Source organism: Hemitrygon akajei, chromosome 7 (assembly GCF_048418815.1).
Source record: "Hemitrygon akajei chromosome 7, sHemAka1.3, whole genome shotgun sequence".
Taxonomy (NCBI): domain Eukaryota; kingdom Metazoa; phylum Chordata; class Chondrichthyes; order Myliobatiformes; family Dasyatidae; genus Hemitrygon; species Hemitrygon akajei.
In genome coordinates this window covers 39,241,597-40,221,983 of record NC_133130.1, presented here as the reverse complement: position 1 = coordinate 40,221,983, position 980,387 = coordinate 39,241,597, and the positions used below count along the sequence as shown (strand labels likewise).

Here is a 980,387-nt window from a genome sequence, read left to right as displayed (position 1 = left end):
TCACTCTCTTTAAAGTCTAATATTGGCCTCTGAGATGGAGATCACAGGATCATCAGGTGCAGCAGGGATCTTCACAGCTGTAGTTGTGTTCTCCCTTTCAAAGTGTGCATAGAATGCATCAAGTTCAACTGGTAGTGAAGCATCGCTGCCATTCATACAATTGGGTTTCACTTTGTAGGAAGTAATGTCTTGCAGACTCTGTCAGAGTTGCCGTGCATCTGATATTGTCTCCAACCTCATTTGAAATTGTCTCTTCACTCTTGAAATAGCCCTCCGCAAATCATACCAGGTTTTCTGGTACAGACCTGGGTCACCAGAATTGAATGCCATATAGCTAGCCTTCAGCAGACGATGTACCTCCTGGTTTATCCACGGGTTTTGGTTTGGGAATGTACAGCAAGCCTTCGTAGGCACACACTCATCCACACAAGTTTTAATCAAGTCAGTAACAACTGCAGCATACACATCCAGGTTCAAGGACGAATCCCTGAAAGCAGTCCTGTAGTCGCTCCTGTGCTTCCCTTGTCCAAACCTTCTTGGTCCTCACTGCTGTTGCTGCAGTCTTCAGTCTCTGCCTGTACTCAGGGAGTGGAAATACAGCCAGGTGATCAGACTTCCCGAAGTGAGGGCGTGGAATAGCACGGTAGGTATTCTTGATGGTGGTGTAGCAGTGTCCAGTGTGTTGTTTCCTCTGGTATTGCAAGTCATCTGTTGATGGTAGTTGCTTAGTGATTTTTTCAGACTGGCCACTTCTCACATCAGGAGGAAGATACAAGAGCCTCAGGACTCACACCCCTCAACCATCAGTCTTTTGAACCAGAGGGAACAACTTCGCTCAACTTCAGGCGCCCCATCACTCACAATCAATGGTCTCATTTTCCGGGACTCTTCATCTCATTTTCTTGATATTTATTGCTGATTTGTTTAATGCTGTTATAAATTTTTTGTCATGCTATTTTTATTTGCACAGGTTGTTGTTTTATTTTTGCACATTGGTTTTTGTCTGTCCCACTGGGTGCAGCTTTTCATTGATTCTATTATGTTCCTTATATTTACTGTGATTGCCCACAAGAAAATGAATCTCAGGGTTGTATATTTAATTTGATAATAAATTTACTTTGAACTTCACGTCTTGTTGTGGACATAAGGTACATATGGCTCTATGCCCACTCTTAACCTAATCTGCTTCATGGCATATATCCAATGGTCTTATATATCTGTGTGGCTACCCAAGTGGCAAGTTGGGATTGATGTGTAAAACTAATCCAACCTCAACTTTGAAATCATGAAATCAATTTTTCAAAATTATACTTTTTTTAAAACTAAACAACTGTTACATGTAAAAAGAAATTTTCAACATTACTGATGTCTCTAATCTCCTATCAAACTAATCAACAGAAAGAAACCGCAATAGAGTTGGATAGAAGCTAATGTTGGTTTACAAGTTGGTGCAGTGAGCTTTTGTTCAACTTGTATGATTCTCTGTGAGTGAGCAAGAGCATGGGTTTGTGGGAATGAGTGAAAGATAAGGTCGTGAATGAAGATTCAGATGTGGAGAAAGGCTGGGTTGCACTCAAATACTCTCAGCTGCGTGAGGCTGGAGGTGAAATTGTTTCATTCTGATGGCAGATATAAATTATACTGGCAGACGTGTGGAGTATCTACATAGTAATCCTTACCGCCTTCTGTAATAAGTAGAGCAATAAGCCTCTCACGGTGCTATACAGGGATTTCCATGATATTGACCCAAAAATATAAAATATTCTTATATCACCAAATCAATATGGTGCAAGGCTTCCACTGCTTTTCCTTGGACCTGCTATCCATGTCCCCAGTGAAAGAAGTTGTGAATTTAGGAGGAGTTGTCACAGAAGACTCAAAGGGTTCATGCAATTATTGTGTGTTGGACTACAGCAAGTTCCAACACTAGAGGAAGATAACATTTAGATTGGGAAAGGGGTGGAAAGTAAATAAGCTGCTTTGTCCCGAATGGCACTGAACGTCTTTGGCAGAGTTAGAAACATAGAAAACCTACAGTACAATACAGGCCCTTTAGCCCACAAAGCTGTGCCGAACATGACCTTACCTTAGAAATTACCTAGGTTACCCATAGCCCTCTATTTTTCTGAGCTCCATGTACCTGTCCAGGAGTCTGTTAAAAGACCCTATCATTTCTGCCTCCACCACCGTCGCCAGCAGCCCATTCCATGCACTCACCACACTCTGCGTAAAAAACTTACCCCTGATATCTCCTCTGTACCTTCTTCCAAGCACCTTAAAACTGTGCCCTCTTGTGCTAGCCTAGGATAAAGCCTCTGACTATCCACACGATCAATGCCTCTCATCATCTTATACACCTCTATCAGGTCACCTCTCATCCTCCTTCGCTCCAAGGAGAAAAGGCTGAGTTCACTCAACCTATTCTCATAAGGCATGCTCCCCAGTCCAGGCAACATCCTTCTAAATCTCCTCTGCACCCCTTCTATGGTTTCCACAACCTTCCTGTAGTGAGGCGACCAGAACTGAGCACAGTACTCAAAGTGGGGTCTGACTAGGCTCCTATATAGCTGCAACATTACCTCTTGGCTCCTAAACTCATTCCCACGATTAATGAAGGCCAATGCATCGTATGCTTTCTTAACCACAGAGTCAACCTGCGCAGCAGCTTTGAGTATCCTATGGACTCGGACCCCAAGATCCCTCTGATCCTCCACACTGCCAAGAGTCTTAGCATTAATGCTATATTCTGCCATCATATTTGACCTACCAAAATGAACTACCTCACACTTATCTGGGTTGAACTCCATCTGCCACTTCTCAGCCCAGTTTTGTATCCTAACAATGTCTCACTGTAACCTCTGACAACCCACTACACTATCCACAACATCCCCAACCTTTGTGTCATCAGCAAATTTACTAACCCATCCCTCCACTTCTTCATCCAGGTCATTTATAAAAATCATGAAGAGTAGGGGCCCCAGAACAGATCCCTGAGCATACCATTGGTGACTGACCTCGTCTACAGAATATGACCTGTCTACAACCACTCTTTGCCTTCTGTGGGCAAGCCAGTTGTGGATCCACCAAGCAATGTCCCCTTAGATCCTATGCCTCCTTACTTTCTTAATAAGCCTTGCATGGGGTACCTTGTCAAATGCCTTGCTGAAATCCATATACATTATATCTACTGCTCTACTTTCAAAGTGTTTAGTCACATCCTCAAAAAATTCAATCAGACTTGCAAGGCATGACCTGCCTTTCACAAAATCATGCCGGAAGAGGTTTGATGGAAGGGGTTTGGGGAATGGGAATGGAACAGAAGGTAAATTACATTTACCTTCTGTTTGTCCTTGAAGCTAAAAGTATTTGCTTTGGTTGGTCAAAATAAATTTGCAACCAATGATAACCTTTTTAGGCCATCCTATGGAGTTGAGATAACCTGCTTTCAATCCAATGCAATAATAGACTAATGTTGAGTCACTAGATGAGCATCCGGAGGTCTGGACCTTTGATCCATAGTTACGAATCGTAATCCTTTCACGGCAGCAGGGAGTTTAAATTCAAGTAATTAAATGAATCTAAAATTAAAATTAATTTCAGTGTTGGTAACAATGGTACTACTGAAATAAACCTGGTTTATTAATGTCCTTCAGGGAATGAAATCTGTCATATTTATTTGGTCTAACCCATATATATTTCCAGATCCACCAATGTTGTTGAATTGCCAGTACAACCAATTAAAAATGGACAAGAGATGCCAGATTTATTAATGACAAACAAATTCCATGATAGAATAAATACATAAAAACTCAGAAACTCCATCATTTGAATGAGCCCCAAGCATTTTTCAACTTCAAATAGCCTTACCACAAACGCTCAAAATCTTTTGTAATGCTAAGGGATCTGTTGCATTTTCCTTCAACTGTTTGTATCCCTTCAAATTTTATGGCTTCAGTTTTCTTTTCCCATGGTTACTGTTAAAGTTAAAGAAGGAAATAGTTTGACCTTGCATCATATTTTATTCTTATTTTAATTGTTATCCTGTTCTGGGCTCATCCTTCAATATTTTAAAGCCAAAGTGTTGGCGTTGATTGTTGAGGATGTGGTTTCGAGGTACTTGGAGGCACATGAGAAAATAGGCCGTCGTCAGCATGGTTTCCTCAAGAGAAAAATATTGCCTGGCAAATCTGTTGGAATTCATTGAAGAAATAATAAGCAGGATAGACAAAGGAGAATCAATGGATGTTCTGTACTTGGATTTTCAGAAGGCTTTTGACAAGGTGCCACACTTGAGGCTGATTAACAAGCTACGAGCACATAGTATTACAGGAAAAAATATCTTCATGGATAAAGCAGTGACTGATTGGCAGGAAGCCAAGAGTGGGGAAAAAAGGGAGCCTTTTCTGGCTGGTTGCCAGTGATTAGTTGTGTTCCACAGGGGTCTGTGTTGGGACCAGTGCTTTTTACCTTATATGTCAATGATTTGGATGATGGAATTGAAGGCTTTGTTGTAAAGTTTGCAGATGATATGAAGATAGAGAGGCAGGTAGTTTTGAGGAAGTAGTGAGGCTGCAGAAGGACAGAGACAGATTCGGAGAATGAGCAAAGGAGTGGCAGATGGAATGCAGAGTCAGGAAAGTGTATGGTCATGTACTTTGATAGAAGAAATGCAAGGGTAGACTATCTTCTAAATGGAGAGAAAATACAAAAAAACTGCAGTGCAAAGGGACTTGCTAGTCCTTGTGCAGGATTCCCTAAAGGTTAATTTGCAGGTTGAGTCTGTGGTGAGGAAGGCAAATGCAATGTTAGCATTCATTTCAAGAGCACGAGAATATAAAAGCAAGGCTGTAATGTTGAGGATTATTAAGGCACTGGTGAGGCTTCACTAAGAGTGTTCTGAGCAGGTTTGGGCCCCTCACTTAAGAAGGAGTCACAGAGTCAGAGAGAAGCACAGCACAGAAAGAGGACCTTTGGCCCATCTAGTCCATGCCAAAACCATTTAAACTGCCTACTCCCATCGATCTGCACTGCAACCATGGCCTCCATACCCCTACCATCCATGTACCTATCCAAACATGAAATCGAACTCACATGCACCACTTATGCTGGCAGCTCATTTGACACTTTCATGACCATCTGAGTGAAGAATTTTCCCCTCATCTTCCTTTTAAACTTTTCACTTACCACCCTCAACCCATGACCTCTGGTTGTAATCCCACCCAACCTCAATGGAAGAAGCTTGCATTTACCCTATCCATACCCCTCATGATTTTGTATACCTCTATCAAATCTTCTCTCAATCTTCTATGTTCTAAGTCTTAACCTATTCAATCTTTCCTTATAACTCAGGTCCTCCAGACCCGGCAACATCCTTGTAAATTTTCTCTGCACTCTTTCAAACATGTTTATTTCTCCCCTGTAGATAAGAAACTAGAACTCCACACAATACTCCAAATTTGTCCTCACCAATGTCTTATACAACTTCAGTATAATATCCCATTTCCTGTACTCAATATGATTTAGAACATAGAACAATACAGCACAGTACAGGCCCTTCAGCCCACAATGTTGTGCCAACCCTTAAACCCTGCCTCCCATATAACCCCCCATCTTAAATTCCTCTATATACCTGTCTAGTAGTCTCTTAAATTTCACTAGTGTATCTGCCTCCACCACTGACTCAGGCAGTGCATTCCACGCACCAACCACTCTGAGTAAAAAACCTTTCTCTAATATCCCCCTTGAACTTCCCTCCCCTTACCTTAAAGCCATGTCCTCTTGTATTGAGCAGTGGTGCCCTGGGGAAGAGATACTGGCTATCCACTCTATCTATTCCTCTTAATATCTTGTATACCTCTATCATGTCTCCTCTCATCCTCCTTCTCTCCAAAGCCCTAGCTCCCTTAATCTCTGATCATAATGCATACTCTCCAAACCAGGCAGCATCCTGGTAAATCTCCTCTGTACCCTTTCCAATGCTTCCACATCCTTCCTATAGTGAGGCGACCAGAACTGGACACAATAGTCTAAGTGTGGCCTAACTAGAGTTTTATAGAGCTGCATCATTACCCCACGACTCTTAAACTCTATCCCTTGACTTAAGAAAGCTTATGGAGTGTTAGCTTTCATAACTACCCTATCTACCTGTTAGGCAACTTGCAGGGATCGGTGGACATGTACCCCCAAATCCCTCTGCTCCTCCACACTTCCAAGTATCCTGCCATTTACTTTGTACTCTGCCTTGGGGTTTGTCCTTCCAAACTGTACCACCTCACACTTCTCTGGGTTGAACTCCATCTGCCACTTCTCAGCACACTTCTGCATCCTATCAATCTCTCTCTGCAATCTTAGATAATCCTCTACACTTTCCACACCACCACCAACCTTTGTGTTGTCTGCAAACTTGCCAACCCACCCTCCTACCCCCACATCCAGGTTGTTAATGAAGGCCAATGTGCCAAAAGCTTTCTTTACAACCCTATCCACCTATAATGCCACTTTCAAGGAATTATGTACCTGTATTCCCAGATTCCTTTGTTCTACCACACTCCTCAGTCACCTATCTGTGTAAAACCTATCCTCATTGGTCTTACTGAAGTGCAAAAGCTCACACTTATCTGCATTAAAATCCATCTGCTATTTTTCAGCCCATATTTCCTAGCTGGTCCAGATCCCTCTGCATGCCATGATAATCTTTCTTGCGGTCCACTACATCCCCAATCTTGCTGTCACCACAAATTTGCTGATACAGTTAACCGCACATCATTCAGATCATTGATATAGATGACAAATAACAACATACCCAGCACTGACCCCTGCGGCACTCCACTAGTCTCAGGCCTCCAGTCAGGACATTTGGTCCATTGCATCTGGTCTGCTATTTCATCATGCCTGATCCATTTCAGTTTCAGGCATTTGAGAGGGTTCAAAGGAGGGTCACAAAAATGATTCCAGTATTAAAAGTCTTATCATACAAGGCGAGTTTGATGGCTCCTGGCTTGTACTCACTGGAATTCAGAAGAATTAGGAGGGATCTCACTGAAACCTATTGAATGTTGAAAGGCCTCAATAGAGCGGGTGTGGAGAATATATTTCTTATGGTGGGGGAGTCTAAGACCTGAGGACACAGCTTCAGGATAGAGGGCCGCCCATTTAGAATGGAGATGAGAAGGAATTAGCCAGTGGTGGTGACTCTGTGGAACTCATGGCCACAGACAGCAGTGGAGTCCAAGTTCTTTATGCATATTTAAAACAGAGGCAGATAGATTCTTGATTGGTCAGGGCATGAACAGATACTGGGAGAAGGCAGGAGACTGAGGTTGAGCGCAAAATGGATCAGGCATGATAAAATAGCGGAGCAGACTCGATGGGCCAAATAGCCTAATTCTCCTCTGCTATCATATGGTCTGATGGTAAGTGTCATTACAAAGTGGGCACAGCAGCACCTCTATGTTCTTAGAAGTTGGCAAAGATTTGGCATGTCATCTAAAATTTCGACAAACTTCTATAGCTACAAAATGGAGATTATATTGACTGGTTACATAAAGGTCTGGTCCAGAATTACTAATGCCCTTGAATAGAAAATCCAGAAAAATATTAATGGATACAGTCCATTCCATGACAGGTAAATTCCTCCCCACCACTGATCGCATCTACAAGGACTGCTATTACAGGGAAGCAGAATCCATCTTCAAGTACACCCACCATTCAGCACATGGTACCTTCTCACTGCTGCCATCAGAAACTAGGTACAGTAGCTTAACATTCTAACTTGCCAGTTTCAGGAACAGTTATTACCCTTCAACCAGTGAGCTCCTGAACTAGAGGGGATGACTTCTCTCACCCCAGCACTGAACTGATTCCACAACCTATGGACCCACTTTCAAGGACTCTGCAACTTCTGTTCTCAATATTTATTGCCATTTCCCTTGGATCTTGAAGGGAGGCAAGTACAAAAATTGCAGGGGCCCTAGTAGAGATATTTAAAATGTCCTTAGCAACAGGTATGGTTCCAGAGGATTGGAGGAGAGCTAATGTTCTCTTGTTTAAGAAATACTCGAAAAGCTGGGAAGTTATAGGCCAGTGAGCCTGACATCAGTACAAGTTATTCTAAGGGACTGGACATATAAGTATTTGGATAGACATGGACTGCTTAAGGATAGTGTGATGTGTAAACCAGGCTGAGATGGGGTCCAGAGTTGACCCCCCTGTGAACTATGCTGTTAATGAGAGAAGAAGAGGGGGGGAGGCATCCTGCTGCAGATGAGAGAGAGAGAGAGAGAGAGATGATTTAATATTACACCTTTAGCTGATTGTTTACCTTTGCTCCAAGGACACTTTCTTTGCCTGCTTGTGTGGATTCTTACTGAGACAGCAAGGCGGGACCAGGTGATGGACGGCCTGATGGACGGCCGGTACTTGCAAGGGGAGATAGAAAGTTGGTCTGTGAAGACACACCACGGGACACTGAAAGAGCAGTGTGCACCCACGCGAAGGTGGAGGTTTGGAGGATCGATTCGGGGGAATTGATCAGAGGCTCACAGTGTGTGAAGGTGCGACCGGTGGGAGCTTGTTTGTGTGTCCACCCTTGCCTGGGTGACAAGCCTACCACTGAGGAACGGTCGTGCCAATACAGGGTCACAGTCGGTGACCTTAACAGGACAGGAAGACAATGGGAAGGTCGATGGCAACTGCATCACCTCTCACTCTCTCTCTCTCCCCCCCCCCAATGGTACAACAGTAACTACCTCGACCTAAACTGAACTGAACCCTGCACCATCATAAGACTATTCATTTACCCCTAGACGTTGAAAGAGTTTTGTTTTGATTCCTATCTCCACACTTCTGTATATATCATTGCTAACCTGTTTCATATATTTGCATTTTATAGTACTGTATTACTTAGTTTACTAATATACACTATTAGTTACAGTAATACCAGACTCCAAAGTGTATTCTATTTCTGCTGGTTTGGTAACCGGGTCACAGGCAATGTGACAACAGTCAGCACAGTTTTGCGCATAGTAGGTCACGTCTAACCAATCTTAAAGTCTTTTGAGGATGTACCAGGAAAGTTGATGAAGGCAAGACAGTCAATGTTGTCTACAAAGATTTAACAAGGCCTTTGACAAGCTCCTGCATGGGAGGTTGGTCAAGAAGGTTCAGGATGAAGTTGTAAATTGGATTAGACATTGGCTTTGCAGTAGTAGATGGTTGTTTCTCTAATGGGAGGCCGAGGACTAGGGTGTACCGCAGGGATCGGTGTTGGGTTGTTGTTTATCAATGATCTCAATGATAATGTAGTAACTGGATCAGCAAATCTGTGGATGACACCAAGACTGGGGACATAGTAGACAGTGAGGAAGGCTATCAAAGCTTGCAGCAGGATCTGCACCAGCTGGTGAAAAGGACTGAAAAATGGCAGATGGAATTTAATGTAGACTTTGCAAGGATAAACCAGGATAAGACTTACACCATGAGTAGTAAGGCACTGAGGAGTGCAGTAGAACAGAAGGATCTGGGAATACAGATTCATCAATCCTTGAAAGCTGCATCACAGTTAGAAAGGGTCGTAAAGAGAGCTTTTGGCACACTGGCCTTCATAAATTAATGTATGGGAGATGGGATGTTATGTTGAAGTGCTGTAAGACATTGGTAAGGCCCAACTTGGAGTATTGTGTGCAGTTCTGGTTACCTACCTGTGGGAAAGACGTCAATAAGATTGAAAGAGTGCAGAGAAAATTTACAAGCATGTTGCCAGGACTGGAGGATGAGTTAAAGGAAAAGGTTGAATGGGTTAGGACTTTATTCTCCAGAGTGTGGGAGAATGAGGGGAGATTTGATAGAGGTTTACAAAATTATGAGGAGTATCGATAAGGTAAATGCAAGCAGGGTTTTCCACTGGGGTTGGGTGAGACTACAAAAAAAGGTCATGAGTTAAGGGTAAACTGTTTAAGGGGAACATGAGGGGAAATGTCTTCACTCAGAGGGTGGTGAAAGTGTGAAGTGAACTGCCAGCAGAAGTGATAGATTGGGGTTTGGTTTGAACACAAGAGAAATTTGGACAGGTACATGGATGGGAGGGATATGCTAGGCCAGGTCGATGGGAATAGGCAGATTAATAGTTCAGCATAGACTAGATGTGCCAAAGGACTTGTTTCTGTGGTGTAGGGTCATACGATTCTACTTATTTTTGTTATTATTTTGTTTTCTTTATTTTTTTTGTATTTGCACAGATTGCTGTCTTTTTGCACATTGGTTGTTTATCCATCTTTGTTGTGTGTGCTTCTTAAAAACAATTTTATTGTATTTCCTTGTATTTACTGTGAATGCCTGCAAATATTATATGGTGACACATGCTGGGTCACCCCAACCACAGCTGCTGTGGTTCCAAACTGGTACCATACAGGAAATAGTATCACAGCATTAAAGCCAGGACCAACAGGCTCCCAGAAAGCTTCTTCCACCAGGCCATCAGACTGATTAACTCACGCTGACATAATTTTTATCTCTAAGCTATATTGTCTGTTCTGTTGTATATCTTACTGTACATACTATTTATTACAAATTACTGTAATTTGCACATTGTACATTCAGATGGAGCCATAATGTAAAGATTTTTACTCCTTGTGTATGTGAAGGATGTAAGAAATAAAGTCAATTCAGTTCATGTATTCGAGAATGAATTTACCTTGAACTTTGAAACTCAAACAAGCACAAAGTGATGCAAAAACAAAGAAAGAGAAACAGAGGCAAATACCCAGAAGTCCAAATTAATGCACATACACTCTAGAATTTCCATCCATCATCAGGAATGGAAATTATGATCCGCAATTACAAAGAATCAACAGATAAAGCACTTTGTTTTTATACTGCACCATAAAAACTGATAAATACTCAGCCACAAAAATAGAATTATTGCCAATTCTACAAGGAAATAGATTGCATATCCATGTTCTACTACACTAAAGGCTTAGGTCACCTCAGAAATGTTATCAATTCCCTCAGTCAACTTACCAAAATTAGGAACATTTTCAATTGCCAGAAGTAAAATGAATTATCTTCTCCACCGAGATGGCCTTACTGACATGCATCCTTCACAGAAACTCAATTAGGTTGCCCGAAGAGGCCATCGTAATTCTTTGGAAAGAGTTTACTTCCTGTAGGGTGTAATGTCTTTGGTTTGATCAAATTTCATAATTCCAAGTATTTCTATAGTAAAAACACTTCAATTTACTTAGAATCACAATTGATTAATATTCCATTAGATTCATATTTACTAATAAAACTTAACAAATAGGAAATGTAAAATGCTTCCTTTCAATAAATCTGATAATTTGAGCTATCCTGGGATATGTCTACAGTGATTGTTGCTGTAGCACTCTTGCCTGAGTTATAGGGTTGTCAGTTCAAGTACAACTCCACAGATCTGAGCCTTAAAAATTCAACATTGTATTGTGTTGTTAGATAAGAGGGGTGAGAAATTCAATTCTGTCCAATTGCTCTAAATTTCATTTTACCATCGATGGAACCAAGTTTGAGGAGCAAAGTAGAACATGCAACTATAAGTTTATAATTTGTTGATTACTGATGAAAAGGGGTCAATTTCTTGGCAACTGTCTCTCTCTGTTACACCAAATGCTTGTTTGCTATCCCATGGTGATATCCCATGGCACCATCCTGAGAAAAAACTGGGGAATCATCTGCGGGTGGACATTATTCACTTTCACTAGAGCAGATGATCACTGCATCAGTTGTGAGAGTTTATTGTCAGACAGTCAGAGTTATATAGCACAGAAATAGAGCCTTCTACACAACTCATCCATTTAGACCAAAATGACTATCCCATTTCCTCTTGTTTGGCCAACATCCCTCTAAACCTTTTCATCTATGTACCTCTTCCAGTTTCTCATATAACATAGTGGTTAGCGCAACGCTTCACGAGGCCTGCAATTCCCACCGCTGTCTGTGAGGAGTTTGCATGTTCTTCCAGTGACCGCATGGGTTTCCTCCTGGTGCTCTGGTTTCCTCCCACATTCCAAAGATGTATGGATTAAGGTTAGTGAGTTGTGGGCATGCTATGTTGGTGTCAGAAATATGACAACACATGCAGGCTGCCCCAGCACATCTGTGACACAAATGATACATTTCACTGTATACTTTGATATACATGTGACAAATGAAGGTAATCCCTTTCTGTTCCACGTACCCACCACCCTTCAGTGTGAAAATCATAACCCCGAGATCACTTTTCAATATTTTCTCTTATCTTAAAGTGATGCCCTTTTGTTTTAGACTCCTCCACAAAGGGGAAAAAGTCTGACCATTCATCATATCTGTGCCCCTCCTCATTTTACTAACCTCTATAAGGTTACTCCTCAGCCTCCTGCACATCAGGGAAAAATGTCCAAGCCTTTCCAACCTCCTCTTGTAACTTGAGCTCTAATTCTGGTAACATCCTTGTGAAGCTTTTCCGCACCCTTTAAAGACTTCATTCCTATAGCACCATGAGCAGAAGAATGCACAATACTCCAAGTGCAGTCTCTTGAATAACTTTTACAGTTGTAGTATGGTGTCTCATCTCTTCTACTCGATGCCCTGACTGATAATGACAAGCATGCCAAACACCTTCTTCACCACCCTGTCTACCTGTGGCTCCACTTGTTGGTGTCTATATCTCTGTAATCCTAGTCCTCTACTCTGCAGCTCTTTCCAGGGCCCCTTCATTTACTGTGTAAGTTGTGTGTGGTTTAACTTGGCATTGTGCAAAACCCCACATTCTGAGTTAAATTGCATTTTCATTCTGTTAGGGATCTGTGGCCTATTTCCCAAGCTAATCCAGAACCATAGGTAAACTAAGAGAAGTCTTCACTGTTCACTACACCACCCATTTTGATGTCTGCAAACTTATTAACCATGCTACTAACATAATTGTTATCCAAATCACTAATATATATCTGACAAACAACGGTGACTCTGCACAAGCCTTACAACATATTACTACCTCAGTCCTCCAGTCTGATAAACAGCTCTTCGCAAACCCCTCTGGCTTTTTCTACTGAGTACAGAAAGGAGACAGAGAGCCTAGGGAGATGATGTTAGTGTATGCGACAATAACAAACCAATTTACCAGGCCCTGTGCAAAAAAGATTAACCACGACAAAACTTGAAATATGTGAAATTGAGTGTGTGAAAAGGACAATATCACTGTAAATCTTTTCTTCACTTTCTCACTCGTGTTGTATAGACACTACTCCAATTTTTGCTCTTAAAAATATAGACTACTTCATGAAAAAGTAGGTATAGGCGAGGCAGATCCTTGTCTGCTTTGCCTTTCACTAAGGTCAGTGTTGCTCCTCAAGTCCACTTTGTCATCTAATCTCCATTGGACTTCCAAAAATCTATTTACCTTAGCCTTAAAAATGCTCAGGCTCCAAGCCTTTTGAGGTAGAAAATTCCAAAGATTTACAGCCCTTTGAGGAAAGGGGTTTCTTCTCAACTTAGTCCTAAGTGCCTGACTTTTCATCCTGCAGAGTGCTAAGAAGCACTCTCAGAATCAGGTGTATTATCACTGACACATGTATGAAATTTGTAGTTTTATGGCAATAGTACAGTGCAAGATATAAAATTACTATAAAATCAAAACATAAATAAAGTGGAAATATTGCATAAAGGATAGTTTAGAAATCTGATGGCAGAGAGAAAGAAGCTGATTTTAAAATGTAGAGTGGGACCTCAAGCTCTTCTTCCTCCTTCCTGATGGTAGGAGCAACAGAACAGCATGTCCTGGATGGTGAGGGTCATTAGTGATGGATGTTGCCTTCTTGAGTCACCTCCTTTTGATGGCATCCTCAGTGTTGGAGAGGTTTGTGCCTGTGATGGAGCTGGCTGAGTCTACAGCCCTCTGCATCCTTTTGCAGTCCTGGAATCTCTAATGCAGGCTTGTGGTGAACTACATATACCTGTCTGGACACGCCCCCCCGCTGACTGCTCCTGTGACTCCTCCCACAGACCCCTGTATACAGCGATTGGAGGCACGGCTCCTCCCTCAGTCTCCAGGATGTCGTATGGGGATCTCTTGCTGCTGACTGCTCTCTTCCAGCGAATAAAAGCCTATATCTCACCTCACGTCTCCGAGAGTTATTGATGGTGCATCAAGGCTGCAGAGCAACCGTTCAGAATGCTCTCCATTGTGTAATCTATAGACATTTGCTCGAGTGTTTAGTGACATATCAAATCCGATCAATGTCTGAATGATGCATAACTGCTGGTGTACCTTACTGGGTCCGGGATAAATCATCTGAGAAGTTGATGTCTGGGAACTTGGTTCCTGAGACTATTTTAAAATTCACCAAATAAAAAAGAAAACTCTTTGACACATACATTTCCAATCCTCCTCAGAAGTGCATCATGATAACAAACCATAGAGAACATGTACTATGAATAAAATATGGGAACTTGGGAATTAGGGGAGCAAACATGTACAGCAATGCAGGTAGATGTATGAATAGTAGCGCTGTAGTAACAGGTAATCTCAATTTCCATCCAAGACTTAGATAGAGTAGAATTTGTTAAAAATGCCCAGGAAAGTACTCTCAAACAATCTGATTATGGCCCTTCAAGACAGGAGATCACACCTAACTTCACACTGAGAAATGAGACAGAGAAAATGATTATATTATCAGAGCAGGGGCATTTTGGGACCAGTGACCACAATTCTGTAAGTGTTTAAACTGTTAAAGAAACTTCAGGACTGGTCCACAAGTTAAAGTCCTATTTTGGAGCAAAGTAAGTTTTCAAAGCATTAGACAGGAACTTGATTGGGAGAAAGTGTTAGTGGGTAAAGGGATGTCTGGCAATTGGGATGGTGAGGAGCGGCTCAGGGATTGTGTGTTCAGGGGCAGCATGTTAAAGTAAAAGGCAAGGCTCAGGATTTGGGAACCTGGTTGGTGACGGATATTAAGGCTCGAAAATGGAGGTATACGACAAGTCTAGGAAGCTGGGATCAAATGTATCTCTTGAGGAGTGCAAGAGATGTAGGGGTACATTTAGGGAAAAATCAGCAATGGAAGATCCAGCAATAGTTTGCAATAGAAGAAAGACATTTTGATAACCACTGAGTGGTTTCAAGAGGAGCTGAGATCCTGCAGCAATCTCAAACACAAGAAAATCTGCAGATGCTGGAAATCCAAACACACACAAAATGCTGGATGTACTCAGCAGGGCAGGCAGCATCTCTGGCAAAGAGTAAACAGTCAACATTTCTGGCTGATAAAGGGTCTCATCGACCAATTCTGTAGATGCCACTTGGCCTGCTGAGTTCCTCCAGTATTTTGTGTGTGTTGCTTGCGGCAATCTGGTGCGTTAGCAGTCATTTCCTGGTGTCAGTAAACAAATAATGAAGATTTTGCTTTATTCAGGATAGGATTTCATATCAAGTGTATTAAAACTGATCATGGAAAATGTACTTGTAGCAAGATTAGCAGATCATTATTTAATCTGCCTGATTTTATTTCACAAAATGGAAGAGAATCAGATGGGTTTAAAAAAGATTAATATCAAAGTCAATTGATCGTGAAAAGGAAACTTCAGATAATGTAGCTCAAACAGAACAAAGGTTACACGGGTTTTATAATTATAAAGAAGTTATTTGCAGATTTTGCTTTTTCATAGGAAGCGAAGTAAAACAATAAGAATATTATAGGAATGGAGTTTCTTAAAGGGAAGATTATGCTTGACAAATTTGTTGGAATTCTTTGAGGAAGTAGTAGGTAGGATAAAGCATGTTGTTTTACTTGAATTTTCAGAATGTAGTAGAAGGTAAAATAGAATACAGAATTAAGTCTAACAGCTACAGAGAAAGTGCAGTGCTAGAAGACAATAAGGTGCAAGATCATAAAGTGAATTGTGAGGTGAGGATTCTATCTTATCGTGCTAGGGACCCATACAATTGTCTTACAACAGTGGGATAGAAGCTGTCCTTGAACCAGGTGGTATGTGCTTTCAGGTTTCTGAATTTTCTGTCTGATGACAGAGGGAGAAGAGAGAATGTTCAGGGTGGGTGGGATCTTTGATTATACATGTTTCTTTATTCATACTGAGGCAGCAAGAAGTATAACTGAAGTCCATAGAGGTATGCTGGTTTCTGTGATGTGCTAAGCTGTGTTCACAACTCTGTAGTTTCTTACAGTCGCAGACAGAGTAATATCCATACTAGCTATGAAGCATGCAGATAAGGTGCTTCACAAACACGGGAAAATCTGCAGACGCTGGAAATTCAAAGCAACACACACAAAATGCTGGAGGAGCTCAACAGGCCAGGCAGCATCCTCAGATAGGATGCCCTCTGTGTTTCAGCTATAAACATTGATAAGGGTCGACAGGGACATGCCAAAGTTCTTTAGCCTCCTGGGGAAGTAGAGGTATTGGTGAGCTTTCTTAGCTGTGGCATCACTGTGGTTAGAACAGGACAGGTCATTGTTGATGTTATCTCCTAGGAACCGGAAGCTCTCAGTCGTCTGAACTTCAAGACCATTGATGAATACAGGAGAGTGGCCTTCTAGAAATCAATGACCAGACCTTCTGCTTTGCTCACATTGAGGGAAAGGTTGTTGTCATGACACTATGTTACTAAGCTCCCCGTCTCTTTGTACTATGGTGGTAACATCTGAAAACTTGTAAATGGACTTGAAGCAGAATCTGGCCATGGAATTATGAGTGTACATAGGATTGGGAAGTGGGCTGAGGAACACCGGTGTTTAGAATGATCATGTTGGAGGCATTGCTGCCTATCCTTAGAGATTGTGCTCTGTTGGTTAGGAAGTTTAGGATCCAGTTACAGAGGGAGGTGTTGATTCCCAAGTCTTGAAGTTTGGTGATGAGTTTGCTTGGAATGACAGCACTGAAGGCAAAGGTGCAGTCAATAAATAGTGCCATATATATTATAACAAAATCATCTGTACCTTTCAGAGGCTTGTAGGACTTGGTGAATAAAATGTGTGAGAGTTGTTTTATGTACTTAACAAATGCAGCAGCCCTTTACTTCCATTAAGAACAAACCAAAAGTAGTCATCTCACACTGACATCATTATGTCAGACACTGTCTCCTAAAGTGAATACAACAACTTAATGACAGTATGAATTATATAGAACAGTTCTGTTCTGAACAATATGTGTCTTTTGTCACCAGTTATATTACTGTTCACAGAGGATATGGTAGTGGAACCATCCAGGCCTTGGTGAGCCTACAGAAACAACAGTCTACAGTAAAAGTCTTTCCACCCCATTCCAAAACACAGAACTGGCCATCATAAGGGGGCTTAAGGGAATGTTGATGTGCATCATGGCAGACAAAAAAATGAACAAGGTAGAACGTAGGTGAACTGGAACCCAAGAGTGCTGTACACCATCATGGGCGGAAAGAATAGGTATAAAAGAATTGGGTTTATTGAGGTGGGTGGAACTTTACCGAGACACCAACCAGGCAGTCGTGGTATCAAGAGCAAAATCACCCAGCACCTGTAGTGGCTGCCCCCGCATACAAGCTCAGCTGTGTAGAACTGCAGGTCCTCTTGTGGAGCCATTTTGAGCCCCAGCAGGACCTATAGCAGACAATCGTGCCAACACTCGTCTGTCAGGGAGGCCCTCACAGTAGCCTTTAAGGAGCAGTGAAACTGCTCGCGTAGACCATTGGACTGCAGGTGATACACAGTGGTGTGATGCAATTTAACACCAAGGTTCTGGGCCATTGCAGCCCAGAGGGCTGAAATGAATTGGGGATTGTGTTTGGGAAAAAAAAAAATCAGATAACTTGCGGAACCGACCAATCCAGCTGTTGGTAAACACCCAGGCCACGTCTGCAGCCATCATCAATGCTGGAAGCAACATACCTGCTGGTATGGTCCACCGAGGTAAGGAGATGCGTGAAACTGGGGGGGGGGGGGGGGGGAGTGAGGAAGGAGTTCTGATCACGTCTGCTGATCACTGCTTTTAAGGGCACAATACAAGGGGAGCGTAAGTTCAGCATATTGCAAAATGAAATGGCAACAGAAATTCAACACACCTAAAAGCTATTGCAGTACATTGGCAGTGTAGGGCAATGGAAGAACTATAATAGCGGTGACTTTTGACGGCAGGTTGTGGCTCCTTCGATGGAGATATGGTGACTGAAAAAGTCAAAACCTGAACTGGCATTTAGTGGGATTAATAATCAGCCCGTGTTGGCTTAAGCGCTTGAAAAGTGTGCGGAGATGCAATATGTTCAGTTTTGGATGCACTGGCGATAAATATGTTGTTCAGGAGAACAAAAAGAAAATCTAATTCTTTTAACAAACAGTCCATTAGTCACTGGAAAGCCTGTGCTGCATTGTTGAGCTCAAATGGCATGCACAGAAATTCAAATAAGTCAAACATGATGATAACAGCAGTTCTGGGAAAGCCCCCAGTACACACAGGCACTTGACAGTAGCCACTGATGAACACCACTTTGGAAAAAAATTATCTTTTCAGCTAAATGTGCCAAAAAATCTTGAATATGTGGGACCGGGTAATGATTGGAGGTTGTGCCCATATGGTCTGCAACACCATCAAGTCTAGGGACCATGATGAGGGGTGAAGCTCAAGGATTATTAACCTGCAAACAATGCCAAGCATTTCCATTTTAGTAAACCAGCCATCGCGCTGGCCAGCTTTCCAAGTCCAGTCTACATGCACAGGCGTGGACCAGACAGCCAATGGTGCAAATGTGGTGCTTGATGCCTCGCTTTGGGACTGTGTTAGAAAATGTGAGCTTGGTGAGGTTTGGCCCAACAGACAAGTGAATTTACATGTGGCGGTACATGGATCAGGCAGTGTGGATCTTACTGGGCTACAGTAAAATGTCCTTTGCGTCCACGAGCCGACAGGTTTGAAGATCTCGTAACAATCCTTTGGCGCACTCGAGTAGAAGTCTAGCAGCTCTAGTCAAGGCAAAGTCCCACGTGTCACGTCGTTCACTGAGGTAAAGCATCACACATCATGTTCCACCAGTCTGGATCCTGCTGCTATCAGCTGCCTCCGGTGAGGGTCTATCGCTCTCTGCCTCACAATGGACGATACTGGCAGCAAACTCACTGAAATGCCTGTGTCACACAGGAAGCATTGACCTGAAAGGATCGGTAATGTACAATAGATGACCCGGCAACTGGAACCGACGGTGTTCACAAATCTCTGATGTCCCGATGCCCTAACACAGTTGAAACTTCATGGTAGTCGGCACTTGTGGTCTTCGTACTGAAGTGTGTGTGGTAAAAACAAACTGGCGTTGTCTGATTCATGAGTCTGCTGACGGCTTACTGAGACAGGGAAAGGAGCAGGAGCAGGCTCTCTGCCTGGCTGAGAGTAAACTATCAGACATTTTAGCAACTTCCCTCCAGTCCTTCATGGGTGTATTAGCAAGGGCTGTGAAAACTAGATCAGGCATTTGTTCCATAAAGAATTCTTGAAAAGTAAAACAAGGATGCTGATTGCCCAGGAGAGGTAGCAGGTGGTCCAATAGTTCTGAAGGTCTACCATCATCCAGGCTTGGCATGGAGAGCTATTGTTTGGTGTGCTCTGACTCCAATAGTCCAAAAGTCTGTAATAGGTTTGTTTTCAGAGTGACATATTTATCACGTGCAGGTGGGCCTTCTAGTCGACTCACCACTCTGGCTGCAGTGGAACTACTTAGCGATACCACGACATAGCAAAATTTAGTATTGCCCATGGTAGGTTCTCGTGGCATGAACTGGGCTTCCGCCTGTGAGTGTGGTACCATGTGATAGCATGCTGCTCCCACAACTCTGGTCACTTCAAAGCGACTGCGCTGGTCGACATGTTGTTGAGTAACATTGGAATCATCTGAGAGTCTTGAGGTCACCACGTGAGAGGCGTTTTATGTGCTTAACAAAAGCTGCCGCCCTTTACTTCTACTACGAACAAACCAAAAGCAGTTGCCTTGAATTAATGTCATTATGTCAGACACTGTTTCTTAAAGCAAACTCGGTGATGGTGTTTATGAATTATGTAGAACAATTCCTATTATGAACATTATCTGTTACCCTACAGGCTTACTTCCACTCTTTTCAAAAACTGGATATGCTGATTACAATTCAGAAATTGGATATACTGATAATTATTTTTTCCATCATTTTTTCAAACCTGAATACATTGACAGAGTTGGAAATGCAAGCCAGTCACAGTCACATTCCCTAACTTGGCTATTCTTTGTGGAACATGTCACTCCTCAATTCTACTCTCTCACTTCTCAGAACTTTTATTTTAAATCCCGCCTCATGCATGCACACTTTACCGTTTTAGTTTTGCACGATAAAATTATGTTAATAAATCATGCCACCTGCATATCTTTAAGATAGACTCCAACAAAATATATTACCATCAATGGTGTCTCTAGCCAGATTTGTTTTCATTCTAACCAGTGAAATGCTCGGCACTATTCTAGGCTTTCGTATAGTTTGTCCAGAATGCCACTATAACTGAGAACTGCTCTGACAAATTGCAATAAGTTGAACATTAAACAGACTAGTCAATCATGCAATAATGTGAGCACAGTGCAGGTATAATTAAGTAGGTAAATTAGTACCTATAATTTAGCAGGTAAATTGCTACTTTTGCAGAATATCATTTGTCTACCACTGAGAAAGCTCTCCACAAGTGATAGCTTGAACGGAATGCAATTTCTGTTTATATATATCACTCCCAATCTATATCTGACCTCACCAATGGTAATCAAATGCCAAATATATTACTGTCAACAAATTTAGCTGACTGCTTACTCATCAATGTGTTATTATCAACAAACAACTTTGAGCTAAAACTGGTTGGGTTATTAATAATAAAACGCAGCTACCTAGACAACTACTGTGACATAACCGACAAAACCTCTGGTACTCAAGGCCTAACTAATGTTGACCCACATTCAGCAAAGTGCAATACTATCAGAGACTTGGCTGCTGACAAAGGTATATATGAACACTGCTGTCATTTGAGATACTGCTGACCACATTACCACAGCCAAGCTCCTTGCTGTACTGACAACTGAGTTATTGTTATATGAATTAACATCCTCTGAAATGCAAGCAACCTAGCAACAGCCAACCAATGGACTACTATTCATTTGACTTGAGCAGACGGCAGCGTTCTAAACAATATGCTATCAACCAACCATAGTTAGCCAGGCTTCCATGCCTGTTACGCCATCTTTCACATCGGCAGATCAGCACTTTTCATTTTCACACTACACAAGTATCAATCCATTGAATGAATATAACGTCAGTTGCGGAAAAAAATTATCTGCACTAGAATGAATGAATAGTAGACAGCGATTACAAAACTGAACTCTGATTAAGGCATTTGTACGGCATCTTAAACTAAAGGGATAATGCAAATATCCATCACATCATGAGGCAGAATTCTAGCTCTAAAGTTACATCTTTTCAACTTACTGTGGACAAATACACTTTAGTCAGTAAACAACTTAACCATATAACAAGGAAACACCATTTCTTCAGTTGTGGCACAAGTATTCAGTCTTGAATTCATTTTTACTTTTATTGCTCAAACTTGTATACTGCAAGACAAATTTTCTACAATTGGTATTATAACGAGGTGATTAAAGCCAAAGCCTTTGCTATAAAATGTTTAAATACTGCTCTTCATTTTTTAATGCTCTTTAGTTGTCATTATATAAATTGGCAGGCAGTTCAAAATGATTTGCAGTCACTATTCAAAGGCTTTTACCTATTACACAAATTGTTCATCGAATGGTACTAAATAGATTTACAGTGATTGGTATTGTGAACATTTATTTTACTCTAGTCAGTTATTATATTAAGAGATTAATATAAAGGCTGTGGTGAATCCTGATGAAAATTAATGGAACAATTTCACACCATTCATTTATTTATTGAGATGAGCCCTTCCAGCCCTTAGAGTTGCGCACCCTGCAACTCCCGATTTAACTCTAGTCTAATCACAGGACAATTTACAGTGACCGATTAACCTATCAACTGATAGGACTGTGGGAGGAAACCAGAGTACCCAGAGGAAATCCACATGGTCACAGGAAAAACGTGCAAACTCCTTACAAACAGCAGCTGGTACCATAAAGCATTCTGCTAATGATTTCACAACTATGCCACCCCAAAGTCATGGGAGTGAATAAGATTTTTCAGCATATAAAATTTGCTCCACCATTCCATCATAGCTGATTTATTTTCACTCTTAACCCCATTCTCCTGCCTTTTCCCATAACCTTTGACACCTTGATCAATCAAGAAATTATCATCTTCCCTCCCCCTTAAATTTACCCAATGACTCCACAGCCATCTGTGGCAATAATTTCTGCAGATTCACCACCCTCTGGCTAAAGAGATTCTTCCTCTTCTATCTTATGTAGGGATGTGATTCTACTCTGAAGCTGTGCCCTTTGCCCTAGACTCAGCGACTATTGGAAACATCTCCAAATCCATTCTATCTAATCCTTTTAATATTCGATAGTTTTCAATGAGGTCCCCCTTGTTCTTCTAAACTCAATTTTCTAACTTTTTTCTAAATTCTAAACAAGCTCAGAGCAATAACATACTCCTAATACATTAACTCTGACAATCCTCCAAATGTAGTCTGACTAATGCCTTATAAAGCCTCAGCATTACATCTTTGCTTTTATTTTCTAGTCCTCTTAAAATAAATGCTAAAACTGCATGTCTTCCTTACAATCAACTCAACCTGTAAATTAACCTTCAGGGAATCCTGCTCTGGTACTGCCAAGTCCCCTTGCATTTCCAATTTCTAAATTCACTTCCCATTTAGAAAATAGTCTACACCTTTATTTCTTCTGCCAAAGTGCATGACTTCCATCTGTCTCTTCTTTGCCCTATCTCTTAATCTGTCCAAATCATTCTACAGACTCCCTGCATCCATCTTTGTATCGTTTGCTGACATGGCCACAATGTCATCAATTCTGTCATCCAGATCCAGATGTGAAAAGCAGCAAACCCAACACCAACCCCCGTGGAACACCACGAGGCACTACAGCCACCAAGGGACCCCTTTATTGTCGCTCTACCTCTTGCGAGTCAGCCAATCTTTTTACTGTGCTAGTATCTTTCCTGTAATGGCATAGGCTCTGATTTTCTTTAGCAGCCTCATGCATGGTACCTTGTCAAAGGCCTTCTGAGAATCTCCTTGTCTATCCTGCCTGTTATTTCCTCAAAGAACTCTAAAAATTTTGTCAGACAATATTTTCCCTCAAGGAGCCCATGCTTCAAGTACCTAAAACTTCATACTTAGTAATGAAATCTATCATTTTTCCAACTTCTGAAATGAAGCTAATTGGTCTATAATTTCCTGTAGTTTGCATCCTTCCTTCTGAAAGAGTAGAGTGACGATGGCAATTTTTCCATCCTCCAGAACCGAGTGATAATTTAAAGATTACTACTAATCCCTCCACAATTTCTTCTGCTATCTCTTTCTGAACCATGGGATGTATAAATGTACAGTTTGATGATTTGACCTGTATGGACAGTATGCAAGTTTTTCCACTGTACATTGGTAGATATGACAATAATAAACCCATTCCAATTCCTCCAAAATAGTGATTTGTGAACACATTCTGGTTAGATTACATGATACAAGACTGAGAAATTCTGGCTTAATTAGAAATTAATCAGTAACTGATTAACTTAAACAAGGCAGAGTGAATAGTACAATCTGGATTTTATAATCAACAATAAATCAATGACATTAAAAGAATCTTTGCATAAAAATTTAGCAAGCACTGTGACAAGGTTCATCTTCAACTAGATTTCCACTTGATGCAACCTTACAGGGAACTGGAGTGCTCAAATTAGTGAATTTACCAAGCTGGCTAAGCATCCAATTAGATTAAAGAATTATTGCAGACAGGAAGTGTAAGCTTAGATTTTAATAACTTACAACTATTTTACAGAAGTGAAACAAAAACTGGGATATGCACAAAAAATTATGATAGAAATGATCCACAATGAAAATCATTTATTCTTTTAAAAATCACTGGAAGTATATTGATGACCAGACATGCCATACTTTAAATTTTAGTTTTCCAGAAGGAATAACTCTGAATTAGTACATCATTTAAAAATTATTTACACTTCTTTCAACAATGGTTAATATTATCACTAGAAATCTTACAATAAGTTCATAAAAGTTGCAAGTTAAGCCAAGACACTTATTCCATAATGAATGTACCTGCAAAGGCTGTAACAGTGTTACCCATGGTGTGGCAATATCTGGATTTCTGTGATTAAAAGTGTACGGACAGAAGTCAGAATTTATTGTCAGTCTTATTCGGTAATGATTATGAGTGTACACAGTTACAGGGGAAAAACCTTCTTGGCAACCTGAAAATGCAAAAGTTTTATTAAGGATTCAGTACTTAAAATAATTCATCTGTGTCACTTCATTCTAGTGATTGACATGACAGCTACAAACACTGCACCAATTTTCAGCAAGGAGCAGTTGGGTAGCAGCCAGCAGAGGGAGCAAACTTTGACCAGTTCAAGATGGTGTGGAGTGAGTGTGAAGGGGGAGGGGGAGCAGGGATGGGGGAGAAAAACATCTGTCAAGGAAATGGGATAAATGCAAGCTTGCACACCATTGGATTGGACAGGAAGCCATATCAGACAATTAAGCACAGTCACTCAGCTCAGTTTGCATTCCTTCTTATTTAGTTAGGGTAATTAAATTAGGAGCAAATACATTGGGAAGGGCATGAATCAGTTGTACCGACCCCACTACTCAGATGTCTAATTCTCCTTCTCAGTGAGCACTGGGATTTTTATCTCAAATAAAATACTCCTCTATAATTCCAAGGGAAACTATATATAGTGACCCAACAGAAACTGGATTTCCATATTGGATTTAATAAACACCATTTATTTATAGCCCAATAGGGTTGTTAAATTAGAGTGTTGTTAGTCAAAAGCACCATTAAATGACTGGAAATAAACTGATTTATTTCTGCAAGAAAGATAAAATTGGTCAATTCTGACCAGTCTAAATAAATGTGTTCCCAAACAATTTCCATTCATATATTGAACAGGAGTCCAGTTAATTTACAATAAAAACTGTTGCTGTTGACTTTCTCCTCAAATCCTCAACCTTTGCAAATGACTTAGTTCAATTTTTTTCCCCCTCAAGTGATTTCCTCAGATGTATATTGCTAATGTCCATCTGGTTTTGCTGAACTTCAGACCAGTGTCTTCTTCATCTGTGCAAATTGCAATCCAGGAACTCCTAATCCCCAGCACAAAAATATTATTCTGGAGGCAGAGCCACTCACAGTCACCACTCCTCACTTCAGCACATCTCTTCAGTCCCATACTCTTCCCTCAAGCCATCAGTTCCCCACAATGCACCTCTGATCTCTGGTGCCAGATTTAACTTTCAAATACCTTGCTGCTGAGCCATCAGCTTTCAAAGCAGCAGATACTGGCCAGATCTGAATCTGCTGAGTTGTTAGGTCATCTAAATGACAGTCATAGCTTGTGATGCAAATTTAAAAAAAAATGGCAGGTTAATGGTCCTGCAAACCTACAAAGGACAGGCTGCAGGCACACTCCATCATTCATCACAACACAAGACCATAAGATATAGGAGCAGAATTGGGCCATTTGGCCCATCGTCTGCTGCACCATTTCATCATGGCTGATCCAATTTTCCTCTCAGCCGCGATATTCTGCATTCTTCCCATATCCTTTCATAACCAGACCAATTAAGAATCTATCAACCTCTATGTTAAATATACAGAAAGACTTGGCCTCCACAGCTGCCTGTGGCATAAAATTCTACAGATTCATCACTATATGGTTCAAGAAATTCCTCCTCATCTCCATTCTAAAAGGGCATCCCTCTATTCTGAAGTTGTGTCCTCTGGTTCTAGACTCTCTCACAATAGGAAACATCCTCTCCACTCCAACCTATCAAGGTTTTTCACCATTCTATAGGTTTTAATGAGGTCAGTCTCATTCTTCTGAATTCTGGTGAATACAAGCCCAGTGTCATCAAACACTCTTCATATGACAAGTATTCAAAACTGAAATCATTTTCATGAACCTGCTTTAAACCCTCTCCAGTTGCAGCACATCTCAAATAAAGGACCCAAATCTGCTCACTAGGTCCTCTACTTGTACGTAATAAAGTGGCCACTGAATGTATTTGTAGGACTGAGCTACAATGCAAATTGCGAAACCACAGATCGATGCCAAATGTAAAGCACCAGAAGGATTTTCAAGCTCAAATGTGAGAAGTACTGTAGATCGAATTATACAAGTAACTCAAGTCTTCAGATTTCTTTGAGAAAGAAACAATGCATATCTGCATCATTTTATCAAGTATCTCTCCTTTAACATACTGTAGAATTGTTTGCTTCTTTTGCAAAAGGATAATACTCACCAATTACAAACAGGAGAAAATCTGCAGATGCTGGAAACCCAAGCAACACACACAAATTGCTGGAGGAACTCAGCAGGCCAGGCAGCAGCTATGGAAAAAGAGTACAGTCGACATTTCAGGCTGAGACCTTTTATCAGGTCCTGCTGAAGGGTCTCAACATGAAATGTCAATTGTACTCCTTACCACAGATCCTGCCTGGCCTGCTGAGTTCCTCTAGCATTTTGTGTGAGGTACTCACTAATTAGACGTGTTTAAAATAGAGAAGCTGATGAATTGACAGTTTGCTCAATTGTCCATCTAGTCACGTAAAACAAAATGCAATGCCACAGGTGAGCATTTATTACATTAATCCCCCAAATTGCTGAAGATATTCAGCAGGGCACTGGAAGCAATGGAGCAAACCCAGGTTAAAAATTAAGTTGCACTGACAATTCCAGGAAAATTTTAAAATCACAACGGGTCAGTCGTTCAGCCTATATAAAACTCCTCCAGGTGAGTATTTGCTGATGTATTTTGTACAGTTACTGACACTGATGTTTATAGTTTGAAAATAATTTATGATTATTGAGTGAAAATATGCATGTATGAAACTGAGTCAATTTTGTCAGTGACATTTTAATGTCGGCTGAATAGCAGTTTTTAAACATGTTTAATATATTTGACACATCTAAGATTCCTTGGACTGGTCTATCAAGCAGGAAGCAATAGTTTTGGATAAGCAGTAGCTTTTGAACCTTTGTTGAACAATAATTTTAATTTTTCTGCACTATGATTAGATAATTGCTATTCTATAAGTCTGTTTAATGCTGATCCAATCATCACTTTTTTTGGTTTACCACCATACAGTTAGTCTTGTTTCAGAATGACTTGCCACAGCTAGGAATAAATGCTTTGCACAAAATGCACAAGGGTCAGAGAAAGTTCAAATAAAAGATTTTTAAAGGGCTGGATCGGGTACACATACATACTTAAGACGACAATGTGTGTTTTATGTTGCAAGCCTCTGTGTTGGATCTGGAAAGATTAAAATCCAATGTGGCGATGAAACTGCAGATGCTGGACTCTACAGCAACAGACCATCTGCTGGAGGAATTCAGTGGGTCAAGCAGCTTTTAAGGAAGGCATAGGATGGGGAAGGAACTGTCAGCATTGCAGTTCCGAACTCTGCATCAATATTTTGACAATTCCTTTCTCCCGACAGATGCTTGATCCACTGAGTTCCTCCATTACACCGTTGCCCAAAATCCATGTTGTCAGATTGAAAAACATGTATGGAAATTATTTGACAGGGAAGACTTTAATTCTTTAACTCAAACAATACGAATAGATTCTGTGAAGGCTCACAAAGAGAAAGCTACCTTTCCTGATGCTAGTTGTTCTCTTTGCCACTCCCCTGACTTTATTTTACCAATTATTTTCATCATGACTAGATCAGCCATTAACAAGTGGAAAAAATTATGTACACAAATGTCATTAGATTCCCTCCATATAACAATATTTTCTCATTAGTTTTTCCCTATGTACAACCCAGTCCATCATGGGTAAAGCCCTCCCAACCATTGTGCACATCTACATGAAATACTGTCGCAGGAAAGCAGCATCACGGAGCCCCACCACCTAGGACATGTTCTTTTCACTGAAGTTGTTACAGGAGCCTCAGGACACACAGTACCAGCTTCAAGAACATTTATTACCCCTCAGGCTCTTGACCAAAGAGGATAACATCACTTGCCCCATCATTGAACTGTCCCACAACAAATGGACTCACTTTCAAGGACTCTTCATCTCATGTCCTCAATATTTATTGCTTATTTATTTATTTAGTACATGCACAGTTTGTTGTCTTCTGCACTGGTTGAATAGTGCACCGGTTGGTTGTATTGGGTGCCATATATGTACTTTGATAATAAATTTACTTTGAACTTTGAATTGAACTACACAGACAGATTTGAAAGGGCCTGTTTTTCAGGAACCTGCATAAACCCATAGAAGAGTCATAAATGAGATAATGTACATGAAGATGCATTCACCATTAAACACACTCTCAGAACAAATGATTCTTTTTGTGTATGCTCCATTTACCATAATCAAGTTAAGGAGCTGAAGACATATGATTTAGGTGTGATGCACAAACCTGTATTTACATTTTAAATCAATTGGGCAGCTGCTGACTTTGTCACCGAAAGTAGATTTCTATTTAAACAAGCTCAAGATACATTACAGTGATTGAAATTAGTGGCTATGTTGCTCCCGATAAGATTATCAGTGTTTTCTTTAGCTTAGCTACATTTAAGCAATGTCAGAATTACCTTTGTGGAATTTCTCACATGACTATGTCAACAACTGTGATATGATTTTAATTATTTGGTACTGCAGTTCAACAAGTGTCCTTTGACTTTCCTTGAGTGGGTCTGAGAGAATGCCTGCCAAATTGGCACATTTCAAACCAATATGACTAAATCCAAGCTCCATCTCTGGAGTTAAAACACACACATTCAGAACATCCTATTTATAATCGATTTTGCTGGAAGTACAGCTGATTTGCTGTGTCCATGACTCATTGATCTTTTCTGTAAGACCTAAAGAAGTGAAAAAGGGACAGTTGCTACCACAATTTACTGCACAAGATTGCAGTGCTGGAGCAGCAGATGGGGATTTTGGAAGCCGAGGCACTGCCTTTGGTGATTGTTCATTGGCGAGAAATGTCAGCATTTTTACAGGAGCTTTTATGCTTTTCCTGATCCATATCCACACATGAAATCACAAAATTGAGAAGTAGCATCATGTCATTTATCCCAGACCTGGAATAAACTTTTCGCTGTACATGCCCCCAGATGCCTCCAAACACATTCTGAGCTGCACTTTGTGGGACAGAAAGTCAAGATAGTGAATACTTCCTCAGTTCCACCATGTGCGGCAGAGTGGCTTGGTTTTTGCAAGAGTGTTAAACATGTCAGACATTTCAGATAACTGCTTCCGGTGAACATAGATTTCTGTAACTAAATATCTAAAGCTGAATAAAGCATCTATATGGCATAGTGTTTAAATTCAATTTTCCATGAAGCTTTGGCTGTCATTCACAGATGTTGACATGAAACATAGACAGGGGCTTTCCTTAATGTTGCATATGTGTCACTGATTAATAAAGTGTCAGGTCCTTTGGCCTGTTATATTTATGTTATCTACTGAATACCCACATATATTAATCCTATTTACCAGCACTCAGTCTGTAGCCTTTTATGCCTTGTTAATTTAAGTGTTTGCGCAGATGTTTCTTTAATGCTGTGAGTCTGTCTAACCAACCGTTCAGGAGGTGCATTCCAGATTGCAACTACCCAGCAGGTGTAAATGTTCTTCATCAGATCCTTCTCAACCTCCTACTCTCAACTGATGTCCTTCAGCTCTTGGCCCCTTTGCTAACAGGAAAATTATGGGTGATGCACTTAATCATACAGCTATGAAAATAAGTAACCAGGAAGCAGAGTTACATCCCTGGGAAGCCTTTTTCATTTATTGTTCATTTATTGCTCCTGATCAAACAACTCTCACTTTCCGTCATTGAACCTAGCAACAGCAACACATGCAGCTCTGCAGCCAACACGTCACACAGTACTGGAGCTGTCCTGGCACCACTTCATTACTTTCGATTCCTCCTGTTTTTATTATTAACTTCTATCATCCCTGGCGGCATCTGGTTTTGACAAAAGTTCCAATTACAGCAGCTTGCCGTTGTGGAAATCTCTCATTCCTATCATACGGGGAAAATTTAGGCACAGATTTGAGGCTGGATATTCAGAACTTTGCATTAAAAAATCCAGTATTGCAACTGTGCCACTGTGTGAATGCATTTTTATGCGTCCTGGAACGGAATGTAATTGTACTGGTTTCTGGATGGAATCTTTGCATTCCATAACCTAAACTGGCTGTATCCGACGGTAATAAAGAATGTATAGATCAGCTGTTTCCTGCACTGGGCAGGTGTATAATGATGCCATTTTTAGTACACCATTTTTTTGGAGCACTACCAGGATACAACAGGATTCATGGTTCCAAACTTGTCCTTGGATTTCCACAAACCAGTGAGGTGCTCATAGGCTGTTTGCCCTGCAGCGGTGTAACTTAATTTTGGCCTTCTGAAAGGATCCTGTCCCACTGTATAAAAAGAGGTTAAGTTCTCTTTATTTTATTTTCCTTATAGCTCCCTTACCCACTCCTCAGAGTAAGAACCTTAACATTTACAAACTTATAACCAGCCACATCCCCAGGCTAACATTCTAGCTTGAATCACTCAAACCCCCAGGCCTCAAATTGCCAAGATATGTTCTGTTCACAAAAAGCAGAATCAGAATCAGATTTAATATTATGAGCGTATGTTGTGAAATTTTGTTTTGCGGCAGTAGTACATTGAAATACATACCAATAAAATAAATTACAATAAATATAAAATTAAATAAGTGGTGCAAAAAGTGCAAATAAAGCAAAAAAAAATGTAGTGAGATAGTGTTCATGAGTTCAATATCCATTCAGAAATCTGATGGCGGAGGAGAAGCTGCTCCTGAAATGTTAAGTGTGTGTCTTCAGGCTTCTGTGCCTCCTCCTTGATGGTCGCAATGAGAAGAGGGCGGGTCCTGGGTGATGAATGTGCTTAATGATCGATGCCATCTTTTTGTGTTTTGAGGGTGTCCTAGTGTGGTGAACTACATATACCTGTCTGGACTGCTCCTGTGGCTCCTCCCACAGACCCCTGTATAAAGGCGATTGAGGCCTGATGCCCGGCCTCATTCTCCAGGATGTAGTGTTGTTCATTCTTCCAGTCAATAAAAGCCGATACCTCGTTTCTTATGTCTCAGAGTGAGTTATTGATGGTGCATCAATTAGATACTGGAAGACTAGTGTCCACGATCGAGTTGGCTGAGTTCACAACTTTTTGCAGCTTTTTCAGATCCTGTGCAGTGGTCCCTCTGTACCAGACAGTGATGCAATCAGTTGGAATGCTCTCCAGGACTTCTATAAATAGTTGCAAGTGTTTGTGGTGACATGCCTAGTCTCCTCAAAATTTGAATGAATTATAGCTGTTGTTGTTCTTTGTAAATATTTCAGTATGTTGGGCCCAGGATACACCTTCAGAAATGTTGTCACCCAGGAACTTAAAACTGCTCACCCTTTCCACTGCTGATCCCTGAATGAGGACTGGCACATGTTCTCAACTTCCCCTTCCTGAAGTCTACAATCAACTTTGTCCTGACAAAGGGTCACGGCCCGAAACGTCAACTGTACTTCTTCCTGTAGATGCTGCCTGGCCTGCTGCGTTCCACCAGCATTTTGTGTGTGTTTCTACAATCAACTCTTTGGTCTTACTGATGTTGAATGCAAGGTTGTTGTTGCAATACCACTCAACCAGCTGATCAATGTCAAGCAGGCTTTGAATGATCTGAGCAATAGGATCAGCATGCACAAAACAGCGCACCCAAACACCTTCACCATCGTTTTGGGAGATTTTAACCAGGCCAGTCTGAAAAAAAAATCACTAAGCCACTACCATCAACAGATAACTTGCAATACCAGAGGAAACATCACACTGAACCATTGCTACACCACCATCAAGAACGCCTACCGTGCTATTCCACGGCCTCACTTCGGGAAGTCTGATCACCTGGCTGTATTTCCACTCCCTGAGTACAGGCAGCGACTGAAGACTGCAACACTAGCAATGAGGACCAAGAAGGTTTGGACAAGGGAAGCACAGGGGCGCTTACGGGACTGCCTTGAATCAGTGGTCTGGACTGTATTCAAGGATTCATCTTCAAACCTTGATGAGTATGCTGCAGTGGTTACCGACTTCATTAAAACCTGTGTAGATGAGTGGGTGCCCACAAAGACTTACTGTACATTCCCAAACCAAAAGCCGTGGATGAACCAGGAGGTATGTCGTTGGCTGAAGGCTACATCTGTGGCATTCACGTCTGGTGACCCAGGCCTATACCAGAAAACCAGGTATGATTTGCGGAGTTCTGTTTCCAGGGTAAAGAGACAATTTTGAACATGGTTGGAGGTGATATTGGATGCACGGCAACTCTGGCAGTGTCTGCAAGACATTACTTCCTACAAAGCGAAACCCAATAGCATGAATGGCAGTGATGCTTCACTACCAGATGAACTCAACGCCTTCGATGCACGCTTTGAAAGGGAGAACACAACGACAGCTGTGAAGATCTCTGCTGCACCTGATGACCCTGTGATCTTCATCTCAGAGGCCAATGTTAGACTGTCTTTAAAGAGAGTGAACCATCACAAGGTGGAAGGTCCCAATGGAGTACCTGGTAAGGCTCTGAAAACCTGTGCCAAACAACTAGCAGGAGTATTCAAGGACATTTTCAACCTCTCACTACTACAGGTAGAAGTTAAACTTGCTTCAAAAAGGCAACAATTATACCAGTGCCTAAGAAGAATAATCTGAGTTGCCTTAATGACCTAGTAGTACTCACATTGACAACGATGAAATGCTTTGAGAGGCTGGTGATGACTAGACTGAACTCTTGCCTCAGCAAGGACCTGGACCCATTGCAAATTTGCCTATCACCACAATAGATCAATGGCAGATGAAATCTCAATAGTTCCCCGCACGGCTTTAGACCACTTGGACAACACAAACACCTATGTCAGGATGCTGTTCATCGACTCTAGCTCAGCACTTAATAACATAATTCCTACAATTTTGATTGAGAAGTTGCAGAAACTGTGCCTCTGTACCTCTCTGTGCAATTGGACACTCGACTTCCTAGCCAGAAGACCACAATGTGCAGATTGCTGATAACATATCCTCCTTGCTGACGATGAGCACTGGCACACCTCAGGGGTGTGCGCTTAGCCCACTGCTCTACTCTCTATATACACATGCCTGTGTGGCTAGGCATTGCTTATATACCATCTATAAATTTACTGGTGATATGGCCATTGTTGGTAGAATCTCAGGTGGTGACAAAAGAGCATTCAGGAGTGAGATATGCTAACTAATGGAATGGTGCCACAGCAACAACTTGGCACTCAACATTACTAAGACTAAAGAGCTGATTGTGGACTTCAGGAAGGATAAGCCGAAGGAACACATACCAATCCTCATAGAGGGATCAGAAATGGAGAGAGTGAGCTGCTTCAAGTTCCTGGGTGTCAAGATCTCTGAGAATCTAACCTGGTCCCAACACATTGATGTAGTCATAAAGAAGACAAAATAGCAGCTATACTTTATTAGGAGTTTGAAGAGATTTGGCATGTCAACAAATATACATAAAAACTTCTATAGTTGTACCATGGAGAGCATTCTGACAGGCTGCACCACTGTCTGGTATGGAGGGGCTAATGCACAGGACTGAAAGAAGTTGCAGAAGGTTGTAAATCTAGTCAGCTCCATCTTGGGTTCTAGCCTACAAAGTACCCAGGACATCGTCAGAGAGCAGTGTCTCAGAAAGGCAGCATCCATTATTAAGTACCTCCAGCACCAAGGTCATGCTCTTTTCTCACTGTTACCATCAGGGAGGAGGTAGAGAAGCCTGAAGGCACACACTCAGCGATTCAGGAACAGCTTCTTCCCCTCTGCCATCCGATTCCTAAATGGACATTGAATCTTTGGACACTACCTCACTTTGCTTTTTAAATATACAGTATTCTGTTTTTGCACACTTTTTAAAATCTATGCAATATATGTAATTGATTTACTTATTATTATTTTTATTTTTCTGTTATTAATTTTTTTCTCTGCTAGATTATGTATTGCATTGAACCGCTGTTGCTCAGTTAACAAATTTCACGTCACATGCCGGTGATAAGAAACTTAATTTTGATTCTGATCTATCTCATTCCTGTACACCTTGTCACCATCTGAAACTCTGCCAATGTTAGTCATGTCATCGACAAATTTATAGATGATGTTTGAGCTGTGCCTAGCCACACAGTCATGGCTGTAGAGAGAATAAAGCAGTGGACTATCACACATCCTTGAGCTGTGCCAATGTTAATTGTCAGTGAGGAGATGTTATTTCCAAACTGCATTAACTATGTCTCTTGATGAGGAAGTCCAGGATCCATTTGCAGAGGGAGGTACAGAAACCAGGCTTTTGGAGCCTATTGATTAGAACTGAGGATATGATTGTGTGGAATGCTTGAGAAACTATTAGCCAATCAGTCAATTCTCAGATGTTTGTAAAACGATGGCATCAGGTGGCACCTTCTTATCAATCACTACCTTTCTCAGTTTAGGTATCACCTGGACCATTCTGTTCCAGACCTTAAAACATACAGTGAGAGTGTCAGTCCTTGATATCAAAGTAACATCTGACCAAGAGTGACATTAGGAGCTCTTGTAAAACTGATATTATTGAGTGTTAGAGGGAAAACTTTCTGGTGGCTGAACTCAAAGCTCATACAGAGGAGAACAATTGTCATCGTTGTTGGTCCAGGATATCACTGCAGGAGTTCCTCAGGACAGTGTCTGATATCCAACCACCTTCAGCTATGTTGATGGATATTGCTGTAGATAGTTGGATCCAGGAGGCTTGAAAAAGGGATGTTTGCACAATATGTGATTCCATTTGAAATCCCTCAGTAAAGGAAGCAGTCCATATCTGCACACAATAAGACACAGACATTTACTCATCTTTTAGGTAGCAGCTAACATTTATGCCACAGAAGTGGCAAGCAATGGATAACTTTGGTAAGAGAGAGCCTAACTATCTACCCATGGAACTCACTGACAACGCTATTGTTGAGTCCCCTATCAGCAACATCCTGGGGGTGGGACGGGGGGGGGGGGGGGGCAGAAATCACCATTAATCTGTAACTCAGTTGGATCAGCGCCATAAATACCACAGCAATAACAGTAGGCCAGAGTCTGTGCACTCTGCAACTCCCAGTAAGCCAAAGAATGAGGCAATACTCTACAAAGCCCAAGCCAAGCAAATGATGGAATTCTCTCCACTTGCCTTGATTAGCACAACTCCAATAACCCTTAGGAAGCTTGATAAGGTGCAGGACAAACCAACTGCTGTCTCCAGCAATAGTGCATAGTGGCTACAGTACATATCAGCTACAAAATGCTCTGTGGGTACTTGCTCACTGAAACCCCAAGCCTTTAAGCAGGACAAGGGCAGCAAGTGAATGTGACACTACTATTTCTTGGTTTCCCTCCAACTCGCAGACTGTCCTAAACTGATAAGATGCTGCTGGTCCTCCACTCTTGGAATCCCCTTCTCAGTTAACACTTGTGATGACCTTTAGCAGGAGATTCAAGAGAAAGCTCATCACCCTTCTCAAATGCAATTCAAAACGCTCAAACACTGGGAAATCAATTTAAAGAAAAACAGCCAGATCTCGACACAGCTCACCACCCCACCTCCCCTCAATTTCTTAAGCTCTGACAACCTGACACCTGGCCATCATTAGAAAAATTGATTCTGGAAATAACAATAACTTGAAACATATGGAAAATTACTTATGAAATGTGGTAGAAACAAGCCTGCTTACTTCCTACATCAGATCCCTACAAATAGACGATCCAAATAAGTGACAATCACCGACATATTGTGACAGTTAAATCTCCAGCTGAACATTTTTCCTAATCTGCTACTTCAATAATAGTATCACTCATTGCCACATTCTAATAATATTGTTAAGTGGAGCTTTGCTATGCACAATGCAGGTTCATGACCACAGTTCCCAATGGAGGAAGTGCTCATTCTTAGTTTCACTTCTCTTGACTCTTTCTAAATCTGCTTAGTTGTTGTTCCAAAGGGTGGGAAAGAGGTTTGATATGAAAGCAGATAAAACAACTGGCATTAATCATCATGTTTCCATAAATAACTGTATATTTAACACTGAGGAGATTTGAAGTTTTCTTTCTACTGAAGTAATATCATGAATAAATATATAAAACATACTTGCTGACTCTATTGTCTGAGTGCATTTTTAAAAAAATGGGACACGGTAAAAAACCGTTTCTGTCAACTGGCTAAAGAGAAAACTTAAGCTTTTTTGGCATTTCAAGGATCAAGTTGTTTGAAAAATGAAGTCCTAGTGCTTGCCTGCAATTTCTAAATCTTTAGTCTTCCCTCTGTGGAGATCCCCTATTTGTACAAGACAAATTTTTGTTTCATGACATCCTTTCTTAGCTGACATGACCTTTTCTCTGGTATAGGCTTAGTTCGTTGGCAGCAATGATCTTCAAGCTTATGTCTCAAATCCTGTCTATGTTTTTCAGCATTACCTATACATATCTCAGCATAATACTCAGGAAATACTATTTTGTTTTATGTTCCATTAAATCTTCCCCTTCATTGATTACAAAAATACTCTTCCTAAATGCGAAAGCTTTGCCAGATGTTTATTGAACACAGTAGATCACATGCTGAAATTAAATATATTATGTACAATATGTTTCAGTATTGTGTATACAAGTGGACAAAACTATTAGAATAGTAAAGGCCCTCTCAACTGAGAAGCACTTTATATTATTGTCAGGCAAAGTACTTGTGACAGACTGTCACTGAACCTGACCTCAGACAACAGGATCCACTTACTGAATGGATGATACTGGCTGGGAGCATTCTCCAGTTTAAGTTATAATCAATCTGGCCTTTATATCTCAGGATCCAACACTACATAGGTGTAGCTAAAGAGAGAGAAACAGGGAGAAGACAAGTGAAAACTGAGAGAGAAGACTAGTAAGAAACATATATGATCTACGATATACACATACAAAATGCTGGAGGACCTCAGCAGATTGAGAACTCACCAGATGAGCTCAATGCTTTTTAAGTGCACTTCGAAAGAGAGAATAAAACTACACCTATGAGAATCCGTGCAGCATCTGGTAACTTTGTGACCTCTGTCTCAGTGGCCGAACGTCTTTCAGGAGGGTGAACCCTCACGAAGCGTTCGGCTCTGATGGAGTATCTGGTAGGGATCTGAAAACTAGTGGGAGTTTTCAAGGACATCTTCAATCTCTCACTGCTACAGATGGAGGTTTCCACCTGCTTCAAAAGGGCAACAATCATAGCAGCATCCCTGAAGAGCATGGTGCCCTGTGCCTCAATAACTATCGGCCAGTTGCACTCACATCTACTGTGATAAAGTGCTTTTAGAGTTTGGTCATGACCAGAATTAATTCCTGCCTAAGCAAGGACCCGGACCCGCTGCTACTTGCTTTTCCCCACAATAGGCCTACAGCAGATGAATTCTCATTGGCTCTCCACTTGGCCTAGACTGCAGTTTATTGATTACAACTCAGCATTCAACATAATCGTACCATCAGTTCTAATCAGCAAGTTCCAAAACATGGGCTTCTGTATTTCCATCAACAATTGGATCCTTGACTTCCTTAACTGGGAGACCACAGTCTGTGAAGATTGGAAGTAACATCTCCTCCTCATTGACAGTCAATGCTGGCACCCCTCAAGGATGCATGCTTAGCCTATTGTTTTGCTCTCTCTACAAGTGTGGCTAGGCACATCTCAAATGCCATCTATAAATTTGCTGATGACAATATTATTGTTGGCAGAACTCTAAATGGTGATGATGTGGTGTACAGGAGCAAGACAGATCAGCTGGTTGAGTGGTGTTCTTTGCATTCAACATCAGGGAGACTGAGGAATTCATTGTGGACTCCAGGAAGCAGTTGAAGGAACTCACAGCAGTCCTCATCAAGGGATCAGCAGTGGAAAGGGTGAGCAATTTCAAGTTCCTGGGTGCCAAAATCTCTGGTGATTTATCCTGGGTCCAACATATTGATACAATTACAAAGAAAGCAAAGCAGCTATATTTCATTAGGAATTTGAGGAGACTTGATATACCAACAAAGATGCACATTAATATCTACAGATGTACCATGGAGAGCATTCTAACTGATTACATCGATGTTTCTTTTCATCTGCACAAGTTCATGAAGTGGGGCAGCATAGTAGCGTAGTGGTTAGCACAACACTTTTCAGAACAGGTGACCCAGGTTCAATTCCCGCTGTGCCGGTGAGGAGTTTGTACGTTCTCCCAGTGACTGTGGGTTTCCTCTAGGTGTTTTGGTTTCCTCCCACAGTCCAAAGTCATACTCGTTGATAGGACAATTTACAATGACCAATTAACCTGTGATTAGGCTAGGATTAAATCTGGGCAATTGCTGGGCGGTGTGGCTCAAAGGGACAACTCTGTGGTATATCTCAATGGATAACTAAATGAAGTATAACAATGGGAAGCTGTGGAGTGAAAAATTCTGAAGAAAAAGATTTACACAGCAATGTGCACAAATCAGATTTGTCTCACAATGCTTAACTTTTATTATGTTGCAGTAATAATTGTGTACACCATTTTCATTGGAGCTCCCATTTAGTAGATTGTGGGTTTATGGCTCCTGCTAATCATTTATTTTTACCAATACACAAGTATTATTTTCTAACTTATGGGGTATTTTTGATCTAAAGGTGATTACGAAGAGTTGGTTTGTGGGATCCAGCCTTCCCATGTACAATAAGCAGAAGACAGGTTCAGAAGCAGAAATACAGAATAAAGTGGCATGTAAAACTCTCCTTTTCTGATATCAATTATGTGTAAAGCATAAACAATTTAAAATGGGAATTGGTAGCACTTAATTTGTGCAGGTACTTCTGTGCACAACAAGAATTAGGCCTCTCATTGTATAAATTTAGGGCCTTGGAGTTAACACAAACCTGCTCTGAAGGGCCATAATTAGGGTTGTAAACAACCCTATAAATCTATGATTCATGCTCAGGGTATGTTTGTTTTATAATGTGTCTAAGGATAGATTGTTTTGATATTGCAGCTACATTATTGCTGTGTTTTCTGATTCCTATTTTAAATTCCTCTTTATGTGGGTTATACATTCAAATTATTTGCCTCCTGCAAATTTACTTTAAGTGATGAACAATATTAACCCAATTTGACTTACTGGGCTTTATCTTAACCAGAAGGCAGAAGTCATTGGGGGAGTGATGTTAAGAGAAGGAAAGAAGATAGCTGGAAAACACAAAAGATATTGCAGATTGAGGAAATCCAGAGCAATATACACAAAAATGCTGGAGGAACTCAACAGGTCGAGCAGCATCTATATGGAAAGGAAAAAACAGCCAATGTTTCAGGCTAAGACCATTCATCAGCAATGGAAAGGAACGGGGAAAATGCCAGAATAAGGTGGTGTGAGTTGAGGGGATGGGGTGGGGGGCAGAAGGAGGACAAGTTAGAAGGTGATAGGTGAAGCCTGGTGGGTTGGGGAAGGGGGATGAAATAAGAAGGTGGCAGATGACAGATGGAAAAACCAAACCTTAGCTGTCCGATACTAGTTAGGTGCTGGCCAAAGCCACCAGGGAGCTGTTATTTTAGAAACTAATAAAACATCACAGTAGCAGGTATAAGCAGTAACTGGCAATATGGCAAGTCACCGTGTGAGAATTTCAGGAAGGTATTGTAGGTAGTAGGGTGAAGTCAGTATCACCTATTTCTGGACTACTTAAAAAAAAAGCAAAATTTACATACCATGTTATGCATTCTTCCTCTTTTTGCAAGAACTTCAGACTTTAAACTGATTTAAAATTGCAGCTGTAGTACAATTAGTATACTCCAATGCCAACTAACTTGTGTAATTAAAGATCTCATTGCCTTCAGGTGAGTATCTTTCTTGACTACTCATTGGAGTTGGCTGTAATTAAAGATAATGAGACTGGTTAGGTTGCCAATTAGTAGTTAACTACTCAATTTGTTTATCCAGACAGAGTATCGTAAAATTCTGCAATAATTTTCTTTAAGTATCCAGGGTGTTGTTTACCTAACTTGTTTTTGACTTCTCCTTTTCCTGATATAACCGTGCTTACTAATTTATAGCAGAAAGTAACTCATGAGAAAGTACATGTTGATTTAAATGACAGTGAACTCCTCCACTGCTTACTGTCTATGATCTTCTTTAATGTACTAAACTGATGGATGATTTTTATAAATGTTTGATACTTTATTAATTAAAACATGAGCAGTCTTTATCATTTCTATTGGTATTGCAGTTCTAGCCTTTTAAAACTAATTTCCTGTATTTTTGCTATTTTTATTTAATACACTTTGCCACAACAGAACTGTAAACAAATTTCAAATATATTTAATTGCCTGTGAAATTCTGAGATATATTGTAGTCACGAAAGGTACATGCATAAAATTATTCTCACTTTGTGTTATTTTCTCCAGGCATTAATTTTCCTCTTTATAAATTTACCGTACATTGAAATCCTTCTGGTATAATGCTGATCAAGTGAGAAAAGTTTACCTGGAATCGATTAACTAAACTGAGGATTATTTCCAGTGTTCTGAGCAAGGCGATTGCTCACTAAATGACCTTTCAATTCCTTTATAACCACTAAGTAAATTAAATTTCACAAGCTAAGATATCTAACCCCATTTACAAGATTTCTGCTGTGAACATGACTTTCGAGGGAGAGTGTGAATACTGTGGGGCAAATTGCAAAATCACCTGAATGTTAAGTGTGTGCTTTCAATAAACATCTGCCATTATTGTCACCTTTGCATGCCAGACACTTGATCTCATCATGTTGTTTGCTGTGCGCAAACCCATTTTCCCTTTCACATCTGAAAATTTTCTGATAGCTTGAAAAACAGATCAATGTCAGCATTTCTAAATATAAAGGTAAATGATAATGCTGAGGTTGCCGAATTTTCAGAAAGGATTTTTAAAGAGTTCGGCTTATCAGGTACATTTTAAATGACCCATTTTTTTTTCTGGTTTAAAACTCGTAGTTTTAAAAAAAAACTTAAGTGTGGTTTATCTTTTGGTCGTTGATATGTTTGTGTAGTCAATATGGAATCTTTCTTCTCATTTTTCATATTTTCTGAATTTTCAATATATTGAAGCACTAGAAACCTGAATAAAACTCAAAAGGCTCTTGTGCTTTCACGGTTAGCCAGAGTCTAAGATTAGTTGCTGATCAAGTTGTGAAGATTGCAATTTAGATGTATGTCTTTCCTTCATTATCACAATGAACCTAGTTTCAAAAATGCACTTAGACTAAAACCTCTATGTATACTTACCAGTTTGTGCTTTATGATCAAGTCAAAAGAAAACATTATTTTGTACAGTCTATATGCCTCATAAGGAAAACAACATACAGTAAATTCTTTCCAACACACACAAAATGCCAGAGGAACTGAGCAAGTTTGGCTGCATCTGTGAGGGAAAACTCGTCGGTAATTCATTAGGAACGGAAAGGAAGCAGCCAGAACCCAGAATAAGAAGGTAGGGAGTGGGAACTGTGGGTGAGTGGGTAGAGGAGGGGGGAGAGATGTAGTAAGAACCTGAAAGATGATATGTGGCAGTGGTAAAGGGATTAAGAAGAAATCGAATTGGTCAGGACAGTGGACCATGGAAGAAAAGAAAGGAGGAGGTGAGAAAGGAGCCGCGGCCCAGTGGTTGGGGACCACTGATGTACAGGTTAGATGAGAAGGGGTGAGAGAAATCTGGTAATTTCTCCCCCACTGCCTCTTTTTCTCTTTTCCATTCCTCCAAAATGGGGAATGAATAAGAGAGAGGAGGAGGGAGGGGGGAGAAATGACTGGAAGTTAGAGAAACTGTTTTTCATGCTATCATGTTGGAGGCTACTCAGACAGAATATGCGCTGTCGATCCTCCAGCCCGAGTTTGAACTCATCATGGCAGGAGACCATAGGCAGACATGTTAGAAGGCATGTCCTCGCCTATCTCCTGCCAGCATGTACTCCTACTCCTCCGCCATCTTCTTATGCCCCCTCCTGAAACTCTTGTATTTATAGATGCTTTCCACAATGAAATGAAGGAAACAGGGAAAACCATACAATTTGGCAAGATGAACCAGGTGTAAAAGCAGAACTGCAATATCATCTTAATTTTATCACATATTAGAAGAGGAAAAAAACCTGTTAGGGAAATATGGGTCAGTTATCAGAGAAGAAATCTGTTTGAAACAGCCTATGTAGTCAATGACACAAATAACAATCATAAGCATTGAATGAGCTGGTTTCACAGCTTGTGAAATACAATGCTCTTCGGAAACATGTTGAAAGTCTTGTAGAGTAGAACGAAAATAGAACACTATTAAAGGAGACTGCAGATACTGAAATGTGGAGCAACCAGCAGTCGCTGGAGGAACTGGCTGGTTGAGCAGCATACAGGGGTGTGGTCAGGAGAAAGGTGTGTTAATTATACGATCAATATCAATAAATGTGTCACAGATGAAGTCATAAAATGTATTTGTGTTTTTATTAAGCCAAATACAAATTTAGACAGAGCTGCATCCAATAAAATTTTAATTATTGTATCTAAAGCATAGTAAAATGCACATTCACAGGCTATTGAGCTGAACAATTAATTCTCTCCTTCTCTCTCCATAGATGCTGCCTGATCTGCAGAGGTTTTTTTTAGCTTTTCTGTTTGTTTTCCTGAGCGTTCTATCCTATTTTGTATATACCGGTAGATTCTTTTTGGGAACTTCTTTCAAGTTGTGGGAAAGAGAACTCTTCTCGCATTCACCTTTTCAACTAAGACCACCAAAAAGATTTCAGAAAATATTGGAATATCTGTGATAAAGTAAAAATTAACTTTATTCTTTACAAATGTATCTCAGTACATTATCAGAAATGATTAAACCCTGTATTCCTTTAACCACGATAGATTGATCTGAAAGTCCGAACAAATTATAAGAGAAACCACTAATGTGTCCAAATGCTAACATTTCTCTCGTGAAGAGTATGGGTAAGAGTGTCAATGATACTATGCCCAACTAACAGATTCAATCACATTTATGCATACATGTTTTTCTTCGAGCATTACTTGTCAAATTAGATTGTGAGCCTTAAATTTTCACAGAGGCGAAAACATATTCTGTGATATTTGCATTTATCATTAACAGCTCAGTACATCTGTTTGGAACAAGAGAGGGATCTTATGCAAATGTATTTAACATCCAGACTCAACAATTGCTATTTTTGTTTCATTAGAACCCTTAGTTATAGTTATTCACATCACCTTCTTGAGCAATGTGCAATAAATGTTGGCCACATCAGAGACACCCACTGCCAAAAAATGCATAAAAGCCACAGAACAAAAACCTGTCAAGCTCAGTCTTTAAATTTTCATTGATCCAGCCTCAGGCCTTTTATTTGTGAAGAGAGCATAGACTTCCATTGCCTTTATGTCAAGAAGTGCTTCCTGACTTTACTTCTAAATAGTCCAGTTTTATAAAATACTAACATTGTAGTCATGTTATTCAGGTTGCATTTAGGGTCCTGGACCAGTGACTGGGGACATAAGTTTGAATTCCATCAGGGAATCCAGGACTGAATTCAAGTAATAAAATAAATTTAGACCATAAGATATAAGTGCAAATTTGGCCATTTGGCCCATCAAAATTGCTCTGCCATTTCATCATTGCTGATTCAATTTTCCTCTCAGCCCCAATCTCCTTTCTTCACCCTTTATCCCTTCATGCCCTGACAAATCAAGGATCTATCAACCTAAGTGTTAAATGTACATAAAGACTTGGCCTCCACAGCTGCCTGCGGCAAAGAATTCCACAGATTCACCACTCTCTGGCTGAAGAACTTCCTCCTCATCTCCATATAAAAGGATATCTCTCTATTCTGAGGCTGTGTCTGCTGATCTTAGACTCTCCCACAATAGGAAACATCCTCTCCACATCCACTCTATCAAGGCCTTTCACCATTGGATAGGTTTCAATGAAGTCACCCCTCATTCTTCTTATTTTTAGTGAGTATTGGTCCAGAGTTATCAAATGATCTTCATATGACAAGCCATTCAATCCTGGAATCATTTTTGTGAACCTCTTTGAATTCTCTCCAGTTGCAGCACATCCTATTAAAGGTAAGGGGCACAGAACTGTTTACAATACTCCAAATGAGGCCTCACCAGTGCTTTATAAAGTTGCAACGTACCATCCTTGCTTTTATAATCTAGTCCTCTTGAAATGAATGCTAACATTGCGTTTACTTTCCTCATCACAGATTCAACCTGCAAATTAACCTTTATGGGATCCTGCACAAGAGGTCCCAAATCCCTTTGTGCCTCAATTTTTTGAATTTTCTTTCCAGTTATAGTCAGCCCTTTCATTTCTTGTACAAAAGTGCATGACATTACACTTCCCAACGCTATATTCCATCTGCCATTTCTTTGCCCATTCTCCTAATCTAAGTCCTTTTGTAGCCTCTCTTCTTCCTTTAAACTACCATCAATTACAAAGCTATCAATTCCATTGTCCAAATCATTGACATACAACATAACAAGAATTGATTCCAACACAGACCTCTGTGGAACACCACTAATCACTGACAGCCAACCAGAAAAGGCTCCCTTTATTCCCACTCTTAGCTTCTTGCCAATCAGCCACTGCTTTATCCATGCTAGGATCTGTCCTGCAATACCACAAGCTCATAGCTTGTTAAACAGCCTCATGTATGTCACCCTGTAAAAGGCCTTCTGAAAATCTGAGTACACAACATCAATCAATTCTCCTTTCTCCATCCTGCTTGTTGTTTCTTCAAAGAATTCCAACAGATTAGTCAGGCAAGATTTTCCCTTGAGGGAACCGTGCTGACTATGGCCTATTTTATCACATGCCTCCAAGTACCCAGAGACCTCATCCTTAATAATCGACTCCAACATCTTCCCAACCACTGAGATCAGACTAACTGGTCTATAGTTTCCGTTCTTCTACCTTTCTCCCTTCTTGAAGAGTGGAGTGAGATTTGCAATTTTCCTGTCTTCAAGAACCATTTCACCACCATCTCTTTGGCCACCTTTTTCAGAACTCTGTGGTGAACATCATCTGGTTCAGATGACTTAACTACCTTCAGACCTTTCATTTTCCCAAGAACCTTCTCTCTAGTAATGGTAACTTCACACACTTCATGATCCCTGACACCTGGACTTCCACCATACTGCTGGTGCGTTCCACAGTGAAGACTGATGCAAAATACTTATTCAGTTCATCTGCCATTTCCTTGTTCCCCTTTACAACCTCTTCAGCATCATTTTTCTGTGATCTGATATGTACTCTTGCTTCTCTTTTACACTTTATGTTTCTGAAGAAACTTTTGGTATCCACTTTAATATTTTTGGCTAGCTTACTTTCATTTCATCTTTACCTTCTTAATGACTTTTTCAGTTGCCTCTGTTTGTATTTGAAAGCTTCCCATTCCTCTAATTTCACTAATTTTTGCTCGATTGTATGCCATCTCTTTGGCTTTTATGTTGGCTTTGACTTCTCTTGTTAGCCAAGGTTGTGTCATCTTTTCTTTAGAATACTGCTTCCTCTTTGGGATATATATATCCTGTGCCTTTCGAATTGCTTCCAGAAATTCTAGCCATTGCTGCTCTGCCGTAATCTCTGCCTGTGTTCTTTTCCAATCAATTCTAGCCAAACCCTCTCTCATGCCTCTGTAATTCACTTTACTCCACTGTAATACTGATACATCTGACTCCAGGTTCTCCTTCTCACATTTCAGTGTAAATTCAATCATATTATGGTCACTTTCCCAGAAGGGTTCTTTTAACCTTAAGCTCTCTAATCAATTCTGGTTCATTGCACAAAACCCAGTCCAGTACAGCTGATCCCCTGGTGGGCTGTACTATGAGCTGCTCTAAAAAGCCTTCTCCTTGCATTCTAGAAATTCCCCATCTTGGAATCCAGGACCAATCTGATTTTCCCAATCTACCTGCATATTGAAATCCCCCCATGACTATTGTAACATTGCCCTTTTGGCATGCATTTTCTATCCCCCAATGTAATTTGTAGGCCATATCCTTACCATAGTTTAGGGGTCTGTATACAACTCCCGTCAGAGTCTTTTTATCCTTGCAGTTCCTCAGCTCTATCCACAATGACTCAACACCTTCTGACCCTATGTCACCTCTTTCTAATGATTTAATTTTTTATCAACAGAGCAACACCACCCCTTCTGCCTTCCTGCCTGTTCTTTCGATACAATGTGCATCCTTGGACATTAAGCTCCCAGCTATAATCTTCTTTCAGCCACGAATCAGTGATGCCTCCAATGTCATACCTGCCAATCTGCAACTGTGCTGCAAGTTCATCTGCCATATTCCATATACTAACACCTCCAGTCCTGTATTCACCCTTTTCAATTTTGTCATCTTTTTATGTTGCAGCTCATCCTTTTGACTGCAGTTTTGCCCTATCAACAGCCTCTCCTTACTACACATTGCCTCTGTTTGTAAACCAGCTACCTCATCTTCAGCACTATCTTCCGCGTTACCTATGATACTTCTTGCATTGAAATAGATGCAGGTCTGGACACTGATCGCACAATGCTCAACATTTTGATTCCAAACTTTGGCTGATGTCTTCTGAACACCAGCCCCCAATAACTGTTCTGGCGCTCTGGTTCCCATCCCCCTGCAACTCTAGTTTAAACCTCACCGTGCAGCATTAACAAACCTTCCCATGAGGATATTAGTCATCCTCCAGTTCAGCTGCAAACCATCCCTTCTGTACAGGTCCCACTTTCCCTGGATGAGAGCCCAATGATCCAAAAATCTTATGCCCTCCCTCCAACACCAACTCCCTAGCCACGTATTAAACTGTATAATTTTCCTTGTTCTGGCCTCACTAGCATGTGGCACGGGTAACAATTCTGAGATCACAACCCTGGAAGTCCTGCCCTTTAACTTAGCACCCAACTCCCTGAACTCCCTATGCCAAATCATGTTACTTGTCCTACCCATGTCATTGGTACCTGACTTCTGGCAGGTCACCCTCCCACTTAAGAATGCTGACCACTCAATCTGAGATATTCCGGACGCTGGCACCAGGGAGGTAACATACCATTTGGGAGTCATGTTCTCGTTCACAGAACCTCCTGCATTCCCTTAACTAACAAATCCCCTATTACCACAGTGTGACTCTTCTTTCCTCTTGTTACCTTTCTGAGTAACAAAGGCACTCAGTGCCAGAGACCTGACCACTGTGACTTTCCCGTTAGGTTATTGACCGCCCTCCTATCTGTATTCAATGTGGTATACCTGTTGTTGAGGGGGATGGCCACAGGGGTACTCTGCACTGGCTCCTTAATCCCTTTACCCTTCCTATCACCCATTTTCCCGTGTTCTGCACTTTGGGTGTAACCACCTCTCTATATTCTACTTAGATCTTTTTTGTTTCCATTGTAGTAATCGTTAACAGATAAGGCTGTCATGAAAACTTGTCTGGCTTACCAATCCTTCAAAGAAAACAATTTGTGGTTCTTGACCAGTCTGGTCCCAATGTGACTCCAGTTGACCAATGTAGTCGACTGCCTCCTCACCTCAACAGCACTGATAGATGGAAAATAAATGTGGGCATTGCCAATGTTGCCTATAATCCTAGAGCTAAGAACTATAAAATGCTAAATTACCACAATCTGGTCAGAGAAAATTTGCTCCAAGTAACCTAGGAGCTTGTTTAATTGTCACATCTCAATTGGAACACACAATAATCATCATCTGGATGAAGCTCCATGGCATCTTCTCCCTGGCTGATAAATCTTGTCTCCAGAGCAGTACCCAGAACTGGTGTTACCAGGGCTTTATATAGCCACATCATAAATTCCAAGCCTTCCATCTGTCCCAAAATTTATTGCATTAACCTTTTAAATTGTCTTTGTTAATATGAAGCCTCAGGGTTATGGACAATGACTGCACCAAAGCACAGATCTTAGGCAGAATTTGCTATGAGTGATTGGAGGCACAGTGGACAGCGAAGACGGCTATGAAAGCTTGCAAAGTAACCTAGATTGGCTGGAAAAATAGCAGATGGAATTTAATGCAGACAAGTGTGAGGTGTGGCACTGTAGGAGGGCAAACCAGGGTAACACATGCTTTCAACATGACAGCTCTCTCATCCCAGGAAATAGACCAGTGAATCACTTTTGAATTGTCTCCAACACTATTATGTCCTTTGAAAACAAGGTTACCAAACTATGCCCAGTACCCTGGGCATTGTTTCACCAACACCTTGTGTAATAATATTAATAACTTTTTACAAAATCCCCTTGATCCCCTTGCAATATACTATATGCCTTTCTGAATCCTCTTGCTGCAATGAACTTGCAAATGCATCTACTGGATCAGATTGTAGGTTGCTGGGTCTGAGGAAGGTTGAGAAATAACCACAAACTGGGAGCTTCATAGTTTTGCAGAGGTGGAATTTGGATAAAGGTTGTCAATTTCAGAGCACTAACTAGATTTCAAGCTCCTGACTCAATTATTTGCTTTGCATCAGGCAAGCCCAAGGTTAAAACAGTTTCGAGAAAAAGGGCAATGTGGTGCAACAGCACTTTCTCTCTCTTCACAAGAACTTATCAGACCCTTTCTTCCTAACATATAAGCACTTCAACATCAGACCGTCCATTCTCTCCAGAAATGGAATTCAACCCGAATTCATCTTGCGGCTTGCTCTGGAGACCTCCGCACAAAACTGAAAGCCAAGCTTGTCATCTAGTTAACTTCTGGGGCAAGAACAAAAAGTTTTGTTCTTGTTCTTAGCTACTTCAATAAATATCCAAGTCTGTAATTAAGAATTAAAAGAAATATAATAGATCTTGCATTGACATTGTACTTTTTTATTGGGTCTTAAAACAAACATTACACATTTAGATCCTGTTGCATACAGTACATTTGGCACACAATAAGGTTTACAATGAAATAACACTACAGATGGCAGGAGAGTTAAAATACATCCATGAAGAAAACAACTTTTGTACAAACAAAGCATCACAAAAAAAAACAGAAACTAAACTTAGAACATTTTGATTCAGCCAGACTCATTCTGTACATTACTTAAGTTAAAAGAGGTAATTTATTTTGCTTTGTTTTTGGAGACAAACCTTTCATTGCTCTCCATAAAGCAGACATGCGATTGTTTTCTTCTATGTAAAAGAAAATGAATGAGATAGAAGAAGCACAGAGATAGAAATACAGCCACTTACTTTTTGCATTGAAGTTGGCAGAAGTGGGAAAGGAGAAGACCTAACTACAGACGGGGAAGCTTTACAACTTGCTTCCACAGTTAAGAGCTATAAATGTCTTATAATTGAGCTAGGAGGTAATAAAGAATTTTGTGAATGTAAACCAATAATGGATGGCCAAGGAAAAGTGGATAATGAGGGAATGATTATCTGTCCATGCAAAGTTTTCACAATCATAGTCATAGAGTCATACAGCACGGAAGGAGACTCTTTGTCCCACCGAGTCTGCACTGTCCATCAAGCACCCAATTACATTAATTGAACCAACTTGATTACCTGTCATATTTTCTTATAACTGTACAATCTAAATACAAGTGTGCTTAAGTCCAAGGCCTGCTTTATATCAATATTACCATGAGTCTCATGCTTAAAACAGTAGATTGAAGTTTGAGGAATGTACGGGATGCTAAAAATGTTTCAACCTTTAAGTTCTGCATACACAAAGGCCTCTTGCCACATAAATAATTAAAAATGCCCCTTCAACTTGAAACTACTCTGACAAACTTGCCTTAAGAGAGCAACTGTAACAACACTGCAAACATCTGCAATAATATCCGTCTTCCTGTTTAATAATACCCTTAATGCAGTTTGAAGCATTCTACAAGATCTCCAGTATAGCTTAATACAAGGTAATGACATTGGGCAACAAAAAATCAACTTGTTAGACAGCAATTTAAACAAATACACAGAGTATTGCACATGGACATTATCATTAATTACTTTATTTCAATGACTAATATATATATATAATATATATATATATATATAATATGCCTGAACATGCAGCAGTTGATACTGTTCATTGAACTCCACAGGCCTTGCAGCAAACAGTATTTACAACTTTTTTTTGCCTGTACAAAAAGCAAAGAGCCCTTTTTTTTAGTGCTACCTTGCGACTCACAAGTACTTCTTTACATCTGGGGATCCAGATGCATCAGTTAATGTGGGTCCCAGTGACTGGGATACCAATCCAGTAAAATTATAAGTGACTTTAGGGGCACGCGGTGCGTGCGCAAACACACACACACCCACCCACACGCACACACACATCCCTATACATTTATTCACATTCACACACACATGAAGTACTAAAATAAAATACAACCAGAAAGGACCTGCTTATTAGCATACACGCACATTATCATATCCTTAACCAGAGTCACAATTTTCAGAGTATTATTCATTGGTCAAAACAATGTTCTCCATCCTAATCTTGTCAGTTTTTGTGTGATTTGATCGTCAGTTGTCTATATTGCCTGGGTGTAATTCATACCCTCAATTCTTAGTTAAAAATAAGATACACATTTAAAAAAATATAGTACAGTTGAGGGGCAGTAGTATAAACAAGAATTTGTGCAATGTGCCAAATTAACACACTACTATAACAAATGTGTCAGATAACTCTGGTTTTGGTGACAAGCATTGGTTTTAAATAAAGCCTACAATTCAGTGCAATGTGATTGTTCAAGATCTAGGTTACAGCAAGTCTTACACTGTATGCTGTAGGACAGTCACCAAAGAACTGAGAAGTCAGCGAGATGAGTGCACAATCATGACTGACTCACAATCTACTTGGTTGAGTATTCATCCAGGTTAGGCAGCACCCAGAGTTTAATGTGATTTCACACACCCTAATTCACTAAAAATTGCACAAAAAGTGACAATTTAAAACAGTGTAAGATCTCCACAAAAAGAAAAAAAGTAATAAAATAAACCACTCTGTAACCCTTTATCTTTGCCTGAGCAATTTCCACACTGGTGGAATAATCAACTGATTGGCAAGACAAGCCAGCCAATGGTTGACTTTCCTAAGCTTCAATTTCTAAGTCAAGCTCTGGTATGTAGTTCTGTTCCACGTGCTCTGTTGACACACAACTATTCCACTTCCTTGTACTGGAGTTCCTGCTGTATATGAATGAACCTGCAGTACTACTAGTAATTAGTACTTTTAATACTGTTTGCATTACACACACAAGTTTCTTCTGTCAAGCCCCGCTTCAATGAAGGGCTGAAAATATGGGCAACATAATCATCTCTAAACAGAAAATAAAGAATTAAAATCATGGAGTGCATTAATTTAAATTGAAACAAAGTAGAAACATAAACACTTATTACTGCAGGGAAATACAGGTACTACACAGTACTAAGTGACTCGATCCTAAAAACTTGCTAGATTTCTCAGACCATTGCATGGTATTGGTATGTCAGGCAGCACCAGGATGTCTTAGGCTATTGACTCTTCACCAAAATAAGAGAAACCTTTAAATTCATCTTGGTTTATTTGCTTAACAATAGCATCATCCACCAACGTCAATACAGGTTCCTCACGTGTGAAGTCTTGGTCAAAGTTGTTCACATCCCTTTTGGTTTTCTAAAAGAAGAATAATGAGAAATGTTTTATTAAGACAGATATTAACAGTAGATTTTGAACCTGAGAAATAAAAACATATTGAATCAAAGATTTAAGCACCAAACACTGCAATATTAGTTACAATAACTGAAACTTTCTGTCTCCATTGCGTAAAAGAGGTGACGTTTATATAGGCATGTTCGACTCCTCAACTATCTGTGCACCTTAACTGCAAAGTTTACCACCTATAATGTGCTTAGCAACAACTTGCCAAGACTTGTCAGCATTTGTAAAGGCCTGCACCTCAGCTGCCTAGAATGACAAGGTCTGTAATTGCATGTGCTTTGCACGCTGATTGGAAATATATCCGTATCTCTGTGTAAATGATCCAGAGACTCCATAATTAATAGTTCAACTTTCAGGACCTTCATCCTGAACACTTCAAATATTCAAGAAGAAAGCTTCATACTGCCTTGTTGAGCAATTAGTAACATTAAGTAAATGCCAACTTAATGGAAGGTTGTTGTTAGTGCAGATCGGTATAACATCTAGCTGACAATTAACAAGGGTGCACCTCAAAGAGCATGGTTCACCCACTGCTCTATTCCCTCTACACTCATGGCTGTGTGGCTAGGCACAGGTCAAATGCCTTCTATAAATTCACTGATGACACCACTGTTGTTGGCAGAATTTCTAATGATGAGGAGGAGGTATATAAGAGTGAGAAAGATTAGCTGCTTGAGGGGTGACACAAGAACAACCTCGTGCTCAACATCAGCAAGACCAAAGAACGGATTGTGGACTTCTGGAAGGAAAAGTTAGGAGAACACACAGCAGTCCTCATTGAGGGGGTCAGTGGTGAAAAGTGCGAACAGCGTCAAGTTCCTGGATGTCAATATCTCAAAGGTTCTGTTCTGGGCCCAACTCACTGATGCAATCATGAAGAAGATGCACCGGCAGCTCTACTTCATTTGCAGCTTAAGGAGATTTGGTGTGTCACCAAAGACTCTTACAAATGTATACAGATATACAATAGAGAGCATTCTGACTGGTTGTATCACAACTTGATGTGGAGCCTTTGATACACAGGATAGCAAGACACTGCATAGGATTGTAGACTCAGCCTGTTCTAATCGCTGGGACAACCCTCCCGACCATTGAGGATATCTTCAAGTGGTGGTGTCCCTGGAATCGAAAACTTGGTGGGTGCGAACTGAGGCATTTTGGTGAGAATGACTGACAGAAGTTTTGAAATGAAGGCCTGGCTTTGCTTCATACCAATATATACAAAAATAAGTTGTGTCTGTTGTAAATCCATTGGTTAAGATCTTGGTTTGCATGCTGTTATGAAGCAGATGCAAGGTGGAGACAAATTTGGGAAGAAAGCTGCAAAATCCCTGCAAAACTTTACTACGTGGTGCATGCCCTCTTCTCACTATTACCATCAAGAGGGAGGGACAGGAGCCTGAAGACCCACAACCAACAATGAACTTACTCCTATTATAAGGTCAGAAATAAGGATAGTCCCTGATGTCTGCACAAGGTTCGATTCTGTTTGAAACTCTTCAGTAAATGAAGCAGTCCAGAGCTGCATATAGCAGGATCTTGGCAACAATCTCTATTAGCCTGGTTAGTGGCAAGTAACATTCGCATCAGGAAATTGCCAAATGATGACCATCTCCAACAAGTATTATGTCAAAACACTATCATCTACAAAGAGCACTTGTTTTACCCAGGCCACTGCAAAGAAATAGCTGAACATAAGACAGCAGGGGCATGGGACATGACAACTGCATGCTTACTTCAAGTTGCGTGCAATTCTGATTTGGAAATAAATTTCTGGTCCTTCATTGTCAGTGGATCTACTACGGTATATGTTGGAACTCCTTATCCATTAGCACCATGAGAGTTACCTTCACCTGAAAGAGTGTAGCTGTTTAAGAAGGCCGCTTGTCATCTTTTTCTTAAGTGCAAACAGGGATTGGCAATAGCCAGTGGGTGCCCACTGGACAGCCAGTGGATGCCTAGATAGTGACAAATTAATTAACAAAGAAGTGCTGAATGAAAAACCTAACCTTATATTGCATACAAGAAGATTAAATTGAGTCTGGGAGGCTTCGTTGTCCATTCAAAATCCGTGTAAGATTCACGCATAAGAATTTAGAGACTTGCATTGCTAAAACTTGGTTAGGCAGGAGGCAGATACATTCAAAATACCTGAAACTGTTTTGATTGCTTGAGTCAGGATTTAATTCTGAGCAGTAACATAGATCAAGTATGATACAAAAGTTTTTTTCTTTTAATAAAATTTCAATTTAATGTGAGAGAGAGAGAGTGTGTGTGTGTGTACTTGTGCAAGCTGTGTTCCTACATGTCTGGATATGTCTGAAAGTTCATGAACTTTAAGGTTTCGAACCACTTTCAGTGCAGACATTCGACAGTTATAGTTGTGGTTAGTGCAGAGGAGTAATATGGCACTGGGTGACTGTGGTTAAACCACACACCAGTGCCCTCTTCATCACCTTTCTCAATAACTTCTCTGAAACCTCGATGTAGATGTCAAATGAGATTCTCCCAGACATACAATGTCCTATAATTACTGTGCAGTTGACTTGTCAGATAAGCAGGAAATGGAAAAGCTGTGCAGACTGATTGAATGAACCACCCAAACCACAAAGAGCACACTTAGAATTCCTTCAGACGTTGATACGAACTTCTTCAACGATTCATTCTATGCACTTAAATATATATTCTTTCCTTTGACATTAGTTTTGTCGTTATTGAAGTTATCCTCCCCCTCCTGACATTTTGTTGAAGCATTTCAATTAGTAATATAATTCAACAACCCTAGCGAAGATAGCACGCTGCAACCTTATCTTCAAAACTGAAAAGAACAGTAAATGACGCTGCTCCACAACTCGAGGGTTCTGAACTCGATCCTGACCTGGACTGCTGTCTGTGCAAAGCTGTACATTCTCCCCGTGACACCATGACTTCCAGCTTGTTGCTCTGTTTTCCTCCAACATCCCAAAGATGAGCTGGCATATAATTAACCATTGTAAGTGTAGGTAAGTGGGAGTAGAAAGAAAGATTTGAGGGGAGTTTATGAGTTTATGTTTGTGGGAGACTAAGTTGCAAGCAAATGGGGAAAAAAAAGGAGGAAGGCACTAAAGAGGCATCTCTACTATGAATCAGCATGGATTTGATGGGCTGAGAGACAGGAGTATGAAGTAACAATTAGAGATCTCCAAACAGGAGAGTCTAAGTTGTTTACTATTTTCAATATTTGTTCAGAATTTGCTGCACTTTCGTCCATCTCTTCCTCCTAGAAAGGAGGCACTGACCCCTCCCCCCGCCCCATGCTTTCTTTTTTTGATCACCAGGATGTCATTAAATCGATCATATTCTGCTATTTTGTCATTTTAAGAATGATGGCCATCAAACCAATCTTAATCCCCCGGTAACAACTCTCCTGTCAGTATGTTCCAACTGTACAAATCATTAGAGGGAACCACACTTGAAGGTACGATCTGTATAAAAGAGACAAGTTACACCTGAACCTGAAGGGGACCAATATCCTTATGGGCAGATTTGCTAGAACTGTTGGGAAGGGTGTAAACTAATTTGGTAAGGAGATGGGCTCAGGGTGGGGTGAGCTGGTGTACAAGCAGAGGCGGTGCGTAGTGAGACTGTTACAAAGGACTGGCAGATGATAGGCCAAAGTTGCAGTCAGTGGAATGAGTTGCAGTATAACAGGGGTGGACAAAATCAAAAAGGGTGGTGAATAGAGGACTGAAGGTGCCTGATCTTGCCTGTGTACCTGATTCACAAGCTCCTGCACATACTGTGTTGGGTAGACAACTGGTTCGTTTGGAAGCTCTCATTGTATGTCATTTCTAAGTGTTGAAATGGCTGTGGAGCTCAGAGAATGCCTGGGTGGTTAACCACAGCTGTTTTTGCAACGAGAAGGCCTAATGGATAAGGCTTCTGATTCTTGATGTGAAGTTATCAGAAAATTGCAAGGTCGAGTCCTGTTGCAGTTGTTTGGGAAGCTGGCCGGGGGTGCAGTGGCATCTGCACCGGACTTCAAGGCGAGTGGTTCCAGGTTCAATCCGAGCCAGCACCTCGCGCGCTTTCTATCTGTGCTGGGTTGAGCATCGAACTAGCAATTGGGCCTCATTTGAACTGACGGAACCTGGAGACGAAAGTCATGGCCCGGCTGGGGTGCTGGTCAGGCCTTCTCAGGGTGCTTCCCTATCAAGGCAGGGTGTTGGTCATTAACCAGCTGGTGGCCTCCATGTTGTGGTACCGGATGGTCACCTTGGTCCCTCCTGCCTTCTTTGTCGTGAGAATACAGAGGAAGTTAGTGGACTTCTTTTGGGGTAACAGGAAACACTGGGTCTCCGCAGCAGTCTTGAATCTACCAGTGAGAGAGGGCGGACAGTCACTTGTGCACATACGTATGCGACTGGCGGTTCTCCACCGTAGGGCCCAGCAGAGATTCCTGTAAGCCAAGCACCCTCCCAGGTGGCACGTGTTGGCGACATTCTTTCTCCGGAGGGGCTGCTGTCTTTATGATGACACACGGCTACCACCGGCGAGCGTCAGCCATGCTGCTTTGCGGAGTCTGTCCAGCTTCTGTCAGGACCTATTGAGAGTCTGGAACATGATTGCCTCAGGCCGGGAATCCCCTCATCTGGCAGAATTCGGAGTCCTGGCAGACCCTTGCCCTACCTCAATGGATGTCGGTGCGGCTCAGGTGTGTGGACCGACTCAGGCTGAGCTGCTTGTCAGCCCAGGCCCCGCAATCTTATCCGAGAGCCGAGTCCACACAACTTGAGCCGTCTCTCCTCGACACCCACAATCCCATTCAGGGATGCAAGTAGGAGGTATCTGTATGGGCTGCTGCTCTACACCCTCCACTTCCTTGCCCTTGTCCACCATCCTGACATGCCATGGCGGTCGGTCTTTCCACCTGGAAGTCCCTTTATGAAGGAGTTCTTCCCATGCACCTGGGGGATCTGGGGTGGAGGCTGCTGCATAGAGTCGTGCCCTGCAATAAGTTCTCAAGTTTGTACATGGATCTCCCCTCCTCATGTCACTTCTGCGGGCTGGAGGAGACAGTGTTCCACATGTACATGGAGTGGGTGATTCCGCAGCCCCTTTTTAAAGTATCTGCGTGGGCTGCTTTTTACCTTCTGGTTGCATATTAGCCCCAACCTATTGATATACGGTTATCCAGTAAGGAGGGGGCATGGAGGGATGAGGATGTCCTTGTCAACTTGCTCCTGGGGCTGGTGAAATCAGCCATCCGTGGGTCTTGGAAACGGGTGGCGGGAGGATCTGCCCGGGTAGACTGCTTAGCAATGTTTAGGGGGTACGCTCATGGCCGGGTAAATATTGAGAAGGAACACGTGCAGTCCACGGCGACCATAGAGGCATTCCGGGACTGTTGGGCTCTGCAGGGGGTTATTGCCATCATAGTCAGAGATGGAAACATTTTAGTTTAATGTGTATTATCTATTTGTAGTGAAGTAATTGTGTTAGTCGCTGTTTTGTATATATTGCACTGAATTTATAATTAAGTTATTTTGTATATATAAAAAAGACTGTTTCGCAGATAACTACAGAAGATTGAACTCTTGGAGGTGAGACTGACCATTTAAATGATATTGGTGCAATGTAAGCAACCTTAAAGGCACCTGTTGGAATCATGACGACCAAATTACCATTATGTTTAGAAACAAAATTAACTAGTTTAGAACATTAAGAACCATAGAACATTACAGCACAGAAACAGGTCTTTTGGCCCTTCTTGGCTATGCCGAACCATTTTTCTGCCCAGTCCCACTGATTTGCACCTGGACCCTCCATACCCCTCTCATCCATGTACCTGTCCAAGTTTTTCTTAAATGTTAAAAGTGAGCCTGCATTCACCACTTCAATTGGCAGCTCATTCCACACTCCCACCACTCTCTGTGTGAAGAAGCTCCCCCTAATGTTCCCTTTAAACTTTTCCCTTTTCACCCTTAACCCATGTCCTCTGGTTTTTTTCTCCCCTAGCCTCATTGGAAAAAGCCTGCTTGCATTCACTCTATCTATACCCATCATAATTTTATACACCTCTATCAAATCTCCCCTCATTCTTCTATGCTCCAGGGAATAAAGTCCTAACCTATTCAATCTTTCTCTATAACTCAGTTTCTCAAGTCCCGGCAACATCCTTGTTTACACAGAACGTAAACCATTGGAACACAATAGAGGCCTTTTGGCCCACAATGTTGTGCCAATCTTTTAACCTACTCTAGGAACAATCTAACTCTTCCCTCCTACGTAGTCCTCCACTTTTCTAAGATCCATACATCTATCAATGAGTCTCTTGAATATTTCTGTATATCTGCCTCTACTACTCCTCCTGGCAGTGTGTTCCATGTACCCAGCATTTCTGTGGAAAATAATGAACTCTGTTATCCGCTCTATACTGTTCTCCAATCACTTTAAAATTATGCCCCCTCGTGTTAGCCATTTCCACCCTGGGTAACAGTCTCCGGCTCTCCACTTGATCTATGCCTCTTATCATCTTGTACGCCTCTAATCCTCTTTCACTCTGAAGAGAATTTCTGCTGTAAACTCAGAATTTTCGAATGCACGTCATACAATGACAAAGTGCCTAATCAAACTTCCAGAGGGGTATAGTCTGATCCGGAAATGATTGCAATGCATTCCACTCTGGAAATAATTGATTCTTATTCACAGAGTGCAAATAAAGAGCAGGCAATTGTTAAAAATTCTGAAATAATTATGCCCCAGTGTAGTAACTATACTTATTTTCACCACTATTTTAATGGATTTAATAGAATTATTATAAAGCATATTTTAATTTAGAAAACTTGCACTGTAATAAAAAGTAGCAGCTAAATTCTTTCCTGTTTTGAAGCATGCAGCATTTTACCCAATTTCTCATAATCTTGACAAGAACTCTTCAATCAAATTTTACACAGGATATATAAGATTGCTTGGTAACCTTTCCCAATGTTTCATTTTACCTAACACCTACAATTGAAATTCACAACAGGAGTTCTCCTACTGTGTTTCAATTTTTCACAGAGGCAAAGCCTTCTGGACCTCACAATTTTGTTTTGATGAAATGTGTTATGACCAGACTGATTTACAGTATTATAGCAAGTAACACGAGCACAGATATACTGTAAGTGCATGTTATTGCAGCTCCACAATTCCTGTAATTTTAGTTTCTGCATCTGACCATGACTTCCAAAAAGTTAACCATTTAATTAAGCATCATTCCTTTCATCTCCTACAAATTTAACACCATTAAATTGATTATTGATTATTTTACCTCACTGAATACAAAGTTGCTACACAAAAACCTCATGAAGTTCAACAGTCCATTCTGTAATTTTCCAGTTACACTGAATGTTGTATCACAATCCTTTGTATCAAACTGATAAAGCATTTTAAAATAGAAAAGGAACAAAAAGGTTTACGGGGGGCTATCCTGAATTTAAGAAACTTGGCAGATTTAAGTTTGGAGATGAGCAAAAGACCAGAATTAGTGTGCCTGTCTGGAAGCAGTTTACAAAGTTGTGAGAAACCATAAGGGAACATGAAAAGGGTGAGGGTAGAACTGTGATTAACTGCAAATGTTTTAAAAAGAGCAAAAAATAGGGCTACTAGATGAATGGGAATTTGAACTTCGTGCCAAAATTTTGTAGAGGAGGAGCTGAAGGCTATTCGGCTTGTTGAACTAATATTTTACAAATTTTATCGATTTCTGCTTTCTCACATACAATATTGATTGTGTGGATAGCCAGAGGCTTTTTCCCAGGGCTAAAATGGCTAACACGAGGGGACATAGCTTAAGGTATTTGGAAGTAGGTACAAAGGGAATATCACACAGAGAGTGGTGGGTGTGTGGAATGCACTGCCAGCAAAAGTGGTAGAGGTGGATACAACAGGGTCTTTTAAGAGGCTCTTAGATAGGTACATGGAGCTTAGAAAAATAGAGGGCTATGAGCAGGGAAATTCTAGATAGCTTCTAGCATAGGCTACAAGGTTGGCACAATATTTTAGGCCGACGGGCCTGTAATGTGCTGTAGATTTCTATGTTTCTATGAAAGATAGATAGATAATTTATTGATTCCAAAGGAACGCAGTTTCACAGTAGCATTACAAGTGCACCCATACACAAATATTAGGAGAGAAATAAGAATAAAAAATAAGTTACCTCAGTCAGTCGAACAGGAGGGGGTCATCACTTCTCTGGCTATAGGTTGACTCATTATAGAGCCTAATGGCCAAGGGTAAGAATGACTTCATATAGCACTCTTTGGAGCAGCACATTTGTCTTAGTCTATTACTAAAAGTGGTCCTCTGTTTATCCAAGGTGGCATGCAGAGGGTGAGAATCATTGTCCAGAATTGCCAGGAGTTTCCGTAGGGTCCTTTGTTCTACAACAGCTTCCAGTGTGTCCAGTTTGACTCATATAACAGGGACAGCCTTTTTAACAGTTTACTGAGCCTGTTGGCACCACCTGTATTGATGCCATTGCCCCAGCACACCACTGCATAGAAGATTGTACTGGCTACAACTTGTGAAGGAGAGGCCTGCTGGACTAGCTGCCAGAGGATTGAACTGCTGATCTAGAGACAGAATTTCTGATCCCACCAAGGCAGTTGGGAAATGTAAATTCCATCAATGCAATAAAATCTTGAATGAAAGGACATCTTTTGTAATAGTAAAATTTGATTAATTCTTAAAAGGTGGACCTTAAAAGATGATGGCACCCAACGGCAACTCCTTTGCTTGCATCTTCGGGAATAGCTCTATTTCTCTTTGATATCTCTTTTTGTCCCTTTCAAGGTTCTTTTGAAGACCCTGACCTGGAGTTATACGCTGACTTTGGTTCTTTGCAGAAATGTGACACACTCTCGGGGCCTCATGACCAGCTGCTTTTCAATATGCCAAGGATGCAGCCCGGAAGTCTAGAACGCCTTCAGGGTGCAGGATTTTTGTAGCTCTGGAGGTGGGTGGATTCAAGGACAGTACTGCCACCTAATGTGTCGTGGGAGATGGAAGATTGCAAGCAGTGAGCTGGCTGGGGGCTGTGTGCCCAGAGACCTGAGTTCTTTGAGCACAGAGCTTGGAAAAAGTGACGCAACAGGTTTTAACATCATAAATCAGCAAGTTGCTTTGTTATGTCTCTCCTCTTGCTGTGAAATGGGGACACCTCTTTTCCCCTTATTGGGGAGGAGAGGGAGAGAGAGAGAGAGCGAGAGCGAGAGCGAGAGCGAGAGCGAGAGCGAGAGCGAGAGCGAGAGAGAGAGAGAGAGAGAGAGAGAGAGAGAGAGAGAGAGAGAGAGAGAAGCGAGAGAGAGGGAGAGAGAGACACACAGACACACACTGTGGTATGTTGAATTACCGGGTAAACAAGTAGTCTTTGGAGTACTGCGAGTCTGTGTCTTTATTGATGCTTTGCTGCATGCTTGAGTGCTCAGTGGGGGGTGCCGATGCTTTTTTGCTGGTAGGGGTCGTTGTTTTGCTGCTGCTTATGTGTAGGAGGGGGAGTTGGGGGGGCTTTGGGGTTCTAACATTTCACTGTCATTCATTCTTTGGGGTACTCCTCTGTTTTCATGGATGTTTGCGAAGAAAAAGAATTTCAGGATGTATATTGTATACATTCCTCTGACTTTAAATGTACCTATTAAAATCTATTGAAAATTGCCTTCAGTGAGGTTTCAGCAAGTTAATCACTTGAGAAGCAATTAGAGATCAGAATAAATACTGCCTAAATGAACTTACTATGAATGAACGTAAAAAGAAGTGGCCAAAATTCAAATGCATACCACATTTCTCTTTGGATTTGCTTATTACATCCAAATTGGAAATATAATTGTGATATTTCTGGTTCAGGAAAATCTGACCAGTTACTTCCAGGTGCAACTCAGCCTTGTGTGCCTGATATGTTATGGGATTATTCCAATCTCCTTTCAATGAGTGAGGAACATTACCTGGGGGGAAATTATGTCGCATTTTTCTAAGGTATCTGCTATCATGGGGAAACACTGATATTCTACCACCCTCGCAGCACAATCTCCCAATCTTCCTCTCGACTCACAGCCTTTCAAAAGGGCTCCAGTCATCAGGTATACTACCCACCTCCAGATTCTAATTGTCAAATAATCTACTTCAACTATTTCCTACCAAAGGCTCCGATCCCTAGCCAGCCCCTTTCCTTTTGTAGAGGTTCCAATTTTCAGCCTCAACGCCTCCAATTTCCAACTCTATTCATACTAATCCCCTAGTCACTTCCAGCTCTAGCTCTGTTCAGGTCGGGGCTGCATTTCCACTGTCCTGAACACCCCCTCACCCCCCAAGATCAGAACCTAAACTGCATATTAAGTGTGCAACATACCATCAGTAGTTCCTGCAGTCCTGGACTCTGCTGAATTTTGTAGCAAAGGCTCACACCCAAATGGATTTGCACTGACCCTTCAAAATGCCTTTAATGCCACTTTGATTCAATATGTATTTTATCTTTAAATCTGGAAACGAGTTGCATTCTTTGTTCCTTGTTTACACTTTAAATCACATACTGTAGCTTAACCAGTGATTCTTGAAAAGAACATTCCACATTTTTGCTGCTACATAAGCCAGCAGGCAAAAACCCCAAATTCTTTTGTGATTTCCCAATGGATATTCCATTGGTAGAGTAAGGCTAAAGCTTGATGCTAATTGGAAGTTACAAGCAATGTCCTGTGTTACACTGTCATTGTACTGGAATGACCTTTCCCTAAAATTCCTGAAAATTCGTCTCAGAAGGCCAATCCAATGACTGAGCTTTAGTCTTTTTATTTCTTATTTGGAATAGAAAGTAGTTCAGAATTAAATGATTATGAGGTCAAATTCTGTGGGGGACAAAAGGTTGAATGGAGCTCTGTGACTAGATATGATGTATTTCTTGACACTGACCAAAATATAGAAAACACAGGAGAACAGGCAAACTGTATTGGTTCAACTGCTACCACTCTGGAGATGAGACCAGGCAAATGCTATATCTCTCTGTATAGAGAGGTAAGATTAACCAGTCAGTCACTTTGATCCAGTCCCACATATCACATATTGGTCAGTTATACTAGGTACACGATCAAAAGTGTTAGGTGTGGCACAAAAAGACCTTTACAAAACTTAAAACTGCTCATAAATCTTCTATTGCTTGTCATCTCTATCTCTACCATTAGAAATTGATGAAGACAGAAGCACAAGACCCTGCAGAGACTGGAATCTAGAGTAACACTAGAGATCTAGAGATCTGGAGGAACTCAGCAGGTTAGGCAGCACCTACAGAGGAAGATGGACAGTCCATGTTCCAGGTTGAGGCTGCAGATAAAGGGTCTTGAATCAAAACATTAATTGTTTATTTCCCACTGTGGGAAATCTAATTGTTCATGACCCATTGGGTTCCTCCGACTACTTTGTATATTGCTGCAAATAGGAGAATATTTGTTCACGTGAGACCTAGGATACAGTCGATATGAAATACTAAATTTGACATATAAACTTTAAAGTTTTAAGAAACTTGATACAATAATATTTGTTTTGAAGCCAACATTTACCAGTAAAAAGACAGGCAAATAATATTCTCCATTATAGCCTTAAAAAGCATGGTTAATAAGCTCGTGCACCCACATTTTTAATGTTTTTCTCAATTATTCTGAAATACCTTTAATCAGTGCTATGTATTGCTTTAAGTGGTAATGAACTGCAATGTACTTACTATCCTTGGTTTAAAAGGGGGTTTGATTTTCTTCTGTTCCAGTAGCACCCAGTCAATCTCCTTAAAAAATGGGTGTTGTTTAATTGCCTCCTCCCCACCTTGAGATGTCACGCAACCCAGACGTTTATTTGGGCTCTTAGTCATGAACTAAAACAGAGAAAGACAAGATGTAAAATATTGGATTTGTATGTCATTTCATAGAAAATGAAATCAAACATGTAATATTTCCTGATATATAACAGCATAATAGAGCCATAACGAACAATGCAACTGTCAGTCATTTGGGAGAAAACAATAGGACAGAAATTATTCAAATTTATTTTTCAAAACTGTAAAAGACAAAAGTTGGGATAAGACAGTAAAATAGCTTTATGAGATTTGAAATGTTAGGGAGCCAGCAAGAATGAAAAGGATTTTCAAATTAGCACATTAGTCACATTTCATGAATACTTTGGAGGTAATTATAGTGATGTAGCTTCTTAATTCATCAGTTTATTAACAAGGCTACTGGGAAAAGTATGTTTGTAAGAAGCAGATCTAATTATATCTTAAAAGATTTGAAAATTGGGCTTTGGGCACATCAGCCTTGATTAAAATCATATTGTCTGTCTTGAATTGGTTAGGATTTTGTTAGCTTTATTTTAAACATGTGGCCAAAAATATAGTCTGTATACAATGTAATTATTCAGGACATTCATTGTGACGCAAAGACCAACATAATGTAGTCTGTAAAAGAGTTATTGAAAATGTTCAAAGGAACATATGATTGGCGTTCAGTCTGACAATTGCATGGGTTCCTGAAAACGTGGATATGAGTTTCCAAGTCTTCTAATGTCTGGCTCCTAGAAATTCTTCAAAGGGCAGATGCCAGGAAGTATTTCTTTACATAGAGGGTGGCTAACATTTGGAATGGATTGGCAGGAAGCACAGTTAAAACTAAGACAATTGACTCATTTAGGAAATAACCTGATGCTGTAATGGGAAAACTGTAGGTCTTACATTCCAAGGGATGGCAAGATCAAATGACCAAAAAGGCTGTCTTCATGTGATATAATGTGTGACTTTATGAAAACCCTTGAATTACCTTTGGAGAAGGAGACTGGTTATAAAACTTGGACTCTGATCTCAATTTTAGAGGCTACAAGGCTAAAAAAACAGCAAATCTTAGGCCAGTTTAATGACTAAGAAAAGTAATTACCTTTAATTGCACACTGGTAGAATCCTGACTTTCAATGATCAAGAGAACACAATAAAATTCTAGGTACAGGAACTTTTTCTGTGTTCTGCAACATCTTGGTGGTAAAATAAAACTTAGGCTGATTTTTATCATCTGATGTAAGATCAACAACATGAAACATTAATTTTATTTTTGCCTCAACAAACACAGCCTGTTTCCAACAATTACTGTTCTTACACTCAGTTTCTAGCAACTTGTCACTGTGCGCGCTGGCAACATCTGAAGACAGGCATGGAGGAATGACGGACTCCCATGCAGGGACGGAAACATGAGTTTATGCATATGAATACCAACAAAACATTGCTGGCATGAGCGAGTGACACTGCGTGACAAAACATTTTCAACACAAAGACCTCGTGATGCGTGCTAATCGGGTATCCGCTGTAAATTATCATAAAAGACGGAAAACCCATGTCAGTCACAATAAACTTGTCAAGATTAAACAGAAAACACAAGAGCTTAATGACTAGTTAAGACAACCATTAATAAATACGGGCTCTTGAGAAACCTGGAAGCCCAACGTTCTACAGGTTGTCGCACAGGCCTGCAGGAGTCAAGACACAATTGTTCTATTTTGCTTTCGTAACAGAATTTTATTTTGTTCGCTTAGGCAGAATCCGATGGAAGCAGACAATTTGTCCCTCTTTGAACTGCCTGAATTTTATGCCTTTGAAAAAATTTCAATAAAAATAAAGCCACCATTGTAAAACTCAATTAAAAATTACCGACCAGGCAATGAAGAAATGCTACTCCAATCTTCTTTGGGAGTTGTTATTGGTCACCTAGTAACTGCTCCACAGAGAGTGGTTGAAGAAACCAAACATTTTCTCAAATGACCTTTACTCAGTAACTCTTTTGAAACATGTATGGGCATGAGTGTTGGGTGAAGATAGGACCAAACTCATATATTATATCATTATTTCTTCCACTTTCACAAATGAAGACTGGCTACGTCATCAGCATGTTCTGATACAGCAGCCTCTCTTGGTCCAAACAAAGGTGCAATTGTTCGCTCTTTGTCTTTTTTACAATCACAAGACACTGTTGGATATTAAGGACATCAAGTACGTCATGTCTACCCCAATAGCGAGTTGCTGGACACAATGCAGGAAATAACTAGCGTGGGCATTTTTCTTGTGATTGGAAGACCCTGTTGGACGTTGGTAATGCAGATTACTGCGAGTCCAATCCACTAGATCATTAGTGGGACTGATAGCAGGGGAGCTGTGTTGCTTCTGTTTTGTGCAGATAAGGCTCTCAAGCCTTGGTGGGATCGCCTGTTGCTGTCGCTGGTGAAGGAGACACCAGAGCTGGTTTTGTACATTTGGATTCTCTACTGGTTTGGGGGTGTGGTCCTCCCATCAGTGCTGCCCTCTTGTGTTCACTGCAGGGAAGATAAATTTGGATTGTGTTCACCCGTGGTTGAACTTTGCGAAATGAGGAACTGCTGTAGTTTGTTCTTGCTGAAATGTGGTTCCAGGACAACCAACCTACAGGGCATGGGACTCAGGAAAAGTTGTTACATTATTACTATTTTTGTATATTATTTTCTCTGTGTTATTTTGTGTGTTTTTCTGCTCTCATCATTATATATGCTACATGAGCTGTGTGCGACTGTTGGTACTGTGTATTGCAGCTTGGACCCAGAGCAAAGTCTTTTTTGTTTGGCTATATTCCCGTGAATGGTTGAATGACAATTGAACTTGACATCGGAGAACTGCTGACAACCATGGTGTATCAGAAGAGGAGAATAAAAGTTGGTCCCTGGGAGAAATTAGAAAAGACTCATATTTTGTAAACAATATCTCTTTAATTCATCCATTTTCTGGAATCTGAACACCAAAACCTAGCCATTAACCATGATCTCCAAATAATTACTTATCCATTAATTTTCACCAATTCTGATATGACATGAAGTGCTAATTTTGATATCCAATTTGCTTACACGTCATCTCTTAAATACCAAGCAAATCCGAGGCTGCATATTCTTCAGCAAGTGACTGCTTCCTGATTTTCCAAATTTTCCACCACCCACAGGCATAAGTCAGGAGCACAATGGGTTCCAGCCCACTTCTTTGGATAAGTGTAGCTCACACAACTCTCAAGAAGTTCAATACCATCCAGGACAGAGAAACTACTTGACTGGGCTCCCATCTATACTCTGGCTGAAGCCAGGCAGATGGGTTGTTAGAACTGACCACTTTACTTCTCTAAGCTCTAGGCACATTTAACTGGCAGGGAAGATACCTGCCCACACCAGGTACTGCCCTTTGTGGTTTGCCTGCAATCTCCCTGGACAGTTTGAACAGACTCCGCAATGACTTTCTTTCCAGTTGATGACATCAGGAAGTGGATATAGTGGCTGAGGAGGCCTAAGCCAGCAGCTTATACATCCTTGCAAAATCATAGAGCTCCCCACCACCTAACATTGAGGACCCTCTCCGCAACTCAAATCTTTTCCGTGGAATCACCTTAGCAGTTGATCATAGTACTTAAATGGTATCATCAAGAGGCCACCAATCTTAGTGATTTTACTTTGGGTGTTTTCATCTACTGCCAAGCTCAGGAATACGCAAAGCTATCTGGTAGTACTGGGCCCAGTTTTACTGGGCCTCAATTTTAGAGCAGGAAGAATATTGTTCACATTGCTGCCCACATACCCAAGATTTATCCAGAGTTAAAGTTAGCACTCTCTATTCCATTTGCAATTTTTATGGTCTATTGCTAATTGTGGATTCTTACCCTTAAGGAGCTGTACTTCTGTATAACTAGCTTTCTATTTGCCATCCTGATAAGAATTTTACTACCTTGGGTGTTACAGATTTCAAGGTTCTTCAATGCATTCTCTGCCTGGAACAACTCTCATTATAGTATGTCCTGCATTGCTAATCTGCTAACCTGCCCACATTTTCCTGTTACTTACTCCTGCAGTCTTCTTGTTGGCCTAAGACCAAAACATTTATACATGTAATAGTTTATTATGGTTGAATTTGTTCTCTAAATAGTTGGAGTATTACAGTGATTTACTATAATATGGTCTTAAAAACAATTTTTAAACTCAAATAATGGACTTATGCCACAATAAACATACTCAGAATTTAACATATAACCTAAGGCGTGGCTCAGGTCACTCATTTAGTTAAAAACGTTTTTCAGTAAATATTTTAGAATGTCACTACATTTAACTCAGAAATGCAGCATTTCCTTATTTAACCATTGATTGACTCTTCCAAATGGTTCTAAGTTTTGCTGTATTTTCCATGGAAAATGTATACAGCAATAAAATGCACACATCAAGGGCAGTTTATACAATTAAAAATATAAACAGCATAAGATTTAAAATCAAATGTAGGTGATATCAGACTAATGGTCTTTGATTTGAAACACTGACTTTGTTACTTTTGGCTTGATCTGCTGAGTATTCCCAGCATTTTCTGTTTTAATCGTATCGTCAAAGCTCTGTATGACTACAAGACTTCTCTTCTTTTCAGAATTCACTTTGCAAAACAAGACCAACGTTCCATTTGCTTTCCTAGTTATTTCTGTATTTGCATTTTCTGTGTTTTGTGTGTGATGACATCCTGAACCTTCCTACAGCAGCATTGGCTGGTCTCTCTTCATTTCAATAATATTCTTTTTTATTTATTCATTTATTTATTTTAGAGAACATAACATTCCCCACATTATACTCCACCTGTCAGTTTTTTGTTTACTGTCTGAACTAATTTATTTTCACTTTATTTAGAGACACAGCATGGTAACAGGCCTGTCGTGTTCAACAAGCCTGTGCTGCCAAATTACACTCATCTGACCAATTAACCTACTAACCCATACATCTTTGGAAGGTGGGAGGAAACAAACGCACCTGGAGGAAACCTGTATGATCACTGGGAGAAATTACAAACTCCTTACAGTCAGTAACCTCTCCTTTGGCCTATAGTCAATCAGTCAGCCTCTCTCCCTCTCCCTCTTTCTATTTTTTTTATTTTTTAAAGTTCTCCCTTCCTTTTAACCCCTCATTTCCTACTACTGTTAAGATCCTGAAGACAGAAGTAACATATTTTTCACAATCTGTTGTTTCCATTTTTGCCATTTTTAACTCTCCAATCTTTTCTCCTAAGAGTCCAGCAGTTATTTTTGTTATTCTATCATCTTTTTATAAACATAAAGGCTCTTACCATGATTTTCTACTTTTTTGTTGACTACCCTCAATCTATTTTCTCACCAGTTTTAGTTATCCTTTGGTGGTTTCTAAGATTTATATTAATCTTCTGGCCCACCATCAGCCACAGATAGATGGTCCTTCAGAACATATCTGTGTGAAGTATTATGAAATATCTCCCTATATGTCAGCCACTGCTTAACTATCATTTTCCCTTGTAATTGATGTTTCCCGTCCACTTTAGCTAATTCTACCGACATACCTTTGAAAATGCTTTTAAAGTTAAAACATTAGTTTGAGCTCACTGTCAAACTGAATGTGAAATTCTATCATGTCATTATCACTTTTCCTTAGAGGATTCTTCACCATGAAATCATTGATTATTCCTGTCTGATGACCAGATCCCTGTTTAGTTCTATTAGGTTCTGATCTACAGAACTGCCTGCAAACAGCATCTGAAGTCATCATTCAAAATCCCTTTGTCAATTCGCTATGTTCAATCTACATGAAGATTAAAACTGTCCATAATAATGGCAGTGACTCCTTCACGTTATTGTTCAATACATATCCTGTTCTTTAGTGTAGGCAGAGAAAGCAGAATCTCCCAGTGGCCACACATTTTAATTCCACGTCCCATTCCCATTCTGATATGTCTATCCATGGCCTCCTCTAAGGCCAAGATGAAGCCACACTCAGGTTGGAGGAACAGCACCTTATATACCATCTGGGCAGCCTCCAACCTGATGGCGTGAACATTGACTTTTCTAACTTCCATTAATGCCCCTCCTCCCCTTCTTACCTCATCCCTTATTTATTTATTTATTTATTTATTTGTTTGTTTGTTTGTTTGTTTGTTACTCCCCCCCCCCCCAGCTTTTCTCTCTTTTTTTTCTCTCCCTTTTTTTTCTATCTCTGCCCCTCTCACAATCACTCCTTGCCTGTTCTCCATCTCCCTCTGGTGCTCCCCTCCCCTTTTCTTTCTCCCTAGGCCTCCCATCCCATGATCCTTTCCCTTCTCCAGCTGTGTATCCCTTTTGCCAATCAACTTTCCAGCTCCACCCCTTCCTGTCTTCTCCTATCATTTCATATTTCCCCCTTCCCATCCTACTTTCAAATCTCTTACTATCTTTTCTTTCAGTTAGTCGTGATGAAAGGTCTTGGCCTGAAATGTCGACTGTTCTTCTTCCTATAGATGCTGCCTGTCCTTTTTCATTCCACCAGCATTTTGTGTGTGTTCCTGTTCTTTAGAGTAGCTACTCGTAGGGGCCTAAAAATCACTCTCACCTTTGAACTTCTCGCCCCTGTGGTTTCTTATTTCCATCTGAACAGATTCTTCTTGACCTTCTGAGATACAATCGTTACTCACTGTTCATCTCCTTTATGAAGAGTACTACTATGCGTCATTTCTCTTTCAAGTTATCCGTTCAAGGTGTCAAATATCAGAGAATAAACACTTTCCCAACCTTGGACATCCTAAGATAGCTCTCAGACCATTACTTCTTATTTCTATCTGTATCATCAATTCACCTACTTTGTTTTGAATGCTGTGGGCCTTTAATTGTTTTATTTTTCATTGTTTTCCTTATTCTGATTGTATTTATACATCAGTGCTTAGATCGTTGTGCTCTGTCCATTGCTATCATACTCCATTTCAAGTTCAATTTTAAGTTCCTGGGTGTTAATATCGCTGAAGATCTAACCTGCACACAACATATTGATGCAGCTAATAAGAAGGCAAGACAATGGCTGTATTTCAATTGGAGTTTGAGGAGATTTGGTTTGCCAACTGAAACACTTGAAAACTTTTACAGACACACTCTTACCATCGGGCAAGGGGGTGGGAGTACTTCACAAGATCAAAATATGTTGCAGAAACTTGTAAGATTAGTCAGCTCCATCATTGGTACTAGTCTCCATAGTATCCAAGACATCTTCAAGGAGTGATCCCTTAGGAAGGTGGTCCAACATTACGGACCCCCACCCCCTAGGACATGCCCTCTTCTCATCGTTACCACTGGGAAGGAGGTACAGAAGCCTGAAGCACACACTCAACAATATCAGGAACAGCTTCTTGCCCTCTACCATCTCATTTCTAAATGGACATTGAACCCATGAACACTATCTCACTACTTTTTTACTTGTTTTTCTTGCACTACTTTACAATTTAATGGATATATATTTATTGTAATTCATTTTTTTCTAATCTATTTATCATGTATTTATCTACATTGCTGACATAATGTTAACAAATTTCACAACATATGCTGGCGATACTAAATCTGATTCTGATTATTATAACTCGTATCAACACCTGCACTATCATATCACTTGGTACAACGTCTTTCACATCAGAAGTGTACTTTCACAGCAAAATAGAATTTTCTAAACCAAACAATAACTATTAATACTTATTTCTGAATACTGACTAATTTCCAAGTGTAGACTTCAACTGACCAGGAGACTGGTTGAGCTGTTCCCAAATTATTTTCTATGTAGTCCTTATAAGTAAATAGATGATACTTCCATTGTTTCACCCTAGGTTAGATTGATGGTGAAGAGCAGTTATGCACGATCAAAATCTGTCTGCAGAAAGAGTACAAAGGGACTGGGAGAGCTGGTGCTGGATTCCACAAAGGTTGACTTGCAGATTGAATTAGTAATGAGGAAGATAAATGTAATGTTAGTATTAATTTTGAGAGGAGTAGAATAAAAAAAAGATGTAATATTAGGACTTTATTTAAGACATTGGTTAGACCACACCCAGAGTATTAGGGGCAATTTTTGGCCCCATATCTCAGAAAGATAAGCTAGCATTGGAGGGTCCAAAGGAGTTTATGAGAATAATCCTGGAAACAAATGGGTTAATGCATGAGTAGCATTTGATGGCTCTGAGTCTGTACTCACTGGAACTTAGCAAAATGGGGAGGTGGGCGTAATCACATTGAAACTTATTATATACGGAAAACCCTATATAGAGGGGATGTGAAGAGGATGTTTCCAACAGTGGGAAAATCTTGGACTAGAGGGCACAGCTTCAGAATAATACAAGGACGTCCCTTTAGGACAGATGAAGAGGAATTTCTTTAGCCGGGGGTGGTGAATCTGTGAATTCATTGCCACAGTTGGCTGCAGAGGCAAAGTCACTGAGTACATTTAAAGTGGAAGTTGATAGGTTCTTGATTATTAAGTATGGGATTCAAATGTTATGGGGAGAAGGTAGGAGCATGGGACTGGAAAGGAAATTTAAATCAGCCACAATCGCATAGTGAATCCGACTTTATGCGCCGACTGGCCTATTCTTGCTCTCATGTCTTATGGTTAGAGATATAAAGTTACATTGGTGGAATTTTAAAAAATACACACAAGATCAGAAAGAAGACAGGAGTTCTTGTGTCAACAACAGGAAACACTGGTAACATTTGGTGCCACTGAGCACCTGGCTGAAGCCAGCTGGAACAGATAAAACGGCTGAAAATGCCACACAAAAATTGAGACATAAAATTATAGAATTTCAAAAGTGAAAATTTAAAATGATTTTCCTTTCTCACATAGTGTTTTTGCTTGCTCTCACATATGTCAATTCTGCAAACAAGAATTTGGAGAAATTGGGAAATTTTCTCATAGTTGGCAAACAGGGAAATTGCTCATTGTGAGCAATTCATCTTTGTGTATGAGATTTGAAAGTATAGGTAACATTATCTACACCTTTAAACACTATGGTTTGTGCCAGTCTGCACGGTAGACATTTTAATATTTCCAAAGTAAGTTAACTATAATTTAGTCCAAACTATTCAAGGATAGGATAGATAACTCTGTGTTGTAATTCAAGATCAAATGTCAAGTTACACAATGTTAGGAAATGAAACCTTCCAACTCAAATCCCTTGCTAATGGACAAAAATAAATCTCCCCAGTCGCTCACTTAATTCCATTGTCTTTCCTGTTCCTTACCTATACAACCAACAAGAAACTAGACAACAAAAAAACTACAGGGACTCGACGCTCAGCAGTTACTGTGGCAACTACCATGCGTAATATTAACTTATACTTTGTTAATTGTAGGATTACAATAAAAGCCAGTAATGCTCCCAGGAAAACTCTCTCAGGGTGAAAAAAAAGGATTGATAAAGACTTTAGAAATCGCTTTGAAAGCAGTCTCAATCAGACAATTAACACCATGATAATCACGTGTCATTGAAGTGAAAAGTACAGCATCCACACAAACCATGATTTCATTTCACTTTTAGAATTACATATAAAAGCAAACAGATTGTCAGTGTGATACTTTAATTGAACTTTTGCTAAGTCACCAAATTGACACAATGTTATCTTACATAAAATAGGGTCGTGTCTTCTGAAAAAGCACATTAATTGTTATAAAGAGATGAAAAATCAGGCTAAAAGTTATAGAAGTGCCATATGCAAGTAATTTTTGCCAAACAGAACCAAAAACATGCACATAATAAGACGTGCAAAACATAAAACAGATTTTGGGGGAGGGTTTTAAATTTACACGTTTCCATTCAGCACTGTATAATTGATAGTCACACACACAAAAATTGTGATTGCTCAGCACAGGAAAAGCCAATTCTAGTGTGATCTCCTTGGATTTTTCTGAATATCTTGAAGTATATTACACAGAGCTACTTTCATCTGCTACATTTGATCTTCACAGGCAAATGGGTTTCTTTATCTAATTAGTTTGAGACCCGATAAAATACACTTTCTGCAGATGTCGCTCTCCCCTCAACCAACAATCTTAAAACTTTAAGACAGAACATCCAATTTAGTGTTTTGCATAATGAATCAGAGGCATAATCTGAGCCATCATCCTCCTTTCTAATGCAATAACTCGTTGATAACTAAGCTGAAATTTCACCATAAAGCTTAAAAATATTCCAGAAGCAGCTGTTAAAGGAATCAAACATCTGAGAATAGGGTCAAGCCTGGTGAAGTTTTTAGTATGTATTTTTAGTAGTTAAGTGTTTTGCCTGATGTGCTGCTGAACTGTAGGGATCAGGATGATCCAAAGATCAATGTACACTCTGTATGGCACTAATTGATTTTAGAGAGGATTGTGGGAGAGCTCATATATTGATCTTTGTACCTCTGATTAGCGGAGGGTTAAAAATTAGCCAAAAAAAAAAAATCCTACTTTCAATCACTCTTCAGTAACTTGTTAGAACATTGGCTGTGTATTTCAGGACAGAAGCTGCAGAGGATGAATCCTGAATATGTGATACAGGGAAGTGTTTAGAATCCATGATTGCCCAGTGTGAGACAAGAATTTCATGATTTTTTAATGTTGTATTTTCAGGTCTATGTTTGTACGGGAAACAAAATTGTTCATTTGATTTTGTAGTAAACCAGATGAACTTCTGAAAAATGCTAAGAGGTGAGTTTGGGAAAGCTTTATTAATACTGTCAGGCTCAGCATCACGTGGCGGTCATCAAATAAGTAAACCAAAGATTTATGTCTTCTTCACTTGGACAACAGGAGAATAAGAAGAGCAAGAAGAAAAAAAAAACAAAAAAGAAAACAAAGAATAAATACAGAAATTCTGCAGATCTAAAGCATAACAAACAAAATGCCAGAGGAACTCAGCAGGGTAGGCAGCATCTACGGAAATGGATAAACAGTTGACGTTTCAAGCAGAGACCTGTCTTCAGGACCTGGAAAAGAAGGGGAGAGATGCCAGAATAAAAAGGTGGCGGGAAGAGGAAGGAAGCTAGCTGATAGGTGCAACTAGATGGGTAGGAATGGTAAAGGGCTGGAGAGGAAGGAATCTGACAGGAGAGGAGAGTGGACCGTAGGAGAAAGGGTAGGGGTGGATGGGGCCCTGGGGGAGGGGGTGATAGGTAGGTGAGAAGAATGAAGTGGCAAGAAGAGAATATATATATAAACATAGAAAAGTGAAAGAAGGACATTGACCAGGGTGTAAAGCTCTAAATATATTGGAATGTTTATCAAAATAAAATGAATGGACAATGCAAGTTAACTTTAGAATCAATATTATAGATTACTTTTATATAAATGTAAATGGAGGTTTCCATTTTCTATTGAGATGCTAGTTCAATCATACATTCTTTAACAGCAAATCTTATTTCTACACATTTATCACCTCTTCTTGAGAATTACTTCAAATTACCTCCTGGACTAATTAATTGACATGCCCCATTAAGAGACTATAACCTTATGTTAGGAGACCAACAGTGGATTCCTGTGATAATATTTTTTTAATATATGTTTTAAAATGTCTCCAAAGACGATATGATGAATTCTTTATCCCCCCCAACCACCTTGAGACAGATCTTGCTTTCTAAGTACAATTTCTACCTCATACAAAATACCACTTGTGAGACACAGCTTGTATGGTGGTCCTGATGATACAGTATCTACTGGATATGGAAGGGGACAGTATCTATAACCTAGCCCACTAAGACCTATACTATCACACAAGAAAACAAAATTACACTTACACTTTGAGGTTATCTTCTGCTTAATTATCAAACTTTACTAAGAGAAACATCTGATACACCAACTCTGCAATGGAGACCCTCATTTGGAAAGTTTGACAGGGTTCTTGCCTGAGTTGGGTAGATGTTTCGCACTTGCCTAGTGACTGTCTGAATCTACATGCTAATGTAACGTGCTTTGGATAGGAAGTTTGAACACTTCAGTTTTAATCACAACATAGTTATATATTTCTGTTTACTTGAAAATTATCCCAAGATATCTTTTCTATAGCTGCATATTTCACTGAAATTGCTCTGAAATCTATGAACTAAATGCCATTTTAGCTTCTGTTTCCTTCTGTTGTATCTACATCAATCTCTTTCTTCTCTTGGGTGTCGCTCTCCCTCAGGTGCTTATTATACCTCAGTTTTGACATGGAATAAAGACTGAGTATTATAATGAAGACCAGTGGCTGAAATAAATTAGTAAATTATTGAGGTTTGCAGTTACTGTTCACAGGTGAATAAGCCCCTGTGAATAAATCTCAAGTACAAAGTATGCTTTATGCAGCTGAACAAAATGTGAAAGCTTGGAGCACCAGCTGGTAGGAAGATGGATAGTGTTTGTGACAGTTGATAGGTTTTGAAAGACACACTTCATTGCTGTGTAAAGGCACACAAGAAAAAAAATCTCAATGATATAAATAAGCCAGTACAAACATATACACACCACAAAACATTCTGTCCTTTCCCACAAGTTGTGTAATTTATCCCAAGCACTGATGTCCTATCTGTGGCATTATGAACTGTGTTTCAACTCCCACTGGAAAATACTCGAAGTTAATAAATTCAGTTTTAATTACAGTTAACTCAAAGCAGTCTCCATGGGGGAAGGGTGAAGGGCAATAAGAGGGTGTTGGGAACCCACCGCTTTCAGAATGCTGACTGCTTCCTTACTGAGCCAGACTGGGTATAGCACATCATCATGCAAGATGGATTCAAAAAGGTCATCTTCATTGTCGGCCTCGAAAGGTGGTTGTCCTGCCATCATCTCGTACATTAGGACCCCCAAAGCCCACCAGTCCACTGATGGGCCATACTCTAGTTCCTGTAGGATCTGTTCAGAAAGGCAAATAGATGTCAACTGAATGTTCTGCAATGAGTTGAAGCAACTTGTTACTTCTTTTACACAATTACTTTGAGAATGTTTATTTTCAAATACTTGCTTCATTCATAACTTTTATATTTAAAGCCTTCAATATATCCGATGATGTTTTTACAGATAGACATGAATAGAATGTTTATGTCCTTTATAGATTCAATCAAAATTTCACCTGTCTTCAAAAGGAACTAATATGGACATTTCTAAATCATGATTGTTAAATCAATCAGGCAGAGATGCCAAACAGGTAGCAGTAAATCAGTTGCCATTAGCCCATTGCCAAACTCAATGGGTAGATAATTGGGGGTATGGAGTTGTGGATGGAGGTTAGATGGATGGGTAGGAGAGGATGATGTACATTGGGAGGCCAACATTCCCCAAACCACTTTCCATTTCTGCTGAACCTGAATTTTACCTCTACTGTATTAAGAAATGTTATGCATATATTGCAAATGCCTTATTTCCTTTACTTCCTTCAAAAACATTTATACTGAAATGGTTTGAACTTAATGCATTGATAGTTATTTACCATGTGCATTTAAGTTTCTCTATTTATTCTCTCTTTTAACCGATTAATATACTTGTGCTTAAGGATTGTTTTGAAACCTTGGGAAGCCCTTTAAGTGGCCACCTCCAACACAGTCTAGGTGCCAATTCAGATAATGCCAGGACACACAAAGAGCAATGAAATATTCAGATAAATGATATCCAGACAGTTCAACAAACAACAGTACGCTGGTATTGAATAATACCATAAAAATTCCCACATTCTTCTGAAATGCCAGATGAGAAGACAGTTAAAAATTTCTCCCTTCAGACAGATCCTTCAAGACTCCCTCAGTACTGCACTAAAGTATCAGTCTGGATTACACATCCAAGTCTTAGGACAGTCAGACAGACAGACAGTGAGTGAGTGAGTGAGTGAGTGAGTGAGTGAGTGAGTGAGTGAGTGAGTGAGTGAGTGAGTGAGTGAGTGAGTGAGTGAGTGAGTGAGTGAGTGAGTGAGTGAGTGAGTGTGTGAGTGTGTGTGTGTGTGTGTGTGTGTGTATATAGCATTATACTGCTGCCATAAAGACAAATTTCATGAGTTAAGTTGGTGATATTAAATTGCTTCTGATTCAGTTAACTTCAGTGACTCACCCACACCCATAAATGACCCCACTTTTAGCCATTAAAAAATACCCAATAGTCAGCTTAACAAAACCAACTTAATTTTTTCAATTATAGTTTAATGTTGCTCATAACCGTTCAGTACGACGAAGTAATGGGATGAACATTTGATGCTGATGTCATATTCTGACCTCAGTCTTTCTAAAGGATGCTAAAAAAAAGGAACACAAATCAACATACACACAATGTGGTTTAAAGTTTAATATTTAGAACTGATCGTTGACACTCAATTCGTGAATGGAGTTGGGGAATTAAATAAATAATAAACATTTATTCAAAAAGTGCATATGGTGACAATGTAAATTTTCTGGGCAATTTTATATTCAGTTCTTGGGAGATCAGGGGGCATCTGTGGAGAGAGAAGCATTATCAACATTTCAAGTTAATGATCCAGCATCAGCCTCAATGAAAGATCAGTGATCTTAATCATTGACTCTTACTTCACTTATGGAGACTGACTGATCCGCCGAATATTTTTACTTCCGTTAATGCCCCTCCTCCCCTTCTTACCCCATCCCTGACATATTTAGTTGTTTGCCTGTTCTCCATCTCCCTCTGGAGCTCCCCCCCCCCTTTCTTTCTCCTGAGGCCTCCCGTCCCATGATCCTTTCCCTTCTCCAGCTCTGTATCACTTTCGCCAATCACCTTTCCAGCTCTTAGCTTCATCCCACCCCCTCCGGTCTTCTCCTATCATTTTGCATTTCCCCCTCCCCCCACTACTTTCAAATCTCTTACTATCTTTCCTTTCGGTTAGTCCTGACGAAGGGTCTCGGCCCGAAACGTCGACAGCGCTTCTCCCTATAGATGCTGCCTGGCCTGCTGTGTTCCACCAGCATTTTGTGTGTGTTGTTGTCTGCCGAATATTTCCTGCTTTTTCTATTTTATTTTTAGTTCTGCCATTTTTAAAAACTGAATTGTTGGGAGAAGATGCTTCTCCTAAACTAAAGATAAGAGGCAAGAGTTAGGCCATCCAGTCCGTGGTGCCTGCTCTGCCATTCAATGTGATTGTGTCCATTCTGACAAACTAATTTGAAGTGGTGTGACAGCCTCTTGGAACAAATGTCTAGGTAACCTTTTCCCATCATGATGAATCTTAGTGTCTGAGTTTCAGTTCTGTATCAACTCTGAGCTGAATTTCCCTGCATTTCCAAGACACTGCACATGTAATCTCCAGCAGTCTTAATGCTTTCCTTCCGCTCTCACTTGCAACCTTTCTGCCACATCTGCCTTAATTCAATTTAACAATTTATCAATGAGCTATCACGCCAGAGCATGGTATCTTGTTGCAAGTTACTCTCTGCAAGATCCACTCATTATTTCTATGATAAGTGTTACGTACCTCAGTACACAGTTGTATTGGATTGATCACTATGAACAGTAGACAGGCAAGATTTTCATAGTAATAAACCAATTTACACTTTAAGCTTGTTTGGTTTCTTATCTGATTTCCAGAGAACAGTTTTAGCTGAATGTATGTACAGTAGTTAATTACAACATAGGCTGTATCTCTGCATTAAGTTACAATCTCACCAGTAACATTATCACAGACTCACCACCAGATTAATTTACGGCCCCAGCATAGACAAGGTTTTTTTTTAATGTTGTGGTGTTTGTTTAATTGTAAAGCTGCTCTTTTATGTAAAAGAACTGCAAGAACTGAAGGGTGGACAAGGAAAGAAAATCCAATGCAAATTACAAATATTATTTCAAGCAACACACACAAAATGCTGGAGGAACTCAGCAGGCCAGGCAGCATCTATGGAAAAGAGTAGAGTTGATGTTTCGAGCTGAGACCCTTTATCAGGACTGGAGTAAAGAAGATGAGGAGTAGGAGTAAGAAGGTGGGGGATGGGGAGGAAGAAACACAAGGTGATAGGTGAAACTGGGAGGGGGAAGGGTGAAGTTAAGAGCTGGGAAGTTGGTTGGTGAAAAAGATACCAATCCTTTTCTGGAAGCCTGGAGAAGGGGGAATCTGATACGAGAGGACAGGAGGCCATGGAAGAAAGGAAAGGAGAGGAGCACCAGAGGGAGGCGATGGCAGGTAAGGAGATAAGGAGAGAGTGGGAAAAGAGAATGGGGAATGGCGAGGGGGATGGCATGACCTGAAGTTTGAGAAATCGATGTTCATGCCATCAGGTTGCGGGCTACCCAGACGAAATATAGGTGTTGTTCCTCCAACCTGACTGTGACCTCATCATGACAGTACAGGAGGTCATGAATAGACAGATCAGAATGGGAATGGGAAGTGAAATTAAAATGGGTGGTCACTGAGAGGTCCTGTTTTTCTGGCAGACGGAGTACAGGTGCTTGTTGAAGTGGTCTCCCAATCTACTTTGGGTCTCACCGATATACAGGAGACCACACCGGGAGAAGTGGATAGAGCAAATAACTCCAACAGACTTACAGATGAAGTGTCACCTCACTTGGAAGGACTGTTTGGGGCCCCTAATGGTAGTCAGGGGGAAGGTGTAGCACTTGTTCCGCTTGCAAGGATAAGTGGCAGGAGGGAGAGCAGTGGGGAGGGATGAATGGACAAGGGAGTTGCAAGGGGAGCAATCCCTGCAGAAAGCAGAAAGTGGGGGGGGGGGGGTAGGGAAAGATCTACTTGGTGGTGGGATGGCATAAACATTGATTCCTCAAACTTCTGGAAATGTTCCACCCCCTTCACCCTTCCCTCTCACACCCTATCTCCTTACCTGCCCATCACCTCCCTTGGGTGTTCCTCCCCCTTTTCTTTCTTCAATAACCTTCTGTCCTCTCCTATCAGATTCCCCCTTCTCCAGCCCTGTATCTCTTTCATCAATCAACTTCCCAGCTCTTTACGTCACCCCTCCCCCCAGCCCCACCGGTTTCACCTATCACCTTCTGTTTCTTCCTCCTCTTCCCCCACCTTCTAACTCTGACTCTTCATCTTTTTTTCTCCGTCCTGCTGAAGCGACTCGGCCTGAAACGTCGACTGTACAGTCAGCCCTTCTTATCCGTGGGGGATTGGTTCCGGGACCCCTCATGGATACAAAAATTCGTGGATGCTCAAGTCCGTTATTCAACCTGTCTCAATGCGATGGAACTTAAGACCCAGCGGAACCCCAGACCTTATTTAACCTGTCTCAGTGCGGTGGACATTAGGGCCCAGCGGCAGAAATCTGAATCCGCAGTGTTTCTGTTTACGAAAATAATCACGAATATGATTGAAAATAAAGTGGAAATAATAAAGCGATCGGAAAGAGATGAAATGCCATCAGTCATTGGAAAAGCGTTAGGCTATGTCGGTCAACGATTGGAACAATTTTAAAGGATAAAGTGAGAAAGGCTCTGCCCCAATGAAAGCTACAATTATTACTAAGCAACGCAGTGGTTTAAACCCTCCTGATGAAGGGTTTCGGCCCGCAACGTCATTATTACCTCCTCCCATAGATGCTGTCTGGCCTGCTGAGTTCTGCCAGCATTTCGTGTTTTTAATTTTTTTAATTTATTTTATTTATTTCCAGCATCTGCAGGTTCACTCGTGTTGCAGTGGTTTAATTATAGGGTTTTGGTGTTTTGGGTTTTTGATCCTCCACATCAACCCGGCACGGTGGAAAGCACACTCAAAAGTGGTCTGTCACTGGGTCGAACTCGGGATCTTTCCAAGCCCGGCGCTGAAACATACGTTCTAAAGTGTTTTATATGCATAGAAAGGTAAAATATATACTATATACCAAGATAAACATTTGACTGACGCTAAATAATGCCGGATGTACCTGTTCTGACTTACTTAGTAAGAGAACTTCCAATTTATTTCAATCCCAATCCACAATAACGCACGCACATCCTCCCGTATAGTTTAAATCATCTCTAGATTACTTATAATACCTAATAAAATGTAAATGCTATGTAAAATGGTTGTTATATTGCATTGTTTAGGGAATAATGACAAGAAAAAAAAGTCTGCAAATGCTCGAACAACAAGTGCTAGAAGAGCACTACCGGGTTTTTGTGATTCGCGGTTGGTTGAATTCGCGTATACAGAATTCACAGATAATGAGGGCCGACTGTACTCTTTTCCATTGACGCTGCCTGGCCTGCTGAGTTCATCCACCATTTTGTGTGTGTTGCCTTGATTTCCAGCATCTGCAGATTTTGCCTTGTTTGCGATTCAACAAATATTATTTGGAAGCTTATTGAGAATAAAAGCTGGTGAACAGAGGTTGTATAAAAACTTCTTCATGATCAACTTGTTGTTGAGAACTGCTTAATATTCATTGAAGAGAGGCATTGTTTTTGCAAATGAGCCTTCTTGTAGCTTTTATGCTACCTCAGGGAGAACCTTTTTCTAAGACTCAGGCTCAGGAACTGAGTTTCATTTTCTGCTGATGTACCAGTGTTAACACTCAATCTAACACACTGCAAAAAAAAATCAGAGTTGAGCAAAACTCTGTTAAGAGCAATGCTATGTTATGTAGGGTGCCTACTGGGATCAGTACAAGAGTTTACAGATTGCCACTGCCTCAATGAATGCCAAGAGGCAAGACTGAGTTTAAAGAACTTTCCTCATGGTAACCATTGAACTGCTGCAGAAAACACTGCCATGGATGTGAAGGAGATTGTGGGGTGAGGCAGCACTTTCTCTTGTGACTGGGCATCTCCATGCAATAGTCCAACTGGACTGACTCTGGTATTTGGACTGGTCCCTGTAATTGGAATAACCCCAAACCACACCATGGTGCAGGCTTTGACTTAAGGGTAAATGATGTCACAGTGGGGCTGAATGGTCTGCTCCTGTTCCTATTTCACTGGCCTTATCAACAAGAGATAAACACACCATGCAGCTCAGAAGCAATTTTAATCAAAAGTCTGCAAAACAGTGAACATAGAACATGGAAGAACATAGAAATCTACAGCACATTACAGGCTCTTCGGCCCACAATGTTGTGTTGACCATGTAACCCACTCTAGAAACTGCCTACAATTTCCCTAGTGCGTAGCCCTCTACTTTTCTAAGCTCCATGTACCTATCTAAGAGGCTCTTAAAAGACCCTATTGTATCCGCTTCCAGCACCACTGCCAGCAGTGCATTCCACACACCCACCACTCTCTGCGTGAAAAACTTACCCCTGACATCCCCTTGGTACCTATTTACAAGCACCTTAAATCTTTGCCCCCTCGTGTTAGCCACTTCAGCCCTGGGAAAAAGCCTCTGGCTATCCACACGATCAATGCATCTCATCATCTTATACATTTCTATCAGGTCACCTCTCAATCATGAATGAAACATAATTGATGTTTCAGCCTAAATGCTGAGCACTAAACATTCAGGTTGCCAAACACTGCAAATAAGACATCAATATCAGATTACAGGCTCTTTAACTTTAATATAGCTGGAACAAAACTTCCTGACTTTCATAAGGAAGGTATGCTTTATGCCATTTTTACCACCCTAACACTTCTGTGTTTCTACTTCAAAGGAGCTTTGGACTTGCATTGCAAGATCCCTTTGTGCATCAATGCTCATAAGGATTCTGCCACTTACGGTATGTAAGTCCTCTTGCATTTGACCTCCCAAAGTGCAACAGCTCACACTCGTCTAGATTAAACTTCAACGGGTATTTCTCTGCCCACATTTCCAGCCTCATGTTGTTCTGCCGTATCAGTTGAAAGTCTTTCTCACCATCCACAACTAATTTTCATGTCATCCACAATATCAATATTGTGAATGTTAATCCTTTGAAATTTTAATTGTTTCTTCCTTTAGACATCTAATATGTGCTACAGTAAGACTGAAATTGTAACTTTTGTACATTTAAATGTAAAAACAAACTGTAATCCATATTGACTAAATGTTGAATACAGGGTATTAATATTTTTTGGAACATTGAGCGAAATCAAACATACCTCTGGGGCGATATAATCAGGTGTGCCACAGAAAGTTGTAGTTGTGATGCCATTCAGAATACCTTCCTTGCACATTCCAAAGTCAGCTAGCTTGCAGTGCCCCTCAGCGTCCAGTAAGATATTGTCCAGTTTCAGATCTCTGCAAGGTAATCAACAAACATCCTAACTATTAGCTGCAACAGGTATGCCATTTCACTTGAACAGATCTCATTGGATATCAAGTCCACTGATGAGAAAATGTCTTACATTTTATGGCCTTTGATTTAAAAAGGCTATACACTAAAGTCCTATTTCAGGCACAATGCAGTATGAAGGGAATATCTGGAGTGCCATTGTTTTGGATGTGAAGTTTAACTGCCCAATATGCTCTCTGAGATGCACATAAAAGGCCCCTTAGTACAATTTTGAAGAACATCTGAAGAAATTTTGACTTACCCTCAATTCACATCACAGAATAATGGATAACTTTGCCAAATAAGAATGGGAACAGATGGGAATAGGTCAATTGGTTTCCAGAACTTGCTCTGCCATTCAATAAGATTGAGGCTGGTCCATCCTTGGCTTGAACACTACTGTCCTACATTCTTGTTATACCCCATGATACTTGTGAAGTTCAAATGTCTACTTATCTCTAACTTGAATATATTCGATGGCTCCATCTCTAAGGCTCGCTGGGTACAGATTCCAAGAATCATGACTTTCCAAGGGAAGAGAAATTCTCCACATCTCTTTTTTATATAAGTGAGCAACACACAAAAATGCTGGTGGAACACAGCAGGCCAGGCAGCATCTATAGGGAGAAGCGCTGTTGACGTATTGGGCTGAGACCCTTCGTCAGGACTCGGCCCGAAACGTCGACAGCGCTTCTCCCTATAGATGCTGCCTGGCCTGCTGTGTTCCACCAGCATTTTGTGTGTGTTGCTTCAATTTCCAGCATCTGCAGATTTCCTTGTGTTTGCCTTTATATAAGTGACCCTTCTTTCTTAAGCTGTGGCCCTTAGTTCTTAGATAAGTTCATTTGGGGAAGTATCTTCTCAACATCACACTTCTCCATAACATCACATTTAGGTTTTTTAAACTTTAGTCTGGATAGGCTCAATCTGTGCAACCTTCTTTTCTACATCAACTTCTTCATTCTAAAAGTCAACCCAGTAAGTTCCCCTGCTTTGCTTCCAATGCAAGTGTATTCTGCCTTATGGAGACCAAAACAAAATGTAGTACTCCAAGTCTGGTCTCACCAATGCCCTTAAAGTTGCAACAAAGATTCCCCTTGCAATAAAGTTCAACATATTTCATGAGCCTTCTTAATACTTTATTGTATTTGCATGCCAGTCTTTGTGCTTAATGCACCAGGTCCCCCAGATACTTATGGATCAAAGCATATATAATCTCATTGCATCTAAATACAGCTACCATCAAGTTGCAGAGGGTGGTGGGGTATGGGTGTTGCATTCCTAGAAAACAGATCATATCATGATTTTCCATCATGTGAAATTATGACATCTGAGTGGGTTTTAAGAAATGTGATTTGAAATAAATTAATTTTGTGAATTTATTTGCTTCTCTTCAAATAAAGTTTGTGAGTGCAAATTTTATTCTGTATCTCAAATCTTTGGATAGTGTTTTGTGAGTTCTGTAAGGGTGAATTATTGTTACCCGAATGGCTGCAATGCAGGGGTCGCCTGCAATAGTTTGCTTAACATTCCTTCCTCAGAAATGCTGACCTCACATTGTCCTATATTATACTCAATCTGTCCACTCCTTGCCCATTACTTCAACTACCTATGTCTCTTTGCAAGCACTTTGTGTTCTCCTTGCCAACTTACCTGTCTTTGCATCATCAGGAAACTTGGCTACTGACTCACCTTCCTTCAGCAAAGCTAATAATATAGACTGTGAATAACTGAGAACCCTGTTCTGACCCCTGTGATACATCATTAATTAGTAATTGTCAATCCAAACTGAGGCAGTTATCTCAACTTCCCTAATTCTGTCACTTAGTTCATCCCCTAGCCATACTAATTGCCCCAATCTTGTGTGCTCGTCATTTTCAGTAAACTTTTACGTGGCATTACACTGCAAGCCTTTTGCAAATTCACACAGATCTCAGCTGGTTCCTTTTTGCAACTTATTTGAGTCGAACTATAGCAAGGTTTTTTCCCCCTCAAATCATGGACTTCATCAGAGTCCCAGAACAGCCATTAGTTGATTCAAGGTTTACATTCAGGTTATCAAACAAAGTCAGACAAAATCATTAATGACAGTGCATCTCATTCCTGATGAACAGAAGGGGATTGGAATGTCAGCACCACCCTGACACCCTCCAATGCAACTGAAATCACAGTCACCATTGCAGACGTAAAGTCTGTCTTCTGGAGAGTGTCCCCATGGAAAGCAACTGGCCTGGATGCTGTCCCTGACTGTGTCCTTAGATCCTTTGCAGATCAGCAGGTGGGGGTAACTGCAAACATGCTTAACTTCTCCCTGCTTTAATCTGAGGTTCCCAGCTGATTTTCCCTTACAAATAGTAACTGTGTATTAAAAATAACAAATATATTCAATGAGATTCTCTGAAAGATGTTAGATAACTCTATGGTTTCTTTAAAAAATATTTATAAGTATGAAAACACAGATCTAAAAGTATCATTTTTAAAGAAAAGGAAACATGCTTGCCTTGTTTATTTTCTGTAGTAATAAGTTATGTGCCTGTATACTATTGGTGTCATTGGGTAATGTGCTGATGGACTCTGATGACATTGTACAGCAGGGATACCTAATTATATTTAGCAAGGATCTGCTTCTTCACTCACTGATGTTTCTGAAGTCCAGACCCTGTGTCATGACTAGTAGGACTCTAATAATTTCATAAACTTGATTAACTTGTCCTGTAAGTATATATCCATCCACTCTGAAAGAAAGACATGAGCCTCATTTCAAATTGTGAAGTGACTGCTTTCATCTTTGGCTGTACAGATCAAGATGATATTATGATTGATACCCAATGGCAAAGTAAAGGTGCAGCCTTAATCTGCCTCCACTATCCATCCACAGTGAACTGTCTGACTGCACCATGTCCTGAAAAGACATCTAACTGCTCTGCTGTTTAGATAAGTTTCTACATGGAATTTTAGAAGGAAGTTTCCATGTCTCTTCCCCTCTCCATGTCACTGATGTAGTCCAAGGAAGGGCAAGTGCCGATACAGCTTGACACCAGTGTCGTTACAGAGGTTGCCAGAGTGAAGTTGTAAACAACATCAAGCTGCCTTAGGGACCCCGGCTCCAGATTTCTTCCTTGGGGTTTCTCCCAAAGCCTTTCCCATGGGTGGGTATGGCTGGAAGGCAGGGGAGGTTTAAAATCAGAGCTTTCCTTCTCCTGGGTGTCCAGGGCTGACAAGCCCCACCTGCCCAAAGTAACCGGTTTATGAGGTGCCAGTGGTCCACCTTTGCCCCTTCTCTTGTCAGTAGAAGCAGTTCCACCAGGCCTAGTAGCTAAGCCACATGTGAAGGCCAAGTGTTGGACTTGGTTGTCAGAGGCTGTTAGAGCCGCACGCCAGTTGGAGTACTTTATAGGTACTGGGAGCTCATCCCCAATACCACCCTGGCTATGACAACCTTAGGTTATTGCATAACATAGATTATCATTTTTAAAATGTTTGTTCCATTATCTATGAAAGGAGAAAATAAAGTTATCCACTTTCTTTATGGCAAATAGCTTGGTAATTCAATGAGAACAGCCTCCAGAAAGGGAGACGAAAGTTCACTCAGTTCACTCTCCACCTTCTCAAGCTGAAATGTCCCGAGATGACTGAGTAACATTCAGCTTTCACTCCAAAAGATCCCAAATTAATTACCAGTGCAGATTGCACCTGCAATCCCCCCAGTTGCATTTAAGAGTGCACATCAATGCCTGCAGGGAGATGGCTTCTACAAAATCCCTGGCAATTAGAATGATGGAAGAGATATGCACTAGCTGCGATGAAAAACAATTATTTGCACTACTTAAAAACACAAAATTAGGACGAGGGCTATTATTTATGAGACAGCAAAAGAAGTTGTTCATATTGCTGTTGATGTCAGATTTAAACACAATATAAATGTGCTTAATGTATTCAGATGTAAGTCTGGTTCTGCAACGTAGTGGCTGTACTCATGGCATGGCCCGTACACGTCACAAGAGGATACAGACATCTGGAACGAGTGTTATTGATGTACACCCTGATATCATACTTTTACTATTAGAGGTACAGCTGGACGGCTGTTACTTAAATCGTCTTCAATAGTTGTAATCAGACCATTATGGGACCTCATTTTGTATCCTAAAGAGGCCCATTGCTTGAACTAGGTGTGTATTCAAATTATGCAGTAGTAGGTGGTCTCTTTTAGAATGGGATTGGCAATATAAGCAATACAGTGCCAAGTTTATCCCCAACTGAATTTGGAGCATTGACTTTCATTATTTCCTCTACTTACTAGGCTCAAAGAGGAAAAATGCCTGAGGTACTGAGAGTTATTGTGCATTGTATCCAACAAAAATACAGCATTTAAGGTTAGGAGACGACAATGGAGAAGACTAATACATAAGTGCTGTACTGCACTGCTCTTCAGAGAGATTAACTTGTATCCAGACTTATATTTAACTGAGGCAAATTGATTAACTTGTATTAATTCCTTCAGAAACGTCTCATCATGATGTGCCATTGGATACAAGCAGAATCAGGTTTATTAACCCTGGCTTATATGACGTGAAATTTGTTGTTTCGCAGCAGCAGTACAGTGCAAAGACATAAAATTACTATAAAATATGTAATTAATAAACAGTGCAAAAATAATGTGGTAGTGTTCATAGATTTGAGAACCAGTCAGAATCTGATGGTGGGGACAAAAGTTTTCCAAAATCACTGAGTGTGGGTCTGCCGCCAGACTTGGCGATGATCCATCAACCCGTGAACAGTAAGCACCTCATTAATCCTTCATTTTGCACTTTCAAAGCTTTTATTTCTTTGGACTGTACTGCTGCCACAAAACAGAGGTCATGTCATTTAAATCAGTGATAATAAATTTGATTCTGATTTTAAACTTGATGCATGTTTTAGAAATTCACAGGTCAATTATGACATCTTAGAAAGATATATTTTCCCACTCACCAATAGCAATAGTTCTGATCTTTCATTAATTATTATTAAAATACAAATCATACATCAACTTCCACTGCTAATATATACACTGTCAAACATTTGCTTGAGATACTTTGATCCTTCATAAACTACAGTACAATGGTAGTTTGTCAAAAGCCTTGCTCCTGAAATATAGATCTGTCCATCCCAGTCAATGTAATTACAATCTGACATCTCAATAACTATCAAAGCAAACTGCTACCTCATTCATAAGGCAAATTTTACATTCCTTTTTCCAATTGAAATTATACAAGTGAAATCTGTCCCACTACATTAATATTGGTTCATCTGGTTTGAACATATAGTGGCTAGAACATGAGATAAAAAAAGATTGAATCTATCAAACACAAAGTACACTGCAGATGCTGTGCTCAAATCAACACGCACAAACAAGCTGCAGGAACTCAGCAGGTTGGGCAGCATCTGTGGAAACGAGCAGTCAGCGTTTCAGGCCGAGACCCTCTGACGAAGGGTCTCAGCCCGAAACGTTGACTGCTCATTTCCACGGATGCTGCCCAACCTGCTGAGTTCCTCCAGCTTGTTTGAATCGATCAATGTTGCATCAGTTGGTATCAAAGAATTAATTCTTCAACTGACTTTTAACCATCAATGAAATCCACTACCATACTTACTGTATAAATATCCAATTCAATCTATTGAGGAGACTAAGCAGTTTCTGTTTTCATTTGCCTTTTGTCAGAGAAAATGAAGAACAGGTAGCGTCTAGAATTCAGGGCAGTACAAATTTGCCGTCTTACATTAGACAAAGCTACCAGAACAGAACTTAAAGCAATATTTCTTCTGTTATAGCTAAGGGAATGCCAGCTATTAGAATAGAGGTTGTCAAGTTCAGCTGAGATCACACGAGTAGAATCACAGTTATTAGTGTCAGACTTAACTCTTAAGAATATATAAAACTCGCCGATTAGTAATCAATAATGCTCTGAAGTACTTTGGATGTGTCTACCTCTAGCAAGGTATAAATGAATTTGTTACAGCAAAAGGGTGTGATTCCCTCTTTTGTCATAAACTACTTCTGTGGCTTTGTGCCAAACCTTACATTTGATTCTGTCTCTCCCCCAGAAGAGATTCTCATTGAAACATTTCGAATGTTGAAAAGCATTAAAAGAGTGGATGTGGAAAGGAGGTGGGGCAGTCTAGGATGAGAGGGCAGAGCATCCGAATAGAGGGACATCTATTTCGAATGGAGATGATGAGAAAGTTCTTTTGCCAGAGGGTATTGTTCTCATAGATGGTGGCAGAAGCCAAGTCATTGGGTGTATTTAAGGCTGAGTTTGACAGGCTCCTGATTAGTCAAAGCATGAAAGGTTTGGGAGAGAAGGCAGAAAAATATGGTTGAGAGGGAAATGGTGGAGACAAAATGGCAGAGAAGACTCAATGGGCTGAAAGAGGAAAGAAAATTCTGAAAATGAACTAAATATGGAAATCATTTTTAAAAACTGTAACTATTCAATTCACTGCCCATTTATAAACCTTTCCAGCTAAAATAATACTCAATTTTCTTAAATAATGAGCTATCTTGGCAATTGACTCTTGGTGTTGGTGCAGTCTGAAATTGAGAGTTAAATGAGAAGGCTCAGGAGAATGGGATGAATAGGAATGTACACAAATGAGCTGGCACAGACATGAATGCATGTATTGCCTTCTTATACATGCTGCACTGAAGGTGAAAGTCTTTCACGTGTTGAAGAGGGACTGTACAGGGGACTTTTACCAGTTTTGCACAAGATGCTCAGGCTCCACATCTTACCACACACATATGCCAAAGTGTGATCAAATAGTTTAATGTGCAAATATACACAGTAGAGTCTGATTGTGCTTTGAAGACTATTTGGAGAGCAGGGGGCAGGGGGAGATGGCTGATGGTGGAGGTGAGATACCAGGAATTTTGAAGAAGCCATCTCCCTACAAGCCCCAAGAGGACTTGGGTGTGAGTCTGAAATAAAACTTAGGGGGAACTGCAAGTACAGTCTCTGCTGGTAATTAATTTAAGATCTATTGGAGTGAAAAATTAATGTTACTCTATCATCTCGGAACATTTCAGCTGACCTGCTGTATTTTCAGCCCTTTCTGCTTTGCACTCCATACATTCACTATTCAAACAGAGGTCACCAATGGTGCTTCGGAGAGCAAACTTGCTGATTTTCTCTGGAGGAGAGTATTATTGCTTGCAGTGCCACTGTCAATCACTAAGACTGGCTCACACTACAGAGCACTGAGATTGAAACCAGAATGTATCTGGTCTCTTCATCTTAGTAATGGATTATACATATTATCCACTCTTCATATAAGAGAGGGAAATTTATCAACAACACGACTAAAGAAATTAAGAGCTGAGCTCTTCTCAAAAATCAATTAACTTGATGTAGAAGAAGTAAGAAATATTTTAAATATTACAGAGTAAGTGTAAGAAATCTCAAACTATCAAACAAGGAAAAGCACGCTCTGCTGATCAGGAAAGGTAAAGAGAGGTGTGAAGAGGCTCATTAGAAGCTATAACAACAGCATGGACCAATTATTTTATTCACTCTGTGTAATTACGAAGCTGGTAACCGAACCTGAATCATTACCGGATTATTAGAAACATAGAACACTACAGCACAATACAGGCCCTTCAGCCTACAATGCTGTGTTGAACAAGTACTTACCTTAGAAATTACCTACGGTTACCCATAGCCCTTTATTTTTCTAAGCTCCATGTACCTATCCAGGAGTTTCTTAAAAGACCCTATCGTATCCGCCTCCACCACCATCGCCGGCAGCCCATTCCACGCACTCACCACTCTCTGCGTAAAAAAAAACTTCCCCTGATATCTCCTCTGTATCTATTTCTAAGCACCTTAAAACTGTGCCCTCTCGTGTTAGCTATTTCAGCTGGGAAAAAGCCTTTGACTATCCACACAATCAATGCCTCTCATCATCTTATACACCTCTATCACGTCACCACTCATCCTCCATCGCTCCAAAGAGAAAAGGCCAATTTCACTGAACCTATTCTCATAAGGCATGCTCCCCAATCCAGGCACCATCCTTGTAAATCTTCTCCGCACCCTTTCTATAGTTTCCACATCCTTCCTGTGTGAGGTGACTAGGACTGAGCACAGTTCTCCAAGTGGGATCTGACTAGGATTCTATATAGCTGTAACATTACCTCTTGGGTCTTAAACTCAATCCCACGGTTGATGAATGCCAATGCACTGTATACCTTCTTAACCACAGGGTCAACCTACGCAGCAGCTTTGAGTGTCCTATGGACTCGGACCCCAAGATCCCTCTGATCCTCCACACTGCCAAGAGTATTACCATTAATAGTATATTCTGCCATCTTAATTGACCTACCAAAATGAACCGCCACACACTTATCTGGGTTGAACTCCATCTGCCACTTCTCAGTCCAGTTTTGCATCCTATCGATGCCCTGCTGTAACCTCTGACAGCCCTCCACACTATACACAACACCCCCAACCCTTTGTGTCATCAGCAAGTTTACTAACGCAACCCTCCACTTCCTCATCCAGGTTATTTATATAAATCACAAAGAGTAAGGGTCCCAGAACAGATCCCTGAGGCACTCCACTGGTCACTGGCCTCCATGCAGAATATGACCCATCTACAACCACTCTTTGCTTTCTGTGGGCAAGCCAGTTCTGGATCCACAAAGCAATGTCCCCTTGGATCCCATGCTTCCTTACTTTCTCAATAAGCCTTGCATGGGATACCTTATCAAGTGCCTTGCTGAAATCCATATACACTACATCCACTGGTCTACCTTCAACAACGTGTTTAGTCACATTCTCGTAAGGCACGACAAAAGGTTCAAGAACTAGGTAACGATAGAGATCTAGAAGATTATAAGGCTAGCAGGAAGGACTTGCCTTTCACAAAGCCATGCTGGCTATTCCTAATCGTGTTACGCCTCTCAGGATCTTTTCCATCAACTTACGAACCACTGAAGTAAGACTCACTGGTCTATAATTTCCTGGGCTATCTCTACTCACTTTCTTGAATAAGGGAACAACATCTGCAACCCTCAATCCTCCGGAACATCTCCCATCCCCATTGATGATGCAAAGTTCATTGCCAGAGGCTCAGCAATCCCTTCCCTTGACTCCCACAGTAGTCTGATGTACATCTCGTCTGGTCCCAGAGACTTATCCAACTTGATGCTTTCCAAAAGCTCCAGCACATCCTCTTTTTTAATGTCAATAGGCTCGAGTTTTTCAATCCGCTGTGTCATCCTTACAATTGCCAAGATCCTTTTCCGTAATGAATATAGAAACAAAGTATTCATTAAGTACCTCAGCTATCTCCTCCGGTTCCATTCAAACTTTTCCACTGTCACACTTGATTAGTCCTATTCTTTCATGTCTTATCCTCTTGTTCTTCACATTCTTGTAGAATGCCTTGGGGTTTTCTTTAATCCTGCTTGCCAAGGCCTTCTCATGGCCCCTTCTGGCTCTCCTAATTTCACTCTTAAACTCCTTCCTGCTAGCCTTATAATCTTCTAGATCTCTATCATTACCTAGTTCTTGAACCTTTTGTAAGCTTTTCTTTTCTTCTTGACTAGATTTTCAACAGCCTTTATACACCACAGTTCCTGTACCCTACCATCGTTTCCCTGTCTCATTGGAATGCATCTTCGCGGAACGCCACACAAATATCCCCTGAACATTTGCCACATTTCTTCTGTACATTTCCCTGAGAACATCTGTTTCCAATTTATGCTTCCAAGTTCCTGCCTGATAGCCTCATATTTCCACTTACTCCAATTAAATGTTTCCCTAACTTGTCTATTCCTATCCCTCTCCAATGCTATGGTAAAGGAGATAGAATTGTGATCTGCCTTGTCTATTTGTATATTGTATCATTTACGATGTGGGAATACTCATTTATACTGTAATCATTGCTCTTGTAATCTTTTACAGTTAGTTGAAATATGTATGCGTGTAATCTCATTATCTATGTATCAATTTTATTTTGTTGTTATTAATAATGATAATAAAAAGATGAAAAGAAAAGAATTGTGATCACTATCTCCAAAATGCTCTCCCACTGAGAGACCTGACACCTGACCAGGTTCATTTCCCAATACCAGATCAAGTACAGCCTCTCTTCTTGTAGTGTTATTTACATAATGTGTCAGGAAACTTTCCTGAACATACGTAACAAACTCCACCCCGTCTAAACCCCTTGCTCTAGGGAGATGCCAATCAATATTTGGGAAATTAAAATCTCCCACCACAACCCTGTTATTATTACACCTTTCCAGAATCTGCCTCCTCATCTGCTCCTCAATGTCGCTGTTACTATTGGGTGGTCTATAAAAAACACCCAGTAGAGCTATTGACCCCTTCCTGTTTCTAACTGTCACCCACAGAGACTCAGTAGACAATCCCTTCATGACTTCCTCCTTTTCTGCAGCCGTGACACTATCTCTGAACAGCAGTGCCATGTCTTCACTTCTTTTACCTCCCTCACTGTCCTTTCTGAAACCTCTAAAGCCTGGCACTCTAAGTAACCATTCCTGCCCCTGAGCCATCCAAGTCTCTGTAATGGCCACAACATCAGAGCTCCAAGTACTGATCCACGCTCTAAGTTCATCTGCATTGTTCATGATGCATCTCGCGTTAAAATAGACACACCTCAAACCATCGGTCTGAGCACATCCCTTCTCTATCACCTGCCTATCTTCCCTCTCGCACCGTCTCCAAGCTTTCTCTATTTGTGAGTTAACAGTCCCTTCCTCTGTCTCTTCAATTTGGTTCCCACCCCAGTTTAAATTCTCCCTAGTAGCCTTAGCAAACCTCCCCGCCAGTATATTGGTTCCCCTGGGATTCAAGTGCAACCTGTCCATTTTGTACAGGTCACACCTGCTCCAAAAGAGGTCCGAATGATCCAGAAGTCTGAATCCCTGCCCCCTGCTCCAATCCCTCAGCCACGCATTTAACCTCCAACTCATTTTATTCCTATACACACTGTTGCGTGGTGCAGGCAGTAATCCCAAGATTACTACCTTTGCGGTCCTACTTCTCAACTTCTTTTTTCAGGACCTCTTCCCTTTTCCTACCTATGTCATTGGTATCAATATGTACCACGACCTCTGGCTGTTCTCCCTCCCACTGCAGGATATCTTGGATGCGATCTGAACCATCCCAGAACCTGGCACCTGGGAGGCAAACTACCATCCGAGTTTCTTTCCCGCATCCACAGAATCGCCTCTCTGACTCCCTAACTATAGAGTCCCCTATTACTGCTGCCTTCTTCCTTTCCCTACCCTTCTGAGCTACAGGGCCGGACTCTGTGCCGGAGGTATGGGCACTGTTGCTTCCCCTAGGTAGGCTGTTTCCCCCAACCCCCAACAGTACTCAAACAGGAGTACTTATTGTCAAGCAGTACAGTCACAGGGGTACTCTCTAGTATCTGACTCCTGCTCTTCCCTCTCCTGTTACCCACTTATCTGTCTCCCGAGGCCCCAGTGTGACCACTTGCCTATAGCTTCTCTCTATCACCTCCTCACTTTCCCTGACCAGACGAAGGTCATCAAGGTGCATCTCCAGTTCCCTAACCCGGTCCCTAATGAACTGTAGCTTTACATACCTGGTGCAGAAGTGGCCGCCCAGGAGGCTGGGACTCTCCTGGACATCCCACATCTGACACCCAGTACAGAACACCGGCCTCACACACATACTTCCTGTTTGTATTCCTCACAGGTAACTTACCTCGCCTCGCCTTGTTATCACCAAAGCCTTACCACTCTGCTTCAGATCACTCTGTCGATGACTGTTCCTTTGATTTTTTTTTACCTCATGGAAAAAATACTTCCACCTAGTTAATTGAAAGCTGCATTTGTGGAATCTTTCAAAATGAGAACTGACTATATTTCAATCACATGATAAACTCAGGGCTTGTGCCAAATGTTGACAGAAGGAAATCTGGCCTGAGGCAGGGAGAATCAAAGAGTACAAAGGATAGCATCAGTAAGTAACACTAGTTTGACAGACGAATCACAACAGTGTCTGAATTACATATTTGTTTCATCCAAATGTATTCATGTTTTTATTGCTACTGTTATATCAAAGAACCTGAGGAAAAATGTCATATAACTTGGAGTGAATGAACTGGGAATTTGTTGAACTATGTAATAATTTCTATTCTTTCATAATCTATCAAAATCCACTGAATGTTGAAAGGCCTTGATAGAGTAGATAAAGAGAGGATGTTTCCTATGGTGGAGGAGTTCTGGATCAGAGGACACAGACTCAGAAGAGGAGGACGTCTATTTAGAATGGAGATGAGGAGGAATTTCTTTGGCCAGAGAGTGGACAGTCTGTGGAATTTGTTGCCACAGGTGGCTGGGGAGGTCAAGTCATTGGGTATATTTAAGGCAGAGGATGATAGATCCTTGATAGGTCTGGACATGAAAGAATATGGGGAGAAGGCAAGAGATTGGGGCTGAGAGGGAAATGGATCAACCATGATGAAATGGCAGAGCAGACTTGATGGGCTAAATGGCCCAGTTCCGCTCCTATGTATCCCGTATGTTCCAATTTTCTACAATCTAAACCATAAGCCTTTAATTCTCAGTAAAATCTTAACCTGTATCTTGTGCAACCTCCCAAAAAATCTTCCTTGGAACATATAAACAGACAGACAGACAGACAGACATACTTTATTGATCCCGAGGGAAATTGGGTTTCGTTACAGTCACACCAACGAAGAATAGTGTAGAAGTATAGCAATATAAAACCATAAACAATTAAATAATAGTAAGTAAATTATTCCAAGTGGAAATAAGTCCAGGACCAGCCTATTGGCTCAGGATGTCTGACACTCCAAGGGAGGAATTGTAAAGTTTGATGGCCACAGGCAGGAATGACTTCCTATGATGCTCAGTGTTGCATCTCGGTGGAATGAGTCTCTGGCTGAATGTACTCCTTTGTCTAACCAGTACGTTATGGAGTGGATGGGAGACATTGTCCAAGATGGCATGCAACTTGGGCAGCATCCTCTTTTCAGACACCGCCGTCAGAGACTCCAGTTCCACCCCCACAACATCACTGGCCTTATGAATGAGTTTGTTGATTCTATTGGTGATTCTGTGTGCTGCCCCAGCACACAACAGCAAACATGATAGCACTGGCCACCACAGCCTCGTAGAACATCCTCAGCATCGTCCGGCAGATGTTAAAGGACCTCAGTCTCCTCAGGAAATAGAGACGGCTCTGACCCTTCTTGTAGACAGCCTCAGTGTTCTTTGACCAGTCCAGTTTATTGCCCATTCGTATCCCCAGGTATTTGTAATTCTCCACCATGTCCACACTGACCCCTTGAATGGAAACAGGGGTCACCGGTGCCTTAGCCCTCCTCAGGTCCATCACCAGCTCCTTAGTCTTTTTCACATTAAGCTGCAGATGATTCTGCTCACACCATGTGACAAAGTCTTTCACCATAGCCCTGTACTCCGCCTCATCTCCCTTGCTGATGCATCCAACTATCAGAAAATTTCTGAAGATGGCAAGACTCTGTGTAGTAGTTGAAGTCCGAGGTGTAGATGGTGAAGAGAAAGGGAGACAGGACAGTCCCCCGTGGAGCCCCAGTGCTGCTGACCACTCTGTCTGACACACAGTGTTGCAAGTGCACGTACTGTGGTCTGCCAGTCAGGTAATCAATAATCCATGACACCAGGGAAGCATCCACCTGCATCTTGATCCACCTGTCAGAAATTACGCTGAATTTTATTCTATTATGTAAAGCTATTCACCCTACTTTGAGCACCAGATTAATCATACTTCTTAAAGCATGGAACTGTAATACATTTCAGAACAACATGTGAAATAGACAGGCACCTGGCAAATGACACTTAAATCAAACAGGTGTGAGGATGATACACACAAAATTCAGGAGGAACTCAGCAAGCCAGGCAGCATCGATAGAAAAGAGTACAGTCAATGTCTCGGCCTGAAACATCGACTGTGCTCTTTTCCGTAGATGCTGCCTGGTCTGCTAAGTCCCTCCAGCATTTTGTGCGTGTTGCTTGGATTTCCAGCATCTGCAGATTTGCTCTTTTTTGTGAAGGTTTAGGAAGGGAAAACAACCAAGTGCAGTGTGGACATACAAGAGACGTACAAGAGAGATAGATGTTGGACTCAAACAATCAGCTGAATGAACTCAATGAATTAGACAGTGCTTATGGAGGGAAATAGATAGTTGTCAAATTGGGTCAAGACCCTTAATCTGGACTGAAACACGGAGGGGAGTTAGCCAGTATAGAGGCAAGGGGAAGGGACTGAGCAAAAACTGGCAAGAGCATCAAGGAGTAGAGGTGATAGGATGATGAAGGATGGAAGAGTGGAAATAGTAACAGAGGCAGGGAGATGACAGATGGAGGCAAGAAATGGCTGAAAATATTAGAACATGATATAAGAGGAATGTAGAGTATGGAATCAAATAAGGGAGGTTTGACCATAAGACCTAGGAGCAAAATTAGGCCATATGGCCCATAGAGACTGCTCTGTCATTCCATCAAGGCTGATTTATTTTCCCTCTCAACCCAATTCTTCTGCCTTCTTTCCATAACCTTTGATGCTCTGACTGATCAGGAACCTATCAAACTCACTTTAAATAAATTCACTGACTTGCACTCCACAGCCGTCTGTGACAATGTGTTCCACAGATTCACCACCCTCTGGCTAAAGAAATTTTAAAATCACAGCAGGATCTATTGCAGGATCTCCAGGTGATCTGGTGGTTACATGCACAAACCTTTGAAGAAGGTAGGATGAGCAAGTTAAACGTGGGATCCTGGCTTTGTAATAATTAATGATGAATTTAAGGCACCATACCTGCACAAAGATACCTTGCAGAAAGCATTTGGTAGAAATGGCACCACAGTTACACTTTAATTGAGCAGACCAGGGAAGGTGGGAATGTTTCTATCACAGAGCAGGTTTACGACAGATTTAGTGCTTTTAAACTTTACACTTTACAATGATATTTGAGAAAGTCCAGGTGAATCCATTTCCATTGACGAGGGCATCAGCAAACAAAAGGCAAACAAGTAATTTGCAAAATAAAAAACAGGGGAGGAGAGGAGAACACTTTACTTACACTCTTTTCTGGATGTGGAAAACATTGCCTGAAAGGGTAATTGGTGGAGATTCAATAGCAACTTTTAAATCTGTCATTAAAATAACATGAAAGTACAGACAGAACAGTACAGCACAGTATGGGTCCATCGGTCCATGATGTTGTGCCAATCTATATAAATCTACCCCACAATCAATCTAATCTTCTCCTCTAACACAGTCCATAACCATCCATATTTCTTATGACCATGTGCCTAACTACAAGTCTTTTAAAAGATTCTTATTATATTAGCCTCTACCACCATCGTTGGCAGTGTATTCTAGATTCTAGTGTGTAAAAACCTGCCTCTGACATCTCACCTAAACTTTCCTCCACTCATTCTGGGAGAAGGATACAAGCTTTCCACTTCATCTATGCTTCTCATGACCTTATACACCTTTATTAAGTCACCACTCATCCTCCATTCCAAAGAGTATAGTACTAATTCACTCAACCTTTCTTCATAAGACATGTTCTCCAATCAAGGCAGCATGTTGGTAAATCACCTCTGTACCCTCTCTAAAGCTTCCATGTCCTTTCTTTCCTGTGGAAACCAGAACTGAACACAATAAGTGTGGTTTAGCCAGTGTTTTATAGAGCTCCAGCATTACCTCACATTCTTGAACTCAGTCCTCTGACTAATGAGGCCAGCACACCATCAGCCTTCTTTCGCCACCCTATCAGCTTGTGTGGCAATGTTGTATGACTGACCGAAACATTAACGGTTTCAGAAAGTCAGTATTGGCACCATGTGAATGGTCTCCTTCTATGTATATAACCTGCAACCTTATATTCAGTCGGGATATTAATATAATTAGAAGTTACACAATCTTTAATACTATCAGCTCTCTCTGATTGGTCATCCATTTAAAATCTGAGTTGCACTGTGTTACGTTGCTGTATGAAATAACAATCTCAGACTTGAGGCCCAACTGGATAATTCTTCATCAATGTTTTTCAAAGTTTTCAAAGATAATACAATGAGCATTGTAGTATCATGGACAGTACAGTGGTTGCTTTCATTCTGTGATCCTCTCATATCCAAACATGCAATTTCTTTCAGTGAACACAGGGCTCTGCTCAAAGTTCAAAGGTAAATTTATTATCAAAGTACATTCTGTATACGTCACCATATACAATGCTGAGATTCATTTTCTTGCAGACATTCACAGTAACTCCAAAGAAACACAATCTAATCAATAAAAAACCGCTTTCGTCAGGACAGACAACCAACGTGCAAAAGACAACAAACTGCAAATACAAAAAGAAACAAAAAAACAATAAATATCAAAATATTAAGGCTCCTGTATCTCCTTCCTGATGGCAGCATCGAGAAGAGATTATGGCCTGGATGGTGGGGGTCCTTGATGATGGGTGCTGCTTTCCTGTGACAATGCTCCATGTAGAGGTGATTAATGGTGGGGAAAGCTTTACCTGTGATGGACTGGGCTGTATCCTTTACTTTTTGTAGGCTTTTCCATTCCAAGGCATTGATGTTTCCATACCAGGCTGTAATGCAATCAATCAAAATACTCTCCACAGCACATCTATAGAAGTTTGTCAAAGTTTTAGATGACATGCTGAGTCTTTGGAAACTTCAAAGAAATAGAGGCACTGCTGTACTTTCTTGTGAAATGGCAGGGCCCAGTATAGATCCTCTGAAATGATAACACTGGGGAATTAAAAGTTTCTGATCCTCTCCACCTCTGGTCCCCTGATGAGGACTGGCTCACAGACCTCCGGTTTCCTCCTCCTGTAGTCAATAATCAGCTCCTGGGTCTTGCTGACATTGATTGAGAGGGTGGGTTGTACAGATCACAGAACTGTCACAAATTGTTTTCCCATGTGTGAAGTGATAATTAACTTAAGATCAGATAAGCCGCTTCAAGTTAAATATTTCATAATATTTTTCCAAGTAAGGACTGGATCAGTCGTAGAAATGTAGTGACTGTCAGCCTCAGTAATAGGCAAAAGGCCATTAATGTCTGGTTATCAGCTTCAAAGGATCATGAACTCTTGCCCTTTGCTTTTCTATTGTTCCGCTCCCGAGCAAACCCATTGTTTGCAATTCATACAGAAAATGTTGCTGACTCTCCAAGGGAAGGTTCAGTGATTATTCAGTATGAATAGCTACTGCTTATTGTGTAGGCTTGGGAAACATGTCCATATGCAATTTGTACAGTCAGTCCATGATTTAGATTTTTCTATTACAAAATTGTATGATGGACTTTACATTCAGTACAATTAACGGTAATAGGGCAAAGTCAAAATATCATTAAACTTATTTATCTAAAAAGGTTGGTCTTCCTGAAGAATTATAAAATAAACACAATTTCTATTCTGATCCAGAATATTTTAAATGAACTATAGTTCACAGCCTTCTAATGAAAATATATTACGCAATTATTCAGCTAAATTTTTCAAGGGGAAACAGGAAGCTACTTTTACGAAATTGACAGTTTGGAGATTACTGTTGATCCCATAGCTTCTTGGATAAAACGTCTGGGAAGCAGGAGAAGTAACTAGGCCGTAGTCCAGTGCTCCACTTCTATATTGGCCATGGGCTTGATGAAAACAGGCTGCCAATGCTCTTTATTAGGGCTTATTCCAATACAATTTAGGCCAAAATAACGTCAAAAAACAACCACTCTTCACTCTTTGATCCTGTGAACCTTCACTCTTTCCATAATGATAATTCCATATATTGAATTTCACTTGAGATATTGGGAAGTGCAGAAGAACGTGCGATCCTTGCACAGCAATTCCAACAACTCCTCAAGAACACAGGCCATGTGAAATTTTGCCCTCATCATCTGAACCATAGAATATTACAGCAGATTGATCTGTACAATAAATATCAGTGTGGCTACCACTAAAAGACTGTACTGCTTGGGATATAATAGAATACAATAGCAGCAGAGTGGGTGCACAGGAGACTCAGTAGTCAGGGTTAGAGAGAAGATTGGTTTGGCTCAAAGTTTTTCTTTGGACCATAGCAAAGTGAGGGGAGATTTAATGGGGTTAACTATGTATAATGAAAATTCCTACAAGCTGTCCTTTGGTTAAGAACACCTAACTTATTGACACCCATACGTACAAATAAGCCACTATAATAGTATTACAAAGTTCTCAGTACCCTATCCTTTCCTTTCCTTGTAACCAATTTCCCTAGTTCCTATAGAACAGGGGTTCCCAACCTGGGGTCCATTGAACCTTGCTTAATGGTATTGATACGTGGCAGGGAACTCATGCTATAGGATATCTATTTGAAGTAGACTCCAGTCATCAGCGACAGAACCTTTAAGAAGCTAAAAGAAAACAGAGTTTCTATCTTAAAAGGCAGAAATTAAAAAACTGAAATTATTGAGATGTTGAAATAATATTTGGTAGTCGATTTGATGAAACGTCATCAACTTGAAAAATTAACTCTTCTCAGATGCTATCTGGCCTGCTGAGTATTTACAGCATTTTCTGTTTTACTTTCAGAACTCAAGTGTTTGGTTTTGCTTTACAATTTTATAGTATCAAGTATCAATTATTAAATTTGTTGTGTTGGCAGAGGTGAAAGGGGGATGAGAAGGATTATGGAATCTCTTCTCCTACCCTGTCAGGCAAAATCTTCCTGCAGCTGGATCCTGGACAAGACAGAAGGCAAGATGACTCCTTATGGATCAGGTTCACTCTTGGGCCTCTCTTGAATCAGCTTGCAAACCCATTCTATGCTTCTGTCCCTATCCACTTAACCTTAAGTACTAACAATTCTTTTCTCAATGCTTTGCCGTCAAACTTGAAATGGACGAGTTATGGAAACTGTGAAAATTCACAATTGGCTACTCAGTCAATGGTACTGTCATATATTTCACATATTGAATTAGCTTATTTCAGAGAGTGCTAAAATAGATCAATCTGAAGCTTTTTCAAACACCAAACCTCCATAGGAGGCTTTGCAATGAATTGGAGTACGAATGAATATGACACAGAGTGACTCAAGGCAGGTTAAGTCCGAACTTGTCTAGCTACTGGTGTCAGTCATGTTCCTCTCTTGAAAGCACAAAGCTGAGATCGAGAGCCTCCCCTTGAGGAGAGTGAAGAAACACAGAATACTTTATCTCCCATGTCTCTGCTAAATGTCTATTTACTGAACAACAGTGTTGGAAACCTGAGAATACCTTATCAGTCTATGCATCAGTTTGTATATGGGCTGGGAAAGTTCAAAATGGATGCCAATTCAAAATATGTGAAGTTCAAAATGGATGCCAATTCAAAATATGTGTAATGTTTTTAAATTCCTAATCAGCATTTTAAAATTAATTTCCACTGCTGTGGCATTTATCTTTTTGAAAGAGATAAACTTAACTAATATAAAATAGAAAATGAACTTTTTTTCCTTTAAAGAAGAAATCCGCTTATGATTTCTAACTTAAAACATTCAAGAAAGCACAGCATTAACATTTTTACTAGCTTAAATATCTTTTAGTCATGAAAATTGTAATTAAGTGCACTTTTAAATAAGTAGTAAGGTGGATTAATTTCCCCAGTAACTTTAACAAATTTATGCTTACTGATCACTTCCCTTGCACTAATGAGCCAAAGCCAAACCTGAGATGGAGTCCCAGTGGTGGTGGGGATTTAGATTACAGGTGGAGTAATCAAATTTGCCTGTTATGGAAACAGCAATGGAGTTTCCTTCTTTTTTTGAGTTTGAAGGTATTCCTGAGTCTCCACTAGGGTCTTGCAAGGCTGACAGCAGTGAAAACCCTATCACACCCGCCTCCACCACCATTGCCGGCAGCCCATTCCACGTACTCACCACTCTCTGAGTATAAAACTTGCCCCTGACATCTCCTCTGTACCTACTCCCCAGCACCTTAAATCTGTGTCCTCTTGTAGCAACCATTTCAGCCCAGGGGAAAAGCCTCTGACTATCCACATGATCAATGCCTCTCATCATCTTATACACCCCTATAAGGTCACCTCTCATCCTCCGTCGCTCCAAGGAGAAAAGGCTGAGTTCACTCAACCTATTCTAATAAGGTATGCTCCCCAATCCAGGCGACATCCTTGTAAATCTCCTCTGCACCCTTTCTATGGCTTCCACATCCTTACTGTAGTGAGGCGACCAGAACTGAGCACAGTACTCCAAGTGGGGTCTGACCAGGGTCTTATATAGCTGCAACGTTACCTCTCGCCTCCTAAATTCAATTCCACGATTGATGAAGGCCAATACACCATACACTTTCTTAACCACTGTGCAGCTGCTTTGAACGTCCTATGGACTTGGACCCCAAGGTCACTCTGATCCTCCACGCTGTCAAGAGACTTACATTAATACTATATTCTGCCATCATATTTGACCTACCAAAATGAACCACTTCACAATTATCTTGAACTCCATCTGTCACTTCTCAGCCCAGTTTTGCATGTAGAATGGACCGACCTCCATGCAAAATATGACCTGACCTGTCTACAACCACTCTTTGCCTTCTGTGGGCAAGCCAGTTCTGGATCTACAAAGCAATATCCCCTTGGATCCCATGCCGCCTTACTTTCTCAATAAGCCTTGCATAGGGTACCTTATCAAATGCCTTGCTGAAATCCATATACACTACATTTACTGCTCTTCCTTCATCAATGTGTTTAGTCACATCCTCAAAAAATTCAATCAGGCTCGGAAGGCATGACCTACCCTTGACAAAGCCATGCTGACTCTTCCTAATCATACTTTACCTCTCCAAATGTTCATAATTCCTCCCTCTCAGGATCTTCTCCATCAACTTACCAACCACTGAGGTAAGACTCATTGGTCTATAATTACCTGAGCTACCTCTACTCCCTTTCTTGAATAAAGGAACAATATCCGCAACCCTCCAATCCTCCGGAACCTCTCCCGTTCCCATTGATGATGCAAAGGTCATCACCAGTGGCTCAGCAATCTCCTCCCTTGCCTCCCACAGTAGCCTGGTTTACATCTCATCTGGTCCCAGTGACTTAACCAACTTGATGCTTTCAAAAACCTACAGCATATACTCCTTCTTAATATCTACATGCTCAAAGTTTTCAGTCTGCTGCAAATCATTGCTGCTATCACCAAGATCATTTTCCATGGTGAATATTCATTAATTGCTTCTGCTATTTCCTCTGGTTCCATACACACTTTGCCACAGTCACACTTAATAGGTCCTATTCTTTCACATTTTATCCTCTTGCTCTTCACATACTTGTAGAATGCCTTGGGGTTTTCCTTAATCCTGCCCACCAAGACCTTCTCATGGCCTCTTCTGGCTCTCCTAATTTCCTTCTTAAGCTCCTTCCTGTTAGCCAAATAATCTTCTAGATCTGTAACATTACCGAGCTCTCTGAACCTTTTGTAAGTTTTTCCTTTCTTCTTGACTAGATTTACAACAGCCTTTGTACACCATGGTTCCTGTACCCTACCGTAACTTCCCTGTCTCATTGGAATGTACCTATGCAGAACTCCACTCAAATATCCCCTGAACATTTGCCACATTTCTTCCGTACTTTTCCCTGGGAACATCTGTTTCCAATTTCAGCTTCCAATTTCCTGCCTGATAGCCTCATAATTCCCCTTACTCCAATTAAACGCTTTTTTAACTTGTCTGTTCCTATCTCTCTCTTACGTTATTGTAAAGGAGATAGAATTATTATCACTATCTCCAAAATGCTGTCCAATTGAGAGATCTGACACCTGACCAGATTCATTTCCCAATACCAAATCAAGTACAGCCTCTCCTCTTGTAGGCTTATCTACATATTGTGTCAGGGAATCTTCCTGAACACACCTAACTCCACCCCATCTAAACCCCTTGCTCTAGGGAGATGCCAATTGATATTTTGGAAATTAAAATCTCCCATAACGACAACTCTGTTATTATTACACCCTTCCAGGATCTGTTCCCTATCTGTTCCTCGATATTCCTGTTACTATTGGGCAGCCTATAAAAAAGACCCAGTAAAGTTATTGACCTCTTCCTGTTCTTAACCTCCACACACAGAGACTCCGTAGACAATCCCTCCATGGCATTCACCTTTTCTGCAACCATGACACTATCTCTGATCAACAGTGTCACGCACCCACCTCTTTTGCCTCCCTCACTGTCCTTTCTAAAACATTTAAAACCCAGCACTTGAAGTAACCATTCCTGTCCCTGAGCCATCCAAGTCTCTGTAATGGCCATCACATCATATTCCAAGTACTGATCCACACTCTAAGCTCATCCGCTTTGTTCACAACACTCATTGTGTTAAAATAGACACATCTCAGATCTTCGGTCTGAGCATGTCCCTTCTCTATCACCTGTCTATCCTCCCTCAGCCACTGCCTCCTAGCTTTCTCTATTTGTGAGCCAGCTGCCTCTTCCCCAGTCTCTTCAGTTTGGTTCCAACCCCCCCAACAATTCTCGTTTAAACTCTCCCCAGTGGCCTTAGCAAACCTTTTCGCCAGGATATTGGTCCCCCTGGGATTCAAGTGCAACTTGTCCTTTTTGTACAGGTCACACCTGCTCCAAAAGAGATCCCAATAATCCAGAAATCTGAATCCCTTTCCCCTGCTCCAATCCCTCAGCCACGCATTTATCCTCCACTTCATTCTATTCCTATTCTCACTGTCGCGTGGCAGAGACAGTAATCCTGGGAATATTACCTTTGCGGTACCGCTTCTCAACATCCTTCCTAATTCCCTGTAGACTTTTTTCAGGACCTCTTCCCTTTTCCTGCCTATGTCATTGGTACCAATATGGACCATGACTTCTGGCTGTTCTCCCTCTCACTGCAGGATATCTTGGATACGATCTGAAACATCCCGGACCCTGGCACCTGGGAGGCAAACTATCATCTGAGTTTCTTTCCTGCGTCCACAGAATCGCCTGCCCAACCCCCTAACTATAGAGTCCCCTATCACTACTGCCTTCCTCTTCCTTTCCCTACCCTTCTGAGCCACAGGGCCAGACTCTATGCCAGAGGCACAGGCATTGTCGCTTCCCCCAGATAGGCTGTTCCCGCCCCCCCCCGACACTAATCTAGCAGGAGTACTTATTGTCAACGGGTACAGCCGCAGGTGTACTCTCTATCAATACCTGACTCTTCCCCTTCCCCCTCCTGATTGATACCCACCTGTCTGCCTCCTGTGGCCACAGTGTAACCACCAACCTATAACTCCCCTCTATCACCTCCTCGCTCTCCCTGACCAGACGAAGATGATCGAGCTGCATCTCTCGTTCTCTAACTCAGTCCCTTAGGAGCTGTAGCTCGACACACGTGGTGCAGATATGGCTGTCTGGGAGGCTGGGGGACCTCAGGATCTTCCACATCTGACACCGAGCACAGAAAACTGGCCTCACACACATACTTCCTCCTTTCTGCAGTTAACACCAGTAAACCTATCTCGCCTCATCCCGTTATCACCAAAGCCCATAGAGCCAAAGCCCTATCACTCTACTGCCTCTCACTCCACGGCCCACTGGATATGGCAGTCTTCTTTTTAAACCCCTCACGCTCTACTGGCTGACATCACATGCCGGCGCAGTCTTGCCTCTCTTTTACCCTGTGTAGTAAAAACTGCCTTCACTCCTGAAATCAGCCGTTCATTCGCAGCCCTCTTGCTCCGAATCCACTTGAATGTCAAGATCAATGAAAGAAAAACAACAGATGAACTTACGTCATCAAATATTATAACCCTCCTCTATTTCTCCAGTCTTATGAGATAAATGGGGTGCATAAAATGGCTCTGACCAACGACTTCTCTAAGAGTTCAGAACTCTAAAATGTTTTAGTTTGGCCAACTGGCCCTTGTTCTAAAAGTAAAGCTTTACCTCCAACTGGTACACTGAAATACCCCGTAGCATATCCAGTGTAGTGCTGGATGGCAGTGCGATTTTTCCCAGAAAGGAAACAGATGGTCGACCTCATGTCAAAACTGAAAGGCAGAATTTAAATTCTCATTCCACTCCACATTCCCCACCCCTCACCCTCACTGGATTCCCTCCATTCCCAGAAACTGGTTTATGATTTTTCCCTGGTTTTAAATTGGCCCACTTCAGCTGAAAGGGAATTTACATCTCGCAGCAATGGTGAAATTTTTTATCTTCACTCCAGCTTTTGGGACAAGCCTATACAGGAAAATGATCAGAGACAACAGACCAAAGCACAGTAAACAACTCTACTGAAAATCAACTTGCATTTTTATGGAACAGTCATAATCTTGTTACCATCATTCAGGTGAAAGCAGAGTAAACAGGGTCAGTTGAGGACACTGTATATCGAAACACGCCTGCAGATCCTGTCCTGGCCATGTATTGGTACATAATGCCCTATTATAACTGGGTTTTCACCCTGCCAAATTCACCCGAGATGTGAGTTCACATCACGTACACATGATCAAAAATTTGCCAAACCCATGTCCTATCACTGAGATGGTTATTCTGAGATAGAGAAACACCCTAAGTCCTGTTATCATTTCAGAGGACCTGTCCTGGGCCCAGCACATAAGTGTAATTACAAAGAAAACACAGCAGCACCTCTACTCCCTTAGAAGTTTGCAAAGATTTGGCATGATATCTTATACTTTAACCAACTTCTGCAGATGTGAGATGGAGAATATATTGACTGGTTGCATCACTGCCTGGTATGGAAATACCAATACAATGGAAAAGAATATAGTTGACATTTGGGGTCAAGACCATTCATCAGTACTCTTTTCCATAGAAACTGCCTGGCCTGCTGAGTCCCTCCAGCATTTTGTGTGTGTTTGTATTTCCAGCATCTGTAGATTTTCTCATGTTTGTGATTGGAAATACCAATGTCTTTGAACGGAAAATCCTGCAAAAAGTAGTGGATGTGGCCAAGTCCATCATGGGTTAAGTCCTCCCCACCATAGAGCACATCTACATGAAGTGTTATCAGAGGAAAACGGCATTCACCATCTGGGACTCCCAAAACCCAAGCCATGTTCTCTTCCCACTGTTGCCGTTAGAAGGGGGTGCAGGAGCCTCAGGACTCACACCACCAGGTTCAGGAACAGTTATTACCCCTCAACCATCAAGCTCTTGAACCAAAAGGGATAACTTTACTCAACTTTCACTTGCCCCATCACTGATACGTTCTCACAATCTATGAACTCAATTTCAAGGGCTCTTCAGCTCATGTTCTCATTATTTATTATTCATTATTATTATTTTTTCTCTTTTGTCTTTGCACAGTTTGTTTCTTTTGTACATTGGTTCTTTGTCTGCCCTGTTCAGTGTGGCCTCTCATTGATTCTATTTCGGGTCTTGGAATTATTGAGTATGCCCGCAAGTAAACAAATCTCAGAATTGCCTATAGTGACATATACAGTACCATACAAAAATCTTAGGCACAAGTGAAAAGATTCTGTAAAGTGAAGATGCTTACAAAAATAATGAAATGAGAAGTTTCTAAGTATCAAAAATACTATGAAGAGTAATAAACAGAAAAAACTAAATTCAATATATGGTGTGACAATCCTTTGTCATTAAAACTGCATCAGTTCTCTTAGATATGCTGTGCAGTTTTGCTAGAAGATCAGCTGGTAGGTTGGTCCAAGCATCTTGGGAAACTTGCCACAGTTCTTCTACAAAATTTGGCTGTCTCGCTTGCTTCTGTCTCTCCAGGTTTTCCCAGATAGCCTTGATGATGTTGAAATCAGGTGTCTATGGAGGCCATACCATCCAAAACCAGAGAAAAATTCTAGTGTGCCTAAAACTTTTGCGTAGTACTGTTTCTACTTTGATGACAGTTAATGGCGCCTAACGACGACTCTTTTGCTTGCATCTTCGGAAACAGCCCTATTTCCATCTTTAATATTTCTATTTTTCCCTTTCAGGGTTCTTTGGAAGACCCTGACCTGGAGTTACATGCTGAATATAGTTCTTTGCAGAAATGGGACCTGTTCTCGGGGTTTCACAACTGGCCGTTGTTTGGCACGCCAAGGGCTCGGCCTAAGAGCTCAGCTCACCTTCCAAGGGCCGAGATCTCGTGGCTCTGGGGACAGGTGGATTGAAGGTCGGTGTCACGGCAGAAGATCAGTGTGTTGTCTGAGGAGTTGGAGGATCTAGGGCTGTGTGTCCAGAGACCTGAGATCTTTGGGCACAGAGCTCGGAAAAGGCGATACAACGGACTTTTAACATCGTTAACCAGCAAGTTGTTTGTTATGTCTCCCCTCTCACCGTGAAATGGAGACATCTCTTTCTCCATTATTAAGGAGAGAGAGAATCTGTGGTATGTTGAATACCAGGTGAACAATGTTGTCTTTGGAATCTGTGTCACTACTGTTACTTTGATCATGCTTGAGTGCTCGGTGACGGGGGTCAATGCGAATTTTTGCTGGTGGGGGGATTATTGCCTGCTGCTGCTTATGTGTAGGAGGGAGGGGAGCTGGGCTGGGGGAGACCTTGGGGCTCTAACATTTAACTGTCCTTCATTCTTTGGGGGCACTCCTCTGTTTTCATGGATGGCTGTGAAGAAAATTCATTTCAGGACGTATACTGTATACATTTCTCTGATACTAAATGTATCTTTGAAACCTTTGATAATAAATTTACTTTGAACTTTGCATCACAAGTCCAGTGTAACACATGTTGATCCAACCCCTATACTTAGGGAATGTTTTCATTTTTATTTGTTACGTGTGCACTTAGCTGTTCTTGTTTGAAATGGATGTTACAGCCAAAATCAGTTTTAACATTGGAAGAATGCTACTAGTTACACTGGCCAAAAATGTTCCCTCAAAGTTATCTTTTCATATTATTTGTGGTGTGAACCTAATCTTTGGCAGCTTTTAAAAACTACTAAATATTTAAATACATTTACATAGTGATCTTTTAGTGCACAAGTCTTTGCCAGTTAAATGCCCAGGTGTATTTGTGTCATACAGGGTATTTGACTCACCCTGTTCATGCCCACCCATCAACATGCTCTTGTATTAATCCCACCATCCACCACTTGCCCCTTAGCTTCCTATGCCTACTTGTTTTAAGTGTTTATCTGGACACTTCTTAAATGCTGAGTGACTCCTCTTCCACCATTCTTCCTGCCAGTGCATTTCAGGTACTCACACTCTCTGGGTGAAAACTGACCGCACAGATCCCCTCAGAGTCTTGTACTCCTTACCCTAAATCTATGTCCTCAAATTTTACTCAAATCTGAAGAGCGGAAATGTTTCTTGCAGTCTACTCTATCTATACCCTTCATAATTTTATCTTGCACAATCATATCTCCTCTTAATCTCCTCACTGCAACGTAAACAGATCCAGCCTCCCCAACCTACTCTCATAACTGAAACGCTCCATTCCAGGCAACATCCTTGTGAAATTAAGATATACTCAGTGAATTAATGTTACTACTAGAAAATGGAAGATATTGCAAAGATTGCATTGGGCCCAATGTTTATCAACCCTATAAAATCTCTAAAAATATGAAACAAACAGCTGATGAAAGACTGAAGAATTGGTGACCAGAATATTTCAGATGGATCAAATGTGATGGTTGATTACACAAAAATGTCAAAAACTCAATGATCTCTAGGTTTCTCTCAGACTCACAGTATGTTAAACATTTCTTACTTCATCCATCCATTTGAAGGCCTCTTTCAGGCAGGCTAGAATCCTCCTAATGGAAGTCCTTGATGTTTTTTATCTTTTTAGAATGTTATTCCTTTTATACATTACGGCCATAATGACAGGGAGCAAAAAGGCATGACAACCATCAACACAAATCTTTCAAGGATGTGTAATATATTTTCCATTAATGACCTCATGGAACTCACAGAAGACAATGTTGAGTAAGTTCAATACTCTACAATTTTTGATGACCTCTCAGGACAAAACTTAGGCAAGGAATCAGGAGGGTAAAGAGCTGTATGAAATATCCTTGGCAAGTAGGTTTAAGGTGAATCACAAATCACTTTACAAGTAAAATTGGAAAATGCTGGAAATACTCAGAAGGTCATGCCATATCTGTGGGAACAGAAATAGAGCCAATATTTTCAGTCAAAGACTGCTCAAACCACTGTTTTATTGTTTTAACTTTTTGCCAGTTTAGTTTTCAAATTCTATAAATATATATATGATTTAAATGGGTAGCTATGGAAAAAATGGGTTCCCTTAGGGACCAAAGGACTAATCTATGTGCGAAGCCAGGGGATGTGGGCAAGGTTCCGAAAAAAGTTTTTCTCCTCTGTATTCACAAAGGAGGAGGATGTGGGAAGTAATGAGTTCAGTAGAAGGATTTTGATAATCATGAGCATGCCACTATTAAGAAAGGGTAGATACTGAATGTCATGGGTCACAGAAGGGTTGATAAATTCACAGGGGTAGATGATATCTATCCCAGGGTGCTATGGATAGCTAGGGCCCTGCAAATTCATTTTTTCCCTAAATCTCCATTAACTCAGTGAATTATTAGTAGGCATGTAAGTATAGACCAGAGAGCCTTACACTAGAGAAAAAAAATTCCATGGATAGGATTTATATACATTTTGAGAAGTGGGGGTTGATCAGGGATAGTCAGCAAGGCTTTTTATCCAATCACACTAATTTTAAGTGAGATCCTGCAAAACAAAAGTGGACCTTGAATATTTTTTTTACCTCATACATTTACATTGATAAAATTTCTTTACATGAACAACTGTTGCTCTCAATTTTTCAACAGTGACATTTTAGAATTTCTATGTAAACCAGAAAGTTTCACTTTGAAATTTTGAGAGCATGTACAGACTAGCTGAGAAATTCAGACACCCCTTACTTATCTTTTTCAGTTTCAGATATGTAAAAGAGTGGAGTGCAATTACAATCATTACCATGTTAGGTTGAGCCACTCTCCATATTTGACCAGGAATTCTGCATTGCATATCGTTCTTAAGCTGATGACAAATTTTCCATACGGGTAATTAAACCTTTTCATCATACCCTCCACTGGAGTGTAACAGACAAAATAAGGTCAATTTGTTGAGGTTTGAGTGTTGATGGGGTTTCTCAGAATAACAGTAGCAGCCTGATTTAGAAAATGCCTCTTTGAGTAGATCAAAATCTGGTGGTGGCACCCGGAAGTAGTTACTTTTTAATTATTTATTGGCACCTCCCTCAGCATTCCACTCCTGCCCTTCAGCTCACAATTGTCAGCCGACCCCTTCATCCATTAATCTCTTGACCCTTTGCATTTACAGATTTTCCCTAACACTTCATGTCCTGATCTATATCACCTGTGGCTCCTGAGCCACATCTCCAGTCCTTGATCTAAGATCTCTCCAGGCCTTCGTCCACAACTGCCAGATATCTCTCCGCTTAACCTGGCATTCCTTCCAAAATTAACTGATTTTTCCCTTTGTGAGATTCCACTCGTGGGACATGGACATCATGACAAGACCACTAATTAATGTAGGTTCTTACATCCTGGAAGAGCAATCAAGTTAAACAACCAGACTGTAAGTAAAACCCATTGGGTTCACTAACTTCTGACATACATGTGACGGATCCTAGCCTCCTCTTAACTGCTCCCTGAAGTAATTTAGTGATCTATTCAGTTCAGGGGCAATTCATGATGGGCAGTGAATGATGACTGAACAAGCTGCACCCAGGATCCATGAACAAGTCGAAAGGCAGTGGTGCTTTCTGAACTGATGTTCATAGTGGTTCTAAGGCAAAAAAAAACTGCTGGTGCTGGAAATCTAAAATAAAGCAGAAGATATTGAAAGACTCAGTCGAAATATCTGTTGACGAGTGAAAAAGACTATAAAATCCAATTTGAGGGATCTGACCCGAACTCTTACTTATGAATTCTGATGAAAGGTTATTGACCTGAAATGCAAGCTTTATTTCTCTCTTCACAATTGCTGCCTGACTTGCTGAATATTTCCACCACTCTCTGTTTTATTTAGTGAAGGGTACTCAGCCTCTGTCCCGCTCAAATACACACTTTATTTGTAATTGTCACAGCTTATTTTCTGATGGTGAAATTGATGATGAGAATTAAACTAAGGGAGTTGGTGAAATTCATTCTTCAAATAGATGATAATTACTTGAGAGTTATGTTATCAAATAATACTTATCATTTATTAGCCACTGCCTGAATAATGTCCTTATTTTGTTCAACTTGAGCATATATTATTTAATTCCCCCAAGATGTGGGATGGAATGGAACACTGAAAAAAGAAACAGGGAGGTGATAGATCATAAGACCATAAGACATAGGAGCAGAATTAGGCCATTTAGCCCATTGAGTCTGCTCCACCATTTCAGCATAGCTGATCCCAGATTCTATACAACCCCATACACTGGCCTTCTCACTATAGCCTTCGATACCCCAACTAATCAGGAATTTCAAACTTCCGCTTGAAATATACTCATGGACTACTCTTTGGCTAAAAAAAAATCTCCTTACTTCTGTTCTAAAAGGTTGTCCCTCAACTTTGAGGCTATTCTCTCTAGTTCTGGATACCCCCATCAGAGGAAGCATCCTCTCCACATCCACCTTATCCAGTCCTTTCAACATTTGGTAAATTTCAATGAGATCCCCCCTGCATTCTTCTAAATTCCAGTGGGTATAGGCCCAAAGCTGCCAAAACTCCTCAAACATTAACCCCTCCATTCCTGGAATCATTCTTGTGAACCTCCTCTGGACTCTCTCCAATGACAAGACATCCTTTCTGAGTTATGGGGCCCAAAACTGTTGACAATGCTCTCAAGTGCAGCCAGGCTAGTGCCTTATAAAGCTTCAGCATTATCTTCTTGTTTTTATATTCTATTCTCCTTAAAATAAATGCCAACATTGCATTTTCCTTTTTTTTTTTAAAACAGAGACTCATCTGTAAATTAAACTTCTGGGAGTCTTGCACAAGGACCCCCGAGTCCCTCTACACCTCTGATATTTGAACTTTGTCCTCATTTAGATAATGGTCTGCACTATTGTTCCTTTAACCATAATGCATTATCATGCATTTCCCAGCACTGTATTCCATCTGCCACTTTGTTTCCCATTCTTCCAATATGTCTAAGTTCTGTTACAATCACAGTGCTTCCTCAGCAGTACCTACCCCTCCACCTATCTTTGTATCATCTGCAAACTTTTCCACAAAGTCATCAACTCCTTGATAAACAATAGTAGTGGTCCCAATACTGACCCCTGATGAACAGCACTAGTCACTGGCAGCCAACCAGAAAAGGCCCCATTTAGTTCCACTTGCTGTCTTCTGCTTGTCAGCCATTCCTCTATCCATGCCAGTATATCTCCTAAAACATCATAGGATTTTACCTTGTTAAGCAGCCTCATGTGTGACATATTATCAAAGACCTTCTGAAAGTCCAAGTAAATGATATCCACTGCCTCTCCTTTGTCTACCCTGCTTGTCACTTCCTTGAAGATTTCTAACAAATTTGTTAGGCAAGATTTCCCTTCACAGAAATCATGCTGACTTTGACTTATTTTATCATTAATCTTCCAGTACACTGAAACCTCAACCTTAATAATAGAATCCAACACCTTCCCAACCACTGAGGTTAGGCTAACTGGCCTATAATTTCCTTTCTTTTGTCTTCCTCTCTTCTTAAAGAGTGGAGTGACATTGGCAATTTTCCAGTCCTCTGGGACCATGCCAGAATCAAGTGATTCTTGAAAGATCATGACCAAGTCATCCGTTATCTTTTCAGCAACCTCTTTCAGGACTCTGGGATGTAGTCCATCCGGTCCAGGTGACTTATCCACCTTAAGACCTTTGAGTTTGCCTATCACATTTTCCTTTGTAATAGCAATGGCACTCACACCTGCTCTCTGACACTCCCTGACCTCTGTGTTACAGCTAGAGTCTTCCACAATAAAGACCTGAAGCAAAGTACTTATTAAGTTCATCGGCTATTTCTTTGGCCCCATCACCACCTCACCAGCATCATTTTCCAGTGGTCCAATATCAACTCTTACCTCCATTTTATTATTCATATAAAGGACAGGAGAAGAAGGTATCTGATAGGAGAGGAGTGAGTACCATGGAGGACGGGCAGCACCAGGAGATGATGGATAGGTGAGGAAAAGAGGAGAGGTGATAAAGGAGCCAGAATGAAGGATTAGCAGTGTTAAAGCATTATTAAATTATACTAACTCATTGCTGTGCATCAGATTGAGATTGCAGTGCAACAGCACAGGCATGCTTTGTCTTGGCAACACTTTTGAATAACAAAAGCAGTATGGGCCCTAATTCTACCTGCTTGAATATCGTGTAGCTGCACTGATGTCAGCAGATGTTCCTCCAATACAGAAAACCCACCAAGATGTTATGAGAATCCCTGATAGTTGTGTTCAGTCGAATTTCCAGGACAGTGGAACAAGTGAATTGTGGAGTACTCAGAAGTAAAGAGAAGGGGGTTGGGGAGAAGGGGGTGGGAATATTGGGTTGCACCCCTTGAAAGTGGCATCAACTCGACAAGCCAAATTACATATTTTGGCACCATTGTAAGCATAACATTTCAACCATGAAACGGCTCCCAGTGTATTCCATGCCAGATTTTGCTGACTTTCATGTAAGTTCTTCAGGAAAAACTATTTACTAATTTTTAAAATAAAAATGATTGCTTTTTGGAAGTGTTCTTAACAGCTTATGCGAATACCAGATCATTGGACATTTAATATCATTTGTTAAAATCAATATGTATTTTTACAAGACATCAGTGTTAATAAATTCATAAAATGTGGTAACAGCCTGGGTGACAATTCATCAATTATTTCATTATATTGTTCTTTTTGATATCAAGGCATGGGGTTCACCAGTGACATACTGATGGTTGAACACAGGGGAGATGACAAGGCTAACCAAGAAAACATGATTAACTGACATCAAGCATAGAATATAAAATTCTGAATCACTGGACAACAAACTTTTTTCAACAATGTTGATTCCTCAGAATTTTTTTGCTTGAAGCTGAACACAAATATAATTTCAGACTATTTGTATCGCAAATAAACTCTTCTCTGGCTTCAATTCGGATACAGGTATCGATTTTAACTGACATTTCCATGACGAACCCTGCCACCTTCATCAGAGATGATGCCTGTGCTTGTCTAGTCCAGGGGTGTGTATACCCCCATCATCTGCCCTCGCTGATTGGTTAGCCCTCATCTAACCAGGTTTCCACTGTGCCACCTTGTTTACAATCGAATTCCAGTTCTTACTTAGACCGAGACCTTTGGTTTTGTTAAAATTCTTTTCCTCTAGTTTTATTTCAATGGCTTCCTTCACCAGATGGTCCCAAAAGTCATTGGTGTGGCACAGTAGTTTTGTGCCATCAAAGTCAATCTTATGGCCATTTCTAACGCAATGTTCTGTGACCACTGATTTCTAACCAGTCACGGGGGACGATGATGAGGGGTATAAATACCACTGGACTAGACATGCCCAGGTCATCCTCGATTGAAAAGGCAAAGTCTGTTTTCGAAACGACGGTTAAAATCAGTACCTGTATGTAGTTGGAAGCCCGAGAAGAGCTTATTAATCATATATGCTGGGAATGTACAAGATCCTTTCTTACTATCATCACACAGGAATTTGAAGAAACAAGAAATTAACTTTTATAATGGTGCTGATGCTTTGCAACAGTCCAACTAAGGTAAAAATGTCTTGTTGATGATTTTATTTGTACTCAGTATCTGAGGCTTCTCACTTAAATGTACGACAATAACCAGCCAGCATTGGAGGATATCAGTTGCCCTGATACTGTTTCTCCATGACTGCAAAGTCCTGGTGAAACCTTTCACCGTGCTCACCAGGGACACCACCAAGATTTGCAGGGAAGAAGTCTAAATGGGAATGCAGAAAATGAACCCTTAGAGACATCTCTGAAGATTCATGGTTTTGTGTGCTTGAAGCATGTTGTCAACCAGCTGAATGTAGTCTGTTGCTCTGCAGTTACCAAAAAAAACTCAACAAAATCCTTTAATGCCTCTCATGTGATTTTCTCTGATCCCTCCAGAAGTTCTTTGAGTTGCCTGTCATCAATGACTGGTCTGATTTCAGGACCACCAAAAATGCCTTACTTAATCTTGGCATCCGTTATTCTGACTTGAATTATGAATTGAGATTACAAATATAGGCAATTTTTTAAAAAATGGTGTGCGATAGGGGAATTTCATGGTGATTTTCGTGATCAGCAGCCCAAAATCCATAAGATGCACCCTAAAATAGTCAGCAAGCAAAATCTTTGTTGGCCAGTGATATTAAAAGGAAAGGTGGATTAAAGACTGTATAGATTTCTAGTGTCTAGGGATTCAGTAAATTAACTAGGTGATAATGTAAGCACTCAATGAAGCATATTTTACAAAAGGCATGGTTTTTAACAACTAAACATAAAACAACTAAAATGTATATCTGATCAGACTTGTTGGGATTAATGCTGGTGTTTAGACTGCTGAGGACTTCACTTTTATAATCACTGGCAATTATACTCTGAATGTGGCCTGGCAGAGTTTAAGAAAAAACTCTTGTCAAGTTGAGACAAGTCTTGCAGTAAAATTGTCAATGGAAATAAATGCATGCCAAAAGCAACCAAAACATCACAATTTAATTTGAATTTATGCAAACAATCAGTTACATGATAAAACTATCTACTATAGTTACGGTACTTGAATTTGTGTTTTTCACGTTTAAAAATATTTCCATTGGTATGGAGATGACTCCTTCTTTAAAAATAGGAAGATAAATCTTTTTTTTCCCATTTGTTCATGAATACATGATATGACTGTGGTGTTGCACCTGCATTGTCTCAACTTAATAACACATGACTTCTTGAGACTCCTTATGAAAGCTTTATGAAACTTCTTCAGTGGGACGTTTTTGTGCACTTTCTGCTACTGGCAAGAGATCTGCTGAATGCACAAGGTAACAGATATGTCTTTCATGTCATTCAACTCTTGGCTAAACTCAGAAGGGAACCTCTGTCTCTTTTACATTCAAGCAGTTTACTCCCAGTTTAAAAAAGAACACCTAATTGGGTTATTGTAGTGCTGAAATGTAAGAGCATGGAGGGATTCAACTTCAATGACCTTTTTATATCAGTCATGGGGGGATCTGAGCAGAAAACACACACTCCAGTCAAAGCATTGATTAAATGAGTCAGAGACTCACTACGAATTTCTCAATTAAACTGACTGCTGAATTGCAGTACTGGGTGTGATTAAGTTGGAACGAATGTCTCAGAACAAATGTGCTAGCAAGACAAAGGAGCTGGCCTTTGACTTCAGGAAGGGGTTGTCCTCCTGTCTCCATCAGTAGTGCTGAGAACTTCGAGTTCCTTGGAGTGAACATCACCAATAGCCTGTCGTGATCCAACCACGTAGATGTCACGGCAAAGAAAGCTCACCAATGTCTATATTTCCTCAGAAGGCCAAGTAATTTTGGCATGTTCCCCTCAACCCTTACTAATCTATATCGATGCATCATAGAAAGCATTGTATCTGGATGCAAAGCAACACACAAAATCAACAGGTTAGGCAGCATAATGGAAATCAAAAAACAATCGCATTTCTGACTGAGAACCTTCATCAGGACTAGAAAGGAAGTGGAAAGATGTCAGAATAAGAAGGTGGGGGCAGGGGAAGGAGTGCAACCATCTGACCCCTTCTCTTACCTCCAACCCACCTCCTTTTCTTGGAGGTCCTGCTCTGGATCTTCTCATCTCTAATTGCTGATGAAGCATCATCCAGCTCAACTTCAGCACTGCTCTCTCCTCTTCAAACCTTATCCCTTTTGAATGCACGGCCCTCCACTCCCTCGCACCAATCCCAACCTCAAACTCACAGACAAAACTCAAACCATTAAACCTGCAGATAAAGCAGGTGTCCTAAATGGACATTGATCCCATGAACACTACCTATTTTTAAAAATGTATTGTTTGTTTTGCACTATTTTAATCTAATTATTTAATATACATATACTTACTGTAGTTGATTTACTTATTTATTCTTTTTTTTCTATGTTATTATGTATTGCATTGTACTGCTCCGGCCAAGTTAACAAATTTTATGACACATGCCAGAGATAATAAACATGATTCTGAAGGGAGTGCTGTTGTAGTCTGACAGACTGACCTCTGCCTTGCTAAGGCCCAGAGGAAACTCTCAGACCTTTGTAAAGGACCCTACTCTGGACCGTCAGGCTGCTGCCTCTTGCACCATCACAAACCTCATCAGCTCTGGAGATCTCCCATCCACAGCCACCAACCTCATTGTTCACTTACCCTGCACTGCTCCTTCCTGAAGATAAAGGCCAGCTCCTTTGTCTTGCTAACACATTCGTTCTGAGACACTTGTTCCACCTTAATCACACACGGTACTGCAATTCAGCAGTGTCACCCATGATCCACAAAGCTGACTGTCCAGCTAGGCCCATCACTTCTGCTTGCTCCTGCCCCACTGACCACTTATCTGCATACCTTGACTCCATTTTAAAATTCAAAGTTCAAAGTAAAATTTATTAGCGCAGTGCATACATGTCACCACATACAATCCTAAGACCCTTTTTCCTGCGTGCATACTTTGCAAATCATTAGAATAGTAACTGTAAACAGGATCAGTGAAAGAGCAAGAGCATAGAGGATAGCAAGCTGTGCAAATGCTAATATGAATAAACAGCAATAAATAACAAGAGCATGGAATAACAAGACAGAGAGTCTTTAAAGTGAGATCATTAGCTGTGAAAACATCTCAGTAGATGGGTGTAGCTATCCTCTTTTGTTCAAGAGCCTGATGGTGGAGAGGTAGTAACTGTCTCGAACCTGAGGCACAGTGAGAAACGAGCATTGTCTGGGTGGTGAGGATCTTTTTTGCTAGATACTGCTTTCCTTTGATGGTGTAGATGTGCTTAATGGTTGGGAGGGCTTTACTCGTGATCTGCTGGGCAGAGTCTGCCACCTTTTGTAGATTTTCTGTTCAAAGGCATTGGTGCTCCTAAACCAGGTGGTAATACAGTAGCTCAGCCCCCTTGGTTCAGTTCCTTCCCACCCACCACCACAACACTTTATATAATCTCGATCTATTAGATTCCTTCTTCACCAGCCCTTTGCTTTTTCCACCTATCACTTCCCAACTTCTTACTTCATACTCCTCACCCACTCACCTAGCTTCACCCTTCATCATCTAGCTCGTACTCCTACCCCTCCCCCCCACTTCTTACTCTGGCATCTTCCCCCTTCCTTTCCAGTCCTGATGAGGGGTCTTGGCTTGAAACGCCAACTGTTTATTCATGTCCACAGATACTGCCTGACTTGCTGAATTCCTCCGGCATTTTACTTGAGTTGCTCTCGATTTCCAGCCTCTGCAGAATCTCGTGTTTACAAGTTGAATGCATAAAGTTTTGGTATGGCAACTGCTTTGCACATGACCGCAAGAAACTGCAGAGAGTTGTCGACTCAGCTCAGCAGTTCACTTCTTGTTGTATCAGTAAAGCAACCAGAATAATTGAAGACCCCACCTACAGCAGACAGAAGATATGAAAACTTGAAAGCATGTACTACCTGGCTCAAGGACACTTTCTACCCTGCTGTGATAAGACTAGAACAGAGCTGCATAGTACAATAAGTTGGACTGTTGACCTCGTTAATATCTTGCACCTTCTGTTTACCTGTACCGCACTTCCTCTGCAGTTGTTACACTTTATTCTGCATTGCTACCGTGTTCTACCTCAATGTACTGTGTAACGAGTGATCTGTATGAATAGTATGAAAAACTAATTTTTCACTGTATCTCATACAGGTGATTATAATAAAACAAATACAGTCTTAATTTCTAGTTCTGATGAAAGGCTATCAACCAAAGTGCTAACTGTTTCCCTCCCCAAAGATGTTCACTGAAATGCTGAATACTTTCTGCTTTTATAATGGAACCAAATAGTTCACACATCCATCTCATGGTCTCCCTAGAAAATTGCAGCAGGAGGAAGTGATAATAATGGGGAAGGGTGGATGGGGGTGAGGAATCAGACTGAATCCAAGAATGATAAATGATGGATTGTCCCATTTTACCTTTGCACTTACACTTATTGTTTCGAAATGTCTATCCAATTGGACACACTCTTCTCTTTGGCCACAGCTTTTAAATTATTTCGCTTTAAATATTTTTCTACTTCCCTTTTGAATGTACTATTTCTTTGTCACTCCTCTTTTGCTATTACCTTAAAACTGAATCAACTGGTTACAGTCTCTTCTACTAGAGGAAGGTTCCTTGATAGAACCCTTATTGATTTTGAACTCCTTAAAAATGTTCCTTTCACTTTAAATACAGCCTAGGGTGAATAATCTTATTATCTGGACTCTTCGTGTGAGAAAGTGCTTCATGCCTGCTTCCATTTTTGCAATAAAACTAACCAACATAGATAGTGGAACATTGAAATGAAAACGTAAACATCTAGCGCTTTCTGTTCTACCACAACTCTTCCCCACTTTCTCAAAACCCTGAATAGTCTTTCACAAGTGTGCTTCTCAAAATTTTCAACAATACTGTGAAGGGCCTAACCTGTAATTGATAAAAGTTTGCCACAACTTCCTTTGCTCTTGTACATATTTAAGGCAATGTTTCTGTATGCCTTTTCAACAGCTATTTCTCTGTCTATGCTTCACATTGCCTTAGTAAAGCAGCCAGCATAATCAAAGATCCCACCCACCCTGGACATACTCTCTTCTCCCCTTTCCTGAAATGGTTCAAGTCAAGTCAAGTCACTTTTTATTGTCATTTCGACCCTAACTGCTGGTACAATACACAGTAAAAACGAGACGTTTTTCAGGACCATGACGAAACAATACAAAAACTACACTGAACTATGTAAAACAACACAAAAAACACTAGTTTGAGCATTTCGTAGCAAGAATTTACTAGGTACAGGCAAATAACAATTGAACACCTTCTGGAAAAAGTGTGACATTCACACAAAATCATGGCCAACCCTGGCACATAACCATTCAAAATGGAAACAAAGCACCTACGATGACTATGGAATCCCAAGGGATTTTGTCAGAAACATGAGGAGGCACAGATTAAACGGCAGAAGGAGCATTCTTTCAGGCAATCATGTACCTCTTGCTCCATCTACGGCAGAGTCTGCAGATCTCATGTAAACTTCAAAGCTCAAAAGCATTACCAGTCTCAATATACCACTTAGGCAGACACCTCTGTGGACTTCCTTCCTCTCAGAAAGCTCATCTCTCAGTTTTGCATTCATGATCCTTTGCAGTGCCGTAGGCTACAAGCCTGTTTTGCAGTAGATTACCAAGTATTGCTTGGAAACCCACATCACAGCCACCATGCCAGCCTCGACAATCCTCTCCATTACTTTGAGCTCCTAGGGTGGAAGGTCATTGACATGAAATGTTCTCTCCTCATGGGTGTTGCCTGACCTAGTGAGTATATCCAGCATTTTTTTTGTTTTATGAAGATAAGCTGACAGGTAACTTGAGAATCCAACACTGGGAGGAAAATTTGCTGAAAAGTTGAATAGGAATAAGTTACTATGGTTGGTCCCTCAAGCCTCATTTATTGTAATCATCGCCTATCTGCCTTTTCCCAACACCACATAATATAGAAAAATACATCAGCCTCGGAATGAAAATCAGTATTTATGCCGAGGAATTCTAAATTTTTACCACCTTCTGTCGAGTAGATTTTCCTGGATAAGAGCTTAAAAAAAACTCTTTGAATTTTTTACTATAATTTTCCCAATAATGGAAACTTCCTTTCCGAACTTCCCTCATTATGTTAAAAACGTCAGTCAAATCATCCTTACCAAATTCCAGGGAATACCGTGCTGCTTTATTTAATCAGTCCTTTTAACTTAACCTTTGCAGTTCAGGTGACATCCGATAAACCTACGTTCAGATAAATCTACATTAATCCTAATGGTTGGGAAGATATTTGTCCAAATTGTTTACAGTGCCCCAGGTTTAACTATATCTTCAGAATAATTTCTCTAATCATCTAGATTTAAAGCCTAGCATTCCATTCATCATTTTGGTTATTCTTTGCTTGTGGGACCCTTCTTCCAATCAAGTTTGCTCATAAATTCCCTACTTTTAGAATGCATTGTGTTTTAGTATCTGGTCTGTTCTATCCATTTTAGGTGCAAAAAGATGAGACCAATTTGAGTCATGCATTTAATTTGATTATAGGATGTGAACAACGTTGGCAAAGACTGGTGATTACTGCTCACCCCCAATTAACCCCTCAACATAGTGGTTTACTAAACTATTTCAGATTGCAGTTGTGAGTCAGTCGTATCTTGGTAGCACTGAAGTTACATACAGATCAGTATGAGGAGAATATAAAACAAAACTGTAGATGCTGCAAATTTGAAATAAATCAGAAATGGCTGGAAATATTCAGCAGCACACACAAAATGCTGGGGGAGCTCAGCAGACCAGGTAGCACCTATAGAAAAGAGGAATACAGGTGTCAGATGGTGCAAGCTGAATCATCTGCAGCTCAACATCAGTAAGATAAAGAACAGCCTGCACTCCTGCACTGCTCCCTGTTACTATTGGTGGTGAGGACGTGGATGTAGTGAGGACCTGTAAGTACCTGGGAGTGCACCTGGATGACAGACTTGAATGGATCACCAACATAGAGGCTGTGTACAGGAAGGGCCAGAGTTGCCTTTACTTCCTGAGGAGACTGAGGTCTTTTGGAATGTGCAGGCCTCTCCTTCACAGGTTCTACCATTCTGTTGTTGCTAGTACAATCTTCTATGTGGCGGTGTGCTGGGGCAATGGCATCAACGCGTGTGATGCCAAGAGGCTCAATAAACTGATCAGAAAGGCTAGCTCTGTGAGAGGAGTCAAACCGGACACACTGGAGGCTGTGGCTGAACAAAGGACCCTACAGAAAATCCTGGCATTTCTAAGCAACGTTTCTCACCCTCTGCATGCCACCTTGGCTGAAAAGAGGAGCACTTTTAGTAACAGACTAAGCCAATTATGGTGCTCCAAAGAGTTCTATATGAGGTCATTCTTACCCTCGGCCATTAGGCTCTATAATGAGTCAACCTACAGCCGGGGAAGTGACGACCCACTCATGTTAGACTGTTTGGGGTAACTTATTTTTTATTCCTTCTTACTCCTTTTCTAATATTTGTATATCTCTGCACTTGTAATGCTACTGTCACTCTGTAATTTCTTTTGGGATCAATAAAGTACAGGTTTCCCCCGCTATCCGAAAATAGGGCGTTCCGATGAAACCTTTCGTAAGCCGAAATGGCATAAAACAAAGATCAATTACCATTAATTTATATGGGAAAATTTTTTGAGCGTTCCCAGACCCAAAAAATAACCTACAAAATCATACCAAATAGCACATAAAACCTAAAATAACACTAACATATAGTAAAAGCTGGAATGATATGATAAATACACAGCCTATATAATGTAGAAATAATGTATGTACAGTGTAGTTTCACCTACCAGAATCAGGAAGATTTAGCCAAAACCGATTTGTAGAAAAAAAATCGGCACGTACACGCATGCACACACACCTGCCCGCGCAAGGCTTCACGCTCATGGTAGTCTTTCTCAAGGTAAACACAAATTTAAAGTGGGCACCTTTTCTTCGTGAAAGCGAAAATACTCTTTGGATTTCTTTTGGTTAGCAAAAACAAAAACTAATTGTAGGTCTTTCATAAAAGCGAAATGGCGTAAAGCAAACTTTCGTAGAGCGAGGGGCATCTGTATCTATCTATCTACGATGTTTTGGGTCGAGACACTTCAGTAGAGGAAACAAAGAGACACACCTATGCACAAAAACACAAAGACGAGGATGCCGAACAATGGCAGCAAGTTTTCTGGACTGATGATTCAAAATTTGATTTTTTTTTTGGCTCAATAGGTGGCAGTTTGCCTGAGGAATGGCTTTTTGGCAGCAACTCTTCCATGAAGACAACTTCTGACAAGATTTCTCCAGTTTGTAGAGGGGTGTTGCAAAATTTCTGCTTGGGAGAGATCCTGCTGTTGCAGGTTGACTATTTTGAGTCTTGTTGCTATGCTCACTCTTGTCATGGTGGAAGAATTGATGATTTGAAGGTTAAACTGTCACATCTGCCACACCCTCATCTTTCAGTTTGGTCATCCTTCACCCAGTTTGTTTCAGCATCAGTTTAGTTCATTCGACTCATTATGTCATTTGTCATTAGCAGCTGTTTGTTAAACACATGAAATGCTAGAGGAACTCAGCAGGCCAGGCAGCATCTATGGAAAAGAGTAATCAGTCAACGTTTTGGGCTGAGACCCTTCATCAGGACTTGGTCTGAAACGTTGACTGAATACTTTATTTTATTTTCATTGACATACAGCACAGAGCAGGCCCTTTGAGCCAACCACCCAGCAATCACCCAGTTTAATCCTAGCCTAATCACAGGACAATTTACAATGACCAACTAACCTGCCAACTGGTACATCTTCAGAATATGGGAGGAAATCGGACTGCCCAGAAGAAACCCATGCAGTCACGGGTTAAATGTACGAACTCATTACAGTCAGCGGTGGGAATATAACCCTGGTCACTGATACTGTAAAGCACTGTGCTAACCACTACGCTATCATGCCGCCCTATCTTCCCATTGATACTCCCTGGCCTGCTGAGTTCCTCCAGGATTTTGTGTGTATTGCTTAGATTTCCAGCATCTGCAGATTTTCTCTTGTTTGTCACCTGCTTGTTGTCTTTGCACTGAGTGGTATATCTACAAAGTAATCAAGTTTTTATTTGAAAAGTAGTCTATTACTTAATGTTACTTTACATAAGAACATAAGAAATAGGAGCAGGAGTAGGCCATCTGGCCCGTCTAGCCTGCCCCACCATTCAATAAGATCATAGAAATTTACAGCTCATTACAGGCCCTTTGGCCCACAATGTTTGCAGACTATGTAACCTAGTCTAGAAACTGCCTAGAATTTCTCTAGTGCGTAGCCCTCCATTTTTCTAAGCTCTATTTACATATTCATGATTGATCTGGCCATGAATTGGCCATTTAATGAAATACTAAAAAACTTATCTGTAAACAATTTTTTTGGAAAATGAATGCTTAGAAATCTAAAATTTGCACTTTTCTACTGACACAGTAATGCAGAAGACAAAAAATAAACATTATAAACAAGATTGATATAAATTTTCTAGGGTGCCGAAGACTTTTGCACAGTATTTATTTTTTGTAATGTATAGGAATTTTATGTCAGAATCATAGTATTTTATGATTCTGAGATGCTCAAAGGTATAATAAATTAAGCATAGATATTGATTTCTAGTTGCAGTGCCCTGTCTATGACAGCATTTGGGGTGTTGAAAGCCTGTATAACCGTCCTTATGACCAAAGAGAAGCTCCTGACCTTGATGAGTCAGTCTTAGTCCGCTGCCTGGGGTTAACTGGAGCAGCACTCAGGGACAGCCGGCTGTAAGTTAAGGGTGAGTATGTTGCCCTGAAGGCCATAGTGGGAGGCGAATTGGTGACCTCATGCAGGGTGAAATCAATGTCTTGAACCTGTGCTCTGCTTAGCTGAACGTGTTAGCCAACAGTGCTGCAGACTGCATGAAAGACCACTGTTCACCTTCCAGAGCCTGAAATGATGCAGTTCACTGACACAAAGTCACAAAGCACTGAAGGAGCTTGGCAAGTCCGACAGCATCTAAGGAGGGGAGTAAACATTCGACATTATGGGCTGAGACCCATTATCAGGAGGCTCGGCCTGAAACATTGACTGCTCACTCCCTTCCATTGATGCCGTTAGAATTGCTGAGTTCCTCCTGCATTTTATATGCTTTGCTCAAGATTTCCAGAATATGCAGAATCTCTTGTGCTTATGACATTAAATCATAGATGTCTGATTCCTCTTGTCTTCACTCTTCTCCTTCCTTTCAGCACTTTATGTGCATAAAAAGCAGAAAGTACTGGAACTTTCCAAGAATATCAAGCAGCATCTGTGGAAAGATGAATGGTCATTGACCTGAAATGTTAACTCTGTTTCTCTTTCTGCACCTGCTCAGCATTTTATTTCAGATTTTTGGGTTTTATTTCAGATTTTCAGCATCTGCCATTTAAAAAGAAATTCAACTCGAAGCACTTTGTGCAGAACTCTGCTCATATTAAAGAAGGGTGTTAGTTGAGGAGATTCATGTCTTTGCTCCTGAAGGTAAATGCTTTCTTTTACATTTTACTTCTCTCCATACTTCCCCCTTGCAATCACATTGCTTGTGAAATGCACCATGGGAGACTTTCAGGTTTTATAAAACAAAACAAAAGATGGAATTTATTAAGCTGTTCTGTACAATTTAAGGCAGCTGCTGGTTCTGTGTTTTCTTGAATTCAAACCCACCTTGAGTTTGCCTTTACGTAGTGGAAAGTAGATTTTGTTTGAAATGAGAGAACAGGAAATGCCTTAATTCACTAATAATTTTTCATACTTTTTCTTCATTCAACAATGGTTCTGATTGTCAATTAAACATTTGAGCAGAGCAGCCATGTGGGTATATTTTCTATATAAATAGCCTTGTGGAAATTGTGAACCTTGTATTTACATATTTATTTGTTGCATCTCTCGTGCTAATGTGACAACAATTTCTCAAATTAAAACTTGAAGGAAAACGTTTAATGCAAATTTAAAAAAAAGTAACAGGAAATATAAAATGAAACTTGAAAATTGGAAACAGAGGTCCTCAGCACACATGGGGAGGGCAAGTTGAGTCTGGACCGAAAATCTCAAACTTTACTTCTGAAGATGTTAACAGAAAATTTGTGCGGCGTCACTTAATCCAGCTTTACCTACCTGCTGAGTTCCTGCAGCATTTTGTATGTATTGCTTAACAATAAAATGCTTTGGATTTAAATTGATTGTTTTGTTTTCCATTTGGTAGATACATGATGCTGCCAACTATATCTATAATCTTATTTAATCTGCCAATTTTCAGTTTGATGCTTTGAATTCCTCTTAAAAACACCCTAATCCTCTCTCACCCAAGACGACTGCATAATATTTTGTTAAATATCTGATTGGACCAGTTTCTGTAATTTTCTTCATCCTCTAATCCTATTTTCTTAATCTAACTTTCTTCCAATTAAAAAACCTGCTTTTGTCAGCTGCAACTCAAATGCAGGAAGATCCTGAATAGTTGACAACATCAGCAAGGACATTTAGCACAGCAAAGCAGAAGAACAGAAAGACAGAGATAAGGAATGTAGCCTTTGGTTTTTGAAAGAAAAATGGCAAATTGGAGGAAACTTCAGCACCTCCAAATTGCCTGTACTTTACTTCAGTGAGACGAACTCTTAGGACATCAAAAATGTCAAATCTTCTTAGCTGGTCTCTAATAAGCTTCATTAGTTACTCAAACAGCCAGCCAGTGGCTTTCTGCTATCTATTGTCACGTGTGCCAAATATGAAGAAAACGGCTCCTTTGAGTAAATAGTTCCAGGTTTTCAAATCAGTATCTATGCTTAATTTATTATACCTTTGAGCATCTCAGAATCAGATTCATAAAATACAATGATTCTGACATAAATTATTATAAATTACAAAAATTAAATAAGTAATGCAAAATATGGAATAATGTGGCCGTGTTTAGGGACTATTCAGAAATCTGGTGGCAGAGGGGAAGAAGCTGTTCCTGAACTAGTGGTTGATGACGGCCAATACACCTTCTTAACCACATTGTGATAGAGCTGTGCTTGTTTCATGATCAGCATACCATTGAGCAGCATATGTTCACTCTGATACTTACATGATCTTCATGTTTTACCTTTATGCAGTGTTTATCTATTTTTCATTAACTTCTGTTCATGACATAATCTGTCATCACTTCTCAGAAATTACCAAATTGACAAAAATATCCCTCTGGTTCCCTCATATCATTCACTTTAATGGAGAGTGTTCAACCTAATATGTTAACATTCTTTCTCCGCAGCTATCCCTGACTGCTGCTTTAGTTGACCACAGACTGAGGACTCAGGCTGATCCACTGGGACAAGACCTTCTCTTTGGTCATTAAGGACAATTATACAGATTTCCAACACCCAGACTGGTGCCATGAACAGGCACTGCTGCTTAGGACTAGAAGACAGAAACTCATCTTTAAGAGTACCAAACAAGACAGCAATAACAGTCATGTGAAGCAGAGCAGCCTGATCATCAGAGACATTTAAAAAAGGAAATAGAGTCAAAGCGCAAAACAGCACAGATACAGGCCCTTCAGCCCAACACCAGGTCATCACCCAGCTAATCCTAATTTCAAAGTTCAAAGTTCAGAGTAAATTTATTATGAATGTACATATATGTCACTATATATAACACTGAGATTCATTTTCTTGCAGTCATAAGCAATAAATCCAAAAACCATGACAGAATCAATAATGTACACAGCCAGGCAGACATCCAATGTGCAAAGCAAAAAACTGTGTAAACACAAAAGAAAAAAGAATAAATAAATAAATAAATAAATAAATAAATAAGCAAGCAAGCAAGCAAGCAAGCAAGCAAGCAATAAGTATGGAGAACATGAGATGAAGAGTCCTTGAAGATGAGTCCATAGGTTGTGGGAACAGTTGGGGAACAGGTGGCAAAAGCAAAGTTGAGAGAAATTATCCCCTTTGGTTCAAGAGCCTGAGGGTTGAGAGTTAATAACTGTTCCTGAACCTGGTGGTGTGAGTCCTGAGGCTCCTTAACCTTTTTCCTGATGGCAACAGCGAGAAGCGATCATGACCTGGGTGGTGTAGGTCCCTGATGATGGATGCTGCTCTCCTGCAACAATGCTCTGTCTAGGTATACTCAACGCTATTCAGATCTCTCATCTCCCTGTGGCAGCTCCTTCCATATACACCCCACCCTCTGTAAGCAGAAGTTGCTTCTCAGGTCCCTTTTAAATCTTACCCTCTCATCCACAATCTATTCCCTAGTTTTGGACTCTCCTATCCCAGGGAAAACACTGTTACCGTTCATCTTATCTACACTTCTTATAATTTTAAATACTTTGATAAGGTTGCCTCTCGTTCTCCTATGTTCCAAGGAATAAAGACCTAAATTTTGCCAACAATCTCCATAAAATTCATCACCTACATCTAGTCTCACACATTCCTTTTTTAAACTGATTTCTATTAATTTATCTACAATAAATTTGAAATCCTCCCCTCTGTTTTTAAACCTCCAATTGTACTCAAGTTTTGTACCCACGTTCTCTGCTCTCTTTCACTCCACACTTTGCTGCTAAGATTGCCAGAGTCCTTAATACCTTAGCTCTATAGTGTAAGTCACATCAGAATTTTTGAAGTCTGGGCAGGTTTGTCCTAATTATATCGCCTCTTTCCTTGACAGCACTGATCTAATGAGGAAATTTCAATCCAGCTGCCAAAAACCTGCCATCATTATTGACTAACCCAAGGCTGTTGCTGCAAGTCATTACCTGTTCTAATGCCACAGTCACACGACTGTTTCATTCGATTCATCCAAATTGCCACAATGACGCCACTCTCAGGTTGGAGGAGCAACACCTCATTATACCTGGGAAGCCTCCAGCTTGATGGCATGAACATTGATTTCTCTAACTTCTGGCAATTTTTCCCCCTCCACCTTCCCGCTTCTTCCATCCCCCACTCTGGCTCTCTTCTCACCTCTCCTCTTCTCCTCACCTGCTTATCTCCTCCTCTTTCTCCCACAGTCCACTCTCCTCTCCTATCAGACTCACTCTTCTCCAGCTCTCTAACTTTATTCCTAGCACCTCCCTGCTTGGTGTTTCCTCTCACTCCCACCTGGCTACACCTATCACTTTCTAACTTGTACCGCTTCCACTGCCCCCATCTTCGTGTTCTGGCATCTTCCCTTCCTTTCCAGTCCTGACGAGGGGCTTGGCCTGAAACATTGACTGTTCATTCACTCCGAGAGAAGATGTCTGACCTGCTCTCTTCCTCCAGCATTTTTGTGTGTGCTGTCAAAAACTCTGAAGTATGACAAATGTTCACTTTTAAAATACGATTAAATTAATAATTCTATATAGAGAGTATGAATTTTAACTTATTTGTTGCCTTTCTTGACCAGAATGTTCAGTTTGCTTGAGAATCAACATTAAAAGCAATTGTTCTTGCCAGATGGAAATTTCCACAAAGCAAAATCCCATGAAGAGCAAGCAATTGACCGGTTCCAGTAATATCAGCTGGGGAGCTGACACTGGTTGGGGCTACGGAGCATTGCAAAACTGGTGAGGGCTATTCCTGGAGAAATTTCAGAGACTTCAGGAGTTTAAGAATTTCCTGAATGACAACAGGGACAATTCCTGAATTCTCTGATCCCTTAATGCCCAATTTTCCTGAGCTGCAGTTCCCCCAGCATTAGTTGGACAACATTACCAACAGTAAAGTCTTGACAGGACCAGCTGGGAACATTACAGACTGTGGTGTGCTCGAGGGAGGGGAATGACAGAGCACAGAGTGAAATTAAACAGCATGCAGGAACCACAACTCAGGAGCATAATCTCAGTACTACAGTGCAATGTCAGCCTAAAGTTTTTTGCTGGAGATGCTGGAATGGGACTTAGTCAAGATGAAAAGCATGCATGGAAATATCATGCCACCTGGTTCAGTGGCACAGAAGGGTGGTGCAGTTGGTGCTGATTTATTGCCGTTTCAAGGAATGGGGGGCGGGTAGTGTCTCTCTGGAGCTTTCACGTTCATTCTGTGACTGTGTGAATTTCCACTGGGTGCCCTGGTTTCCTCACACATCCCAAAACTTATCTGACAACTGTAGATTACCCTTAAGTGTAGGTAGTGGAAAAATGATTAAACAGTGAAATAATTATGTAAGAGGGGAAAGAAAGAAGGGTGATAATAGAAACTCTTTATGTGTCAGAGTAAGTAAATTTAAGATGACATGATTTGCATTTCTACAATTATAACCATCTTGAAGTCATTGGTAAATGTTCATCCCATCCCAAACCACAGCAGTTGAACTCTGCCCACATTGCCTTGTAATGATACTTCGTTTCTCTCATCCTTAACTCAAATTTAGTTAGCAATGGCTCTCCTCTTTCTTATTGTGTTCATACTAGTCTTTTCCATCTTCTCTACCTTGTGCTCCCTTTATAAATAACATCAGTATGCCTCCCAAATTACAAATAATGCTGAGACACGCCAGTGACCCCAACCCAGAATTTCTATTCTACTTATTGTTGCCAAATAATACCCCAGGCTTCCCTTTGCTTACTAAAGCACCCAACCTTCTTTATTGAACAATTTCCTAACATTGTGAGAATTCTCTCCTAGTATGCAATGACGCACAGTCAGTTACTGACAGCAACAGTTTGGGAATGGAACTGAGAAGACAGTGAAGCAGAGGAAACTCCTTGCACTTTTTCCCACTCTTTTCAATATTGTCATTGGCAGAATTCCAGATGGCAATGAGGAAGTGTACAGGAGCAAAATAGAGCGGCTGGTTGAATGGTGTCACTACAACAACCTTGCACACAGTGCCAACAAGACCAAGGAATTGACTGTAGAAAGGGGAAAGGGGAAACTGGGAGAACAACCACCCATCCTCAGTGAGAGCTTGTTGGTGGAAATGGTGAGCAGCTTAAAGTTTCTGGGCATCAGAATCTATCCTGGGCCCAACACACTGATGCAATTATAAAGAAGGCATGCCAGAGGCTATGAATCACTGGGAGTCTGAGGAAATTTGGTATGTCACTAAAGACTAGACCATAACAGCATAAGATAAGGAGCAGAATTAGGCCATTTGGCCCATTGAGTCCGCTCCACAATTTCATCATGGCTGATCCATTTTCCCTCTCAGCCCAAATCTTCTGCCTTTCCCTCTGTATCCCTTCATGCCCTGACCGATCAAGAATCTCTCAACCTCTGCCTGAACTATACATAATGACTTAGCCTCCATAGTTGTTTGTGCCAACATATTCCACTGATTCACCCACTCTCTGGCTAAAGAAATTCCTTCTCATCTCCATTCTAAAAGGACATCCTTCTATTTTGAGGGTGTGTCCTCTGGTATTAGACACCCCTAAAACAGGAAATATCCTCTTCACATCCACTCTAACAAGGCCTTTCACCATTCGATAAGTTTCAATTAGGTCACTCCTCATTCTTCTGAATTCTAGTGAAGACAGTCCCAGAACCATCAACTGCCCTTCATTTGGCACACTGTTTAATCCTGGAATAATTTTAGTGAACCTTCTTTGAAACCTTTCCAGTTTCAGCACATCCTTCCTAAGATAAAGGGCTCAAAACTGCTCACAAAACTCCAGGTAAGACCTCAACAGTGCTTTCATATTCTAGACGTCTTGAAATGAATGCTAACATTGCATTTACCTTCCTCACCGCAGACTTAACCTGCAAATTAACCTTTAGGGTATCCTGCACAAGGACTCCTAATCCCTTTGCACCTCAGAGTTTTGTATTTTCTCTCCATTTAGAAAATAGTCAACCCTTTCATTTCTACTTACAAAGTGCATGACCATACACCTTCCGACACTGTATACCATCTGCCATTTCTTTGCCCATTCTCTGAATCTGTCTCAGTCCTTTTGTAGACACTCTATTTCCTCAAAACTACCTGCCCCTCAATCTATCTTTGTATTGTCTGCAAACTTTGCAACTAAACCATCAATTCTATCATCCAAATCATTGATATATAATGTAAAAAGAATCGGTTATAACATAGGTCCCTGTGGAACTGTGGAAGACACTAACAGCATGCCTGATGTTGTAGTGTGTGAAGGAAGAGAAGTAGGTGCTGTTCCTGTTACAAGAGAGAAGGTGCTCAAAAAGCTGAAAGACCTAAAGGTACATAACTCACCTGGACCAAAGGAACTGCACCCTAGGGTTCTGAAAGAGATTGTGGTAGCATTAGAAATGATCTTTCAAAAATCCTTGGACTCTGGCATGGTGCCAGAGGACTGGAAAATTGAAAATGTTACTCCACTGTTTAAAAAAGGAGGAAGGCAGCAGAAAAGAAATTATAGACCAGTTAGCCTGACATCAGTGGTTGGGAATTTGTTAGTCAATTGTTAAGGATGAGGTGATGGAGTACTTGGTGACCCAGGACAAGATAGTACAAAGTCAGCATGGTTTCCTTCAGGGAAAATCCTACTTGATGAACCTGTTGGAAATCTTTGAGGAGATTACAGGTAGGATAGATAAAGGGGATCCAGTGGATGTTATATATTTCGATTTCAGAAGGCCTTTGACAAGGTGCCACACATGAGGGTGCTGACCAAGTTAAGAGCCCATGGTATTACAGGAAAATTATCATGAGAAGGGGAATGAACACAGAGCTGATCAACCTTCTATTGGCCCAGGACAGTTTAAAATCCAAAGTTAATTTATTAACAAAGTACATATATGTCAACATATGCTGCACATACAAGGAACACAATATAATCAATGAAAGCTTGTACCCAATGAAACAGACAAACAACCAATGTACAAAAGTCAACAAACTAGAAAAAAAGAAAAAAAAACAATCATTTAAAAATGATCAATATTAACTGAGGCATTTTTAAGGGTGACTCTCAATGCCCATTAAGGTTTTGTCTAGCTTTCTAATTTGTTGAATTTGATGAAAATAGAGTATCAAATCAGAAGTAATCAAATGAATTAAACTTTGACACACTTTCTATGCATGGATGATTTTAAATTACAAGCTGCTCTATCAGTAAAACTAATTCAATAGTAGAACTATTTTTGAAAGATATAAATTTGAACTTTGGACTGGATTATACCGAAAGAAAGGAGCAATAGAACTAGTAGAATACAAAATACAGCAACAGGATACAACTGATGGAGGAATATGAAACAAGCAAAGAAATAGATCATAGTACAATATAAGGAGACCCTTTGACAGAATTTACTTCAAAGCTTAAGAAAATCTACCAAACAGAGCTCAATAGTAAAAATATAATAAAGGTAACAAACATTAAAGGAAATATTTTCATCAACAAAATCAAGATTCAGCGCTCCATAAGCAATTCCGATAAGGGGTACATGCCGCTACTTAGGTAAGTGAAAGTATAACTCAAAAAATGAAGAAAAGGCCATGACCCTCCATGGAAGAAATCCCCACAACCTGAGCAGACTAGATGTCAACAAGGAAGTGTCAAGCGCCTGGCTCAAAATTGGAGAACTCTTCCCAGAAACAGAGGGGTTCCCTGTGGCAATACACGACCAGGTGGTTAACACAAAAAATATCAACTCAACTGATTACTTACACAGGTACAATCAAGTGACAAACACCATTCACCAAAAGCTTAATTTTTAAAATGCAAAGACAGAAAAGATACCATACCTTATTAGAAATACAAGTATGATCCTGTTTTAGAGTCAAAGTCCTTGAAATTATATTACAACCAATCCATTATTACATAATAACCTTAACTATCCAGATATACCAGAATAATCAAGCAAGAACAACTAGACTTAGCCATTCCAAACACAATCAACTTACAGAAATCAATAAGTGGAAAATGCCAAAAATTTGCTAAATTAAAAGAGGGAATTGTAAGACTATACAACATGAAGATATAAGATGATGAGAGGCATTGAACATGTGGATAGTCAGAGGCTTTTGCCCAGGCCTGAAATAGTTAGCATGAGAGGGCACAGTTTTAGGGTGCTTGGAAGTAGGTACAGAGGAGATGTCAGGGGTACGTTTTTTTTTTTACGCAGAGAGTGGTGAGTGCATGGAATGGGCTGCCGGCGACGGTGGTGGAGGTGGAAACGATAGGGTCTTTGAAGAGACTCCTGGATAGGTACATGGAGCTTGGAAAAATAGAGGGCTATGGGTAACCCTAGGCAATATCTAAAGTAAGTATGTGTTTGGCACAGCATTGTGAGCCAAAGGGCTTGTATTGTGCTGTAGGTTTTCTATGTTTCTATAAACAGGGTATCCATTGTCCCAATAGTAAATGGTATCAACTGGTATCATCCCAAAGTCGCTATACAATAGCATTAAACAATTCAGCCTACAGGATTTATGTAAATCTTCAAAAAGCCCGAATACTAAACACCACTAGAGTAGTCTGAAAGTTCCGAAAAACTGAGAAATCAGTGTGCTTGGCTATGCCCACACCTCAGGTTTTACCAGCTTGAGCTGAGAAAAAAAAAGCAATTAATATTGAGAATATGAGATAAAGAGTCCTTGAAAGTGAATCCATAGGTTATGGAAATATCTCATTGTTGGGGTGAATTATGTTGAGTGAAGTTATCCCTTCTGGTTCAGGAGCCTGGTGGTTGAGGGGTAATAACTTTTTCTAAAGAACCCACAACCTGGTGTTGTGGGCTCTGAGGATCCTGTGCCATCTTCTGGATGGCAGAAACGAGAAGAGAACATGGACTGAATGCTGGGGGTCTTTAATGATGGTTCTGCTTACCTGCAAAGCACTCCACGTAGATGTGTTCATGATAGACTGGGCTGTATCTGCTACCTTTTGTAGGCTTTTCTGTGCAAGGGCATTGGTGTTTCCGTACCAGGCCGTGATGCAACCAGTCAATATACCACACATCTACAGAAGTTTGTCAAAGTTTCAGAAAACATGCCAAGTCTTCACAAACATCTGAGGAAGTGGAGGCCCTGCAGTCCCTACTTTGTAATAACACTTACTTGCTGGATCCAGGACAGATCCTCAAACTATAACACTGAGGAATTTAACGTTGCTGACCATCTCTACCTCTGATCCCTTGATGAGGACTGTATCATAGACCTCTGTTTTCCTCCTCCTGCAGTCAATAATCAGCTCCTTGGTCTTGCAACCAATGAGTGAAAGGTTGTTGCTGTTGCACCACTCAGCCAGGTTGTCAATCTCCCCCCTATATGCTAATTTGTCACCACCTTTGATTTGGCCAGCAACATTGGAGTCACCTACAAACTTAAATCTGGCATTGGAGTTGCACTTAGACTTACTTTATAAGTCTTTATACTTTATAGGTATAAAGCAATTAGAGCAGTGAGCTAAGCACACAGTCTGTGGTGACGCTGATTGTGGAGACCTTGGCCAGCTGCTGTCAGTGGCCTATGCCCAAACAGATAGATGGATACTTTATTGATCCCAGAAGAAATTATAGTGCCACAGTGGCATTACAAGTTCACAGATATACAATATTAGAAGAGAAGTAAGAAGAATAAATTTTTAAAAAGTTACATTAAATAGTCTACCAGGAGGGAGTCATTATTTTCCTGGCTAAAGGTTGACTCACTGTAAAGCCTTATGGCTGAGGGTAAGAATGACCGTGTATAATAACGCTCCTTGGAGTAGTGCAGTTGTCTTAGTCTATTACTTAAAGAGCTCATCTGTTCAGCCAAGATGGCATTCAGAGGGTGAGAAACATTGTCCAGAATTGTCAGATTTTCCACAGGGTCCTTTGTTCTACCACAGCCTCCACTGTGATCAGTTTGACTCCTATAACAGAGCCAGTCTTTCTAAACAGGGTTAAAGGACTTAGGAATACTGTACTGCTGCCACAAATAAAGCAAATGCCATGACATACGTCAGTGATATACTGTATGTTCCATATCGTGAATCTGAATCTTGTAACAGTAGATCCAATTCCAGTTCATGCTGGTTTTAACTCGAGTACATACATCCATTACTATGGTGCTCACTGCAATTACAGACTTCTTTCACTTTTAAACTGCAAATCTAATGCATCAATTCAGACCTGTGATACCACTTTCAAGGAATTATGGATCTGTATACCCAGGTCCCTCTGTTCTACTGCATTCGGCACTGTGTAATTCCTACCCTAGCTTGTCCTCCCAAAGTGCATCACCTCTCACTTGTTTGCATTAAATTCCATCTGCCATTTTTCAGCCCAGTTTTTCTACTGTTTAAAATCCACTGCAAGCTTTGATAGCCTTCCTCTTTGTCCAACACACCCCCAATCTTGGGGTCATCTGATAACTTACTGATCCAGTTTACCACATTATCATGCAGATCATCGATACAGATTACAAACAACAATGACCCCAGCTCCGATTCATGCAGCACACCATGAGTCAGAGGCCTCCAGTCAAAGAGACAACTATCTACTACCATTCTTTAGCCTCTCTAGCTTCTCTTGTGAAGTAAGTGTAGAATCCAATTTACTACTTTATCCTGAATACTAAGTGACTGAACCTTCTGGACCAGCCTCCCATGCGGGATTTTGCTGAAGGCCTTGCTGAAGTCCATTAGACAACATCGTATGCCTTTCCTTTATCAACTTTCCTGGTAAATGACATGGCCAAATGTGTAAATGTACACCCATAACCTCACAATATTCAAATTTGATTTGGTGACTGGTTTTACTAACTGCTCCTCACTGTACTTGCCCTGGCTTCATGCCGCTGATACTCCATATTTGACCATTTGCGAGTCTGAGGTCATTCAAGATTCTGTTGCTTTTTCTAACACAAGCCAAACATTTCACTGATTCTCCCAGTGCTGACTGGCACCATTCAGCCATACTTTCATTCCTAGGAGCTACAGTTCCTCTTCCCTTTCTGTAAGGAGTTCCTTAAAATGTACCCCTTTTCCAGAGGTACTTGCCTAATCTGCATATAGCTATGAGTTAAATTTTGTTTGATCAGGCTTTCATGAAAAGCTTGGGACTTTTTTCTGCATTAAGAGTGCATGAAAGTATAAATACATTGTTGAACATGCCCCAAAAATATGGAACTATTTATATCAAACATTAACAATTGGCATGCAGGCGTACATTAAATCAAAATTAGTTTCAGAGTTTAACAGTGAAGGGTGAAGCATGAAGTTAATGTGGGCAGCCTAAAAGAAAAGGTTTTGCTCTAATGGCATTTTTGATTTTCTTCAGAGCACAATACGTTCTACATTAAATGTTCTTAACTGATCTCTCTGCAAGCTGTAACATGCTTATGAGAACAAGTGATGAAGCAAAACAACAGCTCACTGTTGAGTTTTTGAACTGCAATTTTCTCTATTGTACATCAGCCCCATACACATCAGGGAAGGTCAAATAAATGTTAAATGAGATGAGATGATATAAAGCAAAAGTTTCTACCAACATTTATGCAATATTGTTGGTGACAAATAATATGTTTTTCTCTCTTACTTTTTAGAGCAAAGACCTTTTTTTAACCGATGAGACATAAATCCCTTTGATAAGATATTAAAGAAAACTACAGATCAAAGGCAGAATCATCCAAGTAAAATGAGACAAATTCCATCTAAATGACAAATTAATGCTGGTTGTGAAGTGATAAATGTATCTTAACATCTCAATTTGATTTACAGCACCTGTATCATTTGCAAGATGGACTTCTCAAACCACATTAAGGAAAAGGCACTTTACAAGAAGACAGAAATAAAGGCTGATGTCATCTTGAATTAAAATGTATGGAGTGAAGGAGGCTGAGAGGTGATGTTATAGAGCTTACAGAATGATGAAAAGCTGAGATAGAGCAGATAATCACACCCTTTCCCTCAGAATAGAGAGTCCAAAAGGAAGGGGAAGAAATTTAAAGTGAGAGTGGAAAGATTTAAAGTGGCTCTGAGCAGCAAGTTTTTCACTCAGTGAGTGATGGGTACATGGTACAAGCTGTCAGAGGAGTTGGTGGAGTCAGCTGCAACTTATAAAAGACAAATGGGCAATTACATGGGCAGGAGAGGCATGGAGGGGTAGTGGCCAAATGGAAGCAAATGGGATTACTTAAGATAGACATCTTGAATGGCACTAATAATGGCCTTTGTGAGCTGTATATCTCGATGAAGGAGTTTCTGTGAATGAATAAATCTAAAACCTTTAGACCTAATCACTGATATACAGATTAAACTGACCTTCAAAGATAGCTGGACAAAACAAATTATTGAGGCTCTGTCACCAATAGAAAGATGTTCAATTGATAACTACTGAAAATATTTTGTGGGAAGAAATGTGTGCATTGGAGTTCTATAGATTTACATAGTCAGTGCGAAATGTGACCAAAGAAACTCTCAGTTCATACTCCTGTATTTCCTAATAATGTTTAAACCTTGACCAAGACTGTGTTGGACCTACACATGGTCTGTAGTGTTTTTTTAAAGTGTTCATCTTTTGAAAACCTTTTAGTTTGACCTGAGCCTACTGAAATAGATCTTGTTATTATAATGAGTAATAGCTAACACTGCTTACGTGATGAGAACTACAAAGGTCTTATTTTCCTTTGTTAGAACATGGAAAAGGAAGGTTATTCTCAAACTGGAAAGATATGATTGCATTGGAGAAAGTCAATGCAGAAATACAAATAGGTTTCTGGGACTGTGAAATTAATGCAATACAGAAAGATTGGATAAGTTGGGGTTACACACACAATGCTGGATGAACTCAGCAAGTCATCAGGCAGCATCTATAAAGGGGAATAAATAGTTGCTGTTTTGGGCTGGGATCCTTTGTCAGGACTGGAAAGGAAGGGGATAGAAAATAAGTTAGGGTTATTTTATTTGGAATTGAGGGATTTGATAGAAGACTTCATTGAAGCACATGAAATTATTAGGGGCCAAGAAAGAAGAAAATATGATCTATTGTATCTCCCTTAATAGAGATGTTGAAAACTAGAGACATACATTTAAAGAAGATTAGAGATGAGAAGAGGAAAATATTTCTCACTGAAAGGATGACAGAGGTCTAGAACTCATTCTTTTTTTTATAAACTTTTTTAATTGTTTTCAAATAGTTACAGAATAAAAGTGTATGAAAAAGAAAATATGTGTTACCCATCCCCCCCTCCCCTTAACCCCTCCCCCCTAACATCCCTATAGAAAAAAAAGAAGAAAGAAAGAAAAAAAAAGAATGCCTGGATATTGGAAGATCCCCACATGCTCCATGGAGTTCGTAATAACTTTAGTATATATATTTATTTCTTTCCCCAAGTAACCAATTATTAAGGGGCAGAATGCATACCATCGTCAGGAACCGCTCTGATGTGTACTTGAAGAGCTGTGACCTGTAGATCTACGGGTCAAGTGCTGGAGGGTGGAATTAAGTTTGGTAGTTCTTTTTTTTAAAAATGGCAGACATACTGATGTACTTCTTGCTATTTTATCAAACTGTGCCACTGGATATCCTCCTGTTCGGGGGATGACTTAGCAAGTTAAGCCAAGCCCAATGAAAAGAGTCATTCCTTTGAACAACTGGAAGGGGACCTTTCTGAATTGGATTCCTAGTAGAGGGCTCCTTTACTTATGTTGAAGCAGGCATTCTAGCAGCTAAGAAAGCTCTCTTCAGAATGATATAAACAACATTCACAACACAATAAAGTAGGGGCAGGAGTAGGTCCCAAGCCCCTCAAGCCTGACTGACAGGTCTGATTAATGCTGGTGTCAACTCCTCTTCTGTCTCGTTCTCTGTGTCCCTCAATTCCACAATCTTTCTAATATGGGTCACTCCAACACAAAAATATATCTCATAGTGACATACAGACATGAACTAGGCTTTGCAAGTTATCACTGTGCATAGCTGGGGTTCAAGTGTGACGAAACACATGAAGGAACTGGAAGTAAAGTTGCAGCAACACCGCAAGTTCCTGATATTCATTCATTGCTTATTTTTCATGGGGATTGCATAGTGAATTAAAAATGTGGTACTGTTCAACTTAATTTTTGAAAGCTTTTTTTCAATGGCTGCTGAACATCATGTTTGAAATTGCAGCATTTCTTTCATAGTTAACATTTTTGTGATATCATTTTCAAGAACATGACAGAGCTCTTACTATCTTCTTAAATAAGTCTTTCTCAAACTATTCTATTTCTATTTTCCCCTCAAGCGAATCCCGACTCTCTGCCTTATGGCCAGACCTGTCATATATGTCTTCTTAAAAGTTAGGGAGTACATTTTTTAAACTTTGATCACCAATAACTCTCTGTCTAAATGTTTTCAAAAGCCCCCAACCCCTATCTGCCTATTATTACTTTGAGATCTGGCTTGTTGTGTTGATTTGCCTGGCATAACACAGTACAATGAGACACAGCAGGTCTATTGGCTGCTATGCCTTTGACAACAGAGTCACGCTTGGCACTGGAAAAGGAATTATCACGGTTTGGAGGCTTGTGTGCCTTAATGACCTGGAGAGCTATGTTGGCTGGAGTGAGTGCTTCATGCTTTGTCTCTTGGTAGGGTCATCCATGCGAAACAGGTCAAAGGGTAGAGACCAGTCCTCCAGGTTCGGAGTTTCAGCTCAGGGCTAACAATTCTGATTGGTAAAACAAAATTGTTATAGAAGCAACAACAAAGAATCCTTCTGCACCTGTGTGCAATGGTATTCCTGAGCATCCACCCAGGACTTGCACGACTGACAGTGATGAAAACCAATAGGAAGCTAGTGACATGATGAAGAAAGCCCTGAACACCAGCAGAGATGGAGTGTCTTCATTGTTGTCCTAATTGCCAGTGGCGTAACAGGAAGTAAGTGAGTATTACTTGGGAGACAAAGGCACAAATTCATTACCCTCCACTTCCTTTCCTTGTCAGGTAAAGCAACACACTAGGTAATGATGCCAACACTGTTTGAAACCAAGTCCAATCATGTCTTATTGTTCTAGGTAACTTGAACTTGCAGGTCACATATCCATCCATCATGATGATGTGACTTTGGTGACAGTGACCACTTTAGACTTTCCCTAATTTCCATGTGTAATTGATTAAACCAAATTTGCATATGTTGTGCACGAGAGATGCTCTGAAACAATCTGGTTCAACTGATGGTTATAAAAGAGTCTCTACATACATGACTGTGTATTTATGAACAGTGCAAAAGCTATCTATAAATTTGCCATTGACACAACTGTTGTCAACATGTTCTCAGATGGTGACGAGGAGGTGTACAGGAGCAGGAGTAGGTGAGTGGTGTCACAACAACAACTTTGCACTCAGCATCAGTAAGTCCAAGGCATTGATTGTGAACTTCACAATTGGACAGTTGAGGGAACACAATCCATTCCTTATTGAGGGGTCAGCAGTGGAAAGGGTGAGCAGTTACAAATTCCTGGGAAACAAAATCGCTGAACATCTATCTTGTGACCAATATATTGATGCAAATAGGAAGAGGACATGCCAGCGGCTATACTTCATTTGGAGTTTGAGGAGATTTGGTATGTTACCAAGGACTCCAGCAAATTTCTACAGATGTACCATGGAGAACATTCTAAGTAGCTGGTATGGATGAACCACTGCACAGAATCAGAAAAAGCTGCAGAGCGTTGTAAACTCAGCCAGCTCCATCACGGGCACTCCCCATAATCAGAATCAGGCTTAATATTATCGGCATATGTCAGGAAATTTGTTGTTTTGTGGCAGCAAGTACATTGCAATACATAATTAGAAAATATATAAATTACATTAAAAATATAAAATTAAATTAAGTGATGCAAAAAAGAGCAAGAAAATAGAAAAAAAAATTGTGAGATAGAGTACATGGGTTCATCATCCATTCAGAAATCTGATGATGATAAGGAAAGAGCTGTTCTTAAAACATTGAGCCTGTGTCTTCAGGCTCTTGTACCTCCTCCTTGGTGGTAGTAATGAGAAGAGGGCATGTCCTGGGTGGGAGGTTCTTAATGATGGATGCCACCTTTTTGAAGCATTGTCTTTTGAAGATAACCTCGATATTGGAGTGGTTAGTGCCCATGATGGAGCTGGTTGAGTTTACAACTTTCTGCAACTTTTTCCAATCCTGTGCAGTTGCCCCTCTATACCAGACAGTGATGCAACCAGTTAGAAGGCTCTGACTGAAGGCAACCAGTCAGAAGTGCTACAACTGAAATTTGGTCAAAGTCTTTGCTGACATATCAAATCTCCTCAAACTCCTAATGAAATATAGCTGCTGTCATGCATCAATATGTTAGGTGTAGGATAGATCTTCAGGGATGTTGACAACCAGGACTTGATACTGCTTATCCTTTCCACTGCTATTCCTCAATGAGGACTGTCCTGTTTTCCCTCTGCTTCTACTTCTTAAAGTCCACGAACAATTCCTTGGTCTAACTGATTTTGAGTGCAATGTTGTTGTGTGACACCACTCAGCCAGCTGATATATATCTACACTTTCTCATCTGAATATTCTGCTAATAACAGTTTACATCAAAAACATCTTCAAAATGTGATGACTCAGAAAGGTGGTATCCATCATTAAGGACCTCCACCACCTTGGACAAGACCCCTTTCAATTACTACCATCAAACAGTAATATTGGAGGTACAGGATCCTGAAGGTACACACTCACCATTTTAGGAACAGCTTCTACCCCTCCACATTCAGATTTCTGAATAGTCCCATAGACGCTACCTCACTATTTTTGCCCACTTTTTGCACTACTTATTGAATTTAAATATACTTTATATATATTTGTTATTATAATTTACAGTATATTTTCTGTGGCGCACTGTACAGCTGTCGCAACCAAAATTTATGACATACAGTATGTCAGTGGTAATAAACCCAATTGTGGCCTTTACTACTGTAAGCTTTCATGAGAGGTTGAATACAAGAGACTGTAGTTAGATCAGAGTAAAGCCCTGGTGTAACCCCCATGTGGACAAACATACTCAGTTTGCATCTCAGAAGGCAGCACTAGTGGGATTCAAACTTTTGTTTCTGAATCAATAGTCACTTGGATTATTAGTTAGAACATAACCAACAGGACAAAGGCCTGACGGAAAGTCTCAGCCTGAAATGTTGACCGTTTATTCATTTCCATAGATGCTACTTGACCTACTGAATTCCTCCAGCATTTTGTGTGGGTTGCTCTAATCAATATACTACACTGCAGTGAAAAAAAACAGAAGCGTAGATTCACCAGAATGATACCCTACCCCTTCGACTTAAATTGTCAGGACATATTTCATAATTTAGTATTGCATTGCCTTCACAAAATTAAGGGTCAACTCATTAAGGTATTTAAGATGATTAAATTATTGAAAGAGCTTATTAAGCGAAACTACTTCCTTTGGCGAGAAAATCCTGAACAAAAGGGCATTAACTCTTCAACTAGAACTAGTTCCTTGAAGAATGATGACAGGATGTTGTTCTTGACACAAATGGCTTAGAAATCTGGAAAGGTCTCCTTCAAAAAAATTCTTGGGTTCAGCTGAACTGAAAATGCTAAAACTCAGATCAAAAATTTACAAAAACTAAAGTGGGCAGCTGGAAGAAAGATATTTGTTCGGCTATAACGTAACAAAATGCCAGAGAAAGCTTATGGGGCTGAGAGGCCTACTCCATTTTCCCATGCCTGTGATCTGTAAATAGGCACAGTTTTCAGATAATCCAAACCAAAAAAACATCTTGAAATGTTGCTGACAGAATGCCTTTTTTAGCTGATTAGAGGATTGCTCTGTTTAACAAGGTTTTTAAATTAAACTAAATAAACCCTTTCTTTTAAAAGGTCTTTCCATCAACACGTTTGTCTTTAATTACATTGTTTGGAATATCATTAAACAATAGAATTTTCCAGACAAATGTTAGCTCATGAAGCTCTGACTAAGTGTCAATTTGGGGACGTCTACAATGATGTCCATTCAGCAAAATGTTTCCAGGGGAGTGAAATGAGAAGGCAGAACAATGGAGCATCCTGCAGACTAGAGGATTTTGAGTATCATCAATCAACATTGCAGTAATTAGAGTGGTGTACTGTTCTGGGATCCATCTTATTCAGAATAATTCTGAATGAACTGGAGAATACTTACTTTCAGCACTGGACCCAAACACTGGAAAATTGGAATCAATGTGCAAAAATACAAACAGCAGCTGCTGGCAAAATGAAGTCTGTTTCACTTTGGATGTCCAGGCTGCCTCCCATTCTGGTTACTGATCTAGATCTGAGATAGAATCAGAATGACTTAACCAACTCAACAGGAAATTGGCTCACGAGGTAAACAAAATATCCCAGGTAATGTCCTGAGGTAAACTGTTCTTATTACACTGAGCTATAAAGAAAGGTTCCAGTCTTTAAATATATTTTTAGTGGTAGACATCTAATGACTGATCAGCCTGAGTAACAAGCAATTTGACATGAACAATAACTGAAGAACACAAGGATGCACAAACAAATATCACAATAAGTTATTATAAAGGGCATGGGGAAGAGTAGAGAAAAGGTAAAACAGTGTCAGTGAGACTGATAGCACATGCATGAGAGAAGCATGGAAACATAGAAAACCTACAGCACAATACAGGCCCTTTGCCCAGAATGCTGTGCCGAACATGTCCTTACCTGAGAAATTAACCATAGCCCTCTATTTTTCTGAGCTCCATATACCTGTCCAAGAGTCTCTTAAAAGACCCTATTGTATCCACCTCCACCACCGTCGCCAGCAGCCCATTCCACGCACTCACCGATCTCTGTCTAAAAAACTCACCCCAATATCTCCTCTGTACCTACTTCCAAGGAACTTAAAACTGTGCCCTCTTGTGCTAGCCATTTCAGCCCTGGGAAAAAGCTTCTGATTATCCACATGATCAATGCCTCTCATCAGCTTATACACCTCTATCAGGTCACCTCTCTTCTTCCAGCGCTCCAAAAATGCCGAGTTCACTCAGCCTATTCTCATAAGGCATGCTCCCCAATCCAGGCAACATCCTTGTAAATCTCCTCTGCACCCTTTCTATGGTTTCCACATCCTTGCTGTAGTGAGGCGACCAGAACTGAGCACAGTACTCCAAATGGGGTCTAACCAGGGTCCTATATACAGTAGCTGCAACATTACCTCTCGGCTCCTAAACTCCGTCCCACGATTGAAGAAGGCCAATGCACCATATGCTTTCTTAACCATATGGTTAACCTGCGCAGCAGCCTTGAGTGTCCTATGGACTCGGACTCCAAGATCCCTCTGATCCTCCACATTGCCAAGAGTCTTACCATTAATACTATACTCTGCCATCACATTTGACCTACTAAAATGAACCACTTCATACTTATCTGGGTTGAACTCCATCTGCCACTTCTCAGCCCAGTTTTGCATCCTATCAATGTCCTGCTGTAACCTCTGACAGCCCTCCACACTATCCACAACACCCCCAACCTTTGTGTCATCACCAAATTCACTAACCCATCCCTCCACTTCTTCAGTGAGTTATAAAAGTTGCATAGGTTAAGCAGATCCAGCCATTTCAGAAGCAGTTACAAACCTTTTGTATTTTCAGAGAGGCTATGAGATCAAAGTACTACTGATGAGATGAATATGTGGGATTTGGTGAATGTTGGGCTTCAGAAAAGAGAGTAAGGACCGGGTAAGGTTTTTTTTTAAATAACCCCCTTCTTTCTTTTTAGTAGAAGAGATAGTTGATAAAGGATAAGAAACTATGGCAGTGATATGCTCCTTCTGCAAGATGTGGAAGGTCAGGGATACTTCCAAAATCTCTGGTAAAAACACCTATGGGAATTGTCTCCCGTTACACCTGCTGTCAGTCATCAAAGAGCAGTTGGTGCGAAGTTGGACTCACTACTGAATTATCAGAATGTAAATAATGCAGGCAATACTACATTTTGTGAGTTGGTCATGTTGCAGGTCCAGAAGAGAGGAGATGGTTGAGCACCAGGATGGAGAGACAAGTAGAGCAGGATTCCCCGTGGTCACTCCCCTCCCATACAGCTCTACTGTATTGGATACCGGGGGAGAAATGCCCTCTGAGAGGACAGTAGCAGTGGCAGCCAAATTTGTGGCACCATGATTGGTTCTGATGAAGAGGAGGAAAAAGTTCAGGTGAGCACCATGAGTCGTAGTGGGTCTATTACTGAGGGGAGATTCTGTGGCCGACAAGAAACTCCAGAATGGTATGTTGCCTCCCTGATACCAGAATCAGGGATGTTTAGTATGAGATACAGAACATTCTGAAAGGAGAGCAAGCATGGACAAAGGTCCTAGTGCATGTAATGAACAAGACAGAGGGATATTGGCAACATAAAATGAATTTAGAGAATTGGGCAGATGGTTAAAAATCAGGACCTCTCGGGTTGTAAACTTGAGATTACTCCCTGTGCCCTAAGCCAGTGAGGATAAAATTGGAGGATAGGGCATGGCTTAAGATCTGGGGCAGGACACAGTGTTTTAGGTACTGGGGTCACTGGCATTGCTTCTGGGTTAGGTGGGACCTGTACAAGAAGTATAGGCTACATCTTCCCTGGTGGAGAACAGATATCCTTGTAGGGAGATCTGCTCACACTACTGAGAAGGGTTTAAATCAGTCTGGCATGGTTGGGGGGGGGGGGGGAGCGATGCAGCAGGTAGGGAGTAAAAGAAAGAGAATAAATCAAACAAGTACACTGGGTAGATTGGACAGAGGTAGACCAGGGATCATGGATGGGCTGTTAGGCTCAACTATATTTACTTTAATGCAAGGAGTCTCACAAGTAAATCAGATGATCTTAGAGCATGGATTAGCATTGGTATTGTCCCTTTATTACAATCAAGGAAACATGATTGAGTGAAGGACAGGACTGGCAATTTAATGTTCTGTGGTATTTGTTTCAGGTGTGACAGAGAGGGATGGAAAAGGAGAAGGGACCACACTGCTGATTAGGGAGAAAATCACAGCAGTATGTGCTTTGTCCACAATGGCAATTATGAGCTCCCAGATGCATATCACTTTAGCTCTTTCTGTGGCTCCATCCTGGAAGGATTGTGAAACAAGGTCATATGGGTAAAACGGGGGGATGAGAGAGGGGCAATCATTTTTCTGTTGTTATATGATAGGTGTCCCAATAGTCAGCAGGAAATAGCGGAACAGATATGGAAGCAAATTACAGAAAGTTGTAAGAGCAATAAGGACATAGGCATGTAGTATTCTAACTCCCCAATTTTCACTAGGATTATATTAACATAAGGTGCTTAGATGGGATGAAAGATAAGTGTCCAAAATAGCTTTTTGAGATGATATCTAGATAGTTCAACTTGGAAAGTGGCTGCAAAATAAATGCTGGAGCAACTCAGCAGGTCAGGTAGTATCTATGGAGGGAAATGGACAATAGACATTTTGGGTCAAGGAGGTGCAGTTGATCACTTCTCAGGAAATGAGATACAGGTAGTGGAAGTCGAGGAACACTTTGGAAATCGTGACAATTTCATAAGTTTGTAAGTAGTTATTAGTCCTCAAGTTAAGGTCATAAACTGGGGGATAACTGATTACTATAGAGCAAGAGAGGACCTGGTGAAAGTAGATTGCAAGTAGATGCTAGAGTTCAAGGACAGCATGTTCTGGAAGGGGTTAAAGTGAACAGATGACAAGATTAGGGAATCTTGAATGATGAGGATTACTGAAGGTTTGATCAAGGAACAAAGGAAATAAGCAACAACAATCCTGTGAGTCCATTGAGAAGTACGGAGAGTGAAGGAAAGTCCTTAAAAACAAGTGAGGAGTGCATAAAGAGGTTACGAAATATTCTTTGCAAGTAAGACTAAGGCGAATCAAAAGTTGTCCTATAAGTAAGAAGAAAGAGAGGAGTTAGGAACCAAAGGATAATAGGACTGTCAAGCCTGGGGATATGGGCATGGTCCTAAATTAGTATTTCTCCTCTGCATTAATCAAGGAGAGGGATGTGGAAGATACCAAGTTCAGCAAATATCACCTGAAATTCTAGATGACATAAGTTATCAAGCAGGTGGAGGTATAAAAGTGAATAAATCCCAAGGGCTACGTGAGATCCATCCCAATTTAGTACATAAAGAAGGGGGGAGATTGATGGTGTGCAACCAGAGACCTTTGCACTTACATTGGCCACGGGCAAGGAAACAAACAATTGGAGGAAAGTGAAGGTTGTTCCTTTATTTAAAAATGGCAGCAGGGATAAGCCAGGTAACTACAGGCTGGGAAGCCCTTCATCAGAGGTAGAGAAACTATTGGAAAAAGTACAAAGGAACAGGATATACAGTATGTACATTTGGAAAGGTAGGAATAGATTAGGAAGTGTCTTAGCAGTACAGAGGAGGAGCCAGCAATGTTATAAAGGTTGTTTTGCAGGTAGGATGGCGCTGATAAGTGGCGACTCTTTGGAGGCAGCTTCAGTGGGAATCATCAGATAGTCTTTTTGAGAACTACTACAGTTGAAATCCACAGTCACAGCTATGATGTTTAAAAAATCTATTGATCCTCAAAATCAGTAGACCCCAGACTGCAGACGTGGGTCATGAGTGCAGTTCCCCTATATGAAGTGTGAAACATGGGCTGTTCTGTAGGTATGATTGAAACGCAGGCCCTTCGATCTCCCACTCCTGGCTATCCTGCTGGTGAATGTACAGTCTCTGGAAAATGCAATTAAGACTTCAGAGCAAGATTGTAGCATCAGAGGAATATCAAGGACTGCTGCATAATTTGCTTCACAGAAACTTGACTCACCTGGCCATTTCAAACACAGCACTGCAGCCTGATGGCTTCACCAATGTGGTGAACTAGATATACCTGTCTGACTGCTCCTGTGGCTCCTCCCAAGACCCTGCTGACTGCCCCTGTGGCTCCTCCCACAGACCCCTGTATAAAGGCGACTGTGGCCTGCTGCTCTCCCTCATTTTCCCCAGGATGTAGTGTTGTTCTTCAGTCAATAAAAGCCGATATCTCACTTCCTAAGTCTCGGCGTGAGTTATTGATGGTGCATCAACCATCCACCGAAAAGACAGGACAGTCGACTCTTTTAAAGGTAGCAAAGTTAGAGTATGTTTCATGCTAAAATTTGCCAATTGCCACAATAGGTTTATAGTGGATGCAATCTCACTTGTTCTCCACTTGGCATTGAGTCACTTGGACAGGAGTAATACCTATGTCAGTCTGCTGTTTATTGACCTCAGCTCAGCATTTAATCATACCGTCAGTTCTAATCAACAAGCTCCAAAACCTGGGCTTCTGTACCTCCCTCTGCAACTGGATCCTTGACTTCTTCACCAGGAGACCACATTCAGTGCGGATCGGAAATAATATCTCCCCTCCTCACTGACAATCAACAATGGTGCATCTCAAGGATGTGTGCTTTGCCCACTTCTCTGCTCTCTCTACACCCACGATTGTGTGGCTAGGCACAGCTCAAACACCATCTATAAATTTGCTGATACACAACTATTGTTGGCAGAATTTCAGATGATGCCGAGATGGCATACAGGAGCAAGATAGATCATTTGGTTGAGTACTGCCACAACAACAACTCTGCACTCAACATTATTACGACCAAGGAATTGAATGTGGACTTCAGGAAGGGGAAGTAGAGGAAACACGCACCAGACCTCACCGAGGGATCAGTAGTGGAAAGGGTGAGCAGTTTCAAGTTCCTGAGTGTCAATATCTCTAAGGATCTATCCCAGGCCCAACATATTGATGCAATTACAAAGAAGGCATGACAACCAACAGCTATATTTCATATTTGAGGAGAATTGGTATATTACCAAAGACACTTGCAAATTTCTAGGTATACTGCTGAGAGCATTCTAATTGGTTGCATCACTATCTGGTATGGAGGGCCGACTGCATAGGATCGGAAAAGGCTGCAGAAGGTGTAAATTCAGTCAGCTCCATCATTGATACTAGTCACCCCAGCACTGAGGACACTTTCGAAAAGCAATGTCCCTGAAAGGCAGAATCCATCATTAAGGACCTCTAGCATCCAGGACATGCCCTCTTCCAATGCTGACATCAGGGAGGAGGTACAAGAGCCTGAAGACACAAACTCAATGTTTCAGGAACAGCGTCTTCCCCTCCACTGTCAGATTACTGAAAGGAGAACAAAGCCATGAACACGACTTTTCTAATCTTCCCCTCTTTTTGACTACTTAATTTGTTTAATTTTTGACACTTGTTGTTATTTATTGATTTTATTATTATTACTGCAATGTACTGCTGCCACAAAGCAACAAATTTCACGACATATGCCAGAGATATTAAACCTGCTTTCTGATTCTGATGAGAAACTCATCATGGTGCACAGACGTGGCAGTTCTGCCTTCATCCTGTTCACCCGACCTGGAACACCTTGTGGTCTTGTCATCCATTTTATCTGCTGAGGGAGTCTTCCGCCATTATCCTGGTAGTAGTGTACATTCCGCCTTTAGCCAATGTCAGGCAGGATCTGGAGGAGCTAAGCACTGTGATCAGCAGTCAGGAAACAACGCAGGCTCATGCCTTCCCAATCACTGCGGGGGATTTCAACCAGGCTAACTTGAAGACGTCTCTGAACAGCTACCACCAACATATCATCTGTTGAATCAGGTGCTGAAACACCTGACCACTGTTATACCACCATCAAGAACACTTACCTTGCCATCTCACACCTGTACGTGGGAAGTCCGATCACCTGGCTGTACTATTCCTAGCATGCAGGTAGAAGATTAGTACCCAAACTAGAAGATGAGATTGAACCAGGAGACTTGTCATTTGCTGCGGGTCAGATTTGTAATATTCATGTCCAGTGATCCAGAACTATACAAAAGGTCCAGGTACAAACTATGGAAAGCTACTTTAAGAGTGAAAAAACAATTCCAGTTGAAGTAAGAGATGTAATTGGATGCATGCCAGATGTATTGTTGAGAGCATTGTAAATGGCTGTATCACCATCTGATATGGAAGAGCAACAGCATAGGAACAGAAAAAGCTGCAGAAAGTTGTTAATTCAGCCAGCTCCATCATGGGCACCAGTCTCCCCAGCACCGAGTGAAGGCGATGCCTCAGAAAGGCAGCATCAATCATTAAGGACCCTCATCACTCAGGATATGCCCTCTTCCCATTGCTACCATCAACGGTGTGTTACAGGAGCCTAAAGATACACACTCAATGTTTTCGGGGCAGCTTCTTCTGCTTTGCCATCAGATTTCTCAATGGGCTATAAACCCATGTACAATACCTCAATTATTTTTGTTTTATCTTTTTGCTCTCTTTTTGCACTACTTAGTAAATATAGTTTTTAAATATATTTATTTTTATTATTTATAGTTTTTTATTATTGTGTATTGAAGTGTACTGCTGTGCAATACAAGTTCAGCTCCAACTTGGGTACTAGCCTATAAAGTACCCAGGACATCTTTAAGAAGCGGTGTCTCAGAAAGGCAGTGTCCATTATTAAGGACCTCCAGCACCCAGGACATGCCCTTTTCTCACTGTTACCATCAGGCAGGAGATACAGAAGCCTGAAGGCACACACTCAGTGAATCAAGAACAGCTTCTTCCCCTCTGCCATCTGATTCCCAAATGGACATTGAATCTTTGGACATTACCTTACTTTTTTTAAATATACATGTAGGGTTCTCAGATTATGAACTGCATATATAAAATGGCTTCTCTGTAGAGTGATAATGAAATGGCTTCTTTGTGGGTAACTGATGAGGTAATGCTCTGTTTAGTTGGAATGTTTGGGTTATAATTATTGATAACGGAGAAACTAACCAATGGTAGCAATGTTGTTCTATCTGTAAGTGTGGGAACCTGGAGTGAGTGTGCGGGTTTTCGGAGAGGAGAACCGAAGAAGGAGGATGTGCTGGATGCGCTCTGGTCGACCATCAAGGTTGGTCCTAGGTGGCGGGTCGAGGAGCTCAGAGAAGATCGAATAGTGGACCGAAGACTTTGATAATTGAGCTCCAACGGTTGTGCATGATTTGACTGAACTCTGATAAGTTTTGGGGCCTTTTCTTTTTTTTAATATTTATTGTATCACTATTAATTACCTAGTTCTAGTAAGATTTATGAAGTGTATTCTGTAATCGTACATGGTGTGTGGTCTGATATTGTGTGTGCGAGCTTGTACCAGTGTGCACTTCACAGCATCCACACATACGGGAGACATGGTTTGGCGGGTGGACGGATTTTCCCCTAGACATACATCAGCCCATAGCGTGAGCGTTACATACAATATTTCTGTTTTTGCACATTTTTTAATCTATTCAATATAAGTAATTGATTTACTTGCTTATTTTTTATTATTATTTTATTTATTATTATTTTTTTTTCTCTGCTAGATTATGTATTGCATTGAACTGCTGCTGCTAAGTTAACAAATTTCACGTCACATGCCGGTGATAATAAACGTAATTCTGATTCTGATATGGTATAAAAGGAAAACAAGCTCTAGTGAAATGGCCCTTTTTGGGAGTAGCCATAATTTAGCTATGACTGGTGAGAGGAAGCTAAGCAGTTGTATAGCTAAGGGCAGATAAGGTATTCCTTAGAATTACTCTTCCTAGTAAAGTAGGTGTGATGGCAGTTTGTGGGAGTGACATGCTCTTCCTGCAGATTTTGGACATCAGGGAGACGACCAGTGTCCCTGATAATTTCACCCAGAAAATGTACCCTGCTGCCGCTCATGGCTGACTTCATTATGGAACTGTAACTAGAGCTGGACTTACTTTGGATTGTCTGGGATGCGAAGATAATGGATACCTAGGAAGAGGTAACCAAAGACATTGACGAAAGGGAAAGGGAAGGTATCTTATGGATAGGGGAATCAAGGGATATGGGGACAAGGCAGGAACTGGGTATTGATAGTAGATGATCAGCCATGATCTCAGAATAGCGGTGCAGGCTCGAAGGGCCGAATGGTCTACTTCTGCACCTATTGTCTATTGTTATTCAGTAAACCATTTGACAAGGCCCCATGTGTTAGGCTAGTCAAAAAAAAATCACATGATGAATTGGATAACAGGATGCAAAATTTGCTGGATCTTAGGAAGCCAGGGTTAGTAATGGAATGATGCTTTACTTATTGGAAGTATGTAAGTACTGGTGTATCACAGGAATTGGCTTTAGGTCCTTTGCTGTGTGTGATATATAGTAATGATTTAGAATAAAGAATGGAGGAGTGATTAATGAGTTTGCAGTTAATATTGAAATTAGGTGTTCTTGAATAGTGAGGAATGTAATCTCAGGCTACAGCAGGAAACAGGTCAGCTGAAAAACTAGGCGGAGTGTTCGCAGACAAAATTTAATCCAAACTATGAGGTAATGTAGTTTGGGAAGTTAAACAGAAGTAGTGTACAAATGAATGTTGCTACACAGAGAGACCTTGGGATCCAAGTCCATAGTTCCCTGAAAATAGCAACACAGTTAGATAGGATGGTGAAGAAGGAATATGATATTCCTACCTCCATAGGTCCGACAGAGAATGTTACAGATGAGACATTATGACACAACTATATAACTGGTTAGCCACAATTGGGGTATTGTGTGCAGTTCCTGTTGCCATACAACAGAAAGGACATGTTTGTGCTGGTGAGTATGCAAGATACATTCACCAGATATTGTCTCAATTGGAGGACTTTTAAATATGGAAAAATATTTGATAGGCTGGGCTTGTTTTTCTTGGAGAGAAAGAGGCTGAGGGACAACCTGATAAAAGTTTATGAGCTTATAAGAGGCACAAATAGGGTAGACTGTCAAAATCTTTTTTTTTTTCCTATGGTAGAGAGCATCAAACCTTGACAGAATAGTTCTAAGGTGAGTGGTAGAAGATTTAAAGGGGATTTACACAGAGAATTCAGAACAGAGAGTTGGTGGAATCAAATACAATTCGAAATTTTAAGAGGTATTTGGACAGCACTTAGATAGGCAGGGTATAGAATGAAGCAGGCACATGATGCGAGTATATACAGACAAAATGGATGGCATAGTCCTGGTGGGCCTAAGGGCCTGTTTCTGTACTGTATGACTTTTCCTCGTTTAATGACGATGAGAAGGAGAAGACTCCAGATTAAAATTGCAGAGTTGGGAGTCAAAGAACTTGTAATGTTGGCCAGATTGAGACAGTGTGACCCAAGTCCTAGGTGGACATCATCCAATGGGACATGACTACTTTTGGTAAAGTTAGCAAAGCCTCAAAATGTAGAGGTAAGTGGTAGAAACTGGGGCAGGATGTTGATGGGAATGTGGAGAGATTAAAATGCAGTAATGTTTTATTTTTATTGTAAACAAGTCGCTGATAGATGACCTGGACTCAGTGAACTGAAGAGCCTGTTTCTATGCTGTTTGATTCACCCATCTCACCCTATCCTCTCACACTTTATGAATGAATCACTCTATTATTTAGTTATTCTAATAGACGTTAGTCAGAATAACCTATAGACCCTTACCATTAACTGAGGGGTCCATGAACCCCAGGTCAGGAACCCCACCTATAGAGTAATTAAGTTAGCTACCTTTACTGAAAATGAGTTTGAGGCAAAGACTACCCTTGGCAAGAATGTAATACAATTTATCCCTGAATGCTCACTACTAATCAAGGGGGGATAAGTAATTTTATAAGTTTGAGGATATGTATCTTTGCACCTTTGAACTTCAGATTTAATCTATCCCATATATAGATTGTGGGATAATCTTCCCATAGATCATCCCAACCACAATCTGTTCCAGCTGCTACCATCCAGGAAATGGTACCGCAGCATAAAAGCCAGGACCAACAGGCTCCGGGACAGCTTCTTCCACCAGGCCATCAGACTGATGAACTCGCGGTGATTTGAGTGTACTCTATATTACATTGAATGTTCTACTTATTGGAAATTATTATAAATTACTATGATTGCACATGGCACATTTAGATGGAGACATAACATAAAGATTTTTATTCCTCATGTATGTGAAGGATGTAAGAAATAAAGTGAATTCAATTAGTGGAAATATTATTCTGTACACCATCTATAAAAATGTAATGAAACTAAACAGTATATGGTGGAATAAAGGATGGAGAATTCTTGTTAAATGCCACAGTTTTCAGTCCATGTTCTTATAAACAAATATCTATTGATCAAAATTTAATCCCAATTTCTATTTAACAGATACAAGTACAGAGTTTGATAGTTAAAAGTTAGTTCAATATTATTGGACCGCCCAATCTACACAACTACATTTAAAACTATCAAACACAGAGGTGATTTGTAACTTCCTTATATTTTTACAGGCATCATGCACATAATATGTATAAACACCTTGCAGAACTATAAGGAATGTTATTTTGGTCATGCCAAACGACTAAACAAGTTAGAACAAACTTTTTCTCTTCAGTACATACTTATATAAATGACTTCACTTTCACATATAGATGTTGTGAGGGGCATCATTGGAGGTTGAATGAAACAAGGCAGGGAGTGGGAGATAATTAACGGAAACTGTGACAACAGATGAGTTCCCATTTATAAAGGTGAGGAGGGGTAAGCAAGACTCAAGAGCTTAGCGAGAGAATTCCGGAGAAAAGGGATAGCTTGCTTGGATTTAGAATTTGTTCATTGAATTGAAAAGAGGGAACTCTAACTTGACTTGAATTGGAAAACACAGAAGATACATAATCCTTGAGGAGGACTGGAAGATACTTTAGGCTAAAAATGGAGTAATATCACGGGGAGATTCAAAACAGAAGATTAATATTTATTCATCAGTATTTTTGATAAGACTTGCGGGGCAGATGCATTGTTATAATTCAAATGCCTCATTGCTATTAAATGTGGCACAAATATTTTAATTTTATGAAAAGTGTAGAGATAGATTAAGGCTTGCTTATATGATATAGGAAGTACCAAGAATACAAGTGAGTCAGTTCTGCTTGAAATAGATCAATGCTCTCAGTCGTCTCATTGTGTTTTGAGTTTATGTGTGTACACTCAGTGTGAAACTTACCAAAACTGATCCGACTTTTAAGTTTCTGTTTATGAGTTACCAACATCCCTCTCACCTTTTGCCCCAGGGTTAACAGAAGGTCAGTTCAATTCTGCAATGTGAAATGTAACTGTACTTTGTTATGAATTAATAGTGTTCAGAGAAAATTGATCTTATTGCTTGTCACATATTCTGTGTGTTCAGGCAGCACTGAATTTGATTGCAAGATAAAACAAGGTTGTAGACCTCACTGAAATGAGGGAAGTGATTCTGGGTGCATGATTGCTGAGAGGATTGGAATAGCGCTGGGGCAAATGGATGTGGAATGAATGGCCTCTGTGAAGCAGCGATGACATTAATAACAGTACAAAAATGGACTTCCCCTCAGCAGCCATTGAGAAAATAGTTTAGAAAATTTTTCCCCGAAACTTTCCCTTACCTTGAAAAATAATTTTTGACCTAGTTTATTCTTGTGTACATGGAATTTTACAATAACTTTTAAAAAATCTTGTTTTGTGAGTTCAGCTTACTTTGGAGGTAAAACATGGAATTTTGGCTGCTTACATAGCAGTTTTTCTGACTTCACTAGCAGCCACATCCTGTCAATGACTCACACTGTGCTCTCAACTACGGAGAAACACATGGAAGAAACAAGTATCCTGTGACTGTTATCCTTATTCAACCAACAAGAGGACAACTCAAATAAACAAAAGAAATGGCACAACAGTTTTTTTGGAGAATAGGGAGAGGGAGGGAGGGGGTAGTGGGCGGTGGGAAATGAAAGCCCCTTTAGTAGTCTGAACTGGATTGATGGAGAAAGTAAAGGTATTGTATCATTCAGCTGGCAGATTAGTAGAGGGTCAAGCTCTGCCAAACATTTTGTAAAAGTTCTAAATGCATCAGAATAAAAGTCTGGCATCATATCTGACTGCAGCTTCTGGTGCTATTCAAACACAAACCTTCTGAATGACAAGCTTAAGGAAAACAGCACAGACACATGTCTCAACAAGAAGGAAAGCAGAGGCATCACGCTTCAACCCAAACTTGTTGCTAAGATATGAACACATTCTGGTCAAATTAACCATGAACCCCAGCTGTTCTGTTTCAGCAAGTACCTGTAGATGACGCCATTTTGGTGAAGAAACATCAGTGCTGAAGTGACCTCTGCTGCATAAAACCTCGATCGAGCTTCATCAAACTTGCGGGAACGTTGGATCTGAAACATTAAATCGCCTCCATTTACGTATTCCATGACGAAAAAAAGGCGATCCTAAATGAAGAGGAAAAGAGTATTTTCTGTTAAAATTCTTAAAGCACTACAAGTGATTGTTCTGTGTATAACTTCACCTACCCCAATACTGACCTGATTTCACAACCTATGGACTCACTTTCAAGGATTCTACAACTCTGAAATAATATTTATTATTATTATTATTTTGTATTCTTTTTTTTGTAATTTGCACAATTTGTTGTATTTTGCCATTGGTTATTTGTTGTGTGCAGTTTTTCATTGATTCTATTGTCTTTCTTTGTACTTACTGGGAATGCCTGCAGGAAAATATGTACTTTGATAATAAATTTACTTTGATCTTTGAGAACTAAACACCTGTGGAGAAGAATCAATTCATTGCTGACAAAGGAAAAATAAAGTTGAAAAGCACACCAGTGTGAACCACCATACCAAGTAGCATTGACTCTTCAATCTTTTCAGAGTCACTGTTGCATAAAACTGAGTCAATCTAAAGGACTTCACAGTTTATCAGGATGCATTTTGAAAACATACAAACCCTATCAGAGTATCCCCACCTTATTTTCCTCTACCAAAAGCTGATAGGATTCTGATCAGTGATTATTTAAATTTTTATCTTTCGTGAGAGATGGTTAATGAAAGACCACATTTGATTGCTGTCCCCAAAATCCCCTTCAGAAAATATTGGTGGTCAGCCAAAGTCTTACCTCTGAAGCCACTCTTTTTAAATCACAATCTTTTAAATAATTTACTTGCCTGTAAATTCATCAGTATCTACAGAGGCACGTTAATCATTTTGCTGCCCAGGCACCAAGGTTTGGTTCAGATATTGGATGGTGTGTGTGTGTGTGTGTGTGTGTGTGTGTGTGTGTGTGTGTGTGTGTGTGTGTGTGTGTGTGTGTGTGTGTGTGTGTGTGTGTGTGTGTGTGTGTGTGTGTGTGTGTGTGTGTGTGTGTGTGTGTGTGTGTGTGTGTGTGTGTGTGTGTGTGTGTTGACATACTCCCTGTGACTCTGTTTCTGCTGGTTTCTCCAAGTTTCTGCATATATGAAAGGTAAGCTGATAGGCTAACTGGCTACCCAGATTGACCACTTCGTCTCAATAAGAGAGAAAAGATGAAGGGTTGATTGTGCATTTGTGAGAGAATAAATATCCAGGGCCAGTGTAAGGAACCCTGGTTTTCAACAGATATTGAAGCCCTGGTTAAGAGAAAAAATGAGGTGCATTGCAGGTATAGGCACGTAGGAATAAATGAGTGCTTACGGAGTATGAGAAATGCAAGAGAACATTTAAGAAAGAAATCAGGAAGGCTAAAAAAAAGGTATGAAGTTTCCTTTGCAGATAAGGTGAATCCTAAAGTAGGTTAAGAGCAAAATGATTGCAAGGGACAAAATTAGTCTTCTGGAAGCTCAGAATGGTAATTCATGTATTGAGCCCAAACAGATGGGGGAGATCTTAAGTGCATTCTTTGCATTTTTATTTACTCAGGATACGGATACAGAGTCTATAGAAGTGTGGCAAAGCAACATCAACTTCATGGATCCTGTACAGAATTACAGAAGAGGAGGTGTTTGCTACCCTGAGGCAAATCAGGGTCAGTAAACCCCCAGGGCCTGACAGGGTGATCCCTGGGACCCTACGGGAAGCAAGTGCAGAAATTGTCGTGCAGAAATAGCAGAAATATTTATAAGATCCTTAGTGGCACGAGAGGTACCAGAAGATTGGAGGATAGTCAATGTTGTTCTGCTGTTTAAAAAGGGCTCCAAAGAGAAACCAGGAAATTGTTTGTCAGTGAGTGTGACATCAGGTGTGGGAAAGTTATTGCGAAGTATTCTACGGGATCAGTTATAAAAGTAGACATGAACTGATGAAAGATATTTAACATGTCTTCATGTGTAGTAGGTCACGTCTAACCAATCTTAGAGACTTTCGAGGAAGTTATCAGGAAACTGGATGAAGGCAAGGCAGTGTATGTTGTCGATATGGATTTCAGTAAGGCATTTGACAAGGTCCCGCAGGGAGGGTGGTCAAGAAGATACAGTCACTCAGCATTCAAGATGAGGTAGTAAATTGGATTAAACATTGGTTTTGTGGGAGAAGCCAGAGACTGGTAGCAGAGGGTTGTCTCTCTGACTGGAGGCCTGTGAATAGTAGGTGTACACAAGGGTTGGAGCTGGATCCTATGTTGTTTGTCATCTATATCAATGGTCTGGATAATAATTTGGTTAACTGGATCAGCAAATTTGTGGATGACACCAAGATTAGGGGTGCAGTGGACAGTGAGGAAGTCTATCATGGCTTGCAGAGGGATCTGCATCAGCTGAAAAAATGGACAGAAAAATGGCAACACACACAAAATGCTGGTGGAACGCAGCAGGCCAGGCAGCATCTATAGGGAGAAGCACAGTTGACGTTTCAGGCTGAGACCCTTCATCAGGACTAACTGAAAGGAAAGATAGTAAGAGATTTGAAAGTAGGAGAGGGAGGGGAAAATGCGAAATGATAGGAGAAGACCGGAGGGGGTGGGGTGAAGCTGAGAGCCAGAAAAGTGATTGGCAAAAGGGATACAGAGCTGGAGAAGGGAAAGGATCATGGGACGGGAGGCCTAGGGAGAAAGAAAGGGGGAGGGGAGCACCAGAGGGAGATGGAGAACAGGCAGAGTGGTGGGCAGAGAGAGAAAGGAAAAAAAGGGAGGGGGAAAAAAAAAACTAAATATATCAGGGTTGGGGTAAGAAGGGGAGGAGAGGCATTAATGGAAGTTAGAGAAGTCAATGTTCATGCCATCAGGTTGGAGGCTACGCAGCCGGTATATAAGGTGTTGTTCCTCCAACCTGAGTGTGGCTTCATCTTGACAGTAGAGGAGGCCATGGATAGACATATCAGAATGGGAATGGGACGTGGAATTAAAATGTGTGGACAGTAGAGGAGGCCATGGAGTAGAGGAGTAGAGGAGAAAAATGGCAGATGGAATTTAATGCAGGTGAGTGTGAGGTTCTAGACTACAATAGGACCAACCAGGGTAGGTCTTACACAGTGGATGGTTGGAGTATAGTGGAACAAAGGGGCCTGGGAACACAGGTACATAATTCATTGAAAGTTGTGGCACAGGTAGATAGGATCATAAAGAAAGTTTTTGGCACATTGGCCTTCATAAATTAATGTACGGAGTACCAAAGATGGATATTATGTTGAAGTTGTATAAGATATTGGTGAAGCCTTACTTGGAGTATAACCATAATAACAACTACAGCATGGAAACAGGCCATCTCGGCCCTTCTAGTCCGTGCCAAACGCATACTCTCACCTAGTCCCTCCGACTTGCACTTAGCCCATAAACCTCAATTCCTTTTCTGTTGATATACCTATCCAATTTTACTTTAAATGACAATATCGAACCTGCCTCTACCACTTCTACTGGAAGCTAGTTCCACACAGCTACCACTCTCTGAGTAAAGAAGTTCCTCCTCGTGTTACCCCTAAACTTTTGCCCCCTAACTCTCAACTCATGTCCTCTGGTTTGAATCTCCCCTACTCTCAATGGAAAAAGCCTATCCACATCAACTCTATTTATCCCCCTGATAATTTTAAATACCTCTATCAAGTCCCCCCTCAACCTTCTACGCTCCAAAGAATAAAGACCTAACTTGTTCAATACTTGTTGTATTGTGTACAGTTTTGACCACCCACCTATAGGAAAGATGTAAACAAGGTTGAAAAAGTGCAGACAACATTTACAAGTATGTTTGCTGGGTCTGGGAGACCTGGGTTATAAGGAAAGGCTGAATAGGTTTGATTCTTTGGAACATAGAAGATTCAGAGGAAATTTGATAATGGTGTACAAAATAATGAGGGGTTTAGATAGGGTAAATGCAAGGATGCTTTTTCCACTGAGGTTGGGTGGGACTACAACCAGAGGTCATGGCTTAATGGTGAAAGGCGGGATATTTAAGGGGAACATGAGGTGAAAATTCTTCACTCAGAGGGTCATGAGAGTGTGGAATGAGCTGCCAGCACAAGTGGTCCATGCAAGCTCAGTTTCAACGTTTAAGAGAAGTTTGGATGGGTACATGGATAGTAGGGATACAGAGGGCTATGGTCCTGGTGCAGGTCAATGGGAGTAAGCAGTTTAAATGGTTTTGGCATGGACGAGATGGGTCAATGAGCCTGTTTCAGTGCTGTACTTCTCCATGATTCTATGAGAATGAGTGCCATTGGAGCTCATGGGAGGCAAATACTTAAATTGTAAGGGTCCGGTCAGTTATTTAAAAATGTTCTTAGCTCCAGGTGAGGTGCTGGAGGATTGGACAATTGCTGTTCTGTTGTTCACGAAAGTCTCTAAGCGTAAATTGCGAAATGGTAGGCCAGTGAGCCTGATTTCAGTTGTGGATAAATGATTGGAAGGTATTCTAGGGGATAGAATAACTATGTCCTAAAATCAGGGATAGGATAAGAATCTGAAGAGAGGAACTGATTAGGGATAGTTAGTATGGTTTTGAGCATGGTAAGTCATTATCAAACAATGTTAAAGAGTTTTTCAAAAAAGTTACCAGGAACATTCATGGGGGAAAGGCAGTGGACGTTGTCCACATGGACCTTAGCAAGGCCTTTGACAAAAGTCCTACACAGAAGTCTGGTCCAGAAGGTGGTTCAGTTGCTTGACATTCAGGATGAAGTAGTAAAACGAATTAAATGTTAGCTTCGCAGGAGAAACCAGAGAGTGGTAGAATGGCTGTCTCTCTGACTGGAGGCCTGTGTCTAGTGGTGTGCTGCAAGATCAGTGCTGGGTGCACTATTGTTTGTCATCTACATTCAAAGTTTGGATAATAATATGGTCAACTGGATCAGCAAATCTGCTGTTGATATCAGGACTGCAGTCAAAATGGACAGCAAGGAAGAGGGATCTAAACCACATGGAAAAATGGACTGAAAAATGGGAGATGGAATTTCATGCAGAGAAACGTGAGGGACTGCACTTTCAGAGGACTAAAGAGTGTAGGATTTACACAAAGAACAGTAGGACACAGAAGAGCATGCTAGAACAAAGGGAGCTGGGACTACAGATCCAGAATTCCTTAAAAGTGGCATCACAGGTAGATAAGATTATAAAGCGAGCTTTAGCCACATTGACCTTCATAAATCGAAGTACTTCGTACATGAGTTGGAATGTTATGTTGAAGATGTACAAGATGGTGATGAGACGGAGTTTGAGTGTTGTGTGAGATCCTGGTCACCTACCTAATGTAAAGGTACCAATAAGTTCAAAAGAATACAGAGACTATTTGTAAGGATGTTGCTGGGACTTGAGGACCTGAGTCATAGGGAAAGGTTGAAAAGATGAGAGAATGAAGGGAGATATGATAGATGTATGCAGAATAATGAGGGGTATAGCTAGGAAAAATGCAAACAGGCTTTTTCCACTGAGGTTGTGAAATATTTAAAGGGAACTAAGCTCAGAAGGTGGTGCGAGTATGGAACGAGCTGCTAGCAGAACTGGTAGGTGCTGGTTTGATTGCAATATTTAAGAGAAGTCTGGATAAATAATAGATGGGAGTGGCATAGAAGGCTATGGTGCAGGCACGGGTCAATGAGATTAGGCAGAATAACAATTAGGCACTGACAAGCTGGACTGATGGGCCTGTTTCTGGAAAAGGAGAGCCTACACCACAAAACAACTCAATTTTAAATAATTGAGGATATCATTTTAAAGTGAGAGGTACAAAGCTTGAAGAAGACACAGAAAATGGTGGGGAATGGAAGGAAAAGGACCACATGCAGACAGGTGGATTAGTTTAAATTGGTATCATGACTGTCACAGACATTGTGGATCGAAGGGTCCTTTATTATGTTATGTTCTAACTGATTGCTCCAAAGACACAATCTGATAGTCCAGTGAGGGAACCCGAAATTTAAAAATTCAAAGTACCATGTTACAGGATCAAAAACTAAACAAGGGGGAGAAAAGTCATTAAGTACATACTTGGTCAATATTTGTAAAAGCAAACATTTGCTACATTTTTTCCCTCCACAGTCCTAGACTGATTGCCATGTGTGAAGGAAAACCTATTGACGTCACTCTTAATTTTGCCTTTTGGACTTGTTTGTTTTACATTACTGTTATGCAGGGTGATCAGAGTGCTGGACAACTTCTAACACAGCAACTATTGAGTTTTATTTTTATATTGTTTGGGGGGGGGGGTAGGTCTTCAGGTCCAGTTATAATGAAGCTGTATTATTGGGTGAATGGGCTGGCTGTCAGCTCAGCCTGCCCAGACTAGACCTGAAATGGCAGATCTGACTTAAGTGCTGCCAATGTGCACTGTTTATATTTGCTGCTGGCAGCAAATTTGGTCTGAAGCTGCGAGTGGAAACCATTCTCCAGGAAGCTTTTGCTGTCCTTATATGCAAGTGCCATTTAATCGGCAGGGTTACTGGGTGTCACTGCCTTTGTTTGTGGGGACAATCCCATAGTACGAACATGTGTACTGATCTCACTGCTTTATAATTGGGCAAAAACTAGTGCAACAAACTACCATTGGATATTTGTTATACTGGCTCATTGTCCTGGATAGGACTATGCGATAATAGGAGGTAATGTACTGTAGAATCTCCCAGACAATAATTTGACTGTGAGAAAAGCAATCAGATCTCATCTGAAGGGCCCAAACACTCCAAAGGGGAAAAATGGCCTTTGTTTAAATGTCTTTCTACTGTTAATCCAATAATGGATTAGGTCAGCATGTGTAAAAAGCAAAACTTAAAGAGTAGTGACTTCAAGCTAAACTATCCCTGCAGACTAAGGATTTGTTTTCTCATTTTGGAATATCCAATCAATGATTTGGCGTTTGAGAAAGCAATCCTTTTAAAGTGTTCACCAATCAGACCAGCTACTATTCTGTTGAAGCTCTCAGTTACATACTATGTTCCTGGGAATGAACGGAGCGTTTTACCCACACTCCTGTTGATTGTTTCAAAATTTGTCAGGCTGAGCCTCCTTGTATGCAATTCCACTTAAAGTCGCAGAGAAATAAAATTACTTTAAGTCCCCATCTAAAACTTGAATGGAAATAGAAATGTCACTGTTTCTATCTAGAGCTCAGTGCAGCTACTTCTAAATCTGGAGTTGGGTAGTGAAAGCGGAAATAAAAAAAAACACATTCCCAACAGGAGCCAATTCATTGCATTGTGAGCTGGAGATATTTTTGTGTTGTTACAAGTTTGAAATTTTTTCTCATACAAAATGGTAGTACTTGTTATTTACTTTCATGAAATGGTTTCTATTTACACCTATTCAGTTAATCCTACCAAAAACTACAGCAGTATGATTAGCAGACATTTTTAACCTTTCCCTGCTTCAATCTGTGGCTCCAACCTGCTTTAAGAAGACCCCTATCATCCTAGATAAAGAAAAACAAGAAAACCTGCCTTAACAACTACTGCCCAGTAGCTCTGTCATCCACATCATGAAGTGCTTTGAGAGGCTGGTGACTCCACCCTTCCATGCAAACTTGATCCACTGCAATTTGCCTACTGCTGGAACAGGTCTACAGCAAATGCTCCATGGTCCTATGCTCATCCCTAGTGCATCTGGACATTAAAGACACTTATGCCCAACCACTAGTTATTGACTACTGTTGCACCTTTGAAATTATCTTTCCAAGCCAACTCATCACGAACTCCAGACCCTGCAACTAGATCCTTGGCTTCCTGACCAACAGACCACAATCAATAGGATAGGCAACAATACCACCACCATGATCATTATAAAACATTGATGCGTCCTCAGCCTGCTGTTCTACTACTCCCTGTACACTCATGACTGCAGGGTCAGATTCTGCTCCAACTCCATTTACATGTTCACAGATGATACCACCATCATGGGCCATATCTCAAAAGATAACGAGTTAAAGTACAGAAAAGGTATAGAGAGCTCAGTGACATGGTGTCGTGACAACAACTATAGAAAGCATCTTATCTGGATGCCTAACAGCTTGGTACGGGAATTGCTCTGCTTGTTGCGGCAACAAAATGCAGAAGGTTATGGACTCAGCACATCGTGGACATCAGCCGCTCCACTATGCACTCTATCTATATTTCTCGTTGCCTCAGAGAAACAGCCAGCATAATCAAAGACTGTGTCCACCCTGGCCTTCATCTCTTTTTCCCTCTTCCATTGAGTGAAAGAGGCAAAAGACAGAAAACATGTACTAACAAGCACAAGGCAATACCCACAAGCACAAAGACAGCTTTCACCCACTAAATAAAATGACTAAATGGTTTTCTAGTATAATAAGATGGACTCTTGGCATCACCGTCCAGCACTAATTTTACCCTGTCACAGTTACATTTTATTCTGCATTGTTACTGTTTCTGATTCAGTGCATTGTGTAATGATCTAATCAGTATGAATAATATGTACTAAGACAAGTTCTTCACTGCATCTTGATACATGTGACTGTAATAAACCAATTCTAATAGTGATTTGCTCATTCCTAATATCAGTATACACCAATTAAAAGAAAGCATCACAAATATGTAAGTAGGTACACAGCACTTTAAAGCTCTTCCAAATCATGCAATAAAAACAAAAAAGGAATACCAAGTTTGTCTTTCCAAGTTTTTACACCAGGAAAGCCGAGTGCATCCGACAGGCAAATTGGGAAGTATGAGAACATGGATGCTGAGTGATGATAGAATTGGATACTCTGATGTGTTCCTTAGTTAAATGATCACCAACATATGATAAAGTGAGAAAGTGCATTCTTGGAATCAAAGTCCACCATGTTCTCGGAAAACTGGGGGTGATACGGTTGACTATAAAATCAAACTTAGATCATTGTGGGAAAGTGAGCGACAATCAAACCCACATTTGGTGTCAACCAATCCTTCCCTTACATCTTCGAGCAACTTTACTTCAAGAGGGTTATGTGTCAGAGCTGCAATGGTCAAAGTAGATTATTTGGTCAGACATGAGTAAATACAAAATCAGATCAGTGCTAACATCCTGGGAACTGAAGGAAATCTACCAACTTTCAACTCTTTAATGAGCACACAATGTAGATATATGACTGACAACTTGAAAATAATAATCTTTAGGCAATGGTGGCTACTTCAGGTGTAGAATGGTTGGACTTACTGAATTGTTTTCAATGCCAGTATAGATTATTATGCTGCAATGTTAATACTTCTTGGGGTTTTTTCTCTCCCATTTCCCTTTCAACATTAATATGAATTATTATGCTACAGTCTTTATATTTTTGGGAACATTTTTCTCTCTGTCTCCCCCATCTCTTCAAATTTGTTTTCATGGAACTCTAATCTATGGAATTTCATCTTCCAAGTAGTCTTCCTCATTCGTAGCTCTTGACTTGCATGATCTTCTCAGAAACTCTTTCTGCTCTCACTTATGTTCAATACATTACTTTGCCCTCAGTTTGCTACTTACTTAAATAAAACACACTGGTATGGTATGTTGTTGCGTGAATGAAATCACCGAAGAAAAGTAGTGGTAGCTATGAAGCAGCCTCTTTATTTGACAAAACAAGATACAGCAGATATCATAATAACATACTTTCAGTGAAAAGATCTGGCTGGCCCAATGCTACCTGACATTTATGTGCTAAACATTAAAGGACAATTCCATATTTACATTCGAAACTACACAAAAACTTAATATCTTCCAATTCCCACCCACATCACAGACATCTAAATGAATTATAATGAGCATAGTCTGGCCTGTGATTCAAGGCTTTTAAGAACCTATAGTTCAGACCTGCATTTTAAATTAAATCTACAATCCATATTCAGATTTGAAGACTGACGGCTGAAGTTATTTGCTAGACGTGCTAAAGCGAAAAATTGCTCTAACATGGAATATCACTCCAGAATTAGTTCTAACTTGAACTTTCCTACAATTGCTCAAAATCAATCATTTCGTTAAATCACTTTACTAAAATAGCATTCTTCCTGATTGGTAAGCCAACAAAATGGCTTGTAATGCAAGTGGAGCCACAGACTCTATCCCCAATGTATACTACACTGACAGAAATCAAGAAACCAATGCAAAACAGACCAAACTCATCAAATCAAATTCAGTAGTCTAATAATTATTTTCGTTTGTAGTTATGGCTGGACGTACAATTTTTTAACTAAATTAATAACAAAAATCTGTAATGTAATGATCTTCCCAGTAAAATAACTGAAAATATACACTTTGTATATAGTTTTTTGCTCTGATCTTGCTTACTTTTATTGGGGTAAGGTCCAGAGATCCCCTCTGCATCCCAAACATTGCTCAAATTGCCCTTATCAATAACAAAACTAGATGACAATTTCCAAGATATTGATTTCTCTACCTTATATGCACAGGCCTGTGCCTTTGTGCATATATAATTGTTATACTGTATTGTTACCTCTCTACTTATGAGATGAGTTAGGCCGTTTCCTAATTTCAGGGCCACAATGGGCAGGGTACAAGAAATGCACTAAATTTAGAAAAGTATTAGGTCAGGAAAAGGCTGATGTGTTATATAGAACATTCAATATCACATCTTCCGCATCATAAAGACAACTTATTTATTTAGTTACCATGTTGCATAATTTACTTTTGTTCCCAGAAATCCACAAATGCTGCTTCAAAAATTATTTTTAATCATTCACGAGAATTTAAACAGGATGAAAGAGAAGTTTGTTTAAAAGTAAAAATTACAGAGACTGTCTCCACCCACTAAAAACTTGAATAAACATTTCCTGCCTTCTAATTAGGGCTGTACAATATCTGAGTCTTATAAAATGGTGGAATGAAAGCCTGAGATGGAATGATAATGGAAGATTTATACAATTTATCTGGCCTTACCATTTTCCTTTTAGTTGTATTACATGAAGTGAATGCATGAAGAGTCTAATGTGTGACTTATTGTATTTGACAATAAATCGTGAAAATAAATTCAACTGTTAGTTTGTTTCACTCAGTGAACACAAAGACTGAACAAAATGGGAATAGTGTTCAGTAATAAAGCTGGCTTATTAGCAAGAAAAAGTATCTATGAATCACTTTGTGAAAGAAAAATCCCAAATCATGTACTGTTGCTTTGGACTCCTTGAGCTTCATACCTGTCATAGAGTTAACCAGTGTTGTTCTGTAATTGTTATTAAGAAATAATCTTTAGCCTGGTGATCGTACCTTCAGTTATACATGTCTCACAGAGGGACGCGTCCTGGTGTGTGTATATCACAGACCTAGCTGAGATTAACTAATCCATAATTTGTCCTTATATTACATAGTACTAAATATCAACATTTCAATGCAAAGTTTTCTGTTTCTGATCATCATAGAAACCAAAAAGGTACATGCTAACACCAACAGTCAATATCATAACTCCAGAAAATTTTCACCACTTCTGTTCATTTATTTCCTTTTGCATTGACCTGTGTGAGAAGATATGCTGCTAAAGTTTCTACCAGCTAAAGTTACCACACCTAAACAGGGCAATTGTGGGGCAACATCACAAATTGTACAAATGGACCTCATTCACTGTGTAAACATGTACAAAATATATTCGGAGTAAGAAATTAAATACTTGTATTGAAAAAGTGCCTTGCGTAATTTTAAGATTTTCCAACAAATAGTAGGGAATATCAGCTGGAGAGAGGAGCATCTGGAACCCTTATGATTTGGTCGAAGTACAGGGAAGTGGTATTGGGGAAGCTGATGTACAACTTGATTGGGAGGTAAGGTGGGAATGTGAGTAGAGAGTTGGTGTTAGAAATTGATGTGAAAGACGGCAAAGTTAATACCTACATAAATAGGCATCCGTTAGTCTCGAGAGACCATAGATTTGCGCCTTGGAAAGTTTCCAGGGTGCAGGTCTGAGCAGCATTGTATCGGAGACTGGCAGTAGCCCATGCTGTACGTCTCCCCTCTCCACACCACCTATGTTGTCCAAGGGAAGGACAAGGGCAGCTTGGCACCGGTGTCACAGAGCAATGTGTGGATAAGTGCCTTGCTCAAGGTCACAACACACTGCCTTAGCTGAGGCTTGAACTAGTGACCCTCAGATCACTAGACCAATGCCTTAACCACTTGGGCACGCACCAACCTTAAAGCTATGAACCTTGTTATACTGGGTCGAATGAAGCAGTTCCCCATGAAGTATCACCAAAGTATCATGAAGTATTTTGTTGCTGGAGCATGCATATTTGGTAGCCTCCGCGAGCAAGCATGACACCAGCAGTAATTCCTCAATGAAAATTTAACTCAATGAAGTTTGCAATGAAATTCTATTATGTGTTGCACTGTCAAACACATTGGAATCTCTTTGGTAATGAATGTAATACAACATATAATATACTAGTTTGAAGTTGCCCAAGAGTTTTCAAAACAATAGCTGTTGGTCAGTTTGTTAACAGCCTAGCCACCAATTAATTTTAGTTTGAAATCAAGCTCTATTTTTGGATAATGTAATTTATTTAATATTTCAGTAATATTTGAGTAATATTGTAAATACACTATTTGATTAAACATTCATTGTTTGTTTACATAATTCATTATAGAATATATATGTAAGAAGTATGAGAATGTTTATAATATATACATTATTACACTACAGCATCACGTATGAGCATTTCACAATAAAACAGAACAACTAAGTAGACAGTATTCCTGCCTTCTGAGTTTCTGGAGTTACAAACCATAACAGTGGCAATGAGGAGGTTTCAAAACAAATCCAAGATGGCTACCTACTTGTTGAAGCATTGCACGTTCTTCTTTGGAAGGAGAGGGAAACGTTCAAGTTAAAAAGAAAGCACAGCACATGTCTCTTCGGAAGGGGAGAAAGACAGCCGAGTTTAAAAAAGGAGGAAAGCAGACAAAATTTACAAGCAGCGAGTATGGCCACGGGTCCATATACACTGAACTCCAGTTGATAATAATCATTAATAAATAAAAAGCAAAAAAATGGCTGGATACATCAGAAAGATAGATGCAATCAATGGAACAACAGAAAACTGGATGATGTATTTTGTTCAATTTTTGGGCATTAAAGCAAATGGAATCGCTGATAAGGAATGAGTGCCAGTGCTGCTGAGGGAAAGCACAGAGTTTACTCAAAAGTTTAACTGCTCCAACCTAACCAGCCAACATGAGCTTTGCTGATATTGTGAAAGTAATGCAGGAACATTCAGCACCAAAATCATTGCTGATCACGGAACGCTTCAGGATTCAGGAGCGGAATCAGAAGGAAGGGTATTCATTGAATTGAAGAAATTGTCCAATCATTGTCAGTTCAGTGATGGGCTTAGTGATACTCTGAGAGATCGTTGTTTACGGAATCTTAAAAGAAGGCATTCAAAAATGGCTCCTAACTGAAGCAGAACTCACATTTAAAAGACCAGTTGAAATTCCTGTTTGAATGGAAACAGTAGCCACAGACACAATTCAGTTGCAGTCAGGAATAAAAGTGAGCATGAACAAAATTGTAATGCCTAAGCAGAAACATGACTGTCCAAACAAATTTTGTTACTGTGTAGCAAGAGCTCACATACACCAGACCAATGCAGGTGTAAGTATGAAACTTGTAGAAAATGCACCAAGGTAGGACACTTACAAAGGGCATGTTGGGCAGACAAAAATAAATGGACTGAACAGGGAAGAGAAAAAGATAAAATGCCAAGTTGCAGTTTCAAAAAGAGTACTAATTGTTGAAAAATCTGAAAATGCTGAGTGTCATACAGGACTGAGTAGCCTTGCGATCTAACATGTGAAAACTAACAATAGACAAGCAACACACACAAAAAGCTGGAGGACCTCAGCAGGTCAGGCACCATCTATGGAAAAGAGTAAACAGTCGAAGTTTTGTGCCAATACCCTTCAGCAGGATTGGAACTGAAGGGGGAAAGATCCAGAATAAGAAGGTGGGGGAGGGGAGTTAGAAGTACAAGGTGGCAGGTGATAGGTGAAACCGAAGAGAGGGAGGAGGTTAAGCAAAAAACTAGGAAGCTGTGGCCTATTTTATCATGTGCCTTCAAGTACCTGAAACCAAATCCTTAACAGTTGATTCCAATATCTTCCCAACCACTGAGGTCAGACTAACTGACCTATAATTTGCTTTCTTCTGCCTCCTTGCCTTCTTGAAGAGTGGAGTGACATTTTCAATCTTCCTGTCTCAGGAACCATTTGAAAATCTAGTGATTCTTGAAAGATCATTACTAATGCTTCCACTACCTCTTCAGCCACCTCTTTAAGAATCCTGATCCAGATGACTTATCTACCTTCAGAAATCAGTTTTCCAAAAATCTTCTTGCTATTAATGAGGGTTCCTCAATCAAGGAGGTTCAATACTTCACTCTTGGACAAGCAGGCCTGGCGAGGAACTACAGAAATGATCAAAAGTGGGTACTTAGAAAGATTAAGGTCTGAACAGTGAAGATTGCTTGAGATGTCATCTGGAGCCGATATGTTGATCAGCTGAGGAGAGCAGAGTTAATTATAAGAGAAGAAAGGTGTCCAAAACTGTCAAAACCACTTCCTGCAGTCCCAGACTCAACTCCTACGACCACCACAAAGGTAGTCCCAGAATCTAAAAATGTTTTACAGCCACAAAATGCAGCCAGCAGGGTGAGCACCAGTGCATTAGGGATGCAAAATCAAAAAGGGTAGCAAATACAGTCCGCAGAGTATTTTATCTCAATGCATGGAGTATTAGAAATAAGGTGGATGATCTTGTAGCACTATTACAGATTGTCAGGTATGATGCTATGACCATCACTGAATTGTGGCTGAAGGATGGTTGTAGTTGGGAGCTGAACGTCCAAGGTTACTCGTTATATCGGAGGGATGGGAAGGTTGGAAGAGTGGGTGGTGTGGCCCTGCTGGTAAAGAATGGTTTCAAATCAGTAGAAGGACGTGACATAGGATTGGAAGATGTTGAATCCTTATGGGTTAAGAAACTGCAAGGGTAAAAGGACCCTGATGTCCTCCCAGCAGGAGCTAGGATATGGACCACAAATTACAATAGAAAATGTTATTATAGCCATGGGAGATTTTAACATGCAGATCGACTGGGAAAATCAGGTTGGTAATGGATCTCAAGAGAATGAGTTTGTTGAATGCCTATGAGATGGCTTTTTAGAGCAGTTTGTCATTGAGCCTACTTGGGGATCAACTATACTGGATTGGGTGTTATGTAATGAACTGGAGGTGGTGAGGGAGCTGAAGGTAAAAGAACCTGAAGGAGGTAGTGATTACAATCTGATTGAGTTTAACTTGAAATTGTATAAGGAGACAGTAAGGTCTGATGTAGCAGTATTTCAGCAGAGTAAAGGAAATTACAGTGGTATGAGGGGAGTTGCCCAAAGTAAATTGGAAGGAGATGCTGGCAGGGATGACAGCAGAGAGGCAATGGTGTGAGTTTCTGGGAAAAATGAAAAAGGTGTAGGATGGATGTATTCCAAAAACAAAGAAACACTCAAATGGCCAAATAGTACAACTGTGGCTGACAAGAGCAGTCAAAGCTAATGTAAAAGCAAATGAGAGGGCAGAAAGCAAAGCAAAAATTAGTGGGAGGATAGAGGGATTGGGAAGCTTTTAAAAATGTACAGAGAGAAACTAAAATAATCATTAGGATGGAAAAGATGAAATATGAAAGCAAGCAAGCACACAATATCAAAGTGGTTAGTAAAAGTTTTTTCAAGTATGTAAAAAATAAAAGAGAGATGAGAGTGGATATAGGACCACTAGAAAATGAGGCTGGAGAAATAATAACTGGGAATAAGGAGATAGGAGATGAAATAAATGAGTATTTTGCATCAGTCTTCACTGTGGAAGACATGAGCAATGTGCCAGACGTTGAAGGGTGTGAGGGAAGAGAAGTGAGTGCAGTTACTATTACAAGGAGAAGGTGCTCAAAAAGCTGAAAGTCCTATGGGTACATAAGTCACCTGGACCAGGTGAACTGCACCCTCAAGTTCTGAAAGAGGTAGGGGTAGAGACTGTGGAGCCATTGATAATGATCTTTCAAAAATCATTAGACTCTGGCATGGTGCCAGAGGACTGGAAAATTACAAATGTCACTCCACTCTTTAAAAAAATGAGGGAGGCTGCAGATAGGAAATTATAGACCAGTTAGCCTGACCTCAGTGATTGGGAAAATGTTGGAGTCATTGTTAAGGGTGAGGTTATGGAGTACTTGCTGACACAGAACAATATAGGACAAAGTCAGCATAGTTTCCTTAAGGGAAAATCTTGCCTGATGAACCTGTTGGAATTCTTTGAGGAGATTACACGTAAGATAGATAAAGGGGATGCAGTGGATGTTATATATTAGGACTTTCAGAAGGCCTTTGATAAGGTGCTACATGTGAGGCTGCCTACGAAGTTAAGAGCCTATGGTATTACAGGAAAGTTACTAACATGGTTAGAGCATAGGCTGATTGGTAGGAGGCAGCAAGTGGGAATAAAGGGATCCTTTTCTGCTTGGCTGCGAATGACTAGTGGTGTTCTGCAGGGGTCAGTGTTGGGACCGTTTCTTTATTATGCTGTGTGTCAATGATTAGGATGATGGAATAGATGGCTTTGTTGCCAATTTTACAGATAATACAAAGATTGGTGGAGGGGCTGGTAGTTTTGAGGAAACAGGTAGGCTGAAGAAAGACCTACACAGATTAGGAGAATGGGCAAGGAAGTGGCAAATGAAATACAATGTTGGAAAATGCATGGTAATGCACTTTGGTAGTAGAAATAAATGTGCAAACTATTTTCTAGATGGGAGAAAATCCAAAAATCTGAGATGCAAAGGGATTTGGGAATCCTTGAGCAGAACACCCTAAAGGTTAATTTTTTAGGTTGAGTTGGTGGTGAAGACGACAAATAGAATGTTAGCATTCATTTCAAGAGGTTGAGTACACAAGAGCAGGGATGTGATGCTGAGGCTTTATAAGAAACTGGCGAGGCCTCACCTTGAGTATTAAGATCAGTTTTAGGCTCCTCGTCTAAGAAAAGATGTGCTGGCATTGAAGAAGGTTCAGAAGATGTTCACAATTATGATTCTAGAAATGAAAGTGTTATTGTACAAAGAATGTTTGATGGATCTGGATCTGTACTCGCTGGAATTTCGTAGAATGGGGGGAAACTCATTGAAACCTTTTGAATTTTGAAAGGCCTGGACAGAGTAGATGTGGAAAGAATGTTTCCCATGGTGGGGAGAGTCTAGGACAAGAGAGTACAGCCTCAGGACAGAGGGGCGTCCATTTTAAACAGAGATACAGAGAAATTTCTTTAGCCAAAGGCTGGTGAATTTGTGGAATTTGTTGCTACAAGCAGCTATGGAGGTCAGATCGTTGGGTGTATTTAATGTAGAGATTGATAGGTTTTTGATTGGACACAGCATCAGAGGTTACCAGGAGAAGGCCAGGGAGTGGGGCTGAGGAGGGGAGAAAGGATCAGCCATGATTGAATGGCGGAGCAGAGTCGATGGGCCAAAGGAAACAAGTTAAAGCCCATGAGTGAATTTCAGGTTTCATCAGACAGCCATAAAATTATTTTCTGAAATTGTTGGGTAAAATCTGAAGACTACTGCTTAATAACTAGCAGGTAACTAGATATTAGCTTCATACCTGTTTGATCAGCTAACTTTGTATAAAGAGAAGGCTATATCATTAAAAACACATTGATCTGTTACCAAAAAAACTCACATTCCACACACCAATATTGTTTCATTCTTAAGCAAAGGGGCAAGAGATTTGGAAAAATGAGGGGTATTTTTTTCATCCAGCCCATGGTGAGTACCTGGAATGCAATACTTGAGAGAATAGTAGAACCAGAATCACTCTCAGGATTTCTCTAGATGGGCTGTTGAATCACTTTGGTATAAAAGGCTAAGGGGCAAGTGCTGGGAAGATGGGATTAATAAGGATTACTCCCACTCATTGGCATGGACAAGAAGGAAACAGAATGGTGTATCTCCATGGTACGTGACTGTATGACCAAGCCTTGATCTGGTACTTCCCTTCATAAAGGAAGGAAATACTAACAAATGAGTCATGTTTTTAAAAATATATATTTAGTAGTAACATCCAAAGGTCGGGGCAGGTTAACAAAATGTCCTTTTATTGAAGGAAAGATGGCTTGGCACGTACAGGGCAAGGGAACATGGTTGTAGCCGATCCAGCAATTACTTTTTGGTGAACAAATTCTCAGTCTGAGTATTAAGAATTTGTAAATTCGCAATGCCCGGACAGATATTTTATTTCTGATTTGATCACAGGTGAGGTTTCAACGGACTAGCAAATAACCCATGTTATTCCTCCATTTAAGAAGGGCGGTAGAGACCAGGAAATTATAGGTTGATGAGTCTTACACCAGTGGTATGAAATCACTGGAAAAAAGCCTCTGGGATAGGATCTTCTTGCATCAGGAAAAACATAAACTTATAAGTGATCATCAGCATGGCTCTGTGCAGAGGAATGTCATGTCTTACAACTCGACTCTGTGTTGTGAGAAAGCAAGGAAGAAGTTTGACGAAGGTAGGGCACTGGATGTTGTGTACATGGACTTTGGTAAATCTTCTAACAAGGTTTCTCATGGTAGGCTGATACAAAAGATTAAGGCATTTGGAATCCGTTGAGACTTGGCAAATTGGTGCTTCTCATTTTAGCTTATACTCCTTCCCTTCAACCCAACTTCTTATTCTGGCTTTCCCCCTTCCTTTCCAGTCCTGATGTAGGATTTCTGCCCAAAATGTCGACAGTTTATTTATTTCCATAGCTGCTGTCTGACCTGATGAGTTCTTCCAGCATTTTCAACATCTGCAAAATCTAAGAAGGTATGGGATCCAAGGGGACCTTGCTGTGTGGATCCAGAACTGGCTTGCCCACAGAAGGCAAAGAGTGGTTGTAGATGGATCATATTCTGCATGGAGGTTGGAGACCAGTGGAGTGCCTCAGGGATCTGTTCTGGGACCCCTACTCTTCATGATTTTTATAAATGACCTAGATGAGGTCATTTAAATGACCTAAATGACCTAGATGAAGGGATGGGTTAGTAAGTTTGCTGATGACACAAAGGGTGGGGGTATTGTGGATAGTGTGGAGGGCTGTAAGAGGTTACAGCAGGACATTGATAGGATGCAAAACTGGGCTGAGAAGTGGCAGATGGAGTTCAACCCAGGTAAGTGTGAGATGGTTCATTTTGGTAGGTCAAATATGATGGGAGAATATAGTATTAATGATAAGACTCCTGGCAGTGTGGAGGATCAGAGGGATCTTGGGGTCCGAATCCATAGGACGCTCAAAGCAGCTGCACAGGTTGACTCTGTGGTTAAGAAGGCGTATGTTGTATTGGCCTTCATTAATCGTGGAATTGAATTTAGAAGCCGAGAGGTAATGTTGCAGCTATGTAGGACCCTGGTCAGACCCCACTTGGAGTACTGTGCTCAGTTCTGGTCGCCTCACTACAGGAAGGATGTGGAAGCCATAGAAAGGGTGCAGAGGAGATTTAGAAGGATGTTGCCTGGACTGGGGAGCATGCTTTATGAGAATAGGTTGAGTGAACTTGGCCTTTTCTCCTTGGAGCGACGAAGGATGAGAGGTGACCTGATAGAGGTGTATAAGCTGATGTGAGGCATTGATCGTGTGGATAGTAAGAGGCTTTTTCCCAGGGCTGAAATGAAACAAGAGGACACAGATTTAAGGTACAGGGCAGTAAGTACAGAGAAGATGTCTGAGGTAAGTTTTTTATGCAGACAGTGGTGCATGCATGGAATGGGCTGCCGGCAACGGTGGTGGAGGCGGATACAATAGGGCCTTTTGAAGAGACATTTGGATAGGTACATGGAGCTTATAAAAATAGAGGGCTATAGGTAACCCTAGTAATTTCTAAGGTAGGGACATGTTCGGCACAAGTTTGTGGGCCGAAGGGCCTGTATTGTGCTGTAGGTTTTCTATGTTTCTATCTCTTGCATTTTTAATATAAGTAGATAGATAGGGAAAGATGGCGTAAGACACACGTACCTTTGCAGGTCGGGGCACTGAATATAAAAGTCAGGAATTCATTATGTAGCTGTATAAAATTTAGTTAGGTGCCATTTCATTTTTAGCTTGACCAGGATTTTGCCTGGATTATAATTTTACTTATATGGAGAGGCTGGATAAACCAGAATTGTTTAATCTGAGCATCAGAGGCTGAGGGGTGATCTGGTAGTAGTTTCAAAAATTATGAGAGACTAAAAGTAGGGTAGATTTCTAGGAGTCTTTTTCTCAGAGTGGTATGGGGAATTGGTTTATTATTGTCACATACAATGAGCAACAGTGAAATATTTAGTTTTGTATACCATCAATGCAGATCATTTCAAAATGCAAATATATTGTAGTAGTTCAAAGGCAAAAGCAGTAACAAAATGCTGAAAACAGTGTTACAGAAAATGCAGTGTGGTTGACAAATAAAGTGCAAATGCAAGTTCCACAATGAAGTAGTTTGAGAGATCGAGAGTTTGCCCTTATCATACAAGAGCTCCATCCAAGAAGCAAAAGTCAAATGCTAGAGGATATAGCTTCATGGTGAGAGGGGAAAAATTTCAAGGAGATTGTGAAGGCAAGTTTTCTTACGTAGAGAGTGGTAGGTACTGAGATTGCGCGACCAGGGGATGTGGTAGGGTGTGGTACCAGGGGACACAATGGCAATGTTTAAATACTTATGCACATAAGTCGGCAGGGGATGGAGGGATATAGACCATGTTCAGACAGAGTTACTTTGGACTTGACATTATGTTTGGCACAGGCATCATGGGCTGTAGGTCCTGTTCCTGTATGGCACTTACCTACATTCCAACACAGTGGTTTACCAGAACCAGAGTGTTGTACAGCTAGAAAGTAAAATCAACAGATTTTACTTTCCAAAGGAGAGTTATTACGTTAGATCTTATTCAACTAATTAACTCTGAATATCTTGGCGGTCACAGTAGGATGTGAATTTATCACTTGATCAGGTCTTTTGGTTTATGGACTGCTGAATAATTTAACCACGATCCTACTGCACACGTACTTGTTTTCTGCCTGCTTGAGTCAAATTGGCATTTCTGGAGAAATCAGGCCTAATTAAGGCTGAGCAATTCAATATTATACCAGCTGGTGGAATTTACACACCCAACTATTTCAACGCTTGTATCCATTCTATTCTAAAAATGATGTAAAAAGGAAAGCAATCACTGACACTGCTTTTCACTTTTTCTTATCTGACAATTCAAATGGTGATTTTAAGCTGTCAGCTCATAGTCAAGTACTCACGCATACATAAACTTGCAAACTATAAATAACACAAGCAGTGCGGTATGACCCCCCTCCCCAACTGGCATGCAATAGGATAGTCAATCTATTTACTAAATCTGTATTTAGTCTATGCGTTCTATGAACTCTTAAGTTAATCAAACAATCAGTGCACCATTAATTAGTTCTCAGCAGCACAAGGCAAATTTGACTTGAATGTTTAGAAAAACATGTCCTCCCTGTGTGGAGCAAGATTTTCTCAGCAATCAGGAATTTTACTAAAATGCAGCAGGAAGCAATTATAAGTGCAGCACAGAATGTATTTTGTATGCCCTCGATTGGCTTCAGGAATGTTTATCACAATGCTTTCATACCATGCAAAAGTACAGTGACCTTGCCATGGCAGAAATTAAGATCATTCTTCTTTTCTCTTTTGAGATTTAGCTCTAATCTTATTGTTCCAAAGTACATGTTGTAGCTGTTGTCAAATTACTTTGATCTAGATTACAACACGAGCAGAAATGAGCACGAGCGAATGATGAATGACGCAATTGCTTGGATGGGACCATCGTTTAACTAATCTGGACAAGAACAATGTTATATTTCTGTGATTCTGGTGCCCTGACAAAATGCTGCTGTCCATCTGTCTTTTACATAAAAAAAATGATTGGCAAATCCTTTATATCCAAGTAATCTCGCTATATAAAGCATACAAAGCTCTTGGCATTCTTCTCAAATTTTCATAAAAGCTCCTTAATGAAATGATAATATAACATTAAAATCTGGTACAACATCAATAATACATGTCTAATAGATTCAAGGCTTTGCATTCATAATTCCACTGAAGCATTTTGCATACAAATGTATTTCCTTAATCCAGTTTTATCCACTTCTTTCCTGAAGGCAATAATATTAATTAGCTGCCTACTTCATGTTACATTTCTTCACAAGTTAAGCTATTTAACAGAATTTTTCTTTATTTCCTCATTATTGTGGAGTCTGTGCCTCGCTGATAACTCCCAGCATATATCGTCCGATCTTAACTGACCCTGAGAAGGTAGGGGTAAGCTGCCTTGGAGTTATAGGGTAATGTGGGATGCAAACAGGACCTTCATCCCAACTTGTTCATGTCAATCATGGTGACCACCAGGCCCTTCCCATTTGTCCACATTTGGTTCATATCCCTCAAAAAAATCTCCTATCCATATACTTGTCCATATGTTTTCTAAATGCTATTCATGTACCAGCCTCAAATACCTCCTCTGCCAGTTCATTCCATTTACACACCACTGTCAACATGAAGTTGCCCCTCAAATCCCTTTTAATTTTTTTGCCACTCACCTTAAACCTCTAGTTTTTCGTACTTCTTCCCTTAGTAAAAGACCCTGTGGATTCGCCCAACTCAGACAACTCATGATTTCACACACCTCCATAAAACCTATCGGGGGAAGTCTCCAGCACAGAGTCTGGTGCTGTGCCTCATAAGAGGGAGAAGAGGACTGAAGTTGTTATACGGGATTCCACAGTTAGAGGAGTAGACTCTGTGAATGCAGTAGAATGGTACGTTGCCTCCAAGTGCCAGGGTCAGATAGCTCTCAGATCAGGTCCACGGCATTCTAAAGGGGAGGGTGAACCAGCCAGAAGTGTTGGTACATATTGGCACCAATGACACAGGCCAGAAGAGGGTGGAGGTCCTGAAGAGAGAATTTAGGGAGCTAGGTAAAAAGCTGAAAAGCAGGACCTCCAGGGTAGTAATCTCTGGGTTGCTGTCTGTGTCACGTGCCAGTGCAGGGAAGGATAGGATGATTTGGCAGATGAATGCATTAATGAGGAACTGGTGCCGGGGGTGGGGGCAGGGTTTCAGATTTCTGGATCACGAAGATTTCTTCTGGGGAAGGTATGACCCGTACAAAAGGAATGGGTTACACCTTAACCAGAGGGGGACCAATATCCTTGCGGGCAAGTTTGCGAAAACTGTTGTGGAGGATTGAAACTAATTTGGCAAGGAGGTGGGAACTGGAGTGATAGGGCTGAGGATAGGGCAGTTGGTATACAAGCAAACGCAGTATGCAGACAGACTGTCAGGTAGGACAGACAGATGATAGGCAAAATTGCAGTCAGTGGGATGAGTTAAAGTGTAACGGGGGACAAAATAGAAAAGGGTAACAAATAAAGGACTGAAGGTGTTAAATTTGAATGCACATAGTATATGGAATTAAGGCAGATGATCTTGAAGTGCAGTTAGAGATTGGCAGGTATGATGTGGACATCACTGAGTTGTGGCTGAAAGAAAATCAGAGTTGGGAGCTTATATCTACGGATACACATTGTATCGAATGGACAGGCAGGTAGGCAGAGGGGGTGGCGTGGCTCTGTTGGTAAAAAAATGAGATCAAGTCCTTAGAAGGGGGTGATATAAGACTGGAGCATGTAAGTCAAGGATGTGGTGCTGAGGCCTTATAAGGCACTGGTGAGGCCTCACCTCCAGTATTGTCAACAGTTTTGGGCCCCTCATCTTAGAAAAGACGTGCTGCCATTGGAGAGGGTCTAGAGGAGGTTCACAAGGATGATTCCAGGAATGAAAGGGTTATCATATGAAGAATGTTTGATGGCTCTGGATCTCTACTCAGGAAATTCAGAAGGATGAGGGCAGAACTCATTGAACATTTTGAATGTTGAAAGGTCCAGACAGAGTAGATGTAGAAAGGATGATGAGAAAGTCTAGGACACGAGGGCACAGCCTCAGGTTAGAGGCTTGCCCTTTCAAAACGGAGGTGCGGAGAAATTTCTTTAGGCAAAGGGCGGTGAATTTGTGGAATTTGTTGCCACGTGGAGCTGTAGAGGCCAGGCCATTGGGTGTATTTAAGGCAGAGATTGATAGGTTCTTGATTGGACATGGCATCAAAGGTTAAGGAGCGAAGGCTGGGAACTGGGGTTGAGGAGGAGAAGAAAAAACAATCAGCCATGACTAAATGGTGGGGCAGACTCGATGGGCCAGATGGCCTAACTCTGCTCCTATGTTTTATGGTCTTACGGTCTAAGTCATTGTGGGTAGAGCTAAGGAACTGCAAGAGTAAAAATCAGAATCAGGTTTATTATCACCGGCATGTGTCCTGCAATTTGTTAACTTAGCAGCAGCAGTTCAATGCAATACATAACATGGAAGAAGGAGGAAAAAAAAACCCTGAAGTGAGTTATACACGGGCCTCTGAACAGAGGACTGGATATGGGCTACAAATCATAGCACCAGGAGATAGAAAATGCATGTCAAATGGGAAATGTTGCGCTATTCATGGGGGATTTCAATATGCAGGTAGATTGGGAAAATCTGGTTGATGCTCATTTTGGATCCCAAGAGCCAGAATTTGTAGAATGCCTATGAGGTGACTTTTTAGAGCAGCTTGTGGTTGATCCCACCTGGAGATCAGCTGTTCTACACTGGTTGTGTAACGAACTGGAATTGATTAGGGAACTTGAGTTAAAGGACCCCTTAGGAGACAGTGATCATAATATGACAGAATTCGCCTTGCAATTTGACATTGAGAAGCTGAAGTCCGTTGTATCAATAGTACACTGGAGTAAAGCGAATTACAGAGGCATGAGAGAGGAGCCAGCCAAAATTGATTGGAAGGGAACACTAGCAGGGATGACTGCAGAATAGCAATGTCTGGAGTTTCTAGGAGCAATTCAGAAGGAACAGGATAGATATACAACCAGTGCGTACATAATAAAAAACTTCAGTTCCCACTGTGCAATGCAGGTGGTTCACCTGCAATCAGAAGTGACATTGGAGATCTGGTCACATCACTCATATCGGGCTGAAGCCATTACTGTAAATTAAATATGTATTAGTTTTTTACCCACACCAGGTTTGTCTTTATTCAGAACAAAAATAACATGGTGTCAGAGGTCGATGTGAGGTCTAAACATGGAGTGCACATGAATACCGTGTGCTACTGAGAAAGAGTCACTGATTCCAATGGAGAAAGAAAGACACAACAAGTTAGGTCAGCCAGTGAGGCAACAAAGCACATTGTGTCCAGAAATTCACCAAGCGATTTAGGTGAGAGACGTTGAAAAAAATCCCATCATGGAAAAGCTAAGTCCTCCATCACCTATGCAGTTTACCGGCAATCTAGCTGATAAAACAGAAAACACTTCAAACAGCAATCCAGTATATAAATTTAGCAGCGAGTAGAGAGGGCAGGGCTGAGGAAAAATTGAAAGCACATAATCGGTGAAGATGCTTTAGACATCTACAGCAGCTTTCAAATTGATGAGGCGGCCTTTACGTCAGACACTCTGATGACAACATTTGAGAAGTATTTTGTCCCAAATAAAAACATCACATTTGAGAGATACAAATTCTTTTCCTGTGTCCTGCAATAACTGTGGGAAGGAGAAACATTTTGCGAAGTGCTACAAAGCTGGGGCTACCTCATGAACATAGTTGCTGAGGAAATGGAGAAAGTCTTTGTAGATTCTCTAGAGACTGCTGGTGCTAGTAAGACAGACTGGATTGTTCCAGTGACTGGGAATGAGACAATAACTCCTTTCAAGCTTGCCACCGGAGCCCAGGTGAATCTGTTATCCATGTATGATTACTCTAAAAGTAAAGAGCAAGATTTACCCAGTGAAATTAAAAGTGACAGGCTATACTGGAGAGAACCTTCCAGTGAAAGGGGGCTGTATAGTGACCGTCATGCACAAGGTTAAGCAGCTGTCAAGCTACTGATTGTAGCCAATATTAGGTCTGAGTGCATGTGAAAAGCTCAAACTGGTGCAGCGAGTGTTCGCAGTGACTTCACAGACCAAAGATGACCATGCAACACTCATTGAAGAGTACGCAGATGTCTGTGAGGAACTCAGATGCTTACCAGATGTAACTCAGAAACTCTTAACCGTATTTATCAGAGATCCAGAGAGGTTGTGTAAGAGAAGCACAGGCACTCTACTTTCCAGAGGTATGCATACCAGCTACACCAGCATGACAATCAGGATGCCAATGCGGAACAGAGTGAACATGATAAAGAAATGGCCAGTCTTGCTACCACATCATGCAGCTTTGGTTCAAAACCTCTCTCTCACTGATTCCCAGTTAAACACTGAAAAGCAAAAAATATCTCCACAATCTTCTCCAAAGTTAAAGGGGAAAACTAAAAAGGAAGATGGGGAGACAACACAGTACCCAAAGTTCAGAACAGAAACAACAGCTCAACACAAACCAACAGGAGGAGTTGCTATCCATGATACAAAGCCTACAGGAGTTCTGTGAATTGAGACAGAATCAGTTGGAACTTGTGCAAAGACTCACTGATCACATGGATGTAGTCCATAGCTCTCTTATGAGGTACATGGAACAAATTATGGTCACATTGCAAAAACAAGAACAGACATAAACAGACAGAATCTTCACAGAAGGATGTGAAATAAATGAACATGTTGTTCAGAGTACTCAAAGAACACTAACATTAACACAGCATATGAAAGCTATACATTTGTGGAAACAAACAGCAGACCAAAGGGATCATTTAACCACCACAAAGATGGATTGAAAGTAACTGAATGAATTAAGGACTGTATTTGCTCATTACAATTGAAGTTAATGTAAATATCTTTGTTAGAAAGCATTATGGTTTCTTGCAGGTTTATGAGGAGACAGTATTGTGTGTTTTTTTTCTTTAAAGGGGGAAGATGTGTTATTATGTGTGTACATGATAGAGAACTTGAGTTGCTAGTGTGCAAGGCAGGACGTTCACCTGCAACGGGAAGTGATGTTGGTGAACTGGTTGCTTTCGCTCAGGTCGGGCTGAAGCCATTACTGTGAATAAAATGTGTTAGTGCTTTTATCAGCACTCTTTGTCTCTATTAAGAACAAACATAACACAACCCAAAGAAGAAGTTTTCTAAAGACAGGCTGACACAACTGTGGCTGGCATGGGAAGTCAAAGCCAACACAAAAGCAAAAGAGGGGCAAAAATACAGGAAAAATTAGTGGGAACTTAAAGGAGTGGGAAGCTTTTGATAACCATCAGAGAGCAACAAAAGCTTTAAAAAAAAACCCAACAGACACTGCCATAAGGAGGGAAAAGATGAAATATGAAGGTAAACAAGCCAATAATATCAAATATGATGCCTAAAGTATTTCAGATATATAAAGAGTAAAAGCGAGGCAAGAGTAGATATCGGACAACTGTAAAATGACTTGGAGAGGTAGTGATGGGGGTCAAGGAAATGGCGGACAACCTAAGTAAGTATTTTGCTTCAGTCTTCACTGTGGAAGACAGCAGCAGCATGCCAGAAGTTCATACTCATCAGGAGGCAGAAGTGAGGGCAGTTGCTATTACTAGGGAGAAGGTACTTTGGAAGCTGAAAGGTCTGAAGATGGATAAGTCACCTAGACCAGATAGACTACACCGCAGGGTTCTGAAAGAGGTAGTTGAAGAGATTGTGGAGCCATTAGTAATGATCACTGGATTCTGGCATGGTTCCAGAGGACTGCAAAATTGCAAATTTCATTCTACATTTCAAGAAGGAAGAGAGGCAAAAGAAAGGAAATCAGAATCAGAATGAGGTTCATTATCACCAGCATGTGATGTGAAATTTGATAACTTAGCAGCAGCAGTTCAATGCAAACATAATATAGCAGAGAGGAGAAAAATAATAAATAAAATAAAGCATAATAATAAATACACAAGTAAATTAATTACATATATTGAATAGATTTTTTTAAAAAAGCATGCAAAAACAGTAATTTTTGATTAATTTTTTTTAAAAAAAAGTGAGGTAGTGTCCAAAGATTCAATGTCCATTCAGGAATTGGATGGCGGAGGGGAAGAAGCTGTTCCTGAATCGCTGAGTGTATGCCTTCAGGGTTCTGTACCTCCTACCTGATGGTAACAGTGAGAAAAGGATGCTGGAGGTCTTTAATAATAGACGCTGCCTTTCTGAGACACCACTCCCTGTAGATGTTCTGGGTGCTTTGTAACATTATGGGCCGGTTAGCCTGACATCAGCTGGGGAAGATGTTGAAGTCGACAGTAAAGGATAAGTTATCAGGATACTGGATGGCATGTGGTAAAACAGACTAAGGTCAGCATGGTTTCCTTAATGGGAAATCTTGCCTATAAATCTGTTGGAATTTTTTGAGGAAATAACAAGCAGAATAGACAAAGGAGAAATGGTGGATGTTGTGTATTTGGATTTTCAGAAGGCCTTTGATAAGGTGCTGCACATGAGGTTGCTTTGCAAAATGATCAGAATCAGATTTAAAATGACTGGCATATGTGGTAAAGTTTGTTAACTTTATAGCAGCAGCACAATGAAATACATGATAAATATAGAAAAAAAGAGTTACACTAAGTATATATATGCCTATTAAACAGTTAAAATAAGTCAAAATAAGTTGTGCAAAATAACAGAAATAAAAAAGTAATGAGGTAGTTTTCATGGGTTCAATGTCCATTTAGAAATCGGATGGCAGAGGGAAGCCTGTACATCTTCAGGCTTCTGGACTTGACTGTAACAATGTGAGGAGGGAATGTCCTGTGCGGTGGGGTTCCTTAATGATGGACACTGCTTTCCTAAGGCACTGCTCCTTGAAGATGTCTTGGATGCTACGGAGACTGGTAACCATGATGGAGCTGACTAATTTTACAAGTTTCTGCAACTTATTTTGATCTTGTGCAGTAGTCCCTTCCCCCATACCAGACTGTGATGCAGCCAGTCAGAAGGTGCTCTATGGTACATTTGTGGAGGATTGGTTTGTGTTCCCTTCCTGATGTCCACAATCAGCTCTTTGGTCTTGCTGACGTTGCTGCGACCCCACTCAACTAAATAGTATAGCTCACTCCTGTGTGTCCTTTTGTCACAGTTGGAAATTCTGCCAACAGTGGTTGTATTTTCAGAAAATTTATAGACGCTGTTTTAGCTCGGCCTAGCCACACAGTCATGGATGCAGAGAGAGTAGAGCAGATGTAAAGCACACATCCCTGTGGAGCATCAGCATTCATTTTCAGTGAGGTGCAGATGTTATTTCCAATCCACACAGAATGTGGTCTTCTGGTTAAGAAGAATCTAGAGGATCTGGATACAGAGGGAGGTACAGAGGCCTAGGTTCTGTAGCTTTTCAATCAGGACTGTAGGAATGATGGTGTTAAATACTGAGCTACAGTCAATAAACAGCATCCTGGCATAGGTATTTGCGTTGTCTAGGTGATCCAAGACAGTGTGAAGATCATTGACATGGTGTCTGCTGTAGACCTATTGTGGTTATAGGCAAATTACAGGTCCAAGTCCTTCCTGAGACAGGTGTTGATTCTAGCCTTAACCAACCTTTCAAAGTATTTCATCACTGTAGATGTGAGTGCTAATGGACGACAGTCCTTGAGGGAGTTCACGCTGCACTTCTTGGGCACTGGTATAATTGTTGCCCATTTGAAGCAGGTAGTAACTTTTGACTGTGGCAGTGAGAGATTAAAAATGTCTTTGAATATTCCCGTCAATTGGTTGGCACAGGTTTTCAGAGCCTTACCAGGTACTCCATCGGCCCTGCTATCTTGAGAGGGTTCACCCTCTTGAAAGATAGCCTGCCATCAGCCTCCAAGACAGAGATCACAGGGCCCTTGGTATTAAGGGAAATATACCAGCATGGATATAGCATTGGCTGATTGGCAGAAAGAAAAGAGTGAGAATAAAGGAAGCCTTTTCTCATTTGCTGCTGGTGACTAGTGGTGTTTCGTAGGGCCCGCTCCTTTTTACATAGAATGCCAATGATTTGGATGGCGGAATTGATGGCTTTGTGGCCACATTTACAGACTATATGAAGTTAGTTGAAGGAGCAGGTAATATTGAGAAAACAGGAAGACTGCAGAAGAACTTGAAACAGATGAGGAGAATGGGCAAAGAAGTGGTAGACGGAATACAGTATCGGGAAGTATATTGTCATGCACTTCGATGGAAGGAATAAAAGTGTAGACTATTTTATAAACAGGGAGAAAATTCAAAAATCTGAGGTGCAAAGGAACTTGGGAGTTCTCGTGCAGGATTTCTTGCAGGTTGAGTCGGTGGTGAGGAAGGGAACTGCAATGTCAGCATTCATTATGAGAGGACGAGAATATAAAAAACAAGGATGTTATGCTGAAGCTTTCTAAGACACTGGTGAGGCGTCTTTTAGAGTTTTGGGCCCCTTATCTAAGAAAGGATGTGCTGACATTGGAGAGGGTTCAAAGGAGATTCACGAAAATCACTGCAGGAATAAAAGGCTTATCATATGAGTAACATTTAATGGTTCTTGGCCTGTACCTGCTGGAATTTAGAAGATTGGGGGGGGGGGGGAATATCATTAATATATATCCAATGTTGAAAAGCCTTGATAGAATGGATGTGGAGAGCATGTTTCTTATAGTGGGTGAGTCTAGGACCAGAGGACACAACCTCAGAATAGAGGAATGTCCACTTAGAATGGAAATGAGGAGTTATTTATTTAGCCAGAGAGTGGTATATCTGTGGAATTGATTGCCACAGGCCATTGTGGAGGCTAGGTCATTGGGTGTATTTAAGCCGGAGGTTGATGGTTTCTTGATTAATCAGGGAGTGAAAGATTGCAGTAAGGAGGCAGAACAGGATTGAGAAGGAAATGGATCAGCCATGATCAATTGGTAGAGCAGTCTCAATAGGCCAAATGGCCTAATTCTGCTCCTATGACTTGTCGTCAATAAGGTAAACCCTCAATCTCCTACATGCCAAGAAATAAAGACCTAGTGTGTCCAACTTCTCTCAGTAACTCAGGTCAGCAAATTGTGGCAGCATCCTGGTAAATCTCCCTTGTAGTCCTTCTAGCTCCACGGCATCTTTCCTATAACCAGGCGAACAAAAAGGTACACTCCCAGTGTAGCCTCACCAATGACTTGAGCAGCTGCAACATAATGTCCCACCTCTTATACTAAATGCCTTGACTGATGTAGGCCAGAAGGCCAAATGACTTCTTGAATTGCTGTGGTTCTTCCAATATTTAGACTTCTGTAGTGCTGTTTTTCAGGCAATTCTGGAATTTAGATACAAAACTGAAGGACCAGCAAAGGTTAGGAAGGTGTGTAACTTGGAGGGTGTCTTCAGATGGTGGTGCTCCAATGCATCTACTACCTTTGTACACCTTCGCTGTGGGAAGAAGTTACTATCAGAGTAACCTGGGTACACATTACAGCCATCACTCACGCACGGCTTTGTTGACACCCAACAATGTTTAATAAAACTTAGCTTTATTTGTCACAAGTACATTGAAACATCAAAACATACAGTGAAATGTGTCATTTGTTTTGCATCAATGACCAACAGAGTCTGAGGATTGTTCTGGGGCAGGTTGCAAAAGTCACCGTGCTTCCAGTGCCAACACAGCAGCTTCAGCTCACTAACCCCAACCTGGACGTCTTTGGAATGGAGAAGGGAACTGCACGGAGGAAACACATGCAGTCGCAGTGAGAACTTGTTATATATAGTGGCGGGAATCAAACCCCAAGCTGTGATCACCGGTGCTGTAAGGAGATTGCGCACCATACACTACCTTACAGCCCACGGTACCAACGTTTCCACTTGCTCTCACTTCTCCTTATTTAGAATGATATGATTTATGCCTAGTGTATAATTGCATTTTACTACTGCTTTGAGAATAATCCTGCAGACTACCCTCCAGATGTAAATCAGCACAAATACTGAAATACCGAACCAGACTCAACACCGATGATCAAAATATCTACATAAAAAGGATTCAAAGTACATTTATTATCAAAGTATTAAGCCGTATACAATTCTGAGATTCAGCTTCCCCACAGACAACCACGAAACAAAGAGTAACTGTGGAACCCATTCAAAGAAAAAAAATCAAAAACCGACCTCACCCCCACTGAAATTAAAAAAACAAAACTGCGCAATCGGCAACAAACAAAGCAAGCGAAACCACAGGATAAAAAACAAAATCAAAAGGCATATTTCAGTTCAGCTCAGTGTTCATTATCTGCAGGCCTCCCTGATTCAAAAATCACCCAAACTAGCAACAAAAAAATGAGCTAGCACAAAGCAGAAAACATCATAAACATGAATTAGATCCATAATTCACAAACAACGTCAATTAACATTGCTCTGGCACCATCCTCCAACAGCATCGAAGGAAAGACAGATCGCTCAAAGCAAGAGATGGCTCCATCCTCACAGAGAGAAAGAGACTGTTACACCGCAGCAGCAAGCGAGAGGTTGTTAGATGGTGCTGAAGATTCGCTCCCCTTCCACACTCACCTTAGTGATTCAGTGTATATATTCATACTTATTTAAATGTTCTATTTCCAAGCTCAGGCTATCTTTTTGATTAATTTAACCTATGGTCAGGATTTATATCTTGTTATTTTTACTTCCAAGCATCAATACCCACTTTGGCCTTGGTGAGATGTGCTCAAGCCAGTTACAGAGTTTGTTAGCATTATTCTGTGAGTCAGTTACTTAATACTGAAATGAGCACCCTTACTGCACCAGCACGACAGTTTGCAACAAATTTGGACTATTAGCTTAATCTAACTATCAATGCTTCTTTTATTATTCCTCAGTCCATGTACTGTAAAGCCTAGAAAGCATTACACAATTCCCATTTCATTTAATTGTCAACTAGTAGATAGGATAGTCTTTCATTTCATAAGTTCAAGTCCTGATGAAATTTTCTAAGATGAGCATCAGGAAAATTATTGTTGTACAGGCAAGCAAGGTACTGAGAAGTAAATTAACTATACGTAGAGCAAATCTTCACTCACGTAATTTAAGAAAGCTTCACTCCCATCTACATGGCCAAACTTTTTCTGCAATACCATGTTTAAATAGCACTATTAAAAGATGATAAAACATAGATCTGATGAACAATAAATAGCATTTATGGAGGAAAATGAACAGAAACGGAACGAAGGGTCTTGGCCTGAAATATCGACTGTTCATTTCCCTCCATAGATGTTGCCTGACCTGCTGGATTCCTCCAGTATTTTATCTGTATCGCTAAAAATTTCCAGCATCTGTAGAATCTCCTCTCTGACCGAAGGAGGGAAACTCAAATCTGACACTCAGCCAAATTTAGCAAATGCTTACATTAGAACAAGAATCCCTATTTGTCTGTGCTTTCAATGCTACACAATGAGGAAATAAGTTGCAATAAAAATGCCAGTTGGTAACTATAGATTCATAATCTGCTTTGATTCATAATCAGCTTTGGATATTCATGTTACCACATCTATGAAATCAAGTTCCTTTCTACCTTAAGGGTGACAGTAGCACAATGATTAAAAATTTGAAGTACCTGATGGAAACTCTCCAGATAGGTCAAGTGGAGTTTCATGTCTCCGTGGTGCCAACCAACTTATCGGTCATCATTTGTTGATAGACAAGGTACAGAAAAAAAATCATTTACATCTTTTATCTCCTCAATTTCTGTTTTTATTTAATCTTGGAATGATCTACTGAAATCAGAAGCACGATATGCTGAGGAATGCCTTGTCAATCTCCTTTTTTGGCTTTCTGGCCAACAGAGATGTATTGCTTGGATAATCTAGCAAAAGTCTCTTTTTACAAGATTGCTAGTTGATAATACATTCAGTTTTAAAAACAGAAAATCATATCAACCTGCAATCCTTCCATAAGTCCAAGAATAGATATTTCAATAGTTTTATAATGAAAGAGTTGTAATATTTGTTTTCCTTTTTTTCACTTGATGCTTTAGATTACTGTGTCCCAGGGATGTGGGCCCACAGTTAGGCATGCATCCAATCTGCACGATCCCATTCTTGAACTGCATGTTGGAGGCAGAAGAGAGTAAACTAGTTGAATCATCCTTTTGTTTATACATTGTCCCTGCTTGGCAGTTTGTCAGGTAATTTAGTTAAGGCTGGAAAGGGGAAGTCAGTGAAACATGGCAGGGAATTAATGTATGCACAATTATAGTGTTCCTCTAGGAAAAGCAATACAATAGTACTTACAGAAAGCCAACTTTGTAGGAAGCTGCAAATAGTTTATAGGGACATCGTAAATTTCTTTTCCCTTTCTGAATAGTGAATTATTAGTTCAACATACCAACCTGAAATCAGAGCCAAAATGCCTGTTCCCAGAACTCTCCAAATGATGATCCACATGTACTGCCATAAGGTAAACTGCCTCCAATGTTGTTGCTCTTTAGGAAAAACCTTCACTTTGAGCTTGAACTTTTGAGCTCAGAGTAATGAATCTCCTGTGGTTGTATGCACAGTACTAAGCTGCTTACCTGAATAAATTGGTTTGATATTATGAACAGAAGAGCTCACTTGCCCATCCATTGAGATGTTCCCACAACCAATGATCTCACTTAAGAACTCATTATCTCATGTTCTCATTATTTAATGCTTTTTTAAATATTTGCATTTGCACAGTTTCTCATTTCTAAACTTTAACACCCATGTCTTTTGCACTCTGGTTGATCTTACATTGATTCTGTTGTAGTTACTATTCTACAGACTTGCTGAGTATGCCCGCAGGAAAATGAGTCTTTGGGTTGTATATGGTGACGTCTCTGTACTTTGATAATAAAATCTACTTTAAATGTTGTACATTATAAAAAATATATTAACGTTCTTAAGAAGATATTAAAATATTATATGCTTCTGGGATTTCTAGCATTAAATCCATAGTAATTGTTGCCAGCAATTTGGAGAAATGAAAAAACTGTGCAGTGATTACACTGCTCAGATAAATTAGGCTGAATTAGAATTTTTCTACATATAAATAATATAACCGAACTATGATTTTTGCCTTCCTTTTTACAACTTGAAATATTTCATTGACTGAAGAGTTGTAGATGATGCTGAATCAATTATGGCCTGCAGTGCTGTTAGAAGTTGCCAATCTGTGCATTGAATATTATTATTGTTCAACTCGATTAAACTGCATAACACAAAGAAAGTTTGTCTTTGCTGAAACCCACAGCTGCAATTTGTCAGGGTTGAGACTCCCCAAAACTCAAACATAATGCATTTAAATAGCAAGGAGTGTAGGAAAAACACAAGTATCTTTGCTCAGGTGGAGATGCCTTTCATTTTCCCCAAAGCTGCTCTTTCCTGCAAATTGCAGATTAAAAACCAAGAACACTGAACAGACACATAAGCTCTACTGTGGCACTGAAGTAGTGACACTCAAAATTCTTGAATGATCAGCATGTCATTAAGTGGCTTTTCATGACTGAAACTGGCTGGTTAACCAAAGGGGGACATGGGTATTAAAGTTTAGACATGAGAAGCCTTCTCATTCAAGGAGTGACAAGGGGTAAAAACAAAACAGGGCAAATAATAATACTACTCAGCAGCTCCCTTGTGAGAGTGATTAGAAAATTGGGATATTCTAGGCAAGAAACTCTTCAGTATGTTGGATCTGCATTAGTTTTAAGCAAGAACACATGAAAGCAACAACAGGTTAAAAGCATGCACATATACCTGTGCACAAATCACATGGTAGACCTTGCATTTCGATTACTGAAGGTCAGGGCTGATGACAATATTTTACAAAGAGAAAAGTATTGGAAACATGGAAGACCAGAGAAGTGGAGAGATAGGAGGACAGTGTTGGTAAGATTGCCGCGGGGGCAAGATGTTTGGTGGGGAGAATGTCAGAATGGAGGGGAAAGATTATATGGGAGTTGATTGGTGTAACACACACAAAATGCTGGAGGAACTCAACAGGTCAGGCAACATCTATGGAGGAAATTGAAACTTGGGCCAAAACCCTTTATCAGGATTGTTAGGTTAAAGAGTGGTCATCAGAATTGTACAGAATACTCTAAGTTCAACCTAACTATTGTTTTGTAAAGTCAGTGTATATTGTCCCAAATCCTATATTCTACATTTCAACTCTGAAGACAAGAATGCTTTATGCTTTCAATACTATCGAACTTATGTTGCCACCTCCAGGAAACTATGAACATGAATCCCAAGGTCTCTGTTCATTTGCGGCCTATCACTTATTGTATATTTCCAATCCCCATTTGACTTTCCAAAATGCATCACCTCACATTTGTCAGGATTAAGTTCCGTCTGCCAATCTTCCCTTGCCAATGATGCCTCTAATTAATGGACCTACACAAACTGTTAGCCTGCCTTCCTCCTTCAGAGATTAACTTCCTATTCTCTACTATTTTTGTTTTTTTTTAATGCGTTCTAAACCTGAAAGCTGCAGAGCTACTGTGCTTTATATTATTTATGAGATCAGATATGATTCACTGAAAAAACACTTAATCAGCAGTATCTGTCAGACAAACACAGCACTGAAACTGTGTGTTATCAGTGAAGTGTTTTTTCTTTGCAATCAAATACTTTAATATAGGCCAACCATAGATGCCAAGTGATAAAATATTGAAATATAACTGCATTTTTTTAATAAAACCCAATTTACATAAAAGCTACGAAACTTCAGTAGGTCAGGCAGTATCTATGGAAAGAGAAATAGAGTTCAAGTTTCATGTCAAAGACCCTTCACCAGAACTAGGAAACCGAGAGAATATATTTTACAGTCAAAGGAAATACTTTAGTAACTCATAAGGAGACTGGGTTGATTGGGTTTATTCTCAGTGGAACGCAGGTGCTAAAGAGTAACCTGATAGGAGCTTATAAAATTGTGAGGGTGATAGATAGGGTAGGTTGGTATGATCATTTTTTTCCTGGCCTAGGGGAGTCTAAAACAAGAGAGCTTAGGTTTAAGATGAGAGGGAAAATATTTAAAGGAGAACCAAGTTTTCCACAAAGAGGATGGAATGAGCTGCCAGGGGAAGTGGGTACAATTACAGTGTTTAAAACACATTTTGAGAGGTACAGTAGATGGACAGGAAATGAATAGAAGGATGTGGGTCAAATGCCGATAAGTCGGATTGGTTTTGCTGGGCGCTTTGGTCAGAGATTTTCTTGAGGGTGTAGTTGCTGCCTTGAGGTTCAGTCCACAAAGATTAATGAGGATGGTTTAAAAAGAAAAAACAAAGATGTGCGACAACTAACATGCAGCACAGAGGTGAGAATGCAGAGAATGGAAACTAAAACCGAAAATGGAAATGTCCCAAATAAAGGGCAGTTGAATGGATCACCGAACAACAAAATTGGCCACTTCCTATGCAAATAAAGACCTGAGATTGCTGAATTTGGTAATGAGTCTTGGAGGCTGCAATGCATCTCGATGGAGAAGGTCATACTGTTCTTCAGTGGCCTCTGCAATGGTGGAAGAAGTAAGAAACAGAAAGGCCAGAGTGGCAATGGGAGGGAGAATTACTGTGACAAGTAAATGAAACCTCAGTGCGGCTCTCATGAACGGAATGAAAGTGCTCTGCAAAATGGACAGAAAATTTGCATTCAGTTTATCCAAAATAGAGGTGCACAATTTATGAATCAGCATCTACTCTATAAGTAGTGGATGATCTCCCTAAATCATACTGGTGCTATCTCATTCCTACCACTGAATGTACATTCATCACATGAGGTTCACAGAAGGCATTGGCTGAAATTTTGATATCCAATCAATACCTCACAATGGCTGACATCGTAACTTGCCTCTCAACACACAACTGGAAAAGATCACCACATATATTCCAATATTCTTGCTATGATGGCATTCATTTTACTCTATCACATAACTGTGTGCATTTATTCAAGTATAGTTTGCGAATTCAAAGGTCTTTTATTCCACAAAATTCTTCAGATTCTCCTAATAGCTTTTGCTCAAAAATGTAAATCTTTGATCTGAGGCTACGTCCACACTACACCGGATAAATTCGTAACCAAAGCTTTTTCTCTTCGTTTTTACCCTCCGCCCACACTAAAACGGCGTTTTCATCCCCTGAAAACAGAGTTTTTCAGAAACGCTGTCCAGAATGTGTATTTTTGAAAACGCCGCTTGGGCAGATCAGTGTGGACGGGGTAACCGGAGAAATCTGAAAACGCTGTCAGATGGCAGCGCGCCATTTCATTGTTTTCCTGAATGCAGCCTAACAATTTCAGAACAGACGGCAACGAGATTGAAGCCAGAAGAGTTAGAAATGTACTTGCCAAATACTTTGACCCATAACTTACTGAATAAATAAGTATATCCATTTTGTCCTGTTTTCTGTCCTTGCTTGTATGAAGGTGGTTTACCTATTTATGCAAGTACTTCTCTGACAATAGATATGTAACAGCCTAATGTAACATTGTATAGAAATACAAGATAATACTGATGCAGACATGTTTTATACATCTTACAAGGTGCTTTATTAATGCAACAGAGTTAGTCAGTTTTTCAATGGTCGTCGTCAGCCGGGTCAATCTGTCTGTGAACTCGCTGTTGGTTGCCTCCATACGCTCCAGTATTTGGTTTTTTTTAACTTTTAAGTCCTCCTGCGCGAGAGCCAACAGTTGCCCATTGTTAAAAGTTTTTCTAGTCTGTAATTGAATAAACACGCACCATCTTTCACAGCGAGATTTGACACCAAACGTCGCTTGTTTTCGGTAGATGCGTCCTGCGCATGCACAGTAGGAGGAGATTCGCCGAAATATCCGTTTCAATGTGGATAGCGATATTTTTTAAAATGCCTAGTGTGGATGCATATCGTTTTTATGCGAAACTGTCGTTTTCAAAATTATCCAGTCTAGTGTGGATGTAGCCTAAGGTCCTTCAGCCACCTGATAATGGTATCTCTCTATTTGCCCTACCTAAGTAAATGATCCTGAAAGACTTTTCAAATCTCCTCTTGACTCTCATTGCCTCAAGGAGAAAAACATTAGGTTCAGTTTGTGATATACAGAATATGTAAGTGACTAGGATGAAAATGTAAATGAGCTGATTAATAAGTTTGTTGGTGATGCATAAATTGGTGAAATTATAGATAGTGATGAAAGTTGTTAAAAGATACAGCAGGAGATAAATCGATTGGAAATACGGACAAATGATCTGGATGATGGGGTGGTAAATTGGATTAGTAAGTATGCAGATGATACTAAGGTAGGTGGCGTTGTGGATAATGAAGTAGGTTTTCAAAGTTTGCAGAGAGATTTAGGCCAGTTGGAAGAGTGGGCTGAAAGATGGCAGATGGAGTTTAATGCTGATAAGTGTGAGGTGCTACATTTTGGTAGGAATAATCCAAATAGGACATACATGGTAAATGGTAGGGCATTGAAGAATGCAGTAAGACAGAGTGATCTAGGAATAATGGTGCATAGTTCCCTGAAGGTGGAATCTCATGAGGATAGGGTGATGAAGAAAGCTTTTGGTATGTTGGCATTTATAAATCAGAGCATTGAGTATAGGAGTTGGGATGTAATGTTAAAATTGTACAAGGCATTGGTAAGGCCGAATTTGGAGTATTGTGTACAGTTCTGGTCACCGAATTATAGGAAAGATGTCAACAAAATAGAGAGAGTACAGAGAAGATTTACTAGAATGTTACCTGGGTTTCAGCACCTAAGTTACAGGGAAAGATTGAACAAGTTAGGTCTTCATTCTTTGGAGCATAGAAGGTTGAGGGGGGGACTTGATAGAGGTATTTAAAATTATGAGGGGGATAGAGTTGACATGGATAGGCTTTTCCATTGAGCGTAGGGGAGATTCAAACAAGAGGACATGAGTTGAGAGTTAGGGGGCAAAAGTTTAAGGGTAACATGAGGGGGAATTTCTTTACTCAGAGAGTGGTAGCTGTGTGGAATGAGCTTCCAGTAGAAGTTGTATAGGCAGGTTCGGTATTGTCATTCAAAGTAAAATTGGATAGGTATATGGACAGGAAAGGAATGGAGGTTATGGGCTGAGTGCGGGTCAGTGGGATTAGGTGAGAGTAAGCGTTCGGCACGGACTACAAGGGTCGAGATGGCCTGTTTCTGTGCTGTAATTGTTATATAGTTATATATGGTTAAAACAATAGCAGATGGGAGTTTAATCTAAGCAGCTGCGAGATGGTGCACTTTGGAAGGTCAAGTGTAAGGGGACAGAATACAATAAATGGCAGGATTATTAAGCACATTGATGTACAGATCTCAATCTTGGGATCCGTGTCTGCTGCTCCTTGAAAATTGTAAAAAATGCTGATGGACAGTAAAGAAAGGATGTCTTCATCAATTGGACCATTGGTTACCAGAGTCAGGACCTGATGTTGTAGTTGCATAAAACTTTGTTTAGGTATTTGGGATTTGAAGTTTTGTGTGCAGTTCTGGTCATCATGTTGAAGAAAGGACGTGGAGGGTTTGGAGAGTATGCAGAAGTTGTTCACCAGAATTCATTGCAGTTTTAAAGGAAATAATAGATATTTTAAGCATACAAAAATATATAGCTTCTTTGCATAGATCTGCATATCACTTATCATCTTTATGTATCTGGGCAGTTGCCTGCTTTGCTTTTACTGAAGTATCTGGGCAGCAAATATGCAAGAAGTTCTACAGGCCAGTGTGTGTACATTGCAAAGGAGGATTTTATTTAAATAGTTTTATAGAAATGGTGACCAGAACCATCAGCAATTTTATCTATGTAGTTAGACATAAATTCATGTTTATCTCCTTGGGATTGAGAGGAGATTTGTAAAGTCTTAAAGGATCAAAACTGGTTTAGACATGAGATAAAGAGTGATAGTAACAAAAGTTTTTGGAAACGATAAATTAGGAGGATGAATGGATTTTTGGATGCACAGAGTGGTTATAATTTGGAATTGTAAGGGTGGTGGAAACACATAAAGGATATTCGCTTCCTGGACCAGGGATGTCTCTTGTTTTTGCCAAGTTTAGCTTTATAAACACAGCAGCTACCACTCATAAAGATCAAACAGCTGTAAGTTAAACTTTCAACTATATTCATTGTTTAGCTACTGGTTGTGAATAGGAGCCAGTCTTCAGTTGTTAATGTAAACAGAAAGCTGTAATCAGTTTGAATTTTTAAACATAGCTTGCAAACAAGCAATATCTATAGATTACTCTGCTGGTCCATAACTTTGGTACTAACTGCTGAAGAGGAGCAATATAAGGCAATGTGTTATTCACTTTGCCTTGTTTCAAAAAGCTCCAAATGTAGTCATAGCCGAAGGGTGGTGGTGGGGATGAGCTCCCACTGCTAAACAAATGCTCTTCATGGCGTGCGTCTCAAACAGCCTCTGACAACCAAGTCCAGCTCCTGGCCTTCATGTGTGGCATAGTTCTTACGCTCGGCGGAGCTGTTCTCACTGACGGGAGAAGGGGCAAAGGCAGGCCACTGGCGCCTTAAAACAAGTTGTTCCGGGCAGATGGGGCTCATTAACTAAGGATGGTAGCTCATCTAGGAGAGGGAAAACTCCAATTTCAAACCTCTGCTGCCTTGCGGCTATACCCGCTCATGGTAAAGGCTTTGGGAGTAAACCCCGAGGAAAAATCCGGAGTCAGAGTCCTGAAGGCAGCTGACTGCTGTACCCAGCACTGGCACGGCAACTCCTGCGATGCTGCTGGCACCAAACTGTATCGACTTTCGTCGTTCCTTTGGACCTGTCATCAGCATGGAGAGGGGGGTCCCACTGCATGGGCAACAGACGGATCTCCATATCAACTCTGCCCTGGCTTGAGCCCTGGAGAAGCCACTCACGGTGACTACCAGAGGCACAGTACCCATGGTCGACCATGACCGACGGAGGCCACACAATTGTTTCAAAACAGATATTGCTGAGGTTGTTTAGTTCATGGGAGCTTGCAGAGCAGATGGAGACGATCACTTAGCATGTCAATAACTGAATATTAATAAGTTGGGAAGTTTGTGTACTCATGAAGTCAGCTTCACAGCATTAATTTTGAGTAGCTGGGTACTGTGTCTCCAAGAAGCGTTTAGACCATTTGTGTAGAAAAGGCGATATGAGGAAATTCACATGTGTGTAAAATCATCAGAGTGACAAAGAAATTGTATAGCTATAAGGAGTAGTTTAGGCTTATGAATGGAGTAAGGAACATCAAGAAGCATGTAAGAAACATGGGATGAACTAGAGTCCATTCCTTTGCCTTTGATAGTTGCAATGGGCGACTGGTTTGTCTGCATCATTGGTATAGGAATTGTTCCTGTGTTTTGGAAATCCTTTCTGTTAGAAATGGTTTGTAATTTGAAAGTCTTTGTGAAATCCTCTGTGAGTTTTAAATATGTTTTCAGAATGTTGCTTGGATTTAAATGTGTATCGCAGAAAATAATGTACTGAGTTCTAATGAAGGATTTTGGCCCTTAACAATGTCTCTTTACTCTTTTCCATAGATGCTGCCTGGCCTGCTGAGTTCCTCCAGCATTTTGTGAGTGCAGCTTGGATTTCCAGCATCTCCAGATTCTCTCTTCAACTGTGTTTTAAACTACTTTGCTAGCTGGAAGTATCTTGTCCTTGGTAGGGAGGGGGGAACAATCACTCAAACAGTGGATATTGGCAGCTAACCTTGCAGTGGAGAATAGATAGGGAAATGAACTAATCTTTGAAGATTGGGTAGTTACAGTACAACCTCCACTTAGTGGGAGTACTCGTGGCTATTTATATTGGATAGGGCTTAAGGTCTTTGTTTGAGTTCAGAACTTGTAATGAAGGTGTAAGAACTTCAGAAAAAAATGGGGACATTGGAGCTGGAGCTGGCTGCCCAAGAAGGTTCAATCATTTTTCACAATGCCTCATTGCCAGAACTTTTAAAAATACACTCAGATTTTGTTTACTCAATTATTACAAGGATCCATCCTGTCAGATCCTTTAAAAATAACCAGAGTCTATCACTGTACACAATGTGTGGTGTTTCTGTGGTGGAGATGAAGGCATCACACTGAAATGTACTTTGCCGAGAACACTTGATAGGTGATACATTTGTATTTGATGCGGTTCATCCCAAACAGATACACAACTCGTGTGTATCTCAGTGGGTTGCCCCAGTGATCCATATCAAGGGAACATCAACTACATATGGAAGATTAATAGTTCAGAAAAAAGCAGCCTTTGGTTAGCTCAAAACCTGCTGGTGTTCTGGTGCAGTGAACTGTTGACAAACAACTGTTGTAGACTGGGATATCCATGGCCCAGCACTATATGCTACTGGATGCTGTGAAGTTTAGTGCCAGCTCAACAAGAACTCTCTGGGGTACGGCCACAGCTGAAGATCATTCCAGCTCTGCATACTAAAGGCTGAAACTTGTGAAAATAATCTTTGGATTGTTTGTCTTGGGAATACAGGTAAAGGAAAAATGTATATCATTCTGATATGTTATTCCTGTAAGCAGAATGCAGCGCTTTGTGTGTACAGTACAGAATAATTGAAATAATCTATCTTGCATATGAATGCTGACAAACAATAATAGTGTTACATAGTTTATGAATAAAGCATACTTTTGGGAAAAAAAAACTAGATTTTCCAAGAAAACTCTAAATGTAGATTCATTAAATTTGCCAACTGCATGAAAGTACGTAACAATTTACATTTTAATTCAATGAAATAAATGATGAAAGGGCTGTACAGCAGATTCAGGGAACATGCTTGCCATGGCATCAGACCTCAACATAAGCCAGAAACATTCCCACGTTCTATAAAAGGAGGTCAGCCAGGCTCAGCAGTCAGTCCTGCTCATACTCCCCACAGGACTCTAGGACTAATGTTACCAGCTGTGAAAGTTAGTTAACCACTTACAGTGGCTGAGTTTATTTTTGTAACTGCCTAATATTGAAAATATACAGTGTAGCTTAGATTCCATCTAATATCCTATAAAATTGCCAATAGATAGATTAACCATAACCGTTCCCAGTTAAATAAGTAAATCTACTTTTTCAACCTCCCTAATGCTAATCAGCACTGATGGGTCTAAATGGAGGCGAGGCTTACTCTTCTTGATTAGCAGTTCAGTTTGAGTTAAAGAATTTTTTCCCACTTTGGATCCAAGCTCCTTTAATATTTTGACCATAATATCTAAAAAAGAAAATGAAATGCATTTGAATTGTTCTCATTACCCAACCTTTAACAACTGCTTAGCCTTAAGAGATGGCTTCTAAAGAGATGAAAATGTGGCAGAAGAGTGGAAAACAGAATCACTTAGGATTCATATTTTATGCAGGGAATGTTCATGGGAAGTTAAGAAACTTTCATTTATCATGTTAAGACTCATAACTCAATCACTTTGGTTTAGCAGCTGACAAATTACAGCTGAAGGTTTAAGTGCATTAATTTTTAGCATTGTTCTTTACAACATATATCTACAATGTAAAATAGAATAAACTTTATGATTCAACTTCTCTGCCAAACTCACTACATATATGGGTTGATTTAGGGACAACATATATTTATCAGAATGCTAAGATCACATTTGTGTGCACAGTTTTTGCTAGTGATATGATGGACCTGACAATTTTTATACTTTTTGCAGAATCTAGAGGCTTTCAATAATTTCTAACTGAATTAGATTTTTCTGCAAGGTCAAGAAGATAAGCATTAATTTAAAACTAGCTCTGTTTCAAATAGGTGGTAAAAATAACCATACTTTTCTTTCAAACAAACCTTGTTGGGATTCAAATAGAAACTGCCATACACAGCTTGCTAAATATTTGCCTCTACTTTGTCACCAAAATATTTTTTGCTATAAGGATGTTTAAAACAGTCTAATATAGTAAATGCTGCTACACTCAACAAGGATTAAAGATGTGAGAACTTGAATCAGAACTGTTTGAATCTGCCTTAAATCAGATGGATTTCTCACCCAGAATCTGGGAGAGTCTGGGAGCACAGGTCACAGCCTCAGAATGATGATCCTTTAGAAAAGAAATGAGAAGGAATTTCTTTAGCCAGAGGGTGGAATTTGTGGTATTCATTGTGACAGATGGCTATAGAGGCCATCATCAGGTATATTTAAAGCGAAGGTTGATAGGTTCTGATTGGTAAGCATCAAAGGTTATGGAAAGAAGGCAAAAAAACAGAATTGAGAAGGAAAATAAAAAAGCCATGATCGAATGGTGGAGCAGATTCAATGGGCTGAAAGGCCTAATTCTACTCCTCTGTCTTATGAAATAAAAGGTTCATGAAGTACACTTCTTCAGGAATTTAAAAACCTGTCCATGCCCAACTTGCACAATCTCATTCACTAAGCATCAAAAGATTTAAAATCTTCTAAGCAGAGGATTTTGTTCTCATTTTGAACCCAACTGGCTGACCACTTAAACTGAAAATTTATTTTCTAGCTCTAGATTCTTCTAGAGAGGAAACAACCTCTCATTATCTACCCTGTCAATTACTCTCAGGGAGTGTTTTATCAATACCCTTCTCATATTATCTACTTCAATCGGGTTGTTCATTCAGCCTTCTCCATGAAGGAAAACAAATCTGATCTATGCACCCCCTTTTTATTGCCCAAATGTTCCAACCCAATGATAAAGTCAGCACTCTCGATGTTGGCAGTAGGCTTGGAGTGGTGACGAGGAGGGTAGCTACGTCATCAGGGTCATCAGGTGGGCACCCTCCTTCTTTGACGTTTCGTTGATAAGCCCACGACGTCTCCAGAGGGCTCAACGGTGCTACTTGGCGTCCCAGATACATCCCCCCTCAGTTCCATACCCTCCTGTCTTCATCTTGCAGCCCAGTTGTTATCTTTCCTTTTAATCCAAATCCAATTGCTGCTTTCTTCTGCTACATTTGACAAGGACTTGATTGCTTGTTGGAGGGAGACACCCCTCACCCCCACCTTCTTCAATAGACTGCTCGTAGATGTAGCAACAAATCCCCTGTATCCTACTTCTACAGGGAAAATCTTGGTCTTCCAGCCATTCTGAGCAGCTTCAGTTGCCAGTTCAGAGTACTTGGTCTTTTTCCTCTCATAAGCTTCTTCAACACCATCTTCCCATGGTACTATCAATTCCACAACATCTGCCAGCTTGGCTGTGAAATATACTCATACTGCTGACGTATTTCAGCAAGTCAGGCAACAACTATGGAGGGAAATGAACAGTTGACATTTTGGGTTGAGACCCTCCATGAAAGATTGAATTAGTTGAGACTAGATTTACCAGCCTGTTGTTATCTGGCTTATCAATACTGCCCTTCTTCAATAAAGGTACCACATTTTCTCTCTTCTAGTCAACTAGCACCACTGTGGAGATTTGAAAATTCCGTAGCAGCCCAGTGTTAGAATGCTTTTTGGGGTTAGCACATGTAGCAAATAACTTTAACTGACTTCAACCATTAGCCTTCAGATCTGAATGTGAATTGTGGATTAAATCAGAAAGGCATCTCTGAACAATGGGTTCCTAAAAAACACGAACCGAGTTAAATTGGAAGAATAGACGATTCTGATTTAAATTCATTACTTGTGTGTATTTAGGTCTCTGTCATTTAGGTGTGATGGTGGGAAGATCCAGGCATTTGAAATTGCTTGAACATGTAGTTCACCGGAAGAATTGTAAATATGGAATTGTCCTTTACCCTTAACCTGAAATGTCTTTTGATCTTTATCATATAAAATATCCTATAGTGCTAGAAACATAGGAACATAATGTTGGGTCAGGCAGACCTCTTGCTCTTAAAAGTTCTCTCTCTTGTGACTCCAAAGGCTGTCAGCTTATTTGTGATATTTTGTCAAATATAGAAACTGCTTTATATCTAGCAGTACTTCTCTCTGGAGACTTCATTCATGCAACAATACCCCGAATAAATCAAATCAGGCCCTGGGGATTTATGTACCCTTAAGCCCATTAAACTAACTAATACCTCCTCTTCCTCTTCAGATGAATTTGTTTTAGAATCTCACAGTCTCCCTCCTTAAATTCTTCAACAAAATTACTTTTGCCATTATGAATACTGATAGGAAATATTCTTGGAGATACAGCAGACTACTGATGCTGGCATCCAGAGATAAAAAGTAAACTGCTGGAGGAATGCAGTAGGTCAAGCAGCATCTGTGGGAGAGTAAGGAGTGTTTTACGGAACTTCAGCTACATTCTCGGGTTCCACATATGGTTTCTTGGCCAATTCCTTTTCTTCTCTATCCATTTCAATTTTTGGCCCAATATCAATTTTTACTTAATTTGTCCCCAATACTCAGGCTTACAACTCTTTATTGCAACACAGTAAGTTGCTCTAATATGATATTTGTTTGCCAGGATATTCAGTGATAACTCTTGTCTCGTACCCAGGCCCAATATGCGTTACTCCAGGCACATGATCCAAAACCGCTGCTGAACTAATCCTGCATTTACACATTATTACATTCAGTAAAGATTAACAGATCTACTTCACATTCTTAAGCTGGCTAATGCAAAATATCTTCTGGCCCCGGAACAACCAGCTTTTAAAATTATGTTAAAATCTAAGCTAAAGATTCTATATAAACATAGCATGTTAATGCCTTCCTGCCGCTTTTGGAAGAAAAAAAGACCAAGATATTTGCACTGTGATACCCTCTCTATAAATGGAATAATTGCTATTTGGGTGTACAAAGCATGAAACATGATCATTATTTTTCCACATAAGATTTCCAACCACATTTGCTCAGCACAGCTAATTTAAACTGTTACTCTGTGATTGACACATTAGCTCTATTTGCACAGTGTGTTACCTTTCATCTAAGTGCTGATGCTTTCTTTAGCACTTTATGCCAAAGTGCTTTGCTTTTGCAATACAATTGTGCAGCCAGGTTTGTTTGATGACTAGCTGCTAAAACTGTACAGGATAAAGTGACACAACAAACAAAGAGATTAATTAGAAGAGTACGGGTAGGTTGTATAGAATGGTAGATTTTCCTCTTTGGGCCTCTAATGAGTGCTGAACAGATGTAGTGTATCTGATGTAATTGTAGCATATTGGCAGAGGTGTCCAGATGGCATGGTAACAGCCTATTCAGCCCATCACATACACACTGACCAGCAGGCACCCACCTCTATTAAAGGTCAATAAACAATACTATCTTGGCAACATCTTCCACATAGACTTTCACTTCTTTTACACCTTATTTTTTTTAAATGTGGTTTTGGTATTGTTGGAGCCTGTGATCTGCAGTTTTAAGATTGATTGATCTTGCATTTTGCTGTCTCTGAGAAGGTTCCAGGACCCAAGTTGCCTCGAGGTCTAGAAGCTTAGAGATGAGGTGCGAGTCTATGATCGACTCCATTGGTCACTGATCTCACTGATTAAAGCGTCAAGGAAAATTGAAACATCAAGGCTGGTGCAAGTGTTCAGTGCTGTCTACCAGCCTCTTGCACGCTGCTGTTGCAGGAAGTGTCTGCACGTGATAGTCTCTCTCTCTCTCTCTCTCTCCCCTTCTCACTTGTGACTCCCAAAGCAAGGTCCCTGCGTTAGACTGCTCTCTCTCTCTCTCTCTCCCTCTCCCTCACTCGACACTGTCGGAGGAAGGTGTCTGCATGTGATAGTCTCTCTTTCTCCCTCCTTGCTTTCAACTCCCAGTCGAACCTGCATGAGACTGGTCTCCCTCTCTCTCTCGACGCTGTTGCAGGATGGTACTGAAATTCAGCACCTGTGATTTATGGATTGAACAGTATTGTAGTTCAATTGGAGTCTTTCAGTTTTATAGCTTTACATTCTGTGCTTACACGATTTGTTTATTGTGCATGGGTGTGTTTGATGTTATTGTTGTCATTTGTGCATTTTTTTTTGTGGGGGTGCTGATGCTATTCCTTGAATGGCTCCAGGGTTTCTTTGTTTCATGGCTGTCTGGAGAAGACAAATCTCAGGCTCCGTCCACACTAGACTGGATAAATCCATAACTAAAGCTTTTTCTTTTCATTTTTACCCTCCGTCCTCACTAAAACGGCGTTTTCATCCCCCGAAAACGGAGATTTTCAGAAACACTCTCCAGAGCGTGTAATGTTGAAAATGCCACTTGGGCAGAGCAGTGTGGATGGGATAACCGGAGAAATATACAAACGCTGTCATGATGTGCCAGAACAGATGGTGATGGCTGCGCGCCATTTCATTGCTTTCTTGAAGGCAACCTAACAATTTCAGAACAGATGGCAATGAGACTGAAGCTATAAGAGTTAGAAATGTAGTCACCAAATACTTTGACCCATAACTTACTGAATAAATAAGTATACTCACTTAGCCTATTTTCTGTCCTTGCTCGTATGAAGGTGGTTTACCTTTTTATGCAAGTACTTCTCTGATAATAGATGTGTAACAGCCTAATGTAACATTGTATGGAAATACAAGGTAATGCTGATGCAGACATGTTTTACACATTTAACAAGGTGCTTTATTAATGCAACAGAGTTAGTCAGTTTTTCAATGTTCGTCGTCAGCCGGGTCAATCTGTCCGTGAACTCCCTGTCGGTTGCCTCCATATGCTCCAGTATTTGTTTTTTTTTAGTTTTAAGTCCTCCTGCGCGAGAGCCAACAGCTGTCAGTTGTTTAAGTTTTTCTAGTCTGTAACTGCACAAACGCGCACCAAGTCTTTCACGGCGAGATTCAACACCAAACATATTGCTTGTTTTCGGTAGATGTGTCCTGCACATGCGTAGTAGGAGGAGATTCGCCGAAATATCCGTTTTAATGTGGACAGAAGCATTTTCAAAAACGATTAGTGTGGATGCCTATCATTTTTACGCGAAACTGGCATTTTCAAAATTATACGGTCTAGTGTGGATGTAGCCTCAGAGTTGTATACTATACACATACTTTAATAATAAATGTACCTTGAAATTTTAACCCATCTTCCTGCACTGGGATCGAGTCTATGGATACTATCTAATCTGCTAGATACTTTCAGCATTTTCTGTTTCAGAACCAGCTACTGATACTATAAATTAGTGTCAGTATTGATGCTTATCTTCTTACCAAAAGAGTCAAGACTGATGAAGAATGATGGAGAAGTAGCAATGGAGAAAGAAATGATGGATAAACTGAATAAGCACTCTGTGTCAGCCTTTGCTGTGAAAGACATTAGCAACATGCCAATAAATGGAGAGAGTCAGTGGCAGAAATGAGTATAGCTGCTATAATGAAGGAAAGCTTGCTTAGGAAGCTCAATGATCTGAACGTGGATAAGTCAAATTCACCAGATGGAGTATACCCAGGGTTCTGGATGTAGTAACTGAGGAAATTGTGGAGGAAGCAATAATCTTTCAAGAATCACTAGAGTTAGGAATGAGGACTGGGAAATCGCAAATGTCACTCCACTTTTTAAGAAGGGAGGGAGGTAAAAGAAAATTACATGCCAGTCAGCCTGCTTTCAGTTTGGTGAGATTTTAAAGTCCTTTATTAAGGATGAGATTTCAAGGTGCTTGAAAGCTCATGATAAAATAGGCTGAAGTCAGCATGGTTTCTTTAAGGGGAAATTTCACCTTACAGATCTTTAGGAATTCTTTGATGAAGTAACAAGCAGGATAGAGAAAGAAGAGTCAGTGGATATTATTTAAGTTGGATTTTCAGAAGGCCTCTGACAACATGCCATACATGAGGCTGTTAAACAAAACAGGAGCTCATGGTACTACAGGAAAGATGTAGTGGATAGAAGATTGGCTGAATGGCAGAAAGTGAAGCATGGGAGTAACAGTCGCCTTTTCTGGTTAGCTGCCAGTAAGTCATGATGTTCCAGTCGTGATGCAGGGGGCAGTGACGAGTCTGCTACTTTCACAATATACAGTACGGTATGTTAAAATTCTGGATGATTGAATTGATTACTTTGTGGCAAAGTTTGTGGATTATACAAAAATAGCTAGAGAGGCAGGAGGTTTGAAGAAGCACCGAATCTGCAGTAAGTATTGAACAGGTTGGAAGGAATGAAATACAGTGTAGGGAAGTGTTTGGTCTTATACTTTAAAGGCATTCACTGTCCTCTAAGTGGGAAAGTGCACAAATGCACTTGGGATTTCCTAAAGGTTAACTTGCAGGTCAAATTGGTAATAAGGAAGGTAACTACAAGGTTGGCATTTATTTTGAGAGGATTCAAATACAAAAGCAAGAATGTAATGTTGAGGCTTTTTAAGGCTTTAGTCAAACTGCCTTTGGAGCATTGTGAGCAGTTTTGGGCCCCATTTCTATGGAAGAATGTGCTGGTTTTGCAGAGGGTGGATAGAAGGCTCACGAGAATGATCCCAGGAATGAAACAGAGAAGGATCATGTGATGGCTCTGGACTTCTCCTTGCTGGGGTTTAAAAAAAAAGAACCCACAAAAAGAATCTGGCCCAAAAGGTGTACCTGGCCAAACAGTAAAGACCTAGACTGAATAACTGGCTGGAATATTTACTGAGATCTTTATCCTTGCACTTTGGCAGTCTGAGCTACCCACCTGCTTCAATTATACCACTGACAAAGAAGAACGTAGTAACCTGCCTCAGTGATGAAATGCTCTGAGAGGTTTGTGATGAAACCTATCAACTCCTGCCTGAAAGGTGACTTGGATCCACTCCAATTTGTCTACCGGGAACAACAGATCCACAGCAGATGCCATCTCATTGGCTATTCAGTCAACCCTGGAACATCTGGACAGCAAATATGCATACAACAAGACGCTCTTTATTGACTACAGCTTAGCATTCAATGCCATCATTCCCTCAACACTAATCAATAAGCCTCAAGATCTTGGCCTTAATACCTCCTCATGCAATTAGATCCTCAATTTCCTCACTTGCAGAACCCAGTCAGTTCAGAATGGGGACAACATCTCCTCCACAGTCTCCATCAACACAGGTGCATCAGAGGACTGTGTACTTAGCCTCTGCGCTACTCTCTTTACCTTATGACTGTGTGGCTAAGCACGGGTCCAATGCCATATTCAAGTCTGCTGATGATACCACTGTTGTAGGCTGAATTGAAGCTGATAATGAATCAGCTTGTAGGAGAAAGACAGAAGATCTGGCTGAGTGGTGCCAGAACAACAACCTCTTACTCAAAATCAGCAAGGCCTAGGAGCTGATTCTTGAGTTCAGGAGGAGGAAACCAGAAGTCTATGAGCCAGTCCTCATCGGAGGATCAGAGGTGGTGAAGGTCAGCAACTTTAAATTTCTCAGGGTTATTATTTTAGAGGATCTGTCCAGGGCTCAGCATGTAAGAGCAATTATGAAGCATGGCAGTGCCTCTATTTCCTTTGGAGTTTGCAAAGATTCAGCATGACATCTACAACTTTAATAAACTTTTATATTTGTATGTAGATGAGCATACTGACCGGCTGTATCACAGCCTGGTATGGAAACACCAATGCCCTTGAATGGAAATCGCTACTAAAAGTAGTGGATATGGTCCAGTCCATCACGGGTAAAGCCCTCACCGACACTGAGCACGTTTACATGGAGCGTTGTCACAGGAAAGCACCATCCATCATCAGGAATCTCTGAAGAGAGCATGACAAACTCTCTTCTTGTTGCTGCCATTAGGAAGAAGGTACAGGGGCCTTAGGACTCATACTACCAGGTTTAGGAACAGTTATTACCCCTGAACAATCGGGTTCTTGAACCAAAGGGGATAAGTTCACTTGCTCCATCAGAGATATTTTCCCTCAACATATAGACTCACTTTCAAGGACTCTTCCTCTCATGTTCCTAATATTTATTGCTTATTATTTTATTATTATTATTTCTTTGTTTTGTATTTGCACAGTTTGTTCTCTTTTGTATACTGGTTGAATGTCCAAATTGGTGTGGTCTTTCATTAATTCTATTATGGTTATTATTCTATTATGGATTTACTATATTGAGTATGCCTGCAAGAAAATTAATCTCAGGGTTGAAAGATGGATGAAAGAAAAATGGAGGGAGGGTTATGGGTTAGTGTGGGTTTAGTACTTTTTTTTAAGGATTATATGGGTCAGCACAACATGGAGGGCTGAAGGGCCTGTACTGTGCTGTAGTGTTCTATGGTTCTATGGGTTGTATATGGTAACATACTGTTCCTTGATGATAAATTTACTTTGAACTTTGAATCTCATTGAAACTCATCAAATATTGAAAGGCCTAAATAGAGCAGAAGTGGAGAGGATGTTTCCAGTAGTGGGAAAGTCTAAGACCAGAGGGCACAGATTTAGAATAAAAGGATGTACTTTTAGAACAGAGATGAGGAGAAGGTGACAAATCCAAAGGGATTCATTGTCACAAAAAGCTGTGGAAGTTGATGGGGTCATGATCGTTAAGCCTGTCAATGGTTAAAGACAGAAGGGGTTCAGAAATCAGCCATGATCAAATGGCACAGCAGATTCAACAGGCCAAATAACCTAATTCTGCTCCTGTGTCTTTTAACCTTATGGTGGAGCTTGGTATGTGCTTGTGTTTGTTTTCCAGTTACAAGGCAAAATGCTCGAGGTCCAGGTTCACTGCTAGACCTTTGTGTGCAACAGATCTCAGTAAACAATTTTACAAAATGTTATCCTCCAGACTGATTGTTGCTCAGATATTTACAGACAGGAATGCTGTTTCCTGAAAACTTCATTGCCCAGAACTTTCCTCCTGCTCATAGTTTTGCTGAATGCCCATGCAGCCACAGAAATGTGGAAAAGTTATCTGCGGTACCCACAGTTCAAAAACCTAATACCATACGAAACAGTGAGTGCCACTCCAACTAAATCCCTCACAAGCCTGGTAGCAAGAAGGGATCCCTTTTAAAAAGTACAAGAGTGAATGTTTTACTTCTGGTTCAATGCTGGTTTCCTGTGCTGGCTGCATTGTGTCGTGCCTAGTTCGGCAGGCTTCAAGTGAGCACTGCATGGCTGACCTCACCTCTGGACACACTACGTGGTTTGGGATTGCATGTACAAAACTGTGGACTGCATTATTTCAAAAGTAAATGACATCCCTTGGTATTTTCAAAACTGTGCTAACTATCTACACTTAAAGCCTTGTCTTCAAACAACATTATGTTATGGTTCAACTATCTGATAGCATGGGGCAGTGTATTTTTCCACAGGCAATGCTGAAGTTTACACATTAGTCTTACTGAACACTCCAGGGTGGAAGACATAAACAGTATATAAAAAAAAGAGGAAATATGCTTGACCTCTTGAACTTCTCATATATGATTACAACGAATTTCAGCGGGTGTTCTTCTGTTTTCTTCAGTAATCAAAATAGGAAAAAATAAAGCAAAACTAGAACTAGTTCACACAGCCCTTGCAAACCCTTACAAAACAGAGACCAGCCCACTCAGGTGGACAGAACTATCACACTGCCAAAAAAAACATACTCCTACATCTCTGTTGAAATGGTCCAAAACAATGAAAAATTGTTTCAGCTGCTGGTTCTTCAGGAAGTGCAAAAAACCATCTGAAGTGTTTCAGAAGATGAAACAAATCTTCAGTTCCTTAACTGTTCCTTACCCACATCTTTATCCCAGTGCTACTGAAAGCACAGTGCAGTATCAATGCATCTACTGTCTGACTGAGCTTCCAAATTAATATCCAGAAAGAGGAAATGTTCTCCATAGTGTCATCAAAACAGACAAATCACTGTCAAAATATGTACAACATCAGTGGAGAATTTATGGGGAAGATGCCCTTGTTCACAAGTTCAATTCATCCAAAAGACTGGTGGGATAGTTCAAGTGAAAATTATTACTAAAATTATTAAAACACATTTTATTCTTTCAGATGATTATAGACCAGCTTTTATATCATACTTCAGATTTTACTTTTAACTCAGTATTTTATTTATAAAAGGATAGAGATGTTTTGATCCTTTAAAGTGCCTGTTTCTTCTTGCAATATAATTGCTTAATCTTAGCCTGAAGCTACGTTGGCTTATATGTAGTTTTCAATGTGGATTTTTTATTTTAACAGATGAGGTTTATGAGACAGCACATACAGGCAACAGGTCCTGGGTGCCAGGACAGCTTAGCGGTTAGCGCAACACTATTAATGATCGAGGTGTCGAAGTTCGGAGTTTAATTCCAATGTTACCTGTAAAGAGTTTGTACGGTCTTTCTGTTAACTGCGTGGGTTCCCTCTGGGTGCTCTAGTTTCTTCCCACAGTCTGAAAGGCATACTAGTTAGTAGGTTAATTGGTCCTATGATTAGGCTAGGGTTAAATTGGTAGGTTGATGGTGGCGTGCCTCAAAGAGGCAGAAGGACCTTTTTCTGCACTCTATCTCTAAATAACCAAATAAATTAGTAATAAGTCACAATCACCATGGCCTCCTCTTCTACCGTGATCAAGCCACTCTCAGGTTGGAGGAGCATGCTTCATATTCCGTCTAGGGGGCTTCCAATCTGATGCCATGTACATTGATTCTTCCAACTTCCGGTAATATTTTCACCCCTCCTTTCCCTCTACTTCAATTCCCCAACTCAGGTCTCTTATCTTTTCTCCTCACCTGCCTATCACCTCCCCCAGTGCCTCTCCTCTTTCCCTTTCTCCCATGATCCACTTCACTTTCCAATCAGATTCCTTCTTTTCCAGTACTTTACCTCCCCCCCCCCACACACACACACACACTTTCTTATTCTGGCATCTTCCTCTTTCCTTTCCAGTCCTGATGAACAGTCCTGGCCCAAAATGTCAAATTTCTTTTCAGCCCCAGTCTCCTGCTTTCTCCCCATATTCTTTCATACCCTTCATACCCCGACCAATCAAGAGTCTATCAATTTCTGCCTTAAATATACACACAGACATGGCCTCCACCACTGCCTGTGACAAAGAATTCCACAGATTCACTATTCTCTGGCTAAATAAGCTTCCTTTCATCTCCATCCTAAAAGGGTACCTTTCTATTCTGACGCTGTGTCCTCTGGTCTTAGACTCTACCACCATATGAATCCACATCCACTCTATCAAGGCCTTTCACCATTCCATAGGTTTCAATGAGGTCACTCCTCATTCTTCTGAATTCCAGTGATTTTTTTTTATCAGTGAGAAAGAATGACAAGTTCTAATTCAAGAGCAAACACGAGGAAATCTGCAGATGCCGGAAATTCGAACAACACACACAAAATGCTGGTGGAACACAGCAGGCCAGGCAGCATCTATAGGGAGAAGCGCTGTCGACATTTCGGGCCGAGACCCTTCGTCAGGACTAACTGAAAGGAAAGATACTAAGAGATTTGAAAGTAGGGGGGGGGAGGGGAAATATGAAATGATAGGAGAAGACCGGAGGGGGTGGGATGAAGCCTGAAACGTCGACAGCACTTCTCCCTATAGATGCTGCCTAGCTTGCTGTGTTCCACCAGCAGTTTGTGTGTGAAGTTCTAATTCAGTTCATTTTCACTAATGTAAAAGAAATTACCATAATAAAGAACTAAAAACTGAATTCAATCTGAAGTGCAGGAAGAAAACACAACAATAACCTGTTTGCAACAAAGCAGGCATCCAAAATAATTGCTTACACGTTAAAACTGACAACTGGTGCTGCAGCTGGTTTATGCAGTGTTTTTTCCTCAACCTGAGCTGATAATACAGTTTATCCTGGTGCGATGTACATTTTCCAGCTCTGATGATTTTAAGCATTCAACACTAAATGAGCTGTACAGTCACAATTTGCATCCAAATGGCATGAATAAACAGTATGAAATTTGAAACTTAACTCTAACCAGCATTGAATAATGAGAAACTATGCAAGCTACACTGATACAGTACTTTTGATTTGAAGGTCTCTGTGGAAAATTCAGACCTGATCTTTACAGGGTGTCTCTACTGCATCCCAGTCAATGTAGCTTAAGCAGTGTTGAGAAACCCATGGCACTGACCTAGCAATCGTGCCGAAGAAATCAGCGCAGGACTGGGTCATATAACCACTCAAGTTTTAAAAGGATGTTACCATGACTTGAGGAACTGAATTATAGGAAGAGGTTGGACATGCTGGGACTCCATTCCTCGGAGTGTGAGAGGAAAAAAGGTGTGCTTACAGAGGTAAATAAAATCATGAGGGGTAACAGTGAATGCACTCAGTCCTTTTCCAAGGAAAGGGAGATCAAAAACTAGAGGGCAGCAGCTTAAGGTGATATGGGAAATATTTGATAGGTCCTGGAGGGACAACTGTTTTAAACAAAGGGTGGTATCCATGTGGAATGAGCTACCAGAGGAAATGGTTGAGGCAAGTCCAATAACAACTTTTAAAATGCAGCTGAACAGATACATAGATCGGAAATGTTTAGGCACCAATGAGCCAAAGCTAGAAAATATGACAAGTTTGAATGGCGCATTTTGTTCTGCACAGATCAGTTGTGCTAAAGGGCCTGTTTCCCTCATGCATAACTTGGTGACTTCTATGAACACACAAGCCTTCTCCGTCATTCAGTGAGATCTTGGATTTTCTCGACTTTAACGCTATTCCCAATGGCTTCAATAATGCTTGGCTCTTTTAGATTCAAATCATAACTCAGCCTTGAATATTGTTAATAACTGCCTCTGGAAATTCCAGAGATTCATCACCTACTAAGTGAATAAATTCACTGTCATCTCAGCCTTAAATGATTAACCATGTACTTTTGTTCCAGATTCCTCCAAATATAAAATATAGGTATACTCCAAGCAACCATCCTGCCAATTATTCTCAGAATCTTACACACTTCTTCTTTTATATATTAACCATACTACAAGAATGCTCAGCCTCTCTTCATTAAGAAACATCTTTGTCAGGAACTGCAGTGTATTCGGTAATATTTGAGTAATATTATAAATATATTGTTTGATTAAGCATCCTTTGCTAGTTTACATAGTTATGCATTATATGAATGACATACGTCATTATGCCACCGTGTCATATGTGAGCCTCACTAAAAGTAGACTAAGTACATATGCATCCTGGCTCCCGTGTCTTTCTTTCAGGATGAGTACCTACCTGTTGAAGTGCAGCACATTTTATTCTTTGGAAGGGAAGAGAGAGAGATGCTCAAGTTTAAAACAAAAAGGCAGGAACTGGACCTCAAAATTCACGGGTTCATAAGCAGTATTAGGTGATAATGGGCTATCCAGGGAGTGTTAGCAACTCTGACAAAGGGGCTTGCATTGTCCATTCCGGGGCAACTCACTTACCTTTGGTCCACCACTGGCCACTTAGCTCTCACCTGTGGCTCCAAACAGCTGTTTTGCATGTGATGGCAGCCACACCCCAGAGCACTGCTTCAATAGGTGGGCTAAACCAGCTGATTATAGACAGCATGTGAAATCAGTTCCAGTGGACTGGGCAGATGAGCTCCAATGGCCAGGAAGGCAGTGCTACAATACTCCGAGGAGAGTGAAGGGCATAACAAGCGACAGAAGATGTCATGTTCACCCACTACAACCAAAGAAGACCCCAGTTTGCGACACTCGCTTGTGCCACTGTACTTGGTCTTCTTGGGTCAAGAGAGCAGAACTGCCCTTGTACAACTACTTTTTCACTTTAAGATCTCTCCAGCACAGCTTTCCAGTCATAGTCAGACATGATGGATCACCACCACTGATAATAAAAATAACAATAATACATTTTAAAAAGCAGAAATCGCTGACTACATTGAAAACATACATGTGTTTGAATACACAGCAGATAACTGGATGATGTATCCTGAACAAATTGAGCAGTATTTTAATGCAAATGAAATAGCCAATGAAAAGCGAGTGCCAGCGTTGCTGAGTGTAATATGTAAAGCATACAGCTGGTTTAAAAGTTTGACTGCTCCAAGCAAACCAGCCAAAATTAGTTTCACAATATCAGGAAAGCTCATGCAGGAACATGTGGAATTGAAACCATAGTTGACTGCAAATTGCTTTGGTTTCAAAAGTGGAATCAAAAGGAAGCAGGCTCCATCTCAGCTTAAGTAGCTGAATTGAAGGAAATGTCTGAACATTGTCAGTTCAGTGATGGGCATAATGCTGCACTGAGAGATCATTTAACTTGCAGAGTCTTACAAGAAAGAAATTGAAAATGGCCCCTAACTGAAGCACAACTCACATTTAAAAGAGCAATTGAAATCACTATAACAATGGAGACAGCAGCCAGAGACACAATTTCATTGCAGTCAGGAAGGAAAGTGAGCATGAACAAAATTATAACATCTAAACAGAAACCTGCCTGGCTGAACAAACTGTGTTATTCCATGGCAGGGGCTCACATACACCAGGCCAATGCAAGTTTAAAGGCAAAACTTACAGAAAATGCAACAAAGTAGGACACATACAAAGAGCACACATAAATAAATGGACTACACAGGGAAGTGAAAAAGATAAAAAGTCAAGTTGCAGTTTCAAAAAGAGCACTAATCTGCATGCTGTTGATGAAAAATCTGTTAACAATGAGTGTGATAAAGGACTGGATCAACTTCAGACTTACTATGTGAAATCTAACAATAGACAAGCAGTATGGCTTACACCCGAAGTGAACAGTAAATTAATTGAAACGGAATTGGACACTGGCTCGGCTGTTTCTATCATGAGTTTGAAGGGCATTTCCAAGATACTAAACTGAAGCCTGTAGATATCGAACTAAGAACTTATACCAGAGAAAAGCTAACTCCTGTGGGAATGACATTTGTAACAGTGAGATACAAAAGAACAAGCCTTGTATGGGGTAAAAACAAGAGGGCCAGTATTATGGGGCCATGATTGGCTGAGACAACTACTTGATTGGAGATCCATCCACTATTTGCAATGCAAATCCCCAGCAATAGGGTCAATTGAAAGTGAATTAAGAAAGGTACTGAATGACACCACAGCAGTTTTCAAGAATCGTATTGGATAACTTAATCATATCAAGGGTAAAATAGTGTTAAATAAAAATGCCACAGCCAAGGTTTACAAAGCATGTCCGGTTCCTTATACCATCCGTGATAAAGCAGCCAGTCTGCTAGACTGAAGGAATTCTTACCAAGGTTGATCGGAGCCCATGGGAAACGCCAGTGGTCCCAGTAGCCAGGAAGGATCGGTCAGTCAGGATCTGTGGTGATTTTAATGTCACCATCAACCCACAAGTGAAAGTAGATCAATACCCCCTGCCCAGGATAGAAGATACCTTTGCAAACCTCTCTGGAGGGAAACACTTCAGCAAAGTGGACTTAGCGAGGCCTACCTACACATAGAGATGGAAGAAGAGTCCTAAGTGTTTCTCACAAGAAACATTCACAAAGGGCTTTATTGCTAAAATAGGCTTAATTTTGGAGTAGCATCTACACCTCACTCTGGCACAAAGCTATGGACCAGGTGCTGCATGGCTGTATGCAGTGGTGGATGCCCCAAGACTAAAGGACATATCACAGTTGTAGTCCTATTTAGGATTTTTCAATTCTTAAAACAGGTTCCCACCAAACCTGGCTAATGTGCTCCACCCACTGGAGGAGCAACATGCCTGTATTCCGGGCATGATCAAAATGAAAGCACCGGCTGGAAGGTTTTTCTGGTGGCCTGGGATAGATCAGCTCATCATGTAGCTTGTCATGCACTCGTTGGGATGCCAAGTCATACAGAAGATGGCAAGAGCAGCACCTCCCCAACCCTGGGAACTCTGCATTCCCTGGCAGGGGGTCATGTGGATAGCACCGGATCATTCATGGGCACAACTTTCTTAGTAGTAGTGGATGTAGCTTCAAAGTGGCCAGAAGGGTTCCCAATAACTCCACTACAGCCTCACATACTGTTGATGTGTTGAGAAGCCTCTTCACAAGGACTGGTGTTCCAGGACACTTAGTAAGTGGCAATGGAACATAGTTTGTTGCGGAACAGTTTCAGTCTTTCCTGAAAAAGAATGGAATAAGACATATTACATCTGCACTGTACCACCCATCTGCAAATGGCTTTTTGGAAAGGTTTGTCCAGAGTCTAAAGGACGCACTGCAAGCAAAGTCAGCAGAACACATTGCACTGACACTGACTCAGAAGCTCACCAATTTCCTCCTTACATATCGCAAAGCAGCACACATCACAGCCAACAACTTATCAGCTGTGCTCTTCCTGGGTCGTCTCTTGTGCTCACTCTTGCAACTCTTCAAGCCTAATCTCAGAAGGAGTATGGAGGACAAACAGATGACACAAATTGAGGTCTCCTCAAACAAGGAAGTGCGATGTTTCACTCTTGGACAAACAGTCCTGGTGAGGGACTACAGAGGTGATCAAAAGTGGGTACTTGGAAAGATTAAAGACAGAATTGGACTACTGTCTGATACAGTTGAGATTACATTTGATATCATCTGGAGACAACACATTGATCACTCGAGGAGAGCAGAATCAATTTTTGAGAAGAAAGGTGGTCAGATCTGTCAGAACCATTCCCTGCAATACCAGAGTAAAGCCCTACAACCACCACAGAGGAGGATCCAAACAATTAGAACACTGCCAATACTACTCTAGTACTATGAAATTGTATTATTTCAGACATAAGCCTAAAAATGGAATTTAATCACTGCCATTCTGTACCATTTCATATTTTATTTTTCTCTGATACCGACACAACTTGTACCTCTTTCAGCGAGATATTTACCATGGGGAAATATAATTTGGGCTCATTAACATGAAGGCTATCAGTGCTAAGTGAGAATTCCAGTTTTTTATTTGCTGTTTTGAAATCTCTTCATCACCATTCCTTAACACAAGCAATGGATAGTCAAGTCAAATCCCACAGTCTACACATATTGATACTGCTAATATTTATTTTATTTTTGCTGCAACTATTGCAAATTTATTTCATACAGCTTTTTGCAATGTGATGGAATATCACTGATCTGACAGGTTAACTGTGTTCTATCCTTAACTTTCTCAACTTGCCAAATGTTTCCAAGCTTTCTGGTTTTATTTCAGATTCCAGCATTCAGAGAATTTTGCTTTCACTTTAGTCCATTGTTGGTCCTAATCCCAATGCTAGTCCATGAAGTGTTCTGATCTCCTCCATCACCTGGCCCCTCCCTTGCTTTCCTTTAGCTTTTTGAAACTATAATGTCCATTCTGCCACACCTTAGAGAACATATTTGCATATCTATATTGGTTTGAACCTGGCTAAAATACAAGGGAAACAGACATTTCCTGAGGTAGTCCATAAGTGAAACAGAGCTCCCTCTTTTTAGGGAGGGGGGTGAAGTATATCAAATTTCCCTGGAAAAAATGGTCAAGATCTTACCCAAAACTTACAATCATTTTAAGTGTGCAGCCAATATAAGTGCTATCAGACAAATTCTACACAGACATTTGTCTCCAATACTCTTTAATTATTTAATTACTAATAATCTGTGAATACAAGAACCTGTTCATTAACCGTCTTGGATATTTTTTGATGATCTCAGTGTTAATGCCAAAATGCAGATGAGCTTTACAAGCTGAGAACTACAATTTACAAAGCAAGTAGTTTAATCAGACATAAATACAGGATGTAGGTTTTGTTTATGTACAGATGACTGGAGAATCCTAAGATTCTCATCAAAAGAAAATAAATTTTGAAAATGGACAAATTAGTCCATCCATCAAAACCAATTACAGAAAAGGGGAAGTGAACTGATGAAATCAAAATCAGTCTTCCAATCCAACTGAAGTGAAATTTTACAATGTATAGTGCAAGGGCACTGGGGCAGTTGAAAAAATAAAGTTTATATGTAACAAAAAATTGATTGCCTCTGATGTACTTCAAATAACTTCCAACTTCAGATAATTAAGAATGACAAAAATTGATAAAAAAAGACTTGGATTTGGCAAAATACTATTGTCAATAGAGTGTAGTTAAAGCCTATTAAAGATGGTACTGATATTAATGCATGGAAAATAAATATTTGCTTTCTGATAACAAATATATGATCTGATATCAGTTCATCTATGAAAGCTAATGGAAATTTTTAACAAATCATGTCAGCTTCCTCATAAACCTTCTGGTTTGTATTATCACATAATACTGCTTGATTTACTGCAAAGTGAAAATGGAAAGAAAAAGGGATCTGCTGTAAATTCAGAAGCTAATGCACTTTCACCCAATTTAAGCCCCAGATGTCTATGAAGGTTTTGCTCATAGGCAATTCATTGGGTGGTGGCACTGAAAAGCCCCAAACAGAGAAGTTCAAAAAGTTTTACGCATACTTCTTTTGGCTGCTCTTCACAGTGTTAAAAATAATAAGCCAAAATGCAAACTGATACTTAAGCATTATTTCAATCATTATTATACAGACATGATAACTTTTGCAGATACTGGAAATCCAAAGCAACACACACTCAATGCTGGAGGAACTCAACAGGCCTGGCAGCATCTGTGGAGATGAATAAACAGTCGATGGTTTGAGCCACGACCCTTCTTCAGGAATGAAAAGGAAGGGGAAAGATGCCAGTAGGTACAAGGCTTACCCTTTCTAGGGATCCCTCTCCTTTCATGATAAACTTACTGAAAATATCAAAGAAGATTTTTACGATAGTGATGTGAACAGATAAACTTGATACTTGGGAATTTTGTGAAAAAAATATAGTAAGATGATGGTAGGAAAACAAGGACGTAGTCAAAACAGAAGAAACCACAAAATAAATGTAACAGTAAGGGAAAAAATTTCTCTGGTGACATTCAGCTTCAAGAAGGGAATATCACAATGAGGGAAAGGAAAATCAGACAAGGTGTAACACACAATTTCATTTCTACCCATTTAGTACCCTGGCCAAAGTTAAATTTCACCCATTCCCACCCAATTATCAAACCCTCTTAAAAAAAACTCTCCTACTTTTAAGGAACAAATTATAGGTGAAGCTAGAAAATTTTGAGTGCCATTAGACACCACACTGTGCTTAGAGCAAAGTTTTTTAATATACCAATTGCATGTACTTGTGTTCAGAAATCAATGATTTTGACCACTGATAATTAGTGAGAAATAAGCAGTGAGAAGCATTCAGCCTTGAAGATGCCAGAAAAGGTCAGGGGGTGAAAATGAAACGATTTCATTATCAGAATCAGAATCACTTTATTGCCAGAATGTGAAACATACCAGAATTGATTGCGGTTTGTTGCTAAGCATAAAGCACAGGACAATACCATAACAGATAACACAACAGCAACCAACAATTTACAAAACAATAGTGCAAATAGGCATGAGCAATCAACAATTAGCACAATGGTAACAAGCACAAATACCACTAATTAAACAAGAAAAGTAAATAGATGAACAGACTCAATAATTATCAACAGAACAAGGAGACAAGAAAGACCATTGTTGTGAAGGGACAGTTAGGGTATTACACCTGAGTCAGTATTGATGAGAAGCTTTGGTGAGGATATGCAGTCCTGGTGGTGATGAACTTGTAGCACTTCCCTGACGGCAATTTGGTAAATTGGTAAACTGCTAGAGTGGGTGGAGACAGCAGTAATTTTTTTCAGCTCTTTACTCTGGCAATGAATAGAACCATAGAACATTACAGCACAAAAACAGGCCTTTTGGCCCTCCTTGGCTGTGCCGAACCATTTTTCTGCCCAGTCCCACTGACCTGCATCTGGGCCATATCCCTGCAAACCCCTCTCATCCATGTACCTGCCCAAGTTTTTCTTAAATGTCAAAAGTGAGCCCGCATTCACCATTTCATCTGGCAGCTCATTCCACACTCCCACCACTCTCTGCGTGAAGGAGCCCCCCCTAATGTTCCCTTTAAACTTTTCCCCCTTCACCCTTAACCCATGACCTGTTTTTTTTCCTCCCCTAGCCTCAGTGGAAAAAGCCTGCTTGCATTCACTCTATCTATACCCATCATAATTTTATATACCTCTATCAAATCTCCCCTTATTCTTCTACGCTCCAGGGAATAAAGTCCTAACCTATTCAACCTTTCTCTGTAACACAGTTTCTCAAGTCCCGGCAACATCCTTGTAAACCTTCTCTGCACTCTTTCAACCTTATTAATATCCTTCCTGTAATTCGGTGACCAAAACTGCATACAATACTCCAAATTCAGTCTCACCAATATCTTATACAACCTCACCATTACATTCCAACTCTTATACTCAATACTTTGCTTTATAAAGGCCAATGTACCAAAAGCTCTCTTTACGACCCTATCTACTTGTGACGCCACTTTTAGGGAATTATGTATCTGTACTCCCAGATCCCTCTGTTCTACTGCACTCAGTGTCCTACCATTTACCTTGTATGTTCTACCTTGGTTTGACCTTCTGAAGTGCAAATACCTCACACTTGTCTGCATTAAACGCCATCTGCCATTTTTCAGCCCATTCTCCAACTAGTCCAAATCCTTCTGCAAGCTTTGAAAACCTTCCTCACTGTCCACTACACCTCCAATCTTTGTATCATCAGCAAATTTGCTGATCCAATTTGCCACATTATCATCCAGATCATTGATATAGATGACAAATAACAATGGACCCAGCACTGATCCCTGTGGCACACCACTAGTCACAGGCCTCCACTCAGAGTAGCAATCCTCCACTACCACTCTCTGACTTCTCCCATTGAGAATTTACTACCTCACCATGTATACCTAGCGACTGAATCTTCCTAACTAACCTCCCATGCAGAACCTTGTCAAAGGCCTTACTGAAGTCCATGTAGACAACATCCACTGCCTTCCCTTCATCTACTTTCCCGGTAACTTCCTCAAAAAACTCTAATAGATTGGTTAAACATGACCTACCATGCACAAAGCCATGCTGACTCTTTCTAATAAGTCCCTGTCTATCCAAATACTTGTAGATCCTATCTTATTATTCCTTCCAATAATATACCTACTACTAATGTCAAACTTACCGGCCAATAATTTCCCGCCTTACTTTCTGAGACTTTTTTAAACTACCGAACTACATGAGCTATCCTCCAATCCTCCGGCACCTGACCCGTGGATATCGACATTTTAAATATTTCTGCCAGGGCCCCTGCAATTTCAACATTAGTCTCCTTCAAGGTCCGAGGGAATACCCTGTTAGGTCCTGGGGATTTATCTACTCTGATTTGTCTCGAGACAGCAAGCACCTCCTCCTCTTTAATCTGTATAAGTTCCATGACCTCCCTACCTGTTTGCCTTGTTTCCATAGACTCCATTCCAGTTTCCTTAGAAAATACAGATGCAAAAAACCCATTTAATATCTCTCCCATTTCTTTCGGTTCCATACATAGCCGACAACTCTGATCTTCAAGAGGGCCAATTTTATCCCTTACTATCCTTTTGCTCTTAACATACCTGTAGAAGCTCTTAGGATTATCCTTCACCCTGACTGCCAAAGCAACCTCATGTCTTCTTTCAGCCCTCCTGATTTCTTTCTTAAGTATTTTCTTACTCTTTTTATACTCCTCAAGCATCTTATTTCCTCCCTGTTGCCTATACATGTTATACATCTCTCTCTTTTTCTTTATCAGAGTTCCAATATCCCTCGTGAACCAAGGTTCCTTATTCTTATTCATTTTGCCTTTAACCCTGACAGGAGCATACAAACTCTGCACTCTCAAAATTTCTCCTTTGAAGGCCTCCCACTTATCAATCACATCCATGCCAGAGAATAACCTGTCCCAATCTATGCTTTTTAGATCCTTTCTCCTTTCTTCAAATTTGGCCTTTTTCCAGTTTAGAACTTCAACCCGAGGACCAGATCTATTTTTATCCACAATCAAGTTGAAATTAATGACATTATGATCACTGGAACCAAAGTGTTCCCCTACACACACTTCCATCACCTGCACTAACTCATTTCCTATTAGGAGATCTAATATTGCATCCTCCCTAGTTTGTACATCTATATATTGATTTAGAAAACATTCCTGAACACATTTCACAAACTCTAACCCATCCAGACCTTTAACAGTATGGGAGTCCCAACTGATGTGTGGAAAATTAAAATCCCCTACAATCACAACTTTCTGTCTCCTGCAGTTGTCTGTTATCTCTCTGCAGATTTGCTCCTCCAATTCTCGCTGACTATTGGGTGGTCTATAATACAACCCTATTAATGTGGTCATACCTTTCCTGTTTCTCAGCTCCATCCATATGGCCTCAGTAGACAAGCCCTCTAATCTGTCCTGCCAAAGCACTGCTGTAATATTTTCCCTGACTAGCAAAGCCACTCCCCCCCACCCTTCATCCCTTTGCCTCTACCATGTCTGAAAAATCGGAACCCTGGAACATTGAGCTGCCAGTCTTGCCCCTCCTGTAGCCAAGTTTCAGTAATGGCTATGATTTAGTAATTCCATGTGTCAATCCAGGCCCTCAGCTCATCTGCCTTTCCCACAATACTCCTCACATTGAAATATACACATAGTTCTCTTAATGTCAGTATCTGACAGCCAGTGATCTTCTCCACTAAGTGGACAACTCAATGCGACCTGGACTTGGAGAGTGAGGAAGCAGTGGGAAACCAAGCAGCGACTGAGGTGATCACAACAGTCTCAATGACAGAAACAAAGAAAACCTACAGCACAATACAGGCCCTTCGGCCCACAAAGTTGTGCTAAAAATGTCCCTACCTTAGAAATTACTAGACTTGCCCATAGCCCTCTATTTTACTAAGCTCCATGTACCTATCTAAAAATCTCTTAAAAGACCCTATCATATCCACCCCCACCACCATTGCTGGCAGCCCATTCCACACACTCACCACTCTCTGAGTAAAAAACTTACATCTGACATCTCCCAGCACCTGAAACCTGCGTCCTCTTTTGTCAACCATTTCACCCTGGGGAAAAAAGCCTCTGACTATCCACATGATCAAAGCCTCTCATCGTCTTATACATCTCTATTAGGTCACCTCTCATCCTCCATTGCTCCAAGGAGAAAAGGCCGAGTTCACTCAACCTATTCTCAGAAGGCATGCTCCCCAATCCAGGCAACATCCTTGGAAATCTCCTCTGCACCCTTTCTATGGTTTCCACATCCTTCCTGTAGTGAGGCGACCAGAACTGAGCACAGTACTCCATGTGGGGTCTGACCATGGTCCTATAGAGCTGCAATATTACCTCTCGGCTCCAAAATTCAATTCCATGATTGATGAAGGCCAATACACCATACGCCTTCTTAACCACAGAGTCAACCTGCGCAACTGCTTTGAGTGTCCTATGGACTCGGACCCCAAGATCCCTCTGATCCTCCACACTGCCAAGAGTTTCACCATTAATACTATATTCTGCCATCATATTTGACCTACCAAAATGAACCACCTCACATTTATCTGGGTTGAACTCCATCTGCCACTTCTCAGCTCAGTTTTGCATCCTATCAATGTCCCGCTGTAACCTCTGACAGCTCTCCACACTATCCACAACACCTCCAGCTTATGGTGTCATCAGCAATCTTACTAACCCATCCCTCCACTTCCTCATCCAGGTCATTTATAAAAATCACATAGAGTAAGGGTCCCAGAACAGATCCCTGAGGCACTCCACTGGTGACCGACCTCCATGCAGAATATGAACCATCTACAACCCCTCTTTGCTTTCTGTGGGCAAGCCAGTTCTGGATCCACAAAGCAACGTCCCCATGGATCCCAAGCCTCCTTATTTTCTCAATAAGCCTTGCATGGGGTACCTTATCAAATGCCTTGCTGAAATCCATATACACTATATCTACTGCTCTTCCTTCAGCAATGTGTTTAGTCACATCCTGAAATAATTCAATTAGGCTCGTAAGGCACGACCTGTCCTTGACAAAGCCATGCCGACTATTCCTGATCATATTACACCTCTCCAAATGTTCATAAATCCTGTCTCCTAGGATCTTCTCCATCAACTTACCAACCACTGATGTAAGACTCACTGGTCTATAATTTCCTGGGCTATCTCTACTCCCTTTCTTGAATAAGGGAACAACATCCGCAACCTTCCAATCCTCCGGAACCTGTCCCGTCCCCATTGATGATGCAAAGATCATTGCCAGAGGCTCAGCAATCTCCTCCTTGCCTCTCACAGTAGCCTGGGGTATATCCCATCTGGTCCCGGCGACTTATCCAACTTGATGCTTTCTGAAAGCTCCAGCACATCCTCTTTCTTAATATCTACATGCTCAAGCTTTTCAGTCTGCTGCAAGTCATCACTACCATCACTAAGGTCCTTTTCCATAGTGAATACTGAAGGAAAGTATTCATTAAGGACCTCTGCTATTTCCTCCAGTTCCATACACACTTTCCCACTGTCACACTTGATAGGTCCTATTCTTTCACGTCTTATCCTCTTACTCTTCACATACTTGTAGAATGCCTTGGGGTTTTCCTTAATTCTGCCCGCCAAGGATTTCTCATGGCCCCTTCTGGCTCTCCTAATTTCCTTCTTATGCTCCTTCCTAGTAGCCTTATAATCTTCTAGATCGCTAACATTACCTAGCTCTCTGAATCTTTTGTAAGCTTTTCTTTTCCTCTTGACTAGATTTATTACAGCCTTTCTACACCACGGTTCCTGTACCCTACCATAACTTCCCTGTCTCTTTGGAATGTACCTATACAGAACCCCACACAAATATCCCCTGAATATTTGCCACATTTCCCTGAGAACATGTGTTTCCAAATTAAGCCTCCAATTTCCTGCCTGATAGCCTCATAATTCCCCTTAGTCCAATTAAACACTTTTCTAACTTCTCTGTTCCTACCTCTCTTGAATGCTATTGTAAGGGAGATAGAATTATGATCACTATCCCCAAAATGCTCTCCCACTGAGAGGTCTGACACATGACCAGGTTCATTTCCCAATACCAAATCAAGTACAGCCTCTCATCTTGTAGGCTTATCTACATACTGTGTCAAGAAACCTTCCTGAACACACCTAACAAACACCACCCCATCCAAACCCCTTGCTCGAGGGAGATGCCAATTGATATTTGGGAAATTAAAATCTCCCATCATGACAACTCCTATTATTACACCTTTCCGGGATCTGTTCCCCTCTCTGCTCCTCAATATCCGTGTTACTATTGGGCGGCCTATAAAAAACACTTAGTAAAGTTATTGACCCCTTCCTGTTCCTAATCTCTACCCACAGAGACTCTGTAGACAATCCCTCCATGGCATCCCCCTTTTCTGCAGCCGTGAAACTATCTCTGATCAACAGTGCCACCCCCCCCCCCCACCTCTATTGCCTCCCTCCCTGTCCTTTCTGAAACATCTAAAACCCGGCACTTGAAGTAACCATTCCTGTCCCTGAGCCATCCAAGTCTCTGTAATGGCCACCACATCATATCTCCAAGTACTGATCTACGCTCTGAGCTCATCCGCTTTGTTCACAACACTCCTCGCATTAAAATACACAGATCTCAAACCTTTGGTCTGAGTGCGTCCCTTCTCTATCTCCTGCCTATCCTTCTTCTCACACTGTCTACAAGCTTTCTTTATTTGTGAGCCAACCACCTCTTCCCCAGTCTCTTCAGTTCAGTTCCCACCCTCCAACAATTCTAGTTTAAACTCTCCCCAGCGGCCTTAGCAAACCTCCCTGCTGATGACTGAGTAAAAATTCATCAAGATACGCCGTGAGATAAGCTTCCTCAGCTGGTGTAAGAAGACAAATCTCAGCTGGGCTTTCCTAGTGAAGAGTATAATGTGTTTATACCACTTCAATCTGTTAGTAATGGTAGTCCCAGGAATTTGAATTACTTGACCACAGACACAGACTGATCATTAATTTTCAAGGGGGTGGGAGTAGGTAGGGGGTTGTCGGGAGAACTCAATCCTCATTTCCACTGTCTTGAGAGCACTAAGTTCCAAGATGTTATGAACACACCATGATTCAAGGCAATCTATCCCTCTGCAACAAGTTAAGACCTATGAAGGATTTTAAGGTATCTGCCATCATCTTGAATATTACAATTTGGAGATTTGGAGGATGCAATCATTGAAAGTTTTAGGAAGGCAGTCCATTATCTACAATGGGTATCTTCGCTGATTTTGTTCTTTTACAGTTAAAAGAACACAGCTGTGGGTATACTAGATGAATTCCTTCACGGAACTAATATAGTTTTATAGTACTGTTGTAGCATTAATAGTGCACTAATTTGTTCTGTATTTCATTTAAACACATTACTTGGTTAAAGAGTGGTTAGTCTTTTTTCTACTGTACCTTTTTAGCTATTTCTATGAAACTTTAGCTAACCGGGATAGTTGCATAATTTGGCCAAAATGTGTTGGTCCTGATGTGTCCCAGTTAACCAGAATCCACTGTATTACTTTGATTTGTCAAATATTTTATGAATGTGCAGGAGGAATTCATGGCATGATGGAATATTGAGACAGATTCTTCAACAAGATGATGTACAGTATCTGCAAAATGCCTTTCTAATTTCGAACAATTTTTGAAGATTTAGGATTGAAAAGATCTGTAACATTTTCATTTCTTAGTGAAATACAATAGCTATGAAATTAAAATACTTGCTACCATGCGGTACATCTTCCAAACCCTCTTCTGCTAAGTTTCTTGTCCTCCCGAATAACATTGATTTCTATGGATATAATTTACCATCACCAGAGTTTTCATTGTGACTTGATCAAAAACACAGAACTGAGTCTGTACATACTTCCTACGAGATATCCTTGCTGCTGAGTTTAACAAGAGCTTCATCTTTCCGGTGCAAACACATCCAAAGTTACTCTTCTCTTTGCACAGTAGCTGTGCAGTCTCACACTTCTCTATATGAAATACACCTTTTGAAGCTCAAATTACTGATATAGCCTGCTCTCTTCATCGCATGTTAGTTTTGATTCAGTATTGATTCCACCCCCGTCCATCCCCATGGCTGCTCTTGCCAGTCTCCACTCAGGATTAGCTGCTACTACACTTCTGGAGTCTCAAACTGCTGTCTGGATAGCAAACGTTGTCTGCTCAAAGCTGAGTCTCCTAGCAATGCAATATCTGCTGATGCTTTTCATGCAAGATAATTTTTTATTTCTTCACCGATTTACAATGTATATCTGGGCTCTTATTCCAAGTGTTCATCATGTTAGTAACGTAATGAGGTGCAGTTAGCTAATACACATGCATCTTTAGTTACATATTTCATACATGCATGTGGATGCCATATACAAATTTCACATAGTTAGATATGTTGCATTTATTTGGGGAATATAATCTCTAGTTCTCTCCCAGCCTGAGGAAACAGCTTCCTGGCCTGTACCTTTTGCAAGTTATCTTTACATTTCAATGAGATTCCCTCTCATTCTTCTAAACTTCAGGCACTCCAGGCCCAGCTGAATATTGAGATACTGTCTGTTAATGCAATCACATCTATAACAAGTAAATCTATGTACCAAAGTGGTTGCATAACATTATTTATATTTCAGAACAGTAATTATTGCAGCAAGATTTGGCAAGGATTTCCAACCACAGATAAAAAGGCACTCTGCAAAACAGCTTGGCCCATTATCCTGCAAACAGTTTGATTTTTACACACCATATGACAATTTTATCTGTAGCGTCAAGCTTTCAATGCAGTGCAATGCTGGTCTTGATTTCTTTTGAGGTTGATGAATCAAAAATTAAATATCGAGCAGTGTGTGAAAATAAAAGCATTATGATCTTCTACTTCAACTGGAAAATGTGTGCTCTGTTCTAAGGGTTTGTCAGTTATTTCAATCAATAAATTAGTTCTTCATTATCATAAATCTGGCAGTCTGAAATGACCTTTATATTTACAATCCAACACTGTAGTACATGTTGACAATCCTGTTAGCTGCTGGTAGATTCCAGGTCATTTAGGGTAAAGGACAGCTATGGGTTCATAGATTCCTTGTTATGGAGCAGTACAATAATAGTCTAATTAATTTGCTTTCAAATAACTTTTCTCATTTGCTCACCTAAGATTGCAAACATATGCACTGTAACCCACTTTAAACTAAAATATGAAGCTGGATGTCATAGACTATCATCTTGCAACCATCTGTATCATGAGTGGTATTGACATATTCTTTTAAAATGGCTTTAAGCACATAGTTTGCTGCAATCCCAAACAAGAGAACTTTAGACATTCAGGACCTGCTTACTCCAGTAAGGCAAAGATGTTATTGATCAGGGAACATTGGATGCCAAAGGATTCTGGAGGTTTGATTGGGAATAAGAACAAGAAGCATATGACAGGCATAGGTAACTGGAATTGAATGAGTCTCTTGAGGGTTATTGAAGGTGCATAAGGGAATTTAAGAAAGAAAGTCAGAGAGAAAAGAAAGGCAATGAAATATACTTAGCAAGTAAATTTAAGGAGATTTCCAAGGCATTCTATATTGGCATTGGTATATAATTGTCACATGTACCATGAAAAACTTGTCTTGCATACTGTTCATACAAATCAAATCATTGCACAGTCCATTCAGGTAGAATAAGATAAAATATAACAATGCAGAATTATGTGTAAGAACTATTGAGTAAGTGCAGTACAGGTACACAATAAAGTGCATGACCATATGAGGTATGATGAGAGGTTAAGAGTCTATTTTATCATACAAGAGGTACAGTTAAGAGTGTGAAAATAGCATGGTAAAAGTTGTCCTTGAACCTGGTAGTACCTGCTTCCAGGATCTTGTATCATCTACCCAATGGAAAAGGGGAGAAGAGAGAATGTCCAGATAAGTATATCAGGAGCAAAAGGGTAGTCAGGGAAAGAGTAGGTACCTAAAAAACCAAAGGGTTGATCCAAGTATGCAGTGAGGTGATATTGATTAGGTCCTGAATGAATACTTTTTATCTATCAAGGGTTAACATACGAGGCGTATTTTAAGGGTCTGGACTTGCATTCACTGGAGTTCAGAAGAATAAGAGGAAATCTCATTGAAACCTATTGAATATGTAGAAGTCTTGATAGAATGGATGTGGAGAGGATGATTCCTGTAGTGGGTGAGCCTAGATCCAGAGTACATGGAATAGAGGGTTAATCACTTAGACCAGAGAAGAGGAGTCAGAGGGTGGTGAAACTGTGGAATTCATTGCTACAAATGTCAGTGAAGGCTAAATCATTGAGTATATTTAAAGCGGAATTTGACAGGCTCTTGATTCGTCAGAGAATCAAAAAATACAGGGAGAAGGCAGGAGAATGGGGTCGAGAGGGACAGTAAATCAACCATGATGGAATAGCGAAGCAGACTTGATTGACGGAATGGCCAAATTTGCTCCTATGTCTAACAGTCTTATATTCACCAAGGAGAATGACTTACAAGGTAGAGATTTAGGGAGCAGTATGTTGTAGATCGGAGCACGACAGCATTTAGAAAGGGATGGATGTTAGAAATCATGGAACACTTGGAAGCAAGGGAGGAGATAGGTGAAGTCTTGTATCTTTGTTTGCCACAGGTGAGGTGGCAGTAGAACAGAGGTTAGCTTTCTGTGTATTGTTCCTTTAGTTGAGAAGGGCAGCAAGGATAAGACAGGTACTGGAGAATATATGAAGGAATAGCATTTATACCTAGCTTTTGGAAAAGCAAGGTTGGGTATAGTCAACATGGTGTATGAGTGAAATCCTGCTTCAGTAATTTAAGCTTTTTTGAGAAGGCAACTAAGAAGATTCATGTAGGCAGGACAGCAGATATTATCTATATGTATTTTAACACTTGATAAGGCCCCGCATGGCAGTCTGGACCAGAAGGTAAAGGCATGTGGAATCAAGGGTGAGCTGGCAAATTGGATCCAAACCTGGCTTGGTGATAGGATACAGAGGATGGTAGTAGAATTTTGTTTTATTGATTGGAAATGTACTACAGGGATCATACATCATAATTAATATGTTTGGAAATGATGTGCAAACATAATATTATGGACAGTGAGGAAGGCTGGCAAAGCTACAGTGGGATATAAGATAGCCGAGTGGATCATTGCCAGATGTAATTTAATCTTAACAAGTGTGAGGTGATGCTTTTTGTGAAGTTAAATAGAGTAAGACATGCACGGTAAATAGGACAAAGCTAAGGAATGTTGATGAACAGAGGGGCATGTAGTAAAGCAGAGAAAAGTCATATTTGCCCACATAGGTTGAGGCATAACCTATAGAAGTTGGGACATTTTGTTGCAACTGTACAATACACTAGTTAAATTGCACTTAGGAGTATTATGTACAATTCGGTTTGCCACAATATAGGAAGGATGTGGTTTCTCTGGAGAGAGTGCAGAGAAGATTCACTACGACGTTGCCTGGATTGGAAGATTCTGGTTATAGACAAGATATTTGATGGTCTGGGCTTGTTTTCCCTGGAGTGAAAGAAGCTGACTGGCGACCTGATAGAGATATATGAAATTATAAGAGGCATGGTCAGGGGAGATGGTAGGAATCTTTCACCCGGCAGGTGTGAAACCCCGACACCTCGAAACGGTTTGAGCATTCCAGTAACACAGTTCACATTGGTCAGTTTATCAACCAACCTGCACATCATTGGGAGGTGGAAGAAACCTGAGCAGCTGGTAGGAACCCAAGTAGTCAAGGAAAAATGTGAAACACTGCAGATAATACCCGAGGACTGAACCTGGGTCTCAGGTGCTGTGATACAGTAGCCATACCAAGAGTGTTTCTCATTGATGTGCTCGAGCTTGCAATGCAACCTAAGCTCAGATTTGTGGCCCAAAGGTGAGTGGGCTGCGTTGACAAATCAGGTTAATGAGAGGCAAAAGTGTAAAAATGTAAACCAATTTAATTTCTATGGGTAGCACAGAGTACCTTTCTAATTTTAATGGCTGATATTTATTTTAATAGGCGCACGAGGAAAGCACAAATTAATTATTTTAAACTGATGGTTATATCAAAATAGTTCAAAAATGAACGATGTGTGAACGTACTAACCAGTGCACTGCCAATGAAAGGGAAACTCGCTTCTGTCTATTACCTGCACTGTGACCACAAACTAAAATGTGATTATCTAAATGTGATTAACACACATTATCTGTTTAAGTTTAGACATTTATCTTTTGTCTGTTTGGATCGTTTCCATCTTTATTATTCAGTAATTGCATTGTTCATAATCTGTTTTTCACCCTATCTAATAAACCTCACAAAAAAATTGCACTGCAGCTGCAATAATAATTTTAACTTCCCACTCCTAATTTTAAAATTAATGGTGACTAAACAATAAGAAAATGCAAAGCTAGTAATGCATGAACACACTTATCCACAAACCATTTCCACCTTACTCTTGTTAAAACGGTATGAAACATCCCACTTGACCTTACCTTTGAACACTGACTGAAAAATTTGATTATGTCAATAAATGATCTTGGTCAATTTTTCCTATACCATTCACACTACTTATTTAAACATACACTCAAAATATTTTGAGCATTCTGGCAGGACTATTTTCACATTGCTAAACAATTACAGGCTTTAACCTTATTAGTTCCAGTTACAACTGTAAGTAACTAACATTGGCTGAGGTCACACCAGCACCTATTGTGGCAGTCACAGCACAGTGAGAGGAGAACCTATGAGAACCAGGGCCAACTAGGGGTGAGAACTGGTACCTTGCTTCCTCAAGACCCTAATAAAAGAGGTCAACACTAGGAGAAGGGTCCCATGTGCTTGAGAGCCTGAGAGGCCCTCTGGATCTGAGAATTGTCACTTTAAGTCAGAAAGGGTACTCCTAGGACTTGGTCCCAGTTCCACCCTGTGTATTAATCTCATTTATTGTCAAACTTACTGAAAACCACAAATCAATTCCAGTAACAATTACAGAACTACATTCACCAAGCACCATAACTCCAGCAAATAAAGTCATCAACTGGAAATATTATCTATTTTAGCCAGATTCTGCCTAACTTGCTGATTACCCTAAGCATTTTTTTAAAGTTTTTTTTAAATTTCAGATTTCCATCGGCTGCACAATTTGCTTTTTCCTCTTAACATTCCCCATCTATCCAACAGTAATTTCTTAGAATCAGTACTGCAGTTAAAGTTCAGGTGTCACATCATACACTCATAGACGTATCACTATGTTAACATTCCTTACTTTAAACTGTTCAACCATGGACAGCACATAGAGATACATTGCAGCAGAAATTAGAAAGAATTTTAGTTGCAGAACGTAGGGAACACTAGCTAACTACAACAGATGGATGGACGACACACTCAAGCCCACAGGCTAACTAGATTGAGAAGCCGCTGACAAACCATTACTTCACAATTTCCTCTGACTTTAGAAGGCTCTGACAACTTAAAATGTGTCACCATCATATCTTAATTCCCTTCACATGACTACAGCTTTGTTCCTTTCTCACCTCTGATACAGGAAAATTTCAACCTGTCATGCCCTGGCCTTGAAAAGAGATGAGGCCCTCTTCATCACTGCTGAGGATGTCAACCAGGCCAACTTCAAGAGTGTTATGAAATAACTAGCAGCATGTCTTCTGTCCCACCAGGGACCCAAACACCTTGACCATTGTTATACAACTATCAAAAATCCCTTTTGAAACACCAGCCCCCATCCACTTTGGTAAATCAGGCTGTTCTCCTTCTTCCTGCATACAAATAGAAGCAGCAGATTAAAAAACCTGTGGCATACAATGATATTTTCCAGGAATCTCTCTTTCTCCCTTGCCTCATCTAGCAAACTTAATCACCATGAAGCTACAAGTCACAGCTACAGAAGAGACAGAATCAAGATTTATTATCAGTGACACACAGTAATTCCAATGGCTGATGCTCTATCATTTTAGCAAGATTCCACATATTGAGTGCTGGTATATATAACAAGTCCTTAATTTTTTCTTTAGTTAATCTGAATTTATTTTACTTCCCTGAGACTTACCATCAATAATTTCTTCCATCATTGATCATTAAAGGTGACTAGTGGTGTGCCTCAGGGATCTGTACTGGGTCCAATGTTGTTTGTCATATACATTAATGATCTGGATGATGGGGTGGTAAATTTGATTAGTAAGTATGCAGATGATACTGAGAGGTGATAGGTGATAGAAGATAGGTGGCATTGCGGGTAATGAAATAAGTTTTCAAAGCTTGCATAGAGATTTAGGCCAGTTAGAAGAGTGGGCTGAAAGATGGCAGATGGAGTTTAATGCTGATAAGTGTAAGGTGCAACATTTTGTAATAATCAAAATAGGACATACATGGTAAATGGTAGGGCATTGAAGAACGCAGTAGAACAGAATGATCTAGAAATAATGGTACATAGTTCCCTGAAGGTGGAATCTCATGTGGCTAGGGTGGTGAAGAAAGCTTTTGGTATGCTGGCCTTTATAAATCAGGGCATTGAGTATAGGACTTGGGATGTAATGTTAAAATTGTACAAGGCATTGGTAAGGCCAAATTTGGAATATTGTGTACAGTTCTGGTCACTGAATTATAGGAAAGATGTCAACAAAATAGAGAGAGTACAGAGAAGATTTACTAGAACGTTACCTGGGTTTCAGCACCTAAGTTACAGGGAAAGATTGAACAAGTTAGGTCTTTATTCTTTGGAGCGCAGAAGGTTGAGGGGGGAATTGATAGAGGTATTTAAAATTATGAGGGGTATAGATAGAGTTGACGTTGATAGGCTTTTCCATTGAGAGTAGGGGAGATTCAAACAAGAGGACATGAGTTGAGAGTTAGGGGGCAAAAGTTTAGGGGTAACAAGAGGGGGAATTTCTTTACTCAGAGAGTGGTAGCTGTGTGGAATGAGCTTCCAGTAGAAGTGGTAGAGGCAGGTTCGATATTGTCATTTAAAGTAAAATTGGATAGGTATATGGACAGGAAAGGAATGGAGGGTTATGGGCTGAGTGCAGGTCGGTGGGACTAGGTGAGAGTAAGCGTTTGGCATGGACTAGAAGGGCTGAGAAGGCCTGCTTCCCTGCTGTAATTGTTATATGGTTATGTGGATATAACAGCATTTTAAGTAAAATAGAAGCTAAATAATCCAAAAGCCTGGACTGACGATCAGGTGATGCAAACTTGAATCTCAAACCTGCAAGGAATTTAGTGAACTAAAGTCATCTGGATTTTACTTCAAAGATGGTAAGAAAAAAATTAATAAACTATCCCAAAAAAAATTGATTAACTGAAGTTCTTTGGAGAGGAAATTTACTGTCCTTATTGGCCTGGCTTCAAACTCTACAATAAAGCTGTAGACAATTTGCCCTGAAAGAGTTTAACAAGCTAGTCAATTCAAGAACAAATGGGGATATGCAATAAATGCTGGCCTTTCTATTGACAACAATATCCTGTAAAAATAAAAATATTTATGTTGAGGAACTGTTTGTGGTGTTATCTGCACAACCTTCATGGCTTAAATGTGATACATTCAAAGCCAATAAACACAAGGGATTCTGTAGATGCTGGAAATCCAGAGCAACACACACAAACCACTGAAGGAACTCAGAAGGTCAGCAGCACCTATGGAAATGAATAAACAGATGATCTTTTAGTACCACAACCCTTCTTTAGGACTGGAAATGAAGGGGGAAGATATGAGAATAAAAAGGTGAGGGGAAAGGGGAGGAGGACCAGCTGGAAAGTGATAGGTGAAATCAGGTGGATGCTAAAGGCAAAAGGCTGGAGAAAAAGGAATCTGATAGGAATTGAGAGTGGACCATGTGAGAAAGGGAGGAGGAGGGTCACCAGAGAGAAATTATAGGCAGGTGAGAAGAGGTGAGATGCTGGAGTGGGAAATAGAAGAAGAATAAAGGGAGAGAGAACAAACAATTGCCAGACGGACAAATCAATATTCATGCCATCAGTTTGGAAATCATGAGGTGTTGATCTCCACCCTGAGAGTGGCCTCATAGTGGCAAAAGTGGAGGCTATGGACTGACATGTTGGAATGGAAATGGGGATAGGAATTTAAATGGCTGGCCACCGGGAAATTTTGCTTTTGGTAGATGGAGCAAAGGTGCTCAACAAAGTGATCTCCCAGTTTACCTTGGGACTCAGCAAGGTCGAGGGGGTTGCATTGGGAGCACCGGATACAATAGACAAGCAGATTCACAGGCAAAGTGTTGCGTAACCTGGAAGGACAGTTTGGGGCCCTGAATGGAGACAAGGGAGGAGGTGTAGCACTTAAAACACTTGCAGGGGTATGTGCCATGAGGGAGATCAGGGGGAGGGATGAATGGACAAGGGAATCATGCAGGGAGAAGTCCCTGAAGAAAGTGGAGAGTGGGTGAAGGCAAAGATGTGTTTGCTGGTATGACCCCAATGAGGATGGCAGAAGTTGTGAAGAATGCTGTGTTAAATGCTGAGGTCCTTGGGGTGGAAGGTGAGGGCAAGAGGAACTCTTGGCACTATCACTTTCAAGGCAGCGGGAAGATAGGGCAGGTGCTAAATGTGTTGGTCGAGAACCTTGTCTCAGGATTTTCTCAAAAGATTTTTTAAAAAGCCTTGGGGTTTGACAAGTACCTTTCCTTTCTATACTAACGCGACACTGATCCTCTAAATAGCTTCTGAGTTGAACAAATGCTACGTAAGTTATAAGCATAAAGCTGTATCCCTGCTATCAGTGATTCAGTGAACAGCACCACCAGCAATTCCACCTTTCATGTCATTCACTTTCTGCCTTTAGTTCACTCAAGGATGTTCACTCCGTATCATCTGACACTGAATGATCAATGGGAGGAAAATCTAACAGAGATGGATCTGTGGTTAAAAAGTATGTCACGGTGACACATTAAAAATAGTTTGAATATGAAATATTCCATCAGGGTGAAAGGGCAACCCCACTCTACTATAAGATCTCTGATGGGGTCATTGAGTGGAAAGTACTGAAGGTTGGATTCCAGTCTACAGATTGATATATATATAAATATAAATATATATATATATATATATATATATATATATACCTATCTATCTATACACACACATGCATATACCCATATATATGTGTAAATATAAAACAGAATCAGCAATGCAGACAACTCAGGTATCTATCAAAGGCATCTATAATTGTTATCAGCAACATTATAAAGTTCAGTCCTAGGTCATGTCCCCTGAATGCCTCAGTGTTATTTGAAACAGAGTACAAAACTTATCAGACTCATTTGTGACAGAACATGTTGCTTAGAAACTTTTTTTTTTCTTTTTTGATGTTTATACATAGATTTTCCACGTACAGAATGATAAGATCTAAGAGAGAGAAAAAAAATCTTTTCACAATGCAGGTCACTCGAATGGAACACAGGAATGAGATTCTCCACCCATTGCACCAAGACCCAACAAACAAAATGTTTGGAAAATGAAGGAACATCATTAGTCCGTACTGGCAATCGGAGTCCACATCAGAGGACGTGCACAATGCTGAAAAATTTAGGGAAGAAAGTGTTTGTTTTAAAATAGTAAATACAATTATTCTGCTGTCAGTCGCTAATCTAATATTTCTCATGATATGGCTGCACTACTGGAGTTATCCAGTAGCACTAATGTTCATTTTATGTCAGGGAAGTCTCACTGTCTTCAACTACTTCCACCAAAAATGGACAACATATTGCTTCAATTAAAAACAGCTGCAGGCTAAAGTCAGGGACATAATTTAGAGCTCTAATGAAATTGAACTGTAACATTTAATAGATCCCAAATGGGGTAAAGTATCATTAGTGAGGCACAGATTATTTAATAATGAACGACCACCTGTACTCTACTGGCAGTCAATCAGAAAGAACAGGCACACTTGGATATAATTAGCCCCTTATGATCCAATATTAGCTTCTGTTCTACTTTGTTTTATTGATGTTTGCAGTTTTCAAACAACAACCTGAACAGAATGAAAAATCTCAATTGTTTGGAGGAGAATTATTTGTTGAGACTTGGTCATGCTGTTTCAAGTACCTGTAAAAGTAATGGACTTTGGCCAAGGAAGAGTCGTCTGTAGTTATTCCTCCCTTTGGCTCTATGCTGAACAGTCTCAAATTCATGTGGAACGTAGCAGGCCAGGCAGCATCTATAGGAGAAGCACTGTCGACGTTTTGGGCCGAGACCCTTCATCAGGACTAACTGAAAGGAGAGATACTAAGAGATTTGAAAGTAGTGGGGGGAGGGGGAAATGCAAAATGATAGGAGAAGACCAGAGGGGGTGAGATGAAGCTAAGAGCTGGAAATGTGATTGGCTAAAGGGATACAGAGCGGGAGAAGGGAAAGGATCATGGGATGGGAGGCCTAGGGAGAAAGAAAGGGGGAGGGAGGAGCACCAGAGGGAGGTGGAGAACAGGCAGAGTGATGGGCAGAGAGAGAAAAAAACTAAATGTGTCAGGGATGGGGTAAGAAGGGGAGGAGGGGCATTAATGGAAGTTAGAGAAGTCAGTGTTCATGCCATCAGGTTGGAGGCTACCCAGCCGATATATAAGGTGTTGTTCCTCCAACCTGAGTGCAGGATGGAGGAACAACACCTTATATACCGGCTGGGTAGCCTCTTAGCTTCATCTCACCCCCTCTGGTCTTCTCCTATCATTTCGCATTTTCCCCCTCCCCCCACTACTTTCAAATCTCTTAGTATCTCTCCTTTCAGTTAGTCCTGACGAAGGGTCTCGGCCCGAAACGTCGACAGTGCTTCTCCTATAGATGCTGCCTGGCCTGCTGTGTTCCACCAGCATTTTGTGTGTGCTGCTTGAATTTCCAGCATCTGCAGATTTCCTCGTGTTTGCCTCAAATTCTTGGTTTGCTTTACAGAACAGGCTTATTGTTAGCCACTGCTGAGTTGGATGACCACATTAATGTTAATTCTACTTTGAGATTTCCGTGCAGGTGAAATAAGCATCAATTCTATCTATACTGTTGCTGGCATAATTGCTTTAAAGTAATTTTATCCACTCAACTGTGGAGCGGGGAAACATGTGCAGAGAAGGGCAATGTTGAACACTTATTTGAAAAGAATGTGTGATGACCAACAGTCCAGTATGAGAAAAACTTGCTGATCTAAAGGAAATGGGATCATAAAAATGATTGCTTTTCCATTGAATGAACGCTGAAATGTATTTGTAGTATGATAGTTGTCCGTCGTGTCCAAAATGACAGGAAATCTGTACAGGGGAGTTTTTAAAAAGTAGAAAAGCCATGGCACTGGGGCAATTCCACTCTCTTGGCCTTGGAAGTCTGGGTCCTGTGGAACAAGTAAGTGTCACAACTGACCCATCCTGCTCTTCATTTTCCATATATACATAAACAATATCCCACAATCATCTTTGTGATATTGGTCCAGTTCATCTGGTTTGGTGGTTGATGAAAAGTTGTTTTTGACTGGGATACCACAAAACTTCAAGTTCTGCAAAGTACACCTTCAAACATGGATGGACTCTGTTATCATAAACTGTTATATAAATTCTACTGATATTAATTATTTCATTTAGTTATGTGGTGATACAGTGTGGAGTAGGCCCTTTAAGCCACACCACCCCAGCAACCCCGATTAACCCTAACGTAATTACAGGTCAATTTACAATGAGTAATTAACCTACCTGGAACATCTTTGGACTTTGGGAGGAAACCAGAGCACCAGGGAAAACCTACATGGTCATGGGGAAGACGTACACAAATTCCTTAGACAATGGCACCGGAATTGAATTCCAAACTCTGGAACACCCCGAAGTGAAATAGTGTTCTGCTAGCCATTACACTACCATGGAGGCCAGAACCGTGACTACACTTTTCGAGTAGTTATTTATCATGTGAGAACCTCTCATAGCCACAGGTAATCCAACCATGTGGATGAATACTGCAACCCTTACTTATATTCTCTGCAAAGTTCATACACGTATATTCCTTTGCCAGGATAATTAAGAGAAGTGAAGAGACACAGAGAATAGAGATGCCGTAATCTTCAGGGGGGAAAAATAACAAACTGCTGTGGAACTTAGTGGATCAGGCAGCAGCTGTGGAGGCAAAGAGATGGTCAACATTTTTGGTCAATGCTCTGCATTGAAGGGGAGACAGATAGTATAAAGATGTGAGGGGAAGGAGTGAGGCAGGGTGTGAAGAGTATGGCAACAGTTCCAATTCCTTTTGGGGAACTCTGAATCAGAATCTGAATCATGTTTATTTTAACTGATATATGTCATGAAATTTACAGCAACACTATGAAGACTCAAAGCACACCTATTTTCAAAGAATGTAAAAATTGTAAACTTTAAAATTTGACTGCTTACAGGCAACCACAAAGCAAGAAAATCGAAAAACCCAATTAAAATAAGAGAAAGGAAACATGTCATAGTGCAATATATAAAATAAATGATAAATTACAGAAAGAGAAACATACATACACACATACATGCACACACTTTCTCTGTAATTTATAATTTATGTATACACATGTGTGTAAGTAGTGCAAAAATAGTGAGGTAATGTTTATGGATTCTTTACCCATTCAGAAATCTGATGGCAGAAGGGAAGACGTTATTTCTAAAATGTTAAGTGTGTAGTGTTTGCCTGGTAATTGTTGCACCAATTCAGTAATACTCACCTCAGTAAAGAGAGCAAACCGAATTATTGCCTTCTTTATTTGGCTCAGTCCCAAACCATGTGGTGTGCAAGAAGCTGAAATATACTTCTGCTTCATTGGGGCTATTATTTTCTCTTGTTGAAATATGAAAATACAAAAATAACTCTAAAACTCTTTGTTCTTTCTTAATTCCACTAGTAAAATGCATGATTAAAAAAACACATTTGAAGGAAATGACTGTACACAAGATACCCACATGTAGCAGTCTAGACTTGCTTAAAGATACTTCAAAAAAAAAAGTGGACCATTGCTTCTTGTAAAAGTTTCTTGTAGCTGCCGAGTCTCACGCACTGTCAGCCCTTGTCACGCTTTCACACAAGCAATCAAAAATCTCACTTCCAATCTCTGGAATGGAAAATGTGCTTTAAAACTGCCCAGTAGGGGACAGATAAGAAACATCCATGGTGTACACTGTTGACAGAGACTGGCTGCTGTTTAAGATAAAAGAAATGTTGTTTTACATTAAGTTTTTTTTAATATAGAAAGTAGTGACAAATGTCAAATTTATAACTTTGACAAATGAGTTTATTGAAAACTATTTTTTAAAAGAAATTGATTTGTATTTTCACAGGAGGGAAGAAAAATATTGAAGTGGTTAATTGGAATTAAGATGAGATATATAAAAAGTGTTACTTATTTAAATATGATGAAAACTGATGACTTTCTGTTACTCTGTCATGTTATAGAATGAAAACTACCTTCTAAAGAGGGGACAAATGCCAAATATTGACATATCCCCAATGGTTTATGGCAGACATTAGAGAATCTTAATGACTAGGCAAATAAATGAACAGTTATGTTGGGGTGACTTGAAGGCTCTGGTATCCATGAGAGAAAAAGAGCCTTCAATTGACCATTGCCCTTGCACTTATTGCATTGTTTATCCAATCTGCAGTCCAGCAAGACAAATAGGTCTTGAATTTTCAGTCTTTTTCTCTTGGCTCATTTCAAATAGTTTCCTCATTTTTATCACTGTCAAACAAAGTTGATATTTTTGGTTTTTAACCAAAAAAGACAGGCAAACACTTAAAACTTTTGATTTCTAAGTTGCACATAAGCTGAAAAGTAGGGTCTAACATGATTAGTGTCTACGCATTCCAAGTCATCTTTGTTTTCTCTGCTCCGAGTTCACCAGCCCTTCAATCTGATTTACCACAATAGAATCAATACTTACTGTCTTCTATCATGTATCCACTGTATCCATGTACAATAAATATTTCACAATCATGGGTGACACAGTAGCGTAGCAGTTAGGGTGACTCTGGGCATCAGAGTTCAATCCGATATCCTCTGTAAGGAGTCTCTGTATGTCCTCTCCGTGGAATACGTGGGTTATCCTCCGGGTGCACCGGTTTCCTCCCACAGTCTAAAGATGTACCAGCTAGGTTTATTGGTCATTGTAAATTGTACTGTGATTAGGTTTGGATTAAGTCAGGGTTGTCAGGTGTTGCTGAGCCAGACGAGCCTGCTCTGCACATCATCACTAAATAAATAAAATTATAAAATACAATGCCAACAAGATAAGAGCAGACTACTATAAAGAAATTTTCTCTACATGTCTTTGGGAAGAGGTTCTGGTTAAAAGGAAAAATACTGCATAACACACAAAATGCTGGGGGAAGAGAGTACAGTCGACGTTTTGGGCCGAGACCCTTTGGCCTGAAATGTTGACTGTTCGCTTTTCCATAGATGGTGCCTGGCCTGCTGAGCTCACCCAGCATTTTGTATGGGTTGCTCAGATTTCCAGAATCTGCAAGTTTTCTCTTGTTTGTGATTAAAATAGTGCATAATCTCATTGAAAATGCATATTAAAAATATTGGAAACAGTATTTCTGTAAGCAATGTTAGCATCATAGCTTTGAGTCCAAGTAAGAAAGGAAACCAGCATTTGTTTTTATTTCAGTTTTCCAGTGGCTGCAGTTGCAGCTTATTCAGTTCACTTCCATTTTATGTGAGGCAATGGCAGAGAATAACAAACACATGAAGTCTGTGGGACCAGATAACATTCCAGTAATGAAAACTATGGTCCAGACCTCAGTTACATCATTGGCATCTTTTCAGCAATGTGGAAATTACCCTGATGCAAAAAATGACCTAAAGCAGGACAAACTTAACTAACGGCTATCGGACAATCTATTCTCAACCCTGAACAAAATGTTGGAAGTTATCTCGAAGAGTGCTAACAAGGGGCACCTGTTCATCACTAATATGATGCTATTGCCCAATTTAATTCAGCTGAACCCCTGGGCTCCAGATTTCATCACAGCCAGTAGTCAGGTGAGAGTGAATGACTGAAATTCAAGAAGCATTTAATTGTATAGCATTAATGAGCTCCCATAAAACCAATGTCAACAGCTTTCAAGGGAAAGACATCCCACTGGTTTGAGACTTCCCTTGCAGAAATGTATATAATTGTGGTTGTTAACAAAATAGAGTTGGGGGCAATGGATTAGCATGGATAGAGGACTAATTAACCAATAGGAGGCTGAGAGTTGTGATAAATGGTGTTTCTCTGGTTGGCAGTCTGAGTGTTGAGATTATTGTGTGCTATTAAATCATCTTGAATTTCAGCATTACTGGTAGATATGGATGAAGTACCTTTACATCTAAGTAATTTACAGTTAGCAATGGTTTATTGGGTTAAAGCAGTGAGTCCCAATGGGAGTGGCTACGTACCCTAAGGGGGCGTTAGGGGAAACAGAATATGTTGGGGTGCGTTCAAGATTCTTTCAAGAGGGGGTGGTTGGGGGTGGTAGGTGGCACCCTAACTTGAGGCACAAGAACCGACCGACGGTTAGTAGAACAGGCACTTCCAATAAAAAGGATGAGGCACTGGAACACAGGAAGAACTATAACTCTGCAGGAGGTGAGCACTTGTCATCACAACATGTCTGAAACTCAGCCATCTCATCCGACCTTACCAACCAAATGGACATTACTGGGGATGCATAAAATACCAACCATGATACTCAGCAGTTCTCCTTGAATTGAGGCACAGGACAAGTTTATGCAATTTCACAATTGGTAAGTCAGGTACACCCTCTCAACTTTCTCTACAGATCCATGGAAAACAGGTTGTGCAACGTTACAGCACTGGCCGGAGCTAAACGGTGAAATAGAGCCAATCAGTGAACCTGCTGACCCTGAGAATTCCACTTGAGATTATGAGACTTTGCATGACTGGTCAATCGTGCTAACTGGAATAGTATAAAGGCAGCTTGCCAAACCCCAGCTCTATCCCAACTAACATGAGATTTCATTCTGAATCCTTGTCAATGTAATTTTCGCTGTTGTGATCGTCTTCATCTTCGCCTCACTGTTCCTTTGTGTGCTGCTACCATCGTCCCATCTGTGTCAACTCACTGCCGTCATCAACATCCAATAAGCATTCCCAGCAAGTGCATCAATACAATGTTATGCTGTTCCCATCGGATCAGTAGCACCCCATGCATCTTATTTGAAATACTGTACTGTCTAATGAAACCATCAAGATTGTAAGGACATTTCTATAAAAGACACACTGAAAAGGCTACTTATAGTATTTCTTGGTTCCAGAAGATGAAGTATTTGAAAAGCATTGCACACTTGAGTCATTTGACAAGAAAGCTAAAAACAACCTTGAGAGTGGGCTAATTGCTTCTTATAACATTTCCAAAATGATAGCAAAGGGTAGAAAATCTCCAATTAATAATCCCTGCTGTATCATAAGTGCTCAGCACTGTTCTCAAAATGGATACCAGTATTTTAAAATCAATCCCTTTGAATAATAACTCTGTAGGTCATTGTATTGATGAAATGAGTGAAGACACTCAGTATTAACTATACACAGCGCCAAAAAAAATCAGAATTTGTGATACAACTAGATGACTCAACTATGCAAGACAACGAGGCACTGATAATGGCATATGCATGGTTTATCACAAAATAGAAAAGTTCATTAAGATTTTCTCTTGTTTGTAAGTTTATGAAGAGGTTCTCTTTTGTAAAAAGTTAAAAAAGTGTATTAATAGAGAACCAATCTACGATGAGCTCGAAATGTATATTGAGGATAAAAGTATTCTGATTAGGAACATAATTCCTTGTGCAACAGATTCTAGTTTAACGGCATTTATAAAGAAAGAAATTCCAAGTCTGTTTGCAAACCATTGTGTAATTCATCGTCAACAACTCACAGCCAAAAACCTCAGCCAGCAACTTTTTTCAAGCATGACTCTTGTAGTATCTACTATCAACAAAATTAAAACTCATCATTAAATAACAGAATATTTTGCCAGTTATGCAAGATAATGATGAAGCATTTGAATACTTGCAGCTTCACACTGAAGAGCATTGGCTGGCAAAAGGCAGCTGCTTAAAACATTTCTCTGATCTTTTTGACACTGTGGTTGAATTTTTGCTCAGAGTCAACAAGAGCTTGGGAAACAAGATTCTACGTGGAGATGTGACATACCTGGCCATTCTAAATATGGAACTACAGGATGAGAATTTCAATTTAATCCAGGCAAAAAGTGCAGTATCCACTTTTATCAGAAAATTGGAAATGTATAAGCAAAACATTGGGAGAAGAATGTCCTCACAGTTTCCCCGCATGGAAAGTATGGCATTCTCTTTCACAGATGGTGATTTGCAAGAGTACTGCTTACATCTGCAGTCAATGGAGAAGGATTTTCAGAATCAATTTAAGGATGTGAATGATCTAGAAATTCCAGAGTGGGTAATTAACCCACTTCTTTGCAAGGTGGAAGAACAGGAAGATAGCGTGCAAGAGAAATCATTAAAATTCAGAATGATGAAGAAGAAAAATTGCTTTATTGTGCCTAAGAGGGATGTTGGCAAGTATGAAAGTGCTTTAAGGGGATGGTGGCCTAAAAATGGTGGAGAAGCACTAGGTTACTGTAAGAGGCTATCCATTATCAGAAGATTATTGGGAGCACTGCGTTCATAAGGTCTTCGGTTTTGGTTGGTTGGGAAATGAATGGGCACAAAATCTTGTGTTATTTGATGTGGAATTATGGTCCCAGTGTATCCCTTTCTGTCATTCCTCCATTGTTTTTCCTTTTGGCTGTGGTTGATTTAAGCCATCAAGAAAAGATCAAGATGAAGAATGATTTTTTTTTTAAATCAGTGGCACAGGAAGTTCAGCAATATATGGAAGGCAGATATTATGACTTCTTGCATATCTACACAGATGGTTTAAAAGATCAAGTGAGAGGTCATTCAAGTGTTTCTGTTTATAATCCAACATTTCAGGTGACTGTTCAAAAAAGATTATTAGACAAATTATCAGTATTCATGTCTGAGGTGGTTGCTATCATTTCAGCCTTGGAATGGGTCAAAGAAACGTGTTCTGATTATGTACTTCTGTGATCCAATATGTTCTCAGTTTTGATGTCAATGATAACAGGTAGTTCAAAGGAAGGCCAGATATTCTTCTTGAGATTATGGAATGTCTGTTGAGGCTGCAGAGTCTAGGCTTGTGTATCCAGTTCTTATGGGTCCCTGCCCATGTTGAGGTTGAAGGAAGTGAGGCGGCAGACATTCAGCCAAGCAATCACTCACCAGACCCAACCAGTTCACCCCATCACCACTTACCTCTGTTTAACGGAACTTGTCCTCACTCTTGAAATTTCCCACTTCCTTCAAACTAAAGGTGTAGCCATGGGCACTCGCATGAGTCCCAACTATTCCTGCCTTTTAGTCAGCTACCTAGAACAGTCTATGTTCCAAGTCAGCACTGGTGCATCAACAACTGCATTAGTGCTGCTTCCTGCACCCATGCTGAGCTCATTGACTTCATCAACTTCCACCCTGTCCTCATTTCTGGTTCATTTCTGATATTTCCCTCCCCTTTCTTGATATCACTGTCTTTATCTCTGGTGCGAGCTTATCTACTGATATCTATTATAAACCCACAGAAATTTCCTTGAATTTCTGGTAATGCCCCCCCCCCCCACCATTCTCTATCCCCTTTTCCCTCTCTCACCTTATCTCCTTGCCTATCCATCACCTCTATTAGGTGATCCTCCTCCCCTTTTCTTTCTTCCATGACCTTCTGTCCCCTCCTATCAGACTCCCCCTTCTCCAGCCCTGTATCTCTTTCATCAATCAACTTCCCAGCTCTTTTCTTCATCCCACCCCCACCTGGTTTCACCTATTACCTTATGTTTCTTTCTGCTCTTCCCCCACCTACTAAACCTACTCCTCATCTTTTTTCTCCAGTCTTGCCTAAGGTTCTCAGCCCGAAACTTCAACTGTACTTTTTTTTCCATAGATGCTGCTTGGACTGCTGAATTCCTGCAGCATTTTGTGTGTGTTACTTAAAATTAAGGATGTAAAACTGTAGTGGTGCCTTTGCATTAAGAGCTGGAAGCTACAATTTAAAAATCTATTCAATCGCTGTGGCAAGAAAATTGGGATAAGGAAACAAAAGGGTGGCATTTACTTAAAATTTAAAGGACGGTGGAAACTCAACTTGGAGATGATTATAAAAGGAGAGAAGAAGTTATATAGGTACTTACATGTTTATGCATTTGACATATTAGGTTGAATAACTCCTAGTTCAGAATTAATATACATGATATGGGCATTCATAGGGAGTGCACTTGTCAAGAAACAGTGCAGCATACTATATATTGTTTGAATGCAGTTCCTATGAGATGCAAAGGAAACTCTAATTACTCAGACACAGTTTACATGGAAAGTTTGTTAGGATATGACTGCCATCACAATGTATGCAAGTGTGCATATCACCGTCTGAAAAGCATTAGACTTCTTAATATAATTTGAGTTTTTTTGGTGAGAAGGCAGATTTAGTGGGTAGAATTCCTGTCTCTTTGCTTCACACTCCAACACCATAGGTGGCAGTAATGCATCATCTACAAACCGTGATTAAACTTTACAAGAAGAAGAAGATGACAGTCAGTGGTGAATGCAGTGTCACAGGATTCAGTGCTGGGCATGCAACTATAAATGATATACTGTACATTAATAATCCAGAAGAGGGAACCTAGTGTAGTGTATTAAGTTTGTTGATGACATCAGATTGAAATTGTGCAGAGGCTGTAGAGAGTCTGGAGAGAGATAGGGAAATGGGTGGCCAAGGGTCTGGCAAATGGAGTAGAATGTTGGTAATTGTGAGGTCATCCACCTGGAAAGAAAAAAAAGATCAGATTATTACTATTAGTGAAAAATTACCGCATGCTTTTATACAGAGGGTTTGGGAGTGTGTATGCATGAATTGCAAAAGATTGGTTTCCAATTACAACAGGTTATCAAGAAGGCAAATGGAAAGTTGGCCTTCATTGCTAGAGGGACTGAATTTAATAGCATGGAGGTTATGCTCCAACGGTTTACGGTACTAGTGAGGCCTGACCTAGACAATTGTACAATTCTAGTCCCCTTACTTGAGGAAAGATATACTGGTTTCAGAGGTTCACCAGATTGATTCCAGAGATGAACAGGTTAACATATCAGGAAAGAGTGAGTCACCTCTGCTCAATCGAATTCAGAGGACTCAGAGGGGATCTTACAGAAGCATCTAAAATTATGAAAGGAATAGATAAATTAGAGGCAGGGAGGTTTCCAATGATGTGACAAGAACTATGGGACATAGAAGACAGAACATAGAACGTTACTGGAGAGTACATGCCCTACTTTTTAATCTATTAATCAAGCCCTTTCCTCCCACACAGCCTTCCATTTTTCTATTGTCCAAGACAGTCTCAATATTCGGTGCAATAGATTCAGGTTGAAGATGAGGAGAAACCGCTTTTCCCAGAGAGTAGAGAATCTACAATTCTCCTCCCAGAGAAGCAGCAGAAGCTGCCCCATTTAATATATTTAGCACACAGTTATGGATAGATTTCTGCATTGCAGGGTTGTGGGGAAACAGCATGTTGGTGGTTGAACGGCAAGTGCATGCTCTGTGGGCCAGGTGGCTTGCTCCTGCTCCTACTTCTTATGGTCTTATGTCATTCATTCGAACCTATGGCATCAATGAAAGAGTTCCTCAGGGCAAGGTGCAAGGCTGCTTCATTGAGAATCCCCTTTTCATCACTGGATGTCTGCTGATCGTTATACAAGTTTCAATACCACTTACAAATTCTCAGCAAATGAAACAGCCCATAGTTGCATGCATCAAGATCTAAGCAACATTCAGGCATGATAGGTGACAATTAATACTCATCAAACAACTGACAAAAATGGAAGATAGTTATATTAACACAAACAATTCTGCAGATGCTGGAGATGTCCAGTAAGGTAGCTTCATTACCTACACTTGACCCTCACTGCATTATTTACCATCATTATCACTCATGGCCAGAATCTCAATTGGACTGGCTAAACAAATACAAATACAACATAAAAGAGTAGGCCAGAGATGGGGCAACCAGGACTAAGATACTCACCTCCTGGCACAACAAAGGTTTTCCAATTATACTGATAAAATCAGTACTGATGGATATGAAGTTCACATCACGATTGCAGTGCTTACTGCCTACTGCAATTACTTGCCACTCCAACAAAACTTCTCTAACTCACAACCTCTATCACTGAGATGAACACCACCACCACAACCTGTGGATATCCCTCCAACTCACACTGTTCCTTCTTTAATGCTGGATCTAAACCCTGGAACACTCCATGCAATAGCAATATTGGAATATTTTCCATCAGAATATAAACTGAGATTGTCCATTACTGTGAGGAAGCATGGGGCTTCTGAATGAATTTTTGACAGGTTGTGAGCAGAAGGCTTTGAACTGTCCCTTTCTCTGAACCCATGTTCACAAACTTTAGAGATCTCCCAAAAGCAGCAATTTTATTTCTGCCACCTCTTGATTCATCCCAACAGCCTCTAAAAATGTTACGCGTAAAGCAATGCTGAAGAAAACCCATTCATCAGCTTTCCATCCTGCTGAAACATGCAGAATTGTGCCGATCCAAACACCTTTACGTGGTAACAGTCAAAGCATTGAACAGAATGAACTGCCCTTGATCAGGCGGTAGTTTTTCTCACTGCGAGGATACAGCAAGCTGACAAAATCAACACAAATATGGTACAATAAAAGTGGCCCAGTTATGATTTTTTGTAAGGCTTCAGGACAAACCTTTGCAACTTGCCAAAGTACTGTGGACAGGTTTTGATGCACTATAGATAAGGAAAAATCTTCTCGATGAGATTGCTGGGATGAGCTACATATCTGGAGTTAAGGGCAACTTCAACAAGTATTATTTAAAGTTATACAGCAGTTTGCAAGGCAACTCATATGACTGCCTTGCTGGTGGAATGACTCCAAATGATCGCTGGAGGGAGTTGAGTTCAGAGCCAGTTACATTGAGCTGAGGTTCCAGTTTTGGAATAAACCTCTGCAAGGCGATTACAGAATTATGTTCATATTTGTGCATGTGCTCGGCATAAAATGTTCAGCGGTCTTGTGTGATACCTTTCATATTATTTGTACTGTTTTGTATTTATATGATCAGAATCAGGTTTAATACCATTGGCGTATGTTGTAAAATTTGTTGTTCTACAGCATTACATTGAAATACAGTACATAATAATAAAACTATAAATTACAGTCAGAAATATATTTTAAAATTTTAAATCAAACAGTACTGCAAAAAGAGAGTAAAAAAATATATATATATTGAGGTAGTAGACATAAGTTCATTGCCCATTCATAAATCTGATGGCAGAGGGGAAGAAGCTGATTCTAAAACATTGAGTATGTGTTTTCAAGCTCCTGTACCACCTCCTTTATGGTAGCAAGGAGAAGAGGGCATGTCCTGCATGAAGAAGGTCCTTAATAATGGATGCCGCCTTTTTGAGGCATCACCTTTTGAAGGTGTTCTTGATGCTGGAGAGGCTAGTATCCATTATGGAGCTGACTGAGTTCACAATTTTCTGTAGCTTTTTTCAATCCTGCACAGATATTGATGCAACCACAGTACATGTGTAGAAAGTTACAAGAGCCATCAATGCCATACCAAGTCTCTGTAAACTTGTGATGAAATATAGCCACTATTGTGCTTTCTTTGTAATTGCATCAATATGTTGGACTCAGGATAGATCTTCAGAGATGTTGACTCCCAGGAATTTGAAACTGCTCCCCCTTTCCACTACACTACTGTTCGCTTGACTTCCCTTTCCTCAAGTCCACAATCCATTCCTTGGTCTTGGTTGAGTGCAAGGTTGTTGCAACATCACTCAACCAGCTGTTATTATCTCACTCCTGTACACCTCCTCATCACCATCTGAAATTCTGCCAACAATGGTTGGGCTGCCAACAAATATATCAATAGCATTTGAGCTGTACCTAGCCATACACTCATAGAGGTGGAGAGAAAAGAGCAGTGGCTAAGCACACATCCTTGACCTGCACCAGGGTTGATTGTCAGCAAAGAGGAAATATTGCTTCCAATCCACACAGACCATGGTCACTTCATCAGGAAGTCACGGATCTAGTAGCAGGGAGGTACAGAGGCCTAGGATTTAGAACTGTTCGATTGGAACTGAGGGTATGATTGTATTGAAAGCTAGGCTGTATTTAATAAACAGCAGTCTGATGTAAATACTACTTTTTTCCAGGTGATCCAAGGCTGAGTAGAAAGCCAGAGATGTTGTGTCCACTGTCGACTTATTGAGGCAATAGCCAACTTTCAGCTGCTTCAGGTCTCTGCTTAGGCAGGAGTTGATTCTAGCCATAACCAGCCTCTCAAAGCATTTCACCACAGTAGATGTGAGTGCCACTGGCATGAACACTCCTGCCAGTTGGCTGGCATTGGTTTTCAATGCCCTGCCAGGTATATGATCAGGGCCCTACTCCTTGCAAGGGTTCATCCTCTCGAAAAATGCTCTGATGTCAGCCTCCGAGATCACAAGGTCACCAGATGCTGCAGAGATTCGCACTGCTGTAGTTTTATTCGCCCTTTCAAAGCGTGCCTAAAAGGCATTGAGCTCATCTAGGAGAAAAGCATCACTGCCATTCATAATATTAAGTATCGCCTCCTAGGAAATAATGGCCTGCAAACCCTTCCAGGGTTGAGTGTATCTGTCTTAATTTTGTCTTTAACTTGAATCATAATTGTTTATTCACTCTTAAAATACTTTCCCTCAGTCATACCTGGAACTCTTGAATAATTCTAGATTACCGATCTTGGATGCCACAGATCTAGCCCACAGCATGTTCTCAAAGGCACACACTCATCCATATAGGTCTTGATAAAGTTGCTGGCAACTGTAGTCTATTCATTCAGGTTCTAAGACAAATCCCTGAATATTTTCCACTCCACCAACACAAGGCACTCCTCCACTTCACCTGACCAGACCTCCTTGGTTCTCACCACTGGTGCTGCGGTTTTAATCTCTACTTGTACGCCAGAAGTACAGCCAGGAGATCGGACTTTCCAAAGTGCCGTCCATTTGTAATTATTCCATTTGTAGTGCTTACACTGCCTAGAGGAGCTTCATGAAAATTCTGAGTTAAGCTGCCCAGTGAGTTTTAACTAGTTTCACTACACCTAAATGGGTTCCTTCCAGAGAACTATCAGAGGCAAATTGTAGCAGTTCAAGGTGTGGCTCACATGCACCTTTGCCAGGTAAATCAGCAGTGTGGAATAATAGCTGGTCTACCTAATAATAATCATATACTCCGAAAAAAAGGTCAGCTGGTGGTGTAGTGGCATCAGCACTGGACTTTGATGTGAGTGGTCCCAGATTCGAATTAGGCCAGCTCCTTGCACGTTCTTCATCGGCGCTGGGTTGAGCGTCGAGCTAGCAACTCAGCCTCATAACAAAACAGACAAAGTGCTAAGGAAATGGCAAGGCTGCTGCATGATATGCCCCGAAGCGCAGAGAGGAATAGTTAGTAAGAATTACCGCAAAAAATCAGTACCATTATTTATTAAAATATGTATCATACTGTTAAAGCCAGATATAGGCTCCAAATACATGATTAGCTACATTCCTGCTTCAGCTTTTAGAATAATACTTTCAATAAAAGAAATCTGACGGAGCTGCACTCAATAGAAAAGTTTACAGAATAAAATGGAGAATGGAATTCATAGTAAGGTGAAAATGTGCACAGCACATGGTTTCGAAAAACTCCGCTCTTTACCCAACAGTTGGCACTGGTGAAGAAGCAGGTGGGAATCACCAGAAACAATGAAGACAGCAGTAGATATGTGGGTGCTAAAACAAATTAAAACTAATTTGGTGAAATACATTTCATTTATATGACGATCATAATTTTGTTAATTCATTCTTTGTTGGTTAATGTTCAGACTCGCCAAAACTGAGTGAATTTTCTGACTGTTGGAGTCAATTTGGGTAAAAAATGAATTCAACATAATTCTATTACCAAACATGCCAGCAACACACACAAAATGCTGGAGGAACTCAGCAGGCCAGGCAGCATCTATGGAGAAAAGTACAGTCGACATCTCGGGCCAAAACCCTTCGGCAGGACCCTCCAGCATCTTGTGTGCGTTGCTCGGACTTCCAGCATCTGCAGATTGTCTCTCGTTTGTGACCAAACATGCCACTCAACTTTCATGCCAGGCATTTAGTTTGCAGAATAAAACTTCTTCTATAATTAATTTAATTATAAGGTCAATGCAATTTTTAATGATAACATTGCTACTGCATTCATTCACTCACTTTTTCATGGTAAAGGGAATATTATTAGGTATATTAAAAAATAGGCAGTCATATTTAACAATATTTAAAGGTTGTACTTGAACATTTATCTTGTTGACCTTTTGACTTTTGTTTCCATTTAGGTCATAGTTGCCGATATATCATGAGAGTTATGTATCTTCTACTGTAGCACCACCAAATAACCCCAATACCCATAGATGTCTGGTCATCAGAATTTGACTTCGATTGATTTCCATCTTATCACTGCTGCTCAAATGCAATGTGTCAACATGCACGCACACATCTAAGAAGCAAGACAGTGTGCTTTCACTGTGATTTCCTACTTCTCAATAAATTTGGCAGCTTTGTTTAGTTTAATAAACTACTTACCTTGTCCTCATATGTACACATATGTACACTCAGTATTTATTATTCTGATCCATATAACCCTCATTCTTCGAGGTCAAGAGAAGGTCAAAGCCCATTTTATAATTACCAGTTTGATAAATGTGGAGTATTTTTGAAGGTCACATAAATTGCCTTTTTATTCACTGAAAGCCACAGCAAATGTAAAACAAATAGTGGAACTACTTCTGTCACCTGAACTCCCAGCCTCTATACAGTTAAGGAACTTAATTTTCACATGACTAAAAATTAAGATGAAAACCGTGTGTCAAACAAAGTTTACCATTAAAACATGTAAGTTTCTTCATGTCTAATTTGGAAAATAAACCACAACTTAAATATTAGAAAATAAAAGTTATTAAATTTGAGAAAAAGAACATGCACAAAATCCCAACAAATGTCTGTCGTTTCTGCAGAACGTCATGTACTGTTTAAGAGTTAGTTCACAACAAAATGAAAAATTCAAAGGAATGCTAAATTAGAAAATGTGTTGTTTTGATGCTTGAAAGTAATATAATAGTAACTGTACTGTCTTACCAACAAATAGCTGTAACAATTGTTTGCAAAATAGCACAATTAATTACCACATATTATTTCAGCAACAGGGGTGCTCTATTAAAAGAGATCCCAGAAACAGCTACAGGCACATGCAATTCCATCCATTGATACAAATAAGTTATGTGTCTGAATTAAATATTTGCCTCTTTCATCATCAGATGCACCAATGCTGCAGATGTTGTCACAATGAAGCATCCTCATTTATGCTATCAACTCTATCTGTGACCTTCAAAGCACAGCATTTTCATTTCCTTAACCTACGGAAATATAACAATGTGCAATTTGTTTGTGGAGGCGTGTTTGTACTTTAAATTCTGCTCATATCTGCAGAATGAAGTCCTCCAGCTTTCTTTGTAGAACAACAATTGACTTGCTTTTAAGAAGTGAAGACAACCCCAAATCATTCTTTCATCCAGACTTAGTCAATAAATACCAGAAGTGATAAGATAAACAAAGAAGTCAAGAGCTTACTGGAATAGTTACCAGGTAGTCAATTGGTGTCTGTGAACACGAACCCACTGCCTTGAGACAGAAGAGGAATAAAGAGGAGGAGGGGTGGAGCTAGAGGGAGAAAGGAGTGTGTGATGGGCAGGTCTAAGGGTGGGGGAGGGGAAAGAGCAGGGTTAGATTTGAAACAAAGTGGGAAGAGGGAATGAGACAGTGGTTAATTAGAGAAATTGATGTTGATGCCTGCAAACTGGAGACTACCAGGATGTAATATGAGGTGTTGTTCCTTTAACTTGCATCTAGCTTGATTTGGAGAAGATTGTGAGCAGACCTGTCTGTGTGGGAATGGGAAGTGGAGATAAAATGGCTGACCGCCTGGATATCCTGACTGTTACAGTGGATGGAGTGAAGGTGCTTGATGAAGCAGTCCCTCAATCTGCATTGGGTCTCCGATGTAGAGGCCGCACCAAGAATACCAATGTAATAAATGACATCAATGGATTCACATGTGAATTGCTGCCTCACCTGGAAGGATTGTTACGGCCCTGAATGGTGGTGAGATCGGGTGTGTAGGGGGAGGTATAACATTTGCCTTAGTTGCAGGGATAGTTGCCTGGAGGAGGATTAGTGGTGAGGCATGAGTGTACAGAGGAGCCACAGGGAGCGTGAACCCTGTGGAAAATGGAGGGGGAAAGATGTGCTTAGTAGTGGGAGACTGTGGAGCGGCCAGTGAAGGAGTGGAGATTTGAGGCTTTGACTCGAGAGGCTTCAACGAGAAGAGGCGGAGGACGAGCTTCATTCCAAGTGAGGTAAGGCCGGTTAAGTTCCTTTCAAAGGAGAAAGTTTCAAAAGTTGAGGCAAGTATTGGGTAGGTCATGGCAGCTGAGATCGGCCCTGTGGTTTGTTCATCCTGCAGCATGTGGGAAATCAGGGATACTTCCAGTGTCCCTGACGACTATGTGTGCAGGAAGTGTGTCCAATCGCAGCTTCTGGCAGACCGCATTGAGCATCTGGAGCTGCAATTGGATTCATACTGGAGCATCCGCGATGCTGAGAAAGTCGTGAATAGCACGTTTAGTGAGTTGGCCACACCACAGTTAAAGGCTACATAGGCAGAAAGGGAAGGGGTGGCCACTAGACAGTGTAGCAGTAGGCAGGTAGTGCAGGAGTCCCCTGAGGTCATCTCCCTCCTAAACAGATATACTGTTTTGGATACTGTTGGGGGAGATGTCTCATCAGGGGAAGGCAGCAGCAGCTGAGTTCATTGCACCATGGGTGGCTCTGCGGCACAGGAGGGAAGGAAAAGGAGTGGGATTGCTATAGTGATAGGGGATCCGATTGTAAGGGGAATAGAAAGGCGTTTCTGCTGCCGCAAATGAGACTCCAGGATGGTATGTTGCCTCCCTGGTGCAAGGGTCAAGGATGTCTCTGGGCGGCTGCAGGACATTCTGGAATGGGAGGTTGAACAGCCAGTGGTCGTGGTGCACATAGGTACCAACAATATAGGTAAAAAACGGGATGAGGTCCTACAAGGTGAATTTAGGGAGTTAGGAGATAAACTGAAAAGTAGGACCACAAAGGTATAATCTCTGGATTACTACCAGTGCCACGTGCTAGTCAGAGTAGAAACAGGAGGATATTTCAGATGAATACGTGGCTTGAAAAATGGTGCAAGGGGGAGGGATTCAAATTTCTGGGGCATTGGAACCAGTTCTGGGAGAGGTGGGACTGGTATAAACAGGACAGTCTGCACCTGGGCTGGACTGGAACCAATGTCCTATGGGGAGCGTTTGCTACCGCTGTTCAGGAGGCTTTAAACTAATGTGGCAGGGGGATGGGAACAAGTGCAGAGAGACAGAGAGGTGTAAAATGAGGGTCAAAACAAAAAGTAGTAAGGTGAAAAGTAAAAGTGTCAGGCAGGCAAATCCAGGACAAAAAGCAAAAAGAGCCACTTTTCAACATAATTGTATAAGGGCGAAGAGTGTTGTAAAAACAAGCCTGAAGGCTTTGTGTGTCAATGCGAGGAGCATTCCTAACAAGGTGGATGAATTGAATGTGCAGATAGTTATTAATGAATATGATATAGTTGGGATCACAGAGACATGGCTCCAGGGTGACCAAGGATGGGAGCTCAACATCCAGGGATATTCAATATTCAGGAGGGATAGACAGGAAAGAAAAGGAGGTGGGGTAGCATTGCTGGTTAGAGAGGAGATTAACACAATAGAAAGGAAAGACATTAGCCTGGAGGATGTGGAATCGATATGGGTAGAGCTGCATAACACTAAGGGGCAGAAAACGCTGGTGGCAGTTGTGTACAGGCCACCTAACAGTAGTAGTGAGGTTGGGGATGGCATTAAACAGGAAATTAGAAATGCGTGCAATAAAGGAACAGTAGTTATAATGGGTGACTTCAATCTACATATAGATTAGGTGAACCAAATTGGTAAGGGGGCTGAGGAAGAGGATTTCTTGGAATGTATGTGGGATGGTTTTCTGAACCAACATGTCGAGGAACCAACTAGAGAGCAGGCCATTCTAGATTGGGTATTGAGCAATGAGGAAGGATTAGTTAACAATCTTGTCGTGCGAGGCCCCTTGGGTAAGAGTGACCATAATATGGTGGAATTCTTTATTAAGATGGAGAGTGACATAGTTAATTCAGAAACAAAGGTTCTGAACTTAAAGAAGGGTAACTTTGAAGGTATGAGACGTGAATTAGCTAAGATAGACTGGCAAATGATACTTAAAAGGGTTGACGGTGGATATGCAATGGCAAGCATTTAAAGATCGCATGGATGAACTACAACAATTGTTCATCCCAGTTTGGCAAAAGAATAAACCAGGGAAGGTAGTGCACCCATGGCTGACAAGGGAAATTAGGGATAGTATCAAGTCCAAAGAAGAAACATATAAATTAGCAAAAAAAAGCGGCACACCAGAGGACTGGGAGAAATTCAGAGACCAGCAGAGGAGGACAAAGGGCTTAACTAGGAAAGGGGAAAAAGATTATGAGAGAAAGCTGGCAGGGAACATAAAAACTGATTGTAAAAGCTTTTATAGATATGTGAAAAGAAAAATATTGGTCAAGACAAATGTAGGTCCTCTACAGTCAGAAACAGGTAAATTGATCATAGGGAACAAAGACACGGCAGACCAATTGAATAACTACTTTGTTTCTGTCTTCACTAAGGAGGACATAAATAATCTTCCGGAAATAGTAAGGGACCAAGGGTCTAGTGAGATGGAGGAACTGAGGGAAATACATGTTAGTAGGGAAGTGGTATTAGGTAAATTGAAGGGATTAAAGGCAGATAAATCCCCAGGGCTAGATGGTCTGCATCCCAGAGTGCTTAAGGAGGTAGCCCAAGAATTAATGGATGTATTAGTGATAATTTTTCAAAACTCTTTAGATTCTGGATTAGTTCCTGAGGATTGAAGGGTGGCTAATGTACCCCCACTTTTTAAAAAAGGAGGGAGAGAGAAACCAGGGAATTATAGATCTGTTAGTCTGACATCGGTGGTGGGGAAAATGCTGGAGTCGGTTATCAAGGATGTGATAACAGCACATTTGGAAAGAGGTGAAATCGTCGGACAAAGTCAGCATGGATTTGTGAAAGGAAAATCATGTCTGACGAATCTTATAGAATTTTTTGAAGATGTAACTAGTAGAGTGGATGGGGAGAGCCAGTGGATGTGGTATATTTAGATTTTCAAAAGGCTTTTGACAAGGTCCCACACAGGAGATTAGTGTGCAAACTTAAAGCACACGGTATTGGGGGTATGGTATTGATAAGGATAGAGAACTGGTTGGCAGACAGAAAACAAAGAGTGGGAGTAAACGGGACATTTTCAGAATGGCAGGCAGTGACTAGTGGGTTACCACAAGGCTCAGTGCTGGGATCCCAGTTGTTTACAATATATATTAATGATTTAGACGAGGGAATTAAATGCAGCATCTCCAAGTTTGCGGATGACACGAAGCTGGGCGGCGGTGTTAGCTGTGAGGAGGATGCTAAGAGGATGCAGGGTGACTTGGATAGGTTAGGTGTGTGGGCAAATTCATGGCAGATGCAATTTAATGTGGATAAATGTGAGGTTATCCACTTTGGTTGCAAGAACAGGACAACAGATTATTATCTGAACGGTGGCCGATTAGGAAAAGGGGAGATGCAACGAGACCTGGGTGTCATTGTACACCAGTCATTGAAGGTGGGCATGCAGGTACAGCAGGCGGTGAAAAAGGCAAATGGTATGTTGGCATTCATAGCAAAAGGATTTGAGTACAGGAGCAGGGAGGTTCTACTGCAGTTGTACAAGGCCTTGGTGAGACCGCACCTAGAATATTGTGTGCAGTTTTGGTCCCCTAATCTGAGGAAAGACATTCTAGCCATAGAGGGAGTACAGAGAAGGTTCACCACATTGATTCCTGGGATGGCAGGACTTTCATATGAAGAAAGACTGGATTGACTAGGCTTATACTCACCGGAATTTAGAAGACAGAGGGGGGATCTTATTGAAACGTATAAAATTCTAAAGGGATTGGACAGGCTAGATGCAGGAAGATTGTTCCCAATGTTGGGGAAGTTCAGAACGAGGGGTCACAGTTTAAGGATAAAGGGGAAGCCTTTTAGGACCGAGATGAGGAAAAACTTCTTCACACAGAGAGTGGTGAATCTGTGGAATTCTCTGCCACAGGAAACAGTTGAGACCGGTTCATTGGCTATATTTAAGAGGAAGTTAGATATGGCCCTTGTGGCTCAAGGGATCGGGGGTATGGAGAGAAAGCAGGTACAGGGTTCTGAGTTGGATGATCAGCCATGATCATACTGAATGGCGGTGCAGGCTCGAAGGGCCGAATGGCCCACTCCTGCACCTATTTTCTATGTTTCTAAGTTGGAGATGGCAGAAGTTGTGGAGAATGATGTGTTGGATGCAGAGGCTCATAAGCCTCTTCCTGGTTATGCCAGGGAGGATGAGGTGAGATGGAGGAGATGCCGATGATGGCTGCACTGATAGCAGTGGAGGGGAGATGCCATTTTGTGAAGAAAGAGGTAATCTCAGAAGTCAAGGAATGGAAAGTCTCATCACGAGAACTGATGCATTCCGTGTTTCAGGAAATTGTCTCCTCCAGTAGTTTATAATGCAATGAGAGTATCCACAGCTGTTCACAGGTGAAGAGAATTGTCTGTCATGTGAAGAAAACTGAACAGATAAGCTAAACAATGCAATTACAAGTTACAATGATAGATCAGCAATAACAGTCTGAAATGAGAGTGACATACTTGCAATTCAGCAAAATACCAACATAGCTTGATCTAAACTGTTCTACTCATCCCCAACCCCACCCCATAATCTCCTGTCCATTCAGTCTCTGGATCTTACACCATTCACATATCCACCTTTCTTTGGAACATCAACAAATGCTCATCAAAAATTTGTCTGGAGCAGATTAGCAAAACTGAAGTTTCCAGACTACCTGTATTCACAAATGCCAATTTAAAGAATCATACAAGGGTCAGTTATCCACTGCCTTTTGACATCTCTTTTCTTCAATCTTTTGCATTTATGAAGGCGATTAACAACTGTTTGACCACAGATAAAGATGGAAGGTTATTGGGGAAAACAAAATATGAAGCACAGCAAAACTGCTGTAATTCCCTGAGCTGAATTGTGCAACTGCCTTGAAAAGAACACCGTCCAGGAAATGAGCAATTTTGGACAATTCAAGTAATTAGCAAGATAGTTAGCCAATTCATCAAACATACCACGAACAGCTTAAAATACATAATTACTGTCATCTCTCCCCTCCCAATACAGAATGAAGTACTGAATTTAGAGACCTGAGCTGTCCCTGTAAGAGCGAAGAAGTTTCATAGTGCTCCTCTGAAGAGCTCTTTCTGCAGCCATGCATTCCCACTCATATGTGAGCTTAACCCATTCCCAGAGTCAAACGGGGGAAAGCAACAAACTAAACTATCCCATTCCTTCTCAGATCATGCAAACAGCATGGAACAGTGAAATGATTACACTGTTGCCAGGACATCCAAGGGTGTTTTGCCTTAAGTTTGTTGTAAAGGGAACATTACTGCATAATATGTGCCTTCAATATGATTGGTATTCTAAACAAAAACATTAAAAATAAATCTTGAAGTGGATCAAAGATTTTCTGAACTTTCATATCAGAGCCCCAGATGACAGCTGGGCAATTTTCCACTAAATTCAGTGAATGGTTCTTGTGAAACTGCTTTAGATTATTATCAGGCAATCTTGTACAGGAGAAGTTGAAGCTGGTAGTAATCAGTAACAATAAACTCCATCATGCAGTGGGAGTTTGAGAGCAGATTAGAAATCTGATTATCTTCTAACAGGTGTGGGCTTTTTATGCTTCTCTCTTATCTGTAAGACTACTAATATGGCACCCTTGTTTAAAAGGAGAAAGGGTTAACTGGGATAACAACAAACCTATCAGCTGGACAACAACAATGGGTAAATTATTGGGAAACATTTTGAGGGACAGAATAAATCAACATGTTCAAAAATCATAATTAGTACAGATTAGTGAAGGGAAGGTCGCATTTGCCCAACTTCATTGAAATCTTTAAGAAGCTAATAAGAAGAGTCAATTAGGGTAATGCATTTGATGAGGTCCTCACAGATTTGGGCAGCGTGTTTGACAAAAGTACCTGAGGGGGATAAAAGGAATGTTTTGAATATGTTGAAGTGTAGATGAGTAACTGTTTTGAGGAAAGGATAAGTAGGCCAGGAACATTTTCTTCAAAATAAAGGATAACAACGAAAGATATAATCAAGGTACATTGTGCAATGTATGGATCTATTTCTTTCAGAGCAATGACCCCACCCCCCAATTTAGCACTACGTATTGATGTTGTCTGTATTCTCTATCTTGCTGAAATGTGAATAAACCAGTTAAAGCCAGAACATGTGGTCCTGCTTTTATTTCATTAATACGTAGTTGGACAGACACAACAAATTGGCGACAAGTATGAACCTGAATGTCAGAAAATATCACCAACTGCACCAACAGTTAGGACTGAAGCAATGAGAGTTAAACGGCACGAGTAAGCTGTCACAGATGCTAACAAAGGAATGTGTGAGTAACAGTGGAAGTAGGGCAGAATTTAAAGTAAAAATAGTGAGGCGATGGCTTCAGTTGGAAAAGTTGACGAATTTGATAGCGCTAATGAAGGCTGGCACGTATATTGAGAGGGTTGAACTGTACTGTAATGTGAACAACATGGAGGAGAAAAAGAAACTTAATGATCCTAAGAATGTACAGTCTCTTATGCAAATTAGTAACTCCTGCAAAGCCAGCAAGCAAGATGTTCAACGAAATTATTACAATTTTACAAAAGGAACCAGTCAAAAGATGAAAGCATTTCTGAATACATTGCAGAATGGTGCAAACTTTCCCAGTACTGTGACTTCAGAGATGGACTTTCTGATGCATTAAGGAACAGGCTTGTATATGGCATGCATAGTCAAAGCACTCAAAGAAGCTATTATCTGAAAGAGACCCAACCTTAGAACAGGCATTGACCATTGCAACATCATTACAGACTGCAGCAAAAGATGTACAGAAAAGGAGGTTAGAATGTGAAATGCACAAAATGTCCCTGAATGGTGCAAAAAGCCAAAGATGTGAATGATGTGGCAAATCCTCCCATGATGCAAATGACTGTAGGTTCAAAGAAAAAGACTGCAGAAAGCGTCACAGACAAGGTCACATAGAGAGAGAGCGCAAGGCAGACAAACAGCACAACCGAGTGAAAAGTCTCAAACACAAAACTAAGCAACTGCATAAAGTTACCGAATGTAAAACAGAATCAGACAACACAGAGTCTGACAAGAGGTGAACTATAATGCCTAGAACTGCATAGTATAACTGAAGCTGATTACATCATCTGGATCACAATAGAGATGTCCGCTGTAAAACTGAAAATGGAGCTGAATACAGGGTCAACTTTGTCCATAATTCCAGAGGCTGACTACAACAGACTCTTGTAGCACTACGTATTGATCTGTTGTCTGCGCATGTACTGTTCTCTCTCTCTCTTTCACTACAATGGGAAAACATCAGTTAAAGCCATTAACACACACAAAATGTTGGTGGAACACAGTAGGCCAGCCAGCATCTATAGGGAGAAGCACTGCTGACGTTTTGGGCTGAGACCCTTCGCCAGGACTAACTGAAAGGAAAGATATTAAGAGATTTGAAAGTAGGAGGGGGAGGGGGAAATGCAAAATGATAGGAGAAGACCAGAGGGGGTGGGGTGAAGCTGAGAGCTGGAAAAGTGATTGGCAAAGTTAAAGCCATCACCCACATTTGTTTAATTGATATTTAGTTGTGCAGAGACACAACATATTGAACCATGGGAAGATGAGAGTGAAGACTACGGGAAGGAATTATCTGCCTTTGCAAAAAAGTCAACAACCCAAAGATGTGGATTTAAGAATGCACGAAAAAAAGCTTTATACACCCAAAGAGTAGCGTGGAACACAATCCTTGAATGAAGTTGAAGGTAGAATCCCTCTTCAGATTTTTAAAATATATACCCAAATGAGACATAACCTATAGTCTGAAAGCTGAAAATTAAGTTACTTAGCTCAGTATTTTGCCAACATGGACACATTAATCTCATTGTAATCATCTATGATGCATACCTTAATTTCCCTTCATCTCAAGATACTCAATGCCAGGCCAAAGACCTGTTCAACAAGTTTCCTCAGGCATTTCATTCATGTGTTCACTAGTCCCATTGAGTCCTGACTGAAAGTCAAAGTGGGTAAACTGAGCACAAACTTTCCTCACCAACGCTCACAAATACAGGGATTAGTGAGTGCAGAAATAGCAATTTTTATCAGAAGCTCTGGAATTGATCCTTACCCCAGGGATACTGTGGACAAGTGTGATATTGTGATTGCCGACTTGGGGACGTTAATTCTGTCCAGATCTTGGGTAAAACATAAATCTTGTAAATATGAATGATTCTTTTACTCATTCAAGTGTTGCAATGGCTCTGCCATGATTTGTTATCGAGTCAAAGAGTGAATCAGCATGGAAACAAGCCATTCAGCTCAGCACATCAATGCTGACCAAAGGCACCCGTCTGTATTAATCTCAGCACTTAGATCATAGCCTTGAAGGTCTTGACTATTGTTTTTATGATTTAATTGGGAAATGTGGGTTTTACAGTAAGCATGTTTCTCACTGTTTTATTCATTTATCTTTCAAAAACAAGAGTAATTCCATCTGCATTAAACGTAATGCATTAAGAATTGGTTCAGCTCACAATACCTTTGTTTGAAAGCAGCAGAAGAGTTGGGTCAAGTAAGGATGCCTTCTTGCTAGTGCCAGAATTCTCTTCTCAGTCATAGTGCAGTCCACATCATCATCTTGGAGAATAACATCCTTCTTTAGCACCTTTACGGCATAAACCTCATCTGTACCTTTCAGTTCAGCCAACATGACCTATGTAAATGAAAACATACATCTCTACTTATCATAAGCACTGAATATATACAGGGGATGAGAATTCATTGATATCCCCTTGTCTAAAATTCTCATATTCACATTGACTTGAAGCAAATGGTGGCAATAATGTGATTCTATCCCATAAACTTTTTGCATGTTTCACAAATTCTGGGGTTATGGATGTTGAAGAATAGTGATAAACAGCCTATGTCAGCATACAAGTTTCTCACTGGTAGGGGCTATTAGCTAGGCCTTAGAAGAATAGTTGGAAAATGCAAGGGTGCTGAGATATTTTGAGTAAAAGCATGGCTAGCTGCAATTCTGATGTGCTTTTATTTATTTTATTCCTGAATTAGAATCATTTCTAATTAGTAGTTTAACCCCCCTCTGATTTAAACAGGGTGCAATGCCAGGACAGGGTAGCAATTAAGGAGTGTAGAGACTCCTGACAATTCCTCTTCCCAGTTTTCAAATAGAATGAGCATTACCAAAGTAACAGCACCTGAAATGATCAATGTTCTCCAAATAGTTCACATTCTGTGCTCAATAGTTCATCACCCAGGACATGCCCAACCATGATTGCTTCACTACTTCTTAAACATTTTTGCACTATTTATATGTACACACACACACACACACACACACACACACACACACACACACACACACACACACACACACACACACACACACACAGACACAGACACAGACACAGACACAGACACAGACACACAGAGTTTTTCCCCTTATTATTATGTTTGGCATTGTACTGTTGCCACAAAGACAAAAAATTCACGATATATGCCAGTAATATTAAGTCTGATTCAGATCTCAAATATTTATTTTATTTTTATTGAGAGAAGCTAATGTGGAGTTTGAAGAAACCAACAGATAAATATTTTTACAAAATGCTGGTAATGCTTAACATGGTAGGTGATGTCTCTGGAGAGAGAAAAAGAGAACATTTCAAGTTCATGACCCTGCACAGCGACGTTCATTTGTTTTGATGAAGAGTTATTAACATTAAAACATTAGTCTCATCTCGCTCTCCAGAGATGCTGCCTAATCAGCTGAGAATTTGGTTTCATTCTTTTCTTTATTAAACAACACAGGGCTGAACTACTGATTCAGAATTCTATCGTCTTTAAGCTGCATGATAAAATAACTATTCTGGTTCACAGTTCATCTCTAACCTTCCAAACAAATAGCGATAGCTAGTCCCAATGGGACAGCAAACTAGAGTGCATCCTTCTGATGGTGTTGATTCTACAAGGGTCAATTTTCTCTTTGTTAAGCTGGCATTAAACAGGTACAGCACAGCCAACCAGCTGTACTCACTCAGTAAAATTCAGTTCTGCTAAAGAATAAGGTTTCTTAGGTACTTTCAATCTGAATGGATTTTCAAACACTTACTTCTCATAAACGTATTAAGAGGAATTTTCCCCAAATCACTCATAACAATAGAATGATTGACAAAGCACAGGATTAATGAAAGAATGCAGATGTACAGTAAAGCCTACTAGAGGCTGCCTGCTTTAGGGACTGTGGCCCACTTTTACAGACATCCTTAAGTTGATTTTGTTTGTATGTTATAAAATGCACAAATCAGTTGCCTTGGAATTGCCTTTACAATTCCATAATATTGTAAAGAATGGAATCAAAAATACAAACGACTGATTAAAAAATAACAATTACTAATAAGAACAATTATTGGTCTGCCTCCTATATTGAGGGAGAACGATCAGGTCTATGAAACTTGTAGAGGTTGTCACCTTTTACTACCTGACCACATCCCTATGAAGACATTGTGATCTCCTTTGCAACATTGAGTATAACTTGTTCACCCTTTACTGAGGGGTTCAGGCAAGGTCACTGCAAGATATACTTTAAATTTGAGCCTTTTCCTACTTCCTTCAATACTCCAATTGTTTATAGTATAATACATGATATATCCCTAAATCATAAGTACAAAACACATGCAATACTTTATAATAATTTTAGAATTTTTATCTGATTTCATCCTGAATCTTAGGCCTTACTTTTATTGTATAATGACAGAATTAATGCTGAAAGTATTGCTTTTTGTAATGCCAAGTAGTCAGAATGGCAGTGAGCAAACCTGATGCATGATCTTTTAACCACTGACATACATTCAAAAATAAAGTTTTGTATTTTGCAGGGATCTTGTATTACTTTGCTTGTTCACAATATTAATGGTTATTAGAAGAAATAAGTACCACGACACACTAAAAAACTTACACTATGTAAAGTATAGCTTGTAGGCAGGAACAGCGAACTTTATACAGTATATAAAGATTTTATGTGCCTCTAAATTATATAGAGATATAATTCCATTTCAAGTTGGAGTTACAATCTTTTTACATTATCTTAAAAACTGCATTATGGCATTGAATAGACTTTGAAAGATATTCAGCAAGAGTCAGTAATTAATACTGGACATTCTGTTGATAATCTTTTATTCAAAGGACATAGAGGTTAACTGCAGTGGTCCAACCATAGTCCTGTGATTGAAACTATTAACTCACATTGTCTTGGACAATGGCAGATGTACTACCATTGGGAATAACACATGCACACAATGCGTCACAGTGAGGGTTCCACTTTAGATTGAGGGTTCAATCAAACCAAATGAAAATAGATTTGCTACGGACTTCAAAGAAAGCAAGTGTGAAAGAAATCACAATAACATGCAGTAAATGAGAAAATAAACATTTATTTACTGAATATCTCCCTGACATATATGGTGCTGAAAGGGATACTGGTTACCGAATTTGCAGTGTGTTATGTCTGTGCTGTGGAACACTCACCTTGCCAAAACTGCCTTTCCCTAATACTTTAATGAAGGAGAAGTCCTCTAAGTTATAATGCCTGGTCTGGAATGATCTCAGTTCTCCATTTTCCCCATTTTCACCGGGTGTCAGTACTTGTTTATCTGCTTCTGCTCCTTTGTGTTCATCCCCTCTATTGTCAAACGAAAGAGCTTTCCTGATGTTGTTTTCAAGTTCTTTTAGTTCTGTGGGAAGATTGATAACTTTATTATAGGCTTAATGTCTTTTGTTACTTAATAGAAATATTTGCATCCTTCATCTTAGGACATATATAGTAGCTTTATAAGGTCAAAGTTTGCACAGTCAACGAAGCATTTCTGAAATGATGCATGAAAGGAACCTGGTCTTATACTCTTACCAACACCTCCTATAACATGCTGTAAGAAGTTGCATAAATGGTGGCAACATACTTGGAAGAAGAGAACATCTCAATACAAAAGAAGCCTCTTTGGCAGATAAGGTCTCTCCAACACACCCCTCTGTTGAATGCATCCCTCTGATTTTCCCATGCCATTTCAATAATTCTTAATGACACTCACATCTATCTTTGAATCTATTACAAAATCAGAATCAACAGACAATCTTGAGAAAAAGTTTAATAAATGACTTGCTTTCTTCTCAATCTAAAAGTATATTAGCTGCTATCTTCAGTGGAAACAGTTGTTCCCTCCTTCCTTTAAAGGGCTGATAATTTTAAATCCCAGCCACAAATTTCTCCTTAGCTTTCTAATATTCTTTTCTAATTGGGCTCTGTACCTTTCATCTCTGGTTTAATGTGCCCCAGTTTTTGTGAAGTTGATTGCCACAGCTAGGTCATTTTCATGAACTGATGCAGTTGTCGGCTTCACCACCAATTTTTCACAGAAGTGGTATTGACCAGTTCTTTTTTCTTCATAATTGACTGGCTAAAGTGCAGGAATTCCCTGTAATAGAACTACCCCAATTCCTTCACTACAAAATTGATGTAATTACAGAAAAAAAAATAATCATCACCTTTCGAGCACAAACACGAACGGTCTTGGCAGTGATGCATCAAAAAACAGAATTTTCAGCATGGACAGTGAGAATAATTTATTTATTTACTGAGATGCAGCATTTCCAGTCACTATGGCGCCCGGACCCAGTCTGCAAGTGCAATTACGAAGAAAACACAGCACCGCCTCTACTTCTTCAGGAGTTTGCAGAGATTTGGCATTACATTTAAAACTTTGACCAACTTCTATAGATAAGTAGTGGAGAGCATATTGACTGGCAACACAACTATTCTGAAAACTCCAATGCACTTAAATGGAAAAACCTACAAAATGTAGTGGATTAGGCCCAGTAAACACTGGTAAAGTCCTCCCTAATCATTTAGTACATCTACATGAAACACCATTGAAGGAAAGCAACATCCATCATCAGAGATCCCCACCACCCAGGTCATGCTCTCTTCTCATTGTTGAAACAAGTAGAAGGTACAAGAGCCTCAGAACTCCTGCTATCAGGTTCAAGAACAGTTACTGCCCCCCACGCATCAGGCTCTTGAACCAGTGGATATAACTATACTCAACTTCACTTGCCCTATAATTGAAATGTTCCCACAACCAATGATCTCACTTTCAAGGTCTCTTTAACTCATTATCTCATGCTCGCTGTTTATTGCTATTTATTTATATTTGCATTTGCACTGTTGCTTGTTTTCTGCATTCTGGTTGATCTTTTATTGATCCTGTAATAGTTAGTATTCTATAGATTTGATGAGAATGCCCACAAGAAGATGTATCTCGGATTGTATATGGTGACATATGTACTTTGATAATAAAACTTACTTTGAATATCACTGACAAGTCCAGCATCCTTGACTCTGCATAAGAAGATGGGGATGAGCCAACTTCTTGGTATTTTAGGAAGTATAAATTACCAACCAAGAGCAGCCAATTCAAAAATGCTAAATGCACCCAAGCCCAATAATGGATAAAAGGCATATTTCCTTCTCTGAATTTTCTGTAAATCTTTGCTTGCCATTGAGAAATAATTGAACTGCCTGCCTATCATTCAGCTGAAACAGTTTGTTTAATTTCAGGTCAATACCAGAAAAAAATTCCTAATATTTTGCTCTAAATAGTGAGCAACTAAAAATGTATCTCCATATGAAGATCCATCTTACAACATCAAGTGAGCAATTGTGTTTATATATTTTGAACCGTGGTCCCATGCCACTGGACTAAGATATTATTTGCCAATATGTGAGTCTTTTACCTTTGGTTCTTTGATCAAATACAAAATAGGGAGTGACAGAACTCAGAATCATAAATGCTAAAAGAAAAATAATTAGTTGAACTTACCCTGATCAGAAGGTGATGTTGGGGCTGATTTTGATCTATCTTCATCAGATGGTGATGCTCCTGGAACTGTTTGCTGTGGATCAGGACCTGTGTTAAACTAAATGAAAAGGAAGTGTGTAGATATATCAATGATGCCAGTATAATCATTCTGATTATACTGTATCAGAATTTAAGAGCACATAATAAATAGAAAAATCATTTAATGTACACTAGATTCACTTGAAAATGATTTCTGAATTATTTTATATATCATGGCATATTTGTTTCATATTCAATTATACCGAACTGTTCAAAATGTTAAGTTCAAAACTGGAGAGAGTTGACCATTGTTTACAAAATAGTCAAAAATGTTGTATGGAATGCTGGCCTTTATATACAAAAATTCTGCTGCAGCTTTCCAAAGGACTGGTTAGACCACACTTGCAGAGTACTGTGAGCTGTTCTAGGCAAGTGGGAGGGTGACAGGCAAGGACAAAAGAAATTGCAAATTGAAAAAGAACATTTTGAAATTGTTTGGATTCTACATCCACAGTGTATGCAGAAAAGAGTGAATGAAGGAATTTTCTCACGTACATCAAGTCTGCTTGAGTATTTATGTTTCTGCCTTGTAATTTCCCAAACCTCCAGTTGATTTACAATGACATCTCCCTGCACGCAATGTAATAGTAGATGAGCACTTAACAATACAGATGGTGGTTAAAGATGAATAATATAAAAATACTGCAAAAAATTAATGACCAGATTACCATGCGCTGAGAAATAATCAAAATTGGTATTTTGAATAACTGAGAATAACAATATTCGTTGAAGTCAAAGGTTGCACAGCAAGAGACAGTACAGGGAAGGAAGGGGTCGAACTCAACATTTGCAAAGAAGGCATAAAATACCAAATTATTTCAGATACTTGCTTTGGAATGTTTTATAACTTTAAAATTAGAACACACAGTTTTCAGCTGCAGAGACACAGCAGAAGACATGAGCTGGTCTATTTATCAGTGGGCATGTGCAAAACTCTAATATGCAATGAAATTTAACAATTTCTCCATGGTAACATTTATAATTTCCTACTGTTTATCATCTCCATTCTTTATGATAGGTTACATAATAATCAGGTTTTTTAAATAGTTAATAATAAGTTTTAGTACTTAAAACGTTGCTTAGATTTTTGTCTTCATCTGCTTAAGTGAAGGTAAAAAAAATAGTTGATCTTCATTCCAAAGGTTATAAGATTGGCAGAAATAGACCAACAAAAACAGGACAAGGAGCAGAGCTGAATGGATTAGGGAGCTCCGAAATACACTCTGCCTCAAGGCCATGGGAAAATAGCGATCATACGAGACAACAAGTTAGTTAACTCCTTGTGTACTGGAAGATAAAAATGAATGCCATAATAATCTAATCTTTATTTACAATGTCCTCACTGGTACTGCCTCAACTTTTCTATGGCAGTACTCACCAAAAAGTTAATAAAACAGCTGACTGTCCTGGGGCAGATTACTGCTGACAAAAGACACACAGTGACACGGTACAGTGTAACATTATGAACACTGAGATGAGAATGGATGTCTGCCAACATTCATTCCAAAGTTAATTCATTGATATAGAGCAGGTTCTGTGCCATTGTGGAAAGAGGAAAAATGATAAGTGAAAGGAATAAATAGTTATTATTTTATTACTTCTCACAAAATTAATAAAAATATTCCCATCTTGAGAAATTTTAGAATTATGACCTAATAAACATTTAGATTAAGTACCAAAACAGGACAGGAATGACAGATATGGATAGGTTGAGAACACTCTTACATTCATGGAGCATGGAAATATACCCTTTGACCCAACCAGTCCATGGCGATCAAGATGCTTATCTAAGCTAGTCCCATGGACTGTGTTTGGCCCATATTCCTCTAAACTTTTCCTTCCCTTTATCTGCCCAAGTGCCTTTTACATGTTTTTAATGTACTTGCCTCAATCACTTCCTCTGGCAGCTCATTTCATAAATGACAGTCTGAGTGAAAAAGTTGCCCTTCAGGTTCCTATTAAATCTCTCCCTCTCACTTTAAACCCATGTCCGCTGGATTCCCAACCTTGGGGATAAAAGACTGTGTGGATTCTCCCCATCTCTGCCCCTCATTATTTCATACACATCTATAATCCCAATGAGGTTCGTGAGTAATTAATACACTGGGTTGAATTAAATTCCTAACATGATAAAACTTAATAGAACAGCCAAATCAGTCATTATGCTGTGATGAATGATACTCTGACCTTTAAAGTATTTCTGCTGGTTTCAATTTTTATGTAAATTTAGATTTTTTAATGTATATTCACTCTGTTTTACAACTGGTTTAAAACAGTTTCAGATTTATGAATTAAAAATAACCTTTCCCCCCCAAAAAACTGCAATGTCGATGGAGACTATCAACAGAGCTTTTGACGATCTACATGAAATAAAATCAATAATGATAAGAACTATCCAGTCTTTACATTTAACCAAGCTTAGAAATGAATGAATTTCCTGTGCAATGCTTAAAAATCATTTATATTTCAAAGGAAGAATACTAAACAGAAATTTTTTTAGGCCTTTTTTTTATTCTTTGCTTTCTCCTCCCCCATCTGGAACATGCTGACTTCTCTATGGTACAGCCAGTGCACTTGTATCTTACTAGCAGGCAAGATCCTAAGTCAGAACCTTGTATTATCTTTCTTCCTCCTCACTCCCAGCTAATGAGGACCACCAGAACAATAGTATTATCACTCCACATGAATTTAAATAAGCTAGCAGAGATCAAGAACCAAGTCTGAAGCTTTAATGGCCCGTATAGATTTGTTTTTGCACTTTACCATACTTTTAACAATTACACTTTAATCGATCAGGTTGAAATTCAAAAAGCATTGAAGGCAGAATAAATATCTTCACATTCATTCATTTCAATGAACAATTGTGCAGATAGCTGTCTTGAAATTGAAGCTGTATCACTGGTCTCGGTGGGCTACAATCAGCACAAGAAAGGCCATTCATTGGTGACACAGCACAAAGTTTAAAAAGATCTCGGGTACTTATGGGACTGTTTGCTGGTCTGCAATCAGCACGAGAGGTCATTCATTGGTGACGCAGCTCAGGACTTTTCAGTGGGCTGCATGCATAACGATCTGTTAAGCACTCAGCAGAGGCTAATAAAAATAAATGAGGTATAAGCCGAGCAGCCATTGTGGGAATGGACAGTAATAAAGTGGTCAGACTTTGGTTCAATAGGTCTAGGTGAAAATAGGGTGGGGCAGGCACAGGCGGATATTCAAAATAAGTTTCTAGTAAGTTTTTTTTCTTGTTAGTACATTGTTAGTGTGCTGAGAATGAGTTAGTGTTCCATTCCTTGTGTGAGATGTGGAAACTTTAGAAGATCTCCAGTCTCCCTGATAACATTTGCACCAAGTGTACCGAGCTGCAGCTCCTTAAAGAGACTAGCTAAGGAACTGGAGCTGCAGCTGGATGACCATTAGCTCATTCGGGAAAATGAGGAGGTGACTGATAGGAGCTCCAGAGACAGAATTGCCCCTAAGTTGCAGAAGGCAGGTACCTGGGCAAACATAAGGAGAGGGAAAGTGAATAGATGGCCAGTGCAGAGTATCCCATTAGCCGTTCCCCTCAATAATAAGTATACCACTTTGGATCTGCTTCTCGGGAATGATCTGATCTCTGGCACTGAGTCTCTCTGTGGCTCAAAAGGGAAGCGGGGTGGAAAAGGGGGAATGCAGCCATGATCAGGGATTTCATATTTAGAGGAGCAGACAGCAAGCTCTGTGGATACAAAAGCGACACCTGAATGGTATGTTGCCTCACAAGTGGCAAAATCAGGAATGTCTTAGATCAAGTCCAAAGCATTCTAAAGGGGGAGGGTGAACAGACAAAAGTTGCGGTACATATTGGTACCAAGGACATACTTAGGAAAAGGAAGGAGGTCCTGAAGAGAGAATATAGGGAGTTAGATAGAAAGGTGAAAAGCAGGCCTCCAGGGAAGTAATCTGCCATGCACCATTGAGGGCAAGAATAGCAAGATTTGGCAGACGAATGAGTGGCAGAGGAATTGGTGCAGGGGGCAGGTTTCAGATTTCTGGATAATTGGGATTTCTTCTGGGGAAGGTATGACCTTTACAAAAATTGACGGGTTACACCTGAACCCACTGGGAACCAACATCCTAGCAGTCAAATTTGCTAGAGCTGTTGGAGAGGGTTTAAGCTAACTTATTAGATGGATGGAAACCAGAGTGAAAGGGTTGAGAATGGGACAGTTGTCATATAAATTAGATGCAGTGCGTAGTGAGACTGCAAGGAAGGACAAAATTGCAGTCAGAGAAATGAGTTAAAGTGTAACAGGGCATCAAAATCGAAAAGGGCGATGAATACAGGACTTCAAGTACACAGCACAAGGAGGATTAGCTTGAAGCACAGTTAGAGATTGGCATTGCCAAGTCATGGCTGAAAGATCACAGTTGGGAGCTTAACATTCAAGAATCAGGTAGGCAGAGGGGCTGGGGTGACTGTTGGTAAAAAAATAAAATAAAATCCTTAATAAAAGGTGACATAGGACTGGAAAATGTAGAGCCCTTGTTGGTAGAGATAAGAAACTGCAAGGGTAAAAAGACCCTGGTGGGAGTTATATACATGCCTCTGAACAGCAGCAAAGATGTGGGGTACAAATTTCTATGGGAGATAGAAAAGGCATGTAAAAGTGGCAATATTGCAACAGTCATGGGGGACTGCAATAGGCATGTTGATTGGGAAAGTCAGGTTGGTACAGGATTTTAAGAGAGGGAATTTGTAGAATGCCTACAAGATGGCTATTCAGAGCAGTTTGTGGTTGAGTCCATGAGAGGAATGTTAATGCTGGATTGTGTGTTATGTAATGGCCCAAATTTGATTAGGGAGCTTAATGTAAAGGAACCCTGAGAGACGGTGATCAGAATATGATAGAATTCACGCTGCAGTTTGAGAAGCAGCAACGAAAGTCAGATGTATCAGTATTATTGTAGAGTAAAGGGAATTACAAAAGCATGAGAGAGGAGCTGGCCAAAGTTGATTGGAAGGGAACACTAGCAGGGACGATGGTAGAACAGAAATGGCTGGAGTTTCTGGGAGGCATTCCAATACAGCAGAAAAGTAGTATGCAGAATGAAGAAATATTCTAGAGGGAGGATGACACCACCAGTACAAACAAGGGCAGTCAAAGATGGCATAAAAATAAAAGACAAGGCATAAAATGGCAAAAATTAGTGGGAAGGTAGAGGATTGGGAAGCTTTTCAAACCAATAAAAGGCAACCAAAAAGGCCATAAAGAGAGAAAGGATGAAACTTGCAGATAAGCTACCCTATAAAATAGAAGAGAGCACAAACAATGATCAGATATATAAAGAATAAAAACAAAACAAAAATGGATATCGGACCATTGGAAATCATGCTGGAGAGGTAGTAATGGGGGAACAAAGACATGGCAGACAAACTTAAGTATTTTTCATCAGTCTAGCATAGACTGAAGATTGGCTGATTGGCAGGAGGCAAAGGGAGCCTTTTTGGCTGCTGGGGACAAGTGGTGTGCCACAGGAGTTGGTGGTGGGATCGCTTCTGTTCACATTACATATCATTGATTTGGGTGAAGGAATTAATGGCCATGTTTGTGGACGATAGAAAGATAGGTGGAGGGGCAAGTAGTGTTGAGGAAGCAGGGTGTCTGCAGAAGGAATTGCCATAGACAGATTTGGAGAACAGGCAAATAATTGGCAGATGGAATACAATGTATGGAAGTGTATGGTCAGGCATTTTGGTAGAAAGAATTTAGAGTGAACTATTTTCTTAACAGGGAGAAAATACAAAAATCCAAAGGTGCAAAGGGTCTTGGGAGTCCTCATGCAAAATTCCCTAAAGGTCAACTTGCAGGGTGAGTCAGTGGTAAGGACGGCAAATGTAATGTTAGCATTCACTTTGAGGGGACTAGAATTCAAAAGTAAGGATGTAATGCTGAAGTTTTACAAGGCATTGGTTAGACCACACTTGGAGTATTGTGAGCAGGTTTGGACCCCTTCTCTAAGAAAAGATGTGCTGACATTAGAAAGGCTCCACTGGAGGTTCATGAGAATTATCCCAGAATGAAAGGGTTAACGCATGAGCTTTTGATAGCTCTGCGCCTGTACTTGTTGAAGTTTAGAAGATGACAGGTGTTCTCAGTGAATACTAGTGAATATTGAAAGGCCTGAAGAGAGAGGATGTGGAGAGGATGTTTCCTATCGTGGGGGAGTCTAGAACCAGAGGGCATAGCGTCAGAATAGAGGGACATCCATTTAGAACATAGAAAACCTACAGCACAATACAGGCCCTTCAACCCACAAAGCTGTGCCAAGTATATCCTTACCTTAGAACTACCTAGGCTTACTCATAGCCCTCTATTTTTCTAAGCTCCATGTACCTATCCAGGAGTCTCTTAAAAGACCCCATCGTATCCGCCTCCACCACCACCGCTGGCAACCCATTCCATGCACTCACCACTCTCTGTGTAAAAAACTTACCCCTGACATCTCCTCTGTACCTACCTCCAAGCACCATAAAACTATGCCCTATCATGCTAGCCATTTCAGTCCTGGGGAAAAGCCTCTGACTATCCACACGATCAATGCCTCTCATTATCTTATACACCTCTATCAGGTCACCTCTCATCCTCCATTGCTCGAAGAAGAAAAGGCCGAGTTCACTCAACTTATTCTCATAAGGCATGCTCCCTAATCCAGGTGATGTCTTTGTAAATCTCCTCTGCACCCTTTCTATGGTTTCCACGTCCTCCCTGTAGTGAGGCAACCAGAACTGAGCACAGTTCTCCAAGTGGGGTTTGACCAGTGTCCTATAAAGCTGTAACATTACCTCTCGACTCTTAAACTCAATCCCGCAATTGATGAAGGCCAAGGCACCGTATGTCTTCTTTATCACAAAGTCAACCTGCGCAGCCGCTTTGAGTGTCCTGTGGATTCGGACCGCAAGATCCTTCTGATCCTCCACACTGCCAAGAGTCTTACCGTTAATGCTATATTCTGGCATCATATTTGACCTAGCAAAATGAACCACCTCACACTTATCTGGGTTGAACTCCATCTGCCACTTCTCAGCCCAGTTTTGCATCCTATCAATGTCCCGCTGTAGCCTCTGACAGTCCTCCACACTATACACAACACCCCCAACCTTTGTGTCATCAGCATATTTACCAACCCATTCTTCCACTTCTTCATCCAGGTCATTTATAAAAATCACGAAGAGTAAGGGTCCCAGAACAGACCCCTGAGGCACACCACTAGTCACCAACCTCCATGCAGAATATGACCCATCTACAACCACTCTTTGCCTTCTGTGGGCAAGCCAGCTCTGGATCCACAAAGCAATGTCCCCTTGGATCCCATGCCTCCTTACGTTCTCAATAAGCCTTGCATGGGGTTCCTTATCAAATGCCTTGCTGAAATCCATATACACTACATCTACTGCCCTACCTTCATCAGTATGTTTAGTCACATCCTCAAAAAATTCAATCAGGCTTGTAAGGCACAACCTACCTTTGACAAAGCCATGCTGACTATTCCTAATCGTATTATCCCTCTCCAAATGTTCTTAGGATTGAATTTAGGAAACAGATGAAGAAATATTTCTTTAGCCAGAGGTTGCTGAATCTGTAGAATTCATTGCCACAGACTGCTGTGGAGGCCAAATCATTGGGTATGTGTAAGGCAGAGATTGATGGGTTCTTGATTAATCACGGCATCACAAGTTATGTTGAGAAGGCAGGGTAATGCGATTGAAAAGGATAATAAATCAGATGTGATGTAACAGTAGAGAAGACTTGATGGGCCAAGCGACCTAATTCTGCTCCTGTCTTATTATCTATGGTCTTAGATTGCTTTTGAGTATTATATTCGACAAAAGTCATAGGAGCAGAATTAGGCTATACAGCCCATCAAGACTGCTCTGCCATTCCATCACGGCTGATGAAATATTGTGAGGCTAATTATCAGAATTAATGCTTTACCTTTTTTTTCCTTTGCCCACTGTTTGTAATCTTATCTGGAGTGACACCGAGATCTGCTAGCACCTTTGCTATCCCTCTAGCATCGACTCCACAGTTTGGTGCTACATTGGACTCACAGCGTCTGTGGACATTCATCTTGCATACTATATAAAGACATGGAAACAGTTTATTAGCAAGCTGAGAATTTATTTGCTGTTGAAACATCAATTGTTAAAGTTTTAAAATGCAAAGCAATCCAGAAAATGCTAAAACATGATTTCTATTTTTGAAAATAACTTTTGTGGTATAATGTTTCTGAAAAAAATAGAATGTAAATTAATATCATGAGTGCTCCTTTCCCAAGACAGTAGAAGCCAATTCAAAGGAATATTTCATCGAATCTGATTGTTGGTCTTTTCCCCCCATGTGATCTTCTATTCATCACAGGTTCTGTGAGCTACAACAAGAAGTTGAAATGTATTGACTGCACCCTGAATCCTTTTCATCAGAATTGTATTGCGAAAAATGGCAACAAGAAAATGTTTGCCTTGTATAAATAAACTTCAGCAAAGTACTAAACAGAAAATAAACTGGTGAATTCTTGATGTCAATGGCATCGTGACCCTGTGGTTGTTGGCAAGTAGTTGTGTCCTTGATGTAACAATTAAAGCTTCATCATAAAATTTCTAACAGCTTTCTCAATTGACTTCGTTTGACTTACTGGACTACATCTTAAACAGAACATATGTCTAGGTTTGATTTGAAGCTTCATTTTCTGAGAGGGTGGGAAAATAAATGGACTCTGAACTGGAACTGTTTGAACAGATTCCCATGATTACAAAAGAAATACTGAAACTGGTGGCCAATGCCAAATAAAACAAAACACAAGTGAAGCTTTTATTCCATAATGGCATCTTTTAATTATATTTTAATAACTTCTAGATGTTTCTGATTTGATTAAAGGAAAGAAGATCTGAACAAAGACCACTGATGACTGATTTAGTTGAATATTTGTGGGAGTGCTCCTCAGGCATGACCCTCCTCTCCACTGAGGAATTTTCTAAGATGCAGTACATCAAGAATGTTGCATTGATCATTAAGGTCCCTCGCCATCAAGGACATGCTGCCTTCTCATTTCTGCCATCAGGAAGAAGGTACAGGAGCCAGAATACCCACACACAACAATTTAGGAACAGTTTCTTCCTCTCTGCCATCAGATTTCTGAATGGTCCATTAGCCCATGAACAATTTTGCAATACTTATTCACCTTTGTAATTGATATAATTTTATGTCTTTGCACTGCACTTCTGACACAAAACAACAAACTTAACAAGATATGCCAGTGATAACAAGTCTGGTTCTGATTCTGAAAGTACTGGTAGGAAGAGTTTCTTACAGTTATGATTATTTGTATGGAACGATAGAAATGTAAATTAAGCGCTCCATTACAAAAGTGAAATAGGAATCTTTGCTCTAAAGATTTCCATATGAAATAATATGCAGCATAGCATCAACTATGTATACATATATATAATCTTGATCATGTCGGGGAACTCAAAATAGAAGTATTACACCCTGGGAAATGTTTCATTGATAGCGTAGTGGCCTTTCTGGTTAGAGATACCAGATGCTTTGGAATGTGAGCTGGGTCCTTGTTCGGTGTGACATGAAGAGAGAAGATGCTGGAGAGAATTGGTCATAGGACACGACCCAGTGGGGAGATGGTGATTTGATGGAGCCCGGCAGTGAAATTGACTGAGGATTGGTGAATTGAGCCCCAACTGGTGCACATTTGGCTGTTTAAATATTATGGGCCCTTTTTGTTTTATTTTTCTTTACTAATCCTTAAGTTAAGGTTTGTAAATTATACATTCATTTAGGTGTATAAGATGATGAGAGGCATTGATCATGTGGATAGTCAGAGGCTTTTTCCCAGGGCTGAAATGGCTAGCACAAGAGAGCATAGTTTTAAGGTGCTTGGAAGCAAGTACAGAGAAGATGTCAGGGGTTAAGTTTTTTTTTACGCAGAGAGTGGTGAGTGCGTGGAATGGGCTGCCGGCGATGGTGGTGGAGGCGGATACGATAGAGTCTTTTAAGAGACTCCTGGATAGGTACATGGAGCTTAGAAAAATAGAGGGCTATGGGTAACCCTAGGTAATTTCTAAGGTAAGGACATGTTTGGCACAGCATCGTAGGCTGAAGGGCCTGAATTGTGCTGTAGGTTTTCTATGCTTCTATAAATGTAATTCCTTTAATTGTTTGGAATGTGCTGTCTGTTGTTTCTTGGCGTTGAGTTGCAACAGGGTAGCATCGACATAAACCGGGGTTTGGGGTAGGAGAGCTGACTCAACCTCACGGGTTTGGCTGGACAGGTGTGTGCCTTCCCTAGACTTATGCAGCCAAGGAATCCAGCGGGATTTCAAAAGCATTGCTTCAGATTGACTGTCTCCCCTCTCGCTGTGGAAGGAGTGATTTCTGCCTTTCCCTTGTTAGTGAGAGACAGAACCTGAGGAATGTTGAAATGTTGGCGTGAACTGTTAGTTTTTGATGTACTGTAGACCATGGTCTATCTTTGGGGTCTTCGCTGTTCCTTGCATGGTGGGTGGTGGGAATGCTGATGCTTTCCGCAAGACTAGGTTGAAGGGGAGGGTTGATGCTCTTGCTGCTGTTTGTACATGTGAGGAGGGTTAGAGGGCTTTGAGGTTCTTATGATTTATTTCCCTACACTGTATTCTACCTGCCACTTCTTTGGCCATTCTCCCAATCTGTCTAAGGCCTTCTGTAGACAATCTGTTTCCTCAACACTACCTGCCCCTCCATCTTTGCTGCTTATCTGGTTTTCTAACCTAAAAATGGATTGTTGTGTTCTGATTGGATAAATCAGTCATCTCGTTTCCCATGATTATTATTTAAAACCGTCAAATGAGATTCTAGTGCTCATAATCGGGTTGCTAGTTCATATGCACATTAAGGTCCCCATGATGATTATATTACTCCTGTTAAATGTGACTCTAATTTCTTGATTTATATCATGTCTTACATGACTGCTACTGTTAGGAACCTATAAAGAACCCCCAGTGATATTTCCTGTCCATTGCTGTTTCTTAGTTTCCTCCAAACTGATTCTGTACCTGGATTTTCAGAGTAATGTTACTTCCTCTATCCTGGCTTTATCCATTCCTTCAATATCAGGGCCACCCATTCCCTTTTTCTATTTTGCTGAGCTCTTCTAAAAATTAGGCATCCTGGAATATTCCATTTCCAATCATTTGAAATCCCACTTTGAGGAAGGTTATATGAATACAAATTGCCCTGTCATTGATATGAAAGAAGTTACTGAGATGGGAGATTAAGAATGCTAACTGGTACATTCGGAGATAGCATCTGCTGCCTGAAGTTACAGCTGCTGACCCATTTTCAGTTTCCCCTCAAGGAAGCAGGTCAATACTATGAAACAGGTCTCTGTTTTTAATCACTCTGGACACATCGAGCTGAGGAAAACTGGATATCCTGAAAATGAATGAGGGAGAAGTGGAGGGAAAAGACAAAATTGAGGAGGAGATAGGAAAAAAGGAGTGCAGTGGAGGCAGAAGGACACAAGCCGTCAATTTCTGCCAGCAAGTCCAGAAACACTTGTCTGACTTGTTTAAGATTATCATCACATGTGCAAAGCACCAACAGGCACTGTCTCCTGCATGAAGGTGATTCAATTTGCAATTGCAGATCACTTTCAACCAGCTGAAGTTTCAACTCTCTGCAAGTCAGATCTGCTCCTTTATTTTGTTTCCTGGAACAATTTTCCCTTAGGGATTCAATGTCATTAAATAGTCCCCTACAATAATAATATATAATCCACTCAATCACTAATCCCACGTTGATGTTTAATGTTTCCCTCAATGCAAAACAGAATAATTGCTGACGCAATAATGATCACTTTGAAAAATATTTCCATTATATCTGCAGTTGAATTCCTGCGAGTCAAATTTCATCATCCTCTCCTATTCATTCACACTTTGATATCCAATTTTGCGATTCAAATTGTCCTCTAAACAAGTCTATCTGGAACAGCGTCCTAATTTGAAATACAATCTGGAAAGCCTCAGGCCTCAGAATCCTGTTATGTGGATGGACATGCTGTGGGTGACATCAAGAGGAAGCAACCGAGCTGGATTGTTGGATATAACGCCTTTCTTTACAACTTTGTTGAAATGGATATCTTATCAGTTTTTACTTATTCGTGTTTTTTCCAGAGAAAACGTTTGAGTATTAACTCCTCTCCCCTTCCTCTTTCTTTTGTTGTTTCCTTCAAATGCATTTGCTTTTTGCTTACTAATTCTGTTGAAAGGCTTGCACACATGATATCTTAACCTGTCTTCATTTTATGGATGGATATTGATAACACTGTGCCTTCCTAACATATTATTGCCCCACAGACAGCTTTTCCAATTTCGTAATAACTGACAAGGGTTTTGTGTGGTTTCTCTGAATGTTCAGCTAGGGTTGGTCCATTCTTTCTATGTTTTTATTGATCAAAGCTCTTTTATTGATCAAAGCATTTTCATTTTCATCGACTTGTAAGGTTACCACCTTCTCTTATAATGACTGAAAAGGGATTCATCTCCAAATTTTCTGCTGATTTTACCCTTCTGTGAAAAAGACAAAAATACTGCACACTCTTTGAACAACTAAAATTTAACACAGTTTTCTGTATTGGTAATTAGTCTGTTCACAAAGGAAATCGGATGCTGCTACACAGTATCTCACTTCACAGATGCTGCATGCCTTTTCCAGCAGTTCTGACAAGGTCTGTTTTTATTTCAGATTAATGGTGTAGGCAGCAGGTTTCTTTCATTAATATGTGATTGGCAAAGTCATTGAAACTTTTCCCATTAACTGAGCTTCCACATGACAACACAGTAGCCAACATTATCACTGTGACCATCCTCAATAATAACAATTATTACTATTATTCTGATCAAATTTATTATAAAAGTATGTATATGTCTCCAAATAATACCTTGAGATTCAATTTCTTGCAGGCACCTACAGAAAAATAAAGAAAAGAAACAAGAGAAAATCTGCAGATGCTGGAAATCCAAACAACACACTCAAAATGCTGGAGGAACTCAGCAGGCCAGGTAGTATCTGTGGAAAAGAGTAAACAGTCGACGTTTCGAGCTGAGACCCTTCATCAGGACAGGTGAGGAAAAAGGTGAGAAGTCAGAATAATAAAGTGTGGGTAGGGGAGGAAAAACATTCAAGGTGATAGGTAAAACAGGGAGAGGGGGAGGGGTGAAGTAAAGAGCTGGGAAGTCAATTGGTGAAAGAGATAAAGGGCTGGAGAAGGGGAGAATCAGATGGGAGAGGACAGAAGGACATGGAAGAAAGAAAATGGGGAGGAGTAGTAGAGGGGTGTGATAGGCAGGTAAGGAGATAAAGTAAGAGAGGGAAATGGGAATGGGGAATGGTGTAAGAGAGGGGTGGAGTTCATGACATCAGGTTGGAGACTACCCAAATGGAATACAAGGTGTCGCTCCTCCAGCCTGAGTTTGGCCTCATTGCGGCAGTAGAGGAGACCATAGACTGACATGTTGGAATGGGAAGTAGAACTAAAATGGGTGGCCACTATAAAGAAATAGATTTCCTGGAAAACTGTACACGACAAAGACTGACAACATCCATTATGCAAAAAGAGGACAAATCATGCCAATAATAAATAAGTAAATAAATAATACTGTGAAAATCAGGGGTAGTACTTGAAAGTGGGTGTACAGGTTGTGGCGTCAGTATTGAGGTGAGTGAAGTTATCCACACTGGTTCAAGAACCTAGACAGGTTGAGGGTAACAACTGTTCCTGAAGCTGGTGGAGTAGGACACAAGGCTCCTGTACCTCCTGCCAGGTGGTCGGAACAAGAGTAAGGCCAGGATGCTGAAGGTCCTTCATGATTGACACTGCTTTCTTCCGGCCGTGCTCCTTATAGATGTGCTCAGTGATGGGGAGGGCTTTGCCTGTGATGGACTTGGCAATATTAACCAGTTTTTTCAGATTTTTCCATCTGTGAGTGTGGTAGGTTCAGTGAGGATAGAGGAGAAATTGTCTTTGGTATGGAAGCAGTTTAGGGCTTTTGGAAAACCCTTAACTGCCTCCATCCTGAAGACAATAATGCGGATGCTTGCCTTGTCTCTGAGAAGCACCTAAACACCTCTTATTCTCCTTTGTTGGTCACAACTCTCTGGATGTTTGATAGTGCTCTTCCAGTGAGAATATTGGCATGTGGCCTAGTGGGCAAGGCATCAGACTAGTAACCTGAAGGTCACTGGTTCGAGCCTCAGCTGAGGCAGTGTGTCTGTGTCCTTGAGCAAGGCACTTAACAACACATTGCTCTGCGACGCCACTGGTGCCAAGCTGCATGGGTCCTAGTGCCCTTCCCTTGGACAACATCGGTGGCGTGGAGAGGGGAAGGCCTGCAGCTTGGGCAACTGCCGGTCTCCCATACAACCCTGCCCAGGCCTGCGCCCTGGAAACTCCAGGCGTAAATCCATGGTCTCTCGAGACCGACGGATGCCACCACCAGTGAGAATATACTGTACAAGCTGTTGACAGTTGCCAGTGACAATTCTGGAGCAATCATTCAACAATGAGGCTATTTTTCTCTCTTGGACAACATGTTCTCAGTAGGGCAATACAGTCAACGGACATTTCATGCTGCTACATTGGGCAGTATCAATTGTGCATGCTGTCAATCAGAAATATAAACAGAAAATGCTAGAGATAAGGAACAGGCCAGGCAGCCTACAGCCAAATAACAAACAAGAAAAATGTGCAGATGCTGGAAATCCAAGCAACACACAAAACGCTGGAGAAACTCAGTAGGCCAGGCAGCATTTATGAAAAAAGTACAGTCGACGTTTCAGACCAAAACCATCAACCAAAGGCCAATCTGGTTGAATGGGGCTAGGCTATAATACCAGAGGCTTGTAATTGTGGCGATAAGCAAGCTAAGCACAGTTTGAGATCTTGTTGTGTCTAACTCATGAACATTTCAAAATGAGGACATGGGAGGGGCTGCACATGGATCCAAATAACAATTGCACCAAACTATGCACAAGCATTTCCCCGAGTCTTCTCAAATTATGAAGTTCTATTAATTCCTAAAACATCACGCATAAATGTCAGGATTTATTATATTTTCTGTTAGCCTGTTTTCAACACATCAATTATCAGAAGCTTTCTAACGTAGTGAACTGTCTCCTTTCTTTTCAGTATTACTATTTGCAATGCCTCACTTATTTTACAGAAATCTGTACGTACAACCTTATACTGTGTTTAAAGATTATATCCTCCTGGGTTTAGAAAAGCCTTCTCTTGATTTTGGATTAAACTCTCAAAGTGAAAATGTTTTTCTTAGTAACTGGTAGGAAGGTCAAATAATAAAAATGAATTATCATTTCCTTTTACACTGGGGAAATATTTTTTTTATTTATAGAGCATGAAGCCATACAGGATCAGAACAAACCATTTGGGCCACTGCGTCTGTGCCAAGCCGATCCATTTAGTCCCATGTCTACATTAATTCCACATCCCTCTGTGCCCTGCTAGGTCAAACCTCTTTAATGATGAAATATCTCTTGAATGTTGTTCCTGTTCTTGCTTTCACCACCTTCTCTGGCAGCTGAATCCAGATACCAACTACTCTGTGTGAAACACTAACCCCTCAGATCTCCTTTGAACCTCCTGCATCTCACCTTAACCCAATGCCCTCCACCATGAGAACTGGGTATCTACCCAATCTATGCCTCTCATAATTTTATATACCTCTATCGTGCAACTCTTTAGCCCCCTTTTTTCCAAGAGAAAGCAGATCAGGCCTGATAACTCAAGCACTTCAATCCAGGTAACATACTTGAGAATCTTTTCTGCAGCCATTTTAGCTTAAACACATCCTTCCCAGTGTGGTGATAAGAATGGCACCTAGTATAAGAGTGGCCAAACCTTGTACACATCTGACTTCCAATATAACTCGGAGTCCTGCCATGTGCAGAAGTTCGCTGATGACACGGCCATAGTGGGGTGTGTCAGGAATGGACAGGAGGAGGAGTATAGGAAACTGATACAGGACTTTGTGATATGGTGCAACTCAAACTACCTGCGTCTCAATGTCACCAAGACCAAGGAGATGGTGGTGGACTTTAGGAGATCTAGGCCTCATATGGAGCCAGTGATCATTAATGGAGAATGTGTGGAGCAGGTTAAGACCTACAAGTATCTGGGAGTACAGTTGGACGAGAAGCTAGACTGGACTGCCAACACAGATGCCTTGTGCAGGAAGGCACAGAGTCGACTGTACTTCCTTAGAAGGTTGGCGTCATTCAATGTCTGCAGTGAGATGCTGAAGATGTTCTATAGGTCAGTTGTTGAGAGCGCCCTCTTCTTTGTGGTGGCGTGTTGGGGAGGAAGCATTAAGAAGAAGGACGCCTCACGTCTTAATAAGCTGATAAGGAAGGCGGGCTCTATCGTGGGCAAAGTACTGGAGAGTTTAACATCGGTAGCTGAGCGAAGGGCGTTGAGGAGGCTACGGTCAATTATGGAAAACCCTGAACATCCTCTACATAGCACCATCCAGAGACAGAGAAGCAGTTTCAGCGACAGGTTACTGTCGATGCAATGCTCCTCAGACAGGATGAAGAGGTCAATACTCCCCAATGCCATTAGGCTTTACAATTCAACTGCCAGGACTTAAGAACTTTTTTTAAAGCTATTATTAATGCTTTTTGAGTTAGTGATTTAGATGCATATCATATTATTACTGAGTTAAGTATTGTATGTAATGAGTTTTTGCTACAACAAGTGTATGGGACATTGGAAAAAATGTTGAATTTCCCCATGGGGATGAATAAAGTATCTATCTATCTATCTATCTATCTAAAACAATGCTCTGTACAACCCTACCATGACACCTTCACACTTATACTCAGTACTGCAGCCAATAAAGGCAAGCAAATCATACACCTTCCTCACCATCCTGTATACCTATGTCCCAATATCAGGGAACTATGTAGTTCTTATGTACAGAGATCTCTGTGACACAGTACTGGGTGTTCTTCCATTCACTGTATGTTCTTGCTTGGCTTAACTTCCCAAAAATGTATCACTTCACACTTACAGAGTTACAGTGCCTATAAAAAGTATTCACCACCCCCCTCGGAAATTTCATGTTTTATTGTTTTACAACATTGAATCAGGGTGGATATAATTTGTTTTTTTTTGACATTGATCAACAGAAAAGATTCTTCATGTCAAAGTGAAAACTAATTTCTACAAATTGGTCTCAGTTTATTACAATTATTAAGCACAAAATAATTGATTGCATAATTACTCACCCCCTTCAGGTCAACATTTAGTAGATGCACTTTTGGCAGCAATTATAGCCTTGAGTCTGTGTGGATAGGTCTCTATCAACTTTGCACATCTGGACACTGCAATTTTCCCCATTCTTCTTTACAAAACTGCTCAAGCTCTGTCAGAATGCATGGGGATTGTGAGTGAACAGCTATTTTCAAGTCCAGCCACAAATTTTCAATTGGTTTGAAGTCCAGACCCTGATTTGGTCACTCCAGGACATTGATTTTGTTGTTTTTAAGCCATTCCTCTATAGCTTAAGCTTTATGCCTGGGGTCATTGTCTTGCTGGAAAACAAATCTTCTCTGAAGTCACAGTTATCCTGCAGACTGTGTTATGTCTGTGTGCAACTATATTTCAATTAGTTGATGGATTTAACTGCTGTATTCACATTGCAGTGAGAGCAAGAGACAACAATGCGTATGCGTACACAACAGCACATGCGCAGACAACAGATCAGTACGTAGTGCTGAGGGTGGTGGTGGGGGGGGGGGGGGTCATTGCTCGAAAATAAATAGATCCCTACATTACAGGTTTTCCTCCAGGATTTCTTTGTATTTTGCTGCATTCATTTTACCCTCTACCTTCACAAGCTTTCCAGGTCCTGCTGCAGTGAAGCGTTCCCACAGCATGATGCAGCCACCACCATGCTTCACGGTAGGGTTGGTCTGTTTTTGATTACAGTATGTGCAATTTACACCAGACATAGTGTTCAGTCTTATGGCCAAAAAGCTCAAATTTGTTTTCATCAGACCATAGAACCTTCTTCCAGCTGACTTCAGAGTCTCCCACATGCCTCTGGCACAGTCTAGCCGAGATTTCACGTGAATTTTTTTTTCAACAGTGGCTTGCTCCTTGCCACTCTCTTATAAAACTGTGACTGGTGAAGCACCCGGGCAACAGTCGTCGTAGGCGCATTCTCTCCCAACTCAGCCACTGAAGATAGTAACTCCTCCAGGGTTGTCATAGGTCTCCTGGTGGCTTCCCTCACGAATCCCCTTGTTGCACGGTCACTCAGTTTTTGAGGACGGCCTGCTCTGAGCAGATTTACAGCGGTGCCATATTCTTTCCATTTCTTCATGATTGACCTAACTGTACTCCAAGGGATATTCAGTGACTCAGAAATGTTCTTGTATCCATCTCCTGACATGTGCTTTCTAATAACCTTTTTGAACTGTGTCGGAGTGGCTTAGAGTGTTCTTTTGTCTTCATGGTGTCGTTTTTGCCGGGATACTGACTCACCAGCAGTCGGACCTTCCAGATACAGGTGTAATCAATTGAAACACCTTGACTATACACAGTGATCTCCATTTAACTAATTATGTGACTTCTAAAACCAACTGGCTGCACCAGTGATGATTTGGTGTGTCATATTAAAGGGATTAGTACTTATTCAATCAAATATTTTGTGTTTCATATTTGTAATTAATTTAGATCACTTTGTAGAGATCTGTTTTCACTCTGACACGAAATAGTCTTTTTCTGTTGATCAGTGCGAAAAAAAAAGCCAAATTAAATCCACTGTGATTCAATGTTGTTACACAATAAAACATGAAAACTTCCGGGGGGGGGGGGGTTGAATACTTTTTATAGGCACTGTATACACATGAACCAGGCCCTGTGGGGCAATTTATTCAAGGTGTAGTAGTCTCACTTATCTGAATTTTGTCCATATCTCTCTCTAGACATTTCTTATTGAGTAAACTGGCCATTTGTTTTTTTAATGTTGTAACTGTATCTGCCTCTACCACTTACACCGGTAAACTAGTCCACTTACACATAATTTCTGTATGAAAGCTTGCCTCACACTTCTCCTTTAAGTATTTCTATTCACCTTACGCCTATGTCCTCTGGGGGAGAAAAATAGTGAACACCCATTTAATCTATATCTGCATGGTCTGTAAACGTTTCAAGATGGCGCGGGTGTACACGTTAGTGACTCTCTGCAGGAAATTGCACCAGTTTTCCTCTTAAATATACCCCTTTTGAACTACTTTCACCGCAATCTGCGGCACGTTAACTTCCTCTTTAACAGCGGACTACGAAATTACATCAGTGATCTTCAGATCTCACGTTCAACGGTTAAATGCAGAGCAGTTATGCACAGCGCCTTTAAGGGTCAATGCCAAAGCCGAAAACGCAGGAGAGGCAGAATTCAATCCAGGCTGCAGCGCAAAGGAATGAAGCCTACTCTGCTTTCCATCTTGTTAGAGAATGTGCAGTCACTTGAAAGTAAGATTGACAATCTCAGGGCAAGGCTGCTGTATCCGAGGCAGATGAGGCAGTACGCAATTATTAGTTGCTTTGAGACTTGGTTGAATGTGAACACACTGGATGCAGCTATCCAACCAGAAGGTTTTATGATTTTCAGAATGGATCAAACCTCAAATTCTGGAAAGGAGAAAGGCAGTGGGTTGTGCTTTTTGGTCAACTCTTGTTGGTGCACGGATGTTGGGGGTTATGTTAACTTCTTATTCCTCTGAGTTAGAACTAATGATCAAATGTAGATCATTCTATTTGCCTCGAGAGTTCTCAACCATGATCCTGACCGCAGTTTACATACCACCAGCGGACGATTATAAGTGAGCACTTGCGAAACTGCACAATGTTGTCTGTAAACAAGAAATTGCCCGTTCCAACACATTTCAAATTATAGTCAGTGACTTTATCCAGGCCTGTCTGAAGAAAACCCTGCCCAATTATCACCAGCACGTAACCTGGTGCACCAGATGTCCCAACACACTGGAGCACTGATACACTACAATAAGGGATGCCATTCGTTCCTTCCCAAAACCGCATCTTGGCAAGTCAGATCATTTTGCTGTACTCTTACTACCTGCATACAGACAGAACCTAAAAAGCAAGGCTCCAGAGATCAAGGCAACTGAGAAGTGGTCTTGGGAGGCTGAGGAACAGTTACAGGATTGCCTTGAGTCAGTGATATGGCCATGTTCAAGAACTCATCTGAGGACCTGAATGACTACACCAGGATCATTACAGGCTTTATTAGAACAGATGTGGATAAGTGGGTCCCCACCAAATCATTCAGGATTTTCTTTAATCAGAAGCCCTGGATGAACAATGAGAACCAGATCATAGGCATTCAGGTCTGGAGATCAAGATTGCTGCAAGAGGTGCAGGTATGATCCTCCGGAAAGCCATCTCTCAGGTGAAGTGGGAATTCTGAACTAGACTGGAGTCAACGAGGGTAGCATAACAGCTGTGGCAGGATCTGAATGCCATAACCTCCTACAAAGTTAAACCTTACAACATAAGAGAACAGCAGAGCTTGGCTTACAGATGAGCTCAATGCCTTCTCTGTTCCCTTTGACCACCACTGCAGGGAGGAACCATCACACAGCCCATGTCTCCCGAAGATCCTTTGGTCTCAGTATCTGAAGATGACAAGCGGGCTGCCTTCAAGGGAGTGAACCTAAGGAAAGCATCTAGTCCGGACGGAGTACCTGACTGAGTACTGAAGACCTATGCTGACCAACTGGCTGGTGTTTTCACGGATATCTTTAACCTCTCGCTCCAGCAGTGTGTGCTATACACCTGCTTCAAGCAGGCTTCAATGATACCAATGCCCAAGAAAAGCATGGTAACCTGCCGAAATGACTACCACTCAGTGGCACTTCCATCCATAGTGATGAAGTGTTTTGAGAGGCTGGTGTTGAAGCATATCAGCTCCTTCCTGAGTGTTGACTTGGATCTGCTCCAATTCATCTCTGAAGTAACAGGTCTACAGCAGATGCTATCTCGTCGGCTCTTCACACAACCCTGGAACATCTGGACAGCAGAGATGCATACATCAGGATGCTCTTTATTGATTACAGCTCAGCATTTAATACCATCATCCCCTCAAAACTAATTAGTTTACTCCGCGACCTGGGCCTCAATAACCCTTTTGCAATTGCACATAAGTGCAATTACAATGAAAGCACAGCAGCACCTCTACTTCCTCAAGAGTTTGCAGAGATTTGGCATGACACCTAAAACGTCTACAAACTTCTATAGGTATGTAGTGAGAAGTATATTGACTGGCTACATTATGGCCTATCATGGGAACACCTATGCATTTGAGCAGAAAATCCTACAAAAAGTAGTGGATTTGGCCCAGTACATCATGGGTAAAACCCTCCAAACCACTGAGCACATATACATGAAACATTGCTGTAGAAAAGTAGCATCTATTATCAAAGATTCTCATCACCCAGACCGTGCTCTTTTCTTGCTGCTGTTATCAGGTACAAAGTACAGGTGCCTCAGGACTCATACCACCAGCTTCAAAAACAGTTACTACCCTCAATCATCAGGCTCTTGAACAAAAGGGAATAACTACTCTATCATATTGTTATTTCATGCTCACTGTTTATTGCTATTTATTTATATCTGCATTTGCACAGTTTGTTTACAGTTTAGAGCTACTGTTTTATAGATTTTCTAAGTATGCCTGCAGAAAGAGAATCTCAGGCTTGTATGTGGTGACATTTATGTACCCTGATAATAAATTTTACTTTGAACTATGAACTTTAAAGCCAGCCCCTTAGCTGCCGTTACTTCAGGGGGAAACAGTCCCATCCTATCTAGTCTCCACTTCAAGCCCAAACCCTCTAGTCCCAGCAACATCCTTGTGAATCTTTTCTGCCTCCTCACTAGCTTAATCACATCCTACATAGAATACGGTGACCAGGACTGCCCACAATATTCCAGGTGTAATCTCACCGATGTCTGAGACATTTCTCATATGATATGTAAAGCCTTAGATTCAATGCCCCATCTAAAGAATGCAAAATGTGCACCAATCACCTTCTGGTGTACTTGTGTCGTCACTTTCATGTAGAATCTCTCTGTTCTGTAACACTCACCAGGGCTCTGTCATTACTGTGTGAGCACTGCACTGGTTTAACTTCCCAAATTTAATTTCTTCACACTAGTCTGAGTTAAATTCCAACTGCCATTCCTTTTCACATTCTCCCAGTTGCTCTCGATCCTGTTATAACCTTACAGATCCTTAAGGGGGTTTTTACAATCTTAGACAACCTTTTTCACCATCCACTACCGCCGATTTTCATGCCATCCGTAAACTTACTAATTATATCACCTGCATTCTGATCTAAAGTGTTATAGCAGATGACTGACAACAACGGAACAAGGATTAATACCTGTGCCACACCACTGGCTATATGCTTCTAATGTACAAGACATTATTGAGACCTAATTTGGAGTATCGTGCCCGGTTCTGGTCACCTACTCACAGGAAAGATATGAGTAAGATTGAAAGAGTGCAGAGGAAATTTACAAAGAAGTTATCAGGGCTTGAGGACCCGAGATATAGGGAAAGATTGAATGGGTTAATAATTTATCCCTTGAAGCATAGGAGAATGAGGGATTTGATATAGATACACACAATTATGAGGGGTGCGGATAGTAGGCTTTTTTCACTGAGTGTTGTTGAGACTGGAACTAAAGGTCACAGGTTAAGGGTGAAAGGTGAAAAGTTTAAGGGGAACATGAGGGAACTTCTTCACTCAGAGGGTGGTTTGAGTCTGGAACGAGCTGTCAGCGAAAGTGGTGGATGTGGGTTAGATTGAAATATTCACAAGAAGTTTGGATAAGTACACAATTGGGAGAGGTATGGGGGGAAGGGGCTATGGTCCATGTACAGGTTTATTGATTCTGTACTGTAGTACTCTATAACTCTAATCTGAAAAACAACCCTCCACTCCCTTCCTCTAATTCTATCCACCAAGCCAATCTTGTATTCATTCTGGATCCTATGTGTTCTCACCTTCTAGTGAAGTCTACCATGTAGGCCTTTGTCAAAAGACTTTTTAAAGTCAATATAGACAACGTCTACTACCCTACTCTCATCTACCCTACTGATTACCTCTTCAAAAAATACAACTAAATCCATGAGACATGCTTTCCCATGCATTAAGTCATGCTGACTACCCTGAATCAATCCTTGCCATTCCAATTGCTCTAAATCTTCTCAAAATGCAGTCCAGAAAGTTACCACTAATGTTAGGCTCTCTGCCCTACCCTTTTATTGGTTTGTCCATACAGCACTTCTTAAATGAAATCACAGCATCAGCCAACATCTCGGCTTCAATTACCTCAGCTGTCGCTAAGAAAGATATAAAAGTCTCTTGCGTGTCCCCAGCAATTTCTTCCATTGTTTTGCTATTTTCAAACATCAAAGCACATAAACCCAATGATTCGTACTTGTAATCCCATTTTAGGATTGTGCCCTCTTGTTTGTATTGTTTCTTCATATGTTCAGATCATAAGAGCAAAAGACATAGGAGCAAAGTTCAGCCATTTGGCCCATTGAATCTGTTCTGTTTTTCCATCATGGATGATCTATTATCTCTCTCAACCCCATTCTCCTGCCTTCTTCTCAAAACCTTTGACACTCTGACTCATCAAGAACCTATCAACTTCTGCTTTAAATATACCCAGGGACTTGGCCTCCGCAGTCATCTGTGGCAATGAATTCCACAGATTCGCCACCTTTGGCTAAAAAAAAATCCTCCTCATCTCTGTTCTAAAGAGACGTCCTTGTTTACTGAAGCTGGGCCCCTTGGTCCCAGAACACTCCATTATAGAAAACATCTCCATGTCCACTCTATCGAGGCCTTTCAATATTCAAGAGGTTTCAATGAGACCACTCCCTCATTCTTCCAAATTCCAGTGAGTCCAGGCCCAGAACCATCAAACACTCCTCATAAGTTAACCCTGTCATTCCTGGAATCATTCTTGTGAACCTCCTCTGAACCCTCTCCAATGCCAGCACATCCTTTCTTAGATAAGGGGCCCAAAACTGCTCACAATACTCCAAGCGCAGTCTGACCAATGACAGTCGAGAAAGCAAAAGCAAAAGTCATGGTAGAATGGTAGATATTGGGCTTTATAAATAGAGAGACAGGGTATAAGAAAAGTCCTGATGAACTATTGTATGCTTTAGTTTGCCTGTGATCAGATCATTCCTCTGGAATGGTGCAAAGTTTTTACAGAAGGCGCAGAACACACTTAATAAAATGATTCAGGGGATGAGGGTCATGAGTTGACCTAAAAAGCTCCTCTTTAAAAGTGGAAATAGTGAGGTGATCTGATGTAAAATGATTACGAGTACAGAGAGGTTAGGTAAATGGAAACTTTCAATTCAGGTCAAGGAGCCACAGGGGTAAAATGATTGGCGAAAGAACCAAAGATGACAGGAGGAACAAAAGAGCTAGTTAAGGTGTGTAATGCATTGCCATGAGGAACAGTGGAGAAAGTCGCAGCTGTAGTTTTCAAAAGGGAGTGGGATAAGTACCTGAAAGGAAAGAATTTGCAGAGATATGGGGCGAGAGCAGGTTAGTCATATTAGCTGTTTTACTCTTAAATTGAGCCGGGGCAGACTCAATAACCATTTTGTACACGAGTGAAGGAAAACATGAGCTGTGGCAGAACTAGTTTTCCCCAGGTGCTTCAACTTTTAGTTTGTCCAAAGTGCTGCAGTTTCCTCCCAATGAAGAGCTGGATTGTAAATTAACAGGTTACAGTAAACGTAGGTGGGGGTTACTATGGATGGGGTTATGAAAATCACAGGAGAGTTGGCTGGCATGTCAATTAAAGCAGGTTGTCGGGAAATCATAATTGTAATGGGATTGATACGATCGTTAAGTGATCCAAATCAGACTCGATGGGCCAAATAGTCACCTTATACACTCGGCCCTCCTTATCCGCAAGTTCCGCATGCATGGATTCAACCAACCGCGGATCGAGAAAACCCGGAAGTGCTCTTCCAGCACTCGTTGTTCGAGCATTGCTCGCCTCGCGTGTCATTCGTTCACTACTTTGTTCCTGTGAAAAAATGGCTCCTAAAAAGCAATTACGTGGTCAAAGCAATTCCTCAAAGGCTAAGAGGGAGCGTAAAGTGCTGTCTCTCAATGAGTGTGTGGCTAGAGGACATGTCACAGAAGCATATCCCTGTCGATGGCCAAATTATACGTGAAGAAGCTTTTAGTCTCTCTGAGCACTACTGTGACGGGGTTGATGAGAGCGAGAGAAAAGAGTTTAAGGCCAGTAAGGGATGGCTGGCTGGCTACGTAAAGCGCTGCAGCCTCAAGAATGTAAAGATCACAGGAGAATCAGCATCGGCTAATGCCAAGCAGCAGCATTCACAGAGCAGCTCAAGAAACTCATAGAAGAGAAAGGCTACCTTGCAATATTTGTTTGATGATGCAAAGAAAAAGAAGAGACAGCTTCCTATAACAATATTTCTAACTAAAGCATCTGCAATTCTGAAGTCTCGATGTTCAAGGCTTGAAGATCCTCAGCCCTCAAACTCCACAGTTCCTGACTTTAGTATTATTGTGCCTCCTCCAAAGCATCCTTATTCCGTAAACAGGACAGCGTAACAACTACTGTCCAGGTGTTACAAGTTTTACTCGTTGTTTCATCATTGTTCGCCTCACGTCTCGTTCGTTCACTGTTTGTGTTGTGAGCAAGAAAAACATGTACAGTTTTTTTTCTTGTTAATATTCCCTAAACAAGACAGAGTAACAACTATTTGCATAGCATTTCCATTGTATTAGGTGTTATAAGTTCTGTAATCTAGAGATGATTAAAAGTTTTACTCGTGGTTTGATCATTGTTTGCCTTGCATCTCGTTTGTTCGCTGCTTGTGTTGTGAGCGAGAGGAACATATAGTTTTTTTTTCTTGTCAACATTCCCTAATCATTACAGTATAACAACTATTTACATAGCATTTACATTGTATTAGGTATTGTAAGTAATCTGGAGATGATTTAAAGTATATGGGAGGATGTGCGTCGGTTATATGCAAATACTACGCCATTTTATATAAGGGACTTGAGCATCCGTGTTTTTTGGTATCCGCGGGAGGTCCCGGAACCAATCCCTCGCGGATAAGGAGGGCCGACTGTATATCATGAGAACCTCCTCATGGACCGTTACCTGTTGTGGTGAGGGGGCCTCAGTGAAGCCATGTAGAACTACTCAGGATGGACAGGCCGTGGCAGAGAGGTCAAGCTAAATATGGTCCACTGGAGAAGGAAATGGCAACCCAGTACAGTAATTTGGCAAGAAAAATCCATGAGATCACGAAGAGTTGGACTCGACTCAACAACTGAACAACAACAATATCATGAGAAATTTAAAATTATGAACTCAAAGAATCCAGTCATTCTTATTCTAAACATTGCTAACTTTCATTTCACCAGCTTTGGAATCTCTTGGTCTGCTGATTAACACAATGCCGCAAAATTTCCTTTTTAGGTGGAGCGCCAAAGTGACAATCCAAACCACGTTTGAGTGTCCCTCGTGTGAACCTGGACTTCCCAGCTTTCTGGGAAGTCTTTGTAGCTGGTGGGTACACTGTGTCATCTGCCTGCTGAGTAGATCTGTCGCAACGTTCTCCAACTGCTTTTGGTTAAATGGAGGGGACTGGCTTAAAGGCAGGGTGGTCTATTTCAGAAAATGCATATTTTTAAACAATAAGTTAATAAACATATTTGATTGTTAATTTAAGTAATCATTTTAAATATCTAGCAATCATTTTATTACATTTAAAATATCTTAAGAACTGATGGTGTTGTATTATCTTATTACTTGATTTTGAATAATTGTTGCTATTGGAGACATTCCAGCTCTGATAACTGGTGAATGTGGGGCATGACTTTGTTGGTTATTAAAGCTTTCTGAGAATGGAGCTTAATTTTTCAGTGAGTGGGCCTTGATAATTAGGAGTTTGCTTCAGGGATCAAATTCTTTCCCCAGGTAAAAGTGGGTCACAAATAGGTGGGTAGGGCAATGAGCCTCTTACCAACTTGGGCCAGACAAGAATGTATGATATGCACCATCAATCTAATAGATCTTTTTAAGTTTAAAAGAATTAAATACTAGTTAAAAGATTTCGCAATTTTTTTAATTCCCGACTATTTACTACGGTTCAATCTGTTAAAAACTTTATACTTAAATTCTTTACATTCATCACTGTTCTCTCTCCCAATTATAATATTTCCCTTGGCCTTTCTCTTCCTCCTCCTCGTCTGTTCCCAATCATTTATTCACCTTTATGCACCAAACCTTTAGCCTACTGTAGAAAGGATTTGACATTCACTGTGAAATTCTCACGACCTTATGATAAAACAAAGCATTCAGAACATTCACATAATCTGCATTGTACTGCCATCTGGTGGGGTATGTTGGTACAGCCAGACTTACATTCTCCATGAAAAAACACTGCTCAAAAATAACAGCAGCACATTTCATTTGGCAAAACAGCCCAGAACATTTCACATAATCATTATCAGATAAAATTTTAAATAATATCACAAAAGGAGAAGTCAAAAGATGAACAAAGTTTGTTCAAAAACACAGTGCTCCGTGTTGACGTAGCAGAGGGGGATAGGTAACCAGAATGGCTTATAATACCTTCGTACAAGTTCACTCTTTGAAAAATGTTACCACCACTTTTGAATTGGACAATAATGCCGTCAACAAGTTTCATAACCAGGTTTGCACAAGCAACATGCATTTTAACAAGAGTCATATGAATGACATTTTTAATTGTAAAGGTCAGGAGTGGGCCGAATTAAGGCAGCGGGACCGGATCCAAGATTGAGAAACGACCTGCTGCTTGGCTGATCTAAGCTCTGGGTCAGATTTTAAAAATCAGGTGCCAGTGCCAGAGGCGAAAGATAGACAGGTGTGAGACTCGCTGCTCCACAATGTTTACTTGTCCCTCCGTTGAACTGAGGCTGTGGCCTGCAGGTAACGGGGCTCCTGCAGCAGGTGTGACTGGCTTCATGGCTGCGGACTCACTTTTGTGAACTTCAGTTCTGAATGTGACTTGCTTACTTTTATTTTTTGCGTGCTTCTTTTTCTCTGCTCACTGGGTGTTTGGCAGTCTTTTTTAATGGGTTCTACTGGGCCTCTTGGTTCTGTGTGTCCTGTGCAGAGACGAAGCTCAAGGTTGTATATATTATACATACTTGGATAATAAATGTACCTTGAATTTTGATTTATGAAATATGGATCCTATAGTACGATTGCTTTTCAGAATACCTTTATTCAAGTCATAGTGACAAGATTTACTTTGGTATAAAGCAGTTTTCATCAAGAGACTAAATGCACCCTGCAGATGCCATATACATCCATCCTGATGCCTGCCAGAGCATCAAAACTCTTCAAATGAGGCAGATGCACTCATCTTGTCTTTCCAATTCATATCACGTATGCTCGTATGGTATAATTTTTTCACAAGTATTTAACATGTTTTCTTGCCTTTATCACATTTATTAGACAGTAAAATATAAAATAACTGAGATAAAAGCAAAGATTACATGCAACATTATGTGTACTTATTCAAAATTAAATGAAATATTGGAAGACCAATACGATATTACCCTAAGCCCTTCTCTTCTGTCATGATATAAACTACAGGTTGGAACTCGCGAGTCCTTGGGAGTTTGGACTCTTGGGAGCTGACTAACCACAAAAATTACCACCTGATCATCTTCTACTGAGCATTAAAAACTGTTCCTCAGGTTATGTCAAGGTTCTGAGAACTGTCAGTAACTCCAAGATTCAATAAATCAGAAATACCATTGGCTAAGATTCATGCCAGCTAAGCTCACAAAAGTTGCATTTGTTGGTTAGCACACACAAAATGCTGGAGGAACTCAGCAGGCCAGGCAGCATCTATGGAAAAGAGAACAGTCAACGCTTTGGGCCAAAACCCTTCGGCAGGACTGGAGAGAAAAAAGCTGAGGAGTAGACTTAAAAGGTGGGGGAAGGGGAGAGAGAAACACCACGTGATAGGTGAAACCGGGTGGGGGAGGGGTGAAGTAAAGAGCTGTGAAGTTGATTGGTGACAGAGACAGAAGGCCGTGGAAGAAAGAAAAAGGGGGGAGGAGCACCAGAGAGAGGCGTTGGGTGGGCAAGGAGATAAGATGAGAGAGGGAAAAGGGGATGGGAAATGGTGAAGGGCGGGTGGGGGCGAATGGGGGACATTACCAGAAGTTTGAGAAATCAATGTTCATGCCATCAGGTTGGAGGTTACCCTAACGAAATATAAGGTGTTGTTCCTCCAACTTGAGCGTGGTTTCATCATGACAGTGGACTCTGTTCAACAGATGCTCCCTGGCCTGCTGAGTTCCTCCAGCATATTGTGTGTGTTGCTTGGATTTCCAGCTCCTGCAGAGTTTCTCTTGTTTGCGATTGGTAGGTTAATCAAGCTCAATTTCAAATTTAATTGTCATTCAACCGCACTTGAACACTCATGAATACAGCCAAATGAAACAGTCCCACTCTGAGACTGAAGTGCAAAACGCAGTACTGACAGTCACACACAGCACAAGGCACATCGAGCATATATAAGATATCGGTAAAATACAGTTACACTCAAAAGAAATCTATTCCAAGACCCTGGGTCCATGAACACAACATGGCTTGTACTCTGCTGAGTGACCACTAAGGGGCAGTACTGACCCCAGCTTGGACACTGCGCTACACCACCCCGGCACTCTGGTAGAGCGCACTGAATCCAACACTTCTCTCTTGGGCAGCTGTCAACGGGCAACACCGCGGCTTGAAGTCTAGTCCCCACCGAAGAATCAATGAATTGGACTTGCAGCATTCCACATTAACTATGTCCAAAAGGATCTTGCAATCATAAGAAAAGCAAATAAGACAATCACTCTCTGTTAGACAAGTGAATAAGATGATCACTCTTACTGATTACCTACAGATTTGTGTGAATTCTACATGTTTTCTGTTTTTTTATCTTTCATTAAATTGAGAAATTAATTTTGGATTATTTTATGTTGAAAAGCAGTATAATACCTAGAACTGCAATTTGTTTAAGACCTAACCCAGCAACTAACACAAGTTTTTTCTGAGCACTGATAAGTTATTTCATGTCTGTTACTGTGCTTTTATTTGCAAATACATTGGGAAATATTGCAGTTTGGTTATATTCAAAGGTTATTTCGAGAACTTACTGAGATAGATCAAACAAATAAAGTTACTTTGCATACTGATGATGTAGCAACAATGTGCAAGAATGGACAGTGAGATCAGAAGGAGCACGTAACTCCACCAGCGGCAAAGATATATTTAAATTATTTTCCAGCCCATAACATTACATCTTTTCATGTATGAGAGCTCCATTCATGAGTCAGGTAGCAACAGTGCAGAAGCTGTACTTGGGTCTAGTGGTGCGTGCTCTTGGGCTTTTGTGTCTTCTGCCCAGTTTAGGAGCGGGAGGGAGGAAGGAAGGAGGTCGAAGGGTGGGAGGACAGGATGTCAGCTTTCCACGCATGCCTGCCTCTGCTCCCTGCCTGGAGCTCTGCACACCTTGTTAAACCAGGGTTGCCACTGACCCAATGTGGAGTCTTAGGGACTCCTGACACCGAATGGTGCTCAGTTCGGATCTGTCAGATTACTGAAGTAAACAATGGGATGGAGGAAGAGGTAGATGGAGTTATGATGGAAAATGAACAGTACAGTCCAAAACTCTAGCCACATATACACAGCTAGGGAGCAGAGTACTATATTCGACAATATGGAGTGGAGAGCGAGCTTGTAAATCTGGTGGGAATGGTGAGGATGTTCCAAGACATCTTCAATTTCTCACTGTTGCAGTCAGATAGTCCCACCTGCTTCAAAAGGATGACGTTCATACCTGGGCCCAAGAAGAGCACTGTGAGCTACCTCAATGACTGTCACCCAGTTGCATTCACATCTACTGTAATGAGGTGCTTTGAGACGTTGGTCATGGCCAGAATCAACTCCTGCCTACACAACAACCTTGGTTAGGTCCTTGATTATTAAGGGTGTCAAAGACTATGGGCAGAAGGCAAGAGAATGGGGTTGAGAGGGACAATAAATCAGCCATGATGAAATGGCAGAGCAGACTCGATGGGCAGAGTGGCCTAATACTGCCCCTATATCTTATGGTCTTACGGATCCACTACAATGGGCCTATTGCCACACCAGGTTTACAGTCGATGCAATCTCACTGGCCCTTCACTTGGCCGTGGATCAACTGGATAATAGGAATAGCTACTGTTCATCAGTTTGCTGCTTACTAATCTTTAGCTCAGCATTCTGATAAACAAGCTCCAAAACCTAGGCCTCTGTACATCCCTCTGCATCTGGATCCTTGACCTCCTCACTGGGAGATCACAGTCAGTGCAGATCAGAAATAAGTTGATGAGAAATAAGCAGTAATACAATTCAGAACCGTTTTGCCTACCATAGTTTTAAGCATTCAGGTTCGGAGATGCCAGAAACGGCCTGGAGTAAAAATGAACCACCTTCACCACTTCAACAAGTTAGGAACTACAAAAAATTTGAAGGTACTGAATGTAACAATGAAAATGAAGATTTGGAGGATACAACCATTGACTGAGTCTATTGGACTCGGTGTCTGAGCTGATCAAAAGAACGTGTACACTGGATGAATTCCTCCGTCGATAACTATTAAGAAATTTTTACACAATTTTATAATAGTGCAGTAGTATTCATCGTGTTCTAATTTGTTTGGTATTTCATATATAATTTGCTATTCAGTTAAATGGTTGCTTATCTCTTTTATACCTTTTTAACTAATTCTATGAAACTTCAGCTAATTGGGGCAGCTGTTTAATTTGGCCAAAATGTACTAGTCCCAACATGTCCGAATTAACTGGAATTCACTGTACCTCTTATCGCAATTTATAGCCTGTAAAAATTACTAGGTACGACAATGTACTGCTGACACAAAACAACCTAAACCTGATTCTGATTCTAAGGTTGCAGCCACAAACAATGTTTTTTTTAAATGACCAATTAGAATCATTAGAATCATCTAAATATTTTGGCAGCATATGAATCTGATTATAAAGAATTTACATTTACAGGAAAGATGGGTTTCGACTTGGCTTAAAATAATGCATGATAAAACAACCAAAGTCAGCATGGTTTCCTGAAGGGAAAATCTTGTTTGACAAATCTGTTGGAATTACTAAGTGTTGTGAGAATGCCTGCTTCCACCAACCTCTCAGGTAGTGCATCCTAGATTGCAACCATCCCTTGAGTAAAATGCTCTTCCTCAGACTGTCTGTAGTTCTTTACCCATCACCTTAAAGCCATGCCAACTCATTTAGGACACCACACTTGGGCAGGTTAGTCAAAGACAACCGAAAGAATTGTCTGAGATGTTTAATACATTTCAGAGTTGAGGATGGACAGAATTGTCTGATGTTTACTACATTTCTGAGTTGAGGATGGACAGAATTGTCTGATGTTTACTACATTTCAGAGTTGAGGATGGTCAGAATTGTCTGAGATGTTTAATACATTTCAGAGTTGAGGATGGACAGAATTGTCTGATGTTTACTACATTTCTGAGTTGAGGATGGACAGAATTGTCTGATGTTTACTACATTTCAGAGTTGAGGATGGACAGAATTGTCTGATGTTTACCACATTTCAGAGTTGAGGATGGACAGAATTGTCTGAGATGTTTACTACATTTCTGAGTTGAGGATGGACAGAATTGTCTGATGTTTACTACATTTCAGAGTTGAGGATGGACAGAATTGTCTGAGATGTTTACCACATTTCAGAGTTGAGGATGGACAGAATTGTCTGATGTTTACTACATTTCAGAGTTGAGGATGGACAGAATTGTCTGATGTTTACTACATTTCAGAGTTGAGGATGGACAGAATTGTCTGAGACGTTTACCACATTTCAGAGTTGAGGATGGACAGAATTGTCTGAGATTTTACTACATTTCAGAGTTGAGGATGGACAGAATTGTCTGATGTTTACTACATTTCAGAGTTGAGGATGGACAGAATTGTCTGATGTTTACTACATTTCAGAGTTGAGGATGGACGGAATTGTCTGATGTTTACTACATTTCAGAGTTGAGGATGGACGGAATTGTCTGATGTTTACTACATTTCAGAGTTGAGGATGGACAGAATTGTCTGATGTTTACTACATTTCAGAGTTGAGGATGGTCAGATTTTTTTTTAAGGAGACTGTTGCAGTGCTGAAGGAATCTGCAGTTTAGTTGTGAATGATGTAATTGTAATGAGTCCACTGTATGGGTAATTCTGGTAAATGATAAGGCAAGTCAGGATTTAAAAATTGTCATTAAGTATTCTGAAGCACAAATAAAGAAAAAAACAAAGAAAAACATAATTCATTTTCTGTTAAAATGTGCATCTGAGATCATTCCTGCCATACAGGTAAAGGAGTTAAGAGTTTCAGATCAGAACCCTGCCCGAACCAACCAGACCTGTGCATAAAGGTTTCCCTTCACATCCACCTTAAATCTTTTGCCTGTCACTTTGCAATCAATATTCCTGCACCTTGAGCAATTCATCTGTCCAAAGCCATCATGATCCTGTAAGAACTTAATCATTAAAATGTAATCACGTGAAAGTAACTGATGGATGATTAACATTCATGATCTGAAGCAGAAGAACGTCATGACAGGTGCGAGTTTCCGACAGTTTATTTTACTTTAGCACCTTCAATATCCTTGCAATATGAGAAAGCCTGCTAAAGAAACACTGAATCCAGATTTCTTACCTTTGCATTGTAATCCTTGCTTCATGAAACCCCAGAGCAAAGAACCACAGTGATCGCAGAACGTAGGTACTTTGAAATTGTGAATGCTAAATTTATGAGGCATGTTGACACTGAAGCGCTGAGAGCCCACCTGCGCAGAAAGAAAACAGAAATAGTGCATTTCGGCTAAAGATTCTGAACCGACATCGGAAAACTCTATTCCAAACAGTTCTTGGAAGTAATTGGAAACATTCAAGATTCATGACTGTTTATTGCCGTTGTTCAGAACATGACTGTAAAAGAGAATGAAATGATTGTTACTCTGAATCTAGTGCAGCATAAAATCAATACAATAAGCATAAAAACTATAAATATAAACACAAAAGCAATCCTATAAAACACAATGTAGAAATAATTGAGTTTAGCTGTATATACATAAAATTAACTTAATGTTAATAGCCTGATTGTATGTAGATAAGGTGACTAACTGGAAATGATAAGTGATGATGTGATTCGTGGCAAGAGGAATTCTTCTAGGTAGCAGCAGAACATGAAGAGAAATGTAACTATGCTACACTCTTACCCAGTGCAAGGGATAAACAGAAACACAGAAAACCTACAGCACAATTCAGGCCTTTCGGTCCACAATGCTGTGCCAAACATGTACTTACTTTAGAAATTACCTAGGTTACCCATAGCCCTCTATTTTTCTGAGCTCCATGTACCAATCCAGCAGTCTTTTAAAAGACCCTGTCGTATCCTCCTTCACCACCGTCGCTGGCAGCCCATTCCATGCACTCACCACTCTCTGCATAAAAAACTTACCCCTGACATCTCCTATTTACCTATTTCCAAGCACCTTAAAACTGTGCCCTCTCATGATAGCCATTTCAGCCCTGGGACAAAGCCTCTGATTATCCACACGATCAATGCCTCTCATCATCCTATACACCTCTATTAGGTCACCACTCATCCTCCATCACTCCAAGGAGAAAAGACCAAGCTCACTCAACTTATTCTTCCAAGGCATGCTCCCCAATCCAGATATCATCCTTGTAAATCTGCTCTGCACCCTTTCTATGGTTTCCACGTCCTTCCTGTAGTGAGGTGAGCAGAACTGAGCACCTAAGTGGGGTCTGACCAGGGTTTTACACAGCTTTAAACTCAATCCCACAGTTGATGAAGGCCAATGCACCGTATGCCTTCTTAACTAAAGAGTCAACCTGCGCAGCAGCTTTGAGTGTTCTATAGTCTCGGACCCAAAGATCCCTCTGATCCTTCACATTGCCAAGAGTCTTACCATTAATTGTATATTCTGCCATCATATTTGACCTACCAAAATGAACCACTTCACACTTATCTGGGTTGAACTCCATCTGCCACTTCTCAGCCCGGTTTTGCATCCTATCAATGTCCCACTGCAACCTCTGACAGCCCTTCAGACTATCCACAACACCAGCAAATTTACTAACCCATCCCTCCACTTCCTCATCTAGGTCATTTATAAAAATCATGAAGAGAAGGGGTCCCAGAACAGATCCCTGAGGCACACCACTGGTCACCAACCTCCATGCAGAATATGACCCGTCTATGACCCCACTTTGCCTTCAGAGAGAAAGCCAACTCTGGATCCACAAAACAAGATCCCCTTGTATCCCATGCCTCCTTACTTTCTCAATAAGCTTTGCATGGGATATTAAAACAACCTTTCTTCATTCTATTATCTTTTTTAAATTTACAAGAGGTTTACAATTGTGCCATTTACTGCAACAATATGACAGAAAAGCATTGTGTTACTCTTCATCTCTTCCGCGACCCCCCCAACCATGGTTGTGCAATATCCCACCAGATATAATTACATCATGTAAAATACAGTATATACCTCATCCTGCGTTTCTTGCTTCTTCAAGCCAGCACACTTGGTTATGATAAGTTCATGGCATCGCTTATGTACCACACAAGTGCAAACTGTAAACGCAAATGGAAAATCCTTGGTTTATAATGCTTTTAAACCTCAATGAGTATCTGTTAAGGGGGAAAACCTCAATTGAACCAACACACACCAGCAATTACAATTCAATCCATCAACTAGAATTGTCAGCAATCAAGATTTTATTACATTTGCTTAATTTACAGTTTATTTTCTTTCTCTTAATAAATAAAATGATAAAATGTAAGATGATCATCATAAGCATATGGAAAGTGTTTTAACTTGACATAGTTAAAGGCACTGACAATTTTGCATCCCATCACAAATACAATTTGGCATTTTCATCCCTTCTGTTCTAATTTGAAAAGTATCATTCATGAGCATCAAAATACTATTGTAGTATGAACTACATATTTTATGTTCTCTGTTTTATTGACCACATTTATTTTAGCTGCACTTAATCATTCCCGATTTACTTCACTGTTTTCTTCTTCTTTTCGGATTGGCCTTGATTATCCACTATGACCCATCAATTTATCAATCCAACAAAGCGTGTCACTGTGTCTGGAAGGGCAGCTTCATTCAGTTTCAATAAAATATTCTAAAATTCATCAAGCAAACTTGATCTTGGATAAATGAGCTGAACAATATTTGTTTCCGATGCTTTGTTCTTTACAAAAGAACAATAGCATGCACAGAAAGAACCGTGGGCTGTAATTACGTCCAATGTTCTTGTTGCTGCAATTATCTAAATGGCAGCCAGTTTGGGAAAAAGAAGCCAGCTTCTATTTTAATTCATTAAAGTGCCAGTAAAATGAATGATATATTAACACAGGTCAACACTTTATCAATTTACCTCAGATTTAAGGTCAATTTCTCAACATCTGCTATAAGCACAAAGGGGGAAAATACTGTTAATTATGTCTGCCAGAATATTTTTGTTGAACAGTCTACTTGGATTTCTTGTTTCAACGTAAATTGCCGGGAGCTCTTTCTCTCAGAAAATATCCAATTTGTGGATCGGATAAGTGCAGCTGAACAGTGGAAGGCTGAAAGTTGATTAAATCAATCCTGGGTATATTTCATTACAACAGAAAATTAATCTAAAATATTAACAAGAGTATGGATAGAAAATTAGTTGATTGATCATATATTTATAAAATATTCAAATAATCCCTTTTGCAAATTGCTGGGGGACAGAGATATGGAGAAGAACATGAAAATCTCAGAGTGTTGTGATAAGCTGCGGGGTTTGTGAGTGCGAAGGAAATAAGCCATACTGGATACTTGCCTTTGTAACTGCACAAAACACTAACTGGTTCATAACTAGAGCTGAAAGTAGTCACAGACTCAGAATCAGGTTTAATATTACTGGTTCTTGTCGTGAAATTTGAGGTTTTGTGGTAGCAGTACATTGCAAAACATAATAATAAAAATCTTTAAATTACAGTAAGTGTATATTAAAAAACATTAATTAAATCGTACAGTTGGATAAGACCGACACAGAAAGGTGGACAGAGCAACTACTGGGGATGGGGGGGGGGGGGGCGGGGGGGGGGGCGGTGGCAGTGCGTGAGACAATAACATTATGCTTGGTTCAAAATTGTTCATAAATTGTGGGCCTACATTTATTCTCCAGGAATCTCACCCAGCAAGAAAAAGAATATGGATACTCCCTCACATTCATGACAATCTCTCCCCAGTAATTTCCTTTAACTAGTTATTTTTTATTCAACATTTACACTTACCATTCCAAAATAGTAAAGGGTTTTCTCAGATACAAGATATGTTTCTACCTTTTACTTGTTAATCTACCAGAATTTGAGAATATTCATTCTCTTCCCTTCCCACCTGCTGTGGTATTTACTCCCCTGTAAACAATTCACTGATATTTACATTAGCAACTTCTGGAAGGTTCAGGAAATAGAGAATTCAATAACGCTGTTAAGTAGAAACATTTATGATTAAATCTTCCAACCTCGTTCATTGATTCTTCATAGTTCTCCTACTGGTACTGGACTGAAAGCAAAAATGGCCATCGGCCACATTCATAATAGCTCTTCAACCAGTGTTCAATTGACAAAGTAAATATTTCTTTCTGCTGGTACTTTCAGATCGGAGCAATCTGTTCCAATATTAATAAGAACATTTCCTACATGATTTCCTGTCACAAGTAAATGGTGATAAATTTCACAAATTCAATATTGACCATCCTGAAACCTAGCAACATTGGACTACACTTTTGTTTTGGCACACATCCCATTGTCATTGGATAGTCAGCAAAAACAATGATAATATTGAGTACTTGATAGCACAAGAATTTGAGAGCCATCTCTTACCCTGGCACTGGTATCCTTGTTTACCTATTACTCCCCTGTAAATAAACAGAGCAACACATTAGATAATTGGAAAATTGTTACTGACAGTGTCATTCTCGAAAACACAATCTTTGTATGTACAAATATTTTTCAGAATTTCATATTCCTATACATATCTCATGCTGATCTATAAATTTCCCAAGTTGCATGCCATCTTGGACAATGTCTCCCATCCACTTCATAATGTACTGGTTAGGCTCAGGAGTACATTCAGCCAGAGACTCATTCCACCGAGATGCAACACTGAGCGTCATAGGAAGTCATTCCTACCTGTGGCCATCAAACTTTACAACTCCTCCCTCGGAATGTCAGATACTCTGAGCCAATAGGCTGGTCCTGGACTTATTTCCACTTGGCATAATTTACTTATTATTATTTAATTATTTCTGGTTTTGTTTTGCTATATTTCTACTCTATTCTTGGTCGGTGCAACTGTAACGAAACACAATTTCCCTCAGGATCAATAAAGTATGTCTGTCTGTTATATCAAAGTTGATTGAGATCACTCTGAAATAGTGACATAAAATTATGTCTCTTTACACAGTTTAAAGCCTTCAAGAGGACCACAACCTTGTCACAGGGTTTGAGGGCTTGCGTGCCTCAATAACCTGAAGAGCTATGTTGGCTGAAGTCAGGGCTTTATGCTTTGGCTCCTGATAAGGTCACCCATGTCAAACAGGTCAAAGGGTAGAGGCTAGAATAATAGTGGTCCACTGGTCCTCCAGGTCTGGGGGTTCAGTTCAGAGATAACAACCCTGGCTGGTAAAACAAAATTGTTATGGAACCAGCAATGAAGGTTCTTTCGGTATCTGAGTACCATGGTGTTCCTGAGTCACCACCCAGCACTTGTGAGACTGAGAGTAGGGAAAACGAAGAGGATGCTGCTGATCTGATGAAGGAAGCCCTGAACACCACCAGAGATGGAGGACCTTCATTGCTGTGCTAAATGGCAGCAGCAGAATGGCCAGTTTGTAGTTTAGCAGTTTAAAAATTTTATATATTTTTATGCCTTCAGCAGTTAATAATGCTTGTTTGGATTGGAGGACAATAATACAGAAAAGTTGCCATGGCCTGTTTGAACCGAGCACTCCAAGTTTAAATATTGAAGCAATTTGATTGTAGCCCCAAAAAATTAATTGGGAAATGACAGGATCTTAGATGTAACTGGCTCTGCAGGCTTTATATGCTAATGAATATCAAATAATTTGCATTCTGCGTAGCAAATTAAAGCCCGCAAAGATCTCCACAGAGAGTGACAATCTCATTTCAATTAAGAGCGATAGATACACAAGAGATGACATGAAATATGAGAAACTCGCTGCTCTCTCCCCAACAGCTAACTATGCAAATTTATCATCATGAATCCTTGAAGAAACCAGCAAGGCTGTTAATGAACTCTTCCCAGACTTGGTAAAGTGCCTTTTGATTGGTGTCAGCTTCCTTCCTAGAAAAGCTGTTTGTTTCACCTGCTCACTGGTGGGGTAAAACTTGGGAATATTGACCTCAGTGTCAAAAGTCCAGCAGATATTACTTCGGTAGCAGCTAAGAAAATTTATACTCTATAAAATATAGTAATATTATGAATTAATAATTAATATAGTGATATTACACTAATACACTAACAAAAATACACACATCACATTAAATTTTAGTGAAATAACTTATCTACTAAACATACTTTCCAATTACAGAATATATGGAATTGCTGCTGAAATGTTTCCATTTAAAGGGTTTTATCACTGGCACAGACTTATCTTTGAGTATACTGCATCAAAAACAAAGGCAAAGTTTAAAAGTACAAGAAGTGGGACGACATATTGAATTCTGGGCCATGTGAAGCCATGAATTCTGACTCCAGTGCTTTGCTGGTCCTCCTCCTATTTAAGAAAAGAATACAATCATTCTCAAATGAAAATGGCTTATTTATTTACCTAGAGATACAGCACAGAACAGGCCCTTTTGGCCCACCGAGCTGCACCACCCAGTAACCCACCGATTTAACCCGAGCCTAATCATGGGGCAATTTACAATGACCAATTCACTGACCACTCAGTACTTGTTTGGACTGTGGGAGGAAATTGGAGCACCCGGAGGAAAGCTACACGCTCACAGAAAGGAGACCCAAACTTCCTCCAGCCAGCGTCAGGAAATGAATTCCGAACTCAGATGCCAGGAGCTGTAATAGTGTTGCACTGACTGTGACGCTACCATAACACACTTCGTTTTTGCGCTAACCACTAGGCTTAAGTTTTCCTCAAAAGTCCTTCAGTCTAATCAGAATCACTTTATTGCCAGTACGCGAAACTCGCCAGAATTGATCGTAATTCGGTGCCAAGCATAAGCACACGACAATACCATAACAGACAACACAGTAACAACTAACAAATTCCGGTCAAGATGGTGCCAGCGAACAACGATTCTTTGGGAACATCTTCCAGATGGCCAATGTCTTCAATTATTTCACTTCTTCTATGCCTTCTGCTTGTTCTCTTGTCCTGATTGTGTTTGGAGACTGAAGGAGCCTGTGATGTGCAGATCGGGAGTTTGACTGAGAGTTCTGGCACTCTGCTGCCCCTGGAGAGGACTGCGAGCACAGGCTGCCTCCAGCAGAAGAACAGGGACCATGGTTGCCTCCATTTCGAAGCCTTGAGGAAGCTTCAGGATGAATGAGGAGGAGGTCAGGACTAGCTCTCCACAGAGGCCATGGGTTGCCGGCAGTTGGTCATTGGGTTGGCGGCGTTCGGAAGGCTGCAGGTCAGTTGCGTGGCGGATGCTCTTCCTGGAAGGACTGAGCTCGAGAGGCCACTCTCCTTGGTTCTGATGGGAGGATGTTTTTGAAATTCTGAGACTTATGAGATTATTGGACTGTAGTTTATACATCTTCTTTGTTTTCTCTCTTGGTGCCGATTGGTTTTTCGGGTTGGGTGCCCTCCTGTTGTTTTTTTCCTGTGTGGGCGATCTGTTGGCTTTTGTGTGTGGGAGAGGGGCTTGGGGGTTTGGTGTTGTTCTCTTTTGCAGGAGAGGGGGTTGGCGGTTTGGTGTCGCATTTTATCTGAGAGTGAGGGGTTTGGAGGTTTGCAGCTTTTGATGTTCTGGCTGCATTTTTCCAAATGGGTGCTCTGTTGGGTTTAGTGTGAGGGAGGGGTTGGTGTTTGGTGTTCCAGCTGTCATTTTCCCTGTGGGCGATCATTTAGTTTTTTGTTAGGGAGGGGGTTTGGGGTTTGTGAGTTTTGCTTCCTTTTCCTTTTCACGTGGGGAGGGTGAGGGTGATGTCTTCTCTTTCTATGGATCCAGTGGTTTTTCTGTATTTCATAGCTATCTGGAGAAGGCGATTATTAAGAGTTGTATTGTACATGCATTTTCCAGAAAAAAATTACCTTTCAAGTTCCTATTAAATTTCTCTGTTCTCACCTTTAAGCCTTTGCCCTCTAGTACTTGATTCCCTGTCTCTGGGAAAATGACCGTCTACATTGACCTTACATAAGCTCCTCATTCTCCAGTGAAAAATAGACAGGATAATCTTCAGAAATGCCAGGATTAATGTGTCCATCTTTTTCATTTTCTCTGCTTTCTTGCTGTCAACATTATCTTCCTGTCGCTTTGTCCCAACATCAGTGCCAAAGTCTTCAAATACAGAGGGTTCAAATCAAGCATTCACTTCTCAAACTTAGCCAGTTATCTCCTTTTGAATCCTCTTCAAAACCAGCATCTTAATTCTTTAGATATAGGAGTATTGTTATATTAACCACACAAAATGTTGTTATTGTCATTAAAGAGTTATAAGGAGTAGATACCTAGTCTACACAATGTCTTTTTCCACTCCTCTCAACAACATCAACATTAAGTTATATCCCTTCATGAAAACTCCTAGATTTAGACACAATGCTCTAATGTAGTGTGTATGGATTTTAGCAAGGCATTTGATAAGGTATCCCATGCAAGGCTTATTGAGAAAGTAAAAGGCATGGGATCCAAGGGGACATTGCTTTGTGGACCCAGAACTGGCTTGCCCACAGAAGGCAAAGAGTGGCTGTAGATGGGTCATATTTTGCATGGAGGCTGGTGACCAGTGGAGTGCCTCAGGGATCTGTTCTGGGACCCCTACTCTTTGTGATTTTTCTAAATGACCTGGATTGGGAAGTGGAAGGATGGGTTAGTAAATTTGCTGATGACACAAAGGTTGGAGGTATTGTGGATAGTGTGGAGGGTTGCCAGAGGTTACAGCAGGACATTGATAGGACGCAGAACTGGGCTGAGAAGTGGCAGATGGAGCTCAACCCAGATAAGTGTGAACTGGTTCATTTTGGTAGGTCAAATACGATGGCAGAATATAGTATTAATGGTAAGACTCTTGACAGTGTGGAGGATCAGAGGGATCTTGGGGTCCAAGACCATAGGGCACTTAAAGCTGCTATGCAGGTTGACTCTGACGTTAAAAAGGCATAAGGTGCATTGGCCTTTATTAATTGTGGGATTTTGTTTAAAGAGCCAAGAAGTAATGATAGATAGATAGATAGATAGATACTTTATTCATCCCCATGGGGAAATTCAACTTTTTTTCCAATGTCCCATACATTTGTTGTAGCAAAACTAATTACATACAGTACTTAACTCAGTAAAAAATATGATATGCATCTAAATCACTATCTCAAAAAGCATTAATAATAGCTTTTAAAAAGTTCTTAAGTCCTGGCGGTAGAATTGTAAAGCCTAATGGCATTGGGGAGTATTGACCTCTTCATCCTGTCTGAGGAGCATTGCATCGACAGTAACCTGTCGCTGAAACTGCTTCTCTGTCTCTGGATGGTGCTATGTAGAGGATGTTCAGAGTTTTCCATAATTGACCGTAGCCTACTCAGCGCCCTTCGCTCAGCTACCGATGTTAAACTCTCCAGTACTTTGCCCACGACAGAGCCCGCCTTCCTTACCAGCTTATTAAGACGTGAGGCGTCCCTCTTCTTAATGCTTCCTCCCCAACACGCCACCACAAAGAAGAGGGCGCTCTCCACAACTGACCTATAGAACATCTTCAGCATCTCACTACAGACATTGAATGACGCCAACCTTCTAAGGAAGTACAGTCGACTCTGTGCCTTCCTGCACAATGCATCTGTGTTGGCAGTCCAGTCTAGCTTCTCGTCTAACTGTACTCCCAGATACTTGTAGGTCTTAACCTGCTCCACACATTCTCCATTAATGATCACTGGCTCCATATGAGGCCTAGATCTCCTAAAGTCCACCACCATCTCCTTGGTCTTGGTGATATGTTACAGCTATATAGGACTCTGGTCAGACCCCACTTGGAGTACTGTGCTCAGTTCTGTTCACCTCACTATAGGAAGGACATGGAAACCATATAAAGGGTGCAGAGGAAATTTACAAGGATGTTGCCTAGATTGGGGAGCATGCCTTATGAGAACAGGTTGAGTCAACTTGGCCCTTTCTCCTTGGAGCGACGGAGGATGAGAGGTGACCTAACAGAGTTGTATAAGATGATGAGAGGCATTGATCATGTGGATAGTCAGTGGCTCTTCCCCAGGGCTGAAATGGCTAGCATGAGAGGGCATAATTTTAAGGTGCTTGGAAGTAGGTACAGAGGAGTTGTCAGGGTAAGTTTTTTACGCAGAGAGTGGAATGGGCTGTCACTGGCAGTGGTGGAGGCGGGAACGATAGGGTCTTTTAAGAGACTCCTGGATGGATGCATGGAGCTTAGAAAAATAAAGTGCTACGGGTAAGGCACTAGGTAGTTCTAAGGTAGGGACATGTTCGGCACAGCTTTGTGGGCCGAAGGGCCTGTATTGTGCTGTATATTTTCTATGTTTCTAATAATTTGATTGGGTACTTTATACTGTCTGTTGCATAACCCTGACTTATCTCTCCTAATGCAGTCACTTCCTCCACTCTGCAACTGAGGCCACAATGTACTGGGCTCGCCCTGACCTGTGACCTCTGACGCACAACTCACTGCCTGCCTCTGAACAATTGCAAGCTCCACCACCATTTGAGCCACTCCCCAAAGTCCTTCAATTTAAGTTCCTCTCCTTAATCCCTTGGCACATTTTCCCTTCAATTCCACAAACCTGGTCCCAGATAAGAGTCATAGAGCTATAGCAAACTGTAGCATAGAAACAAGCCTTTTGGCCCATCTAGTCTGTCTTGAACCATTTTCCTATTTTTCTCAGAATGATCTGCAGTGGCACAGTTCACAAAAAATTATTCCTAAGATAACGTCAACTAGAGACAGAGAATTATAAATCATGGAAACAGACCATTTGGATCAACACATCAATGCCAGATAAGGTGTCCATCTGAGATAATAACATTTGCTATTGAGTAGTATTTCTCCAAATCTTACCTTAATATTTTATTAGCAAACTGTCTTTTAGATGTAATTATTGTGCCTGTTTTAACTACTTTGTCTGGAAGCTCATTCCATATATGCACGACCTTCTATATGAAGAAGTTACCCTTTCTGGCCCCTTTTAAATCTTTCCCCTCTCACCTTAAACTTATGCCCTCTAAACTTTTGGTTCCCTTTTCTTTGGAAAAAGGCTGTGTGCTGTCACACTCTACACCCCCAATTTGGTCAAGTTCAATGACATGTGTGCTATTAAACATCCAAGTACCGATGAAACAGTCTTTGGCATGCTGCACAATGATTTATTAATAATCCAACTGAGCTTTTGAAATTAGATCTGTTTTGCTACCTTCCTTACCAGTAAAGACTGATTTAGTAAAGACCAATAGTCAAACAACCCTGCGGCATTCTACTCTGGCATTCGGCGTGCCTTTAATTGGAAGGTTAAAATATATTATGTGATACTGCTCTTATCTTTGAAAGCTTTCTTCATGATTATGTCTCAGTTACATTAATCAAAAGATAATCTGTATTTGCTTTTCACAGCTACTCATAGTGTTATCTTTGCACCACAATTCTCAAAAAAAGAAATCTGTAGCTCAGGGAAGTTGTGAAATGAGGAAGTTAATAATGAGTTAGTTAATGCATGACATAATTCAAAGGAAAGCGGGTTACTGCATATTTTATTTAAACCACCGGCACTTAAAGTTTGTCTCTATTCATTCAAGAGTTTTGCATATCACTAGGAAGACTTTGATTTCATCATTACACTGGACAACGAAGATCTGGCTTCCTGAATTCTATGGACTTAGGCTGCTGATAATGAAAATCACCATGAAATTTCTCTATCACACACCATTTTTTTAAATCTCGCCTACATTTGTTATTTCAATTCATAATTCAGGTCAGAATAACTGTTGCCAAGATTAAGGTCCACAAATCCAACAGGTCATCAATGACAGGCAATTCGAAGTAGGTCTAGTAGGACAGGAGAAATTCACATCGAATGCATTCAAGAAGTTGCTGAAAGTTTACAGTTCAGCTACAGAGCACCAAACTCTGTGCAGCTGCTTGACAAAATGCTTCAAGTATATGAAACCAAGAAGTGCAACATGTCACTGAAGATTCATTTTCTGCATTCTCATTCAGACATCTTCCCTGCAAATCCTGATGCTGTCAGTGACGAGCATGGTGCAAGGCTTCACCAGGACATTGCAGTCATGGAGAAACAGTATTAGGCAACTGGAATCCATCAATACTTGCTGATTATTGTTGGACACTGAAGTGAGAAGCCTCAGACACCGAGTTACAAACAAAAATCAGCAAAACATTTTTAGCTTAATTGAGCTATTGCAAAGTGTCAGCACCGTTATGCAATTAAATGTGCTGTATTCAATAGAAGTTAATTTCTTGTTTCTCCGAATTCCTACGTGATACAAGTCATCTGAAATTATATTTGTGTTCAGTTTCAAGCGGTCTATCATAAACAAAAGAAATTCTGAGGAAGCAATACTTTTGAAAAAACTTTTTGTCCAGTGTTATTGAAGGGAGTGTTTTGTGGCACCATTTCAGAGGGCAGTTGCGGCCTACTTCCATCAGTTTAAATGTACAAGTTTAAAAACAGTATAATGTAAAAGGAACAATGGGGTGGAATAAAAACCTTCAGCCAACTTCATTTTTCATTAGCAAAAGATAACTCTAATCTTTAGTAATAAAACAGTTTGACTTATCAAGACAGGATTAAATTCTCAGAGCCAGAGACAGTCAAAGAATAGCCAACAAGTATGGTGGTGTGACCAAAACTAAAATGCCTTCTTAGGAAACAATCCAAGCCATACTTTCAAAGGAAGTACCACGCAACTGTATTTTTATAATGGTGATTACCTGCAGGAACAAAAGCAGTATCTTAATTTATTCTGCAGGATATATTTCTTTGTTCAGGCCAAGTGTTAGAACAATGTGTCACTAGAGATAGCATCACAAATATGCAAAATATAACAGCTGCCAAAAGAACAGAAGCAAGGCTATCACAGCTGGGATAAATCTAACCGTAGCTTGTCTGTATGTCCAATAGTTGGCTGGAAGTTAATTTATCTGGCATTTTGGTATTGTTCCTGACTCATTTAGCCCCTTGTATCTTTTATTGCAGAGAAGCCTTGTAAAGTTATTATGCCTGATTATAGCTGGTTGTCAATAGAGAAGTGTTGGAGTGGAATGGTTTTTTCAGCTGTGCCAAAGGTTGCAGACAGGTTATGAAAACAGAGGATAGATAGATTACCTCTTTCACTGTCACAGCAGATGTAAAATGCAGACCATTTAATGAGTGAAGACAAATTTAGAAAAATTCTTCACTACACCTCTCAATAAATTAAGTCTAATGCTTTTGCAAGGTTAAAAAAATGCCATGAATAGGCAGCGCCTCCCCCCCCCCCCCCCAGATTACAAACATCCAACATATGTACAGTCAATGCATACAAATGAGCATTTGGAGTAAAGTTATGGACTTTATGACTGCTGTGGGGCTGGTAGATACCTTCAGCCTGCTGGCAATTTCCATGATGGCCACATTTCTGAGGTAAATGTGTTATGCACAGTTCAAATGATCGGAAGCCTGGGGACAACTTATGTAATGATTGATGCTGTCCCCTGCATATTTCCTGGAATTTTTGCACAGTGACGATCACGTCATTAATCCTAGCCTCCCAAGCAACATCGACCCACTGCTATACAACTACTCCTGAAACAGGTCTACAGCCAATGCTATCTGCCTGGCCCCACAGTCATCTCTGGGTCAGCTGGACTGTCATTATTTTAGACTATCTTTATTGACAACAGCTGCACCTTCAATACTATAAATCCAAGCTCTCATTTTAGACTTCCTAAACCCAGGATTCAACACCTCCCTTTACAACTGGATCTTTGAGTAATTGTGACTAATGGACTGCAAACAGCAAGAATAGGTATCAACATTGCCACTAAAATTATTCTCAACACTGGTGCCCACCAGGCTTCATCTTCAACCCCCTACTCTACTCCCTTTACATTCATGACTGCACAGAATAATTCTGCTCTGACTCCATTCACAAGTTTTCAGATAGCATCCACTATAGTGGGCCGTATCTCAAATAATGATGAGTTAGGCTACTGGAAGGAGACAGAGATCTTAGTAATGTGATATCATGACAACAACCTTTCCCTCAGTGACAGCAAGATAAAAGAACTGATCATTAACTTCAGGAAGTGGGGTAGTGTACATGCTCCTGCTTATGTACACCAGGGTTGTGGTAGTTCAGAGAGCTTCAATTCTCAAGTTCCTGGGGCTGAACATCACCAATATCCTGGGCTGGTCCAATCGCATGCAGCCATGGCCAAGAGAGATCATCAGTCACTTTCCACAGCTGAGTGCAATGTGGAAACCAGCCTCTTCTTCATGGACTCTCCCTACACTTCTCCCTGCCTTAGTAATGCAGCCAGCATAATTAAAGATCCTACCCACCCTATACATTCTCTCTTCTTCCTGCTCCTATCAGGCAGAAGATACAGAAGTCTGAAAGCATGTACCATCAAGCTCAAGGACAGTGTTGTTGAAGTGTTGCCATGAAATATTCACTTGACATTTTGGCAAAATGAAATATTGGTTATGAAAAGTACATAATCTAAATATTTTGTCATTAAAAGGATCCACAAGAGTCAAGTTTCCCAACATGATCCATCAAATCTTTACAATGGTTTGTTTCTTTTCCAACCTTGGTAATTACTGTAAATCACTAGGAAAACCAACTTGTTTCTCATGGGGCTACAGGCAAGGGTTTTCACAGGATCAAAGAAAAAGTCTTCTTCTGTAGTTACCAGGGTTCCGAACACCTATGTCAATGTCACTGATAGATGGCTCTGCTTTGAAGTAATTGGTTCATTCACGAAACTCACAAACTGTCTTTAAGATGCAGCCGAACTCATTCTGGAGGTGTCAAAAATCAGCTCATGAAATATAATTTCTCTTCTAATCTTCTCTTCTGGAAGACAAACGGCCTGCCTTCATTTTCTTTCAGCTGGCCGTCTCCTGTCCACCATACCTCACTGAGGGCAACAACGTCAACGTCAGAGCTTCTGAGATCCAGGACTATGAAAGCAGAATGATGGCCAGTTCTGCTCTTGTAGGGCTTCTCCATGAGGGTATTGAAATTCCAGGTCCTAAAGTGAAGACTGGAGGATGATGTCTGTTGCCCTTGGCTACATAAAGGCTTTACAGGGAAAAGGTGTTATTCAATGTCAAGAGGGTTGAAGTTGAATGAAAACCAAGCTCTCCTGCACAATCATATACAGGCAGTGGAGACAAAAGAGACAGCAGATGCTGGAATCTGGGGCCATAAACAATCTTCTGAAGTAACTCAGTGGGTCAAGCAGCATTTAAGGGAGGACTGGAATTGTTGACATTTGGAGTTGAGTCCCTACATTGGAGCATAATCAGTTACATAAGGGTTCCAATCTTAAGAACCATCCATGAACTGAGTTTTCCACAAATCAATTTCCCCATAAGCAAGATATGTGTAGATATTACAATCTGATGAATGGATTTATAAAGTATAATATTAATGATCTTTTAATTTCCATTTAAAAAGATTATCTATAATCATATAACTGAGTTTAGCAGATCTGGTACATCTGATTTCAGTCTTAACTGATGTTCACAATGAGAAGTTCTGTAAGGATATTTTTAATTGTTTTTTGATTTAGGATAAATTATTCTCTCATGAGATGGTAAGATTTTGATTTCTCTTGTTTTAATGAGCTAACAAAGATACGGGACCAATAGCCTCCTCAGATTTCTACAGACAGGATGGCTGCTGTCTTTTCATGGTTATAGGTAACTGATAAAAGAAGTAACCACTCAATATCTGGTTTGGAAGAAGAACAGTTTAGTTTCTTTGAGGTTACATTAATTTTATTTCTGAAGTGTCAGGCCTGAAGACCCAGACACTTTGCAGTCTCCACCCAGCCAACAGAAACCACCTGCCACTCCTTTCCAAATTGTCACCTGCAGCCTATTTAAACCCAGCTCGCAGCCACAGCTCATGTTCACTCATCGAACCAGCCAGCCTCAACCAGTTGTTCCTATCCTTCTGTTACCTTTTTACCTGTGGTGTTCTCTCTTCTTTTGAGGTCCTTATGGCTTATTATTTTGCAATTTATTATAAAAATTGTAGATTACTGCTAAATTGTCTCTGCTGCACTTATTTTTGGGTCAGGCCACTTCTACATTTCCTAAAAGTAAAACTATAAAAGCATAAGATATAGGAGCAGAGTTAGGCCCTTTGTTCCATTGAGGCTGCTCTGCCATTTCATCATGGCTGTTTCAATTTTCCTCTCAGCCCCAAACTCCTACCTTCTCCCCATATCCCTACATGCCCTGACCAATCAAGTATCTATTAATGTCTGCCTTAAATATACATAAAGACTTGGCCTCCACTGCTGCCTGTGGCAAAGAATTTCACAGATTCACCACTCTCTGGCTAAACAAATTCCTCCTCATCTCCATTCTAAAAGGACACCCCTCTATTCTAAGGTTGTCTCCTCTGATCTTAGACTCCCCCACCATAGGAAACATCCTCTCCATATCCACTCTATCAAGGCCTTTCACCATTTGATATGTTTAAATCAGGTAACCCGTCTTTCTTCTGAACTCTAGTGAATACAGGCCCAGACCCATCAGATGCTCTTCCCATGACAAGCTATTCAATCCTGGAATCATTTTTTGTGAACCTCCTTTGGACCCTCTCCAGTTTCAGCACATCCTTTTTAAGATAAGGGGCCCAAACCTGCTCACAATACTCCAAATGAGGTCTCATCAGTGTTCTATGAAGTTTCAAAATTATATTCTTGCTTTTATATTCTAGTTCTCTTGAAATGAATAATAACATTGCACTTTCACAGACTCAACCTGCAAATTAACATTTAGGGAATCCTACACAAGGACTCCCAAGTCCCTTTGCACCTCAGTTTTTTTGTATTTCTCTCCATTTAGAAAACAGTCAACCTTTTCATTTCTTTTACCAAAGTGCATGACCATACACTTCTTGAAACTGTATTACATCTTTTGTTTCTTTGCAGATTCTTCCAATATAAGTCCTTCTGTAGCTCTCTAGTTGCTCAAAACTACCTGCCCTTCCACCTATCTTCATATCTTCTGCAAACTTTGCAGGAAAGCCATCAATTCCATCATCCAAATCATTGACATATAATGTAAAAAGAATCGGTCCCAACACAGACCCCTGTGGAACACCACTAATCACCGGCAGCCAACCAGAAAAGACTCCCTTTATTCCCACTCTTTGCCTCCTGCCAATGAGCCTCTGCTTTATCCATGCTAGAATTTGTAAGGCAAGATTTTCCCCTGAGCAAACCATGCTGATGACGGCCTATTTTATCGTGTGCCTCCAAATACCCTGAGACCTCATCCTTAATAATTGACTCCAACATCTTCCCAGCCACTGAGGTTAGACTAACTGGCCTATAGTTTCCTTTCTGGTGCCTCTCCTCCTTCTTGAAGAGTGGAATGCCACGTGCAATTTTCCAGACGTCTGGAACCATTCCAGAATCTAGTGATTCTTGAAAGATCATTACTAATGTTAGCACAATCTCTTGAGCCACCTTTTTCAGAACTCTGAGGTGTACACCATCTGGTTCTGATAACTTAACTACCTTCAGACCTTTCAGTTTCCCAAGAACCTTCTCTCTAGTTATGGTAACTTCACACTCTTCATGACCCCTGACAGTTGAAAATTACACCATATTGCTAGTGTCTTCCTGCATGAAGAATGATACAAAATACTAGCTCTTCTGCCATTTCTTTGCCCCTCATTACTACCCCTCCAGCATCGTTTTCCAGCAGTCCAATATCCACTCTTGCTTCTCTTTTACACTTTATGTATCTGAAGAAACTTTTGGTATCCTCTTTAATATTATTAGTTAGCTTACTTTCATATTTCATCTTTACCTTCTTAATGACTTTTAAGTTGCCTTCTGGTAGTTTCCCAATCCTCTAACTTCCCACAAAGACATGGGAGAACTTGCAAACAGCTGCATCTCTGCAACTTAGGTCTTTATCACCCAGGGACTCAGCCATGTACACCCTTGCCCACTGGCCTCCTCCTCTGCCTTAGATCCAACCCACCCTTGAATTTCCTCATACCCAAATCCTCTCCCTCAGTCCCCTTTACCCTTCACCTCCTACTTTCCATGAATCACATTTCCAACCATCATTCTCACTCTTTTCCAAAAAGAAAATTGCCACAAATATGTTTCTATGAATTCTGCTTTAAATGAAGAATAAGGAATTTCTTTAAATTTTCATGATATATTCAACAAGAAAGCTATAAAGTTATGATGTGCATTACTTTCAGCATATTAGATTCAACTGACTTGAAACTATAAAACATTGTCATTATCATCATCCTTATAACTCATGAGTAAGTACTTAGGGCTTCTGCACCTAATCAGTCTTCCTCCTCCTTCTCTTGTGTTCCTCATTCTAATTCTGTCCAAATGAATGCTTGAAACTTAAACACACAGAGTGCACACAAATTGCTGGAGAAACTCAGCAGGCTAGGCAGCAACTATGGAAAAAAGTATGGTCGACCTTTCAGCTGAGACCCTTCTTAGCGATTGAGTGCAGTTGTAAGCACTGTGACCTTCTACTCACCATCTCTCACAGATCATTAGAATAGATACTCTTGTCTAGAGCATCTCTCTTCTGGTACTTGGCTTCCTTACTAAACTGAATTTGTATGTATTCACTAAAGTCTGTCAACCTGTATCAGGAGGAGCAGTAGAATTATCCTTGAGCATTTGGTTAGGAGTCATAGTCATGCTCACATCTATGTTCCCTATTAATAGATTTGAATGCTTAATTCTCAACCTTCTAACTATGGAGGGCGAGAAGTGTGTTGATCTCCATGTTACCCAAATATGGAAAAACAGAATGGCTCATGTGTTCACAATCCTGTCCCGATCAGTTCTCTGATCTTTTTGCACAGATGGTTTGTAGTACTGGGAGTAAGACAGTTGGTGAGATTGTTCCTTCCTCAAATCCTATTTCTGAGGTATTCACTCTATTTGAGTAGATTTGAAGGTTTACTTCCAGGGAAATTTTCAACTTTTCTTCCTTCCAAAATCTTTCCCTGCTCTTCCTGAAGTCAGATGTTCCAGTGAAAAAATGTTTGTAAAGAGGTATACCAGGCCACCTGGACAATAAGATTAGTGATTAAACTTTTTTCTGCTTACTTACTCCGATAAGCTGTCAGGCTTTGGCTTTTTCAGAATCAGAATCATGTTTATTATCACTGTCTTATCTGACATGAAATTTGTTGTTTAAGACTGAGGCAATGATAATAGACAATAGACAATAGGTGCAGGAGTAGGCCATTCGGCCCCTCAAGCCAGCACCGCCATTCAATGTGATCATGGCTGATCATCCACAATCAGTACCCCGTTCCTGCCTTCTCCCCATATCCCTTGACTCCGCTATCTTTAAGAGCTCTGTCTAAATCTTTCTTGAAAGCATCCAGAGAATTAGCCTCCACTGCCTTCTGAGGCAGAGCGTTCCATAGATCCACAACTCAAAATCTGATTCTGGTAATCTGAGGTACCATGATTATTTCAAAGTACTTCATGCACATTATTTCAATTTTACATAGTAGTTATGTAGGGGATCATTCGCGAGATAACACATTACATTTAGGTAGTTCCATGGACAACTCTGAGCATAATTTTTGGCAAATTGGTAAAAAAACAGAGGCAGTTCATAAGCAGCAGTTTTGAGTTTGAGTATGGGATTGTGTACTATGATGCTTTCTAGATGTAAATAGCACAGATTCACTGGAAATTTAGGTATGGGATATAAATGTTTTGCTTTGGTAAAGATTGCTTAACTTTGGAAATGTTGTTATACTAAAAAACATTCTAAGTTACACAACTGTATATGCAGACATGTTTTATAGCCAAGATGTAATTAAACTTTGCATATTTCTCTTATCAATGAACAAAATCAAAATCCTTTATGCTTAATATGGTACACAGAAGCCTAGAAATTGCACTTCAGGCATTTTTGTTGTATTATGTAAGCAATAGAGTGCCAAATCCCAAAGCTGCTTCTAAAAAAAAATTAAAGTAAACCAAAAACACATTAAAAAACAGCCATTTCCCATCCAGAAGTTACTATATGAAAAAGCAGGATCCAAACTATTTAAAAAGGCCAAAAACTCATCGACTTACAGGGACTTTGCTGCAATTAATCCCACAAGAAGGGGTACTACTCACCAAAAAGATAGCAGTAACACATATAATGGTGGCAAGAGCAAACAGACAGGCTGCAGAGAAGAGGAAGAGTACTCTAAAATTCACCTAACTCAACTTAGAAACGCTAACGAATGCCACAGATGTGAGGAGATGGGCCCTGTTTTACAGAGGTGGCCAGGGAGGTCTACCTCACTGCAGAATTTGAGTGAAGCAGTTGCTGTGATGTCCTATTTCAGTAACCTCTCAGATTCAGAACTCACAGCAAATTGGGAGACTTGACGTAGATATGCTTTGATTGATCCTATGCAATGAAGTTGATAATCAGGGTAATCTTGACCTCAAGGGGAACAGAAGACAGATAACTCTGTCATGTTTAATTTTGGAAACATTTGATTATGAAGGCATTGTTGTTCTTAAGAGAGATGTTGATGGGATCTGGTGCTTCTGAAGACTCTGCGGGAATTACGTTTCCTTCAAGGAACATGGGCGTGTTTCCTGAGTAAGGTCCAAGCCAATTCTTTATTGCCAATGATCATTATTGCTTGTCTAATAATAAAGTAACCATTGGTGTGACTATTGAGGGTGCCATTCTATGAATATTCAAATAGTGAAAACACCAGCTGTGAATTTCAGCCTTTAAATCTTGAACAAATTTGCAAACTAGTGTTATATACTCACAGTTGAGCTGAGAGTGAATATAAAATTGGTGTATTGCACACATCCAAAAAACACAATTTAGGATATTATAGCCTGAAAACAGATACATACTGAATGATGATATCATTGGCTGTGTGAATGAAGGTCATAAATTGTTCTTCGCACAAGGGTTTGTAGTCCAGGAAGTAAACTAGCCAATGTGCAGGAAGGCACAGAGTCGACTGTACTTCCTTAGAAGGTTGGCGTCATTCAATGTCTGCAGTGAGATGCTGATGATGTTCTATAGGTCAGTTGTTGAGAGCGCCCTCTTCTTTGTGGTGGCGTGTTGGGGAGGAAGCATTAAGAAGAAGGACGCCTCACGTCTTAATAAGCTGATAAGGAAGGCGGGCTCTGTCGTGGGCAAAGTACTGGAGAGTTTATCATCGGTAGCTGAGCGAAGGGCGCTGAGTAGGCTACGGTCAATTATGGAAAACCCTGAACATCCTCTACATAGCACCATCCAGAGACAGAGAAGCAGTTTCAGCGACAGGTTACTGTCGATGCAATGCTCCTCAGACAGGATGAAGAGGTCAATACTCCCCAATGCCATTAGGCTTTACAATTCAACTGCCAGGACTTAAGAACTTTTTTTAAAGCTATTATTAATGCTTTTTGAGTTAGTGATTTAGATGCATATCATATTATTACTGAGTTAAGTATTGTATGTAATGAGTTTTTGCTACAACAAGTGTATGGGACATTGGAAAAAATGTTGAATTTCCCCATGGGGATGAATAAAGTATCTATCTATCTATCTATCTATCTATCTATTTTGTTATTGGTGTTGGTTCTTACATAAATTGGCCCAATCTCTGACTTCATGTATTAAACATCTTTCAAGCATTATTGCACAATAGGGATGAAGGGGTCTAATTCAAAGGCAAGTATCTTAATTTCCTAGCAAGTTACTTTCCTTTTTTAAGATGTATTGTCTTCATTCAAATAACAATTACACTCAAAGAATGTTCACTCTATTGAGAAAAATTGGTTCAAATCACTGATGGAAAAAGCTGCACTTATAGAAATGTACTAAATTTACGCAGTTTGTATTTGCATTTTAACAACTCTCTTACCAAATAAAGTCACGGCAATGTGAACAGTATGTTGGCTGTCTAAGATAGGTGGCCATAAACTTGTGTCCATTGACCTGATGGACCCTCCGCCGTACAGCTCCTTGTCTCTTCCTGGGTCGCATCCGTTCTCTAAACACACGTTCTTCATTCTCCTTTGGTGCTGCAGAGACCAAGGAAATACTTAATGAATACAAACATGAATGATCAAGAAATACAGTACTGGAAGATTTAACACCAATTCAACATTTTCCTGACATAATCTTGCTTGAGACATATATGCCATATTCAGACTATTTTGGCTTGGGTACTTTTTAGTGACTAGCATGTCCACAGACAGTGCCACTAGTCTCCTTATTATGTACTTAGAGTGCTATAAGAGTGGCAGGAACCTAAATGTGAAATTGTTTAATTGCAGCAGACATTGACCAGCTTGACTAGAGGCTGTTACAGATGGGGACCAGAGAAAATATTATGGTTTATTATTGAGGCCATAGATAAAACACTGTGTTCTAGAGCTGACATGTTCATGGGTACCCCTCCCATTCCTCCCCATCAATCCACATGGTCACCAAGTTAGCTCAACAAAGATGCTGAATCATTGTTTTCCATCTGTGATCAGTGGCCATCAGTAAGGTACCTAACCACTTTAAAATAGTGAAATATTAGAACATATAAATTAGAAGCAAGTCCATTTCAACTCTGGCATGTCCTGTTTCGTTCAATATGATTGTGTCTAATATTTCTCCTCAACGTCACTTTCCTTTACTAATTCCATATCCATTGTCAAATCTGACCATGACCTCAGTGTACGCCTAATCCCTTTGCAATTATGACAAAACACACTGAAGTCCTGAGCCGAATATTTGTTTAAAATATTCTTCACTGATCCAAACTTCCTATTGAGATATTGTTTTTCTAGTGCCATAGTGTGGCAAGGTACAGTACACTGATGTTCCTTATACAAATTCCAAGAACTCTTAGAAGAGGCACCCCCGACGAAGAAAGAAAGGGTGCAAGTTAACACCATGCTAACTTGAGCAAACATTGATTCTAATGGTATAATGGCAAAGATTTTCAATTAGCCCATTTTGTTCAGAGCATCCACTAAAAGATGGGAGAGGTTATACTGCAAAATATTCAGGAAGGATCAATGGTATTAACATCATAACAAAGGTAAAGAATAAAATAATGCAGCTCATACATTTACATGTCATAAAAACATTAGTACATAGGAGCAGGAGTAGGCCATCCGGTCCATCGAGCCCGCCTCTGCCATTCAATAAGATCATGGCTGATCTGACCATGGGCTCGTCTCCACCTACCTCCTTTTTCCTCATAGCCCTTAATTCAATATATGATCAGATGGGAAAAAATTACAGGAATTGATTTTTTATCAGTTACATGATTGAAATAGTAGTGTGGGAACAATGTTTGCTACTAGCATATTGAAGCTTTTTGGTTTACTTTATAACTGCAAAAGTGCAGAACTCAGAATGTGTTTATCAGTAATCCAGTATATTCATCTCAGCACATTAAGCCCCCTTTTTGTCAGCAAAATTCAACATATGAGACAAATACACCTATCGGATGATATGCTCATGTTTAATGCTGATGAACAGAGACTAATTTCTCACAAGTACAAATAACCTTTGAAGCACTAGTAATTAATAAACCTTACTTAATAGAATTTTCAGAAGATACTCCGTTTCTGAGCTTTACTTTTAGAGATTTGGATTTTTGTAGTTCTCCTACTTAATCAGTTCTCTTACAATGCAACACGGACTCTGGAAGCTGTGCTGCACTGTACAAGAACCGATCAGGCAGAGAATCGACAAGAAAATGCAAATGTCTTAATTTTAAATTTAGTTGTAAAACTGCAGCCTCAGATTCCGTTTCCCAAATTTTTTGATTTATGAAAATTGACAAAAATCTACAAAACAGCCTTTTTCCACAAAACAAAGAAGTAGAACATGGAAATATATCAATTTTTAATTGCTCTTCACTCTGCCTAGATCACTGTTACACCACATAGAACACAGCATGACTTCAGGTGTAAATTAACTGTTAGAATAAGTCAGATACGGCACTGATGTGGTGATCTTAACTTTTAGAAGCAGAATCAGAATTATCACTGACATACTGAATATCATGAAATTTGTTGATTTGTGGCAGTAGTATAACACAATACATATAAACATGACTATGAGAAATGTTAAAATAAATAAATTAGTGCAAAAAGAGAGCAGAATAGAGAGGTAGTGTTCATAGGCTGTTCAGAAATGTTGGCGGAATGATGGTGGAAGAAGCAAGGACTCCTGTACCTCCTCCTTGATAAGAAGATTGCATGCTTTGGGTGATGGAGGTCCTTAATGATGGATGCCACTTTTTGAAGCATTACCTTTAGAAGATGCTCTCAATACTGGTGATGCTATTGCCCATGATGGAACTGTCTGAGTTTACAATCATCTGCAGCTATTTCTGATCCTGTGCATTGGCCTCTCCATATTAGACTGCTCTGCACTGTACATATAAAGAAATTTGCTCATGTCTTTGATGACATACCAACTTTCTTCAAATTCCTAATAAAATATAGCCACTAGCATGCCTTCTTTATAATTGCAACAACAGTGGGTTATTGGCGAATATACAGATGATGTTTGAGCTATGCCTATTCAGAGTCATGAGTGTACAGGGGGTAGAGCATACTTGAGGTGCACCTATTTCCAGGCGGCACTGACTGTGGTCTGGTGAGGAAGTCGAACATCCAGTTGCAGAGGAAGATTCACAGGCCAAGGTTTTGAAGCTTATTGATTAGTATTGACAGGTTTATGGTGTTCAACACTGAGCTGTAATCAATAAATTGCTGTCTGACTTAGGCACTACTGTCGTCCAGATGGTTCAAGGCCAAGCGGAGAGCCAGTGAAATTGCATCCATTGTAAACCTATTGTACCAGTAGGTATGTTGCAGCAGGCCTAGTTGCTTGCTCAGACGGGAGTTAATTTGAGCCATGTCCAGCCTCTCAAAGCAGTTCATCACAGTGTGATAGTCTTTGAGGCAACTCACGCTGCCCTTCTTGGGCACCTGTATGATTGATGCCCTTTTTTGAAGCAGGTGTGAACCTCCAACTGCAGCATTGAGAGACTGAAATTGTCTTTGAACACTCCAGCCAGCTGGTTGGCACAGGTTGTCAATGCCCTGCCAAGTACGCCACCAGGGCCTGTCGCTGATATCATAGGATTGCCAGGTGCTGCAGGGATTCACACAGGTGACCACTGTGACATGTTCACTCGGATCCAGAAATGAATCCCTGCATGTGGTCCAGTCAACCAATTCAAAGCAGTCCCATAAGTGCACCTCTGCCAGTCCCTGCCCGTATGCCAGGGTAGAAGTATAGCCAGCTGATCAGACTTTCCAAAGTGTGAGCATGGGATTGCTCAGTAAACATTTTTGATGGTTAACAGTGGTCACGTGTTTTTGCTCATCTGGTTCCACAGGTTATGTTAGTGGTAGTTGGCCAGAGACATCTTCAAGATGGCCTGGTTGACATTCCCCATAATGAAGATGCAAAAATTCAAAGTACATTTATTATCAAGGAATGTATCAGTTATATAACCTTGAGATATACCTGCTTACAGGCAGCCACAAAGCGAGAAACCAAAAGAACCCAAATAAAAAAATATAAAGAATAACCCCCAATTCACAGGGGAAGAGAGAAAAAAAACACAAATCACGCAAACACTCGAATCAAGCAACAACAACAGCATTCCAAACCAAACTGAGTCCTTAAATCCAAATCCCAAGCACGCCGAAGTAGGCCCAAAGCCTTGGTATCAGTTCGTCACATTAAAGGGACAAATAGTTGTAAAGTTCGCAGACACAGAGCACAGAGGCCATGGGCAGACTCACAGCCTCAGTGCCACGGAAAAAGGAGTGAACATTGTGGGAGAGTGAGCCAAATCGGCCCAACTCTCGACACAATGCCTTTCCAGTCTATCTGGACTGGCGTTTAAATTGAATGAGACGTCATCAGGGTGTGCTGTTTCGTGACTGCTGATCACGCTACTCTGCTCCCCCAGGACCAGCCTGACGTTGGGCAAGGGTGTAACATACACTGCAACTGTGATGACAGTAGAAATCTCCCCTGGCAGGTAGAGTGGGTGACATTTGACCAGCGGAAGTTTAAACTTTGATAAAACTGCTCAGGAGTCATGCACTCATAAGGAAGGAAACTTAAATTAAGTAAAATATATGACTCTTAAGCCATGTCATAAGAAGAATTTTATAAATATAAGATGTGTCATAAAATTTGCACAAATGAACAAGAATTTGAATATGCAGTGAGTTATAATTTATTTCTTACAATATCCAAGCAAATGAAAGCAATATTTTGTGAAATTTATTATCTGTTGCCATTTCAACTGCTTCTTCAAAGAAAAACATACACAAAGAATTTTCTGCTGGCTCCTCTAATTGGTTAAAAATTAACTGTCATAAATGTAAATGCCTGTCCAGGAGTAAAGAAATCTAAGAGTGGTAGAAATACATTTAATAACAGTATTTAGGTTATCGACTGATTCAAGTTAAACTTGGGTCAAATTTTTTTTTTAAACTTGAATGCAGCTGCAGTTCATGCAACATCCTTTTGGGTGACAGATGTATCATTTCAGTATCACACAGAGCTATGTATGCATAAAAGGACTTTATGCAACAATATTAACCATTTAATGATAATGCCACAGAAACATCCTAGAATTCGCATGGATATTTCAGGTTTTTAAAATTTAACTCTGCCGCCTTTTGGAGCTCTGGAATGAAGGAATGTTGAATACAGGGTTATTGATTTGCAGTGACACTGATAAAAGTTGAAAGACAAAGTATGATGGTTTATAGGTGCACAATTAAAATCCTTATGAAAACAATTACTCCGGTATCAGTTTTGGATTGGTTTGAGAACTTCTCATCATTGGCTTTGATTTCATGACTTTAAAAACTAATTTATTGGCCTCGTTGTTATTTGTTTTCTTTATTGCAGGAAGTCCAGTTTCCTTGGCATTACTGGCAACAGCTGAGAGAGAAGTTATTTCCACTGGGTTACACTTGTACCTTTCGTTCCTTAAGGTTGTGGGTACTAAGCCCAGCAGAACTGTTTCTACCGACAGGAGAAGGGGCAAGACGGGTTACCTGCACCATAAAACTAGTCGCTTCAGGAAGACGGGGCTTGTCAGCTTATCTAGGAGAAGGAAAACTCTGATCTCAAACCCCTGTTGCCTGTGCCTATACCCACTCATGGGGAAGGCTTCAGGAGTAAACCCCAAGGGAAATATCTGGATTTGGACTCCCTAAGGCAGTCCTACATTGAGTTCAATGCTGACTGGCAACTCCTGTGACACTACTGGTACCAAACTGTATCGGTCTCTGCCATTCCTTTGGGTTCATCACATGCATAGAGAGGGGGAGCTGGCTACACGCGCAACAGAAATAAGAGAAAACCTGCAGATTCTGGAAATCCAAGCAACACGCACAAAATGCTGGAGGAACTCAGCAGGCCAGGCAGCACCCATGGAAAAGAGTATAGTCGACGTTTCAGGCTGAGACCCCTCATCAGGACTTGTCCTCCATATTGTGCTGCCCAGGCTGGCGTATCCAGACAGCTAGGACGAAACATCCATGGTCAATCCTGACTGAGGAAGGCTGCACACTTGCAGGGGTAGACATTAATCTTAGTAATTAAGCATTGCAATCAATATGCCTTGAAGTAGTAATCAAAAGCACAATTTCACGGACATTTTCCAAACCAATAAATCAAGACGGAGTTTGTGGGAGGTCTGAATATCAATTGCAATGTGAGTACAACAAGACTAAACAGTATTAATGGAAAGGATAAGAGAGCAGTTAGACCACATTATAACTGCCTCTCAGGTTTCAGTACTCATCTGCGCTCTTTGCTACCAGTCAATATGAACTTGAGGGATAATAAGAGGTGAGTTGAAAGGATAAGATAAGAAAAGTGTTTCTAATGGAGCTTGGAAGCACCAAGTGGAAATATTAGTAAGATGTTAAATAAGACATTAGTTCTTCAGCCCATTAATCACAAAAGAGATTTACAATTTTATCACCTGGCGTTTTTCCTTCCCCTCCCCCCCACCTTTCAAATATACTCCTCAGCTTTTTTTCTTCAGTCCTGCCAAAGGGTTTCGGCCCGAACGTCAACTGTACAATTTTCCCATAGATGCTGCCTGGCCTGCTGAGTTCCTCCAACATTTTGTGTGTGTTGCTCGGATTTCCAGCATCTGCAGACTTCTTTTTGTTTGTGATTTGATTACAATTTTAAATGTTCATGCCTTTTGACACAAGATACCCTACCTCATATTTGGTAACCAGATTGAGAAGCAGTTCCCAAAATACCCATTTCCAAAAAGAAACCAGTGCCTGATGAGAGGAATGCAATTGTGAAGTCTACCATTAAAAAAAAACTTTTAGATGTGAAAATTAACTTTTAGATGTGAAAGGATATATGTACAAGGACCTGCAGTATGGTATGCCCATTTTCAAGAGCAGCACGCTTCAAAGTGACCAGAAATCACTGAACGTATTGTAACTCAATACCTAAGTTACTGAGCCGAGAAGCTGGTACTTTTAATGTCATCTGTAAATTAATATAATCTACCCAATGTTCCCCTTCTATTAAAGAAGCCAGATGGCAATTACTAGTGACAGAACCATGCTTTCAGCAGAAAGGGACTGGACCATTAAAAATCAAAATCTTACTCCATTTCAACAGTGAAGTAGAGGTCTCACAAATAGGTACCCTGCTTCTCCTAGGGTGATCAAAATAATAATTAGTTGACCTAACATTTAGGAAATAGCACTCTCTCCAATTGTACTGCAATATGACAAGTGCAGTCATAAAAAAACATTCTTTGCTCAGCATAGCTTGAATTGCCTTGTTAAGTTAACATTCTCAGTTGACTGTGCCATAGACAAAGACCTCAATCCCCAATAACAACTGAGATTATAAATCAAGGAAGAATGATAAAGAGACCAGGAATTTGGGAAGGAATAAATTAAGATAACAAGAAATATAAATTAAGCATTATTTGTGGCAAATATGACAGCTTGATAAAGTAGCAGAACTTGGTTCCTGAAAACTAATGGCTTGTTGTACAGTCAGGAGTCACCCAGAAAGTACCAAATATTCTCTTGCTAATATACTGGATGTCTTTTGTGGATCACAAAGTTGCCACCAACTTCCTGCAGACTTTTTGGTTTAATTGGGAGAAGTACCTGACTTTGGTACACAGTTTGACCCAAAGATATCCTCATCCAAAGAACACATGGGTCATCATTTACAATGCCATTCGAAATCTCTATTAGAAAATTCTGTTGAAATAGAGATGCAACAACAGTAAACTATTCCTTGTGGTGAATATAGGCCAGGGCACAGAGATACAGTATGTGCAGAATATTAATCAGGCATCATCACAAAATTCCTGAGAAACCATCATTTAGTCTCTCTGGCTTTGCCAACAGCAAGATGAACCATCTCCAATCTCCTATTCCTCTCTAGATAATGTACATTTAACTCAGAAATCCACCCTCCAGTTTCCCAGCCCTTATTTTTTTGAATGTTCTTTCCCCACCCCACCCTACACCACCCCCAAAATCAGACTTTCACCCCTGACTAAAGTAATTTCTCCGCACCTCAGTTCAATGGCAGCTACAAAGTAAATATCCATGGCCTTCTGGAAATAAGTTTACTCAGAGAATAATTAAGGGAAAAAAGGTAACATCTTGAAGGAATCTTATATCACAGGAATATCATGGAAAAATATAATGCTTATTGGTTCTCCATGCAAGATAATCGAGACCTCTTTGAGAAAGTGATGCTATCTCTGTGTCATCCTAACTGAAGAAAGAAACAGACATCAGGAGTAACCTGAAAGAGTCATAGGACTTGTACGTTGAGTTGTTAACAAACAATATTGAAAATGAGAATTTAAACCAAAATGCAGATCATAGAAGTGTTAAAAACTGGAAATACTTTGAATAATTATCCTTCAGAATGATCAAAGTTCCATACGGGATAGGTTTAAGGCAAGAGTTCTTTGCCAAGCTTTGATACACAATTTCACATGCATGATGATTCATTTAAGGCATAGAAACAAAATAATGATAGCAACTTTTTTCCCAACATTTCTGAAAAAACACGATCCTCAGCAGCTTCATGTGTTATGACATTATTTTTTTTTAATTTAACATCTTGTGCACTTATAAGACCATAACAAGACCATAAGATGTAGGAGCAGAATTAGGCCATTTGGCCCAACTACTCTGCTCTGCCATTCAATTATGGCTGATTCTTATTTTTTCACTCCTCAGCTCCACTCACTGACCTTCTCCTGGTAACCTTTGATGTTGTGGCCAATCAAGAACCTATCAACCTCCACCTTAAATACACTCAATGACCTGGCCTCCACAGCTGCCTGTGATAAGCAATTCCACAAAATTCACCACCCTTTGGCTAAAGAAATTTCTCCACATCTCTGTTTTAAATGGATGCCCCTCTATCCTGAGGCTGTGCCCTCTTGTCTTAGACTCCCCCACCATGGGAAACATCCTTTCCACATCTACTCAGTCCAGGCCTTTCAGCATTCAAAAGATTTCAATGAGATCCCCCCTCAAATTCCAGTGAGTACAGATCCAGAGCCATCAAACATTCCTCATATGATAAGCCTTTCAAACCTGGAATCATCCTTGTGAACCTCCTCTGAACCCTCTCTAAAGCCAGCACATCTCTTCTAAGATGAGGAGCCCAAAACTGCTCACAATACTCAAGGTGAGGCCTCACCAGTGCCTTATAAAGCCTCAGCATCACATTCCCTGCTCTTGTATTTTAGACCTAGGTTGGACATGTGGCCCAAAGCTGGTGAGTTTCAGGCCAAGGAAACAACCTAATTCCTTCCACTCAGAAATTCCTGAAGTTATGGAAATAATGTATTTGTTTTGGAGATACAGTGCAACATAAGCCGCCCAGCGAGTCCTGACATCCCTGATTTAACACTAACCTAATCACAGGGACAATTTACAATGACCAATTAACCTACCTGGTATGTCCTTGGAAACAGGAGTGTTACATGAGGCAGATAGGTAAGGAACACAGTTTATAACGGGTGCTTATCAGACTATATTTCAGTGAATGCCGACAGATAGATACATACTTTACTGATCCCAAAGGAAATTACAGTGTCACAGTAGCATTACAAGTGCAGAGATATACAAATATTAGAAGAGAAGGAAGAAAGATTTTTTTAAAAGTTACCTCAAACAGTCTAACAGAAGGGAATCATCACTTCCCTGGCTGTAGGTTGTCTCATTATAGAGACTAGTATAATTATAGAGATTAAGAATGACCTCATATAGCGATCTTTGGAGTAGCGCAGTTGTCTTAGTCTCTGACTAAAAGTGCTTCTCTGTTTAGCCGAGGTGGCATGCAGAGGGTGAGAAACATTGTCCAGAATTGCCAAGATTTTCTATAGGGTCCTTTGTTCTACCACAGCCTCCTGTGTGTCCAGTTTGACTCCTATAACAGAGCCAGCCTTTCGAATCAGTTTACTGAGCCTGTTGGCATCACCTGTGTTGATGCCATTGCCCCAGCACACCACTGCATAGAAGATTGTACTGGTGACAACAGACTGGTAGAACTTGTGAAGAAGAGGCCTGCATACTCCAAAGGACCTCAGCCTCTGTGCTGGTGCTCCACTCAAGTTTGTCATTCAGGTGCGCCCCCAGGTACTTGTAGGTCCTCACCACAACCACGTCCTCACCTGCAGTAGTAACAGGGAGCAGTGCAGGCTTAGTCTTCCTAAAGTCCATTGCCATTTTTAGTGTCTTCCTGATGTTGAGCTGCAGATGATTCAGCTTGCACCATTTCACAAAGTCCTCCACCATGGCCCTGTATTCATCCTCCCATCCTCCCTTTATACACCCAACTGTTGCTGAGTCACCAGAGACTTTCTACAAATGACATGATTCAGTGTTGTATCTAAAGTCTGAGGTGTTCAGGGCAAACAGGAAGGGAGACAATACAGTCACCTCTGGGGCCCCATTGCTGCTATTAGCCATGTCTTAAAATTACCACAAAAAGACTCGGAAGAAAATGTAACTTAATGCAAAGAGCAAATCAACTACAGATGGAAGTGGCATTCAGAAGGCTTTAAGACAGGCATGGAAATACGTGGAAATGGAGAAATACGGATCATGCATGGGCAGAAGGAATTAGTTTAATTTGGCATTATGCTAGGCACAGACATCATGGGCCAAAGACTGTGCAGGTGCGTGATGTCAGTCAATAGAGAACGAAAGGTTTAAAAAGACCGTCATATTCAGCGGGCAGCATTCAGAGCGGACAGTGGAGTGAGAGGCAGCAGAGTGATAGGGCTTTGGCTTAATGGGATTAGACAGTAACGGGATGAGGCGAGGTAGGTCTACCTGTATTATTTGCAGAAAGAAAGTAATATGTGTGTGAAGATGGTGTTCTGTGCTCGGTGTCAGATGTGGGAGGTCCTGGAGTCTCCCAGCCTCCCGGATGGCCATATCTGCACCCGATGTGTTGAGCTGCAGCTCCTAAGGGACCAAGTTAGGGAACTGGAGATGCAGCTTGATGACCTTCGCCTGGTCAGGGAGAGCAAGGAGGTGATAGAAAGGAGTTATAGGCAGGTGGTCACACCGGGGCCACGGCAGATGGACAAGTGGGTCACAAGGAGGAGGGGGAAGGGGAAGAGTCAGGTACTAGAGAGTACCCCTGTGACTGTACCCCTTGACAATAAGTACTCCTGTTTGAGTTCCGTTTGAGGGGGACAGCCTACCTGGGGGAAACAACAGTGGCCGTGCCTCTGGCACAGAGTCTGGCCCTGTGGCTCAGAAGGGTAGGGAAAGGAAGAGAAAGGCAGTAGTGATAGGGGACTCTATAGTTAGGGGGTCAGGCAGGCGATTCTGTGGATGCAGGATAGAAACTCAGATGGTAGTTTGCCTCCCAGGTGCCAGGGACTGGAAAGTTTCAGATCGCATCCAAGATATCCTGCAGTGGGAGCACGAACAGCCAGAGGTCGTGGTACACATTGGTACCAATGACACAGGTAGGAAAAGGTAAGAGGTCCTGAAAAAAGACTACAGGGAGTTAGAAAGGAAGTTGAGAAGCAGGACCACAAAGTAGTAATCTTGGGATTACTGCCTGTGCCACGTGACAGTGAGAATAGGAATACAGTGAGATGGAGGATAAATGCATGTCTGAGGGATTGGAGCAGTGGGCAGGGATTCAGATTTCTGGATCACTGGGACCTCTTTTGGAGCCTGATCAAATTTTTTGAGGATGCGACTAAACACATTGATGAAGGAAGAGCAGTAGATGTAGTGTATATGGATTTTAGCAAGGCATTTGATAAGGCACCCCATGCAAAGCTTATTGAGAGAGTAAAGAGGCACAGGATCCAAGGGGACATTGCTTTGTGGATCCAGAACTGGCTTGCCCACAGAAGGCAAAGAGTGGTTGTAGATGGGTCATATTCTGCATGGAGGTCAGTCACCAATGGAGTGCCTCAGGGATCTATTCTGGGACCCTTACTCTTCGTGATTTTTATAAATGACCTGGATGAGGAAGAGGAGGGATGGGTTAGTAAGTTTGCTGATGACACAAAGGTTGGAGGTGTTGTGGATAGTGTGGATGGTTGTCAGAGTTTACAGCGGGACATTGATAGGATGCAAAACTGGGCTGAGAAGTTGGAGATGGAGTTCAACCCAGAGAAGTGTGAGGTGGTTCATTCTGGTAGGTCAAATATGTTGGCGGAATATAGTATTAATGGTAAGACTCTTGGCAGCGAAAGGGATCAAAGGGATCTTGGGGTCCAAGTCCATAGGACTCTCAAAGCTGCTGCGCAGGTTGACTCTGAGGTTAAGAAGGCGTACAGTGTATTGGCCTTCATCAATCGTGGAATTGAATTTAGGAGCCAAGAGGTAAGGTTGCAGCTACATAGGACCCTGGTCAGACCCCACTTGGAGTACTGTGCTCAGTTCTGGTCGTCTCACTACAGGAAAGATGTGGAAACTATAGAAAAGGTGCAGAGGAGATTTACAAGGATGTTGCCTGGATTGGGGAGTGAACTCGGCCTTTTTTCCTTTGAGCGACGGAGGATGAGAGGTGACCTGATGGAGGTGTGTAGGTTGATGAGAGGCATTGATCGTGTGGATAGTCAGAGGCTTTTTCCCAGGGCTGAAATAGTTGCCACAAGAGGACACAGGTTTAAGGTGCTGGGGAGTAGGTACAGAGGAGATGTCAGGGCTAAGTTTTTTACTCAGAGAGTAGTGAGTGTGTGGAATGGGCTGCCAGCAACGGTGGTGGAGGTGGATACGATAGGGTCTTTTGAGAGATTTTTGGATAGGTACATGGAGCTTAGAAACATAGAGGGCTATAGGTAAGCCTAGTAATTTCTAAAGTAGGGACATGTTCGGCACAACTTTGTGGGCCGAAGGGCATGTATTGTGCTGTAGGTTTTCTATGCTTCTATGAATTTTTGTGGATGCTGTCTGACCTGCTGAGTTCCTCTAGCATTGTCTGCGTGTTGCTTTGAATTTCCAGCAACTGCATACTTTCTCCTGTTTATTCTGGTATCTTCCCCCTTCCTTCTCAGTCCTGAAGAAAGGTCTTGTCCCAAAACGTTGACTATCTATTCAGTTCCATAGATGCTGCCTGGCCTGCTGGTGTTCCTCCAGCATGTTACGTGTGTTGCTTAGGATAAATTGTAATTGGCTCTGGAAGATCTGATTAAGGAGGTTCAGATTGAAAATTGAAAGAGCTGCATATTTTCTCCAGGAGAAAAAGACTGGAACATTTTTACAATCTAACCAGAACAGGAACATGAAGGCAAGAGACACCATACTTGTAACTTATCAGAGTAATTAATTTTTAGCACAAGCAGCATATACAAATGAGATTTCTTGTCATTATGTGTAAATTTAATTCTATCACCTCTGCTGGGATTGCAAATTCATGCCATTTGATACACCTTCCTGTTTAGTAGGGCAGAACAAACTGGACTGTAATTTCTGAATGTGGTGCATCTGCTCCTTGCAAGAAACTGCTATGCCAATTATATGTAAATAATGATAAGTGCTAGCAGCCTCAATGTTATTCTGGGAGCAAAACTTGGCTCAGTGTATCAACAAATGAAGCATGATTGACTCATGACTAGAAAATGAAAAAATGCATTATCTATCCAAGAAGCTTGCTGACATATCATGTGACTCAGTCACTGTGAGAATAAAAGACAGTGTAACCTTCAAGTAATTGCAATTACATGAGACTCTATTACTTGAAATGCCGAGAATATAAAACCTAAACGCAGTGGCTCTGGTTCAGTAATATCTCACAAATATGCTTTGAAACTATTATTCATCAAATAGGCAAACAACAATTTGATAGTGCTCTCATGTGAAGTGTGACATCATGGAGAGGGGTCAAAGTAGTCTTAGCAATGTAAAACTCTTACAGTTATTGATCAATCCCAATCAGTAGCCCATGACAGCCACGGAAAGCTTCACCTGCTCTGCACGTGACTACAAGAAACTAGAGGGGTGTTTACACAGCTCAGCACACCACAGAAAGCAGCCTCCTCCCCATTGACCCTGTTTATTCTTCTCAGGAATGACCCAAAATAATCAAAGCATCCATCCTCCATCGACTTTCTTTCTTCTCCCCTTTTCCACTGGGCAGAAGATACAAAACCGTGAAAGCAATGCCACCAGATTCAAAAACAGTTTCTACCCCACAGTAATTAGAAGCTTAAAGAGTTCCCTAGTACAATAAGCCCTTGATCTCACAATCTTCCTAGTTATGATCTTCCACTCCATTGTTTACCTGCGCTACACTTTCGCTGCAGCTGTTAAACTTTACTCTTCATTGTTATTGTTTTACCTTGTTCCACATCAAAGCACTGTGTAATGATTTGATCTGTATGAACAGTGAGAAAGTCAAAGTTTTCACTGTGTCTTGGTACACGACAATAATTTTGAATCTCATTCATATATTAATATTCCATTGACATAAGGCTTAGAGCTGGACTGAACTATCTAGCATTCATGACATGATTATTCAAGAACATAAGAAATGTGATCGATGTGGATTAAAAAGGCACCAGATCGTTGCAGCTCAGAGAACACAGACAGCAATAACAAAATTCAGACCTGCCTCTAATTCACCAGCATAACTCTTCACAACTGAGCAAAAAAGGAACCTTCAAATATCAAGACCTCAAACACAGAGCTATAGGATAGTAATGAACCCTGGATGCAGAATGTGACACCTCCAACAGGATCCCACCACCAAGCACATCTTTCCCTCCCTCCTTCTTTCTGATTTCCGCAGGGATCGCTGCCTACGTGACTCCCTTGTCCATTTGTCCCCCCACCCCATCCTTTCCCACCGATCTCCCTCCCAACACTTATCCTTGTAAACGGAACAAGTGCTACACTTGCCCTTACACTTCCTCCCTCACCACCATTCAGGGCCCCAGACAGTCCTTCCAGGTGAGGCGACACTTCACCTGTGAGTTGACTGGTAGGAAATACTGCGTTCGGTGCTCCCGGTGCGGCCTTCTATATATTGGTGAGACCCGACGCAGACTGGGAGACCGTTTCGCTGAACACCTATGCTCTATCCAGCAGAGAAAGCAGGATCTCCCAGTGGCCACACATTTCACTTCCATGTCCCATTCCCATTCTGATATGTCAATCCATGCCCTCTACTGTCAAGATGAAGCCACGCTCAGGTTGGGGGAACAACACCTTATATTCTGTCTGGGTAGCCTCCAATCTGATGGCATAAACATTGATTTCTCTTACTTCCGTTAATGCCTCTCCTTCCCTTCTTACCCCATCTCTTATTTATTTATCTATCTACAAACTTCGTATTTATCTATCTATCTATCTATTTATTTATTTATTTATTTATTTATTTATTTATTTACTTATTTACTTATTTATCAGTCCTTCCCCCCACCCCCCACCCCCTTTCTCTCTCTGTCCCTCTCACAATCTCTCCTTACCTGCTCTCCATCTTCCTCTGGTGCTCCCCTCCCCCTTTCTTTCTCCCTAGGCCTCCTGTCCCATGAACTTTTCCCTTCTCCAGCTGTGTATCCTTTTTGCCAATCACCTTTCCAGCTCTTAGCTTCATTGGTCCCCCTCCTGTCTTCTCCTATCGTTTTGGATCTCCCCCTCCCATTTTCAAATCTCTTCCTATCTCTTCTTTCAGTTAGTCCTGATGAAGGGTCTCGGCCCGAAACATCAACTGTACTTCTTCCTATACATGCTGCCTGGCCTGCTGTGGTCCACCAGCATTTTGTGTGTGTTCCTAGGTACTTTGTAGGCTAGTACCCAAGATGGAGCAGATTAGATTTACAACCTACAGCTTCTTTCCGTCCTGTGCAGTAGCCCCTCCATACCAGACAGTGACTACCATCAGGGCTGAATAAACACTTGGAACATACAACATAGAACAGTACAGCACAGGAACAAGTCCTTCAGTGTACAATGTCTGTGCTGAATGTAATACCAAATTCTGGCTGTATATGTTCTATATCTCATCGTTCCCTGCTTACTTATGTATCTAACAGCCTCCTAAACACCATTATTGTATGTCGCTTCCACTATTCCCTGTGCCAGGTACCTCTGTGTAAAAAACGTAAACTACACACCTTTCAGTTTCCCCCCTCACCTTAAATACACATCCTTTAGTACTTGCCTTTTCTATCCTGGGTAAAAGAATCAAGACTGTCTACCTCATCTATGCCTCTCATAAATTTCTCCCCTCAGCCTCTGAGACTCCAGACCAAAAAACCTAAGTTTGTCCAGTTTCTCTTGTTATATCCCGTACTCTCTAATACGGCCAGCATCCTGGTAAACCTCTTCTGTATCTTTTCCAAAGTATCCACATCCTTTCTGTAATGAGGCAACCAATATTAGAGAGAACATTGCATTTTTAAAAAGTAGGTTTTAAGAACATCTTTTGAGCATTGTGTGCAATTGTGATCATCCCATGGCTGCTCAAAATGGAGAAGAAGAATTTCAGATACGTCTTCATCGGATCTGTGAAAGCCCGGGAAAAGGACAGGAATTTACCAACTCCTAAATACTCCATAAACTCTAACAGCTGAAGAGCAGAATCTACAATTCCTTGGGATTCTTCATTAGAAGCCATAGAACTTGTGTGAATATGAGTCATTCCTGACTCTAGGGCACTATGACCTATAAGGAGGATTTATATAGACAAAATGATTAATACAAATATGTCCCCTAGCTCAGCAACATTTTCAGTAAGTGTATAATTACTGCAGCAATCTTTCGGGAACAGATTTGGGTTCCATTTACCTCAAATACTTTTACTGTAATAATTTTTGCTAAGGTCCACGAGGGAGGATTGGTTCTATTTCTAATTATATACTTTTAAAAATCAGCCAAACTGATTGTATTACTTAGAGCTGATTTAAATTTAAAACAATGGCACATGCTCTTGTCTAAAGCTTTGTCAGATAGGTATTCTTCATGTAAACTGTAATCACTGTTTATTAGCAACTGAAGTCAGAATTGGATTGGAAAATTCAGACTTCAAACATAAAATGACATTCTGTGGATTGGATTGGTTGGAAATGATTTCGAAGAGGCAAAGTTTTCACATTATCATTCCAAAAGATAGCCTGCACATGCACAACATAAACACAAACTATTTTAAGACTATACATCATCCACATGTACAATCACAGGCATACTCACACACCAAATTGGGTTTTATTAAAAGACTGTAATCTACTGACCAATGCAAACATTTGAAACAGGAGGTACTAAGCTGAAATAATGGCATCTAAACTGCAAGAAGCGTGGCACCAGTGATTCCACATTTTTAACAAACATGTCAAACTGCAGTGACAAAGTGAAACAGCATCTGGCAAATGAAACAAAGCATACAACAGGAAAGACAAGAACAAATCACGCTGCCCCATCGTGACTCCTATAGATTTCAGAGGGAAGTCATGGTGGCAGACTATCCTCAATCACAAGCACTGCAAGTTTTTAAGTGACTTTTTCCATGCCCAAACGAAGAAGGGGTTGACAGGAGTGCACAAGAGAAAGCCAGAGCTCAGGTAACAACCAGAAGTAAGCAATAGGTGTCAGCCAGGAATCAGTGCCATCTCCTCGGCCTCAGATGGTTTTGGGATCAAGCCTCACTCTTGGGACTGCACATGATCTAGGCTGACATTCCAGATGAACATACAAAAGCAGAATGTTTAAGCCACCAGGTCCTTTGAGCGTGTCTCACCATTCCATATGAACATCGGCAAACTACACTGGTCCTCATCCCCATTTCAGTGGAGCAACAAAGCAAGTTCTGATTTTTCAGCGGCACTGGCTTTCAGATCAGAAGTTTAACTGAAGTTCACTTCATGCAAAAGGTCCTGGCACAACTTGTAGATAAAGGGACGAGCCCTGGATGCAGGTAATCTTCATGCAATATGTTTAAAACAACTTATCACTATCAGAAAGTTGTATGATTAACGTTCCTAATGGACTGCCTGGTTTTCTGTCCTACAACAATGAGTACATTTCGGCAATAATTCACTGGCTTCAAAATGTTGCGGGATATCCATTAATTATGAATGGTGAAACAGCAAATCAGAGTCATAGAAGACCTCATGGCCAACTTACTCAAAGTTCAATGCTCAAGGTAAATTTATTATCAAAGTACATATATACAGTATTACCATATTCTACCTTGAAATTTGTTTTCTTGAAGGCATTTGCAGGAAAAAAAGAAATACAATAGAATTTGCAGAAGACCATACATAAACAAAGACTGACAAACAACCAATGTGCAAAAGAAGACAAACTGCAAATAAAGAATAATACCGAGAGCAGGAGTTGTAAGGAGTCTGTGAAAGTGAATCTGTAGGTTTCGAATCAGTTCAGAGCAGTGGTGGTTGAAGTTACCCATTTCAGGAGCCAAACAAGATTGCCTCCGAGTTAATTATATTTGTCTGTATATGTCCCTGTTCCTCTAAATCTTTCCTATCCATGAACCTGGTCAAGTGTCTTTGAAACATTGTAATTGTATGTACCCCATAACTTCCACTGGCAAATCAGCTCATACTCCTATCATTTGCTATGTGAAAAATGTACTCTCAGGCCCCCTTTAAATCCTTCCTCTCTTACCTTAAATCTATTCCCTCTAGTTTTAGATTCCCCCTTTCCATGTGAGAAAAAGACTGTGACCATTCATCTTATCTATGCCCCCCATGATTTTATAATGATCCTCATTGGAGCTGCATGCAGACTTGCCATTTATTGGCACCATCTCCAAGGTTCGAACTAGCTTAAGCCCTCCAGACCCAGCATCATCCTTATGAATCTTTTCTGCATTCTTTCCAGCTTAATCACATCCTTCCTATAGAATGGCAACCAAAACCTGCACACAGTATTCCAAGTACAGTCTCACCAATGTCCTAAGCAGCTTTAACACAACATCCCAAATCATGTACTCATTGGACGTCCAATGTAGGGAAGCATGCCATGTCTTCTCCACCACCTAATCTACCTGTTTTGTCACTTTCAGGGAACCATGTAATTGTACCCATAGGTTTTTCTGTTCTACAACAGTCCTCAGGTCTTATCATTTACTGGGTTCCTTTTGCTCCAGTTCAACTTCTGAAAATGCATCACTTTGCACTTGTATGAGGTAAATTCCATCAGCTATTCTTTTGCTGACTTTCCCAGTTAGCTAACCTTACTTAATCTTCTTCTCTGTCCAGACACCAGCAAACTTACTAATGACCTACATTCTCACCATTGAATATGAAAAACAACAAGGGACCCAGCATCAATCTCTTCAGCACACCACTAATCACAGACCTCCAGTCTGTAATGGAACTCTCCACAACCACCCTTCGCCTCCTTTCCCCAGAGCAATCACATATCCATTCTCTCTGGATCCCATATGATCCTCAGGAATTGCATCACCAGGTTGAAGCACAGTTACTACCCCGCAACCATTAGGATCTTGACCAACAGGGGATAACTACACTCATTTAAAGACTCTGTTATATTTAAGGAATTGATAGCAGACTTCAGGAGAGGGAAACTAGAAGACCATGAGCCAGTAATCATCAGAGGATCAGAGATGGAGAGGGTAGGTAACTTTAAATTCCTGGGTGCCACTATCTCGGACCCACCTGTCCTGGACGCCTCACATAAATATTATTGTATAGAAAGCATGGCAGCACTTCTCTTCCTCCAGTCTGTGGAGATTCAAAATATCATCAAAAATCTTGGAGAAACTTCTATTGGCGTGCAGTGCAAAGTGTGCTGACAGGCTGTACTATGGCCTGGTATGGAAAAACCAATGCCTTTGAGTGGAAGCTCCCACAATAGGTAGTGGATTCTGCCCAGTGCATCACAGGTAAAACCCTCCCATCCATTGAACACACCTACATGAAATATTGCCATAGAAAAGCAGTATCCATCATCAAAGATCCTCAGGAATTGCATCACCAGATTGAAGAACAGTTACTACCCCGCAACCATTAGGATCTTGACCAACAGGGGATAACTACACTCATTTAAGGACTCTGTTATATTGTTATTTCATGCTCGATGTTTATTGCTATTTATTTATTATCTGCATTTGCACAGTTTACAGATCCTGTTTACAATTACTGCTCTCTAGATTTGCTAAGTATACCTGCAGGGAAAAAAAAATCTCAGGGTATGTGGTGACATGAAGTTTTACTTCGAACTTTGATATAAAAGTTGTTGCCTGCATTGTGGTATTTGCTGTGATTGCTTTTGCTGGGCTGCACACCGACATCTGTATGAAGTTGCAACACATCAACAGGAAACACAATCTTGAAACTGACAGATGTCAACTGTCAGTGCTGTGTTAAGGTGGAAAACACAGTAAGGCTGTTCTGTGAACCTTGTAAGTGAAGTTCTCACATCTCGCATGACTTTCACAAACATAATTTTGATGACCAACAACAGGGTGCAATTTCCAAGCTCATGGTAAGGTTACGGGGAGAAGGCAGGGGAATGGAGTTGAGAGGGAAATGGATCAGCCATGATGAAATGGCGCTGCAGATTTAATGGGCCAAAATGGCCTAGTTCTGCTCTGATATCTTACGGTCTTCTTTGGAATAAGCACAAGAGATTCTGCAGATGTTGGAAATCTTGAGCAACACACTAAAATGTTGGAGGAACTCAGGAAGTCAGGCAGCATCTATGGAGCAGAATAAATGGTCAACGTTTTAGGCCAAGACCTTTCCAGTATGAAATCCTTCCCCTCTCCCCAGCTTCTTATCCTGGCTTCTACCCCCTTCCTTTCTAATCCTGATGAAAGGGCTCAGCCTGAAATATTGATTGCTTCTTCCCCTCCATAGATACTGCCTGACTTACTGAGGACCTCCAGAATTTGTGTACGTTACTCATATTTGGTATATCCTTCAAGTAGGTAACAACATTCCATAGATTTCTGAAAATCAATTGTTATCATAAAAAGGCAAACCAACCAACCAACCAGAAGTGTACAATCATGCTCATGTCTTTCTTGGCAAGGAAAGAAGAACATTTTCATTGATATCTACTGGTAGAGACGTGTATATTTTCAATTAAACAACAAGATTCCTTATTAACATCAAAAAGATGTTTATAAGCTCAAGCAAAAGCCTTTTGCCTAAACGGCAAGTAGACATCTTGTGATATAAAATATGCTGCACAATTCTGACAGTCTAACTGCTTTGTGCTGGTGAAAAATGCACTATATAACTGAATGATTAAGGCAGCAGTGAAGTGAAACTAGATTTAACAATTTTGCTTTCATTCCACCTAAGATTTTGAAAATAAGCTTTAAAATCTGGGTGCTCCATAGTACAAAGCACACAGGCTTATTTAGCTCTTGAAGATCAATACTAGTACAAGTTATTATGGCAAATAGGCCCCCTGTTCTTAAGTTATAACATTGAAAAGGTAACTGATCATTATATAGTAATTACTTTTTTTCACCACAGTGTGGCAGACTATTTCAGCTCAGTATATTTCAACCAATTCAGGAACCACTCATATTCTGCAATGAGAAATTAACAGAAATTAATCCAGAACAGTGACAATAGTGCCAATCAGAACCACTGATGTTCTTAAGTTAGTTATAAGAAAACTAGATTTCTTTACCTCCAACTGATTTTACGAATGAGATTTAACAGATCTATGACCACTAATTTCTAGTGACAATATACTTCCCTGACTCATCTTCATTCATTAGTTAATTTGAAAATTTTCAAAAGCTTTTCTGGAAGTTGACATTTCAATACATGTCCTTTGACAGCATTGCTAAGAGCAGATCTAAATGTTCATGCTTGAAAAAACTAATGAGAATAGAATCAATACCGTGACAGAAGGCATTGCCATGTATCTCCATAGTCTTCAGAACCATATTCAGAGTGTTTGCTTTCTTATTTTGAATAGCAAAGCTTAAAATCAAAGATCAGTGTAACAAATTTTAAAGTTCAACATTTTCAACTAAAATAAGAGGAAGTAAAGAAGAACTAATGGCATTAAACTGGAAATGATGCTATTAAACTGGAAATTGCAGAAAAGACTCGGGACTGATTTATAGAGAGAGGCTGCACAAGTTAGGACTTCATTCATTGCAAGATAGGAGAATGAAGAGTCAACTTATTGTTTAAAATCATGAGGGGCATAGAAGATCAGGCAACATCATAAGGTCAAGCCTATATCGGATCTGTTTATTCATTTTGACTGTTCATTCACTTCCACAGATGCTGCCTGACCTGCCGAGTTCCTCCAGCATTTTGTGTGTGTTCCTCAGGATTTCCAGCATCTGCATAATCTGTGTGTTTGTTTTTCCGCAGAGTTAAGGAATCAAGAATTAGATTGCACCCTCAAGATGAGAGGGAAGAGGAACCTGAGGGACAGACAACCTGTTCACCCAGAGGGTGAACATGAAATAAGGCACAGCAGAAATGGTTGAAGCAGGCACATTAACAATATTTAAAATATATTTGAACACGTACAAGAAGGGTTTACAGGGATACGGACCAAATGCTATTACTTTGGATGCATTCATGTGTATGGCTGAATGACAATTGATTTCGAACTTGAACTTGGACAAATGGGACTAGATTTGATGGGCAACTGAGTAACATGGACTAGTTGAGCAGAAGGCTCTACTCCATGCTGTATGACTTTATGACTCTAATTCAGAATCTTAGACCATAAAACATAGGAGCAGAATTAGGCCATTCAGCCTATCGAGTCTGGTCTGCTTATCTCCACTTTTCCACTACTTGCTTCGTTTGGTAACATCGTAAATTGTGGAGTTTTTTTGGTTATGAATTCCAGCGAAGGCAACATAGAAAAATGTGATTTAGCAACACAACTAGTAACTAACAATTAGCAATTAAACTAATTAAACAACTAGAATTAATCAAGTTATTTTTTTTCCATTTTCTACTTGATAAAGGAACCTGCAGAAACATGGATCTGTCTGTCTTCCAAAATGACCCTGGCACCTCCCCAACACTTGCTCTGCAGCATTGATTACTGCATTGGTACTGCTTCATGCCCTCATGCAGAGTTCTCAATTTTATCAACTTTGCTATTAATTTCCACACTGCCCATAAATCCACTTGGCTCAGTTCCAACATTTCTTTCCCCTTTATTGATCTCCCTGTCAACATCTCAGGAGACAGACTATCAACAGATATGCACTACAAACCCATCGACTCCTGTAGCTACCTTGCCTTCATCTCCTCCCACCTTGTAACTAGCAAGGACGCCTTCCTATTCCTCACTTCCTCTGTCTCCTTTGTATCTGTTCTTGAGATGAGGCCTTCCACTCCGAGACATCAAACATTTCAACAAACAGGCCGTCACCTGCACCTCCTCGGTTTCTCTCACTTCTACCCCTACCCCATCTCCCAAACCTCCAGGGAGAACATGGATAGAGTTCCTTTGGTCCTCATCAACCTAGTCATCCGACATATGATTGCACTGTTTCCTCTCCCTTTATCCCATGGTCCACTTTCCTCTCCTTTCAGACTCCATGATCCTCAGTCATTTGTCACTTACATCTACTGCCTTCCAGCTTCTGATACCATTTGCATGCTCGCTTCTCCACCATCTGCCTATCTAATCCCCCTGCTTCTACCCCTTCTCTCTCCTTATACTGGCTCTCTCCCCTTTATCTTCCAGTCCAGATGAAAATGTTGATTGTACATTTTTCTTCATAGATACGGCTTGACTTGTGGAATTCTTCCAGCTTTTTGTGTGTTGTTCCAGATTCCAGAATCTAATCTCTTACTATCCCTCTTGCAAAAGAAATCTTACCTGTCTTAGTTTCACATTGCTCCAACTGCCCACACACAGGTGAATTCAAAAACACTGTTAAGTAATCTTTGCTTTCTTTTCAGTTTTGGTGTAGGCAATGATCTACTAAATAAATTTCTATATTATGAAGAGACTATGCATGTATAAATACAATGCAAATACACTCTAATGATTGGACTGATTTCTGAATTACTCTTTGAATAATTTTTATGGATAGTGAATTACACTCAGCAACACAGGCAATGTTCTGAATAGCACCATGGACCAAATTAGCAGAGAAACAGGAGGCCAGTGGATTTTAAATACATATATAAGCCCATGTCATTATTTGTGCCCCCCCCCCCCTCCACCCCATCTCCCTACTTTGTGCCTGTTCCTAGAAGGAGGAGGAACAAAAGTCTACAAGGGACAATAAAGGACATATCCTCTGGAGGACTAAAGCAATTTAGCAATGAGAGAGAGAGAGAGGTTTCACTGATCTGTTATGCTGTGTGAATCTGAGAGCACTGGGTCAAATTACATAATCAAATTTCAACAATTTGTTTCTATATTAGCTCTTGACACCTCATATAACATGAATAAGCTTTCAATTTTGACACACATAGTGTCTGATACTGATAGACTCTTGAAAATTTGGGCTTATTATATACCAAAATGGTGTTCTTTTTAAAAAATATTTTGTCTGTCATAGATATCCCAGTATACTGTTGCCAATCAGTTTTTCATTTGGCTTTCAGCAAAGACAACAGTCTTCAATCCTTCATTCACAAATAAAAATGAGATGGTTCAGGAATTGCTCTCATCAACAGCTGTTCAAAATTGGACCAAAAAATAATGTTACTAACCCGATAATAGTTTACAGTGCTTTTTGTTAGTTCAAAAGCAGGCATCTAATCCTTAGGTTGTGTCCCAATCTGCAGTATGTTACATTAACCATTCCATTCGGATTTTCCCTTGTGCCTGCTTCAAATAACTTCTACATTTTATAATCCGCTTCTGCACATAACTATTAATATATCTCAATGAAACATGCTGCAGATGAACATTTAAAGCTGATCAGAAAATCCTCCATACTAAAATGAGTGGTTCCATTGAAAAGAGTGTGATGACTTCTCATGACTTTATCCATTATAATAACCAGCACCATGAAACTTGAACTGAAGGCAAATGGGTGGGATGTTTGGTTGGTGGGGGTGGACAGTGTAGCAATGGAGTGACAATGAAGGAATGGAGATATGAATTGCAGAAGGGCCAACAGTGAATTTCAAAATGATTAATTTTGAGGACATACCTTCCCAAAGCAAAGCTAGAAATTTTGCAATTCCACACTACAATTCAGTGCTATTTTAGGATATATTGTCAATCGACCATTCAAATCAGCTATGAGTGACTTCTCCCCTTCTTTTCTAGTCCTTTTTGGCCGGAAACATTGGCTGTTTATTCATTTCCATAGATGCTGCCTGACCTACTGAGTTCCTTCAGCATTTCATGTGTGTTGCTTTGGATTTCAAGCATCTGCAGATTTTCTCATGTTTATGATTATTTTCGATTAATTTTAAGTAAATGAAAGTAGAGTCGCAACGTTTACCTACATGGCAATTGCAGCAAGAATTGTTCCCTCAAATTTGAAATTAATCCCAGTAGTTTAATTTGTTTTCTTTGCTAGAACTTTTACCTCACCAACAATCTATAATTATACACTGTGAGGAGAGCATACAAGTCACATCACATGGACATTATATGAAAAAAAAGTGATACTTAATTGTACAAAGTGAAATTAGAACAGATCAACAAAAACCATCTAAAACAAAATCAAAAATCCTACAGATGCTGGAAAAATAACCAAAATCTTGAAAACAGCAGGTCAGGCAGTATCTCTGAAAACAGAAATATTGTTAATTCATCAGCTCAAAGACCTGTTTTCTGAGGTAAAAACTCAAGTCAGTTTCACATTGCCGAGAATTTACAAAAGTGGGGGGGGGGGGGGGGATATATGGAAAAAATTATTTGTGATGAGAGAGGACAAGGATGTCATGGAGATATATTGCAAAGGTCATCGCTCCTCATCTTCCTGCTGCCTTAACAGTGATAGAGTTCTTCTTGTCCTTACCTAACACCCCATGAGCTTTTGGATCCAACACATCATGGCAGTTGATTTCCAAGTGGTGGTGTTCCCAGGTATCTGCTGTTCTCGCCCTTCTAGATGGTAGTGGTTGTGGGTCTGGGAGGTGTTGCCTTAGGAACTTTGGTGTGTTGCAGTGCATCTTGTAGATAGTACACACTGCTGTAACTGTTCGTCGATGGTGGAGGGATTGGATGCTTGTGGAAGAGGTAGCAATCAAGTGAGCTGCCTTGTACTGAATGGTGTCAAGCTTCTTGAGTGCTGATGGAGCTGCACTCATCCAGGCGAGTGGTGAGTGGTCTGAGCCTTGTAGATGGTGGACAGGCTTTGGGGAGTCAAGAGGTGAGTTACTCGCTGCAGGATTCCTAGCCTTGGAGCTGCTCTGGTAGCCACCGTGTTTATGTGACTAGACCAGTTCAGTTTCCTGACAATGGTAACCCCCAGGATGTTGATTCCGTCTGGGTAGCCTCCAAACTGAAAGCTTGAAATCAATTTATTCCTCTGGGGGGGAAACCCCTCTGCCCTCCCCTCCTCTTCTCTTCCCCAATCTGGCCTCTCATCTCTTCTCACCTGCCTATCGCCTCCCCCTGGGTGCCTCCTCCTTCCCTTTCTCCAATGGCCTACTCTCCTCTCAGATTCTTTCCTCTCCAGCCCTCTATCTTTCCTACCCATACTCCTGACTATAACATCCCACCCTCCTTTGCCCAACAAGGGAACTGTATTCCTCCAAATATAGCTCAACTTTAGTCAGCTCCCTACCAACAATGGTGGCTTTGCCGCATCATTGACAAAGGCTTTTGGGTCCTCTGTCTATGATTGGCTTTTAATTTCACTTGTTTGTTTGATAATAGTTTGTGAATTGCCTTAAAGGATTTTAGTTACATCAGCCTCACTTTATAAATGGAAGTTGTTTGCAGTTAGTACACTATTTATCTATTTTTACACGTCCTGCTGAACTGTAGGTCTTTGAAAAAAAGCAATTTAGGAACAAAAGCAATTGTGTGAAAGTATAGCTTTTCATTAGACTACAATAGTGTTCTGAGGTTATTTCAAACTGTTCAATAAATTTAACCGTTAATTGTTGTTCATTAATGAGTAACAGCACATAATATCCTTTGTCAAATTGTCCAATCTCACATCATGCTGTAACAAAAATAGAAAATCTGAAATGGATGCCCCACCAGCAGCAATCAGAGATACACCAATGCAGGTGAAAGCAACATTTTCCAGGAGGAATGAGATTGGGAGCTACGTTACAATACTGTATTCATTATTGAACATATTGCAGTGGCAACTCAGTGGGTCAAGCAGCATCGCTGGAGGGAAAGGGACGGATGATTGTTTCAGGTTGAGACCCTCCTTCTGAACTCCAGTGAGTGCAGGTCCAGAGCCAGCAAATGCTCCTCACGTTATCTCTTTCATCCCCAGTATTGTTCTTGTAAACTTTTTCTGAACCTTCCCCAATACTAACACATCCTTCCAATGATATGGGGCACTAATCTGCTCGCAATACTCCAAATGTGGGCTCAAAAATGCAGATGGAATTTAATGCAGACAAGTGCAAGGTGTTGCACTTCAGTAGGGCCAATCAGGATAGTTCTTCCACAGTGAACAGTAGGGCACTGAGGAGTGTGGTAGAACAAAGGGATCTGGGAATACAGGTCCATAATTAATTGAAAGTGCGGTCACAGGTAATGAAAAAAGCTTCTGGCACATTTGCCTTCATAAATCAGAGTACGGAGTACAGAAGATGGGATGTTGTGTTAAGGTTGTATAAGACATTGGTGAAGCCTAATTTGGAGTATTGTGTGCAGTTTTGGTCACCTACTTACAGGAAAGATGTAAATGAGGTTGGAAGAGTACAGAAAAAATTACAAGGACATTTCTGCATCTAGAGGACCTGAGTCATAAGGAAAGATTGAATAGGTTAAGACTGTATTCTTCAGAATGCAGAAGATTGAGAGGAGATTTGTTTGAGGTATACCAAATTATGAAGGGTAAGGATAGATGAAATGCAAGCAGGCTTTTTCCACTCAGGTTTTGTGGGGCTACAAACAGAGGTCATTGCTATGGGATGAATGATGAGAAGTTTAAGTGGAACATGAAGGGAAACTTCTTCAGTCAGAACGTCATGAGAGTGTGGAATGAACTGTCAACATAGTGGTCTGTGCGAGCTCGATCTCAACATTTACAAGAAGTTTGGATGGGTACATGAATAGCAGAGATATGGAGGACTATGGTCTTGATGCAGGTCATTGGGAATATGCAGCTTAATTGTTTTTTGGCATGGACTAGATGGTCCAAGGGGCCTGTTTCTGTACTGTGCTTCTCTGTGACTCTATGATCTGTGCCTTAGAAAGCCTCAGCATTATATCTTCATTTTGTACTCACATGCACTAGAAATGAATGTTCACATTGGATTTGCAGTCCTACAACCAACTCAATCTGCAAGTTAACTTTTAGAGAACCTGCACTAGGGTCCCCAAGTCTCTTTGCACCTCCCAGTTTTGGATTTGCTCCCCATTTTGAAAATAGTCTACACCTTCATTCTTTCTACCAAATTGCATAACCATACACTATCCCATGTTGTATTGCATCTGCCAGTTATTTGCCGATTCTCCAAACTTGTTGAAGCCCTCCTGCAGACTCCAACAAACTACCTACCCCCTCATCTACCTTTGTATCATTTGAAAACTTGCCACAAAGTCATTAATTCAATAATCCAGATCATTAACATATCATGTGATAAGTAGTGGATCCAATACAGACTCCCGCATAATACCACTGGTCACAAGCAGCCAAACAGAGAAGGTTCCATTTATTCCCACTCTTTGCCTTCTGTTAATTAGTTATTCTTCTATCTATGCTAGTACCTCTCCTCTGATATCATGGATATCTATCTTGCTCAGCAACCTCACGTGTGGTACCTTGTCAATGTCCTGAAACAGATGCCCTTTTCCAAGCTCCAGAGCAGGAAGGGGCTACTGTGTACATGGAGGAGTAGGTTTAAGGGTGTGCTTCAAGCCTCCTGGACAACTGAAATATCTTCATTAACTCTTCACAATCCCTGGTCCATGACAGCTACAGAGAATCTGAAGCCTATGTATCAGAGCATAGAGAAGCCACGCATAGACGGCAAAAAATTGCACTGTGGCAAACTACCAGCCTAATTCCCCTCTCAACTACCTCCTACCCCAACTATAGAAAAATCTGTTGTTCCCAAACTGAATTAATCAATCACCTTAAGAATCCACAAGACTTGAGTGGAAGCAAGTCATACTTGATTCCAAGGGACTGTCTCAGAAGATCTGGTACAGCCCTGTTCATTTGATCTAAACTGAGAAAATAAGTTTAGCTAATATTCTACCTTACATTTCTGTTTTTATTTAACAAGCTGCTTACAGTTTACAAACAATTAAATTACTTATAACTTTAACTACTTACTTACAAAACATATCTAAATACCAGGGCATTTAAAAATAGTCTTGCAGTGAACTCTATGGATGTCAAGCCAATAGCCTGGTTTCAACTCTTGCTCCACTCTCCTTATGTGACGGTCACATATTCAAAGCTACTGGGTAGTTTTGTGCCACCATGGGGCTAATGTGCATAGTGGAGGATGGGGATTGATCAGTGTGAGCAGTGGGTAAGACTGATATAAAGCCATCCCATTGTCTTTCCCTTTTTGTTTTGGTTTTCTCTTTAAATTATGTCCAGGTTCCTGGAGAGCATTCTGACTCGTTGCATAAAGCCCGATATGCAGGCTCCAATACAGAATATCATAGGTTCAGCAAGTTCCATCACGGGCATTATCCTACCCACTAGCAAAGACATCTTCGAGAGGTAGTGCCACAAGAAAGCAGCATGCATCACTAAAGACCCTCATCACCCGGGACATACCCTCTTTTCATTACTACTTTTGGAGAGGAGGTCACACAGGTCAGTGTTAACAAACTTGATTCTGATTCTGCCCTCGACATGTTCACTCTGTTACTCTCTCATATGTGTTGCTTCATCTGCTGAGTGTTTCCAGTATTTTCTAATTTCTTTTTAAATTACTATTTCTAAATTTTTCAATACTACTTATATACTGACTGGTCTACTTTTGGCAAATTTCTCCCATCCCCTTTTTACAAAGAGTGAACAAACACCTGTAATCATCCAGTCTTCTGTCATCAGCTCATCATAGGAGGATTGGAAGATCACAGCAACAGCCTCCAGATCTTTCATTTTTTTTCATCCTATCAGTAATCTAGGATTCTTTAAACTTGCAAAGGACAACTTTTCTATTTTGAGAACTTCCAATTATTAAGAACCTTCTCCACCTTAATATCAAGTTGCATTTCTGCTTTCACATTTACTGCAACATTAGCATCCCACTCATCTCAGACACACCACTGACTCTGCAGGGAAGTCTTGCTGGCCACTAATTGGGTTCATCCCATCTTTCACTTTATTAAAATGTTCAAGAGGAATCTGATATAACTTCATGGCATAGTATCCATTTCAAAATCTACAAAACAAAAAAATATTATCCACATTCTTTATCAAAATGCAAAATAATTAAAGAATTGCATTGCTCAGTTAATATTCTGTTAGTATACTCTTCTATGCGGCCATTACAGCAGCTTCCCCCCAGCTTCTGACAAAACTGGATTAAATTTAAGTTTTGCTTGTGGTTTGCCAACTGCCATTCTTAATTCATTCTGAAACATGCATAAATTGAAACAGTACTTACATAATGTTACTGCAGAGAAATATTTTATTTTCAGTAGAGAGATAATAAAACATTAGAGCAGCACTAGCACTGAATTATATTCTGTGAAGTGCCAGAATTTAGATGAAATGGAAGTTCTATCTGCACATTTAAGTTGCTATTACAGTCATTATCTCAATACTTTTTCCAGCAGTTGTCCCTCTGCCAAAAAACACACTAAGTGGCCATTTAAAATAAAAATCAAACTTAAAAGTGCTCTAACTATTTAGCAGGTCATCTAACATTCCTGTTTTTATTTCAGATTTCAAACATCTGCAGGATCTTTGGTTTTCACTTGAATGGCCATTCATTTTGTAATTGTTGAATTCTTTTTTATCTGCAAAACAGATGCTTCATTTTCTTCAATTCCATTGTTTACTATTTCTGAAACATTTTCAGCGTTTCAGTGCGAAAGCATGAAGCTATCTTCCCTAAGCTTCAGTATGCAAAATAGCAACAGAAAATAAATATAGCCATTTGAAAGGAAGACACTCATACGTACTCAATCCAAGCATCACTGTATTTTATTCTGGAAAGGAGATTCAGATCTCCCAAGAATCTCAATGCTACATAGGGTAATTGAATGCTCAAAAACACTCCATAATTCAAAAAGAAAGTGCTAATTTCTACCAGTGACTCATGCAGAATATGATAATCGCCTGGCAACAAAGACAGCTGCCAAGCAACACAGCAATAGCTTCAAGTGAATAATTTGCTGCCTCTGGAAAAACGTAATTTAAAGCCTTGTGTGACTCCTATCACAGTGATTATATTTTTGCAAATGATCAGCTCACTACATTGGACTAACAGAACTGCAGGATAAAATTAACTATCCTTTTATAATCTGGCCTCTTACCATCTATCACGTCTTCAGTTTTACAACTTCCTGGACGTCTCCTTCCTGTCACTCAGGTGTCTACCAGAGTCTTTGCCCAATAAGTGATGGTTGTGCCTTCAATCATTTAGTATTTCATCTTGTAAGCCTTTTCTTTGAACACTTTGTATTTCCCCATACCTGTCTTGTCACTGAAAGTGCTTCTTTAGATTTTCTGATAAGCCATTTAATCACCAGTCCTATTTCTCACCCAACAACTATCTCTTTTTGCTGCCAGTATTTTCCAGATGAGCCACCATGAGGTATTGAAAGGATAAAATGGAGAAACATTGTTGTAACAAAGGTGCACCCTACACCCACAAGGAGCTCCTCCACGACACTCCTGGTTAGGGCACAAAACCACAAGTTAACCAACAATAGACATCATAAAAAGTCCATGTTCCAGAATAAATAAAAAGAGTATTGTGTGTAGTTAGCTTCAAAAGTAGTGGTGAATATCACATTTGATTGTTATGCTAGAAATCCAGGTTAACATATTATTTAGATGTTGGTTACATAAGCAATACCTTCAAAAGAAACTAATCCATTTTGCGATTTCCATGAAGCCAAAATATTCATCTCCATGATAAATGTTTTCAATAAATATTCTTTACTGATAGAATTTAATAATGACAAAAGCTCTCATTATTGAGCTGCCAATTGCATGTACGTACAGTAAGTATTAAGTCCCACTAAATTCTCTCCTGTTACAGATTAGGCTTTGCATCATAAGACTTTAATGGCATGAAATAATTGCACAGACGGCATTACTATGAGTAACACAGTCCCACTTTATTCTGATAGATATTAACCTCTTTAATACAAATGATGATTGTTCTATAAATATTTGTTAAGTACTAATATGGCTCTTCATCAGTCAATGCATTCCAAGCCTCACTTCAGAATGTAAGCATGTAATCAGAGCTGATATTTCTATGTGTTATTGACAGAAGTTCATTTTTGGAGATTCTTTCAATTAACCTGTCACAAAACAATTAAGTTCAAATTCAAGTTTAATTAGATCAATGAGAAGGATTGGTGAATGGTGATTTTTTTTTAAAGTTGTTTGTTCATAGTAAAGGCAATGCTAACATGCATTGTTCACTCTTAAATGCCCTTGAACTATGAAAGCTAAAGTCAATCATACAAGTTGGTCTGCAGTCACATGTGGGCCAAAAAGATAAGAATAGTACATTTCCTTTCCTGAATGTCACTAGTATAAAAGAGAGATTTTTGTGACAGTTGTGAAGTTTCAAGGTTATAGTTAACAAACTATTTTGTTTTTAAAAATCTGGTTTTAGTTAATTACTTGAATTTAACTTCCCCAGCTGCCTTGATAGGATTCAATTTATGTCTAGGTTAACAGTACAGAACTCTGTAGCCTTAATGACTGGCTGCTGGTTCTGTATTGCTCGATTTCAATGTTTTCTAAAATCAAACTGAGTGGTTTGTACAATACAGGTTCCTCTCCAAGTTTCAATGGGGTTCTGTTCCCATGAGTAATATGCAAAAGGCAGAACTTGGCATGTCAGGCAGCACATATGGAGGGAAATGAGCAATGTTTCGGGTCTCAAATGTACCTGCAAGTTGAAAACATGGTTACAAACCGGCTGGAATATTTGGAGTACTTGGAGTATTGTGTTCAGTTCTAATCATCTCATTATAGGAAGAAAATGGAAAACTTAGAAAGGACATGGAGATGATTTAGCAGAATGCTGCCCAGATTTGAGAATATACCTTATTGAGCAAGCCAGGGCTTTTATCTTTGGAGTGAAGGGGTATGAGAAGTGACTTAGTAAAGTTGTATAAGATGATAAGGTGATGTATTGGTAGAGTGGACAACCATAAACTTTTTTGCAAGATGGAAATGACTAATATGAGAGGGCATAATTTTAGCATGATTGGAGCAAAGCACAGGGGGAATGTCGGAGGTAGATTTTTTTGCACAGAGAGTGTTGGGTGCTTGGTACATGCTGACAGGGCTGGTGGTTGAGACAGATTTATTCGGAACATTTAAGAGACTCTTAGTTGAACACATGGATGAAAGAAAAATGGAGGGCTATGTGGGAGGGAAGGACCTGATTGATCTTGGAGTTGGTTACAATATCATGGGCCACTGGGCCTGTACTGTGCTGACTGTGCTATGTTCCATGCTCTTTTAAACTGAGTTCCCTGGAAGCAAAAGATGTCTGCAACCCTTCAGCTGCTGGCAAATTCATCCTTCCAGTTCCGCTAATACTTCTCTGTATGTACAGACTTACATTTATAACCTGAGGCAGACCTGTGTTGGAAAGGGATCCACTTCATTTGTTGGTATAGGTCTTGCCCTGCTACCTCATTCCTTCATCTCCACCTCGGCCCACCAATGAAAAAATTAAAACAGTAGAACAGTTCACTCATGACTGTCTACTTCTAAAATTGGATCAGACAAACAGATACAAAAATCTGCAGATAGAGATGCCAACCAATGTTAAAGTGAAAGTCAGATTTATTAGTATGTAATATGTTACCATATGCTACATTGAGATTCATTTTTGCTGGCATTTACAGGAAAATAGAGAAATGCAATAGAAGTTAAGAGAAACTCTACATAAACACTGAGTGACAAATAACCAATGTGCATTGGAAAACTAATTGTGCAGATAAATAACATTGAGAACATGAGTTGTAAAGAATCTTTGAAAGTGAGTGTGTAGGTTCTAGAATAAGTTCAGAGTTATGAGGAGTGTACTTATGAATGTTCAATTCATGGCAGTCCACAGTATTCCTAGTCCTATAGATGAGACACTGTTGTATTTGAGAAAAATGAAAAGCAGTATTTACAGAGGAGCGGCTATCAAAACTGCAAAGGCTAAAAATATGTTAATGTACCTTATTATTTTACTAACAAAATAGCATTAATCTTAACAATCCTTTAATCCCCCAAGGTTTTGAATGTTGACTGAAAGATTGACCAATAAACTAATCAGTAAACTATCTATAAGGAGTAATTAAAATAAGAAGAAATAGCTGTTTTTTGAAGAAAACACAATTGCAAAATTTGTATCTCAACTTTAAGTTCTTCACACAAGTCAATGTCACAACTTTAAAGGGCGCCACAACATTTTTAACAGAAGATAAAAAAAATATTTTGCTGTATTTGTCATTTGTCATTAAGAAAGGATAATTTTACAAACTCCGATCTTCATTGCCACGACAGTAATATCATCAGACATGGAAGCTTGGTTTCCACGATTTTATCCAGATCACTCACTCAGGTGTCACCTACATTATTCAAACTTAACAGCCAATTGCAGTGCCTCAAGTAGATAGCACCTGTCATTAAAGACCCTCACCAACCAGAACGTGCATGCTCTCTTCTCATTACTACCATCAGTGAGGAGGTTTAGGAATGTGAAGACCCATACTCAATACCTGAGGAATAACTTCTTCCCCTTCATCAGATTTCTGAATGGTATATAAACCCATGAACACTACGTCACTACTACTCTTTTGCACTATTTATCGATCTATCTATTTATTTATTTATTATGGTAACTTAGAGTAATTATTTATGTCTTGTGCTGGATTGCTGCCATAGAACAACATATTTCATGACATGTCAGTGATAATAATCCTGATTCTCAGCATTCCTTGAATGCAGGAAGCTGGCACATGGTATTAAGCAGAAGAAACACTGCACTCCTTACTTGGAGGTTGAAGAGCGGAGGGTGGAGAAGTGCAGCAGGTAGCAAGAAAAATGCAAAAAGGATTGGATTGTTGCTCAGAGAAAATTATTAAATTCAAAGGAACAGTTTAAAAGGTCAAGAACTCTGAAAACTTATAATGGCCAAATAAGCATTTCATAACTTTAGCATCTCATTTGCCTCTAAGATCTACTGCCTTTCTCCCACCTTCACCGTTGTCGTCCGTTCATTATGCACCATGTCATATGACGTAGGCAATCATGGGCTTTCCATGACCATGATTGTCCTTGGTAAATTCTTCTCCAGAAGTGGCTTGCCATTGCCTTCTTTTGGGCAGTGTCTTTAGAAGACGGGTGACTCCAGCCATTACCAATACTCTTCAGAGATTGTGTGCCTGGTGTTAGTGGTCACATAACCAGGACCATCATCAGAACAGCTTGATTGAACTTCAACACTGAGCAGTGCAGTAGAACACTGATTGTTTTCCTATCTTCCAGTGTCCAAGACCTTGAGGTCATCGAAGACTCTGCTGTCCATATCCTGACTCACTAGCGTCCTGTTCTCTCATCACCCTTGAAACTGGTGATACATGTTTACTCCCAGTCTGGCAGTATTTCAGAATTGAAGTGCCCTGAGCTTTGACAATGCCTGTTTTCAAGATACCCGATGGAAGGGCAGTAGATTACTCTGACAGAAGGGGTCTTTGATTATGCCGGCTGCTCTACTGAGGCAGAAAGAAATGTAGTCAAAGACCATGGAGAGAGGCTGGTATTCATAATGGACTGAGTGTGTCCACAGCTCTCTGCAATTTCTTTCAGCTTTGGCCAGCGCAGTTGCCATACCAAGCTGTGATGCATTCTTATAGAATGCTTTCTGCTGTGCATTGTTTAAAACTGATGAGAGGTAATGAAGACATGCTAAACTTCCGTAGCCTTCTGACGAAGTAGAGGCATTGCTAAGCTTTCTTGGCCATTGCATCCATGTGGTTGGTCCACGACAAACTATTGATAATGTTTACATGCAGGAACATGAAGCTCTCAGGCATCTACACTTGTTTTGATGACACTGAGGGAAAGGTTGTGCCCTGACACCATATCACTAGGCTCTCCATACCCTTCCAGGCAAAAGGTTATAAGCAAGGTTAAGTATCCATCGGGTAGGGATACAATCTTGAAATGGCAAGTGAAATAGTGAAGTCAAAAACCCAAGAAAATCACTTTTCCACATCAAAAATTCAAACGCCTTAACTTTTTGTAGTAGAGACAGATACATTAGGTGCAGTTAAAAAACTCTTAGGCACAAGGACGATAGGAAAGCGGTGGGCTATGTAGGAAGGAAGCGTTAGATTGATTTTAGCGTAGGTTAAAAGTTTGGCACACCATGGTGGCTGAAGGGCCTATATTTGATGTAATGTTCTATACTCTATGTTTTCAGAGCCAACAGCTTTTTATATACTGTATTAGCTCATCTTGGCAGCTGTCACAACTCATATATCTACGACACATTACACATGCATATAGAACATGGTACAGCGCAGTCCAGGCACCTACACCAAGATCAATTTAACGCTTCTCTTCAATCAGGCACCAGAACGGAACACAACACTCCAAAGTGTATCCCTGATTAGCAACTCCAACCCTGCCACCCCCACCCCCCCCACTGCTGTGAAGCCAATAAAACAATATATTTTCACCTACTTGTTCTTATTTCAACTTCTGCACATAAGGGCAATCATCACTTCAAAGATACAGCACTACAGAATGGCTGTAAAATGCTCCTGTGCAGCATCAGTTCCTAAAAATTTAGCAGTTTTGTTTTAAAAACGTCAGGTAATTCGATATCACTGCATAGTACTAGTCAGGGTCTCAGGAAATAAGTGGGTAAAATCCTTGTCAAGTCACTTTGAACTCATTTGCTTCCCATTTTCTCAGAACATTAAACATACAAATCATGTCCTCTCTGGGTACGAATGTCCACCCCAGACATTCAAATATGCAGTGGATTTTGATTCGACTAAGCAAATGCATTGAAATGTATATGCAACTGCTAAATGTGATTGACACCTCCACATTTCTATTACACACTCAGTAGCCACTTTATTATGTACATTTGCTCATTAATGTAAATATCTAAACAGCCAGTTTTGTGGCAGCAACTCAATGCATAAAAATACACGTACATGGTCAAGAGGTTCAGTTGTTGTTGAGAACAAACATCAGAATGGGGATGAAAGTAACATTGACTGTGGAATGATTGTTGGTGCCAGACAGAGTGGTTTGAGTATCTCAGAAACTGCTGGTCTCCAAGGACTTTCATGCCGAACTCTCTAGAATTTACAGAGAATGCTGCAAAAAACAAAAAAATCATGCAGTGTGGGACAGTTCTGTTGGTGAAAATACCTTGTTAATGCAAGAGGTCAGAGGAGTGTAGCCAGACTTGGTTCAAGCTGACAAAAGGCGACAGTATCAAACAGACAGTAACCGGGTAGCACGGTCGAGTAGCAATTGCTTTACAGAGACAGTGATAACCAATTGGGGTTCAACTCCCGCTGCTGTCTGTAGGAGTTTGTACATTCTACCTGTGACAGCAGGGGTTTCCTCTGGTATTCCGGTTTTCTCCGACTCTCAAGATTGTGTCAGTTGCTGACACAAATGTCACATTTCACTGGATGTTTCTATGAATGTGTGACAAATAATGCTAATTTTTTATCTTTAAAAAATCATGGTGGAGGCTGAGATAATATCTATTAGAGGTCTATACGATTATGAAAGGCCTAGACAGAGTAGACAGATAGCATTTTTCCAAGGATTGAAATGTCTAACACCAAAAGGTATGCATTTAAGGTGAGAGAGGGTAATTTCAAAGGAGATGTGAGGGGCAAGCTTTTTATTCAGAGAATGCTGGATGCCTGGAATGAGCTGCTTGGGATAGTGGAAGAACAAGAAACATTAGAAGAAGTTAGATATGGCCCTTGTGGCTAAAGGGATCAGGGGGTATGGAGAGAAAGCAGGTACAGGGTTCTGAGTTGGATGATCAGCCATGATCATACTGAATGGTGGTGCAGGCTCAAAGGGCCGAACGGCCTACTCCTGCACCTATTTTCTATGTTTCTATGTTTAGAAACTTTTCAGAGACGTTTAGAGAGGCAGATGAATGCACAAATGCTGCAGAGCGTTGTCACAGGAAAGCAGAGTTCATCATCAGGATCCCCACCACCCAGCTTATGCTTTCTTCTCACTGCTGCTATCAGAAAGGTGGTACAGGAGCTTCAGGACTCACACCACCAAGTTCAGGAATAGCCCTCAACCATCAGGCACTTAAACCAAAGGGGATAATTTCCCTGCCCCATCATTAAGATGTTACCACAACCAATGGACTCACTTTCAAGGACTCTTCATCTCATGTTGACGATATTTATTTCTGATTTATTTAATAATTTTTCTTTCCCTATTTGCAATTTGTTGTCTTTTCTACATTGATTATACACTGAGTTGGTACATCCTTTCATTGATTCTATATTTATCGAGTATGCCAGCAAGAAAATTTATTTTCACTTTGAATATGAGGGAAATGGAAGGATATGGACATTGTCTGGGTAGAAGAGATTAGTTTAGATAGCTATTTAATGGTTCAGAACAGTATTGTGGGCTGAAGGGCTAGTCCATTGCTGTACTGTTCTATGTTCTTTGCTCTAAATAACCATGCATTACAACAGCGGTGTGCAGAAGAGAATCTCTGATCACACAACATGTTGACCCTTGAGGTGGACGGGCTACAGCAGCAGATGACCACAAACATACAGGGGGTTATCTAATAAACTGGACAGAGTGTATGTCTGTTAGAATGCCAGACATCATACAAGTGTCCCTCTTGGCAACCGAGGGACAATGATAACCATCAATAATCTGTGTAATATAGCTGCTGAAAATTTGACACCAATCTGAAAATTTGTGGTCCAAGGGCAAGAAGGAAAACTTTAACAGAAGGGAAGTGTCTGGTGAAGCAGACCTAAAGGGCGTGTGCCTTTGGTGCCACCATTATTAGAGAGTTTGCCTCTCAGATGTGCAGAGCTGGCCATTCAGTCTTTAAGTATTTTGTAGCTGGCGAATGCTACTTCCTTTTGCGGGCAGGGGAGGGGTGGTGATCATGGCAGGTAGTGGCAAATGCTACGTTAAACCTTCCCTCAATTATCCACCTCCACTATCACAACATGCAAGCATAACTGGATGAAGTAGCCCATCAATTACTGTGTCGATCCTGCCACCCTCACCAACGGATTAACCAAATCCTTTACAACACTTGTAATGAAGGCCCTCAATGAGAAGTTCCACTTTAACATTATCAGCCATATGGGATGTTGCGAATATGTTTTAGTCATTTTCACATGACTCTTAGTACAGTATCTGGTAAACTATGAATCATGTTTCTTTGCAAACTCAACACTTTACAGATGACGTCAGCATGAAATCATTCGTGGCTCTGGATAAAATTGGCATTAGCACCAATAAAGCACTATGCTAACATGAATTTCTATGCTTGATGTCCTACCTAAATCACAATGTAAATAATGTGAGTTGATAAGTCAAAATTCTTAATGTACAAGTTCTTGCAAATGCAAGTTTTGCTGCTAGTCACGTTAGCAAAATCTGGGCATTTAAGAATGATGTTCTAACAATTTCATAATAGAACAGTTTTACTCAAATTTTGAGTTTTACAGATGCTCGGCTTTTGTTTGGAAATGCTTAAAATTCAGGCTCCAAAACAAATCAAAGATAGGAAATGAAGCTGATAAGTCTCTGTCCTGCAAGGGAAAACCATTGGAGTCTATCAGAACTTGAAAACCCACCTCATATAGGCATTTACTTGGTAGTATTCCAGGTGAAAACTGATCTGCAGCAGTGGAATATGAGGTGGATGCAAGAACACAGAACAATTCTAATAACTCTAAGGCTCCCTCGAACTGTGACCAGACTTTTACTGAAAACATTGCTCTTGGTCCTGTAGTTACAAATTTTACTAGGATTGGATTGTGGTATTCTTCTAGTAATAGTAATGTTGCTAATTGAAATGTTGCTTATTTACTCACTTACTTCAAATATCTTTCCATTTATTTGCACTCTGTCAATCAAACATATAACAGTGGCATTTTGGCAGAGAATCAATTGTGTCTAATTGTGTTGCAGACTGTTGAACTTAGTTTGGAAGTACTGATAAATCAATACAATTTTCAGAATCCAACATATGCCAAATGTTCAGTGGAATTTTTAGTGGCTGGAATGCATTTCTTTTAGATACAATTGGTGCACAGCATCTTTATTGCTCATCAGTCATTACAATTTGATGGGCACTATCTAAACAGAAATTTGTTCAATGCCAATGGTACCAACACATTGTTAGTCTGTTCTGAATTCATTACTATACTTTAAATTGCTTCACTTGCCATCCAGTTATAACTCCATGTTATGGATTCTGTTGTGTTATTGCTGTTAATACAGCTAGATAAAGTTTTATTCAGTTATAGCATCAATGCTTAAACACTTGATGAACATAAAGCTGACATTATGCAATGATATATTTTTCTGAGTTCATGTGAAAAATGAAGGAACTAAATTTTGTTTGCAATCAGCAACAGACCTTACAAAATGAACCGCTAATCTCCCTCAAAGAGAATGTTGAAGGAAGTGCCACAATGATGTCTTACATAACCCTGTCCTGTGACGGTGAAATCTGTTACAGGTAATCCCTGTATTATAGTATAGGAAGGGGTGGGAGGGTATTACATTCCTCAAAAATAGTCTATTTTTCCATGACTTTCTGTAAATGAAGCAATGTCATCATGAGTCAAGGAAGTTGAGTTGAAAAGAAAACATTTTGCGTTTATTTATTTACTTTCTTTTCCCGCATAAATTTTGTGAGAGCAAATTTTTATTCCGCATCTCAAGTTCCTAGGTTGTGATTTTCATTACCTAAATGGCTATAACACGTGGGTCACTTGTATTCTGTGATCGATTAAGCAATAATAGCTCTAAAAGTCTTAGATTGAAATTTAAAAAGTCCTTCTTGAGAAAATTTGAAGTCTGGTGTAAATAGTGTTTTGTAGATAGAGATATTCTTACCTGCTTCATATTAGCTGATTCTAACATAAGCGACAATAGACATATGATATTAGGCCTTAAATTCACAGCATTAGAGAATGGCTTGGTGCTGTTAGAAGCAAGTGGTGGGGAACTATCTGATATTTGTGGGTTTGATGCTTACCTGATGACTACTGTACCAATTTCCCAGGTGTAGAAAATGGGTTATGATAGAATCAAGCTAAACTCTATGTCTCTTTTGGTCAAACAGTTAATACATACAAGCCACATCCTAGTATAATGAAGAGATGCAAAAATTGCAAGGATCGGCAAAGGGAAATTTGATATGCAGAGAGATTATCTAGTGGATTTAAGTCCCAGTTCAGATACACAAGCTATAACCAAAAACGACTCCATAATATGAACATCTGATCACATCCTCAACGGTAAAATGGTGGCATGTTTGGACACAGTGGGACCAATCACAGGTGCTATTGTCTTTTTAAACATTTTTTATGACTGCAAGACCCTGCTGGACATTAAGAACTTAAAGTACTACAGGTCTATCCTATCAGTGAGTTGTTTGTTGGCTGAGAAACTGAAGGAGCTGGACTTGGTGCGGAACATGTTGCTGCCTGCTACAGAGAGGGACCGGAATTGGTGCATGAAGGCAGTGAGCAGTCTAGTAACAAGTAATTGTCTTAGTCATAGAAACATAGAGAACTTATTGCACAATACAGGCCCTTCAGCCCACAAAGCTGTGCTGAACATGTCCTTAATTTACAAATTACCTCGGGTTACCAAAAGCCCCCTATTTTTCTGAGCTCCATGTACCTATCCAGGAGTCTTTCAAAAGACCCCATCATATCCGCCTCCACCACCACCGCTGGCAGCTCATTCCCTGCACTCACCACTCTCTGCATTATAAACTTACCCCTGATATCTCCTCTGTACCTACTTCCAAGCACCTTAAAACTGTGCCCCTTCGTGCTAGTCACTTCAGCACTGGAAAATAGCTTCTATCCACATGATCAATGCCACTCATCATATTATATACCTCTATCAGGTCACCTCTCATCCTCCGTTGCTCCAAGGAGAAAAGGCCGAGTTCACTCAACCTATTCTCATAAGGCATGCTCCCCAATCCAGGCAACATCCTTGTAAATCTCCTCTGCACCCTTTCTAAGGTTTCCACATCCTTCCTGTAGTGAGGCAACCAGAACTGAGCACAGTACCCCAAGTGGGGTCTGACCAGGGTCCTATATAGCTGCAACATTACCTCTCAACTCCTAAACTCAATCCCTTGATTGATGAAGGCCAATGCACCATATGCTTTCTTAACTACAGAGTCAGCCTGCGCAGCAGCTTTAATTGTCCAATGGACTTGACCCCAAGATCCCTCTGATCCTCCACACTGCCAAGAGTCTTGCCATTAATACTACACTCTGCCATCATATTTGACCTCACACTTATCTGGGTTGAACTCCATCTACAACTTCTCAGCCCAATTTTGCATCCTATCAATGTCCCACTATAAACTATCCACAACACCTCCAACCTTTGTGTCATCAGCAAATTTACTAACCCATCTCGCCACTTCCTCATCCAGGTTATTTATAAAAAATCATGAAGAGCAGGGGTCCCAGAACAGATCCCTGAGACACACCACTGGTGACCGTCCTCCATGCAGAATATGACCTGTCTACAACCACTCTTTGCCTTCCGTGGGCAAGCCAGTTCTGGATCCACAAAGCAAATGTCCTCTTGGATCTCATGCCTCCTTACTTTCTCAATAAGCCTGGCATGGGGTACCTTATCAAATGCCTTGCTGAAATCCATATACACTACATCTACTGCTCTACTTTTATCAATGCGCTTAGTCACATCCTCAAAACATTCAGTCAGGCTCGTAAGGTACGAAACCTTTCACAAAGCCATGCCGACTATTTGTTTTTCTTATGGTCACAAGACCTGGTTGGATACTGGTAATAGGGAATGTGACAAGTCCAATTCACTGGCTAATTGGCAGTACTGATGTGGGGGCGCATTCTGGCCTTCGCCGTAGCAGGTACTAGACCTCAAACCATGGTGTCACATTTTTGCAGCTATCCAGGAGAGAGGCATCGCATTCAGTGCCAAGAGGAGGTATGCCACAGCGTCCATGCCGGCATTGGTGCTCCCCTCTGGTGTTTGCTCAGCGGAATGGGGGGGGGGGGGGGGGGGGGGAGGGCGCCATCGGAAGTTTGAAAAATCAATGTTCATGCCATCAGGTTGGAGGCTAGCCAGATGGAATATAAGATGTTGTTCCTCCAACCTGAGTGTGGCCTTATCGCAGCAGAAGAGCAAGTCATGGATAGACATATCAGAATGGGTAATGGTAAGTGGAATTAATAATGATTTCTCTAACTTCTGGTAATGCCTCCCCACCCCACCCCCGCCTTCACCAGTCCCTATCCCCTTTTCCCTGTCTCACTTTACCTCCTTGCCTGCCCATCGCCTCCTGTTAAAGCTCCTCCCCCTTTTCTTTCTTCCATGGCCTTCTGTCCTCTCCCATTAGATTCCCCCTTCTCCAGACTTGAACCTCTTTCACCAATCAACTTCCCAGCTCTTTACTTAATCCCTCCCCTCCCCCCACCTTTTATCTCTACTCCTCATCTTTTTTTCGCCAGTCCCACTGAAGGGTCTCTGCACGAAAAGTTGACTGTGCTTTTTTCCATAGATGCTGCCTGGCCTACTAAGTTCCACCAGTGTTTTATGTGTGTTTTCTCTTGTTTATGATCTTATATGGGTGTTTTTGCCATAGACTTTTCTCATAAGTATCAACTAAAATTAAGCAAGAGTTTTATCTAGATCTTTTGTTAACTGATTGGAATCAAGAGTTAGCTCTAGCACCTGCAATTGGAATGGAAAATAAATAAACAAAGTCTAATGAACGCATGAAGAAACATGTTGGGAAAACTGAATGCAAATAAATGTGTTAGTCAGAATCTGTGAGGTAGTACATGGAGGTTAGGCGCTTGTTGCATTGCATCATAACCAGGCATTGTGCCATATTAACACAAGAATCAGACCACAAAACATCTAAGATCTACATACTGTAAAACACTATTTCCTTATTCTATTACAACTAGACATTAACATTTATTTGATCTCTTTATTTCTCCTGAAATCATAGATGTTCCTCTTTGAGTTTTCATCCTCTTGCCTCACGTTTTCTGTTTCTTATAACTCGTTTATTCATATCCTTTCCGACTTCTACTGAAATCTGAAACATTGTTTAACTCTTTATTTCTCCATATATACTGCTTGACCAGCTCAGTATATCCAGCAATTTTAATTTACCAAAATCCATCTAACTCTACTATGGACGGTGCCAATCCCAGCTATGAAAGGAGGAGGGTTGGCCATGAGACTAGTGATCGCATCCCATAAAAACCCAGAGCTTCAGAAGCATCAACAGCAGCTACGAAAACCTCATCCCAGGGAGAGGAAGGAGTTTTGCCTGGGAGACATATGAAGTCCTGTGGTGAAAGCAGAAGCCACAAAGCAAATTGAATATTGGTCCAGGACTCTGGCAAGGTGCTATTGGTGGCCTATGCCCCAGTAGAAGTGATGGGCTTTAGAAGAAGGTCCATCTAATTTGCTTTCTGCTTTCTAGGTAGTCACATAATACTTAGATAATGAACATCAAACTCTGGGATGGGTCATCACAACCTGAATAGGACAAAAGACTGTTCCACTGAGAGGTCCCAGACCTGAAGTGTTAGCACCATCTTTTTCCATTGATACTACGTGACCTCTTGAGTATTTCCAACCTTCTTGTCACATGAATAATGAAGCTCCTGTCTAGTCATAGAAAACAGAAATAAATCTCCATCAACCATTTTAATAGATACAGCATGTGGAAATTCTCACTAATTCTCACTGATGAGATGTTTGCAAACTACAAGTCAAAAAGATCTGTTTCGCTGAAATACTGTATGTTACATTCACCATATAATATGTCTTAGAGTGAAATAAGGTGAAATAGCTTGTCAGAATATAAAGAAGGAACTTTTCCAAAAACAAGCAAGCACGTTGCTACTTAATCTTACCTATTACAAGAATGGGCCCAATTTATTTAATCAGAATCCAGTTCATCTATCTTGTCAGTTACTCGGGTTTCTCTCCTCTGTATCCTTTCAGTGGTTACAGTATGCAGTATCTCCTTCATGATAAAAGAACAGTACCACGATAATCAAAGGTTTATAGAAGTTTGGAAACCTGTGGAATTCTTTGCCACAGGCAGATGTGGATGCCATTTTTATATATATTTAAGGCAGAGGTTGATAAGTTCTTGATTGGTCAGGGCATGAAGAGATATGGGGAGAAGTCAGAAGACTGGAGCTAAGAGGAAAACTGCATCAGCCATGATGAAATGTTGGTGCAGAATTCCGTGGGCCAAATGTCCTAATTTTACTCCTACATCTTATGGTCTTATGATCTTTATTGATGACCTATAATGTTACCTGTTTGGTTCAGATCAACATATCCCAATCGGGATTTCTAAAACATCTCAAAATTTGATTTGCATCACTCAATATTACTGAACATTATTTTTGCCTAAGAATGCAACAAATTGCAGAGTTGTGGGCACAGTCCAGCCAATCATGCAACTAACCACCTCTTGATTGACTCTGTCTGCACTTTTCGCTGCCTCAAAAAAATACTTAGCATATTCAGGAACCAAACCAAGAGCTGATTTGCACATACTGAACAGGCTTGTGGTTTTAGGTGGTGACCTTCTGTACATTATCAGCATCCTCTATTTTCATTTCAGTGTTCCTCTATGTGTATTTTGTGTATTTTACTTTTACCTTGTGCATCATTACCTTCTGATCAAACTCAGTAACACAAATTCTCATAGCTTCAGGCCATAGGGAAAAAATAACTTAATGGAACTGTCAGATGTAATAGAAGAATGAAGTGAAAGCAATCAGTGAAATAGTATATTTGATATTGAATACCTCAAACCAATTAGATAGAAAATGGAAAGCTATTGAAGGCTCTCTTTGTGCTACATGAGTTTGCGAGCTGCCTTGCATAGAATATCAACTGCAACATTGCTCTTCTTTGTAACCCTTTGTAACATGAAACAAAAGGTATCCAGTTATTCATTTCAGCTTCTCCCTTCCTCATTTTCGAGACTCAATATAAGAAATAGAAGACTCAATGTAAAGTCATTTACCACCACCATCACTATCCCATGTTCTATCAGCTCGACTGTTCAGTATTATTACAGCTGAAGTTTTACCTCAGTGTTATCTTCCTGAACAAACCTTTTATTTCCCCCAATCTTATTATTATCTAAAATCCCACAAATACCTGTCTTGAATACTCTCAGCTATTGACCCCATAGCCTGGTTCAAAAATTTTAAAGGTCTTATAACCTGGTGAAGAAATTTCTTCTCATTACTGTCCAATATGGCCAACTCCTTAGTTCGAACCTATGAGCACTGGTTACTTCGAACATGGAACATACATTCTATAGCACATTACAGGCCCTTTAGCCCACAAAGTTATGCCGACCATGTAGCCTACTCTTGAAACTGCCTAGAATTTCCCTACCACATAGCCCTCTATTTTCTAAACTCCATGTACCTATCCAAGAGTCTCTTAAAAGATCCTATTGTATCTGCTTCCACCACAGTCACTGGCAGAGCATCCCATGCATCCACCACTCTCTGTGTGAAAAACTTACCTCTGACATCCCCTTGTACCCACTTCCAAGCACCCTAAAACTATGCCCCCTCGTGTTAGCCATTTCAGACTTGGGTAAATGCCTCTGGCTATCCACATGATCAATGCCTCTCATCCTCTGTTGCTCCAAGGAGAAAAGGCCAAGTTCACTCAACCTATTCCCATAAGGCATGCTCTCCAATCCGGGCAACATCCTTGTAAATCTCCTCTGCACCCTTTCTATGGTTTCCACATCCTTCCTGTAGTGAGGTGATCAGAACTGAAGACAGTACTCCAACTGGGGTTTGACCAAGGTCCTATATAGATGTAACATTACCTCACGGCGCCTGAACTCAATCCCATGGTTGATGACTGCTAACACCCCCTACAAATTCTTAACAACGCTGTCAACCTGCGCAGCAGCTTTGAATGTCCTATAGACATTGACCCCAAGATTTTGTCGATCCTCCACAGTGCCAAGAGTCTGACTATTAATATTACATTCTGTCTTCAAATTTGACCTACCGAAATGAACACTTATCTGGGTTGAACTCTATCTATGCACCGCAGGCAGGGGCAACATCATCCCTCCATCCACCCTGTTAAGTCAAGTGAGAATTCCGTATGTTTCAAAAATATACATAAATTCAATATTATTACGAACAGTTTGTTAGCCCGATGAGTTCAGTGTTACCTTGATTTTGCCTCTTATTCTTTCACTATAGTGCTAGGGAAAATAGATTAAATTTCAAATAGGTGTAGATATTATGAAAATAAAATTTCATAATTGCCAGATATCATGAAGTAAAATTAAAAATAGGAAGACAATTGCTACAAATAATTCTTAGCAGTTTATTTTAAAGAAATTATTATATTGTGTCCACTTTTCCTCTTTTAGTATTTATTGTATTGAACCATCTTTGTTGAATCAGCATTCAAAGCACAAAAGATTTTAACCAGTTTTTGAGGGACAGGTCTGCTGATTTAAGATTACCTGCTTCAAATATTCATCACTGGCAGAATCTGTTTTTATTGAATGGAGCAGTGAGATGAATCAGCATCAGAATTAGGTTATTTTTCACTGATGTGCAGTATCTCATGAAATTTGTTGTCTGATGGCAGCAGTGAGACATAAAAATTACTATATGTTGCAAACAAAATTATACAGAAGAGGAATAACGAGGTTGTGTTCATGGCTATTCAACAATCTGCTGGCAGAAGGGAAGAAGCTGTTCCTGAAAACATTATGTTTGGGCCTTCAGGCTCCAGAATGATAACAGTGAGAAGAGGACATGTCCCGGGTGGTGGGGATCCTTAATGATGGAAGCCATCTTCCCAAAGCACTGCTTTTGAAAATGTGCCTGATGGTGAAGAGGTTTGTGGTGATGGAGCTGGCTGAGTACAAACCTTTGCAATGTCTTGCAAATCTGGCCATTAGAGTCTCAATGCCAAGGGGTAATGCATTGCCAATGTACATCTGTAGAAATTCTTTGGTGACATTTTACACTTCCATAAACTCCTAATGAAGAGTGGCCACTGGTATGCCTTCTTCGTGAGTGTATTGATGTGTTGGCTCCAGGATAGGTCATCTGTGTATGAAGAAACCTCTTTTCATCCCTGTTTGGAATGCCTGATTTTGAGATGTAGCCCCTGCTTCTAGACACCGTAGCCAAGTAAAACCTCAACTCCAAACTCTCATGTAGACTTTGACCCAAAATGTTGACAATTGCTTGCTGCTTGTCCAGCAGATTGTTTGTAACTCCAAACCTATCCTGTCAAGGCCTTCAAGATTTGTTTTTCACATTTCAGTGACATCACCCCCTTTCTTCTTCATTCAAAAGAATATAGACACAATCTGTTTAATTTCTTCAAGTATGACAACTCAGCATCCTAGGAACCTACCACTGATTGCATCAATGTGTTTGACCCAGGATAAATCCTCTGAGACGTTGACACCCAACAACTTGAAGCTGCTCATCCTTCGCACTACTGACTCCTCAATGAGGACTGGAGTGTGTTCTCCCAACTTCCCCTTACTGAAGTCCACAATCAATTCTATGGTCTTGCTGACATTGGGTGTGAGGTTGTTGTTGTGGCACCACTCAACCAGCCAATTTATCTCACTCCTGTACACCACCTTGTTGCCATCTGAGATCTGCCAACAACATTGGCATATTTATGAATGGCAATTGAGCTGTGCCTAGCCACACAGTCATGAGTGTAGAGAGAGTAGAGCAGTGGACTGAGCACACATCAGTGAGGTGTGCCGGAGTTGACTGACAGAAAAGAGATGTTATTACCGATCTGCACTGACTGGATTCCCGTTGAGGTGGTCAAGGATCCAGTTGCAGAGGGAGGTATGGAAGCTTATTGATTTGTACTGAAGGGAAGATGGTGTTGTACACCAAGCTGTAATCGCTAAGCAGCATGTATGGTTATTGTGCAGGTGCAAAGCCCAGTAGAGAGTCAGGGAATTACGTCCTGCTGTAGTGGTAGACAAAATTGCTGTGGGTGGGTCCCTGTTCTTGCTCAGGCAGAGTTAATTCTAGCCAGGAAGAACCTGTCAAACCACACAGTAGATGTACAGTAGATGTGATTGCTACTGGGCAGAAATCATTGAGGCAGCTCACCCTGCAATTCTTGGGCATCAGTACAATTGATGCCCTTTTGAAGCAGGTGAAAACCTCTGACTGCAGTAGTAAGAGTTTGAAGATGTCCTTGAACAGTCCAGCCAGTTGGATGACACAGTTTTTCAATACCCTACCAGGTAATACCATCAGGGCCAGATGTCTTCCAAGGGTTCACCTTCTTGGACAATATTCAGACGTCAGCCTCTGAAGCAGAGTTCACAGGGCCCCCAGATGCTGTGGGTATTCACAACTGTGTAGTATTACTCTCCTTTTCAAAGCATGCATAAAAGACATTGAGTTCATTAGAGAGTGGAGCATGACTGCCATCTATGCTGTTAGATTTCACTTTTACAAAATTACACAAGGTAAGGCACACTTCTGATAGTCTAAATTAGTTATGTAGGTAAATGCAATATGTAATGTATATGATGGCAATCTAACAGATTTGCTGATTGCTAAAGATTCTCTAACAATACCCTGACTTTATTATATTGAAGAAAGATCATTGCAAAACAGGAAACAATAGCCATTATAGTCTATGTGGCTCTGAAATGATACGTTCTAAACCACATTTCTTTAGTTTGTCCTTGCATGAGCGCATGAAAGGTAACTAATAACAGACGATTCTGAAGATCTTTAATGATCATATCCAAGTTGGATGTTGTGTTCAATGCTCAGATGAAATGAAATAGCCGAGAAAATGTGACAAAATGAGTACAAAAAATCAATGATGCATGATCCGATAAGTATAAACAAGAATATCAAAATAATTTATAATGTGAAATGGACTAGCATTTGGCACATATCCCAACTGCCCTTGAACTTTCCAAGATGTTTCAGATGACCGTTCAGTCAACCATATTGCTTTAGGTCTGGGGTCACCTTTAGATAACAACAGCCAACCACATTCACAAATCATACGGTTTACAAAATTATCAACTGGTTTAACAGTGACTATGATTGATATAACTTTCCAATTGTATATCTTACTTAATTAAATCTGAAATTCATAGTTGTCATGGTAAGATTCAACTCAAGCCTGTGGAATCACAGACCATGTTAAGAAAATGTGAGACCAGCTGTAATCCTTACTAATGCATTCACCCTCTGTTAACGCCACAAAGAATATTAACTCCAGACCTGTATGTAACTCTGGAAAATTGATTTCAGAGGACTAATTGCAATGATGCCATATGGATTTTATATATATATGGATTTCTATAGCTTTTATAAACAAAAATCCTCAAGACAATAATTCTACTTTATTTGCCATACAGTTGAGATGATCTGGCAGCAAGATCAAATTTTACTTTTTTTTATTCTTGTTCCTTAGGAGATGGTGAAAGTCACCTACAGGATGGACTAATAATACAGTTTTGGTAATTCCGCTGAATAATATCTCCATGAGGGATGACAGCTGACTGACTTGTACATTAAGTGGGATCATTAATAACATGGCATCCAATCATCTTTGAACTCCTTATTTTATATTTGTATTGCATTTCTGTCTTCTGCTGCTATTTATGATTACCAAGTTACAAAGCATGTGTACAGAGCAGAGCAAATACTCGGCACACATACAAATAAGTTCCTGAATGAATAACAGTCCATGTTGTGGAGACTAAAGAGCAGATTGAAAATGAATTCAGTTCAATGACTAGAGACATGTGGCAATTCTCTTGGCCAATTCCTCATTAAATGTATAATTCATTGATGCAAATAAAAACAGGAGGTATTCAAAGAGAAGATACAGCTTAGGAATGGATTGTAAAATTTTCCAAGAGAAAGGAAGGGCATACAAATGCAGACCCCCTCCTAACATGATGAAGGATATAGATACAGCATTTATTCATTCATGATATTTTGGCATCTCTGACAAAGTCAACAATTTATGCATATTTCTAACTGTCTTTAAAATGTGATGGCCAGTTGACTTTTTGAATGGGACAATCCTTGTAGTGAAGATCATCCCTCAACTCTATTCAATAAGGAGTTCCACAATTCGGACCTTTTGAACAAGTAGGTTTCAGCTACGTATATCCCAACTGTTAGGATGTACGAATTTGTAGGTGAGAGTGTTGCTGGGTTCCTATTACCCTTGGTCCTTCTGTGTTGGATGTACACCTGAAGAAGCCCTAGTTAGTAGTTGTTTAGGTGAAAAGGGTGAGCAATTCAAGTTACAGGGCATCAACATCTCAGAGGTTCTATCCTTGGCCCAACACACTGACTCAATCATGAAGAAGGCATGCCAGTGGCTACACTTCATTAGGACTTTCAGCAGATCCTTGCAGATTTCTACAGATGTACAACAAAGAGCATTCTGACTGGTTGCATCACAGCCTGGTATGGCAGCTCCAATGCATAGGATCATGAGGTGACAGATGGCTGTATTGCCATCACAGGCACAGTGCTCCACTCCACTGAGGGGATCTTCAAGAAGAAGTGCCTCAAGAAAGTGTATCCATCATTAAAGATCTTCCTGGATGCTATCTTTGGGAAGGAGTTGGAGGAGGCTGAAGATCCACAATAAAAAATTTATAAAACAGCTTCTTCCTGTAAGTACAGAACACTTAATCACACTTAATTTTGTTTAGATAGCAGTGGCAAGTCTTTGGGGAATTAAACAAAAATATATAGTGAGATCATATCTGACCTCTCCTTGCAACCACTTCATGCAAGTTGAATTAAGTATCAGGTAACAATGCCTTAGAGATGCCCACTGTTGAACTGCTAATGATAAATGTTATCATTCAATTCAAAATCAAGATTACACAAAAGAGAATGGAGAACAAGAGGAATAAAGACAATCTTTGTGAACAGATTAGCAGATAATCAAAAAGGGCAAACCATCTCTTTTCTGTTGTTTGCATCCATTTATTAGCACATGGCAGTAAATCCAATCACTATTCTATTAAATGGTGGATAATTTAGTTTCATGGCTGTTCTTGGTTTTGAGTCTAGATATACAGTACTGTGCAAGTCATAGGTACATATCTATAGCTAGGGTCCTGAAGACATTTGCACAGTACTGGATATTGGTTAAAATAGGAAGGTGGTTGGGAAACAGAAATAAGAGAAGTTAGCTTAGTATTAAGTGTTATTTGGTAACTTGAAAGACAAGTTACCAAATAACACTTTGCAATAGCCATGTGCAAAAATCTCAGGCAACCTAGCTATATATATGTGCCTAAGACTTTTGTACAGTACAAAACATGTCTGATACAGTGCCCACAGTAATATATGGTAATTAAGATATAACACTGTTGTAATTCAAGAAAAAAATTCTTGCTATAATATTGAGCACTTTGCTGTTAAGCAGCTAATGAAAGAAGGGTGGAAAAGGGAGCGGGCAAAAATGGACCAAAACAAACATCGGCTACTGAAAGTGGAGGTTAATACTTTCCATCTGTCTTCACTACATAGAATTACATAGGATGAATTTCACAGAACACAGAAACACAGCTTTCAGTCCAACTAGCCAATGGCCATACAGTCTCTTCTTTAAATACATCTGTATTATACACTTTAATTAATCATAATGGAAGTTAATTCCAGATTCCCAAAACTGATTTGTATTTCCTGGTAACTTGCTTAGCCTCCAATTATGTTCTTTCAGATGTGTTAACATTCACCCTGAAAAAACCTGCAGTAAGACAAATACAAACTCTGCTGAAACAGTGTTTAAAGAACTGTGCTTTGAGACATCATTACCTACTGCTGCACCAACTTGCACCACTGTGAAACAATAATCAGAGGCAAAATTAAATATCACTTTACAAATTATGCAGGCAGTACAAAATTGCTAAAAACTAGTTTTTTGATTAATATATCAAGTCCTTTGATGGAGCAATGGAAAGAGCTAATGGGGCTCATATAATTTATGTATGTATGTATGTGGATTCCATTCCAAAGTACCATGTGATGGAAGTTAACCAAATTAAAGCCCTGGGCAATTAAATGAAGAGTGGATTTCAAACTGGATTAGGGACAGAGAGCAGACAATAATGGCAAATGAATATTTTTCAGAGTGGAATATGTACAAGGAGCACTACTGCTCTCTCTATATTGGAACACAAGACCATAATTTCTAGGAGCAGAAGTAGGCCATTCGGTTCATCAAGTCTGGTCTGCTATTCACTCATGGCTGATTTATTATCCCTCTCAACTCCATTCTCTTCAGGATATAGTATCAACATTTTAAGATGGCATAAAGCTTGAAAATTTCAGAAAGTATGCTAAGATAATAACAAACATCAGAATACTGATGAACTAAACAAACACTAATTTAGTATCGGCATGTGCAGGAAATGATTTTAGTAGCAAGAATGAGCAAAGGCAACATAAATTATCACTTTTTTTTGCTTTATTTGCTAAAATTGTTCAATTATCTCACACTACACGGTAATACTATTTATGACAGTAAAAATGGGCAGAGAAAAATGAATATTCACTGAGATCTTTGTTGAAAGCAAATCACTGCTTCAGAATACACTGATTAATATTGTGATTAGACTATCTGTGATGATATTGGGTGCAGTTACTGGCCGAGGAGATGTGCAATCAAGCACCATCATGTACATTTATATTTAACCAGAATATACAGCTACTGGCAGTTTAGGGAAGGCACAACCACATTAAGTACCATTTCCTTGTCAAAAATAAAGCAACATCATAAAACATAGAAATTCTTAGAAATACCATCCAATATTCCCAACAGAGACCCAAATTTGCTCTCTTTTTCCCCTCCCTTTTTGGTTAATCGTTTTAGAGAAGTCAATAGAATGGTTTGCCGAGGCAGAAGGCCAGGGCATTCTCAGCAGTGGAGACAGAATGATGATTCTGTAAATATGAAACCAAATAGAATTTGTAATACTGAATGTATTAAGTGGTTTTATTCTTAACTCCATCTCTCCTTCACTTTCTCTCCTAGGAGTCCTTTTTAACCCAGCAGATATGACAGGAACTGAGAAAGAAAACTTTGTGGAAGCTTTGGTAGGATTGAGTGCTGATCATCCTGCTACCACAACAATTTTGGAGAGGCTGGAAATCAAATAAAACAGCGTATTGTCTCTTTCTATTGCATAACAACTGAAACAGTGCCAAAATTATCATCATGACATAACTTCAAATGCGCAGCACTCTGTTAGCAATTACTTAGTGTTTTAAAGGCTAAAGAACAGCACTGTCTTTGTACTGTCTTCAAGGTAAAAGGTAAAATAAGATAGGCATTTTTAACATCAGGAAATTGTTGCATAACTCTAAAGGAGAATTGAATTGAATTGACTTTATTTCTTACATCCTTCACATACACGAGGAGTAAAAATCTTTACATTACGCCTCCGTCTAAATGAGCAATGTGCAATTATAGTAATTTATAATAACTAGATTAGTCAATGTAACCTAGAAATACACTCAAATCAGTGTGAGTGAATCAGTCTGATAGCCTGGTAGAAGAAGCAGTCCCAGAGCCTGTTGGTCCTGGTTTTTATGCTGCGGTACCAGCATAGAGAGAGTTGTGGATCTATGGAATGCTCTGCCTCAGAAGGCAGTGGAGGCCAATTCTCTGGATGCTTTCAAGAAAGAGTTAGATGGAGTTCTTAAAGATAGCAGAGTCAAGGGATATGGGGAGAAGGAAGGCAGGAATGGGGTACTGATTGTGGATGATCAGCGATGATCACATTGAATGGCGGTGCTGGCTCGAAGGGCTGAATGGCCTACTCCTGCACCTATTGTTTATTGGTACCGCCTCCCAGATGGTAGCAGCTGGAATAGGTTGTGGTTGGGGGTGACTCGGGTCTCCAATGATACTTGGGACCCTTTTTTTCACACTTGTCTTTGTAAATGTCCTGAATCATGGGAACAGCCTGATTTACCTCAGGCTTGTCTCATTCTGATTTCCTATTTGTTGCATTCAATTTTAGATTTGTGATTTAGTTGCACGTTTCTCTTTCTCACATCTACAATATTGAGATATTTCATTGAACCCAATGTGTTTCATTTTCATTTCTTTGTCTTTGTGTTTTTACTTCTGTTCTTGTGTACAATACATATCAATTTCTGTTCATGGATGCTTCCCAAGTGTTATCAATGCCCTATAGGAAGGATCCTATCTGGATGCATAATGGCTTGGTATAGCAACTGCTCTGCACATGTTTGCAGAAGCTGTGGACACAAGTCAGCACATCACATAACCGAGCCTCCACGTGGGTTCTGTCTGTACATCTCACCACCTCAGTAAAGACGCCAGCATAATCAAAGATCCCATCCACCCTGGCCATCTTCTCCCCTCTCCTACTGGGCAGAAGATACAGAAGCCTGAATGTATGTACCACCAGGTTCAAGGACAACTTCTCCCTCACTGTTGTAAGACTATTAAATAGTTCCCTAGTACAATAAATTGGACACTTGACTTCACAATCTACCTCGTTATGATCTTACACTTTCCATACACTTTCTCTGTAGCTGTCACACTTTATTCTGCATTGCTATTGTTTTACCTAGTTCTACCTCAATGTACTGTGTAATGATCACATCTGTGTGAAGAAAAGCTTTTCACTGCATCTCTGTAAACGTGGCAATTATAAACCAATTCCAAAGTCACTGTCCTAGTGATATATTATCTAAACTATGGGTGACTATTGATTAAATAATTTCATTTTCCATCACTTTCTTTGAAGAATGCAGAAGAAGGATAGAATATCAATGACACATTTCCAGCTGCCCATCCTGTGCTCCAGAAACCTAAGCTAGCAGAATCATAACTGATAGATATTTTGCCAAAGGGAGACATACAACATCCTTTGTCCTAATATTATGTCATTGTAGCAATTACACAAGTTAAGTTACAGATAATCCTTTAGGTCATTCATTTTTAAAGGAATTAAGAGTAATCTTACACCATTTAAGGCAGAAAGTACAACGACCATTAAATCCAGTTCCATTTTAAATTCACACAGATGCTTTAAAATATTTTAGAATAGAAAATAAGAATATAATTGTACAAATGAGTTGCATCCACAACTTAGAAACATAGTGCATTAAAAATAGGAACAGAATCACACCCTATAGCCCTTCGAGCCTGTTCCACCCTACAAAATTATCATGGCTGATTCTCTGCTCCAACATAATATTCCTGTTGTCTCTCCACACACCTTAATCATTGTGTGTTCAGAAACCCATCATCTTCTTCTTCTTGAGAAGATGGGTTTTCACAGCCTGTGAAGAATTATTTTCCTCGTCTTTCTTCAAAGCCTCATTCAAATCATTGTGACTAATTGGAGTTGAAGCACTGACCCCCGTGGTTCTGCTTGCCACCTTATGCAAGCCTTATTTCTTCCTGCCCTCTGCATTCTCTGATTTTTTTTTATGAAATGAGTTCAATGTTTTTTGAGTACTTAATCAAATATAAAAGCATTAGGAATAGAAAGGTAAGCTATTCAACTTCTAGTCCCTGCTCTATTATTCAATAATATTACAGTTGATTCTGTTGTCTCAACAGCGCCTTCCTGCACTTATCCTACATTCTTTGATTCCATTAATATCTAAATAACATTCCCTTAACATTATATATGAGTTACGTAAAGGACATAATGTATGTTAGCTTCTGATGTCCAATTCCCTTCCATTTTAACTGGCAACAACAAAGTATATGACAATTAAATCAGCCATTCCTCAACTTTTGAGGGCTGAAGCGCCTCACCCTGTTAGAGAAATAGAATCACTGAGTCACACAGTATTGGAACATGTCCTATGGCCAATGAAGTACCTACCAACCATTAATCATTCATTGATACTTATATTATACTAATTCCATTTTATTATCGCCACATTTCCATTGAGTTCTCCCAGATTCCACTACTTATCTATGTATTGGGGGCAATTTAGATTGAACCAAATCACCCACTAACCTGCACATCTGATGCTGAACCTGAAATAATAAAGTGCAATTGTGGAAAATGACAAAGTTGAATTTACCCTCTCTTCAATGATTTTGTAAATTGACATCTGCGCTGTATGTGAAGTCTTTCGAAGTGAAATTAATTCAAAATGATGCCATCAATAATTCCTGTCAATAATCCAATAATGTTAATGAACAGAATGCTACTGGGATGAATTAGCCTAAAAGTTTTTCCAGCCAAGAAAGGCACATTAGTGGTAGAAAAAATGTGGACTAATAAATATTCTGTGCTCGGGTCCAATGCTGTAAATTTTAATTCAATGTGTATGAGACCCACAGCGCTAGTTTGGGGCTTCCGGGGAAGGCTGAGCAGAAAATGGTAACTCAAGAAGTCAGGGTGGTGCATGAAAATGCATTCAGTATCAGATATTGGGATGATCTAGGTTGCAATCAGGGTCACAGATAAAAATTAAAAGTGGAGACTGTCTCAGTTTGAGTTACAGTGGTGGCAGTATTAGAAGGATTTTTTTTTTGCACGGGCAAGGGGTACTTTTTTAATCTAAAAGGAATCTACCTGCAGCATCTTTCAAGTGTTCCAGACTCCATCCACTGGACACCAGTGTTCACAAAGGATGAGAAAACAATCTAATGAACTTTGTAAATGGCACTCCAAGTAGGTTGGTTTTCTTATTTCCTGAAAAGGATTTTACATAAATGGTGCTCTACGGAACAGAACCAACAGACCAGCAAACATCCATGGTGGATTTTCTATTAAACTCGAGTAAGTATAAAACAGTGGTGTAACAAAATCCTTTTAAATAAGATTTATTTTCCGTTTTGCGTCAGTAATGAATTTGAAATCATGCCCTTTGGTAAATATACGATCAGTACATTCAATCTGTGATCCGTGTCTGTGTTGAATCAGGCATGGATCCTTGATACGTCTGTGTAGAATTGTGAGCCACAATCAGGGCATCAGAACTGACTTCAGTATTGAGGATAGGAAGAAAATCATTCAGGGTTATTACTGCTGCATCATTTGTTTAGATCAATGGAGTTAGGATCCAATCTAGTAACCCAGCTGTCATGTCCAATGCTGATTCCAAATATTCAGTGTTTAGACTTACACATGAAGCACAGGCTGTGCACTTCAGAGCTGTTGGCATTTATAAATGTGTATTCCAGCAACGATCAAGGGTTGACAAGGAAACAAGTAGAAAATTCAAAAAGTTAAAAAAACACACAAGAAATTAATAACAGTCACGTGATCTTTATGTATTTTTTTGTCAGGAATGATATTGTAATAGATATAAAACCTAAGGAATAAAACTACTAATATTTTACATTTGGTAACGGTTAACAGAGAGCATATTTATTCTTAACAGGTGGTGCTCATCCTTGAGACACAACCGACCCAAGAGTACATCTTGTAATGCAATATTCATTATTATTCACTGCAGGTCATTGATATTTCAACACAACATAACTTCAAGCACATTTGCAGACTGCAAAGAAGTGGCTGATCTCCAAAGAAACTCGAACAGTCAACCAAACACTCTGATGTCCAAACAAGAAGCATCTGTTTCACATTTTCCAAATGTGCTTGAAAACGTTGCAAAGAGATGGTGTTTGAACCCTTTTGAGCTATGGACAGCAGCTGTTGAAGACAAGACAATAATCACAAGCTGGCTGCAGCTGTATATCAGTGTATCCTTCACAATGAAAGGCTAAATCTGGACAAACTGGTAGTTAGAACCACTCTTGCAGAAATAAACACATTAAAGTAAATTTACTGTAACTACTCTCTAAGAAAGGATCCATGCTCAAGAGGCGAGCTGGTGAGAAAATCAGTGGTGAAATGTTACAGACCATTTCCAAAGCGACTCTGAACACAGTTTATTTTCTCAACGATTCCCTTTATGGTATAATTTAATCACCCACTTCACCACTGAAATTGACCATAAACCGAAATTTGTTACTCATTTTCATCCAGTCATTTTTTTTCCACAATGAGCCTGTTTTGCATTGCGTCAACAGAAAGCAAAAGAAAAATAGATGTTAAGCATTTAACATCCCACTACCAAACACATTTTTCCCTACCCCCCTCTTTCTGCTTTTCGCAGGGATCGCTCCCTATGCGACTCCCTTGTCCACTCATCCCCCCACCATCCCTTCCCACCGATCTCCCTCCTGGCACTTATCCTTGTAAACGGAACAAGTGCTACACCTGCCCTTACACTTCCTCCCTCAGCACCATTCAGGGCCCCAGACAGTCCTTCCAGGTGAGGCGACACTTTACCTGTGAGTCGGCTGGTGTGGTGTACTGCGTCCGGTGCTCCCGGTGTGGCCTTTTATATATTGGTGAGACCCGACGCAGACTGGGAGACCGTTTCGCTGAACACCTATGCGCGGTCCGCCAGAAAAAGCAGGATCTCCCAGTGGCCACACATTTTAATTCCACGTCCCATTCCCATTCTGATATGTCTATCCATGGCCTCCTCTATTGTCAAAATAAATCCAAACTCAGGTTGGAGGGACAACACCTTATATACCGGCTGGGTAGCCTCCAACCTGATGGCATAAACATTGACTTCTCTAACTTCCGTTAATGCCCCTCCTCCCCTTCTTACCCCATCCCTGACATATTTAGTTGTTTGCCTGTTCTCCATCTCCCTCTGGTGCTTCCCCCCACCTTTCTTTCTCCTGAGGCCTCCCGTCCCATGATCCTTTCCCTTCTCCAGCTCTGTATCACTTTCGCCAATCACCTTTACAGCTCTTAGCTTCGGTCCACCCCCTCCGGTCTTCTCCTATCATTTCGCATTTCCCCCTCCCCCCACTACTTTCAAATCTCTTACTATCTTTCCTTTCGGTTAGTCCTGACGAAGGGTCTCGGCCCGAAACGTCGACAGCGCTTCTCCCTATAGATGCTGCCTGGCCTGCTGTGTTCCACCAGCATTTTGTGTGTGTTGTTGTTAAGCATTTAAAGTTGTTTTATTAAGTGTCTTGAAATATTACTTAAATTTAATCCCAAAACTGACATAGTTGTGGTCAGCAGTACTTCATCCTAATTTAATATATCTCAGTTGACATAACTCTGTCATTATGTGCCATCAGTTTCAATTTTCCTGGTGCTGGGAATTGAATGACTCCTGCTGTTGTATTAAGGGTTATCCATGAACATTAGGTTTTCTGGTGTTTGTTCCTGCAAATTGCTAAAACAGAAAGTATACGACACTGCATTGAATGAAACAGAGCACCTGAGATCTGAACAAATGAGGCAAACACCTGTGTATATTGTTAACTAATAGGACTGGTGAGGGGGCGATGTGGTGTGGGAAGGGGCAGCTGTGGTATCAGAGGCCCTGAGGACAACTGCAGCAAGGTGGATTGCATACTATGTGGATTATTGTTTAAAAGGGGAGATTTAAGTGGAAAACTACCAGGAACACAATGGATGCTTCTGCAATAATAGATAGCCCAGATAAGGCCAGGTGTTTTTAAGTAATGCTGAAGAAGGCCTCCTCTTTCGATTAAGCTCAGTGTGCAAACGCAGCAATGCCTGCACATGTTGCCTTGTGATAGACACGACTGAAGTGACATCACATGCGCAAAGCACTCCGAGTGACATTACTGCCCATATCCACATTTAATGTAAAGAAGCACACAAGAATCTGTTGATATAATTTCAACAGGTAGCATACAAACACTATACTAGCTGTCAGAAACTTTAGGTCATGAATGTCACACAGGTAGAGAAAGAAAGAAAGGGAAGGAAGGAAGTCACATTAAGAAAGAGAAGTTTTAGTTGCTTACTTTTTTATTTTAAGCAACTACAAAACCTGACCATCCATTTTGTAATTTTTTTTGTGTCAGAGAGCTTTGAGAGTTTGCTGGGTACACTAATGTGTGCGCCCCCTTATGGGTCAGCTTTAATACACATCAGAATCTAATTTTACCTTGTTCCCCCTTGCCCCTGGTTTGAGAGCTTGTTCTGTGAAGCCTGTCTGATAGCTCAGTGCAAAAGCTACTCCACATTAAAGGACAAACAAGTGAAAATCTGCAGATGCTGGAAATCCGAGCAACACACACAAAATACTGAGGGACTCAGCAGGGCCAGGCAGCATCTATGGAAAAGAGTACAGTTGAGCTTTCAGCCCAAAACGTCTACTATACTTTTTTCCATAGATGCTGCTGGCCTGCTGAGTTCCTCCAGCATTTTGTGTGTGTTGCTCCAACACATTAAAGTAAATTACACACAGGCAACTCCCATTTGACAATATGAAGTGTGGAACCCCAAAAGCTGGCTCCCTCATGGACAATCACAATAATGACAGTCCTGATCATTGCTTGCTATCATAGATCAGGAACTGACATGAAACAATGGGCACAAGTTGGCAGTTTAAAGAACAAGTTGTGGTGTGCCTTCTTCTGGAGGAGCAAAGTGGAAAAGGAATGCTGTATGCACGGAGTAAACTTCAGTATCGAGAATGAGCTAGCTTGGCATTTCTACCATGCCCCTGCAAAATTTGCATTCTCACTAACATGAAAGCAACATCATGTCTACAACTCAACCTGGGAAGTCTACATTGAAGCCAAGGAGCTTTTCCCACTGACCTTGGAAATAAACTGATCTTCCCTGACACAACTCTGTGACTGGCCAGGAAGCAGTAGGGAAGGCTAACTGCAATGGGGCCCTTTCCTTGACAAAATGCTTTACATTTCACACATTATATTCTACTTGCATATCTTTGTGTATTTAAATAACCTTTTCCTTTGTACCTTCCCAAGTCCTCATCACAAATTTTTAATATATGCCTATCAGAGCAATTTAGTAACTATACCTTTGGTGCTTTAATTTGTGTCACTTGTATATCTTATATAAAATGTTGAACTGTAGTACACCATTAGTAACATCTTGCCAACAGCAATAGGGTCCATTTACATTGTAAATTTTACAGTTCTTTTTCCTACTAACCAGCTGATATTCTTTCCAAGCCAATACATTACTTAAGTCTTTTATTACCTTTGATGTAACATCTTATCAAATGCTTTTTGAAAATCTTAGTACATATTCTGGTTCTCCTATGTTACATTATTCAAATAATATTTTCCATTCACAGAACAATATTGACTTTGTCTGATTACACTGTGTTTTTCTGCCAATCTTCAATAGCAACATCTAAGCAGACGAGAGAAAATCTGGAGATGTTGGAAATCCAAGCAACACACACAAAATGCTGGAAGAACTCAGCAGACCAGGCAGCATCCGTGGAAAAGAGTAAACAATCAAAGCTGCAGGCTGAGATGAAGAGTCTAATGGCTGATTTATACTTGTCCATACAGGCTACACCGCAGCCTACACCGTAGCCCTGATCTTTACTTCTGTGTTGCTCTACGCCGTAGCGAGCATGCGTTGGTGTGCACTAAAACGCTAGTTGGCGGTGGGGTTTCTATGCCACTGGGTCGAGTTTCTTCCTGAGAGACATGGACGAGGAAATGCACTTCATTGAGGAAAAGCATTTCAAACATTTTCGCATGTCGGTGGCTAGATTAGACAATTTGGTTCACCTATTTTGCATCAGTGTACAGACATGGCAGGGGAGAAGCAACCGGAAATACGTAGGAGGAAATGCGATGCTACCAAGCGGACCAATCACAGTTGTTGCGGTCTGTGTCGCTGTGACACGTGAGTTACCTTTTTGGGGAGGTGCGCGTCACCCTACAGCGTAGGGTACGTGATACCTACGGCATAGATGCGATGCACAAGTATAGATCAGCCTTATGCCTGAAAGGTCGAGTGTTTACTCTTTTCCATACTCTTTCATTACTTGAGCATTTTGTGTATGTGTAACTTCTTAACAGTTTTTTAAATTACAATCTTAAATTAATCATTTGCTGTTTTTACATGCTTTCCAATTTTCTGACCTTTAATTAACCAGGAACAGTGGTCCTCCCCTCATTATCTTTCTTATTGGAATGTGTCTTCTTAAATGTCTGCCACAGCACCCCAATTTATGAATCCTCTAAGATTATTTGCCCATTTTGTTTCCATGCTGTCATTATATTCCTTGTTTATTTAAATGCAAAATATTAATCTTGGACAAATCCTTTTCTCCTTCAAATTGAAATCAGGCTATACTCTGATTTCCAGCATCTGCAGATTTTCTCATCTTTGCGCTTCTATATCCTGGTTGTCTAAACTTTGGTCATCTCTTACTATTACAGGAAGACCATTATTAATTAACAGTATGCTTGGAAGGAAAAGATATTTGATCTATAGTGCCAATAAGATTTTCTTCACATCCTGTATGGATTTTTTGCAGATTAGCTATGATTTCTTGGAATCTTCTACATCACTGTAACATTCATCTACCAGAAGATGAACTAGAAAGGCACTACTTCTTTATCATCTAACACACTGGTTTTCTTACAGAGTTCTCAAAATAATGTAAGTCTGATGTATTAGGAAGTCACCAACTTGCATTCCAGAGAATTAGTAAGAGACGAAAAAGTATATAAATTAAATATTGCCTATCTCAACAATTATATTTGGAGCATAACACTACATTCAAAACCAGACTGATTCAGCTGAGGAGAATAGCCAAGAACTGTAACCACCACACATGGTTTACACATTAAATGTGCAAGCCAAGCCACACTAAAAGAGTCAGCAATCAGTCTTGCATACCCCATGTGTAACAATATATGCTTGGAAATCTACTCTAATTTACAGATAAAAAGTAACCATTTCCAAGGAAGAATTATTTTTCCTCTTTTGTAAATTATTTATTTACTTATATTCTTGTTTCACCTCTGCCAAACAAATCAGGAAAATAAAGTCAAAAGGATACTTCCCCGTCAATAATCTTAATACACGTTAAAAATATTGTCTTAAATTTCTGTTGTCAAAATGTAATCTTTCATTAATTTCCCAATTTGGAATTTCCAGGACTATTAGCAAATTTGAAATAGTGCTCTAAGTCATTACGGAGTTATATGATTCTATCCTAGGTTACATTCACACCAAATAAACCAAAATCTAGTAGTCACTAATTATTAGGCTTTGTTTGTAAAACTGGATTTATTTTCCTTTTCCCTTCATAGCCCATTCTGTAAATAGTGTCTCCTTTTAGATTCAATTTACTATTTTATGTGCTGATGGTTCTGAAATATAATTTTCCTTGAGATTTTTGGTTGGCATCAGTTTCGATAGGGCAATATTTGTTTCCACAGAAACAGCTTCATCGTACAACAATTTCTGGTAGAAATAATTGGATATGAAGATTTTGTTTTTCAAATTTATAACATATACAGATCCTTCCCATTTTATGGCAGGGCTCTAATCCTGAGAACTATTCCAACCCAAAGCCAATTCCTGAGTAGCAATTGATGCTGCAGCCCTGTAGCAGCAGGCAAGTCAACACCACCAGTCTCCCAAACACTCGTTCATATGTATGAACTGTATGTAAGTCAGGCATTTATAAACTAGCATGACCTGTAATTTAAGCCATTATCTACGTTAGTAATGCATACAATATGGAAGAAGAAATTACTTTCATTGGCAGCCTATAAGTTTTATCAGGTCTTTATCAGGTCAAAGTTGGTATGGATAGAGCATGCTCTGACATGACCCATGATGATGGCACAAAATTATTAATTGGACTCTCCATGAAAAATATTTTTGTGATTTCAATATTGTATGCAAAAACTAAAACTCTCTTTTGTTCTGCCAAATTAATATTGGTTCTGGGAAAGATGCAAGCAGTGTTATTTTATTGGTATTACCAGATGAGTAGTTACAAGTGGGTCAGCTGTAGTTTACTTTCCTAATCATTATTAAGCAATACTTGGTACAGAAGTGCATAGCTGCTTACATTGGATAAACACAGGATTCTGCTTTGTTGTGGAAGTTCATCCATAGTTGAATAACCTGCTGGCACTCCCTCCCTACACAGTTTCCAGTAAGAATGGCAAAGAGTGTACTAAATATCTGCTGATGCCTATTGAACTACGCCTCTCTCTGAGTCATTGCCTTATATGTATGATGAGAAAATTTATGTGAATACTGAAACGTTAATGCACCTTAAATAAAACCATCTCTTTATGGGTGTGAATTGTTTTTAAAGAGGAGTAGATTGGCCACAATCCAGATGGCAACTACTCAGAATGAAAGGAACTAATTTCTCTGCAAGACCTACGGCACAGGAGATCTGTGATAACATGTGAGGTTGTTTTATTTCAAGAGTCACTCTGACATTTGATATTTTTTCGAGGGCTATCATGACATGGTAAATAGGGTCCAATTCCTTGAAAAACGAATTCATTTCCTCTCTTGCACACCAATATCTCAAGTCTCAAATGAAGTAGAAAATCCTTTTATCTGTTTGATCAGTTTAAAATAAAGTTACGCTGCCCAAATGTGCACCTTGAAAAATGACCATGTAGAGTGATATTAAAGGCAAAATATAAATTATGCCTTTCCAGAATGTTCTTTCAATTCTAAAGCTGAAGTACAACCTCTGAATGAGGAATTGAAAGTCTCCTCTCTTCCTAATGGCTCTTACCGAGCTAAGTTGAAGCAGTTTAAACCTAGTTTAAAAACTGCAAGAAATATATTCAATGTGTTCACCAAGCCACAAATAACTCTGGTGTGGAAAAGTAAAATATTGACACCAGAACAGTGCAGCATTTACTCTGTGTTCCAGGTTAGAGCAAATCATCGAGGCTTAGCAAGGAAATATTTCTTTTAATATTGGCCACGCAAAGAGCAGGAATGCCGAGCTGAAATAGCTTTAAGTTTAGTCTCTCAAACATACTTGAAAAGTAGGTCAACAAAATATGACTATATGTTAAGATGGGTTATTTTATTAAAAAGTGGAAAATTCTAAACATTTACACAGCTCAACATGCACACAATGAGAAAAGGTCACCGTAAAATTCAATGCTTTAAATTGAAATTGAAGTTAGTGTGATCCATTTCTAAAAAAATCAATTTCTTAAATGGGACAAAACCATCAATAAACACAGACTCACTGTAAAGCTAAATTATGAATGTCCAATATGACTTTTACAATTACACGAAAGGCTCATAATGAGTATTCCAATTTATGATAATCTGAAATTCTCTGTGCACCTTGTCTTGGTACTCCATTCAAAGTCAAATTATTTAGCTGATATAAAGATATAAAAGAAACAGGATTTGTCAATTCAAGTAACTCTAAAATGGACATTATCAGTAAAGTGAATTTATGTTATTGGAGGTAACATGGCAATTTGCCTCTCAATGTACCATTTGTCATGTGCTTTCATTGGTGTTGAGATTTGTAATTAGTATATGTATGCACACTTGTAGAGATCAGTACATTAGCAAAGGTGGTGTGCAGAATAACTTCCCTGGGTTCTTTTTTAGTAAAGAGAAGTGCCCCAAAATTTATTCCAGACAATGAAGGGATATTGAGGCGTTCAAATGGAAAAATGATAAATATAGGCTTCTTGCACCCTTGCCTGCCAACCTAGCCACAACATTGTTTTAAATACCCGAAACCTGACACCTATATCCTCTGGTTTTGAAAGGGGTGGCTATGGAGAAACTCTATACACTGGATGTGATTTTCCAAAATTCCATTGATTTTAAAATTGGAATTTCTACATACTGGAAACGACAAATGTAAATCTACCATTTCAGAAGGAAGGAAGAAAGAACTATTAAACAGTAAGCCATATGCTGGAATCTATTATTAATGAAATCATGATAAAACATTTAGAAAGTAAATACAGGATTAGATAGAGTCAACATAGACCAGTGAAAGCAAACCAATTTATCTACTGTATTTGGATCTTCACTAAGGTGTCACTAAACTAAATCATTAAACTAAATTAGAACACAAAGTACTGAGGTGTAACTTAATAACATGAACTGCTGATTGGTTAATAGACAAAAGCAAAGTTTAAAAGATTAGGTAATTTTTTGGTTGGGAGGCTGTGATTAGTTGATTTCTCCCAGGGACTGGTAACAGGGCCCAATGTTCATACCCTATGTGCAAGGTTTGTATGGGACAGGGGAATAAATCAAACACAATATGGTCAAGCCTACAGATGATACTAACTTGGGTATCTGTATGGGATGTGAAAAGAATTCAGAGTTTTCAGACAAATACAAAATGGATTATTAATGGATAATTTGCTGTTTATGTTAGAGAAGCAGATAGAATGTAATGTATCCAAGTTTGCTGATGACATGAGAGGAGGTAGAGGGGCACATCAATTATCAGCCTCTTAAACCAAAGGGGATAACTTCACTTGCCCCATCACTGAAATGTTCCCACAATCACTAGACTCACTTTCAAGGACTCTTCATCTCATGTTCTCGATACTTATAGATTATTAATTTATTATTATTTCTTTATTTCTGTATTTGCACAATTTGTTGTCTTCTGCACTCTGGTTGAACACACAAATTGGGCAGTGTTTCACTGATTCTGTTATGGTTATTATTCTATAGATTTATTGACTATGCCCACAAGAAAATGGCAGGTATGTACTTTGACAATAAATTTACTTTGAATATTGAACACTGCAATGAAGATATTTAGGCTCTGATGTAAAAAGATTGAGTAAATGCATAGAACCTTCTCAAGTGGAGTTTAATGTGTGTGCATATATACTTTGGTAAGACATATTATTATCTAAATAGAAAGAGAATGAATGAGTGAAGTACAGAGGATCTCAGTGTCTTTGCGCCAAACAGGTGCAGCAAATCATAACGGAAGCAAATGGAATACTAGACTTTAATGCAAAAAAGTTGGAGTTTAGAAACGTGGAAGCGTTGTTGTAATTGTACAGGGTGTCACTGAAACCACACTGGAGTGCTGTGCACAGTTTGGATCCCCTTACCTAGGAAAGGACATAGTGCTGGAGTAGTCCAAAGAAATTAGATTAGCCTAACATGAGGGTGCTCTGAAATTTGATCATGTATTTAGAACTTAGAAAAAAAGTGATCTTATCAGAAAGAGAATCAATTTTATTATCACTGTCTAAAATGACATGAAATTTGTTTTGAAGCAGCAGTCCAGTGCAGAGACGTAACATTACTCTAAACTACAAAAATAAATAAATTGTGAAATAAAGAGAAAAACAGAACGGTGCTTTGTGCTCATATGTTCAGGACTGTTGAGAAATCTGATGGCGGAGGGGAAGAAGCTGTTCCAGAATCATTGAATGTGGGTCTTCTCCTTGATGGTAGTAATTAGAAGAGGGTGTGTCCTGGATGGTGAGGCTCCTTAGTGATGGATGCTTCCTTCCTGAGGCACTGTTTCTTAAAGACAGGCTTGATTGTGGAGAAAATTGTCCCCATGGTGGAGAGGGTTGACCCCATGATGGAATTGGCTGAGCATATACCTTCCACAGCCTCTTGCAATCTTGTGCATATCCGATCCTTCAAAATTTATCCTTGATAAATTTCAAGATACTTTCATTAGGGGATGAGGCTTGAACAAGGGATACATTTAAAATAAGTGACCAGTCATTTAAAACTGTGATAAATAAAGATTTCTTTTCACAGTGAGTTACTGACCTCAGATATTCTTACCTAAGAAAGTTGTGGTGGCAAGATCATTATAAAAGGTTAATTTTTGAAGGATTCTTGAACTGAGAGCTACAGGGGTTTGGAACTGAAGCCTCAGGTGGGTTGGCCATGATAAGATTGCAAAAGTGGGGCAGCCTTGAGCGGTCAGGTGGCCTACTACTTCTACTTTTTTTTTAAGAGTTGGTGGTCAGAGGGTCCTGTATACCTTGTACATAAATCACTGAATATTAATTAATGTGCAGATATAGCAAGCAATTATGAAGCCAATATGTGTTGGTCTTAATTTCAAGATGACTTGAATGCAAAAATAAAGACATTTACCTACAGTTGTATAGAAACCATGTAAGACTGCATTTGTACTATGTGTGCATCCCTTTTGCCAATCACCTTGCTGGCTCTCAGCTTCACCCCACCCCCTCTGGTCTTCTCCTATCATTTTGCATTTTCCCCTCCCCCTCCTACTTTCGAATCTCTTACTATCTTTCCTTTCAGTTAGTCCTGACGAAGGGTCTCGGCCCGAAACGTCGACAGCGCTTCGCCCTATAGATGCTGCCTGGCCTGCTGTGTTCCACCAGCATTTTGTGTGTGTTACTATGTGTGCATACTTGTTTTACTGATCTAAACTAGTGCTACTTCCAACAGAGGGACTACAGTGAAGGCTTAATAGTTGATTCCGAGGGTGGCAAGTTAAATATTAGAAATAAAGCAGACTCTGCTTATATTCTTGTGAATGAAGAAGAAATAGAGGCGATGTCCATGACAGAGTTTTAAGTAATCGGCTGGTCAAGCAGCATCTGTGGGAGGTAGGGAAATGTCAACATTTTGGGTCAAAGCCCTACATCATGTTTTGGATTTGATTCCTACTCTGGCCCAGGTATCTAGAAGCAGGGTCTGTAGTACAAATATCAGGCATTCCAGACAGGGATGCAAAGAAAGTTCTTTTCCCACTGAATCTTGACTCTGGAATTCTGCTGAGCTCAGAGGATGAGTACATTCAAGAAGGAGATTGATACAATAGTAATTGAAATTTGGGTTAGCACAGAAAATGGCATTGAGTTAAAAAATATCAGCCATAACCTTGCTGAATGGCACAGTAAGCACAAAGAGCCATAGGGCCTATTTCTGTCACTATTTCTTATGTTGTTATACAGTCTTACTCCATCTGTCATACAAGCAGAGTGACAGAGATACAGGGGTCCTTGTTATTCGTTGTAGGTGCATTTCTGAAAAGTGTAATGAATAGCAAAAATACATACACTGGGGACTTCATCGCATAATTAATACAATGAAGAAGGATACTGTGATGGACTATCACAATCTTTACACCTTAAGGAGAGTGGAATAAGAGAGAGTTATGTTCTATGTTGTCATCACTTTACATTTAATATGATTTTACGTCCAGTGGGAAAATAATTGATTGCCTTCTTGCAATTGAGTAGAGGAAGTGGTGTGATGGAGAATTGGGCAGAAGTGGGTGAGAAGCAAGTGCAGTGTGTTGTCTGCCTGCAGCTACAAGGTTACTGATCTCTCCTTTACCCTTTGCAACAGGTTTCGCAGTGACCTTATAATGTCTGGGCCTTTCTAACTTCTCCATTTCTATCTTCACTGTGAACATCAGAGGATCTGGTTATCTTGGGGAATCGTTCAGCTTTGATAGGCTATCTCTCTTTTAAAAAACATTCAGCATTGACTGTAAAATGCCATGAGCAGAGCCGCTTTGCTAGAGCGATCTGCCAGTTGATCATGGTACCTAGGAATCTGAGGTGTCATGACCACATCACATCGTCCAAAAGCTACTTGAAGACCCTTCCTTACTGGATGGTTTTCAGGTTCTAGCAACATGTCATTATCATTGTTCTTTTCCTTGAATGCTTTCCGATCGAGCACTATTGGGCCTTCATGAGTGACAAGCTCAGCAGTGGACTCAAGAAATTGTATGATATAATTTTCTGTGACCTCCTCGTCTCATCTGCCATGCCAGAATCACTAACATTTTGAATTTGCTCAATTCAAAACCAAAAAAGACTGGTTTCGCACAACTTAATGCAATGAATGTGAAGTTCCATCCTAAATGCTAGCCAGGGGGTTAATGCAACCATTATGTTTAAATTTCCTCCAGATTTCTTGAGCAGAAGTCTTCTTTTCATCAGCTGTTTCCAAAAGGACAGTATTTGTTACATTAACCACTTGTGTTTCCAGTGGCAGGAACTCATGTTTGATATTCGGACAAATCATATCATAGTCAAATCATAACCACTGGCATTGTGCCAAATAAGGTGAAGTTTGAAGGAGAATTTTTCTGTTGCACAATGCTGCATCTCAAAGTAGTCCATGAACGATTTGGAAAAAAATCTGTTGAATTATCCATGCCTTACAGTGACAGGACACCAGACTTCACTGCCTTTACTCACTGCAGTGCACAAGTAAATGTTCATTTTCTCTTTGTCATTGCCACATAGCAGAAGTAATAGGCAGTTTTTCAAAGCCTTATGGCTCGAAGGGGTTTCCTTAATGATGGACAATTAGGTGCACTTACCTTTCTAACAATAAGTCATTGACTTGAAATGTTAACACTTCTTTCTTTCCTCATACATGTTGGATGACTGCTGAGTATTTCCAAGTTTTTCATAAAGTCACATGATCATACAGCTTGGGAACAGGCCCTTCGGTCCATCTATTCTGCCCCAATCGTCAGGCCAACAGTTACACCAAAACCATTGGTTTATTCTACCCACATTCTCATCAACTCCTCCCAAATTCTACCACTCATCTACACACGAGGGGCAATTTATGGCAGCCAAGTGAACTGTCAATGTGCACATCTTTGGAATACGTGAGAAAACTGCAGCACCCAGGTCAAATCTACACAGACTGCACACTCAGCAATTCAGGAACAGTTTCTTCCCCTCTGTCATCAGATTCCTAAATGGACATTGAACCAGTGTCTTTTTCAATATATATTATTTCGGTTTTTGCATGATTTAAAATCTATTCAACATAAATATACTGTAATTAATTTACTTTTTTAATTTTTACTTTTTTCTCTTCTATATTATGTATTGCATTGAACTGCTGCTGCTAAGTTAACAAATTTCACGACACATGCCAGTGATAATAAACCTGATTCTGATTCCGCTGTTTTGAAAGAAGCCTTCTCAGAGGTCGGTGGAACTTCTGTATGTTACTAGAGTTAGCAGGCTCTGTACTTTTATCAATCACAGTCCAATGAGGAAGCTAGAACTTCAATCTCAATTCAAAAACCTAAAGGGATTGAGAATCCAGCACAGCACACATATCCAAGGGTTCTGTCACTCAAAATACACAATCTGAACATTATTAAGTTTATACTTCCATGAAATGAGAAGAAATATTCCATTTGGGTTCATGAAAGTAACTCTGGTTTTATCCTGCAATCATGAAACCACTGGATCATCTGGGCTCCTAATCTCTGTCATGTGCTGGCCGAAATTAACGATATTTGATTACAGTCAGCTGCATCACAAAATCAATTTGACACCCATAGTTCAGCTGTTCCAATTAAATGAGACTCCTGTCTCTTTTCCCCCAGAATACAAGAGAAGCTGGCTGTTCAAATATTGTATTCTACCATCATTGTAAAGGTTTGGCGAGCTAGTTAAGTTTTGTACTTATAGTCTGCACATATAATAATATCCTGCACTATTACCAGTATTAATGAACTGTACTAACAGAATACTCACAGTAATAACTCTGTACAATGTTGATTGCTAGTGTGGGGTTTTAGCAATTCCACTGTGATTAGTCAGTAGAGAAATTTGACGCAAGCTTTTCTATTTCCCAAGTCTCTGAGCTCCATCACAACTAGAGGACTACAAGAACACAAAAGGCATTGGATGTCCAGATGAAGGGTCCTTACTAGTAACATCAACTGTCCATTTCCCTCAATAAATGCTGCCTGTCCCACTGAATACCTCCAGTTGTTTTAGTGTTGTTCCAGATTCCAAGATCTTCAGTCTCTTGTGTTTTGAAATTGATTTCTTGGAATAGAAATCATAATATGTATCATATGAATGTTAACCAGGCTGAAAAAAAGTCAGAATTTTAAAAGTAACAGACTCCCCCAGTTTGCTAATCTGAATACACAATCATATTTGTTCAGCATTTATTTTAAACATCAATGTACATTTTCTCAGGTGATGACCAGGCTGCAGCAGATTTTCGGTCCTATCTTATTCTAAGGTTCATCGGATCTCTCACTATATTGCACGGGTGCAAAATTCTCATCCATTCTTAAATCTATCTGTCCTTTCACCCTGCTTGATTCTGCAATCTTCTGCATGCCTACGTATCTGTAAAAATTTCACATTTCTCAATAACATTACCTCAAGGTATTTTCCAGGGATCAAACTGCATATAAAATTAATTTCTTAAGGTAAAATTACATGCATAAGTCCAGTAGAATTCTTTTCAGTCTCCAAATCCATACTAGAAAGTAAGCTTTGAATTATAGTGCTAACATACCCTCAACATAACTGTTCCCTTAATCCACTGGAGAGAGAGAATCTGTGGTATGTCGAATGCCGGGTGTAATGCGAAGTCTTTAGGGTAACTGCGGGTCTGTGTCTTTGCTATTGCTTTGCTCACACTTAAGTGCTTGGTGATGATGCCGATGCTTGCTTTTTTTTGTCGGTGGGGGGAGGGGGGACTGTTGCTCGCTACCACTTCAGCACGGGACGGGTGGAACTGTGGTGGGGGGGGAGACTTTGGGGAATTTACGTTTATCTGTCGTTCATTCTCTGGGGCACTTCTCTGTTTTTGTGGATGCTTACGAAGAAAAAGCATTTCAGGGTGTGTATTGTATACATTTCTCTGACATTAAATTGGACCTTTGAACCTCTCAACCTTTGAACTGTTTTCACAGCTGCGAGGAACATGGCCAGTCCTCAGCAGACGAAACCATTTGGAGAAGGATGAACTGTTCAGAGAACAAAATCTGTATTTCATCCGATTGGCCCTGAGACCATGGATGGATATGGATGAAGGAAAGGTATGATTAGTAGTCTTGTGCATGACACAAAGATTGATGGCATAGCGGATAGTAAAGTGATCAAGCACTGAAACATGGATGGAAAACTGGCCAAGAGTTGGAAGATGGAATTTAATGCCGACAAAATTGTTGATGCATTTTGCAAAGTTAATTAGAAGTAGGATATATATGCAGTATACGGTCAGGCAATTGAGACCTCAGGATGCAAGTCCATTAATTTTTGCCTGAAAGAGGCACACAGCTCCATGGGAGGCAGAGAGTAGTGAGGGAAGGATGATTTTCTGGTTTGAAATCTGTGAATAATAGTGTACTGCAGCAAATGGTAATGGGACCCTTATTGTTTGTGATCAACTACTTGCACATGAAAATAGGAGGTATGATTAGTAAGTTTGTAAATGACACAAAGATTGGTAGAAACACAGGTAGATAGGATGATGAATCAAGCATATGGCATGCCTGCCTTCATTGGTCAGTTGGAATTTTATGTTGGAACTTCAGAAAGCTCTAGTAATACTGTACTTGGAGTAATGTATGTACTTCTCCTTGCCACATTACAGGAAGGATGTGGTTGGACTGAAAAGAGTGCAGAGGAATTTCACCAGGAAGTTGCTTGGCTTGGAGAACTGTAGATATTGAGAGAGACTGGTTAGAATGGGCTTGCTTACCCTGAAGTGAAGGAGGCTGAAGTGTGACCTGATAGAGGTATTTAAGGTTATGAAAGGAATAGAAAGGTTAAGCATTTAAAATATTCAAAAACAAGTGGGCATACTGTAGATTTAAAGTTAGGGCAAGGAATTAAAGAGATTTGAAGGGAATTTTTTTTTATCCAGAAGGCAGTTGATATCTGGAATGTGTTGCCAGAAGAAATGGTGGAATGGGAAACAATGACTACATTTAAGATACATTTAGATATGCACTTCAGTAGGCAAGGCATCAAAGGATAGCGTCTGAATGTGGGCAAATGGTATGATGGACATGATGTTTTGAAGGACCCCTTTCAACTCTGTGGTTACCTGGGTCAGCTCGTAGCATAGAGAGGTAGAGAGATGGAAGAGTATTGTAGCAAAAGCTATTACATTAAATTACTTTTATTTCTCAACATATCAGCACAGAATAGGGAATTTTGATCTCCATTTATTCACTAAATGTCTGCATTCACTAAAAATGCCCTTGCAGAGAGAAAAAGCTAATGAGAGTGTGTCACAAGTCAGGTATGTAGAGCCAAATGTGCAAACCTAATGTCAATTATTTGGTCAATGATGCTGTCATAGACTTCGCTTCAGTTCATCTCCTGCTGAATTCCTAATTTATTATCCTCAGCCCTAACTAATCAAATGCTTTCCTGCCTGGCCTTTTATTTTCCATCCTTCTTAAACAAGAAGTCAAGCAAAATTCTGTTGCTTCAATCACAACTCATACCTAGATGCAGTTCACCCACTCTACCCTCTGCTTCTTACCCTATGCTGGTTGCTGGTTAAGCAACAGCTGTTTTAAAGATGTGTTTATATCCCTCCTAACCTTTGTAGCCTCCTCCAGCTCCCTAACTTGCACGGATGTCTGTGCTTCTCTGATTTTAACCACCCAATCATGCCCACTTTGGAGTCCCATCCATTAGTCCCTCCACTGCTCTCCTTTACAAATATTCTGAAACCTTATCTTTTGTTACAATTTTCTGTTGAAGTAAAAGGAAGTCACAGAATATATAATCAAATTCTATATTCATAATCTACTTGACAGCAGTAACTCAAGTGGCAACACCATTCTCTCAAGGTATAAAGGGCTTCACTAGTTTCAAGTTCCTGGGTGTCAAGATCTCTGAGGATCTAACCTGGTCCCAACACATTGATGTATTATAAAGAAAGCAAGACTGCAGATATACTTCAACAGGAGATTGAAGAGGTTTGGCATGTGATGCACCATCAATAACTCTTGGAGACATGAGGTGAGATATAGGCTTTTATTGGCTGGAAGAAAGGACAAGCAGCAATTGACCACCACACTGCATCCTGGAGACTGAGGCTGGGGCGGAGTCCCCAATCGCCTTCATACCGAGGTCCGTGGGAGGAGCCACAGGAGCAGTCAGCAAGGGGGGTGTGTCCAGACAGGTATATGTAGATCACCACAGCATGTCAACAAATACACTCAAAAACTTCTATAGATGTACCGTGGAGAGCATTCTGACAGGCTGCATCACTGTCTGGTATGGGGTATTTCTGATTTTTGCACATTTTTAAATCTATTCAATATACATATACTCTAATTGAGTTACTTATTTATTTTTTACCATTATTACTGTATTAATTTTATTTTATTTATTTATTTTTCTCTTCTATATTATGTATTGCATTGAACTGCTGCTGCTAAGTTAACAAACTTCACGTCACAAGTCGGTGATAATAAATCTGATTCTGATTCTGAATACCTGACATACTGTACAGCCCCATCCATACAGTTAGGAGACAGGCAAGATAGATTTGCTAGCTGCTGTGGAACTGCAACCATCTTCGGCCATGTGGGAACTAGCAGTCCCGACTTGGATGGACATTCAAACAAAAAATTCCAACAGGCACTCTAATATAATAATGGAAAAATACTGCATACAGAATGTTCAGGCTTTTGAGATGAGATTTGAAAACGATTCCTGGTCCTTCCTCTCAGTTGGACATAAACTATTTTAATCCACTATTTTGAATGACCTGACAGTGATTACCAATGTCCTGGATGATATTTATTTTCCAATACCATTCCAAAATAAATTACCCAGCTATTATCAAGTTGTTGTTTATCATTTTTTTAATGGTAGAATCAACACAATTAACTTCAAAGGAACCTCACTGGCTGAAGAGTACTTTGGTAAATGCTGAAGTCATGAAAGTTTTAAAGAAAAAGATAGTGGATTCCAGTTATTTGGGCCATCCACTAATCTGGGAAGCCACTTATTGGGCCAACTCTTAAATAACAAGACCATGGGTGACTTGGTAGGGTAGCTGTTTGTGCAATGTAATTTCAGTTCAACATCAAAGTTCAGAGTATAATTCCGGCATTATCTATAAGGAGTCTGTATGTCCTCCCCATGGAAAGTGTGGAATTTCTCCAGGTGCTCTGGTTTCCTCCCACATTCCAAGGATGTACCAGTTAATAGGTTAATTGGTCATTGTGAATTGACCTGTGATTAGGCTAGGGTTAAATTGGGGGGAAGGTGGGTGGTGTGGCTCGAAAGGCCAGAGGGCCTATTCTGTGAGTTATCTCAATAAATCAATCAATAAATAAATGTGAAAATAGCCGGGATTCCCTTCGTTTATTTGGGACACTATGCCACTTAATTGGGGCAGGAGACTGTTGCCAAACAGCTTCGAACTTGTGTCAGTCACGTGCACTCGAGTGGCCGTTCGACACTGCATCGTACTTAAGTGAAAATTTTAAAAATATAAACAAGAGAAAATCTGCAAATACTGGAAATCCAAGCAACACACACCAAATGCTGGAGGAACTCAGCAGGCTAGGCAGCATCTATGGAAAAAAGTACAGTCAATATTTCAGGCCAAAACCCTTCGGCAGGACTCAAAATAGAGTCAGCTGCATGTGTTTATGTTCAAAAGCAGTGAATTTTGTCAATGATAATTGGCAAAAAAATAAGCAGTTTTGCTCTCCGTGGTTTCAAGCATTCAGGTTTGGAGATGCCAGAGCAGCCAGGAGTGAAAATAGAATGAATTCACTACTTCAAAAAGTTAGGAACTAGGAAGAATTTGAAAGTAAGAACCAACATCTGGAATGTTACAGTGAAAATTAAGAGCTGGAGGATACAATCCTCAAAAGGATTGTGTGAAGGCAGCCCATTATCTACACTCATATTGTTCATTTATAGTCAAAATAAAGAACACAGCAGATTACAATGGATGAATTCCTCCACTGATATTTGGAACAAATGCATATTTTTATGGTACTTTTATAGTATAGATTAATTGATTAACTATTTCTGTTTTTGACTTAAATACATAATTTGTTACCCAGTTAAACTGTAGTTCGTCTTTTTTATACCTTATTAGCTATTCCCATAAAACTTTGGCTAATTAGGGGAGCCGTTTAATTGGGCCAAAATATACTGGTTCCAACGTGTCGCAATTGACTGGAATCCACTGTATTGTTTTAAATCCTGGGATGGCTTCAAAATGGAGAGGCAGAAATGGGTAATCTCCCTTTGGTAGGAAGAGAGGAGAAATTACTAATCTGGCATCTTTACAACACCACACCAGTAGAACAACAGTACTCTATGCAAACCCCAAACCCCCAAAAATCATACTACTATGTTGAAAATAGAATGTTATTTCATATTATTTATTTATTGGGATATAGCATGGAATAGGCCCTTTAGGCCCTTCATGCTGGCTGCTCAGCAGCCTCGATTTAACCTGAGCCTAATGACAGGACAATTTACAATGACCAATTAACCTACTAATTGGTATGACTTTGGACTGTGGGTGGAAACTGGAGCACCCGGAGGAAACCCATGCATTCTACGGGGTGGATGTACAGACTCCTCAAAGGTGATGTCAGAATTGAACTCTGAACTCTGACGCCCCGAGATGTAATAGCGTACGTGGCTCCTGTGGCATTAATAGAGTTAATTTGTACAAGGGAAAGGTTTCCTCTTTATTATTTGCAGTTATCATAAACTTCATCTTATATGAGAAGAGTGAACGCTTCCAGCTAAATCACTGTCAATTTTTCACTGCATTATTATATTGTACCAGATCAGTTATCATTCCTGGTGACAGAGTTGGTCTTTGTTTTGAACAGAATCCTCAAAATGTGCAGAACTTTGTTTTTTAGGCTGCAAGAGGAGGCAGGAAAGCTTGCTAGACAAAATAGAGTGATGCAACCAGGCAACATAAAGGGAGCTGACAAGCTGCCATACATTACCTTTGAGATCCTACTATCAAACGCCTGGGTGGCAGCTCACTGTGCCTGGCCAGCAATTTTATCTAACAACAGATTGATATTAATATACAATTAACACATATTAGATTACGAGATGTGTTTAGTGTCCCTGCAATATAAAGTCTCATGAAACTGCTCCAAGTATTTATCATTTTTCAGAACTCTATACTACAAAGCCAAATGAAGAATAAATCATTCAGAAATGAGTAAAATCACAGTCAAACAAAATGTCTTAGCTCAATGTAGAACATGCACCTTTTACCAGAATCTATCCTGGGCTTCCTGGGGTCAGCATTGTTTTAGTTTCTGTAACTGCATAAATTTTTAATAGTTCACTGTTGCTTTAAGTCTAAAACGAAACTGCACAGTTTTTAGTGTTGTTCTTTGGAGTCCCAATGTCCCCTTTCTTCCAAGGCACTGCAGAAGCATTCGGAACAGAAAAGGAGGAGCAGAACTGGGAGAAAGATATGGTAGTTATAGGGGGTTCTATCATAAAGGGACAGACTGGCCGCAGAAGAGACTACAGGATGTTGTCTCCAGGGAGTTAGTCTCAAAGACATCTGAGAGTGACTACAAGATATGCTGAAGTGGGAGGGTGAACCACCTGCAGTTCTAGTACATGTTAGAAAGGATGAGATCCTGCATCAGGAAGTTAGGGAGATAAGAAGTTTTTTTTAAGAGCAGGATCTCAAAGATCTCCGGTTTATTTCCAATTCCACAAAACCAGTAATTGTAGAAATAGAAGGAAAGGTCTGAAGAACGGCACAACAAATAAATTTAAGAGGAAACCCAGCAGGTCAGACAACATCTGTGGAGTCAATATTTTGGGGTGAGATCTTGCATCTGGGCTGATAGCTTGTATAAAGAGATGAGTGGAAGGAGTGAGGTAGGAACTGACAGTCGATAAGCAGAACCAGATTTTAAAAATGTAGCTGGGAGGGGGAAAGGGTTGGTTGAGGGGGGATGAGTTGGAGATAACAAAAGAGGCTGGAAGATGAATAGTGGAGACAGCTAGAAGCTGCTGATTCCAAAATTCGATATTGAAGGTGAATCAGATAAGGGAGGGGTGCTGTGCAGATGGAACCAGTAGACAGAGAGGATAGGAGTCCCAGCAGGTGGAATCAAGTGAGGGAGGGGACAGAAGGCCCAGTAGATGGAACCAAGTGAACGAAGAGATAGGAGACCCAGTTGGTGGAATCAAGTGAGGGAAGTGATAGGAGGCCCAGTAGGCAGAACCAAGTGAGGGAGGGGATATGAAACTCAGTAGGTGGAACCTAATAAGGATAAGGAGAACAAGCTCAGTAGATGGAACCATGCGAGGGAGGGGAAAGGAAGCCCTGTGGGTGGAACCAAGTGAAGGAGAGAATAGGATAGGAGGTCTCCTGTTGTTTAACCTCACAAGCTACAGCAACCCTAGGGAGGTAAATATGTCATTTAAAACTCTGTGATTAGGAAATCATAGAAAAATAGTAAATAATTTAAAAAATTACACAACAGAAGCAGCCACATTGCCCAATGAATCTATGCTGGTCAAGAAGAGCTACCTTGTATCATCTTCTTTTTCAGATGGTCAAGATGGTTCCGGCATACATTGGCAACTCTCTACGGGCTGCAGGACAGTGTACCGGTTTTCCTTTTAAATATAATCATTTTGAACTACTTTTGCTGCAATTTGCAACATGTAAATTTCCTCTTCGAACTTTGGGTTCATAGCCCTGCAGACCACAGCTCTTCACTCTGATGACAGATTCTTTTATCAGCCTTCCAGGAGCCTGGCTGGGGAATAATTAATGAGAAATACCTTGGATCCTGGCTGAGGTAAAATGGAGCATATGTATCCTTGCAGGGGCATAGCTTTAAAATCTTTCGTAGGTCTAGTTGAAAAAGTAGTCCGTATCCCCTCTCTAGTCATTCTGCTAACTATTTTAAATAACTATTTTTGTCCCTCTGCTAAAAGAAGTAGGTCCCCCCATTTATTCTGCCTGATCTCCACTGTAGCAATTTATACCTGTTAAATCTATTAGCCTTCTCTGTTCCAAAGAAGTTGAGTTTTATTCATCCAAGCTTTCCTCAAAATTTTCCAGTCCTGACAAAATCCTTGCAAATCACAGTGCAACCAATTCAGTGTAATTACATGGAGATTTACAGCATAGAAATAGGCCCTTCAGCCCACTATGTCTATGCAATCCTTTTTTGATTCAGATTCAGATTTATCTATCACGTGTACAATGAAATAAAATGTATGTTTGCATCTACAACCTATCACCATGCCAAAGTTTGATCCAATTAGCCAGTTTGCCTTAGGTCTCATGTGCCACTATATTTTCAACGAGCTGGTCATATGATATTTTTCTGAAGTCACTATATACAATATCTTCAATCAATCATCATTGTGTGATATATATTTACTTTCCAGGGCCCAAAGGAGTTTATTTCTAACTTCAGCTGTCTGGCACAGCAACATGACCTTTCCAAAGGGTCAGAGTTGTTATTTATTTTTTACTTATTGGGATAAAGCGCGGAATAGGCCCTTCCTGCCTTTCAAGTCATGCCACCCAGCAACCCGCCAATTTAGTCCAAATCATGGGACAATTTACAATGACCAATAAACCTACCAACTGGTATGTCTTTGGACTGTGGGGGGAAACCTGAGCACGGTCACAGGGAGAACATACAAACTCCTTCCAAACAGTAGTGGGTATTGAACCCGGGTTGCTGGTACTGTAAAGGATTGCGCTAACCACAACACTACTGTGCTGCCTCAACTTCTAACTTCTAACCAATATTCCTTGCTGAGCCTCTTGTTTCAAACAAGTGAACAATGAGGTTCTTGTTGGCCCATGATTTAATGAAGAGAAACATGGGGTTCACATTAATCTAATCATGTTCACCTGGCCTGATAAAGGTAACTGAAAGACATTACATACATTTGCAAAACAGTATAAATGTTAGAAAGCAGTTAGAATTGTTAGGAATAACTAGGAGAACTACAGAAAGATCAACTGACAGAAAGAAGAACTAGAATTCATTCCTCAACCTTTGGTTTTTGTGATAGACAACTCACTTGTTTGCAACTCACTGGTATGTCTTTTTAGGTCTTTTTATCCACGGGTACCCTCTCTATAGGGAGATTATACAATTCTTGTAGCTGTATTTGGAAATCCTTTGGGATTTAACAAATTTTATGCGTCCCATATCATCTAATATTTCCTCCTTCTTATACTGACAGCTCCAGGTTATCCACTTCTTCCGCTTCCTTCACCTTGGTGAAAACATGTAAGAAGTATTCCTTTAGGACCTTGCCCTCATGACCTTGCTCTATATTTGGATTTCCTGTTGGTCCCTCAGAAACTCTTTCCTGGCTACCTTTTTGCTCCTGGTATTCTTATAGAAAATGGAACCCCAAACTATATAGATTCGGTGCTCAGCACCATTGCCTTCTGAGTGCTGAAACATCATTTAAGCAGTTTATCTGGAAGTTTTATTTCACCGAAAGAGTGGTCACTCTACGGTAGTTTTGTGTATGTTAAAACAAAGAAGAAAATCCAAGGTAGCCACGATGCTGGCTACATATTCTGAGCCTTCATGATTCAAGCAGTCTTGGAGTGTTTGAAAAATTAATTGAAATTCCTCAGGAAATCAGAAATACATACTGACCATGCTTTATAATTGCTTGATCCCTGTCACCCATTAATAACATTTGCAAATCAAATCATTGAAGACCGTCAGTTTCTTCAGTGTTTAGAAGCATCAGAGCTTTGATTGACCTTATTATCAGCTGACACCAATAAAATGCAAATCTTTCAGCAAGTGTCAATGCATTGGGTGGAAATCTTACCTAACTGATTCCCTTCCCGAGCCTTGAGGAGTTATGTCTTTTTGAAGCCACTCCTTTTACTGCTTTGACTGATCACATGTTGGAGCTCTGCTGTTCGTGTATCCCCTAGGCCAAAGCAGCAATTTAATTCCTTTCACAAAGAAATATGGAGAGAATTATCTGGTAATTGAAAGCAGAATTCCTGCAGAACTCCTTTCGCATTTGATGTTGTTGTCACTCCAAAGGTTAATTCTCCATGTGTAACATGGGGTAAAGTAACTCATTAATGTTTGGAAAGGCAAAAGGTCTGAATTCCTAGATTTACAATTAGTAGTTTCTATCATAGTTGAGCAAGCGTCAATGATTGAAACAGAAGTAGCAGAAGCAGGTACAATTGTAGTATCAGAGGCTTTTGAACATGAATATGCAGAGAATAGAAAGGTGTGGATCATGTGCAAGCAGAAGAGATTTAGTGTAATTTGGCACCATGCATCATGAGCCAAGTGGTCCGTTCCTATGCTACATCAGTTCAATGGTCTACAACTCACACAAATCTGCAAATATATATCCATATAGTGTAACTTATTACACTGAAGGAGAATAGTTATTTACATAATTCAGCATCAGTTGTTATTTCAATTGTCGTGAAGTTTACAGTTAAATGGATCTGCTGATATCTGTACAATCCCCACAAAAAAGAACTACAGGTTAAGTACCCCTTAGCCAAAATTTCAAAATCCAAAAACCTCCAAACTCTGTTTTTTATTTTAAGCACTAACAGTTCGGCACAAATGAGAAGGTTTCCAGGTGATGCACATTTCTGAGAAGTGACCTCAATTATGTAATGAACAGTTAATTAAAAATAGAATAACACTGGATAAAGCGTAAAAATGAAGATCTCGATCACTTATCATCAACATCAGCGTGAACACACCTTTAATTGTATACTGATCATGAAATTAAAGGTAATTGTGAATATTGCAGAAATTCAAAAGGCACAGCATCAAATTTTTAAAGCATCTGCTGATCATGAAAATCTAGCACCAGAACAAGTCAACGACACTGATTGTTTTCATACCATACAAAGCAGCACTAAATTTTTGAAGCATTGCTGATGAAAATCTAACAGCAGAAGAAGTCGAATTGTTTTTGATTCTTTTTATACCTTACCTAAAACTTTTTAAAAAGTGCAATATAAATACGGTGTACTGTAACCTTTAAATCAAAACACGACATCGTAGGTGGTGACTAAAAGCCTGCCGTTGTTTGTTGTTCAGTAAGCTGTTTCAGAAATTCTCCCAGTGTTACTGTGCTGCTTTTGCAACCCTGCATACATTGTACTTTCATTGCTAAGTAATAATTTTCACTTTGTAAATGTGTGGTGAACAAGTGTATGACAAAGACTGCTTACTAGTAACACATAAATTCAGAGTCAGAAATAATGGTAATCCCAAGCTACCTCACAATATATTCGAAATACAATCTTCCCCCTAATTTGTAAAGACCAGTGTACACAAGAATCTTGAGGGCTGTGCAATTTTTGTCCAGTGACAACAACATGTGCGCACTGATAATTTCTTCAATAAAAACAATATAAATAGGCCAGTTCTAAAATCTGCAGACAAGTCATTGCAAACTCCATGTTGTCAACACTGTCTGCCTCAAGCCAGAAAAGGAAATGCAATTGTGTATGATCATGAAATATACCTAACATGCCAACAAAGGAGAGGGTGTCCACCTTTCATGCACAGTTAAAATTCCTTTGTGCGCTAGTAGCAAGCGGTGTGTCTGCGCACTCATGCACACCTTAGAGGGAACATTGTACCAAAAGATTTCCAGCCCCAGGCATTTCGGATAAAGGGTACTCAACAGGTAAAACTACTTCTCTTCTGGTAAGTGAGCATCTGGTCATAGTCTAACGAAGAGCTGCATTGAGAATTCAGTGTGTTGTAAGTACCCGCATCCCTTTGTTCTTACATCATATTGAAAGGATCTTTGTTAGATGATAGATAGATAGATACTTTATTCATCCCCATGGGGAAATTCAACTTTTTTTTCCAATGTCCCATACACTTGTTGTAGCAAAACTAATTACATACAATACTTAACTCAGTAAAAAATATGATATGCATCTAAATCACTATCTCAAAAAGCATTAATAATAGCTTTTAAAAAGTTCTTAAGTCCTGGCGGTAGAATTGTAAAGCCTAATGGCATTGGGGAGTATTGACCTCTTCATCCTGTCTGAGGAGCATTGCATCGATAGTAACCTGTCGCTGAAACTGCTTCTCTGTCTCTGGATGGTGCTATGTAGAGGATGTTCAGAGTTTTCCATAATTGACCGTAGCCTACTCAGCGCCCTTCGCTCAGCTACCGATGTTAAACTCTCCAGTACTTTGCCCACGACAGAGCCCGCCTTCCTTACCAGCTTATTAAGACGTGAGGCGTCCCTCTTCTTAATGCTTCCTCCCCAACACGCCACCACAAAGAAGAGGGCGCTCTCCACAACTGACCTATAGAACATCTTCAGCATCTCACTACAGACATTGAATGACGCCAACCTTCTAAGGAAGTACAGTCGACTCTGTGCCTTCCTGCACAAGGCATCTGTGTTGGCAGTCCAGTCTAGCTTCTCGTCTAACTGTACTCCCAGATACTTGTAGGTCTTAACCTGCTCCACACATTCTCCATATGAGGCCTAGATCTCCTAAAGTCCACCACCATTTCCTTGGTCTTGGTGATATTGTATCACTAGTCCCTGTAGTGTGCATCCTGCTGCAGGCAGAACTTCTCACATTAATCCTGATTTTAGCTCTCAGTTATCTTTATGTTTAACTGTTCCCTTTGCCCTGTGAGCAGTCATGATTAAGCAAAAAGTAAAACAAAATGAAAGGACTGTTATTAAGGAATGAGATTGTTCATCTATCCCAGCATGAGTAAAAGCATGACTTGGTGATTACTCACAAAGACATGATGGAAATCAGGAGCACAGGGAATGCGGAGCTGAAGTAGCAGACCCCACCCCTAAGTTCTGTGATTTTGCATAAATATTCTAAAGAATCATAATTTACTGAGTGCAATCAATGACAAAGAAATTGATCTTTACTCTGGGTCACACTGTTTAACATTACTGCCAATCCCAACCTTTGGAAAAACATTAAAAATCAAAACCTCATTTACATGGCCAGTAAAACAACGTACATTTCTAAAAACAAATGGTTGATCATTCACCTTCAGTGATTTTTTTTTGGATTTTGGTCTGTACAAGCCAACTGTTATGTTTGCTTTTAATGTAATGCCTCAAATGTACATACGGTACCTTGCTACAAAATTAACACACAAAATTCTGAAGGAGGTCAGCAGGTCAGGCGGCATCTATGGAGAGGAATAAAGAGTAAACATTTTGGGTCAAAACCCTTCATCTGTACTGGAAAAGAAAGGAGAAGATGCCAGAATAAGGAAGTGGAGGGAGGGGAAGGAGTACAAGCTAGAAGGTGATAGGTGAAGCCAGGTGAGGTGGAAGGAAGGTGAGTGGGCAAGGGGGGATGAACTGAGAAGCTGTAAGGTGAAGGTGAAGGTAAAGACTTGAAGAGGAAGTGGTGCCATACCTGGAAGGACCATTTCAGGGCCTGAATGCCGGTGGAGGTGAATGGGCAGGGATATGTGCCAGGAGAAAGATCAATGGGGAGGGACGAACGGATAAGGGAATCACAGGGACCGCAATCCCAGCAGAGAGTGATATGGGGGGTGGGAGGTAAAGCTGTGTTTGTTGGTGGATCCCATTGAAGATAGCAGAAGTTGCAGAGAACTACTGTATGTGTTGCATGCGGAGACTCATCAGGTGGTAGGTAATTTATCTTGCTGCAATCTTTTTGGTGTAAAACCAATGCATTTCCTCTTGTAGAAACATTATTCTTACTGAACTATTTTCAATGGGAGAGACAAAGTCTTTATTTGACAGGTTAAAGGATGAGCTACTTCTCTGATGTTCAAATTTTGTCACTATTTCCCTAATACTTCAATAAGACAGCATTCAGTTTCTTGATACATTATTCTACCAACCAGCATTGACAAAGCATGAAAAGAAATGAAATGAATGTATGTTTATCCCAAACATTTTGACCCCATTCTGGTAATCTGGCACACACTAGACTTCTTTCTTTTGGCTCCACATTATGTTCTCAACAAGGCTAGGAAATGATAAAGATAACTTGCACAAAATACTGGAGGAACCCAGCAGGTCAGGCAGCATCCATGGAAATAAACAAACAGCCAACATTTCAGGCCAACACCTTTCTTCAGGGTAAATACAACTAACAGGTGACTTTCTAGAAGTGCATAAAATTATGAGGGACATAGATAAGGAAAATCGTCACAAGCTTTTTCCCGGAGTAGAGGGCTTAGGTTTAAGGTGAGAGGGGAAAGATTTAAAGGGGCATTGAGGGGCAACTTCAGTATATGGAATGAGCTGCCAGAGGATATTGTAGAGGTGAATATGATTATATTTAAAAGACAGTTAGATAGGTACATGGATAGGAAAGGTCTAAAAGGATGTGTTGGCCAGAAAGAACTACAGTCTGCAAATTGGGGAATTTGAATGAATCAAGGACAGTGGAAGCAGGTGGACCAATTGCCTTTGCTTCTGCCCTTTGCTTGGAGATGGAGACTGCCGTTTTGTGGAACTGTTTTACATCCTCCATTCTGTGTGTTAATTGCTTGGCTTGATCGGTGTTTTAAAAAAGACAGAATGGTGCTTCTGGAAATCTGCTGAACAAGGGATCATTTCCAAATAAGGAAGTTATTTGTGAGGTGTTCTTTGGATGGATATAACATGCAGGTTTGTGTCTGGTCTGTATTATTCAAGCTGTTTGCTGATTGAGAACAAAGAGCCATAAATCGTCCATCATCACTTGCTGGAAAGAGGGATATAAATGGATGCTGGCCTGGAGTAGACCCAAAAAAAAGGTGTTAAAGGTCAGACACGACCTGCAGCCAAAGACACTGGAATGCAATATTTGATTTGGTAATAAATGGGTAAAAAGCTGATGCTTCAGGTCTGCTGATGGTGGTATCTCTGTATGAGAATACATATCATGGATGTGAGGTGCCCCACGGATACATAGAGATTTGAAGCAGAACTACGAAGAACATGTGGCCAGCAGCAGAAACTCCCTTTTAACGGGTAACATTTTTTCTGTTCTTTGATTGTTCATAGAAGATCAGGAAAACTTACTAAGTGTGCACACAGCTATTGATTATGTAAGTTCATGTGTTCTTCCGTTCAGACAATAAAGTTACTTGTCAGTAAATATAGATCTCTCTATGCCTCTCATTATTACAAGGGGTGACTCTTGCGAAAGTCATCATGGTGACTACTAGTCCAAAAGCTCATCCAGCCTATTTTGAGAAAAGTATCTCCTGGTAGAAGTGGAAGGGTCTAGCGACCTTTCACTCTTTATAGTAAAATTTAGATGTCTTTGCAACTACACAGACTAAGCTTAGATTTTCTAATGGGAGATTTTCAGTAATACCAAGTTTACCATCTCATTTCAAGAACAGTATGCATTGCGGACTCTGGTTAATTGGGCCATCAGTTAACCAGGGCAGCAGCTTATTTCACCTCTTTAGTCCTGAAGAAGGATCTCAGCCCAAAATGTCAACTATCTATTCATTTCCATAGATGCTGCCTGACTTGCTGAGTTCCTCCAGCATTTTGTATGTGTTGCTTCTATCTTGCTAGCATGTGATGGAAAGCTCTAAACTGCTGGCTCCAATCCTGTTCAAGAAATTATTTATTACGGATATAGTGCATGCTTTCTCTATATGTTTAATTGGTAGAAGTGACCAGTCATGTATCATAATTTTTGATAGTGCCTAAAAGTCATGCTTGAGAAATACAATAATGGAGTCACAGAGTCCTCTGGCATCAGTTGTCAGATATCAACCATCCTCCCCGAGGGAAAAACTTTCCCCTTAAATCCTTTTTAAAACTCCCTCTCATCTTAAACCTGTACCCTTTTGTTTTTGGTATCCCCTATATGGCAAAAAGATTCTGACTATACATCCAATCTGGAGTCATAGAGTCTTTTGGCTCATCTAATCTGTGCTGAACCATTAATCTGGCTAGTCCCGTCAACCTGCACTGGACCACAGCTCTCCATACTCCTCCCATCCATGTACAGCATCTATCCAAATGTATCTGAAATATTGAAATTGATGCCACATTCACCATTTCTGCTGGCAGATCATTGCACACTCTCATCATCCTCTGAGTAAAGTCAGAACCTATTCAATCCTCCCCTACAACTCAGGTCCTCAAGTCCTGGCAACATCCTTGTAAATTTTCTCTGAACTCTTTCTTTTTCAAGTTTTTAAGTTTTATAAACCTTATTGATATCTTTCCTGTAGGTCGGTGACCAAAACTGGACACAGTACTCCAAAGAAGAGAGCAGAGCTTAGTTATGATTCCACTAAATGCTGACTCCTTTGCTTGCATCTTCCAAAACAGCTCTATTTCCATCTTTAATATCTCCATTTTTCCCTTCCAGGGTTCTTTTGAAGACCCTGTCCTGGAGTTACACGCTGACTTAGGTTCTTTGTGGAAATGGGACCTGCTCTCGGGTTTCACGACTGGCCGTTACCCGACATGCCAAGGATGCGGCCCAAGAGCTCAGCTTGCCTTCGGAGGCCCAGGATCCCGTGTCTCTGGAGATGGGCGGATCAAAGGTTGGTGTCCCGGCAGGAGATTGGTGTGTCATGGGAGTAGAAAGATCTCTGGCTGTGTGTCCAGAGACCCAAGATCCTTGGGCCCAGAGCTTGGAAAAAGCAACACCATGGACTTTTAACATCATAAACTCGTGAGTTGTTTGTTATGTCTCCCCTCTCACTGTGAAACGCAGACACCTTTTTCTCCATTATTAGGGGGAGAGAGAGCCTATGGTATGTCAAATACCGGGAAAATGAGTAGTCTTTGGGGAACTGCAAGTCTGTGTCTTTGCTGCACGCTTGGGTGTTCGCTGGTGGGTGCTGATGCTTTTTTTTGTGGGTGGGGGAAGGGGTTTGTTGCTTTGCTGTTGCTTATGCGCAGAAGGGAGGGGAACTGGGGGTGGTAATTTAGGGTTCTACCATTTAACTGTCATTCATTCTTTGGGGACACTCCTCTGTTTTTGTGGATGGTTGTGAAGAAAAAGCATTTCAGGGTGTATATTTTATACATTTCTCTGACATTAAATGTACCTTTGAAACCTTTCAAAATGTCTCATACAATTTCAACATCCCAATTCCTGTACTCAGTACTTTGATTTCTGAAGGCCAATGTCCCAAAAGCTTTCTTTACGACCCTATCTACATGTAATGCAACTTTCGAGGAGTTATGAATCCGTATTCCCAGATCCCTTGGTTCTGCCACACTCCTCAGTGCCCTACCACTTACCCTGCAAGACTTTTGGCTGTTGGCTCTTCCAAACTGCAACACCTACACTTGTCTGCATTAAATTCCATCTGCCATTTTTCAGCCCATTTTTCCAGTTGGTCCAGATCCTGCTGCAAGCTTTGATAGTCTTCCTTGCTATCCACTATGTTCCCAGTCTTGGTGTCATCGAACGTCTGTTGATCCAGTTTACTACATTATCATTCAGATCATTAATTTGGATGACAAATAACAACGGACTCAGCACTGACCCCAGCAACACACCACAGGCCTCCAGTCAGAAAAGCAACCATCTTTACCACTCTCTGGCTTCTGCTGCAAATAATCAAATTTACTATCTTATACTGAATACAAAGCGACTGAACATTCTTTACCAACCTCCCATGCAGGACCATGTCAAGGGCCTTGCTAAGATCAATGTAGACAGTATCCAGTTTCTTGCCTTCATCAATTTTCCTGATAACTTCCTCAAAAAATTCCATAAGATTGGATAGACAAATTTTACCACATACAAAGCAATTCTGACTATCCCTGATGAGTCTCTGATTATCCAAATACTGGTATATCCAGCCTCTTAGAATACCTGCCAATAACTTTCCCACTGTTGATGTCAGGCTCACTGGTCTATAGTTTCCTGGCTTACTCTTAGAGGCTTTCTTAAACAACGGAACAACATTAGCTATCCTCCAATCCTCTGGCACCTCAACTGTGGCTAAGGATGCTTTAAATATCTCCAAGGTCTTGTCGGGTCTTGGGAATTCATCCTTCCTCATTTGCCTCAAAACAGCAAAGCACCTCCTCCTCTGTAATCTGCATAGAGTCCATGATCTCCCTGCTGCATTACCTTACACCTACAGCCTCTCTGTCCTCTCTGGAATACATACAGGCAAAAAATCAATTTAAGATCTCCCCCATCTTTTTATACTCCTCAAATACCTCATTAGTTCCTGCCTGGCTACACCTCCTATGCACCTCCTTTTTTTTCTTAAAAAGGATCTCAATATCTCTCAATAACCAAGGTTCCCTAAACCTGTTACCCTTGCCTTTTATTCTGACAAGAACGTACAAACTCTATATTCTCAAAATTTCACTTTTGGAGGCTTCCCAGTTCCCAAATACACCTTTACCAGAAAATAACCTGTCCCAGTCCACACTTGCCAGATCCTTACTGCTAACATCACAATTGGCCTTTCTCCAATTTAGAATCTCAATTGGAGGACCAGACCTATCCTTCTCCATAACCATCTTGAAACTAATGACACTATGATCATCAGGTGTAAAGAATTCCCCTGTGCAGACTTCTGTCACCTGCCCTGTCTAATTCCCTAATGGGAGACCTGGTATCTCATTCTCTCTAGTTGGAACTTCTGTGAACTGATTAAGGAAATTTTCCTAAGCAGATTTGACAAACTTTTTCTCATCGAGTCCTTCCACAGTATGGGAGACCCAGATAATATGTGGAAATTTAAAATCCCCTACTATTACAACCCTATGTTTCTTGCAACATAGAAACATAGAAAATAGGTGTAGGAGTAGGCCATTCAGCCCTTCGAGCCTGCACCGCCATTCAGTATGATCATGGCTGATCATCCAACTCAGAACCCTGTACCTGCTTTCTCTCCATACCCCTGATCCCTTTAGCCACAAGGGCCATATCTAACTTCCTCTTAAATATAGCCAATGAACCGGCCTCAACTGTTTCCTGTGGCAGAGAATTCCACAGATTCACCACTCTCTGAGTGAAGGAGTTTTTCCTCATCTCGGTCCTAAAAGGCTTCCCCTTTATCCTTAAACTGTGACCCCTCATTCTGGACTCCCCCAACATTGGAAACAATCTTCCTGCATCTAGCCTGTCCAATCCCTTTAAAATTTTATACATTTCAATAAAATCCCCCCCTCAATCTTCTAAATTCTAGTGAGTATAAGCCTAGTCGATCCAGTCTTTCTTCATATGAAAGTCCTGCCATCCCAGGAATCAAACTGGTGAACCTTCTCTGTACTCCCTCTATGGCAAGAATGTCTTTCCTCAGATTAGGGGACCAAAACTGCACACAATACTCTAGGTGCGGTCTCACCAAGGCCTTGTACAACTGCAGTAGAACCTCCCTGCTCCTGTACTCAAATCCTTTTGCTATGAATGCCAACATACCATTTGCCTTTTTCACCGCCTGCTGTACCTGCATGCCCACCTTCAATGACTGGTGTACAATGACACCCAGGTCTCGTTGCACCTCCCCTTTTCCTAATCGGCCACCGTTCAGATAATAATCTGTTTTCCTGTTCTTGCAACCAAAGTGGATAACCTCACGTTTATCCACATTAAATTGCATCTGTCATGAATTTGCCCACTCACCTAACCTATCCAAGTCACCCTGCATCCTCTTAGCATCCTCCTCACAGCTAACACCACCGCCCAGCTTCGTGTCATCTGCAAACTTGGAGATGCTGCATTTAATTCCCTCATCTAAATCATTAATATATATTGTAAACAACTGGGATCCCAGCACTGCGCCTTGCGGCACCCCACTAGTCACTGCCTGCCATTCTGAAAAGGTCCCGTTTACTCCCACTCTTTGCTTCCTGTTTGCCAACCAATTCTCTATCCACGTCAATACCATACCCCCAATACCATGTGCTTTAAGTATGCACACTAATCTCCTGTGCGGGACCTTGTCAAAAGCCTTTTGAAAATCTAAATATATCACATCCACTGGCTCTGCCCTATCCACTCTACTAGTTACATCTTCAAAAAATTCTATAAGATTCGTCAGACATGATTTTCCTTTCACAAATCCATGCTGACTTTGTCCGATGATTTCACCTCTTTCCAAATGTGCTGTTATCACATCTTTGATAACCGACTCTAGCATTTTCCCCACCACCAATGTCAGACTCACCAGTTTATAAATCCCCAGTTTTTCTCTCCTTCCTTTTTTAAAAAGTGGGGTTACATTAGCCACCCTCCAATCCTCAGGAACTAATCCAGAATCTAAAGAGTTTTGAAAAATTATCACTAATGCATCCACTATTTCTTGGGCTACTTCCTTAAGCACTCTGGGATGCAGACCATCTGGCCCTGGGGATTTATCTGCCTTGAATCCCTTCAATTTACCTAACATCACTTCCCTACTAACATGGATTTCCCTCAGTTCCTCCATCTCACTAGACCCTCAGTCCCTTAGTATTTCCGGAAGATTATTTATGCCCTCCTTAGTGAAGACAGAACCAAAGTAGTTATTCAATTGGTCTGCCATGTCTTTGTTCCCTATGATCATTTCACCTGTTTCTGACTGTAAGGGACCTACATTTGTCTTGACCACTCTTTTTCTTTTCACATATCTATAAAAGCTTTTACAGTCAGTTTTTCTGTTCACTGCCAGCTTTCTCTCATAATCTTTTTTCCCTTTCCTAATTAAGCCCTTTGTGCTCCTCTGCTGGTCTCTGAATTTCTCCCAGTCCTCAGGTGTGCCGCTTTTTTTTGCTAATTTATATGTTTCTTCTTTGGACTTGATACTATCCCTAATTTCCCTTGTCAGCCATGGGTGCACTACCTTCCCTGGTTTATTCTTTTGCCAAACTGGGATGAACAATTGTTGTAGTTCATCCATGCGATCTTTAAATGCTTGCCATTGCATATCCACCGTCAACCCTTTAAGTATCATTTGCCAGTCTATCTTAGCTAATTCACGTCTCATACCTTCAAAGTTACCCTTCTTTAAGTTCAGAACCTTTGTTTCTGAATTAACTATGTCACTCTCCATCTTAATGAAGAATTCCACCATATTATGGTCACTCTTACCCAAGGGGCCTCGCACGACAAGATTGCTAACTAACTCTTCCTCATTGCTCAATACCCAAACTAGAATGGCCTGCTCTTAGTTGGTTCCTCGACATGTTGGATCAGAAAACCATCCCACATACATTCCAAGAAATCCTCTTCCTCAGCACCCTTACCAATTTGGTTCACCCAATCTATATGTAGATTGAAGTCACCCATTATAACTACTGTTCCTTTATTGCACGCATTTCTAATTTCCTGTTTAATGTCATCCCCAACCTCACTACTACTGTTAGGTGGCCTGTACACAACTCCCACCAGCGTTTTCTGCCCCTTAGTGTTATGCAGCTCTACCCATATCGATTCCACATCATTCAGGCTAATGTCCTTCCTTTCTATTGCGTTAATCTCCTCTAACCAGCTATGCTACTCCACCTCCTTTTCTTTCCTGTCTATCCCTCCTGAATATTGAATATCCCTGGGATGTTGAGCTTCCATCCTTGGTCACCCTGGAGCCATGTCTCTGTGATCCCAACTATATCATATTCATTAATAACTATCTGCATATTCAATTCATCCACCTTGTTACGAATGCTCCTCGCATTGACACACAAAGCCTTCAGGCTTGTTTTTACAACACTCTTAGCCCTTATACAATTATGTTGAAAAGTGGCGTTTTTGCTTTTTGCCCTGGATTTGCCTGCCTGCCACTTTTACTTTTCACCTTACTACTTTTTGTTTCGACCCTCATTTTACACCCCTCTGTCTCTCTGCACTTGTTCCCATCCCCCTGCCACATTAGTTTAAAGCCTCCTGAACAGCAGTAGCAAACGCTCCCCCTAGGACATTGGTTCCAGTCCAGCCCAGGTGCAGACCGTCCTGTTTATACTGGTCCCACCTCCCCCAGAACTGGTTCCAATGCCCCAGAAATTTGAATCCCTCCCCCTTGCACCATTTTTCAAGCCACGTATTCATCTGAAATATCCTCCTATTTCTACTCTAACTAGCACATGGCACTGGTAGTAATCTAGAGATTATTACCTTTGGGGTCCTACTTTTTAGTTTATCTCCTAACTCCCTAAATTCACCTTGTAGGACCTCATCCCGTTTTTTACCTATATCGTTGGTACCTATGTGCACCACGACCACTGGCTGTTCACCCTCCCATTCCAGAATGTCCTGCAGCCACTCAGAGACATCCTTGACCCTTGCACCAGGGAGGCAACATACCATCCTGGAGTCTCGTTTGCGGCCGCAGAAACGCCTATCTATTCCCCTTACAATTGAATCCCCTATCACTATAGCTCTCCCACTCCTTTTCCTTCCCTCCTGTGCCGCAGAGCCACCCATGGTGCAATGAACTTGGCTGCTGCTGCCTTGCCCTGATAGATAGATAGATAGATAGATAGATACTTTATTCATCCCCATGGGGAAATTCAACATTTTTTCCAATGTCCCATACACTTGTTGTAGCAAAAACTCATTACATACAATACTTAACTCAGTAATAATATGATATGCATCTAAATCACTAACTCAAAAAGCATTAATAATAGCTTTAAAAAAAGTTCTTAAGTCCTGGCAGTTGAATTGTAAAGCCTAATGGCATTGGGGAGTATTGACCTCTTCATCCTGTCTGAGGAGCATTGCATCGACAGTAACCTGTCGCTGAAACTGCTTCTCTGTCTCTGGATGGTGCTATGTAGAGGATGTTCAGGGTTTTCCATAATTGACCGTAGCCTACTCAGCGCCCTTCGATCAGCTACCGATGTTAAACTCTCCAGTACTTTGCCCACGACAGAGCCCGCCTTCCTTATCAGCTTATTAAGACGTGAGGCGTCCTTCTTCTTAATGCTTCCTCCCCAACACGCCACCACAAAGAAGAGGGCGCTCTCAACAACTGACCTATAGAACATCTTCAGCATCTCACTGCAGACATTGAATGACGCCAACCTTCTAAGGAAGTACAGTCGACTCTGTGCCTTCCTGCACAAGGCATCTGTGTTGGCAGTCCAGTCTAGCTTCTCGTCCAACTGTACTCCCAGATACTTGTAGGTCTTAACCTGCTCCACACATTCTCCATTAATGATCTCTGGCTCCATATGAGGCCTAGATCTCCTAAAGTCCACCACCATCTCCTTGGTCTTGGTGACATTGAGACGCAGGTAGTTTGAGTTGCACCATATCACAAAGTCCTGTATCAGTTTCCTATACTCCTCCTCCTGTCCATTCCTGACACACCCCACTATGGCCGTGTCATCAGCGAACTTCTGCACATGGCAGGACTCCGAGTTATATTGGAAGTCAGATGTGTACAGGGTGAACAGGACCGGAGAGAGTACGGTTCCCTGTGGCGCTCCTGTGCTGCTGACCACTGTGTCAGACCTACAGTCTCCCAACCGCACATACTGAGGTCTATCTGTCCCCCCAACATCCCCCCCAACAGTATCCAAAACAGTATATCTGTTTAGGAGGGAGATGACCCCAGGGGACTCCTGCACTACCTGCCTACTGCTACGCTGTCTAGTGGCCACCCCTTCCCTTTCTGCCTGTGTAGCCTTTACCTGCGGTGTGGCCAACTCACTAAACGTGCTATTCACGACTTTTTCAGCATCGCGGAGGCTCCAGACGCTCAATGCGGTCTGCCAGAAGCTGTAGCTGGACGCACTTCCTGCACACATAGTCATCAGGGACACTGGAAGTATCCCTGATTTCCCACATGCTGCAGGATGAACAAACCACGGGGCCGATCTCAGCTGCCATGACCTACCCAATACTTGCCTCAACTTTTGAAACTTTCTCCTTTGAAAGGAACTTACCCAGCCTTACCTCACTTGGAATGAAGCTCATCCTCAGCCTCTGCTCGCCGAAGCCTCTCAAGACAAAGTCTTCCTACTCTGTCTCCCTATACTCCGTCGCCCGCTCCGTCTACTGTTCTCTTTAAATACTCCCACTGCCTCACGCTCTGACTTGCACGCGCCTGCGCAGTCATGCCCCCGTTAAACTGCCGAAGAAAAACATCCGCAATCTCTCCACAGATAGGCTCCTCTAAATCCAGTGGTCTATAATATAATCCTACTAACGTGGTCATACTGCCCTGTCATTTTCCCTGATTAGTAAAGCCACCCCTCTCTTTTTAATTCCCCCAGTTCTATCATGTCTAAAATAACTGAATCCTAGAATACTGAGCTGCCAGTCCTGAATGACTCCTATAATTTTATGTGCATGTCTGTTAACCATTCAGCCTTTTCTCCAGGAAACACAAGCTCTGTCCCAGAAAAATCAGTTCCATACTTTCTCTTGTGGCAAGATGGCCAGCAGAACATACAGACACAGCTCCTTCCAGTTTTGCTAGACGCTACTGTATGATCAGTTACCAGGGTGAGAACAGAAGAGAAAGCGATAATTTGAAAAACTGAAATAAGCAGATCCACCAAACTGCAAAACCTACAAAGTCTCAAACACTGAAACTGCCCTTATGAAAGGTTAAACACGCAGTGGTACTTGTTGGAATTTGTTTAATGTGCAAAGAAAAACAGATTATAGAGTGTCGCTAGCCATATGAGTGCTCATACCAGCTGTTCATGTTTGATTGACAATTGTATTGTCACTCAATGGCATGAGGCTGTGCACGTTGAGACTACTCAAATTCATACACTCATGTCATTGACTCATTTACCTTTAATCAACCTGCCTCAAACCGAATGTTCTTCACCAGAAAATTGCATCTTTTAAATCATCCTAAATGGACCGAGTTAAACCTTTAAGTCCCAAAGCTTTCTGGAGTTTGATAAAAACACTTTTTTTAAATAAAGGTTTTAGATGGCTGACTAATTAGGTCCAATGTTTTTTTAAATAAAAGCCTCAACTGAATGGAGAAATCTCCTTTGCTAATTAGCATTTTCTGATAAACTTCTGAGTTTGCCAAGATAAAGGATGTTACTGCATTTGAATAGAATACATCTTATTTTTATGTTGAAATTGGAGATAAATTGTTTCCATGTTAGGCGTATAGAAACAATACAACCTTTTCATTTTGCTTATCGCCACCACCTCTCTGACTTTAGTTACATCAATTGGTGTGCATTTTAGACCTTTATTTACTGCAAATTGGGTTGAAATTACTCAAACTAATTCCATAGAAAACCCTTATATAAGAATCAGTTGTGTTTACATCCCTCACAAAGTTTATAAATCAGCCAACATATACAATTACTAGATATACGTATTTCCATATACAACTGAGAATGGCAGTTGTCTTAAAGGATTTTGTTCTCCTTTTTAAGATATTGCAGATATTTCCAGTGAGTCTGACTCCTCATCCTGCCGGTCTCATGTATTGCACACCACAGATGAATAACATAATGAAGCTTACAATGAGCTACATTAATTTTCAGCACAGAAAAGACCATTTGATGCATCATATCTGTGCTGGATCACTGTTTGGTAAATTAAAGCTAAACTTACTGCTCCTTTTCCTCACAATCCTTATTTTTTCTAGGCAGTACATGTTTACCAAAGCCAGAGATACAACATCTTTGTTCAATTATTAACAGCAGCAAAGTATTTTCTGTGCTCACAACCAATTTAAAGGTTTGAGTGAAACCTGAAGGAAGTCCTCTTAATTTCCTTCTGCTTTCACCGGTACCTTCAAATTGGTGACTTTGTTACGTGTCCCAACTACTGAAAATTCCTTACTTTATTAAAAAAAACTTTATTAATTGCCAATCTGGAACTGTCTATTAAATTCCTTATCTTTTCTTTCTCCAGTAGACTTGTCTGCATTATTTTATAGTCCTATGCTATAAAGCTCCATCCCTGGTAAATGCAGTATACTTTCATCAGTTTAATGTCCTTTATATACAGTAATAGGCAAAATGGAACAGAAAAATTCCAACTGTGGGTCTCATGGTTACACAAATTTACTACACTTTTGCTCTTGTATTATTTGTCCCTTTTCAGGGCTAATTGTGAAGGATTCAGGTTTATGCAAATTAGTGTTAAAGCAGGCAATAGGAGGTTTAATACATACAGTAGATTTTAGTGCAGCCGTGGTGCACTTTGACATGGCTAAGTTAGGGGAAAGAAGAAAAGGCAACCAATGACCTTTTCTCGGTCAGAACAAAGTGGAATAGATTTAGTAAGCATGAAAGGTCCTACTTCATAACACACAAAAGCATTGGACAGAATATATTAAAAAAACAAGGGACTGTGAAGAAGTAAATAGGAGTAACAAAGAAGCAGCACACACAAAATGCAGGAGAAACTCAGCAGTTCACAGTATCTATGGAGAGGAATGAACAGTCTACGCTTCAGGCCGAGACTCTTCATCAGGATCTCTTGTGGTTATGAACAAAGAAACAGATTGGCAACTGAAAAGAAAAAAAAATCCTAGTCATCTTTAGCATATTAGCAATAAAATATTCATGATGGAGCAATAAAATTAATAAGGGAACAAAGCAGAGATCTCCCAGTGAACGTAAAAGGCATGGTGAAAGTACTAATTTGGAGCCTAACAAGGGAACAGATTTTGCTGAACAAAAAGATTGCTGCAGGTTGGAAGGAGCGAAAAATAGATAAACAGGAGGCAAATACAAAGGCTAATTAATTTGTTCATCACCTCTTTCCTATTACAGTTCTCCATTTTTTGCAATACTTCTGCCTTTGTCTGATTAATATTTGTTATCCTCTGTGTGCAGGTTCAACCCAACTACGCAAAAAGAATAAAAGTGAAAACCTTGGACTACAGCTCTAATGCCCTCGCAGTGCATATATACATAGATATGCAGTGAGTTAAATGCCTTCTCAAAAATCATCTGAGACAGAAACTTTCTTCAGGGCTGTTAATAGCTGATAGTGTGCCATTATGTGTAAAGTTTCTTTCAGTATCAGTGACCTGGAAGGTAAGGATGCCGATACTAAGGTTCTGTCCAAGGTCCAGACTATGCTGCATAGGAGGGACTTCCTGTCCATGATTAAGATTCTGTAAACCTTTGGCCAGATTTTCAGATGGGAAACATCACATGATCTCAGCACTGTTGGATGTAATCTTATCCAGTGTGAGATTACACTGTGCCAACATGTCTTGAGCTGCTTTCAGTACACTGACTGCTTCTTCTACATTAGAAAATGATTTAAAGCCATCATCAACATAAAAATGCCATTCTACATACCTCCGTGCTTCAGTCATGAATTCCTTTGATCACTTGATAGCTGTCCTCTTCAGTTTGTCTTGATGATCCTCTCTCACTAGGAAGTTGTGGAACATTTGCTCGATGTCTGCCATCACTGTGATGGCTTCAGTTCTAAAGCGCATGACGACCCCAAGCAGACTGTTATTGAGGTCTGGACCCCACAAGAGCACATTGTTTGGTGATACGCCATTGAACTATGCACTTGAATCAAAGATAATTGATATTTGTGCAGGTTTCTGGGAGTGGTAAACACCAAACTTTGGGCAAATACCCATTTTCTTTGTTGGGATCTGGTGGAGGCACTAACATGATTGTTCCTGAAGAGCCTCTCCATGAACTCTATGTATTAAGCTTTCATTTCTGGTTTCCTTCTCAATATATGACTGAGAGGAATGAGTCGACTAAGGGCCTGCTCTCTGTTGTCCATAGGAATTATCACAGAGAGTGAAAAGGAAGGGAACCTACCCAACTGATTGACTCATCTTAGCTAAACTCCATTCATGAGTCGAAGGAAGACCCTATCTTCTCAGGAAGATGGCAGGTTATAATCACCTTCCCAGTGACAGAAGACCAGCTTGCCTAAATCTGGATAAGCTGAGGTAAGCATGTCAGGGTGCTTGGTTTGCTAACGATCTTCTCTTTCTTACTGATTCCACTCTGGAATAACTTCGAAGGTCTGAAATAACTTCGGTGCCCATTCTCCTGGACATTAGCTTTGATGTGCTGACAGTGGGTTGATGAGCACCATCGAGGTAGACGTCAACCACTCTGACCCAACGCAGGTCCAGTCATTGGGCAGAAGCTGCAGTGTGGTGATCACAGCACTGTTCACCTACCTCATGTGCACTGATGGTGCCTCTGCCAAGTAACTGGATAACCTTGGTGGAACAGCCAAGTGGGGGCTTCTCATCAGCTATGGTCTCAAGATGTGAATGGCCATGGTTGCATTCAATGAGGGTTTGCAAGGGTAAGCTGATCTTCCCTCCTATTGACTCCACAACAAATCCACTGGCTCTTCTCTCAGCAACTTGTAATGGTCCAGAACATGTCTTTAGAGTGACTTGAATTGACTTTATTACTTACATCCTTCACATACATGAGGAGTAAAAATCTTTGCATTACATCTCTATCTATATGTGCAATGTGCAATTTATAGTAATTTATAATAAATAGTATGTCCAGCAGGACAGTCAGTATAACATAGAAATCCAATTGTATCAGCATGAATTAATCAGTCTGATGGCCTGGTGGAAGAAGCTGTCCCAGAGCCAGTTGGTCCTGGCTTTTATGCTGCAATACCATTTCCTGGATGGTAGCAGCTGGAACAGTTTGTGTTTGGGGTGACTCGGGTCCCCAATGATCCTTCAGGCCTTTTTACACACCTGTCTTTGTAAATGTCCTGAATAGCGGGAAGATCAAATTTCACGTCACATGCCGGTGATAATAAACTTGATTCTGATTCTGATGCGCTGGCTGTCCGCACCACACTCTGTAGAATCATGCAATTCAGGGAAGTACAGTTCCCATACCAGGCAGAGATGCAGGCAGTCAGGATGCTCTCAATTTTGCCCCTGTAGAAAGTTCTTAGGATTTGGGGGCCCATACTAAACTTCTTCAACTGTCTAAGGTGAAAGAGGTGCTGTTGTTGTACCTTTTTCACCACACAGCCAGTATGTACAGACCACGTCAGATCCTCAGTGATGTGTATACCGAGGAACTTAAAGCTGTTCACCCTCTCAACCCCAGATCCATCGATGTCAATAGGGATTAGCCGGTCTCCATTCCCCCTGTAGTCCACAACCAGTTCCTTTGTTTTTGTGACATTGAGGGAGAGGTTGTTTTCTTGACACCACTGTGTCAGGCAGATGACTTCTTCTCTGTAGGCTGCCTGATTATTATTTGAGATTTGGAAACAGAACTTTGAATACTGAATATATCAAAGAATGATGATTTTACCAAAGACACATTGCTCTGATCTAATATCACATATGCCTTCATTTTTTTGTTCAGGATTTGCCATGGAAGCCTTTCCCGCATATCTCTGTGCATGAAGAAGCTGCTACATCTGACAGATGCTCAGCTGCCTCCCCGCCATGCACTGTTGTACGCAGTGCAGTGTACGTTAGCTTTAGTGTCTTGGTTTGGTGTGCTGTTGAAACACAACATTGGCAATATATTGAGTGTTCTTTTGGAAATTATTTCCGGTCTGCAAATAATTTTTCTCTGAATTTTCTGCATTTTTTCAAGTGGTAAGGTTTCATATGGGCAGGGAAATGTCTATCAGGGAGCATGATGGAGTTTTCTATTTCAGTTTACTGTGATAGAGCATCTAGTTTTCCACCTGGAGACCTCTCTTTGAATGACGTGTTACTGGAAGCTGAGAGCATAAAACTAGGGTCATTTTGCATTTCTGCGTGGTGACAGAAGAATTCCACAAGGAATGAACATGCTGAATAGGAGGCATGGTGCTTGGTTTTATATTGAAGCCTTCCATTATCTATACTTGAATGTTGCTTGGTAGTTTCTCCACCATAGGGTTCATTCCTCTTGCAGTGCAAAAGAAATTCCGTTCTAGTAGATAACTCTCATTTTTTGTGGCTTGCAGTTCTGACAGTATATCTGCCAGCTCTCGTGGCTTCTTTGCGTGAGAGCTTTGGAAAATTATCAAGTCTGCTGAAGAGAGATTCTTCAATTGCCTCTGGAGAGTCAAAGCATTTGTCCAGCCCCTGCCATGGAATACGTAGACCCTTAGCTGGATTATTAATGTGACCTCCCCACCAAGCCACTTAAAGAGAAGGTCTATGTCTTTGCTAGGTTTGGGACTTAAATCCTTCCATCGCATTGCAAAAGCTTCATTTCCAGGACAGATAAATGGCACACTGGTTGTCAAACATCTTTAGTCCTGCTGTGACTAGGTCTCGACAAGCCAGGTACCAAGCCAAATGAATGCACCTGCATGAGTGGGAAGGGAGAGTTGTGTAGAATGGTTTGCCAAATGTGTGTCCTGGGATGGATGGAAGTTCAGTCTGTGCATGTCTATGCGGATGGGATTGGCATCAGGAGTAACTCTTGAATGAGGTCTTTGCTGTGATGGACTGCAGAAGGGGGTGTTGTGGGTCTTTGTTCTGTAGGCCATGAGGGTCAATACCTACTACATGAAGTGCTTGTTGGCTGCATGGTGTGGACAGCTTCTACTTGCAAGGCTGGAGCACTGACCTTTGTATTGCCAAAATGCGTTTGGACAGATTCTTTACAAAGATGCATTGGCTGTTATGACAGCAAAGCATGAATGATTCAGGTTATAGACTCAACATAGTGTAAGTCAGCTGCAGTTTCACATACCATTGCCTCTGCTGAGGCAGCCTCAGCTTCACGCTTTTCCTTGAGTGCATTTAATGTAGCCTCTACACACGCAATTGCATCTCAACTTCCCACTTAGCATAGGTTGCTCTCATTCCTGCCTCTTCAGCTCTTGCATGGGATTGTGCTGCAGCTATGCTAATTGTGGTTTAGCTTGAGCATCACAAAGACGTGATCGATAAACCACACCCTGATCTGCCTTCCCGGTCTCAGTGATCGACGTTACTTGGGTCGAAGCTGACATTGTTCAGACACATCTCCAGTCTGTGGGCAATGCCTTTGAAAATGAGTTATCTTTTCACTCTACTGCACTCACTATGCATACATACAAAGCTATGCAGCAATTTAAACACCTCAAAAATCACCCAAAATGGAAGCTTTCTGCATGATTTTTAATGAAGTCTTACTTGTGAAAAGATATTGCTGTTTCACGGGCAAATAGAAAGGATGAAGATATATGTTTTTCCAGCACGTGCTTCAATCAAATCCAAATTAACCCGCACAGGAAACAATAGAACATACAGCTAATGTACAGGAAGTGATGTTCATACCAAAGGAACTGTGCTTCTGGAGGCCAGAACAACAGCAGTTGCATTGAATCTCCAAATATTACTAATACGTTCCTGCTTCCTGCTAATCAGCCCATGGTCTATACTAAATTTATCACTTATGACATATTTCCTTTCCTACCACATGTTTAATTTTTATAAACTTCCTTTACCTTACGTTTTCAAATGAAATACATCAGCTGCATACTCTTTAACTGTATTATTCAAAAATATGTAATACAAGTCCAAACATTAAACCTAACATTGTTAAATATTGGGTGATATTTTACAAATTTTGAAAAAATGACTGATTGTACAGGTAAAAATTATGCAGATAATTCAGGTGCTAGAAATCTTCAATAAGGTAGGAAAGCATCGGCCCAGATGGGGTACCTGGTTGAGTATTAAAGACCTGTGCTGATCAACTGGATGGCGTGTTCACCAATAATATTTAACCTTTTGCTTCAGTAGTCAGAGGTATACACGTTTCAAGCAGGTTTCAATTATACCTGTGCCTAAAAAGAACGTGGTATCCTGCCTCGATGACTTTTGTCCAGGAGCACTTACATCCAATATGATGAAGTACTTCGAGAGGTTGCTAATGAGATATATCAATTCTTGTTTGAGAAATGACTTGGATCCACTCCAATTTGCCTACCATCGCAACAGGTCCACAGTAGATACCACTTCATTGGCTCTTCACTCAACCCTGGCATATATGGACAGCAAAGATGCATATATCAGGATACTTTTCATTGGCAACAGCTTGGCATTCAATACTTATCATCCCCTCAAAACTAATCAATAAGTTTAAATACCTCTGTCTCTATACCTCCTTGTTCAAGTAGATCCTCCATTTTCTCACTTGCAGATGCCAGTCAGCTCAGATTGGCAAAAACACCTCCTCCACAACCTCCATCAGCACAAGTGTACCACAAGGCTGTGTGCTTAGCCCCTGCTCCACTCACTTCACATGTATGACTGTGAGGTTAAGCACAACTCCAATGTCATATTTAAGTTTGTTGATGACACCACTGTCATTGGCCAAATTAAAGGTGGTGATAAATCAGCATATAGGAGAGAGATTGAAAATCTGGCTGAGTGATGCCACAGCACAATTGCTCACTCAATGTCAGCAAGACCATGGAGCTGATTATTGATTTCAGGAAGGAAACCGAATGTCCATGAACCAGGCCTCAAGAGTGGAGTCAGTGATGGAGAGGGTCAGCAACTTTAAATTCCTCAGTGTTATCATTTCAATGGATCTGCCCTAGGTCCAGCATGTAAATGCCATTACAAAGAAAGCACAGCAGCGCCTCTATTTAGTTATAAGTTTGAGAAGATTGGGCATGATATCAAGAACTTTTACAGACTTCCATAAATGTGTGGTGGGGAGTGTATTGATTGGTTGCATCAGGGCATAGTATGGAACCACCAATGCCCTTGAAAGGAAAATCCTACAAAAAGTAGCGGATATGGCCCAGTCCATCATGGGTAAAGCCCTCCCCACCATTGTACACGTCAAGATAGAGCGCTATTGCAGTAAAGCAACATCCATCATCAGGAATCCCCACCACCCAAATCATGCTCTCTTCTTGCTGCTGCCATCAGGAAGATGCCTCAAGACCCACACCACCAGGTTTAGGAACAGTTAGTACCCCTCAACCATTCAGCTCTTGAAACAAACAGGATAATGCCACTCAACTTCACTTGCCCCATCACTGAAATGTTCCCACAACCTATGGATTCACTTTCAAGGGCTCTTCATCTCATGTTCTTGACATTAATTGCTTATTTATTTATTATTATTTCTTTCTTTTGTATTTGCACAGTCGTTGTCTTTTGCACACTGTTTGTTTGTCCTTGGGGTGTGGTCTTTAATTCTATTACGGTTATGGGATTTATTGAAGTATGCCCACACGAAAATGAATCTGAGGGTTGTATATGGTGACATATGGTACTTTGATGATATATTTACTCAACTTCCAAATACTCAACAGTTGAGGCACTACTACAGAGGTGAAACAATTAACTTTTCAGACTTACATGCTTTCATTAGAATTAGCAGAATTTAGAGATAAAATGGGTTTAGGATGCAGACAAATAACTCAAAGGAAGGCGTGTAAAAAAGAATGAGAAATGACCGAAGAGAGCTGTTCGACCAGAGTTAAAATTGGTGAATTGCTTTATTATTGTCACGTGTTACAAGGTACAGTGAAAAACTTTGCATGCCATCTACACAGATCTTTTCATCACATTGGTACATTGAGATAGTACAAAGGAAAACAATAACAGAATGCAGAATAGTGTTACAGTTAGAAAGTCAGACAATAAGGTACAAGGCCATAAGGAGTTAGATTGTGCTGTCCTGGAACCTAGTGGTATATGCTTTCTGGTGTTTGTCTTTCTGCCTGAAGAGAGAATGTGTCTTTGATTAAGTTGGCTGCTTTACTGTAGCAGCAAGAAGTATAGACAGAGTCCATGGAGGGGAGGCTGATTTCCGTAATGTGCTAAGCTGTGTCTACGACTCTTAGCAGTTTCTGTGGTTTTGGGCAGAGCAGGTGCCATACTAAGGCATGGTATGTCTGGATTGAATAATTTCTGTCGTGCATATCTAAAAATTGGTGAAGGCCAGAGGGGGCATGCCAACTTTCTTTAGCCTCCTGAGGAAGTGGAGACAACGGGTACACTTTCTTGGCCATGGCATGTATATTGTTGGACCAGGACGGGCTGTTGGTGATGTTCACTCCTAGCTCCCAGTCATCTTGACCTCAGTGCCACCAATGTAAACAGTAGCATTTGCAATGTCTCCTCCCTGAAGGCAGTGTCTAGCTCTTCTGTTTCTTGCTTTTGTAAAAAAGGTGATAATGGAACTACAAATGATAATCTGAGGAAGGTGAATATAGAGGGAGATGTCTTGGTACCAGGTGCATTGACAGAAAAGGCCAAAGGGATGTGTGCCATACTGGGGTAAGATCAGTGGTATTGTACATAGTCAGGAAGAAAGCCATCGGCTACAGGATGGTAATTATCAGATGGCAGGACTAGCAGAAGGAATGCTAACCTGATAATATTAGGTGATGCACATTGGGAGGAATAATAAGGGCAGGACATACAAGATCATTGTTGGATCCCCTTTGGCAACCATTCCAAAGATCCCCAAATGTAATGGCATAAGTAGATAAGGTAGCAAAGGAGACTTAAAGATTGCTGTCATTCTTTAGCAGGATCATAGAATATAAAAACAGAGATGTTATGTTACAACTTCATAAAACACTGGTTAGGCCACAGCTGGAGTACTGTTTACATTCTGGCCGATACACTAAAAGAAAGATGTAATTCTGTTGAAAGGGTACAGAGGAGATTCCAGTAATGTTGCCTTGGATGGAGCATTATAGTTTGAGGAGACGCTGCATAGGTGAGTTTATTTTCTTTGGAACTGTGAAGACTGAGACGATCTTGTAGAAGTATACAGGATTATGAAGGGCATTGAAAATGGCAAATTTTAGGAAATACTTCCCCGTGAAAAGCGTCAAAACCTAATGTAAATAGGTTTAAAATGAGAGGGAAATGTTTGGATTGGTTCTGAGAAAACACTTTTTCACTGGAGAATGGTTAGAATCTGGAACGCACTGCCTGAGTGGGTGATGGATGCAAACACTCTCTCACAACATATAAGAAGATTCAAGATTCAAGATTGTTTAATGTCATTTCTAGTACACCAGCATAAGGAGAACAAAATACTCTGGATCCAATGTAGCACAAAAAATACAATGAGATAAAGAACACAATAATAATAACATAAATAAATATAAATACATCAGATAGATAGTATACGTAGATTGATGTCATGTATATAACGTGGTGCCAGGAAGTACCTGGACATGCACATAAATTGACAAACCATGAAGGCTATGAACACAATGCTGGTATTTGAATTGGTACAGTAAGGTACTTGATGATCAGCATGGACATACTGGGGCAAGGTGCTGGTTTCTCAACTGCCTGACTCAAAGACACTCAGCATGTCAGGCAGTGTGTGTGCAAACAGAAATGAAATTAACAATCTCGGTCGAAGATGAAGCTCTTTGACCTGGAAAATTGACTGTGTTTCTCCTTCCCCAGAAGCTGTCTGACCTGCTGATTGTCTCCAAATGTTCCTGTTTCTGTTGTAAAGATATTGGCTCTTGAACGTTCCACAGAAATGAAGTTAAAGATATCAAGGAAAGGAATAGAAGAGGTGAGCTAAATGAAGTTGAGACTAAGATGAAATTGGAAACAACAGTCATGAAGCTATTAATTGACAAATAGGTACTTTCTTAACTCTTCTAGCCTGTCATTTTCAGCCTATATGTTTTATCATGACATATATATTTATCCATTTATTATTTATTTATTAATTATTTAGAGATACAGTGTGGAACAGGCCCTTCTGGCCAAACAAGCATTCACCTTGGCATAATCACAGGACAATTTACAATGACCAATTAACCTACTAACATTTGTAAATATCCTTGCCTCCTTCATACTCTGTTCAGGCAAGCATCTAGGAATTCTATGAAGTTGTCAAATATGTGGCTATGATCCACCACCTAATATTTGCCTTTGGAGTACTCATTTCCCACCTTATATTACCAGACATATTTCCTTTACATCTACAAAGAGAATCCCTCAAATGCAATCATTATGAAATCTTTTCAGATACAGTTTAGCCTGTTTCCTTGGATCCTTTAATCTATTATATTAAATTTGATGATAATTAACCACAGTAGCCAAATAATGGTGATGAAAGATCAAAGGATATTTTATGGCAAAACAAGGTCTTTTATGCAAACAGACTTTGAAATTGTAATTATTTCGTTTTCAATTTCAAAGACTGATGATATCATTTCCTACTTATTCAGCCTACTTCTTTGAGTTCACATTTCCATTCCTTTTTAATTGTTTATTTTCTTTGTACCTTATTATGGCTCACATACATAACCATCCCTTATTATTGTTCAGTTTCCTGCAGGTTGGGGTATTGTTCTTTAGATAATACTGCCAGATTTTTTACATTTTATAATTACAGCATGTGTCTGACAAGGCCTTGAGTTTTGTTAACTTGGTGTCCCGGTGCAGACGAACTTCAGTAAATTTGTCATTTGCAGGCTGCTGCTCTGAACTTTGATGTTATTGAAAATTATGTGTTCAGCTTTGATGAAATGCAATTTTAAACTAAAACATAAAGAGTGCGTATGGAAGGAACTACTTTTGGAGGTGAGTGCTAAAGATGAAATTTGGTTAAGAGTTGTATTCACCTTCGCTATTCAGTTGAGCTGATGAATAAAACCTGTGGCTGAAACACAGTTTACTGTTTGTGACCAATGACAAATTTCCCTACCATAATGTTCATATAAAAAAGGAACACTTGCAGAAATTACAAAAGGTCTTTACTCCTGTGAAGTCAGCACAACATGACCCAAGAATTGATACAATTCATTACAGATTTGTACCTCAGTTACTCAGATTCCAAGTGCAGAATCTGAATGAAACTGTGTTGTGTAAAGCAGATAAAACCACTGCAGACATTGTACAAATATTCTGGAACATGTATTCAAGAACAAGTATCCCTCAGCATCAGAAACTGCTGAACCTGTAAAATCAGAAGACTCTTTTTGAAATTGTAATAATACATTGCATCATTTGGGCTGTTTTGTCCAGCAAAAATGTAACTATAGCCATGACAGAATTCAACATGAGTACAATTAAATAGTAAATGGCTGGGAAATAAAAGGGACAAAAACATCAGACTGCGCAAAATAAAACATTATTTTCAAAAACCTGAAGGAAAACTTTCATCATTCACCGATGGATAAATTACTGTTTCTAATGTAATCCCTCTCTATACTCACGTTATATTCACATCCTTCTACAGATGCTCACTCGAGATCATCCTCATACGGTGCGTCACTGCATTGCATGGAAACTATACTGTGGCTGACAGGAAGGCTCTACAACAGGTAGTCAAGACTGCCCAAAGCAACACTGGCACCAGCTAAGCACCATCAAGGAAACATATACAGAAAGGTGCCGGAAAAGGGCCAGTAACATCATGAAGGATCCCACCCGTCCTGCACATGGACTGTATGTCCCATTCTGATCAAGGAAGAGACTGTCACATCCATATATGGACCACCAGACTTAAAAACCATTACCTTCCCCAAGCACTAAAGCTGGTCAACACCTCCACCCACAAATCCAACTGTCCTCACTTCCCACCACTACTACTTTATCAGTTCCTGTCATTCAGTACAGACACTCTTATGCCTAGTCCCACTTTATGGACATGTGATCAATCTATAAGTATAAGCTATCTTATGTAGAGTGGACTCCAGTTAACTGAGACATATTGGGACCAGTACATTTTGGCCCAATTAAGCGGCTTCCCCAAAAAGTCAAAATGCCATGGAAATATTTAGAATGGTATAAAAATAAGACAACTTACCATTTAACTGAGTAACAAATTTTGTATTTAAATGAAATTCAGAAAAATCTGAACACTACCAATACTACTACAGTATTATAAAACTGTGCATCAACTCCTAATAGTTATCTATAGATGAGTTCATCCAGTGTATGCTGCCATTTTCTTTTGATTAACTGTAAATGAACAAAATCAGCGTAGACACCCAGTACAGATAATGGACTGCCTTTGTACAATGCTTTTGACGTTTGCATCCTCCAAATCTTTATTGTAACATTCAAAATGATCATTGATACATTCAAATTCTTTGTAGCTCCTAACTTGTTGACATGGCAAAATCATTTCATTTTCACTTCTAGCTGTTTCTGGCACCTCCAAGCCTAAATGCTTGAAATCACAGTGAGAAAAACAGTTCTGAAGTGCCTTACTGCTCATTTCTTATCAATGATAAATGACAAAAATCACTACCTTTTAATCTGTTTGTTCTAAAGAAGATGGCCACACACGTGCATGCAACTGACTCTAGTCAGAAACTGGCTACAGTCTTCTGTTCCAATTAGCTACAAAGTGTCCCAAATAAAGGAAGAGAATTATGGCTATTTTCTTGATTAGTTTTTTGTCATTAAGAATTGTCCCAAATAAGTGACTGACCCAATTAACCAATGGCCCAATTAATTGGAGTCCACAGTATTTATAATTATTGTGTTTTTCTATAATTCTGCCATTATATATTTGTTTTCTTTTTGTGCTTCATCAGGTCTGGAGTAACAATTATTCCTTTCTCCATTACACTTGTGTGCTGGAAATGACATTAAACAATCCTGAATCTTGAATCTCTGCATCTAACTTGGATTAATCTTGTTGCTAGCTCTTGTTGAACTAAAATGATTTTGCTGAATCAGAAAAGCTCATGTCAATATTTTACAACATTATAGACTAGGGATGCATCCCTACATACAGAAAAACAGAACATTTATTTTATATAGGGATTAGTTCAGTTGGGCTTCTGATTACTAATTTAATTAGTTTAACATTATGAGTCGAAGGTCCTGTTCCTGTGCTGCATTGTTTAACTTAAGTGAGATGAAGACAGGGTGAGGAGGCAGGTGAAATAAAAACATGCAAAAATACAACAGAATTGTGATAAGAACACATGATGTCATCACTACTAACATATACAAACAAATTATCTTTGACCAAAAACTTTAACCATATACCCATATAACAATTACAGCACGGAAATAGGCCACCTCAGCCCTTCTAGTCTGTCCCAAACACTTACTCTCACCTAATCCCAAAAAACCTGCACTCAGACCATAACCCTCCATTCCTTTCCTGTGCATATACCTATCCAAATTTTTTTTAAATGACAAAATTGAACCTGCCTCTACCACTTCTACTGGAAGCTCATTCCACACAGCGACCACTCTCTGAGTAAAGAAGTTCCCCCTCATGTCACCCCTAAACCTTTGACCCTTAATGCTCAACTCATGTCCTCTTGTTTGAATCTCCCCTACTCTCAATGGAAAAAGCCTATCCATGTCAACTCTATCTATCCCCCTCATAATTTTAAATACCTCTATCAAGACCCCCCTCAACTTTCTATGCTCCAAAGAATAAAGACCTAATTTGTTCAACCTTTCTCTGTAACTTAGGTGCTGAAACCCAGGTAACATTCTAGTAAATCTCCTCTGTACTCTCTCTATTTTGGTGACATCTTTCCTCTAATTTGGTGACCAGAACTGTACACAATACTCCAAATTTATCTCTTTAATTTGATAATTTGATAATTGATAAATTTAGCTATTTATCTTTTTACAGATATTCACAGAGCTTCAGTACATTTTCAAAATTTAATTTTACATTTAGTCCTGTATGCCTTGCTGTCCAGTAGAGGGTGCTTATGCTAAAATTGATGCAATTTATAATCCACATGACATGCATGTGATAAGTTAACAGCTCCCATATAAAATTCCAATAAGACGCGCGCGCACACACACACACACACACACACACACACACACACACACACACACACACACACACACACACACACACACACACACACACACACACACACACACAGAGTCTCAAATGATGAGATAAAAAATGTTGTCTGTATCACACTGCCCACACTGGGTTATCACACTGGGTTATTCTGGCCTCCTGATCTCCGAGACATTTCAAATTTGCCTCTAGTTGCCAAGTCCCTAGCTAACATGTCAATGTAAACCATCCAGCTCTCTATCACTACCTCTTTAAAATAATCCTTAATATCTACGTATATTTCTGACAAAGCCTTCAGGCATCTAACCAAATATAACCTGAAGAAGCTCAGGACATTTGTTTTATTTAACAATGCTCGTCTAAATGTTCTTGGAATGTTTTCCTTATTAAACATACTTCTTAAATGCAAGTGTTGTATTAATGTCAGCATATATTCTTCTTCCATAAGGAGAGACAAGAAAAATAATCCCCTATGTTTTCTGCCAACTAATGCTGACAGAAGGTCTTCCGTTGGATGCAAAGTATGAAAGTTGTGTTAAATTAAAACGTTAAGAATAAAAATCTGCCAAGACTAATTGTGTGAAATTCTCTTTGTCCTACACTCTCACACAATCTGTAAAATCAAACTACTGGAAAACTGGATGAAGACCTTAACCCTAATTCTTCCTGCCACACTGAAAAGTACGTTCATGATTTCATTCTTTTGTTTTTTCATTCAGTGACACTCTTGATTTATGTGCATTAATGTACCAGTGCTCCAAGGGGGTTTATAGATTATACAGTATGTCACAATTTAATGCCATAGTGGAGGCCTACCAGAAGGCTCTTACATAATCTGTCATAGGCCTCAAATCTGGGCACAGCAGAGTGAAGCAGAAGGAACAACTGAACTTAGTATATACAGTATATGTGTGTGATTATATCCTTGGTCTTTGTCACACATCAAGATAAATTAAATACTAGCAGAGCATGCGCCTACAAGTTCATGCCACCACAGCTCATGTGCAGGGAACACTGTGTATGAATAACTACTTCTGCTATTCTTTGTGCAAATAAACTAAAAATAAAATCTTGAAAATAATAGACTCAACAAAGTCAACAGTAGAGTCAAGTATGGATGTTTGTGTAATGTGTAATTGTCTATCTCTTATTGCTCCCAGTCCTGTTGGGTTAGAGGTACTTACTATCAAGAGCAGATAGGTTTTTACATCATCTGGTAGTTTTAGAGTCACCATTAGTGACATATTTCTACTCCAGCTTTACTTATTTACTTGAAATTAAATTTCACAATTGCCTTACTGGGATTTGAATGAACATTTCTGAATCATACACCCAAAGGTCTGGAAACTAGCTCAGCAACACAAATGTGATGTTAACGTATTCTGCGCATTCACCGTGCACAGCCAAGGGCATGCAAATTCACATCTTCAATATCAAAGATCAAACAACTGATAAAGATCTTAGCTCATCTTCCAATAACACAGAGCTTACTATTAATGCCAAATAACTTGAAAGCAGAAGTATGAAGGTTGGTTACAACATTCAAACAAACATTGATGAACACATTGCTTTCACTCAATAGTGCCAAGGTTTCTTTTAAATTAATTTCAAGGATCTCTTAAAGTCTCTGACTTGTATCAGTAAGAAGATATTTGTGACAATGCCACATCGCTAGGCACAATATTATTATTAGTCTGGAACTATAAATCCTAATAATATTCTAAAATCTACAGTATTCTTCCTGAAAAACAGAAAAAAAACATTAAACTCACTTTGAATGTAGGGTATATACGTTGTATACTCCTGGTTATTTTATATACACAATTATTTCACAAGATCATTATGGATGAGAGCCTACCTGAGCCCATCAATCCAGATTTAATCTCCATTTCCTCACTGCAGGATCAATACTTGTTAGTTAGGGAAATGGACAGGAGGTTCTGTGGGTGAGAGCGAGATTCCTGGGTGGTATCACGAGTGAATCTGCAGGTGCTGGAAATAAATAAAAAAATAAAAACACAAAATGCTGACAGAACTCAGCAGGCCAGACAGCATCTATGGGAGGAGGTAGTGACGTCGTTTCGGGCCGAAACCCTTCATCAGGAGTGAAGTAACATGGGATGGTCGAGGGGGGAATAAGAAGCGGGGGGAGGGATAAAGTAGAGAGCTATGAAGTGATAGGTTGAAGGGAAATGGGCTAGGGGGAAGGTGGAGAATTATGGGAAATAAAAGAGATTCTCCACCTTCCCCCTAGCCCCCTCGACCATCCATGTTACTTCACTCCTGATGAAGGGTTTCGGCCCGAAACATCGTCACTACCTCCTCCCATAGATGCTGTCTGGCCTGCTGAGTTCTGCCAGCATTTTGTGTTTTTATTTTTTCCTGGGTGGTATGTTGCCTCTTGAATGCCAGAGTCCTCAGCATTCTTAAGTGGGAGGGTGAACATCCAGAAGTTATGGTCCATGTAGGTACCAATGACATGGGTAGGACAAGTGACAAGGTCCTGCAAAGGGATTTCAGGGAGTTAGGTGCTAAGTTATAGGGCAGGACCTCCAGGGTTATGATCTCAGGATTGCTACCTATGCCACATGCTAGTGAGGCCAGAATAACAAGATTACATCAGTTAACACATGGCTAAGGAGTTGGGTAAGAGGGAGGGCATAAGAATTTTAAATCATTGGGCTCTCCTCCAGGGAAGGTGGGACCGGTACAGAAGGAATGGTTTGCTCTTGAACAGGAAGGGGACTAATATCCTAGTGGGAAGGTTTGCTAATGCTGCATGGTGGGGGTTAAACTAGAGTTTCAGGGGGATTGGAACTAGAGTGCCAGAACTGTTAGTGGTGAGATGATGGAGGCAGATGTTGGTAAGACCTCAAACAAAGTTAAGACTCAAACGGCTGAGCATGGTGTGACTAGTATCCCAAGCTGCATACACTTCAATGCAAAAGTATTGTAGGAAAGGCAGATAATAGTGCTGAAGATGAGGAAGCTGGTTTACAAACAGAGGCAATGTATAGTGAGGAGAAGCTTTTGAAAGGACAAAGCTGCAGCCAACAGGACGAGTTGCAACGTAAAAGGCAGACAGAATCAGAAAGGGTGAATACAGGACTGAAGGTGTTGTATTTGAATGCACGCACCATACAGAATAAGGTAGATGAAGTTGCAGCACAGTCGCAGATTGGCAGGTATGATGTTGTAGGCATCACTGAATCATGGCTGAAAGAAGATTATAGCTGGGAGTTTAATGTCCAAGGACACACACTGCAACAAAAAGACAGGCAAGAAGGCAGAGAGTGCAGCGTTGATCCGTTAGTAAAACATGAAATCAAATCATTAGAAAGAAGTGACGAAGGGTCAGAATGAGTTAAAACATTGTGGATAGAACTAAGAGACTCCAAGAGTAAAAAAAAAACCATGATAGGAGTTGTACACAGACCCCCAACCGGTAGTAAGGATGTGGCCTACAAGTTACAACAGGAGATAGAAATGCAAGCCAAAAGGGCAATGTTACAGCAGGCATGGGGAATTCAATATGCAGGTAGATTGGGAAAATCAGGTTGGTGCTGATTCCAGGAGCAGGAATTTCTAGAGTGCCTATGAGATGGCTTTTTAGAAAGCTCGTGGTTGAGGTCACAAGGGTTTCAACTAATTTGGATTGGGTGTTGTGCGGTGAACCAGAATTGATTAAGAGCTTAACGTAAAAAACCCTTAGAGACAATATGATTAACTTCACCCTGAAATTTGAGGAGAGCTAAAGACAGATCTATCAGTATTACAGTGGAGTAAAGAGGATTACAGAGGCATGAGAGAGGAGTTGGCCAGAATTGATTGGAAAAAGAACACTAGCAGGGATGACGGCAGAGCAATGGCTGGAATTTCTGGAAGCAATTCAAAAGGCACAGGATACATTCATCCAAAATAAGAAGATATATTGTAAAGGAAAGATGACACAACTATGGCTAACAAGAGAAGTCAAAGTCAACATAAAAGCCAATGAGAGGGCATATAATACAGCAAAATTAGTGGGAAGTTAGAGGATTGGGAAGCTTTTAAAGACTAACAGAAGGCAACTGAAAAAGTCATTAAGATGGTAAAAATAAAAAGTAAGCAAGCTAATAATATTAAAGGGGATACCAAAAGTTTCTTCAGATACATTAAGTGTAAAAGAAAGGTGAGAGTGGATATCGAACCACTGGAAAATGATGCTGGAGAGGTAGTAATGGGGACAAGGAAATGGTAGATGAACTGAATAAGTATTTTGCATCAGTCTTCACTGTGGAAGACACTAGCAGTATGGTGGAAGTTCCAGGCCTTAGAGGTCATGACACGTGTGAAGCTAACATGACTACAGAGAAGGTTCGTAGGAAACTTAAAGGTCTGAATCAGAATCAGGTTTATTATCACTGCCATGTGATGTGAAATTTGTTAACTTAGCAGCAGCAGTTCAATGCAATACATAATGTAGCAGAGAGAAAAAAAGAAAGAAAATAAAAATATATAATAAATAAGTAAATCAATTATGGTATATGTATATTGAATAGATATTTTTTTAATGTGCAAAAACAGAACTACTATTTATTTAAAAAAAAGTGAGGTTGTATCCAAAGATTCAATGTCCATTTAGGAATTAGATGGCAGAGGGGACGAAGCTGTTCCTGAATTGTTGAGTGTGTGCCTTCAGCCTTCTCTATCTCACTGATGGTAACAGTGATAAAATCTCCCTGGGTGCCGGAGGTCTTTAATAATGGAAATTGCCTTTCTGAGACACCGCACCCTAAAGATGTCCTGAGTACTTTGTAGGCTAGTACCCAAGATGGAGCTACTAGATTTACAACCTTCTGCAGCTTCTTTTGGTCCTTTGCAGAAGCTCCTCCATACCAGGCAGTGATGCAGCCTGTCAGAATGCTCTCCGTGTTACAACTATAGAAGTTTTTGTTGACATGCCAAATCTCTTCAGACTCATAATAAAGTATAGCCGCTGTCTTGCCTTCTTTATAACTACATTGATATGTTGGGACCAGGTTAGATCATCAGAGATCTTGACACCCAGGAACTTGAAACTACTCACTCTCTCCACTTCTGATCCCTCTATGAGGATTGTGTTCCTTTGCCTTACCCTTCCTGAAGTCCACAATCAGCTTTTGTCCTACTGACATTGAGTGTCAGGTTATTGCTGCAGCACCACTCCACGAGTTGGGATATCTCACTGCTGTACGCCCTCTCATCACCACCTGAGATTCTACCAACAATGGCTGTATTGCCAACAAATTTATAGATTGTATTTGAGCTATGCCTAGCCACACAGTCATGTGTATATACAGAGTAGAGCAGTGGGCTAAGCACACACCCCTGAGGTGTGCCAGTGTTGATCATCAGCGAAGAGGTTATGTTATCATCAATCCACACAGACTGTGGTCTTCCAGTTAGGAAGTCGAGGATCCATTTGCAGAGAGAGGTATAGAAGCCCAGGTTCTGCGACTTCTCAATCAGGATTGTGGGAATGATGGTATTAAATGCTGATAGTCGATGAACAGCATCCAGACGAAGGTGTTTGTGTTGTCCAGGTGGTCTATAGCTGTGTGGAGAGCCATTGAAATTGCGAATGTCGTTGACCTATTGTGGCAATAGGCAAATTGCAATGGGTCCAGGTCCTTGCTGAGGCAGAAGTTCAGTCTAGTCATGATCAATCTCTAAAAAGAATTTCATCATTGTCGATGTGAGTGCTGCTGGGCAAGTCATTAAGGCGGCCCACATTATTCTTCTTAGGCACTGGTATAATTGTTGCCTTTTTGAAGCAAGTGGTAACTTCCACCCATAGCGGTGAGAGGTTGAAAATGTCCTTGAATACTCCCGCTAGTTGGTTGGCACAGGTTTTCAGAGCCTTACAAGGTACTCCATTGGGACCTTCCGCCTTGTGAGGGGTCACTCTTTAAAAACAGCCTAACATCGGCCTCTGACGGAGATCACAGGGTCATCAGGTGCAGCAGGGATCTTCACAGCTGCAGTTGTGTTCTCTCTTTCAAAGCGGACATAGGTGGCGTTGAGTTCATCTGGTAGTGAAGCATCGCTGCCATTCATGCTATTAGGTTTTGCTTTGTAGGAAGTAATGTCTTGCAGACCCTGCCAGAGTTGCCGTGCATCCGATGTCATCTCCAACCTCATTCAAAATTGTGTCTTTGCCCTTGAAATAGCCCTCCGCAAATCATACCTGGTTTTCTGGTACAGGCCTGGGTCACCAGACTTGAATGCCACAGATGTAGCCTTCAGCAGGTGACATACCTCCTGGTTCATCCACGGCTTTTGGTTTGGAAATGTACAGCAAGTCTTTGTGGCACACACTCATCCACACAGGTTTTAATGAATTTGGTAACCACTGCAGCATACTCATCCAGGTTCGAAGATGAATCTCTAAATACAATCCAGTGCATCGATTCAAAGCAGTCCTGTAGGCGCTCCTGTGCTTCCCTTGTCCACACCTTCTTGGTCCTCACGACTGGTGCTGCAGTCTTCAGTCTCTGCCTATACTCAGGGAGTAGAATTACAGCCAGGTGATTTGACTTCCCAAAGTGAGGGCGTGGAATAGCACAGTAGGCATTCTTGATGGTGGTGTAGCAATGGTCCAGTGTGTTGTTTCCTCTGGAATTGCAAGTGATCTGTTGATGGTAGTTGGTAAGTGATTTTTTCAGACTGGCCTGGTTAAAATCTCCCAAAACGATGGTGAAGGCATTAGGGTGTGCTGTTTCGTGCATGTTGATCCTATTGCTCAGGTTATCTGAAGCCTGCTTGACATTGGCTTGAAGTGGAATATAAACTGCTACCAAATTGACCTCAGAGAACTCCTGTGGTAGGTAAAAGGACAGCATTTTATTGCAAGATATTCTAGGTCTAGTGAGCAGAATTGGGACAGCACTGTTATATTTGTGCACCAAGAAGAGTTGATCATGAGGAATACTCCTCCACCTCTGCTTTTGAGAGACTCTATAGATCTATCCTGATGCTGTATAGTAAACCCGTCAATCTGAATCGCTGCATCTGGAACAGAAGGGGTTAACTAGGATTCTGTGAAACAATGGACACACGCGGTCCTAATGTCTCTCTGATTCAGCACCCTAGCTCTGAGAGCATCCATTTTATTCACCAAAGACTGCACGTTCGCCAGCAAGATAGTCGGTATAGGGATTTTAAATCCCTGTTTCCTTAAATGCACTTGTAACCCCGCTCCGCACCCACACTTCCTCCAAGGTGTCCTATGTGGGCGCTTCCAACCCCAACTGGTGTTGCTTCCATCAGTTTTAAGCAGCGATAGTTCGTTTAAACACATTAAGACATCTTTGTTGACTGTCCTGACCTTGGAAGCAGTTGTGCTTTCTGGCTGTATCAGGCTAAAACGGGAGTATTTAATCGTATCCATTGAGAGTACTGCTGCTACTCGAGTCACACCTAGGTGCGTCGGAGTGGTGATAAGTAACCTGGACCAGATTGTGTACACCCCAGGGTTCTGAAAGATGTGGCTGAAGAGATCGCGTAGGAGGCAAAGAGTGGTAACAAAGGGAGCCTTTTCTAGTTAGCTGCTGGTAACTAGTGTTAGCGTTCATTTCAAGAGGACTAGAAAATGAAAGCAAGAATGTAATGTTGAGACTTTATAAAGCACTGGTGAAGCCTCACTTGGAGCATTGTGAACAGTTTTGGGCCCCTTATCTTCCAAAGGATGTGCTGAAACTGGAGCGGGTTCAAAGGTGGTTTATGAAAATGATTCCAGGATTAAATGGCTCATCATATGAAGACCATATGATAGTTCTGGACCTGTATTCACCACAATTCAGAATAATGAGGGGTGACCTCATTGAAACTTATCGAATGGTGAATGGCCTTGACATTGTGGCTGTGGAGTGGATGTTTCCTATGGTGTGAGAATCTAAGACTGGTGGGCAGAGCCTCAGAATAGAGGGGCGTCCTTTTAGAATGGAGATGAGGAGGATTTTTGTTTAGTCAGAGAGCAGTGAAGTGAACCCATGGAATTCTCTTTATCTCTGCATAAGTATGACCTAAAACGTGATCAGTCCTTCATCTGTCCTAAAACTAGATAAAGGGAACATAATTAATTAAATAGCACAAAGAACATTACACTGGTTCATTTATTTATTGAGAAAAATGATCCAATATTACATCTATTTGTTGGAAAAAGTATGTGAACCTCTGGGGTAATGCCTTCTACAAAAGCTATTTGGAGTCAGATGTTCCAATCAATGAGGTGAGATTGGAGGTGTGGGTTGTAGAGGCCCTATAAAAAAGACACGCAAAGTCAGGTTACAGACAGTGCCTGCATTTTTCGAGAAAGATCTGTTTGTGTGTACCATGCTATGAACAAAACAACATTCAGAGAACCTTAGAAGAATTGTAGAGATGCATGAAGTTGGGAAAGGCTCCAAAAGCATTTCTAAAGACCTGAGTGTTCATCAGTCCAGAGCAAGAAAAATTGTCTACAAATGGAAGAAACTCAGTACTGCTGCTACTCTCTTTAGGAGTGAGCATCCTGCAAAGATCACACCAAGAGCACAAAGTGCAATGCTGAAGGAAGTGAAAAATAACCCGAGGGAACAGCAAATGACCTGCAGAACTCTCTGGAACTTGCTAAAGTCACTGTTCATGTGTCCACATAAGATAAGCACTGAACAAGAACGTTATGCATGGAATGACCATGAAGGAAACAGCTGCTCTCCAAAAAAGATATTGCTGCACGTCTCTGGTTTATAGACAACCACCTGGATTTTCAACAATGCTTCTGGGACAATTTTCTGTGGACAGATGAGACTAAAGTTAAATCAGAAACGTATATTGCTATGTTTGAAGGGAAAAGGGCACTGCACAGCAACACCAAAACCCCATCCCAAGTGTGAAGCATTGTGGAAGGAGCATCATAGTTTGGGGCTGCTTTGCTGCCTCAGAGCCTGGACAGTATGCAATCATTGAGGGAACAATAAACTCAAAATTGTCTCAAGTCTGACCATTCTCCTCTGATGTCTCTCTTTAACAAAGCATTGTCTCCCACAGAACTGCTTATCAGGGGAGTGGGGATGACTGGAAGAATTGGATTAGCCCATGATTGAATGGCGGAGCAGACTCGATGGGTCAAATGGTCTACTTCTGCTCCTATATCTTATGGTCTTATAGACATTTTACAGGAGGATGTCAGGATAGCAGACTATCACCTGAAGCTTAATAGAAGTTGGATATTGCAACAAGACAGTGATCTGACAGACAAGAGTAAATCTACAACAGAATGGTTTAAAAAGAAGAAAATGCGTGTTTTGGAATGGCCGAGTCGAAATCCTGACCTTAATCCTATGGAAATGTTGTCGAAGGACCTGAAGTAAACAGTTCATGCAAGGAAGCCCACCAACATCCCAGAGTTGAAGCAGCTTATAAGGAGGAATGGCCTAAAGTTCCTCCAAACCAATACGCAGGACTGATCAACAGTTACTGGAAACATTTGGTTGAAGTTATTGTTATCAAGGGGGTCACACCAGTTACTGAACTTTTTTCAACAAATACATGTAATATTGGATCATTTTTCTCAATAAATAAATGAACAAATGTAATTTTTTTGTGTTATTTATTTAATTGGGTTCTCTTTATTTAGTTTTAGGACTTGAGTGAAGATTTTATCATGTTTTAGGTCAAATAAAGACAATTGTACAAACTTTTGAGCATCACTATATATCTTATGGTCTTAATATGATGCTTAACTGATATCAGATATCTGTGATAGTCCATCTGGCAGTCCTTGTGATGGATTTAGCACTCCATCAGTGTAATATGAATTATTTGTATTGGTCCAAATTTGTATTTTACAAATCAAATATGCGAAATCTTGTTCTATGCCTACAACTCAGATGTGAAATAAATTTTTAATCAAAACAGAATATTAATGACTTTATTTTAGCTTAATACTTTATTCAAATGCATTATACTTGTGCTATCGATGATCAATTGATATCCTAAAATATGAGAGTGAAAATAACAGCAAAGCTAGCAAAATAACTCTAGGCCAAATTCATTAAGTGGGCTTTAATGATTATCATTGCTTGCAAAAATATACTTAGTGACACTGCTAAATACACAGGAGCATAGGAAAGAAAAATAGGCCATATGGCCCTGAAATCTGTTCCATTCTTCCACAAGATAATGGCTGAAGCTCAATCTCATCCACTTTCAAGCTGACGATAGGTCCCTTGATTCTTTTAATGTTCAAAACTCTATTGGTCTCCTTCCTGAACATACTGAATGGCCCAGTTTTTTTACTGGTGCAATGAATAATTCCGAAGATTTACGAGATTAAAGAAATTGCACTTAGCATTCATTATCATTCATTTTAATTACTGTGTATTTTCACAAACCTAAGAAAACAATCTGTTGTGAGTTTAGTATTTCAGTATTTTGAAGTAATATTGTAGATCTGTTGTTGATTAAGCATTATTTGTTTAAATAATTAAATAATTGTAGGTTATATGTAAAAATAAATGAGTTGCATAGATCATGACTCCAAGGCTCTGTGTGCACCCCTTGCTTAAAGAACAAATAATGAATCATATCTCTCTGTTATCTCATTTTCCTTTGAATTATTTTAATGTTTTGTGTTTACAAAATATAAGAGTGGTGACGAGGTATTTTAAAGACAAGCCCGAGGCGGCTAGCGTTGAAGCGCAGTGAGACGTTCAAGTAAAAGAAAAATAATGCAGGGATGAATGGTGAATAAAAACAGCACAGCACAGGCAGAGATACCTCAGGTACAAAAAGACATTAAATGGAAGAATTTACGGGTTCATAAACAGCGAGTACCAGCTGTTAACAATCATAAAAATTAGAGCAGAAATGGTTGGCTACATCAGGAAGATTAACACGTTTGATTACAAAACAGAAAATTGGATTTTATATCCTAAAAGTATTAAGCAGTATTTTAAAGTAAATGAAATAATCTATGAGAAACTAGCACCAGTTTTATTGAATGCATTGGATTATAAGACCTACAGTCTGCTTAGGAGTTTGACTGCTCCAACCAAAGCAATAGAAATGTGCTTTGCTGATATCGTGAAAACAATGCAGGAACATTTTGAACAAAAATCATCATTTATTGCAGTAAGCTTTAGGTTTCACAAGCAGAGTCAAAAGGAAGGGGAGTCCATTTCAGTGTAGGTGGCTAAATTGAAGAGACTGTCAGTTCAGTAATGGGCTTAATGATGCACTGACAGATTGTTTAGTTTGTGGAATCTCACAAGAAATAATTCAAAACTGGTTCCTAAATGAAGCACAACTTATATTTAAAAGAACACAGTTGAAACTGCTGTATCAATAGAAACAGCAGACAGAGATGCAATTGAATTATAGTCAGGAATGAGAAAGAGCGTGAACAAAATTGGAATGTCTAAATAAAAACCAGACTGTCTGAACAAAGGTTTAAAGGTGAAACTTGCAGAAGATCCAACAAAGTGGGTCACACACAAAGAGCATGTTGGGCACAGAGAAGAGAAAAAGATAAAATGTCAAGTTGCCTTAATCTGCTCAATGCTGATGAAAAATCTGATAATGATGAGAATGACACAAGAACTATTAGCCTTTAGATTTACAATATGGAAACTAACAACAGACAAGCAATATGGCTTATGCCAGAAGCAGAAGACAAATTAAGTAAGAAGGAATTGCACACTTGTTCAGCTGTTTTTGTCATTCCACAAGATGAATTTGAACAGCATTTCAAAGATACTAAACTGAAGCCTGCAGATTTCTAACTAAGAACTTTCACTGGAGAAAAGATAACACCTGTGGGAATGATGTTTGTAACAGTGAAATACAAAAGCCAACAAGCCACATTAGGGTTGTATGTAGTTAAAACAGGAGAATCAGTATTGTGGGGGTGTGAGTGGCTGAGACAACTACAACCTGATTGGAGATCCATCCATCATTGACATGTCATGTTACCTGCAATACAGTCAATTGAAAGTGAAGAAGGTAAGTTACTGGATAATGTCTCAATTGTCTCCATACCATAGATGATGAACCGTTGAGGATCAGAGGACAAACAGGTGTTGTTGCCTACCTCTGTGCCTCTGGTTGGAAAGCATATTCGACCAAGGAAGGACCAGAGGAAGCATAGAAGTGACTAAATCAGTGATCCAACTACAATAGGTTTTGTTGGTAACACATCCGTGAGAGCCTCTGATATGTTAATCAGGCAGCTACTTCCAAAATATGGCTTAGTTTTAAGCTGGAAGAGAGTTTAAGGAGCATCAGGAAAGTTGCAAACATTTGGCTTTTGCAAATATGAAGAACCAGAATCTAGTCTGTGTGCAAAGACCAAAGCCCAGCTGGATGAATGGAAGGCCAACAAGAAAGGAGTCAGTGGAGATATGAAAATAGAGGATTCATCAGATGATGTTGTGGATGAGGAGACCAAGAGGAGAGAACCTCATAAATGGAGCAAAGGAAGGATTAAAGCTAACTACTGTTGGACAAGGACACTAGCCAGCATTTTGGCAATGCAATACTACTTGCTGCTTATTAGTCAACACATGTAGGTTATCTATGTCTTGTGACAAGACTATTTCCTGAGGAGTTGTGAATGGAATTCAACATTGTGTAATCAACAGTGAACTTTATAGCTCCAGACTTTCACAAGGAAGAAAAAATACCTCCTGCAGCAATGTAATGGTACTCTGATGATCTTTCCCCATCACTGTGAAACTGTCACCTGGTCCTTGGAACAGTTTTATTATATACTCTGTATATATCCATCATTGCAATATTTTTCTCAAAGTTCTTTGTTTTAAGAACCCCAGTTTCTCTTACTTCAAACATTTAAATGAAATTCTACTTATATGCAACCACTCTAATATTAATTTCCACCCTTTATAAGAGCTTCAGATCCTTTCAAAAACAAAATGTGTACAACATATCTGTTGTGGTTTAACTCGTGTCTTATATATTTTCAATGGTAGTGGGTAGTGGCTCCATATGTCACTACTACAGGGTGTGATGACCCCTGCCTTACACGAGTCCTGGGCTCAGCTGTCTCCGGCTGACAGTACCCGGTATGGGCCCCTATCCACAGTTACAGATCCCACTGCCTTGTGTGTACCTTTGGAAGAAGAGAAAGCTAAAGAGTAAACCCTACACTAGTGGTCGCCAACCCTTCGATCACGATCGACTGGTTGATATTTGAGACTTTCCCAGTAGATCCTGAAAAAAAATGAAAAATAAATATACAAATACTGTTGAGAGATTGTTTCTGGGTTGTGGGGTTTTAGTTCTGTTCTTTCTGCCCAGTGCTCATGCGTGTAGCTCCCCTGCACCACACAGTGTACTTCAGTGGTCCCCAAACACCAGGCCAAGAGGAAACGATATGAGTCAGCTGCATCTTTCCACACTCCCTGTCATGCCACTGTTGAATTTGAACCCATGCAAGGTCATCACTTGCCTAAACGCAGTGACACCCTCGCGCTAGGGATCACTGGTTGGCCTCGCATGAAGTGCCATTGCTACTGGCCTGGAGCGCGGACAGATGGGCGCCGCCTCTAAACCTGTTTACCACACCAAATGTTCATGGGGAACCCATTGCTAAAATATTCGCAGATGACCTAATTCGGGCTCAGGGTTTTGTAAGTAGCAGAGCAGCTAACTCGCTGTGATCTACCGAAACAAACTTTTGTTGGCCGATAGATCCTACAAGGGGGGCAGGCGCGCGTCCTGTCGCACTCCTCGCTCAGTCGGTCGCTCTCTCCGGACTGCGACCACCGCAGCCCCGGCACGGGGACCTCCGGCCCTGACCTTGTCCTCTCACCCACCCACGACCACCCACACCTGGCTAAGGCATCTGGTGGCAGGCGGGCAGGAAGCTGGAGTTCGGGCCCGGAGGCTGTCTAATGAGGCAATGAAGCCCTCAAAACAGCTTCGGTACCTTGAGTCCAAGCAGCCTGCACTTAAAGACAAACCCGTTGAGTTTTTCCCGCAAAAAAAAGTGAGCAAGCAGGACAGAAGCTAAGTGCCAAGAGCTGCGAAAACTAAATTGCCGAATAGACTGGATATAAGGAACCTGCTTCGAGTATCGCTGTATTCCCGTCGTGTTTAACACCCCCCCCCCCCCAGTTGGCCGGTCCGCAAGAATATTATCAATATTAAACCGGTCCGCAGTGCAAAAAAGGATGGGTACCCCTGGTGTTTATACATCATTTCTACTTCCGGGTTGTGGGGTTTTACTTCCAGTCTTTTCTGCCCCAGTGCGCATGCATGTAGCTAATTGTTCTGGGGTCGATCTTGCCTTTCACTAAGGCCGAGGTAGGGGGTCTTGGGCTTAAAAAGGTTGGTGACCACTACCCTACACAAATCCAGAGTGCAGCCCCTAAGGCGGTTGGATGACGCATCACGTCACCTCCCAGCAACTCCTGCAGCCAAGCTGATGCCAAATGTACTGCCTCGCATTCCTTTGGACCACACATGTGAGGCCGAGAGGGGAATCCAGGATCTCCATATTCATCGCCCAGGTCTGCGCCCCAGAGAGGCCACTCACACCTAATTGAGTCCTAAACTGGGTGCATCCATTGTCTACTTACACAGACAGAACCATTAATTAATTAACTAATATACTTTCATCATTATTCCCTTGCTTTTGTAACATGTCTGTAGTTATGAAACCTAGAACCTACTATATCTTATTAAACTCTCTCTCATGATACACTTCTAACAAATTATGACCACATCCATTCAGATCTGCAAGTTTTTGAATAAAGTTTAGAACTGTGTGATTTATTCTGTTTCATGCATCGTAGTTCTTTTTGCCAAGATATACTAGAGTCACAGAACCATCAAGCAATACAGTGTGGATAAAGGCCCTTTGGCTGAAGGAGTGTATGCCGATCAGTTTGACCACCTATCTAGTTCCAATTTCCTGTGTTCAGCCATATCCCTCCAATCTCTATTCCTCCATGTACCTATTCAAGTGCTTTTTTAAATGATAGTATCTATCTGAACCATTTCCTCTGGCAGCTCATCTCATGCACTGACAACCCTGTGTGTGATATAGGTTTCCCCTCAGGTCCCTTTCAAATCTTTCCCCTCTCACCTCACATCAATGATCCATTAGCTTTGGACTCCCCTGCCCTGGAGTACTTCACATTTCTCCATACTAAATGTCATTGACCAATTAAATGCCAAGAGCATATCAAAGACAAATACTGCAGATGTAGAAATGAAATCATTTGACAAAATAATATCAAAATATATCTGTACTACCAAACACCGGAGTAATTTCATTATCAAATTCACCAATGACATGACAGTAGTGGGGCTCATCAGCAACGACAATGAGGTGACCTACAGAGAGGAGGTGGAAGAGCTCAAGGCCTAGTACCAGGAAATTCACATTTTCTTCAGTGAATATGACAAAGGACATGGTTATTGACTTCAGGAGAAGTCACACAACTAACAGCCCTCTTTACATTGGCGGCATGTCTCACACAACCTCTCATGGTCCCAGACACATCCTACATAATCAAGAAAGTTCACCAATGTCTCTACTTTCTGAGGAGGCTGAAGAGAGCTGCACAATGCACACGAGTACTCATGACCTTGTAGAGATGAGCAGTAGAGAGCATCCTAACATGTTGATCACTCCTTGGTACAGAAACTGCACTGTGCCAGACAGTAAGGCTCTACAACAAGTAGTCAAAATTGCCCAGTGCATCACTGGCATCAGCCTACCCACCATCAAGGACATATAGATATATATATATATATATATATATATATATATATATATGGTGGTGGCATCCGTCGGTCTCGAGAGACCATGGATCTGCGCCTGTAGTTTCCAGGGCGCAGGCCTGGGCAGGGTTGTATGGGAGACTGGCAGTTGCCCAAGCTGCAGGTCTTCCCCTCTCCATGCCACCGATGTTGCCCAAGGGAAGGGCACTAGGACCCAAGCAGCTTGGCACCGGTGTTAAGTGCTTTGCTTAAGGACACAAACACGCTGCCTCAGCTGAGGCTCGAACCAGCGACCTTCAGGTTACTAGTCTGATGCCTTGCCCACTAGGCCATGCACCAACACACACACACACACACACACACACACACACACACACACACACACACACACACACACACACACACACACACACACACACACACACACACACACACACACATATATATATATATATATATATATATATATATATATATATATAGAAAGAGGCCAGAAGAAGGCCACTAACATCATGAAGGATAACACCCACCCTGCTTATGTGCTCATGTTAGGGAGGGGTCTATGTAGCACCCACACCAGGTCTACTAGATAATTATTTTCCCCATTCAGTAAAGCTGATCAACATTTTCACCCACTAACCCACCCCAGTGTTCTCCCCACCACCACTATTTTATAATTTCCTGTCAGTTACCTTATGTACAGACATTCCTGTGCCCAATGTCACTCCATGGACATACAATCAATCTATGTATATAAGTTATCTTATGTATTTATATTTATTATGTTTTTTTATTACTGTGTTCTTTATTTTACTGTCTTTGTGCTGCATTTGAATCCAGAAGAGTAACAATTACTTCATCCCCCTTTACACTTAGTGCACTGGAAATGACATTAAGCAGTCTTGAATCTTGGACTAAGTACCATGGAAACATAGTCTAACTCTAAAGACTGACCCGTTCTATAGCGTAAAGAGCCACACTAAGTCACTGTGACAAGTGGCCTCCCCAATTTCCTTGGACATACTTGAACAGAAAATGCTGCAAAAGACCCAATCCATTTACACCCAAAAATACACTGACATCTCATCAATAAAGCACTTCGTCGCAAATGGGAAAAGTCTGACATATAGATGAATACAAAACAGTCTAGTACACCTTTAAAGGCAACATGTTATATTTGCATCTGCCACAAAAGTCATATAAAATATATTTTACAAGTATATTTCCTTTTGCTGTCCTAGTTATTTTGATGCTCTGACATCCTATGATCAATTTACCTGTCACACCTGCGGCTGTGACCCAGATTTCATGCCACAATTATAACTGGTACAGATACTGCATGAACCTTTTCAAATTTTAAACGGCTCAAAACCATCGCATCTTTGACTGGAGGTCACATTTGTTTTATTCAAATCCTTCAAAATTTCTAAACTCGAAATTGCAAATGGGGTGTAAAGCTGGATGTCGAGCATGGGGATCAGATTATTTTAATTCACAGAACCCCCTAACTAAATCATATTGCTGTAAAAATCTGATATGTGCTAACTGTCAAGAAACTGATGATTAGGCTTTTGGCTTATTGGATGATGTGAGCCATGCTCGCTTTGTACTCATCAGAGCCCCAGTTCTTGTGCTTCATTTCAATCCACCAAGAACCCCAGTTCCCATGGCCTCTTTCTCTCACCAGTGTCAATTTACTGGGACCCTCACTCCTATGCTCTTGTCAATTTACCTGATTCTTTGATAAGCTTGCACAGTACATCTCCAAAGATTTGTCATGTACCTGACCTGTGTTTTTTCCGGCCTATTAAATTCTATTGCAACACCCTTTTAATTAGCATCATTGGATAAATCCACATATATTCTTCCAAAGTTCAAGAGAGTGCAGGAAACAAGCCTCAGAGAGTCCCAGGGAGCAGGGCTCTGATGAGTCTCAGTGGACTGCTGACCCTGAACTTTAGTGAATCTTGGTGGGTGCAAGGATAAGAGTTCCAATGAGTCTTGGAGGAGTCTGGGGAATATTATCTGGTGAGCCAGATGGCAAACCACCTGGTTTTCTAAGCAGCCAGATAACAGATTATTAGAGTTTTGCTGTCTTTTTAACATCGAAGAAGAACTGAACTAAAAGTGGGTTGGGCATTAATAGAAATAACCTTGAGTACTCTGAAAAATCTGCCAGGTCTGGGACGACTGCAACTAGAGTGTGCCCTAGATTATCCAAGTTTTTAGTGAGTTATATTTCCATGCTTTAGTCAACAGCATGGTTTACACTCCAGCTTCTGTATTCACACGGTCAGCAAACTACTATTATAGAAGTTGCCTAAATTGCTTGAATGCTCTTCAGTGGAGGGTGCTGATGAACATCTTCTGCTACAGGGTAAATGAATTAGATGTTTACCAGAATTACTCAGAAAACAGAAAATGCCTTGTAGCTCTTGTTATAAAATGTTAACATGGTCTCTCATTTTATGCTTCTTGACATTCTCCTCTTCTTCTCTGTCCAATGAAATCAGTTGCTGTTCTCACTGGATATCCAAATGCAGGGTCTCTGTACAGTTATAAGACCTTAAGGCATAGGAGCAGAATTTGACCATTTAGCCCACTGAGTCTGCTCCACCATTTCATCATGGCTGATCCATTTTTTTCTCTCAGCCCCAATCTCCTGCTTTCTCCCCATATCCTTCTCAAGCCCTGACCAATTAAGAATCTATGAACTTCCCTGAAACTCCCTATAGTCCCTTCTGCCTACTGTTGAGATCAAGGGCAAATGTGACTGGCTGAGGAACGGTGCATTAGTAAACTGGCTCATTCAGCATGATATACACCCGCTTTCTTTCCCAGTGGACAACTTTAAGCAGGCAATGATAATGAAATGAAGGATTGTGGTGATTTTCACAGTTGCTCATCATTTGACGGTCCAAAACAGTGACACCCAGCCTGTAAAGTTTCTAATCAACAACAGCCCCAACAGTTCCTGTGCATCGATGGATGAAGCTGTCACCAGGGTGGTGTTTGCAGAAACTGTATCTGCCATCCTTCGTCCAAATGCCAATCTATTAAAATATATTAATTTTATTTATTCGCGTATCATCTGAGAAGCAGCTAACAAAATATTATTGGTAAGATGTTCATCTTCGGTCAGTAGTTGCTGTATGCTCCACACTACTTCCACAGTTTGTTTCCAATGGAATTATAAAACTGAATGTTGATTTTGGCAAGCCATGCAATGGCATCAGGAACTGCTTGATGTATCACATTAGAATTTCCCGTGTAAGAGGGCGGTGGTCACATCGCAGCACCACCTTCATTATAACACCATCAGACCATTATACATCGGAGCAGAATTAGGTCATTCTTTGCTCCGACATAATGGCTGATGAATTATCCTTGTCAACCCCATATTCCTGCCTTCTCCATGTAACCTTTGACACCCTGACTAATCAAAAACCTGTCAACCTCTGTTTTAAATATACCCAAAGACTTGGCCTCATTCCTCTTTGACAATGAATTTCACAGATTCACCACACCTCTGGTTAAAGATATTCCTCCTCATCTCTGTTCAAAAGGGAGATCCTTCTAGTCTTTTTGGAATTATCTCCAGCCGTGTACCATTCAATTATGTTTATAAAAAACTGTTGTCTTCTTCTCAAGATGAAGTGAAGTAAGTTCTTGAGCGGGGTCTAGTGTAACTTCTGGTTTGAAAATTTGTATGAGGCTGAAATACCACAGAATCTCATTCTGAGGAATGTAGCAACCTTGGAATTGTGGACTGAGCTTCATGCATCAATGCTTGAAATTACAATCCAAGTGAAAGGAGCAACAATATCAAATTCCACAAGCAAAGCAAGCTTACTGAGATCTCAAACACCTATCTTAATTTCCTTCCTGAGTAACCTGGAAATTAATTGGCTGTAACCAGCATCCCTTTCAACACAACTTCAAAAATTTTACTTGCAAATCTTGGATAGGGAAGACTTCCATAAATTTATAATAAAACGGTAATGACGTCCAAATTACAACCCATTTGTAATACTTTATTAATGCTTTGGTTTCTGAGGCACATACAGTACCTCAGCTCTGTCTGATAAGAAATGTGAAGACGAGTGATTTGATGTTGATAAGATTCACATAATTTCCTTTCAAATGAAGAATGATTTCATTAAACTTTGTGAATTATTCTGACAAATAAGCCATGTCATGTCTAATATTTTTGTGTTGATTACTGAGTGAAGTAATCAACTCTTCAGAGAATTTTATTACAGTTTCAAAAATCGCCTGAGAGTCTCAGGCAGTTTCCTTTTGAGAGCCATCTAACTTCTTTGAACAAGCATTCAAACTGTTCATCACTCCTAATACAAAGCTCTTGAAGTAGTTGAGAATTCAGAGCATGGGCTCGATTTTATTTACCGTTGTTCTAACAGTATTTAATGATGTGAGCAGACGATCATCTAGGATTTTTGCAACAAGTTGCTTGTGAATTTAGACAGTGTATGGTAAATATGTTACGTGCAGCTTTTGTCAAGAAAGTAATACCCCATGTCATTGATGGTGTCCCATTTGTTGTACAAGCAAGAATGTAAGTGAATGAAATGTCCTTCTCTTTAAAAAATTGCTCAACAACCCAAAATATTGACTCCCTCCATATCTGTTTCTAGTTCCCCTGCTAATAATAACTCTTGAAGCATGCTTTCATCTTTTAGGAAGCAAACATAACCAAGAAACAAAGATTTGTTTCCTGGTAAAGCTGACTCATCAAACTGCAGAGCAAATTCTACTGGGCTGAATATGTTGCACAATGTGTTTGCCACATTCTCAGACATGTTGTTTGTTCAGCTTTGAACAGAGTTGTCACTGAGCTGAATCAATTTAATTATTTGATCTGGTGACTTATGCAAAACCATGCCCAGAACTTCCCTTGCTACTGGCAGGATCAGTTCTTCTCCAATATTATGGGGGTTTCCAGATTTAGCAATGTGCAATGAAATCTTTCAAGGACCCTTCATCTCACGTTCTCAAGGTTCACTGCTTATTTTTTTTCTCTCAGCCAAGCATGCTTATTTGTCAATTGCTAGGAAATTTCAGACTATTCTGATGTTTAGTATTGTAACTTTCTGAAGATTTAGATAGATATTACTTTAAAACCCTAATTGTTTAATGTATGGTGTAGTGCATTTGGGATGACACCAGTTGCAGATATTACTATTGGGACAATGTATAAGATGATAAGATATAGGAGCAGAATTAGGCCAATCAGCCCATTGAGTCTGCTCCGCCATTCCATCATGGCTGACCCTGGATCCTACTCAACCCCATACAATTGCCTTCTCGCCCTATCCTTTGATGCCCTGACCAATCAGGAAACAATCACTTTGTTCATGTTCCAAAGTCTTTCAGTTTCCACTTTTAATTCAGCATACTTCTGATGTTTTTCACTTATTGTTTTCTGTAAGTTATATGTGTTTGGAATGACTATATCCATTAAATAAGTTGTTCTTGCTTGTTTAACCTGTATTGTTATATCTGGATGGTTACTATGGATTGTCTTATCTGTAATAACTGATCGGTCATAATATAATTTGTGGTATTCTGATTCTAAAACTGGATAGGCTTGTATTTATAGTAAGGTGTGATTTCATTTATGAGTTTGTATTTTAAACCAAGCTTTTGATGAATGATGTTTGTCACTTGATTGTGCTTGCATAAGTAACCAGATTGTGTTACAGGATCCAGTAATGTGTTGGATTATTATTATTATTGTTTACTCTTTTGTATTTGCACAGTTTGTTGTCTTTTCCACAATGTTGTTTGTCCATCCTGTTGGGTGCAGTCTATCACTGAAATTCTATTGTGTTTCTTGGATTTACTGTGTCCATCCACAGGAAAATGAATCTGAGAGTTGAATATGGTGACATATGTGTACTTTGATAATAACTTTACTTTGAACATCGAAGGTACATATAGTGGAGCAGTACTATCTCAGCTGGGTCATTGGCTAGTCAAGACCTTTTGAAAGGGCAGATTCTGAACACCATACCCAAATTCACAGGAATTGCGTGACTGAGCGATTAGAGTACGGACATTGTACTAGCTAATGCTGTACTGCAGTAGTGAATGGCTATGATGTATGGAAATAATAAGGCCCAGAAATAAAACGATTTCTTCAGTCAAGGTTTCTCGTCATATGCCAAATACAGAAGTGTCACTTTCCTTTTCAACAACTAAACACACTTTGAGCAAAGTCTAAGAGAACACCGGTTAGCAAGAGATGAATAAATTATGAGGGCACTGAGTATCAAATAGTGGGTTGCTTTGAAAGACAAAAAGAGTGGATCAAATTGTTTTTTACAAATACAAGCTAAAGTACAGCATGCAACACAATATGTGAAATCAAGAAAATGGATTGCAACTTTCCTTAGTCTGGCTCTGTAAATTGGTGTGTGCAGACCAGCAGTTTGCTTTGTGTAATTACCAATGAAGACGGAGCATTGACAATTGTAATTTAATAGCAACAGGTTGTTGAAGCAAGAATTTACACAGTCAGAAATGTGGGGTGTTCTCAAGTGACAGCCCTGAATGTATTGGTTGACACCACACATCCTACATGTTAATTTAATCTTTATTTTTCCTCTTTTTTTTTTAACTCAGGCATGAGGAATTCATGAACAATACAGCATATTACTCCTTTGCAATTATTTATGTATAACTTTTGGATGCGCATTTGGAAATTACAAGTCAGGCTGCTATTTATTGATTATGGATTGGCATTCAACATTATCTTCAGTAGTAATCACCAAACTTCTAACTCTGGGCCTTCGTATCTCCCTCTGCAACTGGATTCTCAACCAGTCAGTAGAAACTGCTGATCAAATCTCCTCCTCAGTGATACAGGCGCATCTGTGTGCTCTCCAGAAAACTAGCTGAGCCTCTAGGCAGGTTGTTCCAACGCAGTTCTAACACTGGAAGATAATTTATCTTTTGGAAAATTGCTCAGGTATATTCTGTTCACAGAAAGAAGAACTAAAGCAATCTATCTAACTTACACCTTCATTCAACAATGTGTTGGAAAATGTTGCTGAAATGCTTTCAAGCAGCACTTATTGCTCACAGAGGCCAATTTTGGGTTTCGCAGGGACAACCTAAATTTCAGAGGTGTAGGTGATTTTGTTCAAGGATGCAGACCTGAACCAAGAACTAGGATGAATCAGTCACCATGGCCAAACAAAAGCTATCTGGATGAATGGAATACTCCAACACCAGAACTTGATGTAAAGGTGTATGATACATTAATATCACCCTCTCACTGGGTTTGTACACAAGCTTGACTCGATAGCAGGCTCAGCTAACAGCCATTTGACTCAGCAGTGAGAATGTTTCTTTTCATGAACAATATACATCTAGGGTTAGTATGATTTGGGGTCAAACGTACAGGAACGTTGGGAATTCTGATTAAAGGAACCTCGATTTGAGTGAATGCTGTGTAAATACTGTCCATACACAACTATCGGTCGGCAAGAAACAACAGATCATACACTGCATAAAATTATAATGAAAGTATATTTACCAATCTCAGCTTTATCAAATAGCTACTAAGAGAAATAAAATAAAACAATAAAAGGGTCCATTACAATTAAACTAGTCTAAATGTGCACATGACGTCGGAGCATATTATCTTCCAAAAGCTGGGTATGACCCATTACTCACAGTGCTGAATTCTCATCTCCAATCACATGTAGAGCTTCCCATGAGTTCTTCATCTCATGAAGCACTCCTTGAAATTATATCTTCCCATCGGATCAAATCCTACGGGCGTCTCTCCCGATCTTCTCTTCTCGGCATTTCCCATCAATAGAACACAAACCACGCCAGTGTCTATCACAAATGTCTCTTTGCTCAGCTCTATCTATATCCTTCTCCCAATTCCACCATCCTGATTGCTGACACAGCATTCCTAATGCTGAACATCATAGCCGCTTATCTTTAGCCGAAATCAAAACCACCTACCAGCAGGGCACACTGCTTCTACAGAAAGCTACTAAATGAAATACCCTACAGCATTGGCAGTAGAAATCTTAACCAGAGCACTACATTCTCCCCCAGCCAAAAACAGTCATGTCCTCATGACTTTTTAAGTTATCAAACCATTATTAATATGAAGTATTCAAATGAATTTTGTGATTTCAGGACCCATAATCCATTTGTAAATGGCAGTAACATATCCCACTATTGGCTAGAAGCAACACTCTGTTTTCCATATGCATCATCTGCCAGCCAATCTGGGGGTTTCCTGACTCTCTGAGATCTTATTTCATCTTCAGCTTCTTCAGCCTCAGGCACATCTTGGAATAGTTTCTGTTTACTTGGCGGAGCCCCCCATTGTCCATTACTCATGCTTTCCAGCAACTAAGGTCTCCCTGTCACCTGACTGAGCTCAGCTTCATCTCCAATTACATTGGAGCCCAGCTTCCGCTCACTGTTTAGCATCACATCAGCCTGTGCACCGCTAGTGCCCCCCGCTACATCTGAGTCAGAGTTGGGAGATTCAAGAATCTTTTCATCAATTCTTGGGGAGTTTGCATAAGGTAATGTATACCACACCTGCATTTCCTCATCCCCTGAGCCCATTCAGTGGTTTTGTCTTTTTCACGTCTTTTCTTTCTGTTGTCCTTCTGTGCAGAATTCTCCTTCTAGGTGTAGGTTCCATACCAGGCTGTAGGTCAACACATACCTTTTGCATCTGGGGTAAAAGGCAATTTCAATGGAGAATTTTGATGGGACCATTCCCATCTTCTGGCTTCACCCAGAAAGCCAGCCCATTTGGTATCCAGCTCTCCACTATGTAAGGCGTAGAAACCCAGTGGATAGCCACTTTATAATTCCCTGATAGCCCCAAATTTCTTATTAAAACTCTATCTCCAGGCATCAGTTGAGAGAACCTGATCTTTTGATCATATCTCCTCCTGTTTCCTTGATTTTGCTTGGTAGCAGAAACTGCTCATAAGCCTTTTGCAGTTCTTTCCTTATACTTGAGATACATCTTTTGTGGCAAGTCTTCACCACTGACTACAAAACAGAGATGTACAGGCAATCTCATTTCGTGCTGAACATTAAATATTATGACAAGTACTCTTGGAGCAACTTACATCAAACTCGTCAGTAGAAAAGACATCTTCGAACTTCAGCATCTTCTCTGTAAGTCCTCTTTTCCATCCCTCAGTTGAATGACTTTGCTATTAGCTTTCTCGATCCAGAAGACTCTTTCCTGGTTTTCTCATCGGTAAACTAGACATTACAGTCACTGGAACCCCACATCTGAGGGTGGCCTCTCTCTCCGAGGTATTCCTGACAATCACTGTCATCCTACTTACACATACAACTGAGGGTTTCTGCAGCACAGGTCTCACCAGCACTCCAACAGGTAAGTGTGACTCTTCTTTGAGATCCTCTGGAGCATCCACCAGGAGGGCCTTGGCATCAGGCATTCCAGGGAATTTGAGGTGTCCCATCACTCTAGCTACTTCCTCAGGACGTAACACAATTAGCTTGGGCTGGGTGTACCACACAGTTTCTTGTTTATGCTCATTATAACATAAGAAGAACTTGCACCTTCTCAAAATCAGCACTGAACACTGGGTGAATAGATGAGGTTTTCAACAAATTCTCTCCATTTCTCTTCTTGCAGGTCCCATGAGCCTTCCCACAAAGCAAGTATTTGTTCCCACAATAATGGAGGCTTCACCTTTTTAAACCGGATCTCAACAGACCAACACTAAAGTATCAAGGGCCTTGGCTACTCCAACATCTGTTTCCGAAAACTTTAGCTTCAATAACCATCATACAGGTAATCATCAGTACTAAGGCCCCGAATTTCTAGGGCACCAAGTGGTGTCAATGGTAAATGTGCCAAATTCTAGTTGTGAAAGGATTTGTAGAGTACAGCAACCTGAGAACCACTGTCAAGTATGGCTCCATCATAAATACCCTCAATCCATAAGAATACACCCGTGCTTGGTCCCACTGAACTTTCAGGAGCAGGGTTTTGTACGTCAGTGTTTCCCTTGAGACGTTGTTTGGAATGTGCTCTCTCTGAAATTTCCCAACTTTCTTTTCTGTTTAAATAACCACTGGGTTACTTTCTGAAGATTTTCCTGTCCCTCACACTCACACTTGAAATGTCCATTCTTACCACCGTAGTAACAGAAAATACCAGTCACTTGTCAAGAGACCCCTGCCAGCAGTAGCCCTCTGCTTAGTACGTCCTATCAGTGGGTCCAGTTCCCTATCAGACTTGTGACACTTGTTGGCAGCACTAGCTGTCATCAACTGAGATACCTTGGCCTGCAGGTTTTTCACTATGTCCTGCAAAACCCCCACTTGTGTGGCATCAGGGGTCACTTCAGCAACAGAGGCTATGACTGAAGACTTTGCTTTACAGATGGAGGCCTCCTGCTCTTCTATCAGACTTTCCTCCTCTTACCCCTCTGATCAGCTCAATAAACAAGGAAAGGGGATGCATCTTGTGAGTCATTTGAATGCTGAAAGCACCCTTCACAACTTGCTCCATTCTTAATCTGAATTGGACTGACTTTATTTCTCACATCCATGAGGAGTAAAAATCTTTACATCTCAGCCAGATGAATGGCTCTTTTATGCCACAAGCAATGCGGCTGTCTCTCTCACCTGAAAATGCAGGCAAAGGTTTCGCCCCCTTCTCCTGGAATGTGTTCCTGAAGCTCATCATAAGCTCTGCTGGGCTGTCTGCTGTGCCAAAAAAGTTTTCTAACACTTGCAGGTAGCCCAAGGACATGAACAATGGATTTTTGGACTTCAGCGACCTCACCTCTCAACAGCTGGACCTTTTACACTCTCTACCAGTCGCTGTTTTTCCATATTATCTGAGCACTACCACTCATCCAGTAAAATAGATGACTGCTCCACTCAAGTTTCTTTCTCCTCATCGAGAGTGAGCTGGACTCCAGAGAACACTCCCAGCCTACAATAGCTCTCCGCCAGTACACTTTTGCATTTATCAACCAGTGATGTAATTGCCGAAACCAGCTCAAAATCTGTCACTCACTGAAGACCCATTAAACTTCTCACATCAGGCAACTCCTTCCCCTCACTTCACAGAAACGAGAACAACTTGTCTTTAAAGTTTTCATCCTCAGCTACATACAATTCTTCTTTAATGTCTTCACGTTCAAGTACATGTCTGCCTTCCCTAAAAAGTATGGACTGCTCATGGCAGCACAATTTCAGTAATATTACTGCTAGTCTGGGCTAACACGATATCCTTACCTGCTGATTGATCAAACTACACACACAAAATGCTGGTGGAACACAGCAGGCCAGGCAGCATCTATAGGGAGAAGCACTGTCGATGTTTCAGGCTGAGACCCTTCATCAGGACTAACTGAAAGGAAAGATACTAAGAGATTTGAAAGTAGGATGGGGAGGGGAAATGCGAAATGATAGGAGAAGACCGGAGGGGGGCCTCCAGGTCCAACGTATAATTCTCCGTAACTTCCGCCACCTCCAAAGGGATCCCATTACGAAACACATCTTTTCCTCCCCCCCCTTTCTGCTTTCCGCAGGGATCACTCCCTACGCGACTCCCTTGTCCACTCGTCCCCCCCATCCCTTCCCACCGATCTCCCTCCTGGTACTTTTCCTTGTAAACGGAACAAGTGCTATACCTGCCCTTACACCTTCTCCCTCACCACCATTCAGGGCCCCAGGCAGTCCTTCCAGGTGAGGCAACACTTCACCTGTGAGTCGGCTAGTGTGGTATACTGCGTCCGGTGCTCCCAGTGTGGCCTTTTATATATTGGTGAGACCCGACGCAGACTGGGAGACCATTTCGCTGAACACCTATGCTCTGTCTGCCAGAGAAAGCAGGATCTCCCAGTGGCCACAAATTTTAATTCCACATCCCATTCCCATTCTGATATGTCTATCCATGGCCGCCTCTACTGTCAAGATGAAGCCACACTCAGTTTGGAGGAACGATACCTTATATACCGGCTGGGTAGCCTCCAACCTGATGGCATGAACATTGACTTCTCTAACTTCCGTTAATGCCCCTCCTCCTCTTCTTACCCCATCCCTGACATATTTAGTTGTTTGTTCTTTTTCGCTCTCTCTGCCCATCATTCTGCCTGTTCTCCATCTCGTTCTGGTGCTCCCTTCCCCCTTTCTTTTTCCCTGGGCCTCCCGTCCCATGATCCTTTCCCTTCTCCAGCTCTGTATCACTTTTGTCAATCACCTTTCCAGCTCTTAGCTTCATCCCACCCCCTCCGGTCTTCTCCTATCATTTCGCATTTCCCCCTTCCCCTCCTGCTTTCAAATCTCTTAGTATCTTTCCTTTCAGTTAGTCCTGACGAAGGGTCTCGGCCCAAAACCTCGACAGTGCTTCTCCCTATAGATGCTGCCTGGCCTGCTGTGTCCCACCAGCATTTTGTGTGTGTTGTTTGAATTTCCAGCATCTGCAGATTTCCTTGTGATTGATCAAACTGCTGTTCAACCAGCTTAACTTTCCCCAATACTTTTACAGAGCTCAGCAATCTAGTTAGAAGTTCATCAGGGCTTCGGATATCCAACCGCTCAGAACACAAGCACTACTGGTGGGTAATATATTTGAATTGCACCAAACTTCATTCCTTGCAGCGCCCTTAAAAAGTACCATATTCACTTTCCCTGACACTAGTTTAAACACAGCCTTAAGCACACAAACCGCTTAACCAATTCTTAACAGTAATCATTGCATTCAGTTAAACCTGGTCAGGCACTCCACAAATGTAACCTTCTCACTGGGCTCGTATACAAGCTTGGATCGATAGCAGACTCAGCTAACAGCCACGTGACTTAGTGGTGAGAAGGCTTCTTTTCATAAGCAATTTATGCCTAGGATTGGTATGATCTGGGGTTCAACCAAACAGGAGAGTTGTGATGTTCTGATTCACAGAACCCAGATCTGAGTGAATACTGTGTAAATACTGTCCATATGCAATTATCAGTCAGTGAGAAATAACAGATTGTACATTGCACAAAATTATAACAAAAGTATAGTTACTAATTTCAGCTTTATCAAATAGTTACTGAGAAAAAGAAAAGAATGAAAAGAAAAAAAATAAAAGGCCCATTACATTTAAATCAGTCTAAATGTGCACATTTCATTGGAGTTCGTATCTTTCAAAAGGTGGGTATAGCTGTTACTCACAGCACTAAATTCTCATCACCAATCACCAGTAAAGCTTCCCATCTTGGACTCCTTCGTCTTGCAGAGTTCTCCTTGTAATCACACCTTCCTGTTGGATCGAATCCTTCTGCCATTTCTCCTGATCTTCTCTTCCCTGCATCTCCCGGCAAAGACCATTAGTCCCACCAATGTCCATCAACAAATCTTTTTCCACTCAGCTCTCTCTAGAACCTTCTCCCAATTCCAGCATCCTGATTAGCTGACACAACATTCCTAAGTTGAACATCCTAGCCCCTTGTCTTTAGTCAAAACCAAAACATTCTACCAGCAGGACACACTGCTTTTACAGAAAGCTACTAAATTAATTATCCCACAGTACTGGCAGTAGAAACCTTAACTGGGCCCTTACAAATACAATAGTCTGGCCTATTCCCGATAAAGCCACTGTCAAAATCTCCCACTTCATCTGGACGGCCAAAGTAAAACATGCACACTGGGATGCGACCTCTGTGACGTATTGTGCCTCAGCGTGGGGCTCTAATGAGAATCTGGGCCTGGCTAGGAAGTATGTTGTGGCAAACTGGACATGCCCACTCAATATTCATAGGTGGATAGTTCCAGTAGAAGACCCCCTTGATTGTACATTTGAACAGTGAAAGTCCTATACAAAATTTGTCATTGGCGGAACAGGTATCTTGGTATTTGGAATGTTGGCTGGGCAGTGGTAAGGACTGTTAAGTACTCACGTATGTTTTGAACCTTGTGGGTTGCTGTCAGGTTTTCCTGTGTGTTACATACTGAACATAACATGAGAGGCATTTTGTGTAAATGGCTTACAAGCAAAATAAGCAGCTGCATGTGTGCTCCTCGCCTCTCCATCTCCCGCGTGTGTTATTCACGGCCACCCAGCTTTCCAGTATCACAAGCGTAACAACTGGCAATAAAGTAACAAGTCCTCACACTGTACTTATTGTTTTGCTTCCTTCAGCAAGAGAAGTCCGTGTGTAATGCTGACAGTGTACCACTGTGTGATTTGGGTGAGTGAAAAGAAAACAGTTGCAGGAAGCACAGTGTGTGAAGATTCTGTGGGGCGAGAACAAGAATGAGACAGTTAAAATAAAACAAATGAGAGATCTAGATGTTTAAAAACTAATTAACAAGTACTACAAGCTGGAGGAACTCAGGGAGGGGATAGGCAGGAAAGGTGGAAAGTGTAATTCCCTCCCTCTCCCTTCCCCCATCCCAGTTTCACTCTGCCTCCTCCTCCAGCTGCCTAACACCTCCCTCATGATTCTGCCTTCTTCGACTACACATAGTGCTTTCCCCTTACATTCCTGCTTCACCTTTCCTGCCTATCCGCTCCCTGCTTCCCCACCCCCACCCCTTGATCTTTCTTCTGATTGGTTTTTCACCTGGCACCCACCAGCCTTCTCTTTCCCACCCTCCCACCTTCTTTATAGGGCCCCTGCCCCCTCCCTCTTCAGTCCTGACGAAGGGTCTCGGCCCGAAACGTTGACTGCTCGTTTCCACGGCTGCTGCCCGACCTGCTGAGTTCCTCCAGCGTGTTGTACGTGTTGCTTTGACCACATCTGCAGTGACTTTGTGTTTAAAAGCTAATTAACTTTTCTGGAACATAATTGTGTTTGAAAATGGTGACAATGTTTGGAAGAGAGGGGCCGCCTGACGAAACGACAGAACAATGGAGTTCATATACTGAAAGGTTTAAATATTTTGTACTGGCAAATCAAATTTCATATGATATTCATGTTCCTACTTTCCTGACTGTGATGATTGCAAAAGCGTGTTATTTATTACACTGTCTCATACAAGCTGCTAAGCCTGGCGATAAGCCTTATGAGGACATAGCTAAAGTCATAGAAGACCCCTATTCACATAAACTTTTGATGATTGCTGAGAGGTTTTAATTTCATAAAACAACATCAAGAGGAAGATGAATTTATTTCACAGTTTGTAGCAGTAGTGGTGCAATTGTCTGAACATTGATTTTGGGCAGCACTGAATGACACATTATGTGATAGACTCATGTGGTCTACGTAGTGAGGCAATTCAGAAACGTTTGCTTACGGAAGGCAAGCTAACATTAGAGAAGGCAATTGAGATCAGTATGTCTATGGAGATGGCAGCTGAAGAAGCACAGTTATTTAGTGAATCTTCCTAAATTCATAAAGTTTCTACTCACTTCAAGATTGAGATACCTATTAGCAATCAATGGTACCACTGTGGCAAAACTGGGCATTCAGCAAAAGAATGCTCGTATAATGATTTAGATTTCCAAAGCTGTGGCAAAAAAGGACATACTGAATGTGCCTGTAAAAGTAAAAAGACACTGTCAACCAAAAACACTGTAATAAAGAAATATTACTTTTGGAAAAACAAAAAGAAACGTGAGCAAAATGACGCCAACTGAGGACAAACTGAGTGACTCTCACCCTGTGCTTGGGTGACCCCCATGGTTGGATGCAGATGGACACAGGTGCTGCAGTTTTGCTGATGTTAGAGACAATTTACAAGGAGAAATTGCAGTATCTCACCCCAAAAGGGCAAGTTTGACTTTAAAGACTTACACTGGTGCGGTAGTCCCAGTGAGGGGAGTAGTACATGTTACAGTGGAGATTAACAAACAGAGAAAGGAACTCCCCTGTACATTGTGAAAGGGAGTTATCCAGTGCTTCTGGGCCACTCAAGGTTGGAGCAGCTTAAACTCAACTGGCACAAAGTGCACTTGTTAGGTCTACAAGAGGTACTGGAGAAACATAAAGTAGTATTCAATGGAGAACTGGGCACTATGAAAGGAATCACTGTAAAGCTGTCTGTTAAACATGACGCAACAGCCAAATGCCTAAAGGCAAGCCTGTTCCATATGCCTTCAAACCAAAGGTAGAGGCTGAATTGGGAAGACTGGTCCAGAGTATGTTATTGGAATCAGGGTGTAAATGGGCCACCCTAGTGGTTCCTGTCCTAAAAACTGATGGTCTTTAAGGAACTGTGGAGACTTCAAGAGTTAATAGTTACCTTGAGGTCTTCAAAAGGCCTTATACACACTGGTTAGAGAAGCTCAAAGAGATCACTGTGAAGTGTATTTTAAAGATGCCAAAACAGCTTAGTCATAATCTGAAGCACTCACACACTTCAACCTGACATTGCCCCTACAGTTGGCCTGTAATGCATCACCCTGATGTGGGGTCAGTTATCTCACTATCATGCTGTCTGGTAAAAGGCATCAATTGCTTTCACATTAAGGACATTAAGCGAGGCAGAAAGCCACTATACCCAGATTGAGCAGGAAGCTGACGCAATTGTCTTTTGAGTTATGAAACTCCATCAATTCCTCTTTGGTTGACAATTTATACTACTGACAGATCATTGGTTCTTGATGTCAATTGTTGTTCCAGATGCACTATTCCTTCCCTGGCTACTGGTCAAATGCAAGGTTGGGCTCTGGTATTATCTGCACTTCAGAAACATATAATGTACAGGAGTTTCCAGCACCATTCGAATGCTAATGGGCTATCCACATTTCCCTTACAACTCTACAGCTATCCCTGAAAGTGATCTTTTACTTCAGGTAAGTACCGACAGCTCCTTTAACTGTAGGGCAAATCTAGAAGCACATACATACTGACCCTGTTCTATCAAAAGGGTTGTACATGGTAACTCATGAATGGAAAGGAAAGCCAGCCATAGAATCGAAACCTTACCAGGCTCGATGTAAGAAGCGCAAATTCCAAGCAAGATGGTCACTATGCGGCTACTATGTTGTCATTCTGCCATCATTAGGAAAGCAAGTGCCTGAAGAGCTACATGCAGGACACTGTGGCATAGTGTGCATGAAAGAAATCGCATGTAGCTACTTCCGGTGGCCAGCACTGAATGGGACCATTGAAGAGAAGGCCAAAGCATTCCCACATTATCAGCAAGTGAGAAATGTTCCTCATCTTGCTTCTTTGCATCCACGAGAATGGCCTGAGGAACCATGGCAGAGGATCACATAGATTTTGCAGGACCTGTAGAAGGCCACATCTTCTTGGTCGCAGTGGGCGCACACAGCAAATTGGTCAAAGTAACCACCGTGAAAAACACTACATCTGAAAGATTCATTGAGGAGCTACGTTCCACCTTTAACTGCTTTGGGATTCTCAGTACCATAAGCATAACAAGGGCAGTCTTCCCTGTGAGGTCCTTCCAGCATAGAAGAAAAAAGTCTCTGCTGTAAGCTCTTATCAATATTCAAACAGGGACAATATCACCAATCCTACTGGAATGCTCCTTTATAATATGTTGATGCCAGTTTTGGCACTTCGTCAACTGTTTGATAACAAAGCATTTTACATTCTAATGGTTCTTCCCCACGATGTACCTCAAGGCAGATTGGTCAGTATACTACAAAGCTATTGGTTTGCTGAGTGAGGTTTGTGGTCTGTCAAAAAGCTACAAGTTTCATGGTGAAGGGAAATTCCTTGACAAGAGTATTGCTAACTCTCACACTTTACAGTCCAATATATGTACTGTGGATGCTCTGATGAAGTATGCTTTTTTTCCTATTGGATAAAGTTATGATGTCAGGCTACCCTGTAATTCCTTTTGGATATTTGAATGACATTAGTCTTTAGAGTTTAAGAAGGATTCACATAGTGTATGAATTTGCTCCAATTTATGTCTGTTTGTAAATGTATAACTTGTTTTGTGAAATAGCATTTTACTTTAAAATCATGATTCTGTAAAAGTTGAAGCCACCTGGATCTGTTCCTGATATGCCTCAAAAAGGCTCCAGAGAGAATCAGTTGGTTCTTTTCTCTACATGGAATATGGTCAAAATAAATATGGAAGAATGAGAATCCTGTAGTGATTTTGTTCGGGACAGCCAATTTTCTTTTTAATTGCAGGTTTTGCTTTGCAATACACAATGGTTGGCAGAATGACTTGCATTTATAACCTAAGTTAAAATACACCCACCACTGGAACTAAGCACCAAGGAACTAAGGAACATAGCAGTGTAAGGAAGGTGGGTGGGGAGCAAGGACAGGCCTAGGTTGTAATTGCCGAGGAAAGGACCACACCAGATCCTGTCAGCCCAAATGCCAAAACGAGGTGAGAAAACGTTTATTGTACCATTCTTCCAAAATCTCTCAATCATTCCAAAGTAACATGTTATGATCATTAAACATTAAACAATCTGGGCCCTTCAATGTCTGAAAAAAGTATTTATTTTTCAAGCCAGCTGTTAACTATTGGATAGCACTTTTAATCCACCTCAACTCCAACATCTCACTGGCCTAGCCCTGTTCAAAACCCTCCTTACCTTCTCCCTTTCCTGATATGCAAAATTCCTGAACATAAACTGCTATGATAACAAAACTGTTTGAAAATTGGTGGCTAAAATTCTCCACTGGAACCAGACATGCAAAAAAAAGCATGCAAATCTGCTTTTTAAGAACCATTAAGCGGAAGATTTGTAATAAACATGTCATGATGGAGCCAGAGCAGCAAAAGTTTAAGCGGTGGTTCTTGGAGTCATATGAAGAAATTCTTGAGTTATCTGTAAGACAGCCACAATCACGTCCTAGAACTGATGGGCAGTGTCTCTGTGGCACTATCATGATTTGCTACAATCAATCAGCTGCCAGATTCTGTCTGTTTTAGACATGCAGCTACTCAGTGCAATGTGAATAAGGTTTGGGATTTTAAAAAGCCTGGATTTGACATTTGTCATATCACCAACCCACGGAAAAATCTGCACCCAGCTATAACCTACCATTGTTCTTAAATTATTGTAGTTAACAAACTCATCAAAAAGATCTGAAAGTCATGAAATAAGGGGAACGGGTGCAATAAAGATATAACATTTACAGAAAACAGACAGTAGTAGTGAATGGCTATTTTTCAGTCTAATAGTGAAGTGGTGGTCTCCGTACGTTTAGTACTAAGACCACATTCCTTAGCATACATTAATAATTTGTAATTGTGTGTGTAAGATTCAAGTCTTAACTACAGATGGCAAAAGCAGGAAGTATGGTGAACAATGACAAGAGGATATGGTCAGGCTAGAAAAGTGGGTGGACTCATGGCAAATGAAACCTAATGCAACAAATCTGAATATATTACAGGATAGCTGACAGTCACCTTACAGAGTTACTTCAAATAATGAATTGTCGAGGCAAAGTAAATACCGAGGAACTTCTTCCATTTGTAGAACGATTAAGGATCAGAGGTTACAGAATGAAGACCTCCAAAATAATCATCTGTAACTTAAGGAAATATCTTACAACACAGTGAACAATTTGGATCTGAAATTCACTGTCACAGATATAGTGGTGGCAGATTCAATTATGGTAGTAGAAAATAATTATAAATACTTCAAAGGTTGCATGATTAATAAACTCAAGCCAAATTATTCTTGCATTGAGCTGGTACAGACTTTGTGGACCAAATGGTTTTCTTCCAAACTGCAATACTTCTGTGATACTGGTCAGAATTCAGCATCATTAAAATATGGCAAACAAGTAGAATTACATGAATAAAGCATTCCAGCTCAAATAACCACTATGGATTATGTCCATACAAAGCACTTCAGAACCTCCAAAACAGTACGGAGAAATTTGGAGAAGTTGTTTGCAAGAACAAAGGTCATATCTCAAGAGCTCTATTGAGAGAGGAAAATTAATAATATTTTATGTTTGGTTTTTTTGATCATTGGCTGTAATATTTATGTTACAGCAGTAACTAAACTTTAGAAACTATTTCTTAGCAATGCAAAGACTTGAACCACAGATTTGTGCAATTGAACTGCTACAACAATGCAATTAGTGATTAAGCTGGATCTCTTTCATGAAATACTATTACCAATTTAATCCTAGGTAAATCATGGGACAAATTATGATGACCAATTAACCTACTGTTGGATCTTCATTTACTTTCTGATCCTCAGAGTTCTTCTGGGAGTCAGGAATGACAAGTCGTCTTAATTCCAAAATTTCAGTTTATTTTAGAGTACAAACAAATATACAAACACTAAGCAATCTAAATAAAGAGCTGAGTAATGTTCAAAGAGGTAGAATAGATGTGAAGGGAGAAGAAATAAAGAAGCCAAGAAGCCAACATGGAGCCTCTGAAAATCTATCACCTTTATAGATAAGGAATAGTCTATAGATAGGAATTAATTAGTTAATCAGCTACATAATTAAAACACTTGCATCATGTGGCTAATGTGTTTAAACTTAGCTAATGAAAAATGAGAAAGGTGAAAAACTGTTAGTTTAGCTGCTATGCCACTTTCTGCCAGTGAGTGTGAAAAATATACAAGTTTACTAAAAAGTAGAAATCTTACAAAAAGAATTATTTTTAAAGAAATAGTGGTTTCTAACACTACCAACCAGTGTATCCTTGGACTGTGGGAAGAAACCTGAACACCTGGAGGAAGCCCACGCGATCAATTACAAACTCTTTACAGGAATTTTGGAACATTAACCTATCTCCACAATATGCATTGTGAAATTACTCTTACATGGAGTCAATAAATTAACCAACTAGAAAGCACTTATTTGAATACTGCAGCACCAACTTAACCAATGAAAAAACAGTTATTCAAGTAATGCAGAATAAAAAAAAACACCAGAGCTTTCCAGAATTATACTTTTATCATCAACAGAGGCATATTAAAATGTTTTATTGTTTTAAACTACTTAAAATATAAGCAGATAATTGTGAGACTGTAAATGAAATAACAATTTAACAGTTGGATTCAAAACAAGCCTGACATACATGAGCACTGTACGAACAATTTATAAAAATCTGTTATTTGGAAGCTAAAAAACAAAGAGACCTGAGTATTTAATCAGCTAAATATTCAAATAACATTTGCTAAAATAACAAAAAAAGTTCATTGGGTGATTGTGCAAAGTAGTTTACTGAATTACTCTCTTGCAAGCTTATTTGGCCTAAACCTCCTGATTCTAACTATTCCTCTGTCGCTTTGCTTCAGTCTTTGTCAAGCATTCTTAAAATCAGTACAACAATTTAATTAAGATATCCTCTCAGTTTTAATGCAGGCTTTGTAATTAATGTCAAATGTAATTATATGCAAACAGATACATGGCTGAAATTCAGCAATAATCAGATGGGTTGCAGGTTTTGAGGGGATCTCGGAATACTGTTGGTATTTTTGCAGATAAGACTTCCAAAAAATATTTTCTTCCACTCTCTTCTTTGACATCTCATCTCATTTCCAGTGAAGATTAGCCCACCATATATTTTCAGGAAGCAGAAAAGGAATGCAAGATTGGTTCTGCAGGTGCTTAGAATAAGAGAGTGGCCAGGCTAACCTGCTAATATTCTCCATAAGAAATTTCCCACGGCAAAGTATTACCATTGGAGTAATGGCAATAAGTGTGTGTTTTGTATCCTAAAACAATACTTTCCTTTTGAATTTCACTTGCCGGCTTTTTACCTGACATTCTTAAATCAGAATTTCTGTTGTCCTGGTTTAAAAATCAGGCATATTGATTAATCCAAGATATGGATGTCATCACTGATTTGGAACTTCAAAGAGCATAGAGAAATTAAACTGTAAGTTGCTTATTCAAGTTTTTCTGAAAGTTCATGCCTGACAGCTAGCTTGACTGACAAAATAGGTGTCTATCATACTGGAAGGCAGCCAGAGATCAGATGGCAAGTAAACAAAGCAGGGAATGGGAAGGAGGGCTTAGGGAAGATGAGTGTTGCATAAAAATCACAGATTGGAGTGGGATGGGAAAGTCAGAAATTGTTCTAAGAGTGTAAAGACGTGGATGTTGGCATTACACTCTACAACATATTCAACTCTGGTTCAAAACTATCTATTTCAAACAGAAATTTATATCTACATTTTAATGAACATGTCACCCCATGTTTTCAAAATGCTTAAACACTAAAAATGAGTCTATGGCTAAAAAGGGAAAACAGGTTTTTTTTCATACTAATAGCAACCTACTTTTCTAGTAGTATCCTGTTCTGGACAAAATATCAAAGAATCTAGTGACCTTCCATGTTATCATTAGTCCATTTCATGCTGCCACAAAATTATGAATACACTGTACAATTTATATTCACCATCAGAGTAAATGTCTGTAAAACATCTAAAGCTTTTGTTTAGATCTATTGCTGTGAAATTAGCTGATCTGAGAAGTTAGTTTCCAGCCTTGATATGTACATTGTGGGTAAAGTTTGTCAGATGAACCTGGAAAACATTTGAATGCAGAGATTCTGTCAAATTTAATTGAGGAAACTTATTGTTCTACCAGTCTCAAGCTGCAGCTGGTCAGATAGAGAGGCTCGGTGGCAAGTAGGAAATCCAGGTCTCAACTGGAGCCATTTGGACGTGTTCAAGACAATCATGGAAAGGCTTTGAGTATAGCATCATGAAAAGAATACTGGTTTGGAGTGGGGCATTATTGTATATGAGATTGTGGTTAAGGGATGGGGAAGCCATTCTTTTACTCCATTTCACAGCTAGTGATGTAAAAAAAATACTTGCTTGATAAGTCAGATGTTTCCAACTCCCTTTAGTTGATTGGTTTTACCAGCTTTTCAAATACAGTGCGAGACCTGATTTCAATAATTCCATTGTATTATCCCATATTGCAAGATCTTCACTTTTGGATCAAACAGATCTCACCTTGAAAACGCTGGTAGGTGTGTGCATAGCCACCTAAGTCTTGCTTTCTGATTTTCTTTCACTTCTATGTCATGGAGATGGGGATATTTTTAGAAATCATTGTAGAACTACTGGGAAATGAATGACCACGTCAATTTAGAGGTTACAGAGATTTGTTTAAAATGAGGGACTTGAGATTCAGTAAGATGATGGACAGTGCAGCTGTTTTCCAAATATCTGAGGGGCACGTTACTCAACACAGAGCAAGTGGTCAAGGCAGAAACCATTACTACACTTAAAAGTCATTTGTACAGGTAATTGGTTTGCAAGGGATACGGCCTAATGTGGACAAATGGGATTTGCTCAAGACAGGCATTAGGGTTAGCATGGATGGTTCTTGCTCTATAACACTACGATTCTATGAAACAGAATTGTTCCACAAAACCATGGCAATATAAGCAGCAAACAAAAAATACACATCTTTGTTTAAAAGATAGTCAACTCCATACAATGGACACAAATAAACTACTGCCAATTCTAGAAGTCTAAAACATAAAAATGCTCAAAATACTCAGTATTTGTAAAGAAATAAACAGAGGTAACAGTCAAGGTAAAAGTCATTGATCTGAAATTTTAATTCAAATTTCCAATAAACTTTGATGTTTATTACATGCAAAGCAAGATGCAAATATAGCAGTGCATTTCATTTACTGAATATAATCAGTTATTCTACAAACGTTACATATACTCAAGTACATTATATGCATCAGCACCCCAATGCTGCTTACATGAGTGGCAGGAATCAATCAGAAACTCTTGCAATCCAAAATGCTGGAGGATCTCAGCATGCCTGGCAGCATCTACGGGAAAGAATAAACAGTCGGCGTTTGGGGCCAAGACCCTTTGTCAGGACTGAGATGTTGCCTGGCCTGCTGAGTTCCTCCAGAATTTTGTGTGTATTACTTTGATTTCCAGTATCTGCAGATTTTCGATTGTTTGAGAAACTCTTGCGGATGTAATGCAAAGCCCAAGGGATTTAGTTCAGTGATAGAGAATACACTCAATAAGTGCAAGGTACTGAATTTAATCTCCAAAGCCCCCGATCTTCACTTCACTTATAGTATAATATGTGATTTTTATCCACAATATTTTTCAATGAAATTAGAAATAAAGAAATATATAATTTTCCTAAAAGATAAGCAAGTTAAATATTCATCACTCTGGTTATAAAAACATGCTAAAATTGTACTCCTGGCAATATAAAGCACAATTCCACTTAACCATGATTAAAAGAAGCATTTTATATATGGTGCAGATAAATTGGTAATACATTTGCATAGCCAAATATAGTTTAAGCAGCACTCACAACATATAACACACACAGCATAATTAATTATACCCCTTAAGAAATTTAGATACCTTGATTGTTCACCCAGAGATCCGATAAAAGAGTAAAGAGTTAGATCTCATTATGGTGAGAAATAAATGTGCTGGTTCGTAACGAATCACTGATGTTACAGCTGTCGTCAAATCATCTGCTTTGTATCAAAATCTGAACGTGCCTTGAACAGCTAAACCCTTTATGGAATAATAGCAGAGCAATGTGTCATGGCTTTACAATTATTCTGACTGATAATGGAGGAATTCATTGCTTACAAATTAATGTACTGTCAGCAAAATGAAAAAGAGCAGAAAAGATGTTATGGTGGATCTAACTGTGTAATAAAATATTTACCTTCACTTGATGATCCTGAGAGATCTATGACAACATACACTCTGCCTTCTGGCTCCAGGTCTATCTGCAATTGATAAGTAAAATCACGAGTCAAAGAACGTGCAGCCATATGAGACAAATAAAATATATCAAAATGTTTAATGTTTTAATTAGCCTCAATTTCAAATCTCTTTTCAAAATGTGGATAAGATACAATAATTTCAGCAACTCTAATATCATAATCAGACAACAAACAGTTTGAAAACTATGACCAGTCAACATACAATTACTTGTAAATAAGATGATGTACCAGAGGACATGTAACTTGCTGAACAATAAAACATGAAATAGAACAAGGAGTCAGCAATGCCCTCAACACCTCACCTCTCACAATCACTGAACAAGCAGATGCAATAAAGTTAAGATGTGAAATTTGCTACAACGATAGGCACTTCACAGCTGCAGCGGTCACCCAAGTTCAATCCTGACTTGCTTCTATGTTAAAGTTTGCATGTTTTCCCAGAGACCAAGTGGATTTCCCCAAGATGTTCCAATTTCTACCTAATCCAAAAATTGGTGAACTGTTAGATCAATAGTCCATGATTAATTGCCCCCTGTTTAGGTGGGTGATAGAACCTGAGGGAAGCAGTAGAGAAATCAGTGGGGTAATAGGATTGTTCTATGCTCTTTGGCATAAATTCAATGGCCTGAACTACCCTCCTTCAATATTGTGTGAAAACCTATTATCTGAACAGTCTTCTGGGCAATTTGAAAAATCAAATATAGTGCTAACGTCACAAGTGACAAGGTTCAATGCTACGTCGGTAATGGAATTACACCAACTTTGAATGCAGTGCATGTACGGCACAGTCGTACAAGAGTCTGTGATTCCCACAATGGCTTCATCAGCCATCTGGAGTCTACAAAACTAAAGGTTAAGTAAGTCATCCTCAATCCCAAGGGAAAGAAATAGAAGAAACAAAATACTATAAGAATTAAACAAAGATAAATCTACAAGAGCAGCAGGATAACAATGTTTAATGTAGCTCATTTGGAAAGGCATTCTTACAATTATTAAGACATTAGCAGATTAGACAAGATCTTTCCTCCTGTATTTAAATAAGCCTTGAGCAGTTCAGCACAACAAACATGAGACAACTTGACAGACACTATCTGTTAATAGTTTCATGATTAAAAATGAGATATGGTGTCACCCTTCATACAAAAACTGTTGTTTGCATTATGCACAGCTATAATTTCTTTTCCGTAAAAGTTTTTCAGGATCTGGTCAGCCCTGGCAAGAACATTCCCATCTCTAATTTCTATTGAGACCAGGTGAAAGATGCATTCCTGGAACACTGCAATCCTTTTGGAAAAAAATTACTTTCACCAAGCTTTGGATATGAATTAGAAATGTAACAATGAAGGACCAACAATATAGTTACAAGTCAGGATGGTGTACAAATTATACAGAAGCTGCAGATGTTGGTTCCTCAAGCTTCCACTATTCTTCAAGATTCAAGATTGTTTAATGTCATTTCCTGTACACAAGTGTGATGGAGAACAAAATAATTGTTACTGCAGACCCAAAGCAACATTTAAAAAATATAAATGCATGAGATAGCTTATATACATAGATTGATTGTATGCCCATAAAGTGATGCGAGGCTGCACATAAAGTGACTGTCAGGAAATAATAAAATAGTGGTGAACTTAGTGGGTGGAGGCATTGAACAGCCTTACTGCTTGGGAAAAGTAACTGTTTTTAAGTTTGGTCATCCTGGCATGGATGCTACGTAGCCTCCTCCCTGATTGGCGTGAGACAAACAGACCATGAGCAGGGTGGGTGGGATCATTCATGACGTGGCTGCCTTTTTTCCGGCACTTTTCTGCTTATATGCCCTTGAAGGGATGGTAGGCTGCTGCTGGTGAAGCATTGTGCAACTTTGACTGCCCATTGTCGAGCCTTCCTGTCTGCCGCAGTGTAGTTTCTGTACCTAGCAGCTGTCAGGATGTTCTCTGTTGTACATCTGTAGAATGACGCGAGTATGGATGTGCAAAGTCCTGCTCACCTCATCCTCTTCAGAAAGTAAAGGCATTGGTGAGCTTCTTTGACTGTGTAGCATGTGCTCTGGGACTATGAGGGGTTGTGTGTAATGGGTACTACCAAGAGATGGAACTGTGCCATCAATATAAAGGGGGCAGGCGTGAGTGGTGCAAGTTCTCCTGAAGTCGATAAACATCTCCTTTGTCTTCATGGCATTCCTGGTGGTACCATTTGTTTGTTTAGGAAGCATATTTACAGCAGCTGAAACACGTAACTGCACTTTGCAGCTGGTTTCCAATGCAGGCACCATCCATCAGTGGTAAAGCAAATTTTTATAGTGCAGATTGGGGCACAAGTTCAACGGAATGTGAATGGTGTCCAGTTTCTTAATTGTATAAGCTCATTCAAGCAAGCGTAGACACCTCCCCCCCCCCCCCCCCCGAACTGTGCATGTACAAAACGTAAATAGTGTTTCAGCATTCGATGATTCACACCCTCTGACCTGCTCTTGTGTCTGCAATGTTTATATCAATTGTCCAACTAGGTCCAATTGAGTCATGGTGATCTGTGAAATACGGCTGATGGGGCATCAGCAGTGGTAAGTGAATATCAACAACAGGTAGTTAGCAGGACCCTCTGAATTTGGAGGTGGTCAATGCCTGGCATTGTGCGGCACAAATGCTATTTGCCATTTATCAGCCCTGAATGTTATTGAAGTAAGCAGCTCTGGACTGGTTCTGAGCAGATGGAAATAGAAGGACATGAAAACAGGAGGTCAATGTGGGGAGAAATCATGACAGGAAAGAGATTTTAAATGAGTGGAGTACAGAGGGATCTAGGTGTTTCTATCCATGGCATATAAAAAGTTAACATGCACACAGAAAGAAAAACGGCACTTTGCCTTTTATTAAAAGAATTTAGAACAGCGATTCCCAACCTGGAGTCCATGGACTCCTTGGTTAATGGTAGGGGCCGATTACATAAAAAAGATCGGGAACGCTCGATTTAGAGTATAGAAATAGGAATTTATTGTTATGGTTATACTGGATGTTGGTGAGGCTACACTTGAGATATTATGTATAATTCCGGTTCCTGTTTTAAGGCATGAAATACCAGTATTAAGCTGTCCAGAAGAAATTCACTAGGCTAATTGCTGGAATGAGAGCGGTGTCTTTTTGTGAACAGTTGGATTAGTCAGATCTGAATTCCTCAGTGTTTAGAAGAACGATGATGATCTTATGATAAACTCTATGATGGTATAACAAGCTTGAGACGCTTCTACAAGTGGAAAAGCCAGGGGCATGGTTACAAGATAGGGAGTTTGTTCATTAAAAGTGTGTAAGAATTTCTTCTCATATATAGCGGCATTTCTCTACCTCAACATTAGCAGGGAATAGTTTATTACAGGCAGTTAAAAGTGGAGGTAGATAGATTTTTGAACGACTAAAGAACTGAAGGCTATGCGGAACTGACACAGAAGAAGAAATGAGCGCAGGGGCAGAACAAATGTGATCATATTGGATGGTGGGGCAGGCTTGTGGGGCCACTTGTCCTGCTCCTATTTTCTTGTGTTCTCGTGCAATCATCAGTGAATAACTCCACTTTGGATCTTAAGATGGAATGAAGGCCACGAGACTGGGCCAAGGACACTCCGTTGAAGAATTCCTGCCATGTATCCTTGGACTTGGATGATTCATCACACTGCAACCACAAAGAACAAGTACAACCATTGGAGTGTTCTCCCCTAGATACACTGTGGCATCGGTTTTACCAAGAATCCTTTCATGTCCACTGATTCTAATACCGCCCTGATGTCATTTCAGTAGCTCCTATATAGTTAGAGTCACAGACACTATAGTGTGGAAACAGGCACTTAAGCACATCTCATCTGTGCTGAATTATTATTTGGTCTACTCCTGCACCCAGTCTATACCCCTGCATACCCCTCCCGTTCATGTACCTATCCAAATTTCATTTTAAATTTTGAAATCAAACCTGCACTTAGCACTTCTGTTGGCAGATTGCTCCACACTCTCATCACCCTCTGAGTGAAGAAGTTTTCTCTCATATTCCCCTTAAACATCTCACCTCACTTCTGGAATTCAGCTCTTTGGTACATGTTTGTATCTGCATTGGGCTGTGGTCTGGAACTGAATAATCATAGTGAAAAGCAAAAATGGTATTGCTGAGCAGATTATAAATAAGTAAATGTCACATGGAAGAAATGTTGATGACACTTTCCATTAATTTGAAGATGATCAGCGTGTAGGCTTTTGGGCAATAAGCTGCTAGACAAAGAGCCTACAAAATCTAGTGGATATGGCCCAGTCCATCAGGGGTAAAGCCCTCCCCACCAGTGTTCACATCTACACTGAGCATATCGCAGGAAAGTAGCATCCATCATCAAGGACCCCCACGAACCAGGCCACGCACTCTTCTCGCTGCTGCCATCAGAAAGAAGGTACACGTGCCTCAGGACCCACCGCTCCATACTGAGGAACAGTTATTACCCTTCAACCATTAGGCCCCTGAACCAGAGGAGACATCTTCACTCACCCCATCATTGAACTGCTCCAGCAACCTCTCAACACATTTTCAAGAACTCTTTCTCTTATGCTCTCAGTGTTTATTGCTTGTTTACTTTTTTTCCTTTTTATTTGTACAGTTTGTTGTCTTTGGTGGTGGTCATTCTTTCATTCTGTTGTGTTTCTTATATTTACTCTGAATGCCCACAAGAAAATGAATCTCAGGGTTGTATGTGGTGATATATATGTACTTCAATAATAAATTTACTTTGACCTTTGGAGATATCATTTGACCCATATGTTTTGGTCTTGCCCTTGTTTGCAAAATTATTGGAAAGATATTTTCAGTATTATTTCAATAGTTCTGAATATCAATTTCCAACCGCATCCTATTACTGCAATTTTCGGTTTACCAATGGTGGATAATAGTCGTTTATCCTCCTCATCTCGAAGAATGATTGCATTTGTTACATTAATGGCTAGAAGATCTATTTTATTGAATTGGAAAGAAATTAATCCTCCAACTATATTTCAGTGGTTTTCTCAAACTATGTCGTTTGAGCTTAGAAAAAATTAGAAGTGTTGTTTTTGATCCTTCAGCTAAATTTGAAGAAACTTGGAGACCATTTATTCAACATTTTCATGAGTTAAATTGTCTTTTCCTAAACCTCACTTTTATTATCCTTAATTATTTGGATGGAGGTTCGGAGTTATTGGCACTACTGTATATATCTGACATTATGCAATGGCCCATGTTGGTTAGTGTTTTTATTTTCTTCTCTTTTGGGGGGGGGGTTTATTTCTTTTGTTCTTAAATACTGTAAGTTTGGGAGGTTATATATATTGATTATTATATATTTGAATGCCTACTTAAACTATTAACTATGTACTCTCAAACTCTTTGTATTCATGTTTCATTTATGTTTGCTTAAAAATTAATAAAAAGATTTAAAAAGAAAGAAAGGAGATATCATACTACTTGTGAGAAGGACAATCCAGTAAAATTTCGGTGGGAATTGCAATTGTATGGAGTGCAAAGCATGAGCTAGGACGTTGTTTGGTCCCAAAGCCTTTGCTGCATTCAGTGTTCCCAGTCAACTCTTGATGTATGAAATGAGTTGAACTAACAGGTGACTGCCTCCTGTTATGGTGGGGCTCTCAAGAGCAGCAGGAAAGGATCTGCTGTGCTTTTCTTTAAATAAGACCATAACATTTAGGAGCAGAATTAGGCCATTTGGCCCAACAAATCTGCTCTGCCATTTCATCATGGGGGATCCAATTTTCCTCTCAGCCCCAATCTCCTGCCTTTTCCCCGTATCCCTTCATGCCCTGACCAATCAAGAGTCTATCAAGCTCTGCCTTAAATATACATACCGTCTTGGCCTCCACAGCTGCCTGTGGCAAAGAATTTCACAGATTCACCACTCTCTTGTGTAAAGAAATTCCTCCTCATCTCAGTTACTAGTACTGCAGATTGGACATGAGCTCCAACCTCTAATATTATGGAAACTAAGCAAAGATTGAAACAAGTCTCCCTTCATAATTTCACTTTCATTTTCTGATCACTCCAGTGCAGTGTTTGTTATTTTTGCACAAGCATTCATATCATCTGTCAGTTTATCTACTGGATGATTATACATAACACATATTTGTATATCTTAATCACTTAAGAATGCAAACACCAGAAGAATAATGAATGACTGCCCAGAAGAAATAACATTTACTGTATCAGCGTGATAATTACGTCACTCATCGCCATCCATATGGTCTCACCGAATGAGACTGCCCAATTAGCAGCAAATTATGGGCATGTTTTGTAGTGTAAATTCACACCAACTGGGAAGTGTTTGGAAATCATCCAAATTCATTTCATTGTCATCAAAGATAGACAATTTTCATCTTCATCCACCTGATCTAAGTTTAGAGCAGGTTTAATCTCTTAAAATAATGACTCTGATTAGAAATCAGATTATCCCAGATCATCCAAATTGATTTACCAGTGGTAGCCTTTTACCAGCTGTATTACTGAAAGATTACAATATGTGTGTGATTGTTTACTGGGATATAAAGAAAAAGAAAGGCACATCATGACATTAGTACACTAACACTATTTTTACAAGTATGTTTTTCAAAAAGATCAATCATGAAACTAATTGAGTCAAAAACAGTAGCTTGTGGAGCATCAGATAATTATTTTGCAAATGAGATGTCACTCAATACCCTTTTCAAGATCTGATCTTCACAGATGCTGCTGAATCAAACTGATGAATTGTAACTGACAAAAAGTTCTCTGCAGCATGCATCAAGTTCAGCATTACGTTCAGTATCAAGAAAATAGCTCTGATGAAGAATCCCAGGTATAAAATGTGAATTAACTCTGACTTTCTAGACCTGCTGAGCACTTTGTTTTATTCAAAGAAACCACTGTATGCTAGAGGTTATTGAAGCTACATCCAAGATCTACTAATAACCACCTCTGTCCAGTGCAGATGACTTCCACTTCCTCGCCTTATCTCTTCCTAATGGACTCGTACTTGACTTATTATATGTCAATCAACATTACCTCTCCCTCACCTTTGGTAACTTTGTTTCAAAAAACTGGAACCAGAAGATGCTCATTCTAAACATGATTGTCTGTCTATTCATCAGGAATACAGCCTCAGCCCTGTTAATTATGGAGTAAAGAAGTTTGTGTCATGAACTCTATTAAGAACCAGAAAAACAAGAGTTTCTATTGTCAGTGTCCCAGAAAAATCCTTAAGAATGATATGGGATCAACAAATCATCAGCAATGAGAAATTTCAATCTGTGAAGACAACACTGGATGGCCAAAGGTTTTGTAAATTTAGGCACATGCCGTCCTGTCTTAATATCATCTACAGAATGCAGTACCCCACAGCTAATTCAAGAATCATCTGCAGCATAATGGAAGGTCTGATTCAGAAAAGGTTCAGGCTCAATTCATTAAATGTAATCACAGTGGAAAGAAACCTGTCACCTCAGGCTAAGGCTCCCACATCCATCTTGCAAAATGGCATTTGGTTACGGTGGGAGAAGTTTGACATTTGTGCATTGAGCCCTACCAAGTACTACTGACTAATTGACATTTTCACAACTTCTTTCATCTGTCAAGAAATTGAGGGATTTCATATGGTGAGATCAACACATATGATGCAAAGGACTATGAAGTCATGACTATCCTAAAGAAATGAGCCAGCTCTGATACCAGTAAATGCAAGCTGCTAGCAACCGTTTGCCATTGTTTTGCTTTGACAAAACTTCATATTCAATGAACTTTCAATGGCATTTAAGCCCATTAATGACTTTTAAGGCCATGCATTTAAGGCAAGAAAGGGAATCTTCAAAGGAGATGAGCAGGGCAAGTAATTTACACAGAGCATTGGCTGCCTGGGATAAGCTGCCATTGTTGGTGGTGGAGGCGGATGCAATCAGACTATTTAAGAGGCTCTGAGATAGACACACGAATAAGCAGAGAATGGAGGGATACGGACAATGTGCAGTCAGAAGGGATTACTTTAATTTGGTACTATTAGTTCAATCAATTAAGAATAATTAGTTTGGCACAACAACAGACTGAAGTGCCTGTTCCTGTGCTGTAATGTTCTATGTTCTGACTGGAAATCGGACTGACTGGAAAATTCAGAGCATTCCAAAATAACAGGTATGAACGATGAAAGGAGAGGATTCTAATCTGAGGTGCATGCTGTTAATTCAAACACTTAATAGTGAAAAACATGAAAAGATTGCTAAAGATTAGATTCATTTAAACTGCTGTATAAACAAACATTGTTTATTCTGTACTGAAAACCAATCCCTTGGCTGCAAAGGAATGCGATGCAGAAAAAAAGTTAGTGAATTTAAAGCTCACTTAAATTACACATTTATATCTTGATTAGCATAAATACAATAGGTCAAAAGACCTCTTCATGTGATAATAAATTTTAATAATACTGAAAGCACGTTTTTCATATCTTTGACCATGCCCAGTTTTATTGTTACAATAAAGGTACGCGTGCCGTGTATTAGACTAAGTGGAATAGTCTGAAAATGACCAAAATTTAATTTTACTTAAATAGATTATTCATTAACCTATTATCATGATTACCCAGCGTGCTAAATAATATTTATAGCAAATGGAATGTTGGAAATAAACAGAAAGTTAGTTAATCAATTAGTATGCGATCTAAAAATAATCTCAAGCCCAAATCATTGACTTCTTGTTTCCTTTTCTAAATTTTAATCAACTTGCTGTGTCTGCCCACTATTAGCTGCATTCAAAGTTCAAAATTTAAAATAAGTTTTGTTATCTAAGTACACATATGTCACCATATGCAACCCTGAGATTCATTTTCCTGTGGGCATCCTCAGCAAACCTATAGAATAGGAACTATAACAGGATCAATGAAATCTCAATTACAGTGCTGAAGATAACCAACTCTGAAAATGCAAATATAAATAAAATAAATAGAAAGTGAAAATTATATAAATAAAAAGCAATAAGAAACAAGAATCTGCGAGGTATATGGAGGAATTTCAGGTGGGGGGTTATATGGAAGGCAGGGTTTGAGGGTCAGCAAAACATTGTGGGCCGAAGGGCCTGTAATGTGCTGTGCTGTTCTATGTTATATGTTCTATAACAAGATAAAGAGTCCTTAAAGTGAAATCATTGATTGTGTGAAAATCTCAATGGATGGGCAAGTGAGTGCGGTTAACACCTCTGTTCAAGAGCCTGATGGTTGAGTGGTAGTAACTGTTCTTGAACCTGGTGGTGAGCCTCTTGAGGCTCTGTACCTTCACTTTGATGATATTAGCAAGAAGAGAACATGGCCTGGATGGTGAGGATCTCTGTTGATGGATGCTACTTGTCCACAACCACTATACTCAATGCTATTAAATACAAACAACGCAAGAAAAGTCAAAACAAACACGCAGATGCTGGAAACATGAAATAAAAGCATAAAATGATAGCAACACTCAACATGCCAGAAAACAATTGTGGAAAGAAAACCAGAGCTAACATTTCAAGTCAGAGATCCTTCATCAGAAAAAGGGAAGAATGAATCCCTGGAATGCATTGTCTGAGGGGTCGGGGTGGAGACAGGTGCCTCACAACTTAAGAAATATTTATACCAGCAGTTAAAATGCCATGGCATTAAGGAATACTGGCTGACTGCTGGAAAATTAGCATCAGTAGGCATGTGATGGTTGGTATAAATATGGTGGGATTAAGAGCCTGTTTACCGGATTAGGATAATTATGGGAATAGTAGACCAGAGGCTTACTTCAGTGGTGGGAGAATTATTTGAGGAGATTCTTAGAGACAAGATTTATGAGCATTTGGAGAAACATCGTGTTATTAGAGATATCAGCATAACTTTGTGAAGAGCACAAGCCTGATTGAATTCAAAGTTCAGAGTACATTAATTACCGAAGTATATATACAGTATACAACCTTGAGATTCATCTTCTTGCAGACAGCCACAAAACAAAGAAACACCATAGAACCCATTTTAAATAAAGCTCCCACACAGCAAGACCATCAGACGTATGAAAAAAGAACCAATTGTGCAAACAGATAAAAGCAAACAAATAACACACAGAACATTAAACACTGAACAGTGGAGTCCCAGAAGCGACTCCACAGTCATGAGCCGCTGAGGCAAGTAAAGTCGGTCCAGGAACCGATGGCCACAGCCATGGCCACCGAGTTAGTTAGGTCAGCACTGTGTTGATGGCTGCAGACCTTGATCAAATCACACAAATAGTAAAGTGCATTCAGCACTGAGGACATTAAGCATTAAACTACAGCTGAAAGTGAGTCTACAGCCACGAGCCTCCAAGGCAATCAAACCTTGCAGCATGGGATGCAGGACTCCTGACATTCTGCCGGCAGCCAACGAGACGTCACTGAACAGACGCTCATTTTCCACTCTCATCCTCATTGATTTTAATCTTGCTTGGCACTATAATTGGCACAGAATATTGGAGCCGACCACAGATTCATATTCTGCCATTAGGTAGAGATATAGTGCACACCCCTAGCGACGGCCATTGCTGCACTCCAACAGGAGATCGCAGAAGCTTCGGATCGTTCAGTCAGCCCAAAAACACAGGCTGCAATTGATCCCAGTTCAGAAGAAGTACTGTATATTTAGAAGAAGAGGAGTATCCAGTAGTTTTGTAAGCTGTCTGCAATATGTCACAGTTGGTCACTGGTGCCATCTTGCTGGAAGCCTTTGAGGACATGACAAAGCATATTGATAAAGGTAAAGAAATGGATGTGGGGTATATGGATTTTAGAAAGGTGTTTGATAAGTTTCCCATTTGGAAGGCTCATTCAGAAAGTCAGGAGGCATGGGATCCAAGGAAACCTGGCTGTATGGACACAGAATTGGTTTGCCCATTAGAGGCTGGCAACCAGCTGTGTTCCACAGGGATCTGTTCTGGGACCCCTACTCTTTGTAATTTTTATAAATTATTTGATGAGAAAGTGTAAGGGTGGGTTAGTATGTTTGCAGATGACATGAGGCTGGTAGGGCTGTTGACAATGTGGAAGATGGTGTAGGTTACAACTGGGCATTGACAGGATGCAGAGCTGGGCTGAAAAATGGCAGGAAGCTCAACCCAAAAAGGTGTAATATGATTGATTCTGGAAAGTCTATTTGAAGGCAGAATACAGATTTAATGGCAAGATTATTGGCGGTTCGGAGAAACAAGGGACCTTAGTATCTACATCCACTGGTCTCTGGAAGTTGTTGCATAAGTTGACAGAGTTCTTAAGAAGGCATCTGGTGTATTGGCCTTTGCTAGTCGGAGTGTTGATTGAAGAACAGTGAGGTAATGTTTCAGCGCTATAAAATCCTGGTTAGACCACACTTGGAATAATGCGTTCAATTCTGGTTGCCTTATTAAAGGAAGGAAGTGAAAGTTTTAGAGAGGTTGTAGAAGAGAAGAGAATGCCCGGATTAGAGGGCATGTCTTATGAAGATTGATTGAGCAAGCAAGAACTTTTCTCTTTGGACAGGAGAATGAGAGGTGACTAGATGACAGTACAAAATGGTAAGAAGTATAAATAGAGTGGATAGCCAGAGATTTTTTCCCCCCCTCTCATACAAGAGGGCATAATTTTAAGGTAATTGGAGAGAAGAACAGGGGTGATATCAGAGGTAAATTATTTACATAGAGAGTGATGAGTGCATGGAAAACCCTGCCAGGGATGGTGGTATATGCAGATATGTTAGGGGCACTTAAGAAACAGATAGATATGTGGATGTTGGAAAAATGGAAGGATGTGTAGGAGTGTAGGGTTAGATTGATTTTAGAGTTGATTAAAAGGTCAGTAATGCATTGTGGTCCATTGTGATATAATGTTCTATGTTCTATGTTTCTGTCTATATAACTCTATGACAACTACTCCCATACTTGAGAAGATGACTTTCACAACTCAGAGATATCAGAGAAAATGGATGACACAGATTGAGATCATTCATTCATCATTAATCATCCTGGCATATATCATTATACATCTTCAGATTAGAAGGAATGAAGTATATCTATTTCCTTTAGTGATTACATTCCTGGCAACTAATTACCATCCAGCATGTTAAATATTTGGAATATTTTAGAACAGAAAATGTTTTTGAGTTTAATCCAATTGTTGTTATCATCCAGGAAAAGTCAGATTTCCTGCTTGGCTTGGTCTGTGTAAGCATATATCTAACCTCTAACATTGATTAATATACAGTGAACGTTCAACTAGGTTGTCATGAAAGTACATGACCTAAAAAGCTAACTGTTGCTCTTTCCACTAATGCTGCTTGACTTGAATATTTCTACAAATTTTGACATCATACATTCTTTATCTGCTAGAGAAAATTTGCTAAGTGAATCGTGTTCCTTTGGAACCAGTATTACATATGCATAGGAATTTCCTATTTGTTCCACAATCTAAAAGTATCCTCTTTTCATACCACCCATGTTGATTTCAAAGATTCAAAGCACATTTATTATCAAAGTATGTATAAATTATACAAACTTGAGATTAGACTGCTTCCAGCAGCTCCAAAGCAAGAAACCCAAAAAAAAAAAGCGAATTAAAAAAAATAAAGACTAATACCCAAAGTGCAGGGAAAGAAAAAAAAACACAAATCATGCAAATAATAGAAGCAAGCAAGCAAGCTGTGTGGTGAAAAAGGCACAACAGCGCCTCTTTCACCTCAGACGGTTGAGGAAGTTTGGTATGGGCGACCAATTCCTAAGAACTTTCTACAGGGGCACAATTGAGAGCATCCTGACTGACTGCATCACTGCCTGGCATGGGAACTGTACCTCCCTTAATCGCAGGACTCTGCAGAGAGTGGTGTAAACAGCCCAGCACATCCGTAGATGTGAACTTCCCACTATTCAGGACATTTACAAAAACAGGTGTGTAAAAAGGGCCCAAAGGATCACTGGGGACCCAAGTCACCTCAACCATAAACTGTTCCAGCTGCTCCCATCCGGGAAACAGTACTGCAGCATAAAAGCTAGGACCAACGGGCTCCAAAGCAGCTTCTTCCACCAGGCCATCAGACTGCTTAACCTATGCTGACACAACTGTATGGCTATGTTATATTGACTATCCTGTTGTACATACTCTATATTGCACATTCAGACAGAGATGTAACATGAAGATTTTTACTCCTCATGTATATGAAGGATGTAAGTAATAAAGCCAATTCAATTCAACAGCATTCCCAACCAAAATGAGTCCTTAGGTCTGAATCCTGGAGCAGCCAGAGTAGGCCCAAGGCTTGGTCTCAGTTCATCATATTAGTGGGGCAAATCGCCGTGAAGCTTGCAGACACAAAGCACAGCAGTCAAAGTAGTATCACAGCCTCAACATTGCAGAGAGAGGACTGGACATCACAGGAGAACAAGGGAAATCAGCCCAACCCTCGCTTCCGGTCCCGACACTCTGCCTTGCCAGTCTATCTGGGCCGGGGTTTAAATTGTCCACACAGCAGATCACACCTCACATTAAGGTTCGGGCCTCGCTGCAGTGAAATACGCTGGACCTAGCCCATGCCACTTAGCCTGAAGCCGTTCTCAATCTCTCCAAATCAGTTCAGCACTTTACAGTGATCCAACCTCGCAACTAGGTTAGTTGGAGGAGCATCAAAATTCCTCAGCGTCAACTCCTCCTCTCCGAATTGATCACTCTGATTCCATCTGCATCGATTCTGCAATGCTCCAGCATGGCTCATCCCTCGAATTCACTTCACCTTCGCTCACCTCTTCTTTGTTTGCAGTGAGAGTTTGCCATAATGTAGTTCAGAAAAGATGTTATTACTAATGTTTATAGTCAAATTTCTTGCCTTTTGAACTACCAGTAAGCTCTCGCTTGCCTTTAGTAGTGCCATCTAAAATGGAATCTTAAAGCACTCCCACTTCAACGAAGAGTATACAAAAGATCATCTAGCTGAAATGTTAAATCTGACCTAACCAACTGAGAATTTTCTACCCTTTCAAATTTTGTTTTGGTATTTCCAACTTCTGCAGATTTGTGCCCTTTTTGTAAAGGGATACTTCTGTCTGAATGTTGTGCAATACAACTCTCCAAGAAGAGTTCTCAAGCAGCATTAAAACTATCTGGGCCTCTTTTGTGTGTCAAAATGTTAAAATTCATCGGGAACCCAGAATCTGTGGGCATCCTGAAACTTGCAACAAGTCCACTCTTGCCTTTGCCTTTGATTTTTACTGGCAATGATGGTCAGTAACATTGCACAAATCTTATGTATAGATCAGAACATTTTGGCACATCCACTGACACTGCTTACAATAATTAATGTGAGAAAATAAAAACATGTGGAAAGACTGAAAAAACAAATAACATCAGTGAAGAGAGAATATGAATTGATATTTCCCGTTTTCAAGTGTTGAGGTCTAAGATACTGGACACCTTAATTGCTTCCAGATTTCTAGCAGCAGTAATACTTTAACTTTTTTAAAGGACAGCAGTAGCTAATCAGGTTATTCACACTTTAATGTTATTGATGTTTTTCATTGTTCCCCATGTTCCTTAAGATACACTGTCCATTTCCTTTAAGTAAATGCAGAACATGTAATCCTTGGGTAAGAGAATCTTGCAGACTGTAAACAAAGCAAATTTCAAGGGAGAGCCTTATTTTTCTTTGAAAAAAAAAACCCAGCAATTACTGTACATACTCCCAGGATGTTTGGATCAATGTTCTGACCTCCTACTGCCACGGTCAATAAATGGTCAGAAAATAATGAGCAATAAATGCATGAATTACTCATACACACTACAGGCAGACAAGGCTCCCCACCAGGTTTGCGGATAGAATATTGCCCCCATTGTAACTCTTGAATGAATAAGATATTTTCCGCTCCTGGGCAATTGTGCTGTGCATTCTTAATAACTGCTTCTCTTGACATCTCTAATTTTACTTTTGAAACACAACCATGCTTATAAGAAAGCGTACCAGACAAAAAGGCGCGCCAGACCTGTCTCAGATGTACTGTACATATGTATGTAAGTAATAATAAGGAAATTTTCTACTTGTGAGGTACCATGATCTACCAGATACAGAGAAACACTAAAACAAAACAGGAGGAAACGTTTAAAGGAGTAATGTGGATGCAGATTTAAAAGGTCAAACAGAGATAATGTGAAAAACACAAGAAAGAAAACTTACTCCAGAGAACATAAAACATCACAGCGCAGTACAAACCCACTGTGAACCTTTAACCTCTTCTAAGATCAATCTACCCTTCCGTCCTACATACCTCTCCAATTTTCTCTCATTAATGTGCCATTCTAAGTTTCTTAAATGTCCCTAATGTATCTGCTTCCACATTCATTCCTGGTAGGACGTCCCAGTCACCCATCAATCTCTGTGTAAAAAAAAAACTCAGCTCTGACATCCCATAAAAAGCCCAAAAATCAGAAGATTATTTCTGCCCACAGTTCCCGATCCTGTGCACCACACTTTCTGAAGAGAGGTGTGAAGGTGGGAGAGAGATTTCAAGAGGTCAGTGGGGGTCAAGCCATTCTGCACATCACAGTTCCGGAGGAGTCATTGGATTGTGTAGCTCAAGAAAGATTTCAACAGAAGCAAGCAGGTGAGTCGAGACATTCTGTGTGCCACATTTCCTGAGGACATGTTGGGTTGTGCATAATTAGGCTCTTGGCAAATGCCAAAAAATACAAGTTAGTTTTAAGTGGAGTAGCCATTGTGAGAGTGGGTCAGTGTTAGAGTGAGAAGTTCAGGATTCGGTTCATAAAGGCATCAGCAAGGAGAAGTAGAAGCTATAGGCAGGTTTTTCCATTTAATTTTACTTTCTTTTTTATTCAACAGTTAGAGCAGGGGGTATGCCATGCAGGATAGCGGAATGCTTCTCCTGAAGGATGTGGGAAGGCTGGGAGAAGCTGCAGCTTCTTTCAGGCCATGTTAATGAACTGGAGCTGGAGCTCCAGATTATACGGGAAGCTGCGGGGTTGATCAACAGACATACAGGGAGCTGCTTACACTCAAGCTGCAGGATACAAACAACTGGGTGACTATTAGGAAGGGGACGGAAGATAGGCAGTCAGTGCAGGGTACCCCTGTGGCCATTCCCTCAGCAACAGGTATATTGCTTTGGATACTGTTGGAGGGATGACTTAGCAGAAGAAAGCCACAGCAGTCAGTTCTCCTGCACTGAGTCCAGCTCAGAAGGTAAGGGGGAGGAGAGGCAAGATGTAGTGACAGGGGATTCATTAGTTAGGAGATTCATAACGTGGACAAGAATGAGATTCCCGAATGGTATGTTGCCTCCTGGGTGCCAGGGTCAGGGACATCTCAGATCGAGTCCACAGCATTTGTAAGTGGGAGGGTGAGCAGCCAGTGGTCATAATCCACTTCAGTACTGATGACATGGGTAGGAAGGATGTTGAATTCCTGCAAAGTGAGTTCAAGGAGTTAGGTGCTAAGTTAAAGGACAGCACCACCAGGGTTCTGATCTCAAGATTGCTACCTATGTCACATACTAATGAGGCCAGAAATAGGAACATCATACAGTATAGCATGTTGCTAAGGAGATGCTGCACGAGAGAGGGCTTCAGATCTTTGGATCATCGGACTCTCTTCTAGGGAAGATGGAACCCGCACAGAAGGGACAGTTTGCACCTGAGCTGGAGGAGGACAAATATCTTTGCTGGAAGGCTTGCCAGTGCTTCACAGGGATTTTAAACTAGAGTTGCAGGGAGATGGGAACCACAGTATCAGAGCAGATAGTGAAGTGTTTGAGAGGAAAGATGTTGTTAAGCCTAATCACAGTCAGGAATTGAAAGATTGAGCATGATGGGACTAATGTTCTGAGTTGTGCATACTTCAATGCAAGGAGTAATGTAGGAAAGGCAGATGAGTTTCAGGCATGGATCACCACATAGAATTATGATATTGTAGCCATGAGTGAATATTAGTTGCAGGAGGGACAGGACTGGCAGCTCAGTGTTCCAGGGTTCCATTACATTAGAGGTAATAGGATTAAGAGAGGAGGGGTGGCATTACTCAACAGGAAAAATATCATATGTTAAAATGGATTAGAAGATATGCAGATGACACCAAGATTAGAGGTAAAGTGCACAGCGAGGAACACTACCAAATCTTGCAGCAGGACCAAGACCAGCTGGAAAAATGGACTGTAAAATGGCAGATAGAATTTAGTGTGGACAACTGTGAGGTGTTGCACTTTGGGAAGACAAACAAGGGTCGGACTTCCACAGTGAGCGGTAGGGCACTGAGGAGTGTGATAGAACAGAAAGAAGTTTTTGGCACATTGGCCTTCATAAATCAACGTATTGAATAAGGAGTTGAGGTGTTGAAATTGTGTAAGACATTGTTAAGACCTAATTTGGAGCATTATGTACAATTCTGGTTGCCTACTTGGAGGCAAGATTTCACTAAGATTAAAAGACTGCAAAGAAAATTTACAAGGATGTTACCATGACTTGAGGACCTGAATTATAGGGAAACGTTGAATAAGTTAGGACTGTTTAAGGGGACCATCAGGGGAAACTCAGAAGGTGGTAAGAGTGTGAAAGGGCTGCCAGCGGAAGTGGTAGATGCAGGTTCGATTTCAACATTTAAGAGAAATTTGGATAGGTACATGGATGGGAAGTCTAGGAGGACTCTGGTTCAGGAGCAGGTCAATGGGACTAGGCAGATTAATTGTTTGGCATGGTCTAGATATGCTGAAGAGCCCGCTCTATGCTATAGTGATCATTGGCACTATTTAGGGAAAATGAACAGAGAAACATTAAAGTGGAAGATGAAGAAATTTTTTTTTAAAAAATTCCAAGGAGCATAATTTGGAGGTAGTGATTCCAATCAAGACTACACGTTAAATGCCAGAAGAAAACCAGATCAACTGGCTCTTTGGCAGAAAGTATGGAGCAAAAGGACGTAGCAGATATTTGGTCAGTGCTTCAAGTAGGAAACGTCACCAAGGCGACGGAGATGCTACTCTGAGAAACAAATAGCAGGGGAAGATGAGAATGCAGGAAGGGTCCAGTCACAGAGCAGGCAGACTGTAAAGGAGACTAAGCCACAAATCAAAGGAGTGCAGATTGGACAGAGTGAATGCATAACTTGGGAAAGTTTGTCACGTCTAGAGGAACTACTTCTGCTTCTCCTGGCCTACAAGCAACCCTTATGCAATTATGTAAAAGCATTTACCATTGGTATTGAACATTGCTTGTCTACCTTTAATTGCTGTCATCTCAAGCCCAAGGAAATTGTCCAACATGACTTAAAAGTAAAATATTTTTTAAATGGAGCTGTATGAATTTAAAATACTTGTCTGTATGACCTGGTTCATTTTTCATCTCCAGTACATAATATCAAGACTGCTTGAGGTTTGGTTTGAGATTTTTTAAATACTAGCCTTACCACAGCCAAGCTTTTATGTTCTTGAGGTTTAATATCCTTACTGGAATGTGATATAGCTGACCTATTTTCATAATTTTCTATAATCTTGTGCTCACACTTTACCATATCAATTACACACACCACTACTTCACTCATCTACATCTTCCTTTCCTTTTCACATATTCAACTCCTGGACATACATTCTTGCACACTTCACTGTTGCCACAATACCTCAGATAACAAGTATGATAACAGTCTGAGCAGCAGACAACTATTAAGGTAAATATTATGTTTTACAACTCCAAAACATAAAAGTAGTCGAAATAAAAACAAGGCTGTCTTCAATAACTTATCTAACTTTGTTTTTTACTTTAAGCAATGCACGCATGTCTGACATAATAGTGGTGTAATGACATATCCATTCACATACTATTACATATAACCCATAATGAATTACTTAAACAAACAACATAGTTACAATATTACTCAAATAAAACTGAAATAATAAATACACAACACTGCTCTCTACTTACTGTAGCTATAAACTCCAACTCAATAAAGAATGCATCTCAACTTGTATACATATATACACACACAGGGTACTATATAATACAACGATTATACAGACATCCACGGCGTAGTATGTTTTCAATTGTCCCAATCAGACCTAAAGATTTAATCGTTGTGGAGGCTTTCTTACTCTTGTGAAATAATGTCTTTCCTGAGAAAAAGATCACTTCACCTGGCAGGTGAGTCTTGTGGCGATGAAACAATCTGAGGGTCTGCGTGATTGTAGAAGATAACTCTTGTAGGAATGGTGATCTTAGCATCATCACAGTTCCTAACAGGCCTGTTGATCTTTGCTCCTGGGACCACTGGCATTGCCCATGGGCTCCACTCAACCTTGAAAAGAATTCCTTCAGCATCCATGTAATCTAGCTCATTGGCTACTTTATCAAAGATGGTATAAGGAACAGGATGGGCTTTGTAAAACTTGAGTGTGTTATTTTCATTTAGCACTATTTTACCCTTGATAATTTGAGTTTTCCAATGCCATCCTTGAACTTCTGTGGCACCATCTTAATTCACTTTCAGTTGATTCTATTGCAAGTGATGCACATGGATAGATTTCCAATCAAGTTGTAATTGTCTCAGTCAATCATAATGCCAAAATGCTGGCCCTCCTGTTTATACCACATACAAGCCCAACATGGCTTATTGCCTGTTGTACTTCACTGTTACCAATGTCATTTCCACAGGAGTTATCTTTTCTCTAGTATAAGTTCTTAGTTGGTTAACTGCAAGCTTCAGTTTAGTATCTTTGAAATGCCGTTCAAACTCATTTTGTGGAATGACTGAAACAGCCGAGCCAATGTCCAATTCCATTTTAATTAATTTGCCATTCACTTCTGGTGTAAGTCATATTGCTTTCCTTATGTTAGTTTTCAGATTGTAAAGCTCAAGGCTACTGAGTCCTGTGTCACTCTCATTTTTATCAGATTTTTCATCAACCGCATGCAGATTAGTGGTCATTTTGAAATTGCAACTTGACATTTTATCTTCTTCTCTTCACTGTGCAGTCCATTTATTTAGTCTGCCTGACATGCTGTTTGTATGTGTCCTACTTTGTTGCATTTTCTGCAAGTTTTGCCTTTAAGCCTGCGTTGGTCTGGTGTACAGTATGTCAACCTCTGTCACAATAGTAACAGAATTTTTTTCAGTCACGCGGGTCTTCGTCTAGATGCTCCAATTTTGTTCAAGCTCACTTTCAATGCTGACTGCAAATGTGTTTCTGTCTGCTGTCTGCATTGATACAACTATTTCAACTGCTCTATTAAATGTAAATTGTGCTTCAGTTAGAAGTCATTTTTTAACCTTGTAAGATTCCACAAACTCAACAATCCCTCTGTGCATCATTAAGCCCACCATTGAACAGACAATTCTTAGACAATCTCTGCAATTCAGCCACGTACACTGAAATGGACTCCCTTCCTTTTGATTCCACTTATGAAACCTAAAGCATTCTGCAATCATCAATGGTTTCAGTTCTAAATCTTCCTTCATTATTTTCATGATATCAGCAAAGCTCAGTTCAGCTGGCTTGGTTTGAAAAGTTAGACCTTTTAATCCAATGCTCTTGGCAAAATTGGCATTCATTTCTCATCAACAATTTCATTTGCTTTACAATACTGTTCAAAAGTACATTTTATTATCAAAGTATATATCAATTATACAACCTTGAGACTCACTGGCTTACAGGCAGCCACAAAACAAGAAACCCAGAAGAACTCAATTTAGAAATAAAGACTAACATGCAATGTGCAGAGAGAAAAAAAATCAAATCAAATCAAATCATGCAGCCAATAAGGCAAGCATCAGCATTCACAGCAAAACTGAGTCCATAAACCCGAAGCTGGGAGTAACTGGAGTAGCCCATAGGCTCACTCTCAATCCATCACTCAGAGGCAAATCACCATGAAGCTCGCAGACATTAAGCCCAGTGCAGACAGGGCACAACATAGCCTCAGCCTCAATGCTAAGGAGAGCAGAGTAAAACATTGTGGAGCAGAGCTGGCTCCACCCTTGCCTCTGGCACCAACACCTTGGCCTTTTCAGACATCTGGCCTAGCGTTTAAATTGCTCAATTCACTCAGTATACAAAATCCAGTTATCCGTTGTGTAATCACACACTTCAATCTTCCTGATGTAGCCAACCAGTTCTGCTTCTTTTGTTATTATCACCCATACTCACAGTTTATGAACCTGTGAACTTGTCTATTTTCTCCCTTTTCTGTTTAAACTCAGCTGTGTCTGAACCTTCAGAAGAACATATGCTGTGCTGTTTTTTTTTTTACTCGGCAGTTTCTTGCTGCGCTTCAACAAGTAGGTAGTCGTCTCGAGTTCTTTTACAGAAAACTCGCCGCCACTGGGTTTTTTTTGTATCTCTAATATTTTAAACTAATTGTAAGAAAAAGAAGGGAGCCCAAAAGAACATGTCTTAGTTTTGTTTTTACTTTAAGCAATTTGCACACATATAATGCGGTGGTGTGATGACATATGTCATTGACGTACTATTACATATAAACCATAATGAATTAGTTAAGCAAACACCTAATGCTTCAACAAACAATATCTTTGCACTACTAGTCAAATATCACTGCAGATTCCGCAGATGCTGAATCATCTGGACTCCTGAAAAAGGGTCTCAGTCCAAAACATCAACTGTCTGTTATCCTCTCTAGATACTGCATGACTCCTGAAAAAGGGTCTCAGTCCAAAACATCAACTGTCTGTTATCCTCTCTATATACTGCATGTCTCCTGAAGAAGGGTCTCGGCCTGAAACGTCATCTGTTTGGTACCATCTATGGATGCTGCCTGACCTGTTTAGTTCCTCCTGCATTGCAAATGTAACAGTAAATATGGATCACGACAGAAAGCTTGGAAAGATACAAAGGAAACTTGATCACGGTACACTATGAGCAAACCAATGAAAAAAAGACAACATGTAACCTGACTTGTTTTCAGTCTCTACAGGAAATAGTTTAGAAACCTCTTTCAACTGATCTGAACTCTGATCTACAGTGAAAAGCCTGAAGCAAACAAACACATTTACTCACATTAACACACAACTGATTAAACCCACATCCATACAGACATGTACATGCACACAACCACACACTAACACACAAACTCACACTTCAACACACAAGCATGAATCTGGTTACTAGTTCAGTCTAATAGTTAAGTAGCATTAGTTAAGTTACAATAGCTAAGTTAAATACCCCTACCTATATTCAGAGAGACTTCATGTATAAAACATACACTTATATTTTAAGGCACACAGAACTTCAGATCAGGGAATTCATGCAAGAACTGTGTAAAGCACTCAATACGCACTCCAGAGTACTGTGAACAATTCGGGGACACCACATTTTTTACAAGAAAGATGTGCTAGTAAATTTACTGCAGAGATTAAAAAGGATGTAGGAAGATACTTCCATTCACCTTGTCTCTACCCCTAAGTTTTCCCTCTCTGCAGCTACTGGCTCACCTGAAAAGTATTTCTATAATTCCCCCTTATATGAGATTTCCAACATCTTTGGATGTGATTTTTCCAGCATTACTGATAAATGTTCATATTCCCAACAACAGGAATCAAAATTATTTGCCGATGCGAGCTATCTGAAGTGTTGGAAATGCAGAGCCGGTCAGGCAGTGCCTCTGGAAGGGGAAACAGAGTTAACAATTGAGGCCAAAGACCCTTGATCAAAACTTAAGAATGTTCAAAGTAAGTTAATGCTGTTGTGGAGAGAGTGAGGGAAGGATGGATAGAACAAGGAAATATATTCAACAGAGTGAATCCAGGCTTGCTATAAATGAGGCCATCTTATTGATGGATCAAACAGGGGCAATTCGAAAGGGTGAACTCGGGTGTTACTCATTAAATCCATAAAATGAAGTAAGTTAGAGAGCAAGACCAAAGGCAAATTAATGAGAAAATGGAAAATCGCAGAGCTGTAATACTGGCTGAGAACTAATGGAAAGAGAGAAGTTGAGTACAGTCGGCCCTCCTTATCCGTGGAAGATTGGTTCTGGGACCCCCCGCGGATACCAAAATTTGCCGATGCTCAAGTCGCTTATTCAACCTGTCTCAATGCGCTGGACCTTAGGATGCAGCAGAAACCCACATGTTATTTAACCTGTCTCAGTGCGGTGGATATTAGGACCCAGCAGAAACCCACATGTTATTTAACCTGTCTCAGTGCGGTGGATATTAGGATCCAGCAGAAACCCACATGTTATTTAACCTGTCTCAGTGCGGTGGATATTAGGATCCAGCAGAAACCCACATGTTATTTAACCTGTCTCAGTGCGGTGGATATTAGGACTCAGCAGAAACCCACATGTTATTTAACCTGTCTCAGTGCGGTGGATATTAGGACCCAGCAGAAACCCACATGTTATTTAACCTGTCTCAGTGCGGTGGATATTAGGACTCAGCAGAAACCCACATGTTATTTAACCTGTCTCAGTGCGGTGGATATTAGGACCCAGCAGAAACCCACATGTTATTTAACCTGTCTCAGTGCGGTGGATATTAGGATCCAGCAGAAACCCACATGTTATTTAACCTGTCTCAGTGCGGTGGATATTAGGACCCAGCAGAAACCCACATGTTATTTAACCTGTCTCAGTGCGGTGGACATTAGGACTCGGCGGCAGAAACCCACATGTTATTTAACCTGTCTCAGTGCGGTGGATATTAGGACTCGGCGGCAGAGATCTAAATCCGCAGTGTTTCTGTTCGCGAAAATAATCATGAACACGGTTGAAAAAAAAAGTGGAAATAATAAAGCGATCAGAAAGAGGTGAAATGCCATTGGTCATTGGAAAAGCGTTAGGCTACAATCGGTCAACGATCGGAACAATTTTAAAGGATAAAGTGAGAAAGGCTCTGCCCCGATGAAAGCTACAACTATTACTAAGCAACACAGTGGTTTAATTATTGGGTTTTGGGTTTTTGATCCTCCACATCAACCCGGCACAGTGGAGAGTGCACTCGGGAGCGATCTGTCCTGAGTCCCGAGAACTTCCGTTCCCGAGCCCGGCGCTGAAACATACGTTCTTAAGTGTTTTATATGCATAGAAAGGTAACATATATACTATATACTAAGACAAACGTTTGACTGACACTAAATAATGCCAGATGTACCTGATCCGACTTACTTAGTAAGAGAACTTCTAATTTTTTTCAATCACGATCCACGATAACCCACGCACATCCTCCCGTATACTTTAAATCATCTCTAGATTACTTATAATACCTAATACAATGTAAATGTTATGTAAAATAGTTGTTATACTGCATTGTTTAGGGAATAATGACAAGAAAAAAATGTCTGTACATGCTCGAACATCAAGTGCTGGAAGAGCACGTCCGGGTTTTCCAAATTCGCGGTTGGTTGAATTCGCGCATGCGGAATTTACGGATAAGGAGGGCTGACCGTATTCTAAAGTTGTAGAATTCACTATCAAATCTTAATAGACTTTATTCTGCCAAGAAAGCATAAGGTATTGTTCCTCAAGCTTATCTTGGGCTTTGTTAAAACTTTGCAGGAGGGTATAAATATGTGGAATGCAGAATTAAAGTGGCTGACTTCAGGAAGCTCAGAATTCAACCATGCTTCAATAAATGCTTCTTCAGCTTTGATCTCTATTTTACAAAGCTTTGCTCTCAGAGTTGTTACCAAAGCAGTAGTGGAACAGTTAGTGCTGCTGCCTCAGAGCTCCAGGGAATGGCATTCCATCCTGACTTTTATTGCTGTCTGTTCAGCCACATTGGATTGCCCGGTATAGGGTGGAGCAGTGGCTAGGAAGGAAGTGTGCAAGATGAAGGGGATGGAAGAGGAAGCATGGAATTCATGAATGGTATGGGCTGAAAGACCTGCTTTCAGTCTGTATGACTCAAACTTCCCATCTCTCCAAAGCAAACTTTAATGACTTTGTTACTATAAATTTCACAGTGCAAAATCCCCTCTTCTTGGCTAGGAACAGAATTTCACTTTCTACACCTTGGAAAATAATACCCAATATATTCATTGTATTTGTTGTATTTTGTTATAAGAATCAAATTATCATTATGTACTGCAACAGTTTTTGTGGAAGGAAATCTTCCCTCGCTGTGAATATGTCCGTTTATTATGTGCCGTGTTGTATGATGTGGGCAATCATGGTGCTTCTGAATTTTTGTACAGAAGTGGTTTGCCAATGCCTTCTGCTGGGCAGTGTCTTTACAAGATAGGTGACCTGTGTCATTATCAATACTCTTCAAAGATTGTCTGCCTGGCATCAGTGTTGGCATAACCAGGACTTGTGATATACACCAACTGCTCATACGACCATCACCATCTGCTCCCATGGCTTCATGCAACTCTGATTGGTGGGGGGAGGAGCTAAGCAGGTGCTACTTCTTGGCAAGGGTGACCTGCAGACTAGCAGAGGGAAAGAGCGCTTTATACCTCCTTTGGTGGAGACTTGTATCTACCCTTCCCACCTAACAGAATGTGTTAACAAAATTATTTCTGCTCACCTCCACATATTGGATTATTTGAACACAGTGAAACTCTTCCCCTACAGACTAATCATTCTAGCACAGCAGCTGAATCAAGGTGAGCCAAGTGGACTGAATGAGTCACTGGATGAATGGCAACAGTCATGAGAATCTTCTGAAGGTGATCACACACAAATCACACTTCCAGGAAGTCATAGTTATTTTGCTGAAAATATGGGGTTCTTAGTTCCAAATGTGTACTCCCCGAGTCTTCAAAAAGCTTGTTAGTTGAGCAAATCCACACTTCAGGATGGCTGCTTTCAACTTGAGTAAGAACACAAATTCCCCTCTCCTTGAGTAGAGTGAGTCTTTCACACTGGTAATACAGCAGGAATGATCTGAAGTTGATGGTCAAGTAATCTTCATCGCTACAGGTAGGACAGTCCAGCTACAGTAAATCTCATTGAATACTTGCTCTGAAACTCTCTGAATATATTGATCCTTGGACAGGTTGCAACTGGAACACTACATGTTGACTTTGGTTCTTTGCGGGAATGGGACCTGCTCTCAGGGCATCATAACTGGCTGTTTTTTCTATATGCCAAGGACGCGGCCTTGAAGACTAGTGTGCCTTCAGGATGCCGGATTTCCGTGGCTCTGGAGGCGGGCGGATTTGAGGTCGAAGCTGCCACAGAAAACTGGTATGTCGTGGGAGTACACAGAAGATCGAAAGCAGCGAGCTGACTGCTTTGCCCAGAGGCCTGAGATCTTTGGGCACAGAGCTTGGACAAAGTGACGTAACAGACTTTTAACACCATAAATCGGTGATTTGTTTTATTATGTCTCCCCTCTCGCTGTGAAACGGGGTCACCTCTTTTTCCCTTATTAGGGGGACAGAGAGAGAGAGCCTGTGGTATGTTGAATTACCAGGTGAATGGGTAGTCTTTGGGGTGCTGCAAGTCTGTGTCTTTATTGATGCTTTGCTGCACGCTTGAGTGCTCAGTGGAGGGTACTGTTGCTTTTTTGCTGGTGGGGGACGTCGTAGGTTTGCTGATGCTTAAGCATGGGACGGGAGAGTTGGAGGAAGCTTTCGGGTTTACAACATTTAACTGTCATCCATTCTTTGGGGCACTCCTCTGTTTTCATATTTGCGAAGAAAAAGAATTTCAGGATGTATATTGTATACATTTCTCTGACACTGAATTGAACCTATTGAACTCCTGGCAAACTTGCGATGAATTCCCTGAGCTGGTAATATTTTCCCTTATTGCTTCAAAGTTCAAAGTAAGTTTATTATCAAAGTAAATATATGTGACTTTATACGACCCTGAGATTCATTTGCTTGCCAGCATTCATAGTAGATAAAAGAAGGACCACATCCAATGGGATGGACAAACAACCAATGTGCAAAAGACAACAAACTGTGCAAATACAAAAAAGAAAAAAAATATATGCATTCTCACCGTCCAAATGTTCCTGGGTTGAGTAAAGAGCCAATGAGCATCTGCTGTTGGCCTGTTGTGATGGTAGGCAAATTGGAGAACACGACATGTTGTTTTCCAAGTAAATCCTTGACATAACTATAAGTAACTTATTTGTCAACATTTCAGGTCAAAACTCTGCATCAGGATTGAAACTAGAGAGGAAACATTACCAAGTCTTCACTTTTTGTGCTGATGCAGGGTTTTGACCCAAAATGGTGATAATTCCTTTCTCCCTCACGTATGGTGAAGAAGGGTTTCAGCCTGAAACATCAACTGTTTGTTCATTTCCATGGATGCTGCCTGACCTGCTGAGTTCCTCCAGCAGATTATCTGTTGCTCCAGATTCCAGCATCTGCAGTCTCTTGCTTCTCTTTAAGTAAACGATGATCCCTTCATTAAGTGCAAGGCCGTTTTTGCTGTTCAGACCTGAACCAGCTCCAATCTCAGTTCAGAGCTCCTTACTGGCTTAATGACAACTGCCTGCAGGGCAGCTTTGTCCATGGCTGAATTTAAATTCAACACATTTACTCAGCAGGGAAGGATACACTCTGCTGTGTGAGAAGATGCCAAGGAGAGGCAGAAATATAAACAATGCACATAGCATTCTACGCCACAGACTTCCCTGGGACCTTGACAGTGCAACTGAAAGATTAATAAGCAAGGGGTGCAACTCAAGTAGGATGGGTTGGCAAGTATTGAGCTTTCCATTCATTATCCCTCTTTTCTTTTCCATCTCCCAATCCAATCCCCACTGTTGCCAACTGCTCCACACACTGGCCTAGCTGTACGGAGTCAAGGATCATCTGGTTGAGACCGGAAAATAAACTTGCTGGAAAACTTCCATCTCAATTCCCTGACTCCTCAACCACAACACAATTTCATGTTTGGAAAAGCAGATTTAGGTTCAGCCTCAATATATATTTGCTATTGATTTTTAATTAATATAGTATCTCACTATTACAAAGTTGGCTTCATTTCCATGATGCACTACATTTGTCTTAAATTGACACCGAAGTGCCACAGGCAATTTGCCTCAATTTCTTCATCATATGTGATGTCTAGAGCTGCCATACACATCACATGATACATTATGTCCTTACACATGCTGTGTATAAACTTGAATAAGACCTTGGAATTTGGGAACAGACAATAAATTTCTATTATGTATTAAATAATGCAAAATCAATTGAGACTCAGTTATCTGGAAATATATATCTGAAAAGCTATCTCTAAATTGCTAATAGAGATCATAAGCTCTTGACAAACTCTACAACCTATTAATGAAAACATTTAATAGTTATAGGCAATGCTTCAACAGCTGTTTGAAAATATCTATGAAATTGTCATGTATATTTTCATCAGTTTAAAATTACTACATCAAGTTGTTGATGAAATTCTGTTTTCAGATCTCCTGTCCATATCAGTACTACAGTATCAACCTTTACAATTCAGGTTTTAAATTAGTTAAGATATGAACATTAATCCATATTGATTTGGTAATGATGACTTATGTGATGAAACCTCTTCTCAACTACTAAGTTGTCCTCCACGAAATCTCTGTAATATTGGCACTGAGAATGTATATTCCTTGGTAACTAAATTAAAAATGAATTTTCAAATTGGAAAGCAGAAATACGTTAATTAAGACCAATACTGATTTTCTTAAGTGCCTGATACAATTTTCTATCATTGTAAAAACTTTCTGAATGAAAAAAACATTTATTAATATCTCAATAGTTAATTAAAACTCTTTGAATTTAAATCTCTTGACATTTATTCTCACAATTATTATGTACCCTGTATCTCTGCTTTATGTGACAGAGTATAAAACAATACAATAAAAATTCAACTGAACAACGAGAGGCATGATTTTAAACCAGATAGTAAACTACAATACAAATTTTAAAAGGATCATTAAAATAAAGACAGATTATGAATCCAAGAAATAACCAGGTGCTTTCTTGGAATAAGAAGCTGATTGAATGATGAGGAGTGAATAAAGGACAGCAGAGAACTAGTTGCCCTTCCATGCTATTGATGATTTTAATCACTGTACAGTATTATTTAATGAGTAGTATTTTTAGATATTATAGTTTACCACCTTGAGAAAGTGATCTTATTCAGAATTATGATAATTATCAGCTTTCTGTACAGACCTTCAACTACTTCTTCACCATAGAAAGGAGTTTACTCATTTAAATGACAGTGTACATTCTAATCCAAAATTTCAAGGGGATATTTCAATCCATCAGAACCTTATTTCAAACCATCAATCTGCTACTATGGTTTTAGTGGTGTACGATGAAGTATATTTTAATTGAACAAATCCTAGGTGAGATCACATTTGCAGTTCTGTGTGTAGCTAAGGTCACCAAGTTATAGGAAGGATGTTTTAAGCAGGAAATGATGTATAAAAGATTTCCAAGGATGTTACAAGACTGGAGAGCTTGAGTTATGCAGAGATGTTAGGTAGGCTGGGATATTTTTTTCTTGTAGCATAGCAGGCTGAAGCTATGCAACACCAGAATTCAAATGATAGGGGACCTGAGGCTGACCTGAGGCATAAGGTGCATGGCCACAGTCTTTTTCCAAGGGTACAAGGGTTCAAAACTAGTGGGCATTTAAGGAGAAAGAGTAGAGCTTTAAATAGGACTGGAGGGGCAATTTTTTCACACACCAGATGGTGGGTATATGGAACAAGCTCCCAGAGGAAGATCTGGAGATGGATATAACTATATCATTTAAAAAAAAAACATTTAGACAGATACGTGGATAGGAAATACTTTGTGAGATATGGGTTCAATGCAGGCAGGTGAGACTAGCTCTGGCAGACAATTTGGCCAGCATAGTAGGGCTGAAAGGCTTATTTCCACGCTGTACAGCTCTGTGACTATGAAAAACATGCTGCGTTTATAATGAGGTACCAGAGGCCAGTTCACAAACATATTTATATTTGTCTAATACATTGCATTCTAATTGTTATATAATGCCAATCACTGGAGAATTTTGTTTCCAGATATATCAGAAGTCACAATACGTATTCAGACCCTGTCACAGGGCATTATAACTCAAGCCAATATGTTGTAGAGTGATACCTGAAAAGTTTTATTTTCTGAGCTATCAGAAGTGACAGGAAGGAAAAATTATTACCTGCATGAAGTTTGTTCATTTAGTTATTAATGATTTTACTGGGGTAAATAAGATGGAAGAGGATTATCTAAGAAAGCAGTGCTTGCCCAAAAAGCTAAGAAAAGTTGATTTTCATGGTACTCTGCTCCAAAGGCATCTTAAAATTCATCAACAACATTAATGTTGTGGGACAAACCACAGGTGGGAATGAGTCAGCTTACCTGAGTGACATAATGTAATGTTGAATCAGGTGTATGGTTCTAGCAAGTGAGACAGAAAATGCACTGATTTCGAATAGGTATATTACACATTTATTTACAAAACAGTAAAAATTTGACCAAGCATTCATGTTCCCCAAGTTCCAGACACTACAAAGCTGAATATACAACAAACATACTAAGATAAAGTTATGCACAGAGCATACTTTACCAATGGTCACGTGCATCCTTGCCTTAAACAAAGAAAGAGAGCCAGAACCTCCCACATGTGCTTCCTATATACCCAGGATATTTGAAACAGGACACCAGGCAGCTAACCAATGAGAAAAGCAGCCTCAGTTTCTAAACTAACCAATCACAACAAAAGTGACTGTCAACAACATCAAAATAAGATACACTCCCCCTCCACAGGACACATGAAATAGCTGGCTGAGTGGTGCTGTGATGATAAACTCTCAACAAATGTCAGCAAAACTAAGCTGATTGTTTATTTCAGAAGGGTGAACCGGTCTACATCAACGAATCAGTAGTGGAGTGAATCAAATCAGGGAGGATTATGCTGCGTCGTCTGCAAATGTCACCATGCTTCCAGCACCAGCATAGGATGTAGTTTATGTTCTATGTTTTTTTTGCTGAGTTTTTAAAAACTATTTACACAATTTGATCAAAGCATCAAGGCCAAGGGAAATGGACAAACAGCTCAATACTCCACAAGGTTTACTTGCTTCAGCACTGAACTGACTTTGCAGCTGTAGCCTGTAACCCTCAGCACTCATGTCACTGCTGAACTGGCTCGGAGGCTATGGCCTGCAGCCATCAGGCCCCTGGAGCAGCCTTACTCGCCTCAGTACTGAACTGGCTCCATGGCTGTGGACTCACTCTCAGGAACTCTGCGGTTAATATTTTCTGTGTTACTCCTTTACTTTTTTATTGTTTGCGTGATTTTTTCCTTCCCCCCCCCCCCCCCCCCCCCCGCACATTGGATGTTTGACTGCGTTTGTTGTCTGGGTTTATTTTTAATGGTTTCTATTGTGTACCTTTACTTTATGGCTGCTAGTAAGAAGACAAATCTCAATGTTGTACACACATACATTGATAATGAATGTACTTTGAACTTTGAAAAGAGCCTACTTCCTTGCCAAATCTAAAGAAAATGCAGACAAAATAGAAATGTTCTTGATACTCATCTGAGACATTTGTTTTAATCATTTATAGGGCTTCGTGCCTTTTTGTACATTTGTTCATCAACTTTGAAATGAGCAATCAGTAGTTATTGATTTTGTAATATAAAAAGTTGCTGATTCACTCAAACTACAAAATGTTTCAGTAAAACCAATAATCATCGCATCATTGACTCTTTTTTTAATCAAATTGCAATTAGAATGGATTTTTAAATAAAGATTGTAAAAGCAAAGCAAAATGCAAGACCACAGTTCAGGACGCTTCCAAGACTGAAATGTGTTGAAGGATGGAAAATTGAGTCAATAAGCACTGCCCTTGAGTTGTGATGCAATCTTTGGGCTCCCAAAAACCTAAGGTTTATTGGAGAAACAGGTAACCTAGAAAAAAAAGAGTTCCATGGATAATTTGTTACATTTAAAATATGCAAGGCTAATTAAATCCAAAGTAAGCATGTGAAATGAAAGCAAAAATCACACACACATTTCTATTCATTTCTGCAGTTCAGATGAATGAACAGTCAATTCCCATAGCATAACTGAAATTTAATCAAAGGTGCAATCAGTAAAAGCACCCACAGGAAATGGGCCATAAATTTGCTATTAAAGTTATATCTTTTGAGTTTAGTTAGGAAGATAAAAGTTTTGAAGCTATAAGTGTTAAACCTCCTCAGGGAGACAATTCAAGGGATCCCCAATTCTAGATGCCAAAGTTCCAGATGCTGGGGGTTTGTTCGAAACAAAAGTACTGTATCTGATGAAAAATCTATGACAGATTTCACAGTAATATTTATCTCTTCACCTCACTTCTCTTTGCTTTTATTCTCTCTCTCTCACCTCCTCCTCTTGGGCAAAGTGTGGAAGAAACCAACCATTAATTCTAAATATCAGTGTTCTACTGCATCCGCAGAACACAGAGAATTTTATCTTAACTAGAAAACAGTGGGTGGGGAAAGGAAACAAACAATATCCAATAAAATAGAAAAATAGTCAATAGAGAAGAGTTTGTACATTGATAGTTCAACCACTCTGCAGCTATTCAATGATTACATTCCCGGCATAGGATGGAAACCAGGAAACCATAATGACGTGAAGTCTCCAAGATAGATTCTGTCCTATCTGTTTTTGGTACTAAGAAAACCTAATTATCCTCAACACCAATATATTGTTAAATTGCCTGTTAAATTTCGCTTTCCTTTATAAGCTCATTGGGCCGTTGGTGATCCTGGGTTGTGGGCGGGGGGGGGGGGGTAGTTATACATATATCTCTGATTGGCTGTTACTTCATTACAGACGTGTGTGTTTTTGTCAAAGCAGAATCCGTCCACAACTGTGTTTTGTAATGCAAGATATTACTATCCCAACAGGCTCAGCTGCAAGAGTCTTCTTCTGGTCCACAAGGTCCAAAAACATTACTGGTATCAGCTCCTTACTCTGATGCTAAACTTTAGTTCTGAATCCTGACTGAAATGCTATCAATTATTCCTTAAATGTATATAAGATGAGATCATAATGTCCAACCAGTAGTTCAACACAAATTGGTTTGAAAGTTGGCTCCCAAACTGACGAATTTCCGACTGGGAGTTCTCCAAATTTCCAGAGCACCAGCTGGATAAATGCTGAAATTGTCAGGGTTTGACCTCCCAAGTATACCCTAGCCAATTAATTATGACATTCAGGTAAGCCATGCTGCTCTCTGTGGCAAATGTTGGTTGTTAAGATTAATAGGCATTCAGGTTATGGCCTTTATTCTGTAGTCTTCCCCATTTGCTTAAATGGGGAAAAGAGAGAAATTTAATTGGCACTATTCAGAAGGATGCATGCACATCCATAGAAGTATCCAGGAAGCCTGAGGGCACGTCTGACTTTTCAGACTATGGATGATCACAGGGAAGCAGCTCGTTCTGCTGCCAACCCAACTGCCTTCCATGTACCCCAGCCGAGATCAACAGAAGTGTCCTGCTCTTCTCTTCACTTACAATGGTGAAGACAAGTATATTCCATGCTTCATCATCTTATGCACATGACATCCAAATAAAAATAATCAATGTAGGCAATTATAATTTGCCCTTTTGCTGAAACCTCTCCCTGAAGCTGAAACCTATAATGATATTGCAAGCACAAATAAGAGAAAACCTGCAGATGCTGAAAATCCAAGCAACACACACAAAGTGCTGGAGGAACTCACCAGGCCAGGCAGCACCTATGGAGTGTCTCGGCCTGAAATGTTGACTGTAATCTTTTCCATGGATGCTGTTGAGTTCCTGCAGCATTTTGTGTGTTTTGCAATGATATTTCAAGTTGGTCTTGTTGGGAAAATTTCAAAATAAGCATATAAATTCAGAAGGGTCTACTCTTGCACCTTCAGTTCTGATGAAGGACCTTTGGTCTGAAGCATTAGTTTACTATATTAGACTAAATTTCGGTTTCTTCCTCTCTCTCTCAACTTGCACTAATGTCATCATGTTTATATTATCATACAAGTTATCTATAATTTATCTTAGCTTAACTTTATGTCATGTCTGTAATACACTGTGCAGCTGCTGCTGCAAAAAGATCCATTTTCATGACATTTACAAGATGGCTATGTTTGCCTATGATAATAAACGAACTTGACTTGAAGACACAAGACTGCAGGTGCTGGAATATGGAGAAATACATGAAAATTTGGAGGATCTCAGTGAATCAGGCAACGTCTAAAATGGCAAATGGGAAGTCAATGCTTTGGGTTGAGATCCTTCATCTGAACACTGAATCCTCCAAAATGCTCCCCCTGTCCCTTTTCTCTTTCCTCTGGATCTACCCAGCCCCCATCACTGCCTCCCCCCTGTATTCTACCCAGTCCATCTGCCCATCAACACACACATTCCTTTCACTAATTTCGCTCCCCCACTACTCCACGTCACTCACCTCCTTCCCGTTATACCATTGCTCCACTTTCCTTTCCTATCAGATTCCACCATCCTCAGCTTTTTCACTTCCACCTATCACTCCCAGTTTCTGACACCATTCCCACTCTCCCCTCCATCATTGGCCTATGATTCCCCTCCCATTTGAATCCACCTATTACCTGCCAGCTCTTGCCCCACCCCTTCTCTTCACCTCGTGATACCGGTTATCTCTCCTCTATCTCTCAGTTCAGATGAAGGGTCTCATACCTAAACATCAACTGTCCATTGACCTCCATAGATGCTGCTTGCTCCTCCAGCTTTGTGTTGACTTAATTTCTTCCCAAAGATGCAACCTGACCTACTGAGGATTCCCAGCACGTTCTGTCTTTATTTTAGATAAATGGTGCTGAGGTCAACAGGGTTGAGAGCTTCAAGTTCCTCAGAGTGAACATCATCAATAGCCTGTCCTGGTCAAGCCATGTAAACACCATGGCCAAGAAAGTTCACCAATGCATCTACTTCCTCACGAGATTGGAAAAAAAAGTTGGCACGTCCCCTTTGACATTCCCCAATATTTATAGATGTACCATAAAAAAATCACTCTTTCTGAAAGCATCATGGATTGGAATGACAACTGTAAGAAACTGCTGAGAAATGCAGACACATCCCAATGGACCATGAAAACCAGTATCCCCTTCAAGTTCTTCGTCTTCACTTCTCGCTGCCTTGGTAAAGCATCCAACATAATCAAAGACACCATTCACACCGGGCATTCTGACTTTTCCCACATCCAAATGGGCAGAAGACCCGAAGCCCAAAAGCCAGCTTCCATCTTGGTTTTGTACAACTATTGAATGAACCCCTAGGATAAGATGAATTCATGACCTCACAATCTACCTTGTTATGGCCTTGCACCTTATTGTCTACCTGCACTGGTTGTGGGCAGATGGACAGATCCCATGGGGATCCAACAGTTCAATAATCTGCCATGGAATTACTCCCGTTTCACCCTTTGTGAAAGCACAGGTCATAGCCACGCCTTTATCAGATATCGGTCAATGTGGGGACATCCTTCCTATACTGAGGCGACCAGAACTGGACACAGTACTCCAAGTGTGGCCTAACTAGAGTTTTATAGAGCTGCATCATTACATCGCGTCTCTTAAACTCTATCCCTCGACTTATGAAAGCTAACACCCCATAAGCTTTCTTAAATACCCTATCTGCCTGTGAGGCAACTTTCAGGGATCTGTGGACATGTACCCCCAGATCCCTCAGCTCCTCCACACTACCAAGTATCCTGCCATTTACTTCGTACTCTGCCTTGGAGTTTGTCCTTCCAAAGTGTACCACCTCACACTTCTCCGGGTTGAACTCCATCTGCCATTTCTCAGCCCACTTCTGCATCCTATCGACGTCTCGCTGCAATCTCCGACAATTCTCTACACTATCTACAACACCACCAACCTTTGTGTCGTCTGCAAACTTGCCAACCCACCCTTCTACCCCCACATCCAGGTCGTTAATAAAAATCACGAAAAGTAGAGGTCCCAGAACAGATCCTTGTGGGACACCACTAGTCGCAACCCTCCAATCTGAATGCACTTCCTCCACCACAACCCTCTGCCTTCTGCAGGCAAGCCAAACTTCCCTGGATCCCATGCCTTCTGACTTTCTGGATAAGCCTAACATGTGGTACCTTGTCAAATGCCTTACTAAAATCCATGTAGATCACATCCACTGCACTACCCTCATCTATATGCCTGGTCACCTCCTCAAAGAACTCTATCAGGCTTGTTAGGCACGATCTGCCCTTCACAAAGCAATGCTGACTGTCCCTGAGAGACCATGATTCTCTAAATGCCCATAGATCCTATCTCTAAGAATCTTTTCCAACAGCTTTCCCACCTCAGATGTAAGGCTCACTGGTCTATAATTACCTGAACTATCCCCACTACCTTTTTTGAACAAGGGGACAATATTCGCCCTTCTCCAATCCTCCAGTACCATTCCTGTGGACGAGGACATAAAGATCCTAGCCAGAGGTTCAGCAATCTCTTCCCTCACCTCGTGGAGCAGCCTGGGGAATATTCCGTCAGGCCCCGGGGACTAATCCATCCTAATGTATTTTAACAACTCCAACACCTCCTCTCCCTTAATATCAACATGCTCCAGAACATCAACCTCACTCATATTGTCCTCACCATCATCAAGTTCCCTCTCAGTGGTGAATACCGAAGAGAAGTATTCATTGAGGACCTCGCTCACTTCCACAGCCTCCAGGCACATCTTCCCACCTCTAATCAGTCCTATCTTCACTCCTGTCAACCTTTCGTTCTTCATATAATTAAAGAATGCCTTGGGGTTTTCCTTTACCCTACTTGCCAAGGCCTTCTTATGTCCCCTTCTTTCTCTTCTCAGCCCCTTCTTAAGCTCCTTTCTTGCTACCCTATATTCCTCAATAGACCCATCTGAACCTTGCTTCCTAAACCTCATGTATGCTGCCTTCTTCCACCTGACTAGATTTTCCACTTCACTTGTCACCCATGGTTCCTTCACCCTACCATTCTTTATCTTCCTCACCGAGACAAATTTATCTCTAACATCCTGCAAGAGATCCTTAAACATCGACCACATGTCCATAGTACATTTCCATGCAAAAACATCATCCCAATTCACACACGCAAGTTCTAGCCTTATAACCTCATAATTTGCCCTTCCCCAATTAAAAATTGTCTTGAATTTAAATTGTGTTGGAATGTTAATTGGAATAATATCCATATTCTGGAAAATCGGACAGCACCAACAAAAGTCCTAAGTGTGCTGGATTAACAGAGTTTCAGTACAGATGGTAAGGACACATTCAGGAAGCAATGAACTATTTACAGTGCCCTCTTCCATGCCCTTGAAGCTTTGGTTTTGAAAGGATTGGTCTAATTCAGCTTACAGTTAATAGTGTAAGCAGGGTCTGATAGTAGATGACACAACAATGATTATATGGAGGTCATATGGAGGTGATTTAGCCTTCTTGCATGACTGCCCACACAATGCAAATATTTTGTGCCACTTGGCATCCTGAGGCTGAATGCTTTCCAAATCCTGCTACATTCTAAACTGAATGCTTTATTCCAGGGTGTTAATGCAAAATGGAGCTCTTGACAAATTTAGGGCACCAAACTGAGCAGGAATACATTGGCCTCAAAGGTAGGGCAATATGGGTTTACCAGAATTATAATGACATACTTAAGTTAAAGTGCTTTGATAAATTAACTACAAGGAGATTTTTTGACAAAATAGAACAAGGACACCATCTTTATGAAAACTGGGCCATTCAAAAATGAAAACGAAAATCATAATCTCAAATACTGAAAATGTAAAATTACTAGATACAAACTATGTTTCTGTTACCGTTCTGTTTTACAGTATTCATTTATTATCACGTGGCTTGGTAGATCGGTTTAGAGGGCATTAAGGCTAAATCACATATTGTAGAATAGGTCATATAAGAAGTAGATCAGGTGGAGGAAGTTAATTTTCCCTGAAGGACTAGAGTATTTATAATTCATCAGCTTTGATTACCATATTACCAATTTCCTTGTACTGTCTTGCAAACTGTTAACGTTTCTGAATTCATTTTCACAGCTTGTTATGATTGGAGTATAGACTCACCACCTTTTATGGCATTGTTATTACAAATATGCACCTGAGTGTTCATAAGTTTAAAAACATGATAATGAAATTAAATAGAATATATTTTCAATATAGATGCCAGAAAAATTGTGGTACAAAATTACTCAAATAGCAGCCACAATTTTTTTGCCAGACTGCCGTCTACCTCCAGACGTTCATCCACATCAAGGATTTGGAATGTGACTCTTAACTCTCATCTGTCTTTCAATATTCACCATCTTGTGCTATTAATTTGTCATTCATTATCAGTCTCCAGGTTTAGAAGTTAAACGTCTACAAGTTCTTGCCAAGCTTAATGTGTCATCAGCGTATTTGAATACTAAATCATCTCACATGTAGCATTCCAGTTATTTAGCACAACATTTCATATTAAAAGTTCTATGTTTTAAGACTAGTAGAAAATAAAAACAAATAAATAGCTGCAGCAACACATACCAAAAGCTGGAGATACTCAGCAAGATCAGGCAGTATTTATGGAAATGAATGAACAGTCAATGTCTTGGGCCAAGAAACGTCTTCAGGACGAGAAAGGAAAGGGGAAGAAGCAAGAATAAAAAGGTGGAGAGAGGAGAAGGCGTACAAGCTGGAAGTTGATAGGTGAAGCCAGGTGGGTGATGGATGGTGGATGAAGAAATAAACTGGGATAAGTGGAAAAACCAAATTGAGATAAGTGGATAGCAGACAATAGTGAATCATAGGAGAGAGGGAAGGAGGAGGGAAAGAAATAGTTGTCAGGGATATTACTGACACATTGTTCATTAATATTATTCCCAACTGTTTTATTAATAGTGAAGTATGTCTCAAAGAACTACAAATACAAAAACCATATAAAGTGCAGTAATTGTTGAACAAACAATTGCCACACTACAGTTCCAATGACAGGAATAATCTTAGAGTGATGTTTAAATATGTTGGCTGATATTCTTCCCCTTACAATATTTTCTAGTGTTAGGAATATTATTCTACCTGTTTGAATTGTGTCTGTTCTTCCAAATCTCAATGGCAGAATTTTCAGCAATTATTCCTCTACCTTGGAATTCTCTACCCAAATTACTCATTCTTATTACATTACTTCTCATTTTCAGATATGTTATAAGTTTCTCCCTTTAATGGCATTAAATAGAATTCCCATTTCCCTCTTTGTAAAATATCAGGATAGTTTTGACCATGTAGCTAGTAGTACCCTGTACGTGGAAATTGCTGCTGACTAACAAAATATACACTAGAATACATAAACATTTTTATTTTCATGGAAATTTTCTATCTGGAGGGAACAGTCATTGATTGCTATGTATTGATTGTTAATACCTATTCATATGCCACTTCTCACTATTTCAGTGTACGCAAAATCTGTGCATGGCATTCCAGGTGTGCCCTCACTAATATCCTGTACAATTTTAACAATGTTTCTAAACTCAACAATCTTGCAATAAAGACAATATATAATTTGCTTTGCTAACCACTTGCTCGGCCTGTTTTTGCCATTTGTGCATAAGAACACCTTGAATGATATTGGTAAGGTGGTTTTGGGGGTCAAAGAAATGGCAGATGAACTTAATAAATACTTTGCTTCAGTCTTTACCCTGAAAGACACTAGCTGGATGCCAGAGGTCCATGAGAGTCAGGGAGCAGGAGTGAGTTCCATTGCTATTACAAAGGAAAAAGTGCTAGGCAAACTCAAAGGTCTTAAGGTAGATAAGTCACCTGGGCCAGATGGACCACATCTCAAAGTCCTGAGAGAGGTTGCTGAAGAGATAATGGAGACAATGTCATGATCTTTCAAGAATCACTTAATTCTGGCATGGTCCTAGAAGACTGGACTATTGCAAATGTTACTCCACTCTTCAAGAAGGGAGGAAGGTAAAAGAGAGGAAATTATAGGCCAGTTAGCCTAACCTCAGTGGTTGGGAAAGTGTTGGAAGTTTCGAGGTACTTGGAGACTAATGATAAAATAAGTCAAAGTCAGCATGGTTGCTGTAAAGGGAAATCTTGCTTGACAAATCTGTTGGAATTATTCGAAGAAGTAACAATATGGTGGACAAAGGAGAGGCAGTGGATGTCATTTACTTGGATTTTCAGAAGGCTTTATAAGGTACCTCACATGAGGCTGCTTAACAAAATGAAAAATCCTATAGTGTTACAGGAAATATGCTAGCATGGATAGAGGAATGGCTGACAGGCAAGAGGCAATGCGTGGGAATAAAGGAGGCCTTTTCTGGTGGTTGCCAGTGACTACTGGTGTTCCTCAGGGGTCAGTATTGGGACCTCTACTTTTCACATTGTTTGTCAATGATTTAGATGGTGGAATTGATAGCTTTGTGGCAAAGTTTGCAGATGATGCAAAGATAGCTGGGGATTAGGCAGTGTTGAGGAAGCAATGCAATTGCAGCAAGACAGACAAATTGGAAGAATGGGCAAAAAAATGGCAGATGGAATACAGAGTTGGGAATTGTATGATAATACATTTTGGTAAAAGATATAACATATGAGGAGTGTTTGGCAGTTTTGGGCCTGTACTCACTGGAATTTAGAAGAATGTGTGGGGATTTCATTGAAACCTACCAAATGTTGAATGGACTCGATTAGGTGGATGTGGAGAGGATGTTCCCTCTAGTTGGGGATAGCCAGAACTAGAGGGCACAGCCTCAAAATTGAGGGGCGACCTTTTAGAACAGGAGGAATTTTTTAGCCAAAGAATGGTGAATCTGTGGAATGCTCTGCCATAGAGGCCAATTCCATGGGTATATTTAAAGTGGAAGTTGATAGATTCTTGATTAGTTAGGGCATCAAGGGACATGGTGAGAGGGCAGGTGAAAGGGGTTGAATGGGATCTGGGATCAGCCATGATGATGCAGAGCAGATTCAATAGGCTGAATAGCCTAATTCTGCTCCTATGTCTGATGATCTTATGATCCCTTGGTGCCTTATTCATCTGCAGTCACTCTCCACTTTAAATAGGTTTCTTTTACCAAAGTGCATGACCTCATGTTTTCACATTAAATGTTAATTTCCAAAGCTTCTCCTGTTCAGTCAATCTATTAATATCCAGTTCAGAGGTCCAAATATCTTCACTGAAACATACACTCAACTATTTTTGTGTCATTCACAAACTTCAATGTGACCCTCTGTCCGTCATCTACAGATGATTAACAAAAATGGTTTCAAATTGAGGATAAAGAACTGATCCCTAAGTAATTGTGTCCTTCTAATTCATTTTCCTCACAATTTTCTCTCTTCTACTGACAACCAATCTTTAATCCATGCCAGGGCTCTTTCCCCAATACCATGAGCTCATAAAATTCCATTTACATGATTTGTTGTTATATGTTCTAACAGTGATTCTGCTTATGCATATTTATTAAACTTTCCTTAATTAATTACAAATATAAATGAAAATCTGAATAATAAACTATCCTCAATGTTAATTTCAACATTTCTGTTTAAGCAGTAATTTTGTGATGCATAATGTAACAGATATTCCTAAAATAAAAGAGTAACTAATAAATATAAAATATTAGCATATGTTTTGGTGTGCACATAAAACTGTAGAATGCAGAAACAGCTTCTTCCAGTTTTTAAAATTTTTTTTAGTGAATGTGATAGTTTGGAGATAAAATGTTTCTTCACATATCAAGCAATATTAGGCTGTGCTATTTATTCTACTGTACACTTCTTTCAGATCTGCAGAGGAGGGAAAATATATACAGTTAGCTATTCTACACACATTTCTAGTTGTAAATTAAGAAATTTATTGTGATAGTGCTGCTGAATTTTTTAAATACTTGAATATAGAAATACCTGTGTTCATTAAAGTGATTGATTAGGCAAGGCAGTCTAGCATTACACTTTGGTTTCCTGAAGGATATTTTGAGCCTAATTGAAAATATATTTCTAAGTTTATCAACAAACCCATGTTAAAAATGCTGTTCTTCTTTAACCTCTCCAAATAGTTATTTTTTCAAGATTACATTGGCTACATGAAAATTCATCTTCCTTTTCTGACCTAAACTGAGACCCTGGTCCCATGTTCTCATTATCACCAGAACCAACTGTACCTCCATACCACACCATGCTCAGCTCATTTGCTCACACTAGCTAACTGACCTTGACTTTATTTCACAATAAAATGCCTACTGTCATATTCAAACTCTATATACCAATGTACTTTCCCTAAACCTATAGTTCCTTTCAACACTACAACTCTAAGAATTCTACATCCTTCCAGTTTTGCTTTCTTCATCACACCCATTATGTACTTTTCCCCTTCAGACAACAACTGACTTTTCATAAGCTCTTGCTGTGGAATTGCCTTGCAAAGCTTCTTGAGCTCTCTGTTCTAAGAATTTTATTAAAGTCTATATCTTTGATAAATCATTTGGTCCAAAATTGGTCTGATTGTATTCCTATAACATAGAAACATAGAAAACCTGCAGCACAATATAGGCCCTTCAGCCCACAAGGCTGTACCAAACATGTCCCTACCCTAGAAATTACTAGGCTTACCTATAGCCCTCTATTTTTCTAAGCTCCATGTACCTATCCAAAAGTCTCTTAAAAGATCCTATCATATCCGCCTCCACCACCTTTGCCGGCACTCACCACTCTCTTGAGTAAGAAAATTACCCCTGACATCTCTGCTGTACCTACTTCCCAGCACCTTAAACCTGTGTCCTCTTGTGGCAACCATTTCAGCACTGGGAAAAAGCCTCTGATTAGCCACATGATCAACGCCTCTCAACATCTTATACACCTCTATCAGGTTACCTCTCATCCTCCGTTGCTCCAAGGAGAAAAGGCCGAGTTCACTCAACCTATCCTCATAAGACATGCTCCCCAATTGAGGCAACATCCTTGTAAATCTCCTCTGCACCCTTTCTATGGCTTCCACATCCTTCCTGTAGTGAGGCGACCAAAACTGAGCACAGTACTCCAAGTGGGGTCTGACGAGGGTCCTATATAACTGCAACATTACCTCTTGGCTCCTAAATTCAGTTCCATGACTGATGAAGGCCAATACACCATATGCCTTCTTAACCACAGAGTCAACCTGCGCAGCTATTTGAGCGTCCTATGGACTCGGACCCCAAGATCCCTCTGATCCTCCACACTGCCAAGAGTCTTACCATTAATACTATATTCTGCCATCATATTTGACCTACCAAAATGAACCACTTCACACTTATCTGGGTTGAACTCCATCTGCCACTTCTCAGCCCAGTTTTGCATCCTATCAGTGTCCTGCTGTAACCTCTGACAGCCCTCCACACCATCCACCACATCCCCAACCTATGTGTCATCAGCAAATTTACTAACCCAGGTATATGTTTTATACCTGGAAGCTCTTTAATAATAGTTTGCAATAATAAATAACATCCCTATAGATTTTAAAAGCAGCATGATAGAGTAGCAGCTGGGTTGAACTCCATCTGCCACTTGTCAGCTCAGTTTTACATCCTGCTGTAACCTCTGACAGCCCTCCACACTATCCACAACACCTCTAACCCTAGTGTTATCAGCAAACTTACTAACCCATCCCTCCACTTCCTCATCCAGGTCATTTATAAAAACCACAAAGAGAAAGGATCCTAGAACAGATCCCTGAGGCATTCCACTGGTGACCGACCTCCATGCAGAATATGACCCGTCTACAACCACTCATTGCCTTCTGTGGGCAAGCCAGTTCTGGATCCACAAAGCAATGTCCCTTTGGATCCCATGCCTCCATGGGGTACCTTATCAAATGCCTTGCTGAAATCCATATACACTACATCTACTACTCTTCCTTCATCAATATGTTTAGTCACATCCTCAAAAAATTCAATCAGACTCATAAGGCATGACCTGCCCCTGACAAAGCCATGCAGAATATTCCTAATCATATTATACTTCTCCAAATGTTCATAAATCCTGCATCTCAGGATCTTCTCCATCAACTTACCAACCACTGAGATAAGACTCACTTGTCTATAATTACCTGGTCTATCTCTACTCCCTTTCTTGAATAAGTGAACAACATTCGCAACCCTCCAATCCTCTGGAACCTCGCCCGTCCCCATTGATGATGCAAAGATCATCACCAGAGGCTCAGCAATCTCCTCCCTCACCTCCCACAGTAGACTGGGGTACATCTCATCCGGTCCCGTCGATTTAGCCAACTTGACGCTTTCCAAAAGCTCCTGCACATCCTCTTTCTTAATATCTACATGCTCAAGCTTTTCAACCTGCTGCAAGTGGTCACTATTATCACCAAGAGCCTTTTCCATAGTGAATACTGAAGTAAAATACTCATTAAGTACCTCTGCTATTTCCTCCAGTTCCATACACACTTTCTCACTGTCACATTTGATAGGTCCTATTCTTTCACATCTTATCCTCCTGCTCTTCACATACTTGTAGAATAGGGTATCCAAAATATACGTACTGTCATATACCCTTCATTATACATATTGTTGTGGTTACCCAGCAACTCTGATTCCCGAACTCTCCCCTTTGCTCTGTTAGTTCAGAATCTTGTCCTCCAGCAGGCTCTTTAGCCTTTTAAAAGGATATAAGAAACTGCCCCATGGATTTCACCCTTAACTTTTGCACAAAATTACTCTACTTGAGAGGTTTATGACATACTGTAAGAGTTGTAAAATTATTGATAACAAAGACGTAAAATTTTTGAAATTACCAACTTGTTTTTTTTATTATTACTAATGTTGACAGGTATGAGGGACACAACACCACCAAAAATAGAAATTAATATAATAGGGCAGGAACAATTCTCAAGAACACTAGAATTAGTCAAACACTGTTCATCCTGAAAAGTATGGCTTATTTTTCTAAACTAAGCTAAAGTTTATTTCTCTCAAATGTGAATTGCATCTCTCCTACAGCATCATTCCTACAGTCCTGAATGAAAAGCTACAGAACCTAGGCCTCTGTACCTCCCTCTGCAACTGGATCCTTGACTCTCTAACTGGAAGACCACAATCTCTGTGGCTTGGAAATAACATCTCCACCTTGCTAACAATTAACACTGGCACCCACAAGGATGTGTGCTCTACTCTCTCTAGACCCATGTGTGGCTAGGCATAGCTCAAATAGGTATGGGGTGGCTACTGCACAAGATCGAAGTAAGTTGCAGAAACTTCTCAAATTAGTCAACTCTATCATTGGTACCCGCCTCTGTAGTATCCAAGACATCTTCAATAAGGCGGAAACTTAGAAAGGTGGCGTCCATCATTAAGGACCACCCACCACCCAGGCCATGCCCTCTTCAAACTATTACCATTGGGAAGGAGGTACAGAACCCTGAGGGCACACATTCAGCAATTCAAGAACAACTTCTTCTCCTCTGCCACCTGATTTCTAAGTGGACATTGAACTCATGAATTCTATTTCACTACTTTTTTTTATTTCTGTTAATTTGCACTACTTATTTTAACGTAACGATTTAATAGACACATATATACATACACACACTCACATACTAATGTAACTCAGTTTTTTTTTGCTTCTCTATTTATTTATCATCCGTTTCATTAAATTGCTGCAGTAAAGTTAACAAATTTTATGACAACTACTGGTGATATTAAATCTGATTCTGTTATCAGTTACTGTTCTCATTTCTCTTATATTTAAATAATTCACAGAAAGTAAACATCTTCAACTGACAAATTGCATATATGAATATCATTTTTTTCAAGTGTACACTAACCCACTAATCTCATAAATGAGGTTTAAACAGCACCTAAATAGTTGTATTTGTAGATTAAACTGGCAGTAAGTGCTTGTGAAGCTTGTTTGACAGAACATTTAACTGCCTGAGATTATATCACAATTTACAGTTGTAACTCGTGGAGAAATCGTATTTATTGATACAGGTGATCACTATAGTGGGAGTGGCATTCCCAGAAAGCAGTCCATATTGATTTTCCATAACATGAAGCCATGCCGTCTGTGCATGTGTTAAGAAAGGCAAAGTTGTAAAGAACTGAAATTTGTGTCTTCTACATTTTTGTCATGAAACAAATTTTATTAATTTCTCAAAATCTGGGTAGCGATTTGTAAATTCCATGAAGGTAATTTTCCATTGCCCAAATGGTTGTAATGTGGAGATAGCTGGAATGCAAAGCTATCTTCTGACTTCCCACATTTCATTATAGTTCAAATCAACATTGTAACTGAGGGAAAGACTTACACATCATGGAATACTTACCTAGTTCTTTCCAGAAGTGAGCAGAATGTAACAGGCCACTCTACTATTTACTGCTTTTTGGTGCTGCAGTAAAGCACACTTGTTGATTTACCGGTCCCAATGCTTGCCCCATTTCCAAAGTTATATTCATAACTCGGTGCCCTAGAGAGGGGACATTCGATGCCTACCTGTATACACAAGACCTTTCATGATCAGTAATGGTAGGTGGGTAGAAGACCGTAAGACCATTAGACATAGAAGCAGAATTAGCCCATTTTGCCTGTTGTGTCTGCTCTGCCATTTCATCATGGCTGATCCAATCTCTCAGCCCCAATTGCCTGCCTTCTCTCCATATCCCATCAGGTCCTGATTAATCAAGAATCTATCAACCTCTGCCTTATATATACATCAAGGCTTGGCCTCCACTGTTGCCTGTGGCAAAGAATTCCACAGATTCACCACTCTCTAGCTAACGAAATTCCCCCTCACCTCTGTTCTAAAAGAAAGCCTCTCTGTTCTGAGGCTGTGTCCTCTGGTCGTAAGACTCTCCCACCAAAGGAAACATCATCTCCACATCCTTTCTATCAAGGTCTTTCACCATTCAATAGGTTTCAATGAGGTCACCCTTCATTTTTCTGAATACTAGTGAATACAGGCCCAGAGCCATCAAATGCTCTTCAGGTGATGAGCTGTTTAATCCTGGTATCTTTTTCATGAACCTCCTTTGAACCCTCTCCAGTTTCAGCAAATCCTTTCTGAAGGGGCCTAAACTTGCTCACAATACTCCAAGTGAGGCCTCATCAGTGCTTTGTACAGTTTCAACATTACATCCTTGGTTTTATATTCTATTCAAGAAGACTAATATTGTCTTTGTTTGATGCTTTTAATAAAGTTATTTTTAACTATGTCCTCTTCCAAAGTAGAAAACTAACAATAGAGCACAGAGGTCAATTAAAGGTCTTTAACTGCAGTAATGTCAATATATATATTACTCAAGAATTACTTCTAATATGATCGAAGCAAGTAAACATAAAGACTGATAAGAAAAAATTGAATATTTAAACATGTTTATTAACATTCCAATAACTTAATGTTATGCCACAGTGTACACATTGATTGCCAAGAAATTAATGAACTAGCATAAACATCATACCTATCCTTAAACCATCACTGACCTATTAATCAATTTATCACAATAACATAAGAAACAGCAGGCATAAACTATTCTGCATTTTGTACCTGCTTCATCATCATACCATTCAGATTCAGTTTAGATTAGTTTCAGATCAGTGTATTGTCACATACACCAGGGTGCAATCAAATTCCTTGCTCGTGTGAACCTCATGGATGAACCACTTACCTCTGCATCATTTTTCTGCAATAACCATATGTTGCTTGATTCCCTTAATAGTTAAACATTTGTCTGTGTCTCCAGGTATCCACTGGGCATATAATTCCAAATATTTACATCTCATCACTGAAGAATCAACACACACACACACACACACACACACACACACACACACACACACACACACACACACACACACACACACACACACACACACACACACACACACACACACACACACACACACACACACACACACACACACACACACACACACACACACACACACACACACACACACACACACACACACACACACTTCCCTTACATATGGCTCCCCACAACCAGAGCAGCATCAAGTTTATATCTACCATGTCAAGTCCTGTAAGAACTATGTATGCTGCAATAAAATTACTACACATTTTTCAAAATTTAAGAAAGCTGTGTATAATCTATTGTTGTACAACAAATTCATCATCCCTGGAATCAATTTGGTGAATTGCCCTCAATCACAGGTATATATCTTCCTTAAGGAGAGAGACCAGGCCTGTGAACAATATTCCAAGTGGGATCTCACCATGGTCCTATACGAATGGATTAAAATATTTCAAGTCTTGTACTCAAATCCTCTTGAAATGTAGGCCAATCTAATATTTCCTTTCCCAAACATAAAAGATTCTACAGATGCTGGAAATCCAGAGCAACAGACAAAATGCTGGAGGCAATCAGCAGGTCAGGCAACATCTATGTGAAGGAACAAACAACCGATATGGCAGGCTGAAATACTAATGAAGTCCCGGCAAAGGGTCTCGGCCTGAAACATCAACTGGTTATTTATCTCCATAGATGCTGTCTGACCTGCTAAGTTCCTCCAGCATTCTGTGTTTGTTGATTTGCTTCCTTAATTCCTTTCTGTACATGTCCATTAACTTTCAGGGATTCATATTCAAGGGCATTCAGGTACACTGGAACATCAAAGTAGATGACCTCACATATTTCTATACTATATTCTATCGGTTTTGCCTTTGCCTATTAACTTTACCTGAAGATAATTTCCTAAAGCTTCCTTGCAACCTCCTCATATCATCACTGTCACAAAGCTGAGATGCAACGGTGAAGAGGCACCAAAACCTACAACATCCTCTGGTCACAGCCTGAAAATCCAAAAGTGACCATATAATTCTTGCTTTCTACTTCGTGACCATGAACCAAACTTTTATGTCAGTATACTATTTTGAAACCATGCGTTCTGGTTTTTGGTTAATCATCTTATCAAAAGCTTTCTGAAAGTTGAAATATGTTACATCTTCTGATCCACCCTGCTATTTTATTACGTGAAAACTCAAGAAAAATCTACAAGATTTGTTTAACACAATATCTCTTTCATAAGTACAGAATGATGCTGACAATCCAAATATTGGTTGACCACCGATTTTCCAGAAGCTGATGGTTCAGCACCTCTTTTAATTCAGATGACATTACGAAGCCAAGTATCGCCCACTTTTCATGAAACGTCTGTTAGATGAAGTGAACTCTGGAAATTCTGTACAGACATTTACTAAAGAATGTAACATGAGGGATGTTCTTTGGTTGAACCTTCAACACTAAACAATGGCTCGCAAAAGTTGTTTTGTGACCAGCCTTCACTTTGATAATGTGCCTGAAGAAAAGCTTGACAATGATTTTACAGGATTTCGTTAACCAAAGGAGACAGTAGTTGTTCACAATTTGCTTGTGTATGCAATAAGTGTTACAGGACCTGCTTTCAAAGATATAGCAAGTAGTCCTAATGAAGAAAATCTACGTGAGTGGATGATTGTCAATGACAAAACACCTGTTGTGCATCGCCTTACAGACTCAGAAATTATAGACAGTGTTCTAAATGCTGATAAAAACACTGCAAGTGATGAAGATGGCAGCAAGGATGATGAAACAGATAAACTGAAAGATTTACTATTGACAAGTTAATTGAATTGTTGGGTGATTTAATCAAAGGGTTAGAGAAACATCGCTTCATGATAGAACCAGGACTAATAAACTTTTATTTGATGTAAGAAAAATTACACAGGGAGAGATCAAAACACATGAAACAACTGATCAAAATGTTTAAAAATATAACCAAGAAGCACCATACTTTGTAAACTCAGTAATTAATAAATTCACTTTAATTTCTGTTTTAATTAATAATCCATTTAAGCTTCTACAGTCCATTTTTTGCCATTACTATTGTGTGACCCCTCTACCTGGCAAAAATGTTAATCTGGCAAGGCTCAGGGACAAGGGTGCCAGAAAATCAGTGGTCAGCCTGTACTACTTCAAAGTGATTTTTGTCTCTTCATTAATGATAGAATCTAACTTAAGCCTGATGTCAGGCTTAGTGGTTTGTAATTCCATATTTTCTTTCCTCACATTGTTTTTAAATGGTAAATCATAGAAAACCTACAGCACAATACAGGCCCTTCGGCCCACAATGCTGCGCCGAACATTTCCCTATTTTAGAAATTACCTGTGGTTACCCATAACCCGTTATTTTTCTAAAGTAGAGTTATATTGCTGCCTTCCAAACTGTTCCTTGGGTTTATAAGCTTTCAGTCACATTAGCTTCTCTTACTTTTTTTAAAATAATGCGACATTGTAGACTTTTTTTTGCTCTACACCTGCAGTTGTCCATTTTAATTTGTTCTTAACAGTGTTGGTTTATCATGACAGAATCAGAATTAGGATCAGGTTTATTATCACTGATTTAAATAGCGTGAAATTGGTTGCTCTGTGGCAGCAATGCAGTGCGGTCATAAAAATCATCAATCATAAAAATAAACAGTGCAAAATCAAAAGGAATAATGAGGTAGGATTGATGAGTTCATGGAGAGTTCAGAAATCTGATGGTTGTGAGATAGAAGCTATTCCTGAATCATTGAGTGTGGGTCATCAGGCTCCAGTACTTATTCCCAGATGGGAATAATGAAAAGAATCCAGGTCCCAGATGGTGAGGGTCCTTAGCGATGAGGCCACCTTTTTGAGGAACCATCTCTTGAAGATGTCCTTGTTGGTGGGGAGGATTGTGCTCGTGATGGAGTCTACATTAGTCTGCAGCCTTCCAAAGTCAGGGAAGTCATAAAAATGGTACTATGTAAACGATTTATGTCTGACACTCTCATTAACATTTTCACTAATCTAAAATGTTTATACCTAAGAAAGCAGTCATCAGGAAAATCCTTGTATTAATTATTATGAACATTAAAAATAATACATATAAATATAATACATATAAATAAAACATACATTTTTTAGATTTTCAACCTATGAATCTACTGTTCACAAAAGAATAAAAAAGTCCTCAATAGAACTAAGAAAGCTGAAGAGGGAGTAATCAAAAGAATTTGAACACTATTATAAGGTACAGCTAAATTTATTACCGATTTTTTTTCTCAGTGATCAAACCAACTCTTGTGGACTCCTTTATCTATCCTTTCTATGACAAAGTATGAGCAACTGGTGCATTTTAAATCTGAGCTTCATTTTAATATTTTTTCTTGTGCAACCATGTATTATAATCTTATTTACTTACATCTAATTCCTAATAATTTCTAAGATTTTAAGTAGAATTTAATGCTAAGTATTATTACTGATATTCAATGGAAAATAGATGTTGCATCTGGAAGTGAATTCATGTACATTGCTTTGAACATAGAGCATTTGGCCCACAATGTTTTGCCGATCATGTAACCTACTCTAGAGACTGCCTAGAATTTCCCTAGTGCATAACCCCCTTGATGCACCATCAATAACTCTCAGAGACGGGAGGCGAACGATAGGCTTTTATTAGCTGCAAGAGACCACGATTAGCAGCAAGAGACCACCACACAACATCCTGGAGACTGAGGGGGGGGGAGCAGTGCCTCCAACCGCCTTTATACAGGGGTCTATGACAGGAGCCACAGGAGCAGTCAGCAGGGGGCGCGTCCAGACAGGTATATGTAGTCACCACACCCCTTTTTCTCTAAGTTCCATGTACCTATCTAAGAGGCTCTTAAAAGACCCTATTATATCCATTTCCACCACCACCGGTGGCAGTGCACTCCACGCACCTACCACTCTCTGTGTGAAAAATGTACCCCTAACATCCCCTCAGTACTTGTTTCCAAGCACCTTAAAACCCATTTTAGTCATTTTAGCCCTGGGGAAAAAGCCTCCGGCTATCCACACAATCAATGCCCCTCATCACCTTTGTTCTCTGCTGAGTTAAATTTCCCTTTTGTTTCATCCAGTCACTTTATACCTTTACCTTTGCAACATTGTCACTCTTCTCTGTGGCATTGTCCATGCTTGAGAAGTAAAAATATCCCATGACCTTCTGATGATTTGGTTCGATTCCTAGAGTGTAACTCAGTCAAACGCACCAGGAATTCTCACGTTTCAATACAGTTCATTACTGAAAAATGCAAACCTTGGCCAACACTGTAGTCAGGGAATTAACCATAATACCCAGAGTAAAAGTCATCTACAGTACATCCATGCTCCTTATCTATCTGTTATAAAGTGTGAATGTGCAGATATTAGAGGTGGCAAGTTCAGTACTTGTAATATTTAGAACTGCTAGTCACTGCCATTTACAGTGGGTTTTTTTCTCAGAATAAATGAATGACACAAGAAAATCTCTTCATGTGAGCTAAGAATTTAAGATTAGTAGTACCAGTACTCGAAAACAACTGCAAAATAGATTGGTTCAGTTCCATCCCACCTACATCTGTGACCCATCACATGCTCTAGATCTCCTCAACAACTTTCAATCCCTTGGCACTAACAACCTCATTTTCACATGGATGTCCAGTCCCGATAGACTTCTATCCTCTATCAAAAAGGACTTAAAGCTCTCCGCTTATTTCTTGAAAAAAGACCCAACCCGTTCCCCTTCACCACCACCACCCTTAACAATTTTTCCTTTGGCATTGAGCATCCAGACATTAAGAAAGAGGATGTGCTGGAGCTTTTGAAAAGCATTAAGTTAAATAAGTCACCGGGACTGGACGAGATGTAACCCAGGCTACTGTGGGAAGTAAGGGAGGAGATTGCTGAGCCTCTGGTGATGATCTTTACATCATCAATAGGGACGGGAGAAATACTGGAGGATTGGAGAGTTGCAAATATTCTTACATTGATCAAGAAAGGGAGTAGAGATAACCTTGGAAATTACAGACCAATTAGTCTTATTTCAGTGGTGGGCAACTTGTTGGAGAAGATCCTGAGAAGCAGGATTTATGAGCATTTTGAGAGACATAACCTGATTAGAGATAGGCAGCATGGCTTTGTCAAGGGCAGGTCATGCCTTATGAGCCGGATTGAATTATTTGAGGATGTAACAAAACACATTGATGAAAGTAAGGCAGTGGATGTAGTGTATATGGATTTCAGTAAGGCATTTGATAAGGCTTTCCATGCAAGGCTCATTCAGAAAGTAAGGAGGCCTGGGATCCAAGGAGACCTTGCTCTATAGATCCAGAACTGACTTGCTCACAGAAGGCAAAGGGTGGTTGTAGATGGTTCTTATTCTACATGGAGGGCAGTGACCAGTGGTGTGCCTCAGGGATCTGTTCTGGGACCCCTCCTCTATGTGATTTTTATAAATGACCTGGATGAAGAAGTAGAAGGGTGGGTTAGTAAGTCTGCTGATGACATAAAGGTTGGGGGTTTTGTGGATAGTGTAGAGGGCTGTCACATGTTACAGTGGGACATCGATAGGATATAGAACTGGGCTGAGAAATGCAGATGGAGTTCTGCCAAGATAAGTGTGAGGTGGTTCATTTAGGTAGGTGAAATTTTAAGACAGAATATAGTATTAATGGTAAGACTCTTGGCAGTGTGGAGGATCAGAGCGATCTTGGGGTCCATGTCCAAAGGACACTCAAAGCTGCTCGCAGGTTGACAGTGTTGTTAAGAAGGCATATGGTGTGTTGGAATTTATCAACCATGGGATTGAGTTCAAATGCTACTCCTGCCCATCCACCTTCTCCCTCACCTCTATTCAGAGCCTGAAACAGTGTTTCCAGGTGAGGCAACACTTCATCTATGTATTTGTTGGTGTGGTCATTTATTATATCCAGTACTCCCCAATTCGGCCTCCTCTACATTGGTGATATCCAATGTAAATTGGGGGACCACTTTATCAAGCACTTTCGTTAGTGGCCAACTATTTTAATTCCTATCCCCATTCCCATTCTGAGATGTTGATCCGTGGCCTCATCTTCTACCATGTTGAGGCCACTCTCAGTGTGGAGGAGCAACATTTCATATTCCATCTAGATAGTCTCCAACCTGATGGGATGAACATAGATTCCTTCTGCTGGTATTTTTTTTTCCTCTTTTTGTTTCTTTTCTCCTTCCCTCTACTTCGACTTCTCACTCTGGCAACTTAACTCTTCTCCTCACCTGCTTATCACCACCTACTGGCATCCCTCCTTTCCTTTCTCCCACAGTCCACTCTCCTCACATATCAGATTCCTTCCTCTCCAGCCCTTTACCTTTCCCAACCCCACTGGCTTCACCCATCACTTTCTAGCTTAACCTCCTTCCCCTCCCCCAACCTTCTTATTCCAGCATCTTCCCCCTTCCCTTCCTGTCCTGATAAAGGGTCTCAGCCCGAAAAGTCAACAGTTTATCCATTTTCAGCCTGACTTGCTGAGTTCCTCCAACATTTTATGCATGGTGCAGAATAGATTTGTCTTCTCATTTTTCAAGCAGTCTCTCAGGCTCGAGCATGACGTGTTTCCATTCTGGTTCAATAAGTTCTAAGGTTACAAATGAAGCCAATGTGGTAACTGGAAACTCCTCTACAACTGGGATAACAAGTGGCTGATGATTGTACAGTCTGTGAGATGATACACTTCCATCACTTATGCAGGATTTCTGTGTGCTCCCATTGCATGACTGCATGGTTCTTAAAGCCATCCCAAATGGAATTTCTCCAACCTGAGCAGCCAAAGGCTAGAGACGCCCAGAAGTCAGTTGGGGTGTTGTGCTCGTTCAAGAAAGGTTTGAGCATGTCCTTGATTTTTTTTCTCACTGTCTGCCTCATAATCTCCTCTGACAAGAGCTCAAATATACTTGTTGTTATGGTAGTCTGATCCCATGCATGAGAACAATGTGGTCCACCTGACAGAGCTGATCTGACTCAAGCAGGGAGTTGGTACTGGGGAAATGGACTTGCGAGAGAATGCTGAGACTGGTTTTCTTATTCTACCAGAAGTCTGCATGACTTTACCTTGTCCACTAACTCAACTGAAGTGGTTGCATTGAAATATTAGAACAATGTCTTCTAACATGTTAAACTGTTTGCCTGTAACTATTCTTGCTTGGTAAGTCAGTTTTATATACTATGCAGCAGATTAAAGTTCAAAATATAGCTAAAATTTACCATCAGCTATGAAGAAATGTGGCTTGCCATTGATCTTGAAGAAAGTTCTCCACAAATATACAGGTATCTCTGCTCTGCAGACTTTCCCTTTCTTTCAATTTGCTGCAGATGGGCATGATTTCAACAGGATCCCTGACAACCAGCAGCTCTAACATCATGTAGTTCACAGACTGAAAACTAAGAAGCAAAAAGCACTAGTTTTAAGTGTTTTTTTAAAAAATTTGTTTAAATAATTAGGTGAAGAATGCAGCATACACAAATGATTATGGTAGAAGCTTAATCTTCATTTTAATTTAAAAATCTTTTTAATTCTGAAATATTTAATTAAAAATGATAATAGGCATGCACATGCTTAGAGCGAGACAGTTTGTAGAGCAGTGACTGTGGCTTGGGACACCATTAAATTCTAACCTACACCTGTCATAACAAAGTACAAGATCTTCAGGGCATTTTGCATGAGATGGGATTATAAGTAGTTTATATGCACACCAGTTCCAATGATCAATAAAACCTGTTTTCAAGCCAAGACTAGTGACTCAATGAACAGCAATACTGTGTGATGTGGCATCAAGCTCCACTTTTTCGCTCACAGCCTGATGATGGGCAACAGTACAACAACCGACACAATGTTTTCCTAAATGTAGACGGGAGAAAACAAAACATTGAAGCTGAGGTTTCTGTTTGCTCTTCACTATCCTGCTGAAGCAAACAAATATATATTTCCACTATCTGTCATGTCTTTAGGCTGCTTGTGCCTGGGGGGGGGGGGGGGGGGGGGCCTATGCCTAGACTAATGGAAAGCAACAAACGTTGAGCACAAGATTTGTTGCAGCACAAAACAAGCTGCCGGATGAACTCAGCAGATCAAGCAGCATCTGTGGAGGCAAACAGAGGGTCGATGTTTCAGGTTGCATCAGGATGTATGATTAACCACTTCTCCTCCAACACCGCTCCTGGACTCCAACTCTCGGGTTTATATTAGAAGACTGCCAAATGCAGCAGAGACCAGCAGTTTGGGAATCAGAGGGTATTTGACTGACATTAAGAGACAAATATTCTGTGTTTTGGGACAAGGCATTAAATAGAGGCCCTGACTACCCCTTCAGCAGACTTACATGATCAGATAACACTCACACAAAGGAAAGCAGAGGCCTCCCCTATTTCCATGGTTAATATTAATCTAACAACTAACACCAAAATAAGGCGATTTGAACACTTACATTGCTGTTCCTGGAACTTTATTATGAACAATATAGGAGTGTTGGTGCTTGCATCAGAACAGGCATTAAACTTCAAAAGCACAGCAAAATAACTTATTTTTCCTAATATTTACATGCAGTTCTGAAGTTACAATGAGATCACAAAGACCATTAAAACTAGTTCTTTTTTCTGTGCTGTAAAGTACTAGAACTGTCCAACAATATCAAGTAGCGCCATTGAAGAATGATCCACTTTTGGACATACAGCAACTACAATTTGCTATCTGTGCCAAGGAAATGTTTGAAATCCTTGTGAAATCAAGAGAGGCTCTGCTCTACTCCTGAAAGTGGCATGTAGTCCTTTAGAACTGAATATTGCAGTAGCTGACCTTCCTAATATAACACTGCACAGATGGACATCCACAAGGTTGTCCTTACAGAAGTGCCCTCACCTCAAACACTATCCCTTGTTTGCAGACCAGCCACTCATCCTCCTGCTCCTCCTGGTTTAAGCAGCTTATTCTCTTGATGATGGCCAATACTCATTCCTCCAATCATTCTGATTGTCAAGGGAATATTGGGAGTAAATACCTTGTGCAGAAAGAAACTGCACGGTGTTTATAGTTTACAGAAAAATTCTCAGAAGACTCAACAAGTCATGCTGCATCTGTGGAAAGAAGAGTTAATATTTCATTAGTGCTGGGAAAGTGAGGAAACAAGGTTGTGCAACCTTATTTTTTAATATCTCGTGTTTCTAATTGCCTTCTCACTTTCCCAGTTTTAACGAAGGTCTTTTTAAATTTTCAATTATAGTTCCTCTGTGGCCTTCACATCATTCGGTGTAAACTGAAAGAAATCTATGAAGATCTAAGTACCACATATGGCAGCACAAACCAGCAGAATTGATTCACTAAGCAATCTGAAAGTGGTTGCTGATCCCTTTAAACAGCGTTGGTGGGAATGGGTGGGGTTCTTCCTTGTCATAAATGCCTGTTCAGTCATACATAATTAAGAGAGGGCGTTAGCTGGAGTCTTGAGCTGCAAAACTATAACACTGGCATCAAGTCAGCATTTCACACACTGATGTCATGATATTCCCACTCAGAATTTTCTAATGGGTATCTGATACAAGTACACTAATGCCGAAAACATATAGGCACCTACGTGCCACAAATACACAGACATATATCAAGATCCACCACTGAAGAATGGCAGACCTTTTGACAAGGTGACATACAGCAACCACAATGTGCGATATGTCTATGGCCATCTGCACCACAGATATCCTCGTAGAACCAAAAGCTGCTCTGCTGTCGTTCTTCTAAGGAACCTGAAAATTATCACATATAAGTGTTTCACTATTGGCCTTAACCTCTTCCCTCCTGCAATCAATATGATTGATGTGTAATAATGGATATAAATTCTCTTCCATGAGAACATGCACAAAATGCTGGAGGAATTCAGCAGGTTAAGGCAGCATATCTGGAAATGAACAAATTGTCGATGTTTCAGCCAGGACCCTTCTTCGGGCAGCTGTCTGCCACAAGCACTCAAAACCCTCAGCTGTGTCCTTTCCAAATAAGTATGAAACAGCATTTTTTCATATTCCTTGTATTTAGCCTGCAAATAAAAATGCCCAATTTAAAGTCAATAGATTACTGACAGAATGCTAATCCTGCAGTGGCCTTTAAAGGCCGATAAGTATTGCAGTTAACAGGAAACATACAATCCCTACAAGACCCTGAGCCTTGCAGTTGATGAGTGGATCATTCGGAACTTCAGAGTATACAGCTGCAACAAAAATGCATGACACTCACTTCAATTTATAGACAGTGTTATACTGAAAGATTTTAAAAACCTCTTCTTCAAAACTATACTCCTCGTCCTCCTGACAATATAGTTCAATTCAGACAAAGAACAAAAGAACAAAGAAGTATAATTTTGAAGTGATATGCAATTGTGTTCTCTTTTCTCACAATGACAATGCTAAGACCCTCCTGAAAATGAAAAAAATGTGATGTTCAATGTTCAAAGCACATTTATTATCAACGTACATATATGTCACAATATACAACCCTCGAGATTCATTTTCTTGCAGGAATATGCAGTAAGTCCAGTAGCCGTAAAAGAGTCAATGAAAGACTGCACCAACGAGGTGGACAACCAGTGTGCAAAAGATGATAAAACTGTGTAAATACAAAATGAAATTAATAATAATAAATATGCAATAAATATCAAGAACATGAGATGAAATGTCCTTGAAAGTGAGCCGATGGGTTATGGGAACAGTTCAGTGATAGGGCGAGTGAAGCTGAGTGAAGTTCTGCCTTCTGGTTTAAGTGCCTGATGGTTGAGGGACAATAATTGTATCTGAATCTGCTGGTGAGAGTCCAGAGGCTCCTGTATCTTCTTCGTCATGGCAGCAGTGAGAGGAGAGAATGAACTGGGTGTAATGGTCAGACTACTGAATGTTTTATGATAACAAGGTGAGCAATACAAATAAAACTACAATTTCTAGAAAACAGAAAATGCTGGAAATACTTAACAGGTCACATAACGACTGTGCAAAAAAAAGTGTGTGTTTTAGATTGGACACAATCTAAGTTGCACAGCAGGGCAGATGGGGGGGGGGCACGATATACAAGACAACTGGAATCTCCCTGTTAAAGCACATTTGATGAGGTGATGAGGACAAAACTATAAAGTGAGACTGCACAAAAATATAAAACAGACAAATGTAGAAATATTTTGCAATTTTGGATTTTAGTGAAAACAAAATTCAAATTCTGAACTCAGGCATTGTCCTTCAGAGCACTTCAGCACTTCCTGTGATCGATATTGTCACTGGAGTCCAGAATTATGCACAATTATATATATTCTAGAAAAACAACTACATTTAAAATATAGGCTATTTCACTGGTGTAGAACTGAAAGAGTGAAACACTGCTGGAGGTACCATGTATTAAATGAGTCATTAAAATAATGCCTTATCTATCCAGTCAGTTGAGTGCAACTGACCCCATGGAACCAGAATGACGAAGAGCAGGGAGTTGGCCCTGTTGTTTTGGCCAGCATTAATTCATTGAATGACATTAATAAAGATTAGGTGCTCTTTAAATTCATCTGTGGGAGATTTTTTTTGCTCAGTTTCCTACAGTATAGCAGTGAGAGTACTTTAAAAGTACTTAACTGGGAGCACTTATTTGTTTCTTGATTTGAAAAGTCTATTTATTTTACCAGTAAGGGTCTCAGTTATAAAATCTTAACTTTAAAAGCACTATTTTTCTAATTTCATCTGATAAAATCAGAAAGCTAAATATTTTGTAAGTCGATAGTTGGTCATTAATCTCTTTTTGAAATGAAAGCAACATGAAGGTAATTCATCCACAGTTTGAGAAAGTATTGATACTTAGGTCAGTCAGAATTCAGAGAGATTAAGTAAATATCATATCCTGGTCATGTGGAAAACTGAACATTTGGGCAGACACACTACTTGTCTAAAAGTGTATCAGCTGATCTACTAATGTGCTGATGTGTCCAGCTTCTCAAGTTTAAATTATGAGCTATATCAATTAATTATAGATTTGCAAGTCAAGTGACATCAATGGCAAAAATTGAAATTCGTAACATAAATAAAATTGAGTCTATAGCCTTAAAATTATATTTGTGTGCATTTGTTTTTAGGCATTTATTTCACATGATTAGGCTTGACACAGAGCTTCAGGTCAATGGACTGGGCCCTGTTCAAGGACTCATGTATAGATCTGAATGATTACACCACTGTTGTCATGGACTTCATAAAAACAGTCGTAGATGAGTGTGTCCCCCCTAATCATTCAGTGGCTTCCCCAACCAGAAGCCCTAGATGAACCATCGATCCACAATCTCTTTGAGGGCCAGATCAGAGGCATTCAAGTCTGGCAACTAAGAATGTCACTTAGAGGTCCAGGTACAATCTCTGGAAAGCCATCTCACTGGCGGTGCCAATTCCAAACTAAGCTTGAATCGATGAAGGATGCTTGACAGCTTTGGGAGAGCTTGAATGCTATCACCTCATACACAATGAAATCAAGTGACATAGGTGGCAACAGTGCTTCACTTCCCAATGAGCTCAATGCCATCTATGCTCTGCTTTGACTGTTAAAACATGAAGGAACCAACATAAACCCCTACATACCTCGATAATCCTGTGATTTCAGTTTCTGAGGTCAACGTGACAGCATCCTTCACAGAAGGTGAACTCACTGAAAGCATACGGCCCAGATGGAATACCTGACTGAGTATTAAAGATCTCTGCTAATCAACTGGCCAGAGTGGTCACTGAGATTTTAAACCTGTCTAAGGTACTCTGAGCTACCCACCTGCTTCAAGCAGGCTTCAGTTACACTTGTACCTAACATGGCTCGATAACTATCATTCAGTAGCACTTACATCCACAGTGATGAAGTGCTTTGAGAGGCTGGTGATTAAAAACATATCAACTCCACGGATCCACTTCACATTTGTCTGCTGCCACAACAGACTACAGCAGATGCCATTTCATAGAAACATAGAAACATAGAAAATAGGTGCAGGAGTAGGCCATTCAGCCCTTCGAGCCTGCACCACCATTCAGTATGATCATGGCTGATCATCCAACTCAGAACCCTGTACCTGCTTTCTCTCCATACCCCCTGATCCCTTTAGCCACAAGGGCCATATCTAACTTCCTCTTAAATATGGCCAATGAACCAGCCTCAACTGTTTCCTGTGGCAGAGAATTCCACAGATTCACCACTCTCTGTGTGGAGAAGTTTTTCCTCATCTCGGTCATAAAAGGCTTCCCCTTTATCCTTAAACTCTGACCCCTCATTCTGGGCTTCCCCAACATCGGAAACAATCTTCCTGCATCTAGCCTGTCCAATCCCTTTAGAATTTTATACATTTCAATAAGATCCCCCCTCAATCTTCTAAATTCCAGTGAGTATAAGCCTAGTCGATCCAGTCTTTCTTCATATGAAAGTCCTGCCATCCCAGGAATCAATCTGGTGAACCTTCTCTGTACTCTCTCTATGGCAAGAATGTCTTTCCTCAGATTAGGGGACCAAAACGGCACACAATATTCTAGGTGCGGTCTCACCAAGGCCTTGTACAACTGCAGTAGAACCTCCCTGCTCCTGTACTCAAATCCTTTTGCTATGAATGCCAACATACCATTTGCCTTTTTCACTGCATGCTGTACCTGCATGCCCACCTTCAATGACTGGTGTACAATGACACCCAGGTCTCGTTGCATCTCCCCTTTTCCTAATCGGCCACCGTTCAGATAATAATCTGTTGACCTGTTCTTGCAACCAATTGCATTAAATTGCATCTGCCATGAATTTGCCCACTCACCTAACCTATCCAAGTCACCCTGCATCCTCTTAGCATCCTCCTCACAGCTAACACCGCCACCCAGCTTCGTGTCATCCGCAAACTTGGAGATGCTGCATTTAATTCCCTCGTCTAAATCATTAATATATATTGTAAACAACTGGGGTCTCCGCACTGAGCCTTGCGGTACCCCACTAGTCACTGCCTGCCATTCTGAAAAGGTCCCGTTTACTCCCACTCTTTGCTTCCTGTCTGCCAACCAATTCTCTATCCACATCAATACCATACCCCCAATACCGTGTGCTTTAAGTTTGCACACTAATCTCCTGTGTGGGACCTTGTCAAAAGCCTTTTGAAAATCTAAATATACCACATCCACTGGCTCTCCCCTATCCACTCTACTAGTAACATCTTAAAAAAATTCAAAAATTTCATTGGCTTTTCATTCAACCTTTGAACATCTGGACAGTGAAGATGCAATCATCAAGATGCTCTTTATCAACTACAGCTCAGCATTCAATACTATCATCCCCTCAAAACTAATCAACAAGCTTCAAGACCTTTACTTCAATGCCCCCTTGTGGAATTGGACCTTTGACTACCTCACATGCAGACCGCAGTCAGTTCAGGTTGACAACAACATCTCCTCCACAATCTCCATCAGAACAGGTGCTCCACAAGTCTGCGTGCTTTAGCCCTTGCTCTACTTGCTTTACATCTATGACTGTATGGCCAAACATAGCTCCAATGTCATATTTAAGTTTGCCACTATCATCGGCTGAATCAAAAGTGGTAACAAATCAGCATATAGGAGGGAGACTGAAGATCTGGCTGAGTGGTGCCACAACAAGGTCTTACTCAGTGTCAGCAAAACCAAAGTGCTGATTATCGACTTCAGGAGGAGGAAACTGGAGGTGCATGATCACTATGAACCAGTCCTCATTGGGGATCAATGGTGTAGAGGGTCAGCAAATTTAAATTCCTTTGTGTTACCATTTCAGAGGACCTCCAGCTCATAAGTGCAATTATGAAGAAAACACGGCTTTGCTTCTACTTCCTTAGAAGTTTGTGAAGATTCAGGATGGCATCTAAGACTTGACAAACCTCCATAGATGTGTGGTGTAGAGTATCACAGCCTGGTATGGAAACACCAATGGTATTGAATGGAAAATCCTACAAGACTAGTGGATATGGCCCATTCCTTCATGGGGAAAGCCATCCCCACCAATGAGCACATCTCACGGAACATGGTCATAGGAAAGCAGCATCTATCATCAAGGACCCCCCACCACCCAAATCATGCTCTCTTCTCACCGCTGCCCTCAGGAAGAAAGTACAGGAGCCTCAGGACCCACACAACTAGGTGCAGAAACAATTATTAGCCCTTCAACCATCAGGCTCTTGAACAAGAGGAGGTAACTTCACTCCATTACTAAATGTTCCCAGAACTTATGAATTCACTTTCAAGAACTCTTCATCTCATGTTCTCAATATTTATTGCTTATTTATGAATTATTATTATTTCCCTTTTTTCTTTTGTATTTGCAGTTTGTTGTCTTTTGCACACTAGTTGCTTGTCCCATTAGGTGTGGTCTTTCATTAATTCTATTATGCTTATAGGATTTATTGAGTATGCCTGAATCATGAATCTCAGTGTTGTATATGGTGACATATCTGTACTTTGATAATAAATTTACTTTGAACTTTGTACCTTGAGAGCTAATTATTCTTGGGAATGTTATGAGTAAAATCACAATGATTGCAAAAATGCACCAGACATCGCCGATATTGGCCTATGTAATTTGGTTCCTGACATGTATCTAGTAATGTCATTCTTCATGCAGCAGCCATTTCTACCTATAGTGGCTTAACCTGTGGACTACAAGTCAAAATTACAACCGCTGTAGAATGCACTCATCCAGGGAACACAAAGTACTCCCTGGTAGTGTGTTGCTTTAAGTTTTTTGAAGGAACTTTGCTGGCATCAGGAGACCTGACTAAGCCCCTTTAGAATTCACAAAGGGCTGATCAAACAACTCCCAAAATCCACCAAGTATACTTAAATTTTTGAAGAATAGCATTTATCTGGTGAAATGTTGATTTCATGTGTGCCTCAAGGTAGCAATTACCACAGCACTCCATTACCACAGACTCTGCTATGTCCCACCGATGTTGGCCAGCGACAGAGCCCAAAGTGCTCTGTGTCCTTTGCTGAAATCAGATTGGATGAAATGTATGTATTTATTCAGAAATAGGAGGTGGTAACAGGCCCCTCTGGCCCAATAAGCCTACAATGCTCAATTACACCTATGTGACCAATTAATCTACAAACCAGAACTTTAGAACTTGGGAGGAAACTGAAACACCTGGAGAAAACATATATGGTCACAGGAAGAATATGCTAACTCCCAACAGACAGCAGTGGAACTGAGCCTGGATCGCTGGGGCAGTAATAGCATTTCGCTAGCTGCTACACCATCACGCTGCCTAAATTATTCCTTCATGAACGCAGTGACTTCTCTGATGTTGCAATGTATACGACACATGGGAGGTACAGCAGTGACCTGCTTCAGCCGCTCGGAAAAATCCCATTGCAAGGAATTTCATTGTGTCCCTGGATTTCCACAAAAAAACAAGTAAAAATGTAAAAGTATGACTGAATGTCTTCCTGTGGAATATGACATACCTCAGTGAGAGCTGCCTGTGAAAACTTAAACATGCATTGTTCATCAGAGAAATCAGGAGCAGGCGACCCTTCGCGAGGTGGGCCAAGGACTTTAGGGCAATACATGCGAAGCTCATCCCACGTAGTCAACCAGAAGCCAGCAAAAGCCTACCTGGTAACATTAAAGGATATACAAATCTCTGATGTCAATGTAAGTGAACAAGTAATCTTTTTTTCTACCATGTGGTAAATAGGACCATCACTAAAGTTACTACTTATTAAAAATAAATAATAAAATCACTAATTCATCAATCCCAAAAATGTCTTCACATACTCGTGTAACATTATCACGTGAACTCAGTGAGAACTCCAGACACTGGACCATAAAGCCATAAGATATTGGAGCAGAAGTCAGCCATTTGGCCCTTCGAGTCTGCTTTGCCATTCCCTCTCAGCCCCAACCTCCTGGCTTCTGCCCATATCCTTCATCTCTCTAATCAAGAATCTATCATCCTCTGCCTTAAAGTATACCCAATGATTTGGCCTCCACTGATGCCTGTGGCAATGAATTCCACGGATTCACCACTCTCTGGCTAAAGGAATTCCTTCTCATCTTTGTTCTAAAAAGACACCCCTCTATTCTGAGGCTGTGCCCTGTAGACTTGGACTCCCCTACCATAGGAAACATCTTCTCCACATCCACTCTATCAAGGCCTTTCAACATTCGATAGGTTTCAACTAGGTCACCCATCACTCTTTTGAATTCCAGTGAGTACAAGTCCAGAGGTATCAAATGCTCTTCATATGACAAACTTTTTAATTCTGGAATCATTTTTGTGAACCTCCTTTGAATTCTTTCCAAGATCAGCACATCCTTCCTTAGATACGGAGGCCAACACCACTCACAATACTCCTAGTGAGGCCTCACCAGTGCCTTATAAAGCTCAACATTACATCCTTGCTTTTATATTCTAGTCCTCTTGAAATGGATGGCAACATCCCATTTATGGTGTCAATTATAGGTGAATATACGATTTTGACTATCATAAAAAGAGCACAATCATTGAAGTTACTATTTTGTGTATATTGATAATAAAATCCCTGCCAAATAATGAGTTACATTCATACAATGTATCTCATATTTCATAAAATCCTTTTATATACAATACAGCAATTACAGTGTGAAAATTTGTCATTCACTGTATCAGTGACCCTATATTCTGCACTATTCCCAGACAACAGACCAATTAGTACCCGCTTTCTGTTTAGATACCAAGCTGTTAATATTCCCTTTAATAATCAATGTTATATACCATCAACAGTTTATTGTTTATTTTTCCCGACTTCAGTATTTGTAATTATCCACTTCATATCCAAACAATGAATCTAAGGGTTTATTAGAAGCAGCAGCCTGCACAATATTCCCAAACAGCCTTGAAAATGTTTTTTATCAAAAACTATTCTGAATTTGATAAATTAACTGCATAGATTCTCAGAAATGATACTGTAGACTGAACATACTTCTTGCAACATACATCAATCTGACAGGCTGCATCACCATTCGATATTGGGGTGGGGGAGGGCTGCTACAAACGATTGAAGGAAGCTTCAAGAGATTGTAAAATTAGTCAGTTCCATGTGGGTACTAGCCTCCGGAATATCCAAGACATCTCCAAGGAGCAGTACCTCAAAAGGCGGCATCCACTACCCAGGACATGCAATGTTACCATCAGGAAGGAGGTACATAAGCCTGAAGGCACACACTCAACTATTCAGGAACAGGCTCTTTCCCTTTGCCATGCAATTCCTGAATGGACATTGAACCCATCAACATTTGCTTACTACTTTCTTATTTCTGCTTTTGCACTACGTATTTATTGAGGGGGAGGACGAGCTCCGCTGAACGGGAGAGTGGTGGTGGATGGGAACCGATTGGACCTGGTGTCCAGAAAAAAACGGAAAGCTTTGGTGGGGGATGAAGATGTATAGGGATAGGACATCCATAGTGAAAATAAGATGCTCAGTGCCAGGGAACTTGAAATCATGGAAAAGATCAAGAGTGTATGAAGTGTCACTGATGTAGGTGGGAAGGGACTGAACTGGAGGGACAAGCTGAGTCGAAGTATGCAGATATGAGTTCTGTGGAGCAGGGGCAAGCAGAAACAATGGACCTACCTGGACAGGGAGAGTAGGAGGTAGAAATGGGAGGTGTGGAGTGAGGGAACTACAAGGTTGGTGACAGTGGATGAGAGATCCCCAGAGCAAAATAAGGTTGGTGATGGTGTGGGAGACAATGGGCTGGTGCTCCTTAGTGGGATCCTGCTCAAGGGATAACCAAGAGCAGGTGTCTGACAGCTGTTGATGGGCCTCAGCAAGGTAGAGATCAGTATATGCCAGACTACTACAGCACCTCTTACCTGCAGGTTTGATGGTGAGGTTAGGATTAATGTGTTGAGAGTGGAGAGTAGCGTGTTCGGAAGGAGTGAGGCTGGACGGAGAGAGGGGCGGTGAAGTCGAGACGGTTGATGTCTCATCAGCAGTTGGTGATGAAAATATCCAGAGCAGACAGAAGACCAGAGTGGGATGTCCAGGAAGAAGAGGAGGGTTGAAGATGGATGATGGGGTTATCGGTGCAGGGTGGAGAGTTCAAATGTCCTTTTGCTGAATCTATGAAATGCCTTGCTGGCACATTAATGTGTTACTGAACTTCACCAGCATTTTCTGTCTTTGCCAAGAGGTGGTTCCTGAAATATGAGGAATGGTCTACATTTTTGAGTGTCTTACCATGAACTATTAGAGAGCAGTGTTGTGCAGCAGAAGTAGAATACCAAGGTCTGTTGAATGTAAAATAATGATTTTGAATGCTTCAGTTACTGAGGTGAAGACGCTACTAGCCTTTCCTGCTCTGCTCTGCCTATTAACAAAATGAAATGGTGAATACTTGCTGAATAAAGGCAATCCTAAATTGGGAAGTCACCTACAGTCATAGATACCACCTGGTTTGTTGAGTTCCTCCAGCATTTTTGGGTGTATTACACCAACAATTTTGGTCTGAATCTTATCACAAATATTTTGTCTGTTTTCACCACCGTTGTCCCTCTCTGCAATGAATGTGAATTGCCTGCATATTAAATTATAACGTCTTTTTTCATAGGCTGTGCAACTTAGCCTCCATAACACTTTGTTTTCAGTTCTTCAAAAATGACGTGCCTATATGTATTCCATACACCAGATAACCAATGCCTAATGAGAGGTAGCCACCTTTGAACTTTTGTTAGCAATCCTCTTATGACCTTATAGAAACATAGAAACACAGAAAATAGGTGCAGGAGTAGGCCATTTGGCCCTTTGAGCCTGCACCACCATTAAGTATGATCATAGCTGATCATCCAACTCAGAACCCTGTACCTGCTTTCTCTCCATACCCCCTGATCCCTTTAGCCACAAGAGCCATATCTAACTTCCTCTTAAATATAGCCAATGAACCGGCCTCAACTGTTTCCTGTGGCAGAGAATTCCACAGATTCACCACGCTCTGTGTGAAGAAGTTTCTCCTCATCTCGGTCCTAAAAGGCTTCCCCTTTATCCTTAAACTGTGACCCCTCATTCTGGACTTCCCCAACATCGGAAACAATCTTCCTGCATCTAGCCTGTCCAATCCCTTTAGAATCTTATACATTTCAATAAGATCCCTCCTCAATCTTCTAAATTCCGGTGAGTATAAGCCTAGTCCATCCAGTCTTTCTTCATATGAAAGTCCTGCCATCCCAGGAATCAATCTGGGAATACCATTTAAATGAGGGAAATCAGTTCTGAGTAAAACAACATGTGTTCAGATATAGACTAGCAAAGTTATTTCCCCAAAGAGTAATAGACCTGACATGGTATGCCTTTTTAATAGAAAGTCAAATACATTTTTATTCAGCAAAATCATTGCAAAGCACCAACAATCTATGAAATGGATTATTAAACTGTTACACTTTCCAAGTATGTTATTGTAGAGCTTAATACAGTCATAGAAATTCATCCACACTTCAAAAGGCACTTCAAACCAGCACTGTGTGGGTTTGGATGCAGCTAGTGTGGGAAAGCTATGCCAATTTTCCATAATGATCCCACTGCAGCTACTCTTCACTATACGAGGCCCCAAGCATGGTAGCAATGAATCAACATACAAATGCCTTTACTCCACAAGCTCCAAGGTTATGAACTCAATGGAACAAAGTCATAAGAATTCGGGGAGGTTGGGATAGTTGAAAGGCTGTGGCGAGAGACTGTTGGGATAGTGGATAGGTAAGCAGAATTAAAATGAATTGGGGCTGAATCGTGGAAATGGAAGAAAGAAATATTCAGGGATAAATGTAGCCCTGAAATATGTAGAAGAGATCTGGGAAAGCAAAACTTTAGATGTTGTTTGACAGCATTGTACTTGCCACCTCCCTCTGTGCATATATGCAATATGAGACACAAAGAGGACTCAGAACAGATTTTCCATCAATTGGTGTGCTGCACTAAAACACTGCACAATGCAAAATCCCACTTTCACTGTAAGGTTTTAATATAACTATCACGGATTGTTGACCAAATGAAGAGTGAAGTGATAAGGACAATCAAAAGCACTAGTTTCTTCTGTCTAAAGATAATTCTGTCTGATGAGGATATTATGATTCTGCACACATCAGTAGTGCGGTAGTTAATGTGATGCTATTACAGTTCGGGGCAACCTGGAGGTCGGAGTTCAACAATATCCTCATCACAACCTGTTCTTCCACATATTTTCAAACCGATGGCAAACTTGGAATCTTACATTGTGTTCCCTCAGCCAAGTAGTGTCTGTAAGGAGTTTGTATGTCCTCCCCATGAACTGTGCGGGTTTCCCCTGGGTACTTCGGCTTTCTCCCACAGTTCAAAGACGTACCAGTTAGAAGGTGAAATGGTTATTTTAAATTGTCCTGTGGATACCCTAATTTTAAGCAGGGGGGTTGCTGCATGATGCAACTCGTTGGGCTGGAAAGGCTTGTTCTGCACTGTATTTCTAAATAAATAAATAGATTGAGTGTCTGAGCGAAAAATTGGCAGAGTTTAATAACTACGTGATGGTATACAAGATCATGCACGTTGGTAAAATAAATCAAAGGTGGACTATTATCTAAATCGCAAGAAACTCCAAACAAGTGAAATTTCAGAGAGGTGTGGGCATTCCAATTCATGAATCACAAAAAGATAGCAGGCAGGTCCAGCAAGTAGTTCCGAAAGCAAATGGTATGCCAGCCTTTAATGCAAAGAGGTTGGAGTTTGTTGCATTTGTACAGAATGTTGGTGAGATCACACCCGATACATCATGTACAGTTCCGTTCCCTTTCCTGAAGAAAAGGGATAGGATAGCATTGGAGGCAGTTTGCAGGAGATTGAGCAGGCTAATTACTGGGATGAGAAAGTAAATGATCAGGGAAGCCTGGACATCTGAAGTCTATATTCCTCTGAGTTTAAAGGAATGAGTGATGACTTTATCAAAAACAAATAAGATTATAAGGGGGCTTCACGGGGTAGATGCTCAGCCATTGTCACTAATAGGAATCTCAAGCAAAGGAAAGTAATTTCAAAATAAGGGCCCTGAAATTGAAAACTGAGCTGCATAGAAATTTCTTCTCTCAGACGGTAGTGAATATCTGGAATTCTCTGCCACTGAGGGTGGTGGAGGCCAAATTATCAAGTCAAGTCAAGTCAAGTTGCTTTTTATTGTTGTTTCGACCATAACTGCTGGTACAGTACACAGTAAAATACGAGACAACTTTTTCAGGACCATGGTGCTGAATATATAAATATATTTAAAGTGTTTGTGGATAACTGGCACAAAAGAGGAACTGAGGGCAACATTAATCAGCCATGATCAGGCTGAGGTGGGGTGTAACTGTTAGCCAGATCCCTCTCCTATTTGCTTGTGTTTTTCATTTACATTTTTCACAAATGAATGCAGCTCTCTGCTATGTTGCTGAATGGCACATTTTAATTTCGTGTGAATCAGAAAATGTTAGCACTCAAAAGGTCAAGAAACATCACAAGAAGAGACATAGCATCAATGCTTCAAATCAAACACCTTTCATAAGGACTGGAGAAGTGAGGGAAAAAAGCATGTTTTGAATTGCAGAGAGGGGCAGGGATGGAGAAAACAGACAAATTATCTGTGATATGACAGAAACCAGAATTGTTGGTGTAACACACAAAACGCTGGAGGAGCTCAGCATGTCAGGTAGCAGTTATGAAGGAGAATAAGCAGTCAACCTTTCTGGCCAAGGCCCTTCACCCAAACTGGAAAGGAAGAGGGAAGATGCCAGAATATGAAGGTAGGAGAGGAAGGGAGTACTGGCTGCCAGATGATAGGTAGGACAAGGAGAGGGGGAAGGTAGGTGGATGGGGGGATGAAGTAAGAAACTGGGAAGAGATAGGTGGAAGAGGTTAAGAACTGGAGAAGGACGAATCTAATGGGAGAGGACAGTGGACCATGGGAGAAAGGGGAGAAGGAGGGGAACCAAAGAGAGGTAATGAGCAGGTGAGAAGAGAAAGGGTGAGAGAGTAATCAGAAGGAGGAACGGAAAAAGATAAGGGAGAGAGGGGAGTAATCACTGGAAGTTAGATAAACTAATGCCATGCTATCAGGTTGGAGACTAGCAAAATGAAATACAAGGTGTTGCTCCTCCACCTTTAGTTTGGCCTCATCATGGCAGTAGAAGAGGCCATAGATAGATATGTCAGATTAGGAATGGGAATGGGAAGTCCTATTGAGGTGAGTAGTCACTAGGAGATCCTGCCTTTTGTGGCAAACAGAGAAAAGGTGCTCAACAATGTGGTCTCCCAATCTGTACTGGGTCTTACTAACATAGTGAAGGCCACTGTAGGAGCAGCAGATACAACCGATGACCCTCGACAGACTCACAGGTGAACTGTCACCTCAGTTGGCAGGACTGTTTGGGGTCCTGAAAGGCACTGAGGGATGAGGTGTAGGTTCAGGTCTAGCGCTGGTTCCACTGGCAAGGGTAAGTGCCAGGAGGGAACATAAATAGGGAGGGACAAGTGAGCAAGGGCATCACATAGAGAGCAATCCCTGTCAAAAGTGGAGGGGAGGAAGGAAAGGTGCACTTAGTGGTAGGATCACTAGTGGGGATGGCGGAAGTTACAGAGAATGATGCGCCGGATACAGAGGCTAGTGGAGTGATAAGAATGGGCAGGGGGATCCCTATTGCTGTTATGACGACACGAGGGCAGATGTGTGGGAAATGGAGAATAAACGGGTAAGAGCAACATCGACAGGGGAATCCAATTCTTTGGGGAAGAAAAGAACATCTCAGATGTTCCGGAATGGAAAGCCTCAACAGATGCAGCAGAGATGGAGAAACTGAAGGAAGGAATGAGCATTTTTACAAGTGACAGGTTAGAAAAAGGTGTAGTCATGCTAACTGAGAGTCAGTATGTTTTTAAAAGATATCAGTACATAGTCTGTCTCCAGAGATGGAGATAGAGAAAATGAGAAAAGGGAGAGAGGTGTCATAGATGGATCAACTAAATTTGAGGGCAGGTTGGAAGTTGGAGGCAGAGTTGATGAAAATGATGAGCTCAGAAAAGGAGACAGTAAGTAATTGGGACCCATCTGAGTGTCCTCAGCAAAACCTTTGTTTTGGGGAGTTAGGTCTATTGCCAAAATTATTGAGGTAACAATTACTTTAATAAATTGACCATTAGAAACAAAATTGGAAATAAAGTAAATTGAAAGAGAATGAAGTGTTCTGAAAAACTGTTAAATTCTGGATGGTGTCCCAAAGGCTACAAAATGTCCAGAGTCATTAAGAGGCACTGTTGCTTGAGCTTCTGTTGGGCATCATTTTAGCAATGCAAGGCTGAAGACAGAGTAGGAGTAGAACAGAAAATTACAGTGACAAGTGTCTTGTAGCTCAGGGTTGCCTTTGTAGGTGAACAGAAGTGTTCTACAAGCGATCATCAAATCTGTGTTTGGTTTCGCCTGAGTAAAGAATGTCATACTATGAGTTCCAAATGCAATGTACTGCACTGGAAGAAGCACAAGTGAATTGCTGCTTCACTTGAAAGGACTCGTTGGGTTCATGGATGATGAGAATGGAATAAGTAAAAAGGCAGAAGCTGCATCTCCTGCAGTTGTATGGGAAAGTGCAGTGAGAAGAGGAGTGGATTACGGAGATGGTAGCTCAGACCAAGGAGATGCAGTGAAAACCCTTTATAATACTTGGGGGGGGGGGGGGGTAAATGGAGTATCTGGTAACAGAATTATTTTGAAGTTGACAGAAATGTTGGAAGATGTTCCATTGAATTCTGATGACAGGTCCTTGACTTGAAACCTTGGCTCTGCTTTTCTCCCAGGGATAATGCTTGACCTGCTGAACTTTTACTGCTATTGAAGTGCCATGATGACCTTGATTGCAAAAGGTTTGAAGTTCATTGAAAAGGAAGAACTGCTGCAATTGTACAGGGTTTTGATGAAACCACATTTGGAGTTTGTTGTAGGGATTTTATCTCCATACTTAAAGGATTTACTTGTAAAGAAAGCTGCACTGCAGAAATTTATTCAAGTGATTTCAGGATGATGATACAATTGCATGCCATGGAGTTGTAAAATTCCTTTGATTCTAAAACAGCCACATTTCACTGGAATTTAGAAGATATTGAACAGGATTGACAAGGTGGATGCCAAGAGAAGGTTTCTTCAGTCCGGAGAAACTCAAAATTAGAGGCATATTCACAGAATAAAGTGTCAGTTATTAAGGACAGAAGTGTGAAGAAGAAACATTATTTAGCATACTATAAACCTCTGGAAGTCTGGGTATCGGTACTCCAGCGCATTCAAAGAAGAGACTGACAGAGTTATGGAGAATAAGGGCATCAAAAGATATAGTGTTATTGGAGGATGGAGGGAATAGGGATAGTGGTTGATGTTTTGAAGTAGCCAATATTTTACTAAATGCTGAGGACCAAAACCTGCTTTTAGTTCCTTCAAATCACTATAGGAGGTACATATAGGAGGTAGATATTGGTATATCTCCCAACCTGCTGTAACATCACTTAATATTTTGAAAGAACAATTAATAAGCTCTGCAGAAGGCACTCAAATGACCTGCATTAAAGCTGTGGCATCCTAATTGCAATAACATAGAATGGATTTCAGTTAAAAACCTCTGTCCTGTCAGCCAGCTGACGCCTGCTGCTAAGCTCCAGCTGCTGAAGAGCAAACAGCTGACAGAGTATCAGCTGAGATGAACCAGAGTCCAAGCTGAAACTAAGCAGAAAATAACAAGTCATAAAAGAAGCAAAAATGTACCAGCCTATAACCAGAAAATTAGTTGAACTAATTGATGCATACACTGCTAATGAATACTACTACATTGTTGTAGTTTCCTAGCAAGTGCCTAATCAATATATACAGTACGTGATCTGTAACGATCGTGTATAATTGTGTAAAATATGCAAAATTAAGATTTCACTCTGAAAGAATAAAATCACTCTTGCAAGTGCAAACATAAACATGATGATATTTAATGTAAACACAATCTGAAACAACCACAAGTTCACCTTTCTCTTAAGGTAAAATTATGCAGGAAGATTTCACTGAATGCGTACAAATAGCAGAAATACTGTTACACACAGGGACACTCTGCTCAGATGAGAGTGAGACAGCTTTGATAGTATCTGTAAGCAAAACACAATAATAATGAAGTTTCATCCGTATTCTGGAACAAAAAAAGACAGAGAAAAACACACACACACACACACACACACACACACACACACACACACACACACACACACACACACACACACACACACACACACACACACACACACACACACACACACACACACACACACACACACACACACACACACACACACACACACACACACACACACACACACACACACACCAGAATTTTAAAATTAAAAACTTTCTTCTTTTCACAGTCTAATCCTTGAGGGGTGGGTGGGAATATGTGACAGCATCTTAACTATGCCTGGGTCAGAAAGAACTTAACTGAAAAAATAACAGAAATAACAGTAATTTCCTAACAAACATACATTGTTTTGTTTACATGAAGAATAATAGCAGTGACACAGCAGAAGTAGATCTCTTAGCTTACCATTTATTGTGAAAAACCCTGTATTTATAATGACATTTAGAAGACCACATTTCACTTTCTTGAGATAATTAATTTGTTGCATCTGAGGTACATAAATAGAGTCAACAATTCTCAGAACAGTGACTGCAAGATCATCTGTACATGATCATCTTTAATAAGACTCAAGGGGGTGTTGAACATTGATGAGAAGCAGATACTTTTCTATGAGAAATGATATTATGAGAAAATAATCTATATGAAAGCAAGGAACTCAATCGCACCAGGCAAATAAACAGTATGGCTACGGAAAGTCAGTTTTTGTATTCTGTGGTGTATGACTCATCCTCAAAAATTCAAAAGCCTTTACCTTACCTTTAAGAAACCAGTTGAGTATAAAGGAATATATTGGTAACGGTAATATTCAAGAACCTCAGCACCATACAGTACACCACAGCCTGCTTGAATTGCACCATTACTCTGAACGTTTATTTCTTCAGCACCAATGCACGATGGCTATGTATTGTCTTTACTTACATAAACCCATCCACTTCAAGGTTTGACATATTGTGCATTCAGAGGTGCTCTTCTGCACACCACTGTTTAAAGCATGGTTATTTGAGTTACTGTCACCTTGAATCAGTCTAGCCATTCTCTTCTCACCTCTTTCATTCACCATCTGTTTACACCCACAGAACTGCTGCTCACTCAATGATTTTTTTTTTGTTCTTTTTCACACCATTCTCTGTAAACTCTAGAGACCGTTGTATGGTAAATCGTAGGAGATCAGCATTTTTTGAGATACTCAAACCACTCAGTCTGGCACGCAGAGTCATTCCATGGTGAAATGGAATCTTCATTCGGGATTTTCATCTTCATTCTGATTTTTGGTCCGAACAACAACTCAACCACTTGACCATGTCTGCATGCTTTTATGCATCAGGCTGCTGCCACATGATTGGTGGATTAGATATTTGCATCAATGAGCCAGTACAAAAGTGTACTTAGTAAACTGACCACTGAGTCTACTGTCTTTGGACAAGGCAGTGGACATTGAACTAGGCAGTGGTCACTGAAGTATTTGACTGGAATAGTTCAGCAAAAGAAAGAATGCCTAGAAAGGTTCTACACCATATCTGATTTCTGAACTCATGTGGTCCCAAAATTTGAAGTTGTATCTCAGGCCTGTTAATCAAATGATTGGGATCAAAATGCAGTCAAACAGCCTTCAGTTTTGATTGTATGGTAGATAAGAGCTTGCCTGTTCCTCTTGGCTCCTCTTCAGTTAAACATTTTGGAAATTCATCTTGCTGATTAAGGTTTAGCATTCTGCATTATTAAGGAACATCCATTGAACAATCCAGAATTTATTGCCTCAAATAGGGGTTAGCTGTATTAGCCTATAACTGACTTGAGTGTATAATTATATTGCTTAATATTTTACCAATATGTTGACCCAACATAGTGGATGGTTAGTAAGTAGTTTGGTGTCTAAAAAGTGCATGCTGTTCAGCTGAAGTTCTTGATGATTAAATCTCTATACAGAGAAAACGGTGTTCTGATTATATAAAAAGCTGAACCATAAAGAGAAAATGCTGGGAGCTCTCAATAGAACAGGTAGCAACTGTAAAAGAAAAACTGTTAATATTTCAAACTGAAAACCTTTTGTCAGAACTAGGAAAGATAGAAAAACGTAAGTTTTATGTTAAAGCGGAAGTGAATGGAATCTATAAATAGGACAATATGATTGGTTCAGACAGCATCACTGTAGGGATGAAAGAAGCTGCAATCCTGACCTAAACTATCAGATTGTCTCTCTGTCTTATCAATTCAGCATTAAGTCACCTGTTCTTTCCCATTCCCACACCTTCTCAGCAACTTGTTTACTCAGATCTGACAAAGGTTTTTCAATCTGAACAGTTTACTCTATTTCTCATTGCCCAAATACTGTCTGACCTGCTGTTTCCAACTTTTTGTTTTTTTCTTTCAGATTTCTAGAATTTACAGAATTTTGATTTCAATTTTTCAAAACTGTTCAGATCATTTGAAAATCATTATGTTCAGTTTTGGGTGGACCTCCATAAGGAGGACATATTATCTTAGCAACCAACAGAGAACAATGTTCTGCAAAGATAATTCAATTATTATGAGAGACTGATAAAATTAGTGAAATTACACAAAAAATAAAGGTAAAACATTGAGTTTATATTGCAGCTTTCATATTCTGAGTATGTCTTTCAACCAATTATTTGCTTCAGAAATGTAATCATTTCAGAAAGATACACAGTTTAAAAGATGGGCAGAGTATAAAACAATAAAGGTACAAGATAAATTTAAATTCATTCTATCTTTTCAAAGAACAGTCTAAATTACAGGAAGAGACAGAAGTTCAAGATAAGCCCTTTACAATTGAATCCTTCACACAAAGGATTGAGAATGTCACAGAAGTTAGTTACGCCTGTGTATGCAGCATTTATTGCTTGAAGGATGTTTTTATTTAATGTTAGAGGAAGCTTAACTACATCATTAAATCAGTAAGGTGAAATGTACCCATATTAGTAACATTGCAGCTTCCTGAATCACCAAACAGCACATAGGCACTCTCAGGTAACAACCTGTAATTATGAAATGCTTTTGAAGATTAATTTGCAGATAATGAAACACTGAATGAAGTCATTGTCTTAATGCAGCAAATGTGGAACAGCAGCTATTATACAAAGTTGGACCAAAAGCCCCAGAAGATAACTGTGACATACTATTTTAGTTAGAGAGATAAGGGACTGCAGTTGCTGGAATCAGAGACAATCTGCTGGAAGAACTTAGCAGGATGAGTAGCATCTATGTGGAAAAGGGAACTGCCAATATTTCCTTATTCTTGAAGCACTGAGTTCCTCCAGCAGATTGTTTGCTGCTCGCATTTTAGCTCTGGGGGTTGAAAAATAAATGTTGGTTACCACATTACAACAGCCATATTTACAAATGTGTACATTTAGAACAAGATATTTTTACACTTTTTTGAAAGGGCAGAAGGAGCTTTAGTTCAACTCCTCACCTGCCCTAAAATCACAGTAAGCATTCATATTATATGACTCAGGTACTCTAACACTTGCTAACATACTGAGATCTCACAATCTGATCTAAGCTCCCAGATATCTATCCTTTTATCCATCTACTATTATCATTTTCAGTCTTTTGCCACCTCCATCACCTCCCAGCTCCTCTAACTATTATCATTTTCCTCTCCTCCATCAACCTATTACTCCATCTCATCTGGATTTACCTGTCTCTTGCTCTGTCCCTTCTCTTCAGCTTTTATACTAACTATTCCCCACAGCCTTCAGTACAAATGAAGAGCCCTGACCCAAAACATTGACTGTCCATTTCCATCCATAGATGCTGCCTGACCTTTTGAGTTGTGCCAGCATTGTGCGTTGCTCATATTCAAGCATCTGCCTCTATATTGAGATGTTTGAGTTTTTGACAAGCCACTGTTGAGATGTAATTTCCAAATAAATCTCTTTCCTTAGTAAACTTGTGTTCATTTGATCTAGAAACCATTGTTAATACACCGCATCCTTTTCTCTCAAAGACTAGGTCAACAACACAAAATGTTATTTCATCCAGCCTAAATGAAAAAATTGCTAGAGGAACTTAGTGAGTCAAGCAGCACCTTTGGAAGTAAAGAAATGTTCAATATTTCAATTCAGGCCCTACATCAATCCTGTGTCAGAGAGGCAACTCAAAATGTCAACATTTCTCTGTCCACAGACTCTGCTTGGCCTGCTGAGTTCCTCCAGCAGCTTTTTCTTTCCTTTTTATTAATTCCAGATTCAAGCATCTGCAGTCTTTTCTGTTGCCATTCTTTACAATACTGTGCAAGAATGCTTAACCATGGTTGATGATCTTTCTCTTAGTGTATTCTGTGAAATTGGATACATTTATTACCCAAGTAGACCCTGTACTCAACTTCCTTCAATGTATGTCCAGGGATTGATGGGGGGGGGGGGGGGGGGGAGGCGGATTACAGTGGAAAATCCATTATATGTCCAGCCAAAGGTTCCCAAAATGTAAAGTTTCATAAGATTGTTGCATGGTGCAGATTAAGAGTATAGACGTTTTAAAAAACTGTGATCCTGGTGCTTAGTTAAAAAAATGTAACAATTTGTTTTTGAGAAATCACACTATGTTTTATCACTCATTAAAGTATTTTTACCATCTTGGCAATTACCCCCTGTTAAAATGTGTCATGTATTCACAGCAGTTAAGAGGAAGTCGCAAGTCCCAAGGTTGGGAAATATGCAAACCAAATAATTTTGGGACCAAGAATGTGGCTTAACAACGTATTTTTCGGCTTTATTTTATGGCTCATGATGAATTAACTTCAAGTGGTACAATGTAACAGCCTTTAAAAGTACTTTTACTCAAAGTTTCACCTTTATTCTTTAATCTTAGCCTTTCTATTTTTCCCCTCTCATCTTTATGTTCTTCATTGACCCTCTTTGACTCTCTTTGATTTCAGAATTTTTAGATGTATTTATGAATCAATGAAAACATTTTTAACACAGTCTGCCCATGTGCTCTTTGAGTGCATGTTTTTTTGCACTTCTACATGGGCTACGGAGTGTCCTTTCCAAAATAAGAGTAATAACATGGTCTTGTACAATAAATCTCCTCATCCTATACGCTCCATGGTATTACCTCGGTGATATGTTCAAAAAAGCACCAACCAACTAACCATGATTTTGGTCACCTCAGTGACTTTACTTTCCCAAATCAGTTCTCTTCATCCTACATTGTGAAGCACGAGGACATACTTTGTTTCATTGAATCTGGAGAACAAAGGTTTGTGAGTTCCGTGACACTGGTACACTGGAACTGTGATGATTATAGGTCTCGCATCATATGTAATACTTATAACTTTGAAGGGAATTAATGGGAAAGATATTGTTAAAACTTTCCTAAGTTACACCATTTCAAATGTCATCAAAAGATCAGCAATGATTGAGTTATGGGGGATAGGGCTCATCTCATTTGCAATGTTTGGGGTTTCATTCTGCAACTTCTTACTATAATATTTGCTGATTTCTAGCACAGCAGTCACCCTCTTCTTAATTCCCAGTAACTGTGCAACCTATTTTCAATCTCATGGCAATCAACAATCCCTGATTTTTTTTTTTACTACTTCACCCCAGGGATAACTTACAGCAGCCATTCAACCTCCCAGCATAAATGTGGGTTATTGAAACAAACACTCAGCAGAGCCCACCCAGTCATGGGGAGGACCCGAAAACTCCACACAGACGGTGCTCAAGATTGGGATTTAACCCAGGCTGCTGACTGCTGGGCCACAGTACACTGGATGACTGGGTGGAGATACGTCTCGACCAAAGGAGGCTCTGCTTCCCTCCGCTAGCCTGCAGATCACCCTTGGGCAAGGTGTAACATGTGCTTAGTCCCACCCAGATCAGGGTCACATGAAGCCATGGGGGCAGGTGGTGAATGGCCATATGAGCAGCTGGTGCATATCACGTCCTGGTTATGAGACCTCTGACGCCAGGCAATCTCTGAAGAGAATTGATAATAGCTGGAGACACCTGTCTTGTAAAGACACTGCCCAGAAGAAGGCAATGGCAAATCACTTCTGTAGAAAAAATTGCCAAGAACAATCACGACCATAGATAAGACCATGATTGTCCATGGCATACAACACAGCACAAGATGATAATGATGACTTAAGAAAAGGTTGCCAAGATGCATCCAGATTCTGAAAGGTTTATCATTTGGATGGTATTTACTGCTGTAATAAGTAATTTGCAGTAATATCTCAGCCTTTATTGAACAAATTTATAAAAAGTAATGTAAATGTGTCTGTGGGCTTTAGCACAGAATAGTGTTGAAAAGAGACTTGCAAATTCCATTATAAATTTAAATTTAGAACGAAACTCAGAATGTAAAAACAGCAATGTGATTCAGTATAATGTATTTATTCACTTTGGACATCACTTGCAACAAAAGCATTCATTAATCCATTCTCAGCTGCTCGTGAGAAGGTGATGGCGAGCAGCAATGATGGCAGTATACTTCCGAGGTAGGCGGTAGGTGACTCGGAGGGGAACCTCAGTGAAATGGCTGTTACTGTTCTCCTTGCTGTAAAGGTCAGGGTTTGGAACAGGTAGCTGTAATGCCAGGGCATTTCGCAAATGACTCACAGTACAAGTACGGTGCATTAATGGTGAAATAAGTGAATGTTAAGGTCGGTGGTGGGGGAGCTCAAACAAGAGGCTGTTTTGTCCTAGAAATGCTTGATGTCTCAGTATTATTGAGTTATACTCATTCAAGCTAGTGGAGAAATTGCTTTACATTTGTGATTCAATTCCTCAAGATGGCAGAAAGACTTTGATTGCCAGGAGCTGAGTAAATTGCCACAGAGTTTAACTGCGCTGCTACCTCAGATCTCCAGGGACCTGCTTTGATCCCTGGCCAGAAGTATTTTCACATTCTCTCTGTGATTATATGAGCTTCCTTCTATACCCTAAAGGAATGCCGGGAGCTTGTAAATACTTACAAAGATAAATATTACAAAGATTAGTTTTACTTATCACACGTACATGGAAACAAAGGGTGAAATCCGTCACTTGTGTTAACAACCAACACAGTCCGAGGATGAGCGAGAGGCAACCCACAAATGTTGCAATGCTTTCGGCTGCAACATTGCATGCTCACAACTTACTAACTCTAACCAGCACACCTTTGCAATGTGGGAGGAAATAAGAGCACCCAGAGGAGAGCCACAAGGTCACAGCGAGAACATGCAAACTCCTTACCAACAATGGCGGGAATTGAATCGCGATCACTGACTACTGGCATTGTAAAGCATTACGCTAACTGCCACATTACCATGCCAGATAACGGCAAAAGAAGAATCAAAGGGGAACTGATGGGCATCTGAGAGAACACACTACAGGAGTATAGGGGAAGAAAAGAACAGGAGGAATGGAATTGATGGGAGTCCCCCACATCCCCATTGACTGTCTCCAGTATCATTAAAATAGGATTACCCAGCCCTCAATCTGCATTTTATAGCCATTCACATCGCTGGACATGCTGGAATTTAGGTAACTGGTAATCCCACGATATTTATGGTGGGGCCTTGGTGATGACAATGCCATTGAAGGTAATGAAAAGGTGCTTTTAATCTCCCTTGTTTTTGTTGTGGATTCATTGGAATTTATGTAGTCCATTACTTAACATACTCGGCCTAAAACAGGTCAGTAATTTGGGGGACACACACAAAATCCTGGAGAAATTCAGCAGGCCAGGCAGCATCTATGGAGAAGAGTATGGTCAACGCTTCGGGCCAAGACCCTATAGCTTTATTAAGACAGTAGATATGGCAGATGCAGGCAGCTCAAACCAAAAGAGCATTAGAAATCAGCAAGTCAAGGAGCACCTTTGGAGACAAAAGCTGTAAATCAAAGTTACAGATTAAAACTTTCAATTGGTAGAAAGACTGGAGAGGTGCTGACAAAAGATTCTTTTATTCAATGGATAGTGGGGAAAAGGAATTGACTGCCCAGAAAAGCAGTAGAAGAGCCAAAGATGCTTCTAAAAGAGCTTGACTATCAACAAAGAGCCATAAGCTGCAGGGCAGCAGATCAAGAGCTGGGAGAGGGATTAATCTGAAGTAAATTTTGGATGCTATGCCGTGGCCAGAAATATAAAGCAGCAAAAACTGTTGTTCATTCAGTGTTTCAGTGCAAGGGCAATATCATCATGCCTGAAAGATGCATAGGGACATCAGGTGTAACAATAGAGGGACCAACTTTTCAGACACTTGAGGAGGGACTGGTGTGTAATAAGATAAGATTTATTTCAGTGAACTGTACTTAAGTGGTGCATTTAGCCTTATATAACTTCAGGTAGACTCTATATAACTCTATAGGCAGTGTACTTCGGCTACATGCAGTGTATTAAGTAATTCTAAAAAGACACACTGAATAGTATCCAATAAAATACTAAAGGATTCTGCATTTAACCCGATATTCAGAACACAAGACATCAGATAGCAGTTACAGCACAGGTGGCTCTAGAAATGTTTTTATTTCTCAGAAAATCTCATCTTAGTTTTCTTCCGTGAAAAGACTGAATCCCAGGGCTGAAATGGCTAACACGAGGGAGCATAGTTTTAAGGTGCTTGGAAGTAGGTACAAGGGGTATGTCAGAGGTAAGTTTTTCCACACAGAGAGTGGTGGGTGCATGGAATGCACTGCCAGCGAAGGTAATACAGACGAATACGATAGTCTTTTAAGAGACTCTTAGATAGGTACATGGAACTTAGAAAAATAGAAGGCTATGTGGTAGGGAAATTCTAGACAGTTTCGAGAGTAGATTACATGGTCGACACAACATTGTGGGTTGAAGAGCCTGTAATGCGCTGTAGATTTCTATGTCCTATGCTTTTTAAATATGATTTATGTTGTATATACAGTAGGTTTCTGGAGAACTCCATACACTGAAACATTCCAAGACTGAGTAGTGTGATGTTGGCAAACAAATCAAAAAGCAGTTCAGAAAATATCTCAGCCAAAACTATTACAGACAATCCAATGTGGCTTTGAGGGCATCCAATTTTCAGTTTTTATGCGGTCATGGAAAGTTAATTTAACAAAGGTGGATGACCAGATCAAGGAATCGTCAGTGATTGAGTCAAACTAACTTACAGGCCATCCACAGGAAACAAATGAGTTCCAATTATAAAGACATCCTTAAGTCACGTCAGAAAATGCACAACAAATACTCAATATGGAAACCCAAATGCATTGAAAGTTATCAAAAATAAATAAGGCAGATGAGAAAGATCAGTTAGTAAAAGTGAAGAGAGAGGAAATGAAATCATTTCTGCCATTCACTTTAGGCAGCACAGACCGGAAGGGGCTGGTTCTGGGGGCTGGAAAATTGCAAATTTCACTCCCCTCCTTAAGAAGGAAGGGAGGCAGAAGAAAGGAAATTATATGCAGGATAGCCTGACTTCAGTAGTCGGAAGGATGTTGGAGTCATTATTAAGGATGCAGTTTTGGGGTACTTGGAGGCACATGATAAAATAGGCCAAAGTCAGCAAGGTTTCTTTAAGGAGAAATCTTGCCTGACAAATCTGTTGGAATTCTTTGTGGAAATAACAGGAAGGATAGACAAAGGAGAGTCTGTGGTTGTTATTTATTTGGATTTTCAGAAGGACTTTGAAAAGGTGTCACACATGAGGCTGTTTATCAAGCTACGAGGTCATGGTATTACAGGAACGGTACTCGCATGGAAAGAAGATTGGCTGACTGGCAGGAGGCACAGAGTGGGAATAAAGGAGGCTTTCTATGCTTGGCTGCTGGTGACTCACGGTGTGCTGCAGGGATTGGTGTTGAGACCACTTTTTTTCACGTGATATGTCAATGATTTGGATGAAGAAATTGATGGCTTTGTGGCCAAGCTTGCAGACGATATAAACATAGGTAGAGGGCAAGTAGAGTTGAGGAAGCAGAATGAGTGCAGAAGGGTTTAGACAGATTGGGGGATTGAGCAAAGAAGTGTCAGTTAGAAAATAATGTCATGGTCCTGTACCTAGGTATAAGAAATGAAAGGGTTGACTATTTTTTAAATGGAGAGAAAATACAAAAATCTGAGGCGCAAAGGGATTTGGGAGTCCTTGTGCAGGATTCCCTGAAGATTAACTTGTAGGTTGAGTCAGTATCAAGGAAGCAAATGCAATGTTATTATTCAATTCGAGAGGACAAGAACATAAGAGCAAGCTGTAATGCTGAGAATCTATAAAGCATTGGTCAGACCATACTTGGTGTGGTGTAGCAGTTTTTTGGCCCCTTGATGAAGAAAAGATGGAGAGGGTCCAGAGGATGCTTACCAGAATGATTCTAGGAATGAAAAGTGTTAATGTATGAGGACTGTTTGATGGCTCTAGGCCTGTACTTGCTGGACTTGAGCATAATGAGGGGGGAATCTCATTGAAATCTAACAAACTTTGAAAGGCCAAGACAGAGTGGATGTGGAGAGGATGTTTCCTATTGTGGATGAGTCTAGGACCAGAGGGTATAACTTCAGAATTGAGGAATGTTCATTTAGAACAGAGAAGAGGATAACTTTCAGGTGGTGAATCTATGGAATTAATTGCCACAGATGGCTGTGCAGGCCAAGTCATTGGGTATATTTAAGGCAGAAGTTGATAAATTCTTAATTAATCAGGGCATCATAGGTTGTGGGTAGATGGCAGGAGAATGGGGTTGAGAGAGATAATAAATCAGCCACGATGGAATGGCAAAGCAGACTCAATGGGCCAAATGGCCCAATTCTGCTCCTATGTCTTATGGCTGAAGGGTGTTTCTCTATTTCTATTTAAATGTCTTGTCCTGTTAGTTTATGGCCAGTTCCATGTAACAATGCGAACTCTACTGAAAAAAAAGAAAGGCAAGTCAGACATTTACACCACAGTAGATATCATCACTGGAAACCAAAGTAATGTATCAGAAGTCATTCTTCATCTCTGCTCAACCCTTCATGCATTAGCTATTCATCTGATGTCAACGTATAGCTTCAGATAAAGACAAAGAAACATTTACCTTTGTGAGCATTTTAATGACATATTATTCTAGCCGTTAAGGGAATTTCACACTATTTTATTTATACTTTCATTTCCCGGAGACAACCAAATGTTACATTTCATGATGCAGGTAGAAATCCTACTTAAAAAGCAATATTAGTATGGAGGCCATTCTCAAGGCCTTCCTTAACACTTCAATAAATTATACACACAATATACAGTGGAGTGGATCCCTTGTGGCAGCTTCATCCACAACACTGTAAGACATAGACACAGAACTAGGCCATTCAGTCCATTGAGACTGCTTCACCACTTGATCATGGCTGACACATTTTTCCTCTCAATCTCCGCTTTAAATATACCCAATGACTTGGCCTCCTCAGCTGTCTGTGGCAATGAATTCTACAGATTCACCACTCTGGCTAAAGAAATTCTGCTTCCTAGCTGTACTAAACAGAGGCCCTTCTATTCTGAGGCTGTGCCCTTTGGTCACTGATCCACGCTAATGGAAACATCCTGTCCTGGTACACTCTATCTAGGCCTTTCCATACTCCATGAGTACTACCACTATTTTACTACTATAATACTGTGTGACAAAGAAGAGATGAACTAACTCATCTCTAAGCAGTAAGTGGATGGCCTGTGGACAATAGGCACCTGCAAACTCACAAAGAAGTTTCCTACAATAAAGAAAAAAAAATGTTTGGGGTATGTACAGAAATATCCAGGTAATCTGAAAAATCAAATTAAAGCTCTAGGTAGAAGATCCCTTCTCTTTTTAACTGGTGATCATTTTTGCATAGAGTGTGTACTTTAAGCTATTCATATTTTCTTAATTTACTTATCAGTAATTTCCACAAGAACATTCCCAGTTGACAAAAGGTTAGAACTTTGGTGAATGCAATGTCTTCAGCAATGCTATTCCACAAGTGTAATGTTCAAGTGGCTTTCATACTTTTTTTCCACTCTGGCTGGGAAAATGACCTGGTACAGAAGCTGAAATCAGAAAAATTGCCTGTCTGGAAATAAAGGCATGGACCCACACAAGTACAAGAATGTTAGCACTGGATTGTACATAAAACTTCACTGATGTTTAATTTGATCAATTGGACTTAAGTAACGTACTATGGACTGGGAACTCATTATTTGAGTCTATCACCACCATCAGTTTCAAAAACAAATTCAAAACTTCCTAAAAATTCAAGACTTGGCTGATAGCAACTTTGACACTGGACCATTTCAAATAAGGACTCACAAATTCTGTAACATAAATTAACAAATTTCATGCACTTTTTGTTATTTATCTGTGTCACAACACAAGTGAAAGATCTGCAAATTCCAAGAAAAAAAAATGCATTTTCACCGCTTTTTCATTAAAGTTACTGCAGAAAAGCCAGTTAATCCCTGTAACAAATCATGGAAAATGTCAACCCCACCCCCCACTTTCTTCTTTATACAAGGATCGCTCCCTACACAACTCCCTTGTCCATTCGTCCATTTCTCCCTCCCCACCGATCTCCCTCCTGGCACTTATCCTTGCAAGCAGAACAAGTGCTACACCTGCCCCTACACCTCCTCCCTCACTATCATTCAGGCTCCAAAACAGTCCTTCCAGTTGAAGCAACACCTCACCTGTAAGTCTGTTAGGGTCATCTACTGTATCCGGGGCTCCTGGTATGACCTCCTGTATATCGGTGAGACCTAATGTAGACTGGGAGACCACTTTGCTGAGCACCTATGCTCCATTTGTCAAAAAGAGCAGTGTCTCCCAGTGGCCACCCATTTTAATTCCACTTCCCATTCCAACATTTCAATCCATAGCCTCCTCTCCTCTACTGTCACAATGAGGTCACACTCAGGTTGGAGAAGCAACACCTTATATTCCATCTGGGTCTCTAACATGATGGCATGAACATCAATATCTCAAACTTCCAGTAATACCCCCTCCCTTCAGCAGTCCCCATCCACATTTCCCTCTCTCACCTTATCTCCTTAACATCTTCCCTCTGGTGCTCCTCCCTCTTTTCTTTCTTCCATAACATTCTGTCCTCTCTTATCCTATTCCCCCTTCTCCAGCTCTGTATCTCTTTCACCAATCAACTTCTCAGTTCTTTACTTCACCCCTCACCCCTTCTGGTTTCACCTACCACCTTGTGTTTCTTCCTCCCCTCCCCCAACTTTCTAACTCCTACTCCTCATTTTCTCCCCAGTCCTGATGAAGGGTCTCAGCCCCAAACATCAACTATACTCTTTTCCATAATTGCATGCATGGCCTCCTGAGTTCCTCCAACAGTTTTGCCTGGATTTCCAGCATCTGCAGATTTTCTCTTGTTTGTGAATGAAAAATGTCATATAGATCACTGACATCACCAATACCTTTTCTACTGAAACGAATGCCTCCTGCTTTCTAATAGTTCCAAGTTGATAATTACCAAGGCCACATCCCAATTTTTCTAAACTGCTGTGCTTAACCATTATGCTAAAAACACTGATTTTAACTTTTATTCAAAGTTTATAGATACCCAAAGAGCAATAAATAAGCTTTTCCATTGATATTTGTTGGCTCGCTAATCTTGCTCAAGCTTTTAGTGATAAAGAGAATCCCTGCCATCTGCACGGTCCAAATCGGTCTGAATGCACACTAGGCTCACTTTTCTCGGCCCGAAGTCAGTAAAGCCCATCTTACCACACTGCACAGGCCTGTACTATGTTCAAAGTCCAGACCTTTTCTTTTCTTTACCAATTGATGGGGCTAAAAACTGGTTATCTGGTATGCTCGTCACACTTTGTTTGTGGACAAATGGAGGTTTTATCAGAAGAAGACCAATCAACACACAGGACTAGGTGGAAAGTTCTGGGTGTTAAGCCCTTCTATCATTTTCTTCTGCCAGAGTTACAGTTCATGATATGCAGTAGGCATTTTTGGCCCCAATCCATTTGATGCACATTTTCATGATATTATTTTAACCCACAAAAACTCTATTGCTCTAAAGAGTATTTCAAAGCTCCAGTAAAATATATAGCAATCTTGTGAATTCACATTAGAAAAAATAATACTGCTCAGAATTTTAATCAGGCATGAAATTGGCCATAACTGTTGAAAAACTGCCCCAGTCTAAACCTTAACCTTAAAAATCACAGCCCTGTACCACGTCAGGATTATTGTTACAAACAGGAAACAGATCCTTGTGTGTCCATGATTTCTTTATTTTTAGACACAGATGCTAACTGCATCCTCTTACCCGCTCCATCTAACCCACTTGACACAAGAGCAGTCAGCATTAGTTTAAAAAAATTCAACTTTATAACAGTTCATCCATTCAGCATAAAAGTCATAATAGGTTTTCTTTTGCTCTTTCAGAATTCGAGGCAAATTGTGTCAAGAAAATGACCAGAAAATGTAAATGAGGGAAAATGTTACATGACATTATGATAACATGCCTTAATTGCATATCTGATTTATGTATGGGTATAGTATTTAAGGACAATAAGTTTATTTGCTTAATTAAATGCAAATAGCAAAAATATGGTTGATATAAAAATGACTTTAACACAGCTGTTTTCTAGAGAATATCCAGCCTAAACTTCTTTTATCCTTCCTGTTGATAAAGAATCTTCAACCAGAAATGTTAACTGGTCTCTCTTTTCACAGATGCTGCTGAACTGGCTGAGTTCTACCAGCAATTTTGCTTTTTTAATTTGTTCTAATCCTCTGTTTTGAGTCTTTTTGACTTTTCTGGCATTGACATTTGACCTTTGACATTTCACAATGCTCCTGATCCACTTAACCTTGTCCCAGCTTCTCATCTGATGATATTTGTTTGAACAAATCAAGCAAACTGCTTGGCCAATCTCTAGTTTGCTTTGCTTTCCCTACACCACATAAAATCTAGAGTTTGTATCCAACAAGCACTGGTGCACAAAATAATTTTCTGTTGAGGATGAGAGAGATGTCCTCCTGCAAGGGTATGGTGGCATGCTAGTTGGCTTACTAGCAATTGATCCAGAGACATGGATTTTCAATCTCACTATGAAAGCTAGGGAATACACATCAAAATGATTAAATAAAATCTGAAAAGAAGCTGGTATCAAACCAGATTGTCTAGTCTTTGAGAAAATTAAATCTGATACACTTTATCCTGTCTGGTCTATATTTTATTCAGGTATGGCTGGTCTTAACTGTATTAGTTGAGTGTTAATTAGGGATGGAGAATAAATGCTGGCAATGTTCACATCCGGTGAACAAATAACTAACAGGAAGCTGTCAAAGTATCAGAAAAGGCATGGAAGTGATCATGTATTCAGAGCAGTAAAAACACAATTTGAATCACTGAGAAGTTTGGATAAGTACATGGATGGGAGGAGTATGGGGCACTATGATCCAGGTGTGCATTGTTGGGACTGAACAGAATAATAGTTCAGAACAGATGAGATGGGCCAAATGGCCTCTTTCTGTGACCCTATGACTCATGTGGATTTAAATTAAACTGATAAATTACATCACTTTACACTTTACTCACCCCTATGAATTTTCACTTACATGTTTTGTATCTATTTCTTATAAAACAGGTTTAATTTCTTTAATATATTTCTTTCTGCAATTTGACAAGACTTCAGTTTTTCATATGAAACCTGCTCCACAAACAAGGCATGATAAAGAGAACACTAGGTCTAAGGATTTTTCATAAATCAGAGATTTTTTTTCTCATGTTATTCATTGTATTTGGACAGATAAAGCAAGTTACTTTAGCACTCCTTCACAGGAGTAGGAAACTACTACGTATGCAAGGACTCTGGTCAGATGCACAAACCTAAAAATTTGCATTGAATGACTCCAAGGGTGTGGTAACATCTCATTGTCCTGTCTTATTGTTTTTCCAGGTATTATAATGGGGTCATCACAGAACTCAGCATTACGCATGTTGGCCTCAGCAACAAACAAGTTAAATTTAGCCTTAGTTAACCATGATATCCAAAGCAACAGACAAGGTTATTTGAAAACTGAAGACAGAAGTCATGATCTTAGAATAAGTAGGAGATACAGAAAGGAGATTAGTGGCTTCTTTGTACAATACATTTCTGGAATGTGAATAACTCCAGGTACAAATATATGAAAGAATTTGAAAAACAAGATGATGTTTACTTTGGTTAAAGGATAGAAAATTTACAGCATAAAAATAATTCTCTGAAAGCACAAATACATTGCAGCACACACAAATACAAGAAACTCAAGTTCACTTCCTAGACTCATAATTCATATGTTTCTCTACTTAAAGAAACAAATTCAGATTACATAAATGTCCTAAAGTATAATTTTAATTTTGTTTTTAGTGCTGTTTTTCCAAAGGAGGGGTTATTAAAATAGTTAGAAACCCTAAAGCCATCTATCAAATATAACTTTTTTTTAAAAAATCAAGAGCCTCTCTAACTCCTTCCCAGATTTCTTCCAGTATTCTGTTTTACATTTAAGTTTCATCAGGATGTCTATGCAAGTTCCTGATTTTTCCCTGTAGTACCATTTTGGGGATGAATTTTCCTTCTACATCATTGTTTAGATATCAGTCACTATAGGTACCTGAACTCAATAACTGCGTCCAAATTGCATAGAATTAGCCCGAATAAAATGTATCCCAAAAGGGTGTCTAGGTGTCTGATAATGAAGATACTCTTTGATATATATGTACATTTCAGACACCTAACTAATTTGGGGTGCATTGGTAGTTCAGTTCGGAGTTCAATTCCGACTATCTGGGTGTCTGGGTGAGCAAGGTGTCTCTATGTTCTCCCCATGAATTGAGTGGGTGTTCTCCAGTTACTCCAATTTCCTCCCACAGATCATAGATGAACCAGTTAGTCATTGTAAATTGTCCTATGATTAGGCTAGATTTCAATCGAGAGTTGCTGTGCTGTGTGGCTTGAGAGGCCAGAAGGACCTAGCCCATGCTGTATCTCAATAAATACATAAATTAATGCAACAATGATGATTGGAATTGAGAAACTGAAGACCTTAGAACCCTCATAAGGATGAAATTCAATAGTACTCAAAAAGATGGAAAAAAATCTCATGTCCCATGAATTTGTTCACACAGAATTTCATGAGCTGGACGAGAATGAAGAGCAATTTGAATTAAGTGGAGACCATCACAACTATTAGGGCCTTGCAACTGCATGGCCAACAAAGAAAAGAGATCTTTAGCCCAATAGCTGCTTCATAGATGCTATCAGAGTCTACAGTACTTACAAAAGCTTCTGTTTTTCTCTTTTCATTTTGGAGACATCAGAGATTACAGATGCTGGAATCTGGAGCAAAAAACAAGGAGCTGGAGGAACTCAGCAGGACAAGTAACTTCTCCTTGCCCTGGTTCCATCTGCCCATCATTCTTCATTCCTTTTTGGTTCACCTATCACCTATTCGCTTCTGTTTCACCTCTCCATCTTCTCTCTACATTTATGTACACAGGACGCTCAGAAAATAAGCATGAAGATACAGCAAATGATGACAAGGCAAACAGTAATTTACCTTGACCAATTTTGCAGAGGGTATTAGTAAGAGCTCACTTAGACATCTTATGCAGCTCCAATCTCTGTGTCCAAAAGTATGTAATGGTCTTGGAGTCAGTATACCATGGTTCCCACGATTGATTATGATTCTTTGTCAGAAGGATATGGTTCTTCAAATGGCTGGAATATTCAGGGCAAAGATCAATATTTTTGGACATGCTGCAAATCACAGGAATGGAGACCAGGTGGCAAAGAGCACTCAACACACAGAATCTTACTAAATGGCTGAGCCATAATTCCCGTCACTAATTCCATTTCTTAAAAGTTAAATCTTTCACTGTTTGTTACATTTCTTAGTTCTTTTATCGCTAACAAAGTAACTATACCATGATTTTCTTTCCACCTTTGGGATTCTGATACCAGTTTTGATCAAGAAAATTGAAATAAATTGAGATTTCCAGCATAAATTATTATCAACAATCCCCATTTTGTAGAGTCTAGTTGGTGTCCAATAATATCTGTGTACTATCTTATACTGAATAAATTTCCCTCTCACTTCCCTAATATGTCTACCCACATTTGATAAAATATTTGACCACTCATTATCTTCAATATCGCTTCCAAGATACTTCTGTCATACTGCTTTGAGATTGTTACACAGTTCACCCACAAAAGTGCCTGAACATTTTATAAAACACTGATGCTTTATATCATTTATGAAAATGAGGTGGGCACATATTTTCACATGATTTGGAAGTGTTCCATGGCTCATCCATTTTGGTATAAAGTTCTTGATTTGTTGGGGAATTGGTCGGGTTCTACACTGCCCCTGTTCTCACGGCTTTGTCTCCTGGGTGATAGGACAAAGATACCTAATGTAAACAATGACAAATTTACTATTTTAAAGGTGGGTCTAATCGCATCTGCAAGAATTATATTGCAAAACTGGAAAAAAACCAGATGTCCCACTGTGAAGGAATGGACTAAGGAAATGATTAAGATTTTATCATATGAACACATGTTGGGAAGAATTAACAGTGAGGGAAAAGTGCAAGACGCGTGGGATCAATTTTGGTTGTATGTTAAACTTAAATTAGAACTTCTTTCTGTTTCTAAGTTTTATTTGTTTTCCTGTCACGGGATGGCTGTGTAAATATGCTGTACTGTATCTGCTCTATGATATGCTGTGCTGCTTTGTAAAATAAGAATAAATAATAATAAAAAGTTGAATTACAAAAAAATAATAAATGGAGATGTAAATGAACAGAACAGTCAAATAGAATTCATCACTGCAAATCTCATGCACCTACGTAAAAGAGGTAAAGTGTAGAAGGATATGGACCTAACCTGTATAATTTACGAACAGGGCTTTTTCTTTCCCCCCACCTCCCCCCCCCCCCACACACACACACACTATATACACACTATGTATACATAGTTCTGGATGCTAAAAAACAATGTTGCAATTAGTAAACTTAACAAAAGTAATATATTTGTCAGATATATATGTATATATAAAATATATATATTTGTGCTAAAATTTAAGCCATTACAAGCTGTTTCAACTACGTATATACTCTGTGTGTGTGCGTGTATATACATTTGTTTTTGAAAAGTGAATTAAGGCATACAGGAGCGACGTAGATCAGCTGGCTGAATGGTATCGCAGGACAACCTTGCACACAACATCAGCAAAACCAAGCAACTGAATGTGGATTTCAGGAAGAGGAAGTTGAGGGAACACACACCAGTCCTCAGTGAGGGATCAGACATGTAAAAGGTGAGCAGTTTCTAGTTCCTGTGTGTCAAAACCCATGAGGATCTATGCTGGGCCCAGCATATTGTTACAATTACAATGAAGGCATGACAGTGACTATATTTCATTAAGAGTTTGAGAAGAATTGCTATGTCACCAAAGACACTCATGCATTTCTGCAGACATTCTAAATGGCTGCATCACAATGTGGTCTGGAGGGGACACTACACAAGATCAGAAAAAGCTGTAGAAAGCTGTATACTCTATCAGCTCCATCATGGGCACTAGACTCCCAATCATCCAGGACACCTTCAAAAGGCGATGCCTCAGAAAGTTGGCAGCGTCATTAAGGACCTCCATCACCCAGGACAAGCCCTATTTTCATTTTGCTACCATCAAGGAGGAAGTACAAGATCCTGAAGACACACATTCAATGCTTTAGGAACAGATTCCTCTCCTCCGCCATCAATTTCTGAATGGACAACAAACCCATGAACACTACCTCAATATTTTTTCCTCTCTTACTGTGCACTACTTTTTTTATTTTAATTTTATTTCTAAATATACTTATTGTAATTTATTGATTTTATTATAATGTATTGCAATGTACTGCTGCTGAAAAACAACAAATTCCACAACATATGCCAGTGATAAACCTGATTCTGATCTTTCACAGTGCAGAGTAATGTAATAATACTCTGTAACTTAATTTTAAAACCACCTATAAAATATCTATAAATGTAAAATAATTATATTAAAAACTTTTCCAGGCAACAATGTTCTATTTTTATTTCCAAGAGTGTTCTCAAATAATTATAGTCCTTTTGTTGCAACCACCCTTGTCCTACAAAACAATGCATTCATGAAAATACATTAGTTCCTTCACAGCATAAAATTACAGATGCAAAGAGTGCTCAATATGGCAAAAGTTTCCATTCCATTGATCTTAGCTACTCATCTGCTTCACTGTGAAAAAACTGAATTGTAGCCCAGAAAGAAGCATAAAGCCTCACTGCTATGCCTGGTCAATCTAACACTTATGAAGGGTTTTAAGAATTCAAAACCATTGCCTATTTGATGCTCTGAGTGTTACAGAGAATTCAGTTCCAGAAACTAACTGAAAGCTAGCTTCAAGTTGGATGATGTGAGGTAAACTGAAAGTTGGCAAGTGGAGCTCCTGATGACAAATGGATAAGGTGATCAGGGAAGACTAACTTATTTGCTGAGGCACTGAATATTTGGGTAGGGAGGTCACATTAGAATGATACACAAACAGTATATGGCAGTACAGAGGCAGAAGTCTGAGAATCCTATTAAGTTTCATGTTGAGTATTCCACCACAATTAGAATAATTCAGCAACTTTTACCAGAAATGCAGGAATTAAATAACTTAAAAAGCTTTTATCTGGATCAATGGAAGGTTAGTATAGTAAAGATTAAAAGTTTGTTTTCAAAAGCTGTAACATTTTGTGCAGTAGAGAGTGTATTGATTGGCTGTATCGTGGCCTGTATGGAAATGCCAATGCCTCTGAATGGAAAATCCTGCAAAAGGGGGTGGATTTGGCCCAGTACATCACGGGTAAAGCCCTCTCAACCTCTGAGCACATCTACAAGAAACATCATTGTAGGAAAGCAGCATCCATCATCAGGAATCCACCCAGGCCATGCTCTTTTCTTGATCAGGTGGAAGGCACAAGAGCCTAAGGACTCGCACCACCAGGTTCAAGAACAGTTACTACACCTCAATCATCAGGCTCTTGAACAAAGGGGGATAACTACATTTACTTACCCATCCATTGAGATGTTCCAACAATCAATGATCTCACTTTAAGGACTCCTTATCTTGTCATTTCATGTTCTCATTACTTAATGCTATTTATTTATGTTTGCGTTTGCACAGTTTATTGTTTTCTGCACTCTATTTGATCATTCATTGATCCTGTTATAGTTACTATTCTGTAGATTTGCTGAGTACACCCAAGGGAAAATGAATCTCAAGTTGTACGTGGTGACATATATGTACTCTGACAATAAAAATTTACTTTGTACTTTGCTGTTACACACTTTCTCCATCGCACACCATTGACAGGTGACTTCACCTTCAAGATATAATGAACCAAAATTTGTAAAGCAAGGATTGGTAAATTATTGCAAAGCAAAGAAGCATGGATGGTGGAAATCTGAAAAAATTTTAAAATGTGGGAAATAACAAAAATGTCATGCAAAATGAGCCAGAATTAATGTTTCAGTTCAAAGTAAATATAGTTCAATTCTGATGAAGGGTTGTAAAATGGTAATTGTTTTCTTTTCCAGAGATGTGTGAACTGCTGAGTGTCATACGCAATTTCTGCTTATACTCCATTTTTTGGGCAATCAAGAAAGGTGTAAATGGAACACGATATTATCAGGCATTACCTATTTGAACAGTAAGATCAATTTAAGGGGATGAATAGCCTATTTCCATTCCCATGTGCTTTCCGCCAGTCTGCTGTGCCACCAAATCTCTCTCATTAAGACATGAATGGTCTGCTTCCAGACTTTCACATGTAGAATAGTTGCCAAATAGTTACAGGTATGCAGTGGAAGGTATGGAGAAACTTTTCTCTTGACTTCTTTTCTTCAATGGGTAACAAAGGGGAAAAACAAAACTTGCATTCAAACCCCACTGCCACTGCCTATAAGGAATTTGTACATCCTCCCCATGATTGCTCAGTTTTCTGTTTGGTGTTTAGTTTCCTCCCACAATCTAAAGATCTACCAGTTGGTACATTAATTGGTTGATTGTAAGTTGTCCTGTGATTAGTTTAAGATTAAATTGGGGGTTGCTGGCTGGTGTGGCTCAAAGGGCTGAAAGGCCCTATTCCATGCTGTATCTCAATAAAAAAATTTTAAAAATAATTATTATCATCTTCAATAGTCTGTTCAAAAATATTTTCATAGGAAAAGTTAACATCTAAATTTTAATTCAGAATCAGATGCAGATTTATTCGCTGTTTTGCAACAGCAGTACAGCATAAAATTGTGAAATTACTATAATTAACAAAATTAATCAATAGTGAAAAAATTAGGAATAACAAGGTCAAGTTTATGTGTTCACAGACCATTCAGAAATCTGATGGCAGAGTTGAAGACGTGATCCTTAAATTATTAACTGTGGGTCTTCAGCTTCTGTAGCTCATAATGATAGTAATGAGCAAAGGGCATGTACTGGATAGTGAAGGTTCTTTATGATGGTTATTACCTTTTTGAGCCAACACTTCTTGAAGATCTTCTCAATGGCAGAGAGATTGTGTCCAAGCTGGAACCGGCTGAGTTTCTGCAGCATCTTGCAATCTTATGTATTGGAGGCTCCATAACAGGCTGTGATTTAAGTTTTGATTAGAATATACACTCAGTGGCAAACTTATTATTGAATTTTTGAATTGAACTGGCTTTATTTCTTATATCCTTCACATACATGAATAAAAATCTTTACTCTACGTCTCTATCTAAATGGGCAATGTGCAATCATAGTCATTTATAATAATTTAGAATAAATAGTACAGTCAATGTAACATAGAAATACACTCAAATCAGCGTGAGTTAATCAGTCTGATGGCCTGGTGGAAGAAGCTGTCTTGGAGCCTGTTGGTCCTGGCTTTTATGCTGCGGTACCACTTCCTGGATGGTAGCAGCTGGAATGAACTGTGGCTGGGTTGACTTAGGTCCCCAATGATCCTTCGGGCCCTTTTTACACACCTGTCTTTGTAAATATCTTGAATCGTGGGAAGTTCACAACTACAGATGCACTGGGCTGTCCTCACCACTTTCTGCGGAGTCCTGCGATTAAAGGAGGTACAGTTCCCATTCCAGGTAGTGATCCAGCCAGTTAGGATGCTCTCAATTGTGCCCCTGTAGAATGTTCTTAGGACTTAGGGGCGCATACCAAACTTCCTCAACCGTCTGAGGTGAAAGAGGCGCTGTTGTGCCTTTTTTTTCACCACTCAGCTTGTGTGTACAGACCTCGTGAGGTCCTCGGTGATGTGGCTGCCGAGGAACTTGAAGCTGTTTACCCTCTCAACTCCAGATCCATTGATGTCAATAGGGGTTAGCCCGTCTCCATTCCTGCTGTAATCCACAATCAGCTCCTTTGTTTTTGTGACATTGAGGGAGAGGTTGTTTTCTTGACACCACTGTGTCAGAGAGATGACTTCTTCCCTGTAGACCACCTCATTATTGTTTGAGGTAAGGCTGATCAATGCAGTGTCGTCGGCAAATTTAATTAGCAGATTAGAGCTGTGGGTGACAACACAGTCATGGGGGGGTCTTAGTACACAGCCCTGAGGGGCTCCTGTATTGACAGTCAGAGGGGTGGAAGTGAGGGAGCCCACTCTTACCACCTGCTGGCAATCTGACAGGAAGTCCAGAGGTCTAGGTATCTCCTCCACCTAATAAAGTGGCCATTGAGTGTATGTTCATGGGTCTGTTGCAGCAGCCAATCCACTTCAAGGTCTGATGGGTTGTGCATTCAGAGGTGCTCTTCTGCACACCACTGTTATAACATATAGTTATTAGAGTTACTGTCACCTTCCTGTCAGCTTGAACTACTCTGGTTATTCTCCTCTAACCTCTCTCATAAACAAGGCATTTTTGCCCATAGAATTGGAGCTCATTGGATTTTTTTTTTTGTTTTTTGTATTATTCTCTGCAATCTCTAGAGACATGTGTGTGTGAAAATCCCAGAAGATCAGCAGTTTCTGAGATACTTAGACTGCCGGTTTGGCAGCAATGATCATTCTATGGTCAAAGTCACTTAGATCACATTTCTTCCCCATTCTGATGTTTGGTTTGAAAACCAACTGAACCTCTTTACCATGTTTGCATGATTTTAGCTATTGAGTTGCTGCAACATGATTAGCTGATTAGATATTTGCATTAAAAAGGTACATTAATAAAGGTACACCTTTATTAGGTGTACCTAATAAAGTGGTCACTGAGTATACGCAGTGTTTCAGAACTGAAAATGCAAAAGCTCTATCCTAGTTACAATCAAAATATTTGATATATTTTTCTGTACAGTAATCACCTGAACTGCCATTACCATTTGGTACTGTTATTCCATTGCAAAATTATCTCTGATATTTTAAAACTACAATTTGAGTTTTGATTGATTTTTGTCTGATCGCTTGGCTGTACTTTCACACCTGGCATTGATGCAGAAATGAAGGCACACAGCAACAACGATGAGGACCGTGAAGATGTGGTTGAGGGTGGTGGAAGAGCGATTACAGGACTGCTTTGAATTTGGATTCATTTTTGGGTCTGAATTGATAAACCATAGCACTAATTTCATCAAGATCTGTATGGACAACAGTGCGCTCCAAGAATATAGGAAGTGTTATCAAAGCTTTAGTCTTGGATGATCTGTAGGCTGCTGAGGACTAGATCTGTGGCATTCCAGAACAGCTCTGGGTCTGAGATACCCAGCTGCTTCAAGAGGGCAGCATTCATCCTGGTGCACAAGGAGGACAAAGTGAGCTGCCTCAGTACCTGTCACCCAAAACTGCAGTGAATTGCTTTGAAATATTAGGTATGGCAAGAATTATATCCTGCGTGAGCAGGGACCAGGACCGACTGTAATTCGCCTACTGCTGCAACAGATCTGGAGCAGGCACAATCTCAGTGTCTCTCCACTCCACTTTGGAGCACCAAGGCCATCACAAGGCAATTGTCATTACTTAAAGTGTCCTTTAGGAAACAAGTTTCAAACTTTCTTTTGGATCTCGAGAAATATCTATTACTTATAAATAATGTTGAGAAAGGTTACTACCCAAGGTACATAGCAGTAAAATGATATTGAGATAAAAAATGAGATATATCTACAAGGTTACATTAAAGAACCACTATAAACTGATTTAAATCTGCTGTTCACACTATCTTGGTCATAAAAAGACTGCACTCCCTGCATTAAAAGACCATTATTCTGATACAAAAAAAACCTATTATTTTAACTGCTTTCACTTTCCAAAATGCCCGCAACCTCTCAGCCAGTTAATTTGATATTCGGGATAATTCTAAGTACAAATCAGGTCAATGCAAAATCCCTCTAGATTATACTTTGTGTTGGCACAGGCAACATTAATGGGAGGTAGGATTTTGTTTTTACATATGATCTCACAGATTCCAATCACTAAAAAACAATGTTTTGCTCAGCAAATGCACTGCTCATTTTCTGCTTTTATGGAAATACTGGACTGTTAGAAGAATGCATGTCCATGGACTATTTTGAGGAAGTCTCTTGTTTGTTTCTTTTTACATTTGGTGAAAATTAAAGTATTATAGATACAACCAGAAGTATAATCTATTATCATCCATGTCAAAGGCTTACATGTCACAGAAAGCTACTGTAATTCAAATAAGGACCTGTCTTTGCAAATGCTAAAAAATTGAAAACAAAATCTCCTGGATCCTGTTTATTGCTCCTTTGAACACATTGAATGACTGATTCTCCATGGCTCACATGAGTAAAGATTTCTCAAGACCTTCTTCTGATCTCAGTTTTGAACAACCAGCCCCTTAAATTACAACCATAACCTCTAGTTCTATACATCCCACCCAGAAAAAAAAAACACCAGTACTACACCCTCCTGCCAAATTCAGTAAAAAATTGCTATAATTCAATGAAATCGGTTCTCACCCTTCCAAAGTAAAGACAGCACAAATTGTGAAACTTCATCGGAGGTTATTTTGGTAAACAACCCATGACTAACATTTGAAGAATTAAGGCACGCAGTTTACAACAAATATTTACCCCTTTAAGGCACAAAAACCAAAAAACCATGACCAACAAGAAAAACTGCTGATAGTATTAGATCAAAGGAAAAAACTGATAGTGCTGCCAAAAAAGCAAGGAGCTCAAGGCTTGGGGAAAACTTCAGAATTCAGTAATTCAGGACCATGACACTGATAAGGAAAGGGAAGTAGAACATGGAGAGCAGTCTAAGATTTTGTTCTTTCTTCAGCTGTCCATCGATTTTTGATGATGACTGAGGCCTGGGCAAGGTTGTATGGAAGACCTGCAGTTGGCCATGCTGCAAGTCTCCCCTCTCCACGCCATCTGTTAATAGGCTATAAAGATTTGGAATTGGTTGCGTGTAACCGTTAAGGATTGACTCTGGAAAAACTATACTCAGATAAAAAGGAAATGGCAGAAAAATAGAGCAAATATTTTGTGCATCTCTTCAAAGAAGATGATACAGAAAAATGGAAATAAAGAGTTTAGGTCCACTGTGAATGAGGAGCCAAATGAAATTAGCTTTTCAAAATAAATGTTATTGCAAAAGTTTAATAGTTCTGAAAGCATACAAATTCCTAGCAACCAATGAGCTACATCCCAAAATTTTGGAAGTGGCAATGCAGAAAGTGATTACCGTACATTGGCTGTCATCTTTGAAAATTCTAAAGCTCCCCATTGAATAGAAAGTAGAAAATATAGCCAAACTACTTAACGAGAGAGAAAGAGGGATACTGTACGATGATGTAGCTCAACGTTACTAGTAGGGAAAATGCTACAATTTATGATGAAGTGGTAACAGCACACTTGGAAAAAAAATAGAATGAAGGTGAATCAAAATGGATCTAAAAATAATGTAATTATACATTTGACAAATCTATTATAGACATTTGAGATTGAAAATAATCAAATAATTCTGTGAAAAACAGTGAATGTGAAGTACTTACACCTTAAGATACCAATAATCTGATCCATTTCAGTTTGCCTACATTCACAACAGGTCAACAGCAGATGCCATTTCAGAATCAGAATCAGACTTTAATCGCCAAGTACCTATGCACATACAAGGAATTTACTTCTGGCAGATGTTGTCTCTCTGCTCATAACAATAATAATGATAAATATAAATGAAAATATAGATTATACATACAGGTAGTGCAATCCAAGTAATAGTTAGCCGACAGTTAACCGGCAGTTAACTGTTCAGCAAAGTGACCGCAGTAGGGAAAAAACTTTTCCAGTGCCTATTAGTCTTAGTCTGGAGGGATCTGAAGCGCCTACCAGACGGAAGCAGATCAAACAGTCCGTGTGCAGGATGGGAGGAGTCGTTTATGATGTTCCCCGCCCTCTTCTTCAACCTGGAAGAGTACAGGTCCACAATAGAGGGCAGGGAGGCTCCAATGATGCGCTCGGCAGTCCTCACTGTGCGCTGTAGTCTGGTTCTATCCTGCTTGGTGGTGGCTCCAAACCACACAATGATGGAGGTGCACAGGACAGACTCAATGACTGAAGTGTAGAACTGCAGCAGCAATTCCTGAGGCAGACCGTATTTCCTCAAGAGCCGCAGGAAATACATCCGCTGCTGGGCCTTCTTCAGGATGGAGCTGATGTTCTGCTCCCACTTCAGATCCTGAGAGATGGTGGTTCCCAGGAACCTGAAGTTCTCCACGGTGGACACATTGACTCTTCACACAACCCTGGACCATCTTGCGAATGAAGATGCATACATCAGGATGCTCTTCACTGACTATAGCTCGGCATTCAATACTATCATCCCCTCAAAACCAATCAATAAGCTTCAAGTCCTAGGGCTCAATACCTCCTTGTGCAACTGGATCTATAACTTCTCACTTGCAGACCCCAGTCAGTTCAGATTGGCAACATCTTCTCAATAATCTCACTCAGCACAGGAGCACAAGACTGTGCGCTTAGCTCCCTGCTCTACTTGCTTTATACTAATGACACCACTATCACTGGCCAAATCAAGGCTGGTGATAAATCATCCTATAGGAGAGAGATTGAAAGATTCGGCATGTCATCTAAAACTTTGACAAACTTCCACAGATGTGTGGTGAAGAGTATATTGACTGTAATGGAAACACCAACAAAAGAGATTCTGAAGATGCCTGAAATCCAGAACACTATGTACATAATTCTGGATTAACTCAGCAGGTCACACACTGTACATGGAAATAAATAAACAGTCGTTTCGTGCCTTCACCCTTTTCCAAGTCTGGGCCGGAAGGGGTGAGATGCCAGAACAAAAAGGTGGGTGGAGGGGAAGGAGTGGGAGCTGGAAGGTAATAGGTGAAGCCAGGTGGGCTGGAAAGCTAAGGGGCAGGAGAAGAAGAAATCTGAGAAGAGAGGGGAGTGAGAGATAGGGAAGAAGAAGAGGCACCAGTGGAGGAGAGGAGAAGGCAGATGAGAAGAAGAGATAAGAGGCCAGAATGGGGAATAGAGGGTGAGAGAAAAAAATTACCAGTAGGAGAAATTGATGTTCATGACATCAGCTTGGAGGCTACCTCCATAGAATATGAGGTGTTGCTCCTTCAATCTGAGAGTGGCCTCATCATGGCAATACAGGAAACTGTGGACTGACATTTCTGAGCAAGAAGTTCCACTTTTCGCAGATGGGTCTCAGCAATATACTGGAGACTGCAATGGGAGCACTGGAAACAACAGATGACCCCAATAGATGCAAAGGCAAAGTGTTGACTCACCTGGAAGACTACTTGGGATCCTGAATGGATGTGAGGGAGGAGGTGAATGGGCAGATGCAGTTCTTCTGTCACTTGCAGGGATATGCACCAGGAGGGAGATCAGTGAGGGATGAATGGACAAGGGATTCATGCAGGGAGGGATCCCTGCAGAAAGCAGAGGAAGGTGTTAAAGATGTGTTTGTTGGTAGGATCCCACTGAAGTTCGCAGAATTCGTAGAGAATGATATGTTGGATATGGAGGCTCATGGGGTGGTAGGTGAAGACAACAGGAACTCTATCATTGTTAAGGTGTGGGAAATGGGATGAGCTTATAAGATGGCTTGTATGGAAACACCGGACCTTGTAATGAAAGGCAGAGAAAAAGTAGTGACCCAGCTCATCAAAGTTAAAGCTCTCCCCACCATTCATCAAGGACCCCACCATCCAGGCCATGCTCTCTTCTCGCTGCTGCCATCAGGAAGGTGGTGCAAAAGTCTTAGGACCTGCACCACCAGGTTCAGGAACAGTTATTACTCCTCAACCATCAGCCTCTGGAAAACGAGGGAATAACTTCACTCAACTTCACTCCCTCCATCACTGAACTGTTCCCACTGAAATAAACTCACTTTCAAGGACTCGTCATCACGTGTTCTTCATTTTTATTGATTTACCGGTATTTAATACTATTATAATTTCTTTTTTCTCTTTCATTTTGTATTTACACAGCTTGTTCGCTTTTTTTTACATAATGGTTGTTGCCATCCGGTTGGGTACAGTCTTTCATTGATTCTATAGTGTTTCTTGTATTTACTGTGAATGCCCACAAGAAAATGAATCTCAGGGTTGTATATTGTGACATATATGTATTTTGCTTAAAAATTTACTTTGAACTATGACAAGGTGCCACACAACCTTTTGAACAAAATTAGAGTTCATGTGTTGCAGAGATATATTCAAAATATAGGCAGCATCCCAGAATGAGTGAGGGTAGGGCTGTCAGTGGACAAGTTGTAAAAGTCACCAGGTCAATGACTTAATGGCAGCAATTTTCTCTCTCTGTCCCTAGATAGCCTCATTAATATCATATGGAAAATGTGATGTCATCCACTTATTTGAAACAATAAAAAGAAACAAACCATATTTGAAATGATTAGAGACTGAAAGGTGTTCCATGGGACCTGGATGTCCTTGAACACAAATCAATGAAAGTTAATATGATGTACAGCAAGCGAAAAAAGTGGCAAACATCATGCTGGCCTTCAATGCAAGAGGATTTGCTAAGTGTAAAGATATTTTATTTCATTTATTAAGGAATATGTGAGATCACATCTGGAACATGAGTTTAAGTCTGGTTTCTGACTTAAGGATATCCTTAAGGAATATACTGAAAGCACCAGACTGATTCACAGATGGTGGAGGTTAAACCAGTTGGGCTTCCATCATAGAGATTAGAAGACTGACAGGTGATCTCCTTGAAATATTCAAAACTCTATGGTGCTTGACAGGATAGAAAAAGTTGAAATATGCTTATCCTGGATGAGATATCAAGTCTACTCAGGGATACGATCTCAAGAAATTAAACTGTCCATAAGCTGGGGTGCCTTTGGACTATTTCACCCAAGAAGGATTCGGAGGTTAAGTTGCTGACTGTATTTAAACCTAAAATTGACAGGTTTTTAGTTATTCTGGAACTCATGAGATATGTGAGATGGTGGCGCGACGCAGTTTACAGCGGCCTCTCCAGAGATGATATCTGTTATTTGTCAAGCGGGGTGCTGTGCACAATCCTAATCTGATGAAAAACAGATGTGGGAGCACGGAGGAACATCTGGAAATCTCCAGGAAGGCCTTCTTTGTTGCTGCTGCTGTTGTGAGATTCGGGTTGCTCCTGGGAAGAACAGGCCCCCAGTCCTCGGGGTCCCGTTGCCAGTGGCCAGTGGCGGGGCGTCGTAGTGCGCTCAGCAGAGGAAGGTGTTCAGAGAGGCTGTGCTGGAGAGGATGGTCGGAGGCTCAGAGGTTCGACGGACTCGGAGTCCACTGCGGTCGGGCTGCTTTCACTGTGTGCTGCGTCTGCGAGGCTGGGTCTGACGGAGCTTTCATTGTGTACTGCGCCTGCGAGACTGAGTCCAGCGGCGCCATGGAAGTCCATAGCGGGGATATTCCCTTCAGCCGCCTGCGTGGAATGACTAGTCCATAGGGACCCTGAGGACTTGTGGAAACTGTGTGGTGGTTTCTTTCGAACTTATAGTCTTTTAACATCTTTGGACTAGTTTCACTGTGCCTACGGTCTGTTTTTTTTAATCAATTATGATATTGTTTGCACTGTTGTAACTATATGCTGTAACTATGTGGTTTTGTGTAGCTTTAGTTTTTGGTTTGTTGGGTGTTAGAGTTGGGCTCCTGACTTGGTGTGCCTGGGTAGTCTTGTTTTGTGTGGTGGATTTGGAGCTCCTTTCCGGGGAACATGCTAAGATGGTAGCGCGATATCAATACGCAGCAGCCTCTCTGGACTCTGGATTTGGGGATTGACAAATGTTATGTGGATTTTCTGGTGTAGTCTGTTTTGTCGTGTGCTTTTGTGATATCATTCTGGAGGAACGTTATTTCATTTTTTAACTGCATTGCAGTTGTGGTTTTTAAATGACAATAAACCAAAATTCAATTCAATTCAACTCACGTGGTCAGTACATGGAAATTGTATTGAGAAAAAAAGATAGGGGTGAGAAATAGGATCTTCCTAAAATGTTGAGCAGGCACATGGAGTTGCTTGTCCTACTTCTGATTCTATTTCTGTGGTCTTCTGTTATGTTCTTGTGCAGATACAGTGGGTCCCTGCAAATGCCAGACTTTATACCAGTGGAATATCTACTTTTAGGGCACAAGGAGAACTTCCTAATCTTTTTTGTAAATCGAGTTATGAGATTCTATGGAGCATAACATCCTGCTGCTAGGTGTTGCTTTCTCAAGGGACCTGGAATGACCCACCCATTGGGGCCTCAGTACAAGTCATTGAAGTAACCAAAAGCCTTAGCTGTCAGACAAGACAGGTGGACAGGGGATCATCACTCTCTGTCCACAACCAGAACTAGCTCAATTAACAAATCAGGCCTTAATGCTGTTCATCACTTGACATGTTTGGATTACTTCACCCATGTGTGGACCTGGAATAGAAGACTCAATCTGGTCGTGTAATCAAAGTTCAAAGTAAATTCACTATCAAAGTACATATATATCATGATATACAACCCTGAGATTCATTTTCTTGTGAGCATACTCAATAAATCTCTAACAGAATAATAACCATATTAGAATCAATGAAAGACTGCACCAACTTGGGCATTCAACCACTGTACAAAAGACAAGAAACTGCAAATACAAAAAGAAAGAAATAATAATAATAATAATAATAATAATAATAATAATAAATAAATAAGCAATAAAAATCAAGAACAGGAGACGAAGAGTCCTTGAAAATTAGTCCATGAGTTGTGGGAATATTTCAACGATGGGGCAAGTGAAGTTATCCCCTTTGATTCAAGAGCCTGAAAGTTGAAGTATAATAAATGTTCCTGAACCTGGTGGTGTGAGTCCTGAGGCTCCTGTACCTTCTTCCTGATGGTAGCAATGAGAAAGGTGGTGGGGATCCCCGATGACAGATGCTGCTTTACTGCAACAGCATTTTGTGTAGAGAACCTCAATGGTGGGGAGGACTGGGCCATATCCACTATTTTTTGTAGGACTTTCCATTCGACAACATTAGTGTTTGCATACCAGACTGTGGCGCACCCTGTCAATAGACTCTGCACTATACATCTACAGAAGTTAGTTCAACCTTTAGATGTTATGCCGAGTTTTCACAAACTCCTCAGTAAGCAGAGGCACTGCCGTGCTTTCTTCGTAATTGTACTTGCATGCCAGGCCAGGTGTTCCATCTTGGGTACAGGCCTACAAAGTACCCAGGATATATTCAGGGAGCGGTGTCTCAGAAAGGCAGCGTCCATTATTAAGGACCTCCAGCACCCAGGGCATGCCCTTCTCTCACTGTTGCCATCAGGTAGGAGGTACAGAAATCTGAAGGCACACACTCAGCGATTCAGGACCAGCTTCTTCCCCTCTCCCATCCGATTCATAAATGGACATTGAATCTTTGGACACTACCTCACTTTTTTAAAAATATACAGCACTTCTGTTTTTGCACATTTTTAAACATCTATTCAATATACGTAATTGATTTACTTGTTTATTATTATTTTTCTCTCCGCTAGATTATATATTGCTTTGAATTGCTGCTGCTAAGTTAACAAATTTCAAGTCACATGTCAGTGATAATAAATCTAATTCTGATTCATTAAGTCACTGGTATTAATAAATTTAGATCGTTCAAAACTCTGCCACTGGAATACTTGTTCATAAAAATTCCAAGTGTGACAAAAGTTGTATATTCGATCTTGGACTGAGAAAAATAATTTAACAGCTTGAGTTTCGAGGTCGTAAATACAAAGGGTGATTGATATGCTCGTGGCCTAAGGTAAAAGGAGTCGATTTTAGAAAACCTAGCACATTTATTTTTCAACATAGTCCCTTCCTATATTTACACACTTAGTCCAGCGGTCATGGAGCATACGGATCTTGGACCTCCAGAAAGAGGTGATTGATAAGTTTGTGGCCTAAGGTAGAAGGAGATGTTTTCAACTTCAAACTTTCTGCATAATCACTCAAAGAGTTGAACTGCATGTGCATGTAACATGAGGTGTATAACTCATCTCCTTTTACCTTAGGCCAAAAACTTATCAATCACCCATCTGTGGACACTTTCTGGAGGTCTAAGATCCGTATGCTCCACGACCGCTGGAATAAGTGTGTAAATATAGGAGACCATGTTGAAAAATAAATATGCTAGGTTTTCTAAAACTGACTCCTTCTACCTTAGGCCACGAACATATCAATCACCCCCATAGGTAAAGTGAAAGATTTTGTATGCATGCCATCCATACAGACCATTTTGCTGTATCACTACATCGAGGTAGTAGCAGGGAAAAGCAATAATATTAATAATAGCAATAATAATAATAAAAGCAATAAAAATGCAGAGTAAACTTATAGTTGCGAAGTGCAGTGCAGACAGACAACAAGGTGGAAGGTTACGATGAGCTAGATTTTAAGATCAAGAGCCCATCTTATTACACACGAGGTCCATTCAATCATCCTATAACAGTGGGAGAGAAGTTGTCCTTGTGCCTGGTAATATATGTTTTCAGGCTTTTGGATCTTCTACCTGATGGGAGGTGAGAAAAGGAATCTCCAGGGTGGGAGGAGTCTTTGATTATGGTGACAGCTTCATCAAAGGAGCAAAAAGTATAGGCAAAGTCCAGAAGAGAGGCAGAATTTTGTAACATACTGAGCTGAGTACAAAACTCCCTACAATTTCTTGAGGTCACGGACAGAGCAGTTGCCATTCCGAGCCGTGATGCTTTCTATGGTGCATCTCTAAATGTTAGTGAGTGTCAAAGGGGTCATGCCAAATTTCTTGAACCTCCTGAAGAAGGGGAACAGGTACAAGTGTTCTGAGTTTCGTTAAAGGCAAAACATATTCTCTATATTAGAACCATTCACTGCAATTGAAGGCAGTCAAGTTTGAGTTGATTTCTGGGAAAATATGAGCTACAATAGTGGTGTGAAACAAAAAAAGAGAATATGGAAACACACAACAGTTGTGGCAAAATGAACAAGACTTGAATTTTCAGGACCAACAAAAGAATTGTGGTTTTGTCAGAAGGAAGTAGGTCTGAAATATTCACTCAGTTTTCTTTTCTACAGATTGTCCTGATCTGCCAAGTATTTCCAGCCTTTTAATCAGCTTTCTAGCATCTGCAAACTTTTCTGAATTTAAAGCAGGTTGGTCAGTTATGGAGTTAATGTTTCAACTCAGTGAATTTTCATCAAAGCTACATACTGCCAGCTAAATTTAAAAAGCGACATTAAGTAGTTGAATATTTAAATGGGCCTATATAGAAGCAGCTGAGGCAACAACAGAGCGACCCACAGATGACCCAAAACATTCAAGCTTCCTACTCCTGGAAGTTAGTGCTATTACTATACTAAATTCTATTTCACTTTTTCATTCAGTGATCCTATGAATTTTAAGGAAGCAAGAAATACAGAAGTATTTCTGCCACACATAGGATCCCTGATACCAACACACATCCTGCTTATAGTCTAGACCCCAGCTCATATTCCATATAACTGACGAGCCAGATGCCAGACCACCAGAACTGCAAAAAAAAAATCGGGCGCCGAATTATCAAAGCTTTACTATAATGAGCGGTTACAGTAATTAGAAGAATTGGTAATTTTTTTCATGCATTATTTCCTGTAAACCTAACCAGCTCCCTTCCCCACCCTCCCCACCAACTGCATGACTGAAATTTACTCCAGATTGTTTATTTTCTTCTTTAACAGAACACTGTTTTTTTCCCTTCAGTAGCATTTCAGTACATTGTTGTCTAAGATGGTACAAAACTTTACTGCCATCTCCATTTCTGAGAAAACTTCTTCGTAACTCTTCTCACTCCCAGACAAGGAAGCATTTAGTCATGGGTTGCAGCCTCTGATTTACTTCCTAGTAATTCGTCTGAGGATAATAATAGAAAGATAGCTCACATTTGAACTTCCTTAATTGTCTTGAGGATACTCACTCTTACTTGTATATTATTTACGCTGAAACCAAGATCAAATGCTCTCACACTCATTGCAGTTCATTCTTTCCAGGAAATAAAAGATTGAATGCTTCACCTCCTATTGAAATTTACATTTGCCCAGCAGCTTAAAAACTTGAGCTCAAAGGTTGCCTTCTGTTACAGAATAGGGTGTGTTGTGGCCCTGTCCACAATTAGCTCCACCCACTAAAACCCTACCCTGCCCTTTTCATAATATTGGAAAATCTATAGCTGTTCCCTGGCTGTGTAGGTGCTGATAGGCTTTCTCTTTGGACAGTACCAGTTTTGATGGAGCGTTCACAATTGCATTTGAGAAGGTACTGCAGGTTTGTTGTTCAATATTGCTGAATGAACAGCCATACGTACATCGAGGAAACAAAGAGATTTCTATGACATTTCTCCTCTTTCTTGACCTCTGTTATATTTACTGGAAATCTGATATTAATACAATATCTACAAAATAATATTCCTCAAGAAAATTACACACTTGCACACATAACTGGTTTTAATAGATTAAAGCTAATACAATCATCAGAAATTCTGATACTGAAGAGAATATTTATTTATTTATTATTGAGATACAGTGTGGAATAGGCCCTTCCTGCCCTGCCACCCAACAATTCCCTAATTTAATCCTAGCCTAATCACAGGGAAATTTACTATGACCAATTAACCTAACAACTGATATGTCTTTGGACTGTGGGAGGAAACCAGAGCACCTGGAGGAAACCCATGCAGTCAAGGGGAGAATGTACAAACTCCTTACAGGCAGCAGCAGGAATTGAACCCAGGTCGTCTGTACTATAAAGCACTATGCTAACCACTACACTTCTGTGTCACACATAGTTCAGGACAAACCCCCTACATACTGCTGATTTATAGCTGGTTGTGTACTACAGGAGGAATGGTCGTGGACTACAGGAGGATTAGAAACAGGTTAACCCCTATTGACATTGATGGACCTGGGGTTGAGAGGATGAACAGCTTTGAGTTCCTCGGCATACAGATCAGCAAGAATCTCATGTGGTCTGTACTTACCGGCTGTGTGGTGAAAAAAGCACAGCAGTGCCTCTTTCACCTCAGACGGTTGAAGAAGGTTGGTATGGGCCTCCAAATCCTAAGAATGAAGGAGGGGCACAATTGAGAGCATCCTGACTGCTGCATCACTGCCTGGTATGAGAACTGTACTTCCCTCAATCGCCTAGTGCATCTGTAGATGTGAAATTCACACTATTCAGGTGGGAAGGTGGATGAATTGAATGTGCAGATAGTTATTAATGAATATGATACAGTTGGGATCACAGAGACATGGCTCCAAGGTGACCAAGGATGGGAGCTCAACATCCAGGGATATACAATATTCAGGAGGGATAGACAGGAAAGAAAAGGAGGTGGGGTAGCATTGCTGGTTAGAGAGGAGATTAACACAATAGAAAGGAAGGACATTAGCCTGGAGGATGTGAAATTGATATGGGTAGAGCTGCATAACACTAAGGGGCAGAAAACACTGGTGGGAGTTGTGTACAGGCCACCTAACAGTAGTAGTGAGGTTGGGGATGGCATTAAACAGGAAATTAGAAATGTGTGCAATAAAAGAACAGCAGTTTTAATGGGTGACTTCAATCTACATATAGATTGGATGAACCAAATTGGTAAGGGTGCTGAGGAAGAGGATTTCTTGGAATGTATGCAGGATGGTTTTCTGAACCAACATGTCGAGGAATCAGCTAGAGAGCAGGCCACTCTAGATTGGGTATTGAGCAATGAGGAAGGGTTAGTTAGCAATCTTGTCATGCGAGGCCCCTTGGGTAACAGTGACCATAATATGGTGGAATTCTTCATTAAGATGGAGAGTGACATCGTTAATTCAGAAACAAAGGTTCTGAACTTAAAGAAGGGTAACTTTGAAGGTATGAGACGTGAATTAGCTAAGATAGATTGGCAAAGGGTTGACGGTGGATATGCAAATGGCAAGCATTTAAAGATCACATGGATGAACTACAACAATTGTTCATCCCAGTATGGCAAAAGAATAAACCAGGGAAGGTAGTGCACTCGTGGCTGACAAGGGAAATTAGGGATAGTATCAAGTCCAAAGAAGGAACATACAAATTAGCCAGAAAAAGCAGCACACCAGAGGATTGGGAGAAATTCAGAGTCCAGCAGAGGAGGACAAAGGGCTTAATTAGGAAAGGGAAAAAAAGATTATGAGAGAAAGCTGGCAGGGAACATAAAAACTTACTGCAAAAGCTTTTATAGATATGTGAAAAGAAAAAGAGTGGTCAAGACAAATGTAGGTCCTTTACAGTCAGAAACAGGTGAATTGATCATAGGGAACAAAGACATGGCAGACCAATTGAATAACTACTTTGGTTCTGTCTTCACTAAGGAGGGCATAAATAATCTTCCGGAAATACTAAGGGACTGAGGGTCTAGTGAGATGGAGGAACTGAGGGAAATCCATGTTAGTAGGGAAGTGATGTTAGGTAAATTGAAGGGATTCAAGGCAGATAAATCCCCAGGGCCAGATGGTCTGCATCCCAGAGTGCTTAAGGAAGTAGCTCAAGAAATAGTGGATGCATTAGTGATAATTTTTCAAAAACTCTTTAGATTCTGGATTAGTTCCTGAGGATTGGAGGGTGGCTAATGTAACCCCACTTTTTAAAAAAGGAAGGAGAGAAAAACTGGGGATTTATAAACTGGTGAGTCTGACATTGGTGGTGGGGAAAATGCTGGAGTCGGTTATCAAAGATGTGATAACAGCACATTTGGAAAGAGGTGAAATCATCGGACAAAGTCAGCATGGATTTGTGAAAGGAAAATCATGTCTGACGAATCTTATAGAATTTTTTGAAGATGTAACTAGTAGAGTGGATAGGGCAGAGCCAGTGGATGTGATATATTTAGATTTTCAAAAGGCTTTTGACAAGGTCCCGCACAGGAGATTAGTGTGCATACTTAAAGCACATGGTATTGGGGGTATGGTATTGACGTGGATAGAGAATTGGTTGGCAAACAGGAAGCAAAGAGTGGGAGTAAACGGGACCTTTTCAGAATGGCAGGCAGTGACTAGTGGGGTACCGCAAGACTCAGTGCTGGGACCCCAGTTGTTTACAATATATATTAATGATTTAGACGAGGAAATTAAATGCAGCATCTCCAAGTTTGCGGATGACACGAAGCTGGCCGGCGATGTTAGCTGTGAGGAGGATGCTAAGAGGATGCAGGGTGACTTGGATAGGTTAGGTGAGTGGGCAAATTCATGGCAGATGCAATTTAATGTGGATAAATGTGAGGTTATCCACTTTGGTGGCAAGAACAGGAAAACAGATTATTATCTGAATGGTGGCCGATTAGGAAAAGGGGAGGTGCAATGAGACCTGGGTGTCATTGTACCCGAGTCATTGAAAGTGGGCATGCAGATACAACAGGCGAATGGTATGTTGGCAATCATAGCAAGAGGAGTTGAGTACAGGAGCAGGGAGGTTCTACTGCAGTTTTACAAGGACTTAGTGAGACGACACCTGGAGTATTGTGTGCAGTTTTGGTCCCCTAATCTGAGGAAAGACATTCTTGCCATAGAGGGAGTACAGAGAAGGTTCACCAGTTTGATTCCTGGGATGGCAGGACTTTCATATGAAGAAAGACTGGATCGACTAGGCTTATACTCACTGGAATTTAGAAGATTGAGGGGGATCTTATTGAAACGTATAAAATTCTAAAGGGATTGGACAGGCTAGATGCAGGAAGATTGTTCCCGATGTTGGGGAAGTCCAGAACGAGGGGTCACAGTTTAAGGATAAAGGGGAAGCCTTTTAGTACCAAGATGAGGAAAAACTTCTTCACACAGAGAGTGGTGAATCTGTGGAATTCTCTGCCACACAGAACAGTTGAGGCTAGTTTATTGGCTATATTTAAGAGGGAGTTAGATATGGCCCTTGTGGCTAAAGGGATCAGGGGGTATGGAGAGAAAGCAAGTACAGAGTTCTGAGTTGGATGATCAGCTATGATCATACTGAATGGTGGAGCAGGCTCGAAAGGCCAAATGGCCTACTCCTGCACCTATTTTCTATGTTTCTATGTTTCAGGACATTTACAAAGACAAGTGTGTAAAAAGGGCCCGAAGGATCATTGGGGACCCAAGTCATCCCAATCACAATCAATTCCAGCTGCTACCATCTGGGAAGCGGTACCGCAGCATAAAAGCCAGGACACACAGGCTCTGGGACAGCTTTCTCCACCAGGCCATCAGACTGATTCATTCACGGTGATACAATTGTACTTCTCTGCTAAATTGACTGTCCTGTTGTACATACTATTTATTACTAATTACCATAAATAGCACATTGCACAGACAGAGACATAACGTAAAGATTTTTACTCCTCATGTATATGAAGAATGCAAGTAATAAAGTCAATTCAATTCAAGAATGGCAGGCAGTGACTAGTGGGGTACCGCAAGGCTCAGTGCTGGGACCCCAGTTGTTTACAATATATATTAATGATTTAGACGAGGGAATTAAATGCAGCATCTCCAAGTTTGCGGATGACACGAAGCTGGCCGGCGATGTTAGCTGTGAGGAGGATGCTAAGAGAATGCAGGGTGACTTGGATAGGTTAGGTGAGTGGGCAAATTCATGGCAGATGCAATTTAATGTGGATAAATGTGAGGTTATCCACTTTGGTGGCAAGAACAGGAAAACAGATTATTATCTGAACGGTGGCCGATTAGGAAAAGGGGAGGTGCAACGAGACCTGGGTGTCATTGTACACCAGTCATTGAAGGTGGGCATGCAGGTACAGCATGCAGTGAAAAAGGCAAATGGTATGTTGGCATTCATAGCAAAAGGATTTGAGTACAGGAGCAGGGAGGTTCTACTGCAGTTGTACAAGGCCTTGGTGAGACTGCACCTAGAATATTGTGTGCCGTTTTGGTCCCCTAATCTGAGGAAAGACATTCTTGCCATAGAGGGAGTACAGAGAAGGTTCACCAGATTGATTCCTGGGATGGCAGGACTTTCATATGAAGAAAGACTAGATCGACTAGGCTTATACTCACTGGAATTTAGAAGATTGAGGGGGGATCTTATTGAAACGGATAAAATTCTAAAGGGATTGGACAGGCTAGATGCAGGAAGATTGTTTCTGATGCTGGGAAGTCCAGAACGAGGGGTCACAGTTTAAGGATAAAGGGGAAGCCTTTTATGACCGAGATGAGGAAAAACTTCTTCACACAGAGAGTGGTGAATCTGTGGAATTCTCCGCCACAGGAAACAGTTGAGGCCGGTTCATTGGCTATATTTAAGAGGAAGTTAGATATGGCCCTTGTGGCTAAAGGGATCAGGGAGTATGGAGAGAAAGCAGGTACAGGGTTCTGAGTTGGATGATCAGCCATGATCATACTGAATGGCGGTGCAGGCTCAAAGGGCCGAATGGCCTACTCCTGCACCTATTTTCTATGTTTCTATGTTAATACTTTTATTCTTTGGTTTCAACACGAAGTTATGAATCAATTTAAATCTGGCTCTGTATGTTATGTTCTGTGTACAAAGTATCAGATGAGAGGTTCTGTTCTGGGCGGGCATCTGACATTGGTTATATTGCTTCTGATTAGTGCTTTGAAAGCAAAAAAATGGTACCTTATCAGTTGGGGATCAGAGGAGTCTGAATGCATAATTTTTGAAAGAGATCAATACTGTATTATTAGTAAATGCAAGAAAACCAATATTTGAATACATCACCTTAGAAGCCAAAAATGTTTATTGCGAAAGTTATCATTTTTTAATTGGGCAGTATTTCATTTATTTTGTGCAGATGCTGAGTTAAGGAGTTAATATTTTTCTTCACAACTATATTCAAAAAATAATTTGATAACTGTTTTACATCTACAGAGAAATGATGAAAATCTCAGTTTTACATGCCATCAATACAGATCATTTCATAGCGTAAATACATTGAGGTAACACAAAAGGGAAAACCAGCAATAAAAGGCAGGATGTAGTGCCACACACAAAAAAAAGACGCAGGAACTCAGCAGGTACAATGCGAAATTATATCAATAGTTTGGGTCAAGACTATTCATCAGGAATGAAAAGACAGCAGGCACCAGAATAAAAGGGCGGAGAAAAGGGAAGAAGACGAGGGTGAGCCGGCAGTGATAGGTGATTTCAAGCGAGAGGGAGAAGATACTTGCAGAAGGACTTGGGCAGATTAGTAGAATGGGCAAAGAAGTGGCAGATGGAATACCGTTTAGGAAAGTGTATGGTCATGTACTTTGGTAGAAGGAATAAAGATGCTGACTATATTTTAAACGGACAGTGGATTCTGAAATCGGAGTTGCAAAAAGACTTAGAAGTCCTAGTCTAGAATTCCCTAAAGGTTAACATTAAACACTGAAATCTACAGCACATTACAGGCCCTTTGGCCCACAATGTTGTGCCAACTATGTAACCTACTCTCCAAATGGCCCAGAATTTCCTTACCGCATAGCGCTCTATTTTTCTAAGCTCCATGTACCTATCTAAGAGTCTCTTAAAAGACCCTATTGCTTTTGCCTAAATCACCTTCGCTGGCAGTGCATTCCACCTACCTCTCAGCTTGTAGGTTGAGTGGGTAGTAAGTCAAACAAATGCAATGTCAGCATTCATTTTAAATATAAAAGCACAGATGTAATGCTAAGGCTTTATAAAGCATTGGTCAGACAACACAGGGATTATTATGAGCAATTTTGGGTCCCACAGCTAAGAAAAGATGTGTTGACATTGGAGAGGGTCCAGAGGAGGTTCATGAGAATGATTCCGAGAATGAAAGAGTTTATATATAAAGAGCATTTGATGCCTCTGGACCTGTATTCAATGGAGCTTAGAAGAATGACGGGGCATCTCATGAAACTTACCAAATATTGAAAGGCCTAGATAGAATGCAGGTAGAGAGGATATTTCCAATAGTGGGCGAGTCTAGCAGCAGATGTGAGAACCTGGGAGGTGATAGGTGGAAGAGGCAAAGGGCTGAATAAGTTAGAATGTGACAGAAAAGGCCAGTGAACCATTAAATAAACGAAAGGAGGAGGAGAACCAGAGGGAGAAATGTGAGGATGTGCACCTAGTGAGCGCAGGAAGAAGAACAAAAGGAGTAGAAGACGGATACAAGAGAAATAAAAGGGAGGAGGGGGCAGGGGGAGTGGTTACCAAAAGGCAGAGAAATCAGTATTGAAGTTAATAGGTTGGAGTCTACCAACATGGAATATGAGGTGTTAATCCCCTAATCTGTGTCTAGCCTCAACTTCACAGGAGAGAGAAAGCCGTGGGCAGCATGTCAGTATGGGAATGCGGAGCTGTATTAAAATGGCAGGCCACCAAGATATACTGGTTATTGCAACAGAAAGAGTGAAGGTGCTTGAATTAGTGATCCCCCAAACTGAGTTGGGTCTCACCAATGCAGAGGAGGCCCCACTGGGAAGGACAGTGATTAAGGAGGAGGTGTAGGGATAGATGTAACATTTAGTGTGGTTGTAGGGTGTTTGGTGGACAAGACAGTCACAAGCAAGAGTGATCCCTGTGATAAATGGAGATGGACATGGAGAGGAAGATGTGCCTGGTGGTGAGATCCTGGTGGAGATAGTGGAAATTGCAGAGATTATGTTGGATGCACAGCCTCAGTGGATGGTAGATGCAGACAAGGTAACCCTATCCTTATTATCTCATGGAGGGGAGATGAGGTGATGGGCAGATGTGCAAGAAATGGAGGAGATTCAGGTGAGTCCTGTATTGATCGCAGTGGACAGGAAACCCCTTTATTGATGAAAAAAGGATATCTTGGATGTCCTGGAATGAAAAACCTCCTCATAAAATTGGATGCAGCAGAGACAGAGGAACTGAGAGAAGGGAATAGTATCCTTGAAAGTGACAGTGTGAGAAGTTTCAATAGGTACATTTAATGTCAGAGAAAATAACTGTTGTGGACAAAGTAACCTTGGGAGTCAGTAGGTTTGTTAAAGAGGCCAGAAGATAATCTGTTTCTGCAGAGAGAGAAAGAGAGATCAAGAAAGGGGAGCGAGATGATGAAAATGGACCAAGCAAATTTGAGAAAGGGGTGTATGTTGGTGGGAAAGTTGATAAATCTGACAAGCTACACATGGGTGCTGGAAACAGCAGCAATGACATCATCAATGTCGTGGAGAAAATTTTACCTGTGTAGTCCTACCTACCTTTTAATGCTCCAAAAACAGAGCTTACTGAGAAAATTGTCAACCTCTGATGCAGAAACTGTAGTGATGTAAGCATGATTCATGCACTTAGAATGTTGGTGAATTTTAGAAACAACACAAAATGGAATGGTCATTATTATGATTTGATCATGACAGGGGAAGGATGTTGATAGCTCAGGGTACTGAAAGAAATCTGTTTAAGATACCAAAAGGCAGAATTATACAACTCTATTTCTTGGCACAAGTTTCTCTGATTTCTTGGTTTGAAAGCAACAGATTATTTGCAAATGACATAGCCTCATTTTTCAACTTAAGGGAAACAAGAATGGTTCAAAGGCTGACATCTTAAACATAAATAATGGCAATTGTGAAGGCATGGAAGAGTAACGGACTGGCAAACTAAGTTAATCACAGTACAGTGACAGAAATTTAGGATCCTTTCAGAATAGACTGAATAAATACAAGTTACAAGGAAGAAATATTTCAAAGTGGGCACCTCCATAGATGGGGAAGAGAATTCACAATGCAGAGATGCAAAGGGACTTGGGAGTCCTTGTGCAGGATATCCTAAAGGTTAACCTTCAGGTTGAGTCGGTGGTGAATGCAATGTTGGCATTCAGAATCAGAATCATTATCACCAGCATGTGAGGTGAAATTTGCTAATGTGGTAGCAGCAGTTCAATGCAATACATAATCTAGCAGAGAAAAAATAATAAAATAAAACATAATAATAAATAAACAAGTAAATTACATATATTGAATAGATTTTTAAAAACATGCAAAAACAGAAATACGGTATATTAAAAAAAAGTGAGTTAGTGTCCAAAGATTCAATGTCCATTTAGGAATCAGATGGCAGAGAGGAAGAAGCTGTTCCTGAATCACTGAGTGTGTGCCTTCAGGCTTCTGTATCTCCTACCTGATGGTAACAGTGAGAAAAGGGCATGCCCTGGGTGCTGGAGGTCTTTAATAAAGGATGCTGCCTTTTTGAGACACCACTCCCTGAAGATGTCCTGGGTACTTTGTAGGCTAGTGCCCACGATGGAGCTGACTAGATTTACAACCTTCTGCAGCTTCTTTCAGTCCTGTGCAGTAGCTCCTCCATACCAGACAGTGATGCATCCTGTCAGAATGCTCTCCATGGTACAACTATAGAGGTTTTTGAGTGTATTTGTTGACATGCCAAATCTCTTCAAATTCCTAATAAAGTATAGCTGCTGTCTTGCCTTCTTTATAACTACATTGATATGTTGGGACCAGGTTAGATCCTCAGAGATCTTGACACTGAGAAACTTGAAACTGCTCACTCTCTCCACTTCTGATCCCTCTATGACAATTGATATGTGTTCCTTCGTCTTACCCTTTCATTTCTAGCATTATAGAATATAAGAGCAAGGATGTGATTTTGAGACTCTATAAGGCACTCGTGACACCAAACTTATAGAGTATTATGTGCAATCTTGGGCTCCTTATTTTAGAAAGGATATACTGACATTGAAGAAGGTTCAGAGAAGATTCACGACAATGATTCTAGGAATGAAAGGGTTACCGTATGAGGAATGTCTGGCAGCTCTTGGACTGTATTCCCTGGAGTTCAGGAGAATGAGGGGGGATCTCATTGAAATATTCCGATGTTAAAAGGCTTGAACAGATTAGATATGGCAAGGTTATTTTCCATGGTAGGGAAGTCTAGGACAAGAGGGCACAACTTCAGGATTGAAGGACATCCAATTAGAACAGATTTGCCAAGAAATTACTTTAGTCAGAGAGTAGTAAATCTGTGGAATTTGTTGCCATGAGAGGCTGTGGAGGCCAAGTTACTGACTATATTTAAGGCAAGATAGATAGGTTTTTGATTAGCCAAGGCATCAAAGGGTATGGGGAGAAGGCAGAGAAGTAGGAATGATTGGAAGAATTGGATCAGCCCAAGATTGAATGGTGGAGCAGTCTCGATGCAAAGGATTGTGGAAGGACCCTTCTGGATCAGTTATACAGTTATAATTTGACCAATTAGTCTATTTATACTAACCCTAGCAAGCTGAATGATGCGTCAAGTGTATCAGGCAGCAGAAGTGAGTGTAGTCACTGTTTCTAAGGAGAAGGTGCTTGGGAAGCTGAATGGTCTGAAGGTAGATAAGTTACCTGGACTAGATGGACTACACCCTAGTGTTCTGAAAGACAAAACTGAAGAGATTGTGGAGGCACAAGTAGCAATCATTCAAGAATCACTAGATTCTGCAATGGTTCCAGAGGACTGGAAAATTGCAAATATCACTTCACTTTATAAGGGAGACAGTCAAAATACGGGAAATAATAGGCCAGTTAGCCTGAATGCAGTGGTTGCTACAGCCTCAGAATAGAAAAATATCCCTTTAGAACAGAGATGAGGAGAGAAATTCTTTTGCCAGTGGGTGGTCAATCTGTGAAATGCATTGCCACAGATTATCTTGGAGGCCAAGTCATTGGGTATATTTAAAGTGGTGGTTAATAGGTTCTTGATTAATCAGGGCATAAATGGTTACGGGGAGAAGACAGGAGAATGGGCTTAAGAGGAATAATAAATCAGCCGTGATCAAATGCGAAGCAGACTTGATGGGGTGAATAGCCTAATTTTGTTCCTATATTTTACGGTCTTATGGGAATTTAGACCGTCAATGAATCAGTACATACTATTCAAAAAGCAGCCCAGAACGAAGCCACAAGCCATGAACATAACTAGAATATATGATTTCATTTGTTGTAGTGTTAGGAAATCTGTCACAGACTACATTTAGATTCCTTGACCAAAGAACTTAATTTCATGAACATAAATAATTCATTAAGTATTGACAAATAAGCTAATGCTGTTTCTTAAAGTACTACAACAGCTTTGAGTCAATTGTGCAGTAACACATTGAATTGTTTAATTAACATCATAAATCACAAGAGGTCTGAACAGGTTCTCAGCTTTAAAATGCATCTCTGATGTAGGTATTTTTCTTTCATTAATGTCACCAACATTCTGCTATAGTCACTGACTTGATCTATGTTGGGCTGTGTCATGTGGCAATGTAAGCATTTTCAACAATAATTATACATTCAAATGACTGGGGAATTTCAGAGGGATTTTTGATTACAGGCAGTCACCAGGTAAAGAAAGGGTTCCATTGTTACAGATGTCCGTTTACTGATGTCATCCTTAAATTAGAAAATACACAAAAATCACTCTATATAGCAACCATATCTTCACAGTAATGTAATGAATGGCATTAAAAACACATAAAAAAAGAACAATTCCCAAAAGTGGGGAGAGGAAACTACGGTAGTTCTACTGTCCATAGGAACGAATGTATGCACATCAGACTTCCCAATTCAATAATATTATGGGATATCATTCATAAATAGGGCATCCATAAATCAGTGCTCCTATCCCACTGATGATCCATTTGTAGTCCTCCTCTGTTTCAATCCCCTTACATTACGTCTGACATATAAACACCTGTGAATAATCTCTGAAAAGTTTCTATTGATACCTTTTATTTAATCAATGATCAGCATCACTCTTTAAATGCAAAAAAATGAGCGGCATAATCACGTGTTGAAACTAATGAGACTGGCTTATTATTCTATTCCTAACATACATTAAAGCCTCCAACATGCAAACAGTATATTATTAATTGATAACACTGATATAAAAGAAAGCAGGTCTTTCACAGGAAACCATGCTCCAATTTACCATGATGGATTGCTATTGCCATATTTGGCAAAAAGCAAAGACAATGTGATATAGTTGAACAGTCAATTTGATACCACGTTCTAATCAGAGGTATGCATAAAGACCCAACTTCTACAGGAATATGATTAGAGCAACTTTGTATCAAAGGCACTCTTTATGGTTGAGGCCATATACTGTACATATATAAGTGTCAAATTAAGTTTGTAAAAAACATCTGGTAATTAAGTTCTTTACATCACTTTTGGCCTCATGCATCTCTCAGCACAGTATTGTTCGCACAAATCTTTATCTCATTCATTCTGAAAATTAAAATGATTGCTTGTTGAAACAATGTAACCTTAAAGTACAAGAATTCTACGAATTTCACTTTGTTCTTGGTACAATTCTTCCATGTAATCCTGAATCCTCCACAGCTGTCTCAAGTTACACCTTGCAATGATGTCAACCAATATTTAAACTGCTTGCAGTACTTAAATCACAGTCATTAATCCTGAAGTGTGAACATTATCAGATAACAAGCACAAGGGTGCAGAAGATGTCAACATCTCCCACAACACTTGTCACTGGTATTGAAAAAGCCCAAAAATTTTATAAAAGTACCTTTGGAACACAGCTTATATTTAATAAAACAGATACGTAGGAGTAATTTCAAGGTTGTAATTTAATTTTGGTTTCACTTGATAGTTATAAACCACTTAAATTTGCTCTCCACCTCTCAATATAATTACTGTCTTATAATCACTCCCACACATCTATTATTTTCTCTGTAGAATAAACATAATTTCCTGATCTATTCCATATTCACTCAGTTTCATCACATGCATTTTTATAAATGCTACGAAGTTTCTTCCTATAGCGAGAATGCTAGTATCGATTGTAAATTGTGGGTGTTAGACTTTTTAAATTTCCAATTTGTTCTCGTGGATTTAAACTTTCTATTATTTATATTTGTGTCGTCATTCATCATGGTTTTATGTAACTACTAAAATTTCAGTGTTATATTCAATAGGTGGGTGCAGATTAGGCACTAAAACAAAACAATGTTGAAAAGACTTAGCATCTCTTGACAGAAATAAAGTAAATGTGTCAAGCCAGTGACCTGATATGAGAACTTGAGTAATATGCAAAATAGATTAAATAAACGTTATAATATTTTAACCTGACATCCAACCATAGAACTACAATCGTGTCAATGAGAAGCAGCGGGGAAGTGATGTGCCTCGTGTTGAAAACTGATCCTGACCTTGGATAAGTGCTGTGTGGATGTACGTGGGTTTACTCTGGGTGCTCCTGTTTCTTCCCACATCCCAAAAATGCACCGATAGATTGAATGGCTCCTGTAAATACTGCAGATAAGCAACAAAAGAATAAAAAGAGGAATTAATGGGTATGTGAGCAAAAATAAATTGTGGGGATCCAGGGGCAGAAGGGCAATGGGACAACTTTGTTGGGAGCTGCAAAGCCAACAGTCTGAGTGGCCTGTGTCACAGACAGCAAGTAAACAACAGAATGGGACACATTCATGAAAAAATCCGCAGATTTGGAAATCCAAAGTAACCCACACAAATGCTGGAGAAACTCAACAGGGTTGGCAGCATTTATGTAAAATAGTAAACAGTCGACAATTTGTGCCGAGACCCTTCATCAGGATTTTCCATTTATGCTGCCCAGCCTGCTGAGCTCCTCTGACATTGTAAGTGTGACACACTACCAGGGTTTGAAATTGTATTTTGTTTCTCTTTTGCTGTCTACATGATTATATAGAGACATCTACTCCTGTTGTGGTGATCAAGAAAATCAACTACAATCTAATTTCTGCTCTTTCTGATGGTCTACACCATCTTCCACTTATCTACGAAAACAAAGAGTTTATGCTGCCCTGCTGAATTTTAAAATATTGTCACTGAGAATACGGATATGAAATATGACATCTTGCATGAGCTTTTCATTATTTAACTTCTTATTTCTTCCAACCCAGTCCATCACAACCAAAGATGACTTGCCAGAAGGATGCATTCTTGAAGACATCCAGGAGGATGTAGACCAGAATGTTTAATGTTAGTTAGCCTGATCTGGAGGTCCTGAATGTCAGTAGCTGTGTAGTCAATGCCACGGGCCAGATGGTTGGATGTCCTAAGAAGCCAGAGACTAAGCATGTGATTTGCCATGTGGTGGGAACCAGAGACCTGGAATATGACTAAGGATGCAGGCAAAGCCAGAGACTGTAAGTATAGTAAGATGTATAGCCAAGCATGTGGATGGGGAAGTGATTATCTGTGTGGCCAGAGCTAGTACAGGCATTGTGAGTGTGTGCGTGAGCAGAGCTGGATCTTAAGTATTCAGCTGGAGTCAGATGATGGGACTGTTATTAGTGGCATATCCCAGCAACTGTGAACATGGTTAGGTGTGGCAGGAGCTGGGCACTAGACACTGTACAACACACCACTAATAATTACTGTTTACTTCTCAAGCAGGTAAAAGACCGCTTAACCAATAAGTAATTCAAAATCCAACTAGTTGCAAAAGAATTATTAGAAAAATGCTGAATGGTAAACAATGGAATCTATGGCCCCAAGTGCTGCTAAGCTCTACACATATACAAGAGAGTGCCAATCCATAACTGTTCTAAGGGCAAACCAAAAGTAATGTTATGCCACTTTTTTTCCAACTGTGCACTCCATAGACAGATTAAAAGAATTATTGATTTACTGATTGTGGCCTTTTAGTTGTTGGTGTTGGTCCTGGAGGAACATTGTTTCATTTTTACTGTGTACTGTACGAGCAGTTTATGGTCAAAATGACAATAAACTTGACTTGACTTGAAAAGAGTCATTAGTACAACTGAATTTTTAGTGGATTTTTTTTTTCCGAACAACATCTGGCTTTTCAGCTTTACCTCCACTATTAGTGTTTGGTTTAACAGCACAGAGGTACAGTATGTGTTTCTACATTTAGATGAAAATATTAAAGCTGAACCACTTGGAGAATTTGACCAAAGGTCTGGAAAAAGGAACAATTTAAAGAATAATACAAAAACCTAAGTATTACTGTAAAATACCACCACTGGCCACACATAAATAAAAAACGACAACAAATGAAGAATAAATAAATTATTTAATTTATTAAATTATTGTGTGTTAGCTGTGCCACAGCTGCGAACATGCATATCTCCAGCTAATGAAGTTGTGGGTTCCACTACAAAGATTCAAGCACAAAACACATGAGGTTGATGCTCCAGCCCATTACTCTGGGGATTCAGTGTAGTTGGTGATGCTGAATGAGACAAGAAACTGAGGTTACCATCTGCACTATTCTGAAGAGCAAGAGGATATCCCTGGTGACCTGGCCCACATTTACCCCAAGTCAATATTACTTGCTGCAGACTTGCGCCTGCGAGAGTTTACACTGCTTTTCCTGCATTGTAACATTTCATGAATACTTCATTAGCTTTAAAACACATCTGTATAGCCTGAGGCTGTGAAAGTTGCACTATAAATGCAGATACTTTTAATTAAAAAAATGAGCTAACTCATTTCTTAGTCATATCTGACAGATAAAAGGATTATGCAAACTATATTCTGTGATACCATCGGGCAGAAATTACTTTTGCAGAGTTTTGTCATTTCCTCTGCTCTTGAGTTTAAGATGAGTAGGTAACAGGAGGTAGCAGCATAAAGCAGGTGGTGCCCTCAGTAACATGAAGCAACTCACTCTAAACGGAGAAAATATCAATGATTTTTTCAGGAGGGAAGCTGTTGAAACTAAAGAGTCAGGAAAGGAAACTAGATAGATAGATAGATAGATACTTTATTCATCCCCATGGGGAAATTCAACATTTTTTCCAATGTCCCATACACTTATTGTAGCAAAACTAATTACATACAATACTTAACTCAGTAAAAATATGATATGCATCTAAAATCACCCTCTCAAAAAGCATTAATAATTAATAACTACTCGGATATATTTAAATATTAAGGAAATCGAGGGATATAGGGCTGATCAGGAAAGTTGCACTGAGGTAAGAGATTAGTCAAGACGTTATTGAATAGAAGAACAGACACAAGTGGATGAATACATTACATTTGCTACTATTAATTCGATGTTGGTGTAACACTACAAAGAAACAGCATAGAAATACATATGATGGCCAAACTGTCCCTGCTCTTTCATACGGCATTTAGAAAGTACATTTATAGTGCAGACAGACAGACATACTTTATTGATCCTGAGGGAAATTGGGTTTCGTTACAGTCGCACCAACCAAGAATAGTGTAGAAATATAGCAACATAAAACAATAAATAATTAAATAATTAAAAGTAAATTATTCCAAGTGGAAATAAGTCTAGGACCAGCCTATTAGCTCAGGGTGTCTGACACTCCGAGCATAAACAATGTTTATGCTAGCTGATATTCTGCAGAATTACATTGGTGCTCTGTGGAAATACAATGATGTCCTCGGGCCTCATTTTCATTCTTACTCCACATATTATCATCAATATCAATGCATCACTGTATAGAGCACTTGTTTGGAAAAAAAAACCTGAGAAACAGTCTGCTGTATTTTCACTGCATGGGAAGCAGAGCATCAGTTGCTTTAAAAAAAAACCAAATAAATTGTAAGCTTGAAAGGCAACTCTAACAAATAAATTGAGACAAGAGGTGACCCTGTGGCAGCAAACTGTTTTTCCTCAGGTATTTACAGCCCAACTGACAGACTTTAATTATAGTTTTCCTGGTGAGACACCCATATATTGCTCTCACAAATACGCCCTCCTCTCAGAATACTTAAGACTGCTGCTACTGTTGCAATGTCTAGGAAAATGTGAGAACATTGAGCACATATTATGGTAATCATGTGCACTCCTCCCACTGCACTGAAAGGCAACTACAAAAGACAGCCAAGTGAATGCTTTGATGAATGCTCAAGTTGACAACTCCTGTAAGTTTTTTTTAAAAAGAAGATTCTTGAAAATTTTGCCCTTCACAGAAATATGTGATGAAGTTCAACTTCATCAACTGAACAAAAGAAATAAAAGAAAATGTGTTTTGCTGAACATTACTTAAATAGGAAGGAGAGTTGGTGAGTTAAAATAGAGAGGCAATAGATGATCACCATCCTGCACTACATGCAACACAAAATTTGCTCAATTTATTTGGTAGTCTTATTTTAAATCCCTTTCATGCAAGACTTCAAATGCTAAATACTGTTAAACATGTACTAATCATTCACTGATAAGACCATAAAACATAGGAGCAAAATTACATTCAGACTATCGAGTCTGCTCCACCATTCCATCATGGCTGATTTATTATCCCTTTCAACCTCAGCCTCCTTCCTTCTACCCATAACCATTGACACCCTGACTAATCAAGAAGCTATCAACCTCCACCTTAAATGACTTGGCCTCCACAGCCATCTGTGGCAATGAATTCCACAGAACTATCAGCCTCCAGCTTAAGAAATTCCTCCTCACTTCTGTTCTAAATGGATGTCCCTCTATTCTGAGGCAGGCCTCTCTGGCCATGACCACCCATGACCCCCAACTATAGTAAACATTCTCTCCATCTAGGATTTCATTATTTCCTTGGTTTCAATGAGATCCATCCTCATTCCAACCACCAGTGAGTACAGACCCAGGGTAATCAAATGTCCCTTATATATTAACCCTTTTATTCCCAGAATCATTCACGTGAACTTCCTCTGCATACATTCGAATGTCAGCATGTATTTTCTTAGATAAGGAGCCCAAAATTGCTCACAATACTCCAACTGCAGTCTGACCAATATCTTATAAAGCCTCAGCATTACATCCTTTCTCTAGTCCTCTCAAAATGAATGATAATATTGCATTTGACTATCTTACCATTGACTCATCCTGCCAGTTAATCTTTAGGGAATCCTGCACAAGGATCTCAAGTTCCTTTTGCACTGCTGGTTTTTGAATTTTCTCCTTAGAATACTTAGCATACTTAGAAATGAAGTGCCAACCCGGTGAAGGTGTAATGCAGGCTTTAATGTACCAATTACTAATAGCCCAGTTTGGGTTTCAGCAGATCTCATCATGTGTGATGCGACAGGACTTTCCTTGACATCAAAGCAGCATTTAGCCAAGTGTGACATTAAGAAGCCAAACTCAGGTTATTGGACATCAAGAAGAAATAGGTTCCCTTAAGTTCACAGCTCACTCAATGGTAAATGGTTGTGTTGTTGAAGGTCAGTTGCTGCATCCCAGAACATGACTGCTGGAGTTCCTCAGTTCCTCCGTCCAACCATTTTCATTTGCTTCATTAATGACTTTCTCCCCATCCTATTGTCCAAAGCAAGGAAATTTGCTGATAATGACACTATCTTCGATCCCACAAGATCGCTCCATCATTTGGGTATGCATTAGTAAGTAGTGAACACAATGTTCAGCCTACAAAATTGCTGCAATTCATTCCACAATAATACAAAGGAGTTTCGGTACTCACTTCAAGTCCCAAAAACAATCTACGATTTACAGGCATATTAAGATTGTGATGGGATACCCTTCATTTATCTGGATGAGTTTAACACCATCCAGGACAAAGCACCCTGCTTGATTGGCAACTAGCCATTACCCTACATATTTATTATTTGCGGTACTGCTTTACCCTGCCAGTGGTGTGTACAATCTGTAAAAGAAATGATAGTTCTGTTCCAAAGCATGTCCAACAGTATCTACCAACCACCTAACCTCCAACACCATAAAGGTCACTATCACAAAATGCATGCAAATACAACACTGGCAGGGTTTCCTTCATTTCACACAACATCCTAACTTAGAAGTATACTATTGTTCTTTCAGGACTGATTGTCTAAATCCCTCTCCTTACCAAGTGTCTACCACTTTCTCAAGAGCAATCGGTGGATGCTGGCCTAACAGCAATGCACACATTCCAAAGAATGTCCAGCACTCTTTAATACTCAATGGTCAGAGAAAATTCATAAGTGTTTTCATTCCTGATCCACGCCCAATAGCTACTGCTGGAAAATACGTGAATATAAGCATTGGCTGAGGATTGAATTTGATTTGGCTATGATTGCTCAATAAATCAAGCCGTCCGATGTAGGTCTACATTAAGAAAAATTGACACTGCACTTGTACAAAGACGAGTTGCAAGCATCAGCAGAAATTCTGTTGTGATCTGGGGATATGGAGCGAAATTCTAAAAAAATGGCAGGTATTTAAGTATGAGAAATATGCCTGTTCTCCAGGAGCACTATACTAGCAATCCCTACACCCAAATCAGTTGATGTACATGATTGTTTAGAATAGGAGTGAGCAGAAATAGAAGTCACCAAAGTTTCCTCTCATATCCCACCGGTATTCTTCTCATCAGTTTGTGACTTAACTTGAGACATCACAAGACATGATAGATAAAAACTGAATCATTTTCCAATGTGATATTTCCACTGTACATTGCGAGCTGGTTAGAATACCTACTACCAGCATGGACTTACAAAATTATTAGCCATGCACAAAAAATAACTGCTACCCAACAAACAACCTAATAGTAAATCAACTGAGCACTCCCCCAACCCTATACCTCCACCACACCCTCACTGAAAAGTGTATAGGCTACACGTTTATTGTAGTACTCTGCATTATATGTAAAAAGTAGAGTCTACAGTTGCATTTTGCTTAATTCATCGGCATGTACAGTACTTAAACCTAAAGAGATCATTCGGAAACTAAATATTAAAAACAGGTTACATAGAAGCCTCCTACTTAAGAGAACTTACAAAAGATCTGTCAAAACTACTTAGTGGAAAGATGTAAGAATTCACATAAAGCATATTAAGAAGCTCCCAGGTTCTGGCACTGGTGGTGGCTGTTCCTTAATGTACAACACAGTCGTGTAGTGGTTCACGTGACCCTATTACAGCTCAGGGTGTTGTGGAATTTGGAGTCCAACTTTGGCACCCTTCTGTAAGAAGCCTCTGTATGTCCTTCCTGTGGAATACGTGGCCTTTCCCTGGGGGTTGCAGTTTCCTTCCACAGTCCAAAGATGTACCAGGTAGATGATTTGGTCTTTGTAAATTGTCCCATCTTTAGTTTAGGATTAATCAGGGTTGTGGGGCTTTCTGGGGCGGCATTGCTTGAAAGGCCAGAAAGGCCTACTCCATGCTGTATCGCTAAATAAATAAACAGATTTACATATTTGCATTTAAAAATTTCAAATGACTTACTAATGAGAAAGCATCCATTCTGTGAGGTGTTCAATTGTCATGTCAAACAGACAATGCTTTGACATCACTTTCCTCACAGATGGAAAGAATCCACTTTGTCCAAGTTCAAATCAAATTTATAAAGTTATACATCAAATAAAAAGGCTCTTTTTGCCCGCTCTATTCTTTCCAACCATCAAGTTCCAATCTACACTAATCCCATTTACCAGCACTTGATCCACAATCTTCCATAGTTTGGTGAAACAGATGCTCATTTAGATACTGCTGAATGTGAGAGTCTATGCTTCCACCTCAGGCAGGCTATTCCAAACTCCAATCATACTTGGGTGAAAAATGTCTTTATGTTGCCTCTATACCCATTATTCCTCACCTTAAGTTTGGTTAAAGACAACCCTTCTAAGAGAACAAGTTTACTACGTACTTTCTATCTTATCTATGCGGGTCTATTCATTCTCTGCTCATGAGTGAGATACTCCATCTTGGCAACATCCTGGTGAATTTCCTCTGTATCCTCTCCAGAGGAATCCACACCCTAATATACTGACTCAACCAAAACGACACACAATATTCTGGATGCAACTTCAATGGTGTTTTGTGTAGATGTACTTAACTTTTTTGCTCTTGTATTCTATGCCCAGCTCAGGAAAGCCAGCATGACTTCTTCATCCTCCTATCCACCTGTGCTGCCACCTTCAGGGATAGACAGACCAGTACACCAGTATCCCTCTGTTCCTCAGTACTTCCTTTAGCTCTATTGATCATTGTTACCCTTATCGTTCTCTCCAAGTACATCACCTTACACTTAACAGAAATAAATCCCAGGTCCCGGCTTTGCTCATTTTAAACTAATAACTAACTTCCTGCAGTGCAGAGTATCCTTCTCACCATCCACAACGCGACTAAGCAGACAGCTGAATCTGAATATCTTCATTCCTTAACCTGGAATGGCTGCTCAAAAACTTACATATTTTCCAAGTCCTTTTTTAGTAATCAATTTACAAGGTAAGTTTTTATGAACACACTCAGAAAACGTGGGGCATAACTCATATATATATATATATGGTACAGTTTCAGTGAGAATTTGCAAGAAGCCATCTAAGAGGGACTTGTGATATTGAGGTATGAAGGATTATTTTCACACGCAAAGTATAAAGACACAAATAGCACAACCGATTTAAAGTATTCAGTAAATACACCTTTTACAAAAAAATTCCTTTAGTCAACATTATAATCCATCCGTAGGTGATGTAAAAATTTTCTGAAAGACAATGATGTATCATTGGAAAGGTTCAGTACAGTAGCCTTTACATCCCCAAAGTATGGAAGAATGAATATTCATTTTGCCTATGGGACTAACCTAGAACCTATAGTATACAAACGTGGACAGTAGAAAATCACAATGAATAACAACTTGTATGTATAATTTAGTAACTTCAGTTAAAGTGTAAAATTCCAACTTTTGTGCAAGCCTTCATGCTTGAATTACAATCTTTCTTACATCACAACTATGTTATGACATATTTAGGTGTTTTGTTTCTTCCATTCTTCAACAGGAAATGATTGCTTCCAACAATATTAAAGTTCCCAATATGATATAAGTTAGTACCTCAGCAATAAATTGCCAAAATAGCTAAAACTGCTAATCAACAGCTAATAAAAGGAAGGTACTTTGGTAGCCTGAACTATATTTGCTTTTTCTTTTTTTAGATGTTCCAACTATCAGTGAGATGTCAAGTTTACCACTGGTTCTGCTGAAATACTAATATACTCCTTCTCTGTCCTGGTTGAAAAGGTAAATTTTCTGGGATTAGACTTTGAAAATGAAATTAGAAATGAATTGCTCTCGATTTAGGAGAAAGGTTCTTATGGTTTCATTTATTCCAAATGTGACAAAATGAACAAGAATGATGTTTGTTTAATAATCAGCAATTAGAAAGTATGCTTTTAATTTAAATGACATTAACTGCATAATTAAGTAGAAATAGCACACAGTTAAAGCAAAAGATAGAGTTTCCTTTCCCCACGGCAGAAATGTCAATAACTAGAGGGCATAGATCTAAGGTAAGAGGAGGAAAGTTTAGAGGAGATTTGCAAGACAAGCTTTTTTAAAAACAGAGTCGAATGCACTGCTGTGGGGGTGGTATATGATAGCAATGTTTAGACAGACACTTCAACAGGCAGGGAGTAGAGGAATATGGACCACATGAAAGCAGATAAAACTAACTTAAATTGGTATAATGGATGGTGCAGACAGAATGGACCAAAAGGCCTGTCCCTGTGCTGTGCTGTTCTACTTTTCAAACATGATGTCTATTGCAGTAATTCCATTCATCTTTCAGTTATAAAGTTAATCTCAGAGCAATACTCAAAAGCTATGACGGTCCCCATAAAGTAAGAATATATTATTTTGTCACAACTTGTCACACCACACAATTCAGCTACAGAAACATGCCTTCTGTTTTTGTCTGAAGGCACTGGAAAATAATGAACCTAAAAACCACAGAAACTGTCAAAGTAGCACTAACAATTACTTCCCTTTTTACGCTTTGTATGATTAAAGTGCACTGTACATCAAGGTGTTTACAGGATTTATGCAGCAACCAAGATATATATATGGCTATTATTTCTTGATATTACATGGTCAGGAAGGGAGAACAAAAAAAAAGTAATACTTTAAGGCCAGTTACTGCTGTATTTAGATTACGACCAAATTAAGAGACTCTCTCGACTGTGGAGGTATTTGCAACAAGCAGCAATCCAAAATAGATCCTTTCTGATAATGCACTGTGTAGTGTATTTAATATTTCAGTAATATTGTAAATATATTGATTAAGCATTTTATTTGTTTACATAATTCATTACAGGTTGCATGTAAGAAGTACGTGAACAGCATACGTTATTATGCCACCATGTCACGTGTGTGCGTCTCACAAAAGAATAAGTAAAATTCAGTAGATATGTTATCTCTGGCTCCCGTGTTTTACTTTCAATTAGCTTTTGAAGTTACAAACCATAACAGTGGCGACAAGGAAGATTTAAAATGAAACCAAGATGACTACCGACCTGTCCATTTCCCTTCAGAAGGGGAGAGAGCAAGAGAGCGCAAGAGAGAGTGCGAAGCATGTGCTTCTTTAGAAGGGAGGAGAGACAATCAAGTTTAAAAAGGCAGAAAATAGGCAAAATTCACAGGTTCATAAACAGAGAGTTTTGGGTGATAATAATAATAAATTTTTAAAAGTAGAAGTGGCTGGTTACATTAGAAAGATAGACATGTAAGATTGCACAACAGATAAATGGATGATGTATACTGAGCAAATTGACCAATATTTTGAAGCAAATGAAGAACCAATGAAAGGCGAATGTCAGTGTTTCTAAGTGCAATAGGTGGAAAAGAGTTTACATAGAAGTTTCACCCCATATCTCTTCAAGCCCTGACCGATCAAAAATCTATCAACCCCTGCCTTAAATATACATAAAGACTTGGCCTCCACAGTTACCTGTGGCCACAAATTCCACAGATTCACCACTCTCTGGTTAAAGAAATTCCTCTTTATCTCCATCCTAAGCACGCTCCTCTATTTTGAGGCTGTGTGCTCTGGTCGTAAACTCTTCCACCACAGGTAACATCCTGTCCACATCCGCTCCATCAAGGCCTTTCACCATTCAATAGGTTTAAATGAGGTCACCCCTCATTCTTCAGAGTTCTAGTGAATACAGGCCCAGGGCCATCAAACGCTCTTCATATCAAGCCATTCAAGCCTGGAATCATTTTCGTGAACCACCTTTGAACCCTCTCCAATTTCATCACATCCTTTCTAAGATAAGGGGCTTAGAAGAGTATTGTTGACAATACCCCAAATGAAGCCTCACCAGTCTCAAATGAAGTCTCGACATTACATCCTTGCTTTTATATTCTAGTCCTCTTGAAATGAATGCTAACATTATATTTGCCTTCCACACCAGAAACTCAACCTGCAAATTAATATTTGGGGAATCCTGCACAAGTCCTTTTGCACCTCAATTTTTTTTGTATTTTCTCTCCAGTTAGAAAATACTCAACCCTTGCATTTCTTCCACCAAAGTGCATGACCATACACTTCAAGACACTGTATTCCATCTGCCATTTCTTTGCCCATTCTCCTAATCTCTCTAAGTCCTTCTGTAGCCACTCTACTTCCTCAAAACTACCTGCCCCTCCGCCTATCTACATATTGTTTGTAAACTTCACAAAAAAGCCATCAATTCCATCATCTGAATCATTGACATATAACATAAAAAAGTTCAGTGCCAACAGAGGCCCCTGTGGAACACCACTAGTAAATAGCAGCCAACCAGTAAAAGTTCCCTTTATTCCTACTCTCTGCCTCCTACCAATTAGCCACCAGTTTATCCACACTAGAACCTTTCCTGTAATACCATGTGTTTGCAGCTTGTTAAGCAGCCTCATGTGTGGCACCTTGTCAAAAGCCTTCTGAAAATCCAAATACACATCAACCGATTCTCTTTTGTCTATCCTGCTTGTTATTTCTTCAAAGAAATCAAAAAGATTTGTCAGGCAAGATTTTCCCTTGAGGAAACCATGTTGACAACGGCCTATTTTATCATACGCCTCTAAGTACCCCATGACCGCATCCTTAATAATCAGCTCCAACATCTTCACAACCACTGAGGTCAGACAAACTGGCCTATAGTTTCCTTTCTTCTGCCCCCTCTCTTCATGAAGAGTGGAGTGACAATATCTACCTTATTCGGTATATTGTGTATATTGACATATAACATCTTCAGTCCTGTATTCATCACCTTTTTTGATTTTATCCCCATTGCACTACAATTCATCCCACTGACTGCTTCTTGCCATATCATCTGCCTCTGCTTCTATACTAACTGCCCCAACCTCAGCCCTACCACTCTGGTTCCACCCTCCTGCTGAATAGTTTTAACCCTCCCCAACAGTTTCAGCAAACCTGCCTACAAGAATATTCCTCCCCCCACCAGATTCAAATGTAATCCATCCTTTTTGTACTTGTCATACCATCCCCAGAAGAGATCCGAATGATCCAGAAATCTGAAACCCTGCCCCCTGCACCAATTCCTCAGCCATCTGGCAAATCATCCTATTCTTACCCTCACTATCACTTGGCACAGGCAGCCATCCAGAGATAACTATTTATGGAGGTCCTGCTTTTAAGATTTCTATGGAGCTCCCTAAATTCTCTCTTCAGGACCTCCTTCCCAGGCCATTAGTGCCAATATGTATCAAGACTTCTGGATGCTCACCATCTCACTTTAGAATTCCATGGACCCTCTAGGACATCCCTGACCCTGGCACCTGGGAGGCAACATAACATCCGGGTATCTCTATTGCATCCACAGAAACTCAAGTCTAATCCTCTAACTATGGAATACTGTATCACTACTACAATACCCTTCCCTTCTAAGCCACAGCGTTAGACTCAGTACCAGAAATACAGTGGTTGTGACTCCATCTGGTAAGCCGCCCCCTCAATAGTAACTAAAGTGAGAACCGCACATGGGTACTCTGTAATGGGTGCCCATTTCTTTTTCCTCTCCTGACAGTCCTCATGGGTTACTGCTTCCTGCAAGTTATGGGTGACTATCTCCCTCTAGCTCCTTTCTACCACCTCCTCAGTTTCCCATATGTCAACAGTTAAAAACTGCTTAACTTCACTTGATCCTGTCTTTTAACCAGAGTGCGCAGAGGACTGTTCTCAGATTTGTAGACATAACCAGTCTATCATGAAAACCAGCCTCCCCTCTATTGACACAATCTGAATTTTATGATGCCAGGGAAAAGAGCCAACATAATCTAAGACCCCTCCTACTCTGATTATTCTCTGTTCTCCCCAATTCCATCAGGCAGAAGATAAAAAAAATATTGAAATCATGAAATACTAGGGTCAAGGACAGCTTCTATTCCATTGCTATAAGAATCTTGAATGGAACTCTTGCACGGATCTCCTAATCTCCCTTCTGGTAGCCCCTGCACCTTATTTGTCCACCTACACTGCACTTTCTTTGTAACTGTAACACTGTATTCTACATTCTGTTATTCCCTTTCTTCTACCTTTTTCCCGATTGAATTTTTTGAGGATGTGACTAAAGACATTGATGAAGGAAGAGCAGTAGATGTAGTGTATATGGATTTCAGCAAGGCATTTGATAAGGTACCCCATGCAAGGCTTATTGAGAAAGTAAGGAGGCATGGGATCCAAGGGGACATTGCTTTGATGATCTTGAACTGGCTTGCCCACAGAAGGCAAAGAGTGGTTGTAGATGGGTCATATTCTGCATGGAGGTCGATCACCAGTGGAGTGCCTCAGGGATCTGTTCTGGGACCCTTACTCTTCATGATTTTTATAAATGACCTGGATGAGGAAGTGGAAGGATGGGTTAGTAAGTTTGCTAATGACACTAAGTTGGAGGTGTTGTGGATAGTGTGGAGAGCTGTCAGAGGTTACAGCGAGACATTGATAGGATGCTAAACTGGGCTGAGAAGTGGCAGATACAGTTCAACTCAGATAAGTGTGAAGTGGTTCATTTTGGTAGGTTAAATATGATGGCAGAATATAGTATTAATGGTAAGACTCTTGGCAGTGTGGAGGATCAGAGGGATCTTGGGGTCCGAGTCCATAGGACATTCAAAGCAGCTGCACAGTGGTTAAGAAGGTGTATGGTGTATTGGCCTTCATCAATCGTGGAATTGAATTTAGGAGACGAGAGGTGATGTTGCAGCTATATAAGACCGTGGTCAGACCCCACTGGAGTACTGTGCTCAGTTTTGGTTGCCTCACTACAGGAAGGATGTGGAACGCATAGGAACAGTGCAGAGGAGATTTACAAGGATGTTGCCTGGATTGGGGAGCATGCCTTATGAAAACAGGTTGAGTGAACATGGCCTTTTCTCCCTGGAGTGATGGAAGATGAGAGGTGAGCTGATAGAGGTGTACTGTATAAGATGTTGAGAGCGTTGATCATGTGGCTAATCAGAAGCTTTTTCCCAGGGCTGAAATGGTTGCTACAAGAGGACACAGGTTTAAGGTACAGAGGAGATGTCAGGGGTAAGTGTTTTTTACTCAGAGAGTGGTGAGTGTGTGGAATGGGCTGCCAGCAAAGGTGGTGGAGACGGATATGATAGGGTCTTTTAAGAGACTTTTAGATAGGTTCATGAAGCTCAGAAAAATAGGAGGGCTCTAGGTGAGCCTAGTAATTTCTAGGGTAGGGACATGTTCGGCACAACTTTGTGGGCCGAAGGGCCTGTATTGTGCTGTTGGTTTTCTAACTTTTTAGAGTGACCTGTATGGATGGCATGCAAAATGATTTTTCCACTGTTTTTCAGTAATAAATCAATCAACAATTAACATAAACCACATCTAAGAATCTTCAATTTGCTTCTGTCTATGCCAGTGTCTATAAAACAACAATCGTTCATTGGCTTTACCGATTTTGGATGTTCAAAGGTCTGAACATTACTAAATGAATGGAAGTGCTTTCCTCCATACTGGTTTCCAGAAAAATTTCTATTAGTTTTCTGATATTTATCAGTAAGTCATGAGGGAAACCAGAGATGAGATTCCTGCCTTTCACACAGCACTGCTACACTATTGTTTGTAATAAAACACAAGTTTGGAAGTGGAAATGGAATTAGTTTATTACTGTAACATGTACTGATGTACAGTTAAAAAGTTTGTCTTGTACACTCTTCATACAGATGAAACCATTGCACTGTGCAATGAGGTAATACAAGGGAAATTAATAACAGAATGCAGAAAGTAGAGTACAAGTCATCAATAAGATGCAAGAATATAACAAATTCATTTGTAAATTCAGAAGATTCTCTTATTATACTTGACAACCATTCAAAAGTCTTCTAACAGCAGGGTAACAGGCATCATTGAGCATGGAAATATGTGCTTTCAGGCTTTTGTACTTTTCTGTCAAATAAGAGAGGGGAGACGAGAGAATGCCTGGGGTGGGTATGGCAATGCTTGCTGCTTTACTGAGGCAGTAAGAAGTATAGACAGAGTTCATGAAGGGTACACTGGTTTCTATGATGTATTCAGCTGTGTCCATAATTCTCTACAGCTTCTTGCAGTTATGGACAAAGCAGTGACAATACCAAGCCATGATGTATCCCAATGCTTTCTGTGTTGCATCAATAAAAATTGTTAAGTCACATGGGTCATGCCAAATTTTGTTCACCTCCTGTGGAGGCAGAGGCATTGATGGGCTCTCTAGGCTGTGACATCTTCATGGTTGGATCAGGACGGGGTTTTGGTGATGCTCACACCTAGGAAGTTGAAGCTCTCAACCGTCCCAATTTCAGCAATGATGATAAAGACAGAAGCTTGTGCACCACTCCCTTCCAGAGGTCAAGGCCAGTTCTTTTGCTTTACTCTTATTAGGGGAAAGGTTATTTTCAAGACAACATATTACTAAGCTCTGACCTGGACTCTGACTCATCATTATTTGAGATACAGCTCACTATCACCTGCACACTTGCAGATGGAGTTAGAGCAGAAGGTGGCCACTCAATCATGAGAATACAGAGAGTAGAGTGGGGGCTGAGGATCCAACATTGTGGAGGACCAGTGTTGAAAGTAATCATGGCAGAGGTGTTGCTGCCTATCCTTACTGATTGTAGACTGTTTGTCAGGAAGTCAAGGATCCCAAAGGAGTTGTTGACTGACAGGTCCTAGAGCTTGGTGAGGAGTTTACTTGGAATTATAGTATGGAAGATGAAGCTTGAGTCAATAAGTAATAGTCTAACATAGGTGGATTATTACTGTCCAGAAGTTCCAGAGTTGAAAGTAGGACCAGAGAGATGTCATCTGTTTCAGTAGTACGTAAATTGCAGTTGTCTATGAGGCTAGAGTTAATACCCCAACTCAAAACACTTAATGATGGTAGATGTCAAAGCCACTGCCAGTAATCAGCAAGTTAGAATATTTTGCTTGTCTGAGGTATTGGGTGATAGTAATCTTCTAGATGCAGGTAGAAACCCACAGACAAGCAGGGAGAGGTTAAAAAAGGTGTGTGGGGGGGGGGGGCTGACAAGGTAGGCATCGCTGATGGTTCTTTTCAATGGTCAAAGGTGTTTGGGCCTCTGATGGAACAGGAGGTTTTGTCTTACATCACCTTAATTTAATTTGTTGCTCAAATACTCCTTCAGCCTGGGCTCTCACTCACTCCAGATTTCACATAGTTCCTGGAAATATAATTAAAAAGAAATTAAATGAAGAAATCCTTTCTTATGGTTTGATTTTATGGGGAGAGTTGGTTACTTTGGTTGTGACTGCTTCTAATATGAGTAAGTCACCAAGGCAATCTTAACAAATTTTAAAATTGTAATATCGTAATGCTTCAAAAGTTTTAATTTCAATTAATTAAATAACCTGATAATTAAATCATACATAACAATTACCTGTAGTGGTGATCATGGAACATTGACTGTTACACAACCCATCCTGCTGTCTGCTGTCCTTTTGGAAAGAAATCCCAGCTCTTTACTTCACCACCTCCCCCTCTCCCAGCTACACTATCACTTGCTACCTTTTACCTCTTCCTCCTGTACCCCACCTCCTTACTCTGACTCCTTCTCCCTTCTTCTCCAGTCCTGATGAAGGGTCTCAGCCTGAAACGTCACCTGTTTACTCTCATCTTCAAATGTTGTCTGGCTTGCTGAGTTCCTCCAACATTTTTGTGTGCTGCTTTGGATTTCCAGGGCCTGCAAATTTTCTCGTGTTTGGAATCCCTTTTCCTTACTAGGTCTGATACGCAATGAGTGACATGAAGACTGATTTTGAATTAGCCAAGAAATCAAGTGAAAGAGGTTTACAACTACCTTCACAAAACAATTGGAGATTGGAATTTTTAAGAAAACTCAAATCCCACCAAAGATAAAACATTAAAATTTACCTGTCTACTAGCTCTTCCCTTTTAGCTGAATCTTTGCTGGAGAGCTGCATGAAACTGCATCCCCATTTGGAATACAATGCCAGTTACTTAATTCAGATGAAGCCCATGAGATGAGGCTCTTCTGAGAAAAGCTCTGGCTTCTGCTTTGCACATTAATGACCCACCAATCATCACTGAAGAAAAATTGCTTTTTCCTATTTTTCCCCATCAAATACAAAAATGAGTTTTACATTTTACACATAATATTTAAATGTATGCTATTTCATCTGACACAAATGAGCCATCCATAATCAATCAAATTGTCACCTTAAAAATATCTCATATCTTGTCAACAAAGTTAAAAAAAAATTTCACCATTTCTACTGGGTTATTCCCCCAATCCATGACTATCAAGATTAAAATATATTGCTGGAAGAAAAACATTAACTTGTGATGCCATTCTGAACTTTATTCTGGCTTGGGTCAGTAATGCCTCCTATTTTTAACAACTGAGAACATTAGTTATTTTTACTCTCATTTGGTGATATCCGTATAGCTTTGTTGTTGCAGACCCGTTGCAAAGAAATAACAGAAGTCAGAGGTCATTTTTCATCCATGAGGTAACTTCTTCAACAAACAGCTCCTTAATTGGGTGCAAGATGACAGATGTGTCAAGTTGATTATCACATTCGCTGTGTATCATAACCTCAGTGAAAAAGCATGGAGATTGGTTGCAAGAGGTAGTAATTATTTTAAAGCCTATTTGGTGTAATGGGGAAAAAAACCAAACAGAAGATAAAATGTCTAATATTGAAACAAAAATAAATATTACTCAAAAGGAAACAGAATATATCAAAAAGGAATCAGCAAGCGGGGAATACTGTAGCACTTTCAATATATGGTCTACATTCATAAATCGTGTTTCATTCTCTTTTACATAGTCTGTCACAGAAATCTCTCAAATGTACATCTGTATGGTAGTAACACACTCCCTGCTGTTGTTTTCTCTCTACTTAATCAACCCAAGGTATTCACTGTGGTCTCTGACTACAACATATCATTCTGGAACAGTAATATAAACCCAGCTTATAACCTTCGCTGCAAACAAAAGCCATTTATTAAAGACAAGGTTTCAGTTTAAGGCGTATTGCTTCAATTATAATTCTAAACTATCAAAAACACAAAAGGCAATAGAACATATGATTACTTCAAAGCCGATTCTGCTTTCTCAAAATGCTCCATTTGGTTTGAATTTCGCCTTATTACTAAAGTAATAGGATAACACATTCAGTTCTCTCTGATGTTTTATTCAAACAATTTTAAGCATAACATTTTCAAGAATATTCATTATACTATAAATGTGAAAACTGGATGTAGTCTTTCAGGTGCGAATATATTGCATTTCAATCAGAAATCATGAAGATACATATAACTGAAATTGGACAGGCTGGAACCACATTGCTAAACTTTGTGATGTGATCTTTCTGCAACTGTGACTTGAACCTGCTATTTCCAAGTTGGGCTGCAATGATCCATAAAACCTCATTAGATAAATATGCCCCAAATAACATTAAGCAAGAGGAAGTGCCAGTTATTGCAATGATCTTTTATAGACAAGCTGCTGATTGATTGTAAAAATGCTACAGTATGTAACCGATACTCTTGGAGAAAGTTAAACATATCCGTGGTCACAGAGTGTTCTTGCCCGAGTTTAAAATATTCCTTTTATTTGGCAAAGAATGCTTTGCCCCTCAGGATCTTCCTTACAATCAGCTCTTTGGTCCCTCTCTCTTCCAGGTCTGGCTGCACAAGGGTAAAGTGGGTGGAGAAGATGAGTTGAGGTGTGGAGCTGATAGCATTTAGGACTCTGCTTTGTATTCCAAAAAAATTCCATGTCATATTTTCTATACAGCAATGTATACAAAGGCTGAATTCCATTGAGGAGTTGATAACTAAGATCTGCTCCATTCAGAAAAGGCTGAATTCATCTGATAGATGTGTTCCATGTACAAGCTCCTTCTATAAAATATGGAGCCCAAGAACAAAGGCAGAGCCCTCCTGCAGAAAATATAATGGACTCCACCACTAAAGAAAATGGAATTAAAAAGGAGTAACGTGACAAGGTACAGTAGCAACAATGCAACAAAATTCAAGGCAGGGTTGGTACGTAGCTTGTCACAGAAGTATCAAATATTGGTGAGTTTCTGCAAAGCAGAATTGAACTTTTTTCTGTTCTTCAACAGTGTTTCTATTAACAGCATTCAAAAGCCTCGATTCAAAGAAACCTGCTTTGATCAGAGATATTTTCTGCTGCTGGAATAGCAAGGATAGGTACTCCAATGCAGAAGTTTTCATTTCTGACTTCCCACAATCTTTTTACAGTCTACAAAGCCATGCCATGTATGACTATGGATATTCTCCAGGGATGGCAATAAAACATGTCAATGAAAGATGATCCTGAAAGATGGTTAACTCCTGCTCTACTAAGCTAACACCACTCTTGTAAGGAAGCTCTATGTTTGTCCCTGGAGCAGATCAGTATTTTTTTAAAATCATTGTTAAGTAGATTATTTGAGTGTAGCAATAGCCCCCAAATCATTTAATACATAGAAATTCAAGTCAGATATTGGCTAGTAGTAAATTAAGAACATATGGCAAAGGTCAAAGTTTCCACTTCAGGAACCTTGGATAGCTTCTACTTCAAAGCAAGCTGAAATCTTAATCATAACATTGTTAAGTCTACTAGAGTGAAAATTAGACTAGCAACCGCATCCGAAGGAATGATGGGCTCTATTTTCTATGATACAAAGCACAAAACAGTGTAGGATTTGGACTTCCCTGTGCGGCTTCACGTCTCAAGTAAGCTTTCCAATACTTTTGCCAATGTATAATTATCTATTTATGCACGCCAATTAATCTTCATTTGCAGGGCACTCCATCAGTCTTCATTTGAATTCCCTGGAACACTCTGTGTAAACATGCCCTCTAGAGACATGGCATCTGGTTAACAATTCCCACCACCCTTGCTGTAGGACACTCGTGTCCGGTGACTTGGAAAATTCAGAACCCATAATCTGACTAACTGCTACAGTGTGCAGACAATCAATATCTAAGCAGGTAGCTCTGTTTAAACAATGAGGAGCCTTCTTGTCACTTTCTTTTTGCTCAAATGCCCAGGTCCAGATGAAAGTCCTTAGCCATTTCTGAAAATAACAAATTGAGGGGAGAGGGCAAGCAAAAGATGCATGCAATCAGAAGAGATTGTAGAATGAAGAGGAAGTGGAATGTGAGGAGGAAGATTGAATATGAATATATTGCCACCTTCCATACTGTAACCAGTCTAATGATTATCCTTACTCTCCTCTGGTCCTCTGATCTTGTCCACATGCGTTTACTCCCAAATGTCTGTTGCAGATGGTGGAATACTTTCTACATACAACACACAGCAGTATAGTACAGTGTGAGCCCTTCAGCTCACGATGTTGCTCTGACCTAGATAGAAACAGAATTAGGCCATTCAGCCTATTGAGTCTGGTCTGCCATTTGATCATGGATGATATACTTTCCCCATCAACCACATTCCCCTGCCTTCTCCCTCTAATTTTTAATGCCCTTAACTAATCAAGAATTTACCAACCTTCGTTGTAAATATACCCAATTACTTGGCCTCACAGCTTGCTTTGGCAAGGAATTCCACAAGGTTATCACCCTCTGGATAAAGAAATTCCTTCTCATCTCTGTTCTGAAATCCTTGAGGCTGTGCCCTCTGGTCTAAGACATTTCAACTACTACAGACATCCACTCTGTCTAAGCCTTTCGCTATTCAGTAGGTTTCCTTGAGATTCCCACCTCAAAACCCTCTCACTGCTGAGGACTGAAGCAAAGTATTAATTAAGAACCTCCCCCTACCTCCTCAAACTCCAGGCACATATTTCCACTTTTATCCTTAATTGATCCTATCCTCACTCTAGAAACCCTGCTGTTCTTTCCATAAGTATAACATGGCTTGGGGCTTTCCTCAACCCGACTTACCCAGGCCTTTTCATGTCCCCTTCTAACTCTCCCTAAATCCTTTAAGCATCTTCCTGTTGCTTAATTTAGTCCCAGGCAGCTCAAATTCCCTCAGCAGAACCCCTTTCCTTTTAATATCTACATCATTGATGCCCATGTGAACCACTACAACTGGATCTTTCCGCTCAAAGAACAGATTCTTCTGTAGGTCAAATGATATGTCCAGATTCCAGATATTGGGCAGGCAACACAGCCTTTGGGACTCCTGATCACTGCAGCTGAGAGTTGTGTCTGTTCCCCTGATTATACCATCACTATTCTTTTTTTACCTTTAAAGCTTGGAATTAACTGCACTGATGGCTACACATTCATTTTAATATTGAGATAAAACTTATTCTACCAACGCATGAAAAAGTATAAATATAGATGTTTTGATTGCAGCAGTAAATAGCAGATTTATTTAATGATGACAATTGAAGCAAATTGCACAATTATTTTTTTCCCCATGAAATAACAATACCGTTCTATTAATGAAAAGAAGTATGGTGAACAATGAGCACAGGAGCGAAGCAGATCGGCTGGTTGACTGGCGTCCAAATAACAACCTTGCACTCAACATCACCAAGAGCAAAGAAGTGACGTAGCTTTTAAGTGGAGGAGGTTGGGAGAGGATGCACATTTCTTCACAGAGGGTCAGGTTCAAGTTGCTGAGTGTCACCATCTCAGAGGATCTATCCTGGTACAACATATTAATGCAATCCTGATGAAGGCACACCAGGGCTATACTTCAATAGGAGTTTAGTAAGATTCGGTATGTCACCATGACTCTAGCAAATGAAAGTTCAAAGTACATTTATTATGGAACTACGTATACATTATACAACCTTGTATAATTATACAACATCGCCTAACAAGCAGCCACGAAACAAACCAACCCAAAAACAAACCCCATATATATGAAAAACTGTCTAACACCCAATGTGCAGAGAATTAAAAAAAAACACATCATGCCCATCAGAAAATAAAACAATAAAATAACCCATAAAAAGACCGTTGAATGCCCAATGTGCATTTTTAAAAAAAGAAACATTGTGCAAATAGTAATAGCGTTTCTGATACGAAGTCTGCAAAGAGAGTCGGAGACCCATTGTTCAACAGAGAGAGACAAGCAAACATCTTGGAGGAGCAATCTTCATCGGCCTGTACCTCACCTTGGGCCCCAACACTTGGACCTTTTCAATCTGGTCCGGCGCCATAAATCTCCATCCGAACCACAGGTTCTGCTGCTTGGATATGTCAGACATGGCCGCCTTTATTCGGCCTTTATACAAAATAAATTTACTATCAAAGTATGTATATATTACCACATACTACCTTGAGATTAATTTTGTTGTAGGCATTTACAGGAAAAAATAAGCACGATAGAATTTTATGAAAAACTATATATAAACTGATAAAGACTGACAAACATCTGCTGTGCAAAAGAAGACAAACTGTGCAAATAAAAATTATACTGAGAACATGGGTTAAAAAGAGTCCTTGAAAGTGAGCAGGTCATAGAAGCAGTTTAGAGTATTGGTGAATGAAGCTATCCAAGCCAGTTGAGAAGCCTCATGGTTGTGGTGTAATTACCATTCCTAAACCTGATGTTTTGGGACTTAAGGCCTCTGTACTTCCTGCCCAATGGCAGTAGTGAGACAAGGGCAAGGTCTGGCTGGTGACAGACTTTGATTATGTATGCTGCCTTCATGTGGTAGAGCTCCAGGTAAATGTACTCAGTGGTGGGGAGAGCATTGCCTGTGATGGACTAGGCTATCTCCACCACTCTCTGTAACTTTTTCCATTCCTAGGCATTGGGGTTTCATATGTATATACCAGGCTTGGTACATCAGCCACAAATTTTGACAGATGTACCATGGAGAGCATTCTAAATGGTATGGAGCTCTAATACAGAGGATTGCAAGAGGCTTCTGTGGGTTGTAGCTTGAATACGAGCCCTCCCCACCACTGAAGATATCTTCAAAAGGTGGTGCCTCCAGATGGCAGTGTCCATCACGAAAGGCCCTCACCATCTGGGACATGTTCTTTTCTCATTACGATCATTACTGAGGAAGTACAGAAGCTGATGATGCACAATCAATGTTTAAGGAACGGTCCCTGAGCTCATGAACACTACCGCATCATTCCTCATTCTGCACCGCTTATTTAATTATTTTTATTTTAACTTGGGGTAATTTGTTATTCTTGCACTGTAATACTGCCACAGAACAACAAATATCATGACCTTGTCAGTAACAATATACCTCACTCGGATCCACAACGGTCATTCTGCCAACAGAGCTTCAGTTGAGCTCCACTTGGCATTAAAACATGAAGAAAATTTCAAAGCTTAATGCAACACTAAGCTTACAGGTATTCAATGTGAAGTCCCAGTGGAGGAGTGCTCCACACCAGAAGCAAAGCACATATGTATGACCTTAGTCTGTCCAGGGATCGAGAGGCAAACTTGCTTTCAGTTCATGTTGCTACCTTTGCAATAATGTGGAAGTGAATACATTTCGAAGGAATGTATGCTTTAAATAAACCAAAAATATTTAAACATAGATTCATTTACTTCACCATTAACACAACACATTGCTCCATGCTATATACCTGCATCACTTGATTAATAGCAGCAGGTTTCAATTTCGACTCTTGCTTGGCAACTACACTCCTATCCCACAGCCTTTGCACAACTTTTATCCGTGGCATGTTGTTGTGGAACCAGTTTTATTCTGTTGGAGATATATTTATGTTTATTTAGAGATATAGCATGGAACAAGCCTTTCAGGCCCAATCCCGGCAACCCACCTATTTAGAAACAAAAATAGATACATAGAAAACCTACAGCACAATACAGGCCCTTCGGCCCACAATGCCGTGCTGAACATGTACTTACTTTAGAAATTACCTAGGCTTACCCATAGCCCTCTATTGTTCTAAGATCCATATACCAATCCAGGAGTCTCTTAAAAGACCCTGTTGTATTCGCCTCCACCGCCGTCTCCAGCAGCCCATTCCACACACTCAACACTCTCTGCGTAAAAAAGAACTTACCCCTGCCAGCCCCTCTGTATCTACTTCCAAGCACCTTAAAACTGTACCCTCTCATGCCAGCCATTTCAGCCCTGGGGAAAAGCCTCTGCCTATCCACACGATCAATGCCTCTCATCATCTTACACACCTCTATCAGGTCATCTCTCATCCTCCGTTGCTCCAAGAAGAATGGGCCAAGTTCACTCAACCTATTCTCATAAGGCATGCTCTCCAATCCAGGCAACATCCTTGTAATCTCCTCTATGGTTCTATGGCTTCCACATCCTTCCAGTAGTAAGGTGACCAGAACTGAGCACAGTACTCCAAGTGGGATCTGACCAGGGTCCTATATAACTGTAGAATTGCCTCTTGAACTCATTCCCACGGTCGATGAAGGCCAATACACCGTATACCTTCTTAACCACATAGTCAACCTGCGCAGCAGTTTTGAGTGTCCTATGGACTCAGACCCCAAGATCCCCTCTGATCGTCCACACTGCCAAGAGTCTTACCATTAATACTATATTCTGCCATCATAGCTGACCTACCAAAATGAACCAATTCACACTTATCTGGGTTGAACTCTATCTGCCACTTCTCAGCCCAGTTTTGCATCCTATCGACATCCTACTCTAACCTCTGACAGCCCTCCACACTATCCAAAACACCCCCAAACTTTGTGTTATCAGCGAATTTACAAACCCATCCTTCTACTTCCTCAACCAGGTCATTTATAAAAATCATGAAGAGAAGGGGTCCCAGAGCAGATCCGTGAGGCACACCACTGGTCACCAACCTCCATGCAGAATATGACCCATCTACAACTACACTTTGCCTTCTGTGGGAAAGCCAAATATGGATCCACAAAGCAAGATCCCTTTGGATTCCATGCCTCCTCACTTTCTCAATAAGCCTTGCATGGGATACCTTATCAAATGCCTTGCTGAAATCCAGTAACACTGCATCTACTGCTCTTCCTTTATCAATGTGTTTAGTCACATTCTCAAAAATTTCAATCAGGCTCATAAGGCACGACCTGATTTTGACAAAGTCATGCTGACTATTCCTAATCATATTATGCCTCTCCAAATGTTCATAAATCCTGCCTCTCAGGATCTTCTCCACCAACTTACCAACCACTGAAGTAAGACTCACTGGTCTATAATTTCCAAGGCTATCTCTACTCCCTTTCTTGAATAAGGGAACAACACCCACAGCCCTCCAATCCTCTGGAACCTCTCCAGTCCCCATTGATGATGCAAAGATCATCACCAGAGGCTCAACAATCTCCTCCCTCACCTCCCACAGTAGACTACAGTATATCTCGTCAGATCCCAGTGACTTATCCAACTTGATGCTTTCCATAAGCTCCAGCACATCCTCTTTCTTACTGTCTCAATGCTCAAGCTTTTCAGTCCGCTGTAAGTCATCACTACAATCACCAAGGTCCTTTTCGGTAGTGAATACTGAAGCAAAGTATTGTTGGGGTTAATTAGTATTGGGGTTAATTCGTGTCGGGGTTAATTCGTGTTGGGGTTAATTCGGGACCGCCATTACAGGTCAGGAGTGGCTCACGTAACGCACATCATGTTAGGAAGCTGGAATGCGAGCGAGGGGGAGCGAAACTGGGGACCCCGCTACACCGAAACTAACAGTGTCACGCGATTCAGTAAACAAAAGAAACAGGTAACTCGTGAGCATATGGCTGCGGGCCAATAAGATGGACACAAGTGCCCGATATTACCTAATATGTAGCGGGGGGTTGTGCTGGGGGGAAAAGGGATATAAATAAGAGCAGATTGTAAGGGGAGGTGGGAACGCGCCTTCTCCAGCGATTCCGTCGATTCGCTGTACCAGTTACGAATTCTGCAATAAACCTAAGTTTTGTAATATCCCGGTGTTGGTTGTCTCTCTTCCTAAACGAACACAGGGCAGAATTTCAAGCCCAACATTTGGTGACCCCGACGTGGGGAGGGAGAGACAACACAGGCTGGCGGGTCCGACAGCAGACAACTTGCGGCCGCAAGCTCGACTAAGGTCAGGAAGTGCCTGTTATATCGAAGACTTCCACTAGATAGTTAAATCACTGAGTTAGATCTTGTCTGCTGACAGATCCTCACCAACCCCAAATTACCCTGGGAGAGATCATTCCCGGTGCAGAATCGTGACTGGTAAGTACTAACTCTTATCTGTTTTTAGGAAGATCCTCCGCCCGTGGAAAAGTCTTCTGAGTGAGGGTACCCGCCGCCCACGATGGGCATAAAAGTCTCAGGAGTGAGGAGGAGAAGAGAAAGTGTTCCGCGGTACACCTTAGTGCATGGGGATACTGACGGCGCCTACCTTAGACTGGTTGTTAAGAGGAGAAATCTCCCACGCGAAGGTCAGGTTTTGAAAGGCGACCGTCCCATATTTGATCCTCTCTGTGTACTAGGGAGCCATGGAGCACTTCAATTTCGAGTTACCGAAACTCAGACATTTGTGTGTTGAGTAACAGAGTATATGAGAGTTTTTAGAAATATGGTAAAATTGATAACTGTGCGAGTTCAATAAACTAACAGTGAGCAGCCGCAGGGGTCGGACACCATCAAGGTAGGAGTGGAAGTGTTCCTCCGAGGCCCGGGGAAGCTCACCTGGAACGGAAAACGGTGGCATGGTCCATACCCTGTCACCGAGGTCTCCAACAGGGCATTAAAAGGTAAGAAGGGAGGGGGACAATAACTGGCATCATTTTCTACTGGCTAAATAAGACCTCTGGCAAGTGGGGAGCGTTTCTGGGACAGTCGGCTCTAGGACTGTCTATTTCAATTGCTATCTTTATTACGTGTGGTTGTTGTTGCGGGACTATAGATCGAGCCTTGACCGGAAAGGATGGAACTCCACCGGCGTACCAGGCACCCTTGTTCCCAGTGGAAGGGGAGGACACGGCCCTCCCGGAAAGCGGACGCGCTATGGGAGGACACGGACTGAAATGGACCATGGCAAGGGGGGGATTGTGAATTTGTTCTTGAATAAGTTTTCTGAAATGTTGCATGCTTCTTGTAAAAATTGCGGATGTTTAGGGAACCCCTACCCATATTTTGTGACCCTAGGTCGGACAAATCAGGATAAGCAAATAGGGAGGACACGCCAAAGAGTGCCGGGGGACGCTCACCTCCCTGCCTGATCCCAGCAGCCGCGGAAAAGATTGTAAGGGATGTGGGGATGTGGCCTCTGGGAGGCCAAGGGAGGGAGTGTTGGGGTTAATTAGTATTGGGGTTAATTCGTGTTGGGGTTAATTCGGGACCGCCATTACAGGTCAGGAGTGGCTCACGTAACGCACATCATGTTAGGAAGCTGGAATGCGAGCGAGGGGGAGCGAAACTGGGGACCCCGCTACACCGAAACTAACAGTGTCACGCGATTCAGTAAACAAAAGAAACAGGTAACTCGTGAGCATATGGCTGCGGGCCAATAAGATGGACACAAGTGCCCGATATTACCTAATATGTAGCGGGGGGTTGTGCTGGGGGGAAAAGGGATATAAATAAGAGCAGATTGTAAGGGGAGGTGGGAACGCGCCTTCTCCAGCGATTCCGTCGATTCGCTGTACCAGTTACGAATTCTGCAATAAACCTAAGTTTTGTAATATTCCGGTGTTGGTTGTCTCTCTTCCTAAACGACCACAGGGCAGAATTTCAAGCCCAACAGTATTCATTAAGTACCTCTGCTACCTCCTCCGGTTCCATACACACTTTTCCACTGTCACACTTGATTGTTCCTATTCTCTCACATCTTATCCTCTTGCTCTTCACATACTTGTAGAATGCCTTGGGGTTTCCCTTAATCCTGCCCACCAAGCCTTCTCATGGCCCCTTCTAGCTCTTCTAATTTCATTCTTAAGCTCCTTCCCGTTAGCTTTATAATCTTCTAGATCTCTATCATTACCTAGTTTTTTGAACCTTTTGTGTTTCTTTTCTTCTTGACTAGATTTACAACAGCCTTTGTACACCATGGTTATTGTACCCTACCATCCTTTCCCTGTCTCACTGGAACATACCTATGCAGAACACCACGCAAATATATCCGCTGAACATTTGCCACATTTCTGCTGTAGATTACTCTGAGAATATCTGTTCTCAATTTATGCTTCCAAGTTCCTGCCTGATAGCCTCACATTTCCCCTTACATCAATTAAACATTTTCCTAACTTGTCTACTACTATCCCTCTCCAATGCTATGGTAAAGGAGATAGAATTGTGATCACTATCTCCAAAATGCTCTCCCACTGAGAGACCTGACACATGACCAGGTTCATTTCCCAATACCAGATCAAGTACAGCCTATCCTCATGCAGGCTTATCTACATATTCTGTCAGGAAACCTTCCTGAACACTACTAACAAACTCTAGTTCCTAACAAACTCTACCCCATCTTAAACCCTTGCTCTAGGGAGATGCCAATCAATATTGGGGAAATTAAAATTTCCTATCACGACAACCCTATTATTATTGCACTGTTCCAGAATCTGTCTCCCTATCTGCTCCTCGATGTCTGTTACTATTGGGTGGTCTATAAAACACACCCAGTAAAGTTATTGACCCCTTCCTGTTTCTAACTTCCACCCACAGAGACACAGTAGACAACCCCTCCATGACTTCCTCTTTTTTTGCATCCATGATACTATTGCTGATCAGCGGTGCCACGCCCCCACCTCTCTTGCCTGCACCCCCCACCCCCCCGTCCTTTCTGAAACATCTAAAGCCTGGTACTCAAAGTAACCATTCCTGCCCCTGAGCCATCCAAGTCTCTGTAATGGCCACAACTTAATAGCTCCAGGTACTGATCCACACTCTAAGCTCATCCGCTTTGTTCATAATACTCCTTACATTCAAATCTGACTTATCTCAAGTCATCAGTCAGAGCGCATTCCTTCTCTATCACCTGCCTATCCTCTCTCTCACACTGCCTACAAGCTTTCTCTATTTGGGAGCCAACTGCCCCTTCCTCCATCTCTTCAGTTCAGTTCCCACACCCCCCCCCCCCAGAAATTATAATTTAAACACTCCCCAATAGGCTTACCAAACCTCCCTGCCAGGATATTGGTCCCCCTTATATTCAAGTGCAACCCATCCTTGTTTTACAGGTCACAAAAGAGGTTCCAATCATTCAGAAATCTCAATCCCTGCCCACTGCTCCAATCCCTCAGCCATGCATTTATCCATAACCTAATCACAGGACAATTTACAATTACCTATAAACCGACTAACCAGTATACCTTTGGAATGTGGGAGGAATCTTGTTCACCCAGAGGAAACCCATGCAGTTGCAGGGAGTACGTAGAAACTCATTACAGATGGCAGCAGAGCTGATAAAGTTGAAATAACTGCTAAGCTACCATGTGCAACAGAGATAACATAGTGCTATCATACACCAACATATTAGTACTTTAACTGATACTCATAATCCCCACATTGCTCTGGATTCAGGGGTGGATTTATTTCTGATTATTTTTAAAAGCTATGTTCAAAGTGTACAGTACCAATCTAGGAAATATGAGAGAATAGGTTAGTTGTGCTTTCCTTAATTAGGGAAAGGATTTCCTTTCCATCAGCACTCCCCTATATGGTTTTGAGATTTGAGCAAAGGACAGAAATTATGGGCAGAATGCCATATCCTGAGAACACTGAACCACTTCTGTGCAAGCTTTCTTTGTGATTTTCAAGAGATAGTAGCGAAAAATTGGAGAGTACCAACAAATAAATGGTGGAATCATGAAGCATGATAAATCAGACCCATGTGATTTGGAAGAATGTATATAGATTCCATGCTTGCACCTCACTGTCATGATTATAGCATCTAGCCTGGTTGAAATGCACCACTGCATCAGTGCATATCCACAGCGTGCAATTTTTTGACAGGAAAAATTGGCAGTGACATCAGCACCAGAGCCCGGAGCGAAGGTTCCCAAGTTCGAACCCAGCTCCTGGGCACGCCTTCCATCCGTGCCGGGTTGAGTGTCAAGCTCGCAACTCGACCTCGGGAAACAAAACAACTGCGCTGTGAGAAGGACGTGGGGGACCACTCACAGAATCTTTCCTCCAAGACAACCACTTGGAAAAAAAAAAGTGGTCACCAAGGCTCTGGCAGAGTTGGCACATACAAAATAAATCATTTAAAGCTGGCTAATGTTGAGCGAGTTCTCAAATTGGAGGATTACATTCTCATGCAGACGCACACTCTCTAAAACTGCAGGAGGTGTACCCAACTCCAGCATCTGACTGACTAGGTTAAGGAGTTGGAGCTGGAGTTGGATACACCCCAGGATTATTTGGGTGACTGAAGACAAGACTTTTGAAGATGTGGTCACACCCACAATACAGGTTTCAGGCAGTAGATGGGTGACCAACAAGGGAGGTAAGGAGTTTAAGAAGACAGTGCAGGGTTTCCCTGTGGACATTCCCCTCAGCAATAAGTATACCCCTTCAGGTACTGCTGGGGGGGGGGGGGGGGTGGACAATATCACAGCTGCAATCAGAGGTGACATAATGGAGGGGTCAGACACAGAGTGCATTTGGGTGGAACTCAGGAATAGGAAGGGTGCAATCATACTGATGGGATTGGACTACAGACCCCCTAACAGCCACCAGGGCACTGAGGTACAGATATGTAATCAGATTAAGGAAATACATAAAAATAATAGGGTTGCTGTCATGGGAGATTACAACTTCCCTTAGATAAACTGGGACCTTCTTTGTGTAAGAGGTTTGGATGGGGCTGAATTTGTTAAGTGTAACCAGGAAGGTTTCTTAAGTCAGTATGTGGATGGTCCAATAAGAGGAGAGGACATACGGGACCTGGTGCTGGGTAATGAGCCTGGCCAGGCGACTGACCTTTCAGGGGGTGAACAGTAGAGAATAGTGACCACAACTCCTTAACTTTCCAGATAAGGACAGGGATGAGTTGAATAACATAAGTGAAACAATTAAGGTTGTGCTGGTAAGTTATTCAGTTAACTTGCATCCAAAGCAGTGTCTTTAAAGATAATAATTAAATCCTATCAGAGGAACAGCACAACCAGCCTCACACACAGCTCCATTCGATAAAGCAACAGAAGACACAAAAGTCTGAAGGTATGTATTGGCAAGCATAGGGACGTCTTCTATCCCAGTGTTTTAAGCATACTGAATAATACTTCGGCATTTCAAGTTGGCTTCTTGACCTCACAATCTACCTTGTCATGGTCTTATAGCTTAATATCTGTCCGCATTGCTCTTTTCTCTGTTACACTTTATGCTGCATTCTGTGCACACACAAAATGCTGGAGGAACTCAACAGGTCAGGTGGCACTTATGAAGAGGAATAAATAGTCAATGTTTCTGCCGACTTCATCAGGACTTTAAAGTTATTATTGACTTCAGGAGGAAAAAACCAGAGGTCAATGAGCAGTCCTCATATGAGGAACCGAGGTGGAGAGGGTTTGCAGCTTTAAATTCCTCAGTGTTATCATTTCAGTGGATCTATCTGTCCTGAACCCAGCAGGTAAGTGCAATTATGAAGAAAGCATGGCAACACCTCTAATTTCTTAGAAGTTTGTGGAGATTTGATATGACATCTAAAACTTTGATAAAATTCTACCAGAGTGTGGTGAAGAGTTTATTGACTAATACATCATGGCCTGGTATGGAAACACCAACGCTCCTGAATGAAAAATGGAAAAAGTAGAAGATACAGCCCAGTCCATCATGGGTAAAGCCCTCCCCACTTTTGAATACATCTACATAGCGTGCTGTCACAAGAAAGCACAATCTACCATCGGGGACCTCCACCATCTAAAGCCACGTTCTCTTCTCATTGCTGCAATCAGGAAGAAGGTACAGGAGCCTCAGGACCCACACCACCAGGTTAAGGAACAGTTATTACCCCTCAACCATTAGCTCTTGAACTAGAGGAGATAATTTCTCTCAACTCCTCTCACTCCATCACTAAACTGTTCCCAGAACCTATGGACTCACTTTCAAGCACTCTTCATCTCAAGTTCTTGATATGTATTGCTTTTTTTTTTCTTATTTGCACAGTTTGTTGGCTTTTGCACATTGGTTGTTTGTCCATCCTGTTGGGGCAGTCGTTTATTGATTCTATTGTGTTTCTTGGATTTACTGTGTCCACCCACAAGAAAACAAATCTCTGAGTTTTTTTGGTGATATACATGTACTTTGCCAATAAATTTACTTAGAACTTTGAAAGTGAAGGTTGATAGGCTCTTAATTAGTAAAGATATCAAATTTTACAGGGAAGAAAGGAGAATGGGGCTCAGAGAGAAAAAAAAATCAGCCATGACTGAATGCCAAAGCACTCAATGGGCTGAATGGCCTAACTCTGCTCCTATGTCTTATTGTCTCATTGCTTAAAAATGACTCTCAGTTTCTCATTAACAAACGTCATTTTGGAAATCCAGTTCTGCACAAAATGTGTCCTAAAGTCCCAATATACTCAAACTATTTATCCATCACAACAAATTATCTCCTTGATGCTTTATATTCTCTGGAAGGACATACAAGCTTTACTTCATTTATTGTTTCACCATCCTCATTATTTCAGCTTGTCGAAATTCTCAACTGGAGCTTTTGGTAGCAAAGCAGACCAAAAATGGCTCTTCCAGAATAAATGAAAATGGCTTCTTGCAAATCAATGCTAGGGTCCTATTTGAAGGATCCTGCACACAAATTATTTACCATAATTTTAATACAATTTTTGAATTTAAATTAGAATTTAAATGAACCACTTCAAAATACAGGGAAAGTTCAGATTGATTTCTGTCTAACTGAAGACTAGCCGACCTGCCCTGGACCAAACTCTAACCCTTGCTGAAGGAAAGAGCAATATAGCTATGAGTCTTGGGGGTAATGGTAGTGGAAGATATGGTACAAGCTCTCATCCATCCCTGTTCTTCATATGTCAAACATCTGGAAACGAAGTTGTTTAGCAGCTAGGCAGGTCCTCTATCTCCACTAACTGCTAACCTGGCCATTTGTAGGGATTGTTTTTTCTAAAGGAAATTACAAAGCATAAGCACATTCTGAGTCCTATTCACAAAATAGATCCCCAGAGTTCTTGCAGACTGATACATCTTAAAAATACTTATTGCAAATGCCAGTGGTCAAGTCTTGCATTAGTAATTTTTGAATTCTTGTAACTGAGTTTCTCAAGATAATGAAATTTGCTGGAAAACTGAACTTTTGCCTTTTTAATTGGAACATAGCAATACCTCAAATTAGTACAAAAAAAGATTGGATAAGATGTTTAAAGGGTCACACTTAGAAATGTAACCTATACTCCAGGAATAACAAATCAGTGACCACAACTTTGGAATGCACAAGAGATTATTTAGATGCAATAGAAGTAAAATGCTGCATCGGACAGAAACACCCCAGGCGTAGTATTGTCTGAAATTGTATCCCTTATAAGACAAGAACAAGTATTTTATCAACTAGTTCACTGATCTGAAACATTAACCCCGATGTCTTTATCTAAAGCTACTCCCTAACATGCTAACGTTTCTAGCATTTTTCTTCTTATTTATTTTAGATCTCCAGCTTTTGCAGTATTTTGCTTTATGATTCAAGTAGCCCATCATGTCCAAACTTAAGCATCTTTAAAAATTTGATAAAGACCACAAGCCATTAGCTACTGAATTCTGAACTGTTACATCATTAAGTCTTCTAAATGAATTTCTGATCTTCAAGAGGTCAACAACATAACAAAACTGAAAGAAAATTTTCAACATTTAATCTTTACTGTTAATGCACTTTTGAGTTTGGGGAACATTAGTTATATGACCATGATGTGGAAACCTTAAAATAACCACACAAAAGATCAATCCAACTTTTTCTCTGCACTAAGTACCAAATAATGGACTTGAATGGAATTCTTAATATTTATAAACCGCAAGATCATTTAAGATGATAATTATGCAACCTTCTCAGAAAGAATACATATTATAAAAGTGATTAATAGGAGTTTAAATCAAGTCTTTCTCAATTATTTTACAAAACCACTCATCAGAACAAATTTTCATGGAATAACAATTCTTTTCTTCCCAAAAATGTGCAATCTGAGGAAGATATCTGCACTCGAATGTAAATCAAGCCTAAATAATTAATCATCAACCCAGCTGGTTGTGTTGATCCCAAAAAGTAGCAAAAAAAAAATCCTTTTATATATAGCTCCCAAAAATGTATCTGTCATATCTGTTTAGACAGTTACCCTCAGAAAAATCCTTTAAGAGGACATCAAGTGATACAACCAGAAGTGAAGCATCTGAAAGGAGTATCATAAGAAGAACAGAGATCAAAGGGTCAAATCTTTATCTGCAATAGAGCAAGGTTTCAGTGCTGAGTTAGGAAACACAAAAGTGCCCCATTCAACTCAGCTCAACAGTTAGGGAAGTATTTTGAACAAGTGTGCCTTCATGGTAGTTGCCTTTGGGTTTCTTTAAAGATTTGCCTGTTATTAAAGCTATATTTGCAAGAAACCCAAGTACTGCTGGCAAGAACGGTTGTCTCAGAGTAGGCCATTACTGCAAAAGCAGCCACAATGATCTTCCAAGAGCAGCCCATGTTTGCATTCCTGGGAACAGCATGAAAAGCACAGCAGTCCTGGGTTTGTAGTTGCTTGGAACAAACCTTGACAAACACCACTGCATTGTTTTGTGGATATCCTCAGTAAATACATACTGCAGAAGAACGATGGTCTTATTCATACTGCAAGACCTCAAGGACAATGTGGTACTGAAACTTTGGTTGTGACTGTAGAATTTGTGGGAGACAGCTTATTACATTACTAATCAGCAAAGGTCTTGGTGCTTGTCTGAGAGTTCTGGAAATGCAAAATACATCAAAATGCGGCAGCCTGCTCATGACACTCTCTGACAAGATCCACTGTCACTTGCTATGGAACAGCCTTGAGGACACTTTATGCATCCCATTGCCTGATAGCACATACCAGCAAAGAAGGAATTGCAGGTCCTTAACATATTAGACATTACCGAGCCGTCTTCAAAGCTCCTGATCACTGAGTTAGCTACATGAATCTTTTGGAAGAATAAGCGCAAGCATATCTCATCCTACTGTCCATAGCAGACTCTGGACTGAGGACTCTATAGCAAACAGCAAGACATTCTGACTCTACCTCGTGAAAATCCTCATTCACATCTACCTGTAATGACTACAGATATTGACCACAAAAACTTATGCAAGGCCTTTGTGAGACCTTGATGCTGGATTTGCATTATTTGCTTATAGGAATATGGCAAAAGTACATGCAAGCACGTAGTGAACATTGTGGAGTTTTAGTTTCTATTTGGTACCCAAAGTAAAGGCTTGTAGCCAATGAAAGTCCAGATCATCATTTGCTGAAATTATTATTTTCTGACAATTTGCATATTGCGTTTCCTCAACACAAATCAAAGTCTCATGGATGTTGAGAAAGTTAATTTTGGTGAAATATATTCTGAACTTTCACAAATTACGTAAACATTTGCATTGAAATATTTCCCCACTTGGTTGCATTTGACTGATAAAAAAGATACGCATTTCATTTTTCTTTTGTTTGTAACCAACAGCATAAATTCAGAAATTGTAAATGTTTGCATGGTAAACATTGCACAACTGCAAGCACAGACCAGTCCTCGATCCATTTCAATAGATATAAACTGCTTAATTGTATCAACATTATTCCCCTGACATGTCATCTGTTTACGCCACTGATACAAAACCAGAGTAATGAACGAGCATCATTACCCTGAAAAGCTAAATGTAGCTAGTGTGTGTCATAGTGTGTGCAAACCAAAATGAGGGAGCAATTTTTAACTTAACACACTAGCATGAAACAAATGAGGTTGGATCTGCCTCCTGATATTCATTCAACAGATTTTATCTTCCAATGAAGGTGAATGATCCAATTCTATCCACGTCCAGGTGGATTAGGTTACCATTGCAGTCCTTAAGACTGCGGCTACTCGAAATGTTTCCACCGGTCAGGTTAGGACTGCTGTTCAGAGATGCTTATGGTTACTGCACGGTTGCTAAGGGAACAGCAGCTGTTTAACACCATTTTCTCGAACAAAGATGAAGGAGAAACAGCTGCTCCCAGTTTTAAAATTCAACATATTCTGAAACGTCTGCATAGAAACAAGTGTTCTGTAGAAAAATAAGCAATTATCTTAAGACCTTACAAAATTCAAGGCACTTTGTTTTATTTGCATCTTTTGGGATACAGTACACAGTTAATTTGTATCAAACAAAAATTTGCCAAATGAGATTTTCATAGATTTGGAGTTGATGTTACATCAATGAATGGTAATCCTGTTCTTTTTCTCTATTAAGCAATTTCCCCTGGAAGTGAGTTGTAGCTTCTGACTAGACAGTGAGTAAAAATACTGAAAAAGCCAAGACAGATCAACACAAGTGGGAAGAATTTCAGAAACTGAGCAAAATTCTGAAGTTCAAAATAATGTAGCTAATTCTGAAATGAATGGTAGAAGTTTGGAAGAAGATTGGGAATGAAGCATTATATCGGGAAAGGGAAGTTAAAGGTGGAAAGAAAAGTAAACCTTTTCAATTAAAATAAATGATATACCCATCTCCCTCAACAATGCTTGGTGCATAAATGAAATATTAGCATTAGTGTACAGATGTAGTGAGTCACACAAATCAATCTATGGTCAGGTTTCAACTGGGTACAACATTTATCACAACACCTCTGAAGAGCAGAGACAAGAAAATCAGTGATGTCTATCTCTGTTTAAGAAGGACACACATGAATTTCGAGGATTACAGTATCACCATTTCCTCCTCCACTAAAGTCACATAAGAAAAATAATATTGTGTACTATAAATAAATGAGGCGATGAAATAGGTAAAAACAAACTAATAGACATGATGATTATTGAGAGATACTAAAAAGTTTCAAGGTCATACAAAGGATATTATTCTTTTTTATACTCTATTGGATGCCAAATCAATTGCAAAACTACCTTCAAAAAATACTTCATGGGCCATACAGAAATCTTGAAGGAGACTAAGTAAAGACAATCAATTGTCCCCACATTTTAATATGAACATAACATTTTGTAACCGGATGAGAAGAATGAGACAGTTTGCATTGTTAATCCATCCTGGTCCCAACTAACTTCAATGACCAACCAATGTGTTTTTTTTTTAAAAAGTGTTCATTAACAGTCAGTGAACACTTATTTTGACTAAGTGGACGGTGGATACCTGAAGAAAAACATGGATGAGAAATGGAAAGTGGAAGTTATAGATGCACTGTTTACAGAGAAATTCAAATGTATAACATCAGGTTTCTGTGCACGAGGCTATCTAGCTTCTTTAGAAAACAATAAACGACTGAAAATCATGGAGTTAGACAGTGTTCTATTAAGTTGTCATGTTTGTTTTGGCTTCCTCTGGCATCTGCTGAATAATATATGGAAGCGCCAGGATTTCTGCAATGGCAATCTATGTATGTGGATGCCACTTGTGAGATTTATTTTATTTATACTGGAGCAGCCCATGGATGTGAGCCAAAGGTGCAGAAACACTGTCTGTGAGGTTTGCTTCTGCATTACTTAAATTGGGCCTCCTTCAGCAGGTCCCAGCCCATGCCAGACAACCTAGTTCCCTTTAAATTAATTTGTTACTGGCTCTTCTTCAGGAACTTTCACCTGTAGTATTAACACCTGTCAGACTCCTGGATAAGGACCCTAACAAACTCAATGTCCCCTACTAAGCACCAACTAACTGACCAAAACCTCATCTACCATCAATCTCCAGATCAGACTGGCCCTATAAACATTCAAACCAGACCACCCTTCTCATGGATTGTCCAACCATTGACACGACATCTTCCCCATCTTCCCTTGTGAATCCTGTTGCCTCCCTCAACCCCTGCACCTTTGACCCAACGTTGATCTCAACTTAGGTGTAGTTCATGAAGGGAAGTCCTGAACATAAGGAAGAAAAACTTGAGGACAAAGACTGACAACACTTTTGGCTTTCCATCAGTAGACTGATAGTTTGACTGGTAAACAGTCTCTTCAGGGACAAAGGAAATTCTTGCCACTAACTCGCAAACAAAATAAAAGAGGATGAATTGTGCAACAATATCTACCAAAGCCACTATTCATTTTATGTATTAATGAACTAAGCTTTAATGTACCAGACATAATTATCAGAATCAGATTTATTATCACCGGCATGTGACATGAAATTTATTAACTTAGCAGCAGCAGTTCAATGCAATACATAATCTAGCAGAGAGAAAAAAATAATAATAGTAAATAAACAAATCAATTACATATATTGAATAGATTAAAACAAAAATGTGCAAAAACAGAAATACTGTATGTTCAAAAAAAAGTGAGTAGTGTCCAAAGATTCAATATCCAATTAGGAATCGGATGGCAGAGGGAGGAAGCTGAAGGCTTCTGTATCTCCCACCAGATGGTAACAGTGAGAAAAGGGCATGCCCTGGGTTCTGGAGGTCCTTAATAATGCATGCTGCCTTTCTGAGACACCACTCCCTAAAGATGACCTGGAGACTTTGTAGGCTAGTACCCAAGGTTTTGAAGTTTGCATAAGATATTGTATCCAGAAACATTTAGGATAGCGACAGACTCCATAAAGATACAAACAAACCAGCAAACACATTTTAACATGTTGAAGTGTAAAGCAATTCAACTGTGTAAGAAAGAAAGCATGACCCAAACAATATTGTTGAAATGAGGTTACTGGAACAGAGAGACTGAGACTGAACACACTTAATCATTTGAATGAGGCATTGCAGGTCAAGTTGAAAAGGCTGCAAAATGAAAAAAAAAGATCCTTGGCTTTAGAAATAAAAATAAAGTAAAATGTGAAGACTAAAACTTTATGAAACACAGGTGAGAATCTTGTTGACATATTGGGGCCAATTCTAAACATCACAGTTTTGGACAGGGTACAGCAGTGATTTACTGGGCACTGCACATGAAACAAAACTGACATGAGAGACTAAAGAAACTGTTTGCTATCCTATGAGTGCAAAATAGTCAAAGAAAATTTGGCAAAAATGATCAAAATCACTAACAATTTTGCTGAGAATAAAGGCACCAAAAGAACCAAGGGCAACTGGAGAACCAAAAATTACACAGCAAGTTGTGATCTGAAACTGAAGTAATCAAAGTCATAATGACTTGCAACGGAAACCCGATAAATATTTCAAAGGGAAAAGTTTTGTAATCAAGCAGGGGAAAGGGACCAATTAGATAGCTCTTTCTAAGAGCCAGCACAGATATGATGATTCAAACAGCTTCATACTATGATCCGTCATTCACTGGTTGTACATCCATATGCAGTGTAAGGAAGGACTGTCATAATAAATAGTCTACATAAAAGCAATACACAATAATGACATAAGAGTAAAACATAATGATGGCATGCTTCGTTATTGACTATGGATGAATGAGACAAGCTAGCAAAAATTACAGGTTGGTTCTTATGCAAGTGTTAATACAGGGGACACTGGTTAAGTGAGCCATAGGATAATCAGGGCAGCCACTTATTTGGGACATATCTTAAAGAACAAAAACTAATTGAGAAAATAGCCAGGATTCTCTTTGTTTATTTGGGACACTATGCCTCTTAATCAGGACAGGAGACTGTTGCCAAACAGCTTCTAATTTGCATCAGTCATGTGCACTTGTGTGGCTGTTAAACACTACATGGTACTTCCAGCAACTGTTTTTAAATAGCAACTGTTGCACGTGTTTGGATTCAAAAAGAAGCAATTTTTGTCACTGAAAGTTGGCAAAAAATAAGCAGTAAGATAATTCAGAACTGTTTTGCTCACTACAGTTTCAAGCATTTATGCTTGGAGATGCCAGAAATGGCCGGGAGTGAAAACGAAACATTTTCAATATTTCCAGCAAGTTAGGAACTACGGAGAATTTGAAGGCATCAACAATCATCTTGAATGTTACAATGAAAAAGAAGACTTGGAGGATGAAATTATCAAAAAGCATTCTATAAAGTTAGTCCATAACCTGCACTAGGTGTCTGCACTAGTTTTGTTCATATATACTCCATCAAAAGAACATGGTAGCATACACTCAACGAATTCCTCCATCAATAACTAGTCAGAACTAATACACAGTTTTAAGTACTGCAGTATTATTGGTGATAGTCTAATGTGGCTCAGTATTTCATTTAAATACATAATTTTTTATTCAGTTGAACTGTAGTTTTAATTCCTCTTTGATGATTTCCATTAAAGTTCAGCTAATTGGGACAAACTCTTAAATGGGTCAAAATGTACTGGCCTCAATGTGTCCCAGTTAACTGGAATCCAGTGTATTAGAACATGAAAAGTGCCAGTGTTATGTTACAAATATTTGGTACGGGATAACTTAAACAAAACAGTGAAATCTCAAGTTGCGAGGAGCAATGAAGTCTGAATTGCCCATGGGAAATCAGACAACTAACAGCGGATAAGATTACACATCTGAAAAGTTTACTTTCTGACAAATTAATATTAATATGCTCTACCTTCAATATTGATAGGTATTTTTTTCAGGAATGAAAATCACAAGCGAAGGAACACAAACGTTATCCACTGCAGGCCATAATGTAGACATCATTGCCACTTGTAATTCAGCGATAAAATAGGATGGAAAAATTCCAAAATAATGCTATATCCATTTGTTAATAATACCAAATCTGAAAATAAAGCAGTAGCACCTGAATAATTCACAGGCAACAATTAGCATCATTACAGCCTGTCAGATTCAAAACATTCAGATGGTTAACAAACTCCTTCCCCCCTCCCTTCCCAATTCACAAAGAGGGAAAGATACTAAGTTATCATCTTGTCAGACAAGCTATTTTTGCCAATGTGCACTTGAGCACAAAGAAGAAGGATTTCCTCCCCAATCAGAACATAGAACAGTACAAGCACAGGAACAGGCCCTTCGGCTCACATTGTCTGTGCTGAACACAATACCAAATTAAACTACATTTCTTCTGCCTTCTGTCTGGAGGGATATGGAACATATCCCTCCATTCCCAGCATATGTGTCTATCTAAAAGTCTCTTAAATGCGTCTGTTTTATCTGCTTCTGCCAATACTCCTGGCAGCATATTCCAAACACCTACCACCTTCTGTATAAAAAATTTGCACTGCACATCTCCTTTAAACTTTTCCCTGCTCATCATAAATCCATGTTCTCTAGATTACAATAAATTACTTAAAGGGTAAAGTTCATCCATAATCAATGATGTTGGCCAGGTCTGGTAAAAATTCCAGCTGTCGATGGATCACGCCTGCAACTCTCAGTTCCACTGAAGTCAATGGAGATGAATACAACTGGCAAACAGTACTTTTGCACAGATTTAGTAATCATGATTAAAGGCAATATTTCTCCAAAGCACAAACCACTCAGCTCAACTAATCCATAAAGACAAATATCTTTTACCTTTTTAAGTGCCTAATCTCAGCATCACTGCCTTTGTGAGCCACTGAGCAGCAATCAAGTCTCCGTAGGAAAAAAAAGTAGAAAATCCAATATCAAATCCCATTAGGCATCCTGACAACTGACAAAGATCAACACGGGCGATGAACTTTGCTAACTTTTCTTCTCAGCTGCAGCAAATATGTGGCCGATCAGAATGCATTGTAGGGAGATATGTTTGGAGGTAAGAGAATTTACTTCCCTCTCTCAAGGGAATATACAACATCATACAAATATATTGGTCAGTACATGTATTCTCTACTAATAATTCAGAAAGGAAATTTCATATTATTGTTCACTCGGCTACATAATTGGGATGAACAGGTTGAAGAAAGACTGAGCAAATTGGACTCTATACTTAATGAAGTTCAGCCAATACTATTGAAATATTTAAGATTCTGAATTAACAGGGTGGATGATGTGAACATGTTTCCCATGGGGTTATCTAGAACACGGATGTGCTGTTTCAGAATAAGTCGCTTATTGACAAAGATAAGGAGACTTTTTTTCTTCTCTCTCTCTCTCTCTCTATATATATATATATATAGATAGATAGATAGATAGACAGATATATGAATTCTCTTGCCAGAGAGTCAATGAATAGAATCAAAATGTATAGTCACAGATGTTTGAACTATGAGGGCATGGAGAAAGAGCAAGAAAGTGCTGCTGAGGCCCACATTCAATCAGTTTTGATTCAGTTAAATGGCAGAGCAGGCATGAGGGTTTGAGCAGCATCAGCATCCATCTCATGTTCTTATGGTAGATGTAGCCTCACCTCCACTTCTTTCTAAAACAAAATATCACATCCACTATTAACCCAAGACTAGTCTTGACTTTGTTAATTAATCAATTACGATTTGCTTCAATGGTTAAATGAATAAACGTAGGAATATAACTATTCAGAAAATATTCATTAATAGATGATGGCAAACTGTACTGGCAATGGCATCAAGTTTCCTTTAATATATTAGTGCTAAGATGTTGCTGTTAAATTTTAAAACAAACCTGCCGCAGTTTAGCTGTTGGCAAATTGAGGACTTCTATCTATATATAGACAAATGCAGATGGTGGCACCATTTCTGTTATAGATTCTGTGACTGAACACTCAGTGGGTCGACACGACACAAGATTCATGACCCCCACTAACTTCAGTGGGGTTTGGAAGGACAGTGCAAAGAAAGGAAAGAAGGTACTGTATATTTTTTTCAAATTGAGTTTTGTTTTAATTCTCTAGAAGTTATTTAATTGTTTTAGCTAATTTTGTTTTTTATTATTATTTTTAATAATTCTTCATATCCTTTTCCACTTCACGTCACTTAAGCTAACATCTTCAAAACGTGAGAGGGATTGGGGGGTGGGTGCAGCACAGCTTTTCTGACAGTCAAAGGCTTTCAGGGGGATTTTGGGGCCTGTGCTTCTTCATGCACTGGTTTCAGCCATCCATCATTTTGGCCTCTGTACTGGAATGTGGGACAGTTCAGTTAACAGGATCGGCTCTCTGCAGGCAGCTGACCCATTAAAGTAGGAAAGACACATGACAGTGCAGAATATTTTCACCCTCAAAACCTGGGCAGCAGTCTGATAGACTGAGCACGAGCCCATAACCTAACAATCACTCCAGGATACTTGCTGCAAATGCAGCAAAGATAGAAGGATAACCTATCACCTCTCAGAGGTATAAATTTTCCATTTCTATCTTAGTCCTTACTTACTTTGCTTACAAGAAAGTCTGAGATATAAAGGAAATTTCCTAAACATAACCCAGTCTGGAAGGCAAAAATGAAAGTTCAGCAATGCCCTCACCACAGCCACATTTTAGATGTAAATAACCTTTACTTCCCAATGGCAATGCTGCACAATTTCAGCATTATGTTTTACTCAGTTACAGTAACAAAGGTTTGATAAATATTTACTTCCAGAGAAGAAATTGATATAGTGATATCAATATAGTGATAGTAAAGACACCATATTTACAAATAAATGAAACACGAGGATAAACAAATTAAACTGAATCAATAACCTCACAAAGATCCTATCTTTTTTTTCTCTGGAACATGTTCTGCGATTAAGATGTCTGTGTCAGTGCATATTTTTCATTTATGTTTCAAATATTCGAGCACAAATAATAGTTTTTAGGATCAATCAAAATCAACTGCATCATTTCTGAGTACCATCCTTCGCAATGTACACACTGGCTTAAGTGAACATAGCATCACCTGAGTATCATAATCCTTGAAGGGTTAAATTATATACAAAATATTATAGGAATTTAAAAATTGCTTAAACTGATAAACAGACCAGGCAAGGTGGGTGAAAATTCAGAACAAGTGGAAGTGTCAGAAAAGGCCTAAAGTGAAGGCAAAGATTTTGTTAGATAAACATATCAAAGAATAAGAAAAAGATAATAGTGGGTTAAAGGGGTTGAGGTGCAACTCAGCTATGATCGAACTTATTGGTAGAATGGGTTGATGGGGACAATTGGTTGACTTTTATTTGCATGTTCCAATTACTTTAAAGAAATTAGCTTGGAAAAGGAATACCAGCTTGTATTACGCATAATCCTGATGCAAAATGCAAAATACACCAATAGTATTCATAGGAAAAAAATAACTGATGAGAATTTTTAAATAATTTCCATTTTTTTCTCTCAACAGAAAATAATTAATTCACACTGTTGTCTTAGCTCAGTGATAGTGCAGGAGACGGTCCTAATCAAAACTGTCCTCCTTTGCATAAACCTTCAATTAGGGATGGGGGGTGTGGGGAGAATGGAGAAAATTTCCTTCGGACACCGTGCAGTGAAAATGCGAACACTTTCTTCAGCAGCTTCAAAATGTTCTTACACTCTGTATATTCGATGTCTTTTCCCCAGGATATAGGCAAATAGATAAAAGTGTGGCATTTCTCATGCTTTACATCCTGCAGTCGCCAAGTTATTTCAATTTTAAAACATGTGCATCCCCCAGAGCCCTGTTTTCTCTTTAACACCTGCTTTCAGATTCATACAATCAAAAAAGGTAACATGTCACCTTGTTGTGGATGCGAACAGTTTTTTTTAAATCAGTGTACTCGGCCTGAATTTCAATTTGCCTGCAGAGCCGAATGCGATGCTTCAATTCCTCCTAAAGATGCTCAACTGTATCATCCAGTCAAATCTTTACTTCACGGAAACATGGCCTAAATTTAAGTCTATTTACTTTTTAAGTTACAGTTACAACTAAAACAAGGCAGACTCAATGCTACTGAAATCACGGAAAAAAAATTTACGATAATGCCTATGACTACTTTCAGTTTTGTTTGGAGAAAATACTACCGACTGCTGCGGTACATTGCAATAGACCTAAAACATCAATTCCTTGAGTCATGATAATATCTAGATTATACAATGAGCATTAACATATTTAGCCCATTAGCACAACAATCCATATTTAGGGATTGGACTTAACCAAATTCAGGTTTAACCAAAGGATTCTTCTGAATGTGAAGCAAATTAGATTAGTGCCACTCAATACATGCACGCGCTGTTAATTTGCTCGTGCATGCGATGTCAGACAAATTAAAGTCAACGGAACAGTTAATCCTCCAACAAAACTACTCCATGTCAACCGGCAGAAATAAGTATTTGCCGCATTATATTACTTGTCAGTAAAGTATACGGTCATCATACATGCTCTGTGTCCTCAATAAACTGCAAGTTCCTTGGTGACAGGCGTTGTCGGGGAGGGGGGGGGGAGAGACGCTTCATAACATTGGCAAACTCTGCACATCAACCCGTTATCTTTACGAGGGTCGGGCAAAATGCGGTGAGGCGGGAATGATGTGTTTCTTTTAAGTGGTTTTGTGTATATTTATGTTTACATTAGCATCTTACCCAGTCTTCGAAGTGTCTGCTGCCATTCTGCAATAGATCCTCGAACTGAATGGTACAGTTGGCCACAAAATCGTCGTAACCGATGGGCGCATCGTGGAAGACGGCCAGCTCGATTTTCCTGCCGTTGCACACGTCGGTAACAAAATCGTCGTTCCAGGCGGGGCTGTTAGTTTTCTGTTTGGTGGCCGTCTGGCCGATCCTCGAGTCGTCAACGTTGACCGCAATGTAAGGGTCGAGCAGGAAAGTCTGGGGCCTGGAACCCACAGCATGCCTCAGCGACCACGGGGTGGGCTTCAAGTCGACAGCCTCGCTGATCCTGATCTTCAGCAGCCCGTTGAAGACGACCATCGCTCCGCTCTACGGAGAGGGGGTAAGGAGGGTGGGGGAGGTGAATCCGCCCGCCCGCCAGGCGCTGCCGTCCGAATCCTCCGCTCGCCCGCCTGGATCCACTGCTACTTTTCGTCAAGGAAGGCGGAGAAGGGCGCAAGGAGGAAGGGAGCAGAGCGATTCTCGTATCGAGGGAGACCCTCGACCCACCGGCGGCCGGTTCCTCTAACGCCGGAGCTGCGGTACGAAGTGACCTCAGGAAAGCAGGCAGCAAAAAAAAAGCACCCCGGCCCCTCAAACTCCTCGCTCAAATCCTTGGAGGGAAAACAGGGAGGACGAGGGAAGGAGGGAGGGAGGAGGTGGGGGTGAGAGTGGGAAAAGGAGAGAGAATCCTCCCAAACTTTTTTTTACCACCGAAAATTTGCCCAGATAAAGGGTAATGAATAAGTGGTCTTGTGCTCCTCATCTAGCGGTCCGCATAGCCTCTCTTCCCCCTTTCGGCTTGATCCACACTCAGCCAGCCTCTGCATAAGGGGGTTACATGCAGGAAATCGACTTTTTGTTTTGTGTCCAAACAAACTGGGCTTTTGTTTTTATATTACTAAAATTACACAGAGTGAGGGAGGGGGCGTAGAGCAATGTGATTATCGCCACTACCTGTTTTCTTTTTGTTGTTTTTGTTTGCTGGCTGCTGTTGGCAACTCGCGGAGCCAAACTGCTGAGACTGTTGTTGGTAGCTGCGGTGATTTCCTACTCTCTCTCTCTCTCTCTTTCTCTCTCGTTTTCCCTCCTCCTCTGTTGGCCTTGATGCAGGAAATGCGCAAAAGACGTCAGAAAGTCTTCCCGGGCTCCAGGGCTATTCAACAGAGTGTTGTAACCAGCTTTTAAACATCGCCCAGGAATAGTGCCTTCCAACTCAACGATATTTTCACAACAGAATAATCGCACGAACCCTCGATGCTAATCTTGTTTTGCTTCCCGTTATGAGCTCAGGTTGCGTTTTTAGTCTACTCCCGTGCAAAGACACTGATTTTAGTGAATGAACACGGTTTATACATTCAATAAATACGTGGTGCAGACAGTAGTAATCAGGTAGATTTACACACATTTGTGGACTTAGTGAGTTGGACTACAACTAGATATTGTCACCAGACAACTGTCACAAGAAATTGTTGCATAATTTTGAATAGGCGGAAAGATATTTTAACCTTTTTGGAATTCCGAAATACATTGTCAGCTTTCCCTATAGAACGCGCAATGCTCCATTTCATATATAACATCTGGGATAAACATAGTTGTGACATTTCATATCCACAATAGTGGGTTCTTTAATTCACCGTGTTACTAAATTAAAACCAGCTATTGTAATCTTGATTTTTCAAGAGTTTGGGTGAAACGTTACTGCAGTCCTCAAACGATAGGAGTGGATAGATATTTTGTGCACTTCTTTGTGGGATTTCCCATTCTCATTGCAGCATTCGCAGGAAGGAAGTCAACTCGGACGGTTGGAAATACTGTAGAGCCGATTCATAAACTCTCGCATTCCACGCTTTAATTGCGAAAGTTTAAAAGCTGTTTGTTCAAAGTTTCTACAATTTAAACAATTTTATACTGCATGTACAAACTGACCGATCCAAGATATCATAAAATATACACATTTCCTACTTCAATTTATAATACATTTGCTGTAGTTTCTTTGTATTTTATCTGCTGTTGCCCCATCGCCACCATTTAACAACCAATCAGCTACGGGGTCTGAGTTTAAAGGGTTCTACTGTGACAGTTCTGTAACTGATTGTTATGGGTACTGCATTCACGTCGAGACACATCGCCATACCTTCTTTCCTCCTTGTAAGGAGTATTTTTTTTTACAGAAGTATTTCCACACATACCGTTACTGAATTCAGGAAGTCGCTGCGTTGCAAGTTTTTAAAAAAAAATGCTTTCTCTTTCATAGCTCAGTGCACAGCTGGTTGATATATTAAACCATTATACTTTAAAGGTATTGTGAATTTTTTTGCCGTAAATTTAAACTGCGAAATAATTGGGGCTAGGGAAGGAAAGATTTTGTAAAAGACCTAAGATCTAGTAGTAAATAATTTCTGATCCAGTAACAATTCTGTCACCAAGATACCAGATGTTAAGGTGCTCCTTACCATAATGACTTGAAGAGATTTGTGGTAAATTAAAGACAACATCTATTCCAAAACAACATAGACATTCACGAGGAAATCTGCAGATGCTGGAAATTCAAACAACACACACAAAATGCTGGTGGAACACAGCAGGCCAAGCAGCATCTATAGGGAGAAGCACTTTCGATGTTTCGGGCCGAGACCCTTCATCAGGACTGAGGGGTTAACATTGGCCTGTTGGCTATGTTAAGATGCTGAAGGTGGAAAATGGTCTTCTATCCTAGATTTCCAATGTACTGCAACCTTTCCAAAATCTTTGGAAGTTTGAAACATTTATTATTACTGCAAACATCTCACAGCCTAGGATGCAAGCCACGATCTCTATAAAACTTGTCAGTCTTTAGTTTCATTAGTTTGCATCGTGGTAATAATTGTATTATCCTTTTACCCCTAGATTTTGAACTTCAGCTGAGAGGGTTTTAGTTTCATTTATCACAAAGACAGATACAAAATATTTGTTCAATGTCTCTCCCATTTCCTGATTCCCCAGTCACATCTTCTTGAAGGACTACTATTTTCCAATTCTGTATTTTGTTAAGCCACAGATCAATCATGATTTCTTGACAGAGAAGGCTCCAGAGTTTATATACCTGCCTCCTGCTCCTATATTTCTATCTTCTAGTGCAGCTCTGATATACAGAGGAGATTACCATTTGCTGGTCATACTATTTTTTTCATTCTAAAACGAAGTCTTCCAATCTATTGAAACTGAATTTTCCGATGGTTTTCTGGAGTTCTTTCCTCTTCGGATATATTGTTCAGGTTCTTTTTGCATCTTTATATCTGAGCACGTGCAGGCTGGATTACCAGTTATCAAAGCCAACATGCAGTGAAATTGAGAGCAAGGAGTTTTTTGGTGGTGACTGTCATACAATTGGAAGCAATGGGTATCAAAGAGAATAATAGATGACTTTTCTAATCCCTTTTTGATGAACAAAATGAATGGTAATAGCTTTATCAGAATCAACATGGGAAAATCCCAATCTTTATTTCTGAAGCATACCGTGAACAACTAAAGTGAGATCGTCCAATGCTGGCCCATAGTTGTCATCCTGTGAATTAAATGGAGATTAAATCATAAACTGTGGTTGAGCAATTTTGTGTTAAATCGATCTCAACTCAAGCTAGGGGTGCAAATGGAATCTTTATGCTCATCTTTCTTGCCGTAATGAACTCTGTGATGCTCTGATTCACAAAGCTATGAAAAGACATCTTTTTTGGATAATGAATGAAATTTCAGAGATCACAACCTTATAAGACAGACTTAGGGCAGAATTAGGCCATTCGGTCCATCATGTCTGCTCCGCCATTCCATCATGGCCAATTTATTATCAGTCTCACCTCCATTCTCCTGCCTTCTACCCATAATCTTTGATGTCTTGATTAATTAATAACCTATCAACGTTCTCTTTAAATATACCTAATGACTTGGCCTACACAGCCTTCTGTGGCAATGAATTCCGTAGACTAACCACCTTCTGGCTCAAGAAAATTTTCCTCATCTCTGTTCTAAATGTCCCTCAATTTTGGGCTGTGCGCTCTAGTCCTAAACTCACCCACTATGGGAAACATCCTCTCCACATCTACTTTATCTAGACCTTTCAATATTTGATAAGTTTCAATGAGAACCTCCTTCATTCTTCAAAACTCCAGCAAGTACAGACCTAGAACTATCAAACACTTCTCATATGTTAAATCTTTCATTCCTGAGATCCTCCTCATGAACCTCCTCTGGACTATCACCAGCACATCTTTTCTTAGATAAAGTGCCCAAAACTACCCACAATACTCCAAGTGCAGTCTAACCAATGCCAGATAAGGCCTCAGCATTATATCCTTGCTTTTGCAATCTAGTCCTCTCAAAATGAATGCTCATTTTGCCTTTGCCTTCCTTACCATTAACTCAATCTGCAAGTTAACCTTTATGGAATCCTACACAAGGACTCCCAAATCCTTATCTACCTCTGATTTTTGGATTTTCTTCCCATTTAGAAAAAAGTCCATTCCTTTATTCCTTCTGCCAACGTGAATTACCATGACAATATATTCTAACTGCTACTCTTTTGCTCATTCCCCCAAATTGTCTTAAGTCCTTCTGCACACTCCCTACTTCAACACCGCCTGACCCTCCACTTACCTTCTTATCATCTGCAAACCTGGCCACAAAGCCATCAATACCTTCATCCAATTCATTGATATTTAATGTGAAAAGCAGTCTCAACACTGATCCCTGTGGCACACCATGAGTCACTGGAAGCCAACCAGAAAAGGGCTTCTCTACTCCCACTCTTTGCCTCCTCCCAGACAGCCAATCTTCTATCCATGCTAGTACATTTCCTGTAATACCATCAGCACTTATTAAGCAACCTCCTGTGTGGCACCTTGTCAAAGGCCTTCTGAAAATCCAAATAAACAACATCCAATAGATTTGACAGGCAGTCTTTCCCCTTTAGAAACTCATACTGACTTTGGCCTATTTTATCATGTGCCTTCAAGTACCTGATACCGCAATCATAATAATAGGCTCCAACATCTTTCCAACCAGTAAAGTCAGGCTTACTGGCCTGACTTTCTTTCTTCTGCTTCTCTCCCTCCTTAAAGAGTGGAGTGACATTTGTAATTTCTTTGTCCTGAGAAACCATTCCAGAACCTGCTCATTCATCCTAACCAAATCTGTGTCATTACATGTCCCAACCCAGAATTGCTGTTCTCCTCGTGAACTCAACCACAACCTGCTCTAAAAAGGTAAAATAGATATTTTATGAATTCCCTCTCTAGCTATCCAGCACGAACTAGATTTTCCCAATCTACCTGCATTTTGACATTCCCCATAACTCTTGCAACATTGCCCTTTTTACATGCCTCTTTGATCTCCCATTATAATTCGTAACTCACATCAGGGCTACAGTTCAGAGGCTTGTTTATAATTCACAGCAGGGTATTTTTAATCTTGCAGTTTCTAAACTCTACCCACAAGGATTCTACATCTTCTGATCCTATGTCACATCTTTCCAAGGATTTGATTTCATTTCTTTTTATCAATAGTGCCACTTACCCCCTCTGCCTACCTGCCTGTACTTTCTATACAATGTGTATCCATGGCTATTAAGCTCTCAACTATGATTTTCTTTCAGTCAAGACTCAGAGATGACCACATCATCATACCTGACAATCTTTAACAGCACTATTAGATCATCTACGTTATTCTACATATTCCGTGCATTCAAATATAACACCTTCAGTCCTGTATTCATCATGCTTTTCAACGTTGACCCTGTTAAATTTAACTCATCCCACTGACTGCAATTTTGTCCTATCATCTGCTTGTCCTTCCTCGCAGCCTCGCTACACACTGCATCTGATTCTACACCAGCTGCCATATTCTCAATCCTATTACTCCAGTTCCCACACCCCTCCAAATTAGTTTAAACCCTCCCCAAAAGCTCTAGCAATCCCGCCAACAAAGATATTGGTCCATCTTGGGTTCAGGTGTAACCCATCCTTTTTGTGCAGGTCATACCTTCCCCAGAAGAAATCCCTATGTTCCAGGAATCTGAAACCCTGTCCTCTGGACCAGTTCCTCAGCCATGAATATCTGTCAAATCTTCCTATTCCTGCCCTAACTGTCACATGCACAGGTAGAAATCCAGAGATTAATACTGTGGAGCTCCTGTTTTTCAGCTTTCTGCCTAACTCCCTACATTCTCTTGTCAGGACTTACTCCCTTTTCCCACCTATGCTGTTGGTACCAATATGTACCATGATTTCTAGCAATTCACCCTCCCCCACAAGCATGCTATGGGCCTGATACAAGATGTCTTTGACCCTGGCACCCAGGAGGCATCTCTTTCATGTCCACGGAATCTGCAAACTACTCCTATAATTATGGAATCCCCTATCACTATTGAAATGTTATCTCCTATCCACTTCTCCCCTCCCCCTCCCCATTTCCCTTCCAAGCCACAGAGCCAGACAATGCCAGAGACCTGGTTATTGTGGTTCCCCCCCCCCCCCCCCCCACTGCCCAAAATAGTATCCAAAGCAGTATATTTATTATTCAGGAGAATGGCTACAAGGTTATTCGGTACTGGCTGCCTACTCCCTCTCCCTGTCCTGACAGTCACCCCAGTACCTGCCTCCTGCATCTCAGAGGTGACTAACTCCCTGTAGCTCCTATCACCTCCTCAGTTTTCTCTGTGAGCCAAAGGTCATCCAGATGCAGTTCCAGTTCCTTTACACGGTCTCTATAGAGTTGCAGCTCAGTGCACTTCTTGCAGATGTAGTTATCTGGGAGACTGGATGTCTCCCAAATCTCCAGACTTATCACACCAAGAACATACCACTACCTCCAAGCTCATTCTCAGTGCACTAGCTATGTGCTAACAGCAGAACAAAACTTATTAGAAACTTACGTGGAACATCCACCCATGCTTTCCCAAGCCTATTCTCACCCAAGCCTGTTGAGCCAAAGCTGGACCATTCTAACATTGGCCAACTCCAACAATGGCCACTCCACTTACACCTTGTTTCTTTTTATTGGCCCCACGCTGATTTCAGCCCACAGAAAGAAAGCTGAACGCATCAGAGTTCCTTTCCATCTTTGTGCTACATCACCAGTGAATGATCTCGTGAGCTGATTTCAGCCTGCAGAAAAAACTGGAACAATGAAGCACACCTGCTTATGTGATTAAAATAGGCATGAACAATTCTAGCATTAAGTATTTGTTTACTTAATATATTTTTATCTGTTTTCCTCAATACAATTTTGGAAATGGTGATCACTTGCCGCTTTCAGGGTAAAATATAACATTCTATTTCATTATACTCAATGTTTACAACACTTCAGCAACCAATTTCAGTGTTATTAATGTTTCATTACAAACCATATTTTTAATAAATGCATTACATTTAGTTCCCTAAATTCCCAGCAAACGTAAACTTTGTTTTATTGTAACATTCATATGTCGTCTAGGTATATTTATCGACCTACTCATGTAAATAAAGGATGGAGGCAGCTCTAACATTTTTGCAATTTAGAAAGTTCTTAAATCATATTCAAAATGTTAAAAATTTGGGCCCGAATCTCCCTTACAAGTTTCTGCATTCACATATGTAAAGGAAAAGAGCTTCCTGCTCATCATAATGCCATTATAGCCCCCTACTTCATCAATGATAGATGTAGTTTACAGTATGACAAGCATACACAGATAGATTGCATAATACAAATGAAAGATAGTATTAATTACATCTATATACATTTCCTTGAAACAAACCAATGTTAACACTTATAATGGCAACTGTCAATGTAAAATTAATGGAAACTGCTGAGATGAGCTATGTGTTTGTGATGCTGCTGCAAGTAAGTTTTTTAATACAAATATACATAAATGTACTTTTGCATATGACAATAAACTCAACTTTCACTTTAACTTTGACTAATTCTTATTTGTTTGTTCATCACTTCAAATACTCTGTTCCATTGACTTCAGAGAGAGAGTACACAAAGCAGCCTTTTGGTACTAGTGATCAAGACAAATATCTGTCTTCCCATCTGAGGGACTGTAACACCACCAATGGCACAGCATATCATATATCAAGTTTACACAGCTAAACTTGTACTGTAAATGCAGATGCAGGAGTACTATTGGCAGTTTAAAAATAAGGACTAAACATTATACAGGTTCTTCAGGGCACAAGCACCATCACAACTTGTTTGAGCTAGTTACTGTGCTGCAAATGCTAATTAATTAACTTTAAAATGTGAACTGAATTACATTTGTTTTTCCTGGTTACTAATCTCACTTGAAGGCTATGCTGTTTTAATTATTAATGGTTAACATCATCAGAAATTTCTTGGTATATATTTTAATGTATGGTTTGGTTAGAAGATTAATGTGACTTCAAAAAAAAGTGTGTAAGCATCCAATGCCATTGTTATACTGTGGAGAGAAAATAAATAATAATTAATATATTGCCTGACTTTTACATTGTAAATATCTGCCATCAATATCCCAGGGACCACCATTGACCCAAACCTAAACTGGACCAATCCCATGAATTGTATTGCTACAAGAACAGGTCAGAGTTTAAGTATACCATGGCAAGTGACTTCCTCATTGAGGCACAGATTTTCCACCAGTTTCAACAAGGTTGAATTCAGGAATGTGAAGAGATTGTTTTCACCTGCATGGACAGCTGCAGCTTTAATATTTGAGAAGCTCAATAATCTGAGAATAAATATCCTGCTTGATTCACAACCCATTCATCTCATAATATGCATCTACCCCCAAGAATATTGACACTTCATGACTACAGCATGTCCCATCTACAAAACATATTGGAACATCTTGCCAACTTGCACCTCTAAAATTTACACACTCTACCTCCAAACTCCATGAATTCAATGGCAACATCTGCAAGGTTCATACATCATGCTGTCTGGGGAATAGAAACCATTATCACTGAGTGAAAATCTTGGAACTCCACATCTTTACTTCAAGGACTGCAATGGCTCCAGGCAACTTATAACCACCATCTCAAATTAGGAATTGGGCAACAAATGTTGATCTTGCCAAAGGCTGCATCTGGTGCATGAACAAAACCATATAACAATTACAGCACGGAAACAGGCCATCTCGGCACTTCTAGTCCGTGCCGAACGCTTACTCTCACCTAGTCCCACCTACCTACACTCAGCCCATAACCCTCCATTCCTTTCCTGTCCATATACCTATCCATTTTTTTAAAATGACAATATCTTACCTGCCTCTACCACTTCTACTGGAAGCTCTTTCCACACAGCTACCACTCTCTGAGTAAAGAAGTTCCCCCTTGTGTTACCCCTAAAATTTTGCCCCTTAACTCAACTCAAAAACACTCAAATTCTCGGTCTACCACGAGCTGGTAAAACAAAAAAATTTTGATCAGTTTCAATTTTACCAACAAATATTTTACAGTATTTTAAGGGAAGGAATCCAGTCTATGAGGAGGGGAGGAAGTAGTTTCAGTAAATCACGTTCAATCAATACTGAGAGTTTAAAATTTGCCTAGCTGTGGAGAAAGAATTGCGGCATGGAGTTGACTGGACCTACCTTGCAGAGTCAATACATGCTTGAAGGACGGACTAACTACTTTCTGTAACCCTTACCCATTCGACCAAAAAGTGAGTTGGCATTTAATCTTGTAAAAAAAAACATTTTATTACGCTTCGACATCACCCAGCTGACTTGAAGATCACGTATCTCTTTCACAAAGTATTACTTAAACTAGTGTGAAATATAAAACCTGAATATTGCGTACATATTTGATGTCAGCAATATGGCCAAATGCAGAACCCTGCTGTTTCCTTGACAAACGCGTTCTCTTTATGAACAATTTTATCTTCCGCCTTAGTGAGTGTGCGGCCTGGCCGTCAATCTGGGAGCGTTTTGTGAGTGAGCAGCGACCACTGGCGGTTTCCGACGTGAAACAGGAACTTTTGGAACGGGAGCGAACAACCCTCTCCTAGCAACACCAAACGCAGAGTCGACAGCGAAAAAAGAAATGCTTTGACTCTTCATCTTTTTTTTCTCCAGTCCTACTGAAGGGTCTCGTCCCGAAACGTCGACTGTACAATTCTGCATCGGTGCTGCCTGGCCTGCTGAGTTCCTCCAGCATTTTGTGTGTGTTACTCGGACTTCCAGCATCTGCAGATTTTCCCTTATTTGCTTTTAAGGAGGAGCTTTGGAAAGGATTGGTACCCTCAGATTATTACAATACAATAGGAATCAAACTCGTTAGATGTGAATTATACTGCAGAATATTTGGACAGGAAATTGTTTTATTGGCGTTTTCTTCAAGTGGTTTCGAGAAACTTAAAGGCCAATTGAATTTTTTGTTATTTAATTGTCATAAGAATAGTTAACTCTTCGAGGAAAGCATTCAAGTTTTACTGTACTTCAGATTCTCACCGAACTACAACCGTAAACCTGATTGGCAGAGACCTGCCGATGATAGTAGACAAACAGCGTCCATTCAGTTCATTAGAAGTTGACACCCATCCCACAGATCTGTAATCACAGGGAAAATAGCGTACATTAGGTAAGGCGAACGGAGTCGATCATTGATTATTCCCTTTGGAATGGTAACCAAGATAACTGAAGCAAAACATAAGTTCTAAAAATAAAACCGGAACTAACTCGAGGCACAGGTTTCTCACTGATGTGACTCTGCCCACAAAATCGCCTGTTCTTAATTGAAGTTCAAATTCAGATTTAGTTTATTGTCATTCAGTTGTACGTATGCATACTGCCAAATAGAACAACTTTCCTCCACACCAAGGTGCACGACACAGTACATATAACTCACACACACAGCACATAAAGTAATATTACCAGAAATAAATTAACAAATAATAAGGTGCATGTACAGTAGGTGTTAAAAAGTAAACAGTATAACGCTATGGCCGCTTCACATAAAAAAATTGCCGCAGGTTACAAGAAGAAATATATAAATAAATAAATAGTGCGACGGGGAACAAAATAGTCAGGTGGTGTTCATCTGATGGCGGAGGGGAAGAAGCTGTTCCTAAAGCATTGAGTGTGCATTTTCTGTCTCCTGTACCTCCTCCCTGATGGTAGTAATGAGGAGGGCAAATACTGTATGAGGAGGGTCCTTAATAATGGATGCTGCCATGTTGAGGTAGTACCATTTGAAGATTCAGATTCAGATCCAGATTCACTTGCTTATCGCATGTACGTTAAAACATATTGTGAAATGCTTTGTTCGTGTTCAGAACCAATGCAACCTAAGGATGTGCAGGGGGGAAGCCTGCAAGTGTTCCACACATTACAGCACTAACATAGCATAATCACAATGCTTAACTGTGGAACACAGAACATACCAAAACAGAACGTGACAAGCAACAAAACACCAACAGCACAACAAGACCCTGTCCTCCTTTGTACTCCCACACAAGGACAGTCCTCTAGTCTTTAGTCTCCAGGTGTTGGCCGTTGGGCTTCGACTTCCATACTACTGATCAATCTTCAGGCTTGGACTTTGGTATCGATGCCCAGATCAGCAGATGACAGGACCCCAAACTCCAGACTCAAGCTCTTGGTTCATCTGCTCACCGGCCATCATGCTTCCTGCTTGTGCAGACATCCAATCCTATTGCCCAATGAATTGAGACAGCCCAAAATCCACAGATGTGTTTCGTCCCGTACCCATGTCACTGACCTTCAAGTGCAGAGCGGAGGCCTTGCTTCTGGATGTCCTTCGTCACCCGCCCATATTGCTGGCCTTTAGGTGTGGAGCAGAAGCCTAGACTCTGGATGTCCATCATCACTCACCCACATTGCTGGCCTTCAAGTGTAGAGTGAAGGACTTGATTCCGCCCTGACCTCTAACTCCCACACCCCTGTCCCTAAACTCTAACCTGACCCCCTAACCTCTCTTTCCGTCCCCAAAACCATCCCTGTAAGCTTACAACTAAATCTGAGCCATGGCCTTGATGGAACTGCAGCCTGGTGTCATTTCCTCGATGAAGCCATCTGATCGATGTTCTCGATGGTGGGGATTTTAATGCACATGATGAAGCTGGCCCAGAGCTCTCTGCAGCCTCCTTCAATCTTGTACAGTAGAGCCTAACTACCAGGTGGTGATGCAACCAGTCAGAATGCTTTCCACAGTACGTCTGTAGAAATTTGCTAGAGTCTTCAGTGACATAACAAATCTCCTCAAGTTCCTAATAAAGTAGAACTGCTGGTGCACCTTCTTTGTAATTGCATCTGAGAGGTTGGTGCCTAGAAACTTGAAGATGTTCATGTTTTCCACTGCTGAGACCTCACTGAGGACTGGTGTGTGTTCTCCTGACTTCTGCTTCCTGAAGTCCGCGATCAATTCCTTGGTCTTACTAATACTGAGTGCGTGGAGACGTTGTGACAGCCTGTATGTCTCCTCATCACTATCTGAGATTCTGCCAACAATAGTTGTCTCATTAGCAAATGTAAGATGCCATTTGAGCTGTGCCTAGCCGCACAGTAATGAGTGTAGAGAGAGCTGAGTAGTATAGATCCTTGAGGTGCACCTGTCTTGATTGTCAGTTAGGAGAAGTTATTTCTGATCCACACTGACTTTGGTCTCCTGATGAGGAAGTCAAGGATTCAGTTGCAGAGGGAGGCACAGAAGTCCAAGTTTTAGAACAGAGAACAGTACTGCACAAGAACAGGTCTTTCAGCTAATGACATCTGCACCAACCATGATTAAATTAAACTAATCCCATCTGCCTGCATGTTCTCATGCCTGTCTCAATGCCTTCATTGCCTCGATTGTCTGCTTCCACCCACTACACCTAGCAGTCTGTTGCAGAATCAGGTTTAATATGTTAACTTTGTGGAAGCAATACAATGCAATACTTGAAAAATATACACTGAAAACAAGCCTAATTACAGTAATTATGTATATGTGTCCTAATTTTTAAGTTAAAATAAGTAGTACAAAAACAGAAAAGAAAATTATTGCAGTGGTGTTCATGAGTTTAGTGTCCATTTAGAAATCAGATGACAGGGGAAAAAGCTGTTCCTGAATTGTTGAGTGTGTGCCTTCAGGGTCCTGTCGCTCCTTCTTGATGGTAACAATGAGAAGAGGGCATGTCCTGGGTGGTGGGGGTCCTTAATGATGGACACCAACTTTTTGAGGCACCAGTCCTTGAAAACGTCTTGTATACCACAGAGGCTAGTACCCATGATGGAAATGACTAATTTGCTCAGAAGGATGTGTCAAATGTTTCCTTAGGAGAGTAATGAGAGTATTTTAAGGGAGAGAGGATGGTGGCACCTTAGCAAAGGTAAGCAATGGCATCTGCTTACTTATCATTTTAACCTGAAGAAGATGGCACCAGCAAACAATGCAATCAAAGGTGACGTCTTCAGTCAGTTCACAAAACTATTTCTTTTACTTCCTTTACTGCTTCTTCCTCTTTCAAATATGATTCTGTTACTATTGGATCCTAAGACTTACAGTTTGCTGGTGTGATTTCAGCCTGCCTGAGCGGTCTGGCGCTTTGCTGTCTCCAAGGTTACGAGTGGAGTGTGTGGCCCGGAGGACAAGAAGCTGGAGACAAGGCACGAGCCCGCGATCAACTCTATTTCTTGCCAATCTTGCCAATTGAAGCGTCGAGCAAGATTGAAATCAACGAGGATGAGAACGGAAGGTGAGTGGGTGTTCAGAGCCATCTGCCTACGTTTGACTGTTCTCTCCCTCTCACTCAATGGTGCTGGAGTCTTGAGTCTTGGGCAAGGTTTAATTGATGCAGTTTGTGGATTGGATTCCGTAGTTCAGGTTATGATGTGTTTCTAGTTTGTGATTGCTCCTTTTTTTAATTGCTATTTTGTGTAATTTTGATCCTGGTGAACTGGCTCTGCCAGAGCACTAAATTGAACTGAACTGATCTAAACATCACTAGACTGCTTCAATTACTTTGTGGTTTGATGTTTTATATTCTGTGTATTTCACTCATTTTTTGCTGTTCGCAGCGTGTTTATTGCACGCTGGCTGTTGGATGCTGTTTTCTGTATATGGTGTTTCTTTGTTTCGTGGCTGTCTGTGGGAAGACAAATCTCAGGGTTGTATACTGCATAAAAACTTTGAAGATAAATGTACTTTGAATTTTTGAATCTTTAAATGTTCTCATCACATGTGAGGTGGCATGACTTTTTTATTGAAAGACACAAATGTATTGTCTTACATAGGAATTTGTTAACAATATAATAGAATTTTACATCCCTGTTATTTCAGTATAAAAAACTAAAGTAGTCATTACCGGTCAGCTAAAGCATTCCATCCATGCAATGTCCCTGTGATAACATTTGGGCTAAGTTTATAGAACTGCCTAGGTTTATCAAACATTTTCTTGCAAAGTGACTTGTAACATACTGCAAAAAAGAGGAGAGAGAGAGAGAGAGAGAGAGAGAGAGAGAGAGAGAGAGAGAGAGAGAGATGATCATATCACAGGCAATCACCAATAATGCTCTTCAAATGAACATATGAAGCACACTACAGCAGCTAGGTTAAAAAAAAACATTTGAAGCAATACACAACATACTTCTAATTGTATTATGACAGACTAAAAGCACTGGATTATAAATCCAATATTTATTTCAATCTTACTGAACTGTAGTTAATGTTACAGTGCTGAGATTTGGCATTGCATGTGTATACAGATCTTTCTGTTTGTCAGATTACATTTTGTCCTCATGTTTATTATGTCACCCACTCTTTATGTTGGCATCTTTCCATCATTTCTCCAAATATGAACAATGGGCTTCAATGTTCAAAAATATCTTTCTTAAACACTACAGCTTGGATTTATTTGGTTCAGACAGAAACATCATACCAAATAGAATTTTATAATTCATCTTTATATTTGAGATGTTTTCTTTACCTGTTCATTCTAGTTAAAACACAGATGATGAAATCCACATTGTCAGCATTTAAAACAGTTGTGAGATGACTTACTACCAGCAAGATTCATCCTCTTGAAAACTGGCTTCTCTAAGACAACTGGTGGAGATATTGTGGAGATGTGCGCGTGCACACACACACACACACACACACACACACACACACACACACACACACACACACACACACACACACACACACACACACACACACACACACACACACACACACACACACACACACACACACACACACACCACCACCACCATGAGTCACATACATATCTGTTGCGATCAGGGGTCAATGGCCCAAAGAAATAATTATATGAATACCTTACCCTTCCCCCACCTTTTACTCTGACCTCATCTTTTTTCTCCAGTCTTGATGAAGGGTCTCTGCCCAAAATGTCAACTGTTTACTGTTTTCCATAGATGCTGCCTGACTTGTTGAGTTCCTCCTGCATTTTGTGTGTGTTGCTTGGATTTCCAACATCTGCAGATTTTCTCTTGATCATAGTAAACATGGTTGGAAGCAGGTGGAATTAGAGATCAAGAATATTTGGAAATCAGGTCTACAGGAATTACAGGGAATTCAGTTGAAATTGAAACTGTATTTGTCCAGTATAAGATGAGAACAATAGATATGTTGCATTGGCAGAAGGGGTAAAAATAAGACACAAGACTGGCACTATCTCACAGCTCCAGGTTCCTGGAATCAATTCTGACTTTGGGTCCTGCCTGTGAGGCATTTGCATATTTTTCCTGTGACTGCATGGGTTTCCTCCATTACTTCCTACAAAGTGAAACCCAATAGCATGAATGGCAGCGATGTTTCACTACCAGATGAACTCAACGCCTTCTATGCACACTTTGAAAGGGAGAACTATAGCTGTGAAGATCCCTGCTGCACCTGATGATCCTGTGATCTCCATCTCAGAGGCAGATGTTAGGCTGTCTTTAAAGAGAGTGAATCCTCGCAAGGTGGAAGGTCCTGATGGAGTACCTGGGAATGCTCTGACAACCTGTGCCAACCAACTAGAGTATTCAAGGACATTTTCAACCTCTCACTGCTACAGACGGAAGTTCCCTCTTGCTTCAAAAAGGCAACAATCATACCAGTGCCTAAGAAGAATAATGTGGGCTGCCTTAATGAGTATCGCTCAATAGCACTCACATCAACAATGATGAAATGCTTTGAAAGGTTGGTCATGACTAGACTGAACTCCATTCTCAGCAAGGACCTGGACCCATTAAAATTTGCCTATCGCCACAATAGGTCAAAGGCAGATGCAATCTCAATGGCTCTCCACAGGGCTCTAGGCTGCCTGGACAACACAAACACCTACATCAGGATGCCGTTCATCGACTATAGCTCAGCATTTAATACCATCATTCCTACCATCCTGACTGAGAAGTTGCAGAACCTGGGCCTCAGTACCTCCCTCTGCAAATGGATCCTCAACTTACTAACCAGAAGACCACAATCTGTGTGGATTGTTGATAACATATCCTCCTCACTGACGATGAACATTGGCATACCTCAGGGATGTGTGCTTAGCCCACTGCTCTACTCTCTATATACACATGACTGTGTGGCTAGGCATAGCTCAAATACCATCTATAAATTTGCTGATGATACAACCATTGTTGGTAGAATCTCAGGTGATGATGAGAGGTGTACAGGAGTGAGATATGCCAACTAGTGGAGTGGTGCTGCAGCAGCAACCTGGCACTCAACGTCAGTAAGATGAAAGAGCTGACTGTGGACTTCAGGAAGGGTAAGACAAAGGAGCACATACCAATCCTCGTAGAGGGATCAGAAGTGGAGAGAGTGAGCAACTTCAAGTTCCTGGGTATCAAGATTTCTGAGGATCTAACCTGGTCCCAACGTATCAATATAGTTATAAAGGAGGCAAGACTATACTTTATTAGGAGTTTGAAGAGATTTGGCATGTCAACAAATACACTCAAAATCTTCTATAGTTGTACCATGGAGAGCATTCTGACAGGCTGCATCACTGTCTGGTATGGAGGAGCTACTGCACAGGACCGAAAGAAGCTGCAGAAGGTTGTAAATCTAGTCAGCTCCATCGTGGGCACTAGCCTACTAAGTACCCAAGACATCTTTAGGGAGTGGTGTCTCAAAAAGGCAGCATTCATTGTTAAGGACCTCCAGCACCCGGGGCATGCCCTTTTCTCACTGTAACCATCAGATAGGAGGTATAGAAGCTTGAAGGCGCACTCTCAGCGAATCAGGAACAGCTTCTTCCCCTCTGCCATCTAATTCCCAAATGGACATTGAATCTTTGGACACTACCTCATTCTTTTTTAATATACAGTATTTCTGTTTTTGAACGTTTTTTTAATCCATTCAATTATACGTAATTGATTTGCTTGAGTATTTGTTATTGTCATGGTCCGATCCATGTTCCTTATTCCAGGTTTTCCAGTTTTCCCCAGTTTCCGTTGAAGCAGCTGATTCTCGTTTGGGCTGGCTTCATAAATACCTTCAGGATTCAGCCTCTGGCTGCTGGATTGTTCCTGTCCAAACCCCCTGTCTGTATCCCTTCCCTTCACCTTCCTTCTGGAGTCTGGCTTTGCCTGGAGCCTTGCCTTTACTGCTGTCAAGTTCAACCACTGGAGCAAGATAGGAACTGTATTTTGTAGTTTTGAACTGTCTCTGTGTCCATGCCTTTGCTAGGTAGGTCTGGCTGTCTGCTGCTACCTAGTGTTGGGAACTGTCTTTGTGTCCTTGCCTTTGCTAGGTAGGTCTGGCTGTCTGCTGCTACCTTAAGTTGGGAACCGTCTTGTTGTATTCTGCATGCTGTGTAATGGGTCCTGGCTCCACGTCCTGTATCCAAGGAGGGGTCCTGGCTCTGTGTTCCATTTTCCTGTCTCTTTCTCAACCAAGTCAAGGCTTCGATGTCTCGTACAGTCCTTGCCATGTCCTAGCACCTTGCCCTGTCCAAGCCATGGCTTTGTGTTCTTGTCTTGTCCATGTGCCTCGCCCAGCCCGGTGCTGGGATTCCCTCATCCTGTGCTGGGGTTCCCTTGTCCTGTCGAGGAGTCTCTCGTCCAGTCCTGTTCCCTCTCCTTGTCCTGTAGCCACGTCTTGTCCTCGCCTGGTTCTGGAGTCTAAGTCTGAGTCAAGACCCAGGTTCTGGGTCAATAGACAATAGACAATAGAAAGTAGGTGCAGGAGTAGGCCATTCGGCTCTTCTAGCCAGCACCGCCATTCACTGTGATCATGGCTGATCATACACAATCAGTACCCCGTTCCTGCCCTCCACCCATATCCCTTGATCCTGCTATCTATAAGAGCTCTATCTAACTCTCTCTTGAATGCATCCAGAGACTTGGCCTCCACTGCCTTTTGGGGCAGAGCATTCCACATATCCACCACTCTCTGGGTGAAAAAGTTTTTCCACATCTCTGTTCTAAATGGCCTACCCCTTATTCTTAAACTGTGGCCTCTAGTTCTGGACTCACCCATCAGCGGGAACATGCTTCCTGCCTCCATTGTGTCCAATCCCTTAATAATCTTATATGTTTCAATCAGACTGCTGTTTGGGGGCCTGTAGATAACTCCCATTAGGGTCTTTCTACCCTTAGAATTTCTCAGTTCTATCCATCCTGACTCTACATCCCCTGATTCTATGTCCCCCCTCGCAAGGGACTGAATATCATTCCTCACCAACAGAGCCACCCCACTCCCTCTGCCAGTCAGTCTGTCCTTTCGATAAGATGTATACCCTTGAATATTCATTTCTCAGGCCCTGCCCGCTTGAAGCCATGTCTCTGTTATTCCCACAACATCATACTTGCCAATTTCCAACTGAGCCTCCAGCTCATCTACTTTATTCGTTAAACTTCGTGCATTCATATATAATACTTTTAATTTGTTACTCCCCTCTCCTTTCATATCAATTCCTATTTCACTTGGCCATACTGTATGATCTCTTCTTGAGCTTTCTACTCCATTGATTCTGTTGTCCTTTTAACTGTTTCTGTTAAAAGGACAACAGAATCAATTCTGTTGTCCTTTCTGTTAACTTTTCTTATTTTCACTTTCCCTTTAACTCCATCCTTATATTTCCAGTTCATCCCCTCCCCCCACTACTTAGTTTAAACACATCCGTGTTGCAGTGGCAGACCTGTCTGCCAGAATGCTGGTCCCCTGCCTATTAAGGTGCAACCCGTCCCTTTTCTACAATTCATCCCTACCCCAAAACAGATCCCAGTGGTCCAAGAATGTAAATCCTTGCTTCCTGCACCAGTTCCTCAGCCACACATTCAGATCCATTATCTCCCTGTTGCTGCCCTCTCCAGCACGAGGAACTGGAAGCAACCCAGAGATAACCACCCTGGAAGTCCTGCTTTTCAGCCTTCTTCCAAGTTCTCTGAAGTCCCGCTGCAGAATGTCCTTCCTCTTCTTCCCGATGTCATTTGTGCCGACATGCACTACCACTTTTGGCTGTTCACCTTCACTCTTCAGGATTCCCTGCAATCGGTCCGTGATGTCCTGGACCCTAGCACCAGGGAGGCAACATACCACCCTTAAATCTCGTCTGTTGCCACAGAAACCCCTTTCCGTACCTCTTACTATGGAGTCCCCTACTACCACGGCTCTTCCTGATGTCTGACTCCTCGGCTCTGCTTCTGCACCAATTTTCGGCTCGCAGACCTGTCCGCCTCTCAGACTTGTCCTTGCCCAGTGTCTGGCTCGGAGTCCAGACCCAAGCCTCGAAGAACCCTAGCCTGGTCATGTCCTCGTCCAGGTCCCACTTCAAGGCCGAGTCAAGATCCAGGTTCTGGGTCCTTGTCCAGTCTCAGCGTCCAAGCCCAGGCTCCTAGTTCCCAGTTCCATGTCCTGGTTCTGCTATCTTAGTCAAGTCCTAGCTCAGGCCCGGAATCCTTGTCTCGTCCAGGGCCTGTGTTATGTCCAGCGTTCTTTCTTCCCCACTTTCCTTTCTTCCTTCTCATGCCTAGTCCTGTTCCTGGTAGTTCAGTGTCTATGTCTTGCATTTGGGTCCACTCCCAATGCCCCCCGTATGACAGTTATTATTTTTTTACTTTATTTATTATTTTTTTCTCTCTCTGCTAGATTATGTATTGTGTTGAACTGCTGCTGCTAAGTTAACAAATTTCACCTCACATGCCGGTAATAATAAATCTGATTCTGATCTGTTTTCCACATGCCAAAGACATACATTTTGGTTGGTTAGTTGGCCACTGTAAATTGCTCTTCGTGTGAAAATGAATGGTAAAATCTGGGAGAATTTGATGATGATATGAGGGGAATAGCAATTGGGATAGCCGAAAATTAATGGTTAATGGTCAGCACAGACTCAGTGGTGGAGGGCCAGTTTCAATGCTGTACCTCTTTCTGACTCTACACATTTATATCCGTGGGTATATTTAAGGTGGAAGTTGATCGTTTCCTGATCGGCCAGGGCATCAAAGGATATGGCGAGAAGGCAGTTGTATGGGGTTGTACAGGATCTGGAATTGGCCATGATGGAATGGCGGAGCAGACTTGATGGGCTGAATGGCCTGATGCAGCTCCTGTGTCTTATGGTTTTATGTGATAATATGTGCAGAAATCATTTTGTAATCTGAAATGATAACATACAGAAGACTCTACCACGCTCTAATTTATGCATTTGGCAGTTGCTTAGGATTGAGAATGACTGGCTTCCATTCCAGTTTGTGGGTTCTGAGGTGACTGAACTGGCCAGTGATGAATTGCAGAGTCTTCACAAATGGGTCGGAAGTGCAGGTAGGATGGGCGGATCATTGGTTTGTGAGGAGGTGTGCTCTTTTGGCTGATTATTCATGATTTCTGTGTGATCCCACTGCACAGACTTTAGGATTTTAATAACATGCCATGTGCTTCTCCTTCACTTTGAGCTATTGTGGCCAGTGATGTCTGAGAGTTAGAGGATATGTTGATAACTTTTCTAGTTGGCTTTTAGCACAACCTTGAATTTGTTCCTCCGTCAATTTGGTACTATCTTTGTGTGTTAGAGCTCAAAATGGAGTTCCCTGGTTTGGGCGGAGAGCTTTGGCATTGGTTAGCTCATCTTTCCAGTGAATTTGAATGATTTTACAGAGATAGTCTTAAGATCTCTAAACAGTTGTTGAAGATGTAAAACCCTTCTGGATAACTCAGCTAATACATGCATTCATATTTCTTCTCCACTCACAAGATGGGCATATTAATGAGGTCTTGATTATTTCTGTCATTACTTCATTTCAAAATATCCCCAAAACAAATAGCATTTGAGATTCATCCCACATTGACATGTCCACAATCACATTCAGGCCAGACAAGGTAAAGACTGTGGCTTTTCTTTCCTGATGAACATTGATAAATTACACCTTTTTATGATCATCTATAATTCTATATGATGCTAGATTATTACAGCTGGCTCAATTACATGACGTTAAATCCATCATCTGACATTTGAGGACATAAACTTACATCTGTTCTGACAAAGTGTCTTTTATCGTGTCTTTGGACTCACACCACCAGGTTCAATAACAGTTACTACCCTTCAACCATCAGGTTCTTGAACAAAACAGGATGACTACACTCATCTATTGAGATGTTTCCACACAAACTATCTCATTTAAGGACTCTTATTCTTGTTATTTCATACTCTCATTATTTATTGCTATTATATATGTATTTGCAAAATTTGTTGTCTTCTATGCTGTACTTGATCTTCCATTGATCCTGTTTAGTTATGATTCTGCAGATTTGCTGAATATGCCCGCAGGAAAAAGAATCTCAGGATTGTATTTGGTGACAAACACTATATGTACTCTGATAATAAAATTTACTCTGAACTTTGATTTGAAACATCAACTCTATTTCACTGACTACAGATATGCCTCCCATATTTTCTGCTTTTATTTCAGATTTTTTAACAACTGCAGCTTCTTTTAATTTCCTTTGGATGCTAATCCAAGAATGAAGTTATATGAACCAGCTTTATCCTTAGTTTCATCCATAGTCCTTGGTGAATTGATTTAATTGACCACAGAAAGTAAGAGGTCTTTGACATATTGTCTGGCAATTAGATTACACATAAATCAGAAGGTAGTTCCATTGTCGTGTGCTCAGCATACCCCCAAATAAAGACAGAAACCAGAGGAGTGTAAAATATCTCCTGCAGAAAATAGCTACGCCACAACAAAGTCTATTTTAAAGTAATTTAATTGGCTGTCGTGAAATCATAACAACATAAAAATTGGCAGGAATACGTATCTTGTTCGCACCAGCAGCTTCAAGAACAGCTATTGCCCCTCAACCATCAGGCTCATAAAGAAAAGAAGATAACTACACTCATTCTACTTCTAGTGTTCCCACAAGTAATGGTCTCACTTTAAGGTCTATTTATCTTATTGTTTAATGCTTTGCTATTAATTTATATTTGCATCTCCACAGTTTATTGTCCATTGGTCCTGTTTAGTGTACTGTTCTATAGATTTGCTAACTATGCTCGAGGAAAAGAATCTTGAGGTTGTACGTGGTAACATGTATGTACTCTGACAATAAATTTTACTTTGAACTATGTATCTGCTTCACTATTCATTCAGACCTTACCTGTTCTTCTACATCAGTGCCTTTCTCCAACATTACTGTTACTTCCTTTAATTCCTTTTTGAATGAACACAATGGTAAAGGTCCCATTGGCCTTCAGGATAGAAATGACACCAAGTTCGGACATGGCCAAGTGCGGAGTGAGAGACACTGACGCGATCGATACTTCACAGATTTTAATACGAACAATGTTAATGGGAAAAACAAAGCAATAAATGCTAGGCCAAACAGGACCATTGACTAAAACACTCAAATGGACAACGAAGCCTACACTGTGGCTGAAAAGAACAACTGAGAATAAAACGAATACTTTGAGTCAGCTAATTTGACAGTCTGATTTCTCGGGCAAGGCGGAATGCAGATAACAAGGCTTAGCTATGTCCAAGTCTCGACAAAACTTACGATGGAATGAATGGAGTTAAATACTATCAAAATGAAGTAATAATTAGCTGACATATGCATATTCATGAGCTCAATTGCTGTATCTGCAGCGCTGCCGAATCCATGGATGTGACAAGAAAATCCCAAAGGTTCACCATCCCCTGAGTGAAGATAATTTTCCTCATCCTACTCCTACTGCTGTGTCCCTTGATTTTCAAATATGGAAAAACATTCTTCAACATTTTTTTCTTTCAATGAGATCTCCTCTCATTTTTTCTAATCTCTTGAGTCTACTCAATCTCTCCTCAAATGACAAACTGGCATTGCTGAAACCAAATCAGTGAATCATCGCTGTAATCCCTCTATGACAAGCACATCCTTTCTTAAGTAAGGAGACTAAAAGGTGTATGTAATATCCCTGAAAGGTCCTTAGGATGTCTGAAATGAAGCCTGGATGCAACACTCAATTATTCTTACTCAAGTCCTGAAATTCAGTTCTTAATTCACATTCAGGCCTACCTGCTATGAGTTAGGACATAGAACACCGCAGTGCAGTGTAGGCCCTTCCGTCCACAATGCTGTGCCAACCTTTTAATCGGTCTAAGATCAGTCTAACCTTTCCGTGGCTCTGGAGCCCAATTTTCTCAAACTCACCACTATTCAGCTGTAAGCACTGCCACTTCATGTTGATGACTCCTTCCAACTTCTGTCTTATGATATGAATTGTGTCTATATTGTGTAAATTGGTACAGCTGCTTTGTGAATCAGGCCGCTGGAAGAGCTTTCACTCTTATCTGAAGACAGAAAACAAATGTCAGCAATACCCATACCTGGGAATGGATTACAAACAATGTTAGATCAGCAGCTAAACCATGAAGAGGTCTAATGAATAAACAAATCTTAATCTACAAATCTTTAGCAGTTAATTGATAGAGCTAGAAAGGCAATCTCCAGAAGGAACAAGCAATAATGTGTTTTTTTAACAGAGAGAATAGCGGGGTGTCTGGAATGCATTGCTGGGGTGGTAGTGGAGGCAGATATAATAGAGACATCTATGACACTCTTAGGTAGGCATATAAATATAGAGAGAATGGAGGGAATATGAACATGCATAGTTTAATGGGCTTTTAATTGATAGTTTAATTAGTTTGGTTGAACAGTATGGGCTGAAGGGCCTGTTGTACTAGTAAATGAGTGAATCATGTACTAACTCAAAAAGAACCAGTCGCAGCAAATGGACAGAAACAAAGAACCCATTTCTACCAGGATTAATACATTCTTAGCTAACAACTCCAGGCCAACATGCAAGATTGTTAGAAACAATTCTAACAATGCTCATGTCTTTGTTGATCAAAAATTATATATGTAACAACCATAATTGTAAATTGAATACCAATCAAAAGGCTATTTGTAAATTAAATGTTAAATTTAATGTGTATTGGCAAGCAAATTTTAATTAACTGCTTACATTAAACTGAAATGCTAATTAAATAGCTTTTGTAATATCAATAGACATTTTTATTATAATGACTGTTGCCCAAATATTAACACTAATTCAATTTAGTATGGTTATAATATCTGTAACTGACTCAGGCACTGATAATTTTGGTTCATTCTTCCATTTGCATTGTAGTATAATTCTACACTAATTAGCTTAGGAGCACCTATTTAAGTTCACTGAACTTGTTCCTTCAGGCAGTTCACAGCAAGGTGAATTGACATCTTGCCTATTTTAGAACATAAGGTTGGTTTAATATGTACAGCATTTTTTGAAAACCAGGGTTAAGGTGAAGTGGAGACAATGCTATCACTTTATCAAGACAAGGTCTTTGTACTTACACTGCTTCAGATTTCAGGCTGCCACTTTTGCTGATATCGATCATTCAATGAGCACCAATGGGAGGAAGCAGGGAAGGAGAATGAAACTGGGGTTATATTCCAGGTCATTTAGCAGATGAATTTACCAACCTCTTAAAGTGAACTTCCCATTGGGAGCTTGGAAGAATAGTGGCAAATACACTCAAAACACTGAAGCGGTTCTCACAAGCAACTCAGGTAGTCACATCTGCAAAACTGGTGGCTCCTTCAGAGCCATTCTTATAATTACTTGCAGAATGGGTGTTTGGACACATGGCATTGATAAATCAGTACTGAACAAGAAAACATTTGCAGGTTGAGGTACCCCTGCTGCCATAGAATTCTGAAAATACTAAGTCTTTTGGAACAGCTGGCTCTAGTGACTTTAAGGACCATTGCTCCTTAGACTGCTCACATCACATAAACTAAATATTTACAGGATACATATGTTTCTGGGCAGGCCAACATTTAATAACCATCATTGAGGTTCTCAACTGACAAAGAATGCAAATATACATTAAGTTATTATAAACAGGCTTTCAATCTAGGGCAGCATTGGTGCTTCATTTCCACATGTCATGATAACGGTAACTTTATTGTAGGCAGAATGGATTAGGAAATACATTGGCATTGTCTTGCTGCCATCAAATTCCTGCTAGGTGTGCATTCATGAAAATGGGTCACTTTCAGAATACTGCTTCATTTCAGAAACAATTCAGAACTAATTCTGATGAAAGGTCATTGACTTTAAATATTATTTTATTTTTCTCTCCACAGATGCTGTCCAATATACTGAATGTTTCTATCTAAACTAAACAGTTCTACAATGTGATTTCTTCCTTCCATAAGAAACTTTCTTTTGGCAAAAAAATCATTCATGATAAAAAGAAATTCTTAGAGGGTTTTATATTAATTCCTCAATACTGTGGGAAAGTTCCCAAAGGCTAGATTAATACACTTTCCAATGCAGCACTTAAATGGTTCAGAAAGTCACATTTCTTATGCTAGTTTACATTTTGAGAAATGATATCCAGATGCATTATATAAGTCATGAACATAGTAATCATTTAAAGTTTATTTACTGCATGTAGATGTTGCTGGACAGTGTAGGATTTAATAAGTATTCATATCAGTATTTGAGAAGATGGTGGGTAATTGCCTTCCTGAACCACTACTGTCCTTATGTTAAAATTGTTTCTGTTGGTGCTGCTATTGATCCTGCAGTATCTGGACCTTGTGACACTGAAGGAAAAACAAGATGTTCCCAAGTCAGAGTGATGTGACTGAGGGCAACTTGCAGGCGATGCCATTCAAATAAAACTTGTCCTGGATATGATATGGCAGGTTTGTGAGGAACTATTGAAAATAGAAGTATATAGAGTTATGGCAATGAGTTTTGTATATCATATGTCACTGGGTATATCTCTGACAAAAGAAGCAATTGCAGTCATAGATATGTTTAATAAAATGCATTTTGTCAATGGAGTAACATCTTAAAACCCTACACAACTGGCTTTATCATGCATATATAACAAAAACTATTATAATTCATCTCATGCTGTTTTGAAAGCAGTCTTAAAAGTTAATATAAACAAAGTTACTAAAACAATTAAACTTCAAATGGACTGGGATTTTTGCCAAAACTGCATTGTTGCAGGACAGACAGCGAGTTGTGGCAAAACTGCCTCAAAATCTTATTAAAATGAGAACCTGGCCATTGCTAACACTGCATCTTTCTGATTGTATTACCTATTTTGTATCTCCTCTATACTGATCATATATCGCAGTAAAATCAATACAGCATTATCTGAGGTCATGAGATTTATGTGGCAATCAAAATGATAAAAGAATTGTGTTTCAGAAGATCAAATTGTTCATTAGTAAAAGCTACTAGATCCAGATAATGTCTGCTGAATTGTTCATGTCTTTCTTCTAGTACCTTTGCAAATGCATGGCATAGCAAACCTTACTAACAACTGGGACTGTCTTACGCAGTGAGGTTAGAGAGACTGGACTTGTACACGCTGGAATTAAGGAGATTGAGAGGGGATCAGATTGCAACATATAAGGTTATTAAGGGATTGGACGAGATAGAGGCAGGAAATATGTTCCAGATGCTGGGAGAGTCCAGTACCAGAGGGCATGGTTTAAGAATAAGGGGTAGGTCATTTAGGACAGAGTTAAGGAAAAACTTCTTCTCCCAGAGAGTTGTGGGGGTGTGGAATGCACTGCCTCAGAAGGCAGTGGAGGCCAATTCTCTGGATGCTTTCAAGAAGGAGCTAGATAGGTATCTTATGGATAGGGGAATCAAGGGATATGGGGACAAGACAGGAACCAGGTATTGATAGTAGATGATCAGCCATGATCTCAGAATGGCGGTGCAGGCTCGAAGGGCCAAATGGTCTACTTCTGCACCTATTATCTATTGTCTATTGTCTATTGAAATAGTAAGAATTGCAAATCTTTGTATAATTGTTCTATTCAGTTTTAAAAATTATATCTGGGCATGCAACCAGTGAGGAGATGTACAGTACTATACACAAGATACTTGCATCATTCAAACTTTATGAAAAATTTGCTTTCTCCACAAATCCTTCCTATAATTAGTGGTGTAAGGAAAAATAAAACAAAAAGTTGCATTTTGACCAGTTGACCAAATTCCGTTTTTATTGTCTTCTGTGACACAGTTTACAATATTTAGCTTGCTGAGTGTACAACAGTGTGAAGTAACAGCAATCAAACCTGAAGCACTCTTCCACGATCTCCCCATAGCCCCACAAATTCATTTGTTTTGGATACATATCGAACTCCCTGCTTTACAAAACAATTAGATGTGCCCCTGTTATCACACTAGACAATGCATTACAAACCTTAACTACTTGCTGTATAATTTTGTCTTATATGTCTCCTTTTAGATAGCCATGAAATTACACTTCATCCTGGCCAGTTCCTTCATCTATTTTAAAGATGCTAAACATGTCAGTAATTTGTTCTCAATTAATTATGCCTAATATTTCACAGCCTTCCCTCTCAATCACAATGTGTGTCATCCCATTCTGTTGTTTGGGGAGAATAGTCAAGAGTTATATCAAAGGCTATTTGACACAGCAACACAGCAGGTAGAGTGGTTGCCTCACATTTCCACAAAATGGAGTTCAATCCCAGTCTCTGGTGTGGATTATGTGGAGTTTCCTTATTCTCTCTGGGTGTACATGGACTTTATTAGGGTACTCTGTGATTTCCACCTACGTTCCAAAGACGTATTGGTTGATCATAGTAAATTGTCCCTACTGTGCAAATAAGAGGTAGATTATCTACCTCTTAGTTATCTAATGTAATGCAGTTTAGAGGCCTAATTGGAACAGGATGTGCACATGGAGTAGTCAGTCCTAAGTGAGTATTAAGTATCCAAGGACCCTTGAAGATGGCAGTACAAGTTTATAAGGTATGAAGAAAGCAGAAGAAGTGATTTCTTTCATGACTCAGGATATAGGAAAACAGGCAGTCTGTACTACAGCTTATGCTATACCACAGCTAGAATATCATTACAGTTCTAGTCTCCACACAAGAGAAAGACCATGGTTTCAACATTTAGGACCCCCACCATCCAGGCCATGCTCTCTTCTTGCTGCTGCCCTCAGGAAGTAGGTACAGGAGCCTTAGCTCCCACACCACCAGATTCAGGTGGGCCTGATTGCCCACCAAACCATCAGGCTCCTGAAACAGAGTGGATAACCTCACTCACCTGAAAAGTGAACTGATTCCACAACCTATGGTCTAACTTTCAGTCAAGGACTCTGCAACCCATGTTCTCAATATTTATTATTGCTTATTATTATTATTATTATTATTTGATATTCTTTTTTCATTTGCAGTTTGTTACTGTTTGCACATGGTTGGTTGTCCATCTTTGTTTGTGTGTAGTTTTTCATTGGTTCTATTGTGTATCTTTAATTTAGTGTGAATGCCCACAAGAAAATGAATCTCAGGGTAGTATATGGTGACATATACATACTTAGATAATGAATTAATTTTGAACTGTGATGATTGTACAGGAGATTGCAGAAGTGATTCAACAAGACGTTCCTTATAATAAAGTATGTATTTCATTTGTGAGAAGTGGCTGGATAGGGTGGGTTTGTTTTCCTAGGAACATCAGAATCTGGGGGAACACTAAAAGAGATGTAAAAAAATTCTCAGGTATACAAAAGATTTGTTTTTCCTGTTTCCTAGGTGCATAATATTAGAGAACATAGATTTAGGGCAAGTGATAAGAAATTTAGTAAAGAACTTTTTCCACCCAGAGATAGTTGATATCTTGAGCACATTTCCTGAATGGGGTGGTGATGTCAAGTGCTCTTGCAGTATCTGGACAAGCTCTTGAATTGCCTTGGCATTTGGGGTTATAGGCCTGATGCACCATCAATAACTCTCTGAGACGGGAGGCGAGATATCGGCTTTTATTGACAGGAAGAAAGAACAAGCAGTAGTTGACCACCATACTACATCCTGGAGACTGAGGGCAGGGCTCAGGCCTCAATCGCTTTATACCGTGGTCTGTGGGAGGAGCCACGGTCAGTGGGAGGAGCCACAGGAGCAGTCTGCGGAGGGGGGGGGGGCGGGGGCGCGTCCAGACAGGTATATGTAGTTCACCACAAGGCCAACTACTGGTTAATAGGATAAGTACAGCTGGGGACTTGGATGATTGGCTTTGATGTGGTGGCCCAAAAGACTGATGTCTATACTGTGTGACTCAATCTATCAATGAAGCAAGTGGCTATGTGATGGAGTTATGGAATGGGGAAATACATTATCTATTGTCATTTCAATATCTATTGGATTAAAAAAAGTCTACATTAGTTGTTAGAGAAGCAACAATATTTAGACAAACTAGGGTATTTAAGGCAGTTGACACAGTACAATCAACTGATAAATAGAACTAACACCATTTTCATTTGATCTTTCTAAGAAGCTAAACTACAAAACTGGGAGGGAGTGTTCATGATGGAGGGGGGAGGGATGGTGAGTGAGGGGGAAGCCAAAGGTAGGTTCACAGATAAGTCACCAGGAGAAAACTTGTTACTAGTATGGTTATGGTGATCTGTCTATGGATGGATAGACAGTAGAACAGATGCAGAAATAGACCATTCAGCCATATGATCCATCGCTACTTTTCTAGCCTTTCCTTATTCTCCTTGATGCTCCTATTATCTAGTGATCTTTCAATAACCAAGCCTCCACAAGCCTTTAATGTAGAGAAGCAGGGTATTGTGTCCTCACCCCAGATGGATGACCATGGAGAGAGATTAAAGACATTTGTGAAAATAGTGAGCAGTATTGAGTTCTTGGGCATCAACATCTCAGGCTCTACTTTGGCTCCATTTCATTAAGAGTTTGAGGAGGTTTGATATGTTATCGAATTCCCTTGCAAACTTCTGCAGATGTATGGTAGAGAGAATTCTGACTGGTTGTAGCACTGTCACTTATGGAAGCTCCAATGCAAGAGACTGTAAACTCAGCCAGCTCCACCAGTCATAACCCTCCCAACCATTGAGGACATCTTCAAAAGGCAGCATCCGTCATTCCGGATCCTCGCAATTTGGGACATGGTCTCTCTGGATACTGTTAGTGGTGAGGAGGTACAGAAGCCTGAAAACCTGCACTCAACGACTTTGTATCATTTATTTTGTAATTTATAATATTTTATGTCTTGCACTGCACTGTACTGTTGCCGAAAACTAAAAATTATGTCATGTTAGTGACATCTAAGCATTTCACCACGAAAGACATAAATGCATAATAAAACACTAGTAATCATTAGAGCTTTCGGCTAACTGACAGAAACTGAGCAGTTGACACAAAAAGGAATATTGCAATCCTACTTGAGTATAAATCAAATTTTATTTATTTCTCGATCTAATTAAAACTTAATCTACCACTAACTCTCTCTTTGCCGGAAAGAAACACGATTGATATTTGTGAAAAGCCATTGGTTAACACCGCCATGCGCACAGCCAATAAACTTTGTACTAGTGCGCATGCGTACTTCTCAGAGAAAGGCACACGGGACTCCACGGAGGTTCGGGCAGGGAAGCAAATATATTTTGTGTTATTTCAGGTGTGCCTGGAATAAAAAAAATATTTTATTATTCATGGCAAATAATCAGCGAAAGTATACTATGTTGACTAATTGAGGACTGTGCTTACGAGCAATAATTAACGCCCCTCGGTTTGAATGGTCAACGGGAGCTTTCAGCTGGCGGAAGCGGGGAGCCTTTTAGTGAAGGAACCGTGGGACGTGGAGGCGGATTGTGTTCACCAGCCGTATACACACTTCATGTAGTGGTGAAAACTCGGTAAATTTACAATATGCTGCCAATTCCTCCACTAACCGATAGCATCTAGAGAAAGAAGGCAGAACACGGCCGGGTTTGCTTTGTGGGCTCGGCAGGGGGAATGCTGGCGTGAGCCCATCCTAAGCAGAAGTCATCCACAACCTGTTGCATTTCTTTGATGCTGTCCGTCTGTTATATCATTTGGAACTTTATTCGGGGCGAATTAATCACTCCCGCTATTAGCAACGACTCTCAATTACTGGTTCCTAAAGAGGTTGCATAAAGAGTTAATCTTACGATAAACCAATAGAGAAAATGCATGTGCTGATAAGTAAAGCATTCCATTCCTTTAAGATAAACCCTGCTTGCTATTTAATACATTTACTACAGTGGATTCCAGTTAGTTGGGACATCGGGCCAGCCACCTTTTTTGAGACATCTCTCAAAGACCAAAAACTAATTGAGAAAATAGATGGATTATTTGGAATGCTATGCCGCTTAATAGAGGAGCGTAAATATTAGACACTACACCATGCTTAGAGCGAGCAGTTTTGTGCTTGTTTACATTAAAAAAGCAGTGATTTTTTTTGTCACTGTTAGTTCGTGAGAAATAAACAGTAGTAAAATTCAGAACTGGTTTGCTCACTGCCTTTTCAAGTATTCAGGCTTGCAGATGGCAGAAAAGGCCTAGAGTGAAAATGAAAGGATTTCACTACTTCAACAATTTAAGAACTACAAAGAATTTGAAGCTATCAAAAATCATCTTGAAAGTTTAAATGAAAATTAAAATTTGGAGGATGCAATCATTGAAAGGGTTATATGAAGGCATTCCATCATCCACACTAGAATAATGGACTGCCTTCCTCAGACTGCACTGATTTTGTTCATTTAGTCAATCAAGAGAACGCTGCAGCATACACTGGATGTATTCCTCTGTCAATAACTATTAGGAACCAGTACACAGTTTTATAATACTGTAGTAGTAATGATAGTGTTCTAATTTGTTCTGTTTTTTATTTAAATGCATAATTCCCTACTCAGTTAAATGGTAGATTTTTTTAATATACTTTTCAAACTATTTCCATGAAACTGGCTAATTGGGGGAGCTGCCTAATTAGGCCAAAATGTACTGGTCCCGATGTGGACCAACTTACTGGAATCCACTCTTTACACCCATTGACGGTATGCAAAACAAAGATCTTGCACATGATGCGCAGCAAGAATGAAGCAATTGCTTTCATTCCTGCCACAGCCTGCATTCCCTTTCTACATTTTTTTCTGTTCCTGAGAAATATTTGAAGCTGTATACTAATGCTCTTAACTTATGTATCATGTTTGAATTTGGTGTAAACATCTGGCTGTATCTATTCCATCAGTAAGCACTTCTACCTTGGAGCGCAGCTCAACATTGACCCTGCCGTGTTGACCATCAAAGCTCTCCTCAGTTTTAGTGCTAGTTAATGTTTTCAATACTCTGGACTGTTGTCTTTCCCAGAAAACAACCTTAATCTATTATGATTGTGCATTTTCATAGAGTGCGTAATTATCATATTTGTTTTCCATTCTACCTCTGGATTTTTGAATCCTACAATGCTCCACATATCTGCTGTTTAATGCTAACCTCTTCATTGCTCTGTGTTTCAGTTGCCCCTTATTCCCTCAGGTGCCAAGGCTTTAGGCTCAGGAAATTGCTTCCAAAATGCTACTGTTTCTCTGCCTCTTTAATTATGCTGCTATAAGACATGCTCCTCTTTGTTGTTCACATCATGTTGGTATATTGAATGCACTATATAAATGGAAAATATTATTTCCCATTTGATTATTGGTATTGGTTTATTATGAAATGGACCAAGATACAGTGGAAAGCAGAGTATTGTAAGACATCCATACAGATAATTTCAAAACTTAAGTACCATGAGGCAGTACAAGGGAAAAACTATAACAGAATGCAGAATACTGGACAGGAGTATATACAGCCATATCAGTGATATTAAGGACCCTGAAAAATGTGGAATCTTGCATCTTTTTTGGATATTGCTATCCTTTGCTTCCCGTTACTTGCAATGGATTGCTTGACAAGACGGTCTGCTTCTGGTAGAGGTACCTGTGACGGGTCAGTGTGCAAGTCGATATTCCCCTCCTTCAAGATGATCTTTGAAACCTACTTCTTTGAACACGTTCCAATTGTGCTATACCAAATTTTGACTTTTAATGCCTTCTATGAAGCACTTTGAGACAATTTTTTATATTGATAACACCACAAATTCAAGTCAACCCTCCAGCTTTCCGGTAGGAAAAACCTGTCAAAATGGCATTGGTAATTTGTTGTGTTAGGCACTCCCAGAATGTAGTTACATTTAGTTGTGATGTTGCACCTAATGCCTTTTGCACGTGCTATTGATTTTCCCCCATTAGGGGATGGAAAGGATAAAGGAGTATTGGAGATACGTATGTACAGATTTTCAGGATTTTTGTGAAGCTGCGAGTTAGCCTACCAATTTTCTAGATTGGCATGTATGATTTATGTTTGTACTAAATTCAACTACAATTGAAATGGGCATGGTTCTAAATGTCTAATGCATAGTTATAATGATGGACCTACAGTAGGTGCAGTTTCTGCACAGATGAATCACAGACATACACAGAGAGCCAGCCTGTGTCCTTGGTGTGAACATTGTAGATTTAGAATGTCATGCCTTCATATGGTAAAATGCATTCAGGCATATACTGATATCATGCAAGTGTTTGCAGTGAATCTGTTACATGATGCATAATTGATGTACTTTAAAAATGGCAGATGACACTGAAAACATTGCGAAGATTTGAGACCAAATTTATGGAATTGTACTAAAACACAGAATGCGAAATTGGGAGAAAATAGCTATTTAGTATTAGAAATTGTATATTTTTCAGATTTATTATAATCACAAAATTTCAATTAAGTTCAGCTCTTATTTATTTCTCCTTGATATATATGCAAGTTGTTGTGGGCTGTTTGTGTTCAATTTTGAGAGAGCTGCCAAATTAGTTGCCTTTTGGGTTGCAGTTGTGGAGGTTTAACCTTTTTTTTAAGAGCTATTGTCCCCTGTTCCAACTTCTAATATTTCTTGATAGATTAAAATCTTGCAAAAAAAACTACAGAAAAAGTTGTACAGAATTTAAAATTATCCTCTTCCAAACTATTTTCAAAATGGGTCAGAGTAATGGCAAAAAACACCATGTAATGCCAAATATGTCTTGTAATAATAATCAGAAATGCTATTATATATTCTATGCTTTGTATGATTGCTAAATTGTCTGAGCAGCAATTTTGGAAACAACATATTAAGTCATTCATTAAATACAAGAAAAGGCATGAAATGGCATGCTATCTGAATGGAAATTTTTTTGTTTTTTCTTGTATTGAATGTTTAGAATAAAAATTCACGAGTTATTTACACATATGTTTAACATTTTTCTTTCTTTGCTGAAGACATTGAAATACGTTGACTTCATCAGTAATGCATGGTACGTAACATTTTTGGCATTAAAAATTTTAAGTAATAAAAATGGTAAAAATTTAAAATTCTATTAAAATGTTCTAAACAAAAGGTGAATATGAGAAACAGTGTAATAATAATGTAATAATGAGTAGCATAATTGCTTTATCTACAGATATTATAAATTTGAAGGTCTGATACATCATATTGTTTGTTTGGCATTGAGGGTAATGTTCAAAAGTTCAAAATTTGTTTATTATCCAAGTAGGTATACCACATTCAATCTTAAGGTTAATTTTCTTACAAGCAGCCACGTCAAAGAAAGACAATAGAATCCATGAGAATGTAGAATATTTACATCACTGCCTCTAACATTAAGCACACTAATAAAAGATGAAAGAACTACAAATTAGCAGTTGTCAGTCTGTTAAAATTAGAAGTTAGTTTGTGCACATTAAAATGATTTGCTGAAAATCTGAACAATGATTAGAATGACTATTTTATGCTGTTGTTTATTTTATATTGTTGTCAGGCAGTTTCCTAATCTGGCTGTGCAACTTCAATATGAAAGTTTCATGGTTAAATTAATATGAGACAATTGACAAGAATAGCCTTGTTGCTGGTTGGTTAGATAGCAGTCTTGTTTGATTACTATGAACTTTTTTTTTGATAAATTATACTGATTCAAATTAATTTACAGATGTCAACAACAGGTCAAAAAAGACCATTTTCTGAAGAAGAAGAAGACTCATTTCTGGATTTGTAAGTTCATTTCTTCAATATGTTTGATATTTTTAGTTGTAGTGAATGTTATTCTCCTTTCCTTTTGATGCAGTTGAAATACTGGGTACCTTCAAATATATTGGCTTATTTTGTTTTATATTTATTAAGTAGGTTACATTTATTTACAAGTTTGCTGCTGTTCATGCTGCTGACTCATGATGCACTACCAGATCCAGCTCAAACTGCATCATCAAGTTCGTTGATGATACAACAGTAGTGTGTTGGCATACAGGATGGAGATAGAGAGACTTGTCAAAGAACATCAACCTGACTCTCAACGTGGTCAAGACAAGAGAGATGATTGTGGACTTCAGGAAGGCGCAGGTTGACTACTGTTCATTGCACATCAATGGCTGGCCACGGAAGGAGTAAAGAGCACAAAGTTCCTTGTTGTGCACGTAACGGACTATTTCACCTGGACCAACAACACACCTCACTAGTCAAGAAGGCACTGCAGCATGTACAGTTTCTGAGGAGACTGGGAGGAGCAAGTCTCCCTGCCTCCACTCTAACAATTTATTACAAGGGCACTATTGAGAGTAATTGTCTGGCTGTACCATTGTGTGGTATGTAAGCTTCAAGGCACAGGGCTGCAAAACCCTAGAAAGGATATTAAAACCGATGAGAGGATCACTGGGGTCTTCCTCCCCGCCCTATTGGTGACATTTGTTGTGGATCCCTACGACCCTTCCCTCAGTCTCTTTGACACACTACCATTAGGAAGGAAGTACAGGAGCATCAGGACCAAAGATTGCCAGGCCGGGTAACAGCTTATTCTGAGACTAATGAATACCTGCCATCACTGAGGTTTCGTCACTAGGACAGCAAGCTGTTGACTACTGTTTGCCTGTGCATTGAGATGAGGAACATTTTTTTTATTATCTTTGTTGAAATACTGAAGTATTTAGTTTTTTCTTATATAGTCTTAATTTACTTTTCTTTAGAAAAGAAACACTGCAGGGCAGAGTTTCCCAACCTTTTTTATGCCATGGACCTCTGCCATTAACTGGGGTGGGGTGGGGGGGGGGGGGGTCCTTGGACCCCAGGCTGGAAGCCCCTGCAGTTGATTGCATTATTTGTATTAATTTCCAACAGTGGAAGCCACATTTCTTCATTCCAACTACTAAGAGAGTGTCTGATTATGGGAGAATGGAGAGGCTTTTGCTTCCCTTTGCCCCATGAGAACTTTATGTATTGGAGTTACTTTTGCACAGGTTCATTGTCTTAACTTGCAGAGCATTTTCTATTTTTTTCCCCTGATTATTGTGTCAAATGGAAAATATTCTTCTACTTGAATCTAATTCCTTTAATCACATATGTTTTTATCACATAGAGCTTCTGATCCTGATTCCGAGGAAGAATGGGTGCCAAAAGCTACAGTTGCAAAAAAGTCCAAAAAAAGTATTGCAGAAAAAACAGTGACTGCAAGAAAGAAAATAAAGTCCAAACAAGAAAGTGCTGCAACCAAAAAGGCTACAGTGAAAAGATCTGTGAGCAAAACAGCCGTTAAAACATCCAGAAAGAAAACAAAAGAGAAGCCTGATGTGGACCAGAATATTATGGTGTGAAAGTTATTTTCTGTCAAAGTTAACAAAAGAAACGGACTAATTGTTCGTCATAATTGTGGTATACTAATGCATTGTCAATGGGGTGATAAGATGTGAATCTTCCTTGTAAAACGTAGCAGGAAAATCTAAAAGAGGTTATCCTGCAATGCTGTTTCTAACAGCAAGATTCGGGTGTTTTTACAAGTCTGAGGAGGCTAGACCAGCTTATTGGTGGGAGTCCTCAGGACTTGGCCTGTGATGGGTAAATAATATGGGAGAATATTAGCAAGAAAGCATTTGTTGTTACTTTACAGTAAGTTCTCACAATTTGTGGCAGATAGACACTTGGACTTCCCTCAGTTAACAAAATAACACTGATATGGCTAAGGCTGCTGGCAAGGCTACTAAGGCCACGATGACATAGCAATAGTTAACTACTCCAAAAACTTGGGATCTGATTTACCTTTGTTTAATATGGCACACACATTTTGTTGATCCTCGAGTTTATATAGTCCAGTACTATAAATTGTAGATTTGATGAAGAAAACGAGAAATGATGAGCATTTAGTTGACTACTTTTTAAGGAATAATATTCTTAAGGACCTGTATGTACACATAAGGCATGTTACACCAATCAGCTAATTAATTTGTTAATTAGTTCATGCATAAAAATTGCTGGCATACTTGCCACAAATCATTATCACAGAAAAGTTCATAATAAACATTCTAAATCTTTATTATTGTTAGCCTGAGTCATTGATGAAAACAAATGGGAATGTTGACTTTACATTTTTGTACATCTGTCAAATTGGCACATAGAGCAGGTTTGATGGATGTCTTAATAATACAATTGTGATAACATTCCTAATGCTCGCTGTAACACAGTTATGACATATCGAAATGCTGATTTAATTTCTGGTTTGTCCTGAGTTTTGCTGGTTACAGATGGTACCCTAGTTTAAGAAAAGAAAATTGTCTGATTCCCTCATCTAGCTTACCTAACAATCACTGTTCAGAAAGTTTATACAGAAACTGAGTGGAAATATCTGGAGATGGTATTGGTAATCTCTTTTTCTACTATAGTCAAATGCAATTACAAGTGAATGCTGGGTACAAGGGTGAAAAATGAATGGTGATTGGAACTCTTTGATCAAGTAAGTCTTTGGTACCCTCAAAAGACAGAGCTTGCAATGGGTAAAATAAAGTACAAAGTCATCTGTTCCTTTAATGATGTTCAACCAAACACATGGTAGAAGTGAATTGTAATTTTATTCAATTTGAGCTCAAAGTATTGAAGTGATAGACTAGATTGAATAAAAAAAACATGTTGTTCTTTTGTGTGTGACTCATGAAGTGTTATTTATCTCACAGGAAACATTTCCAGTTGTGAACAATAATGAAGATATATTGCCTTCACAAAGTAAACAAGACTTAGGAAACCTAAAACAAAAGAGAGATGCTCAACAAACTTCAGTGCAAGTAAAGGAAGAAATTGAGCACTGCCATGTTAAAGTTGAGCAGCCGTCTACTAGCACGCATTTGAATGAAATCAAGGAAGAAGATATAAGTTTTACATGGGATGAGCCTGCTCTAAAGAAGCAGAAGACTGAGAAGAACCCTGAAGGGAAACCTGTAAAATTCCAACGAGGAAATGTAGAGATCGGGGAGCTGCAAATGAACTGGAATATAATCCAGGTATGGACACTTCACTGCTTAGTTATATTACACAAGATTGCTGTTTAGGCAAGAGGTTTTTTTGTTCTAAATTTGAATATATTTACTTTGCAATAGCGCTGACTCCCCATATTATCTCTAATCAGAATCGGAGTTTATTGTCACTGGTACATGTTGTTACTGTGTGGCCGCAGTATAGTGCAAGACATATTGCAATAAAGAATAAAATATTGCAAAAGAGGATTAATGGAAGTGTTAATTAGTTCATGGACTGTTCAGAAACCTGATGGTAGAGAAGAAGCTGCTGTTTCTGAATCATTGAGTGTAAGTATTCAGAGTACTATACCATTTTCCTGATTGTAGGACAAGAAGACGACATGTTGTGGATGGTGAGGGTCATCACTGATGCATGTTGCCTTCCTGGGGCACTGTCTTTTGCAGATGTCCTCAAAGATTCTGTCCATGATGGAGCTGGCTGAGTCTACAACCCTTTGCAGCCATTTTTTGATCCTGTGCATCAGAGCCAGGTGTGATACAACTAGTCAGAATAATCTCCCTTGTACATCTGTAAGACATTTCTAGAGTTTCTGGTGGCAGGCCAAATATCCACAAATTCCGAATGATGCAGAGCCGCTTCTATATCTTCATGATTGCATCAGTCTTTTGGGCCCGGGATGGATCCTCTGAGATGCCATCGTTCAGTAACCTGAAGCCTGAAAACTTTCTACTGTTGATCCCTCAATGAGGACCTGGTGTACATTCTCCTAATTGCTCTTCCTGAAGGCCACAATCAATTCCTGACTTTGAATGCATGGTTGTTGTTGTGACACCACTTAACCAGCCAATCCACCTCGCATCTATATGCATCTTCATTGGCATCCGAGATCCGGTATCATTGGCAAATGTACAGACAGTGATTGAGTTGTGCCAAGTCACAAAGTCACGAGTATAGAGAGAGTAGGGCACTGGGCTAAACATGCATCCTTTAGGTGCACCTATTGGAGGAGTGGTTATTACTGATCTGTACTGACTGTCGTCTGTCAATAAGACCGTAAGACATAGGAGCAGAAGTAGGCCATTCAACCCATTGAGTCTGCTCTGCCATTCCATCATGGCTGATCCCGGATTCCACTCAACCCCGTACACCTGCCTTCTCGTCATATCCTTTGATGCCCTGACCAATCAAGCAACTATCAGCTTCTGCCTTAAGTATACCCATGGACTTGGCCTTTACCGCAGTCTGTGGCAGAGAATTCCACAGATTCACTACTCTGTCTAAAAATAAATTTCGCCTTCCCTCTGTTCTAAAAGATTGCTCCTCAGTTTTGAAACTGTGCCCTCTAGTCCTGGATACCCTCACCATAGGAAACATCCTCTCCACATCCACCCTATCTAGTCCTTTCAACATTTGGTACGTGTCAATAAAATCCCCCTGCATTCTTCTAAATTCCAGTGAGTACAAGCCCAAATCTGCCAAATACTCCTCAAATGTTGACCCCTTCACTCCCGGAATCATCTTCATAAACCTCCTCTGGACTCTCTCCAATGACAACACATCCTTTCTGAGACATGGGGCCCAAAACTGTTGATAATACTCCAAGTGCAGCCTGATTGGTGCCATATAAAAGCTCAGCATAGAAGTCGTGATATTCATTGTTAGAAAACTGGTCCGGTTACTCACTGAATATTTCAGTGATATATTCAGAATCATCTTGGTTCTGAAGATGCTGGAAGAAAAGTGGAGATTGGCAACAACGTTGGTAACATTTTTTGAGAGTATTGTTAAGTTGCAATAAGATTTTTTTTTTGTTCGTTTTCTGGATCTGGACATACCCAGCATTTATTGCCTATCTGCAGCTGTTCCTTTCAAGGTGTTGGTGAACTGCCTCTTGAATCACCACAGTGAAAGTGCTTCCACCATGGTGGTGGGCAGGAGGTGCTATAATTAGACCCAGCAACAACTGAGAACAAACAATATGTTTCCAAGTTATGATGGTGTGCAGCTTGGAGAGGAGCCAATAGGCAATGTTGTTCTAAGCGTGTGTTGCAACTCGTGCTGGGTTTTGGAGTCACTGCTTTGCTTTTTGTATTAGTTCGCACTGAAGCCACACTACAATGGTAGTGGAAGAAGTGGTTGTTGGGATGCTTATCAAGTGCTGTTCACTTAAGTAAATGATTTGTGTTTTGTATATGATGAAAAGGTCTTGGAGCATTTTGGATGTATGCTCAGTGGCCACTTTATTAGTCACACTAGTACACCTGCTCAATAATGTAGATATCTAATTGGCAACAACTTAATGCATAAAACCATGTAGGCATGGTCAAGAGATTCAGTTGGTTGTTCAGACCAAACATCAGAATAGGGAAGATATGTGATCTAAGTGACTTTGACTGTGGAATGATTGTTGGTACGAGACAAGGTCGTTTGGGTATCTCAGAATCTTATGATCTCTTGGTATTTTCCCGCATTACAGTCTCTAGAACCTACAGAAAATGGTGTGAACAGCATGCAGTAAGCGACGTTTCTGTTGGAGAAAATGCCTTGTTAATGAGAGGTTAGAGGAGAATAGTCGGACTGGTTCGAGCTGACAGGAAGGTTGCAGAAACTCAAATGTCTTACAACACTGGTGCGCAGAAGAACATCTCTGAATGCACAACACAGTAAACCTTGAAGCACTTAGGCTACAGCAGCAGCAGACACGAGCATGCATCAATGGCCACTTTATTAGGTACAGGAGGTACTTCATGGAGTGGTCAGTGAGTGTCTGTCACTTGCCACATGGTGACTCACAGCCTCCAATCACTTTTATATCCGTGGTGTTTATTTCTTTAGTCCAGTTGAGCATTTGGCCAATGGTGATTATGGAGACTTGGTGAAGGTATTACCATTAAACATCAAGGGTCAGTTATTACAGTCTTCCTAGTTGGAGATGGTTATTGCTGGACACTTCTGTGGCATGAATGCTTCTTGCCACTTATTAGTTTGCACCAAAATCTTGTCTGGACCTTACTGCATACAGTTATGGGCTGCTTCATTTGCCGAGGTGTTGCAAACAGAACTGAACACTTGGCAATCATCAATGAACATTCCCACATCTGACCTTGTGAAGGAAAGAAGGTCTTTGATGAAGCAGCTGAAAATGGTTGACCCAAGGGCACCGCCCTAAGGAAGTCCTGCAGTGATGTCCTGGGACTGAGATCATTGGTCTTCAAGAACCACAGCCATTTATCATTCTGGGATTAATGATCACAGCCAATGCAGTGTTTTTTTTCTCTTTTATGTGTTTTGACTTCAGTTTTATCTGGGCATCTTGTTTTGATATCTAAAGCAGTGAGTCCCACCTTACCTCTGGAGTTCAGCTCTTTGGTTCTTGGTTGATCCAAAGCTGTGATGAGGTCTGTTGGACTTGAACCATTGCCTAGGTTTCTCATCTAGTTAGTTAACCACTGGCAGTCGACTTGTCCTTTTTATTAACTGGTAACTTCTCTGACTTCCCATGAGCATTTGCATGAAAAATTTACTGTGATAACACATTGGACTCTACTGTAACATACTGTCTTTTTAGGTTCTGTCTGAACGGACCAATACAGAGGCTTGGGCTTGTGCAAACCTTATTCAACTCTTCAAAGAAGAAAACACCATTCCATTTATTGCTCGTTATCGAAAGGAACTTACTAATAACATGGATGCTGATACTCTAAGAGAAGTTCAACAAACGTTTGAAGAACTGACGTGAGTACTGCAAAAAAAAAATTATGTTCTTTTGTGTCAAATTTTATAACCCTTGTTTTCTATCTATGGGAAGTAACAGGCCCTTCTTGCCTTCCAAGTTGCGCCAACCAACTACACATTTGACCAATTAACCTATCTATCTGTACGTCTCTCATGTGGCAGAAAACCAGAGCACTCGGAGGAAACCCACACGATCATGGGGAGAAATGTACCAACTCCATACACACAACGGCAGAATTGAACCCTGGTCACTAGTTTTGTAATAGCTTTAAGCCAGCTGCTACTCTATCATGCTGCCCTTAAAATCTAGAGGGATATTATTTATTATTGTAGATTATTATTAAAGAGCTTCCAGGTATAAAACATATACCTGGGTTAGTAAATTTGCTGATGATACAAAGGTTGGGGATGTGGTGGATAGTGTGGAGGGCTGTCAGGGGTTACAGCGGGACACTGATAGGATGCAAAACCGGGCTAAGAAGTGGCAGATGGAGTTCAACCCAGGTAAGTGTGAGGTGATTCATTTTGGTAGGTCAAATATGATGGCAGAATATAGTATTAATGTTAAGACTCATGGCAGTGTGAAGGATCAGAGGGATCTTGCAGTCCGAGTCCATAGGACACTCAAAGCTGCTGTGCAGGTAGACTCTGTGGTTAAGAAGGCATATGGTGTATTGGCCTTCATCAACCATGGGATTGAGTTTAAGAGCTGAGAGGCAATGTTGCAGCTATGTAACACCCTGGTCAGACCCCACTTGGAGTACTGTGCTCAGTTCTGGTTGCCTCACTACAGGAAGGATGTGGAAACCATAGAAAGGGTGCAGAGGATATTTAGAAGGATGTTGCCTGGATTGGGGAGCATGCCTTATGAGAATAGGTTGAGTGAACTCGGCCTTTTCTCCTTGGAGCGACGAAGGATGAGAGGTGACCTGATACGGGTGTATAAGATGATTGCTCGTGTGGATGGTCTAGGGGCCTTTTCCCCAGGGCTGAAATGGCTAGCACAAGAAGGCACAGTTCTAAGGTGCTTGGAAGCAGGTACAGAGGAGATGTCAGGGGTAAGTTTTTTACGCAGAGAGTGGTGAGTGCTTGGAATGGGCTGTCTGCGACGGTGGTGGAGGCAGATATGATAGGGTCTTTAAAGAGACTCTTGCATAGGTACATGGAGCTTAGAAAAATAGAGGGCTATGGGTAACCCTAGGTAATTTCTAAGGTAAGCACATGTTTGGCGCAGCTTTGTGGGCTGTAGGGCCTGTATTGTGCTGTAAGTTTTCTATGTTCTATGTTTCTATATATTAGGCTACTTTTTTCTGTTAAAGTGAACAAACAAGGAACTATACTGTTTCAGCTGAGGCTTGGATCCATCTTCATTGTACACCTTGTATTATAAGTTCTGCCTTCCCTACTTGTTCAGGTGGTAAGTTGTACAAAGTCATCACTTTGGATCCAACTTTTTCTGAAGCCACCTCATCCTCTGCAGTTCATCAGTGCCTTAAGTTAATGACTGTTTTGCTAAGGAAGCTATGTCCTTTCTGTTTGCCTTCTTTACTGACTCTCAGATTGGCTCAAGTTACTTTCTATGCAGATTACTCTGTAATAACTAAGCACTTTGTGGTGCTTTATTAATCTTCTTCAGTGGAAGAAGGGGAAAATGTCCGTCTTATACCACATGACTGCGCATTGTAGTTGTTAGATAGGGAGAGGTTTTTTTTTTCTACCACATTGGTCTTTTGCCAACACAGACTGAAGTTCTTCAACATTTAAGAGTTTTGACATTCATGAGAATTCTCATGTACTCTATGGGCAAGATATGTTTGCTTGAAGTCATTTTTTCGGAGGGAATTAATTATACCACATTTACTATAAATTGTTGCAAAACTGATTTCATATTGGTCTTTATTTTGCTTCCTTTAGGCTTGTCATTAAGAAAGCTCACTCAGCAATACAGAAAATAGCAAAACAAGATAAACTGACACCTTCCATAAAAACGACATTGTTGAACTGCAGGACAGTTGAAGAAATCGAACATGTGGTTAGTAGAAAAAATCTTTTTTTAATTTCACATTTGAAAATTAATTAAGTTAATGATCTTGAAGGATGTAAAAAGAAGTAATGGGAACGTAATTTATTTGCTTATGATGTGAGCAAATGTCATGCTTATAGTTTGTAAAATATAAAGTATTTTCTTAACATCTTTGTAAATGCAACAACAAATAAAAATCCAGGTACATAATTCATGTTGCAGATTACCGTCACTGTATAATTGGGCCTTGGAAAGTGAAGGAAAGTTGTGCATATGAAGATCATTCACTGGGTTTTCGCTACATTAGTTACACCCACTGAAAGCCCAAAGCTCAAATCAAACTGACCAGCAGTTACGTAGGCCATTGCTGCCTGTCATCTGTTTGTAACTGCTTATTTCAGACTTCTATACACACATGGCCAACTGTGGAAGACCGCAATGACCTGCAATCTAGATGGTAGCAAGTATGACCTCCAAGTCTGAACTAGTTTTCCCATAGTCTAGCAGCTGATTCCTTAATACTGGGGAGAGGAACTAGATGGACCATGTCAGTGCTGGCTAGCTGGTAGATAGATTGATGATCCTATTCACTTGAATGGTTGCCCTGGGTAAAGGGTAGATGTAGGTAATATTTTATTTGAATTTTGTTTGTGTTTGACATTTTCTTTTTATTCAAATCTATTTGAATTAATTTTTAAATGTTCCTCTGTATTTACAACCACTTCATAACTTTGATAGCAGTGAACCTGCTTGGTACAAATAAGTAAAAACCTCAGTTTCTAGAAATCTGAAATTAAGTAAGAAAATGCTGTAACACTCATCAGGTCAGACAGCAGGCATGGAAAGAGAAACATTCCACTTAAGCTTCCGTATCTAAAAAAGCTAAGAGTAGTGTTACGTATTCAGGCAACAATAAATATATATGAGTTAGGCAAGGGTTTTTATAACAAATAACACGTTTATTAAACACTGAAAACAAACCCCCCCAAAAGTAAACAAACATTAGCTTAACCGGAGTTCAGCTGCTGTGCGGCAGATTCACAGTTCTTAATAGCGTTGCAGTTCAAACAGTTCTTAAAGCGGTATTGAAAAAAAACAGTTCTTTAAAGCGGTATGCCGAAAGTTCAAAAGCTCACAGTCCATTTTAAAAAGTAGAGACTTTTTAAGGTGATTTAAATTCTCTTCCACGTCGTTGTCCTTCGATTCCCGGCGTCGAACTTTCCCACGAAGAATTTTATGAAATATAACGGCTTAAAGGCACTGACCTTCCTTCCACACTATTCTCAATCTCCCGCTATCCCAGCGGAGATTAACACGAGAACAGTCAACAAAATCCTTCCGAATGAGGATCACACAAGGTTGAACTTTCCACCGTCGAAAATCGATTCTCCTCGATCTTTATCTTCCAAATTCTTATCTTCACTCTCCACCAGCAAAGAAACCGCTGGCAATGACCTTTTAAACTTTAGGCATTATATAAAACTTCATTTTTCAACTAAACTGCGCCATCACATTAAATCACGCAGTGACATGAAGTCAGCTTGGCAAATCTAGCCACGAACTGCCCCACCTGACAGGGTGGGTCTTCCTTTTATAACCTGTAAAAAAAAACCTGTCACATGACCTCTACTGGCAGGAAAATGACATCACTCCACCATCACAAGACCATTACCTCAAGTCCAGTATAACTTCAACCCCAGTCACGTGACAAGGGTACCACTGTCACGTGTCACGGGTACGTAACAGTAGACAGGCAGACATGGTGATGCACAATTTGTCTCTATTGAAAATTGTGAATGTCCTATGGGGTATGACAGGAATAAAACTTATTTTAATCAATCTTGGTTTTTTTTACACTTGTTTTAGATTAACATTGGTTGCAAGACACTCACTTCTAACAGCATAAATCTGCACTGGTACAGAAACTCAGTTTTGTTTCAGAACCATGAAGTCTGATAGGTTTGAAAGGCATATTCTCATTTCATTGATCATTGGTATCAATTCTGTTTATCGTTCCTGACAATTTCTTCAAGAATTGAATCTGATTCTCTTGTCCATCATTAGCAACTTTTGTAATATTTTATCCCAGTACCTTGCCTTTTACATTACAATATAATTTGCATTACTTCCTTGACTATTTTCATTTTAAATAGTAAATTATTAAACTTAATTGAGTTTAATTAAACACACACAAAATGCTGGAAGATCTGAATAGGCCAGGCAGTATCTATGGAAAAGGGTAAACAATTGGCATTTTGGGCTGAGACTGTTCGCCAGGACTGATTAATTGACTGATTAAACTTTATTGAGCTTCACTGCAAACTCCACTACTGCCACCGGTAAAGCAAACCGGGTCAAGTTATCTGACTTGCACAAAAAGAAACAAACTTCCAAGCACAGAGAGAGAAGTGGTTGTTGTTTTGGGCAAATAACTTCATCCAAGAACAAGGAAAATGTAGAAATGAATCATGTTTTAAGTTGCAGAGAGAGGGTGGAAAGAATCTTGTGGAAAGTCTGTGATAGGGTAGAGAGAGATTGAATGTCAAAAGTGGCATTTGGAGAGAGGATGGTAAAGACTATTGAGCTAAACAAATGATAAAGTTAGTGAGGTCAAAGTAGTAGACAAGTGAATATGAAATTAGAGAAAGGGAGAAATAGAAGCTGAATTCTGGAAATGTGAAATACAAGGCTGTAGTGATTGTAGCATTGAACTCATTGTTAGTCCAAAAAGTAATATGTGTACATTTTAGTGCAGGAAGTAAAATCAGAGAGGGACTAATTTAGCAAATTAATGTGGACATGAAACTGGAAGTTTGGGGTTACCCTGGCTATTTAACAGAGTAGTCAGCCAGTCTGTGTTTAATTTCATCATTGTAGAGAAGACCACAGGAGAAACACTGAATATAGTATTCCAGACTGAAAGGAATTCAAGTAAGTTGGTGTTTCACTGGAAAGTGTTCCTGTCCCTAGATGATAAAGAAAGGGGATAAGGGACCCACTCAGTCTCTTCTAGTTCCCCTGCAGTTTGTTTCAATTACTTTCTCCTGGTTCTCATCTGTCACAGAAGTACACTCTCATCCCGTCTCCAATCCTCTTCTGGCAGCTTGTTTGTTTTAAACTTTTCCCAATTTTGATGGCGGCTCATCAATCTGAAGTGTTCAATCTTTTTTAGATTCTGTCTGATTTGAAAATTCCCAGCAATTTCTATTTTATTGAGTTCCCTATTTATATTTGACATTGCAAAATGGAATACAATGAAATTATTATAATTTGTACACTTGGTAAACTATTATCTTTGTCTAAATATTTCCTTTACTGTTTTCAGTTTGCTCCTTATAAAAGTGGAAGCACAAAAACTAAAGCGCAGAAGGCCCGTCAACTTGGCCTAGAACCTGCAGCAAATCTATTGATTGACTGTCCGGGAAGATTTAACCTAAATAACTATATAAAGTCAAATGTAGAAGGTAAGTTTTCAACTTCAGATTCAGGTCTAATTGTATTTTATTTTACCCCCCCCCCTCCCCCCCGTGGGGCCGTAGAAGAAAATGTGGAAGATCACAGAATTAATAGTTTAACAGTCTTGTTTCAATATTCTTACTTTTGTCACTGAAGCAGATAAACATAGAACATATAGAACATAGAATAGTACAGCACATTACAGGCCCTTCGGCCCACAATGTTGTGCCGATCCTCAAACCCTGCCTCACATATAACCCCCCACCTTAAATTCCTCCATATACTTATCTAGTAGTCTCTTAAACTTCACTAGTGTGTCTGCCTCCACCACTGACTCAGGCAGTGCATTCCACGCACCAACCACTCTCTGAGTGAAAAACCTTCCTCTAATATCCCCCTTGAACTTCCCTCCCCTTAACTTAAAGCCATGTCCTCTTGTACTGAGCAGTGTTGCCCTGGGGAAGAGGTGCTGGCTGTCCACTCTGTCTATTCATCTTAATATCTTGTACACCTCTATCATGTCTCCTCTCATCCTCCTCCTCTCCAAAGAGTAAAGCCCTAGCTCCCTTAATCTCTGATCATAATCCATACTCTCTAAACCAGGCAACATCCTGGTAAATCCCCTTTCCAGTGCTTCCACATCCTTCCTATAGTGAGGTGACCAGAACTGGACACAGTACTTCCAAGTGTGGCCTAACCAGAGTTTTATAGAACTGCATCATTACATTGCGTCTCTTAAACTCTATCCCTCGACTTATGAAAGCTAACACCCCATAAGCTTCCTTAACTACCCTATCTACCTGTGAGGCAACTTTCAGGGATCTGTGGACATGTAACCCAGATCCCTCTGCTCTTCCACACTAGCAAGTATGCCTTGGAGTTTGTCCTTCCAAAGTGTACCACCTCACACTTCTCCGGGTTGAACTCCATCTGCCACTGCTCAGCCCACTTCTGCATCCTATCAATGTCTCTCTGCAATCTTCGACAATCCTCTACACTATCTACAACACCATCAACCTTTGTGTCGTCTGCAAACTTGCCAACCCACCCTTTTACCCCCACATCCAGGTCGTTAATAAAAATCACAAAAAGTAGAGGTCCCAGAACAGATCCTTGTGGGACACCACTAGTCACAACCCTCCAATCTGAATGTACTCCCTCCACCACGACCCTCTGCTTTCTGCAGGCAAGCCAACTCTGAATCCACCTGGCCAAACTTACCCGGATCCCATGACTTCTGACTTTCTGAATAAGCCTACCATGTGGAACCTTGTCAAATGCCTTACTAAAATCCATGTAGATCACATCCACTGCACTACCCTCATCTATATGCCTGGTCACCTCCTCAAAAAACTCTATCAGGCTTGTTAGGCATGATTTACCCTTCACAAAGCCATGCTGACTGTCCCTGATCAGACCATGATTCTCTAAATGCCCATAGACCCTATCTCTAAGAATCTTTTCCAACAGCTTTCCCACCACAGATGTAAGGCTCACTGGTCTATAGTTACCTGGACTATCCCTACTACCTTTTTTGAACCAAGGGACAACATTCGCCTCCCTCCAATCCTCCAGTACCATTCCTGTGGACACCGAGGACATAAAGATCTTAGCCAGAGGCTCAGCAATCTCTTCCCTCGCCTCGTGGAGCAGCCTGGGGAATATTCTGTCAGGCCCCGGGGACTTATCCGTCCTAATGTATTTTAACAACTCCAACACCTCCTCTGTCTTAATATCAACATGCTCCAGAACATTAACCCCATTCATATTGTCCTCACCGTCATCAAGTTCCCTCTCATTGGTGAATACCCAAGAGAAGTATTCATTGAGGACCTTGCTCACTTCCACAGCCTCCAGGCACATCTTTCCACTTTTTTAATAGGTCCTACCTTTACTCCTGTCATCCTCTTGTTCTTCACATAATTGAAGAATGCCGTGGGGTTCCTCTACCCTACTTGCCAAGGCCTTCTCATGCCCCCTTCTTGCTCTTCTCAGCCCCTTCTTAAGCTCCTTTCTTGCTACCTTATATTCCTCAATAGACCCATCTGATCCTTGCTTCCTGAACTTCACGTTTGCTACAAATAAGTCATTTGTATTTAACTATGTAAATGCTGTTATATGATGAAATCAGTTTTTTTGCTACAATATGTTTATTTGCATTTTAATACCATGAAATACAACTTTTACCTTCCTATACTGTCTTATATTATTCAGAAAATACATAAGTTGCTGTATTAACACAACAAATGACAACACACACAAAAAAGGCCACAAAAAATGCTTTTCCTATTTCAACAAGTGGTAATCTATATATAAAAAATGTGTAAAATTTAACAGTATTTATAATACAATTCAAAAATCATTAAGTAAATAATATAAATTTTCTACAAATTTTGGAAGCTGCATTGTCTACAAATGGTAATACTCTTTTAATCTTCTGTTAAGTCCAAATCCTTGACATAGTTAATGAAGGGTCGCCACATATTCTCAAATATCTGCTGTTTAGACCTTAATATATAGGTTATCCTTTCCAGTGGGAGACTTGATAACATCTGCCTTATCCATTGAGTAGTGCTTGTTCTGTGAGTACTTTTCCATAATTGTGCAATACATTTTTTAGCATGAAGTAAGCTGAGATCTATAAATGCACATTTTAATTCCACGTCCCATTCCCATTCTGATATGTCTCTCCATGGCCTCTACTGTCAAAATGAATCGAAACTCAGGTTGGAGGAACAACACCTTATATACCGGCTGGGTAGCCTCCAACCTGATGGCACGAACATTGACTTCTCTAACTTCCGTTAATGCCCCTCCCCTTCTTACCCCATCCTTGACATATTTAGTTGTTTGTCTGTTCTCCATCTCCGTCTGGTGCTTTCCCCCCACCTCCTTTCTTTCTCCCGAGGCCTTCCGTCCCATGATCCTTTCCCTTCTCCAGCTCGGTATCACTTTCGCCAATCACCTTTCCAGCTCTTAGCTTCATCCCACCCCCTCCGGTCTTCTCCTATCATTTCGCATTTCCCCCTCCCCTCACTACTTTCAAATCTCTTACTATCTTTCCTTTCAGTTAGTCCTGACGAAGGGTCTCGGCCCGAAACGTCGACAGTGCTTCTCCCTATAGATGCTGCCTGGCCTGCTGTGTTCCACCAGCATTTTGTGTGTGTTCTATAAATGCTTGTTCATTTTTACTGTAATTATGTTTCTCTGGGTACAAACCCAACAGAAAGAGTTTAGGGTCCAGTGAAACTTTTTCTGAAATAATTTTCTCGATTATAGCTCGTACGTCTTCCCAGAATGCTCCAGTCTCTCTACATTGCCACACACAATGAAACAATGTACCTCTAGCTTCTGTACATTTTGTGCATATGTCTGATATGTTTTTGTTGTATCGGTTTAATTCCACTGGTGTGACATATTGTCAACATTAACCATTTGTACTGTATCAATTTAAAGCAAGTGTTTATTGACTTAGTATGAGCATTGGTGTACAAGCTGTTTTCTATTCTTCGTCCGAAATTTTAAGCTGCAAATTTTCCTCCCAAGTTTTCAATTTGTCTTGTGAATTTTCAGACGAGCAAGATACCAGCAAATTATAAAATTCTGAAATGATACCCTTTCTCAAACTGTCCTTTATCATGATTTTTTCCAAGTGTGAATGTAGGGGTCTAGTAAGTGTGTTGTTTTGGTATACCTTCACAAAACTTAATAGTTGGAGGTATTTGTAGAAATGTTTACTACTGAAGTTAAAGGTACACCTCAGCTCCTCAAAAGATGACATAATGTCTGAGTCTGCTAAATAAAGGTTTTGAATCATTTGAAGTCCCTTGGATTTCCATTCTTTAAATGTCGCATCTGCTCTTCCTGGTACAAAGAACTGATTGCCCCATATTGGGCTATATTGTGATAATACATATGGTTCCTTTAAATATTTTTTTACATCATACCATACCTTTATCATGTGCTTTACAATTGGATTTTTAGTTTGCTTCCGTAATTTTTTAACTGTATCTGAGTATATGTATAAAGGAAGAGGTAATTTTAGACCGTGAGATTCCATTTCTATCCAATGAGGAGAATCATTTGTTGAAAAATAGAACATTATATATTTCTCAGCTGTACAGCCCAATAATACCACATGACGTTTGGACATTTTAGACCCCCTCGATCAAATGGCAAATACAATAAAGATAAACAAAGTCTCGTTCTCCTATTGTTACATATATATCTCAGAAATATCTTTTTGATTTTTGAGAACAGGTCTAAGGGTGGTGGCAAAGGAATATTCTGGAATAGATAGAGTAGCTTTGGTAGTATATTCATTTTTAGAATGTTGATTCTCCCAATTGTAGATATTGGTAGAGCCACCCATCTTTCAATTGACTTATTAATATCTTTCATTAAGGGGTCATAAAGCATTAACAGTATGTTCTAACCTAGGTAGAATCTCTACTCCCAAATACTTAAACTGTTGTACAACATTAAATTGGATTACCTCTGAAATTGGATCCCTTCTTTCATTAGCGTTGAGCAGTAATATAGAGGATTTAGTATTATTCACTTTATATCTTGAAATCTCACCAAATGATTTAATTAGCTGTAGCAAGGTTGGGATCGATTTATTTAAATTGGATATAAATAAAATTACATTCTATCTGTCCTGTTGTTATTCCACAGAACTGAGGGTGTGAACGTATTGCTATTGCTAGAGGTTCAATTGCCATTGTAAATAATAAAGGGGAGAGTGGACAACCTTGTTGGCAACCTTTACTAATTGTTATTGGTTTTGAAATGTTTCTATTTGTTAAGATTTGTGCTGTCGAATTTTTGTGTATTACCTGAACCCATTTTATGAAGTTATTTCCACACCCAAATCTTTCTAAGACATTGAAAAGATAAGGCCATTCAACCCTACCAAAGGCCTTTTCGGCATCCGATGATAGAAGTGCTGTATCTGATGCTTCTGTGTTATTGTGGATAATATTCAATACCCTTCTTACATTATGGAAACCTTGCCTTCCCATTATAAATCCATTTTGATCTCTACTTATGATATCAGGCAGTAAGTTTTGTAAACGTTTTGCTAAAAGTTTACAGATTATCTTAAGATCAGAATTTAACAAACTAATGGGTCTCATGTTCTCACACCTGTTTGGAGGTTTATCTGGCTTTGGCAGTAAGGTAATCAAAGCTTTATTCATAGAGTGTGGAAGACTACCATTCTGAAATGCCTCTAGAAACATTTCCAAAAGTGGAGTTAGCAATTTATTCTTGAATTTTTTATACAGATCAATTGGAAGGCTATCTGGTCCTGCCCTTTTTCCTGATTTCAAATTATCAATGGCATGCCCAGCTTCTTCTTTGTTGATGTCTAATTCCAGATCTTCTTTATGTTCCTTTGAGATACGTGGTATAGGTAGCTCATCCAAAAACCTATTTAGGGTTTGCAAATTGATTTCATTTTTTGTATTATATAGTTCTTCATAGTAGACTCTAAAGGCATCATTCATTTCTGTGGGATCCACAACTTCGTGCCCGCTGAATATGATGGTTGTAATTGATGTCCTAGTTTCTAATTGTTTGATCTGCCATGCTAATAATTTGCCTGATTTGTCGCCCTGTTCATAAAATGATTGCTTTAGTCTAAGAAGACTAGAAGCAGTCCTAAATGCAGACATCGTCTCATATTCAGCTTTCAAAACTAGTAATTCTTTGTCCAATTGTGGGTTTCTGTTTTCAAAGACTTTTTCCTGGAGAGTCTTTACTTTGTGTTCCAATTGTACTCTCTCCTCACGCACCTTTTTTGATTTTGAGCCTGTATAACTGATAATATGCCCTCTAAGAAAAGCTTTAAATGCCTGTACATGCAGATGTTTGTGTAGTATTATTTTCAAAGAACTCGTCTATCTGTTTCCCTAAATATTTTACAAATTCTTCATCTTGTAACCATTTGTGTTGAAAGTGCCATCTAGAAGGATCTTTTGTCAGCTTTTTATCCATGTATTCTAGGCAACATGGTGCATGATCTGAGATCACAATATTGTCATAGTAGCAGTTCTGAATTTTGGTCCGTAATCCTGAGGAAATTAAGAAATAATCTATTCGAGAATACGTATGGAATGTACTAGAGTAACAAGAGTAGGTTTTGATATTTAGTTTCAATTCTCACCATATATCTATCAGATTTAATTCTTTGATAAAGTGATGAATAACTGTTCTACACCTGTTATGTGTTTGATCTATCCCTGTGGCCCTGTCCATACTGGGATTCAATGTACAGTTAAAATCTCCTGCTATTATGTATTGCCCTGCAAATGTTGATAAATTAAGAAACAGGTCTTCAAAAAAACTAGGGTCATCTATATTGGGGCCATATAAGTTTACTAAGTTTAAGTTTTCAGTTAATAGAGAACCCTGGATTATTAAATATCTTCCCTTTCTATCTTTAATTACATTTTTCACTTGGAATGGGACTGTTTTATGAATAAGAATCATAACTCCTCTAGCCCTAGGTAAGAATGTTGCTGTGTATGCACTACCCTGCCACCTCCTTTTAATTTTTATACTGTCCTCATCTAATTGGAGAGATAGAGGTGCAATTCTAGTACAGTTCCTTTTACATTGTTTGTTGCACATTTGTATTAAATATTAAAGACATTTTCCCTTGTGTCAGTTGGGAATTCTAAATAGGTTGTTGGCTTTGTAATTCCAAATGTCCTACATTTCCAGTAGGACAAAAAGACGGTACTGTTTACTACCTGTCCTGTCCAGCTTGTGAATGCCCAATGTGTGTGTGGCCCATCCACGTGGATGAGTGTTATGCTGACTGGTGGAATGGATTTGCTAGCTGCTGAGGTGTTACAGGCATCTTTTGCCATCTGAGAACTGAGTTCAGAGTTGTATTTCTGACTTGAGAACTGTTCAGGCTACAAACAGTTCACAGGGATGGGACCCTGCTGTAACCTGGGGAGCACCTGTAATTCTTGAAGAAGTCTGTCTCAGAGACTAAGCTGGCTCTGTGTTCTTTCTCTTTCCTGTCTTGGATGCAGTCTGATGTCATCCGTGGGATTTAGCAAACACAGTTGTTATCAAACTTAAAGTAGTTATTCTAATTTGAAAATTTCTCAAAAAATCGCAAATTAGGAAGTAATGAAAATATGATAAACTAAGATATCAAACTATATGAAAAAGATAAATTCTGGACTTAATAGGATATCGAGGAAACTATTTATACATATACAACTTTCAAAGCCAAGGATGTTGGAATTATATCATGATTATACTATGTTAAAAACACACTTAGTTCATCACAGCTAATTGTATCAAATTATGTTGCGGTTGTTTTCACATCTACAGATGGTAATATTACATCAGAGTTTATGTTATAGTTTTTGTTTTGATTGTATCTGTAAGTTGCAGTAGCACATGGATCAAAAGAAACTTCTGAATGGTTCTGTTTAGATACAAGCATGCAATCACTAAACTGACTGTCAAACTTTAAAAGTGGTTTTAAGAAATACCATATTCTGTCTTCAGTTTGTGTAATTGCACCTTTAGGATGAGGTGATTTTCTTTTTCTTAGGTGTATGATCATAATTCTTTGGCAACATTTAACCTGTAGGCTGCAGATTGAATGAGATCCCAAGTTTTTTGAGCATTCAGAGAATTAAGGGCTATGGTACAGTGCAGGTTTGTGTTAGAATTCTGTCACAGGAGTTCCCAAACTTTTTTGTGCCATGGACTCCTACCATTAACCAAGGAGTCCGTGGACCCCAGGTTGGGAACCCCTGTTTCATTGAGATCTTGATGAATCAAAAAGGATGTTTGATAGACTGTGTGCCCCTGCTTTCTTTATTGAGTTTTTATTTTACCACTGTTGGGTTGGTTGACGAAACTGAGGTTTTAATTTTGTGGGTAAACGATTTTGGTGTCTCATTCCATTAAATTTTTATATGTAGTTGCTCTTGTGGTGCTTTAGGGGGCAATCTATGACAACAAATCCAGTTCATGCACTGAACAAAAGTAAGCTGTTTTAAGTATGATACAACATTTTATAGGGAAAATAGGAGTAGGATATTTGTGTTGCTGATAGACTAGCACACAACTAAGGACAAATGTTTTTATCTATTTATGAAACATTAAGGAAGTAATCATAGTTTCCTTAAGGGGAAATCTTTACTGACAAATCTGTTGGAGTTCTTTAAGGAAATACGAGATCGGATACACTCTGCATTCTCCTCACAACTCAATTCCACTCATTTTTCTATAGTAGGCAAGCTTAGAGACATTGGTTCAGTTCCCTCATCCAAGTCATTGACCTGCAGTCCTGTGCAAAAGTCTTAGGTTCCTATATATAACTACTAGAGTGCTTAAGACTTTTGCAGAGTACTGTATTTGTCAATGTGGAGTGGAGAGTGAGTTTGTAAATCTGGCGGGAACAAAGAATGTTGGGAATGGATATGCTGGGGCACTATGGGAAGGGAATGGGGCAGGTGGCAGAGAGGGATTGTCAGGGCGGGGGGTTTCGCGGGTGCAGGCACACCAGCCCTGAGACACCAGGCAAGTTAATTTGATTCCAAACAATTGATTTATTGATCATTACAGAATATCTCTCTGGTGCTTCCGCTCCCCCCTCTCTTCCCCCCCCCCCACTTTTCCCATCCACAATTCCCCTCTCCCTGCCCTCTTCCTACCCTCAGTCCACAATAGAGAGCTATATCAGAATAATCACTCACGTGTTACGAATTTTTTTTTGTTTTGTGGCAGCTGTATAGAGCAACACATAAAATTATTACAGTACTGTGCAAAAGTCTGAGGCACACTAGTTATATACCTGTTCCTTAGAGTTTTCCGTAATAGTGTATATTGTGAATATTTGGACTGTAACATTGTCTCCTGCAGAAGCCCACTTGTAACTGCTTGCCAGCCCAAGTACTTGAAGTTTGCACACTAAACCCCCTTCACCACTGTATCAAAGGAGTGAAAATCAAAATACACCACATTCCTCCTTGCGTTATATCCTCCAAAAACTTGAGTAGAATTGTTGAGCATAATTTCCCTTTGTCTCTCCTATTTTTTTTTAAACAGTTATGTTTTATTTATCATAAGAACATAACAATGAGGACATTCTGCCATTGAGTCTTCTCTGCCATTCTATCATGGCTGAATTATTATGCCTTTTAATCAGTTCTTCTGCCTTCTACCTATAACTATCCTCTGACCTGCATGAACTGTTCCCTCATCTATAAAATCTAACCACTTTCCAGTCACCTTTGAGTTTGTATATTGGCTGCATGTTATACTGTAGATGGCACTGCTGGTGAGCCTTCTGCAATGGGTTAGTCAGCTAACGTTGACTGTTTATATCTCTGTTTGAATAACTATCTGAGTTCAAAGTAAGTTGATTATCAAAGTACACAGAATACAACACTGAAGGTGTTCCCTCAGATTTATGTTCTTGCAGGCATAATCCAAAATAAAATATAACCATAATAAAATCACTGAAAGGCCACACTAACTTGGATGTTCAACCAGTGTGCAAAAGACAACAAACTGCAAAATAAACAAACAAATAAATAAATAAACGATAAATAAATAAATAAGGCACGAGAAGAACAAGTGTCATTTGGTGAAGAGGAAGATTAAAGGAATGAATATGAACCTCAAAGGATGCTTAAAATGTTTCTTTGAATATTTCCAGGTCTTTCAAGTGTGACAGAAATAGCGACAGGAATACAACACATTTTAGCAGATATGATGTCTAAAGACAGGGATACATTGGACCATATCCGGAGACTGTAAGTATTGAAAAACCTTCATATAATCATTGGATGATTTGTGCACTAGGTAAAGAAAACGTAGCAAGTAATGAAGCGAAAAGTCTTTCATAAATGAAAAGCAAGTTGGTATAGTAATGTGGTTCGGTATTTTATAATTGTCATATGTACCAAGATACACTGAAAAGCTTGACTTCCATACTGTTTATACAAATGATATTGTACAGTGCATTAAGCTAGAATAAGGTGCAGAGTAACAGTGCAGAATAAAGTTAGTGACTTTAAGTCAAGATTGTTGATTATCAAATCCTTTATTAAATTGTGTACATTTCAAATAGATCTTTTCTCATTATAAGTTACAGTGATAGGAGGTCTTATCAACCCTGTCTCTTCTCGTATGACAGATCCACAAAGTCGTGCCTTCTGATTCTGTTTTGGATGCAGTGTCATATAAGACCATAAGACATAGGAGCAGAATTAAGCCATTTGGCCCATTGAGTCTGCTCTGCCATTCCATCGTTGCTGATTTCTTATCCCTCTCAATCCCATTCACCAGCCTTCTCTCTGTAACCTTTGACATCCTAACCAATCAAGAACCTGTCAACCTCTGCTTTAAGTATACTCAGTGACTTGGCCTCCAGAACCATCTATGGCAATGAATTCCACAGATTCACAACCCTCTGGCTAAAGATACTCTTCCTCATCTCTGTTTTAAATGGAGGTGCCTCTATTCTGAAGCTGTGCCCTCAGGTCTTAGAATCACTCAATACAGGAAGCATCCACCCCACATCTGCTCTTTTTTAAGCTGTTCAATATTTGACAGGTTTCAATGAGATCTCCCCTCATTCTTCTAAACTGTAGCAAATACAGGCCCAAAGCCATCAAACACTGCTCATTATGCCATATGCTAACCCTTTCATTCCTGGCATCATTCACGTGAACCTTCTCTAGACCTTCTCCAATGGTAGCACATCTTTTCATAGATAAGGGGCACAAAACTAATCACAATACTCCAAGTGCAGTCTGACCAATACCTGTTAAAGCCTCAGTATTACATTCCTGCTGTTATATTCTAGTCCTTTGGAAATGATGTGAATATTGCATTTTCCTTCCTTACCAACAGCTCAACCTGCAAGATGACCTTTAGGGAACCATGCACAATGACTCTCAAGTCCCTCTGCATCTCACATTATTGAATTTTCTCCCTGTTTTGAAAATATTTTATGCAGTTATATTTTCTCCCAAAGTGCATAACCATATACTTCCCGATACTATATTCCATCTGCCACTTCCTTGCCCATTATCCCAATCAGTCTCAGTCATTCTGCAGAGTTCTGGCTTCTTCAGCACTACCTGCCTCTCCACCTACGTTCCTGCCGTCCACAAACTTGGCCACAAAGCCATCAATTCTTTCATCCAAATTATTGAAATGTAGACCAGAAGTCCTTAAGACATAGGAGCAGGATAACATGAAACGAGGTGGTTCTAACACTGATCCTATTAGTCACTGGCAGCCAACTACTGAAGGTGCCCTTTATTCCCACTCTGCCTCCTGCCAGTCAGCCAATTGTCTATGGACTTTTATCCTGTTAAGCAGCCATATGTGTGGCACCTTGTCAAAGGCCTTGTGAAAATCCAAATGAACAATATATACTGATTCTCCTTCATCTATCCTGCCTGTTATTTCCTCAAAGAATCCTAATAGATCTGTCTGGCAAGATTTCCCTTGAAGGAAAAAATGCTGACTTTGGCATATTTTATCATGTACCTCCATGTACCCTGAAACCTCATCCTTAATAATGGACTCCGACATCTTCTCAACCACTGAACAACTTGCCAATGATTTCCTCTTCTGCCTCCCTTAAAGAGTGGAGTGACACTTGCAATTGTCCTGTCTTCCAGAACCATTCCAGAATCTAGAGATCCTTAAAAGATCATTAATAATGCCTCCACAGTCTCTTCATCTACTTCTTTGAGAACCCTGGGGTGTAGTCTGTCTGGTTCAGGTGGCTTACCTACCTTCCTGCTGATGGTGTCCTCCACGATGAAGACTGATGAGAGATACTTAATAAGTTCATCTATCATAACTTTGTCCGCCATTACTGTACTATCTTTCCAGCGTCATTTTCCGTCAGTCAGATATCCATTCTCTCCTCGCTTTTACTCTTTATATACCTGAAAAATCTTTTGGTTTATTTTTTATATCATTAGCCAGCTTACCTTCACATTTCATCTTTTCTCTTGGCTTTTTTACTTACCTTTTGTTATTTTTTAAAAGTTTCCCAATCCTTGAACTTCCTACTAATTTTTGCTATATTATGTGCCCTCTCTTTTGCTTTTATGATGTCTTGGACTTCCCTTGTCAGCCAAGGTTATGTTATTTTTCCTTTAGGATATTTCTTCATTTTTGGGGTGTATCGATCCTGGGACTTCCAAATTGCCCCAGAAACTCCAGCCATTGCTGTTCTGCTGTCATTCTTGCAAGAGTCCCCTTCCAATTAAATTTAACCAGCTTCCTCCCCCTTTAAAACACTGTGGACTCGATCTGAGACATCCCTGACCCTGGCATCTAAGAGGCAGCATACCATCCAAGTGTCTTTCATGTCCACAGAATCTTCAGTTTGCTCCTCTAGCTATGGTATCCTCTATCACTACTGCACTCCTCTTCTCTCTCTCCCCCCACTTCCTTTCTGAGCCACAGAGCCAGACTCATTGCTCTGGTCACTGCAGATTCCCCCAGTAGGTCATTTCCCCCTCCAACAATATCCAAAGTGATAAACTTACACAGGTTTCCCCCGCTATCCGAAGGTAGAGCTTTCCTATGAAACTGTTGGTAAGCTGGAATGTCAAAGGGAAGAAGCAATTACCATTAATTTATATGGGAAAAATTTTTGAGCGTTCCCAGACCCAAAAAAAACCTACCAAATCACACCAAATAACACATAAAACCTAAAATAACGCGAACATATAGTAAAAATAGGAATGATATGATAAATATACAGCCTATATAAAGTAGAAATATTTCATGTACGGTGTAGTTTCACTTATCAGAAACGGGAAGATGGCGAGCTGAAATCGATTTGAAGAAAAAAATCAGCACGTATACGCATAGGCGCGTACACACATGCGCACACAACTGCCCACACAAGGCTTCACAGTCATTGTAGTCTTTCTCAGGGTAAACACACGTATGAAGCGGGTGTCTTTTTTTTCCGTAAAAGCAAAAATCCTCTTTGGTTAGCAAAATCAGGTACTAATGTAGGTCTTTTGTGACAGTGAGCTGTTGTAAAGCGAACGTTCGAAAAACGGGGGCCACCAGTTTTGAGGGGAATGGCCGGAGAGGTATTCAGCATTGGCTGCATATTCCCTTTCCCTCTCCTTACAGTCATCCAGACACTTGCCTCCTGCAGCTTGGGAGTCTCCATTTTAGCTACAGCTTGATGCGCTTTGTGCAGATATAGTTATTAGTAAGATGAGATCTTCCGGAGTTCCCACATCTGTGTGGAAAAAAATACCACTAACTCAGGACTCATTCTCAGTGCAGTAGCCACATACTGATAGACAACAAAAAAGAAGAAAAAAAGTTATGTGTAACAAACTTAGCACCTCCACTTGAGCTTGCCAAAGCCTCCCACTGTAGCATAGTCCACTCACAACAGATGTAGTTTGTGTAAATTAGTATTATTATCTTTCTAAAGGCTTTAGTCTGGGTGGTTTTCATAAGATCTTAGAGATGGCAGCAGCTCTAAAATGACATACTAAGTGATCAAAATGTGGAAACCTGGATTCTAGGATATTCAAACTTAGAGACAAAGTATGTCGTGGTACTATTCTTCTTGTTCTGAATCACTAAACACAGATTTATGTATCACTTCAGCTGGGGTGTTTTACATATGACAGTCCAGTTCCTTAATGCATATTGTGATTCAATACAAGTCAGCAGTGGAGAAAGTAGCAATAAAAATATAAAATGCTGGATATGCTCAGAGAGACAATTAAAACTGTGGAAAGAAGCAGAGTTAATTTCAGATCAATATGCATCAGAAACAACTTAATGATTATCTCTGGTCAAAACAATGTTAGCTGGTTGAGTGAGGGAGGTGCTTGTTGTTTGCTTATGTGTTTGCTGCAATTGAACCCTCTCATGAACATAGCATTTTTAATGTAGTATTCAAAATAAAGAAAAATAGATTAGCAATTCCTTTCTGGGTCTTTTCAATTTGTTTTTGTTTGTATTGTTCCATACTATTCATTTATTCTGGCTGTCCAATATTGTGAACTTAGCAAGAGAAAAATCATATCAGAAATCCTTCAGAATTGGAGAATAAATTCTGGGTTATAGATTCTTGAGTGAGTCCAATTGTTTTCACTTATGTTACTGAGAACCATACAGTATGCAAAGAAGCTCTTCAGCCCTCTCTGTCCATTCGGGCCATCCAGTACCTATATAGACCAGTCTCATTTTCTGGTCCTCAGCCTGCAGCATCTTTTGCAGGGGTATTTCAAAGGTCAAGGTAAAATTATTATCTAAGAACATATATGTCTCTACGTACAACCCTGAGATTCATTTTCTTGTGGGTAATCACAGCAAATACAAGGAACCAATGAAAAGATCACACCCAGCAGGATGGACAGACAACCACACTGTGCAAATACAAAAAGAAAAAAGAGAAATAAATAATCAATAAATGTTGAGAACATGAGATGAAGAGTCCCTGAATATGAGTCCATAGTTTGTGGCAATAGTTTAGTGATGGGGCAAATGAAGTTGAGCGAAGTTATTCTGTCTGGTTCAAGAGCCATATGGTTGGGAGGGGGTAATAACTGTTCCTGTACCTTGTGAGTGAGGGTCCTGAAGCTCCATTACCTCCTTCCTGATGGTAACAGTGAGAAGAGAGCATATCCTGAAAGGTGGGAGTCCTTGATAGATGCCGCTTTCCTGCGACAGGCCTCTGTGTAGATGTGTTCAGTTGTAGGGAGGGCTTTACCTGTGATGGATTGGGCTGTATCCACTACGTTTTGTAAGCATTTCCATTCAAGGGCATTGGTGTTTCCATACCAAGCCATGATTGCAACCAGTCAAATGCGCTCTACTGCACATCTATTGCAATTGGTCAAAGTTTTAAATGGCATGCCAAATCTTCACAAACTTCTAAGAAAGTAGAGACATTGCCATGCTTTTTTTTTTGTAATTGCTCGGCCCTGGACAGATCCTCTGAAATTACAACACTGAAAAATTTAAATATGCTGACCTCCCCACCTCTGATTTCCCGATGAGGTCTGGCTCTGGGTTCTTCCTGCTGAAGTCAATATTCAACTCCTTGGTCTTGCTGACATTGAGAAAGAAAGAGGTAGTTGTTGTGGCACCAATCAGTCAGATTTTCAATCTGCCTCCTAAATACTGATCGGTCACCACCTTTGGTCATCAGCAAACTTAAATCTGGCATTGGACCTGTGCTTAACGACACAGTCATAATTATAAAGCAAGTAGAGCAGGGGGCTAAGCACACAGCCTTGTGCAACTGTGCTTATGGAGATTGTGTGGGAGATGCTGTTGCCAATCAGAACTGACTGTGGTCTGCAAGTGAAGAAACAGAGCTCAAGGAAATATTGAGGCTTAGGACTTGAAGCTTGTTAATCAATTTTGAGGGGATGATAGTTTTGAAGGCTGATCTGTAGTTAATGAAGAACATCCTGATGTATGCAACTTCACTGTTCAGATGTTCCACGTGTTCGTCTAACTATTTCTTAAATTCAAGATATCCGTCTCCAAGAGATAACATTGATATTGAAAAGTATAAATGGACAGAGAAATACAAATCCTTAATGGTACAGGGCAAGTTAAAAATACCATGAATAATTTACTATATAAAAATGTTAGTAGTGTTTGGAATTATAGGAACAGAATATAGAAACCAAAATATATATTTTTAGAGGTGTGTAAAATACTGATTTCCCTTGAAATATTCTGGAAATTTATATGTACCTTAGAAAGGATAGAAAATATGTTTGTGAGGGACATTAACAAGAGAAATTCTGCAGAGGCTGGAAATCCAATCAACACACACAAAATGCTGGAGGAACTCAGCAGGCCAAGCAACATCTATGGAGAAGAAAAAGTACAGTCGACGTTTCAGGCTGAGACCCTTCAACAGGACTGGAGAAAAAAAAAAGATGAGTAGGTTTAAAAGATGGGGGAGGGGAGATAAACGCAAGGTTTAAATCTACTACTCATCTTTTTTTCCTCCAGTCCTGCTGAAGGGTCTCGGCCCAAAATGTCAACTGTACTCTTTTTCCCTAGATGTTGCCTGGCTTGCTGAGTTCCTCCAGCATTTTGTGTTTTGCTTGTGAAAGAGATTGAGTGGTTATAAATATTAATAGATATAAGGTATCATTTTTATATTTTGCTAACAAAATTATAAACACCTTACCTACTATATAATTACATTCTCTGGCCTATGAAAGCTTTTGCCCAGTGGAATAATCTGCATTGTAACAATTCAGTACTGTCAATTATATTATTGCTGCTTTCAAAGGTATAAATGGTGAAAAATGTGGTTACTTGTTGACATTTATGGGGTTTTTTTTTGTGCCATCTATTGTGTTGGTAAGCCAAAAGGTTGCCATTTGTATTTTTGTTTATTTTCCACTGAGTTCTTAACTGTTACTTAATATTTGATGTAGCTGGAAAGACAGAATCAAGTTTCAGCTGACTTTCACTAAACCAAAGACAAAAATGAGGCTGTTTTTGAAGACCCAATGTAGTTCCATAGTTTCATTTCAATTGTTCTATTTCATGTCAGAGTATGTATACAATATACAACCTGAAATTCTTGTTCTTTGCAGGCATGCGTGCAAATAGAAAGGTGCCCCAAAGAATGAGTGACAGTAAAAATATAGAACACCAAAGCCTCCCTACTCCCCCCTCCCACACTCAAGCAGCAGCAGAGAAACAAACCTCCCCTCCTCCATTTCAGCAAAAAACCCTCCACCCGCCAAACAAGCCATAGCAAAGGTCCTGATAAAGACCATGATCTGCAGTACTACAAAAACCAATGGTTCACCTGACAATTTTACATACCCCAGGCTCTCTGTCTCCCTAATAAAGGGACAGAGAGGTGTCACCTTTTCACAGTGAGAGGGGAGACGTAAACAAAACAACTCGCTGATTTACGGCTGTTAAAGTCTTTAAATTTGTTGCCGATTCTTTTACCGCCTGAGTTCTCCAACTCAAGAATCGGCAACAAATTATTCCCCACCAACGAGAGAGAGAGAGAGAGAGTGCACGATTCACCGAGTACAGAACCCTAGACAGCCGATCCACGTTCCCGAGGTTCTCTTTTCCCCGTGACGCTTCAGTTGACGAAACTGGCCAGGAATCAGCTGGTCCCCAGGGCAGCAAAGCCTCAGAACGCTGAAGGCCACTTACTTCTAGATCGCGCCCTTGGGATATCGAAAAACCCCATTCCCCTTGAAAAGGGAAAACAAAGGCATTAAAACGAGAAATTAAGTTGTTTCCGCAGATGAGCTTGAAGAAGTCTTGGTCTAGCGCCATTGTAGCTCCAAGTATCAAGGGAAATGGGTCAGAATGAAACATTAAGCCCAGTGTTAAAGTTGGAGATCCTGTGTAAATAATTGCCAGTCCTCTTGTGCCTATTAATTTATTAGTTTATTGTTGTCATGTGTGTCAAGATACGGTGGAAAAATATTGCATCTATCCAGCTAAATAATTTCATACATAACTACATCAAGATAGTACAAAAGGAAAAATAGAAATGCAGAATATAGTGTTAAAGTTACTGAGAACGTATAGTGCAGGTTGACAATTTAGGTGCAAGGGCAAAATGACAGGGTAAATTGAGAGATCGAGGGTTTATCTTTGCCGCACAAGGTAGATTGAGACATCGAGAGATCTGCATCAGGTTAACTGGACCTCATTGTACTTGCATTTTATTATATTCTTCTAAGTGCTTTAAGTGCCTAATTGGGAAGCTGTTGCATTTGTTTGGTGTGTGAAATGTGAGCGAATGGAAGGAAAGTTTTTCTTCAGCAGTTCAGTTTCTCGACTATGACGGCATGTCAGCAATATACTTCACATTTCTGGCAGAGCTGCTCTTCGACTCTGGCATTCTGCCTACAACATCAGTTTTATTTTTAAGTCGGTTTATTTTATCATGTGTTGGTTTTATTCTCTTTTGAAAAACAACTGAACCATTAGCCACAAAAAAACTACATGAACTGAAAACAACATTAAGCATATTTTTTAACTCAAAGCCCAAGGGGTACGGGCTCTTTTCAAGGGGAAAACTCTGATAAAGGGAGATGATCTAAGGGAAGAACTAATGTTTACTTGAACTGACACATACTCTTTCCATCAGGTGTCAGGAGGGAAGCTATGCCTAACAGACATATTTTTCACAGCACATGTTGCTTTTAGCATTAAAACTCCCAACTACAAATCTCAGCTGCATTTATTTATTTTCCGTGCGCTAATGCACTTTTACTACATTGTAGTTCATGGCAGATGGATCTTAATGCAGATAAATGTGAGGTGGTGCAGTTTAGGAGTACTAATGAAGCTAGGATATACAATATGAATGGTGGGTTCAAAGGAGTATTAAGCAGCAGAGGTATCTTTCTGTGTAATTTCAAATATCTTTGAAGCTATCAGCACAGGTACATAATGTGGTTAGGAAGGTATATGGCATACTGGGCTTGGCTAGTCAGAACACTGAACACAAGAACAGGGAAGTATGCTCAAACCTTATAAAACATTGCTCAGACCTCAGCTGGAGTACTGCGTGCCTTCCAGGTCACTTCACTATTGGAAAGTTGCAAAGGTACTGGATAGGGTGCAGAGGAGTTTCACCATAATATTGCCTGGGATGAAGCATTTCTGGCTTGAAAGGAAACTGGATAGACTGAGACTGCTTTTCCTGTAGTGGAGGATGTTAAGAGGGATATCGAATAATAAGGATATAGATAGGGAAGACTGCATGAAACATTTACGTATGTCAGAGCTCGGTAAAACTAGAGGGCAGAGACTTATGGTAGGGGGGTAAGAGATTTGGAGAGGATCTGAGAGGAACCTTTTCCACCCAGAGATTAAACTGGAATACACTGCCTGAGACTTGTGGAAGTAGAGTTGCAGACAGCATTTAAGAAATGTCCAGACCAGTGGTTCCAAAATTTTATTTGATTACCACCTCCTTGGCTACCACACCACGCTCTGGCTATTACATAAAAACTATAAAGAATTTTGACTGATGATGCACAGTGAAAGAAAACAGGAACTGCAAATTCAAAGCAATGACAAATAATTGGAAAAATGATTCAAATCTATTTAAATCTACTAATAAAATTATTTCTTTCATTTTAGTAAAAATTATTTTCAACAAGTTTTGAGGGTACATTAATAGTCCCAACTATTCATGCCTTCATTGCTTTCTCCCTGTCAATGAGGAGGATGAGCTTGATACAGTGATCACCATCAGGCTGCATGTCACTCAGAAGGAATTTCAGATCGCCGCAGTCTGTTTTGTAGCCTTGAAAGAAGTTGCACTGAAACCATGCTCACTAAATATGATATTGGAAAGGCAATAAAGGACGTCTTGATCTTTTTCCACACTGCAGGATAACTTTCTGCAAACGAAAGTCTTGATATAATTTTTTTTTAATGAATCTCTGCTTTAGCTCAGTTCTTTTTGCAGTGAGATCGGTTCTTCCTTTATCCTTCCTGTTAATTCCTCATTACATATGTTCAGAAATGGATTTATCCAATCTAAAGTTTTGACTGAAAGAAGATCCTGAAATTTCTCTGACATGTCTTTATGCAGCTCATCCAGATGGACACAGTATAACTGAAGATTATTATCTGGTATTCTTTCTTTTCCAACTCAGAGAGGCTCAGAAATTGGAAAAGGTCGAGATGGCAAATGTTGCACTTAAATAAGGTTAACTTGGACAGAAATGTAGAGATGACTGATTTGACTTTGATAAGATTCACTTTGTTTCCTTGCAATTAAAGATTGATTTGAATTAAACTTTGCAAATATTTCTGACAAATAAGCAATGTCATACCTAATATTCTTGCGTTGATGAGCGAAAGAAGCATTTGAGTCTTTAAAGAATTTTTTTTCACTGTTTCAAAAAGCTCTTAAAAGTGTCTTGGGTAGTTTCCTTTTGAGAGCCATCTGACTTTTGTGTGCAACAGCAACCATTCAAACTGTTCATCATTCCCAATAGAAAGCACTCGAGATTTGAGAGCTGTGACTTGATTTTATTCACTGCCATGAGAATAGTCTTTAATGATTTGTGCAACCAGCCACTTGGTCTTTTGCGACAAGATACTGTCTGTGAATTATACCGTGTGTTATGTAAGTATGTTAGGTACAGCTTTCTTTCAAGAAAGTAGTAACCCCTCAGTGCTGTCCTTTCATTGATGATACCCTGTCGCACAAACAAGCATGTTGGTGAGCAGAATGTCCTTCTCTTTGAAAATTTGCTCAACAACCTGAAGAATTGATTGCTCCTTCGTATTTGTATCTAGTTTCATTTTTTTATGAAGCAAATATAACCAAGCGAAGACTCTTTGAGTAGAGTTGTTGCTGAGCAAAATCGCTTTAATTTTTGTACTAGCTAACACTCTACTACAGTAGTGAATGGCAATAATGCATGGGCCAGGCCCAGAAATAACACAATTTCCTCAGTGCTGATTTCACATGATATGCCAAATACAGAAGTGACACATTGCTTTTCAACAACTATAATGTACTTCGTGCTAAGTTTAAGAGAATGGTGGGTTAGTGGGAGATGAGGCGATTATGTGATCATTAATTATGAGAGATTGAGGATCAAGTGATTATAAATAATTTAAGCCTGTAATCCCTTTGCTACCCTGCTTGCTACTGAGTGGTCCTCTTTCCCCTCCCCCCACTACTCCCTTGTCTTTATCTCCCCCTTACACAGATATAACATGGTATATCTTTTAGCTAGTTTGTAAGTCCAAATAAAATTAGTTTCATTCAGTTGCAAATTTACTGATATGGTCTTTTTAGGCATAGTGGTTTGTTTCTATGATGTAACTTTTGGGTTTTAGCAAATTTTTGCAGATTAGGCTTTGAATTAGGTGTGAATGTGAATCTGGGCAAGCTAAAATCTTAAGTTGTGAATTTTGAATTAAGTAGTTTGATTTAAAACTCTGTTGTATATTCCACCTATCTTCTAAATAATGGGGATATGCAAGTCGATAATGCAAATTGTTATTGATACTTTGACCTGTGTTTGTAGGTGTGAACCAAATACTGTTTTTATTCAGTCAACTTTGACAAAAGCAACTGCAAAAGAGAAAGATGGAAACAAAAAAGATACTGAGAAGTTCCGCCTGTATCACAACTTCAGCAGTAGTATTGGAAATATACATCATCACCAGGTAAGACAAATGTATTAAAGATTGTTAAGACTTTTGAAGAGAGTAGAAGCTTTTTAACTTCAGAAAAATCTATTACTACATCAGTACAGAAAGGTCTTGGAGTCCAAATCCATAGCTCTCTGAAAGTGGCTGTTCAAGTTGTTGGGCTTGAAATTCTGCCCTGTGTTCGTTTAGGAAGAGAGACAACCAACACCGGAATATTACAAAACTTGGCTTTAATGGTGAATCGTAACTGGCACAGCGAATACACGGAGTCGCTGGAGAAGGCGCGTTCTGCCTTCCCCTTACATTCTACTCTTATTTATACCCCTTTTCCCCATTCCAACCCCTCGCTACACATATTTGGTTAGGCCGAACTTTGTTGTACATATTAGGTAATATCGGGCACTTGTGTCCTCCTTATTGGCCCGATGCCATTCACTCACGAGTTACCTGTTTCTTTTGTTTATTGAATCGCGTGACACTAGCAGTTTCGGTGTAGCGGAATCCCCAGTTTCGCTTCCCCCCTCCCTTGCATTCCTGTCTCCTAATATCACGTGAGCCACTCCTGACCTGTAGTGGCAGTCTTGAATTAACCCTAACATTAACCCTAACAAAGTTGATAGGGTAGTAAAGAAGGCGTTTGACCATAAGACATAGGAGCAGAATTAGGCCGTTAGGCTCATTAAGTCTTCTCTGCCATTTCATCATGGCTGATCCAATTTTTCTCTCAGCCCCACTCTCCTGCCTTCTCCCTGTATCCCTTTATGCCCTGACCAATCAAGAACCTATCAACCTCTGCCTGAAATATACATAAAGACTTGGCCTCCACAGCTGCATGTGGCAAAGAATTCCATAGATTCACCACTCTCTGTCTAAAGAAATGTCTTTTCATCCCCATTCTTAAAGGATAGTCCTCTATTTTAAGGCTGTGTCCTCTGGTCAGACTCACCCACCATAGGAACCATCCTCTCCACATCCACTTTATCAAAGCCTTTCACCATTTGATAAGTTTCAATGAGGTCACCACTCATTCTTCTGAATTCCAGCAAATACCAGCCCAGGGCCATCAAACACACTTCATATAGCAAGCCATTCAATCGTGTAATCATTTTTGTGAGCCTCCTTTGAACCATCTCCAGTTTCAGCACACCCTTTCTAAGATAAGGGGCCCAAAACTGTTCACAATACTCCGAGTGAGGCCTCACCAGTGCTTTATAAAGTCTCATCATTTCATCCTTGCTTTTATATTCGAGTGCACCTGAATGAATGCTAACACTACATTTGTCTTCTTCACCACAGACTCAACCTGCAAATTAACTTTTGGGAGTCCTGCACAAGGACTACGCAAGTCCCTTGGGTGACTCAGGTTTTTGTTTTTGCTCTTCTCTACCCTTTCATTTCTTCTGCCAAAGAGCAAGCCCATACAGTTCCCAACATACCATATCTTCATATCGTCTGCAATCTTAGCAACAAACCCATCAATTTCATCATCCAAATCATTGACATACAATGTAAAAAGAATCGGTCCCAACACAGACCCCTGTGGAACACCACTAATCACCGGCAGCCAACCGGAAAAAGCTCCGTTTGTTCTCATTCTTTGCCACCTGCCAATCAGCCATGCTAGAATCTTTCCTGTAATACTATGGACTTGTAGCATATCACGTGTGCCTTTATTTGTTAGCAATGGCACTGAGTTCACGAGTGAACAAGTGTTGCATTTTTATAACACGCACGTTAATGCTTCACTGGAGTATTGTTTGCAATGATGTTTGCTCCATTAAAGGAAAGATATTGAGGTTTTGGGGAGTGTGCAGAAGAGGTTTACCAGGATGTTGCCTGGATTAGTAGGTGGACAGTAAAAGGAGATGTTGGACGAACTTGTTTTTTTTTCTCTCTCTCGAGCAGTGGGGGCTGAGGGACGACCTGATAGAAAGCTATCAAATTATGAAAGGCATAGATGGGTAGAAAGCAGGTATCTTCTTCTCAGGGTTGAAATGCCTAATAGTGGAGGGCATGCATTTAAGGTGGAAGAAGGTAGGTTCAAAGGAGAAGTATCGGACAGTTTTTTTTTTGAGAATGGAGGGTGCTTTGAAGGCACTGCTACGGATAGTGATGGTGGAGCAGGGTGATAGAGGTGTTTAAGAGGCTCTTAAGTAGGCATATGAATATGCAGAGAATGGAGGGATCTGCCGTCAGACCATCATAATCAAATATAGGTACAACATTAGACCATTCAGCCCATCATGTTTTCTCCAATTTCAATCATGACTAATTTTTTTTCAACACCATTCTCTTGCATTCTTGTAACTTATAACCTCCTTATCAGTCAAGGATCTATGAGTCTCTGCTTTCAATAAACCCGGTGTTTTGGCCTCCGCGGCCCTTTGTGATAATGAATTCCATAGTTTCACCACATACAGCTGAAGAAAACCCTCCTCATCCTTTAAGTCCTTTAGACTTCTACTAATGAACTTACTCTGCATGTCCATTCCATACTAGGCTTTTCAGTATTCAGTAGATTTCAATGCGATTCACTCCTCTTCCATCTGAACTCCATCAAATACAGGCCCAGGCACATCATTAGTGTCTAACTCATGCAGTGGATAAGGGTTTTAGTGGGAAAGTCTGTTCATTCATGCAAACAAATACACACCTTCTGTTGAGTTGCAACATAGTAGTCCCACAGAAATTTAGTGGATGAAAATGTAAGTTGATGTACTTGGGTGCACATAACCGCTGTCGTATTTATCTCTGAAGGCAAAACCTCATTTGGTATCCGGTATATTTTAAAAAAACAGCAATATGATTTTAAATAGAACCTTCTTTACCACAGGAAAAAGCTTTTCAGATATAGCGTGGAGGTGTAATACTTAAAGGTAGATGTTGAAGTTGGATTTTGAGACTGCAATTCTTGGACAACTAAAGGCACGGTAGGGATGTGTATTATCGTGAGAAATGAGTAGTACAGTGAAAATGGAGGATGGACTGGAGTCCTGAGATTTTGTAAAGGATGTGCTGTAAGACAGGAGAAAGTAAATGGATAGGGTGGGCAAGACAACAAGGAATTTGTTGAGCTTATGTAGGATTTGCAATATCGGTAAATAGAATTGTACAGGGTATTTGTAGACATAAATATTTAGATGAATTGATACTTTCAGGGGATAGGAAACTAGCCAAGAGAGCATTTGAATACTTGAGTTTGGAGTTGATAAAGACATGGATGGGTGTTTCAATACTGAGCTCTTCTTCTAGTGTTAAAGAATTACCGTTCATCCAACCATCTGTGTATTAAAAAATGCCATAACCATTTGGAGGTTAATGGAAGCTGAAAACATGTTTATAGCTACAGGAATTAACTTCCATTTACACTTAGTCCATTTTGGATTGAGAACAAATGGTTGAGGATGGTCTGGCATCATTCACTTGTACAGTTCTGACTTTGCTTCTGGATTCACTTTGATACATGGTGTGACATGTGTAAATTTTCCACATTTTTGATTACCAAAGAGAGTTATAATTGTGTTATAGTGAAATTACATTTTATCTGTAAGGTAACGTTGAATTATTTCAACTTTAGAAATGACTTTGTTGCTCATTCAATATTGACTTTAGTTAATATTTAGTCAATAGTGAACTGTTTTTCAACATTGTGCAGAACATTTATTTGTGGGGTTAACAGCATTGTTGCGTGTCCCAGTACCAAATGCCCTTTGAATATTCTTTGAGAATAAACAATGAATTTTGTCACTTTTATTTTCCACATACTTAACAGGAGAAACATCTACTTTGGCAGTATGCTGTACTTTCTGTTCTATTCACTTAACTATGATGCACATAACTGCTTTTGTTACTTTTTTGTTCCATAAAATGTCATGCCATTTCTGTCACTGGAATGGTGACGCTGATGTCCGTAAATCAGTCGAGTGCCTTGCAGCCATGTAAAACAATTGCGTTTAACATATGTGACATGTCTGAGTTTGCTTATAATTGAATTAAAGATGTCTTAATGACACACAGTGTGCTGTTGTGACAGTATTTTCCTCATCTAACAAGTAAAAGAATGCTTATCTAACAAGTAAAAGAAATGTTCTGAGAAATTTAAGTTTCATTGTTCTTAGATTCACAATCTATGCCAGTTATTAAGTACTTGATTTTCGAATTTTTCAGTTCTGTTCATATTTAGGCAAAAAAGAACCTTTCATTGCCTTTTCTCTCTTTGCAAATAAAAAAGCAATATAATAACCAGCAATAATTGTGGTTGTTGCAGGATGGTATACACTGTAAACTTTACCTCTTAATGTAAGTTTCTCCATTTCTGCAATATGACCATTGTTCTGGCAGAATAAAGATCAGGCAAAAATCATTGCACATCTATGGAGGATAGATTTGCATATTAAACAGGGCTAAATATCAAATTTACAAGTACAGAATGATAGTGAAAGCATTTTAAATATTTCATTGTGGTCTTAAATTCTCTGTCACATTAAAAAAAATCTGAACATGTAGTTTGTGTTTTTAAAAGAAAATCGTTATTGACAATTTTCATATTAACTTAGCTATCATTTGCTGCCTCTTGCAGTTCTCTCTAATGGGAATGTGAAAAATCTGTTCTTACTTTATTTGGGTGTATTTTGATGGAACATTGGAACAGACCATTTGGGTTCTTGAGCATGGTACTCTTCAGTGAAAGGATGACAGATTTGTATCCCAACTGCATTCAACCATTTTGTCTATACACTGCCAGAATGAAAGATTTAATTTGAAGTAGTGAGTGAGAGAGAAACATTGTTGCAAGGCAGGCGGCATTTGAAAAGAAATATCTCGTTGGGAGTGAGCTTTATTTGAGCTAATAAAAGAAGGGAGCAGCTATTGTTGGAGTGGGCCAATGTTAGAGTGGGAGGCTTTGTTTAAACAGTCTTGGGAAAGCACAGGGAGAGGTTCTAAGTAAGTTCCTAGTAATTTTTGTTCCCTTTTCATCACACTAGCTATGTATTAATAGCTAGTAGAATAGGTCCAGAGTTAGAGGTATGTTCTTTGTGTGAGATGTGGAAACTCTGGGGGACCTCCAGTCTCCCTGATAACTACATCTGCATGAAGTGCATTGAAATGTGTCTCCTTCGAGACCGTGTAAAGGAACGTAGCTTGATGACCTTGAGTTCATACGGGAGAATGGAGTGATAGGAGCTACAGGGAGGTAATCACCACTAAACCACAGGAGCTAGGTACATGGGTGACTGTCAGGAGAGGGAATGGGAATAGGTAGTAAATGCAGAGTATCCCTGTGGTGGTTCCCCTCAATAATAAGTATGTCACTCGAAATATCGTTGGAGGGGATGACCTACAAAGGGGAAGCTGCAGTGACTGGGTCTTTGACACTGTAGGGAAGGGGGGAGAAGAGGAGTGCAATAGTGATAGGGGATTCCATAGTTATAGGAAAGGACAAGAGATTCTGTGGATGTAAAAGAGGCATCTATATGGTATGTTGCCTCCCAGGTGTCTGGACCAGGAATGTCTCAGACTGGGCCCACAACATTCTGAAGAAGGAGGGTGAGTAGCTAGAAGTCATGGTACATATTGGTACCAATGACATAGGTAGGAAAGGAAAAAGATCCTGAAGAGAGAATATTGGGAGTTAGATAAAAAGCTGAAAAGCAGATCTCCAGGGTAGTAATCTCTGGATTGCTGCCTGTGCCACGAGCCAGTGGGGGTAAAAATAGGATGATTAGGCAGATGAATGCATAGCCAAGGAACTGATGTAGGGAGCAGGATTTCAGATTCCTGGATTATTGGGATCTTATCTGCAGAATTTATGACCTGTACAAAAAGGACATGTTATTCCTGATTCTGAGGGGAACCATTATCCTTATGGGCAGGTTTGCTGGAGCTGTTGGAAAGGGTTTCAACCGAGTTGGCAGGAAGATGGGAATCAGAGTGACGGGGCAGCAGGTATACAAGTGGATGCAGTGTATAGTGAGACTGTGATGAAGGACAGGCAAAATTGCAGTTAGTGAGATTTAATTGAAAAGTAACATGGGGGCAAAATCGAAAAGGGTGATGAACACAGGATTGAAGGTTACATATTTGAATGCACACAATATACCCAATAAGGTAGATGATCTTCTAGCACAGTTAGAGATCGGCAAGTACAGTCGGCCCTCCTTATGTGTGAGTTCCGCATGCGCAAATTCAACCAATCGCAAATTGAGAAAACCCAGCACTTGTTGTTCGAGCATGTACAGACTTTTTTCTTGTCATTATTCCCTAAACAATGCAGTATAACAACTATTTTACATAACATTTACATTGTATTAGGTATTATATGTAATCCAGAGATGATTTAAAGTATACGGGAGGATGTGCGTAGGTTACCGTGGATCAAGATCGAAAAAAAATCGAAAGTTCTCTTACTATGTAAGTCGGAACAGGTACATCCAGCATTATTTAGCATCAGTTAGTCAAACGTTTGTCTTAGTATATAGTATATATTTTACCTTCCTATGCATATAAAACACTTAGGAACGTATGTTTCAGCGTCGGGCTCAGGAAGTTCCGGAGTTCGATACAGTGACAGACCACTTCCGAGCATGCTCTCCATCTGTACCTGGTTGATGTGGAGGATCAAAAACCCAAAACCCGATAATTAAACCACTGCGTTGCGTAGTAATAATTGTAGCTTTCATCGGGGCAGGGCATTTCTCACTTTATCCTTTAAAATTGTTCTGGTCGTTGACCGACTGTAGCCTAACGCTTTTCCAATGACCGATGGTGTTTCACCTCTTTCCGATCGCTTTATTATTTCCACTTTATTTTCGATCGTGATTATTTTCGTGAACAGAAACACTGCGGATTCAGAGGTCTGCCACCAGGTCCTAATGTCCACCGCACTGCAACAGGTTAAATAAGGTCTGGGGTTCCGCTGGGTCCTAAGGTCCACCGCATTGAGACAGGTTGAATAAGGGACTTGAGCATCCATGTTTTTTGGTATCCGTGAGGGATCCCGGAACCAATCCCTCGCAGATAAGGAGGGCTGACTGTATGACATAGTGGGCATCCTTAAGCTGTGACTGAAAGATCATAGTTGGGACCTTAACGTCCAGGGATACTCATTGTACCAAAGAGATGGGAATGTATGCAGAGGTCGTGAGGTGGCTCTGTTGACTAAAAAATTGAAAGAAGTGACACAGGATTGGAAGATGTATAATAATTGTGGGTAAAGTTAAGAAATTACAAGGGTGAAAAAGTCCCTGATGGGAGTTATATACAGGCATCCAAATAGTAGCCAGGATGTGGAACACAAATTACAATGGGAAATAGAAAAGGCATTAAAAAGGGCAAATCCCTTGGGGGATTTCAGTATGCAGGTAGATTGGGAAAATCAGGATGGTGCTGGATCCCAAGAGAAGGAATTTGTCGAGTGCCTATGCGATGCCCTTTTAGAGTAGCTTGTGGTTCAGCCCACTAGGAGATATGGTATTCTAGAGTAGGTGTTGTGCAATGAACCACATTAGATCAGGAAGCTGAAAGGAATCCTCAGGAGGTAATGATCATAATATGGTAGAATTCACACTGCAGTTTGAGAGGAGAAACTCAAGTCAGATTTATCAGTATTACATTGGAGTAAAGGGAATTAGAAGCATGAAAGAGGAGCTGGCCAAGTCGATTAGATGGGGACACCAGCAGAGATGATGACAGAACAGCAGTGGCTTGAGTTACTGGGAGCAATGCAGAAGATGCAGGACAGATACATTCCAAAGATGAAGAACTATTCTAAAGGGAAATCAAATGCAGCATGAAAGCAAGGGCGGGGGGGGGGGGGGCATATAGCAACAACTAGTGGGAAGTTTGAAGATTGGGAAGCTTTTAAAAACCAATAGAAGGCAACCAAAAAAAAACATAAGGAGTGATAAGGTGAAACATGAAGGTAAGCTAGCCAAAAATATCAAAGGATACCAAAAGCTTTTCAGATATTTGAAGAGTAAAAGAGAGGTGAGATAGGATATTGGACTGCTGGAAAATGACACTGGAGAGGTAACAGGGACAAACTTAAGTATTTTACATCAGTGTGGAAGACACTAACAGTATGCTGTAAGTTCAAGTGTGTTAGAGGGCAGAAGTGAATGTAGTTAATGGAAGTTCTGAAGGAAGATAAGTCACTTGGACCAGATGGACTACACCCTCAAGGTATTTGTAATGATCTTTCAAGAACCTTTAGATTTTGTAATGGCCCTAGAGGACTGGAAAATTGCAAGTGATAAAATGTATTCAAAAGGGAGGATGAGGTGTTACGTACCCTGTAACTGGGTGTCTAACCAGCAGAGAAAGAAGAATCCATTAGAGTCTGGTGGTACCAAACTAAAGGTGTTTATTAATAAAAATAAGCAAAACCATATCAATAATGCAAATATACATATAACACAAGGTAGCAGTAATAAACCTAAAAGTGTAGGAATAATAATAATAAGCAATAATAAACAAGCTCTATCAATGTCTAGGGGTAAATGAATTGTCATAGAATATAAAGTTCAGTTCATGAGTGCTGATGTAGTTATGGTTGTTGTATTGTAATCGTTGGAGAGAGAGAGCGAGCGAGCGAGATGTAACAGCTACAGCAGCCAAGCCTTCCTTTGCTTTCTTAATCCGTCATATCGTTATGGTCATTCAGTTATGACCTCTCTGTCCTTCTGCTAGACCGTTCTTCTGTGGTGGACTCGTCACCCTGGCATGAGTGGACACACACACAAGTCCCCACCGGCCCTGCTTTTACACTGATAGCCTTAATGACCGACCTCCTGGTTCGGTCTTCGAAGCTCCCACCTTTCTTGTGGGTTCCAACACTCAATCAGTGTCCACTGGCGTGTCTGGAGCGTGTCTCTCCAGACCTGTCTTTTTATCCCTACTAATGGGGTCTCAGCTATCCATCAATTCTGAATGACTGTATCCATCAAATCATGCCACTCCTGCAGTCCACTGAGGAATGTTATTGAGCAAACTATTGTCCTTGCAGCAAAACAGTAAATAATTCAAAAAGGAGTCACAATACAGTTAATCAGCAGTTTCCCCATCTGTCGCAGATGTTCTTGCCTGTTTTTCGTCTCTCTTTCTCATGGTTAGCATAGCAACAGTAATAGTTCGTGGTTCTCGGGGGGGGGGGGGGAATGGTTAACTCTTTACCCCATTGTCGATCAGGTCTGTTCATCACTCATAACAGAGGCAACAATGATGGCCAAGGGAATTCAAGGACAACATAAAAGGAAAAGAGAGGGCATATAATATAACAAAAATTAATGGGAAGTTAGGGATAGGAAACTTTCAAAAAACATCTGAAGGCAACTAAAAAAGCCATAAGGAGAGAAAAGATTACCGGTAAATATGAAGGTAAGAGCCAGTAATATAAAGGAGAATACCAGAAGTTTTTCAGATATATAAAGAGTAAAACAGAAGTGAAAGTGAATAGCAGACCTCTGGAAAATGATGCTGGAAAGATAGTAATAGAGGAAAAAGAAATGAAGGATAAACTTAAGTATTTTCTGTCAGTCTTCACTGTGGAAGATGATTGCAGTATGCCAGAAATTCGAAAGTGTCAGGAGGCAGAAGATAGTGTAGTTGCTATTAATAAGGAGAAGGTGCTTGGGAGGCTGTAAGGTCTGAGGGTATATACGTCACCTGGACTAGATGGACTACACCCCAGGGTTCTGAAAGAGGTAGCTGAAGAGCTTGTGGAATCATTAGTAATGATTTTTGAGAAATCGCTATCTGGAATGGTTCTGGAGGAGCGGAAATTGCAAATGCCACTATGTTCTTTAAGAAGGGAGGGAGGCAGAAGAAAGGAAATAGGCAAGTTAACCTGACTTCAGTGGTTGACAAGATGTTGGATGAGATTTTGGGATAATTGGAGGCACATTACCAAATAGGCCAAAATCAGCACAGTGGAATATCTTGCCTGACAAATATTTTGGAATTCTTTGAGGAACTATCAAGCAGGATAGGCAAAGGAGAGTCTGTGGATATTGTTTATTTGGATTTTCAGAAGACCTTTGACAAGGTGCCACACGTGAGGCGGCTTAACAAGATAAGAGCCCATAGTATTACGGGAAAGGTACTAGAATTGATAGAATATTGGCTGACTGGCAGGAGGTAAAGAACAGATATAAAGGGAACGTTTTCTGGCTGGCTGCTGGTGACTAGTGGTGCTCTACAGCAGTCATTGTTGAGATCACTTCTGTTCACTTATATGGCAGTGATTTGGATGAAGAAATCGAAGGGTCTGTGGCCAAGTTTGCAGATGGTACAATGATAAGTGGAGGTACAGTTAGCATTGAGGAAGCAGGACATCGGCAGACAGACATAGACAGATTACAAAAATGTTCAAAAGAAGTGACAGATGGAATATAGTGTAGGGGATTGAACGGTCATGCACTTTTGGTAGAAGGAATAAAGGCATAGAGTATTTTTTAAATGGGGAGAAAATTCAGAAATCAGAGGTGCAAAGGGTCTTGGGAGTCCTTGTGCAGGATTCCCTAAAGGTTAACTTGCAGATTGAGTTGGAGATAAGGAGGACAAATACAATGTTGGTGTTCATTTCGAGTGGAATATAAGACCAGGGATGTAATGCTGAGGCTTTATAAAGCATTGGTCAGACCTCACTTGGAGTATTGTGAGCAATGTTTGGCTCCTCATTCTCAGAAAAGTTCTGCTGGCATTGGAGAGGGTCCAAAGGATGTCCACAAGAATGATTCTGGGAATGAAAGGGTTTATGTATGAAGCACTGTCCTGCAATTGCTTGGGTTTAGAAAAATGAGGAGGGAATCTCATTGCAACCTATTGAATATTGAAATACCTGGATAGGGTGGATGTGGAGAGGATGTTTCCTATAGGCCATAAGATATAGGAGCAGAGTTAGTCCATTTGGCCCTTTGAATCTGCTCCGCCATTTCATCATGGCTGACTAATTTTCTCTCTCAGCCCAATCTCCTGCCTTCTTCCCATATTCCTTTATGTCCTGTCTAATCAAGAATCTATCAGCTTCTACCTTAAGTATACCCATTGTCTTGGCCTCTACAACCAACTGTGGCAATGAATTCCACAGATTCACCACTCTGTAGGTGAAGAAATTCCTCCTTTTCTCCATTCAAAAAGGATGTCTTTTATTCTGATGCTGTGTCCTCTGGTCTTAAATTCTCCTCCATAGGAAACATCCTCTCCATATCCACTCTATTGTGGCCTTTCAACATTTGAGAGGCTTCAATAAGGTCTTCCCTCATTCTTCTGAATCCTGCTGTACAGAGACCCAGAGCTATCAAGCGCTCCTCAAATGATAAGCCTTTCAATCCCAGAATCATTTTCACTAACGTTCTTTAAACCCTCTCTAATGTCGGCACATCCTTTCTAAGATAAAAGTCCCAAAACTGCTCACAGTACTCCGTGAGGCCACACTAGTGCTTTACAGAGCTTCAACATTATATTCTTGCTTTTATATTCTTGTCCTCTTGAAATGAATGTTGACATTGCATTTGCATCCTCACCACCAACTTGTCCTGCAAATTAACCTTTAGGGAATCCTTCTTGCCTTAGATATTTCAATGTTTTCTCCATATAGAAAATAATCTACTTTTTCATTTCTTCTACCGAATTGCATGACTATACATTTCCTAACACTGCATTTCATAAGCCACTTCTTCAGCTATTCTCCTTGCACATTTTTTGAATATACTCAATATACATATACTGTTTTACTTGTTTATTTATTATTATTATGTTATTTATTACTATATTTTTCTGTCGCTACTAGATTGTGTATTGCATTGAACTGCTGCTGCTAAGTTAACAAATTTCATGTCACATGCCGGTGATAATAAACCTGATTCTGATTCTGATAATCTAAGTCCTTCTGTAGCCTCTCTGCTTTCTCAAAAGTTCCTGCCTTATCTTTATATCATCTGTAAACTTGGCCACAAAGCCATCAATTCTGTCAAAAGTGGGTGAGTCTTGGAGCAGAGGATACCCCTTCATTCCTGAATTATTCTTGGAATCATCCTTGTGAACCTCTTCTGGACTTTCTCCAATGACAACACATTCGTTCTGAGATATGAGGCCTAAAACTGTTAACAATACTCCAAGTTGGCCTGACTAGTGTCTTATAAAGCCTCACCATTATCTCAGCAACACACACAAAATACTAGAGGAACTGAGCAGGCCAGGCAGCATCTATGAAAAAAAGTACAGGTAGTTCCCGAGTTACGAATGTCCGACTTACGGATAACTCATACTTACGAACCGAGGAAGGAGAACGCTGTCTGCCATTTTAAATCAGATCATGATGCCGTCCACCATTTTAAGTCGGATCGCGATGCCATCCGCCATTTTAAGTTGTTGTCGTTGACACTGTGTTGAATGTGTAACTTCGTATTTGGCTTAAATTTTTCTTAGCAAGATTCACCCTGACCTCCCCCCCCCCCATTCTGGTCAGCTGGTGGCACAGTGAGATCACAACCGGGCACAAGAACGGAGTTTCCCAAGTTCAATCCAGTGACAGACTGCTCCCGTGCTGGGTTGATGTTGATCTAGTGACTCCCGTAGCATCCGTGCCAGCTTGATGTCGAGCTCGCAACTCGACCTCGTTTAAAAAAAAATTGCCACCTCCATTTTAAATTCCCATGTGGAATATTGTGGAGGATCAAATATCCAAACCCAGCACAGCCCCCACTTGTCCCATTTAGTCTGTCTCAGTGCGGTGGACTTTAGGACCTGGGGAATTCAGTGCAGTGGTCCTTGGGTCCCAGTGGACCTCGGGAGCCGACGGATGTCGGGACCTGCCACCTGTAGTGTTTCTGGTCCGTTGATGGGAAGTGATCACGATTGAAAATAAAGTGGAAATAATAAAGCATTTGGAAAGAGGTGAAACGCTATTGGTCATTGGAAAAGTGTTAGGCTACAGTCAGTCAACGATTGGAACAATTTTAAAGGATAAAATGAGAGTAACGGAGCATGTGAAAGGCCCTGCCCATAATTATTGGAATACATACATTTCTTAAGTGTTTTATATGCATAGAAAGATAAAATATATACTATATACTACAACAAACGTTTGACTAACTGACGCTAAATAATACCGGATGTACTTGTTCCGAATTCCGTACAAATCTGACTTAAAGACGGACTCAGGAACGGAACTCATTCGTAACCGGGGGACTGCCTGTACAGTCAATGTTTCGGGCTGAGACCCTTCAGCAGGACTAAAGTAAAAAATGATGAGTAGATTCTACTGTGTTCCTCCCTAGTTCTTCTAGCATTTTGTGTGTGTTGTTTGGATTTCCAGCATCTGCAGATATTATCTTGTTCATGCTCACCATTATCTCCTTGCTTTTATATTCTATTCCCCTTGAAATAAATGGCAACATTGCATTTGCCTTCTCTACCACAGACTCAACCTGTAAGTTAACCTTCTGGGAGTCCAGCACGAGGACTCCTAAGTCCCTCTGCACCTCTGATATTTGAATCTTCTCCCCATTTAGATAATAGTATGCACTATTGTTTCTTTTACCAAAATGCATTATCATGCATTCCTCAACACTGTATTCCGTCTGCCACTTTTTTGTCCGTTCTTCCAATTTGTCTAAGTCCTGCTACGATAGCATTTCTTCCTTAGCACTACCTACCACTCCACTTGTCTTCGTATCACCCACAAACTTTGCCACAAAGCCATCAATTCAATTGTACAAATCATTGACAAATAACGTGAAAAGTAATGGTCCCAATACTGACCCCCTGAGGAACACCACTAGTCACTGGCAGCCAACCAGAGAAGTCCCCCTTTTGTCAGCCATTCCTCTATCCATGCCAGTATTTTTCCTGTAATATCATAAGATTTTATCTTGTTTAGCAGTCTTGTGTGGCACCTTATAAAACGCCTTCTGAAAATCCAGGTAAATGACATTAACTGCCTCTCCTTTGTCCAACCTGCTTGTTACTTCCTCAACGAACTCTTAAGAGATTTGTCAGATAAGATTTCCCTTTAAACAAACCATGTTGACTTTGATTTATTTTATTATTAGTCTCCAAGTACCCCAAAACCTCATCCTTAATAATAGATTCCAACACATTCCCTACCACTGAGGTTAGGCTAACTGGCCTAAAATTTCCTTTCTTTTGCTTTCCTCCCTTCTTAAAGAGTAGACTGACATTTGCAAACTGGGTCCACACCAGAATCTAGTGATTCTTGAAAGATCATGACCAATGCATCTGTTATCTCGTCAGAAGCCTCTCTCAGGACTCTGGGATGTAATCCATCTGGTCCAGGTGACTTATCCAACTCACTGCTACTCCCTGACATTCATGGACCTCTGGCACACTACTAGTGTCTTCCACAATGAAGACAGATGCAAAGTACCAATTAAGTTCACCTGCTATTTCTTTGTTCCTCATTACCACCTCACCAGCATCATTTTCCAGTGGACTAATATCAACTCTCACCTCCGTTTTACTCTACATAACAGGGGAAAGAAAACTTGTAATATCCTGCTTCATATTATAATTAGTTATTAGTGTTACATATCCCGTAACTGGATCACTTACCAGCAAAGATAGAGAGGTCCGCTGAAGTCTGATGGTACCATTTTCAAACGTTTTTATTTATAAAGGGGCACAAAAGTAAGGTTAATACAAACATTCAGATACCATAAGTCGTCAATACTCAATCTAAAGCGCAGGTATAGTAATAACCAATAAGAAATAAACTCTATCGTTGTCTAGGGGTAATGTATATATTGTCCGCTGTATATCTGAAAGTCTCTTGCGGTCACTGCAGTTCCACCAGCTGCCGTCTTTTGTGGTGTCGCGTTGGTGCACTTTGTTAAAGAGAGAGAGATAGAGATTAAATGGAACAGTTACCCGGCGGGTTTTTCCAACCTTTAGGAGTTCGATTCGTCGGAGTCTCGTTGGGGAATGGACGCTCACTTGTGGCCTCCCCTGTAGCTAAGCCGTTCTTTCGTGGTGAAGTCGCCAATCCCAGGCAAGGAAAAGACGCACACGAACCCCACCACCGGCTGTCGCTATTAAACGCTGTCACCGGATTTCTAGCGTGTCTTCTGGTGCGTCTGGGGGGCCGTCTTTACAACCCCTCTTTTATCTGAACTCAAGGGGTCTCAGATGTCATTCAGGTTGGGATGATGCAATCTCTCTCCATCTCTCCACCCACGTTGCCCTGAGGGTATACACGTAGTACAGTTCCCAATTCACAAAGGTGTCTCCACGAGACAATGACCACAGTCGCCAGCTTTTGCCTCGCCGTGAGACGAGGGACACTGCACGTATCTCTCTCTTCTCTTGGGTCATTGACCCCCCCTTCACTAGGGCTCTGGCGATTCTCACAAAGGAGGGGGCTGGGATCATAACATTAGTTTACCCTCATATTTAATCCTTTTCCTTCTTATAGCTTTTTTTGTTGACTTTTGTTGGATTTTAACTTCCCACTCATGTTTGCTACCTTATATACCCTTTCCATGGCTTTTCTGCAATCCTTGACTTTCCTTGTCAGCCGCAGTTGCCTACCCCTGCCATTTGAGAACTCCTTCTGTGGAACATTTCTATCCTGTGCCTTGTGAGCTATTCCCAGAAACTTCAGCCACCTTTGCTCAGCCAACATTCCCACCAGTATCCTCCTCCAATCCACCTGGGCAAGCTCCTTTCTCATGCCTCTGTAATTCCCTTTATTCCATTCCAGTACTGATACATGTGACTTGTGCTTCTCCCTCTCGAATCTCTTTCCTTAAGGTTAAATTGATAACTTCATCGTTGCTGTTTTATTTTGGATAGACATGCTTGCTTTAAATCCTTCCTCAAAATTTCTGTTGTCTGTTGCCCTGGTAACACTTTGTTAATCTGTACCCCATTCTTCCAGAGGCTAGTATATGTATTCCAAGGTGTGGTGCAGAGTAGTACATGGGACCACATATGTCTAACCACAATTTTGTTGAGCTTTCACATGATTTTCACCTCTTTTTATTCAATCCCTCTCCTTATAAAGGCCAGCATGGATGTAATTTTCTGCATTTGATTAGTCAATTTTACTGTTTTGTGCATAGAATCACCTATTTCACTGCACTTTTAGTGAACTGAGTTTAGATCTCTCATCCAAAAATGTTAACCTAATCTTCAGCCATATTTTGGCCGTGCAGCCTCTTGAAGTGTTCTCCGAAGAAGTCCAGCAGCAAAGTGAACTGATGGGTTTGCTCTTCTGAACCCAAAAGTAAGAACCCAACTTTGACATCAAATAGAAAAATTCAGCATTTATTGCAGTTGGAACAACTGGAGGGCAGCAATTCCATTCAAGACCATTGGAAATAGACCCTTACACAACTGATTACCATATGAAAAGATGCATTGCAATATTTTTTGTATTTGTGTAAAGTAAAAATTAAAAATGTGTAAATTAATAATGTGATAATTTTAAAATTACATAGTAATATGTTAATCCATGCAAGAAAAAAATCTGAATTGTATCACCACTGGTGCTATTTTCAGATGATCTATATTGTCAGCACTCTTGCTGGGCCATATGAGTAGAATTTACACACTCCAGAGGCTTATTCAAAAGCATAAAGGATGATACTTCATTGCACGCTATTCTATTTCAAAGCTGTCAGGAAGATTTAAGGTTCACAAGGATGATTCTGAGAATGAAGGGATTAGCATATGAGGAGCATTTGGCAGCTTTCGGCCTGTACTCTCTGGAATTTAGAAGAATGTGTGGGGATCTCATTGAAACTTACCAGATGTTGAAAGGACTTGAAAAGGTGGATGTGGAGAGGTTGTTTCCTATGGTGAGGTTAACCAGAACTAGAGGGCACAGCCTCAAACTTGAGGGGCAAACTTTTAGAACACAAGTAAGAAGGAATTTTTTTCACCAAAGAGTGGGGAATCTGTGGAATGTTCTGCCACAGACTGCGGTGGAGACCAAGTCCTTGGGTATATTTAAAGTGGAAGTTGATAGATTGCTGATTGGTTGGGGCATCAAGGGATATGGTCAGAGGGCGGGTGTATGGGGTTGAATGAGATCTGGGATCAGCCATGATAAAATAGTGGAGCAGATTCAATGTTCTGAATGGTCTAATTCTGTTCCTATGTCTAAAGATGAAACATTAATTCAAGGCCCATTTACCCTCAAGAAGATGGAAAATATCCCAGCGGAATTCAACTTGCAACTTATAGGAAGGATAACTGTTGTAAAATCTCATCTAATTCCTTCGCCTTCAGTGAAGAAAATCTGGCATCCTTACTTGAGTATGAGTTATGTGTGACTCCAGACCCATGTAGAGTTTATTGTCATGTGTGTATATACAGTGAGGTACAACCTTACAACATCATCACAGGTGATGTACAACAAATAAGCCACACATAAAAATTATACAAACAGTGGAAAAATTGTGCAAAAATAAAACTTTAGTGCAAAAACAGACAGTTGATAAGTCCATGTTAGTGCAGGTACGCATTTGTAACAGTGCCAGTAGCAGTTCACTATTGTACATTAAACCATCGTATTTGTGCTTTATGTCATCTAGTATGTCTGCAAATAATTTTGTATCTGTTAATATTGTGTTAATATTTTGTGTTCAATGTGATAGTTATACTGTGTTTTGCACCTTTGTTCCTGAGGGACATTGTTTTGTCTAGCTGTAGAAATGTGTATGGAATAAACTTCAACTTTAACATTGCTGAGTTGAGTTTAGGCTTGTGCAAGATAGGTTAAAGAATTTGATAGTTGTAGGAAAAAGCTGTTCCTGAACTTGTTGGTGTGGGACTTCAGGCTTCTGCACCTCCTCCTGCAGTTGCTGGCCACAGCTGTGTTTAAGGTACACTGGATTGTGTCCACACCTATCAGCAACCTCTGCATTCCAGTGCTTTGAAATTGCCATATTGCTGTGATGCAACCAATCGAGATACTTTCAACAGTGCAAGTGAGCAGGTCCAAGATATGATTACGAAGGGAGGTATAGAAGCCCAGGTCTTGAAGCTCAGTGTAAGTTTGGCAAGAATGACAGTGTTGAGCAGAGTTGTGGTCAATGAACAGCAGCCTAACATGTGTATTACTGTTATCCAGATGGTCCGGATTTGAGTGGAGAATGAATGAAATAGCAGCTGCTGTTGACCCGTTGTGGTGATGGGCAAATTATTGGCCTCTGTACCTTACTTTTGCATCTGAATCTTTGATAGACCTCAATCCGTACAGATCAATAACAACACCTCCTCTTCACTGACTATTTATGCGAGTGCACTCAAGGCTGCACGCTTAACCCCATGCTCTACTCCCTTGGCCACGACTCTGTGGCCAAGTACAATTCTAATACAGGTTTCCGCCGCAATCTGAAGGTAGAGTGTTCCTATGAAACTGTTTGTAATCCGAAATGTCGTAAAGCGAAGAAGCAATTACCATTAATTTATATGGGAAAATTTTTTGAGCATTCCCAGACCCAAAAAATAACCTACCAAATCAAAGCAAATAACACATAAAACCTAAAATAACACTAATGTATAGTAAAAGCAGGAATGATATAATAAATTTACACCCTATATAAAGTAGAAATATTGTAGGTACGGTGTAGTTTCACTTATCAAACTCGGGAAGACAGCGAACCAAAATTGATTTGGAGAAAAAAAATTGGCACGTACATGCATACGTACGCATGTGCGTACACACATGCACACGTACATGCATGTGCAAACAACTGCCCGCACAAAGCTTCACAGTCATTGTAGTCTTTCTCGGGGTAAACACACATATAAAGTGGGCGTCTTTTTTTCGTAAAAGCGAAAATCCTCTTTGGCTAGTGAAAACAGGTACTAATTTAAGTCTTTCATAACAGCGAGTTGTCGTAAATGGAACGTTTTTACTACAGGGGCCACCTGTAGCATCTTTTAGTACCATTTGCCGGACTTTTGAGGAGGAAGTTATAAAAATGGAAAATAAATGCTAAATGTGCCTGTGAAAATTTAAAGAAGTGAATTATTTTGAAAAGGAGCAAGAGGTATTCATCATTTGTTGGTTTGTGCATGTTAATTGATAGTTTGAATTTAAAAATTCTGTAAACGCAAATTAATTTAACTTCCTTTGCCTAAGCATTAAATTGCAAGACATTCAGTCAACATCCCCAATACATAATTTAATAATTATCACATTTAATATGGGAACTGGCTATGTTAAAACTGCCATAACTTCTGCTTCAAAAGTACATCATTGGATGCAAAGTATTTGAAGTGAGACATGCTGTCAGTTTCATGTTACAGGTTAAGTAAGATTCTTCCATATGGTATGCAATTTTGCAAACAAGTGAAAATTAAATAGAACTCTTTGTACATCTGCGGTAGGTAGAGTTACTTGCTATGAAGAGGAATATTGAAGCTTGTTAACAGTGAGATATATTTGCTTGGCTTCAAAGCCAATTCAAGGATAAAGGTTTTAGAAATTTCTTGTAGCGAAAGTCCACATAGGGAAATAATTGTTTCCTATGTGTGACTCATCAAATGGTTAGTTGGATATGGTATGTTAAATAACCAGGCTATGTAGAAGCAGTTCATGGGAAATATATATACAGATTGATTTAATATGTATCATTTTGTATGGTCAGGTATGGAATTATTGCACACTTTGTCAAATAAAAGCAGCAATTAATGAAATAATTACATTTAACAGCACAGACTGTTGTTTAGACTTGTTGTTTGTTCATTTAAAATATTTTAAACTTGCTTTTTTTAAGCTGTATGGTCTGTCTTTATCCTGGGAGTACTGCCAAAACTAAAATATTACTTGATCCTAATTAAAGCAGACTGTAGAAGTTTATGATGTGTTCTCCCGCCCTCAGTATGGTCCTCCCTGAGGCAGCTGCCAACACCCTCATGTATGAATACAATTGATATCAATTTTTCAGAAATGATCAGCAACTGCTGTGGAGTTACTGATGACATTTTAGGACTTGTCTCAGCAACTGTAGCAAGAGGCACTTGTCATGTAAAATTCAGTTGTTAAGTTGGAAGAAAGCCTTTGTGTGTCAGATTATCTTCTGATGGAATCTCATCTTTGGTGCTGAAAACATCCAGAAACTTTGTTCTATTTCACAAAATCATAATTTTGTAAACCAATTTTTTAATCTAAATTAGTCAAAAGAAAGCTCTACGTATCTCTGGATTTGTAGTAGACTTGATCATTGATTGTTTAAATGTGAACATTCTATTCTCCAGTGGGTTGATGATATTGTAAGGTTCTATATGATCAATGGAAGTTGATATTTTGCAATGAAATTTTAACTGACTTAACCGTTCACTGTGCTGTCTGTCTTAACATCATAGTGTCTGAAGTTTTTTTAGTAATTACCTTGAGTCAATGATAAGTTACTTATTAAAGTGTCAGCTGTAAAGGGTTCCTTATTAAAATATTTTCTTCCTACTGTTGTTAAAATATAAAAACAAAATTTGCTATCTGTTCCTAATAATATTTTGTTCACTCCTTTTTTGAAGTTCATAACAGAGCCCTGAAATAAAGGTTTTGACCTATTGTATTTATGTCCACTACCTTCTCTGAATGAATGATTGGGATGAGTTATTTTATGTGCATTGCTGTTTTCCTTGGCTTTAAAATAATTGGTTAAAAATATTTGTCATTTATTGTGTTTTATTTTCACTTCTTTGTGTAAAACATAGCCAGAGCTGCTTGTTTGAATCTTTCCAACCTAGCTCTGTATCACTTCAGTTCCAAAACAATTCTCATCAGAGTTACAAATGACATCCTAAGTGATGTGTTTATTAATGATGTCCTAAGTGTTGTGAGCAAGGTAGTTTATTCCTCTTGCTCCCCTTCCATTGCATTTTGTCAGTATCTTTTGAAACAGATAAGCACGTCATCCTCTTCCTCACTGTCACTCAGATGGAGTGAGACTGAGCTCACATTTCTGTCTAGTCTGTTGTCTTATCTGGAGGAAAAAGCATTGCAGGCTTTTCTTAGCACACCCACAGTTGTTAGCTTTGGTGTCTCCAAATAGTTCTCATTTTTTCCCATTTCTCTACCTCATTGCTCATTAACAGCATTATCCAAAATATCCAGAAAAATTTGATGCCCCCTACTTTCCTCACTAATGCTCTCTTGATTCTTCCGCCATCTCTAAATTGCTGAATTGTCCATTCAAAGTGCTGTATTGAATCAGTAGAGATTTCATCCTACTAAATTTACGAAAAACTGAATCCATCAATTATAATCACAAACACTATTCTTTAATTTTGGATCCATCCTTCTTGTCTGGAATTGGACAAGGCTGCCTGCAAAATACTGCAGGGGGCTAAAAATCTGAAACAGACAAAAATACAGGAAACACTCAACAGTTAAGGCAACATCTGTGGAAATTTTAATCCAATGCTCTCTTCAGCACTAACAAAACAAAGGAGGAAAAGAGCCTAACTTGGTGTTCAGCGGCTTTTTATTAATGTTCGTTGATTATAACTGACCAGAAATCTAACTGTACCAGTCACCTAAATAAAGGCAACCGCAGCATAATGGGAACTTTGCATTTCTAGAATCTGTGTTGCAACTTTCCATAGCCCGAGGCTGCATCGTCTGTGCATGAGTCAGAAAACCTCAATAGAAAAGTAGTTAATTTTGTGTATATTTATTTACTTTTTCATATAAATTACATGAGAGTGAATTTTATTCCAGGTTTCAAACTTTTGGGTAATCATTTGTGAATTCTGTTAGGGCACATTTCAGCTGTCACAACATAGGGGGTGGCATGTACTGCAACTATAAGAACAATTCAGAGTTCAACTGTTCATATCCTGCCATGGGAGAGTTTCTTCCTGCTCTTCCTCAAGCCTTTCTGGTATTTTCAAGGGATATGTCGGGTAGTGTGCATCCCAGCCCTCCTAACAATACACCAGCAATACACAATACACCAGCCCGCACTCCTAACACCCCCACCCCTAGTTCAGGTAGCTTGATTGACATTGCATCCACAACTGCAAGGTTCACTCCCTTCACAAGGAGGACATCATAGATCAAGTATACATCATTACAAAATGAAATGCAATTTCTCATAAAAGCTCAGTCAATGGAATCTACCAGACCTGCAATCTTTACTATTGAAAGGATGTATTTGCATAGTTCCCCATCCAGGTTTATCCAGATTTGGATTCTTTTGTCACCTTTGGGTTTGGTTCAATGAACTACCATCCCAACAGCACAGTGGAAGTAATTTTACCAGAAGAATTGCAGAAGTTCAAATAGGTGTTTCTCATCTACATTTGGAGGTGATGAGCATTAAATTCCAGGCTTTTCAGTACTGCCTTCTAATAAAATAATTAAAAATCAGGTCCTGTTCTTGTAACACCAGTCACACTCATGAAGCCAAAGGATTGGCAGGCTCATAATACCTTTGGATAGACAAATTAATTGTTCAGGAAGTACTTGGGATCCTTCCTTTTTTTTTAGTTGAGGATTGCAGTATGAGAGTTGGAAGGTTATGCTGGAACTATGTAATACTACAGCTAGACTACCATGCGGAGATTGAGTCACCAAAAAACAGTTAGGATGTACTAGGCTAAAAAAGGATCTAGAGAGAACGTATAAGATGTTGTTTGGGGTTGGAGAAGTCTGATCATGAAAAAGTAATGGCTAATCTAGCTTGGAAGCAGGTTTGGTTAAGGTGTAATTCTTCTGATTAAGGAGAATTGTAAGCTTCTATTTTTCTTACCAAACAGATGAATAAGTAGCATTCAGAGATAAACAGTACATTGGTGGGGGGATCAGAGGATGGTTGAGGGAGGGAGAATAAAAGGTTTTGGAGATCAGGAAATCCCTGACCAATAAAAAAAAAGATAACTGAGGCCTTATGAATTCTTACTGATGAGCCATAACCCTGAAGGCTTGAGATTGATTGCTGAGAATCGAGAATCAGTCAAAATAGTACTTTACAGGCTGTATATTGCTTTTTCACGTTAATGCTTTGATTTTAACATGGGGACACAAACGAATGCAGATGTTAGGTCAGTGTGCATAAAGACAAGCTTCATTGAAATCTCAGTAGGTCAGGAAGTGCCTGTGGAGGCAAAAGGATACTTAGAGTTTCCAGTCAAGACCCTCCATCTGGACATAGATTTTATATCTTTGATTTAAATCCTTCCAGAGCCTCTTTCATTTCTTTCTCTTTGTTCTCTGGAAACCCTCTGAAATATCTGCTCTTGTTCAATACTAGCAATTTAATCATTTTCAAATTGAATTTCTCAGCCATTAGTGAATATCTTTAGCTGTTGTGGCACTACACATGGAATTCTCTCCATGTTACTCTTTATCTCTCCGTCTCTCCTTTGCTCTAAAACAGTCTACATCTTTGGCCAACCTTCCATCTCTGCCAATCTTTGTAACAATCACATGAAGTAGTGTGGCACATTCTCCTTTATGAGTGCATTGTACAGACCCATGTCCTTCTTTCTGCTCTTGACATGACTCATTTTCTGCTGAAATAATCGTTAACTTGATCAATCTCATGCCTAGGTACAAAACCCATCCAAAATTCAAGGCCATATCCTCACTCACATCATCTAGCTTCTCCATTGCTTTTGGGTCTCGTGGTATACGTAGATCGATTCAATCTGATAAATTCTTCTCTTTTTCTTAAAGGACTAGGCTTCTTTGGCAAACACGAGGAAATCTGCAGATGCTGTAAATTCAAGCAACACACACAAAATACTGGTGGAATGCAGCAGGCCAGGCAACATCTATAGGGAGAAGCAGTCCTGACGAAGGGTCTTGACCCGAAATGCCGACAGTGCTTCTCCCTATAGATGCTGCCTGACCTGCTGCGTTCCACCAGCGTTTTGTGTGTGAGGCTTCTTTGGTCCTTGTTTCTTGCTAATTCTCCATATTCTTTTTCTCATTTTCTCTTTACAATATCTTACTTGAAAAAGTAAGGTATTGTCTAAATTTTACAGAAGTGTGTCACGTTTTGTATTTGAAAGCTCTGTTGTAGTTGATTATTTTATACCTATCTTTAAAATTGTCCTGTTATATTCTATCCATGGGTTTTCATGCCAATGTCTTGTGAAGTAGTAGAAGGCATTTGTACTTTTACAGTATTAATTTAGCATAAATAGGTGTAACTGGATAGCTGAATTTTAGTGGATACTTGGGGCTTATTATAAATGTATTTAAAAGTTCAGAACTTATCTTAAATTTCAGCTTTCATGCCATCTTGTTCCAAGCAGAACAGAAATAGAATTCCCTTATCCTTACCAGTCACCTCAGAAGCCTCTGTATCCAGAACAATATCTTTCATCATTTTTGCTGGTTTTAATGGGATCCCACCACCAGCAACACCTTCCTATCCACACTCTGCTTTTCACAATAATCCTGCTCTCCTGGATTCCCTTTCCACCCCTGGCATTTTTGTTTTGCAATACCTTGTCCTTCACTTCAACTTTCATCACCATCCAGGTAATTAAACAGCTCCTTTTGGTGAAGCAAGTGTACATGTGCACCTCCCCTCAACCCTGTCTACTGCATTCGGCATTGATGTAGTCTCCTCACCATCAGCAAGACCAAGCATAGGCTCGGAAAATGGTTTGCATAACGCTCCATCTGAAATGGTCAAGCTGAACTGCTAGTTGCATGCCATTTCATTCTCACACTGGGCCTGTCCATTCTTTGCCTTTTTCACTGACAGGGTGAGCCCAACACAAAATGGAGGAGCAGTTCCTCATATTCCACCTCCATAGTCTACAGTCCAAAGACATGAACATTGAGTTTTCCAGTTCTAGCTAGATTCCTCAAGCAGACTATTTTTTCAGCTTCTAAATCTCTTTGCAGCTTGATTTGCTTTCTTTACCAGTATATTAGGAGATGAGCTGAGCAAGTAGGCTCACTTCTGCAAGTGATACAAAGAAAGAAGACTAGTCAGCTGTGGGTTATTGCATGACACATTAATAAAAAATACTTCTTGTGTATGAGAACTATTGAAGTTTGAAGTGGGGTTTATTGTCATATGCACAGTACATGTATGCACAGGTGCAACAACATTAATGCAGCAGATTCATGGGCACATGGCATCAGATAGACAACATTCACAAGAAAAATATAAATAATGCATGAAAATTATATTATAATTTGTACTAATTTTCCTGTAACTTCTAAATAAAATTATACATTACAAATTATGCAAAACATGCAAATTATACAGTTTGCTAACATGTATAGGAACAAATTTGCATTTTTGTAGAAAAATGGGATGCTTTCAGATTTAAGTAATTTAGTACAACTTCGCGGAATTATTTTAAAATTATTGGCGGATAATAAAATGGAAGATTTAAGTTTGTGTTACTTCCTGATAAATGATGTGTGCCATCCTATAGTTTATCTCTCAGATTAGTTCGAAATGGCATTTTTATTGTTTTTGAAAGCAGAACATTGGTATTTGGGCAGTAAATTGCACTTTATTGTACAAGGAAGGAAGGTGATAGAATTTCAGGAAAGATTGTGCAATATCCATTTGTATTTTGCTGACAACATACACCCACTTGGTTCATCCTTTCTTTATTTGTTATCTTGCCATATCAATTTCCATTGTGTATTTCTCCATTTTAACTTTAAATGAAATTATCTTTCCTCATTGATTATATACAGTATGATTTACCATAATACATCAAGTGTGTGCTTATATATAAGGAGACTTGATAAGTTTGTCTTTTGGGTATTTTATGTGTCATCTGTCTATGCTATTTATGTTTGCACCCAGATTCTGGCCATTAACCGAGGGGAAAAATTGAAGATTCTGACAGTGAAGGTCAACGTTCCTGACAGAGTCAAAATTAGGTTTTGTGGATGGTGCATCAATGAAAGGTTTGTCTCCATAGTCATACAGCTTAATACTAAACCTTATTTTGTATAACTATCCCATTGAAATAATTTATCTCTTAAGTTGTCCTCTTTGTCAGACTACCACAGCACTCTAGATAGGATGTCATTTTAAATATGAGGATACCTGACCTATTTAGACCATCTGCATATAGTAGACACTAGTTGTGCAGACTGACTTGTCTTTACATTTTCTTTGCCTGTTGACTTGTGGGAATGTGTCTTGCACTTTCAGATGATGAAGATGACATTACATAGTAATTGTAAAAGATAACTTTGTGGGTTAACTTGCATTAATGCAGCCAAATTGTCAATGTGGTATACAGATTGCATTAGTACATACAGTAGATTTTTTTTAAATCTATTGAAATGTGTTTAAAATGTTAAATCAAATGCAGATTGTTAAAAAGACATTCAGCAATGCATTATGTTGCTTTCATGGACACTTCTGCAGATTTAAGTATAAGCACGAGCTGCACTTAATTAAACTTCCAGTAATAATCATGTGCACATTTAATTTCATTGAGAGCACAGAGTTCTTAAGGACATTTTACAATGAGTACAAAAGTTATTATCCTATTTTCCTGATTAAATTCCATTCTGTGTGTTATAATTAAGCTCCAGTGTTCCTTTGTAACATAGCTGATTTCAGTCCACAAAAGAACTAGTAAAACAAATGAGCATCTTAACATTTTCGTTCTGTAGAGGAGGCATGACTACGCAATGTTATCGTAAGTGAATTTGCGCAACATCATAAGAATCACTGGATGAAAATTACAAAACATCCTGACTTTGCTTTAATTGTTCATGTGACTATGAGGATACCAGAAGGTAACCAGTACCTAAAAATTAGTTTACTATTGATCCAACAAAGGCACAAGGAAAATCATAGCAGAGAAGAGCTCTAAATCTAATTTGCCAAGTGCCATGCTGACCATAGGTCGTATCTCTTCCATAACCTAATACTCATACTTTATTTGGGCGAAGGAGCTAAGTTTGGAACAATTATCATTTTTTTTTGGCTTTTGTCTTAAATATTAGAATATATGATGGAGATTGCTGACAGTCAAAGTATCCTTTGGGGGTCAGAGAGAGGACTGTCAGCAATTTCTACATATAAATTTGTCAATCTTCCTAGCTTGTTGTCTAAAAGCAAATTTGCATCAAATTTGTTTGAATTCTATTCTAGATGGAGACCTCGTGGTTTTGCAAAGCCTGAATTGATGAAGCTCTTGAAGGATTCTACTGAAGATTCATATAAGCGACTCATTTATCCACTTCTATGCAGAGAGTTCCGGTAAAAATATTTTTGAAATATTTTCAGTTAATTTGCCTTCTGTCACAAGCAGCTGAATCAAGGCTAACCTTTTAGGTAGTAGCTTAAAATTGCAAAGGTAATGGCTTTAGTGTGAGTAGGGCGCTTGATAATGAAATGCCAAGCGGGTTGCAACTTGCACCCATGTGCTTTCCAGTACATGTTGCTGTGGAGTGAGTAAACGAAGCATTGACCATAACTGCAGTTGGATCTGACTTTTTAATTGTTATTTTCTTTGCAGCTAAGAATTATATGTCTACGTGTATTTTACTTAATTACTTACATGCCTGGAACAGTTTAATATGCTTCCTTGTGATTATATTGGTTTAAATCTGGAAGCTTCTCTTGGAACTGCATTATTTGAATAAAGGATTTCTAATTAGTTAGCACACATCTATGAATCTGAATAGAGTTATCTAAGTAGTATGAAAAGAGCTGCACCTCGAGGCCGTACCATCTTAGAAACATAGAAAATCTACAGCGCAATACAGGCCCTTCGGCCCACAAAGTTGTGCCGAACATGTCCCTACCTTAGAAAATACTAGGCTTACACATAGCCCTCTATTTTCCTAAGCTTGTGTACCTATCCAAAAGTCTCTTAAAAGACCCTATTGTATCCACCTCCACCACTGTTGCCGGTAGCCCATTCCACACACTCACCACTCTCTGAGTAAAAAATTTACCACTGACATCTCCTTTGTATCTACTCCCCAGCACCTCAAATCTGTGTCCTCTTGTGGCAACCATTTCAGCTTGGGGAAAAAAGCCTCTGACTATCCACATGATCAGTGCCTCTCATCATGTTATACACCTCTATCAGGTCACCTCTCATCCTCTGTCGCTCCAAGGAGAAAAGGCCGAGTTCACTCAACCTGTTTTCATAAGGCATGCTCCCCAATCCAGGCAACATCCTTGTAAATCTCCTCTGCACCCTTTCTATGGCTTCCACATCCTTCCTGTAGTGAGGCAACCAGAACTGAGCACAGGGTCTGACCAGGGTCCAATATAGCTGCAACATTACCTCTTGGCTCCTAAATTCAATTCCATGATCAATGAAGGCCAATACATTGTATGCCTTCTTAACCACAGAGTCAACCTGCGCAGCTACTTTGAGCGTCCTGTGGACTCGGACCCCAAGATCCCTCTGACCCTCCACACTGCCAAGAATCTTACCATTAATACTATATTCTGCCATCATATTTGACCTACCAAACTGAACCACTTCATACTTATCTGGGTTGAACTCCATCTGCCACTTCTCAGCCCAGTTTAGCATCCTATCGATGTCCCGCTGTAAACTCTGACAGTCCTCCACACTATCCACAACACCCTCAACTTTTGTGTCATTAGCAAACTTACTAACCCATCCCTCCACTTCCTCATCCAGGTCATTTATAAAAATCATGAAGAGTAAGGGTCCCAGAACAGATCCCTGAGGCACACCACTGGTGACTGACCTCCATGCAGAATATGACCCATCTACAACCACTCTTTTCCTTCTGTGGGCAAGCCAGTTCTGGATCCACAAAGCAATGTCCCCTTGGATCCCATGCCTCCTTACTTTCTCAATAAGCCTTGCATGGGGTACCTTATCAAATGCCTTGCAGAAATCTATATACATTATATCTACTGCTCTTCCTTCATCAATGTGTTTAGTCACATCCTCAAAAAATTCAATCAGGCTCGTAAGGCACGACCTGCCCTTGACAAAGCCATGCTGACTATTCCTAATCATATTACACCTCTCCAAATATTCATAAATCCTGTCTCCCAGGATCTTCTCCATCAACTTACCGACCACTGAAGTAAGACACAGTGGTCTATAATTTCCTGGGCTATCTCTATTCCCTTTCTTGAATAAAGGAACAATATCCGCAACCCTCCGATCCTCTGGAACCTCTCCCGTTCCCATTGATATTCAACGATTATTGCCAGCGGCTCAGCAATCTCCTTCCTCGCCTCCCAGAGTAGCCTGGGTACATCTCGTCCGGTCCTGGTGACTTATCCAACTTGATGCTTTCTAAAAGCTCCAGCACATCTTCTTTCTTAATATCTACATGCTCAAGCTTTTCAGTCCACTGCAAGTCATCGGTGGTGCGTGGCCAAGTGGTTAAGGCTTTGGGCTAGCGACCTGAAGTGCCTTGAGCACACACTGCGCCTGCATGTTGATAGCCCAGTGGCGGTGGTTGGTTCAGTGTGGACAAGACAAGACAATCACCAAGATCCTTTTCCATAGTGAATGCTGAAGTAAACTATTCATTAAGTACCTCTGCTATTTCCTCTGGTTCCATACACACTGTCACACTTGATAGGTCCTATTCTTCCACGTCTTATCCTCTACTTGTAGAATGCCTTGGGGTTTTCCTTAATCCTGCCCGCCAAGGCCTTCTCATGGCCCCTTCTGGCTCTCCTAATTTCCTTTTTAAGCTCCTTCCTGCTAGCCTTATAATCTTCTAGATCTCTAACATTACCTAGCTCTCTGAACCTTTTGTAAGCTTTTCTTCTTGACTATATTTATTACAGCCTTTGTACACCACGGTTCCTGTACCCTACCATAACTCATCTGTCTCATTGGAACATACCTATGCAGAACTCCACACAAATATTCCCTGAACATTTGCCACATTTCTTCCGTACTTTTCCCTGAGAACATCTGTTCCCAATTTAAGCTTCCAGTTTCCTACGTGATAGCCTCATAATTCCCCTTACTCCAATTAAATGTTTCCCTAACTTGTCTGTTCCCATTTCTCTCCAATGCTATTGTTAAGGGGATAGAACTATGTCACTATCTCCAACATGCTGTCCCACTGAGAGATCTGACACCTGACCAGGTTCATTTCCCAATACCAAATCAAGTACAGTCTCTCCTCTTGTAGGCTTATCTGCATGTTGTGTCAAGAAACCTTCCTGAACACACCTAACAAACTCCACCCCATCTAAACCCCTTGCTCTAGGGAGACACCAATCAATATTTGGGAAATTAAAACCTCCCATCATGACAACTCTGTTATTTTTACACCTTTCCAGGGTCTGGTTCCCTATCTGCTCCTCGATATCCCTGTTACTATTTGGCAGCCTATAAAAAACACCCAGTAAAGTTATTGACCCCTTCCTGTTCCTAACCTCCACCCACAGAGACTCCATCCTACCTCTTTTGCCTCCCTCCCTGTCCTTTCAGAAACATCTAAAACCCGGCACTTGAAGTAACCATTCCTGTCCCTGAGCCATCCAAGTCTCTGTAATGACCACCACACCATAGTTCTAAGTACTGATCCACACTCTAAGCTCATCCACTTTGTTCACAATACTCCTTGCGTTAAAATAGACACATCTCAAACCGTCCATCTGAGTGTGTCCCTTCTTTATCACCTGCCTATCCTCCCTCACACACTGTCTCCAAGCTTTCTCTAACTGTGAGCCAACCTCCTCTTCCCCAGTCTCTTCAGTTCGGTTCCCACACCCTAACAAGGTCATCGAGCTGCATCTCCAGTTCCCTAATGAGGTCCCTTAGGAGCTGCAACTCAACACACCGGGTGCATATATTACTGTCTGGAAGGCTGGGAGACTCCAGGACCTCCCAAACGTTACCAAACGTTATGTGGTTTTTCTTGTGTGGTCTGTTTTGTCTTGTGCTTTTTTGTGATATCATTCCGGAGAACATTGTCTCATTTTTTAACTGCATTGCATTTGTGGTTTCTAAATGACAATAAAATGAATCTGAATCTGACACAGAGCACAGAAAACCGGCCTCACACACATACTACTTCCTTTCTGCAATTAACACAGGAAAACCTACCTCACGTCGTTACCACCTAAGCCCGTTGAGCCAAAGCCCTATCACTCTGCTGCCTCTCACTCTGCTGCCCAGTGGATATGCCAGTCTTCTTTTTAAACTTTTCCTGCTCTACTGGCTGACGTCACGCGCCTGCGCGGTCTCGCCTGTCTTTTACCCCGAGTAGTAAAAATGCTTTCGCTCCAGAAATCTTCAGCCATTCACTTGCAGCCTTTCTGCTCCAATCTTCATCTTCGATCTTTTGACTCTCCCTCTCTTCTACCAGTAGATCTCTATCACCATCCACTTTCAACACTCTCTTTGTTCTATTAACACTTGATAAAATGATAGTGAATCAACAAGAATCGTGCCTCTTTTCTGATTCCTGTAAGGACCTTGCATTATAACAGAAAAATCCAACAATTGGCATAATCAGCAGCAGGATATTGTGAAGTTTAAGGATTCAGAGCAATTGCAGACAAAGTGAAAATTTTTAAAGCACAACAAAAGTCATAAGAACTTCCTCTGTTTCAATTTATCAGAGAGAAAAAGTAGTTCTGGCTTCAATATCATTCGATAGAAATTAGGATTGAGGAATTCTGCATTGCTATTTTGAAAAGAAAACAAATCTGTAAAAAAGAAATGCAAGCTGGTAGAGTTACATGCAAGCTCATCGAATGTCAAAAAAAATTGTACAAGCAGTGGAGCACAGATTTAAAAAGGAGTTCAATTTATGCAAGCCAGTAGATTGCATGAGAAAACTTGAATATCTGCAAGCTCACAGACTGTGTGGGGGAAAAAAAGATTAAATTTGGGTTGCAGGACAGCCTATTAACATTTTGGTTGCAATCTGTTAATACTTTGAGATCATGGTCAAGTAATGAGGAGTACATACAGTTTAAAATTTAAGTAAAATAATGGCCAAGAATGAAATTATCTATGTAGGATAAAAAGAGTTGCACCACAAGGCAGTGCCACCTTCGATCTTTTTATTCTCCCTCTCTTCAACTAGTAGACCTTTATCACTGTCCATTTTAACTCTCTCTATGTTCTATTAATGTCTAATAATACAAGTCTCTTTCCTGACTTCTGAAAGAACCTTGGATTAAAACATCAGAGTCCAACACGACTTTTCACTGAGACTCAATGTATGGTGTTGCATTTGATGGGCAGAAAACCAGCTCTAATCTTTTCAACACGATCAGTTTCTACTTCAGCTTCTAAAAGGTTAAACCTAAATGATGGGTGAGTATTGCAGCTCATCAGTGGCTTGAACCCTGATCCTCATTTAACTTCCTGGAACCAGGTCAATGTCAGGTGGCGTATCAATTAAACCTACCATTTTTGGGTCAGAAAAGTTTTCACATATTAGCACCTACACATCTGTTCAACCACATGAACGATACTTACCCATCACTTAGATTTAATCTATTAGAAGTTGAAGTGGAAATTGATCTTGTTGACAAGGTTAGCGTTGTTTTGTAACATGAAAACTGAATTACAAAAGTGAAGCCAGGCTTATAATGACATTGCGCATTTTCACCATTTTGCAGAACATTAGAAATTATACTGAATTGCACTAAACCTTTTTATTCTATTCTGAATGTCCTGGCAAACAAACCAGCTGTTTTGTTTATACTCTTCCATGGCTCCTTACAAAGTCACTGTTGCAATCATCAGAACAGTCTTTCAGAGAATAAAACTGTGTTAAGCACTTCCCCTGGATGGTGTCCCAGCTGTGTCCTTAGATCCTTTGCACATTAGCTGATGGGGATAGGTGAAGACATTTTTAACCTCTTCCTACTTCAGGCTGAGGTTCCCAACTACTTTAAGAATCTCTCTGTCACCCAGGTAGATTAAAAAAATAAGGTAACTTACCTTAGTGATTATTGCCCAGTGGCTCTTACATTCAACTTCGTGAAGGATTTAGAGAGGCTGGTCATAGCACCCATCAACTTCACCATCCCAGACAACTTCGACCCACTGTGATACACTTACAGCTGAAACAATGGATACCATCTCCCTGGCCCTGCAAAGGTGCTGATGCTGAGAGGGTTGAAAGCTTCAAGTGCCAAGAAGTGAGCATCACCAGTGAACTGTCCTGGTCTAAGTATATGGATGCCATGGCCAAGAGAGTTTAACAACACGTTGATTTCTTCAGAAGTCAGAAGAAATTTGGGATGTAACCTTTGATATACATCATTTTTTTATTGATGCACTGTTGAAAATGTGATGGCTTGGACTGGCATTTGCTCTGTCTGAATACAGGACACTGCAGCTTAGAGGACACAGGTCAGCACATCACAGAATCCAGCTACCCTCCATAGACTCTGCACACTTCCCGATGCCTTATCCACTCTTGACATTTTTTCTTCTCTTCTCTCCACCACCCTCCCTCCCCAAATCCCCAGTCAGGCAGAAGATACAAAAGCTTGAAAACAACTCTTGACCTCACAATCTATCTTGTTTTGGCCTTGCACCTTTGTGCCTGCTTGCACTGCACTTTCTGTGTATCTGTAACACTTCATTCTGCATTCTGTTATTGCATTTCCTGTAGTACCTCAATAACCTATGTAATGAAATAATCTGTATGTATGTTACATGCAACAGTAATGAACCAATTTATCAGTTTGTATGAATATAATGTCTGGAATGATACTTAACCAGGTAGTTTTAATTGTTACAAATTACTGGTTCACCATTGAAAACCTTAATATGAGGCAGTGATGGGTAAAATGCTTGTTGTAAATAATGCAACATATCTGGTGTAAATCTTGAGCATGCTATGACCAAATTTAGAAGCCTAACCGCAAAGTTACTGACCAGAACCCATGATCTTCAAGACTCTTCAAAGTACTTCATATAAATTGACCAGCTTATTGCCTTTCTTCTTTAAACTGTCAAACAGCTTGTGTTAAGAACAAGAGAAAATCTGAAGGTGCTGGAAATCCAAGCAACACACACAAAATGCTAGAGGAACTCAGCAGGCCAAGCAGCATCTATGGAAAAGAGTACAGTTGACGTTTCGGGCCGAGTCCCTTCAGAAGGGCTTATTTTCAGCAAAGCTTGTTTTCACATTTTAATATATTAAATACATAACATTATATTTTTATATAAATTAAGATTTTTTTGTATTATAATTTTACACTTCTGAAAATGTTCTTACTTGACATCTTATGGACTCTGGATAGAAAAGAAATACTGAAGTTATGTTTGCATTTTGTTTGAACAACATTTTATTTGTTTAATTTGCTAATGGAGTTAATACTTGGATTTTTATTTCTTTCAAGGTCCCTTTTAACTTCAAATGCTGAGAAAGAATCAATTGCAATGTTTGGGAGAAACCTTCGGCAGCTCCTTTTGATTAATCCTGTTCGTGGCCGGGTTCTGATGGGAATTGATCCTGGCTTTAGGCACGGCTGTAAGCTATCAATCATTTCAGCCACCAGTAAGTACAAAATCTTTTTTTCTTTGGAGACATATGCTAACTCTGTCTATATGAATGCATTTTGTACAGTTTTAAAGTAGGTTACTGAAGCTTAATATTTAATTTTCTGTTGTTAAGATGTTGTTATGGTCCAAAATGCACAGAAATGATCGCACTGTGGGTTTGTAGGCCATAAAGTGCAATTTTAATTTATTGCATACTGTTTGGATAGTCTCTGTCAGGGTACAAATGCGTTGAATAGAAAACAGCTGCTACTACATTGCCACCCTCACTGAGACCAATTAACAGCGAGGATTAGGAATCTCTGTAACATGTTGCTCAGGACCTCTCAAATCAGTTTATTTGCCTGTTGAAACTTTGGGTAGAAAATGTTATATTAACTTGATGATAGTTCTCCTCTAAATTTGTAACTTTGTAATTTATTAGCATTGCAAAGAGAATGCATTTTAAAATTCATATTTAATCATTGCTGATAATTTTTGAACTAGACTATTTGTTGAGGTTTTGTTTATGTAAATATAGAATATTAAAGTCTAGATAGATGGTGTAAACTTCAACAAGATTGCTGAAGAATTATTGGGATATATTTATATAAAAATTGTAAATTTGATCCTTGTTGAATATGCAAATTAATACAAGGAAAACAATATCATTTATGAAGTTATAAAGTAGAATTGATGCTTAAATATCCTGTTTATGTATTCACTTTTTTTTCCCTAAAGGAATATTCTGAGAATGTTATCTGTGTTTTTACCCCACTCAACTCTCTCAAAATTTTTTAACATTTTTGTTGTTTAAATGTCACTGAATAACGGCACAGCCAAATTCATACTTAATTTAAAGCTGAATTTCTTGTGCCAAAATGTGATTTTTTTAAATTGCAGTGTCAGTGTTAAAAATAGCAAAGATGTGCCTAAATTGAAGTTGTATTTTACAGAGCTTTAAGATGCAGTTTGAAGCCAAATTGTATAGTACTAGGATCACGATATATAATCAACTTGTAAATGTTGATCCCAATGTAAAATGCATTTTAAATTCATATTGCTCATGATTGTCATTTAAGTAACCAAAACCACCTTAGTCCCAATAAATCATTTGTTCTTATAGGTGACACATGAAACTGCAGATGCTGCAATTTGCACCAACAATCAATCTGCTGCAGGAACTCTGCGGGTCAATGGGAAATATTAATATCTTTCCCTCCACAGATGCTGCTCGACTTGCATATTTCCTGCAGCATATTGTTTGCTACCTTAAAGGTTAGCGAAATTATAGCTAGAGCAGTTAGTGGAAGACATTTCAGAAGTTGGGCATTTTATTTGAAGAGATAGCAGAGCACCAGCTCTGACAGGTTGCAGTGCAACACTTGATATCATAGGTAACAGGGTGGAGGGGTGGAAATATGTTACTTGTGCAGTCTAAGAAGCCCTCCAGGCATGAAATGCAAGGATAAAAGTGAGAGATAAAGGAAATGAGGAGTGTAGCATCAGGTACAAGTCATATGAATTCTGGTTTCCAGGAAGTCTTCAGTCTGCTATGAAATGATGTCTCAATTATCAAATCTCAGGGCAGCTTTCTGTTACTTATTGCTTCCTTGGGGATGGAAAAGTTAAAGTTGCTGTTAAAATCTATGTTACTTAACCAGTTCAATTATGGATAACTTACAACTGTATTTTTATTTCATTTCAAGAGGAATAGTGTATAAGAGTAAGGAGGAGTTGATGAGGCTCTATGGGGCACTGGTGAGACCTCATTTGGAATACTGTGCGCAGTTTTGGGCCCCCTATCTTAGGGATATACTGTTGTTGGAGAGAGTTCAGAGAAGATTCACTAAGATGATTCCTGGAGTGCAGGGACTAACAGATGAGGAGCGTTTATCGGCTCTTGGATTGTATTCATTGGAGTATAGAAGAATGAGAGGGGATCTCATAGAAACATTTTGAATGTTGAAAGGGTTGGACAGAGTAGATGTGGAAAGGCTGTTTCCCTTGGTGGGTGAATCCAGGACAAGAGGCCACAGTCTTAGAATTAGAGGTTACTCATTTAAAACAGAGATGAGGAGAAATTTTTTTAGCCAGAGGGTCATGGATTTATGGAATTCATTGCCACCTAAGCTGTGGAGGCCCAACCATTGAGGGTGTTTAAGGAGGAGATTGATAGGTATCTAATTAGTCAGGGTATCAAGGGATATGGGGAAAAAGCCGGAAATTGGAACTGGATGGGAGAATAGTTTAGCTCATGGTGGAGTGGCGGAGCAGACTCAATGGGCCGAATGGCCTACTTCTGCTCCTTTGTCTTGTGATCTTGTGAAATTATATTGATGGCTAAAGTTCAGCGATGTGTTCTGTAATTTTTCAAAGAGAAATAGTATCTTATGATACAAATGATAAAGCTGAAATATACTACAAAAGATTATTGATTACTATGAATCTATCTCCATCACATGAGAAATTGCACAATAATATGGTGCTTTTTGGCTCACAACAGGACTAGATTGAGACGCGAAATCAAATGATTCTCAGAGAAAAAAACTATAAAAGAAGTGGTATGTGTTAATGTCTGTGAGGGAGTGTTCTTGGAAAAGAGGGAATACTTGGGTCAAATTAAAGGAAAGCAGCATGGTTATGACAACTAAAGTGTTTGTAAGCTGCAGTGCCAGCTGATACACAGGGCCACATGTCAGTAGAGGAACGATTGGACAGCATAGGCAGGGATATTTAATGTACGTGTTTAAAAAGTTTATTTTTGCTGCCAAGCTTTTAAATTTCGTAGGATTACCTATCAGATTGTATGAGCTGATCCATTGAGGATGAATGCTGCTACATAAGTTCCTACGTACAAGTTCTCTTTAACAGCGTGCTTGGACTTGAGTGCATGGTCTGGATTGATATTCTTCTGCTTGAGGCAGTACCGCAAATTGTAAGCTAAAGATCCAGTGGCCTTGTTCATAGAATGGGAATTTGTTCTGTCAGCCAAAAATGTAGTTTTTATCAGCTTGTGAGATATTGATGCAAAATACACACAAAATAATTTCTGCACCCAGGTGGAGTTATTGAGATAAAATGTTTGTAATATTTTGGATGGTATAAAAAATACCTTAAATATTATTATTTTGAGTTCTATTGCATGCCCAGCAATGCTGCTTACGTCTTGTTTAATGTATAATTTGACGATACAGCAGTTTGGAAGTGGTTCGTTATTATCACATGTACTGAGGTGGAGTGAAAAGTTTGCCTTGTATATTGTTCATTTTGCTCAAATCATTCCACAGTACACTGAGGTAGAACAAGATAAGAAAATAAGAGGACACAGGAAAAAGTAAAACAACTACAGAGAAAGTTCAGTGCAGGTAAATATTGCGGTGTAAGATTATAATGAGGTAGATTGTGAGGTCAAGGGACAATTTTATCATATTAGAAAACCTTTCAACAATCTTCTAACAGTGAGTAGAAGCTGTCCTTCAGCATCAGGTTTGTTATCAGTGACGTATGTAGTGAACTTTGTTTTTGCGGCAGCAATACAGTGCAATACACTAAGTATATTATAAATTATAATAAAGTAAAAGAGCAAAATAGTGAGGTGTTATTTCTGGATTCCTTGTCCATTCGGAAACCTTTTGGTGGAGTGGAAGGAGCTGTTCCGAAATCATTGAGTGGGCATCTTCAGGATCCTGTACCTCTTCTCATCAGAAGTATGTTCTGGGTGATTGGGGTCCTTAATGATGGATGCCCTTTTGAAAGTGTCCTCAGTGGTGGTGAAACTAGTGCTGTGATGGAGTTTGCGGAGTTTACAATTTCCTGCAGCTTTTTCCCATCATGTGCAATGGCTCCTTCACACCAGACAGTGATGCAACCAGGCAGAATCCTCTCTACGGTACAGTTTTCTGGGGTCTTCGGTGCATCAATATGTTGGGCCCAGGATAGATCCTCAGAGATATTGACACCCAGGAACTTGAAACTGCTCACCCTTTCCACTGATGATCCCTCGATGAAGACTGGTGTGTGTTCCCTCGACTTCCCCTTCCTCAATTCCTTGATGCTACTGATGTTAAGTGCAAGATTATTGTTCTGACATCACTCAACCAGCTGATATATCTCACTCCGTACACCTTCTCATCACCATCAGAGATTCTGACAACAAGAGTTGTGTCGTCGGTTAATTATAGATGTCATTTGCACTGTGCATAGCTACACAGTCATGAGAGTAGAACAGTGGGCTACGCATGCATCCTTGAGGTGTGCCAGTGGTGATCGTCAGTGAGGAGATAGTATTTCTGATCCAAACTGACTGGGATCTCCTGATGAGGATGTCAAGTGTCCAATTGCAGAGGGAAGGACAGAGGCCCAGGTTATGAAGCTAATTGATTAGAACTGAAGGGATGATGGTGTTGAATGCTGAGCTGTAATCAATAAACAGCAGCTTGACGTAGATGTTGTTGTCCAGGTGGTCCAAGGACGGGTGAAGAGCCAGTGAGATTGCATCCTTGGGCCTGGTTGTATGTGCTTTCAGGCTTTTGTATCTTCTGCCTCTTGGAAAAGGGAAATGTTGGAATTTTTGTGGTGGGTGAGGTCTTGATTCTGCTGGTTGCTTTACGGAGGCAGGGGAGGCTGGCTTCTGTGATATGCTGAGCTGTGTACACAACTCAGTAGTTTCTTGTGGGCATGTGCAAAGCTGTTGCCGTACAAAGCTGTATGCATCCAGATAGGATGCTACATCGATAAAAATTGGTAAGGGTTGATGGGGACATGCCAAAATTCTTACAAATTTAAGGTGTAGGCTTCAGGTATCAGGCACTTAATATTGGATTTAATAAGAGCTTATTCAAAATTTTAAACCTGTTAGCTTAAGGGAATTTTGTCATGGAGGATTCTGAAGTTATGTTTGATATTTGAAAATAAATGTGATCCTGTTCCCTATGTGATTTGATCTCATGTTAACCCTCATGCTTTTGCTCCAGGCCAGATCCTTCATACTGATGTATTATACATATTTGGTCAAGGAGCACAGAATGCAGCTGAAAAGTTAAAGCATCTACTTCATAAATACAGGTACTAAAGTTATATCTTTCGCCTGCGTTTGTGACTCCTGATTGTGTACTTTCTTTACCAAACGCTGAAGTACTTGAAAATTTTTGCAGAGTAAATCTGGGAAGCTGTCATCAGTAATGCCTTTTACTCACTGATAACCTGTTTACCAATTTACAGACCTCATCACAGGACAAATCTAAACATGGATTAAAGAGCTAAATTCTAAGAGTGGGGTGACAGTGATAGGTGATAATAAAAATTGAAGCTTAATATTTTAAAACAAAGGGTAAAAATGTCTTTGATGACTTTCTTTTACTTTGAGAAAAGAAAATGCAATCTCAAATTATAGCCACAAAATTGGAATTTAAGCATAGTGGGAAGATGAAAGGTATGTGAATGGTCAACCAGATGAGTGGGAAGCAGTCTTCCTGCTATGTATCTTTCCAGGCAGATGTTTGGAATTTATTTTCTCAAGTAAATTTCTAAAGGTTTTCCTTTATTATTTTAATTTATTTTCTAAATGGAACTTTGTTTTTCTTCCTTTCTGAAGTTGTTCAACCATAGTTATTGGAAATGGAACTGCCTGCAGGGAAACGGAGTCTTTCTTTGCTGACTTAATTAACCGGAGGTATTTTGCTCCTCTAGATGTTGTCTATTGGTAAGTCCTCTTCAGTTTTCTTCTTCATAATTGGATCATAGTGTTGGACAGCACAGAAATATGTCCTTCGGTGTACTGAGCCCATGCCACTTCTATATTTGCCTGTACCCTTCATTCCCTTACCCATTCAAGTTCCTGTTTAATTGTCTCTTAAAGATACTGATTGCATCTGACTCCACCACTTTCTTTGGCAATGATTTCCAGAAATTAGCCACCATTTGTATAAAAAAGGGCACCTTGAACCCATTATGAAATTCCTTCCTCTCACATTAAACCTATTCCCTCGTGTTTCTGCTAGCACTACCTTAGGAAAAAGGTTCAATTTATCTTTCTGTGCTTCTTATAATTTTATATACCTCTATCAAGTTATCCCACAGCCTTCTCTACTCCAGGGAGAACAAACTCACCCTGTCAAATCTCTCTAAAACTAAAGCCTTCAATCCTAGTGAATCCCTTCTGTATTCTCTTTTTGCAATGGTCTTTGTCCTTTTGCCCAACTGAAGTGTTTTATTCAAAGTAAAAGTTAGTGACAAGATTTACAAATAAAGTAAATGCAAAGCAAAATGTATGTTGTAAATCGGCCCTGTTGATAATGTAACTTGCGATTTTAAAAAAATCATCAATTCATAATTTGGCTTTAAGAACTCTATTAACAAGAGGTTGCTAATAAATCAGAAATTTTAATTAGAGACATTAATGCTATTTCAGACTAGAAGTGTTAGATAATTCACTTTAAGGAAATCAATCACAGATGACAGAAACGTTTTGAGGTTGTTCTTTCCAGCAGGCTGTTAAAGCTAGCAGTTCAACCAGCTACAGCGTATATAAATGGAAATATGGGTTTCTGTTATATGCTTTGTGTGAAGATTTATGCCCACAGCATACTTTAAAACTTGCAAACTTGAAAATAATAGAATGACAATCAAGAGCACATCCATGTGGAAAGCTGTAAACATTCAAGTAATGGAATTTTCATTTGGTTTTATAAACAAATATAGTTTGTTATTGTGTAATACCTGTAATGTAGATGCAAATAAAAACATGATCAATAAAAAAATATTGAACACCACACTATAGGAGGTATGGGGAGAATTATTAAGATTGATCAAAGAGTAAATATGTTGTAAAGATTAAAGAACAAAATTACAGAGCATAAGCCTTAGAGATCAAAATGCACTTTCACAAAAGTATGTGCAAAGAAATGTATGAGGGATTAATTTAATAATCCATAGTTCATGGAAGAGATAGATAGATACTTTACTGATCCCAAAGGACATTACAGTGTCACAGAAGCATTACAAGTGTACAGATATACAAGTATTAGAAGAATTAAGAAAGAATAAAATAATAAGTTAGCTCAAACAGTCTAACAGGAGGGGGCCATCATTTCCCCGGCTACATGTAGATTGACTCATTGTGCAGCTTAATGGCCAAGGGTAAGAATGACTTCTTTGGAGCAACACAGTTGTCTCAGTCTATTACTAAAAGTGCTCTTCTGTTCAACCAAGGTGGCATGCAGAGGGTGTGAAACATTGCCCAGAATTGCTAGGATTTTCCGTAGGGTCCTTTGTTCAACCACAGCCTCCAGTGTGTCTAGTTTGACTCCAATAACAGAGTCTGCCTTTCTAATCAGTCTATTGATCCTGTTGACATCACCCATGTTGATACCATTGCCTCAGCACACCAGCACATAGATGATTGGACTGGCGACAACAGACTGGTAGAGCTTGTGAAGGAGAGGCCTGCATACTCCAAAGAACCTCATTCTCCTCTGGCAGTAGAGGTGACTCTGGCCCTTCTTGTACACAGCCTTTGTGTTGGTGCTGCACTCATGTTTCTCATCCAGATGCACCCCCAAGTACTTGTAGGTCCTCACCACATCCACGTCCTCACCAGCAGTAGTAACAGGGAATAATACAGGCTTTATCTTCCTAAAGTCCATTACCATTTTTATTGTCTTCTTGATGTTGAGCTGCAGATGATTCAGCTTGCACCGTTTGACAAAGTCCTCCACCAGGGCCCTGTATTCATCTTCCTGTCCTCCCTTTATACACCCAACTGTTGCTGAGTCACCAGAGAATTTCTGCAGATGATATGATTCAAGTGTTGTATCTAAAGTCCGAGATATACGGGGTAAACAGGAAGGAAGCCAATACAGTCCCTTTTGGGGCCCCTGAAGCCGCACAAACTGTGGGTTATCCAGGTTACATTGGAAGTGCCAACCTGCATTGAGCAGAACCTTTCCTCTCAGCAATGAGGGCTGTATGGTATTGAAGGCAATTGAGAAATTAAAAAACATGATCCTCACAGTGTTGCCCTTCTTCAAATGGGAGTAGACTCTTTTCAGCAGTTAGATGACAGCATTGTTGACTTCATTATGCTCCTGGTAGGCAAACTGCAGGGGCTTGAGGGCTGATCTGACCAGGGGTCAGAGGTGAGCCTGGACCAGCCTCTCGAGGGTCTTCATGATGTGTGAGGTCAGGCCCATGGGACGGTAGTCATTCAAGACCTTTGGCGGTGTTTGGGTACTGGGACCACTCATGATGTTTTCCACACAGTCGGGACCCTTTCCAGGCTGAGACTCGGATTGAAAATGTGCTGGAGAACTCCACACAGCTGCTCAGCAACTCCTTCAGGACTCTGGGCTTCACACCACCTGTTTCCAATGCTTTGCCCTTTTGGGGTTTCCCCAGAGCCCTTCTCACCTGCGCAGCAGTGAAGGTGAGTCCATGCTGACAGAGGAGTTGGAGGGAGTTGGGGGCTGGGGGATATGAAGATTGGGATGATTGCGGTTGGCATGCAAAGGATAGGTGCAGGGCAAGGAGGTGATGAAGACCGTGAGAGCCTGCTCAGGATCTCTTTATTGCATTTCCTCGTGATAGCCTGTGTTGTTCATCCATTTGTTGAATTGGAGGGTGGAGGAGGGGAGGCACTGTTGCTGAGGGAGGTGTGAACAGGAGGGCAGTTCTCAAACTTATTGAACTGGTTTATCTCATTTGCCCATTTATGGCTGCATTTGAGACTCTACAGCTAAACTGATTGATTCAGTGATATTCTTTATGCCTCTCCACACCTCCTGTGTGCTACTGTGTATCCTCCAGCTCTTTCCTTCCTCTTCAGCCACCTTGATGTCCTTTAGCTCCTTCTGCACAGGTTTCAATTCCTCCCTGTCTCCTGATCTAAAGACTCTCTTTTTGTGGTTGAGAAGGGCCTTTAGATCACTGGTGACCCATGTTTTGTTGTTAGGGGAGCAGTGAACGGTCCTTGATGGTATTACAGTGTCCACACAGAAGTTGATGTAGCTAGTGATGCAATCAGTAAGCCTGTTTATGTCCTCCCCATGTGGCTCACAAAGCACATTCCAGTCAGTAACCTCAATGCAGTCCTTCAAGGCCTTGGTGGCTTCTGGAGACCATTTCTTTACTACCTTGGGAGTAGCTAGCTGTTGCTGCACTTTGGGCTTATACAACCCAACCAGATTGTGATCTGATCTTCCAAGTGGGGGAAGAGCTGTGGAGCTGTATGCATCTTTAACATTCGCATTCAAGAGATCCAGTGTTTTCTCATGTGTGACTCTTGACAAACTGATCGAAGGTGTATAGGGTTGTCGAGAGAGAAAGAAGTCTTCCAATAATGCAATGAATGCATTGGGGTGTTGCGTTCGGAATCTTGCGATGGTAGCGTGTATGATATTGCACGCAGCATCAGGACTGGGTTGGGAAGGTGTAATGTAGACAACGAGCAATATGGCATGGCTGAACTCACGTGGTAGATAAAATGGACACAAACTTAGAGCAAGCTGTTTGATGTCCAGACTGCAGATTTATTCTTTGATTGGGATTACACCATCTGTTGTTCACAAGCATAGCAAGCCCAGCTCCCTCCCTCTTACTGCACTGTAGATTAACTCTGTCTGCTTGTATTGTTGAAAGCCCATTCACAGTACAGTAGTGTTGGAATCCGGGATTTGTTCATGTAACCATGTCTCGGTGACACGCCATACAGGCATGAAGAGATTACAAAATAGGAGAGTGCCCATTAAGAGGTTTTTGTATAAAAAAAGAGAATTCTAAATGGTAGGCATTGATGAATGGGGATCTAGCAGTGTTGGGTAAGCAGGAGAATGTGAGTAAAGGTAATATTAGTGTTCAGTCCTGGTCCCCTTATTAAAGGAAGGATGCGGAAGCCTTAGAGAGGTGCGGAGGAGATTTACTAGGATGCTGCCTGGATGAGAGAACGTGCTTCATGAGGAGAAGTGGAACAAGCTCAGACTTTTCTCTTCAGAGCAAAGAAGAATGAGAGGCAACTTGATAGAATTGAATAAGATTATGAAAGGCAGAGATAGAACGGACAGCCAGCCTATTTTTCCTAGCACAATACTAGCGAATGTCAGAAATACTAGCTTCTTTCCAACTGTGATAAGACTCCTGAACAGATCCTGACCCGGATCTGGGTCGTACCTTCCAAATATCTGGACCTGACTTGCACTACCGTACTTTTCCTTTTCTATTTTCTAATTATGATTTATAATTTAAATTTTTATTATACTTATTTTGATTTGTACTTCAGAGAGCCCTAAGCGCAGAAACAAATATCACTGTGATGATTGTACAGTCTAGTATCAATTGTTTGGTGACAATAATGTATTTGTATTTGTAAATGTCCATTTAAGGTGAGTGAAGGGAGGTTTGTGGCGATGTCAGAGGTGGATTCTTTACACAGAGATTGGCAGGAGCCTGGAACACTCTGGTGGTGTGAGAGGCTCATGCAGTAGGGATGTTGCAAAAGTCTTACATGGGCATATACAGTAAATGTAAGAAATGGAGTGAAGAGTTTGGTTGCGGAGTAGATTAATATGGGTCAGCACAACATTTTGGGCTGAAGGATTTGTACTGGGTTGTACTGTCCTGTGTCCTAACTTTGAAGGATGTTGATTTTATGGAATTTGAGCACTTTATCAAGAGAGCTGTATAGATTGTTCTGGGAGGTGGACAGGGATGGATGAGGATTTGTTTTTCATTTGTAGGCCTGAGGCATAGGTTAAGATAGACCACATTACATGGTGTGTTGAGAATTCATTGAGGCAGTTTCTCTGTGGTTATTTGGTTCTCCAGAGTTGTTTGTCAGTGAAAATTTTAGATATTTTTATATTCAATAATAATAAAACTGTTAAACATTAAACTTTCTAATAAAATGCTGCTGATTTGGGACACCTCTCTCAAACGTTTGTGATCTAAAAGTAGTTAAAAGTTGTAATTCTGGACATGGAAGAGCTGGATTCCTATTCAGTATTTCTGGTAGTTGCGCTTTATTCAAAGATCCAGTAACTGCAGATGCTGGAAAGCTGAAATAAAAAACACAGTTCTGCAAGTGACTGGCTGATTTCTGCAGCATCTGTGGAGAGCAAAACAACGTTAACATTTCAGGTTATTCATCTGTACCTTATCCAGCACCTTGCTTTTAATTCAGTTTAACCTCAGCAAAGAAGAAATGCTTCACTTTGTTTAAACCTTATTTCTAAATAAGATTTAAAAGTGAAATTTACTTATTGTTTTAGTTTTTCTTCGCTCCCTCTGTTTTAGTTCTGCTTTTACGTTGTATAGCTTGCATACGTTGGCAGCAGGTATAAATATTGCTTACATAATATGTAAAAAAAAAAGCAAAAGCTGAATCAAACTAGAAAAACATGAGAAAAAATTTAAAAATGACTTATTGCAACCAATTATTGAAGTAAAAACTAATAATTTATGTTTATAAGTACCATCTGGACTTTTATTTGACATTAATCTTAAATGAGAAGTAAGTATTTCTTGCTCTGCATTATTGTGTCACTGGTTTTTATGTTTCTCATTCCAACATTAATAACAGAAGGTTTTTTTTCCATTGTTTCTCTTCTGAACCCTTTGTAACTGGCTGAAATTTGTGTTGGGCTTTTGCCCAACCCAATGTCATGAGGATTTTTTGCAACAAGTCTTTATCCATTGCCAGCACTCATACAGATTTTGACTGTTTTCTATTAACTTGATCTGTTCAAGCCAAGAGTGTGAGGCATTTTAACTGAAGCAGATGTCTCACATAATCATATGGATTCATTGTTTTCATTAGGTAAAACTAATAATGGGTTCTAAAGGGGCGTAGAACTCCTGAAAATGCTCAGTTTAAAACATTGTCAAATGCTAGTTAGAATTGAAGTTAAGAAATATGTGCACTTTGTTTTAGGAATTCAACAAACCTGGTATGCATTCAGTAGCAATGCTGCATATTTTATGTTACCTAATCCATACCTGTTTAAAAGTGTACACTGTTCATACGTCTGCACTTATTTATTTATCACTGTCAACTATGAGTGTTTTTAATGTTCTAATTCTTCAGTTGCACAGTGCATAGTAAAATTACAAATTTCTGATGTTACTGCAGATTTAAGCTTTCTATGGTTACAATTTAATATCTCTTATGTTATGAACTATGGTATTTTAACTAGCCTAGAAAGTCCAGATCTATTTCTGAAGATTCAAAATGTTGGAGCTCAGATTTCATAGAATCATTTGTCTCCATAGCCTTCTGGTGTTTTTTCCTACGCACTTCAATCCAAAATTAAGAAAAGTCATTTTGAAAGTGTCTTATAACTGCATGGACAAAGTGCAGATTACTTTGTAAATGCAATTAGAATCTAAACTTCAATGCTGTGGAAAGTAAGGATTTCAGAATATCAGACCACTGTCACCGGGTTTGATCATCCAACCTGCTCATGGAGACTCTGACCACTTCCTTAGCTGTTTCTAGATTTGTGGTCTCTGTATGCAAGATAACCTCTGACCTCTATTTTGGTTACGTCCAGAGCTTACCATCTATTCAACTAATCCTAAATCTTAGACTCACTTACACCTATCCTTGTTATATGCATCTTCAGACAATGCGGATTCACAGTTACGCGAGGAACCTATTTCTACCAGCTTCTCCTCATCTGCGTCCAAAACTCACAGTTATGCGAGGAGCACTGCTTTCCCGCCAGTACAAGTCACGTGCACATGCCTCACAGTCTCACTGTTGGGACGAGAAGCACCGCTTCCCTGCCAGTACAAGTCACGTGCGCACACCTCCCAGTCTCACTCCCGCCAGTCTCACAATGGTTTTGGCACTGTGTGGATGTGCGATCTTGCGCTCTTAAACTTTTGTTTTTACCTATGGTGCAGTGATTTTCTGCTTGAAATATTTAACTATGCCTCCGAAGTGTCCAATGTCAAGTCCTAGGCCATCAGCCAAGTGGCAGAGAACTGCTTTAATGCTTGAAAAAAAGTTGGAAATTATAAACAGGGCGGCGTTGGGTGAAGGTAACACAGCTCTGGGACACTACTTCGGCCTTGGTGAGTCCACGATCAGAAGCATAAAGAAAAATGCTGAGAAAAGAAAAAGTGCAGTGATTGATTCATCACAAGTGTCTTCAAAGATTGTTACTTAAGTGCGTAACCCGATTATGACAAAATGGAGAAAATGTTAAGTTTGTACATTGTGCATGAAACAAAGAAAAAAACAACACTTAGTTCTGATCATCTTTGTGTGAAAGCTTTGGAACATTATGGTCGCCTTTGTTCAGAGGCTAGTGAGGAAGTGTCAAGTGATATTGTGAGCTTTAATGAAAGTAGGAATGGTTTCCTAAGTTTGTTAACTGTCACAGGGTTCACAACTTAGCTGTGCATGCTGAGCAAGCTAGTGCTGACCACGAAGCTGCTGAACGCTACCCTGTGCAGTTGAGGGCTATGATAGCTGAGTTAGGCATCATACCAAAGCAGGTGTTTAATGCAGACGAGTCCGGGCTTTTTTGGAAGCATATGCTGAAACGCAATTACATAAATAAGGATGGAAAAACTGCATCAGATTTCAAGGCAGCAAAGGATAGGTTGAGTCTGCTTATGTGTTCCAATGCTGAAGGAGAATGTAAGATGAAGCCTCTCGTAGTTTACCATTCACTAAACCCCCGTGCTCTTAAGGGTTTGAGTAAGAATATGCTTCCTGTCCACTGGGCAGCTAACAAGAAAGCATGGGTCACTGGTCAAGTCTTTGTAGATTGGTTTGCTAATCATTTTGCTGTTGAGGCTGAACGCTACTGCCGGGAACAGAATCTTGGCTTTAAAGTTCTTTTGTTGCTTGACAATGCGCCAGCCCATTCTAAACATTTGGACAACATTCATCCTAACATAACAGTGCGTTTCCTGCTGCCTGACATAATATCACTGATTCAACCTCTCGACCAAGGTGTGGTATCCATGTTCAAGGCATATGATTTTATGACGAGCCATCTCTCAGATGCTGCAAGCAAGAGACGATTTTGAAAATCCCGGGAGATTACCAACGGTGGGGGAATGGTAGAAGTCTATCAACATCAGACATGCCATCAACAACATTGATGAATCCTGGGAAGAGGTCAGATCTTCCACTCTCAATCGAGGGAGGAAATCAATTTGGGTGGAGTGTCAAGGGGTTTCCTGCCTTCACTGCAGCTGTCCGGGATTGTGTGGCCTTGAGCCATAAAATCGGTGGGGAGCGATTCTCAGATCTTGAGGCTGCTGACGTGGTAGAACTCCTGGATTCTCATGATGAATTAAGTGTGGATGACCTTCTGCGTTTAACTCGGACTGAAGGTGATAACTACGATGGAGAAGAAAGTGTCGAGTTGCAGGTGAAGGATTTTACGGTGAAGCAACTGGCAGAATTCTTTAAGGCTGCGGAACACTTGGCACAAAGGACGATGGACATGGACCCAAATTTAGAATGGAGTCAGCATTTCAGTCGTTCCCTGCAGTCAATCCTTCTTCCCTACAAGCAGATTTATGCTGAAAAACAAAATGTTGCCAAGCAAACAACCCTCACCACTTTCTTCAAACCGGTGTCATCCACACCAACTCCACCTCCACCTAACCACTCCACACTTGTCGCATCTCCTGCTACTGGCAGTTCTGAGAGTTCCACTAACTTGCCAGAGAGTTCTGTGAGTCTTCCTTCACCCCTTGATAATCCTGACGACCCACAACCATCCACCTCATCCATGTAAAGCTGCCCAACACCACAACAACCACTCATCTCTCGAAGCGAACACACCTGCCACTGTTGGTGAGTACTGTACACCCGAGTATGTTAACTTACTATGATTTATTATGTTGAATATTACCTTAAATTGATGAAATATAAATGAACATTGCCTTGTGGTACTGCTTTTGTGTCGTGTTGGTATGAAAATGTGAATAAATTAGAGATAAAACATATTTAGGAAGCCCTCCAGAACGCATCCTTATTTTCTCCATTTAAGTAATTATTCACATTATGCTTTGACTGCGAGGAACGTATCCCCCGCATATAATGAGGATAGGGTGTATCTTAGCAGTAGACTCCATGAACTGAGCCAACAAGAAATCTATATTAGAGAAATGAACTTTAGTGAAACAAGGGGTTGAAAACGATAGTTATTCAGGCAAAATAATCGACAGACAAGATTTAAATATTTTTACTCCAATTACTCTTTGTAAGTGTTATGTTTCTGCAATTCATTTTCTGTCTGGTCCACAAGACAGCTGCAGGTTTTTTTTAAAGTCCGTCCCAAAATTTCATGTTGCCCTTAGGATGTGATTTCTTTGTTTCTGGTCCTTGCCTCAGGTTTAAAAAATCAGATGGATAAATAGATGCTTTAATTTATCCCAAAGGTAGTTACAGTGTCACAGTGGCATTACAAGTGCACAGTTATAAATATTAGAAGAGAAGTAGAAAGAATAAAAAATAAGTTACCTCAACAGTCTAACAGGAGGGGGTCATCACAGCCCTGGCTATAGGTTGACACATTATTGAGCCTAATGGCTGAGAGCGAATGACCTCAATTGATGCTGTTAGGAGCACCATGATTGTCTTAGTCTATTACTAAAAGTGCTGCTCTTTTCAGTCAAGGTGGCTTGCAGAGGGTGAGAAACATTGTCCAGAATTGCCAGGATTTTCTGTAGGGTCCTTTGTTCTACCACAGCCTCCAGTGTGTCCAGGTTGACTCTGATAACAGAGCCAGCCTTTCTAATCAGTTTATTGAGCCTGTTGGCATCGCCCATGTTGATGCCATTGCCCCAGCACACCACTGCATAGAAGATTGTACTGATGACAAAAGACTGGTAGAACATGTGAAGGAGAGGTCTGCACACTCCAAAGGACCTCAGTTTCCTCAGGAAGTAGAGGTGACTCTGGCTCTTCTTGTACACAGCCTCTGTGTTGGAGATCCACTCAAGTCTGTCATCCAGTGCACCCCCCGTGTACTTGTAGGTCCTCACCACATCCATGCACTCACCATCAATAGTAACAGGTGTTAGGGTTAATTTGAGACTGCCACTACAGGTCAGGAGTGGCTCGCGTGATATTAGGAGACAGGAGTACAAGGGAGGGAGAAAGCGGAACTGAGGATTCCGCTGCGCCGAAACTGCTAGTGTCACGTGATTCAGTAAAAACAGGGAACTCGTGAGCGAATGACATCGGACCAATAAGGAGGACACAAGTGTCCAATATTACCAAATATGTATAACAAAGTTCAGCCTTACCAAATATGTGTAGCAAGGGGTTGGGCTAGGGGAAAAGGGGTATAAATAAGAGCAGAATGTAAGGGGAAGGCAGAACGCGCCTTCTCCAGCGATGCTTGTGCACTCGTTGTGCCAGTCACGATTCTGCAGTAAAGCCAAGTTTTGCTATAATCCGGTGTTGGTTGTCTCTCTTCCTAAACGAACACAGGGCAGAATTTGAAGCCCAACACAGGGAATAACCATATAACAATTACAGCACGGAAACAGGCCATCTTGGCCCTTCTAGTCCGTGCCGAACGCTTACTCTCACCTAGTCCCATCTACCTGCACTCAGCCCATAACCCTCCATTCCTTTCCTGTCCATATACCTATCCAATTTTACTTTAAATGACAATACCGAACCTGCCTCTACCACTTCTACTGGAAGCTTGTTCCACACAGCTACCACTCTCTGAGTAAAGAAGTTCCCCCTCGTGTTACCCTTAAACTTTTGCCCCCTAAGTCTCAACTCATGTCCTCTTGTTTGAATCTCCCCTACTCTCAATGGTAAAAGCCTATCCACGTCAACTCTATCTCCCCCTCATAATTTTAAATACCTCTATTAAGTCCCCCCTTCAACCTTCTATGCTCCAAATAATACAGGCTTTGTCTTCCTAAAGTCTACCACCATTTCCTTTGTCTGACTGATGTTGAGCTGCAGATGATTCAGCTTGCAAAATGTGACAAAGTCCTCTATCAGGGTCCTGTATTCATCTCCTGTCCTCCCTTTATACACCCAACTAGTGCTGAGTCATCAGAGAATTTCTACAGATGTCATGACTCAGTGTTGTATCTGAAGTCTGAGGTATACAGGATAAACAGGAAGGGAGCCAAAGCAATTCCCTGTGGGGCCACAGCTCTGAAGCCACACAAACTGTGGTCTGCCAGTCAGGTAGTCCATTATCCAGGATACAGTTGCTTCAATTATGATGCACACTTCATTCCAGCAGCAATTTTAAAAGTCATAAATCATGTTTGGCATATTTTTGAATTGCACTTTGCTAGAAGTTACCTCATTGACCTTTTTTTTTAGAGCTGTTTTCATGGTTTCAGTGCCACTGCTAAATGTGCTTCCATCCAAAACTGTCATTATCCCATCTTCAGCTGTCCTCTGCCCTGCACCCATTGCTTTTATTAACTGAACTTCAGGCTGTACTTTAGAAGTGTTTTGCTTTTCTGAGATAAAGAAAGGGGAAGTTGAATTATACCAGTCTTGATTTTCTTTTTTGTCTCCTGGATCTTTCTGTGAAGTGGATTTATTAAGTTTGATTCTTGTTATTAACATTGTCTTATAAGCTCCTTGTTCATACGACATTGCATTTGATAAGATTATTCTGCCAAAAATTGTTCCTGATTTTGTATCGGAAACTCTTTTTGCCGAAGACATTGAGAGTAGCTAATAAATTTTAAAAATCAAATCAAAGGCATGGATTTTGCTCAACTAATAATTGAATTTTTTTGCTAGAGTTTGTAGGTAAAGTTCATAGCTACTTCTGGCATCTGCACAATACATAGTTAAATGTGGAGATGACAGAGATATATTTATGGTTCTGTGTTTTTATTTAAATGTCTCCATTTATGCCATTGGTATGTCTCAGTCTTTATTTCTCTTCCTGCACGATGATTTAATTTTTATTTCCTGTTTGACACTTGTTAAATATAGTACTGTTAATAGATTTAAGGACATGATTTAGAGGTGGTCAAAGTGAATTTTTTTTTTATCAAAGTACATATATGTCACCATATACAGCCCTGAGATTCGTTTTCTTCAGAGCATCCTCAGTAAATCCAGGAACACTATTAGAATCAATGACAGACTGCACCCATCAAGACAGACAAGCAATCAATGTTTAAAAGACAACAAACTGTGTAAATACAAAAGTTGAAGTTGTTCCACTCATTCAAGAGCCTGATAATAACTGTTCCTGAACCTTGTAGTGTGAGTTCTGAGGCTCCTGTACCACCTTCCTGGTAGCAGTAGCAAGAAGAGGGTAGACCTGCCAGGCATGGGTCCCTGATAATGGATGCTGCTTTTCTGCAAAAACGCTCGGTGTAGATGTGCCCAGTGGTGGCGAGGGTTTTATCCATGATGGACTGTGATGCAACCACTCCACCTCATATCTGCTGAAGTTTTAAAAATTTTAGAGTCTTTGCAAACTTCTTAGGAAGTAGAGGTGTTGCCGTGCTCTCTTTGTAATTGCACTTACACTCTAGGTCCAGGACAGGTCTTCTGAAATGGTAGTGCCAAAGAATTTAACATTGTTGATTCTCTCCACCTCTGATCCATGGATGAGGATTAGCTTATGGATCTCCGGTGTCCTCCTCCTGAAGTCAATAATCAGTTTAAAAAAGAGTAAACTGACATATTTGTCAAAGTAAGAGGGACAGTACTTAGATTACAATTCAAGTGAAATTTATAATGGTAGTTCTCAATTAAATCTGGAAACCTTTTACATCGCTCCATGGTAATCCACATGCTTTCATCTCTATCACTCCGTCTCAATGCACCTAAATTATGGCATCAAATTCCCTGGCAACCCATTTTAACTGGCTTCTTTTTAAATACCTGTTTTATATGACTACACCCTTATACTAATGTTACATTTGCCTTTTTTCTTCTGCATCACTGCTTGGTAGGTATGGTTAGAACTGAGCTGCACATTTTGATAATTAACCTTCAAGGACAAGGGACTGTGCAACAACAGGTCTGGTTGCAGAAATGAAAGTAGTTCAGCGACACCCATATTATTTACCTGATTGGCACATTGGACTAATGGCATTCATTTTCTATTCAAACAGCATTAATATGTATTTCATCAGGTACCTGTAGTGCTGTAACTTTAGATGTGTCCTTGGGACTTGGATTACTCTGAGCTGCTTTTATTTTTATTAATGTACCATGAAAGAAGGACACAAAAGAGAATCAACATGAAAGCCTTTTTTTTATATTAGGAAGTGGCTGATGTGATTCCCTTGGTTTTAAAAGTTGTCTGTCAAATGATTCGGCTGTTTTGCATCATTTCACAAAAAGAATTAATCATGAACGTTGCTGGTAATCTGTGTAGCTTTGCAGCCTTGGTTAAATTCAAACTGGTCACGATAAAATGCATTATGATGTATAAATTATGGGCATATTTATAACTAGAGTTGCATTTGTTAAATTGCTGATCGCATTGTGGCATGATGAGTCAGAGCATTTTTAGAATTCAAGTATATTCCTTTTAAAATATTTCTGAGTCAGTTAACATTTGAGAAAGAGGAATCCTTAGTATAATGTTTGAACTAATTTTCAATGTCTTTAATTATAGGGCATTAAAAAACTTCAAGAACTGCTGTTTGACTACTCAGATATAAGAAGGATTACAAAAGCAGACATGCCATGTGTATCTTAAGATGGTAGTACCGTATTGCTAGTGTACAAAATAGGTCCCTTTGATTTTGTAAAAACCTGTCACTTAACTTGCAAGTGTGAGACATATTTGCACCTATATTTGTATCAGAAGAGATGATACTGACAGGCCACTGCGGCTTGATTACAATAAAGATGAGGTTGAATGGTTTAAGGTTTAGACCTACATAATTCAACCTGAGGCAACAAGCAGAAAGAATGAAATACTTGTATCCGGACATTATCTAATCATCTGTCAGTCTTGATTGTGACAATGCAAATCCAATGCATTGTGCATGTTAAGGAGTGTACAGTTTTTAAACAAATATCTTAAATCTGGATTAATTCAGGATTTTATTTTCAGTATTTAAATGCTGCATTGTCCACACAATAATAACTCTGTTTATTCAGACTAGATTCAAAAGTTTGTTTTGATTTTATAAATGAAGTACCCTTGCACTGTCAACCTTATTTGATGGACTATTTTAACAATATGAAAACAAATTGTTATCTTTATATTTTCATTAGAGATTTTGTGATTCTCTATTACTCAGTTGTTGATTCAAAATGAGACCAAAAGTCTTAACTCACTAACCCTATTTACAAATGGTTTTGTTGAAGTATATGGATGTACTTTATACTGGTGTTGTTTTTATTTTCTGTGCAACAGATTTGTTTTTGACGTGAACAGCTTTAATATCCAGAACTGAATGGCTTTTAAAAATGTGCAACATTAAGGACTGGATTTGCTTTTGGCAGGGAAGTTTAAAGAAGATGAAATGGTGTTCACTTTTCCACTGCTCTGAAAAAGAAGCTGCTCATGCAGCATGACTTAAACAATACACAGGCAAAGGCTGTTTACTTAACATCTGCACACCTCCTCAAGTTTGTACACTATTTTGACCATACCTTTATTGTGGCTGGCTAAAATCCTGGAACTCCCTTTCCAATAACATTGTGAGAGTATCTTCAGAAGGGCTCATAGAGTCAAAGCATCTAGTACCAGTTATGCAATAGTGTTTGGAGACAGGCAGCAAAAGCTTGTTCTGCCATTGAAGCCTACATTCCATAAATTATAAAGTGGTGGCATTATTTTCTTAATTGTACCCATAGGTACTTAGAGCTCATGTGCTATTTTGAACTAAAACCTAATGTGGACAGAGAGGCATTTTGGCAGAGCACACTTTGCAGAAAATTTGATGCTCTGGACAGAGCTGAGGCGTGTTTTTCACCAACCAATCAGATTAAAGAATTGATACTAAATAGCACAGAGGCTAAATGAGGTAGTAAAATGGTAAATTAAATATCAAATTGCACAAAGTGAACTGAAATGAAAATTAAATGGGGAGAATGAGGATATGTTTGAAAGATGTGTAGTTTCAAATAAGACTTAATTCTTCATTGAACATTATTGGTTCATGAGACAGGGTAAGGTTGAAATACAGTGAATAGTATGGGATGTATACCATGTAATAACAAACATGATAAGTTGATTAGCCTAAGTGAACTCCCAGTTCTTTATTCTCATGCTTCAGTTGTTAGGATATTGGTAGTAGCTAATTAATCTACCTGCACATGTCAGGAAGGTGGGAGGAAATCCATGCGGCCACAGAAAATTTGCAAACTCTGAACAGAATGCACCAAAGGTCAGGATGGAGCTTCCCCTGCTGCTTTAAGACAGCAGCAAAAATGCTGCACCACATTGCACATCCATTCTCTTATTTATATTTATTTAGTATTCATATCGGAGTCTTTTTTCCTTACAACATAGTCATGTTGCCTCATAGCCTCTCCACACCGCTCCCCTACTCTTCCCTCTGGAAAATTCTCCTACTTCTTCTCTGACCAACCCCCCCCCCCCCCACCCCACCACCACCATGCACAGCTTCCTTTTCCCTACCCAGCTTACCCACTCCCCCACCCTAAACCGCTTCCCTTTATCTGTGCACACCTTCCTCTATCCTTATTTCCTCCTCTAACCTTGTTTCTTCTCTATTATTGTATCTCATTAAAGGAAAGCTATTTTTATTGTCTAAACTTACTACTGAGTGTAACCTGATGTTGATAAATTCACCATTTTTGCAGTTCAGCACTGATTAAAACCATGATCAATTCTAGGTTCATTAAATCACTTGTTTGTCTTGCTTTCAACCAAATTATTCAGTTGATATTTTTAATCTAATATATTTCTTCTAGATCTCTTGACAGGGCACTTTTTCTTTTAGAGCCAATTGATATTAACGGCAAAGGTCCGTGCAAACAGCCGTCACCTCAAGGCTCCAAAGGTGTCATACTTTGTCTCTGCTACTTTTTGGTGACTTGGAATGTGCATTTCTCCTGGGGATGAATCTACAGTACCAGCTTTGTTCTGATAATAACATCTGGCACCAGATTGATGTAACAGATTATGAGGTTTGCTCTTTTCAGATATGCACTCTTATAGCAGCTAGAGTGTAGCTCTGACATTGCCACACGCTGATGTCTGTTCTTGTGCCTCCTAGCTGCATGTGTGAAGTTAAACCTTTTTGACACCTGCCATTTGGACCCCTTTCTCAACAAAAAATGTCATCAGTTTCAGACAGGATGATGAGAGAAATATGATCGTTCATTCCTTGATGGATTTTCTGAAGGCTAGCTTCTCAGTTGAATGAATACACTCATTGTGTTGTCATTGAAGTATTGTTTGTTGTATTAATGAAGTAAAGGTTAGAAAGTTGTGTAATGGCAATTGGATTGTGTTAATGTTCAGTTGCATTTGAAATGACAATAAATATTTGTCTTTTCTTCATTTATATACAATAGGCATTTTCAAACATGCTTGTCATGTGTATTATGGGCAGCATGTGCCTTTAAAGTTAACAAAAATAGCATGACTGTCAGTTAATTTCTCAGGTCATTTACTATGGTTGCGTATTGCTATATTTCAACTCATGGGGCTTTCTGTGTCACGATGCGAAGGCTAGTAGGAATAGTCTAGCAGGTTATGGCAGGAATGGAAATTATAGCTACAAGCTTCTGGTTGGAAGAAATTTACACCAAAGGATCTAATAATAAGAAATTGTTTCATGATAGCACAATCAAAAGTAGTTACGTGCCAATGAAATCTTACCAATTGCAATGGTGAAAAATCAAAATTTTATGAAATTGGAATCTATTTATGTAATTTTCTAGCTGTACAAAACCAGTCAGGTCAAGCTGATCAGTGTAGCTTTGAATAAATGATTCACATTATTGACAATATTGCTTTGTCAGGACCTCAACCTTCTCCTGCCTGTCCGCTCCGAACAACCCTCTCCTTTCTTCCCTTCACTCCTTTGTTGACGCACCCCGCCCTCTCTCTCTCTCTCTCTATCTTTATCTCTGTCTCTCCATATCCTTCTCTCTGCTGCCCCTCTTCCCGTCCCCCACTGTCCCTCTGCACCCCCTCTGCCCACCTGCCTCCGCCCCCCTTTGCCTGTCTCTCTCTCTCTCTCTCTGTCCTATCAGATGTTCCTCTGAAGACACATTACTTAGCCAATGCTGATACTCTGAGGCCAGAATCTTTATTCTGAGGTTCTGGTAATTTCAAGTTCTGTAGCACAAGGCACAAGAACACGCAAAGGTCTTTTTCACACCCAAAGCTCTTGGTTGTGTGCTTTGTCTAGGAAGTCATCATGTGATTGGAGATGAAATGTTGAGGGCAGAATGAGGGATGAAGGGAGCCTCAAAAAATAAGATCCTAACACAGACTGAGCAATACACTTTTTCTGATGCTAACAATTTTAAAGTCTGGACTCTTAATGCCGATAATTATTATAATAAACTTGCAATCTCCCTCAACAAGACAAAACAAATTTTAAACGTATCATTTCAGCATTTAAGCTAGCTCTATCCAGTCAGAAGATCAGTCTGTCTCATATAAAATGAATGCATTTTGGTTCAAATTAAAAATAGTTGAAATGTAATGGTATAATTCTAAACATAGTTTTACACCAGCACTTTGTTTTAACAAATGGATTTCAGGAAACAATAGTTCCTGAGCTGGCTCTGAACGTTCAGGCCTTGTTTATTCTTGTGTCAGAATTGTAAAAGAATTTGGATAAAGGAGCCAGCTGGACTTAGTAACATAAATGTAATGAACCAGCAAAGTTTTCCAGTCCTTAGTAAACAAGGCTGAATGAGAGAGCACCACAGCACATAAGGTGCACCAAACCTGTAGAGCTGAGAGAGAACAGTATTTGGTGAAGCCATATGCTACAATCAGCTTTGGAGGTCAGGTCATGTCTAGAATTCAGTGAAATACAACATGACTGGGAAACTGGAAAATTTAATTCTCTATTCAGTTTATAGCAATTTATTTAAACTGAGATTTCAGGTTGGCTTGGAGGCAGTCCAATGTTGTGCCCAGCTAGATTTATGTTTGTGTCTTTTCTATCTTCATTGCCTTTTACAAACAGTGGCTCCATTCTTTAAAAACTTGATAAAGCATAATGTTCTCAAAGATTACCTTGCCATTTTCCAAATGTTCTTTAAGTACTGTAAGGCCATGCATACCATTGAATCTCCTGCATCATTAATATCAAGAATTTTCTAGCAGAATAATTTGTAGACCGATTAATCTGAATGTGTTTCCAGTCTAAAAGAAGGTTTCTTTGACAGGAGACAATCCTTTCCCAGCTCTTCACCAAAACTGAGTTACATGCTTAAATCAGAGAGGATCTTTATACTGCATAATTTTCTGTTGAAGGGTGTGAATGAGAAATAGATAATATGCAGTTGTACATCAGCTTTATCTAAATCAATGAAAACTACCATTAGAGTAACGAGGGGAAAAAAAAGTAAAATACTGCAGACGATAGATATCTGAACAAAACTTGGAAAAATGCTAAACACTTAGGTCAGTCAGTGCATTAGAAGAGAATAATAACACCTTGGCATTGACGATTGACAATTACTTACAAAGCAAGCGTAAAAACAGACAATTCAGTGGGTTCTTTGTAACCTATAGTGAGTGAATTGTTTGCTGTCACCACAATCCTAAATAATAGTGAACAGATGATCACAACAAGTCAGTTCACTGCATGGAGAGCAAGAGTGTGACAGAGAAAAAACTGTCTCTGAGTTAAAACACCTGTGGTCCCTGGGAATTGAAATTGTTCACAGGCACTGATTTAACCAGCACAGAACTCCCAAAATGGGAATAAAGTAGGAAATGCGCACTGCACATTTCTGATTTTCAAAGCATGCTCTGATTATTTGATCCAGTACTTGCAACTAACCTCATAAACCACTGTTTTACTTTCCACTTGAAGCATCTCTTCTGTCCTCTCTACTTGCCCTCTATTTAGTTTACTTCACAGTAATTAGACTTATTTGTTCTTATGAATTGCTATTCAACTTGATTAAATGTAGTTTTCATTTTATGCAATCTAGTTGTTGGTTTCTCAGTGACTTTTATTTTATGTTTGTTAATCTTTCCTAATCTCACGGGGACATACTGGTAACTTTTAAGTCGGGCTAACCCTGGAACATAAATGAAGTAACATTTGTAAAGCAGAAGGATAAAGCACACCAACAGGAAGAACGTCTTAGTGCCATTAGGGGAAACATATAAGGGACTTGCTCAGAGAGGAGTTGTGATTTTTTAAGTGTTGATGCTGTTAGTGATTGAAATGCTTACTTTATCTCAATAGAGGATGGTGGAGTCTTTTATAATTGTAGATTAGAGTGTTGAATCATTTAAAATCCAACTTCATAGCCTCTGAATTTATTTTGATGTTGTATAAAATTTGTCTTTCCAGTTTGACTCTGTATGCCCATAGAGGACCTTTTCTGACTTCCTGGTTTTAACAAGTGCCTTCATGTAGTACCGGTATATCTTGATTTTGGAAAGTGGCAACTAGCACTCTGGAATGCTGCCTACTTGGGAGAAATATTCTTACTGAAGAATAATTAGAATGTTGAAATCTCTCTTTGTGTTTTAAAGCCAAATGGAATGGTTATACTGTATTTAATGAATACCTACTTTTGTGCATTTGACTGTTTGCACAGAATGTATCTAACTACAGATCCCAGTTCCCTACTAATTTTCCTGTTAATCTATTTGCATCAAACATGGCAATTTGGTGAAGTAGGGACTGAAAATGAGTCATTTGGAGTTCTGCTTTGTGTTAATAGAAAGTTTGTGAAAGCTTCATTAAAACATTTTTATGCTTTTTTGTTTCACACAAAAATAACCTTATATCTGACTGGGTGTGAGATAATAGTAATAAACCTACTGGCTTTCAGTGGAGAATCTAGTTAGCTAAAAATTAACTATCTAGATGAGAATTCCAAATGAACAATGTATAAAATGAGGCTTGAAATTAATAGCTGTCTAAGTGATGTGTTATAGCTCCAGTATGTGAGAGTTAATAAATACTAATCTATTCTCCAGCAACCACATCTGGAGTAACTGTCTACAGATTGAGGAATTTTGGCTCAAAGTTGCTGAGCAGCAGACTAAGTTGTAGACTTGTAATACATTAGTGATGGATAGAGTTACCTGGTCATTTTGATCCAGGAGGCGATAATGTCTCTTGGGTTAAGTAGCAGCTTGGATTGCAAGTGGGCAGGATAGGGACAACATGGCTGTGAGTTGGGTTGTAGGCACAGGGAAGAAGTGATGCAGCGCTTTAGATTTTGTAATGAGTGTAGTCATCGTTACTGTTCAGTGCAACTATCAGCAGGATGTAAGCTCGTTTGCCCTTGTTGTGCCAAAGTTAAGGACATCTTCCCAGGTCACAAAGTACTTTGAGGGGAAGGATTATCATCTATGTAGGAGACAGTAACATGGGCAGAAATGGGATTAACTGTGTGCTTAGAGACTTTGAGAAGCTGGGGACAGGATTAAACTACAGAACCTCATGGCAAATCTCGTTGAGCTGTTGCGTCAGAGCTGCAATGACTCGTGTTTAGTCCTGACCTCTGGTGCTGTCTGAGTGAAGTTTGCACTGTAGGTGGCTGTGCTTTCATACCCTCATATGACAGATTCCTCCTCTGTTCTAGAAGTGCTGATTGATAGGTTAATTGATCATTGTATATAACCCCCCCACCCAATGTAAGCAGATGGTAGAATCTTGGGGAGCTGATGGGAATAAACTGCAGGGAAAATTAGTCATGTCAAGTTTATTGTCATTTAACTATGTATAAATCTATAATGTATATAACAATAGAATTAATTGAATTGATTTTATCCTTCAAATACACGACGAGTAAAAATTTTTACATTACGTCTCTGTCTAAATGTGCAATCATAATAATTTATAATAAATAGAGCAGTCAATGTAACATAGAAATACACTCAAATCAGTGTGAGTTTATCAGTCTGATGGCCTGGTGGAAGAAGCTGTCCCGGAGCCTGTTGGTTCTGGCTTTTATGTTGTGGTACCGTTTCCTGGATGGTAGCAGCTGGAATAGATTGTGATTGGGGTAACTCGGGTCCCCAATGATCCTTTGGGCCCTTTTTTCACACCTGTCTTTGTAAATGTCCTGAATCATGGGAAGTTCACATCTACGGATGTGCTGGGCTGTCTACACCACTCTCTGTAGAATCCTGTGATTGAGGGAAGTACAGTTTCCATACCAGGCAGTGATGCAGCCAGTCAGGATGCTCTCAGTTGTGCTCCTGTCGAAAGTTCTTTGGATTTGGGGCCCATACCAATCTTTCTCAACCGTCTGAGGTGAAAGAGGTGCTGTTGTGCCATTTTCACCACACAGCTGGTGTGTACAGACCACATGAGGTCCATGGTGATGTGGATGCTGAGGAACTTAAAGCTGTTTACCCTCTCAAACCCAGATCCTTTGATATCAATTGTGGTTAGCCGGTCTCCATTCCTCCTGTAGTCCACAACCAGCTTCCTTGGTTCTATGTACGTAGAAACAAAACAACGTATCTCCGAGCCAGGGTGTAAAGCACAGTGGTACATATAATGCATAGAACATACAATAACTTATGAAAGTAAGGAGAAAGTCTACAGTTGAATCATGCATAAATAACAAACTAAAGTGTATAAATTAAATGTTGTAAACAGATTAACCAGTGACACTTCAAATGCAATGTGGCAGAGTTCAGAAGCCTAATGGTCTGAGGGAAGAAACTATTTACCAACCTGACCATTCTCATTTTTATGCATTGTAGTCTCCTGTCTGATGGTAGAAAGTCAAAAAGGATCCTTAATAATATTAAGGGCCCTGGATATGCAGTGCTCCTGATAAATGTCCGCAATGGATGGTAGGGAGACCCTATGATTCTCACAGTTGTTCTCACAGTCCTTTGAGGAAATGAGATCAGTCTGTGTTCCTGCATGGTCTGAATAACCTTTTATGTTGTCAAGAAAAATCGTTAATTTCTGAGTTGATATTCGAGTCAGGTGCAATCAGTCATATGTTCCAGTGGATAAAACTGATGTAAAGAAAGGTGCAGGGAAAAAGGACTTTGTGTCAAGGTATGGCAAGGCAAGTACGAGAGGAAGAGAACGATATTGCTGGATTATCTCTTTTGGGAGTCAGCTGTTGAACATAAAAATTAAGTAGCTAGATAAGGAATTCTATCACCGTGGGATTGAAGGCTATGGGTCAGGAGGGTAAATGAGATTACTGCGATGGCATGACATGGGGTGAAGGGCCTGTTTCTGTGCCATATGAACTGATCTAATTAGATTGAAAATGGCTGCACATGTTAAGAAGAGTAGCAAGTATGAAGATTGCTTCATAAGACACTCGTAAAACTGAATAGACTCAGCATGGGAACAGGTTCTTTGTTCCACCAGGTCTGCACTGTCATGATAATGTAAACTAATTCCATCTATCCAATCTAAACATTGTCCATATCCTTCTGTAGCCTGTTAATGTGCCTGTCCAAATACCTCTTAAATGTTGCTATTGTATCCGTTTCAACCACCTCCCCTGGCAGCACATTTCAAGTATATGTTCTATAGACAGGAGAAATTATTATGGGTCATGAAGAATGGTTCAGGTATTAGACAAATATTTTGTATGTGTTTTTGCTGCAGAAGATGTAATGAGTTTAGCAAAAGTGGAAGGGAGCCAAAAGTCTCCTGGCATTCAAAGCTTAGCCATCAATATCACTGCAGATTAAAGCCAGGCAAATCTGCTGATCCTGTGTCTGCATCCTTGATGTTCTTAAAGAGGTTGCTGTAGAAATAATGAATGTTTGACTGATGATCTTCCGAAATTCTACAGATTTTGAAATAGCCCCCAACAGATTGGAAGGTAACAGCTGCACTATCTTTTAAAGAAAATGGAGAAACAAAAATACTAGGGAAATATGGAGTAGTTGGTCTGATCTCTTTTGTTGGCAGAATGTTATATTTCATCATTAATGGTCATAGAACAGGACAATGGTCAAATCATTCTGCAGTGCATGAGGTAGGACAAGGTGAAACATTAACAATGCAGAATGAAGTGTAAAAATGACAGAGAATGTGTCGTGCAGGCAAACAAAGTGCAAGATCGTAAAGTATATTGTGAGGTTTAGAGTTTATTTTATTGTATAGGAAGTTTGTTCAAGAGTTTGATTAAGTGTTTAGCACCACATTTCTCCCCAGGTAGAATTTTACTGATCATTTGTCATGTGTTCTACACTTATTGGCCATTTAATTAACACTGTGGCTGTATTTGTCATGTATGTTGACAATGTATTAAGCCATTCTTTTGATTGGAAGTAAGAATGAATACAGAATTGGAAACATAATTAAGATTTTAACTATATACAGTATTTGAGATGCAAGTGTTTGTTAGCAGTGTGAGAGAATATCATATTTTTACTTTTCAGGAAATATATTTGCAATAAGCTTTTCCTTAACTGCAGTTTGATACTGTCAGGCTCCACTGGAAGCATACAAGAAGCATGAGTCAGCAAAGAAATTAATATTAACAAATCACAAACTTAATCAAAAAGGCTAATGGAATATTAGTCTTATTGCAGAAATAGCATGCACCATCAAATTGAATAGAATCTTGATGCAGTGTTATCTGGGGTTTGATTTTGCTTTGTTTCAAACCTTAAAAGGAAGGGAATTACTCATATTCACCAGAATAATGACAGGTATAAAAGTTAGAAGCAAATTGGACATTAAATGGTAGTATTAGATTAGATTAGATTTAACTTTATTGTCATTGTGCCAAGTACAGATACAAAGCCAATGAAATGCAGTTAGCATCTAACCAGAAATGCAAGGAATAATGTTATTTACAAAATAACTGCAAATAAAAAGTAAGTGCTACAGCACACAAATATAAAAGTACTGAGACAGTACAATATGGGTGCAATACTGCTTAGCGCTGTGATGTGAGGTTCAGCAGGGTCACGGCCTCAGGGAAGAAGCTCTTCCTGTGCCTGCTGATGCGGGAGCAGAGGCTCCTGTAGGACCTACTGGATGGGAGGAGAGTATAAAGTCCATGGTTAGGGTGAGATGCATCCTTGATAATGCTTTTCACCCTGCCCAGGCAGCGTTTATGGTAGATGTTCTCAATGGTGGGCAATTGAGTGTGATAAACTATTTAGGGAGTATTTAAAATTAAGATAAATTGCTTATCTATCAGGTTATCAAGTAATATTGTGTGAAAGATTAAATCCTACTAAAGTTCATATTTACAGAGGATCTAAGTGATTGGCAGAATAGGATCATTTCAATAATTGTCCTATTCCTGTTCCTCAATTACTGATTGGCCCGGCTGCTGCATTAGACATTTAAATCCAAACATATTAGAAGTTGCATGTTTTGAGCATTCAAATCAGTCTTAATACATGTTTTAATATCCTACTGCAGTGTTGTTTATGCTGAGAGTTTTGCCCAGATTTTTATAGGTTAGCAATACTTCAGTCAGCAGTCTAGAAAGGGGACTACGTAATTTTGATTACATCATGGAATTTGATATAGAAACAAACACAAATTACAATCAGCAGAACAATGCACATTGTATATAATGCTTGATATTTTATTTATTTGGATGGGAAGGAAATGGAGGCAAGACACCATATTCCTTGTTTTCATCTCTCATGTCTTTCCACCCGCATGGTCATTTGACTCATCTGCTCTAAAGTAAACTGTTCATGGAACTCAATAAAATTATAGATTAATAATGTTCACTGTATCCTTTGTACCTTAAAGTTTTAGTGCTATCAAAACTCTGCATTTTGTTCCTCTAAGTATCAGCTAGTCTCAGTAATAGAACTCCTTTTTGTCAGAAGGCTGTGTCATGGTCCTGTTCTGCATGTAATCGAGGTTGACATTTCAGTACAGTTCTCTGAAGAGATGTTAAACCAAGGTTCCATCTGCCTATTCAGGTGAATGTCAAAGGTGGCACTATTTGAAGGAGAGTGGGGATTTCTTTCTGATGTTCTGGCTAAGATTTATTCCAAAAAATAACCCGTCAAAACACAATTAACTCCCCTTCTAAAGTAATTTATTAATTACAAAACACCCTTGAGTTCCTTGATAGCTGCAGGTTTTTTGTTATCATTTTCAAAACTGAATTTTAAAAATGCTTGCAGTAATTAGGAGGTTAAAGTTATGTCAGGCGAATGTCCTTAGAATATGAACCTTGAAATGAGCAGTAGGAGTACTGTGTATATCTTTGAAAAAAATCCTGTGTACCTCATTTTTATGAACTCTGTAAGAATAAATATTGCATGGTTATGAAAGTAGTTTAACCAACAGAACAAATCTCACTGGATGATCTTGTATGTATACAATACTTTGATAGATTTAGATCTTGCAGCTTGTGTGTATTGTGATTTTGGATTAGCAGAATCTGGAAATCTTCAGTAACAAGATTTGAGTGTAAAGTAAGTCGAAGTTCATACTTTGACAGTGATTTGAAATGATTTGGCAGGTAAAGGAAACTTCTTATCACCAGAATATGGCAGAATGTTATAAATTTGAAAAGCACAGATGTACGGAGAGCACTTTTGGCAATATAAAATGGGTAAATTGAAAGTTGAGTTACATAGAAACATAGAAAACCTGAGTTTAATGTAATTGAACAAGTTAGAGAAAAGATTGCAATATTAAAGAAAAGTTTTTCAAAAATTGCTTCCTCTACATTACTATAAAATTGTATTAGTTCCTAATAATTATCAAGAGATGAATTCATCTGCCATGTTCTTATAATTAATTGTAAATGAACAAAATCAGTTTAGACATCAAGTACAGATAATGGACTACCTTCATGCAATGCTGATTGCACACTCCAAATCTCTATTTTCATTGTAACCTTCATTGTAATTCCTAACTTGTTGAAGTAGTGAGATCATTTCATTTTCACTCCCAGTCATTTCTGGCATATCCAAGCGTTAATGCTTGAAACTTTAGAGAGCAAAACAGTTCAGAAGTGCCTTACTGCTTATTTCTCTTGAACTATCAGTGGCAAAAGTCGCTCCTTTTTGAATGCAAACTGTTGCTATCTAAAAACTGGTCACTTCACTCTGAGCACAATGTAGTGTCTAACGGCCACACATGTGCGTGCGGCTGATACTAGTTAGAAACTGTTTGGTAGCAGTCTTTTGCCCCAATTAAAGAAGCAGCGTAGTGTCCCAAATAAGCAATGGGAATCCTCGCTATTTTCTCAATTAATTTTTATCATTTAGGAGGTGTCCTAAATAAATTTCTGCCCTGATTAACTGATGGCCCATTTAACTGGAGTCCACTGAAAATTAATTTCAAGTTTTGTGGCATAAGTCTTCATAAAGCCTAAAAATAGCTATTTTTGGCAATTTCTATGTAATCAGTTATTCTACCTAATGCGGATTTTAATTAGCCATCTAATTCTTTGTTATGTTGTTTTATTTCACCGTTGAGCAACTATTTAAAATATCTACATATTTTAAATGTCATACCTGTGCTCATCTTCCCCGTTCCATTATGCTCCAAGAATCTATAAATGTAATTTACAAATAGTCTAAACTTTGATTTTTCACATTTGTGTTATATGAAATTTTAAAACAAAGTATCATAGTACAACTCTTGTTCAAATCTGTATATTAATTTAATATATTGCATACAGGGTATTTGATTAGAATGGAAATATTGTTCCAGTTTTAACACATTAGATCACTTCCATTATAAAATATTGCTTTTTGAATAACAAGACCTGATTCCTTGGAAGTAAATTTTATCTACATCAGCAATTTACTGCTCGGGACATTCATTTCAATATATTTGAAGTCTGAAATAATACCTTCATCACACTGAATTGTAAGTAATTGTCAGCTGATATATAATTCTGTGAATTTAAAGCTGACAAAACACATACTGGGATGGCAAGGATAGAATGATGCCTTTACACTGGGTTCAGTTCCCGCTATTACCAAGGAATTTGTGCATTCTCCCCATAACTGCATGGGTTTCCTCCGGGTGCTCCGGTGTCCCCTCACATTCCAAACATGTACTGGTTGATAGGTTAATTGGTCATTCTAAATTGTCCCATGATTAGGCTCGAATTAAGTTGGGGTATTGCTGGCCGGCGTGGCTTGAAAAAGAAAAGTAAAGCATTCGATAAAAGCAACTGAATGACTGTGAGTGTGTAATTCAACTATTATAAAGCATAAAAATAGTTACAATACCCTTATAACTAGACAACAGGCATAGTGTTGTATAAAACTCTTAAAATCCATTCGTGTTTCCTGAAAGTGAGTGTTTGAAAATGGACATTATTACTTCATTAAATTTAAAGCAAGGGATGTGTGGTGTTAGTGTTGGGAAAATCTGTTTGCAAAGGGTTTCAGCTTGGTTTCGGGTGTGACTAGATTTAGCATCAGAATTGAGGAACAGACCTGTGGTGTGATTAAGAGCAACTGTATTGTACCCTTGGAGTTCTGTCATCACCGCGTGTTTTCAGTCAGGAAGCATCTGCTTCCCATTGTAATTTGCTAATGATTTTTCTCTCTAACTGCATTCTTATATGCAGGTATCAGTAGATATTTTCCAGCAAACTGTACTTACAAATTCTCTTACGGATGACTTTTATGTGCTGACACAAAAGCTATGGGCAGTTATGTCTGAGGCCAGACCACTGGCTTTGTTAGGAGAGGTCCTGTTAATACAGTGCGTCATTGCAGTTGTAGTGCCTGATTGAACTTTATAATATGAACCACACTGTGTTCTGACATGGTCAAAAGGATGTCTTTTCAACTTTGCGAAAGCTTGACGTGACTCCGTCAACAGCACATTCACTGGATTTGTGAAATTTCGCATTGTTGCAGATTTGAGCTCTCAATGATGCTGGCAGTTTATTTGCTCCAGTAGACTGTTTGCTACATCAGTCTACCACTGGAGTTGCCTCTTAGTGCATCTGTTTACTTTGCAGCCGTGAAACCCAACGATAAAACCTTCATGACTCAGATTTGTTTTTTGTATCTTTCACCCTTATACTATTCTGACTTGTCTGAGTAAAGGCTAAACTACTGCGAAACTACTTTTTTTAGTTGTGTCCCCCTTTTGGAACAAAAATCGTGTTAGGATTTACATATAACCATATAACAGTTACAGCACAGAAACAGGCCATCTCGGCCCTTCTAGTCCATGCTGAATGCTTACTCTCACTAGTCCCACCGACCTGCACTCAGCCCATAACCCTCCATTCCTTTCCTGTCCATTTACCTATCCAATTTTTTTTAAGTGACAAAATCAAACCTGCCTCTACCACTTCTACTGGAAGCTCATTCCACACAGCTACCACTCTCTGAGTAAAGAAGTTCCCCCTTGTGTTACCCCTAAACTTTTGCTCCTTAACTCTCAACTCATGTCCTCTTGTTTGAATCTCCCCTACTCTCAATGGAAAAGCCTATCCACGTTAACTCTATCTATCCCCCTCATAATTTTAAATACCTCTATCAAGTCCCCCCTCAACCTTCTACGCTCCAAAGAATAAAGACCTAACTTGTTCAACCTTTCTCTGCAACTTAGGAGCTGAAACCCAGGTAACATTCTAGTAAATCTCCTCTGTATTCTCTCTATTTTGTTGACATCTTTCCTATAATTCGGTGACCAGAACTGTAAACAATACTCCAAATTTGGCCTCACCAATGCCTTGTACAATTTTAACATTACATCCCAACTCCTATACTCAATGCTCTGATTTATAAAGGCCAGCATACCGAAAGTTTTCTTCACCACCCTATCCACTTGAGATCCCACCTTCAGGGAACTATGCACCATTATTCCTAGATCACTCTGTTCTACTGCATTCCTCAATGCCCTACCATTTATCAATCTGTATACATAACTTCTTAGTAATAGTGCAACATAAGTTGAACCTCCTCTTGGGAATTGAGGCTCGGCAAGTGGGAAACACTTTGGGACCAGCCTTCATAATTCTATTAGCTTTGAAATTAACATGGACAAAGATAGGACTGGTGCAAAAGTTGAAATTCTAACCAGGACAAGGCTAATTTTGATAGCATTCGACAGGAACTTGCAAAGGTTAATTGGTAAAGGCTGTTAGCAGGTAAAGGGACATCCATCAAGTGGGAGGCTTTTAAATGTGAGAAAGGGAGAGTTCAGGGACAGCCTATCCTTGTTAGAATGAAGACTAAGGCTGGTTAGGATTAGGGAACACTGGTCAGAGAAAAGGAGGCATTTGCCAGGCATGGGCAGCTGGAATCAAATGAATCTCGAGGGTAATAAGGGATGTAGGAGAATATGTACACGACACTGGAAGAACTCAGCAGGTCAGGCAGCATCCGTGAGAAAAGAGTAGCCAACATTTCGGGCCGAGACCCTTCATCAGGAATGGGGGGGGAAGAGAGGGCCGAAGCCCGGTAATAGAGATAGGAGAGGGGGTGTAGAGAGTATGCTTAAGAAGAAATCAGTAAGGAAATAAGGGAACATGAGCTATCCTTGACAGATAAGGTAAAAGAGAATCCTAAAAAATTAAAGTATCTTAAGAGCAGAAGGGTAATGAGAGAGAGAGAGAATAGGTCCCCATTAGGATTGGTGTGACCTTCCATGTGTGGAGGAAAGTGAAGTGGGTGATGTCTTCTCATCTGTATTTGCTATGGAAAAGGTCAGGGAAGCTTGGGAAATATGTTCAGAAACATATCAATATTATAAGAGTATGTGTTGGTAGTCTTGAGGTGTGTTAAGATGGATAAATCCTTGTGGGCATGTTGGAAGCTAGAGAAGAAATTGCTGGCAGAGCTTTTTCTACCTCATTTGCCGTAGGTGAGGACAACTGGAGAGGTGGCTAATTTTGTTCCTTTAAGGAACCAACAAGCATAACCTCAATGGTGGGAAAGGATAGAAAGGAGCAAGAGGATTGATGAGGGCAGGGCAGAAGATGTTGTTGACATGGACTTCAGCAAATGTTTTGACGTGATCCCACATGGTAGGCTGGTCTGAAAAGTTATCACATGGGATCCAAGGTGATCCAGGCAACTGGTTACAAAATTGGCCTGGAAGATGAAATCGGTGGATTGTGGTGTGAGATTGTTTTTCAGACTGGAGCCCTGTAACTCGAGTTGTGCCACCGAGATTAGTGCAGTGTACCGTATTGCTTATTATATATACATATATATATATATAAATGATTTTGCAAATGTAGGTGACCTAATTAGCAAGTTTGTGAATAATTGCAAAATTGTTGATGCGGTGGACATTGTAATGTTACAACAGGACTTAGATCAGCAGGCAATGTGGGTAAAGGAATGTCAGATGGCATTTAACTCAGGCAAGTGTGAAATACTGCATTTATAGGAAATCAAACCTGGGCAGAATATGCACAGTACTGTAAATGACAGGGCGCGAGGGAGGACTGCAGAACAGAAAGATCTGGTGAGAAAGATAGAAGTGGCGACACAGTAGACAAGGTGATGAAGAAGTTGTGGAGCATGCTTGTCATCAGATGGCGAATTGAGTACAGGGGGTTGGGATGTCATGTTACAGCTGTTCAAGACATTGGTAAGAACTGTGTGCTGTTCTGCACGGCGTATTGAAGGAAGGATATGCAGAGACGGTGAAGAAAGATTCATAAAAATGTTAGCAGGACTGGAGGGCTTGATTTTTTAGGTTGGGACTGGAGCAAAGGAAGATGAGAAGTGACCCTATAAAAGGGCATAGATAAGGTAAATGGGTCACCGTCTTTTCCACAGGAGGGTGTCTAAAACTAGATGGCATAGTTTTAAGTGAGAAAAAAATAGAGCATCTAAGCAATAGGTTTCCACACAGGATAAATGGAACAAAGTGGCAGAAGCAAATTCAATACACATTTAAAAGATACTTGGACAGATTCGATGACAGTTTATATTGGGATATAGCCCAATGCAAGCAAGTAGGACAAGCTCATGAACGTACCTTAATTCACCTTGAACAAGTCAGGACTATGGGTTTTTTCTATGCTGTATAGCTCTGGTTCTTTGTTTTTTGGATTACCTGGTTAAGCTAACAGAACCTTTCATTTAATTGAAAGGGGATAACTTATACTGAACATATTAAGCTGCATCTAACTTTTTTAAATGATTTTGTTTATAAGTGGTTTAACTGCATAATATGGCTTGCTTCTCTCCAGACTATTAGATATCAGAATACTTTTTAATAAAGAACTTCCAATTTATACTGTTGAATTTCCTTGGAATAAGTTTTTTCAAATAGTACTGAAGTATATCAGTTCTGGAGGAAATTGTAAATGTTACTTCACTCTTTTAAAAAGAGAGGGAATCTGAAGAAATTTTAAGCCCGTTAGCCTGACTTCAGTAGTTGGGCAGATGTTGGAATCCATCAAGGATGAGGTTTTGGGATATGTGGAGGCACATGATAAAATAGGCCTAATTTAGCATGATTTCCTTAAGGGGAAATCTTGCCTCACAAATCTTTTGGAATTTTTTGAGGAAATAACAAGCAGGATAGTTAAAGGAGAGTCAGTCGATGTTGTATACTTGGATTTTCAGAAGGCCTTTGACAAGGTGCTGTACACAAGGCTGCTTAACAAGATAAGGGCCCATGGTATTACATGGAAAATTCTAGCATGGATAAAGCTGTGCATGATTGGCAGGAGACAAAAAGTGGGAATAAAGAGGGCCTTTTCTGGTTGGCTGCCAGGCGGTGACTATTGGTGTTCTGCTTGGGTCGGTGTTGGGACCATTTTTTATGTTATATATTAATAAATTGCATGATAGAATTAATAGCTTTGTTGCCAAGTTTGAGGACAATATGAAGATAGGTGGAGGGGCAGATTATTTTGAGGAAGCAGGGACTCTGCAGAAGGACTTGGTCAGATTAGGAAAATGGTCAAAGAAGTGGCATTTGGAATGCAGTGCAGAGAAGTGTATAGTCATGCACTTTGGAAGAAGGAGTAAAGGCATGGACTCTTTTCTAAATGGGGAGAAGATTCAGTAATCAGTTGCAAATGGACTTGGGAGAGTCCCTTTGCACTTATGAGTAAGTTATTATCAGAGTATTGCGAGAAGTTTTGGGCCCTTATCTACAAAAAGATATGCTGGCATTGGAGAGGGTCTAGAGGAGGTTCACAACAATGTTTCCAGGAATGAAAGGATTTATGACTGAGGAGCTTTTGATAGCTTTGTGCCTGCACTCGCTGGGGTTTAGACGAATGAGGGGGCATCTCATTGCAACCTACTGAATATCGAAATGTCTGGATAAAGTGGATATGGAGAGTATGTTTCATATTGTAAGTGACTCTTGGATCAGTGGGCACAGCCTCAGAATAGAAGGATGCCCATTTAGAAGAGAGATGAGGAGGAATTTCTTTAGCTGGAGCATAGTGAATCTGTGGAATTCATTGCTACAGAAGGCTGTGAGGGCCACAGATGCTCTCAATGACACAAGTCATTTGATACATTTAAAGTAGAAGTTGAAAGGCTCTTGATTAGTCAGGGTGTCATAGGTTATGGAGAGAAAGCAGGAGAATAGAGTTGAGGGGTAATAAATTAGCCATGGTGGAATTGCAGAGCAGACTCAATGGATTGAAAGGTCTATTTCTGCTCTCATGCCTTATGGTCTTATATGGGGCATACAAGTTTTGTGATAGCAAATTACATTGTAGATCTTCATTAAAGATCTGAGGATCTTCTACGAGGCTGTGGTGGCCAGTGCTATCATGTTTGCTGTTGTGTGCTGGGGCAGCAGGCTGAGGGTAGCAGACACCAACAGAATCAACAAACTCATTTGTAAGGCCAGTGATGTTGTGGGGGTGGAACTGGACTCTCTGACAGTGGTGTCTGAAAAGAGGATGCTGTCCAAGTTGCATGCCATATTGGACAATGACTCCCATCCACTCCATAATGTACTTGTTAGGCACAGGAGTACATTCAGCCAGAGACTCATTCCACCGAGATGTAACACTGAATGTCATAGGAAGTCATTCCTACCTGTGGCCATCAAACTTTAAGACACCCTGAGCCAATAGGCTGGTCCTGGACTTATTTCCACTTGGAATAATTAACTTATTATTATTTAATTATTTATGGTTTTATATTGCTATATTTTTTCACTATTCTTGGTTGGTGCAGCTGTAACGAAACCCAATTTCCCTCGGGATCAATAAAGTATGTCTGCCTGTCTGTAAATCTTGAGAATTATTTCACAAGCAATAATTATAAATACATTTCTAAGATTAAAACAGAAAGACTATCAAAAGTATTGCATTGAGGGGTGACACCTCATTGAAATTTATTGAATGGTGAAAGGCCTTGATGGAGTAGATGGGGAGAGGATGTTTTCTATGATGGGAGAGTTTAGGACCAGAGGACACAGCTTCAGAATAGAGGGGCGTCCTTTTAGAACAGAGATGAGGAGGATCTTTAGCCAGAGACTGGTGAATTTGTGGAATTCTTTGCTACAGACAGCTGTGGAGGCCAAGTCTTCATGTATATTTAAGGCAGAGGTTGAAAGATTCTTGATTGGTCAGGCCATGAAGGGATACGGGGAGAAGCCAGGAGTCTGGGGCTGAGAGGAAAATTGGATCAGCCATGATGAAATGGTGAAGTAGACTCAATGGGCCAAATGGCCTAATTCTGCTCCTGTATCTTATGGTCTTATGCCCTTCAACACTGGCACACCTCAAGGATATGTGCTTAACACACTGCTCTATTCTCTGTACACACCCGACTGTGTGGTTAGGCACAACTCAAACATTATCTATAAATTTGCAAATGACACAGTTATTGTTGGTAGAATATCAGATGGTGGTTAGGAGGCATACAGGAGCGAACTTGATCAGCTGGTTGAGTGGTGTTGCAGCAACAACTGTGCATTTAACGTCAGTAAGACCAAGGAATTGAGTGAGAACTTCAGGAAGGTGAAGTCAAAGGAATACACACCAATCCTCATCAAGGGATCAACAGTAGGAATGGTGAGCAATTTCAAGTTCTGGGGTGTCAGCAGTTCTGAAGATCTATTTTAGGTCCAACATGTTGATGCAATTACAAAGAAGGCACAACAGCTGCTGTATTTAATTAACAGTTTGAGGAGAATAAATTTATTCAGATATACCGTGGAGAGCATTCTAACTGGTTGTGTCACTGTCTGTTATGGAGGGGCCACTGCACAGGATAGGAAAAAGCTGCAGAAGTTGTAAACTTCTTGGGCACTAGGCTTAAAAGTTATTCAAAAGGCGGGATCTGTCATTAAGGACCCCCATCACATCACCCAGAAGATGCCCTCTTTTTATTGCTACCATCAAGGAGGAAGTACAGGACCCTGAAGACATGTACTCAATGTTTCAGGAACAGCTCCTTCCCTACCACCATCAGATTTTGAAAGAACAATGAATCCATATGCACTACCTCATTTTTTTTTCCTTTGACTACTTATTTCTTGCACTACTTACCAGTATTTAATTTAATTTTTGTAATATTTTATTCTAATTGATAGTTTTTTGTTATGTATTGCAATGTACTGCTTCTGCAAAACAGCATTTCACAACATATGCCAGTGATAATTAAACCTGATTCTGATCGTTTATCTGATCTACTAAATAATAGAAATAAAATTATTAGACATCAACTTAGCAACTGAACTTCATGGCCACTAGGTGGCAAGAGTGTCACAATAATATAATGTGTGTTTCGTTTTAAGACTGAATTACTGAGCAAACGCAGGATAAAATGACAAGTCATAATAGTAAATAGGGGATGTCGTAAAGATACTGCTCTCTTTCTTGCATGGTCACTTCCCTCTTTCTCCCTTCCCCTCTGTCTTCCCTTCTCTCTCATTCCATTCCTCCCTCCCTCCCCCTGCTCCAGGAGCTCAGCAGAGTGTAAAATATTTAAGACTTGGAACAAAATAGACCTCTTAAGATGGATTGCATTTAAAACTTAATCCTTTCCAGGTTTTGTTTTCAAATCTGATGTTATTTTTATCTTAGATTTGTGTTGAACTAAATAAAAAACTTTTACGAAGTGTTTCTTTTTATTAATTTATATCTTCATCAACTTGCAATGTGTGTTAAAGTTCTTTTAAAAAATATTGTTTTGATCCATTCATTGGAATGTGCCAATGACCAATCATTTAGAAACATAGAAACATAGAAAATAGGTGCAGGAGTAGGCCATTTGGCCCTTCGAGCCTGCACCGCCATTCAGTTTGATCATGGCTGATCATCCAACTCAGAACCCTGTACCCGCTTTCTCTCCATACCCCCGATCCCTTTAGCCACAAGGGCCTTATCTAACTTCCTCTTAAATATAGCCAATGAACCAGCCTCAACTGTTTCCTGTGGCAGAGAATTCCACAGATTCACCACTCTCTGTGTGAAGAAGTTTTTCCTCATCTCGGTCCTAAAAGGCTTCCCCTTTATCCTTAAACTGTGACCCCTCGTTCTGGATTTCCCCAACATTGGAAACAATCTTCCTTCATCTAGCCTGTCCAATCCTTTTAGAATTGTATACGTTTCAATAAGATCCCCCCTCAATCTTCTAGATTCCAGTGAGTATAAAAGCAACAAAGTATTTATAAAAGCAACTTCAGGGGCAAGGTTGGAAGCAAGTTATTTAATTTTCCTCACTTAATTTTCTTCTTCTGAAATTGCTGGTTCATGTTAGAAACACAAATAATGCCCAGTGCTTTAAGCTAAAGTGTTTGTATCTTTACAATGTACCAGGACATTGATGGCTCCCACACACCACTGCTATGGTACATGGTGCATTTGTGCACTGAAACGTCAGCGTTTCCATTAAATATCTCAAGGGAAAATGGTCAACTTAGTTATGTGCAGGTCCTTAGGACTACAGGCTGCACTTGCAGTATTCCCAACAGTATTGGGCCCCATATCTCAGAAAGGATGTGATATCATTGGAGAGTCAGGAGGAGATTCACAAGGACGATTTTGGGGAGTGAAGGAGTTTACATACGAGGAGCATTTGCCAGCTTTGGGCCTGTACTGACTGGAACTTAGAAGAATGCGGGGGGATCTCATTGAAATCTACCGAATGTTGAAAGGAGTCGATAAGGTGGATGTGGAGAGGATGTTTCCTGTGGTGGTTGGCATCCAGAACTAGAGGGCACAGCCTCAAAATTGAGGGGTGACTTTTTAGAACAGAGGTAAGGAGGATTTTTTTTTTAGCCAGAGAGTAGTGAACCTGTGGAATGCTCTGCCACAGACAGCGGTGGAGGCCAAGTCCATGGGTATATTTAAAGCAGAAGATGATAGTTCCCTGACTGGTCAGGGTATCAAAGAATATGACCAAAAGACAGGTGTATGGGGTGGAGTGGGATCTGAGATCAGCCATGATGGAATGGCGGAGCAGGCTTGATGGGCTGAATGGCCTAATCCTGCTCCTATGTCTTATGGTCTTAAGAGAGCCACACAGGCAGTTCACTGTTTACTTTGGTAATTAAGGGAAAGTGAATCTATGGAAATATTATTTGTTCTGAACTGAGCAGCACAATGAGAGTTCTAAGTCACCAGTACAACTGCTTAGTGCTGATACAGTATTCACCAGATGACCAAAATCTTGTTTTCACTATTGGAGCTAGTAAGGGTGAGTGAGTGTTCTTAGCACAGAATCATTCCATGGTTTAGAACAATGAGGCAATGTTGCCGCTCTATAAAACTGGCTAAGTCACTCCTTAGAGTACTGTGCTCCGTTCTGTTCACCTCATTATAGGAAGGATATAGAAACTTTAGAGAGGATGCAGAGGAGATTTAGCAAGATACCGTCTGGACTAGAGAGCATCTTTTATGAGGAAAGATTGAGTGAGCTCGGGCTTTTCTCTTTGGATTGTTGAGAGGTGATTGGATTGACATAGACATATGATATTATGAAAGGTATAGATAGAGTGGACAGCGAACTCCTTTTTCCCAGGTGACAATGGCTAATATCAGGGGACACTTGTTTAAGGAGAGTGGAGGAAAGTTTAGAGGAGATGTCAGAGGTGGGTTGTTTACACAGAGTGGTGGGTGTCTGCAATGCACTGCCAGGGGTAAAATGGAACATTCAAGAGACTCTTGAATAGGCACATGGAAGGAAGAAAAATGAAGGGTTCTGGGCTGTATAAAAGGGAAGTTTTAGATTGATCATGTAGTTGGTTTACGTTGATCAATACAACTTTGCAGGCCAAAGGCGCTGTAGTGTGCTATATTGTTCCATGTTCTAAGCAATCTTCCTGTTTATTAAAATCTTTTTTAAAAATAACTTTTACAGTATTACCAATGAAGCTGGTGCCTCCATATATAGTGTTAGCCCAGAGGCTGCTAAAGAGATGCCCAGTCTGGATCCTAATCTCAGAAGTGCAGGTGAGCTAAATTCCAATTCATTTGTGTAAAAGTCTGCATTTAGCTAATTAAACATTTAGATTGCTGGCTTTATTTAAATATAATCTGTATCGCATTGCTGATACAAATTAAAAGCCAAAATTCCAATTTAATCTAAACAAGGGGTGCATTGTTTTCCTCCTTCAGAAATTTGCTAGCAAAACTACATTTCCAGTAATTGAATTTTCTCAGTACAGTTTTCTGAGTTGGCATTTTATTCAAATCCTTCATGCTGATGTGCAGTTTTATCAGGACTCACTGAAAAGTAATTGAGAATAGCAAATCATGTCTTCATTTTCCCTTTACTAAACCTGACTGATCGTCCAGCCTTTCCTTCTCTTGATACCTCAGTGGCTCAATTTCTTTGAACTATTGATGGAATACAGTATTAACATCTTGCTAAGAGTACACACTTAAATTTCTTCAGGCCCATTTTAATCCTTCGTTCTATTTGGTTTATTCATGATCTATTATAAATATTGTATACATTGCTTTACATCATTTTAAGTTGTAATCTTTAGGATATATTGGAACTATTCTAAATACTTCATTACTTCATTTCAATATTGCACTGAAGTTAACTTAATCATTAACTTAGAGCTTAACCCATCATACAGTTGATCATTGGGCCACTACAATATTTTCCATTAACCATTAGGATGTAAGAAAAATCAGAAATATTCACTTACTTTGACTACTAATATAATTGCTACTTAATACAAATAAAGCACCTTCATTTTGATATACCTTTTGACTCAAATTTGTAAAAATTTTTAACTATTTGGATGTGATTTCATTGTGAAAATAGTTTTTCTGTGCTGTAGTCACATTTTAGTTGGGATGAATATTTTCCCAATCAAATTTTGAATTAGTGGCTGGGATGGAAATGAAACACTGTAATTATGGTTTCCTGTTCTTACTGATGCCCACGTGTGAATTAACAGAAAAAATGTAATTACATGCATCCCAAAGTGCTGTGTTATGGAGCTTTTGTATGTATTATACAGAAATTTGACAGTCAGCTTCTTCCTTCTAGATTGTATAAATTTGTTTTAGTACTTACCAAATATATGTACGTCTTGCACTAACCATACCCTTACCTTCAGGTATTATCTTTCATTTTGTGGGAAGCTTACAGTATCCCAATTTGTAGCTGCATAATATACAGTGGTGTTAGAAAGTTTATGAACCCTGTAGGATTTTCTCTATTTCTGCATAAATATGACCCAAAATATGATCAGATCTTCATGCAAGTCCTAAAACTAGATAAAGAGAACCCAATTAAATAAATAACACACAAACATTATACTTGATCATTTATTTATTGAGAAAAATGATCCAATATTACATGTATTTGTTGGAAAAAGTATGTGAAGCATTGCTTTCTGTAACTGGTGTGACCTCCCTCCCTGTACAGCAATAACTTCAACCAAACATTTCCAGTCACTGTTGATCAGTCCTGCTTATCAGCTTGGAGGAGTTTTAGGGCACTCCTCCTTAGAGAACTGCTTCAACTCTGGGATGTTGGTGGGCTTCCTAGCTTGAACTGTTTGCTTCAGGTCCTTCTACAACATTTCTATAGGATTAAGTTCAGACTTTGACCTTTTCTTCTTTTTAAACCATTCTGTTGTTGATTTATTCTTGGATCATTGTCTTATTGTATTATCCAACTTCTCTTAAGCTTCAGGTGAAGGACTGCTACCTTGACATTTTCCTGTAAAATGTTTTGATACCGTTTTGAATTCATTGTTCCTTCAACGATCGCAAGCTGGCTGGGCTCTGAGGCAGCAAAGCAGCCACAAACCATGATGCTCCTTCCACCATGCTTCACAGTTGGGATGAAGCTTTGGTGTTGTGCAGTGCCCTTTTACCTCCAAACATAGCAGTGTGCATTTCTGCTAAAAAGCTCAGCTTTTGTCTCATCTGTCCACACAACATTGTCCCAGAAGCATTGTAAAATGTTATAGAAAGTCATTTGCAAACTTGAGCCATGCAGCAATGTTTATTTTTGGAGAGCAGTGGTTTCCTTCGTGCTTGCCTTCCATGAACACCATTCTTGTTCAGTGTTTTTCTGACAGTGGACACATGAACGGAGACTTTAACAAGTTCTAGAGACTTCTGCAGGTCCTTGGGTTCTTCTTCACCACCTTCAGCATTGCATGTTTTACTCTTGGTGTGATCTTTGCAGGATGCCCACTTCTAGGGAGAGTAGCAACAGTACTGAGTTTCCTCCATTTGTAGACAATTTCTCTTACTGTGGACTGATGAACACTTAGGTCTTTAGAAATGCTTTTGTAGCCTTTTCCAGCTTCAGGCATATCTACAATTCTTCTAAGGTCCTCTGAAGGTTGTTTTGATTGAGGCATGGTGCACATAAACAGATGTCTCTTGGGAAGAGCATCACTGTCTGTAACCTCACTTTTTTTGTCTTTTTTATAGGGCCTCTACAACCCACACTTCCAATCTCTTCTCATTGCTAGGAACACCTGACTCCAAATAGATTTTATACTTTTTCCAACAAATACATGGATCATTTTTCTCAATAAATAAATGAACAACTATCATGTTTTTGTGTTATTTATTTAATTGGGTTCACAAACTTTCTAACACCGCTGTAAGCTAGATTTGTTTCTTCAAGTGATTATTTAATCAGACACTTTTAAATATTTTTGTTTGCATTTAAAGATTTGTAAAGTATTTTTTCTGTTAGCACTTAAGATGTGTATTATAACCTTTTCAAGATTGTATGTAGTGTTCAGAATTACACAGAGAAATGGCACGGGAACAAAATTTATTTTTTAATTATTGAGTCAGTGCATCATATGGTATAACTGCTCTTAAAATGCATTTCTGTGATGCCAACAGACCAAGAATGAATATTTGCCCCTTAATTTGCTGAAAAATGAGTTAAACAATACAAAAATGTTTAGTATTTGCTATTGCTTTTCTTAAGTTAATAGGGATATTATCTTAAGTCATGGGCAAGTTTTTGACTTCCTTAATGTAAAGGTATTTTAAGTGGAAATTTCTACTTTTTAAGTTGAGGCATATTTGATTGTTGTAACTAAAAATAAAGGTTTTTCTGACCAATTGCTAGTCTGTCTTAGACAGCACTGCTTGAAGGAGGATCCCCAAAAGGGCACCGTAAAGCAAAAGGTCACATTGTGAAGTATTGTCAACTCCCATCTGCCTGTCATTTATCCACAGGCCAAAATACATTGGATTAATTTACACTTAAACTGGAGCAAGCTGCTTACACTTTGCCTTTGTGAAATGCCTTCTGGCTTCCCGTGTTATGAATTTGAAGCCGTAATATCAGTGAGGTCAAACCCTAGAGGATGTGTCATGAAAATAGGTGCACAGTCACGGCTGTAATGGTACTTAGTGTGAATAGAAGTAAAGCTCAGAGGAAGCATAATTCCTTCTGACTGTTTCTTAAGGAAAGAAAAGCATTTAACAAACTAGGTGTGTGGGAATTTTGCCGCAATGTCAACTTAAGATATTGTCTACATTAACCTTAAACCTAAAAGAGCATTGCTTGCTTTTAGCAACATAAAAGGAAAAGGTCACTTTTCTTTTAAGAGAATGAAACACTTATTCAGCACCACTGTTTACAATTACATAATTCTTAGCTGTCATTAGATAATATAAAGTCATTAATTAGCAACATACTGTTTGCAATATTTATCCTATGTTGAACTGTATTTTAGAGAAATTTATTGAACTTACAGTGATTATATATGTCAAAATACTTTGAGACACATTTGATAAAGATCCAGTTACATTTTAGGACTTTAAATTTAAAAAATATTTTGTGAGTTAAAACAAGCTTTATAAGATGCAATCACAAATAAGGTACTGTGTTTGATCAGTTCCTGATCCTTATGTCATTTTCTGTGCATGTTGAATTACTTGTTTCATCTAACAAAGCGTATGATGGTAGTTACGACTGTTTGATTTTTCAAGATGAGGACTTGCATCTATCTTCTACTAGCATCACAGTTTCAATGAGAGATACTTACAGAGCAGACAACTATCTTATGTGAAATGACATAGTTCATGGTGTAATTTATAGGCCAGTGGCAAAAGGGTTCTCACATCATAGAAGTGACAGTGGTAGCCTGTCCCAAGTATCACGCGCACAAAACTGGCTGAGCGTTTCAAAGGACTTTGATCATTTGTTGAAGGTTTATTGTAAGCACATTGCAAAATTGTGATTTCTACTCCATATGGCCTTCAGTAACCTGACAAGGACAGTAAATCACTGCATATAACAGAATGGTTAATTGAATAGCACTCAGGACTTTGAACCATTGTTCCAGAAAGATTGTTCCAGCAATCTCACCAGAGCAGCTGAAATCTGGAGTTTTCAACAAAAATCACATAACACTCTGAGATTATTGAATTGTTATTAAAAGCCTACCTGGTCACTAATGGAGAGGGAATTTGTCAACCTTACCTGGTCACATTTAGATGTGATTCCAAATATAACGATATGGTTTATTCGTAACTCCTTCCATAGTGGCAATAAAGGATGGTTCTTTTTAAAACAGTTTTTGTTTGAAGTTTGTAACACATTGGAATGAAATACATTTGATGTACTGAATTATTGATCTTGATTTGGAACCTAAGTAATTTCTACTTGTACTGTAGCCAGATTGGTATAGACTTGTTAATGGTACATTTATGTTGTGTCCTCAGAATTGGCATTTTAACTCTATTAACATTCCTTCAAAAATCTTTGGTTTAAAATGTTAATGCCTCACAACTAATACAAAACTATCCACCAGGATTTTGACTAGAATTCATTAACCATATAACCATATAACAATCACAGCACGGAAACAGGCCATTCCGGCCCTCCTAGTCCGTGCCGAACTCTTAATCTCACCTAGTCCCACCTACCCGCACTCAGCCCATAACCCTCCACTCCTTTCCTGTCCATATACCTATCCAATTTTACCTTAAATGACACAACTGAACTGGCCTCTACTACTTCTACAGGAAGCTCATTCCACACAGCTATCACTCTCTGAGTAAAGAAATACCCCCTCGTGTTTCCCTTAAACTTTTGCCCCCTAACTCTCAAATCATGTCCTCTCGTTTGAATCTCCCCTACTCTCAATGGAAACAGCCTATTCACGTCAACTCTATCTATCCCTCTCAACATTTTAAATACCTCGATCAAATCCCCCCTCAACCTTCTATGCTCCAATGAATAGAGACCTAACTTGTTCAACCTTTCTCTGTAACTTAAGTGCTGAAACCCAGGTAACATCCTAGTAAATCGTCTCTGCACTCTCTCAAATTTATTGATATGTTTCCTATAATTCGGTGACCAGAACTGTACACAATATTCCAAATTTGGCCTTACCAATGCCTTGTACAATTTTAACATTACATCCCAACTTCTGTACTCAATGCTCTGATTTATAAAGGCCAGCGTTCCAAAAGCCTTCTTCACCACCCTATCTACATGAGACTCCACCTTCAGGGAACTATGTACTGTTATTCCTAGATCTCTCTGTTCCACTGCATTCCTCAATGCCCTACCATTTACCCTGTATGTTCTATTTGGATTATTCCTGCCAAAATGTAGAACCTCACACTTCTCAGCATTAAACTCCATCTGCCAACGTTTAACCCATTCTTCTAACCGGCATAAATCTCCCTGCAAGCTTTGAAAACCCACCTCATTATCCACAACACCTCCTACCTTAGTATCATCAGCATACTTACTAATCCAATTTACCACCCCATCATCCAGATCATTTATGTATATTACAAACAACATTGGGCCCAAAACAGATCCCTGAGGCACCCCGCTAGTCACCGGCCTCCATCCCGATAAACAATTATCCACCACTACTCTCTGGCATCTCCCATCTAGCCACTGTTGAATCCATTTTATTACTCCAGCATTAATACCTAACGACTGAACCTTCTTAACTAACCTTCCATGTGGAACTTTGTCAAAGGCCTTGCTGAAGTCCATTGCTCTGATTTCCCAAGCAGTGTGTCCTAGATACTGATTGAGGACTGAAATTTCAGTTTATTTTTTGTACAAATTAATGTACTTGAAGAAGTGATCCGAATTGATTATGAATACGAGTTAATAATGGGAGAAATTGCAAAGAATTCTCTTATAGTATTCTGGATATAAATTAGCAGTTTAAGCCCCATAGCTAACTTTTGATGGGCTACAGTATTAAAATGTATATTGCTTTTAATTTACTGAATAATATGTTTAATGAATATCTTTCTGAAAGCTAATGACCACACACTATTCATAGAACATAGAATAGTACAGCACGTTACAGGCCCTTCAGCCCACAATGTTGTGCCGACCCTCAAACCCTGCCTCCCATATAACCCCCCCACCTTAAATTCCTCCATATACCTGTCTAGTAGTCTCTTAAACTTCACTAGTGTGTCTGCCTCCTCTACTGACTCAGTCAGTGCATTCCACGCACCAACCACTCTCTGAGTGAAAAACCTTCCTCTAATATCCCCCTTGAACTTTCCTCCCCTTACCTTAAAGCCATGTCCTCTTGTACTGAGCAGTGGTGCCCTGGGGAAGAGGCACTGGCTGTCCACTCTGTCTGTTCCAGTTAATATCTTGTACACCTCTATCATGTCTCCTCTCATCCTCCTCCTCTCCAAAGAGTAAAGCCCTAGCTCTCTTAATTTCTGATTATAATCCATGCTCTTTAAACCAGGCAGCATCCTGGTAAATCTCCTCTGTACCCTTTCCAATGCTTCCACATCCTTCCTATACTGAGGCGACCAGAACTGGACACAGTACTCCAAGTGTGGCCTAACTAGAGTTTTATAGAGCTGCATCATTACATCGCATCTCTTAAACTCTATCCCTCAACTTATGAAAGCTAACACCGCATAAGCTTTCCTAACTACTCATCTACCTGTGAGGCAACTTTCAGATATATATGAACTTGTTGATTGCCTTAGGGAAACTTGGATAAGATACTGAACTGCTGCAGTAGGCTGCTAATATGATATATGTCATTGAAAGCTAACTGACCATTACTCAGAAGTTTAGAGATTTGGGGATGTGAATAAGAGACCAAAATCTCCAGTGAATTTACTGTATTTGCTCATTTGCAAAGATTCAATAGAGCTGATATCTCAAGTGGCCATCCGAAGTTTGAAAACTGCACGGCACTAATGAATTGGCATTTTATGTGGACCTTTTGCAGATAATGTAGAAAGAAGTTTTATGCATTTTTTAACATTGTTAAAGTGAATCTGGGGTGTTAAACATATGGCCCAATAAATATCACAAAACAGTCTGAAGTTCATTGACCCAGAGCCCATATTTTGAAGTTGTAAAAATGTTCTGCATCTCATTTTATAGCATGTTTGTAATGAATGGGAACCAGATTTTATAACTGGGTACTAACTTGAGAATCTACTTTAATATTTTATTAACGGCCCAAGAAAATATAAATGTGCTTATGTTTGGAAACCCTTTTTAAGTTTGAAGACTTAATTGCTATGACTTCATATTTGCAGTCATATTTTTAATGTATTTCTCACATCTTCCCCACACTGTGCCCCATTTGTCGTGATACAGAGGGCAGCCAAACTACATTTATTCTGAGGCTACATGGGAGGAATCAAATAAAATGCCCATGTATTTTTGTTTCTAGTGTTTTCCTGGCTGCCACAAGAGAATAATTTTCATAACTGGGATCATTAACAAAGATTCTCAAAATATTTTAGGTATTTTTTTGCAGTAACAGCATTGACGACATTATAAAAGAAGCAAACTTGCCCTGTTTGACTTCATTTCATGTGATGAGAAATGTGCTGGAATTCATTGTCAGCTGGTTCAAAAGCTAACTCAAAAGTCTTTTAAGCAAATGATTGAATTAAATGGTTAACCTATAGACAAAACTTTAAAAAAAATGCAGAATCTTTTATAAACTGCCAATCTTGGGTTCTTGCCTAATATGACAAGTTCTATCAAAAGAGTACAGAGAAGATTTGCAAGGATGTTGCTGGGTCTGGAGGACCTGAGTTATAAGGAAAGATCGAGTAGGTTAAGACTTAGAACATAGAAGATTGAGAGAAGATTTGATAGAGGTATACAAAATTATGAGGGGTATGGATAGGGTAAATGCAAGCAGCCTTTTTCCACTGAAGTTGGGTGGGACTACAATGAGGTCATGGTTTAAGGGTGAAAGGTGAAAAGTTTAAGAGGAACATGAGGGAAGACTTCCTCACTCAGAGGGTCATGAGAGTGTGGAATGAGCTGCCAGCGTAAGTGGTGCATGCAAGTTTGATTTCAAAGTTTAAGTGAAGTTTGGATAGGTACATGAATAGTAGGGGGTATGGAGGGCTATGGTCCTGGTGTAGGTCGATGAGAGTTGGCAGTTTAAATGGTTTCAACATGGACTAGATGGGCCAAAGGGCCTATTTCTGTGCCATACTTTTCTGTGACTCTATAACATTTTTCCCAGAGCAACAATGGCCAGTACCAGAGGACAGATGGTTAAGAAGAAAGTTTATGTCTGAGGTAGCATTATGTCTGTGGTAGGTGCCTAGAATGCATGTGGTGGTAGAGGCTGAAACATTAGCGTCACTTAAGGGACTTCTTAGATGAGCAGTTGGATGTAAGAAAAATGGAGGGTTATGGGCTGTGTAGGAGGGATGGGGTTATATAGGTTGGAACAATGTCATGGGCCGGAAGGGCTTGTAATATGCTGAACTGCTCCATGTTCTATGATAATTAATGATTGTCAATAAATGCAGGACTTGCCACAGATACCCGTGTTATATAGAAGTAAATGGAAAAAGTAGTCAATTTGATTCCTAATGTTCTGCCTGATCGTCCAGTCACTCATATGTACCTTATGTGTCAATGCCTGAGTTAAAGAATTGAAGAAATGTTTAGGAAAAGGAAATCTGCACAAAATGGTAGAAACATTCAGCAGGTCAAGGACCACCTATGGAAAGAAAAACAATTAATGTTTCATGTCAAAGATATTTTAAAAAATAATATAATGAGACAATATAATGCTGACCTCTTCTGGGCTTCAAGATTGCATCAAGAGAGTGGGAAGACACAACAGGGGAGGGGGGTGACTCTGGGACACCAGGAGTCATCATTGAGCCCTCCAGAGATGTAGGAAGGAGGGTACCCACTTAAACTCCTGAGTGCCCACCCTGTGTTACTCCCAACATCAAGGCAGTCTTGAGCAAGTGCTCATGATCCATTGGCACGAGGGATTTTAACATTTTATCCTGTGGTCTTTTTTTTGATATTTTTGGATATATATAGTGGGTTGGGCGAGCATGTGTAGAGAGAGAAATTCTACAACTCTACAGGGTAAAGATTTCAGGTCACTGACCACTTGTCAGAATTGACTAGTTACAATACAAAGAGAAAGGCTGGTTATCTTAGATTATAGAATTTAGGGTTAAGTTTGAAGTGTAAGTTAAGAGAATTAACAGAGCTCCTTGAGCTAGATTGGATTTTTTTTGGAAAACATAGAAGTCAGACTAGGATAATCAAAATGACAGGCAACTGGAAAGTCAAGATTAGCATGGTAGACTGAATTGAGATGTTTTGCAAAGTGCTAACTGAATCTCTGTTTGATTTCTCTTTTATTGAGGATACACATTGTGAGCACTGAATATAGTATATAAAGTGAAAGAATTGAAAGTTTAGATCCCTCAATGGTGGGAAGGAAATAAATAAAATGGGAGATTTTGTGTTGTGATTTTGTTTATGAAGTTGGTGTTGGTGAGGATAGACCAGTGTATCTTAGTGTTACAGATGGAATGGTGGAGAAATGTTCAGGTGTTTTAGATCAAAGTAAAATAACTGAGGAGTGAACAGAAGCTATAATGGATAAATTCAGGAGAGAGACAAGAAAGTTTTCGAACAATGAGGTTCTCAGTACGTGAAATGATTGTCTTAGAGCCAGGGACTAAACACCTGATATTTTTTAAAGAAACTATTGTATGCTACAGTTGGTGAAGTTTAAAATATTTCTGAACATAGACAAATTTCTTCCCAATCTATAAAATGTCCTGTAGTCCTGTAAAATGGTAGAAGCAAGTCACAAAAATTGTTGTTTGTCAGTGGATTCCAAAGGTTTGGGAAATGGCCCACATTTTCCAGAGTAGGATCACAAAATTTTATACAATCACGAACCTTTACACTCAAAGGACAGTGGGTTGGCAGAAAACCTTGCTTTTACAGTTAATTGCATGTGAAGTGCAGCATTGCATTGAGGAAAAACTGGGAGAATTGTTGGGATAATACCACAGCCCAGTTAGATTGGTCTTATCTAGGACTGGTTCTTCTGCAGACCCATTTGTTAGCAAAGTGGCTTGTTTGCTGCTATGGAGCATACATTAGCTGAAAATGAATTTTTTGTGGGCAGTGGGACTTGAGCTATCTTTCACAGTGTCTCTCAAATGTATTCTTTGAGGTAGTCAGTTACCATATAAAAGAGTTTGGCATCTAGATCACCATGACTGAATCAAACATGTTGAAATGATTTTCTCAGAGGCAAATCATGCACAGATTAGACATCCATCTTGTCAATTGATTCTTCCAGTGGTGAGCTCAGAACTACTAAAAGAGAGTTATTATTTTTCTAGAAAAAAATAATTTTAATTTAGGATGCAGATATGAAAGAGTAGTGTTTGAATTCAATGTATCATTTACTGGTATCTTTATTTTGATAACGTTTAACTATAATTCATGTGCGGGCAAAACAGTAGCAAGGTGGTCTCAATTTGGATCAATACTAAACTACAATAGATACAGATGTATAATGGCTTGACTTCGACAATGTGCATTTTTTAAATCAGTGCTCATTAGTAAATACTGAAAAGTTGCATGAAAATAAACATTTTTAAGGAAATCTAGACAACATCTAGCAGTCCTTGCAGGAAATTATCATAGTCTATCTGTCTGTTTCTGTTGTGATTTATGTTGTATTTATACTTCTCATTTTGATTGCACATATTTGCATCCCAAAATAACATGCATTGCAAGATCAGTTCAATACCTGAATGGTAGGCTGAATACCAAGTACAGTGGATTCCGATTAATTGGGATACATTTAGACCAGCCATGGCCCAGTTAAGTGGCAGCCCCAAATAATTGAAGTTTCATGGAAATAGTTAAAAAAGTATTAAAAAAAAGACAAACTATAGTTTATCTGAATAACAAACTATTTATTTAAATAAAATGCAGAGCAAATTAGAACACTACAAATATTACTGCAGTACTGTAAAACTGTGTGTTAGCTCATGTTAGTTATCGACGGTACGCTGCCGTGTTGTTTTGATTGACTGTGACTGAACAAAATCAGCACAGACACCTAGTGCAAATAATGGGCTACCTTCTTAAGTGCCTTTGACAATTGCATCCTCCAAATCTTTATTTTCATTGTGACGTACAAGATGATTGCTGATGCCTTCAATTTCTTCATAGTTCCTATTTGTTGGAAGTAGAGAAATCACTTCATTTTCACTCCTGGCTGTTTCGGGCATCTCTAAGCATCAATGTTTGAAACTGCAGTGAGCAAAGCAGTTCTGAATTGTCTTAGTTCTCATTCCTTGCCAACTACCAGTGAAAAAAATCTCTTTGAACACAAACTTACACAACTGGCGCTATTTAGAAACTGCTCGGCAACATTCTCCTGTCCCAATTAAGTCGCATAGTGTCCCAAATAAGCAAAGGGAACTTCAGCTGTTTTCTCAATTAGTTTTAGTTCTTTAAGAGTTGTCCCAAATCAGTAGCTACCCCAATTAATGATGGCTCAATTAACCGGGATCTACTGTATCATATATACTGCGTCAAGCTTTCCCCATTGATTGGTGTACAGGCACTAATAGGGAGGAGAATAGGAATGTGCTTTGGCATTTCTCCGCAAACCTTCACATTTACACCTCCCGTGAGGTTAGGACAGAATTTTCAGTTGAATACCTAAGTGACATTTGGTACACAAGGTGGCAGCATACACCGTGAGTCAAGCAGGAAGAACTGATTTCATTCTTTATTTTTAAAATTAGATTATGTCTTCGGTAGCAATTTTGTTTCTTTTTCCTCAGAATATGCAATGAAATAATTCTTGGTGCTGTAAAGATCTCCAAGCTAATAATTTCTTTTGCAGTACAATGTGTACATAATGCTCATTTTGAGAAAGGCAGTGTACGGACTTTTCACAGTACCGTAGATTCCGGACTACAGAGCGCACCTGATTTTTAGCCGCTGGCACTAATTTTAGAAATAAAATCATTTTTTTAAATGTAAAGGCCGCACCGGATTTTAGGCCGCAGGTGTCCCACGTTGTAATATGAGATATTTACACAGAAAGATATTACACGTGAGGATTTTTTTAACTTTTAATTAAATCCATATGGTAACAAAAACAAATACATATTGCAAATGCTTTTTTTCGAACCGTGCCCGTACGCGGCTACTTTTAAATATACGTTGCGTATACTTCTTTACTGAACAACATTCCAATATCTCCTAACGACTGGTAAAAAATATATATACTGCAGCCTACCAGGAAAAGTTATTGATACCTTTAACTTAAAAGCAGATTTCGCTCGGATCCAAAGCCGCTCGCGGAATCCGCTCCCCCCTCCTTTCCGTTTCATCGCAAACGGCATTTAAAAGCAGATTTCGCTCGGATCCAAAGCCGCTCCGCCGCTCGACCCCCTCCGTCCCGTTTCATCGCAAACGGCATTTTCCCACAAGACGCCGCGAAACCGGGTGTGTCGTCATAGCATCCCGCGATGTAGTACAGAAAACAAATATAGTTTAAACTAAGAGGGTAGGTAGCACAATGCTTCGAGTGTTTTCCATGTTGATGAGGGTGAGTACAAATGACTGATTTACAATAATTTAATTGTGAAAGTGCGCTTGATTTATCGTACAATTTCATTGGACCTCTGTGAACTACTCATCAATTTTATTGGTCTACTGTTACGAGGCAAAATGTTTACGAGGCGGCATGAAAAAAACTTTGCATTAGCCGCATCGGATTATTGGCCGCAAAGTTCAAAGCTGTTCAAAATGTGGGAAAAAAGTAGCGGCTTAAAATCCGGAATCTACGGTAGTTAATATAGGAGCAGAATTAAGCTATTCAGCCTATCAATTCTATTCCACCATTTAATATTGGCTGATCCATTTCCCTCTCATTCTCCTGCCGTCTCCCTTAAACTTTTTGTGCTCTGACTTACCAAAAATCTACCAACCTCTGCCTTAAATAAACCTGGTGACCTGGTCTCCACAGCCACCTGTGGCAATGAATTCCACGGATTCAACACCCTCTCTGACTAAAAAAAATTGTCCTCACAAAATGAATGCTAACATTGCATTTGCCTTCCTCACTACCAACTCAACCTGCAAGTTAACCTTTAGAGAATCCTGCAAGAGGACTCCCAAAGTCCCTTTGCACCCTGGATTTTGAATTTTGTCTCAGTTTAGAAATTCGTTTACGTTTTTACATTATTAAAATATCTGGAACAATGATGTATTGGTAGGTGGCCTCATATGCAGGTAACTGTTAAACATTTTCAAACTCTGCTGTGATTTTCATATCTCCCTCTTTCAATCCCACACTCCTGAAGGGAATTTGACTCTATTCTGACTGGGACTTGAATTTGTGCTGTGTGCAAAAAACCCTAACCTCATGTTGTTTGAGATCAATGGTAAATAGCTAATTATGTTAGAATAAAACCTCCTTTTATTTAAAAGTATTGACACAGTAAATGATTTTCCTACAGACAAATGAAAGAATTAGAACAATTGAATAGGCTTTCAAAAATAATCATTTGGTAATCTAGTTTTTATTTGAATCCGTTATAAACTTCAGGTATTTCTTTGATGCATTTACTTCTATTTTGCAGGACACTTGGGTCATCTCCAGTTAAGCAAGTGACAGTTGTAGTAAATTGAAGGATCAGCAGCTGTAAGCTATGACAGGCCTATAGCTAGCTACTGTGATGAAAAGTAGAATGTATTCCTGTGGAGGTTATAATTTTTATCAATAAATTTATGGTTTTTATTTTAACTGCATGGTTTGTAGTTGGCTGGAGGGAAGTACAGCCATTTTACTTGTTGACTTCAGTTTATATTTTCCAATGCATCACTTTAGCTGAACCCCCCCCCCCCCCCCAAGTGTGTAGTTTTGGAAAAGAACAGCAAGAAAGTGGATAAATTAGAATAGCATTGAATTACAAAGCATGATTTTTGGTCACATGAATAAAATAGGTTTACAACTGGTGGAAGTTGTTTAGTTGTTTTAAATTTGTAGGTGAACTGCATAGTCAGAAAAAGTAATTTTCTGCTTATTAGCGTACTTGTCAATTCACTGCTATCTTCTGTGAGTTGGTAAACAGCTCAGAACCAATATAAAAATTTACTCTTGGTTTACCATATATTCTGGGGTATAAGCCGACCCCCCAATTTCAAGGTTAAAAAAGTGACCTTGTATTCTTTGCTCTAACGCATATATGAGACCTAGGCCTCATATGGAGCCAGTGATCATTAATGGAGAATGTGTGGAGCAGGTTAAGACCTACAAGTATCTGGGAGTACAGTTAGACGAGAAGCTAGACTGGACTGCCAACACAGATGCCTTGTGCAGGAAGGCACAGAGTCGACTGTACTTCCTAAGAAGGTTGGCGTCATTCAATGTCTGTAGTGAGATGCTGAAGATATTCTATAGGTCAGTTGTGGAGAGCGCCCTCTTCTTTGTGGTGGCGTGTTGGGGAGGAAGCATTAAGAAGAGGGACGCCTCACGTCTTAATAAGCTGGTAAGGAAGGCGGGCTCTGTCGTGGGCAAAGTACTGGAGAGTTTAACATCGGTAGCTGAGCGAAGGGCGCTGAGTAGGCTACGGTCAATTATGGATAACTCTGAACATCCTCTACATAGCACCATCCAGAGACAGAGAAGCAGTTTCAGCGACAGGTTACTATCGATGCAATGCTCCTCAGACAGGATGAAGAGGTCAATACTCCCGAATGCCATTAGGCTTTACAATTCTACCGCCAGGACTTAAGAACTTTTTAAAAGCTATTATTAATGCTTTTTGAGATAGTGATTTAGATGCATATCATATTTTTTTACTGAGTTAAGTATTGTATGTAATTAGTTTTGCTACAACAAGTGTATGGGACATTGGAAAAAAGTTGAATTTCCCCATGGGGATGAATAAAGTATCTATCTATCTATCTATCTATCTATCTATCTCTATCATGTCAAACTCAAGGCCCGCGGGCCAAATCCGGCCCGCAGTGGAATTATCTTTGGCCCGCGAGATAATATCTAATTACTATTAAAGCTGGCCCCAGTAATCGAAGCGCCTATGGCGTATGATATGGCTAATTCTGAGTTTATTCAGGTACCAGGTTTTCAGGGTTTTTAGTGTTTATTCGGCAGTCTTGCTCGGCAGTCTTCTTCATAAGAAACGGAATTTGTAAAGTGAAACACTTTGTAGTTATAGCAGAGACTGAGACACATGAGAGCAGGCTGAAAAAACGGAGGCAACGAAAGCTGCGTTCGCACGCGTCCGACTGATCCGGCCCGCATGAAGCTGCATTTTGCTCAATCTGGCCCGTGACCTAAAATGAGTTTGACACCCCTGCTCTAACGTATGACGTATGCCCCATGCCATCCTCATCACCCCATCAACCTGTGTTGCCACTTTTAGGGAACTATGACGTGATACTCAAGATCTGTCAGTCCAACAGCAATCTAGTTCATCAACATTTTACTGTATCTGACCTACTCCAAAATGCATCACTTCATACTTGTCAGGATTAAATTAATCTGTCATTCCATCTGACCTGTAATCTGCTGTAGCCTTTGCCAACCTTCCTCAGAATTTACATCATAGTCCTTATGTTGTCAAGTCCTCGTTCCAGAAAAGAATGAAAAAGATACTGTTTGAGCCGTCCGGGAGGGGGGCATTGGAGTCAGTGCAGGAGGAGTTGGAGCTGCTCTCAGTGTGTTCTTGGTAGACTGAGGACAAGCTTTATTGTGTTCAGCTGCAGATGGCTGTGGTGTTCATGGCTTTGGACTGTGTTCATTTTTGTGTGACTGTTTTACAGCTCTGTTATGTGTGCTCTGTGGCGGTGGGGGAGTTGTGTGGTCCTGAGCCACAGTGTCACCTTTTTGTGGCTGTCCAGGAGAGAGGCATCAGAGTCAGAGCTGTCCTCCAGTGTTTGCTTGGCAGAAGGCAAGCTGTATCGTCTTTGACTGCAGATTGCATTCATGGACTCGGTCTTATTTTATTTCTGTGTGACAGTATTTTAATGCTATCGTATATATGCTATACATGCCTTGTGCTGGGTTTGATTGTTAGTACTGTGTTTTGCACCTTGGCCCCAGAGTAACACTGTTCCAATTGGCTTTATTCAGAGGTGTCCATGTATGGTTGAATGACAATTAAACTTGAATTTAAGTTTATCAGTGTATGATAATGTAGAAGGGGAACCATTTTGTGAGCAATTTAATTTAGATCATATTTTATTGAGTGTTGGGATAGTGCACGAAGGCTCTGAAGGGAACTGATTGGAGGTCTGTTAATAGCCTTAGAAAGTTTAGACCATAAGACATAGGAGCAGAATTAGGCCATCTGGCCCATCAAGTCTGCTCTGCCATTCAATCATGGGTGACCCTTTTTTTCTCCTTCTAAACCTCAGTTTCCGGCCTTCTCCCTGTAACCTTTGATGCCACATCCAATCAAGAACCTGTCAATCTCTGCCTTAAGTAAGCTCAATGACCTGGCCTCCACAGCTGCATGCGGCAACAGATTCCACAAATTCATCACCCTTTGGCTGAAGGAATTTCTCCACATCTCTGTTTTGAAAGGGCGCCCTCTATCCTGAGGTTGTGCTGTCTTGTCCTAAACTCTCCCACCATGGGAAACATTCCTTCCACATCTACTCTGTCTAGGCCTTTCAACATTTGAAAGGTTTCAATGATATCCCCCCTCATCCTTCTGAATTCCAGCAAATACGGACTCAGAGCCATCAAATGTTCCTTGTATGATAACCCTTTCATTTCTGGAATCATCCTTGTGAATCTCCTCTGCACTCTCTCCAATGCCAGCACTTCTTTTCTAAGATGAGGAGCCCAAAACTGTTCACAATGCTCAAGGTGAGGTCTCACCAGTGCTTTATAAAGCCTTAGCACATCCGTGCTCTTGTATTCTTGATCTCTTGAAATGAATGCTAACATGGCATTTGCCTTCCTCACCACCGACTCAACCTGCAAGTTAACGTTCAGGGTGTTCTGCACAAGGACTCCCAAGTCCTTTTGCATCTCAGATTTTTGGATTTTCTTCCCATTTAGAAAATCGTCCACACATTTGTTTCTGCTAGCAAAGTGCATGACCATGCATTTGTCAGAGGATGTATAGTAAACAGGAATGTAAGCCAGCTGGCCCCTCAAGCCTGCTATAGAATCATGGCTGATTTCATCCTGTTCTCAGTTGGACTTTTCCATAATCTTGCAGTTGAAATGTGTATCACTGTGTGCCTTGTTCTGAATACTGCTTCCTAGTTCCAGACAGACCACCTGTCACTCCCCTATAGATTCTTCTATGTTTCAAGAAGATTGCTTCTCATTCTTCTGACCCTGCCCAATGAGCTTCACTAGATACAGTATGCCATTCCTTTCTTTCCAGGAATCAACTTGATGAACCACCTTTGTACCATCTACAGTATTGTTGTATCTTCCCTAAAGTATGGAGACCAAAACTATCCACAGCCCACCAGATGCTCTGTAGATGGTGCAAAAGAGGTTCATCGAGTTTCTCATCAATGCTGTGCATTAACGTCTCCCTCCTTTTATATTGTGTATCCCTTTTAATAAAAGTGACCATTCCATTAGTGTTGTGCTTTGTATGCTCATCCTGCCTTACTGACCATCCCACAGTTAGCAAAAATATTGTTACAATGAAGACCCTCTCCTTTTTACCCTGGGCATCCCAGATAAACGTAATATGCCCTGTAATGTTTTAAAAACATTATTACACATCACTAAACACATTAAAGCATTTAAATGCCTAATAGGAAATTATATTAGGTAACAATTACTTCAATTATATGAATTGAAACTTAAAACGTTATTGATTTTTAAACCACAAGATGCAGCTGTGTAAACGACTAAGGTAGCACATGACATGGAGCTACTCGGCACAAGTGGTTTGGAGACTGATCATCCATCATACTTATAGAGATAATGATTGTTTCCTCAATGTCACTGAGTCTGAGTTATTGTACAGTAATTGTACGAGTTTCCTGGAGTCTACCCTATCTATACCCTTCAATGTTTTCAAAACTTCTGAACTACTCAATTCCACAGTGAACACTTATTTTTTTCAGTTTTTGTTGATATGTGAATACTCCATCCCAGGCAATATATTGGGGAATGTCCTTTGCATGCTCTCCAGTTCTCTCACATCCTTTGGAGAACATCATGACCAGAAGTACACACAGTATTCCAGCTGAGAACTGACCGATGTTGTACCATAATGTCCCTACTTCTGTTTTGGTTGCACTTGCTGTTGAAGGTCAGTATCCCTTACACCTTCCTATTCATGTTACCTGCCTTTTTTTTCCATTTTCATGGATCTGTGGACTTGTACAGGAAGGCTCTTCTGTTCCTTTCTACATCCTAACGTCAAACCATCCACGATATATATCCAAGTTTCATTAGCACTCTCAAACTGCACCCCTTGCTATTTTTCAGCCAAGTTCACCAACACATTGATATCCCTCTGGAGCTTAAAACTTACATAATTATCAATATTTCCACCAATCTTCATATCTTCCATGAATTTACTGATTGGCCTTTCACATTCACATTGTATATTCAGACAGCAAGAGTCTCAGCACTGATCATGTGAGACTCTGCTACACAAATGCATCCATTTACAAAACTAATCCTCTATCATTAATCTCCTATTGTCAATCCAAAGCAGCTCACACAAAATGCTGGATGAACTCAGCAGGTTAGGCAGCATCTGTGGAAGAGTGAACAGTCAACATTTTTGTCTGAGACCATTCATTGGGAATAACAGGGAAGCCAATCCATTTTTAGATTTAGTTTGGCAAAATTTCCTGGATCCCATGGCCCTAATCTTTTGAACCACATGGAAGTCTTACTAAAGTCCATGTAAATTTCATCTATTGTGCTTCCCTCATTGATGTATTTGTTACCTCTCACCATAGGGTAGCAATTTGAGCAATGCTTTTACAGCTCGGGACACTGGAATTTGGAGTTCAGTTCCGGTGCCATCTGTAAGAAATTTGTTCATTCTTCCCATGAGTGCATGGGTTTCCTCTGGGTGCCCCAGCTTCCTCACACAGTCCAGAGATAATAGGTTAATAGGTCATTGTAAATACAGTAAGGCCCCGGGTTAAGAACGTCCAACTCGTACTTACAAACGGACTGCTGGTGATGCATCAATGAAAAGGAAAATGATCATGATTGAAAGTAAAATGGAAATAATAAAGTGATAGGAAAGAGGTGAAATGCCATCAGTCATTGGAAAAGCATTAGGCTACAGTCGGTCAACGATCGGAACAATTTTAAAGAATAAAGTGAGAATAATGGAGCACGTGAACGGCTCTGTCCAATGAAAGCTACAGTTATTACGAAGCAACGTAGTGGTTTAATTATTGAAATGGAAAGGCTATTGATAATTTGATTAGATGATCAAAATCAGCATAATATCCCTATTAGCTTTACTTTAGTGCAAGAAAAGGTTCAAAACATTTGACTAACTGACGCTAAATAAGAACAGTATGTACCTGTTCCGACTTCCCTACAAATTCGACTTAAAGACAGACTTAGGAACAGATCTCGTTTGTAACCCAGGGACTGCCTGTTGTCCTATACTTAGGCCAGGGTTAAATGTAGTGCAGTTGTTGGGCTGGAAGGGCCAGTTTCGCACTGTATCTGTAAATAAATAAAGTTTTCCCTTGATGGCTGCCTTTGAATAGTTCATGCCTTTCAAATGATCATTAATTCTGTCCCTTGGATTTTTTTTCTCATAACTTCCTACTACTGATGTAAAGATTATAGGTCTATTGTTATTAGGCTTTTTCCTGCTGCCTTTCTTGAAGGGGGCATGGTACATTTGTTGTCCTCCAGTACTTCTGTGGCCAGTGAAGACTTAAAATCTCAGCCAAATCCCAGCAATCTCTTCCCTTGCATCCAGTGCTGGGGATTTATTCACCTTCGTCCCTCTGAAGGCATTAATTATCTTCTTTCTTTTCTGAAGATCTGAAGTCGATCTGGAATCTGTTTTTGCCCACTTGTTTATCTATATCCTTTTGTAGAGTCCTTACACTTTCCTCATAATTTGCCAACCTGCTTATCATTATTTTATCAGTAAATTTGTCTGCAGTGCGCTTGGGGCAAAATTTACTTTAGCTATGCTCTTGTATACATCTAAAAACTACCTGATTTTTATTACTTTTTAACTTTCTCTCTTTTTCCATCCTCTTTTCTTTGTCAAATTCTAAAATGGTCTCAAACCTGTATCTCACCACTCCCTTTAACACTGTTGTATTGCTTTTATATCAATTTGACATCAGCCTTAACTTCCTGAAATGTATCCTTAATGAAGGTTAGGATGGTGTTTAAAAACTAACTGTTGTTGGCCTTTTGCAATGAGTTTTTAAGAGTGGAAGTACATATTCTGTTAGACTGAAGTGTGTTTTAATGTGCTAGAAAACAGTGAGGCCAGTAAGCCAAGGGGAGCTTTCATTCAAATCTTTCTTGAGATCTACTTTAATCTTGTAGCAAACTGAATGTACTTAGATAAAATAAAGGTGTCATATTTTCTGCTGGACTTTTACATCATTGCCTTATTTTGTTTATAATATCCATATTCTTATAAAATAGTGTGTCATTGCAAGAAAATAATCCACTCCTTTGAATTTTTTTCTGTTTTCAACATTGTTTGCTGTTTCCTTTTGACTATACAGAGTTAAATGATCATCAGAATCAGGTTTATTATCACCAGCATGTGACAGCAACAGTTCAATGCAATACGTAATCTTGAAGAGAAAAATAATAATAACTAAATAAATTTTATTCACTGTACTTTATACAGTATATGTATATGAATAGATTAAAAATTGTGTAAAAATCAGAAATACTATATATTTTTAAAAAAGTGATGTAGTGTCCAAAGATTCAATGTCCTTTTAGGAACCAGATGGCAGAGGGGAAGAAGCTGTTCCTGAATCGCTGAGTATGTGCCTTCAGGCTTCTGTACCTCCTACCTGAGGGTAACAGTGAGAAAAAGACATGCCCTGGGTGTTGGAGATCCTTAATATTGGACGCTGCCTTTCTGAGACACCTTTCTGCCTTGAAGATGTCCTGGGTACTTTGTAGGCCAATACCCAAGATGGAGCTGACTAAATTTACAACCATCTGCAGCTTCTTTTGGTCCTGTGCAGTAGTCCCCCCTCCCCCCCATACCAGACAGCAATGCAGCCTGTCATGCATATCAAGTAGCTAAAAATAGGTTGCTCTGTTATTAGAAATTGACTGTGTATTACTTCAGTGTTCTGTTGGTCTATTCTCTGTGATTGTATCTGTGGTATAACAGATGAAGATGTGGCTCTTTAAGTACCCACTACATCCAGGAAGTGAAATATTTCATTATATTTTTCTAAAGAAGAAGCAATTTTTCTGAAGGACCTTGGCCATAGAAGTATTTGGCTGATTGTGCCTGTTTATGGCTGGTAGTTTCATCACCAGTTATCCCTTTTTTGCTGGCCAGCACGTCTTGAGTTCTGTGTTTAAGCACTGAAAAGCAGAAGTCAAAGTGGGTAAATATATTTTTAATATTTTATTTTTTATATTACTTAAATCTATTTGAGCTATTGATAAATGTTTCTGGCATTAAAACAGTAGCAAACTGTTAGAAGGCCATTAAGTTCTTCCAAGAGCTGGGCCTCAGTAATTGCCATCTGAGGCCTAGCAGCAGCTAAAACCAAATCTACAAACAGAATCTTGGGCACAATAGATCTCCTTGGTCAGCTCTCCATTTCCGCATCAGGTTAGTGCAGATGGCAGTTCAGTCAAGCTCTGGCTCGTCACCATGAGTAGCTGTACGTGAATCTGCATTGCACAATTACCTAAGCAATCAAATATGCTTGTGAAATATTCCAATTCTGATTAAATCAAATAGAGAGTTAACCATATTTAAAGCTTTACAATCTCACCTGATCATTTGTTCAAAGTTAACGCATGATAATTTAGTGCTATTTCACTTTTATTTGAAGTCATTTAATTTTTTTTTTACCACTACGGATGCTGCCTTGCGAGTATTTTCTCCCTTTTATGCTTTTTTCATTTGTATTATTATTAGTTGTCTGCCTTATCAAATATCTCTAACCTTCTGTTCCACCATTCTGAATATTAACAAATGTTAATGTATTAGTTAGATATAAAGATTGAAGGGACATAAGATATATTGAATGGCTCTTTGTAATATGTATTTGCAAAGAAGACTTATTGAGTAAAAGCAGCTAACGCTATGAAGAGTGTTCTATTTAAAAGATGAATCGCAATCATTATCATAAAACCATAAGATAGGAGCTATTCCATCATTGCTGATTTGACATTAGTTTATTTATAATTTTTTTCTCTCTCTCTCTGCTAGATTATGTATTCCATTGGACTGCTGCTGCTAAGTTATCAAATTTCACGTCACGTTGGTGATAATAAACCTGATTCTGATTTATTATCCTACCTAACCGCATTCACCTGCCTTCTTCCCATAACCTTTGATACCCTGGCGAATCAAGAACCTCCATTTTGAATATATCCAATGATTTGTCTCCACAGCCATCTGTGGAAATGAATTCTACAGACTTACTGCCCTCTGGCAAAGAAATTCCTCCTCGTTTCTATTCTCAGTGGAAGTCTGTCCATTCTGAAGCTGTGCCTGGGCTCACCCACTATATCTTGGCCTTTCAATGTTCAATAGGTTTCATTAAGATCCTTCCTCATTCTTCTAAACTCTAGTGAATACAGGCCCAGAGCCATCAAATTCTCCTCACGTGTTAACCCTTTCATCCCTGGAATAGTCTTTGTGAACCTCCTCTCTCCCTTCTCCAGTGCCAGCACATATTTTCTTATTTCCTTAGAGATTAGGTTTTTTTTTCTTTCTGTGTTGGCACAAAAAAATATTTTTGTATGTATTTATGTCTCTTGCCATAGCCTTTCTGCTCATGAATGAGATTATGGCTGGCTGCCAAATGTGTCTACCAATTTTACTGATTTCTTTCTATATCCTAATATAATTTGGTCAATGATTGAACAATGAAAACATATCAGTATTTCCAGAGATTCACCTAGCAGTAAAATAATCAAAACTATTTCTATAAAAGAGAAGTGGAAACTGGAAAATGAGTTATAAGGTAGAAATCCAGCCAAGGGGGTTCAGCAGATGTTCAAAACTGTCAGAACAGTTTATGAATCTTATTTAAATTATGGATTTGGATCAGTGCCTTGAAATTACTTGGAGGAATCTTTGCTAGACAAAACAATAGACTGCTTATCATCAGTATATCCCTTCCCTCAAAGTTAACCACCTCTTTAGCAATGGTTTCATTCCTAAAATAGCCAGTCCATATCCAGAGATATTTTCTGGCATTTGTTGACAGAAACCATCTTTTCATTGTTTCATCTAAATGTTGACCACCATTATTATTATTTGCAATTATGGCATCTTAGCATCTATTTCAACATGTATGTCCATGGTGCACCAACGTACATCCTGGAATGTTTTATTCATCTGTTCCTTTTCTTTGGATTTTATTTCAATTGTAAATATGGGGATTAGCAAGAATTTATCTGGATCAATATCATTAAAGTCAGAGGTGTTCCATATGTCTTGTGCCGGAAATGCTGAATTTGCACCACTTATTCAATTCTTTTTGCTGTTATTGGCTACTTTAATCTATTAATCTTAATCTATAAATTCTATATTTAATTTAGCAAAGATTTGTTATTTGCTCTTTCAAACTATCTGCCGCATTCTCCCTGTTGCTGAACTGATTTTTGCTTGGACTGGTTTCTCTAAAAATCCACTTGACAGAATCTTTGTAAACTCTCTTTTCTCTTGGCTACTAATTATTCTTGACCATGTCCACAAACATATTTCTGAATTTTCTGCGCTGCATTTATTTTAGGTATTTTTGTTAATTATTACCATTTATTTATATTTGCATTTGCACAATCCACTGTCTTTTGCACTCTGCTTGATCTTTCTTTGTTCCAGTTATAATTCCTAGTCTATAGATTCGCTGAGTATGCCCGCAGGAAAATGAATCCCAGGGTTGTGTGCAGTGACATACCGTGGTATGCAAAAGTTTGGGCACCCCTGGTCAAAATTTCTGTTACTGTGAATAGTTAAGTGAGTAGAAGATGAACTGATCTCCAAAAGTCATAAAGTTAAAGATGAAACATTATTTTCAACATTTTAAGCAAGATTAGTGTATTATTTTTGTTTTGTACAATTTTAGAATGAAAAAAGGAAAGGAGTACCATGCAAAAATGTGGGCACCCCAAGAGATTTGAGCTCTCAGATAACCTTTACCAAGGTCTCAGAGCTTAAATAGCTTGTTAAGGCTATGGCTTGTTCACAATCATCGTTAGGAAAGGCCAGATGATGCAAATTTCAAAGGTTTATAAATACCCTGACTCCTCAAACCTTGTCCCAATAATCAGCAGCCATGGACTCCTCTAAGCAACGGCCTAGCATTCTGAAAATTAAAATAAATGATGCCCACAAAGCAGGAGAAGGCTGTAAGAAGATAGCAAAGTGTTTTCAGGTAGACATTTCCTCAGTTCAGAATGTAATTGAGAAATGGCAGTCAACAGGAACGGTGGAGGTCAAGTTGAGGTCTGGAAGACCAAGAAAACTTTCCGAGAGAACTGCTCATAGGATTGCTAGAAAGGCAAATCAAAACCCCCGTTTGACTGCAAAAGACCTTCAGGAAGATTTAGCAGACTCAGTGATGGTGCACTGTTCTACTGTGCAGCGACACCTGCACAAATATGACCTTCATGGAAGAGTCATCAGAAGAAAACCTTTCCTGCATCCTCACCACAAAATTCAGCGTCAGAAGTTTGCAAAGGAACATCTAAACAAGCCTGATGCATTTTGGAAACAAGTCCTGTGGACTGATGAAGTTAAAATAGAACTTTTTGGTCGCAATGAGCAAAAGTATGTTTGGAGAAAAAAGGGTGCAGAATTTCATGAAAAGAATACCTCTCCAACTGTTAAGCACAGGAGTGGATTGATCATGCTTTGGGCTTGTGTTGCAGCCAGTGGCACAGGGAACATTTCACTGGTAGAGGGAAGAATGAATTCAATTAAATACCAGCAAATTCTGGAAGCAAACATCACACCATCTGTGAAAAAGCTGAAGGTGAAAAGCGAATGGCTTCTACAACAGGATAATGATCCTAAACACACCTCAAAATCCACAATGGACTATCAAGAAGCGCAAGCTGAAGATTTTGCCATGGCTCTCACAGTCCCCCGACCTAAACATCATCAAATTCTGTGGATAGACCTTAAAAGAACAGTGCTTGAAAGACGGTTCAAGAATCTCTCAGAGCTAGAAGCCTTTTGCAAGGAAGAATAGGTGAAAATCCCCCATACAAGAATTGAAAGACTCTTATCTGGCTACAGAAAGCGTTTACAAGCTGTGATACTTGCCAAACGGGGTGTTACTAAGTACTGACCATGCGGGGTGCCCAAACTTTTGCTTCGGGCCCTTTCCCTTTTTTTGTTAGTTTGAAACTGTAAAAGATGGAAATAAGAAAGTAATCTTGCTTAAAATATTAAAGAAATGTGTCATCTTTAGCTTTATGCCCTTTGGAAATCAGGTAATCTTTTACTCACTTAGCTATTCACAGTAACAGAAATTTTGACCAGGGGTGCCCAAACTTTTGCATGCCACTGTATGTACTCTGATAATAAAATGTACTTTAAGCATTGAATTCAAAATCCTCATCCAAGGTAATGCATCTTTCAGCAACTGCGTATAACATAACTTGCATCCTTGTGTCTCCTACTTTAGCTCTGCCTTAGAATTGGCTTTCAATTCTAATTCTGTGAAATTCTCTTCTAATCTTATTCTAACTATTGTGATGAAGTATCTTTTACATGAAAAAAATCTAGAAACTGAACAAAGTCATCAAAACAGTTTTTGTTGTCTTTTTGGAATTTTTGAGGTTTATTTGGGATCTTCTATACTCTAGTAAACAGACCCAAACAGCCCATCACTACTTGTCTGTCAATCCTACCGTCCTAGGAATCAGAAGAATCAACCTTTGTCACTGTGCCTTCATTGCAGAAACTTCCTTCCTCAGATTAAGAGACCAAAACTGTGCATCTCCTTTTTTCTGTACTCGAATCCCCTTGCAATAAAGGCTGACATTTCATTTGCCTTCCTGGTTGATTGCTGCAACTAAATGTATGCTTTCAATGATTGGCGTACAAGGGCACCCAGGTCTCGATGCACCATTCCTTTTTCCTCTACCTCCAATCAGAAAACTCGACTTTGATTTTAGAATCAAAGTTGATAAGCTTACATTTACCTCCTTTATTAATCTGCTGTGACTGAAGCCCTCCATTGGTCGGGGTGGATATTGCATCCTAGCCGCCCCCTTCATGCAGCTGATGAATCCAAAGCAACAACAGAGACGTATACCATTTGGCACCAGCAGTGTTGCAGGAGTTGTCAGTCAACGTTGAACTCAATGTAGGATTGCCTTGGAGACTTGAGTTCAGAAGCCTTCCCCGTGAGTGAATAGAGCTGCAAGGCAGTGGAGGTTTGAGATCAGAATTTTCCTTCTCCTGAATGAACTTCTAACCATGGCTGATGAGATCCATCTGCCCAAAGCAATGGTTTTAAGGCGCCAGTAACCCACCTTTGCCCCTCCTCCTGTCAGTAGAAATGGTTCCACTGGGCTTAAGCCACACATGAAGACCAGGAGCAACACACACAAAATGCTGGTAGAACACAGCAGGCCGGCCCGAAACATCGACATCGCTTCTCCCTATAGATGCTGCCTAGCCTGCTGTGTTCTACCAGCATTTTGTGTCTGAAGGAACCACATTTGCTTTACATTAACTCATTTAATGACCTTGTGTAAAATCAAGCTTGGAAACTCTGCATTATCCTTACAACTTGCACTCTCTTCTCTCTCCCACTATTGCGGGCACACACACACAAATGCACAAGACGCATATGCACTCCTCTTTGTAGTTGAACAATGGCAATAATGGCATTTAGTTTAATTTTTGAAAAAATAAAATTCAAAAGGTAAGAATTTGTTAAGTTTTCACTTAACTTCGATATAGCTACATGAGGCAGTGTGCATATAAAATGGATTAAAAAGCTTGAATAAAAATCCAAATCTAATCGCCTGGAGATCAGTGACTTGGGGTATTCCACATGGATCCATTCTGGAACTCTGCTCTTTGTGATTTTTTAAAAATGGCTTTGATGAGAAAGTAGAAGGGAGAATTAGTAAATCTCCAGATGACACAAAAATTGATTTTTTGAAAATTGGTGATGTGATCCATGGCGGTAGCAGGGTGGGGGGTGGGTGGGTGGGTGGGGGGGGGTTTCCAAACAGAGTGATCCAACCAAGACCTCAACGGTGCAGCAAGGAGAAGATGATGACATATCACAATAGCAGTGGAGAAGGGTCCCTAGACATTTTGCATTGTGTGGTGGCTGCCCATGCATCAGCCTCCCTGCATTAAATAAAGCATGTGGAAGGAGACAAAAAAAAACTGTCAGAAATCTGAGAACACTAATGATCCAGACAAAATGAGGATTTAAAGGAAACTAGTATTAATAAAAGAATAGGTGAGGTGAAAAGCTAATAAATCCAAAGGATTTAGTGGTCCACATCCATTGAATTTCCCCATGGGGATGAATAAAGTATCTATCTATCTATCTATCTATCTATCCATAAGTTTGAAAGCAGTAATGGAGGGAGTGGATACATGGGTTAGTACCATCTTTCAAAATTCAATAGATTCTGGATGTTTCTGCAACAAATGTGAGTCCACTATTTCCAAAAGGAGCAAGGGAGAAAGTAGAAATACTGACCTTATAGGCTAACATTATTTTAAAGGAATTTAATGGAATTTGTGATGTGGAACGTAATAACAGAGCACTCAAAAAAGTTTGAACAGTCACTACAAATTTATGGAAAGGTAATCACGTCGGGCTAATAGTTTGGAGTTCTTTGAGGATAAATATTTACGTGGTATGTTTAGATTTCCAGAAGGCTTTTGATAATTTTCCACAAAGTAGTTTGGTCAGCAAGATTAGAATGCAAGGAAGCACATGAGACAAAATTGTTGGAGTCTGAAACAAGAAACTTATTACTAGAGGAACTCAGAAGTATCTGTAGAAGGAAATGGGCAGCCAATGTTTTAGGTTGAGACCCTGCATCTGAACTGGAATACTATAATACAGGGAATTGGGTATAATGTACTGGCCTTGATTTAGAATTAAGTAGACATAGAAAGCAAAGATCCTTTCTTGGGTTTGGCAGACAATGGCTAGTGGAGGACTACAGCTGTTTTTAATCTATATTACCAATTTGGCTTAGGGGAGCAAACGTTAAATTTCCAATATTTATTTACTGAAATAAGACTAGGTGGGCAACAGTCAAGCTTAAGGAATGGGAGATGGAATATCACATGATTATAAGGTTAGTGGATATGAGGTAATCTATTTTGGTGTGGAAAGTAAAAAAGAAGTGGAATATTTTAAAACGATGGCAATAGGATGAAGTTATTAATGTTCAGAGCCATCTTTGAATACAGGTAATTGAGCATACAGAAGCAGCAAGCAATCAGAAGACAAATGGCATATAGGTGCATGCTTAGATAACACCCAGAGTATTATGAAAAATTTTCATTTACCTAAAAAAAATTATGCTTGTCATGGAGTACAACAGAAGTCCATAGTCTCCCAACAATTATCACAATCTTCCTTTATGCAACAGTTATGCACGGTCCCTTTGTAACCTCTCCCAATCAGATAATATCTGATGCTCCCTGAGGCAATGTCTTCTGCAACCTTGGATACACAACTGCCTATTCATTCATTCAGTGCATGAATATTTATGGTGTTAATGCCTGAGTATGATTCCTGCCTTGCATCAGATGTCACATCCTGTCAGTCAAAGACTAACCTTTTTGATGTTAAACCTTTCTCATCTAATTTCTAATGCATAACTGATTCATGCCAAGAGGATTCTATGTAATCCCATGCACTTTCATATTTACTCTTTTCTGCTGAAGCTCATCAAATGCCTTCTCGGAGTCTATATAAAGTCAAGCCATGGACATTCTTGCCAGTGACATGGACCTATTTAAATATAAGGATTATATTGCAGAGAGTGCATTTTCTAAGAGTTTTTCAATTCATTTTCCAGGTTTGCTGGTAAGGAAAGCATTTTTTCACCATGCTTTATTGCCTTTCATTTCCAGGATTGAAATCAGGCAAATGTAATGTTAGCATTAATTTTGAAATGAATAGAATATAAAAGCACGGATGTAATGCTGAGGCTTTATAAGGCATTGGTCATACTGCATTTGGAGTATTGTGAGCAACTTTGGTCCACTTATGCAAGAAAAGATGCGCTGGCATTGGAGTGGGTCCAGGGCAGGTTCATGAGAATGATTCCAGGAATGAAAGGTCTAGCATATGTAGCGTGTTTGATGGCTCTGGCCCTGTACTCGCTAGAGCTTAGCAGAATAAAGGGGAGTCTCATTGAAACCTATCGAATATTGAAAGGCCTAGATAGAATGGATGTTTCTTATAGTGGGTGAGTCTAGTGGGTGACCAGAGGGCAGAGACTCAGAATAGTGGGGCGTTCATTTAGAACTGAGATTAGGAGGAATCTCTCCAGCCAGAGAGTGGTGAATCTGTGGAACTGATTTCCACAGATGGCTGTGGAGGCCAAGTCTTTGGGTATATTTAAAACGGAGGTTGATATGTTCTTGATTAGTCAGGATGTCAAAAATTTTGGGGAGAAGGCAGGAGAATGGGCTGAGTGTGGATTAGACTGTAGTTTATAAAGGCCTCTTGCTGCTCTTTTTTTTCATGTTGTTGCCCATTCTTGTTGCCGATTGGCAGGCTGGGTTTTGGGTGATCTGTTAGTTTTTGTCCGAAAGCGGTTGGAGGGATTTGGGGTTTGCAAGTTATTGTTTCTTTTTCTTTTCATGTGGGGGGGGGGATTGATGTCTTTCTCTCAACAAATGCTATTGTTTTCTGTATGGAGAAGACAAATCTCAGAGTTGTACTCTGCATACATACTTAAATAATAAAATAAACCTTTGACTGGGAGAATGAATCAGTACTGATAGAGTGGCAGAGCAGAATCAACAGGCTTAGTGGCCTAATTCTTCTCTTGTGTCTCTTAATGTTCTTGTCTTGAGAAGCCAGTAGTGAACCGCAGCCTTGAACTGCTGCAGTCTTTCTGATCAATGTCCTCCCATGATGCTGGTGGGTTGGTAGTTCCAGTAACTACTAAGGCCCAGTATTATTTTTCCAAATCAGGATGGTGTACAGTTTGGATGGAGGCATGTGCGGGCAGTGGTGGTCCCTTGTGTCTGCTGTTCTTGTTCTCCTCTATGGTCTTGAGCGGTTCTGTCAGAGTAGCTTGGTCAAAATTTTTAGGGTCTTTTGTCCATGGTACATACTGCATTCTGGTAACAAACAGAAATGTCTTAAATGGTGCTGGACTTCTCAGCAGGTTGTCCAATTGGCTGTTCAAATAACAGAGATTTCCCCTGATGAAATTTACAAATCACTACCAAAAAATTCAAGATATGGAATAATATTTCATATGTGGGGACATAAGTGATTTTCGTTTTCAAATTACATTTCTTGTAACATGAATTTTCATAATGCAAAGCAGATGGCACTGCTTTCTGACTTCTCTTCCCCCTCCCCTCCACCTCCATACCTCATTCCGCAGCCGTAAATCCAGTAGAGTGACCGAACCCTACAGGTGAGCGAAGGTGGTCTCTGAGTATCCAAAGATGCAGGGCTGTCCGGTGAAATTAACAAGGGTAACATGCATGGCGGTGTATGCTAAGGTAACATAAGGTAAATAAATGAGGCTATATGAATTGGATTTAGAAACAAATAAAGGGGACTGCCGTATTGCTGGACAAATATTCTGAGCACCCTGACTGCATGAGGGTGATATATATAACAAGCAATGATCATGAGGGACTTTATTCAACTTCCGAGTAACTAGAATATTATCAGTGAAATATATGTACAGAAGAAGCACAATCGTTGAAATGCATTTAAGGAAACTTTTTTTTTCCTTTTTTCAGCTCTTAGCCAACAAGTCCAATGTGAGAAAGAGCAGTACTAGACTTAGTTTTGGGAAGTGAATTTGGACAACGGGAAAAGTTGGCAATGGAACACGGGCGGTGGTGGTCATAATTCAGTTTGATTTACCATGGTTATGGAAAAGAACAAAGATAAACTGTGTGTAAAAAAAGAAATCTAAATTGGTGTGATGCCAATTTTAATAGTCTAAGATATAATCTTAAACAAAAGGTTTGGAAATAGCTACTTGAAAGTAAATTTGAGAGCGAGGGAGGCTTGCAAGGAGGAGATAGTGCAAGATGAGAATAAATATGTATTCCAATTCTGGACCCACTGTGGATGTCGAGGAAAATTAAGGGCTAAGAGTAAGTAAAGTTTAGAACAGATACCAATGGAACAACAGGGCTAGAAGAATGAAACAAGTTGTGGGCAAAATTGAAAAGGAAGTTGAGAAGTACATGTAAAAACAATAAGCAAAATCAAAGAAAATACTGTGTTGTGTCATAAATATTTAAAGGGACAGGGAACTACCAAGATAATATGCACCCTTAATGTGGTGATTGATGACGTGAAAGTTTCCGAATGAGTACATTGAATTTGTCTATAAAATAGAAGAAGATGATTCAAGTATTATTTATTTAGTTTATTTCTTACATCCAATGGAGTAAAGATCTTTTCTGTTGCAACTCCATTGCAAAGTACAAAGAATAAAGAGGGGAGATGTAGAAGAGTATTGTCCAAGCACTAAAATTGTATATATTATTGTTTTGTATACATGTATGTACAATTAGATATGCAATCAGATCAATGAGTATTGATAGATCTGATGGCCTAGTGAAAGAAGATGTCCCATAGTCTGTTGGTCCTGGCCTTAATGCTGCAGTACCATTTCCCAGATGGTGACAGCTGAATTGGTTTGTGGTTGGGGAGGCTGAAGTCCCTGATGATCCTCCAGGCCCTTTTTATGCACCTGCTGCTCTAAATGTCCTGCATAGAGGGAAGTTCACATTCACTGATGCGCTGGGCTTTATGTAGAGGAATTTGAAGTATTGATAATGACAAATATAGGGCAAATGTCTTTAGAAGTGGATGCATTACTTCATCCAGTTAAAAATATATCCCACTCAGTGAAAAGGACCAAGGGAGAAAAATTGCACATTTTCCAAAGCTTTTTTCACTGAGGCATAGTGCTGAAGGGCATTAAGTTTACTCATGTGGCACCTTTGTTTAATAAGACAGAAGGATTTGGCTGAGTAACTGCAGGGTAACTGCAGATTAGCTTTGATGGTGGGCATAAACACAGGAGGTTCTGCAGAAAGTGCTGGAGGAACTCAGTAGATCAGACAGCATCTGTGGAAACAAATGAGCAGTTGACATTTTGGGCCGAGACCCTTCATCAGGACAAATTGGGCAAACTGTTTGAAGCTGTTCTCAAAGGATGTCATATATCAACATTGATGATGATGGCTGGATCTTCGCTTGTGAAGATCAGGAGGAAAGAAGAGTCCTCAGGAGCAACAGCACAATCGTTGGTGATGTAGATCTGCAGACTATGGAGCAGTAAGAACACAGGAACAGCTGGGATGCAGTCAGAAATTGAGCAGGGGCACTCAACATGAATTTTGGATTGTGGCAAATCTCTTAAACTTTGCTGTTGCTTTCTGAAATTTGAGTCACAGTCGTGGAGCATTGAAACAGGACCTTCAGTCCATCGTATCCATTCTGGCCATCAAGTAGCTAACTAAACCAAAGCCATTTCCATTATTCACCCCAATGCCTTCTGTGCCATTGATCCTCACATCCTTTTTGTGTCTGTTGTAATTCACAAGATGAGCAGGACAGTGCCAACGTACAACACTCCCCTGGTCAACATCTTCCAGATAGCTCATGAAAATGGCTGCTTTACTACTTTTATGTCTGCTTTTCTCTTTAAATGAGTTTCTAGGGCTGTTAGAGCCTGTGATTTGCAGTTCGGAGATTGTTTGAGTGATCCAGCGCTTTGCAGTCTCTGAGAAGATTCCGGGAAGTGAGCACATACTCGACGGCGGAGAGACTCTATTTCACTGGTTAAAGCGTCAAAGATTGAGACATCTAGTCAAATGTGGAAGGCGAGCAAGAGTTCAGCACCGATCACCTTCCTTTTGATCACTACCAGAGAAGGGATCTGTGATTGGCCTTTCACTGTGTAGCTCACTATGGCAGGCGGGTAGGCCTCTCTGCTTTGTGTGCTGTCCTTCTTGTTTGGCGAATGTCAGTGATATCATAAGATGGTCTCGTAGTTCTGCGTTTATGGATTGGGCTATTGTGTTTATGGACTATGGACTTTTTCAGACATAGTTTTTATGCTCCGTGTTTTTATTGCCCGTTCCATTTCCATTTTGTTGTGCGAAGAGAGGGTGTTTGTGGGTTGATGTTCTGTTGCATCTATTAGTTTTTTTTGTGCAGGAGAAGGGTCTTTTGGGGGTCAATATTCCTGTTCCATTTTGTGCGGGGATAAGGGGGTTTTTGAAGGTCGATGGTTGGGATGCTGTTCGTCTTTCTGCAGGGGAGGGGGTGGGTTTGATGTTTATCTCCAAACGACTTACATGTTCTTTCTTTGTTTCGTGGCTGTCTGGAGAAGACAAATTTCAGAGTTGTATATGGATACATGCATTGATAATAAATGAACCTTTGAACATATAAACCATGGCCCTAACAACATATGGACAGAATCTCATTGCAGACTGAAATCAAGTAAGGCTCTGTTATCACTCCCAACTCTCTAGTCAGTCTTTCTTCCTGTGCTAATGGGTTTAATTTCCACCGAAGTTCATGCCAAAGTGAAGTTAATCTGCAGGAACAATGGATTGTCATAGGAAGAGCGTTTGATGGCACTGGGCATGTATTCTCCAGAATTCAGAAGAATTAGGGGTGACCTCATGGAAATCTATCAAATGGTGAAAGGCCTTGATAGAGTGGATGTTTCCTATGGTGAGAGAGTCTCAAGACTAGAGAATACAGCCTCAAAATAGAGGGGGGTCCTTTTAGACCAGAAATGAGGAAGATTTTTTTTAGCCAATTGGTAAATCTGTGTAATTCTTTGCCATAGACAGCTGTGGAGGCCAAGTCTTCATGTATATTTGAGGCAGAGGTTGATAGATTCTTAATTGGTCAGGGCATGAAGGGATATAGGGAGAAGGCGGAAGATTGGGGTTGAGAGGAAAATTGGATCAGCCATGATGAAACGGTGGAGCAGACTCGAAGGGCCAAATGGCCTAATTCCTATGGTCTTATGGAAGTTGTTCAACCTCCGTAGTCTGTACTTCAGAATGTAGTTACTCAGCTGCTGTGCACTGATGTTGTTTGTCTATGCATGCTCAGAGACTCCAGATTATTATTGACTCGTTCTTGGAGTCGTACTTAAATTCTAGAAAATCCTTGAAGGATGGAATCCCTACCAAGATCTTCTAATCAGTGGGTCCATTTGCACTAAGGCCTTCCATGATGTTCTGACAAGCATCTGGGAAGATGAAGACAAGCCCATTGAATTCAGAGACTCGTTGATCATACATTTTTTCAAGAGCAAATGTAACAACAGCAGCATCTTGCTGCAGTTGATCACTGGGAAGAATCTAGCCCTTGTCATTCTCAACCACCTAATCACCACCATATCAGAAAAGAGCCTGCGGAGACACAGTGCAGATTCTGCTCTGGAAGAAGCACCATTGACACGATGTTCACTGTCCATCAGCTTGAAGACAAATGCATCAAGCAGAACCTTTGCAATCATACTCTATAAATACATCAAAGAATAATAAATTCCATGAAAGACTGTGCCAGTTGGGTGTTCAACAACAATTGGGCAAAAAACAACAAACTGCAAATACAAAAGGAAAAAAATAATTAAAAGTATTAAATATCAAGAATGTGAGATGAAGAATCTTTGAAAGTGAGTCCATAGGTAGTGAGAACAGTTCAGTGATGGGGCGAGTGAAGTTCAAGAGCCTGATGGCTGAGGGGTAATAACTGTTCCTGAATTTGGTGGTGTGAGTCCTAAGGCTCCTAAACTATCACCTTGGTGGCAGCAGCGAGAGGGGAGCATGACCTGGGTGTTGGGGGTCCCTCATAATGGATGCTCTTTTCCTGCGACTGTAGGTGGGGCTCATTCCTATATGCTGACTCATCAGCATCTTTGAATGGGCTTACAACAGTGATGTCATCAGCAAACTTGCAGTTGGCATTGGAGCTGTGCTTAGCCACACAGTTATAAGTGTAAAGCAAGTGGCGGGGGGGGAGGGGGGACTAACCACTCGTCGAATACACAGGCAATTTCATCAATCTTACTCGCCTCTTCCACAACATTATGACTGGTCTTGTCTGCTCAGACAGGGAGGCCTCAGAGCTGTTCAATATCCCAAATGGTGTGTGTTGGCATCCATGCTGTTCAATCTCTTTTTTGCATACATACTCAACCATGTGGTCACGAACCTTGAACACGGGGTGTACTTACAGTACAGACCTGATGGATTACAGTTTGATCTGTGTTGTCTAAAATCCAGATCTAAGATCCATCCTTGAAACACTCAATGTGGACAACTGTGTTCTATTGGCCCACACAGAGCCTATCCTGCAATGGGTTATTGACAGGTTTATGGAAGCCTCATGTCTGTTTGGCCTCACCATCAGTTTGAACAAAACAGAGGCCTTATTTCAGCCTGCTCCTGGATTTGCTGCTGTGCTGCCCTCCATCACTGTCAAAGTCACAACACTGAGGGTAGTGAAGGAATTTAAACACCTAGTAGGGTCATCTCCTGGGAAGGTTCCTTGGATAAAGAAGTCAATGCCAGGATTTGGAAGGCTTGTCAGAGCCTGGGCTGCCTGTGATCACATGTGCTAAGCCAGCACAATATCCAGATGTCTATGCAGATCAACTGGTACAAGGCCATTGCCCTCACTAACCTTCTGTATGGTTGTGAAACATGGACCATATACAAAAGGCAACTCAAACTGATGAATCTCTTCCACATGGGCAGCCTGAGATCCATTATGGGTATCTGCTTGAATGACCGCATCACAAACCTGTTTGTCCTCAATAGGGCAAAGTCTACCAATATGGATGCCATGATCCTGAAAGCACAGCTTCATTGGGCCAGACATGTTATATGCATGGAGGACTCCAGATTCCCTTAGCAGCTTTTGTATGGCCAGTTATCTCGGAAGCAGAAACCATGTTAGACCTTGTAGGAGGTTAAAAAGACTGAGTGAAAGCCAGCATTGTTTTATAGTTGGCTTGCTCCCCCTCATCTGAAACATAGGGCACAAGACAGGATGCGCCTTGGTTAAATCTGCTCACAGCAGCTTAAAAGATGGGCGTCATGCGGACCTGGAGACAGCCCAACAGAAGAGGAAAGCAGTAGCAATGGCCATGCCTATGGAATCAGGACAACTCTCCTGTCCTCACTGTGAGCATTGATGTCATTTAAGAACTGGCCTCTACAGATACCTCCAAACATATATTAAATGAATTGCACAAACACAATCGTTGTCATCAGAATCATCGGACAACCAACCTTATGCCTAATATGTGTAAATTAAGTCTTCAACTGGTGTGCTGCACTGCTGTACACTGAATCTCCAACAATAATGATGCATAATGAGTATCTGGAAAATGTGCTTATTCATCACACTTGTGTTAAAGCACATGTCTTCTACATTTTGCCAGCAGATCTTCAGGGTGCTTAAGGAAACTATTGTTCAAAGAACTAGTCCTCAACTTTGCTACTAAATTTATAGACAAAATGTTCTCCCGTATGCTTTAGTGACATACATTACCTTCAGCAGACTTACTAAAAGATACTGAGAGCTATTAGCCAAGCTGTCTGTGTAAAATCCTTCAAATCCATAAATGAAACTAACTCGGTGTCATCTTCTAAGCAGATGTCCCCAACATCAAATCTCTAATTACACCTGGCCCAGTACTAAAGGCAAATCATGTTGTTCACATGCTCGAAACACAAATGAATTAAACAAGCATTCGAAGCTCTCAGAGGAATTCCAAGAAGAACACTTAACGTTTGGTGGATTGTCTGTTTTCACATTGGCTTTCCAGTATCAGCAGTTTACTTTCCGTTCGCCTGATCTATTTCTGATTGGCCTTGGTCCAGCATTCACATGGTGCAATTCTTCCCTTTCTTATCAGTTCCATCCCCATCTCAGGATGGTTTAGTTAACAGTGTTCATTTTAAGCCAATCAACTCCCTGACCTCCTGTATTTCGGCTGCAACCCCTCCTTCTTCTACTCTACCTCTATTTAAAAAAAAGTTAGACAGGTGGTGTAGAAGGCATGGAGCATTCAGACAGGGCATCAAGTCTAGGGGTAGGGACATTATGTTGCAGTTATTTAAGTTGATGGTGAGATTGCACTTGGGAGTATTGTGTACAGTATTGGTCATCCTGTTATAGGAAAGGCTTTGTCAAACTGAAGAGGGTGCAGAAGAGATTTATGAGAATGGTGCCTGGACTAGAGAGCCTAGCGTATAGGAAGAAGCTGGCCACATTGGATCTTTATTCCTTGGAGCATAAGAGAATCAGAGGTGACCTCGTAGAAGTTAATGAAATTATGAGGGATATGGATAAGGTGAGCAGTCAAAGTCTTTTCCCCAAGGTTTGGGAGCCCAAAACTCGATATAAAAGGAAAGAAATTTAAGAGACATGAGAGGTGAATTCTTTAAACAGTGATTAGTTTATCTGGAATGAGCTGTGAGAGGAGTGGTTGAGGCAGGTACAGTTGCAACATTTAACAAGCACTTGGATAAATACAGGGAGGGTTATGGGCCGAATGCAGACAACTGGGACCAGCAAAGAGGATGTTCTAGTGGGCAGATGGGGCAAAGAGCCTGTTTCTGTGCTATCTTATTCTATGATTCAATCTTTCTTACTATCTCTGTTGCATCTGCTCTAATGATGAGGTTTTCCATAAGAGTGCCTTCAAGATAATGTCTTTTTTCTTTAACTGTGGCTTTCTCTCGATTACACTTGACAGGTCAGTCAAATGTGTGAATTCTATTCCACAATTATGTTGTCACTCTCTTCCCAACCAGAACGCACGTGGAGTTTCCTTTGCCCTGCACTTGCATCCCAGCCCCTCCAAGGACGACTTGTTTCCACCATAGCCCCTGGTCCATTCTTCCATCTCCATCAACCACTTACATTCTCACTGAACTTTGTCATGCAATTGCAGGGGATGTGAAAACTGCCCTTTCACCTCTTTCTGTCCCACCGTCCAGCAACCCAAATAGATAGATCTTCCTGTTGCACTTTTTGTGTAATACGCTTGGTTTTCACAGTGTGATCTCTTCCATACTCCCAGATATAACCCTGTGCTACAGGTCACTGCCCATCAGCACCAGAGGAGCTTATCCAGTTTTGTACCTTCCACCGTTCGTGTCCTCTGCACCCAATTTTGAACATACTGTAGGCGTAGCATTTTTGACAGTAGAAGCAGACAGTTTCATTTTGTGTATTTGTATTTTAAATTACATGCATTAACTTTTAGTATTTATTATCTATTGTGAATATTTTATATTATGTTTAACTATATGTAGTGTGGTGTTGTGTATCTGAAATACTATGATGTTGTCATTGCCACTGCACAAAGTTCCTCATGAAAAATAATGTGATTAAAGTGAAAGTGAAAAATAACTTTAAATTGTTTTTCAGATCAGAAGTAATAATAAAATATGTCCTGGTATTCATTAGTGTCTGGATACAGTGTATATTTCATTAGTTTAATTGTTGGTAGTTTTCAGGAGGTTATTCAATGAAATGAAAGACAGAAATGTAAGGTTTAGGAAGCTGTGATTGAACTAGGCCCTTGAAGAATATAAAGGAAGCAGGAAAGTACTTCAGGGAATCAAGGTAGTAAAAAGGGTCATGAAATGCTTTGGTGATGTGAAGGACCAGGGTAGGCATAAAACTGGGAGAGCAGGTAAAGGTGAAAAATATAGGGGTTTTATTACCCATAATGTTTACAAACTCAACAGAACTGTTCTGGAGTCCAAACTTGAATCAGCTAAACAGAACAGAACTTGGTTACAACATAGTAAATACTCCTCAAACCAAGAGACACCACTCACCTCCTGACTGTTTATATTTGATGCTGGCCAGGCCATAGTAAATTGCAGGGGAGAGAAAACATTCCTCTCCTTCAAAAGATACGGCATAAATGAAGCAGCTCCAGAGAACAGCCCTCTGGCTGTAGCAGCATGGCACTATCCAATTTTCCAACCCCATCTACTTAGGCTGGTGTAATGCAACAGCTCAGTCGTTTACCAGATTATCAGGAGGATGGTTGGCTACAGGACACTTTAATATGCCTGGTTGATGGTGCGGCTGGTAACTGCAGCCGCCACAGGTGAGTAGGATTGATGTCCCGAAGTATTGTATATTGCAAACCATAGGGCAGATCCTGAAAGGATAATACCATTCAAGAACAAAAGAGGGAAATTCTGCCAAGAAAGTGGGCAAGATACTTGAGTACTTTACATCTACATTCACCAAGGAGAAGAACCTGGAGAACAATGAGATCAGGGAAGGTTATGTTGAAGAAAAGAGTAGGGCAGTGGATGTTGTCTATATAGACTTAAGTGAATTCTTGACAAGGTCCCTCATGGTCGGATCGATCCAGATGATTAAGGCACATAGGATCAAAGGATACTTAATAGATTGGATTTAGGAAAGATTCTGAATGGAGTCCTGTGGCTAATATTTTTCCTTAGGGATATATGCTGGGATATATATTTGGACAAAAAAAATGTAGGTGAGTTGTTTGGTAAGTTTCCAGATGACATGAAAATTATCAGACCTGTGGATAGTGTACAAAGTTTTCAAATAATATGGCAGGGAATATGGATGGAGGAATGGCAGAGTTTAATCTGGATAAGAGTGAGGTGTTGCAATTTGGACTCAAATGTAAGAGAAGAGAATATAATATGTGTAGCTATGAATATGTAGAACTCTGGCTTAAGCAGGAATCCTTATGTGACCCAGGAACTGTCTGTGCTGAGTTTAACAAGTTAATCATCCTATTTTGGTTTCTTTAATATGGTTGTTTAAAGTAATTGTTTCTTTGACAACTTTGGTTTTGCACTGTCACTGGCATTCACTGTATTCTGTCCACTCCCCTTTCTGCAGTTTGCACGGATATTAACAAGGTATTTGACAAAGGGAGGATTAAACATGATTCATTCTATAATTAGTAAAGTATACAATTCTGGTCACCATATATAGGAAGAGAGGATACAGGGATAGAATTATAGGGGAAAATCTTCCTCTATAATGGAACTACCTCTGGATGTGTTATTCCAACAATAAAGCTATATAACTCAGCCGTCTGCACAGCAGACCATTAGCTGTAAGATTTCTTTACTATTCCATTGGATCTGATGCAAGTAGAACAGGTTCATTGGAAGAAATTGGTTGCTGCCAGGGAGATATCCAAAGGTGTTCATTTGGTTTAATTAAGCTACATAGAAACATAGAAAACCTACAGCACAATACAGGCTCTTCAGCCCACAATGCTGTGCTGAACATGTACTTACTTTAGAAATTACCTACGGTTACCCATAGCACTTTTCCTCAGTGCTTTTGATGTCATAAACATTCTCCTATTTTCAACTTAATTTGATAGACGTTTGGCACATTTGAAAGTTTGGAGGAAGAGTCTTTACAGTTATACAAGGACTCCAGGTGTGACTTATGAAAGGCTATTTGAAGAGTGAATATACAATTCCGAATGAAGTTGAAGATGGATAGGATGCACTTCTGCTCTGGCGGGGTTTGCAGGGCATTACTTCCTCAAGATGAAACCTAACATGAATGGCTGTGATACTTCACTCCTAGATGAGCTTAACGCCTTTATGCTCACTTGGAAAGGGAAAATAAAGCTACACTTGTTTGAATCCCTGCAGCATCGGGTGAATCTGTCGTCTCTGTCTCAGAGGCTGGCGTCAGAACGTATTCCAAGAGGGTGAACCCTCACAAGGTGTCAGGCCCTGATGGTGCACCTGGTAGGGTACTAAAAACCTGTGCCAGCCAACTGGCAGGAGTGTGCAAGGACATCTTCAGTCTCTCATTGCTGCACTTGGAAGTTTCCATCTGCTTCAAAATGACAGTCATACCACTGCAGAAGAGTAGAATGAGCTGCATCGGTGACTATCGTCCTGTTGCACTTGCATCTACTGTGATGGTGTTTTGAGGGGTTCTTCTTTACTCTCTCTACATCCACGATTGTATAGCGAGGCGCCAATGACACAACTATTGTTGGCAGGATTTCAAATGGTGATGAGGCATGCTGGAGTGAGATGGATCAGCTGGTTGAGTGGTGTTGCAATAACAGCATGCACTCAATGTCAATAAGGCCAAGGAATTTATTGTGGAGGTCAGGAAGAGGAAGGCGAGGGCCCACATGCCACTCCTCATCTAAGGATTAGCTGCGGAAAGGGTGAGAAATTTCAAGTTCTTGTGTGTCAACATTGCTGAAGGTCTATCCAGACCCAGCATATTGATGCAATTGCAAAGAAGACATGACAGGGGCTAGATTTCATCAGGAGCTTAAGGAGACTTGGTATGACACTAAAGATTCTCACAAATTTCTACAGATGTACTGTGGAGAAAATTCTATCTGTTTGCATCACAGTCTGAACAAGATCCATCATTGGCACTAGCCTCCCCAGCATTAAGGTCATTTTCAAAAGATGACGTCCTTCGTTAAGGACCTCCATCACCCAGGACATGCCCTCTTCATTACTGTTACCATCAAGGAGGAGGTATAGTAGTTGAAGACACACATTCATTGCTTTAGGAACAGCTTCTTCCCCTCCACCATCAGATTTCTGAATGGACAATGATCCTAATTATACTACCTCAATATTTTTCCCTTTTTGCACTACTTATTTATTTTGGATTTCTTATTATAATTTATGTATTTTTATTGTTATGTATTGCACTATACTGCTGCTGCTAAACAACAGATTTCACGACATAACTCGGTGATATTAAACCTGATTTTGCTTCTGATTCTGAGAACTATCAATGTCATCAGGTCATTTGCAGAGAGGGGCTCGATGTTACCCTGGATCTTACCAACGCTCTTCATGGAAAACTGAAGCAGTTTCTACGCTGGAAGTAACACCAGTGTGCTTCTAATCCTAGCATGCAACATCTGCTTGTCTCAGCAAAGCAGATCATCTGCCCCTAATTTATGTGAGGAGACTGTTCAGTCAGAGTTCTGTTGGATTAGGATGTAGAGTTATCATTTTTCTTGTAGTTTAACTTGTGCTTGCTTGTATTTTTTTATAATCAACTATGTACTGGTATTTTATTGAATTTTTCAGCAATTACAGTACAGTTGCTACTGTATTCTTCCAGAAGCTTCTTAGTTTTCTGTAGCAGGTGTCACACTACTTAAATCTGACGAATTTATAGATTTATTGTTATAATTGGAGTTTTTTCCCTCCACTCTGAGTACGAGACGACCACGGCTACCTTTTTTCTTTATCTTCTGTTTGTTCTCTTGACTCTCTTTTTACTATTTTACATTTTTGTAACATCTTGTAAAACAGCTGAAAGCAACAAGTTTTATGCCTCATTCTTGACTTCCAAAGAACCTTTGGACAAGAGAAGTATCATGATCCAACAGTTCATTAGTTTGAAGTAAAGAAAATTCAGGTGAAGAAGAATTGAGGTGAATGAAGTTGAGACCATGTGACAATCCTATGCCCACACCCCAATGAGTTCCGTTCCCACCATAATGCTGGGCTCTTCTTCTGCCGCCTCTGTCTCTGAGCCTATTTCTTTGCCAAGGACTCTACACCCAACACCCATGTCCCTTTCTGCTGTCTTCAACCCTCCTTCTCTTCCTGGAATCCTTTTGTCTTTTGCTTGCTCTGGAACTTTTCATTGCCAACTGCTGATGGGGCATCAACTGTCTTGACTTCAACATTCCTCTCTCCAATTCCCACCTCACTCCTTCCGAACACTCTGCTCTCCACACCAATCCTAACCTCACCATCAAACCCACAGATAAGGGCGGGGAAGGGAGTTTGCTGTAGTAGTCTGGCGTACTGATCTCTACCTTGCTGAGGCCCAGCAACAACTCTCAGACACCTCCTTTTACTTACCTCTCGAGCAGGAGCACCAGGCCATTGTTTCCCACACCATCACCAACCTTCTTAACTCTAGGATCTCCCATCCACTGCCACCAGCTGTATAGTTCCTGCACCCTGCACCTTCCATTTCTACCTTCTACCCAAAATCCACAAACCCACTTGTCCAGGTAGATTCATTGTTTCAGCTTGTTCCTGCCCCACTGAACTCATATCTCATACCTCAACTCTTGTTTTATCCCCACTAGTTCAGTCCCTACCTAGCTACCTTCATGACACGTCACACGCTCTGGACCTTTTCAATGATTTCAAGTTCCCTAGCCCCCATCATCTTATTTTTACTATGGATGTGCCGTCCCAATACACCTCCATTCCCCACCAGGAGGTTCCTCAAAGCTCTCCGTTTCTTTCTGGACACCAGTCCCAACCAGTTCCCCTCCACCACCACTCTCCTCCACCTAGTGGAACTTGTCCTCACTCTTAATAATTTTTCCTTTGGATCCTCCCACTTCCTTCAAACAAAAGGTGTAGCCATGGGCACTCGCATGGGTCCCAGCTATGCCAGCCTGTCTGTCAGCTACGTGGAACAGTCTATGATCCAAGCCTACACTGGTGGCCAACCTGCAGTTTTCCTATGTTACATCAACGACAACATTTGTGCTGCTTCCTGCACCCATGTGGAACTTGTAGACTTCATCCACTTTGCCTCCAACTTCCATTCTGCCCTCAAATTTACCTGGTCCATTTCTGACACCTCCCTCCCCTTTCTCAATCTCTCTGTCTCTGTCTCTAGAGACAGCTTACCTACAGATGTCTATTACAAACCCACAGAATCTCACAGCTACCTGGACTTTATCTCCTCCTCCCACTCTGTTACTTGTAAAAACACCATCCCTTTCTCTCAATTCCTCCTTTCTGCCGTATCTGCTCTCAGGATGAGGCTTTACATTCCAGAATGAAGATGTCCTCCCTTATTACCATTCAGGGCCTCAAACAATCCTTCCAGATAAGGTGACACTTCACCTGTGAGACTATTGGGGTTATATACTGTGTCCAGTGCTCCCAATGTGGCCATCTGTGTATCAGTGAGACCCAGCGAAGACTGGGAGACTGCTTCACTGAGCACCAATGCTCCATCCACCAGAAAAAATGGGATCTCCCAGTGGCCACCCATTTTAATTCCACTTCGCATTCCGATTCCGATATGTCTATCCATGGTCTCCTCCACTGTCGTGATGAGGCCACCCTCAGGTTGGAGAGACAACACCTTGTATTCCATCTTGGATAGCCTCAAACTTGATGGCATGAACATCAATTCCTTGAACTTCGGGTAATGCCCCCCACTGCTTCACCATTCCTCATGCCCTTGTCCCTCTTTTACCTTAACTCCATTGCCTCCTTCTGGTGCTCCTCCTGCCTTTTCTTTCTTCCACAGCCTTCTGTCCTCTCAAACTCCCCCTTTTCCAGTCCTGTATCTCTTTCTCCAATCTATTTCCCAGCTCTTTACTTCACCCCTGCCCCTCCCTGTTTCGCCTATCAACTGTGTTTCTCCATCCCCCTCACCCCATCTTTTAACTCTACTCCTCATCTTTTCTTTTGCCACAGTCCTGCTGAAGGGTCTCAGCTCGAAACGTCGACTGTACTCTTTTCCATTGAAACAAAATGCTTGGCCTGCTAAGTTCTTCCAGCATTTTGTGTGTGTGTTTCCAGCTTTCGCAGATTTTCTCTTGTTTGTGAGACAAAATAAATAGTGAGGATGTATTTCTCCTAGCAGCAAGTAGCTCTGGAGACAACATTCAAGTTAATTCATAGAAGGGTTATGGGGCGGTGGTGTATTAGATCATGAGGCATCGGAGCAGGAGCACTGTATGCTATTTGACCCATCAAGTCTGCTCCGTCCTCTGATCTCAGCTGATTTATATCCCTTTCAGCAAGAAAATACAGCTTAACCAACTGCATTTATCTCTTAACAATGTGATTTTAGTAAGCTAGCTATAGAAATTAGAACATAATTTATCTCCTTCCTACATCCTTAATTAAAGAGTATTTTCATAAAATTCCATCTACAAATGCACTCATGAACATTAACTTTGCCATGAATGCAAAAATGTGAAGAGACTGAAGAAAAAAATATCATTGTGAATTGTGACTTAAGTTGCATGTTTCAACAGCCTTGTGTTTCCTGCCTGTTTTCCCTCTCTAGTATCCATAGCAAGACGTGTTCAGGATCCATTGGCTGAGTTGGTAAAAATTGAGCCAAAGCACATAGGAGTTGGAATGTATCAGGTAAGACATGCATGATTTATTTTGTGAAGGTAATGTGCTTCACCATCAACTGCAGTTCTGAAATGGACACTTTGAAACATAGCTTTGTAATTAAACATCTGCCAGTTTTCAAGTTTTTTATATAAGAATTGCAGAGTCAACCAAATGACCAGTCAATGTTTTGAAGCTTTTTTTCGTCCCACTCAGTAGGTTTTATCATAAATGACCCAGACTCTCAGGAATAGCTGCAGCTAGATTTTACAGTCTGTTAAAAGCCATCAGATTGGACCTGTAACACGATCCCTTTCCTTTCCACGTTATTAAGTGATATATTTCAGTGCTTTGTGTAAACTGGTACCGGATATTGATCCCGTGCATATAAAAAAAACGTCCTGGGCTTCTATCATTCTCACTATATTTAATTCTTTGTTGTTTTATTTTTGGTGATATTTCTTTTGCTATTTGTGTTCATGTGTGTTCTAGCTTTTAATATTGTCATTGATCTGATTTTGTAAAATGTTGAACTAATGCTGTAGGACATCTATGGTAATAATCTCATTTATTTTAGGGACCAACGAGCAGAGTGAATACTGTATTCATTTGTAACATTGGTTAGACACTCCTTTTGGGTGAAACAATAGTATTATATGTGAAGCCCTATGTTTATCTGAGTTATTTCAGTGACATTTCCCCATACAACTCTCAAAAAGTTTAAATGCCTCTGCGTGTAGGCACAAAAGTGGAAGCACCGGATTCTGAGATGTTCTTATTGCTGCCATTCTTCCTGCATTTTGATGTTGGACTTCTCAATATCCTGCAGTGGAGTGCCAATTTCGTGCAGTATCCTGACAATTGTGATAGGAAATCTGTCTGTTGAATCTCTGCTCGCTATAGTGTTTGAAATCTAAAATCAACAGAGAAAATGCTGGAACCACAAACAGATCAGGCAGCACCTGTGGAATGAGAGTTTAACCTTTCAAGTTGAATACTGTCCAGCAGACCCAGATCTTTGACCTCAAACAATAGCTCTGTTTCTCTTTCCATAGGTGACACCTGATCTGCTGAGTATTTTTGGTACTTTATCTGTACCAAATACAATTATTCATTTTAAAAGAGGATAAAATTTAACATTAATTACATTTTAATTGAGTTAAATGTAGCTGCTTAAGTGTTTTAAACTTCATTTTTCCCCAAGTTTTAATGATTCAAGTATTAATGATTAATGGGTTTTGAAAGTTGTCCATTCCACAGACTTTGCAAACATAGTTGGCAGCTATTTATAGTCATAGTGTAGATTATTAGTTCAGATTGTGTAAGAGAGTGGCAAGCTATTGCATCCAAAATATTTTGGGCCAATTTTAATGAATAGTTTATAGGTGTGGCTGGTTATTTAAAATGTAATCTATTTCTGAAATTTGCATTTAAATCTGAATCCTTTGTTCAGTAGTGAGAGAATTAATTCAGATGATTAAATAGAACACACACAAAATGCTGGAGGAACTCAGCAGGTCAGGCAGCATCTATGGAAATGAATAAACAGTTAAATGTTTCTGGCCAAGACACTTCATCATGTCTCAGGAATAAAACTAGATTGTTAAAAAATAGTACAGTATATATAATGGTAAACATGAAGCAACAGAATTGTTGTTTAAAAAAACATTTGATTCACTAACAACTTTCAGAGAAGAAAATACAGCGGTTTCTGGTTCATTGGGCCATCAGTTAATCATGGCTTATTCGAGACAACTTCTGAAGTGGAAAAGCTAATTGGCAAAATAGTCAGGATCCCTATGTTTCTGTTGCCGAACAAATTTAAATAGTATCAGTTGCGTGTGTTGGTCTTCAAAAAGCTGTAATTTTTGTCACTGTTAATTGACAAGAAGTAAGCAGTAAGATAATTGAGAACTGTTTTGCTCGCAGTGGTTTGAAGCATTCAGGCTTGCAGATGCAAGAAACGGCTCTTAAGCATTACAGAACAATTAGATTTTAAGTAACATCATTTGCATGTGCTTGTGTTATGTTATCCATTTGGGCCAAAGAACGCCGATTCAAAAAGCAGTGATTTTTGATCATTTTGTTTTTTATTATGTTGACTTCATGCAGGAAGGCAATGAATGCAGTCCGATGTCTGTCTGCACTAATTTTGTTCACTTACAGTCATTCAAAAGAACATGGCTGTGATAAATTCTTCCATTGATAACCATAAGGAGCTAACACACAGTTTTATAACACTGTAGTAGTATTGGTAGTGTTCTAATTTTTTCTGTATTTCATTGAAATGCATAATTTATTACTCAGTTAACCAGTAGTTTCTTTTTTATACGTTCTTAAACTATTTCCTTGAAACTTCAGCTAATTGGGCCAAAATGTCTTGGTCCTGATGTGTGCCAATTAAACGGAATCCACTCTATATACTTCTTACCTGCCCAGGCTAGGTATAACACCAGGGCTATAGAAACATGATTGATACTTAATTAGTCTCGCAAGCCTCTCTGTTCCCAAGTAATTAAGAATGGGCAGGAAATGGTGATTTAATCAGTGGTGCCCATACCCGTGAATAATGAATTTAGTGGATGTTATGGTGGTGTAAGCATTAGACCTACTTCCTCACAGTACCAGCAAACCTAGGTTCAATCCAAGTTCCATCAAGGCATTTCATGTATTCCTCAATTCTTTTTCTTATGCATCCGGAGTTATGCGTGTTGGTTGGTTAGTTAGCAGCTGTAATTTGTCTCTAGTGGGTAGATAAGAGTATAATTTTGGGGGGAGTTGATTGGAATGGGAAGAGCATAAAATAGGTCCTTGATGACTTGTACAGTATTTCATATTGCATTGCACAAATTATTTGCTTTCCTGCTTCTTTGAAGATTGTATGGAAAAGCTGTTGCAGAAATGAAAGTTTGCTTATTTGATTATTCAGCTCATGGTTGATTGCTCATGGCTGTTAGCACTATTGTCTTGTAAGTTGTTGGTTCCTATTGTGTTCTCTGTTATGGAATTGTCCTATGCTTTATGCTTGACACCAAACCACAATTACTTCTGGTTTGTTTCATATACGGGCAGTAAAGTGATTCTGATTCCGATGTGCATTTTGGAGTTGCAGGGTATCTCAGAAGCTAGTCAATTATTTATTTTTCCTGATGTCTGCAATGGTTGTAGGGATTACATTATTTTATAAGAAATTACACCCACTGGATCTCACTGTCAATCTATATTGGTCCCAGCATATTTGGCATTTAGAGTTTGAGCTTAATATTAATTTCTCACTGGGGAAATTAATCCATGGCTGTATTCAGTAGATGCATTGCCCGGCTTCTCCCATTCTCTTTATCAGAAGATGGTCATGTTCTTCAGTTAATGTGTTCCACCTGAAGTTTTGTTCTAAGTATGTAATCTTGATTAGAGGCTTCTTAAGCTTGCTTAATAACAGCATAATTTGTTTTTAAAAAGTGTGAATGTAGGGGCATACTTGTAAAACTTTGATTATGTGGTTAAAGTCATGCACGCAAAACAAAAACAAAGATGTGATTTGAGGAGGAGGAGGATATCTCTTTGTCATGGTCGTATAGGGGTGCAAAGGGGAAAAGTGTTCTCACGACATCAAAATTGTGAACTTAACCAAAAACAAAATGCCAGCACTGGTCCAGTATTTTCTGTCTTTATTTTGGATTTTCAGCATCTGCAGTAGTCTGCATGTGAATCTGTTTCATTTCAAACTTTCAGTGTCAGCAAATGGTATACTGCTGAGTTTTTGAGCTGGTTTATTAGTACTAAGCACTCCCAATTTAAGAATATAGAATTGAGATTAACTTGTGAAAAGTACCTTAAACACACTTCAGAGGCAAGGAATTAATTTGCATTGATTGACCATTTACCTAAGCTATCCTGTTTCACAACTTACTAACACAGCTACCTTTCCAAATTGAGCAAATTTGCTGTACCACAGTTTGTCCCCTCTCCAAGTAATCATTGTAGATTATAAATAGTGAGGGCCTAGGTCTAATCACTGTGGCACCATTCTTTGTATCAATAAAGATCATCTGTCTGAAAAAGATCCATTTATCTCAAACTCCTTTCTGTTAGTTAAGCAGTTCCCCATCTATATGAATATATCATACATTTTTATCTTGTTCACTATCTTTTGTGTGGTACCTTATCAAAATGCCTTCTAGAATTTCAGCTACTTTACACTTACTGATAACCTTTTGTTCCCAATAATTGTTACATCCTAAAAGAATCCTAGCAAAAGTGTTGAATGTCATTTATCTTTAATGAAACTATAATCATAAATTATTTTGATTTTTTACAAATTCACTTGCTGTTACTACTTTTATAGTGGACTCCAGCATTTTCCCATTTACAGATGTTAGGCTAGGTAACTAAAGATTTCCTACTTTCTAGATTTGTAGCTTTACATTTATGTTTCTCTAATCCTTTGGGACCTCTCCAGAATCTGAAGAATATTTATAGATTGCAAACAATGCTTCCATTGTCTTGTTACTACATCTTTTAAGGTGCAAGAAAATAGATCAACTTATTCGCTTTCAATACTAACAAGTGGAGCTTGCAAACTATAGAACCATAGAACGTTACAGCACAGAAACAGGCCTTTTGGCCCTCCTTGGCTGTGCCGAACCATTTTTCTGCCTAGTCCCACTGACCTGCACCTGGGCCATATCCCTCCAAACCCCTCTCATCCATATACCTGTCCAAGTTTTTCTTAAATGTCAAAAGTGAGCCCACATTCACCACTTCATCTGGCAGATCATTCCACACTCCCACCACTTTCTGCGTGAAGAAGCCCCCCCCCCCAATGTTCCCTTTAAACTTTTCCCCCTTTACCCTTAACCCATGACCTCTGGTATTTTTCTCCCCTAGCCTCGGTGGGAAAAAACTAATGGAGATTTTTTTTTTAAACTCACAATAACAAATACTTTCAGTTTGTTCGTTTAAGGGGGTGAACAGAACTGAATTTGATCAATGAAATATAGCCTTTCCTCCATGGTGGTGTCTACACTGCTTACTGCCTCAGGAAAGCAGTCAACATCGTTAAGGACCCCCGTCACCCTGGTTATTCTTTCTTCTTCCCTCTCCTATTGAGCAGAAGATACAAAACCTCAAGAGCACATACCACCAGGCTCAAGGACAGAGTTACCGGACTCTGGAACAGGCATCTTATACCATATATATGAACTCTTGATCTTTTAATCTACCTCATCATATCCCTTGAACTTTATTTTTTTACCTGCACTGTACTTTCTCTGTAACTGGCACTATATTCTGCATTCTGTGTTTTGATTTCCTCTTTGTGCTGCTTTAAAGTACTTGTGCATGAAATGTCTCTGCATGGCGTGCAAGCAAAGGCTTTTTGTTGTATTTCAGACTATGTAACCAGAATAATCCCGTTACCAGTTCAAGATAATTATTTAGAATCTCTGCCATTTCTCTATTTAATTCCCACATCTCATCCTCTAAAGCATTTGTTTTAAGTACTCTCTGGGAGTTCTAAAATGTATTTGCTCTTAGCTCTTATAGTCTGTTTTCCGATTGTCTTCATAATTTTTATGCTTTTTCTTTCAGTTTAAATCTATCCTTAATTTCTTTAACCACTATGGTATCACCATCCCTTTGAAACTTGTTTTGCTATTGATAATATCACTGAGATTTATAAAGTATTTAATTTAATGTCTGGCGTTACTGATCTACTATCTTTGCTCTTTTAACTCATGCATTCCACCTCTTGTCTGGAAGCTACCATCTCACCCTACCCCTTATCCAATGCAGTCATTAATTTTTGGGTCAGAGCCCCTGTCTTATTCACCACCAGTAACATAGAATATAACAGTGCCTTGCATTTTCATCAGTGCTTCCTTTTTGTATGGACTTGATAAAGCACTACGAAAAGGGGTGTCTGCTGTCACCAAATTGTCAATAGCTTTGAATGGATACTTAAATGATAAACCTTTTCCTTCCTTTCCTTTAAATAGCTTTAAGTGTCACTTTATAATGGTGTAAAATATTGTTAAATGTCCGAAAGATTCCAGATTAAGTATTTTGGAGGTATATGCCTCAGCTTTCATCAGGCTGCTGGATTGGGACTTCCTGAATTCTTTTGCATCTTAGTTCTTAAGCTTTGCTCCAAGTGTCCCCCTTGCCTCTGTCAGAAAATTGAGCCTTCTCCAAAATTGAGTACTTAATCTCAATTGCTACCTCAGTCAATTTTTGAGGTGCCATTCGGTGAACCCTCTTTCAAACAGGATGTTAAATCATTTCAGATGTCATGAAAGGTCCGACCTTTACTGCTTCCCTTCTCTTCAAGTAGTACAATCCTGGCCAATGTTTCGCAGTTGAGCAGTATTACTAATAAACATTCCATTTTGTCATTATCCATTTGTGTTTATAATTTCTATATATTACAGCAGGGACTACAGTAAGTTGGATGTAAAATCCCATTGGGATGTTTTGAAGTTGTGAAAGGTGCTACAAACATGGAAGTTGTTCCATTTTAATGCCCTTCTATCCAGTTTGGCTATCTTGCCTTTCAGGCTTTGTTTTCTATTCTGGTTCTCATTTCTTTTCCAGACCTTCAAGACACCTGTTTTCTTTTCAGAATTCTGGAAACTTGAGATTCAGAATTGCCATGCTTTTGTATTGCTAGCTTTTGAAGTTTCAATTCCTGCAGGCTGTTCAAATATCCACTTGCTTGCATCGTGACAAGTCATGATGGTTTTTGTTTGAACCATCTGGAAAATTAACTTCCATTTCTCCATCACCCACAACATGCATCTTAAGTCCATTTATCACTGAACTAAATTAAGATTGTGAAGTGAAAATCTTGGATTCAAAGATGATATACTGCTGAAGCAAGATTGCTTCATGCCAAACTTACATAAGTATAAATTGCAATAAAATAATCTTTTCACAATTAAAAGTTTATAGGGTGCAGGCATTACCAGCCGCCTGGCATTTATTAACTACCTTAGATTGCTCCTAAGGCAGTGATCATGAGTTAGTTACCACCTTGAACTGCTTCAATTCTAGGAAAGAAATTTTAAAGATTAATTTATTTTAACAAGAATAGAGTTAGGAAACCCTTTGAGCTTGCCTCATATCACAATCCAACTTTCCCCAAATCCATTTTCCTGGCACCTGTGGCATGGTGGTGCAGCGTTAAGGATCTGGATTTGATCTTGATATCAGATGCTTTCTCTGGAGTGTTTGCACATTCTCTTCACTCTGCACGGGTTTTGCTTGTTGCACTGGTTTCCTTCCACTGCCATAGAGTACAGGCTGTTCCCGTAAGAAGGAAGGATGATGATGGCGAGGTAAGGTAGTCAAGAAGGAAGAAAGAAAGAAACAGTGTAAAGACTTAGGAAGGTAAAATCAAGCAAGACACTTGAAGACCAAGAAGGGAATTAGGAAGCCGAGGATGAGCCATGAAAAGTTGTTGGTAAATTGGATTAAAGGAAATCCCAAGACATGCTGTACAAAAAAGCAAGAGCAAGAAAATGAGTCAGGGGCAGGTAGGACCACTCAGGGATAACGGAGGGAACATATGCTTGGAGGTGGAAGATGTGGGTGAGGACTTAGAAGTGTACTTTGCATAAGTATTTACCAAAGAAAAGGACATTGAGGACAGGAAGGGGAATGTGAATGTGCTTTGGCTTTTTGACACAAAGAGGTAATGTTGGGTCACCTAAAGACCATTAAGGTGGATAAATGCCCAGATTGCTGTTGCTGGACCTTGACTAATTTTATTTTATGTCTTGTCCAGCCACAGGAGAGGTCCCAGAGTACTGGTGAGTCGCTAATGTTGTTCCTTTATTCAAAAAGCAAAATGAAGAAAATTCTGGAAACTATAGACTGATTAGTGGTAGGGGAGTTAATGGAGAGGATGCTTGGGGATAGTATTTAAGAGCAATTGCTAACCCATGGCCTGATTAGGGACAGCATGGCTTTTTGCAGGGCAGCTCATGATTTACAAACTGGACTGAGCTTTTCAAAGAGCTGATGAAGGTAGAGCTGTGAATGTTGTCTGCGTGAATTTTACTAAGGTGTTTGACAGGGTCTGTCATGGGAGGCTGATCCAAAAGATTAAGATGCATGGGATGCATGATGAATTGGCTTGCCCAAAAAAGAGGGTAGTGGCTAATGGGACTTCTAGCTGAAGTTCTGTGACTAATGGTACTGTGCTGGGATCTGTACCGGGACATTTGCTGTTTGTGATTTGTATAAATTACCTGGATGAAAGCACAGATGGCTGGGTTGGTGAATTTGCAGATGATAGCAGGTTAGTGATGATGTGGATAGCATAGAAGATTGGCTAAGAACACAGCTGGCTATAGATCGGTTACAGGTATAGGTGGAGGAATGGCAGATGAAACCAAATGGAAAGTGCTGTACTTTGGAAAATTAAATGCAAAGAGACAGTGTTGATGCACAGAGGGATCTCAGCATCCCTGAAGCAATTAATAGGGTGGTAAAGAAGACATATGACATACTTGTCTTTATTAGTCGAAGAAATGAGTTAGAGTTGGAAAGTTATGTTGCATCTTTATGAAACTTCAGTGAGACTTCTGAAGTATTGTATTCAATTCTGCTCACCTCATAGGAAAGATGTAGGGGCTTTGGAAAGGCTGCAGAAGAACTTTATCAGGGTCCAGCCTGGATCAGAGGGCATGATTGATAAGGGGAGGTTGGACAAAATCTGGTTGCATCTTTTGGAGTGGCAGAGGTTGAAGAGCGCTCTGTTAGAGGCTTACAAGTTTATAATTGGTGTAGACAGCTAGTATCGTTTTCCCAGGATTGAAAGGTCTAATACCAGAGGGTGTGCATTTAAAATGAGAGTGTATAAGTTCAAAGGAGGTGTAAGGGACAAGGTTTTCACATGGAGAGTTGTGGGTTTCTGCAATGCGTTTCTTGGTTGGTGGTGGAGGCAAATATGATGGAAGCTTTCAGCAGACTCTTGGATAGGCATATGAATGTGCACAAAATAGAAGGACATGGAAATTTTGTAGGTAGGAGTGATTAGTTGGCCATTTGATTCCTAATTTAATTAGTTCTGCGCTACATTATGAGCTAAATGGCCTGCTTCCTGTCCTGTAATGTTCTATATTAGCAAGTGCATGTTATCCCTTAATGTAGTCATGTGTCAAAAGAGTCAAATGAGAGTTGATGGGCAAGTGAGGGTGAGTAAACCAGGACTACACTGAAATGGGACTTGTCAGAGAGCAAGCATGGTCTCAGCAGGACAATTGGCCACCCCCATGTCAGAATAACATAAGTTACCTCCAGCCCTGACCCAAAGTCCTTGATTTCCTTCATGGTTAAGTATTTCAATCTGTTGAACATATTTAAGGTGTAAGCCTCCAGAGTCTGATTATTTTTCAGATCTGGACGTCACTAGCAGGGCTGTCATTTATTGCCCAACTCAGTTGCCCTTGAGAAGGTGATGGTGAACTGTAGCCATTAACCACTGTACCGCTTTGGGTGAAAATATAGAGTTATAGAAAACCTACAGCAAAATATAGGCCCTTCTGCACACAAGGCTGCGTTTTTTAAAAAAAACAAAAAAAAACTTACCCTTGACATCTCCTCTGTACCTATTTCCAAGCACCTTAAAACTGTGCCCTCTCATGCTAACCATTTCAGTCCTGGGAAAAAGCCTCTGACTATCCACATGATCAATGCCTCTCATCATCTTATACACCTCTATTAGGTCGCCTCTCATCATCTTATACACCTCTATCACGTCAACTCATCCTCCATCACTCCAAGGAGAAAAGGCCGAGTTAATTAACCTATTCTGATAAGGCATGCTCCCCAATCCAGGCAACATCCTTGTAAATCTTCTCTGCACCCTATCTATGGTTTCCACATCCTTCCTGGAGTGATGCGACTAGAACTGAGCACAGTACTCCAAGTGGGGTCTGACTAGGGTCCTATATCTGCAGCATTACCTCTCTGCTCCTAAACTCAGTCCCACAATTGATGAAGGCCAATGCAATGTATGCCTTCTTAACCACAGAGTCAGCCTGCTCAGCAGCTTTGAGTGTCCTATGGACTCGGACCCCAAGATCCCTCTGATTCTCCACACTGCCAAGAGACTTAACATTAATACTATATTCTGCCATCATATTTGACCTACCAAAATGAACCACCTCACATTTATCTGGGTTGAACTCCATCTGCTACTTCTCAGCCAAGTTTTATATCCTATCAGTGTCGTGCTGTAACCTCTGACAGCCCTCCATGCTATCTACAACACCTCCAACATTTCTGTCATCAGCAAATTTACTAAGCCATCCCTCCACTTCCTCATCCAGGTCATTTATAAAAATCATGAAGAGTAGGGGTCCCAGAACAGGTCCCTGAGGCACACCACTGGTCACCGACCTCCATGCAGAACATGATCTGACTACAACTACTCTTTGTCTTCTGTGAGCAAGCCAGTTCTGGATCCATGAAGCAATGTTGCCTTGCATCCCATGCCTCCTTACTTTCTCAGTAAGGCTTGCATGGGGTACCTTGTCAAATGCCTTGCTGAAATCCATATACACTACATCTACTGCTCCTCCTTCATCAATGTGTTAAGCCACATTGTCAAAAAAATCAATCAGGCTCGTAAGGCATGACCTGCCTTTGACAAAGCCATGCTGACTATTCCTAATCATGTTATCCCTCTCCAAATGTTCATAAATCCTGCCTCTCAGGATCTTCTCCGTCAGCTTACCAAACACTGAAGTAAGACTCACTGGTCGATAATTTCCTAGGCTATCTCTACTCCCCATCTTGAATAAGGGAACAACATCCACAAACATCAAATCCTCCGGAACCTCATTGATGGTGCAAAGATCATTGCCAGAGGCTCAGCTATCTCCTCACTTGCCTCCCACAGTAGCTTGGGGTACGTCTCATCTGGTGCCAGTGACATATCCAACTTGATGCTTTCCAAAAGCTCCAGCACATCCTCTTTCTTAATATCTACATGCTTAAGCTTTTCAGTCCACTAAGTCATCCCTGTAATCGTCAAGATCCTTTTCCGTAGCGAATACAGAAGCAAAGTATTCATTAAGTACCTCGGTTATCTCGAACGGTTCCATACACACTTTTACACTGTCACACTTGATTGGTCTTATTCTTTCACGTCTTATCCTTTGTTCTTCACATACTTGTAGAATGCCTTAGGGTTTTCCCTAATCCTGTCTGCCAGGGCCTTCTCATGGCCCCTTCTGGCTCTCCTAATTTCATTCTTAAGCCTCTTCCTGCTAGCCTTATAATCTTCTAGATCTCTATCATACCTAGTTTTTTTTTAACCTTTCGTAAGCTCTTCTTTTCTTGACTAAATTTACAACAGCCTTTGTACACCACGGTTCCTGTACCCTACCATCCTTTCCCTGTCCCATTGGAACATACCTATGCAGAACCCACACAAATATCCCCTGAACATTTGCCACATTCCTTCCGTACATTTCCCTGAGAACAACTGTTTCCAATTTAAGCTTCCACTTTCCTGCCTGATAGCCTTATATTTCCCCTTACTCCAATTAAACACTTTCCTAACTTGTTTGTTCCTATCCCTCTCCAATGCTATGGTAAAGGAGATACAATTGTGATCGCTATCTCCAAAATGCTCTCCCACTGCGAGACCTGACACCTGACCAGGTTCATTTCCCAATACCAGATCAAGTATAGCCTCTCCTCTTGTAGGCTTATCTACATATTGCGTCAAGAAACCGTTTTGAACACATCTAACAAACTCCACCCCATCCAAATCCTTCACTCCGGTGACATGCCAATCAATATTTGGGAAATTAAAATCTTCCACCACAACAACCATGTTATTACTCCTTTCCGGAATCTGCCTCCCTATCTGCTCCTCGATGTCCCCATTACTATTGGGTGGTCTATTAAAAAAAAAACACCCAGTAGGGTTATTGACCCCTTCCTGTTCCTAACCTCCACCCACAGAGACTCTGTAGACATTCCCTCCATGTCTTCCTCCTTTTCTACAGGCATGACACTATCTCTGATCAACAGTGCCACGCCCCCACCTCTTTTGCCTCCCTCCCTGTCCTTTCTGAAACATCTAAAGCCTGGCACTTGAAGTAACCATTCTTGCCCCTGAGCCATCCAAGTCTCTGTAATGGACACAATGTCATAGCTCCAAGTACTGATCCACGCTCTGAGCTCTTCCACTTTGTTCATAATACTCCTTGCATTAAAATGGACACATCTCAAACCATCACAATTCTATTAGGTTTTAATCATAGGGAGATAGAGCCCTTCAGGCTACTGAGCCTCAACTGAGAATCAGGCAGCCATTTACACTAATCCTATGTTAATCCCATTTTTTGTACAGAATCAGAATCTGGTTTTATTATCATTGACATATGTTGTCACATTTGTAGATCTGAGGTAGCAGTACAGTGTAATAGATAAAATACACTATAAATTACAATAAGAAATATATATATTGAATAGGTAAATTAAACTGAGCAAAAATAGTGAGGTAGTCTGCATGGGTTCATTGTCTGTTCAGAACTCTGGTTTGTTTGTTTATTTATTTGTTTATTGATTTTCTGCACAGAATACAGGTGTCCCCGCCTTGACAAAGGTAGAGCGTTCCTGTGAAAACTTTCTTAAGCCGAAATGGCGTAAAGCGAAAAACCATTAATTTATATGAGAACAATTTTCGTAAAAGTAAAAATCCTCTGTAATGCGTAAACAGGTTACTAATGTAGGTCTTTTGTAAAAGTGAAGTGGTGTAAAGCGAACATTCGTAAAGTGGGGGACATCTGTAGATGCTTCTGGGCAGTTGAGCCACACTGTCCAGCAACCTCCCACTTAACCCTCGTCGAACCAGGGACAATTTACAATGACCCAACTGGTACGTCTTTGGACTGTGGAGGGAAACTGAAGCACCCAGAGGAAACCCACGCAGTCACAGAGAGAATATACAAACTCCTTACAGACTGCGCAGGAATTGAACTTGGGTGGTTGGAAATGTAAAGCGTTGTGCTAAGAACTATTCTACTGTGCCACCTCCTGGTGGTGGAAGGGAAGAGACTGTTCCTAAAACAGTGAGTGAGTGTCTTCAGGCTCCTGTACCTCCTGTCTAGTAATGAGAAGGGGATATGTTCTGGGTGGTGGGCATCCCCAATGATGGATGCTGCTTTTTTGAAGCACCACCTTTTGAAGGTATCCTCAGGTTAGATTGTGCCTCTGATGGAACTAGCTAAGTCTACATCCCTCTGCAACCTCTTACAATACTATACATTAGAACCTCCATAGCGGGTTGTGATGCAACCAGTCAGAGGGTTCTCTTTCTTCTGTTGAAATATGCAATAGTCTTTAGTGACATACCAAATCTCAAAATGAAATTTAGTGGCTGGCATGCCTTCTTAATAACTGCATGAATATGTTGCGCCAAGGATAGATCTTAGGAGATGTTGACACCCAGAACCTGAGACTGCTCACACTTTCTTCTGCTGACCCCTTTATGAGGACTGGTATATGTTCCCTTGAATTCCCCTTCCTGAAGCCCACAATCAATTCCTTGGTCTTTTTCATGTTGAGTGCAAGTTTGTTATTCTCTCACTTTCTCATGAGCTACCGCAGCTTACATCCTAGGGATAATCTCTGGGATGTGGGAGGAAACTGGATCTCTCAGATGAAACCCACGTGGAAACAGGTGCAAATTCAACACTAGCAGCACCAGAGGTCAGCATCGAACCAGGGTCACTAAGGACAAAGGACTTCAGTGGCAGAGTGCAGCTGGAAAATAAATGGCGGCGCTTATTGTAACTTCTGCATTTGAAGAGGTGTGTGAAATGTTGGCGTTTATGAGTGAACTAAGCAGATCCCAGCAAATTCCAATGTCTCACATCACATGATATTCATTTTTTTTCCTGATAGTAGGCCTTCAATCTCACATTTCTAATTTTGCTCCAATCATCAACTGCAGCTGTCACCTTGCACTGATCCTGCGAGTGGGAGTTCCTCTCGTAATAATATCTTGATCTTTGACCCAGGAGCTTAAGTCTTTTTTTTGTGTTTTCACAAGCGTTTGTTCAAATTCGCAAGGATTTGTTTTTTTTTTCTTTCTCTGTTGAAAGATTATAAATCTGTATAAACTCCAGGAGGATTTTCTGCTCACACATTGCAACCAAACTGAAAGTAGTTGTGGAGATTTTAGTTTAAGTGTCAAAGACACAATGTCCTAAACTCCTTTGCCATATGCCTCAGGTAGGGAATTTAGAACTGGATCTGGTGCTGTGTTCCCTACCTCAGGCTAAACAAAGGAAGCAAAATGGTGAAGTCAGCAGACTGGTAATTTACTTCAAAATCTAGCACTTCTTTGGGAAGCAGCAGCATTGGAGATTGTCAGTATGAGATGATACTTGTCACGATTTTCTCTCCTTTTAATTTGAAAAATGTTTTTTTTCTTGAAATATTATTGCTGACTTTTGTAGTTTCTTTTAATAACCGCCTTCATAGAGCTATTTCAGAAGGTATAGATAACTTGAATGTTCTGGATTGAAGACTAGATCAGAGTGACAGACTGCTTGCTCTGAAGAGTATTGCTTTGAATTAATGAGTTTTTAACTCTCGACTGCCTTTTCTAGTTTTTTATTTCTCTGGTGCCAGCCCCCAAAGTAAAAAATACTTTATTTGTCTTTATACCCAGATCCATTGGCATTTGAACACAACCTCTGAATTATTTATATGATGCTCTTGTCAGTGCACCTCGGTACTCTGAAGTTTGCCAGGTGTAGCTTGAATAGGCAAAATACTTATTTCTCAAATACAAGATCAGTACTTCTACCCTTTCCATTCTGTACGTCATGGAGCATTTGCGAGAGTTGATAAATTTTGAAGTTGGGCTGGTAGCAGTTATTCACATTATCATGATATTCACATTAGTAAGATATAGAGTTAATTTACATTTTTAGTTTTAAATGCATCCAAAGCTCTCTATCTGTGCTTACCGCAAACTTGCTAATCTTGTTGCAATTTTTGTAAGTAGTGAATTTCAGGATTTTCACTTGGCTGGATGAATCTATAAGAATATCAAATCCATTCTGTTAGTTTTAGATGATAAATTTAGTTAGTTAGATGATAAATTTGTCCATGATGTTGCAAGTTTGTTTTTGTTTATAAGGCAGGGAGATGATCTTGGACTAAGCTTAGTGTGTTATTCCAATGTATCACACAGGTCAAAACATGCCGATATTGCCTTTTGGGCAGTTACCCTAATATCATCATCAGTAATTCAATATTTTAAAAAAACATACCTGCTAGCGCACTTTGCAATTTGTTAAAGGTGCTACAGAAGTAGAAATTGTTGCTGTGGAGTTGTACTTAATGGAAGAGAGCCCTTTCTCACACGTTGGACTGCTTTTTCCTGAATGGTGTTGAGTAATAGCAGTGAACTTGCAGTACTCCAATCAGATGTCTCTATATGCATATTTCTGTTGCCAATTGTGGATAATTATTCCACTGCATTCCTACTGAACCCAGTAAGTTTAAAGGGAATGTAGGAAGTAGGGCATCTGCAAGTTGCCTGGGGGCACAAGAACCTAGATCCCGGTGAATTGGAATTGAGGCACTGGCAAGTGAGAAGGTGAGTGCAGGAGCCAAGGTCCCAAAAAGTCTGAAAGGAACATTGGAACGTTAAAAGGCAGCATGGCAAATATTAGCTGATGGGCCAGATACAAAGTCATCGGGATTTCCATGAGTCTGATAGCATATTATTGGAATGTACCATGTTTCTACGTGTGAGATTGAACACAACCACACACAGCACCTTGAACATGATGTCAGCTGGTAGGAAGGAATACTTTATTTACAGCAGTGGTGCGTAGTTTCAATTAACAAAGTAATGTGATCAGAAAAATGTAGACTACCTCAATTCAAAATACAGTGGATTCCATTTAATTGGGACACATCGGGGCCAGTACATTTTAGCCCAATTAAGCAGGTGTCCCAATTAGCTGAAGTTTCATGGAATTTGTTTACAAGGTTTAAAACAAGAGCAAGCTCAATAACAAATTTGTACTTGTATGATATACAGAACAAATTGGAACACTACCAATGCTACTACAGTACTACAAAACTGTGTATTAGTTCCTTCTACTTATTGATGGAGTAATTCATCCACATCATGTTCTTGTGACTATAAATGAACAAAATCAGTGCAGATACCTAGTGCTGATAATGGACTGACTTCATACAATGCTGTCGATGATTGCACCCCCCCCCCCCCAAATCTTCACTTTAGTTGTAACATTCAAGTTGATTGTCAATACCTTAATTCTTCATAGTTCAACTTATTGTTGAAGTAGTGAAATCATTTCATTTCCATTCCTGGCCATTATGGTATCACCAAGCGTGAATTTTTGAAACCACATTGAACAAAACAGTTCTGAATTGTCTTACTGCTTATTTCTTGCCAACTATCAATGACAAAAATTGTTGCTTTTTGAAGACAAACATACACAACTGACGCTGTTTTAAAAACTGTTTGCTCAAAGGGTGATGATTGTCTTTTGGTCGTGTAAGTGTATATGACAGACACTAGTTGAAAACAGATTGGCAATAGTTTCCTATCCTATTTAAATGGTACTGTGTCTCAAATAAACATAAGGGAATAAGACCATAAGAGCCAGGAACAGAATTAGGCCTTTTGGCCCATTGAGTCTGCTCAATTTTATCATGGCGGACCCATTTTTCCTCTAAGCCCTAGTCTCCTGCCTTCTCCCTGTATCCCTTCATGCCCTGATTAATCAAGAATCTATCAATCTCTGCCTTAAATACTTCCAGTGACTTGCCTCCACAGCTGCATCTGGCAACAAGTTCCTCAGATCACTGGCTACTTTCTTGATTAGTTTTTATTCTTAAAGAGTTATCGCAAATATGCTGCTGCTCTGAGTAACTGATGGCCCAATTAACTGGAGTCTGCTGTATTGGCACATAGTCATAAATCAACCCATGTAGAAAAAGGACAACCAGAAATTAAAGACTTAAAACAAATTATAGAAGGTGTACAGTCAACTGATTGAACTTACAATAGTTTGGAATATAAATCGGTTTGTTATGGCAATGCAGTGATGTAAGAACTGGAGGATATTGAGAAAACTATTTTCCTTACTGTTAACCTTTGGCATACTTTTTCCACCTTTGGTGAAGTGAAAGGCCAATAGCAGTGATTTATACAGGAATAATATTAAATCTGTGTTTTTGATGTTAGAACTGTGCTCTGACACTCTCATTTTCATATTTACTGGTTGTAATAACAGCATCATAAAAATTGTGTAAGACGATGTGGATACAGACGGTTTAATTAGAACTCTGCAATGCGACATTTGTTGGCAAGTGTCATACTTGACTGGCAGATATTAAACTGGGATGTGTGCTGTCTTCTGCATTTTTGAAGCAAGTGCTGCAGAAGTGGAGTGTAAATCCTTAGCCCTGAATCTACACCAGTTAATCTTAATCACTTTAACAAGAATTGACATCATTTATATTCCATTTTTTTGTTGCATATATTCAAAATATTTTAAGAATAGGTTAATATTTCATTCTATTGCTGCAAAGATGAACAAAATTCTATTATCCAAAAATATTAGAAATGTGCAAATTTTGATCTCAAATGTTCAAAATAAGTTAATTATCAAAATACATATGTTATTTTTCTTGAGGTTCCTTTTCTCGCAGATATATACAGAAAAGAAACAAATACAATAGAATTTATACATAAACTATACATAGACAAAGATTGATAAACAAAAAATGAGCAAAAGAAGCCAAAGTTTGCAGGTAAAAAATAACACCAAGAAACTGAAAGCATGACTTGTAAAGATTCCTTAAAAGTGAGTCTGTGGATTGTAGAATCAATTGAGAGTAGTAGTGATTTAAGTTATTCATGCCAGCTTGATGGTTGTACGGCAGTAGCTGTTTCTGAACCTTGTGGCTTGGGACCTAAGGCTTCTGTACCTCATAGTGAGACCACTATAGAAATAGGAACAAAAGAAGTGGCTGTTGTGATAAATTTTGAAAGATCTGAATTTTTTTTTCCATTTGACCCATTGTTGCTGGAAATTTGACACAGGTTTCACATATGTAGTCACACTGAATATGATTGCAGAAGGCCAAGCCATTTGCAAGTGTAGTCAAGAAAAGGAAAATATTGTGGGAGAGAAGTGGAGGATGGTATTCAATCTGGAGAACTGTGAAGTGATACACTTTTAAAGAATGAACTTTTAAGGCAGAGCACAAGGTTAATGGTAGGATTTGTAGTAGTGTAATGAGCAACAGAGGGATCTGGTGGTCCACATCCATAGATTCCTGGAGGTTACCATCCAAGTTGTTTGGGTGTATGGTGTGTTGGCCTTCTTCGGTCGGGGGTGTGGTGGTGTAGTTTAAGAGCCACAAGGTAATGATGTAACTCTATAAAACTAGTTAGGTCACTGTTTGTGTTCATTTCTGGTCACCTCATTATAGGAAGGATGTGGAAGTTTTAAATGAGGGTGAATAGAAGGTTTACGAGGATGCTGCCTTTATTAGAGAGCTTATCATATGTGGAAAGGTTTTGCGAGCTAGAGCTTTTCTTTTTGTAGTGAAGGTGGATGAGAAGTGTCTTGATAGAGGTGTATAAGATAATAAGAGGCATGGGTAGCGTTGGAGGAATGTATAGGGGAGGAGAGTCAGAGGTAGGTTTTTTTTAACAGAGAGGATGTGCATGGAATGCACTGCCAAGGTTGGTGGTAGAGGTAGGTACGTTAGGGACATTTAAAAGATTCTCAGATGGGCATATGGATGAAAGAAAAGATGAACGGCTATGTGGCAGGAGCAGTTAGACTGCTTTTGGAGAAGGTGAACAGGTCTGTGCAGCATCGTGGACCAAAGGGCCTGTACTGTTCTGTACTGCTATTTGTTCTGTGGGGCAACTCTGTATTTCACTGAATGTGCCTTCAACATGGAAGAAAATATTCTTGGCCCTTGGATGGTTTCTAGCTTTAATATCAATTTATTTTCACCAAAGTTAAATGAACAAATCAAATTTAGATCATGAGGTGAATAGATACACTCCTAAGAATTTAAACTGGTGAAACAAATTGTAATTTGAATACAAGAAGGATAAGAAACTTTCTAGAAATTGTTCACAATATGTATCATGCAATGCTTACGTTCCCTCATCCACTTCTACCTTCATTTCTTCTGTATGCACTTTGTTTTCTCCAAGCCGTGGTTGCAATTTTAAACTTAAAATTTGCTTGATTTTAGCCCTTTGATTATCTCTTATGCTCCCTTTGCCAATGATTGCACCTGAACTAGAGTTTGCTGACCTTCTGACACTGTCAGCCCTGTTTATCCGCAAGGGATTAGTTCCGGGACCCCTCGCGGAAGCTCAAGTCCCTTATTCAACCTGTCTCAATATGGTGGATCTTAGGACCCAGCGGAACCCCAGACCTTATTTAACCTGTCTCAGTCCGCTGGACATTAGGACCCGGCGGCGGAGCTCTGAATCCGCAGTATTTCTGTTCACGAAAATAATCACGATCACGATTGAAAATAAAGTGGAAGTAATAAAGCGATCAGAAAGAAGTGAAACGCCATCGGTGATCGGAAAAGCGTTAGGCTACAGTCGGTCAACGATCGGAACAATTTTAAAGGATAAAGTGAAAAAGGCCCTGCCCCGATGAAAGCTACAATTATCACTAAGCAATGCAGCAGCTTAATTATTGGGTTTTGGGATTTTGATCCTCCACATCAACCAGGCACGGATGGAGACTGGGCTCAGAAGCGATCTGTCACTGGATCGAACTTGGGAACTTCCGTTCCCGAGCCCGGCGCTGAAACATACGTTCTTAAAAGTTTTATATGCATAGAAAGGTAAAATATATACTATATACTAAGAGAAACTTTTGACTAACTGAATCTAAATAATATCGGATATACCTCTTCCGACTTATTTAGTAAGAGAACTTCCGATTTTTTTTCGATCCCGATCCACAATAACCTATGCATATCCTCCCATATACTTTAACTCATCTCTAGATTACTTATAATACCTAATACAATGTAAATGCTATGTAAAATAGTTGTTATACTGCATTGTTTAGGGAATAATGACAAGAAAAATAGTCTGTACATGCTCAAACAACGAGTGCTGGAAGAGCACTTCCGGGTTTTCGCGATTCGCGCTTGGTTGAATTTGCGCATGCGGAATTCGCGGATGAGGAGGGCCGACTGTACTCCCTACCATAGAGGCAGCCTATTATTAATTCTAATTATTCATTCATTATGTTTTCCTGCCCTTAAGTTTCCTGTGCTGAAACTCATTTTATTGTTCTTGAACAGTTCGACTCTTCTCATTCATCCATCCACCTCTTCCAAAGCACTGATGCCTTCATACTATCCTTCACTTTCCTCCATCACCCTTGCCTTTGTGACTGATTCCTTGGGATCTTGCATTTAAATATGTAATCATGTGCTTGAAGTAAATTGCTCTGGCCTCTGAGAATTATTTTGTACTTTGTAGACCTAATTTATCCTTACAAGCATGTGTTTACATTCAATTAAGTATATCTAATATTATTAAGGAATTGGTTCTTAATTTTTATCAAATCTTAACTTGCATTATTTTTTCTGATTAGTTTCATGATAATTAAAATAATCTCACTTTGACTGACCTGGTCTTTTAAATTTTTTTCTCATTACCACACAAGTTTATTCAGGATTAACCTCAATCAGATTTTAGGAATGTGTAGCTTTATCTCCCTGTGGAGTTATTATTTGAGAAGTGGGGATCTAATTTATTTTAGAGATAGTATAGGCTGTATTTGTTTTTGAGATAGTGTGCGCTGTAATAAAAAGGATTTCACAATTATAGCGGTAATAATGTCTAAGAAATACAGTTGCATTTTAAAAGATGGTTTGTTTTACTGTGCAGTGGGAAAGTTCTCCTTTGCAAAACTTTTCATTGAGGAAGTAGGAAAATTCATTTTTAAAGCATCATATTCTGAAAGTATAAAATTCTTTTTATGTTTTGAGATAGTGTATTATTTTTATCGAAACGCTTAAGTTAAATTGAACAATTTATTTGATATCAAAATGTATACATTAAAATAAGAATAAAATAATGGTACAGTATTGCAGTTTTTAAGTGGAATTTCTAACACACTATTATATATAATATCACACATAGTTTTGGACAGTGCATCATAGAGCTAGTGTTTTGGCTGCAAAACAATATCTATCTGCCTCTAAAACAGTTGTAAGTATAAGATTGCAGTTTCAGAGGCATTATTTAATTATGGTAAAATAATGTGATCTTGAGAAGATTGGTGTTGTCACTAGTTCTCAAAGAACTACAACAGCTGTACAATGAAGATGTGAAATGGGAACAAAAACAACTGCATAATCTCTGGCAAAGAAAACACACATATACACACACAATCTACAGTTCTGTGGAGCCCACCAAGAATTCTCTGGTGATTGACATTCTTTCTGGCTTTTTCTATGTGCGCTGTTGAAACCAGTGGAATCATATAGACTTTGCTGTTTCAATACCAGCTTCCCAAGTAACGGGCTATTTTTTTTAAAAGAGGTCTAACTCAAACCAGATGTTACGCCTAGCCCTATAGTTTGCTTCTGCCAAACTTATCATAAGAGGTCATAGTTCTGAGCTGTGGGTTAAGGAAAGATTCTTCCATAAACTGTAATTCGTAGAAGATTTAACCTTTGTGGAAAGAATAATATGCGTCTGTAAAATGTACATTTATTTTAATAACTTTCTAATATATAGTATCTTTTTAAAGAGATACTTAGTAAGATGCTAGGATAGATTGCTTTATATTAAACAAGATAAAGTAGATGGATGAAGCACATAATTATTATAAATCATTAAAACTAGAACTAAATGTGTGGCCTATGAGTTTATCAGAAAGTTCTCCTTGGCACACATTCTTGCACAAGACACCACTGATAGCTAATCGCTATTAAAAATCCATCTGGTGGAGTGAAGTTCAAAATCCTTTGACACCTGGCAAGCAATGTTAAATGTGATAGATACAGCACAAAGAATCCTTTCAAAAGTTATCATGCCCTTGAAATATCCTACTGATGTGAGGCCTTATCTGTTGTGTGTATGTAGAGGTGGCTTTGCACGTTAACCATATGCAAAGGCCAATCTGCTGCAGTCTGAATGAGCAGAGCAAGAAGATTATGAATGTGCGTTCCTAGGGTAAGATTGGAGCCATTTACAAGGAGGCTCCCAAAAGATGGAGTGGGGAGGGAAGGTCAAAGCATTAAAGTTAGGGGAGTAATTGAGACTTTGTGACTGGTTTGGCTGGAAGTGATTATGATTAACAGCTATTGGGGATGCATCAGTGCTTAGTTACGATCAAGTAGAATGATCATAGACCAGAGGTGAGGTGGAGGGGAATGTAGATGGTAACAGGTCACATCATCCACACTCCCAATCATATATCAATGAAAATTACAAAGCAGTGTACAGATTTGTCTTGCGCATAATTGAATACCACTGTTCATGTTGTGTGCCTCTGTTCCCTAAAGCAGCAGGAAAATTGATTTCACTATCAGTTGTTTACCTTAAGAAATCTAGTTGTGTAACACTCTTAAATGTTCTCCTCCATAATAGAATTTCGAAGCAGTGCCTTTTGTTTGTTATTCCCAGGAGGATGGGGAATGTGCTGTTGGTCAGTGAAGCAAGAGTCATGGCCATAATCAAACCTGCACTGTGGGAGGAGGAAAGATGAACTAGCTTATTTCTTGCTCTTTAGAGATCACTACAAATTTCAGCATCTGTGGTTTTATTTATGGATATATTAAAGATGCATATAGAGCACAGCAAGTCTAAATCTATGTAATGTTAACTCAATGTTGAATGTATGAATTTTCCTTGTCTTTCTGTGCATAGTAAATGCAGACAGTTATTGTATGTTTTGTAATTCAGAGGTGACTTACTTAAGAAAGAATAGTGAGTACTTTACAACTATCTGGATTTAACACCTTGTGATTGCCAAGAATTGCTATCATACCAGCCTATAAATAAGAGTTTATTATTTAATAATTTTGTAAAAAATACAGGATTTATATCTTTTTCTGAGGTTGTTAATGTTAAAACACCCACTTTATTGCACAGTTAGAGAAAGAATTGCCTTCTGCCAGCTTTTGATGATATCACTTGACATTGCTTTTAGATGTGAACGAAGATACAAGTTAGTTTCATTAGTTTTGCGATGTGGTTTGGGGCATATTATTCTGGAAATATTGTAGGAGAAATAATCAATTATAGCAGGAATTAAAGCTGAAGATGCGGGCAACGCTTGGCTTGGAGATAAAACAGTATTAATGAATTAAAATGAAAATAAACTGCTGGAGGAACTCAGTGATTCAAACAGCATCTGTGGAGTCAAAAGAATGTCTGACGTTTTAGGTCAAGATGTCATCCTCTACTTTCCTTCCACAGATCTTGCCTGACCTATGGTGTTCCCCCAGTCTTTTGTGCTTCCATTGGCACTGTTAACATTTTGAATCAATGTATTTCATTATAACCAGAAGATCTATGGGGTTAAACAGTTCTTGATACAAGTTCTAAAACGGAGGGGGCAGGAACATAAGAGCCAAATGTGTATATGTTGGTGCTGAGGGCAGTATGATTGAAAGGACAAAATGACAGTCTGAGGCCATGATTTTACTTAATATTACCAGCATTTGGAGTACTTTACATTTCTACTCAGTGTCTGGTGTGCATTTTTAAGACATGAGTAAAATCCATCTTTTAGGCAAAAACTTCTGAAAGAATAGCTCTTTTATGTATAATTAACATTTTAAATTTGTGTATTGCTACAGTTTTGTTTAGTCATTAATTACAGAAACCAAGTCACGTTTTTTCATGCTTGGTTAAGAAGAAGGAATCAGATTTGTTATCACTGTTTGTTGTGAAATCAATTGCTTTGTAGCAGCAGTACTTTGCAATATGTAAAATTGCTGCAAATTACAGTAAGACAGTTATTAAAAAAAATAACGAGCAAAAAAAGAGCAAAATAGGGAGGTAATTTTCATGTAGTGCTCAGAAATCTGATGGTGGTGCGGAAGAAATTGTTCGTAAAATGTTGAGTGAGCACCTTTAGTCTCCTGTTCCACATCCTAGATAGTGATGGTGAGCAGATAGGAGTAAAGCATACTAAGAGAGCATGGTTCAAGGAATTCAGTACAACTTGCCCACCAGAGTTAAAAGGTGAAGATGGGAAATAGTGATTTTTTGACATTTGTTTGAATTTTTAAATTTTAAGACTGTCAAGTGGAAAGAAATGCTGAGCGGAGCTTTGACATCCTGGGAAAGTGCAAATTAGTGTAAGAAGCAATTGTGGTAATTTCTGACTTCAACAAATAGGGCTAGACAGAAGAGTAACCATTTGATTGGATAATATACTTGGCAGTTTGAATGAATGAAGGAAAGGTCCAAATAACAATTATAGAAATGTTGATAAAATAGAGAGGTACAAGTTAGGTTGTGACACATAACAAGGGGCCAGAAGCAAGATGTGAAACAAGTATTGTCTATCAGAAAATAACAGAATCTCTGAATCACAGAAGTTTCTCATTTAATTGCTGAGTCTCAAAAGAGGTCCCTGTCAAACACCTTCTGTGTTTGCACTACCAAAAGAAATGTGTTTTGCAAACCTGCATCTAGTTATTTCTGCAGAAGTTCTTACTTACAGCAAGACCTGATTGACATTTTTTGATGGCAGCTTTTCATGAAAAGCTGTTAACTTGTAGAATCTGGTTATGGAGCAGAGACAGACTGACTTTGTTCTGTTGCTGGGATCTGTCCAACCTAAACAGGACCCTGCACCTGAATTTAATACAGCTACACAGTGTAGCCGGGCAGCATTTTTTTGCATGGCTAGTTCTGATGTGTTTCCAAACGTACTGCAGAAGAAAGTTATGCTCTGAATCTCCTCTTTGGTTGGATTGCTTTAATTGCTTTTTTTGTGTTTTGTCTTCCTCTTGCCATTTTGAATTAGAAAAACACGTTAGTTGTCAGTCTTAGCTGAAGAGTTTGTTTTTCTCCTTTTGATGACAGCTATAGAACCCAGGTGCAAATTTTTTTCAGCTGTATCATGAAACTGAACCAGTCAAAAACATAGTATGTAATTAATGCTTCATGGTGAGTATAAAATAACATTTTTGGTTTTAAATTTTAGAGATTATATTACCAACAGGCTGGGTAATATTTAGCTCTTTATGATCCTAGATTGTTCTATTAGACGCTTCCCAAAATGCTAAACTGCACAACTGATGTTGAATGGTATCTAGATATCTACCTCTGTGTTTAGTTCATTTAATATACTTGATCCCATTGAATCAGAACTGGAATTATTATCACTCTCATCTGACTTGTTTTTGCAGCAGCAGTACAGTGCAAAGACACAAAACCTACAATTACATAATAAATAAATAATTAGTGCAAAATAGGAAAAATGAGGCCGTGTACATGGTTTCATGGATCATTCAGGAACTTGACGGTGACGAGGAAGAACCTGTCCCAGAATCATTAAGTGTCGGTCTTTAATCACTGATTGTGCTTCAGATGTGGTTGTATTTACACCTTGTTGTGAATTTCATAAATTATACATTATTCTGAGGAAGTGCCTTTGAGAACAGATCCTTTCAACTCTGTTTTAAATCCACAGCCTTAATTCTGTCTCTTTAAACAGATAGGGACTGATCAGTGATGACTTAGTTCCATGTTAGTGCTAAATTTCCTGGCAATGCAACCCTTCTGGCATGACTGTGCACATGCTATGATAATCCGAGTCAGCTGTGCAGAATCCTACTTCTGGTGCTTCTCATCTTGTTCCCTTATCAAATAGCAAAACAAAATTCCAGCTTACTAAATTACCACCCACTGTTCCATGATGTGAAAATGACCTTTGCAAGCACGCAATAATGTTTTAATTGATTAGACATCTTGTTTTCCTCCTGAAAATATAATAAATGTTTTTAAACTAGCTGCTGGGAAAATCCATGTTTCCTGCTTGGAGTTAAAACATACATGGATTACTGCTAACTGTATGTTGTTCTCAACACTAATTCGTTTATGTCTGAAAACCTTACTATTTTATGCAACTTAGTCCATAATTAGAACACTTTACAATTTATTAGATCATTTTCTTGATCAAGCTGCAATTTTTCTCCCATTGATGTTATTGACTTATGTTAAATGCCATACCTGACTATTAAAGGTTTTCCAAATCAGGCACTAGTTAATTGTATTTGAATCAATTATCCTAATTAATGTGGGTTCTCTTGTGAATACTTGAAACTTGAGAAATCAAAGTTGCAATTCCCTATAATTGAAACTTTCTGTCTTTAACAATAGGAAATAGGATATTTGCCACTTAAATGACGTTTTCTTCCTATGCTCTTACATGGTCAGTAATTTAAAATCAGAAAATCTGTACTGTCATTACTGATATTTGATCTTTACTCCAAAATTCCCTGCAGATGTAACCTCAAAACATAGGATCAAAGATTGTAGATAATGAAAGTAATTTCTGAATGGGAGAAATGGAACAATTCCCAAGCCATTTTATCGGCAAGCACTTTTTTAGCTCTCTCGTGAACTTCAACATGTTTAATTTGAAGATGGCAGGAATGGTGCAGCTTTGAATCAGCACTGTGCTGACTGCAAAACCAGTATTTATTTCTTCAGGTATGAAGATGAAAACTCTGTGCTGAATGTTGTCTTGGCAACATTCTTGTCTTGGCCTTATATAATCTCGGCAAGACTGGCTAAATTTTTTACTCCAACCCCTTGGCAGTAAGGACAAATGTACTGTTTGCCTTCCTAGTCTTGTACTGTATTGTCATTGCTTAGTTGAAACTCTTGTCTGCCAGCATCTATCTATTGTGTTGCATTTTAGTTGTCATCAAGTCCTTGCACTCATAACCTCCATGCTCACTAAAATTCTTAGTTTTACAAAATTCTGCAAGTTCTCCCACATCTTTTTCTCTTTAGCCTCTGTCAGCCTCACAATCGTTGTGATCTACACACTTCTCTACTTTCAACCAGAAATGGGTTGTAATCGATTTTAACTTTCAGATGTCTACACCCCAAATTCTGGAATTCTCTCCATTCTGTTTCACCATCCATATATTTATTATTAAGAACTTTTTAAAATCTAGTGCTTGAACTATTTTCTTGATTCCTTCACGTGGTTCCCACTCTTCTTTATATGGCTAGGTGTGATTTTTTTTCTGTTTGACAATACCCATTAAGTTCTTTAGGAACATTTTACCATGTTAAAAGATGTATATAAATCATGCTTTGTGTTTAAATTACGAGATTAACTTGCTTATATACCTTTTTATAGTGCTAAGTATATGCTAATTACTATGTATTTATGCACATTTCATTCCATGTCTGTACTTTAATCTCCAAACTTATTTTATACTATTTTTTATTCTTTATAATTGTTAAATATTGTTGTTTTTTGTTGCATGTCATGTCACCACACCACGTGTAAATATATATGGTGAATACTTTTAATTTCTGTAAGAAGTTTGTACATTCTCCCCAGGAATTTCCTCCAGCTGCCCCCCGTTTCCTCCTGCGTTCCAAAGACCTACAGATTAGGGGCATGCTATGTTGGCACTGGAAGCATGGTGACACTTGCAGGCTCCACTCAGTATATTCTTGATTTGTGTTGATCATTGATGCAAATAAGTCATTTCATTGTATGTTTCAATGTACATGTGAGGAATAAAGCTAATCTTTCTTTCTTCAAAAGGTCGCTTGTGTAGATGAATTAGACAAAATGATGTGATTTTCATACAGAGAACGTAAAGACAAGCTTTGATGAGACTATATTAAAAGATTATTGCACAGGAAGGTATGGGAGGCAAGGTATAAGAATTAAGTCAATTGCTAAAATACATCAGCACAGCAGAAGTTACACCCTGGGTTATCAACTAGAATGTGCAGTGAAGTAATCGATTCAATCGCTTTCAAAAGTTGAAATGGGATATTTCCTTGAAGGGGAAAAGTATGAGAGCTATGGAACAGGAGTGTAGAATGAAATAAGAAAAACCATTTCAGATAAAATGCCCTGAATGGCCTTTTCTATTGTATTATTCTGAGTCTGAACTACTATGGTCAAGAATAAAAGCTCCATTCTGTCCATACTTTTACAGTGCACAAACTTGTATGTCTTTTGCCACAAGTTAAGTCAAACTAAATTAATTAATATTTCTATATTTACGAAATGTGTTCAAATCAAATTTTTACAGATAACTAACAAACATACTTTTTAAGACCTTTCTTATGGTGCTGTTTTACACGAGTAAGTAATTTGCAAATTATTGCAAATCAAATTCCCCCATTTAAAATAACATTAAGATTATTCACTGCTTTACATTATTTATGTAAATAAGTTTCAACACATTCATTCAGAAAGTTGTTTGCTTGTCTAATTACCAATATCTACATAAGTTGTTAAAAGTATGACATTTCACTTTTTGCTTTGCATAAGTTGTGTCTAGCTAACAATGAAAATGTACTGAACATTGTGAAATCTTTGCAGTTACACAACTTAAACTTGTCACAAAATGAAACCTAGGTACTTCAAGCACAAAAAGTTACTCTAGAAACTCTGAAGTCTCGTGTCCACATTAATTAGAGTTCGTAAGTTTGATTCACTGCTTCTTTTCTCTATTAATCCAATTTCTTTTCCTTTGTATTTCTGCTTTGTCATTGGATTCACCCATTCTAAAGTACACTTTCTCTTTACTCCTTACATTGCTAAATTCAGAATTCTTCAGTGTGATTTCTTCAAGCTGTGGGGTTGCTTGCTATCTTCCCTCATTTTTTACGTTATAATGTTATCAGGTCACAGTTCTAGAAAATTCTAAACTTTAACTAGCCTTAACTGCTGATGTTTTTTCAAGAGCAAAGTCTAGATCATTATTATAGCATATTTTAGTATATCTTTGACTATCTGTTCATAAATTCATGTGAAAGCGTTCTTAAGTTGGACAAAACACAATGGTCAAATTTGTAATTTTGAGGAGTTATCTTTCCTCATTTATTTTGTGGATCTGGGCATCTTCAGCAGACAGGCATCTATGCACATCTCTGATTGTCCTGGATAAAGTAAAGATGAACCTTGAATTACTGCAGCCTATCTGATTAAAGTCTTCACACAGCACTATTCAGGAGACCAAGCAATATTGAAGAACCAGTATCCATCCAACGTTTCTATGGTATACAGCCATTATGAGGATAGCACATATTGCAGATACTGTCCACTGGTGATGGAGTGAATGACTGTTTAACATGATGGATGAGATGTCAGTCACAAAGGCTGAATTGATGTTGTTAATCTCCTACAGAGTATTTGGAATTGCACTAGCTGGGACAGTGGAGAATATTCCATTATGTACCTGACTTGATAAGCTGTGTCATTTAAGAGGTTGCCTAATCCTCGAGTTGCTCTTGTATTCAGTGAATTTAAGTAGTTAGTCAATTTGCATTTCTTTCCAGTTGGTGGATGACTCAATAATGGTAATGTCATTGAGTATCAAGGGTAGACTTTATTGTCGGAGATGGCCATTTGATGACACTTATGTGGCACAAGTATTACATGCTACTTTCTACTCTATACCTGAATGTCCTCTTCTCTTTCTACAAGCAGGTGTAGGATGTTACATTGACTGAGAAGCTGAAAAAGGAATGTGATGTTGCACAGCTGTCAGTGCACAAATCCTGTTTTAGCCTTATGGTGGAAGAAAAGTCATTGTTGTAGCAGTTGGAAATGGTTGGTTCTAAAGAACACTGTTTTGGGGAAATACCTGCAGTTATATCCAAGGGCAGGAATGATTGCTTCCAACAGCTGCGTCTATCTTCATTTGTGTGAAGTAAGACTTGATCGTTTAAAGTGTTTTTCCTGTTCATGCTTATTGACTTTGGTGTCAAGAGCAGTTACTCTCACCTGACTAAATAGAAGTCAGTATTTAATGCATTTGAAAATTAGGACTGTGATGAGCTCTAAAGCCAAGCAGTCCTGTTGAGACTTAAAGTGAGCAATGGTGAGCAAGATTTTGAAGAGTAAGTGCCACTTGATAATATTTGACAATGTTTCCATCATTTGGGTGATGATTGAGATATAACTGATGAAGGGTCTCAACCTGAAACACCAACTGTTTATTCATTTCCATAGAAGCTGACTGACCTGCTGAGATCCTCCACCATTTTGAATGTGTTGGCCAATATTCTCTGGCTTGGATTTTTTACTGCCGCTTGTGAACACATGTCTTAGCAATTATACATATTGTTGTGTGGACACCAATGTTGTAACAGTACTTGAAACATCTTTGCTTGAGGCACAACTATCTTGGTGTGCAGATCTTTAGTTCTGCTGCAGGATGGAGGTCTGGTGCTGTGGCTTTTTCTATATCTAGTGCTCTCAATCATTCCTTGCAATAACATGGTTTGATTCAAATTGACTGGGGAATGCTGGATTGCAGGAGGAAGCTGAGGTGAATCATCAAGATGATGCCTGCGTATAGTGGTCCCATGGTCGATATCTAGATAGACCATGAAACTATATATTTCACTACTTTTGTGTCTTTTTTACATTTGTTTTTCATCTTGGAATGTGGTTCTGGAAATGTTAGAGCCTGTGTTTTCCAGTTTGGAGATCGTTTGGGTGTTTCAGCACTCTGCAGTCATGTGAGATGAATGGTACTGACCGATGACAAGTAGAGATTACCTCCTTGGGAGTGAATGAATTATCCTGTGTCCAATTGCCACACATGTAAGTACACTACACTTACATGGTAGTGTAATGGTATATTACACTACCATGCCATATAGTATGGCATGGTAGTGTAGTGGTTAGCACAACGCTTTACAATACAGGTAACCAGGATTCAATTCCTGCAGCTACCTGTAATGAGTTTGCACGTTCTCTCTGTGACTGCGTGGGTTTCCTCTTGGTGCTCCAGTTTCCTTCCATTGTCCAACGATGTACTGGTTGGGAGGTTAATTGGTCATTGTAAATTGTCCTGTGATTAGAATGGGGTTAAACCAGGGAATTGCTGGGCGGCATGGCTAGAATTGCTAGAATGGCCAATTCTGCACTGTACCTCAATAAACAAACAAAATAAGAACTGCTTTGTGGATTCTAAACATTCCTGCAGAAGGTGGTATGGTAAACATTTTTTTCCTACACTAACTATAGTATGTTACAATTGTAATATTAATTTGACCCTCAAAGAACTTTTAAATAAATGCTTTAGCTACTGCAGATATAGAAGTAGTCAGTCTTGATTATTTATGTACACTAATTTCTTAAAAATCCTCTTCACGCAAAGGAGCAAACTTTAATGCAGTTGAAGTACCATTTCCTCAAAATTGGCAGATGGTAACAAAATAGTCCTTCACTGACCAGAAATTATGTAACAGTAGTTAATCACTAAACCCACAAATAATTCAAGCTAGGCTAGATAATATTATTTTGGTAGGACTAATCAGAATAGGACATACATGGTTAATGGTAGGGCATTGAGGAATGCAGTAGAACAGAGTGATCTAGGAATAATGGTGCATAGTTCCCTGAAGGTGAAATCTCATGTGGATAGGGTGGTGAAGAAAGCTTTTGGTATGCTGGCCTTTATAAATCAGAGCATTGTGTATAGGAGTTGGGATGTAATGTTAAAGTTATACAAGGCATTGGTGAGGCCGAATTTGGAGTACTGTGTACAGTTCTGGTCACCGAATTATAGGAAAGATGTCAACAAACTAGAGAGAGTACAGAGGAGACTTACTAGAATGCTACCTGGGTTTCAGCACCTAAGTTACAGAGAAAGGTTGAACAAGTTAGGTCTTTATTCTTTGGAGCGTAGAAGGTTGAGAGGGAACTTGATAGAGGTATTTAAAATTATGAGGGGGATAGATAGAGTTGACATGGATGGGCTTTTTCCATTGAGAGTAGGGGAGATTCAAACAAGAGGACATGAGTTGAGAGTTAGGGGGCAAAAGTTTAAGGGTAACACGAGGGGGAATTTCTTTACTCAGAGAGTGGTAGCTGTGTGGAACAAGCTTCCAGTAGAAGTGGTAGACACAGGTTCGGTATTGTCATTTAAAGTAAAATTGTATAGGTATATGGACAGGAAAGGAATGGAGGGTTATGGGCTGAGTGCAGGTCGGTGGGACTAGGTGAGAGTAAGCATTCAGCACGGACTAGAAGGGCCGAGATGGCCTGTTTCTGTGCTGTAGTTGTTATATGGTTATATTAATTGCTGTTAACCTTTGGGAAAAATTAATACTTAATGTGGAAACACATCTCGGCCCGAAACGTCGACAGCGCTTCTCCCTATAGATGCTGCCTAGCCTGCTGTGTTCTACCAGCATTTTGTGTGTGTTGTTTCAGTAATTTAACCACGTCTTCTGTTGAATTTGTGTAGATATGGGAATAATTAATAAATGTATATTTTACCTTATGTTTCCCTGTACATTGTACAAAAGCTGACGTTTGCCGAGTTAAGAAAAATGAAATAATTTTCATGGTGTTAAATTTGACAGCTAGCCATCTTGTATAGGTATCCTGCAGAATTCCATTTTAGCCTATCCGTTTGTGTAATCGTGGTTGCTTGTCAAAACCCACAATGACCAATGGGGGAGCAATGATTGAATAGTTCCGGTTTTGATTGGTGATATATGAATATTGACGAGTATTTACTTGGAATTCTGTCCTGCATTTTAAATGTGATTGATCTATCATTATGGGATAAAAATAGTAACTACATAGAAATAAAAGCATAGGAGGTCACTGATTAATTCATTGCAACTTGTTGCCAAGCAGTGATTATTTCTTGTTTCTGGCTCACTTTCAATAGAACTCAGAATTGTTATCGTTGAACCGGTAAATTAACCTAGAAACACTTTAATTATTGTCACAAAGTCATACTGCAGACAATAACAAAGAAAACTAATTTCAAAATATCCTGAAGACACGAGTGCAGATGACAGAAACTAGTATAAATCAGGACTCAGGCCAAAAGTGTTGTCTATTCCTTTCCCTCCACCACTGCTGCCTGACCCGCTGAGTTCCTGCAACATGACTGAAGTTCATATGTTATTTTGTACTGCTTAAAGATTTTACATTCCACTCATCAACCTTGTCACATTATGTTGTTCTCTTTGGAAGAGGAAAGAAAGTGTGCCAGTGTATTGGAATACAAGGGGCGTGGAGTAGAGACTGATAAATGATGTGTGGTACTGGATGGGGGTCAGATGAGGTTCAGATGGAAGCAAGTTGGATGAGGGGATGGTAGGAACAATGGTAGGAAAAAAAGCTTGGTAGACAGGTGAGTGAACACATGGGGTGGGGGGATTGGATTACCTTGTAATAGGAAAATTTACTGTTGATAATGTTAGTTTGTAATCTACCCAAGTAGAAAATTAGATGTTTTAAAGTTTCAATATTCATTGACTTCTCTGTGTCATTGGAGAAGGCTGATAACACTATGGGAAAAGGAAGGAGGAGGAAGTAGAGGAACCTTAGGTCCACACCACCAGGTTCAGGTACAGTTTTTGACCCTTCAAGCATCAAGCTTCTGAACCAGAGTGAATAACTTCACTCACCTCAGCTGATTCCCCAATCTCTGGACTCGCTCTCAAGGACTTTACAACTCATGTTCTCAATATTACCTATTTACCTATTTATTTCTTTTATTTGCACAATGTGTATCTTATTGCACATGAACTGTTTGTCAGCCTTTCCGTGTATTTTTTCATTGATTCTATTGTATTTCTTTGTTTTACTGTGAATGTCTCCAAGAAAATGAATCTCAAGGTAGTACATATTAACATTTATGTACTTTGATAATCAGCCGGTGGTGTAGTGGTACCTGCACTGGATTTCGAGGTGAGTGGTCCTGGTTTCGGATCCAACTGCTTCTTACATGTTTACATCCGCGCTGTGTTGAACGTCGAGCTAGCAACTCGGCCTCATCAAAAATAAGCACATGCTAAAGAAGTGGCAAGGTTGCTGCCAGATGCATCATAATGCGCAGAGAAGAAAAGGAAAAAAAGAAAAACTTTGATAATAGATTGACCTTTTTGAACTTTGAACTAAAATTACATGCAAGCGGAATTATGAGATGGCATTGTCTTCCGGTTGCGTGTCATTTTAATTCTCTTTGGAAGATGTGTTTGTCCCATTTTCCTCTCCCACTGAGTTCTGTTTGCCCACCATCCACTTTTCATTTGCTAATACCTGCCATCTACGAGCCTGGACACCACAGTCAGAATGCTTCCAGAGCCCATAGCCTTTGCTGTATTCAGCGTTGCATAATGTTACCTTTGTATGTAGTTGGTTTGCAGTCACAGATTTTCTTTCATAATGAACAGGAGTGAACCAGGTGTACCTGTCGTGGGCCATATCTCAAATAAGGTTGAGTCGGAGTACAGGAAGGAGATAGAGAGCTTAGTAACATGTTGTCATGACAACAACCTTTCCCTCAATATCAGCAAATGAAGAGAGCTAGTCAATGACTTCAGGAAGGCGTTTGGTGAACATGCTGCTGTCCACATCAATGGTATCGATGTTGAGTGGGTTGAGAGCTGCAAGTTTCTAGGAGTGAACATCAGCAGTGGCCTGTCCTGGTCCAACTGTATAGACACTACAGCCAAGAAAGCTCACCAACATCTTTACTTCCTCAGCAAGCTAAAGAAATTTGGCATGCCCCTGTTGATGCCGGCCAGTTTTTACTGATGCACCATAAAAAGCATCCTATCTCAATCCATAACAGCTTGTTGTGACAGCTGCTCTGTACATCGCTTCAAGAAACTGCAGAGTTGTAGACACAGCTCAGCCCATCATAGAAACTAGCCTCACCTCCACAGACTTTGTAATACTGCCTACTTCCAGAGATAGGTGCCCATGAACACATTGGGCTTCCAGAGATAGGTGCCCATGAACACATGGACTTCCAGAGATAGGTGCCCATGAACACATTGGGCTTCCAGAGATAGGTGCCCATGAACACATGGACTTCCAGAGATAGGTGCCCATGAACACATTGGGCTTCCAGAGATAGGTGCCCATGAACACATGGACTTCCAGAGATAGGTGCCCATGAACACATTGGGCTTCCAGAGATAGGTGCCCATGAACACATGGACTTCCTGAGATAGGTGCCCATGAACACATGGGCTTCCAGAGATAGGTGCCCATGAACACATGGGCTTCCAGAGATAGGTGCCTATGAACACATGGGCTTCCAGAGATAGGTGCCCATGAACACATTGGGCTTCCAGAGATAGGTGCCCATGAACACATGGGCTTCCTTAGATAAGTGCCCATGAACGCATGGGCTTCCCGGTAAATGTTAACATATAGTATGTTTTTAAATTTTAATATTTTCAATGCAAGGAGAATGTTTGAGTTTGCCGTTTTTTTGAAACTATTGCCTTTTAGGTTGGAAATGCAATAGTGAGTGCAATATAAAAACGAAAGCTCTGAATTTAGAGCCATTTAATGTTTTTGGATACAGGTCTCTGACCACCCCTCTAATACTGACAAAGCTGTTTAAGTGATTTTTTGTTGTGGCAGCCAAGGACTGAGGATTTTTCATGCCCACCGCATTTGTGGACCACAGCCGTGAAGGTGTGAGCTGATGTACAGCCTGCTGTAAAGCAGAGCAGATGTCCAGCGTTCAGATTTCAAGAGAGGCATCAGCTTATATTCTTGGAAACTTCACATTTCTCCCATGGGTTTCTTCTTCACCCTTCACGTTCCTTTACTTCCTGCTTATTATTCATTTTTCTTGCAAAGTCTCGAGCAGAGTGATTCTTGTGGAAGAAAAACTATAGACACAAAAATGTTGATATGAGAATTGGAAGAGTAATCAAGCAAAACAGATGCAGCAGAAGATTTGCAAGATAATGTAAATTGGTTAGACACTTGAAGGAAAATACCAAAGGAACCAACAATACTTAATATTACAATTGCACATCATAAATAAAGAATAAAAATTAAATTGAAATGGAAGATCTGACTCAGATAATGGAGTAATGATATACCTTAGAAAATGAACATCAAATAGTTTTGAAATTATCAGAATGTGTTTGTCATTAATTATTTGAGTTTATTTTGTGAAATTCATTAATTCTATTAAATAGTAACAATACAAAGTGAAATCTATACCAAAATTATGAACAACTAAGAATGTACTATTATAACCATATAACCATATAACAATCACAGCACGGAAACAGGCCATTCCGGCCCTCCTAGTCCGTGCCGAACTCTTAATCTCACCTAGTCCCACCTACCCGCACTCAGCCCATAACCCTCCACTCCTTTCCTATCCATATACCTATCCAATTTTACCTTAAATGACACAACTGATCTGGCCTCTACTACTTCTACAGGAAGCTCATTCCACACAGCTATCACTCTCTGAGTAAAGAAATACCCCCTCGTGTTTCCCTTAAACTTTTGCCCCCTAACTCTCAAATCATGTCCTCTCGTTTGAATCTCCCCTACTCTCAATGGAAACAGCCTATTCACGTCAACTCTATCTATCCCTCTCAACATTTTAAATACCTCGATCAAATCCCCCCTCAACCTTCTACGCTCCAATGAATAGAGACCTAACTTGTTCAACCTTTCTCTGTAACTTAAATGCTGAAACCCTGGTAACATCCTAGTAAATCGTCTCTGCACTCTCTCTAATTTATTGATATCTTTCCTATAATTCGGTGACCAGAACTGTACACAATATTCCAAATTTGGCCTTACCAATGCCTTGTACAATTTTAACATTACATCCCAACTTCTGTACTCAATGCTCTGATTTATAAAGGCCAGCGTTCCAAAAGCCTTCTTCACCACCCTATCTACATGAGACTCCACCTTCAGGGAACTATGCACTGTTATTCCTAGATCTCTCTGTTCCACTGCATTCCTCAATGCCCTACCATTTACCCTGTATGTTCTATTTGGATTATTCCTGCCAAAATGTAGAACCTCACACTTCTCAGCATTAAACTCCATCTGCCAACGTTCAGCCCATTCTTCTAACCGGCATAAATCTCCCTGCAAGCTTTGAAAACCCACCTCATTATCCACAACACCTCCTACCTTAGTATCATCAGCATACTTACTAATCCAATTTACCACCCCATCATCCAGATCATTTATGTATATTACAAACAACATTGGGCCCAAAACAGATCCCTGAGGCACCCCGCTAGTCACCGGCCTCCATCCCGATAAACAATTATCCACCACTACTCTCTGGCATCTCCCATCTAGCCACTGTTGAATCCATTTTATTACTCCAGCACTAATACCTAACGACTGAACCTTCTTAACTAACCTTCCATGTGGAACTTTGTCAAAGGCCTTGCTGAAGTCCATATAGACTACATCCACTGCCTTACCCTCGTCAACATTCCTCGTAACTACTTCAAAAAATTCAATAAGGTTTGTCAAACATGACCTTCCACGCACAAATCCATGCTGGCTACTCCTAATCAGATCCTGTCTATCCAGATAATTATAAATACTATCTCTAAGATAGTATTTTTTCAGCTTTCTTATGGATTTAATTTTACCAAAGAAACAAAAATATACATGAAGATCCTAGTAACAATTAAGATTGTTAAAAAGTACAGGATCTTGAAGTAAATACAGTGTAGTAAAGTGTAAGTTGTTCATTTTGTTAATTTTATGTTCAGCAACACAGTCTGGGAATGATAATGTTGGCCATATTCCGTTACAGTCCTCCTAATGTTAGATATGCTGTGCGTTTGCAAGATTGGAAGTTTAAGCATCATCAGTTTGCACACTGCTTGTAAAATTACATTTATATGGTTGGATTGCTCTTGATGGCAAAATCTGGACTTAGAGCAAGTTGCTGGACCGCGTGGTGTAGGCCCTGAGCCCTTTGCGGTAGTCGGGTCCTAGTGCGAGGGGCAATCCCCTATTTGAACACTGGCCAAGATTGGAGGCAAGAACTGATTTTGCTCCCCCTCCATGATGCTCACTCCCCTCTCTAGGGTGCCAGAGCCTTTCGCTGTTCTGTTCTATGGTCAATTTAAACGTCAGATCAACTGAAAAGACAGGATGTCGGAATCTGAGACAAGAGCCGATTTCACTCACTGTCCGCAAAGGTCACTTCTCTCTCCATGGTGCTGAGGCTATTAAGACTGCCCTGACTGCTGTGTTCCATGCCCACTAAGATGATGAACTGAAAGTGAGGCTTTGGGCCTACTCCATCCGGGCTGCTCTGGGGATTCAACTGAATTAATCTGGTTCGGATTGTTGTTTGTGTGCTTCAATTGTGTGCATGATTTGTGTTTTTCTTTCCCCTTTCTCTTGTGTATCAGGAGTTGGGCTTTCATTTTATTTTCTTCTTTAATTGGTTTTTTTTAGATTTCTTGCTTTGTTGCTACCTGTGAGCAACTAAATCTCAAGGTTGTATAATTTGTACATTCTTTGATAATATATGTACTTTGAGTCTTTGAATTTAATTGAACATAAAACATGGAACAGTGCAGCACAGGTCATACAGCCCACGGTGTTGTGCCGAACTAATTTAGTCAGTGATATGTGCTAGGATTTATATTTCTTTCTGAAGTTTTGATACCTTGTTTTGAATTCAGATTGTATAGAACCAGTGTACATAATTGCTCATGGTGCTCTAATTCCAATCCTTTTAGTCCTAAGCAATTTAGTTCTGCTAAATTGCCTTTCAATTATATTTGAAAGCAGAAATTTATAAAGTTCTATCCAATTTACTAATTTTCAGAATTCCAAACCATTTAAACTTCAGCACGGAACCAGACAAGGCTATCCTTTGAGCCCTTTGCTCTTTGATCTGGCCTTAGAACCTTTAGCCATTGCTTTTTGAGAATCTAGTGATATCACTGGTATTTTAAGGAGAGGTTCTACCCACAAAGTTTCACTCTACGCTGATGACCTATTGCTTTTTACTTCTAATGTGGAGACTTCGTTACCTCCTGCGCTTTCTTTACTCTCCTGTTTCAGCCAGTTTTCAGGATATAAACTGAATTTACATAAGAGTGAACTTTTTCCTTTGAATAATTTGGTATCAATTAATACTAACCTTCCTTTTTAAATTGTAAGTAATCTATTTACCTATTTGGGTGTAACAATTTCTAGGAATTATCAACACCTACTTAAAGAAAATGTTCTTACCTTACTAAATTATGTAAAAAGGGCACTATCAAACTAGTTGCCCCTCTTGTTGTCATTGATTGGCCGAATTAATCTATTAAAATGAATATCTTACCAAAACTTAAATACCTTTTTCAGGCCTTACCCATTTTTATCCTAAATCCTTTTTTGATTCTCTTGATTCTATTCTATCTTCTTATACATGGAAAAACAAACATTCTCGACTAAATAAAGTTCAACTTCAAAAAGCTAAAAAGAATGGAGGTTTGGCTTTACCAGATTTTAGGTTTTATGATTGGGCAGTCAATATATGAAATCTTACGTTTTGGTCACATTATATTAACCGTGAGGACTGTCCGGAATGGGTTTCTTTAGAAGCTAATTCTGTTAATAAATTCCTATCATTTCTCTTCTTGGATCCTCACTTCCTTTCCCTTTAAGTAAACTAACTGACAATTTGGTAGTTAAACATACTTTAAGGATCTGGGTACAATGTAGAAAATACTTTGGTTTATTGAGATTTTCTCCTTCAAGTCCCATTTTTTCTAATTATTTTTTTAAATCCTCTATGACCAACCTAGTTTTTAAAGAATGGGATGGATTGGGTATTAAATGCTTCCAGGATTTGTTTGTTGGAGGAAGTCTCTTTTCATTTGAGCAATTGTCAGCTAACTATAAAGTTCTATCCAGATAAGAGTTGTATGTGAATGTTTTTTTTTAAATTCCAGTCATTTTCTGTATTTTTGATAGGTGTCAGGATTGCTTTAAAATTTAAAATTTGCTTTGGGTTTTTAGTAAACTCAGTTCCTTTAAAGTGGGCACATTTGGTGTTATGTAATGTACCTGGTATAGATGGTTGATGCTAAAGTATAGTAAGAAGGGAAGTAACTGTGTGACCTTCCTGGAACTGTAACACTGACACTGCAGCAGCTGAGGAGAAGTTGAATAGGAAATCAGAGATGGAGACAAAGGTGAACCACAGAAAGTGAGAAACAGCTTAGGGCATTAAACCCAATTGCTAAACGTAGGAATTTAAGATCTTGCGATTATAAAAAAAATGTCAAAAAAATGTTGTAAGTATCACATTGCAATTGATACCTGTAGTAGGTAATGAATGTGTAACTACTTGGGTGTTGAAACCAGTTAATGGTCTCATTGTTGCCTTGTTAATGTGTTAAAGAAGCTAGTATATACAGTGAATTCCAGTTAATTCTATCACATCAGGACCAGTGCCCCTGTACATTTTGGCCCAATTAAGCGGCTGCCTCAATTAGCTGAAGTTTCATTGAAATAGTTTAAGAAGTATGAAAAAAAAAGCAAGAACCATTTAATTGAGTAACAAATTGTGTATTTATATGCAGTCCAGGATAAATTAATACTCTACCCATATTGCTACAGCACTATAAAACTGTGTATCCATCTCCTAATAGTTATTGACGGAGGAATTCATCCAGTGTTCTTTTGATTGACTGTAAATGAACAAAATTAGCAGACACCTAGACTACATCCACACTACATCGGATAAATCCGTAACCGAAGCTTTTTCTCTTTGTTTTTACCCTTCGTCCACACTAAAACGGCGTTCTCGTCCCCCAAAACCTGAGTTTTTCAGAAACGCTTTCCAGAGTGTGTATTTTTGAAAACGCCACTCGGGCAGATCAGTGTGGACGGGATAACCGGAGAAATCTGAAAACGCTGTCAGACGGCAGCGCGCCATTTCATTGTTTTCCTGAACGCAGCCTAACAATTTCAGAACAGATGACAACGAGACTGAAGCCAGAGGAGTTAGAAATGTACTCAGCAAATACTTTGACCCATAACTTACTGAATAAATAAGTATACTCACTTGGCCCTGTTTTCTGTCCTTGCTTGTATGAAGGTGGTTTACCTATTTATGCAAGTACTTCTCTGACAATAGATGTGTAACAGCCTAATGTAACTTTGTATGGAAATACAAGATAATACTGATGCAGACATGTTTTACACATTTAACAAGGTGCTTTATTAATGCAACAGAGTTCATCAGTTTTTCAATGTTCGTCATCAGCCGGGTCATACTGTCGGTGAACTCCCTGTCAGTTGCCTCCATACGCTCCAGTATTCATTTTTTTTAACTTTTAAGTCCTTCTGCGTGAGAGCCAACAGCTGTCCATCGTTTAATTTTTTCTAGTCTGTAACTGAACACGCACCATCTTTTACAGTGAGATTCGACACCAAACATGTTGCTTGTTTTCGGTGGATGTGTACTGCGCATGCGCAGTAGGAGGAGATACGCCGAAATCTCCGTTTCAGTGTGGACAGAGATATTTTTTAAAACGCATAGTGTGGACGCCTATTGTTTTTACGCGAAACCGGTGTTTTCAAAATTATCCGGTGTAGTGTGGATGTAGCCCTAGTGTAGGTAATGGATTGCCTTCATACAATCCTTATGATAGTTGCATCCTCCAAACTTTTATTTTCATTGTAACATTCAAGGCAGGTGTCGATACCTTCAAATTCTTTGTAGTGCCTAAATTGCTGAAGTAGTGAGATAATTTCATTTTCATTCCTGACCATTCTGGCATCTTCTAGCCTGAATGCTTGAAACCACAGAGGGGAAAGCAGTTCTGCATTGTCTTACTGCTTATTTCTCATCAACTGTCAATGACTAAAGTCACTGCTTTTAGAGTACAAACACATCCAGCAAGCTCTATTTAAAAACTGTGCACTCTAAGCACATTGTAGTGTCTAATGGCCACACGAGTGCCCATGACTGATGCTGGTTGGAAACTGTTCAGCAGCAGTTTCCTGTCCCAGTTAAGCGGTGTAGTGTCCCAAAAAATGAAGGGAATCCCAGCTATTTTCTCAATTACTTGTTATTCTTTTAGAGTTGTCCCAAGACTGTAACCGAATATGTAACCAATTTTTGTAGAGTTTTTTGAGGAAGTGACAAGGAATGTTGACGAAGGCAAGGCAATAGATGTTATCAAGGCATTTGACAAGGTCCTAGATGGGAGATTGGTCAAGAAGGTTCAGTCACTCGGCATTCAAGATGAGGTAGTAAATTGGATTAGTCATTGCCTTTGTGGGAGATGCCAGAGAGTGGTAGTAGATGGTTGCATCTTTGACTGGAGGCCTGTGATTAGTGGAGTTCCACAGGGATCAGTGCTGGGTCCATTGTTGAATTGTTACGTTGAAGTTGTATTAGACATTGGTGAGGCCTAATTTGGAGTACTGTGTGCAATTTTGGTCACCTACCTACAGGAAAGATGTAAATAAGATTGAAGGAGTACAGAGAAAAATTTACAAGGATGTTGCCAGGACCTGAGAATCTGAGTTACAGGGAAAGGTTGGATATGTTAGTACTTTATTCCCTGTAACGTAGGAGAATGAGGAGAGATTTGATAGAGGTATTATGAGGGGTATAGATAGGGTAAATGCAAGCAGGCTTTCTCCACTGTAGTTTTTCCACTACAACCAGAGGCCATAGGTTAAGTGTAAAAGGTGAAAAGTTTAAGGGGAACAATGAGGGGGAAACTTCACTAAGAGGGTTGTGAGATCAACTGTTGCATGCAAGCCTGATTTCAACATTTAAGAGAAGTTTGGAGAGCTACATGGATGGTAGGGGTGTGGAAGTCTGTGATCCCGGTATAGATCAATGGGAGTAAGCAGTTTTGGAATATGAGAGACAGAGGACTGAAGTTTTTACCTGTTCTTTCCAAGCATTTACTTCAATGCAAGTAAACTTGTGTGGGGACATGCTTATAAATTCTAGTCACACTGCTGTTCCTTCCTGTTGTTACTTCATATTTTCTTTTACTGTCGAATTTTAAAATTAGTTGTTGAGTTAGAAAAGATTAAATGCTTGCAAGTGTGAAAGCACAATGGGTTATAAATTTGGGCAATAATGCCTCATATCTCAAAATGGCTGTTACAGAATTTGCCGGAAAATGGAAAATTACTCACCAGAGCTATTATCACTGATGCATGTTGCGAAATTTGTTGTTTTGTGGTAGCTGCACAGTGGAAGACATAAAAATTACTATAAATTACAAAGAGAGTACTGCAAAAGGAGAATAACTCAGTAGTGTTCATAACAATTCAGAAATCTGATGGTAGAGGGGAAGAAGCTGTTTCTTAAACACTGCTGTTCATGCTCCTGTACTTCCTCCATAATGGCAGTAATGACAAGAGGACTTGCTTAAAATTCCCAACCTGGGGTCCATGGACCCTTGCTTAATGGTATTGGTTCATGGCATAAACAATTTTGTGAAACCCGGCTCTAGATTGTGAGGGTCCTTAATAATTGATGCATCTTGAAGCATTGCCTGTTGAAAATGTCCTCAATGAGAGGGAAAGTTTTGTCAGTGATGATGCTGACAAAACTTCAACTCTTTGCAGCCTCTGTTAGGGCCTCTATACCAGGTTGTGATACAACTAGTCAGAATGTTCACCACTCTATATATGTAGAAATTTGCAAGAGCTTTTAATGACATACCAAGCATCCTCAAGCTCCTGATGAAGCAGAGCGTCTGACAACTCTTCTTCATGTGTGCTGCAGTGTGTTAGGGTCGGGATAGATCTTCTGAGTTGTTGATATCCAGTTAACTTGAAGCTGCTCGTCCTTTCCACTGCTGACACGTTAATAAGTGTGTTCTCTTGACTTCCCTTTCCTGCAGTCCATGATCAATCCCTTGGTCTTGCTGATGTTGAGTGTGAGTTTGTTGTTGTGACACCGGTCAACCAGCCAATCTCTCCCGGCAGCACACTAAAAACACAGCACGCTAGCCTGACGTCAGTGGTGGGAAAGATGCTGGAGTCAATTATAAAAGAGGAAATTAAGACACATTTGGTTAGCAGTAGAAGGATCAGTCCGAGTCAGCATGGATTTATGAAGGGAAAATCATGCTTGACTAATCTTCAGGAGTTTTTTGAGGATGTAACTATGAAAATGGACAAGGGAGAGCCAGTGGATGTAGTGTACCTGGACTTCCAGAAAGCTTTTGATAAAGTCCCACATAGGAGATTAGTGGGCAAAATTAGGGCACATAGTATTGGGGGCAGAGTACTGACATGGATTGAAAATTGGCTGGCTGACAGGAAACAAAGAATAGCGATTAACGGGTCCCTTTCGGAATGGCAGGCTGTGACCAGTGGGGTACCACAAGGTTCGGTGCTGGGACCGCAGCTGTTTACAATACACATTAATGATTTAGATGAAGGGATTAAAAGTAACATTAGCAAATTTGCTGATGACACAAAGCTGGGGGGCAGTGTGAAATGTCAGGTGGATGTTATGAGAATGCAGGGTGACTTGGACAGGTTGGGTGTGGGCAAATGTATGGCAGATGCAGATTAATGTGGATAAATGTGAGGATATCCACTTTGGTGGCAAGAACAGGAAGGCAGATTACTATCTAAATGGAGTCAAGTGAGGAAAAGGGGAAGTACAACGATATCTAGGTGTTCTTGTACATCAGTCAATGAAAACAAGCATGCAGGTACAGCAGGCAGTGAAGAAAGCTAATGGCATGCTGGCCTTTATAACAAGAGGAATTGAGTATAGGAGTAAAGAGGTCCTTCTGCAGCTGTACAGGGCCCTGGTGAGACCCCACCTGGAGTATTGTGTGCAGTTTTGGTCTCCAAATTTGAGGAATAACATTCTTGCTATTGAGGGAGTGCAGCGTAGGTTCACAAGGTTAATTCCCGGAATGGCGGGACTGTCATATGTTGAAAGATTGGAGCGACTGGGCTTGTATACACTGGAATTTAGAAGGATGAGAGGGATCTGATTGAAACATCTAAGATTATTAAGGGATTGGACACACTGGAGGCAGGAAGCATGTTCCCACTGGTGTGTGAGTCCAGAACTAGAGGCCACACTGTAAGAATAAGGGGTAGGCCATTTAGAACAGAGATGCGGAAAAACTTTTTCACCCGGAGAGTGGTGGATATGTGGAATGCTCTGCCCCAGAAGGCAGTGGAGGGCAAGTCTCTGGATGCATTCAAGAGAGAGTTAGATAGAGCTCTTATAGATAGCGGGGTCCAGGGATATGGGTGGAGGGCAGGAACGGGGTACTGATTGTGTATGATCAGCCATGATCACAGTGAATGGTGGTGCAGGCTAGAAGGGCCGAATGGCCTACTCCTGCACCTACTGTCTATTGTCTATTGTCTAAAAAATATAGCAGAACAGAGAGATCTTGGAGTATATGACCACATATCCCTGAAGTTACCAGTTCAGATAATTAAGAAGATATGTGATGTGTGGTTTTGTTTTATTTTTAAGACATAAAATATAGGAGTAGTGAGTTCATACTATGACTGTATGAAACACAAGTTAGGCCATAGTTCTTGTGTACATTTACAATTATCATGCTATATGAAGAATATGATAACACCATACTGAATGTAGAGGAGAATTAAGAGGAAGGACATTGTTTGGTCGAGTTACTAGGAGAGGCTGTCATGCTTTGGTTATTTCCTTTGGAATAAAGGAGACGGAAGGGAGGTTTAAAAATTGTACTAAATATGAAACGAAGAGAAGGTGCAAAAGAAGAAAAAATTTTAATATGGATGCATAGATTTTGCCTAATGGAACATTTGGTGGAATGGTGGTATCCAAGACAACTTCAAGGAGCGGTGCCTCAGGAAGGCTGCGTCCGTCATTAAGGACCCTCACCACCCAGGAAATGCCCTCTTCTCATTGTTACCATCGAGAAAGAGTACAGAAGGCGCATACTCAGTGATTCAGGAACAACTTCTTCCCCTCTGCCACCCAATTACTAAGTGGACATTGAGCCAATGAACACACCTCATTTTATTTATTTATTTCTGTTTTTCCACTACTTATTTTAACTCAATTATTTAATATACATTTATATACTTATTGTAATTCAGTTTTTGTCTTGTTTATTATTCACTGTAATGCCTGCACTGTTTTGTGCACTTTATGCAGTCCTGGGTAGGTCTGTAGTCTAGTGTAGTTTTTTTTCTGTGTTTTTACGTAGTTCAGTGTAGTTTTTGTACTGTTTCATGTGGCACCATGGTCCTGAAAAATGTTGTCTCATTTTTACTGTGTACTGTACCAGCAGATGGTCGAAATGATGACAAAACGTGATGACTTTTTTTTCCTATATTTATCATGTATTGTACCCCTACCGCAAAATTAAATTTCACAACATATGTTGGTGATATTAAACCTGATTCTGATTAATTTATTAGAGGAAAAAAATAAATCATATCTGTATGTGTCCTGCTGAAGGGTCTGGGCTGGAAACATCTGCTGCTCCGTAGATGCTGCCTGGCATGCTGGTTCCTCCGGCATTTTGCACTTGTCTTGGTCTGGGATTTCTGAATGGGGTTGAAGGATGAAATCTTCATCACATTTAAAAGATTCCTGGGTGAACAGATGAATAATTATTAAGTAGTGAGGGTTGAGAAGTGAGAGCCTAAGTGGCTCAATTTTTTTTAACGTACTGTATGTATGTCCACAGTTCAACAAACCAAGGGTTCTAACCTTGCCATTTAGCCCAAACATACAGCAGGTGGCGCTGCAGAGCCTTCACGTTTTCCAGCCTCGTTACTTTGACTTGACTACAAAAATATTGAAGTAAAAGTAAATGTTGGCAATATATATATTTGAAAGAAAGCTTGATCTTTTTATACATATTTTGCATGTTTTTTTAGCTTTTTATTAACTGTATATAACATATTTCTAAGTTGCAACGTAACTAAGTCCTGTTCATGAAAACACGAATGATCCTTTCCAAGTATCATGATTCTTTTAAACTGTATAGAATTGGAACTTTTTGTAAACTTATATAATTTAAATATTTGAAATTGTTTTGGTGTCTGGTGATTTTGCATTCCATGTACAAATCAATTTCAGATTAATGCCTGAAATAATCCTGACCTATTGCACTGCCTCTGAATTCAGAAATGCACTAATTATTGGTATTACCTACTTATACTTTATTTTTCATTTGATATTCCTATAAGTAATTACAGAAAATATATTTGATGTAGATTTAACTGTAGGTTTATTATGCAGGACAAGCTAATTAATTTAAAGTTCATAATTAGCATAGCCGTTTAACAAAAACAGCAGTACGTACAAAGTGTAGTAGGTGTAAGGGTAAGAATCTTGAGAGAGGGGAGCATTTTGTGTGTATGCTCCAAATTCTGCGTCAAGCGTGTTGAGTATTGGTTTTAAAAACAACATATAGAGTAGAAATTAAAGAAAAAATAAATCAAGAGGCATCAGAAATGAAGTGCACAGTTGCCAAGACACACACTATTGGCATGAGAATTTCACATGTTGGCCTGTCACATGGTTATGCTGCCAAATTACCTACAAATTAGAATCCCTGCTGACTTTGTGCGGCCTTTTAATATATCTAAACATTTTTGTCAGCTATTTTTTTGGTTGAGATAGAAATGCCATAAGGCTTCATGGTATATTACTCCTGCAACCTGATTAGAAGGTTTAAATGTACTCTATTTTATACACAGCTTTACTTTTCTTGCCAAACTAGAAGGTGCAAAGTTCACTTCAAGCACAATTTGAATAAAGAGATCTCTGTTAAGAACATACTGCACATTGTGGTATCCTGTGATCAGGTCAAAATGAAAATGATTGAAGGCTTTGACTGATTAGGTGAGAGGAAAGCTGTGATGCTGGACTGCCTGGTGCTAGTATGACTAAAACAGCAGTAATCACAGGAAAATCAGAAACCATGTTTTTGAAATGTTCCAATGCCAGAAGAATGAGTCAGAATTTATGATAAGCAAATCATTTCAGAAGGTTTTTTGGTTCAGAGTTTCCAACGTCCTTTGCAGAGCGCACACATTTTTAACATCTGCAAGAATATTCTGCAATATTAAAGTGTCTTATACCATTTATGTAAACTAAATAGAAGGATTGTTTGTAAAAGGATTGCCGAAAAAAATAACAGAACTGATTATATTTGAATTCGCCAACTGTGTAAGATGTAGATTTAAGATGAAAATTATTCTTGGGTAGGCTTAACAAAATTCTAAATATTCATTGTTCATATGGTTAGAAGACTTTACTGGGAAACCAACAGTAAAGGCACATGAGCTTACATTCAGGGCTTCAAGTATTCTCGCTTGTACTTAAAGCACCATGCAACAGACAAACAGGGTGCAAGGCAGCAATAAGGAAAGCTGCTTGAGGCATTTCTGGTGCGCAGCAGTTGCAATCTGAATAACGCTCGTAGTGTTTCACAGTGTGCACAACAAATGAACATCTATTCTTTGGTTGCGATAAAAATACCATTGGGCTTCATGGTATATTACTCCTGCAAACATGAACTAATCAATTTTTTTGAAATACAATATGTATAAAATGTGGGTAAATAAATCAGCCTAGCTACCAATGAAGGGTTCAGGATGGCACAGTAGCACAGCAGCTAGTGTAGTGCTTTACAGAGCCAGCGACTGGAGTGAAATCCCCACTGCTGACTCTACCTTCTCCCCATCACCAGATGTGTTTCCTCCCTCGTTCCAAAGATGTTACAGGTTAGTAAGCTGTGGATTTAACGTGGATATGCCATGCTGCTGCTGGAAGCATGGCGACACTTAACGGGCTGCCAGCAGGACTGAGTTGGTCGTTGGTGCGAGTGATGCACTTCACAATACATTTCGACGTACATGTGACAAATGAAGTTTATCTATCTATCTCTCTTCGTGAGGGATTTGAGTTGTTTTTGTTTGTTGTGCTTCATGCTTCGTTGTGAGTAATGAGTGTTTGAGTGCCTACCATAGTGTCTTTCTCATAAGAGTGTTCTGCTTAGGTGATCAGTTTGCACCGTGCTTGCGTTTCCTGTCCCTTTCCAATCCTTTATATGCTTTGGAACCCTAAGTACCATTTTTAAAAGGTATCTTAACTTTCCCTTTTCTTTTCTACTCCTATACAGTGTCCCCTCAATACTAAACTGAATGTGGAGCTTGTCTAAAATTTGTAAAATACTGAGCCATTCTTTGGAAGATCTGCCCAATTACAGTTTGCACATTTACAAAAAGGCTGTTGCTTACATTCTCCTGATTTGTACACTTGGATTATAAGGTGGCATGATGGATGCATTCTGCTTGTTACCAATACTGTATGGTGTGTATCATCTCCCTGTCACCTGGCCCCTCCGGCTTCTTACTTCATCCCCTTCTGCCCCAACCCCCACCTTCTCCCTCGCCTGGTTTTAGCGATCCTCTGCAAGCCTATATTCCCCCCCCCCCCCCCCAACTTTTCCTATTCTGGTTTCTGACCCTTTCCTTTCCAGTCACTATGATGGGTCTCTGCCTGAAACATCGACTGTTTATTCCCCTCCTTTGACACTGCCTGACTTGCTGAGTTCCTTCGGCATTTTCAGTGTGTTACTATATGATGTGGTTGGCTAGAAATTGTGTACACTGAGAAATCTTGGCATTATCTAATTATCTTAGCATTATCTTGGCATTACACAGCAACATCTGTCATATGGTGTAACAAGTGCCAGATAAGAGGTCTTGTGTGTTGGCTGAAGAATGAATCCTAATACAGTGCTGCAGAATTCTAGGCTGACCATTGTAGCTGGCATTTTTCCTGGAGTGACATGATTTAAGAATGAGAGAGAGCAATCTTTAGTGTCTCTTAATCAATATAATTGAAACAAATAATTCAGAAGGCACAGTGGCACAGTTGGTGGTGCTGTATCCTAATGAGTCCATCGACCTTCGTTCAATCCTGCTCGCTGGAATTGGTTGTTAGGAATTTGCTCATTTTCCCCATGACTGCGTGAGTTTCCTTCAGGTACTCCTCCCACATCCCAATATTGTGCAAGTTAGTTAATTCACCACTGTAAATTGACCTACAGTGTGTCAGTGAGCAACAGAATCTGGGGTGGGGGGGGGGGGGTTCTGATGAGAACATGCAGAAAATACAATGGGCTAGGGTAGGGTTAATGCAATCAAGGTTGCTTGAGAGACAGCATAGGGCTGAAGGATCTCTTTCAGTGCTGTATATCTCTTTGTGACTGGTAGAGCTGTGTTGTATAATGATGAGCACAGCTCAGCGTTGAACGTGTGTGTGCACCCTTAACTCCTGGTGGAGTTGTCGGGGCGCCGTCATGACAAGCTTTTTGCACCGAGCTTTTTGGTGATTGCTCATCGTACGGCTTCTGAAACTGGGCGGAGCCCGTCCCTCTCCAAGTTTTTTGGAGCCGGCTGGATTCGCTCCGAAGTCCGGCGCTGATGCCACTACGCCACCAGCCGGCCTAGCATTAGACCTGAAAGATGTTATATTAATGCAAATTCTTTCATGTCTCCATGTTTAGTTTACTTTCTTTTTACGGAGAATAGAAGGATTTTAAATGCTCTGGAAGCAGTTCAGTGTAGTGTTTTTGTCAAGTACCTACATTGGACAGGCTGCCTTTTGTGGAAAAGTTGACTGGTTGACCTGGCATCTGCTTGAGTTTAAATCAGTGAGAGCGGCCTTAATTGAAACAGAAAAGATAGTATGCAATCTTGACAAGAGTGGATGTGGGAAGGATATTTACACTTGTAGGTGAATCTGCACGAGAAATCACTGTATAAAAATAAAGTGATATTAATTTAAGACAGATAGAAATTGTCTCTTAATAGTATTCCTCAGTGTCGATGTTAACTGTACCATAAATATTGAATGCTGCTAACTTGCTTTATATTTCTAATCAGTGTGTTTCATGTTGACAGTTTGCCCTTTTATGTAATGATTTAAGACTTGTGTTATTTACCTCACTTGCCTTCACCTATAAATATTTACAGATAAACAATGCTCACTGGTGTTAGCCTAATTTTATTCAGATACTGTAATGAATTATGACCTGTGACTTGTTGTTTAGATTGTTTTCCACACAGTTCTTTCAAATTTCCATTGTATTGAATAAAAGTTTTGACATTAATAAACAGATTAAGCTACTAGACTTCATTTTACTTTTGGTCCACTTGATCCAGTTCCAACACATCCCTCCCGCTTTGTGATCTCTCTGTTTCCATCTCTGGAGACAGTCTATCTGTCGATATCTTTTATAAACCCACAGATTCTTACAGCAACCTGGACTATACCGCATCCCCCTCCCCAGCCCCCTCCGTCACACCAGAGATAGGGTTCCTCTTGTCCTCACCCACCACCCCACTAGCCTCTATGTCCACCACATAAATCTCTGTAATCCACTACCCCAGTAGGATCCCGTCACCAAACACATCTTTCCCTCCTCCCCACCTTCCGTTTTTCTCGGGGATCACTCCCTATTCGACTCCCTTGTCCACATCCTTCCCCACTGATCTCCCTCCTTCTACTTATCCTTGCAAGCAGAACAAGTGCCATACCTGCCCTTAAACCTCCTCCCTCACTACCATTCAGGGCCCCAAAGAGTCCTCACAGGTGAGGCATTTTCCATGGATGCTGCCTGACCTGCTGAGTTCCTCCAGCTTGTTTGTACATGTTGACTTCACCTGCTTGTCCATTGGGGTTATCTACTTTATCCGATGCTCCAGGTGTGGCCTCCTGTATATCGGTGAGATCCAACGTAGATTGGGAGACCGCTTCGCCAAGCACCTATGCTCTGTCTGCCAGGAGAAGCTGGATCTCCCATTTTAATTCCACTTCCCATTCCCATTCCGATATGTCAATCCACGGCCTCCTCTATTGTCGCGATGAGGCCACACTCAGGTTGGAGGAGCAGCACCTTATATTCCATCTGGGTAGCCTCCAGCCTGATGGTATGAACATCGATTTCTCAAGCTTCTGGAAATGCCCCCCCCCCCCCCCCTTTGCCATTCCTCACTCCCATTTCCCCCTCTCACCTTATCTCCTCACCTGCCCATCACTTCCTTCTGGTAGTCTTCCTCCTTCCCTTTCTTCCCTGGTCTTCTCTCCTCTCCTATCACATTTGCCCTTCTCCAGACCTTGATCTCGTTCACCAATAAACTTTCCAGTTCTTTACTTCACCCCCTCCCCCTCCCATTTTCACCTATCACCTGCCACCTCGTACTTCTTCCTCCCCTCCTCCAGATTCCTACTCTAATTTCTCCTCTTTCTTTCCAGCGCTGATGAAGGGTCACAGCCCGAAACATTGACTGTTTACTCTTTTCCATAGATGTGGCCTGGCCTGCTGAGTTCCTCCAGCATTTTGTGTGTATTGTTTTGGATTTCCAGCATCTACAGATTTTTTTGTGTTTGCTTTACTTCTGTATAGTTTCAAGGATGCTGAGCACCAAATCATGTATAAAGCATGTCAGATGATGCAAATGAATGTATTGCCAAAGCTGAGTCTATTTCTAACCTTGTTAGAATGTTAATTCATAGCACGAGTTGCCAGGTAGAAACCAGGGCAAGGAAATTTGACCATTTCAACCAAACCTAGAACACATTAACATTTTCTAAATGTTCCTAATATTTCCCTAAAATTGGATCCTTGCATTTTTCAAATGACCAATGATAAGTGGCTTATAAATGTATGGTTTCATGAACAGCATTATATTTACAGTTTCCAATCAACTGGAACCTTTTCATAATTTATAAAACTTTGAAATTTTTTCAGCAATGTATCTATTTTCACAACAGCCATTTAAGACCATGGAGGTCAGCTTTTCAACCAAGAGCCTGTTAGCCTTTAATCTCTTTAGTTGAGTAATACCTTGTTTCCAGCAATAGTGATTGTATTGAGTTACCCCTTACCTTTCTTTACATCCCTTTACTGGGGTACATTTGCTGTCTTCTATCATGAACGCAGGTGCAAAATCTTTGTTCAAGATCTGTTCCATTTCTTTATTTCCTCAATTTTATCCTCAAAGGAACCTATGTTTTGTGGCACTCTTCCTTAATTTTAGAAGCTCTTTTCGCCTGTTGTTTTTGACTCAAAACATTGACTGTTTACTCTTTTCCATAGATGCTGCCTAATCCAGCATTTTGTGTGTGTTGCTCTGGATTTCCAACATTTTCAAATTTTCTCGTGTCCGTTTTTATTCTCCTTTGTAGCTTCCTCTCATCTATCTTCTCCCTCTCTGTCATCTTTTGTTAGTTTATAAAATGTTCCCATTCTCTGACACTACCACTAACCTTTGTATTATTGTATGTTGGTCCTTTCAATCTGACATTGCCCTTAATTTTCTGAATTAACACTAGAGCTTTCTCATTGAAATCTGGTGTCCTCACTCAGTGTGCCTCGAGGTACACAATATAATAAACTCAGCAAATGGAGATGGGCAATAAATGGTGGCTTTCCCGATTATAACCACATTTCCCTAAACAACAAAATACACTGAATGGAGCCATCCAGTTCAATCCAAGTCCAACATCATGTGCTTATATTACATCAGTGTTTATTCCATTATATTATAAAACCCTCAAATAGCGCATTTATTTATTACACACCTTGTGTTCTTGGAGTAACCCACAATCTTCAGCTACTTCTGATTTCTGTGCAATATGAAACACTTTGCCCTCCCAATTCCATTATCAACTTCAAGAGCCTTGTCAATGCTTTTCATTTCTCCCCTCCCATTTTATTGAGGTTTTTTTTCATTCCTCCTCTTAGCTATTCCCTCAGGATCAGGGATAACTGACCTTCCACTCTGAATTTTGTGGGTTTTGAGGTGGTAAATGTGAGGACCACAGATCTTTATGCCACATCACTTTATGCTAGCAGTCTCTGATGACACCCCACCTCAGCACTTTATCCAAGCTCCTTTAGTTCCTTTCTCCTACTCCTCCGCACCAGTAGTTAAGATAGCAGCCTTTAAATTTCAAGAGCAGCTTTTTTTTTGCATTAGTTCATTCTTCTAAATCCTGAAGCCAAATGTTTTTAACCATACCTACAGCCTCTTTCTGCCTTTATGTAAATTCCTTATTGCTAGCTGTCCTTAAAAGCAAAGGATTATACAAGCGAAAGTATGTTTATAGGAAATACACTTATGAGTCTCACTGTATATTAAAGTTGAAGGCGCTTGGAATGCTGTTGTAAATCAGGACGATGAGGCTTATATGTTCTACATATTTGTGCACCTCTAGATGGCATTCCATTTTAAAATATTCTTACCTGTTACTATGACAAATTTTGTGTGTGTGTTTGTTTTGGATCTGTGGATCAGTTATTTACTGAGATTTCTTTCTGTCATTTCAGACCAATTTCAGGATACCTTATGGTACTTGGTTCTTCAAATATGAATTCATAAAAGGACAGCATTGTGTGTAATCTGCCTATGAACTTAAGTAACATTAAGAAAACCTTGAGACATGCCTTGAGTTAGCTTGATTTCATTACATCTGAAATTGAAAGCATGCAGGTGGCCTAGATTTAAAGTGGATTACCAGTATTTGTAGATCTCCTCATGGAAGAATAGTTATAATCAGTTCCTTCCTGCACTAAAACAAAAGCTGGGCTTTATGTGTTAGCACTACAGATTACTCCATGACGAAGTCCACTTTGTATTTTTTAATTTTAACTTTAACTTTATTCAGAAATTATTATTTTTAGAATTAGTCAGGATTGCATCCTTCTGGAACTGATTCCAATGATTGATCCTTATATTTTGCGTGTGGAGAGGTGTTCAAACTAGGTATTCAAATTTCTGGAGCTGTAAAATTTGACTATGGATTACATAACATTATTTTCAATGTCTGGTGTATATTTTTATTTGCTATGTTAGGTTAACCAGGCAAAAGGTTAACAAAAATGATGCCTAAGAAGTCTAAATGAAATTCTGAACGTTTTCTGAGGTTTTCCCATAATTTTTTTGGATATGTTCTGCTTGACTGTATGTCACTAATCATCACATTACTAACAGGATAAAAATTAAAAAGCAAAATATTTTTCACAGCTAAGTTAAAACCAAAATATTGATTTAATGAATTGATGGCCAATTGCAACAGCAATATTAATATTGAGAAAGGAATATGCTGTCTCTGATGTTGAGTGGAATAATAATGATAAATGTAGATTACTTTACCACCTTATTGAGTGGATATGCAGAGCAGAAGAATAGGGTTACTGTTGATTGAAACAGAAGCACCATAGCCATTCATACAACTCCCATCCATATACTTATCCAAACGTCTCTTAAATGTTGAAATCAAACCTGCATCTGTTTCCCTGCCAACTTGTTCCATGCTCTCACCACTTCCTGAGTGAAGAAGGTCCCCCTCATGTTCCCCTTAAAAATTTCACCTTTCACGCTTAACCTCTAACCTCTCATTGTAGTCTCAACCAGTCAGTGGAAAAGCCTGCTTGCATTTATCCTATCTATATCCTCACAATTTTGTACACCTGTACCAAATCTCCCCTTATTTTCCTATGCTCCAGAATATCCCCATTAATTACAATTGCAAAATTAGAATTAAACTGAAGTTAAAGACACAGGAGACAGCAGACTCTGGGACGCAAGAGCAAAGCAAAAAGCAGCTGGTCAAGCAGCATCTGTGGAGGGAATAGGTAATTTACATTTCAGTTCAAGATCCTTCATCTGAAAGTGAAGGCCCTAAACCCAAAGCATGAACTGTCCTTTTCCTTCCATTGAAGCTGCCTGACCTGCTGAGTTCCTCCAGTATTTTGATAAGCGTTGAGCCTGCATTATTGCCACATTATGTAGGATGGAGAACACGATAGAAAGTTAGAGACCTGCTCTGCAGTATGCCTCAAAGCACCGGAATGATTGGCCCAGTCACATAGTTATAGCAGCATTAGGTACATGTTCTCATGTGTGAGAGCTTTGCAGTAGTGTTGGGCTCTTAAAGGAGTAGAAAGGTAACTTGTAGCACCTTGTTGTTGATAGTCATTCAAAGATGGAGGGCAAAGCAGAGTGCCACTGGATAAATACAACATAACTCTTCCACTTCTTCCACTCAAATCTACAAAAAAAAATCAGGGGTAACAGATACATTTTGATAGAGCACATGGGTTTGGGTACTTCCTGCTGCTGGAAGGCACGTTCTCTGTAGGTAATCGCTGGCCTTTGAGATTGTTCCAAGAAAAGAATCTCAGGCTGGGAGATCTGTGCAGCCACAGGGGTGACAGGAGCTTCCATCACTTCCAACAGGAATTGAGACGAGAGACTGTTGGATTCAGGTGGCTTGCCAACACTTCCCTCAGAGTGAGTCCCATCTCTTGCGCTGAGCAGCCGCATTCTTTGTCCCAGCTCACAGTTTCCCCACAGCAAGCCAAGCACAATTACTGTGGACTGCAGCGATTCAAGCCACTTTCCCAGCAGCATCAACCAACTGGTAGGGCAGGGGGTTGCATCATATTTTCAGTCCAGCTGTTGCAAGGTCAGGGATTCATGCCAGATTCCTGGCGCGACAATACTGTCAGACTTGCATACCTCTATCTATCTCTCTCTCTCTCTCCCTCTCTCTCCCCCTCTCCCTCTCCCCCCTCTCTCCCCTCTCTCTCTCTCTCTCTCTCTCTCCCTCTCCCTCCCCTTTTAGTGCTCTCATTTTGGCTACACGTCCTCCATGCAAAGGGAGGAATACAAAGGGTGCATGGTACAGCCAGAGCAGAATGAGAGGTCTCTGTTCTGTTTTTATGTGAAAAGGGGTACTATCAGTTTCCAAAGTGGATGTCCCGCTGCCTTTTAGACCTATTAGTTTATGAGTGCACTCCTGGAGTAAGGTGTTGAGGTTTTTTAGTTTGCTTGGAAGCTTATTTTGTGGTCTCTTGACTTTTCCATGGATTTACTTCTAAACCTCGTGCTGTATGTTCAGAGAATATAATCTGTAAATTGGCAGTGGTGGTTGTTACATGAGGGAGAGATGTATGAAATGGATCATTCACCAGTTTAGTTTGGAACCAGTGATGTTTCTTTTACCAACATAGACAACAAAATAACACCAGTTAAAGCCATGTATGGGATAGGGTGACAGTGGAAAATTTATACTGTTTCAATACTTATGCCTTAAATAGATCTGTAGAGTAGTGAGTACTTTAAAATTTTTGATGTTCTGATATACACCTGACCTTTTCCCGACTGTGTGATGAAGGCTTAATGTGATTTCAAGAAAGGACGTAAAACTAAATGTAATGATTTCCTGCAGTTTGAAAAAACAAGTATTTTTGGATAGCTATTGTTGGTATTACTGTGAACAGTACAAGGTTGTAAATAAATTCTGCTAATATGCTTTCAGAATTGTGACTAAAATATTGTTATCTAGTTTTGTGTAATTAAAACAGTATTTACATCAATGATCTTTCTTCGATTGTCAATCTGGCCCTATATTTGTTGTGCAAATGAATAATGAAACACAAATATCTTCTGTTTCACTGCTTTTGCTATATGATTGTGAAAAAGGCTAAGTTGTTTAACACTTTAAATTTCCATTGTGTGCCCAGAAAGTTGAAGGATTGGGACTAGGCAAGTCTGTGACCAATCAGTGATTCTCTTCTAGCAAATTAGCTTAGCAGAAGGAAAAAGTGGATTAAGATCGTGGTTGAGGCAGGTACATTTGCAGTATTCAAAAGCTACTTGGTCAGATACACGGATAGGAAATGTTTAGGCTAAACATAGACAAGTGGGAATCTTGGTAACCATGCTGTCTGACTCCATAACAAGAATTCTGTTTGATATTTCCCTCCCCAGTCAAGAGATATTGAAGTTAATTGTGATGCTTGCATTGACTTGGATTAAAATTGTTCCCAAGTTCTAGTATTATTTCCATTTGCTACCTAGTCAGGTTAAGTATGCAAAAACTATTAAGCACATGGTTATCCTAGCTTATGTAGTTCAGTGGCTCGTTGCCTTCAATGAGTGAGCAATGGGAAGGGTAATATATAAATGAACATAGGAGATAAAATATTTCTGTCAAAATTGTAGCTATTACACTGAATTAACCAAAAAAATTAAAGGCAATCGGCACGACATACAAGACAACTGAAGTATTATTTTGTAGTTGTCATCCTGCTTATGGACAGAAATAAATATGCATTCATAGAAATATGTCTGAAAACCTATGCATGGTTTCAATGGTGCTGTGTTTTCATTTTTTGAAGGGCTAATCTCCTAGGGTTTAGTGTGGTAGGGGATGGCAGTAGTTTATTTTCTTTCAGTTTTGTTTCTCCTAAAATACGTAAGTATTATGCAGTGTTCAAAATTCAAAAAATATGGATTTTCTCAATGTTATGAATGTAAAAGAAATGGCTATTTGTGTATCTTGTACTTAGAATTAGACATGTTCTGGCACTAAGCAGAGAGCGCAGTATTTTTCAAAGGTTTCCTGTGCTTTGCACAGCCGTTAGTCTTTCATGGGTCATTCAACACATGCTAACCTTGATGACTTTTTGTGCTGTTGCATGCCAATCAAACTTTGATGAACATTCTCAAGTGAATGGGAAAGTAAGCATTCTTTTCTTTGAATCATTAGTTTTGCGTGAAGATGTCAATTGAGTGATTTTAACATTTTGCCTGAAGCAAGATAGAAGGTGATACTAGAAGAAAGTATTTCAATAATGTGTCTGTAATTAATTTTATTTTAAATATAGACTCCTATTTGTTATTCCATATGCACTTAGTGGCCACTTTATTCGGTGCAGGAGTGGAACTCTGTATGGTCTTCTGCTGCTGTAGCCCATCCACTTTAAGGTTCGAAATGTTGTGCATGAAGAGATGCTCTTCAGCACACCACTGTTGTATTGCGTGGTTATTTGAGTTATTGTTGCCTTCCTGTCATCTTGAACTAGTCTCGCCATTGTCCTCTGACTTCTCTCAGTAACAAGGCATTTCCGCCCACAGAGCTGCCGCTTAGTGGATTTTTCTTTGCTTTACGCACCATTCTCTGTGGACTCTGGAAACTGCTGTGTGTGAAAATCCCAGGAGACTGGCAGTTTCTGAGATACTCAAGCCACCCCATCAGGCACCAGCCATCATTCCACGGTCAGTGTCGCTCAGACCACATTTCTTCCCCATTCTGATCTTTGGTATCAAGAATTTAACCTTTTGGCCAAGTGTACCTGCTTTTATGCATTAAGTTGCTGCCACGTGATTGGCTGATTAGATATTTCCATTAAAGTGCAGCTGTATGTAATAAAGTGGCTAGTGAGTGTATGTTTGCACTCCTACTAAAATATGTTTGCCTTGGTTGTTGAGGGAAACATTTTGAAGAATTATGACATTGTATTTGCATTATCATATTACACAATTATATGCAAGAGAATGGTTATGTACCAAAATGTAGTTTTACTGTTAGTTGAGATTAGATGCTAAATTTCTAAAATCTGCACTGCTATATGGTCTCAAATCAGTTTCGACCAGTCTGCACGATGACAGTGTGCCACTGTTTTTAGTAAATTGCTGATGACGGGCTGAACTACTTGTACCACGAGGTGGGTAATGGAGATCAGTGAGAGAATAGAAAGAAAATGCAGGGGTGATTGAACTGTTGAATCTAAGTTCCGTTGTGTGCATGAATCCAAAAGTCCTCACACTTAGGAAATGCAAATTTTGCAGGTCTGCAGGGATTGCTCCCTATGTGACTCAGTTGCCCATTCGTCCCTTCCCAATGATCTCCCTCCTATCCTTGCAAGTAGAACAAGTGCTGCACCTGCCCCTACGCCTCTCTCCTCACTGCCATTCAGGGCCCCAAACAGTCCTTCCAGGTGAAGCAACACTTCACCTGTGAGTCTGTTGAGGTCATCTACTGTACCCGGTGCTCCGGGTGTGGCCTCCTGTATATCTGTGAGACCCTACGCAGAATAGGAGACAACTTCTCTGAGCACTTACACTCCATCAGCCAGAAAAAGCGGGATCTCCCAGTGGCCATCCATTTTAATTCCATTTCCCATTCCCATTCCAACACGTCAGTCCATGGCCTCCTCTGCTGTCGCGATGAGGCCACACTCAGGTTGGAAGGGAGCAACACGTTATATTTCATCTGGGTAGCCTTCAACTTGATGGGGCGAATATCAATTTCTCCAACTTCTGGTAATGAACCCTCCCCCACTTCACCATTCCCCATCCCCTTTTCCCTCTCTCTCCTTACCTCCTTACCTACCCATCACCTCCCTCTGGCACTCCTTCTCCAATCTTCCATGGCTTTCTGTCCTCTCCTCTCAGATTCCCCCTCCTCCAGCCCTGTACCTCTTTCACCAATCAACTTCCCAGCTCTTTACCTCACCCCTGCCCCCTCGGTTCCGCCTATCACTTTGTGTTTCTTCCTCCCCTTCCCCCACCTTCTAACTTTGACTTGTCATGTTTTTTTTTCTCCAGTGCTGATTAAAGGTTTCGGCCCAAAACATCAACTCTGCTCTTTTCCATAGGTGCTGCCTGGCCTGCTGAGTTTCTCCATCATTTTGTCTGTGTTGCTTGGATTTCCAGCACCTGCAGATTTTCTCTTTTTGAGATGATTAATTTTGTATTTGAAATATTGTAACATGAAAGGAATGCTCTCAACGTTTTATATAGATAATTTAGTATATTACTGTATCTGAGTAAAGGTGTAATGAGGCACAGAGGAACAGGAGGATATTGCAGAGAATTAGCTGAAATTGAGTGGAAGGAAGCTCCTGCGGAATATGGATTAGTTGGGTCATATTATCTTTTATCTGTGTAATAATTTTGTATCATTTCCTGAAGTACTTTGTAAGGGAACTGGTAAAGATGTTTCTGAGCTGACCTGTGCTTTGTTATCATATTTTGCATTTTTCTGTAAGCACGCTCAGGTGAATTTGCTTCGCACACTGTGTTAAATGCAGGAGCAGGTACAAAAACTGCTATCCGTGTGAACTTTTAACCATCGGCATCCGGTTGCTTATTGGTAGGAATGCTCTTGATGGGAGCAGAACTATGTAGTGGCAATCAGTTGCGTTCACTTGAGACTTCTAAATATTTCTTGCTTGGCATGTTTCTAATCTTGGCTCAACCTTGAGGGGAGATGCAAAACAGATCCAAAGCACTTCCTTCACAAAGAATGCTGTAAAGTCAGAATTAATCACCACAGTATCCTCTTGTGTGATTGGAACAACGCTTCCAGTGTAATAGAAATTACATGAGAAAATGCCTGAAGTTATCTGTGCACTACTTGTGATTCATTGACTTTACACCTTACCTAAATAACTGAGACTTGACCGTGCAATCTTTTAGGGCCAAAACTGTTAGCGTGAAGAATGAAGGTTGCACACTGCCGTTCCCACTATGCACTACAATGGGTAATCAGAAATCTTTGAATACTAGTAAGATTTAGTATTCATAAAAAAATCACTAGATTTCTGCAAAGTGTTGGTGATGATAGACTGAGCCCACAATAAAAGAACTCGACTTGTACTGTTCCCTAAAATGAATTCGATAAAGAAACCCAAAATAAATTTTTATTTTATGAAAATATGGCATTTTAGATTTAACTCAAATGAAAATTTAAGCTGCAACATTTCAATTTATTTCTTTACATTTGGAGATATATTCTCAGTGGTTTAATCTGTAGACTTTGTTGAAAATTCGTAAACAGCCAGTGTTCATTACAGAATGGGTCATAAACACTACCCATGTTGCATGGAAACGTTTGTTTACATAGCTCATATAAATGTACCTGGAATCCCTAAGGGAAAGTATTCATTAAATCCATGCAGTCATAACATGAGGTTGTAAAATTACAATTTGCATCTGCACAGCAAAATAAATGTAAAATTTGATATTTAATAGAAACACCCGTATATATGTGAGAGGTTGAAAATATAATTAAGCTCACTTGTAAACTTTTGTTAGAATGCTTGTGAGAAAAAGACTGAATTTACAAATCCCACAGGCATAAGAAAGTTTTCATCTGGTTCCTTATTATTTTGATATTAAATGTGAGATTACAAAACCAGAATACATTAATGTTTTGATTTTTACAGTAATAGTATCAAAGAAATATGTACTAAAATTGAAGGAGAGTACATTACTCATGCAGCTTGGACCATGGGCTTGATCATTCAAGCCATTGCTCAAGTATCTTTTTCACAGCACATCCAGCTTTGATGCTTGCCGTCAACCCTGCTCGTCCTTTATGTGTGGGAGACTGCGGGACCTGTTTTTGCACTTCTGATGATATCAGCCTTAAAGGCCACCCCTCCAAGACTTTCTCACTGAGAACACCATATTATTCTTTGGGGTTTATTATAGAGGTGACTGAGGAAAATGGGCCATGTAATATGAAGCCCGTGATATTGAAATGATTCTTGTGTGCAATCGTGTTGGTAATAACCGTAATTTACTCAAGATTGTCGTTCTTCAGTACACGAGTTGAAAGGAGAATGAAATGATTGTTATTCCAGATCAAAACACAATAAATGTAACTACTGTCCGTTTCACTGCTGGCATTTAGAGCAGCAATGAAGGCCCTCCATCTCTCTCTCCTTGGCCATCTTCTCTATTGTGCCCTATATGTGGTTCGTTTCTGCCTCTACGGTACGGAGCCAAGTTGTAAACCAGTTTTGGTCTTGGTGGTGTTCAGAGCTTCCTTCATCGTGCCAATAGCTTCTTTTCGGTTTTCACCACTGTCAGCCGTGCAAGTCCCAGGAGGAAACTCGGGAATACCGTCGCACACAGATATAGGATTCTTCATTGCTGTTTCTGTAACCATTCATTTTGACCATTTAGGGTTGTTATCCCTGAGCTGAACCCCTGCACCTGGAGGACTTGTCAACCCCTCTTAGTCTGGTCTCTACCCTTTGACCTATTCAACATGGGTGTCACTACCAAGAGTCGAAAGCACAGGGCCTGACTCCAGCCAGCATAGCTCTCCATGTCATTGAGGCATACCCGCCTCCAAACCCTGCGACAAGGTTATGGTCCTCTTGGAGGAATAAACAGAAAGGACATTAAAAAACCCAAAAAAAACACAATAAATATAAAAGGAATCCCATAAAACACAATGTACAAGTAACAGTTACCCTCATTGGCTGATTGTATTTACATGAAGTGACGCTAAGTGCTTTGTGTGATTTAACTTGGTTCCAAATTTTCTCTGAGTCACTCAATCTTGTGTTCAAGGTTTCCTCTAACCTTGAGCAGAGGTTAACTTAGTCAGGTTGATAGTGACAACAAAGTTGAATTTCCCCATGGGGATGAATAAAGTATCTATCTATCTATCTAAAGCATTGCGTTAATTCGCACTGCTGCTGCCTAGCTCTGTGGTAGCTGGAGATTCAATTCAAACACTGAATTCATTGAAATGGTCAGTTTTGCAGGGAAAACCAACAGAGAAATCACAAAACAAAGATAGTTCAGCTACAGAGCTGATCAGTAGAACCAGAGGCCTGGTGTATAAGGAGACATTGCCGGTTCCCGGGTAATTCCTGGAAAGAACATTACTTGTAAGATGCTGATGTGAAATTTTTTGACTCACCCCACTGATGAATAAGGGGAAAAACTAGTGGTAGTGTTAGGTCCAAGCTTCTCCCATTGTTTATCTGGTTCAGCTCTAGTGAGAATATACAGCAAAGTTACATTCTCACCTTTTCTCTTGAAAGGCTGGATGGGAAACAGATTCTGCACGTCAGTCATGCACTATAATGTGTGGAGAAAAAATGTGAAAAGTTCACTTTCATTTTATTGTATAGGATCTGTTACATAGTGAAGTAATGTTTCCAAAATAAATCTAGGTTACAGTTAAAAAAAAAAGAGGGTTCTTGCAAGAGTGCTGTCAAAACAATGCACTATTGCAGTTAGAAACCTTTTTAGGAAAATCGTGTTCAACACAGCCTTCCAAAGAAAATAGTAATATCAGTGAACGTATTGTAAACTTAAAAAGCAATAACTATGTTTTACACAGAGGTGCCTTCAAATAGAGGGAACAAACATTAAAAATGTGTGAGAAGTATCCACCCACTTGCTGGCTTTTTACTCTTTAAAGTGTAAAACACTGAGAAGTTAAAATATTTCCTGGATTGCAACTAATTAATGATGTCCCATGTGTGGAAAAACTCAGAGACTTAAAACATTAGGTCTCTTCCTTTCGCCACAGATACTGCCAGACATACTAGTTACAACATTTTTTCCTTTATTTTTGGGCCTAGGTGTAATCAATGATCTGTCATAATGTAGCTTTTTCCATTTTGCCTGCCATTACTTCAAGAGCCTTGTAATGTCTGAGAAAGCAATACAAGAGAGTATCTGGGGAAATTCATTTTCAGTGGAATGCTGTTAATAGATTGCCCAACGATCAGTTCCATAAGCATTCATTCCATCCACCACCTGAGCACAGTGAGTGCAGTGTGCACTGCATACAAATGTTACTTGTCTCAAAAACTATGAAAGCAACTCCCAAATCAGTGGCCTCAAACACTAAGAAGAAGATTAGCAGGTGTCCGGGGACACCAACACTTGCACGCTCCTGTTTTGACTTGGATATAATTGCTGTTCTTTCATCATCACTTGTTTTAAACCCTGGAACATCCAGTTTAATAACGTTGTGGACTAATTCAAAGTTCAAAGTAAATTTATTATCGAAGTACATATATGCTGCCATGTACTTCCCTGAGATTAATTTTCTTGCAGGCATTCCCTGTAAAACAAAGAAATACTATAGTGTCAATGAAAAATTACACACTGACACTGACAAATGACCAATGTGCAAAAAAAACTGCAAATGAAAAAAAAAAGGTAAAGAAATAAATAATACTGAGAATTATTATTCTCAGTAATAATAATGAGTTGTAGAGTCCTTGAAAGGGAGTCCATAGGTTGTGGAATCAGTTCAGTGTTGAATTGGATAATGTTACCCATGCTGGCTCAGGAAAATGATGGTTAAAGAGTAATAACTGTTCCTGAACCTGGTGGTGTGGGACCTAAAGTTCCTGATAGGAGCAGCAAGAAGAGGGCATGGCCTGGATGGCGGGGTCCTTGATGGATGCTGCTTTCTTGTGGTGGTACTCCTTTAGGGTGTGCTCAGTAGTGGAGAGGGTTTTTCCAGTGATGCACTGGACTTTATCCACTACTTTATAGGCTTTTCCATTCATGGGCATTGGTGTTTCCATATCAGGCCATGATGCCATCAGTCAAGATGCTCTCCACTGTGCATCTATAGAAGTTTGTCAAAGTTTCAGATGTCATGTCAAATCTGTCGCCGTGTCTTTTTTGTAATGACACTTTTGTGCTGGTCCTAGAACAGGTCCTCTGAAATGATGACACCAGTGGAGTTAAAGTTACTGACCCTCTCCATCTCTGATCCCTTAATCAGGATTGGGTCATGGACCAATAATCTTCACATGAAACAGTTCAGGTAGATGGCTCACTAGCTTTTCAAAGTGCAATTATATTTGTACAAAAATTTCCTAGAAACTTACTGGCCTTCCTAGAAATACTCTTATAAGATGAATAACTAAAATCAAATCATTGAGATGATCAAGAAGCAAGTTCTTCATGCAGGAGGTGGTGAATCTCTGGATCCTCTAACACAGAGGTTGTGGAGACAAGGCTGTTGGGGTATTAAAAAGAAAAGATGTATTTTTTGAAAGATTAGGGAATTGAGGGCTGTGGGAAACTGGCAGAGAAAAGCAGGTGAGCTTTGGAGCAGATCAGTCCTGATCATATTGTGGCCAGCAGCTTGAGGGACCAAGTAGCTGGCTTCTGCTCTTGTTTTCTTATGGAGAGACAAGGAACTGCAGATGCTGGAATACAGAAAATCTCAGCAGGTCTTGAAGGTCAAGCTGCATATGTGGGGTGAAAGGAATAGTTGGCTTTTTCATCTCAACATTACTATTCCCTCCTTCCACCATTCTTCTCACCGGTAGGTCCCGCTCAACCCTATTTTCTTATGTTCTTTTGGTTGTATTTCTGTCTTAAAACAGAAAGTGCTGGAACTACACAGCAAATAGTGCAGCATTTGTGGGGGAAAGGAAAATAAGGTTCATATAACCCAGTCAGCGATCTTTCATTCAGACTGGGAAGTTGGCGATCCTGCAAATATTAAGAAACCTAAAAAGGAGGGAACTAAAAGCAAGAAATCATAAAGAGAAGAGATTCTGCAGATGCTGGAAATCCAGAGTAATACACACAAAATGCTGGAGGAACTCAGCAGGTCATGCAGCATCTATGGAGTGGAAAAAGAGTGATGAAGATTCTTGGCTCAAAACACCAACTTTTATTCCCTCCATAGCTGCCGCCTGACCTGCTGAGTTCCCCCAGAATTTAGCATGTGTTACTCTGGACTAAAGTCAATCTCCATTGGGATAGAAGACTGGAAAAACGAAAATGCTAATGGTAGTGTGAACAGTAGGATGATAGCTAAACAAGATGGTCCGAGAGAAGGTGTATATGGGAATAGTAAGATCTTGACTGAGGAGGCCTTTTTTTCTCTTTTTGTTCCCTGAGCTGAACGTGGGCCTCATTAGAACAGGCAATGTGATGGAGAATTGAGCTGAAGAATCACAAGAAGTTTCTCTCAATAAGTTGTTCAATATGCATTTGATTGTTCAAAAATGTTACGTCATTGTATACTAAATTGAAAAATTGCAAATATTTCACAAGCAAAATTTATTTAGGTGAGGATAAGAACTAAAAGGCCAAGGAGTGCTAGTAAGTGAGCAGCGATCCAAGAAATTTGAGAGTCCTTTCAGAATGTCTAGCAGGGAAAGGAGGATGCACATGATGTTAGCTTTGTGCTAGAAGTTACAAAAAGAGCAGTAGATCGATCATTAGTTTATGATGGAGCTTTGGATGTAAGCTGCGGGCAAAGGACCCTTTTTTTAATCTCTAGGGTGGAGGAAATGGGATGAGGACAGAAATGCTGAAAATTACAGATTTGAGGGAAAGGGAGAATATATCAGGAGCACTGATATTGATGATGGCATCATCAGAACAGATGTCACAGAGAAATTGGTAGAATGAAACAGAGTCCCAAAAGTAAGCAGGAGAAAAGAAGGTGACTCTGGGACAGAGTGGGCTCACCATAGATATTGGTTGCAATTCCACTGCATTACCCCTGTTTCTGGTTGTTAATTGTGAGTGGGAATACAATTAGACTTTGTTTTTATGTCTTCATGTTAAATTGCCCGGTATTATTCACTACAATATTACAAACCTCTGTGGTAATTTGCATAACTAACAGAGTGCTGTCATTATTACGCCAATGTATTGTAGTTTGAGTCATGGCTTTCAAATGAGTTGAGCAGAAAGTTGTGAAAGAAAAAAGTCTAACTTAACCATTCTGATTTTTAAGTAAAAGCTAGAACCATTGTTTATAATTTCACACAGGGCATTGTGTTACAAAACAAGCAAACTTTTGATTTAAAATAAAATGTGATTGAACAACATAGAAACCAGAGTTAAAGAAACCACATGATCATCAAAAGAATAAACATGAAATAACATGGTCTTTCATCGGTGCCTGAAGATTTTTTGTGGAAACCTCTAATTTTGGAGGGATTTTTTAAGTTGACAGGTGAATGTATAAATGTACAGATGAATAAATAACTTTAAAAAATTGTTTAATTGGTGAACTTTACTGTACAGTAAATTTCATTTTGATTAAGAAGAAATTGAGGGGATTATGGAAGAATGTCTTTTGTTGCTTAGTCTATTTTATCAGCTGTGTGCTATTTACTACAATAAAATTCCATTAATCTGCTATCTATTTGGAAATCCAAATAGTTCAACAACTGGTTCAATGGCTGCTTATTTCTGTGCTCCCTTTTACACACCTGTTTTTCTTCCCACATTCCCTGTAATTTACTGGAGCCCTCTTTCCTGTGTTTGCTTGAAATGCAGTGAAGTCCATTTCATTGCTCCCCTGAAACTTAATGTGTTCACTGGAAATTTTGTTACACTACTATTGATAGTGTGTTCAAGGATTAATGGGAATAACACACAGTAGTCTGGAAACTTGGGTAGTCCAGCAGCTCTAGTGCCCAAAGCTTGTCAAATAAATGCAGTTTTACTCTATGAGACCTATGCAATTACACTGATTTTCTAACATTTTAGATATTATATTATGGGGTTATAATTTATCCATTATTACTTTTACAGAAACATTTTGCTTTGACGGATAGTTGGGATGAAACCCCAGAGACCAGAAATTTTAAGGCCATTCTTATAACTCTAACTATTCCTTTAAGTTACATTTCAGAACATAGTTTGTATTTTCATTAAAATATTGTTTCTTTCCCATACCGCTTACTACGTTTGATAGACAGATACTTTTTTGATCCCAAAGGAAATTACAGTGTTACAGTAGCATTAACAAGTGCGGAGATATACAAATATTAGAAGAGAAATAAGAAATAATAAAAATTAAGTTACCTCAAATAACCTAACAGGAGGAGGTCATCACTTCCCTGGCTATCGGTTAACTCATTATAGAGCCTAATGGTCAAGCGTAAGAATGACTTCATATAGCGCTCTGGAGCAGCACAGTTGTCTCAGTCTATTTCTAAAAGTGCTCCTCTGTTCAGCCAAGATGGCATGCAGAAGGTGAGAAACATTGTCCAGAATTGCTTGGATTTTCTAGGGTCCTTTTTGCTTCTACAGCCTCCAGTGTGTCCAGTTTGATTCTATAACAGAGCCAGCCTTTCTAATCAGTTTATTGAGCCTGTTGCCATCACCCGTGTTGATGCCATTGCCCCAGCACATAGAAGGTTGTACTAGTGACCACAGACTGGTAGAACATGTGAAGGAGAATCCTGCATTCTCCGAAGGACCTCAGTCTCCTCAGAAAGTAAAGGCATTATACAGATGTAGAACATATAGAAAGGCTTCACTGTTTAAAGTCCTGCAGTATGTTTGGTGCAAACCATCTCACTGTTTCTTCTTTTCTTATTTTTGTGGGAATTAGATGCTGGTTTTCAGGGACTTTCAGTTGCCAGACATGAGTCAAGGCTTTGACATCTAATTATTTAAATGAGTTTCTGAAAATATATGTGTGCTTTCCCTCTCCACACGCCGGCTGGTGGCGTAGTGGTATCAGTGCCAGATTTCGGAGCGAAGGCTCCCGAGTTCGAATCCAGCCGGCTCCCTTGCACACTTTCCATCCGTGCTGGGTTGAGTGTCGAGCTAGCAACTCGGCCTTGTAAAATCAAGGAAGCCTGCTAAAAGAATGCCATGCGTCTGGATGACTCCACTCAGAGTTGAGGGCTTTCTTCTTATTATTCTCCACACACATACATACGTTTGTGACCCAATGCATTTAATATATTCTATATATTTCTATAAATACCCAGTGAGGAAATTTTGGCTCAAATGATAACCAGTAGCAGTTGTACCCAAGTGAGTAGCTGTTTTGTGAGGACAAATGAAATGAATGGCATGCTGAGTCGAATAATTGAGCAGGGGAAATTGGATAGGCATATTTCTGTATTGTTGGACACAAACCTAAACAAGAGAGGAATCTATGATTGTAAAAAGAGAGGCTGACAGGCTTATGATAGGATATGAAGCAGGAAACTGGAGATTCAATCAAGGATTATGTGGATCAGTGGAACTGTTTGCTAAAATAACGGAGTTGTGTGGATCACACAGTTTCCATACTATCATTTAAATTTCTGTGTGGCAAGACCTATGAATGAACCAGTAAGATTGCTGGGAGAGATATGAATTGGAAGCCTAATTACAGATATTTTATAATATATGTTTTGAAGCAACTTACTCACTTTGAAGTATATTTACAATAGATGTTGTGAATTATGGTCATCAGAACTAAACCATCAATGGTATTTGTAAATGTTGGAGATCGGCCAGTAATCCTTAACTTTGATATGTCTATATTGGTGATTTTATGCATATCCAATGGCACAGGGCCTTCATTAGAATAGACTGGTTTAGAAATGAAAGACTGTGAATGAAAGGTAATATTATAATTCTATAATCTTATCTGGTTGTAGTATATTGTAAAACTTGAATAATTTTAAAATATTTTTCACGAATATTCCTAAGCAGTGACTGGTCTTTGGTTTCAGCATGATGTGTCCCAAATTTTGCTTAAAGCTACCTTGGACAGTGTGGTCGAAGAATGCGTCAGTTTTGTGGGAGTGGATATCAACATCACCTCAGAAACCCTTATGAGGTAGGGAAATTATTTTTCCAATGCAATAATAGCACGGCAATGGATCACAGTGTCTCTTGTTTAGTCTGTGTCTTAACTTAATCCCAGCTGGTGCATTGTGGTCTTGCTTTAGATTGTCATCTTTAAGGTAATGGCAAGTTAAGGCAACACTTCACCTACATAGTATTAAGAATCTTCCTTTGAAAAACTTGGATGAAGGGCATTAAACAAATGTTATCGAGTTATGAATTACAGACCTTGTTAAACACACAGCCTTTGAACTAATACCATACATATGTGTAAATGTATTTTTAATATTTATATTTTGGGTCATTAAAGTAAGTTACTGCAACTTAAACATGCTATGTGATTTATTTAGCTCCATTAAAGTATAAAAAAATTTGTACAAGAACAAAATATTTTCAGTTTCCTTTTCTACAAATCTTCTCTGTTTCCTATGTCCCTTTCCCCTTTCAGTTGTTAAGTAAGTTCACATAGGTCAACGTGCATTCTTTGATTTAAAAGTTTTATTTTCACCATCAAGGATGTTTTTACACTTATCATTAACTGTATTGGGTTATTGATGTAAAACTAGATGGGGAAGAAGTACTTTTTTTCATTTTTAATGTTGTAGTATCAGAGTGGTTATTTGAGGCTTCAAGCAGAGAGGCTTGTGTGAGGGAAGTTGAGAAAAACCTGTAGGTAGATATTTTTCTCCAGTTTGTTTATTGTTTTCCTTCTTTATATTTGCACAGTTAGAACAGTAGGGATGTCAGTAAGGATAGTTAAATGTTCCTTACGGGATGTGGGAAGGCAGGGAGACCTCCAGTGTCCCTGACGACTTCATCTGCAAGAAGCGTATCCAGTTGCAGTTCCTAACACTCCGTGTTAAGGAGTTGGAGCTGGAACTGGATGAACTCCGGATCATTTGGGAGGTTGAGGGGGTGATAGATAGGACATATAGAAAGGTAGTTGCACCCAAGGTGCAGGACACAGGAAACTGGGTGACAGTCAGGAAGGGGAAAGAGGTTAAGGAGCCAGTGCAGAGTATCCCTGTGGCCATCCGCCTCAACAACAGGTACATCACTTTGGATACTGTTGGGGGTGGGATATGACCTGGCAGAGGAAAGTCACAGTGGTCAGGTCTCTAGCACTGAATCTGGCTCTGCGGCTCAGAAGGGAAGGGGGGCGGTGGAAGAGAAGAGGCAAGCTGTGGCATTAAGGGAACACAAAGGTTCTATGGATGAGAATGAGATTCGCGGATGGTGTGTTGCCTCCTCGGTGCCAGGGTCTGTGACATCCCAGCTTGAATTCACAGCATTCGTAAGTGGGAGGGTGAGCAGCCAGAAGTTATGGTCTATGTGATATAGGTGACAAGGCTCTGCAAAGTGAGTTCAGGGATTTAGGTGCTAAGTTAAAGGACAGGATCGCCAGGGTTGTGATCTCAGGATTGCCACCCATGCCACATGATATGCCAGAAATAGGAAGGTCATACATGGCTAAGGGGTTAGTGTAGGAGAGAGGGCATCAAGTTTTTGGATCATTGGGCTCTCTTCCAAGGAAAGTGAGTCTTGTATAGAAGAGACAGTTTGCACCTCAACTGGAGGGGGACTAATATCCCAGCAGGAAGGTTTGATAGAGCTACAGAGAAGGGGATTAAACTAGAGTTGCAGAAGATGGGAACCAGAGTGCCAGAACAGATAGTGGAGAGGTTGTGGAGACAGATGTTATTCAAAACTCATACAAAATCAGGAATTAAAAAGATCTGAGCTGCATATCGTAGGAAAGGCAGATGAGCTTAGGGCATGGATCCACAAATGGAATTATGATATTGTAGCTATTAGTGAGACTTGATTGCAGGAGGGGCAGGACTTTAACTGAATATTCTGGGGTTCTGTTGTAGATGCAACAGAGTTGGAGAGATTATAGGGGTGGATGGTGTTACTAGCCATGGATAATGTCATGGCAGTGCTCAGAACAGACTGGAGAACTTGTCTACTGAGTCTTTTTGGATGGAAATGAGGAATAAGAAAGGTTAATGGGGCTATATTATTGACCACCCAACAGTCCATGAGATTTAGAGGAACAGATTTGTAGAGGGGTGCCACAGATTGTTGCAAGAAACAATGTTGTTATAGTAGGTGATTTCAACTTATACATATTGACAGGGGCTTCCATTCTGTAAATGAACTAGATGGGATAGAGTTTGTCTAATTTGTTCAAGAAAGTTTCCTTAATCAGTCCTTAAATCATCCTTAGCAACTAGAAAGGCTCAAAAATTAAGCAAAATTTTTAGGCAAGTGAGCCTGACATTGGTAGTGGCAAAGTTATTGGAAGGTCTTCTGATGGACCGGATATATAAGTATGTGGATTGACATGGATTGATTAAGGATAGTCAGTGTAGCTTTGTGTGTGGTAGGTGATGTCCAACCAATTGCATAAAATTTTTCAAGGAAGTTCAATAATTCCACTTAATATACAAAATACAAACTGAAATTCTTGGTCTTCTCAGGCATCCATGAAAGCAGGAGTACCTCAAAGAAAGGATGAAAGTAAAAATTGTTAGAACCCCGAAGTTACCAGGAAAGTTGATGATGGCAAGGCAGTAGATAATGCAGTCGCTTGGCATTCAAGATGAGGTAGTAAATTAAATTAGGCCTTAGCTTTGTGGGAGAAACCAGAGAGTGGTAGTAGATGGTTGCATCTCTGATTGGAGACCTGTGACTAGTGGTATGCTGGAGAGATCAGTGCTGAGTCCATCATTGTTTGTCATCTAATAATCTGGATGAAAATGTGGTTAACTAGATCAGCAAATTTGTGGTTGATGCTAAGAGTGGGAGCATAGTAGACGGTGAGAAAGGCTATCGTGACTTGCAACAGGATCTGAAAAAATGGCGGATGGAATTTAATGCAGTCAAGTGCCAGGTGTTGCATTTCGGTGGGACCAACAGTGAGCACTAGGGCACTGACGAGTGTAGTAGAACAAAGGGTTCTGGGAGTACAGGTCCATAACTCATTGAAAGTGGTATCTCAGGTAGATAGGGTCATAAAGAAAGCTTTTGGCACGTTGGCCTTCACAAGTCAAAAAGTACAGGAGATGGGCTGTTATGTTGAAGTTATGTTGAAGACATTGGTGAGGCCTAATTTGGAGTATTGTGTGCAATTTAAGTCACCTACCTACAGGAAGGATGTGAATAAGGTTGAAAGAGTACAGAGAAAATTTACAAGGATGTTGCCTGGTCTGGAAGAACTGTGTTATAAGAAAGATTGAATAGGGTGGGACTGTAGAGTGTAGAAGATTGAGAGGAGATTTGATAGAAGCATACAAAATTATGAGGGGTATAGATAGGGTAATTGCAAGTACACTTTTTACACTGAGGTTGGGAGGAACTGCAACAAAACATCATAGATTAAGGATGAAATGTGAAAAGTTTAAGAGGAACACGAGGAGTAACTTCTTCACTCAGAATGTTGTGAGATTGTGGAACAAGTTGCCAGCACAAGTGGTGCATGCAAGCCCAATTTCAACGTTTAAGAGAAGTTTGGATAGATACATGGATGGTAGGGGTGTGGAGAGCTATAGACCTGATACAGGTCAATGGGAGTAGGCAGTTTAAATGGTCCGGTACAGATTAGATGGGCTGAAAGGCCTGTTTCTGTCCTGTACTTTTCTATACCATTATGACTCTAAGTCCCAATGAGAGAGTGTGCAATATTTGATCTCCGATTAGGGAATGAGACAGGGCAGGTGACAGAAGTTTGTGCAGGGGAACACTCTGCATCTGGTGATCATAATGCAATTAGTTTCAAGGTAATTATGGAGAAGGATAGACTTGGTCCTTGGCTTGAGATTCTAAGTTGGAGAAAGGCCAACTTTGATGTTACCAGAAATGATCTGCAGGTGTGGATTGGGGCAGGCTGTTTTCTGGCAAAGGTGTAATTTGGTAAGTGGGAGACCTTCAAAAGTGAAATTTTGAGAGTACAGAGCTTGTATGTGCCTGATAAAGAGGTAAAGATAGACATGTTTAGGAACCCTTGGTTTTCAAGCGATATTGATTCGGAAGAAAAAAGGAGCAGATGTAGGTGGGCAGGGGTGCCTATAGGGTATAATTCAGAACAGTGATAAAGTAACAGACTGCTACCTGCATTTTTTTTTAAATTATGTTGTTCTTACCAAACTTAAATGCCTAGGCAGCTACTTCATATATTTTGGAGTTTGCTTTTGTATTTTTTAAAGCTGTTTTATTTTGTTGTTTCTTGCCTTTTGTTTACATAAATACAGTTTTTGGTCATACAGATGTAAAATGTAAAGTATAAAAAGGAATTAACTTGACTAAGCACAGTGATTTCTTGCAATTGCAATGCAATACAAATTTAACAGTGAATATATTCAGGACTTCAATCTAAATTTGTATAATTTTGTCAGAGGTGTTGCTTGCTGGAAAAAAGTAAAACGCAGAAGGTGAGAATATATTAAATTTATATGAAAATTTATAATATCAGATATAAACTAAGAAATATTGGAGATTTGAATAATGTTTCATAAGTAATCACATCATAGCTTGACTATAGTCACAAGAGACTGCTGATTCTGGAGTATTTAGGTAGTTCATGGCTCAAGCTCAAGAATGAAAACTATTCTCAATTTTCCTCTGCAACTCCCTGCTAAGAGCTGCATCTAAATTAAAGTGTATTTGCATCAAAAGATGGTTCATTAATTTGATTCTTAGGATGCGATGATTGTCTTATGAGGAGAGATTGGTGGGGTTAGATGAATAAAGTTTTCTCATTGAAACATATGGCATTGTTCAGAGACCTGGCAAGCTGGATGTCTAGAATATAGTTCCTTTCGCTGGGGAAAAAGAATTGGGGCTCTTTGTCTCTGAATAAGTGTTTGGCCTTCTCAGTCAGAGAAGAAAAGAAATTTCTTTGGTCAAACATTGCAAATATTTGATAAGTATCTGTAAACTTTATTATATCAGAGATCTGTAGCTTTCTAAATATTTTGGGAATCTACAAGAATATAGTGGGAAGATGTACATGCTGGAACATCAACAAGGACTAAATTATGTTGCGGAGGAGTTTTGTAGGCTAAATGGTATCTTCTTTCTTATGTTCATATTGGCTGTGTTTTCAGTTCCTGTCAAACCAGGAATAAACTGATAGAGTGAGATCGCCAAACCTCAGCTGGCGAATGAATTTCGTGCTGAATTTACATCAATCACACCACAGAATATGTACAACAGTCAAATGACGTGGTTGCTATATTAACCAATTTTAGATAAATGGTTTATATAGTTATAATAGCTACGTAGTTGATGCTCTTTGTTAAAAGATAATTGATAATTTTAGCTAATATGCAGATCTTTTAAAGGATTTGTAAACTCGTGAATATGATTACTGTTAAGTTTTTATGTTTTTTAAAAAAAGGATGACAAGAATAGCCAAGAATATATTGAGCTGAAGGAATATTAGAAAAGGTTTTGGCATTGAATAGAGTGTAACCATTAGTGCTGGGAGAAACAAACAAGATAAAATTTGCAGATGCTGGAAATCTAAGCACCACACACAGTTATCTGGAGGAACTCAGCAGGCCAGGTGGCATCTATGGAAAAGAGTACCATAACTGGTCAACGTTTCAGGCTGAGATGTCATCCTGATGAAGCGTCTCAGCCCAAAATGTTGAGTGCTGGGCCAAAATGGTCAAGATCAATAGAAACTGAATGATTTAAAAACAAGGAATCAAATAATGAAATCACAGAACTATTCACAATTACTTATGAGCTATTAGTCCTTCATTATAATAGTTAATATAATTTCTCAACAGTGTAAGTTGATTGAATTCATTGGTATTGGTTTATTATTGTCACATGTACTGAGATGCAGTGGAAACAGTTGTCTTTCATGCTGTTCATACAGATCCAATCATACACAATGTATTGAGGTACAACAAAGTAAAACAATAGCAATGCAAAATAAAGTGTGAGGGCTGGAAAAAGATTTTTAAAGATTGAACTAATAGCCCTATTTGTCGCATTTACATCGAAGCATTCAGACATTCAATAAAATGTGTCATTTTGCGTCAAGGGCCAACGCAGTCTAAAGCTGGGGCAACTGCGAAGTGTCGCCATGCTTCTGGCACCAACATAGAATGCCTACAACTCACTAACTCCAAATATAGTCCTGAAGAATTATCTTTATTGCCATTATTTTCTTCGTTGTTATTTGACATATGCTAATTTTTATTTTTGCGATGTTTGGAATGCAATATCATGTACAATATGCCTGTTATATGCGTTTTTATGATAATCAAACTGCCCCTCAGCACCAATTTTACCCTAATGTAATTGTGATACTACTTGTAAGTTTGTGTTAACCTGTTTCTGTAGATTTTACTGCCTGATCTGCCAGTTTTTACTGTACTAGGTATAATTGTGCCCTAAGTATCCATTTTGGGAACTTATGTACCTTTTCTTTTTCATGTTTAGTTGTCCTTTGCTTGTCCTCGTTTTACAAAAATACCTCATGTCCCTTGGAGTGTTACCTGAGCAAACATCCCCTACTGCCCAAATGTGATGTTACTCATTTGCAGAATAGTCCGTTTATTGATAGGACTCTATCTGATGTAAACCTAAAACCTTTATAGCTCTTCTACAGTTCTCCCTTTTGAAAAGAACATGCAATTCAATGATATTTTGATCATTCTTAGATAAACGTTCACTTGCTGTGAAATAAATTTGACTTAACAAACACCCACTAGTTCTGCTGGGGGACAGGATTGTGAGGTCTGGAAGCCCCCAGTCACGAGCTTGGCATATTGGGTGGTGGGTGTTTGATTCAGTCCCTGGGCTCTTGGACTGAGGCAGAAAGAACCCTTCGACAGCTGCACCCACTATTGAGCAGCCATATTTAGGACCCACTCTGCTCACCCCATTTGGGGAAGAGGCTAGAAAAGGTGCCCTAAAAATAGTCTGCCTCGAAACCTCCTGACTGGATTACCACGTCCAGAGGCTTCACCATGGGTGGTCAGAAAAAAGAAACTTGACCTTTGGAGCCAGGACAGTGTGCACTCTGATAGATAGTGTAACCAGTGATCGACCGAAGAGGAAAACGGCGATCACCAGAGAACTGAGGAGATGCCAGACTGACCTAGCTGCTCTTTCTGAAACAACATGTCTGGCCAACAAAGGGCAACAGAAGGAAGAGAAGGGTGGCTAACCCTTCTTCTGGACAGGGAAGGCAGCTAACGAGGCCAGGATCCGTGGTGTCCTGTTTGCAATAAAGAGACAGCTTGTTGGTGAACTCTCTAAACTTCCCACGGGGATCAGTGAACGTCACAACATCTGTTTGGTGCTTGCTAACAATCTGTTGTAAGGGTTTATGCACCAACTCTGGACTCAGGAATATGAAAGAAAGGCCTTCTGCGCTTGCTGAGATGCAACATCGTGGAGCATCCCCGAGGGAGGATAAGTTAATTCCCTTAGGAGACGTAAATACCAAGGTCGGTCGAGGCTTTAAACTTTGCAAGTGTAGCATAGGAAAGGAAGGCATTGGCAACATCAACTCAAATGAAATGCTGTTTCTCATCATATCTGCTGAGCACAATCTTATCGCTAACATTCTCTTCCTCCAGTAAAACAAATTCAAGGTATCTTGGTAATATCCCCGATCTAAACAGTGGTGTTTCATTGACTGTGCCGTTGCCTGAGATAGGGACCACTATGATGTGAATATCGCAAGGGCCATGATTGGCACAGATGACTGCTGGACAGATAATCACCTTATCCGCTTCACCATGTCCATCAGATTAATGAAAAAGAAGAGGGTTCATAGATGCATATGTGACCAATACTAAAATTTGAGAACCTGCTTGACACTGCCACCCAACAGCACCTTCTGCCCTAGTTTGGGGAAAATTCCAACAGGAGCATATGGAGGAGATTGAAGAATTCTGGGGTCTGCTTAAATTCATCATCCTCAATGCCTGCAAAAACATCCTTGGGTACATGTCCGGAAAACATCAGGATTGGTTTGATGATGACAACATGAAGCTGGAACTACTCATCTCCAAGAAAAGGAAAGTCTTTTATACCTGGCATTGTGACATTGGCAGCAAGGCCAAAAGAGAAGCTACTCCAGAGCCAAAGCAAATGTCCAGTGAAGGGTTAGGGAACAAAAGATTTCTTGGTGGACTGAGAAAGCCTTGGAAATCCAAATACTTTCAGACTGGTGACATGAGGAAATCTGCAGATGCTGGAAATTCATGCAACACACACAAAATGCTGGTGGAACACATCAGGCCAAGCAGCATCTATAGGGAGAAGCGCTGTCGACGTTTCGAGCCGAGACCCTTCGTCAGGACTCAGACTGGTGACATGTCAGCCACAGTAATAGCGGCTCTGAATCTGATCCCTTCACTGTGAAGACAGGAGTCAAACAGGCAACATCATTGCACCCACCCTATTTGTCATCCTTATTGCTGACATCCTTCACCTCTCCGGCCAAGACCTGCCACATGGAATCCCAATCGTGTATAGAATAGTCAACAGGCTTTTCAGCTTCAACCAGTTCAAGGCCAAGAACGAGGTCAGCACCACTTCTATCATGGAGCTTCAGTATGTGAATAACAACACTATCACAGCACACACTGAAGAAGACCTCCAATGTATCCTGAAGGCCCTTCCAGAGCATATAGGGACGTGGGTCTTGTATTGGATATTAAAAAAACGATACAGGTTCTATATCAGCCACTGCACAACCAGCCATTTATCCAGTCCTCCATTAAAAGTTGTTGATATTGCCCTTCAATATGGAGACCATTTTTCCTATGAAGCATTCTCTTCTCAAAAGCAGACATCGACTCAGAGATCAACTACTGCCTGAGTAGTGTTAATGGATCCTAAGCAAGATTAAGAAAAAAGTCTTTGAAGACTATGGCCTATAAGTCCAAACAAAACTTTTATTCTTAAGAACAGTTGTTCTTCTTACATTACTGTATGGAGCTAGAGTCATGGACCACCTACAGTAGACACCTGAAAGCCCTGCAACAATACCAGCAAAGAACCTTACAAAAGATTTTGAGGATCAGCTGGAAGGACAGACACACTAATACCAGCATACTGGAGGAGGCCAACATGAACAGCATCTCCACCACGATAAAGCAACACCAACTCAGATGGATAGGTCATGTCATTCGGTTGTCTAACTTGCATCTCCCCAAACATTCTTTCCTCCCAGTCGAAGGAAGGTCAGCGAGCCCTTCGTGGGCAAAGGGAATGCTTCAAAGATAACATCAACATTAAATCTAAAAGCTGGGAAGACATTGTGCTCAATAGTTGTACCTGGAGGAAATTGATTCAAGGGGGAGCTGTGCTACATCTCAGCTGTGCTGCAGTGAACAAGCATCAGCTGTGAAAGGAGAGACTGCACAACCAAAGGACTGAACCACTAACGACAGCCACCACTTACTCCTGTTCATGCTGCATCAGAATATGGATCCCAGATCAGCCTCTACTGCCACCTGAGGACCCACCAGTAGGCAACCCCTTAGGAGAACATCTTACTCGAGTCAAATGTGCTACTAGTTTGAAATCAAATTGTTACCTCTAATCCCAATTTGCCTTACTCCCTAAAAACAGAACTGAATCCTGTCTTCCCATTGACAGATTTAAATAACACGTACTGCACGAACAAGATTAAATTTTATTTCATTTGCTATATTAGAAGAATGCAGCTTCTAAATAGTTCATACTCAACACTTCCTTCTGTTTGCCACAGTACAACATGGGCCCCATTGCTGTGTGTTTATCTCATGGGAGCTAACATTGAGCATTTAACTAGCTCAGTATCATGAATGCTAGAAGCACAAAGGTTGATCTAATCTCAGTTCAAATTCTTTCACACATTTTCACACACCAAAGCTAGAAAACTCTACAGTTAAATGAATTAATGTGGCTATGTTTCAAGCAGCTGATCTTGGTGACATTGCCCCTCTAAGCAGCACAAGGGTATGAAAATAAAAAGGTACTTCCATTTCTAGCAATTATTATATTGCTGTCTTTAAAACATTTGTGATTGAAGGAAAAATACATTGATCAAAATACTCTTGAGTCAATTACATGGAATAATTAACTTTTCTCTCCCAGGCGTGTTGCAGGACTCAATGCCAGTAAAGCAAAAAGTATAATTGAGTGGCGAGAGAAGAATGGACCATTCATCAATCGAGAACAGCTGAAAGATGTCAAAGGCTTGGGCCCAAAAACCTTTCAACAATGTGCTGGTTTCATCCGAATTAATCCAGAAAACATAAAGAACTTCACCAAGTAAATGCAGTTCTTTTGAATTGTTTTAAAAAAGCCAAAAGTAAAGATATGTAAAAGTCCTGTAATGTTAAAATGTTTAAAATCCATTTCCATTAAAAAGATTGTGTCAGAAGTGCAGTAGGACTATGTCAGAAAATAAACATTGTACATTTTAAATGTTCATTTTTGAAATAGATGCATCATATAATGGTGGAGTAATGCACGGCCATGAGCCTTAGTTTGCAGGTGTAATCATAAACTGTCTCTACTCTGTTTACAGCAGCAATCAGCAGCAGTTTGATGGCACTGGTGAACGTCAAGCTGTAACAGTTGGTAAATCTATCAGAAAGAAGGGGAAAACAGAGTGCACCTCTGCACAGCCAAATCCATTAGATCAGACGTGTATCCACCCTGAATCATATAACACAGCCATGAGGTAAGAGCACAAGCAGTAAGTGAGAACTACCTCAGCACCTTAGACTGATTTCTCATATAAATGTCAACTGAAATATTTCTCCATTTCATTCTCTCATTTAAGCCAAAGTAATAAATAAAAAAGTTACCTATTTTATATTTTTAGAAGTTGCAAAATAATACTTGTCTGCATACTGATAGTTCATAATATTGCAGGTGATTTTGCTTGAACTTTTGACAAGCTTTTCATCCCACATGCAACTCCTAAAGTTCCGCATTTTGGAGCTTACTGATTATCCTAGTTATATTTTATGATTTAAATTAAAGATTGCAGTTTTGAGATAGCCAATGCCAGTCAGGGCATCATAGTTTCCCAGATTTGGGGCAGGTGGGTGGATAGCTACAAAGTAGTATACTCCTTATATTGTTTACATCGGGCTTCTGTATGCTTCCGGTGCACGGGCATGAATTTCTCAATGCCATCCTAATTTCAGGAGCTTTGGGCTAGAGTCGCAGATGTCAACAAGAAAGGGCAGTTTGAACACACTTATGTCTCATTCTGCCAGGTAATATCCTCAAACAACACAGCTCAGAATAGAGCATCTCTTGCAGAATGCTAGCATTAGGTGTGTAAACAATGAGACTTGTCTACTGTCAGCAACCAAATAGTGACCAGGACTGCAGTGCTGGGATGTTTACCCAGTAGAGCTTATTGATGTTGGCTTGCTTATCCTTCTAGTGAATTTGGGGGCTTCTGCAATTAGTGGAATTTTTCCATTACCTATGACACCTGTTGTACACAGTCCAGGTCTGTCAGACAGATGGATGGGCTGAAATCACTGCTGTCGAGTGGACCGTGAACTTTTGTGCCGGCTCTGTGGACTTGATTTTCAAGTACCCTTTTCTATTTCTTCCATTTAACCATAGACAGTGCTGGTACTTTGAAGGCAATAGTGAATTTTATTGTCAGGTGTTTTCCTTCACCGAGAGGAAGTTTGAGTTATGGGTAGTGATCCCCCTTCCCAGTATCTTGCTGTGTCAGAGAGCAGTTTTGTGCACATGCCTAAGAGCTTGGCTTGTAAGCATGTATTGCAAGCGTTCAAGCATCATCTGCTAAAAGGATACCCTTCTATTGTGAGGCTGTGTCCTGTCGTCTTAGACTCTCCCACCACAGGAAACGTCCTCTCCACATCCACTCTATGAAGGCTTTTCACCATTCAATAGATTTCAATGAGGTTGCCCCTTATTCTTCTGAATTCCAGTGACTACAGGTCGAGAGCCATCAAACATTCTTCATATGACAAGACATTCAACCCTGGAATCATTTTCGTGAATTGAAGCAGCTCAATCAAATCGCACAAATAGTAAAGTGCGTTTGATGATGAGGACATTAAACATCAAATCGCTGCCAAAAGTGATTCCACTGCCACGACCCATGACCCACCGAGGCGATCGAACTTTGCAGCGTGGGTCGCAAGGCTCCTGCACCGTCTACCGGCAGCAACGAGAAAGAGAGCTGTCAAGTACAGGCACACTGCACTGAACACCAGTTCACTTTCCACTCTTGTCGATTTAAGTCTTGCTCAATGTTTTTATCGGCATGGAGTAATGGAGCTGTCCACAGGTTCATGTTCCGCCCTTAGGAATGGACACAGCATGCAACCCCAGCGGTGGCTGTAGTTGCGCTCCACACTGAATCACTCAGGAAATTGCAGAAGTGCCAGATCTTTCAGTCAGCCCAAACTACAGGCATGTATGTCCATAGGGAAATAAATGTAAGTACATACTGTGTATGTCACCAAATATAGATGTCACTCCACTCTTTAAGAAAGGAGGGAGGCACAAGGAAGGAAATTATATAGGTCAGGTAGACTGACTTTAGTGGTTGGGAAGATGTTGGAGTCAATTTTTAAGGATGAGATTTCAGGGTACTTGGAGTCACATAAGGGGAAATCATGCCTGACTAATCTGCTGGAATTCTTTGAGGAAATAACAGGCAGGATAGACCGGAGAGTCAGTGGATGGTGTTTACTTGGATTTTCAGAAGACCTTTGTAAAGGTACTGCACAGCAGACTGCTGAATAAGATATGAGCTCGTGGTACTACAGGAAAAATACTAGCACAAATAGAAGATTGTCTGATTGGCAGGAGACAAAGAGCGGGAATAAAGTAGGCTTTTTCTGGTTGGTTGGTTCTGACTACTTGTGTTCTGCAGGGGTCAGTGTTAGGACTGACTCTTTTCATGTTATATGTCACTGATTTAGATGATGGAATCAATGGCTTTGTGGCCAAGTTTGTGGATGATACAGAGATAACTGGAGAGGAAGGGAGTTTTGAGGAGTAGGCAGTCTGCAGAAGGGCCTAAGCAGATTAAGAAGGAAGCGGCAGATAGAATACTGTACAGGGAAATGTATGGGCATGCACATTGGTAGAAGGACTAAAGGCATAGACTATTTTCTAAGCAGGGAGAAAGTTTACAGATCAAAGGTGCAAAAGGATTTTGGAGGTCTCATGCAGAATTACTTAAAGATTAATTTGCAGATTGAGTCAGTGGTGAGGAAGACAAATGCAATGGTAGCATTCATTTGAAGAGGACTGGAATATAAAAGCAAGGATGTGGTTGCTGATAGTTTATAAGACATTGGTCAGAGTACACTAGGGGTGTCATGAGTAGTTTTGGGCCCGTGCTCTAAGAAAAAGGTACTGGCATTGGAGAGGATCCAGAGCAGATTCACAAGAATGATTCCAGGAAATGAAAGGGTTAACATATGAGACACGTTTGATGGCTTTGCGCGTGTACTCACTGGAGTTTAGAAGAATACAGAGAAATTTCATTGAAAGGTCTAGATAATGCAGAGGATGTTTCCTATAATGGGTGAGTCTAGAACGTGAAGGAACAGCCTCAAAATAGAGGGATGTCCATTTTGAACAGAGATGAGGAATTTCTTTAGCCAGAGGGAGGTGGATTGTCACACATGGCTGTAGAGGCCAAGTCATTGGGTAGATTTAAAGCAGAGGTTGATAGGTTCTGGATTAGCCAGAGTGACCCAAGTTATGAGGAGAAGACAGAAGAAAGGAGTTTAGAGGGATCATAGATCAGCCATATTGGAATGGCAGAGCAGACTTGATGGGCTGAATGACCTAATTCTGCTCCAATGTCTTATGGTTTTATCTGCTTTATCACAGACAACGAAGGAGAAATGCAGAAAAGACAACTAACTGTGTGAATACAATAAGGAAAAAATAGCGAACAAAATAATAATAATAAATAAATAAATAAGCAATAAATATCAGAAATATGTGATGAAGAATCTTTAAAATTGAGTAATTACATTGTGGGAACAGTTTAGTATTTGGTTGAGTGAAGTTATCCCCTTTGGTTCAAGAGCCTGATGGTTGAGGAATAATAACTGTTCTTGAACCTGGTGGTGTGGGTCCTGAGGGTCCTGTACCACCTCCTGGATGGCAGTGAGAAGAGAGGATGGCCTGGGTGGTGGAGATAGTTAAAGGATGCCGCTTTTCTGAGATTGCGCTTCTCGTGGATGTGCTCACTGGTGGGGAGTGCTTTATCTGTGATGTACAGGGCCATATCCACTGCTTGTTAGGCTTTTCCATATCAACCAGTAATGTGAACACAGTCTTACAAATAGAGTTTTTTTACTCTGACTCAGACACTCACTGCAAATGTCTGAGTGTCCAGGTGCTGCACATCTGTTATTATCTTTAAAATATAGCTCTTTAACCACATAATGAGATAAACAAATACAATATTCCTGGGCTGGTGGTCAAAGGATTACAACAGATGGAGAAACTCAACAACCTTTAGAAAATGTTACTCATGAAATCATGTTGTATTTTTATACTGTGATTCAGTTCTACTCTTTTTGCTGAAGAGCATTAACGTCTTTCTTGCATAGCAGCGTTATACCTTTAAAACTGGTTTGCATTTTTAATATAAGAGCACAGATGATTTTTCCTACAAAAGGGAGTTCCTTTAAAACATTTTATTTAAAATCTTGCAAAATCTTCCATTACTAAATTAAATTATGTTAATACTATAATGATCCAAGAGCAATTTGGTATAATTTAGTAGCATGGTGATGTTTTGCAAATGTTATTTGCCAGCTCTGGATTTTTGATCACTGAATGAGGTGATATAAGTAATGTAAATTAGTTATATCGCCCGATGTCATTGTCACTTGCATGCATTTTAATGCAATTTACTTATTTTTATTGTTCCTATCTAATTTTAATTGTTATAACCTTTTGCTTATTTTTTTTAACATCCCTGGTGAATTTTTGTTTTCAAATTGCTTTCTTTGGTAGATAGTAAAATTGTGTTCCATGTGACAGCTGGAAAAGCCATGAGATTGGCTTAGCCAGCCATCAAAGACCTTTGCTGTGTGTCTCAGTCCAAGGTACACCAGATAATGTCATACTTGGGTCTTTGAGTACTTTATTTCTTCTGACTATGCCACCAAGGATTTAGACGGCTTTGAGCAGCTATTTCAAACTATGTGGCAATTTGGTTTTTGGATCAAGAGAGAGCAAAAGTGGTCCATTGCCAAATGGGAAATCCAGGCTATTAATTAGAATGTGCCATTTTGACTGAAGATGTAAGTAAAACCTTAATTTTGAGCTTTAGGGTAAATGATTCTGTGTTTTAGATACAAAGCCAAAGGGAACAGGGGGAAATCCTGAGAACTACAGACCAGTGAGTCTCATGTCAGTTGTAGGGAAATTGCTGGAGAAAATTCTTAGGGGTAGGATATATGAAGATTTTGAAACCCATGGCCATGAGAGAAAGCATGCCTTTGTGCATGGCAGGTTGTACTTTACCAACTTGATTGACTTTTTTGACGAGGTGATGAGAGAGATTGATGAGGGTAGGGCAGTGGATGTTATCAACATGGATTTTACTAAGGTGTTTGACAAAGTCCCTCATGTGAGGCTAATCCAGAAGATTAAGTTGCATGGGATCTGTGGTGAATTGGCTGTTCAGATTCAGAACTGGCTTGTGCATAGACGACAGAGTAGTGATTGAAGGGACTTACTGAGCTGGAGGTCTGCAGTTGGTGGAATTCTGCAGGGATCTGAGCTAGGACTTCTGTTGTTCATAATGTATATAAATGACCTGGGTGAAAATGTAGATGGCTGGGTTAGTAAATTTGCAGATGATACTAAGATTGTTAAATTTGTGAAAAGTGTACAGCACATTATTGATCATATGGGCTGAGAAATGGCAGATGGAGTTAAACCCAGATAAATGTGAGGTGTTGCACCTTGGTAGGGCAATTGAAAGGAGGCAGTTCCTTAACAGTGTTGCTGAGCAGAGAGATCTTGGGATCCAAGTTCATAATTCCTTGAAAGTGGCTACACAGGTTGATAAAGTGGCTATGAAGGCTTATGGAATACTTGCTTTTATTAATTTCAGGAGGTTATTTTGCAACTTTATAAAACTCATGTTAGGCCATGTCTGGAGTTTTGCATCCATTTCTGGCCACCCCACTATAGAAAGGATGTTGAGGTTTTGGAGAAGGCACAGAAGAGGTTTAGAGGGCATGTACCATCAGGAGGGGCTGGATAAACTTGGAATAATCTGTAGGTTTCTGGTTTAAGATGATGCTACCGAAGATGTGCGACAGATTGCTGGTAAATCATAAGACAAGAGAATCATCTAAAAACATAATTTATAGTCTTTCATGAAGCAAATTGTCGTGAACTATTGCTACGGACGGTGTGGAGGCAGGTGGGGCTGGTTCCAGGGGTGAGCTGACGTGCTGGGGCATTCCAGGGTGCAATTTGTTCATGTTCGAGCCGAGATTACAAATGGGGTTGTTGGTTTTGCTGCCGGAGATGGAGTGAGCGACTTTAAGAGAAGTTGATGTGGAGGGTTTCAATGCTCATCCACTTAACCTGGGTGCGAGGTTGGATCGCTCCAAGCGCCAAGTCAATTGGCTGAGATTGAGAACAGCTTCAAGTGGGAGAACCCAGTCGGATTGGGGTGCCCGGACAATGGAACATGGTACTACTCCGTGCTTGGACAATATAACTGGTGACTCAGACTGGAAGCCCAAGCGTTGGATACTGAGGCAAGAGTGGGGCTGATTTTCACTCGCTCTCCCGTGAATATTCATTCTTTATTCCATGGTGTTGAGGCTGTGAGCTGAGCTGGCTGCTGTGTGTTTCTGTCCCACTTGGCTTGGGCCTACTCTGCCTGCTCTAGGAGTGGATCTGAGACTTGTTCAGGATACTGTTGGCTTGCTTCTATTGTTTGCACGATCTGGTTTTTTTCTCTCTCTCTTCTCTTAACATTGGCTTTTTTTGGGTTATTCAAGTTTCTTGCTTGGTGGTTGCCTATAAGCAGACAAATTTCAAGGTGTATAATTTATACATTCTTTAATAAATAAATGTATATTGAGGTGCTGGAAATCCAAGCAACACACACAGAATGCCAGAGGGGCTCAACAGGCCAGGCAGCATTTATTGACGTTTCAGGCTAAGACCCTTCATCAGGACTCAGGTTTTCTATAGATGCTGCTTGGCCTGCTGAGCTCCTCCAGCATTTTGTGTGTGTTGCCTAGATAAACATGAGTTGTTTTCTCTGGGGCATTGGAGACTGAGGGGAGATCTGGTAGAGTTTTACAAGATTATGAGAGGCATAGCTAGAGTGGACAGAGAGTATCTGTTTCCCAAGTGTGGAATGTCAAATTCCAGAGGGCATGCATTGAAAGTAAGGGGGGGTAGGTTCAATGGGGATGTGAGGGGTAAACTTTTTACTTAAAGAGATGTGGACGCTTGGAATCCACTGCCTAGTGTGGTGGTACAGGCAAATACATTAGAGGCTTTTAAGAGATGTAAGGAAGATGGAAGTGTGACACGTGGCCAAGTGGTTAAGGCGTTGGACTAGTGATCTGAAGGTCGTGGGGTCAAGCCGCAGCCAAGGCAGCGTGTTGTGCCCTTGAGCAAGGCAATTAATCACACATTGCTCCAGTCCACCCAGCTGAAAATGGGTAACGGCAAAATGCTGGGGGTTAACCTCGTGATAGACTGGCGTCCTATTCGGGGGGGGGGGGTGGTGCGGGGGGAGTCTCGTACTCTCAGTTGTTTCATGCCACAGAAACCGGCATGAGCACTGGCCTGATGAGCCTATAAGGCTTGGGACAGACTTTAACTTAACTTTAACTTTTAAGGAAGATGGAGGTATAAGGACATGTTAGTAGGGTGTTTGTGATTTGCTTTTTAGCTTGTTCGGCACAACGTTGAGGGCTCAATGGCCTGTTCCTGTGAGGTACTCTTCTGTGTTCTATGTTTAATGTAACACTAGCATATTTGTAAGTCAAGCTTGCTGGACGTTCTGCTGGAAAAGTTGAGGCAAGTAACCCAACAGTATTTTGTAGAAGATAAATGCTGTGCAAGCATCAAGACAATATAGGCTTACAGAAGTAACTAATGTGCCAATCAAGCAGGATACTTTGTTCAAGATGCTGATGAGTTTCTGGATTGTTGAGTGGGCAGCACTCATTCAGACTTTCCAATATGCTGTATTCCAGTGGTGTGCTTTGTTAAAAAGTGATGAAAAGGCTCAGGAATCAAGGATTCCCAATTTCTCCATCTCACTTGCCTCAGAAGTTCTCTCTCAGAAGTTTGAAGAGAAGGGGACTTCAATCATGTCCACGGCCCGAGGATAAAAGGCAGAAGTGAGCTGCAACAGCGTGATAGAACTTTGACCAGTGCCATTCGATGTTTAGGATTGATTAATAAGAGCAAGTTGAAGGAAGGCAGGAGCAAGCACAGCTCATCATCAGAGTGGACGTAGTCAGAGTGGTGATCTTAAGGCTTTGGCTCTTCGTGGCTTCGGCGAAGAGAAGCTTCACTCAGAGAAAGCAAAGGAAAGAAAATTCAAACTTTTTTCTTCTCTTCTTTATATCTGCTCAGGTAGGACAGTAGAAATGTCAGGCAGGATAGTGTAATGCTCCTCTTGCAGGATGTGGAAAGGCAGGGAGACCTCCAGTGTCCCCGACCACTACAACAGTGAGAAATGCATCCAGCGAAATACATCCCAAAGAGTAAAAGGTATTCTAAAGCAATGATGACACGACTGTGGCTAAAAAGAGAAGCCAAAGCCAACATAAAAGCCAAAGAAAGGGCATATAATAGAGAAAATTAGTGGGAAGTTAGAGGATTGGAAAGCTTTTAAAAACAACAGAAGACAACTAAAAAATCATTAAGTAGGAAAAGATGGAATACAAAGGTAAGCTAGCCAGTAATATTAAAGAAGATACCAAAAGTTTCTTCAGATACATAAAGTGGTAAAGAAACCCAGGGTGGATATCGGACTGCTGGAAAATGATGCAGGAGAGGTGGTAATAGGGGACAAAGAAATAGTGGATGAACTGAATAAGTATTTTGCATCAGTCTTCAGTGTGGAAAACACTAGCAGTATGGTGGAAGTTTCAGTTATCAGGGGCATGAAGTGAAGAAAGTTACCATATCCAGAGAGAAGGTTCTTGGGAAACTGAAGAATCTGAAGGTAGATAAGTCACCTGGGCCAGATGGTGTACATCCCAGAGTTCTGAAAGAGGTGGCTGAAGAGATCATGGGGCATTAGAAATGATCTTTCAACAATCACTAGTTCCTGAAGACTGAAAAATTGCAAATGTCCCTGCACTCTTCAAGAAGGGAGGGAGGCAGAAGAAAGGAAATTATAGGCCAGTTAATCTGACCTCCATGGCTGGGAAGATGTTGGTGTTGATTATTAATGTTGAGGTCTCAGGGTACTTGCATGCACATGATAAAATAGGCTATAGTCAGCATGGTCTCCTCAAGGGAAAATCCTGCCTGACAAATCTGTTGGAATTCTTTGAAGAAATAGCAAGCAGGATAGACAGGAGAATCAATTGATGTTGTGTACTTGGATTATCAGATGGCCTTTGACCAGGTGCTACACATAAGGTTGCTTAACAAGGTACAAGCCCATGGTATTACAAGAAAAATGCTAGCATGGATACAGCAGTGGCTGATTGGTAGGAGGCAAAGGGTGAGAATAAAGGGACTCTTTTTTGGCTAACTGCCAGTTTAAAAGTGGTGTTCCACAGGGGTCTGTGCTGGGATAGATTCTTTTTGTGTTTATGTCAGTGATTTAGATGATGGAATTGATGGCTTTGTTGCAAATTTTGCAAAGGATAGGAAGATAGGCGGGGGGCAGGTAGTTCTGAGGAAGCAGAGAGCTACAGAAGGACTTAAATTAGGAAAATGGGCAAAGAAATGGTAGATGGAATACAGTGTTGGGATGTGTGTAGAAGAAATGAAAGGATTGACTGTTTTCTAAATGGAGGGAAATGTAGAGAACTGAGGAGCAAAGGGACCTTGTACAGGGTTGCAGATTGAGTTCTGCTGTTGCCCTGCTCCGAACTAACCTTAACATTCATTATAGAGTGTTGTTGAGATATAGAGCACTATAGCACAGAAACAGACACTTTGTCCCAGCTAGTCCTTGCCTGCATTATTTCTGCCTAGCCCTATCTATCTGCAACCAGACCATTAATTTCCATATTCCTTTTATTGATGTACCTATCCAAACTTATCATTAATGTTACAATTAAATCTGCATCTACCATTTCTGCTGGCAGTTCATTCCACACTCACAGTACCTCTCAATGAAGTAGTTTCCCCTCAGATTTCCCTTGAATATTTCACCATTCACCCTAAAACTATAACCTCTAGTTCTAGTCTCACCCAGCCTGGGGAAAATCCTGCTTGTATTCACTCTAACTGTACCCCTCATAATCTTATATCTCTATAAGATCTCCCCTCATTCTCCTCAATTATTCCTTGTCGATTCCATCATCTGCAGCATAATGTTATCACCAAATGCACTTTTGCCTTTCACAATGTGGGTGTTCTGGCAAACTCAATCTTAATAGGCCTTGAGTATGTGTTGAGGAATTCCAAAAAACCACCTCAAGTTGTTAGTGGCCTTCAGGTGAAGTTCCAGGATTTATACCCAGTGACAATGAGCATTCAAGATTGTTTAATGTAATTTCTGGCCAATAAGTGTAAAGGAGAACAAAATTATTTTTATTCCAGATCTGATACAGCAGAAAAAGAAAAAGAAATACAGTAAGAACATAATAATTTTAAAAAAGTGGGTTAGTGGATGGAGGTTTTGATCATACTTACTACTTGGGGAAAGTAACTGCTTTTCAGTCTGGTCTCCTGGCATAAATGCTGCGTAGCCTCCTCCTTGATTGTGAGTTGGACAATCAGTTCCACTGAGCACAAAATAATTCCGAGGCTGGATGGTGGGCACTTTGTGGAGAAGGTGCAAGTGAAAGGATTCCCATATGTGTCTGAAGCCATTTCCTCCCTGTATGTTTGCTCTTCCATTTCACAATGACATCATTTGCACCTCCTGCAGGCACATTTTCCCTCTCTGCTCCCTGCATTTTTGAATCTTCAAAATATAATTTCAATCATACTTGTATCTACTTTAGTTTCCTACGTTACATTCATTGCTTGTGATGAAGGTGTCCTCTACAAATGAGTAAAAGTAAAGGTTTATTAGTATCCCCATTCCAGTTCTAGCATATCAGTCCATGGCCTTCTCTTCTGCCACGATGTGGCCACTCTCAGGGTGGAGGAGTAACACCTCATATACCGTCTAGATAGCCTTCAACCTGATAATTTTCCTCACCCTCTTCCCTCTTTTTCTATTCAGCACTCTGGCCTCTTACCACTTCTCCTTACCTGCCTGTCACCTCCCCTTAATGTCCCTCCTCCTTCCCTTTCTCTCATGATCCACTCTCCTCTCCTATCTGATTCCTTCTTCTCCAGCCCTTTGCCATTTCAACCAATCACCTTCATCCCTCCTCCCCCACCCACTTGGCTTCACCTATCACCATTTAGTTTGTCCTCTTGTTCTTCCCCCCACCTTTATGTTCTGGCATCTTCCCCTTTCCTTTCCAGTCCTATTGAAGAGTCTCAATGCAAAACGTTGACTGTTTATTCATTTCCGTAGATGTTGCCCGAACTGCTGAGCTCCTCCAGCATTTTATGTGTATTTGCTCTGGATTTCCAGCATCTGCAGAATCTCTTGTGTTTAGTAGTAACAGCTTCATGTCTCGACACCCTCTGTCTACTGCCACTCTTAGTGCTTGGCTTCCATTGCTGCACTGAAATTCCATATAATAATAAGCTACACTTATATCTATTACAACCTTCTGGACTCAATGACTCATTTGTTCCTATCAAAATTTCCAATCAGCCCATATTTGGATGCCGCCTTCCACCATTATCCCTTTGTCACTTACTCTTGACCCCATTCCCAAACTTTATCTTTCATTTCAAGTTCCCATTTCTGGTTCTTAAAAGTTGAAGTTTTATTTCCCTATTCGGATGAAAGATCAATAACTTGAAATGTTGATTAATATTTTCTTTCCGTAGTTTACTGCTGGTCTGCTGAATATTTAATAGTATTTTCTGTTTTATTACCTATATAATTGTACTTCCTTTTGTCCCAGTGGCATGACCAAATGGAAATGCAGTTGTCTATGGGAGTTTTGTGAGATGATGTCCATGACATAAATGCTCTTAGTTGTTGGATACATATTCCAAAATATGTTTGGTATAAGTGTAGTTACAGTGCAGTGCTGTGTCAAATCAATTGCTCTCCTGATTTGTATTTCTATTCTTAAGGGAGCAACAATGAAAAAGGCAGTAGTTAAGGAGAATTACAAGAAGTAATTTTTTGTTGTTGAAGTTATTCTATTCATATGTGGAGTGAACTCATAACTAAAAAAAATTAGTCTCAGATTTTGTTTTTGTTATGCGAAAGCTGCTATATAAGTTCAAGTTAATCTTGTTTCAGATTTTTGCAGTTCACTTCAAATGGCTAATTGCTCAAAAATGCAATTGTCATTGTCATGCATTTGATTAAATGTTGTTCCAGATCTATGTTTCACAGATTGAAACTAAATTCATGTTAAGAAAACATTGCACAAAATCTGAGGCAAATTTTGTTCAGCTGTTAGTTAAGTCCAAGCATTTAAGTATTTGGACAGGTGGAGCTTGGAGGAATATTGGCTGTACCATTAAATTGAGATTGGCTGGGTGGACAGAACTGTCAGCATAGATTAGTTGAGTTAAAGAATCTTTATTCATGTTGTATGGGTCTATGTCCCTTTAACTCTTTCCAGTAAGATGGCAGCAGCTCCTGCGAGGACAATCAAAGGTGTTATTGTCCATTTTAAATGTATTTGTTACGATCCCAAGACCCTGCTGGATATTGATAATTTAAGTAACAGATTCATTGGCATGGTTCCAGAGGACTGGAAAATTGCAATTGTCACTCCACTCTTTAAGAAAGGAGGGAGACCACAGAAAGGAAATTATTGACCAGTGGTTGGAAAGATGTTGGAGTCCATTGTTAAGGATGAGGTGATGGAGTACTTGGTGACATAGGACAGGATAGGACAAAGGCAGCATGGTTCCCTTAAAGGAAAATCTTGCCTGGCAAACCTGTCAGAATTCTTTGAGGAGATTACAAATAGAATAGATAAAGGGGATGCAGTGAATGTTGTATATTTGGATTTTCAGAATGCCTTTGGCAAAGTGCCACACATGAGGCTGCTCTAAGAGCCCATGGTATTACAGGAAAGTTAACTGGCATGTTTCGACCATTGGCTGATTGGTAAGAGGCAGCAAGTGGAAACATAAGAATCATTTTCTGATTGGTTGCCAGTGACTACTGGTGTTCTCCAGTGGTCAGTGATGGGGCTGCTTCTTTTATGCTGATGTGGCTGATGGAATAGATGGTGTTGTTGCCAAATTTGCAGATGTTACAAAGTTTGGTGGAGGAGCTGGTAGTGTTGAGAAAACAGGAAGGCTGCAGAAAGACTTAGACAGATTAGGAGAATGGGCAATAAAGTGGCAAATGAAATACAATGTTGGAAAATGCATGGTCATGCACTTTGGTAAAAGAAGTAAATAGAGTAGATATGGAAAGTATGTTTCCCATGATGCGGGAGTCTATGACAAGAGGGCACAGCCTCAGGATAGTGGAGCATCCATTTAAAACAGAGATGCGGAGAAATTTCTTTTGCCAGAGGGTGGTGAATTTGTGGAATTTGTTACCACAGGCAGCTGTGGAGGCCAGTTCAGTGGGTATTTAAGGCGAAGATTGATAGGTTCTTGACTGGCCATGGCATCAAAGGTTATGGGGAGAAGGCCAGAGAGTGGGTCTGAGGAAGGAAAAGGATCAACCATGATTGAATAGCAGAACAGACTCGTTGAGCCAAATGGCCTAATTCTGCTCCTATGTCTTATGGTCTAAAGTACTGTAGATCTACCCCAGTAGAGAGTTGCTCTTTGGGGAAGAAACTGAAGGAGCTGGGTTTGATGCAGATCATACTGCTGCCTGAATCAGAGAAGCGTTGGTGCGCGGAAGTGGTGTGAAATCCAATAGCAAGACTTAGTCACTTTTCTTGTGATTGCAAGACCTGTTGGATATTGGTAATGTGGGAGACTGCAAGTCAGATTCACTGCTTTATTGGTGAATGGCAAGGGAGCTGCATGCCGGTGATGCTTGTTTAAAACTACGTCTACGTGAAGTGCATCCAGCTGCAGTTCCTTGAAGACTGTGTTAGAGATCTGGAGCAGCCATGGCTGAATGTTGGAGCAGACTTGATGGGCCAAATGGTCTAATTCTGCTCCTTTGTCTCCTGGTCTTTTGGTTTTGGTCTTGTGTCCTCTGTCGTAGCGAGAACATAGTCTCAAACCCTGGTGTCGCCTGTTTGCAACCATCCAGGAGAAAGACATTAGAGTGGGTGCACTCCGCTGGAGTGCCAGAGGCAGTGTGGCGCTCTCCATGCTGGGATGGGTGCTGCCCTCTAGTGTTCGCTTGGCAAGAGATGTAATGTATTGTGTTTGACTGCAGACTGCTATAGCATTCATGGATTCAGGGAGTTGGACAATACATTTTTTTGTGTGTGACTGTATTTTACTGCTATCTTATGAGTGCCTTGTGTTGTGAATAACTGTTGGTATTGTGCTTTGCACTTTGGCCCCAGAGTCATAATGTTTCATTTGGCTGTATCCATGGGCATTCCTGTATGGTTGAATTTTTCCCCAATTTACAAGTATCTTTTGTCCTTCATGTTAAATCTGTTTCTGCAAAATTTTGAAACACCTGCTAAGAGAATCTACTTTTCTTCCTTTTATTATATAAAACCAAGGGTTCCCAACCTTTTTTATGCCTTGGAGCCCTACCATTAATCGAGGGGTGTGTAATTGTGATAGAACAGGTTGGCAATGCTCATTCTCCTGCTAATCTTGCCCCTTTGCCTGGTTAGTCACTCTTCCTCATTCTGTCCCTGATATCGTTTCCCCAGTGGTTCACACACTTGGCCGTTCCATTCTGCAGTTCTTGGGAATTCACTATTTACACACCCCAACAGTAAAACAATTGCTAGCTTGGCTGATCAAAACAACCCCTTCAGATAATGTGCTCTACTGGTTTATAACTTATAAAAATTAGGATTCTAGACCCAGGCATTCCAAACAGTTTAATTTATTTTCACTCACACTGTTACATTGGTTTGTAGACAGCAGAATGGCTCCCAAAAGACCAGAGGAATAGTTTGAGGCATCCTAAGATAATGCCTGGGTTAATGGGAGCAGGCACACCACACCCCAAGCAGACAATTAGTGGGGAGGCATTATTCATTTATATTCATCTGAACATGGGTTTAAGTAAGGCCCTTGATATGGAATAAAACTGTAGGATGTCAAAATCCCTGTTTAAAACGTTCCAGTTCTGCACCTGAAGTAATTATTATGGTCTGGTCACGTGATTAGCCCCACCCCAATCGACAGTAGAATTTCCTTCTCTAGGTTAGTTGGATGCAGATTTAAATGCTTAGTCTGGCTTTGCTAGAGAGGTGTGGAGGTTGGATTTGATGATTGGTGAATAGTTATATTGGAAAATGAATTACCCAGATTCACCACTCCCTGGCTGAAGAAATTCCTTTGCATTTTTGTTCTAAAGGGATGTCCTTTTGTTCTCAGGCTGTGCCCTATGGTCCTAGAACAGAGGTCGGCAACCTTTTTGCCTCTGTGGGCTGGATCATGTATTAATGAGCAGACGGTGGGCCAGATAAATGCCATAAAAAACTTGAAATATGGGAATTATCCATTCAAATACATCTAGTTATGTTTTGGCTCAAATTAATGAATAACACATGCTAGAAAATCATTTGTGCTTAACCAAGGATGCCAATTAGTAATCAAAGAACTCAGTTTAGTTGCAATTTATTTCAGTCAAGGCATCTTTTGAATCTATTAAAAGGACACAAAGAATCTTTAAACATAAAACGTATAAACATGATGCATTGAATGGTGGTAAATTAAGTATAATAAAGAAAATTTTAATGCAAACAGTCGATAAATCAATGTGAAACTTGATGCTGTTTGTTGCTTGAAAGCTTCTCAATATTAGGTGTCAGACTTGTTGAGCCAAGAGCAAGACGTTATCCAGATGGGCATCAGTCAATCTTGTTCTCAAATGGTTCTTGGTGTGCTTCATTTTTGAAAATAATTGCTCACACAGATAAGTGCTGCCAAGCAATGATGCCATCTTTTTTGCATGGTCCACTAAGTTAGGATACTTCCCACTTGTATGAATATATTTTCTATAGAAGTCAAGTACTGACACATCTTCAGAATGTAATTTCTATCTCAATATGTCGTCACACTGCATCTCAATCAATTTCATTTGAAAACTTTCTGATGCAGTGGCCATTTCCACATCAAATGGAATAGTAAACAGCTTGAACCCATTTTTGCATGCAAGCAAAAATCAGCAAAACGAGATGAGAACTCTTTTCTCAATTCTTGGACCATATTCACAAAAATGCCTGGATCTTGTGCTTTACTGTTTTGAAAAGTGGGAAAATGTGCACAATTTCCTTTTTGAAGCTGGTGCTCCCATAATTGCAGCCTTCTTTCAAAGGCCACAGTATGACTATACATCTCATGTATCAGCTGATTTTTTTCCTTGAAGTTGGAAATTCCAGTTATTTAAATTAGATGTAACATCGACAAGAAATGCCAAGGTTGCAAGCTAATGAGGATCACGAAAATGTGAAGCATCCTCATTTTTGCTTTCAAGGAATATTGCCCCTCTTTATGCAATGCAAATACTCTTTCCAGCATTGACCCTCGGCTAAGCCAGCATACATTGCAGAAATAAACCAGGACTCCATATTCTGCCTCCGTATCCAACAAAAACTGCTGAAACTGGCGATGATTCAATCCACGAGATAGGATCAGGTTCACTGCCTTCACAACAATGTCCATAACATCCTTTAATTTCAAAGACTTGTCACATAATGCCTCTTGATGGATAATACAATGAATTTTAACGAATTTCTGTGCGATTTCCAGGTTGTCTACTTGTCCTTGCAGCAATGCGATGATGCTTTTTTCTGTCCCACCATTGCTGGTGTCCCATCAGTTGTGATGCCAATTAGCTTTGACACATTAAGTTTCATTTCTGACATCATTTTCAACAAAGCTTCAAAAATGTCTGCTCCAGTAACCATGTCTTTCATAGGAATTAATTGAATAAACTCTTCAAAAATTTGAAAAGTTGAAGTCACTCCTCGCACGAACACTGCAAGTTGAGTAGTGTCCTACCCCTGTCCTAGAGTCTCCCACTGATTAGAAACATTCTCTTCATGTCCACTCCATCCAGTATATTCAGTATTCAGTAGGTAATTGAAAAATATACCTAATTTGTATTTTGAAACATCTTGGTCAATTTAACTTTCAATTGCAAAATTGCCAGAACGATATTGTAGGGTTTGCTTCTTTGCAAACTGTTTCACTGCCTAAAGACCCTGCACCTAATAATGGAAGTTTTAGGCGCCACAGCAGTGTAGCAGTTAGCTCGTGCTATTGCAGCTTGGGTCGTCAGTGTTCAGAAATCAGTTCCAAAGTTATCTGTAAGGAGTCTGAATGTCCTCCCCGTGGAATATGTGGGCTTTCTCTGGGTGCTCTGGTTTCCTCCTACAGTCCAAAGACATACCAGTTAGTAGGTGAATTGATCATTGTACATTGTCCCGTCATTCGGCTGGCATTAAATCGGGCTGCTGGGCGGTGCAGCTTAAAAAGCTGGAAGGAAGGGCCTATTCCGTGCTGCATCTCAAAAAAAAAGGTTCTAGTGAATTCTTTAGGACAGAGCAGATCTGAAATTATAGGATATCTGGTGACGGAATATGGCTGTTTTTATCAAGTTATTTTTAACCACTGTTCAAAGAATGTACTCTATGATAATGAAAATTCTGATTTAGTCAGCGAAGTGTCTGGTATTCTGTAGAAATGTTATCATGGTGAATTTGTTACCACAAACTTGGCTAAAATTAATTACATTTACCCGATCTTTTGTAACTAAGTGAATTTTCTCCCATATTGTCATATGAACTTATGGTTGGTTCATTGCTACTTATAAATTGCATTATAAATTGAGACACCCTATTACTGGTTAATGTTTATTGCTGACTAAATTGATTTTGTATGCTTTAAGGTGTATTTTATAATGTGTTAATATGTTTTCTAATCAAGACCAGTTACAAATTTTGAAAAGTAGAAATTTAGAACATTTATTCACAAATACTGTGCTGTGAATAAAGAGCTACTTTTATTAATGTACCCTAATAACAGTATGATCTTTGTGTCTATAACAGTTTCTTCAGCACACGTTTTTAAGTTTTTAAGTCATGTAACTGATCATATATAATTTGGTCACTGCATTATTCTAATTGTGTAATGTATTTTGTTACAAATGGGGTGCAGTCGCACAGTCAAAATGAACAATTTAATACAATGGAAAATGAGCATTCAGTATAACCTTTTTAAATGCTGCTTGTTCGTGCTATTGGTTTGACTTTGTGGCTTGGTATTGTGCATGGATCAATCACAAATTCTATGAAACAAAGCATAAGCTATGGTTTAAATGTTTTGTTTTTAAAGTGATTGTGTTGCATCATTATGAATTCTCTTGGTGCAATGGGTATAGATGTAATGGCATATCAGATTGCAATAATGTGATGAACTTGATATCCTCAGTTTTTAAATAGCTTTGCTGGGAATGATTATGCAGTAAGAGAGAATGATGCACTGGGACTGGAGTAAGACAACTCATTTCTTTATAGGAACGCTATTTTGAAAAAGCAATTTAAAAGCATGAAATTAATGCTAAATAATGTAAGCATGGTGGTAAAAATCCTGGTAAATGATATTGATATTGAAAAAATACTGGTTCTTGATTCATATAATTTTTCTACATTTTTGACCTTTCATGTGCACCTTCATGGCATATTCTCCTCCTTGAATATGTGCTGTGCCATTTACAGAAGGGTCCTGTTTCATATTTGTAGTAGCTTTCATAGTGAGTCAACTGTCTTAGGGAAGGTATTTTCAAATAAAAGAAAGTTTTAAAACTTGCATTTGTATGGCTGCTGTCATACACTAGAGCACATCACATCTAGTTAAGTATGCTCTCTCTGTTACTGCATGCATTTCATTAGGGACTGCACACATTGGAATCTGAATCAATAACAATCTACTGGAGGAACTTGGTGGGTCAAGCACCATCTGTGGGTTGAGCAGGGGGTGGGGTGGCTGAAATTGTGAACATTTCAGGTTGAAGTTTTGCATCAAATAGCTGTAAGGGAGTACTAGCTGTAATTGAGAAATTATGAACAGTATATATATCACATCACCCTAAGATCTGTGCACTTCCACAATTATAGACAGCTTTTTAATCCCACTAGACTAATAAACTGATTTTCAGAACTTTTAACAAAAACATGTCATCCACTGAATGAGGTGAAAGGAACTGCATACAGTATTTTAAATACAATCCAAACCAGGTCTTGTATAGGGTCAAAACAATGTGCTTTGTTTCATATCAAATACATCGTTTTACTTTTGTTACAATTTCATAGCATTAGTCAAAATCCTTTAGAGCATTACCAGTAGGTACTTCGCTCTCCCAACCAATCTCTCAGTACTGTTGCATGTAAAAGTTTATCTGTACTTATGTTGATCCTAACTCTTGACATAGCATACATCTATCAGAGCTAGCTTGTTAGCTAGCTTACCTTCATCTTTCATTTTTTTCTCTCCTTATTGCTTCTTTAGTTACCTTCTGTTGGCATAATCCTCTGTCTTCTCACAAATTTTAGCTATATTGTATGCCCTCTTTTTTAGCTTTTATTGTGTCTCAGATTCTTCTTGTCAGCCACCGTTGCTTCACGTTCCATTTAGGATACTACTACTTCTTTGGAATCTATCTTACACTTCCAAATGGTTCTCAGAAACTCCAGCCACTGTTGTCCTGCTGTCATCCCAGCTAGTGTTCCCTTCCAATAAACTTTGGCCAGCTCCTCTCTCATGCCTCTATAATTCCCTTTACTCCTCTGTAATACTGATACATCTGATTTTAGCCTCTCTGTCATAAATTGCAGCAATAGTGACCAGAGATTCAGCTGAAAGAGAAGGCAGCTTGAAAACAACCAACAATTTAAATTCCACATTTGAAAAGGTCAGATGTGAATCATTGAAAAGGTATACTCTGAAGCTATGTTGCTCTGAACTCCACAATAACTTTGGTTTGATCAGATTCATGAAGTTCACACCAATAATCCAGTTGATTGGGGTTGAGAGAGATAATAAATCAATCATGATGGAATGGCAGAGAAGACTCAATGGGCTGAATGGCCTAATTCTGCTCCTCTGCCTTATGGTTTATTGTAAGAATTTTGGAATTAGGAACAGGAGTAGGCCATCTGGCTCATCTATCCTGCACTACTATTCATCAATATCATGGCTGATCTCCTACCTCATGCTCGATTTTTTACATCGTTCCAATATTCAAATGTCATTTGTATAAACTCATGAACTGTGAACCTACAGCAATCCAGATTACACAACTCCAAAGAATTACCACTATCTGAATGGAAAATAATCTCCTTAATTCAGTCTTAAATGGTCTGCTCCCTATTCTGAGACTGTCAGCCCTGATTCCAAAACTTTTCAGCCAGTGGAAATGCACCCCAGGATTTGTAAGTTTCCGAAAGATTACCTCTCATTCTTCTAAGCTTTGGAGAATGAACTGCAGGCCTAGTTCCTCTCCCTTTCTTCAGACAGCAAGACCATTGTTCCAGGGACTGTTCCAATGAATCTTAGCCTTGCTTCTTGATGGCAAATTGCAAACCAAAACTGCACAGTTCTCCATTGCTGTTGGACAAAGGCTCCATATAATTAAGATGTATTTACATAAGAGATTCTGCAGATCCATAGGAGCACACACAAAATGTTGGGGGATCTCAGTGGGTCAGGTAGCATCTACGGAAAAGAATAAAAGAGTCAACTTTATGGGCTGAGACCCTTCCAAGCTGTATTTTCTCCAGCATTTGAATTCTCTCATATGAAAAGTGTATTTCCCAATTGCTTTGCAAATAATTGATTGCAACATTTTTTACCAGCTTTGATTGACATTTTCTAGCCTCGTCCCCAGCCGCCTCCAGGGCAAGACCTCTTTCACTGCCACTGGGTCCAATTGCTCCTCTTTTTCCATGACTTCTCTCTACCCCCTTGTTTAAGAAAAGACTCTAAGAATAAGCCAGGAACTTATAGGCCGCTGAGCCTGATATCAGCTGTGGCTGAGTTATTGGAAAGTATTCAAAGGGGCCAGGTATATAAGTATTTGGGTAGGTAAGGACTAATTAGGGATAGTCAACATGGCTTTGTGCATGGTACGTCGTGTCTAACCAATCTTACAGAGTTTTTTGAGGAAGTTACCAAGAATGTTGATGAGGCCAAGGCAATGGATGTTGTCTGCATGGACTTTAACAAGGTTCTGCATTGGAGGTTAGTCAGGAGTGTTCAGTTGCTTGGATTAGATACTGGCTTCACAGGAGAAGCCAGTGAGTTTTAGTAGATGGTTGCCTCTCTGACTGGAGACCTGTGACTAGAGTTGCGCTACAGGGATCAGTACTTTGTCCGTTGTTGTTTGTAATCTATGTCAACGATCTGGATGATAACATAAACGGGATAAGAAAATTTGTAGATGACACTAAGACTTGGGCTGTAGTTTACAGCAAGGAAAGCTATCAGGGATTGAAGCAGGTTCTGGACCAGCGGGAAAAAAATGGTTTGAAAAATAGCAGATGGAATTTAAAGCAGACAAGTGTGAGGTGTTGCACTTTGGGGAGACGATTCAGAGTAGGATTTACACGGTGAGCAGTAGGGCACCAAGGAGTGCAGTAGAACAGAGGGATCTGCGAATACAGATCTGTAACTTCTTGAAAGTAGCGTCACACGTAGAAAGGGTCATGAAGAAAGCTTTAGACACATTTGCATTCATAAATCAAAATATTGAGTACAGGAGTTGGGTTGTTATGTTGAATTTGTGTAAGTCATTGCAGAGGAATAATTTGGAGTATTGTGCATAGTTCTGGTCACCTCCCTACAGGTAAGATATCAATAAGATTGACGCGTGTAGAGAAAATTTACAAGGATGTTACCAGGACCTGAGAATCTGAGCTATGTTAGGACTTTATTCCCTGGAGTGTAGGAGAATGGGGAGAGATTTGATGAAGGTATACAAAAGGCTAAATGTAAGCAAGCTTTTTCCACTTTGGGTGGGTAGACTGGAACTAGAGGTCGTAGGTTAAGTGTGAAAGATGAAATGTTTAAGTGGAATATGAATGTTAACTTCTTCATTCAGAGCATGAATTTGGAGATGAGATTGTGGAATGAGCAGTCAGCGAAGTGGTTGCAGGTTTGATTTCAACATTTAAGAGAAATATGGATGGGAGGGGTATGAAGGACTATGGTCTATGTGCAGCTCAATGGGTCTCAGTGGATTACAGTGGTATGCAAAAGTTTGGGCACCCCTGGTCAAAATTTCAGTTACAGTGAATAGTTAAGTGAGTAGAAGATGAACTGATCTCCAAAGGTCATAAATTTAAAGATGTAACATTCTTTTCAACATCTTAAGCAAGATTAGTGTATTATTTTTCTTTTGTACAATTTTAGATTGAAAAAAAGGAAAAGAGCACCATGCAAAAGTTTGGGCACCCCAAGAGATTTCAGCTCTCAGATAACTTTTACCAATGTCTCAGGCCTTAATTAGCTTATTAGGGCTATGGCTTGTTCACAGTCATCATTAGAAAAGGCCAGGTGATGCAAATTTCAAAGCCTTATTAATGCCTTGACTCCTCAAACCTTGTCCCAGCAATCAGCAGCTGCCTCGCACTTTGAAAGTTAAAATAAATGATGCCCACAAAGCAGGAGAAGGCTGTAAGAAGATAGCAAAGTGCTTTCAGGTAGCCGTTTCTTCAGTTCGTAATGTAATTAAGAAATGGCAGTTAACAGGAACGGTGAGGTCAAGTTGAGGTCTGGAAGACCAAGAAAACTTTCCGAGAGAACTGCTCATAGGATTGCTAGAAAGGCAAATCAAAACCCCCGTTTGACTGCAAAAGACCTTCAGGAAGATTTAGCAGATTCAGTGATGGTGCACTGTTCGACTGTACAGCAACACCTGCACAAATATGACCTTCATGGAAGAGTCATCAGAAGAAAAACTTTCCTGCATCCTCACCACAAAATTCAGCGTGAGGAATTTGCAAAGGAACATCTAACAAGCCTGATGCATTTTGGAAACAAGTCCTGTGGACTGATGAAGTTGAGATAGAACTTTTTGGCCGCAATGAGCAAAGGTATGTTTGGAGAAAAAAGGGTGCAGAATTTCATGAAAAGTACACCTCTCCAACTGTTAAGCACGGGGGTGGATCGATCATGCTTTGGGCTTGTGTTGTAGCCAGTGGCACGGGGAACATTTCACTGGTAGAGGGAAGAATGAATTCAATTAGACAGCAAATTCTGGAAGCAAACATCACACCGTCTGTAAAAAAGCTGAAGATGAAAAGAGGATGGCTTCTACAACAGGATAATGATCCTAAACACACGTCAAAATCCACAATGGACTACCTCGAGAGGTGCAAGCTGAAGATTTTGCCATGATCATCACAGTCCCCCAACCTAAACATCCTCAAAAATCTGTGGATAAACCTCAAAAGAGCAGTGCATACACAGCAGCCCAAGAATCTCACAGAACTAGAAGCCTTTTGCTTCTATGGGTGGAATGGGTGGAAATCCCCCAAACAAGAATTGAAAGACTTAGCTGGATACAGAAAGCGTTTACAAGCTGTGGTACTTGCCAAAGAGGGTGTTACTAGGTACTGACCATGCAAGGTGCCAAATTTTTGCTTCAGACCCTTTTCCTTTTCTGTTATTTTGAAACTGTAAAAGCTGGAAATAAGAAAGTAATCTTGCTTAAAATATTAAATGTGTTATCTTTAACTTTATGCCTTTTGGAAATCAGGTCATCTTTTACTCGCTTAGCTATTCACAGTAACAGAAATTTTGACCGGGGTGCCCAAACTTTTGCATGCCACTGTAATAGTGGACTAGATGTGTTGAAGAGCCTGTTTCTGTGCTGTAGTGTTCTATGACTGTACAGACCCCAGTCTCTCAGGCTCCCATCTAACCCTAATCCCTCCCTCATTCTCCTGACCCCCATTTTCCTCCCACCTCAATTTCTCTGAACACTCCAACCTCCCCTCAACTCCACCCTTTACCATGTCTTCACCATCCCTTCTGACCTCCCCCTCTCTGAGGCAAAATATCTGTCCTCAGCAAGGGCCTTATATTTGACTCCCTATGCCCATACTTCACTGAGTTCCAAGCATGCCATGATGCCAAGGTCTTCTTCTGTCACTGAGACTACTTCCCTGACAAGGATTCCCCATCCCTCCACCATTGACCCATTTTCCCGACTCTAGCCTTCTTCCTCTTCTTCTTGTGCATCCTGCTCTGGTCTTCTTCCTCATTCTGCATCTTTTCATCTCTTACCTGCCTGCAAGATGTTACCTTTCCTCGCTCCTATTCTAATCTCACCCCTCTGAAAGCACTGCTCTCCATACTCTCCGCACCAATTCCAACCTCATATCAAACCTGCTGACAAGGGTGGTGCTACTGTAGTCTGCCAGACTGACCGCTATCTTGTTGAGGCCAGATAGCAGCTCTCAACCACCTTCTCTTACTTACCACTTGCACAGAACCAGGCCATAGTCTCCAGCATTGCCAGCAACCTCATTAACTCAGGAGATCTCCCATCCACCGCCACCAAACTCATTTTTCCCGTACCCCACACTGCCTGTGGAAATTGTTTGTAGTTGTCACCAAGATTCCAGTATAAAGTGATTGCCATGTAAAATTTTTGTCTCATGTCTCTCATACATGTGAAACAAAACTTTGGCCCAAAATTTGCCATGGGTATCCTTGACCAAGTTCCCCAGGCTAGTGTTTGGAAAACTAAGCAAAATCATACTCCACCACTGAAGTCCACTGGAAGAGCTTGTTAACAGACTTGAAAGCTAGTATCTGTTTGCAAGTCTGAGACTGCAGTGGAATATACATGTCTGAAACTCCCAAAACTGTGGATATTTATGTGGGAAAATGCCTGTCATTTGCTTCAGAATCACCAATGTTTCTCAGTTAGGTTCAGTCCAATAAATGTCTCTACACTAGGCCTGTGTTGTGTTTGGAATACTTGTTTTATGCAAGCATGAAAATTTGGCTTGTGATAGGATTTGGAGAGGGAATGGTATGAAGTAATGTTTATAGCCCCAATGTTGATCTCCACTAGTTCTATTAACTGTAAGCAACTACCATATGTAGCATCTTGTTCTAAGAAGAACAAAACACTTTAACAAGATCTTCATCTTGGTAGTTTAATGGTAGACATAAATGAGACAAACCGCTGCCAGTTTGGCATTTTTCACTTTGGATTCTGATTACCAGCCTCGTTAGAGAAGTTATGAAGATGTATCTGTTATTGATAGACTTGCAGATCTCTCTAAGTGTTGTGTGAAATAGGGAAGAGATCAGGAATGCAGGCATGATTATGTACTGTGTTGATGCTAGGGGCAATTTTTGTTGTGTGCTGCCCAGGAATGAGCAAATTCTTGGTGAATATGACCAGTGACGGAGTCCTGGGTTATTTTTTTTTTTAACTTTTTTTTAAAATTTCTCGAAAAACACTCATATATTTTCCAAGTACTATGTTACTACCATGAGGCATGGTTTTAGAATCGGGATATTAATATCTCTTTTTAAAATTAATAAAAGCAAATAGAATTTTATTAGTTTCATTTTCTCACTTTGTGAATTTGTTCTGTGGCATTTAATTGCCCAATTTTCTGCTGATATGAACCAGTCAGGAACTGCCTGAAGTAATTTTTCATTTTGTACTTCTCAAGTGACTTATCAGCTTTATAGCTATTTTCAGGAACATTAATACAGTTCTGTGGTGGAAAACTAGGAAATGAAGCAGATCAGTGGATTCCCACTTCTCAGCCTGTAGCCATATTCCAATTTCTAAGGAATGTTTTATGTGGCATTGGAACCAGAGCATTTGACATTTCATATGCAATCAACCTCTTGATGTATGAAACTGGAAAAGATGAAGCAGTAATTCAAGTTGTAAAAAATTCTTCCCATTGTCTGGTGAATATACAAGTGCACTAAATCACTACTAAATACAGCCGGCCGCCCGGTGTTATCCAGGAAGCATATTAAGTGTGCTATGTAAGGGAGAGTGAGAAATTCACAATCTTCAAACATGTGTTTCAGATAATGAGGAACACCCTGCATATTTATAGATATTGTTAGTTGTCTGATGATACAGCATAATGGGATTGGAGGCTTTTTGAACAAAAGGGTAAAGGTCTATTGGCTAGAGTCACACATGGCATACAGGAAACTGGTTTTGCTTGCTGGGACCCAGTTATCCCAGACCCCCAAGGTAACACTGCAAATAAACTCATTTGTCTTCAGCTGTTTGGTCAGTATCCTTCAGTCTAAAGTGCAAAAGTGAATCAGTTTATTGCTGGTTGCATTTGGTTTCAGCAATTCAAGTTCAAATATATAATGTCTGGAAGTGCCAAGATCCAGATTTTTTCTAATAATTGGCAAATACCAATCACACAAGAGCCAAGTCATCACCACATAAAAGTTTCACCGACAACTTCTATCATTCTATGATATTTGTGTCTGTGTCATCACCATCAATGTACTGGGACCCCTACTGACCAAGAATCCATGTAGACCTCCTGCATACCTGCACTGACTCCCGGAGGGATACCAGAGGCTGTATTCGGGTTAAACAAAAGGTTCAGTACTGAATTCCCAAAACGTCTGCAGCACTTGCAAGACATGGCTGGCTGACTCCCAGGTTCTCATTGATTCCTGGGAATCTCAGGGCTCCATGTCTCAGAAAAGATGTCCTAGCACTGGAGAGGGTCAAAAGAATGATCCTGGGAATGGAAGGGTTAACACATGAGGACTGTTTGATGCCTCTCGGCCTGTTCTCACTAGAGTTCTGAAAAATGGTGGAGTGGGGCGCGTGGTGGTGGAAGGAATCTCATTGAAACCTACCAATGGAGAGGATGTTTCCAGTAATGGTAGAGTCTAGGACCAGAGGGCACTGCTTCAGGGTAGGATGTCCCTTTCGACCAGAGGTGAGTAGGAATTTCTTTAGCCAGTGGTTGGTGAATCTGTGGAATCTAATGCCACAGATGATTGTGAAGACCAAGTCATTGGGTATACTTAAAACAGAAGTTGATAAGTTCTTTATTAGTATGGTGGCAAAGGTTACAGAGTGAAGGCAAGAAGATGGGATTGAGAGGAAAAATAAATCAGCCAGACTCAATGAGCCAAAAGGCCTAATTCTCCTCCTTTGTCTTATGGTCTGATAAACAAAGTTTGTGGATTGTTCATCTGCTTTGATGGATAATGCTCCAAAAGACTGAATGGTCAAAGTGATCAGCTCGGAAAAAGCAGTTCCCTTGGCATCTCATCCACTGGTGCGAGTTACTACCATCAGCACTTAAATTGTTCTGTTCGTGGGTACAATATAGTAATTCTTTATGGATTTTTCAGCAGTGTATCTGAAAATAAAGTGCAAGAGTAGATGTACGGTGAAGACCATTACCTTTATATTGCGCTCCCAAACATGCACCATCCCAATCTAGAAGATATCGCACTTCCTTCAACATCTCTGAATGAAATGTGTGGTTCAGCAGGCAGTACCGTTGCCTCACATCTCCGGTGATCCAAGACAAATCTTGACCTCTGCTGCGGCGGATGAAATTCATCTGTTCTCCATTTAACCTCATGGGTTTCTTTCAGGTACTACTTTCTTCCCACATCCCAATCTGCTGGTCAGTTGATTAATTGGATACTTTAAATTATCCACACTCTAGATAATAATCAGAGAGGAGTTAATGAGAAGCAAGCAGGCTACAATGAAATAAGTGGAAGAATGGGATTGCAGGCAATGGAATTGATGGGTGGAAAAGCCTCCTGGGAAGTATGATGTCCCAGACATCCCTCAGTTTATAGCACTGGGATATTCATCACTGGGATTGCAGTAGTAATGTATTCTTATTGAAAGTTTGATTTCCTCCTTAATTGTCAGTGTCCTGTTTCTTGGAATACTTAATTTAATTGTTCAATCTTTAGCTATTAACCTTCTCGAGACTTAATGAAGTTCATGGCTGGACAGTATCTCAGTATCATTCTATTTACCTCACAAAGCTTTAAAATGTTTGTTGGCAAAATCATTTCCCTGTTAGGATGATGATGCTGTTGTCATTAAAGGTTAAAAAAATACTTCTGTATGGCATAGTTCATACACTTTTGTTCATAGGAGCTGGTTCTGCATTTGCATTTCTCAAAAAATAGCATATAGTATCATGACAAACTGACTTTCTGTTCTCTGTTCAAGGAAAGCCTTGCAATGCACGTAAGAAAAATGTAGTAGGTGAAACCTCTTCTGCATTTTACGTTCTGAATTGTAAAAGTTCTGATATAATTTTGCAGCCTTTGACCAGTGCTATATGCAGTACTGTTATTACCTTCTTTAGAATTTTAAAATTTTGTGCCAGTTAGCAGTGACTCTCCGTGACACAAAGTGAAGATAGCAGCTTAAATCACTTTAACATTAAGACTATATTGATAATAAAGGTTAAGATTTAACTTTGAGTATTATTAAGTCAAGTATCTTAAAACTTCTTGTGCCTAGATCTTTACCCCCAATCATTCATAGTTGATCATTGGAAAACATCACTTTCAAACTTGCATTAATTATATCAAAGTCATTAGTCTTTCAATACGCTTGTCATCACTGAGTAACTGAAGAACATTTTCTTTATTTGTTCATCTGTCAGCTAAAATCCATAATACAATGTAAAAAAAATGGCTGCATCGTTTTCAGTTACATCCTTAAAGAAAAATGTCAGTGGATTACATCATCATGGTAACTTCCTCTGAGTAACCTGGGATCAAATTGAATCATTGTCATATATGTTCAAGCATTTTCAACCCATTTTGAATGCTAAACTGAAATCTTCATGAGATGTGTTTTAATCCTAAAGTAATAGCCATTGTCTTCTTGGTTTGGGAGTTAATTGACAGTACTGAAGTCAAGCATAGCGAGCTTTGACCTTCATCTGCCCATGTTGCAATTGACAATGGAGTTCTTGCATTAGAACTATACGTTGCACCAAGATTTAAATATGTTCCAGTTATCAGTATGGTCAAGCCTTAGCAAGGACAAAAGTAAAAATCATAGTGTATGACTAATATGCAGACTAAAGTCTGCTGTCAGGGTTTTAGATAATGGTTATAATTTAAGAGCTCTGGGTTTACTATTTCGGATGTAATTTAAACCACCCAATGACATTATTCTTTATGTAATCACTGCTCTATATCCATTATTTTCTAATCAGTTTCAGCATCTTTACAATAACTCAGTTGTACCCTTGAAGAAAATTTAGAAAATCAGAAAACATATGAACTGGTGTATTCAGCCTTGTGCTGCACGTTGACCTCAGCTAGGGATCGATCGAGCGTTGCTCCATGGAGCCCAGCTGAAAGTTGATAGCCATTGATTTTTGTACTGAGTGTCCTCTGCCCACATTCATTTGAATGAAGGTGGTGCATTAAGCATGTAATCAGATTTATTCTGTTGCTTTTTGCTTCCAGGAAGCTCGGGCATGAATCAAGATTGATTTTAAAGAACAAAATGTGATGGTTGAGTTTTACAGTTTAAAAATCTTCAGAGCATTTTTGTTAGATGGATATCTTTATTAAATTTACTCTTTTGAATTTAAAGTCATTTTTTAATCATGAGGATTACATTGTATACCAATCTTAACCAATAGGTGCCTCTTTGAAGTATGAAGTTAGGCAATGCAATTTAAAAACAAGCATCATCACTACTTTCCAGACTGTGACTGTACTGTTAGTGAAGTTAAAATGTCTGGTTTATGCACATTTCTGATGTATTTGGTCTTCAGCTTGAGTATTGTTTTCAATTGCACTTTGAAGCAGTCTTTTAAATGTCATTATTGTCTTTGTTGTAAATAATCAGAATCAGGTTTATTATCACCGGCTTGTGATATGAAATTTGTTAACTTAGCAGCAGCAGTTCAATGCAATACATAACCTAGCAGAGAGAGAAAAAAATAATACTAATAAATAAAATAAAACATAATAATAAACAAGTAAATCAATTGTGTATTTTGAATAGATTAGTCAAAAATGTGCAAAAACAGAAATACTGTATATTAAAAATAGTGAGGTAGTGTCCAAAGCTTCAATGTCCATTTAGGAATCAGATGGCAGAGGGGAAGAAGCTGTTCCTGAATCACTAAGTGTGTGCCTTCAGGCTTCTGTATCTCCTACCTGATGGTAACAGTGAGAAAAGGGCATGCCCTCGGTGCTGGACATCTTTAATAATGGACACTGCCTTTCTGAGACACTGCTCCCTAAAGATGTCCTGAGTACTTTGTAGGCTAGTGCCCAAGATGGAGCTGACGAGGTATACAACCTTCTGCAGCCTCTTTCCGTCCTGTGCAGTAGCCCCTCCGTACCAGACAGTGATGCAGCCTATCAGAATGCTCTCCACGGTACAACTATAGAAATTATTGAGTGTATTTGTTGACATGCCAAATCACTTCAAACTCCTAATATAATATAGCCACTGTCTTGCCTTCTTTATGACTACATCAATATGTTGGGACCAGGTTAGATCCTCAGAGATCTTGACACCCAGAAACTTGAAGCTGCTCACTCTCTCCACTTCTGATCCCTCTATGAGGATTGGTATATGTTCCTTCATCTTACCCTTCCTGAAGTCCACAATCAGCACTTTCATCTTACTGATGTTGAGTACCAGGTTGTTGCTGTGGCAACATTCTACTAGTTGGCATATCTCACTCCTGTACATCCTCTTGTCACCACCTGAGATTCTACCAACAATGGTTGTATCATCAGCAAATTTGTAGATAGTATTTGAGCTATGCCTAGCCGCACAGTCGTGTATACAGAGAGTAGAGCAGTGGGCTAAGCACACACCCCTGAGGTGCGCTGGTTTTGATCATCAGCGAAGTGGATATGTTATCACCAATCTGCACAGACTGTGGTCTTCCAATTAGTAAGTTGAGGATCCAATTACAGAGGGAGGTACAAAGGCCCAGGTTCTGCAACTTCTCAATCAGGATTGTGGGAATGATGGTATTAAATGCTGAGCTATAGTCGATGAACAGCATCCTGATGTAGGTGTTTGCGTTGTCCAGGTGAAATAAATACTTTAAAATGACAACAGTCTCCATTTTCTTCAGTGCATTGATTAATTAATTCCCAACCTTTCTTATGCCATGGACCTCTAGACCCGAGGGGGTCTGTGGACCTCAGGTTGAGAACCTCTGAATTAAAGAGATAATAACATGAATGTGCCCTACTTGGAAAAATGGGTATGCTGTTTACAAATTTGATGGCTGCAACACACTCAACAAAAGTTAAAATAAGATTGAAAAGTGCATAGAATATTCAAGTAACACCGGTTTGGAAGACTCCACATTAAGCAGGCTAATTGGTAGCAGGTGAGGTATCATAACTGGTATAAAAGTAGTGTCCATCAAAGGCTCAGTCTTTGCAAGCAAGGATGGGTCGTGGCTCACCCCTTTGTGCCAAAATTCATGAGAGAATTGTTAGTCAGTTCAAAAGGAACATTTCCCAACACAAGATTGCAGAGAATTTAGGTCTTTCCACATCTACAGTACATAATATTGTGAAAAGATTCAGAGACATCTCAGTGTGTAAAGGGCAAGGTCGGAAACCACTGTTGAATGCGCGTGATCTTCGAGCCCTCAGGCGGCACTGCCTAAGAAACCGTCATGCTACTGTGACAATTATAGCCACCTGGGCTCGGGAGTACTTCTGAAGACCATTGTCACTTAACACAGTCCGTCGCTGCATCCAGAAATGCAACTTGAAACTGTATTACGCAAGGAGGAAGCCATACATCAACTCTATGCAGAAACGCCGGCGAGTTCTCTGGGCCCGAGCTCATCTCAGATGGACCAAAAGACGGTGGAACCGTGTGCTGTGGTCAGATGAGTCCACATTTCAGATAGTTTTCGGAAAAAACGGGCGTCGAGTTCTCTGTGCCAAAGATGAAAACGACCATCCTGATTGTTATCAGTGAAAGGTGCAAAATCCAGCATCTGTGATGGTATGGGGGTGCATCAGTGCCCACGGCATGGGTGAGTTGCATGTATGTGAAGGTACCATTGACTCTGAGGCGTATATTAGGATTTTAGAGAGACATATGTTGCCATCAAGGCGACGTCTCTTCCCGGGACGTCCATGCTTATTTCAGCAGGACAATGCCAGACCACATTCTGCACGGGCTACAACAGCGTGGCTTTGTAGACACAGAGCGTGTGTGCTTGACTGGCCTACTGCCAGTCCAGATCTATCTCCTATTGAAAATGTATGGCGCATCATGAAGAGGAGAATCAGACAACGGAGACCACGGACTGCTGAGCAGCTGAAGTCTTATATCAAGCAAGAATGGACAAAATTTCCAATTGCAAATCTACTACAATTAGTATCCTCAGTTCCAAAACAATTAAGAAGTGTTATTAAAAGGAAAGGTGATGTAACACAATGGTAAACATGCCTCTGTCCCAACTTTTGTTGAGTGTGTTGCAGCCATCAAATTCTAAATTTGTGTATATTTACAAAATACAATTAAGTTGGTCAGTAAAAATATTGAAAATCTTTTCTTTGTACTTATGGCAGTTAAATAAAGGTTCGCGTGAATTAACATATCACAGATTTTTGTTTTTATTGCATTTTGGAAAATATCCCAACTTTTCTGGAAATGGTTTTGTGGATAACATTTAAGACTGAAATGCTGTTTTTGCAACAAACCAAGATTAGGTTATCTTTTGTGAGAAACATGTAAAATAAGTTAATATGCTAAGATTATATTTTACTTGTTCCATTGATGTGGTGGAATCAGATATAGAAACATTATAAAAAGTAAGGTTAATTTTCTAAATTTTTGTTAAATAATCATTGAAAAAAAATTGGAAAATAGTGGTGTAAAGGCATTTAGCTGACCAATGTAGCTGACATTGGTCCACAAAGACAGCAAATTTATTGTTGTAATGCAGGTGACATTGAATGTGAAAAGGTTAATCAACTGTACTGCAGTGCTCTTCTAATTAACTAAAAAGTTGCACGTTTAGTGGAAATGTGGTTCATAAGAACACAGTTATGTATCGTTTTTATGATTTTAGCATATGAATGATTTTTTTTATTTGACTTGGAACAAAATGTTTGTGGGGAAGCATTTTCCTATTCACTTTACACAGAGAGTTAAGAGTAATTAATGGCTATTCATACTTTTCCTGGTGACCAGCTGACCCTTGAAGCTGTTTGATAGCTTTGAATCTGAGCATTGTATGTCTGGTGACGCTATCAGAAAAGAAAGAATGTAAACTTCTACTACTTATCAATTTGCTTTTATTTAATTGAATTGAAGACAGTGCACTACAAAATAATCTTTGGCTAGGTATTTCTTTCTTTAGGAAATTACTTGTTTCACAGCTTTTCAGTTTGCTTGTGCTATGTGCTTCATCGTTCAGACCAGCTGTGACCTGTCACAGATCATGCTGGTGGGGTCAATCAGTGCCTGCAGTTAGCAACTCAAAAGTAAATTTATTATCAAAGTACATTTATGTCACCATATACAACTCTGGGATTCATTTTTTGCAGGCATACTCAATAAATCCATAGTAGAATAATAACCATAATAGAATAAATGAAGACTGCACCAACTTGGGCATTCTTCCAGTGTGCAAAAGACAACAAACTGTACAAACACAAAAAGAAAGAAATAATAATAATAAATAAATAAGCAATAATTATCAAGAACATGAAAGTGAACCCTTAGGTTGTGGGAGCATTTCAGTGATGCCTTTGCTTCAAGGGCCTGATGGTTGAGGGGTAAAAACAGCTAATGAACCTGGTGGTGTGAGTCCTCTCTGATGGCAACAGCGAAAAGAGAGCACGTCCTGGGCAGTGGGGATCCCTGATGTTGGATGCTGCTTTCCTGTGACAATGTGTAGGTGCGCTCAAATGTGGGGAGGGCTTTACCCGTGATGGACTGGGCAATATCCACTACTTTTTGTAGGATTTTCCAATCACGGGCATTGGTGTTTCCATACCGAGCTGTGACACAGCCAGTCAATATACTCTCCGCTGCATACCTATAGAAGTTTGTTAAAGTTTTAGATGTCATGCCAAATCCTTGCAAACTCCTAAAGAAATAGAGGCACAGCCGTGCTTTCTTCATAAGGTCCTCCAAAATAATAACACCAAGGAATTTAAAGTTACTAACCCCCCCCCCCCCCCACCCACCACCACCACCTCTGAGCCTCCAATAAGGACTGGCTTACAGACCTCTTGTTTCCTTATCCTGAAGTCTATAATCAGTTTCTTGGTCTTGCTGACATTGACTAAGAGGTTGTTATGGCACATCTCAGCCGGATTTTCAATCTTCCTCCTATATGCTGATTTATCACTAACTACCTTTGATTCAGCCTACAACAGTGGTGTCATCAGCAAACTTGATTATGGCATTAGAGCTGTGATCAGCCACAGAGTCTTGAGTGTAAAGTGTAAAGCAGGAGGCTAAGCACACAGCCTTGTCGTGCACCTGCACTCATGAAGCTCCTGGACTGACTGGGGTTGCAAAAAGAAATTGAAGATCTTGATATTTACTGCTTATTTATTTATTAACCATATAACAATTACAGCATGGAAACAGGCCATCTCGGCCCTTCTAGTCCGAGCCGTACGCTTACCTAGTCCCACCGACCTGCACACAGCCCATAACCCTCCATTCCTTTCCTGTCCATATACCTATCCAATTTGTTTTTAAATGACAATATCGAACCTGCTTGTACCACTTCTACTGAAAGCTCGTTCCACAAAGCTCGTTTCTCTTGGAGTAAAGAAATTCCCCCTCGTGTTACCCTTAAACTTTTGCCCCCAACTCTCAAATCATGTCCTCTTGTTTGAATCTCCCCTACTCTCAATGGAAAAAGCCTATCCACATCAACTCTATCTATACCCCTCATAATTTTAAATACCTCTGTCAAGTCCCCCTCAACCTGTTCAACCTTTCTCTGTAACTTAGGTGGTGAAACCCATAATAAAAATAATAATTATTATATCTTTTTTTTATCTTTTCTTTTTTTATGTGCACAGTTGTCTTCTGCAGTCTGGTTGAATGCGAAAGTCAGGCATTCTCTTTCATTGATTCTGATACGGTTGTTATTTGATTATATATTTATTGAGTATGCCTGCAAGAAAATTAATATCAGAGTTGTCGAAAGTGACATATATGTACTTTGATAATAAATTTGCTTTGAACTTTGAAAATATCTAATAGTAGGTATTTTAATAATAAAATCAACATGCAAACTTGATTAGTGTGCAACCTCAGTTGTGGGAAAGCTTTTAGAAACATTGATCTGTAATTTGATTACCGTAGATTCCGGACTACAGAGCGCACCTGATTAAAAGCCGCTGGCTCTAATTTTAGAAAGAAAATCAATTTTTTACTTGTACAGGCCGCACCGGATTTTCGGCCGCAGGTGTCCCACGTTGTAATATGAGATATTTACACAGAAAGATATTACACGTGAGGATTTTTTAACTTTTAATTAAATCCGTATGGTAACATAAACAAATACATATTGCAAATGCTTTTTTCGAACCGTGCCTGTAACGCGGCTACTTTTAAATATAGGTTGCGTATACTTTTTTACTGAACAACATTCCAATATCTCCTAACGACTGGTAAAAAATATATATACTGCAGCCTACCAGAAAAAGTTATTGATCGCCTTTAACTTAAAAGCAGCGTTCGCTCAGATCTAATGCCGCTCCGCCGCTCGCCCCCTCCTTCCCGTTTATCGCAAACGGCATTTTTCCCACAAGACACGGCGAAACCGGGTGTGACATCATAGCATCCCGCGATGTAGTACAGAAAACAAATATAGTTAAAACACTTCTAACTTAGAAATTACTAACAAATGAATTACTAAGCGAAAATATTATAAACTAAATAACTGCCATAAAGGCAGCACAATGCTTTTCTTCGAGTGTTTTCCATGTTGATGAGAGTGAGTACAAATGACTGATTTACAATAATTTAATTGTGAAAGTGCGCTTGATTTATCGTACAATTTCATTGGACCTCTGTGAACTACTCATCAATTTTATTGGTCTACTGTTACGAGGCAAAATGTTTTTGGCGGCATGAAAAAAATCATGTATTAGCCGCTCCGGATTAAAGGCCGCAGTGTTCAAAGCTGTTCAAAATGTGGGGAAAAAGTAGCGGCTTATAATCCGGAATCTACGGTAATAATCACTTGGAAGAAAACTGATTAATTAAGGGAACTGAGCACAATCTATTTAAAAGTTACAGAAGAGGAAGCAGCTAGGATTGGTGAGGGTACTGTTGTTCATGTGGTGTGCTGTAGAACCAAAAGTCCAATAAAAAGCTAAGTTAGGTTAATCAAAAAGCTAACGGGTTTGTAAACTGTCGGGATCTGATCCACATTCCATGGGTTTGAAAGAAATGGCTATGGGGAAATATAGATATTTTGGGTATAGTCTTCCAAAATTCCATGAATGCTCAATGGATCCTGTGGTTGAAGTTTTCCAAATATGTTTCTTATATTTAAGAAAGGAGAAAGTGAAAACTTGCATGTAAACCTGATGATAATTTTTGGAAAATACTGAAATGTGCAATAATTAATGTTGTATCAAATTAATGAAATCATTATGTTGTATCAAATTAGAAGTTAATGAAATGACTGAGCAGTGTCAGTGATTAAATGGATTTTTTGAGATTTTATATAGATACATGTTGAGGAGAACCAGAGGATGTGGTACTTATGGATTTTCTGAAGGCTGTCAATCAAGCCCAAGACATAATTAAGTTAGAGCACATACATATCATACTTTGGGTTGGGAATATATTAAAATAAAGTGGGTTCCTTCTCAAATTTAACCATTTATGATTAGTGGTGTTCTACAGCAATTGGGACTGATAGTCTATATGAGTAAAATCACATTTCAAATTTTTCTTATAATATAGAACAAAGTGGGATACAAACAATGCCCAGGCATTAAGGAAATATAGACCAGCTAAGTGAAAGGACAGCAACATGCTAGAAAGAGTATAATGTTAGAAAATTATGAGACTGTCTGGTAACAAAATGATAATTATTGCTTATTTTTTTAAACGATGAGGTATTTGGAATATGTTGATGTTCAAAGTCCCCGGTATCCCTGTTGTCACTAAAGACCAACATGCAGTCAAATAGCAAGGCAAGATTGTGCAGAACATCAAGTTTGAAAAGTTAATGAAAAGGAGTGTAGTCAGGTATATTTGCATAGTAGACATAGGTGTGGATATGTAAATTCAGTAGGTTCTACGGAAAGAACACTGGGAAAGAACACAAGACCAAAAGAAATTATTCCAACAATGAGGGTACGTAGAGGGAAAAAAACCCCGTATAAGACAATACATTTGAAGACTAGGAAGTTAAGGTTCAGAAGGTCTTATAGTCATGGATCTGAGCATTTGTACTTAGTACTATTTTCTGTTTCTATGTCTAGCCTTTTAATCCAGCTAACTATTTCTTAGATTTATTTCATAATCAGTGACTGTTTTTTAAACAAAGTATATTGTGTTACTAAATTCTTTCAGATTATTTTCATAGTTGATTTTGTGTGGTGAGATATTAGAATTCTATTGGTGACTATCATATGACATATTTGTCCTCAGATTGCCACTCATAAAACATTAATTGTATTGGAGAGGATGCATACTCAATAAATCCATAGTAGAATAATAACCATAATAGAATAAATGAAGACTGCACCAACTTGGGCATTCTTCCAGTGTGCAAAAGACAACAAACTGTACAAACACAAAAAGAAAGAAATAATAATAATAAATAAATAAGCAATAATTATCAAGAACATGAAAGTGAACCCTTAGGTTGTGGGAGCATTTCAGTGATGCCTTTGCTTCAAGGGCCTGATGGTTGAGGGGTAAAAACAGCTAATGAACCTGGTGGTGTGAGTCCTCTCTGATGGCAACAGCGAAAAGAGAGCACGTCCTGGGCAGTGGGGATCCCTGATGTTGGATGCTGCTTTCCTGTGACAATGTGTAGGTGCGCTCAAATGTGGGGAGGGCTTTACCCGTGATGGACTGGGCAATATCCACTACTTTTTGTAGGATTTTCCAATCACGGGCATTGGTGTTTCCATACCGAGCTGTGACACAGCCAGTCAATATACTCTCCGCTGCATACCTATAGAAGTTTGTTAAAGTTTTAGATGTCATGCCAAATCCTTGCAAACTCCTAAAGAAATAGAGGCACAGCCGTGCTTTCTTCATAAGGTCCTCCAAAATAATAACACCAAGGAATTTAAAGTTACTAACCCCCCCCCCCCCCCACCCACCACCACCACCTCTGAGCCTCCAATAAGGACTGGCTTACAGACCTCTTGTTTCCTTATCCTGAAGTCTATAATCAGTTTCTTGGTCTTGCTGACATTGACTAAGAGGTTGTTATGGCACATCTCAGCCGGATTTTCAATCTTCCTCCTATATGCTGATTTATCACTAACTACCTTTGATTCAGCCTACAACAGTGGTGTCATCAGCAAACTTGATTATGGCATTAGAGCTGTGATCAGCCACAGAGTCTTGAGTGTAAAGTGTAAAGCAGGAGGCTAAGCACACAGCCTTGTCGTGCACCTGCACTCATGAAGCTCCTGGACTGACTGGGGTTGCAAAAAGAAATTGAAGATCTTGATATTTACTGCTTATTTATTTATTAACCATATAACAATTACAGCATGGAAACAGGCCATCTCGGCCCTTCTAGTCCGAGCCGTACGCTTACCTAGTCCCACCGACCTGCACACAGCCCATAACCCTCCATTCCTTTCCTGTCCATATACCTATCCAATTTGTTTTTAAATGACAATATCGAACCTGCTTGTACCACTTCTACTGAAAGCTCGTTCCACAAAGCTCGTTTCTCTTGGAGTAAAGAAATTCCCCCTCGTGTTACCCTTAAACTTTTGCCCCCAACTCTCAAATCATGTCCTCTTGTTTGAATCTCCCCTACTCTCAATGGAAAAAGCCTATCCACATCAACTCTATCTATACCCCTCATAATTTTAAATACCTCTGTCAAGTCCCCCTCAACCTGTTCAACCTTTCTCTGTAACTTAGGTGGTGAAACCCATAATAAAAATAATAATTATTATATCTTTTTTTTATCTTTTCTTTTTTTATGTGCACAGTTGTCTTCTGCAGTCTGGTTGAATGCGAAAGTCAGGCATTCTCTTTCATTGATTCTGATACGGTTGTTATTTGATTATATATTTATTGAGTATGCCTGCAAGAAAATTAATATCAGAGTTGTCGAAAGTGACATATATGTACTTTGATAATAAATTTGCTTTGAACTTTGAAAATATCTAATAGTAGGTATTTTAATAATAAAATCAACATGCAAACTTGATTAGTGTGCAACCTCAGTTGTGGGAAAGCTTTTAGAAACATTGATCTGTAATTTGATTACCGTAGATTCCGGACTACAGAGCGCACCTGATTAAAAGCCGCTGGCTCTAATTTTAGAAAGAAAATCAATTTTTTACTTGTACAGGCCGCACCGGATTTTCGGCCGCAGGTGTCCCACGTTGTAATATGAGATATTTACACAGAAAGATATTACACGTGAGGATTTTTTAACTTTTAATTAAATCCGTATGGTAACATAAACAAATACATATTGCAAATGCTTTTTTCGAACCGTGCCTGTAACGCGGCTACTTTTAAATATAGGTTGCGTATACTTTTTTACTGAACAACATTCCAATATCTCCTAACGACTGGTAAAAAATATATATACTGCAGCCTACCAGAAAAAGTTATTGATCGCCTTTAACTTAAAAGCAGCGTTCGCTCAGATCTAATGCCGCTCCGCCGCTCGCCCCCTCCTTCCCGTTTATCGCAAACGGCATTTTTCCCACAAGACACGGCGAAACCGGGTGTGACATCATAGCATCCCGCGATGTAGTACAGAAAACAAATATAGTTAAAACACTTCTAACTTAGAAATTACTAACAAATGAATTACTAAGCGAAAATATTATAAACTAAATAACTGCCATAAAGGCAGCACAATGCTTTTCTTCGAGTGTTTTCCATGTTGATGAGAGTGAGTACAAATGACTGATTTACAATAATTTAATTGTGAAAGTGCGCTTGATTTATCGTACAATTTCATTGGACCTCTGTGAACTACTCATCAATTTTATTGGTCTACTGTTACGAGGCAAAATGTTTTTGGCGGCATGAAAAAAATCATGTATTAGCCGCTCCGGATTAAAGGCCGCAGTGTTCAAAGCTGTTCAAAATGTGGGGAAAAAGTAGCGGCTTATAATCCGGAATCTACGGTAATAATCACTTGGAAGAAAACTGATTAATTAAGGGAACTGAGCACAATCTATTTAAAAGTTACAGAAGAGGAAGCAGCTAGGATTGGTGAGGGTACTGTTGTTCATGTGGTGTGCTGTAGAACCAAAAGTCCAATAAAAAGCTAAGTTAGGTTAATCAAAAAGCTAACGGGTTTGTAAACTGTCGGGATCTGATCCACATTCCATGGGTTTGAAAGAAATGGCTATGGGGAAATATAGATATTTTGGGTATAGTCTTCCAAAATTCCATGAATGCTCAATGGATCCTGTGGTTGAAGTTTTCCAAATATGTTTCTTATATTTAAGAAAGGAGAAAGTGAAAACTTGCATGTAAACCTGATGATAATTTTTGGAAAATACTGAAATGTGCAATAATTAATGTTGTATCAAATTAATGAAATCATTATGTTGTATCAAATTAGAAGTTAATGAAATGACTGAGCAGTGTCAGTGATTAAATGGATTTTTTGAGATTTTATATAGATACATGTTGAGGAGAACCAGAGGATGTGGTACTTATGGATTTTCTGAAGGCTGTCAATCAAGCCCAAGACATAATTAAGTTAGAGCACATACATATCATACTTTGGGTTGGGAATATATTAAAATAAAGTGGGTTCCTTCTCAAATTTAACCATTTATGATTAGTGGTGTTCTACAGCAATTGGGACTGATAGTCTATATGAGTAAAATCACATTTCAAATTTTTCTTATAATATAGAACAAAGTGGGATACAAACAATGCCCAGGCATTAAGGAAATATAGACCAGCTAAGTGAAAGGACAGCAACATGCTAGAAAGAGTATAATGTTAGAAAATTATGAGACTGTCTGGTAACAAAATGATAATTATTGCTTATTTTTTTAAACGATGAGGTATTTGGAATATGTTGATGTTCAAAGTCCCCGGTATCCCTGTTGTCACTAAAGACCAACATGCAGTCAAATAGCAAGGCAAGATTGTGCAGAACATCAAGTTTGAAAAGTTAATGAAAAGGAGTGTAGTCAGGTATATTTGCATAGTAGACATAGGTGTGGATATGTAAATTCAGTAGGTTCTACGGAAAGAACACTGGGAAAGAACACAAGACCAAAAGAAATTATTCCAACAATGAGGGTACGTAGAGGGAAAAAAACCCCGTATAAGACAATACATTTGAAGACTAGGAAGTTAAGGTTCAGAAGGTCTTATAGTCATGGATCTGAGCATTTGTACTTAGTACTATTTTCTGTTTCTATGTCTAGCCTTTTAATCCAGCTAACTATTTCTTAGATTTATTTCATAATCAGTGACTGTTTTTTAAACAAAGTATATTGTGTTACTAAATTCTTTCAGATTATTTTCATAGTTGATTTTGTGTGGTGAGATATTAGAATTCTATTGGTGACTATCATATGACATATTTGTCCTCAGATTGCCACTCATAAAACATTAATTGTATTGGAGAGGATGCACTTTGCTAAATTGCTGAGCTTTTCCATCAGGCTTTCTACAACATCAGTATTCAATTTTATTCTGGTTTACTTACTTTCCTTTTGACGATTCCAGCTTCTTGTCCTTCATTGGTGGAAATTTATCTGACATTGGAAGCCATGCTATGCAGAACAGTGTGAACACAGCATTGAAAAGCAATTCAATAGATACTTTAGCTCAACAACTTGATACAACAGTGCCAACACTCCAGATGATTATTGATGGATTGAAACAGCCTCGTGACTATGACATCAGAGCAGGTAATGACTTCCAGCAACAGTCTTGGGTTGGCCAATAATGATGGGAATTATTTCTACTTGTAAATATCTGAACTTATATAGAGATGCAAAATAATTGGTAAATTTAAATTTGTAACTTGGTTTATTATTGTCACGTGTGCTAAGGTACAGTAACAAACTTGTCTTGCATACTAACCATACAGATAATTCATTACAATGGTGCATTGGGGCCATACAAGGCAAAACAATAACAGAGTGCAGGATAAAGTCTTACAACCACAGAAAGTGTATTTCAGGTGGATAATAAGGCACAAGGTTGACATAAGATAGACTGTAAGGTCAAGAGTTCATCTTATCACACTGGAGAACCATCCAATAGTCTTATAACAGCACAATAGAAACTGTCATTGGGCCTGGTGATACACGTTTCAGGCTTATGTCCTCTGTCCAATGGGAAGGAGGAGGAGAAGGAATATGCGGGGTGAGTAGGGTTTTTGATTATGCTGGCAAATTATAGACTGAGTCCATGAAGGGGAGGCTGGTTTTTGTGATGTTCAAAGCTATGTCTACAACTCTGTGTAGTTTCTTGGGTAGTTCCCATACCATGCTGTGGTGAATCTAGATAACATGTTTTGTATGGAGCATAAATAAGAACTGGTGAGGATCAAAGGGGACATCAAAATTTCATCAGCCTTTTTTATTATTATCAAGATATCTTTTGTAGAAGCTGTAATCACAAATTTACCACTATTGCCTGCTTGCATTGGTAATAATGGGATACTAACAGCCACACAATGTTTCTTGGTTTTAAATCTCAATCTGCTTGATATGTTTCCCCCTTTTATCCATCTCAAGCAGTATTCACCTTGTGCCATAATGAGCAAGGCTTACTCTGTGGCCTAATGCAAAAAGATCCAAGGAAAACAGTGGAACAAATTAATCTTGGAAAAGGATTCCTTATTTCTTTCATTACAAGTAGCAAAAATACTATGCAAAAATATGCATAAATATGCAAAAAAAAACTCTTAATTCCCCTAATATGCAAACATCTATCTAACTATGTATTAAATAACCTTTACAGGCTTGCTGGGTAGAGAAAAACAGTTCTTTCCCGTCTCTGTCTAAATCTCCTCCCCCAAATCTGAAGGCTATGTCCCCTAGTTCTAGCCTCAACTACCAGTTGAAACAACTTTCCTGCCTCTATCTTATCTACCTGTATAATAATTTTTATGTTTTGATAAGATCCATTTGCATTTTTCTGAATTCCAGTGACTACAGTCCGAAACAACTTAATCTCTCCTCAAAGTGTAACCAGCCCACTCATCTCTAGAATCAATTTGGTGAACCTCCTCTGCACCATTTCCAAAGCCAGAATATATTTTCTCAAACTGCATGCAGTACTCCAGATGTGTCCTCACCAGTACACTGTTCAGTTGCAGCATAAACTCCCTGCTCTTAAATTCAATCTCTCTTGTAATGAAGGCCTACATTGCATTTGGCTTCATGACAACCTGTTACACTTGAAAACTAACCTTTTGCAATTCATGCACAGCACTCCTAATTCCCTTTGCACAACAGCATGTTGCAGTCTTTCACTATTTAAATAACGATCTGATCCTCTATTTTTCCTTACAGTGTGAGTGACTTCACATTTACCCGCATTATGCACCCTCTGCCAGAACATTGCCCACTAGCTTAACCTATCAATATCTCTCTGCAGACTCCCTGCATCTGCTGCAAATTTGCTTTTCAACTCAGTTTAGTGTCATTGAAGTTTCTAATATGCTGCTCTTAGTTCTGAAATCATTAATGTATATCGTGATCAGTTGCGGGTCGAGCACAGACCCCTGTAGCTCTCCACTGACAACTGATTGCCATTCAGAGAAGCACCCATTAATTCCAACTTTCTGCCTTCTGTTGGATAACCAATCCTCTATCCATACTAATACATAACCCTCAACTCCATGCATCTTTACCTTATGGATAAGGTGCAGCGCCTTATTGAATGCCTTCTAGAATTGCAATGCACAAAACTCTTCACTGAGGTCGAACCAACTGTTCACAGTTATTGCGTTATTTCTTTGCTTTTGTATTCACTGTCTCAATTCATAACACTTCATACTTTTCTAAAAGCTTCATCTGCTTTTCCAGTCACATTGATACACACTTATGTGTTTAGCCGATTAGACTACTGTTATGTCATTTCAGGACTGCTTAAGAAAGATATAAATCAGCTGCAGCTTGTTCAAAATGCGGCCGCAAGAATCTTAACCAAATAAAAAGAATATCTGAGCGCATCTCGCTGGTTTTGGCTGCCTGTGTCCTTTAGGATCAAGTTTAAAATATTGTTAATTTTTTTATATATGTATTAAAAAAATGTAGCTCCGCCATTTATTTTGAAGTGTCTATCCCCTTATATCTCTAATTGTAATGTTTAGTCTGCAAATACTGGTTTGCTCAGTGTTCTTAGAACTTAGTATATAAAAAGTGGTGATGTGGCCTTTTGCTCTCATGCACCATATGCTTTTGCGACTGATAATATGCCAGGCTAGTACTGCGGAAAGTTTCAAAACACTCCTGAAAACCTACTTTTTAAATTTGGCCTTATTATAGGATTACATAATACCTGTTGAGGTTGATTACATTTATATAGTTTGGTATATTCGATTGCATTTTGCTCTATATAATGCTTGTCTTATTATTTTTCATTTTTGTCTCATTTTTATGATTATATTGATTTATCATTACAATCTATGTAAAGCACTTTAAGCCTGCATCTTAATGTATGGAAGGTGCTCTATAAATAAAGTTGTTGTTATTATTATTATTGAGATCTATAAAGAAATCCCAGAGTCACTTTGCTCCTGCATTCTCTGTCCAGTTTTCCTTACAAAACTTGTGTTCCTTATTGTTTACAGGCATTTTAAAGTTATGTCTGCTGACTCTGAATATATACCTGAGTGTCTAAATCTAAGTTTTCATCTATATCTGTAAACTATAAGCCTATACACTTCAGCCACCAGTCCACTAAACCAACTCTTAAAGAGTTAACTGCTGAGAACATTATCTGGTTGGATAGTAAAAAAGCTGGTTGTCCAAGTTCAGTCTGGTATAAGGGCTTTTCCAGTTGTAAATTATTAATCATCCTCCATTCTTTTAACTCATTCACGTAAGCAAAAGCAAAGACACATCGAGGATAAATTGGTGGAATGCCCTAAAGGAGTGACTAGGATCTCCCCTATTTGAGATGATCATTGCCTGACACAGTAGCGATATGAAAATGATGCCAGCCCATGCTTGGCTGTTGTCTGGAGCTTGCTACATGCAGGTATGGGCTACATCATATTCTGCAAGATTATGAAATGTGTGATCATTGGCAAGCAGCCCCACTTCCGATCTTATGATAGACAGGGAATGTGTAGTGAAATAGTAGATTGGGACTAGGAGTCTGCCCTGAGGAAATCCTGCAATAAAGTGCTGATGTTGGGTTGATTGCCCTCCAACAATCACACCCATGGTTCTTCATGCAAGATATTACTCCAAGTCAAATGCTACTTTGATTTTAATATCAGTTTCCCTTACCTCACCAAATTACTGTGTGCTATCTTCAAAGGTTTATTAATTGAAGTGCTATGATTATGTTTATTTCCCCATTCTCTACATTTTCACGCTCCGCAAAACAAAGCTACCTGGCAGTCTCTTTTTGAGTGCACTTCAGTACTTATTGTGGAGTAATTTCATGCAAGGATATGAGAAGAAGCACAGGTGGGAATGCAGAGGGCAACATGTTGTCTTTAATCTGCTGCTGGTGAGTTGCTTTCGTTTGTGCTTCCCTCCCATATCTAATTTCTGCAAGAACACTTGTACGTTAATATTTAACAAGGTTATATTTTGCTTAATTTCATTTCATCTCATTGGCAGTGCTTCTACTGCTTGGCTGAAAGACCATAAGAGTAGATTCAACATATTATGTGGGATGATATTTGAGTGTAAAGCAACTCCACCTTTGGAACGAAATGTTAAAATCTGCTGGCTTGAGTAAATATAATCAAATAATTAAAATAGCACAACTAAATCCAAAATATGGGGGGGTGGGGGGTCTTGCCACTGGGGTCTTCACCTACATGTGTTCATCAGCCAGCATAATTAAAACAAACTGCCTGATACTATATCCATTTGCTCTGTACTGTAAGTTGGTGTCCTTTCCTCAAAGAATAATGCAAGGAATGTTGTACTTTTACCCTGCAGCAGATCTTTCAGTTTAACAGACACCTGTAACTTCTGTCCAGCCCCTGCACTTTCTCCCTCACCACGATTCAGGGCCGAATACTGTCCTCTCAGCTAAGACAACACTTCATCTGTGAGTCTGTCGGGATCGACTATATCCAGTGATCCTGGTGTGGCCTCTTCTACATCGGTGAGAAGTGTTGTGGAGAAGGGGACCACTTCGACAAGCACCTTCATTTCGTCTGCCACAAAGGGCAAGTTTTCCCGGTATCCACCTATCTTAATCCTGCTTCTCATCCCCATTCTGACATGTCGGTCCATGACCACCTCACCATGACTCGGTGCTGAGGCCACTCAGGAAAAAGGAGCAACATCTCATATTCTTTCTGGCTAGCCTCCATCCTGATGTATGAAGATCAATTTCTCTAACTTCAGATAATTTCTACTCCTCTTCTCACTTATTCCATTCCTCATTTGGGCTCCCCTTTTACTCCTTCTCACCTGACCATCCCCTCCTCCCTTTTCTTCCTTGGTTCACTCTCCTCAGATTCCTTTTTCTTTAGCCCTTTATCTCTTTCATCTATCACTTTACAGCTTGTAATCCTTCCTCTCCTCCCACTTTCTGAATCTGACTTCCCCCCCCCTCCCCCCGTCCTTTCTAGTCCTAATGAAGGGCCTCGGCCTAAAACGTTGACTCTATTCCTTTCCATAGGTGCTGCCTGACTTGCTGAGTTCCTCCAGCACTTTGCACAAGTGCAAACTTGTTTGCACAAACATTCCTGACGCATACTGGGCGGAGCCCCGCCCCCACCTCAGTTACTCAGACCACATCTCTGTTATGCTAATCCCAGCATACAGACCACTCGTCTGGTGCTCCAGACCAGTTCAGAAGCAGGTGAAAACCTGGCCAGCAGGAACCATCTCTGCTCTTCAAGACTGCTTTGAGCACACTAACTGGCACATGTTCAGGGAGGCTGCAACCGATGGCGACTCCACCAACTTAGAGGAGTACACAGCATCAGTGACCAGCTACATCAGCAAGTGCATTGATGACGTAACTCTGTCCAAGACCATCACTACACGCTCCAACCAGAAGCCATGGATGACAGCGGAAGTGCGCACGCTGCTGAGGACCCATGACTCCGCCTTCAGAGCAGGCGACAAGGCAGCCATAACAACTGCGAGGGCCAAACTGTCCCGAGCCATCTGAGGGGCAAAGCGTGCACACGCCCAGCGAATCCACAGTTACTTCCAGGACAGCGGTGACACACGGCGCATGTGGAAGGGCATTCAGGACATCACCAACTACAGGACAACATCACCTGACTGTGCGAGTGATGCCTCCCTTCCAGATGTGCTGAACAACTTCTACGCTCGTTTTGAGGCAGAAAATGAAGTGACGGCGAGGAAGTCCACCCCTCCTCCAAATGACCAGGTGCTGTGTCTCACCGTGGCCGATGTGAGAAGAACCCTGTGCAGGGTCAACCCATGGAAGGCTGCTGGACCAGACAATATTCCTGGCAGAGTGCTTAGAGGATGTGCAGATCAGCTAGCAGATGTTCTCACTGACATCTTCAACATCTCCCTGAGCAGCGCCGTTGTTCCAATGTGCTTCAAGGCCGCCACCATCGTCCCCGTGCCGAAGAAGTCTTCAGTGTCCTGCCTAAATGACTACTGTCCCGTTGCACTTACATCCATCATCATGAAGTGTTTCGAGAGACTCGTCGTGAGGCATATCAAGACCCTGCTGCCCCCCTCACTGGACCCCCTGCAGTCCGCGTACTGTCCCAGCCATTCAACAGACGTCACCATTGCCAACACCCTCCACCTGGCCCTAACCCACCTGGACAAAAAAGACACGTACGTTCAAATGCTGTTCATAGACTTCAGTTCAGCATTCAACACCATCATCCCTCAGAAACTGATTGGAAAGCTGAGCCTATTGGGCCTGAACACCTCCCTCTGCAACTGGATCCTAGACTTCCTGACTGGGAGACCTCAGTCAGTCCGGTTCGGGAGCAGCATCTCCAACACCATCACACTGAGCACAGGGGCTCCCCAGGGTTGCGTGCTCAGTCCACTGCTGTTCACTCTGCTGACCCACGACTGTGCTGCAACACACAGCTCGAAACACATCATCAAATCCGCCGAAGACACAACCGTGGTGGGTCTCGTCAGCAAGAATGATGAGTCAACATACAGAGAGGAGGTGCAGCGGCTAATGGACTGGCGCAGAGCCAACAACCTGTCTCTGAATGTGAACAAAACAAAAGAGATGGTTGTTGACTTCAGGAGGGCATGGAATGACCACTCCCCACTGAACATTTAATAGCTCCTCGGTAGAGATCGTTAAGAACACAAAATTTCTTGGTGTTCACCCGGCGGAGAATCTCACCTGATCCCTCACCAGCTCCATAGCAAAGAAAGCCCAGCAGCGTCTCTACTTTCTGCGAAAGCTGAGGGAAGTCCATCTCCCACCCCCTATCCTCATCACATTCTACAGGGGTTGTATTGAGAGCATCCTGAGCAGCTGCGTCACTGCCTGGTTCGGAAATTGCACCATCTCGGATCACAAGACCCTGCAGCGGATAGTGTGGTCAGCTGAGAAGATCATCGAGGTTTCTCTTTCCGCCATTACAGACATTTACACTACACCTGCATCCGCAAAGCAAACAGCATTATGAAGGACCCCACACATCCCTCATACAAACTCTTCTCCCTCCTGCCATCTGTGAAAAGGCTCCAAAGCATTTCCGCTCTCACGACCAGACTATGTAACAGTTTCTTCCCCCAAGCCATCAGACTCCTCAATACCCAGAGTCTGGACTGACACCAACTTACTGCCCTCTACTGTGCCTATTGTCTTGTTTATTATTTATTGCAATGCCTGCACTGTTTTGTGCACTTTATGCAGTCCTGGGTAGGTCTGTAGTCTAGTGTAGTTTTGGTGTTGTTTTACGTAGTTCAGTGTAGTTTTTGTATTGTTTCATGTAGCACCATGGTCCTGAAAAACATTGTCTCATTTTTACTGTGTACTGTACCAGCAGTTATGATTGAAATGACAATAAAAGTGACTTGACTTTATAAAATGGACTCTTGACCTCGTAATCTACATCACAAACTGTCTCCAATGTTCCCTCTTTTTTTTACACAGTTGCATGGAACAACCTGAGCAGGAAATTTTTACATGGCCTGAAAACTGTGTGGTGCTTTATATTAATATTATATAAAAGAAAATTTTAGGGGCACGGGAACAAAGGCTATGTGCGTGGGAGCATTTCCGTTTCTGCGTGGCTGCACACCTACATAGAACGGTGCCTGACAGCTTACTGTCTGCCAGCTCTGCCCATTCTATACCGGTACACTTTATACCCATTCTATTACTGGTTTCCCTTGTACTACCTCATGCACCATTGTAATTAATTAATCCTTATGTACAGGATGCAGGGTAAGACTGATTCTTGGTAGAAGTAATAGAGCAATTTACTAGTTTATCAGTTTCACTTACCACGGTGATATACTGACAACTCATGACTCATCAGAACTCAGTAAAATATATCTACAGAGTACTTTCCTTTTTCCTCTGTTTGTACATAATGTTTAAATATTCAGTGTCAGGGTATGTAATGAGGGAGATGGAGATTTACAAACTGCATTTTATTACATAGTAACCACCTAAAGAGCAAACTGACCAGAAAGCCATCAACCTATAAAAAAACTTTCCATTTCGATATGCCTTTCCTTTTCAGTTTTTATAGTGACATAAAATGTACATTTTGAGCAAGTATTGAAATTGTTGCTAATATGCCTTACTTTATGTTCCTGTGCAGGATTTGATCAACATGATTTTAAAAGAAACATTGTCTCCATTGATGACTTGAAAAACGGAACTGTTCTGACTGGAAGAGTGGAAAATGCTACTCTTTTTGGGGTCTTTGTGGACATTGGTGTCGGTAGATCTGGTCTGATCCCTATTCGCTACATTACGGCAGCTAAGTTACCTGCGTCTAAAAGACGTCGAAGCCTAGGCCTTGGCCCTGGGGAAAGGGTGGAAGTTAAAGTAATGGAGGTTGACCGTGAACGAAACCGTATTTCATTGGATCTCATACGTGTTTTGTAAAAAAAAAAGGAAGACTTTGATCAACTTCTTAGATGTGTCTTTTTTTCTCTCTCAACTTACATGGCAGCATCTGAAATTCAAAATTGTTCCCTGTTGATGTGGGATGTATTGCATATTTTATACTATATTTCACATTATATCATCACCTCACTGATTGTGTTTATTTTTCTTACACTTTGCAGCATTTCAGAAGCAGAATGTACCCTTTGCATTTGGCAGCTGAAGAGGAATTAGTCATAGTAAGGGGTCAGACTGCACATGTAATTCACTGCCCATTTGCCAGTTGGAATTTAAGGCTGCAGCATCCACTGAATTATCTTGGGATTGACCAATTAATAAGTTCCATGGTTGATTCTGAGGAATTCCAAATTGATAGCAGTACACTCTTAAGAAGTGCATTTAATCTTCTGCATGGGAATTTTTATTGCCAAATTTAGAATTTATTTTTTAAAGAAGTTCAAACTTAACAAAGTCATATCTATGAACCTAACTTTGTAATTGATGATTCTTCAAAGGGATTCTGTTGTCTAATATTTTTTTCTGGAATTTGATACATTTCAAAATCACTCAAAATAAATCATCCAGATCTTTATTGCTTTATTGATACTTGACAATAAAAAAACTTTTAGATGCAACCAAATGGTTGCCGCTGCTCTAAGCTGGATCAAGAATCTATCAATTCAGAATTGGCTTGCCTATAGAAGGCAGAGGGTGGTTGTGAATGCAGCATATTCTTCCTGGAGTAATCCACAGGGATCTATTACGGGACCCCTGCTCTTTGTGATTTTTATAAACGAGTTGGAAGAGGAAGGGTGGGTTAGTTAGTTTGCAGATGATACAAAGGTTGGTGGAGTTCTAGTTAGTGCAGAAGATTGTTGTAGGTTACAAGGGGACATTGACAGGATGCAGAGATGGGCTGAGAAATGGCAGATGAAATTCAACCCAGAGAAGTGTGAAGTGGTTTCCTTTGGCAGGTCAAATTTGAAGGCAGAATACAAGGTTAATGGCAGGATTTTTAGCAGTGTGGAGGAACAGAGAACCCTTGGGGTGTGCATCCATTGATCCATCAGAGTTGCCATGCAAATGATGGGGTGGTTAATGATGTTTGATGTGTTGGTCTTCATTAATCAGAGGATAGAGTTCAAGAACAGTGAGGTAATGCTCCAGCTCTGTAAAACCCTGGTCAGACCACACTTATAAATTTGTGTTCAGTTCTGGTTGGCTCATTATAGGAAGGATGTAGAGGGGATTTACTTGGGTGCTATTTGGTTTAGAGAGCATGTCTTATTAAGATAAGTTCAGCAGACTAGGGCTTTTCTCTTTGGAGCAAAGAAAGGTAATAGGCGATTTGATAGAGGAATACAAGATGATAAGTGGGGCATATTTCAAATGGATAGCTAGAAATTTTTTCCCCAGAGCAGAACTGGTAAATACAAAGAGCATAATTTTAAGGTGATTGAAGGAAAGTATATGGAGAATATGAAAGGTATATTTTTTCACACAGAGTGTGATCAAAGTGTGAAAGTGCCTTACTAGGGATGGCGTAGAGACAGACACGTTAGGAGCTTCTACAAACTCTTAGATAGGCATATGGATGATGGAAAAATGGAGCAGTATGTAAGATGGAAGGAGCAGTTTTAGAGTAGGTTAAAAGGTCAGCACAACATCATTGGCTGAAGTTCCTGTACTGTGCCATGGTGTTCTATGTTCTAAATGCAAACTGAACTGGTTCAAGAAACAGTATTCTCCTGAATATCTTGGATTGGTTTATTAAGCACATCACAATTATTTTGACATAACCAAAATCAGTTCCAATGAGCGGTGAAAATAGTTCCAAAAATGAATGACTCCAGGTGTAATGTTTGCTTATTCACAGGCTTTTCAGATTCAAGATGTTTCCCAGTTTATTGACAACTGTGTGCAAGTTTTTGTAGCTCTAGCAGTTTTTTTTCTTTCTTCACACTCGATGGATGAGATATGTAATTGGTAGATGCTCAATGCTTTACAGATTCATGGAGGCATTCTTTAAAAATTACTTTATTTCAGGAAACAAACTTGCCCAGCTATGATTTGAATCACATTTTACATTTCTTTGCATCATACCAATTTAGAGCAAGAGCTTTTTATCTTATTAAACACCTCTGATTGTAAGATTATGATTTATTTCAGCACCTGAGCATCACCTACATCACATTCACTTATAGATTGAATGCATAGCAAAGATTTATTGAAAATTTTTAGTTAAAATTGTGTCCATAATTTTCATTATGTGCCCTATTTCTCATGGGAAGTCGTTACAAGGAAGTTTATCTTCTTTCTTTGCTGTACTGAAAAAGAAATATAACTTTAGTACTTCAAATCAGCATTCTGATCATTTTGTAAGGTAAACACTTTTCAATACAGTAACTGCCAAAATAGTTTTTAGAATCTAAATTTTTGATTTATATGAAATCTTTAAGATTTGATTTATTTGAAATCTAATTTCATTTAGATCTTAGCTATTCTAAAATCAATGAATAACACACCTTATAATAAAACAAGTTTATCCACAAGGTAGTACCTGAAGTAAAACATTGCTGCAGGATTTAACTGTTAAGGATGAATACTTTTAAAAACAGATGGACTCCAAACAATAATTTTGTTTATTTGTTTGTGGGGGAAAGTAAAAATACTTCTGGATCGCCATTGTAGAATTAATAGATCGGTGATTCTTTCCAGCAATTTTGTCGGTTTTAATCCAAAATATCATACTGTCAAAATACATATGAAATAGGCATATAGGAATGTAGACCCTTATTGAAAGAGGATCTGAGTGCAAGAATAAAAATCCTTTATGACAATTGAAAAAAGTTATGAAAAAAGTTGAATTTCCCCATGGGGATGAATAAAGTATCTATCTATCTATCTATCTATCTATATAGGATTGTGACGAGAACAACTGAAGCATTATGAACAATTTTGGTCTCCTTATTTGAAAGAAGCATGTATTTGCTGTAAGACGGAGATTCATTACAAGTGTGAATGTAGTGGCAAGAAAAGATTCACTAAAATAGTTCCTATGATGTTGTGTTTGTCCCTTAAGGAGAGGTTGAGTAGATTATGAATAAAAGAAATAACACTTTTATTGACACAAAATTCCTCATTGGTTCAACATGGTAAATACAAGGAGGAGATTATAGACAAGGAGTCCAGAACTAGGGATTGTAATAAATACAAAGGAATATATTCTTTATAAAGTTGTGAACTTATAAATTCTTTGGAGGTTTGTGAAATCTCAGCCATTGATTGCATTCAAAATCAAGATTAATATAGATTTTGGATATTAAATACGGAACGGGGCAAGAAATAGTGTTGAAGTAGAAGACTTGTCACAATCTCGTTGAGTAGCAGAGCAGGTTGAGGGGGCAAGTAGACAATTCCTGACCCTATTTTTTATGTTTGTGTGTTCTTATTTTTGTCATGATTGATTTCTCGGGTCATTTGTTGTTCCCAGTGCCTTGTCTTGAAATGTTTTATCATTTACATGCAAAAGCAATGCCTCTCCTCTGTGCCACTGTTTCCTACAGAAGTAAATCTACCTAATTACTGCTGAGCAAGGATCAAGTGTGGGAGCTTGTTGTGTTCGCTCACCAATAACTACTAATGAGACCTGAAGCTAGGCGATAAAACAAAGCTGGGACACAAAATGAACTTTTATTCAGTAAAACCACACAACTATAACAATCTCAAAACTCAACAGTATGTCCCAAGCATGACTATTTAAATGGTTTATCCAAGAACATTGGTGACATTGATAGGAACAGTGGTCATCAGTAAGCGTCAGGCTGAGACTGGTTGTCAGCTGATCAGTAGGCGTTGGTTGTTTCAGCTCTCTGTAACAGAGTTGCTGCTTTCAGATCAAATGACCTCCAGAAATTGGCAGGTTCAAAATACCACTCCAACTATTCCAGGAATAAATTCAAAGGACAGTAGTGCACGGGATCAAAAGAAGCAGCTGTGGGTTATAAACTCAGATAGCTCCATCACAGGCACAACCCTCCTCGTGATCGGGAACATCTTCAAAAGGTGATGCCTCAAGAAAGTGACATCCATCATTAAGGACCCCTACCATATGGGACAATGCCGTGTTCTCATTACTACTATCGAGGGGGAGATACAGGAGCCAGAAAACCCACACTCAATATTTTAAGAACAACTTCTTCCACTCCACCATCAGATTTCTGAACTGTCCATGAACACTACCATGATATTCCTCTTTTACACTGTTTACTTATTCTAACTTAGTTTTTTTTGTCTTGCACTATATCGCTGCCACAAAAATAACAAATTTCATGACATCTGTCAGTAATAATAACCCTGATCCTGATTCTCACTTCTCCCAGTCCAAAATGCACAATGGTGAGGCCCTAGTTTACCCACTGTTTCAGCAAACACTGAGTCAGTCACAGCATTTGTTTCATGAAATCTCAATCCTGCGACAGACACTATACCATCTCTGTCATGGGATGTGATTACCAGACAGATAGAAGAAATGTTTCTAGGATCTCTTAACCCGTGGCCACTTTAAGTAGAAAAACTACATTCAGAAGTGTATGAAGAATCTCAATACCATTAATCAGGGGAGGACCATTTCACTATCTTAATCAACACATCCCTGATGGAAGGGTCTGCTGTTTACACTATGACATTGATACCCACCTCAGAATCCACACAACCAAAATTAAAATGTCATTTTTGAACCCAAGGGAATGCCTGAGATGATAAGCTGCAATCAAATGCCAGGGTGGTTGGTATTTGATGATACTGCAGATGCTAAAGTGTTAAAAATGAACAAAAATAGTAACAGTTTTAATATGACAGATCATTAGTTATATTTTCAATAAAAATAGAGTTCTCATAATTTGAGGTATATTATTGACACAAAAATAGGCTTAACAGACCCATAAATATTGCTTACTTTACACAGAAGACATCTACCTGTCTTCATCTAATTCTCAACATATTCACTTCCTTTCTTCTTTTACTGCATATTAAGTTTCCTCTTGATCACCTCTATACTCAACAATATCACTATTTGATATTTATAATCATCTTACTGTCCCCTGCACTCTCCTCTCCCATCCCTATAAATCCACCCAAACCCAGTCTTTCATAATCTTAAACATGATCAGGTCTCCCTTCAGCTTTCTCCTTTCTAGAAGTCTGTCAGAGCTCATTCAGCCTCTTTTGGTAGGGTTTGATCGCTCAGTTTTTGGATTTAGTCACCCTGCTGTCTCATGGGCGAGGAAACCTAACCATTAAACACCAAACCACCTCAACTGATGAATCAGTGCTTTGCCATGTTGAACAACATTTGAAAGAGGCACACAGCGTCACCATGACACAGAATGAACTTGAAGTGGGGAACTTTAATGTCAGTCCCTGAGGATGGCTTAATGGCAACAATACAGATGAAAACTGGCCAAATCACAATGGACATTGCTGCCAGGTTGGGGCTGTGAGGGAAAGGAAAACACAAAGAATAAATTTACAGCACTTCATTAATTTATCTGCTGTAATATTGGTCAAAGTAACACTTCGTGGTCCTAGTCTGGAATAAGTCCATCATCACATCAATGGCATCTTCCATTGTGTTTTGAGGTCCTAATTGTGATAAAAAGGATAGTTTCAAGGCATGTTGCAGCTCAAAAGTAATAGCCTTGAGATGCTGTGACCATCAACAGCAGTAGAAATACATGGTACTGCTGCCTCTATCCTCTAGCCCTAGCATATCTTGCATTCCATCATGACAATCAAGCGATCAGTACTGGTGCTATGATGAGTGCAGAAGGGCAACCCTAATTGTGAAAGTAACTTGGTAAAGCTAAGCAGCAAAACTGTATGGAGTAGACAGCTAAGGAATCACTTCTGATTGTGAATGATTGAGAGAGAAAGAGATAGATACTTTAATTCCCAAAGAAATTACAGAGTCACAATAGCATTACAAGTGTACAGATATACAAATATTAGAAGAGAAGTAAGAAAGAATAAAAAATAAGTTACCCCAAACAGTTTAACGGGAGGGAGGTCATCACTTCCCTGGCTGCAGGTTGACTCATTATAGAGCCTAATGGCCGAGGGTAAGAATGACCTCATATAGCACTCTTTGGAGAAGCACAGTTGTCTTATTCCGTTACTAAAAGTGCTCCTCTGTTCAGCCAAAGTGGCATGCAGATGGTGACAAATATTTACCAGAATTGCCAGGATTTACCATAAGGTCCTTTGTTCTACTACAGCCTCTAGAGTGTCCAGTTTGATTCCTATAACGGAGCCAGCCTTACTAATCAGTTTATTCAGCCTGTTGGCATTGCCCGTGTTGATGCTATTGCCCCAGCACACCAGCACATAGATGATTGTTCTGGCAACAACAGAATGGGGGAACATGTGAAGGAGAGGCTTGTATACTCCAAAGGACGTCAGTCTCCTTAGGACGTAGAGGCAACTCTGGCCCTTCTTGTCCACAGCCTCTGTGTTGGTGCCCAGCTCAAGTCTGTCATCTAGGTGCATCCCCAGGTACTTGTAGGTACTCATTACATCCACATCCTCACCATCAATAGTAATGGAGCAGTGCGGGCATAGTCTTCCTAAAGTCAATCACCATATCCTTAGGCTTAGTGATGTTGAGCTGCAAGATGATTCAGCTTGCACCATTTGACAAAGTCCTTCACCAGGGCCCTGTATTCACCTCCCATCCTCCCTTTATACACCTAACTATTGCAAAGTCATCAGAGAATTTCTGCAAATGACATGACTCAGTGTTGTATCTAAAGTCAGAGGTATACAATGTAATTGGAAGGGAGCCAATACAGTCCCCCAAGGGGCTCCAGTGCTGCTTATAGCCATGTCTGGCACACAGCTCTGAAGCCACACAAACTGGTCTGCTAGTCAGGTTGTCCATTATCCAGGATACAATGTAAGTGCCAACCTGCATTGAACTGAACTTTTTCCCCTCAATGGGGACTGTATGGTGCTGAAGGCACTTGAGAAATCAAAGAACATGATCCTCATCCTCGCAGTGCTGCCCTGCTTATCCAAATGGGAGGAGGCTGTGTTCAATAGGTAGATGACAGCATCATAGACTTCACTGTGGATAATTCAGGAATTAGAAAGTTGTTGCAAAAATAATCACCAGCTTCAACAATGGTATGGCCCAGCCTGTGAGTTCTCATGATAAGGCTGAAGAATTTGCAGCCATGTTCTGCCAGGAGTA

General features: G+C 40.0%; 2 protein-coding genes across 4 annotated transcripts; one reads left to right on the top strand and one right to left on the bottom strand.

The window, feature by feature from the left end:
• Positions 1–49,111: 49,111 nt before the first annotated feature.
• Positions 49,112–651,291, bottom strand: prkcea (protein kinase C, epsilon a). 2 transcript variants are annotated; one of them, XM_073050688.1, is made up of 16 exons: positions 649,404–651,291; positions 481,397–481,460; positions 328,724–328,883; positions 311,264–311,298; positions 308,877–308,962; positions 307,016–307,145; positions 281,032–281,174; positions 273,551–273,625; positions 272,978–273,074; positions 270,630–270,835; positions 267,625–267,798; positions 159,720–159,874; positions 83,734–83,872; positions 76,459–76,647; positions 63,677–63,823; positions 49,112–51,903 (listed from the first exon to the last, which is right to left on the bottom strand). In XM_073050688.1, the coding sequence occupies exons 1-16, from the start codon at positions 649,749–649,751 to the stop codon at positions 51,757–51,759; spliced, it is 2,295 nt and encodes a 764-aa protein (XP_072906789.1). In that variant the 5' UTR covers positions 649,752–651,291; the 3' UTR covers positions 49,112–51,756. The 2 variants fall into 2 exon arrangements, with proteins under 2 accessions (XP_072906789.1, XP_072906790.1); XM_073050689.1 differs by lacking the exon at positions 273,551–273,625 and having other exon boundaries at positions 649,404–651,269.
• Positions 651,292–680,266: 28,975 nt separating this feature from the next.
• On the top strand, positions 680,267–973,730 carry srbd1 (S1 RNA binding domain 1). 2 transcript variants are annotated; one of them, XM_073050686.1, is made up of 22 exons: positions 680,267–680,571; positions 684,023–684,057; positions 684,730–684,791; positions 686,146–686,374; positions 687,731–688,054; positions 691,600–691,766; positions 693,681–693,798; positions 697,115–697,253; positions 706,946–707,042; positions 718,311–718,452; positions 744,201–744,304; positions 745,509–745,616; positions 752,697–752,854; positions 757,812–757,902; positions 758,432–758,539; positions 796,152–796,243; positions 842,031–842,113; positions 912,210–912,316; positions 922,441–922,617; positions 922,880–923,032; positions 964,628–964,812; positions 972,849–973,730. In XM_073050686.1, the coding sequence occupies exons 2-22, from the start codon at positions 684,055–684,057 to the stop codon at positions 973,136–973,138; spliced, it is 2,937 nt and encodes a 978-aa protein (XP_072906787.1). In that variant the 5' UTR covers positions 680,267–680,571; positions 684,023–684,054; the 3' UTR covers positions 973,139–973,730. The 2 variants fall into 2 exon arrangements, with proteins under 2 accessions (XP_072906787.1, XP_072906786.1); XM_073050685.1 differs by having other exon boundaries at positions 922,877–923,032.
• The last annotated feature ends 6,657 nt before the right edge of the window (positions 973,731–980,387 follow it).

Excerpts from the sequence above, each read along its gene's own strand:
- prkcea (XM_073050688.1), bottom strand. The coding sequence starts at position 649,751 with ATGGTCGTCTTCAACGGGCTGCTGAAGATCAGGATCAGCGAGGCTGTC. Across the intron at positions 328,884-481,396 it reads CTCAGGATCATCAAGTGAAG|CACCAAAGGAGAATGAAGAA; the intron begins GTAAATATTTTA and ends TGGTCTCTGCAG. Across the intron at positions 159,875-267,624 it reads TCTGCTGCTTTCAAACAAAG|GATCGCCTTTTTTTCGTCAT; the intron begins GTATTGTGAGCT and ends CTCTTCATTTAG.
- srbd1 (XM_073050685.1), top strand. Across the intron at positions 697,254-706,945 it reads TATAAAGTCAAATGTAGAAG|GTCTTTCAAGTGTGACAGAA; the intron begins GTAAGTTTTCAA and ends GAATATTTCCAG. Across the intron at positions 744,305-745,508 it reads GGATGGTGCATCAATGAAAG|ATGGAGACCTCGTGGTTTTG; the intron begins GTTTGTCTCCAT and ends ATTCTATTCTAG.